We start from the raw sequence: 1097908 nt of genomic DNA on the forward strand, positions 1-1097908 counted from the left end.
TGAGTGTCAAAAGTAAAAAAAAAAATTTTTTTAAATCAATGTTTGAAACTCAAATATTTCCCCAAAACTTTCTGAGATGACCCTCGAAATTTCAGAATTTTTTAAGCAAGTTTTCAACTTTTGAAACTCAGAAATTTTCATGTTTTTTCCAGAAAATTTCAGAGTTTATTTTTATTTTACTTAGCAATTTTTCCAGAGGTTTTTTTTTTTTGGCAGAAATATATTCTTCTCTTTCCTTCTTTTCCCATCTACGATGGCCCTGATTCGCGGTCGCACCCAACTGTCAGTAAAGGCAGCACGGACATGGGGTTTTACCTGACGTCCCTGAACGTTCAGTCCCCGCCCTCCCTGGTGCTTTGACGTCACTGGCGCCCGTCTCCTCACATGCACGGGGGAGTGCAGCAGCGGCTCCCCCCACCTCCCCGCCTTCCTCCTCCTCCTCCTCTCTGCCAGAGAGCCCCGACGACAGACAGCCATCCAGCCGCTCACCGTCCTGCTCCTGCCGCCGCCGCTGCTGCCGCTGAGCGGAGTGTGGTCTCCTTTTTTCCACCTGCGTGGGTTTCTCCACGAGCCGGACAGCGAGTTTTTATTATTTTTTTGAACTATTTTTTTATTTTTATTTGTATTAATTACTAACCGGGTTTGGGGACATTTAATCTTTTTTACTCCTGCTGCCCTTCAAGTGAAATGGAGAAAATGGCCAGACCTGTAAACCCAACTTTCCTGCCGCCGACTCATGGCGTCCTGAAATCCCTGCTGGAAAACCCGCTGAAACTCCCGTTTCACCACGATGAAGGTACGCTGTCTTTAAAAAAAAATGTGCAAAACTTACTGCGCACACAGGTGCACGTAGGACTGCTTGTTGGCGCACTTCTTTGATCTGACAAATAGAGCGAACTTAAAGGACACAGGTCAACCAAATCACCTAAAAGTGGCGCGTCTGTGTAGTTTGCGATCTTTGTTAAAAATTAAACCGTAATCTGATTTGCCAGGGAGCGGCAAAGGTAATTCGGGTTTAATGTTTATAACTGGCAGATTTGGCGTCAAATTCAGTCAGTAAGTGATTTAAACATGAAGTTATTTTCTCAATGAACACATAAGAGTCCAGATTTAACCGCGCTGCTGTTGTGTCTGCGCTGTTAATAGCGTACAGCGCTGTTTATAACATTTAAACCCCGCTGTCTTCAATGGGACTCATTAGCAGTACCGATACCTGTCGGTAGAGGGCATTTTCCATGTTGAAGCCTCTCAGGACGTGTTAAATGGATGTTCGCTGATATGAATGGCGGATAATGTTTACCTTTAAAGGGCCAGGCTTCTCAAATATTACATTTCTCACGGTTTACTGAACATTTTCACAGCTTCTAGTGTTTCTTCCAGTCGGATGACAGAGAGAGGTGGGTAGACTTGTTTACAAAGGACATTTTAAAAAAACACCTGCGTGTTCATCTCAACACATCAGAATATAATTGAAAACTTTATTTATTTCAGTATAGTTGTGTTTATTTCATATATTTATATATTTAGGTGATTGTGGTTTACACCTAAAGAAGATCGAACATTCAGTTTCTCATAAAAATTTAATATTGTCAGACCAATAATAAGAATAAAAAAGTATTTTTAATACAGAATTGCTATGCTATGTAGATGCTCTGGAGGTGAACGACAAAAGAAGCTGCTGTATCTAAGCGTTTTAATGGAAAGTTAAGTGGAGGGAAAAAGTGGTGGATAAAGGTGCATATGGATAACAACAGACTTCAATGAATTTTAGATATTCAAGATTTTTGCCACAAAAAATATTGAATTCACATGGGCATATTGTTTAGTAGGCCTACCTTTTTCTCTTTAATTGGTCTAAGAAACTAAATTTTGGATTTTATCAACTGGACCATAAAATATTGGACATGGATAAAAACAAAAACTCAAACTGTGTAACTGATTGGACTTTAGTTTCACTTTTTGAACCAAAATACAAAAAGTAAATGATATTACAATCTATGAATATATAATACAAGCTGCCATGATAGATTTGGAGATTGTCATTAAGGAGAAACCTCAAAAATTAAAGGCCCACTTCCGACCTAACAGGAAGTTAGGTGAGAAGGTTTCTGGACTCCTACGCATTCTTAAAAAATGAATGGGGAAGTTCCCTTTTAAATCAATTTCCTTGTCTGGATAAGTGTGAAAAAAAATGTAATAATATTTGAGCAATATTTTTCAGCCATCAATTGCGATCAGGATCAGGGATTTTAGGCTTTTTAGCTTGAACCACAAATGAGTTAATAAATTAAATAAAAAAGAACAATTTCACAACTATCATAATGCCAAAACAACTTTACTTTTGGGATTTTAACAATAAAAGGTACAAAAATGTTTTTTTTAAAGATAATACAAACAGATTAAGGTGTTAAAGTTGAAAGAGTAAATATGTAATGCAGGATAATTCAGTCCCGATGTGAAAAATCTATTTTCCTACTTATCTAGAATGAATAGGATAAAATAAAAATGTATCTAATATATATATACATATATATGTATTTAATTTGCTTCTAGGTCATTTTTAAGACCAGAAGCTCTTAAAATTGAGTGAAACTACCAATTGGCCCCACCTCTATGAAATCACAAATAATTTGGAGTTACTTTAAGCAGAAAATCTTATGAGTAGGCCGGGTTCCCACTGTTTTACTGACAGGCAAAATGTGCATGTATCGCACTTAAAATATAAACTCCTACCACTAATTGTATCCAAAATAGCTTTGTTATTGTCATTTATTTAGTTATGGACATTGGTATTAGGGATACAAACAATTAATTGACTTACGATTAATTGACTATTAATGGTTTATTAGATTCAAATTAGCTCCAGCCGATTACTTAACGCCAGCTTCGACCGTCTTTAGTGTTTGTAGTTTGACCGTCGTCCAGCAGAGGGCGCAGCTGGTCATCCTTAAGCGGAGCCAAGAAACAAAGATGGCGACCTTACCAAAATGGGAAAGAAACGGTCCAACGGTCCGTGGTGGGATGCAAAATGCATTTTCTGCGGTTTGTTTTGAATTATAAACACTCGACCAGCTCCTTAAGTTTCACCTTATTAATGGCGGTCATTGAGCCGATAAATATAATATTATAAACTGAAAACTACTGATGTGCTACGAAGGTGAGGATGATGTGACGACAGAAAAACGGATAAAAATTATAACACAAAATTATAACACGATGGAAAAAAACAAGGCGCTAAAAAGCAAGTTTGATTTTTGGAGATTGTTGTGAGTTAAAGCGCTTCACGCAGTGACGTTTTAATATTCTATAAAGAGCAAATACAGGCGGTTTCTGTATGCATTTCTTTCCTCTTTTCTGTTGTGCAACTTCAGAGGTTCCTGTGTTATATTTTAGAAATATAAGTTTAATAATGTGACAAGCATTTTTCAGTTTATTCAGTCAATATTACATACAGCTGACAAAGTAAATTTTAATGATGTTTAAATTTAGCCCTTCATGTTATGGAAAGACTGTCGGCCCTCAAATGACTGCTCACCAGTAGATCCATAAAATTGATCAACTTTATATTAACGCATTAATTGATAACTTTAATGCCTAATTGGTGGGCTTGCCACAAAAACAAGTGTTGCTGGGCGGTAAATTATCCCAGAAGTTTTCGTTACTGTTGTTTTGAGAACACAATATCAAAGATCAATAAACTTTAAATTCTAATGAACACTTGTCACTGGTACTGGGAGACATTTTACATATCCAAATTTAATAAACAAAACAGAAACAAATAAAATGAATTATGAAGTCTCTATAAATAAAACTGTGCTTCAGTCTAAGGGCTAATTGAGACCAATTCTTTTGCCAGCCAGGTTTTGGAAAGAGATAAAAGAGAAAAACTTTAAATGATGCAAATGGAAATGATTGAGTTAGTTTTAATTTATCATGCGTTTAATTGATTTATTCTAACATGCCTACTAATTGGTGTTTGTTGTTGAATCGGCTGTGGTTTTGTTTTGACCACAGCTTCTGGTCCTGATTAGACTGAAGTGACCCAGATTCCTACTAGATGAGTCCAGGATGAAATCTGATGGGATTTGTTTTCTTTTTTCAGGATTCGGGAAGGATAAGGAGAAAGAGAAAAAGCTGGAAGATGAGAGCAGCACAGCCAGCCACCCCCAGTCGGCCTTCCTCGGGCCCACCCTGTGGGACAAGACCCTGCCGTACGACGGCGACAACTTCCAGCTGGAGTACATGGACCTGGAGGAGTTCCTGTCGGAAAACGGCATCCCAGCCAACACGGCCCAGAGCGAGCAGGCCCCGCAGGCGGCGCAGCCGTCCCAGGCAGCACTGCAGCAGGCCCCGCCACCCAAGCCACCCAGCCCCTCAGTGGTGGACCTCAGCAGCCGCGCCACCACCTCCGTTCACACTGCCATGCCGCCTCAGACCTGCCTGCACAGCCCCACCGCCGCAGGTAGGAAGCATGCTGAGGCACACCTGCTCACTCACACACGTGGGTCCTCAAATGTCCTCCACATGTCCTTAGATGTTGTCTGTGCATCCTTAAAAAGACTTAAATGTATCTAAAATTTAGGTCTTAAAAGACTTAAATTCATGTACCCATAGTTAAGTTCTTTAAAATGTCTTAAATTCCTGTAAAGTTAAGGCCTTATGAAGTCTTAAATTAATGTATCTAAAGTTAAGATCTTAAAAAGTCTTAAGTTTGTGTATCTAAAGACAAGGCTTTATGAATTAAATTTATGTAACTAAAGATAATGCCTTATAAAATCTTAAATTCGTGTATTTAAAGATAAGGCCTTAAAATTTCTTAAAGTCAGTAGAAAAATTTTAAGTTGGTTTTAAATACGTTGATCACAGGTCTTAAATTTTGTCATGGCAGGATGATGTAGTCTTATTAGGCTGGGTGATACGAACTTAAAGTTTTACCATGATATTTTGTGGTATTAGTGATGCTGAGAACTATATTTGCTTCTTTATTTAGAAAAACCGTATGGCTGTGATTTCATGACATAGTCTCACAAACACAAGTTCTGCTCTGGAATGACATAACCGTCCCCAAACAGCTATTTCTGTAGCCTTAATTTCATTCTAGGTGACTTTTAAAATGTCTTAATGTTGCATATCTAAAATTAAGGCCTTAAAACTTAAATCCATTAGAAAAAATTATGTTGTCTTTGAATACGTTAATCACAGGTCTTAAAGTTTGTCATGGCAGGGTGATATTGTCTCCTATATTCTATGTACTCTATTTTTCTAGCAGGACATAATCATGTTTTCTAAATTCAGGTGGTTAATGCCTCCAGTAAGTAATTGCTAATATACCTTTGATATAATATACCTAGCTAACTAGTTAGCAAGCTAGTTAGCTAGCTTGCTAACTTTTTTTCATCAAGTGTAAAGGCAAATTAATGCTTAGTTTGCATTTCTGTTACCAGGTAAATGCAAGACTAGGTGCAGTTTGTGCAAGAAAGGGAAAAAAAGTCTTAAGTTTGACACAGTAGAGTCCCCCAAGAATTCCCTGTATTTGTAGTTGTTTTAGCCTTCAATACCATTTAAAGTGGCATTAAAAAGGTCTTAAAAAGTCTTAGATCTGACTTGCTAAAACCTGCAGAAACCCTGTTCAGGTTGGGATGAAAATGATTCAATCTGTTAGTAATGCTGCGGGCTGATGAAGTATGCAGCAGGGCGGCTCTCATTGAGCTCCGATTGGCTGAAAGAAGCCCCGCCCCCTCATTGTTTTTGTTTACTCCACATTGTTTGGTTTTTTTTAAAGCTGTGCCTCAGGCTTGAACTCTCTGCACCACATAAACTCACTTCACCCCACTCCACAAGGAGGAAACTTTCAGATTCACACGTTTTTGAATCTGCCTGGCGTTTTGGTCACCGCAGAAAATTTCTCGTTAAGGAAGCGGTTACGTAACGAGCTGGCATCCAGGAGGCAGCGGCTGCTTTTCCTGCCTGATCCGGGGACCAGTTCCCTTCCAGACTCTGACCGGCTGCTGGCAGCGGATCAGATCATGGAAGATAAACAGATGGAGACCCTGAGGGTGTTTACCTGAAGGGGCGGGGTCCCAGTGAGGGGCCACTCGTGCCTGTCGGAGGGCCTCACTGACCCAGTGAGTCAGATGTTTTCAGGTTAATCAAACGATAACGGATCGGTTTGATTCCAGCTGCTGAGTCCGGTTTAGTTGGAGATGTTTGCTGCTGGAGGTCCGACTCCTCCCAAACATTTCCTCGGTCAGGAAGGAAGAACCCGGCTGGAGGTTCTGTAAACAGGTCTTACCTCACCTTTAATGTGCTGAACGCATCGCCGGGGAGGGGGATTATCCCACATTTTGTTAAATAAAATCTCAGAATCTTAAGTTTTAAGGATAAAAGTCATCCAAAATAAAGCAACAAAATGCAGGGATGAAAACAAATGCATGGAAAATTAATCAGCTTCGTTTTACTCTTATAACTATTTTACTGTTCCCATTTCTCAGGAAATTTATCAGAATGTGAAAAACACTCAATAAAAATGAATATTTGCACATTTTTACTCGCATTTCCTAAGGTGTGTTTGTTACAATTTAAATTGATGGAATATTTATAAAAAAAATTTAGTTTTATATTATCAGAAAAATTATTGATAATGGTAATAATTCTAACAATAATGACAATAAAAGAAAAAAAAATGTCTGCTCTTTAAATCCTTTAAATCCTGAATTGAACAATGTTAATAGTTGGAAGAAGAAATAAATCAATGCTTTATAAAAAATGTCTATGTGCTTCGTTAAATATGCCACTACTAAATTTTCCCCGCCCACAAAATTATTTCACTGTTTTTTGGAAATTAGGTAAATATTTTTATTATTCACATTTCAATGAATTTAAAATGTGACATGACTGAAACATTTATTTACAATGTGACTGAATTAGTAGAAAAAAAGTAATCATTCAGTGATTTATTTAAATAATTATGGCTGGTTTGGTCCTCCGTATTTTCTTCAGACAATCCTGCAGTCAGACTGGCTCCAAATTTTTTAGGCGTTTGAGGATTTTTCAGGCTGCAGCTTCAGCTCAGATCTTAGAGGAACTCCTGCTCTGTTTGACATTCATGTGTCCGGGTTCTGTTTGGGTTCTGTTTGGGTTCACATATTGCTCTCACGTGAAGCCAGGATGGTGTTTCCTCTGGCGTGCGGCGCCATGTGACGGGCGCATGCGGGTAGCCGTGTGCAACGCCGAGCTGCAAACCGGAGCCCCCTCCTTTGCTTTTCTCCCTTTCTCTCCCCCCTACGTCCACTCCACTCGCTCTGCTTCCTGTCCCATCCCCCCCGGGACCCGGCCCAGACTCAGAGCACACGCTGTACCCTGCAGAGGTCACATGGACTCGGGCGTGCTCCGGTCACGTGCGCGCCACATTGTTCCAGCTCAGCGAGTCTGGTCTCGTCTAACCAGCACCGCAGCGTCGCAGGACCTGCAGCTGGCAGATAACATCCTGGGTGTGCCGCTGCTACGGCCTTCACAGGTCGAAGGTCGCATTCGGGACATCGACCCCTCAGCGGCCGGAGGGGGAGTCGGGTCGCAGGTCGAGCTGCACCTGACTCCAGTTATTCAACTCCAGGTGCCTGAAGGAAGAAATCATCTCCGTCTCGAGACACACAGGGATTTAAATCAGAACGTTTCCATCTAGTTTCTGACATCAGATCAGAACCAACCAATATTTCTTTGGTTGGCTTCGATCAGTGATCAGAAGGTGAAAAACTAAAGAAATGTTGTTGTTTTTTAAGCTTCAACAGCAGTTTTTTTGTTGAACTTTATTTAATTTGAGTAAAATTCACATAACCCGTTTTATAAGGGTTTTTTACGCCTGGCAGTTTGGTAGATTTGGTCCAATTTGCAACCAAAATTGCAACATCTGTTACTTTCAGCTGCTGCAGTTCGCTTTCATACTGCATCGTGTCAAATGATCCAAATTGATTGAGAAATCTGCTCCCCTTCACGCCTGTGGTGGCGCTGCAGCAAGAACAGCAGAAAGAAACGACACATAAACCTTTGAAGAAGACGCGAGCGCAGCTTCCTTCTTCACTAAATGTAAACAAACATGGAGAGGCGTCAGATTTTAGCGGCTGGAGGATTTCTCTCGTTTTTGGCGAAAGACCATGATCCATTTCTTCTGCTAGCTCTAGATCAGTGGTTCTTAACCTTTTTTGAGGTACCGAACCCCCCAGTTTTATATGCGCGTTCACCGAACCCTTCTTATCCCCACTCCCCCATCTCTCCCCGCCGACACACAAAATACTTTGCGGTATTCTGATTTAGTAATGTAATTATTAGCTGTGTTACCACCCCCACACCACTAGAGGCAGTAGCAACCCCGAAAAGATGCGACTAAGGAGCAGATTTAGACTATAGAATTTGGTAAAAACGGTGAGTTTTGCTGAAGTAATTAAAGACACAAGTTCAAATCACGACTTCACACAAGTGTGTCTTTATCTCCGTGGCAGAGGCTCCGCCGAACCCCTGAGACCGACTCACCGAACCCCTGGGGTTCGATCGAACCCAGGTTAAGAACCACTGCTCTAGATTAATGCGTTTGTTTTAGTTGTATTTACCCAGAATGCCCTGCACTAATCTAAAAAGTTATACCATTTAATGTCAAAACTAAATAATTAAACCTTGAAATAAACTAAGTTTGGTTCTGGTCGGCTGAACTCCTGCCCAGTGCATCTTTAGAAAGTGATGAATGAACACGCTGTTGCTAGGCATTTGTTTTAGTTGTATTTACCCAGAATGCCGTGCGCTAAACTACAAAGTCATGCAGTTTAAGATGACTTTATTTTAAACCTCAAAATGAACTGAAATTGTTTCTGGACAACTGATAAATTCACTGGTTCATCATTAGAAAGTGATATTTATATTTTTCTTCAGAGTCTGATGCATCTAATGCAACCATTTCAGTTTTAACCAGAGCTGCAGTAAGATGGAAAACCTCAGGATGAAGCTTTGAAAGATTTAAAACATAAATATCAGAAAATAAGTTAATTCTCACACAGTTGATCATTATTTTTTTCTAAAGAATTAATATTTTACTATGAATTCATTTTATAAATATATTCTATAATTATTACATTATTTGTTATTATCAATAAATAGGGTAAAATAACATTAATAGGTACCACAAGCATAAAAAAATAAAACCTCCTTTGTAAATCTTTTAAATATTTCTGCAGAATGTGCATCAGTTGCACAATCTGCCCCATTCATGCCTCAAATGGTGGATCACTAACCTTCATCTGATTTCTGCTAAACCTTAAACCAGTGGAAACTGCAGAAGATTAGGTTTTCAGTTTTAATGAATTTACAGAGAAGAAAATGCAGATTTTTCACTAATTAACCAGGAGAGTGATGGGAAACCAGCCAGTCGATGGAGAGCTGCCGTTCTCTCTCTCTGGTATATTTTATCATCTGAGGCTCAACGTTGCAGCTGGAAGGTTTTTTGAGATGAAATAAAGAACCTTCACGACCTGAAATGATCTTCCTCTGAGAGTATTTACAGTAAATAGAGTTCACCCTCCCGTTCTTCCACCCGACTCTTGAGTTCAACAGTTCAGAGATACGGCTGGTCGTCATGACGACAGCGCTCATAAAATCATAAAAAGCCCGATACGATTGCTGAGCGTGACGTCAAGCTGGATCCAGACGATAATCCGTAAAATCAATAAATCTATACTGCAGTATAACAAATAAAATAAAACGTTACTGAATTTGGTATAGAGGTTTCCATGGAAACCCAGCAGGTCGTCCTCCGCAGGTTGCTGATTAATCTCAGTTTGTTCCTCCTCTTGGGTCTGGTCAGAACCGGGTCGTTGAGTTTAGACGTTCCTGTTTGGACCGGTTCTGCCTGGGTTACCTGCGCTCGCCTCGCAGAGGTCAGGTCGGACTATTTGTGTCGCCTCTTAAAGACGGATTATCTTTAATCTGGTCTCTGGTTTAGAAATGAAAGAACAGATGAGAAACAAAGTCTGAGACATCTATCTGTCTGAAACGGCAGAGAAACACACTGAGAACTAGATCTGAAACGATTAATCACGATTAATCGATTATTCAAATAATCACAGCAGTCATTAACCAGAGTGTACCGACTCATAAAAAGCCATTTCCTGGAACAACATTACGATCAGAGCAGAATTAAGCCAGAACTTTTGTCCAGTTCCTAGTGCAAATATGAATTAAGATCAAACTAATTTACAAGTAACTTTTCAACAAGATATAGGAATTTGTTTGAAGTCAATAATTTCTTAATATTGGTGAAAAAGTTCTAGTTCCACTGGCAGATTATTTCATTGTTAACATGTGAAAAATGTTTTACTATAAGTGAAATAATCTACCACTTTTAAAATCAACATTAAGGAATTATTTACTCAAAATAAGCTTCTTGAACGTTCATTTTGCCTTATGTTAAGAGTTCTGAGATATTTCCACTACTAACTAAACCAAAGATAGTTGGTAGGATTTAGTGTTTTTGGCAGGAAAGTCTCCCGTATGTCTGAATCAGAACCATTCAGCAGAATACGTGATGGTAGATGTCAGATAGCTTTGGGTTTTCAGATCTAGAAGCGTTTGTTCCAGCGGATCTCCTGCAGCGCAGGTCAGCGGCTCCGACCTCGTTAATGTGGGTCATGATGTTCGAGCCGCCAGCGGATCAGCAGCCGATGAAAATGCACGTAGCGCCTGGAGCTGTTCTGGGCGAATCCAGATTTATCCCTGCAGTCTGAACGGACCAATTCAAATCTTTTCACCTCCTAAAGCATCCGATTTGTTCCTCTTCCATATCTGAGACTACATCGTATCTGATTGTTTCTAAACCCGTCTGAACGTTCATATTGCGTTTTATCCGACTTTTACACTATTAATATGAGAAATGAGTCATAATTTGGCACCAGAAGAAGCCAGATGCTGTAAATCGAGATTTAAACAATGGCTGAAAATGATAATTTTCAAACTAAAAGAAGTCTGTGTCAGTTCCTCCACTCGTCTGACTAACATCCAAACAAACTGTTAACATTTACTATTAGTTCTGCTTTGTTTTTATTAGCTTTCTGCTTATGTTCTACACTGAATATAATAGATTATTATTATTATTGTAACAATTAAATATTGTACAATGAAATATGGGTACAATTTTTCAGATGAATACAATGACTGACTTAAAAAAAATCTAATTACTTATCTGTTGATAAAAATGTAATTTAAAAGTGGATTTATGTAAAATCCACATTTCTTAACTTTACAACCCCCAACAAAAACAAACCTGAAGTTTTGCTCTGATTCTTTCATGCATGTTTGAGAAATCCTTTAATCGCCATGGCAACCATTCACCTGGGCAAAACGCCTGGGTGGGCCTAGCCCCGCCTTGGACGACGAAGCTCCTCCTAAGAGCTACAAAACTTAGGCCTCACAGAGCAGACCTCTCCTGCTCGGCTCCTTCAGACTAGCCAGCAGCCATTAGCAAACAACTGATGGAACTGCACATCTGGCAAAAACAAGTTTCAGAAAGAGCAGGAGTTTTTAAAGAGACTTTAAATTACAATGTCAAAGTCTTTTAAAGTCATATTTGATTATATAATTGTTGGATATAAGAAGGAAAATACCTCCACTGAAAGCCTCCACTGTGTCTGAATTAGAGCTCCCATTGCTGAATAAATGTTAAAATTGATTAATAAACATGATCTATTATTACTTCTGTAAACGATGTGCTGCTGTGTGATGCCTACGTTCTTCTTCTGTGGTTTCTGGTCGCTTTGAAGATGTAACGCGTTCACGCAGTCGTGTTTAATTAGTAGCAAAAAAATCAGATTATAGCAAAAAATCAGAACCTGCTGCTTCCAGGTCAGCTGTTGGTCGAGGGTTTGTGTAATCGTTGTGTGGCAGCACCACCTGCTGGTCGGTGGATGTATTACTGCCTAAAGCAGAACTGGAAGCTTCACAGGGAACAAACATGGCCTCCCGGTTCTGATGTTCCGTTTGTCTCCTCTGTCCGGTCCGCAGCCAGAGACACACCCAGCCCCATCGACCCGGAGTCCATCCAGGTCCCGGTGACGTACGATCCGGACCCGGCCGACCTGGCGCTGTCCAGCGTTCCGGGTCAGGAGATGTTCGACCCCAGGAAGCGCAAGTTCTCTGCCGAGGAGCTGAAGCCGCAGCCCATGATCAAGAAAGCCCGGAAAGTCTTCATCCCCGAGGACCTGAAGGTGAGGAAGAGTCATCAGTCTGTGGGTCAGACCAGAACCAGAACTCAGAACCAAAACATGGGAAATAAAATCTTTCTCTTTCCATTTCGGCAGATTTAGATTTTAACTATAAAATATTAACTTTGAATCTTTTCTTCCGCTTTTCCTTTTTCTCATTTTCTTTCTTCTTCTCTTCCTTTTTCCCTCTTTCCCTTCCTTCCTTGCTTCCTTATTTTCTAAACTTTTAAGTCAGTCAGAAACAGCTGATCTTTTCAGATGTTTATGCAGATGCATGTTTTGCTGCGAATCATCAGGCGTTCACTGCTGTTATTGCATTTTAGGCAATAAAATGTTCATTTTCTTTTTTAAAAATTAATTGAACTATTTGTTTTTTGTATTTTTTTATGTATTTATAATATTGTATAAATTAACCGTAAGTGGTTAAATGAAAAATCAGCAGAATGTTCCAGCCTTTTTATAATCGTTAGTGACAGGATTCACCTTCAAAATAAAAGCATAATTGATCTTCAGTATTTCATTGCCACATTGTTTTGCTGACTGAGCTCTCCGCTGCTCCCTGCAGGACGACAGGTACTGGGCGCGGCGCAGAAAGAACAACGTGGCGGCTAAGCGCTCGCGGGACGCGCGGCGCCTCAAGGAGAACCAGATCGCCATCCGCGCCGGCTTCCTGGAGAAGGAGAACGCCGCGCTGCGCGTCGAGGTGTCCGACTTGAGGAAGGAGCTGGGCCGCTGCAAGAACATTCTGGCTAAATACGAGGCGCGACACGGGCCCCTGTGAGCCCCTCCGGCGGCCCACCTCTGCTCCCAGACCCTCCAGTTTGCCCTCCTGTTTGAAGGACAATGTCTCTAATGGCGGCACCCCCACCTGTATGATTCTGGTATTTTATTCAGCTTCATCTCGTCTGCTCCTCCTTTGATTTCTCTACACGGTTTGAATAAATAGATATAAATATATTTCCATGTGCGTACTTCCCACTGTGAGGAGTTTGAGCCCGCCTCCTTCTCTACATCACATCAGGACTAAAATCCTTCTTATTTTGTCGTTTTTAACCACTTATGTTAGTATTTTCTGTCCAGTCCAGGAACATTTTGCTCTCTGTTAGTATTATGTTTTAATTTCTTGAGCAATAATTTTAAATATGTCTTCACCTCCTGCTCCCGTTCGTTAACTTCTGCACTAACTAGCGTCTCACAATCGGATCCGGTTCAAGAAAATTCCTCCTATTTATCTCCCTTTTATTTGTCAGATGGAAGATTGTTGTTTTTATATCTATAAATAAATATATATATATTCTGTTGATATAATTGTTAGTATTCTTACTCCTCTGCAAGCTGTGGTTGTTTAGCCTCCTTCTCTTCAGGTTTAAGCATGATTTCTCAGTTTTTGTTTGTTTTTTTGGACTAGTTGTCGATTCTTTGGATTCTGTTTGACTTGGCATGACTAGTCCGAGTGTTTTTGTTTTGTTTTTTCTTTCTTTTAGGACTCGGTGCAGATGTCTTGTCGGTGGCGTCTGTTTGCCGTCTTTTCAAAGATGGCTGTATGAATGTAAAAGACAAAAAAAGGCTGGATGGTGTTGTCCAATACTGTGGTTCACCCCGTCAGCTTGTTTCCTGCAGACCAAACCAGAGATGTTTCTAGAAATCTATACCTTGTTCCTTTTTTGTACAGTATTTTTCCAATATATATAAATATATAAAAAAAATTGGTGAATTGTGTATTTTAAAGGCACAACAGGTCCAGAGAAATATTAAAAATGTGTTTAATAAAATAAATGAATAAATAAAGAGGTATTTTGATATTCTATTTGACGGAATGGGAAGGAAACCAAACTATTGGGGGCATTATCGTAATTATAAAATATGATTTCATCACTCCTTAATGTACTTAATGTTTTCAAAAACATGGGATGGCGTTACTATGACGGCAGGGAAACTATAGCTGGTTCTTCCTGCTGCTCTGCGATTGTTTTCCTCAGTTGTAGCGAGTCCCTGAACCCGAGTGATGAACCTTGGAAGACTTCTTTTGTCGTTTTTGCTGTTTTGTTTTTAACTGCAAAGTCTTTAGATTGAAACTGGAGTTATGAGTCATGTTTAGACACCCATCAGAGGATATGTTGTTTCACAAGGCAGATCATGGCAGGTATGAAAGACCAGAGGTGTCAAAATGATGGCATCTTTTTGCATATGCATGAAAATCCTAAAGATTATTAAATGCAAATATTTGCAGTTTGCTCTAATTGTGCAAAACGTGACCTGTTCTAGAAAGATTTACCTCAAACGTCATCTCACTGCAGTAGAAGAGGCCACTAATGCCAGGTGTCACATAACCTACACATACTAAAGATTGTTTTGGAAGCAATTATCCCCAATCAACACAAATTTGTATACTAATTATTTTATTCAAATAAACCAGCTCTGCTTAATTTGACCTCTTGTTAATGGCAAAAACTTTTTAAAATATTTTTGCCATAAATTCTTTTTTCATTCAGTTTTGAAAAGATTGCATTTTATTTTGTTAAAAGGCTCATAAAATATCACATCAAACTTTAACCACCTCGGAAGCATCATGGTTTTTAGTGACGGTTGCTGTTTTTAGCTGACTCTATCCGCTTGAAAATTAGATATTCTGCAGTTTCCATCCCTGCCATAAATTTTTCATTAAGTTAAAGCAACACTACATACTTCTTGAACACAAGTGGGGAGAAACTCTGTTATAATTCAACAAAGCACATTTAACATATTCTTATCAGGATTTTTTAGTTGCTCATTAATTTCAATTAAGTTTTTGGCATCTCTGGACTTCCATATTTGTCTCCTGAAGTCATGCTCATTAGGATCTTTTGTATTTGGTTCATTTAAAGATTGTAAAAGTGAAATGAAATAATCCTGGAACCTCCGCCACTGTAAAACAAAACTGTCACATTCCACTGAGACTTTTCGGAGCGTTTTTGATCTGGTCCACAGGTGTGAGCGATTTTATGCCACCATTTTGTTACCCAGAGTTTTCATCACTTTTGAGGCTCCAAAGCTTCCAGAGCGTCTTTGTTTTTTATTAGAATCAAGCAGGAAAAAGCCAGTAATGATCCGTGAAATCCCAAACGTACCTCATGTGTGGAGTGATCTCTCTACCTCACCTGGAAATATTAACCATAATAATCGTGAGTTTGTTCCAGTGCCTTTAATCCACCGACTGTTCCCAGTGTTTTGGTCCCATACAGCGCCGCCCTGATGGCTCCAGATTGGTGCCGAAAGATTTCCTGAACCTTCGTTTTATTTCAAACATTGCAGCAGATTTGTAACCATTGTATTCATGGCAACACCAACAGACTGTTTCAGAGTGTTGAAAGTGCAGCATAAAGGACTATTACGTGTTGTTCAGCCCTCTGCCTCTCTGTCTGTAATTTCCAGTGTCTAATAAAAATCCCACTTATTTTCCCATGTGTTTTCATTCTCTGCACATAGATGTATATGTCAAAATATGAGAATATTGTGGAAAAGTTTAATATTTCTAAACATTCTAAATATTGCTAGAAATATTTAGTATTTCTAGCGACTTGGATGTTATATAGATTTATCACAGTAAAATATTACATGTTGTAATATCTAAAATTGTGGCTCACAGAAGATGAAAACTCAAAAGAAAATTAGAATAGTACATCTGATTAATAAAAAAAAAGGATGTTTTAAGCAGAGATATTAGTTTTTTGAAAGGTATATTAATTTCTTAATATTTGGTCTGGGCTCCTGGATGAAGAACTGCCTCAATGCGGCGTGGCGTGGAGGAGAGCACCCTGTGGTTGTGCTGAGGTTCTGGAAGTCCAGGTTGAACTGATGACAGCCTTCAGATTTAGTCCATTGTTGGTCCTGGTGTCTCTAATCTTTAAGTTTTAGATTGTGGCTTCAGTTATATTATTTCAGCTTTTCCAAATGTTCATCAGCTGCTCCCTGTTGCTATGGTTACGCATCTTAAATGAGCAAAGTACAAAAACGTACCGGTCCATCTTCAGAGGATCCAAAACGAGAGGGGACGGTTGTACAAGAAAAGCTATTTTCTCAATGAAACTAAAACAAAACGGTCCCATGCTGACGTGATGGTTCATTTGCCAGAACTGCTCTAAAATGGCCACCAGAGGGCGTAAGTGGTGAAGCGAGGAGTTGACTCCCATTTGATTAAGAAGAGCAGTGACATCCGGGTTCCTTCAGTCATGATCCGAGTCTCATGAACAGGTTAATCCAGAGCTTCTGTCCGCCTCATGCTACAATCTAGCATCGCTTGTGAAGATGTTTAAGGTGTTTTGACACCTAATAGTTTGATTGGGGAACAAACTTGCAACATTTGTTACATTTTCAGCTGGTTTTGTGCCAAACGAATCAAACCTTTTGAAAAACCTATTCCCCTCCTCACCTGTTGTGTGTGGCGCTGCACCAAGAACTACTGAAAGGAATGACAATAAAAAAACCCCAAAAGATAAATGGAGTGGCGTCAGTTTAGCGGTTGTAAGACTTTTATATTTTCTTTGGTTTTTAAAAAACAACAACAAAGACACTTAATTCTAATAGCGCTAGACACACGTTTGTTTTGGTTGCTTTTTTTCTTTCCCAGAATTCCTTGCGCTGTAGTCCGCTTCCTGCTGTTTTTCCGGTCTCCGTTCATGCTATTCATTCGACCCAAACCCATAATCGGAGACATTAAGTTTGTTATATGGGCCAAAATCGTCGCGTAAAAAGGGGGGGGGGGGGAAAGAAGAAAAATGTTAGCAAAGTAGTCCGATTATTGTTGTTTTTTGTAGGAAAGAGATGTTTTTATGGTAGAGCCAGTCTTAAAATATGCTGTATGTTTGTTGTTAGTTTTATAAAAAACCTAATAGAAAAAAAGCTCCAAATAAAACCGAAATACCAGCAAGGACTGGATTATTTTCCAGATGTTAGCTAGCTGTCTGTTAAAAGAAAGGTGTTTACATGTCTAGCTTCTGTAGGGTCAGTTGAACAAATTAATAAAATCCAAATGTACTATTTAGTAAATTAAATAAAAGCAGATTCGGATATAGCAAAGTCAGTTTTTCAGTAAAAGTCCAGATAAAAGTAGTTCTTTGTATACAAGTTTGGTTGTAAAGAGATATTTTGTGTTATAATTAATATTTTCCACTGTAAGAAAATTGTCAGTAATAATCTCACACTTATTCAAATGTATAATTCTTGAACTGCAGTTTACTGAAAACAAAATGAACCGAGTCCAGACACCGAGCTGCAGATACTGTCTTTATTGTCACATTACCACGGTGATTTTCAGTACAGTGGAGCGTTCAGATTTTACGAAGAACCATCACCAGCCAGTGAAAGAGACAAAACAAAAGCAATTATTCTCTGCAAAAAGGCCAAGATCATCAGAGTCAACATAGAAAACAGACAAGAGAAGAGTCATGATTATTAAAACATGAGCCATGATTTGGTTTCAGACGTTGCTAGGAAGGAAAAACAAAACAGGAAGCAAACGTACAAAAAGAAAAATCATAATGTCCTCATGATATGAAACACTGTTTAACATCGGTGTGCAAAAATCACAAGAAAATCACACAAAATCACAACAGGAAATGTTACACCGCACAACAGCTCACACACACACTCACACAATATTCACATTTTTATTTAAAAAAAAAAAGATAAATCAAACTGCTTTTAATTGGGAGTCTCCTCATTTGGCTCATTAACACCCCAGTTCTCCTGTTTCTCCTCTACATTATGAAATACTGAGGAATGCTACCCAGCTGCCACCAGAGGGCGCCAACGTCTTCCAGACAGAGAGCATGCGCTGAACAGATATAAATAGAAGAAAACATGATTTATACAACATTTTTGGATCAGATACGAGAATAACTATACCTCAACACCTTATTAACCAATTTAATTTCTTTTAAACTTTGAGGTTTTTGTTATGCTGCCTTTATTTGGAGCTTTGGTTTCTTTCAGTAGAAATAAGAAGAGCTGCTGATTTTTAGCACCTTGCTCGATTTTCTCCGGATGAAACGGATCGACCCTTAAAGAGGAATGTGACTCGCTTTGAGTGGTTTTAAAAAGACGCTATCAAACGTCACAAATACCGAAGCTTTGGAGAATTCTTCTCTTACAAAAACACTTGATTTCATCAGAGGATGGTGACAAACCTGCTTTCCTCCTGGTTACAAAACAGTAAACAAGCTAAGGTTGTTGTCGTAAACTTTTACTGTTGCAGCTTGGTTGGGCAGTGGGGGGTGGGGGGGGTGGCTGGGCGGAGAGCTGGTCAGGACTGGAGGAGGGATTCGGAGCTGGGCGCGTTGTACAGGTACTTCCAGATGGCGTAGTAGTGCACGGCGGCAGCCAGAGCCACAAACACGTGCCAGATGGCGTGAGCGAAGGGGATGACGCCGTCGCTCTTGAAGAAGAACACGCCGAGGCAGTAGATGAGTCCTCCACACGCCAGCTCCTGCAGGCCGTCCGTGTTGCTCTGGACAAACAAAAACAGAGGAAGATTTCTTCACTGAAACTCAAAGGCACAATATTCTTTATAACCACAAGAGGGCAGCAGAGAGAGAAACGCAAATAAATTAAATTCTGATTAGGGGCGGGACTTTAACTGTTAATTAGGTTTCACCAGAGGAACTAGAGTAAGAGTAGAACTACTTCAACGCATGTTTACTCAAGTAAAAGTAAAAAGTCTACTCAAGATCAAATGATCAAAAATTAATATTTAAAAATTACATAATTAGATGGAGCTAAATATAAAGTTGAGTGGAAATTTTGGTATTTTAAGGACAAAAATGTCACAAAAAAAAAAAAACAGGCAAATTTTTTTCTCTCCAAATCAGTTTCTTTAAATAAAAAAACTTATGAAACATCAACAAAAACTGCAGGTGTGTGTCTGGTGAATTTTTGATTAAAATCCAGACATTTACTCATTCAAGAGTAGAAATACTTCAACATAAAATTACTCAAGTAGAAAGCTAGAGCAGTAAAAATACTCCTAAAAGTAATTTCTTTCCAAAAAGTTGCTCAAGTAAATGTAATAGCATAAATGTAACTAGTTAGTACCCAATTAATCGCATTTTTAGTTTTTTAACAAACAAAGGTTCCAGCTACTCAAACGTTTCTGGCACGCCTGTAAATCTGACGCTCAAGCGACATCCGCTAACAGCGATGGACAACAAGGCTGCTTCGCTCGGCTCATTTCTGCTTCTAAAGATGATCTGATGCTAAGTTACGCTAAAAGCAGTTAGCCTGTCAGCGAAGCTATTGTAGCTTAAAATAGCATCTCAGTGCTAAACATGATGCAGCAGCAGATGTCACCAATGCTGATATTAGCATGTTGAGTTTATATGTTTATTTATTCAACAATTAAACAGAAAAAATGGGTTTTTCAATTGAAAATGTTGCTTATTTTGCCTATAAAGTTTAATTAATGACAGACCTTAACGTAATCTGGTAAAATGGCAGGATCTTCTTACCATTGATGTCACGACTGATGCAGGAAAAAATCCCATAGTCAAGTAGAAGGCCAACTCCACCAGTTTGTACCTGAGGAGACAAACGTGCAGGATGAAACCCGCGGGCCTCAGTTTGGACTCCCGCCGCTAGCGGCTCTAATTGGAACAGAAACTCACTTTTCATGATAGTTGAAGACATAAATGGTCCCGGCTGCAGCCATGAGCCACACAAACCAGCGCATGTGAGCCGCTAACGGTCCGAGCTCCCGCAGGTTCAACCTGAACCGAGACAAGAACAGAACCCCCCCAGAGTGAGGCTTCTGTGAACACACACACACCAGCTGTGTGTGTGTGTGTTCTGCTCTCAGCCGGACGCTCACCAAGGTGTGTAAGAGGCAGCGATGAAGACGTAGATGACGACTCGGTCACACATGTGGAAGCACTGCTCCACTGACCTGTAAAACAGACAAACTGGTTAAACTGGAAGAGATGCTGAGTCATACTACAGCTGTGGTTCGCACCACCTAATTACTGAACTCCAAGTAGCATCTAAAATGGAGGCTTGGTGGTGAGGAAACGAATGCAAACCCTCTCACCTCATGTGGCTCTTCTTCCAGGTGATGATGTGAAACACGGTGGAGACCACGAAGAGGGCGCACAGGCCCAGTCCGTACACCCAGGCCGTGACCCGCTCCCAGTTGTTGTCGGACAAGCAGTGCAACAGCGTCATTCCCACGAAGGCCGGCACGATGAGGAGCTGCGGAGACGAGAGCAAACAAACGGCGGTCAGCGGACATTCCCAGACCGGAGCGGGTCGGCGGCGTTCAGAGAGACGGGACTCACTGCGTGAGTGTAGCAGTTGGCAGCATGTTCATAGACGGTGGGCTGGTAGCGACAGTTAGCAGAAGCCCGTCGGTTCATGAACCTGAAACCAGAAAAGTTCAACTTTTGAGTCAAAAAGACTCAACAGGCTGAAACATAAAACCAAGTTTGTGGTTTTGTGTCACAGTAAGCAATGCAATAATCTTTTCTCTTTCTACCAGAAAAAATAATACTTCAGTCTTTTGGTCTCAACTAGCTCACTTTTCAAAGAAAACTTTTGTTTCACAGAGACTTTATAAATCATTTTATTTGTTGTTTTTCTCATTTATTTTATACATTTAAAATTTATTCTGCTCCAGTGTTAATAGGTTCATTAAAATTTAGAGTTTATTGAACTCTGACAATTGCATCACTACGCAATTACCATTATGTTACTTGAAAATGGTCTCAAAACAACAATATTATCTTTTGTCTCAGTAACGTATGGATATCGTCAGGCCTATTCTGGTGTTGTTTGGAAATCACAACATCACCTCCAAACATTCAAGTGAAGCTAAATATATGGGGCTGTCATGACAACTAATTTTGATAGCCGATTAATTGTCCCAGAAGTTATTGCGATAAATGATAATATTGTTGTTTTGGGATCACTTTCAAAATAAACGTTAAATTCTGAAGAACATTTAACACTGGAAGATATTTTAAATATCCAAAATAAACAAACAACAGAAATAAAATCAATTATGAAGAAAAAAACAACAAAACTGTCCTTCAAAAGCACGGCTAGTTGAAACCAAACCAGAGTGAAGACTTTTGTATCCAGTTGTTGGTAGAAAGAGAAAAACAAGAAAAATGATAAATCATGCAAACGGAAACTACTGAGCTTGTTTTAATTTAACGTGATTAATTGATTTATTGCTTATTGCAACAGACCTATGAATATGTTGGCTCTGAGCTGATACCTGATGCAATCACAGCTTCAACCAACCTGTTTGTGCAACCGTACACCTCACCACTGTCTCACTATCAAAACATAACTGATCAAACTGATAGCAGGATTGGCTAACGAATGCAGTAATACATGTTGCTCAATGCAGTTTACCATTATCTGAACAGGTGCATGATAATCTCTTATTTATTTTTGTATATTTAAAATGTCTTCTGGTGTATTCCAGTGTTAAAATGAACTGACATCTTTAGTATCCGTCATACAGATGTCAGTATACATCTGTAGTAAGCATGCTAACATCTGCATACTACAGATGTTGGTATGCTTTATAATTTCATTGTTAAGCATATTCACGTGGTGATAATTATATATTTTTAAATTTTTCTATGTAATAAAAAATCTCCACAAAATGAGAATGACTTGATTTAACAATTTAAATATTAAAAAGTGTATTATTTGGCCAAAACATAAGTATCTAAAACCTCAAAGATGATTAATATAAATAATGATTAACACTGATTTCATATCGAAAGACAAAGAGACCGGAAGTGAATCCTCCCCATCTTATTGACAAAAACTGATTTTCATAGATCAACAGGCATCCAGGAAGTCTGTCAAAATCATGAATTGTTTTTATCATAACTGTAGCCTTAGATTGGTCAGTTGTTAAAACTTTGCATTTCTGGAAATTCTCATATAATTTACATAAACTTTATTCACGCAAAAAAAATGTATTTTTATTATCTAAAAAGAGCCAAAACTGCCTTCACTTACCTGTGAAAACTATAAACACCCATCATAGCTGCTCCTTTTTTATTCCACAGATGAAAACAATAAAGACCTGATGTTCTTGAGGAGGAATAAAACAATAAACCCGCCCGAGGAGCCACAGAAATCGAAAGGCCGGACATCCAGCTAGCGGGCTACAAGCTAACTGTAGCTACAAGGCACCGGCGGTATCACCCCGCCCACTGCTAAAGCTCCATTTTAGCCTTTTTCTCAACACCATTATGATGGAAACCCCGAATCAACGCCTCATCTGGAAGATGGAAATGTCCATAAGCACCAGCGTCTCACAGGTGGAAGCCCATAGCGCCCCGAAAACCAAGCTGCCCAGACAGTAAATAAAAACTGAATCCCGCTGTGTTCTACCGGTGTTCAGTTAGTTGATTGGTAGCGGGTTGAGCCAATCAGAGGCGACGCTTCTGCAACACGGGCCAATCAGATTTGAGGTAGGCGGTAACGTTATAAATATTAACGTTTATAAATTGTTTATACACCTGAGCCAACGGTATTATAGTTCAACAAATAATTTATCAATCAAATCAATATTTAAACATAAAAGAAAACTACTATAAATCCATAAGTAAATAAATAAACACAATAGATATTTTTGTAACTGTGTTAATCATGTAATAAATACACAATAAAATGTGTATTTATTGTGTATTTAAATAGTAACTGAATAGAAAGATTAACATGTTCTATCTATCTATCTATCTATCTATCTATCTATCTATCTATCTATCTATCTATCTATCTATCTATCTATCTATCTATCTATCTATCTATCTATCTATCTATCTATCTATCTATCTATCTATCTATCTATCTATCTATCTATCTATCTGTCTGTCTGTCTGTCTGTCTGTCTGTCTGTCTGTCTGTCTGTCTGTCTGTCTGTCTGTCTGTCTTGTCTGTCTGTCTGTCTGTCTGTCTGTCTGTCTGTCTAGATATTTAGAAAATAAAAAACATGCCACATAGATGATCATATAAAGTCTTATTATCATTATTATTATAAGACAGATCACTGTTTTTGTTTCATGGTTTTGTTTTCCTCTTCTGATTCAAACACTTAATCTGAGTAAAAACCTTCAGTCAGATCTTGTGCCATGAATCCAGACGGTGAACTGAACACACTGCCATGTCAAGCTGGTAAAGCCCGGTTACATAACAGCACCGTGACTCGTTCCAGTGCTGTTTAGATGTAAAGAAGTGTTTATGTAAGAACACAGAGGGCTTAGCAAAGTTCGCTCTGTACTCGACCTCAAAAATAAACCTCTCCGGTGTGTTTCTGCCTCCTTTCTCAGCAGCTACATTCCAAATGTTTGAGCACTCCCTGGTTTTGCTCTCACGTCTACAGACGCTGCAGCTTGGCAGCCGCTCATCATGGCAGCCGCTCATCATGGCTGCCGCTCATCATGGCTGCCGCTCATCATGGCTGCCAGGACTGGATGTAACTGATCTGAGTGTTTGTCTGACTTCCACTAATCACTTTCTCAGGTGGGTCGAGGATGAGGTTTCTCTGCCGTTTAACCTGCTCTCACCGGAGACGCTGCGTCCGATTACACGTGGGATTTCCACCTGGTCAAACCAAGAGACAACTGGAAATACACGCACAGACCAACGGGTGGATTTTATTTAGTAATGCCGTGTTTTATTTTTATTTTTGTGTTGTAGTTTCCCAACTCTACCTCAAAACAAACTTTGCTTTGATTTGCTCTCAAATTGTAATATTTTTTATTTTGCACACAAATCATGTTAATATGTTATTAAAGAATTTTGTAGAAAACTGTAAACTTTTTCCAAATTCTGTTCAAGGTTTGAGAAGATAATAAAACAAACACCTAAAGGTCAGAAGTTTGATTTTATATGAAACTTGATAAATACAAAAGTATGAAATATCGCATAATGTTGGTAAAATTTTCTCCTAAGAAGGTTTATGTCAAAAACTGTATTCAGGATAATAATAATAATAATAAAATGTAATTTATAATACACTCTACGTGTAAATCTCAAAGTGTAAAAACATTTAAAAACAATAAAAACTCATTTGCAATATTAATTGTAAGATCTTAAGTAAAATAATATTAAAACAGTGATTAAGTTACGCTTCAAATCTACAAATTGTACAAAAATGAACCTTAAATTTCATTGTTCACTGGTTTATTTTTATTTGTCTATTTACTAAAAGACTCCTATCCTGCTGCAAAAATACTTGACATGCAGACGAGTGGTAGATGTTTCTGAGCAGGGAGATTTTTTAAATTTAGATTTAAGATAAAATATCACATGGAAGAATAAAGATTTGTCACATGTTCTATTATTGTAAATTGTACAATAATGAACCTTTTTCTGTCAATTTCTTTTAAACTTTTCCATTGGCAAGTCAAAAGGAAAAAAACACCAATAGTGAAAAAAATTTGACATTTTTTCTTTGCTGAATGCAAAACAAATTACCTTCAAAGTTTATCTTGATCAGATATTTTCCACATATTCTCACCCTGAATGATAAGATCTGCATCTAAAAAGACCAACTTTCCCCTAAAATGTTTTTGGTTTCCTGCATCCAGCGGGTTTCCTGGTGATGTGAGTCCTTAAAAGTTGTAGATATGGGATTTTTTTTTATCATTTCCTCTTTTATATGAGCTTTATTATTAGCTATTTTATGAGTCATACTGTCCCACTGTGATAACAGTAGGACCTGAAACCTGCTTCTAGTTCTCCCGTCTTTCTTTTGGTTCAGCAGACATCGTCTTCTCTGCCTTCATATCGGATAAAAATACATTCACTGTTTGTACTGTTTAATTATTCCCAGCAGTTTATTTTCTTAAACATTTCCAGCTTCTTCCTGAATGTCTGCTGCATAAATAATGTTTTTTTTTCACCAACACAAGGTGGCAGAGGAAAGTTTTGTTATCTAAAGTAACTTTCTACTTCGAATTAGGGAAACATATACTAAAATAAAAATACTGACATTTTCACCACATGCTCTTCCGTAATTTAACTATTTTTTAAAGAAACAGGGACATTAAAAGTAAAAAGGCTGACATGAAGAAACAGAGGACTTTTAAAAAACAATTAACTTAATAAACATAGTAAATTTTGTTAGTAATTTCAGTTCTTCTCTTAAGTTGAGTCCAAGTCTTTAACTTTTAATTTCATGACCTAAACAAGTATTTTGACAAAATATTTTATTTGATCACAAAGTAATAATTAATCATTGTTGTACGTCTAAAATATTATTAAAATATAATTTTACCTATTCTGCTAGTTTTTAAAGTATTAATAAAAAGAAACAAATCATCCAATAAATTGAGAAAATGACAAGAAAACTGATCAATAATAAACAGAATAACATGTTCATCTGCTTTTACAATATTACATGAGTAACATCACATCATTAAGACAAACAAACTGAATTGTTCAGTTGTAAAGAATCAATGATTCAGAGAATTGCTGTGATAATCAGAGGAAATCGATTAGAGCAGAGCCTCTGATTTAAAAGCTAGTCTGTAATTGTTTGGATGTTTTCATCTAAATTAGAACATTTTTATATTTCATGATCCAATTAGTGAGCAAAAAACCCCAAACTTACATTTTAAGCTAACATTAACCACACAATAGCGTCTTTATTAGCTTCGGCTCGTCATTCTTTGCGTGAGATTAAATGTTTTCTACTCTGGTTTGCAGCTTTCATGTTTTTAATTCCTGATTGCTTAACGGACACAGAATCATGTCCGACTCCATCGTCTCTTTGATTGGGTTTCTAAACATACGGCCAGGCAGAAGAGTGGCAAAAGCAAATGTGGTGGACTAGCAGTGCTTGGCAACAACTGATGGTGTTACTGAGGAATATTGTCTCTTCTGCCTGGATATGGCGCTGTTAGCATGTCATGATGGTTATGAGACCATCATATTACAACAGTCTGCAGTCAGAGGCCTCTTCAGGTTTGCTGCAGGACTGACTGCTACTGGAGATATTTCCTGCAAATCCACAATGATTCTTTGTTTTTCTCTCTACCTTGTGTTAGATCTGGTTTATGAGTGAAACAAAGATTGACCTGAGTGTTTTGCTTTATATCCTTGAGTTTTCTGCAGAACTTCAGTCTGTTCTTACGTTTCTCACATAGAAGTGACTTCTTCTTGTTTTTTAAAGGTTTTCTAATCAAAATAATTTTTTTAGAAATAGCTGAATGTCTGGTAATTAGCTGTGAAGCTTCTCCTAAATGTTATCTTGCAGATTCTTAAAGGTACATGAACGTATAACTTTTGAGTATAAAACTGATCTTGCATGTAAATATGTCACTTGTACATGTTTAGAACCAAATAAAAACCAGTACCGACATCCCAGAGAGCATATTTGGGTTTTAGCAGAACTACTTCCATGAGTCTGCTGTGAAAAATGTCCAAGCAGGAGAGCGACTTGAATTAAAGAGGCTTTGTGTCCACACGTGGCAGCAAGTTAAACAGCTTTCTAATTGGTTTACACTTTCCTGGACAGGGAGTATTGGTCACATCCAGTCATGGTGTTCTAACATCTCGACCACAGTGTGAAGGTCAGAGCCTAAAACTAAGTGAGAAAGTGAGTTTTTAGTTTTTAATCTGTGGTTCTTGTGTCCTTGAGTTTATTTTGATGAAGTTTGTCTCTGTTGAAGTAAATAGCATAAAATGTAGCCTTTTCATACCAAACAGAGCCTTTAGTGTTCCTTCTCTACGGTTCCTGCCATTGAATCCCATTTAAAACGAATAAACACATTACCTCTGCAGGTGGATTTCTATTACCATCACACAAAATATTAGTTTGAATAATAATCACTAAAATGTGCTTTGTAAATTCTGAAAATGAATAAATATGAATGTTTATGTGGCAGTGAGGACTGAAACTAAAAATTACATTCATAAATAAGTTTAAAAATATATTTAATGGTCACTTTTAAAGGAAAGTTGTCTGTGTTGGAGGGACTCAGGTGGATCACATCAGGATGGGATCCCAGATGTTATCTTGAATAATCTCTAATGGCTCCTATCATCTCCAATATTCAATATTCAAGTACAAAAGTCAACATTTAAGTAGGACTAGTACTAATAATGCAAGTACTTTTCAAACAGAAAATGTGATCTGAGCCTTTATGTGGAACTAAATCAGATACATATGTTATAGCTTTCAAAGCGGCTGCAGGCTGAACGGTCATCCAGTCAGACTTCTCTACAGAAACGGCCGTCAAAGCTTCACTAAAAGCCGTTTTCAGTGAAAATCGTTTTGTCATGATTTTATGGTAATAATGTCGGCTCCACTTGTTCAAAATCAACGGCGGCGTCCATCGTTACTTCCGTAAACAATGCGCTGCTCTATGACGTCAACGTTCTTCGTCTGCGCATGCGGCTCGCTTTGTAAACAGTTCTCAACAGAAGTCTGATTGCGGTCAAAATTAGTAGTATGAACGACCTCACAAACAAACAAACAAATAAATAAATAAATAAATAAATAAATAAATAAATAAATAAATAAATAAATAAATTCGATTCTAGCAACAACAACAAAAAAATCGGAATTGAGCATCGACGCCTGCTGTGTAAATTAATCATATCGTATTTTTTCTGGCATAGAAGCGCATTCAGTGGCAGAGTAGCACTATTTTAACATATTTTTACTCAAGTAAAAGTAAAAAGTTCAAGAAATTACTCAATTAAGAGTAAAAAGGTATTTGGTAAAAAGTCTACTCAAGTACTGATCATAACATAATTTAATATTTAAAAATTACATCAACAGAAGAAACCGAATATACAGCTGGATGGGAATTTTGGAGTTTAATGACCAAAGTGTTTAATGATCAAAGTGAAAATAATTAATATAAGTAACAAAGTAGTAAAATCAAGCAAAAGATATTTTTTTTTCCAAATCAATTTATTTCACAATAAAACTTAATCAATTTGAACATAAACTGCAGATGTGTGCCTGGAGAATGTTTGGTTAAACGTAGAACATAAAAACTCCTAAAAGTACTTTTTTTTTTCAAACAGTTATTCAAATAAATGCAGCTAGTTTCTATCCAACTCCACTTTTAATTGTTTTATCAAATACATTTTTTAAAATGTATTTTCACATTTTCTTTTTGTGGTAATTTTGCCGTTAACTGGGTTGGACCAGTACCACCTCAGACAGATACCCACTGGATTGGCACTGGAGCTTCTCTAATAATCTCACATATATCTGCCAGATTAAATGCATGCCAGAGAGTTTGCTTCATGTTGTCTAAATAATTTTGCTGCTTTCCTGCTGCTAGTTTATCTGCCTCAGTAACATCTGTTTGATTTAATCTGTGTTTCCATTCATCGCCAATAATCTGCAATAAAACTCTGGTTTAACAGAACCCTGCTACCATAATTTGCTAAAACCAGCTGGATTAATAGGATGTAAATTAGAATTTACAGAAAAACAGTTTGATTTAAAAACAAACTCATTAATCATGTGTTTCCAGTTTGTAGTCAGATTACAGAAGTTCTGTTTTATGAATGAAATCCATTTATTTCCTAGAAGTGTGAGGATTACTCTGAGCACCATCCCTGAGTCTAGGCGGCTTTCCTACATCTATTTCTGTTCAGCTTTAGCAACACAAGCTGAACACTGGGACGTAAAAATAAAACATTGTCTCTTTGCAGCAGACGCATGTCAAAGTCAAGATGTATTTTGCAGGATAATATTCAGTCTGTCTCTTGTTTCAGCTTGTTCGTGTGAAATGCTGAACACGTTTTTCTTATGTCAGACTTGTAAGAGTTACATTTTCAGCTGGTGTAGTTTGCTTTCTTCGCAACGTGTCAAACAAACCAAACCTTTGAAAAAACCTATTCCCCTCCTCACCTGTGGTGGCGCTGCACCAAGAACTACTGATAAAAAACACAAAATCTTACCAACTATTTTGTCCACTTTCTAATGCAAATATCTTCATAGACTTTTTAAAAACCCTAACTTACATGTGAATTTTTAACAACATATAGGAGCTGGTTTTAAGTCGATAATGTCTGAATATTGATGAAAAAGCTCTAGTTTCACTGGCTGATTTTTTGATTTATTACATAAGTACTAAGGCTGCACAGTGGCGCAGTTGGTAGAGCTGTTGCCTTGCAGCAAGAAGGTTCTGGGTTCGATTCCCGGCCCCGGTCTTTCTGCATGGAGTTTGCATGCAGAAAGACCCTGTGCATGGTGGGTTTTCTCCGGGTACTCCGGTTTCCAGTCCAAAAACATGACTGTCAGGTTAATTGGTCTGTCTAAATTGTCCCTAGGTGTGAGTGTGTGTGTGCATGGTTGTGTGTCCTGTGTGTCTCTGTGTTGCCCTGCGACAGACTGGCGACCTGTCCAGGGTGACCCCGCCTCTCGCCCGGTACGCCAGCTGGAGAGGCACCAGCACCTCCTGACCCCACTGAGGGACAAAGGTGTCAAGAAGATGGATGGATGGACATAAGTACTAGTTCCATAATTCTTTCACATGAAAACATGTCTTGTAAAAAGTGGAAACAATCCTCAAGTGGAACTTGTATGTTTATATAATCAATTTTAAGGAACTATTTACATAATTCCCTAAAATTGGAATGATGTAACATATCTGGCTGAAAGGTTACTTGTAAGTTGGTTTTGTCTCATTTACACTTGAAAGTGCACAGAAATATTCCAGTAACATGTTGTGTTTTTGCATTGTGTATGTCAGCTGGCTTCTGGTTACACATTAAACACAAAGTTATCTACTGACATGCAACGTCTTTGTTATGTGGAACTGATAATAAATGGGGTTACATTGTTTCATGCAATTGGACGATATGAGTGACGCAACTTGCAATCTTTCAAACAGGACGCCTCAATGATGTAAAAGATGTTTTTGGTTTAATTTTGTCACATTGATGTCAGATTTCTGCCAGACCTGCAGAGTTCAAAAGTTGCCTTTTTAGAACCTGTCTGACAACAGGAAGTAGACAAAAACAAACACTTCAATATATGACAGTCAAAGTTGTAGATATCTATCAGTCCGGAACCATTTCTAAGGTTCTGGGACCCCAGAGAACCGCAGGGAGAACCTTCCCAAAACTGGCTGATCTCCTGCGATACTCATCAACGACTCATCATAACATCAAAACTCTCAGTTGAGGTCAGAGGTCATGCTTCAACAATAAGAAAAGCCTCCTTTCAAAGCAAGAAGCAACACAAAAATGTGTCTCATATTTACCAAAAACATCGTTATGAATCTTTTCAGAAGGTGTAAATCTGATGTAAAACTAACAGCATTTCATAAAAAAGTCACAAAAAGCTGCAAAGGACGAGGGATAAAAATATAACAGGAATTAAAAGAGGAAGTTATCAGGAGGAAGTTTGTAAATATTTGCGTAAGTTGCTACTAAAACGATTGTTGTCCTGTTTTTATTTACCAGAAAATTAAAGGAAAGTTGTGTTATTTTGTTCTTTGGGCAGTAATCAGTTATTTTTCATAAAACTGATCAATACAACTTGGCCAGTGGTAAACTTGAGTTTAAATATATTTCTCAGTATAAAACTACTTAAAAGAAATTAGGACTGCAGCTAACAATTATTTTAGTAATCAATTAATCTATAAGTTTCATTTATTAACTTAAACTTTTTCTTTTTTACTTCACCCTGTTCTAACATACATTTTGCATTACCTACTGTAATGTTAGCTTCATTTGTTTTTTTATGATTTGTAAAAGTGAAGCTTGAATCTTTTATTTTACAATCATGTTATTTATTTTATTTTAGTCCTTAAAAGGCCAGAATTTGGACGTAACTTTACATTTTTGCATTTATAGATTTTAATCAGATGTTCTGATCATTTCCTCTGTACTTGAGTCGCCTTTTAACCAGATACTTTTTTACTTTTATTCAGTAATTTCTTGGATAGTTACTTTTTACTTCCACTTGAGTAAAAATATGCTGAAGTAGTTCTACTCTGAGGTTTCACCCGAACTTCGCTCAGGATTTTATAACTTTTATCGCCGTCTGGAGTGAGAAGTGCAAAGTCCAATGGATTCGAGGGGAAATAGTTTCTCACCTGCATCTTTTCCAACATTGACCTTAATCTCCAACCCTTCCTTGGCTCCATTGACCCAAACGCCCACCATCCTGCCTTTATTCCTCCTGCTTTATTAGTTGTGACATTTCCCCTCCAGAGCAGACATACGGCTTTGTATTGGGACCCGTGAGATAAAGAGGGATTTTACCGGAACACACACACACACACGCGCGCACACGCACGCGCACACACACACACACACACACACACACACACACACACACACACACACACACACACACACACACACACACACACACACACACACACACACACACACACACACTGCAAAAGCACAAACCAAACTCTTACCAAGTGTTTTGTCTAGTTTCTAGTACAAACCTTAATGTTGACGAAGAAGGAATATTTGCACTGGCAAATTTTAACATATATGACATATAAAAATGTCTTATAAGTGAAATGATCTGCAAGAGAGACTACTTTATCAATATTCAATAATTACTGACTTAAACAAGCTCTTATTTCTGTCTTGTAAGTTAGTTTTGTCTGATTTCAAGTGTGCTAAGAAACAGACCAAAAATACTCTGTAAGATTTTGTGTTTTTGCAGTGTACGTTTTACTACAGGGTATTAAAGTCACTGTTGAGAGAAAAAGGATTAAATATCCACTGAAAACCTTAGAAATTTTACAGAACAACCTCAGAGATTTTGAGATTAATGTCAGAAAATTTCCAGAAAAACCACAGAATTTCCTGGGGTTCAAAAATCTTTTTTTGTTATTACTTTAAAACTCAAAACATTTCAGAAAGTCTACATTTTTCAACTTTTGAAACTCAAAAATGTTCATGTTCTTCTAGACATTCTCTAGAAAAATTTCCATATATTTTTTTTTAAATCTGAGTTTCTTCTTGCAAATGTTCTACTTTTCAAACTCAGAAATTTCCAACTTTTTTCTTAAAACATCTCTGAAATTAATCTCCAAACTTTTTTTCTGCAGTTTTTGTTTACATTTACTCTTCCTTCTTCTTTTTTTCTTGTATTTTTCAATCCACAGCGGCTCTAATACGCCGCAGTCGTCACTGAAACACCTGCGTCACCACGTCTTACCTTGCCAGTCTGGTCCTGTGCAGGTTAAATCCGAGCATTGTCCCGGCACAAAACAGCAACACGTAAAAGCAAACGAACATGTACAGCAATAAAGAAAAGAAAAGAAAAGAAAAGAGGTGAGGTGAGGTATGTACAGAGTTTCTCAGCGCTGCGTCCTTCACACCATCGTGCTCTTCTTCTCCCTGAAGTCCGAGTGCGACGGTTCGTGGTAGGTGGTGATCATGTTGGCCGTGTCCCACCGGCCCATCGGCGCCGAGGAGCTCTGCATCACCACCAGCCTGATGGGGGACTGAGTGGGCTGCGGGTCCGGAGCGTACTCCTTGGTGGGATCTTTGCCCCGGCAGTCATACATGATGCAGGATATGAGGAAAACCAGGAGCAAGATAACGTAGCTGGCGATGAGGATGCAAAGGTTCAAAGTGACGGGGTCGATCTCCTGGTAGTTTTCCAGAAAGCCCATGGCGCCTGCTTCATGCTGGCCCACAGGCCGCGGAGATCTGGAGGAGAAGGCAGCAGGTCTCTGCCACTAGATCCTCCTCAATCTGTCCTCTCATCCTCGCCCTCCCTCGGTCTCCAACCTCTCCGTTTCAGATCAGCGCCTTTGCTCTGTGGCTTTGCGGTAAAAATACTTTAATCCGCCCCGCTCCTCTAACCTGTAATTTCAGCTCCCTGTTTAATAACTTAAGCTGCACTTGCAACTCATCAGACTCTGCATTGTGTTGCCATCATCTGCCAACAAGCAAACATTTAGCAACAGGCGTATTTGAGAACAAACCAGTGCGTGTGTGTTTGTGCATGTGTGTGTGTGTGTGTGTGTGCACATGTGTTTGTGTACGTAATCCTAATCTTGGCTGTGAGAAAGGATTGACAGAGGAAGCCATCTGGCTAAACACTAAATAGCTATTCAGAAAACGTTCACAGAATCAGCTCAGCAGAAATCTATTTCCTCGTGAAATGTGTCCTGCAGATTATTTTGTTGAAGTTGTAATCCCAGCAGATTACAGCGACCACTGTCTGGGGAATCGGAGAAGAGATTATGCATAATGTACGGAATGTATGTGTTGTGTAAAAGTCGTAGTTGTGTTTCCATTGACCATATAATCGCATAATTTGCAATTTTGAGAATAAAATATCTTAAGGTAAACACCAATTTCAGCAGGAGCAGGGAAGAGACTAATTTTTGGAGCGGAGCTGCAGGATGGCCATGGCTCCATAATCGATCATCAGATCATTTGTTTGTGGCAGAAATGAATCCCCAGCGGGTCAAGAGAAGTGCGTCTGCTTTATGGGTGTACCAGAAATGTGAGTCCAAATGTTCCGCCTCGGTAGTTTTCTACATTAAAAAAGTGATTAATTGCGTTAAATTTTTAACGGGTTAAAATTAAATAAACAAAATTAAAGCTTTGTAGTCCCGGCCCTGTTAAAACTGTTAATAATATGTGTTGAAATGTCTAGAACATCCACCAGAGGGCGTAAGAATCACATGTGAGAGGATGGTAGAACAACTAAGAGTAATTTTAAAAGTGAAAAGCGGTAGATTAAACAATTAGTTGTAGTAATTGTGAAAATTATTGTATTTTAAAAAGGATAAAATAGTCATAATCATTTAAAAATTAAAATGTAAGGCAGGACAAATACACAAAATACAACATAACGGTTCTGAAGGGATCAAACACAGAAAGTAATTTATGTATTTTTGACCAAAGTACAGTAATAAAGTACATAAAGTTTCACTTTGCTAGAAACTCTATGGTTATTTGTGTTTGGTTAGAAACTTCTGTTTCATACAGTCAGATGATACCGACATGTTAAAGTAGAAGGAGCAGAATTATTCCAAAATAACATTAATAGTATTATTGACTAAGTATAAGTAAAAGTTTGATGGAGTAAAACTGCATGACAACACATTTCTCCTCTCATTCTGCTGCCCTCTAGTGTCGGTTCTGAAAACTAAATCCTAACATTTACTCCGCTCCTTTTGGTGTTAAAATGTTTCTGATGGTTCCGTTTAATTCAAATGTATCAGAAACATTTTAATAGAGCATCAGCAAATTTTGTCATGAGAAAACCCTGAGTTAAAGGGGCGGGTCAAGTAAAAATTAAAAGTGCAGGATAGTAAGAATATTTCTAAAAGTAAATTTTGTCAAAGTTACTCAAGTAAATGTAACTGAGTAACTAGTTACTAAACCCAGCTCTGCTTGTAAGTTTTGTTTTTTATTTCAAAGGCACTAAGATATTTGCAGTAGAAATTGGACCAGAAGGACTTGGTTAGGTTTTGTGTTTTTGCAGTGCAGGAGCCTCGCTGTGGTCAACAGCTGCAAAGCCGGTGGTGCTTCAGCATCAGCCACAACTCTGAGGATTAGTTACCTTCCTGGTCATTTCCCAGCAATCCCAGTCATAAACAAAGCAGTAACCACAAGTTAACATCAAACAGAAAAATCAAAACCACGATATGCATTTAGTTTTTACAACTCCAGCAGTTGTTTCTTTCCTAATGAGACACAAACACTTAAAGCTCAACCAGCTGCAGAAACGTGGCAGGAAACCAACCAGAGTTTCTCCTCACAGAACAAACAGCACATCAACATGAGCAGCATAAAATCAGCTGCTAATCTGCTGCAGCTCTAAACCGAGTCAGCTGCGATCTGCGCCGCACAGGATGACCTCACTCTCCTCTCAGGGTCCCGGCCTATGTGTTCAGGAAACTGATGTCAGGGTCAAAAGGCTTGACCCCGATCCTGCGTGACTTCCACCCGACTCCTCAGGATGGGAGCTGAGGAATCATCTGTCGGCGAACAACAATGACCTCTGTGCGTCACAGATCCTGCTGCAGAAGTTGGCATCTGGAAGGAGTCAGAGCCGCGAGGGTTTTGGTTACAGCGAGGAACGTTTTCATGTTCCTGCATCTTGTTCTCACTAAAAACAGAGATTGCACCGCAGGCTCACAGCACGGCTGTCATCTGAAATGAAGATCAACCATGTTAGATGAGTTTACATAATAAAGAAAAGGTTCTCTGGGTTCCTCTTTTAAAGTTAAAGCCAAAGGCCGTAACAGGATTGGATTAAAAAAATTCTGTTTTAATTTGTCTGACTTCATGGAAAACTCACATTAGTTTATAATTTAAGATTCGTTTATTCTTGTTTTTATTTCTTCAAAGAGGCAGAAGGAGTGTAAATGTTAACATCTGCGACTGTGTGCTAATGGGAAACATTAGATCCAAACTAAATATTTAGTTACAAACTAAAGTTTACAACTTTTATTTTGGTAGTCCACTTCCGCTTATCGGCCAGAAGATTAGCATATTACGTAAATGTTTAGATCTGCGATATGTTAGTTTGTGACCTAAATATTTAGTTTGCACACTAAATATTAAACTCCTAACTAAATTTTAGTTCCAAAGTAAAGAGCATCACAAGACCCAGCTTTTATTTTGGTGGTCCATTTCCACTTACTGGCAAGTAGATTGGCATATAGTCAATTTGCTAAATATTTAGCAAATTGTAAGTAAATATTTAGTTTGAGGCTAAATGTTTAGCTTGGCATCTGAATATTTAGTTTGGATCTAGATATTTAGTTAGTAAACTAAATATTTAGTTTGTTAATTATTTAGCTTCATTATGGCATTTAAATTAATGAATAACATGGAGAAAATGTAACTTTGACCAATGAAGCTGCATTTTTTGTTTCTTTAGAAAATGTAATTAACTCATTAATCGACTGTAGCGTTACAAACGGTGCCCCATAATGTTCTGGCAGAACTTTCCTCTGAGGTTCTGCTGTGGGTTCAGAACCAAAAAGCGTCCTGTGAATCAGAGGAATGCTGCGCTTTCTGTCCTGGGGTGTTTTGCTTCTCAGGTTTGGCTGAGTGTGCTCCGTTCCTGCTGGGTGGAGCTTCTCCTGACCCTATCTGAGAGCGACATCTCCCCCAGCGCCAGGCTCTGGTGCCAGGGAGTCCAGCCGTCCCGCTGGGTCGTCCAGCAGGGACAGATGAGAAGGAACTTTAGCTGTTTGTCTCTGTGAGCCCACGACTTCAGGACTTGTCTTGTTTTCTCTCCATGCGGTTGTTTGGCTGTTTCTCCCAGCAGTGGTCCTCCCTTTGATCCGACTTGTTTGTGACCTCAGTCTCGCTCTCCCACCGTTGATCGTCGGCAGAACAAATGAGGAGGGAGAATCCCAGCAGGTTCTCCTGACCTCGCAGTGTGAGCTAACACTGAAACAGGAGAGTGTGGGAGAGTTTGTGCCTCATAAAAGTGGAGTAAAAGGCCCATAAATGACTCCAAGTCAAACAAAAGGTTTTCATTTGACAAAATAAATTACTCTAATTGTCTGCAGGAACTGTTTCCTGCTCCTCTTGTTTAGATCATAAGCGCACTGCAAAAACACAAAACCTTATGAAGTAATTCTGCTTTAGTAAAATGTCTCATTGCTCTTGAAATAAGTCACTTTTCAGTAAGATATGGGAGCCTTTTTAAGTCAATAATTCCTTTAATATTGATAAAAAATGGTAGTTCCACTTTATAACAAGACATTTTTCCAGTGTTATAAGTGAAACAATCTGCTAAAGGAGTTATTACTTTTTAAAATCAACTCCTAAATCTTGTAAAAAAAAAGTTACTTTTCTCTTATTTCAAATATACTTTGATATTTGCACTAGAAACAAAACAAAAAAAACTTGGTAAGATTTTGTTTTTGCAGTGTACTCGGTACGTTTTTACTCTAATAAAAGTAAGATCCTGGAATTTTTACTGTTACTTTAGTAAAAATGTGTTGAATTAGTTTTGGCCACTTTATCCATTTCTGTCCATTTATCCAGATGCAGATTTAGATTAAATAAATTCTTTCTTGGTCTTAACAGACTTAAGTGATACATTTGTGCTACACAATAACGCTTCAGGATCACGACAGCATATGTTTTTAAAGTCTGGCTCTTTCTCTGGGTGAGAGGGAGATATTTCCCTACGCCTGCGTTTGGTTATTGGGGCAGAGGGCGCAGATGAGGAGGTGAACGTGATCCTGCTCCCCCTCAGCCGCAGTTCCTGCCGAGACGTTCCATGAGGTCAGCAAGGAGCTGCAAGTTGCACAACCAGGAGACAGCTGAGGGAAGCTCCTGCTGCGCTGACCTCTCAAAACGCCGCTCTCGCATAATGACTGGCATTGTGCAAGAGGTCCTGTCATTCATTCAGCTCTTTCAGGATTTCCTGTTAGACACTTTACATGAATCAAGTCCATTTTTGAAGGAATCCAGAACAGAGGGAAGCAGAAAATCTGTGTGAAATCACTGAATGCATTTTCTGCACAAAACAATTCTTAGTTCTTCCTATTTTGAGTTGTTTTAGGACATCTTGTCACTTTAAATGCAAATATGCTGCTGCTGGTCGCACCTGAAAATGGCTGCAAATAGATGTGTTTGAAAAGCAGAAGTAGAGCCTCCTGCACAATCAACAAGAATGCAGCATCCATGCATGCATAAAAAAACTACCCTCTCCAAGTTAAAGAGCCACATTTCTATATTATTTTCCTCAATATCAAGTTAAAATAACTACTTATTTTACTTTGGAATAATTTAAATTCTTGTTTCAAATCAGATGAACAAAATTTCTGATCTGATAATGAATTTTATTAAACATCACAATGAATTCTGCAAAGCTTCAGGATAATGTCCTGTTCACACTAAATGATTTTGAGCAAGCTGCATTAAAATAAACATTTGCTTTTATAAAACACAAAAGTCAGATCAATGTAACGCACTTTCATCTCAGGATACGACAACATGCCGCTAAGGACTCTGGGAAATATTTCCCACTCCTGTCTTTCTTCTTTCAGTGTTTTTAAGTGCTGACCTACAAACTCTAGTTTATTCAACTCTTAGAGGTTTGAGCAAATGAATAAAAAGTTAACACAACTTACTGCTGCAAGTTTATCTGTCACAAACTCACATTTAAGTTCAAAATCTAAATTTATTTCACTTAACGAGTAGAACGTAGTAGACACAACTAAATGCTGCTTTAACGTTTTACAGTGTACAGTGCATACAGCAGTGAAAGAAAAACACAGCTGACCAAATGTTCTGGAGCTCGGTTGCTAGGTAACAGGCTCTGGCTGCATCCTGTGACACTGCTCATAAGATGATAAAAAATGCTGACGTGTTTCCTTGTTGGTGCAGAAACCTCCTGTGTTTTTAAGGAAATTCTGTCGATTTTGTGGAAACATTCTACTGCCGTCTGCTAGGACAGCTGCTGTAGTCGAAGAGATGAACGCCGCATTTCGTGAGAACTAGCAGCCGCGGAGCTTTATGCTTGATTTTCAGTGGAGATTCGTAGCAAACCAGCAGCGTTCCAGCGGAGACCAGAGTGTGGTTTCGAGTTCTGTTCTCCAACTCGGTTGTTCTTATTCTTCAGTGAAAATAGTGAAATTAAAGAAAATGAAACAAGACGCATTGCGGTATCACAAAATATGGTGTGCAAAAAATGTGAAGATATTTATTTTCATCATTTTATGATGACATGAATCATGTTTTAGGGGTGCAGTTTTTCTACAGTTCTCACATGTTCCCTTTAATCTGAAACAGACTAAAGGAGGTTTAGTCATGATGATGTGTCCCAGTTGTTCTGGGGAATCCATAATAAAACAAGCTTATTTAAATAAATTGGTTCTGAATCCTGAGGGAAGATGAGAATCTCAAACTGGAATGTGATTTTTTTCTTTTTTCGTAAAAGCTAAATGAGCTGCTGTCACACTGCAAGTCAGCAGTGGATGAGAGACAGACCGAGGATCTTGCAGATCTGATAAAGTCCCAAAAAAAGAGTCCTTTCCTTCCTGAGTGGAGGACTGTTTGTTTTAGAGCGATGTGCGTCTCTTCTTCTGGGTGTGGGAAGCTGCTCCTCCCAGAGTTCCTGGTTTCCTCTCGCTACGGACCCGCCACCAACCCGACTGGGTGGTGTCACTCAGACTGTCTGAAAAAGTTTGTGTAAAACAATAAAACAGAAAATCTCATTTTTACCTAAATTCAGTCAGCAGAGACAAAGATGTTGTGTTTTATTTGGTTTGCAGATGGAGTTTGTGAGCCAGCAGTTCGCACTGATCTGATGCGGATGCATTCGATCTATTAGTCCTAAAAATGATTTTTATCATTTATAATTACTTACAGATGAATCTGCACTGCAAAAACATAAAATCTTGCCAAGTATTTTTTGTCTAGTTTCCGGCGCAAATATCTTCATCCACTTGGAACAAAACAAAACCAAATTACAAGAAGCTTTTTACTAAGATGTAGGAGTTTATTTTAAGTCAACAATTCCTTAATATTGATGAAAAAGCACCAGAATATTTTACCTGTAACATGGGAAAATCATCAATGGGTCATACAAAATACCTTCATTGCATTTTTTGCAGAAGCTCATTTTTAACAAGACTGTAGCAAGTGGCTTCTGGTTGTAAAGTCAACAACAAAACATGTTTCTTTTCCAGCAGCCATTGTACAGCGGTAAAACCAGCTGACCAAATGTGCTGGAACTCTGCTGAAGTTGCTAAGTGACGGGCTAGGCTTAGCTGGGGTTGCTAGGTGACGGCGCAGAATGACTCAACAAACGGCTCGTTTTCTAGACACCAAAGAGCCATAATTTTTTAATTGGATAATTTTTTTAAGCGCTTCGGCTGTTTTCAGAACCAGTTGAGACCCGAATGGAAAAACAAAACATTCAAAATGTGAATTTTGTTAGGTTCTGGGTGGAGGTCAGGTTTGTTTTTCTCCTCTAGATGGAGTCCTGGAGATGGCTGCATGGGGGAACAGATCTTTTACATCACCGACACACCGGTCGGCAATTACACCCTTACCGGCAGCTTAAGAGAGGCGGTTACCAACACTTCGACGCCAGTTTGTTGACTATTATGGTATTCTCGTGGCCCTCTAGCCCTCATTGAAGCTGTGTATTCCTTGTTGCGCTCATCTAGCAATCCGATCCTTTTGGATCTCTGCTTTTTTGCAGAAACTCCCCGAGAGTCCGGATCTGGACATCCACTCCTCTTCGTCCCTCGTGACGCTGGCGGACGATACCCGTCAGATGCCCGACTCCCTTCTCCAAGGCTGACCGCTGAATCCTTCCCTCTCTCTCAAGTTGACTACTGCCCGCTCTGAAGTTCGCCAAGCCCTGGCCGACCTGTCCGTTCCCCGAAGATTTAACGAACTGGACCCCAGAATCTCTGTTTCCCTCCCAGGCGTCACTAGACCACTACCACCGTAAGTTCTCGCTTTTGTTATCTGGAGCAACGCTGATTTCCCACCAGCCTTATACTCACCATCTTCCCTGTTCTTGTTCTTAGTGTGCTGTTGCTGCCGCTGCCCGCCGCTCGAACCAGTCCTTTTTTCCACCTCACAATAAACCTGTTAAACTTTTCTGTTTCTCCTGCCTGTGTTCTTGCATGTGGGTTAACAGTATCACACCCGACATGACAAATTTTTAATTTTGCATAAAACGTCCCCTTTAAGATTCATCTGTGGGTGGATTCTGTTTTTGAGCAGAGTGTTTGTGATCAGAGCAACAAAAACTGTTGACATGAATGTAAACTAAAATATTTTATGTTATATTACGGCTGCATTAAATCAAAGCTACAGCGTACGGAGAGAGTGAGACTTCTCCTCCTCCCTCCATGAGTCTGTTATCGTAAATCTCATCGATTGATCCCTGACTGCCTCATTTTCACGTCATGACGGCAGCCGCAGCCTGAATCGGAGAGAACGTCGTTCCCACAGCCTGTTTGCTCTTCGCCCGGCAGGAATGTCCACAGCTGATAAAACCCCAGACTTCATCCAAACACGTCTCCTCTGCTGGTATTGTTTGTCTTCACTGAGGAAGAAGAGGAGGAGGAGGATGAGGGTGGAGGTAATGGCGTTAGTCAGGGTGGTCTGCTGCACACAAAATTAGTTTCTCACCAAAGATGCTCCATCAATCAAACGTTTATGATCATCTGGCTCGGTTGTGATTTCCAGATGGATGTTTCTCACTTTTTTTATTACTTTTCCAGCCCGCAGTGACGCAGGGCGGCGTGGTTTCATCCACTTACTGACTGAAGAAACGAGGGAATTCATGTCTAGGCGTGGCTTTGGTGGAGATCGTTACCCTCTGATGATGTAATGAGGCTCATGTTTTGTTCTGTGGATGTGGAGAAAGTGTGGGACAGTTTCCTCCTCAGCAGTTTGTGGAGAGACGTTACTGTGATCTTTGTACAACCAAAGCTGAGCGATCACAATCCCTGCACAGTGACTGGTGCAGAATGTTGGTGATGTTACTGGAAATCAGCCTGTCACCACAATAAAATGTCCCAGAAGTTACGGCGATGAACTAAAATACTGTTGTTTGTGACCATTTCCACAAATAGTAATGGCATAAATAATGCAAGAACACTTTTACTTATTTTCTGAATTATTTACTATAATAATTACAGCAACTTTTTCAACAGCAAAAAGACCCACAACCTGAATATGCTATAAACAATATTGTCATATCTTTCCCAGTAGTAGACTTCTGCTTTTGCTGTTTCTCTATATTATTTTCATCATTATTTTCCTCCAGCGTTTATTGTCTTACTCTCAGTTCTTATGGGAGGCGAAGGCTGTTTCATAAAGTTCAGTTGGGAACCAGAACTGCAACATTTCTTCCATTTTCAGCTTCTGCGGTTCTCTTTCACACTACAATGTATGAAACCATCCAAACTAATTGAGAAACCTGTTCCCCTCCTCCCCTGTGAGGGCGCTGCAGGGAGAACCACAGGAGGAAATGACACGAAAGCCTTCAAAGAAGAAATGAGCGCAACTTCCTCCTTCACGAAATGTAAACAAAAACAGAGTAGCGTCGATTTTAGCGGTGGGAGGATTTCTCTTTTGTCTGTGGTCTCCTGCTAGCGCTAAGCTAGCATGTTTGTTTTGGTTGTATTTACCCAGAATGCCCTGCGGTGTAGTCCTCTTCCTGCTTTTGGGGCCGTTTCTACTCTGCTCTGCTTGGATTTTAGGCGTTTTTTTTGGCCCACATCAGAGTTACGCATTCACGCCTCCACAAACGAACCGGGTTTTCTAGACAAACGAGAAAGAGTTTGATGAAAGCGGACTAAACATAGCTGGTGTGAATGCAAGAAACTGGGACATGAGATGAAACTGATTCTGTGAAAGTGTTTGTCTAGAACAGTGGTTTCCAAACTGTTTCTCCTGCGCCCCCCAGTGGTTTTCAAACATTTTCAGGGCCCCCCCTATGGATTACAAATGGCTGGTTTGAACGACTTATGCGAGTGGGAGGGGGTGGGGGGGAATCGACTTTTTGGGGGGGCAAAATGAATGTACGTAGCTGAACATAGACAACATAACAAGTAGCCTATAGGCTGAGCGAGTAGCCTATAGGCTACTTGTTAAGCTTAAGGTGATGTATTGATATTAGCTAGTCATCTTTTAGCTAACTTTACCTGCATCCAGCAGCTTTACTCAACTCAGTCGGTTAGTTTGGGGAAAAACTGTGAAAAGTTCTTTGCGTTTTGCTGGTTTGCTGCCATGATTCTAACACCTGCGTAGCTCCGTACAGCAGCAGCAGGTCTCCTTCACTGCCGCACAGCTGTAAACCCAGCGTCGTAGCGCTCATGTTGCGTTTAAAGGCGGCTCGGAAAAACAGGCTACTACGTGTTAGCAGCGGATTAAACAGTTTTAACTGCTGATAAAAGTGACAGAGGACACAGATATGGGACATGTAGCCCCTACTGTATCAAACTGACATAGGAATTACAGAGAGTTGGTCATTCTATGGTAAAAACCCAGCACATACAGTGTTCAGGTTTTTTTTTTTTTCCATCCAGACGGCTTCCCTCGTCCCCCCTGCAATTGCACGGCGCCCCCCTAGGGTGCACGCCCCACAGTTTGGGAACCTCTAGTCTAAAAGCTGTTTGGAAAGCTTTCCTTCACGTTTCGGTGTTATGTGTGACAGTGAGTAATGGCTGCGGGGCGGAGGGACTGTGGAAACTTCACGAGTTGTTCGGATGAAAAGGAAAAGAAGAAGTTCCCTCCCATGACATCATTCTGTCAGATGACCTCTGGGTGAATCAGACACACCTTTTCATTTCCTCCAGGGCCGTTCACATAATGCTGCTTATTTACTAATCCAGGAATGTTTGACATAAATCACAGAAACAACAGAAAGTGCATTTTTAACAGCAGGATTCTATGATAACTGTGACATTTTGGTGCTTTAGGTGAATGCAAACTTTCTAAAAATTCCTTCATCTGTAAAAAAAATTAACTATGCCAGGTTGAGCTGCAAAACTACCAACACCAAAGAAGAAGTAATGTGTACTTGATGTTTAATTAGCTTCTGAAGCTTCACTGTCATGGACGATATAACTGGTTCTTTTAACATCTGATGTTAGATTTCTTTTAACAAAGTTTCATCTCAGTGGTTTTATCTTAATCACTATAAAATCAAGCAAAACTTTTAAAATGTCACAATGACAAGTTTTGTCCCAGTAATTATTGCGATAAACAATAATATTGTTGTTTTGAGATCATTTTCAAGTGACATAATGACATAATAATGAAAAAATGCATTCTCAAATATCATTAAACTTTAAATTTTGATGAACATTTAGCACTGGAACTGAAAGACATTTTAAATATCCAAAATAAAATAAACAAAACAACAGAAACAACAAATAAAATGAATGATAAAGTCTGTAAATAAAAAGTTCGATGAGATCAAAGCGCAAAACTGAAGACTTTTGTCATCCACTTTTTGGTAGGAAGAGAAAAAACAATAAATTATCCAAATGGAAATTACTGAGCTTGTTTTAATTTATCATGCGATTAATTGATTTATGTTTATTGTGACAGAAAGAGCTGGATCCAGAACCCGGGAGAGCCTGAGCGCAGACCAAGAACACAAACCGAACACATGAAGACAGAAAAGTTAAAGAATGTTTTCCAATATTTACTGCAGAAACATACGGCTGTAATAAACTCTGACGCATCGTGAGGCTGAAATCTGGGTGTCAGCTTTCCTTTTGTTCTTTTTCGTTCCCTGGTGGAGAGAATCAGGGTCTGTAGCTCCTCACAAGCTCAAACTCCACAAAGATGATTCAGATGTTGTTCAGCATTCAGCGCCCGTCTGCCAGCCAGAAAGGCTGAACGCCATTCAGTCCTGCTTCCAGGGAGAGCAGTCAGAACGGAAAGAAAAGGGTCCCAAACCTTCATAAACATGCATCAGAGCAGTTTTTACAGATTTGCACATGTAGGTCATTTCTCTGAGTTTCTCATGGTTTCTGTTGTTGGTTAGATGAACAAATATCTGTTTATGTCTCACAACTCCTGTTAGGTTCACTATAAACAGTCACATCTGTAATCTAAAGCACAGAAGTATCTTTTTCTCTTTTTTTTGGGAAAATAATTACTTTTAGGAATATTTTTACAATGTTGTACTTCTTACTTTATACTTTTACTTTTATTATGAAATATTTTTTATCTTAATTGAGTAAAATTTCTGGATTTTCTACCTGCTGAATGAAAAACAAACATGTTTTAACCAAAACTTCACCAGACACAGACACATACCTGAATTTTTTCTTAGTTTTTTCATTTAAAAAACTGATTTGGAAAAAAATAATTTAGCCTAATTTAGTTTAAATACTAAAATTTCCACTTTTAACTTTACATTTTACAAATTTTAAAAATTAAATGATTGATAATTTGATCAGTTACTCAGTACTTTAGTTGCTTTTCACCAAATACTATTTGACTCTTACTTGAGTAATTTCTTGGACTCAGGTAAAGGATCTTGTTTTGGGTAAATACGTCTTGAATATAGATAAAAAGTACTAGATCAACTAGTTTTTATTTCCACTTATAATGTGACATCTTTCCATGTTATAAGTGAAATAATCTTTTAGAGGAACTAGATATTTGCACTAGAATCTAGACCAAAACTACTTGTTGATATTTTGTGTTTTTGCAGTCTTCTCATTTTTGTGGTTTTCTTTCTCTCGTGTTTTTATCTATTTAATGATTTTCAAAGTCGTCTGCTGTAAATCTGAGAAGTTTTGTCCAGTTGGGTTGGAGCCTTTGCAGAGTGAAACAAAGAGGATTTGAATTTGTGACAGTTGTCTTGTTGAAGTGGGACTCGTCATTAAAAAGGGAGGAAACAGTCTGGAAGAGCTTTGTCTTTATCATGTGGTGAAACGGGTTTTTACCAGAACCTCTGGGACTTTGAACAACCAGCTCAGCAGCCACTCCAGGAACCTCTGGCAGCACATGAAAGGATCAGAAAAAGTGTGTGTGCTGCTCTGCTTCTCACACCTTTTAGAGTCGAAGTACACATAATGTTTCTGGAAAATTAGAACAAAGGTCCACTCGAGCTGTTGACTTTTCTCCCTCTTGGCCCGTCTTGAAGCAAAACAGCCGCCGGTTCCCCTCGAAATGTGCATCTCATTACTCGGTTTGCAGCAGAAGTTTTCTCTCTCTGCCTCAGACAGACTCTTCAGTTCATAAAATCTCTGCTGCAATCCTACCAAACCAAAGGCTGGCAGGGGGGACACACCTCTCCCTGCAGGAAGGAGTTGAGCTGCTGCGTGACACGGAGGAGAGTTTAAAGACTCGGTTTGGCTCAATTTTATGGCCTCCCCTGATTCTGGACTTCCTCTGGCTGGGCGGCGTCGTGTCAAATCAGAGTTCAGATGAGGGAAATGCAGCAGATGCTGTGAGATTATTATAATTAAGAGTCTGACGTCACAGTTGATGCTAAAACTGAAGTGATGCATTCATTTAGAAAATATTTTTATAGAAAAAAGTTTTAAAATGGTAACAAGTGTCTTTTGTGCTTGGTAAAAGATCATAAGCCATTTCTCCAGCCAGCGCTGGAATAGCACCTTTGTTTTGGTTGTATTTACCCAGAATGCCCTGCGCTGTAGTCCAGTTCCTGCTTTCAGAGCCGTCTAAGGATTCAAACAGCACCAGAGTTCATTTCAACCAAACCAGATCCAGGTTTGTAGGATAGAGTTCATCAAACAAGCCGGACTTTGATAAAACAGCCATGAATGAAATCTAAGATCCAATTAGATCATTTCAAACACTGAGAACATTTTTATTAAAAGAACCATAGCTGCAAAATGGATTCTGACAAGACATTTGTTTTATTTTTGTGTGTTTTTAAATCATTTTTGTGGCATTTTAAAAGGGAATCTTATGTGAATTTACTTTTTTGTGGCATAATTCTTGTCCTCATGTGTCTTGGGGTTGAATGTTATTACCCCAAACAGCGAACATCAACAGCAGATGCACTGCAAAACACTAAACCTTACCAAGAATTTTTGGTTTAGTTTCTAGTGTAAATATCTTGGTACACTTCAAATAAGAGAAAACTAATCCACAAGCAACTTTTCAGCTGGAGGCGCTTGTTTTAGTTAATAATTACTTACAATTGAGGAAGAAATATTATTTTAATTCGTAGATTATTTCACTTATAAAATGAGAACATTTTGTTATAAGTGAAAAACAGATATAAAATAAGCTTCTACATCTCCCTGAAAAGTTCATTTTAAGTTAGTTTTGGTCTTAATTCAAGAGTATAAAGATATTTCCACCAGAAATTGGACAAATGGCAAATAGTTAAAATAAAAGTTTAACGTAAAGTAATTTCCTGCTGATTGCAGGAAGTAAAACCTGAACTGATGCTGAATGTCTCTCAGATGTTTATGGTCTTGGAGAGTGTTTGTGGATCAGTTCAGTCAGAACCTTTATCAGCCAGACCGTCGTCTGGGTTACGCCGGTCCCGCCAGCTGGTCGGGGAGCCGTCGGATCAGGTCCGTTTGACCCGCTTTATCTCCAGACTGCACAGCTGTTTCATGCAAGAGCTCAGCTCATTATGTTTAACTGTGGAGAATTTCAGCAATGTGCAGTCGGCTGTGCTGCAGGCTGGAGTTTCACGCGGCTGTTTGCCGTTTCTGCCCTGCAGATGAAGGTTCTGTGCAACCCTGAAGTGTGATGTTTATGTATTATTTACACGCCTTGCAGAAACGTGACAGTTTCAGTCCTTGTAGACTCATATTTTCCGCTGGGTGAGCATAGATCTTTGTGCAGTCAGCGTTTTTTTTTTTTGTTTTGTTTTGTTTTGTGATGCTGATTTTATAGAGGAAAGGTTAAAAGCTGAAGACTGGTGTAGTGAACATGTGTTTTTACATTTTTGCCGTTTTCCGCTGGCCTTGTTTTAACCCTTATTCTGTCAGATTTCAACACTAGAATTACTGGTTGAAAAATAGAACCAGACTGAAACTAAATGTGAATTTTCATCCAAAAAACATGCATGAAACATACATGAATTCTTTGTAAATGTGAATCTTTGGTGAAAAGTTCATTAACAGAATCTTCTGCATGACATCTAGTTGTGTTTTCATTCAAATGTGTGCTAAACTTTGACAGTAACTGCATTTCCACTGACCATATAATTGCACAACTTGACACTTCAAAAATAAATTTGCTTAGAAACATAAGAATTCTGGAAAAAAGAAAAACTTGTTTTTTGATTTAAAGTTTTTTTTATACAAGGATGAGGTGTTTTTTCTTTGGCATTTCAAAATTGGTTTTGCAAAAGAAACTTGATGAAGAACCTGCAGGCTAAAGAGAAAAAGACGTGTGGTAGGATGGTGACGTAGCATCACGCTCTTTAATTACTCACTGCTGGAACAAACTTATTCATCTGATTTCGATCATTTTTCTTATTTAATATAAACTCTGGAATTGTGAAATGGTTATTTTTTATGACATTAGCAGAATATCAGCACATGTACACTTATAATGGAAATGCAGCTAATATTCATCTGATGTCAAAAGAAACACAATTTTGCAGTTTCATGATTTGGCCCTTGAGTTTGACACGTGCTTCATCTGGTTTATCGATTCATTCTGGCACAACCGAACATTTGTGATCTTCATGTGGCCCAAAGTGAAAAAACGTGTTTGACGCCCCTGATCTGCATGTCTTAAACGTGCTTCATTAGTAAGTGGATATCTTCCATTGTGGGGACTTTCCTCCTCCAGATTCCCTCCTGTTTGTTGATGAACTCCTCCAGCCGGCAGCCTGGCTGGAATGACAACCATGTGAGGCACAAAAAGTGACGCACGCAGACCCTGCAGGAGCCCGCGTAATGAGGCTAAAGACGCTGACGGCGAGCAGCTGTCAAACCTCATATCAAGTCTCTCCATTTTTCCAGCTTCGGGCTGGCTTCCTCTGAACCCGAGCAGCCGGGCAGCAGACGCCCTCCAAGCATCGCGTGTCCCATAAATGTGTTAGCGATCCGCGCGCCGGAGGGGTGGTGAGCTCCCAGAAGTGACACCGTGTGTTGTAGGGTCTCCTCTGACGCAAGGAAACCTTTCAGTTGTAGTGTCTGGTGTCACTCGGATGCATAGCAACGCAAATGCTGCCTATAAATATACTTCCCTGTCCGGGCTATTTTAAAACCAATAGGGTCAAAGCGAAGAGTTCAGCTTCCTTTCAGTGTTGGAGACAAAATAAAGTAAAAAACTGTAAACGAATAAACTTCTGCAAAGGGAAAGCAATGAGTCGGCAAATAGTGTTATGCAAGACATAAAGGGTAAAAACACAAAATCATACCAAGAATTGTTCCGGTTTCTAGTGCAAATATCAGACAAAACGGACTCTTCAGAAAGATTTTGAAGCTTTTTAAAGTCAATAATTCCCTGATATTGACGAAAAAGTATTTGTACAATTGGCAGATTACATGGGATAATGTGAAGTTTTGTTGATCTGGGGGATTTGGTTGTGGATTTTAAGAAACAGGCTTGAATTAAACACTGTTTCCATCACAGAAGAAGAAGTGGAGGAGGTTGAGGAGATGAGGGTGGACTTGTTTCTGCCATCATCATTTTATGGACAAATCTGTCCATAAAATGTCCAAGTAGCTATTGTGATAAACAATAACAATGTTGTTATGAGACCATTTTGAACTAATATATTGATAATGACATAATAATGCAAGGTTTCCCTCTCAAAATCAATAAACACTAAGCAAGTATTTTTGATTTAGTTTCTAGTAAAAGTATCTTAGTACACTTGTCATGGGGTGTGGTAGGTTGCGGTGAGGAGATGACGCTGAGACCCAGGTTATGATGAAAAAATGATGAATTTAATGATAATGATCCAACAACAAGGAACAGCGGGGAACAGCACGAGGAAAACTGGCAGCACGGAGACAGATGACATCAATAGACAAGGACCCGACGAAGAACACAGACAACAGGTGAGACTAAATACACACGGGGCAATCACGGGAACGAGACACACCTGGGAGACAATCAACGGGGAAAGACGCAGAGACAGGACTAACAGGGAACAGGATCACACAGAAACACATAGAAACACGGATCACGACAACACTTGAAATAAGACAAAACTAACTTACAAGTAGTTAAGTTAGTTTTATTAACTTAACTATATTTCTGAAAAACTACAAGCTTGCAGATTATTTCACTTCTGGGAAAATGTATGAGTGAAAAAAATGAGCCAATTTAATTAGCACTTTTTATCAATATTCAATTATTATTGACTCAAAACAAACTCCTATAGGTTGTTGAATCTAATTATTTGTTAGAAAAACAAAACAGTTCAGATATAATCATTATGTGTGTGTGTGTGTGTGCCAGTGATTAGGTGTTTTTCTGTGACTAGAAAGCAACATGTAGTGTTATATTTTCTTTTTTGTTTTATTATTGTCTTGTATTTTTATGACCTATCAAGGTTCAGCTCATCAAATGGTGACATTTATGTTTGAACTGTACCATTTTACCATTTTAGGTAAATTTTATTACTATTTTCCATCAGAAAACAACCAGAAAGCAAATAAATATTCCACAAACATTATTATTTCTATCAGTTGTTTCTGAAATCTGCACCATGTTGGAGAATCAGTGGCTTTATTGAAACTCATCTTGTTATACATGCAGTAACTTCAAGAGTTTACATAGTAGACCATGAAGATAAGCTCAAACTTTGCTACATAAAGTTTATTATCAAAAACGATGTGGAGGATTAAAGTTCTTCAGGAGAAAATACATGGAAGGTTAAATAGTTTTCTCCAGAATATCATGTACATTATTATGATTCTGGATTTTCCCGTTTCCGTCCTCCATCCTGGGCTGTTTTTTCTTTTCCCACAATCCTTCCTGTTGCAATCAGCCGCCACCCGCAGCAGCGGATTAATGCAGGACTTCCTCTCCACCGCTGTGCACAGTGGTAATTCAGTTTAATTGGGATTCGTTTCTCCTGGCTGCGTTCCCAGCACTCCAGATGCTCGTCGTCAGTTTGACAAATAAACCCCTGCCAGTGTCTTCAAAGCCCGCAGCGTCGGAGCTTTTGCAGGTCGGAAACGCTGCGATGATGCCTGATAACGTCCCAGAGAGTTTGGCGGGTTCATGTGAAAATGCTCCTCCGGTTGATGACCAGGGCGGTTTGACTCTCCCGCCGCCTCTCCTTCTTCCGCTCCAGCCGCACCTTCCAGCAGACGGCGCTGGACGCCAGCAGCACCAGCCCGGCCGACAGCAGCACCAACCCGAAGTAGGAGATGGTGGATCCGTGCGAGTTGAAGCTGTACGCCACGGCGGTGACCACGATGCCGGCGATGAGGACCACCACGCCGAACGGGACGGTGCAGCGGTAGCAGGAGAGCTCCGCGCCGCCGGTGGCTGCCGTCAGCTGGACCTCGTTCACCAGGGGGATGTTCAACGTCGTCATGGCGACTGGTGGTTGCTCGGTGGCTTTGGGCTTCTCAGAGGTCGCTGGCGTCTTCATTGCGTCCTTGTTGAGTTCGTCTGGCATCGCAGGATTAGGATGAACCGACTACAGTTGGCTCCTCACTGCGGCGCTCTGGGGCTCCCAGTCTGAGGAGAGACAAACCGACCAGTAAGCAAACCAGCAGAGGATTGGATTGATCCAAAATCAATCGAAAATATTGATAATATCAGGGCGCAACTTTATACTTTCTGAGGTGTGTGTGAACACTGGGTGTGACTCTGTTTTTGGGTTTTTTCCACATCTGATAGTCCAATAGACTTCCTTAGCTTGGAGACCAGAATTGCAACATTTGCTACATTTTCAGCTGCTGTGATTCACTTTCACACTTTTTGACTGAGTCAAATGATCCAAAGTAATTGAAAAACCTGTTCACCTCCTCGCCTGTGGGGGCGCTGCACCAAGAACCATAGAAGGAAATGACTCAAAAACCTCTAAGGAGGACACTGAGCGCAACCTGCTGCTTCACAAAATGTAAACAAAGATGCATGTATTCACACCTCACCAAAAGAGCCGAGCTTCCCAGACAAATGAACTCCAGTTCCACTAAAGTGAACTAAACGGGTCTGGTGTGAATGCAACCGCAGATCACATCATTTTCAAACACACAAACAGGTAAAAGTCATTTTTATGCCTTTGTTTTGGCGCCCCCACTACCACAGCACCCACATGCAGGCGATATCATGCATACCCAGTAATGGTTATTGGCTAAAAAAATGGGCAGGATTTCCATTTAACTTATTTTTGTTTTACAGAATATTAGAAATATATTAAAAGATGCAAATAAGAAAATAATTCAAATAACTTTTTAAAATAAAATAAATAAAACTGTTATTGCCTGACATAATAATAGCAATTTTTTTGCTTGATCATTTGCAGCAAAGGATGCATCTGCAGCTAAAAACAAATGCTGCATACTAATCTGTTTATGTTTTGGTTAATAAATAGATAGCAAAGATTGGCTAATTGGAGGTTCATTTATTGTTCTTTCAGGAAATGAAATTATTTAGTCTATCTTCAGGTAACAATTATTAAGTTAGATGACGATTATTTCTATAATCACGGTTAATTGGATAAATCGTTTCAGCCCTGGTCAAAAGGTCAACTTCAGTTGCTCAACGCAGAAGAAACGAGACCGAAGCAGATGTTTCTGGTTTGATTTCCACATCACATTTCACAATTCGCCAGCCCACTCTGACCACCACACGCTGCTTCAATAAACCAATGTAACCTCTTTGCACAATCCAGGCCGCCTCTCAGCCCAGTCAGGGGAGAATGACGCAGGTCCGCTCAGCCCGACACGAGCTGAGACATTCCCTGGAGAGCGCGGGATACGGAGCGCTCGCTGAAACGCAAGAAGCTCTGAAATCACAAGCAGTTTCACAACCGTCCCCTCCTTTCTCCCGCCTGTGTGTTTTCCCAACGCGAAGCCGCGATTCAGACGCTGAGGGACAAACAAGTTGCTTCATCACAGCCAGATGCTGCTGGAGTTCATCTGTCTCATCCCAGAACAGTCGCTGCGTGTAGGAAGGTTTCCTGGAGGTTTGTTTTTTCACCGCTGATACTGGACCTCAGGTTCAGCGTCGGTCTTTGGGCTAAAGCTGAAGTTCCTCCACATTCCAGCATGTGGCTGAAATGTTTGATTTCCGTCTAAACTAAGCGACAGATTTCTGTGTGTTAGTTTTAAGCATCCCGTTGAAGAGGGAGGGACACAGAGGGAACAGAAAATCAGTAATAATGACTTAATTTGTTCATGTCTCTGAAAGTAAAACAACTCGGAACCAGAAAGTGTCACAAGACATTTTGTCCAAGTTAAGGTCAAGTGTCAGCTGTCTGAATGATTATTTTCTCATCAAATCCCCAACGTAAGTCCTCTTAGGCTGAGCGATATGCATGACAAACATAAGCATTTCATATCAGTCAATATAGATAATTATTGATTTGTTTTTTTGTTTTAAATATCAGAAGTATTGCCAAACTGGTGGCATGATCTTTCCTGTTTTATCAACAGTTTTCAGTTCATGCTCCTGTTTTTTTTAATTTTTAAGCAATTAGAAGGAACGGCGGCGAAACCTGAAACTGCTGCCCCACAAGTGGCTCAACAAGTTGTTGCTAGGAAACCAAGGAATGGGTTGCTAGGTAACCAAAGAATGAGTGAGTTGCTAGGAGAGTGAGTGTATTAAAAATACCAAGATGGCTGAGAGGTTGAGTGACTAAAAGCCTTTTCATTGCCTACATCCCCCAGAATGCAGTGCGGTTCTGGATCAGGGTTCAGTGAAATTACTGAACATTTTTATCAGATCAGTCGATATTGATCATGTGTCTATTGCAATATATTTATTTTATTGATTTATCATCCAGCCCTAGTGAAACCAAATAATTTCAATGCTTAATAAATTTGAAAAGTTTTTCGTTACAGGACATTGCCATAATTCTGCCTTTAAATTTAAAACGTCACATGCAGCAATGAATTATGGGTAATGCACAGATCTAAGAACACTTTGGAGAATTGGTACACACTGTGCAATCAAATCCTTCAGCGGAAACTTGATGTTTAATGAAGGAACGGTGGAAGTTAAAGTATTGGGACAGGGAAGTCAGGATTTCACCATGGCAACGCCTGTAAACATTGTTCATCTTATGAACGTTGTTTTAGCTTCACTTTCAACTTTTAATTTCTTCAGTTTACAGTTGCAGGTTTTACATGTAAGCTGTCTAATTTTATATTTAAGTCTTTAGTTGTTTTTATTTTTGTGTTTTATAAGATAAACATGTTTCCGTCACAGCATGCTATTGTTGATGTGAGGAGCGGCCATATTGAAACATGGCATCCAGTCATGCTTATTTGTGTAGCGCATTTTAGCAACGAGGCAGTTTAAAGTGATTTACATCATAAAAACGTAATTCAGTCACCAATTATGGGAAGTAATAAACATTACATTTTGTCAAAATTATCAAGCAAATATACATCAAATAAACTGATAATTCCAGTTGTTAATGAAAGGAAACGCTAAACCAGTGGGTTTTTAGCGTTTATCTAAAGCAGTGGTGTCAAACTCATTTTTATTTTGGGCCGAATCAAAAATCTGAATGTTCTTAAAGGGCCGGTTGCACCAGAATCTATTGATAAAACCAATAAAACTGTTAAAATATCAATAAATAGCTGTTCCTCTGGGATTTGTGATTATTTTAGTGTTTATTTTTGCAATCAAAATGACAGATTGTGTGGTGAATATTAAGAAATATTTGTAATCATTATTTTTTTACAATATTTACGCTAATGTATGATGTCAAATGTGACTCTATCACTCGTCGTATCGGTTACGGATTCAACGTTTTTGACCAATTTTGAGAAAATTAGCAGTATAATCAGGAAAAAATTTGGAAATTTGTTGATTTTGTGTGATTTTTGCAGATTTGTGAAAAACTGGAAGGACTTATTGATGTAATTTGGAGTCCAGAGGGCCACATAAAAAGCTGCGGCGGGCCTGATTTGGCCCCCGGGCCTTGAGTTTGACACCTATGATCTAAAGGAACTCAGTGATTCAGCTGTTTTACAGTTTTCTGGAAGTTTGTTCCAGATTTGTGGTGCATAGAAGCTGAATGCTGCTTCTCCATGTTTGGTTCTGGTTCTGGGGATCCAGAGCAGAACCAGAAGACCTGAGAGGGCTGAAATGTTGCTACAACAGCAGCAGATCTTTAATGTATTGTGGTGCTACGCCGTTCAGTGATTTATAAACTACCAGTATGTTAAAGTCTATCTGCTCTATCTTCCTGGTTTTAGTCAGAACTCCAGCAGCAGCATTCTGGATCAGCAGCAGCTGGAGGATTTTTTGGACAGACCTGTAAAATCACAGCTGCCGTAACCAATGCAACAAAAGATAAACACATGATCTAGTTTATCTTGCCAGGACGTTAGTCCTTTAATCCTAGAAATGTTCTTCAGGTGATAAAAGGCTGAATTTGTAACTGTCTTTATGTGTCTCTGAAGGTTCATGTCTGAAATCACTTCCTCAGACAACCGATGTATTACCTGATTAAAAACACTTTAAACACCATATTAAGAATGAGACATTTTAGCAGCTTTGATGGAAACCAGCACATCCATCCCATTTCTTACCGACCATCACAAACACATGAACATTTCTTAAAATTAAAATCTGGAGGTGGAAGAAGCTTAAAAGTGTTTCACTGCTCGGTCTTTCAGTAGGACGAGGATCAAAACATGCGGACAAAATCAACAAATTGTTCAGCAGAAACAAAATCAACTTTCTTCCTGTGAAATGTCGCGAGGAAATGAAGTTATTTGATCAAGATAACTGAAAACTTAATTTCTAAGATTTTTTTTTCCACTTGTAAAATGTTGCATAGATTTATTTCTTGTTTGCTACAATGTTGTAAACAATAAATGAATGTTCTTGGTGTTCTCAAGTAATTTCTAGAAATACTAAAACTGCAACAAGGTGCATTAATTGAATAGATATTAAAAACTATTTTTAATGACTGTTGGGAATTTTGTGCGTAGTGAACTCTCTTTAAATTTCAGAGATGGTACCAATCTATGCATACAAACATTAAAAACTTCAGTGACAAAAAAAAATCTCATAAAATCCTCAGAAACTCTGCAGGTTGGTGAGTTATTTTACTTATTTGAGGAACAAACAGGCGTCTTTTGCTTTTATATAATAAAACTGCTGCTGGTGGTTAAGTTTCCTGCAGCAGTAAAAACCAAACATTTACATTTCCTTGAATACATTTGTAGAGTTAATTATTTAGTGTGATTTGTTACCATCCAAGCCAAAATTAAAGAAATCAAAAAGGAAAGTTTCTGAAGATTAAACCGGGTTAAAATAATGTGGCAACAAGTGAGTTAAACCTTTATTATACCATAGATTAACTTACAAATTCAGCTTCCTTTATTTACACAGCGACAATTCGCAATAAAAGCAACTAAAGGTTTACCAAATAAATAGATAACATTCAGAAACATCTAAATAAATCCATCAAGCCAGATTATATCCACCAGATTAAATACAGAAAAGTGGAATTAAATCTACTGAAGGCGGAATAAAATCATTTCAAGATTAATTAAATTAGTTGAAATTAGAAAAAGTTAAAGTATTTGTTACCTCATGAGTTATTCCAACACCAAGTTTCCGAACCGCTGCAATAAAAGTCGCTTGTTTCGGAAGCAAAGTGGGTCCTAAAGTGTTCTGGCTGGTTCGGTTCGGGCTGCAGTCCGACGCTCCTGTAGTCCTGAGGAAAGAAGCCTGGGGGCCGAACTGCCATCCTCACCGAGGCGGACCGTGTCAAGTATCGATGACTGCGTCAAGTTCACGGTCATCAGGGAAAAGTGGGCACTTCCGGTTGAGTTTTTCAAAATAAGATAAATCAGACACATCTAAAAAAGCCAAAATGTAAAAAAAAAAAAAAAAAGATCTGATTTCGTTATATCTGCGCGATTTGAAAGTCAAACATCTTGAAATTAAATCTGATGTTTTAGGTTAGCTATTTTTATTAGATTAATAAAGTATAGAAGTTTAAAATTACTTTGCCTTTAATTGAGATAAATTTTTACCAGTAATCAAATTAATTTATCTTAGTAAATATATTAAGTTCAGTTAGATTTTTGGACACATTTTTCTGAACTGGAACGCCAAATTTTTTTTTTGCTAAATTCAGTTTCAAAAAATTAAGAAAATGTTGACAATTAAAACGGATTCAATTTAATTCAAATATTTTCTAAACTATTCCCCGTTTCTTATTTATTTTTACAACATTTCTTCCTTCCACTCAACTTTCCTTACTACTAGAATGCGAGACAGATTCTTTAGCAAAAATTATTATTTATTTGTCTTTTATAGAGCATGTCAGCAGACTTTCCAAAACAAGGATCTAAATTATTTTTATTTACTAATTTCTTAGTTTTATCTTCATTTTACCTTAGAAAAATATTCCTCTGCAATATCATTATATTGCTGTGTATAATTTGTTTATATTCACCTTTTGTAAATTACTGAATAACTTAAAAACAAAAAGAAATCATAGTGTCCAGTGTTGGGCAGTAACGAGATATATTTACTGATTTACATTTACTTAAGTCATTTTTTAAAGATGTACATTTAGGACTGTGCTTTCAACTTTTACTTGAATAATTTTATTATAAAGTATCTTTACTCTTACATGAGTAAAATTTCTGGATTTTCTACTCACTGAAATGAAAAACAAACACGTTTTAACCATTAATTCACCAGAGACAAACACACACCTGTTTCATTAAGTTTTATATTGAAAGAAACTGATTTGGAAAAATGTATTTTGTCAGTTTTTTTATTTTTGTTACCTATATGAATTATTGTCATTTTGGTCCTTAAAATACCAAAACTTCCACTTAACTTAATATTTTGGTTCGTCTGGTGATGTCATTTTTAAATATGAAATTATTGATCATTTGCTCAGTACTTGACTTTTTACCATACAAACTTGGCGCAGAGGCGTTACCGTGTCCAATCTTTTATTTTGGTATTTCTAAGCGGAAGCTGTGAGTTTGCGTCCGGCCCGGCAGCTCGGTCAGCTGGCGGCCGCTGTCAGAGGAGCCGAGCCGCCGTCATGTCGCTGCAGTTCGGGGATGAGGAGTTCCAGAGCGCCTGGCAGGAGCTGGACGAGCCGCAGCTGGACGGATGGGAACTCTTCACCGAGGCGATGGGGGTCCAGATCCACCGGCGTTACGACCGGGTAGGCAGAACCGAGCCGGTCCGACTGAACAGAACCTCTGCAGAACCTGCAGCAGGTGTGTAATTAATGCGCATGAATACTGCTCAGCCCTGGCCTCTGGAAACGCAAATGGATTCTTATTTTATTTTGTTTTATTAATAATGCTTCACCTGGGATTTCCTAGCGGCCAGAGGCGGAAACATCCGGAACTGAGCGACAGTTTGCTGATTTACTCAGAAACCAACTCGGCAGGTTCTCTGCAGCCTTCAGGACACTGAAGACTGCAGAGAACTGGAAAAGAACTGGAAAAGCAGGTCATGGGAAATTGAAACTAAGCATGGAAAAATGAAATCATTTTAAAAGGGTGTAAAACCAACCCCTTTTTAAGCTTTATACCATGGCATAATGTTATTCCCTCATCAAAAACATGGCTGGAGTGTTGCTGAATGGTCCCAAGGCCACCATTCAGCTGTCCAAAACGCCTGGGTGAACCTGGTGCTGGCCACTCAGCTCCTTCAGACTAGCCAGCAGTAATTAGCAAACATCTGCTAATGTTTGCTAAGCTGAGCTCATTATATGAGCTACTTCTCAGTGCAACACTGGTAAAAATGTTAAACCCGGGGTGTCGAACTCCAGTCCTCAAGGGCCGCTGTCCTGCAACTTTTAGATGTGCCTCTGCTGCACCACACCTGAATATAATGATTAGGTCATTAGCAGGACTAACTGATCTACACAAGGAGGTAATGAAGCCATTTCATTCCAGTGTTTTGTACCTGTGGCACATCTAAAAACTGCAGGACAGCAGAGGACTGGACTTTGACACCTGTGCTCTAAATGGTTAATAGATGTGAAAGTAGAGTTTCAGAAAGAGCAGGAGTTTTTAAAGAGACAGAGGCCCAATTTCAAGGCGTTAACGGGGCAGTATTATTTATTCGATAGTAATGTTTATTAAAAACTGTTGAAGTAAATCCAACAACTCTGCCGCTGCGGGAGAGAGGAGGAGTGAAGACACACCTTCCCTTTGCTGTTTGCAGGAAACTGGACTTTATGAGTACAAAGTTTATGGAGCGCTGGACGGCTGCGACCCAGAACTCTGTGCTGACGTCTACATGGACCTGATGTATCGGAAACAATGGGATAGTTACGTAAAAGGTAAAAAGACAAGTTCACCTGCCTTTGTTATTTTAGAATATCTTTGGAAAACTCAGATTTTTGTTCTGGGTTTCATGCACATCTGCAGCACCAAGCAGGTAACATTTTCGCTGCAGCTGGTAGTGGCCGGTTTCATCCAGAAAGGAAGGAATGGTCCAGTGTGGATGTAGTTTGGTTGAGCTGCAGACCGGCGATGAGGCAAAGTGGTTAAAAGAGGCAGAAACGCATCAGATATTGAAACTGGGTCAGGTGTTTTAGTTATCGGATTATTCTGATGATTAATCAGCTAAAAAAATAGCTGCATTCTGCAGATTTCTCATATAAGCCTTTTAGGAATACACCCATCCACTTTTTCACTTCCGATACCTGTATCAATACCTGAGGTTTAGTATCGGCTGATACTGATCCAGTGCAGAAAAATACTTCTGAATTGACTTGAAATGTGAGGTTTTTTTTTAAACGCAGACATAAATCAACTGAATATGAAATTTATTTGTGGCTGCACAGTGGCGCAGTTGGTAGAGCTGTTGCCTGGCAGCAAGAAGGTTCTGGGTTTGATTCCCAGCCTGGGGTCTTTCTGCATGGAGTCTCCATGTTCTCCCTGTGCATGGTGGGTTTTCTCCGGGTACTCCGGTTTCCTCCCACAGTCCAAAAACATGACTGTCAGGTTAATTGGCCTCTCCAAATTGCCCCTAGGTGTGAGTGTGAGTGTGTGTGTGCATGGTTGTGTCTCTGTGTTGCCCTGCGACAGACTGGCGACCTGTCCAGGTGACCCCGCCTCTCGCCTGAAACGTTAGCTGGAGAGGAACCAGCACCTCCTGACCCCACTGAGGGACAAGGTTGCAAGAAAATGGATGGATGGGATGAAATTTATTTGATAACTCTGCACCAGCACAGCTCATTTAAATACACCAGTAGCTTCACAGGCTTGGTCAAATTTGGACTGATACAGATGGTAAAATAGGATCTGTGCATCTCTAATTAGAAATACATCAAAAGTTGCAAATAAACAATGCAACAACATAATTTGTTGATTAATTTTTGCATTAATGACTAATAAATTGAGCAAAATGTGCTTAAAAAAATATTTTTTTAACAGTAATTTGAACCAGGTGAAGCCTAAACTGCCACTGGTACAAATATTTACAGATAAAGATTTTTCTTTTATCTTAAATGCAAGATGTATTTATTTTTTCTCTCACTGCTGTGAGTATGTTGTTCTTTTTTGAGTCTGAATATTCCAGTTAACAATTAATTGGTTGCTGAATTAGTTGACAATTGTTTGAATAGTCGATTTATCACGATTAAATGGGATTAATCGTTTCAGCCCTGGAGGACACAGGAATGTCTGATTGGATCCAAACCTCACCACTCCTTCTGCACAGCAGCTGCTTACCGTTTGAAATATTAGTAATAATTAAGATTCGTTTTGCTTCCTATGTTCTTGTTTAACGGCTTTTAGAAAACACTTTTAAAGTTGTTGTGTTCATTTTGTTTTAAATTGAGTTGGAGATGTGTCTGTCTTGTTTTGTGTGTTGCAGAAAAAGCCGTCAGAAGGTTAAAGTTGTGTCTGTAAAATAAGCAGCTGTGTTTATTTGAGCCTCCATGACTAACGGGAAGATTCAGCTGGAAATCTTCTGAATATTTGGGTCAGTTTGGGAAGTGAAACTCCAACATCAAGGCTGAATGTTTAGAACTTTGACAAATGTTTGAGGATGTTGCTTTTTATATACCACAAATTGTAAAAACTGCAAATTACTCAACTGCTTCTTAGTATTGCATTATTAATGGTTATAACAAATAAACTGATATAGTTTGGTACATGAAAATGAAATGGTTGACTTACAGAGGAAGATAAAATGGAACGTCATGGAAACAAAATGTTCCTGAGAAAAAGATGGACATTAAACTGCTGCTGGGAAATGGCTGCTTTCAGTGCTGCTTTATGAAGCTGTTTGTTATTTTTGTTTCCTCAGAGCTCTATGAGAAGGATTTCAGTGGACAAACAGCAATTTACTGGGAAGTGAAATACCCGTTTCCTCTGAAAAACAGAGATGTATCCTTTAGTTCTCAAAAGCCAACGGACGACTTCCTTTCCATTTTTATTCGTTACTTTATAGTTATGACGATTTCATGCAATATTAACATCCACGTTCCCTGACTGCTCCGACCTCAGTATGTTTACGTAAGGGAGCGGAGAGACCTGGACATAGATGGCCGAAAGATCTTTGTGATCCTGGCCAGAAGCTCGCCGGAGACGGCGTGTCCAGAGACGAGCTCCGCTCTGAGGGTGACCGACTACAAGCAGAGCGTCGCCATGGAGAGCGACGGAGCCGGCGGCACTAAAGGTGACTAACAGCTGATTAATATGCAACAAAGCCAATGAAAATCTGATTCTGGATTAATAATTTGATTAATTATAGAGCAAAAACCGTGATACTTTACAAGAGAAAATATAAGTAAACAATGATTACTTCTGGAGTTCCCCCAGGCTGCTTTCTCGGGCCACTTATAATTAATAAAATCTATTCTACAAGAAAGAACATCTAAAACAAAAATTATTCCTGGTGCTCCACAAGGCTTGTTTCTGAGGCCACTTATATTTAATCCTTTATATCCTAAATTTAAAATCTCCACCTGGATATTTTTACTTGTTTTAATTATTTTAAATGTCCAGTGAGTAAATGTATATTTGCCCATTTATCCATAACAACTGGGACTTTCAATGCGTAGCAAGTTATTTTCACAATTTGTCTATTAAAATAATCCCTCAGATTAATTTCCTGCTACAGTGGGGGTGAAATTACCGAAATAACCCGATATTAGCTGGAAAGCACAACGTCTTTGCTCCAAGAGAGAGATCAGCACCTCCACTAGTTTCAGTTCGCTGGAAACCACCTTCTGACTGTTGAAGGGTTAAATTTCTTTTCTTAATGTGATCAGCTTAATGATTTAGCTGTTAGCAGTTGAAACCCTCATGTGAGGACTAATCTTGTGCTGTGTTTCAGTGTTCATGAACTACTTTGATAATCCTGGCGGTATGATCCCCACCTGGCTGGTGAACTGGGCAGCGAAGGTGAGGGCAGTCATGTTCAAAACGGTCTAAACAAAGCACAGAAATTATGTTGAAAACCTGCAAAATGAGATGCGTCGTTTCTGGAGATTACTCACCAGGTGTGTTTGGATTTTTTTCCCCCTTCAGTTGCTTTAATTAGAGCATTTTTCCAGAATTTTATAAATGAAAGTAAATCAGTTCTCACATCTCTGGTTTTTCCTGCCGACTCTCTGGGACTCTTCATTTCTCCTCTTGCTTTACGATTCTGCTGGGTTTTTTGTTTACTGGTGTGTTGTAGACTGACATCATTGGTTCCCCTCCTAGGTGGGTCTTTTTGGCTCAACTTCTGAACTAATGTGTGTGTTTTTGTTTTCTTTCTTCTTCCAGAGCGGGGTCCCAAGCTTCATTAAAGATCTGCAGAAGGCCTGCAACAAGTACAAGACATACTGCGAGAAGAAATGAGAACAGCTCGCTGGAAAAACACGAAATCTCACCAAGTGCTTTTGTCTAGTTTCAAGTGCAAATATCTTGTTATACTTAAAATAACTTGTAAGAAATGTTTCAGCAACAATTGCCAGATTATTTCACTTATGACAAGACATTTTTTTCCATGTTATAAGTGAAATGCCAGTGGTACTAGTTCTTTTTCACCAACATTTAAGAATTTAAACAAGCTCTTATATCTTGCTGAGACGTTATCTGTAGGTCATTTTAGTTTTATTCCAAGTGTACTGAGATATTTGCACTAGAAACTGAAGTAACTTGGTGAGTTTTCTGTTTTTGCTGTGCTGATGGTGACGGTGGCTCACGCTGAAGAGTTTTCTTGCTGTTTTCCGGTTTTGGTCGGCGGTGCGTTTGGCGGCTATGGGGTTGTGTTCAGGGTGCATGTGGTGCGTTGTTTTTTACAGCTCTTCCTGTTTACTTGGCCATGAAGTGAAAGGCTGCTGTGAATTGATTGTGTTCCCAGTTGCTGCTCTACTCCTCTCTTTTTAGGGGATATTTTCATTTAATTGACTGTTTAGATGATTTGAAGGTGTCAATCATTCCTTCAGGCTGTATTTACCGAAGCAATCTTTTTGCACGGGATTTTATGACCTTGTCTTGTTTACTGTTTGTGTTGATTGAGGGAGATGCAATATATTTTACTGAATTTGGATATTCAGTAAAATATCAGAACTTTTTATTTCACGCTCCTTTTGTCCTGGTGAATGGAGCGTAGCTGTGTCAATGCAGATAAATTCATTTTAATTCACCGATGCTGCTTGTTTATTCTCTCAGCTAAAATCAAATTAAAATTACATAATTATATATTATCAAGTTTTGGTATCAATCCAATACCAAGTAAATACAGAGCCAGTGTTGGTGACAGATCATTTTTTATTGTTTACGTTTGTATCATCAAACGTCTGACGTTTTGGAGTTTTTATGATTTTTTTCATTTGAATTGTTTTGTTAAAATCATTAAGATCATTTGGAAAAAGTGTATCCACAAAAGACTTTAAAAACATTTCAACACCAAAAACAGAAACGGTAAAAAAACAAAAATGTGTGTTTTCTTCCCCATATAAAGTATAAAAAATTGATAAAAAATCTATAATACAAAAATAAGTTTAGTTTTACATTTTTACAAGTTAATGAACAAACTCACTGAGCTAGTAACACTCAAACTATTTAGTAAAAATGTAAGAAAAATGAAAACTAATCAGTTCAGTATGAATGCTGAATGTTACAAAAACAAGTTTATTTAAGAGGAATTTAGAAATTATTTAAATCAGATTAGTTTCCACCGAAAGGTACAAGACTAAAAGGAGAATATGGAATATCTCTAAGCTAATTTAAATCAATAATTTGTCTGTGTTCAAAACAACTACTTAATGCCATGCAGAAGTGAAGATAAACGTTCTTTTGAAAAATAAAATGGTTAGAATCAAGTTTTTTGGACACTGATTCTCAAAGAATCTCCCTTTAATTTTGCTTTGCTTTTACACTCACAAGATGGCGGCTTAAAATGGACACAAAGGTTTCCGGTTCTGTTTATAAATCCATTTTGGTCCCTTAATAACTGTTAATTAACAATTACAACGATTTGTTTTTATGAATACCAGCAGTTTGCTACCTATTCGAGGCAAAACAGATTTTTTTTCAAACCAATTTTTATTTCTAATTACTAAATAAAGTAATAAGCTTTTGCCTTTACCATATATATCAACAAAGACAATAACTACATGTAAATGTGCCTTTATTCGTCTCTCAAGGTGGTTTCAGGTGGTTTCAATCACGCATGCGCATTGGATTAATCTTCAATAGTTGACCAAGAACTATGTTCTGTTAACAAGCAGCGCTAATTTAGGCTAAAAGGAGGCGGGTGTAGTGGGTTCTGGAGGGAGTAACGGAACCACTGAGTGCAGATCTAATCCGCTTTTTTATTATTAAATCATAAGGACAGGGAAGCAAAGCTTACCTGTGGAAGAGGAGGATGAAAAACCCCACGTTCAGGTGAGGAGGTGAAGGGACCATGTTTGCTTACTTCCTCCTGTTTTATAAAAGTTTAAACTAGATTTAACTTTAGATTTAACTCCTCCTGCAGATCGCGTTATAACGCTGTGGAGCTCGGCAGGATCAGCCAGCCGGGCGGGTCCGTCCGCTTTTCAGTTTGCAAAATCACAAAACAAATAGTTAAAACAGGTCTCCGCTAGACCGTGCACACGGTAAAAAGCTCAGGAGGGGTACACTCGATCCGCTCTTTGAACTACCGGAGGCTTAAAACTCCGGTTATTCGTTTTTAGCTAGCTTCACCACGTAGCCACATTTAGCTTACAGAAGGAACGAAAGCTGGAAGGGGCGCCTCGGGGGGAGTCCGTTGGTGTGTTGATGTGCGTGGGGCGTCACGCACATTGATTCTGCAAGTGTGGTTCCAGTATTATATTAAAGCTTACAAATTATCCTTTATTTTTATACCCATTTTGTCTGGTTTATTTTTTTATAATTTGTTCGCTATTTGACGAAGTTTTGATACTTTTATGATTTACAAAAAAACTATAAAGATAACCCTTGACAAACCAGGTATGTATAGAAACCCTATAGTTTAAGGTTTAATATGATATCACTGTTGGCTCATTTGGTCATGTGTTTGTGACGCCCGAACCGATTTTCTTGGACAATGTTTCAGCGCCTTTCAGGAGAGGCGTTCGAATTAGCATAAATAATGCGGCTTTTCAAAAATATTTATGAAAATTACTGGGAAATTTAAAGTGTTTTATTTACTTCAACATACATAAAACTGGTATCGTTGTAAAGGAAAATCAATTAACTTTAACACAGCAGTGTTGCTTTTGGCAAAAAATTATTCTGAAAAGGACTTTTGACGGTGGGAAGTTTTCTGTGATCAGCATACATTCTCTCCCATTCCTGAGTGGAAAGAGCGTCACTGCCGGTACCTACCATATTTGTATGGCATTAAAAGGACCTGGAACTTTTATTTTTCCACTGAAACCTCTGGATTGCACAATAAATGCCATGTGGGTGAAGTTTTATGGATGATACTCTGATGTCCCATTCTCCTGAAGGCAGCACAGAGCTGCACCACCAGAAACCGACAGAAACACTGAAGAGAAGAAGAGTTATGATTAATGTAGTTACAGTTCTATCCATGTTTTAAAGTTGCATCTCAGTCATTTTGCAAATGGTTCAAAGTTTAAACTGGCATGTTGAACATCTTTTATCTGCTTATTTTGTGTAAGATTTAACTAGAAAATGGCACAAAATAAGAATTTTTTTCCACTCTGATTGGCTGTTAGGCCTACAGATTTTAACTTGAATGTTCATTGCATTTTTCGTAGACACCTGTGAAAATAATTTCTATTCACATGACTTTTTTGTTCTCTGGGAAATTATTTTTGATGATAAATACAGAAACAAGCATAAAAATCAAAACATCTACAATAGTGATAGTAATATTAATGATAAAATAATGATCAGTGCAAAGTAGCCTGCAAATTATTTGGTGGGGGGCGGAGAGGGACCTGGATAAAGGCTGGGGGGCGCTGGGCTGAAAACGGTTGAGAAACACTGGTGCAGACCAAACATGAAGGGAAACTTGACCAATTCCTGTTAGCCACTGTAATAGCCAGTGGTGGAGAAAGTAATCAAAAAATGTACTTAAGTAAAACTACCACATTAACATTTGTACTTAAGTAAAAGTAAAAAAGTACTGGCTTTTAAAAATACTTAAGTATTAAAGGTAAAAGTACTTGCTGAATGCATTACCTAATCCCTAATACAATATCATTAAGTGAACCAATCGTGTTTAATTTTAATACATTAGAAATGTGCCATTTTAATGAACAATGCCGCAGATAAAGCATGTTTTTATTATTTTTACAGCCGTATGTGATTCTATGCATCATAATTTCAGGGATGGAAACATCTGGTCTCCTGTCCTAACATAACATGAACTTCACTTTTTTTGCCACTAGTGGCTTTTATTTTGAAAGAAATCCAACAGAAAGGGGATGGAAAGAAGGTGGGTGGGAGAGGACAGGCAACCAAGTAGCCAGTAGCAGAGTTGTAGTCAAGACCAGCACCCAAGACCAGCTACGTGACACAAAAAATTAAGTTTTACCTATCAAATTTGCTTCTCAAATTGATCTGAAAGATCCACATTCCCATAAAACACCTAGATATTAAATACTTAGAGCTGAAATAAATTTAGTCAGTAAAGATCTGTCCAGCAGAATCAGATCGTTCCTGAATGTCATATCAATGCAGACTTTGGTCACAGCGTTGTCCCATATTGGCGACACCTCAGTCAACACCTCCACACAATTCAGCGCATGAGTGACAACTTTTTGTCATCGCAGATGCAACATGTGTCTCTGTACAGCTAGCTTTGCTAGCATCATGTCCACAGATCTTACCTTTCTTTAAGCTTTCCTTCCAAGTGACGCTAAAAGTTGGACGAAGTCCCCACCGTCTGTGAAAGCGAAGCGCTGCTTATTTTACATGTCGCCATATCAATTTATGCAGCTATTATATAACTGACATTAGACAGACATCTCCTCCCGCTCAGAGGGAACCACTGCGCATGTCTGGAGCTCCGCTTGCGAGTAAAGGTGGAGCCGATGGGTAACAACAGACACTAAGTCACGTTATTGCTCGGATTTTACGGCGCCACCTTAAATCCCTGAGGTTCACATTTTAACGGACAAAAAGAGCAACGCGACTTGGATGTAACGAGTAACGAGACACCTTTGTTGAAATGTAGTGAAGTAGAAAGTACAGATACTTACTGTAAAATGTAGTGGAGTAAAAGTAGAAGGTACCCATTATTAAATCTACTTAAGTATAGTACAGATACACGAAAGTACTGTACTTAAGTACAGTAACGAAGTAGGCCTACTTCGTTACTGTACTTAAGTACAGTAACGAAGTAGGCCTACTTCTACTTCCTTACTTCCCACCACTGGTAATAGCCTAGCATAATATCGCCACTTCCTGGACATAAAATTATCACGTATATACAAGATGCGTATCACGTTTTAACAAGATAACTATCACGTTTTAATAAGATACTATCACGTTTTAACAAGATGACTATCACGTTTTAACAAGATACTATCACGTTTTAACAAGATAACTATCACGTTTTAACAAGATAACTATAACGTTTTAACAAGATAACTATCACGTTTTAACAAGATGACTATCACGTTTTAACAAGATACTATCACGTTTTAACAAGATAACTATCACGTTTTAACAAGATAACTATAACGTTTTAACAAGATAACTATCACGTTTTAACAAGAAAGCTATCACGTTTTAACAAGAAAGCTATCACGTTTTAACAAGATAGCTATCACGTTTTAACAAGATAGCTATCACGTTTTAACAAGATACCTATCACGTTTTAACAAAATAACTATCACGTTTTAACAAGATAACTATAACGTTTTAACAAGATAACTATCACGTTTTAACAAGAAAGCTATCACGTTTTAACAAGAAAGCTATCACGTTTTAACAAGATAGCTATCACGTTTTAACAAGATAGCTATCACGTTTTAACAAGATACCTATCACGTTTTAACAAAATGACTATCACGTTTTAACAAGATGACTATCACGTTTTAACAAGATAACTATAACGTTTTAACAAGATAACTATCACGTTTTAACAAGATACTATCACGTTTTAACAAGATAACTATCACGTTTTAACAAGATAACTATCACGTTTTAACAAGATAACTATAACGTTTTAACAATATGACTATCACGTTTTAACAATATGACTATCACGTTTTAACAAGATGACTATCACGTTTTAACAAGATAACTATCACGTTTTAACAAGATGACTATCACGTTTTAACAAGATAACTATCACGTTTTAACAAGATACTATCACGTTTTAACAAGATAACTATCACGTTTTAACAAGATAACTATCACGTTTTAACAAGATAACTATAACGTTTTAACAATATGACTATCACGTTTTAACAATATGACTATCACGTTTTAACAAGATGACTATCACGTTTTAACAATATGACTATCACGTTTTAACAAGATGACTATCACGTTTTAACAAGATGACTATCACGTTTTAACAAGATGACTATCACGTTTTAACAAGATAAGTATCTTGTATAAACGTGATACACGTTTTAACAAGATAACTCATGTTTATACAAGATACTATCACGTTTTAACAAGATGCGTAACACGTTTTAACAAGATGCGTAACACGTTTAACAAGATAACTATCACGTTTATACAAGATACCATCATGTTTATACAAGATACGTAACACGTTTTAACAAGATACGTATCACGTTATAACGTGATAGCGCTCGAAAAAAAATTTTTTCTGCGTGATAGCAATGCGCTTCCGTACGTTTGTAACAAACCAGGTGACAAACGAACCTGCAATGCCATCAAGCTGTTAAACTGCGGCACTGCAGGACATTTTCAGATGAAATAACAAAAATGAAAGTTTGTGACTTTTTCAATAGATGATCCACCAGATGCGATTTTATTATTCTGATCTCTTTTTTTGTTAGATCAGATCCTAAAACCTAAAATGTTTTTCCTTAATTACATTTTTGTTCAAATAAAAATGTTTTATTATTATTGAGCTTCCTTGATATTCATTATAATTTATTTAATAAAATGTGCCTTAATTTGATATCTGATTTGTTTGCACTTTGTTATGTTATATTTAAATCTTATTTATTTTATTTACTTTTTATTTAAATATAAATATATAATTTAAAGAATTTCTGTAGCTGTTCTATTTCTACGCTTTATTAATTGGTCCTTATTTTATAAATATTGAAACCTTAATAAGTGGAGCTGGATGAATCCGTCCAACTAAGCAGTTTGGATACTGAAGCGTCTGGACAAAAAAGACTTTTCCCCCTCCACCAATCACAGCCGCTCTGTGAGGAAAAACCCACCTGATAAAAGACACTTTGCAGCCGCATTTGCATAATCTGAAAACAATCCTGCTTGTGTTTACTGCTGCTGTGTGTGAGTTCTGTCAAGCACTTAAATCTTTTTTTCGCGCTACATCATGGAAAGAGTGGAAGTATTCAGTGAGTGGCGGAGTCCTTCTCAGCCTCAGAGCCTCTAAAACATGTAAACTTTCACTTTTCCCCCTTTAAATTAGACTTTATTTCTCTGAGCTGCACACAGCTGGTGACACCTAGCAACGGTTGCTGAGGTGACGCAACGTTCTTGGATGGAATCTGGTCCTTTATGACATCACAGAGTTTTCTGAGTATTTTGTCTTTCCTTCTGCCACTTTCTTTGTGAGAGACAGTTGAAGTTTGGTGAGAGACTGAGATAGTTTGCGATTTAAACAAAATTTGCTTTACCTTCCGTTACAAATCCAAGAAGCTATGAGCCACTTAAAGAATCCAAAACCTCTTGCATTACCGGCTGAATACCTGCAACGGAGAAACGACCACCCAGGTGCCAGCTCTGATGTTGGTAATGTCCAAGCTGTGGAGAAATTTCCAAGCCCTGAGAAATTAGACTCTGAGGAGGCAACGGATGAGACGTGTGACAGAAATCTTGTTTCTGAAAATCAGGAATCTGACTTGAAGATGGTGGATGAATTCATTTTGGAGGAACTTTCAAAGACCGCGAAAGCAAATGATTTGATCTCTAATGAGAGGGAATCAGATTTAAAGATGGTTGATGAATTTATTTCTCAAGAGTTTTCAGACCTGACAAAGACAACTCATCTTACTCTTAAGGAAAAGGAGTCACGTCTGGAAATGGTGGATGACGTTATCTTTGATGTGCTACCAAATATCAGGGAAGTGAAAAAGTCAATCTCTGACCAACACCATTTAGAGATCCCAAATGATTCATTGGATGCTCTTCTACCAGCTGATAACCAAGGTTCCAGAGATGAAGAGGCTTCTGTTGTGCTATCGGAAGAGGCACCAGCTGAAAACCCAGGGTCCAGAGATGAAGAGGCTTCTGTTGTGCCTCTTCCCATAGCACAACAACAGAACGAAGCAGCTGGAGTCGAAACGAAGAACCACCTTCAAAATGACAGCAAAGATCAATGCGAGGGAGTTTCACCAGCACCAGGACATAAAGAAACAAGAGTTTCATCAGTGGAAAACGTTGTTTCCACTGAGCAGCATCTCTCAGAGGAATCAACCCTCTCAAAAGGGAGACAGTTAGTTGATGCAGAGCTGGAGTCAGTGGTTACCACAGAGCTTGAGGAACCGCTGCCAGTGAGCTCAGACGCAGAAAAGGAGGAGCAGCAGTCATCCATCATGCTGCTAGTTAATACCATCATTACCAAGGCCCTAACAAAATCTAGGATAACCTGCAAGTACAAACACCTCCAAAAAATCACAGAGAGGTTGTCTGAGAAAATCTGGGCCGAGGTCAAGGAGCAAGACCTGAAGATTATTCAAAGTAAACTGGACAGTCTCAGCAAAGACATTCTGAGAGAAGTCACCAAAAAGATAGGCTGCTCAAGAAAAGACATTTTCTTACTGTTGGGCTTAAACAACTCTGTGGTAGACGAGACATTAATTTCCATCTGCAAAGAGAAAATGGTAAAAAAAGCCAAGAAACCCAACCTCATCAAACGTTTCTGGACCTCTATAGGCAAGACTTTCAAGTCCCTATAGATAATTTTCTTATTTTTATCCCATCCTACAATACAAATGTATGTTGTGTTATACAACATACATTTGTGTAGCCCGGGTGTAAATTTCTAGCTTTCACCGGTCTCTCAAACTCGTCATTAAATCACGTGATAATCCTGGTAATAGTGTCGCTCTCACGAGACTATGAAGCAACCAATCACTGCCCAGTTTCTAAGGTCACATGTTGTATTGCAGCCTATTGGCTGGCTATATTAATTTGAGCAGGAAGTTTGAACACTAGATGCGTTGAGGGGAGCAGAGCTACAGGAGCTGACTACCACCAGACCAGCCAGTAGAGATGTCAGTTATATGTAGAACAAATGGCAGATCTGGCCAGAAGATGGCGAGCTAAATGTCCAGGCCTAGAGCCATAAGAAAAAGATTGCACTACGTGTGTGAAGACTTCCGCTCTCCTGCCAGGATGGTAGGAGGCTCCTTGTAGCCTGAGAACTCTTTCTGTCTCATCTTGATTTCGGATTTCCCACCTGGGACCTAAACCACATCAAGGCAAGCACCTTACCCAGAGTCAGCCTGTCTTGGGATTTGATTACCCCAGCTTGGGGTCAACGGACTGAAGGGTGTGGGCTTGGTCAACTGTGGGGATTAATTTACTTTGGTTTTGTTTGTTTGTTTTCTTCCCTAGTATTGCGCATGTTTTGTTTTTGTATGGCCTTTTAAATGTCTGTTTTTCTTGTTGGATTTATATGTATTGTTGTCTTTCACCATCAATATAACACACTGGCACACTGCAAATCTTCAGACTCCGTGTCTCCTTCATGAGTCGAGTGCTAGTCTTCTGAGAAACCAGCCCAATTGATCCATTTATTCATATGGCATTCTTTAAATATACTACATTTATTTCTGGCGAGCTAGCCAGGAGGAGGCAGTAGAGAGCTGAAGAATTGCAGTTTTTTTGCCAGTATGGACATTTTGATGAAATATGAGGTTAAAATACCTAATGCAGTGTTGATTAGATATGCAACAAACACAGAAGCTGATAATGAAGTAGCTGACTTTTTGACTGGTTATGGACCAATGGAAAAGTTCAAAGTTGTAACTGATTCTGACTCAGATTTTCATGATTGTATAATTTTTGAGTTTGTGTCAGGAAATGCATTAGAGAGGTTGCGTAAAATCTTGCCATACTCGTATAAGTGTCAAACTGGAAACATTAGTTATGAAATTGAAGAACTTTCAGTGGTTTGTTCTGAGTTAGAAACCAAAGAAAAAACTCAAGCTTACTTGAATGAAATGAAAAATTTGGCTAAGCTCACAGGTCAGGATTACACAGATGTTCTTCAGAGTGTAATGTCTCTACTGGGCCGGTCAATTACTGAACTTGGTCCAGCTTCTTTGAAGTCTTTGCCGGATAAAGAGGAGTCAGTCATGGCTACTCCCAGTACAACACCGCAGATGACAACGAAGGATACTGATTTTCTCAAATTGGAAGAAGTCACTGCAGACAGGGAGCTGCCACAAGACAATCCTGAACCCGTAACGGGGAACACATCACAAGCCTCTGGAGCTTTGCCAGCCATGTCCTTCTCAGCCCTCAACCCGCCTGGAGTGCAAAGGTATGTGGTTGAACACATCATGAAAAGCGAAGACAATGCAATACATATGTCCTCATTAAAATTGAGATCATTTTCTGGTCGAACCCCAAGACCTTCACACGAAACAGATTATGAAACTTGGCGATCTGTTGTAGACCTTTTGTTAAGAGACCCGGCTGTATCAGACCTGCAGCGTTCCAGAAAGATTTTTGACAGTCTATTTCCACCAGCTGCTGACATGGTTAAACACCTTCAACCAGATGCACCTCCTGTAAGTTATCTTAAAATTCTTGATTCTGCCTATGGAACAGTCCAGACGAACTGTATGCAAAGTTTATGGAGTTGTTTCAAGATGCAGGTGAAAAGCCATCAGTTTATCTTCAACGCTTACAAGTGACTTTGAACCATGCTGTAAGGAGGGGTGGAGTATTGGCTGTTGATTTTGAAAAACATTTACTGAATCAATTCTGTCGTGGTTGCTGGAATAACTCTTTAATCTCTGAGCTCCAACTTAAGCAGCGTAAGGCAAACCCACCATCTTTTGCAGAGCTGTTACTGTTGCTGCGAACAGAAGAAGACATAGAAGCTGCTAAAGCCCAGCGCATGAAACAGCATTTAGGTTCCAGTAAACCCAGAGTTAGCGTGCAGTCACATGTTTGTACATCACCTGAAGAAAAGAGTGCTTATGATAACCTGACTAGCATCACCCAACAACTTGCTAAGCAGTTAGCTGATGTACAGAAACAGTTGGTTGCTCTTACAACAGCACAGGCTGGTCAGAAACAGTCCGTTTTGCCGAAATCTGTGCATGTTTCCAAGTTCAAGCAGCCTTCGCAGATTAGCAAAAGTTCATCTCAATCTTCTCAAAAAACTGCAGTTTTACCACCCAAGCCAGGTTACTGCTATAATTGTGGAGAAGATGGACATATAAGACCAAAATGTGACAATCCTCCTAATCCTTCACTTGTTGTTGCCAAGAAGAAGCAATTTGTGGAAAAACAGAAAAAATGGCAGAAAATGAACCCTCACAATGCTCTGCCGTTAAACTGAACCCAGTTCTTGTTGAGGGACAAACGGGAACTGCAGAGGACCAGAAAAGTCCCACCAAGCAGACACCTATAAGATGCACCAATCTGTTTCAAGTAACCTCAGAGGCTACAAAGTTGCCACAAGGGCTGATTGGCTCAAAATGTACTGGTCAAGTAACAATAGCTGGTCACTTAGTTCAATGCCTGTTAGATACTGGATCGCAAGTGACCACAATACCAGTTTCTTTCTATAATCAGTATTTTTCTCATCAACCAGTGAAACCATTAAATGAGTTGTTGCAAATAGAAGGAGCCGCAGGCCAAGCTGTCCCATACTTGGGTTACATAGAAATGTCAGTCATTTTTCCTAAAGAGTTTGTTGGTACAGATTTGGACGTTTGTACTTTGGCGCTTGTGGTTCCAGATGTTAAAAGTGGAACTCAGACTCAAGTTCTGATTGGAATGAACACCCTTGATTCCTTATATGACGAGCATTTTAAAGATGAAAATGCTAGCTTTAGCCCAGCTAAGTATGGCTACAAAGTAGTTCTTCAGCTGCTTCAGTTACGTCACCAGCAAACCCAAGAGTCCAGTGTATGTGATGTAGGACTAGGCAGTGAGTCACCTGTTATTTTTCCAGCAGGCCATACCATCGTTCTAGAAGGCTATGCCTGTACCAGCTTGCTGCCAGTTAGCAGTTGGGCATTAGTTGAACAGCCTTCTACCCCCTTGCCAGGAGGTTTATGTGTGAAAAGTTGTTTGGTGTCATTGCCTAAACATGCACCTCCCAAGATTCCAGTGGTTATCACAAATGAGTCGAACCACAGCATAACATTGTCACCATCTGCTTCTATTGCAGAAATCACAGTATCACCACAGCTTCTGTCTGAGGTTTCCTGCTGTAGTGCGCAGCTCAAGAACACTGACAAAGTTGATCTCCAATTTGAATTTGGAAATTCTCCAATTCCTCCTGATTGGAAAGAACGAGTGATTGCTAAACTCAGAGAAATTCCAGAAGTGTTTTCCCATCATGACCTCGACTTTGGATGTACTGATCGGGTGAAGCATCACATCCATCTTCATGATGAGACTCCATTTAAACATCGTGCTCGCCCTATCCATCCAAATGATATTGAGGCTGTTCGCAATCATTTGCGAGATCTTCTGGAGACGGGAGTAATAAGAGAATCAGAATCTCCATTCTCTTCACCGATCGTAGTCGTTCGAAAGAAGAATGGGGATGTTCGGCTTTGTATAGATTATAGAAAGTTGAACCTCCAAACGGTAAAGGATGCTTATGCATTACCAAATCTGGAAGAGTCATTTTCGGCTCTCACTGGTTCACGATGGTTCAGTGTTCTTGACTTGAAGTCAGGATATTATCAGATACAAATGGAGGAAAGTGATAAGCCTAAAACAGCATTTGTGACTCCACTTGGGTTCTGGGAATTCAATAGAATGCCCCAGGGTGTGACGAATGCACCTAGCACTTTCCAACGCCTTATGGAGAAGTGCATGGGTGATTTGCACTTAAAAGAAGTTTTGGTCTTCTTGGATGATTTGATCATTTTCTCTGACACCCTAGAGGAGCATGAGAGTAGGTTGATAAAAGTGTTGCATCGACTCAGAAATTATGGTCTTAAATTATCACCACAGAAATGCAAGTTTTTCCAAACATCTGTGCGTTATTTGGGTCATATAGTTTCTGAACATGGAGTTGAAACAGATCCGGAAAAGATTAGTGCCTTAAAATCCTGGCCAGTTCCGCAAACTTTAAAAGAACTACGATCGTTTCTTGGCTTCGCAGGTTATTACCGCAGGTTCATTAATGGCTACGCCGCTATTGCTAAACCTTTGAATGACCTGACAAAAGGGTACCCCTCTACCCGCAAACAGGGCCGCAAAGCAAACATTCTAGATAAAAGCTATGATGTAAAGCAACCTTTTAATGAAAGGTGGACTGCACAGTGTCAATCTGCTTTTGACATATTGATTGACAGATTGACGACAGCCCCAGTACTCGGTTTTGCCAACCCAAGTCAACCTTACATATTGCATACAGATGCTAGCACCATCGGGCTTGGAGCTGCTCTTTATCAAGAACAAGAGGGAAAGCTACGAGTTATAGCATATGCCAGTCGTGGGTTGTCTGCCAGTGAAGCCAGATATCCAGCCCATAAATTGGAATTTTTAGCTTTAAAATGGAGCGTAACTGAAAAATTCCATGACTATCTTTATGGCTCCAGATTCACTGTCATTACGGATAACAATCCATTAACGTATGTCTTGACCTCTGCTAAACTTGATGCTGCTAGTCATCGATGGCTTGCTGCGCTGTCTACATATGATTTTAAATTGCAGTATCGTGCAGGCAGCCAAAACAGTGATGCTGATGCCCTCTCTAGGAGGCCACACCCCCAGACACCTGATCCACAGAGAGAATGGGCTATGGTGCAACAGTTCATCACAGCACATATGGATAAACCAGAGGATACTGCAGAACTCACCCCTGATGTGGTTGGAGCCATTTGCCACAGCTGTCTGCTGAGAAGCCAAAGTCCTGATGGTCCTTTGGAAAGAAACATTACTCTGGTGGAAACGATGAGTATAACTCCTACAGTCCTTCCTGATTTGTATGTTGATGAGTTTCAAGGATTGTCGGTGCTTCCATCATTGTCCCTTCATGACATCAGGGAGAAACAGAGAGCTGATCCTGTTTTGAGAGAAGTTATTCATCAGCTTGAAACGGGAGAAAAGATCCCTCCAACAGCTAGAGCTGAACTTCCTGACCTTCCTCTTCTGATGAGAGAATGGAATCGTCTTGAATTAAGAGATGACATCTTGTACAGAAGAAGACAGGATGGTGAGATTTTATCATTTCAGCTTGTGTTGCCAGAGGAATGTCGTCCTGTTGTCCTTTCAAGTCTCCATGATGATATGGGCCACATGGGGATTGAAAGAACACTTGACCTTGTAAGATCGCGATTTTTTGGCCCCGCATGTCTGTAAATGTTAAAAACAAGACTAAAACTTGCAATCGCTGCATTCGCCGGAAAGCCCTGCCAGAACGAGCTGCACCATTAGTGACCATCCAGACCAGCCGGCCACTTGAGCTCCTGTGCATGGATTTTCTATCAGTTGAACCTGATAAAAGCAACACTAAAAACATCCTTGTCCTCACAGACCATTTCACCAAGTATGCTATGGCTTTTCCAACAGCCAAACAAAAAGCAAAGACTATCGCAAAATGTCTGTGGGAGAATTTTATTGTGCATTATGGGTTTCCAGAACGCCTGCACACAGACCAAGGGCCTGATTTTGAGTCTCACCTCATCAAAGAGCTCTGCAACATTGCTGGCATTAAAAAGTCGCACACCACGCCATACCATCCTCGTGGGAACCCTGTTGAACGGTTCAATAGAACTTTGCTCAGCATGTTGGGTACATTGGAGCCAGAGCAGAAAACTAGGTGGAAAGAGTACGTCAAACCACTTGTGCATGCGTACAATTGCACCCGAAATGAGGTCACAGGCTTTACTCCATATGAGTTGATGTTCGGTCGCTGCCCAAGACTTCCTGTTGACATTGCCTTTAACTTGCCTGTCAAAAGTCCCTCAGCTCAATCACATTCTCAGTATGTGCAGAATCTGCGTTCTCGGCTGAAGGAAAGTTTCCAGTTAGTTTCCAAAAATGCAGAAAAGATGGCAAGAAGAAACAAGATTCGTTTTGATCAAAGAGTGAAACCAGCCCATCTTGAAGAAGGTGACCGGGTATTAGTGAGAAATGTGAGGTTCAGAGGCAAGCATAAACTGGAGGATAAATGGGAGACAAATGTTTATGTGGTGGTTGGTAGTATGGGTGATCTTCCTGTGTATGTTGTAAGACCAGAAGCGGATCCCACTGGAGGGACCCGAACTCTGCACCGTGACCTTCTTCTCCCTTGTGGATTTCTTCCCCAGATTGAAGAAGTTGATCAGCCAATTTCTACACCTACTTGTAGACCTCATACCCGCAGTCTCCAGGAACCAACAGAGGACCTGGAAGAGAGCCTGGATGAGGAAGATGAGTGGAGTGTGCCTCGGTTCTCAGTTTTGTCACCTGTGAAGGTCAGTGTTGAGGGAACAATCCCTACCCAGCCCATGAGCAGGGTTACAGAAACTGAAACAGAGATGCGGATTCCTTCACCTGATGGCGAGTCGTCTCTACTGTTGGATGCTATGGACCCACCATCGGACCAGGAAAACGTTTCTTCAGGAGATGATCAGATGGACCCTAAAGATCTACTTGAACCTGAGCTGAGTCCCCCTGAGGAAAATTTGGAGTCTCATGGCCCGGTAGAGACGTTACTTAATTCAACCACATCCTCATCGCATTCCGCTGAATCACCTATAGCCACTCGTGAGGTTACTGGAGAATTAGAAGCTGAACAGCCAATTCGTCGATCTAGTCGACAGCCAAAACCAGTCCAGCGTCTGCAGTATTCTGCTTTAGGCAAACCACTAGCTTCTGTAGTGAAAACCCTTTTGCATAGTATAGCAACTGCTTATGATGAAATGTTTATTGAACCTGCATCTGCTCCCATATATTCTAATATCCAGGTGGTATAGCATGCATCGGTGTTGCATGGATTTAAGGGGGGAGGGTGTAGCCCGGGTGTAAATTTCTAGCTTTCACCGGTCTCTCAAACTCGTCATTAAATCACGTGATAATCCTGGTAATAGTGTCGCTCTCACGAGACTATGAAGCAACCAATCACTGCCCAGTTTCTAAGGTCACATGTTGTATTGCAGCCTATTGGCTGGCTATATTAATTTGAGCAGGAAGTTTGAACACTAGATGCATTGGGGGGAGCTGAGCAGAGCAGAGCTACAGGAGCTGACTACCACCAGACCAGCCAGGAGAGATGTCAGTTGTATGTAGAGCAACCGGCGGATCTGGCCAGAAGATGGCGAGCTAAATGTCCAGGCCTAGAGCCATAAGAAAAAGATTGCACTACGTGTGTGAAGACTTCCGCTCTCCTGCCAGGATGGTAGGAGGCTCCTTGTAGCCTGAGAACTCTTTCTGTCTCATCTTGATTTCGGATTTCCCACCTGGGACCTAAACCACATCAAGGCAAGCACCTTACCCAGAGTCAGCCTGTCTTGGGATTTGATTACCCCAGCTTGGGGTCAACGGACTGAAGGGTGTGGGCTTGGTCAACTGTGGGGATTAATTTACTTTGGTTTTGTTTGTTTGTTTTCTTCCCTAGTATTGCGCATGTTTTGTTTTTGTATGGCCTTTTAAATGTCTGTTTTTCTTGTTGGATTTATATGTATTGTTGTCTTTCACCATCAATATAACACACTGGCACACTGCAAATCTTCAGACTCCGTGTCTCCTTCATGAGTCGAGTGCTAGTCTTCTGAGAAACCAGCCCAATTGATCCATTTATTCATATGGCATTCTTTAAATATACTACATTTGTTCATCCCATGAGCAACAAATGTATGTTTTACAATGTCACCGTTGTAAAAAGTTACAACGGTGACATTGAGCTGTCAGTGTGGGTCCTTGGTGCTGGGGAACCAGAGCACCCTGATGAAAAGTGGGCTACTGGAACAAGACGGAAATGGGTGAGAGATGAATACATTTGTATAATACAAATGTATTCTACCCTGAGACAGACTGGCGACTTGTTATGTATTTCTCATTTGCACAATTTTCTGGTCAATTCAAACAAAAAGGGTTCAATTGTTAGGGGCTGCACAGTGGCACAGTTGTCTTGCAGCAAGAAGGTCCTGAGTTTCATGCGTGGGTTCTCTCCGGGTACTCCGGCTTCCTCCCACAGTAAAAAAAAAAAGCCTGTCAGGTTAATTGGTCTGTATAAATTCTCAGTGTGTGTGTGGACATTTGTCCAGACTGTCTCTGTGTTGCCCAGAGACAGACTGGTGACCTGTTATTATATAAATCTAATTTGGTCAATTCAAACAAAAAGGGTTCAATTGTTAGGGGCTGCACAGTGATGCAGTAGAAAGAGCTGCTGCATTGCAGCAAGAAGGTCATGGGTTCAAATCCTGGGCCGGTGTCTTTCTGCATGGAGTTTGCATGCGTGGGTTCTCTCCGGGTGCTCCGGCTTCCTCCCACAGTAAAAAAAAAAAGCCTGTCAGGTTAATTGGTCTGTATAAATTCTCAGTGTGTGTGTGGACATTTGTCCAGACTGTCTCTGTGTTGCCCTGAGACAGACTGGTGACCTGTTATTATATAAATCTAATTTGGTCAATTCAAACAAAAAGGGTTACAACTTAAGGGGCTGCACAGCGGTGCAGTAGGTAGAGCTGTTGTCTTGCAGCAAGAAGGTCCTGAGTTTGCATGCGTGGGTTCTCTCCGGGTACTCCGGCTTCCTCCCACAGTAAAAAAAAAAGCCTGTCAGGTTAATTGGTCTGTATAAATTATCCCTGTGTGTGTGTGTGTGTATATGGATGTTTGTCCAGACTGTTTCTGTGTTGCCCAGAGACAGACTGGTGAGCCCAGTATCATGACCTGTTTGTTCTGTAGTTCCTGCAGCTTCCACTTCTCTTCCTAACATGGCGCCTCCTCACCCTGACTCTCATACTGACAGGAGGAACCACAGAGCTCTGTTAGGTTAAAGCTTATCTTCTGAAGTTGGGATGTTTTTCCTCCAACAGGTTCCAGAGGAATCACCTCAAACCAGATGTTGGACTGGATTTTATTTCAATGTCATTTGTGAATGTTAGAGCCTCATTTTCAACAGTGGAGCTATAAAGGTTGAAAAAAGTTATTATTTTGGAGAAAATCTCATCAACATTTCCACTAAATAAGAGGCAAAAAAAGTGTAATAAAGGAAAAGCCTCTCAGACTCTGAGTCTGACAGCACCAAACTACTTTTTTTATTTTAGACAATTAATTTAATTTCACATAATTATGGCAGTAGAAGCCATTTGTTTGTTAAATACTTAATAAAACATATTTACCGTGTTTGATGTTTGTTGTAAATGACGTAAACTCACAGACTAACGAGGTAATTAGTCCAAGTTTGTCGTTTATTGAACGTTCAGAAACTACAGCGGCTGTGATGAGCCAAAACAAAAGTAAAACAACCTGAACAGGTAATCAACTCTAAACCACTCGCACCTTTTTTACTCTGTCTCTCTCTGTGTCATTTATGCACACACGTTGCCATGGCAACCTCCTGCGCTCCACAAGCCGACCTGAGATTACGTTAAAAACATAACATTCAGTCCGATACGATATCAGGTTTTCAGGGTTGATATTTATTTTGCGGTCATTAATAATCGTCTCATAAACACAGCGGTGGTTGATTAGTTAATTTTAAACTCCTGCTCTGCTGGTTATTTTGGAAATGGAACCGAAACGCACAGAATTGCGCAACACCATGTAGAAACAATAATCACTGAGATTATTATTGTTGTTGGGTCATTAATTTGAAAACGTTTTGTTGATTTTTTTTGTTGTTCTTCAATAAAGTTACGAACGTTTTAACCCAGCCAGAGGAGGAAGTGCTGGTCTCAGCGTCCTGGCGGCGTTCAGTTTCTCATCGAGATCGACTCAAAACCTTCCGCGATCGACATGTTGCACCGCTGCTCTAGCAAAGCACGAACAGTTCAGAAACAATATGAAATGGGAAAAATGTTATTTATTAACTGTTTAAGTCGTGTTTTCCTCTCCTTGGGCTGCCACCTTATCGTGGTGGAGGGGTTTGAGTGTCCCAATGATCCTAGGAGCTATGCTGTCTGGGGCTTTATGCCCCTTGTAGGGTCACCCAAGGCAGACAGGTCCTAGGTGAGATTAGATTTAAAACAATGAAAAATATATAATGATGTTTAACAAGTAGCACATTAAAAACAACTCTGGGTTGTAAATAAACATCTTTTCCCGTGAATTATATATATATATATATAAGTCCTGATTATTGAGCAACAAGTGTCTGACAGCGCTGTTATCTCTGATGTTGTTGCGCCCCCTGCTGGTTAAACGGACACACTGACCGGAGCTGCTCGCAGAAGCAGAAACTGTTGCTCAAATTTAATGTAGTTAATGTTTAAAAAATAAGATAAATGAATCCAGTTATTACTGTCCAATCGAACCTTTAATTTTTTTCCCCTGAACAATCTAGTAATTAATCAAAATCAATGTTGGTAAGAAATATTCCCTTTTGTATCTTATTTTTTTTGGAAATTTTTGCACGTTTTCTGTTTTCCCCATCGAGAAAATATAAACCTCTGAAGCTCTGAAGATATAAATAATTAAAATATATATAAAAAAAACTTTTGTATTTAGGTGAGAAGCTGGACATATATGTGTTGAATGTGTAAGAAAAAGAAAATTTCCTCAAAATGTTTATTTATGAGAGGAAATTAACTGAGGAGTTCATTTTACTCCATGGTTTTATATTAATGTTTTAATATCTGCATTTGATCCGCATTTCTCTTGTTGCCATGGCAACCCTAGCAACATGTACGCTAACTTTGATGTCCTCAGTTTTGATCCATGTTTCACAGAACCACCAGGTTTCTGTTTTGTTTTTTGTTTTTTTTTCCTTTGGTGCTGAAACTCTGGTGCCACCTAGTGGTTCCAGGAAATATTCCAACAACGGTTTGTTTCTTTGTTTAGACGTGACTCCACAGTTTTCATAAGGCATTTCTTGATGTGGTGAGAAGCTGCTGCTCCTGCAACAGTCTTGTATTCGGCGTAAACATTTTCTGATGTCTTCCCTTCTTGGCACCGGTTCGTCTGTGAGGAACGGACCATCATCAGATGCTCAGACGTGACTTTATCGTAACCCCATATCTCCTGGATCAACATTCTGCAGCTAGTCTCACACATGGAGGAAAATATGTTTCTTGGCTGCCCGCTTTGCGTCAGAGTGGGGTTCTTTTGATTGCTAATATACAGCGCTAATTAGCTCTAGAAAGTCATCTTGGATTGCAGCAGCCCCCTTAACCTCAGCTCAGATTTCCCAGGTGCCTCGCAGTCTGCCAGAGCTAACAAAATAATGGCTCCACTTGGAAGCTAATTTTTCAGAGTTGTCTTGTTGTGTTTTAGCAGATTATTGTTGGAGATATTGGTCACCGGAGGGGATTCTCGAACTTGGGAAAGCCTATGAACACTTTGTGAAATGTTTCAAGTATGCAGAGGTGTATTTATTGTTATTTCTTTGGCTGAAATAGATTAAAGGTGATCTATTATGCTTCCTTGAACATGTTGGGGTAGGTTTGTGGGCTTTACAAAATGTGTTCAAAACATTTTTTTGCACAAAGTCTTTCTTGAATAATTAGATTTCTCTGCTTTTCATCCTGGAAGGACCTTTTGGGTCCTTTCAGCAGAGCTGTCTCTTTAAATCCAAACAAGCTGCTGCTGGCCACATGCCTCAACTCCATGTTTACACTCGTACATAAAAAAATGGCTGCAAACATGAGCAATTATACAACCGTTCATCTTTGAAAAGCAGAAATGGAGCCTCCTGCACAATCAACAAGAATGCAGCAAGTGGTTTCTAGACTGCAAGTCAACAACAAAACGCTTGTCTTTTCCAGCCATTGTACTGCAGTAAAACACGCTGACCAAATGTGCTGGAGCTCAGTTTGGGTTGCTAGGTAACTGCCGGACCTCTGCCTAGGTTGCTAGGGAACGGATTGGGGTTACTAGGTGAGACATTGTGCCTGCTGATTTGTGACGTCACCACTTCTTGCCAAAAACTGTCTGGATGGGTTTTTTAAGCACATAAAAGCACATGTTTTTAGAAGCAGTAGAAATCCAAATGGAAATCCAAAAAAAAAAACATGCAAAATGTGAATCTTTCATTTAAAAAATCCCGTTTAAAGATGAATTTTATTCTTTAGTTTGGTGCCAGTGTTTCGGGAGCAGACAATAATGCGTTTACACGCGGCTGGGGAGTGGCAGGAGTGCTTCTGCATGTTGAAATATGTTTGTGTTTCTGCCTAAAGCTTGTAAAAGCTTCACCTTTAGACTTCAGTGACGGAGTATTAAACCGAGGCGCTGGAGGCCCGGCGCTATTAATGACGGTTCTGGCTCAGTTCTGGGCTTCAGAAAGTGTCGGCCCCATCCACCTCCATCGCTGGCTGTAAAAGTTTAAAATAATATTTACGGACTGCCCGTGGATAAGTGCTGATTTGAATAAAGAGTTATTTTTACAAGCAGAAAAGCCACAAATCAGATATATAGGCTGATAATGTTCACCTCCAGGCTGAGAGGCTCATAATGCGCTCTTCTTGCCCTCTACGCCGCCGTTTCTTCTGCCAACTCCCGGTTGCGTAAGCTGCATTTTGGGGTCAACTGTACCTCGGCGAATGGTATTTTATCTAACTGTACTTTGCTTGAGTGCGCGCTTACATGACCGGCTTCCTGTGAGCGATGAAGACGCCTTCAGGCGGCGTAGTTTAGATACCATCTGTGTGTTCATGAAATAACTGGAATTCAAATCCAGCGTCAGACTGGACCTAATCTGTTTGTTTAAAAAAATAACCCACGTTGCTGGGGTTTACGGGTCAGGGCATTTTTTTACAAACCTTGTTGTTTTTTAATGCTAAAATTCTTTGAACTCTGTTGTTTAAATGTGCAGGTGATGCTGAACATTTAAAATTTGACGTCTGACTTAAGTTAGTTTGTTGTCTTGTTTTTTTTCTCGCAGCCTCATTTGATTAAAGTGAACATTTTTTTACATTATGTTGCAAAAATGTTTATGCAGGAAAAAACCTTTTGGGATGCAGGTAAAAAAAATAGCAAAGCAAATGAGTGGTTTGCTCTGCAATATGGTTCAAATTTAGGTCAGTGAACGCATCACAGCTTAGCAAGTAGCCATTTTGGAAAACTTTCTTTTTTGTATTAAAACATAGACAAAAAAGACTTTTAAAAAGAAACGGTCTACCTTGGAATCTGCAGTTATTTTGCGGTTGATAATTGGCCTTTTTTAGTTTGTCATTTTTCTAAATATTCTAATTTTGATGGAAATGATCTCCAACTCCACGTTTCTCCTTCTCCTGTACTAGATTTTATTACGGATCTCCAGAGTTAAGCGACTTAGAACAAATTTATTCAAACATTTTAGTTTTCCTTCTATTCAGCTTGTGCGTCAGATTTATGGATGTACCAGAAACACAAGACACAGGTTCCGGTGCAGGAATTTGTATGTTAAAAATGAATCATAAGCTGCGTTAAAGTCTATGTAATTATTAAAAACTGACCTTTTAAAGTTCTGACCCAGGCCAACAGTAGAGACGTTTCCCTGCTGCCTTAGGAAAGTTTTAACGTTTTCAAAGTGAAAGTTTTGATCTGTTCCTTAAAGGAGGAATATAAAAATGTTTTATTTGGTTTATTTCAGTTTTAAGCTCTCATTGCCTCTAATGGCAGCTGATGGGTCATTAGTAGGAACCGTCTCTGGACACCACAGTCGGTTCCTCCTCCTCCTGCAGCTCTACATATCAGTCAGTTCCTCTCCCTGCAGCAGACTGGGGCTCCTCTCCGTGTTTTTTTTTTCTTTCTGTGGTTTCTGGCAGCCAGCTCCAGATTCCTGCATGTCTATCTGTGCAATCAGCCGACCAGACCCAGAGTCAGCCTGGAGAAAAGCAGCAAAAACAAAAAAGAGACTCTGATAAAACAAATACTAAACAATAACTTTTTCTGTCTGCAATACAGACGCACTCATTACTCAGACTTCCATAATCTCTCTGCTTAAATTAAGCAATTAGCTGTAACCATATTGATAGGAGGACGGTGTCATTTAAAGAGCAGAAGGTAAACATCATGTTCTCTTCCTCCTGGTTTTAACTTGCCATTGTTTACGTCCAGATTTACCGCGTCTGGCTTCATCTGCTGCAGAATTATGACGCATGTCTCACTTTGGTTGGACAAAATGCATTAAAACTGCAGACATTTTTAAAAGTTACAGTTTATTGTTTTGAGGGGGATTGAAAAGGTTGTAATGGAGAAAAAAAAATCACATTTGTGTTGTTGATGAAAAGCCTTTTGGCCTCTCTACGTCGGCTGTTCCTTTCAGGAAGTTGTGATTGCAAATATTAATTCAAATTAATTCACCATTTGAAAATTTCACACGTTCCTGCACTTTTCACCAGACGTCTGGATTTTTCTCTGCAAGTCTGACCTTCACGTTTCTGTATCTCCTTCTGTTCTGACCAATTACAGCAACTTTAATCTCATTTCATTTCCTGTTTCACAATATATCTGGAAATACAAATCAACAAAATGAAAGCATATAATGCTAAAGAATATATTCTTTTATAAAAACCATTTTGAGCGACTTGAACGACCAATATGGAACTGTTTGTTTATTTCTGATTTTATTTGTATCAATGTTGCCATTTCAAAAAGTTGCTTGAAAATGTAATTTGCTCTTGAAATAGTCCTGGGAATGTTCTGTGTAGCTTTTAAGCTTAAAAAATCTGAACTTTTAGAAAAATGTGTCACAAAATCTGTATTTTAAGGGCACAACAATTTTGATAAAACATAACAAAACCCTGGAGGAACTGAGAATTGTAGCGAGAGCAAACCTGTTGAGAAACAACAGATGAACCTCACACTGATGCCTACCAGTTTAAAAAGTCTAAAATCCAACCCAAACGATTAAAATCCAGTTTCAAAGAGGCAATATTACATAAAATCAACTTAGTTTTATTTCATGTTTCCTCATTAATTGTAGTTCTGTTTGATTCTTTCATGCATGTTTGAAGAATCACTGAATCACGAAGCGCTGCTTATTTCCACCAAGCTCCTCCAGACTAGTGGCAGCAGCAGTTAGCAAACATTTGGTGGAAATGCACATCTTCTGAGCTCATCATGCAGCTCTTCTGTGAACGGCTGCAAACGGCAGAATGAGGAGCGTTGTTGTGACGATGTGCCAAAGATGAAGTGTTGGAGTTTCTTAAAGAGACGGAGACGAAATTTCAAGGCATCAAATTGCAAAACCAAATTTATTTTAAGGTGTGTTACATAGTTATTTTATTGTGCTATGAAATTTCACTTTGTGCATGGAAAACACAAAACTGCCCCTTTATGAGGTTTATCAGAAAGAAAGGTGGTTGATTGGTGGTGAACTGAGCTGAGTTTGGGTTTTTGGCATCATTCAGCTGCTTTAACTCCTCCTCTAAGACCTGCTTGCAGGGGTGCAGGAGGATTCATGGTGTCTCTGAGAGAATTACTGTGATTCTGGTCCTGCTGCTGTTCACACCGTCAGTTCAACCGTAATGGATGTGACTCCTGCTGCCTAGTTGCTCTTTAACTCATTATGCTCACAAGAAGAAGAATCTGCGAAGGTTTCTTCCACCTCTGCAGTCACGACTGAATCCTCTTCCTGATTTCCTGTGATGTGATCGAATTCTGATCCGTTGGCTCGATTCAAAAGCACCCAATCCTACCAAGTGTTGTCTACACTGTAAAAACATTCTGTATATTTAGCGGTGATAAATGGTAAAATTGTGAGAGAAAAAAATCCATAAATTGGTGAGTTTGTATAATTCACATTTCTGCATTAATTTTATTTCATTTATTCTTTTCATGTTCATTTTAGGAACAAAAAATGTTCTTATTACAGTAAAACATTGACTCCAGCACCACTTTTAACCGTAAAGTCAACATTGCCAATGTGAAAGAATCAAATGTTTTTTCATGGTGGAATTTCGACAAAAACAGCTGCCAGAATTTTATGTTTTACCGTAAAATTTACAGGACTTTATAAAACATTTTAAAAAATGTAACAGTGTAGTTCGCAGAGCAAATATGTTTAACTTGAAATAAGACAAAAATAACTTGTCTAGAAGATAACGGCTTGTTTTAAGCAACATTGATTAAAAAGTACAAGTTGGCAGATAATCTCTTGTTGTAAGTGAAATAATCTGCCAGTGGACTAGTACTTCTTATTTTAATCAATATCCAAGAAAAACTAGCTTATATCTTGCTGAAAAGTTACTTAAAAGTTAGTTTGTCTTATTTAAGTGCATCTGTTGAGGTAGAAACTCGCAGAAAATAGTTGGTAAGATTTTGTGTTTTTGCAGGGCGCCTGGCAGCTGCACCTGGTTGGCTGCAGAACCCGGGCATCGCTCCTGCCTCTGTTCATTACAGCTTTGGACTTGAGCACAAATCGAAAGTGCTGCCTGGCTGCAGCCGCAGCAACAGAAACTCTCCTGATTTATCCAGAGTTTGAGTCTTTTTGCCAAAACACAGTGAAATCTTTTGTATTCTCCTCATTGGTTTTCATGTTGGCTTAGCAGACGAGCAGAACCTCCTCCATCCACAAGCAGAACAGAGGGAACAAACTGAGACTTGCGTACATAAATTATTCAATCTACCTCGCTTTAATTTGGTTATTTTATTGGCGTGTTTTTGGAAGCAGAAGATAGGCTGCGATCCAGACTCTTAGGGGTTTCGTGAGCTTGGCGCGGATCGGTTCTGCCGCCGCCGCCGCCGACGACGCTGTGTTTGTAATTAGTTTAATTCTGCAGTTATTAAGCCGTCTCTCAAGTGCTGGAAGGAATTCAAGCTGCGGCCTGAATTCTCACACAGACTGCTGTTTGCTCTTTACTGGATGAGGCTGGTGCCGTGGTACTTAAGTGGGATGATTCTCCCATGTTGTAGTTTGTTGAGCTGTCAGTCTCACTAAAACCTGGTGCAGAGCCAGAAAACAGCTGCTGGCACCATTCCTCCTCTCCTCGGGAATAAAGGACTCAGTTTAATAATATTCCTGAGTTTTTTCTTGTTTACTTTGCAACTGCAGATCAACAGAGCTAAAGCCTGGCAGACACAGAGGAAGGTAGAGATTATTGCCAATAAGCCTTAAAGTTATTCTAGTGATTCAGAAGTAAAACTACTTTAAAAAAATGTCCATGTCTAGTTTCTCCTGCAAATAACTTAGTTTTATCTTAGTTCAAATGTATAAACTTACAAATAACTTTTCTGCAAGACAGAGCAGCTTGTCTTAATTATTTAATATTGATGGAAAACTATTTGTTCCATTGGCAGATTATTTCACTTGTAAGACATTTTAACAATATCACAAGTGAAATAATCTGCCAGTGTAACTAACAAGTACTATTAAAATCAATATTATATAATTATTGACTTAAAACAAGCTTCTGTGTTGCTGAAAAGCTGCTTATAAGTCAATTTTGTTTTATTTCATGTGTACTAAGATGTTTTCACTAGAAACCAGCTGAGATGTTTTTATTTTTGCAGCGTCAGAACTGTAAATCAGCTCAAAACACTTTATAAGTAAAACATAAAATATTACACACTAATGAGTTAATGAGAATGATTTAATGTTTGCAACTTGAATTAATGTATATGGCCATGAAAACTGATTTTGTAGTTATTGAGAGAAAGGCGGGTTTATGCCAGATTTCACTGCAAAAACAGTCCGACCAAGTATTTCTGTTCTAATTTCTACTGCAGATTTGATCAATTCACAAACACATTCATCTCCATCATTTTATACATTAGTGAAGAGGAAGCAGGAAGAAGAAAAACCCTTTTCTCTCATGTATAGTAAATGTAATAAAATGTGTTTGTGGATTGAAGGAATTTGTTAAATCAAGTGATCAGTGCAGAATTCAATTTTGTTTTGTGTTTTTCTTGGCCTTTATCTGATCTCCGTGCGTCGCCAGTGTTTATTTTTGTGGAGCATCTTTTGAAATCTAAGTAGTTCATCTGACCGCCAGGAGCTGCGGCCGGACTCAAAGGGGCAGAAGAGGCGCAGCGTTGAGACTCCAGAGCGGACCGGGTCTTTGTTTAGTCTGACCTCGGCGTCTTTAGAGACGCTGCCCATCAGTCACTGCCGCCTCAGACTTCTGAAGTCTGTTTATTTAGCTCTAATTCCAAATTAATCTCAGGTTATTGCCCTTTTTAAAAAAAAAACTATTTTATTGTTTCAGATCATCCAATTTTAAGATCAGACGAGAAAACCTGAGCAAATAGAAAAAGTTGTTTTGGAATCATAATTTTATTTATTATGGGACGAAAATGGTTTCAATAATCTATTTAATTCAGGAAGGCCATCTGCATCTGCAAACTGTTCCCCTTTTGGCCTGTGGGGGCGCTGCACCAACAACCACTGACACAAACAACACAAGAACCTCTGAGGAAGACGGTAGCTGCGTTTCTCCCCAAATATGCACAAAACTGTCGATATTCATCGAATAAACAAAATTTTGTTAATTGTGGTTTTTGCGATTAAATGAGAAACGTCATTAAAATCCCACATGAAGACGTTTGCTCATGCGATAAGTCATTAAAAAACACGATCCAGGCGTCGTCTTCGTGTTTAGTATCGTCCGGATGTTCACATATTTAACTTCTGCGATGTGAAAAGTTTCCATTGCAGTTTTGTGAAATACTTAAAATCCAATAGAGCTGAAAAGACTCCTTGTCCTAGCACAAAAACATAAAAACAGTTTTGTTTGCTTTTTTTTTAAAGAAAATTTTATTTTTTAATGTAAATTTGTGCTATTTGCATTGACAATGGAAACGCAGCAAAACTTACTACTTCCCTAAATGTAAACAAAGGAAGGTCAGATTTCTGTTTTGTCTTTGGCAGAAGACCTCTTGCCTTTTCTCCTGCTAGACTAGTGTGTTTTGGTTTGGTTGTATTTACCCAGAATGCCCTGTGCTGTAGTTCACTTCCTGCTTTTGGAGCGGTCGGCCTCTGGTCCGTTTGGTGTTTTCAAACCACACCAGATGCCATTTTAACCAAACCAAAGTTGGGCAGTAATTAGTTACATGCACTCAATTATATTTACTTGGGGGAAAAAGTACTTTTACAGCATAGTATTTCTACTATGCTGTGTTTTTTACTTCTATTTCAGTAATTTTATGAAGTATCTTTACTCTTACTTGAGTAAAATTTCTGGTTTCTTCCCACTGAATGAAAAAAACAAACGTGTTTTAACCATTAGTTCACCAGAAACAGACACACCTGCAGTTTTTGTTAAAGTTTCTTTCTTGAAAGAAACTGATTTGGAAACATGCATTTTGCCTGATTTAGATTTTTTTCGTTATTTGTATAAATTGTCATTTTGGTCCTTAAAATTTACGGAAGAGGATGAGGGCCACTGGAAAAAGAAAAAAAAATCTGACTTTTTTCTCAGAATTCTGACTTTAATCTCAGAATTCTGAGAAAAAAGTCAGAATTCTGAGAAAAAAGTCAGAATTCTGAGATTAAAGTTAGAATTCTGAGAAAAAAGTCAGAATTCTGAGAAAAAAGTCAGAATTCTGAGAAAAAAGTCAGAATTCTGAGATTAAAGTTAGAATTCTGACTTTTTTCTCAGAATTCTAACTTTAATCTCAGAAGTCTGACGAAAAAAGTCAGAATTCGGACTTTAATCTCAGAATTCTGAGATTAAAGTCAAAATTCTGACTTTTCTCAGAATTCAGACTTTTTTCTCAGAATTCTGAGATTAAAGTCAAAATTCTGTTTTTTTTTTTTCAGTGGCCCTATCCTCTTCCGTATTAAAAATACCTAAATTTCCACTTAACTTTATATTTTGGTGTGTAATTTTTAACTGTTGGATGATTAATCTGACCAAATACCTTTTACTCTAACTTGTGTCATTTCTTGGATGGCTACTTTTTACTTTTACTTGAGTAAAACCGTATTGCTGCTCCTTCGGACTCTCTACCCTCCCGGTCCAAGTTCGCTCTTTTGGGCCACTTCAGAGTTCGATTACGCATTCAGACCTCCCCAAACGACCCGGACCTAAACGGGCTGGAGTTGGATTAAAGCGGGTGTGAATCCCCCCTTTAAGCTCTATAATGTGTGTCACAGTTCAGAGGAAACCGAATCGTCCCCATAGAAACCAGCCCAGAGCGGAGCGGAGCAGGACCGGGCTCCCTGCCAGGCTGGGAGGGAGAGACAATAAAACCGAGCCGACCGCAGACTCCTCAGCTTCCACCGTCAACACTCTCCTGTCTGTCCTCACCAGCTCCGTCTTGTTTTTTCATGCTGGGAATTCTCTAAAAAGGGTTAAAACTGCAAAACAAATCGGCTGTGCAGAGCTGCAGGATGTGAAACTGCTGTCAGTCACTGCGACTCTCTAATCTTTCTGCTCCGGCTCGCTGTTGAGAGAAACTCCACAGGGAGATTATCGGACTTTTAGCACAGATATCAGGTCAAATGATTTACTTCATTTTTTTCTCAAACTTGACAAAATATTAAAAAAATAGAATCAGTTCTCCTGGATTTTAGCTTTGCGTTCATTCTACTGCTATTTTATTTTAAAGAAATGTGGGTGGCAGAGTTTGGTAGTAACTAGTTACAGTTACCTGAGTAACTTTTTTTTAAATTTACTTTTTACTTTTACTTGAGTAATTTTATTTTTGAAGTATTCCTGCTCTGACTTTAAAGTAAAAAGTCTGGATTCTCTTCCCACTGAATGAAAAACATGTTTCAACCTGCAGTTTTTATTCAAGTTTAATAAGTTTTTATAATGAAAATAAAAACTCATATGGAAAATAATAATTTTATATTTTATACTTATATCAATTATTGTCACTGTTGTCCCTAAAAAGCCACAATTTCAACTTAACTTTATATTTTGATTATTCTGATGATGTAATTTTTAAATATTAAATTATGAATTTGACTTCTTAAATACTTTTTTACTCCTGAGTAATTTCTTGGATGGTTACTTTTTACTTTTACTTGAATAAAGATATGTTAAAGTATTTCTGCTCTTACCTGAGTATAATAATTTCCAGGTCCTCTGCCCCCTTCAGGTGGGTGGTCTGATTTAATTTTCTATTATCAGAGCAGCTTTCCTGAATGCCTCCTAATTAATTGTTGCAGCATGTCCGTCTGCCCTTCCTGCAGACATCAGCTGGCGTCAGTGAAACTTTAAGAAGGGAGAGGAAATAAAGGATTGAAACTGAGTCATTCCCAGGGTCAGATGCCGTGCTCCACCCTGCAAAAAACAAGAAAAAAAGTATTTTTTGTCCACTTTCTAGTGCAAATATCTTGGTACTCTTTAAATATGACAAAACTAACTTACAAGTAGCTTTTTAGCAAAATATAGGAGCTTATTTCAAGTCAATATCTCATTAATATTGATTGAAAAAGTTCAAGTTTGTCTGGCAGATTATTTTACTTATGACAAAAATGTCTTGTACTTTTTCACCGACATGAAGGAATCATTCACCTCTTATATCATTTTAAAAACTTTTATTTATAGTGTACTAAGATATTAGCACTAGAAACTAGACATCAGTACTTGCTCAGATTGGGTATTTTTTGCAGTGCAGTGTCTGGGAAGCTGATTTGAAGCAATAAATGTTCATAGAAGACATGATGGCAGCAGCTGGACCGGAGATCAGCCGGGTGGGTTTGAGTGTAAAACCAGATGCAGCTGATGGAGGGAGGAAGATGTCGTATTTATCAGGAAGCTGCATCAACTCTTCTCTGAAATCGCTCCAGTTTTTCCATTAAACCGACTGACGGACCAGAAAACGGTCAGACTCCACCAACCTGCCGCAGAGCCGAAGCCTGCAGGAAAACGGAGAAAGCGTGAGATGATTTATCAGAAGTTGATCTGAGCTAAAAGGCAACTTAATGCAGAGTTCTAACTCTCAAATACACACATTTAAGACTTTGCGTTAGAGGAAATTAAATGACACAAGCAGCCTCCTTCAATAATCAAATCAATGAATCGCATCATAAGTTAAAAGAAGTTCAACAATTTACTTTTGCATGACTTGTTGTTTTTCTACCAAAAGGAGAAAAGTCTTCAGTCTGGAGTTTGGGTCTTGGCTAGACATTTTTTAAAGGACAATTTTGTTTCATAATTTGTTTCCATTGTTTGTTCATTTTGTGTATTTAAAAAGTATTTAAATACACCAGTGTTAACCAGTTCCAGTGTTAAATGTTCATTAGATTTTAAAGTTTCGTGATCTTTGAGAATCTGTTCTTGCATTTTTATTTTGCCATTACCATTAAAAATGCCTGAAAATAACAATATTATCATTTATCACAATAACTTCTGGGACGATTTACCGTCCAGTAAAGTTGACCATGATACAAGCAGACTTTATTTTCTTTTTTTGAACGTCCAGTAATCTCAGTGAGGAATGATGGAAGATTTTGCTTTTTAATCCCACAAACGATGAAGTGAAACACAGATTAATCCATATAAGCAGGTCAAGACGATGTTTGATTGAGTACTGTGATTGGACTGAATTGTAATCAGAATATCAGTTTTAAAAATATGTAAAATGTTTGAATGCAAAATATTGGGTGTAGACGTCATCCCCATGGTGAAACATGGTGGCGGCAGCATCATGCTGTGTTGTGCTCTTGCTCCATCAGGGTTCATGTAATCCAGTCTCAGTTGTTATAAAATGTGGTTCTACATTGAATAGACTCACAGGGCTGGATATAGAAGCACGCCGCACATTTCAGATTTTCCTTTATAAAACCTGAAACTGATGTGATCGCTCATGAAATAAGCATAAATAACATTGAAGCATGTGACTGATACCTTTGAGGACATCAACCATCACCTGGAGGTTGTGGATGTTTTGCAGAAACTTGAAAAATGAAATTTTGATGTGAAAAATTTGTAGTTTCCTCTCTGATTGACTCAGTGGCAACCAAAAATAATCCTATTGTGGTTTTGATTTGTAGTAAAGCTGCACCTTTGCAACATGGAGTTCACAAGAAGACAAAACAGTTTTTGTCTAATTTCTGACTTTAGTGTGAAAATTAGAAACCAAACTTTTGAACCACAGAGCGGCCATGTTTCCAGGCACAGCAGGGGATCGGATGGAGGAACACGCAGAGCCTGGATGGTGTGAAGACTCTCCCTCTGACCCCTGTGGCTGCTTTGATCGCTGGACCGTGGTGACGGCGCTGCGCTCCGTGCCAAATTGCCGTGTCACAACATGGCGGCTCATCTATCAATCCGGATTTCTCTGCTGCGGATCTGAAATGCTGCAAATTGGCGTGACGAGCTAAAGAAACGTTCCCTGCAGCACTCGTCCATTTGTGACCCGCCTTCAGCTCGGCTACTGTCCCTGGACCCTCTCCTGTTTATAGAAAGACCAAAAGTTGGATCCATCGGATTTAAAATCAAGAATTTGAAGTCTTAAATGTAAACAGCACCTTTAGCAACACAATCCAGTATCAGTTTGTAGTGGTGAAGATCCAGGAGTGACAGGAAGTTTGACTCTTTGAGCCTCGAAAAACTAGCAAAGAAATGACAAACCTACCAGTAAAACTTTCCTTTACCCGAATGTCTTTTAGGAAAGGAGTAATTAAAATGAAATAGTTTCAGTTTCTGTATGTTTTAGTCTGATTTAGTTTAAAAACAAACAAAGCAACTTCGCCTTTAAATGTCAGAAAGAGATGTTAATTTAAAGGGGCGGTGTTATTATTTTCCACACATTTAGTGCCATTTTGTAACAAAATCAAAACCTGCAGTTGTTATGAAAATGAAGTAAAAAAAAAAAAAAAAAGACGTATACTTCAAGGTAAATTTAACACCTTGGAATCGGGTCTCTGTCTCTTTAAGAAGCTCCTGCTCTGACAACTTTTTATTTTCTTAATATTATGAGTTAATTCTCATTTTTGTTCCTGTACCAGTTTATTCTTGGAATATTAAAACTTTTTTTTCCTCCATATAACTTCATTCTTGTAACATTTTTCTAGAAATACAGACTTAATTCTCATCATATGACTTTATTCTTGTCATTTTACTTTCACAATTTTTTATTAGCTTTGTTGTAAAACTGATACCAAAACAAGCATGAAATGGAAAAGTTTGCATCAAGAAAAAGATCGAAGGAGCAGAAAGTGTGAAGCAGCATTTATTCTAAACAAATGTAATAACTGATCAATAATAATGAGTAAACGTGAAGAATAAAAACATTGTATTGTAGTCTGTGGAAACATTCGGTCGAATCCCTGCAGACGTTTCTGTGTTTTTTCTTCTCCTGGTCTGGTGATCGGGCTGCACAGTGGTGCAGTTGGTAGAGCTGTTGCCTTGCAGCAAGAAGGTTCTGGGTTCGATTCCCGGCCCCGGTCTTTCTGCATGGAGTCTCCATGTTCTCCCTGTGCATGGTGGGTTTTCTCCGGGTACTCCAGTTTCCTCCCACAGTCCAAAAACATGACTGTCAGGTTAATTGGCCTCTCTAAATTGCCCCTAGGTGTGAGTGTGTGTGTGCATGGTTGTGTGTCCTGTGTGTCTCTGTGTTGCCCTGCGACAGACTGGCGACCTGTCCAGGTGACCCCGCCTCTCGCCCGGAACGTTAGCTGGAGATGGGCACCAGCAACCCACCTGACCGCACTGAGGGACAAGGGTGAAAGAAAATGGATGGATGGATGGTCTGGTGATCATCAGGAAAATCTTCAGATTTTTTTTTTCACCTTTTCAGATTTAAATGCTTTTCTTGCCTTTAAGTTAATTTTCGCTGAATGTCCAGACAAGTTTCCGTCGTCTCCGTCTAACTGAAGCTGTGCTGAAGGCTCCGCTATGTGGAGGCCTTTATATTGTGTCTCGCTGTGAGAAAAACTCTTCGGAAAACAAACGTCTCTCAGCGTGCAGCAGTGGAAAACTCTTCGTTTATGTGAACGTCGAATCCAAACTACAACACATCTCTTTGCTGCAAATTGCCTGTTAATTTTCTGTGTGCAAAGCAAATGATTTCTCATGCCTGTAAAGTTTGCTTCTCTTTCCCTGCGAAGAGCTGACAGATATCGGGTTTAAGAGACTTCCTCACAATCCGGGAATTATGTCCAGGATATGAGCTCCCAAATGTTTCAGAAGAAAAATGGAGCAGAAAAAGAAAGCGGCACATTTTCAGGGTCTGACTGCGGGGCTGCTGGGAAGAATGCGACTCCGACTGGAGCGTCCCCTCTTAAAGAAAGCAGATTATGTTACATGCAAACATGTCATTTGTGGGACACTGGGGTGGAAATGTCTCCCTGGGGAGCAATCAGAGCGACTCCAGGTTTTTTAAAAGTCTCCTCTCTGCACCGCTCCTCATTTTTCAGGCTTCCAATCGGTGGAAATCCAAGCTTGTAACATTTGCTCTACCCACTCGGCTCGGTTACAGCGATTAGGAATCAATTAACGTTTCCCTGCTTTGCTTTGTAATTCAACCCCCAGCGAGGATAAATCTCTCCACGGCGACGTCTCTGAACTGGCTTTTTATAATGGGAATAAACAAAACAAAAAAGTAAAACTTAAGTATTTACTAAATGAGCAATGTGGGAAATGTTCAGCTGATAAAATCCAGTAATATTAAACAGAATTTACCAATAAAAACATCCTGAGGCTGCAGCTTCACCTGGATTTAAAAACGTAGATAAATTATCTTTAAGAAACAACTGGAGTTAAAATTCATGACTGATTTAATGTGCAGCATAAACCTGAATATCATCGGCATAATAATGAAAGTCATGCTGTGTTTTAGAGTTAAATACCCCATGTTGACTGAACATCTTCTAATCAATCTGGATCAATCAGGTGTATTGATTGGTGTGAATCCTGTGCAGATGCTGCAGTAAATACTGGCAGAAATGTGGAATGCGCCACACGGTGGATCAATTGGGGATTGCAGGTCTTCAGTCCATCAGAGACGCACAAAAAGACACCAGAAGGCAATTTAGAGACCAATTAATCAAAATGTCATGAAATCAACAAAATAAAAGCAGCGTTCGGCCACTGCCTCTCTTCTGATAAGCTCTAGGTTGTTCTGGAGTCCATGATGGTGGAGTTGGCCGCTTTCCGAATGTTGTGGCGTCGGGTGATCGTGTCATTGCTCCGTTTCGCTGCTCTGGAGCCTCCAGGTCTGAGTTAATACAACATCCAGCCTGAAAGACATCAGCAATGACCAACAGCAGCTGCACATTCACCTGGTAGATTATAAAACCGAGATTATTCACAAGGAAAACATCTTAGATGGACTGAACAGGAAGTTCAGCCCAAAGGATTGGCAATTCTTCAAACTGAGAATGAAACTTCAGTTTAAAGCTGCAGTTTATATCTTATACTTTTATGTATAATTTTTTATTTTTTTTTATGTTGTGGTATTCTGGGAAAAACTTGATCTCCTCCACTTTCTGCCTAAGCTATTATTTCTGTCTGCAGAAATGTACTGCTACTGATCAAAAACAACCAATCAGAGCCAGGAGGCGGGTCATAGCGCTGTAAATCATCCTCGTGTACACCCTGGAGAAACAACTTACTGTTACAGAAAAACTGTTTATCTCCCATCATCTGTGGACATGCTAACTATCATTAGCATTCATGGCAGACTATTGGGAAGAAGCTGCAACGTAGCGGAGAGCAAGTGGGCTGAGCAGCACATACACAAGGTGATTGACAACGCTAGTTGTCGGCTTGTTTCTGTTGTTTTCACAGATTCTTTCTCATACTCTACTGTCATGACAGTCACAGTTTAAACAAATATGTAAAACAATATTTTTTAATAAAAATTACATACTGCAGCTTTAAGACATTATATACTTTGATTATTTCAACTAATATTTAACTGACCACTAGAGGGCACCAATAAAGCTCTGAACTGTCATTCCTTCAACCTGAACTATCACAATCAAGAGACCTGACTTCCTGTTCCACAGCCTCCATTTAGCAGCTTTATTTTATTTCATTTAATTTCATTTTATTCAGAACTAATGCTGAGGAAGTGATGTAATTATTTTATTTTGGCGGTCATGACAGAAGGACTCAAAAACAATGTTTTAGTCAAATAAGAACAAAATCCAACATTTCAGCAGAAATGCCTCAAACCAACTGTCAACACTGCAAACACAGGAACTGCAAAAGTGTTTTCATCTGGTTTCAAACATCTTGGTACACTTTAAATCAGACAAAACTAACTTAAAACAAACTTTTGAGCAGTTAGTTCCTTAATGTTGATGGAATAAGCACCAGTTCCACTACATTTTCATTAATATTAAGGAAAAAGTTACTTGTAAGTCAGTTTTGTTTTGTTTCAAATGTACTAAGATATTTGCACAAGAAACTATGCAGAAATATTTGGTAAAATTTAGTTTTTTTGCAGTGAAGCATGGCGGTGGAGGGCTGGTGATGTGGGGACTCGACAGCAGCTGCTCATTTTCGCTGTTTTTGGTCCCCGGAGCCAGTCCACGTGTTTGGGTCCATCTTTAGAGACCTGGCCGTGTTCATTCCAGCAGCAGGAAGTGCATCTGCTCTGCAGCTCTGAGGGCAGCTGTGTGAGTTTGCACCCTTAACATTTACACACTTGGTGGTAGCAACAAAGCGGCTATTGCTCTGGCAACCTCCACTAGTCATTAAGCATAATTTGTCTGGTATCCCACTGCTGAAAATGCACAAAGGAGGGCGAGTAAAGCCAGCATGAGTTCGTCTTCTGAGCTGTCCTGTTGAAGGTGAGGCTGGGGGGGGGCAGACAGCGACACAGCGGCCGGCTGGCTCGGCTCCCACAGGACTGCATGGGAACAGCAGCAACCCGAGCGGGCGGGACGCCTCCACACCCCCGACGTTCAGCCGGCCCCCCGGCCGGCCTCCAGACTCTCCACTACTGGATTTACACTCCTTTCTTCTTTCCTGGTCTCTCTCTGCTGCATCCTGCGGTTTCTAGGAACTGTATTCCTTTTCTTATCTGCTGTAAAGGTGAACCACAAAATCTAAGCACTGTAGAGATGTTGTCAGGAATTTCAGAAACATTTCACATTTAAACTGCAACTCTGCTTTTTGACAAATATTCCCGTTCACTGGAAAACTATAATATGCTCCTGCTGCGTTTCCTAAATCCCTACTAATAAAGTTTTAAAGGGGGCATAATATGTAAAATTCACATTTTTGCACATTTTGTACTTCCCTTTTGGTTTTCTGCTGCTTCTAAAAGCAGCCCCAGTGCTTATTAAACCAGCCGGCCGTTGTTTCGGCATTAAGTTTATGTTTTTTGGTGAAAAATGAGCCATTTCAAAAACCTCCGGAATGTAATTTAACGAATTGGCAGGCACTCCCCTTCACGTATCAACCCCGGCTGTTACCTAGCAACCCTATCAGAGTTCTGCCTGTTGCCTGGCAACCCGAGCAGAACTCCAGCATGTTTGTTCAGCTTGTATTCGCTGCTGGCGAAGACGAGAGTTTTGTTGTTGACTTGCCATACAGAAACCACTTGCTGCATTCTTGTTGGTTGTGCAGGAGGCTCCATGTCTGCTTTTCAAAGATGTACAATTGTATAAATGCACATCTGTTTGCATCCATTTTCACGTGCGAGCGTAAACGATGAGTTGGGGGCGTGGCCAGCAGCAGCTCATTTGGATTTAAAGTAACGGACACCCTCAAAATAGGCTGAAATGATCAGACAAATCTAAAAATGATTTTGTGCAAAAAAATGTAATGAGCATGTTTTGTGTAGGCCATAGACCTAGCCTAACTTATTCAAAGAATCATAATAGCTCACCTTTAAAAAGAGACCATTATGTAAAGTTCAGGACTGCATAGCTTTTGTAAAAATTACAAAAACATGCATGTTTTTCTGATTCTTGGACCAATTTCAGCCAAGAAAATGTCCCTTTTCAGGGAAACACTGTAAAAATCCAGCTGAGTTTCAGTTTTAACCAGAACTGCATTTAAGCTACTTGGATTTGTTTTGATTTTATGACGGCAGAACTGTTAAAAATGTGCAGCGAGTGCTTATGCTTGTGTTTCTAAGACAACCTCAACTTTACTGACAGTAATTCTGTGTTAGTGTATGTTTTGGACTGCGCAATAACAGCTTATAGGGAAAGTGCAGAAAAACCTCCTGCCACCTCCTTGAGCACCAGGGTTTGGTGCAAAAACAACAGAACAACTCTTTAATATTGGAGCACACAAACCGGGCCAGCTTGGTGTCGTGTTTTATGACGAGAGGTGAAAAGAGAGAACAGTAGTTGAATTAAAAACTGTCTGTCTCCTTGTCTGCAAGAGGCATAAACAGCGGTGTGACTTTATTGAACCTCCACAGGAGGCTGGCTGAGGTGAGACCTGCAGGGTGTGAGGAGCTTATAGAGGCACTAAAGTGATTATGAGCTCCTTCCTATCAGCCCACAGATGTGCCGGAGGGAGCTTCACTCCTCTGCTCCGCTTTATCGCTTCAGAGGCTTCATCCATCCAGGTTTAGACCAAACTGTGGTCCCTGGGCGCCACCTAGTGAGCCGCAAGGTACTGCATACTGTGACGTGATAAAGTTGGCTTATTACGTCACGTCTTTTATTAATTCACCAAACATAATAAAAGATAAATGGCTTAAAACTGGGTCACTCAAAGTGAAATCTGAAGATACAGATGGAAAGTTTCTCAGGGTGAGTTGCAGAACTTTTGCTTTCAGCACCTTTACGATGCGTTGCATGGTGCCGGCATGCAGATCCAGGTTGCCGTCTGTGCTGAGTGCGAAACGTGACGAGGGGTTGAGCAACGCTGCGCCCCACGCTGACGAACTGCATCTTAACCCCTAAAATAAAAGTGTTTATTATAAAAGTGCTCAACCCTGGTCTAGGCTTTAGACCAGGAGTGTTCAAAGTGCGGCTCGGGGCCATTTGTGGCCCTGTGAACAACTTTGGGCGGCTCACAGAATCCGTGCTGTACGTGAAAGTATGTGGGAGACTTTACAGTCCAGAAAGCATCTCTACTGACTGCACCCACCGGAAGAACTGTGCTAACTTGATGCTCTTGAACAGGATTTTATAAAAAAGATAATTCAGTTTTTGTTACAGCAAGGTTGAAACTGATGGTGGGGTGTAGAAACCTCCCATTTGTAAAGGGAAATTCCTTAATTTTGGTGCAGAAAACGTTTGTGGCGACTATTAAGAGTGTTGTAGCCTCACAGTCATGGAGCTCATGGGTGAAGGATCCGATCTGTGGTTTGCTTTTAGTCAGAAGCTGGAATGAAATGACTGAAGAGATGCAGAGCAGCAGCGGAGCTGAATTTAAGGTCTGAGGTTGAGTCTGAAGTCCGGCGGTCTGTGAAAGTGAAGACTTGTCTGCCAGCCTGCTCTTTGCCCCCCTGCTCGTTGGACTCATTGAAGCCACACCGACTCTGGCTCAGCTGGCCGTCTCATCCCGCGCCACTGCTGTGAGAGCCTGAGGAGGGAGCTGGGAAGCTCCTGGGTGGCAGAGCAACGCACGGGGGCCTCCCTGGCTGGCGCCTGTAATTTTACCTTCCCATTCATCAGCCACAGATATTAATAATAACAGCACATCTGGATTCACTTTACTGTCTCGTGTTAACCCTTTCCACAGCAGGACTGAGGGCTGCTGCAGCTACTGACGAGGACTGGCCCTGCCCTCCCTCTTCTTCTGGTGCAGGTCTCATTCCTCTCGCTGTCAGTCTTCATTTCAGCCCGAGCCGCTGCGGCTCCTTTCCTTCCTCGGCTCGGGCCGACAGGCTCGCCTGAGAAGCGTCACGGCTTCCAACCATTCAGCTTTTCTGTTTGTTGACCAGTCAGAAAAGCTGACACTTTGTGGTCTGACAGTTGCGTGTAAACCAAAGTTGGAACATGCAATGTTTGCCTTTTTTTTTTTTTACTTGGTGAATATAAATGTGTTTGTAGCACAGTTTGAATTTCACCAAACATTAGTTTATTCCCTTAATTAAAGATGGCCTATTAAGCTTCCTTGAACATGTTAGGTCTGTTGGCTGTGCAAAGCATGCTGTCTTCATTTTTTTGCACAAAACCATTCTTAGTTATGAGATTTTAGTCTGCTGAGTTTTGGCATTCATTTAGTCACTATCCAAAAACACTGCTGCTGGCCACGCCTCCCATTCAACGTTTACACTCCCACTTGAAAATGGCTTCAAACAGAAGCACAACTATACAACCAGCAGAAGTTGAGACTCCTGCACAAACAACAAGAATGCAGCAAGTAGTTTCTGGATGACAAGACGGTGAGTCAACAACAAAACACTTGTCCTTTCCAGCAGCCATTGTACAGAGCGTACAGCGGGAAAACCAGCAGAAAAACCAGCAGCTTGAGTTGCTAGTAACGTTTTGGGGTAGCTAGGTAACAGCGCAGCGTGAGTCAACAATCAGTTGGTTTCGGAAATGGCTCATTTTCCAGAAACCAAAAATCATCTGGATGCTTTTCAAGCACTTGGATTGTTTTAATAAGCAGAAGAAACCCAAATGAAAGTACGAAAACATCCAAAAAGTGAATTTGCACCATAGATTCCCTTTAAACCAACATTTGGAGGTTTAAATATTTTTACACCACAATGCGTAAACTCATCCAGACCCGCCTTTTTCTACATACCTGTTGCAGTCTTTGAGTTACCAGTGGCTCAAAGGACATAAAAGTCAGAATGTTTCTATAATTAAAACTGAGTTTAATGATAAGAAACACAAAAACAAATTAGAGGAAAGGAGCCCAGCCAAAAAAAAACGAGTCTTTCCAGCAAATAATTGGTCTAACTGAGTGACTGGTATTTGTAGTAATAGGTTAGTCCGTCCCCTGTGGCCTGATGCTCCCTGCTCAGCCAACCAATAAACAGCCATTAATACTTTTAAAACCTTTTCTTCTATATTTACAGCTATTGTTTAGGGTAGTTTTCACATCTAGACCAAATTAAAGGCATTAAAAGTATATTTGCCTCCATTTATCTTGCCAGAAACTGGGATCATGTTAGCTTTGTCTTTAACTTCTTACAAAACTCATTATGGTTTTCTTTCAACAATGGATATCGTTTTTCATCACCAATAATTGCTCCACCTGAGCTGTGGATTTCTGCAGCTCCTCCAGAGTCTCCATGATGCTCCTTTTAAGTATTTTAATATATTTCTCCTGTGGTTACCTCCACTAGCCTGTTGCTCGGTGTAAGACAGAATTTGTTGGGATAGAAATGTTTGCTGACATCACAATAACACAAAATATTAATAATTAGTCGAATGCTTATGAAAGACCTGAATAAAGAGAAATCCTACAACCACTAAAATTTGATGCTACGCCATTTTTGTTTACATTTTGTGAAGAATTAAGTTGTGTTCATCTCTTCTTCAGAGGTTTTCGTGCCTCACGGTTGCTGTAGTTCTTGGAGCTTATTGAAGGAAACGACACGGAAACCTTCTTGTGATGGTGTAATGTGATGGAGTGGAGTTTTAATAATAAAAGGAAGAACAAAAATGGGGACCGGAGGGAGTAGACGAGAGAATCTGGTGAGGAGTGACTGAGAATGAGAGGCTTAAATACTGGGGAGGTTGAATGCTGAACAAAAGACCTGAGCTGATGAGCTAAATGACTGCAGGTGTGAGTGAAGGGAGCAGGAATCAGACTGAGGAGAGAGAAAGTGGCAACAGAAACACCAAGAACTGACCTGAAGGAAAACAGAAACAGATATAACCAAAATAATAATGAAACTAGAATCAAATCAAACTACCAAAACGACTCAACAACCTGGGATCCCAAAACTTCTTTATACGAGTGCAACTTCCTCCTTTGCGAAAATGGAGTGCCGTATTTTCCGCACTATAAGGCGCTGGAGTTACGTTATGCATCCACTAGATGGAGCTGCACTAACGGGAATGTCAACAAAACAGTCCGACTCCGGTCGGCGAGGAGAGTCTTCCTCGACTGGGCCGGACGATGGTCACCCTTCTCCGTTCGCGCACAGCATGCTGGTGGAGAACGTGGTGCTAAATGACCTGCAGACGACCTGATTATAGACGGTCGGTAGGTAGATAGGTTAGTCAAACTTTATTAACAAACCAGCGATCTGACAACTATCCCAGCATGCACTGCGCACTTCTTCTTCTACGGGAGAAAATGAAGTCGGCGGCTGCTCACCGTAGCTGTTAGATCTGTTGTGGCTCAATATTGGTCCATATATAAGGCGCACTGTTGGCTTTTGAGGAAATTGAAGGTTTTTAGGTGCGCCTTATAGTGCGGAAAATACGATAGTTTTAGATTTTAGCAGATTTTTACCTTTTCTCCTGCTAGTACATTTGATTTGGTTGTATTTACCCAGAATGCCCTGCGGTATCATCCGCTTGCTGCTTTCTGAGCAGTTCCCTTTCTGATTGGTGTTCACATATGCATTTGAACCGCACCAGAGTTCACTTCAGCTGAAATGAGACTGAGGTTTTTAGGTGGATCAGAGTTCAAGCACACATTCAGATCTCCCCAAACGAACCGGACTTTCTAGACAAACGGACTGGAGTTGGATTAAAGCAGTGTGAATGCACTGCTCCTCATTATCCCAGTTTATCCAGTAACATAATGTGAGTTTGTGTGTAACAAACACAGTAGGAGTTCTCATGAATTCCCAGCTTGGCCAGGAGAGAAAGTGTTTGCCTTAGATTGGGATTAAGTCTGAAGGGGTTTCCCTTCGATTATTAGCATCGAAGCTTCCTGCAGGATCTTGGGAAAGCAGTCTGGTGCATTATTAGAAATGCAAACTTGGTTGCATGCCACTGCTCCTGTAACACACCGTGTTCTCGAACCATCCCACCATGGAGGCGTGCGGGACGGGGGGGAGTAAATCACCCCACCGAGCTGTCTATAGGTGGAGCCAGGGGCCTGCCGCTGGCCGCCAGGCTTGGCCCCCCGCCCGTCGCCTGAGCCTCCCGCTGGTGGCAACAGGTGACAGAGGTCTGCTGTGTGCAGAGCTCAGAGCCCCTCAACCCATAGAAACACTTGCTTCATTGCTGCCCCCCTCCCGTTAGCTGCAGGGAGACAGACAGGAGCAGAGTGAGGCTTTACTGCTGTTTATGTGCCACTAAATACGAGGCAAAAAGCTCAGTGTGCATCACTCATCTGCTCATGAGTCAACGCTCATGATGTCACGCTCTGCCATGCCAGCCTCACACACAAATATACTGTAGTACCAGAATGTTTTATAAAAGAGCTTATTTATTAAAAATGGGGAAAGTCGGCTCTTTTTTCCGTGCAGTTACCTCCCAGAGAGCCGCGACTGTTAAAGCGTCGTGCCACAAACAACCTGCTAAAAACACTTATGTCTCCCATGCAGAAATAAACACGGGCCAATTAGCGTTCTTATTTTTGGAGCTGCAGGAGCTGCCAGAGCCGCTGAGAATCTACCGAGCTGACGCGGGGCGCTGCGGGGCCGGGGCCCCGGACACGCAGGAGCCGCTGCAGCTATCAAAGAGCCCCGTCAGACTCGACGAGGGTCTGTCCCCCCCTCAAATGAATCCTTGTGTCGGGGAACAATAGGGCCACTATTATCCGGCGCAGAGAGGGATGAATTCACACGGGGACAGGTCATCTTGATTTATGAAGTGTGAATTAGGAGCTGAGAGTTGGAGACCAAGGTGGGGTTCGGTGGGGAGGCGGAGGTTGCGCCGCACAAACAGCCGTCTGTGTTTTTTGGAGGCTGGAGACACGGCGGCAGCCTCCCGTCATTCCCCCGTGAACCGCCGCCGCCACCAACTGCAGCAGCGGCGGCTGCAGCAGCGCTACGGCAAGCCAGTTTCACATAAAATCCGCTTCACTCTGACTTTACAGATTCCTGAAACTGGTTAATGACGGAGTGTCAGGGCCACGCTGAGAAATTATAAAAAGAAACAATAAAATTACGAAAGTAAAGTCATATTACTTTATTCTCGTAATGCTATGTATTAGACTTTTATTATCATGGCTTCCTGAAATATTTTAACTTTGTCATATATTACTACTTTACTCTCAAAATTTTAAGAATTTATTCCCAAAATACAATGTTTTTTTCTCATTTTGACTTCTGACACTTCTAATATTCCTGTATTATTTCCGCTTTATTCTTGTACGACTTTATTCTCGTAATTCTCTGAATTTATTCTAACATTATTTTGACTTTTCTCTCAAAATCTGACTTCATTTCAGTCAGATGACACTGATTGTGTGTACAGTCGGCCTGCCGTAGGGCACCGCCTCTTCCTGCCCTGCTCCCTCCGGTTCACAGCAGAGAAGCAGCCAGATCTCTGCATGGAGATCAACGCGCTAAACTCCTGCTGGTCGTCAGGCTTCATTTGAATCCCAGGGCAGGTTGATGGAGTGCTGCTCCATCCATCAGGAGCTGCACTGTTTGCTCAGATCCCAGTAATGTAAAGGCTCATCTAAAGCTGCTGGCCCTCATTCTCCTCTAAGCCAACATGCAGTGTGTGCCAATGTAAACCTGCTGACCAGACGGTCGGTTGCCCGAAAGCCGCAACTCACCACTACTCCAGTACATACAGTGTGCAGTATTAATACCCCTTAAGCGTTTACTCATTTTGTTGCTTAGCAGCACATTTTATTACATTTTATTGGTATTTTATGTGACAAACACAAACTTGCATGAATAAGGACAAACTTTTTGTAATAACCAGACGCATTCAAAACATCTCAAGCTCAGATTGGGTGAAAAACATCTGTAAACATCAGTTTTCAGTTCTGATTTGGACTTTGACTAGACTCTCCTATCCGCCCAAGTTCAGACCTGCAACTTTTAGATGCATCCCTGCTGTAGCACTCATCACTTTTGGGGCAGATGTAACTGAAGATGCAACGCTGTTTGCTTTAAACTAAATTTTTAGAGTTTTAGATTGAAGAAAGCGAGAAAATATTTATCCAGAAGATTCAGCAGATATGCATGTGCATGACAGTTTGCTGCTTTTTGTTGACCGCTGGAATTAGGGATGCAAACGTTTAGTCGACTTACGATTATCCAATCAATTAACTAATAACGTCTGTTTATGAAAACATGAAAACATAAATACTTCCTGTAGTCAACAGTTGTGAAGACCAACAACAAACATTACATTTTGTCAAGTGTCATCGTTAAAATCTCAAAAGCTTAGGCCGTTTTTTCAGTGTTGTAGTTTGGCTGCCATCCAGAAGAGGGCGCCACTGGTCGTCTTTAAGTGCAGCCAGTTAGCACTGAAATAATTATGGCAGAGTCATCCCAGAACAGGAGAGAGAAACAGTCCAAACAGAGTTTGATTTGGGACGCAAAATGAATTTTATGCGGTTCTGTTTTAAATATAAACACAAAAGTTTCACCTTTAATAATATATTTGTGTTTATTAAGTCAGTATTTAATACAACTAAAAATATAAAATAAAATAAAATAATGTGCTTATTTATGTTTTATGCAGCTTATTATGAAAACTTTATGCCTTCATGTTATTGAAGGACAGTTGACCTATTAATCTGCAGTTAATTATTAGCAGATTAATGAGTCAATCTAAAGTTTATTGATCTTATCAATAACTTGCTGAAATGATTTCTATTGGAAGCCACTGTAATTGAAGCATGCTGCCTTTTTTGAACTAGTTTAAACAGAAGCTTGTTTGTCTATTATTTTAGAAAGTAATATTTATTATCACCTATAAACCATTTATTGGAGATAAATGCTCCAGTAGTTAATCGGCACAGGATGGACTGAATAATGACCTGCAGCTGCTGCTGCGGTTCTGGTTTTCCTGCAGGAAGTCCGGTCACTGCTGGGTCGTCTTCTGGACAGTCGATAATCACGTTTTCGTCCAATTACTGCAAATTTTGAGCAAACTTTTAATATTTAGCAAAAATAAAAGAGATGCGAATGAGGCCTGTTTCAATTCACTGGAAAACGCCCAAATCTTTAAATGTTTGCTACATCAGAACTTATTTAGCAACTTTAGAGCCAGATAAAGTTTCAGAAATGCCAGAAACCACCTCCAGCGAGCCTGAAAGATTTTTCCCGGAAATTATTAAATTTTTTTTTTTTGTTTCTATTGAACTTTTCTAATGCGACATAAAGACGGCGCTGCTTCCACACCAGCAGCCCTGATAACAATAAATACATTTACGCAAAATGCTTGTCAGAACCGGGTCCGTTAGGCGCTTAATGCCTGCCTTTGGTGCCCTTTAACCTTGGCGTTCCCCAAGGCTACGTTCTCATACCCCCACATTTTCACTTGTTTGGATTTCATTGCATGTTGCACAGAAACATTTTGTCCAACATGATTTTATTTACATCATCTCAGCTTTTCAAATGAGAAAAGTTTACAAATATGTAAGGATTTGATTTCTGTTTTAGCGCTGACACAATCGAAGCCTCTCCTCCAACTGGAGACTCAGAGCTGAGGAACTCTGTTGTTTTTCTGTTTAGTTTATGATTCTGATTAAGTTTGTACCCTTTTTTTCCTGTCAGCCGGCTTTATAAACCCAGGCGTCTGGTTAATCACTGAGCACTTTGTTCTGCATTTTGCTTTTTAACGACCATGTTTGGATGCCGGCTTTTCTGTCTGTGAAACTTTTATGGAGGAATGGAAGGAAAACTGACTTGCATCAGGTTTTGGGTTGTTTATCAACTCTGCAAATAATTGCACAGAATTTGCTCATTAAAACTGCTTGTTTAAAGCTGCAGGTTTGTGTTATGAAAACAAGCCACTTTTCTAATTTCTCAAAGCTTGTCCTAACAATTGTTTCCTATATGGGCTGAAAGAAACAGAAGAGTAAGTTGGAAAAATGTCAAAGTCTAGAGAACTCAAATTAAAGAAATAAATGGTGATTAATTATTTGACTTTAGAAATCCTTATTTATCCGTTTGCCACCAGTGTTTTTGCACCATTTTCACCTCGAAAGTTTGTTCTGCGAAGGAAATGAAGGGAATTTGCTTAATTTATGAGATTGATTTGTATTTGGAGCGCCTGTCTGACCCTTTGAGCAGAAAACCAGAAACTTTCAGGCTTTCTCGCTTCGTACAGGAGCAGCTTTAGCCTCAGACTTTCATGGTCATAAACAGGAGCCACAGATTTCTGGGTCTTCATGCCTTTCTGTGAAACTATTTAATTTAACTGCTGTAATCTGCGTACAGTCTGCTGGATTCAGGTCGTTTATTCTTTGATTTCTCTTACAACATATTTCACACAGTCATATTTCATGAACTCATTAAACCCAGACGGAGCCAAAAGTGGAAAAGTTGTGAGTGTTTTGATGGGGGGCCCATCCCATAATTCAACAGCTGATACAACCACTTTTAAGTCGCAATACATTAAATGAATCAACATTTAAAATATGAAAAGGACAAAACAACTACAGTGTCATGAAATCACTAAAACAGAAGTAAAAGCAAAATGTTTTTAAAAAAGTGCATTTTAAGAAGCGTGTCTGATTATGTGACAAGACAGCTTTCCGTAGTTTACTAACAGCTCTGTCTCCTCTGTTGATGAACCAGTTTGGACCAAACTTCAGTTTGATGGACCCACATTCAACAAATACTTCATGTGGAGAAGTTACAAAGCAAGCCCACGTCATGACTGCTCCACCACCATGCTTTGGCTTGTTATGGAAACAAATCATCGGTTCAAAGGTCATTTCTCCAGACGTTTTCTCATTTAGGAAATTAGCAAACTGGAGTTGATATTTCATTTAACCCTAAATAATTCTAAGAACCTGTTCTTTGTGATCATGTATCAGTTTTTAGGGCTGAAGTGATGAATCAGGTTAATCATTATTGTTGAAACTATTAAATAATTTATTAATTAATTATCTGGAGTACAGAGATGCCAAAAAAGCCATTTAGTGAAAAAACTACACATTACATTCAGTAATTACTTTTCTCTTCTTACCTGCACAAGTAACACTTTTATAAATCGTTAAATATTTATAGTCACACCTGCAGTGTGTTAGTTTTATTTTATTTTCTGTGTCTGGTTGCTAAATTCACTGCTGTGTCTTTGTGTAATGACAGTAAATTAAGTCTAAATAAGTCAAAACTACACAAAAAAAAAAATACATTTTCAGTCACGATAAAAAAAACTTTTTTTTATGTTCTACTCAGAATTAAAGAGCCGGTTTTGGCTTCACCTGGTCAAATTTTGCTACATTATGGGAAAGTTTTTGCTGTTTGATCAAAAAAAAAATTTTCTTAGTAGAAAAAAAATGTTTGTTTGCTTTCATATATAAAATTGTTAATAAAAAGTCTGCAGAATGGGACAATAATCGATGACTAAGCTAATCGTTAGCTGCAGCCTTGTTAGTTATTGAGAGAAATAGACGATTTGGTTTCTTTTCCACTTGATTGTTGCTGCTTTTAGACGCATCTCCCGGGTTTTTTGTTGAATCTGCTGAAATCCCAGCAGATTCAGGCCAAAACCAGACAGTTTAGAAACAGCAGCTGGGTTTTTGTAAAGCGGTGCAGTGGTGTCTGTGATGCGGCGATCCTCCAAACTAAACAGGATTGAAAATCTGAAGACGTTAAATCCCTCAGAGGAGATCCAAGATGAGGACGTTCCCTCCAGGAATTTATTCTGGAATATCTGGGATTAAAAAGTCTGATCCAATCTGTGCAGAAATATATGTGCAACTGGGGCTGTCAGTACTTTTATATTCTTTTAACTCTAGAAACTTTTGAAAGATATTACTGAACATTTTTACCTAATAAAACAGTTTTTCATGTGAATTCAGGTTCTGTCTGGCGCTCAGCGTAAATAAAAAGATGAATTGCATATTTCCTTAGTTTAGGTAAACATATTCTGGCTGTACATGTTGGTACTTTGCGTTGATAAATAGGACAGGAGGAGTGTGACACGCAAGAAAACGATCCATCATCTGACTCATGGTCAGCAGTCAGCAGCAGCCATTAATTTTAATTAAGCTCCCAGCAGGAGTGATTATTGGGATTGTGTGCTTTTGGATTGCAGACGAATGGAAAAGAGTGTGAAACAAACTAGCAATTTGCACACCTCCCAAGTGCCAGAGTAAACAGAGAGGCACCCACTTCGTGTCTGTGTATTCAGCTTGGCTGAGCGGTGTGAAACGGCGCGCTACCACGGCGAGATAAAGCTGCAGAAGGGACGGATCCGACCGCTCTCTGCAGAAAATCCCTCCTCAGATGCTAAGCATGCAGGTTTGAAAGCTACCTGAGCGGCCGGCTGCTCTCTGTTGTCAAGATGGCTGCCAAGACCCAAGTCTGTTTTTTCTCAGTAAATGAGAAACCAGCAGCGGGGGCCACCGTGACCTGCGCCAGCCTCAAACATGGAGATTAATTCTGAATCCTAAACTCTTCAGGAACCAGACCTGCATTTAACAAAGAGCTCATTACATCGGGGCAATTTATTAGCCCAAAGAACCATGTTTGCTTAACTTAAGAGTGGAAAAAAAGCCCTCAATTAAGCAGGCGTCTGTCTCAAGTGGGCTGGCGCTTTAAGGAGGAATGATCCTCTATCTGAGTGTTCCTGTGGTTAAACAGTAGGAAGGGATTAAAAGAAACCAAAACAACTCGGCGTTAAATGAGCCTGGCGCTCCCGATGACTCCTAATGAGAACCATGTTGGGAGTTCTCCCAGGCAGACGCGTCACAAACGCCGTGTGAAACCTCATCTTAGCTTTACTGTGGATCTCAGGCAAGTGTTGGAATATGTTCTTTGTTCTCTTAACGATTTTTGCTTTCATTTGCTCCTCTTAACATTTTTAGATCCTCAAGCAAATTTTAGTCGCAAACAAGAACTTGAATAAATACAGAAATATAGACGCATTTTAAACGATCTCCTTCAGTAAACGGTGCCAGAACTGACAGGTCGCATCCAAAGAAGAAGTTATTAATAAAACCCATTAACAAACTGTTAAAATATTAGTAGAAATGTGTCTCTGTAGGGCTGCACAGTGGTGCAGTTGGTAGCACTGTTTTCTTGAAGGTTCTGGGTTCGATTCCCGGCCCGGGGTCTTTCTGCATGTTCTCCCTGTGCATGGTGGGTTTTCTCCAGGTACTCCGGCTTCCTCCCGCAGTCCAAAAACATGACTGTCAGGTTAATTGGTTTCTCTAACTTGTCCACAAACTATTGCCACTCTGTTTCTGTCAGCCATGTTTGTTCAATCTGAGCTTTTCTGAGTGTTGGTGGGTGAAATCAGTTTAACGTGTTTCTTCTGCCGTGTGGCTAAAAAAAACTTGTTATACACCAGATTTTTTTCTATCGTCATATTTGCAGACTGTCAGGTTTTAAGAATTGACAAGTTTAAAATATAAAGTGTGAATCCTGCACACAGACTTCACTTCCTCTGGTAAGTCCAGAACGACTGCTGGCCTAAAAAAACGTAAAGTTCAATTTACAAATAAAATCTGACGACACCAAAGACATTAACAGAAATACTCCGGTGGACGGATGAGACAAACTTTGTACTTTTTGGAAAGGCTGGACTGACAAAACATTTCAGAGAAAGAAAATTATAATATTATACCTGCAGAAAAACCTGATGGTGGTCTGGGGCTGGACGGCGTGCATTAAAGGGGCGGGATTTAATATCCAGGTATATTGTGTCATTTTAAAGCACAACCAACATTTTACTTCCCGTTATTATAAAAATGTTGTCAAACATAACTAAAAAGAAATTTGATTTCAAAATTTGACACTTTGAAATTGGGCCTCTGTCTCTTTAAGAAGCTCCTACTCTTAACCAACACTCTGAATTTGGTACATTTTATTTTATTTTTTATTTAAATGTTTATTTTATAAATGTTTGTCCTCCCAATACAGCAAACTGTAGTAAGAACAAAGGAACAAGTAATGGACTCATGAATATTGTCTCAGATTTTCCACAGTGTTATTGGTAAATAAAAATAAATATATTTATATATCAACAAAATAATTATGTCCATCCAAACTGGCGATGACAGGAGTCCACAAGTCTGTAAATGAAGTCCTGAAGGTTTTAATTTTTCCATTATTTAGACATTTTTTCCCATTGACGGAGTGTGGAAGGCAGATCTGGATTCACAGCACACCAAAATCTAAATATTTGGATTGAGAGGCAAATTAAGTTTTAACACAGTTCAAGTATCACATCTTTGAACGGATCAAAAAAAGATGAGGTTGAGAGGGGTGGCCTAGTCAAAGCCTGGACTTATATTTGACCAAAACCAGCCGTGTTTCCTTTAAACTCTCCATATGGCCGAGTTAAATGACTTTTTGCAAAAGAAGGGACGTTTATTGGGTTTAATTTGAAACATTAAAACATGAAATATCTTTGCACAGCACTTTTAGAATCTGTGAAACGTGTAATTGAGAATGAGACTCTGAGGCTGTTTGTGTCGGCTGTTTACCCGCCGCGTCCCGGTGTGAATGCTCCGGATTGAGCCTATCTGTCAGCCGCTTTCAGGACCGATGGTTTATGATACGAGCTGCTCAGATGAAAAATATAAGGCTGACATTTTCCAGACTTTTCACCATCATCTGACCGTAAACTAAATGAGTCGTGTGCTCAGATGCTCGTGTGAATTAGCTCATTGAAAATGAAACAGAGATGCATTTATCTAGAGTGCATGGTTTATGGCTGATGTAGCAGCTGGCTGAGTTCTTCCATTTAATTATTTGTCAAGGAATGATTCTCAGACTGCGACTCGGGCTTGGACAGGTTCACAAATTGTGATACTTTCCGCTGCTGCTGCTTGTTTGAGCAGCTCTATTGAAAAGTGGCTCCTGCTGCCAGAAATGTTGTCCCACTTGAGCTGGACACAAACAGTAAATACGCTGCGAAAACTGGAGCTGGCAGAACCACTTCACCTGGAAACGGCTTTTCTCTCTTCACGACTTGAAGTGACACTAGCTGCGTAAAACTACAAAAACTTTGTTAGAAAACAAAATGCTCAGAAATATTGCTAGAAAATACTAAATTTTTAGATTTATCTGAGATTTTCTAGAAAAAAACTTGGAAATTTTCTGTTTCAAAAATCAAACATTGAAAGAAATTAGTGTCAGAAATTTTCTAGAAAAAATTTTAATGTCTGAATTTGAAACATGGAATATGCTAGAAAAGAAACATTTTCAAAAGTTGAAAATGTTTGACTTTTGAAACTCAAATTTCCGTTTTTCTATAGAAAATTTCTGAGATAAATCACAAAATATGATCTTTATTCTTGCAAATTTTTGATTTTTGAAACTCATTTTCTTGAAAAAATGTGGAAACTTCTGAGATTTCTGAGTAACTTTACTCTTTAAGAAAACAAAACACCAGCATGCCTTGCATTCAGCTGAATTACAACTGGTGTATTTTACAAAACTGCAATGGAAACACTTCTTTTTCATCAGGTGGTCATGTGACCAAGAACCGGAAGTTACCACTGGCGGAAAGATGAAGAAGACAGGAAGTACTAGGAGGATGATGATGTAATGTTTTTTGTTGTTTTTCTTAAACGATTAATCGTAAAACAAACATAATCTTAAGTGACTTTAACTTCTCTCACTTCTGCTGTTTAGCTCAATAGGAACTGGTTGGGATTTTATCAAAACAGTTTAGTGGATACTATGAGGTTAAAGGAAAACGAATAAACACTTTAACTTTTTTAACTGATAAAGATCTGAAAAGTGTGGATTTGTTTTCAGCTCTGGGATATTTTGGAGTTTTGCACATCTGCAAACTGAATTTCCCCATTTTCCTGGACACAGCATGATGCTGCCACCACCATGTTTCACCATAGGGATGTTTTTGTTTGTTTCAGAGTTTGGCCTCGTCTGAGCAAACTTCTTCCATATTTTTTATGATCTTTTTACTTCTACTGATCTTGTTTTATTTGGTTAACCTAGTGGTCATTGTAACGGCTTGTTCAAATAAAAGTATTATTGTAGAGCGACTTGTAGCAGTTTATCAATCTCAAAATCTCAACAATTTACATAAAGTTTGCGGATGCAGCTTGATGAACTGTCAAGAATTTGAAAGTTTCGTCCTTTGGTTTTGTTTTTTTGAGTATTTGGTTTCTCCAGAAACTCCCGGGAGGATCGGCTCATCAGACCTACAGCCGTAAAGAATGAAAGTCTGATTTAACCAACAGGGGGCGTCTCCTCTCGCGTTCCGGCGCGATGGGAGGAGGAGGAGGAGGAGGTATTGGGGATCTCCTCCTAGACAACAAACCCACATTGAAAGCGGGGCGCAGGGATTACCTCACGCTGCGTGCGGAGGATAAAACGGAGGCGGCGGCTTCGGTTCGGCGCTTTTCTGCAGCGGACGCCAGCGGAGCATCATGCCGAGCCGCGACGCGCGGAGCGCAGGAACTCTGATCGATCCAATCCGCTCCCACTGATGTTTTCCTGCTCACAGGGAGTTTCATGATGGAAAAGTGATTTTTGAGGGATTCTGGACACGCAGTTTTGGAGACCGCCGGCGCGTAAAGTTGCCTCCTCTCCGCTCCGTGTGCGCGCTGATCCCGCGGCTCGCCATGGATCAGCCTCAGCAGTGCGCTGCCGTGTGTCTGCTGATGCTGTCTCTTGGACTCCTGACGGACAGAGCGATCTGTCAGCACTTCTTCCTTCTCCGCCCCATCCCCAGTGACAGTCTGCCGGTGGTGGATTTAAAGGAGGACCCGGATCCGGCCTTTGACCCCAAGGAGCGGGACCTTAACGAGACCGAGCTCCGGAGCATCCTGGGAGACTTTGACGGCCGCCTGCTGTCCGTGTCGCTCCCCGTGGAGGACAAACACTCCGGATCCGACGAGTCGGATCACTTCGACATCCTGAAGGCGGGCGGAGTTCTGCCGAAGGAGATCCGGGCGGTGGACTTCGACGTGCAGATCGGCAAGAAGCACAAGCCGAGCAAGAAGCTGAAGCGGCGGCTGCAGCAGTGGCTGTGGGCCTACACCTTCTGCCCGGTGGTCCACACCTGGACCGACCTCGGCTGCAGGTTCTGGCCTCGGTACGTCCGGGTCGGCGGCTGCGTCAGCAAAAGGTCGTGTTCCGTTCCGGAGGGGATGGTCTGCAGACCCGCGAACTCGACCCACCTGACGGTGCTGCGGTGGCGCTGCGTGCAGCGGAAGGGCGGGCTGAAATGCGCCTGGATCCCGGTGCAGTACCCGGTCATCACGGACTGCAAGTGCTCCTGCTCCAGCTAGGACTGCTGGGAACTCTAACTTATAAGCTCGGTCATTTTATCCTCTTTCTCCCCCCACCTGCACTACAGAGTGTAAGAATGTATTTCTGTACATGCGTGGCCAACTTCCTGTACAAAGTCAGTATTATTTGTAACCAGAGTCTACTTTATTTGTGCAGAATATTGTTTTTATATATTTTGTATTTATGGAGAAGTGGCGCACAGAGGCACGCACGGACTTTGTGTTGGACGAAGCGGATCAACCTCAGAGTTGAACTATTGATTATTGATGCAGTCATGTTTTATCCTGTAAATTTGGGAAATGTACTATTTATTCTTTATATTCTTACAATAAAACGACACAGACATGATTATAAAATGACTTTTCCTTCATTTTCTCCACCCAGCCCTCTGCGCATAAGGATAGCGCCAACTTTACGCATTCAGTTTGCGCAGCTTTTTGTATTTCTGGTGTAATTCAGGTTTTTCTGTTTTGCTTCTCATTGAACCGTTTCATCAAATCATCAACAATGCGGTCAGTTACTGCCTGCATCAGGCACCTTACAGGCTGATTACCTGGCCACAGCAGCGCTGAAGTCTCCATGTGTTTCACCACAAACCCTCCTCCCGTGAACAGCCCAGCAGGAGCAAAGCTGCTTCCTCCTCAAACAGGAAGAGACTCTGAAAAATGATCCTGCAGCATCACCTGGGTGATCAGTTGTCCCAGAAATGATAGTAATTAACGATATTATTATTATTTTGAGATCATTTTCAAGTAATATGATGATGATAATGGCATAAAAATGGGACATCATCATCTCAAAGATCAATAAACTTTAATTTGTTTAAAATCACTTAACACTGGAGCTGCAAGATGTTTTAAATACTAAAGTAAATGAACAAACTGACCACAAATAAAATAAAAACGCACACATACAAGCAAAACTATAAATAAAATGGATCATGAACCTTCATTTCTTACATTTCATTTAGGTTTCGGATTATATTTAACATCAATGCATCCAGATGACATAACCACGATGAATTATCTCCAAATGTTTCCCATCAAGCTGACATTTAAACTACAAACTGAAATGAAATGAAAACCCAGCTGGATAAGTGCAACGTTTTGATTTAATATCAGCATTCACACTGCAAAACCACAAAATCTGCAAATATCTTTGTTCACCTGAAATAAGAAAAAACAAACTTAAAATGACTTTCATTAAGATATAGAAGCTTGTTTTAAGTCAATACTTAAAAAAAAGTTCTAGTTCCACTGCAACATTAATTCACTTACAACATGGAGAAAATCATCTTCTTATAAGTGAAATAATCTTGCAGTGGAACTAGAACTTTTTCATCAATATTCAAGAATTAATGACTTACAACAAGCTGCTCTCTCTTGCTGAAACATAACCTGCAAGTCAGTTTTGATATTTACACTTTAAACCAGACAAGAATACTTGGTCAGATTGTGTTTTTACAGTACAACGTGTCAGCATCCTGCCTCCCGTTGCCATGGAAACGTTCTCCAGGTGTACTCTGGAGACCTGTTGTCCGTCGCCTGCCGTCAGGTGACTTTCTGTCAGATTCGGTTCCTGAATCATTTTCTTCTGCTGAAACCGTTTCTGAGTGAAAACTGAAATCCTTCCCCGGCTTCAGCCCTGCTGCTGGGTTTTCTCATCGCTTAAAGAGCAAAATAACATCTTACTGTCTCACATTTAAAACCGCCGCTTCAGATCTCTGCACACAAACAAAAAGTCCTGCCGTGTGAGTGTAAATAAAGCTCCGTATTGTCTCCTCAGTGGTGTGCAGTCGGGTCTCCCGTCTGTGAGTCAGGCCCCTCCCTGCCGTCCTTCCAGGGTTTTAGTCGGGCAGACTGTGGGGCACCAGGGAGCCTGTGTTTTGTTTTAGTTGTGTTTAGTCCGTAATGATGCTCCTTAACCTCAGAGGCGGCTCTGCAGGAACGCGCACAGCTGACAGATCCCTGAACTTGTCACCGGATTGTAACGTAAAGCTGAAGGTTGGTACAGTGAAGCCCAAACACGCAAAATGTAGAAACTAACAGCAGATGAACTCTGGTGTTTCTGATTATTTTCATAAATTTACGTTGAGAGCAAAGTTACCTTTTGGCTCAAAACAAGGCTCTTCAACCTGCAGCTCCGGAGCCACAGGCGGCTCTTACCGACGTTGGCTGAATAATAAAGAGCTTACTAACATAAATAGAGAAAGATATCATATTAAACACAAGTTTTAGCAGCTTTTCAGATTTTTTTAATGAAGTAATTGCATATTGCAAAACACCCCAAAATCTTACAAAGTAATTTTCTTGCGGAAAATATTCCAGTACACTTGAAATTAGTCAAAATTAACTCATAAGTAACTTTTCAACAAGAAATAAAAGCTTGTTTTAGAGCAATAATTTCTTAATATTGATTTTAAAAAGTACCAGTTCCTCTGACAGATTATTTAATCTACGACGAGGCATCCGTCTTTTGTCGTAAGCGGAAACGTCTGAAGGGGGAGCTAGCACTTTTTCGTCAATTTTAAGAAATCATTAACGTAAAACTAGCTCTACGTCTTGCGGAAATGCTAGTTGTAAGTTAGTTTTGTCTTATTTCAAATGTACTCAAATATTTTAACTAGAAACTAAAACAAAAATACTTGGTCATATTTTGTTTTTGCAGTGCACAAGAATTTCTACTTCAATCTCAAGCCCTCTCAACTTATAAATAAACTATAACTATATAAACTTTAGCAGATTTTTTAAAAATATCAACATCCCACAGAAGAAAATGTATCCACCCACTTTATTGCAAAAACTTGTCTTTAAAAGCTTGAAGCAGAAATAAAAAGTGGAAGAGCACGTTTTCCGTAGTAGAAGAAATTACAAGCAGTTTTTTTTATTTTTTAAAATCTGTTGCATCTGCAGCTCTAAACTGAGTTCAAAACGACTCTTTCAGTTACAGGCAGACGAAATAAATATGATAAATAAGTAAATGGAGGTCAAGGTTGTTTCTGCTACAATCTGGTTGCTCATCCATCACTTTCATTTGGATACAAAACTTTATTCGTTTCAGTAATTTAACTAACAGTTTATAAAAACTGTATTTATTCATTTTTTTGCTCCCGGTTTTTGGTCTGGGCTCCTTTTGCATGAATTGCTGCTTCAGTGCAGCGCAGCATGGAGGAGAGCAGCCTGCGGTTCTGCTCAGGTGTTCAGGTTGCTTTGTTAGATCTCCACTGTTGGTTCTCTTGACCACAGTTGATGCTGTTGCCATGGTGATTGCGGCAGGTGTTGGTAGTTTTGACGGTGGACCTGGACCAAGTCCTGTCAGCAGCATGGAGTGCTCTAAAACATCCTGGCTGCTCTGAGTTTGGACTTAATGAAAACCCAGTTTTTTCCCCCACAACCTCTTTTCCTTCCACTAAACTTTACTTTACTTGGGGGCCAGTTGAATTGCTGCCATAATTGCAGTCTTCCCCATGTTTTTATTATTAATTTAGTATCCAAAAAAACTACTTTTTTAAAGTCGAAAACCAGAGGTAATTGAAATAAATGCTGCCTATTTTCACAAACCCCGCTCCAGTGAACATCCCTGCCCCACTCTGCTCCTCCAGACTAGCGGCAGCAGCAATTAGGAAACACCTGCTGGAACTTGGAAGTCTGCTGCGCCTTTAATGCGAACTACTTCTGAGTCCAACGCTCCTAAGAACGGTTATAAACGGCGTAACGAGGAGCATTGTTGTTATGATGAGTCTCTGAAAGAGTCGGAGCTTCTTAAAGAGACAGAGGCCCAATTTAAAGGCATCAGATCCTGTTTGTGTACAGCATTTTTAAAACAGAAGCTCCTTACATGTAGGGAGAATACATGAAATAGGTTTTGATATCGAGATGCATCTTGAAGAGTCGACATGGATGATAAAATGTTGAGGGAACCAGCTGCAGGTGGAGTTAAGACTAACAGGTTAGTCCATGAAGTTCTGGATGCCTCTTCACTCCGTTCGTCATATTTCATCTCTAAATGTCCTGAAGTCTCACAAACCCAACAGTTTCATCTCTTAATCAGCAGCCATCCATTACCTTAACGAGGCCTCGGTGTTTGAGCTTTTCCCGCTGATATTTTCCTCCCTCCTCCCTAATCAGCAGATATTCTGAAGCCAGAACCCGATTCCTGATTAAATTCGGATACTTTCCTGATCAAAGCAAACCTCTCCCTGCTAGTTTAGCCAATGATTAAAACAGGAGTTGTGTGGATGATAAAAGTGGTTTAAATAAGTCTGACCTGCTCATTAATGAGTCAGAGGTTTGCTTTCCTTTGCTGTTTTTCCTCAGTTTGCACAGCCAGGCAGAAAAGTGATGTTTATTCAGGAGAAATGACAAATTGCAAATAATCCTCCTAAACGGGACATGAAAGGATGTCCCGTAACGATCAGGTTTGAAAGCTTCAAACACAAACTCACTCCTCCTTTCTGACTGCGCCTCTGTAATAAAATGATGCAGAGTTTTGTGCTTTTCCGCGGTGATGAAAGAGAAGAAGTTCTCTTTCATCTTGATAAAGCTGGAAGCTCAGAGACGGTATTGGCTGGCAAACAGGAACGGTGCCATTATGAGACGTTTCTCATATCAGACATATCCCTTAAACTCTAAATATAACCCGGTTGAGCTGAGTGAGAAGTTCAAAGACGAGTTTCTGCTCTGCAGAGTTCGACCTGCATCCACCTGAGCAACTGGACCAGGTCTCACATTAAAACAGCAGCTCTAACACTCATTCTAACTTTTCTTTTAGATTATATTACTGATGTAGTTCTAATACCGGAACCCAACAATTTAATCATTTGCATTAATGGGAATCAGTGACTGATCTACACTGCAAAAATATACAATTTTACCAAGTATTTTTGTCTAGTTTCTGGTGCAAATATATCAGAACACTTGAAAAAAAAACACAATGACTTAATTCCTTAATTCAGATTGTAAAAGTACTAGTTCTGTTGCCAGATTATTTAATTTATAACAAGATATTTTTCCCTGTGTAATGACAGAAATAATCTGCCAATAGAACTAGGACTAAAGATAAAAAAAAACTTACCAACGAAGTTCATAACTTTAAAAAACTTTAAAAAAAAAGACAAAACTACAGATTAAAAAGTCGGCAGATTATTAAATTTATAACAAGACTTAAAAAAAGAAGCTCCCAAAAATGCAAAAAAACTAAATCTTACTAAGTCTGTGCATATCTTACACACCTTTTGGTTCTAGTTTTTAGTATTTTCTGCCAGTTTCATTATTTTTTTTAACCAAATTTTATTTTATTTTCTGATTTAGATTCAGGGCTGCACAGTGGTGCAGTTGGTAGAGCTGTTGCCTTGCAGCAAGAAGGTTCTGGGTTCGATTCCCGGCCTGGGGTCTTTCTGCATGGAGTCTCCATGTTCTCCCTGTGCATGGTGGGTTTTCTCCAGGTACTCCGGTTTCCTCCCACAGTCCAAAAACATGACTGTCAGGTTAATTGGCCTCTCCAAATTGCCCCTAGGTGTGAGTGTGTGTGTGCATGGTTGTGTGTCTCTGTGTTGCCCTGCAACAGACTGGCGACCTGTCCAGGGTGACCCCGCCTCTCGCCCGGAAAGTTGGCTGGAGATGGGCACCAGCAACCCTCCCGACCCCACTGAGGGAGAAAGGGTGCAAGAAAATGGATGGATGGATTTAGATTCAGTTTAAAGCAGATGTCATGACTGCTGCGAAGCACTTTTTTCAGCTGCTATATAAATAAACTTCGACTTGCCTTCAACATAAGACTAACTTTAAAGTAACTGTTCAGCACGATGCAGGAGATTCCTTTAAGACAATAATTTCTTTGTTTTTCTCCATTTAACTGTTTATTGAAATTTTTCACATTTGTTTACATATCTGAACGTTCCAGTTTAAACATCTCACAACACAAAACTTTTGCTTGGGAGCCGATCCTCTGTTTGAGTTTTGTCCTATCTGGTATGTCTAGTTTTTCCTCTATTTGTTCTCGCTGTCTTTTGTCTTGAATGTTGTCCATTTTTTCCACTTTTCTTGACGCATCTCAATCGATGTGTCAGTTTTTCCATAGAGTCAATCATTTCTTAATTTTTAGTTCCACCGGTAGATTATTCCAGTCCATTTAATCTGGCTGAGCTTCAGCTGTTTTCCAGAGAAGGAGGCGTGAACGTTTCAGTCTGAAGGTGGAGACAAACCCCAAAAGACGTGCAGCTAATTCTTCTTTTTCTTCCACTTCACAATTATGCAAGACTGCAGACATAAAGAAGATGAAAAGCTTATTTTCTGATTTCTGGAACCTGATTTTAAACAAAAAGTATGTTTTGTTGTTGTTGTTTTGCATTTAATCTTTTGCATTAAACCCCACATGTCTTTTTTTTCATGGAAATTAAAATGATAGTTTTATTTTACAGTAACCAGCAGATTCTACCAACTGATCTGTTACTAAAAGCTCCTCTTCACTAAAACCGGACTCCTCTAATGACGGTCTGTCTGTCTGTCAGTAGGATCAAATCTAAGGACGTCCAGATGTCCGTCTGAATGGAGACAGGTGTTGTGTCTCAGGGGGACGGCGAGCAGCTGTCTCTGCTGTTAACACGCCTCCCATATGGACCTGTCCCTCATTTTAAACTTTCTGTCTGCTTTGCCCTCTGAAGGAAAGTTTGACCCGTTTTTCCGAGCCGTGAATCTTTACTTTCACACAAGCTGCTTCTTCCAGAAAACTTTTAATGTTTCTTTTCTCTCTTTCTCTTCTAACATGATCATTTCTGCTCAGATTTGCTGTTTCTTCAAGCCCACATGATGACTCCTACTCCGCCGTGTTTGATCGTTGGTCTGCTTTGCTGTTTTATTTGGGGGATTTCTAAACATTTTTCAAATTGGTAACACTTTATGTGAAGGAGTGTGTGTAAGACTGACATAAACATGACATCATAACACCTGATATGAACATGAAAGTCTTCATCAATGTTTATGACTGTAATGTGGTGCCATTCGTTAAATAATGACACTTTTAATGCACTAAAAGTTGCATTAAAAACCCAGTAGGAGTGTAAACTTTTAGCAGATTTCTTTTTGGTAAAATGTGAGTGGATCAGTGTTAAAAGATTAAAAGATATTGGATCAAAGTGAACATGATTAAAACTGAGAAATTAATGTCACTGAAATGTAGAAAATTAAATAGTTTTAGGGCCTCTGTCACTTTAAATCCAAATAAGCTGCTGCTGGCCACGCCCCCAACTCAACATTTACACTTTCACCTGAAAGTGGCTGCGCAACTACACAACTGTACATCTTTGAAAAGCATTCGTGGAGCCTCCTGCACAACCAGCAAGAATGCAGCAAGTGGTTTCTACATAGTGAGTCAACTCTTGTCTTTTGCAGCAGCCATTGTACAGCGAATACAACGGGAAAACCCGCTGACAAAATGTGCTGGAGCTCGACGGTGGTTGCTAGGTAACAGCGCAGCGCCGATCAATGGGACGGAACAATTTTCCAGATGCCAAAACATCAACTTATCACCAAGAAGAGCCAAGTGTTTTTTAATCGTGGGTTGTTTTTTAGAAACATTTGAGAACCAAATGGAAACATAATGACGCACAAAATGTGAATTTTGTATAATTTTTCTCCTTTAAGGTTTGTGCCAATTAGTTTCTGGAATTTTTCGTTACTTTGTTTCTCCAACTAATCATGTTTGATGATTCATTTTGATTTCGAGGACTTTTTAATTTCAGCATCTCATAACTGTAAGGTCCAGAAATCATCATCCACTGAACACCGTTTTACTTCTTCCCTTCTTTGTGAAACTGTTTTAAAACAACTTATCGCCGTCGGCTCTGACATCTCTGCACCAATGATTTGATTGTGTTGCGTTTTCAGAGATTCATTCAGAGGAATCCTAAGTCGTTCCGGTTGCTGTTGAGGTGAAGGCGTCGTGTTTGTTGTTTTCCTGGTTTAGCTGTTTGGTTGAAACTTAAACATCCTGTAAGAAGTTTTGTTTGCTTGGTGAAAGTTGCGGCTTCCCACTCATCAGATAATCGGAGGCTTTTTGAATCCTCTCCCTGCTGCTGATGTTCAAACGGAGACGCTGACATGGTGTCCTTTTCCTTTCTTATTTCAGGTATTTCTTTCTTTTCGGGCTGTAAATTTCTTTGATTTGCAGGGGAGGAATCTCAGTGTTTGATGTTCAGACCTCATTAATCGAAACCTCATCTGGTATGCAAGGTCAGACCTTACTTTGATGTGCATGGGGCGGCCCTGCCAAGTGGAGAGCAGAGAGCAGCGAGGGCGTAGCTCGTTTACTTAAATCCACGAACCCTAGCAACCCTGACACGTTTTGGCTTTTGCCCATCAACTACTGTGAACGACTGGGTAGATACTGGCGACTCCACGATGTACAAGAGTTTCACAGAAACTGATTTTAATGCTAATTATTTCTTCTGTTTCTTGGTGTCATGGGAACATCTCTTCCTAATCCCAGTCAGCAGTTAATCTGTTTATTGTTTGGATTGAGAAGTTTTGCATGGCAAAAACACTGAAGCTTAACTTTTATTTTTGTCCAGTTTCTACACTGAAAGTCAAAACTTTTCATGTTTTAAGTCAATCATTTCTTAATATGGGTGAAAAGGTTACACTGGCAGATTACTTCACCGAAAACACGACATTTTACCACTTTATAAGTGAAATGATCTGCACTTTTTTAAAAATCAACAGTCAATTCAGTTAAAAAAAGTTATTTATCCCCAAGAGACAATTAAAGGAGACACACAGATAATAACTACAGGATAAAGTAGATAAATAAAAAGGTCAGTTTGTTTATGCAATTAATTGATTTTATTTACTTTTTACTTGTTTTAAGTCAGTATTAATTCATAAATTATTGGCTAAGTATAAGAACATATTTTGGTTTTGTCTTATTTCAACTGTAATGAGATATTTGCGTTAGGAACTAATATTTTGCATCTTTACACTGTAAAAACACAAAATATTACCCAGTATTGCTGCTTAGTTCCTAATGCAAATATCTGAGTTTTGCCTTATTTGGAGTGAATTAACTTAGAAGGAACTCAATGTTGTAAAGTTTTCCCTCCATTGGTAGATTATTTCACTTAAAACGTGACATTTTCCCCATGCTATAAGTGAAATAATCAATAATATAATATTGAGAAATGACTGACTTAAAACAAGCTGCTACATCTTGGTGAGTTATGAGTTAGTTTTGTCTTATTTCAAAGTATTTGCTGTAAAAACTAAACCAAACCTACCTGGTGAGTCTTTGCAGTTTTACAGTGTTCCTGTTGGTGTGTTTGTTGTGTGGGATACAGAAACAGCCCCCTGTTTGCACCTTCTACAGGAATTCACTGCAATTACCTCCTGAGCGTCGTATGTAAATATGAAGCTGCGGGGCTCCAGCGGCAGGCCGGCGCTCGCTCACGCTCCGGGCCGGGCCTTTGTTCTGCCTGGGCTCGGCTCCGCTGGCAGCTTCCAGCTCCAGTCTGTGCCCGACGAGCGGCGTGTGAGCCATCAATCACTCATTTCCAGCGTGTCCCTCTGTAATAAATCCCCCCCGCCGTCCGGCCCCATGGCACCTCCAGTGTGTTCAGGTTTATCTGCTCTTCGCTGCGTGCCAGCCCTGGCTCTTCATCCTAAACCAACGATCATTAATCCACTCTGTTCCTTCAGCTTTCATCGGACGGTAAGAAGCTGAAGACGTGGTTCCATGAGGTCTGAGGGATTCCCAGTCCGATCGCAAGATATCTGCAAATTGATTCCAGATTTGCTTCCTTTTTCTAGTAAGAATAACAAAAATAGACTCAACATTCCTCTGTTTTTGCTCAAGAACCATAAAACATGCCTAACAAATGAAAGTCCCATAAAATCAGAAATTCTTTTATAGTGAGTCATTCTCAGCTTTCATTTTTATTCAGATGTAAAACAAACAACGCAAGTAGATATGAAATTATACAGAAGAACATTTGATGTATGTCTGCAGCTGATGATTATTTTTCTAATCGGCTATTCTATAATTCTCAAAGTGCTAATGAACAACTCGGTGGCTAAGCTAACTAGCATGAGCATTCATGGCTGACTCCATTGTGGTGAACAAAGTAGAGTACACGAGCTTGATTGCCAGCGCCAGAACCCGATTGGTTGTTTTTAGCCTTCGTAGGCAGAGGAGACAGATTATCTCAACACGACGATTTTAAAATCATATTTTATAAAAGTTACACTCTGCAGCTTTACCTGAATGTTGCCCATGAAATGTAACTTTCCAGATGCCTCTCTCAGCCAATTAGGAAACCAGTGACGTCTAATCAGAAGTTAAACGAGAAACGTTGAGTGGAGAAGAATCAGAGAAGCAGGAGCCTCATCCAGATCCGGCGCTCCGCAGGGTGGAAGGTTACCGGGAGGAAAAGCCCTGCGGCAGAACCAGGCTGGCGTCGGCCTGCTGCTGACTGAGCGCTGTGGTTCTGTCACATAATTGCATTCTGTCAAGGTGCTGCACAAACACGCCACATAAACACCGTGATGCAGAATTAAAGCTAATATCTGGGATGAATTTCCAGCTTTTCTCAGCCGTTCAAAACAAGAACCTGAGGTTCTGACGGCTTGGATTCAAGATCTTAATCAGGAATTAAGATTAATGTCAAATATATTTTCAGTCATTGTTTTTCATAATAGTTTGAGTGCGCTGCTCCTCCTAAAACCACAAATTGTTGGTTTTATGTTTCTGTTTGCATATGAATTACAAACAAGCTGCAACGTGTTAATTAGAGAGAATTGCTCCTCTTTTTCTTCTCTTCTGTATATTCAACCTATGGAACATGCAGCCTTTGATTAACAGGAGTTTATCCCAAACTAGAGGGAAACGTGTTGCTGCTTTTCACTAAATATGTGGCTTGAATTTGTCTGGTGTCGCTGTTTGAAGCTTCTGCGTCTCGGGTCAGACTCTCGGGGAGAGCTGAAGCAGCGCGGCGCTGGAGAACGGGAGATTTATCACCTGGAAAGAAGGGCTGCAAGTCTGGAGAGTGGGTTTCCACTTCAGCCTAATTCACTGTGAAGTGCTTTAGACACACAGGTTTGGGAAGATGGATGGAGGAGCCGGGCTTTTGTTTTCCACATGACCGGCTCTTCCCTGCCTCCCGATCTGGGATCAGCTCTGCTGGAAGACGTTCACACAGCTCATGTTCAGCTTGTTTCGAAATTTTAACCCTGAGATAAAATACGAGTCCGGGATGGATTCAAACGCTGCAGCTGAAAGCTAAACATAAAATCTTAGCTAGTAGTTTTGGTCTAGTTTCTAAACGCAAACATGTTGGTATGAAATAAGACAAAACTAACTTACAAATAACTGTTCAGCAAGTTTTATTGTATGTGATATAATGCATGAGTTTGATCTACAGGATTGTTAGCAGGCATGTGAATATTATAACATGGTTTTAATTACACATTTTTAATAACTATTGAGTCTGTAAGCAATATATTTCATTTAATTTAGATAAGCGGTTGCATTATCACTCCCTTCTGCTCATTTTCAAACAGAAAAGTTGCGTAAAACTAATTATTTTGTTCTTGGTTATGTAAGTACATGTTTTCTCTGTCCTACTGATTATTTGCTTGTTTTCTTGTTCTTGAAATAAATAAATCAAATATAGATTAGAGACTGTTTTAAGTAAATAATTCCTTAACATTGATTAAAAAGTATTTCTCCTATTGGGAGATTATTTCACCTATAAAAACTCAAAATAAGCTCCTATATCTTGCTGATACTTTAGTTTTGTCTTATTTCAAGTGCGCTGAGATATTTGCAGTAGAAACTAGATCAAAAATACGTTTTATGAGTTTGTTTTTGCTATCTGTCTCCTGCTGTAGCTCATCTGTTTTAAAGCTCAACTTTTTTCAGCATGAATTTTGGTTGGGTTTGGAGGCCTATGTGAACACCAAGCAGAGCAGAGACCGCTCCAAAAGCAGGAAGTGGACTACAGCACAAGGTATTCTGGGTAAATGCAACAGAAACAAACATGCTAGCAGAAGTAACGGCTGGACAGAAGAGAAATCCCACAAACATTAAAACTCCATTTTTGTTTCCATTTCATACAAAGGAAGTTGTGCTCAGTGTCTTCTTCAGAGGTTTTTGTGTTGTTTCCTTCAGTGGGTTTTGGTGCAGCGCCCCCACAGGTGAGGAGGGGAAATGTCCTGAAATGAACAGCTTACCAGAATATCAGGTGTGAAAACAGCCTTAGAGTTTGGGAATATTTGCAGATTGATGAGCAGCTGCGGTTACTTCTGATGGAAAGGTCGAACAAGAAGCTGCTGTAAAATGAAATCATCTGGTGAGTGAAGTTAAAGCAGCAGCACGACTGGGAGCAAGTGAAGGAATGCTGCAGGATGTGAGAACAGGGAAGAATTATGCAGCGCGGCTCAACGCAGGAGACGCATCAGGAACCAGCGGGAATCCTGAGGATTCCTGCTCAGGTTGAAACTTTCCCTGTCAGCTGTTCTCACCCAAACAGAGAGGCTGTGTCTTCAGAGCTACAATGGCAGCCATCATAAAACTCATTCAGGCCGTGTTGGTCCTGTAAACGTAATCTGCAGTGTGTTAATTACAAGCCGGCGCCTCTGGAGCAGCAGCCTGATCTCCTTCCTGAACAACGCAGCTCCGGCCCTGGAAACGAGCTTTTCGCCCTGCTGGGTGTCCTGTTTGAACGGGCCGCTTTAAACAAATTAAGAGCCAGTCAGATGCTGTTTGTGTGACCCCTCTCTCCTCAGGGTGGGGGGAGGCAACCAGAGCTCTCGTGTTGTTTACTGTCATTCATGTGGAGGTCTGAGGGTTTGTGTGTTTAGCACACACATGACAATCAGAGAAGAAGAAGAAGAAGAAGAAGAAGAAGAAGCTCCTGTAGAACGGAGACGCCGCCGGTGCAGAGCAGCATGGAGTCATCAATCATTCTCCAAAAAAAAAAAAAAACCCAGGAGCATCTTGAATAGAAATGTTTCTGCTTTGTGTTTCATTTAAAAAATGTCTAAAAAGCATCTAAAAGTTAAAGGTTTGAATAGATTTGTTAAAAAAGCTGCGATGAGTCGGAAGAATAAAAAAAAAACAAGCTGCTCCTCTTAATTTTTATTCATTTAGAGAGGTTTGTTGGAGATTTTGAGTTGCTAAGCTGACAAATTTCTGGAATTTTAAAAATGTTTCTGTGCATTTTAACTGCAATATTACAAAATAAATGACAATAAAATCAACTTAGGTTAAATTTAACTTTAAATCTGTCATTAAAATTGTGCAGTTATTTTTTGCTTTTTTTAAAACATTTGTATGGAGGGCAGAAAGTGCCACCATCCAACTAAAAACGTGTTTCTTATTCTTAATCAGTATTTATTACTTTTTAAATGTTAAAAATACTAAACTAGATCATTAAGCGTATTTTTTGTAAATTATTTATTAGAGCCTAACATCTGATTGGTTAACCTGCTTACAGCTAATAAAAACAACATTCTGCATCACATTACTTTGATAAATACATTTAATTCACGCATGTTTTCATATTTACTTATGCATTTCATAAGTCGTTTTTTAGAGTTACGTATCTGTATTTAACTTTATATAAAAAAAGTACTTTTTGCCCTGAACTCACGTTCGTTCACTGGGAAAACGAAAGTTATGTTTTATGGACGGATTCCCAGAGTTCCTTTGGTTTTTCAGGAAATCCGACCTTCCTGTTTGCTTGTGAGGACCTAACTGAGAACCGTCCTCCTTTGTCCGTCGCTCCCACTGTAAACCCAGCGGACGCGGTTCTGTCAGTGAACCCGTCTCCCTGATTTTGTTATTCTGTTATTGTGTAATGGTTTCCAAAGGTTGATGGATGGCTCCTCTGCAGGTCTCCCTGAGGAGTGAAAAGCTCTATCTGGACATTAATCTACTGCTGTGAGACAGACACGCTTGTTTAGCCGGCACAAAGCCCAGTAAGCTGTTGTCTCTGAGAAAAAGCTGCCCGTCTCCAGAGCCACTGGAGGCAGCGATGGCTGGAGCCAGAGTAATGACCTGTGAAATTCAGCGATAGAGCTGTCCTGTTGCACACAGGTCCTCCGGCTCCGGGCCTTGTTCACAGCCTGCTGCTGATTTATCCGAGCGCCCCTCCTGGTGCCACGGGCTTTACGGGACTTTTCCGTGGGTTGAGTAAAGCTCTCCAGACTCTGGAGAAAATAATCAAGCTTTTGTGGAAGCTCAGCGTTAGAATAACGTAAATAAAGTTTACTTTTGTCTTACTTCCTGCTATTAAGATGCAAATAGAGCAGTTTGGGTCACATTCCCGGTTTTATCCCATCGAGCATCATGGAAACGGCTCCAAATATTGACTCTGCTTTGTCTGGTGAATTAGTCAATATTTTCTCTCCACCTCAATCAGATCAGGATGTGAGGCTGAAAGTCGAGGCTTGGCGCCTTTGATGGAGGTAAGGAGAGGAGCTGTGTCTTCCCCAGGGCAGATTATACGAGGATCAGAAGGCCAAACTTCCCGCTGGCCCCCTAAGTCTGGAAGATACAGTTTGACTTTGTTACCACAGCTTCACAGCGGAGGCAGAAACGTCCTGATTCCTGCCCCGTGGGTGTGAAAAGAAACTCCTCGGTGGGAGAGAAAATGGCTTTCATGTCAGAAGCTGCTTTGTTCAATAACTCCTCACACTGTTGACTCTTTCGCTTCCTGTTTATGTGAGAATTTACAGGTAAAAACCTGTAAATTTTTTACCTGTAAATTTTTTACAAGCAAATGCTGATAACCTGCTGGGTTATCAGCAAAATGTTTTATATTCTTGAGACGTGTTTTTATTTTTCCTACCAAGCTTGAAGGATTGGGTGTCATTTGTTAGCAGCTTCTTTTCCAGGGAAAATTTAATGTAAATTTACTGAAAATGTATTGAAACAATAGAGGAAATCTGAAGCTTTATTGGCCTATTTAAAGCCCAGAACTAAATCTGACATTTTGTTGACTCACCTGAATAAAGATGCCTGAAGCTCTCCGACCAATGAAAAGACTGAATGCTGGCTCTGAATAAGACGTTTCAAGAAAAGGCCTGCAAACGTCTACAACAGATTAATCATGGTTGAATTTTTTTACATCAAACAATCTTTGTAGACTTTATTTTTTACTTCCTTACACTATTAATCATCATTTCGAGCCATTCAGCCTGAACAGACAATAGTTTAGTGTGTTTACTGCAAAACATCTAAATCTATGAAATCTGTCTTTTTCTGGACTGACTGAAGCTGAGATCCCAAAAGTCACTTGTTAGCTTCTTCAGACTTTTAAAAATAAACCTTTAAATGAAGAGTTTGCTTCCAGTTCCCTGAAACACTTTCAGAAAACCTTTGCTTCGTGGTACAATCTGGACGATTTGTGTCAAATGTGACTAGATCTCCTCAGAAGGTGATCCAAGCGTGAAAGTTTGACTCTCGTTCAATTTTCCAGGTAGTTCAACGACAGCAGGAAGCGGCTCCTGCGCCTGGATGACATCAGACACCGTGACCAATCAATAAGTCCTCTCTCTGCCTGGTTGTCCTTCAGGTGTCGGCGCATTTCGGTGCGATGGAGGCGGAGTCCGTCTGGCGTAATAAAAGAAATCTGGGGGGAAAAAGTGACAGATGTGGACACCCGTGCCAGTGAGAAAAGTGAGAGTGGGACTGTCAGACATGTCGACTCCGGCGCGGTGATGGATGGAGAGTGAGGTAAGATGGATGACATCGTCTGTCTGAGGCCGTGTTGTCATAGCAGAGGACTGCCGCTTGTCTGAACCTCTCAATATCAGAGAGCAAACTGGAGTTTGTTTACTCTGCTCCAGTGGAGTGATTTAGAAGGAGGGTGAGGGAGACGCGGGTGTAAGGTATGTTCGCTGGAGGGCCGGGTCGGGTTTCCAAACATTCCCTTTGAAATCGAATAGCAACTATTTCTGCTGTTTGAAACCAAACAGTTTGGTTACAGTGATTGGAAGAGGAAGGAGTCAGACCAACGAGATAAAGGTGTAGTGATAATAATCACATTATTTTAACATAACACCATAATTGTCGAGGAGAGTCTGGAAAACAAACGTCATCCTCCCTTCTTCTACGTCTGCAGCATTTAGAGGGGAAAGGTCGAGTCTGCTGCTAAAAATCATCTGCAAGTCCAGTAAGTTTGGACAGTTTGATGCAAAGACAGAAAGACGTCACCAATGGAGAAGCAACTGTTGCTGCGCATCAATCTGGGAAGGGTTATGAGGTCATTTTCAAAGCGCTGAGGAAAATGATGAGGTAAACATTCAAGCTAATGACGGAAAAGTGAGAAATGATCTCATCTGGAAAAGTTCAAACTGATCCGGTTCACAAAGCTCCATCTGAATGAAGAACGGCTTCTGGAGGAATGGAAGCACAGTGGCGGAGGAGTCATGCTGTGGGCTGGTTTTACAGCCACGTGGACAACTTGGTCATGGAGTCGACTACAAACTGCAGTCTGAGTCCATCTGTCCAGCAGCAGGAGTTCAGTCCAAACTGCAGTTACTCCAGACAAAGCAGCTAATCTACAACAAAGAAATGAATCAATGGCCTAGTCAAAGTCCACATCTTAACATAACTAAGTGCTTTCTGTCAATCTCTCCATATATGTTTCTGTGTCTGTTTCTTTATATCTCTGTCTCTCTTTCTTCATAACGCCTCCTTCTCTCCATATATTAAAATCCCGACCCAGTGGAACCTCGTGTATTCTCCAGGTCCGTTTGTAGAGCTTGGTATCATCCTGGCTCTGAGCAGGGTGTACTTTCTTTTCATCAGATCAAACTGCCTCCATGTTGATGCATCACCGTTTCCAGGAGTCTCATGTCAAACAAAAAGACGTTCCAGAAGGAAAATAAAACTTTTTTAAAAAGTTTCTCCTGATGAAGAAATCAGCTAAATAACACGTTTTATATTTGCTTTGGTATGATTGAAGATGGATTTGTGTGGTTTATTCACCCAGGTGGATCAGGGGGTTGATGGTGCATTGATGAGGTTGAGTTTTAGGGTGAACCTCTAGTGAGGGCTGGCCTGTTGGCCTTCATGTGTGTGTGTGTGTGTATGTTGGGTTTGGGGGTCGGGGTGTATTACACTGTCACACTGTTCATACTGTTTATGCATACCAGGCCACTGTGAGTGCCTCTTTGTCGCGTAAGTGTTTACTTGAATTTATTTCGGGAGAGCTGCACATGAGTGGGACAGGGATCTCTATAAATTATGGAACAGAGCGCTTTGTGTAATGATAACTTCTGTCAGGTCCTCAGGCTGTGTGACAGTGTTGTTAGGAGTGTGTAAATACTGCGGTGGTGAAAGAGGGAAAGGGGCGTCTGTGGCCTGAAAGGTGCTGCACGGTTTCCTCCGGAGCCAAGCAGGAAACAATGCAGGACTAATCTGCCCTTCTGTTATTCCAGATTATCTACGACATTCCTATCGTTTCGTCTGTGTGGAGTGAAAGTTCAACTTAGTCATGACCAACATTTTAACACAATCTGTTGACGAAACCCTGTAGTTAATGTTCGAAAGCCAAACTCTGTCATTATGTTCAATTCAGCCTCATTCTTTTCGCCAAATAACGCTCCAAAATCTTTTAATGCTGACTCGCTCGTTTGGTTTTACTGGAAGCTGATCCAGCCTTTGATCACAACTGATCACAACACATCGATCGATTGGGAAACGGTTTGTATCAAACTGAGATAAGCAAAAATCAGATGTGAGGTTCCTCAGGGCTCCGTTCTCTGGCCACTTATGATCCCAGTAGCACAGATTTTTACGGTTTATTGTTTGCCATACGTAATGCTATTTTCAGAAAATTAGAATATAAATAGATGAGGCATGTTGGATTAAAAATAATCTTTAAGAAGGTGTTAAAGATGCTTTCCACTTATTTGTTGTTTTTTAATGCTGTAGTGTGATATTATAATTTTATATGTTAAGTTTTCATTACATGTAAATGAAAAATAAATATAGTTAACATAAAATAAGGCTGTCAAATGAATCTATATAATGTGTTTCACTTAGTGATAAAGTTCCTAAAATAAATTATTTTTCATATTATTCTAATTAGTTGAATTAGAGGAGATTCGACTGAAATTGTGAGAAAGTAGAAGATGTGTAACATGTACGCTGATGAGACAGTTTTATATTTCTGTAACTAAAGTCACCATTTTGGTCCCAAAACGTTAAAAAAAAAGGTCAAAGGTCATGAATGAAGTAGACTAAATACTTGAGAGCAGCTAAAACACTTTGGCTCTGTTATGGTCTTTGGAATAAATTGAACATTTTGTCCACACAGTGAAGCAGCTCGACTTTTAACCTAAACGTCTAGGGACAAGGAGGTCATTTTACCAACTGGACAGTTTGAAAACAGAGAAATCAGCTATAATCAGCAGCAGAACGCTCCACTGATGAAGGTAAGAACAGAAAAATATCTGATTTTAAATCGATGGTCATTTATTTTGCTTTGCCAGGTGTGTTTTCTGGCGACGGACAGACTTTTTGTGGCGGCAGCAGTTTGCAGCTCAGGAAGGATAGAAACTGGTCTGAAAACTTGTAGCTTAAAGACTTTTAACTTGTTCAACAAGTTGATTTTAAGTGATTTATTGTTAAATTAGATGACCAATATTTACTTTGTGGTCACTTCTGTGGTGATCAGCTGGAAAACTGCACAGTCAAATCACGTGAAGACCTGAAGGGAAGGAAATGAGGCTTGTTTGAATTTTCAAATCTTTCAAATCTATATTTATTCTGAAATGTTTGGAGGAGTAAAAATTCAAATTATGGGAAAGAAAAACCTTTTTCATTTATATATATTTGTTCCATTAGACAGTTTTCAGTAAAATTATTTTATCTTATTTTGTAGGGAAGGAATATACACTACAGTGTAACATTACATCTAAACTGTATAAAAACTGTTTTTTTCTGTCTGCAGCATCAAGTGTAAGGGCGCCATCTAGTGGCGATTTGGTGAACAATTAAATTGTGGATTTATATTAAGATAACTGATAAACTGTCAGTTTTTACACTTTTTTTAGTTGAATTAGTTAAATTCTTGTCTACTCTTAGCAACAATAAGATTTTGTTCACTATTTCTTCATAAATTGAAGAGAAGTTCAGATTTTCAGAAAAAGTTGGATATTTGTGGTTCTATTTAATCAAATACATAAGAAAGCAAAAACAATGCTCATTAAAGATTAAATACTTTATTCATCAGTAAAAAAGTCTCCATGTACGTCAATGCAGCCACCGGGTCACATAAAAGTTTACATTATTTTATTTGTTCATTATTATTTCTTGATTACAGCAAAAGAAAACATGACATTTAATATCAAAACAATAAAAACAATTAATCCAAACGTGGATAAACGTTTTGAAATGTTTCTTTTAATCTGACAAATGAGCCTCATCAGATATTCTGATTTATTTAATGTTACTGTAGTTTCTGGCAGACGCATGAAATGATGCTTTCAGGGTATTTCTTTATGGAGCCACATTGATCGGGATATATAAATATGTATTTGGATATATATGTATATATACACACACAAAGGTTTCTGGAATTGGCTTCTAAAAAATCTTTCTTCCTTTCTAGTGCAATAATGTCCAGGCAGGAAGAGGCATTTTCTCTAAAACTGCTAAAACAAATTAGTTGAAGAAAGAAATCTCCTTGTGAATGAAAGGAAATGAACAAACTGAGGTCATTTGTTCTGTTTATTAGAAGTTTCACAAGACTTGATGGTAAAATAAACAGAAAACAAACCCCATCTAGATGCATATGTGGCAGTTCATGGCTTGATGTTTATATCTGTAAAAAAAAAAAAAAGTAGATGCCAGAAAAGTAAAAAAGCGAGTTGCGTCATCCTCCCAGCTGGTGGAATAACGTCACAGCTTGGCTCTAAATGAAAGAATAAAGCAGAACTAAACCATTCAAATGCTTTCAATCAGGCGTGCAACATTTGTTTCTCCCAGCAGGACCCGCTTCCCTCACGTTACCGGAGTACAAATGAGAAAATCAAACAGGTTTCGGCTCCATGCAAAGCTCCGGGGTCCTCCCTGCATTCAGCTACCTGAAACCGCAGCTCTCTTCAGGGTAAAGGCTCAGCCGCTGCTTTGTTGCTGAACTCCTCCCCCGGGAGCAGAAAGCGCCGTTTCTTTGCCTTTGCATCAGATAAAGACCCAGATTCTGTTTTCCTCCCTCTGGCCTGAAACACCTGCGTCAGGGTGGAACAAAACTAGACCCGGTTTAGAGCTAGAGATGCACCGGAAACAAAGTACATTTACACCAAAAGGTTTCTAGAAAAAACGAGGAAATTTCAGAGTTTGAAAAGTCAAACATTTTCTAAAAACATCGAATATTTAGATTAATCTAAAAACTTGGACATCTTAACTTTTGAAGCTAATATAACCTAATCATTTCAAAATGTGTGTATTTCGCAAAACTGCAATGGAAATACTTTTTTTCCCCTCACATCACACACTGTTCACTGCAGCCTGAAGTGACCCAATTCCGATGTTTTTTTTACTTAATGCGACCTTTTCATGGCAGTGTGAACAGCTCAGGTCGGATTCTTTTCAGAATGTGACCCGTATCTGATACGTATCCGATTCAAATGCGACCATAACGTTCAGGTCGCATTTATCCGAACTGAACGTCACTGATTCTCAACAAATCTCACTATTCTGCTCCTGATCCGCGCAAGAAAAACAACAACCATGACGAACTACATGAGGATTAAGTTGTTAATATGCTGCTCCGGCTATGGAGGCTAATCGTTTTTTATAATTATTTATATGACTACTTAAACTTAATTGTCATAATATATAATTTTAGTATTTCTCTAATTGTTTTAAACTATTATAATGTATTGAGTTCTGCTCCTGGACAAGGGATTTTACAGGCATCATCCCCCGACTACAATGTTTAAAATAAAAAAATATTCAGCAAACACCAGGAAAATATACATTGTTGTGCTCACATGACCCAGGTTAGTTTATTCAGATATTTGAAAAAATTATATATTTTGTGTATATTTTATTCAAATTTTGTGCTTTATCCATAGGCCCTGTTTTGTCCCTATTCTCAAGAATCAGTTTTAACATTTGAAAAAATGCATTTTTTTCTCAAATTAAAATTTCAACATGTTTTCCTGCTCATTATCCTGTCTGCATGTGTTAAACTCTGCAGAAAAGGACAGAGGCGTAGACATCCTCCAGTCAGTTTTACCTTCATGTCAGACTCTGTGAACAGATACTGTATCTGACTTCCTGCATGTAAACAGAACCTGTGATGTTTGATGCTGCAAACGGTTCGGCCCAGTCAGAGCTCTGCTGAGGCACCAGTGATGGATTACCCCAGAGCTGAAGAAACGTCCGTCTCTGCAGGAATAAAAAGATAAGTTACAAAACACTTACATTTAAGATTTGATGTTGACTAAAACTGCCTCAAGAAAGATGGATTTGAAATAATTAAAATAATCTCACTCCTGTTTATAACCACTGCTAATTATTTCTGATTGCAACATTCTGATCACATTTATAGTAAAACTGATGAGCTAAATAGTTAATTTGTTAACTAAATATTTGGTTCAGCTCAAAGCTAAATATTTATCTTGATGTACCGATATATAACGACACATAATCCAGTTTTCTGAGTTTCTTTGTGCCGCTAAGAGTTTTAAAATTGGACTCTAACATTTTGGCTCAGCCTTGTTCTGATTGGCTAAATCTATCTGAAACTTGATACCAATTCAAATACTACTGCTAATAACCTGTGAGTTTAACATTAAAATGAAACTAAAGTGAACTGTCCCTTTAAGACTGGGACTAACGGTCACATGACCCTGTAGGTTGTTTCTCTCGTAACACAACAAACGAGGACAAACGTTTATTTCTCTGCGTCCAAAATGCACTTTAATACATATGACAAAATAAATAATTACAATCAATAACTGACTCTATTATTATTGGTTTTATCTAAAATATGTCTTGACTACTATAAGAGGAACTAGTGAACCCTGCAGACCCGCCCAGGTCGACTGTCAGTAGTTGCGAATGCTGAAGAAGCCCACGCTGGTTGGCGACTCTTTCACCGTGACGGTGACCAGGTTCGCCGTGACGTCGGTCACAAACACGTGTTCGATCAGGCTGCGCGTGGGCTTCCAGTCCTGGTTCTGACCCGCCACTGGGTGACCCTGTCCAGCGTACGAAGAGTCGTGGTCCGAGTCCGAGCTGCTTTCCTCTTCGCCAGTGCTCATGTCGGTCATTTTGGCTTTCTTGCTGCCTTTAGTGGCCGTTCTTGCCGGCGGGTTCTGGATCTCGGAGCAGGACTTGTCCAACCGGCCTTGGACCTTCTGGAACTCCTTCATCTCTCTCAGCTTGTCTCCACCGGCCTGCGGTTTCCTGGCAGGCGGTCTTCCAGAGGAAACCGGACTTTTATTGGAGTTGGCCTCCAGATTTTGGGCCACTGTGGGTTTTCTCGCAGGGATGACTGGACTTCTCAGACCCGACGCCGCGGTGGTGCCGCTTCCAGGAGCGTCGCCGCTTTGGGACTGCTTGTTCTGAAGGTTGAGGGGCTGATGGCCTTGACTGGAGGAGGTGTTCTTAGAAGACTGGGAAGCCCCTGCTTTAGTACCGGCTACCCGCTGCATTGCGGACCCGGTGGACTGGGGCTTCTTTGGTCCGCTGGGTGGGCTCAGAGTGTGCTGAGTGGTTCCTTGAACTGGATGTTTGGTGGTATTCACGTTCAGAGCAGCAACTCCTTTGGATTTACAAGCAGCTGTTTTCAAATCCAGACTTCCTCCGCTGTTCCCGATGGACAGCTTCCCCTCGGTTGCATTTCTGCTCTGGTTGGATTTGCTCAAGGCCAGAGTCGCGGTTTGGACTGGAGATCTCCCAGATCCAGGTGAGCTGATGGCGGGTTTGACCGCCCCGCCGTGGGTCAGCGGGCTCCTGTACGGACCAGCCGCCGCATCTTTGGCTGAGCTGCGGTGGAAACCCATGAAGGTGAAGCTCGCCGGATGAACCGGCTTCTTGATCGCCCCTGGAAGATCCGTCTCTTTGGCGGTCTTCAGGACTTTGCGCGGACCCTTGTTCTGCTGGAACTCCTTCGCCTCCGGAGGGAGGGCCTTCCTGTTTCGCTTCCTCGGCGGTTCCTGCTTCGCCATGACGATCTGCGCCTTCTTCTGAGGGACGGGATGCAGCTCCCGTGGCCTGACGGTCGGGCTCGCCTGTTTGGCGCGGCTGTCATCGCCCTCATCTTCATCTTCTGATGATGAAGACGAAGAGGAGCAGGAGGATGAGGAGTCAGAGGACGAGGAGGATGAAGCGGATGACGAGGTGCTTGACTTTTGGGGTTCCGGTATATTCTCCTACAATGTTAAGAGGAATAGTTTAGCGGTCTATTGTTGGTCCAGAAAGTAGTCGGTTCTGCTGTGGTCGGTACTTACTATGATCTTTCTGGGTCGTCCTCTGGGTCGTTTGCGTCTTTTAAGCATCAGAAGCTCTTTTTCTTGTTCTCTGATGGGAAAAACATTTTGCATTGAGAGGTTAAAACGAGCAGGAAGTGACGCTACCTTTGGTAACTTCTGACTCCTGTGCATTCTGGCAAAGTTTATTGACGAATAAATTAATGAACAAATTAACTTCTTGATTAAAACTTTGCAGTCTGCTGTGAAATCATCTACTACTGTGGCAAACTGGTTCAGGAACCTTTCTGTGTCATTATATCGGGACAAAATCCAACAATCACATGTGTGGATCCTCAAGGCCGTGTCCTTGGCCAACTTTCATTCAATATCTTTATACACTACAACGGAATATTAGGGTTATTTCTTAAATGAAAATAGCCATAAAACGAGATAAAGTTGCACGACAGTCGAACTCCTACACAACATAATCAAAAATTAAAATGCCGAATGTTGAGCATGTTGTGAAGGTACGTATACTTTGGAATCTACTTAACAAATAAGGAAATGCTTACCTTTCGTTACAACTGCATAAAACTATAATTTTATCATCCACTTTGAAGAACCAAGCTGAGATACATTTTATTCTATTAAAATTACTATAATCTTGGATTACGATTTTTTTTCCTCATAATTTAAAAAAAAAAATTGTATTCTGACTCCAGTACAGAAAAGGCAACAATAAAGATTTTTTATTTTTTTTTGCTCCCAAAAATTTTCAACTGACCTAGTCTGCTTTCTAAACTACATTTATGGTTTTCTTTCTTTTTTTCTTGTAATAATAATAATTGACTATTGTTATTCTGTGATGTGACTAAATGTATTAAATCAATCAATAAGTCAAAACACCACAAACTGCACTGGAAACCCAGGGATACCCACTTCTTATTAAAAGCCGCCAGCAGTCTCGGGTCCAGAATGTTTTCCTGCGGCTCCCAGCTGTTGTGTCTGAAATAAATAGAAAATGACAACCAACGATTAAAGAGTCATTTTCTCAGAGGGAAACATAAGGAAAGTTGGTTTTTAAAGCCAAATTAAATAATTAAAAGCAACAATGTCGCTGAAATGGGTGGCTGTCTTGTTTATGTCCGGATAAACAACAGAGTTTTAAATATGATCCAGTTTTGATATATTTGAAGACTAAAAATGTTGGCAGTTCTTGGCTTTAGTGAATTTAGAGATACTAAATGAGATGTTTTTTTCATTTACATATTAGATTAAGTGGAAATAGGCCAGTTTAAATCTCTAACTGCACTTTTCTTTGGTGCATCAATTTTTAAAGCACCTGCAGGCTCCCTCCCTGATCCCCACTGCATTTCTGAGCCTTATTATAAGTCAAACAACCTGATTATAGTGCAGGAAAAATTAAAAAAAGCAAAACAGGATTGATCTGATCTGTAATAAGCTTTCTCTTCATCAGTGGAAGTGAACAGGCGATTGTGATCAGCAGTGAGGGAAATAATCCACCCCCACCCTCTGCCAACACACAAAGGATGTGGGTCCAACAGAAAACCTTGGAGCTGGCAGGCAACAGTGTGAACTGATGGAGGATTACAGGGATGGAGCAGCGGCATGGAGCAAACCTCACATTTTCTGTCAAAAACTAATATAAAGATTAATAAAGTAGGATTATTTGTTGTTTTTTTTCCAAACTATTGGATTATTTATGTGCAGAAAACTTATTAAAAATGCAGCCAAATTAATATTTTTAACCGTCTGAATGAGCAGAAGTCCAACTACAAAATCAGTTTAATGATGCAGCGACAAATTTGCACCAAGATTCAAAGAAAATTCTGGATTTCTGAACAAAAGAAGCAACTATAGCGGTTCCAGATAAAAGGTAGAAACAGTTCCCAAGGAGCAAAACACAAGTCTGGGGTGTTCTTCTGGTTCTGGACCGAATGAAAAGAGCAGGGGTTCGGTTCTGGAGGAAGCAGCAGGCTCCCATCAGACACGTTGTTGTTGTTTTCATTGTTCGGGGCTGAGCAGCACTTACTTGGATGACCATCCCCTCCACTTCACCAGAAACTCCAACTTTCCCTGAAACAAGAGCGCAGAAAAACGGCAACAGCGGCGGATTGGTTAGCGAGAAGCCGCCGGAGGAAGGACGGAAAACCGCGGAATGAGGAGGAAAAAGTAGTTTCTGAAGCCCCACCTTTCTGAGCCGTTTGTTCAAAATGCACTCGGCATCAAAAACCTGCTCTCCCACGGCGCTCAGCTCCTCCATGATTGCCTTCACCCCGAAAACGGAGGCTTCCTCAGCAGCCAATCAGAGCAGCGATGGGACAGCACCGGATGTTTGCAGAAATGCCTTCAAAATAAAAGCGCGGGTCGCATACAGAGCATGGATACTATTATTTTTTTTATCGGTAAATAGAGCAGAAGAATTGAAAAGATGCGGGTGGATCTATTATTGTAAGTAACGAAATCTGGCCCAAAAAAACGTGAAATGAAGATGAGGTTGAAAGTAATTTATACAAAAAACAACATTAATAAAAAAAGTCAAACAGAAGAAAAGAAGCTGAAACAATAGTTTAGATAGTTTTCCATATAGTTTTCCAAACTATTGTACTTAATTGGCAAAACATGGATAAATATGAGGAGTGTTTAGGAACATTGTTGAACTATGAAGCATATAAATCTGAAAAAAAATGTGGATAGTAGAATGAATATTGGGAACTGAAGGAAATAAATGAATAAATAAATGAATAAATAAATAAATGTAAGAAAAAAATGTCCACAAGAGACATAACGCAGTCACTAATATTCTGACACAGATGATATTTTGCAAACCTGTAGCCTCGGCTGTGTGTGACCAGGTGTTTGTCTATTAATTACAAGGAGCTTTATTAGTGTAAAACGTCATTGAGCAGATCTTCAGTTCAGCTGCTGGTGTCTTGTCTTGTCTTGACGATGGTTTACTCTTAAGGAATTTCAGGAATTTCAGACTGTGAGGAACTTGCTGCTGAGGGGTTAGTAACTAGAATCACTTCAAAGTGAGAAGTCGAGCTGCACAGAAGATTGTTTCAGGATGTTCAAGACGCTCCAAGAAGCTCAAACGTTTCTAACAGTTGAAGAAAACATTTCAGTGGCAAATAAACAGAAACTCTGCAGGAAGAAACGGAATCTGCTGCAGAATGGATCAGATTCATCGTTTAGCTGATTGTCTGAGACATCTGGAAAATCATTTATCCATAGAACATGGGGGGGACAGGGGGCATGTGAGCCACCGCCAACTGTGACGCATCCTAATTTAACCCGTATGTTGGTTTATTGTACCACTTGTACATAGAGCATGGCAGAGAAATTCTGTTACTTTACTTCTGATTTGTTCTTTTTTAAACTTTAAACTTTTTTTGGTTGAGTTCTTACATGTTTAGACATCTCTTTTGAGTTATGATGCGTAACCATGGTAGCGAGGCTTTGTTTTTCCAACTGGGTGCAGCTGACTGGCGTCTCAAAAGCTCAAATAATGCCTGAACTAGAGCCTTAAATCCCAGAGGAGTTGAAAAGGAGGCTTCATGGATGAAGGCCAGGTCAAAATAACAGAAAGAAAAACAGCTTTTCCAGTCATCATAATAATGATGCAGAGATTAAATAAGGAGCAGCAAAAGCAAATGAGGTGGATTAGCAGAGCTTTCCAACAACTGATGGTTTCATCCAGGGCGTGCTGCTGTGAAATGTCGTCTCTGCTGTCTGGAAATTGAGCCGTTAGCATGTTGTGACATACAGCAAGTCTTCAGTCAGAGGCCTATTCAGCTTTGTTGCAAGATGGACTGCTACTGGAGATCCTTCTTTCCCACAGCATAATTATCCTCGGTCAGTTTGGAGGATGTGAGTTACAATAAAATAGAATTTCCCTTTGAGATATAAAGTGTTTTTGAAATAAATCTGAGTGGTTGAACCCAAAAAATCAACAAACTTTATGAATGAAAAACATTAATTTAGCTTTATATTTGATGTTAAAGTTTAAATTAAATATCCCTGCATTAATAACAGTGTTAAATATGTAAAACATCAAACTGATCAAATATGTGCACAAACATTTAGAGTTGGCTAATATAATATCTACCGGTGACATAAATTAAGGTAACGAGTTTGTAGAAGTTTATGGATTTTTTTTTGTAAAAGTTCTTTAATTTTGAAAGTCTTAACAGGAAGTGCTATCCTTCTTGACGCATCTTGACTGGTGAACACGGAGACAGGCGGGTAAATCAGAACGTGATTGTGGAAATATGACACTCGGCAGCTACCGTAGTTTCATTGATACAAATATTATTGTTAATTCTCTACAAATAAATATTGTAAAACAAACATATATATATATATATATATATATATATATATATATATATATATATATATATATATATATATATTAAACTAACTAACTAAATAATAAATATTAAACTAACAAATAAATATTGTAAAACAAATTTATTTGTTTTACAATAATATATATATATAAAACTAACAAGGATTAATATATATATATATATATATATATATATATATATTAATCCTTGTTAGTTTATGCAGCACAAACATCTGATTTTTTTTCTCTTTAGGAACAAAACTGACATTTAACTACAATTTTATTTCACAGCATGAAACTCAGAATTTGTTATCTGTCATGGTAAAATGCTGCATTATTATACAAAATAAAAATGCATAACACAGTAAATTTAAGCTTATTTGTGCAGGATATGGGATGATGGACAAATTTCCCTTTGGTAGATATTTCTCTATGCAAGATGATGGTGGAATGCAGTTTTCTTTGCGTTATGATCACAGTGACGTTTGTTTTGACTTCTCTTCTTCTGGCGAACTGTCCAACCTGGAACAGAGATGCAGAGCGATAAAAACAATCCTAATTTTACAAAAATATAATCTGATTGTTTTCCTTACTTTTTATTCTGTCGTTTTCTCTTGATGATTTTCTGTGTTGTTGATACAGTGAAAACTAGGATTAGGAATCCAGCGACTGCAGCCAGTCCAATGAAGCCTTTTTTCCAAAAGTTCTGAGTTTCACCTGAAAGAAGAATTAAGGGCTTTTTCTGAATTATTTCTAAAGTTTCTTCAGAAATTTGATACTATAGCATTTTGTAATAGCGTCCTTTACACAGAATGATTCATTCTTTACCGACTTTGCTCATATTGTTTAACATAAATAATGATCATTACGTTTACTCACTCATTTATTCCTATAATGTTTGCGGAAAAAGATTAAACTTATTACACCATATTTTTAAATTTACCGGAGTAATATTATTAATTATTATTAATACATTGTAGTGAAAAACAGATTACATTTTATAATATTTTTAAAAATGTATTTCATTTTTGTATTTTTTTCTCTTCTTCCCTCCATCTTTCTGAGATCCCTCTATCGCCCCCTGGCGGCATGCCCTTTGATTGCCCTGAAAGTTGAGTCCCAAAGTTAACTAATGAAGAAAAATTAAACATTTCCACACCTGAAAAGTGAAACATACCTTCAGGTTGAGTCGTCCGTTTGCTGGTCGCCAGCATGTGCTGAGTGACGCTCAGCTGGCCGTCGTTGACCTCGGGCTGGATGCCCAGAATGTGGCACATCAGCGGGTAGATGTTGACCGTCTCGAAGGGCCCCACCTCCAGGTTCTGGTGGAAGGCCGGACCCACGGCCCTGAAGAAGGGCTTCATGTCCATCTCCTGGTTGTCAAAGCCGTGCTCTCCTTTGTTGAACTGAACGGGGAAATACTGCAAGGACAGGAGGCGGATGATGTAACACTGATGGCCCATTTTAGGAGGTTCAATCAGAGTTTAACTTTCTTTAAACATTCGTTTTAAGAAGGACTTCCCAGCCTGGCCTGCTTCCAGCAGAGGGAGGTATTGGCTAAGAAAACGACTTGTTTTCACACTGTGACGCCTTTTCTGCCTTTATAATCTCAACTCATGACCCTGTTTAATAACAGATTATTTTCATCTATCTTCTATTTTTAACATCAAACACATAATAATTAATTGTGTTATATTAGGGCTATAAGTCGTAAAAAAATAGGTAGAACAGCAGGTTATCTAAGAAATTGCATAACAGTTTTGATTGCTTATCTTTCTGTGGGATCAACTCAAATCGGCTGGAAGCCACGAAGGGAGAGAACAAAGAGTCGGCTAATGTCCTGATCGCTGCCGCTCGCATCCCGAGACGTCAGATAACCCACCTCCACCGACTCTTCAGCCCTTTCTGCCTCTTCAGCCCCGATGTGGCGCTTCACAGTTTGGACCGACAGCGTTCAGCTGAGTTGAGTGCAGAGCCAAATGAAAATGCTAATTTTGAATTTCGAGGCATGAAAAGCTTCGCGGAGCATTCGAGAGCTCTGCGTGTCATCAGCCAGGCCTGGATTATCCGTGCAAATGCACTTGATTAAAACTGTAATGTGCCAAGATTAAAATTTCACTCCTGTTTCTGATTGAAAAGAGCTCAGTTTCACAACTTCCAGAGAGCAAATTCTGGGGCTAATTTAATTACTCTGGAGGTCAAGACGGGAGGATGTTCCTGGAGTGAACATGATGGCGCTCCTATCAGTTATAGGCCATAAATGTGCGTCTCAATCAATCTGATCATAATCACAACTTTACTGGCAGCTGTTAATATATTAACAGGGCTGTTATTGAGATGCTAGCAGGTTAAAATGGGGCATCCTGGATTTGGCACAAATGGCAATTTATTTTACCCTTTAAAGGGTAAATCAATAGGACTTGCTGTGGGCAGAGAACTGTCACAGAAGCTGTCACTTCAGCTTTAAACTGTCCTTCATGTTGGCACGTCAGGCCGGATACAAGCTGAAACATGAGAGCTGGGTTTTTACTGCTGCAGGTTCAGGTGAGGTTCAATAAATTGGGAAATCATCTCACACAGAGTGATACTCTTAGAGCATTTCACTCTTTCTGTTGGTTTTGATAGTAGTTGCCCAAAATTACATCAGACCAGAAAACAAATATTTTTATGCAGAAATGTGGACTGACTGAAAAGTTTGTCTCTGTTCTGCAGAGCGTCTGATCTCTGTCTGGGCTCTTTTGCATGAATTATTGCATCAATGCAGCATGGCATGGAGAAGACTGCTTCCTGCTCAGGGGTTCAGGAAGCCCAGAATGATTAGGGTGTTTTCAGGCCTCATAGTCCAGTAGACTCGGTTTGATTGGGAACCAAAGATGGAATATTTGTTACATTTTCAGTTGATTATAATAGCTGAACCATACGCACCCCATTGAGGACGAATCCGGGGTCGGTCCATAAAACGATGGGCAGGATGCGGTCGTTGTTTGAGAAGTGAAGGTGCTCCGGCATCTCCTCCTTCTTGTACACGTGCAGGTTTGGGTGCGCCCCCTTCAGGGCGTTGTAAATGGTCTCCAGCTTCCCGGGCTTGGGCAGCAGCATCCCAGAAGGGCCGTAGTCCAGCAGCTGGAAGGACACGTCGCTGAAGGAAAAGCCCGGGATCTTGGACAGGACGATTTCTTCCACATCTGGACCACGAAAGATGGTGGTCATGCCGTGGTCGGCGGTCATGATGATGTTCAGCTGTTTGGTCAGCCCGTGTTTTTCTGCCGAGTTTCGGATGTAGCCCACGGCTCTGTCCACTTGCTTCACCATCTCTCTGCGTTCTGGTGAGTCGGGCCCGTATTTGTGGCCCGTCATGTCTGGTTCGCCAAAGTACAAAGACACAAAGTCCAGATCCTGATCTCTGAACCAGCTCATCACCTTGTCCGTGTTCTCGTACCAGAAGGCCTCGTTACTGTAGTTGTAGAAGTTGGGCTCCACTTCGCGCACCATAGCAACCTCTCCCTGGTAACTGGAAGCTGTGCCAGGAAAGTGAAGAGAACCCGCTTTCAGGCCCTGGAAGGTAAAACACAAAGGCTGCATATGACATGTCTGAGGTAGGTACAGACTACATCGGCTCATAAAGTTGGATCTAAAGTCCTCATCCCAGTCATCCCAGTCTCAATCTGAACTTTTACAGGAGATGTATTATGAAAATTCAGTTTTTGTTCTTCCATTTGGGTCTTAATGCTTCTAAAGACAAACCAAGTGCTTAAAAAAAACCTAACCAACCATTTTCTGGCAGTAAGTTCATATTTTTTGGTGCCTGGAAAATTAGTCATTGGAAAAACTTTGTGCTTTTTAAGTCACATTGTGTGGTAACTAGGCCGTTGCCTAGCAACACCAACCAACCCCAGCCTCGAAATGGCTCTTTTTCCAGACACCAAAAAGCATAAACTTATTGCCAAAAAATAGTCATCTGTGTGTTTTAGAAGCAGTAGAAACCCAAATGGAAGTATGAAAATGTGCTAAAGATGAATTTTGCATAAAAACTGCCTCTGGTGGATCAGGAAATCCAATCTGTATCTGTATTTAAAAGCATTTTCCTCCACATACAGCTGAACCTTAAGAAGAATTTGCAGGTGAAAGTGGGAGGACTCTGAGTTTTGTTTAATGGCTCAAACCTGTCGCTGTGCTGTGATCCAGATCGGCAGCGTGCCGTTGTCCCACCACTCGTTCACAAACTGGGTCTGATAGTAGCCCTTCTTCTCACTCGTGGTGGTGTTGAACCACATGTTGTGGATCACACCGTGGTTCTCAATGTAGCGGCCTGCAGAACAGAACCTTCATCAGACGACTTACACTCATTACCCACAGCACCAAACGTCTGCTGGACGACGTCCTACAGCCAAGTTTGGAGATTAATTTCTAAGAAGTTGCATTTCTTGAGTAGGAGCTGCTAATTGGAGTCAAATTAACAAAGAGAGGACATCCTTTCTATCAATCAACCAAATATAAGCATCTATAGGCTAAAATTAACCAATCGACTTGAGGGCCAAACACAGGTTATTTTACCAACTCAACAACAAACCAAGCATGTAATGCTTGGTTTGTTGTTGTAAGAGCCCTTAGAAAGGGTTTTGGAGCTTTAGCTTATTAAAAGAAATGTAGCTTTCCACTGGAAACAAATAGAAATAAATTTAGCCAATTCTGAGCAATAAAATCAGGGTTTAGATCAGTTTTTCTAGGCAAGTTTAGTAAGTTAATTAAAACTGATTAGGGTGCTGCAAAGTCAGCTTTCACTAAAATTCAATCAAATAAAAAAAAGCTTAATTCCAACGAGAATGTTTTTTATTTCTGTCTGTACTTTGCATGAGAATGCAAAAAGTATGGCTGTTGAAAGACCAATAATTGATGACCAACATTTTCTACTGTAAGGTGATTTTACTTTGTAAAACTTTTGCTCTAATTAGAAACAGAAAAGTCAGGTTAAAGTCAGGAGCCTCACTGGTCACAGTTGTTGCAGAAAGCAAAGTGTTTTACCTGTCAGGAGGGTGAAGTGCGTCGGACTGGTGATGGTGAGATATGGAGGAGTGACATACTGGGCCTTGACTCCATCTTTGGCCATCTGGTCCAGGTTTGGCGTGTCCACATCGCGGTCGTAGTCCCATCGGAAACCGTCAAAGGAGATGAGCAGCACCTTCTGCTTCTCTTTGGCCACCGGGACTCCGAGGACCAAACAGGCCAGGAGGACGCAGAGACTCGCAGCCCGCAGCATGACGAACTCCTCGCAGATCTGGACTGACCCCGGCCTTCGGCTGAGGCTTAAACTCACAGGAAGTCCCGCCTCTTTTCAGTTCTCTGAAAGCCCCAAGTTCTGAACAAAGTTTCCCCGACTTATCTTATCGTATTGATTAGATGGACTTTATCTCGGCTCCTTCAGCATTGGACCTGATGAGGTTTATGAGGCGGTTTTATGGCTGGGACTTGTTTTCACTGTGAATCCCTCGTTCCCCCCCTCTCCTTCATTCCCAGTCGTTTGAGTGTTGAGTACTGGCAGTAAAGCAGATTAATCTCTCCAGGCATGTTGCCTGTTTCTCCTCTAACTCGGTTGTTGATGCCGCCTTTCTGCCCGGCTGTGTCTCTGCGTTTCCGACAATGGGGGAACGACACTTTGATGGCTTTCACCTTGAGTTGGGATGGCGCATGATTGATCTGACATCAGGAAAATGAAGCGAATGAGAGTATATATCTCGTCATCAGGTAGCCGTGGTCCCTCGGGAAGCAAAGATCCCTAATACACCTATTTGTTTTAATACCTCTGGATGTTGTTTGGATTCTTGAGAGGCAGCGGGACCGAAACTATTTTGGAAAATGTTTCATATCAGATCAGTATTCTCAATATCTCTGCATTCTTAGGTAACCTTATCAATGTCCATCAAGTTGCTGGACAAGATAACTCTTCAAATTTGTTCTTTATTGTGTTCGTCCTTGACAGAAGTTCAAGGGAATAGTCTAATCTTTATGGAGATAAGGGATAACATTCATCAGCTTTCATTTACCTCATTCATATTCAACAGCTTTCTCATATTAACTCTATCCGCCCGTCGTCCACCGTCAGCAAGATTTGGTGAAGTGTTTTGGACTGCTGAGACCCGTGAAGGCTCAGATCTCTGCGATGAGAACTTTATCAAACACACACACTCAGAACTTGTGGGGCAAGCAAACTTTATCTGACCCGCTCAGTCCTGCGCAGGATTTCCTGCGGGATTCTCACATTTTCTCCTTCAAGAAAATGTGATTTTTCTTCTTCTTTTTTGCCTTCAGCTCTCCCAGCTGAGGAACACCTTTCCCACACAAACATCCGGTAAAAACAGCCTGAGCTGCTGCAGTCTGCGAGAGTGTGGAGTGTAGAGGCAGTGCATAAATTAGGACTCTGCGTTGCTCATACTGTTGCATATTTCAGCAAAGTGTCTAAATCTACTCTTAATTGCCTTGCAGTCAAGGAGAGGAAAGGACTGAGGCAGACATGAAAACCTTTCTGGCTTTAGTTGCATCTATCAAGGAAATTATCACAATGCCAAGCTGGAAGGAAACCAGCAGTGACTTCAGAGAGGTAGCTGTTGCTGTCCATCAATTTATCCGAATATTGTCATAAGACAAAGTGGAAAACATTTAAAGGGGCGGTAATATCTATTTTGCCAGGCACAAAATCTCATTTTACAGCATAACCATGTAACTATCAATTCTTTTAAAAACTATGTACACTGCTCAAAAAAATAAAGGGAACACTTAAACAACACAATATAACTCCAAGTAAATCAAACTTCTGTGAAATCAAACTGTCCACTTAGGAAGCAGCACTGATTGACAACAGGGACCCTCGTCGGGTCAATCAGTGTTGCTTCCTAAGTGGGCAGTTTGATTTCACAGAAGTTTGATTTACTTGGAGTTATATTGTGTTGTTTAAGTGTTCCCTTTATTTTTTGAGCAGTATATATATTAAACTTTACTTTGCAATTTGACGCCTTGAAATTCTGCCTCTGTCTCTTTAAGAAGCTCTGCCTCAGCACGTCTTCACAACAATGCTCCTCATTATGCCGTTTACAGCTGGTCTTAGGAGACACGGACTGAGACCTATAGTTTGTATTATGAGCTCAGATTTCTCAAACACGCATGAAAGAGACAAAGCAAAACATCAGGTCAGATTTTAAATAACATCACTTTTTTTTTTTAATTGCTCATTTTTCTGTTAAGCAAATTTATTTTCAAAATGTCAATGTGCTCAATGGAAATGCAACTGTTGGTAGGAATCGCTCCAAAAACCCAAAACAGACCTCAGTTAGCAGGTCAAAGGTTACAGTTCATAACAGGGCAGTTAGAAGAATTATTTCTTGCTAGGAAAGATTGAAGGGGAAAGCAGAAGAAGAAATCTGTAAGAGGGCAAACACAGTTTACTGTCTCGGCCTCCAAACAGTATTTTTTATTTGATGACATAAATCTTAGAAGATTAGACCTTTCAAATCGAGATGAAAAGATGAATACGAAGGAAATATGTTTTTGTCTAATCCTGTTAAAGCCTTTTTAGTTGCTCCAGACGCAGCTCTGAAGCTGCATTTTTAGAAATAAAATGTTTGCTGTGTTTCATCTTTAATGCCTTCTGGATGCAAGGATTTACTCTAATCTTTATACAAAGGAGCTAAATGTCACCAAAGTGTTTAAAATCAAGCTTTTAAAACAAACAAAAAAAAAAACAACAACATTTTTTTCTCCAGAAGTTTAAATAAACCACATTTTAAAGTCTGAGGAGTCTGGTGGATGTTGTCAGGTTGCACCTCACTCTCCAATTCGCCTGAGAAGCCAGCAGACTTTCCCACACGCCTAATCTTGAATCAGAATTGCTGATGAAAGACGAGTGAGATCCAAATTTAAAATACATAAACACAACCACACCTCTGCAGGATGAAAACAAATCCTCAGCTGCATCTGTATTCAGCTCACTTTGGAGTTTGAATGGAGGCTGCTCTGCTCCCCGCTGTGGCTGGAAGTAGACCATCAAGTTCATGCCAGCGTGCTGTGATCGATGCGTTTTGAATTGTGTGCAAACAAACTTTTAATGCATGAATGGCTTTTTATCAGATTATGTGCTTGCAGGTCCAAGTGTAAACCTCCAAACCGCAGGGAAACTCGACTGGAAGTGCACGTGTAGTAAATAACCGCTACAAATGCAGCATTTTAACGGGCCTGTTCGACATACTTAATCGCCGTCATGCTGTAGAAACCCACTGTGCAGTTCTACCTTGTTTGGCTGCGTGCAATGAAAAGGTGGGAAATAAAGTCAGAACCATCTGTGGGATCGTAAACACAAACCGAAATGTGTCGCAGAAATCAGGGAGGACGAGCGTGTAACGGTTCGTTTAGCAGCTGACATGGTGGAGAAAACATGACATGGTTAAAGCAGGCAGAACACTGATAATAATATTAATAATAATAATAATAATAATAATAATGAATTTGCTGTCAGGATGGAGTTTTATGTTCTTCCTGTTCATACGTGGATTCTCTCCGGGTTTTCCAGTTTCCTCCCGCAGCACAAACACATGACTGTTGGGTCAGTTGTTCTCTAATATTGTTTTCGCAAAACTGCAACATTTGTTAAATTTTCAACTGCTGCAGTTCTCTTTCAGACTTCACTGAGTCAAACCAACCAAACCCTTTGAAAAAGCAATTCCCCTCCTCACCTGTGGTGGCGCTGCATCAAGAACCACTGAAGGAAACAATATGAGCATGACTTCACTGAGCATGACTTCATTTTTCATAAAAAGTAAACAAAAACGTAGCGGCATCAGATTTTAGCAGTTGAGGATTTTTCTTTTGTCTTTGCTAGCGCTAGCTTGTTTTGGTTGTATTTACCCAGAATGCCCTGTGCTGTAGTCCATTTCCTGCTTTTGGAGCGGTCTGGAGCACTCGAACCGCTCCAGATTTCACTCAGAATCAAGCATCTTACATTAGCGATTAACATGGTTAGCATTTCTAAAATATAGATTTTTTTCTGTAAGTTTATTGTAGAAAATGTACAGATTCTAGCATTTTATTTGATATCTCTTGGTCTGACATTAAATCAGACTCCACCGTTTAATATAACAATCGTCCACCATATTCAGGTCTTGTTTCTTTTGTGCTGTTTTCACATAAAAGCTAAAGTAAAGTTAGATTAACCATAGAACTGAATTCCATTTTTTTTCTGAATTTCCTTAAATGTATTAAGACTCACAACCCAAAACTAAAGAACAGGTGTTGATAACATATATTTAAATCAGACATTAGTATTATTTTTCAGTGCCGTTTAGGTTCTTAATTTAGAAACTCCTTCATGGGTTTCTGCATTATTTCCACGGATCAATGGTCTCTTGTTCCTTTTATCTGGCTGGGGTGTTAACTCACACTAATTGGTAACAACTGCTCCACCTTTAGCAAGTACAAGGACATATGGGGAGAGATGGGAAGAACAGAGGAGAAACAATTATTGTCATATTGGTTAATTAGAAGCAATTTTTCAAATGACGGCATGAAAACAATGCAATGCTGTGAAAGTAAATGAGCTTTCAGATAATGAATAAAATGTGCAGCTTCCATCATGAAGCTGTTTTACTCCAGTAAACTTTGACTGCTCCGGGCTGCGAAAATATGAAGAAAATATATTTATTTATGAAACCGAGGTCAAAACAGGCAGCATTCAGAAATAAGGAAAGCAGGAGAAACTGGGTTGAGTTTGTGGCTGGAATGTATTTTTGAAATTCTTTGCTAGTTTATAAGAAAATGTTGAAGCCAAAAAAGGAGAATGAATACATGAAGACCAAATGTTTGGTTTTATTTCAGCTGTTTCCCAAACTAATTCATATGTCAGTAGGTAAGTAAGTACACAGATAAAGAAATAAATAGATATGTGAACATAAATAGTTGTAGTTATATAGATAGATGATTAAGCAGGTAAATGGATAAATAAAGATATGCAGATTAAGCAGTAGCAGCATCCTAATTAGATGATGTAAAATCTCAGTAATATTGATACCAGGTCAGTATCGGTATCACATCAATATTAGCATTGTAAGATATTGAGTTTCAGATTTTTGTTATTTCATTTTTGTACGGTAACCAAGCCGTTTAGTGATTTGTAAACTAATAAAGTCTATTCTCTCGGTGTGATCTGCTCTGTCTTCCTGGTTTTAGTCAGAACTCCAGCAGCAGCGTTCTGGATCAGCTGCAGCTGGAGGATTGATTTTTTTTTTTAGGCAGACCTGTTGCAGTAATCATTACGATTGAAGATAAATGCATGGATCAGTTTCTCTAGATCTTGTTGGGACATTAATCTAATCCTGGAAATGTTCTTCAGGTGATAGAAGGTCGACTTTGTGACTGTCTTTATGTGACTCTGAATGTTTAGGTCAGATTTCAGCCTGATCTGTAGTTTCCAGCTGTAAAAACATCCATGATCTTCATTTGGCCCAAGATGAAAATGAGTTTGACACTCCTGAATGTAAAAGGTGATGGATTCTGCTGACCCCATGTTGCCATAGGGACCGGACTCTTCTCGGCTGTCGCACATTCATACCTGCAGACATCCCAGCATGGCTCCCGGTGTCAGCTCTGTTCCTACATACTGTAAACATGTGATGACAGCAGAGAGCAGAAGATTCCCCGTCCTTTAAATAAAAACCATCCCTGTCATTCAAGTCGCTGCTGGTTTGCACGGCGAACATGAACGGCCGTGTCAGCGCTTCGTCAAACCAACGCTGACCTTGAGCGTCTGTCTGTGGCTGAACAAAGCCTCACGGTGAATACGACTGCTGTAATGTGCGCTGACATTGATTTGATAACAGTGAGATTAACATATAGAGAGGCTGCAGTCGTTTCCACCTGAAGTGCACAGCGCAGCACACACAACATACGTTATTAAAAGTGAGCGGCAGGAAAGTGACAACAAATATTTTCATATTATGGCAGTTTTTCCTTCAACAGGCTGCAGCTGTAGCATGTAATTATAATCTGTTCAGTGGAGCTCCGTCTTCAGTTTGACCTGGAGTTACTGGAAAATAATCAGACATCTGGTCAATGATCAACTAAAACTAATGTTCATAAATGGCTGCTATGTACTTTTACCTCCCTGCTTTTCGTTATTCTGACTCTCTAGACCAATCAGACGCACATAAGTGTTTTTCTCTTTGTATGAAGAAAATGTGTTTGCTTTAGATAGAAAAGTGATCTCTGACGGCGTTATGTGAGGAATCCAGATGATTCAGACTCTTCAGGCCTGATACCTGTTATTAATAAAGCTTTCTGTGGCCATGATGGGTCACTTCACTGCACAAAACACAAATCCAACCAAGAATTTCTGACTAGTTTTTAGTGCAAATATCTTACTATACTTGAAATAAGACAAAACTAACTTACAAGTAACTTTTTAAATATTTTTGAAAACGTACTAGATCCATTGGCAGATTTAAAATGTCTCATAATTGAAAAAATTATCCACAACTTAAAAAGGGGTTTTAGATGTTTAGAAAAGCATCTTGTTTGCAAGTCAATAGGGCTTGAAATCAAAATAATTTATCTATTCTCATCAATAGAACCAGGATTTGGATGACTCTTTATTTTAAAATACCTTGCTCAATTTAGTAAAGTTTAATAAATGAATTAAAAACAGATTTAGGTGCAGGAAGGTCTGCTTTTGAGTAAAAGTCAGAGGATGGATGTAGTTTGTTTACTTCAAATGTAAAGAGAAACGACAAAAGGCTTGGAGATCCTCAGAGAATCAGCCCACGGGCAAAAAATGGCCCCCGTGCCACACTTTGGACACCCTGATACAGTGGAACCAGTGAACCAGTTACTGGATTCATAAAGTTCAAAATGCTTAACATTCACTGATTTAATCAATTTGCTGCTGTCGACACATAAGTGGAGCAAGAGGAACGAATCTTGTTTTCAAGCTTCAGTTTGTATTCTGTCTGCATTTTGGCCCAAAAATAATCTGCTAGCTTCATGTCAGGGAGGACGTGTCCTCATCTCAGGTGAACCTGCGGGAGATTGCAGCTGAAATCACTCCATCAAGCTCTCCAGCGGACTGGTTGGTACAAACAATGAGACGATGTGATGAAATCATTGTTTTCTTGTGATTCAGACAGTTAGCTGCAGAGAAAAGCTGCAGCATCGAAGCCGCGGCTGAAAGAAGAGCTTTGTAGCATCTGAGAGGACCAACAGCTTCATTTTGATACATGAATGATAGATTTAAAAAGCTCTTTCTGCTAAATCTGACATCAAAACAGACTGAGGTTGATATTTGAATATATTTTGTATTAATCAATTTATCTTCAACGCAAAAAAATTGTATTATATTTTAGTAGTTTTGGCTTAATTATTGCTCAGAGTGTGCTGTTGTTTCACTTTGCACACTCCAATTAATCAATTCCTAGATAAGTTTTTGTCTCTAACATGACCAGAAAGAACAACAGAAGTTATGAAGAACGCTTGAAATATTGAATCTTCATAGAAATTTGATGTATTTTCTGATAAAAGCCTTTGAAACTTATAAAATGTCTTTAATTGTTCTTAATTAGGGGTCCGAAAATTAAATGAGCTGCAGACAAAAGTAGCTGAGGCATCAAGAAACAAAGAGGCTGTCAAAGCCAGCTGCTTCAACAAGCTGCCGCACAATAAAATGCAAATTAACCCAAACATTCTTCCTTTATCTTGTACACTAAAAGCTTGTTCATTAAACAAAACCAAAAAAAGAGCTGAAGTTTTCTCCAAGTAAATTAAAGACGGTGTTATGTAATGTTCAGCAGGGTTGTTTTCAGTTCAGGGTTCATGTTGGGTTTGATTCATGAAGCTTAAGGAAGGATTCTGCACAAAGACCCTGCAGAGAAAAATGTTAAAATGTCTTCAGCTGTTCAGTTAGATGATGTAAGTGTGACCGGTGGATTTCTGCGTTGTGTGTGTTGTGTGGTGATCAAACAAACCACAAGACATCAAGTCTGGATTTGGAGGCGGTCTCCGTTTATTTAATCTGTCAATCGGGAGATATTAGCATTAGCACCTAGCATGTGCTCCAGTTCTCCAACCCGATCTATACAAAATAATAGTTAGCATGCATCAAATGATATAAAGGTGTAATAGCAACTCAAATGAAAATATCCAAACACTTATCATTAATACAGAAGGAAAAATAAACATTTGAACAATATAAATGAAAGGATTACAATAGATTATAAAACTTGCCTCTCCCCAGTGGAACGAATAACAAAAGGGGAGAGGAAATTAATAACTTAATATTTATAATAGTCCTGGAGGACCCTGAACAAAAGAAGAAGAAAATAAGGCAGAGTTGGAGGACCAAACCCAGTAGACACAGAGGAACACAGCAACAGTCAAGTAGAAGCAGACAAATACAAAAAAGAACACATTTTGTGGAAATATAAAACTATTAATATAGACCCAGTTACATAAGGCTTTATTTTCGGATTAATATCTGTACAAAAAACACAAAGAATGTATTAAAGGGCTAAAAAAGTGGATTTTGCACATGTCCCTTTAAGTTCTGTATTTGAGTACTTTCTCCACCAATGTTGGTAACTTACATAAAGGTATCAGCTAATTTCAGGAAAGTTCACCTTTAAGTTCTGGAAAGGTTGCAGGTCAGATTGTGCTGCCTGTGACTGCTCCGGTTCTTCTCCCAGACTAACTCTGATTCCTGCTCGGTTCTGGAAAAAAGCTGCAGGAAAACTTTCTCTCATGGCTGATCACACGCCTCCGAACTTTACAACAACAACAACAACAACCCGGCTTGAAATGTCCTTACATATTTGTGGTGGGCAGTGTTTATGTTTGAGGGAATCTGACGGCTATTATTAATCTTGAACACGCTGGACCTGCGCAGCATATGTGTTTGCTGTGAATCTGTGTGAGCCACAGAGAAGGTGAGAGGATGAGTAAGAAGGAGCGAAGGAGTGGAGGAGGCTCGGGCTTGTGGAGGCAGCCCGGCTGATTTGCGGCTCGGTTCCAGCGCGTGGGCCCGTTCGGGCTCCGTAACAGGTTGGCGTGATAAACTCTGCAGCCGAGCCCGTCACATGTGGCACCTCCTCTTCCTCCTCTTCCTCCTCCTCGTCCTCGTTGGCCTGGTGTCTCACTGTGGCGCTGTGGGGCTCCGGTGTGCTGGCATTACACTTTCACACGGCAGTAATTGATTTCTTTAATTTGCTTCAAGAGAAACTGTTGTCAGCCAACCAAGCAGCCATTTTTCAGGCCACTTTAATTAAATGCCAGGTCTTTAGGTGTGATATGAAATTCGTTTGGCTGCTCTGATCTTCCACTCCGAGGACAATTCATTAACAGTTTTGCTCAGCCTTTATGTTTTGCACAAAGCTTAAAAAAGGGTGTTCATCAGTGACATTTCCGTCCCTGTGCTTTACTTTCCATCATTTCTTAAAGTGCATTTAAACCAGAGATTAAACACACTGTGGCTGTTTCACTTGAGATAAAACGGAGTCTGTAGAGCCGCGGAATAACAAAGCAGCTCCTCAGTTGGGTTTCTTTTATTGTTCTGCAGCAGATTGTCAGTCTTTCAGGTAACTAACGTACCTGAGGAGACGGTGATGGGCTAATTCAGGGTTTTTTACAGAAGGGGCCACAACGGGGCGCAGTGAGTAACTCAAAAAGTTGCAAAAATTGAAAAAAATTAATCCCATAATTTTTTTTTATCTTAAAATCTTAAAAAAAAGAACAAATTAAATCTTTATTTTCTGTTATTAAAAATAAAATATAAATAAGAATAACATTTTTGCTTCTCATTTGTTTTGCCCCTCAAGCTGGTGTTGCAAGCAGGAAATGGAAAAGTTTTTAACAAGAAAAAGACCAAAAGAATCAGACAAACCATAACTGCAGTGAGGATGAACAAACATTTGATGTCTGCCCCATATGAGCTGAAATCCGTGCACGCTTACAATCAGTTGTTAAAAGGATTTGTAACGGACGTACAAACTCTTCAGATGAACATCGAGGCTCTGGTGGCTGGCAGACTAAGTACACGTAGCGACAAGTCTACATCTCCGTCTTAGCTAGCAGCTAAAAGCTACATTGGCTAAGCTAATTTAGCTAATTCAGCATTAAGTTCTACAGCAAACATCACTGATATTTATTCCACAGAAGGTGTGTAGAATACTCAAAAACTATAATCCAGTAATAGTTGTAATGTAATTGTTTATAAGTTAGATAGGAACAAGGCGAGAGCTCGTTCTAATCTAGTCTATTGTTGTCATAGCAACGCCATAGCAACTGTGACAGCTGTCAGCTACAGAGTTCCAGGAAGTGTGACGTCACATGAGTACTAAGTATATCTGCTCTCTTGCTTGCAGAAGATGTTAACTTGGTTGTCGTACTATGGAGCTAAATAATGTCAAAAAGTTTGTTCAAAAAAGAAACATTTAAATTGAACAATAAATTTGAAACGGGAATAAAATAAGTTGCTAATTGAAAATAGAAATTCAATCTGAAAAACAATATTGAAACTAAAAAAAAAGACCAAAACTGCTTTTCTGATTCAAAATTGTCATTTTACATTTCAGCTTCATCTGCAGAAATCTGAAACAAGAAAAAGGTTCAAAATTATTCTTTAGTTTCATTTTTTTTTGTTTCAATCTGAAAATTATTTGATCAATGTCAAACTTTTTTTGAGTTTCAAAATTATTTTTCAGTTTCACTGTTTTTCTAGATACATTTTTTCAGTGTCAGAATGTATGTTTTTTTCCCCTTCAGTTTAATTTATCTTTTTCTTTTGAACAAACTTTATGTCCCCAATTTATCTCCATGCCTTTGTCAACAATCGAAAGTGTCACCGGGTCTATAATCTGTTGGGAATCACAGGTGGGTCTTCTGTTTTATTTCAGCTCCAACAGGAGGCAGCAGGAACACCTCCCTAATAATATCCTGACGCCTCCCCACTCGCTCTGACTCAGAGATCTTTCCACTCATCCTCTCCAGAAGAGGACTTCCTCTCCTGGAGAGGAACATCAGCTGCCTCTTCTCACCTCCCACCACCATCAGCCTCTCTGCTGCATCGTGGTGTTGTAGTTAAAAATCCAGACCTGCTGCTCTTAACCTGGTTTAGCATCAAATTTAGCCTCTTACAAAACGCTGGCGCTGTTCCTGCATACATGGCCAGATAAATAAATGTTAGCAGGGAAGACTTGAATGATTTATTGCATTTTGACCTAATTACTTTGAAGTGACAGATAATTGTGTAGGGACTGAAACAGCATAAAAAATAGAAGAGGTTTTATAAACTGTTCACGTTCAGCGGCTGTTTGAAAGTTAATTCTACGGAGGAAGATTAGTGCCACTGGGAAAAAAGAATATTTTTCTCAGAATTTGGACTTTTTTTGTTAGAAGATGAAACAAATTGCTTTCTTTTTTATGAAAGTAACAAATGTATTTCTGACTATGTAAATACTTTTGATTAATTTTAGAAATTACATACATCAGCCTTTCAGTTTTTTGTGTGCTAACTTCAATTTTAATCGATAAAGACATATTTGCTTTAATGACAAATATCAGATATTCATGTAATAATTTAGGTCAATGGTCAAATGGATTCTTAACGTATTGCGAAACTTGACTCGGATAGAAAGAAAATGTCATGAACATCACTGATAGATAAATTTATTTATTTTTTTGTGCTATTTATCTAACTTTTACTCACAGATGTTGAAGTGAACAAACACACAAACATGTTTAAAATCCAATATAGTTTCCTTTATCGTGATAAATGCTCCATGTTTTCACATTTTGAGGATCCAAAACCTCCTTGTCATCATCCTTCTGGAAAATGTTCTCTCACTGTGAATCAACTTGAAAAGACAGGAGGGTTTATCACAGCTGGGACTCTATAATGAAAGATAAAAGTCCGGCACTCACTGATCTGTTGGCAAGCGGTCTTTTGTGTGAACATCCATTAAACAGGACTTTCGTCTTGAATCGTGTCACAAATCTGGGCGAAAAGATGAGCGCGATGTGCCTTCAGACAGTTTAATCTGCCTTGCATCTCGCTGTTTGTTTCTGTGAACATAGTTTTCACATGTTTCATTTAGAGCGCTGCATCTGCTTCTTAGTTTCATCGTTAAAATGTTGGAGGGGGAAACACCGTTTTATTCAAAAATGTACCCAACTCAGCTTCATGCAAAAGGGTAGTATTTATTTTTACTTTATCTATACTGTTATTTCTTTAAAAATGCTTGGATTTTTGTGTGTTGGGTTGCTAGGTAACAGGTGGAACTCTGCCGGGGTTGCTAGGCAACGGGCTGGGCTCTGCTGAGGTTGCTTGGTAACGGTGCAGTGCCCGTGGAATGTGACTAAACATTCGGGAGGTTTTTGAAACTGCTGGTTTTCACCAAAAAAAAAACATCAACTATAACTTTTTTTTTAGAAGTTTTTGGAAACAACAGAAAATCAAATGGAAGCATAAAAAATGGGAATTTTGCAGAAAAAATCCCCTTTAAGGTATATTTGACACCCCTGGGTTAAAAACACAAACAGAAAATAAGTAGAAAAGCAGTTGATGCCTTAAAAACATAGAAAAAGCCTCAGAAATCCTGTAGATGTTCTTGTTAGACTACAAGATTTTACAAAATCTTGCAAATAAATGAGGACTGGATCACAACTTTTAAACATTTTTGGGCCACAGTTTATTTTCTACAACCATGAAACTTTTGTCAAAGAGACATTTCATAAACTTCAACCAAAACCTGCTGCTATTACTGTTATCTTTGACATGTTTGGAGAATATAAACACAAAAACAAACAGAAAACGAACCAAGTCTGAAATTTAACAAAGTGGGAAAAACTTTAAAAGCATTTGAAAACTTTCCGCATCCGTCGTGAACTCCAGAGTTTTCCTGAGATGCCATTAATCCAAGCATGACACTGTCCTCATCATTTAAAGCTTTTTCTCTTCTCTAAGTGAAACATGGAACGTGAGAATGCTTAAAAGGCATCGTTTGTGTATTGTGTTTATCAGTCACAGACCCACACTCTCTCCTGACAGCTTCTGGAAGCAGTGAGACTCATTTTCTCTGACAGTTAGCATTTTTCAGACTGCCTTTTTTGAGCTCATCATCTGTGACTGCTCATCATCTGTAACTGTGACAGCCGTAATTCCTGGCTGTTTGGCAGACTTTCTCGCCACTTCGGTTCTGCAGCAAAAGATGGTGCTTCCTCCCCTGGCACGAGGACGCGAACCTGCAGAGACTCCTGCAGCTTAAAGTGGGCGAAGAACACTACTTTCACTAACTCCGAGTCCGCAGCACTTTCTGTCGGAAAAGTTGAAACTGTACAAAAACAGTTCAGACCGACCTCGTCACTGAGAGTAAAAGGTAGCAATGATATCCTGTAAAAAAATACACAACTTAGTAAAAAATGCGCATTTTAGCAATAAGACAATTCAGTGTGTTGAAAACATAAAATATCAATGAAAAAAGTTGAAATACAGAAAAACTTGATGATGTTCCAGCAGCTCTAAACAGCTGGTTTATTAGCTTTTGATTTAAAGAAACTCAGTGTTTCGGCTGTTTTCTGGAAGTTTGTTCCAGATTCATGGTGCATAGAAGCTGAAAGCTGCTTCTCCATGTTTGGTTCTGGTTCTGGGGATGCAGAGCAGAACCAGAACCAAAAGACCCGAGAAATCTGGAAGGTTGATACAACAGCAGTAGATCTTTAAAGCTGCAGTAACTTTTGTAAAAGTAAATATGTATTTTTTACATATTTGTTTCAGTTAATGTCAGATAATCTGTGGAAAAATGTAGCTCCTCTGCCTTTTCCCAGTGTTTACTGCAGTAATAGACCACTCAGTCTGAAGCAACCAATCAGAGTCAGGAGGAGGGTCTTAGTGCTGTCAATCACTCTCATGCTCACCCACTCCCCCTTGCTGTTTGCTAAGCTACAGCTGGTTCACCATAACATAGCTTGCTATGAATGCTGAAGCTAGTTAGCATGATGCCAGATAGATCTGTTACCGGTAAGTTGTTTTTCCACCATTCCATGAAGATATATGCCTTTATAACGAGACAAAAATCCATCCATCCATCCATTTTCTTACACCCTTGTCCCTCAGTGGGGTCGGGAGGGTTGCTGGTGCCTATCTCCAGCTGGTGTACCGGGTGAGAGGCGGGGTACACCCTGGACAGGTACGAGACAAAAATAATTGGTAGAATTTGGTCATTTTGAAGTGTAGCTTCTGTTTTTGTGTCATTTAAGTTAGAGTCAATATGCATGCTGCTTCTGTGCCGTTACTGGTGCATGTCTGATGCAAAGGCTTTCTAACGCCTTTCTCATGTCACGACTCTGAAGACCGAAGGACGTTGTCAGCAGGTTTAATGACAATAAAAAGGGTAAAACTGAAATCAAGACAAAAAATACAGTAAATATGCGATCATATGCAGCATAAAATACACTACATTCAATTTCTACCGATCATCACATCTATATGCGTACATCTAGGCTACCAATTGCGCACCTGATAACCTCACGATAACCTCGCATCTAATTAACATAAACATACTCTACCTTAAAACAACACATTAGAGCGCCATCGCTAAACAGAAACAATGTTACAAAGTTACAAACTTAATACATACCGGCAATGCAACCATACATGAAAGATTTCAACAGTAACTTACACTAACGGACACTAACGGTGCCTATTTCTACCGTTTAATAAAGTTTTGTTTTGAACAACAAAAAACTTACTACGTTGTAGTATCTGAAAATAACATGAAAGGACAGGCTTTCTCCCTTTTTTCTTGTATACGTACTAAAACAACATTTATAACTTCAAAACGGAACACTCCCCGTCTGGCGTGAATAAACGCCACAAATTGGGTTTTTGCAAAAAAATATCTTATGAAGGAACCAAAACTACAATTTCTGAGATAGGTCTTACAAACTTTTTTAAACCATCTGCTTTGGCTACCTTAACTTCTACTTTACGTACTCTATCATCTTTACTTGGAAACACCTGAGTTATAAGTCCAAGAGGCCATTCATTTCTTGGTACTTGACTGTCTTTGAGTACGACGACACTTCCTAAAATCACATTAAGTTGGTTGGATTGCCACTTGCGACGTGGCTGGAGAGTAGGAAGAAATTCTTTCTTCCACTTGTCCCAGAAGACATTTGACAGGTGCTGCACTTGACGCCACTGGTGTCTGTAAATGTCCGAAGCTGTAAAGTTGCCAGCTGGAGCCTGAAGAGGGATAACTTTCTGCGTAAGAAGAGTAGCTGGAGTCAAGATGAAAGGGTCACTTGAATCTGAAGAGACTGGGACAAGAGGTCTTGCATTTATAATAGCTGACACCTCTGCCATGAAGGTGATGAGAACGTCATCAGTGAGTTTTGTGGTCTTGAGTTTGAAAAACATAGAGTCTAAAATTCTCCGGGCCAGGCCTATCATTCTTTCCCATGACCCGCCAAAATGGGAAGCATGCGGTGGATTGAAAGTCCAAGTACATCCATTTTCCTTTAAATAGGTCTGTAGAGCTACATTATCCAAGTTTGAGGGGATTTTCAGTTCCTTACATGCACTGACAAAATTAGTACCCCGATCAGAACGAATAGTTTTTACAGGTCCTCTTATAGCCAGAAACCGTCTAAATGCATTAATAAAGCTAGATGTGTCGAGTGAGTCTATCACCTCGATGTGAACTGCCCTAATGCTCAGGCATGTAAAAATGACAGCCCACCTTTTGTTTTGGTTCACACTTCCTCTGGTACGTCGGTAAGACACAAACCATGGGCCGAACACATCTAAGCCAACATTGGTAAATGGAGGGTCCGTTGCAAGACGGTCTGGAGGGAGGTTTGACATTTTTTGTGTGCTCAAGGGAGCCCTAAGTCTTTTGCAGGTTACACAATTGTAAATGATTGTGCTCACCTTTCTTTTGCCACCCACTATCCACCATCCTGCAGAGCGTATAGCTCCTTCTGTGAACAAGCGACCTTGATGATGAACTTGACTGTGATAGTGCTTTATGAGAAGAACTGCAACATGGTGGTGGCCTGGAACTAGAAGTGGGTTCTTTTCACCATGAGTCAAGTTTGAGTCAGTGATACGACCACCTACTCTGAGGAGTTCATTTTCATCCAGGTAAGGGTCTAAGTTCTTAAGAAGACTGTTTTTGGGTAAGTTCTCATGCTTTTGTACACACTTGATCTCTTCAGAGTACACATCCTGTTGTACTGCTCGAATCACAATATTTTGAGCTTGTTTAAACTCATCCACAGTGAGTCCTATCTCACAGTAATGCCAACCACTGCAGTGATTGTTTGTATTTGGTGGTGATTTGAAGTTGTGGACGACATGTAGTAGTCTTGAAAGAGCACGGGTAAGTGATCTCCAAGTAGAAAACTTACTGAATCTTTCAGAACCAAGTTGCCTGGTTGAAGTTGTAGTTTGGAGAGTAGTTACATGAGGTCTAACATCTGAGTCCATGTTAGGGTCCACAAGATCGTAGGAGTCATTTGGAAACTCTTGGAGTTGGAGTAAGAAGCTGGGGCCAGTGAACCAGTTACAAAAGGGCAACTGGTATGTAGGAACAGAACGAGTGGCGTGATCCGCTGGGTTCTGACTACTAGCTACATAATGCCACTGGCTTGGTTGAGAAGATTTGCGGATCCTAGTTATACGGTTACTGACATAGACATAAAATCTCCTAGTTTCATTGTAGATATAACCTAAGACTACTTTACTGTCTGTGTAGAATATAGTGCAGTCTAGTTCGAGGTCAAGTTCATCTGTGATTAGATCTGCAAGCTGTACTGCCAATACTGCAGCGCTAAGCTCTAGTCTTGGTATGGTGTGATCTGGGCGTGGTGCAAGCTTCGCCTTGCCCATAATAAACCCTACTTCACAGTTTTTCTCTGCATCTGTCACTCTTAGATAAGCCACTGCTGCTATTGCTTTAGTAGAGGCGTCCGAAAAAACGCACAACTCTTTTTTTGTGGCTGTTGAGGGAGAAATGTCTGTGTATGTTCTAGGAATAATCAGGTTAGATAGTTGTTTAAGCGAGTCCTTCCAGAGAGTCCAGGACTCTTCCTTTTCTGGAGGTAATGGAGCATCCCAGTCTCCATTTTCAACTGTGAGTTCACGTAGAATAGACTTTCCCTGTATAGTGATAGGCGCTACAAAACCTAATGGATCATAAAGGGTGTTAATTGTTGATAACACACCTCTTCTTGTGAAGGGCTTTTTCTCATCTGGTATTTGAAAGGTGAAGCAGTCTCTACCTAGGTCCCAAAGGAGGCCCAGGCTGCGTTGCATTGGGAATGAATCAGCTTCAAAATCCAGGTTTTTTAGATCTTTAGCATGATCTGATGTAGGGAATGCCTCTAACACTTCCTTTCTGTTGGCTGCTATTTTGTGCAGTCTGAGATTTGACTTTGCAAGTGTGTCACGGGTTCTTTGGAGTAGGGACACAGCCATTTCAATGGTGGGAAGAGATTTGAGTCCATCGTCGACGTAAAAGTCCCGTGTGACAAACTGTATCACCTCTGGATCACTGTCCGAATCGCTGTGTAGAACGGACTGATGCAAGCCATATATTGCCACTGCTGGTGATGGGCTATTTCCAAAGACATGGACTCTCATCCTATACTCCACAATATCTTTGGAAATGTCATTGTCGCGGAACCACAGAAAGCGCAAGTAGTTCCTGTCTTGCTCATGAACGTTGAAACAGTAGAACATCTGTTCAATGTCTGCTGTAAAGGCTACAGCTTCTTTTCTGAAGCGCATTAAAACACCTAGCAGAGAGTTGTTAAGATCAGGTCCTGTTAACAACACATCATTCAGTGATACGTTCTCGTATTTGGCGCTGCTGTCAAAGACGACCCTGATCTGTTTGGGTTTACGGGGGTGGTAAACACCGAATAGTGGCAGATACCAGCATTCCTCTCCATCTTTTAGTGGAGGGGCAATTTCTGCATGTTTGTTTTTGAATACTTTGTCCATGAAAGTCACAAAGTGTTCCTTCATTTCCTCATTTTTTTTAAAATTACGAACAAGTGACATCAGTCGCTTCAGGGCCTGCGGTCTGTTGTTAGGGAGCTTTAGGCGCGGTAGTTTGAAAGGTAAAGGTGCTGTCCAGCTATTGTCATTGTCTTTTGTAAGTCCTTCTTTCATTATCTTCAAGAAGACTTTGTCTTGAATGGAAGGTGAGATGTAATTGTCATGCCTGGTTTGTTTGAATACATTACATCCTAAGTGGTCTGGTTCACAAGCGCTGTCCACAAACTGGGTGCTGAAGTTGAATGGAACTTGAATCTCACAATGTCTCTCTTTTATATTGAAAACATTGGGGCACGGTTCAAACATTGTAGGACGACCCTTCTCAGTGGCATTTGTGAACAGAGTCTTTACTGCAAGGGTTTTGTGAACATCACCAACACACACGTTTCCTACTATGACCCATCCGAGGTCCAATTTTTGTGCATAGGGTGCGTTGTTAGGTCCACTTATCTGTTTACGGACTTTGTGAACTCTAATAATGTCCCGTCCAAGGAGAATTAAGATAGGGGCTTTAGAGTCCAGTTCAGGGATGAGGTGAGCTACTGACTTCAGATGTCTGTGATGCATAGCTGCACTGGGTGTGGGTATCTGATCTCTGTCATTTGGGATGCCTTTGCATTCAATAAGAGTAGGCAGTGGAATGTGGACTGAGCCATCCAAGGCTTCCACTACATAACCTGTAGCTCTCCTTCCCATTGTACTTTTAGTTCCAGCACATGTCCTAAGTGAGTAAGGAGAACTGGGTCCACAGTCATTAAATACTTCAAAGAATTCAGGACGTGCTAAAGATCTGTTACTTTGTTCGTCATGGATAGCATAGAGCCTTACTGCTTGTTGTGGGTTGCCTGCTGGATACACTTTAACAAGACAGATTTTAGAGCATGATCTTCTTGCTTTATTCATGCCACAAACCTGTGTGCAGTTGGAAGTTATCTCTTCTAGTTCTGTGGAGTCAGGCTCCCCGCCATGCTCTACTGCAGGTTCAGTTTCTCTTAGCCAGGGAGCTGGCCCTGGGTGGAGAGCAGTGCAGTGTTTCTCATTGTTGCACTCAGAACACTGTACCTTGACTTTACAGTCTTTTGCGATGTGTGAAGATGAGGCACAGCATTTGAAACAAAAATTGTTCTCCTTTAAGAACATTTTCCTATCGTCCAGTGTTTTCATACGAAATGTCCTGCATTTTGAGAGAGAGTGAGGTTTTTTGTGAATGGGGCAAATCTTGTCACTATCCACAGCTTTGTTCTCAGATCTATGCTTATCTGCATTTGAGTAAGAGACAACATCAGTTTTGTGCACTGAAATCTCTTTTTGTCTGTTTGTTCTCCAAGGTGGCTTGTCTGATTTGGAAACATCAAGCAATGACACGAAGTTAAAGCTGGGATCATTTTTAGCATCCGCTTCTTGTGTGACAAAGTTCACGAACACATTAAATGGTGGAAACGGCACACCTCTTGTGCGTTTGTAGTTAGTTCCTACTGTAATCCATTTTTCCTGCAAGTAGAAAGGAAGTTTTTGGACAATAGGATTTACTCCTCTTGCTGTATCCAGAAAAGCCAAACCAGGGAGGTCTCCTTCTTCTTTAGCACACTGCATTTCCATGAGCAGGTCACTAAACTTCCTCAGTTTTGTGTAGTCTTTGGGCGTGATTTTTGGAAATGCATCAATTCTTTTAAAAAGTGCATCTTCAATCACTTCAGCCGAACCATAACATTGTTCAAGTCTGTTCCAGATCATGTTGAGGCCATTGACTGGGTTATTGATGTGTATAGCCCTAATTTGCTCCACCTGCTCAGCAGATTCTTTTCCGAGCCACTTTAACATCAAGTCCATCTCCTCACTTGCTGTTAGATCCAAACCCCTTATGGCATTTTCAAAGGAGCGTTTCCAAGCTCTGAAGTTTTGAGGTTTGTCATTGAACTGGAGAAGCCCTGTTGTTACTATTTCACGACGAGCAAAATATCTAATAAAATCACTTACATTAGAGTCTCGAGACTCTTGGCGTGGGGGTCTAGCATTGTAGAAGTTAGATTCTTCTATGTGATTTGACCAGTTGGGTCTGAAATCTTTATTAGTATGTGGAGACCTGGTAATGACTGGGGGGTTTTGGGGGTTGTCGAGATAACAGGAAGGACAGACTGGAACTTGCCGTGAATCATCTTTTTCAGAGTGTAATAACTCTTTGCTAGTGAACTCTGGTTTATTTTGAAGTGCATTTTCCTCTTCTGCTTGCTGAAAATCAGTATTTTCCTCTTCTTTTACAAATTTAGCTTGGCTGATGACATATTGCTCAGTACGGTCATCTGTTAATGAAGAACATGGGTTGCTGCGTGCTTCTATCTGTGTGGCAACAGCTGCTTCTAATGCCTCCGCTTCTGCAATAGCTGAAGCTACATCCTTTTCTTGTTGTAGAAATTCAATAGATGCCTCAATTTTGGCTTTTTCTACTTTTAAGTTAATTTCTTTAGCTGCAAAACTGAGACGGGCTTTGGCTGCCTCCGCCTTTGCTCTTGCCTTGGCTGCTGCAGAGCTTGTAGAGGAGACACTGGAAGCCTCGGACCGGGTCTTAAGGGATGACGTCTTGTTAGACATGGCGACGTTGACTAGGTGACGTTCGCAGGATCACTGCTGTATGCCGTGCTGCGTTAAGGCGTAGTAGTGGTCTGCTTCACTCTAGCTTCAACAACTGCGTTATCTTCTTCGGCGAGGACGCTGCCGTTTTACTGTGCCGTTACTGGTGCATGTCTGATGCAAAGGCTTTCTAACGCCTTTCTCATGTCACGACTCTGAAGACCGAAGGACGTTGTCAGCAGGTTTAATGACAATAAAAAGGGTAAAACTGAAATCAAGACAAAAATACAGTAAATATGCGATCATATGCAGCATAAAATACACTACATTCAATTTCTACCGATCATCACATCTATATGCGTACATCTAGGCTACCAATTGCGCACCTGATAACCTCACGATAACCTCGCATCTAATTAACATAAACATACTCTACCTTAAAACAACACATTAGAGCGCCATCGCTAAACAGAAACAATGTTACAAAGTTACAAACTTAATACATACCGGCAATGCAACCATACATGAAAGATTTCAACAGTAACTTACACTAACGGACACTAACGGTGCCTATTTCTACCGTTTAATAAAGTTTTGTTTTGAACAACAAAAAACTTACTACGTTGTAGTATCTGAAAATAACATGAAAGGACAGGCTTTCTCCCTTTTTTCTTGTATACGTACTAAAACAACATTTATAACTTCAAAACGGAACAGCTTCTATTGATGAAACCTGATTTTCTCCACTTTCTGCTCTTCTGTTTGATCAAATTACTCCAAACATGTTCAGGATTTTTTGTAATTTCATATCTTAACTCAAGACTGAAATGAAAATACTTACACTCACCTGTGTAAAATGATGACTTGGTTCCAGCTCCAGTGGGAAGTTACTGGTTTTTCCATATAGTTCTTCAGTAGCTGTCCCCAGCTCTCAGCAGCTCTATAAAGGCGTTTAAAGGAGACCTCCGCAGTCTGCAGCTCATCTATCTGCTGCGTAAAACTTCTGTCTCTGCAGCTCCAGGGCATCATTACCCAATCTCCCCACCTGCAGCCATATTTCTACATTTTTAAAGCTTTTCCCACTTCCAATAATGTGTGTTTCTCCAACATTTGAGCTGAAGATGTCGGATAATTCATGACGGATTGTTTGTTCCTACACTCGGCTCCTTTTTAATTACTGTAAGCTCTATTTTTACTTCCTGACTGGAGTAAAAAGTCACATAACCCAGATGATAAATGAGGTTGTGAGTGTGTGAAGACAGAACCAACTGAAACACACATTAAATATTAATTCTGTAATGAATAGCAGCATTTATATCCATTCAAAACATAATTTCACAGCACAGCCCCACTCCTGCTCGAACAAAAATAGACCTGTGGAGGTTAAAGGAAGTACTTAGCTAAAGCATGAGGGTTTACAGTGTCAGGACTTCACCCCAAAATGTTTTTATCTGAAAATAGAGAGTCATCCGTTGTAAATGGGACATTAAAAGGAATCCCACATCAATTTCCCCAACCAAACGCTGCATACCAAGAGTCATTTTGACAAAGTAGCCGGGTGATTATTATTTTTTTTATTTCCATTTGAAAGCAATTAGCTGAAAGGTCCTTCCCTTGAGTTTCTGTGGCAGAATGTGTGGAATGACTCAGGATAATTGCTGTGAAATGAACAGAGCGCCAAGCTGAGAGGAGCACGAAAAACCGCAAGGGTTTCCTCTCCATGGAAACGCCTTCTGCCTTTGTCAGAGCACCAGGAAATTAGGCAGCAAGTGATAACGGGGCTGAATGAGTAACAAATGCAGGGGGGTGAGTGATATTTACTCCATTTCAAGCTATTACAGAAATTGAGTGTTTCCCACGTTTGACGCTGTGCTGACTGAGAGCTGGATCCAGGAGGAGGAAGAGGAGGAGGGTCAGTAAACATGGCAGCCGCCAGTGACGTGAAACCGGAATTTCAATATTTATTTATTTTTCTGTCATATTTAACCTTTCCATACACAAGTGAAAATAAAACCAAACTCAACACTGAAACTACTACAGAAATAGATAAACAATATTTGAATTCCTGTCAATGGCAAAAACACACAGTTCACTATATCTTCACTTTCTTACACATAAATAATTTTTTATTGATCGTTTGCGCGTGACGTCACGCTCTCCAGAACTCCGCCCATTCCGCCATTACAGACGTTAAAACAAGCAATGCCTCCTTTTAAAGGAAGTGTAAAAACAGACATCTGTAACCTAATATCGCTTCTGTTCAGTTGAGTTCACTTTTAAAAATAGTCACAGGACGCTGCGGGGTTTTCTCCATAAACAGACAACAATGAAAACCAAACTTATCATTTTATTTTATAACTTTAAATGAGGAAAGATCCGGTGGTGATGGATAGCAGCCGTCAATCATAAAGACCGGCAGCCCTCGGCGTAAACGTGAATTTGCTGCAAACACTTTTTTACAAGGTAAGAAGATTAACATTCACATACTTCATATGTAAGTATGATTACAAAGAAATAAAAAAAAAATTGTATTATGGAGAAGGTACGCAGGTAACCATGGAGACGGTGCCGTACCACCGTCATGTAGCCTAGCATGTATGGAAACAATCGGTTAGCATCTCGGTTTTTGTTCGTTAAGTCTGCTGCGGTGTCAGGAAAATATAAATCATATGGTGTGAATTCAGGCAACGTCGGTCATTTGATCAACACCTCAGGAGGGAGGAAGTATGAGTTTGTTTCTGAGCTATTTAAACTTTTATAAATACGGTCGTTTATGAGCTCCAATCAGGTGTGTTACGTTCACAGACAAAGGAGCTCGACTAAGTAGAAGCCACGAATAAACTGGGAAAAACAACTTTGAAAAACAATTATTAGTAATTTCTGTTGCTCTGTTCAATAACGTCCGTCACTTCTGACGCCCATCACGGCGCCTCCAATGATTAAGTGAAGTTAGTTGCAAAGGTCAATATCTTTAATTTCAAGGAATTCCAGCCAAATCTGGAAATAAATCATTATCAAACCTTTTTGTATTTGTTTTTCAACGGATTTTTATATATGTTTTTGAATTTAAAAACTTTTAACTCCTCACAATACCTCACAAATACCGAAGTACAATTGTTTTTAATATTTGTCCTGACGTCTCTTAATTTATAGCAGGATTATAATGAAAAATAATTAAATAATTTTCATTATAGTTCTTAGTTTTATTTCGTTGTGACTTTTTGTTTTTCTAATCAGTTTTTATTGTGAATTTGGTGGTTTTAATTAGTTATTAGTAGTTAAATCTTGTTTAGTTATACTAGCAGTTTAGTTGAAAAAGGTCAAAGACAAGTATTTTATTGAGAATATGTTTGCATTGATTAGGTAATTAATACTCAGAGTAATTGAAAAATTACTTATAGTTGAACAACCAACTGATTCTGGCATTTTATCCCAACTTCTGACCACTGATGTAAACTGTGTGGGAGAAAAAAAAACAATTTCACATCAGTTTGAAAAGCTAATAAATATATTCATAAACACGAAAACAAAGAATATTATATCTATAATTTCAGTATGTTTTAGTTAGTTTATAAAAGCACAGCTTTATAAAAAACATTTAGTTTATAAAAGCCCAATATAGTTCCAGTTAGTTATTGTTTTTCTCCATTAATTACTGTTTTTATTTATTTCAGTTATTGACAATATGTTTTCTCAATTTTTCAAGTTTCTATTTCATTAGTTAACTAAAATAACTTTTGATTCATAGTTTGCTTCTTTAATTTCAAACCACATTTGTATACATCTAGGAAAGAATAGACTTTGTACTGTTGTGATTTGTACTAAATCATAAAATTGTAAAATAAATATTTCATCAGTTGGCTGAAAACAGTCCGAGGCGGCAGCAGTTCAGGAAGCTTTGTCGTGCTGCGAGTCGACGGGTTTTCATGCGAGTTTCCCCAGATCTCCACACATGCAGGACTCCCATAATGAAAGGCGGTGCTGTCAGCAGCAGCAGCTGATGATGATGATGCTGCGGAGGAAGAGGTGTTGGACAACTCTGAGTCGGTGTTTTGCAGCTCATCTCAAGTCTTTGCCACTAGCTGCCTCCTCAGCTTCTGCTCTAATTGCTGCCTTGCTTGGAGGCAGATCTCCCTCGGTGTGCCTCTGCCTCTCCGCCACGCTGGCTGCAGAGCCGTCTGATTATTATTGTCATTATTCTCATTAGTAATTAAGCAGTTATTGGCTCCCCTCTTGCTCTGAGTTTGATTAGGCCTTCAGGTCCTGCCGTATGGATTTTGTCTGCAGCTCTGGAAGCTGGTGATGTACAGAATGATACTGAAATATCAAAACCTCTGATACCAGATCCTTATGCTTTAGAATCGATTCTGAAGTTACAGTAGCAATACTTTATATACTTCAGTCATTTGGATAATGTATCTTATGGGAAAACAGCAAATATGCCACTGTTCCTTAAAGCTGCAGTTTATATTTTACATATTTGTCAAAAATGTCAGCATTTTGTGAGTTTAGTTTATGAGAGATAATCTGTGAAAAGATCCAACTCCTCCACGTCCTAATTGAGCTCATATTGCTATCTGAAGAAATGCACCAAAAACAACCAATCAGAGCCAGGAGGCGGGTCTTAGCGCTGTCAATCACTCTCATGAACTCACATTTATCCGCCGTCAGTGGTTCCCATGCTAACTATCTAGAGCACTAGGTAGCATTTGCTAACTCTCTAGAGAACGGGGAATGAGCAGTGCCGCACCAGTGTGTGATTGACAGCGCTAAGACCCGCCTCCTGGCTCTGATTGGCTGATTTTAGTTAGAAGGAAAGACCAGAAACATGTAAATGATGGAAAGCTTCAAATATGGTCAATATTTTCAAATTAATATATTTTTGTAATGACTATTAGAATGCAAGCTTTATTTTATAGTAGGGTTAATTCAGTAGAGTTATTACTTAATTCATTTTCTTTCTTTTTTATTAGTTTCTATGATTGTCTTCTGTCTAAAATAGCAGACAGTAAACGAGGATGATATCTCACTGTACTTTAAAATACATAACTTAGAATAAAGCCCATTTGTTTTTAGATTTTCCAGACACATGAAGTGTTTTTGAGTGTTGGATCATTATCATCAATACCAGCTTTAAATTCACTCAGTGTTGAATCGCAGATGAAATATCACTGCTGGATGCGAACTGAGTCCAGAAAGCAGCAGAACTCGACCATCTTAAGTTTCTTGTCAGTTAGCTAGACAGCCCTCGGCTCACAAAGCGAAGCGCCTTTCCTTTTCACGCTCCATCCTTGCTGGGAGCGGCGGAGTGTGCGCCTCCTTTGTGTTGGACATCACCAAGGCCGAGATGTCAAGAATACGCTCAGCAAATACAGTAACGGCAGGAGAAAGAAAGTCCTTCTGCCGCTGCAGACGGAGAAAAGGTTCAGGAAAGAAAGGTCACGTTCCGTCGTTCCCATTTAATTTTAGACCAACTGAGAATCAATAAGTCTTCTAAAATGCAAAGTTTAATAACAAGCTTTCAACCTTGGAATAAAATGAAAAATCTTTTCTTTATGTTTTTCTGAAAGTCAGCCTGAATCCTCTCAGCTTTCAGTTTCTATAGTTTCTTTATAGCAGCTGCGTTTCTACGTCCAGCTCTTTGTTCGAAGTTCAAATGTTTTCTCGTTACATAGATCTGATGTCTGCTGTGTTTCAGGTTCAATTATAACTCTATGGTTTTTTTGAATTAAGATTAAATAAAGACAAATTTTTAAAGCCCCCAAATCATCAGAACACACAGCAGATTCATAACAGTTTTTTTATTTAACAATTGTAAAAGATGTCTTTTTCAATGTTCATTGTACTTCACTTGGATAGCGAGTCTGATATTTTTATTGCAATAACTGCACATTATTAACATTATTATTATAAATGTTATTGTTATTATTAATCTTGCTTTTTATGTATTGTTTTTAACACTTTTAATAACTTTTTTGTGTTAACATATCTACCTGTTGCTGTTCCTGCACATGAATTTCCCCTCTGTGACAATAAAAGCTGTTTTTATTCTTTTCTATTCGGTCCAACCAACAAGGAAAGAAAATGTAAACCGTTTCTAAACTGTTCCATTTTCACATTATGTGATGTTATTTGGAAATATTACAGAAGCTGGAGTAAAGTGAAATCATGTTGTATGTGTAAAAACCGAGCTGGGAGGTGAAGAACATTTTAAAAGTCTACGTTCGTATCGTCACGTATGATCTGTGCACTGCAAAAACACAAAATCTTACCAGGTATTTTTGTCTAGTTTCTACTGCAAATAACTTTGTTCATTTGAAATAAGACAAAACTAACTTAGAAGTAACTTTTCAGCAATGAATATGAGCTTGTTTTAAGTCAATAATTTCTTAATATTGATGAAAAGGTTCTAGCTCAATTCGCAGAATTAACTTACAGCACAGGAAAAATGTCGTTATAAGTCACATAGTCTGGCAGTGGAACTTTTTCATCAATATTATATAATTACTGACTTAAAATCCTGTATCCTGCTGAAAAGTTTCTTGTAAGTTAGTTTGTCTTATTTCAAGTGTGCTGAGATATTTGCACTAGAAATATTTACACAAATACTTGGTGACATTTTGTGTTTTTGCAGTGACTGAAAGATGAATTTATTTCTTTTTCTTATTGCATAAAAACGAATCTTTGTGGTTCAAAGCAAAGAGTCCTCAGTGTGTTTGTCCTTATTCCAAAGAGTCTGATGCTCTCCCACCAAAAAGCATCAATTTAGCCTTTTGTGTCATCGTACTGCACAGATGTATTAAAATGGCTGAAGGAAAGGTAAAAAATCACAGCAGGGAGAACTTCTCCTCACCGAAGGTGACACCAAAAATCAAAGCAGCTCAGACCCGCTGGGTTGCCATGCTTAAGCCTCAGGGATTCCCTCCGTTTGGGAAGAGTGGAAGAGGGAGATGAAAATAATAGTGTGAGTATAGAAGAGGGAGTTCAGTAATCGTGCCGGAGTGACAAGGACCCAAAAGCAATTCCTGACTGAGCACTAATCCCCACTTTTTTGTGGAACGCACAGAGAGTGAGATAAGCCTGGAGGTTAATGCAGAGGCGTCTCTCCTCTGTCCTCCACAGTGACAGCGCCTGACAGGCGGACCCCAGCAGTCCGCCTTGTTTATGTTAATGCAGGTGGCTCGGGCCAGCTCCCACGCTGAGCTGCACAGATAGAGACATCAGGGACTCATCACTGTGGCACTCCTGACCTCTTGCCGGGCTGCCTAGGATCTCTGCTCTGGAGGAAGGGAGTACCAAGCGAAAGTTTACGGTGAACCCCAGAGACCCCTCTAAGCCGTGACTGATGGTGCGTTCACACAAGAGCTGTTCAGTCCACTTCAATCCAACTCTAGTTTGTTTTTCTGGTTGGTTTGTGGAGATGTGAGTGTGTAATCCAACTCTGATGCAAACCTGAAAAGCGAACTCTGGTTCACCTGGAAACTTAAGTTCGTTTGAAGTTGAACGGATGTGCTCCAAAAACAGGAAGTGGACTACAACACAAGGCATTCTGGGTAGACACAACCAAACAACGCGAGAATCTAGCACTAACGGTAGAAATGACGTATGGTCTTTCACTAACGACAAAAGAGAAATCCTACAACCGTTAAAAATTGTAACAAATGTTACAGTTTTGGTTGCCAATACAACCAAATCACTTTGAACTGCCATGTTGCTGAAATGTGCTGTACAAATGGACTTGATTGATTGGTTGAAGTGGTTTCTGGATGATAAGTCAACAACAAAACACTTCTCTTTTCCAGCAGCCATTGTACAGTGAATACAGAGGTAAAACCAGCTGACCAGATATGCTGGAGCTCAGCTTTGGTTGCTAGGTAACGGCACATTGCCAATTGAATGTGACTAAACAATTGGCTCATTTTCCAGTCACCAAAAAACTAAATTATTGTCAAAAAAACAGGCTGTTTGGGATTTTTAAGAAAAATAAATCCTCTTTAAATTTGTGATTTGTTCAGAGGAGAGTTGGGAAATGAAGCAACTTAACCCTCATTTCCTGGTGATTGAATCTAATCCTGGTTTTATTTATTAACATTATTGTTTAGAGTAGCAGATCAAACGCTTCTCATGTATTTAACAACCAAACCCCAGTTCAAACTAATCTAACTTTATTTACCTGATGCTGCTTTCCAAACACATAGAAAAATGTCAAATTGAATTTAATAAGATAACTTTTTTCATACGCGTTTCTGAATAATTTCTTTTTCTTTCCCGAGCCGGCGCTGGCCGGGTTCTGCTTCAGAGCCGCCACCGCCGCCGCTCTCCTCTCGGCGTTGTCACCTTGTTTATCTGCTTGCTACTCTGAGGTATCACTCTCATCATATGCCTTGTCTCGGGCTGATTAATGGCCGCGCCTTGCTGACCTGCCACCCCCCTCTTGTTTATGTCAGTGTGATGTAGGGCTGACCCGGGGAGCTGTGAGCGAGCCGGGGACATTGAGACAGATGAAGGGTCAGAAATGTGTGCTGAGAAGCGTCTCCTCTGGGTCTCCTTCACCCGCGTGCGCTCGACCCGCGCCAGCCTTTCATTCTAATCTGATGATAATGATATTTGCTCAGGACGACCTCTGCTTGCACAGTGTAATTACCCCCCCAGCTTTCTATGATCTCAGCTATTGGAAATCGATGGGCCATAAGAGTGGCCCCATCAGAGCTTATTATTATCACGACTCGCTTTTCGTTACAGCGCGATCAGATTTAATATGTTGTCGACTTTTTAACTGAATGTTTTTCCCCCGTTTCTACATTGGCGGCTGTCACTGTTGAGCTCGGCCTTCAGCACATCGTCATAGACGGGTAGGAACTACTTACATTTACTTCAGTAACGTTTCTGAAAAAATTACTTTTTACTGCGATATACTTTCTGTTTTTACTTGAGTGAAATTTCTGGATTCTCTGAAAACAAACATGACACACCCGCAGTTTTTGTTAAAGTTTCATAAGTTTTATATTGAAAGAAACTGATTTGGAAAAAAAAAAATTTGCCTGAATGTATTTTTTCTTTCTTGTACAAATAATTGTCATGTAGGTACTTAAAATACCAAAATGTTCACTTATTTTATATTTGATCAGTCCAATTATGTAATTTTATAAAATACCAAAAAAATTTTTACTCTTACTTGAGTAATTTCTTGGCAGGTTGGCTACTTTTTACTTTTACTTGAGTAAAAACATGTTAAAGTTGTGCTACTCTTACTTTAGTACAGCTTTTGGGTCGTCTGCCCATCATTTAATGACATGTTATCATCTTTAGTTACACTAAAACAATGACAATCCATATTTTCCTCCTCTGACTCTTCAGCGTTCAGCAGGATCATCTTATTTGGATATTATTGGCTTCCGTTCTGTGTGGCCGCCTGTTTCCTTCATCATCCAGTTTTAAGTACCTGCAGGAACAGACGGCGGCGGCCATCAGGCGCCGCTCACCTCGGACGGAGGCGCTTCAGCTGCGGCCCTGCCGTCGTAACCTTCTAAACGCCTCTGGCACGGCGGCGCCACGCGGCGGCCGCTGATCTAAACATTATTTGTGGCACTTGAGACAAATGAAAGTTGCTCTATCAGGAGTAAAGCGGCGTCTTTGGGGTGACCTTCCCACTTGTTTTTGTGAGTCTTGTCAAAGAGATAAGAGGATCACAGGAATGATTTCGTTGCAAAGAGGGAACCTGAGCAGACTTAAAAAACACTTCTTTTTTTTAGATCACAGGAAAAAGAAAGAGCGCCTTTTTTCATGCTTATGCATATTAGCAGGGCCGTTTCTAGCTTTCTGAGGGCCCCAAGCGAGATGCTGTTTATCAAACTAACTTTTTTTGAAGAAGAAGAGTGCATAAAAATGACATAGATGTGACATAAAACCTGTTATAAACAGGTCATTTAGTAAATAATGACACTTTTATTGGAAGTTTTAATGCAACTTTGCATTAAAATGTCATTATAATAAACATTTCTGAAGACTCCTTCATATTCATGACAGGTGTTATGTGTCATGTCAGTCTTTTGCACACCCTTCTAAATAAAGAGTTACCAGAGATTCCTTAACCCTTCAGATCGGGGGTGTCCAAAGTGTGGCGCGAGGGCCATGTGCTGCACCTGGCCTGACTCTGTGTGGCCTTTGACGTTAATTCAACAATGATGCTGCACAGCTGTTTGAAGTAAATGAGACTTTCTATTTTTAAATAGGGCAAAGTAAAATCTTACAGTAAAAAATGTTGGTAAAACCATCAATTATTTGTTGTTAAATAATCATACTTTACGTTCTCTGAATACATCTGATGACTTTTACTCAAAAGTTGATTTTCCTGCTGCCATAGCTAAATAAATTTGGCTAAATGCAGCAAGCGTTTCAAAAGAAAGAAGTCCTGATTTTATTACTCATTTTTTTCCCAGTTGATAACTGGAAAATTTGCAAAACGTCTTTTAGTAATGCAAACCTGCAAAACTCTCTTTTTAAGTTTTAGATTTATAATCATTTAACAATCCCTTTTCAAGAACAAAATATCTGGCTACTTTGTTTATTACAGCCTGTTTAGTTTTTTGTTGAGTAGAAAAATAACTAAAAGTTTGGACACACCTGCTTTAAAAATCCCAGAATCTAAAAAAACTGTAAATCAAGGAAAACAGCGGTCCCATGTACATTAATTAAAAATAAATAAAAAAACAGATTTTGAGTGCTGATCTGGATTCAGTCATTCATTGCCATGGCAACGGGCTGTTCATTCAGAGTTTATGATGAACAGATTTTAGAAACACAAATTTCAAAATGAGTTAACAGGACAAAAAACATAAAATAAAAACCCATCCCAAAATGTAACCTTTAACCTTTGGTCACTTTTCTTCTTCTTCAGTTTTCTTCTGTTTTTCTGGGCCACTAAACGTCTTTTGGATATTTGTTTGGTTTACTTTTCTCACCAACAGGAATGATTGACGCCGTATCCGTCTCCACGTGTATCCAACAATATGTCCAATGTTAGCAGAATACACCAGTCAAAGTTAATTTTGCAGTTTATTTTATTTATATCTTTAATTTTATGCATATAATGGATGTAATAAACTGCAGAGAAATAAGGGATGTTTTAATTTTCCTGAGTTGAGACCAAACATTGAGGCCACAAACCCTAAATACCAGGATAAATACTAAAGATCTGGGCTTCACCAGGTTATTAAATGTGCGAAAGTGTAGAAAATCTGTAACAAGATTAAAAAGCAGAACAAGAAAATGCTGCCTTACAAGGAAAAGGCAGCATTAGGATGGAAAACACAAGCCGAGTTCTACAGATCAAGTTTATCCGAAGTCCAATATCCTACAGACGGATTATTCCCAAGAGGGAAGCGTGTCCAGACAGCTGTCAGTCTTCCCAGAGTGGACGTCCCAGCAGATTTATCCCGAGGTCAAAGCGTGAAGCTCAGAGAAACGACCAGACGCCCTCAGTCTCTACATGTCTCAGTTAGCAGATTAAAGGTTAAAGTTCATGACAGGACAGTTAGAAAAAGATCAAACTAAATCTGGAGAGGCTAAGTCAAAGCTGCATCTGAATGAAAGGCGTTTTATTTGCTCTGGAAAAATAACAAACACTTTTTCCTCCATTCCCAGCAGACTTTTGGAGTACCACAAGGTTCAGTCCTGGGACCCTTTCTATTTAACATCTATATTATCCCAATAACTCACACTGGAAAAACACAAGATTTTTTTAATCTAGTTTCTAGTGCAAATAGCAAATTCAGACAAAACTAACATAAAAGTAGCTTTTCAGATGGATACAGAAGCTTGTTTTCAGTAAATAATTCCTTGATTTTGAAGAAAAGTTCTAGTTCCATTGGCAAATTATTTCACTTTTATCATGGGGAAATGGTCTTGTTATAAGCAAATTTATCTGCCATCCATCCATCCGTCCGTTTTCTTACAGCCATCGGGGTCTGGAGGTGTGCTTTTGCCTCTCCAGCTGTCAACAGGCGAGAAGCCGGATTCACCCTGGACAGAAACTAAAACCTTTTCATCAAAATCAAGGCATTATTTACTTAAAACTTAAAACTTGTAAGTTTGTTTTGTCTTATTTCATGTGTATTAAGATATTTGCACAACTAAACAGAAATACTTGGTCAGATTAGGTATTTTTGCAGTGCAAGTAATAGGATTAGTTTCCATAACTCCGTTGATGTCTCTGGATTAGTTTGTCACCATCCAAAACCTGAACAGATGCTTAGAACAGATAAATGTGTGGATCTGCTCTAATGTCCTCCAGCTGAACAGAAACAAAACTGAAGTTTTTATCATCTACCTAAAGAGGAACAATCTAGAATCAATACACAGCTTCAGTTATTACAGCTGGAAACTAGAGATCAGGCTGAAATCTGGGAGCAGTTGAACTCTGACCTGAACATTCAGAGTCACATAAAGACAGTTACAAAGTCGCCCTTCTATCACCTGGAGAACATTTGCAGGATTAAAGGACTAATGTCTGAGGAAGGTCTAGAGAAACTCATCTATGAATTTTATTTGATTACTGAAACAGTTCTGCCTAAAAGCTCAGAGAATAGACTTTAAAAAACTACTTAAACACTGAGTTCCTTTAAATCACGACTAAAAATCCACCTGTTTGCAGTTACCTTTGATTCATAATAATTGGAACATTGATCACTATATTTACTTGATAATGGCATTTGATAAAGTAAATGTTTATTGCTTGTTTCATAATTGGTGTTATGTTTTTATGGTGTAAAGCACTTTGAACTGCCTTGTTACTGAAACGTGGTGTACAAATAAACTTGACTTAGACTTTAATGAATAGATGAGAACCTAAGCTTACAGCTCAAGAGACACTTAAAATTATTGGTTTCTCTGGTTTTACTTTTTAAAGGTACGTGTTTGAGTAAAATGAACATTTTTCTTTTGTTGTATGAACTACTGACAACATGTCTCTGAAATCCCAAGCAAACGTTTAGTATTTTTGCAGAAAATGAGAAATTGTCAGAAAAAGGGGAAAAAACGCAGTGCTAAAATTCCCCCACAATGATGTGAAAAACTGATCAAATCAGGCAGAAAAAGCTGTTATTTCATGGCGTATTTATTTATTTTTTTACTGTTTCTTTATTTTGGTTTAATGAACAGTAAAATTATTTTTATAAACTCTAGATTTGAACCATTTTAGAGCCTGTCAGACTGGTTCCTTTGGTTTTACGTTGGCTCTGCATGCTGAACAAGCCTGATTTGGTTTCCCTGCTCTGCAGCGGACTGCTGTGAGGCTGTTTATTTGCTGTTTAGATTAGCTCATTGTTTGAGGTGTATGTCTTTAAGTCACATTCCCAGAGCTTCTTTGAGCAGCAATTTCCTTTTATTGACCCCTGTAAAGTGGCCGGCTCTGTAAACATCTAGAGGCTGTCGTGTTTTTATGAGCTAAAGGAAACCAATAACGCAGCAATCAGCATTTATTTTAAGATGGCACATTTGTGGGTTTTCGCTGAGCATAAGAGCTCATCTGACCTCGAAATAAAAACAATGATATCTTCGGGCTGCTTCGCGAGCCTCGAGGTCGCGACATGGATTTCTGGAGAAACAAACATTTCAGACAGAAATATCAAACGGATTAAAGCTGGAGAAGGAGGGTCAGAGGATGAAGGAGGGAAGATTGGGGGTGGTCATCGGTGACACGAATTGGTTGTGAAAATGTATTTTTAGCCCAGGACAGAAAAGGTGAGGAAACGGGCGTTGGGGGTGGGAGTGATCGATATGTTTGTGCAAAGGGCAAAGGACCGCCGAGACACAACAATGGAAGTCATGAGTGAAGCGTTCCCTCCAGGGGGCCGACGTGGTGACACAACAAATGAGGAAACGCTCAGAGAGACACGGCTGATGAGCTGCAGATGGAGCACACAGCACAGCCGCACATTCTTCTTCTTCTTCTCCCATTATTGCAGTCTCTAAAATTTAAAAGTCACGTCTTCCTTCTGCTACGGAGAAATGGTTTTGGAAGTTCTTCAGTGAAACTTTTTGTTGGTGGAACAAATTAAACCGCTCCATTTTTAGATTTCCTGACTGGCCGCACAAAGCGGAGAAGTTTTGGGAAAGTTTTTCAGCTTTCTGCACCATTTGGTCAATAATTCTGCCCATAAAAATCCGTCTTGGATGTCAAAGTTTTGCCTTATTTTCGGCTCCCGCCTCACTGAGGATGAAGTCGTTCCATCTGCCGGATAAAAACCCCGAGTCTGGACCAAAATGTTTATCATTTTTAACATTTAATGTGAAAGCACCAACATTTGACATAATTATAATGTCTAATCATCTATTTCAAAACGAGTCCAGGAGCCAAAAATACCCAGGCAGTCCTTAGTTGTAGTTTGTCTGTCTTTCTGTGAAACATGAATTCCCTGAAATCCAATTAATTAATTGTTTTATTGTTAATTTGGCTGAAAGAAATGCTGCTATATCCTAAAGTTTGGAATTGAGAGAGGAAAATGGATTTACAGCGTTGTTATAAAGCAGCTTTAAATAAGCTCAAATGTATCATTTACCAGTTTTCACTGTACATATCCACCAGTTGCATTAAGATCTGGATCAAACCTTTTTCATTTTATCAACAACAATGTGATCGCCGCTTCAGAAGGACAGGCTGACGGACGTCTGATTAGGATGCAGCCGCATCGGGAACAAACTGAGTCCGTCTCAACCTCCCCCATAAACCAACTCTGACACTAACTTTATGAGCTTTTATCACTTATATAAACTGATTATGACTGTTTAATAATAATTTCAACATCCATGTTGACAGGCCTGAAGACAAAGGTTGTACGTTGGTTGTGTTTACCCAGAATGCCCTGTACTGTAGTTCACTTCCTGCTTTGGGCGCGGTCTCCGGTCCACTTGGTGTTCACATCTGCATTCAAACCGCATAGAGTTCACTTCAACCAAATTAACACTGGGGTTTTTAGGCAGACCAGAGTTTGCTCTTTTGTTTCGCATCAGAATATGTTCACACCTCCCCAAACGAACCGGACTTTCTGTACAAACGGACTGGAGTTTGATTGAAGCGGACTAAACAGAACTGGTGTGAACGCACACTTAATGACATACTTTTCCCTTTACTATAATAAAAAGAAACGTGATTAGTTAGAAAAAAAATGCTGCTTGTAGAACCAGAACTAGATTTTTGCTCGGTGATCCAAAGTTCTCTTTTCAGACGAAAGTATAGTTTTCATTTCATCTGGAAATCACGAGTCTGGAGAAAGAGTGGAAAAGCACAGAGTCCAGTTTTAAGTAAACTATAGTTATATTAAGTATGGTTTCAGGAGCCATTCGACCCGCTGGTTCTGATCCACAGTCAACACAGTACTGAGACATTTCAGTTCAATTTATACTGACAAACTTTATGGAGAAGCTGATTTCATACCTACTTTTATCGCCATGGTAACACCAGCAAACAAACCCCATAGATCTGTGATCTGTTGTCAAGAGAAAGATGAGAGAACCAACAATGGAGATGACCTAAAGAAATCCTCAGCAGAACCTCCTCCATGCTACGCCGCATTAATGCAGTAATTCATGCAAAGGACTCCGGACTAAATAGAGAGGAGATTCTGTACAGAGCGTGGAAGCATTCTTTTTGGATTAAAAAACATAATTTTTCCATCACTCTGATGCGATTTTTACATTTTCTGAGAAAGAATTTTGGTTTTTTTTATTATCTAATTTAGAGTCCATCCCTGAAGGTCGCCGTTATGTTTCCTGGATTCTCTCCGACCCGTCAGCGGGCTGCCGTGTTTCACATCGCTGTTTATTATCCGTTTAATTTAAAACCTCGACAGGGCTTCAGCTCTGACTGCATTAAAGTCTGATTAGTGCTTTGTGTGCCTGTCCTTCCAGCCAGTCGCAGCCTCCACGCTCTCGCTGGACGCCAGCTAACGAGGCGAAGAGCTCATTAAACTTTGATGATAACGCGCCGAGGAACAACAGGCTGATCCGTGTCGCCAGGCCAGCAAAGGTGAGAGGTTCGGTTTGCTTCGGACCACCTGAACACGGAAATCCAGATGGGAGTTCAAACATTCGAACATCAGTGGACAAAACCTGCGACGTTAATGACGCAGATTTGCACCATCGGAAAAAACTCAAAAAACACAATTTCACAATTACGATGTTTCTAAAATACTCAATTAAACTCAATTAAAATCACACATGAATAAGTTTGTTCACAGAACAAGTATTCAATCAATCTTATTTGTATTTCAGATTTCAGCAACAAGCAGTTCAAAGTGCTTTATATTATAAAAACACAAAAATAAACATCACATTTGAGAAACCAGTAGCAAACTTTACTGGTTTGTGACATTTACCAAAATCACATGTATTGGTAAATCCTCCATCTACTTCCTGTCATCGCCGTCTTCGTAGTTTCCACCAGTAGCAACATCCAGTTGATCATGTGTCAATTGGGGTTTTTGATGCGGCCAAATCTTCGTAGCAAAACGTTTTATCAAAATTGGCGGAATCTATTCTTGACATGCCAACATGTGCAATCAGACGGCCAATGGAAACTCAGCTGCTGGTTGCTCAGCATGTATACCACCAACTTTTGGCATTTACTGTAAAAAGTGTGTATCCGTGTGGCTTTCAGTGTGTGTGCAGCTATTTCAGCCGGCTGTGACTGGTTAAATGATTTCTTGAAGGGCTAGGGGAGCGGCCATTTCATTTTGGCACCTAATAACAGTCAGGTCACTGTGTGCCCCAGCTGATCCTCTTTGATATGGTCGCTGCACTTGCCCAAGCCCTCTTTCACAGGTGCCAATCACTCCAATCAAGCCTCCATCCCCGCCTCGGTCCTCATCGCCGTCTCCACGCCGAGCCCCAGGCTGCACGCCGCCTTCCCAGCAGGAGAGGAGTTTTGATAGATGAGACAAATTATTTGACCCTAACAAACACGACGACGGTTCTGCTCCACTTCGGCTCCTGGAAAACATCTTTGGTGCAAAATAACTCAAATTATTTTTTACCAGAAGGAAACGGGAAGAGTTATTGTAGAGATTCGAATCTTTTGGTGTCTGGCGATTCGAATCTTTTATCATTTTTAGGGTCACGATTTGACTCAACGATTTTTAGGCTACAGATTATTTTTAAATTATTCAGCTGACAACAGGAAAGGACAGCGTAAACAAGTAGAACATTTACTTAAGTCAGTTTATATTAAAAAATTCTGTAACTTAAATTCCTAGTATTGGGTTAAGTTTTTCTTAAAGAAAATATATGACAGACTTATTCAGACCAGACTAAAAACTCACCTGTTTAGAGTTGCTTTTTAAACATAATAAATGAAATATTGACCAACATTTTGATGTCAAATATTTACTGGTTTTCTTAAGTTTTTTACTTTGTATTTTTCTGTTTTATGATGTAAAACAATGTGAACTGCCTTGTTGCTGAAATATGCTCCACAAATAACTCGATTGATTCAAAAACCATACAGAAGCTGAGTGGATGTGTAATACTCACAAAAATGTACAGCACATTTTAGATTTTGAGCATTTTGAATCAGTTCAGAATTCCCAGGACTGGAAATCGCAGATCGTTATAGAACAATTTTTTGCAGTGTCATCTCAAACTGCAGCACATTTTGTCCTGATATAACCGTTATTTTAGATTTAGCTTTGAGGGATTCCCTCCAGAAGTTACTAGAATCCAGCTGTGTTTAGTCTAAAAGCAGATGTTGTGTTTCTGACCATGAAACCAACAAACACAACAGGTTTGGGGGAAAGTTGCAGACTTTATGTACTGGGAAGAAACCAGAACATAACAGGAGGTGAAGCTGATTACTTAAGTTTATTCGTTTAGCACGTTTCAGTAAGAAGGCGGTTCAAAGTGCTTTACGCCATAAAAACATAACCAATTATGAAACGAGCAATAAACATCACATGTTATCAAATGCCATCATAAAAATCGTCAAGCAAATATAGATGGAATGTATTGATAAATTATTATTAATCAACTGAACAAACTGGCTTTTAGCCATGACTCAAAGGAACAGTTTCATAAGTTTGTTCCAGATCTGTGGTGCATAGAAGCTTTATTCTGAAAGCTTTATTCTCCATGTTTGGTCCAGGTTCTGGTTCTGGTGATGCAGAACCAGCTGCAGAGAGGTCTGGAAGGTTGATTCAACAACAGCAGATCTTTAATGCATTTTGTTTTTAATCCGTTCAGTGATTTATAAACCAACAGGAATATTTTAAAGTCTGGGACATTAGTCCTCTAGTCCTGAAGATGTTCTTCAGGTGACAGAAGGCCGACTTTGTAACCGTCTCTATGTGGCTCTGAAGGCTCGGGTCAGATTTCTGAATTTTTAAATCTTAAAAATTCAGCCTGATCTTTAGTGTCCAGCTGTAATAACTGAAACAGTTTGTTGACACCTGATCTCCTCTTTCAGTCTGAAGAAAATAACTTTAGTTTTGTTTCTGTTGAGCTGGAGAAAGTTGAGCATCTGTTCAGTGACTGGATGGGTTCAGAGTCACCTGGTGACGTGTATCATCTGCGTAGCTATGGTAACTGATGCCGTTGCTGGTGATAATCTGAGCTTGAATAAGAGGGGTCCGAGGGTTGGACCTTGTGGTACCCCACATGTGATTCCTGTCCGCTCCATTGAGGAGTTACCTATTGACATGAAGAAGTTCCTGATCTTTATGCAAGTTTAAAATCCATTGAGTACTGGACCAGAGAGTCCTGCCCATCTCTCCAGTTGCTTTGATAATATCTAAAGGTCAGCAGGGTCAAATGTTGCCCTGAGGTCCAACAGAACCAGCTCCATGGTTCTTCTACAGTCTCTGTTTTTGTGGATGCCCTTCAACATTTTGACAACTGCAGTCAAAACATTTGAAACTTGGTGGAAGTTCTCCTTGCAGCTTGAAATAATAAATGCAAAGAACCGACTCCGGGGGTTTTGAATTGATTTGCACGCCACACTTTTAAGATTTTTATTTGTAGAAAACGTTGAAAAGATGCTTTCCACTCCTACTCCCTCCCAAATACGTCAGGTTGGTGTTTCCCCCCCCACATATTCGCAGCAGACACGTTCCTGGTGATATGGGGATTCAAACGTGTCATCTGGCAAAGCTTGATGGTTTTAAAAAGGCCAGAGGTCAGAGGTCAGCCTGGTTCCCAGATGCCATGAATTGGCCGCTGCACATTATATTTAGCGAGTGACTGGCTCTGACTTTGCCCTTTTCTGAGATGAATTACTAACTTCATTGCTCTCCCCACCGGACTGCTCAGTGTTAAACCAATGACAGCGAGACAGAAATCAAATTGAACCTGAGATCAAATCAGGGCAGCCGGCGCCAAAGGCAGCCTCACCTTTAATGAAAGCCCGCAGGCGGCCATGTTGCTTTTTCCAGACGTTTGTTTGCTCCTGCGACGTTCCTGAACAATGAGTGAATCTGGCAAATTAAGCTAAATGTGAGTAAATTTGCACTTTAATCATATTGTGCTTGTCAAGGTAGTTTAATATGATGTCAGTGTGACTGGAAGGGAAGTTGCAATTGCTTCTGATCAAACTATTTTAGGTCCTTAGTCAAAACATCTGGATGTAGTTTGAATCGATTCACCGCCTTTTGCTCTGCTTTTTAAATGTTTGATATATTCTGATGGAAAACTGTGAGGATTTGTGAAAAAACTCCTGTTAGATTCTTGTTTATTGCTTCTTTATTGATTCTTGTTTATAAAGAACTTAAGTTTTGGCATTTGGTTTAAAGAAAGAGCTTAATTTTATGGACACTACTGACAGATTTACTTCATAAAGTCATAACTAAGTGGAAGATCATGGATAACAGATGGCTGGAAATACAGAACTGGTTTCTCATCTAGAAGAACCAGTTCTATGTAGTTTAATTACTTGTAGCGATTCCACTTGTCGGAATGCTCTGCAAACTTGTATGATCATTTTCTGAAAATTTTCTGTTTTTCCTAGAAAAATTTATTTTTTTCAGATTTTCATCTTTTGTACCTTAGAATTTTTTTTTCATTTTCTAGAAAATTTTGAGCGTAATCTCAAAATGTCTTTGTTTTTCTAGGAAATTCTCAAGTTTGAAACTCAGCAGTGTCTCCAGTTTTCCTAGAAAATTTCTGAGATTAATCTAAAAACTTCAGAGTTTTTTGGTTGGAATTTATTCCACCTTTTCTGTCTACAAAGGTTCTTAAATTGAAGTTTTTTTAGATTAATCTAAACATGTTGTAGTTTTAGTGAAGCTGAGTTACTGAATTACACAAACTTTTCATTAATATTCTAAATTATCGACCGTAGTTGAGGATAACTGCCAGACTGAGGCTCTCTGACGCGTTTATCTGGTGGAAATAACAGTAAATAACATCTCTGAGGTTATTTTCATTCTTCAATTATTGTTGCTGTGCAAAAAGTTGCATTTCATATTAAAATGTTATTTTTCACCAGGTTTTATTTAGTTTGAACCGAGTACAGCCCGGCTTATTTCCTAACTTGATGAGAATCGATTAGATAATAGATAATAAAATCAGTATCACTAAATGTTTCCATCCTGTTGGGCACAGAAAGTCTTGAGTTTTTTTTTCCTTTCTTTTGCAGATAACTTCTTGACTCTCTTGAAATACATTTCCGTCCATTAGGAATGTTGATGGAAAACCTCTGGAGCAGCTTGGTTGATCTTGGTGTGTTTTCTCCTGCGTTGCGTCCAGAATGGAGGTGAGGACAATCAAATATTGAGCTTCAGGTGATTTTTTCAGGAGGCTGCCTCAGTTGGAGAGAAAATCAAATGAATGCTGAGGCCGCTGAAGGAGAAACCAGCCTCTACTGTGTAACGTCTTGCAGCAATCAGTGCAAATAATTAAACGCGTATATTTTGCCAGCGGCAGCAAACAACAACCAATCCTTTCTCTGTATAGCCTTAGAAAATTTATAGGCTGTTGGTCCTTCCAGACAAAACAAACCAGAGCAACGGTGCCGAGTTATTTTACTTAATTATATTTAATTGTTTCATGTAATTTTCCTCCGCTGTTTCTTTCAGCTTGACACAAGCGAATTACAATCAAGAGAGAAAACCTGGAATATTTAGGAAAATGAGTTTGCTGTTTATGTTCACATATATTCGAGTGTAATAAAAGCCCAGAGGAAGCAGAGTCAGGCGGTTTTATAGCTGCTTTAAATCGCTGCTGGACTTCTCTTTGAGTTTTGGAAAAGTTGCCAGCAGGCAGGCATTATGCGACGGTTTTCCATGGCGACGTGGAAAATAAAAGCCCCGGACTTCAAACGAGGCATTTCAGAGAGTTCAGGAGCCGAATGTTCTGCAGGGAAAGACCAAATCCCTTCGGCTCTGACTTCTGACTTTGTAACTCTGCAGACCTTTTACTTGCAGAACAAGGCTGTGGATCGCTGACAGAGAGGAGACCTGGAGAAGCGCAGCGTGACCCGTTTACGCTCAGAGACGGATCCAGGACTCTGAACTGATAAAGTCAGCGTTACTCAGGGCAGAGATTTACCTTTTAGCGTTTGAAGCGAGCAGCTTTGCTGAGTTTCATCAAGATGTTTTAATGATTTAAACCCTGCTGTAGACGTGCTCATTAAAATCAAATACAAAAGAGCAGAGCGTCAAAAGCTGAATCATAAACCTGGATGGATCAGAGCTTAAACTATTTTTTTTATTGTGAGAGTTTCCCAGAGAGCCGCGATCTTCATCAGGACGACTTCAGAGGAAAAAAACCCTTTTTAAAAAACTCTTAACCTCAACAGTCCATTAAAATTTGAGAAACTGAGAAACAGAAAGTTTCCGAATCAAATGTTTTTTTTTAGTTAGGAGATTTTGTGTTGTTCTTAATTAAGCCTGTTTCAAAAAGCAGCTAAACATAATATTTGTCAAAGGGCAGTGTTTCCCAACCCTGGTCATCGAGGCACGCTGCCCTGCATGTTTTAGATATTTCTCTGCTTTAATATGCCTGATTCAGCTGATTGCAGTTTAGCAAACACTTGTCAATTGAAATCACCTGTGCTAAAGCAAGGTAACGCCTAAAACAGGGGTGGGCAATCCTGGTCCTCAAGGGCCGGTGTCCTGCAACTCTTAGATGTCTCCCTGGTAGAACACACCTGGATCCAATAGCTGAATCACCTCCTCTGTGCAGTCAGGTTCTCCAGAATCCTGCTAACAACCTTATTATTTGACTCAGGTGTGTTGAAGGCCCTCGAGGCCTGGAGTTGTCCACCCCTGGCCTAAAACATGCAGCGCCTCGAGGACCAGGGTTGGGAAACGCTGGTTCAGGAACTTTATAATCCACTTGGAGTTCAATTATTCTTCTATCCAATCTGACTGAATGCTGGGAAAACTATTCAAGTTGTGCTAGAAGTGGTTAGCGAAGCTGTTCGAACCTAAAAAAGCATTTCAATGATAAACATGTCGCAGCTCATGCTAATGCTAACATCATTAGCTGCTGCATGGAGTTTCTAAAGGACGATCAGGAGTTCCTGAAACCCCGGAAAGCTGAGCAACAGACTAAAACAATACACATGTCTGTTGTTGAGCTAAAGCAAAGAGAGTTTGTGAATTAAAAATGCTGCTTATTTTGTTGATGTACAGTTTTCTATTAAAACGCGATTAATTAATTACGGACCCTGCAGTCTCACCACTCGTAAATATTAAAGCATTTTTCAGAAATAGTTTTTAAAACAATCCGGGAACAGCAGCGTTTGCTTCTCCCCATGGAGCGTCGCTCTCAGTCCGTCTCCCTCTGTGCACATATGCTGCTGCTGCTGCTTAACGTAATTATAGCTGTAAGGAAAACTGGCTTAATCAAAAAGGCAACAATCTTTGGTTCATGCAAAGTTGTTTTATTAAAAAGATTATAAAATAATAAAACATTGATGATCATAAAATAACCCTGGAGCAGAAACCAGTGCTGAGGAAGTTAATGGTCTGATGATCAGACTGAACTGAACATCTGTCCTGCTGTTGGAGCGTCAATAATACAAAAATGTTTACAGTAAAACACGCATATGCATTTTTATCTTCAGGATAAGTTAGTGAAAGATTCCTCTAGGTGACCATTTATTAATTACTAATATGTGCAGCATCTTCATGTTGCTGTAAATTAAAAGCTGAATCTTTTACTTTTTTAACTTCCATGTGCAAAAAATGAGAAGTCGTCTCGCGTACATGGCAGCTGTTTGTAAAGTATGGAGCAAATAGGATGAATCAATAGTTTTTCCTCATTAATATTTCAAACTGGAAATAATTTTAAACATGTTAAAGAATCAACTTTAAGAAATCTGCAGCTGCAAATGCATCAGAAATCTCTAAAAATAGAAACTGCTATATCAAAAAACGAAGCTGGAAAATTATTGGATTTAATTTGCAGTTGAGGTCGACTGTGTAACTTCACAATACAAACGTGTGTGTGTGTGTGTGTGTGTGTGTGTGTTAAAGAAGACTGTGGACTCGTCAAATATTAAACATCCACAACATAGAATGAGAAATCCAGAGCGAACACACCACAACCTGTTTTCTCTCTTTTATTAAAAGTGAATTTAAAAATATATTACATCTGCGCCTCGCTGGACTGTTCACGTATTTATATATTCATGCGTTCCCTGCTGCCAGCGGCCGACCTTCATATGTTTTATGTTTATACTTCACACGTCACATATGAAAGGAATCTATGTTCTGCTGTAAAGTGATTGTTTTCCTTTAATGTAATCTTCTCTGAATGAAAATAATTTATCGGGCCAACTGAATGAAATATGAGTTGTGTTGAGGTTAGCTGGTCATAATCCTGAAATGAAAACATTTTTGTGGAGTTGCAGGCGAGCAGATAATACAGCCTGGAGCTGCTCAGCACTTGGCTTTTCAATTTGCTCTCGCTCTTTATTTGTTTTCCCATCATCATGTCGTTGTAAAATCCAGATTGATACATTACTTTAATTACTGGAAATCACATCTTTCACACACACCGCTACAAGTCCTTCCCCAAACGCTGATTTATCCATACACACAATTTCCTTCCCACGAACAGGCCGCTCTCCTCCACCTCCCCTGGGACAAACGTTCGCTTCGATTTTACCGAGGAAAATAAACATGTTGGAGGTGTTTTCCCCCGATCCTTCCTCCATCTGCTATGACCAGAAACACTAAAAGGTTTGGTTGTTTTTCTCCGAGAGAAGCAGCGCCTGGCCCCGTTTTAAGCAGCATGCAGAGCCAATATTCCTCAAAATAAGATGCAAAAACTTTGAAACCAAAAAGCAGCAGCAGCAGCAGCAGAAAACCCAGAGCTGTTTATCGCTGTGATCCGACTCTTTCTGCTCTGATTTACATGCAGGAAACTACAAAGTTTCACCAGCTGTTGTTTGCTACAGTCGCCAGACCCCCTGATTATAATAACCTGAAGAATGAATGTTGTTTTCAGGTAACAAATATCTTTCTGGGCCATTCTGCCTGTGCATGAAATCAAAGCTTTTTGAGGGATTACAGGGAGTGATGGCAACGTTTCCATTAATAATGTCCAAGCATAAAAACGACAGGATGGTGGGTGATATTTAAACAGCACCTATTATGCAAAATTCTCTTTCTGCATTTGTTTGTACTTCAGGTCTCTGTCTATTAGGGTCATTGTAGGTAGAAAAATGGAGTAAATTTATGCCAAAAGACATTTTTTAGTAAAAAAAAATTGAAATTTCTGAGCTCCAAAAGTCAACAATTTCCAAGAAAAAACTCTGAATTTTTGTAGATTAATTTCAGAAAGATTTCTAGAAAAAAATCAGAAAATATCTGAGATTCAAAAGTTGAAAATTTCAGATTTTTTTAATTCAGAAAATTGCATGTTTTTTTAATCAAATCTGGAAATTTCTGAGCTCCAAAAGTCAACGATTTGCTAGAAAAAAATTCTGAAATTTTCAAATTAAACTCAGAAATTTTCCAGAAGAAACATTGACATTTCTGAGGTTCAAAGGTAGAACATTTTTGACTTTTTAAATTCAGAATATTGCATGAAATAAACCAAAATTAAACATACATGTGCCATTAGCCATGTGATGATTTGCAAACGTATTTACACCCTTTGAACTTTCTAAATGAGTCCATGGATCTGCAACTTTAAATACCACCGAGCCATTTTGTCTCGTCGGTTTGAAATCTGCTGTAATTTTTAAAGGATTTATTCCTATTTTTATTATTTAAAACAGAACTGTCTCAAAAAGATGACGGGTGCTTTGGGTCCAAAGATGATTTCTGCACAAAGTTTGCAACCGGAAACCAAGAAAAACAGATGTGAATAAAAACAACTAGTAATTTTAGTGTCATTATGTTGTGAGAATTAATGAAATTACACTGAAAATAATTTATATAGCCCGGAGATTAGTGAAGGTTTCTATAAGCTGCAGGTTGCAGACCCTTGGCCTAGTCAAAGTCTGACTAAGCAGGTCCCTTATGCTCAACAATGCTCCAGTTTGGCGTAATGTCAACAATTCTACAGAGAGGAAATATGTCTTGGATTTAATGATGTAAAAAAAACAGAACTTTGTATTTATTCAGGTTATTTGTGTCTATCTGAAACATCTGAGTCAATAAAACAGAAATTTGTTCCTGTAGCACCACAAAATATGGAAAGAGGAGAGAGAGGATAAACTCGTCCTTCGTGAACATCTGTTCACACATGCAGCTGAACATGCTGCTGTCTTGTCGCCGTTCCCCTCCGGCTGCGTCTCTGCCACGTTTCACAGCAGAAATCTGCGCAGGTCCGACCTCAAAACGCATCCGAGATGCCGTGAGGTGTGAACCGCTGCCCTCGCTTTAACCCCGGCAGCGGCGGCCCGTTAATTCCTCACATGATCCACTTTTCAAAGGAATCCAACAGAGTCTGGTTTTAAATAAATAAACAGCGGCGCCGTCCAAACCGACCGTCCTCCTCCTTGGTTTTACTTACTATAATTAGCCGCAGCTATGACTTGTTTTTCTCGGCGTCTGAGCCAAATAAATGGGAGAAAACTTTAATTAACGACTCTTGAGCTGCGGCTGAATATCTGCTTTCTGTCTGAATTTACCCCACGGTTTCTGACTGATCCCATCCGCTGCTGTTTTATTTAACTCCAGGTTTTTTTTTTTGGAACTGTATTTCTGTGGAAAAATCTCTATGAGGCCTTGCAGAATTTAAAACGGTGATGCAACACTGATGAGGCAGAGGAGGTAAAGGATGAAACGCATCTCTCTGACTGACAGCTGTGATACTTTAACTTGATTCTCTGGAGTATTAGTTGTTGCTTTGCAACAAGATTAAACATGTAGAAAAGTGGGATTTTCAGCTGCTTTTATCCACCACTGCAGCACCTACATGATTGTATGACTGCTTATGTTTACACGACATGTAAATCTGATATTTTTTATGTTATTTACTCTCCAGTAATTGTCAGTTTCAGCCATTGTTTTAAAAGGATGCTGGTTGGTAAGTCAGATGAATGTTGTTGCACAGAGACTAATGAATGTCATGTAGAACAACAGGCAGAGCTAATAGAGGATTTCAACCATTTCAGGATTTCTAGCATTAATTAAATATTTTTGCTCACTTTAAGCATCATCTTTTCTGTGAAATCCTTCATGCTTTATAACAGTTCACCTTCATTTTTGCATTTTAGGTTGTTTTCACACGTGATAGTCCTGTATATCGGTTTGATTAGCGACCAAAACTGCAGCCTTTGTTATATTTTCACACTGCTGCATTTCCCCTCCCTGCCTGTGGAGGCGCTGCACCAACTATTACTGAATGAAACGACACAACAACCTCTGAAGAAGACATGAGCGCAACTCCCATCTTCAAAAAATTCAAACAAAAACAGTCGCATCAGATTTTAGCAGTTGCAGGATTTCTCTTTTCTCCTGCTAGTGGTAGCCTAGCGCGTTTGTTTTGGTTGTAATTACCCAGGATTCCCTGCACTCCACTCCACTTCCTGCTTTTGGAGCGGCCTCCGGTCCGCTTGGCGTTCAGTATGCATTCTAACCGCACCATGGCTCCTGGGAGACCTGTTCACAAACGGACTGGAGTTTGATTAAATCATGTTTAGTCTTCTTACCAAACAGTTTTGGTAGAAACTGCACATATCTGCTCATGTTGTAAAGATTGATATTGGAACAAAATCCTCCCTAAAGTTTGATCTTTAGTAACGGTTTGAGACGGATTGTGTGTTTAAACGTCCCGGTCTGATTCTGACTTATTCTGGGTTTTATTTTCAGAAAAGACATAAAAGATAAAATGTTCTCCACGTTTTGGTTGTAACAGTTTTTAGTGGGACAGAAAATTACAAGATAATCTCCATTTATGCATGAAGGCCCCTTTGCTAACCTGTAGCTGAGTATTACGCTGTTAGTTGATGCATTTATGAGCCGAAGTCAGTGGGAGTTTTTAGGTTTGATGCATTTAATGAATAAGAAAATTCGTATTATTCAGTTTTTGACCTGTGAGCGATCAGAACTGGGTTGGTGCATCACTGATATAGTCTAAAAATTGAGTATTAAACAGGTTTGCATACCTCTTAAGCCTGTAATTATTGCAACGTCTGTCGCTTCATTTTGCTCTTTTAAACTCTTCATCCTTGCAGAAGGAGAGTGCAACAGCGGCTGAGATAAAAATCTGTGAAAACTGAGCAGTAAAGAGAGAAACGTTGCTCAGTATTTCAACATTTCAGCTGCATCTGAAAACCAAGAAAAGGAAGAAAAGATTGTCGGTAATCAGAAAAACATACATTTCTGGTGTTTGTGGTATTTTACTTGTCTTATTTTCTGCTGTATCTTATACAAAAAGCTTATTTCTGTTTGGCTGTAGAGAATTTAGCTGCCTCTGTTTTTGTGGTTTATAGCTTTAGATGACCTTTAAAAAGGTCAGTGGTTTCGGTTTTGGTCAGTTTGCTTCTGCACGTTTAGAGTCTTTCGGAAACATTCTGGGAACAAGCTGCTTCCTAAACGTGACTCCCGTCGCTCTAAAGGTGCAGTACGTAGCTTTCATAAAAATAAATATGGTTTTTACATATTTGTGCATGATGAGATAAACTGTGAATTCATTAATCTGCTCCACCTTTTCCTTCAGCTGATGTTGTCTTCTGAAGAAATGAACCGCTCCCAACCAAAAACGACCAATCAGAGCCAGGAGGAGGGTCTTAGCGCTGTCAGTCATCCTCGTGTACGCACTGCTAAATGTGCTAATGGAAGAGAAACACCATCTCTTATGATTTCACTTATACCAAGACATTTTTCCCATGTTAGGAGTGAAACAATCCGTTAGTGAAATTACTGTTTTTTTTTTAATCAATATTGAGTTAAAATAATCTCCCGTATCATATCCATATCGTTTTGTCTTATTTCAGGTGTGCTAAGTTATTTGCAGTAGAAACCAAGTCAGAATACTCGGTAAGACTTTGTGTTTTTGCAGTGCAGTTTTATTCCTGGGAGTGTGAGGCGAGGCAGCAGCGGCGGCGGCGCCTCAACCTGTGTTTTAGCTTTAATCTGTAATTGCATCCAGTGGCGGAGGATCGGGCTCGCTGACGTGCGCGGCCGTGGCGCCGCGCCGGCCAGAGATAGCGGCGCCTGAGCCGGAGCGGCAAACACTGATAAAATGAGTAAAACAGAGGAAAGCAAACGGATTGACTTTGGTAAGAGGTCACTTTTGAAAGTTCCCCCCCAAGTGATTGTTGGAAAGCGCCATTTTTTCCTCAGTTCAGGACACCCCAGAGATGTGAAGTGTAAGGTTATAGTATGGCCCAGTGCTCTATATTAATGGTGACTTTGGCTCACCTAATACGGATTCTCAGGGTTATAGCCCCCGGGTGCCTGCTGAGCAGAATGTGAATGCAGAAAGAGCCGATCCCTCTCCCCGCCCCCCCCCCGCGCCCCGCGCCGGCCACCAGGGCCCCACCAGCCCTCGCTCAAGGTTACAGCCTGGCAGCGATGAAGCCATCAGCGCTGATTTTAAATGATACCCCGCGCTAGCCGCCACTTAATGTGTTCCCCTCTCCTTTCGCTCTTTCTTTAAACTCTTGATTATCGTCCTCTTGAAGTTGATGGCGTGACGCCTGATCAGAAGGGAGGCTGAGCGGCGGAGACGCGTTTCTCCTTGAGTCGGGCGCCGGAGCTCCTGCTGGGAAGAAGAAAGGAGAGGTTATGATCAAGGCGCCGGCTCTCTGTGCACAGGATGTTTTTCAGTTTTTCAGCTGGGAAATGTACGGTGGCCCTGAAGCACAAACCCGAATTACTAAACACAAATACAGATTTAACACAACAACATATTAAAAAACACAACTTTAACTAAGTATGATTGCAAATGAAGAAAACTACGACGTTAACTAAACAGATCTACAAACAATGTTGATGTGTTTTTGTAACAAATTGATGAAAACACAACATTAATGTTTTTTTTTATTATTTAAAAACATGCTTAGTTAATGCCGCCGTTTTTGTTGTTTGGAATATGTTGATTTTAAATTGGTATTTGTGCTTAGTTAAAGCTGAAATATGTTTTTTGTTGAAACGAACCGCTCCCGACCAAAAACAACCAATCAGAGCCAGGAAGGACGATCTTAGCGCTGTCAGTCATCCCTGTGGATATGCTGCTAAATGTGCTAATGGCAGAGAAACTGTTTATCCTGTGTGGCTATGCTAACGAGCATGTTTATTCACAACACCACTAAGACCCGCCTCCTGCCTCTGATTGGTTGTTTCCAGACTGGGAGAAAGCAGAGGAGCTCACTTCTTTTCACACCAACAAATATGTAAAGAAGTATAAACGTTACATACTGCAGCTGCAACATAATCATGTTTTTTTAATTTGTAATTGGTTAATGTCGTGTTTTCTTAATTTGTAGTTTTCCTCAGTAAATGTTTTTAAATTTGTGATGGTGCTTAGTTGACGTGTTTTTAAGTTAGATATATTTATTTATATGGCACATTTTCAGCAACAAGGCAGTTCAAAGTGTTTTACGTTACTTAAATGGAAATACAAACAATAATTAAACAGTCGTGTGTCATTTATGTTTTCTAATTTATTGTGCTTTTTTCTTGTGCTTAATTAAGTTTTTTTTGTTGTCATTATTTTAAATATGTTTTTAATTTTTTATTTGAGCTTCATGTTTTTTATTTATAATTCAGCGTCGATAACTTCGTCCTGTTTTTTTTTTTAAATGTGTTTTGAATTTGTTGATCCTTTAAAGTCGCAGTTGTGCTCGGTGACCTGTTGGAGTGGTTTGATCTTCAGGGCCACCGTAGAAACGAGCCCGTGTGTAAATAACTTGCGTCTCTAAACTGCTGCACAGCAAACCTCTGCATGTCTCCCACACTGGAGAAAGAGCTTCACTACCACCACATCCTGTAATTATAGCTTCAGGAGGAGAACGCTCTCTGCTTCAGACATCACCTCAGCTGATACTGTCAGGCTTTTTTTCTGCTTGTGTGTGTGTGTGTGTGTGTGTGTGTGTGTGTGTGTGTGTGTGTGTGTGTGTGTGTCACTCCCATCTCATTGCTCATGTAGATTCCGCTAATGCCTATTTGACGAGTAAAAATGTTATTCTAATGATGGTCGAGGGAGCCGGGTTTTAGCAGGTAGTTGTTATGGAAACTGCAGCTGCAGCTTAACTGTGCAGTAAGCCTCCCCTCTTACCTCTTCCCCCGTCTCCTCTTCCTCTTCGATCTGGTGAACACAGCGTGTTGGAGTCATTACCAGGGTACAAACGGTTAAAGACGGAGCCGTTACAACGGCGGACGCGGGAGGATGTGTGCAAACTGTGAAGTCGTAATCTCTCCCCGAACAAAAGATGGAGGATTTCCAAACACGAGGGACGATGCTCCTAGTGATGAGAGTTAACATGCGTTTTATTTTGAAATGTTTAGATATTATTCTGATAAAATGATTTAGGAGAACCGAAACAAGATGGAGAGTTTTTTTTTTTTTCCTGGCAGAGATTAACCAGGCTTTCCTGATCTGCCTGTGAAATCTCTCATAAATGATTCATCGTACAGCTGGCATTTTAATGAGTCTCAAAAATTATTAAAATAAGTCAAAAATATGGAACAGGAGAGCATGTGTAACCGTAAAGAGCAGATTTCTATGGATAATACAATTCAGCCAAATTAGACCCTAAATTATTATTTTAATGGCAAGAAAATGTTGAAGCTTTTATGGAGGGAGAAACAGAGAAACTGAGCAGATTGGACCAGAAATGGAGAGTCTGAAACTGGACAGTTCTGCTCTGACCAGACGTGGAGATTTAAGTCTCAGATTTACATTCAAGTCTGAATCCAGCTTCAGAAACCTGACCTGGATTAAAACCTGGATTAAAACAGCAGTTTAGCGACGAAGGTTATTTACACACAGGCTCGTTTCTACGGTGGCCCTGAAGATCAAACCACTCCAACAGGACCTGGATTAAAACCTGACCTGGACTAAAATCTGACCTGGATTAAAATCTGACCTGAATTAAAACCTGACCTGGATTAAAACCTGATTAGGATTAAAACCTGACCTGGATTAAAACCTGACCTGGATTAAAATCTGACCTGGATTAAAACCTGATCTGGATTAAAACCTGACCTGGATTAAAACCTGACCTGGATTAAAACCTGATCTGGATTAAAACCTGATCTGGATTAAAACCTGATATGGATTAAAACCTGATCTGGATTAAAATCTGACTTGGATTAAAACATGATCTGGATTAAAACATGATCTGGATTAAAACATGATCTGGATTAAAATCTGACTTGGATTAAAACATGATCTGGATTAAAACCTGATCTAGATTAAAATCTGACCTGGATTAAAACCAGATCTAGATTAAAATCTGACCTGGATTAAAACCTGATCTGGATTAAAACCTGATCTGGATTAAAATCTGACCTGGATTAAAACCTGATCTGGATTAAAACCTGCCACTTTTACCCGAGCCTGAAACCTAATCTGCGCAGCTCTGACACAAAAAACAAATATTTACATACTTCACATCAAAAATCGTGTTTTTCAATCAATCAGTTAGGTTTATAAAATAATTCCTATTTGATAAAAGGAGAATTTGGTGAAATTGCCTTTTAACTGCTGGACTGTGAGGCTTGGAGTCTCGCAGCATGATACTTCCACTGCCGTACTTCAGAGTCGGGTTTTGTTTCTTTGGTTTTCAAGCTTCCACCTTGTTCCTCCAAATGTAACAATGTTTTTTTTTGCTCATAAATGTAGATGTTTCATTGAACAAAATTAAAGTGGTTCCAGTTTTTATTGCTGCTTCCTGAGTCGTGGCTTCTCCCTCTCTGATTGGCCGTCCAGCCCAGCATGTTACTCCTTACATTGTCACGGACTTTATTTAAACATTTTACACAAAGAAACTGCAAAAACACAAAGTCTTACAAAGTATTTTTGGTCTTTTTTCGAGTGCAAATATCTTAGTTCACTTCAAATAAAACTAAACTAATTTTCAAGTAACTTTTAAGCAAGATATGGTAGCTTGTTTTGAGTCAGTTATTTTGTAATATTTATGAAAAAGTTCCAGTTCAACTGGCAGATTGTTTTACCAATAACAAAACTTTTTTCCACCAGTGGAACTAGCATTTTTTTTTGCAGTGCAACACAAACGTCCTTCATAATGTCCTAACAGTTATTTTCAGCCATTGTTTACGTCCCGATTTACAGAATCTGGTTCTTCTGGTGCAGAATTCTGACGCATGTCTCACGCTAATGACGTAAAAATCAGATAAAATGAGACGTGAGCGATCAGACTGCTTTGAAAACAATCGGATATGATTTATTAGTTTTATTATTTATCAGATCGGACGTATTTGGAGGATGAAAAGTTCTGAATCGGGCCGTTCAGACTGCAGTGGGTATGTGACAGATTTGTGTCGCATTTGCTTGAACCGTAGCCGTGGAGATGAGGTGAGAAGAGATGAAGATGAAGGGTAGATGGAGTTAAATAGTTTCCATGTGGTCCGGTTTTTAATAAGCTTTGCTTTGCTTTGTTTTGACGGCAGCTGCAGGTTTTTCAGGTGTTTTCTCTCGGTAAAGGCGAAAGGAATCCACTTGCTTTGCTGCTCTTCTCACAAAGTTGGCCCTCAAAGATGGATTTCTGCTTTGCTCTGCCAGGTAGTAAACTTTTTTTTACTCTCATTTATCATCCGCTACTTTGCTAATGAGGTATTTTGGGCAGTATATCACGACACAACAAATAGAATAAAGCGCCGAGTGTCTGCCTCAAGCGTTGGTGCCAAAAGGAAACTCCTCAGAAGCTGTTGTGATAAGATTTGTTTACTGTGGGAAGAAAAAGCTGCACTGCGTTCCTCGTACTTGATGAAACTAAAAACATTTTTTAAAAAATAAAGAAAAAGTATTTTCTTTGTTGTTGAAAAATGCTGAAAGAACACAACTGTCAAATTGCAAATGTCCAATTTACAATAGCTGTGGTGTAATGTTTGTTTCCCTTTTGTGGACACTGCTGACTACCAGTCAAAATGCAAAAATTATGGTAAAAACATCCTTTTTTTCATATATTCGTCCTGTTCTATAAAGTTGCCTGGTTTTAAAGGAGGGAGACAAACTCGAAGCAGAAATAAACAAAGTGGATTCCCTACTGGGAAGACGAGAAATCCCTTTAAACGATCCAGAAGAAAAACAGAAACTGATGAGGATTTTTGATGAATTTGTTCTTGTTTAAAACCCGAAACCTGCAGAGATGAACGCTAAACCCAACGGCTCCAACAGAACCAGGCAGATTTTCAAAATGGAGACGGATAAAAATATCCAGACGTCTGAACGTTTTCACTTCCTGCACACTTTATTTTTTACTTGTAGGCTGATTTCAAAATAAATAACCTGGTTCTGTTGGTTACTTTGTGAAGTTAAAGGCCCGTCTGGAGACCTGCATGATCTGAATATATAAATACTAAAGTGTTTGAATTTACACTGCAAAAACCCAAAATCTTACCAAGTATTTTTTGTCTGGTTAAGTGTAAATATATTAGTTTTCTCCTGTTTTAAGAATAATAATTTATAAGTAATGTTTCAGATTGTCAATAATTCCTCAGTATTGATTAAAAAGTACTTATTATTTCACTTAGATTATTTCACTTATAACAAGACAGATTATTTTAATCTGTATTTTTCATACATTTTAAGGAATTATTGACTTTAAAGCTCCTGTGTTGTGTTGAACAGCTACTTATAACTTCTTTTTGTTTTATTTATGCTGAGACATTTGCAATAGAAACTAGACAAAAATACTTGGTAAGATTTTGTGTTTTTGCAGTGTACAACAAAGAAACTGTTTTGTTCCTGCGTTGTGTTCAACTTTAAGTATCTTTATCTTGAATTCTGGGTTTTATAATCAATTTCTTGACTAAGTTTCTTCAAAGACAATCAGTTTTTCTGGGTCTTTGATTTGCTTCCCGTCTCTTTAAGCGACAGATGAAGCTGTTTTTCAGAAAGGCGTTAAGATGAGCCTGGTTTCAGACGACGTGACGATCCGCATCAGGATAATTGGTCTGACACCAGGAGGAGGTGACGACGCCACCGAAGGTCAGACATCCAATCACTGAGTGATAAGATCACGACTTTATTTGAACCTGTAAAAGCAAAATGACTTTACAGCCGCAACCGAGTCATAAAAGCAAAATGCAACATTTAAAACAATACAATTATAAACCACTAAAAAGTAGCGACAAGCGAATGTGTCAGAATTATTTACACACTTTTGAAACATTTTTTAAAATTTCATCTGGTGGGTGGAGATTTCTGCATTTCAATTTGAGCTTAAAAATGTTTCCCCTGGTGACTGTAGCATCGTTTCCATGGCGCTGCCTGTTAAATTTAACACGTTACCTGACACTTCTGCATAATGTGGTGTTAAGTAGTCATACCTGCGTGGAATCAGCAAACAGATGGTCGATCCAATTACCTTTAAAATATCTTCTCAAAGGGACTTCTGCTAAAGTTTCAGGCCGTTTTTAACTCAGAGAAAAACTGGATGAAATCTGACATTTTATAAAACCGTTTCACTAAATGACACAAGATTTGAACTTGACAACTAACTTGGATTTATTTATTTATTTTATTTCAAGCAAATCCTTAAAGCCTGTTTTTATATTTTGATTCATCAGTCTCTGCTTTGACAACATGAACTTCATACAGGTTCTTAAAATGCAAAAAGGTTAACGTACGTTTAAACTGCAACCCTTGGAAATGCTGACCAGCCAGTCAGTGAAAGAGATTTACTGCAGTTAAATATAAAGATGGATCCATCCATCCATTTTCTTTACACCTTGTCCCTCAGTGGGGTCAGGAGGTGCTGGTGCCTCTCCAGCTAACGTACCGGGCGAGAGGCGGGGTCACCTGGACAGGTCGCCAGGCAACAGAGACAGACAAGATACACAACCATGCACACACACACTCACACCTAGGGGCAATTTGGAGAGGCCAATTAACCTGACAGTCATGTTTTTGGACTGTGGGAGGAAACCGGAGTACCTGGAGAAAACCCACCATGCACAGGGAGAACATGGAGACTCCATGCAGAAAGACCGCGGCCGGGAATCGAACCCAGAACCTTCTTGCTGCAAGGCAACAGCTCTACCAACTGCACCACTGTGCTGCCCTATAAAGATAGATGTTAGAACTATTATTTTTTAATTCATTTTAGTTTAGAAACAGCAAATGACTACGTCTCATTACTTCACTGCGTTTTAATCCTTAAGTGGGCAGCGACCCTTACTGCTAATGTTGATAGGCGTAACCTAGCAACAGTTAAAACATTGACAACCAGTGATTTAGCAGTTCAATAAATGCTTGGATTGAGAAATATGATCAGATGTATGCAGTTGAAAGACCTTCATATTGATTGTATTGATGGAGCTTCACCTCTGCATGGTTTGCAGTTCAACATTGCAGTTGCTATAGATAGCGTGTGTTGGTTGTTATAGCGATGCTTTCTGCTTCCTGGACAGCTTGCAGTGGATTTCACAAACTATCACTCCAATTAGAAACACAAAGTACTTCAGTAGAAAGAAACATATAAATGTAGGAGAGTATTTGTGGTCAACATCAACCCTAATATTTATTAAATCCTGTGAGAAGATGCTTCGTTGTTTTGGTGGGTTCATCTCGTCCTCTGCTGTAGCCGCCTGAATTATCAGCCAACATGTCTCTGTGGTCGACTAACAAGACAAAGAGTGTTGTGGATTTTGCTATTTCTTTCTAGAAAATAACTTTTCAACATGGACTCAGTCTGACCGTTTCTGCTAAATCTCCAAAACGAAGCATAATTTTTCATTTGTTAATGATATGTTGTGATGTTACTATCAATCAATCAATCAAATTTTATTTGTATAGCACATTTCAGCAGCAAGGCATTTCAAAGAGCTTTACATAATTAAAATAAAAACAGAAATAATCAGTGAGAAAGAGAGAGATTAAAAAAAATAAAAATAAAAAAACAAAAAAAACATTACATCATTAAAACGTCGAAATGAAAGAAGAAGAAATTAAAAACATTAAATACATAAAAAGATGGAAGACATCAAAACCGGCACTCTAACCCTAATTTAGCCATAAGCAAATCTAAACAGGTGGGTTTTAAGTTGAGATTTAAAAGCACTCAGTGTTTCAGCTGTTTTACAGTTTTCTGGAAGTTTGTTCTAAATCTGTGGTGCATAGAAACTGAATGCTGCTTCTCCTCGTCTGGTTCTGGTTCTGGGGATGCAGAGCAGAACCAGAACCAGAAGATCTGAGGGGTCTAGACGGTTGGTACAACAATAACAGATCTTTAAGGTATTGTGGTGCTAAACCGTTCAGTGATTTATAAACTAACATCAGTATTTTAAAGTCTATTCTCTGAGCTACAGGGAGCTTTACAGTGTAGGGACTTTAAAACTGGTGTTATGTCTCTATCTTCCTGGTTTTAGTGAGAACCCGAGCTACTACTGGCGGAAAAGATGAAGAAGACGACAGGAAGTAGTTTGAGGGCAATGACAGCATGTTATTTCTTTTTACTTATTGTGTTAAACATGTTCACTTGTGTGTGTTTTTTTTACATTAGTTTTGTACACATTTGTAATGGAAACTGAGCCTCGGTTTGTGTTAGAGATATAAAATAACTCTCTCTCTCTGGTTTGCTCTGTAACATTTTCCTCACCTGCTCACAGGCCTGAACTCGGTCTGATCCCACACCTTTGCTATGAACCAGAAACCAATACGACTGCCTTACAAATATAAAAATGTTGAGGTTAAATGAGAGCACATCTATGCCTGCTGGTAGCAGCATCAAGCGTCCGGCTCAGTCAGGAGCAAAAGAGGCTCCAAATGCACGAGTAAGGCTGTGATAAAATAAAATAAAAACACTAACAGACTGTGAAAAACAGGAAAGAAGCAACCATTTTTTTATTATTCTTAGCACTAATCTGTCAAAGTTTTGATGACACATCTCTAGCTGTGAATCTCCTCTGCCTTTGGTGCAGCTGAGTCACCTGAGACCAAACCAGGAACCAGGAGACGCAGCGGGATGTAAGCCAGCCGTCTCCTCACACCGAAGCATCGGGTTACCTTCAGACCTGCAGAAAACACGCGGACGTCTGCTATTATTACTCGGGCTTAATTTTGTTTTAGTTGACTCATGTACAGTGATATAAGCTTGTAAATATAGATCCGTGTTTTGGACGGCTGCCTGACGGAGCCAGCTGGTTCGGTTTAAACTGTGACGCTCTCCCCGGCGCACACAGACTCCAATAGGTGGGTGGGTGGTACTGAAGCTGTTACAGGACATGGAGTTGATATTATTTGTGCAATTTGACTCGTATTACGCTGATAACCCTCGACAAACAAGACACCAAACACCGACGTGCGCTCTAATCGAAAAGCACTACGCAGTCATTTGCATCCGATATTCAATTTGTGAAAGCGGCGGTTGCGGGATTTGATCACCGTTTGGGAATTTGCGCTTTTCGCACCTGAATCCGAGCACACATGATGCCGCGACGCTTTACCTGTTAGGCTCCATCAGCTGTCAAAACGCACGTTTTTTTTTCCCCCCGTGTGAAGTGAAATTGCAGCTATAGATAGGAAGAGCAAAGCTGCCATTCTGTAACTATGGAAACAATAATGAGGTCACTGTGCTATTTTAGCTGAGTTTACTTGGAGATCATTACTGACATTACCACAGTTTCAGCAGAAGTTTGTGAAAGTTCAGTAAGACAGACTCTCGCTGGAAAGCGAGGGAAACTGTGACACGCCGAGACACATTAAGCCGCGAAGCTGCCGGCTGTAACCCTGAGTGATGTCACACGGAGCTCATTAGCTACTGCAAACAGTTCAGCGCGACTATCAGCCATGAAAAAGGGACAAAATATTAACTTTTTTTTTTATTCGCAATAATTAGGATTCATTTAGCTCTTGAGCCGCGGAGGAGTTTTTCTGCTTCAGTGAAACATTTTTTGTCGGAGGAAAGACGACGTCTCTGGTGGTCAGGTTGGGGTTAAATTAGCCCAAAATGCTTTGCAGTGAAAACCAGCTTCTCTAATTAAATGAACTTCTCCACAGCAGCATTCTTAAATGGGTCTAATATCACTACATTTTGTCCTGTCTCAAAATTACGCAGAAAAACAAGCATTTATTGGCGGGTTTGACGTAAAATGTAGTGGAAAAATTGACAGCAGATCAAAAACTGTGCAGGTGGAGTTCTGGAAAGTCCAACAGAGAGATTTCTGCCTCAATTTAGAGAAACCAACTAACATGACGACTCCAAGCACCTCAGGCTGGGATTCGAACCTGCAGCCTTCCTGCTGAGAGGCAGCAACTGTTATTTGATTATTTGTAATCGATGAATCTGTTGATTATTCTGACGACTCATCGATTGTTTAGAAATTTGCCACATTCTGCAGATTTTTCATTTAAACCAACTGAGCTTATTACAATATTAGAAACGCATAAAAAAGTACAAATTAATAATATTTAAAAATTAATATTTATTTCCAATAACTTTTTTTTTAATTTCATTTATAGCAAAGGATTCATCTACAGCTAAAACATGTAAAAAGTTCAGTATTTCCTGCTTGATTTAATATCAATACAGTGTAAGGCTGATCAGTTGATTATTTTTTAAATAATTGATTTGTAATTGGTTATCAAAAGCTGATTAATGGGAGATTTTTTAATGTATTGCATTTTTGTAGAGTTTTGGATTAATTACTGCTGTGCGTAGTTATTTCATCAAAGAAAGAACAACATATATTAATTGATTACTAAATGAGTTGATCATTTCAATGATAAATGAATCTGATTAATCGTTTCAGCTGCTCGGGTTGACTGCATCGTCTCTGAAACCGCAGGGGGTCGTGCAGGTCATGCAGCTGCACAAATAAAAGTGAGCAAAGATACTTTGACTGGGACACATTTTGATTCAGGTCACACTTTAAACCCTGATGATATTTTAAGAAGTAAAACGTCTCATCCAGCAGTTAAAACGTGTCCTAACTTAAAGTGACGGAACGAACCTGAAAAAATGTCCCACGTTTTAATACAGATGGAAAAGCAGACGGTCTGCCTTGGCGTTAAACAAAAGGATGAAAGGTTAATTGGTGTGCCGGATGACAGGAGCTCAAACTTCAGCAGGAAAAAGACAAAGAATACCTGCGACTAAATAAAGGCGCATTTCCAGAGTGACTGCAATGTTCTTGTTCAATTTACTCTGAAAGACAGAAGCGTCGCAAACGAAAGACCATTTCCTCTCCGAGAACATCCTGTCACCTTTCTAAAAACCCAAAACGCCACATATTTACCTGAAAATGACTTCTTAGACATGTAAAATATGGCAGGAGTGTGTGAAGGGAAAGGTGAATATGATGTGGCGTACAGAGTGCGGGTGACTGGCTGTGTCAACAGACTGTGACCTGACCAGGTGACCTTGGAGACCGAAGGTCATGTTTACTTCCAGCTCGGGGTTTTTGTGTCGGAAACCATCACAAGGTTTCAACAAGCTGCTGACATTTAATTTGGCACATTATGGTAAATTGTAGCAAATTAATTGTTTTACTAAATTATAGTAAAACATGACTTTATAATAAAAAATGCGCATGTAAATTGAGTCTTTGTGCGATAATGAAATAAAAGACGATGATATATTTACTGTCACGCTTCTGATTTATTCAGAAATTGACTCCCAGAATAAACACAATATTCTGTCACTGCTCTTTATTTTTAGAGGCTAATCCACAATAACTGCAGCAGGAGGCTAAATGACAACCATAATATTATTTTACATTTGAATAAATAAATATTTGAAACATAATAAACTGAATGTACAGTTTTAATTTTAAAAATTCAGCTTTTTTTCTTTCTTTTTTTTACAATGTTTTTGGTATTGCTAGATTTTTTTGCACAAAATCATTCTTAGATAATGAGATTTTACTAACAGATACACAGTTATACAGCTGTACATCTTCGAGAAGCAGTAGTGGAGCCTCCTGCACAACCACAGCAAGTGTTTTCTGGAAGGAGAGTCAACAACAAAACGCTTGTCTTTTTTCAGCAGCCATCGTACAGCGCTTTACAGTTGTAAAGCCAGCTGACCAATCGTTCTGGAGCTCAGAATCGGTTGCTAGGTAACATGGCGGAACTCTGCTGGAGTTGCTAAGTAACGGTTTGCAACTTAACAGTTGGGAGGTTTTTGAGACACACAAAAACATAAACATATTTCCCAAAAAATGTCTGGGTGTCTTTTTTAAGCGTTTTTAGAAGCAATTGAGACCCAAATCGAAGCATAAAAACGTGCAAAAAAACTGAAAAATCTGCTGTGTAGGATGCCATTTTTTTTTTTTTTTTTCAAAATAGCCACTAGAATACTCGATCACTAAAATATTTGTTAGTTGCATGTCGTATCTCTACTCTCGTCCTCTGGTTTTTCTGCTGCCGGTTGTTTCCTGCGAGTGTCTGTGTTGCATATTAATGTGGCATCAACACCAACAGTGCAGAAGCGAAGTGCGGCGCATCATCCTCCATCCTCACCGTGTCATGACCTCCATGTCAGGAGAATGTAGAGTACTAGTCAAATGTTTGACACCTCATCCCCTGTTGACCCCCTTCCTGCTTAATATTGCATGTGAACAGGTTCGTTGCAGAGGAATCCTCAGTCTGCTGTTGAAATGTGGAAACAGCTGTTGCAGGTTGAACCTCCAGGAGTCCCGGCCTGGTTTTCTAACCACACACACAGTGCGGCTCTTGTTTCATTACCAGCAGCTCTCAGCAGGAAAAGTCAGCAAAACTGCAGCCAAAGAAAATGAAATATTTACCTCATTGATTTGTCAGTTGTGTGGTGCAACAAGTACGCAGTGAAAGATGAACAAAGCTGCCTCATTTAAGCCACCGCATGTGCTGGTGAGCCTTAACACAGACTCTATGAAGGAAAAAACTCTCGTTTCAACATTCACCTTTGTCTGAAATAACTAAATTTGTGCCTGTGTAATATTTGTGCTGTGAATGAATTCATCACACAGAGGGTTGATATTGCTGTTGGCACCAGAGCTGCTACTGGAGGACTGCGAGGTCCCCTGGAGGTGCAGCACATTTGGACAAACTGTGCCGTCTCTAACTGGATGGGATTATTAAACTGGCCAACTGCAGACGATGGAGGAGCTCTGTGTGAGGATTCCTCTCTTACGTCCTCTAGTTTGGTGTTTTCACATTATCATGCCAGTTTTCTCATGTAAACACGTTTCTACACGTGTAAAAGAAACGAGTCTGGGATTAAATTACACAGAGATTTTACAGTTTTCAGTCAGGATTCATATTTAGTTTTGAATTATTCAGAAGGGTTTTCGATACTAAGAGTGCATTCACTGTTTGTCTCCTTTAATCAAACTCCATTTTGTTGGTCTAGCTAAACATCAGTATAAATATAGCGACGCATATCAGGAGGAGAATAGTGGAACTGGTTCATCCTTCAGTTCATTCTCTGCACACTTGAGGATTCCACATTCATCTATTCAAATTGTTTTGCATTCAAAGATGCAAAACACGGTTTGGTGTAAAAATATTAAATTAAACCCAGAAAAAAATGTACAAATTTTGTAATTTAAATTTAAGCTGGTGATAAAAAGCATGGGGCTGCACAGTGGTGCAGTTGGTAGAGCTGTTGCCTTGCAGCAAGAAGGTTCTGGGTTCGATTCCCGGCCCTGGTCTTTCTGCATGGAGTCTCCATGTTCTCCCTGTGCATGGTAGGTTTTCTCCGGGTACTCCGGTTTCCTCCCACAGTCCAAAAACATGACTGTCAGGTTAATTGGCCTCTCCAAATTGCCCCTAGGTGTGAGTGTGTGTGTGTGCATGGTTGTGTGTCTCTGTGTTGCCCTGCAACAGACTGGCGACCTGTCCAGGTGACCCCGCCTCTCGCCCAAAACGTTAGCTGGAGAGGAACCAGCTCCTCCTGACCCCACTGAGGGACAAAGGTGCAAGAAAATGGATGGATGGATAAAAAGCATCATCAACGGTGAAACAAATTCTGTACTAACATGTCCTGAAAAGCCACTCAGGTAGGAAGAAGCCATTACTTCAAAAGCACATCAGGTACTGCAGGCAAGACGTAAAACAAACATATACATCAGCACAGCATTAGCATTCAGTGCATGCTAAGCAATAACCTGAAACATGCGTGCTGTTCCTCATTTCACAGAACGTAGCGGTTCTCCATCTGAATGCAGTAAGTGTGCATTGAGCTGCAGACAGGTGCTCCTGAATATTCATCGGCCCTGGTGGATTCTAATCACTGTCAATATGTGTGCATTTTGCAAGTGTCAACTGTTCAGAAAACAAAATCTGCCCCCACTGCAGCTACTGCTTGTGAAAATTTATGATGCTGGAAGAAGAGAGGGTATGGTTTCCTCTTTATTAAAGCGAGAAATGCTGCACAAGGTTTAACTGTTTGAAAACGATGCGGCGTTGTGGGACGTGCACGCCGGGTTGGACTGTTTCTTCTCCTTAAGCCTGTTAGGAAGGCTGAAGCTCCATGATGCACTGCAAAAACACAAAACCTCACATACTGTAAATATTGGCAAATTATTTAACTTATAAAAACACATTTTCCTCATGTTATAAGAGAAATAATCTGCCTTTTTCATAAATATTAGGAAATTATTGAATTTAAATAAGCTCTCATATATTTATGAAAAGTTACTTATAAGTTAGTTTTGTTTATTTGTTTATATTTGAAACTATTTGGTAAGGTTTTGTGTTGTTGCAGTGTGTTATGGTTCTCACCCATCTACAGGTTGCACCTTTAAATCTCCCCAAACTCTTGAAAAAACTTTGCATCATCATCTGCTATATCTACTGTTTGTGGCACATTTTCTATATGACACAGTTCTTCCATCCACCTAATTTTCCTTCCAAGACTGTGGCTACGTGTTGTTGTTTATGCAGCTGTTCTGACAGCTTTCCTTCCACTTAACTTTCCTCAAATATGATTGGATGCAGCACTCTGGCGAGTCAATTATTTTTTTTTCTGTGTCAAAATTTCTTTTATTAGATTAGGTTTATTTATTAATTAATATAATATGAGTCTAACCTTTTGAATTGAGTCATTTGAATACATTAACTTTTCAACAAAATTCAAAAGTCTTTAGCGCTGAAAGACAATCGAGACAATGTATTCCTTTACATTTAAAAACAACTGCATGGGAAGTGTTTGCTAACCTCTCGGACGAGTAATGTCCTGTTTTACAGTTTCACTTATCTTCATTGTTTCAACTGGAGCTGGAGATAGCAGGAAGGCACCTCCTCATTTGCAGTTTGTCTCAGAGATCCATTTAAGTGACTTCAACATGTCACCCTGTGGATGCTGCGAAATACGGCTGCTGACATCCCGCCCACTCTCTGTTGTTCTGCAGCCTGTGCATCCCGGTATATTGCTTGTTTCGCCGTGTGTTTATAAGAAAAGATTAGTGTCCAGACGGTTTACGGCGTGATGAGATGACATGTTGTGATCAACTTTTTTCTTTTTTCTGCCGTTGTTATCTGATTTGACTTGGAGCTGCGGAGCGAGGGTCCTGCTACAGTTTCATTTCAGATGATACGGCTGAAGATCTGATTTTCCAGACGCAGCGACGGATGTGTCTCAAAGTTGCAATAAAAACTCCCTTCTCGGAAATCTAACCCGCAGAAAGGTGCACAGAAAAATAAAACTGCAATATTATGCCACGCTTTCATATCGAGCCCCACCTTAAGATACAAGCGAATGAAACACAACTTTCATGAACAATATGCTAAAATTAGCACGATTTTTAGCCTTCCAAGGTAATTAAAATGGTTTAATAAGGATTTGCAGAGGTTTTCACCCAGTTTCTTTCCTTGTTCTGTAAATATTAGCAGCATTTTCATCATCATTAAGTAGTTTGTGTTTGTGTTTCAGATATAAATATGAAAATATTGCAAAATATGTAACAGTTGATGCTGAAATGTCTCCTTTAGCTGGTCGTGGTCGTCACTTTAAGACAATCCGGATCCTTCAGATGTGATCACAACAAAAGAGTTTGTCTCCAGACAACGTCTCTGTCAAGACGGTCCTATTGTCTCCACAAATGTCTGAATGTTGGATGATGTTAAACTTGCAGTCTTTTTACGACCTGCCTAGAAATACTTTCTGCTTTTGAAAAAAGCATCTAGAGTAACAACGTAAAGCTCAGGAACTTAGTGAAATTCATCATCCAGCACTGCAAACACACTAGATATTTCTGTGGTTTTGTCTAATTTCTAGTGCAAATGTCTTTGTACAGTTGCAATAAGACAAAAATAACTTCTAAGTGACATTTTAGCAAGATTGTTTAAAGTAAATAATTCTGGAATATTGATGAAAAACTACTAGATTATTTCAATGATAAAATGGGGGAAATTTTATGAAGTGAAAAAAATCAGCCCTTGGAATTAATAATTTTGATCATTATTCAACAATTGTTGAAATAAAACAAGGTCCCATATCTTGCTGAAAAGTTACTTTTTAGTTAATGCACTTAAAATAAGAAAAACCAAGATATTTACACTGGAAACTAAACAAAAATACTTGGTAAGATTTCTGACTTTAAACTGAATTCTGAGTTTTTCTCTGAATTCTGACTTCAACCTGTTGAGATCAAAAGTCAGAATTCAGAGTTTAAATTCAGAAATTAATAGAATTCTTGGGATTAAAGTCGTAATCTGACTTTAATTTCAGAATAAAAGTCAGGGAAGTGCTTGCTGGATCCCGCGACAGTCAGGGAGTCTTGACGACTCCTGATGCTCTCGGCTGGTGAAATGTTACCCGATTTCAAAACCTCATCACTTCCGAGAAAGAGTTGAATTTATTCGGCTTGATGATAAAATATGAATTATATCTTCCACTTGTTGAGTATTAATTACACAGAATGAAACTGAAACGCAGTTGAACATAATTATTGTCATTTTAAAAACTGACTGGTAAAATGTTTGACACGGTTGGTGAAAATGATGAAGGAAACACTGCAGGCCGACCTCTGGTCCCGACCCACATGGACCCGGGATGAGGAATGGGAGGTCAGAGCCAATGCCACCGCCAGGGCTGACTGAGTCATTTTACACTCTGTCATCACTCTTATCACTATTTTACCCCGTCTTTGCCTCTATCTCGATTGGTCACTCCTCTCTGGAACACGTCTGCACCCTGGAGAATTTATCTCTGATTTCTTATCGTCCTCTTCTTGGCCTCTCTCTCCCAGCTGCCCCCTCCTCCTCCTCCTGCCTTTCTTTTTATCCCTCACATTTCTGTGTTGTGTTTGTCCTTCTCCATCTCCTGTAATAGAGCTGGAATTATATGCTGAAGGTAAATAGAGTTGAGGGGAAGCGGATGAGCCCCTCCAGGAACACTCGTTTTACAGCTGCTCGCCTAATTATCTCCTTTCTTGGGTACATTTGGTGTCATATTTCCAGGTTTCACAATGTCATCACAAAGATGAACTTATCAGCGCAGTAGATCAGTGGATAAACTGTAGCTGGACTTTACACGTTGCACAATGTCGGCTCGGCTAATTATGACATTTTCAAAGTCGGTCATTTTCACAGCAGAGGCCCATTTTATGCAGAGTCCATTTAAATTCTTAATTGCGCCTCGGTGTTATGTGAGCCTGGGTATTTGGTATATAGCCTTGGGAGCTGTTTGCCCTTGGTGATTCTTTCATCTTCAGATTTAATAGCATGAGTCAAACAGTGTTTTGTAAATTTGATTCGGGTACATCAAGTAGCTGGGGCTCCTTGTGCTAATATTGACCTGAAGGACTGGGTGCAAAGAGGATATGAAGATCCCTCCTGGATGGAACAGGGCCTCAACGCGCCGAGCGCTTTTAGAGGACAGGCTTCTTTGATGTGTGTTTTTCTTGGCCTTAAAGTCACTTCATGCATCTGATGTTCACAACGAAGACAATAGAAGCTGCTTACAGTTTCCTCAGCACCGCTTTGAGGTCATCAAACCAGCCTGTTGAAAGCTTTTCTAATGTTACTGGAGAGGGATTTAAAATAACTTTTTTATCCGCAAAGAGAGTAAAAGTGCAGAACAAGGAGGAGATGCCTTCACCGTTTATATGTTCCTGCCTTAAACTGTTAGCAGATGGATGCAGAACGTCGATTTTCTGCAAAGACCAAAATAAAAACAAAATGGAAGATACTGGAAGTATTGTGGTGTTTCCATTTAATAAGAAACACAATTAAAGTCACACATGAATATGTATGTTCACATGATAAGTACGGTGGCCGACAACTCCACCCACACAGCAAGCAGGTGTGTGATGACGCAAACACAAAAAACGCAAACAAAAAATTCACCAATCGCAAATAAATCTTTGCATCACACCTGGTCAACAGCTGGAAGCTCCTCCTGGTGGACAAAAGCTGTCCTGGTGGCAGACAGCTGCAAACTCGCTCCGTCAAACGGAAGTGGGAGTCGAAAAAATGTTTAAAAGTTTTTTATGTTTGCGTGTTTTTTGCATCACCCGTTTGCAGCAGGTTTTGTGTTTGCTGTGTTTGCAGCTGTCGGCCGCCGTGGATGAGCCATCAAAAACGCTTCTTTGTCCACCAGTAGGAGCATCCAGTTGTTGATCATGTGACTCTTGTGATGCAAAAACAAAAAAAACTCACTTTAGTGCAAAAACTGTTTGTCCAATGAAACCCATCAGACTGCATGAAGCACGTAGCGACAGTAGAGAGGAAAACCTTGGCAGCACCGTTTCAGGAATACTTCCAGAGCTGGATGGAGTGTGCCTGAATACTCTCAATACGTTTGATTACAAGTGGACCAAATTCATCACAGTCAGCTTTTAAATCTCTATTCAGGTTGCCGGTTTATAAAAAACATTCCTTCTGACTTCCACTTTCACAGCTTCTGCAGATACAGTAAATGAGCTCTTGCTGTAGCTGCGGTTTGAAATTCGATGTGACGTCCTCAATGTGCTTCTCCTCCATTTTGAAATTTGATTATTTACACATTTCTGCTCCAGAAATAGAAACAAACGATATGAATAACAGCCTCCCAGATTTCTCCCCATTTTGCTTGAAAAAGGTCACAATTTGGAGTCATTACATATCACAATATATACCTGTTATCTTCTATTGCTTTAGACAGTGCAAACAATGTTTAAAATCAATGTTTTTTAATAGATGGAGGATTGATTTGTGTGGCTTTTCCTCCCTGAATGTGCGCACTTGACTTTAACTGGCTTATTAGTATGTGTGTGTGAATCCCCACACACCTGGCTCCCCGTCTCTTCCACTTCACCTCATTCAGCGGCAACATTTCTGTTGGCACCAAACCTACTTTTGATGATTATTCTGGCAACAAACATATTTTTTCACTCTCTGAAGTGAATCTATTTTTCCAAACCTCCTAAGTTTATTCGTGCCGTGTTTATCGTGGGTTACAGATCTGGAGACCTTCTTTATTTCCCTATTTATCACCTAATTCTGTTCAAAATGACTCATTGTTAATTCCGGCGCCTGTTTAATAGAAGCCTGTTTTTACAAGATAATCCACCGTTCTAGGTCTGGCCTGTTGGAGCAGATGTTAGATTACCCACAGAGAAAGGCGCTGTAAATAAAAGCACAAGCTTTCTGCATGCAGAAACGCATAAATATCAGACTGATCAAACTATTACAGTTTAAATCCAGAGCATTTTCTTCTTCCTGTGGGCCCAAAAAAATCCCCATAACCTCATCCATAAATAAAGCAAGTTGGGGTATTGTAGAAATAATAAAGACGTGTCCAGTGTCCCGCCGGCGTCTCATGTTTGCTCCATGTTGTCATTCTCAGCACATTTCATAATGGATGAACATATTTCCTTCGTATACAGAAAAGCGCTGATAATGAGAGTTATCGTTCTTTAGAATTTGCACCACTGATGATAATGGACTTCATTATGTCCCTCTTCCAGTAAGCTGTCACCCTGAACAAATTTAAATTAGCCAGCCCAGAGCAGATCTTACGGCGAGATTATTTCCATTCAAGGCACCATTTGGAGCTGTTTTGATTCCCTTTAATACAGGACTTTTCACTCCAGCGAGCAGCCGCCCTGTTTATTTGACTGTCACAACATTATAAATTACTGGCAGCTTTCTAAGCAATGACAGGAAGGAGGGGGGAGTCACCTCGGACGTGAAGGATGCTGGCTCACTGGATCCGAACGGGACAAGGTTGGGTCTTGGACAAGAGACCCTGAGGGAACCATGTGGTGGGAACCATACTGTGACACATTCAATAAAGTTAATTAATAGTATTTTATACATAATGAGAGTGGATTTCCCACGTGGTCCACTCTCAGGTTGGAGAGACGGCAGTTTCTGGAAACAAAAAAAAAAACGGGGTTTGAACATTTTACGTTGAGTTCAGGTTATTTTTATGATTTCAGTAGGATAAAGCTGGAGATTGGAGGGAATGGTCTCGTTGCAGGCATAAATGGCATTAAAACATAATGATACATAACAGCCTGCATGCAGTTTATTGCGCAGAAGCCCTGAGAGGCAAGCGAGACAATAAAATCCCTGGTAATCCATTTTTTAAAGTCGGATTGTGACTTTAAATTGTTTTCTCTCCTGTTGGGTTCCCTTAATTTCTTTTTATCTATGAAAGCGGTCGAGGGAGAAATTGGCAACTTTCTGCCAACTGAATCATTTTGAAGAATCTTTCGGTGTATTTTTTTTAGCTGTTATTTTACCATACCAAATTTTATGGACAATCAAAAGTTTTTATCACTGAATCATGTCCTGTATGTCGTTAAATTAATCTGAGGCGTCCATGTTTTCTCTCTTCCTAATATGGAGGGGATCTTAAAATGACCTATAAGCACTTTTTAAACATTTCTTAAAATTGTATTAACCAGTTTTCCTTAATAATGTGTGGCTAATGTAATCTGAATTATTTACGTAACATTTCCACCAACATTTTCATTCAACAGGGAATTCTAGGGTTGCCAGATCTGACACAAGTGCAACAATAACACTGCATTTTATCAAGTTTTGTGCTTTTCTGCCTCACAATGATGACTATTTTGACAACACTTTCCTATGAAGACTGTTTACAAACCCGCCAAATGATGTGAAAAACAGCCCAAATTTAACAAAGCTGTGTGGGGGCGGGGGGCTCCAAGCCCAAAGTATTTAAAAGCCAATCTGGCAACACAGCCGTGACAGACTCCTGTCAGTTACCATCTCTGCCGCTGGAAGTGAAGCTAAATAGCCAATAGTGTGCGGTTGCTAGGGAAAAATAATACACATTTGGCCAATCAGCATCGATGAATGTAACGTCTTTGGGGCTCAGAATCTCACCTCGTAAAGTTTCGGGACCCCATGGCGATAAAGCTGATAATGGCGGTGACGGCAGCCGATGGAAAGCTAGCTCAGACCGAATCCCCACCTTGAATGACAAGTTAGCTACAACTTTTATTTTTCAGCATGTTTTATTAGCTTTAGCCGCCATGTTGTTTTGCTCTTTTTCTTCCTTTATTATTATTTTTTTGATCATAAGCTGATGTAATTTATTTTTTGCTCATAATCAGTTATGAACGTTGCTGGTTGATTTGGTTAGCATAATGCTAACGCTGCTCTGGATAAATATGTTGGTTTGATTTATTTTTTGTATTAATAATGATGATTCTCTTGTTGCCTTCTTTCAGGGTCTGCTGCTATTATAATGTTAATGTTTGGTTCAAGATGGCCGCCCTGCTGTGACGTTGACAAGGAGGAGCTGAAGTCTTGTTTGGTAAGTCAGATTTATGAATCTTCTGTTGGATTTGCTGATCTCGGGCGTTGGATTAGACTTTTGGATTCCTGGATTAAATGCTCTGATCATGATAATTTCATCCTATACCAGTGGATTTGACGTCTTTTAGGTAGAAAGGCGTGGGCTGACTTTCTTCAGTTTTTATAGAAGTTAGCCTATTAAACTTACAGGCTTTCATACATCAGTTTGGTATTTTTACAATCTTTTTGACTGATTTAATGATTAAATTCTGTATATATTTCAAGTTGCTAAACAGTCCATTTACTTTTAGCTAATCTAATCCCTCATGTTGTGCTACAGTATGAAAAATGAAAAAAAATTTAATTTTCTACTGCTCATTTATCTGAAAATCTGAAATTTTGAGAATAAATTCAGCAATTTTCTAGAAAAATTTTTTTGTCAAAAATTAGCACAAAAAAACTCAAATTTTAAGATTAACCTCAGAAATGTTCAAAAGTTGAAAATTTTTAACTTTGACAATTCCAAGTTTTTTTTTTCTAGCAAATTTCTGACTTTTCAAGCTTGTTTTTTTCTAGAACATTTCTGAGACCGATCTCAAAATTTCTTGAGTTTTTTGGAAGAAATGCGCTCCTCGTTTGGTTTTCTATCTACGTTGGCCCTAGTACGTCGTCCTATAAACCCATTCACACATCAGCCCCTCCAGGAATTTGTTTTCACCTGCTGCCACTGCCCTGTGGACTGAATGTTTCTGCCACGGCGTCTCCTGCCTCCTATGGACAGCAGGTTGCAGCTGCAGAGACTTGTTTCATGATTCTTTTGATGTTCGGTTCAAGATATTAAATGAGTTGTTTCAGTCATTGTTGTGATTGTTGGCTACGTTGCTACCAGTGTCTTTGTTTTGTTGGGACGTGTGATGTGGTTCCCAGCGTTTGTGTGTCTGAAAGGAGTTAACTAGCAACAAGTCAACCTTGGCCGAAGCTCCTGTGGTCATTAGTGGACCGGTGTGCATTGATCCAGCTGCAGTTGTTAGTGTGCTCAGACAGCTGGGGAAACTTCACTGCATGTAAAAATTGGATGTAGCCACCTGGATTCCACCCACTTCTTTGTTTGCTGCTATTTTGAAGCTGTGAAGCTGAATTTTTGGGCCAACAAAAGTTGCCAAATTCTGTCTGGATTGTTGAGCGGAAAAACATAAAAATCATCCGTCACTGGGGCCTGGATGTTTTATGTAGGTATTTTTAAGGAAGCATCAACAGAATCAGAGGGAGATGTTTTTAAATTAACCATGGCTTAATTAATTTCAGGGGGCTGCACGGTGGCGCAGTTGGTAGAGCTGTTGCCTTGCAGCAAGAAGGTTCTGGGTTCGATTCCCGGCCCCGGTCTTTCTGCATGGAGTTTGCATGTTCTCCCTGTGCATGGTGGGTTTTCTCCAGGTACTCCGGTTTCCTCCACAGTCCAAAAACATGACTGTCAGGTGAATTGGTCTGTCTAAATTGTCCCTAGGTGTGAGTGTGTGTGTGTGCATGGTTGTGTGTCTCTGTGTTGCCCTGTGACAGACTGGCGACCTGTCCAGGGTGACCCCGCCTCTCGCCCGAAACGTTAGCTGGAGATAGGCACCAGCAACCCTCCCGATTAATTAATGGATAATTAATTTCAGCACTAGAGGATGAATTAATAGCCAACAACAGGAAGCGGGCGGTATAGACAAGAGGGGAAGAGATAGAGTTGTGCATTTTCCCACTGTTACTGTTTAATATTTTATTTTTTATCATTTCTTTTAGCTTTATGTCAACTTAGCTCCTCCAGACTAGCGGCAGCAATAAGCAAACCCCTACTGGAACTGCTGAGTTCATCATATGAACCATTACTCAGTCCAGTTGTTATTATTTTACTAAACCTTTAATTTTACCTGATCAAGAAAGGCAGCAGCACACAACGTAATACACAAGACAAGTAGACAGAAATAATAGACAATATAAATAAATGAAATGTGAACAAATTGACAATAATAACGTAAAAAACAGTTGCAGTTTAAGGTTTGAAACACAGGCCTTATTGAAAGATGTTTGTTGTACAAACATTCCTAAATCTGCATAAACTGCAAAACTGAGAGTCGTTGTTGTAATGATGTGCTGAAGGTGGAGTGTCAGAAAGAGCAGGAGCTTCTTAAAGTGACAGAGACCCAATTTAAAGGCATTAGGTTACAAAGTCAAATTTCTTTTAAGTCACATTTGATATGGACATATTTTTATAGCACCTAAAGTTGTGCTATAAAATGACACTATGTGCTTGAATAATACAAAACCGCCCCTTTAAATTCATACCAGTTACTAGTCAGTTTAACAGCAATATTCTGTTATTTACTGACAGAAACAAACTCGTTTGTCTTCAGAAGTGCTGCCGTTTGGCAGCTCATGTCAGTTTGCCGTTTTTTTCTCAGCGTTTAGGATAAAATCAGCAGCTGAGCTTCTCTACGTTTCCTTTTTATCCGTCTGCGGCCCTGGGAGTTGGCTCTGCTGCCAGCTTGTGCTTCTGATTAGCATGTTCTCAGCTGTATTGACTGATGGTGAGACTCTCGGCTGGCTCCCCTCGAAAGGTGTAATAAACAGAACCTGGGAAGCTGCGGAGCATCTGCATTAACACCTTGCCGTGGCCGTCTCCAAGGGCCTGGGAACCGAGGACGGTGCCTTCCCTTCACACCTCGTTACTCCTATTCCCTCCTGTGACCTTTCCCTGCAGGCAAACACGCACCCCATGAGACGGCAAACCAATCAGTACCCCCTTCCATCCAGCCCAACCTCTCCTAACCCTTCCTCTTTGTCTCGTTCCCAGATACACCTCCGCCGCTACTGTCATCGACTGTTTCTGAGTGGTATCGTTGTCATGGGCCCCATCATTGTCCTCCACTCTATCAGTCAGCGCTGTTTACATTCTGGTGATTTTTGCCTTGAATCACTCTTGCGGAAATGTGACCTTGACGGGAATGCGTGCATCTTTTAAACCCGAAGAGGAAGGAGAGGCTCTTTGAAAGTCTTGTCTTTCATGCCACGAGACAGGAGGCTGTCTGAACTTTTTTATTTTTTTATTTTTTTTGACCAGTCATTACAAAGATCAGGATGGGCTCAAATGCATCAAGCCTCGGCGAGTGCAAGTCACGGTTCTCCAGGTGAAAGGAAAGCAGGCCCTCTGGCAAGGTTGCGTGGTTTGTCTTTGATGCTCTTGGTTTGACACATGGAGCTCACCTTGACTGGGTCATTTATTCAGACACACACTGAAGTCGCCTGGCGCTGGGAGGCCGAGGCCCGGACACTTTCAGCCTTCATGGAGCAGCGGCGCCGGAAAACAGCTGCACTTCAATCAGTCCTCACGCTTTTATAAACGTTTCTGAAAAGAAATACAACTTAAGGTGGAGACTATTGAAGCTAAATGGAAACCAGTAACTGTAATGGATTCCTGACACCCCTATTTACTCTAATCTCAGGGTATTATTAGCCTGGCGGCCCACCAGGCTATTATTGTTTAAAACAATAATACTGATTGTTTTATCAACTTTTGAAATGTGACTGTTTCTTCCAATCAAAAAGAAACATCTTGGTTGAATAATTATCACTTTGAGCCAAACTCTACCGGGGGTATGAATAATTTTGGTTTATTTAGACTGCAGGACAGAAACTAGATGGTTAGCTGGAGACGAAAAGCTTAAGGGCTGGTTGACGTATAGATTTGTAAGTTTGCTGATTTATTGCCTTTTCCAGCTTTTTCTTAGAAATGCTTCAGCAAAGTTTCACCTGGAAGTTTGAAAAATTGTCAGTAACTTAAAATAAGAAATGTCACATTGGAAAATGGTGATTTCAGTAGTTGGATGTTGATTAAAAGGCCTCAGGACATTTTATCCTTGACAAGTCCATGTTGAAATTGTTTATCAAACTTGCATGAAGTCCTAACTTTTTTTACTTTTTTTGTAATTTAAAAAAGAATTAAATCATAATTGCCTTTAAAAGGTTTTAAAAAGTCTTAAACTTGATTTACAGACACTTGGAAACACCCTGTTTAACTTTTCAAACTTTAATTAGGTCACTTTCTTTTCTCTCAAAGCTAATCCAAATTGTAGAAAATCCTTTTAAGTTGGTCTCTGTGAAAGTCGAGTGAGGAGTTCTTTAACTGGGCCGGATGGCGCTGACTGCATGTCGGAGCATTTATGCCTCTGCAGATTATGTCTGCAGCTCAGACCCGGAACGTCCCAGTTGGATGTTAAAGTGACACGACGTTAAAGCGCTGCATGTTTTACTGGTGTGGCTTTAAAAACGGGAAAACGGCTGCAGGCAGGTTGTCGTGTCGAGAAAACCTGTTGCAATTACAGCTTGTTGCATAATTCAGCCAAGCAGACCAGTCAGCACAGCCAGGATGACGTTCGGTTGTAAGTAGAGTGGCCAAAAATTATACACAAGTAGCACGACTTCAACTTATCTTTATTCAAGTAAGAGTAGAAAGTAGCCGCCCAAAAAGCTGCTCAAGAGAAAGAAAGAAAGAAGGCGACTCAAGTACTAACTGCACAATACATCAGTTATTTGATATTCAAAAATTCAATCATTAAACGGGTCAAAATGAAAATAATTCAAATAAATAATTAGAAAATAGTTTAGCTATGAAGCTGCAGGTGTTTGTCTGTCTGGTGAGCATCCAGTCGATCTAGAGCGAGAAAACTAAAGCGTAGTAAAAATACTCCTAAGAGTACACTGCTAGCACAAAGTCTTGGCAAGTATTTTAATCTAATTTCTAGCACAAATAGTAAAATTAAGATAACTTAAAATAAGGCAAAACTTACTTAAAAGTAACTTTTCAGCAAAATAGGAGTTTGGTTTTAGTAAACAATACATTAATATAGATCTAAAAATAAATGCTAGTTCTACTAACAGATTATTTCACTTATACAAGACATTTTATGAAATCAATGTTATTAAATCAATCTGCCAGTGGAATTGGTACTTTTGTTTTTAATCAATATTAAGAATTGTTTTCTGAACATAAGCTCCTATTTCTGGCTGAAAAGTTACTTGTAAGTTAGTTTTTTCTGATTTCAAGTGATATTGACACTAGAAATTATACCAAAATACTAAGATTTTACGTTTGCAGTGTTTCCGAAAAGTTACTGAAGTAACTGTAAGGAGTTACTGCCCAACTCTGCGTATTTCATATTCCATCGCTGAGCGTCGTCGTGGCTCTGAAGCGCAGATTTGACTTTAAACCTTCTGCTTTTTGAATAAATCGTCCCAGCCTGACCTCGGACATCTGCAAGTCTAACGCTGTAGATGAGTTGCAAACTGCAGTGTGGCAAGTCAGAGCACAGAAAAACCCTGTTAATTGGTCCAGTCTGCTGGCCCCTGTCAGACGAGGCCTTTCATGGCCTTTTCATGGCTTTCTCCTGGGAAAACCGAGGAGGCTGCCTGTAATGAGGCACACTACCTGGTTGCAAGAAGGAAGGGAGAGGGGGGATCAGGAGGGTCGCTCGTGGGCAATTAGAGAGAAATAATGAGAGCTTTCTCTTTCTCTCTGTCTCTGTTTCTCCCCCCCCTTCACCCTTCGTCTCATCCCTCCTGTGAGAACGGTGGCTCATCAGGTAACTTTTTAGGGGAGCGTCCCGTGAGAGGCGCCTCAAAGCCCAAACCAGCGCTGCAAGAGGAGCAGCAGAGCGTTGTAGAGCTGCAAGAAACGTTTGTTTGCTTCATGTGTGCCAAATCCGGCCCGCCAAAGCTCCTGATGTGGCCCTCAGAACCTGTTAGCCGCAAAGATAACAGCTCAGATGTTACTGTATCAAATCAATCAAAGCCAAATTATGATTGACAAGTACCTCCAGGTTTTCTAGCCAAATCAACAGATCACATTTTTTAGCATCGTAGTGAATGTGTTGGACATTTTCTGCTAAAACATTGGCTTTAAGTGATGCTAACTCCCACCTGCAGGTGGCAGTGTTTCGTCCTTCTCCTCCACTGCTGCCTCGGCCTTCCTTCATGTCAGGTTATAGTCCATGATTGACAACAAAAAGATTCAGTCAAGTCACATTTAATGTCATTCTAAAGCGGAAATATTTCTAAATTAGCTCCAGGAAATCAGTGATCATAACTGCAAGAAATCACAAAAACAAACGTGAAATCCTGCAGAGGCTGGTCAACGTGAAGAGATCTTCCGTATTAATAATATGAATAAGTATCGAAGGCGGAGACAGATATTTATTAATAATTTAGCAGTTTGTAAATGGGAAAGTTTTGAGCCACACTTTGTGAAAATGAGTTTGACACCACTGCACTGCAAAAACAATAAATCTTAGCAGTTTTTTTTTGTCTGGTTTCTAATACAAATAACCTTTGAAATAAAACAAATTTAAAAGTACTTTATTTATCCCAAAGGGAAATTAAATGTTTGTAACTCATATTTCCTCAGGTTCTTCAGAGTTATTATAGATCATGATGGCTCCTGGCAGGAAAGACCTCTTGTAGCAGTCTGTATTACAGTGAATTTGAAGAAGCCTCTGACTGAAGACACTCTGTTTTGTCTCATGCAAAGAATGATCAGGGTTGTTCAGATGTTTTTTATTTTTATGAAGGATCCTTCATTGCATCTTCATCTCCAAAGAACTTGGGACGTTTTAACAAGATGCAGGAGCTTTTTCTAAGTGAATAATTTATTCTGTATTGTTGAAAAGTAAAAGTTCCACTAACATGTTTTGTTATAAGTGAAATAATCTGCCAATGGAACTAGAACTTTTACTGACTTAGAATAAACTGAGAAGTTACTTGTGATTTAGTTTTGTCTTATTTTGATATATTTGGAGTAGAAACCAGACTTGGTAAGTTTTGTGTTTTTGCAGTGTTGCAGATGGGTGGAGCTGATGCTGTAGATCAGCCTGCAGGTTATTTCACAGAGCCCAGACGAGATGCTGCGGTTTACTTTGTATACAGTTCATTATAGTAAACTAGTTTGTGCAGCACTCGTGAGGTTTTCCTTCTTTTCTGCAGCCCTTCCTTCGCCTGCTGCTCCTGTCTGGAGAGCGATTTTCCCTCCTCTGACAGAGATTGATGTGCTGCCTTTCCCCGGCTGTAATAGCACTCAGCCTCCACTGCACTTAATATCCAAATGGCACCAAATCAAAACCCCAGCCTGCCTGCCTGCCTGCCTGCCAGCCGCTGGAAACACCTCAGCAAAGTGTGGCGCCTTATTTACATGCACAAAGTCAATTCATTTGAGAAGGGCTTGAGAGGTGATCAATAATTTACATGCACATAAGTGGCTGATATGTGTGAAATGGTCTGCTTGGCTTTAAGAATAATGGAGAGGAATTAGAATTGAGTTGCAGATTGTTGGTTATTGGATGAAAAGATCCATGCAAATCGATTAAAACCAAATTGAAATGCTGCTGTGGGTTTTTCTGTGATGATGTTGAGGAACATCAGAGTTCATCCACAGTCTGGAGTCGCGTTAAACATCTGAGGCAGAGAAGAAGAGACGGAAACCTGGGAACGGTCCGGGAGAATGTCCTGTTCCCTTAAAGAGACAGCTGGTCATCCGGCTGATCATCCGGCTGATCATCCAGCTGTTTATCCATCCGGCTGATCATCCATCCAGCTGTTTATCCATCCGGCTGATCATCCATCCAGCTGTTTATCCATCCGGCTGATCATCCAGCTGATCATCCGGCTGATCATCCAGCTGATCATCCATCCAGCTGTTTATCCATCCGGCTGATCATCCATCCAGCTGTTTATCCATCCAGCTGATCATCCATCTGATCATCCATCCAGCTGATCATCCATCCAGCTGTTTATCCATCCGGCTGATCATCCATCTGATCATCCGGCTGATCATCCATCCAGCTGTTTATCCATCCGGCTGATCATCCATCCAGCTGTTTATCCATCCATCTGATCATCCATCCATCCATGTCCTCCGGTTCTTCAGAGTTATTATAGATCATGATCTATGATCATCCAGCTGATCATCCGGCTGTTTATCCATTTGTTAATTCATCCATACAATGATAAATACATCCATCCATCCGTCCATCTTGTTTTTTCCATCTCCATGTTTGAATCTTTTAATATCTGCAGTAAAATAATTTCCCCACCCCATAAATGTATCAGAGGTTTCATTGTTTCTATAGTTTAAAACTGGTTTAAATGAAAGTCTAGACTAATATCCAGGATGTAACAGTATTAGATCTGAGCATAAACAACGTGCTGCAGCTCTGTAATATATTGATGAAATTCTGTTGTTTTCCAAATGTATGAGGAAGAAGAGGCTGAACATCTTATTCTGTCTTGTGTTCATCATTTCACCCAGCTGTGAGATCCTCAGGATAAATCCTCTGAGATCCTCCCACTTCCTTCCACTCTAATGATTATCACCGATCTTTACCTGTTATTTAAACGTGGCCTCGCTCCAGCAGAGGCTGAAAAATCGTCTCTGCTGCCCTTTCAGTGGACCGAGCCCTGTGAAGGAGACGGCGCCGGCTGCGCTTGGCGGCTCGGCTTCGTTTTGAAGTCGTATGACACCAATGATGGCGTGACAGATTTGGGTTAGGATGCAGACCTTGTTTTGATCTCACCGTTTCTGCCTTGGAGAAAGGGACACAAACGCTGCGGTGGAAATCCCTGGCTGCTGAACGCTGCGGCTGTGCACACGCAGTGGCAGGATGTGTAAAAAATGGATGTGAGGATTGTGAGATGGCCCAGGGAGTCTGTTACGCTGAGAGAAAATGTAAAGTGCTATAGTCATGGATGTAATGTAGAATGATTGTCTGTCTCCCCTGTTTATTTGCCGGTGTGAGGGCTGTAATGGAGACAAATGCTTGTCTGAGTCTGTGAACCCGGCGCTCCTCCACCGATCTGCCTGCTGATGCCGGCTGCTTCCAGAGGCATGTGGAGGCAGGTGAAAGGTCCTCAGGTGACTAACCTGGGTTTTATGCCTTAATGACTCCTTGTTATTCTCAACCCTATTTCCCAATTGCCTGGAGCAATTCCCCCCCTGTGTCCATTAGATTGAGGGAGCACCGATCAATACGTGATGCAATTTCCCTGGAGAATGAACAAAGCTCCTTTAGGGTGGCCGCCTGCTGTCTTTCTCTCACAAACGCTTTCTCCTGCTCCTTATTCTGCAACACCTATCCGAGGTTAACTCAGCCAGGTGTCGCGAAGACGAAAAGATTCAGCCGCTGGCATTTATCTAAGTGAGGTAAAAATGACCAGCAACAGGAAGCGCGTTCACATCGGCAGCCGCAACAGAAGCCTGTCGCCCGGTTCCTCCGTACGCCGATGAGGAATGAGTCATCACGGGTCCAACACCCACCGACTGCGAGGCTGGCACTCCGTTTGCCAGCAGCATCATCTGCCTCGCAGGAGACGCTGCCCAGCTATTATCTTTGAACAATGAGGCACGCTTTGCAAGTATTCGATTTCACTAAAGGTCAACATCGTTTTGTCACCGCAGTAAAGTGTTGTTTTCGTAATGAATATGCCCCAGATTATTCAGACACAACATAACCTGTGCAGTGAGCAAAGCACGCCAGAATGCTCTGGCATTTATTTCCTAATGGAGCCTAAAAAAACCCCAACTTTCTGGGTTTTTTCAGTGCAGCGTCGTCTCTCAGGGATAGCGGCAGTTTATCTGCAGTCAGGCCTGTCACTAAAAACAATAAATCGATCATGATGAATTGAAATGAGCTCAATAATTTCCAGTTGGACAACGATCGTTAAAGAGATGCTCCCTGCCAACGTCGCTGAAAAGCAGCCATTTTGAAAGATGCTGCAGACATTTGACAGCCTGTAGGAGTTGGTTTGTTTTACAACAGTCCTCATGGCCACTTCTGCCTGTTTTTCCTGTCTAAGCTCAATGGTTTATATTTTTAAATGCAGTTTTACTTCACAAACCTCATTATCCATTTTAATATCTGTTGTTTTTTAAATTAATTTTTTTTTATTTTGGAGATTTGACTTGAAAATGGTCTCAACCTGACAACATTGTTGTTTATTGCAACAATTTTTGAAGCGATTTATCATCCTGCAAAATGTGTCGTGACAGGTCTATCTGCAGGGATGAAGCTAAATTTGAATAATATTTGCGGTAAAGGATCAATGTGAAATTATTATAGTGTCTAACTATTCAATATATGGCAGCTTACACAGGAAACGTTGATTTATTTTAGTAATTTAGTTAAAGATGCATGGATAGACCTCTCACAATAACATATTTTGCTAGACGATAAATTGTCTGAGTAATTATTGCAATAAATGATAATATTGCCATTTTCAGAACAATATCAAGTAATAAAATAATAATAATAATAGCAGCATATTAATTCAAGTATACCTAATCAAATATAAAAAAGTCTTACATTTCTAAAGAATATTTAACACTGGAACTGAAAAACACTTAAGTCTCCAGAATAACAAACATAACAATTAAAACGGATTATGAAGCTTCTGGAACCAAAATTGCATTTCAACAAATAGTCATAATTCAGCTTTGGCACAGAAATAACTGCTTCGTACCGAGTATCAAATATTTGCAGCATTTTTCAAAATGACAGCTTTTCAACGGTATTGAGAGGGAGGACCTCCTTGTTGTTCACATGGAAATCAATTTATCATTGATTTAATGATTTATTGTTATTGTGAACGGCGATTCGGCAGAGTGAATGGACAGGTTTGGACCCAGGCAGACTCACCCGGACCCGACCTGTGGTTCTGACTGAAACGTCATCAGAACAAGTTGGATTAAATTTGATGTCCAGTTAAAGCAGAGAACAGGAGCAAAGCCGTGTTTTAAATTAATTATTAATGAAATGGCTAAAATGTCCCTGACTTGCAGATTTTGATTAGATTTTGAAATGTGTCTATTGTCCATTTCAGCTGTTAATAGATCATTTAATAAACAACTAAACCATTTGTGTTTTCTTAATCTTCACTGTTAATCTGAGCTCTCAGATAAAGCATGAGAACAAAAACGGTTGCATGTCCCTGGACTGTTTCTGGCCTGTGTTTCCATGCCAACGTTACTTTTATTCTGATTTTGAATACTGCAGTCGGAAAACTTCCTTTTGACCACGATAACGTTTTTATAATAAACTGGAAAATGGGAAGTCACAGCTGGCATTGCTAATCTGCAAGTCTTGCACCTCTTAACTTTTCAAATCTCCAAATTTGTCATTCATTCAATAAAACAAGCCAGCAAGAATATATATATATATAAAAATATATTTCAAGGCCCGAAAAGCCATAAGATATGCAGGTTTCAGTGCTCAGACAAGTATGAAGAACTTGCAGCGCAAAGAAGCCATGTAGCCTTTATACCAGAGCATGTATGCTGTCAAGTGAAAGCATGCAAAGTAGGCCCCAAGTCCCCGCGGCACCCCGCGATACTGATACCAGTCAGTGACATGGAGCGCTCCTCTGGTCCTGCGAATCTTACAAGTGACAGAAATACACCTTGGTGTGGAACAGTGGTCATTGTTTCTGTGCAGAATACCCACACCCACCCACCCACCCACAGAGCTCAGCTGCACTGAAACCATTAACTCCAATAATTAGAAAATGCCTGAAGTAGATGATGCTGAACGCTGACCCCTCCCCCACTGGTGTTTCACACAAGCATCCTCTGCAGACATTCCAGAAGCCTCCATGTTCTTCCATATCTTAACTGTTGTTGTAAATATTCAGAGGATGACCATTTTTCAAACGGACGTGCAGAAAAATATTTTGTTTACGCAGCGTTGAGCTTTTCAACCCTCTCAGCTAATTTAGTTGAACTTTGACTAAAATCTGAATCTGAATTCACAGCCCAAACATGGAGCAGTTTATGTTTGTTTATCGGTTTTAATGAGACGAAGTCTGTTGCAAGATGCTGTCACTTGTTAATCATCATGCTAATTGCTTCATCACACAGTATTTGAAATCTGGAAATTTCCAGTGTACATACTCATCATGGGAATTAATTTTATTTTCGTTTGGGGCTTTTTACTGATTTATATTAACCATTCTCTTTCCAGGGAGGAATAATTATAGAAGCTGGGATTGAATGAACTAGTCTGAGTTTGTTTCAGACTTCATTGTCTTGTCGGTCGGCTTCTCTGCATCAGCCAAGCTTTAAGCATAGTGAACATTGGATTTAATTTCAAAATTTGAGAAACGATCTACTCACTGGTTGTGTTGATGCCAAACATAAACTTTTGGCACTGTTAGTTCTCCGTACCTTGCCTTCCTGGTCACTCAGCATAAATCTTTGTCTTATTATGCTCTGGAAACCTCATATTGATCTTCTCAATTCAACCCCAAATCAGCTTTCTGACGAAACACTCAACTGTAAAACAGTTTTAGTTGCAATGAATTAGTTTTTTCTTGCATCTGCTCAGTGTTGCTACCGGCAACAAAACGTCTCCTTTGCATAATCATTTACTAAAGGAATGCTGTTACAATAAAATGTTTTACTGATTTAAAAAATAACTGTATTTGCAGTTTTAACATATTCATAATCTTTTACATAAACTGCTTTAGTGATTGAAAATGAAATCTCCAGAATACCAGTTTTTAAAATCGGTTATTTGTCAGAATGATTGATTATAAAATAATCTTTAGTTGCAGCCCTATTTTATTTAACCAAAGGAAAACACATAAAGTAAAAAAGTTAGAGTGGGAAATGGAGACAACTGCATAAATAACTGTAGCTGTGTTTCCATTGATCATATAATTGATCATATAATTGCACAAATTGGAATTGAGAAAATAGATTTGGTTCATGGAAACATGTCAATTTTGAGAGAACTCATGTGTTTTAAGTTTTTGCAGTAGGATGATGATGTATTTCGCAAAACTGTAATTGGAACCATGTCTTCACATCACGAGTCATGTGATGTTACTACTGCCAGAAAAGGCGAAGAAGACGACAGGAAGTAGGTGGACAATGATGGCGCAGCATGTTTTTTAATGACTTATCAGTGTAAACAAACATATTCACCTGTGATTTTAATTGTTTCTTACTTAATGGAAACACTGCAATTGTGAAGTTGTGGGGGTTTTTTTTTTCGACATTAACAGAATATCGACCAAGTTTTACGTACTTTTGTAATGGAAATGCAGCTACTGATATGACATTCATGGCACAAACACATCAAAATGAAGATACTGGAGCCCATTTCCTGTGTGAAGCAGCATTATTTCATGCAGAAAAACCTTCCAGTGCTGAACCGAAGGCTGTTTAATGTTGCCACAGGGAGACTCAGTCAGCTGAAAAATTCTCATCGGTTCAAAGTTCTGATAATGTTGATGGGACGAGTGTTTGCACTGCAAACTAAAGCTTTTAGTGGATCAACAACTAGTTGAGTATTTCATTCATCCAGTTTGTTTTGTTGCTCCTGTAGTACTGATATAGTTCAAAGCTCGTCTCTAATTGTGTGAGAAAAATATTTTAGTTCGCAATTTTCTGCTTACAAGACAGTGGATCTCTGTCCCACCTGACAAGGGTCACTGATTTACTCCAGGCTGGTTTAGCAGCGAGTCGCCTTCAGCCATTGAGAGATGTGCTTGGTGCACTGGGTGATCAGAAAGTCTGAAATTGGCCCAGAGAGAGCACTGCTGTCAGGAAAAAAGAGCACAAGCAGAAGAGAAGAAATGGAAAACGCCATCCCCTGCTGGGTGAATGAATGCACAAGTTTCCCTGTGAACCTTTGGCCGTGCACCTTGAAGCACAGCATCGGCGTTTCAAAACACACAGAATGTGGGTGAAGCTTGAAAATGAAGCACAAACAAACCAAAAGATTCTGTTTTGCAACAGAAAATTTACTATTTTGTTTTGGGAAAATATACTCATCATCCATTTTATTAGGTGCATCTGTTGTTCTTTGATCACCACCAAGTCACACAGAAGGCTGACTCAGAAAAACACATCACCGTACTGGACAATAACAGATTAGAAATATGCTGACTCATCTGATGAGTCTCAAGTTCAGCTGCAACGTTCAGAGGTTCTGCTCAGAACAGAAAAATCACATTTTTTATGCACCAATTTCTAAGTCATTAAAGTCAGACTGGCACATTTTGGATATTTTACAAGAAATACAAACATTCAACAAATATATTTATGTTTAGAATAAGACAAATGTGTTTAAAAGGACAATATTATGTATTTTCCACAGTCAAGGAACTGTGTTACTCTCAGGTTACATATTAAACATGACTTAATTTAAAAAAAAATGTACTTCACAGTTTGACACATTGAAGTTGGGCCTCTGTCTCTTTAAGAAGCTCCTACTCTTTCTGACACTCCGTCCTCAGCATGTCAAACATCAGTGCGCCTGTTAGGAGGTGTTGGCTAATTGTTGCTGCTTCTAGTCTGGAGGAGCTGAGTGAGGCAGAATGTTGGCTAGAGACTGCAGCTCCCAGGAGAAACTTTGTGGAAATGGTCACTGCTTGGTGAGAGCAAGCGTTGCCCGCACTCCCTAATGGTTGCCACCAGATGTTCAAGGGTTCCTCAAACTTGGATGAAAGGATCGAAGCAAAACTCCAGGAAAGTTTCTAATGAGGGAATAGCAGTACAACATGGTATAAAACTCAAAAAGTAACATTTTCTTAATAACCCGCCTTTAAACAACATATTTTCTGTTTGGTACGCATTCAGCGCCAACCAAAACGCCTGAATCGGAATGTCTCCAATTCCATGAGAGCACGGACCCATCATGCCTTATATGAGCCGTTCAAACCGCTACTGGTAATGTAATGCGATCCATCCATCCATCCATTTTCTTGCACCCTTGTCCCTCAGTGGGGTCAGGAGGGTTGCTGGTACCTCTCCAGCTAACGTTCCGGGCGAGAGGCGGGGTCACCCTGGACAGGTCGCCAGTCTGTCACAGGGCAACACAGAGACACACAGGACACACAACCATGCACACACACACTCACACCTAGGGGCAATTTGGAGAGGCCAATTAACCTGACAGTCACGTTTTTGGACTGTGGGAGGAAACCGGAGTACCTGGAGAAAACCCACCATGCACAGGGAGAACATGGAGATTCCATGCAGAAAGACCGGAGCCGGGAATCGAACCCAGAACCTTCTTGCTGCAAGGCAACAGCTCTACCAACTGCGTCACTGTGCAGATAATGTAATGGTGTGGGATATTTTCTTGGCATACTTTAGGCTCCTAGCTAATTATTGAAAAACCCACAGCTGACCTGAGTGCTGTTGTGTTGTTGACCAGGTCATCCCCGATTTCTTGAAAACGGCAATGAGTTTGTTGATCTCCATTGACCTCCACAGTCACCAGAGCACCTTAGGGATGGGGTGGGACCAGACATCATTGATATTAAGCTTAAAAATATAAGGCAACTGTGTGAGGATATCATGTCGATACAGACCAAAGCCTCCCATGAGTGCTTCTGGCAGCTTTTTGAATGACTTTGTTGTCACAAAGAATTAAGGCTGTTCTAAAGGCAAGAAGGGGGTCCAACCGGATGCTGGCGGTATCTAGAGCTCTGTCACCCGTCCACATTGATTTGAAAGGCTGTCGGTGCTTCTCTCCTTGTCTCAAGTTAAAACAGTGTTATCTTTCACCGGCCCTGCATTTGTCCCTGTGACTGTTTGACGACCGTGGCGTGGCTGCTGAATGGCACCATTTAAGAGATGAAAGAGCAGTCGTGCAAATGTTGTAAAACAGCCCAAAAGAAAAAGCGAGGTGAAAGAGCGGGGCAGAAGCAACAAAAGGAAGAAGTCACGAAGACATGTGGGCAGCGTTAAATAATTTACTCTCCGTTAAAATCCTCTTTAATTAGCTCTTGTTCTTTGTGTCGGTGCAGGTCTGAACTGTTCAGGGCAGGAAGGCATCATATGCTCGCCTGCTGCGCGATCACAGCGGGGTGCAAGTAGAGGACATAGGGACGAGTCCTGTTGGCTTATTGCTAACAACACCAGCAGGCCACTGTTGCAGACGTCCCTGACTTCTAAAGGCCCGCTAACTCGCTGCTATCACACTTTCCATGGCTTGACCCTGTTTACTGCCCTGTAAACATGTTTTACAATATATTTGTATGCGAGTATGGCTGGCTGTTTGCTCAGACCAAGAACTGCCTCCTCGATGAGGATTAGGGCACCATCTTTAGAACTTTCTGGAAATGATAGCAGGGGAGCGCTGCCTCAGTATTTTGTTGCCCAAGGCTAGTTAAGAGGAACTGCAAGCTGCCAAAGGATCCAATTTCAGGCCATTTCGCTCCCTAAAAAAATTGTCTGAAGTGGAAAATCACACCTGATGGCCCACTAGCATGGCTTTTAAGCCACTAGATGGTGGTATGGGAGTCTTTGTACAATCAATTTTCTGAAGTAAAGAAAAGGTACTTTTGATAAAATAAAAGGAGAGGTTGGACAAAAGTTCAGATGGCCATCACTTCTCTTTGGTATGATCCCTCTTTTTTTACGTCATGGATCATTTCCTTTGCAGTACGCTCAATGAAAGACGGGACTCTGTCAGTGGAGGACGCTGAATTGAGGATGTGCAGCCAGTGTCGAGGTACACACTTTGATTTGTGACATGCAGGGAGACGGAAGGGGAGAAAGAGAAGAGGAAGAGGAAGCATGTGGAACAGAAACGCGGTGTCCCGCTGTGGTAATTTGCCTTGGGTCTTATAGAGCTTACTTTCGCTGCTGGCAGAGTCATCCGCAGGCCGATATGGGAAAAGGAGAAGATGTGGGAACAGCGTGAGGAGCCAGCAGAGTGTTTTGGCTTTTACTTATAGCTTCAGAGGAAATAAAGAGTGAGATGTAGGGAAGGCTGGGAGTGGAGTAGGGTTTAACTGCACGTAATACTCAAACAAAAGGTAAGGCGTGTGCGCTGGCTCCGGAGCACACATCACTGCGTGAACGTGGAAAAGCTGAGGTCAGTTTTTATGGGTGTGCAGCAGTTTTGTGCACACATAAGCGCCTGTGACACCTTTGGCAGTGCCAAGAGCCCACACATCAGCCGGCGTTGACAGCATGCCTGGCACATGCCTGAGGGGCTGGGAAACTTCCCTTCTATAATTGCATCCCATGTCAACCTGTGACAAGTCAGGCTCAACCAGCAAGGGAGCTCACTAATCACCGGCCAGACCTCCTCCATATCTTTTACCCCCCTCCCAACACTCAGCCCTCGATTCTTACCCGTCCACACTTTCACAGAGAAGGAACACACTCCCAATCAAGCGATCTGTTGTTTGCATCTGTTGGGGTAGCACCCCTGAGCAAGCCATTACATCCTCCTCTCAGCACCTGATGCCATCAGCATGACTCTGCAGTCAAAGCAGCTCTGTCTCATTAGTCCTGTTCTTAAGGAGTGTCTGTTAATGAAGCAATTTCCCAAGTATACCATCTGTTAGTCTCACCGGCGCTCTGTCGCTGACACATTTTACTCATTTAATGTTAATTACAGCAAATTTGTTAAAGTTAGTGGGGGGATGAAATAATTTTCCCTCCACTCTTCCAGGCTCAGTAGCTGGGGATTCATGAGCTCCTTCACACCTCCCAGGAAGAACCAGTGAGACAGACAGATCCACGGTTCTCCATCTGGTATTTAGGCTGCTTTTAATGGATCTCACAAGATATTCTGGTTCCAAGTCACTGGTAACGATAAATGTATAAATCTTATATTTCACCTTTAATTATACACGCAAATCTAACTGAGACAGATGGCGAAGTTTTCTAAAGAACCAGTTTAACAGTATTGTTAAATCAGACAATGTGTCAGGCAAATTATCTGAAAACATGAAATAAAACCAGGAGTTGTCTGTGTTGTCATTAATAGGGTGTTGCTTTGTTTAACGCACACAGAGCTGTATAACACTATCTCCTAACCTACAGATTTAATGTTTGGCTGTTTTTTGTCACACTTGCATGTTTCAGATCATCAAACTGATGTTGATACAGATATAATCAGAGTGGATATTAAAACTAGAGATGGGCATCGCTACACGTGAAGCTAGTTCTGCTAATGCTAAATTACTACAACAATACAGATTTCAGCTGAAGCTAATGCTAAAGCATTAACCTTAAATTATATCTGCCTTTGAAAGAGTCCAATCTAACCCTTAATTTGTTTGTGCATGGTCCAGGCGATCTGTTCAGGTTGTACCAACCACTCACCTCTGACTGGCAGAGGTAGACGCCTCCTTCCTGTCTGGATTACGCAGAATGCAAAAGGATTGGATGCTCCTATAAAAACAGACGTTTATTTGAAGGCTTTTTACACACCTTTACCAGATATCAGTCAGTCACCACAGGCGGTTTCAACAATGTGATTTTGGACCAAGGGGAGATTGGTTGAACTGCAGGTAAAGGTGTGTTGGTGAAAGTCTGCATAGTCAAAAGTCCTCTTGATCTTTGGCGTAAGATATCAGCGTGTGTGTGTGTGTGTATGTGTGTGTGAGACCACATCTTTGATCTGTGGTGAATGATGTGTGTGAGTAAGTGAGAAAGCGAGCGACACGGTGCGGCTGCCTCCTACCTCCTGCAGATTGAGGTGAGAGCAGCCAGGTGGGGCTCGGTCGTGTCTGTGCGCCACAGTAACTGGATGTGATGGCTGGCCTCTGGGGATCTCTGCCTTAGAAGTGCTAAACGAGCGAAGCAGAGCAATCACACTGTTCCTGGATGTGTGTGTGTGTGTTGGTGTGTGCATGTCGCGAGCCCACACCCTCCTTTATATGATGGTGAGTTGGCTTTCCTGTCGACTCCGAGTGGGTGTGCGTGTCTCCAGTAAAGGACGCTGCATTTATCTGGGGTCTAAATATAATCACCATGATAAGATAAGATGAAAAAGCCGGAAATGTTTTTAAATGTTGCCAGGTAACAAGCCCTTTACATAACAAATCCCCAGCATGGCCGCAGGTCATTGCGGTGATTCTAAATGTTGCAGACAGTCCACATGTGGTAGCTTGACTCCAGTTAGAAAGGTGGTAGCAAGACACTGGCTCCAGTCTAAACATTGCAACCTCAAGCTTCTTCAACCTCCTCCACCCACCGTGCCTCAATGTGATTGTTAGCCTGAAGCCCCAGAAAGGGCAAACTACCCCCGTACCCTTCATTAACCACATGGAATTGACATAATTCAATTAACGAGCAAAAAAATTCCCTCCCCAAGAGAGGAGAAAGTGTTTGTGTACATTTCTGCCTTTTGCACACCAGCTGTGACTCTCCGCGTCCTCATGCACGCACTTGGATTACACGTGCAACCTGCTAAATGAGCTCTCATGCCTACGAGAGCAAAACAAACGAGTGTGTGTCACAGGTTGCGTTCTTGCCGCGGGCAAACCGAGGCCCCGGAGGTGACACTACCGAGGCCTCTGTTTGCACCGGAGCGCCACGTACCCCCGCCCTCCCGCCCGCCGCATCGCGTGCCGCCCAAGCCGAGGTGAATGCCAAGAAGTCTCCGAGCCACTCCATCAAGCAGCGGCCCCCTCCCACCCCACGGGAACAGCAGCCAATGAATTACAGATTAGATCATTGTTACAGGATCATAACAGTGATCTAATTGCCAATTTCTCTTTTTAATTGAATTTGGTGGAGTGAAGAGGACGGAGATGGGATTCATGGGACACTGTGTGGAGCCGATTGGAGCCGGTCTGCTGTTGACCGGGCGCAACACTTAATGAGGGGGAAAAAATCACGCCGCTTGACATTCGGCTGCAAACTGGGCGTCAACTGCAGAAATGTCAGGCTTAATATCCTTGACAGTGGCTCTTGTTTGGACTGCATCTTGTTTTTGAGGTATTTTGGGTGTGGAATCAGTCAGATTCTGTCCACAGTGTCATGAATCCCAGTTATATTCTGGATTCATTCTGAACGTTCTGATCTCTGCAGATGTTTTTTCCTTTCTCCAACCACTTCTTGGTGCACTGTGAAACTTTAACCTGCTGCTCTCTGACCCAGGCAGAGCTAATTGGAGTCTGCTTCGGTCTCCATGCCCTCGCCCGGTCTTCCTCAGCCCTCCCTTCTTGAAATGCCGTTTCCAGGCTACCCTTGTGCCAGCTATCGTTTTCACGGTATACCAAAGGTATAAAAAAAAGTCACAGTGTCAAAATAGCCCAAAATATGTTCAGAAGCTACATTGATACTTTCCTCATGAAACCCAACAGAATCCAATGTGATGTGGAGAAACATCAAAGGAGGTAAATGCTACTCTGCAAAAGCACGAAATCTTTCCAAGTATTTCTGTCTAATTTCTAGTTCACATATCTTAGTGCACTTAAAATAAGACAAAACTATTGTGTGAGTAACGTTTCATCAGGAAGAGGATTCAGGTCAATAACTCCTTAAGTACAAGTGACAGATTATTTCACTTTTAACGAGACATTTTGTAAATGAAATAATCTGCTGGTTGAACTAGTACTTTTTAAAAAAATCAATAGTAAACAATTATTGACTTGTATTAAGCTCCTATTTCTTGCAGAAAGGTGATTTGTAAGTAGGTTTTGTCTAATTTCAAATGTACTAACAGATTTTCAGTAGAAGATTTTGTGTTTTTGCAGTGTTGAGTGGCACTGAAGCTATCAAAGTCGAAATGAAAAATGTACATGTTTGATTATTTCAGCATGAATAAGATGCATTTTTCAGTGAGAGTGTGATGGGTGCCCATGATGTCTGTCCAGTCTGACCATAAATGAGCTCAGAGTGTTGTCTGATTATAGCTGGGTTCAATTAGATGAGATAAGTTAGCCCACATCTCCTCATCAGCCGAACGTGAGAGCTGACAAGCCCAATACATCTACGGCCGCTATGGTAATTGAGATGGGGAGGTGAGGAGGGTGTGTGGGTGTGTGTGTGTGTGTGTGTGTGTGTGCGCGTGTGTGTGTGTGTGGGAGCCTCCCTCTGCCTCCTGATCCTCAGTACCTGTCATTGATGAGGAGCCAAGGAGAAGCTTCAGCTTGGAGCTGTCATCGGCCCTCTGAACACATCTGCCTCTCTCTATCAACCCTCCCTTCCTCTGTCTGTCTGCCTGCGCGTGTGTGTGTGTGTGTTCACGGCGAGTGTGTTGTGTTTCTGCAGAACTCGGCGTTGGAGGTGTTTGAATCGGAGCAGACGGACTGGGATGCAGGCACCGCCGAGACCGACGCTCCCTCTCCCGGACTGACAGGCCAATCGAAAGCCACCGTTCGCCCTGCCTCTGAATCCCTCTCTCTCTCCATCTTTCTCTTCCCCTCTCTCTCTCTCTCTCTCTCTCTCCAGCTTCATTCCTTAGCGCTCTGCTCGTGTATCCCCTCCTCCTCTTCCTCCTCCTCCTCCTCCTCCTCACACCTTTTGGTCAGAAGAGGAAGAGGAAGCCCAGCCCAGGGAGAGACGCTGAGAGGATGAAACTCTGACACGCCGGCAGACCACAGGGAAACAAGAGCACAACTGTGAGTACAGCGGTCCTTTCACCTCTCACTCAGGCTTAACGCTGTCACACACACTTTGTGTCACACACACACACACGTGTCTGGCGCTTTCACTTCAAACACTCCACTGACTTCACTCCACGCGCTCGCCATCCATCCTCTGCTCAAGTGTCTTTGTCTTTTCCAGGCGGGCAAAAATAGAAATCAAAAGAACTGCATTTTCTCTCTCTCTCTCTCTCTCTCTTAATGTGTTGAAACGTGTTTATTTCTGTGTTCCTGCAGCTGACACCGTAGTCAGAACCAAACACAAGCATAAACAGTCCAGAAGAAGTCTGCTGTCTACTTTTTGGACACTTGTGTTTTAATCTCTTTGTTTCTCACATTAAAACAGAAGGTCTGGATGTGTGGAGCTGCTTTTGTCTGCGCACCTCTCGTGTTTTTATTGGCAATAAAGGAATGTGGGATCGCCACATGAGGCAAAGCGAGGCTGTTTTTATCTCCCATCCTAAACGTATAAGCTGCTGTAACCAATAGAAAGGGGCGTACTTTCTTCTCAATGGCACCGTCCCCGCTGCTTATTATTTAGCTCTCAGCCGGGGGTGATGGGGGATTGGTGGCGTGGGGAAGGGGGGGCTGAAATGCTCCGTTTGCGTCACACTATTTTTTGATTATTCTCCCAGTTCATCTCTGGCTGAGGCGATTTTCCTATTTCCTTCTCCCATTTTGAGAGAGCATAATAGGAGCTCAAACACACGCGGGGAAGTGCAGACAGTGGATCTGTGCAGAGGACACAGATTGCATTCCCTCCGGAGAACGCTTTGCTGTATTAAAGGCACTGGAGGGGCTGCTCGGCACTTGTCATCAGCTTGGCCGGTAATGCCGGCGCGGGGAGCGACGCAGACGGCGTGTTTACGGCCGCTCTCTGATTTAAAGAGCTCCCATTGGCCCTAATGCCTCAGCTGCACGGCTCTGGCCCCATGCATTCCCGGTTATTACATCTGTAAAGCCCTGGATATTGTGCAGCACTTCACTTGCCGAGACGGTCTGATGAGCAAATGTAGAAAATGAAAACACATATATGTTAAACACCCGGCAGTATATTAGATTTGCTGCTGAGCTCCAAACTCCTGGAGTGAGAGATGAAGCATTTGCATTTTTATGATGTGGCTCAACGTGGATTGCTTTCCCCCTCCTCACATCTATGTTTAAAACTCAATCACAAGTACGCCGAGGTTTGCTGTTTGCAATTACATGTCTTGTCGTTTCTAATTCTAATGATTTTCTGGCATGTTCCGCCGCCATAGGTGATATTTTTCATGTTTTCCGAGTTGCTGAATCTAAATGAGGGATTGATTCGGAGCGTTAGAAACACGCGGCGGCTCTCGGGACCCGGCGAGCCTCCGGTTGCAGATGTGTCAGCAAAACAGAATAAAAAGGCCGAGATTGACATCCCGGTCTGCCCGGCCTTGGCAGGTTTCCTGAACCCTGGTGGTTTAAAACAAGAGCACACTCCATTAAATCAAGGTAAACAAGACAATTACGTGTCCTTTCCCCTTCTGGTTGCTCCGGATTCTCTTCTACACTGCAAAAACCCAAAATCTTACCAAGTGTTTTTGGTCTGCTTTCTGGTCAAATGTCTTGAAATGAGGCAAAACCGACTTAAAAGTAATTTTTCTACAAGATGTAGCTTGTTTTAAGTCAGTAAGTCTAGTTCTACTGAACGATTATTCCACTTTCCCATATATGTTTAACTACAGTTTGTTATATGCAATTGTTTCCTGTCTCATCAAGCTGTGCTACCTTTTATTTAAACAAGTGACTGATTGATTTTCTTCGCATTATTGTAATTCGTGTTTTGTGTTTTACATTGCTGCAGGTTTGAACATCGCAAGTTAGTTAGTTACTGAGTAAACGTAGCTTGATTAGAGTATTCACCTGCTACACTGCAAAAACACAAAATCTTACCAAGTCAAGTTTGCAATGCAAATATACACTTGAAACTTGTTCTTTTTTTATGAATATTAAGCAATGTCTGACCAAAACTGAGCTCCTATATCTCATTAAAAAGTTACTTATGAGTTAGTTTTGCCTTATTTTCAGATATTTTCTCTTGAAACTAAACAGAGTTTGTGTGTTTTGCAGTGAACAGGTGATCAGCTCAGACTTTAACATTGCAACAGAAACTTTGGAGAAAATTGGAGCGGAGGAAGATTACAAAAACCACATCACAAAAAGTAATTTAAACTCCCTCAATTAATGCAACTCTCATTTCCGAGTTGCCTGTGGCCTTCATGTGGATCGTATGTAATTTAAATGCAGAGAGCCCGTCTGCGTCTGACGGAGTCGCTGACCACTTTAAATGGGGCTTTTCCTCGTTGTGTCATTGTGCTGAAATGCATTGAGGAAAAAGTTAATAGCCTTTTACGCAAGGAAACATATTTAATTACACATATCGTTCAGTGGTACCCCAGAGGTGCTGTTAACTTTACTCTGAGCTGTGCGGTTATTAGACGGCTTGTAAAAGCGAGATAAGCTCCTGTCGCACCATATTTGCTTCCATCAGCGTGTGTGTTTATGCACTTATTGATTAGATAGTTGGTTACCAGTCTTGACCATCAATACACATCCCTACAAAGTGGGGACCAGATAGTCTTCCCAGTCTCCCTGAAGGCTCAATTACGCAGCATACACCAGGAAGCAGGTGGGGGCTCCTGACAAGGTCGAATTATATATATGTCAGCTTTAAATCATTTATTCAGACATGTCTGAATGTATAAAGAAAGACACGTTCAGGGAGTCAATAAATGTTGCATGCTGCTGCTTTTTAAACATTTTAATCAGATTTTGTTTCTGATTAAATTACATCCTCTGGAAGCTGGGCTTCAGCAGCTCCTGGGTGTTTTCCTCATTTTCTCCTCTTTTTGCCCTGAAAATCTCCAACTAACTTATTGATATCGGAATCCGCTAACTGCACATCTTGAATAATGAGAAATTGAATTTCACTAATTTGCTGAAATCTGGCTGCAGATGCAAACCGACCGCATGGCTTCCGCTTCTGACACTTGTGGTGCCGCTGCTGTAGCAAAGCGTGGAGGTCAATGCTGCTTTTCATGCTTTGTGAGGTTGTTTCCTTTCTTATTGTCACACGCTGCATTCAGCAGCCTGTTTAGAAAGTCATGAATAGCAACGATCCACTGATGAAGGACACGTGGTGCAAATATTTAAAACACTTTTTTCTTTTCCTGTCAAAGAGAAGCCAGAAAAAAAGTTGATTTTGCTGACAGCTTGAGAGGGATAGCCTTGGTTTGCAGAAGAATGCGAGAAAAAGTAATTGCAGGGTTGAAGACTCATTGATAAAATACTGAAGAGTTGTAGTCTGACTCAAGATTCATGTTTTTGTTGTTGTAGATTTGGTATTTGTTAACCGTCTACAAACACAAACAGAGCAGCGGCAGACATCATTTGTGCGAAATAAAAGCTGGAGATGGAATATCTTCCACATGTTGCTGTTTACATCTGGAAATGTTGAGCTTGTGCAACGACGCTCTGCGGCACAAAGGCGATTCTTTTACATTGTAGCCGCGCTGCTGCGGTGGAACGATCCGTTAACAAATGAAACCTGGAGATGCAGGTGTTATTAATTTAGAGAAGTGCCTCAAAGCAAAGGGAAGAATAACACAGAAAACCTTTGAAGAACAACTCAAAACGACTATTTTCTACGTCTCTGTGTCGGCTACGCTGCACGCAGACTCGTTGTCATAGCAACTGACGACAATTGTTTCAGGATTTAACACAGAAAAACGCTCAAACATTCCCACACAAAGAGCAGAACATTCAGTCCGTTACAGTTTCACGATTTTAGTCTTGATGTTTATTTTTGCGATTGTTGATCAGTGATCGCTGTGGTAGATTAGCTATTAGCTCATTTAAACATCTGCTCTACTGATGACCTGTCAGAGTTGGTGTTCAGGTCACCTTTTTTATCTTTTTACTGAACCGAAACGCAAATTATTCCTCCTCACGTCGACATGTTAAAGTCAATAAGAATAACTGAACTACTTCCCTCTCCTTCAGTATTTCCTTCTTAATAAAACTTATCTAGTTGACAATTGGCAGCAAAGCTCTGCGTCCATTTTTCCTTTACATCAGGCATACGTTTAGGTTTTATGTTAGTTAACAGCTGAAACCAATGCTAGTCGTTGTCAGCTAGCAGCTTTCTGTGGAGATGTGGGCGGGATCTTTGAAACGTGACGTCACACAGCAAGGAGTCCATATAAATACTTTGACTGGTTTTTCTGCAGTGTGGATCCAGGTGGGTTGTGATGCTCATTCATCCCATCACCAGCAGCCGTTCTGGCATTGATTTGGTGTGGAGTGCTCTAGTAAGTGAACATCTGGATGGGATATGGCGATATGAACATACATTATTATCATGAACTATTACTCTGGAAGATTATTTAACTCTTAACATATAAAAATATCTTGTTGTAAGTGAACTAATCCGACAGTGGAACTAGTTCTTTTTTTAATCAATAATGGGGAATAATCAACTTAAAACAAGCTATTGATGAAAAGTTACTTGTAAGTCGGTTGTCGTACTTTAAGTGCACTTTGATATTTGCAGTAGAAAATAGACAAAAACCCTCAGGAACACTTTGTGTTTTTCCACCGTGTGTTTCATTATGCAGACTGACTTCGTTCTTTAGAGCGATCCTGTGCATGAAACCGTGTCGGACTCTTTGCAGATTGGCACAGCTTTAGTCAAAAATAGACCAGGTGCATATTTTTAGCGCAATGTGTCGCACTAAAAATATATTTGTGTTTGTCAGCAGCGTGGTAATCACTGAGTCTTGAGGTAGTGAGGGCTGCCTGCTCTCACAACGAGCAGCAGAAACGCGGGCTGCTTCTCCTCGCCAGATGATTTCAGTAACGTGAAGCTTTGCTCTTGTCAGCACCGCGGACGGCGCGGCTTCCTCTTGATTTCCAGCTCTGACATGTCCCACCCTGCAAGTTGACAGGATTGCTTCTTAGGCCTTGTTATATATGGAACGCCGTCCATGTTGTTGAGCCTTTAATTGGCACTCTGCAGTGTTAAGGTGGAGATGTGGAGCCTTCCTGTTGACCGCTTGTCACTCCTGGTGTTTTCTACCATGAAGAAAAGCGTCAGGATTCAAGCTAAACCAGATCTGGCTTCTCTTCGCTTTAAGTTCTGCTTAGATCTAAATAGTTTAATGAAAAACGTTGAAGAAAAGCTCAGAGAAACTACTTTCTGATTTTGGGTTTATGGAAATCTGTTATTAGTTTCTGCTGCTTTCATCTAAGCTAATAATGTGATCAATTATGATTTTAATTAGAGTATTTAATTAGTATTTAATTTAAATTAATTTCTGTTTTTAAAACGTTCCACTATAAAAAGTTTTCTAAGGACTCGATACAGAAAATGTCCAGAAAATTTCAGCCGTTTAGAATCACAGGGGTCAAACTCGAGGCTCCCAGGCCAAATCTGGCCCGCTTTGACCATTTATGTGGCCCTCTGGGCTCTATAGGGCCACATAAGTTTAACTTTAAGATTGTGGGCTCAAATATTATGAGTCAAATCCATTTTCATCTGTACAGGACCAAATTACATAAATGTTAAAAACACATGCACAGTGGTGCAGTTGGTGGAGCTGTTGCCTTGCAGCAAGAAGGTTCTGGGTTCGATTCCCGGCCCCGGTCTTTCTGCATGGAGTTTGCATGTTCTCCCTGTGCATGGTGGGTTTTCTCCAGGTACTCCGGTTTCCTCCCACAGTCCAAAAACATGACTGTCAGGTTAATTGGCCTCTCTAAATTGCCCCTAGGTGTGAGTGTGTGTGTGCATGGTTGTGTGTCTCTGTGTTGCCCTGCGACAGACTGGCGACCTGTCCAGGTGACCCCGCCTCTCGCCCGGTACGTTAGCTGGAGAGGCACCAGCAACCCTCCCGACCCCACTAAGGGACAAGGGTGTATAGAAAATGGATGGATGGACATTTTAAGAAGTACTGACTGAGAAACTATAATATATTAACAGTTTGCCACTTGACGACATTCATGACCTTGATGTGATGAAAATGAGTTTGACGCTCCTGTTTTAGGTGCAGGATGAAAATATAATGTTTTTAAATTGTTTTATGAAAATGTTTTAATATGAGATGTGATGTAAGACATGTTCTAGTTTGCATTTTCTACAGAAGCAACATGTTGTAGACATTGAAGAGGACATTTTACTTACTGTTTTTTTAGTCCTCTGAGAGAGAGGACACATCTTTACAGATATCAAGTTGTTACTTTGTGACCCAGCAGGGGGCGCCGGCGTACACATTTCATATCCAGTAGCATTCAAAGGCTGAACAACTGTTCAAACTTTAGGTAGAAAACCAGAAGGAAAGTCAAGATTTTAGTTTAAAATTGAGCTGTTGTAAAGTTATTTAAAGCCATTATTCAAACTGGAGGTTATTTCTCTCTCAGCAAGCACAGGGTGACAGTGGAGAGGAAAAACCACCACAGCGGTCACTTAAGGGTCTGCACTTTTGCCCCTGATGCCACAAAATAAAATTTGTCTAGAATACATTTTTGGGGGATAAATAATAAATGACATGTTTTGTTTTGAAAGGAAACAGTTTCTGTCCAATCACTGCTGGTGATTTTATATATTTAACAAATCTTAATTCCTATTGGCCCAACAAGATTGTTCTTACTTTTGTTTAATGAATAATTTGTTAAATTACAACATTGTTGCGTTTACTTCTAAACTTTATTTGTGACTTAAATAATTGTTAAAACCTGGAGCATTTTGTATTCTGCTACATAAAACCCTGGAATATAAAGAGGGTGTTCTGTCTTTATTTTACATAACTGTATATTTTTATATATGCAAAACATATTGAATCAAACAAGAGAGCAAAAAGGAAGCAATGTATTTATAACTTTTTGAAACGAAATGCTTTTGTTTTCCTGATGCTGCTTGTTTCTGCTCCACACCGTGAGTTTGTGAGCCGTAATCCCTCCGACTGAAATATGAAACCAGGGCAAATAAACCCAAACTGTTTTCACGTTTTGTTATCATCAAAGGGCAAGAAGGGGAATATGTTTTTGTAAATTACCTTGTTAAAGTCCTACAGCCAAATTCTCCCGCGAACCGTGTTTATTCAGTTCGTTTTATTGGAAACTTTATGGCAGCCTTGCATCGGCTTCAGCCACTTGGTCTCCATTTAATCAGCCGCTACCCCCAGCATTAACCTTCACTTCCTCTCTGTCATTCTCTGCAGGGTCACACAAAGTATCATCAAATATTTATAAAATATTAATAACTGCCTTTAGGAAGGGAAAAGAGAACATAAATAAATCTGCTCCGCAAAGCATTCGATTAAGAAGTCCATTCCATGTAATAAATGGGTGAAGGGGAGCTATAAGGGCAGCCGTGGAGCAAAAAGGGCGAGACAATTGAGTCAGAGAAGAAGAAGCCCTGGAATAAAAGCAGATTTTTTTATTTTTTTTGGAGTCGGAGAGGAATGTTCCTCCTGTAAAGTCTCCAGTTGTACGTTACATGTGCTGTTTGGGAGCTAATGCGAGCCGGAGAGAAATCGTTGTTGTGGACGGCTTGAGCATCCACGTTCCCCAGGGGTGTGGAGGAGGAGGGGGGCACCTACATCGACAGACTCCAAATAGACTAATGCAGACACCCACACACCCCCACACACACACACACACACACACACACACACACGTGTACAGCGAGCTGTTTAGCATGGAGGCTGATTGAGGCAGGGCCCAACATTAATTATCTGTTTTTCAGCTGAGGTCTGGTGACAGTGATTAGAGCGAGGGGGTTTTTTGGAGAGCGGTGCACAGGCGGTCTAATGAGGAAAACTGGCCTCTCTATAGAGCTCTCCAGGCACACTTGATCTGCTTTGTGGTTCAGCAAGTGTGTGTGTGTGTGTGTGTGTGTGTGTGTGTGTGTGTGTGTGTGTGTGTGTGTGTGTGTGTGTGTGTGTGTGTGTGTGTGTGTGTGGGTGTGACTGTAGGCTTGCTGCTGGGAGCTCTCTCTGCATCCTGGGTTTAGAAGCTGATGTAATACTTGGAGTTGAGACGTTCCCGAAGCAGGGAGCAAAAATCTCTGTCAGATTATTTGTGTTTAATTGTCTTATTTTGCTTTTTAGCGTTTTCTTTCGTGGTCGAGTCGCTTTGGGGCTTCTGGGAGACAGTAGGAGTCACATGACTGCTGGTTCTGGTTCTTCGTGTTAAAGGGGAGTTTTCCTCTCCACTGTCACCACATGCATGCTTGGAATGAGAGCCTGCTGCAAAGTTAAAGGAGGGGCATGGTTCAAAATTGTCTTTTACAGCTTTGCATTATCTTATAATGTTATTCTTTCATCATAAATATTACCTGGGTTGTTGATTTCGTTCTGTCATGCATGTTTAAGGAATCCTTGATTCTCCTGGGACAACTATTCACAGCTGCCATGGGAGGTTCACACAAAGTTCCTTTAGCTACAACCTATCCTTGACATTCTTTAAATTGGACGAAACATTTAAAATGCACATTTTGCATATTTTTGTTCTTCCATTTGGGTTTCTGCTGCATCTAAAAACAGCCCAAGCACTTTAAAAAACAAAAAAAATACCCAAATGTTGGCAAGTTGATGTTTTTTGGTGTCTGGAAAATAAGCCCTTTCAAAAACACTCAGAATATAACATCACAAATCAGCAGGCATTGACTAGCAACCCCAGCCTAGCCCAGCTTGTTACCTAGCAACCCAAGATGAGCTGTACAATGGCTGCTGGAAAATATAAGCATTTTGCTGTTGACTTACCATCTAGAAACCACTTGTTGGTTGTGCAGGAGGCTCCACTTCTGCTTTTCAAAGATGTATGGTTGTATAATTGCAACGATCTGAATATTGAATGACCTAAATAACAGATTAAAAACTATAAATATCTTTGCTAATTTTGCTGATGTATAGTAGTAGACAATATGGGATTATTCGTGGTTCACGTCATCATATTTTATTTAACTGTTGGTATTTTTATTAACAATTTTAGTGAACTGCTATAATTTTTTTTATTTATTCTTTACGTATTAATCCTTAAAACCTTAAAAACAAAACACATCTCATTATTAAATGCATTTATTAACTTCCTGGAAAGGTGGGATTCATATTTTGGTTGAGTTTCTTTGTTTTTCTTTCTTTTATAGTAAGCATAAACCGTGATTTGTTTTTAAAGTATTTGAACCCTTTCGTTTCGTTCCCATGCAAAACAAGTTTCAAATGTCTGCGTCCAAACTTTGGCAGCGCTGATCCGAAACCACTCACCTCGGCAGCGAAACGAAACGACGCGACGCAGAGACTTAAAACTCTAAAACTCATAAAGTTCAGGGTATTATCACCTGAATCTGCAGAGGATGCGGCGAGGCTCTAAATGTGAAACGGAGTTTCCTCAGAACATGACGGCGTTTAAACTGAAACCAGCCGCTCGGGCATTTCCAGCAGCAGGAGCAGCAGATTGCGTGGCTTGAAATAGTAGTTTTCTTTCAGTAAAAGCACCGACTGGTCCAGCACATCAGCTCTCCAGTATCGTCGACTAAATCACATTTGTGTAAATGCCAATGTTGGTGTGCACCTGACTGATAGATTTCTGCCAGCGCCAGGTTGGCTTTAGGCAAAGGCCTACATGTCATTTTCCACACCATTTTGTCCCAAAGTCGATTACTTTGCCTCTGCAGCTATGGCCGCCTCAGAATTGAACCACACATTTAGCTCGCAAGCTGCCAATAAAAGTCAGAGAGCCCGGCTTCCATCAGCGTAATGATATTTCGGCCTCTGTATTAGTTCAGCACTGTTCTCCCCAGCACTTTCTGCTCAATTAAAGATGGTCCATATTTAAATACAGAGAGAATCAGAGGGCTGGCCCGGCCCGTGTGCATTCACATGTGCTGTCAGACGTTGAAATGATGAAGTTTGAAATGGACTTTTTTTTTTTAAAGGAGCTGCACGCTCCACACCTTTCGAGTTTGAACAAGGGGAGCTGTTCATTTCCTCGCTGTGAAATTTTTCTTTAACGTCGCTGATGTAGATTAACTTTTTTTTTGCTAAGGTACGGTAAGTAAGTGAAATGTGAAATAATTCATCAAGAGGCAGCCATGTAAGAAATGTGATTTTTTTTTTTTTCCTCTCTCTCTCTTTCCCCCCGCTGGCAGAAAGGCTTGCAGACCATTACCACAAACAGAGGGAGTAGATTAAAGGTGGGGCTCCGACTGCCTCCCACTCCGTCTATGCCACAATATATGAACAGCACATTTCCAACCAAAACCGCCTGCCAGGCCAGGGGAAGTAAATTTCAGCTCGTGTCAGCCCCCATGCATTCATGCTATGGAACTTGTGTTGTCTTCCTTCCCCAGACGACGCCGGCTTTATGTAGCCTGAGCTGTCATTTCCCATAAATCCCTCGGAGGAGGCGTCCGTCAGAGCTGCCAGCTCCCCTGTGCGGACCACCTGTAACGGGGGAGCGAAGTGACAGTTGTGCTGGGACTGTCCTGTCAAAGTGACACACACTGAGCAGGCTGGCTGCTCTAAGGTCAGGGTTCTCAACCTGAGGTGCATGTACCACTGGTGGCATCCTCTGGTACAGACCTGGACATTTTGCAGGCACCAGCTAACAGTTGGTAGTTAACTCTGACTCCTCTAGAGGAGTTAAAGGGGTGGTGTCGTGCATTTTCCAGACATATTATGACATCTGCGTTTACTTTGTCAATATTCAGCCAATGTTGGAAGAAATGCATTTCACACGAATGCGGTGCTTCCATTAAATAAGAAACGTAATTAAAATCACATGTGAATAAGCTTGTTAACACGATAAAAAAACATGGTGCGCCATCGTCCTCCAACTACTTCCTGTCTTCTTCTTTGTGGTTTGCGTCAGTGGCAACATCCGCTTGTTGATCATGTGACTCGTATGATATGAAAAAGAGCCAAACCTGTCGATAGATGCTTCCGTTCAGTCAATTTATTCTTGAAATGTGAAATTGCTTTCCAGTGCTACAGTGTTAGCCTGTAGTGTTAGCTTGTAGCATTAGCCCAGGTAGCATTTTTTTTTCTGAATGTATTTGCCAATGTAAAGAATTGCTGTAGCGCTGCAGCCGAAGGAAATGCCAGTCCAGGCAAACGTCAATGTGTCAGTTTGTATTTAGACATCAGTATCTTTAAAAAAATATATTTTTAGCATTGATTAAATTAAAATATGAGTTATTATATCTAAGCAGCTAATGAGACGTCTGCTGGGAAAAGCTCTTTTGTGTTGGGTTCATGTTACCCAATCTAAGGCGTTCAAGTCCACTTTAGTAGTTATTGAAGTAAAAAAAGCAACACAGAATCCCTTTATTAGTTTTTATTTAATTAGAATGTCTTCAGAAGCCTCCACCTGCTCATATTTAAGTAAACAGCCTTTCAGTGATTGATTCTGGGTGAATAAATATTAGTTTGAGCTTCGTTCTTCAGCGCCTCAGTCCCATTATTTTCTATTTACGTTCTTGTCCGTCAGCCTCAACACTTTAACGAATGACCACGTAAAAATAAATTGACAGAGCAGACAAGGTCATAGTATCTGTCAAGCGTCATTTCCCAAACACTAATTATTGTGTTATTATATTTATGAATGTCGCATAAAAGTGCTTGTGATGTGGAAACAGGGGAAGTATGTATTTTCTTTGGTTTTTATCTGATTCGGCTGCCAGCCACACATGCTCCATCATCTGCGCTCCAGGAAATTAGAAAGGAGAAACGTTTGACAGCACAATTTCACAAAACACAGCCACGCCATCATTTCATTTTCTCTCAGCCATTTTTTTTTCCTCATTTATTTATTTCATTATTGCCTTTTGAAACACAAACGGGGGGCGATAACGGCGGCTCCTTTTCAGGTAATTTATCCTTGCCGTATTCTACCCTAAAAGTGGCGAACAGGACAGGATGAACGGCGGGACTCTCTGGATTATCAGGCTTTGATCGGAAGGATCAGAATTTGGGCTGGCTGGTTCCAACGTGTCCGGTTTGCTCCGCTGAGTCTTGACCAAGTCGGCAAAAAGTCATCAGCTTCCGTTCCACCATGGCAGTCGTACGTCACCAATGTCAGTGGCTGACTGCTGCTTATCTCCCACGTATCGATTAGAGGACTGCGCTGGGGGGACCAAAGCGCTGCGGCCAATCAATGGGGGCATTTCATTCTCCTTGAACATCTGCTTTTTGATCTTCGTCGTGGGCTCGTTTTCTCTTCTGTGCTCTGAAAAGGAGTGGGAGGAGAGTGATGAACACTTTGGTGTTGGCAGCCCGCTGTGCTTTTTCGCCGATGTGCACGGCATATGTGCGAGAATCCTGTTGTGTTCTCCCTTTGCTGCCAAGAACCCACAGATCTCGCTTAGAGGTTTGATTCGAATTTGCACTTTAATTTCAGGACACATAATTTTATCACAGAGATATGGAGAGCATTGAAGGAAGGAAAAAGGTTTTTCCACTCAAAGTTTCTCTGGATTATCTCCAGTGCTTCAGCACCTGAAATCTACATGTAATCTGTAAAGAAATGAATAAATCACTTGTATCTTGTGTGATGGAACTACTGATTATACTTGGAAAAAAAACGTTTTTCTAATTATCTGACCGTATTAAACGCAGTCGATGTCTAATCCCCGCCATGATTCAGTAATTTTGTCTCGTCTTTCTCGCTTCAGGTCGTTTGTGTTTGCTCAGTCAGATTAAGATTCTTTCACCTTGATGTTTTTATTTTTCTGTGTGTTTTACATCCGGTTGCTCTGCCGCCATCTTGATAGTACGGAATTAGCTTTCCACTTCATTCATCGCACACACAGAAACTTTGATGGTTGGGAATTATTGGACTTTAAAACAAATATGATAAAACAGTAAAGAGAAGTTTTCATTACATCCCGTAAAGCTGTGCTAACTTTGCTCTGCTGGCTAATATCCAGAGGACATGGCACAGGTTCGCTAGCGTCTAGAGTAAAACTCTGGTTTATGTCCAGAATGTGAAATAATCGACGTTTTAGCCTTTTTGTAAATTTGTGAGTTATATTTCTGATTTCTGTTTTATGTATTTACTCATGTTTTAATTACTTGTGTTCATAATAAAGGTGGTGATGATGAAGTTTCATCATAGTAATGATCACATTATCATCCTTGTTATTTGGAAAATGACATCATAACACATCCCAGATGAAGTTTACAGCTTTTATAGAAGTTCACAAACTGATAAAAATCTGTTAATCAGGAGATTTTTAATCAGCAGCGCCTCCTAAATCACTATTATTTATTTTAGCTAATAACACATGAGCTCATAGAAATGGTTTTCCTAACCAAAACAAAGAAATGTTCCCACTTTCAACAAGATAAATCAACACCTAAAAAGAAAGCGAAGCTTCAGAAGAACTCCTTTCTGTGACCAAATTATTAATTCTGAGATGTTTTAGCGTTAAAACTGTCAGCTCAGGTCAGAGTTTGCCGTCTTGTTGTTTTTCTAAGTAAACATCATGGTTCTAATTAGTGGAACTTTTAATGAAAACAGAAAATCAGACCTTTATAATCAGTGTTGAGTTGGCGTGTGGAGCAGATGAAACATCTGTGGAGAACCTGCCAGGCGCCTCCCCTGCTCTCACAGTTCACGTTTTTATTTTGCGGTTTCACTGGCACATGACTAAAAGTTCAAATAAGCTCTTATCGTCTGCAGAGTCGGTATGTCAGAATAAGATTAGATAAATCTGTGTTTTTGTAAAGCTGGAGCTGCAATATTATTTTATTATCTCCATCTTTCCAAACAAGCCATCAGTTCTGCCACTTTAAGATCCAGTGAGGTGCAACTCTGGACTCTGATTTTAAAGAGTTAATTTAACTCCAAAACATCTCAGGCCAAAAAACGGAACCATTTAAATGATTATTTTCTGTGTTTTTACAAATGCAATCAAGCGTTACCGCATCATAAATATGTAATCATCTGAAAATAATAACCTTCAGTTTTGGCTGCAAGTATTTTTGATTTTTAACAACAAAAGTGCAAATTAGATCCAGTTAATCCAACCGTTTATGGAAATGCAGTCATGCAAGAGGACCTGGAGTTTAAATAGTTTGATACAGTCGTTGTAACTGCAGCAGAAGAGCTGGACTTTGGTTACTAACTGGATAACTAGTTTTGTGTTTAAGAGATATCTGATCAAAATGCATTTGGTAGAATTGCACACCACACTTTTCAGATTTGTAAAAGCTAAGATGAGAATCGTTGAATATTATTGCACATAAATATAATTCGTCTACCGACATGTTTTCAGTCGTGTGGGACAAAATGTTGAGCGCTCTGAACGTGTTTTGTTCTAAAACAGCCTTTTATACGTTTCTGTCCACAGTTACTGTCACAAATCATAAAACATGAGAGAAACTCACAAAGTTGGGGAACACATCTCCTGTTACTTAGCGAGTAAATGATGAATCGAAGGATCTTTGAAGACGGGAGTGACGGTGGCAGATGGAGTAACTGGTGATTCGCAGGTTAATGAAAAGGAAATGTAAAAATCTGAGGAAAATCCAGATTTCCTTCAGCGTGTGCCGACACGTAATGACTGTTCTTTGTAGGACTGGCAGTTGGAGCCATTTGATACGCTCCTTCAGCTTTTGTATTCACAAAGTACGTTGTGTATGGATGGCTCATATTGAATTCATGAGACAGGAAAACGGAGCACCTTTCTGTGATTCACTTTCGGATGAAAAAAACTAGACAAAGACAGTTATGCCTCTCTATTTATGGATCCGGAGAGCTCACGGTTTGCATGTTATCTTTCTTATAGGTCTCCTTAACCTTTGTGGAAGGCTTATTGACTCTCACTAACCTTGCAGGGTGCTGCTGGAGGACAAGAGATTATGAGCGTGCTCAGTGTATGGAAAAAGGCCCGTGTGGAGGTTTTTCCGCCCCCATCCTGCCCCTGCCAAGCAGCGCCGCTACCAACGCTTTGCTCGACCTTTGCCTTCTGATCTCAGTTTCCATGGTGAAGCGCGCGGTGTTGTGAATTCAGGCCCAACAGACATGCTCATCCTAACTGTGGAGCGGTGCGGCTGTAATGTGATGCACTCCATGCAGGTATGGCTTAAGATGGAGGTTAAAAGGGAGAGTAAGAATGAAAATCTTAATCTCCCTCTGCAGTTTTTCAGTATCTGTCCAACTTTTTTTATCCCTGGTGATAAACACGAGCCCGCGCTGGCGGCTCATGCTTCAACAACTTGGAAGTATCATCCTCATCTGACCACCTCTGGCAGTGTGAATGCTGAGCGCATACTGAATGCATGGCTGCCGGATGCAGCCGTTAATTCGGCCGCTGCAGGCTGCAGGATGACGGGATGTGCAAAACCTGCTTAAGTGAACAGAAAATAGGAAAAGCTGCCAACATGATACACGGCTTACTGCTGATGTAAAGGAACTCCTGCCATATTTCCTCCTAATAACGCACAATTTCCTATAAGCTACCTCACATTACCAACGGTGAAGAGGATTTTAATTAGACCTGCACTATCTCTCTAAGCACGAACTGGAGTGGAAGGTTAAATTTGGAAGCTTATTTCCTTTCAGTGGATAATTTATTGTTCCACTCTCCATAGTCAGAAAGTTAAAAATGTTATTTTTTTTCTGTATAATAGTAGATAAATAACTTCTCAAAGGCCTTTATTCTGTTTTGCTGCTAATTAGAAGCAGCCCTTAACTAGAGGGAGACCTTCATGCCTTTAATAAGCGCAGCACAGTGGTGTGAATGAAAAGCTGAGTGAAATCTTTGCTTGTTTCAGAAACAGAAATGAACTTTGAATGTGATGAAGCGAAATTCAGGGAGCAAAAACAGCTGCTGTTAACTTTAAACCAGTTAGTTTAGTTCAGAACCGGGATCTACTGCAAAACGAGATAAACCTCACCTCCAATGACAACATGCATCTGAGTTGTGTTTGCTCTTTGTTCAGAACCTATGGCGGCCCAGAGGGGTCAACAAAATGCAATAAACACGGCAATGGAAACACTAAAGGATGCGACAACAAAATGCTACGTCGATGATGCTAAAATGCTAAAAGCCATGATAAACTTGCTAGCATAACTTCCATTGCAGCCTGGACTCTAAGCTCTAAGATCATTTGCTGCTCAACATGAAATGGTTCCTTTGTTTTGTGTTTGCTGCTAAATTTTACTCTTTTTTTATACAATACGTTTCCATCCATCCATTTTCTTGACACCCTTGTCCCTTAGTGGGGTCAGGAGGTGCTGGTGCCTCTCCAGCTAACGTTCCCGGCGAGAGGCGGGGTCACCTGGACAGGTCGCCAGTCTGTCGCAGTGCAACACAGAGACACAACCATGCACACACACACTCACACCTAGGGGCAATTTGGACAGACCAATTAACCTGACAGTCATGTTTTTGGACTGTGGGAGGAAACCGGAGTACCTGGAGAAAACCCACCATGCACAGGGAGAACATGGAGACTCCATGCAGAAAGACCGGGAATCGAACCCAGAACCTTCTTGCTGCAAGGCAACAGCTCTACCAGCTGCACCACTGTGCAGCCCTACAATAAATCTTTTTACTAAATTTGTAATAATGTAGTAATTAACTCAGATACACCTGCCGGTATTTTAGTATAAGGAAGCAAAAATCATTTTTTGTTAAAGTTGGAGCTTAGCGTTATATTCCTGTCAGCTACAGCTGAGGCAGGATTTGCCAAGTGGCGGCTGGTGATGCATCAAGTAGAGGCCGTTGTATTACCTTGCTGGTGCTCAGTTATTTCCCTCCCGCTCACTATTGAATCCAAAGAATAGGCTCGTGCTGTTGGTGGTGGGTTCAAAACAAGACAGAGCTGTCGAAACACTGAGAGCCATCCCTCATGTCTGACTGTAGTGGTTAAAGGGCAGCCAGGCTCTTAAAGAAACCATTAGCATTTAGATTTGAGACTCTTCCCCTACAGAGCAGCAGGGAGTGGCTGCGTCACACCTCAGTCTTCTGTGCTTTGAGTGGGCCCAAGTGGCAGCTCCATAGGCCTGATCAATCTTTCAATATGCCTAAATTGCTTTGGATGACCTGCTCGTAAAGAGACAGGATCGGCCATACTGATTCTCCTCCAATCAATAGCAGATGCTATCATGGCTCATCAACAAAGAACTGTTTTAATGGAGGTCAGGCCATGGAAGATCTAATTCATTTTAATTTGTAAATTGTGGCATGACAAAATTCTAATCAGGGCGCTTTCCTATCAGATATGCAGTCTTCTGAGTCTTTCCTCCGTCTCTCGCTCTCGTTCCCTTTTCTCAGCCTCATTTGCATTCATGAGAGTCTGTGTGTATCCACTCAGGACGGGGAAGCATGAATGTATACATGACATATATTAAATATCAGTCGGCATTGACTATCACACAGTTTTTTAGGCTTGAGTGTTTCCTTCTCAAGGTGCATCATCTTTAGCCGAGACGAGTTTTCCTCCCAAGCACACTGCCGCACGTGTTTCACCTCATTAAGTAAAGATTGAAAAGATGACAAATATGACATGTGCAATTTATTATCTTAATTAATTCACTGTCTTCTGTCAGAGACAGGCAGGGCAGCTCTTTCATCTAAAAACCGTTTTTCCTGGGGGTTGTTGCAGGAAGCCGGCAGTCTGTCGTTTGCCCAGATTAGTGTAAGAGGTGAGCCTTTTCCATCTCGCCTTCCATTCCAGCTAAATTTGTCTCAGCCACAGTAATATGCACCACGGGACTTTTTCTCCCCCCTGTGAGCAGAAATGCAATTGGAATGGGATGCGACTGTCCGCCGTGATTGCGTGCAGATGAACCAGTCTGGCCTTGCACCCGGTGCATGAGTGAGGCCATGCGATGCCCATCGGCTGAGCAGACGGGGGGGGCAACGTCCGGGCCCCGCTGTCTGCACGCGCCGCAGCACGGCTGCCCGGCTGTGACCAACGCAATCAGTACCGGAGATCGCCACGCCATTTCAGACGGATTAGACCTCCGCCCAACACAGATAGTGGGAAAATTGGCAAGAAAACCGCCGCCAATGATGGCATACGCAAGAAACAGGCCGCAGTCATTACCGGAATATTTAAGGCCGTTTTCACACCTGGTAGTCCGGTAGGCTCGGTTCAACTGGGGACAAAGTTGCATCATTTGTTGGATTTTCAGCTGGTGCGGTTCACATTCATGCTGCATCGCGTCAAACGATCCAAACCTTTTGGGAATTCTGTTCAGACTCCTGTTTTGTCGCTGCACCATTTCCTTCAGAACGACACAAAAACGTCCAAGGAAGAAATGAGTGAAACCTATTTTTTTGCGAAATGTAAAAAAAAAAAAAAAAAAAAAAAGTGGAGTATCATCAGATTTGGCAGTTGTAGCTTTTCTCTTTGGTGGAAGTCCATGAGCCATTTCTCCCAATAGCACAAGACATGCCAGTTTGTTCTGGTTGTATTTACACACAATGTCATGCAAAATGATCTGCTTCCTTGTTTTGGAGCGGTCTGCGGTCCACTTTCATATGCAAACACCGCAGAGTTCACTTCACCTGAACCGAGAGGTTTGTAGGCAGACCAGAGTTCACTAACCAAATGAACTGGACTTTGGTTAAAGATGGCCCAACCGGACTGGCATGAATTCATCCTATGGCTGTTTTCACATCTGGTAGTTTGACTTGGTTAACTAGGGACGGAAATTGCAACATTTGCTTCATTTCCATTTGGTGCTGTTCACTTTCACACTCCACTACAGCAAACAAACTGAACAGTTTAAGTAACCAGTTCCCCTCCTCGCCTCTGGGGGCGCTGCACCAAGAACTACTGAAGGAAATGACACGAAAACCTCTGAAGAGGAGAATGGGCGCAACTTCTTCACAAAATGTAAACGAAAATGGGTTGGTGTCAGATTTTAGTGGTTGTAGAATTTCTTCTGCTAGCAAAGGACTAGCATGTTTACTTTGGTTGCATTTACCCAGAATGCCCTGCACCACAGTCCGCTTTGTGCTCCTGGAGCGTTCTCTGGTCCACTTGCTGCTCATATATGAATTCAAACCGCACCAGAGTTCACTTCAACCAAACCAGACCGAGGTTTTCAGGTGGACCAGAGTTTAGCATTCGCACCTCCACAAGCGAACCGAACTTTCTAACAGGGGTCTGATTGGAGCAGATTAAACGGGGCTGGTGTGAACGCACCTTAAGCCACGACCAGCGCTGGTTTAGCATGAAAAATAAAACCGTCGCGTTCTTCCAAACAGCCAGACGAGGTCCAGATCTGCGGGTTTGTTGAGGGAGGATTGGGCTGAAGCGTTCTCTTCGAGGTCCGTTGTGTTCTCCCCGTCGGTCGTAACACAGAAATCCATGAGTGAATTATGGAGAATAATTATTGATGAGAGCCAAGGGCATCATGCTGGACTGAGAAGAGACGCTTCAGAAGCAAAGCAAAGCTCCCCAGCCCTCCCGTCTTCACTCTCGAGTGTCCCCATTGATTTATCAGGACGCTATTTTTAGTTGCACATGGAACAGTAATGGATTCGTGGGAATTAACAATGATTCATGCGAAGCTAATATTGTGGAATTCAGAGGCCTGATTAATGCTTGAGGAATTCGCAGCGTCGACTCCCCAATTATTTAGAACATTTCTCACACTGCATAAACACAGATGCTTGTCAGGAAGGCTTGTTAAGGAGGCAGATGTTTGTTCTCTGTGTCAATGCAGACTGTAAGAACATCTAATGGGCTGCAGGAGAAGGTTTTCACTCCCTTCATGGTCCAGCTGACGCTGGAAGAGTGACCCAGGTTTTAATGATCTAAGTCAGTGGTGTCAAACTCATTTTTATTTTGGGCCGAATCAAAAATCTGAATGTTCTTAAAGGGCCGGTTGCACCAGAATCTATTGATAAAACCAATAAAACTGTTAAAATATCAATAAATAGCTGTTCCTCCAGGATTTGTGATTACTTTAGTGTTTATTTTTGCAATCAAAATGACAGATTTTGTGGTGAATATTAAGAAATATTTGTAATTGTTATTTTACAGTATTTACGCTAATATAATGTTAAATGTGACTCTTTACCACTCGCTGTATCAGTTACGGATTTAATGTTTTTGACCAATTTTGAGAAAATTTGCAGTAAAATCAGGGGAAAAAATGTGGAAATTTGTTGATTTTGTGTGATTTGTGCAGATTTGTGAAAAACTGGAAGGACGTATTGATGTAATTTGGAGTCCAGAGGGCCACATAAAAAGCTACGGCGGGCCAGATTTGGGCCTCGAGTTTGACACCTGTGATCAAAGTGATCAGATTTAGACTCTCTCACGCCGCCACACTTTCATTCCTGCTGGTGCTTCTATGACGGCAGATAACAAAGCTTTTCTATCATAATAAATCTCATCTAAGTGGAATTAACTGTGTCATGCAACCATAACTTCCAGCTTTCAGCTTAAATAATTAGTTCAGCCAAATTCATCTTTGATTTATGACTCCCAGTAAAGTCCCACTGTGCTGTCAGTGAGACACAATGTGAAAATGTTCAGTGTTGAGAGTTTTGTGTGGATGTTTTTCAACTCATCTCTGGTTTCCAGTCCGTTGTGCAGCTGCAGCTTCAGCAAGAACATCATGTCTGTGCAGATGAAGCCCAAAGATGCTTGTGTTGCTGCCGAACACCTTCACCTGTCCTCATGTTATTGGCTCTATCAGAAGAGCTTCTGAGAACTATTTTCCAGGGAGTCTTGCGCTGAAAATATGAATCCGATACGGTATGGATCCCACTCTGATCCATTCAGGCAAAACTATAACATGAAAAGACGCAGCCAGGAGTCCAGAATCAAACGTGTAGCGTTAGTTGAAGTTTCACTTGGAAAACCTGAAAGGTTTTTGTTGAGCAATGTGAATTATTGAAATGTGTGTGGGGAGGCGTTAATGCATAATCAAACTCTGGCCTCGGTTCGGATGAAATTAACTTTTGGAGATCGCTCCAAAAGCAGGAAGTGAACCATAGTGCAATGCATTCTGAGTAAATAAATGTCTAGTGCTTTTTATCTCTTATCGATTAAAACAAGCGCAAATATGTTGCTGAAAAGTTTCTTCTATGTTAATTTATTATTTCGGGTGTATTAAGATATTTGCAGACAGAAATACTTGGTAATATTTGTGTTTTGCAGTGAGTGGAGCCTAAATGCCAGGTTAGTTTTAGGAGAATCAAACCTCTGAGATTGTGGAGGATTTCACCGAGGCCAAAGCTACGCTTCCATTTCTGCTCGGAAAACTAATTCTGCAGAGCTGCACCACATCACTACTATAAAAACGACCCACACCGTGGCATTAAGGTTGTTTATTTCTGATTCTGAGTACGATCTGGAGGAAGTCATTTCAGCGTTGCTACCCCAGCAGATGCTCAGTCAGTCCAGAGCTGAATTCAGTCGTCACAAATGGAGCAGGAGAGTCCAGACGCGCTGCTGAGGCTTTGATTGGTGTTTATAAGGAAGGTCTAATGAAAGCCCGGAGTGTGTTGAAGCCTGAAGGAGGCAAACGGACCGGGCCGACGTCTGCTGCTGTCAGTAACACGGAGGTGCTGCTGCTGCTGCTGACGCACTGCAAAAACACAAAATCCTACCAGGTCGGTTCGAGTGCAAATACCTTATTACACTTGAAATAAGACAAAATCACTTAGAAGTAACTTTTCAGCAGGAAATAGAAGCTTGTTTTAAGTCAATGATTCCTTGATATTGATTAAAAATGAGTGAAATAATGGAACTAATCAATATTAAAGAAAGTATTGACTTGAAACAAGCAACTATATCTTGATGAAATGTGAGTTGCAGGTTAGTTTTTTTTAGTGTATCAAGTTATTTTTTATTAGGAACTAGAAAAAAAGGTTTAAGATTTTGTTTTTGCACATTTTCTCTGAAGATCATCACCAGCTCTGGAACGTTCAGTGAACCTCGTGCTGCTTGGATTCTGTGCATTCAGAATTTTATACCTTCACATTTTTACGTCACACTTCTTCCTTCCACTCAACTTTCTGGGGATATGCGTCACACTTCTTCCTTCCACTCAACTTTCTGGGGATATGCGTCACACTTCTTCCTTCCACTCAACTTTCTGGGGATATGCGTCACTCTTCTTCCTTCCACTCAACTTTCTGCGGATATGCGTCACACTTCTTCCTTCCACTCAACTTTCTGGGAATATGCGTCACACTTCTTCCTTCCACTCAACTTTCTGGGGATATGCGTCACACTTCTTCCTTCCACTCAACTTTCTGGGGATATGCGTCACACTTCTTCCTTCCACTCAACTTTCTGGGAATATGCGTCACACTTCTTCCTTCCACTCAACTTTCTGGGGATATGCGTCACACTTCTTCCTTCCACTCAACTTTCTGGGGATATGCGTCACACTTCTTCCTTCCACTCAACTTTCTGGGGATATGCGTCACACTTCTTCCTTCCACTCAACTTTCTGAGAATATGCGTCACACTCAACTTTCTGGGAATATGCGTCACACTCAACTTTCTGGGAATATGCGTCACACTTCTTCCTTCCACTCAACTTTCTGGGAATATGCGTCACACTTCTTCCTTCCACTCAACTTTCTGGGAATATGCGTCACACTTCTTCCTTCCACTCAACTTTCTGGGAATATGCGTCACACTTCTTCCTTCCACTCAACTTTCTGGGAATATCCGTCACACTTCTTCCTTCCACTCAACTTTCTGGGGATATGCGTCACACTTCTTCCTTCCACTCAACTTTCTGGGGATATGTTTCACACTTCTTCCTTCCACTCAACTTTCTGGGAATATGCGTCACACTTCTTCCTTCCACTCAACTTTCTGGGAATATGCGTCACACTTCTTCCTTCCACTCAACTTCTGGGGATATGCGTCACACTTCTTCCTTCCACTCAACTTTCTGGGAATATGCGTCACACTTCTTCCTTCCACTCAACTTTCTGGGGATATGCGTCACACTTCTTCCTTCCACTCAACTTTCTGGGAATATGCATCACACTTCTTCCTTCCACTCAACTTTCTGAGAATATGCGTCACACTCAACTTTCTGGGAATATGCGTCACACTCAACTTTCTGGGAATATGCGTCACACTTCTTCCTTCCACTCAACTTTCTGGGAATATGCGTCACACTTCTTCCTTCCACTCAACTTTCTGGGAATATGCGTCACACTTCTTCCTTCCACTCAACTTTCTGGGAATATGCGTCACACTTCTTCCTTCCACTCAACTTTCTGGGAATATCCGTCACACTTCTTCCTTCCACTCAACTTTCTGGGGATATGCGTCACACTTCTTCCTTCCACTCAACTTTCTGGGATATGTTTCACACTTCTTCCTTCCACTCAACTTTCTGGGAATATGCGTCACACTTCTTCCTTCCACTCAACTTTCTGGGGATATGTTTCACACTTCTTCCTTCCACTCAACTTTCTGGGAATATGCGTCACACTTCTTCCTTCCACTCAACTTTCTGGGAATATGCGTCACACTTCTTCCTTCCACTCAACTTTCTGGGGATATGTTTCACACTTCTTCCTTCCACTCAACTTTCTGGGAATATGCGTCACACTTCTTCCTTCCACTCAACTTTCTGGGAATATGCGTCACACTTCTTCCTTCCACTCAACTTTCTGGGGATATGCGTCACACTTCTTCCTTCCACTCAACTTTCTGGGAATATGCATCACACTTCTTCCTTCCACTCAACTTTCTGAGAATATGCGTCACACTCAACTTTCTGGGAATATGCGTCACACTCAACTTTCTGGGAATATGCGTCACACTTCTTCCTTCCACTCAACTTTCTGGGAATATGCGTCACACTTCTTCCTTCCACTCAACTTTCTGGGAATATGCGTCACACTTCTTCCTTCCACTCAACTTTCTGGGAATATGCGTCACACTTCTTCCTTCCACTCAACTTTCTGGGAATATCCGTCACACTTCTTCCTTCCACTCAACTTTCTGGGGATATGCGTCACACTTCTTCCTTCCACTCAACTTTCTGGGGATATGTTTCACACTTCTTCCTTCCACTCAACTTTCTGGGAATATGCGTCACACTTCTTCCTTCCACTCAACTTTCTGGGGATATGTTTCACACTTCTTCCTTCCACTCAACTTTCTGGGAATATGCGTCACACTTCTTCCTTCCACTCAACTTTCTGGGAATATGCGTCACACTTCTTCCTTCCACTCAACTTCTGGGGATATGCGTCACACTTCTTCCTTCCACTCAACTTTCTGGGGATATGCGTCACACTTCTTCCTTCCACTCAACTTTCTGGGGATATGCTTGGATGAAGCTCTTTCAATCGTGGCATTGAAACTATATAGCGCTGGATTTTTTACTGAGTTACTAAAATACATGTTTGAGGCCATATTTTAAACCTAAAACACGTATTTTCTGTCTCACCACAGAATCCAGTGCACACAGGAAGCTGCCTATAGTCGGCGTTGAGCTTATGAAGGGTACTATAATTAATGATTTTTTTTTTTTATGTGTGTTCGGCTTTAACACCTCCACGCTGTCTGGCAGGAAAGCTATAGCTCTCCTGTTGTGTCAATATGTTTCCTCTATCTGTTCAGTGCCATCAATGTTTAATCCAATCAACTTCCCTGCATTTCGATTCAAACTGTTCCTGCATGACCTTCTGCTTAAACGGGGAGAAGTTGGGAGTAATTATAAAGGCTGAAATTGGTTTCTGACAGATATGCATGCTTGAGGTGTGTATTAATAGCTGTGGTGATGAATGCATCTGACAAAACAGTTTATAGAGGTTGGAATAAGAGTGGAAGTGCTTTTCAATCACAGGAAATGGAAAAAGGAGGAAGAGTTGGTTCATATTTGCCGTGGTTTTCTTTCTGTTTGCTGCTCCTTTTCTGGATGTTTCCAACTGAAGGGTTGTAATTTCGCACGTTTAGCTTTTGATTTTCAGAGAAAAGTGTTCAGCACCGACCGGCTTTAGGCTGGAGGCGTCATCAAAACGCTGCAAAAATGCAAAATCTTACCAAGTATTTTTGCTTAGTTTCTACTGAACATGTACATTTAAAATACGACAAAACTAATTTAAAAGTAATAATAATAATAATAAATTTAATTTGTACCGCACTTTTCATTAGAAAAAAAATCTCAAAGTGCTGAAAAGTAACTTTTCAGCAACATGTACACTCTAAAAAGAAAAAGTTGAACCAACTTAATTGAATTGCTTCTATGGGTAACAAGCAATTCAATTAAGTTTATCCAACTTAATTTATTAAGTTTAACCAATTCAATATATTCTAATCATCCAACTCAATTTGTTAATTTTTTTAAACAAATGTATTAAGTATGTTCAAGATAACAGATTTAAGTCACTCTTTCTCAAATCATTGAACTTACACAGCACTTTTCCAGTCACTTTGACAACTCAAAGCACTTCACATTCACACATTCACACAACTCAAAGCACTTCACTTCACATTAAACCGATATGTGGCAGGAGGAAGCTGGAATCGAACCTACAACCTTCCGATCAGAAGACGACGACTGCTTGTTACGGAGTGAAGCTTCTTCAAACAAAACGGAGGCTCGTATGTCTTTCACTGAACCTTTCTGTTCAGTTCTTTATTGAAGAGCGAAAACGGCGACAGCTGGTAACGGCAACAGCTGTTCGTAACCAAGACAACCAAAATATCAACAAAGCAAGATAGTGACAAAACAGAACCAGATACTTAAGCATTCTTCAAAATAAAAGACTTCTTCTATTCAAATAAATCATGTCTTGCACTTAAATATATTTCACTTCATCCTTGTAATTATATACAATCATGTTCAATTCAATTAATAATAATCATGTAATTTATGCTTAACATATAATTGTAAATCAGTCACTTATCATACTGAACAACATATAAGTGTAAAAAAAGTCACAACACTGCTCTCTACCCACAGAGCCACAGCGGCATCTGTCCCTGTCAGCTTGAGTCATGGTGAGACGTGGGATACAAATATGGCATCAAACTTAATTATTTCAAGTAAAGTCAAAGTAAAAAGGTCCTTTAAGGAAAAGATTTGTAACTTTTAAATTAGAGTATATTTAGAGGACACTGTAAAAAGAGTTTTCCAAAATATTTAGTTTGGAGCTACTTAAAAGTTTGAGTTGACTTTCTGTAGAATTAAGACAAAGATATTTTAAATGTTTATTAGAAGAAAATAAATGATTTGAGTAAGAGTGACTTAAATCTGTTATCTTAAACATACTTAATAAATGTGTTAAATAAAATTAACAAATTGAGTTGGATGATTAGAATATAGTGAATTGGTTAAACTTAATAAATTAAGTTGGATAAACTTAATTGAATTGCTATGGAAGCAATTCAATTAAGTTGGTTCAACTATTTTCTTTTTAGAGTGTAAGTTTTGAGTTAAATGAACACAAAAAAGTAAGTTGGCATAGCAAAAGCAAAAGAATTAAGTAAAATTAATGTAAATAAGTCCATAAGATGAACTTCAGCCCAAAAACACTTTTTAGAGTGTATGAGTTTGTTTTAAGACAATAATTATTTAATATTGATTTAAAATTACTAGTTACAGATAAGTGAAGTGATGCTTCTTTTTCTAAATTGAAAAATGTACGTAAAACAAGCTGATTTATCTTTCTGAAAAGCTACTTGAAGTTAGTTTTGTCATATTTTAAATGTACAGAAATACTTGGTAGGATTTTGTGTTTTTGCAGTGGACAGAGATGAGCTCCATCAATTGGAAAATTAAATGTTCTGGTAAAACTTTGTTGAAAGACCTTTTCATTGAACTTCCGTATTTTTGAGTAGAAGTAAGAAATACTGCCACCTGCAGGTGGGAGTTGGCATTGCTTAAACCCAATGTTTTTAAACCATACATCCATTTTCTTGCACCCTTGTCCCTCAGTGGGGTCAGGAGGTGCTGGTGCCTCTCCAGCTAGCAGTCCGGGTGAGAGGCGGGGTCACCTGGACAGGTCACCAGTCTGTCGCAGGGCAACACAGAGACACACAGGACACACAACCATGCACACACACACTCACACCTAGGGGCAATTTGGAGAGGCCAATTAACCTGACAGTCATGTTTTTGGACTGTGGGAGGAAACCGGAGTACCTGGAGAAAACCCACCATGCACAGGGAGAACATGGAGACTCCATGCAGAAAGACCGGGGCCGGGAATCGAACCCAGAACCTTCTTGCTGCAAGGCAACAGCTCTACCAACTGCACCACTGTGCAGCCTATTTTTAAACCATTTTGGCAAAAAGGTTTCAGTACAATTAGTTATTTCCACGATAGTGAAATCATGAAAAACTGGATGGACTAGTTGATGTAATTTGACTGTATGCAGATTTGACTGATAAAATGATATTAAAGCTCAAAACTGTTACCCTAAAGGTTGTATCTAGAGTTTAGAGGGCCACATGAAAAGCAGCGGTGGGCTGTGAGGTCATGCTTCGCTCAGAGCAAGAAAAAGTGTTAATATGAGGCAGATGCAGCTGAAGGAGTTCCTTCTTCTTTGACATGTGCCACTAATAGTGAAGTTGAGAACGCCACCGTCTGCATGGCAGGAGGAAGTCCTGAGCAACGGTAATAAATGTTGGCACGCTCATGCACATCTGATGTCTGCAGATTTGTTAAAACAAATGGAAGACGCTTGTTTGATTTCATGGCTGGAATGTGACGGGAACGCCTCCATTTGTGGGAGCGGAAATGTTTTTAATGGCTGTGCAGTTTGTTTTTTTTTCAAGCATCAACCAGTCAATGAAGATAACGTTTCAGTCGCTTCCTGTCGCCAGAGACCATTTGTGTTCCTCCAGTTTCCTTTCTGCAGCAACACAGGAAGAGGAATGATGTTACATGCAACATGTTGCGCTGCTATTGTGACTTCCTTTGGAGTATTGATGAAAAACACGACAACATAGGATGCGATTATCAGGTATCGCTGTTTCCTCCTTCGTTCTGCCTGTTTGCTTTGACTGTGGGGAAAAAGGTGCATATCGACGCTGCAGAACAAAACATGACAGCCACACTCAGATGTGGTTTACTGATTTATATTTCTGCAGTTTTGATGTCTCGGTGGAGTGAAAATGCAGCAGGGTGATATGTATACAGTTCCTCTGTTAATTGCAGCCGTCTGCACTGAAAATAACGAAGGAAAGTTCAATGAGCGCCGGAGACGGCAACAAATCCAGTTTGAAAGCTGCCTGTGGGAAGAAAGTCTGCGCTGGATTCACGACGGAACGTGAAATGTCAGCGGGTTCATGCAGAGGTCAGGGAATATCTAGCAGCTCTTAAAATGCCTTTGAATCAACAGTCATTTCAGATTTCTTGTATGAAGACAAAGCAGCAAATTGAAAGGTGAAACTTTGGAGCGTCTTCACATCACCTACTGTTGCTTACACGGACTCTTTCCAAGGACGAGCTACACAAAGCACTAACAGCGCCGCTGAAAGTGGAGAGTAATGAGGAAAAGCCATCGCCGAACTAAACACCATGACGCATTCCTGGCCCTCTGAGTTACACCAGGATGTGGAAGAAAAACTGATTCCTGCAGATCATCCCTGACCTTCGTCTCCATTAACTCGTTTGGCTGCATTTCCTCCTGTTGCTCACTGAGGGTTCACCTCAGGTACTTGAGCTCAACCTTTTCCTTCAGCTGCGTTTTTATTGACCTTAAAAATCGCACAAATTTAAATTTCAAAAATAAAATTTTCTTTTTGGAAACACGGTAGTTTTGAAAGAACTTTTGTTTTGCGCTAGAAAGAAGTAATTTTTGCTGCATCAAAATGTATTTGTTTCATAAAATTACGATGGAAACACTTTGTTTCGTATCACACCAGTCATGTGATCAACAACCGGATGTTACTACTGGCTGAAATGACGAAGAAGACAACAGGAGGAAGATGGTGTGTTTTTTAAAGACTCGTCCGTGTGTGATTTTTATTACATCTCTTATTTAATGGAAGCCCCAGAATTGTGAAATAGTTTTTTTTTTTAGTATTTACAAGGTTTTGTGGACATTTGTAATTAAAATGCAGCCACTGGCACTTTCTCAGATATATTTAAAGCAGGGCTGAGACTCCAACACATTATTTTTTATTAATTAATTACATTGATTTTAACACATTTAATAACTTTTACTAAATGCTTTTAAAAAATCTTTGTTTTTCGCACACATTGCAAACAGCAGCCGTCTCGGCCCACTAAGGGTTAATTTCTGCTTCAGAAATGATCTGATGGGACACTGGGAAACACTGCTGCTGTGCTAACGTTGTGCTAAAAGGAGTTAGCCTGAGTTTAGCATCTCAATGCTAAACTTGGAGCAGCAGCACAGACGCTATGCTAATGCTAATGTTAGCGTTCACATTTCTGAAGAAGCTCCATGAAAGCTGAGCTTTGCTCCAATCTGATGGTTGAATAACAGATTTAAAAACAATACATATCTTTGTTGTTGAGCTCATAAAATGCTAATAACATTTTGTCGATATTTTTCCATTAAAATCTTTGATCTGGTTATCATATTTGTTGGAAAAGCTGTTGGTAACGTCCCCGGATCGCCAGCGGCGCTGGCTGTCATCTTACTGCTGCAGATGGAAATAAGGCCAGGCTCCTGTAGCTTCTCGTTTATAAGAAATAAATTAATAATCTTATGGGAGTTGGAGTCAATTTAACTTGTTTTCCTCAAAGGTAATAATCCTCAGAAACTTGTTGTTCCTGTTGACTGTCAGCTGCACCGAGATGTTTACCCCAATATGAAGACAACCTGCTTTTATTCCCACCACCGGCCGTGATGAATGTCTAACCGCTGCCGCCGCGCTGTTTAATGAAACCTGTAATCCAATCTAAAACTTATGAAATGTTGCGACAGAGTAAAGCTTTTCCCACAGCTGCACTGTTCATGTCTGAGGCTCTCATTGTGAATGTCACAGTTGGTTTCTCACATGTTGTCGGAGAGGAGCTTGTTTTCACTCTGCATCTCTAAAGAGAATCAACAATGCTTCTGTCTCCAAGCTAAAGGGAGGCGCACTTTGCTGTTTTACACACAAAAACAACTCTGGTTGCTCTTGTTTCGCAGATTTCAGCAAAGGACTAATCGATGACGAGCATGCAGCCACACATCGGCGTTTCACAACCTACACGCTTCTGCGAAGGACGATATGTAAGCTTTAGTATTTAAAGGGCTTCTCTTTGTTTTGATGTGATGGAAGAAACTAACTGCTGCAGAAATTGTGGGAAAAAATCCTTAAAATTATGAAGAAGTTGACATTGGATAAAAATAGAGCGGCGTCGACCTTTGACCTTGTTTTTTTCCTAATGCCTCCTATAACTTGCAGCAGCGCTGGAAGACCCGGCTTGTCGGTTTGGAGGAGAAGATTAGTCCGTTGTGGTAATTTTCTAAATCACGAAAGACAAAAGCGTGTTGGAATATAAACAGCCCGAGGCTGGTTGTGAAAAAAGGCTTCCTGGATCGTTAAATTAAGCAACGGGTTTGATTTAATTTCACTCGCAAGGCTGGCTAATGGGAAAATTTATGCAGGGAAATACAAAATTAAAGAAAACAGAAGCAGTATTCTCAGTTGGTGGTAAAAGTTAAGAAAGAATAACAGGAAAAAGTTGTTTTTCTTTGTCTTAAGTCTGGTGAAGATGCATGAAGAGCCTTAAATTAACTCATCTTTGATTAAAGCTGGAGCTTTCGGCTTGAGAACATTTATCCAGTGGGAATAAAATCAAAATCGGTTTGATCCAGTAAGAGGAGTCAGGAAACTGTTAGCAGAACTGATCGTCCTGCCCGTTTCTGCACCACAGAGGAACACGCCGGGGTCCGATGACGGGTTTCTGCAACAAAGTAGAAAACTGTAATAATGAGAATTGCTGTAAATAACAGTAACATAATATGAATTAAAATTGAATGATGAAACTGATTAAAGGTGATATTTGGCCATTTATGGGTAAGCCAACAGTTTGACCTACCATCACAAAGATAAACAAAGGATTTTGCCCAAAAGCAGAACTGATGAGGCTAAAACTGAGCTTTTCTGTAACAAATGATCTGGTTAAATATGTCACAAAGCACTCTGTCAGGTACGGTGGAGGATCTGTGATGCTGTGGGCCTGTTAGAGTTGATGACTCATAAAAAATAAACAGAACAAACCTGAAATAGAAAGTTGGTGGCCTTTTCAGTGGAAACGGTTTTCTTCACCGTTATCAAGTACATGAGGATGATTGACAGCACTAAGCCCCTCCTCCTGGCTCTGACTGGTTGTTTCTTCAGATCGCAGCTCAGGTAGGAAGTGGAGGAGGTTGATCTTCTCTCATATATCATCAGCCCCATAACAAACTGTAGCAACATGGTGACGGTTTTAAAAAACATCATCTTCATTAAAGTTGCAGTTTTAAAGTTTTACGACTTTTTACTGGAGCTGCCAGAAAGTGTGGGTGGTGCTGTAAAAAAACCCCGCAGCGTCAAGGCAGCTCAACCCGAGCAATGAAAAAGTTTTTACCACCTGAGAGATGATAAAGATCTGCCTCCCGGCCTCTGGCCTTGTATCGGCCGGCGTATGAAACATGAGCGGAAAGCAGGAAGTGGTGGAGGCCAGCGTCTCATCACCCGGACCGCGCGGACAGCGCCGTCCGTCCCGCCGTCTGTCCGTCCGCTCGTCTCATTTCCATCCCAGTGGCGCGCTGGGTAATAGAGATCAGTAATTGGTTGCTATAAATCCCGGCCGAGGACAAGGTGGGTCAGAACAGGCTGATTACTTAGGCATTACAGTCAATCTAAGCAAGTCCTTGAATTGAAAGATTTGGTGAGGTGGATTCTCATTATGGGGCTCAGTGAACGCCTGCGTTTGAGTGAAAGAAGAGGGGCCAAGGTCCCTCTGCCATCCCCTGCTTCAGGACCACATTATGCAATGCTCCAACGCCCTGAGCGCTGCAGACTTGCACGCAGCCAAACACGTTTATTTTCCCCTCTGGGGTTTTACAGGAACGTGTTTGTGAGGCGGCTGGGGTCTGGTCTGCGCCGGGCGTTCTGCGGCAGGTCGGGTGTTAAATCACAGATTCAGGGAGCAAACGGCGCCCATCTCTTGGCATCTGCCTCCAGCTTCGCAGAGCGGTGTTTATCTTTCAGTGTCGCCGGCAAACAAGCTCTCAAGGTAATTAGCTCTGTCATTTAACATGAAGCAGATTGATGGCTTTGTGGCGAAATGCACCTTTGTGTTATTTTTCATCTCGGAGCCTGTGAGCTTAATCCATTTTAAGCTTCTCGGGATGAAAAAGAGTCTATGGAAGATGAATTAGGGTGTAAAGCTGATAGTCTTTCTCAGCATTCTCTCCAGCTGAAGGTGTGACTTACTGGATTATGGGAACAGTAGTTTCTGCTCCAACTCCTCTAAGGTCTCGGATGCGCCTTTTTATATTCCTGCCTATTTTTATGCTTTTGCCTTTATTATATGTACACACAAAATCTAAAAGTATCTTTTAGTTTGTAATGCAAATATCTTAAAAGACGATAAGAGTAACTTCAGTAAGATATATCCGTTTGGTTCAAGTGTGTAATTCTTGAATATTGATTTAAAAAGTTCAATTTCCACCAGAACAACAGAGTCAGAGCGTCGATTAAACAAGAACTGCACAAAAGTTTAAATATTTAGCATTTTAGATTGATTAGAAAAAGGAAACACTAGAGAGACTAAAGCTGTTTTTGCTTCTAAGGTCATTTCTTACCTGCTAAATAAATTGAGTTATTTATTTACCTGCATTTCTTAACGTATTTCTAGTTAAAAGGCTTAAGTGGTGAAATGAAAAATCTGCAGAATGAGCCAATTTTCTCATGCTATTAATCGTCATAATAATTGATTAATCGTTGACTGATTGTTAGTTTATGTGTTCCACACATTGTGACTGAGATTTTTTTTAGTTCCCTTCCTGTTGCCATCAGTTCTCCATAAAAAAAGTCTTTGATTCAAAGTGTTCAAAGTCATTTGTCTGCAACAATAAAGTCAGCCCAAAATGTACAAATCATGTCATGAATAGTAATGGAGCTGTGCTGCTAAATACGAGCTAAATGAGCAAATGTGATGAATTAACTTTGCGTGCGTTAAGAATGACGAGTGGGGGGGGAGAGATATATGAGGCGGCGTTGCCGTGGGAGCGGCGCAAACCCCCGCCGGGCGAAGTGTTCCCACTCGAGCTAGCATCATCCCTCCACTCCTGGAGCAGCACGCCGCTTCACTTAGCAGCATCCATTTGGGATGCAGCACAAACGCTGTTTTAGCGCTTTTATCTTAATGCACTGCAACAGTCTGGCGCTCTAAAGGCACGATTATGGTACCGGAGGGCGGGGGGCATTTAAACAAGACGTATTTCAACAGCAACTTAGCAACCGAGCTAAACACTGGAGGGCAGATGGCTTTGTGATTCTCATTGCTGATTCACTTCATTTTGCTAAATGGACTCTTTGCATATATTTTAATATAGCACTAATTCTTTGCATCATTATCCCAGTTTAAAGCATCAAACCCTACTGAGTGTGTTTACTGTTGGAGGAGCGTTAATCTGCCACGCAGCAGACTGTCGTCACGTCAACCACCTGCTGCACGCTGTAAGAAAAGTGCATCTCAAAGCGTCGCAGACGTCTGATTAGTGCAGCAGAGTTAAACGTTACTGCCTGAGAAATTACTCGCGTAAGAGGGAAAAAGTGATCAGAGCGTCTGGTTTAACACTTACGACAAAAATGTAAAGTTATGTCCAAGTTCTGGTAAGACGAAAAAACACTTAAACTAAATAACTACACTGTGAATACAGTTGATAAGAATATATGCTAGAAAAGGGGGAATACTTCTAATGCCAAAAGTCTCAGCAAGTAGAAAATGCATGACAAAAACAAAGCAAGTGCACAACAACAACAACAACAAGTCCTTCATTAAGTGAGCTGTAGATGTATGGGAGAACATTACGACCACTACAAACAAAACATAAACATTCTTTGGTGCATGTCAGGTATGTTATTAGCATATAAAAATAAACGGGTAACTATTTCTACCTTGTTATGCGATTTGTAAAAGTGAAATTTTTCCACACTGGAAGCAACTTGAAAATGTATTTGGCAGGTTTGACTTTTAAATCTACATTTACAGCAGAGTGTTACGATCTCCACCATCTTATCTACACAAAAACTGGACATTTTTGAGTTAAAAAATATTGAAAACATACAGAATTGCAAAAAAAAACTTTTCTGAAAAAAGTTTTGAGCTCAGAAAATTCTAATTTTTTTCTTAAATTTCAAAGATTAATCTGTAAATTTCTGGGTTTTCACAAATTTTTGACTTTGAAATTTTCACGTTTTTCCTCAATTGTGAAATGAATCTCTAAATTAGATTTTTTTTTCTAAAAGAAAAGCTACAACTTTCTGAGCTCAGTAAATTTCTTTGTTGAGATTCATTTAAAAATTGTATAGTTTTTTGGCGTGAATTTGCTCTTCAGCTTTTCTTTTTTTGTTATTTCTACACCGGCGTTGCAGAAACTTGTCCTGAATATTTCTGATTCTGAAATCAGAATGTTTTTCTCAGTGGCCTTCATCCTCTTTTATAGTAGATTTGTCTGCGTCTCATTTATGTTTTTTCCCTTCATTCAGTGAAGCTACTCTTTGGGTAATTTTAAATTTCAGTAATTGTAACCAGTTTCTCCCCTCCTCTGATTATTGCTTATTAACGTTTTTCTTTCCTGATTGGCACGGAGCGCCATACGGCGGTGAGGAAACCCCGTCTGTCCCTCTGTGAGGGCGTTGGCTCGCTTTAAGAGGCCGCTGATTTAATGGCGCGCTGACCTCCGCGTCCGCGTCCCGTGATGTCTTCACAGCCGACGTCCCGACATGCGACGGCGAGAGAAACCGTAAAGGAGGAAGATGGATTGGCGGACGAACTCGTATGTCTTTCCCCGGATGGCGGGGAATATTCAGGAGGACGGCGGCGTCGGCGGGGGAAACGACGAAATCAAGCATGATGTTGTTTATTTGGAGACAGGTGTTGTAATGTTACATGACATAATGTCGTGTCACATAACATCAAATCATGTTACGGTAATGTGGGCGAGACTTTTCACCGCTCCGCACTGCAGAGTCGCAGCGATGGAAAATTAAATTACCAAACAAAACACAACAGCTCCATTTTTAAGTGTCTAAAATGGAAACTTTGTTTCTGATTTAAATTCCAGCTGATTAGGAAATCACAGAAAATGGTTGAAGAGCGTCTTTTATTATTCATTCTGTTTCTTCCAGTTTTTTCTTTCATGTTTAATAAAATTTTCAGCTCTTCTCCTCCTGGAGTCACAAAAAGACAAAAATATCAAAACTCACAACCTGATTGGTTCAGATGTAAATCTGTGAAATTTGCTGGTGATGAAAGAGTCCTGAAAGAACTGAGGGAAAAGATGAAAAAGTGATTTATAGACCATATTTAAAACACAAAGAGAAAGAAATGGTAGCTTTATATTTTACTATTATTCCCAATTTAACTGAATATTTCTGTTTGTTTTGTGGCTCATTTTAATTTAACTCAAATGACTTTGAATCCATATTTTGAGTTTCTTGTTGTGATTAATCAACTTTTATATGTTTTAACTTTCTTTTCTTTTTTTACCTTTATTTCTGATCATATCTTTATCTCACCATGTTCTTCAGCAGCATCCACCACATTTAGCACAGTTTGGTTTTCACACGTTGGCAGCAATTAGTTACATTTACATTTTGGTTAAAATCCACTTTTAGGTGTCTGTTTATATTTACTAAACAAAACTGATGATACATTTTTAGACAAACTGATGGGAGAGAGAAAGGATGCAGGAAAAAAAATTCCCTTCTCACCCTCCTCGGGTGGTCTGTTTCATCCTCTGAGCTCGGGTCCTCTACCAGAGGCCTGGGAGCTTGAGGGTTCTGCGCAGTATCTTGGCTGTGCCTAGAACTGCACATTTCTGGACTGAGATGTCTGATGTTGTTCCTGGGATCTGTTTGAGCCACTGCTCCAGTTTGGGGGTGACTGTCTGCCCCGAGGGCCCCGATGACCACAGGCACCACTGTGGTCTTCACCTTCCAGGTCTTTTCCAGTTCCTCCCTGAGGCCCTGGTACTTCTCCAGTTTCTCATCCTCCTTTTTCCTGATGTTGTAGTCACTTGGTATTGCTACATCCACCACAACGGCTTTCCTCTGTTCTTTATCCACCACCACAATGTCCGGTTGGTTCTCCATTACCATCTTGTCTGTCTGGATCTGGAAGTCCCACAGGATCTTAGCTCGGTCATTCTCCACCACTTTTGGGGGTGTTCCCCACTTTGATCTCGGGGCTTCCAGTCCATATTCTGCACAGATGTTCCTGTACACTATGCCGCCACTTGGTTATGTCGTTCCATGTACGCTTTCCCTGCCAGCATCTTGCACCCTGCTATTATGTGCATTTTTAGACAAACTGATGGGAGAGAGAAAGGATGCAGGATATATATATATATATATATATATATATATATATATATATATATATATATATATATAAAACACTCAGTGAGGCTTTTAGTTTCCTTTGCACGTCTGTCATAAACTTTTTGCCAACTATGATAATTAAAAAGCTTAAAGTAAAATCTAAAGCAACTTTTCATAAACTGTAAAAAAAACAAATACCCCAAATCTACTCAATAAAATTAAGGTAACACATTACACTGCAAAAACACAAAGTATTTAACTAGTTTCTAGTGCAAATATCTTAAAATAACGCTTTAAATAAGACTAAACTAACTTATAAGTAACTTTTTAGGGGCTTGTTTTAATTTGATTATTGAATAATAATAAAAAAAATATTAATTTTATTCACTTATAATAAGTGAATGATAAGTTATAAATTAAATAATCTGCCAGTAAAACTGGTACTTTTACATTAATGTTATTTAATTATTGACCTAAAACAAAAGTATTTAACTATATTCAAAAAGAAAATATGAATTGAGTGTAATTTGTAAAAATTAAATTGAAAGTAGAATAATTAAAATGTATACAAATAATTAAATGTAATTACATGTTACTGATGTAAACGGACCAATAACGGTTAGTAACAAGCATCATATTCACATAAAACCAACATGTCAGCTTAGAAATGCAAGTCTAATGAAACACTAACAAAATAAACCTGAAGTGTTTTAGTAAAACTGAAACAGAAAATTTCAGATTTAAGACAAAAACTGTGTGGATGGATGATTTACGTTTGATTCTGTTATTTTCTCCCCTCCTTACTTTTTGTTTCCTGTTGAAAAAACGTTGTTTCCTGAAAACAAACCAGCGTTTCCCCCTCTGTTCTCATCTCTGGGGTTTCTGAGTGGATTTAAATGTGTTGCTGCGTATTTCTGGAATAATAAACCTGCCTAATTACTTTATTTAGCCCTGGAAAGCACTCGGAGTCGCACATGTTTCACAAAAAGTGCTGCAGAACGAAGCCTCGTCGCTGTGATGTACGTCGTCCTGCTAATTCCTGTTTTACTTTAATACCAGAAATCCCATTTTGGTTCCAGCAGCCGGTGCTTGTTAGTTTAAAAAATCCTTCTGTCTTTTTTTTTTTGTTCTCCGTTTGTCATAAATTTAGATTAAACACAGCCTCGCCACAGCCTGGTCATTACCTCCAGTCTCGTAGGAAATTAGCTGTCACTTGGCCGAACTCAGAAGCCATCAGCCTCCAGAAGTGAGAGTCAAACAGCAGCACTTCATCTAAAGGTCCTTTCAATAAGCATTAGTTATCTTGTAATGTGATCCCATAAATCTTCACAGGAATCTTGTTACGTCGTGTTGTTAAAGCTGCATACTTGTGAATGAGACGGTATGTGAGTATTATTCGACGCTTGGGGGTTTTTCTGTGGCGTTGCTGCCTCTCTGGAGGAAGAAGGAAGGAACCCCTGAGCCGAAACTCTGGAGTTACAACGTTCAGGAAGAGTGGAAACGTTTTTTAAAGGCAGAAACACAAAGTCTTACCGAGTAGTTTTAGTTTCTAGTGCAAATATTTAAGTTTAACTTTTCAGAAAGCATGTTTTAAGTCATCCATTTGCTTTGCACCTTTGTCCCTCAGTGGGGTCAGGAGGTGCTGCTGCCTCTCCAGCTAACGTACCGGGTGAGAGGCGGGGTCACCTGGACAGGTCACCTGGACAGGTCGCCAGTCTGTCGCAGGGCAACACAGAGACACACAAGCATGCACACTCACACTCACACCTAGGGGGGAATTTGGAGAAACCAATTAACCTGACAGTCATGTTTTTGGACTGTGGGAGGAAACCGGAGTACCTGGAGAAAACCCACCATGCACAGGGAGAACATGCAAACTCCATGCAGAAAGACCGGGGCCGGGAATCGAACCCAGAACCTTCTTGCTGCAAGGCAACAGCTCTACCAACTGCACCACTGTGCAGCCCTCTGTTTTAAGTCAATAATTCCTTAATATTGATGAAGAAATCCTGGATTATTTCACCTATAACAAAACATTTTCCCATGTTTTGCATGAAATAATCTGCCAGTGGAACTAGAACTTTATTTTTATTAATTATTGACTTTAAACAAGTTTCTAAATCTTGCTGAAAAACATAGAAGCTTTTGCGGGAAAAATGCTCTTTTGGTGTTTTTTTTACTTTTACTATTATTATTATAAAGTATTGTGGATTTTCCTGGACTAAGTTGAACCAGAAACTAGACCAAAAATACTTAGCAAGATTTTGTGTTTTTGTGAATGAAGTTATTCACTTTTCCAGCATTTTCTCTCCAGAGGATCTTCTATATTTAATCTCGTTGTTGGCGGTGGCAGCAGACGCATCGGACAGATCCCGTTTTTATGGCGCCTGCACTGCAAAAACACAAAACTTTACCATTTCATGTCTAGTTTCAACAGGAATGAAATAAAACTATCTTACAGTTAAACTTTTCAACACGATACCGGAGCTTGTTTCCAGTAAATAATTCTGTAATATATGATAAAAAGTGCTACTTCCACTGGCAGATTATTTCACTTATAACAAGACAAATAATCTGCCAGTGGAAAGAAGATTTTCTGCTCAGATTAAACCGACGTTGAACTTTTTGGATCACTGTCCTCACAGTGAAACACGGTGGTGGCAGCATCATGCTTCCAGGATGGTTTCTGCTTTGTAAATGAATGTTGTAATTATATTTATATGATTTTTTTTAGCACACCTTTAAAAAACCCAACATTAAGTGAGATCTGCACAAGTTCAGGAAAACTAAAAGTGATTTTGTTGAATATTTTTATGACAATGTTGATTATAATTTAAGCAGATTTCAGTTTCATGAGAGCTTTAGCATCCCAGCTGTTAGGAAAGCACATGAGGTCAACACCCAGAACGCAGAGTGGATTCAACATGTTCAATAGATGATTTTTATTATTATTGTTTTCTGATTATTAGTGGAAGACTTTTCCGTGGGGACGGCTCTGATTTCCGCTGCGTTTTAGTTGAAGTTGTGAGCAAACGGTGTTCAGTAGGAAGCCGTCTCCTCCCCATCGTACCTCTCGGCTCCTTTGGAGTTTTGCTCTCTGATGTTGTTTGTCCATGAGAACCTGCTGTGCCACCAGCTTCAGAGCAAACCGACACCATATGTTTGCATTTCTGGGTTTTTTGGGTTTTTTTTTTTTTTTTTTTTTGCATGGACGTCCATTAATTAAAGCACTTTGTTAGCAAAGGCAGCACAGCCTCAAAAGAGATAAATGGTTTCTAAATTTATCTTCAAGCGGTTGTGGACTCTCTCTCGGTTTGGAGGCGCCGACAGGAACACCAACTGGAAGCCTTGTTAATGTCGGCTACTGCTGTGAAGCGGAGCCACCTAAAAATACTCCGCTTCCAGGGCGGCGGGGCGGTTTCAGCGGCTCTACCTCTGAAGGAGAGCGCTGCGGATCGATGCGTTTGGTTGTGTTGTTGTGACTTCGGAGCCGGACAACTCGTTTGTTTTGGTCCGTCTGACACCGTTTCCTCTGGACTGAACACAGCAAAAAGCCCAGTGTTAATTTAACTCTGAAGAGTGTGGACTATATAAACACTGAAAAAGTGTTAATATCAACTCTGTGGGATTTAGATCAACACTGGGCTTATACTCTGAATTATGTTGTTAACTCCCGTTGAGTTGATATTAACACTTTGAAGAGTGTGGACTATATAAACACTGAAAGAGTTAAATTAACACTGGACTTTTTGCTGTGATGGAGCATTTCTGGGTTTGAACCAGTAAAAAAATACAAATTAAAAACAGGATTTTGCCATTTGAATGATTCTTGTTACTGTGGAGGAGTGTGTGTGTCTATTTTCCATCTATACATTTAAGTTCACTGCAGCCTAATAAAATTGCTCAGTATATTTGAAGTTATTTAAAAAGATATTTTCTATCATTATGCAACAGTTATTAAAACATGTTTTTTTTACATATTTGTTAAAATTATCACCTTGACTGTATATGAAAGAGATAATCTGTGGAAAAAAATCTCCTCTGCTGCTTCCTGTACTAACTACAACCAATCAGAGCCAGGAGGCGGGTCTTAGCGCTGTCAATCACCCTCGTGCACGCCTTCTCTCTGATACACAACAGCTGCATGACATGAATGCTAATGCTGGTTAGCATGGCCTCCGATGACGGTGGAAAAACAGTTTTCCTGGAATAACAAGTGGTATCTCTGCCGTTAGCACATTTAGCAGCGAGTAAACGAGGTTGATTGGCAGCGTTAAGACCCTCCTCCTGGCTGTGATTGGTTGTTCCTGACCGGGAGCGATGCGGTTCTTCAAACTTCAGGAGGAGGTGGAGAACATCGATCTGTTCTTAGTCTGATATTATACTGTGACAACATGGTGGCAGTTTTAAAAAATATGTTAAAAACATATTTTTATTTTTGTAAAAGTTACAAATTATTTAGTGTTTCCATGCAAAGAAAAAATACCTTGGAGCATTTCATAACTTATTTATTATTTCACAATTAATTTATTTTATTTCATTTATGTGGGTTTTTTCAGTGTAAACACTCCAGACTGTCTCCTGTTTGAGAGAAAACATAAAATAGAGTGTCTACTTTTCATCCAGCGCTTAATTATTTAATGTTTCTATGGAAAAGAAGAAATATTTGGAAACATTTTCCAGCTTATTTCTGATTTCACAATTCATATATTTGAATTCATCCTTTTATTTTTATGTTTTTTCTTTAGGATAAACATTTAAAATTGTCTTTTGTTCCCTTTTATTTCAGAGCAGACGTGGAATAAAAAACTAGATAAAAATCAGGCGTACACACTATATATAACATACTGCACATATATATTGTGTGATTTAATTTTTTCAAGGGAAATAAGAGACACTTCAGAGTGAATAAATCCTGATTTGCAGTGAAACGTCTTCGGTTCGTTCGCGCCGCAATCACATTAACAGAGAATCGATTTTCGCTCGGCGTGTTAAAAACGCACACAGACGTTAATGTAGTTACAGCCGCTCCACGGCCGGCCGTCAGCTGAGCTGTCGGCTGTGTTTCTGTTCCGCTGCGCGTCCTGAAAGTGCTGTGCAGAGAAGAAAGTGGCTCTGGCTGCTGTCAATACGCCGATACACCTGGCTCATCAGAAAAATACGCAGCGCTGCGTCTTCGCCCTCATGCAGACGAGGAAACATTCACACCTCTTTACGCTTTTCACCTTTTTGTTTGGAGTTTTTCCGCCATGCAGTCAAGGAAAAAATACAATTTTGTAAAGTTTCTTTTGCTGAATCTGAAAAGTGTGGTGTGCATCTGTGTCGTGAAGAATCGTAGCCCCTCAGCATTATGCTGCTACCTCCATGTTTCATCATAGGGACAGTCTGTGTTGTAGACTAAACTAATAGCTAATAACTTAAAAACAAGCATGCAGAAAAGTTACGTATGAGTTTGTTTTGTTTTATTTCAATATGCTGAGATATTTGCACTAAAATCTAAACCAATGCAGAGACTGTAAAGATGACAAAACATTTCTAAAAACTGATCAGTTTTTCTTTCCTGTAACATTTTGCAGTTATAAACAAACTTAATTTTCTGTCTGACCCAAAATGTCTGTTTGGATTATAAAGTATAAACTAGAAACTAACTAAATATGACTTTTATTTGTAATTTGATGTCATTTCATCACCAGATTTTAGTTCCTACCACAAATAATCTTTTTATTTCTGTAGTTTAAACACTGTGGATGCTGTGGGGTGGATCTGGTTTGGGCATGTTTGTGTCGGACGTTTCGGTCCGAGTGACAGCTTGGAAACATCTGCGGTCAGTAAACCAGGAAGTGTTTCAGAGGACAGGAAGTCGATGTAGAGCTGGGTTTACACCATCTCTGCCTTTGTGACACCATGAACCTGTAAACCTACACATTCACTCACACCGAGGCATTTCTGCCACTGGTTTATAGAGGAATGATTCTCATTGAGCTTCCAGGAATGTTTAGGAAAAAGTTTTCCTGATGGTTTAATTAAGAGCTAAATCTGATGACGTATTCGGGAAATATTTCTAAATTTCACTCATTTAAATGACTTCTTTCATTTAAGGACAAATATTTTCGAGCAGCAATTTGTTCCTTTTTTTTGTTTTCACGTCCTAAAGACACAAACATAATTACTTTTTAAGCCCAGACATCTATTAAGTGGCAGAAAATTGCTCTGGAATTCAAACAAAGGAAAGAAAGCGAGCAGACTGAATGTTTCTCCTCAGCAAGGCAGAGAGCTCTCTCAACAAAACCAGAAAATCACCTAACAGGTGCCCTTGAGACGGCTGAACAATTACATTCTGATTCATTAGCAGCCTGCAATGTCAAGCCACTTCTGAATGCTTCTAATGTCTGTTTCTATTATTCTTTGTTCTCCTCTGCAGAGATCAATATGGGAGAGTGAGGACTTGTGTTGCTTCTTTGTTTGTGTCTCCACACAGAAGAAAAGTTAAAGGACAAAAAAGCAACAGAAAGTCTGACGGTACGGCGACGTGTCGGCTAGCCGGCTAACAGTAGTGGAGCTAGCGCGTGTTGCTAGCCAGCAGACTGGAGCATCATGCTTCAGTAAAGCTGCAAGCGGTGCAAAAAGAACAGAGAAGCAACTTTGTGCATCAGGGCCGCTCATTCGATTATGTGAAATAATCTACCTTAAGAAACGGGCGAGTGAATGCTAAACGAGATTCCCCCGTGCGGCTGATGATTACCATTTTGTCTCCAAATTGAAACCAAGCCGAAGGTAGACGCTAATTTAAATAAGGGAATCTAAAAGAGAACTGGAGGTAAAATCAAATTCTGACGGGAAGCAGAACTGATGGAAACGTGAAGCTAAAGTAACCTTGACGCGCGGCTTCTCCCCGCCACGCCGTAATGTGTTTCATTGTGTTGGTGCCGTATTGTACGCTCCCCTCATTCATAGCCCAGCTCTGCTTAATGGACTAACCTGCCAAACTCGCAGCAGCACAAACACAAAGGGCCTGCTGTTTTTAAAATGATTGAGCCATGACTTGTCAGCAAGAATCTGCTCTCGCCCTTGAATGCTAATTACGTGATATTTATGCAAAGTCACGAGCCGACTCCCGGAGGATCTTAGACTGGATTTCTGAACTCTTAAAACAAATCTTAACGTGTTGTCAGCATAACAATGTCAATAAAATGACACTTCACTTTGTGTCAGGGAGGCACGTTTTCTTCCTCCCAACAGAAAAGGCTTTCAGATCCCCCACCCTCACTCAGCCCATCTCAATCTGTGACACAGTTTCTGCAATCAGCCTGACAGCTGCCCCAAAACAAATGAAAACGTATGAACTGAAAATGCTAATGCAGCCCGACTCATTGTGAAAAGTTTCTGTTTAAATGTTTGCTGAAATCACTGCGCAGGGTTATTTTTATGAATCGTTTTAATTGTGTTTGTGAGGCTTTGACTAGTCGCCGTTCCTGCTGCAGAAACCAAGACGGAGGGAGATTATGTGCTGGTTACTTGCGTCCTGATGACCCGGTTGAAAATCAATTGCTGGGGTGGCGGGATCGAGTTAATTACCGCACCCCTCAATGGCAAATAACCATAATTGAATCATGAGTTTTTTCGCTGAATCACGTGATTTTTCCCCAGCAGCCTGGTGGTTGTCAGAGGCTGTGGACCATGAAATGAATACAGGCGAGGCGCTGAAATGAGCCACAGCTGCAGTCAAGTAAAACTACAGGACACTGCAGATCATCCAACAAAAAACTTACATTCTGCAGATAAGAGGAGAAGTTCTGCCACCGCCAAAAATCACAAGAAAAGGCCGTTTATTTAACAACAAAATGCAAGAAGCCACTTCCAGTTATGGACTACAGTCATGTTATTGTCAGGTCAGCAGTTTGAATATAAATGCATCTCATTAGCATAATTATCAGTTTCAATCGTTCTCTGATTGGTCGGCTTTAAACTTTAGGAATGTTTGTGATTGGTCGATATTTATTCGAAACAGCTGATAATGTTTTTATTGTTTCCAGTTATTAATCAAATGGTTGAACAGATTGTATGTTATTAATTTCATTAGATTTTACAGATAATTTCTCTCAGCTGAGCAAGAAATAATCCAGCAGTAAATCAGACATTTCCACGATTTTGAATTTTGGAGGTCAAACATTTCCAAGTTCAATTTGAGTTTTTTTTCCTTTTTAGCTCGTAGAGTTTCTTGTTTTTATTTATTTTATTTCTGAGCTCAATCTCAAAATTTCAGGGGTTTTTCTCGGAAATTTGAGCTCAGAAATGTCCAAGTTTTTTCTAGACAATTTGAGATTAATCTCAAAATTTGACTTTTTTTTTTTCTTTCAAATTTATGACTTTTGATCTTAGAGAATTTCCTATTTTTGATCTAATTTTTTATTTTATTTTATGCCTGAGTTCAGAAATGTGCAATTTCTGAGATTGGGCTAAAACAAGTAGGGGTTTTTTTCCCCTCAAAGATTTTCAAATTTTTAAAGCTCTGAAATTTCCAAGGTTTTTCTAACAAATTTTCTGAGATTAATATAAAAAAACTTCTGACTTTTTTCTTTCAAATTTACAACTTTTTCAGCTCAAATATGTTAGTTTTCTAGAAAATTTCAGAAATTAATCTAAAAATCAGTTTTCTCTCTCAAATTTTTGACTATGAGCTCAGAAATTTCCATGTTTCTTTCTAGAAAATTTCTGAAATTAATCTCAAAACTTCAGATTTTCTCTTGCAATTTTTTGACTTTGAGCTCAGAAATTCCCCAGTGTTTTTTTTTTTCTAAAAAATTTCAGATTAATCTAAAAATGTCTGAGTTTTTTGGCCAAAATGTGCTCCTTTCTTCCACCTGCAGCGCCCTAATAAGCCGTTGTTCCCTGGAGTTTCCTCCAGTCAGTTTGGTGACATTTAGCAGCAGATGCCTCCTGCAGGATTCCTCTGCAGCCACAGACTTTTCTGTATTACCTGCTTGTGCCACCAGGTGAAGCCCCTTACTTTTTAATGAGATGGAAAGACAAGGGAGTTTGTCACAAGCTTTGGGCTTAATTTGTAAAAATGAGCACAACTCCTTCCCCTGCAAGTCAGCGACAGGGAGGGGGGGCATTGTTCCAGCCTGCCTCTGCTAACTGTGTCAGTTGTGTTAATGAACTGTGGTGCAGAAAGGGGTAAAAAAAATCTGTGGCAGGTTAGCAGCTTAGCTTGTGTCGGCTCCACAGAGCCGCGGCTGCCAGCAGAGAGCAGCTGCAGCGGCTAGCTGCTAACAAGCAGCAGAATCTCAAGCTCTGCCTCCAATCAGGTCCAGCAGTTGCAGCAACATGTTGGCAGCGCTGACGAGGATCTGGGATTGTAAACTGGGTTCTGGAGTGTTGGTGGTTTTCACTGGGACACACACACACACACACATGGCAGGTATGAGTGTGAAGGAGACGGGGTTAATTAAATCAGAGCTTTACTGCAGCTTGTTTTGGTTCTTTATCGCTGCACCAACTTCTATGAGACTCCCTTTATATTTCTAATAAGAAGAAAAGTTTTTAAAATGAGTCACATGTGAGCCGTGATGTTTTTACAGTAAATCAGGCCCTCAGGGGCCCCTTGAAGAAGCTGCTCTGCTTTAACACACCTGAATCAATAATTAGAGTAATTACGCCTGGTAGGACAGCGACCCTGGAGGACTGCCACATTTAATGTCGTACAACTTATGTCTCTGGAAAGGGCGGGTATACTTCTCAGAGACTTGGAGGCTGTTGGTGATGTGCCAAAACTTTTTATTTTTACCCTGAACAGTGATTTTGTTTTATTCCAGATCTGGAAAAGAAGTTGTTTTTACTCCATTTTGCCAGTTTTGTCTTTTACTGCCAATAATGAATTGGTTAAAAATGTAAAAATGTTTGTTTTCTTGTTGATGACAGTGCAGTTTAGGGTTTTCTATTTCAAACATTGTAACTTTTATTTCTAATAATATTGAAAATTGTAGTTTTTTTTTTCTTTCTGGTGCTGTTATCACAGTTAATTTAAAATAAGACAAAACTTTTTCCATTTGCAGATTTCTTCACTAATCTGAACTGGAGCTCTTCATCAATGTTAAGGAATCACTGAGTTAAATTAAGCTCCTGTATCTTTCTGAAAAGTTACTTGTAAGTCAGTTTTGTCTGATTTCAAGTGTACTAAGATAATTGCTAGAAACTAAATCAGAAATAGTTGGTGAGGTTTTGTGTTTTTGCAGTGTAGTTTTGGTTCCTTCTTTCATTTTACTGAGCCTGGAATAAAACATAAACACTATAGCTAGCACAAATTCATCATAAAACTTTTAATATTTACAGATTTGAAAAGTTACTTGTACGTTAGCCTTGATATTATTTCAAGTGCACAAGAAACTAGACTGAAAGACCCAAAGATTTAGTTTTTTGCAGTGTAAAATCCTAATTAGAAAATGTTGACCATCAGATTCCTAAAAACTTGGAGTTGTTTCTCGGCTCCTGCAGAAGGATCTGTCCCTTTTTCTTTTTTTTTTTTTGCCGTCTCTTTAAATCAAATCCCATCCAACTGTCATGGCTGAAAAAATCTATTTCTGCCAAACTCACAATTTCTGACAAATCCACTTAATATGTCAGCATCTAATCAGTCCAATTTGGAGACGGGGATGGAGGGAAGGATGAGAGGAGAAAGCCAAAGGAAAGATGAAGTGGTGGCGGGTGGGAGGGGGTGTCGGCGGCGCCCACCGCTGCCTGGCCCTGACACCTTGTGAAGAGTCCTCATTCATCACACGGCGCAGGGCTTTAGCCCCGTAAATCACTGTGGATAAAGGACGCGCCATAAAGAATGGAATTGTGAAGGTAAGGGTTTTAAATCCCCCTAGATGATCCGAGATAAACACAGAGAGACTTTTGACAGTCCCTCGTTACCGCCACAAGCGAGAGGAGCTGTCACCGCTCCCTCCTCGCCTTTCATCTCTTGGTAACAGTCTGGCTGCTAATATCCTCAATTATCTCTGCAATATGTTGCTGGGAAAAAGGGAAAGTTCCGAGGAGGCATTCACGCAGCCTGAAAGTTTTTAATTTGACAGCTTGTGGTGTAATGATGAGTAGTGAAGGGGGGGGCGGAGGGGGCAGCGGCCCGTTTTAGGACGGTGACAGGTGATTGGGCCGGACTGGGACCGACTCCGGGGTGTCAGGAAGGCAAATAGACGTTTCACAGAAAAACGCTGCAGCATCCCAGCTGTGAACGCCACCGGGTTTCATTCAGGGGAAGGAGGGGAAATATTTTCACTGAGAGAATCTTTTATTTCTAAACGAATGTTTTTCCTCATGTCTGCTGCACATGAGCTCTTTCCACAACATTTAAAGTTTCCATCAGATGTTTTTACCCACTAAACTTGGACATGGATGTAAATAAACTGAGCCTGTTGTGATTTATATCCAGTGCGTCAAACTCATTTTTATTTTGCGTCACATTTAGACCATGAATGTCCTCAAAGGGCCAGTTGTGGCAGATATGGATAAAACTAGCTATTAATAAACCAAAATATAGCTTTCTCTGGGTTCAGTTTGTAAATTATATTTAACATATTTTCACATTTATGTAATTTGGCCTTGGAGAAATAAAAACTGAGATTTGTTAAGAGATTATTTAAGCACAAGTCGACTAGAAACTTGTATTTCTGTGGCGTTCTGAGGTTTACAGAGCCACAGAAAATGGATCTGGACCTTTTGGGAGAAGAATTACTTTTAGGAGTATTTTTACTACGTTGTGCTTTTTACTTTTACTAGAGTAATGTTATTATGAAGGACCGGTTCTCTTACTAGAGTATATTTTCTGGATGCTCTGCCCTCTGAGTAAGTTTAACCAAACATTTATCTCACATGAACCTGCAGTTTTTGTCACTTTGTTACGTTTTGTACTGAATTTTTAAACAGTTTTTGGGTCTGACAGACTCGCCTTGGTCCCTCCGATCACACTTTATGCCATTGTGGTCAAACGTCTCGATCATCGGACCATGAGATGGTCCCAGTAGATCCTATGGTAGACCAAAGCCTTGATCGTTTCAGATCATTCTAATCTATCACCTTCATGTAAAGTCAGGAATCTTGGAAGCAAAGGTCTTATTGGTAATTAAAGTTACCAGAAAGTTATTGGAGACCCAATCATTGATCCCTCTGGTCTGATGAAAAAGCTACAGTTGGATGTCTTTGGCATAGATGTGGTAGAAAACAACAGAAAAGGACAAAAAATGTCAGAAAGTAGAATCATTTAAAGGATAAGCTACACAGTAAAAATGCCAGTGTTGAATTGACACCCGAAAATATGTGTCCAAGTCAGCAGGTGTTAAAGTAACACTTTGAAAGTGTTAAAATATTGACACCCATTTTTTTGTTACATTAACATTGGTCTATAAAACTGAAATGGGTTTAAGAAAAGTTAAACTTTCCATTTCTGTGTTGTTTTGAATATTTTCCACTGGATTTGATTGATATTGACACCTTGTGGGTCAATTATTGACTTTTTTAACACCATATTATGTTTCGTGATCAACACTACACTGGTGTTACTTTTAATATATTTTAACACCAGCACCGTTGTAAATGTCAATGTGACACTCTGTACTGTTGAATTTAATGCCAGCTGACTTGGACACATATAGACACTTTTGGGTGTTAATTCAACACTGGCATTTTTACCTCCAGGTCCTTGGAGGCTCAGCTCCAAGGACCTGGACCTGGAATGAACTCCTTACCTTGAATCCTGCAAGGTAAGGAGTTACAGTCAGAGAACTTGATGCAGAATTTCCTCTCAGCTGGGTAGAAACTCCTGAGGTGTTTTGTTTTCTCCATTTTGCTCAGAATCCTGTTCAGCTTTGATTCCATCCAGGTGACAGAAAACTGGTTTGAGGTGGACGGTGACGGCAGACCGAAGCTTTTATGGACCCGACCACACTCAGTGATTGGCTGGTGAAGCTTGGAAGCAAAGGTCAACGCTGAAGTTGTCTTGGTTCTTCTCTCACAGACGGGCTCAGATTGAATGAAGTCCAGTTTGGGCCATGATGAATGCATGGAAACATCTCAGTGCCGCTGCTAATGGGCTCTTAGACAGATGAGGAAGCTTCACAAAGGCAGGTCAGTCGAGTGCGATGGTGATGGTGATGATGATGATGATGGTCAAAGTGCACAGCCATGGAGACTGGAGGGGCACAAGGTCGTTACAGGAAGGTTGGCTTCCAGAAAATATCTTCCCTCCAAACTGCCAAGGTAGTAATTATCTTTTTTCCCACCCTGATTTATTTACACACAACTTCATGTTGGAGGATAAACCGATCGATCATCCCAGCATCTCCAGTCATAAGTGAACGCGATAAATCATGGCTTTGCTCTCAGGTTTATGAAATATTGGCCATCCTGCAGGTGTGCTGTTGCAGAGCAGTAGGTGGTCCAGAAGAAGATGTTAAAACGCCTGGATTTTACACCGATTCATCATTTCAAAAGGTTTTCTTGGTGTATTTGAATTATTTAACTCTGTCTTTTTGAGCAGAAGCATCAGAGTTGCATATCTCGACTTGGAAACTTTTGGAAATTCTCCTTTGGAAAAAACTCCAAGCCTGTTAGATTGTGGCTCGCAGACGTCCTGTGAGAGCGACAACTATCGATTATTTTAGTGATCAATTACTCTATTGGATATTCTGAAGATTAATCTCTGTATCTGATTTTTAAAAATTAACAAATTCTGCAGATTTTTCATTTAGCATTTTTATGCAATATTTGAAATCAATTATTCAAATATGCAATTCCCTTTTAAATGAGAAAATAATCAATTTATTGCTCAAAATTCCATGAAATAGCATTAATTTAATGAGCCCCTGATGATTTGTTGCATATTAATTTGAATATGATGGGTATAGGACGGTGTGTACGCTGGTTTTTAAGCTAAGCTGTAATTTCCTTTTGCATGATTTATCGTTTTTCTCTCTCTCTACCAAAAACTGGATCAGAAAGTCTAAGTTTGGTGCTTTAAAGGATAAATTTGTTACCAGAGATTTCATAATTCATTTTATGTTATTTCAGTTGTTTTGTTAATTTATTTTGGATATTTAAAATGTTTTCTAATGCATTCCAGGGTTAAATGTTCACTAGAAATTAAAGTTTATTGAGCTTTTATGTCATCAGTGCTACTTAAAAATGGTCTGAAAACAACAATATTATCGTTTATCGTGATAACTTCTGGGACAATATATCGTCCAGCAATATTTATCGTGCTGTAAAGCTTCTAGATTAATGTGTGAAAGGACTCATCTTTTTTAATCTCTTTTCGTCTTGTTGACGTTTTCAGGTGTCAGGTTTGGTGTTTCCATTTTCACGTTGGGAGATTCAAGGTAGTTGCCGGTTTTCTGTTGCTGCTGAAATTGCTCGGGTTTATTCAGCTTCCGTCGCTAAAAGACAAAGTCAATAGCTTCTGTGGCATAATGACTGAGTACACACTTTCCAGCTCACATTAAGGGCTTTTTCTTGATAGATAAAAGTCCCAAATAATGCCTCCTGTGATGGAGTGAAACCAGGATAACAAATTGGCCCTTTGTGATAACAACCCCCCCATGAGGTTCCCGGGCGTGAAAAAGATGGACTGGCAGCTTTGAGGAGAGTCAGGTCTGCAGCAGCGCGGCGCCAGGGGAGCGGCTCCATGCCCTACAGAAGGATGGATTGTGTAGATTTGTAATGGTTCCTCTGCTTTTGACAAAATAACCCAACCTGCAACCTTCATTCTCATTGGTGGAGTGAAAGGGCAGGAGCAGAGGAGCTGGTCTGAGATAAGTGAAGTCTGTCGCTCTGACTGCTGTTATAAATCGCAGCTATCTCAGCCATGTGTGTGAGACAAGCAAGCTGTCTCCACTGACATCCTCCTTCCGACTTGACATGCAAAAAAACAAATTGATCCAAAGCAGAGACGAGCAGCGAAGGCTGAGCAGTGGGAGGCGATGCCGTGCTGAACCGCTGCAGACCAAGGTGCAAAGTGCTGAATTTAAATAATGTGCACACTCTTAAAGCCTGCAGGACAGAGGGATCTGAGGCCTCCTCTAATTAAACTCCATGGATTGTTCCTCCTGATTCAGAGAGCGGGATAATTCTGCAAAGTGTCTCTGAGACGCAGCGTAATTCAGAACTTTGCCCAATTATTTAGCAAACGCTGCGAGGAGTTTTAAAATTTGAGAAACCTGGTTCAATTTAACCCTGAGGTGTAAAACACCCACCCGGTTCTGACCCGACCCAACCGCACAACGGCTTCACCTGTTTATTGTATTTTCATTAGGAATCATCCATCCATCCATCCATTTTCTTGCACCCTTTTTCCCTCAGTGGGGTCGGGAGGGGTGCTGGTGCCCATCTCCAGCCAACGTTTCGGGCGAGAGGCGGGGTCACCCTGGACAGGTTGCCAGTCTGTCGCAGGGCAACACAGAGACACACAGGACACACAACCATGCACACACACACTCACACCTAGGGGCAATTTGGAGAGGCCAATTAACCTGACAGTCATGTTTTTGGACTGTGGGAGGAAACCGGAGTACCCGGAGAAAACCCACGCACGCACAGGGAGAACATGGAGATTCCATGCAGAAAGACCCCAGGCTGGGAATCGAACCCAGAACCTTCTTGCTGCAAGGCAACAGCTCTACCAACTGCGCCACTGTGCAGCCCATTAGGAATCATTCATACATATTTGTTTTGAATAATCTTTTTATTTAACCTCTTCCAGATAAAAACAGACTTTTTCTTTTGTTTTGATGCTTTTTGCTTTTGTAATTTAAAGGTGGTTTTCTGTCTCATTTGATCAAAATGTAAACAGATAAAATAATACAAATATACAAACAATCTTCTGTTTTAGCTATTTAGATCAAGAAGTGTCAAGAAATACTTCAGAGACAATTTCCACTATTTTAGGTTCCCATCGTTGCTTGGAAGTATTAAATTACTTCATTTTGAACAAGTAATACCTGTAAGATTTGTTTAATTTATGTGACAGTAAATCAAAAAGTAATAAATATTAAACTTCTGTCCTTTAGCTGGACGGAAGATCTTTAAATCAACATTAAATCTTCAGATTATAGCTAAATATAATGTTAGTTATAGATAGTTTGAGTGCAAATCAAATGTTTGGACGCTTTGTCACTGACTTGATCCTATTTTTTTCGTGTTAAATATATATTTTTTGGCTTGAGAAGGCAGCAGAAACAGAAAAAGCCTAAAATAATGAGCTGTAAATGTTTGTTCTGTCATTACATGGTCACGGTGTTATGACTGATTGCTCTCTGTATATTTGCTCGGTACAAAGGTCATTTAAAATGGCCAAGATTGCTTCAGAAATGAGGCCAAAACTCACCCGCATCCCCCAGCTGCACACTTAATTGAACAAAAAGCCCAGATGTAATTATACTGAGATCCACTGGTGCTGTAATGATGTGGCAGCGGTATTGATCAGCTTATTAACTTACACATTCACACAGTCCAGGCTTCGGCTGCACAACCTGTGGAGCCTTCAGTCTGTTTCTGGGTTATTTAGTTTAAGGTTTTTAACTTGGACTAACTGGAATTATTTGACAGTTTTAGATCTTTTTTAGTGACAGCTTCATCATGATCCCAGTTTGTTGGCTGAACGAGAGTCAACAGGTCAAAGTTTGGATCTTTTTGACATGCTTTCATCACTTTTGTTTTAATCTCTATTAATTGGAGACAACTGGAAGGAAGACTTTTTTTTTTAAGTATCCGATCGAGACTTGGTGTTGGCCGATAATTTAAGATCGACACCTTTTGATTTGGAATTAGTGGCAAAAAAACTCGATGGGGAAATCCCCAGATTGGGTCGTGAAAAAGTCGGATATTAACTGTTTGCATGTTATTATTTTCTTTAAAACTTTTTCTTGACCTTCTTATCTAGTCATCGTAGTTTTGACAATTAGTAGCAAAGCACTGCGTCCCTTTTAAATCTTTGGATTTAAGATTTAGCGTTTATATTGATGATGGACAAAACCAATGCCAGTCATGTTCGGCGAGCAACTTTTGCCTTCCGGCAGAGAGATGGAGGCGGATCTTTCACACATGACGTTGCTCTGCAGGAGGTCCATAGGTGGGATATGGGTAAAAAAAAACAGATTTGCAGGAATTGACGCTCCTGCATAAAACAGTGGGAATGTTATGAAATAATTAGCCTGCCTGTTCTGGAGGTTGAGATGAACCAACCCTGTAATCCAGCTCAGGCGGAGCTAATATTTGTGTCTAATTAAACTATTTCCTCCTTTCTGTGTGGGTGTGCCAAGGCTGCAGCTGCCTTCTCGGTGAAGCGTTTGCCTTCTCGGTAGAATTTCAACCTGCGGCTCAAGTTGCAGCGTTCAGAAATGGCAGAACTGCATCATGTTGCAGAGATTGGTTTCTTCTGGGCAGCAGCAGCAGCAGCAGCCTTTGTTTTCTTGTTGCTAAGTGCCAAAGAAGTGGAAGAGTCGTCTCTTATGTGTAATGCAAAAGAGATTACACAACCTCAGCTGTGTGTTTGTGTGGGTGTTGCCTTGGACGAGAACAGTACTTTGTTGATGAAAGTCGCTCAGAAATAGCAGCGATATCTGACAGAGGAGTTGGACTGAGGAGATGGATGCTCCCGTTTTAACCCACACTCCTACCAAGTCTGTTCTCGCTCTGGAAAAGCCTTTGACTTTTTGTTCTTGTTTTGACCGTGCACGCACACACACACCATGTTTCTGATGTTGTAAACCAAAATCCAAGCATTAGGTCTCTGACAAAGACTTGGAGAAGGGTATTAATCACATGACCACAGTTCGCTGAACTCTACCTTGAAATATGAGACTCATTTCTCCGGGATAATCAACCTGCGGGGTGAAAAAAGTCCGATACTTCACCTTGAAATGCTTCATAACTCGCCTGCAGGATCTTTAAACGTGCCACGCTCAGCCCCCTGATTATACAAGACCAAAAGAAAACAAATGAAATAACAGCTGAACGTCTGCAGCGCTGCTTCTGTCTGCGTGTGCCAGCAGGAAAATGAATAAATATACATCAAAGCTTATATTAATTAAAACGTAGTTTTTGAGCTGACAGCAGATGGATTATATTGGTTTTGTTTTGGCCAGTTTTTGCCTGCCTAACTGAGCATCTTCTTTCAAGAATGATAATCAATCACCAGCAATGTGGGACAACTTCATAAAACGCATCAGAGATGGTTCTGTACGTCTTCCTAAAGCGCCGCGTCCGACAACGAGCCGCTTGGCGTCGCTTCTCATCACTCCGCTGTGCTTTCTGTCAAACTCAGTGCCACTCTGGGCCATTTATCAAAAATCTAAATGCTGGTTGTGCCAGAATGTATTGATAAAACCCACTAAACTGTTTAAATCCCAACAGGATTTTGTGATTGTTTTTGTGTTTTTTTTGTTATCAAAATCACAGATTTTGTGGTGCTAATTTAGAAATGTTTTAGAAAATTTTTACAATATTTGCGCTAATCTATGATGTTAAATGTGACTTTTTGTTACTCATTGTATTGATCTATATATATATACTGCTCAAAAAAATAAAGGGAACACTTAAACAACACAATATAACTCCAAGTAAATCAAACTTCTGTGAAATCAAACTGTCCACTTAGGAAGCAACACTGATTGACCCGACGAGGGTCCCCGTTGTCAATCAGTGTTGCTTCCTAAGTGGACAGTTTGATTTCACAGAAGTTTGATTTACTTGGAGTTATATTGTGTTGTTTAAGTGTTCCCTTTATTTTTTTGAGCAGTGTATATAACTATAACTAGACATCAAGTCAGGCTGAGTCAGCAGACACTTAAACCCAATGTTTTGACCAGTTGTAGGAGAAACAATTGCAGAAAAAGGCAGCCGTTGTATTGACATGGTATTAGCTAATAAAGTTGTTTTGATAACTTTTGTGTCTATTCCAGGTCGGATATTTTCTGCTTCTAAGGTTTCCACAGAACTGCTAACTCTGTGTGTGCAGGAGTCTTTTAAAGGACTTTGAGAAGTGCAGATGCCATTTTTTTACCTGCAGTGCTGCATCATAGCCTCTGCAACCTAATGTCGAAAGTGTTATATAACGCTTTATAAGGCTTTATGTGCTCCAAGTCATATTGGTGTTTAAAAACAAAGTTGACAGAATCTCCCTCAAGTTTAAGTGCAGTAGATTGTTCCCTAACTCAAAAGATAAACATCCTCCACATTGTTCATTAGTTTGGGATATCCCAATTACTTGGAGAGACTTGAGGGTAAAAACTGACTATGCATGAAGGTGGTTTGATGTTAGAGGTCAGAGTGGTTCCCTGATGGTTCCACGTCCTCGTGCTGAGCAAAGCCTCCCCTGTCACCTCCACTGTTTCTCTCTCCTCAAACAGCACTCTGCATTCAATCGTTTCAGGGGAAGCTGTGCCCTTCCTACCAGCCTACTGATGTTTAATTCATTCCCAGACGCCCGGGGGACACTCGTAACAACAACCACCAAAAAAAAAGAAGACAAAAGGGAAGAGAGGGGGAGTGAAAGGGAAGAAAGATGTTAGAATTAAATGTTTGCTCTGCATTTGCTATTGGCAAGTGTGTAATGAATGAAGGGCCCAAAACAAGACCAAGGAGACTTGAGGCATCCGAGAGGAAGCATGGGGGATGGAAGGCTGCGAGGACAAATAAATCCAATTTCCTTGTTGTGACTGGCTTCAGGGTGCAGGTGAGGGCGGCGGGGATGCTGCTGGACACATTGACGTGCTCGCTCTTAATCAGAGGTTGATTAGGCGCTCTTTCAGAGCCATGGATTAGCGGGCTCCCCTCGGACGCTGCTAAATTGGTCGGATGGGAGAGAAGGCAGCGCGTTTAGCACCGCTGTGGCAACTTTTGATGTGTCAGTCAGGGAGTCTGGCATGGTTTGCTTTTATTGACCTTCCCATTCTTGATTTGTGACGGATCCCCCGGTGCCGGGGAAGGTGGAAAGTGCTTGGGAGGTGGACGAGGTTAGAGAGAGACCGGGCTTTTGAAGAATTTCCACGTTGTGCTGATCCGGGAGAAGCGGCCGGCCACATGCTCTCCTGTGATTCATAACAATGAAGGAAGGAGGCAGGACGGCGACTGAAGCCCCGACGCTTTCTGAAGATTATTGCTGTCATTTCTGCTTTGAAAGCAAATTTGGCAGAAAGTCCCTTGTAGAACTTTTTATTGGAACTTTTTCTTTTTGTTTAGTCATGGAAAGAAAAGAACGGCCGTCACTGATATGAGATATAATGCAAATTAGCTCCTTACCAGTTTCTAAAACACTTTTTTCCACATCAACTGGTGCAACTTGGGTAAAGCTGGATCTGAGTGAACCGCAAGAACTCTGGATCAATATTCTTTAGTCGGATGAAACCAAAGCAGAGACGTTGGGCCGTGACGCTCAGCACAAGCGTCTTACGTCAAAAAGTAACACATTGTTTGAAAGGGACATTAAACTTTGCTGTAATTCAATTTTCCCCAAGACGTCGTGGTAGCAGTTTGTCTTGCAGTGAATCTGAAGAGGCCTCTGACTGAAGAGAGTCTGGTGACTGTCGTGCTAACAGCTAAATATCTGGGCAGCAGATATTCAGAGACGATATGCAAGATAGAGGAGATGATTTTAAATAATTCATTCCTTAATATTGATGAAAACGTTCTTGCTCCATTACTTCACTTACAACAAGACATTTTTACCATAAGAGAAATAATCTGCCAGTGGAGCAAGAACTGAAGACAAGCTCCTGTAACTTTCTAAAAAAGTTACTTGTAAGTTAGTTTAGTGTTACTTGAAGAAATTTGCACTGGAAACTAGATCAGAAATAAGATTTTGTGTTTTTGAAGTGCAGTTTCACCATTTAGTTCAGGTGTGCAGGATCTAAAAGTTGCAGGATTTTATCCCTCTAGTAATGCGGTTTGAGATCACTGTTCTAAACACTGCAGCAAATCTACATCAGAATGGTCCAGTCAAAGTCCAGACCTCAACCTGTGCAGCAGGAGCTGTTGACGAACCGAAGTGGTAGATGATAACCTAAAGTTTTTTTTTCTTTTCCTGTGTTTACAGTTGATGGTTTTCCGGAGTAACCCCGCCGTCGCCCCTCTCAGCCATACATACGCGTTTGTGTCATTTATGGATTTCTGGTTAATCACAGTCTGCTGCTTTTTCCGCTGTCAGGCCGCTTTGCAACCCCTTCACAGGAGGAACGGCATTATTCATGTTGTGGTGCCACAGCTATTAATGTAATGAGTCAGGCTGTTAATGTGATCCAGACACAAAGGTGTTCTCTCAACCTGAGCTTTTTTTCCCCCACCTGCAGACAGGAGACCTCTGCGCCCTACATAACAACGATGTGATGTGTCATCGCTGATTTATTTTGTCCTTGAACCTCCTAGTGATAGCACCTAGTGGGATAGCCTTTAAAAGAAGAGCCCAGAGATGAAATGAATGCTCTGTTCCAAACTATTGAAAGACATGCGCTACAGCTAAAGGCTTTTAGAGGGAGTGCTGTAATCTAAAATGTGCTATATTTCTCCCACATAGCGCCAGCTCTGGGATGGGCTGATCAGATAGCCTGAGATTAATCTGACTTGACCTGTGAGCAGCAGTCACTGCCTTCTGCGTCGCCGGCCATGAGAGGAATTTGCAATAGATTCCACAAAGATAGAAATCAATTTGAATTCAGCTGAGGCTCCTCGCAGCGATAAGGCGTTGCCGCACCTACATGCGGACGCTCAAATTTCATAATGAATAGATAAGGATTAATGTAATTTCAAACTGTCACCTCCTGCCAGACGGGATGTCATGAACAGCTTATCGTCGTGGCCTGATTTTTATTTACATCCAGCAGCATAAACAGCCCAGTTTATTCAGGTCCTCTCCATAAACATGGCTCCATGGTAGCCATCCTCAGTGTTTAAAGGAGCCTTATTAACTCTGGGCAGATCCGCATGTATTTAATGTTTGCTTACAATGCAGCAAATATCCGCCATGTTTCCTGTGAGGTCATTTGGTGCACTGCAAAAACACTAAATCTTACCAAGTACTTTTGGTCTAGTTTCTTGTGATATTCGACAAAACTAACTTACAAGGAAGCTTGTTTTGAGTCAATAATTTCTTAATATTGATAAAATATTATTTCCACCCTCAGATTATTTAACTTACCACATGGGAAAAATGTCAGGCTTTAAGAAAAGTAACCTGCTAGTAGAACTAGCACCGCAGCTGCACGGTGGCGCAGTTGGTAGAGCTGTTGCCTTGCAGCAAGAAGGTTCTGGGTTCGATTCCCGGCCCCGATCTCTCTGCATGGAGTCTCCATGTTCTCCCTGTGCTTGGTGGGTTTTCTCCGGGTACTCCGGTTTCCTCCCACAGTCCAAAAACATGACTGTCAGGTTAATTGGTCTCTCCAAATTGTCCCGAGGTGTGTGTGTGTGTGTGCATGGTTGTGTGTCCTGTGTGTCTCTGTGTTGCCCTGCGACAGACTGGCAACCTGTCCAGGTGACCCCGCCTCTCGCCCGGTATGCTAGCTGGAGAGGCAGCAGCAACCCTCCCGACCCCACTGAGGGACAAGGGTGTAAAAAAATGGATGGATGGATGGAACTAGCACCTTTTTTTTAATTAATAAAGTATTATTAACTATTATTCTTCCTTGAACAGATTTTTATAGGTCTAGGGTTTATTCAAAACATGTTCATCACATTTTTACGGCTTCTGTCACCAACTTAGCCTTTACACTCACACATGAAAATGGCTGACGCAATCATACACCCTTACATCTTTGAAAAGCATCGGTAGAGCCTCCTGTGCAACTAACAAGAATACAGCAAGTGGTTTCTGGATGGAAAGTCGACAACAAAACACTTGTCTTTTCCAACAGCCATTGTGCAGCGCATACAGCAGTAAAAGCAGCTTACCAAACATGCTGGAGCTCGGTTTGGGTTGCTAAGTAACGGGCAGAGTTCCATCCTGGTTGCTAGGTAACTGACTGGGCTTTGCTGGGGTTACTAGGTGAAGGGCAGTGCCTGCTGATTTATGACATTACATTCTGGAGGTTTTTGAAGCCGTTATTTTCCGGACACCAAAAAACATGAACTTATTGCCATGTTTTGGTTTTTGTTTTATTTGAAGCACTTTGGCTGTTTTTTAAATGCAGCAGAAACCGAAACGGATGTGCAAAAATGTGAATTTAGCATAAAACGTCCCATTTCAAACAAGCTCCTTCGTCCTGGAAAAAAGTTACTTGAAAGGCAGCTTTGGCTTGTTTCAAGGGTACTAAGATATTTGAACATGAAAGTAGACAAAAATACTGTTAAGATTTTATTTTTGCAGGGAAATTATGGGTTGATTGAGTGATGAAGACGAGGTCGGTCTTCCAGAGGGGCAGAGCGTTGGTCCAGGTTAATAGGTGTCCTCCTGGGAGAGATTAGCAGGAGTTAAAGAAGGTAAAGAGGGAGGCATTAAAATTCAGTCTGATAATGTCAAATACTTTAAAGCCTATCTTTTATAATCTCATTGTCACGGGTCATTTACAGGTTCTCGGTCCAAAGCTTTATGAAGTTCCCTGAGCGGGCGTTTAAAAAAGCTGGAATTCCTTTGAAAGAACATTTCATTTGAGCTGGATTCGGCAGCACCGTCCATAAATAGCCAGCCATCTGTTTCCTGCTTCTGCAGCAGCCAAACACAGAGCAACAAAACATTCTCAAACTGAGTTTTGATCGAGGAACAAAGGAGGACCGAAAGGGCTGCGTAGCACTGTCACTGAAGCTCCTGTTGGACCAGAACCCAGCCAGGTGTCCGGCTTCTGAAAGCCAGCGCAGGCAGGCAGGCAGGGAGGCAGGCGGGAAAGTCTCTGTGTAGAAGGGGAATGCCACTTGTAGTGGAGTGGACCTGTGATCGATTGGGATGTGAAGTGGCTTAGCCGTACCTCTGTGTGTCAATAGCTTCAACCTCTCCCTTCAACCCTGCGATAAAACAGAGGCTCTCGGTACTAAACCTCCGCCAGGTTCACCACTAAACCTCCCTGCATGCTCATATTTTCATCTCTGGGTGTTATGTTGTTGTTGTTGTTGTTGTTGTTGTTTTTGGAGCTTATTCAGCTGATGACACGATCCTTGGAGACACTAACAGCTGAAGTGACGATACATTAGGATGCAGACCACAGCCAGCTGGATTGAGACGAGGGTTTAATTGGCTTCATATCAGGGTTAGATAGCCATGCTGTTGACATTTGATTAGAGGAAAAAAAATAAAAGAACAAGGTGACTTGATATTGAAGTGATAAGCAAAAATCCCAACCCGATCACATCAATACTTTCCTCAGGAGCACGTAGGTGTCTAACCTTGTAACCAATGACAGTGGTTTTGTTGGCTCACTGGGAGTTTTTCCACAGAGCATGCTTCGTCATTTATTGGTGTGTGCAGCATCTGTTTTCCTTACAATCATTCCTGTTGCTCTTGAAACCCTGTTGACCTACAGGTCCAGCCGCATAAATACATTTCTGAAGCATTGATGCTGACTATTTCACAGCTTTCCAAATCCCTCCATCAGCTTTTCAAATTAAAGGTCACCTCTAAGCAGCACTTAATGGCTTTGTGTCTGTTTCTCTGGCAGCTGTGCATCATTTCTAGAATCTAAAAGCTAAGATTCAACACTCCTAAACTCAGAACATATATAGGTTTAAACAGGATTTTAAGAAAGAATATCACAACTACTGACAGACAATAACACTTTCAAAGGAATAGAATAGTTGTGGATCCATATTCAGCCTTTTTCCTCGGTCCTGGTTCAACACTGACTTACTTTAAACAGCAGTGTTGCAGTCTGTTAACCCAAAAAAGTTTTTTTTTTTTTTTTTTAACTTTAATGTGAAAACGTTCTGCAGACTTTGAGATTTTCTAATTTCAACAAGCTCCTCCTAATTCATCTTACTCAAGAAAACATCTGCCATGAATATATGGGTCAGTCTCCATTGTAAAGTTTTATTTATTTTGTTTTTTAGGGGTATGCATCAAACAAGTACAGCATTTGAAAGTAGCAACTCCTAATCTATCTGCAGTTTGTATAATGAGTCCTACTTTGTATTATACTTCACTTTGTTACATGTAATTTATTGTATTTTTTCTTCTCGTTTTAAATCCCAGTAATCTGTTGACTTTATGAGTCTTATTTTTCCACAAAAAGTGCTGAAAAATACTGAATTATTAAGCAGCATGGATAACCTGACGTGATCAGCTCAGAATAAATATTTAGTAATTAAAAAGGTAAAGAAGAGTTTGAAATTATTTTGAATGAAATTAAAAATACTTTGATACCCAAAGTGAAATGATGAAACCAATCATGAAAAAATATTTATCAAATACACCTGCACATAGTATTATACATCGTTCTAATACCATAAACACAACATTCATTGAATTCCCTTACAAAAACAGCTAATTATGTTTTGTGTTTGGTATGTGCAAGAATGACCAAATAACTACAATGTAGAATAAAAGAAAAAGTGGTTTTGCTATCTAGCAGTAAATAAGAGAAAAGAACTAACACAGAGGCTAACTCGGTTAGCACATGTGTATGTAATTCAAAATTGCATTGTAGTGTTTCATTTCCCTTTCAATGTTATCGTTTTTGTATTTTATTTTGAAAAACCGGAAATGCACCGCTCGCTTCACCATCCTCCCTCAATGCTAACTGCATGAGAGTAAGTTTGTTGCGGCATTGTGTTACGTATATTTCCGTTCATTTAAAATACGTATTCCATGTCTGTCGGAATGTATGCTAAGAAAATATTTTAAAATTGTCACAGTGTGGTTTTTGCCAAATTTATTTGGCTAATGAAAGGTTTAGGGCGCCCTGATTTGAATTCGGTTAGCTAAATCTATGCTAATTTGTAGCGGCCATTTTGTAACGTCACCTTTCTGTACTAGACAGTCAGACTGCGCGGTGTGGGCATGTCGAGACTAAAATGGTTAATTTATGTCTATGACAGGCATGCTTATCTTGTTTAACGGTGTAGAATATGTTTTTGTACATTGTGTTAATGTGAAAACTTATAAAAGCCCATTTCTGCCACTCTGAAACAAAGCTTGGCTATTTACAATAACAATACTATTTTGTGTATATTAATATTCATGCTTGTCATTTTGGATTACAGTAAATTATGTCACAGAACCAAATGTCAGTGCATATAATTTGTGTCGTGTAAGTTTTAAAAATGTAAGAAAATCAGCGCAGGCATGCTAGTCACTAGCCTCCAGGAAGACTGAGTCGTATTTTTTGTTTTTTTTTGCCTGAGAGTTACTGCCAGGCTCTTTGCATAATATAATATGCACAGGAAGTGAGTGTCGTATTCAATTTTTGTGAACTGTAAAAATATTTGGGCACCAACATAATTTTGTGTTTCACTGTTTACCACAAAAAACTTGAATTTAAGTCCCATCTCTCAGCTTTTAATTAGTGCAATGTTTTGTGCTCCGTGGTCCTTGAGCCCCTTCCTGCTCTGCATGTTTTACATGTTTTCCTGCTTCAACACACCTAATTCAAATAAATGGGTCATCTCTTGGGCTTTTAATCAGGCTCTGCAGAAGTCTGATAATGATCCATTCATTTGAATCAGGTCTGCTGGAGAGGAGAAACATGCAGAATATGCAGTGTGGGAGGTCAGGATTCAGAAATGCCGGATTAAAGGGGTAACAACGTCCAAATTTCATATGTAGAATCATGTTTTTTGGTGTAAATCCTGACTGCTGTGAAAATTATGACAGATTAATTAAGTGTAACCTCTGCCATGCTACAATATATATATATATATACTTATTTTTTTTCTCCCAATTCACAAGAAGTGACACCATGTAAGTCATTTTAGACACTTAGTCAGTAAACCTCTAAGTGTCACTTTGGTTTTCAGCAGTTTTTCACGTTAATAGTTGTCTGAGTTGTGTGCTAAATGAAGCTAAATACCAAGGCATGCCACACTGTTCAAGTTTGTTTTAAATATTTTTCAAAATTCATCCATCTGCTTCCCTGAAATCCAAAATGAAACACTTTTGGAAGCCTCTAATCATTCATCAGTCTTCAATATTTTTCTTGTCCCAGCTAATTCCGAGTTGTTTAATTGTTAGTGACATGGCGACTATTAAGAAACTAGAAACAAGATGTATGAGGCTGTTCAGGAGGCCTGTGTTCTGTGGAGGGGAATAAAATCCTTTAGTAGGAACTAGGGGCTGTGTAACATTGGAAACTTTTGCATGCCCAAAACTTAAATGCTGCAGTAAAGGAAAAAAAAAGAAACCAAAAATCTCTTTATGAGCTCTTTAAATTTTTAAATTATGCAAAACAGCAGGTGCTTGGTTTTACTGGGCAGAGCCAATGAACGATCCTGGGGCTTTTTTTCTGTAAAATTAGCTATAAACCGGCTCCCTTAGAATCCAAAACAGAAGGAAAGTGGGTTTTTAATAAGGGTGGTGAACCATGCCATCATAACACTTAACATGTTTTAGTGTGAAAAAGGCAAACAATGCAGGAAGCTTTAATTTTATGAACAAATGTTTGTTGGTTATTTCTCAAACATCAGTCCACTGTCTGATGTTTCCATGTTGAATTTGTTCCTTGTTTTAGTTCAAAGAGCGCTTTTATTGAAATATTCCCAACGCAGCTCGCTGTGAGTTTAACTCTACATGTTAATTACAGGTGTGTTGACATCGTGTCTCTTTGTGCGAACTTATCTTCGTGCCCCACAGCTCCCTCCAGTCCTACCCGAACGCCACTCTTGTCTTCAGCAGAGAGCATATTAGTCTCCATGGAAACCCATTTTTACCAATACTTCATTGGCGCCAAATGACCCTGTGCCGTTACTTAGCTTCTCGCTGCTTTGTGTGGACGTGTTTTCTTTTGGAGATTAAACGTTCCGAGGCAAATTGAGGTCTTGCTGGTTTTTATCGCCTGGATATTGAATAAGCATATGCGGGGAAATACCAGAACGAGGAACAGCAACACTCAGAATAAAAGCAGATTGACGGGTTCATGCGCTTCTTGGGGGCCAGGGGATAACGAGAAGTATAATGCCAGAGGAACTGCACAATTTTATCAGGTGGAAGCAGCGTGTGGAAGTTAGTGCCACAAGTAATTGGCTGTTAGGTGATATTTTACAAAAAGAATAATCCTGGCTCTGTAGTACAACATGTCATAAAGCAAAATGTTTCTTCAAATTAGTTATCAGACATTGAAGGTACAAATTGTACAGGCACACATGGTTTCAGTTGTGCCTCATACTCTTTCTTCTTCTGCATTTTGCTTGAATTTATGTCAAATAAATCTAATTTATTCCCCAATTAGCATTTGTATTGAGGTGTCACCAATAAGTATTCTGGAGCCACATGTAGACCTTTGCTGGACAATAAATTATCCCAGAAGTTATTGCGATAAATGATAATATTGTCGTTTTGAGATATACTTTTAAAGTAATACAGTGGTAATGACACAATATTGCAGGAAGATTTAACATGGAATGGGAAGACATTTTAAATAACCAAACAAAACAACAGAAACAACAAATGAAGTCTTTGTAAACAAAGGGGTAGCTGAGACAAAAAAAAATTAAGACTTTAGTCCTCCAGTGTTTAGAACAAGAAAAACGATAAATCATAGAAATGGAAATTATTGAGCTTGTTTTAATTTATCAACATGACCTATAAAGCAACAAACCGTCGGCACCAAACCGCAGCAGACCTGCAGAAAGTCCAGTGTCCCATTTGTTGCTGCTTGACCTTTTAGCATGAATATTAATGTTGGTTTTCAACTTGAAGCTTCAATTTATGGTCAAAAGTAATTAAATGTTGAGTAGCGGTAGAGTTTAGAACCAGTTATGTCAGTTTTATAGTCCTCTGTGCATAATTTATTGTTGGTAAAATGGAATATTTCAAAATCTACTCCCTTCATCACCTGTTGTCTTTGCAGGGGGGATTCTAACCTCCTTTCCCCCCAATAATCCCAACTATCACCACGTTTGGCTTCCTGTTGCTTTTACAAGCCTGTTGTATTGAAGAATATTTGTTTCGCGGTTCCTTATGGAATATTTACGCTCTTTTCTTTCCCAAAATGTCTGCAGATAATTGCTTGGAAAGAATCACCCAGGAAGGTCAGCCAAGACTCCCGCTGTAGGTGCCAAAGTGAGATCTCCAGGACTACAATTACTCTGGCTGCAGAGCAAAGTGAATGACAGGTAGGAAATAATTCATATGAATCACCTGCTGTATTATGAATAGCCACCTGCCGAGAGGACATATCGCGGTCAGTTATCCGCAGAATTGCTTCTCAATTGCCCTTTTTTGTCATTTGTTGGTAATTGCCTTATTCTCTTGATAATATGATGAAATTAACCTCGGAACATTCCCTCCTTATGACATTTATGAGACAAGGTTGAAGTTGACGTCGTGGAAGTCACGAAATTATATTTAGATTATTGGACTCTGATGCCGCTTGGCTTCTTGTTTGATGTCGACACTTTAGATTGGTTCTCCTCGCTGCCACTCATAAGTCAGACTCTCCATTTTAACAAAACACACAACATTCAAGCCGAACGAAGGACATCCTTTGAAGAAACTCAGGATCACTCGCATGCATTTTCTATTTGGGGTACATCTGACCTTGTAGTGAACAGACATAAAAGGCTGTCAGTCAAACCATCACGCCGTCTTTGTTTCCTTGTGATTGTCATTCTCTAGAGGAGTCGAGCAGTTACAGACTTAAATCTAGCGATTCTGTGCTCCTGGCAAAATGCTTGTCTGTCCTTCTTTCTACCAAACTCAGCAACTGCCTCAGGGTAAGGTGGAAAGAAGGTGAAAACAAAAAAAAAAAGGAAAAAGTTGGGGAATGGATGTTTGAGCCGTTGGAGAATGTAATCAAGGCTAGCAGATTGTTGAATAGTTCAGTTTGTTTTTCTTTTTTTCTCCTGGATCAGTTCGATGTAACATGCTGACCTTCAAAAGATTTTCCTGTCCAACTTGTAACAATGAATGTTTGCAGTTTAGAGTCAAAAGGAGAGTAAATATCCGAGTTTCTCTGAGAACCCATGAACTGGAAGGAAACTAGCTTCCAAGCAAAGTGGCTTCTCGATCACACACCTTTAAGCTACCTGGAGAAGTTTAGCTCTGGACTCCAGGAAGTGGGGTGGCTTTCGTTCAGGCTGTGGATGAAAGTGGAGCAGATTTTCATCACTTTGGGTTGGTCATGGAGTCTCGCACGCTTTTTCTGAATCTGAACGTCTTCTAGCCCCGGGTGTTTTATATGGACTCGTTATACGTCACGCGTCTTCCTGCTGGAGAGCAAAAAGCTGCTCGCTGATGATGACTACCACTGGTGTTAGCTAAGTTCAAACTATACACACTAAATCTTAAATGGACGCCTGCTATATTAAAGAAAAAGGGATGAAGTGCTTTGCTACTGATTGTCAACATTACAACCAGATAATAAGGTCAGGAAAGTTTTATTAACAGAAAAATTAGCCAGGAAGATGGAAGTAGGTCAGGTATGCTAGCTTGACTTTGATGACCTTTACATGTAGATACGATGTGGAATTTGTTGTTTTTTGGTTCAATTACAAAATAAACCACTGACAGATCATCAGTGGAGCAGGTGTTTAAATTAGCTCATCTAACACTGTTGCTAACAACATTGTTAGCTTAGCTAATAGCAGCGGTAGCTAATCTACCACAGCGATCACTTATTAATAATCGCAAAATAAACATTAAACAGAAAAACATAAAACTGCAATGGAGTGAATTTTCTGTTCTTTCTGCTGTAAATGTTTGAGTGTTTTTTTGGTGTTGAATCCTGAAACGTGTAGTGGCGTCGCTGCTGGTTGCTATGGCAACGAATCTGTGTATAGCGTAGCCGACACAGGAAGCGAGGAAAAAGCTGTTGTTTTGAGTTGTTCTTTGATGGTTTTTCTGTGTTATTGTTCTCAACTCAGTCAAGATTGGGTAAAATCACTGCATCTAGCTCACAATATGGGGAGATTTAAACACTCCAAATGGCAAGAAATCAGATGGATTTTCTTGTTTTAATGAAGTCAAACTAAAGAAAATCTAATCCATTTGACCAAAACCTTGTTGGCAAAGTTGTTAATGCTGCCAGATATACAGCTGAGAAATGGAGGTGTTTTTGTGGCGTCTTTTGAACTATGTTGGTAATTTTACAGATAACTGGTGTTGGTTTTGCTTTAAGCAACATCAGTTTTAAACGGAGGAGAATCTCCAGGTGGCTCCTCTTTCAAACTTTTACCAGAACTTTGGAGAAATAATCTAGAACTGTCTGGTTTCAAGTGAAAAACAGATGTAAAATTAGTGTGTGGAATATAAGAGCCATAAAAGAAATGTCTGTGATAGTAACATTTTTAACTGAGTTGGATCCTTTATTAGGACTGCTACATGTGTAATGTATGCAAACATAAATGACAATAATTAGTGCAATGATGTACATTTTCCCACTTTTCCCACAAGTCATTATAGTCTCATTAGCTAATTTTACTCCCTCTACAAACCGTTGTCCATTTTGTTGATTACATTAATTTTTATGTACAGTCATACCAGCGCTCTCTTGCTAATTACATAAGGAAGCAGCTGTTCTAATTTAACAATATTCCTAATTTTATAATAGGTTGATGTATGTAAGACATTTTACCTCTACTCTGCTCATCACAGCTTTGCTTTCAATGCTAAATTAATTTCTACAGTTGCACATTTACTTTATACCCCTGTGATCATAATGGAGAATTTCTGGTCGCTGTAGAAATGTTTGTTTCAGTGAACACTTTAAATCATTTATTTAATTTATAAAGGTAATTTTGCATTCATTTTGGTCATTATGAATTATTATTATTATTAAAGATATGAACAAGTAAACGTATATTGGTTCATAATGGGTAAATCTTTGATCAGAGTCTGATTGGTGATCAAAATAGTGACTTCCTAAGTTTTTTTTCCTCTACATTAGCAGTAGTGTTATAAGACTAAAAGAAAATAATGCAATATTAACTTTGATTAACCCACATTTCCCTGACTTTTCTTTCCTTACCATGTCCCCTCCAGACTCTTTGATCTCGGCCATTAAGGACAGTTGGCAGGATGCATCATTGATATGCGGAGCGTGAATACAGGACACATGAAATATGGTTTGCTGCCAATTACTGCATCCAAGCAGTCCGCTGCATGCATTGATATCGCGATTCAAAATAGGACTCAGCTCTAATTAAATGTTTTAAAACAAAGAATTCCCATTTGCAGTCATAAAACAGCTGATGCAATGTTTTGATTCATAAAAGGGAATAAGCTTTTGATTCCTTTTATGTTCTCTTAGGAATGGCATATTTTATTCTTCCAACACAAGAAAAAAAAATAAATCTGCAGATACAATTTCTGATCGGTGCCTCGTCAGAGATGAGCTCTTATCGTTGATTAAAAAGACTTCTTGTTGCTCTTTGCTGGCGAGGGATGCTTTTCATTCCTTCACATTGATTAGATGTTTGGAAAAATCAGTTTGGATGAAGCTAGTAAGTGTTTTTCTTCTATAAAATAGGAAAGTATAACCTTTGTCCTTTTGAAACTTGTTTTAAAAATTGGTTTTCATGTTAATATCCCAAAACATGCTGCACTTGTTGCAGTAATCAAGTTAGAGCTGATTCTGTTTCTATAGCTACACACAAATACATGTTAATTAATTCGGACTGTATTTAAAGTCAGGATGCATCGGTGTGTGAAATCCTCATTATGAGAGAAAGATCTGGTCTAAAATGATCAAATAACGTTGGAACACCGTCTGCTAAAACCTGCTAAAACAGCTGGAAGAAAAGAAGTGTGAAATTAAAGGGTGAAAAGAAGTGAAAGATGATTCTGTTCCGCTTGTTCTTCCAGGTGCCCAGAAAGTAAAAATACATTTAATAAGTTTGGCGCCTTTTTAAAAATGGCCTTATAATTAGAATGTGACCAGCAAGGGTCCAACGGTGAGAAAAAGGAAGAAGTTTAAAGTTTCTTTGAACATTAAAAGTTGGCAGAAAGAATTTGGGTCTTTTATTTTTCCTAGAGAAGGACTTCATATTCAGACTTGCAATAATAAGTAGTTATTTTTCAGCTTCTTTTAGACACGTTGGAGTCGTTACCAAGACGAATCTCAAAGCTTTCAGTCTCGAGTCTTTTGCCCCAAAGTCTAATCTAATGGTAAAATCTATGAATGCTGAACTCAATAGTTGTAGGGTCAGTGTACATTCAACTTTATGCACCCAATCCATGTGTTTTTAGAGCTATTTAATATTTAGGAAGTGAAAAAAGAACAGTTCAGACATCAAATTAATGGCATCTGATTGCAGTAAGTAAACTTAGTAGTTTTTATAAAATCACGTTTATGGAACGAAATAAAGGTGCAAAAATAAATGTATTCTATAGAGAAAAACAATTCCTAGTCCTGGGATTCCTGAATAAATTCAAAATGCTCAAAAATTCATCGTCCACTGTATATATTTTCAATAATTCTTTAATGTTTTTTTTTAAGAAAAAGCCATGCAGCTAAGCTAAGCTAAAAATGGACAAACCTAATTTTGTTTAAATATAAATTGTTGTAATTTAAAACACTTTGGGACCTCATAGGATTGTTTTAAATAAATGTTATGTTTACATTGTCTGTTCCTCTCGTCAGTCTCATAATTTGGGCAGAATCTGTAGACCGTTGGAATAGAAAAATTGGTTTCTGAAAGGAATCGGATTGCTAGACACTGAAAGATTCACATCTCTATTTTTGGAGTAATTGAAGTTTTATGGTGTGTAGTCATCCCACACTATAAAAAAAGAACAGTTCATACATCATTTAAAAACCCCAACTTAATGGCATCTATGCACATCACTGCAGTATGTAAATTTGACCAGAGCTTTTATCAAATCACTTGATGCCTCGATGCTCTTGCAAATAACCTATTTATTAAATGAAATCAAACAAATACGTGACTTAATAGTAGAAATACTCAGTTAAACTGGAAACTTTAATCCTCAGTGTTGAGGTTTAATCAAAGCCACTCGTTATGTGAGTCTTGTGGACGCAGCAGAAGGGGACGTGTTTGTCGGCTGCCACACCCTATGCATTTCCATTTTCAATTATACATGTCTGCAACTGGAAATTAACACGGGGAACATCATAAAATGCTTGATAACGGAGCTAATGCAATTACATTGGAGTGATTAAAAAAGGTTGAATAGGTGATCTATTACATTGATCTTAAATGCATTCAGATTTAATTTAATTTAGCAGTACTATAATGCTGTAGTTAAAATATGTCCTATTAGTGTTTGGAGCCTGTATGTATAACGATTAATTACTGAATAATTGTTCATGCATTTCAACACTGGCAAGCTCTGAAGGGTGATTTATTTTCTTCAGTGGCTGTACAGAGATAGGGCTTAATTACAGTGGATAGCCTTATCTCCCCTCTCTAATCCGCTCTTTGGAGTCTCTGCGTTCGCGCCATCTAGTCGTCGATATCATCACACTGTTGGCAGAGCCAGACGCAGAAAGCAATCCCCAATTTCTCTGTCACATTAAGGCTTATTCATGAAGTCTCCACCGTGAACCTGACTTAAGAACTCCAAAGTGGGAGAAAGAGGAGCCGCCGAGTGCTGGAAACCTCTCTGCTCGCTCTGACAGCCCGAGGTCAGCCAGCCTGGCACATTACCCACTTGTGCTGTTTTTGTCAGCTGGATGGGCTGAAAAATGTGTGGTCAAATCTGATCAGATAATGGGCTGAGCTCCTTGCCAGGAGCAATTTGTTGCAGATATTCTCGTGCTAATGTTGGCAATTTGACTGTTTACCTCCTCACGGCGGGTTACAGAACCGCATACCTCTGCAGCTCACAGCGGCGTTGACCAAATGCTCGCAAGATAAGCCGCTATTAACCCGGAGACCGTGGATACAAATGTCTGTTTTGACATTTAGCTGATCGCTGGTTTTGCTTGATGATTCAACAGCCATGGCAGATCTTTATCAGGGAGACGGAGAGTTTAATTATTGCTACTCGATGGATCATTTCCAGCACGCTAACGGTTGCATATATTAATACGACTTGGAATAAATAAGAAGTTGGCATCCTAAGCATGCTAAGTTTTAAAGGTGCCAAGATGGGATTGGGATTTTATCTGACAAACATCACCTTCAAATTAAGCAGCAGTACGCTCTGTGTTACGGATTTATGATGTAATAAGTTCCAGATTTAATGTAGTAAACATGTTCAAGGTGTTGCAAGACAGACTGGGACGAGAATTTATATCTAAATTTGTTTCAATAAATAACTGGTTAATGGAATTTTATGTTTAAATTAACCTCAACTTGGTAGCATTAAACAAATATTTAATATTTTATGTTATCAACTGCATTTATAATAAATTCCAAAATGAATTCATTTAATTTCTCCATCTTAATGACCATAGTTAAAAATATCTGTTAAATTAATTCAGACTACAATTTACCTTTTATGGGTTTTCCTTCTGCCATGCTGGTAGAAAAACACGACGACTGTTCATTTCTGCTGCCAAAGCAAAAACTCCAGCATCAAAAAATAAAAAGTTTCTACTTTGCAACTTTTCGCTGAAGACGAGGAAAGAGAGACTTTTGTCATCTGGATGCAGCCAGCCTGCCAAAAGAAGCTCAAGGAGCCTGCTGACACTCTCCAGTCTGAGTTTATGTTTAAGATAAACATAAAAATAAGGTTAAAATGAGATAAAAATGTAAATGGCTGTAGATAAACAGTCAGATATAAAAGAACAAGCAGTTTGGCTGAATGTCTTAAATATGTATTAACTGTACAGCAATGAATCACACTGTTTATATAAACCCTGCATTTATCACTGGTTAACGGCCATTTAAAGTTCACAAACCTCAGGTAGTTTACAAAAAGCTTATTAGAGCAGAAATATTAGGATATCATTTTGTAGGAATAAAGAGTTACCCTCCATAGAAACTCTGAATATTACAGGTGCAGAATCAAACATTTACTGGAAGAAATGTTTCTTTTTTTAAGAATATGATGGAATGACATCCCAACTAACCCAACCTCTGGTGGTTTAAACGAAAACTAAACCATTTAGGCAGCAGCAGGTAAGATCCGGTTGAAAAAAACAAAAGATATTCTGAAAATGTTTTCCTCTTGAAGCTTTTGTGTCTAGCGTTCGTGAGTCCACAAAAGAAGAGTGACAAATTAATGACACCAATCTAATCTCCAAATTCCCAAACTATCAGGTAATCTAAGGCTGCATTCACACAGGTCCTTTTTGGTCCGCTGTGATCAAACTCCAGTCCATTTGCCTAGGAAGTCTGGTTCGTTTTGGGAGGTGTGAATGTGTAATCAAACTCTGATGTGGACAGAAAAAGGCGAATTAGGTCTGAGTGAACTCTGGTGCGGTTTGAATTCATATGTGAACGCTGAGTGGACCGGAGACCGCTCCAAAAGCAGGAAGTGGACTACAGCACAGGGCATTCTGGGTAAATACAACCAAAATGAACCATAGCAGAGGCTGCACAGTGGCGCAGTTGGTAGAGCTGTTGCCTTACAGCTAGAAGGTTCTGGGTTCGATTCCTGGCCCCGGTCTTTCTGCATGGAGTCTCCATGTTCTCCCTGTGCATGCGTGGGTTTTCTCCGGGTACTCCGGTTTCCTCCCACAGTCCAAAAACATGACTGTCAGGTTAATTGGCCTCTTCAAATTGCCCCTAGGTGTGAGTGTGTGTGTGTGCGTGGTTGTGTGTCTCTGTGTTGCCCTGCGACAGACTGGCGACCTGTCCAGGGTGACCCCGCCTCTCGCCCGGACCGTTAGCTGGAGATGGGCACCAGCAACCCTCCCGACCCCACTGAGGGACAAGGGTGAAAGAAAATGGATGGATGGATAGATGAACCACAGCAGCTGAAAATGTAACAAATGTTGCAACTATGGTCCCCTGTCAAAGCAAGTCTGCCACCCTGTCAGGTGTGAAAACATGCCAAGATGTGCCTAAATGCCCCCAGTCTGCAGGGACACCTACCACTGATTGGGGATGTGAAGGGTCAGGAATTTTCTGCAAAATCCAAACTTTGATGGGTATTTTTGTAGAAAACCATCAAACAATCCAACGGTGTTAGATTGTTTGACAGGACAGGACTGGGACAATCCTTCCCAGTGTCTTTGTTTACTGGAGTATTGAAGGCAGAGCAGGAAACGCTCAATATGCTGATATCCAGGCAGCTGACAGGAGAGCCTGGATGTTCTCCTGTTCATTTTATTGGCTGAGTGAGCTGATGTTTGTCAGGCTGGCAGACATTACACCATGTGAACAGTTTGGGCGTCCTAAATGTCGACGTATGCCTCGTCTGTAGCAAGCGAAGAGAGAAATGTCAAACCGAATGCGGCGACAAATTCATTCTGAAATCGCCTCTCAGGCTCATTGACGGCTCTACCTGAAAGTGACACAACTTCCAGCGTAAAGAGACAAGTAAGCCAACTAATTAGAGCGGAGATCCAACACAAATGTTTAATGAAGAGATAATATATTACCACACAGTCCTGGAATAATAAGACTACTTTGTCATTTGTCTTTTTGTCTTGAGTGACTTTTTTTCTTCCCTCTTGCACTTTAAAAGTATCGACTCGCTTATAGAAGTTTCAGCCGAAGTTTTAATAAGTTTTCTTTTTACTTGCTATTCCTTGCATGCATTAATGATGAAGTACTCTTGGTTTTCATTTAGTTATAGAAGATTAATCCATTTTAAGGCACATTAAGCTCATTTACTGCCCTTGGCTTCCCTGCATCCACTGAAGATTATTCTATTAAGACACCAAGGCAATATTTGTTTTCTATTTTTTATAATGTAATAAATAAAAAAAAACACAATAATCAAATTTTTGTTTAACACATTTAAATTCTTACATCTTTCCTACACCTCTGTAATAAATGAAAGCTAAAACAAAACCCAATTTAGGCATTTATTCAAAATTTATAAAAAAGTATGGACATCATTAAAAGCAATTGTTAAATGCATTTTTAAAGGGTATGATGTGACATTTTGTCCTTTTTAAAAATGAGAATTAAAAATGGTAATTGTTCCAGTAATGGAATATATAATGCCCAGGAGTCTGGGGCCATTTATTACAATACTTAGGTTGGTTCTTTGACTGTGATTGGTATCCACATTTAAAGAGTGGAAAAGTAATCTACAAGACTCTAACAAAAAAAAAGTAATTAATAAAATGTATTTTTATATTATAGAAAGCTTGTTTAAGTGGAATGGAAATTCTCTCATGCTACTAGTAGTTAAATTAACTAAAATCTTTATGATTTTCTTAATAAGAATGAAAATACTTATGAAGTTTGGCTTTCAGACTGATGGGCATCAATGGTTCCTCTCTTCTATTATTGAAATCCTTTAAAATATTCAATAATTTCTTGCTTTTTGAGATTTTTTTAGTCGACTTTACACCCTGTTAGCTGATTTCTTATTCTGCTTGTTGGGTAGTAGTCAGAGTGACGTGCGAAGAAAACATATGGATCAAACACAATTAATTCCTAACTTGACACCAGGATGGAGTTTACTTTTACCAGGTTGGTTTGGTAACTTTTCCCCGTAATGAATTAGATCACCAATTAAAAACCATATTTTGTATTTTATTTGTAGTGCATCTTACTTATTTGGATTTGGATACACAACTCGACTGCATACGAAGGAAGTAATTCATTAATTTGATTGAGGTTGCAGGACAACTTTTAAAATGTGCACAAAATTTTGTTGATATTCTGCTTATGTCGAAAAAGCCCAATATCCCAAATAAAAAACACAATTAAAATCACACGTGAATAATTTTGTTCATGTGATAAGTCATTAAAAAACAGACCTCATCATCCTCATACCACTTCCTATCGTTGTCTTTGTTGTTTCTGCCAGTAGTAACATCCAGTTGTTGATCACGTTTAATTTGCAGATTTGCGAAACACACAAATTTCGATTTGACTTTCAAAATTATCCATTAAGTACATTTATTTTCAATATTTCCAATTTGTATAATTTTACAGTCAATGGAAACATAAACTTATGAGACATCCTGTGTATTCTGACTTTCATTCCCTCTTTTTTCTGACCGTACCACAAACGATGCCACCACTGATGGTGCTTGCTTAACTTTATCATCAGGCTTATTGAACCAATCCTCCATGTTTTGAACGTTTTCACTGCTCTCCCACTCTAATTACAGGATTTTCCTCCCGTTTCGCCTTTTTCTTCCCCGAAACACAATCAATATTCAAAATCCGTCTGCTGATTTCCTTCTAACTGGATACTACACGCCACCACCTGACGTTACAGTGATGGTAATAGCACTGTCAGCTTTGACAATGTGGAGAAAGCAATACCATCATTTTCCATATTCACTTTTGAAAATCTCATTTTGCTTTCATCTCTTCGCTAACACAGAGCTGTCAACATGTAATTCAATGAGTGTCACAACTGCTCTTGAACGTTTCCTTCATCTCTTCCACCAACTGTGCTCATACTAACCAGACTGACTTAACTTCTGTTGTGTTTAAATCACTTTAGGCCTTTTTCTCTGGCGATTGTTCTAATGCAGTACATCATGTTATCTTGGTGTTTTTATAGGATCTCTGTTTGTGGGGAACATATGATCTGAAACTGAATGTGCAGCTATTGTAAAAGCCACCTTGATTCAAAGTTGTGAGGCTGTCAGGATGGAGGAAATTGAAACCAGTCGGTCTTTCAGGCGTTGTAGGAACACTGTCGTCTGCTTCCAAACATAAAAGCCTCTCCATTTGTTCTGTTTGTCCTCCGCAAAGTGGGTTTTCAGCCAAGGTCATTCCATTGTTTGGCTTGAAGTATCTGTTTTATGGATGACTCTTGTGAGAGTCTGTATTTTTCTTATTGTCAACAAATCCCATAAAAAGTCCAATAACTATCAAACATTTTCTGCGGGCTTGGATATTTCTTTCCTCCCTCAGAGCTTCAGCTCTGTCCAAAAATGTAATCAATTTCAGACGTTAAAGTGAAAATCAAACCAATTTAGCATTTGAATACAATTGTTTTTCATTAATGTTCAGAAATTATTATGAAGGTATATTAAAGATATTCCAATTAATTTCCTGCTAACTTGTGCAGCTATTTTGGTCCAGTTTGAAGTTTTCTTAACCTCAGAAATACAGTTTTTTCACCACTTTTCTGACATAAAAACATGCTGCCATTCTGCCCTGCATGTTTTGAAGAAATATGTGTCAAATCTTAGTCCAAATGGGCTCAGATAAGCTATAAAGATTTATTCTGCGTTGGTGTCAACAAAGTAGTATGAATGGGTCCAACGTTACTACCATCTGAATGATGTTTCGGTTTTTCATGTCTTCCCAGTCATTTCCAGAGTTTATAGGAAGGGGTTAAACTGTGGAAAATGTTCATGTTTCTGAGAAAAATTATTATTAATAAGCTTTAAACCAGATCATTTTAGTGCTAAATTGGTTTTACCTCAAAGAAGTTGATGTGTCCTACGTAAGAAAAACTCAAAATCGACATGCGGCTTAATGCATTTCACCATTAACAGTCAAATGCTTTGTTCTGCAGACTCTTCATTAATGATGTCAGTGAATTAAAACTATTGAACATCCCACAATAATTAAAGTGGTAATGAATTTTTTTAAAAATCATTGACTACTTTCTACATTATGTGAACTATTAATGGTTTCATTGATTATCTGACGATTAATTGGACATAAAGCTCATATGAAGTGCTTTGGAGTTGTCTGGACTTGACAAGTCTGACAAGTACAAACTATTTATTACCATTTGTTTTTGGTTTTGGATGCATTTATTATTCCCTTAGTAATTCAGGGTTTTACCACATTTCTGCTTGCTTAGAAATGTAGAATAGAAGATGCTTTTCACTTGTAGGTATTAAACACTTGTTTTTGTACAAATATGTTCAAATTATAGCAGAAACTATAAAGTAAAAAAAAAAGAACAAACTTAAGATTTTACAGACCATGGGAAAATAAAATACATTAAGCAATCAGTCCACCTTTTATTCTGTAAAAAGCATCAGCTTGTCTGTTTCATCCGTTTCCGTGTTTGAATGTTTGTCTCTGGATCTTTCCTGGAGATCCACAGGTTCTGTCGAATCATTTCCAAACAAAAGGAAGATCCCTGTTTTCCTGCTGTACTAGTGACAGGAATTATCTGCCGTGGTGCTCCTGGTGTTGTTGGCTCTTCTCACGATAAGACGTGTGAACAACACTCCAGTTGTTTCCAAGCAGGTCGACACCGCCGTCATTTTCATCAGCACTCTTGTTCAGGTTCTGTTCCTTTGGGCTCGCTGATTTCAGGGCTTATCTTGTTAAGAGCCCCCCCCCCCCCCCCCCCCCCCGCACACACGCACACACACATTCCTGCTTTGCCACAGATCTCAACGGCTGTCAGGGACTCTCAGCCCCGCACATTCACAACTATTATTGGAGATTGTGGAATGACACTAATTAAAGTCATTGATGTTTAAAATCAAGCGTCCCGCTTGTTTTGTCACAAAAGCTGGCGGAGCTGGTGAGCCGGTCCCGTCGCGCGGTTATCATGTCATTTGTTTTCAAGCCTGGTGGAGGAACGAGCGCGTGCGAGTCACTTCATTAAAAACAACACCTTCAGCTCCGCTTGAGATTTTTACATTTCAATTTCAGCTTTCATTTGCTGTTGGAGGAGTGTGATACTCAAACCCAGAGTCTACGTTTAATTTCACTTTCTAATAGAAGAACGACTTTAAATAAGCATCTTCCATGTTTAACTGGCTCAAGTGACTAAATTCAGATTTACAAAGCTCTAATTTCAGTTGGTTACACATTTCTACACTGCAAAAAATAACTTTTAGTTTAGCCTAGCAGTATAAATCTTGGCAAAAATAGAAAAACAAGAGGAATTACTTTGTGTCTTTTCTGCTTTTGAATATAAAACTCATACTTCCGTTGCTTTTTTGGTTTGTCTGCTCCGTCTTCTCAGTCGGTCATGACAGACGGCTGTTCACACTGAGCCAGGTTCTGATTCTGCTGTTTTCCTCTTCACTGTCGCCCCATGCATGGTCGGTATGAGACATTGCTGCAAATTCAACAAGGGAAGCAAGTGACTTAATGCAATCTGCTGGGTTTCCGTAGAGAGAAAACTTTCTAACCAAAGTGAATATTAAACTGAACTTGATTCATTGTTGATTGGTCAATTGGAACATATGTATGATTGATTTAACTGAATTTACTTTTTACATTTTTGCAATGGTGACATATACGTAAACCAAATTGAATTGGACCTGAAACCAAACACTGTCTTTAAAGCTGCTTGTCATGTCGGGTGTGAAACTGTTAACCCACATGCAAGAACACAGGCAGGAGAAACAGAAAAGTTTAACAGGTTTATTGTGAGGTGGAAAAAAGGACTGGTTCGAGCGGCGGGCAGCGGCAGCAACAGCACACTAAGAACAAGAACAGGGAAGATGGTGAGTATAAGGCTGGTGGGAAATCAGCGTTGCTCCAGATAACAAAAGGGAGAACTTACGGTGGTAGTGGTCTAGTGACGCCTGGGAGGGAAACAGAGATTCTGGGGTCCAGTTCGTTAAATCTTCGGGGAACGGACAGGTCGGCCAGGGCTTGGCGAACTTCAGAGCGGGCAGTAGTCAACTTGAGAGAGAGGGAAGGATTCAGCGGTCAGCCTTGGAGAGGGGACTCGGGCATCTGACGGGTATCGTCCGCCAGCGTCACGAGGGATGAAGAGGAGTGGATGTCCAGATCCGGACGCTCGGGGAGTTTCTGCAAAAAAGCAGAGATCCAAAAGGATCGGATTGCTAGATGAGCACAACAAGGAATACACAGCTTCAATGAGGGCTATAAGGCCACGAGAATACCATAATAGTCAACAAACTGGCGTCGAAGTGTTGGTAACCGCCTCTCTTAAGCTGCCGGTAAGGGTGTAATTGCCGACCGGTGTGTCGGTGATGTAAAAGATCTGTTCCCCCATGCAGCCATCTCCAGGACTCCATCTAGAGGAGAAAAACAAACCTGACCTCCACCCAGAACCTAACACTGCTGTTGATCTTTTTGTGTATTTCTTTGAACCATGGCTGAATTAAAAAACATGCTCTACGATGCTCATTGGGTCAAAACCATTAAACAGTGAGCCTTTGCCGCAGCAGTCCTGCCGACGCCAATCAGCTGCTCCCAAACCCTGCAACAGCTTCCCTGAACAATCATGGCTGCCGGTCAAAACAGAGTCTGCTTGAAGCGTCTCTGAATACTTTTCCTACTTTCATTAATAAGAAAACCAAAGTTTCAGACGCTGCAAACAAAAACTATGTGAATATCTTTGACTCTGTTTCTACAGTTTCTAACTTTTGCTGCATTTTCCTGATATTTGAAACTGATCGTGGATAAACCATCCACCACAGGCCACTGGGCTCCCCTCTGACCTGTCCACCCTGCAGATTTATAATCAGAAGCCTGTTTGGTCTCATAAGTTTAGAGTAATTTGACAGTGTTGCCAGAGAAGCTGCTGTGTCAGGTATTTTTGGTTTGCAGAGGGAGGACAAGCTGGAACAAGTTTCCACATCTAATCGGGTGCAGGAGGGCACATAATGGTCTCTGTTCGGTTGGGATGTGTTTGGCAGTTGGTCATCAGGAACTGCACAAGTTTCTGCAAGCTAGAGGTTTGATGTTCCCACATATTTATCTGGCCTTTTCTGATTATGCTTTTAATAACTAAAAAGAGCTCAGAGCTCACGTCAACAAGTCTTTGTTATATTTTTGCACTTAAATGCTGTTGAAAAAGCGACATTTCTGCCAAGATATTAACTCAAAAGTTTATAAATAATAAGATATAACACACTTTTCTTCTTGGCTCAGAAACTGAGACTCAGTATTGAGAAAAATACAGTTTCCAAACAAGACTATAGTTGAAATGTATTTCCAGCAAAGAAATGTTCATTTTTTGCAACTGTAGTGGACTAAAAATCAATTTGGGAAATATTTCCTGAAAGCTTTGAGTTGGTAGTTTGAAAATTATAAAATACCTTTTGCTTTGGAAATTAGCTGGAAACAAATGTTGGAGGATTTTAAAGCCTTTAAATTTGCCCTAATATATTATTTATTAAAAAAGTTTCTAAAGAAAACAGGTTTGAAATAAACCTAAAGGCAGGTTGGGTAAAAAAAAGAAAAGGTTTTGTAAAGATGGAGAAAAGGTTGGCTAGTATAAGTTTTTCACCATGAAAGTTGTTTTCTTATATATATAATTATTCAAGCGTTATAACCACGGCATATGACACCATGCCATATGCAGGTCAACCTGTTCAGGGTGTACTCCACTTCTCTCCAGTGATCTCTGGGTGTAGATGACGGATGGATGGATGTGTGGTGTTTTGTTGTTGCCACATTACCTACGACGTTGGAAATCTTTAGTCTTTAATCTACAATGGACCGTCGCATATTCACAGTTCAGTATTTACAGATTTATCTGTGAAATGTAACTTCAAATTGGTTACAGAAAATTTGTCTATTATCAAAATTTTCCATGGAGGAAATCTAAAATATTTTATGCACATTTCTACGTGATGCATTATTGGCTGGTGTTCGCAGAGAAAGCCAATCCAAGAGTGCCATTTTTTCCCTTGGCCATGATTGGCTGAACCCACAAGAGCAGAAATAAGAAAGACTTTCCACATTATCTTCTACCGTAACGCCAAGGCTCTTTCCACTGTGCATATTAATGAACAATAAGGTATATTTGGTGTTAAAATGTGTTTCAAGTCGCAGAATTTAGCTCTCTGTGGTTGACAGTATGTAGTCCACACTGTATCTCTAGCCTTATTGGAGATATGGCTAGTTCTAAAAATATAACTGGGCTCAAAGTAAACGATGCGATAGTTGGTCCATCTGCTCTAGACGACATCTGGGGTAGAAATTCACCTAGCAAAATGTAGATTTCTATCAGTTTCCAACCTTACCTTGGTTCAAAAGTGTTTTAAATTATTATTATCACATCACTTGTATGTCTAACTTTTACCCAGAGCTTTGCTTGTGATTGTGTTCTCATCTTCAACTGAACTTCAATACTTTCCACTAAAGATTTCTGTCTGCTTTGAACTAAAAGAGAAGCAGCATGTCTGTCTTTATGCATTAGTTACTTTCTTTTTATTTATTCTTTTACACAGTTAAATTCTTGAGGTTTCTGTTTGCTTGGCTTCCTTTTTTGTATAACAAAAGCTACCATGCTCAAGTTTTAGTTTGATTTGCATGATTCACAGATTGTCTGTTTTTATTCAATCATCCCATTAATGTTAACATCCTTAAGAGTCTTTACTGTCAGCTTTTTGAAGGACATTAGGAACAAAGCACAAAGTAAGTGAGTTTTAGTTTCAGCTTGCATCAGTCCCTCTGCAGATCCTAAAATAGTTGCTTTAAACACATCACCATCATCCTGTTTGAGGGATTTTTTCCCTACATATACCATTGTTATTTTCTAATAACCTAAAATTACCACGACACCTCAACTATTATTTAAAGGGGATATATTCCTGCATACTGTTGACCTTAAGTACCTTAAATAAATGTGACTTTTAAGCTCTGCACCACGCTGCTAAAGGTGAAAGGGTTTAGATTTAGAAGTAAGTGCTTTTTAAACCCTAAATGTCAAACGACTGAGCCAGCGGAGCCTGAAAGTCTTTCTTTTTAAAGCTGCATTTATGAAGAGTTTTTATTCTGATTCAAGGTGAGGATCTTTATTTGCCTTTTTTTCTGTCTTCATCAGAATTCAGAGGGAAAACAAAACCAGAGCAGGATAATTAACAGATAAGAATAATTATGGATGTAAAATTAATGGTGGCTAAAACACTTTATTCGACCAGAGGTTGAATGTGGGTTATATTCAGACATTTTACTTTATTCTAATTAGATGGCTGAAGAACTGGGCCAGTCTCTGGTCCAGTACTTCACTGGTTTGAATCCAACCTAAAGACAGAGACATCTTCATGTCAATAGGTGACTTTTCATCGGAGCGGACAAAAGTCTCGCACTGAGTACCCCAAGGTTCCATCTGTGGACCCCTCTTGTTTAATATCTACATGCCCCTGCTAGCACTGATTATAACAAACAGTCAGATTACAACAACAATGCTGATGATCTACAGTATCGTGCATAACTTTACAAAGCCATCAAGCACCGAACAGATGCTAGAACAAATCAATGTGTAAAGGAAAGGTGCCATAACTTTCTTCAGATGAACAGAAGCAAAACTGAATCTTTGTGCTGACTCCTGATTGTTCCTCTTTATATCCACTTGAACCTTCAGAGACACAAAAAGACAATTACAAAGTCGACCTTCTATCACCTGAAGAACATTCCTAGGATTAAGTCAGGGTCACTTATTCACTTATTTACTTCATTATTTTGTCAAAATCTCTTTTCACTTTGACATTAAAGAGATTTTATTCATTTCTGTCATAAAAGCCAAATTTTATTGATCATGATTAATTTGTAAAAGCACTAAAAAGGGTAAAACACCCAAGGGGGTGACTCGTTTTCAAAAGCGCTGTATGAGCGCCACTTACCCAGGGAAGGGATTTGTTTATTAGTATTGCTTATTCCCATTTTCTCCACCCAGTCAGTTCTGATGACCTTCAGATGTCAACAGTGAAGAAATGTTTTAATGAGATTTAAAAAAAAAAAAGTTTTCTAATTAAAAGTCATTGTTGAAAAGGAGATTCACCTCTTCCTGTTTCGCTTTAAGAAATAAAATTAGAGTTTTCCTGAGTCTCTGGAATCCCGGCTGATGACCCGTTTCCAGTCGGTCCCTCTTCAGTAGAACCGCTGCGGTAAATGCAATAATGAGTGGCCTTTATTCACTCCGCTCTGTTTGGTCTGTAGATGTCGCTTCTCCGTCCCTCTGAGGTCGATCAGCTGTGGCCGTGTACAGACATGTACGCAGGATTTCACTTTCTTCTCCTCTTTTTGTCCTGGACCACCCAATTTTTTCGAGGTGGTCAGAGGGTCGGTCATCTCACTTGAGGAGTGAGTGTTGCTCAGCTTGGGACGTCGTGGTTCACTGATTAGATTTAATAGATTTTTCAGCAACAATGGAGCTTGTTTCTGTTGCGAGGCAGCGAGGCAGAGCAGAACAGGGTCCATTACCATTCAGTTTCCTACAGTAAACAAGTAAAAGAAAGTGGAGCTGAAGAAGGCAATATGAAGTGTGTTTATGTGTATGTGTGTGTGTATATAAATATATATATATATATACTCAAACACCAGGAGTGTTGGAGCAGGACAAATAAATTGAATTTCCTTCGAAAAATAAGATGTTTTCTTAAAAGTCTGAATATGTTATTGCGTTTCCAGTTTTCACCTGTCAGGGTTTCTACACTTTTGTCCAAAGGTTTTTCCATCATGCTTGATTGGATTGTCCATCTGCTTTTTTCATCCATCTGTCCATTCATCTGTCCATACATCTGATTGTCTGTCCATCTGCTTTTCCATCCATCATTTCATTCATCTATCAGCTTGTTCATCCATCCCCCTGTCCATCCAACAATCTGCTTTCTGCTCTATTTGTCCATCTACTTGTTTGTCTGTCCGTTCATCCATCTTTCCATCCATCCACCTGCATGTTTGTCCATCTGTCTGTCCTGTTTGTGCGTTCGTCCATACCTCCTCTTGTTCATTTATTCATCCAACCAGCTGCTTGATTGTCATCCATCCATTGACACACGAACAAGAGTTTGTTCATGTGTCCATTTGTCCATCTGCTTGTCTATCCATCCATTCATCCATCTTTCCACCCATCCGCTTTTTCATTTGTCCGTCCATCTTCTTGTTTGTCCAAACATCCGTCCATCCATCTGCTAGACTGTTGTCCAATCATTCATCCATCCATCTATGAGTTTGTCCATCCACTTGCCCATCCATGCATTCATCCATTCATCCATCCGTCTGTCGCCTTGTCTACTGTCGTTCATCCATCCGTCAGTCAGCCATTGTGTGTCCATCCTTCGATCCATCCAGTGTCTTCTCTGTCCTTCATGCATCAGTCCACCCGTCTTCCTCATCTCTTTTAGTGTTTTGACCACAGTTGACACATTCGACATGAATTCATTGGAATTTTTTTTGTGCTAAAATCGGACTGAGTTTGATTCTGGAAAAGTTTGATTCAAGATTTGAGTTTCGTTTTCTCACACTCTGCCACCCTGACTGTTGGTGGACACATGGCTGAGCTCGTCCACCTTCAGTTTGGTGCAACGTACGCCAGATGGACACTTCCTGTTCAATTCTCCTTCCACTTACCAGCTCAGAATCGGTCAAATTATCTCCTTGAAATGACTTTTGGCTTCAGGTCCAAGTTCAATCCCTTTGCCTTTGGGTGGGAAGAATTGACAATTTCTGATTTGTAGCAGCAGTCCTCAGCCTCTTTTTGTCAAAACGTCTTTAAGGGATCCTCGACGCACGCTCTACCTTTTTATTTATGGCCGTTTTAGCATCTGGCTGGCAGCCACAGCCAGGCGCACCCCCCACAACGCCCTGCTTAAGATGCAGTAGAGCCTCTATGGGTTAGGAGGGCCAGCTCTATCAATCTGCTCCCTTCCGGCCCCCACGTCCCCCTGTGTGGTTAATCACTGCCACTAATTAGTGCTAATTACTCATTTCTGCCCAGGAGAGCCCCCCTCACTGGCTCACATTGATCTGAAGGTCCCCCGCTGCACCCCGCTGCTCGGCACTCCTCAGGTAAGGGAAGGGAGGGCGCAGGTAAGAGGGGAAGTCTTCCTCAGTCTGGTTTGTTCTGGTCTGCTTTTGGCCCGGCCCGGCTTAATGAACCAGCACCTTTTGCTCTCACTGTCATTAATTGTCCGCAGCCGTGACTCTGGTTTCCACCGCGTTTCGTTTCTGTTCTCCCAGTAATTTTCCTTTAATAGATTCAATTTGCTTTCATTTGCCTCGTATTGATTTATTTGTCCCGCTTTGTCCCGTCAACCATAGAAACCTATAATTTCTCAGAAAAGTTTGCGAGGGGATACGAAGGAAAGAAAAAAAAAAAACTCATTTAATTTGTTAATATTGAGCGAATCATTAAAAAAAAAGAGAGATGACAAATGATGTTGATATGAGGTGGAAGTGAGGCTTGACTAAAGCTGAACTCATTTCTTTGAAGCTGGTGGCGATATTAGGGGTTTCAGATCAGGTGCAAACAGTGGAGCTTAATGAGAGGCTGAGGGCTTGTTGAGGCTGACAGTCACGTTGCTAAACTCCATTATTTTATCTGACAGATCTTAACCTGTCAAAAATGAAACCTGCTAATGGAAGTTGAGTGCTTCATGTCAACCCTAAATAATTATACAATGACGGCTGATGGGGGTGGGGGGAAGAGTAAATTGGTATTTTGCAAATACATTTTAGGCTAAAGGGTAGCGGGTGTGTGTGTAATAGATTGCTGCAGCCTCTGTCAGAGGGACACGCAGGGCTCCACCGGGTGTCACTGGGAATCAACGCGAGGGTAAAGACTTTACCTCTCGCTGACCTCCAAACGTGTCCAGCTGTGGTAACTGTGACAGATGAACCGGCCACAATCATACCCCACAAACAGCGTTCCAGATAAGGCTGCCTGTGCCTCCAAGCAAGAAAAAAATAACAGTACGAACTCCTGCATGGACAGAAAAAAACAAAACAAAAAAAAAGCAATGACTTTTATTCCCAGTGGCTACAAATCTGAAGCAAACTCAGCCTCCTGGGATTAATTACTGCCGAAAAGATTCCAGAAATCACTAAGAAAACCTCTGAATTTGGTCAATGGAAAGCAGGATTTTTATATTTCATCTTGCGTTCAACAAGCAGCTGAACCGAGCTCACTGCATGTCCTCTCGCTCAAGCATTTATCAGCGAGACATTTGCCACCAAGGCCAAATAAAAGCCATACATAGAGGCTAAACCATGAATAGAAAACGCTGTTTATGTCTTTGTCATTACTCTGAGGGCTGCAAAGCAGCATATTTGATAGAAATCACTCACGGCCCTCTCAAAGGGAAGGGAAGCGGGCAGGATGGCAAACTTCACACTGCGGTGCAGGCGTTACACAAATGACAGGATCGCGCTCTCTTTCTGCACCGACGGCCTGATGGATTTTACGTGTCTGATGACAGGGGGGGTCAAACGACGCAGTGGTTAATGGCTTTTTTTTTTTTTTCACAGGAGCTCACAACCATGGTGACAGCACACGGTGTCACATACTTTGAATATACAATGCTAGGATGAAGACGACAGGATGAAGCTTGTCATTTAGTCATGGCTGGCTTATTTAATATTCCTTTGTTCTGTTTAGACGCCCTAGGCTGTTGCTGTAAGCGTAACATTATGCAACACTTGATAAATGAGGAAAAAATCCTTCCAAATCTTATTTTTCCATTAGTTCATCTTTGCAGTAAAACCTGTAATTTTAAAACAATTAGTCCCAGGTTTTGCTTGCTTGGCTGTTGTAATTAGTAGAAACAGTGAAATACCAATTCATCATGCTGTCGGGGTCTATTTAGATTTTTTAGTGTTTCAGTAATTTTACAGTCTCCAACCAACCATGCTGCAGTTTCCAGCACTGAAAATGGCTGCTTTTCTTATCGAGGAACACTTTGAGAAAAGGATGAATCAGATGCAAAGCAGCCATGTTTTCCTCAGTACATTGGAAAACATGTACTGTTTTCCAATGTGTTAAAACATTGGAAGCTCAACAGGTTAGCTGCTATCTGGTTCCCCAATACATGCTGGAGAGGAAATACTGGAAATTAGCTAAAGGTTTCTGGAAGACATCAGCAGGTAATTAGCATGTTTAACCATGTGCTTGTAAGAGAGGAATGATGGAAGTTGCGTTCATGTCTTGTTCAGATGTTTCTGTGTCATTTCTGTCAGTTTTTCACTCTCAAGCGAGGACGGGAACAGGTTTTTCAAAGCGTTTGCTTCATTTGACTCAGTGCAGTGTGAAAGTGAACCAGACCATCTGGAAATGCAACAAAAGTTACACATTTGGAACCAAATCTAATGGACCATCAGGTGTGAAAACACGGTACATTCTGATAGTTTGCTTGGGAGCGTACAGCAAGTAATTAAAAATGTTTACCCTAGTTAGGAGATGACATCGGTTAGGAAATCTCAGGATGGTCAGTTAGCTGCTTTCCTTACTAAGGACTCAGTTACTTACTCCTTATCCATCCAGTAGGAGGGTGATTGGTTCTTGATTGTTTTCCAAGTCATAACTGTCTGCTTGCAACCAGAATTTCTCTTGTTTACCACCAGAGGATTTGAGTAATTTCCCTCCTTCCGTTTTCAGACGTAGCCTGACTGACAGCCACCCTTTGCTCTGGACAACTCGGCACTTTTTCTGCCACCTTATACAGATCAAACATTTGAACTTCTGATGAAAGATTTCAGTGGTTTTGGGTTCTTAAAACTTTGGTATGACCTAGAGCTACAAGCTGACACTTAGAGCTGGTTTAAGAACTAGGTAATGTCTGCTGAGCTTTTCAGATTTTAGCATAAACATTTAAGGGTTCTTTTTTTTTATCAGTGGCACCCAGAACCTAAATGCCACTGGGTTTTTCTTAAGGAGCAAGAAGATTATTAGGCTGTGGATTCCTCTCTGCCCTGGAGCTCTGTTTAGCTTCATTTCAATACAAAATACGTTTTGGGGAACTTGAGAAAAGTGGCTCAGACCAAATGCGATGCATATTCCCCCAGGAAAGTTCTGGATCTGCCCCGCTGGATCAGGGGATCTGGCTGCCAAATCCTCTGAAGATGATGGCGCTCCTCAAAGATGGTGGAGCTTGTTCCCCGATCAGCGGCTGAGCTCCGGCACCCTGGGGAGAAAGATCTGCTGCTTTCGTTTACAATCCGTTTCCCATCACTGTAGATGTGTTGGAAGGTCGATGAACCAGGAAATTCAGGGTCCAACTCTTCAGCAAAGCCTCATTACTGCAAACCAAGCCCTGATCCTTCCTCCATATTTCCTGAAAAAGATGCCAAGGAACCCAAATCGTTGCTACGTCAGGTTCTGGTCTGGCTGATGAATGGCTGATCTCTCCTTCTTGAACTTCTGCTAATGACATGACCGTCTTCTACTGTCATTATACGTAATGCTGCCCTCCGCTGGTCATATTCACATATGGATAAGATATGGACTCACATAAGGGTTATAAATAGCCATAATTATACATTAATGATATAAAAGCATGCACATTAAACCTAACATGTCAGAGCATTTTCTATTTCATGTTTTTCACTAATTAAACTAACTAAAGTAATGCACCTTATTAAAATAGATTATTTCTGTTGGTATATTTTGGCTTAATAGTTTTTCTTGTCAAAATTTCATATCTACCTTTAAAGAATCAACTGTTTTAGAGCTTGTTTGGTTTTGTTTCCAGTTATGTTATTATTATCGATTATTTACTGTGAAAGCTTTTAGTGTACAGTCATTTCTTTTCAAAGTCACTGTGCATCCTTAATTTTGACATTTTAGCTCTTTAAGGATATTGTTTTAGATTTTTTTTTGTCTGAAATCAACTTTTTCTCTTAAATTTTGTCACAGCAGTTCAAAAAAAAAAAAAAAAAAACGACTTTTAAGCATAAAGTGCATCATATTTTTATTTTATTTTTTTTACTTTACTGCTGCAGCCAGCAAAAATGTGTGGCAGTAGATGTATTGAAATATACAACTATGACATTATTAAGGTTTAAAGTGAATAATAAAATAAACCCAGATTGTGCAGGAATATATTTTAAAGCCATGCATATTAACTCTTGGCTTTTTTCAATCCTTCTTCTATATTTTTCTTGGTTTTTTTTTCTTTTTTTATTCTGCAATCCACTGAAACGAGTCTGAATATGTATTAAAAAATGTAAACACAATCAATCACCAGTCCAGAAGCGACAAGCAGTTTTGCACTGAGCTGTAACTCTGCAGCAGAGCTCCCTGCAGTGCATCCTCATGCAGCCATTGTTGTTTCGATTTTTCCTTTTTTTTAATCCACGTCTTGTGCTAAAACATGAAACTGAGACAGCAAAGCTAATTTTTTCTAATAAATTTCACAGAATTAAAGATGCCAAGCCTGTTCTCGGTTTGAAGAGACATTTATTTCTCGTCAGTGTGGCTCCCTTCGAAAGTGTATTCGTCTCTTCCAGTAAGATAAATCCCCTCCACATGATCGCTGTTCATTAAAGCTCAGAGACTCATTCAGGTTTATTTTTAGAGGGAGAGATTCATGGTTATAACTGTTGATTTTTTCCGCCCGGTCTGAAGGGTTTTTATTCTGCCGCCGCTGATCGTACCGAAGCAATATGTTTCCTGCTAGCAAACACGAGGGAGACGAGGTTAGAGGTGGGCTCCTCTACACTGGCGTTTTTAAAAATTCAGGGACAGGAATGTCATCTCTGCACAACTCGTATTTCTGTGTCAGAGCCATTTTAAACGGATCATTGGTATTCATACCTCCTGCTGCGTTTCCAGGCTATTCACAGCCTTGTAAATATAAACTTTTGTCGGCTTTCTCTTCTTCCGCCAACCGTGTTTAAGCAAAATTAATTAGTGTTTTGTTATTTTTATAAACTGTTCTCAAATTACTGAACAAGTGATGGCTATACCAGGCTGAAGCAACAGAGGAGCAGGAACAAAGGGAAGCTGATAGTCTGAGCCAACGTTTGGGTTGCAGAGGATCTTCTTTCCTCGTTAGGAAAAGCTGCTGATAAACAAAAGCTCTACCCTTAGAAAACACGCCAAATCTGCGCTTTGTTTATGGGGCTCTTCTGGAGGATTTGTCAGCATGATACTTTGTTTGTTTTTGTGTTTCTTTTCCCTAACACCCTAAACCCAAAATACTTCAACATAACTGAGAAACAGCAGGTGTCCAATGAAGATACCCCGTCTGTAAATAATATTTTAGTCTCTCTGCATGTGGAGGTGCTTCCACCAAGAGCAGGAACAAAACCTTTGAATCTGAAGCAGCCCCTGAACTGTTTTTAAATGTAAAATGAGTAAAAATAATAAACCAGCAGCGAGAACTCTGTTAGTGATGTTTATGCCGAGTCGTGATGCCGTTTCTTTGTCCTCCAACGCTTCCAAACAAGCCAGTCTTTTTCTGATTTTATATAAAGCTTTCCTACTTGTCAATAATCTCTTGATTTCTGCAGAATGAGTTGAAACAGTTTGACCGTACATGAGGTCAATGAGGTTATTGCTGATGTCTTTCTGCCTTGGCATGGCAGTTTCATGCATGCACACTCAGCAAACCCCTCCTCCCTGGACGTGGCGAAGGTGGAAAGTTTTTCAAACCTTGAGGTTACAACTAAAACATTTTAGAAAGGCCAGAAATTCATCATTAACTGATATATTATAAACTGAAATGTGATTTTTTTCCCCCTAAAAGTAAAAAAAAAAAGCAGAAAAAAACTGTCCACTTGCAGATTAAAACACAATTAAAGGATATATATTTATTTATTACATTGCCAGTACATTTTAATACCTTCTGTCAATATGCTAGAATTAGCTAGAAGGTTATTTTTCACCTCCCAGTCCCTGGAGCAGGGGTCTGCAACCTGCGGCTCCGGAGCCATGAGTGGGTCTTTGGATGTTCCACGACGGCCCTTAATAACTCTGACTTAAAGTGATAAAGATTCAACACGTGTTTTAAATATTAATTCAATAACAAATGCTGGTTTAAGTAGTTTTTTAATTAAATAAATTAATTTGTAACTTATCCTCATGTTGGAAAATATGAACTTTTAAAAAATGTCCATAAATTTCAACAGAAGGAAATGTTTCCATATTCCTTCTTATGCAATTCTTTTTGTTTTCTTTTTCTTTTTTGCTAACTTTAAAACAGAAATAAAATGGAGTTTAAAAAGGAGAATTTATTTCTGAACTAGACATGTATCAAAAATTATAAGGTGATGTAACATTTACAGCTCTAATTATGTCTTATTTTGCTGATCTGGAGGCAAAAATGGCTCTTGGGGTGAAAAGGCTGCAGATGTCTGGTTTAGACGGATGGCAAAAATCTACAAAACGACACTTAGTAAGAAGTACTAATGCTGGAAGTGACGTAGTGTGCATGCCAGTCCTGTAGGAGGCGGTGAAACTTTGTAAACCTTCTGATACCGAGGCGTGCCTTGTACGTGAGCAGGTAATCCGAGTCTCTGCTGGCGGCATAAATGTTCCTCACTGGGCAGATTTTCTAAGTAATCTGAAGACGTGCAGCAGGCAGGCAGAACATGGAGGTCGGCCATTTTTGTTGTTGTATGAAGGTGAAAACTCAGCCTGATGATGATCAGACCGATGCTGTCGTTTCCAAATGTTTACATAGACATGATCCGCATTGACTTTCTACTTTTGTGGTTCTGGTCCGGCCAGTTACCATGGAAACGGGAGTCCAAAACCCACCAAAACGTTTGTGTTTTTCCGTCTCGCCGTTGTCTGTGTGCGTTTTTGCTGCATAACTGTATCTCAGCACCAGATGAGCGGTTTTCTGTTGCATTGCACCAACTCCTAATTGACCTTTAATTCTTTCTCGGGAGCCTCGTGCGTTTCTTTTCTCAACTCGCGACATGTAAAGTCATAATCCTGAAGCTAAGGAGCCCTGCAGACTCCAACCTGCAGGCTCTTCCTAGTCATTAGACGAGCCGGCGGTGCTGCTGGCTGTCGCTGCCACCGAGGGGCCTGTCCACGGCTGCAGCCGACATCTGTTGCCGTAATGTAGCGTTGGGGGCTCCGACGGGCAACAGGAACTGATTTATAACATTCTCTGTTTAAGTGGCTGTCTTAAGGTAATTATAAACTGGTGGTGGGGGGGGGGGATCCTACTAATTGCACCTTCCCTGATCTGTAATGAAGGCCAAACAGCGTGATTGGGCCCATCCTGCGTGTCTCAGCCAGTGGAGGAGCGAGGGCAGCTGAGCTTGACCAGTTAGTGTTGGTTTAGCTCTGGGCTGGAGCGCCTCACCTGCTGTTATGCCTCGTCTTCAGCCAATTTCTCTTGAGTAATTAACTGTGATGCCACATATGGCGCCTTGGTGGAAAGTCTGATCGCTGGCGGATGCGGAGAAGTCGGAGAGAAGAAGCGAGCGCGGGGAACCCTGCGGTGGCCAAAGCTCCGACTGCTCTCCGCCGAGCCTAAATGGGATGACTGGAAAATTCTTTTGACATGCACAATTAAAAACAAATGTTGTTTCCACATGACATAAATGAGTCTAATTAATCACTGAACAAATGAATTATTAGGAAGATTAGAAAATGAGGTAGATTAAGTACACCAATGAGGCTTGAATTATTAACAGTATTTGTATCGGTTGATTGGGATGTTGTATGAAAAGAGAACAGATGACGATGTAATTAAAGGTAGAGTTTTACATACTTGATGCATGGGAACGTTCATGCAGCAAATGAATAAAAATGTTCCCAAAAATGGAACATCTGCCAGCGATGATGTTTTCTCTTCTATTTATCGCTTGAGCCTTCAAAACATTTCAGACGAGTTTCACATTTATTCCCCGTTACTAGCAGCAACTCCAGATGTTTGACTTTCTCACATCACCTAGAGCAACGGCAGCAGAACCGCTGCATCTACAGAGAGACTGCAGCAGATGTTTGGGAAAAAACACTTTCTTCCATCAAACTGAAGAGATTTCTTTGCATTTTATGGATGAATTGTTTCACCATATTTGACAACAAGAAATGTAGGAATAACCAGGAGTTCAGGAATAACACGCGCCACAGAAAAAGTATTGCAAACTCTCAGAACATTAGCAAACATAATGGAGAATTTACAAAACATGCAACAGGCATTCTTACATCGTCTGTTCTGAAGAAAAAACGTAGTAAAGGTCAATTGTGATCTGATGAAAGAGGATGTAGAAAAAAATCCTCCTCCTTGGATTAGTTCGTTGGAACTGCTTTGAGCTTGGTTTCAGATCAGTTCGCTGTAGTTTCCATTTCTCGCCTGTAAGTGAATCATTTTTGGACTAATTCATTTAACAATTCCAACGTTTTGGCTGATATTTTGGCTGCTTGTGTTTTTCCTGTTTGACTTTCATGTTGGAGAGTTTGGGAGCCACTGATCTGGACTACCTGTGTTTTTATTTGCAGGCTCCAGTTAGACGGTTTGCTCTGTGAATCTCACCTGGAGCATTACAGGAAAATGTTCTGTAAAGGGCTGGAAAAGATTAAATGATCAAATCTGACAACACAGAAAACCACTTTAGTTTTCTTTTCATCCATGCTCCCCATCTGAGTGGTTGTGTCTTATCTCTGTGATTTTACAGCAATATTTTTCTTTTTGTGCTCCTCTAATCCAGATGAAAAATCTTTGACCTTTTCTGCAGTTCATCTGGAACGTTTTCACAACGCTTCACTATTTCTACATTTTATTATGTTAAAACCTTATTACTAATTGCTAATTGCTAAGGATGAGGCTCAGTGCCTCCAAATCCGAGGCCATGGTCTCGAGCCGGAAAAGGGTAGAGTGCCTTCTCCGGGTCAGGGGGGTCGTCCTGCCTCAAGTGGAGGAGTTTAAGTATCTGGGGATCTTGTTCACGAATGAGGGAAGAAGGGAACGGGAGATCGACAGGCGGATTGGGGCAGCGTCTACTGTGAAGCGGGCGCTGTACCGGTCCGTCGTGGTGAAGAGAGAGCTGAGCCAAAAAGCGAAGCTCTCGATTTACCGGTCGATCTACGTTCCCACCCTCATCTATGGTCATGAGCTTTGGGTCATGACCGAAAGAACGAGATCACGGGTACAAGCGGCCGAAATGGGTTTCCTCCGCAGGGTGGCTGGGCTCTCCCTTAGAGAGAGAAGCTCGGTCATCCGGGAGTTTTTCGCCCTCCTGCTCCCAGGAGGGCAAAAAACTGCTCTACAATGACTACCATTGGTTTTAGCTGTCAAGTTGTTAGCATAACGCGCTAAATCGTAAATGTATCGGTGATATATGAAAGACACAGGGACGCAGTGCTTTGCTACTAATTGTCAACACTAATATAACTAGATAAAAAGGTCAGAAAAAAGTCTTAAAGAAAATGGCGAGGGAGGGGGATGGAGGTCAGCTATACTAGCTTGACTATGACAACCTTAACATTTAGATGTGCTGTGGAATTCAGTGTGTTTCGATTTTGTTAAAAAGATTTTATTTGTTGCTGTGTATCATGTCTTTGTTTTTTATGTCTCTGTGTGAATCTTATCAATCCCTGACAGATGATCAGTAGAGCAGGTGTTTAAATTAGCTAATTAACCGCCGCTGTGTTAGGTTAGCTAATAGCAGTGGTAGCTAATCTACCACAGTGATCACTTATTAATAATCTCAAAATAAACATCAAGCCTGAATAAACTGGAACAGACTGGATGTTCTGTTCTTTGTGTGGGAAATGTTTGAGTGTTTTTGTGCTGTTGAATCTTGAAACAAAATGGTGGTGGTGTCGGTTGCTATGGCAACGAGTCTGTGTGTGTGTGTGTGTGGCGTAGCCAACATAAAGAGTGAGATAAAATAACAATATGAGTAGTTTTGAGTTGTTCAACGGTTCGTCTGCATTATTTTTCTCTTTGCTGTGGAGCACCGCACTAAATTTTATAACTACATCTCCAAGTTTCATTTTGTTAACAGAAGCGTTCTACCACAGCAGTGCACCTACGGATGGCGTGTAAAAGGATGGTCCGTCTTGCGTTGTGCGCATGCCCACGATGTAAACGACGACATGCGACGTTAGAAATCCAAGCACTACTGGGGAAGTTCTGGCTCGATCCAAACCTGCAACAACCTCCAACTCTAAAGGTCGACTTTTGTAGCAGCTCTGCTCTGTATTGTTTCTGTAAACAGGATTGTTTTTCCAAGTCATTGGCGAATTGATCTGTTCTGCTGTGTTTTGCATGCAGGAACCTAACGTGACAGAGGCTGTTCAGACTTCAGGACTGGCATTTGTACCATAATCCGTTAGAACATCGTGGTGCTGCAGAATTCACCCTGAGCAAAGATACTATGCATTCATAAAATATGCTTTAAATGCATATTCTTATGTATTTTTACTAAGTTAGTGCAAATTAGATGATAAATACTAGAAGGAAGCCACAAATCAGAGCCAACTTACAGCCAATCAGAAGCATCGTAAGTCAGTATTACCAGGATGTTTTTCTTTCACTCTTCAAAAGTTGGACCCAAACTTTTATCAACAATAACTCGTAAAAATATCTTAATCAAGATAAAGATCCTTCCTTAATCATAACGAAGAGCTTTGAATTGCCTAAGCTGACAGCCATGAGACATTAAAATAAGTGAAGAATGATTCCTCAGTTTTCATGAGCAGATGTTGAGTGAGTGAAATAAATGTGCTGCTTCTGCTTAACATTTTTCAGAAACTGAGCATGCATACTTCGAAAGTTAGCAGACATATTTACATAATGAACATAGCAAAGTGCAGAACCTGGTGGAGAAATACATCTGACAGTCGATTCATACTGGCGCTAAAATGCATTTCATTATTTCAGCATGCATAGATGTGCAAAGACAATGATTGTTAAAGCTGCTAGATTGATTAATGACTTGCACAGCCCTGCAGAAGGAATGACATTTCAAATTTCATGCATTATTTTGGCTATAAATCACTTGTCAAGTGATCAAAGAAGCACAATAATCTGCAGTTCATGTCGACTCCTGTACGGAGCGGCGCAGCATGATTAAAGCAGGTAGTGGAGGTTGTGTCTTAAGCACCGAGTTGCAGAGAAAAGAGTTTCTATCGAGTGAGTGTCACAAAAGCAAGATTAGGGGATCAAGTGCAGAAAGATGAGAGAGGAATTTAGTGGAATTGACAGCATGTTCGAGGGTTTCTGAGAGGAAGAGGAGACGGGAGACAGGGCGATAATTTTCCAGATTTGGAGGGTCAAGATTAAGCTGTCTGATTATGAGGAGAGTGAAATGAACCAATTCTGAAGAGATGTGCTGATGCGGCGTGGTGTGAAGGCTGCGGGGATGACGGGGGTGTCAGAGTGTCCGATGGATGACCTGATATGAGACAAAAGGCAGGAGCGTTCGCCGTCTGCAGCGCTGCACTCTTACAGGCCACTTTAATAGGTACACCTGTTGCTTTTACCCAGACATCCACATATCCAGCTCATTCTGGGGAACTTGGTGGGAATCAGGAATCCTGATTAGATCCAAATGTCACCTCTTCTGACTGCTTTAAGGACTATGAAGGTCATCGGTCTGGGTGAGTGTGGCTCAGTAGGAAGAGTAGCCGCCTACGTTCATATCGATGTGTGAATGTTCAAAATGCAAAAACACAAAATCTTACCAAGTATTCTTGTTCTAGTTTCTATATCTTCGTTTTGTCTTATTTCAAGTGGACTAACTTACAAGTAACAGATTTTGCTGACCCAGAACTTATTGCGATAAACTATAATGTCTTGTTTTGAGACCATTTTCAACTAATACAATGGAAGTGGCATAATATATAAATTAATTAATTAATAATACATAATTCTAATGAACACTTAACACTGGAACTGGAAGACATTTTAAATATCCAAAAATAAATAAAGAAAACAACAAATAAGATGAATTATGAAGTCTCTGTAAACAAAATTGTCCTTCAAAACCATTGAGACCAAAATCACCAGACTGAGGATTTTTATCATCCAGTTTTTGGTAGAAAGAGCAAAAAGAGAAAAAACAATAAATAATGTAAATGGAAATCATTTAACTCGTTTCATTTATCATGCAATTAATTGATTTATATATATATTTCTAGTGCAAACAACTTGTTACAATTGAAATAATAGGAGCTTATTTTAATTCAGTAATTCCTTAATATTGAAATCGAAAAAGTATTAAATCTACTGGTGAATAATTTTACTTTTAACATTGTAGTTTTCCATGTTTTTCATCAATATTAAAGATTATGGACTGGAAACAAGCTCCTCTTGTTGCTTATTGTAGTTGGTTCTCTTACTTTAAGTTGACGAAGATATTTGATATTTAAAAAGAAACTAAACCAAAAATACTTGGTAATATTTTGTGTTTTTGCAGTGTGGAGTGAGGCTACATGTCACAAAGGTCCGGTCAGGTGGAATAACTGTCATGGATGTGCAGCTGACAAATTCATCAAATGTGTGACATCATCACGTCAAACCGTCTCCAGGCAAGGTGTACCTAATAAAGTGGCCGGTGAGTGTGTTTATGCACACATCATAGCAGGGGCTTTGGCACGCCGCCGTGTCTTCGCGGTGAATTTAAAGGACCAATAAGGAATCAGGATTTCTCATGGCTGTAATTAGCCAATCGTTTCTAATGGTGTCCGTAGCAACGCATTTCATGGCGGCGTCATTTTCCCCCGGCCAGTTTGCCTTGAAGTGTAATTTCTGCCTGAGCGTTTAGACGCAGAGCTATCGATTGCATTCAGTGAATGATCTGCTCAGAAACCCATCATCTACCTTAATGATGTCACTTCTCTTCGCTTGCTTTCCGTTAATACCAGGCATGCCGACGTGACGCGGCCGACTCGCCAACAACGAGGCCTCTGAAGCTCGCTTAGTTTGCATCTGGGTCATTTAATCAATTTATACAATTGCACCTCTTTAACATATTGATATGCAGTTGCCCTGGAACGCGTGTGGCCTTTTATCCCCTCGAGTGAAACAAACTCCAAGGGAGCTTTGGAGATCTTCTGCCGTTATTTATCATGTGGCATTTAGCTGGGCGCTGATGATGGCAGCCCTCCCTTTTAATTAAAGGTTCAACCTCGTCACTGGATGACAAATTGACTGGTTTTTGTCTGGGAAAAGTGGAGGAACATGCCTGGACCGCAGATGTCTGACGTCAGATTGTGTTGGGGGCGGTGGGGGTGGGGGGAGTTAGCTCCCAGTATCTGTTTTTAAATGCTGCAACGCTTCCTCTGTGAGTCAGTCTTAAATTTTATGTGACCTTCTGTTTGTGCAGATACAGGATCTGCAGCCCGGTCGGTAGCAGCAAAAGGCTAATGGTCCATCCTCCGGTTATTTTACGGCAGGCTGGAGAATGTGTCCACTTTGCATGGTTCCCTTCTTCCATTTTTCAAACTTCGCCTGAGTTGGGGGTGACACAGCTTGAAACAGGTTTCGGGAGAAGCAGCAACACAAATGGAAGAGCGGGCCCAGATGATACAATCACTTTGTTCAGCATGAACACTTCTGCAAACATGTAGGGGTTGGAGCGGAGGGGGGGCTCTGGCAGGGCAGGCGCCAAGGCTTCAGTGTAAGATGAGATGGTGTAAACAGGCAGATTGGCTCTCTTCACAGCGTTGGCTCCTTGAGATTTCATGCTAGCTGGATTTATAGAGAGTCACAGTGCAGTGAAATGTGCCTCGGGCTCCTCCGGGGCCAGTCTCAGAGCGGCTGCAGAGCTGTGAACCTCAGATGATAAACCAAGTATAAATCCATAAAAAGAGAGGGAAAAATATATTTTACATTCCTCAAAATAGAGGCTCGTCATTTTAATGTGACTCTCACATGGGAGCAGCCTGCCCTCCCTGCCTCCATGTTCATCATGTCAGAGTGTTTATTACAGGTATTCTACCTCTGCTGCAGCTTTTTCAAAAACGCTGTAAAATCAATCTTTAGAATCACGGCTTGGTTTCCTATGCAAAACATTTTCACATTTAATTATGAAACGTTTCCTACTGTGGGGTCAAAACAAGGCGAACACGTCCAGTTATCAAATTACAGGCACTTTAATCTAATTCATTTTAATAAACTTCAGTGCTAAGCAGACCAGTTCTACTGAAGAGGATTAGGGCCACTAAAAAAATCAATTCTGACTTTAATCTCAGAATTTTGCCTTTTTTTCTCAGATTTTTTAAAACATTTTGTTTTTCAGAATATCCAGGAGCTACTGCAAGAAATGCAAGCTTGATCTTGAAATCTTTGTGAAATACATAACAAACCGATGGTTTGGTACTAAATCAGAAACATATCTGATAGTTTTCACATATGAAAGTGTCACCAATCAGATGAAAACATTGGATTTGAGCCGCTCAGGCAGCCATGAAAAGCTGGATTTGGTCTTCTTGTGTTAAATTAACCATAACAATAGTTAAACCACTGTCGCCCTTTATAATTATACAAAACTTTAAACATATCTGGTTTTCTAACTTCCTGCATTTGAGAGTTTTACATTTTTGACCAGAATGGTATTTTATGGGAAAAAAACGAACTTCTCCAATTGTGGATTAATAAAGTGTGTGAGTGAGATGGAGTCAGAAGTTGTGAAGCCTGCTGGGATTCATGAGCAGATGAATGACGGATCAGCGGAGGTGGACGCCTTGAGCCAGCAGCGACTCGGCTGCTGATGAAAAGGCCGACGTTTCTCTCGTCCTGCTCTCTGGGGCACGGCGCCCTGCATGTTTTAGATGTTTCCCTGGTTTGAATTGATGAGTCATTAACGAGCTGCTGCAGAACTGGACGACCTGCTGAGGAGGTAATTCATTCCTTTGAATGGAGTATGTTGGAGCAGAGGCATGTGAAAAACAGGCAGGGCAGCGCGCCCCGACAGCCTGGATGGAGATAAACTGGAATAGATAAATGCTACAAATATAGAAAAATGTTAAAAATGCCAAACAATAATACATGCCACATCAGGTGAACCGTATGAGTTATCTGGGAAATGTGTATTTCCATCCATCCATCCATTTTCTTGCACCCTTTTTCCCTCAGTGGGGTCGGGAGAGGTGCTGGTGCCCATCTCCAGCCAATGTTTCGGGCGAGAGGCGGGGTACACCCTGGACAGGTCGCCAGTCTGTCGCAGGGCAACACAGAGACACACAGGACACACAACCATGCACACACACACTCACACCTAGGGGCAATTTGGAGAGGCCAATTAACCTGACAGTCATGTTTTTGGACTGTGGGAGGAAACCGGAGTGCCTGGAGAAAACCCACCATGCACAGGGAGAACATGGAGACTCCATGCAGAAAGACCGGGGCCGGGAATCAAACCCAGAACCTTCTTGCTGCAAGGCAACAGCTCTACCAACTGCGCCACTGTGCAGCCCGGAAATGTGTATTTGTAACTTGATTTGAATTTCTACAAAATAGGCGACTGCATCTGTGAAATAGATGCCTTGTTGTTGTTATTTACACATTAATTAGATCTTTCTCCTGCTCCTGTCGCTAAAAACAGTAGTAGATCATTTTGTTTTCATGAGAAACTTGGCTGTATTGTGGAAAAATTTAATTACTACCTTCAACTTTAAGGAAAGTGAGTTTCCAAACAGCAGATGTTTAGCTTTTTGCTGCAGGTCACGGGGTCTGCTGGACATTTACTGGTCTTAATTGTCCCATATTTAGCTTTACGTTTTCTGCTCAGTGACAAATTATAGAAGATTACAAATATTCTGCAGTATGAGGACCTGAAAACTGATCAGGTGGAACCAAAGGTAGAAATAAATCTGAGTAACACTTAGAAAACTGCTATAAAGGTTATTTGTTCTACGTCAACCATAATAAGTCATGTAACTTTAAATAATTTTAGCCATTAGGGTTCTAGGTAGCATTGTATCGAGATATTTCAGTGTCAGGAGAATTTTCTGCTGAATATTTTAGATTTGCTCAAAGAAAGAACCAGAATTTTCCAGCCATCAGCGAAGATCCCAGATCATATGAGCGACTCTGCACAACAAAAGGCCACAAAAACACACGGCTAGATGAGAAAGTTCACAGATTCACTGCCTCCTGCAGACCTGGCATGCACAGGTCGGCAAGCACATTGTGCCAATTGGGATTTTAGTTTTGCTGCTGGTTAAATGCAGTTTATTTCTGAAACATCACATAAACAGGGTTTAGAAAAGCAAAAGCCAATTACTGTTTTTGTAGTTTTCAGACGGTGCTACATTACAGGAATAATGTTTCACTTTTTACATTTGTTTTTGTTAGTGAGTCTGGACCGCTTTGAATTATTTCCTGTTCAAAATTCAAGTGGAGAAATTCAGACAAAATACTCTTTAAAACACAATTTGAGATTTCTGAGTTTTCTTAAGTCTGTTCAGCGACGATTTTCAAAAACTTGAACAATAATATTTACAATCAAGTTTAAAAAATGTGAGTTTTATTGAGAAATTCAGTTATCTTGTTGAAAAGTTCGTTTTGGCTTATTTCAAGTGTATGGTGATATTTCCACTAAAACTAGACCAAAAATACGTAGTAATATTTAGTTTTTGCAGTGAACTGTGCCTCAGACAAGCCTCAACGTTTCTGCTCTGGTTCTCTTCCTGGGTGCCATGTCACTACAAGGACTTTTCATTCTTATTTTCACTTTCCAAAACTGCAGATCTTCATTTTTACCCCCCATCTTAAAGCAACATACCACACTCAGGGCATGAGTCTGTGTTGGTCTGATGCAGGGAGCCTGCAGCGCTCCTGAATCCTGCGTGCTGAAGTTTCTCCCATCAGGACCAAACATGTCAGCCAAAGGTGCGCGTAGAAAAGCATACGTTTCCGATTAAAATGTTAAGGCGCTCTTTAATGACGCCGCGATCCGAACGTTTGATTAGAGGGCTGTAAAATTGCTCATTTCTGTAACCGACACCATTAAACAGACAGAAGAAGCAGGTTGTCCCTGAGCACCGCGGAGTGGACCGGGAATGATCGAGGGGCTGCAGCTCCCTAATGATGGTCCCCTGCAGAGGGGACAGTTGTCTCCGCTATGAGCCCTACTTCCTTGACGGCCCCTGGGATTCCTTTGTCCTGTTGTAAACTATTCTGAAGGAAGGACATTTAATTGCCCAGCACACACTAATGAGTTTGCAAACTAATTAAAGGGGGTATATTACGCCCTGTGGAGACCCACATCACTAAGAAAGCCAGGGACATCTTTAATGAGGAGCCTTGATAACCCTTCAAAGGAGGGATGTGTAGTGTCTGTAATGATGCCCAGGGTAAAGCCAGGCTCAGCCTCAGAAAGTGTGTGTGTGCGGTGCTGTGTGTGTCCCTCACCTCGGGTGTGTGGAGACTTGCAAGCAGATGCCAAGTGTTTTCAGTCCATCGCCCACAGCTACCTACCTACATGTCCTAATCAAAGAGTTTCACTCTCCTTCCAATGGGTTCAAAGAGACCGGCTCCACCTCTTCTCTCAGTGGGTGGCGCGCAAAGATTTCTGCCTTGTTTCACTTTTCCTGCGTTACTCAATTATTCGCCGCAGCATAATCAGGATTATTACGGAATCAGAGGGGACGTGGAATCAAAGATGCAGCGGCGGAAATGACGAAGGCGAAGGTGTGGGATGCGCAGATGGACCGCACATGCCATCGGGATCGATGAAGGTCGTGATGAGGCCTGGTTCTGGAGTTCATTAAGTCACCTGAAGAGCTTTTATGTTCACAAGCAAACGAAACCAGTGTTGCTCTCCGTCACGTCGGCTGCAGCTCCTGCACCAGCAGTCCACCCTGCAGTAAACAAATGTATTCCAGTGTTTGTGTGCGCGGTCACACTATTTTCCTTCCAGACAGTGACGGCTGTTATTTTGCCCGTGGCTCCTGTCAAAACTAACATGGCTTAATTGACTGTGAGCGAATGAGCTCCTGGATTGATCCTGTCAGGCTCCTCAGGAAGTGATGCTGCTCCATCTGTGAGGCGCAACTCCAGCGACAGCAGCAATCTGTTGCTTGGGAATGAGCCAAGGATTGGGGCGGAGGGCGGAGAGGCTGGGGGGGAGGGAGGAAAAAAAAAGTCAAAATTACAGAAAGTACCTCAGGCGCTGTGTATTTTCTGATCAGCTGTCAGTGATGACACACTCTCATGAACATGCACACGGAAATAAAGCGGCAAAAAAATAAAACGTCAGGCAGACGGATCCACATATACACAATGTAATTTTTGCATCATGGTTAGCAATGTCACATTTAAGGGTTTGGGGGGGGGTTGTGTTTCTCCCTGAAGGTATGGCATGAAATCAGAATGGTCTTGTCTGGCTTGTTAGACATTTGATGTCTGGCGAGGTTGTCCTCAGGGTATATCCAAAACACAACCTGTCATCCTTCCCCTCTCTGCTGTCATCGGTCCGAAAATTGGTGGCATATTCTGTCATCTTTGGTTCTTACCTGCAGCTCGGCTCAGCCAGGCCCAGTCTTGACCCCCCCACGCCCCACCAGCCCTTCACCTCTCTTTCTCTACACTCGCCTTTCATCTCTCACAGTCTGTCTTTTCGCCGGGAGATACTGTACTTCCTCGGCTCGAGTGCGAGACGCAGCAGCGCCTTCTGGCACGATTAAATATTTAGATGGCTGTCTGTGTGGATGGTGGCTCGGAGACGCGCAGGAATAATCTGGGAGACAGCTGCTGCAGCACATCTGGGTGTCACTGATATCCGGGGAAGGTGTGCGGCGGGCGTTGCTATGGAGGAAGGAGACTTAAGAGACACAGCTGTCAATCAGCTGGGTGTCATCGGCGCCGAGGCGTCATAGTGTCCCTCTGTGGCGGGACGACTGACGGCTGACAGACTGAGACTGCCATTGATGTCTGAGCTGCATGCACTGTTTTTGGCACCAGAATACTTCCATCAGCAGCGAGTGGAGCGTAGTCAAAAATACAGCAGCTCAGCTTCTCTAAACTCCGTCTTCATCTACTGTGATTAAATGCAACCAGTCAAGTTTTATTCGTAAAGCACATTTCAGCAACAAGGCAGTTCAAAGTGCTTCACATCATGGAAACGTAAAAACATAAACCTGTCATATACTCAATAATTGTGAAAATCAGTAACAGACATTTAATTTATGAAGCGCCATCTGTAAAATCATCAATACACATCAAACAAATAAGTTGATCAATGTTTCAGTTGTTATAAGTCAAAAACAAGTCTGAACAGGTGGGACTCAGTGTTTCAACTGTTTTTCAGTTTTCTGGAAGTTTGTTCCAGATTTGTGGTGCATAGAAGCTGAATGCTGCTTCTCCATGTTTGGTCCTGGGGATGCAGAGCAGAAGACCTGAGAGGTCTGGGAGGTTCATACAGCAACATCAGATCTTTAAGCCGTTCAGACATTTATAAACTAACAGCAGTATTTTAAAGGCTCTCAATGGAAGGACCGGGGTGATGTCCTCGGTCTTCCTGTTTTTAGCCAGAATGACTTTTGTTTTTTGTTTTTTAAGGCAGAACTGTGAACGCACCGTTTGAATAGTTAATGCGACTAAAGATAAACACAACGTTGAGTTTCTCTAGATCTTGTTGGGACGTTAATCCTCTAATCCTGGAAATGTTCTTCAGGTGATTGAAGGCCGACTTTGTAACTGTCTTTATGTGACTGTGAAGGTTCATGTCTGAGTCCATCACTACTCTCAGGTTACTTTCAGGTTTCCTGAGTATATGATAAGATAAATAAAATAAATTAAAAATAATAAAACATTACATAACGAAGGGAAAAAACACCTCAGTACTTAATTACATTACGTATAATAATGAAAGCACCACAAATGAAGAAAAAACTGATAATAAAGCAATAACATTGGCAATAATAAACTTGACACTGAGGGTGCTCCGTAGTAATCCCAGCCCAAAACCCAAACAACTCAAAGCCCAAAGCTGCTAAATACTGACGTTTGATTAGGATAAATAATAACAACATATACCACGATTGAAATCTGATCAATATCAATAGATAATACACCTGATTCAATAATCAGTACATAGAACATTCACTGAACTGCGATCCACAGAACAGCATTCTGGGAGATGTAGGCAGAGGAAAGGCTTTAGCTGCTCAACCCCTCACAGCTAGCTAAGATTAGTGGCATCAACTTGACTAATTCACTCTTTGGTTACCTAGCAACAACCTGTGGAGTAACTTGTGGTTACCTAGCAACAACTGGTTGAGTAACTGGCGGAGCAGCAGTTACTCAGGTTTTTCCACCAGGCCTTGTAACTGCTTAAAATATAAAGTTTGTCTGTATTTGAGACATTTAACGTAAAAAACTAATCAATAGTTATTGATATGAAATGCTAAAATCGTGATACGTTTTTCAGTTTGAGGTGAACTTTAGTTGCTCACACCGCTTTCCGTTTTACTTCAACATTGATTAATAAACAACCGTCTTGCTAGTTTACGTAATATCAGACCCTGTTGGAAGAGGGTGCGCTTTCTTTTCTCCTCTGTCTGTATTCCAGGGTTTGTTTTTTTTTTTTAAGTCACACAGACTCCTGTTTAGGTTAGCTAGAAACAGGGGTGGCTGTAGGTGCAGCATGTCAGAAGATTTGAAGAAGATTGAGTGTGAATAGCCGCCGCTCCCCCTCCTCGTACCCCGCCACCGCTCTCCATCCGCCAGCAGCCTCAACTTGGAGCTGCACAGCGGCGCTACGAGGCCGGCTGGCCTGAAAATCACTTTGTGTTCCTCTCCCAGGCACATGCGATATGGATGCGTCTCCGCTCGGCTCAGGCCCTCCCGACACCGTGATTAATGGCGCTCGCTTCTCTCCCCATCTCATTCTGTTACTGTCAGAGTTAAGTGGGCCGAAGACAATAATAAACAGTCAGTCTTCTGTGAACCCCCTAACACGATCATTCCACCCCACCCGCTTCCCCCTTCCCAATGAGAAAAAGAGGAAGAGAGATGGAGTGGGAGATGGAGGAAGTGTGCACGTGTGTCTTTCTTTCTTTTTTTTTGAGTGTGTGTGTGTGTGTGTGGTGCACTAAACAGACAAATGCAGAGTTAAAGACACAGAAACGGGACTCGGTAATGGAAGTGGGAGCTGGGAGATGCATCAGTAAATCAGATTGTACCTCATAAGTACGTGATGTTGAGGAGGGGGCCCACTTGGTTTCAATCCTGCAGGACAGCAGCAGTAGATGTGCAGCAAATGTCTACAAATTGTCTGTTTGTTCCTGGAGTTCTTAGATGGTGCGATGTTTAACATTTTCCCAAACGATATTTGTCATTCTAACTAGTGACTGGGTAAAAAAAATCGAGCGGTGACTTTTTAAACATTCCAGGTTGTAACACAAAAGTCATAAAATGGAGGAATTGGTTGCAAAAAATAAAAAAATTTAAAAATCTAAATCATCTGCGGTTTCAGCAGCAATGACTCAAACATGACCAAGCCTGTCGCAGTTCACAGTAAATCAATAAATCAATTGATAATTAAAATGAGCTTGATAATTTCTGCATTTTTTAAAGCGCAGTTTTGTTTACCAAAACTTTATGTTCCATTTCATTTGTGGGTTTGGTTGTGTGAAATATTTATTTCTGTTTCATTTATTGGTCATTTTGTTACTTTGGATATTTCAAATATCTACCAGCTCCAATTAATCAAACATTTTTGTTACTGTAACAAAGAGAATAACTTATAGGCCCTTAAAAGACATGCGTCGTCGATAATCAATAACTTCGTCCAACCGCCCAACCTTACAGCTCAACTGTTCGTCTGTTGCATCTGCTTTACACATTTCATGTATATCAAGCAGCCAAATTTTCCTTTTTCATAAATGCATTTAGCACACAATGTGTAAATATTTTCACAGAAACGTGTGCTTTTTATTCCCACCACCTCAGTCCTCAGTCGTCCTGCAGCTCACATGACAGTGAGTAAAGACTCGATCTGTGCTGTGAATATTTAACAACTCAAGCAAGTGTCTTATGGATTGTAATATTGTATGCGCATTAATGGGAAAGCCAATGGAGAGCACTCACCATGATGATCCAGTCAGCATCAATGCAGTTTAACATGCCGATGGTGCATCACATCCACTGGGGGAAGAGGAACTATTAAAAACATGGAGACTGTCACTCTGAATATTGTAAATTCATTTAAATCTAATGTTTTAGTTGTGTGGATATTAGAGTTGGAAAACGGCCACACAGAGTGGTAACAGAGGATGCATCTGCAGGTAAAGAAATACTTTTAGCATCAGCACATGAAAAGCTTTATTTAATCTGTTATTTTGATTAAACAACTAATAAATAAACAGCAAAAGGTGCTTAGTAGGAGCACTGCAAAAACACAAAATCTTAATGATTATGTTTGTCTAGTTTCTAGTGCAAAATTGACTTAAATCAAGCTCATAGTTATCTGAAAAGTTACATATGAGTTGGTTTTATATAATATAATTGTGCTAATATGTCTAAAAACTAGACAAAAATACATGGTAAGATTTTGTGTTTTTGCATTGAGTTTTCTCTTTTTCTTTTTTCAGAATTTAGCTAAAACCGACACTTGGATCCTGAGTAAAACATATTTGCAGGCAGGTTTTTCATCTTACATGCAAAATGTATGAATATTCTTAAACCAAATTACCTTTTTCTGAGAATGAATACGTCGATTAACAATCAACTACTAAATTAGTTGACGATTATTTCAATGATTTCATCGTGATTAATCCGATTAATCGTTTCATTCCTAAATTATCTGACATTTTTGAAACATTCTTGGTCTGTTTTTCTCACAGTAGAGGAACAAAAAAAAACCTTTCAGAGTCGTTTTGATGGAAAAACCCTGAAAAGGAGAAAAAAAAAACATCCCAGTCTCAAAAGCTGACTGACTGAGAGGAAAGTGAAAAATTGAGATGGCTGCAGGCAGAAGAAACGGAGTGAAGGAAGACGCTTTGAATCCCAGACCTGTTGTTTTAGTCACTTGTGAGCAGCCCCTGCCTCTTCCTCCCAAGGCCTGTCACTTCACTCTGCCATATCCTCTTCAGTCAAGCACTCCCTTCCACTCTCTGTGTCTCTGCACGGCGCTGACCAAACCGCCTCACGAGCAGCACACAGCTCACACGGCAGCGGCTCTGTTCAATTCTCCAAGGGCTTCTGTACACAAGCAGGAATAAAGGATCCAAGTTTGAGTTCCAGTCACTGACCTCGGTTTCCTCCAAGGCCTCCGCCGAGGCTGAGACCCTTCACCGCTGCTGCCATTACATCCTCGTCTCCTTCCCTCTCTTATTACGGGGGATGACCCGCCTCGCAGCCCTGCAGGCGCAGTGACCGAGAAATCCTGCAGCCGCCGCCATCCCTCGCCGTCCTCGCCGTCCTCGCCGCTGCTAGATTGTCTCTGTGTCTACCGGAGTGGCCTCGGAGAAATGAAGTGCCGTGATCTCATCACGCCAGACCCATTGTTTTCACTCTCATGCACACTGTGTAATAGCCATGGAGATAAGGGGAAGATTCAGGCCTTTCACGGGAGGAAATATGAAAAGCCTGGCTGTGAGAAAGTGAAATTACTGTTTTGATGGCTTTTGATGGCAGGGGGCATAATTGCTGGATGGAAGGAAGGATGGAGGGTGAAATCCACATCGGAGATTAGTATTTCTAATATGGGAGACGATTGGTTGGAGGCCTGCAGAAGGTTATGTGCACAGTGGGAAGTTCTAATGAAGCTGCCATGTATGTAAAACAGCAGTTAGACTAAAATAGCTCATTGTTCTTCCCTCCATCGCAACCTTTGCCCCCTCCCCTCTCCGGATCGAATCTACAGTCTCGATGGCAGCGCTGATTGTGATATTGTTCAATGCTCATCGCCATAGAAACGGTGATGAATTTAGCATTGTTAGCTCATAAAATATCTCGCTTTCATCAGCACACACAGACAACACAGGTCTGCAGGATTACAGCTTGTAGTAATGACAGGAGCAAAGCATAAATAGTATAAATACTCCATGGGATTATAATTAGCCTTACTCCGCGCATTTAGACACGCTCAAGTGGAACTAAAACCTTATTGACTTCTGGAGACAATTTCGTATTAATTGGATGCCCCTTCTTTCTCGCAGTCTTCTCTCGGTTTGTTTGGGAGCTGCTGACAAATGTGCTGCGGCGGAAAAACGGGGAGTGGAGCGGATTAGCATTAGCCACAGCGGCGCCGCGAACGTAAAAAATGCCACCTTCATCTCAGGGAAGTGGGAGGGGGCAGAAGGAAGGAAAGAAGTCCAGACACCTTTGAAGTAGTGGAGCGACTGAGAAGTGCAGGAATAAAGGGGATTGGTGAGATAAAACGCATGCTGCTGGGGCTTTACGCCACAAAACTGGGATGGACGGCCCTTCCTGGTGATGCTGGGTCACAATGTGACACACATCCTTCAGATTACGCATTCAGAGTATGTCCTCTCTCTCTTTGTCTCCCTTTTTTTTCCTACCCTGTCCGTGTACCGACCACAAATTCCTCCCTTATTTTCCACCCAGAAGTGGGGGGGAAAGTTGTAAAGCTAATTAAGGAGTGTGGATGCAGCAGTTGGACAGATGTGCGGCGAGATGGGTGCTATTGAGTAGCGGGGATAATGGTGTGCGGACCTGGTGGGCAGCGGGGTTGTGTTGGAGGGAGCTCCTACCTGGGCGTGCATGTTAATCAGCGCGCCTGTCTGTTGAGAGCGGGGGAATTAAAGGGGAAGGGAAGCGTGTCGCCAGCCTGGAGTGAGGAGACGAGGCAGGCAAGCTGATTAAGAGCACAAATTTGCCAGTTTGGTCAGACGGGGAGATACGTGTACGGAGGAGAAAAAAGGGCGAGGAAAGTGTGTATTGATTAACGGAGCCAGTGGTGGAATTCAAGAGAGCGGGAAGAAAACAAGGGGGAAATCTACCCAACGTTGTCAAACAAATGATTTCACAGCACCTGAAGGCATCACAACACTTCAATGGCGTGAAAACGACCGTCCAATATCTACAGTGGGGTCAGGATAGACACTTGGAGATGTTAAGGCCTGATTATTTTAAGCCCAGAGCAGAGATTGCTGCCCTTCAAGGGTTTTATTCATGCCAGAAAAGCAATAAAGGGTCAGGAAAAATATCTGTGAAACAATTTGGCAGCACAGCATTTCTATCAGGTTGAGTTCTGGTTGGTTTCATCTTGATTCCTTCCTCCTTCGCTCTGCGTTGGGTTGGTTCTGTTTGGGCTCCAGCTGTTGGACACATCGCTTCACATTAGAAGATGTTGGTAGTTCTGACTTCAAAACAACAAACCCAAGTCACCATCCCTCCTCCACCGTGCTCTATAGTTGATGTGAGGTGTTTCAGGTAGTTTTTACGTTGAGGTCAAACATCTGTCTTGGTCTTGTGTTTAAAAGAGTTCATGATTTATTTTTCACCCTATGAACTTTCGGTGAATTTGGTGGGGGAGACAATTAGTGTCTGTTTGAAGTTTTGCAATTAACCATCTTTTTCTGTGTAAAGTGACTGAAAATGAATATGAAAATGGCCTTTTAATCCTTCCCAGATTGATAAGCAGCAAATATTGCTTTTTCAAGCTCAGTTCTGATTTCAAAGGTGGAAAGATAACAAATTGGTTTTCTGCTTTTAAAGAGGTTTTTTACACTAATTTAGTGCTTTTGATTAACTGAACTAGCTTCCCATGATGCTTTTGGAATTGGAAAGGAAAGTTTGGGCTGTTCTTTACTTATTTTGTCAATTTCTGGTGTTTTCACACCTTTAAGATTGTTTGGTGAGAAGTGAGTGGCGGATGTACAGCAAGTCAGAGGGTGTTTTCACACCTGATTCAATTAGGGACCAAAATCACAACATTTGTTACATTTTTAAGCTGCTGCAGTTTTCTTTCACGCTGCACTGCATCAAACAAACCAAACCCTCTACAACGTGTTCCCCTCCTCGCCTGCGCCGAAAACCACAGAAGGAAACAACAAGAAAACCTCTGAAATGTCAACAAAAATGGAGTGATGTCAGATTTTAGTGGTTATAAAATTTCACTTTTGCTTTTGGTAAAAGACGATGAGTCATTTCTCTCACTGCTGCTGGACTAGTGCGTTTGTTTTGGTTGGATTTACCCAGAATGCCCTGCGTTGTTGTGCGCCTCCTGATTTTGGAGCGAGCCCCCGTATGGTTGGCATTCACAAATGTGCAGGTTATGTGAATTAGCACATAACTTGCCTCAGTATTAAAGGTCAAAGGTTGAATTCCCAATACGATTATAGACCCACATCACTGCCACATGATCTAATGACATTTTTATGTCATTTTATTGAAGTCTTTCAAGTTGTTCCCCCATAGAAAACAGTGGCTTTCTTTATCCTTTCTTGCTCAGACGTGAAAGTTTTTAATTAGAATCATCTCCTATTTCTCAGCCGCGCTGCCTGATCTAATTTCTCTAATTGTTGTTGTTTACACTGAAAAGGTTTACGGATATTTATCGACGCTCCCCTTCTCCTGATCTCGCCGCCTGCCGTTGATAATGACTGGGGAAATTATTTGCAACACTTAAGACATTATCAGTGTGTTCAAGTAGTCTTCCTTTTAATATGGTAATGCGGCAGATATAATCAGCTGGTAATTGTGAAACACTCGAGTACGACACATTTTGTGGCACTCTCTCCTGAAAGAGGAAATCAGTCAGTCTGCAGCAGAGATCTGCAGCTCGACGTGTGCGAGGAGGGGGAACCGCAGAGGGAACGCTCGTCAAGCGTCCCAACATCGCACAAATCTGAATTACACGCCGGCTTCTATAGGAATGTGTGGGCTGGCATCAAACTGAAGCACAATATCCTGCATGTTCTCCTCTTGACATGTCGCTAAAAACAAACAAAAACCACGATGTTTCAGAATGTGTGATGCAAAATAGCACAATGGAATCAAAGAATGCAACAACATAAGCACATAAACAAACGGTAAACAAAACAAAAGAGGAAATCAGGAAATGCATTTCATTGTCCCAGTCTACCTCCGTTTCCTACATGTAAACAAACCAGCTTGGATCCATATGATCATTTATGCATTTCTGAAAACTTTGTATTGCACTTTATTCCTGTTTAGTTTCCGTCTTTTACCCTTTTGGAGTCTAAAATGGCTCCAGATTAGAAATGTCAAGGTAACAAGTTTTGCTGGACGATGAATTGTCTCAGAAGTTATTGCAATAAATAACGATATTGTTGTTTTCATACAATTTTCAATTAGTATAATGTTAACAGCATAATAACCCTCGTACACCGTCTCTAAGATAAATACATTTTAATTTAGAACGAACATTTAACACTGGAACTAGAAGATGTTTCAAATATCTAAAATAAAACAAAACGTCAAATAATATGGATACTGACAGATCAAACCAAGATGGCGGCAAATGACCTTCTGCTGGTAAAGCATTGTTTATTGCAGTCATTTAAAGGCAGCTCTTTACAGTAAACTATGAAGAAAATATAGAAAGTGACTTTAAATCATTTGTTTTTCCACAAACCAACATTTCAACCAAAACTGCAGACGGGTCAAAAATGACCAACGCCTCCCTAAACCGATTCCATGTCTGTTTATCTTTGAGTTTTGTCCCATGTCTCCAAAATGCTAAAATATCTCGCGTTTTATTTTAATTGCTCATTATTTTCTGGAAGCTTTGTATTCCATCCAGTTTTCATTTACTGACTTTTTGCTAATTGACTCTGGTTAAATACGATCGATTACTGACCTCTGGCAAACCAGAATCAGCCAAAGTGGCTGGTGCTGGTGGCTTGGTGCGTCCTCAGAGCAAACTGCCTGGATGTTAGGAGGAAATGCATCATTTCATTCCAACCTGCAAAGATTTAAAACAGCAGAGGGTTAAAAATGACCAGCACCATTTTTTTTTGTGTTATTTTTCGTTATTCAACAATTTATTCAAGTAAAAATAGAAACATTCTACCAAGGGACGTTTCATGCATAAATTTGATCCCGGTGTGATTTTTAGTAACTGTTAAGCATTTAGTTGATGTTTGGTTTGAGGAGTTTTAGGATTATTATAAGATTAAACCTCCAGGTGAAACAATCGAGTTAAAAATGGAAGAAAGTTGGGATGAAAAGGAAGCGCATGGGAAAAAAAAGTAAAATTAAAATTCATAAGGACATATTTTTTTTATTCATGGTGTTTAGTTAATTATCTGTCTCTAGTTTTAGTTTAAAATTGAAGTCTTTGTTTTCAAATTCAAGTTTTGTTTGAAATGTCCTTCATGCCTCAACAGATATGTTTTTCATTTTTAAGTTTCTGCTTTTATTCATCTTGCTTTTTATTCAGCTTTTCTGTAAAATCATGTGTTTTGTGTTTCATAATTTGGCTATCAAACACAAAATAATAAATAATTTTGTTTGTTTTTCCACACCTTTGCCTTCTCTGTTTTGTTTTTTGACTATATTTTGATTATTTTTATTTGAATATTGGATTTTTCAGATTCCTTTTCTCATTTTTGTTACTGTTGTGATCAGTTTAGCTTTCTATGGTTCCTGTTGCACAGTTTAGCTGTTTTTTATGCTTTTTTTTGTACTTTTTGCGTTTGATTCTTGTTTTTCTTGGTTGCTCAGTTAAACATCTTCTCTCTCATGTCTGAGGAAATGTTTCTGTTTTGAAAGTCGGTGCCTTTTTGCATTTGCTGTAGCTTTTTTGTCCAATCTTGTCTGTTGCTCCTCGGGGCCGTCACACTCTCACTCCTTATTCCTAAAAATCCCCCCGTTGATTAGCATTGATCCTCCTTCAGACTCGGTTTATACCTGCCTTCTATTTATGTCCCGGCATCATAAATGAAATTTTTTTGTTATTGTGTCTTAACCGGAGTGATGAAAGGAGTGTTCTCCGCTCGTCCTCCGGGGATGCCGGAGCTTCTCCGCGGAACAGGATGGGATCCTGACTTTGTTTTTCTCCTTCGGCTGTTATTTCCCCGAAGAGAAGCGCCAAGTGAAGGGAGCTATGAGTGATCGACTCTGCCTTTATTCTCCAAGTTTTCGGGGGGATTTGAAGTTATTGAAAGTGTAGGGAAGGGTGACAGCTCGGAGATGTCTGTGTGATGCCTATCAGACCTGCGCCGGCCACTCGGCTGCTGTGTTTGTGAGGCCGGCAGACGGAGGGCACGGGCCCCACGCTCTCAAATGCATGTTATTCTTTCGGCCAATCATCTCTCCTCACACATGACATCTCTGCCAGATTGATTTCATTCAGCTGTAGAGGGCGGCAAGATCAAACAAATGTTGTTTGGAATAGCAGCCTTAGCGCAAGGAGGAGGAGAGGGATGGGGGGTCAGAGGTGGGAGGTTGCTCGCTTGAAAGATGAAGTGAGGGATGGAAATGGAGAGAAAGGGAATCAGTCATCCAGGCAGCAGCACTCTGCCATGTGGTGACATGGTATACTGGTGGAAAGTGTTGCTCGCCTTCGTTTTTTGTGGCGGCTGTTTTAGGGCGGCGGCGGGGGCGAAGGCTATTCCTTCACGATGCCTCTGAGTACCCATGCAAGGAATAATGGATGTGTAATACGGACCGACAGCTTGCAGAGGCCTATCATTAATGTTGTAATTCACTTTTAGTGTTTTTCCTATTGCACTGCAACAGGAGGCACAGATGCCACCTGAATCTGCTGCTCCAAGCAGCCAGAGCGCACCCGGTTTCCACCAGCTGTCTTGGATCGCACCCTGCCAGCCCCCCCTGTGTGGCCAAATGTGGGCACGGTCATTTCTCTCAGCGGATGTGGTCCTGCTTTGCATTTTGAATACATGTCATGGACTCTTGGAATTAAGCATTTCTTAAAGTTTGATGCTTTCGACGTCGGTTGAACATTTTGGGTTAGGGTTTAAGGATAATTAATCATTGCTGTACTCTTTGTGCGCATTCCCCTCCAAATCCAACTGAACAATTTCACTGGACCAAAAAATCTGAGGATCCCAGGAGGGAAAGAAAACCCACATAGAAGTGTTTTCTCTGCCAGTAGTGGGCAGACTACCTACAGTGCTTATCTCCACCTCAACAAACCGTAATCCTCTTCAACACTCAGTAATAATATATAAGCTGTGTTGTTTGTAGGCATTTTGTTTATGCCTGATTTTTATATTTATTTATTTTTTTTCATCCGCGGGTGTTTTGCTGCGCAGACTGCAGAGGTTTTCATACATTTATTCTGCAGATTAAACAGCCAGCTGCTTGTTGCCTTCAGGCTTTGGGGGTAAAAAGGGGTGGCAGACCCCCACCTGCAGCATAGGACAGCAATGCACCACTGAGTGTGGAATGCATCAGCAGCAAAACTGTTCCAGGTATAAAAAAATCAAAAACTGATAGTTCAAAGTGTCTGCTGCAAACCGCTGAGCCTCGAGACTCAGTGGATTCACACATGTATGTGTGTTTATTTGTTTTTTGTCACAAACAGGGATTTAAATTCTGGTCTCAGTCATTTTTGACAGAAATTAACATTAAATATTTGAGAGTGTTTACAGGGTGGAATTATAGCCCAGCTCCATGTTTTTGTTGTGATTAAAGTTATTTTTCTGAAGGTGTTTTCACACGTCGTACTCAATAATGATTCAGTTTCACACTGCATTGTGCCAAATGAATCAAACCCTTTGAGTTATCTGTTCCCCTCCTCACCTGTGGGGGCGCTGCAACAAGGACCACTGAAGGAAACAACATGAAAACCTCTGAAGACGCTGTTCACAACGCCCTTCTTCACAAAATGTACATAATTGTTTTTTAGTGATTGTAGGATTTCTCTTTAGTCTTTGGAGAAGGTCTGTTTTGGTTGTATTACCCAGAATTCCCTGCGCTGTAGTCCACTTCCTGCTTTTGGAGTGGTATTGGGTCCACTTGGCATTCAAACTGCACCAGAATAAACTTCAACTGAGCCCAGATCTTGGTTTGACCAGAGTCCACCAGAGTTTTATAATGTAATTGATTGGGATTTCTACATCTCGGTGGTACAACTTTGCTTTCTGAAGACAGTTTCTCAAATGAACCAAACCAAGTATGACATCTGGTTCTTTAGTCCACATAATCTGAACCTCTTTACCTCCCAAACTGACATTTCTTCCAAGTATTTGCTGTATTTGTTATATTATTAGTGCAGTTCTCAGTTCTTTTTCCCCCACTGCCTCTATTTTCCTGCAAATTAGCTTGAAAACATCCTTGTTCTTGTGAGTCTTTAGATGAGAGACCCTCAAGTGACCAAGAGCCACAGACTGTTTTGTTTGATTACCCACAATGCCTTGTGTTGTAGTCCATTTCCTGCCAGACTGGTATGGAGAAATCCTAACAAAACCTCCCGTTTGGTCCGTTTTGTTTTCCTGCCATCGCTGTCTTTGGATGGAAACACATTTAAAGAAAAAAACGTCGATGCTGCTGCGCTTTAACCGCTCACACAAAAATATCTCCAGTTTTTTTCTTTCCTGCATCCCTTCAATCCACGGCGTTCAACTCCAGTTTCCTGCTCCTGCTCAGGTGATTCAGATGAGGGGATTCGCTGCTTTAGCATGTCATCTAGTTCTGACCTAAATTTTTGATTCTGGAAATAATCTGAAATATGAAGGTCAGACGTCCCTGAGGACCAAGTGCATCAAGCCGCATTTGGATTTATCTCATTAGATTAAAATATCATAGAACTATTCATTTATTCTATCAATCAATCAATCAATCAATCAAATTTTATTTGTATAGCACATTTCAGCAGCAAGGCATTTCAAAGTGCTTTACATAATTAAAATAAAAACAGAAATAATCAGTGAGAAAGAGAGAGATAAAAAAAAATAAAAATAAAAAAACAAAAAAAACATTACATCATTAAAACGTCGAAATGAAAGAAGAAGAAATTAAAAACATTAAATACATAAAAACATGGAAGACATCAAAACCGGCACTCTAACCCTAATTTAGCCATAAGCAACTCTAAACAGGTGAGTTTTAAGTTGAGATTTAAAGGCACTCAGTGTTTCAGCTGTTTTACAGTTTTCTGGAAGTTTGTTCCAAATCTGTGGTGCATAGAAACTGAATGCTGCTTCTCCTCGTCTGGTTCTGGTTCTGGGGATGCAGAGCAGAACCAGAACCAGAAGATCTGAGGGGTCTAGATGGTTGGTACAGTAATAACAGATCTTTAAGGTATTGTGGTGCTAAACCGTTCAGTGATTTATAAACTAACATCAGTATTTTAAAGTCTATTCTCTGAGCTACAGGGAGCCACAGGAGGGACTTTAAAACTGGTGTTATGTCTCTATAAGCTTGTTTTTCTTAATACTGGTGTAAAAAATCCTTTAGAACAACATATTGTCAGATTTTTTCACTTATAAAAGGAATTAGTCATTTTCACTAGCATTAAGGAATTTTTGACCTAAAACAAGATCATATTTCTTGTTAAAAAGTTACTTGTAAGTTAGTTTTGTCTTATTTCAAGTGGACTGAGATACTGGACAAAAATACTTGGTCAGATTTTGTGCTTTTGCAGTGTTCTTCCTGATCCATTTTAACTATAATCATTTGTCAGCAAACAGAAACTTAATTGGGCGTAATAGATCTTTATTTTCTCTAATTCTTGTTCATTATATTCTATGTAATTCTGTTTTATTTTAAATTCTTTCAGCCATCCGTCACATATTTGGTCCTGCTACTTCAAAGTGCAGCTTTTCTTTGTTCATGCAAAATGCAGAACAATGAGTAATGATATGGATTTCATGGACACTCCGGCTTTAATTGAAACAGGTGTGATTAGCATATTGTTTGTGTTTCGCGCTGCACCGTAGGCCTGTTTGTGTTAGACGGGGACCTTTATGGAAATGAGCGCTTTTGAAAAAAATAAAAAAAAATCAACACAAATGTAACCTATTTCTTTAAAAGGGGCACAAATTTACTGTGAAGATCATCCTGGCAAAACCACAGAGGGAAAATGTCAGAACGGGGGAGAGGGAGGGAAAAAAAGGGTTCAAAGAGAAAATAGCTGACTGACTCGGTAAGTGAAGCTAAGCTCAAAATGAAAAATGTTCATTATATGCCCGTCAAGGTGAAAGGAAGCCATCTCCTCACCGCTGCAGTTAAAATGTCGACCTCTCCGTCTCCGAGGGCGAAAAGAGGAGAAATGTAAAAAGAGGAGGATTTTCTCCTGCGCGTGTGTGTGAGTGTGTGTGAGACTGATCCCAGCTTCATTCCAGACAAGGGCAGCAATGTTAATGGTGCTGCTCAGTAAAATGACCCCTACATCTATTTCTTCATATATTGTGCGGTGCTTGTGGAGTCGTCCTCCTCTCCTCCTGACGGCTCCGTTTGTGTGCCGTTGTTGTGTTTGTGTGCGACCTCTACAGCGAGTCCGCCGCCCTCCCACACCTTTACTTGTCACTTTCCATGTACCTGATCATGTTCAGGCTGTAAAATTGAACTCATGGTGCTTTTTTCAGATTTAAAGCTGCAGTATGTGACGTTTATAAAAATGTTTTTTTTTGCAGATATTTGTTTAAGCTGTCAGCAAGTTGTGACAATATGAGGCCGATGATCAGTGAATAGATCCATGTCCTTCCTGAGGTTTTATTGCCATCTGAAGAAATGCAACCAAAAACAACCAGTCAGAGCCAGGAGGAGGGTCTTAGTGCTGCCAATCAACTCATGAACATGCTGCTGAATGTGCTGTTGGCGGAGAAACGGCTCACCTTTACAGCTGTTTATCTGCTGCCATCGGTGGCTGTGCTAACTAGCCTTAGCATTCACAACAGGCTTTGCTGACGGGGAGAAGCTGCATCATAGCAGAGGGCAAGAAGGAGAGAGCACGCACGTAAGCCTGTTGCAATAAACAAGAAATCAATTAATCGCATAATTAATTAAAACGAGCTCAATAATTTCCATTTGCAGGATTTATCACTTTTTCTATCAAAAACTAAATGATAAAAGTCCTCAGTCTGCTTCTTTTTTCTCAACATGCCATTTTTTTGAAGGACAATTTTGTTGAGACTTCATAATTAATTTTATTAGTTTTTTCAGTTTTTGTTTATTTATTTTTGATACTTAAACATCTTCCAGTTTCAGTGTTAAATATGTTTATTAGGTTTTAAAGTTTATTGATCTTTGAGAATATGTTCTTGCATTATTCTGCCATCGCAATAAACAACATTATTGTTTATTGCAATAACTTAATTAGTTATTGTGACACAACTACATACACGGGCATGAATGACAGCACTAAGCCCCTCCTCCTGGCTCTGATTGGTTGTTTCCAGCCCTGGGAAAAGGCAGAGGAGCTCTACTTTATTCACAGATTATCTTTCTTGCTAAACTGTCATGATATAAAGTTTGAAAAAATACCTAAAAAACTTTGGATAACAGTTTCACACTGCAGCTTTAATACTCGACCTTTTTCGATCTCTGCTTCGTCATTAGCGTCTATTTATTTAATCTCGTGTTATTTGGATCGCTCTGACTTCGCACCGCGGCCGTCTTCCTGCTAACGTTTCTGCAGCAGCATAAAGCAGCATGTAGCAGCCAACCACAGAAATTAGAAACGACCTTCGCGGCCTGACTGGAGAAGCCTCACAGTTTGGATTTGTTGGCTTCTGTACTGGAGCCAAGGCCCGTTACAACTTTCATAAGGATTCGATGCCAGCGTGGCAAATCTCAGCTATCTGTTATGGATTACGAGCCGACCTTCCACCTCACCATCTTCTCTCCTGGAGCAGAGTTGGCTCGGAAAGATCTCTTTAAATATGTGAGCAGCCGCATTAAAGCTTTGCTGAACTCGGAGCAGGTATTCTGTCTGCAAAGTTTTCCAGATCGAATGTTTTTCTGCATTATTTAGTCAGAGAGTTTCTTCACCAACCTCGAGCTGAGCAGCCGGATCCATCGCACGCTGTTGGATGCCGGGGATTTGTTGTTGTCCAAAAACTGTAAAACACATATTGTGGTTTATTTTAACTCTGTCCTTCTGGAAAACTCTCTGCAGCACCAAGAGGGGATTATTTCACAGCTGTGGATATTCCCTCTCCTACAGCTCAGATCCAAAAACAGTCCTTGGATATATTAAGAAATAATTAAAAAGATGAAACTATGAATTTGTCAGCAGTTTTTAAAGATTTACAGCTTGAGGTTTAGCCCTGAGGAGGAAAAGCAGAAGGGAAGTTGGAGCTTTTTTACTCATTATTTACCAAATGAAAAGTTTTTGCACTGGATGTAAATCATAAAATGACACAAATGCATTCAAATCTAGAAAATCTCGTACTTTTTGAGGAATTATTGACATTTACAGAGAGGCATTCAATGTGTCGCACAGAAACAAAAAAGGGGAAACAATAAAAATGGTGCATTGAGTCGTTCGGTGAATGATTTCATCTCTCCAGCTACTACAGCTTGGTCTTTACTGTGACTTTTGTTTTATCGTACACAAACTCGTCTGATTCCAGAAACCTTTCAGCCAGAAAAGCCCTGAAGGCAGAAATCTCCCAACAGTCACTCTTTGCAAATATCTTGTCTTGATGACAACGTGCCGTGTTTAAAAACAGGAGACGCTCGTACGTGGAAGAACTACCTGATTGAAACTCAGTCAATAGTCTCTTCATTGGGAATTACATAAAAACATCAGTTTATTTTGTTTGTTTTTCAGGAAACTAAAACTTTTCACATAAGAACTGCCGCAATAAATAAAAAACTTCAATGTCCAAAACTCCAAAGTTCAGGAAGGTGAAACTGATGATTTGAGGTTGAAGTCAAGAAGTTTTGTGTTCAGTTTATCACTTTCTTTAAAAATAAATAGTGATCCTTTTACTGACTACGCAGAGTCGCTTGTTAATCGTATTCACACTCCATGAACTTTTGAAAGTTTTGTCACATTGCAACCTAAAAATGTCAGGAGGAGAGAGGATCGAACGTTCAGTGTTGGACTGAAAGGAAGGAAGAAGAATGTTGTTGAAAGCGATAAGAAAACAATAACACAAACATTGTGTAGGAGACGCTGCAAACATGGCAGACAACAAATGATTGGAGACTCTAGCAAGCATGTAAGAGACGGGAGTTAGCATGTAAAGACAAAACAAACATGGGAAATGCTAGCAAGAATGTAGGAAACGCTAACAAACACTGCAAAAAAAGTAGTAGACTGTAGCAAGCATGTGTTTGATGGTAGCAAGCTTGTAGCTGGCACTAGCAACAGTGTAGGAGAGACTAGTGTGTTTGATGCTAACAAATATTTAGACAACACTGCAAACAAGTAGGAGACTCCAGCAGGCATGCAGGAGACGCTGAGCGGGGACACCAAGGCTGTTGAAGATGATGGGAAGATGGTTGGAGGTTTCATGCAGAGCCATCCTGGAGGAGAAAATATGTCTGTTAGTAAAAGTGTGAAGTCTGTAGACTTGAAAACTTGAATATAAATCTCCATTGTTGAGACAATCTTATAGTTTTATGCATGTAGCTGGTTAAATTTTTTTTTAATTTGACTTCAATTGAACTCTGAATTTGATACAGTTTTACTCAGATTGAATTTTTTGTCCCCTTTTCATCTTTTGGAGGGAAACGTTCCCTCTGAGTGATTAGAAAACTCTCTTACTTTATGTTATGGGTTTAATATTTTACCCTGTTTTCCTCACAGCGACCCTGCTGACCCGGGACTCGGACCTCTGCAGTGACGACTGATTTCCAACTCCTAGAGCCTCCCAACAGGTAGGACACAAACTGTCCTGTTGTGGGTGGTTTATGCACAGTAGAACAAGACGCATTACTGGCAACAGAATGTCACCAAGCACATTGCTGCAGACATAATTGGCAAGCTGTGAAGAAAGTGTAAAACAAAAGGAGGGGGAAAAAAGTGCACAGTTGGTATTTTCATTCTTGCACTGAACATGAGGCAGAAGAAGTTCCTTTGCACACAGAGAACCACACAAAGCATAAAATCCAAGTAATCTTCCTCAGTACACCGCCTCTGTCATTTCTCATTATTAAGCTCATCTTTTAATTAAAAGATGTCTCAGCAGGGTTCTAAATGCTATATTGACTTAAGTTACAAACCAATGGACAACAAAGAAGCCGTCATTTTTCTTCTTTTGCCATTTGGTGCAATGAGCCACTGTTTCCACGTCCCTCTGCAGAGCGCCGGAACGGTTTCTGTGTTCAGACGGCTAAAAGACGTCGGCGCAGGCTCATTGGAATGATAATCTAGTATGTGTCTGCACTTATGGAGAATATCTTGAAGCATGTCAGAGTTGCATCAAAGCCGCTGTTGTAATTTTCTTTTCAAGGGCAACTTGAAAGAGAAGTCGGCAAGAAAGTAGCATTAGTTCCTTGTTTTCTCCTACGAAGCAGCTGCTTCAAAAGTAACCTCGTGCTTTCTGAAGGGAAAGTGGGATGATTCAGCAGGAACCTAACCGCCCATCTGACGGATTCGCATTTAAACATAAACAGAAATATGGCCGCTCCAGGGAGCTCTGCGGAGGAATGGAAATCAGCCCCAAATTTCACAGCCGCAAATCAAACGGGCCTTTTATTTAACTCTTCCTCTGCGTTTCCCCTTTCTTCGTGGCTCCCTGTAGCATCGTGCACGCATAACAGCACCTACTGATTGGCCTTATTTGAAGTACGTACCCTGACAAAAGGAAAAAAAAAAAACATAGAGGAGATTTTTCCTTGTGTCACAAAGGGATTGAATGTGGTTCTCCAGAAGAGGAGGGCCTGAGAGGATTATATGGCTCAGTGGGCGCTGTATTGTGTGGGGTGTGGATACTGCAGGTACCCACCGAATCCCGGCCAAGAGACCAGAGCGGTGTTGCTAGGGATAATGCTGCCTCCCAGCAATTAAACTCTGGAGGTTTTGGAGTACTTTAAGAGGGAGCTTGTTAAATTATCTCATCTCTTTCTTTCTTCTCTGCCTCTTTTAACCACATTTCTGAACATTTTTTACTGCTCCGCTCAATCAAAACCTGAAAAAACCTGAAGTCCGCTGCCTTTTACACATCCTTTAAATCAGAAGTCAGATGAAAGCAAATGAAAACTTAAACAGAGAACACATTTATAAACTTACTTTAGCTGTGAAGGAATGCTAAAAATGCCAAAAACCACCAGATGAGGGCAGCTTTCAATTAATTCCCGGAAGATTTAAAGTAAAATAAGAAAATGAAAACTCCTCTTGATGTCTTTATGTTGGAATCTAGACTATTTAAACAAGAACTTTAATTAAATATGACGGTTCCTTAATGCTGTTTGCTTCATTATTTTCTTGTATTTGCTGTCAAATTAGCCTTTAAATGAATTCAGACGTTTCTTGGATGTTTTTCTAAATCCTTGTGTGAAACTTTTTAACATTTATCTGGTAAAGTTGTTTTATATTAAAACAGCAGCAGAATCCAGTTTTCTTCAGCTTATTTGTGCATTTTTGCTGCTTTTTGGCTCATTAAACCCAGGGAAACAAATGCTTTTAAGTACTTACAAAGGCCAATAAAAGTATTTTTTGTTTTGAAATGTTGAGTATTTTTTTGTTTTCTAACATTACTTGTTCAGCAGAAGAAATTAAAGAAGGACAGTGTTTATAATCTTGATAAATCAGGATGAAACACGTTGCTGTGAACAATGTTTGCACACAAAACAACAGACTGGACAAAGTGAAGTAAACCAGTGAGAAAGTTGTTCAATAAGCTTTTATTTAAATGGTCCTTTTTCCTCAAATTAGGCAAATCGAATGTAAACAAACTCAAACTAACTCGGTAGATAACCTTATTTTGTTAAATACAAAAACTGTCTGCATGCTTCCTGTGAATCTCATTTAAAAACAAACACAGACACTGTAATGCTGTTCCTGGTCCAGTAGATGGCAACAACATCAGCATTAGTGGCATAAAATTGAAAAGAACATTAAGAAGAAGTAGTTGAGGGCAAAAACATCCCTAAAGCATTTTAAGTTTGTTTCCTTTAACATCATATAATCTGATGCTTTTCTGCTTGAGGTTTAATAGACAAAACAAGTTGTGACAAAGCGAAAAATTACAGAAATCCCCTTAAATTCAAGCGCAGAAAGTTGTTGTGGGCCTGAAATAGTTTGGAACTAAAATGTTACATAATTCCACAGGAATTAAAATGTTTATAAAACCTATAAACATCCTTTTCTTATGTTTGACCCAATATGTCAAGTGTTATTGATTTGATCACCTTAGACACTTAATTTGCTCTAATAGTCGTGTATCTAACCAGTTATTGATTGTTTTGCATTGTTTTATGTGAAAATAACTTCAAACAACTTTTTGACCAAACTTCCATGAACTTCAGTTCTTGTTGACTTTAAAGTACTTACAAAGGCCAATAAAAGTCTTTTTTGTTTTGAAATGTACTATTAAATGTACAATATAAAGTACTTGACTTTGCTTCCCTTGTTGCTCTGATTCCTTGGTGCAGATGCCAGATAAACTTCTTCTTCTTCCCTTCTGCCTTTCACTTTCACCTCCATAAAAGTCCCGTCTTGGTTTTGGTTTTATGCGAAAGGCAGCGCTCGGTAACTTTGACCACCGTCCTCGTCCTCGGGCAAACAAACAGCCCATTTCAAAGGTGAAAGTCCGCGGCTTTCCTCGTGGAAAAAAAATGTGCTCATTTATTTCCGAATGTGACACTGTGCTTCCTAACACCCTTGGGACTCGTGTGTCCGTAGTTCCAGGTCGCTTCCCGACGCTGCTGCAGTGCTGCGTTAACCTCCTTTCTTTACCCCCCAGCCCCCACCATGCACACAAAGCAACTGCCCCAAAGCTTCGTCGTCCAGGACAAATTGGTCGCAAGCGGCTCATTTACTCGGAGCCGTCATGAATGGACTGTGCCGTGACTGTGTAAACAAGTGCAAAGACTCCCAAGGGCATTCCTGCATAAATAATGACTCCAAAAGATGTTTGCCATTTGTACCACTCACTGGTTGCAGACATGGGTCAGGTAGTCTCCTCTGCAGGGAGTCTTCAGTAAACAACAGCCGCGGCGTCCATTAGCGAGGCTGTGGGAAGTTTGCCTGGTCACTCCGGGGCTGCAGGGTGTTCTTCCTCTGCTAAAGGCCCAACGGCAAGGCTTTCTGCTTTGGTCCGAGTCGAAGTGGGAGTTACCAAGATTATTATAACTAAATCTAACCAAATAACAAACACTGACATTGAGAAAACATTTTCGTTAAAAGGGGGGAAACTCAAATTGGAAGCATATCATGCGTTTATGAAACTAAAACAAAAATATCCTTCATTTTCTTGTTTGAATCTTTATATCAGCCTTTCAAATTCATGTGAAATTGAATTTATTCTCCAACAGAGGTAGTTTACATCAGCTGTAGCAGATGCTCCTGCTGGCGGCGTTTGTTAGTCCGCAAAATGCCGACCGCAAATGACGGGAGAAAACTCCAGCTGCTTGAATCCATTTTTCTCTTCTATACAGTTTTCATCATATGCTTAATGTATACATCATCACAATACTTTGACCTTTTTGAATTCTGCACCTAAAAGTGAACAAAGGAATAAAAAACGGAAACTTAGTACTTTGACGAATAAAAACAAAAAAACGTCTAAAAAAAAAAAAACTAGCAGACACATTCTAAAAACTAACTGAAAGAGGAAAAAAATCCCAATAAAACTCAAAACTGTTCTAACCCTGGAAGTTATGTGGCACACTGCAGTCTGAACGTATTTATTTTTCCCCGTTAGAAATGTGAGAAGCCGTGTTTTGTCATTCTGGCAGGACAGAGACTTTGGTGGCAGACGAGGAGTCAAAACACGGCGCGTCTCGTGTTATTTGTGCTGAGCTCTGGTCTGTCTTTAACGCACAAAGCAGAAGCTGAGTCCACGTGTCAGCCACCGATTTTAAGTCGTCTCTGGAGGCGAACTAAAGTTTTTATTTTCCAAGTGTGTCGTAAACGGCATTAGACGTCGGTTTCTGACATTCTCCCTCGGCCAAACGGAGCACACTAAAGGATCCGGCTCTCAGTTTGATTAAATTGCTCCCAACATTCCCAGTCTGAATGCCCTGAGCTGACGGACGGTTGCGGATAGATTTAGTTTTCCTCTTTTCATTCAGGAAGCTTTTCAGGTTCAACCTTGAAGGAGGCTGGAGATTCCTTCTGAAAGGCTAAGAATGAAAGCAGGAGGTTGTTTTTCTCCGTGTAAGTCGTGCACCGCGCAGAGGAGGAAGGTGCGGATGATGTTTCTACAGAAATGGGTCACTTTTCAACATTTTTTTTTCCCCACTTGGCAAATAAACATGTTAAGTGAAGATAGCTTTGGTCCCTTTTTACCTGCACAGAGAGTGCTCATTAAACAGAATGATTAAATGGATTAAATCCTCTGATCCCCATTAACAGTGGGGTAAGGAGGAAAAACATGCTGTTACCTAAATCAAAAGGGTTTATCCTCTGTCTGAGGGGCATTTACTGCTTGTCAAACTCGGCTTGTTGAGCTTAGCAAAGATTGTCAGAATTGCCTGAACTTTCATCAAGCTAAGCTTTGCTCTGAAATGAATGCAACCGTAAGGGGTGTTAACATGCCAACATTTAATATGTACATTTATTATTTAATCTTTTCTGAACAAGAGCCATTTTTTGCATCCCAGCACGCCTTATCCCCGTTTAGCTCGGATCTGTCTGTGCTTTCACCAGCTGTGGACAGAAGATAGATAGGTGAGCAAAATTTACATCTCAGGACTCCTGCAAAAACGTAAACATATGCAGGAATATTAATATATTTCTTCACTGGTTTTATTGACCATAAATGCTTCACTTTCGTCAGCTTTCTCCTATTTTAATCAGAAAATCAGACATTTCTGTCGGGGATTTATATGGATGAAAACTGAAGAGGTTAGCTTCGCTGGCAGAGCCAAGATGGTTTCTACTTTGTGTATTAAAGCATTTTAACTTATTATTTCAGTTTTAAGTCCTAATTTAGGCACTTGAAGTGTTTTTAGTGGAGATCTGAAGTATTTCCAGGTTTTTGCTCTTTGTGGTCCCCGATCCGTTCTGGTTTCAGTAAAAGTATCTCCTCCACCATAACGGTAGCCTCTCTGTACACTACTTCCTGTTTTAGCAGTTTAATTACCGTGTATGAAGGCTGTCAAGTCTGTTTGTTTAGCACATTTTAACAACAAAGACATAACCCAGTAACCAACTAAACCAATTATGAAACAAGCAATAAACATTACATTTTGTCATCGTTAAGCAAATATATTGATCAGTGTTCCAGTTATTATAAATCAGAGTTATCTGTAAACTGGTGGGATTTTAGCCTTCATTAAAGGAAATCGGTATTTCAGCATCTTTCTGGAAGTTTGTTCCAGATTAGTGGAGTTTAGGCTGACTGAACATTGAGTAACATTTTCAACCTCCCATTGGTTTTTTTCCTGCTGAAAACAGGAGTTGGACACAAAGAATTTATAGATTCCAGCTGCTTAATTTATAAACATCAGTTTTAAACGGCATTTATAAGCCGAACAGAAACAAAACTGAAGTTATTATCTTTGGACCTAAAGAGGAACGATCTGGAGTCCACACAGCTTCAGCTGTTACAGCTGGGAACTAGAGATCAGGATGAAACCTGAGAGTAGTGAAGGACTCAGACATGAACCTTCAGAGCCACATAAAGACGGTTACAAAGCCAGCCTTCTATCACCTGAAGGACTCATCTATGTGTTTATCTTCAGGCACATGACTGCTGCAGCAGTGTCTTTACAGGTCGGCCTAAAAGCAAGACTCTGATATTTGATGCGTAGTGGTGATTTGAAGCACTTGAGAAAAGCAATGTCTGTTACTGGTTTTCACAATAGCTGACTATCTGATCTGTTTGTTTTCACGATGTTAACACTGTGAACTGCCTTCCTTTTGAAATATGCTTTACTAATAAACTTGATCCTATAAATTCAGCTGAAAACTGCAGATTGTGAAGCTGTAGTTTATTGACATGCATTCAATAAACCCAAAATAAAAATGACCCAGATTGACAAGATCCTGCTATTCTAAAGCTAATGTGACATTTCTTTATTTTGAAGCTTGTGTTTTAAATTAAACAGACTAACAGTGGAACTAACTTTGGGATTATAAATATGGATTTTAAAGCTGCACAGGCTGATCCTGCTTTCTACACCCTTTAGGGCGGCAACTGCTCTGCTAGAGGAGAAAAAGCGCTTAATTTTCCACTCCATATAAATCATGGAGAATGTTCTGGATGCTCTTTCTTGGCCTCTGGGTCAAATTTAACATTGGAAGACAGTGATTTACCCACGTGTAGCATTATGGTGCAATGCATATTTGCTTAAGCCTGATATTTAAAAGAAACCAGACGATGGTAAAGTTCATGTTGCGTTGTGTTTCCATGTAGAAATAGGTGACACGTCGTTACGGGAAAAGATGGGGCCAAATTAAAAAGTCATTGTCGTTTAATTGCTTTGTCAGACTCGGACGGTGGAAAAAGTTCACTTGTCAGGAGATAAATCATTCTTATTTTCATGTTTGATGATATGGACATGATTTAATTATGATTTATATCACATTTGCTAATCAGTTTCTTGTTAAATGTTTAACTATGGTCAACAGGTCTTGACAGATTGAACATGTTGGCTTGGTTTGACGAGACGTCAGCCATGGAGCGATTAAAATATCATATTTTTCTGAGATGTGTTGTGCAACATAGTGTCTTTCTGAGCACCAGATAACTAGTAACATTTGAATTCTGGTGCGTTTTTATAAAGCAGATAAATGCCAGAAATGTTATCAGGCGACTGGGATTTGATTTTAATTTAGCATCTAGTTCTGCTCACAGGATGATGATGTGCCTGCAGCCAACGTCTGCTCAGATATGATTGATTAAAAGTAGAAACTGTATAAGAATTAAAAACCTGGCCTCCATGGAACCAGTGAGGATTTTCTGTGGTTGAACAAAGAAAGCACAGAAACTGGGCCGGTTCTGAGCCCGTTGTAAATGTTCTTGCTCTGATTTTCTGGCTGTAATGACTGCTTGATGTCTTATCTGAGCTGGCCTAATGTCCAAATTGTGAAATATGCTCCCATTTGAAGTTAAATAGACAATAAAGCAGCTTGTGCCTTTAAGTGGATATTGGTTGTGATTGACGAGGCGTTCGCTAAGGGAATGTACAGTTTCTGTGGATCCATGACCCATGATTGCCTGTTACTGTAAGACCTCCATCATTTAACTTGAAGCTACAGAATATTGGATTAGTCCAGAAAAAAAAACTCAAACACATGCAATTATTCTAATAAGCACATGTGGAAAAAACTGGTGAGAACACGTCACCTAAAAAAGCCTTAGTTTGTTAGGTGGTGTTAGTTTTCTTTATGAAGACGGGCTTTAAGCTTTATCTACATTTCTCTCATAAGTCTCCTAAATATTTTATTTAGGAGAAGCTGCAATATTTAACTTTAATTATCTTTTATATGTATATACATATTTCTTAAAACTTTCAGAATGTCGTGACAGTTTGAGACAGAAAAGTTCATTCTCCTCCGCCTCCTCCCTGAGCTACTACTGTTATCTGAAGACATGGAAAGTTTCCAACCAAAAACAACCAATCAGAGCCTGGAGGCGGGTCTTAGCGCTGTCAATCAAGCTTGTGTATTTGCTGCTCAATGTACAAATGGTGGAGAAACAACGTGTCGTTACAGACAACTGTTTATTTATGACAGACTCTGCTTGGTGCAGCGTAGCAGAGAGCCTGATTGACAGCTCTAAGACCCGCCTCCTGGCTCTGATTGGTTGTTTCTAGCACCAGGAGAAGGCAGACGAACACTTTTTTTTTTTCAAACCGTTTGGTCACGACATAGTTTCAACAAGTATGTAAAATAAATACTTTATATGCATGAACGCTTTTTGCAACCCTGTAAAGCCGGTTGAAAAATTGTAGCGTCTGATAACACATTAGGATCTGGACGCCTTAGGTTCCACATTTCTAAAACAAAATGCTGAGGGGGCGAAACGTTCAAGGTAAAGAATGTCTTACAGAGCAGATAGTTGAAGCTGCAAACACAGAGAAGTCTCAGGTGGATAAAAGTGGGGATTCTGTTGCCTTTTGAAAAACGCCTCTGTGAGAAACACCCATACGGTTCCAGTTTGGCATTCCCCATCACATAGCTCTAACTTTAGAAACGGTCTTCTCTACAGGCAGGTGGTTTTTGTGTCTGCAGCATGTTGCTTCACCTATCTATAGTCGCTGGTGGGCGTTTTTCACCGTGCATCTTTGACCCTGTCAGCATATTGCTTTTGTTTAGAAATGTGCTCCAACTGCAACCTCCAGATTTTAAATACGCTATCAAGACTAAAACATATTTTACAAAATGCACAAATAGAACCATCAGACTTCTTCTACTGAATTTTAAAATGCGGTTTTGAGTGTAGAAGCACTTAAATTTCATTTAAACTTCTGATCCTCTTGCAGTGTGTTTTCGTTTTTCAATCTGAAGGTATGAAGTGTTTTTCTTTGAGGCACCAGGCAGAAAATCATCATTAAACTGGTGCAGTCCCTGACTGCCGTTCAAGGATCCGACAGGTTTTATCTGCCAGCAAATTATTTCAACATGTTTTCACTGATATGCTACATCCATCCTGAGAGAGAAACATGCAACAGGCCTGCGATTTGTTTTCTTTTTGACATTATTGTAAAAACGATCCAAAAATCCAGCAGCTTTTACTGAACAGACCATTACAAGGGTTAGAAAACCACTAATTAGTCAGGTTTAACAAAGAAAAACATATTTGCTTTTGTTGCTGAGAATCTACTAAAAGTTTTATTTTTGACCATGAAAATAAAAAAAACAATCAAAGATTTATTTTTTAAAGTTTTTTCTTCACTGTTGAGCAGATAAAAATAGTTTTCAATAACATTTTTTCTATCATTTTTTTAACTAAATGTTTTGGACGCCACTGACTTTAGAAACTCAAACCAGTGGGGTTAAACAGATTTACACATGAAGGTGTTTTTATCTTAAAATCAAAATGTATGTAAATGTTTTGCACAGTTTGGCTTCATTGCTGCTCTGATTGTTGTTTCCTTTCAGCAAATGGCCATTTTTAACACTCCGAATTACTAAATTTGTTGCTGATTATTTTCTTCTTCTTCTTAATTAGTCTGGCTTATTGTTTCATGCTGGATCTGTTGAGGTGGGTCTTAGCTGCAGTCACCTGGCCGATGCCGGACATGCAGAGAGGCACAAGCATTTAGATCCAGTGGATACGGAGCCTTTTGACTCCAGCCAACAGCTTTTGGATGATTCTCCCTGCGGTCGGTGAATCCCAGCACTCAGCCGACTGTTGGAGCAAAACCCTGAACTCTTGTTTGTAACTTCCCTTTGTGCAGAAATCTGCCCTCAGATGATCTGCTGCTTCATGATCTTCCCTGACTTCTCCTGCACGTCATAGCTTGGCTTGGATTTCACAGCCGGCTGTATCTTTTAGACAGCCACCCAGGCTGCGAGCAGCACCCCCAATTGTGTTGCATAATTGTGTGGCATATAGGTTTCTGCTCCAAGCGTGGGTTTGAGGGAGAATAGAAAGCAGGAGGATGTGTCGGTGGAAGAGAGGGGGAAAAGAAATAAAGAGCAAAACAAAGCAACGCCCACTCCTCATTAGCGCAGACGTCGCGTGTGTCCGTTATCCTGCAAGATAACGTTTGAAGGAAGGGGAAATGAATGAAATAAAAACAGATGCCTGCATTTTCTGCACCACAACATGGGATGGAGACATAAAACAAATCTCTACACTTAGGCTGCGCCATCTGTTCATCTTGGAGAAGAGTATGCCTTTGCGACACTTTTTCCCACCTCCCTTAGAGACCATCAAGCTCTCTCAGAAGCTTGACAAAGTGACACGCCTGCACGCCAACCCTGCGGCTGCGTGTTTTCTTCCTCCTGCCTCTCTTTTCTTCTCCTGGATTTCACTTTTTCCCCACATAGTTTGCATATCTAAATCCAGTTTTTGATAGCATATGTGAAATACAATGTGACATAATACAATTTGAGCTCCATGTGAGAAATGGGATTATCTTGGTCGTGATTGTCAGCTCTGTGTTACAGTAATCATTTCCTTCCATGAGCGAAGACGTGACTCACTCACAACTTGACCCGCTGTCATCATCTATTCACTCTGACACTATTTATGCGTTTTTGGCGTCATATTTTGTTTTCCTTCAGGTGAAGTAGAAATGAATTTGGAAATGGAATAAATAAAGACGGGAATGATGAAAAAATTAGTAATCCCCCTGCAAATTGGAACAAGACGTGTTTCCCACCGGCAGTACACCCCCATCACCCCCCCTTCCCTGTTTCTGATGCTCTGTTTTGAATTTTTTTTTAATGAAATTCATGTGTGGATGCATCCATGTCTCCAGATGAAGGTCACCTCACATAAATCTGACAATTATTTACCAAAAGAGACTTATTTTGACCATTTTAGCCTCTTGTTGTGGGATGTTTCTAGTTTTTGATATGGGATTCCAACTTAGTAAAAAAATGCTGCTGTTGTTAATGATGTAAAATCAACTTTTTTGAGCTTTATTGTTGTCGTTCCCTCATGAGAACGTCTGTAAACGGCATAATGGAGGAGCATTGTTGTGTTGAAATGCTCAAAGCGGTGAGTAGGAAAGGTTAAGAGCTTCTTAAAGAGACAGACACCCATTTTCAAGGTGTCAAACTTATTTTTTAACAACTGAAGTTAACTTGACTGTGCTTTTAAAACGCAATAAGTGCCTGGAAACTCCAACAAATGTCCCTTTAACTGTTGATATTAAAGTTAGACATCACCAGTGACAGACAGTGTTCATACCGCCTGAAACACAAGCATCAATCTGCTTTTAGCACCAAATAAAATCTGATTGTGGATCGGAAGAATATTGATGTTTCCAGAATGATTTAAAATAAAAAATTATCCAGATGAACTGAACTTCCCAACCTTGCTTTAATTTGTCCAATTTAATACAGCAGAGAAAAAAACTTTAATATTCAGGATGTACAAGTAAAAAAACCATATCAACTGCAAAATCAGGATAAATATTGCAGGAAGTAAAAAAAATAAATCAATCATTAAACATTATCTGATATGCAATAAAGTTTGTAGAAAAGTATACGTTAAATTAAAAGACTTTGTTTGCCTTTCTTTTCTGTAACATTTTTAAATTACACAAACTTCTGAGCTGACCTCAGAAAGACTTAAAAAAGTTTGACATTTTGTGTTATTGAAAAAGTGGAGCTCTTATATAAAACTCATCAAACACAGAATGAAACATTTCCAGGCTTTATTTCATGTGGTTTTGATGATCACGGCTCACAGAGAATGAAAAAACAAAATTCAGTGTCTCAGGAAATTAGAATTTTAACTAAGATCAATTAAAAAATATTCTGAAAATTGTATTGTTTTTTCTACATTCATTACTTAATAAGGACTCCTGTAGTATAAATTGCTGCATTAATGCAGCGCGGCCTGGGGGTCAGGTCAGGACACTTGGTGTTGATTAAAACAACTTTTAGTTTGTTTAACAGACATAAAGCCGTCGTAGCCGATGTGCAGGATCTGTCTGAGCATAGTGACTTCATCTTTTAAACTCCAGCCATTTTTCCCTTGTGCCACCACACGTTTTCCTTCCACTCAACTTTTTCAGAATATTCCAATTTCCCAACACACTAAGTTTTGTGTTTATTCTGTCGTAATCATCAAAACCCACCAACAAACATGGCGAGAGACTGGAAAAAGCACAGAGAGCTGGATGAATGGATGTGTTCTGATTCAGGAATGGAATAAATAAATAAATAGTGAAACTAAAGTGTATTTAATTTGACATAACTTCTCGTTTTCAGGGACATTTTAAATGTACTTTTTCACATTCAGTCAGGTTCTAATTTGCTGTCTAATTTGCTTGTTTGTGTTATTGATTCAGGCTTTAATTACAAAAGTTTAACAAGTATCTCCAAAGCTAATTCCTACAAGTCCGCAGTGTGAGTGAAGTGTAGTTAAACAGTGCTGACGTTGTGCGCCGTCGACGTGGAAACGGGACATTTTGAATCCCACTTCCTCCTCCGTGCCAGGGATATAGTGGAGCACATGTCTCTCTGCGTTTTTGGCCATCGATATCTGGGCGACACACCCCGCTCGCCCGCCTCTGCCAGGAAGTGACACATGGCCGGGGATGCATCATTTTCCGAACGCTTGGCCGAAGCCACGTCCTCTCCAGCCTGCTTCCACAGCAGCCAGTAAAGAGGACATCCATCAGACAAAGTGTAATTTGCCATGCAGTCACGCTTCTTTGCTAATACAATTTGTTAACCAGTTGTTACATGTGAGCGTGTTTGTGCTCCTGAATGCCTGGTGATTGGTTTCATTTCTGCTTTTTTTAAAAAATATTACATTTCTATCAGGAACTGTCAAAATCTGCCGCTTTTATGCCGGTTTGTTGCCCATTAACTTTGCTTTTATTCAGTGTTTGTTTAAAGAAATCAGAAGTTTTTAATCATTTGGAGGATGGATGAAAGAGCGAGCGGCGCTGAGCTGAGTGACACGGCGGTAATTTGGCGGAATAACCGCCTTTCTTTGGCTGAAAGTGACATTGAGGTGACCCGGAAAAATCCATGTCATTAAAAGCTTTGTTCCCACCTCAACGACATGCTGCGTTTCATCTGCCGCCGGACGCTCGCGTGTCATCTCTCTCTGCCTTCTGCTGTAATAAACCTCAACAGCCGACTGGTTCTTCCTGTAATTGGGAGAATTTCCCGATTCTTTTGTTTCTCCTTTGCATCACGCTCCTCCAGCTCTGCACCGAACGGCTTTCCTAGATAGCCTCGCACAAAGCAGTTTAATTCTTGTTACACAACACTAGATGTCACTCCAATGTACCGAGATTAGTTTGATGTGACTGCATTTGCCCACAAACGAGGTGGACATCCCCGTCCGCCTTTTAGTGCGTTTTCCCACACATGGACTCGCACGCTTTCACATCGCATTACATCACATCTCCCTGCGGTTGCCCACGGATCAAAAGCTTGTGGCGTCCCAGTCAGAGATGCTGTCTCAGATAAGCAGATTTAAAGTGTGTGTTATTTGAGCAGAAAACTGAAGAGGGGTGACTGCCATGGTGTGATCCCAGGTCTCAGGGGGAGGCTCCCGCATGTCAGAATATGCTGTTGCAGGATCTTCCTGATGAAGTCATTAAGAAGTCATTAAGAAACCATTAAGAATCATTAAGTCGGCGAGGTGGCACTCGAATGCGCGCACAGTGAAGCACCAGGCATCAGGAAAACTTGTTAATCACGCAGTTTATTTGTTTCCCCAGTGTGAGACTGTAAATACTATGACAGTGTGTTGAAGTGTGCATCCTAATGAAAGTCTGTATTAGCTCCTCTGCCAGTGTGAGCGGCCGTCTCCAGAGGGGCCACTCTCATCATCACACGATGGCTGCCTCCTTGCCAGCTAACTCTCTAAAGCAATAAACAAGAGCACACCATTCTGATTCTGTTCACTCATTTTCCCCTTAATCGCCCAGGTGGCTGATTTATAAAATGGCAGCGATATCGAGGAGCGCAACGCTTTGTTTTCCGTCCGTCCTGCTTCCATTTTTCATCACAGAGTTGGAAACTAATGTATGCGCCTGGGTTGCTCTGTTGACAAGTGCCTGCGTTTGCCATGCATATAGGCATGGCCCCGGTGTTTTTCTAGCTGATTGTCTGCAGCCACTGGAACCCTGGTGTGGCGACAGGAAGGAGGAGGGTGCTGCTGCTTGAAAATCCACTGAAGTGCTCTTATCTTACTCATTAGGCTGCGGCGAGATGTCGCCTTCCCCCATAATTATCTCCATACAGTAAATCTCTCATTAGGAGGTCGCTCCAAAGCAAACCCGAAGAGACTCGGGGCTATCTGTCAGAGGAGGGAGGCAGGGATGATGGCTCAGGTGTTGCTGGATGCTGCTGTCAGGATTAGGCCTCCATAGGTAAGAAATGCTGTCAGAGAAACTCTTCACATGAGGATGTAATGGCACATTGTCATGCTAAACTATTCATGCCTCACATTTTGCCACATAACCACAAGCTACCACCTGTTTCATTAGGATTTCATGTGATAAACCAACAAAAACCTGTTGCAAAACTTTAGCTGCATTTTTATTACAAATCTGTGCAAAACTTTGTCAACATTCCACTGATGTCTCAATTGAGGTGTTTGCAATAAATGAAAAATAAAATCACACGTGAATAATTTATTTTTAGGCAATAAGTCACTAAAAACCATGCAGCTCAACCTTCCTGTCGTCCTCTTCGTGGTTTGCACCATGAGTAACATCTGGTTGTTGATCGTGTGACTCGCAAAAAAAAACAATGTTTCCACTGCAGTTTTTTTGAAATAAGCCTATTTCTCTATGGCCAGTAAATCATTTCATCTTAGCACCAAGACATTTTATCAATCAATCAATCAATCAATCAAATTTTATTTGTATAGCACATTTCAGCAGCAAGGCATTTCAAAGTGCTTTACATAATTAAAATAAAAACAGCATGTGACATTAAATAAACAGTGAGAAAGAGAAAGAGATTTAAAAAAAAACATTAAAACATTGAAACCCCTTTAGGACTTCAGTTAAACGCTGTTTAACTGGGATTCTAACCCTCAGGGACTTTAGTCAAAAACACCGTTTGACAAGGACTCCAACCTCTAGGTTTTTAGTTGAAACGCCGTCAACTGGGACTCTAACCCCCGTAGAACTTTAGTTAAACGACGTTTAACTGGGACGTTTTCCCGGGGGCTTTTATTTTATCAACAAACAACAGTTTGTATGTTTCCATTAAGCAAATTTATGTTCGAAATGTCAAATTGCTAAATTATATGGTCAATGGAGACACAAGTAGTGGGATTTTTTTTCTAAAGTAATTCTCAGCACCGTTTGTCTGTTAAGGTTTGGGTCCAGCAGCTCTGTAGGGTCTGTAGTTTATTACTAAAAACCAGTCGAATTACATTTGTGACTTAGTGAAATGTAAAAAAATTATAATAATAAAAACATGTATATTTAATTAAGTGGCGTCTCTAAATTCATAGATACCAGTCCACCTTTGACCTTCAAAAATAAATGAAAGTAGACATTGGCTGAATTTTCTGCAGGGTGTTCTTACAATCTCTTAAATTCACTTAAATAAAGTTAATGCCTTAAAATATCTTAAATGTATTACAAAAATATGAAAAGAATTAAAATGTTGTGGCAGGACACAACTTTTTATTTATGTATTTTTCAAGCACCCGTCATCCTGAGGTGAGTCAATTCAAACTTTCATAACATGTTTTTAGGGTATTTGTCATGTCCAAATACTCTGTTGCACCCTGGCTTTTCTGGTGATCCAGTTATGTATTATGCAGTGTTATTTACTCAAAGTAGTATATTTCTTTTTGGCACTGCAAAATACAGGAAAATGCACATTTTATCCAGTTAAATTAAGATTTATAATGACACTGTAAAACAAAATCTAAAAATGTATTGTAGGTTTTGAGCAAAATATATATTAATAGTTTGATTTTAAAACATTTTGACCAAAAAATAACTTCATTATCATTTGTGGATTTTTAATTGGTCATGCAAACCAGTAAAGGAAGATGAACTAATTCAAAGGTTAGTTTTTTGTTTAACTAAAGACTTAAAATGACCAGAAGTAAAAAATCCGTACGTTTTTTCTTTCATTTATATGTATGTTTCTAAGTTTTGGTTTTGCAGGATGACATGAATAGCCCGTTTGTTCTGCCATGATTCTGGCTCTGAAGCCCATAAATCCTGTTACTCCCACCTCAAGCCTCCACCAGCCTCCATCTGCAATGACCAAACATCCAAAATAAACAATAAAAATGCAGGTGTGTTACACAGAGGCTCTCATGTGGTGGAGCCACAGTAAACCTGTGAACTTTCTCCTGCTGTTTAGCTGTTTGCAGCCATCAAAGGATATTGACTTGAATGCTCTCAGCGTAGCAGAAATGCTACATGACAGATGGCTTTCAGCAGGAACATAATTATATTTTCTATTTGCCTTTGTCCGTCCACGTATTTGGCTTGATTCCTCCTCACACTGCTCTTCAACCCAAAAACACAACCCTCCCACTGACTGCGTGACCCGGGTCAACCAACTTCTCTCAGGGATTAATCCTTGTTGTGTGTAAACACATCAACTGGCAATTAATATGGAGATTCTGCTCCAGATGTGCCTGTAAAAGTGGAGTTTGGACTTGGCACTCGGCTTTTCGGATCCATATGGGTTAGCCGCCGAAGCAATATTCCACCTGCTCCTGCAGCCATTATTTCTCGCAGAGGCAAACAAACACCCCAAATGAGAGCCGCGGCATTTGGTTGAGCGCTGCTGATGAAGGCGGGGTGGGGTGGGGGGACTCGACGTCGCTGCGGCGTTCACACACACCTGGTTAGTGTGTGGAGAATCTGTTTCATCCGTTGTGTTAATTCCAGTCCTCCCACTCTCTTGGAACTTGATGATGTGAGGGTTTCATCAACAGCTGCAACTGTCGGAGTGATCTAACATTACTGCAGCATCGGTGCTTTTCAGTGAACCGCTTAAACTCCACAAACTTTGCGCGTTGGATTGCATTGATAGCGCGGAAAGGGGAAAGTGATGTAAAAAATGTGGAAATGTGGAAAGCCTGGAGCGAAGGTTCAGGCCCGTCTGCTGCACTTGGCCTCACCTGCTGCCTCACAAACACAGGATTCCTTAAACAAATTGAACTGAATTGAGCCAAATGACTTTGTTTTTATTGATCGGGTTTATTTTCAGGCCATGTAATTTAACGCTGCTATTACTGGGCCTATATATCATCTTTGTTTATAAAGAGAATGCGATCAATAAAAAATAATATTCCCCCTTTCCTTGAGAATGAATCAGTCTGGAACATGATTCTGCAGTATTATCGTTTAAAACCAATGTGGCAACCTGATCCGTGTTGGATGTACTGTCACTGCGTCAGAGGCGAACGGCTCGTCTGACCGGCCGGATGGAGGCAATCATTTAAAACAAAACGCAGAAATAATTAACCAACATCTAATTTATTGGTTTTTGTCAATCAGACATGAGATTGTTTCCGTACTTGCTCGAGTTTTGCTGCCTGGTTCTCCAGAAATAAAGACTAACATCAGTCTAAAAGTGCATATAATTTACTTAAATTCTTTTTCAGGATACTTATAGAAAAAGAGCAGATTTCACATTCTGGTGCATAAAACCAGCAGGGTTCCTACAGGTGCTCAAAATCCCTGAAAAGACTTTATTTTAAATTAAGCCTGTGTAAAGTCCTAACTGCACGGTTTTGTAATAAAGTGTAACCCAGTGTTTCATAACAGTTAAAACCAGATATTTAAAGATAATAAAAGGACATATAAATTTTTTTTTCGCCGTCTGAAGTTAAATCAGACCAAATTTCTCTTGTTTTATTTTAGGTCAGTTAGAATTAGCCGCATTTTTCTATTTGCTAAATTTCAGAAAACTTAGCGAGAATATATCTGGAGAGATTTTTTAATAACTTTTCAGACCAAGCAGCTGTGTAGGGTGGATGTAAGAGAGACAAGTGTTGTTATATTTTAGGTTCCTTTGCCCCTGCTATTGAAAGCTATCACAAGACATTAACAGTGATAAATATTATCTAACATTGTGAATCGAAACCGTCATTTTAGTTCATTTGTATTGCTTTTTAATCTCCAACGTGTGGAGCTGGAAAAGTTTTAAAACTTACCTTGGAAATGCTTGGAAAGTGCTTGAATTTACTGTGAAAAGTGTACAAACCCTGAGTCAGGCAATACCTTAACTGCAAGCGATTAGATGCAGAAGAGGAAGTGCACTTGTGTACTTTATTTCTTTTATTAAGTGTTAAATTGACTGAGCAGCAACGGCGCTTTTCTAGTCCTCTCAAACAATTATACCTCGTTGATAAAACAAGCCTCGTTCGCTCAGCCACACTCAGAATTACTCACACTGGTGTATGAATGTGTGTAAGCAGATCAGTGGGCAATTTGAGGTTAATAGCCCCAAGGACACGCAAAGACTTGGTGGTGGTGCAGAGGAATCAAACATCTTATTTTTTATTTTTGCTGATATTTTGTTCTTTTTTCTTTTTTGATTGGTCATTCAGACTACTAATTAAATGTGACCACAATAACACTTCTGTGTGGGCGATTTACGACCCGCTGGCGCAGAAGAACGTTGACGTCACACGGTAGATTTGAAGAGGAGTAGCAAAAGCAAATGAGGTGGATTAGCAGAGCTTTCTAACAACTGATGGCGTCATAGACAACATGTTACTGTGAAATATTCCACATGGAGTTGTTACTTACGACACTCATTGCAACATTCTTCAGTCAGAGGCCTCTTTAGATTGATTGTGAGACTGACAGCTACTGGAAATCTTTGCTGCTCACACCGTTATCACCCTCAACAATCGTATGAAGGTACTGGGATGATGCACGTTACGACATTTAATTTTCTTTAGGATAGATAAAAACCAAGTATTTTTGAATTAAATGCATTAAAAGTTGAGCACTAAAACAAAATAACCAACAATTTAAATTGTTTAAGATGACGTTACTTTATAGACTCCTGACTACCTTAGTGGTTTGGTTTTGTGGAACTTGTATTAACAAAGTCTTATCCAGATGTAGCATCAATACAGATGTGTTAGCTGTGTAGCAAACATGCAAAGTGTACAGATTTTGTTGCCGAATCTTGAAATGTGTTTTTTCAAAATTGATTCAGATGCTGCATTTGCGCAGATGATTTCTGGTAGTTCTCTCTAAACATGTTGTATGACGGGTTACCGTGTTGGTGAGACTGTTAGCCCAACTCAGCCACAGCTAATACCCAGGAAAACAACCCAAATCCCAGACAAGTCCAGGAAAAGCGATCGCAGATGTTGAACAACGAAGAACAGACGGGAGAAAGTTTAAACCGCCAGGAAGTTTAAACAGAAGGTTTTGTAGATCTGAGGAGAACAAGCCTTCATGTTTCACTGAGACATGACAACTGCCACTGATGTGAGATGTCTGAATTCATCTGTGACGAACATTAAAGCAAGAATGACCTTCCTGAAGGACTGAAGGCTGTCCACAAACTGACATGTGGTTGTATAAAAAAAACATTTGACAGAATCTCAGAGGATCTTATGAGTCATTTGTACCTTTATTTGCAATTATTTAAAATATACCAGCCTTTTTTAAAAAAAAGTTAAACCAATAAATACTCTCATAATGCAAGATTGTGCATTACATTACATCATAAAACATCATACAGTCATCAATTATGAGCAAACTATAAACATTACACTTTTTTAAATGCCATCATCAAACAAACATCAAATATGTTGATCAGTGTTACAGTAACAGCTAATAAAAGGTGGGTTTTCATCCTTAATTTAAAGAAACTCAGTGTTTCAGCTGATTTGCAGTTTTCTTGAAAGGTTTTGTGCTGGAAAGTTGCTTACAAGTTGAGTCTTATTCCAAGTGTGCTAAGATATTTGAACACGATTCTAGACCAAAAACACCTAAGATTTAATGTCTCTGCTGCGTAGTAGACGGGTTTTTTAGTTCAAGGTATTATCAGGAAATATTGTTTTTCATTCATACTGCTGCTGATTGTATCAGAAAACGTCCTGAACTCGGCTCCTGTGATGTGCCGCAGCGTTCCTTGGACGGCCATTATCAGGACATGTATAAAGGTTACAGTATTGACTTGAAATCAGCAGATGGTGCCAAATCTAATGCATCTCCTTCAGTCAATGAAAACATAAACACTGCATCCGCTAAGGGGGAACTTAATAAGCAATATCTTTCACTTGACAGGAGGCGCTGGGAGTTGCAGGAAATGTGACCTTAATTTTCTACCTCTGCAAAGAGTGCAATTAATTGCTCTTTATTGCAGCCTGTTTTAGTGAAAAATGCCCACTACAGCACTTTACAGGCCTTAGGGAAGCTTTGGCTTAAATCAGACATCAACAGTGAGAAACTGAACCAAGATACCAGGCTGATAGCTGTTCCCGGAGTAACGGCTCCAAACCGCCCACTCGCCACCACATGGGGTCTGTCCTCTAGCTCGGCCCGGATGGACTAGCGGTCCCCTGGTGGTTGCATCCTTTCTCCTGAGGTCCGCCGTACACCGACGACGACAAGAGAGAGATGCACTAGCAGACGCTGGCCGCAGTTGCTCCGCCTGGCACGGAGATCATGTTGGCTCCGACCGGACCCGAGTCTTCCAAGAGCTCTGTCTTTTCCGGCCGGCCTGGGCGCCCGCATGGGCCTGGCATGCCGAGCATGAGCTTGGCATCCCAGACAAACAACAGCGGGCAGAGGGAGGCAACCTCGCTCTTTCTCTCTCCTGATGATCAGCTCCAAGGACGATTTCCCTTCTCTAAAACTGGCTGCTGTTTTTACACAGCAGCAGCAGCGTTTAGAGCATCCAAAGGAATAGAATAGAACAAAAAGGGACCGAGGGAACAGGTTTGATTTGCTTTATTCATATTGTGAAGAATTACATCCAGACTAATTAAAATGTATTTGTGTTTGGATGCAGATTAGTTACAAAGCAGAAAATGGAGGCTTTATGTGGTCAAAGCACTGATAGGCCAACAGTGTGCAGAAACTACATATTCTGTTCAATTTCATTATTAGATCTCATACTTTAGATTGCCATATGATCTGATAGGAGGTATTTATGTATTACTAGTTTGGATATCAAGTTTTAACCTCTACAGAAGGTGACGCACACCTGCAGGCGCCACTGCTGTCTTTTCAGTCATGTCAACAAAACCGGACGGTTCTGATGTAAGATGAGCAGGAATCTGTCACAAAAATGGTCGTAGCAACCTTATACAATAATGACAATACAAAGTAAAAAAAGATGAAAAGTAGGGACTTGATTATAAAACCGATTTCTATAAAATGTTTAAAATTAAAGCCGATAAAACTACAGTCTTTGATGCGTAAAATAGTTATCCTCCCTAAATATAAATCAATCAACAGTTTGGTTCCTTTCAGTTCCGTCAAGATGCAAGAGAGGACTAAACAAATGTATCCTTTATGATTAATCTATTTTACATAACTGCTGCTTTAGGAGTTTGTTAAATACTTTTATCCTATTCGATGACTGTTCTGAATATCCCAACGTTCCATGTATCAACGAGGCAGTTCGTTCGGTTTTTATCTTGTTTGAACTTAATGCAGCTGCAGTGCACCACCGCAAAGAGAAAATGATGCAGAAAAGCAACTCGGAATCGCTCAGATTCTTCCGTTTTTCTCGTTCTCTGTGTCGGCTTTCATCTGCATGCACACCCGTTGCCACAGCAACCGACTGACAACAGCTCCTCCCTCCAGCCAACAGAGCAGAGATTACATTCTCAAGCGTATCGGGAACATCGAAACCAAAAATACAATGCAAACATTTCCCACAAAGAACAGAACATTCAGTTCGTTACAGTTTTATGTTTTCACACCAAACTGTGTGAAAACAGCTCAGGTTCATGTTAAAGTTTTCAAACTGTTCAGTACAATTTCACTGAACAGCTGAACCTTCTCATCGAGTTGTTGTAATGTTGACAACTAATAGCAAAACACTACATCCATTTTTTTTCAGATTCTTTTGAGTGATTGTGTAATTTTCCCAACTCAGTGCATGCAATGGCTCATCTGTGACTCACACCAGGTAAATGATTTCCAATCCAGTTGTATATAGGAGGTTTACGTCCTTAAAAATAAAGCATTCCCTGAAGGAACGATTTGTCACTTTCTGCTGAGGCATGGCCCTCTGCTGCTGTAGCTCATCTGCTTCAGCGTTTGATGTATTCTGCATACCTTTGTATGTAACCAGCAGTTATTTTAGCTGCTGTCCTCTTTCTGTCACCTCAAAGTAGTCTACCTGTTCCCCTCTGACATCAACAAGGTATTTTTGTCCAACTGGATGTTTTACCTTATTTGGACTCTTTCTCTGTTAAACCAAAGAGGAGTTTGTGAGTGAAAATCCCATCAGATCCGCCGTTGATAAAATACTCGGACCGTCCCATCTGGCACCAACAAAGTCATTTAAATCCCATTTCTTCCTCATTCTGATGCTCGATTTGAACGTCAGCCAGTTCTCTTCACTACATCTAGATACCTAAATGCATTGATTGGCTGCCAGAATGCTGTGTTAATACACATTTAAACTGGTGTACCTGATATGGTGGCCTTTGTGTGTGTTTCAACAACTAAAACAGTAATAAGATAAGAAAAATAATAACTTCCTGTAGAATATTAGGATTTTTGGTAATAGAATAACAGTAATGTGGCCGCGGAGAACATTTTCAGAATTTTACATCTGTAGTAAGGGAAGAAGTATATTTGCATGATTAAAGAAATGTATTTTTACCAGAATTTATCATAAAAATAACGATATTTGCAGATGTTAAGACCCCGGATCTATAATCTATACATTGAAAAACAGCCAGATGTTCATTTTCTAAATTTACCACTTCAGTCTTTAATGCGTCTGGTATTTTTATCGCAGATGTTTGATTCAAATGTGAGAATATTTCATTATTATTGTAAATCGATGCCTTTGAGCATGAAAATATGACCTTTTTTCTGGCTGCGGACCGAAGGAGGCAGGCGGAGTACCTGCAGAAAACACAGCAGCGCTACCAACTGCAACACCTATCGTAGCCCATCTAAGTTAGTAAATTTATAAAATTAATATTTTGTTCTTTGTAAATTTACTCCTCAAGAACCACATTATATTTTTCTTTCATCTACACCAGCTCTGAAACTGTCATATTTCCCTGAGTGTATGCTAAGAGTTCACATTTTAGGAATTAAAAAATATATATATATCTCTAGACTTTAAACTTTAATTGAGTTGTTTGAATAAAGCAGAAAATATTTGCTTTAATGCAAAATTTACTCCAGTTGGTTACAGAAGATCAGAGATTTTAGAAAATTAGTTTTTATCTGATGTATTTTTCCAAGTCATGTTTTTCTTAGAGTGAAGTAAACCTTTGATAACAAGTTCAGGAAGTTCTAGTCAGTTTACGTTTTGTGTTTTTGTTTCCGGCTTCTTGTCTAAAACTGGAGATTGGAGGAAAGTTTTTGGGTTGTCCTCAGTGACACTGTCCAGCTGGTTGGGGATCACCCGGCGCTCCCAGACAGGAAAGGACACGTCGTCCCTCCAGCACGGGGATCTCCTCCCTGTGGGAGCTGGAGTTAGTCATCATACTCACCCTGACCTGCTGCACACACTAATCTAAGTTTTGGCAACTTCATTTATAAACTTTTCTCTAAAATTCCTGATGCCCAAAAAAGCCAAGATGAGAATAATAATAATAATAATTCAGCTTTTTCCTCTTCCATCTTGTAGCCTGAAGGAAGTTAAACTCTTGACACCGATTTGAAATTTTTCCTTCATTTCTCTGAATGTTTTCTTGTTGCAAGAGGTCAGAAGTGACCAGAAATTCACAACTCCGTGAAATCTCTTTGGTTTGAGTTTTATCTCGCTCACTTTCTGCAACATTACCATATCAATCTCACACTGTGGCTAATGAGCTGGAAGCTACTTCCTTCACTTCTCCCAGCTGACCAACAGCAGAGTGGGATCCTAACGATGTCCTTCAGCGGTCACGTGACCCGAGGTGGCGTCTCATTTCCATCCGGAGCTCTGCGCCGACCGCCCCAGCTGATGAAAATAAAGGAAACTGTATTTTAAAGCGGCGCCCTTCCCGCAACCCGCATTATTCATGCTGTTTATGATGTAAATATTTCAGTGAGGTGAGATGACCCTACAGCATGGCAAAGGCCATTAATAATCATAAAAAATATGAACCGCCCTCTCCATGATTAATTGCATGCGTTTTGCATAATGCTTTGTTTGCGGAGAGCTTTAAGCAATTTACCATCAGCCAACCAAACTGTCAAAGTAACCAAGGCTACTTCAAAGTGATTTTTGTCCAGGTATCACCAGTTACTGCTGAAGTATCTCCATAAAAGCTGAAAGGTTCAGTGAACAAAATGTATCACAAAACAGCACAAATATTAAAACAGTTCCTCATGTTCTGCTTGACTTGGTGTTTTGCTTTGTTGCACATTTATTTTCTGCCAACCATAAATGATTATGTATTTTCTAAAGATGTTATGTGAGACATCAACACCATTAGTGTACCAAAGTGAAGTGAGAAGGGCAGCGTGGACGTCACACCCACAACATTCATTTTCTTGGCACAGATTCTCATTTAGATTTTGGTCTGGACTTTGACTGGACCATTTTGGTAGAGAGACATGCTGAAATGAAAACCAGGGCTGGTGCATTGCATCATCAAGGTGTGCAGAAGTCATTTGGGGTGTTTTCACACCTGATAGTCCAGTAGAATCAGCTTGATTGAGGACCAAAATATCAATTTCACCTACATGCCTGTGGAGGCGCTGCACCAAGAGCCACTGAAGGAAACAAAAACCTCTGAAGAAGAACAACGCAACTAAACAAAAATGAGTATTGTCAGACTGTAGCAGTTGCAGGATTTCTTCTTTGTTTCACATATTTATTTTTGCTCTAGTGACCCAGAATGCCCTGCGCTATAGTTCACTTCCTGCTTTTGGATCCGCACATATATTCGAACCGCACTTCAACCGAACCAAGGCTGAGGGTTTTTACATCGACCAGAGTTTGCATTTTTTGGTCCACATTAGCGTTTCATTGCGCATTCACTTCTCCCCAAGCGAACTAAACCTTCTAGAGAAACTAACTACAGTTCAGTTAAAGCAGACTAAACAGGGCTGGTGTGAATGATTTGTTAACTCGGGAAACATCTGGAACATGCAGGACATGCAGCCTTGGAGGACTGGCATCCTCCACCATGTTTCACCATTGACTTCACCATCAGTTTGCACCTCACTAAAAGTTTCAGGTGCAGCCAAAAAAGTTTCAGGAGCAGCAAAATACTGAACGAAAAAAAACAAAAAAACAACTTAAAGTCTTGAAAATATGGTAATTATTACCAATGGAAGTTCTACCTTTTCTGGGACTTTTGGGGCCCCGAAAAGGTAGAACTATGAAGTTGGGAAAATATGTTTGTTTTTTTTCTGACATCCATCTCAGCCTATTAAAATTTAATTTGCTTTAAGCTGATTTACACCCTTTAACACTGGTAATACTTAATATACCAATATTCCACCAGAGCTTTTGCTTCCATGGAGTCGGTATTGACTTATTTTGAGGGTAAAAATTACCTGCCAAATGTTGGCCAAGTAAACCTGTTGACTTGGCAGCTCCTGCACTTCCTGCTGGCTCGGCTGCAGACAGTTTGTTAACTGCATCATTCGTATTAATTTATTCAGCATTTCATTTTGCATAGAACAGATGGATCATCTTAACCCCGACTGTCGTGTGAGAAAATTGTTTTACAATATTGAGGCACATTTCCTCTGTATGATGCATAATGGATTCATAAGACTAAGTCTCTCCGTTACATTGTTTATTTTGTAGGAAATCATAACCATGGGGACGTTTGAAAACTCTGCACACCATAATTGACTCAAAGGAAGATTTACCAGATAAATATCAGCTCAAATATAACAGAAAGACAATCAGTGTTGGTAGTTTGGCATCAACATATTTGGCTGAACTGTAGCACCCATCCAGTCAGAACCGGGTTTCTTAGTGGTGGCGCCCAGTCTGTGGAGCAACCTGCTTTACACATCGTACCTGCACACACTCAACCACTCAAATACGATTGGGTCGACTGTATTTTTTATGTACCTACTCTATTTTTTTGTCAACTTTAATTTAAACTTAAGGACTGTAGGTTTTCAATATGGAAACCTACAGTCTGCTACACAGTTTTAATGTTCTCCCTGTACACGCTGGTGTTCTCTCCAGATACTCCAGCTTCCTCCCACCATCCAAACATAACTGTTAATAACTCTAAATTGTCCTTATGTGTACATTACAACGGTTGTTTTATCTGTAATGGATTCGTTATTTAGGCAGGCATATGTAGTTGACATGTAGGTAATCTCACCACTTCACTGACATTTAGAGTAATTTTAAGTTTTTATTTTGTCTCAAATTAAAATGTTAGGTAAATGGTGGTATTACACAGTGCCTTTTTATATCACAGTCAAGTCGCTGTTACCTTTAGTTGTTACAGAAATGCTGTATATCAAACATGACTGAAATGAAATTTGATGCCTTGAAAGTGGGCCTCTGTCTCTTTAAGAACCTCCTTCTCTTGCAGACACTCCACCTTCAGCACATCATCACAAAAGTACTTCTCATTATGCCGTTTACAGCCATTTTTAGGAGCATTGGACCAGGAAGTAGTTCTGGTCCAATGGGGCACACCTGTGCAGTTCCACCAGGTGTTTGCTAATTGCTGCTGCCGCTAGTCTGGAGGAGCTGAGTGGGAAAGCCATGAGTTACAACTTGTAAGGCGGATTTTGCATTTCAATATGGCCGCCCATTGCGTTAACAGTAGTAAGATGTGGTGAAAATGTTTGACAATACACATGTGTAGGACTGGATTTAAACTTAATGCTACATGTAGCACCTCAACTATAAACTAAGCGAATTTAAAGTGGTGTTTGATTATGGAAAGTAAAGCTTATAATAAATTGAAAACAATGTTTTGGGGCATCGTAGCACAGTCAAGTAACTTTTTCCTTCAATTATTCTAAAAATGTAATCAGGTATGACTTTGGCCTCTGTCTCTTTAGAAACTTTAAATTTGTCTAAACATCTTTTTACTCTGTATTATTCCTGCCGTCATACAGGACCTGTTTGAGTGGAACAGCCAGTAAAACCAGCTGCTGTCCTGTAGTGTTTTTCCAGTCATAGGTCTGTGCAGTATTCATGTGTGTCTGACCTGGCTGGGGGGAACCAGGCATGTCTTCTTACTGCTGTTGCAAACACACAATCATAAAATGATTGACACCGGTTTGCTTGGCTACGTTTCCTCTCCGCCGGCCGGTCTCATGCCGGCCCGCGGCTCTGGTCCTCTGTGGTTTCGCCAGCCGTGACGTTGTGCAGACATGTGAGAAAGGGTTCATTTTGTGGTCCTTTTGTAGCCATGGACCACACCGTTTTCCTGTAGGAGGGGTCACACTTATCTGAGGTCCAGCTCTTCTGTGCGACGGGATCAAGACTTTATGTTGTGAGTCGGTGAAGCAGAACAGTAGAAATGACCATTCTAGAAATGGAGAAAAGCCCGGAGTCTGAGATTCAAAGAATAAAAAAACCCTGCTCTAAAATTCAACTGATGTTCTTATAGAATTACTCCTTCAGTCTGTCTGATCTGTTTTTACTTATACCCTACGCTGCTTACACTAGATGATGTGTTTTGATTCTTTTATATTTCCAGTAGCCTCTTCTGTCATAAACTCCAACTCAGCATAACAGAGTTGCTTTAAATCTGCTTTTCCTGCAACAAAGGCAGATTCTTCAACAGGCCAAAACATGAAGAGGAGGGGGATTGTTCTCTGAGAGCACATCGAAAACAAAACCACCGGAAAAAAAAGCCAAGCGAGGTTCTGGTTGTGTCCTTGTGGTGAAGAATCCTTCCAAATCATTTTGGAGGAAAGCTGAGCTAAAGGAAGCATTCTTGGAGTTTTTCGATGTGCTGCGTGCTTGATATCGCATGTGTGACCAATTAAAAGTCGCAGCTGTTTTCTCTCCCATCTGTTTGAAGCGGCTCTGTGTTATAGACTGTTTGGATGTGTCATTCTCACATTGAATCACCAGGCTCCTTATTTGTTCTCATCAGCTGAGCTGCTGTCTGATTTATCCCCATCCATCTCTTGTCTTCATGCTCTTTTTTTCTAGCTGTTTGGAATCTTAAATTGGATAATTAGACAAAAAAAAAAAGGCAAGGTTTCAGACTGATCCTTTTTAATGCAAACTGCCGCGTAACATCTGAAAGGAAATAAAAAAATAACACCATCTCTTTACAAATTATTAAACTGTCAGGAAACTTGTTCACCTCCATGTTCTGTGTTGGAGATGAGCATTTAAACACAGTTAGGATTTTGTAGCTCAATGCTGTTTGTTAGTAGTTCTTCTCCTCTTGGTGCAAATTAAATGGAAAGAGCGCCTCATTAAAGTCTGCAATGTAAAAATAACACATTAAAACATTTACAGTTACTGAAATAAAACAGTTTTAAACGTGTGTGGAGGAATTTCATCCTGTGCATGTGCTGAATTTCAGACATGAAGCTGACTACAAATGTATAATTATGAATTTGTATTGTAAAACCGCTTTTTGAGAGTTTAATGAGATTAATAGAGGTACAGTAAAGATGATCTATAAACAATAGAGCAGGCAGGTAAACAACAACTACACCATAAACTCCTTACATGAATAAAAGCATTATTAGCTAGGTTTGTAAATAGGAAACTGCAGAAATAGATTTCATTCTTTAAACAATAGATAACATTCTCTACTTTAAAATAGAACATAAAATTAAAACTAAAAAAATTTACAGAAAATATATATAAACCGAAAAGACTAAGAAATATGTTTAATGTTCTTTAAATTACATTCCCAGCTGCTCCGGTTTGTTTCAAAGCTGAACGCCATGAGAAATGTATGATTCCTCACCGCGGGTTTCAGCTTTAGCCCAAGGTATGAACAGAGGACGTTTCTCAGAAGACCTGCCGGGTCTGCAGGGGCTTGAGGTAAAAGCAGATCGGATCAAAACGTTAGCCTAAAGCCATTTTTCATTTTAAAAATCAATAACATTTAGAAACACACAGATAGCCAATGCAAAAACTCTAAAATGGGTTTTATGAGAACTTGCAGAATTTGTTCCCTTCTCTCAGTCCAATGCAAGAATTAAAATATTTCTGTGTAACAAAATTTGATGTTTTGAAAAATAAATATGACTTTATTTTATTTAATTTATCTGTGATACAGTTACATGCGCATCATCAGGTCATTAAGAGACAAATGACTGTGTGTCATCAGCATTAAAAACCAGAGGACCTAACATCCAGCCTTGAGGAACACCGTAGGTTGAGTCAGAACTAGAGGTGGGACTCAATTAAAACTTTCAGTCCAATTAATTCCAGGCTCTGTAATTGATCAATTCACAGTAAAACACATTTTGATCAAAAATTCCATTGACAATAATTCAATTCAAAAAGCCTTTTTGCTGCTAAATTGCTGAATAAAGAGACAAAGACATTTATTGTTTTAATCTATTATTTAGGTTCTTCCACCTTCAGATTGGCGCAAACTGATTGGTGTCGAGTTTATAAAGATCCTGGAACAAAATATAATTTACATTTTTAAGTTGTTAAAATCTTTGTAATGTGTCAAAACGGCATAATATTTAGATCAAACATTTCCTAGATTGTTAAATAAAAGTCAACTGTTTTTTTTCTGAAACTAAATTGAGAACAATTAAAGGTTATAGCTGTTAAAGAAAACTTAAAATATACTGCAGGTTCCCTGTAAGACAGTGTTTAAATTATTGTTTCTCAGTAGAGACATGTAGGTGTGTTTGGAGAAATAATTCACTGAGTAGACATCTTAAACCTCAACTTGGATACTTTTAGAAATATTTCATTTCATCGATATACTAGTTAAAGGTGTAGCACATTAACTATGAAGAAAAAATGAAAAATGTTGGCCAATTAAAGCCTCACCGATGCAAAAAATCTCTGTTTTCTGTTTAGAAACATTTAATATCTCAGGTTCTGAACCGCTGCTCCAGCAGAACACGGCTCTTTTTACTTAAACTTTATTCTAGAGAGGAAGATTATTGGAATCTACCAGCCCTCTTTTTTTATGACGCCCTTTGTATTCCAGGAAACTACTCTTTTCATGTTGTGCAGCCTAAACATAATTGCAAACACAATCAAAAGACGGATCAATAGCGCAGCTCATCACTATTTGCAGAATCACATTTCATAGCGATGTATTGATAGGCTGGGCCTCAGGTTGACTGAGTCTCGGGCATCTTGGATTAGACGGAGACAGACGAAACTGGCCAAACAAAGGGCTCCTCTTGTGGAACATTGGAAGTGCTAGGAGTCAATATTCTTATTTGATGTGGATTCCTCTGAGGCTGAACTAACTTGCTGCCTCGGTGAAGGCTGGCTGTGGAAATAAACCCGCGCTCTCCACTCTCTTTGGGCAAAGGCGATACACGTTGAGGCCTCTTGAAACAGGTGCCGGCAATCTGGGTCTGACCAGCGAGACATGATGTTTGATTAGAGAGGAGCCGGATCAGATTGTCCCCTTCCAATCGAGCCACGACCAGCTGACATTTTCACAGTGTTTAATAAAAGCCACTTTTGATTAGTGGGGCCTTGCCGCAATCTTTTTATTTATTCTCAGCGGCAGGAAAGCATTAATTCACAGTAATTAATGAACAAGTGGTGGAGGGCCTGGGAACAGCTGCATCCTCCGGGAGGCTGGAGGAAGGGACTCTTTCCTCTGCCCTGATTAGATGCACTCCATTTCCAGGCTCCCCATGACACTCACTGTCTAATGATAGTGGCTGCTGTAGTTTATACCTGAGCTTTATGTTGTGCGGCGTTGAGCCGGTGGATTCATGTGGGAATGGCGCGGTGCTGCGGTCTCCAGACTCATCAATCATACTAATAATGCTTTTTCAATCTTCAAAGTGCAGGAGGAACGTGAACAATCATATACATACGATACACCACGTTCTCCCCGGCAAATTAAAAACCTGATAACATCGAAACTCGGAAGAAAACCCATTTTCTATATTTTCTTCCAGCAAAGTTGTTCAAGTTATCATCAACACATGGTCCCGTTTTTTTGTTGTCTTCCACTCTTCCTCTCCTCATATCCTCCGTCTTTGACTGTCACTCGATTTTAGTCAGAAGGATGAGCTGATCTCTTTTATCCACACTTGATCTTTCTCCCTTTTATCACCACATCTTTATTTTTGTAGTCATGACATCCATCTTCCTTCCAGTTGGCTGGCCATAAAGCTTCGCTTGATATGAAAACAGTTTAGACTTGAAAGGCGAGACTGAGGTTGGAGTTTCAGGGGTGGGGAGGAGTGGGGGGCTCCGCTGACCGCTGGGTCAAACTTCCTTTTATATACTGCTTGTGAATTTGAGCGTCAGGCTCTTGGCTTGGCATCCCAAAAGCTGCTGATTGTCTCCTTCACAGAGATGCAGAATAAAAACTTGGACCAGAATTTGGACCTGCTTGAAAAAAACGTTTTTCTTAGTAAGGAAATCCAGACAAATGGATCAAAACGTGTCTGCATCTTGAGTTTAAATTTTAAAATGGTCCTTTTTTTAATTTAAACAGAGTTTACTCAATTCTTTTTCACAATTTTGATTAATCAGTGCTTAATATTAAACATTCATTCTTTCTCTTTGAAGTTTAAGTTAATAATATTTCAGTCTGGCTTTCTTCACACTGAAATACTCATGTGCCTCCAAGTAGGTCATGCTTCCCATAGTATTAGTTATATCCTCTAATCCTTTTAGAGCGTGTGCGTACATTGGGCTGCTGCAGCCTATAGGTTGGTCTTGGGTCACACCTGCCATTCATGTTAACCTTCATGAAGCTTTAAAATCTGAGAATCGTGAAACGGAGACGGGTTGAATGTACAATGCTGAGAATAACATAAATAAATGAATCATGCTGGACGATGGAGTGACGAATCCTTGAATCTCTGCTCTGCAGAAAGCTTCACCTCCTGGGGCTTCAACCCCAGACCAGGTTGGAGCAGATCCACCAATCAGGTTCAGGCTTTGATTAGCAACATAACAGATTTTATTTTATATGTAAACTTTTATTTGAGCATTTTATGATTGCTTTGAAAGCCCTAGCATCTTCTCACTTTTAGCTTTAGTGGTTAATTTATTATATTTGTTTTAAATAGTACCAGGACTTTATCACATTATTTTGATAGACTTTGATACATTATAATTCTTTAAAACAAATTAGTTCTGGCTGGAACCTTTATACTCATGCGTTTCTCATACGTGCATAAATCTGATGCACAACGACGGGGACAAAGCTGCTTCTTTTGGCCGACTAGGGGTTAATTTTTACTTCTAAAACCGATCTGATGGGACGCCAGAAAAACAGTTGTTGTGTTCAAGTTGTTGAAAAAGTAGCTAGCCCATCACTGAAGCTATTCAAGCCTAAAATAGCATCTCAGTGCTAAACATGTAGCAGCTGATGCTAATGTCAGCATTCAGTCCATATTTCTAAAGAAGTTACAGAAATGGTGACACTGGAAAGCTGAACTTTGCTCCAGTCTGATGGTTGAAGAACCTAAATAACAGATTAAAACAATTTGTTGTTGAGCTCACATGTCTCTTTATTCAATAATTTAGCAGCAAAAAGGCTTTTTGAATTTCAGATGTTGCTTATTGTGAACTGATTTTGAATTAATTAATTACAGAGCCTGCAATTAATTGGATGGAAAGTTTTCAGTCCCACCACTAGTCAGGATTCATCTATTGGTGTTCCACAAGGCTGGATTTTAGGTCCTCTGGTTTTTAATCTATACATCATACAGTTAGTATCAAAATGTACAGTTCTATATTCCTTTGTCTCTTAATTACCAAAGTTTTTTCTTAAAATGTAATTGCAGTTAACTATTCACAAATCCTGTAATTAATTGGATTAAAAATTTAAGTCCCAGAAAGAGTTTTAAGTTCTTTTCCTGCCAATGTAATACATGAGACACATGCTAAATGTCTGCAGCTGTTTTATGCAACACACCGAGATGTTTGATGTATTTGCACAGATCTGGCTTCACTGTTGACTATGGATGATGCTTATGCTAATTAAATGTCAGCTCACTGCAGTAAAAGCAAGAAATGCAAGCAAACACTTGAGAAAAATAAATATACAACTTGGTTTTATTGAAATTTCATCGTATTGAAATATTGTCTGTAACGTTTATACATGTTAATTTCAGCGCGATCCTTTGTTTGGCATTATCAGTAATAAAACGTAGCGTCTTAAACAGGAAAGTAAACTCAGGCTGCATAATGTGTTGATGCGTTTTCTCAGCTATCTTGTTGATATTTTAGTTTTCATGCCGCTTGTGGCACATTTTCTCTTTGACGGAGCCAGATCAATTTTCACCTGAGACGCATGCAGCCAGCCGCTCAGGTGTGTTTGGGTGACTTTTCACATGATTAATATTTGTAGATACATCTGTAGTGATTCCACGTGCAACTTTTAGACAATACTTTTAATATTGGACCACCGATTAGACTGTATGCATGATCAAGTTCTGATGGTGTCACAATGGAAATGGACAGCATATTTTATTCAACCTTCTGTTCTAATTTGTATGAATGTATGAATAATGAGAAGAGCAGAGCGGCTGTCTATTGAACCTTGTATTTATAGGCCCAATGCATTAGAAAGTGCAATTCCTGAATGATAGAGAAACCCATTAAAGTAGTAATAAAATTGCAAATGTCTCCCTTCTGTTTTCCTGCCTTTCAGTATGGGCAGCATGAGCATGTTGCACTCACCAACTGTGTGCGAGCCTCTGGCGAACACATACATAGCAATATGATACGGAACACATTTCCCAATCCAATTCCTGCCCGCTGCGTTGGTGAAACACTTGGTGAGATCCATCTTTTTCAATTACGCCCAAAGAGGACAGGCATCCCTTTAAGCCTGGAGGGAGAGGGAGTTTTTAAGGACAGGTCTCATCTCTGGATCTCAGGTTGCATTAAAATGTGCCGGTGCCACTGGATATTAAAGCAGAATGTGCTGGATTAATCGGCGAGAGACTCGCAGAGGGACTGTCATCCAGAGAGACACGTTCACTTGCAGGGAGGACGCTTTAAAAACACATCAGTAAGAAGACAGAGATGCTTTGTGGAAAAATTGTTTTTTTACAGTTTGGGTGAAATTTTAGTCTATAATTTATTGTCATTCATATGCCATAACTTCTAGCAGGAGTATTGATTATGGTTGAAACCCCAGAGCCAAAAAACACTCATTCATTGCTTGCTTTCAAGAATGGCTGTCTGAATAGCCCTGCTCTGGTTGTAATTTGAATGCTTTTGCACGTGGCGAAAAAATTGAAAGGAGAACAAAGGAAATCCGATGTTCAGTGTTGCAAGGAAATAGCAAGAGAATTGCTGCCTGAAGAGTCAAAAAGCCAATTTAGACCCGTTCATTTAGAAGCTCCTAAATTACACGACCACTTGTAGGCTAAGTGCAGGTAATTGTAGGTGTACTTAACAACTCGTGGCCTTTCTTTGTTGGGGATAGTTTTATAAGAATGCAGCTTAAGTCTGTCTGGAAAAGCTGTTGCTGTAGTCACAGTGTAGCTGCAAATAAGACAAATAGGTAAAGTAAGTTTAATAAAGTCAATAAACTTTACTGGGCCAAAAGAAGCAAAACAGCAAAAATAATCCCTAAAATATCAAATCTAAAATTCCCAAGCTTCATTATTAACAGACTCATGTCCAGTTTTCAGACAAAACACCGTTTGAAAACAGTGAAATGTGGCTTTGGTGAACAATAGTGAGACCTTGTACATGTGCAACGACATGTTTCATAAAATGGTTGAAACTCAACAGAGTGCTTTTAAAAATCCTTAAAAAATTAAAACTCTTTGTCTAATTCTTTTGTTGTTTTCCTAAAAGGTATCTGTTTGTGACAGAGAACCTTTAGTGGACGTGAAGGTGAATCCATGCAGCTCCACTGTTTCATCTTTTCAGCATTTAGATTCTGAAATATTTTGCAATTCTTATAAAATGTTAAACTGAATATGGACTTATTTTGGATGTAACTGTAAGAAATTGAAATTAAACTTTGAAATGAAACATCTTAATTGATTTAATTATATTGAACAATATCCATGAAACTTGCTTTAACTGCACATTAAGTTTTGGTCTCTAATATACATAAAGTTTACAGCATTGCTTCCCAAACTATTAAATCAACTAAACTAAAGAAATCAGTCATATTCAATAAGGTTTTGCACTGGAAGCTTAATATCTCATGTCTTTTTGCGGTTTGTTTTTTGTAAAGTGTGTCAGAGGTCAAGTGGCATAAAAAACACAAAGATACTTAAAACAGGATAAACTAGATAAATGTATTTATTTGAAGTCTTAACAAGACAAATATTGCTCTATGTAAGGAAAAACAGTCAAACCTGTATGTTTGCAGTGACACAATATGTAAAACCCCATTGGTTTTAAACAGTATTCATTAAAATAAGCGTCAGATCTGGAACAGAAAATGTGACTGAGAATCTAAGTAATTTCACCACCTTTCAATAGACGGAGTTGTAAAGTCATCAAACCAATCTTGAGGTTTTGCAATGTGTTTCTAATGAAATAATTCCTCTTAGGTTTCATCTACTTCTGCTGGGTGAGGGATCATGGTTGGTGCATTTAAAATCCCAACAAATGATCTCTAACCTGAGGCCCCAGCTGCCTCAGTGTTTAGCTTTAGGTGCAAAGAGTATTGGATCATGACAAAGTCAGAACTCCCAACCCTATCATGAGTGAATTCAATTGCAGGAAAGTAATTTTGCTGGTATCATTCTCTACTTTTACCCCAAAGCTCATGTCAGGCCAGGGGATGGAGTGCTGTAGTGTGTTAGTTATTAACAGTAGGAGTGATGACCAGAACTATAAAGGTAAAGGCAGAGCGATGGTGAAGCCTAATTCTGTAGTGGGCTTAGCGGAAATGGAGACCCAAAGAAGAGAAATGGAGAAAAGCTCCGATTGTCACCCGAAGGTACGAGTGAAGATTCACAAGTCGGCCACTAATGGTGTTGTCCTCCTGCAGTGTGAAGGAGCAGGAGCTGTACAGCTAAAGGTTATGGCAGAGGAGTTCGCCCCCCAGCCAGGCCCCCTCCCAGAGCGCCATAATCAGTTCAGTGTGTGATCATGAAGGTTGGTGTGTGATCACTCAAAAAGCCTATTGTGAATGTGGATTGGAAACACCAGGACCTTTTTGAGTAATGGACAAAGACGTGTCCCTGTTCCCTAACCTGCCTTCTTCATCATACACACACTCCGCAGCAGGAAGGCGCAGCAGAGGGCGGGAGCGCCACGCCGCCGGCGTGTTTGTTGCTCGCCCCACCTTGCTCATGATTCACAGCTGCTCATTTGTTTTGCTTTATGTTGCGCGTCGTGAGAGCTGCGGCGGCCTTTCTGATCACCTTAAACATGCACACTGGGGTGTGAAACCGCGCTGGCAAGAAGCCAGTCGCATCGTCGGTTCCCAATCAGAGAGCCGGGCGCCATCTCTGCTTCATGGAGGCCTCACTCCTCTGACGGACCACAGGAAGGGAATTACATTTCCCCAGGGTGGCCTCGCGCTGGGGATACAAGCCCCCACTGGCCTTATGTTTGAGTGGTTAAGATGGCCTATTGGGTGGATTGGAAGAAAAAAGTGAGAAAATCTTCTCCAAATCAGAGGGGTGACCTAGCCCAGATTGTTTGGCAGATTAAAAGTCGAAGTTTGTGATACTTTTCATTTGTCAGAGTTTGGTGATTGATTTGTTCTCTAAACCTTTTTTAAGTGCGGTGGCATCATGACAGTCAGAAGTAGATGTGTCTCTAGCAATGGCAATAAGGACTCTGAGGACACAAACACAAGTTCATATATAAACCACAGCTTCGTGTTGCTTTTATAAATTATTTAGGACATCACTTTTAAATGTAAGGAGAAATATTTTACAAGAAAAGTCTTCATAAATATCTTACCATGCCTCCTAAACCTAGGTGTGTAAAACTGCAATCGCATAGTCTCCAAATGAACAATTTAGAGAAATCCTACTTTTAATTTAATGGTTCAGGCTTTGGGTCTTGTGAATGAAAGAAAAATAGAGCATGAAGTCGATAGGCCGATTGGCGACTGATTTATTGGTCGAAGTACGCTCTTCCTCATCTATGGTTGCAATCTCTGGGTAGTGACTTGAAGAACAAAAATGTAGATAAGGTGACGACCCCAAAAGGGCTTTTCCTAGTATATTCCCAAACAATGTTTGCATGTAGATGACATCAAATGAAGCTTCTGGAATCTTTGTGATCCTGAAATATAGATTTTCTTCTACAGCTGCCCAATGGGAAACTTTGTAGATATTTGGCCCTCCATTTTGTTTCTCCTCAGTGACCTAGGTGATGAGATACATACACTCTATCTAAGGCTGATAGCTATAGTCGTGTAGCCATTTCTTCATGTATGGGTATCAGCACTGCCTCACTTGAATTGCATGTTCTCTTGTTTTGGTGGCCAAGACCCGTCTTCCCTAGATTATGGTGATTCAGTGTTAGACGAAGCTATTCGAAGGACTTTTGCTCATCATTACGAGGGGTGCAGTAATTCTTTAGGGCGCTCTTTCAAACACAGATTTTGTACTTTCTTTTTTGCCGGAGTTTGATATTTTTGGCTGACATTGCAGAAACTGTGTCAAGCAATAAAGGGTGTCTATTATTCAAACAAGAGACCGGAACCCTTTTTTCCAATTCTGTGACCTCGAGAAGGTCACCATTAGTCTTTGTAGCAAAACTTTACTGCAGGAGAGAATCCCCAACTGATAGGAGACCTTGCTCTGTAATTGCTTGATACCCTCCAGCTTTAGTACAAGAGAAAGAGTCTCATCTGTGATATTCACTGATGAGATGGAGTGACATGGAGTCAGATATTCCAGATGATGCAGCCGGATGCACCAATCAGCCTGTTCCTTCATTGTTTTATTTGAAATAAAAGGGATGAGCGTGCAAGGGGGCTTTTGTTGTCTCCTTGCTCATCGCTGGTCCGTTCTTTATGATCCCAACGTCCCAAGTCTGTTCTAAACAGAAGCCCTGATTGTCTGCAGAAACAAAACCTCGCTCCCAGGTGGTCGCTCCCATTGAACCACGGACACTGTGCGGAAATATGTATTCTTGTATTCAGGCATGGGAAAGGGCAATCGTCAACAATGCCTTGGCCTTTTTCAATTCGCATCACAGATAAAGTACAATGTAGTAGAAATGTAGTTGAGTTGCCGAGAACTTTAAACCAATCCCACCTTTTTCCTTCTCACCGTGGCTTTTGTGTCCTCTTTATAAAGCATAACAATGGCTTATTGTCTCTGTCACACATCGGGGACCCTGAGAGGAAGAGTAATAGGACGTACAGGTTGGGGCATATGCTGGCGCAGACATGGCCGCTAAACTTCCTCTCCATCATTCTCTCCATTTACCCACCGCTGAGGCACATCTGGGTCCAGGTGGCATCCGTACATGTTGTCAGCATGTTGTGGTAACTGCCTTAATGGCCTGAGTCATTCTAACTGACAAGATGGGAAAACAGACATGGCAGAGTCTCAGTCAGCCTCTTTATCTTGTGTTTACCCACCACTGTTCCACGGATAACAAAGAACCCCTTACCTCCAGGGCCCGCAAAAGCTCCAAATAAGCCTGCAAGGTCTTCTGGGTTTTCATAAAACAGACCTGACATGTGGTTAGCTTGTGAGAACACACAAGTTAATAGCTTTCTTGGGCATTTTACACTATTACTGTTTACTGTTTCTGGGAAAGTGTCCAGCTAAAAAAATGTAATGTGATCAAAGAAGGTAAAACCGTTCAAAGGGGAACTGTTGTACAAAATTCACTTTTTGCATCTTTTTGTACTCCCAATCGGGTCTGTACTACGTCTATAAACCATCCAAGTGCAAAAAAATATCAGTCCATTTTCTGGCAATAAGTTATCATTATTTGGTGTCTGGAAAATGAGCCGTTTCTTAAACCTCCCAATTATTACGTCACTATCGATGACACTGCCCCGTTTCTGAGCAACACAAGCAGAGTTGTATGCGCTGCACAATGACTGCTGGAAAAGACAAGTGTTTGGTTCTTGACTTATCGTCCAGAAACTCACTCCTGCTGCTGAAATCCATCTGGATCAGATCACAGTTGCATACAATCACCGCATGGGCTGTCGACAACAAACATCACATCAACAGGTCTGGTTGTGTTTCAGACACATTCCACCCTTTAGCTACGTTATTATTCAAACATTAACACAAATAAGGATAATTCCCTTTTGACTTGTGGAGTCTTTTTTGTCTCCAAACTATTTGTAGACATAATTGTGTTGCCTAACGGATGTGAAAGGGAAAAAAAGTCTTAAATATTAAAAAAACAAAACAGCTCCAATAAAACCACCACACTGAATAGAAGTCAGCAGATCATTCAACATATTGGATGATTTATTTGTGAATTTATAATGCACTCTGCTGCACACCTCAGTAGAACAAAAGGCTGATCTCCTCCATGCCATGCTGCACTGATGCAGTACTTTATGTAAAATGAATTCAGATCAAGTACTGAGTGCATAAAAACAAACAGACTTGTCTGACATTTCTGTTTTAGGATATCATTTGTCATCGATCAAATGCAACATTTCGGATTTTCACAAAATTTTAGGTTTTCATATCTTCTCAGTCGTGATCAACAAACATACAGGGAAAAAAATATTCTCTTTGTGTGATGAATCTATGTAAGTTTCATTTTCTGAGATAAGTGACAAAATACTTGAACTTGTAGCCCCTCACAAACTGCTATAGTGAGTTAAATTCACACCGCGGAGCCTTGAGAGCTCCCAGATGGTAGAAAGTTATAATGTTATCAAGAAGAAAGGCCGACACTTCATATTTCTCAAAACGCTGAAATAATCTCTTAATTTAACAAGTACTTAACTAGATAAAGTTAAGGAGCTTTTAACTTCAGGCGATATTTATTCTGGTTTAGCTATTAATGCAAGGGTTTTCTTACTTATGCATTCTAAATATTTAAGATTTTTTTCCCTTGTTACATCAGATTGCAGAGATCAAAGTAACATTGCAGAATGCATTTAATTTAAACATGAAAGCGAAAGTTAACCTTTTATTTTCTAGCAGTTGATTCCAGTGTTAGTTCAAGAGAAAATCAAAGGTTAAAAATGCGAGTTACTGATGTTTTATCTTCACACTAAACTCTCAGATGCTTGGAAAAAAAATCTCTGTCACTCCAGGAAGTTTGGAATAGAACCATTTAATGGATAAAAATGTATTTTAACTTCCTGTGAGTGTTTAAAGATGAAGGACTGGTGATAATTTGCTGCAAAATGTCTGGGTTTTTCGGCTGCATGAAGGTGTTTTAGATGGCTACATGCATGTATTACAGTCGATCCTGACAGCCTCCACTGATGCACACAGGTTAATATCCCCAGCCTCTAAAAATAAGGGATAAAAGTTGGCTCTGCATGAATCCTAATGAGCTGAACTCCCAAGATGAACTCGGGAATGTTTAATTGACAGCGCAGGCGGCTTGTTGCTTGCACACACACACACGCACACACACACCCATCATGCATCAAATAAATTGGCCCTTGCCTCCGTAGAGCTTTGAGTGTTGTGTAAGAGCTTCCAGGTACATCCTTAAAGCATTTTTTCCCTGATAAACAGTCTGGGATTAGTCCTTGTTTGCATGACATGTGGATACGTGATGACCCAGAGGGGTTAAGGATATTATCTGGATTGGGGAGGGACTCTGAACCACCATAAGTCATTGTGAGACATGCACTTATGTTTAATTAACGCTGAGTTCAAGAACTGCTGGCTCCATCCGTTATGGAGACGGGCAGACGGAAGCTCTTTTAATTGGGGATGAGGGGAAAAAAAGAAGAAGAAAAATACAATTGAGCTCAATAGATGGGTCACGCATTAAGGTCAACATTTTTCATGGAAACCTCTGATCCCCTCTCTCTCGCACAGCGTGATTAACTTTGTCACAGCTTCATTTTCCATTTGCGCGCAATGAGATTAATGAGTTTTAGAGTTGGAGCCATTACTCATATATTCTTAATTTCCTCCTCAGTTTAAAATAAGATATTTTTACAATGTGTTACCCGTGGAAATTACTCCGGCTAGTAAGAGCGTGGACGTCGCTCTGACCTGAGGATGGACGAGCGGACTGAGGAAGTCTGCGAGTCTTTTGGGAATTTATTGTCCGATCGGAGCATTTCTTGCCATCACGCAGCCAGAGAGCCAGATCCAATCAACACGAGTATGGATCAATACCAGCAAAGATTGGTTTGATTGCATCTCTAGATTTTTCCCATTTATCTAAAAGTGCATTTGTCAAAGTGGCTGCATAGTAAGTTTGAAAAATAGCTGCATAAAATTGTACTGCCGGTTCTTCTTGCTGATGCATTTTAGATGCAGGCGTCTGTTTCTAGGGGAAAAATCATCATTTGGTCTGAAACTGAATGTTTTTGTTCTCATCATATATGGATGGATTTATCCATCTGTCTAGACGTAGAAAAATAAAACTGTGCTTTTATGCATTTCTTTGTACCTTTTATTGTATTGAATTGTAAACTTTTGGAATAAGAAAGTTGGGTCTCTAAAAAATTAAACTTATTTTTCTGGAACTCGAATGTGTTGTCGGCACAGGGTCACCTTAAGACTGTATGACGGAACGAAGCTTTAATGAAACTTACAGGTTACTTTTTTCCAATATATTTGATTTGTATTGGACATTATTACAATACAAATCAAATATATTCAGGAACTTGATGCCTTCAGCGTTAGAAGCAACACAATCTTGGATTTATGCTTTTTTATTGTCCCTTTCTTCTGATTGATTTTTTTTTTTTTTTACTTTGTTTTATTTTTAAAAATCTTAGAGTACTTTTCTAGATCCTACAAAAGTGTTTTTCTTGAACTTGAAGATTACTTTTACGGGACAGATAGATTATTTTTGAGGAATTTAGACGTCACAGTTTCATTTTAAACCCCGATATTTCCTGGAATATGTTTAGTTTTTCAAACTCTACTTTCAACTAAAGTTCCTGTTAGCTTCTTAGAAAAGTTTATAATATTATTATGAGTGATAATAAACTTTATTTAATCTGGTCTGAGATTAAAATATTTCTTTTACATGAGTGATCTTTCCAAGACTCGCAGCGTAAAAAAACTGCTATAAGAGACATAGCAGTTCAGAAAAAGTAAGTTGTGATATATATATAATATATATATATACAGGGGTGACAGTAAGGGGGTACGGCAGGGTACTGCGTACCCCTAAAAGATTTAGTGGGGGTACGCAGTACCTTCCAGAAAGGAGAATGGCTGTCTGCTGTAAAAAATCAACGGGTTCACTGTGCAGCCGTTTGTTCACCCACTAATCAGTTTTTCAAGAACAATCTAAAACACGACTTAATCAGTTAATAAATAACTTGTTTCCCATTTCATATTGTTTCTGAACTGTTCGTGCTTTGCTAGAGCAGCGGTGCAACACGTCAATCGCGGAAGGTTTTGAGTCGATCTCGGCATCAGGTGACAAACTGAACGCAGCCAGGAGGCTGAGAGCAGCTAGTCCTCCTCTGATTGGCTTATCAAAATGTTCGTAACTTTATTAAATAACAACAACAAAAAAATCAACAAAACGTGCTCAAATTAATGACCCAACAACAATAATAATCTCGGTGATTATTGTTTCAACAAGGTGTTGCGCAATTCTGTGCGTTTCGGTTCCATAACCAAAATAACCAGCAGAGCAGGAGTTTAAAATTAACTAATCAACCACCGCTGTGTTCATGAGAGGTTCATTAATGACCACAAGATAAATATCAAGCCTGAAAACCTGATAACGTGACGGACTGAATGTTATATTTTTAACGTAATCTCGGGTCGGCTTGGAGAGCGCAGGAGGTTGCCATGGCAACGGGTGTGCTTAATGACAGAGACGGAGAGTAAAAATGTGCGAGTGGTTTTGAGTTGATCCATCTGTTCGGGTTGTTTTACCTTTGCTGCGGCTCTTTACAGCCGCTGTAGTTTCTGAACGTTCAATAAACGACAAACGTGGACTAATTACCTCGTTCTTTGTGAGTATATAGTCATTTACAACAAACATCAAACACGGTAAATATGTTTCACTAAATATTTAACAAACAAATGGCTTCTACCGCAATAATTGTGTGAAATTGAATGAATTGTCTAATATAAAAAAATAGGTTGGTGCTCTTTTTTAGTATTGATGTTGATGAGGCTCTAACATTCACAAATGACATTGAAATAAAATCCAGTCCAACATCTGGTTTGAGGTGATTCCTCTGGAACCTGTTGGAGGAAAAACATCCCAACTTCAGAAGATGAGCTTTAACCTAACAGAGCTCTGTGGTTCCTCCTGTCAGTGTGAGAGTCAGGGTGAGGAGGCGCCATGTTAGGAAGAGAAGCTGCAGGTCAGAACAAACAGGTCATGATGCTGCCTACTGATTATCCCTCTGTCTGGACACAGGACCAATAGAACCAGTTTAAAAGATAAAATGAACGATTATATGCCAGACATGGAAAACTGGGATGCACTCCATGCCATGAAGTTCAGGATTTAGGTCTCATGGCATCTCAAGGTGGCAACATTGCAGCCAGTGGGCTGAAGGAAATACAGCTTTATTTTGTAGCAATTCAAGAGCTACCAGCTTTTATTGCTTCACAAAAAAATTAATCAGCACAGAAACTCCAAAGCAATGTACCTATATATCATTTTTTTTGTCATAGTACCCCCAAGAATTTAAAACTACTTTCACCACTGTATGTATTTGTATATATATATATACTGCTCAAAAAAATAAAGGGAACACTTCAGTGTTCACTTAAATGTTAAAGTGTTCCCTTTATTATTTTGAGCAGTCTATATATATATATATATATATATATATATATATATATATATATATATATATATATATATATATATAATCTTATGTAACATAGAGACAGGAGTTCTCAGACATTTTAAAAACAACATGTAATAAAATTTCCTCTAATTAAAAACAACTTTCAATCAGCCTAATAAAACAAACTGAGATTCAAGCAACAGCTGAAGTAGCTGAACCGTTTCAGCTCCGACATCAGAATCTGTAAAGAAAACATTTAGTCTGTGGCTACTGGTGACTTTCCTTTGACAGCTATAAAACATGGGAACATAAAGTGAAAATTAAAAGTTGATCTTGATCTGAAGAGCTTTAAAGATGCTGGAATATGATCAGTGATTGCCACACATCCTCAGTCTGCGGTTTTTCTGATCACACGCTGCATGACGACTGATTCACCCTCTGTTTCCTGCCTGAAACCTGACATCTCTTTGCAAATGCTCCACCTTTGGGTCTGAATGTGAGCCAAATTACCTCCAAATCGAATCATTGCTGCTCGACTTTCTTTCACCCAGTAAATGTCCTTTTTTTAAGGCGTGTAAAAGCTTTGGATCATACAATCATTCTTCTAACGTCCATTTACGGTGGATCAAATTCTCGGTTTCTTCTTTGCGTCGGAGGCAGGATATGCTCATTCCTGCTGTTCATACTGATTTTTGGAGGAATTAGTTTTGTTTTCACCTCTTATTCTGAGATCAGACGAACCTTTTCAAATGAAACTGGCACATTTCAAACCAGCTTCAGATCTTTCAATGTTATGACTCAGTAAAGTAATGAATTAGGAGTCTACAAATGTCGAGTCAAAAAAAAAAAAGGCTTTGCTTAGATGGCTATTACCATTTAAGCCTCTGAAAAGCCATCAAATTAAACCAGAGTTTGCACTCTAAGCCTGTGTTAATGATTTATCTTTCATTTGATGCTTTTGTAAACAGACAATATAACAAAGAGCTGCTGTGGCAACGTGTCAGGGGTCAGTAGTTCACCCTGGGACTTAAAACACAAGCACCCTGGTGACACTTTATGAAAATAGAACGGTATGAAAGCAAAATTCAAATTTGATGATGAAAGTGTGGAAAAATAGAAACACATCAGTTGAATTTGAAAAGTGGGGTTGAACTTTAACTTTGCAAAATGTTTAAAAATTTATTTCACCAATAAAATGTTAGTGCTACAAACTCAAAAAAAAAACCTGTAATATTTATGAGGCGTCTTGTAAACAGAGCAGTGACATGTCTGTTTTTTTTTTTATCAATTAAACAACTGAAAAGTGTGGTGTGCATTTATATACATCCTCCTTTACTTTGATTCTTCTAAATAAAATTGTCCGTCCAGTTTCTGGTTGTAACGCCAGAACCTTAGATATTTTTTTTTTTTTTTAGTATTTCTTGGTCTGTAGAAATCTTGAAACTTTAATTGCAGTAAAAAAAAAAAAGCTTCCAGAGGCTAAATATAAATACACACCACACTTTTCAGATTTAAATTAGTTTAAAAAAATAATTTGCTATTTTGCTTTTGTAGGATTTGCAGACTTTTGTTGAGCTTCCAGACTTAGTGGATTTTTAAGTATAAAATTATTCTTCATTGTCTTCAGTTAGAATGATGATTTTTAAGAGAGTTTAACTTTAGTTTTATGATCTAATTTATGTAAAATGTGCACCAGAATCAATAGATTAAATAAACGAAGGAGAATGATCTGTAAAAAACGTTTGAGCTTCAGTTTCTTCCTTTTGCGTACTGTAAAATATGTTTTATGCTTTTGTTTTTGCTGTTTACTTATTTTTCCTAATATTCCGACTATATTTCACCGTTATTTTGTCATATAAGTGCCTTCATACTCGCACCTCATTCAGACTTTTTCATTTTTCCATTTTTTCAGACTTTTGATCCGCTGCTAAGCAAATATAGTAAAGAGGGAATTAAATTTAATCAGAATACAGAACAGCAGGACTTTGGTTTTGGAAAGCAGCCATCCTGAATACCTGCTGCTCTGACGTTCCGGGATATCCATCAAAATTAACCTTAACTAAAGTCGTGAAAATCAGCCGTTAAATAAAAAACATCCTTCCTCCCAGAATACGTTTTGTTGAAATAAATGTCAGTCCGCTGCACAGGCCTTGTTTTAACTTGTCATCTCTGATTTACTCTTGCAGATGGAATATTAAGTATGTTCTTTTAAACACAAGAGGGGGGAAAAACTGTAGAGAAAGGGAATTAATCCGCTTGGCTTTATTTTGATAATGTTTTAGAGCTACGCCTGCCCAAATCCGTCGGCAGAGCTGCTCCACTTTCTCTTTCCACAGACGAGCCAATTCTTAATCCCAATTCATCTAATTGTACCTCAGAGTGCTAATAAATATTGTTATGAATTATTCAGGCTCTGAGTGGGCTGATGACACAGAAACGGGTGCAGTGAGCAGAATTCAAAGCACTTCAGATTGGAAATGGGGAAAGTGCACTAAATTCTCTCGGAATTTGAATTAATGAAAGTTACATGGAAAAGGAATAGAGTGGGGACCCTCTCTGTGTGATTATTGTACTAACGGGGATGTTAGTGCCGCTGTCCAAGGCAAAACACCGCCGGTTCATAAAAATGCAAGCTGATATAAAAGGTAAGCGACATTAAACCATCATGCTGTTAGTGATAATAAACACGGCTACATTAATATGCCCATTATGCATGAAAGTTTGTGCACTTAACAGCTGACATTGTCTGAACCCAGAGCGTTGGTGTCGCGGGGAATTGTTCAATAATCTATTCGCAGCACACCTGCCGCTCCTTTTCCCGCCGTTTTAAGTGCTGCTCTTAATGCATTCATCTCTTAATTTGCCACCCGGATACTGTGTGTTTTCAAAATGTCATCCATGTTCTGCACAGCTGGGGGGGTTTCGCAGCTCGCTCCTCGGCCGCGGGTCTGCTGGGAACGGCGGCGGATTAGACTCTGTGGCAGGAAACGCGGCGAGGCTGTCTGGTCGCGGTGCTGTTTCACCGCTGAGCTCCACTAATGGCCGTGGCTCAGACCAGGCCTCATTAAGGCAAACTGACACCAGGAAACAGGGGCTCGCGGTAGGCGTGATTAGATTAAAAGTTCAGACAAGCCTTTGGTCTGTGTAATTTGCAAGGCTTTGGTGATACACAAATAAACAAAATGCAAGAGCACTTCAGAAACAGCCCCCTTAATTAGCTCATTGAGACTTGGGTAAGCAATATCAACACTGTGGCCTCAGGCTTTGGAAGTAGCTGCTGCTGCTGCTGGTATAACGGAGCGACTGCGGAGGGAAAGGGAGGGCCGAATTATTCGCTGCAGTCGTGTTATCTTTCGGCAGGAGGTCGTTGAAATCAACAGCTCAGGTCCAAGTCTCTGATTTGAGGCCGGGATTAAAATGTTCCACAGCTGTTTGGCTCGTCTCCGCACCTCCACTAATGAGTTACGGAGGAGGCTGATGTCTCGCCAGGCGCCCAGATCCGCGCTCGGACCAGCCGACTGTTTCAAAGTGTTTTCTGACTAAAATAACCACCTGCCCCGCTCAGCTGTTGCTACAAACAGCTGCCTTCCCAACATGTGGAGTGTATGCAGATTTACCTTTTCATCTGAACGCCGTCCTTCTCCAACTTCTGACTAGATTTCCCATCAAACTGCAAGTTCCTGATTTGAAAATAAAGGAATTTACACCAAATGATGCACCAATTAACCTAACAGTTGCTCTTTCGGTCTGTGGGAGGAAGCTGGACTACCCAGAGAGATGATGGTATCATAATCTTGTGTTTTTATGTGTTTCAGCATGAAACAGATCAAAAACGATACAATTAAAACAAAAGGGAAAAGTCAACACCTGAATTCAACTCAAATTTAACCCCTTAACTGATCCAATAAGTTGCTTCTCATTGGAAAGAGAAAACCTGTGGTTGTGGAAACATGTTGGTATGTTTAAGGCAGTGGTTCTTAACCTTTTTTGAGGTACCGAACCCCCCCAGTTGCATATCCGCATTCACCGAACCCTTCTTATCCCCCCCTACGCCGCCGACACACAAAATGCTTGGCGGTATTCTGATTTAGTAATGTAATTATATTAGCTGTGTTACCACCCCCACACCACTAGAGGCAGTAGCAACCCCGAAAAGATGCGACTAAGGAGCAGATTTAGACTATAGAATTTGGTAAAAACGGTGAGCTTTGCTGAAGTAATTAAAGACAAAAGTTCAAATCCATGCTGAGAGTGGAGCTCCTTCAATCAGGGCTCCTCCGCAGCTCTGATTGGCTCAGCAATGTAACGTGAACCTCTGATTGGCTCAGCAATGTAACGTGATCCTCTGATTGGCTAAGCAATGAAACGTGATCCTTTGCAGCAAGTGATGGCAAAGCGGGGCGTCATCACGACTTTACACAAGTGTGTCTTTACCTCAGCGGTCGGCAGAGGCTCCGCCGAACCCCTGAGACCGACTCACCGAACCCCTGGGGTTCGATCGAACCCAGGTTAAGAACCACTGGTTTAAGGTCAAATCATTGGCACCAAGTAGAGGAAACGTCTAAGGAGAAGCAGAAACTACTAAACTGAGTTGAGAATCGTCGACGCCTATTTAAAAACTGGAAGGAAAGTGGAGAACCGTCGGCTGAGAGAATAAATGTGGTTAAGAAAAAAACCCTGAATGACGTGATCGGTGAAATTAAACATTTGGTGACAAAAATCAAATCATGTCATTGTGACCAATACTGTCAAACTACCAAAAAACATTTTTAGTTTTGTTTTAATGATCGCTTTTGTTGCCAGCACATCATAATTGAAGGGGGAAAAAAGTCTGTACTGATACGCATTAAAAACAATCAAGGGGTACGATTGACACCTTGGCCGTTCAAGTGTTACAACACCTTCATTTTCCAAGACTTGACTGCAGCCGTTCCATAAATCTGCTCCTCTCCAGTAAAACAAACACAGCAGCATGTTCTTGAGATGCCAAACATCCAGCTAAAAGTGAACCGATTTGGCATTAGCTGCAGGCAGAGAGAGTGGAGGCGACAAGAGGAGGCTGAGGACTCGCAAAGTGTGCTTTATCCCTGCGTGTTGCACCGAAGGAAGAAAATGAACGTCTTTGTGGCGGTGCTGCAGAAACCACTAATTAATCTAACATGCATGAAGCCAGAGGAACTGGAGAAAACTCGTGCGTGCAAAAGGACAACATACAAACGCAACACGTTACGCCATTCTTTGAATCTAAGTACTGCAGCTTGTGTTCTGCTTTCACATCCTGAGAAAACGTATAAATGACAGAAGCGGATGTCATATTGCTGATGATTGATCACAGCCGAGCAGGATGACGAGCTACAGAGTAAACCCATCCAGGCTCCATCTCTCCATCTTTTCTTTTTCTGCAGCATCTGTACTTTTTTTAATGCCTTTGATAAAGCATAGTAATATGTTTCTTCTGTTGGGAGCACCATCAGTAAACATTATTATAGAAGCTGTATGATAACTAATCTGACTGATGGATCATGCATGAGCAACGGTGACACATAAGTGATGGATAGTGTTAATATCGCCCATAGAAACATTTTTTCCTCCATCTAAAGAAGACAGCTACACTTATTTTCTGTCCACCGGTTAACTTCCATTCATCATTGCATTTGTCAAAAAGATGTGCACTCAATGTATTTTACCCTCTTTCCCCCCCCCATCTCCCGGGTCGATACAGTTTCCCTCGTGGTGATTTGTGGCCGATAGGTAATCAGATTAAAGTGACTTTCCGAACCTTTAATATTCAGGCTTTGAAATTGTCTTTTCAGGCCAGCTGTCAGAGGGAGGAGAAAAGAACGGAGGCGGTTCAAGCAGTCCCGCCAGATGGTTTGTGTGTGTGTGTGTGTGTGTGTGTGTGTGTGTGTGTGTGTTGCCATGGCCTGTACCTCTGCAATATGTCGGGTGATGGAGAAAGTTGGTGCATTCTTAATAGGAGACGTGCTGTTTCTGTTTGCGTATCTGCTCAAAAGGTCACTGAACATTTTGAGATCGGAAACAGAATCCAACTTGTTTTTCTCACAAAGTTACAGAATTTCCTAAAATCCCAGTAGCTGTGCTGCTTGGAAAATATGATTCTTAATACGGGTCAGCTCAGACACAATCACACACTCACACCTCAGGAGAATTTAGAGGGACCAATTAACCAAAACGTTTTGTTTTGGGACGGTGGGAGGAAGCCGGAGTACCCAGAGAGAACTCATGGATGAGCTCCTGGGATTTGAAACCAGGACTTTATTGCGGCAGTGCTGCTGTCAATCATTTTTAACCAGTTAGGGTTTATTCTTTGCACGTGACGTCACACTCTTCAGAAATCCGCACGCTCTGCCAGGACCACATAGGTTATTTTAAGCAGCCGGTAGCCTAAAATTGTTTATCTTTAGTGGATTTCACTCTAAAAATGGCCATAGGTTGCATAAACAGACAAGGATGGGAACCAAACTTTTCATTTTATTTTATAACTTTTAATGAGAGATCCGGTGGTGATGGATAGCAGCCGTTAATCATAATGACTGGCAGCGCTCGGTGTAAACGCGGATTTGCAGCAAACACTTTCTACAAGGTAAGAAGACTAACTTTCATATGCTTTATAAGTAAGCATGATTAGTAAGATATTAAATATCGCATGACAGGGAAGGAATGTGTCTAACCATCAGTAACCATGGAGACAGTCCCACAGCATCAGGTAGCCTAGCATGCATGGAAGAAACTGGTTAGCATCTCGTCTTTTGTATGTTTTTAAGGCTGCTCTGATGTAAAGGGTAAACGCTGTTTATGACATTGTGACATGAATCATATGGTGTGAATTCAGCCAAAGTCTGTAACTTGATCGACACCTCAGAAGAGAGGAAGTATGGATCGGTTTCTGAGCTAGCTATGTCAAACTTCTGGACATACCGCCGCCTATGAGCCCCAACCAGGTGTGTTACGTTCACAGACAAATTACCTCGACTCAAACAAATGGCAGCCATGAATAAACTGACGAGAATAACTTGGGAAAACAATTTCAGTCGCTCGGTTCAATACTCCTGATCCTCAATTCTGGCGTCCATCACGGTACATCAAATGATTAAGTGGCGCAGGTGCAAAGGGTCAATAAAATAAAAAATGTCAAAGCAAGAATGTATGTGAATAAATCCATTTTTCAAATACATTCATGTTGCAAATGGTCAGTACCTGCAGAATCAGAGGGGAAAGTTTGATTTGGGTGTTTTTGGTACCATACAGACCAGTGAAGAGGGTCACCAGTCAGTTTACCACTGGTACTGGTTTGGGACCCACTTTCTCTTCAAAAATCCCCAAATTGCGTATGCCATTGATTCAGTAAGAGGTCAGAAAGCTCCTTAGAGACACGAGGATCCATATTGAGATAATGACGTCACACATTAGCTGTAAACGTTCTGCCAGCCTGAGACCTGGTGATCAGAGGCCATTGGAGTTTTTGTCATGTGAATTGTCATGCTGGATGTAAGCAACAGGAATGGGCATCTTTGTGTTTCTGGAGGAAAAGCGGTAATCTTGAGGAAATGCAAACTAGTCAGAAGCACTTTAACGGCTGACACTGCTTGGTCGAATGGTAACTAAGGTTGCCTACAGTGATTGCATTAACAGTCCTGATCCAAAGCGAAAAGGTGGAGCAGCAGAGTTGGCCACCACTGTGTGTGTGTGGCTACACCTCACTTCTCCAGTATTCTGTTCGTTTCCATCACTTTGGGAAAGAAAATGATGCTTCATCTTTGCCAGGCGTCCAGAGTCAAAACCAAAAACGACACCAGAACTCTGCTTAACATGCCAGGCACAGAAAAAATGGATTCAGCTGAGCTGCAAGAGAATTTTTACATTCCATCAGGTGAATCTCTTGGTGCCAAAGTATCTTTGTTGGCTTTGTGTTCTGGAAATGCAGCTTTCTAATGATCTGTGTATGTTTTCCTGGGTTTTGTGATTTTAATTGCTTTACAGATGTGTGCAGGAGATGCAGGGAGAAGTGCCAACAAAAAAATTAGCTTCCAATCTGACTCTGATCCAAGACATGACTCTTTACATCCTCCTTCTATACCAGTCTTTTTCAAACTGGGGTGCGTGGGCACCCCTAGCGGTCCGCATGTAAACCTCCATTTATTTACTGTGACGTCAGCTGAAAGCTAGCTTACCAAAGGATTGTGTTTTAAAATAATAATGATAGATATGTGGTTTAAAAGTGGGTAACTGAAAAGAAAACGCTGAAGATACCAGAGGAAAAAAACGACGCTAGGAATACTTTTATGATCGGAAGAAGTCAAGAAAATGTGTGTTGTTCATTCAAACTTTGATTCTTTTGCTAGTATCAATTAGTGAGAAGTGCTCGACTCGCACATCAACAGCTATTGTTGATGTGGCGAAATGAGTGGATCATTTTTCTATTTAACAGAGAAAATTGGGTAAAATCTTTGGGTACCTGCCTCTGTAAATACACAAAGGTCCAGTACTGGTACCAAATGTTTCTGTTGTTGACTGTCCTTTAAATCGAGACGTTTTGTTGGATTTGGTGTTGATCCTCACCCAGAAAAATGTTAATGTACATCACTGCTCTGCATGCTGAGCACTGATAAATGGAAACCAGTGTGTTAAAATTTGATGCCAAGGGCTCCTGACCAAGTGTCAGTGTGTGATGAGCTGGGAATGAGAATGTGTTGCGGGATGTAATGCAGTGGTTTCGTACTTGATGTAGCTGAAGGGTTCGTAGAGAGAGAAGAAAAAAAATCTGTAAGGCAGAAAATGACAGACAGGTCAGACCATTTTCTATTCCTTTAAGATTCCTGTCTTCTGGCTTCTGCCACCCACAGCGCTAAATCAAGGGCCAAGTTGGACTCTTTTCTGCTCCGTGTGTGTGAGTGTGTGTGTGTGTGGTGGGGGGAGCTGTGAAGTGCATCAGGCCCACACTGCTGGTCTGGTCCAAAGGCCACTCCGGCTCCATGGTTGCCTCCACACCGCTCCGCTCCCGAAGCGTCCTCACTGCCCACCGAGTGAAACCCGGAGAGCGAGCTAGCGAGAAAAAGAGTAACGTTACACCACACAGGGGCATTCTGTTTACAGTAGACGGATACTGTATGTGTTTTCTCTACGGATTTGCGAGCGCACACTCATCTCAGGAAGTACAGAGTAGGAGGACAGGCCTGGCATCTCATCTGCTTCCCTCTTCCTGTCACAGTGCGGTGGCGTTGTGGATTCAGGCCTTGTGTTTGGCACAAAGGCCTCCTACGTGCCTGGAGGCCATCTCCTACAGGCCGGATTTCTCTCCCTCTCTCTCTTTTTTGTTTTTTGCTTTTTTTTTTTACTCAGCAGGTTTCCTCCCACAAGGATCCTGGTCTGAGTCATTAACTGTTACCGAGGCTTTTCCGCGGTGTCAGAGATAAATCTGGCGAACGCAGAACACAGAGGTCACTGTCACTTTTTGTCAGAAATTTGCTCTGCTCATGTTGCTGAGATTGGACTTCCTCTGGCTCACTTTTTTTTCCGCCTGCTAAGCTCCCTTCCTCGAGTTGTCAGAAAGTAATCTGACAGATTCCAGGTTTTTTTTTTTTTTTTTTTTACCTGCGAAATAATCCACTCAGAAAGAAATAAATACTTTTCACACAGTCGGCGACTGTAATGTCGGTAGTTTAGTTGAACTTTAATGGGCAGAGCGTAATTTCGCCATTTTCACCAAAAAAAGGTGGTAAATTTGTAAGACAGCCTCATTTCTCTTCCTCCATTCCCGCCTGGGCTTAAGGGTATTTTCTTAAATGAGGTTTCTAGCTTCTGCTTCTATGGTTTTTTTCTCCCCTCGGCTAATGGGATTATTTCTTAGCCTGGCTGTGACCTCTGAACCATCATCCACATCTCTGCTTTTTTCATTAATTGAAATAGGTCTGGTGCTATGCCCACAGGCCTTCCTTCCAACATGCATGCTCCATTGTCATGCTAGAAAAGGCGCACGTATTGCCGTCATTAAGATAAATGTTCCTCGGAAGCAGAAACGTTTCGACAACAGCCCATCCCGAGCGGATAACAACAAAAATGAACACGGAGTCATAACAAAATGGCCATTATCGGGCTGATTACTTCCTCCTTCTGCTTCTCTTCCCTCTGAAAGAAATATTGATGATGAGCCAAAGCCGTGTCTGCCGTCTCGCCCCCTGAGACTTTCATTTTACTGAACTGACCTTCAAAGAAAAGCTGGTGACATGCCAGGATTAGCATAATTAAAGGACAGCGGGTTGTCATCGGTGTCAGAGTTCAGGGGCAGGAATTTGGCTTTAGTAGCTGGAGGAATCTTTTTGCTTTACGCCTTTTTTTAATCCTTTAAGTTGAGATCTAAATAGTCACTTTCAGAGTGTAAGCAAGCGAGGTCGAATGGCACCTATTGGATGTCATAACGACTCCGGGGAGAATCAATAAACATCCGAGGTATGATTGATGAAGACCCAGAGCTCCTTGGAAGTATCTCGGTTGCGATCCGCTTATAGTAGGAACATATATTAACGTGGCTTCTTTAACGAAGGTACAGAAACGAGGCGCGGGTCTCCGGGGACCGTCGTCTAATTCTTCTCCATTGTACAGGATGGGCGTGGCGGCGTCCTAGTGGCCCATTCCAGTCACCATCAACTAAGCGCTGTACTCCAGGGCCCCAGACCTGACTTAATCAGACCAGTTGTACATAAATAGCAGGTCAGCCATATGGTTCCACCAGTTCCTCACTGCTGGAGCCGCATGCAGGCCTCCTCCTGTAGGATTTACAAACAAAATAAAAAATGAAAAGAAGCTGTATCATGCAGTAAAAGAGATATCCACAAAGTCGTGGAAATGAAGAGATGAAGAAGAAGAATCACTTCCTTTTTAAAACAAAGATTAAAACAAAGATCCACATCCAGACCTGACGACGCGTCGCTGAAAAACAGCAAAATCTGACTGGAGGAATCATAAATGTTTAAAAATAAATACCTGCAGCTGCTCAAACTAAGAGATTTATGGTGGTAAAATGCATTGATCCAATTAAATATTAGCAATTGAAACAATTCATCAGGTCAGTTGTTATGATTGTAATGATTATTGAAACAATTCTCAACAAATTTAGTAATAATTTAACTGGAGTATACAGACTTTCCTCCATCATTACTGACCTTCAGCAGATGGTATTTTTTCCACTTGGCTTATGTTACAAAACAAATGTTACCGTATTTGCTGTGGTTTTAATTACAAAAATAAAACTAGAAAGCATCAGTGCTGCGGGGTGATGTCACTTCCTCTGCATTGAAAGATAAAACCAAAAGCTTTTGATCTCAGAAATCCTGACCTTTTCTTCTTAGAATTATGACCATAATCTGAGAATTCTGACCTTTTGTCTCAGAATATTTTAGTCAGATTAAAGTCAGAATTCTGACCTTAATCCTTAAAAACGGTCAGATTTCTTTTGGTGTCTCCAGTGGCCCTAAGAGAAAAGCTGTTTGCTCTCTAAACCTTTCTCAGCGACTCCGCATCTCGTTCCATGACTTGGCTTTGCACACATTTTGCACATGCAGATGCGTCAGAAACATGCGATGCTGCACAGAGCCTCCGGCATATAACATATTCACCAGCCTGTAGGTCAGCGCTGAGCCGAACTCACAACGTGTAATTTAGTCATCCGATCGCTGCTCCAGGAGCAGCCTGGTAAAGTGGGAAGAAAAGGCAACGCTGCTGCCGGCTGTGGAGCTGAAGGGGAAGGAAATCTATAAATGTTTGCCATACATTGTGTCAGAAGCAGCGTAATTGTAGCCCATTAAATCAGCGGGATGTCCAGTGAGCCAGCGCTGATGAAACGCCGCTCCGCTGCTGCCTCCACCAGCCGCAGCAGGGTCAGCAGGCTGGGGACCACCAAGATGATTTAAGGCCTGAGTCACTGGTTAATAGTTAATGAGAGTGAGTCGTTCTGGAAGCGATCCAACTCCGGGCCTGCTCAGGGACAGCCGCCTCGGAGCCACTGCAGGCTGGAACACAGAGGTCTAATCGTTTTGTTAAATAAAGCTCTCCTCCTCTTCCTCCTCTGCAGATAGCTATGCACACAATAGGACATAAAACAAACACAAAAGACACACCTACACGCTCCTGTGATTACGTCCCTGCCTAATCTCTCGCCCATGTCCCAGAACCAGATTTACAGCCGCCGCTGTCACCTCTGCAACTTGTTCCGTCTGAATTTTTCTCCCCCGTTGTTCATCATCTTCCCATTTTTCAGGCCTACGCGCGCCGCACCATAACTCAGGACTTCCAGATACCTTGTCATTCAGCCTTTTCCTGGAGAGAAATATACGGAGTGTCTTTTTGGGAAGGTGGGGGGATGAAACACATCTGTCGCGCCCCAACATCCATAAATACAGCTGCAAGAAGTGATAAGTCAAGAGAGAATCAAGGACACATTAGTCTCTGAAGCAAACAGACCTACAGTAGGAAGCCATTATTACCACAGGTTCCTGCTAATGCATAAAGTGGCTATTATCCGAGCGCGGCTGCCACACTTCTCCCTTTGGTTCCGATGTGTTTATTGGTTTATTAGGATCCACGCTGACTTCACTGTACCAATTTAATGCAATGGAATTGAAATAGAGCAAGATATTAGCGTTGTCTGCAGGAGCACAGAGAATCGTGTCACGTAGCCTGTTAATGTTGTTTCATTATGAGAGCGGATTTAAACGACTGTGTGCCCTGCAGAGGTGACAGTGAATTATAACTGGACAAATTTACACTCTCCAGCGAGAGCCGGGCGCGTCTGCATGTTTGCCTTCGGTGGCGTTCAGCATGCATCTGTGCATGCGGCGCCATGCGAGCAGCTTTTGTGAGGCTGTACATTTGCTAGCTGGGAGGAAAGACAGAGATTGGCCGAGAGCTGAGGAGAGAGACTCTCCAGGGTTTAGAGAGAATGCTCATTAAGGCCTCCTATAGCACAGCCAGCTCATTCCTCACAGTCCCAGCGGCCGGCTCCACTACGCTCCGCTTCCTCGCCGCATCCTCTCCCCTCTTTATCTGCTCTCCTCTATTTCTGTCTTCGTTTCTTTTCCGTCTCCTTCCCCATCTGTGGCTCACCCGCTTCCCTCCACCTGCCATTTGGAGGCTCAAAAAAGCAGATGTTTTGACTTTAAGTACACTGCCTGAATGTTCAGCACTTTACCAAATTAGAAATTAAGCACAAACAGTCTGGATGAAATTAAGCAAAGCATGTTGCTTGTCTTTCCCGCTTTTTCCCTTTTTCCCCAGTTTAATTGGACAACGGATGTCTTCCCAGTGTCACTTTTATGTGTTGACTTAAACAGAAAGCAGCTGGATGTAAGCGCTGATTGAGATTTATCCAGCAGAATGAGGCAGAGCGGTCTGTGCTCAGCATTTCTGCACATCTCGCGGTCTCTGGTGTCTCTCTGAGCCGTGGAGGTGTTAAACAGGTGGAGCTGTCACTGACGGGAGCAGCGGCGAATCTCCGGAGGCTCACGGCTAACGGAAGCGGTTTTATATTTAACTCACCCATTTGGAGTCTTCCCTCATCAGCTGGTTGCTGCTACCAGAGCTGGAATATTCCTCCTGTTTCACCTCATCCTCAAGTTTCCAGTTAATTAGGCTGTGGAATAATTGCACAGATATCTCATGCAGAGCTAAACAGGATAATGTAGAAGCTTTGTGTTCAAAAACATCTTTACAGAAAGCAAAATAGGCATTTATTTTATGAGTATAAACTTGTAGTTGCAACCCAAACCACCAGACCACATCCTTATGTTGTTTCAGTTTGGATTTAAGAAACACTAGTGACTTTGCTCAGATATGTTTTGTTGCAGTTTCCAGGAAAAGTTGACAGCTTATCTGAAAATGGGTGAGAATCCAGAGGTTTATTGTTTTGTCACGTTTCATGAAATTTCATCCAAATGAAAAATAAAGTTTATTCCAAAACCAGAAATGTCTGAAAATCAACAATTTGAGCGGAAAAACCAAATTGAGTGAAGAATTTTCCCTGAAATGCAAAAGAAACAAAAGTAAATTGAGATGAAAGGGTTTTGGAAACCAGATGAGTTTTTAGCTGGATTTATTGGAAACTTTCTTTTTTTTTTTTTCCAATCCATGTAAAGTTCAGATTCACATTTCAGTAAAATAATTTAATTTGTTTTTAATTCCAGAGATATGTTATGTGGAGTTTAACAGAATAATTTAACAAAAATATTGTCCATGAAAACCAAACATGCATTTATTTTATCTTCATTTCTGTGTATAAATTTCTACCAAATCCTCATAATGTTCGAGATATGATTTAAGAATGACCAGCGACTTTGGCAACATGTGTTTCTGTGCAATTTCCATAAAATGTTTACAGCTTATTGGAAAATATTCCCTGTAGAAATGAGTGGGTGAATGTCCAGAGCTGCTGAGTTTTGCTCCACATTTCATAAATCTCATCTAAATGGAAAAAGAAAATTTACTCCAAAATTAGAACGGTCTGAAAATCCACGATTTGCAGCTTTGAGTTGAATGGAAAAAGGATTTTCACTGCTGTCCAAAAGAAACATTCAGGTGTGAAAGTGAAATGAGACAAAAAGGATCTCAGCAACTAAATGAGTTTTCAGCTGAATTCAAAGGAAACATTCAAAATGTTTTTGTCTTTTCTACTTGCACTACATTCAAAGTTCAGCTTTACATTTCAGTAAGATCATTTAATCTGTTTTAAATTATATTCTAAAGGGCAGGAAACGAGAAAAAACCCAGCTGTAAAGCGTATAGTTTATGCTTTAGGGTGGGAAACTGATCCAATTACCAACAAAAAATACAATTTCACCAAAACTTAACCAATTGTTTAAAACCTATCATTGCTACATGGGGCATAAGGAATTTCAGGCGTGATTATAAACCAGAGGGACGGTTGGACGGTTTGGACATGTGCAGAGGAGGATGGAGGAGACGTTGGGGAACGATGCTGAATATGGAGCTGCCAGTGAGGAGGAGGAGGAGGAGGAGAGGAAGACCTCAGAGGAGGATCATGGACGGGTCGGTGTGACAGAACAGGATGGTGGGGCTGGGATTCTCCAGAACCTTCCAGCAGATTACCAGCCTGTCAGGAACCTGCATCGTCTCCCAGAGCAGTGGTATTTAACTCAGCACTTGTTACGGTTTAAGGTCCAACGTCTCTAAAAGGTTCCTAAAAGGTTGAAATGAAGCAGAAGTATCTACATGGCATTAAAGTTGCTTGGATTCTTTTACTGCTAGGAAGAGCTTCTTTGTCTTTTTAGCAAAGGTTTGACTGGATTATCCTTTTGGGAACATAGAGGAGAGGAATAATTCTCGCATCTGCAACATTTGAAGCATTTATCAGCTTCTGCTGGTTGGGTTTTCATCCAGCTGATGACCAAAGAGTAAAACACCTTGTTTGGTGAATGATTCTTTAGGTTAATTTAGTTCTGCACAACATAGTAGTGGCTTATCCTGACTGGTGATTATGCCAAAAGCAGGAAGTGGACAGCCAGGGCATTCTGGGTAAATCCATTTTCTTGCACCCTTGTCCCTTAATGGGGTCGGGAGGGGTTGCTGGTGCCTCTCCAGCTGGCGTACCGGGCGATAGGCGGGGTCACTCTGGACAGGTCGCCAGTCTGTCGCAGGGCAACACAGAGACACACAGGACACACAACCATGCACACACACACTCACACCTAGGAGCAATTTAGACAGACCAATCAACCTGACAGTCATGTTTTTGGACTGTGGGAGGAAACCGGAGTACCCGGAGAAAACCCACCATGCACAGGGAGAACATGCAAACTCCATGCAGAAAGACCCCAGGCCGGGAATCGAACCCAGAACCTTCTTGCTGCAAGGCAACAGCTCTACCAGCTGCATTCTGGGTAAATACAATAAAAACAAACAGGGCAGGAGAAATCGATTGTGTTTTTTTGGATTTTTTAGAGAAATCCTCCAACTACTAAAATCTGATGCCACTCCATTTTGGTTTACAGTCTATAAGAAGGAAGTTGCGCTCAGTGTCGTCTTCTGAGGTTTTTGTGTCGTTGCCTTCAGTGACACGTGGTGCAGCGCCCCCACAGGTGAGGAGGGGAACAGGTTTTTCTTTGGTTGTTTGACTCGGTGCAACTGACGTTGAAAATCGAACTGATTTGGGACCAATTATTGAAAAGTCCATTTATTTGAATAACTGTATTACTCATATAATGACAAACATGGATGCTTTCCAGCATTTATTTCTGTTATTCGTGATCATTTTCCACTTACAGTTTATAAAAAACATGACGTTTAAAATGTTAATATTTCACCAAAACATAAAAAAACATCCATTCTAATAATAAGCTTAATGAAAAGTATATTTAATACCTGCTTAAAGAATATTTTCAAAGGTATTTTTAGTCTGACAAACGGGGTTCATCAGATCATATGTTCTAATTAATAAATGACTGTAAAAAATAGCGATTATTTCTAGTATTTACTTTTTACCATTTAGTTGAATGAAGTAAAATAAAAAATAGATTTCAATTATACTTCTTTGGATTAAAAAGTGGTGTTAAGAATGTTTAGCTCCTTTCCTTCATTGTTTGAGCAGCTGTGAGTGCTAGCCTGATGGATGCTAACGTAGATGCTAATGCTGAAGCATTTGGTGATTCTATACCATGTAGCATCTCTGTGATTTTTGTTTGGGAAAGAGATTTGCTTTTGGTGTTTAGCAAAACTGCAGAATGACGTCGATCAGCTGCTGGATTTAAATCATTATAATGACTGAGGTTGGATCGTTGTTATCCTCTAAACATGTTGAAGATTTTTGGTGATTTCAGTCACACTGTGCTGAAAATAAAGTCTGCATCTGAGATGCAGTGAAGGTGTGGAAGCATGCAGCTCTGCAGATCACAGTCATTCATCTTTAAGCTCCATATATTCACATCCTTTAGTTTATCAATGCAGAGCGTCACAGTTACATTTAAGAACCACAAACAGATGTCACTTTTTCTTCAGTAGGACTTTATTTGTTGATTTTCCACCCAAATCTGAAATGTTTCCCTTCCCATCTCTGCAGCAGCCGTCAGGTGTTCTCTGCGGTCAAACAGGCCGGTTAATGTTACAGTTTCTCTCTTAATTCTCTGCCTCCTGCAGCCCTTTTGTTGCTGTACAAAGAAAGTGGTGCAGAGCGGGTGAGTGTTTGCTGTACAGATGAGCGTTGGTGACGTTATCCGTCATGCAGACAGGCAGCCCGCTGTCGGCTTGATTACCGTTGGCCAGCCAAACGCTTGACCCTCAAGCAGCCGAGGCCCCGCTGGTGGCAGCGGTGGGAGCATTATCCACCTCCACCCCTGCCTGTGTGTAATGGTCCCACTATGTGATCGATGGCCTGCGTACCTGTGGAGACCAGCAGCTACACACACACACACACACACACACACACACACACACACACACACTTCTACAAGCAGCCAGCCATCATAAAGGCCTGGAAACACACGGCGCTCCTCAGGAAACACCTCCAAGTCTCGCCCTGACGCATGAATCCATTACACCGGCAGGACTACATGTTCGGTATATTTATCATCTTGTCCACATACTCTGCAGTCAGCAATAGAAAAAAAATAAAAACAAATCAGATTATCTCATTTACAACACTGGCTGGGTTCATTTAACGGCGACGGAGAGAACTGCTCTCCATCAGATGTTGAGGATTAGAGTGAAAGAAAACTGCTTTGCTTGTTTATTTCTCTTAAAACTAATAAAACATCAAAGCTATGTTTAAAATCTGAGAAAAGGTTGAGATTAAGCTGATAAAAAAATAATAATTCCTCCCAGACAGATACTGGGAGTGCTGCATCATGAAGACCAAGAAACGGCAGACGGGTCGGGGAGAAATCTGCCTCCCAGACTTCCTGTGATCTTTAGCTCTAAAAAGAGGAAACTAATTTCAAAATATTGTGTTTAAAGTTAAATGTGTGAAAGAAAACTAACTCAGCACATCCTGGTCAAAGTTGATGATCCGGAAAAATGTTAAAAGTATGGCCTAGTCAAAGTCCAGACCTGAATCCAACTGATAATCAGTGGTAAGACTCGATGTGCTCCGAGGAGCAATCTGACTGAACTTGAGCTACTTTTTTTTAAGATTTAGAAAAATCTTTAAATTATTCAGATTAATGACATCATGGGACTGAATGCAGATGCCTGCCACACTTCTAAGATCTTTCAGTAAAGCATCTTTACCTTGTGTTGGCATGACAGCACAAATACCAGAGCCATGCTTAGATTTACTCCGCAATTAAAAATATAACACAGAATGTTAATAATGGATTTAAGCAGAAATCCCCAGGTTCAGCATTCAGAGCTTTGAAGAATGAGCCGTTTGTGAATTATTTAGCAGAAATGACTGAAAAGCTTCAAAAGGTTCCAGCCAGAAAATAACACACATTTGTCCACATCAAAATTTATTTTCACCCGCTTACAGATTTATTCTGATTTTGCTTCTTTGCCACCAGTAAATACATTTGAATAAAAGTAAATAACAAAGATGACATGAGACAAAGGCAGGGATAAACTGTCCAAAGCAATGGAAAGATTTGCACCTCTTTTTAAATTTTAAAATAACCAAATTAAATACAAATTTTCACCAAACTGAGCTCAACTGGTTATCTGACTTGAAAATGTAATAAATAATTTAAATGTAGCCTCATTGACGCCCGAATGTCCTCAAAAAAGTGACACGTCATCCCAAGTAAATCTAAAAAATATTAGAAAAACAAAATCTTTGCCATCTGTGAGTCTGGAAATGTTATTTCTGAAACTGTGGGAGTCGAGAGAGCCACGTTGTGTCTCTCCTGTTGTATAATTTAAGAATATGATTTATGGAGGATCTTAAAGTGGGGCATAATCAACAAGTAGAAAACGCTCAGACCCATTTCCTCATTCAGAATCCATTCTAACGTTTGTATCGAAACTCAAAGTCTTCTGGTTGGGATTGATTTTCACCTCAGTTCCCTTCGTTTAGCACGTCAGAGTCTAAAATGTTCCGCATTGAAAACACTGTTTAGTTTCCTAAATGTCTCCCACTCTGTGTATGAATCTGTTGCTGCTCCTTCTGTCCATCCTTAGTGCACAAAGAAGCGTGATCATAGATCCTTCCTCCCAGCTGGTGCCAGACTGAAACGAATCCCTACAAACTCCGTCGGCGTTCACATCCCAGCTGGTCTTTGCACTTTTACTCATTTTAAATAACATTTCTGCTGGTATTTCCTCTTTGCTGTTGTTTACACTGTTTTTTTCACTTTTGGTAAATAGTCTTTTGTCCTTTATTGCAGAAATACATGTGCATTTTTTATATATTTTAAAATATATCACAATCAGTTGCATGTTCCTTGGGTCGGGGTATACGTGCTCGTTCTGATAACTGCACATTATTTAAAGTTTAATTCTATACTTAATGTACAGAATCTTATTCTCTTGTTTCTTATGTATTTTTGAGCTGATGGTGATGAATCAATTATTAAAAACTTTATCAATTTGTTTTGTGAATAGACTGTAAAAAAATGGGCCATTTGCTGAAAGAGGAAGATATTTGGAGAATCTATTGAGCCAAAACTTAAAAAAAAAAAAAAAAAAAAAATATATATATATATATATATATATATATATATATATATATAGTACATTTTGCATTTTAGACGGAGGAAAAAAAGCTTTTCCTGTAAATATTTTCTACCCAAAACTCCTAAAGTAGCAATTTTAGATTAAAATCTCCTACTAATCATCTTTGGTTGTCCAATTATTAATCTGTTAATCAGATTAATAACATGTGAAAAGTTGAGCAGCAGAAAACAGATAAATCGTTTGCTATAAAAGTTCAGTTGTTCACTAAAGGAATGCAGTTTTTGTATTTTAGGAAATAAAATGTTTATTTAAAAAAAATATTATTATTTCTTTCATCTTAATGTATTTCTAATATTGCATAACAAGCTTGAGTGGTTAAATAAAAAATTGGTGGGATGTGGCATTTTTTTTCCTTCATTAATGATCAGACTTGATAACTTTTAGTTGCATCCCTGTTATTTTTATACTTGTCTTTGTGAAACTGACTGTATTTCCTCCTGTTACACCTGATTTCTCCCGCTGTGCATCAGGAAAGGTTCATGTTCTGGTCTCTAAAATGCTCTGAGTGAGGAGGATAGAAGTCCTTGAATAAGAAGTTTTGCTCTTTGTTTGTCTATAAAATGCTTTAGTTTCAGAAAGAGCAGCTCCAAGATGCTTCGTCATCCAGATTTTGGAAATTCACCTTCATAGCTTTTGCCTTGCTACTCTTAAAGTTTTATCTTTAATATTTCTTCAGCTACTTTAACATCCAGTTTGTGTTCACCAGAACATTTTAATTGGAAATAAAATAAAAAGCGTTTCGTGTAGAAAAAAGTTTAAATCCAGCCGACATGAGGCAGAAATTAGAAACGGCAGCAAAACAATGTTTTTATTGCTGAGCAGGTAAGTCTTTTATCCCCTTAGAAATCACCAGTTAACACAATTACAGAAAAAGCAAAGGAAGCTTCGCACCACCCAAAAGATCGTTAATGTGTGACGATCGGTTGCATAACACGACTTCTCTTTGTTTTCTGAACCTTCCTGCTACTTTGTTGGACGCGTTTACTCATATATGAAAACTGCAAAGCAACAAAAGCTCGTATTTAACGCATTTAAATTTCTCTAGTTGTGCTTCCCTCACTTTCTTTCCTTTAGGCTCTCATTTGTATTCGTCGTCACATGAAAAGGATCCTTGTGACGATGTTTAATGTTTATCACAGCTCCGTCCTGCGTGTGGCGCATTGTTTTCCTCTCGCAGCGCAGACCTCCGCTCGCTGTTCCTGTCTGTCTCCTCTATAAACAAAATCCATCTCACTTGATCTTTTCAAAACTCTCCATTTGTCCTTTGGAGAGCCAAGGTTACCGTGTCCATCGCTCCCTGCTGCCGCAGCAGAGATCTGTCAACAAACTTCTGAGGACTTTCTCACTTGGCAAACTTGAAGAGGAGCGGGGGCGTCCCAGGAGGTAATCAGGCTCCTCCTGCTACCGGTATCTTTAAACAGAATAGATAAAGGAGGAGCGGGTCATGCAGGAGAGCTCAGGTACTCGGCAGGAAAAGTTCAGCGTATTGATGTGCTGCAAAGGGCCAGTGCTTCACAAAGAGGGGAGCCTCAGACCGCAGGCGTGATACCTGCACAGGTAGCCCAGAGGGAGCCGCGCTGGCTGGCGCCCAGAGAAACCGACTTGCTGGGGGAAAGAAATGATTACCCCCTTCTTTCTCTCTTTTCTCCTTTTCTACAAAACCTTCTTTCACTCCTCAACTTTTAAGAAGGAGAAGAAGAAACGTGGATAAATGACTGGAGACTAATGATCCACAGGTGTCTCAGACTTGGCCCTGAAAGTGGAGAAGAGCTTTGATGATGGTGGAGCAATGCAGCTGATGGATAAAAGTTTTATCTGCTCCCCCCACCCAACCCTGCTGAACACACACACGCACACACACACACACACACACACACACACTCCACTGTTATTGCTATGGCAACCCATTGTTATTGTGCCTCATCTTTGCTACACAAGTTCAGCTGAAGGTAGAGGAACCGCCACGAGCTCGTCTCTCCGTCTTGCCTCGCCGCTTCGTTTTTATCTCCTTTCAGCTCTTTTTCCATTCGTCACATAAAGGAACATGTTCTGTTGCCGTCTGCAGTTTACATGGCCGTAAATGTTTCAGTGACTCTGGGAGTTTAAAGGTTTGAACTGTTCTTTCTCCAGGGTGGAACGATTATGCAAAATGCATAAAATGCAGAGTTGGAGCACAAATGTGAATTTCTACATACTCTGTAATATTTTGTTTTACGTCTCCTATAAGTTCAACTGACTTTTTGTGTGTGTTTCAGTGTTTGAACAGAATTTTATTACACAGATTCAGCTTTAAAAACATTATTAACGAGTTTTAAAACCGGATGTAGCCAGAATCTAACTAACAGCAACCGTCTCTTAATGTGATGCACCAGTAACAGGCTCCCAGCATGATGCTACCACTACCATGCTTGACAATAGTTACAATGTCCTTTGTCTTGAATGTGTCCCTGACAACAAACAAGAGACTCACATGGTTGGAGACTGAAGTTTGTAGGCAGACCAGAGTTCGCTTGTGCATTCACACCTCCCAAAACGAACTGGACTTTCCAGACAAACAAACCAGAGTTGGATTAAAGCGGACTGAATGCAACTTTGGGTAAAATATTTATTGTTTTGGACTTCAAGGTTCACTTCAAAGAACAGAGAGAGAAGGAAGTTCAACTCTTGTCCACAACTCCAAGGCCTCATGAATTTAAAGTGGAGCAGCAAAAGCAAACGAGGTGGATTAGCAGCGTTTGCTAACAGCTGATGTCGTCATCCAGGACTTGTAGTAAATACTGTCTCTGCTGCGAGGAAATGATCTCCATCCATAACGACTCACTTTGAGTTGAGACATTTAATTTCTCTGTGGGATTAATTAAGTATTTTTGAATCCAATTGATTTAAAAGGAAACAAATTTCTAACTAAACGTCCCAGTGTTAACTACAACCAGTGTGATTAAAATTATTCAAGTCTCTACTTCCTCCATCTGCACTTGACTTTCACTCCAGTGAAACAGTTGCATTTTTAAAGCTTGGGGTGAATTCATCTGCATTATTTTGTAAATTGCTTCTCTGAGTTCTCAAAGGGTAGAAAGTGGTTGAACTGTGACAAAATGTGACTGTTTTCAAGCCCTTTTCCCCCCCGTCCCTCTCCATTCCTCACTTTCTCATCCGAGCACAATTTGATTTGACTTGATTTGATTTGAGCCCTGCCACTTTCAGTTTGAATAAGGTAACCAAGAGTTATTTGCTCGGAGAGACAAGGCCCTCGCTGGACGGAAAGGTTTGATGAATTTTCACGCTGCTTAAAAATTCAAACTTTGCTTTATTCAAATGTAACGCATGACGACAAAGAACCAGTATTTGATGAGGTGTGTGAGATGTAAATGTCGACTGGAGCCTCTCCACTTATCTGCCCCGCCAAGGAAGGTGCCCGGCAACGCAATTATCCGATCTGAATTGATTCAAAGCGTGCTTCTTTATGCGAGTGAGTGCTGCTCCATTGCTTTGGCGGGGGGAGCTGTACTGCCACGTCCCCCGGGGGGGGCAGATCTGTGGATCAGATAGACGGAGCATGCTGGGAGATGTGCACCGCAGATTCTCAGCTGAGATGTAAGGTTCTTTTTCTGGGCATCCATTTCTTCCCCCTGCAAGGAGGAACACTTCAATCCCAGATTCTGGCTTCAGTCGGGCTAAATATGTTCCTGAGTTTACAGGCAGCCTAAAAAAAATCCCCTTTTCTGGCTGAATTTATTTTAAAAAAGATATGCAACAACCTTTTTCTATTTTATTCTGCCTTCCAGCCTCTCTTAATTTAGCCTTTGCACTTAGATTCTTGAAGTGTTTGATATTCAGTTGTTGGAAATAAGTCCACTCTGAGCGAGCGGCAACCTGATATTAAGCATGTAAATGTATGATAGTGTTCAAAAGGCAGAATGTGACCCTGGATCGTGAGCATAAAGGGACCTAAACCTGTAGATGTACGTCAGTATGTGGAACATGATGCAAACAAAGGAAACAGCAGATGGTTTGGAGAACAGCAGCCTTTATATCTACATTGGGACACTCCTGGTTGCCATGTATAAAAACACAATAACGATCTGACCCGCTCTGTCCACTACTTTAAATTTAACATAAGTAGACATAAATCGGGAACGACTCCTAATGTAAAACATAAATCTTTAGCAGCTCTCATCAGATGATGTGCTCCTCCGCTCTCTTGCAACGTGTAAAGGCAGTAAAACGATGCATAAAATCAGACGGAGCGTTGATGGTCTCTGCCGGAGCTTACTGGAGCTGCTGTGTATTTTAAAAATAATGTTATCAAGGTGGAAATATAAAAAAAATAAGTTTTAAAATATATCTGTCACTTCTGATGACTTCCTCTCTTGAGTAGTACGTGTAGAAATCAGTGTTGAGCTGTTTCTTAAATTTGTTTAAAATGAAGTTCATCAAACTAAGTCATACCATTTCAAGCCTCTTGAAGTACGGGAATCTTCATCAGCGCACACAAAGTGTTTGCATTGTGTTAAATGCAATTTAGTTCAGTTTTTATCAGGTCAGTGCTGTTATACTTTAGTCCCAGTCGTGTAAATAATGTTACTTTTGCGTACGTGTGCAGTAGACTTACATATGGAGTATAAAAACTGCTGCAGTCATGTCCAAAAAATCCTTACCTGGTAATCTAATTATGTTACAGTGGAAAATGCACAGGAAGCCAATACTGGAGCGATATTGACCCAAGATGGCTTACTGTGGCATTGGTATGCAAGGCAGATAGGCACCAGTGTGATGGGTGAATAAGAAAGCAATGCGCTCTCCATAATGTGTGAAGCCTATTTTGAACATGCATGAAGCTCCACGGAAAAACAATTCGGCTTTTTTATTGTGGCTGCAGTTTTTCAGTGTGGCTGTTATTGAGGATTTGAAGCAGAGGTTAGCACGTCAGGCTAACGTCGAGCCGACAACCCGGCAGCTCAGTAGCACCGTGGTGGAGTCATGGAGGTGTAATCTTCTACTTCTTAGACTTTTTAAAACAATTGTCTCATAAGTAAAGTCTCATGTCTCATGTTTTGAACTTTTTCAGTTTGCTGTGCTGCCTTATAAAGACATAAGAGGTTGTTTCAAGTCAATAACTTCTTAATAGTTGATGAAAAAGTTCACGATTCACCGGCAGATTATTTCACTTATAACATGGGGAAAACGTCTTAAGAGTGAAATAATCTGTCAGTGGAACCAGATCTATTCGTTTTTAATATTAAGGAATTATTGACTTAAAGCACGCTCCTAAAGCTTACTGGAAAGTTCCTTGTTAATTAATGTTATCATATTTCAAATGTCTGAAGATATTTGTACTAGAAACTAGACCAAAAATACTTGGGGCAGCTGTGGTTCCTGACGGGTCCACTGTAGCTGTCACACCATTTTTCATAGCTATTCCTTTTCTCTATTTTTAGTTTTAGTATCTAGGACATGAAAAATATGCATCTGGTCTATTTAGTGTCCATCTAACTGGCCAAGCATTTATTGATATCCAGGTGATCATTTCATGACGGTTTGCCATCAAATATTGCACACAAGCAGTGAGTTGTAGTTTCGATGCTGCATAAGCTCGATTTGTTTCGTCCTGCCCAGAAATGACTCGAGCATAGACGAGTTTTCCTGCCTCACTGTTGGACAAAATGTTGCGAATGTCTATAAGAAGGAAGACGATCTAAGAAAAAGGGTTTCCATGGGTGATAAAGGACAAGTTGTGGTCAGAAACGACACAAACGATGGGTAGCAGTATGCTTGTGCCTTCTGTGTTGCCTTCTGTGCTGATGGACCCATGCAGACTTTTCTATGCAATCAGTCTGGTTAATGTTCCTATGTGGCGTAGTTTGTCTGTCGCTGTTCTATTAGGCAGCACCTTCCCCCACCTGCCATTGAGTCTGCACAGTGCCTCTCTCCTCAGCGTCTCTCTACAGCCATTAGGACTGCAATCAGCACGAATTATCATTTCGCTAAATGAATCAGGAATATCCACGCTGAAATGTAAAATCATAAACAGCAGATGTTAAACAGCACAGCAGATGCATTTCTATCAGGAGCAGTGTGAGGACTCCTGCAGTCGCTTCCTTCGTGTACAGTTTGGAGCTCATGGTCCAGTGCATGCTTTGCCCATGGCCAAGCCTGTGGACGGCTGGGCATCTGTCGGGGGGCAAGCTAAGTTTAAACTCTTTGTGCATGCGTGTCTGGGGGAATGCGTGTGCATGAGGCTGCACAGGCTTGTGTTTGTCACTGCGTTTTAGCTCTAAACCAAGCTGCTCACCGCCTGCCTGTCTCCTGCCCTCCTCCCACCCACCCAAGAGGGTCATTCAGCCCCTCTTCCAGTCTCTAATCCCGTCTGTCCGGAGGAGATAGAGGGGAGCGGACGGCCGCAGCACACCCGGGGCACCGCAAACACAATCACCAGCCTTTCACAGACACTTAACGGGGCTTTGCGCTTGTTCAACAAGGCAAAACGCGGCAGGAGGGATCAATTTAATACAAGGCCCGACTCAAATGGAAAGAGGGTAAATAAATAAGCAATGACAGCGAGGACTGTTGCACAATTTGTGTAGTGGCTGTCCACTTTCCTCTCTGTGGCTCGTCGGTGTAGCATCTATATGCTTCTATTTCCTCCCTCAGCGGCAGATGGGGATGAGCTGAGGAGGAGCAACCCTGGCCCCTCTCTCATCAGGCTGTGTTATTTTAATAAATCACTTCTGCCATTGCTTGCTACATTAATTCCCCGGGCCCAGAGGGCTGTGTTGCCACTAGCAGCGATCTGCATGAGGCGCTAAATGATGTGGGGGATCCCCTGGTGAGAGAACAGAGGCTCTGTGAATCTTCCCTCCATCGCTGCCTTGTCTGCTTGCCTCTCACCCTGGGCCAACCCTGTTCTCAGCAGACATCATAATCAGGAAGGACCCAGCGCCTTGTCATGCGCCACATACCAATGAGACCTGCACACACTCAAAAGGAAAGCCTAACTTTGCAGACGCTTCCCATTGCGTGGCTTTGTAAAAGCCCTCACTCACACACTTCATCACACTCCCATTTTTTGCAGTTGTTTGTTCTCTCCTGGGGCGTTGTTCCTTCCTCATGTAATCCAAAGACAATACGTCTCCCAGCAGTTTAACCTACATCTTTCGCTGAAGCTTTGTCTCTTCAGATGAAATTCCTTGGAATGGTTGTTTACGGAGATGATCATTACATTCAGAATGAGAAACGTTTCAGCAGGTGGCGACGTACAGAAATGCAGCTGCTTGACTGGATCCAGCGCAGTGTGACTGCAGATGCAGGTGGTGCGAGTAGCAGTCACCAAAGTGGTAACAGTGCTGGAGGAGATTGGGATGAATGCGTTTCTCTGGGGGTGGGGGGTTTCCAGATGCCGCCATTTCCCTTTCTTACATCCAATCTCCGGCTTGCAGTGTTTCTCCTTTTTCTTTCTACATCATAACTCCTTAGACAGAGGTGAGGTTGCCATTGGTATGCACAGACACCACTGGCAGATTCACCACCACGAATACCGCTGGGAGATTATACTCTTCCTGCTCCACGCAGCGGGGATTCGGCCACCGTAAATAGAGCGCTTGGGAGTGTGCGGTGTGCCCGGAATGACAGAGCACTGCAGTGGCTGAACATGCCAGCCAGACGCAGGAGTGCAAACTCAAGGACTGCTGCAAATACAGTAATCTCTCTTGCTTTCGTTTGTGGTTTTTATCTTTTTCCTACGGGGACTCAGAAATTGTCGCAGCTCAGATTTATCTGGCTTATTGTCATTGCACGATGGGCAACGGTTAAGGCATGTGGGACATGAGTTACAAACAAATCAGTTGGAGTTTGGAAGAAAAAATGTCTCCCGAAATGGCACAAAGTAAAAGCTGTTCTCTCAGGGACTCCATTTTCTGTGCCGGGTCATTTATAAAGCCGCCCAAACAAGACAAGAAGTCAGGCTTAATAGTTTTGAGAAGCAGGAATACTGCCATTTATTTAGACTTTAACAGTAAATTGTTAATAAATAATTCACTACAGTCAGTAGTAGAGAAAAATAAAGTGCACCTCTTTTTCAGTTTGATAGTTGAACGAATCAGAACATAAAAAGAATCTGGACTTTAACGTGTTCTGCAATTATTTAAATATAATTACTGCAGAAATGGACAAATACAACAGACTCCATACTGTCATTATTTATTAAAGATGTCTGCGTGAAAGATAAGTTTATGCTCTAATCCTCCAGTTGATTGAACATCATTTACCAATAACTCTGTAATGTTTGTCTGACGTTTTTAGTGTCTGTCTGCTTGATGAGTTTTGACCCATTCTCCTGTCCAACGTTGCTTTAGTTCATTTAAGATTGCAGACATACATTTCTCCACACTTGAAGTGAACAGTAGATGCAGTTTTGACCAAAATTTGCAGCATTTGTTACATTTCAGCTGCACCGTGTCCAACAAACCAAACTGTTTGAGCAATCTGTTCCCCTCCTCGCCTGTGGTGGCGCTGCGCCAAGAACTGCTGAAGAGGAAAAGAGCGCAACTTCCTCCTTTACCAAATTTAAACAAAATGGAGAGGCATCAGATCTTAATGTTGTAGTATTTCTCTTTGTATTTGACATAAAAACACAATCCATTTCTCACGCTAGCGCTAGCATGTTTGTTTTGGTTGTTTTTACCCAGAATGCCCTGGGCTGCAGTCCACTTCATACTTTTGGAAATGGTTTTACATCCCGTTCCTTCGCAGGGGTCATTCCTGACGTCTGTCCGTCTTGCCGTTGTAGCTGCTCACATCTTTCTGCTCCAAAGCAGCAAACTACCAAAACTCCTGCGTCTTCAGAGGAGCTCACACTCACATTCACTTTGATCCCTTGGAAATCTTTATTGAGTTGAGGCATTGCATGGACATTCCCTCTGGTTTAGGATTTTGTGCAGCTTACTTTGTACTTTCAAACAGTAACCGTGGCAACAAGCGGTTGTATTTTTAACTGGCCGCAGCTGTTTAGGATCTGAAAAGCTCAAATATCACCTGAACTATGACCCCGAATCCCAGCAGAGCTCAGAGTGAGGATCGTATCCCAGAGTCCGTCGTCTCTGTTCGGTTGTCTAACCAGAGACAAAAAGCAAACGAGGTGGATTAGCGGTTCTTTTCAACAGATGAGCGTCATCTAAGACGGATGATAATATCGTCTCTGCTGACTGGAAATTGAGCTATTAGCATGTCATGACGGACATGAGTCGTTCAGCCACAGTCTTCAGTCAGAGGCCTCTCCAGAATCATTGCAATACTGACTGCTACTGGAGCTCCTTCCTTCAGTATCACCACCTAATAAAGATACATGAATAATGTGAGTTGTGACAACATTTAATTCCCGTTTATTGGAATAAACTTAATGTAACTGAAACAGGGAGGGTGTACTTAGTTCTACACAAACACCTTTTCCATCTTGGTTTACGTTTGGTTTAACAAATGATGACGATGTGAAATCAGCTGCGTTTTTCAAGAGCTGAGTTTATGTTTGAATAATTTCAGAACCTTTTAAAAACCAAATAGTTGTTATATCCTGATGCCTAAAACTCTATAATTGACAGTGGAGGAACTTTCTTCTTACCGGGCTGCAGCGGTGTTAAAAAGAAGAAATACTCCCATTTACTCAAACAATAAAGACTTTCCTAATAAATAATTCACCACATATTTGTAAGAAATCTTCAAACGAAGGTAGGAGCCGCCGTTCGGCTTCCAGATGATAACAGCAGAGGAAAAAGCCGGAGATTTGAAGCCTCCCAGAATGAGAAATCAGACATAAAAACCGACGTCTGGGGATGTATTTTAAACAACTATAACTTTCTCTTGCTCTGCTTTGCAATGACAAACGGTGGAAACACCAACACAGTGAAATTGGAGATTGCTCCGACGTGTCGTAGCAACTGTTGCACCTTATTGGATAATAATCGCAGCAACATCACCAAACTTCCTCAGACAGTTTCCAGGGTTTGAAGTTGGACATGCTTTGTCATCACAACAGTTTTTCTGCATCTTCGTCCTGCACGTATCGATTCGTCTCACATGCTCTGACCCATTAAAACTGCATCTGTGCATTTGCCTTAATATGGGCATGGAGGGCTGTCTTAATTAATAAGCAGGCATCCACCAAACTAATCTGCCTGTGTTGTGAAGGCTGTCCTTTCCATTAAGTGGGACTCACATTATCTCCTAATCAAATTAGTCACTTAATTGTGGCCCTCCCTTGATGGATCGCATGAAAAAAGGAACGGCGTGTTTGCTGGAGGGGGGTGATGTGCGTGAAGACGGAACACGGCTGCTTCATTACGATATGAAATTTTTTAATAACCAAAGCGTTCACTGTCATCGTCTGGCTTTGAACTTTGGCGCAGGGTGAAGTTGGATGTGACATTTTATGCGCTCTCACAGCTGAGCGTGGAGCCGCCGTGTTAGGCTAAGTGCCTAGCCCAAGGCTCGACCCAACTGCCCAACAGGGGATTGACCCCTGTCATCCGCTGATCACTGGCTTCCTTAATCACTTCCACATCGCCTGTAAGGCCTGATCTCAGTCCAGACGATCCGTCTCGCTTCAAGGCATGACGGAGGGAGGAACTTATGTCCGAAAACTCGTCCTCTGAGTTCTGGGCCAGACCTGGGTGAAGACGGCAAACCCCCACATTGCTCACATCAACAACGTTGGTGCAGCAAAAAGTTTAGTTTGTACCATTTTAAAGATATTAATACATGTTTCCAGAGGTGATCAAAGGTCAACCAGCCACCCCAGAATTTACAGAATCAAACTAAATGTGGCGTCAATCAACTCTGCTGCTTTTGTGCAACATTTTTTTTTTCCTTTCTGCAGTTGCAAATCGTAAGATTTAAAAAAAACAAAAAAGTTTCCACAGGTCACCAGAGATCAACTTGTCCTCCAGCTCCCCACATGAACAAAGTCAAACGAAAACATCAGCTGCACAAACCAGGAAAAACATTAGAAAAAAACATTTAGTTTGATTTAGTTAATGTTGGGGTGATGGCATGTTGACCTCTGATGACCTCTGGAAACTTTTCTGAAGAATATTTAAAAGTTGTAGCTGCAGAAATTAAAACTTCTGTTGCACAAATGTAGCACAGCCGCTTCGCACCACATTTAGTTTGGGAGCTGATTGACCTTTGACCTCTTGAAACATTTATTATGGTCTTCAGCGTGATTGGGCATTTTGAACCGGCCTCCCCACTTTTACAAAATGAAACGCATGTCGAGTCAGTCAACTGTGCTACAAAGAATTACTGAAATAAATTCATTATAATTTAGCTTTTTGTTTTAAACGGCAAAACGTTTATTTTTTAATCCTAAAAATTATAACTGCAGACATTTTTTTTCCATTTTGGAAATGTTGATTTACACCATTTTCTGTTTTATTTTGCACATATGCAGGGGGATGTTGACCTTTGATTGACCTCTGGAAGCAATTATTAATATCTTTGAAATGGTAGTGGCACAAACGTTTGACACTGATTTTCATAAACTGGAAGAAGGTGAAGGACGACGTCCCTCAGCTGCCGCTGCTTCGTCGTTTGTCCTGTTTCTTCTCATCACGGCTCCAATGATCGATCGATCAATCGATCAGGTTTATTTTTATAGCACATTTCAGCAGCAAAGTAGTTCAAACTGCTTTATATCATTAAACACAAAATTATAAAGTTATAAAAAAAACAGTTGAACAAACAATATCGACATTTATACACATCAAATATGTTGATGCTTTTTTTATTATGGTTCAAAAGCAACTCAGTTTAATGACAATGATGTCAAAAACAAAACTTTACTCAAACAATAAACACTTTCCTAATAACCGACTCACCACATATTTGTAAGGAATCTTCAAAACGACGGTAAGAGACGTCGTTCTGCCAGCCAGACACAAAAACCGACATCTTGGGATTCGTTTGAACCAACTGAGGTAAGTAGGCAGCGGAGGCCGCAGGGGCCGGCGTCCTCCAGGGGAGGGGTCCTGACGAATGGATGGCTGCTTGGTCGTTTGTCCTGCTGATTGAGTTTTATCCCCTGCCCTTTCACTGCAGCCAGACAATAAACAGAACCACATCCAAGCGTGACAGGTTAACCTAACGGTAATAGAATACTCCTAATGGTGCGGCCCGAGCCAGAGTCCACGGTGTGCGGGGACGGCCCCAGTTCGATGGCGGTGGGAGTGCCGGGAGGGGGCGCGGTAGCGGCGGCGGCGGCTCACACTGTTGGTGTCAGGCGGGAGCAAGGACAAAGAGGGCAAGTTGATGGCTTAATGGGTGGTTTGATGGCTTCATAGGGTGAAATTGAACTTGTTGAGGGCAACCAAACAGATGAAACGGGCCAGACTGGGGCATTATACAGAGAGAGAAATTAGCTGCATGCTCGGCGCATGGCTGGCCGGGATATTTGCGCTTTATTGGAATCCTTGAGCTGTTTGAAGCTGGCATTGTCTCACAGAGTCTCTCCTTCACACAGAGAATGATTTATCTTGGATGCTGTGACACTGCGATGCCTATACAGCAAAGAAAATAAACACAATCAAACTGAGCAAACTGTCAAAAGAGATTTAGATGATGTTGTTATGACGCTGACATGAACGTGGCTGTTTTCTGGCAGATAATCCTCACAAAGAGAATCCTCCGGGCTACATGCACCCGCGCAGGCAACACTACTCCTGCCTGTTTGTTTCTGCAGCACCTCTCCCTGCAGTTTGTCATGTCTGACTGGGGCTTTAATTAGGCCTGCGAATTGAAGCGGCAGCAGCAGGCCTGGGAGCCCTCCGTCCACGGCTCAGCCGTCCTCCACGGCGTCTCCTCGGAGGACCTCTCTGCTCTGTGTGGTTAAGATAATAGAGGCTCGCTCAGAAGATGTTAATTGAGGGGAGATAAAGTGCAGTAGTGGCTGCAGGGATGCAGCGTGTGGGGGTGGAGGGAGGCGGGGGGGAGGGTTACCTGATTAGAGGCTTAGGTGTTTGACTTGCAGCTCTCTGTTTGATGACGATAGATTTTTTTAAAGTATGGAGGACGGAGCGAACAGGAGTGAGCATCAAAAAAAGCAGAAATCTAAGACCGTTATTAAAGTTTCCCCCGAGGCGTTTGTGTTCTGCTCATTTCTAGACCCAATAAGGTGAGGCGATTTGATATACTTTCTCCTCTTAGCAGCTCACAGTGGAATTTAAAAAGTTGGATTTCATGGAGCCTTTTAAAGGGCATCCAAGCATCCTTAAGTTCATGTAGCTGAAATTAAGGCCTTAACCCCCATAGTTCTAGTTTCACACCCAGGAGCGTGGCAGATGCCATTTTTGGACAGTGGAGAAGCGATGAGGGTTTGCTGTCAGTCCGCCTTTTCATGAAAACACAGAAGGAAAAAAAACAACCCTCATGAAGGCGCACGCAGGGTCAGTGCAACCCCACTGGGACCGCGCACACGGTAAGAAGTTCATGCAGGGTCCACTCGGCCTTCTGTGGACTGCGGGAGGGTTAAAATGTCTTAAATTCATGTTTTAACAAAGTAAGTTAACCTTTAATCTGTTAAGCACACATCTTAATGATTGTCTTCACGGGATTATTTAATCTCATATGTATATTTTTCTTGCAAAACTTTTCTGTCAGTCGAGACGATCGATGCTACCAGTAGCTCACTGCTAGCATACCATTGCTAGTTAGCTAGCTGTTTTTCATCTGTGATGAGGAAGTGCAAATTTATTCCCAGTTGGCTGGAAAAAGTTGGTACTTTTCAGTCCTTGACTTTCTTTCATAGTGGTCAGAAAAAGGTCTTTAAAAGTCTTTAATTTAGAGTTTGTGGATCCCTGCTGCTGATCTGCTGGACATAAGGGCTGAAAACAGCTGAAGGGACAGAAGTTACAATATTGATGGCATTAAGTTTGGAGAACAGAAAACTGAAAGAGAGGAAAGAGTCGACTCAGGAGAGGACAAGTGGTTGAGGTTACCGCTAACTCACTGCTAACGTCCACAAATCTATCGGCCGTTTGTCGGACAGAATTCGTACATTTCTGTTGTGATTTAGCTCTTAAATTCCATCATAATGGTGTTGAAAATGTTCTTAGTGAAATCTGCAGAAGCCCAGTTTTAGGGGCGAGAAAGGGAAGCGAAATTGACTTTGGACATCAGGGTGACGAAAACAGCTGAAGTGACAGAAGTTACATTATTAGTGGCATATGTCTGCAGTCCAGAAAAGCTGAAAGCGAGAGGAAACAGTCGCTCCGTCAACCCAGGAGGGGACAAACGGGTAAAAGGAGGCAAGGACAAGGAAAAAAAAATCCCAAAACAGCGCCAGCAGCCTCAATAATTGCCTGAATGCCAGTGGGATTGCTTTCATTCAATCAGAGCATTCTCTCTCGCTGTACGCTGAAGGTGGAGATGGAGTTTTGGGAGCTGAGAGGTTGGGCCGAACGGCGCGGCGTAGGCGTGCGGGAGAGCCGGTAGTGCCCTCCCTCCCTCCCTTTCTCCCTCTCTGGGTAACGTACGGCTCCGAGGGCGATCGCGCCCCGGCAGCCGCTGAATCTCTGGCATCAGTGTGAGCAGCCGAGAGTGAGAAAAACTGTGTGTGTGTGTGTGAGAACAGAGTGAGGCGGCGATAAGGAGGGAGGTGGACCACAGATCCGACTTGTCACAAGTGACTGTGAGTCCAAGTGCGTCCCCGCATCTTTTTTCTGTTTTGAATTCCCCAAAACGCGTCCCACCTCCCTGCTTTTCCACACCAGCTCCCACTAACACACACATTGCTCGAGGATTCCTTTATTTCTTTATTTGGGTTCCTGTTGGTGCACGCATTAGATGCTCGGCTCCCTCCTCCTCCCTCTTCTTCTTCTCCTCCTCCTCCTTGTCCTGCTCTTCTCTCCTCCTCCTCCTCCTCTCTGCTCTCGCTTTGCCGCTCTCACAGCCTAGTTTTCTTTTTTTTCTCCCTCTTCAATCTTGTGCAGGTTGTATCTGACGGAGGAACCGGTGCCGCGCTCCCATCCTCGCGCTCCTCCAACAACAACAACAACACTGTGAGTATTCTCATGCTAATTCTTCTTCTCCAGCCTCCCCTTACATCCGTTTGTCTGTTTCTCCCCCTCGCTTTCTTTTTTTTCTCCCTCCTGTTTCATTTTTTGCCTCTTTTATGTTCTCATCCGACGCGCCAAACGCAGCGACGGCAGCAGCAGCAGCGCGGGAAGGTAGAAGAAGTGTAGACAAAAAGAAACGAGAGAGAGCATGCACAGAAATGGAGAGACGAGGGGAGGGGAGGGACGGAGATGGTTGCTGCTGTCGCTGCGAGCAACCCGTTCTGCTTTCGGAGGTGTTTCTCCTGGAGGATGGTGGAATTGCTGGAGGGATGTAGGGGGCGGGTCTTGGTTTTGTGAGTAGATAGCTGTGCGAGAATGATAGGGGATGTTGTTGACAAGCATGGAGTGGCTCATCAGGCAGCCGGGCAGCAGGGATTCAGCCGCTCCTCCACGTTGACTAAACTTCTGATTCATTAATCCGCGCCTTGAATCCCGTCTCTCCTCGTTTCGCCCACTTTTCTGCGTTGATGATGAAACGCAGACGTGTGCTTCTTGGAGCTCCCAGATGTAAACAGTAATGACTTCACTGTTTGTCTGTGTGTGTAAACATGAATCTATAAATATATATAGATTCAGTGTGTGTGTGTGTGTGTGTGTGTGTGTGTGTGTGTGTGTGTGTGTGTGTGTGAGGTCAGAAAGTCAGCGTCCATTCCTGCTTGCTCCCCTTTGATCAAAGAGCCTCATTTAGTCCGCCCACGGCGGTGTGTGAGCCATATGAGGAGTGGGTGTGCTTTATGTGTGGGGGTGAGATGGATAGGCCCCGCTCCCTGACTGCTACACCGTGGCTAATGGGCACTCGGGTCGGCAGGGGTGCAAGCACATCCGGTTGAGTCCCTTCTCCGTGTCCTTCACCAAAAATAAATAAATACATTTTGGAAATCTTTACCAGGAGAAGAAGAAGAAGAAGAAGAAGAAGAAGCAGCATATTGGGCCAACAAAATGCTCACAAACACACTTTGGCAGATTCATTTGGCAGAGTGAAAAGGATTGATCTGAGCATGGCAATTAGGCAAATTTCAGAACTAAGCATCTGGCGAGGCGAGAACGCTTCGCCTGGCAGAGGATTACCATTTTAGTTCCATTTTCAGCCCAGAATGTGTTATTTCACAGCACTCCAGCAGCACCGCGGCGCCGCAACAAAACCGCCACGTTGGGGAATCTTTCTCTGTCGCCTGTTCGTTTCCACGGCCTAATAAGTCCGAGTAGCGCTTTGATTAATGTCGATTAGGTTTAATGTGTGCGTCCTCCCTCCTTCGTGATGGCGAGTCGTCAGAGTAAAAATGCCGCCTGTCGATGAGCTTGCTTTGGAAAGCAGGCTGATATAAATGAGAACCATTCCCCCAATTAGGGAAGATTAGGTTACCCTCCACCAATCTGTATCCTTAAATCCCTTCTGTTTTTACAGCTCTGTCTGGCAAATGTAATTCAGCCTTGAGACCTGGGCAGAATAGCAATAAAAGAAGGTAGAAAGTTTAGCAGTGAAGCCCAGGCAGTAAAAATATCCACTGGGGAGAGGCAGAGCGAGAGAAAGCACATGATAATTGACACTGCACTGTGTTGCAGTTGGCTGTAATTAACTGTGTAACAGAGGTTGTCAGTTGGAAAGGGAGAAAGGCCCGACTATCTTAGTGCATTTAACACACTTGAAAGTGCAACGTTTATCGTGTCTCTCCAGCTTTCAGCGAGGTGCGTTTCAGGTTAGCGTGGGCCTCTCCGTTGTATTCCTCCAGATCTTTTTACTCCAGGGCCAGTCGGGCATTATCCGCTGCCTCCCTCTATCCTTTCGCACCACAGTTTGGAAAAAAAAAATCAAAACCAGGAGCCATTGTTTCTGGGGCGAGCGGAAAAGGCTTATCATCTATTTTTAGTTTGCTTTTCCTCGTTGTTGCCTGGGCCACGATTCATGCTTATGTCTGGAGATTTGGTGCCATAAACTATGTTGCGCTTCGCAGCCAGGCGCTGGCTGGTGACAACTCTCACCCACACATTAGTGATCTATGAGCCGTATAGCCGCAGACCCCCTGCTGCCTCGCCAGCCGCTTCCCGAAGCCGTGCAGGACCACAGCGGCGACGCGCTCCGTGTGTGATGGCACCCATATGTGCAGAGAGAGCACCTGCATTAAGAAAACGTGCCAAGGCTTTTATTTCTCGTCACTTATCACAAGCCGCTACATGCTGCAGCGAGAAGGGGGGAGAAAAAAGCTCATAAAGATAAAAATCACATTTCACTAGAGGGTGCTTGTGTGACAGTGATATATGCTGCGAGCATCCTGGCACCTCATTGAGAAGAGAGTGAGTTCTGGGTGGGTAAATCAATTTGTGCAGAGGCCGTCGCTGCTAGTATTGGTTTCGTGATATGATCTTTGTTGTCCATTTTTAGAGGTCAGAGCGAGCACGACGACAAGGGCAGCCGAACCCGACCGCTTTCTCTCTCGTTGTGTGCTGGTAAACGATCTCCTCCTGGAGGATTGTGGGTAAAGTAAGGCCGTGTGTCTTTTTTTTTCTGTCTTAAGTTGAGACACTATGGATTCTCTATTAAGAAAGTACGTTCATCCATTACCACGCACGCCTTGATAAAGTGTCCAGAGCCAGAGGCGAGCGCAGCCTGCGCATTAATCGCTGTAATTACTCAGGGAGGCTGACACTGATTCTGGAGGTGTGTCTGACTGCATACACCAGTAAAGGACTGGGGGCGGCTGCTGGTGGACCAGTCAATAGGTGAACCCGACGCTGTTAGACATCTGTAGGCAAAGCAACCCGTCAACGTTTCACCCGTTCATCCACAAAGGGCGGCGCTGGGTCCCAGTCCGGACCGCGTGATGGCTCTGTTTGGACCCGAACCCAATGTTGTCCACTAACATGGAGAGTTTTATTTACTGCTCTCTCTAGATGATGAGCCGTTTTACTTGAAAGCTACGTTTTTAATTTAAACCTCGGTGTGCACTAGATGTTAACTTACATTAAGCTTATTTATGTAGCACATTTCAGGTCACACCGTAAAAAAGTCACCAACCACGAAACAAGCAAATCACATTACAATTAGTCAAAAACCCTCATCAAAATCATCAGTTTGGATGTTAATTTGTCTCACTTCAGTAGTTCAGGTTTCACATTAGGAGAAAAAGGGTTGTTAGTTATGCTGAAGTCTCTGTTTAATCTGAAATAAAGTATTTTCGGTTTAATTTGTTGTGCAAATATCTTAGTACTCTTGAAATAAGACAAAACTAACTTACAGTCAACTTGTCAGCGACACATAGGAGCTTCTGTTAGGTCAATAATTTATTAAAAAGAGGGGATTAGTTACACTGGTAGATTATTTCAGCTGTTAGAGGAGAGGACACTTCCTGTGTTATAGGTTTCGCTGGAACAAGCTCCTCTGCGTCGCTGAAAAGTTAAACTGTAAGTTTTGTCTTATGTCAAGTCTACTAAGATATTTGCACTAAAAACTAGATCAAAAGTACTTGCAGTGTAACATCTCCCTGGAAGTACTTTTAAATATGGTAAAATATCTTGGTTTTTACTATAAAGTGCAAATTTACAGTGAAGATGTGAACCAAGACCATAAAGGTCAGGAGTTGGACTTTTAGTTTGGACCTTTTTCAGTCCCTGGACTGAAAAAGGTCCAGGGATTTTTGCAAAATCTTTTGCAAAAATACAAAATCTCACCAAGGATTTTATCCAGTTTCCACTGCAAATGTCTTAGTGTAATTAAAATAGGACAAAACAAACTTAAAAGTAACTTTTTAGCAAGATATAGGCACTAACTTTGAGTAAAGATTATTTCACCTGTAACTAAACATTTTTCCCATGTTGTAAATGAAATAATCTGCTGGTGGAAGTAGAACTTTAAATTCAACATTTAAGGACTTACTGACTTAAAACCAGCTTCATAAATTCCTGAAAAGTTACTTACTGAGTTAGGGTCACCTGTGCAGATTGTGAGCGGTGAACATGTGAAGATGCCTGTTGGTCAAAAGATTCTGTTTGGGTCTGTCCTGAACCTCGGTGAGTTTTTAAAGCAACACGCCGGTGGTGCAGGTCACTCTCTCTCTTTTTTTACTGACTTGCGATCAGTGGGAAGTGCTGTGCAGAATCACCACAGCAACGACTGCTTAGCAACAAAAATGTTGACATCATGAAAAAAAACAGAGGAAGAAACAAAGAAGACAAGAAGGAACCGGTGATTGTTGAGCTTCCAGATCGGGCTGCTGGTTCTGTCCTCCCGGCACGCAGACGGAGAGATGAGGGGGTCAAATCCAGCGTGTCATGTCAGGGATGTAAAAGCGGAGGATGGAGGTGGGGGGGTGGGGGGTGTATTGTCTGTACAAGGGCAGCAGAGTTACTCTTTGTGCTCCGCTTCTGGAATGTGTCTGCTAATACTGTCAGTGTTCCAGCTAATCAGAGCGGCATTGTTGGCCATAATAAGTGAATGGAGTTTAATAGGTGAATGTGTGCCACTTGGCGTCTTATCTCACAGTGACTTTCACTTGCACTGCCTGCAGCAAGTAATCATGAGAAATATGACTCAGAGACGGCGTTTTTTAATTAAGGACAGTTTTTAGCATGGTGGGAGAAGAAGGCAGCAGCAGCTCCGGCTCGCTCTGCGCGCGCTCGCTCGCACACGCATGTGGAGCCGTTTTCTTTGGGTTCCTCATTAATCACAGGAGCATGTCTGATACGGGCGTGCAGCGGAGGAAACCAAGCTGGAACGGCGCGGTGGAATATTTGAACATCTCGGTGCTGATGTGTGCAAAGCGGAGTGTGTGTCTGCAGGGGAGGCTTTGAAATTTCATCCTCTCCATCCCTTTTAACTTGGCGGAGGGGATGTGTGTGTCTCGCTCCAGTTGGCCGATGGCTGTTAGGAAGCTCCACGACCGCCACCCCTCTAACCATCCACACACACACACACACACACACACACACGCACACACACACACACACACACAGGTTGGTATCTGTCTCCACACCCTTCCTCCATCCGCAGACCTGCTTTGTGTCAGATAGTTTAATGTGAAATTGCTTTTCTTTCAAATTTCCCCCTGGAAACGCAGGTCGTCGCAAAAATGTTACATCTCATAATGGTGTGTTATTGTTGTTCTTTCATACGAGTCCTTGGCTTCTGAGCAGAGGGTTATTTATTTATTTTTTATTTTTTCTCTCCAGCACAGAGCTGAGGTCACACTCTGCTATTTTTCCCTCTGCTGCTGTCACAATCTGAGCTTCTGTGCAGAGTTCCTCCTCTGCTGCGCCCATGCTAACCTCTCTGAAACATTTATCACCACCTCACTCTGTGATTACGCTGTGCATTAGCGGGGCTTAAATTTAATTTGTCGGCGGGCCCCGGCGGCGCTGCTACGGGCCCGGCCTATCAGAGACACTTTGTAACGGGCCCCTGGAAGAGCCTCCCGGGGCCGTCCTATCAGTCAGACACTCTGTCAGCAGACACACTCAGTTAGTCAGCACCGAGTCAGAAACGTGGCCCGGCCAAACCACACGCCACCGCCGGCCGCTCCGCTGGGCCGCCGCCTCGTCGCCCAGATCCCCCGCCTGCCACTCACAGCTCCAGCACGGATGCTGACCTTTAACCCCGGTGCTCAGATGAATGCTCTTCAACAGGTGACACCCTCGCCTCTCTTCCTCTCTGAGTTCATCCCTCTTCGGCGCCACCTTCTCTCTGGTGTCCCGTCTTTTTGCACCAAGTACCAAAACCCCCACTTAGGGTTTTCTTTCTCTTTTACCTGCACAACAATAAATAAAACATGGAATATTTTATGCTGGCCTTTGCGTTTAGAGGCTTGCACTTATTGTTTTCCTATTTTAAATCTATAAAATGTTTTTAATTTATTCCCAGGAACAAAGACTTTGCCCAAATCTCTAGTTGAGTAAAAACTCGCTTGATGTTTTTGCTTTGACTTATTATGAAATAACAATACATACATAAAAACAGGCTGGATTAGAGAAAAATGTTGTTCTACTTATTATCTTTAGTTCAAGAAGATATAAACTTGCCACAGAAAAAATCTCATCCTACAGAAAGTGTCGGAGGGCCACAAACGGCCCGCGGGCCGCATGTTGGACACCATGTTGAAAATCTTCAACCAATTAAAACCCCAAAATATTATTATAAATTCTTTCTCTTTTTCCAGCACAACACTGAATAAAACATGGACTATTCTAAGTCGGAATCGGAGTAAAACCTTGCTAGATGTTTGTGGCATGACTTATTATTAGATTAAAAAAGAGTTTAGAAAAAGTTTAAAGAAAGATTCTGTGTCATTTTTATCGTTTTCAGTTTAGAGGCTGAAAATTTCCACCAAACATTTCATCCTAAAAAAGTTACAAAAAGTGTCGGAAGGCAACATTCATGCCGTTCTTGAATTTCAGTCCAGGGCCACGCAAAATAAATCCGTGGGCCACAAGTGGCCCCCGGGCCGCACTTCAGACACCAGGTGAAAGTATTCAGGGGCCAAAATAAAATTATTTTCCAACCAATTAAAAATGTTATTGTGAATTTTTTTCTGTTTTACCTTCATAACAATAAATAAAACATGTAATATTTTACATTTTCCTTAAAGTTTGAGGTCATTTAAGCTTTAGAGATTATTGTTTTCCGTTCTTAAGTCTGAAAAATGTTTTTATTTTATTCCCGGGAGCCAAGATAAGAATTTATTTCTAGAAACGTTGCAGTAATTAGCCAAATGTAATGGATAGATGTGCCTATCAGCTTTCACTTAATGTTTTAGACATGAGTTATAAGGTAAAAATGTAAAAAACAAATAAAACTTTAATGTTGCACTTATAATTTTCAGGCTAAGAAGTTGCCACTGAAAATTTCATCCTAAAATAGTTACAAAAAGTGTCGGAAGGCCACATTCATGCCGTTCTTGAATTGCAGTCAGGGGCCACACAAAATGAATCCAAGGGCCACAAACGGCCCCCGAGCCTCACTTTGGACACCCCTGCATTCCTCTGTTTAAGACGCAGCTTGTTTGCCAGCAGCTCTGCAGGATGCACTCAAATTATTGAATATTTTTAGATTTTATCCAGCGCAGTGTCAGTCCCTCTGACAGCCGCTTCAATAATAATCACCTGTCGTAAAGTGGCTATTACTGTCCTCCACTGCTGTGATTTACATTAATACCTGGTAGTTAATGTCATGTTTCTTTATTGGGAGAATGTAGGACATTAAATTCAACACGCTGCCTCTGCAGTTACACGCCGCGCCATTATTCTCTCTTTTGTCCTCCTTTATTTTTACTTCCCCATTTTCATCCTCCTTCAGACGATGATCAAAATAGCCTGATCTGAGGCCACTCAAGGCTGCTTTTATCTGCGCTCCCTGGATGAGAAGGTCAATTTTCAAGGCGTTTTGTTGGGGGGGGGGGGGATGTAAAAACCTGCTAGTTGCTAAGAGAACCAAGAGGGCCCCTGCTTCCCACAGCTCTAATTGGGGTCCGTTTTCATTTTCATATGGTTTTAAATGTCAAGAACAGAGAACGTGCAAAGTGTTTTGAATTTCCACTGGAAGCCATCAATCCTTGGGTCACACAGGTTGAAAGCGTATTCTTTTATTGCTATTACTCTGCAGCTAAGTTTCGCCAGTGGAAAAAGTTAAAAAGGAAACATGATGTACTGCCTCTGACCTCATCCCTGCTCCGCTGGGGACATCATGTCAGAAGATGCCAGCGCCTTTCTTCATTTGACAGAAACAAATCCTCAGGAAGGACTCCCCCTCCTTCCTCTGTGGAGGATTTACACCGTCCTGATGCCACCGCTTCCTCTCTCTGCCCAAACACAAGGACTCCTGCTCCCACAAACTCATGAATGGGATTGTGTTGATGCTTATCGGACGGCGTCTGAACCAGAAATAAACACAGCAGCTATCATATTTGGTCTAAATGTGTTAAATGAAGCCCTGCTGATGCTGGAGTTGAGTGTAACCTACCACTTCCCTCTCTGTTTTTACTAACCAGTACCTACTGGGTCCATACCAAGGTACCTACAGGCTGCATACAGGCTTACTTACAGGCTAATTAGTGGTTACTTAAAGGTTTTGTTTACAAGGCAGCCACTAGAGTCCGTCTGATGCCTGCAGGGTGTAAAGGCGCGTACCTAATAATGATTATGTGGTTTCTGTAGGGTGCTTGAAGAGCACTGAAGGGGTTTCTATGGAGGCACTTACCTTTGGGGTATCTGTTGCTTATGTCTCAGCTCTGCTTACAGGGTAATTACTGGATTTGCAGGGCAGCAATGGGGGAGTACATCTGGAAGTTTACAGTGTAATTAAAAAGTACTTATAAGGTTCCATCTGGCTGCCTATAGGGTACTTGGTGAGTAATTGCTAGACACTTTCAGGGTGTTTTCACACTTGATAGTCCGATAGACTCGGTTCAGTTTGGGACAAAAACTGCAACACTGGTTACATTTTCAGCTGCTGTGGTTCTCTGTCCCCTACACCGACTGAGCAACCTGTTCCCCTCCTCACCTGTGGGGGCGCTGCATTGACAACTGCTGGAAGTAACGACACAAAAACAGAAAACAACAGTTAGACAACTTCCTTCTTCACTAAACTAAGGCCAGAGTTTGTATTTTTGAGGGCGGCCATGTTGCTTTCCCTTCTTCATAAATGTGTATAGATTACTTTAGTTTACTGTTAGTGTTGTTATACTCTGTCTGTTTCAATTTCTTTTTAAAAATAGCATTAAAATGATTTATATTTTAGATTATATTCTGCAAGAACATACTGTGGTTTGTTTTTTACTTAACACAGATGATTCTGCTTTTTGTATGAACTCCACACACAAAACCAAATACTATAAAAGATTTTAGGGATAAAATAGCTTGTTTTTAGGAAAACAAGATGGCGGCCGCGCTGACATCACTCTGAGCTATGGAAACCTGAAGAATGGATTGGTTAAAAACAAATCCAGGCTTTCCGAAGATTAAATATTTAAAAACTAAAATTCAGTTGACTAAATCGATTTATTGCCCGTCCCCAATATGATGCTTAAGAACCCTGAATATATTTTCATCCCTATGACCCACATCTGTTGGTACTGGGGTTTGTTTTACGTTGCTATCAAAGCGAAACCCCCAAAGGAAGCAGGTTCAACTTAAAATTCAAGTCATTCTAGTCTCAAAGAAGCACTAAAGCCCACATCAGTCATTCTGCACATTTACACATTTCCTGTTTTCAGACAGAGACACAATAAACATGTTGCAATGTGAGGAAAAACACTTTGTTTTCCCTCTGAATCGCTGCAGAAACGGCCTGCATGGAAGTTTTTCTCTGAGATTTCTATCATGCTGTGTATAGTATTTTTCCGAGCAGCAAGAGAGCGGTATCAGTGTCGATGTTCCGCCTGGGAGCTTAGAGTAGGTTTTCACAGCCTCGCCATGAACAGAATGCTCAAGTTCAAAAGCGATTTTTAAGCACAACAGTGGCGATTTAAAGGTCTGCTTCTCCTCCCAAATGCTGCTGGAAATTAAGTCCAGACGTCCGGCTGTCGCTCTGCTCGCTCTCACAGCCTTTTGTTTTGTATATTTCTGTATTTACTTTGCGTTGTTAAAGGTTTAAGTGCCAGACACTGATGTCCTCATCTGCATTTGTTTGCATCAGATGTTTTTGGCTCCACCTCCCAGAAGACGCGTCTGCTTGAGTTCGTCAATAATGGCTAAAAATGAGGCTTTGTTTGTCTGCCAAATTAGCTAAAAGCAGAACATTATGCAAATACTTTGTGCTGTAAAGCCTTTTAGGTAAAGATAGAAAAGTCCCCACAGGAAACAGAGTGTTTTAGAAAGTTCAGGATGACTTTATATGTTCAAATAAAATCTATGAAACAGAATTAAAGGGGAGAAATCCAACCTCAGACCTAATGTGACCCTCTTAAACACGTCCACATCTGAGCAGGGAATATATACTTTTGTCAACATAGAGGGCAGGAAAAAAAAAAGAGGCACGTTTTGCGATTTAATTTAGCTCTTTGATATCCAAGCAGCTGAAATAATAGATTCATCTATTTTGGAATCTCTTGTTCTGTTCCTTCCCTGAAAGGTCGGAAGTGTCAAATGGTTTGCAACTGGTGAAGCGCACGGATTCATGTCAGGAGTCGACCTCGGCGGGAACGCCGAGCGAGCCCAGGAAATGCACTGACAGCAGCATTTCCTAATGAAAATTAGTTTAATGTATTCAAAAGCGGAAGTGTTGTGCAGTGTGCTGTGAACAAGCCCTCAACCCGGAGCGCCGGTCCGTCTTCACCTGAAGCACGTTCGCTGTATATGACTTTGAATAGCTGTTAGGACAATACATTAATGAAATTCCCCAGAGCCTCGACTTAGCATCCGTGGTTCAAATGCAATTTTTCTTCCTGTGACAACGTATAATCCCTTGTCCAAGCAGGCCTGTATTTCTACCTTAAACATCCCTTTCATTCCTTCATTTAATAAATGACACCCAGAGGACAAAACGGGGACAAGTCTCCGCTGACACCTGTGAAATATAGACTGATAATGCTCCTGCCACTTGCTTAATGCAGCGGCCCTCCACCTCCTTGGGTCTGACAGGCCGGGCCCGACGCATGTATCATAATGAGAGGATCCCGCCGCTGTCAGTTAGCAGCACCTAAAGCACGCCACCCAACTTCTCTGACTCTTGAGACTAAAAGACGAGATGAGGAGTGAGGACTTGTTTCTCCTTGGATCGCCGTGTTGCAGGGCGTCGTTACTGCTTCATTTTGGAAAAGTGTGTTTGGTTTCTAGAGCAAATATCTCTGTACACTTGAAATACAACAAAAGTCACTTATTTTAAGTCAGCAATTCCTGGATATTGATTTTTAAGTGTCGGTTCCACTTGCAGATTATTTAACGTATGGAAAAAAAATGTCTGAGTGAAATAATCTGCCATTTTCATCAATATTAAGGAATTATTTACCTAAAACAAGCCACTATATCTTGCTTAAAAATTTGGTGTAAGTTAGTTTTATCTTATTTCAAGCGGACGAAGATATTTACACGAGAAACAAGACCAAAAATACTTGGTAAGGTTTTGTTCAGTGCACTGCAAAAAAAAACCCAACTCTAAATGTCTTCTTCCTCTGCAGGATTATTTCACTTATAATCATTGATCGATATCTTCTGAACCTCAGACATCTGGATTGTTATCAGAAGTGTAGAAAATGAATCAGTTCCTTCCTACCGAAAACAAAGAGCTTAAAAAGAGACAGCAGGCCGTTTTTTGCCAATAAGTTCATGTTTTTTTTGTTTTTGGTTAAGTTACAAATCAACAGACGCTCACTTAGCAATCCTAGTGAAGCTTAAATCGTTACCTAGCAACTGCAGCGGCGCTCCACCCGTTACCTAGCAACCAAAGCTGAGCTGCCAGCATGTTTGGTCAGCTGGTTTTGCTGCTTTATGCGCTCGCTGTACAATGGCTGCTGGAAAACACAAGCATTTTGTTGACTTACCACCCAGAAACCACTGACTGCATTCTTGTTGGTTGCGCAGGGGGCTCCACTTCTGCTTTTCAAAGACGTACAGCTGTATAATTGTGCATCTGTTTGCAGCTACTTTCACATGTGAGTCAGGGGGCGTGGCCAGAAACGGCTTATTTGGATTTAAAGTGACAGAGGCTCTAAAACTGCTCCTTCTGAAAGGAGCTGTAAATAGGCAGGACTGAGCAGACTAAAAATCTCATTATCTAAGAAAGATTTTCAGCAAAAAAATGTAATGAACACGTTTTGATTAGTCCACTGACCCGTCCTAACCTGTTTAAGGAAGCATAATAGGTCAGCTTTAACAAACTATTGCCTTAAAACAAGCTCCTATCTCTTGCTGAAATGTAGTTTGTCCTTCTTCTTGTGTACTAAGACGTTTGCACTTGGAACCAGACCAAAAATAGTACGATTCAGTGCTGTTGCAGTGTGGCGGCGTCAGACGGCATGAAAACCCTCCACCAGTCAGTTTTCCTGCTCCACTTTGAATGATTTAATTACTTGCTTTAGACTTCAGCAATTATAGCTGAGCAGCACATATGTTAATTATATCTGACCTCACTTTTTTGCTGCTCTGTTAATTGTTCGCTCAGATGACATTCTCAGATGACTGTCATTGCCGCGTGCGTATCGGACAATTTAAAACGAAACAAAAAAGGAGAGCGCACAGGGAGGTCGTCGTCTGATGGTCCGTTCGTTCGTTCGTTTGTTCGTTCGCGGGAAACCTTCGGCTCCCAAATTGCAGCGGATTTTTTTTTTTTGCCGAAAGGTCTGAAAAAATTCTCAACGTTTCCTCAAACAGCAACACAGGCTGCTTGCTACCAGCGGAGCTGAAGACGCGGCCCACTTCCTGTTTACCAGATAATGCATTTTGCGTTTCTCCTGCCATTAATGCCCAGGAAAACATTGAAACTCACTTACGCCCCAGTGCGGAGCTCATGCAGCCCGTTCTAATGCACATTTGCCTCCAAATGTCAAAACCTCAAAAAAAACCATTAGAACCGACTCGCCAAGGCAAACTGCTACCTGAACTAATACATCATGTTAAATGACACATGTACTGCAAATTTCTGCAAACATGCTTTTATCACACAGCTTATTATCACGTTTAATGGGGATGATTTTCACTTTTGCCAGAGCTGCACTCTGCAGTTTAATTCTCCTGCCTGGGAGGAGGAAGGCGCAGAGACACAGCCAGCTCTTCGGATTCATTTCGTCTTGTGATATGATTGCAGCGGCGTGACTGCGGCCTTATGAGGCAAAAATGAAAAATACACGTGCTGCTCAACGCGATCGTGTTTGTTAATGTTGCAGTATGTGTCTGCGTGCTGTTACTAATGGACTGTGCTTTTGTTTGTCACCTTAAGTGAGCAGCGACGTTTCTTGTCTCACTTCGCTACTTCAGAGATGAATTTAGGAAAATGGGATGAGTGTGTGGGGTTGTATTTATGGGCGGAAAGGGTTTCCTGCGCGTTCACTTTTACGATGTGATCTTATGTCGACGTGGCTGGAATCCAAAAGCTCCTCGCCTGGTAGATTTTTACTGAGCAGCTTTAGCAGTCCCCACTAAAACATCTTATTTGTTCTTATTTTCTTCAGCTTTGCGTTAAAGTTTCTGATTGGTTTCTGGTTGAAACCACATGGAAATTGTATTAATTGAGGAAAAGTGGTGCAGCTCTGTTTCCTGTTTACTCAGCATTTTGCTGCTAATTGTCTCCAACTTTTATTGGCCTGAATGGATTTTTATGCCTCATTCAAAGATTTTAGGACTTAGAAAATATAGTTTCAATTTAAATGATGAAGAACTTTAGTTGTGTTTTAAATTGAAATTTCAGACTTTATAGGTTTTGGGTTGAGTTACCAAACTCAAATGGCATATTTTTACTCAAGTAGAAGGAAAATGTGGTCACTGATTAAATAACTTAAGTCCATCCATCCATCCATTTTCTTCCGCTTATCCGGGGTCGGGTCGCGGGGGCAGCAGCTTCAGAAGGGAGGCCCAGACTTCCCTCTCCCCAGCCACTTCTTCCAGCTCCTCCGGGGGAATCCCAAGGCGTTCCCAGGCCAGCCGAGAGACGTAATCCCTCCAGCGTGTCCTGGGTCTTCCCCGAGGCCTCCTCCCGGTGGGACGTGAACACCTCACCAGGGAGGCGTCCAGGAGGCATCCTGACCAGATGCCCGAGCCTCAACTGGCTCCTCTCGACGTGGAGGAGCAGCGGCTCTACTCTGAGTCCCTCCCGGATGACCGAGCTTCTCTCTCTAAGGGAGAGCCCAGCCACCCTGCGGAGGAAACTCATTTCGGCCGCTTGTACCCGTGATCTCGTTCTTTCGGTCATGACCCAAAGCTCATGACCATAGATGAGGGTGGGAACGTAGATCGACCGGTAAATCGAGAGCTTCGCTTTTTGGCTCAGCTCTCTCTTCACCACGACGGACCGGTACAGCGCCCGCTTCACGGTAGACGCTGCCCCAATCCGCCTGTCGATCTCCCGCTCCCTTCTTCCCTCATTCGTGAACAAGATCCCCAGATACTTAAACTCCTCCACTTGAGGCAGGACGACCCCCCTGACCCGGAGAAGGCACTCTACCCTTTTCCGGCTCAAGACCATGGCCTCGGATTTGGAGGCACTTAAGTAAAAAAAAGTATTTTTGTAACATGGCCACTAAATCTGATCATAACATCTGATGTAATGTTTAAAAATTATGTAATCGGACAGAAAAAATACAAAAAGTCTAAGCAATTTCAGCTGTTTTAAAGACTGAAATGAAAACAAATGACATCTTTACAATATGAAGCTTGTCAATACAAAACAATCAATACTTACAGCAGGAAATGCAGATCTATGTGAGAACAGGGAGAAGAACTTAGACAGTAAAAGATGTTGGAGTGAATTTCTGCCTATTCACAGTTCAGTATTCAATTTCTCTGTGGAACATAAATCCAAATAATTCTCACATTTCTTGTGGAGCCTAAACTATCCCAATGAAAACTCAAGCCCACTCCCAGGAGTGGGCGTGAAAGTCTGTTTTGGTCGATTCTTTAGCTTAATTGGGTGTAAATGTTGGTAAATTGGTCTGAAAAGAAGCTTTTTCTGCAAGTAGCAGAGAGAGAGAAAAATTACACTCAATAAGGTTCCTTGTATATTAGCATAGAACAAATGATGCAGATATTTTTTACTGTTTTTAGAAACTTTTATTAGTGGTTAGCACAGTTAGCATAACATTCGCCGCTGAAATTCTTCCTGTTGTTTTCTAATCATTTAATTTGTGTAGCTGAGAAGTTAAAGTCCCATAAAATAAAATAAACCAACTTCCTTTAACAGCTTTCTTGTCGCTCTCATTTCAGTCAATCTAAATGTTTTCACCAGAGAAAATATATTTTCTTTTTACTTTCCTCATTCTCACTAAGCAGCAGCGATTTAACTTAAAGTAAAATCTGAAAAATGCATCTGTTGTTATATTCAGATTAAAGTTTTTGTTTTTAGATGATTTATGATTTTTTACTGTGATTTTTCTTTGTTTGTGTTTTTAAACTTGCAGACCAAAATGAGTATTTTAGTTTTAATGCTGATATTCAATTCAGGCCTTTAGTTTTTGTCCATTTTCTGACATTTATTGACGGATTTGATTGTTCAAACATGGCTTTGACTTGATTGTCTCGTTTATTGAAGATAAATGCAAAACTTCTGCTAAACTCCCCATATAAGGTTATAATTTATATATTTATTCCTTTTGTTTTTGTCACAGTTGTTCATAATTGCTATAGTAACCTGATATTTGAGGTTCCAAAGTTCCAGTTCTCTGATTTATCGTTTTTATTTTGGACTTTTAAACACTGCAGCATATATTTAAACACATTTTAATGTTTTCTGTCATCGATGAGTTGGTTGGTTGCTCGTTGAAGTCCCCTGCACACTGTAAGCTAATGTCTTTGATGAAAACCCCCAGTAGTTTCATAACAGTTATTTACAGTTTGAACCCCAAAAGCACTGAGATCCTTTATTATTTCCCCTGAGCATCTTCTGCCTGCAATCAATCTGCATTGTGGTGCATTGAACTCCACCAAACAAAGGCTCAGGAACCTTGGTGCAAACATTAACTCAGCAGTTGTAGATGTGTAATAAAGAACAACTTCTTCCACCTGAGGACCATCTCTAAGCTTTTAAATCTTGTTTCAGGAACTGAGCTCGAGGTGATCGTTCCTGCAACAGCAGCTTTCCGTGTTTAAATCAGAACAAACTGATACAGAAAGGAGCTGCAAGGCTTTCGACAAACATAAAGAAATGTATCAGGCTTGTTTTAGAGCCTTCTCAGTGGCTGTCCAAACATTTTAAAGCTGCATTTATGTGTCTGAAATCTGCAGTTCAGTTCAGGAATATTTTGTTTTTATGCTTTGAAAACAATCTGATGCATGTCTGCTTTAGAAAGTGGCACAAATCGGATGTTTTGGGGGTGGAAAGGTCAGAATTGGGTCAGATGTAGGTCAGATGTAGGTCAGATGTAGGTCAGATGTAGGTCACATCCGCCTCACCTCAGTGTTTGTCTCCACACAACAGGAAGTCATGGTTTACTAATTAAAGTTCCTGGAATGATTAAAAGCTGAACTTAAATGCTGAATAACTTGAGTAGCTCAGTAGTTTATTTTAAAATGATTTGTTACGAGATGCATTAAAGTTTCCACATTAAAAGTTTCTTGTCACAAATATTACAAACTAAGATTTATTTTCTTTTGATGAATGTTTTTGTTTGATTTTTGCATCTTTACCAACAAATTTATTTGTAGATATAAATAAATCAATTAATAAGTGAAAAAATCTGCCTATTTTTGCATGACAGACGGGTTAAAGGGATCAAAACTAGAGTTCTGTGAAACGTTCTGCGACGCTCTATTGATAAAACCCAAAACACACATTTTATTATTTTTGTGTAATACAATCATAAAAAAAGTCCAGTCCTTGAAAAACATTTTAAAAGAATAATCTGACCTTAAAACTGAGGTTTTTGTCATTTTTCTTTAACATTGTGAGACGTTATGAATGATCTTTAATTGCTGAAAGCGTTTGTAGCCATTCAGTGACTCCAGCTCTGCTCCTGTGTGTGTGTGGGTGTGTGTGTGTGTGTGCGTGTGTGTGTGTGTGTGTGTGTGTGTGTGTGTTGCTGTGTTTGTACACGTGTCGGTGAACCAATCTGATTGTGTTTTGGGCTTTTGGAGGCTTTTGTTGTGCCTTTCATATAAAAAAGTGGCATATAAACAAAATTTGAGCGACTGAATGTTTGTTTGATTCAAGCGAAAGTGGAACAGCTCCCAGCAGTTACAGTTGGTGAACAAAGGCAACATTATATGTCAATTTCAGTCACATTTCATAGCTGAGCCACGCCTCTTAAATGCCACCGTCAGACGTCAAGAACGCATTTGAACTGGAGCATTGTGTGCATGCAGAGGTTGTCAGAAACTATCCGAAGCCCCCCACCATGACGGATCCACTCTGACGTTCCTCTCTTGATGCTCAGAAAAGGCTATAAGAAACGCAGCATGGTAGAAAAACATATGCAGGCTATTTCCATTTCTCAATTCCTGCTACCTGCGCGACATATTTAAATAGTTTTACTCATGTAAGCACACGTCCTCGTTTTCTTTGCCAAGTGGTAACTGAGAGGTTTTATTATTCTCCGCACAGATCCGGCAGCAACAATGTAAGACATTAATTACGTCGTTGCGGAGGACCTGGCAGAAACTGTCCCAAACAACTCAAGATTTGTGTTTTAATTCCCACCGTCAGTCCAATTAGCAGCGTTTGACAACTGATCCACAGTAAACAACGCTCCCTCTCATTTGTTCTGCAAACTTTGGGCAGGTGCTGTCTGTTCTCCTCACATATCAGAGAGTTTAAAAGCGGTGCTGATATTTTTATTTTGTTTTCTGAGGAGCTCCTGCAGATCGAACATGCTTCTTCACGTTGCTGCAGCTCATCTGACTTGATGGCGGAGCACATTCATTAAGTGGCTTAGTCTTCCACAGACAGCTGTCACTTCCACTCAGCCGGCCAGCAACGATTGTTCATCAGCATTTTCTCGCACATCCCTTCACACGTACGCTCCCCTCGACATTTACAAACCCATCAACACGGGACTGCTGCAGTCGGCCTGAGAGTCGGCCCGAATACGCAGCTCAAGTCTCTGCAAATGTGGGAAAAGATGCTGCATTAATTGATATTTTTGTGAAACTCTGACACGGCTGCAAACCTTATTCATGTTTTAGTTCGTTTCGATTGTACATTCGTTTTGAAGCTTAAAGGTTACTTTCTGAATTTGGGGAGTTTAGAAAATACTTGTGGAGGACTTGGTGTACTTTCTGGAGCTCAGCTGCATAAATGTATCGTATCTTATATGCAGGTGTTTTTGGGAACGTTAACATTACCCTACTGCATCTTAAGGTTGCTTTTGACTATTGTTGCTTTTATTCTGCAGCTTAACATCTTAAAAATCAACTTGTAATGAATGTTATTCCCGGAATGAAATCTAAGAAATGCAATGCAAGTTCCAGGAAAGTAACTTTGATGTCAGAATAACATGTTAAATATTGAACTCCTGAACTCCTTTTAGTTTAATGCCGCTGCTGAAAAAGAAAGCAAACTGAATTAAACTCCTAAAATATAAATATTAAGACATCTAACTCATACACACTTTAAATGCCTCATTTATATAAAATCTGTGACTCTGTACAACGTTTAAGAATGAAAACAACAAGATGTTGTTTTATAAATGGGTTTTTTTGTTGCCGTTTTAAACATGGCGGTCCCTGGGGGATTGAATGACTTTCAGCCCCAAGTGGCCGTTTGAAAAACTGCAGCGTCTACGCAGCAGCAGCGAAATCCTGCAAACACTGGCACTCTCCCTGTTTCCTCATGGGAAAAGTGGTTTATATAAGAACAGCACAGACCAACGAAACCTTCAGGACGCCATTAGAAAGATCCAGCACCAACTGGCTCACAGCAGTGTTCTTCATGGCACCCTGCTTTTATTCATTTCAGTCATTGCTTTTATTCGTTGCTACTCCCTTAGCTTAATTTTATGTTGCAGTACATCACTGTCACTATATAAATGAACAATATTGACTGGATTGTTTAGCAAAACATGCAGATTTTCCATCTGTGTGCGCAGATGTGGTGTTTGTATGAAATGCAAATCCATAAGGATGGGTTCTAAGTGGTGCAGATTTCCACTTGCATCTTGTTTTGATGCAGAAAGCGGAGAAAAGCAGAGTGGCACATTGTTTTCCTCTCGCTGTGTTGGGAGTAAAGGGGGATTCCTCCTACTTTTTGGACCAATTTTGGCTGAAAATCACTGCGGTGTATCAGTTCTCCATCTGGTGCTCAAATGTCCTGCAGCAGCTAATGCACCACTATGGAGACATGCACACTTACTATGAATTCCTCATACAACCGTTTAGTTCAGATATTTAGACACGTACGTTTACATTTTAAATATTTTTAACTATAACAATGATGTAGTTGCAGTTAAAGATGTTTTTTTCCGCATCAACAAAAGGGATGGCTAATAAATATGTTATATATATGTTATCAATTCATCTATAAACACTTTATAAATCATTAATAACTGTTTATTATACCTTAAGTAAGGGTAAAATCAGCATATAAGCTAAATATGTTTACAAGGTAATCTGAAATGTTTACTATAAAAAAATAGATAAAATATGTAGATGAACAGATTTGGCCCAGTTGATTTAGTGTCTTTTCACTTAATTAATGCTTAATAAACAGTTATTATCGATGGTGGTGCTTGACGTGTTTGCAGATGAATTAATAACATCTCTGAACTATTTATTAAGAGCCTCATTGTAAAGTGGCACCAGGAAACTTTTATGAATGAAATATATCAAAAACTTGAATAAAATCATAACCAATTTCATTCTGTCTTGATGTTTTAAACAAAAATGAGGCAAAAAAAATTGTTAAAAATAAATGTTGTTACTCGTCTCTTCATTGTTGTGGAGGAATTTGGTTGAATAGTTTTTCCAAGAGTTCAAACTGAATTCGTCTTTGTTTCAGAAAGACCAGGCTTCCTCTTCGGTGTTTCTCTTTAACTTGTAACCTCCTAACTGAGGCTTTTTGAGTTATTATTGATTATTGCTCACTATAACAGTTCTCTGCATCTGTAATCTGTTGAATGGTGAACTTCAGATTATTTGGAAACAGTCTTTTAATCCTTCCAGATCGTTGGAGAGCAACAGTTGCTTCTCTAAGATCCTGAATCCTTCAGACGCTCAGAGCTGATGATCTTCATCTGCTGCTGCTTTCTCTTTTAAATAAAAGTTGTAAGGATCTTCTTCTTTTGTTCCTGTTGTCGTCTTTAAGGACAAAAGTCTGGGATCTAATTTCCTGAAGCAACTTTATCCTTCTATTTTTTGTGGATTTGTTTGTAAGAATGAGTTTTGTCAAATACTTTGGAAATATTTTCCCCAACAAACCGATGCCTGATGTGGCACTAAATGTCTCGCAGCAAATCAGATGTTTATCGACACAGAATAAGTCAGAAAATAACCAAAAAGCAAGTTATGGAAAAAATGATCAGCATACACAAAGACAAAAATACGAATCCAAGCTCTGATGTACGAGACGATCTGCTCTGAAAGTTTATCATTCTGGAAATACCACGAAACCTCCTGAAATTTAAACTGATTGGTACTAAATTATAAATACAGAAAGCAGCATATTTTTTATATATCTTGCCAGAAATCCAATAAATGCACTGAATGTTTTAGTAGTGTCTATAAATTTGCTGGTCAAAACAGGTTATTCATGATTTAAAAAGTCTAATTTATCATTTATAACTGCTTTAGTTTGTTGGTGTATTATCTGCTTTCATTTGGATGTCGTGGGTTTTTTTGCCAAAGTTTGTTGAAGAGCTAAAACTGTTTAATTTAGATTATTTCTGTCTCGGGTTCATTTGGGAACCTGAGACACTAAAGTCTCCAACTAAAGCATGAAGGTTTCCCAAATGAAATTTGATTAAGATAGTTGTGATTATTATTATTTTTTGTACATTTCGATGTTAGATTTAGAAATCTGACAATCCGGAAACATTTCTTTGTGGTTTTTCCTTCGTCTGCTTGATAAAGCCTTTGATATCTTGTCATTTCTGCAGTAGAAATCACAGATATAAAAAATGGAAATCAGTTCCTTGCAGCTAATATGGCGGCGTAAGCTTTGCTTCTTTCTGCTCTCATTGTTTATGATAATTCTCATGTCTTTATTTGCTCCCTCTCTCCCCCGTTCAGAGCTGCTGCAGTAATGAGTTTTTTATTCTTATCATAATCCAGCGGCCTTCAGGCCTGAGCTGGCTGTCTGTTAGCGGACGGGGGGGGGGGGCGGGAGGGGCCCGCTGCCCCGCCTGAGGCCCTGTGTGCTCGGACAGCCGGCCTCAGAGTTAGCGAGTGTGACTGTGGAGGAATGGAGGCTAAATAACCCGACCTGCAGTTCTTACTCCCCCCTCCACCTCCTGCCTGGCTAGCTGGCTCTGCTAGCAGGCGTGACATGACAGGAGTGAAGCCGGAGCCATCCACAATCCATTACTCTTACCTGCGGAGGAGGAGGTGGAGGTGGGAAGGGAGAGATTGAGTTAAGGGCCGGAGAACCTTTCAGCGCTCCCCCCCTGCATGCTAATTCCACCGGCGCTGCGAAAGGGATCAAAATCTGCTGGCTGCCAAATGTAGCTTCTTAACTGAGGGATGGAAAAATCCTCCTCCTTCCTTGTGTCCCCTGCACACACACACACACACACACACACACACACACACACACACACACACACACACACACACACACACACACACTTATGCATAATAACACACAGCTGCACAAATCAACCCGCTTTTTTTCTGCTGCAGGACGCCGCTTGGTTTCTTAAGCATGTAAAGCTTTTATTGTAAACACGCTCTGGGAATAATAATAATAATAATAATAATAATAATAATAATAATAATAATAATAATGTGTTCACTCCATGTTTATCCATCACTCTGCATCTTTTCTGTCGTCGTGTGACGACGTCACAACCTGCATCATTTTCTCCACCGTAGCTTTTCATCTAGACTCCAGACACCAACTTACATCCATCAGTGCCTCCAGTTTTTTACAAAAAATTTACCTAAAATCAACAGACACAGAAAATTATGAGCTTATTGCAAATTTAGTCAAACACGTTTGGTTTAAGTGAGTGCTACCCCCTCCCACCTGCAGGTGGCAGTGTTTCTTTAATTTTACACTGTTTCCTCTGTCTTTGTTAATGTCAAGTTATGATCAATACAGCAAGTAAAAAAAAAGCCACATTTATCATCACACATAAGCGCAAACATTTAAGAATCACGTGCAAATATTTCTAAAATTAGTGATTTTTTTATGATTGTGAAAAATCACAGAAATAATCACAAATTCCAAGAATTACTTACCAAATGCAGACAGCTATTTATTAACATTTTAATTGTTTTTATCAATGCATGTCGGCACAACCGTCCCTTGAAAACATTCATGATCTTCATACGAGTCAAAATAAAAATGAGTTTGACTCTCCTGACCTAAAACGTCAAAGAATTTCCTGCCTTTTTCTTCTTCCTTCTTTTGAGGCGCTGCTTAAAGCTATCACTATCCAAGTGGAAAGTACACATGACAACTGGTTTGCAGGTTCCAAATGAGAAAGCATCACAGCCGGCGTGGGCTGGGGGGCTGGATTGGCAGCCAGTGACAGTGATAAATTTCACCAATCGTCCAGCGTGGAGATCTGTCTAATCTTCGCGGTGGCTCACAGCGGGGTAGGACCCCATCACTCTCCCATTATTTGACAACAAAACATCCACGGAGAGCAGTGAGCCAGGTTCAGTTAGCTACAATACACTCCCTGCATACACAAATCCCCAGCGAAGGGGATTATAAAGTGGCTCTGTAGCCAGCCATTAAAGGGGCAGGCCATTAAAATGCAGCCGCAGCCACCTATCCGCACTCTCACTGGTGGAGTGCTTTAGAGAGAACAAAACAAAGCCATCTGTCAATAGCCTTTAATTTTGAATAGACAGCAAGTAAAATCCAATGCCTATAATAGCCTTCATTTTCCTCCAGACCCTTGAAATTGATTCGATAGCTTAATTTGGCAGGTGGGATACAGTTGGCGGACGTATCCGGCTGCATGCGTTTCACCTCATGCGACACCATAAACAGTGTTTTTATTAGTATTTTCTCTCTGAGGCCATGCATCACGGTCCATATGCATCCATCACCGCCATGTGCTGCTCTGCTGGCAGCTACAAGCTCGCCGTTTACACCCAAAATGTTATTTTGATTTCACTGACACAGAGATAATGTTTCATAACACACAGTCAGTCACGAATTAGCCCATCTGTCTGTTTGAGCTTCCCGGTGCTTATGGAGTCTGCGTGTGTTTGTTTGCGGTGTGTGTGTGTGTGTGTGTGTGTGTGTTTGACCACAGTGGCTCAGCCTCTCCCCACCAGGATTCGCTGACGGCTGTCAGCTCATTGAGTGACTCCTCCACAGATTGTATTTGAGCCAAAATCCTGATCCCTGGTCTCGCTGCTCCTGTCGTGCTTTGCTTCCTCGCGCCTCCTCGGCTTGTCGACATGCATATGCAGACACACTCGCGCATGTACTGTACATACAAGCCCTCACACACACGGGTTCATTTGGTGGTGTGTTCTGGTTCTCAGCTGGTGTGAAGAAGAACCTGGAAGTGAAGGTGATTTCAGACGCTGGCTGAAGGATTTCTACCGGTTTATTGGCATTAAGCAGAGAGTGAGCATATCAATAACCTCGCAGAAGAGTGTTTGAACTGCTGCAGTTGCTTGTGTCTCTTGGTGTAATCCCAGACGGACGGGGTGGTGTTGAGATCAGCCGCACCATCTGCTCCAGGACTCCCTGTTCTTCTCACGGCTCAAGATATACGACTCCTCTGTCTGAGCTCAGAGAGACGCTAGGAAAACGGAAATATAATAAACAAATACTGCAAAAATCACTTTATCTGCGTAGTAAAAATATTGTTAGTCACGCTACACTGTCAGTGCCATTGCTAATCCTAACATTCATAAACAAGTCGCTATTTTATTACGCTAGTTTGTCATATTGGTAAAAATAAAACATGAAGACAAACAAATTTATAATTTTTTGCATCATTATTGTTTCTTACATGTTTCTTTAATGGAGTTAAAGTCACATAAATGCATTAAAATTATCTAAAATCAGGGGCATGGAGTCATCCCAGTTTTCCATGTCTGGCATATAACCATTCATTTTATCTTTTAAACTGGTTCTATTGATCCTGTGTCCAGACAGAGGGATAATCAGTAGCCCAGCATCATGACCTGTTTGTTCTGAAGATCCTGCAGCTTCCACTTCTCTTCCTAACATGGCGCCTCCTCACCCTGACTCTCATACTGACAGGAGGAACCACAGAGCTCTGTTAGGTTAAAGCTCATCTTCTGAAGTTGGGATGTTTTTCCTCCAACAGGTTCCAGAGGAATCACCTCAAACCAGATGTTGGACTGGATTTTATTTCATTTGTGAATGAATTAAAATTCATTCACAATTTTATTATGATTGAATAATAACTTTTTTTTTTCTCCAAAAAGTTATTATTTTGGAGAAAATCTCATCAACATCAATACTAAAAAAGAGCACCAAACTATTTTTTTATATTAGACAATTCATTCAATTTCACACAATTATCGCGGTAGAAGCCATTTGTTTGTTAAATATTTAGTGAAACATATTTACCGGGTTTGATGTTTGTTGTAAATGATGTAATTAGTCCAAGTTTGTCGTTTATTGAACGTTCAGAAACTACAGCAGCTGTAAAGAGCCACAGCAAAAGTAAACAACCCGAACAGATGGATCAACTCAAAACCACTCGCCCATTTTTACTCTCCATCTCTGTCATTAAGCACACCCGTTGCCATGGCAACCTCCAGCGCTCCACAAGCCGACCAGAGATTACGTTAAAAATATAACGTTCAGTCTTTACGATATCAGGTTTTCAGGCTTGATATTTATTTTGCGGTCATTAATAATCGTCTCATAAACACAGCGGTGGTTGATTAGTTAATTTTAAACTCCTGCTCTGCTGGTTATTTTGGAAATGGAACCGAAACGCACAGAATTGCGCAACACCATGTAGAAACAATAATCACTGAGATTATTATTGTTGTTGGGTCATTAATTTGAAAACGTTTTGTTGATTTTTTGTTGTTGTTCTAAAGTTATGAATGGTTTGATAAGCCAATCAGAGGAGGACGTGCTGCTCTGAGTGTCCTGGCGGCGTTCAGTTTGTCACCGAGATCGACTCAAAACCTTCCGCGATCGACATGCTGCTCTAGCAAAGCACGAACAGTTCAGAAACAATATGAAATGGGAAAAAAGTTATTTATTAACTGATTAAGTCGTGTTTTAGATTGTTCTTGGGTGAACTCACGGCTGCACAGTGAACCCGTTGATTCTTTACAGCAGACAGCCGCTCCTCTCTCTTGCAGGTACTGCGTACCCCACTAAGTCTTTTAGGGGTACGCAGCACCCTGCCGTACCCCCTTACTTTCACCCCTGTGTAAAATATGTTTAAAAGCAAACAAATTAAAATAACTTAACTAACCAATATCTTTAAGTTAAAGGAAGGAAAGCTCTTAGTGTCAAACTCGAGGTCCAGGGGCCAAATCTGGACCGCCGTAGCATTTTACGTGGCCCTCTAGACTCTACTAGGACAAATAAATAGAACTTTAAAGATAACAGTTGTTTACTTAAATATTGTTTTCAATTGTATTCCCCCAGATTAAATCAGTGTAAAAAGGTTTTATTAAATGAAGGAGAAAATCTTCCTTTGAGTTAAAGTCTCTGGATAGAAGTGGTTTGGTTTGCTTTAAATTAAACAAAACGCAAAAATGTATTAAAAGACTAATACTTTGTTGTCCCTTACTTTTGTCATTGCAGGATTTTCATTTAATTTGTTGGTAATAATTTTGCCATAATTAAAAATAAGAAACCTTCATCATTCTTGATTTGCTGTCGTCGTGAGCGGCCACACAAAGTATTTTCACGGGCCAGAAATGGCCCCTCACCCACACTTTGGACACCCCTCTGAGGTTACACAACCATTTAAATTAGGAAATAAAAATGTTACTGAATTGTAATAAATAGATGCCACATGTTCACATAGGAATCTTAAATTACTTTATTAACTTTATTTTTCAACCATTTCTGTCAGTTTTTGTTGATTTATGGTTCTTGACATTCAGGGAAATATTTCTGAGTTTCTGTAGTTCCTCATTAATCCACCAGAGGCTTTTATTCACCATCACTCTTTGTCTCCATGATTCAGAGAATTTTGAAGGAGAGGTTTTCCTGTAAATATCTGCTTATGTATGTTTTGCTGCATTACTGTAATATCGTTTGACTCTAAATGTGGGTTACAGTATTTACAGTAATTTAATGTTTGTGAGGAAAACACAGGAAGTTTCATGGCAGCTTTTGTTCATATTTAGATGAAGGGTTATTGTGAGACTTAATCCCTTTTACAGCTGAAGGATCAAAACAATAAACTTATTTTTCTTCCACGTGTTTTGCAGAAAAGGATTTTTTTTTAATATTGAGGAATAGCAGGTGGAGCCTCTTCATCAACCGAACTCCAAACTAACGTGTCACAGATGAAAAGTCGTGAACGTTTCTCTGCAGGATAATCCTTTTCATATTTTCTGCTGCTCCCTCAGACTTCCAGATTCAGTAAACAGATGAAATAATGAAATTAGCATTTCTCAGCTCCAGCTTTCTGAGCAGCATAAGTTCATAACGCCGACAGTCCTCGTCGGCTGCAGAACATTTACGGCGCTGATGAGAAACTCGCTGCCGTTTCTTTATTTACGGCTGAATCCAAACAGATGTCACTGCCGTGTTTCACGCTCCGGGATTTTACGGCTCTGCTTAAGAGCTGGAGTTAATAATCATGGCTTTGTTTTTCGTTCTCAGAATCGGGGAGATTGGACTGGTTTCTGAAATATTTCCCCAAAACATAACATAACACACCTCCTCTAATTTTTATTGCGGCCTAATTCTCCTCAGCGTCTTCCTCCTTTCTGTGCAGTAATTTTCTGCTGCATGTTGCACTGCTGCGATGCGAACAAAGCACAGACCTACTTGTTCCTCCCTCCCTCTCTCTCTCTCTCTCTCTCTCTCTCTCTCTCTCTCTCTCTCTCTTTCTCTCCATCAAAGAAAAAGCGCCAGAAGACTCGATGCTGCCGAACAATTTTGATCGTTGCATAAATTTTTAAATTTGATTTCAACAGGAAAAACGAGTTCAGCTCTGAATAAGGAATCAAAGCTTTTTTTAAGTTTTCTTCTCCTCCTCGTCTAGCGCTTTATTTATGACCCCCCCTCCCAGCGTGCCCTCTCACCTGTCGCCCCCACCCACTGTTTTCTGAGACAATGCCGCCCAGATTGAGAGCCGCCGCTGCGATTTACATCACTGATTACAGTGTAATTTCACACTTATTTGCATGAATCTCCTCCAACATCCTCACAGAGCGTAATGGATTGTTGGAGCTCCGCGGTTCAAATGAGGGGTGAGCAAGATGGAGCGAAACACGGAGCGACGGGGGCACAGGAAGAGACGGAGCGGCGGACAAAGTTCAACCTAAAGTTCAAGGTCCTTTATCTTCACGGCCGTTTATCACACGCCGCTCTCGGCTGACGTTAAAGAAGCCGAAACAAAAGGAGAGAAGAGAAGCGAACAAAAAAAGAAATCCAATTACATCCAACTAATCAGCGGCGAGTCGCAAATGAAACGGCGCGCTGAAAGGACGTGGCTGTGTACCAAACCTTCTAATCAGGCTGGGGAGACGACAGGCCGATGCTTTATTAGGCTCAGGAGAGTCTGTTTAATAAAATAGCTGCACGCTTCTCTTCAGGGTCAGTTTACTTCATTAATACACAGTAACAGATTGTTCACCCACCTTCAGCTGCGAGCTAACGCCTCGATGGTGAGGAAGCTTTTACTAGCGCTGCAGATTTATGTATTACTAAATTTAAACGCATATTCCTGCTGAAACGATCCTCACGCTGCAAACCCACTCAGAGCGGGCTCAGTGAACGCGCGTGAAGCCGTTTCATAGCATCCACTCTAATTAATGCTGAGACTCTGCAGAAAGTCACAATATGTTCTACAAATGGGATCTGAAGTCATTTCTACCCGGAGTGGTTTAATTCGTTTGATTAATCCATCACAGTGACAGGATCCTTTCATTCAGACGTGGAACACCTTCACATAATTCATCCTCATGCCTTCGTTTATCTGCAGCTGTGATGGAAACGGAGATATTTGCTGTTGACTGGAGGGTTCAAGTCGAGTTCAGCACCAGAAACCTGAGAGCCCGAAGTTTTCAATTCAATTCAAAAGTACTTTACTTATCCCAAAGGGAAATGAATGGTTGTCATAACTCAAATTGTGGAAATATCTTCAGAGATTTGTCGTTTGTGAATGATCTCCAGTAGCAGCCTGTCACACGAAGCATCTAAAGAGGCCTCTGACTGAAGATCCTGCTCCTGCATGACATGCTAACAACTCGTTATCAGGGACAGAGATGAGACTGAACAGTTTCTCTGCTAATCCATCTCATTTGCTTTTGCTGCCCCTGTTGAAACCCCTGTGTGGTTAGAGGAGTAGGGGATGAGCCACGTTCCTGTTATGATGGATGGAGAAGCAGGTTGGAACTTCCTGCATCCATGAGGCCTCCGTTTCAGCTCCTCTGGTATTTTGGGTCGTAGTTCAGTTAATATTTGAACTTGTGAGATTCTAATCAGCTCCTCGCAGTTGTACAAAAAAAAACACCTTGTTGCCATGGTAATGCATCATACCTGTCTGAAACGTAGAAAAGCAAATCCTTCCACCATGAGTGGTGCAGTATCTGTGTGGTACACGACTTGTGCATTTGTTTCTGGTTGTATTTACCCAGCATGCCTTGCACTGCAGTCCACTTCCTAGTCTTGAAACGGTCTCCATTCCGCTTGGCGTTAGGCGACCAGAGTTTGTTTTTTTGGTCCGCATCAGATTGGTTTCATATTCACACCTCCACAACCGGACCGGTTGGCTTTCCAGACAACCGGACTGGAATTGGATTAAACATGGCTGCACCCTAAAATATGATCATTTTCAAAAAATTTTGTGAATTACACCAGAGACTTGCTCAAGATTATTTGCTGCTGTTTACGTGAAGGTATTTGTTTCTCTCTCAGATCATTAAACAACATCAGAAATGATAAACCCTGAAACTCCAGCCTCCACATCAGACGCCTGCCTCCCTGATGCTCCTGCAGTTTGAATGCTGCAGCAACCTGCTTATTTCAAGCACTATTCATTCACTTCCTAAAAATCCAGTCCTCAGAATGTGCAGAAAAACACCCATCTGAAGTAGTATGAAATTAAAGAGCAGAACCGCGGCTGCGGATTGTGGATCTCTCTGATGTTCAAGGCTGCAGTGGATTTGTGTCGCTGCTAATAGCAGGGAAATGTGTGCCACAGGGTCTGCATATCCGACAGCAGAGACGCTCCTGCAGCAGCCGGCTCCTCTCTGTACGGCCCCGCATTTCATGGTGTGTGTGTGTTTTTTTTCTTTTTTTCTCCATCATCATTGATGCCAGTTATAGTTTTGTCTGAGAGTTTCATCAGCGCTCTTTATGAGAGGTTGGCTGTGTTTGACACTGCCTTTATGAGGCCAGTTACTTTTTATGTGAAACCTTCAGTTGAAGCGTTGATGCGCCGTGATCGTCGGTTTGTGAATTTTACGAGACGCGTGCGTCTCCGTCCGAAACCCACAGAAAACAAAAGCCTTCCATGTTTTACTGTTTCCGTGTCCTGACGCTGTCTTCGCCTCTCCTGCAAAAATCTTTACGCCTCCATTAGGTCTGACTTTTTAATTTCTTGAGTCAACTCATTAATTTCCACTTGTTGTCATGAGCTGAAGCCGGTAAAAAAAATAAAAAGAAAAAAGAAGGGAATTATGGTCAAATCCGTGCAAATAGTGATTAATTGTGGCCGGCTTTACGTCGTTTGTTCTTCCGGCGGCTGCGCAGGGCTGCTCCCCGGGTGATTCATTTCTCCTGCTTCCACACATTCCACCATTTCATCTCCCTTTTTGTTTCCTCATTGTTTCCCTTCACTTTCATCATAAGCCGCATGCTAATGTACTGTGCAGCCACGGCACAGGCAGGAATATATCATCGTCTGATTACACTGGATAAGTGGATTTGTGGCTATTTGCACAGAGGAAGTGTCACGGTGACATTACATATGAAAAGCTAACTTTTGGGCGCAGGTAGAGCCGAGCTGGTTGTCATAGTGTCTGTGTGCTTCTGCAGCAGCCCGCCGTTCTGATGCTCAGAGACTGCTGAGGGAATTACCAGGCGTCAAGGGGAAGCTCCATTAGAATATCTGTGATGGATCCTAGAGTGAGCGTTGACGTTGAGGCTTTTTTTTTAGCTACCTTATGCATAAATGGTGCAATTCAGACTGCTACTTAAGCCCTTGGCAGAGGTGCTTAAGCCTTCTCTCACACACAGTTTCCTCCCCGCTCATTCTGACATTGAACTGAAGTGCAAAGCCATGCAGCTCCCAGCAAGATGCTCAAAATGGTCATTTGCATTATTTAAAGCTTCCAGTTCTGTCTTTCTACTATAACTAAAGGCAACGTGGGATACTTTATTAGCCACGATGGAGAAAATCTGTCAATCTTTCAACTTGCGTAACACCCAGCAATTACAGTAACAAAAAAAAGTGAAGCATGTTAAATTACACTGGCAGGAATCAGATGAACATTTGTTGTAAATCCCACAGAAAGGCTACAAAGTTCACCTCAGGGGGGATTTAGGCTTTGGATTTCAAAACGTCGTTTGTAGACGGTGCTGGAATATCGGGACACTTTAGTTCCAGGATGAACCGGAGGCAGAAATTAAATCACAATGTCAAAGAATGCTCTGTTTGTTCAAACAAAACCAGTCGAACAACAAAGATGCATACGGATCGATAGAACGGACCGGGCCGGGTTTCTGACCCTGATGCTCCGGCTCTGCTCGCTCTGTCTGTCATGCTGCTTCTAACTGGCTTTGGCTCGGTGCAGAATCTGACCTCAGTTCTGACCCACTAATCAGAGCAACAGATTTAAATTCTTGCACAAACTTGGAGATTTTTGTATATTTTATTAAAATAGACAGCTGGGTTTATCAGCCTTAGCATTTCCATACAGCTTGCAACCGAAGTTTTAGCAAACTTACCAAGACATGTTTAGCAGAAGTTAGTTAGCAAATGGGAAAAGGATGGAAAAATCTTCCCTTTATAAACTTTATAATTATGTTTCATTCACACCTGTTGAAATTTACGACATTTGCAGTGAACCAAACATGGACCTTTCAGAAAACATGCAGCTGAGAGGGTTTCATTTATTTAAAAGTTGTTTTATGCTGATGTCACTGCAGTGTAAATGTTAGTTTTGGAGGATTTAGTTTCTCAAGTCAGTTTCTACTAATAAACACAACAAGAAATAGTTTGAAGTTTCTGTTGTATTACAAAAATAAATCAGATTACTGACAGAAACATGAGGCTTTTATTATGAAACTGCACTACAGTCACAGACTGTGACGATCAAGAGAGTTTATATTGTCACGGAAAGAAAAATGATACATTTTGATTAATTGTTGCATTTCCATTGACTGTATACATTTTGAAAATACATTTTCTTAATAGAAACACGACAATTATAAACACAATAGTTCAGTAAGTTTGGTGCTTGTATGATTTGGTGTTTTTACTGAATCGAAATTGTTTTAAATGGCAAAACTGCTGTGTAAACATTTTTTCACATCACGAGTCACATGATCAATAACCGGATGTTACCACTGGCAAAAACCATGAAGAAGACGACAACAGGAAGTGGTTGCAGGACGGTGTGCTGGCACGTTCTTAATGACTTCTTATGGGTTTTTTTTGTTTAATTTATTTTTATTTTAGCGAGATATTGTCAAAGTTTGGTGCATATTTGTGATGGAAACACAGTAACTGTTGTCATCTGGTAACGGGAAGGTGGCTGGTTGGATTTCAGCTTTGCTCTGCCACATATGAAGGAGCCAGATAAACTCTCTGCATTAGTCTAAGTGTGAACAATATGAGTTTACCATATTTAATGAGTGTCTGTATCCTGAATAACATCAATATGCTCTGATATTCACACGGTTTTCAACAATAATACTCGTCATTGCAGCAATTATGAAAGTATGAACCTGAATTATGAAAAAAAACATGTAAAATCCATATTCAGTCTGAATATATTGTTAGATTATCTTGCTTTAAAAATAAAAATAATTTTTCTTTGCCTCTTTTACCTAAAGTATAAGCATCAGCCGTCATTTTTTACTTTATTCACCCAAACTATATACAATTAAAATTAACAACTTACCAAAATATGGCTGTGTTTGAATGTGCAATAAAATCATTTTATGTCCATTGATCCAATGCTTTTTCAACCAATCCAATTAATCCAACAATTCATTTAAAAAATCCTAAATTTATCATGAAATATTCTCTCATGTGCACATAAGGAATAACAACTTTACCAACTTCTCACCTTGCTGCCTCATGAATATGCATGCATTTATTCGTTTAGAGGCTTTACGTCCCAAGCTCATTTTGCCTTAATAATGAAGAAAAAATCTAATTTTAAAGCTTGTGAGGAATGGCTGCATTTCCTGTTGTCATCCCACATTTAGAAGGAAGAAAATCATGAGAAGTTCCAGGCTGTGAAATGTGACCCAAACTGAGTTAAAAAATACACCAATGAGTGGAGAGGAAAGCTTCATAGCAGCACATTCCTCCTGCAGGTGGATTCAAAACATCCCTAGAAAGAGAAAACTAAATACATTTTAAAGCAGTTAAACACTTTTAAAGATCTGGTTGAGCTGCTGAATCACCAGCAGGGCAGCGCGGCTCCAACGCCTCTCCACCACTCGCTGCACCGCACCGCACCTCGGTCCAGTCTGCACCCAAACCTCCACACTTCCACCCCCTCCTGGCTCTGTAGCGCGCTCTTCATCTCTCCGTCTTTGTCTTCCTCCCTCCTCCTCACCGCGGTGGGGCCCTGCCAGGGGCTCATGATCGGATTTAGCGCCACGTTCTCACTCTGTTTCGCGGGGATGAGTGACAGATGGTGGCCATTAGTGTATATTCCATGCATCTGTTGCAAGGCGCTAATTTATCTCATTAGGGGAACGTGTGGAGGGGGAGGACGGAGTGTGTAGGAGCAGGATGGAGCTTTTTATTACGAGTGTAAAACACAGGGAAAGACGCGCTGAGGGAGGGGGCGGGGCTCCCGAGGCTCGCCGCCCAATCGCTGGGCGCTGATGTGTGGGTATGGAGGTATTTATGCATTTAAATGGGTCACTTTGTGGAGCGATTTAAAACAAGCCCACCACATTCCCACACACCTCTGACATGCTGCATATTTACCCCGGGAGCGGCTCACGCTGAGGCCTAATTATTGCTGATGCTCATCCTGGTGGCGGCCTGTACGCCGCCGCCGCCGCCACCGCGTGTGTGTCGTGTGACAGGTTTGACAAAGTCCTCTGAACAGACCATTAGCAGGATGACATATGCTGCCGCTTTGCAGCGTGGCACAGGTTTTTGTTTCGCCTGTAATTTATGTGTTTCATGCCGCGGCCAAGTGAAATATTCATCTCCGATTGGCTGGCGGGAGACCGTGTGAGATAAACCAACCGGTGTGCGGTGTAAATCGTGGGTAACCATGGCAACTATATTTAAGGCAGCATTACGAAAGAATGAGTGAAACGAATCTAACCATGAGTTTCCCTCGGCACAAAAAGAAGATCAATAAAGTGTGTGCCGGGGTGCCGCGGCACTTCTGGCTCCAGAGGAGCGTCTCTCACCACGAGGAGCAAAAACCTCAATGGCCGCACAAAAAGCTCCTAATTTACTGTTCCAGCTTGAGAGCCTCTCTCAGAGCCGCTGATTTTAAATTTTGAAAAGCAGCTGAGGGCCTGGGAGAGGGAGGTGAGGATTCACGCGTCGGTTCGCGTGGCCCAGTTACGCGATTAGCGGACCAAACAAAGCGGCTCAGCTCACGTCAGAGGTTTTATCTGGCTGCATGTTTCAGGAACTTACATGTGTTTTGTTAGAGCAAAATTAGCCAAAAGCGTTGTGTAACTGTAATTTGGAAATTAAAAAAAAACAAATGCAGTTACACCTTTAAGTGTAAGCAGGAGTTCTGCAGACGCTAACAGGTTTTATTTGGCTCCATTCATCTCCCATCAACTCTCATCAGCTTCCCTGTTCTTTGTGATTAAATGCATGATGCTGCCACCACCATGTTTCACTGATGGGATGGTGTGATTTTTGCTGTGTCTCTAAATGAATTGGGTCAGATTGAATCTGCTATGAAATTATCAGAACTCTTTGAAATGTTGGAATGCTGCTTGTTGAGATTTATGCTCAGATTAAGCTACACACATATGAACTTATTCATTAATTATTTGGTTTCTGAAGACTGCGGGTTGCATTGGTGCAGCTGAAGGACTTCGGCGGTTCGGTTTGAATTCTTCTGAAAGCTGCTGAGATCATCTGAAGAGTTGATCTTGGTTTGTGTACATGCTCTGAGAGACGTGTCAGACTTTCCACTTTTAGCAGCGCTGCAGACTAAATTTAGATGCTCTGAATTATGTAAACAGGGCTTTTTTTTTAAAGACTCAGACTCTGGTGTTTCCCCATCAGATAAAAGAGAAAAACCTCCTCATTCCTCGGTTTTCCTGCTGGGAATTAAGCTGGGTGCTTATTATGGGATGTATGCTATGCTATGTATGCCAACCTGTCTGTCACCTGCAGAGGAAAACCTGCGCTTGTTTTATTAGTCAGTTAGGTGCTACAATAGAAAATGAGTGAATATAGTATTTAAAGCACTCCACACCAAACCAGTGCAATTAAATCAGGTAATAGCAACAAGCTAAATGCTAACTGCTAAAACTGTGGTTCCTGATTTCTTGTGACACAGCAAATTTGTAGTGGTATGTTTGAAATATTTTTAGTTGTGAAGTAGGGCTGTGTAATAATATCGATTTTTGCGATATATATCGATATTTTAGTTCCTAGAAAAAAATCGATATTCATCCGCAAGTATCGTAACATCCAACCGTCACCTTGCTCACTCACTGCTTGCTTCGCCGGGAGAGTGATTCGGTCATCAGGCTTAGAGTGAATCCTTCAGATGTTAAGTGTTAAAAAGGTATCAAACTATTCAGAGCAGGTGCTTGGTGCACTTTATTTACTTTACAAATACATGTAAGCTACAGATTGTACTGTTTCGATTAAAAGAAACATGTTTTCTCACCACTTCTTTGATTCATTTTGTCCAGCTGTCGACTTTAAGTCCGTGTCCAACCAGAGCCAGGTATTGTGTAGTTGGTGCTTTTAATCAGTTTTCAGTAACAATTAATTCAGTCCAACTCAATAACAGTCACAAAATGTCACCAAAATCACTGTCCCTCTAAAATCTTTCAGAAAATTGCAAAAGTATACTGAATTGTATCGTTTGCTGAATATCACAATATACATCGTATCGTGAGCAGAATACTGTGTATCGTATCGTATCGTGAGATTATTGTATCACTACTACACAGAAGTGAGTTCGCCGGTACGAATAGAAACGACCAGGAGTTATTTTTTATGTTTAGAAGCAAACAGAAAAATTCAACATTTTTAATAAACTGCTGAGAAAGTTTTCAGATGCATGAAGGTAAATTAAACCTTTTCAGAATAATTGTGTCTGACCAGCTGAAAAAAGTGATAACTTTTTTTCCGAAAGTCACAAAATCATATTAGCAGGTAGTTTGTAGGTATTATGTATTTTTATGATGGTCTAGTCGGGACTAATTTTTCAGTTATTTTTGTTTTTATTAGAGGAAAACTTTGACTAAATTACGATGACCTCTCCAAGTCATTTTGGGTTTTTGGCAGCTTGTTGAACTCAGACACATGGTGACCTTCTCCAGGTTACAACTGGTGGCTTCTGATAAAGTTTGGCGAATTTAAAACAAGTTTTAAACTCTGAGCAAATCAGATCACACTGTGATTTGTGTGTTTTTACCTGATTTTCATACTTTAGTTGAGCGTCTTGTTTGTGTTCATCTAAATAAGGGCGATGATGCGTTCTGCAGCTGGTGAAGTGGTAGGAGGATGATGGTGTAGCATGTTTTTAAATGATCTATCACGCTAACAAACTTATTCATGTGATTTTAATTGTGTTACTTATTAAACGGAAACTCTGCAATTGAAAATAGTTATTTTTTTTACACATTAGTGGAATATTGACAGAGTTTTGCACACATTTGTAATGGAAACACAGGTAATGTCTCTGTTATGAGCACAGAGAAGACAGTTTGATTCAGTGAAGTTAAATTTGAAGCCGAACTGTGAAATACATTCAATTTGTTTGATCAATTCTTATTGATCATCTATTCCTTCTTTTGCAGTTTTACACAATAATTATTGTCTGAATCCCCCTGATATTTTTGTCTTTGCTGCTGTTGCATTTCTGCTCAGGAAAAGGTGAAAAGACGAGTAAAACTGAAGATTCCATCCATCCATCCATCCATTTTCTTGCACCCTTGTCCCTTAGTGGGGTCGGGAGGGTTGCTGGTGCCCATCTCCAGCTATCGTTTCGGGCGAGAGGCAGGGTCACCCTGGACAGGTCGCCAGTCTGTCACAGGGCAACACAGAGACACACAACCATGCACACACACACACTCACACCTAGGGGCAATTTGGAGAGGCCAATTAACCTGACAGTCATGTTTTTGGACTGTGGGAGGAAACCGGAGTACCCGGAGAAAACCCACCATGCACAGGGAGAACATGGAGACTCCATGCAGAAAGACCGCGGCCGGGAATCGAACCCAGAACCTTCTTGCTGCAAGGCAACAGCTCTACCAACTGCGCCACTGTGTAGCAACTGAAGATTCCTGTCTTTAAATTTATTAATAAAAGCGCACATTTTCTCATAAAGTGCTGATTAATGCAAGTGTAAAACCAGTCGCTATGATTTAATCCCACTAATGTTTCTGTAATGAGGCAAAAACAAGTGAAAAAGCTTCTTGTTTGGTTTTAATAGCCTGTTTAAAACGTACCGAAAGGTGATGCATGCGTTATTTTCCTCATTACGGCGTGGATTCTGACACAGCGCCGTAATCAAACAAAGGAACAGGGAAATTGCTGAGAAGACTGGCAGCCTCCTCTGCATCTTATTCTGGAAGGTTTCGCCAATACCTGCAAGTTTTCTACACAAGATATTAGTTTGGGAGGAAAAGAATCGATTTTAGCCCGACTACATGAAACTTGACCAGTGAATTAAGTGAGGATATATTTTAAAACTGACAGAAATATTCTGTCTCCGGTGAAGCAGGAGCCATAAACGCCAGAAAAACGACACCTTCTGTTCAGTCTGAGGCATTAAAGCTGCTGTGGATTCCTGCCCTGCTTTCATAGGAAAAATCTTTCCCAGAATTACTCCAACCGGCAGATTTAGTTTGTAATAAATGCACCAGTGCTCTCCCAGCGCTGTTTCCTTTTTAATAAGGAAGCATTGTGAGAAATGTGAGGGATTTAGGGAAGTGGATGAAACTGCGATGAGTCCAATTTCCAGACAAACGTGCCGTTCACCTCAGTGGTGGAAATAAAGACCCGGGTTAATGCAGAGTAGAGACATTTTCCTCTTGTTTTTATTGTCTGCAGAATTGCCAACCAGCCATAAGACATGAATTACTTCTGCAAGTCAGGATGTGCAATTTCTGAGCAATATTTATGATGACCGGGTTTTCAGGTTGCTATTCAGGAGCGTAAAGTCTGTTCTGCATTTCACCTGTTCACTGCAAAAACACAACATCTCACCGCGTATTTTAGTTTAGTTTCTACAGCAAATATCTTAGTAAAGTCATTTTAAAGTAACTTTACAGCAAGACATATAGCCTTGTTTTAGTAAACAGTTAAAACTAATAATACGTACTAATTCCACTGCAGATTGGAAAACGTTTTTCCCATTTTGTAAGTGAAACTATTTATTTTTATCAACATTAAAAAATTACTGACTTAAAACAAACTGGTATATCTTGCTGAAGAGCTACTTGTGAATTAGTTTATTCTTCTTTTAAGTTTAATTACATATTTGCACTTGAAATTAAACAAAAATACTTTGTAATTATTGCAGTATTTGTTATGCTGCTATAATAGATAAAACAAGAGGACATTTTGTTACTGTTGCTTTAAGAAATATGCATTTTATTCAAATGAGATGTTAATTTCTGCTCAATATTTAACCACATAAGAGGCATTTTTGTATAATTCGGATGTTTTTCCAGCTTATCAAACATTTGTATATAAGAGCCTGTATAATTACAGTTTCATCTATAAATGGAAACTTGCCTCAGAACAACAATTAGTGCCTTCATTTAAAGCCCAACACATAAAGCAATCAGCCTCTGATGTGTGCTGAAGTAAAATAATCTCTCATAAATAATATTTTTAATTAAAACATTTAAATGCTATCTCTTTTTTTTATTACAACGGCTCATGCAAAATGTGACGTGAATTAAGAAATGAGCAGTGGAAACCAGAAGGGTTTGCAGACGCAGGTGTTTTCGGTAATTGTACCTACAGAAGGTGGGCTAATTACTCCAACAATAACCCACTGATGAGTTAACCAAAGTAGAAATGTCGCCTCCTTGGTGGGACGGCGAAGCTCCGTCCTCCTGGGCTGAAAGCGCTGCGGATGTTTAAATTTGTGGATTAAGAGAGAGGTCTGTTCTCCTCATACATTGTTTCAGCACACATTCATGAATAAAGGACGGCTTTAAGGAGATTTGGCATCAGGGCTCTTATTGACCCGTCTTCTGTGTACGGTTTTTGCCGAGGCTATCGGCGAGCCCAGGGGAGGGATTTAGTCTTCCCAGGAAGAAAAAAATCTAATATTTTTCTACATTAAAGTGGAATAAAAGCCACCTGGCAGGCTGTGTGCGTGGCAGTGAGATGATAAAGTGGTGACCCTGCAGCCTCTCACCAGAACCCGAGTTAAACGCTCTGGTTCTGCCTCCTGCTATCTGCTCCGGATGCTACCAGAGGTGACAGGTTCTCATAAGCAAGAGTCCACAGACGCCGTCGATGCTGTCGCCTCGTGTGTCTGGGTAATTCCTGTAACTTCTGCCTTTAACGCCTTAGTGCAGGAGGCTGCAGAGGACTTTTGATGCATGATGTCTGATTATTATTTTGTTTGGTTAAAGCTGGAGTATGTAACTTTTATTAAAAAATATGTATTTGTTACAACTGTCCGCATGTTGTCAGAGTTTTCCATGGCCCCCAAAAAGCATAAACCCACAAAATATGTCAGAAAAAAATCAACTTTTACAATGTTTTTTATTCACTGTTAAATAATTGCTGCATTCATTTCAATCAGGGGTGTCCAAAGTGTGGCTTGGGGGCCATTCGTGGCCCTAGAAGTGGTTGTGTGGTCCCCAACTGTAGATGCAAACTTTTTTATTTTTAATAATCAGGGTAAAATTATTACCAACATAATTTTCTTAAAATAGTACAACACAAACTGTGTCTTTTTCTAACTAACTTATTTTTAAATATATGTAAGCAGAACCGTGTTGATGTAGTAACTTTTCCTAAACCAGCTTTTTTTTATTTTGATTTATTAAATCTGGCTAAATATAGTAAGTGTTTTAAAAGGAAATTACTCAAATCTTTTTCCCATAACAGCATAAATGTGTTCAGTCAAGCCCTAAAGTATTAGAAAACTAAATTAAATTTCTTCTAATACAGAAAATGTGCAAAATTATTTCAAGGTTTCGGATCTCCAATAAATAACATCCATTTTCCACAAACAAACAAACAAAAACATTTTACTTTTCTTGTGAGAAACTTTTCAGTTTTTTTGCTAGCATGTTTAAATTTGACTTGCAGCCAATCAGGAACGTGAATAACAGAAAAACAAAACTTATGTTGAAAACTGTATGATTAATTGGGTTAAATTTATTTTTTCTTCTTTTCATTTTCCCTCCAACGTTCTGAGGCCCCTGCAGCGCCCCCTGGAGCCCCACTTTGAAAAACACGGTGTAATGAGGCAGATTTCCTCCACATCCTCCCTGAGCTGCTGTTGCCATCAGAAGAAATGCACCAAAAACAACCAATCAGAGCCAGGAGGAGGGTCTTAGCGCTGTCAATCATCCTTATGTATTCGCTGCTAAATGTGCTAGTGGCAGAGAAACAATTTTTCGTCACAGGAAAACCAATCAGTCAACTAGCCTTAGCATTGACGACAGGCTTTGCCAGCTGCAGCGTGGAGTGATTGGCAGCGCTAAGTCCCGCCCCCTGGCTCTCATTGGTCGGCACTAGTTAAAGCGAAAGAGCTCAGTTTTCACAGACTCTCTTAACGTTCTGTCACAACGCTGACTGTTTCAGCAAACATGCAAAAGTATTTTTCACACAGTTATAAACTGCAGCTTTAAGGAGCCATGCATGTCTAATTTGATTAAGCTGTAAAGAAAAGAGGAGGAAGCTGGCACACGGCCTCACATTCAATCATAACTGAGTTTATTCATCAGGAGTGCTGCAGCAGCATTCTGGATGAAGACCTGGGTAAACATGGGCTGATCAATATACAGACCTGCGGAGCCGAGCCGAACCGGGCCGGGCCGAGCCGAGCCGAGCCGAGCCGAGCCGAGCCGAGCCGAGCCGAGCCGAGCCGAGCCGAGCCGGGCGGCTCCTCGTTGCTTTGTTTATGTTTGTACGGCTGAAGCGCATCACTCTGACTCACCTGTCCCACAGACGGCTGGAGGTGCAGGAAGCTTAAATTTTAAATGATGTTGGGTTGGAAAACTTCATGTAGCTCACTTCTCCCTCGTGGTAGTTCAGACTGAAGGCTGAACACTGTAAAAACTGAAAGTTCGGCTGTGGAAAATGGACGTTAGATGATGAATAATTGGATTAAATTATAAATCAAACCAGAAATATGTCACAGTTTTGGTTATAAAATTGGAGGAGTTCATATGAAGCACATTTTTTGGTTATTTATCATCATTATTATATTAAACATTTTACAAATATATAATTTGTTTGGCTCTTAAAATATGCAGAATCTTTTCAAACTAAGAAAATATTAATGTATACTTCAAAGGGATCGTACAATGAGAACATTTTGTAAAAATCTGTTTTTCTTCATTAGTATCATAGTGAAGTTGTAAAGCATGCAGAGAAAAACAAAAACACCCAGACTATGAAAATAAATCATTTAAACCTTCCTGCTATGAATAAATAAACAGCTTATGATATCGCAGTGCAGATGACTTTCCACTCTGGTTTCACCTTTTTTTAAATGTTTGGTTTATTTTTTTGTATTTTTACTCAGTGTAACCAGTGTGAAATTCTCCTGATTTTAAAATCCCAGCTGCAGAGCCCTTATGTTTACATATCCATTCAATAAATTAGAATATTACACAAAAGGAGATTTATGTCACAAACTTTATTAGGTGAAACTCACCTTTATTTCTGCTAATTTTGATGATTTTCCACTTACAGGTAATGAAAACATGATGTTTCATCAAACTAATAAAGAAAAATCTATTTTTAAAAACAGGAATGTGGCTTTAGAGTGTAAAAGGTTATTTTTAAATCTATTTTCAGTCTGACAAACAGGCACAAAATCACATTTATTGAATATGTTAACAATTTACTTGCTTATGAAACAGAAATATTCCAAACTACTACTTTTTCTTTTCTTGTTTGGAAGAAAATTGGAGGAAAATATTCAGTGAAAATCTCAATCAAATTTTTTTTTAGTTGGTTTGAGGGCCAAACAAAATCATTGTAAGGGCCGTAAACGGCCCATGAGCCACATTTTGAGCATCCCTGCTTTGAGGCCTAAATAAACAGGAAGTGAAAAACACTTCCTGCTTTATAGTGTGGAGTTTCCAGCTGGAAAACTGGGAAAGCGTTAAGTTGAAGCCATAAGGAAACGGAGCAACATACCAACTGCGTTAAAGAAAAAAGCTGAACAGGTTTTGGACGGGGAGGTGCAGATTGTGCTGCAGATTTCTGTGAGATTTATTGCCGAGTCGCAGGATCTTTATCTGAGTTTATGCTGCCACGGAAAGCGTTTTGCTCGTATCTCTGTGTACTCGTCTCTGTCTGCCGTCACATGTCTCTGTGAAGCCGCTGTACTGTTTGTTCCCCGCCGCCTGCAGCCATGTTGGATGAAAGCGGCGTTGGTGGTGGATGAGACTCGAATGCAAGCAGCCTGCAGTGAATCTGTGCGCTGCGACGTGTGTTTATGGGGCCAGGTCACCGGGAGGGCTGCTTTCATGGAGGTGACAGATGCACAGGGAGATGCAGATCAGCGCGTCGCTGCATGTTTGTGTGTGTCAGGGAAGCCCTGCGTTTTATTTTGGGAGGAGATTTTTTCCCCTCTGATGAAATTAGACCTTCCCATAGATGAGAATGTTCATTTAAATGTCAGCCCCCATATTAGCCGGCCTCCTGTGACATATGGGGATTCTGTGGAATCATTTAGACGTCGGCCTTCATTTTAGATCTTCACTTTGGTGATGAATGACGAAGAGCGTCTGAGTCAACAGGCAGGGAGGGAGATCCCAGAGATCACTGCAAAAACAAGTTTTTCTAGTGCAGATATCTTAGTAATAAGAGAAAACTCACGTTTTCAGCATCATGAGCTTGTTTTACGCAAATAATAGCTGAATATTGATTAAATGTTTTGGTTCTAATTTCACCTGGGGAAAAAATGTTATATGTGGAACTAGCACTGTTTTTATTTAGTTAAAACTCACGTTCAGTTAGTTTTATTTCTTATATAATAAGATATTTACACTAAAAACTAGACAAAATGCAAGATTTTGTGTTTATGCAGTAAGAGATGCAAATTCTTGTGTGAACAATTTTACTGGTGCAAATATCTTAATACACTTGAGTTAAGACAAAAACTAACTCAGAAGTAACTTTTTTACTGAGATTGTTTTAAGTAAATATTGGCTCAATAATGATGAAAAAGTATTAGATTATTTCACTTATAACATGTTTAAGTGAAATATTTGTATTTTGTCCTCAATATTAGGAGCTATTTACTGAAAACAAGCTCCTATGTCTCTCTGAAACATTGCCTGTAAATGAGTTTTGTCTCATTTGAAGTGTATTCAGTGATTGAAGCTCTCCTGCTACGTTGTTGGCTTTAAATGGTTCATTTAAATTTCCACTGGTCTCACTGGTTTTTATCACTTTGTTGACAGATGTGAGCAGCAGGAGCTGCTGGAAACAAAACCTATCAGGCTGCTGTTCAATCATAATCTTCCAAATGTTCCTTTTTGGTGAAAATTTGGTGAATACTTTGAATAAATGACAAAATAATAATCAGCCGGAGGTTTGAGGTGTCCTGGAGAATGCCTGCAGACAAACTGCCTGCTAATCCCTGAATGGAGGTGTGATAGATCAAGGTGACTGCTAGTTTTCATGAGGAGGAAAAAGAAGACATTTTCTACAGAAAGTCTGCAAATTAAAGTCATAAGTCTCGAATTTTGTCATCTTAATTTTAAGCCTTTAAAAAGTCATAAATGTGCCCGGTTTTCATTCTAGGTTTTAATCATTCATGGGGATTTTTTCTCACTTTTTTGGGGAAGGAAAAGCAGTAAAATGCCTTCATTTGTTACATGAGTTGTGGTTTTCCTGCCATGATGGCTTTTCTGATCATCCTGTCAGTTTGTTTGTTTTAAAATTTAACATCGATAACCGAAACTTAACAAGACGACTATATTCTTCTCATAATAAACTTTTCTCAATAAATGATAAACGATAAATACCAGCTCAACCATCATGATAAAGTGTATATTTATTGATTAGATACGAGAAATCTTCTGTATCTAATTGTAACAGATGTTGTGGGAAGGAAGAATAATGTTATTTAAACACAACTTTCCTTTTTTTCTCATCTGCTTTGCTGTGTTTGCTCTGTTTTTTTGCACATTTTCTTTTAAAGGTCAGAAGATGTGCAGCACTGATCCAAAGTCTGCAACTTTCTATTTTATTTTCACTTATTTTTATATCCAAACAACTGCAAGCGGCCTCTTTGTAGACCCGACTTAAATATTTACAGCTTGTTTATATTAACTTTAACTGACAGAAGGAAGAACTGGATTGTTTCGTGAATTTAGGCTATAGACGGTTCAGCCAGTTTCTCAATAATGTGCATTAATTACCAAAGCAGTAACTGCAGAAGTGTCCTCTCAATGTTGGAGTTAATAAAAGGAAATCGGCTTTTCAAGCCAGGAATTTGTGTTCACACAACCAGAGCACGAGCTGCAGTTGGTACACGATGTAACGTTAAAGTCTACACGCTGAGCGCTCCGTCAGGGGATAGCTTTAGCTTTCTGAGCTGCGTTGCTTCCTCCACTTCGGGTCCAAAACACCTCAAACTTTTTGCAGAGCCCCGAAGCAAATCTACCGCACTCTTCAGCTGCGTCCCGTCGAGAGCCAGACACCCTGAATTATTCACTCGGCTCCATCAACATGTTTTGGGAGAAAAAGAAAAAGAAGAGGAAAGAAAAACGCCTTGCTGCCTCTGCTCCTCTTCTTTATGTTTTGTTTTATTTCCCTTTTTTCTCTCAGGCTCTGAAAGCTGCATGGAGCCACTGAAGCTAGCGCAGCTAGGAGGAACTCCTGGGAGACGCAGTCGGCAGACAGGCACCTGTGTGCTTGTCAGCATCCCTTTGTGTCAGCCACCTAATTGGGAACAATTAGCCCAAAGGTTGTTTTACATGGCAGAACATGATAGACTCCAGTTATTCCATTGTTTCTGTTTTCTGAATGGCGCTATCTGAATGAAGCGCTGATTGGAATTGTCTCTCCCGACGAGGCGCCGCGGCGTGTCAGCCTGTCAGAAAGACACTTCCTGAAAGCGCGGTGGAAATAAGGGAGGCCATCGCCATCAAACGAGCAGGCGTGCGGTTTTACTGCGTGTATCTGATGATCGGGCCGGGGTTGGGTACCGCGGGGGCGGCGGCAGCGGCAACAAGCCTCTCATTTCTATCAGCGAAATAAGAGGCTGTCATCCAACAACCGAGCTTCTGTAGGATATGATCAGTTGTGGCGATAATAAGTCATGATGGATTCTCTTAATGACTCTGCTGGCTTTTGCCGCCACACACACACATCATCACCTTTCCCTTCCACGCTCATTTGTGAACACGGCGAGGCCAACTCGGCCCGCTGGTTGCCAAATGGAGCCAACCCGAAGCCAGCCGGCGCCGAGTCTCCTGCATCCCGCGGCTCTGGAGGGGAAGCCATCTTCCCAGGCCAAGGCAGCGTCTCCTCCACTGATCCCGCTCCTCTGTCACTCTGCAGGGGCCGCAGTGTTTGTGCCACAGTGGGGTTTGGTCTGTCTGTTCCTCGGCGCTGGCCTTTTATTAAAAGTCACATCTCATTCAGTCAGTTCGGTCCAAACTCGCTGTGATTTCTAAATAAAGCCGATTGTTTAGCTTATTGTAGTTGATGTTCTCATTTAAAGCAGAACTTGACGACTGAAGGCCAAAATTCTATTTTTATCTGTTTATACAATCTAATATTTGATTTCTGGGCCCCATTCATGCAAATAAACTGTAATCCTGACCCAGTTTGGACAGGAGCTGTCCTGTTGCATCCCTTCATCTGGCCGGATACTTATGCAAACTATGCACACATATTTAAGTTACGTTTATTTTTATGGCATTTTGGAGCAACAAGTTTTTACTCAAGTAAAAGTAATGCTATAAAAATCTTATTTTCATAATCATATGTTTACTTATTACCTTTATTTTACTTAATTTTACAGTTGACTACTCACATATTCATATATTTAGGTATTTTTTGCTCATGTTAAGAATAATTTTGCATTTATTCTTAACCTTTATTTTTATTTTACTATTTAACCTAAAACTTCCCAGACATCCTAGCAGCTTCCTTCTCATCTGTCTGTGGAAAGTTCACTGTAACCTTTTGATAACTTTGTTCTGACACATCACCGCTGCAGAAAATGACAGTTTCCTGTGTTGTACAGCAAAGAGCCATCGGGTCAGAGTTTGCAGATTGCCCTCATCCAATTCTGCAAACAGGTTTTAAAAGTGAGGTGGACAGGACTGCATCTTGATTATTAAAATTCCTCGAGGCAAATTATCTACCTGGAAGTTTTATTAAATCTGTTTTACTGTTAATCACCTCTTGTTCCGGCCAGGTGATTATTTGTGTTGCGCAATGCTCTCACTTCCACCTATGAGTTGTTGACAAATGCTAACTGCTAGCAGAATAATGTCAAAGTTTGGTCCAGGGTGGATCTCGTTGGTTGATGATCATGTCCGGGTTTCCGTCGTTTTTCGGGGGACCAGTAGGCGCCGTGCCTGGAGTACGGCAGCCTCTCTCCGCCCAGAGCTGCTGCTTGGTGGCGGTTCGGAGCCAACGGCGGGTGCATGGATGCAGCAGGTAGCTGTTCTGTAGCTGATGATTATCGGAAAAATAAATTTTAATATCATCCTAGTCTCAACAGTTTTCCTAACTTTGCTACTTTTCCTTAAATCTCACTAGTTATTTCCCACCATGTATCATTTTCTGTCTACGTCTCAATTATCTGCTGTTGATCAGGAGTGACTTGAAGTTTGTGACAAAAAGTTAAAAAGTTCAGCTGAAGTTTTACCTTTAGAAGAAACTGTGAAGTTTTTGTCTCTGCGACTAACATCGAGCTTCTCTGTGGCTCCAGACTTGATTATTGCAACGTTTCTGTTTTCAGAAATGAATGAATAAACGTAGCTTTGGGTCTTACTTCAAGGTTTCTAGTTTGGATGTTTTCTGCCTTGGATTGGGTTGTTTGGGCCTGGATAGACTTTTGTTTTGTTTTTATTGGATTTCAGATTGAGATTCTGAGCCACAAGTGTTTTTATCCAGGATTGTATAAATTTATGCTGCATCAGTTCCAGACGACTAGTAGGACTGAAACTCTCTATTATTTCTTTTTTTAATTTATTTTAAATCTTTTTTTCTGATTTACCAATTAGCAAAATGTTCTTCATGTGAGATTTTGAAGTGGAGTTTTGGTAGAATATATTTATAAAGTAATTTTAAATGCAAGATGTTTATATTTTTGTGTAGATTTGACTTGATCACTGCTCTGAATGTGTTGTTCTTTCAGCAAATGACCTTTTTGAGTTTGAATAATCGATTACTAAATTAGTTGAGTTCAGTAATCGATTCATCACGATTAATCACTTTTATCCATGCTGCTAATGAAACCCTCCAAACTTATTTCATAGTTTTGCCACCGACAGCCTGCTGCAGGTTGCCTTCTCCTGTGAAAGTCAGCGCAGTAGCTTTCCTATTAGACGTCATTTGGTTGCAAAAATGTGTTTAAACCACTAGACGTCTGTACTTTCTGCACACTGGAGCATCACATTGTCTGCATGAGCTCAAGATGCTAAAGTTTCCTTTTCTCCCAGCAACACGGGTGTAAAACTTTCCTCCCCAGCCGTGCACTTTAGCGCTCGGAGCCCGGAAGGTGGTGTGGGCTTTTCAAAGCAGTAAATGATTCTATGAGCCAGAAACAGCAGTGAAGAGATCCAGAGCTGGTTTAAACCTGTCCAAGGGCCTGCCCTTGCTATTGTAGTACCCACAAGTATTCATTTGGATCATATAAAGTAACCGACAAGTAGAGCTCCAGCGCTTGCTTTATTATTGAGTAAGAGCTTTTGATGTCATGGGAAAAGTTTTCCGCACCGACAAAGATGAGAATGTGCAGGAACTATCGAACGCTGGTCTTTTTGCAGGGTCATGTATTGGATATCGACGTGCAGCTCTGCACCCACAGCCTCTCCATCTGCAGCTCCTCGTCTTGTGTTTGTATCAGCAGAATATTTTGTCATGCATGTGCCTCTGCTTTGCTGTGGGACTGCGGCCACAGGCTTCCCACATCTTGTTGTGCCGTGCTGCTGGAGCTGAGTGGGTTTATTAGAGGGGCAGTATGGTACTGGTGCTGGTGGTTTGTGTTGGCAGGCGCGCAGGCCTGATCCTTGGCTCGGTTCTTTCTTTAGAGCCGCGGTCTTGGCTGTCGGTACCGGACGTAACAGCAGGAGGATGCTGGAGTGCCGTAATAGATTGTGTTGGTGTTATATGTGTCATATAAATACACTTTGAGCTGTTTGTGTTTATGCTCGACAAGCGGCGCGCCTGGTTTTGTTTGTGTACATCCACTCTGGTAATGATTTAAATGTGTACATCCTTGCGCATATGCACGCCTGAGCGTTTGCTTCCTGACTTTGTGCGGATGCCAGCGGGTGCAGCTTGCAGCTCAGTGTGTTTATATATTCCTGCTCACAGTGTGCGCCCGGCACTGCGGCACAGCGCCCGGCTTCACCTGAGGCCAAGGAATGTCCTCTCTTCCTCCTCCTCCGCCTCCTTCTCGCAGCGCTGCTCTCGCTCCTCGCCCACGCCCTCAGCGGGGCAGCGGGCACCTCCGCTCAGCCTGGGCCAAGCAGGCCTGCCGGGCATGTGGGTCTGCTGAACCCATCTACTCTCACCTGGACCTGGACAAGGTCAGGAAGTTGGGAAAGAATACATAACCGCAACATGCTCAGGCCCGGGGCAAGGAAGAGCAGAGGCAGCGTGAACCCAGCAGACCTTCTGTTCCTTTTCACAATAAACTAAAAAGGAGTTCCACTGTACAGGCTGAGAGCAGCCCCGACTCTTTCCCCGGTAACTCAATGATCAAAGGGTTACAGCAGAAACAAACGAAACCAAAAAATTTCACTCTGTCAAGGTCAGTGGAATTAGACGAGCGGCGTGTTCTTAAACGTGTTTCCTTCGCCCAAAACACGGCCAGCCTCCTCCGTGCTCCGGCTGCAGTGGGAATGAGTGAAGCGGGGGGTTATTCGGGGGATTTTCATGCTGTGCTGCACACCAAATAGGCAGAACCCCAGTCAGTCAGAGCAGGCAGAGAAATTCAGCACTAACCCTGGGATCACTCTGTGTCTATAGGAGAAAAAAAAAGCTTGATTTCTCCTTCACCGCTCTCTGTTCTCACACAGCAGACAGCGTAGCTTTGTCTCGTCAATCCCACACTCCCAGAATTCAAACTAATACAAGCCGGGCCCACGGAGTGTCTCACTCCGTCAGGATGCAAGCTACAAGAGATTTGCTTCACTTCAGCGCCTTTGAAACAGGTTTTCCCTCATCGCCGCTCTCTGTTTGACTTTTAAAGACGAAGCTCCCAAGGAATTCGGGCATGGCGTATTCTGGGCTTTAGCGGCAGATGGGAGCAAGGGGGATTGTGGGTAAGGACAGTAGACGTGCAGCAGACCTCTCTGGCTCCTCAGCTCATCTAATTCTAATACAGCTGACGTTCAGCGCTGAAATGGGGCCCAGCTACTTCCCATTCAGCGTGTTGCTGTGGAAATCCAGAGGTTCTCAGAGATGTCCCGGGTTTTTTAAGACTCAAAGTGACTCTGGGTAACCAGAGATAAAGTCCAGGTGACTTAGTAGCATCTCTGCTATGATTTCTCATGTGTATCCTTCACCCAAAGCTGTTTGCAGAGAGGCTATGAATCAAAATGAGCTCATTATCCAAAGGCAGTCCTGTGAAGGAGGCAACAAAAACTGCACAAAAGAACATTTGGTGCAAAACGTATGAAAATAAAAAGCAAAAAAGGATCAGAGAGACAGGCAGCTAAAGGAGCCCCAGTTATTTCTATCTATGGATTCCAGCTTGATTCCGTCTTGTTCTTCAGGAAACATCTGAGTTTGGTAAAAATCTCTCGAAAATGTATTTGGGTTTATGTTATAGCATTAAGGACCCAGGTTTCAGCCACAGCCCAAGCATGGTGGTGGCTGCATTATGTTGTGGGGTGACTTCAGATGGAGCAGGGTCTAACTTAGGATGTTTTCACACCTGATAGTCCGGTGCACTCGGTTCGATTCTGGACCAAAATCGTTTAATCTCCAGCTGCTGCAGTTCGTTCACCTTCACACTGCCAACCGAACTAAAGCCTTTTAAAACATTTCACAATAAATCAAAACAAGCTTGATCATTTCCATTTGCAGGATTTTTCTCATTCTGTCTGCTACGCTGCTGCTAGCATAGCCTGTTGTGAAAGCTCAGGCTAGTTAGCATAGCAGCCGATGACAGCAGATAGATGGTTTTCCTGGAAGTTGCTTCTCCACCATCATCCCCCTTAATTTAGCATCAAGTACATGAGGTTGATTGACAGCGAGAAGATCCGCCTCTCGGCTCTGATTGGTTGTTTTTGATCTTTTCACAGATTACCTGCTTCATGTTAAACTGTAACAACATGGTGATGGTTTTAACAGAACTGTTTCTGTTTGTCACCTTTTGTTGCTTTTTCTAAACAACATGTCTGTTAGAAAGATGGCCGGGTTTTAGCTGGGGCCCGCGGTGTGTGACTCCTCTCCCAGACTCGTTCTCCTCCCGCCGCTGCCCCCCCTCCTCCTCATGTCCCCTCTTCCTTACCCTCATTTTTATCGCCGTCGTTAAAACGGACCTCCTCGCCCCCCGACAGCGGTTTTTATAGTCCTTGAAGTTATTAAACATGTATAATTACTTTTAGTCGCTTCTGCCGTGGGGAGATGAAGAGAGAGTGGAGGAAGAGAGGATGGAGATAGAGGAGGGGGTGGGGGGAGACAAATAGAGTTGGGTTTTGTGTGCTCGTATATCCTCATTCTTCATAGAGAGAGTGAGTGGAGGCGCTCAGTGTGTGTGTGTGTGTGTGTGTGTTTGCCCTCCTGCTACATGCTGCTCATATTTCTTTTATTGGCTGTGTGGCGTTGGCGCCGTGGCGCCCGCGGCGGCCGCGGGGACAGCAGGTGTGGCCTCTGTAGTCCGGGCTGTAAAGGCGCCGACTGCCCAGGAGCGGAGCCGCTCGCTGGGAGCCATCGCAGCAGCTGCACGCTGGGGCCGCCATTGTTTAGAGCCGCGTTCATCTCCTATTCATTATTCACAGCCTGGCTGTGTTTGTGAGCGGTCTAATTCAATCTTTCTTCTTTTTTTTTGTGCTGTTTCTGTCACCGGGCCTTTTCAGCAGCAGACAGGAGTGTTAAGGTCAAGCTCCAGTAGGGGGCTCACTCACCCTGTCGCGTGGGCTGACAATTGATTTAGGTCATCCTGCGAAGGACGTCCAGGAGGAAGTGCTGTGGGTTTGTGTGACATTTCGGACACGGCTCCTCGCTGGGCCCGCCTCCTCTGAGCGTGTGCGGGGTAAATTTAAAGCAGCTGAGCGTTTTAGTGGGTTTAACTGCAGCGGCTGATGGGTGCAGGCGCTTTGAGGGATGGGGGGGCTGCAGCTCCGGAGCCGGGTCGGATGAGGACAGAGGGGATGCACCGAGCTGCATTCCTGTCTGCACAGGGACATCTGCTGGATGCATGCGGTACTGCTGGTTTGCATATCCCATCAGAATCATTTTAGATGTTTAGAATCAATGGGACCATTTTTTTAGTGCAATGTAATGAAATATAAACATTTTATACTTTCTGCTTCACTTCACATAACATCCCAAAACAAACCAGCAGCTGTTCCTCTCTGGACACATTTCTACAGTGTTGTGTAACTGCAGCTCTGATCCCGTCCGTCTGCAGCCCTGCTGTCTCATCTTGCCCAGTAGATGGCAGCAGTGCTCTTGGGTTGATCTTCCTCCCAGACAAACCTTGCAGAGCCTTTTTTTTTTTTTTTATTGTTGTGATGCGATGAAACATTTGCGAATGTCTTTATTCCCATGCTTGAGTGAGATTTATTTTTAATAATTCATCATGATACACATCGTGCTGATTGCATTCAGAAAAAGGAAACAATGCTCCTCAGAAGATTATCTCACATCCTCTGTGTTTATCTTGCCTCCATATTAATAATGAACATAAACAGGACATTTTCTGCAGGAAATTACTCAGCTGTTGACATGTAGATATATGGGTCACTCCGACTCTTGTTCACCCAATTAAAGAGCCGCGTTGTTCGGGCAAACCGATACACAAACATGTAAAAAAACAAAACAACGTGACCCTTCCTGCTTCCTGTCATCCCGCTGTGTCCACAGGATCATCACAGGAAACGACTTCAGCAGCTAATAAACTGCAAATAAATCTGAATTTTGACATTTTGAAGCTCAACATTTTTGGTTCAGCCCACAAACAGTCGTTCTATTAACACGGCTGTATTTAAATAAAGAACAAATCAATTATTGATATCTGCCAAAATAACTTCCCGAGTTGCTTTGTTGTATGTATTTTTTATTAACTGTACTAAAATAAAACCGTTGGGATGTGTAGGCTGTCTGTGGAAAACAAAGGCAACTGTTTCCATGTTTTTGGGAATGTCTGATGTTCCTGTCGAGCTGGAAAAACGTCCGGAAGCGTTTGGATCTGGAAAAGATTCACGTCTGTAGGCCTGGAAAACTGTGTTAAGATAACAAATGTGGAAGAGCTGATTAAAAATTGTTGAAACAGTTATTAGTATTTAAAAAAATTGGAAAAGTTTTGGAAATTGAGAAGTAAACATATTTAAGCTGAATCAGCTAAACCAGATCAGCTACGTTGATTTCTACAGATTGTTAGTTATTGTTATTATCATTTTAGTTTAGTTTGGGTTTTTATTGCTACTTTTTTTTAATGTTTTTCTATAAAAATGAATTATTTCTTTTTCATTCTGAAGTGTCTACTTGTCTCTGTCACTGCAAAGTTCAGGGCTTACACACAAAAATCAGTTTTAAGAGGAAAACTAAACTAGTTTCCGTGCTGCGAGCCGGAAGCTCCGGGAGACGAAGCAGAAATCCGCAGTTGGGTGTTTTTCTGGATGCGCGGCGTTCGGGACAAAGAGGTTTTCCAGAACCAGCAGGATGAGAATAAAACTGGGAAATCCTCCGCCGCTCTCTGCCAGCTGCCTGTCTGGAATAAACAAACACCGGCTTATTTGTTGCAGGCGGAAATAAGCAGAATCAAACTGTACGCCGCTTATTAAAAAGCTCCTAATCTTGTGCAGAGCACACATTGCTCTGAGATAAAGACCACCAAATTAATTACCGGTTAATTATCACTTCTCACACTGCTTGTTCCAAAGAGGACAATGGAGTCTTTTCCCTCCTTTTCTCATTCCTGCTCCTCCCGACTACACAGGTTTTCCTCCCTTCCACGGCTTGATAAAGTGTTTATTTATTCCTACAGTATATTTGGCAAACACAACCTTTTTTCCCAGCTACCTCTGGAGCGTCTGCACTTGAGTATGCTGGGAGAGGAGCAGGAAATATGATTTGAATGCAAATCAGTGATGTAAACACAGACAAGCAGCAACATGTTTTGGTGATTATGGAATAATATTCAAATGGAGAATATTCAAGAGGAAAAAAATCATGGTTGAATAATCACTTCAGTGAAACCGTCAATGAGTAAAAAGAGAGGAGGCACATTTTCAGCAAACAGGGAAATGACTGTACTTAGCCACTTGTCCTCTCACAAAGCAGCGTGATTAAAATCCATCCATTTTCTTGCACCCTTTTTCCCTCAGTGGGGTCAGGAGGTGCTGGTGCCTCTCCAGCCAACGTTTCGGGCGAGAGGCGGGTTACACCCTGGACAGGTCGCCAGTCTGTCGCAGGGCAACACAGAGACACACAACCATGCACACACACACTCACACCTAGGGACAATCTGGAGAGGCCAATTAACCTGACAGTCATGTTTTTGGACTGTGGGAGGAAACCAGAGTACCCGGAGAAAACCCACCATGCACAGGGAGAACATGGAGACTCCATGCAGAAAGACCGGGGCCGGGAATCGAACCCAGAACCTTCTTGCTGCAAGGCAACAGCTCTACCAACTGCGCCACTGTGCAGCCGCGTGATTAAAATGTAATGTTTAAATTATGGAAATGTTTGATCCTGTTATTCTGCGTGGGGCTTTAAACCTGCAGACAGGAAGGAAGGATGGCTACCTGTTAGCTTCCTGGAGGTGACCTGACAGGAAACACCGTCTCCACATGTTGCAGCTTCTTTTCAAATGTCTATAATCTGATACCCCGAAGAATTAAGCCTGTATTTTTATTATTATTCGTACAAATTCAGATGAAGATTAGGTTAGGATTATCAGAAATTAACTGGATTACAGCTAGACGCCAAATGTCACCATTTAAAACGTTTTAGTTATGAAATTATGATCAAATTTACCATAAATGAACTTTTCAGTTAAAATCTGATGAAACTCGTTTATGTTTTACTTTTAGTGAATCAACCTTTACATTCTTTAAATGCGCATCGTGTGGATGTGGTCGTTGTGTTAATCTGGGTTAGAGGCTGAAAAATCAAACTGCAAAATATTCACATTTTTACAGGAGGCTGCATTAACCTACAGGTTGATTTTCTTGCTCATTGTCGCTTGTTGAAGTAGAAATTTTAGAAAAAGCAAAAACTTTTCCTCCCTGCTGTGACGTCCCTCTTTTCCCAGAAACGCATCCCTTCGTCTTTTCCTCTAACATTTCACAAGGCCGAATTTCTGGCCACCAGATTTTTATTTAGATGTCGTAGTTCAAAGAGCTCATAATGAAGGAGGAGCCGGCCCACAGCATCACTCATCCACTACCGTATGCGTTTTCCTCAAGCACATGGAAAGGAAGCTGCTGTTTAATGGTTGTATAAAACTGAACACTTAAAATATTCTTCGGTCTCCTTGAATACAATCGTTTTCACTGTGATTGCTGCAGAACCTTCTTTTAGATAAAAGGTTCTCGAGCGAGTTCACAGATTTATGGATTCATTTTGAATCCATATTAAGTACGAACACACAAACTGAACTCATTTATTAAACATAATGCACATTTTAAGTTTTGTGTAGGTGAGGCAGACTTTGCAGCTAACGAAGATTCATGTTTTCCAGCTATAGGATCTCCGTCAATGCAAAGGCTTTGACTGAGGGCTGTGGTAATGAGAGGATCGGCATGAGTGTCGAAGCATGTGCGAGAAGAACCCCATTAAGTTTTACTGTGGGCCGGGATCGCTTCTGTTAAAATTGCAAAGTAAACTGTTGTCCTTGGAGAAGATTCGGCTCTCTCAGCGCTCCTATTTTGCTGCACAAACACTTTGAGGGAAGTAAAATAAAGACGAAAAACTATCTGAACAAAACAATAGGCCTTCTGCTTCTTCTCTGCTTGGACCCGTGATAATATTAAATATTATAGCATTCATAATAATAATAATAATCGTAACAAACACAATGGGGTCCCAGAGGCTCGGCATGTTTGGAAGTCCATACACTCTGTGTTTAATGTATCTTATTCTTCTTTTCCTCAGAGCTCCATTATTGTCCAAAAACTATTAAAACCACATCAGTGAGGCAGACTGTTGCACTGGGTGACATGTTCCTTTATTACCATGAATGATCACACGCTGCAGTTTACTTTGACTCAGTCCCACTTAGACGGCTCTGCTACCAGAAAGTCTCATTAGAGCACCAAATTGGTCCCAAGAAATCCACCATTTCTTTCCCGATAGTCATTTTTTGGCCGGATCCAGCGATCTTTTTACTTTTTCAGCCAGGACTATGCGGCATGCTACTGATGTCAGTAAATGCATCAGATTTGACAGTTATCACCAGTCGATCTCTGCCTGCAGACTGCTCAGCAAACTGTCATTCTGGCTTCAATCACACGTCTGGATGGACGGATGGAAAACAACTTTTCTTAAAGGGGCAGTGGGCACATTTTGCTTGAACGGTAAAAGGAAAAAACTTACGCAGGAAGTCCCCTTGAGCAGATATCGTTAGCTGAAGGAACCTCTGGAATTATTAGCTTGTATTAAACTAATAAGCACAATATGAACTATAAAAACATTATTTCCTAATCCTTCTATTATATTTCATTATCACAAATATGTATTGAAACTTAGATGGACTAATTTTAGAGCTTTCAGTTCCCACATGGCAAAATTAAAGAATAATGATCCCACACATTTTAATACAGTGACTTTTGCCTCAGCTAGCATCCCTGTAGCTCTTAGTTGTGATGTTAGCATGTAGGCAATCAGAGACGCTGAGAATTGATTACGCGCAAATATCTTCTACAACAGTCCTACAGGATGCTGTTAGAGATTATGTCATTTGTGTTAACAAATTTCATTTTAATTTCCTGATGCAGCTAGCTAGCTGTGTTGCAGTGCTAGCATTAGCTGTTCTGTACATGGAAACTTAAGATTTGCGCCCGTTTTGATTCTTTTTTTTTTTCTTCAGTAAAAGTCTAGAATGATGCTTTTATGAATTCTGTGCACCTTCTAGTTAATTAGCTTTCCGTAAATGTGGATGATTCTCATTTTTCTAACTTATTCTCTCGCTGCTAGCTGTGCTTCGGCTCAGAAGCTAGTCCTGGTAACATTAGCTTGTCTGCATGTGGGAAACTCAGATTTTTTTAAGTTTAGCTCCTATTTTGTCTTGAAAGTACCAAAAAAAGAAATTAATGATCTTGTATTTAACATTTAGCCTTCTAATTTGTTTTTACTTCCTGTTAGCTGTTGTCATTAGCTTGTAAGTTGCTGGTTGCAGCTAATATTTTGTCCCAGGGTCTTGCCTACCCTCGTATTTATCTACCTTTTTACTTAATGACTCAGTCGGCACGCTTTAGCTGTACAGTGCTGTGCGCTAACATGACCCTCTCCTTCAGTCTTTAACTGATCAGACGAGATGATGATGCACAAGGTTTACAGATGTAAAGGAACATTTGAACAATAAAACTAAAACTGGCCTCTTCATGGTAGCAGTAAGGAGCTCACTAAGCCTCTGAGATGTGGAGGGTTTTATCTTTTTCTTTTAGCACCTTAGTTTAACAGCTAATGACAAATCAGTGAGAGGGTCGAAGGTCACATCAAACATGACTTTGTGTGAACGGGAGCTAATTGGCTTGATTTCAGAGTGCTCAGAAAGTGCTGCTGCAGTCGGTTTCTCCTCTTAATTAAGACAATCAAAATCTGTTCAGGTGGGAGTATTTAGCACCAGGACTGGAGACTGGAGACGGTTTTATGTAACACAGCCTGTTGCTCGTCTGGACAAATTACCAGATGGACATCTCTAATCTAATTATTATTATTTTGAGTTGAACAGGTAGGAGATAATTCGAGTTAAAACTTTTCCCCTTAGCATGGTTTTAAAGTTTAACTAGGTCTAGAGATATTGTCAACTGTTACATCAGTGACGTTTTTTCCTTTTATTTCAACAGATTCTGGCACATTGCTGGATGGAGGAAGACAAATTAAGTCATATACCTGAACTTCTCTGCCGCTTGATCAAAAGAAAACCAGATTTTTTTTTTGTCTCCTGAGACTAAATCCACGTGATAATTTAAAATAATTCACTCTGACTCGATGCTGCTTGGTTTTATGGATTTTTATTTAAAGGAAAAGAAGAGCAACAGAAAGGAGGAGGTTGGAAAAACTACGTAGACTGAAGTTTTACACAAATTGTTATTCTTTCAGTCTCTGTTAAAGGGGAAAAAAAGCACAAAGATTAGAATTTTCAGAATTTGTTTATGGTCTTAATCTCAGATCTAGAAAAGAAATGCTTTGTGTAGTGCTAGTGAAAAAAAGTATTTAAGCATCACAAAAAACTAAATAAATCACTAACAATGCCAGATTTTTTATCTTAGCTGCTCTTCCAACTTCCTGTATGAGCTAGCTGTGCTGCAGACTTAATATTGCCATTTAGCTGAATGGGAAGATGAGATTAATCTTTTTAAATACTTGATTCAAATTATTAATTCATGCTAAGTGCAGTTTCATGTTACATGTAATAAATATTTTACTGAAGCTTTAAAACTATATGCCAATATTTTGGAATAATTTTTTAATGACATATTTACTTTTTTTTTTTACACAGCACTGTGTTGCAGCCCTGAATGAAACAAAACAAGCTAAGGCTTCCTTAAAAACAGGTTTCCAGCACGATGCTGAGCAGCTCTACTACTAAAAACAAAATGTCAGCCAATTATTGAGAGGTAAATAAGTCCTCCCAAATGGAGCCATTCAAGCCGTTTTCTTTGTTTTCTCGTATGATAATGTATTACACAGAAACATAAAATATTCTAATGCCATTTTCCCAGACCTAATTTCTTTGTTTTCCTGCCTTCCAAAAACCTCATTAAGCGAAATAGCTGTAATTATAGCGTGGGAGCTGTTTTATACTCCGGTGTCCTGAGAAAAAGAAAAGTGTAAACACCGCCTGAACGAGCTTTTACTCCGATGATCATGGGACTGATCATGTTGGGAGGAGCAACGATGAACGCAGCAGCACAGGCAGCAGCGTATGGATGCTCAGATTTCTCTTTGTCGCCTTTTTCCCCCCCCCAACATGAAAGAAGAGCTGACACAGCTGCCATATTTCTGCTTGCTATAGAAGCAGAGTCTCCACCTTCCTCATTGGTGGTGTTTGCCCCTGTGGTGGCTCCCAGTGTCAAAGACTTGACTTTGCTTCAAAGCAGGTAGTGAACAGTAAAAGGCTGTATTTGTGCGCTGTACATTGGAGGAGCTCTCTGAATGGGATGATGCTGCAGACCTGTTTTTTCTGCAGGGACTGTAGGAGAGTAAAGGCTTTAAAGCCGCTCGCCCCTCCACATAAAGAGCAGGTAAACAGAAGCCTCCGAGTGTTCAGGGGCTGCTGCTGCAGAGCAGGTACATGGGCTGGATGATAAGGCCTGGGACGCCGAGGAGACCCAGCGCAAATGAAAGGCTAAGTAAGGCGGGCAGGCGATCTTGTCATCACATTAGCCTGGCCTCATTGTAATTGCGAGGCTGCTGCTGTCAGCCCCGGTGCAGCAAGCAGCGCTCCGAGTCAGAGCCGGAGCCAGCGCCCCGGATAAAGTGCTCCGCCGACTGGAGATAATTGAAAATCCAAAAAAGACTCGGGCTAATTTGATTACACCAGGCAATCTCTGAATTGTTCCCATTATTAAAGGGATTTGATGATGACATGAAGTCAAGTAATTATTGGTGCCGAAACTGCAGGAGCTGTCCCTTCTGATGAGGGCCAGTGCTGGAGGGAAACAATAGTCCCTCTGTGTGTGTGTGTGTGTGTGTGTGTGTGTGTGTGTGTGTCTGTCGGATTTTCAGACCAGGGTGAGCAGGAAGGCGTTTTATGTTCAAAAGAAATTAAGCAAAAAGAAAACCTCTGAGTGTCACTTGCAGAAGAGCTTTAATGAAACCGTTTTCCTGAAGTGATGCTCTGGATTTAACTCTGGGAATCAGATTCCAGCAGGAAAAACAAGCATTTACATAAATAATTTAAAAAATTAAGATAATTTGGTTAGGTATTTAAAATAATAAAACATAAAATCACTACTGAACATGAAATATTGACCTGGAGGAGGCGCCGTTTCTTACACCTGCTGTGTCATTATTTTTTTCTCTTTATTTGTTTTTACGACAATAAAAAAAAGTTGCATTTGCTCCCATGTCAAAAACATTTATCTGTCATTTTTGGTCACAACCATAAAACTCTACAGGCTCCACATTAGCTTCGTTGCACTGTGAAAAAGTTGCATTAGTCAAATTCCCACTAGGAACCAAACTGAGTTTTCTGAATGAAGGAAGCTCTAACGTAATTTTCAAATAATTTGGATCTGTTTTAGTGCTAATAACAGATTACAGAAGGAGGGACATTAATTATAGTGCAGTCTGTTTCAAATCCAGTTAAAGTATTTACACGTAAGCTATGCTAATAATGGAGAAACAACTCACTTTCTGCAGATGGCTGTTGGACCACAAGGAGGATTTTTAGTTTTTTACCACATTATCATTCTTATATTATTATTACAACATGTTTGATTTTTTGTTTTTCTAAAACCAAATCTACAGATAAAAAGAGAACTATCATTATTATTTATAAATGAAACCAGGTTGAAATAAAGGGTAATTCAGAACTCTGAGAATATTGTAATTATTCTTGGTGTTGCTATTTTTTTGCAATAGAAAGTGAAACCACATCAAATAATTCCAATGAAGAGATTTGTTTTTATTTAATCACCTGATCACAAAACTGGACCTGCAGCGCTAACATTCACAGTGATGATGATGATGATGATGATGATGATGAAGTTCTTCAGTATCTGTGAAATGAGCCGCTCACTTTCAGGGTGCATCCTGAGAAACGAAGCTTTTCAGATTGTCCAAACAGGTTTATGTTACTTCAAGTTTCTATTTACGATTTTGTTTTTTAAAACAGAGATTAAATCATCACTTGTTTTTGTTTTTCTAGAACATCAAATTAGCAAAACCCGAGTGGAGCCGAGTGGAAGGGTTGCAGCAATAAAAATGAAAAAAAGGAGGTATTGACACAAACGCAGCAATTAAACCAACAACTGGCTACGAGGTAGATGTTTCAGTGGGAGGAGAAATGAGAAAACAATAAGGGTCTGCTGCTGCTCAGGCCGATGTATATTACGTTTGTGGAGGCAGCAGCGTGGCTCTGCAAGCCTTTTCCCTTTTTTTAATGGATTTTAGAGAACAATGGGCACCGGAGCAGACCTGCAGTGGAACAGACTGCCGCACAGCACAGGTTTCGACTTTCCTCAGGTTTTAATGGCAACAAGAAGGGAGGAAAAAAATCCAATTGTAGCAGTTTCTTTTTCTTTTTTTTCCTGCCTTTCACTTTTGATTCATCACTTCCTCAGGATGAGACAGCCTGTGCGACAGCAGAGTATAATTTGGGCAAATAGAGTGAAACTACATCATCTCACTTAGAGATGGGGGGTTGTGGGGGGGGCGGCTCTTGTGTTCCCGACTCTTTTAAGTGGCTTCGGCTGATGGGCTGCACTCGTCTGTGTTTACTTGCAGAAGATGTCTGCACGCAGGGCCGGCTGAATAAAGGAAAGTTCAAGAGTTCGACGCGCTCATCCTTCTCGCCGGCGCGTCGCCCCTCGCTCTGCTCGCCGATTTAAATATCCGCTGAATTCAGCGAGGAGCGCTCCCATTAAGGCCGGAGACTAGTCGGGTTGTAATGTATTCCCCCTCATGCAGCTCCCTTATATTTGCCACACACTCCGCCTCTTCTCTGCCTCTGGGCGCTAGATTCATATGAGGGATTAAGAATCCTTTGTCACCGGACCCCATTGACATTTGAGCGAGCATTAGTGAAATTATAACTACATCTGGACAAAATCCAGCCGCTTGGTGTGCAGATGTAGCCCCACGGTGCGACCAGAAGGGTGCAGTCTTGTGCCTGGGAGTGTATATGTGTGTGTGAGGGTGTTTTTTGTGCTGTACGGTACATAGCGAGGGTATGCAGGGATGTGAAAGTATGAAAGAGTTATTCTGTCCCTTTTGTATCTCGCCGAGCGGCACCCTTAGTTCTGCTTGGATGGAGGTATGAAGAGTCACAGTGGGAGGAAAAAGGCACAGCTCTCTTTAAGGCAGGCTTTACCCATTCGAGTGTCCCCATTTGAGACACAGTGCCCAGCTTATCCCCCCAAAGCACCTTTCGACTAGGCCAGTCTCTGCCTCCCCCCTGCAGGGAGGAAAAAGGACTCTTCCCACCCTGTTGGCCCCAGCAGGAGGAGTCTGGGCAGCCAGACTGGCAGATATGACTCATCCCCAGCCTGCCTGCCTTCTCTTTAAACCACATTTGAAAGTAGTCTGCGATTCACCTCCGCGCTCAAATGCAGCCCCGATTTAATCCAAAATGAGCTTCATACGTTGTCGATGTGCAGAGGTAGTTTGTGCGTCTCCATCCTTAGTGGCAGCAGCAGAACACGAGTGGTTTGAAGTTTATTTATTTATGCCTTTCAGGCTCTCTTTTCCTCTTCATTTTGGGGCTAAGAAATGGCAAGCAAGTGCCGCTGAGGCTGCAGAGATTAAGTTAGCATTGATTGCTTTATTGGTGTGGTTGGATTGTTTCGTATCTGGGAACATTTGATGTAAGCACAGACATTTGTCTTGTCCTGCGCTTGTCTCGGCTTTGTCGAAAGATCATTCATTTCTCTCGGAGCGTGGGATTGATTGGTAATTCAGAAATGAGCGGGATCGGCAGATTTTTCTTCCTCGTCTTGTAATTTTTCTTTAAAAAAAGAGGGAGATAAACGAAGACATAGGTCTGATCTTTAGCCTTGCTATTATCACTCTCATTTGAGCTGTTGGAAGTAATGTTCCAATTTTAATCAACACCTAATTACATCCAATAATGCCCGTGTAGCTAATCGGCCATTGTAATTACTACGTAGTCCGGCCTGAGAAGTATAGATCTGACTAGCTTATTGGGAGTTCTGCTGCCGTGGACTTTTAGATGTACCGCAGCATTGATCATAAAATTCAATCATGACACACATTACAGTAACTTTTTTATGAGGACTCTGCAGCCGTATGCAATCCCTCCCCCTCAGTTTGATGCCCCTTCCTTTATTTATTGTGCTGAGCTGGTGTTATCCCCCCTAGACCTCATTGTGGATGTCTTCGAGTGCATCAATACCATACTCTTTTGGCATCAACCATCAATAGTCCACCCATTAAAATGTGGAATTGCTTAACGTAACACAGTAAGATGCATTTCTCTGTATGGAGACGGGTATTTGCAAATAGTCCTCAGATCAATGGTCTTTTACTGCCTTCTGAAACCATTGTCTGCAAAACAATTGGAAATCTTTGGGAGAGTATAGTGGGTGCAGCATGAGAGGAGCTGGAGGAGATGAAGCATCCCAGCACAGCAGCGAATTAATTACCCTTTTGAAGAATGAAGGTCTGTGAGATTTGCTTTTTGGGCCATTATCAAGTGACACTGCGAACGATTGTTTGTCCCTCTCTGGGTAATGTAGCCCAAACAATGGCTGGCCCTGCACCATCATATGGATCATTAGCAGCTCACAGTTGGGACCCCAGCCTGTGAAGTTGAACTTGTAGGGGAGGGCTGAAGGGGTTTTCTGGGTGCTCTCCCTCCGTCTGTCTACCCGGGGACGGACAGCTGACAGCCCACAGGAAAATCCGCTCACCGACTGCCGCTCATTAGCAATTCTGGAACTGGAGCTGGGTTGTCCGCCCGAATCCCGACGGGATTTGCGACAAGGCGGCTATCGTTGTAACCGTTAGACTGTGGAGAGACTCCAAAGCTCGCAAAGTCACCAGAGGGATGAGACGGTGCCCTGGAGTCCAAATAATAAACGCCAAGAGTGGCTTTTTGTGGACGGATCTCACAGTTTGGTTTGTGCTCAAGAGATAAAATAATGAATGGCTCATAAAAAAGATTCTTCACTCCCTAACAGATGCTGCTCAATCAGTGGTGTTGAGAGCATTTCAGGGCTTTAAAACATCCCACAGGAGAGACATCAGCCTTCATGTGGCTCTGGCATGTGGCCTGATAACAAACCCGCGAGATGTAAGGCTGGTCCGGGGGTCTTTCTAACTGTTCCACTGATCTATCCATACATCCATTTTCTTACACTCTTGTCCCTCAGTGGGGTCGGGAGGGTTGCTGGTGCCCATCTCCAGCTAGCGTACCGGGCGAGAGGCGGGGTCACCCTGGACAGGTCGCCAGTCTGTCGCAGGGCAACACAGAGACACACAGGACAAACAACCATGCACACACACACACACTCACACCTAGGGCCAATTTAGACAGACCAATTAACCTAACAGTCATGTTTTTGGACTGAGGGAGGAAACCGGAGTACCCAGAGAAAACCCACCATGCACAGGGAGAACATGCAAACTCCATGCAGAAAGACCGGGGCCGGGAATCAGTAGAGCTGTTGCTGCAAGGCAACAGCTCTACCAACTGCGCCACTGTGCAGCCCTCCACTGATCTAGACCATGACTTTCCTGATTACTGTTATACTTTAATTAAGGGAGCATTCACACCTGCCCTGTTTGGTCCACTTCAATCAAACGTTAGTTCATTTGCCTGGATAGTCTGGTTCGTTGGGAAGCATTCACACCTGCCCTGTTTGGTCCAATCAGACGTTAATTCATTTGCCTGGATAGTCTGGTTCGTTGGGGGAGATGTGAATGACCTCTGATGCGGACCAAGAATCCAAACTCTGGTCCCCCTAAAAGCCTCGGTCTCGGTTTGGTTGAAGTGAACTCTGGTGTCGTTTGAATGCATATGTGAACACCAACCGTACGGCTCGCCGCTCCAAAAGCAGGCAGTGGAGCATTCTGGGTAAAAACAAGCATGCTTGTCTCGCGCTCACCGTCTTTTGCCAACAACAAAAGAGAAATCCTACAACTGCTAAAATCATTTAGTTTATATTGTGCGCACTCAAAGATTTCTGTGTTGTTTCCTTCAGTGGTTCTTGGTACAGCGCCCCCACAGGTGAGGAGGGCAACAGGTTGCTCAAACGGTTTCGTTGGTTTGAACAGCAAATGCTGTAAATTTTGTCCCCAATCAAACCGAGTCCAACCCGATAGATAATAATCTGACCTGATCGTTTGGTTTGTGTCTTGGTAGACTAACCTTCTGTTCGCTGTCCATGTTGTTTATTATTGTAGTTTTTCAGGGCTGCTTGTTTTAACCCCTCTCATCATGCAGCCACTGCCCTCTCGAGGAACAGATTAGAATATCATAGAGGTTTTTGTCTGCTTATATAAAAGCCCAGCTAATTAAAACTTTGCAGCTAACTGGGTCATGTGTGTTGTAAGATGGTGGAGTCTGGGAATTAGCTTTTGCTGTGTGATTACAAAGAACTGAAGATCAGATTTGCAAATATTAATTGTCGCGTTGCTATACTTTAAAATCAAATAATTTGCTTGACTCACTAGATAAATTATTTCTACCTTCAGTCGGATGATCTAGAGAGCTTTCACCTATTAGATGTTTAAATCCACATTTTAACATTAATTTACTTTGTTGTTTTCTACTTTTGAGGCGTTTTAAACCCGCAGTCTTAGAGCAATAAGTGGCCATTTGCAGTCTGATGAACACAAATGGTTGTGTTTTCAGATGTATGAGATTATTTTACACATCTTCAGATGATATTAGGCTGATTTTGTTCATAATTTCTGCAGTAAACGACTTTATAGTTTATACAGCATCATTGTCAGACTTTGGTTGTAGAGTGGATCCTGTGTTTTTGTGGATTCACAGATTATTCTGTGGAACGAAACTCCAGATTATTCATGGAAAATGCATCTGTGGAATATTTTCATAGAGCATATCTACAATAGTTTTATCTGAGTTCATTTCATGGTCTGTATTCATTTAACCTGAATCCATCACCTTTTAATAAAAAACTAAATATCAACAAAATATGCACCATTTTTAATTCCAAACCTCTTTTTGCTGCTACATTATTGAATAAACATAAATATGAGTTCAACAATAAAGATATTTATTGTTTTTAACAGCTTTGTTATCGCTTGTGCATCAGATTAAGGAGCGTACCAGAAACACAATACAAAGGTTCCTGGTTGGGACTCTTGTATTTAAAAAAAAACAACAAAAACAAAACAATTATTATTATTTTATTCAGTTTACATTTATATAATTAATTAATCACAATTAGTGTTTGTTGCTTGAACTAATAAAGCAAATGTAATTGTTAAAGGAGATTTCTCGACTCTGAATGTTTAACTGACACCAACAGACTGCAGTTATGTGGCTGTTGTACCAGAAAACTTCTTTCATTTTTACATATTTGGATGTAATTTTCTGTTTTTCTTTAAGACACTGACTGTAAGAAAAGCAAAAGTTACCATTCAAAATTGATTACTTGAACAAAACAAAAGTTCGACATTTTAAACTCATTTTTTTTTACTTTTTGCTGTTTATATGTAAAATATAACCTTATATTTGATTCCACTTTGATAGCAAACCAAACCCAGACATTTAATTTTTTTATCCGTGTCACAAACAAGTAAAAAAACGAAATGTTACAATGTAGAGCTTTTCTTCCCACGAGCTTAAATCAGCACTAGCACAAACAATCTCATGAAATAAATGAGTGAGTAAAATGGTTTACCTTGATCCTTCGGTCCAATTTGCTTGTCCAAACAGACATATAATTTAATTCTGGGGCAGGTTTTGAATGTAGTGTGCATGGCAAGAGAAACACATTTCCCCAGTGAAATGGGAAAAAGCACAAACCAAATTGGCAAGGTGCTGATGGATTTTATGTACAGAGGATGCATAATGCCCCGTGTCAAAAAAGCAAAGTGAAATTTCCTGTTAAATATGCAAAATCCCGGCTGTCTATTGAATGATAATGGCTCGGCACCTTGTCGCTGGGTTGCTGACTCCGTTGGCTGCGCTTCAAAGGCCTGTTGACTAACTTTGAAAAGACCTTGTGTTTCCTGACTCTGGGCTTTCTAAGATTGGACAAATGCAGCAGAAAGAGGGCTGTACGAGTGCCAGTCACGGCTTCCCTGAGACGCCGGGGGGATGTCAGCCTTTGAAGTGATAAAGACCCTCTGTTTCTCAAGACGGCCGTCTCAATGTGGCCGAGCTCTGTGATGCGCTCATGTTTTTTACAAATGACCATTGTTGCTTTTGTGCACTGTGGCTTTCCTTTTCATGCTGCATGAGTTAAACTCTAAACAATTTCTCTTCTTTTCCCCCCCAAAAAAAGAGGAACTCCTGCTTCATATGCACAGAAAAACTACAGCAGGAGACCCTTGCTAACATCTTTTGACACGGCAGTGCCCCTGTGCATAAGAAGTAGCTTGACAAACAAATGTTTTTAGAGCAAAATGCTGAGCTCTCTCCACCAGCTAACTGACGGATTAACTTCACTGTTAGCCTCGGAGCAAAGCTGTACAGTTTGGCCCCTGCTGGGCCCCCAACTTCACATTATGCAGCACCTGTACCTTTAAGTATAGCCTGTAGCCTCAGACCTCTAATTAAATGTGGTGTGCAGGTTCTCAGCATGGGGGGGTTAATTTTGACGCACATAACTTCATCCTTGGGGAATCTGGATGCAATTTGCACTAAAGGAACTGAAAATAAGAGCTGAGTGCAAACCTCTGCTGCAGGTTTACTAGAATAGATGTTTCATATATCAGTAATTATTGATGAGTTTTTTGGTTTTAAATAATGTGAAATATGTGTGGTGTTGCCTTTCCACAGCTTTCTCTCCACTCCGTTGTGTTTTTACTTCAATCAGTGGATAAATCACAGTGGATAAACCTTAAACTGCTGCTGCGCAACGTACTCAACAGGTCGTTGCTAGGTAACCACAACATACTCAACAGGTTGTTGCTAGGTAACCACAACATACTCAACAGGTCGTTGCTAGGTAACCACAACGTACTCAACAGGTCGTTGCTAGGTAACCACAACATACTCAACAGGTCGTTGCTAGGTAACCACAACGTACTCAACAGGTCGTTGCTAGGTAACCACAACATACTCAACAGGTCGTTGCTAGGTAACCACAACGTACTCAACAGGTCGTTGCTAGGTAACCACAACGTACTCAACAGGTCGTTGCTAGGTAACCACAACGTACTCAACAGGTTGTTGCTAGGTAACCCAAGAGCTAGCTTAGCTGGCTGTGAGAGGTTGAGCGACTAAACTCCTTCGTCTGCCTACACCTCCCAGAATGCCTTGCTGTTCTGGATCAGAATTCAAATATTGAATATTCTCCCAGATGTGTTAATTGAAATTGGTCGTCGCTATTGCAATTTATATGTTTGAATGAACTAACGACACGTTTAGTTCCTTCCTTCTATAGAAAGAAAAAAATAATAATTAATTTATGTTTTAATGTTAAATGTTTTAAAAGATGGACTTTTTTAAAGAAACGTAAGTTAGTAGCATCATGTTTGCAGATTGGCTCAATCACCTAAAAAAAAAGAAAAGAAGCATTTTCACAATTCTAATAGTTTATAATAAAATCTGCAGAATGTGCCATTTTTTATCTGATTAATCACTAAAACTATTTATTTTCAGGATAACTTTACTATCATCAGAAAGCCGCCGTTTCAGCTGCAGTAGTCAGTGTCAGAAATACAAAAAAAACATAAATGTTTTTTTAGGTTTCAACAATCTTCCAGAAATCATAAACCAAAACAGTGTTATAGGATTCAGCGTTTACAGGTTGGTTTGAGCCATTTGTCATCATCATCGACAGGCCTTGCCCCACAGCGTCCCGTTTTCACCAAATCCAGACTCCAGCGGCTGCGTTGCGCGGCGACCGGTTGTTATGTCACATGAGTGAAGGCTTAATAAATGGCTCCAGAGCTCCAATTCATGAAAAATGGGCCGCTGCTCATAATCAATGCAGAAGCAACATGAATCTGGCTGGCCATTATTTCGTGGGCCTAATCATTTGAAGAACCAGAGACAAACTGCCACCTGTGCTCCGAGCATTGATCATTTGTAGGTGTTCTATTAAATCTAATAATACACTTTCTTTTGGCTAAATCACCCTGCACATTTCAATACCAAATGACTTCTGTTCATTCTATTAAAGTGGAACTACTCTCAATTATGTTTCATACTCCTATTGTCTGATACTAATGAAGATGAAACACTTTCATTTTTCCACTTAATTAGTTCATATTTAACAAAGGTGCTGTGCCATCAGACTCCAAGGAAGCCTTTTCCCTTTTTTTCTCACCCTTCCCTTTTTTCTTTTCTGCTTCTTTGGCATTGAAAATAATCCTTTTGCTTTTATCCTTCTTTAGAAATTGTCTGTGCCGCTCTCGTTTTTTTTTTTTTTTTTTAATGCTGCAACACTGTTTTAATTGAATTCCTCAAAAGAATCCACCTGATCCTCTTTTTGTCGTGGAATGAGCTTATGAGTTATGAATGTTCCCGTTCGGGTCCCGTTGGCAGGCAGTGCCAAGGACAGCTAATTGAAGGTGAATTGATAATGCCCCTGCTGTGTATGTGTTGCCACTCTGCTGTGTGCGTCTTTGATAAGTAATTCATCTGTTTGGCCTGGCAGCCATGCCTTGCTGCTTTCATGTCGCTCTCTGTGCATGCATGCGTGTGTGTGTGTGTGTGTGTGTGAACACACATGAGGGGCCTTGGATGCTCCCTCCCCCAGGCTGTGTGTCTGTAGTCATGGTCAACAGGGAGTGAGTCCTCCGCTCTCTCTGCTCTCTCTTTGGGAGCCTTGGTGGCGTCGCAGTGCTCTCTCCCATCTAATTGGATCCAAAATAAACCCAAACCAACAAAAACTTGCGGTGCAGACGGAGACGTCACCTGATGCGGCGACCCGCTGTGACTCTGCCCTCCTCCTGTCGCTTTAAAGCCGACCGCTCTCATCTGACCCCCCTACCAACCGGAGCTATAATACTGTTGGGTTTTTCGTTATGGTTTAGTTTTATTTCGCTGTGGTTTATTCAGTAAATTTAACTTTGTTTTTAGAGTGTTTGCTAGATCTGATGCTCCAATCTGATATTAATATCAGCATCAATCTCGACATTGAAGACATTTATAGAAATTTACTTTACTTTACCATTTCAAAGGTTTCCTGTAGTTTGTTTTTTACATGTTTGACCAACGTGTAGCCAAACTGTTGTCAGTTTACTGTTGATGTTACTTTGGCTGTTCTGCTCCTGATTCCACTGGCTGAACAAATTAAAGTTGTTTTTACACATTTGACCAAACTTGTGTATTTATTAAAGGTCTGCCGATCGATCGGCCACCGATCATAATCGCCCGATTTCCGTGAATTGTCTCTTGTTGCCGATACCGATCACCTGCATCTCATTTCGCAGCCTGCCTGTGCAGCTGGTCTCCTCTTTCCTTCACTCTGCGCAAACGCGCAGTAACAAATCCTAAGCGATGTGGAACTATAACTATAACGCACTGAGTGAAAGGGGACGTTTGCGTGTTGCGGCGGAAAATTGAAGCAGGTCAAAATGCATCAACTCAACGAAGCTAATACAACATGAAAACAATGCCATACTTGACGGAGTTTGGCTACATCGAGGCTCACTGCAGTAAAAAGACATACGGAGGATCAGATAGCAGGTAAAGCAGCACAGCTACAAACACTCACCCGGATTAGCATGACGGTCAGAAAGCTAAACAAATAACCGCAACATTATTTAAGTCTTGAGCTGCGATGTAAGACGCTGGTTCTGCTCTCGCTGTTGAACCGCTGCTACGCTACAGGTAGTAATATTTCACAGACGGAGCGCCGCTTCTGCTCCACCTGGTAGTGACTCTCACACCGAACCTCTGCTTAAAGCTGCAGCATCTAACCTAAAAAAATACATTTTACATACGTATTAAAACTTTCACTGTCCTAACATGAGACAGATAATCTCTAAAACAAATAATCGATCTCCTCCCTGCTCTGCATAATTACTCCGCTCAGTCAGAAACAGCCACTCAGAACTAGCAGTAATCAGCTAGCCGCCATGCTAACAGGAAGTTCTCATTCAGTAACTCTGGATTGTTTATTGTAATGGATCCTGTTTTTGCCTTTGGATGTTAAGTTTTATACTTGAATTTCTTTGGCAATGTTGAGGTTTTATTTTGGCTCTTTGCATAATTTAGCCTCTTCAGAGCCTCCATATGTTATCAGTCTGTTAAAGATAGTATTACTGATAGCAGTACAATTTGCACAATGCCTGTTTTGTTTAGTTTTCTTCTTGGAAAAAGTTATTAAAAACACGTTTTTGTCTAAATTAAGGTGAATTCATGGTTCCTTTTTCCACATAATGTAACCTGTAGTGTTCATGATTTAAAAAAAAAAATTTGATCGATATCGGTGATCGGTATCGGTGATCGGTATCGGTGATCGGCCCTCATGGGTGATCGGTATCGGCATCAGCAGGAAAAAACCTGATCGGCACATCTCTAGTATTTATCAGAGCTGTTCTGGGTGCAGAATTATCAGATATGTAATTCAGAACTATTACGTCTGTTTGAAAAGGGAACATTTTAAGTCGGTTCTGCTGTTTTTCTCTTTCGGGTCGGTATCAGTTCTAAAATGCTATTTTGCGGATTAGCATAAATGAAGTCCAGTAATTTGCCAACAGCTGATTTAAACGCCAGTGTGGCAGAAAAAAAATCTATTTCACATAATTTCGAAAGGCTAATACGTAGCTTCATAAACACAAAAACAAAGGATGTTATGTTGATAATTTAAGTATATTTTAGTTAGTTTTATAAACACACACTGAACTTCCTGTTAGTTTAGGTTTTTGCAGTTTAATTCTGGTTTTTATTTATTTCAGTCAATGAAAATGTTTTCTCAGTTTCATAATTATTTTTTTGTTTCGTTAGCGTTAGCTAGCTGCGATAACCTTCCTCCTCACACCTGGCGCCGCCTCACCTCGGCTTCTGTGCTGCGATTCATTAACGTGTTTGAGGTGGACATGGCGGGCCGCTGGAGCAGCATCTGAATCAATGCCCTTGTCTCCCAATCTGCCCTTTATCATGTTAATATGATTTCCATTGATGGAACGCTTTTTCAAAATGGCATCCCTCTATGGTTTTACATATTGACTTTTTAATTCATGGCCCTCAGTGCTGCATCACTCTTGTTATGCCGGCGCTGCAGGAACGCTCCCAGATCAGAGACGGATGTTGCTTGAGTGTGGAATTGACTTCGGGGCAGTGTTTTTTTCTCCCGTCTTCCACAGTGTGTCTCACCAGCTCCACCTTCTTTCTTCCTTTCTGTTCTGCTGCTGTGTTGCTGATGGTGTTTTCTCCTGTTGGGTCCAAGTCAAAGGAGGGAGAAAAAAAAACCCCTCTACAGTTTCATTTCGCTGGGGCAATGAGTAAGTTGCCTCTTTGCTAATGTTCTCACCAAAATACAATCTGGCCTCAATAGTAATAATGTTTACGGCTCCTCCCAATAGCCAGCGGAGAATTGCCTGAACCTGTAACACTGCTATAACAGGAAATGAGAGTTTAATGCCCCGTAGAGTTACGTTCTACCAGCAGTAAAACATGTATTTTATTATATATTATGAAGGCGGAATGATGTCTCTCTTTTTGTAGCTCCTTTAGTTTTACACCACATTTTTTCCAGGGTTAATATCTGTATGCAAAACTTATAGATGATACATCCGTAGTGAGGAAGTTAAATATCCAGGTATGGTCAGTTTTTGTTGTCTTTCAAGGTTTATAAGTTTTACTGCATATTGATTAAGTCTTGCTAGTGTAGAGTTGGACTTTCTTTTGCTTCCACAATAACTTTAAAGGGCTGGTGTTATGCAAAACCGACTTTTATTTTTAGCTTTAAGTCAAATAGAGCTAAAAATGCCCTTGTCTCCCAATCTGCCCTGTTATTCCCTGACATCTGGAGTGCTTTGATTTAGAGTTGAAAATTGATTATTGAAATAATCGTCAACTAATTTGGTAACTGATTAATCGTTAATTCGTTCTACCCTGAACTCTTCAAATAGTAGTTTTAGCTTCACCTGCTTCAAATTATGTAAGAAAAACAATAAAATCTCCCATTATACACCTTTTACATCCAATTATTCATTGGTTAATATAAAAAATGGTGTTATCTCCCAAATGTTGGATTCCTCCACCACACCTCAATCATTTCAACGCCCGCTCATTAACCCCGTTTGCTGGCCTGTTGGATCAGGGACGGAGCCGTCCGGTTCACTCAGGGACAGACGCTAGCAGCTAAGGCTACGTTAGCACAGCAGGCGAATGGGAGCCAAATCCAACGTTTGTTCTTTTTATGTCAGTCTGAACGTCGTAATTCTAATTTGTTTCATCTTAAAAAGTCTGATTTGTGTCACTTATATCTGTAGAACTAAATCAGATATGAGTCCAGTTGTTCCCAAAGCATCTGCAGCATGAATGTTGCATATTTCACCGACTTTATCTCATTGGCTTGAGACATGCATCATAAATCTGAACCAGAAGAAGCCAGACTCAGTAAATCCACGACTGAAAGCTGACATTTTGAAATAACTCCTGGTTATGACTCCAAACAGAAGCTGCAGCCATTCCTCCACTGAACGCCGTTTCTGTTAGCTGTGCTTTGTTTCCTCTTAGCTTCTTTTGTCGTGTTTTGAGCTTCTGACTGTTGGCGGCCGTTGCTCAACAACTTTAAAATTGATCCATAAATGGAGGTGTCCATTATTACTTAGTAAATAAATCACTGGTGTGTGACATCTACGTTCTTCTTCTGTGATTTTTGTAAAGCGTTCCCACAGCAACGTGACTGCGGTCAAATTTAATTAGTATATGAACAACTAATCCATAGTTGTTTATGCTACTAATGAAAAAAATTAGAATAGGTCATCAATACTTGCTGTGTAAACACAAGCAAAGACTTTATAAAGCGAACTCAGAACCTTGTGGTGTCTTAATGCAGATGTCCTCCATTTAAAAAACAAACATATTGATTCATTTGTAAAATCAACGCTGTTATCCGAATGGTAGCTGTTGGTTGCGCACATGGAGGCAACGTGGGAGCATGTTGCTTTAAGATGACCTGCAGCACGTTGGTCAGTTTTCTGCAGGAGAAAATCTGAGAGATCAACGTGTTTCCAGTTGTTCTCCTGAAAAAGACGAATAAAAGAGCAGCAGGTGTCTGCACGCTTTCCTCCTATTCAGGAGTTGACTGTAACTGTTTGTTCTGGACCCGTTGGCGTTTCCAGAGTAACTGAACTGCTCTATGCAAATCGTCGGCCATAAAAGCAGAAAACGCTGCTGGCTACAAATCAAAGCCTGATTGGTTGATCCGGTTGTCTATCCAAGCTTGTGCTTTCATTTGGTTTAATGGTCTGGATTTTCATAAATGGATGCAGAACACCAACTGGAGATGGAAATCTGCCTGGAATTTTTCTCAGGGGCTGATCATTTTTTCCAATTTAAAGCGGCTCCAAATTTATTTCGGCACATCGGAGTCGAAAGTGCATGACAAAGATGCTGAATGAAGCTTCAGCTGTTTCTCTGAGACTTCCTGTTAATTCCAAAGTCACACCAATCTACTTAGGTTTACATGAGATAAAGTAACTGAGACTAAATGATGGTGAATGTATGAATAAATGATGATCCCAGAGTCCAAGTCATTTATCTTTTGCATCTTTATGAGCTGTTTGATGCAAACCAGAAGCTTCCTGGGAGCCATGATGGGAATAGTTGTATACATGAATGTTGAATTTGAAATTTCTCCTGCTGTTCCACAAATTAGCCGGCTCCTCTCTCTCGCTGCTGCGTTTTACTAATCGGTGTGCCGCAGCAACAATTCTCCCTCTTGTTATATTTTCCTAAACTGAATGACCTGAAGTGGGCGTCATTTCAAATCCTGCAGAATGCAGATGGATTTTCTTGGATTGCCTGGGTGAGGCGGGCAGGGGGTGAAAAGTCTGTAGGTTTAGATTAATTCACCGGGAGCCAAACGGATGTAATTTTTAATGGCTTAATAGCGCCACAGCACTTCTGAGAGAGATCCATTTCACCCGACAAACTGCAGCTCACCACCAACTGTGAGCAACAGTTGCTTGCTCATATGAACAATTAAATGGAAGCCAACTCTCTGCCAATGCAGCAACATTTGAAGTCGTTCAGCGGCCCAATCACGGGCCGAAACTCCTCATAAAACCTTCTCTATTACAGCTGCGGCAGAAACGAGCCAATCACGTCTTTCTTTGCTTTGGCTGTTGACACTGAACTTCAGCCATGAGCCTCTGGGGCTCCTTGGTGGAGAGCCTTGCAGATCTGTGTTGAGCTCAGTGATTAAGCAGTGGCTCTTCTCTCCATTTCAAACGACAAGCTGCCAGAGACTTTGGTTTTAAATTGTGCAATTAGTGATCTGGCATGCTTTGCTTGGCTTCAGTCGCGCTCAAATCCCAGTCCAGGGCCGTGCCGAAGCACATTCGACAACACATACTCCAGGAGCATTTGTCAGACAAATTCATCTGAGCCTCCACTTCCGTTTTGCTCTCTGAGCACACTAACCTCGCTCAAATGTCAGCCAGAGTATTTACCGTCTTGCTGCTGGGTAAACACTGGCGATCCACATTAGGTGGGCCAGATTTACTGGGATTCTTCGCAATCAGAGAAAATAATAATTTACTGTTTGTTTGTTTGTTTTTTTTTTCCTCTACAAATGCACAAATTATGTTGAGTATGCACGGGCCGCTGCCAAAAATTGAGCTACTCCTTACATCCACTGTATTAAATATGATCTATTTCCCTGCAGTCATAAATCATAAATATATTTACATTTCCGGCTCGGACTGCTGTAATAAATCTAGCAGATCTCGTTGGGTTTACTGCAGCAAATATATAAATTAGATACTCGTTTTAGGTTGCAAAACCAGAAACCAGCTACCTTCTGATCCCCATGCCGGCTGAAAAAGGAGAAAAATGCTTATATAACTTTGTTATTACTGTACTTTATAAATAACCTACGCTTGAATAATATTAGGAGCAGCTTAGATAATAGCCTTAATATTTAATTTCCCTTTTGAAGTCGGGGCTGGGGACATTAAAAGTTCAAGAAGAATCTGCTAAAAGTTGTCATCCCCACCAAGATTCATTCAAACATGTATTTTTAATTGGAGTCTGCTCCGAGAAGCGCTTTCATTCCACCAGTCGTTTGTTTCATGTCTAAAGCAGAACATCAGGAGTCTAGCATCTGACCAGCTGGGATTTAATGTGCTTTGCTGATAGATGAAAATTTGCTAAGTTGCGGGGGGAAAAAAAAAACAAAAAAAAAAACTGAATTACAAGCATCTTCCTCCCTCCTCCTCTTCCTCCTCCTCATGCATTCATAAGTACATCTGGATACTAAATATCCCCTTTTTCTGGTTGGCAGAAAACGACAGTCGTCTGCAGAAACGGCTTATAAGCCGTTTATCACTGTTGTATTTTCTGTAATGAAGTTTTTAATGCTGGGAATTTTGATATCTATTACAAATTAGCGCTGTTTTTTCCCTGCTTCTCATCAGGGACACAACAAACACGAGATGGTAGACGCATTAGAATGCTAATTTCCCCCCGTCTGCAGCTTCTCCTCCGACTCTGTCACAAGTGTTAAACTGTCGTAGCGAGCAGAAACGGGATGTTCCAACATCGGCGCGCGCCGCATCCAGGCTTCAGGACGAATAAAACGGCAGAAATCATTGCCTGTAGTATATGTTCCCATTTTTAGGCCTGGCTTTCAAATCTATGAGGGTGATTTCACTGATGATCACTCCTCTCCCTCAGGAACAGGAGCTGTAAATGTTAACAACACAGGCTGAAACCCCATCTATCTGTCTATATACATTTCTGCTGTTTAATATGCTTTAACCCTTCAGAACCAGCGGAAAAGGCAAGTTCTTCACTTTTCCTGTGTCCTCAAGTAACTTTTGGAAGTGCTTACAGCCATGAGTGCATTTTAAAGCAGCTTACTCCTTCTGTAAACTGACAAGCGGTTTAATAATGTAACTGTTTTATTTATTTTATGATGGTTTAATGTTGTGTTCTCTACAGGAGCCTGTAGGGTTCATGAAATGGTCAAAAATGCATGAAATCTGAACGAATGCGGCTGAAATATGTCGACTCGAACCTCAGCATCCGGCTGAGAATCTGAACAAATACAGGCACAAACTGGAGATCAGGGTCGAAACAAATAATCGGGTTAATCGATTATTGAAAAAAATATCTTATAAGTTTGTAATAGTTTATAACCAGAGCAGTAATTAAGTCAAAATGGTACAAAAAATATACAGAGTTGGCATTTAAGAAACCTTCTTCTTCTGCTCTACCCACACTACTCAAGTTCAAATTTTCTAATAATAATAATAATATTTAATAGTTTTTAGTGGCCTTAACTTTCTTCCATATTTTGCTTTCCTATTATTAATTAAAAATAATCAGCTGTTTTGAAATAGTGGAGCTTTAGAAGTAATTCTTTAGCTTCGGATGCTTTGCTACAAGCGATCAAGTGTTGACTGAAACACTGCTGTGATGTAGCAATTTAGGCAATAAAGTAAAAAAAGAAATGTAGTCCATCCATCCATCCATCCATCCATTTTCTTTACCCTTGTCCCTCAGTGGGGTCGGGAGGGTTGCTGGTGCCTCTCCAGCTAACGTTCCAGGCGAGAGGCGGGGTCACCTGGACAGCTCGCCAGTCTGTCGCAGGGCAATACAGAGACACACAACCACACACACACACTCACACCTAGGGGCAATTTAGAGAGGCCAATTAACCTGACAGTCATGTTTTTGGACTATGGGAGGAAACCGGAGTACCCGGAGAAAACCCACCATGCACAGGGAGAACATGCAAACTCCATGCAGAAAGACCGGGGCCGGGAATCGAACCCAGAACCTTCTTGCTGCAAGGCAACAGCTCTACCAACTGCACCACTGTGCAGCTATGTCAGGAAATGTAATTATTTCTAATATAAAATAAGATTTTTTAAAATCTCATTAATCATTATCTGCAGCCTTATAGGATCTATTATCATCCTAATTAGAAAGAAGCAGGCTGCATGAAGCTCAGGGTGACAGTAGGAAGTAATCCCTCCTTTTAAACGGATAAAACTCTGCAGTAGAAGGACGATGTGGAGGACAGGAGACCAGGAAGGAGACTTGAAGAAACTCTGAAGTGTTGGATAGGAGTAATTAGAGTAAACAGGAAGGAAGGTTAGAAACTGTCAGCTCAAAAATGATGCTAGATTGTAAAAAAGCACCTGATAGAAACAGGAATGATGTGATGTAAGGAGCTGAAACCTTTTGAGAAATGTTAAAAGCTTCAGCTTCTAGAGTCAGCGCAGATTAACAGGAATGAAAAGATGTTTGAACTTCTGGTTATTTTCAACAAACTTTCTTTTTCTCAACTGTTTTTGCAGCAGTGATGTCTCTAAATCCTTGAAATGCCTTTAAATAGTTAAAGGTTTCCTGTAAGAGCTAGAATATTAGCTTATTTATCTCACCTTTAATCGTTCCTGCCTTACAGTTTAAAGTTAATATTTAAACACTGCTGAAGCTAAATGTCCAACAACTTCTCCACTATTATCATACCGCTCAGGTCTTCGTTTAACTGGATTGTCGAACTAAACCAGAACAAAAGTTTAAATAAAACATTAGTCTAGTGATTAATCATCCTTAGATGATTGGGAAAATAATTCAGAGTTTGCAATTCAGTTTTCCTGCTGATTCAAATTCTTAACTATGAATAATTTCAGCAAGATTTCTGCTTGTGTTGCCTTTTTCAGCGGCTCGTATTGTGCTGCCACCGTTGTATTTGTGCCAAACGACTTTCCGTTGAACAAAGAAGCCATCGTGCGACCGAATAAAGTTGAGCCATCGCATAATTAGATAATTAACTTAAATTATGGGGGGAAAAAGGGCTGAATTGAGGGTTGGATATCAGTTACGAGTGTTCGCGCTTGAACGGCACTCTGAAACGAGAGCAGGTGTTTGCTTTGTCATGACACCATCATGTCATGAAGAGAACTGATCCCATCCATTAGTCAAGTAGCTAACAGCACTCAGGCATTCAGGCAGCGCGGCGGCGGCCATTGTGTGCAATAATGCAATATCCAGAGTTGGATTTCGAGGTAATTGAGAAACGCCAGCCTGTTACAAACACCAGTCCCAGCACGGTTGTTTGCTCTCCTCCCAAAGCAAACATAGCAATTACAGCCGCTGTCAGTCACTGTCAGATGTGGCATCAGTGATCAATCCAGCTCATTGGGCTCTGGACATTAGACATGAACATATATGAAGGACTGAAGCTTCCTCCGGCTCCACAGCGGCTTCAGCGCTGCCTGCGTCTCAACTGCTCGTCCCTTCAACGTCGTTTTTACAAAAACAAACCAGGGAATGGCATAAAAAGTCCTGCAGAACTGCACTTCCCTCTGCAAAAACACAAAACATCACCAGGAATGTTTGTCTAGATTCCTGTGCAAATGTCTTAGTTCACTTGAAAGACAACAAACTAACTTACAATTAACTTTTCATCTTGATTTAAGTCAATAATTCCCTAATATTAATCTAGTTCCACAGGCAGATTTTTCCCCATGTAATAATATGTGAAATAACCTGTAAGTGGAACTTGTACTTTTCCATCAATATTAAAATATCATTGACTCAAAACAAGCTCAAAAGTTACTTTAGGGTTAATTTAGTCTGATTTACTAAAATCAGACAACACACTGGTGCATCTCAATATTGTTAAAATTGTATAAGATATAAGATAAGTTATTAACTTATCTTATAGCTAAGATAAATACTGGAAACCAGAAATCCTTGGTAGGATTTTGTGTTTTTGCAGTGAAACACGGTTGGACTTTCTTCAGGGTCGTCGTCTTCGCTTTGTGCAGGAGCCTCACCGCGCTAATATTTCCCAAACAACAGTAAATCCTCAGTCTGTGGATCAGCTTTGTGCAAATAACGGCGTATTAATTATGGATGTGGAACCTCGTCCACATTCGAGGACGGATGTCCGTGTGACTAAACGGACCCAGCTGCTCCAGAAGGTGCTGGAAGCCTCTGAGCTGTGAGAGCATCATGGATCAGGGGGCGGGAGATCAGAACCAAATGAGTTTGATCACAAGACACAGTGTCATGGACTTTTTATACCCATAATGCATCAGTAATGCTTTAATCAGGGCAGGAAGTCACAACAACCGTCGACACTTCTGTGTGTAATTCTTCAACTGTGAGTTCTCACTTTGCATTTTTGTGTTTTTATGAACCTTGAACTGCCATGTGCTTTACAAATAAACTTTATTGATTGAATATTTACTTGGGGAATTAATCAGTAATTATTTACTAATTACTATTTCCAAGAAACTTGACGAACCCTGGAGAGAAGCGCTGCTGCAGAAACCCGTCTTTATGTTGGGATCTGTTGCAAACCAATAACCAGAGGAGGGGTGTGAGGAGTGAGCAGAGCAAAGCATCATGGGAAACCTCTCCTGGCAGGAAAACGCAGCGCTCTGCAGATGGATGGACATGAGAGGATCTTAGTGTGGAGTTTTTCCTCTAAGTGCAGTTATCACAGTCTCAAACCACAAAGGAAAACAGCCGTAATAGCCCCATTCTTAACGTTACTTCACCGTCGCCTCGGTGCGTGTGCGTTCCTCTCCTCTGGCCCCGCCGCGCTCCCACACAGGCCCAGAGGCAGATCTATAACTGGGATTGGCAGTCTGGAGGGAGCCGGGGCAGGAAGAGGGCTTTGTTAGGCTAGCGGTCCCTGCCTGCGCCGCCGCCGCCGCCGCGCTCCAGCATGGGTAAAGAAACAGCTTCACACACTGACCTCAGAGCTGTTGTTTAATCACCAGGGCATTTTAATGGCTTGTCAGAGTAATGAAATATGGTTGGAGGCTACCTGGTGCAAACATTACGATAAATCCCTCTCACACAGGCCTACACAGGGCTTAATGGTTATAAATCATCACTTTGGGGAGAGAAAAATGACAGCTATTAAAATAATGAATGGGATGATTAATTTTTCACATTAAAGATTAAAAGCTATGAGAGGTATCATCAGATATTTGAGCTGCCGTAAACGTTTGAAAGTGAGAGCTTATTTCCAGCCGTCCGTTTCTCCGCTGTCACTCGGGGTCCTGCCCCCCTTCCCCAGGATCTTTTTCATCCGTTTCCTTCCACTTCTTGGCTTTGTGCGTCGACGCAGGCGTTCCTCACACCTAATTTGTGCTCTTTTAAAAGTGCTCAGAGGAAGAGCCTTGAAGAAGGCTTTCTGCTCCAGGCAGTACAGGACCCTCTCACCCGCTCTGCAGGAGCTGCTCAAGCCTCTCGCTGATATCATCTCCTTCTGCTTAGCTAATCACACCTGCAGTGGTGGGGGAAAGGAAGCTGCTCAGGTACATGTCCAGAAACAAAACTATATTATATCTGCTCCACTAAAATACACTAAAATCTGCCTGATTCTTGCCAAACTGCTGCTAGGATGGGTAGCAGCAGCTAGGTGGTGCTACATGCTCTCAATATTGAAATCTGCACAAATAAATAATCTTAGCAAGTATTTTTGTCTGGTTTCTTGTGTAAATATCTTAATATACTTGACATAAGACAACACTAACTTTTCAGCAAGATACTGGAGCTTGTTTTGGGTCAATAGCTCCTAAATAATAATGTGAAAAAGGTGCTTGGTTTCTTAAATTAAGAATGTTAAAGTAGATTATTTCACTTATAACAAAGGAGTCAAGTCGTGTCATAAGAGTAAAGATGTGGCAGTGGAAACAGTCCTGTTTTTAAATTAATATGAACTGATGAATGGACTGGACATAGCAGACATTTTGACCACCCAAAGTGTTTTACATTAGGGCTGCATTCACCCATTCACACTGACAAACACAAAACAAACATGCTAGGCTAACGCTAGCAGCAGAAATTGCTCGACTGGCCTTTCACCAAATACAAAAGAGGAATCAAACAACCGCTAAAATCATTTTTGTTTACATTTCATGAAGAAGGAGGTTTGGCTCAGTGCCTTCAGAGGTTTTTGTGTCGTTAACTTCGGTGGTTTTTGGTGCAGCGCCCCCACAGGCGAGGAGGGGAACACGTTGCTCAAAGGGTTTTGTTATTTGAAAATTAACCAAACCATCTGAAAATGTAACAAATGTTGCAACTTTGGTCACCTATCAAACAGAGTATAACTTTGTAAATTATTCAAATCCAGTTCTTGACTATAAAGTTCGTCAACTATTAATTTCTTGTAATAAAGCAAACCCACACAACCTTTTTATTTTGTTGAATCTACAATAATTTACTGATCCATTTAGCTAAATCACTGCATGTGTAGTTAGCTGAGCTGTTTTATTAACACAGTTTTGGCAAGTGAGGACTTGTGACTTGACAAACGTGGCTGACTTGTGGTGTTTTTAGGAGGGAGACGGTTTTGCTGTGCTTGAAAATCCACGTCGAACAGAGATAATGGCGGGAGCTCAGTGAGCCGGCATAAATCCCCGCGTATAGACAAACGGTGACGAGCTTTCCCTCTCCATCAGAGGGCTCCCTGGAGAAGGTGTGCTACTGCATTTATTTCCAGCGGGACTCGCTGTGTTGTTCAAACATACATCACCCAAATTGCACGGCAAAAGATTGGAGGGGAAAATCATAATTAGAACATTAATAACCATACACGTTGGAGAGCATAAGTGAGTTTTTTTTTATGATGAATGAGAATGTAAACAAAAGGCAGAAGAATAAGAGGTTCAATTAGGTATTCTGAACTGTCTCGGCTGAGACGTGAGTGCCGGCTTCTTTCACTGTAGCCCAATTATTTCTGCCCTCCCTGGCAGTGATGGCGCAGCGTGTCCGTCTGCAGCCTTTGGAGGGGGTTATTCATGACGCCTCATTGAAGTAGCGACTCAATTTGTTGACAAAGAATCGAATAAATCCTTGGTCCGCTCAGGTGGAGATACCGACTGCATCATGTGAGATTCAGCTGGTTCTTCGCCTCTTCATGTTGCGTTCGTGTTCTCCGTGTTGGTGAGAGAGGACGGCCGCCCACGCCTCCTTCATGTTCCTCCAGTTCCCTCTTCTCCGTCTGCTAATGATCCAGGGACGCCAAATAAAGGGCCGCAGAAACAAAATGTCCACCGCAGTTGGCCCGCTTTTATCTCAACCCTCCCCTCTCGAATCAATTCTGACATTTCATTCTGCCCTCATAGAAGGTAATGGTGCATTCAGAGGTTGTTACCGATAATGTTGAGATGGTATTGCTTGGTTTCATTGGACAGACCGGCTGTAACCCCGGCTGCAGGATGGCTTCGCCTCGTCCTCCTCCCTCCTCTGCACCGTCACTTCAATCGCTCCAACTCTCTGATGTTCACTGGCTCAAATATCTCTTTTGGCGAGACGCTTTTTTTCTCGTTTTCTCCTAACAAGTAACCAACCAGTGTTTGTATTTTCCTCCCACTCTGGTGTTCACACAACTTGAAGTGAAAACACCCTTTTAAGTCAGCTAGTCAATATGCTGTTTCTAATATATTATTTACTGCCTATGGGCTGTATATATATATCAGAATGCGCTCAACTACTGTTTCGGTTTGCAGTCATAATCATGTAGAGGAAAATCACAGAGCCAGATGTCTGGCCCTCGTTTTACAGCATTTATGTTTTCCTCTGAGTTTATGTAAAATTCATCCTTCTCTGTTTTTTATTCCCCCGTTTTCACCGACTCAACAATTAGTCAATTCCCAATCAACAAGAGAAAAGAAATTGCTTTTAATTACTTTTGATAAATGACAAATTGTGTTGGCATGGCTCCCTGCGAATGCTTAATCAGGTGCTGGGCGGGGTAGCGAGGCGGGAACCGGAGCAGGGATTTCTGCTGGGATGAAATCAATGCGCTCTCTCTGCGGTTCACCGGCTGGGCTGCTGGGCAACAGCCAACCTGAGGCCTGCGAAGATCCACCAGTCAGCAGAAAAGCTCCGGCTTTATGGGAACAGTCACAAACGGAGGCAAAAACATGCAGCAACACTCGGATATATGCGCCTGCTATAAGGGCGCTGCTGCACAAACGCACTTTCAGTCTGAGTTACTCCAGTTACAAATGCTCTTACTTAAAGGCAGGAAAAGCACTTTAAATGTGTTGGAAATTAAATAATAGCTGTTGAGATCTCTAAATTCAGAGAAACACGTCAGCCGAGCTTAAGCAACGCAGCAGTAAGTGCTGGGATAAACAACGAGGCTCTCTGGGGAAACGTGGATGTGAGAAACTCCCTAAAGACAACAAACCCTCATCGGCTTTTCTCCCACCTCGGATCTGCTGCAGCGCAGCAACACGGAGGCTGTTAGGTTCGTCAAATAAAATCAAGTTTCCTGTGGTTCAAATCACAGATAACAGGCTCTGCAACAATACTTCTCTCCTGGCTTTGACTCGGGTTTTCTTCTGTAGGCGTTTCTGCTGCAATTGATGCTTTTTTTATGAAAAAAAAAAACACAGAGACTGTATTCAGGACATGAGCAAGTTGCAGGATTAAATGTGAAAGGCAGCGTTCCTGCAGAAAAACATCCAAATATTTACTGTAGATAATCAGGAGCAGCAAACATTCTAAAACCCAAGAAATGTTTTTTTGTTTTCAGTTAAACTCCAAACCAAATGTTTTACTTCTCAGTTTGCAATTTAATAATTTCCCTCAACCGCCTATTAATACTTGCCCACCTCAAAAATGCACGTAATTTTATATGTTAATAGTTCAAACTCCAGATAAACCTGAACAGGTGTTGATACGCGTCATGGAAAGACAGCATCTACATTCTCCTTTGATCTCTCAGCCAATCGGTGTCGAGGAAAAGGAACGCAGCGTCTGGATTGGCTGCTCTGCAGACACCAGCCAATAGCGTGTGAAGTAGCATCGCATTTAGGAATTTAATCTGAAACAATCAATCAGTTTAATCAATTATTGAAGTAATTGACAACAAATGATTTTAATTGATTGATCGTTAACTGGAGAACACACACTCAGAGTTGAGCCAAACCCATAAAGAAAATGTATTTAAGGATGAAAAACATTTTTTTTATCTGTAAATCTGTTTTACCCAAAACAGATTTATTTAGTTATTTAGTTATTTTAGCTTCACCTGGTTCAAATTTTACAAAAAACAAAAATGTATGAAACACTTTTGATATCCAATTATTAATTAAAAATAATCAGCATGTTAGTCCTACATTGTGCTGATGTGTTTTTAGCAGCAAAATCTTTATTTTCTTTTTTTGAAAAGAAAATGGATTATTAGTTTATTTGCAAACCAAACACCTGAGCTGATCTCCTCACTGATGCTAAATTCAGCTTTTAAGGCAGAATTAACCAAACTAACAAATAAAACTTTAAGGATATGTGAGAACAACTTTCTAGGTGTTGTATTTATTTGGACTTATTATTGATTTCTTTCCCCTTTCCTGTGTTTTGCAGGTTCTTCAGCACCTTTGGCAGCAGCAGCGAGTCGTGTGACCCCGCTCCAGGCCGACCGGCTTCACCTGTACATGGAGACCCCCAGCTGGGCAGGTCAGACTCCGTAAACATGGTCCTGTTTGTTCGCCGCGCTGAGAAAACGTCCCACATCCAGACACCAGGCTGGAGAGTTTCTGTTCTTACACATACGGCTGACAGGTTTCGGTAAAATAAATCAAACCTGATCTGCAGCTTTGAAACCAAAAACGTTTAGAAAATGTGGCATTTTAAAGATTAAAAGTTTTACTGCGGATTTATGGGGGCTGTGGGAACAAATTTTAGTTTAGAATTGGTTTAAGGAACAAGGAAATTGCTTCTGTTTAAGAAAGAAACACAATGAGGTAATAACTACTAGGACAAGATGGTGGTAAAAACCGCGTCTGTTCTGTCGGAGGAACCTTGATTTGATGAACCAAACAAGTTTCTTCTGGTTGTGCAGAAAAAAAGAGACATTTTTAATGTTTTCTCTTTTCTTCGTCCTCCTTCAGCATTTTAAGGCTTTAAAATTTTTAGAGCAGCTCAACTCTGTCAGGCATAAAAGACAGATGTCAGTGTTGTGCAGCTTATATAGAGGTAATTTATCTGCAGCTTCTCCTCTCGACAATAATGAGACGGAACATTGAAATCACTGTGGACATGCTGCAAGTGTTTCTGCTGTTTTTGTGTTTCCTTTTAACAGCCTCCACTTTGCTCCGGACACTAAATCCTCCAAAACAAACCGATTACATGCATCCGTACAGCTTTTATCCCCTCAGATCTGCTGTGGGTTTTTTATTTTACTCTTTTCTTGCACTTATTGTTCAGTTGGAAACAATTGCAGGCGAAACGGCGCACTCCGTTGGGCTTAAAACATTTGGAAAGAAGGTGAAAGGAGTGAACTGGGTGTGAACAGCAGTAGAAATGCTGCAAGCTGATCTCGGGTGGGTCGCTCAGGCGATGTGTTTTATTTGTGCTTGAACCATGAAAGAAGGTGGAAATATTTATAAATTATGCATAAAAATGTAAATATTGATCGAATCTTGCAAGTTTTTTTTTCTCACTGATTTATAAAAACAAAACAAAGATGTACATGGAGAAGCGGTGTGAATTTTGTATGAATGATACAGTTAGAGCAGAAGGTAAAGACAGAAAGTGTGTGAGCTGCCGTTGTGTTCAGCTGCTCCGGGACCAGAGCTGCAGCTGCTGCTTCGCATGTGGTTTCCGCATGTCGTGCAAAGCACAGATTCGCTTCTTTCCTCTGATTTACAGAGGCTGAAAACACAAAACGGTCCAGTTAAATCACGCTGATCTCCTTTAATGCTCTGTTTAATATTACATGCTTATCTATAATTGCAGATATTTCACTTTGGACTTTATTTACACATCTGTGTGACCGTTAAATAAAACAAGTGCGTCCTGTTTCAGTTCCTGCGTTCACATACAATAAAAACAAATCTAGATTTTACCGCTTATTTAAATTGGACTTGAAGTTTACACAAACAGCAGATTCTTCACTGCCATTATTTATTAAAGAAAGATGGAAAAGCTTTGTGAGAGAATCCAGGTTTTCTTTCTGCTTCCACAGATCAGATTAGAGGAAATATCATCTGATCAAATTAACCGATTGGTTAAAAAATGACTAGATCCACTGGCAGATTAGGGTTAGATGGGAAAAATCTAATTTTATAAGTGAAATAACCTGCTAGTACTTTTTTAAAATCAGTATTGATGACTTAAAGCTCCTGTGTCCTCCTGAAAAGTTTCTTTTGAAGTTTTGTCTTATTTCAAGTGAACTAAAATATTTGCATTAGACACGAGACAGAAACACTTGGTACAATTTTGAGTTTTTGCAGTGTGAAATCGACCATCGTGTTTTGTTTTGTCCACATTCATAATCAAAATGAGTAAAGAACACAGATCAGTCAGCACAGTGGTGGAGGAGTGATGCTGTGGACCAGAAACTTCTCCATATCCAAGAGCTGAACTTGGTTTAAAGCTTTGTAAAAATAAAGAATTTGCCCCCAATATGTTTTTATCTTTGTTTAATAAAAATGATTTAAATATATATATTTTTATTTTAGAAGCTACTAAAGACCAGATGAGGTTGATTCTGTCCTGACACCCAAAACTTTTACATTTAAACGTCTTTTTCCTACGGAGCCCCTAAGAGGACATGGAGAAAAAAACAAAAGGAAAGAAATCCCGACTTATTATCTCGAGATCCCGACTTTTGAGATAATAAGTCGGGATTTCTTTCCTTTTGTTTTTTTCTCCATGTCCCCTTAGGGGCTCCGTATTTTCCAGCTTTGCCCTCCGTTAGGCCCAGATTGTCTCAGTTCTCATCACAACATTTGGTTTCGGGTTTAATTCCCAGATTCCTGTCAGTTTATATGAAGCTTTTTTTCCTCATATTGATGCTTTTTGTCCTTTTTCTCACCTGGCCTCCCCCAAAGAAGCCGATCACTGCAGACTCTGAGTTAACGACTTCACGCCCTTTCGGCGTGGAAGCACTCTCTGTGTGATAAAGTCTGCATGTATGCACGCCTTACGCCCCCCCATCCGGCCATATTGTGCTAATGTGTGCTGGTTAAGTAGTGCAAGACTAGAAAAAGACTCTTATCCATATGCCTGAGAGCCGGGGAGTCGGCGTTGATCTCTCCCCAGATGGAGGCCTCTGCCTCCCCGCCCATCCTCGGCGGAGCCATAGAGCAGGTGGCAATGAGGATCAATGGGCCTCCACCATTACCTCCTCTCCACTTCGCGTCTCCAGTGGCGTTTCCAGGGGGGGGCCCGCGGGGGCGAGCGCCGAGTCTCGCCAGAAGAAATAGGGACGTTTCCATTAGTGTAATTGCTGCGGTATAGTTCTATATTACTGCCGTGATCACCGCTATGGCTTGGTAATGATGGACCTCCCGTGACCCCCGTGTAAAGCTGGTGGGTGTTATGTCTCCCCCGTCGACGCCCATCGAGACTGCGGCTGGCGTAGGCGGCCGGTCGGACGTTACGCCGTGGAGAAAACAGACGGATCAACAACCAAAGGAAGGAAAAAAGAGACGACGGTCATCAAATATCTCTAGTCCCGTCTGAACGCTGCAAAAAGTATCTTTGGTTTAGTTTCTAGCACAAATAACAACAAAACCAACTTACATGTAGCTTTTCAGCAAGAAACAGGAGCTTTTTAAAGTTAATAATTCCTTAATATTAATGAAAAACACTATTTCCACTATTATTTCATTTACAACAAGACATTTATGTCCTTTTAATGAATAAAATAATCCCCAACATAGCAAAAGTAATTTTGTCCAATTTCAAATTCAAATAACTTACAAGTAACTTTTGAACAACACATAGGAGCTTTGTTTAAGTCAGTAATTCATTAATATTGATGAAACGTACCAGTTCAACTGGCTGATTAATCCAGTTATAATCTGAGAAAAATGTCTTCTGATAACTAAAATCATCTGTGGAACTTTTTCAGAAATGTTAAAGAATTATTGAGCTAAAATAAACTCCAATAGCTTCTTGACAAGTTACTTGTTTTGTCTTATTTCAGCTGAACTGAGATATTTACAGCAGAACAAATACTTTGTACAGTTTTGTGTTTTTGCAGTGTGAAGCAGGAGATTAATTTATAACGAGGCATTTTCCCCATAAGTGAAACAATCTGCCTGTGGAACAAATACTTTTTTTTTATTGATTCAAAACTCCTTTCTCAGAAGTTACTTGTTTGTTAGTTTACTAAGTTTATTGCACTACAAACTAGACCAAAAATACTTGGTAATATTTGATGTTTTTGCAGTGAAGTTCGTTTGCTCAGCTAAAACAAAACGGCGCCGATTGGCAATAATTAGCGGTGAGAAATGTTTGTATAATCATGATGTAATAAAAACGGTTGGACAGAGTTTTTCCAGCCTCGTCCGACGAACCTCCTGGACTCACTAACTGGTAATTACTTCCCAGCATCCCCCTCTTACTCCGACTTTGTTCAGAGGAAAATGAGGGCGAGTTCTGCTCGTTTCAAGACGATGCGATTGGATATTATTCCTGGTACAGTAGGAGGTTCGCTCCTCCGTCGGCGATTACACGAGACGTCTTCCATCAGCGAGCAGATGAGGTGAGGAATATAATGAATTCATTTACCCTCCAACGCTCTGCCTTTCTTCCTTCTGTTTATTATATCCCATTTGCATACGGATCGGAAAATTCAAAAAGCTCAGCGCTGGACTAATCGGCTCTGAATATTTCACGGCGGACCTGTAGCTCTCCCTACAGGTCAGCACATAAAAGCTGCTTCCTGTTTGTGGATTTGCTTTCAAACAGCCAAACTGTTCCTGATTACCTCGCCTCTTATTCCACGGAAGGGGGAAAATCCTTGACCGTGATTCCTTGGTTGCTTTTTTACATTTTCTTTTTTACAGGTGTGGGTATTGATCTTTTGCCTTTGCTGCAGGGGAGTGTGTTCACTTAAAAGGCCCGCTGATGTAGCAGAGCTTATTAAACAAATAGGCCGGAGAACAAGGCCACAATCGCTTTGAATCATGAAGGAGGCTGCCCGTCTTAAAGCACCGCTGTATCAAATATGAAACGCTCTGCTAACAAGGTGTGTAATCTATTTCTAATCAGATCATATTTTATGAAACAAGGAGAAGCTTGAACTTAAGTAAGAGAGAGAGATGGAGATTCGGAGGCGGGGGCGGGGCCGGCTTGTATTTTGAGATTGGATGTGACGGCCAGGGACCATGACTTGATTTTACATGCATGGCTCTATAATGAAGCCATGCCAAATGGTCAGTAATGGTTAAGTTTAGGGGGAGCCGGAGCCTAGCTGTAATGGGAGGCTAATTCGGGGCCCTTGCCGCCTTGACAGGCTGCAGAGCACAGCTGGAATATGGAGAAGGATGGAAGCTGGAGGCTCTGGGGCTGCAGTAAAGGTCTGTATTTGTCTGCAAATTGCCAGTTTGCCTGAGGATATAACAGGGTCAAGTGTAGCGTAGCATATTTTGTGTTCACAGACTGTTGCAGATATAAATACAATCTAGAAACAGTCTCAGTCAGACACAGAGGCCAGCTAACTCCCTCAAATCAAGTGTTGTGCGGGAGTGACTTCATGTTGTCATTGCCATTCAGGCCATGATCCTTTTTATATATATCTTTATGCTGGCCGGGTTCATAGGCGAGTGTTTTCAATCTCTTCTTTTTTTTCCTTCTTGTGCCATAAATTGTTTCAGATCCGGTGACACTGGGCCTGGTTATGAATACATGAATAGAAATATAGACTCCTCTCAGACCCCAGGTTGAGCCTCTGGTCACAGCAAGTAATGGAGAAAAGCATTTTTAATGTTTGTGGAGAAAAAAGATCAGATGCAGCTTTAATTATTGTTTTTCTCTGAACTGGGACGTTCCCACTGTTCCCACTGGTGGACAACTGGTTTCTGTTTGAAAGTGGAATAACCACACATCTGGGATTTGTAAAGTTGAATCTGAACAAGCCGCAATACTTTAATGTTTGAGACATTTTATTATAAAGAACTGAATAAAAAATTGGGAAAAAACTGTCATACCCACCCTAAAGCACGGCAGTGGCAGCGTGGTGCTTGGATCTTGTTTAGAAATGTTCACCTAGAAGTCAAATTGTTGATTACACCAACCTAAAAATCTTTTTTTTTAAATTGTTTTTGTTGTATTTCTAGCAGCTGGTCTTAAACTTTCCGGGTCACAAAGCTTTGAGTCTTCATATTTTAATTAGAATTGCAAATTATTTTTTTTTACCTGGTTTTTACTAAAAAATAATATAATAAAAAGCAAAAACCTGGATGAACACTTTGTGCTGCATCTCACATTTTCCATTTTAATATTCTAACTTTGTCTTTTTCTGAGGGTTTTTGTTATTAAATCACGACCTGAACTGGAAAATTAAATCAGCTGTGATCAAATATCGCAAATATTTGTTTTTAATTTGCAACTTTCAGGAAATATTTCCGTCAATAATGACTTATTAGTCTTGACTCATAGACTTTTTAAAACTCAAATCTGTTCATTTTTAGTCAGAATTGAGACATAAAACCACTGAAAAGAGCCGACTGCTCTTTTCCCTCATTGTTCATCTTTGTCTGAAATACTTAAAATAGATCAACAGAAACAAAATGCTGATTTAGTAAATCAGTTTCAGTTGAAGCTGGACTGTCTGTGTTTATGTAACTTTTAATCTTGGCCTGTTTCTTTAAGTCCATGTTTCATGTATAAGTTATATGAAAAGCTCTCTGCTGGTCTGGCAATTTATTCTGACTTTTATCTTTTATGATATTGCAAAAGAGTCTGAAAGTACGAAGGCTTCTCCATCCTCAAAACCTAATTCGATAATCTGGATTTACTAATACGGATTTGAAAAAATATATATATATGTTATTTAAACCTGTATAATCTGAGAGAAAATCCAGCATATATTCAAACTTCTGCTGGTAATTTGTTCAGGTCATTTCGCCTGGAAAAAAAAAATCAAATAAGTCGATAAAAGGCAGGAATGAACGATTTTATGGGAGTTGGAAGATAAATGTTGTCCGGAGTGACACCTAGTGGCAAACCTGCAGATTACAACTTAATTTTTTGCGAGTTGAGAAAAATGTATTCAGTATCAAAGTTTGGTTAAATGTTGTAAAGATGCACAACACATCATTAACTCAGCAACATCATTATTTAGAAGCCGTCCTGCATTCAGAGCATGAACAAACAGTTTTATATTCCAGGCTACATCCACCAAATGTCAGCGCACATTGCTAAAGTACATGCTTAATTTGCTTCTTAAATGTAAAGATCAGTCGTTCCCCTACATGTAAGGAAGAAAACAACATAAATTAGACTCTTCTTCTCTGTTCCAGTTGATATGTATGAATAAGATTAGAGAAATCAATCTCTGCAGCACAAAAAGAAGCCGCGCTACACAAAAGAGTCAGAGACAATAATGCAAATTGCAACATTTAGTTTTTAATGGTGCTCTGGTGGAGACTACAGCTTCACATTGTTCAGCCCTGATGATGCATCCTGGGCCCTTCTGCTGCTGCTGCTAGCACCGGGGTGATGAGGGGAAAACGAGAGGAAGAGGAGGAGAAAGGAGGAAGGATGCCTGCGTCTTTAAAAGGTAGATGGAGTGAGGGAGCGGGGCGGACGGGTGGCTGGCAGGATTGTGCTGACGGCAGGGCTTTGGTTCAGAGCATGCCCATTAGAGGGAGCCATAAATCCTGGGCTCTCTGGGCCGGGCTGTGTCAGCAGTCCACTGAATGAATTGATTTTAAACGCCACTGGAAAAAAAAGAGAAAGTGCAAGAGAGAGAGAAGGAGAGAGGGAGAAATGGGAGGGAGAGTGACTATTTAATTCACCCTCCGCCAGAAGCCCACAACCCGTTCCACCCCGCTTCTCAATTCAGGACTGTCGCTGAAAAGGGGGAGGAGGGAAGTCTGGAAACACTGAAACTGTCACCAACAACAGGCCCACGGCTACACGGCCCCCACGCGTTTGATTTAAACAGGACGGAAACACACAAACCAAATACATAATCTCAAATTCCATACAGCATTTGTTCTTCCACCGCTCTAATTTTTCCTCTCAGCCCTCTCTTTTTTTATATCTCCACAAGAGAAATGAGACATATCGTAAAGAAGAGGGGGGGGAAGCCGCAGCTGCATTTGAAATTCAAATGTGTTGGATTTTGAAATTGATGTATGTGTTTATTCATTTACGAGCAGCATCCATGTGTGCATGCATTTATATATTATCAGCAGCAATGAAACGCTGCAGAGAGGGTCTTGTTGCCCATCTTTCTCCTCCATGTGCCCCCTCGTCTTTTGTCTCCTACAAGCTGCAGTTGCTGTTTTTCTTCTGCGTCGCGAGGAACATGTCAGCGAAGACGCGCGCTGTAAATCGCACACGAGGGCCGGCGTCGCCGTGTCGTCCCGTTTTATATGTAAACACATTTACCATGTGTGCAAACTTTCAACCGCATCCGTCTGGGCAGACCTGTTGGAGTGTCAGCAGGCGGGATGGCGGCGGCGGCGTCGCCGCGGCGACGACGTGCAGGCAGGTGACATCCTGCAAGCCTCCAGCGCTGGTAGAAAAGGAGAAGCTGCTGCAGATCCAATCAATATCATTATATTAATAAATATGCAAAACTCCTCTGAGATAATAATCACTTTGAAGTCGACCCTGTGCCGCCTAAACTAGGGGATAGTTTTGATCATTAAGCACAAGTAATGAATTAGGATTGTAAGTTGTCAAGGATTTATTACACTTCCTCTGCCTGAGTGCTCCAGAGGAAGCGGCACACTTAATTTAACCAACTTTCACATGCAAACGTGTTGTTTTTATCTGTTTTTTGTTGGTTTTTTTAGAGAAAAACTTGACAACAAACCAGACGGATGAAGGCAACGGCTAATCCTTTTAGATCTAATTAAATGAAATTTATCCTCTCGCTTTAGGTGGTCGATTGATGTTCTAAACTTTAATTTACCTCTTATTTTATCCACAATCGTATCGGCCTTCAGTGGGACGTGTAATTCTTAAAATTTGGGAGGGAAAAAAAGACGTTTACCTTCAACCATGTCAGAAATGGAAACTGTTATTGTTGAACTTAAGAAAAAAGTTCCCAAACTATTTAAATCGGGGGTCAAAGTGTGCTTTGTGACCGCTGCACTAATTACGTTCTGAACTTTACATGTTTTGTACAACACAAAGTGTAATGCACAAATAAAACGTGATTTTTATTTGTAATACACTCATAAAAATCATGTTTTTATTGCTGATTAACAGACTAAATCTTTTCAGATTTCTTCAATCAAGCCCAAAATAAATTAATTTATTTTCTTTCTTTCTTTGAAAATTATAAAAAGTGATTTATTGACGTCGTCATCTCAATGCTGAAGATGCTCAGAAATCTCTGCTGCTCTTCAGATTGAAGGAAACTGAAGTCAGACTGGAGGCATGGGACTCATTTCATGTGGTCGTCATGGTTACAGCAGAGGCAGCAGTATGGGTTTCGTGAGGGGAAATTAGTTTTCCGCGGCTTTAAGATTGAACGGTTGAATTTTTTGTTTTCAAAACTTACACAAAATATAAACTTGCAATAGTTACCAAGACTCTGTGATATATGGTCAGGAGTTCAGTAATACGGCTATCCCGTCGCGCACAACTCTTTATTTTGTAATTTATTGCAAACTCCTCAAAACGTGTTCAGTCCAGGAAAAACAACAAAGTGATAAAAATGTAGACTTTATTCATGGTCAAAGTGAGGAGAAGAAAAGCACCTAAACCAAATTTATTACAGAAGTAGACAATTAAGAGATGATGATGATTAATGTGTTAACTAAATCGTTACAGAGACATAAAAATAAAAGCACTTCCTGTTTCAAAAAAAAAAGTTCAGCCATTTTAAAATCCAGTGTTTTTCATATTGTGAGCTTATATACATGAGTTTGTTATGACTGATAAAACAACAGTGTCTTCAGTCAGAGGCTTCTTCAGAGTAGCTGTGACACTGACCTCTACAGGAGATCCTTCCTGCTCACAGCCATCAACATCATCATCAAGTCTTTGAAGAAACTTGAATTATATGAATCAGAACATTTAATTTCCCTTTGGGATGAATGAAGTACTGTTGGATTGAATTTTATTATTATTATTATTATTATTATTATTATTATTATTATTATTATTATTATTATTATTATTATTATTATTATTATTATTGACACAGGTATTAGTTTCTTAAACACAATGTTCTAGAACTGGTTTAATTAAAACCTTGATTGACATGGGGTGTACTTACTTTTTTACAATGGTTGTTTATGGAACAGAGCAGACTTGGTGTTAGAACAAACCAATAAATTATAACATTTTAAAAGGACTTACTTTAATACAGAGATCTAATTAAAATGAAACACAGGCAGATACTTGTTTTTGTATATTTAGTGGTTGCCTTGACAACGGCTTGTTGTTGTCGTGTCCTCATTTGACTTTTCTTAGCATCTGCCGTAAAAACATTTGATCACCAGTCGTAGCCGGTAAAAACCCAGATTAAACATTTATTAACAAATCAGGTGAGAAACAGAATTTATTGGACTTATTTTGGATTTTAAAGTTGGATCCTTAAGCTTCTCCCTAATCGGCAGACATTAAAAGTTTCACCAGATCGTCTCGGTGAAACAGGAAACGCCTGTTGATGTTGATCTGAGCGCGGTTCGGATCAAAGCGGGTCGGAAATCTTGTTGATTCTGCCGGTTCTGCCCGTCCTTCCGAAGCGTTTTAGGTGGTTTTTAAACGACGAGCTGCGAACGCCGTGACAGATGTGGGCCTGTTGCTTCCACTGACCTACTTAACGCCACGCAGTTTGCTTTCACTCGGCCGTCATCGTTTCACTCAGCCGTTTGTTCAGTTAGCTTCACTGCAAAAACACAAAATCTTACCACGTAGTTTTTAGTGTAAATATCTTAGTTCACTTGAAATGAGACAAAATGATCTGAAAAAGTGCTTTCAGATTAAAATGTGTTGTTAGAAGTGAACTAATCTACCACTTTTTTTTATCAATGTTGTGGGGCTGCACAGTGGTGCAGTTGGTAGAGCTGTTGCCTTGCAGCAAGAAGGTTCTGGGTTCGATTCCCGGCCCCGGTCTTTCTGCATGGAGTTTGCATGTTCTCCCTGTGCATGGTGGGTTTTCTCCAGGTACTCCGGTTTCCTCCCACAGTCTAAAAACATGACTGTCAGGTTAATTGGCCTGTCCAAATTGTCCCTAGGTGTCAGAGTGTGTGTGCATGGTTGTGTGTCTCTGTGTTGCCCTGTGACAGACTGGCGACCTGTCCAGGTTGTACCCCGCCTCTCACCCGGAACGTTAGCTGGAGATGCACCAGCACCTCCTGACCCCACTGAGGGACAAGGGTGAAAGAAAATGGATGGGTGGATGTGGTATTATTGACTTAAAACAACTTTAGTATCTCGCTAAATACTTGCGTATACATTTGTTTTGTTTTAATTATTCCAAGATATTTGCATTTGAACCTATAAGAAAAACACTTGGTAAGATTTTGTGTTTTTACAGTGTACTATCAAAACAGATGCAAAAACACAAAATCTTACCACGTAGTTTTTAGTGTAAATATCTTAGTTCACTTGAAATGAGACAAAATGATCTGAAAAACTGCTTTCAGATTAAAATGTGTTGTTGGAAGTGAAATAATCTACCACTTTTTAAATCAATGTTGTGGTATTATTGACTTAAAACAACTTTAGTATCTCGCTAAATACTTACGTATACATTTGTTTTGTTTTAATTATTCCAAGATTTTCTGTTTTTACAGTGTATTAAATTATACTATCAAAACAGATGCAAAAACACAAAATCTTAAATATTTTCGGTTTCGTTTTTAGTGAATGAATCTTTGTAAACTTTGAATAGGACAAAACTAGCTTATAAGCAGCTTTTCACCAAAAACATGAGTCTCTAATAATTTCTTGATGATGATAAAATGTGAAAAGTGAAATAAACAAAGCAGGTTTTAGCTTGTGCGATCACCTGTCGGCCATATTCCCGAGTGGTGGGCTGTGCTGGTGGGAGTGGGGCGGTTCTGGAGCGGGCGGCGTCCTCTCTGGCTCATTACGCTGTTTAAAGAGCCGGCGCCTCGGAATCACCTGCCCAGCTCCGTGCTTCAAACCGGCTCAGCCACCAGGGATCATACATCAACTTCTCCATCAGTCCCCCGGCTTCACTTTTTCTCTATTCCGGCTGCAGACGCACGCGGGCCTCACATGCAACCCACACAGAGCGCATGTGGGGAACGGATAGCTGCGCTCGCTGAATACTGATGTCACAACGCCGGCTACAGCAGCAATGATAAATTAATCACGAAGCAGCCTGGTGTTGTTATATATGTGATCATGAAGTTAATTGAATGCTTCTGGTGGACTTGGAGCATCAGAAGCCCAGTGTGGGGCCTCAACATTCCTAACATATAGCTTCTATATGTAAAACCTCCGCTTGCTCATGCCTAATTACCCACAGGCTAAGGCATGAGGAGGACCCGCTGTGTATTACTATAAAGATTGGGAGGATATTTCACTTTGAAAAATGGTGAAGCACACAGGACTAAGGGTTTGATTACAAGGAGTGGGGCACACAGCCTCTACATCTTCCTTCCCTCATTTCAATTATGGCTGACTGGAGGCGCGGTGCTGCCACCGTCCTCAAATAAAACTAAAATATGATAAAGCTGAAATATCAGCCCGGGACTGCTGCAAGCCCGCAGCAATGTAAGGCGCCGATACTCGGCACGTAATTACTACATTTGCCAATATTTTTTTGACGGGGGGTTGGGGGGTGGGGGGTTTCATTGTGGATATGAATGGAGAAAAGGTGGGTGAGGGGGAGGGGCGTTGATGACGTGATAAAAAGCACATTTCATTTTTTCCTTCCCTGTGGATAACCAGCAGAGACGTGGTGAAGGCGTGGAGTTATTTTTACATCATCGCTCACGTGAAGATGCATGAGTGAGACGATCCGCTGCCACAGAAAACCACACGTCACGTCTCACCACTCAACAGACGCTTTGGGTTTGCCTGATTTAAATGAGCAGTTTTTTGTTGTTATAATTTAATACAAGTGTTCGTCCAAACTGCACTTTCTCTAAAGAGAAGCAGCACACACAGTCTGTGGATATTTGAAACGTCATTATAGTAATACGTACTTTTACTCTAGTTTATAATGCAAATATTTTTGTCCACTTAAAATAAGCCAAAAAGTAACTTATCCAAGATATAGGAGTCTGTTTTAAGTCAGTAAATCATTCATATTTATTAAAATGTTCTAGTTCCACTGGTAGATTATTTCACTTATAAAAATTTTAAAAATGTTTTATGATGGATAAAATAAAATAATAGTGGAACCAGTGCTGTTTCATTTGGAGACGAGGTCTAAATGGCCGCATTCTTTCTCTTCTCAGTGCGTCAGAGTTCGCTATGAAGCCACGCAGCGATAGCTAGCAAAACTACTACTAACCCTACACACACCACGAACTCTAACTAACACACGTCTAAAAAACCCATCGAAACACTCTTAGTAAAATCCACAGCATCGCTGCACCCTAGTCTCTTGCCGTATACAAATCCCCCCTGCCCCCCTCGTCTCTCTCCGCGTGTCTCTGTTCTACCTAGCAACAGACCATCAACACATTTCCATTGGTTGTTACGAAATGTGGTACATTTAGACCCCACAAAATAAGGCGGAAATGATCGATCTTATTTCTGGCTTTATTTTGAAGTAAATAACCACAAAACCAATATGAAAACACCACTTTTATAAAGTTTGAAGTCTGTGCTGTCCAACAGAGTTGAAATGAAAACTCGGTATGTGTCCGTGTTATTACGAAGCCTTATAAATGCGTCACATGCTTTTACGCCCCACGGCGGGCAGAGACTGCATCGGGTTAAAACATGTTTCCATATCAAACCAAACCAACATAAACTAAATGTAAAAATGAATAACTTTTAAATTCACAACTTCCTAAACTGCTGGCGCCACTTTAATTGACATCAACATTCATTTTGTATAAATAATAATTAGATTGGTGAATTGATTAATTAATAATTCTCTGGAAATAATATAAATTATTTCATGTCATTTCTGTTGAATCGATATGAAGTGAGACAAAAAGGCCTTTTTCTCTGAGATCCAATTTAAAATGACACATTATATTTATTTTTTAAAAGTAAAAAAATTGGTCTTCAATGGAATTATAATGACTTATAACAGCTTCACCACAGTTTTACTATTGATGGCAACAAACATAAAAGGTGTATAAAAATGGAGGAAAAGCATCTCCTAACCAGTGTTAAGTATGGTGGAGGATCTATGATGCTGCGGGCTCGATTCTCCCCAGAAGCTCATCACTAAGATGAACAGCCTTCAATGTCATACATTATTAGGTTGTGTTGTAAAGGTAAAAGGTGGGATAATATGTTTATTTTTGTTTTAATTTCATATTTTTAATAGAAAATAAACCAACTTGTGTCTCACAGATCCAACATCACATCTGCCATGTCATATTTGGCGATGGATTGTATCACGGGGAATAGTGTGACATTTTTATGTATTTTTTCTGCCTTATTTACAAAACCTAAACCTGAATTATGTGGGAAAACATATTCCTACTTGAAGCAGTAATTTAGATTACAGCATCGCTCCTTAGTTTTGCTGCAGACTCCAGTAGAGACAGAATAATACATACAGTGAAACAAACAGGAAATGTCGACTGTCTGCTCATTTCAGAGACAACAACGTCACCAGGGGAAAACCAAATGTAAGCCATGTCTGTGCATGTTTGCGTACGCAGTGTACACAGGTCTAACACAACATTGTATAATGTCTTCCTTGCAAATAACTCCATTTGAAATGTGATCCACTGCAGTGCACACATGTCACAGCATGCATAAAACCCCCGCGACGGCGAAGGAGATGGTTTATTTCTGTGTCCACTGCAAAATGGCGCGCAGACCGGGGGGGGTGAAATGTTTGTTTTAATTTATTTTTTTTTGGGAAAAGGATAAAAGTGAAGCGGGTGTGAAGCGGACCACTGATTCATCCTGCGGATCGTTACCAGAAGCTGTGATTTGTTCGTGTCAACCTAAGTGAGAACAAGTAAAAATGGGAGGCTCTTCCATGTCCTGGACTGCTGCACCAGAGGGGCTGTAAAAAATTGATTAGTCATCGTTTCCACTCTGATGAGATTCTACCACTTCATTTGGAGGAAAAACAAGCTATGTAGATTCCTGCCCTCCTTTCTGCAGCTCTTTATCTTTTTTTTTATTATTATTTTTATACATCTCTCTCATCCCGCCGCCTTCCACCAGGGATGATGGTTTGGATTTCCAATCCTACACAGGAAAACACAAGAATGTAATTCTGGCTTAACACCCGCATTTTCCCGCCGTCTGTAATTCTCCTAAGCATCACAAACGACAGATAAAAGCAGCGAGGCTTCAAACGTCCCGACGAGGAGCCCATGGCCATGCCGGGTTTGTTTGAGGCCATTGTTCTGAGAGAGAGAGAAACTATTTCTGGAGAACAATCCCCACCCACCCGGCGCCGCCACCTCCGAACCAACTCTCCCTCTTCACAGGGAGTCTGAGCAGTTCTGTTCGTTCAGCACATTTCGGCGCAGTGGATATTTGAAATGTCAGGACATTTACTCTGCTTATGTGTGGTAGATCTGAACTTCCATACCACTAGGCACATTCTTGAAACGGCCGCATGTATTATTCATCCCGGGATGTATACAGTGCCGGTGCACTTGACTTTGTCAACGTTCTGTAAACACATGCACTAAATTATTGAGGTGTCCAGAGGAAGTGCCCGTTTCTCAGGCTGGTGGGTTTAATGCCATGACAGTTTGGATGGGCAGTAACGAGGAGCTGCGTAAGCACCTGCGGACAACCATTAAAAATGCACAAATCACAGAGTCACCCCGCGCCCCCCATCCTCCCGCCAACCGCAACAACATCCACCTGCCAGTCCACTCATGTCACCCGTCCGCGGCCCGCCGGCTGGCCGGAGGCGGTACTGCCGGGTCAAACGCTTGGCTTCCACAGGTATAAATCCTCCAGGCCTCATGTCAGACACCTAAAGCCTATTTTCCTGTCAAGTGTTTGCGGAAACGCTCTTCAATATGATTTTTCTAATGGTACACAATCCAATAGATAGTAATTTCCTGATGGTCTAATTGGTCCCAGGGGGAGTTTTGTCTTCATCGGTTATGAGGAGACCCACAAGACCTTAGCTTTATTAGATTTATGACAGCAGAGAGAGAAAAGATACTAAAGGTATAATTTATTAACAGCTTTTTTAATTGAGCTGTGTACTGTAGCTGCTTCCTTGAGGTTTCTTATTTCTGCGGAGAGCCGAGCGGGGCCCTTTTGAAAAGGGCCTCAACAGAAACAACCACAAGAAGCATCGAAAAGGACAGTTAACCAATTATGTTGATGGATTACAGCCCCCTCTTAAATCATATCTATGCGGGTTTCCGTGTATTTTTCTAATGCTGTGGTTGTTTAGAAACCCTGGTAGGAATTTAAAGTACATTATTTGAATAAAGAAAGATTAGGGATGTCAAACGGTTGGAAGTTTTAATCTAAAATAACTGTATGACTGATTAAATTTTAATTCAATTCAATTTGTAATTTCGAGGAATTTCAGCCAATCTTTTTATAATAAATCAAAGATGCTCTATAAAAGTGTTGGCTACAGATTTACACATTATTATAGAGACCTATAATAATGTTTCCAAATGAACTTGCAGGTTTTAAGCATAATTCAACATCCTGAGTCTCTCCTCTGCTCTTTACTCCTACAAGTCAGACCACAGTTTCCATCTTTCCTCATGTAAACATCAGGTTTCATTATTGTTTTTTGTGATTCTTTGCAATCAAAACCACTGATTTTGTGGTGCCACTTCCGAAATATTTGAATAATTTAACCCCTTTCAAAATCTACATATATAAGAAAGAATATGATAAAAATAAGCTGAGAGATTTGACACAATCATTTTTATTCCTTAAATAGCTCGATTTCTGTTACTCAAATTTGACATCAATTTGATGAGGAAGAAGTGCAGTAGAAGGAAGAACTACTGCCACCTGCAGGTGGGAGTTTGTATTACTTAAACTCCATGTTTCTTGAAAATTTTTCCGAGAAAATTTGCAGTAAAATTAATTATGCAACCTGATGGTTTACTGGGAATTTCCATAAAAGTCTGGAGGGACGGGGATGTCATCATTTATTCCAGAGTCCAAGTCAAGTCTCAAATTAAATCAGTGACAAATAACACACCTTCCAGACCTGCACTGTTTGTCATTAGAGGTAAAATACCACCTGAACATTTAATAACATTTAATTTATATTAACAAGCTTGTCCTCGAACAGAGGAAATAAGGAAGACAGTAGGTGCTAACACACACGGCTACAGGTGTTCTTATAAGGAATCATGAATTTCCACCATTAGGGTGAAGAGGAGAAAAAAATGAATCTAAAAACATTTTTTCTTATCATAAAATGTCTGTTTTTCAATCAATATTCTAAAACAAAAGTGAAAATATTTTATCAACATGTTTGCTGTGCTCATCTTTCTGCTAGTCAAATGTATTAAGCTGCTTTAATCCTCAAGCTAGCATAGCGAGCGTGAAATGTGTGAAATATGAACCTGCTGTGGATTACACTGCTGCAAAAGAATCCAGAAAACTAAAATCAGAGGCCATGAAGCAGCATTTATGATAAACTAATGTAATAACTGTGGAATAGTGAATAAAATTAAGAGAAAACGCTCTAAAAGTTGATGTTTCTTTATGTATTTTGAAGGACTGTTGGTGTGTTTAACGTTGTTTGCAGGGCCGCACCAGGGAAAAGCTTGGGAACCACTTTACTAAATATTTTTGACTAAAACAAGAAAATTGCGGGTATTTTTTTCTTTGGAAACATCCTCGTGTTGCTGATATATTTTAATCAACAATTTTATGTTTTCTTACTGTGTATAAAACATTTCTAACTTCAGTTTTGGAAAATAAATAAATACGTGGACGTCGCTATTGCGACAGTTTGAATGTGTGGAAGGTACAAGATGTTCTTTCCAGAGATCAAAACACAATGAGTGAGAAAGTTGCTACAAACCTCCAGCTCTTCGAAACTTTAAACTGGTTCCCATCCAGAGACGGATCCATCAATAGCCACTGTAACCTGTGAGACATAAAGCCTATTATGCATACGGTACATGATATTCCCACTATGAATCTCAGAGCCTGTGTTGGAGCTTATAAATAAAACAACAGCACAACCGCAGACTGCGACTCCACCTCTCTTCCATTGACAATATTTGCAACTCAAGCCCAACTCGTCTCCCAGAAGACCTTGCTACCTCTGCCTCTCATTGGCCCTCGCTGCACATGCCGGAGGACCAACAGTCAGAAGGCAAAAGCCAAAGCAATTAGAAAAGCATCTCCTCCCTCTGAAGAGCGAGGTTGATGTGCAACACCGCGGCGGGTCCCTGAGGTACGCCATTTAAAGCCGATACCCAGTTAGGCTCCCGCCATTAAGGCAATCTGTTGTGTAAAAGGACGGCCATCATAATTTATCTGTTTCTAAGCTGCAGTTGAGTACTTTTCCACATCCATCTTGCACACATTAGAATTTCAAAAAGCAGATGTGAATGGGAGCTGCGGAGCGGCTGAGATGATTGCAGTGGTTTTCTATATTCTCCCGTGGCGCTCCCTCTGACCCCCCGTCTGTAATCTATATTTTCAGAATAATACAGAGAAGCAGGGATGTTCAAGGGCATAACCCTCTAATCTACTCCACTCACAGCGTTCTTTAAATGTCTACAACCACTCTTGAGCTTTGAGAAATAAAAAACAGCCCATTATAACAGGCTTCAGTTTACTCCGGCGCTTCAGGTGTGAAATGAGAATAAGTGTGGTCGACTGGGGCGGGGGGATGGAAACATGACAGGTGCAAATTTGCTCACCATAATGGCGAGCGGCAAAACACACACACACACACACACACACACACACACACACACACACACACACACACACACTGATGAGCGTGCACCTTGCACGTGACAGGAGCAAACACAAGCCGAGAGGCAGACAAACACAGAGCATATGCTCCTTCCACAATGATCAGTGACCTCCCAGGCTCGCAACACACTGCTAAATGAGCAACTTTCCTCTGCGGAGTAGTCAATAACCACACAGCCACAACGATCGTGTCAGCGTCCAGCCCGGCCAACATCCCCCCGTAATTAATTAGTTCATGTCTCCTCCGCTCAGAGAGAGGGAGACAGCACAAGGCATATGTACTCATCCATTACATGTGCTATCCAGGGGTCAGTGGCCCTGGCAGGAGCAGTCGGCAGGAAAAGCCTGCACACTTCCACCCCGCTCCGTTTTAGAAAATTGCCTTTTGGGGTAAGAATCCGAGCTTCTTGGCAATTTGATTAATATCAATCAGCATTAGAAGACAGAGGATCTATAGAGAGGAGGGCAGCGCCGGCCGGGTCCGAGCGCCGAGCGCCGGCCGGACAACAAATCAATAATAAAATACATTGTGATGGTAAGGAAGATAATCAGGAGCACTGCAAAAAATAATTCTGACTTTTCTGTTTCAATTTGTTTCAATCAAACATATTTCAGAATATTAAACTAAAAATTGCTACTTTAATCTCAATATCTTGACTTTTTCTCTGAATTCTGACTTTTGATCCTGAAGATTAAAGTCTGAGAAAAAAAGTCTAAATTCTTTTTTTTTTTTTTTTACTAATCCTCTTCCATACAGTGAACACATGATCAATATCAATCAATAATACATCTGACAGTATTTTCAATCATTTCACTGATCCAGAACCGCACAGAACCCTGGGAGATGTAGGCAGAGGAAAGACTTTAGCCGCTCAGCTAAGCTAAGCTAAGCTAAGCTAAGCTAGTTTGATGGTATCAACTAACTCACTCATTTTGGTTACCTAGCAACAACCTGCATCTCATAACTACTGAAAAACAAAGAATGGGGTGAAAACTGTAGACAAGTTAGGCCATATTTCAGATACTTAAAACAAAAACTAATCAATAATTATTGATAATGACCGATATGAAAGGCTAACAACATCCTGCTGGGTTTTTCCGCCGTACCTCCCAGCCCAGGCCAGGCGGAAACACAGGATGTATGAAATGAGGCAGGCCTCTGCTTTTCCATCTCTGTCTCAGTTTTTCACTTCTTTCTCAACTCCAATCAGCCCTGCCTATCCCCACATCACCGCGCTGTCATCTCCACCAATACCAATCCCACCGACCCCATCCCATCCCGTCCGCCAGACTCTCTCCGAGTCTCATATCACCCCATGTGAAAAACAAGCCCTATATCTCTGGGTGGGGAGAGAATCAATCTCTGCTCGCTCCGTGGAATCCCTGACGGTCAGATAGGGAGGAGGAGGAGGAGGAAGAGGAGGGAGGAGGGTCGGCTGTTCAGCACATCAGTCTTCCCTTCGGTCACATGCTGCCTTTTTGACTTTGTGCTGAGTCAGCATAAACACGAAAGACAAAAGCCAACTCTTCTCCCCTCTCCCCCCTCTCCGATCACAGAGCATTCCCTGTATCGATTTCCCAACCGCAGCCACCCTCTGCGTCCGAACGGAGTGGAGCAGCGCCATCACATCTGTATCAATCTGTATATTTCTGTAAGTCTGCACTTTGAGCATCTGCGTTGTCTGTGTGGGGTAGCATTTTAATCAAGCCCAGCACATCAGATTAATGGAGAAATTTGATAAACGTCTCCATTTCACCAGGGGGATTTCTGCCAACTAAGGACTTCGGCTCAGAGCAATGGGAAATGAAGAATTAGAGCAGAGATTGGAAAAGTGAGATGTTTGAGGTCATCTCTTTAAAAAATGACTTTTAATCAGAATTAAAACCGTCTGCAATATCCCAGTGATGATTTCATTACCGGGGAATCAAGATGTCATCCATTCTGAGGACAGGATGTCGGAGGTTTTGAGGCCAAAACGGCAAAAAAAAAATTAAAAAATTGGAGCAGCAGCTGGCAGAAGTAGTCACAGTCATCAAGACAGACAAGAAAAGTCTCATGAAATATTCATACTCCATTTTTTTCTCCTCTCCAAAGTGAGCCATCATTCATTTAATTTTTAATGAGGATTAAATATCCACAACTAAAACTAACCGACGTCCCTTTAACTGTCGGCAGCAGAGTTCACCTGCGATAACCGTCCTGAGCCGGGACGAGCCGCTCCGCTCCGCAGCGCAGAGCAAGAAAAACACTAAATCTGCACAATAAAACACATGAAATCAGCAGCAAACATTTCCTCTGTGTACAAAAGCATATCTCCAGTTTTCATTAGGGTTTAAGTGGCGGCACAGAGCCGCACTGAGGGGGCGGCGAACTTTTATAACAGATGGAGATTGGATGTTTTCTTGCTCTCTTTTGACATTGTCAAAAAGCCGGTATTTTATTGATGGTGAAATTATTCCATTTATTAAGTAATCTTTGCGAGGCAGTGTTTCAATCACACGCCGGTTCCAGAAGCCACCACAGTGGCACATTGCGGCCACGTTGAACCGTGTCACCGCTAAGCAAGGCTGACACATGGGGAGATGAAAGTCTTGTCATTCATTTACCACTGACAACCTGTGTATGCTAATGTCCAAGCATTTTTAGCTCAAGAGGGAGGACAGTTCTGCTCGTGTCGGCACACAGCCGGGCCTGCAGGGAGATCTGCAGGGACGCGCCGAGCACAATGGAAGACGCTGATGCAGCTTATGGGTCATATTAGTAATGTATGTTGCATTGCTAAACTGCACTGCATCAGGATTTTTACAGACGCAGGAGCAGAGCGTATAGTCGCTGATGCTGCGTATCATTTAATTTTTCTTTTTTACTTTTATTGTCCTTTTTTTCCTTCCTATTCCTCCTTTGTTTGCTCATTCTGGACCAGAAGGAGGAGACGGTACAAAAAGTGCTAAATCAAGGAACAATTCTGTGGAGTTCTGACCTCCAGGAGTACGATAGATCTTCTTTCTGCTGGAGCTGAGACAGCTCAACGAAACTTTGAAGTTCTGAAAGTTTTATTTACGAATAACACTTTTTATCCGCAAACAGGCCTTAAAGCTCCCAAGCCTTCTTCAAGTTCATGCTATGCATCTGACTGAACATACACTTAGCTTCTCTTAGTTCAAAGACGTCCAGCATTACAACCGAGAAAATCTTTTCCAGGATCTCAAACCTGCGAGCCGCCCATTTACCATGACTGGAAAACAATCCCAAAGCATCAGCCCTCCTCTGCCGTGCTTAAAGTTCGGTATGAGGCGTTTTAGACCCTCTAACGATAAAAAGCTCAGATTTTCACCTACAGCTGTTTTACTCCAGATCCATTCAAAATGGTCAACGTTTTTCTGAATGCCTGACAGTGTCGATTGTATCCTGTGTCTCAGTTTTGTTTCTACTGTTTTATGAAATCAACAGTTAATGTTTGTTGTTTAGTGTGTAACTAAACTGGTTCAGATATTAGAATCACAGTAAAATCTTTGACCTGTCTTTATATTTTTATGTTAAAGAAATCGTTCAGTTGTCATGAATTCTGCTTCTGACATCCTGTCAAAACACACCAAACTTCTTCTTTTGAATGTATCGACAAACCTTACCATACTTTCTAAAACTTGTACAGATGGATATATTGAATGTTTTGCAATTTTCTCTGAGTATTGCAAGCTCCAACCTTGAGCTGAGATCCTGTACACATGGAGACAAACATGGTACATTTTCATAGACGATTAAGAAAAGATGTGCGTCCAGACGATGAGACGTAGCGGCACAGAAAACGATGTAGGAGGAACGCCGGGCCAAGACAGCACCATGTTTCTTATCGTTTGAAAAAAGAATTCAATATGAACACATGGAAATATGAATCTGACGTTTTGAAATGTATCCACTGTGGAATCCGGTTTCAAAAATGTTGGCTTCTGGTTTCACAACATGCCGAATCCACAACGACAAAAAGTTGGCTCCAGTGACAATCACTCCCTTGGAAGACTGGTGACTAACTTCAATTTTTTCCAGTTGTGACGAATCTCTGTCTCTCTCTGTGGAATGATGGACGCCAGAGAGTTGGGAAATGACATCACAGCTCTTCCCAGATTGATGGGCAGCAGCAGTTGCTGACAAAAGTCCCGTTTAAACCTGCTGCTACTTTCCCTCGTAAATCCTATTCAAGCTATAAAGGGTGTACTTAGTTTTCAACACACAGCTTGTGCATTTTGACTTAAACGCATAAAGGTAGTGCAGTCAGGAAAGCCAACTCTGTATCAGGCTCAGGAACAAAGTGACAGAGTTTTGCTGAACCAGTAGCGACGTTAGTGTTTGGGTCCTTAAACTCAGGAGACGAGGATCATGCAGGTCAGAAGTTCTGACGTTGGTTTATTTTTTCACCCTGTTCATGCTGCCATGATGCTGAAATCTGATGCACAGAGGCTAAAAAACAACTTGTTTCTAACTAAATAATCCACATTTCATTTTGAATCCCTTTCTGTCCAGTGTGTTGTAGAAACAAAGCCTTGCATTGCTGCAGAGGAGGAGCTGTACCTGACTCACTCCTCCATCATCTCCAGGTTTCTGCTCTGCTCTTCTTTCATTCAGGTTTCAGGACGTAAACATCACCTCTGGGTGCCTGTCCTCCAATACAACTTTTCAAACTTTACAGTACGTCAGGAAAAAGTTGGAACTCTAAGCTTGTTCTGCCTTAAAATACTACTAGCACCTTATAATTTAGTGCTGAGAACCATTCCAGTCTTTGAATGCAAGATTTCTTGCATTTTTAATAATTTCTTTAGTTTGTTGTGCACTTTTGCCTCTTAATGCTGCAAGGGCTGCATATTTTTTTGAAGTGTCCTGAAAAGAAAAAAACAAAAAACAAAAAACACATCTAGTGTTCACAGGAGCAAGGCAAAGTTTAACCTTAAGCTACTATAATTGAAACCTTTTTGCAACAGCTCTGCCGTAGAAGCCCTGGTGATGCACAGAGCTGCAAACCGTTGCAGATGCTGCAAAGATGGTGGGGTAGAGTTAGCCTGTTACAGAAAGCAGAAGCTGCTGTTGCACCATTCTAAAATAAATCTTTGTGCACCGCTTAAATTGTTGATGAGAAACACTCAGCGGAGGCTCCTCCAGCCGAGGTCCGGCGCCCGTCGCCCTGCAGCCCAGCCAAATACTAAATTCTTCAAATGCCGCTTGTCGATAGAATCCGCCTTTGAGCAGTATTGACATACAGTTAGCTTTTCAAGTATTCACAGGGGCTATTTAGAGGGCAATAATTACATAGTATGGATCTCCTTCTGTTCAATGAATTCATTGAGTGGATTGATACATTCAATGGGTGGATTGTGTATTTAGTGATTAATGTGAAATCTATTCCACCTGCTTCCCAAGACGCTGGGGACTTTTTGTGCTGAACAAAAATAGACTTTGGTGGTTTTTCTGTCCGTCTGGTTTTCTCCTGACTGAACGACACATTTCCAACCATGAAGCGTTTTTCCATTACGCGACCACTGATAGATAAGGACACTAGACATGATCTGGTTTTTAGCAAAACTGACCAAATATGACTGAGTATATTAGAGTCAAAACTTAATAAAAAGGCTGTTTTAGAAATGAAGCACAGCAACAGAGAAGTCATGAGCTGCGTTTCCATCCAACAGTTGAGTTTCAGTCACGTGATTTTGAAGATGCACAAATTTCAGATATAGGGCAGGAAGCAAAATGTTAAATGATGGTAACCATATTTTAGCGCATTAGATCCACTTTCAATGCATTTTATTTTACTATTTGCTATATTTATTTTATTTTGTAGTTTTATTGGCTTTTAAATTATTTTATGTTGCTAAAGGCCCCTCTGGGTACGGACATTGCAAATCAGCTAATGCCATAAATGTTATAGTGTTCTGTTTGGTTTATACTTAACAGTTGTCCCCGTGCGAATAAACAATAAAGAAATAATACAACAAAATTAACGAATATGATGGATGTGACGCATATCATAAAGAGTTTGAAGGAACTTAAAGATTTGCTGACAATCCAGGAAGTTAAAATAAACTCCCTGGTCCTTTAAACTTCCACCAAACATCATTAAAATCTGTAGGTGTAAAACTTTTTTGTTGGGGAAGCTGGCGAGTGTCTGGTGGCAGAGATTTTACCCATGAGGCCCGGCTCGGGTTTGGACACCTGATGGTCCAGTAGACTCTGTTCAATTGGGACCAACATTTGTTCCACTTTCAGCTGCTGCGGTTCTATAAATGTAAATAAAAATGGATTTCTCTTTTTTTTATGTCCAGAGACCTGGAGCCATTCGTCCCACTGGCAGTAGATGGTTGCATTTGTTTTTACCCAAAATGCCTTGCCCTTTTGGAGCGGTCTCCAGTCCGCTTGCGTTCACATATGCATTTGAGCCGCAGCAGAGTTCACTTTAACCGAGTTTGATTATTGTGTTTGATTATGCCTTCACACCTCCTGAAACGAAGTCGACTTTCTGGAACCAGAGTGGATTAGAGCAGACTAAACAATGCTGGTGTGAATGGAGCCTTTACGTCTCGGCATGATGTTTTGTTAAGGTTTCAGCTCCAGACAAACGGCTGAAACTCTGTTTTTATTGAGGTGAATTTGATCTGCAACACCTGGATGCTTCTTCCTCTCTTCAATTTAAGGGTGTATTTAGTTTTTCATCTCTTCGGTGTCTCTTCACAACCTGCAGAAGATCAGATATTTCTGACTACAGTATGACTTGATAAAGGGTGTACTTTCTTTTTAGCCCTCGTCATATTCGTAGCGGCTGCATGACCCATGTATAAGTTGATTTAGCTTTAAATTCTGAGCAAAACGATCCGTTTTTCTCTCATCTCTGCAGCTCAACGATACACGTTGTGTTTTTTTCTGCTGCTGGAGCAAACACTGGTTGTTACTCACACATTAATCCTTTTCAACTTCCCATTTGTACACCCAAACTACACCACAGAGGTGAATTTGCGGGTGTGCACGTGTTCTTTGAGACCACATCAACGGAGCGTCGCTCCAGCAGCCACCGCCGCTGCAATTACCAGCTTAGATCGACCCAGTTAATAAAACAGTCCATTTGATCTGGCGAAGCCGTTCATGTTTTGGCTCTGAGCTACGGTGTGTGTTGATGTCGTGATCAGATGTATCGAGGCAGACACCTGACATGCCGGTGTTACTTTCACAGCAGCTGTCACTGCGGTCTGTCAGTGACTTGACTCGCACCAGATTTGCTTTCAGATTAATATTTCATCTCTCGCTTAATAGAAAAACAGATGTTCTGCAGCCGTGTACATTGGGAAATAAGCCGGTGGTAATGTATGCATTACTTACAGCCGGCTAACTAAATTTAGAATGAAATATGCATCTGACAGATGCCTCACAATCAAGTTCCAAAAGCCTATAATGGGATATCGACAGATTTCATTTATGCAGGGCAGACTGACCTCATTGGGGGAACTAATAAAACTTTTGGTACATTCAACCGGAAAGATGGCCTGGCTGTATTTCAGTCTTAGGCAGCTCTCTGGGTGCCCTTTAAAGCATTGACCTCTTCACAGAGTGAGGGCTCCTATGTGATTAATACTGCTAGGCATTTATTGGCACGCAAGGCACTTTTACCAATAGGTCACCTGTTTGACCTCAGCATGAGCGCGGAGATCGAAACCAAGTGGACAGGAGGCTATATGGCTTAAGGTGGTAACAAGAGGCAAAATAACCAAAAAAAGCACTTTTAAACTCATAACCAACCCACTCATATGAAGCTATTTTGGCACACACACACGCACACACACACACCCTCACACACACCTACACACACACTCTTCCACACATCCTCAGTCTCTATCACATTCTCCAAGACCCACCCACACAACACACACAGCCCGGGGCATAAAAGGTTTCTGCGGCCAGAACACAAACAAACTCATTTGTAACCTGCCACGACACACTCCAACACACACACTCCAACACACTCCAACACACACACAACAGAAACGCCAAGTAACATTATCCCCCTGTGCAGCTAGATGGATCAGAGTGTTTATCAGAGGCTCTCCACAAGCAAACTGTGAGAAGGATCATAATGTCAACGATTGATTCCATCACAGTCGATACAGATACCTGTTCGGATACCTGCTGATGCCATTTAACGGGGATATTAGGCCGCTGCTCAGGTAAATGTCAGCTGTTCTTCTGAACAGCGTTTCTGGGTCAGAAGGGAACCGGGAGGTGGCCGAATGACATGGAGCAGTTAGATTTCAGTAAGTGAGCTAAAATGGCGCTCGGTGATGGTTTTTTTATGCTGCATCAGGTCAACAAGCTCCCTAAAATAGCATCCAATTTGTCTTACATAAAACAGGATCTGAATAAAAGGAATAACAAGCGAACAGAAAAATGGCGATGCAACACAACAACAAATGCACCCTCCGGTTTATCAGCAGTAAATAGCCAGTGCCACGTTTCCATGCTCCTTAATCATACTGATGCATGTACACAAGCACAATGTGATGCACACACACGCACACACACACTCTTCCGCCCTCTATCTATCGCGAGCAGTTGAAAGTACGCACGCGCGGCACACACGCTCTCATTCACACATATTTTTTTTTTTCCCGGAGACCAAAGGAAGAGCTGACTGCAACATTTTTCTCCACTTCAAAAAAGTAGCCAGTGTCAAAATGATAAATGAGGGATCATGAGGGAGAGCGTGCATACTTACATTAGACTGCACAAGAGCTTCAAGAGCTGCGGCGGTTTTCAGAGCTGCTTTCAGGCTGCTGTTGTTACACACAACGAGTCAACGTGCAAATTACGAAGCACGACAGTGATTAGCAGTGTGAAATTAGTACCAACATAACAAAAACATCCCCAGCGCAACGGGCGAGGAAGGTGTGCGACCTGACATTACGGAGGGCTGGAAGGTGAGGGTGAGTGGAGGGGCTGCAGCGCTCCTTATCCAGGTGTTGGCTGGTAAAAGGTTGATTGCTAATTTCCCCGAGGTGAATACAGCTCACAGATGTGTGCGCAGAGCATCTGATAGGCCTTCAGACTGCTGATGCAGGGCAGCGTGCGGATATTTTCAAACATCATTTATAACATCATTTCAGCATCAGTTACAAAGGGGCGGCGGGAAGATTGATGGGGCGGCGAGGGCTGGTTAATATGCGTGATTGGAATGGTACACGGATCGCACCGTCTGTTGTTTGGAAGGTGACGGCACAGAAAATAGAAAAATATCAGATGAACGAGATCAACGGTAATCCCAGTAAAGATGATCTGGACATGGAGGCTCCTCCAGCCACTCACCAACACAGTAGATTTGGACTTTCAATGGTTTTTTAATAGTTCCTTCTACATTTCTGTTTACATCCTTTGAACCAAGTCTCCAATTCACACAATAAGATATAATATCTTATTGATATTAAGATATCAATAAGATATAATATCTTATTGATATTAAGATATCAATAAGATATCTTAATATCAATTTTTTGTTGGGGAAGCTGGCGAGTGTCTGGTGGCAGAGATTTTACCCATGAGGCTCGGGTTTGGACACCTGATGGTCCAGTAGACTCTGTTCAATTGGGACCAACATTTGTTCCACTTTCAGCTGCTACGGTTCTATAAATGTAAATAAAAATGGATATTAAGATATCAATAAGATATCTTAATATCAAGAAGACGTAGCAACCAGTAGTTGATACTTTAAACCAATCTGTATCAACTACTTTAAACCAGTAGTTGATACTTTAAACCAATCTGCACCTCAAGGAAACACTGTGACATCATCATTCTGGCTCCATGTTGACAAAACACTAACACAGAACTGGTTCATTTGAACCCAGAACTGGTTCATCTGAACCCAGAACTGGTTCATTTGAACCCAGAACGGGTTCATCTGAACCCAGAACTGGTTCATTTGAACCCAGAACTGGTTCATCTGAACCCAGAACTGGTTCATTTGAACACAGAACTGGTTCATTTGAACCCAGAACTGGTTCATCTGAACCCAGAACGGGTTCATTTGAACCCAGAACTGGTTCATTTGAACCCAGAACTGGTTCATTTGAACTGGTTGAACATAGAACTGGAAGAATCAAGAGATGTGGGGCTCAAACTGTGTTTTCATGTGTTTATTGTTACCTGGGAATACCAAACTACGTCCAACCAATGTGTTGACTTGAGGTGAGGCAGAGTAAAAGCCCCACAGAATGACACGTCCCCCTCCATGCTGAACAGCTGACACCATCCATCAGCTGTCTGTCATCTGCTTCAATCACGCATCTTGTTTAGATAAAAACAAATGACTTCCTCATGACTGGGAAGCTGAAAGCAGCACAAAAGCTTTGCATAATGTGCAAACCAGTACAGTTAGCACACAAAGCAGTAAAACATGTTGAATCAGAGTCTCTGCAGGTTTCACCAACTCAAACTGAGACTTTGACCATTATGAATGAACGAATGAAATTTAAGCCCTTTTATCACAACATAACTGTATAAATCCCAAACTACTGAGGAAATAATGCTACTACTTGTGATATCAGCTATAGATCTTGTCACTCTGTTACGTTAAAAAGAACAGTCATTAATGTCTTGAACTCCATATTTATTTTCTGTTTCCGTTCCTCCCTCTCAGCTGTATTTTCCTCCATAGTAACAACCTTGTTGATATAAAACTGTTCAATAGGTAAGACCAGCGCTTCATCGGCCATGTTGAAAATTCACTAAACCTCCGACTTCAGAGTTGGTGTCGCATTAATGGTTGTACTTAGTTTAGCAGCAGCAGCGGCGGCGGCTGCAGCGGCGGCGGCTGCAGCAGCAGCGGCGGCTGCAGCAGCAGCGGTAGCAGCAGTGGTTTTCTGGGGAGCTTCAGCCACGGCAGCGGATCAAACTGTGACATTTCTGCTGTCTGCTTGTCTGGCAGCAGCTTCGTCCTTCTCAAACTGAATATGGCTCTCTACAGTCTTAACCCCCGAAGTGCCAGGCTTTTTTTCACAGAAAGCATGCAGCATTGTTTGGGTTGGCAACAGAAATGAGCAAATGGCTAAGACAAATGCCATCTATTCAAACGGAGATAAATTTGGACTTACCCGTGACAGACTCAAAAAAGCTAGCTTTGTAGCTAGCAAGGGTATTTGAGCAGATAGTTATCGGTAGCCTCAAGTCACAGAACGAAAATGATTATTAACGGCTCAAACCTTTGGGTGACAGAAAGGTCCAGCAGGAAAAATAACTATGAATGTAAAAGATTAAAAAAATCCTGCCATGACAAAATTTAAGGCTTGTGATTAACATATTTAAGGTCAACATACATTTTTCAAAGTTAATTTAAGACTTTTTAATGATGCACAGATGTCCTGGCTTATTCAAGCTTTGAATTCATGGCGATTCCTTCATGTGTCTCCGGACAGTTTGGAAAGTTTTCCAAAATTCCCAGTGGGACCAGCTCTGCACCAGTTGACAGTGCATGTGGCTAGTTGTTGGTGTGTTTGAAAGCCTATGAGGGGAGCAGACGTCATATCTGGATGCAAGGCGATACTCTGAACCGATCTGTGACCCGAACACAAACTGGTACGCTGGTGTTCCAGTCGCCTCCATCTTCATCTTTACTGGGTTTTCCTCAACATCTTGACCGGTTTGGTTTCACCTGAGTCGGACATTTTGGGTTAGCAAAGTGGTAACGATTTGTACAGCTTATTCTTACACACAATTGTTTAAAACTGATGTTCCAAGGATCTGCTGCGAAATACTTTCCCCACTGGTGTAAATCTGGTCGTTGCTAGATGAGCTCCAAGTTTTCATATCGCACAGAGAGATGACCAATCACCGATCGCAATCACCAAGCAGAAGATTCAGTTGTTCAAATAAATGTTTGAAAAAAATCCACAATAAATTCAAAACTGTGATAAATATTTATGCTTTTCTCTGTTCTGATCATATTTTAGCCCAGAAACAGAAGGCTTTCCCTTTATTGGAGGAAAGAGAGAGAAGCAAAGTTACTGCCAGCCACACACTCAGATCAATTACAATGTAATTACAATAGCAGACAGAAATACAACCTGGGTCTGCGCTCTGTCTGCACTGATAACTGATAGATAAGCACCTGAGGGATGGCTGAGAGAAGCACCTGACCAGAGACACATCTCAATGCTGTCAATAAATAACTCTGCTGGGACCGTTTCTTTCCTGAGAGAGGCTACCCAATCGGGTCGACATCGTCCACATCCCGACCTCCTGTGCAGTTCATCAGGCTGTCCGACAGGAGACACATATAAAGCAGGGGAAAAAGCGCATCGACGCCGGATACTGCGGCAGAAAACACACTTCTTTCTCCACCGCCGGTCCACTCCGCCGTTCCTTCCACTTTCTGCGAATCATTTCCAAACTATGATCAACCCCCTGGCTTATCTGGAGGCGCCCAGAGCTAAACGTGATGCAGATGTGGCGGTGAGCCGCAGTCAGAGGGATGAGAGGGAGAGCAAATTTCACTGCAGAGAGTCTACAAAGACAAAGAGATCAGCGATAAGACAGAGAAGTGCACCCATATCGACTGCTGTCAGTTAGGAGCATGTTAAGGAGTGTATTAGGGATTAGAGGGGATTAGTCATATCAGATCACTAGGGGGTTATCAGTGGTCGCAGCTCCACAATGAGGGGCTCCCGGCCACTTTGAAACAGGCACCTCACCGTCCCTGTGTAAGTCTCAATATTAACCCATTAAGTCGGACGATTTATGAGTTTGGAAAAACAATTAAGCCTGTGATTTTTATTAGGAGCCTGATTGAGTGCCTCCTCCCTGGTGTCCTGACACCACCAAAGTTTGCCCCCTCTGGAGCGCAGGGGGCCAGCTCCAAATATTACCGTGATTTAAGATGCAAAACCAACACACATTAAAACAGCTCAGAGCTTATTCCACGCGCGCTTCCACACAAAACCAATTTAGTTTCCATTGATCGCTTTTCAAGCAATTAGATTTCCATTGATGGAAAAAGTAGAAGCTGCTTGTATGAGATGGGGAGGGTCAGTGGTTGGGCACTGTGATTTGCACGTTTATTCGGGCTGTTTGACCACCTTCTCTAACCTCTGACAGATCCCCCGCTCCCAGCCTCCTTCCCTGCTGCCCCTTCCTCATCCCCACCTTCCGGACAACAAATAACCCGCCGAGCATGAAAAAAATGCCTGGCGTCAGATTATATATCCGTCTTTATTTCCGATATTGCCTCTTTGTTTCTGCAAACTTGGCTGATTTTCTAAATTGTGGAGTATTGACTGTTTCAGAGCCTGACCAAGCGAGTCTGATGTAACACATTGGAAGTAATGATATCCCAGCGACGGGAGAGGCAGAGGCTGGAGCAGCACTGGACGATGGCCAGGCCCTGTAACCATTAGTCTCCCCAGGAGCCGGAGTCTGTTCTGTTCCAGCACGGCAAAGCTTCGCCTTCAGCACAAACGGTAACCCAACTCAACCGGTGAAACCACCAGAACCCCCCTCCCATGTGCCCACCGCCGACAGAGATGCCATCAGGAATCACTTCCTTTGTCTCAGCCAAGGTCATTCCTGGTCTAACTGTGGAGGAAAAGGAATAACAGAATCTACAAGATGTTTAATCCCAAACTGGCAGGTTTTAAAAAAGGAACGATTACATATTCAAAATCCATCGGAAAGGTGAAAGGGTGAAAAGTGGATTCAAGGTGTAAAATAGGAACACTGAATGCCATTAATGTGAAAGTAGGGAGTAATTCCCCGCGTGCTCCCAGAGGAAATCCACCTTTCGCCAAAGCCTGAGGATTTTGACAAATGCCTTTCTCAACACCAGCAAAGGAGACAAATGTTACATTTAAACAGAAATACTTAATTTCCGCTTTTGGTGACTTGCAGCAGATATCATTAATCAACAGAGGCCTACCACGCTCAGTGAGCCTGCTAAGAACCAGATGATCGCCTTCTTCCACTCAATCCATCAAGTATGATTGGAGAAAGAAAAGGTTCAAAAATTTTGAGTTGCACCCACGCAGGAAGAGTAATTACCCTTGTGCCAGGCGCCGAGGTGTTCCTGTGACACCTCGACCCTCTGTTTATCATGCACCAGATTACTCATGGGGGCGTCAGTCTGACGTGACAGAACCAGAACCTCCACCTGGGCTCCCCTCGCTCACCGCGCCGGAGGGGGACAAATATGACATACGAGCTTCCAGACTTTCTAACTAGCAAACTTACTTTGGGACCCGGGAAACATAATGTCCTCCATGTTGCGAGGAAAGCCGAGGTCAGTGTGGTTCAGCGTTTGAAGGATGGCGTCGCCGTTTCATTTTTAAAGAGCAATCTGTTGATTTTCGCACCGTGTGTTGAATTACTCACTGCCTCCTTTACGATGGCATGCATTGAAAGAGATATTTAAAGGTGCAATGTGCAACGTTTTGAAGATTAATACGGCATTGTCAAAATAATTGTGATTCATTTGTTTACCAGCTTGGTGAATAAATGAGACCATCAACAGCTTGTGGCTCATGTTTGTGGCAGAGGGACTCTCTGCTGCCGCTCAGAGGAAACGGCTCGACAGGATTGTTCAAATTAACAAAGAACCCAAACACTGAGACCAAGAATGAATTTGAAATCAACATCCTAGAATATTTGCAGCGTTGCCTCTGTTGTTTTCCACTGCTTTGCTTTAGGTCACTTTAAAATTTCACACCAGATGTTTTAAGCTCTTATCAGAGCAGATGATATCACAGTCTCTAAAAATAGGGTTGCTAATGCTAATTTAGAAATTAAATCTGAAAATAATCCACCTTTTAATATTAACTGATTGAGTAAATCTTGAATTAGAACCAGATTTTAATCCAGATGAATGATTGCACATTTAAAGGAGACCTGTTATGGGTCCTTGAGCAGGTTAGCATCAGCCATGTTTATAACATTTCCTGTACAAAAACCTTCTTGGATAATGAGATTTTTGTTTGATCAGTTCAGAATGAGGCCGTCTTCTCACTTTACATCCAAATAAGCTGCTGCTGGCCACATCTTTGTCATAGATCTTTGAAAAGCAGAAGTGGAGCCTCATGCACAACCAACCAGAATTCAGTAAGTATTTTCTGGAAGTCAACAACAAATGACTTGTGTTTTCCAGGAGCCATTGTACAGCACATACAGTGGGAAAACCAGCTGACCAAACCTGCTGGAGCTCCGCTGGGGTTGCTAGGTGATGGACAGAGCTCAGCTTGTGTTGCTAGGTAACGGGAAGTGCCAGCTGATTTGTGACGTTACATTCTGCAGGATTTTGAAACGGCTCATTTTCCAGACACCAAAAAACATTAATTTACTGTCAAAAACTGGCTGGGTGATTTATTTTTTTTATTTTTTTTGAGTGCTTGGGTTGTTTTCAGAAACAGCTGAGACCCAAACAGAAAAACAAAAAAAATGTAAGATATGAATTTTGCATAATATGCCCCTATCATGCTTTGGGATTAAGTTGCAGCAACATTTTTCTATAATACATGAGGAAAATTGTTATTTTAAACTTCAGATTATCTGTGAAGCAGCTGAGAAGGAAAATTAAAGACGAACATGTCAAACTTGGCAATAGAAGATTCTTCCATCACTAACTTAGTCACTAATACAACTTTATCATCATATTTACATCAGAAAGTCAGTTTTTCCTCATAGCTATTTGATCAACCATGAGTTGATGTGGGAATGAACATTTTGCTCAATTTACCTGGAGAAACAGGTAAACACTGGAGTCTGGAGTTCAAGCTGAAGTAAATATCAGCCCAGCTCTCCAGAGCTTTTTATCTTCTGGAGCAAATACACAAAACACATCGCTGCATTATTAGCAGTGCAACCAGGATCTTCACATTTCACCACAACACGCAGCTTAAGAGAAAATTCATTTGGCTAATGTAATATAAATTAAAGTATAATTCAAATCCCATGAAGGCACTGTTTACAGTGAATTTCAACAGGATAATAACCAAAGAGGCGCTTCGGTTAAAAATAGGGACAAAAACTCTAATGAACAGCTAATTAAAAACCTGAATCCCATTTGGCAGATATTCCATAATTAATCTACGTATTTCTACCAAACTCTAGTTTTCCAATCATAAAAAAAGAAAGTACACCCTCCTTTCATTTTTATGTTTTACAATCAAGACTAAATTAAACAGATGGTCTCTGTATTATTAAACTAAATGTTTGTTTCCTGTGAAGTGCTTTGAGACAACATTTGCTGTGAACAGGCGCTATACAACTAAAGTGATTACATTTTTTTAATTCTAATCTATATTGTAAAACTTTATTTATGAGGGATGAAAAGCTGCGTGGGGAAAAACTAAGTACACCCTATGACAGAGCAGCTTCTAGCAGCAACAACTCTTCTTACTGACTTCATCCGTCTGTTACTGAGGAGGAACTTTGGTTCAGATAATCTAATATCCAACGTTCCTCCTGCAGGTTTAGCATTTCAGGTTGAGCTGCAGACTTTAGCTGAGCCACTGTAGCAGCTTCATTCTTTACTCTTTAGCGGTTCTGTTGACGTTCTGCTGCTGCGTTTGGGCTCCGGTTGGAGCCAAGCTTCAGTCGTGTTTCCAACATGGCCGTCGGAGCCGACTGGAAAACTCTGGTTTACAGAGGAGTTCATGATTGACTCAGTGATTGACAGAGGTCCAGGTCCTGCAGCTGAGCAGTGATCCTGACGGCCGGTTGGTTCTGATCCACTGGGTTAAACCTATATTTACTGTCACATGACCTTCTTCCAACCCAACTCACCTGCTGTTTTCTTTTTATTCACAACTCAGACTTGTCTGGTGTTTTTCAGATGTCTCCATCATGAACTTTAACCTTTAACCTTCTAAATCTGCAGTTTGAAATGGAGCGCTCGGGTCATTTTCTGCTCATACATATTGAACTCTAAATGGTTTGGAAACAGCGTTACAACCTTCACAGATTGACGGACTGTAACAGTTGCTGCTCTAAGGTCATTGCTGAAATCTTTCCACCTTGGCATTCTGTCCAAAATCAGCAAGTCGACAAAAATCCTGCTTTTAGAAACAATCGGACAAAATAACAACAGTGATAAAACATCTGTTGGTTTTTTAAAGGTCAAATTTACAAAAATAAATTAATTTCAAACACGTTTGATGTCTTTTTCCACTAAGAATGTGGACCGGCAATAAAAACTAGCATGTTGTCTATTATTTGGATTTATTTTGTTTGTTTAATGATATATGCACTGCAAAAACACAAAATCCTACCATGTTTTTTTTTGTTTGGTTTTCAGTGCAAATATCTATTTGAAAATAGACAAAACTTACAAGTTACATTTCAGCAAGACAGAATAACTAAATCATTGCTTAATATTGATTAAAAAAATGACGAGTTGCACTGGGAGACATTTTTCTCGTGTTGTAAGTAAAATAATCTGCCAGTGGAACTAAAACTTTTTCATAAAAACTAAGAAACTATTGGCTTAGATAAGATGAGAGGAACTTAGTTTAACTTATTTCAAGCACAAAGATATTCTCACAAGAAATTAGACTAAAATACTTTTGTGTTTTTGCTTTAAATTAAATCTGTTATGACTGTAAATCTGACTATTTTATTCCATCCTGTCATAAAAACCTGAAATTTTGTGCGTATTTAAAAAAAAAAAAAATCTGTGTGTAATGATATGAGTTTCCTCAGTCATGTGTGCTTATGGTAATTATGTTGAAGATATTATATTTGCTTCATGCTGAGTCTTTAATGACTTCCCTTTTCGACAGAGAGAAAAGACGTGAAGATTGTTTTTCTACGGCTGAAGAGATTATTTCTAAACATAAAAGGTGAACAAATGCAGTGTTGGATTTAAAATGTCGGAACATGAGGCGAGTCAGATGAGGATGGACACGCTGAGGCAATAACAGTAAAGCAAACAGGCTAGCGGCTCTGCTCCGCTGCTCCTCGCCTCCCTGGTGATACATGCGAGAGATAACAGCTTAATTTCAACCTCAGCACTTTTACTGCACTGTCCAAGGAGCTCACTGCATCAATGTATCAATGTACCACCATGCTAGTCACTCTCCACTGCGACAACTCACAATTTTTCTATGATGGAGGCTTTCAGAGAGGTGCCACGGTTTGGCTGGCGCACAAGCCGCCCTCCTCTGATGGCTTTGGTCTGGGGAGACTCTGCTGGCTGTTTGTTTCCCGGAGAACAGGTCACAGGTCAGGCTTTTGATTGAATCCCCCACACTGTGACGAGTGAAGGGGGGGAAGGTGGACGGAGATTGGAACGGTTCTGGATTTTGCTGCAGAAGCTCTTCCCTCTGCAAAACATTTCCTCCTCCTCTTCAGCGTCCGCGGGAAACAGAAATAACGTCACGTAAAAATAGTGAGGGAGGTAAACCTTGCCAAGAGGAGACTTCTGTTCAATGAGCGCGCATCACTTACTTTAAACACGGCTCAGTAAAATTCAAGCACTTTCAAGCATTTTCAAGGTAACTTTTCAAACTTTTCCAGCAGGAGACAAAAACTATGCAAATGAACCAAGAAAATGTGGATTCGGTTCGTTATTATGTGATGTTTATTACCGTTATTAAGGATGTCTGGTGGTATTCTTCTACTAAAATCTAACAACATTTTAATGTTTTCAAATGTCACACCTGACTGGTCCGAGAACAAAACAATAATTTAACAAAAGATCCTCCAATTTCAATAACTTTTATTTCTATTAAACCAATGAATCTGTTTTTAAGATATTAGGAGTAACAAATAATCCTCACACTGAAACAATCCAAATACATTTTGTCTTTTTGCTCAAATAAAAGCTTAAACATAATCTAAAAGGAAAGTTACAAAAAAAAAAATCCCTAAAAAATGTTCAAACTTTTCTGGTTTTCAGCTAATAGAATTGATTTTGGTAACTATCACTGACCTGAAGCATGAAAAGTTTAGCCTGATTTAATTTCAGAAAATGTCTCTCTTTCTTAGGTGCATGAAAATATTTGCTTTAAACTGTAAAATAATCTCAAACATTAGATTTTTCTTTAAGCTGCACAGTTTGAACATCAAGCACTTTGAAGGATCTTGGACACCAAACTGATATTCAAGCATTTTCGAGGATTTCAAGCACCTGTATAAACCCCGTCTAAAGTTAAAGTCCTGATAATCGTCTGAAAGTTCAAATGCGTTTGATTCCGTTTCAAAACGTTGTGGAAAAAGCTCGGCTTTAATTTCTCCTGCAAACTAATAATGTTGCTTATGAGGCTCGCTGGTGTTTTTACTTTGCTCTGCTTTACCAGAAGATTTATAAAAAGAATAAACAAGCATGACTCTGCAGAGAGCCAGCATGTCAGCTCCCAAATCACATGAATCATAAATATGAGCTTTTGCTGAAATTAATTGTTGAAATGTTTATGTTGTAAGATGCAGCTTCGAATACCAGTGCTGGTCTATTCCCTGAGCAAATAATGCACGAGAAAAAAAAGTGCTAAAATAAATTACAGCTGCTGTTTATCCTCTGTTAATACGTCTGCATTGGAATGCAGCTGGCGTGTTGCGAGGCGGTGCGGCATTCTGGCTGGGATTTCCTCACAACGCCGGAATGAGAGGCGCGTTGACCCCCGGGCGGCGCCGGTGACGTGGCGAGCATCCGGACTGCTAACAGCAGCCGGACCGCCGGGGCCACGGCGCAACCAGGCCCACCTTGTTGAGGGGCGTCATGGTGAGAAAGCAGCCGCGTCGCGCATCACCCCCCATCTGCAGCGGGTCAGCAGGGCAGCCGTTTAAAAGGGCAAACATGAGCTGAATAAAGAGCGAGCCGCTGTGATTCTGTCTTCCCTACATTTACAGCAGGAAACGGGATGTAAAACCACAAAACTCACCACAGATCAGACTCTGTTTAATAACTTTGTGGGGTTGGAGGGAACCATTATAGCGTTTTGACTACAAACTGCACGAGATTTAAAATTTGTTTTAAAGATTCAATGCAGAGAAGAAGAACAGAGAGGAAAACGTAGTTTTTGTCTTGGAAGTGTTCACTGCAAAAAAAAAAAAAACAAAATATCACCAAGTCTTTTGATCTGGTTTCTAGTGCAAAGATCTTAGTCCACTTAAAATAAGACAAAAGTAATTTAGAAGTAACTTTTCAGGAATATTTAGCAGCTTGTTTTAGGTCAATGATTCCTTAATAAAGAAGAAATTCAGTCAATTTAAAATGTGATGTTATGCAAGACCTTAAGAAAATGTTTATGTAAAATTTTAACTTCTTTTATTGATATTTGTTTCTTAAACTAATACAATGTCACCACCAAGTCTACTGTAATCACTGAATTAATTATATAATTTAATTGTGTTGTTTTTTTAAAGGACAATTACATTTACAGTCATAATCCATTTTATTTACAGTTTTGATTTTGCATAGTTTTTATTTCTGAATGTGTTGCTTTTGTGTTTAATCTTGGATATTTAAATTATCTTCCAGTTTTAAGTGTTCTTTGTAAAATTTTATTTATTGGTCTTTGAGATGGTGAACTTGCATCTTTTCAAAATTGTTCTTAAAACAACATTTTCATTTATTGTAAAAGTTTCAATTTATTGCCCAGAAAATGTGTTGTTGTGACACAACTTGCACAAACGGACCAAAGTGAAAGCAGGTGAAGGAAAAGTGGGAATAAAGAGATGATGAAGCAAACGAAGCTGAAAATATGTTCATGTTGTTTCTGTGATGAACCGATTCCTCCCTCATTCTGGACCGGATGTAGATGGAAAGGTGTTTCTGTCAGTGTAAAAACTGTCTGATGCCTTTTTATCACCTCAGATTATATTTACAATATGACAACTGTATGCTTCTCTGAGTTTTGCGAGCAGATTGATGAGTTTTTTTCCGTGTTTTAACGGCGGACCCTCTCAGGATAAAGTCTGGATCAGAGAACAGAAACAAGGTGCTGAGCGAACTTTGCTTTTTGGGGACTAATCAACTGGTGCGGTGGCTTTGAGCCACACTGTGGTGAAGACTAATGTTGCTGCATAAAGTTCAGTGAAATTATTGATGATATTGGATTGGAAATGTGTTTACTCATTGCTATACAACACGGTGGTGCTACAGTGACTTATTAGGTGTGTTGTGCTCCAAAAACAGAGCTACATGGTTCTCTACTTTCCATTGTGCATAAAACAAATGAATATAAAAAGTAAAATAAATTAACTCCTGGTAATGAACAGCACTGGTGGATGTTGTGAAAAGACACAGAAGAAGAATAGTTGGGCTCTGGAAACATATTTTAGTTTAGATTCACTGTAGAAGGAACTTTTCTGTGCAGAAATATATGAAACTGTCGTAGAAAGAGGCTAAAAAAGCACAAATGATTTTTAGACGCTCGCATGTGGTGACAGCAGAAAATATGAAAACTGATTCAATCAACTTTTAAAAATTAAAAGTTAATTTGACTTTTAATTTTTACTCACATTTTCAGCTGTCTCTAAAAGTCGAATCAATCTATTTTTCAAATAAATGATGGTTGTCCTGATTGACTGAATGTGGCACCTGAGCTGTGGATCCCTGCAGCTCCTCCAACGTCACCATGAACTTGTTTCTGATGCCATGACTGATTACTGTTGACTTTCCTATTGTGTCAAAGCAGGAAGCAGTGAGTGGTAACTAGTTACAAACACAACTACAAACTGCTGTAGAAAGTTTTTACGGTGGTTTTCTTCTTTACATGCAAAAGTCACGACGTGGAACTCTTGTCATTCGTTTCTGGTAGGCCCATAAAACCGACGCACAAACTGCATCTGCAAACAACAGATGGACGACAAAGCCGCTTCTCTCGGACGACTGGAAGTTAATTCCTGCTTCAAAAAAACCGATCTGATTCCTCTTTGTAGCTCAGAGTCCAGATCTTCTGTAGCTTTTCATTACGTTGGCTATTTAATGTACATATGCTAAGTTGCCAATTTGATCTGACTGGAAAAGACTATTGTTGTTCTGAAGTTGTGCTAGGAGCAGTTAGCCTATCTGCAAAGCTACTCCAGCCTAAAATGTCATCTCAGTGCTAAACATGAAGCAGCTCATGATGATGTCGGCTCCTGAAACACCGGAAAGCTGAACTTTGCTCCAGTCTGATGAATAACTGATTAAAAACAATAAGTATCTTTTTGTTGCGCTCATAAGTTTATTCAATAACTTAGCAGCAAAATGTTGATGTATAGTTTTTTAATTAAGGACCCTGCATTAAACATTTTAATCAAATCTCACCTCTCGTTAAACTGCATCCACAGTTGAGCCTCCAATTAACCCAGATGTCTGTTAACCTATCAGAAGTTTCCAAAACCATGACGTCTTCATCACCTGGGCAGAGACAGCAGTTATTCTTTATGTAAACTTCTGACTGTAAAAACATTATTACATAAATCTCTGACATATTCTGGTGACTTTTACGTAATTCTGACCTAAAACAAGAGACGTTTTGTGTGATTTAACTTCAGAAAGTGAGAAAAAAATGTGTCTTTTTATTGAAAAGACATTCTGGTTGCTAATTCCTCCTTGTAGCTCAGAGGCCGGGTCCTCTGTAGCTTTTCATTACGTTGGCTATTTAATGTAAATGTGCTAAATTGCCAATTTGTTCATTTCCATAGGAGAGGGGGATTTCACCAGTTAAAAAATTCATGACACATGCTTTGCTCTTACGGCGGAATAAATCTTTATTATCATCAGTGCGATGATGAGCTGGCAGGAAGTGGCAGGAGCCCAGTTTGCCTTGAAGTTCAGTTTGAGCTGCAGAGAAGGGAAGAGGAGGAGATGTGCGTTTTGTTGTAGGATTCTGGACAGATTCTGGCTGTATGTGCGCATGTCTGCAGCGCCGCTCACCTGAGCGGGGGGCACATGTTGATGCCATCTGACTCGTGATTGAGCCGCTGTCCCTCTCTCCCTGCTCAGATTTATGACTGAGAGGATTTGTGTCCAGTTGGGGTACGGGCAGCTCAAACTTATCTTGCTGATCGACAGCCTTGTAGATTTCCTCGGTGGATTTATGTGGCGTTGTCGGGGGCATCGCTCCGCGCGCCGCATCCCGTGTCTTCCCCATTTTACACTTTGTCTGAACTTTACGTTTCACACACAGCTTTGACTTCCTGCTCCGAGTGGCTCTCAACCTCCAGCCTTTTTTACTGGGATTGCAATTATTTATGCTGCAGCACAGAGACGGATTTTATAAGGAGCCACACGTTTTATCTAATTTCCCTTCGTCTCTGAAGATGGGCGATAATGGTGTTGAATTACTTGTGACGCCATATATGGAACAATTTTTTTACAACATTATTTTAAAGTCAGCATGATTTATGAGGGCCAGACTCGAGACGTGATGATCGTAATTAATCTGAACCGTTGTGAGAGGAAAAGGCCAACCACTGATCTATACACGGCATATGGCTGAGGGATCTTATTCTCCCTGCACCAAATCGCACTCCTTTCACCTGAATCAGCATGTTTGGCTTCTCTATGCAAGGCTGCGCCGCCAGATTCCAGTCATCCCGTCATCACTCTTTATCATATATGCCTCTTTAGACATCTGGTTTGATAGGCGTGATCTCCAAAACATTCTGCAGCGACTCCATCTGTTGTTTCTGCCCACAGACGGAGAGAAAAAGCAGAAATCATCATGCATGTCTGCCCGCGCCTCGCAGTGAGAAACATTCAGGACGGTATTTGTTGGCCGCTCGCTCCGGATTGAGATAAAGGCTCGCATGTTAACCTTTTCAAATGGAGCACTTTTGCAGAAACGGAGAAAGAAACATCCAAGCTTGAAGCTGGCAGACAAAAGAGACACTAGTAGCTGAAGAGCTGGAAAGACAGAGAAAATTCTGAGTAATATTGATCTTAGTTAATTAGATTCCTATCTGGTCTCAGGGGACTGGTGTTCCGGCAACACATTTCAGAGTGAAGAAAGTGGCTGAGAGATATACCAGTATATGAACTCGGTTAATTTAATTTCAAAGCCCCGAGAACAAAATGTGATTTGATTATTGGGAATATTTTTCATGTCTAATTACAATTTCTCTTTTCTCTCCCTAAAGTTTACCTAAACTCCATTTTCCCCATGAATCCTAATGAAGCTCAGTCCTTGTTTATAACTAATGACCAAGTGTTTATCCCCAACACCACCTTAATCCCACCACCACAATGCGCTGCGGTAATTCAATATGAAGCGTAGAAAAATTAGATTTGAAATTGAGCTTTGATATTGTTAGTTTCTCCACTCATTGAAGCTAAATGAATTTGCACATTGAATCTCTAATTAGAAGGTATTTTATTTCACTTTACCTCAAGTTGACGCCTGTGCAATAAAAGGTATTATAGCGGTAAGTCCAATTACATCGCTCGCAGTGTGTGAACAGGTTCCAGATGTGATGGAACATTTTCAGTTCTCACTTCCTTTGTTTGCTTCAGACTTTCTGCATGTTTCATAGAAATCCTTCATTTTCCTGGAGTGACCAGAGTCTGATCAAGGCCATTCGACTCGCCTTGTAAGTGATTCTCACAAATAAGCAAAAGAAAATATTTTGCAGAGCAATTTCCATGAAATACAATACAAGAAAAATACCTGACATTTGTTAGAAATGTGCTGATCGGTCTTTTTTTCAAAAAAATGCACAGAACTGTCCCAACACTTTTGGAAAAACAGCCACATGTTAGACATGAACATCTGTTACTAGAAGCTTACTAACGAATTTTCCAGGCACATTTTAAACCACAATTTTACCTCCAGTTGTTATAAAATGCTGTAAATATCAAACATGACTTAAAACAAATGTAACTTTGACGCCTTGAAATTAATCCCTGTCTCTTTAAGAAACTCCTGCTCTTTGTGACACTAAGCCTCCAGTGCATCACCACAACAATGCTCCTCATTATGCCGTTTGCTAAAGTTCTGAGCATTCGACTGAGAAGTGTCTTGTATTTTTTGTGACAAAGCGTTTATGAATGGTTGCTACAGAAACGTGAAGGATTCCTCAAACATGCATGAAAGAATCAAAGCAACATAGTGAGGGAATAAAAAGATAAGATTAAATAAAGCTCACAAAAGTAAAATTTAAGTTATCTGCATATCTTGTAAAATGTTTTTCTCTAAATTAACCTTCTCCACTGCAGATTGTCTTTAAAACTCTACACTACTAATTTTGTGTTCCTGAATGATTTTAATCTTATTGTTATTTTTATTACCTTTGCTTGACTCTGCATCCTCCCACTTACATTTAACGTGTTACTGTGATCTAACTCTGTGCAGTGCAGCATCATGCTGCCACCACCGTGCTTAAAATCTACAGAATTCAACAGAAATAAAACAGAAAATGTACGTACATGAGCTGATAGTTTCACTTAGTAGCAAATAATTAAAGGACAAAAAAGTTACCAAACAAATCCAAGATGAGATGAGGTGATCTTAAAGACAGAGCTCTGACTGTGATCCACATGATAACAGGATCCTTCAAACACACAGTTGCTGCAGTTCTTTCCTCAAACAGGAGGAGACACTAATCATCCCATTCCACAACAGGAACGTCAGCAGAGGCAGAACACACGTTTACTCACAAACATAAAGTTCATCATTTCTATCAACAGATCAGGTTTTAGCATCTAAAAACTGACGCACAACCCAGAACTGGTTCAGTAAACATCAGAGGAACTGGAGGAACATATCCACACGTCTACATGGGGAATCAGGCCAAAAAATGCAAAAAGAAACTGTCAACATGTTCTGCATGCTTTAAGAAATTTACTTGCTCAGAAGTAAAGAATCAAATTTAACTTTATCCATATTTAGTCAAGAGAAACATGTCTATAAAGTGAAATACATTAACAAATGTAAACATGTTGTAGATTTACTATATTTGACTTTTTAAATACTAAATCTTTTTATTCTTCACAATGAACTCAACAGATCAAACATTTAGAATATGCATCTCTTTAAGTTTTCTTCTACTGCGTCACATGAGGCCATGTTCTGAGAGGAAACACACAAATCACTCTGCAAAAGTTCAGACTAATTCATGAAGAGAAAATTATTTCTATTAATGTGATACAAACACAGACGGAGAAATAATTTCACCAACAGCCAAGTGACGGGCAAACAGAACCCACTGCACCTAAAACATCCAGTAACAGCACAAAAACAAAATGTGCAACGAATACACGGCGTCTCCTAAGCTACATAAGTGAACCACATTGTGCTTTTTAAATCTGAGTTGTGCGAAAAGGCTTTGAACAAAAATATAAACATATATTTTGAATGTAAATTAGACAGAAATGTCATGTAAGAAACATTTTACATTAAGTTTAGTCAGTAACTCATCAACAGTTTCTTCTATGATGCCCAGAACTGAAAATACTGGCAGAAAAGAGACTTTAAGGTTCTCGCATAGCCCTGTTACATGTTTTACACCACAGCCTTCATAATTTTATAACCAGGCTGTCCATTAATAGTTTAACTAAACCTCAGCATACCAGATGCTTGAAACTGAAAGTGAAACTGAGTTTTTGCCATACCTGCTAATTATTACGACTAATAATTTGACCACTTGTTGGCACTCAGAGCTTTGAAATTCTACATTCAGATGGTAAACCAACCCTTTACTATGAGAAAGTAAATGGATAAAACAAAATGTGGCGTTAAAATGAGTTACCCCATCCTGATGCAGCAGAACTCTGGATTCACATGACCTGTTCAGACTTGATGACCCCTGAAGTCTCCTTCATTTCCTCATGCGTCGTCCTGCATCAGACTGTTTGTAAATGTGTCAGTAGATATCTAAAGACAGGAATCAGTGGCAGTAGCTTTTGGAAACATTTTTCCAGAGCTGGATCTTTCTAACAGCATATTCCAGTCGTGTCCAGGCCTTGCGGGTGTTCTCACCATGTTCCCGCTCTGCTGTGGGGTTTGCTGGTTGATGTTTGGGTGCAGGAACCCAACGTCCCGGGGCCACTCACCAGGTCGATGGCTTTCATGGCTGATCTGTTTGTCATAATGGCTTTAAAAGGTCACATGTGTTGATTAAAATGACTGATCATTAAACGCATCCACTAAATTGAATTGAAGTGAATTGAATCCAGCTGTGGCACACACAGACACCCGCAGGCCATGTCCAGCGGAGTATGGTGCCATTTGCCACGGCTGGATGCAGAAAGGGACGGACACATGGATTAATAGAGTAGGTGGCATTCTGTTGAGAGGTTTTTTTGTGTCACATGAGGGAGCGTTAAATACTTTCTTCAAAACTGGAGATGGAACACAATGCAGATGAAGAGAGACGTGCAGCCTTAACACATGCTGAAAAGGATTATCCATGTATTCTCCTCTCACTTGTCATCATTTATCTCTTACATATTATTTTTGCGCCGCTCTGGCTACAGCAGATTCTGGCTTTGCTGCAAGGCAATTGCTCTCATGCATAGCAGGGGAATTTATTGCTCTGCTCTGCTACAGATCCAAATGTATTACCATGAGGCTGCTGGCTGTATGTTGGGTAGAGGAAGCAGCGGGTGGGGGGTGGGGGGGTACCTGGGTGTTGCTGAAAAATCCCGAGCAGCTCCCCGCCCCCAGGCGTCTCGTTGTATGGGGGCTATAATTGTTGCTGTAAATTCTGCCGCTCACCGACGCCCCTGTCTTAACCGCCCATTACGCATGGTTCACTACGGCCCTTGTTGATTGCAACTGTCAAGAGGGGCAGATTTATGCACTCTGGCTCAGAGATGGAAGGATGAAGAGGAGGAGTGAGAGAAGGGTGATTAGGGGAGAGGCTGCTTTATTGGGGTAGTCCACGCTTGACCCCCTCCTGCAGCCCCAGTTTACCCTCGCCGCTGTAGGTGGAGACGAATCATCTGAAAGTGGAGCAGCTCAGGAGGACTTGCTGTGAGTGTTCAAGATGGAGGGAGAGCGTTAAAGTAGGCTGGTGATGAGATCTGCGGCTGCTCCTTTGAGCTTTGTTGTGAGTCTGCGTGTGTGTGTGTGTGTGTGTGTTTTTCTGCTCTTCACACACACTCTCTCTTCTCAGCCCTCAGCCAGCCTCTCAGACACCCTGTCCTTTCTCAGAAAACACCACTTGTGTAACAAAGGCTGCTAATCTGTTGAGTACAGCAGTGAGCCCAGTGTGGGGGGAAAAGCACTTCCCCAGCCCATCACAGAGTCTGCTGTGGTCACACTCTAATCCACTGAGCCATCACAGCACTAAAATAAACCATTATGCTCAGATAGGGCTGCTGCTCTGCTCTGCGGCTCGGCGCTGTCGTGGAGCAGCACAAAACCAATTGGTTACAAAACTGCTTGTTCGAAGCTATTATTTAATGGTGAAAATAAAAAACCAGATCCTTAAAGCATTGTTTTGTAAGTTTTACGGATATATTCCGAGTGTAAGATATGGTTCATTGTCAGATGTTTACATCCATTAATCGTAGACATAAGTTTCACATTTATTGTGGATTTACTATGAATCATTTCAAATTCAGGAAAATCTAATTTTACCCCACCTCTAATATTTACTTAATAGTCTCTTATGCCTTGTTTCCACGGCAAAGGTCTGGTTGGTATGATGTTTTATGGTCTGACTTACTAGAGAGCGTGTCCATCACCATTTGGACTCTGAATTAAACCACGTCTCCCTAGCAAGGACTCATACTAACACAACACCAGAGTGTCTTGTTTTGGACGTTTCTCTGCCCCTCAGTCTCCAGTAGCTCCTCCTTCAATGAGACGGTGTGGTACCTGTCTGCTGGCATCCAGCCACTCTATTTTCCACTGAGCAGTTGGGATGCTCAACCACTCAATAACAAATTGGCTTTATTGACCACAGGAGCATCTTCCATTGATTGGCTTGATATTCACTCTTCTAAATTGGATGGATTCCTGGTGTTTTCCATGAATGTTACCTCTGCCCAGACACAACCTGTTACTTGAGTCATCTCTGATCAGGGATGGAGGTGGGAGCTTTGAGAAGCCTCTTCCAGATGTTTGATACTGTTTATACTTTCCATAAGCAGCTTGAATGATTGTTTCTGATCCTTGTCATGTTGTAACGCCCAACTGTGTCCAAGTTTCAACCCTGTTCCTGTTGAACTGAGGTGAATGTGATGTAAACCTCACCCATTAGGATTCAGTTAATGGGTGAATCCTAATGTACCAGTGGGATGAAGAGTCCTGCTGCATCATGCTGCCATCGCTGTACTTGACAGTTAAGAGTCTCACCATTACTCTTAGCCATTCTAGTCAAACGGCTCACATTTTTCTTAGATTTTCATCAGAGGACATTTCTCTGGAAGTCATTTGGTGGACAGCTGCTGATTTTCTTTCTTGGTCTGCTGCTTCTCATTTTGATACAAAACTGACCTCACTGTAGAGAACGACACTAGTTTTCCAGCAGTTTCCAGTCGATGACAGCTTCAGTGCCAAACAGAGACACAGAGGACGCCTCACTGATGAATTCTGCACCATCATAGGTTCAGGACAAACACTGAAATCTGTTGCATTTTGAGTTTACATGAGGCCAGCTGGTTGGATTGTGCTCTTGTTGAGCATCTGGGGCATAACCCGTCACAAACACCCGACCCTGAACACCTGGTGGAGGTTCTGGATCGTCATGTTGTGCACCAAGTCTTTAAGGAAGATCCAGAGTAAAAGTTGTCTGCAGAGTGAGAGATGAGCTGCAGTGAAGATACCAATGTTGTTTTCAGACAGACAAAATCCTTGATTTGTTTAAATGTTCTGGTCGTCTGTTTGAAAAGAGATTATTGTGTAATCACTTCAGAAAGTTTTAATTTGTTACCAGAAAAAAGAAAATAAGGATAATCCCCTCCTCTCTGTTCAAACGTTTGTCTGCTAGGAGAGCAACCTCTTTCCATATGCTTTCACATCTGTCGTGATTTCGTTCTGTGTTTCGTCATTTGACTCCATGTTTTTTGTGTATTACGGTTATACTGGCTGTTAATCTCATGTGCTGCTGTTTTTATCCTCTTCTCTTTCCCTCTCTTGTGCCTTGATGTATTTTCCTTTCCATTTCGTCCCACTAGTGCCTTTTAAACTGATCCATCTACACTCCAGAGCAGGAGCTGCTGTTTGTTAGATAGTGATAGATAGTGCTTGTTGCCCAGTTGGCAGCATTACTGTAACGCAGCTAAACGTGCACAACTCTCTAAGTGGTCCCTAAGTTGTCCTGCGGGATGATGGGATGCCATAGTAGCAGCAGTAATGGAATTACAGGAAGGATCCTGCCCTGGTCGCACCGACGAAAAGCACAAATGGAGGATGAGATGGAGTGAGGAGGAGAGGCAGAGCCGCAGCGAACAGAGCAATCCACACTGTGGCACTTATGGAATTGCCCAGCTCACCTTCTTTAGACCGCGCAATCAATGGTGCTCATTAATAATTCACATAGTCATGGGAGGGAACCATAACTGTCATAAATGGTAATTTTGTTTGATCATTACTGTCCTTTCATTGGGATAAACAGACATTATTCATCAGCAGATATAAATATTCATGGCACGCACACATCCTTTATGCGGAGTCGTGGGCAACTTGTAGAAAAATCATAAATCCAGATTGTATTGATGTGAATCCCTTGGAATGATGAAATAATTTACAGAATTGATTAGGACGAAGGCTAATCTTTACCAAGCACATATAGCTGCATATGAAGCAGCCAGGCTACTCCTTCATATGGTAGATGGATGATAAGTTGGTGCTTCCGTCATGGAAACATCAGATGAAGTCTGGAATTTTGCAGCTCTGTCCATGAACGCCGTTTCTTCTCATGCATCCGACGATATGTCACTTTCATTTTATTATCTGCTGAGAATATCATTTCTGAACCACTTTGAAGTTTTATTTATGGCTCTGTTGCTTTTCCAGAATCATGGAGGATACAATCAGAGTTACTGCAGCAGTCCATATCTCTCTGCAGCGCCTAAAATAAGTTCTGTGATATTAGATTGCCACAACGGCGGATTTGCTTATGAGTGGGACCAAACAGATGGGCTATTACAGACACACAGACTGAAGCAAATTGAGGTCATCAAGCAGGTCTTGTGTATCTCGTGTTGAAGACGTCAGGCGCCAGTGTGGAGCAGGAAGTTTTGTTGAAAGTGGCATCTTTGCTGCGGCTGAATACGGGGAAATGACGGGGCCTCTGGGCACACACAGCCGTCAACAGGAAGGGATAATCTGATGAATGAATTTGCTCCCACTCTGCACCCCATCACTCCTCCATAACCAGATTCCTCGTTGTCTTCCTTCATTTTTGTCTTTCGGATGAAGTGAGCACAGACAAATTTGTGTGTCACCGGAGGGCCGGCAGACTTTGGGGAAACCGGAATATCTCCAGAAATGTTTCCTGCTCTGAGTTGGACGCCAGGTGAAGGTGGAAAACAAAGAAATCAGAGTGGCTCTGCACTGCATGTGTGTGGAAGTGTTTAAAACAGTGAGCTACCAGTTCAGTTTGCATCATCCAGCCGAGGCGGGTTTTAGTCGTTTAGCTGTTACAAGATCTAATCTGAGCTCTGCTTTCTCTGTCGAGTGTGTCGGTGCATGCTTGGAGCGTGTGGGAGCAGCCACTGAATGCAAGCCAGTCACCACCAGGGAGCGATTTAAGGGCCTTTTATAGAGATAGATCCGTCCGGTTTACTGGGCTGAAGCTGGCTACCAAGAATTGTGACAGACATGTGCCTGCTAGACCTCATACATAAACCACTGGGGTGTTTGTATGCGGCTGTGTGTATGTGTCGTTGTAGATGGCAATAGTTGTTGTATCTCCACTCACGTGCCTTGCCTTCAATTGCCCAATCAGTCAGTGGAACCCTTCAGACAGTCTCCTCTTAATAAGGAAGCTTCCAGCCCAATTCCCACAGATAGCCTAAGTAAATCAAACCGGTGAGGAGGAGAGGAGAGGCTCTTCAATCAGGCTCTAGAGAATGAAGCCTGGGCAACTCTGCCACTCCAGACAATAAGAGAGACAGGGAGGGGGTGGAGGGATACAGTGATATTCCTGTATGGTGATGACTATCCTCAGAGTGAGGTACACCATTCATCTGGCCTCAGTCATCCACTCAGAACTGCAGCTCTCTGCCCTTAGGCCCCTCTGCATCTCCCTGTAAAACCTCCCTTTTTGTAATTCATGTTGTGCCTCAGAAGCCTGGGCTTTAGTGCAGCCTCACAGAATACCTCGTCTGCCTACTGCGCTCGCAGCGTTGTAATACAGTCCTCATGGCGCGCTCTAATGCAGTGTTTTGTATTCATTCCCGACAGCGGGTATTTCACTGCGGCCACAAACCGGAGGGCCCCAGCTTGCGTGCTGGTCGGAGTTCAGCTCGGACCATTCCTGCAAGTCCCAAGTCGGCCATTTGGAACGTGAACGCTGCGGGCCACATGCGCCTGGGCCGTGCATCACAGGTGAAGGGGAGGAGGCTGAAGTTGAAAGGCAAGGTCCTGGCATCTGCATCAGGCCAGGCCAGCAGATGTGGCGATCCTGGTCTATTTGAGCTAAAGTGATGATTAAGGGATCATGGCCCTTAAATAGACAATCCTGTTTACCCAGTTTAGGGCTGCAATCAATCCGCCACTCGCCAGATTAATTGAGATGCTTCCGATTGATTTTCTTTTTTTTCCTTCCTCCTCTCTCTTCCCTCCACCTCCTCCTCTACTCCTGCCCAGCCTTCCTATCAATGACTTTTCAAACTGCAAGACCATAACTCACGAAGAGGGCTGCAGGGCTGGAGAGGCTCTGCTTAATGCACAGATAGAGACATATTACATCACATGACTGATGGAGATGACAGTCCGTCCATCCATCCATCCATCCATCCATCCATCCATCCATCCATCCATACATCCATCCATCCATACATACATACCTCCATCCATCCATCCATCCATCCATCCATCCATACATCCATCCATACATCCATCATCAATCCATCCATCCATCCATCCATCCATCCATCCATCCATACATCCATCATCAATCCATCCATCCATCCATCCATCCATCATCAATCCATCCATCCATCCATCCATACATCCATCATCAATCAATCCATCCATACATACATACATACCTCCATCCATCCCATCTGTCCATCCATCCATCCAACATCAATCCATCCATCCATCCATCATCAATCATCCATCCATCCATCATCAATCATCCATCCATCCATCATCAATCATCCATCCATCCATCCATCCATCCATACATACATACATACATACATACATACATACATACATACATACATACATACATACATACATACATACATACATACATACATACATACATACATACATACATACATACATACCTCCATCCATCATCCATCCATACATCCATCCATCATCAATCATCCATCCATCCATCCATCCATCCATCCATCCATCCATCCATCCATCCATCCATCCATCCATCCATCCATCATCCTTCCATCCATCCATCCATCCATCATCAATCCATCCATCCATCCATCTATCTTTGCTCATCATTTTGTGTTCATCCATTCATCTGGTTTCCTGGTCTCCGCTTCAACATTTTTCCCATCCAACATCAAGCTCATTTCTGTCTTCCTCCTCCCGTCACATATTCCCTTTTAGCTCGCCTCAATTTTCTTAAATATATACTGGATCAGGAAATGTCATAAGATGCATCAGGGCGAGGAAATCTCTCTATTGTTCCACCTGTAACGATCCTCATTAGTGGCCATTCCGTTGCAAGCTGACAGAGGAGGCGTCAGTTAATTAGGCCAAAAGGATGAACTTTACTCACACATCCCTGGCACCAGATGATCAGCACATCAAGATGTGTGAGTCCCCCTTCCCCATCCTCTTTTTTCTGGGGAAGATCAGCCCAAGCAATGAGGAGGAGGAGGAGGATGATGAGGCGGGCCACTTAAAGCCCATTTCTATTCTCCGTGCTCTCTCTTTGCCTCTGCTTTAACTGCGTGGAGATTTTATTTCAGTGTATGTTTTTGCACGTTTAATTGCCTTGGCGTGTTCTGCGTGTTCACTTATTTATTGGTCCTGATCAGAGGACGCTGGGAAAGAATGTGATCACGTCTGAAGTCGTCTCCAGCTGATCTGCCTCATGTGAGACATTGTCTGTCAGCCATCACCACCATCTGTCAGCACAAAGAATCTTTAAAGTCTCTCCTCTGCACTTTGCCTTCAAGGCAAACTCATTCCTCATGTTCCCACCCCTCATCTTCTCCCACCCCCAACACACACACACACGCTCACACACCCACACACACACACACACACACACACACACACACACACACACACACACACACACACACACACACACACACACACACACAAGCTCACCAAACCCAATCTCCCAATGAGAGCAGGAAAAACAAACAAGACAATGAGAGTATCAGTTCTGGCAGCGCCGTCTGAGCGTTCACTCTGGCGGACGCAGATTCTTCAGGTTTGCGGTAGCTGTTGTCTGACAGCTTAAGTACAGCACTTACCTGCCGCTGAACCTAGAGAAGCCATGGATCATGCTAACACCCCCACGCCTCCATCCACCACCCCCACCCAACACCACCCTTGTTTTTAACCTGCGGTCAGCTTGATTAAGCAGCACAGATGATTGCATTAGCCTGTTAATCGTGCCAGTAATGCAGTTTGTGTGTTGAAGATGCTTTATTGAAAGTGGCGGCTAACGTCAACAAGGACAAGGTGCTGCAAAGAGCGGAAAAATAAAAGAGGTATCACTTTGGCAGATATTCGCCAAGTGATTTTAAAGTTGTTGGTCATTGTGGAGGAATTAGTGTTTTATTACGTTTGGAGACTTTTTCATCCATCTGTGCATCCATCCATCGACCCATTTGTTTGTCCATTCATTAGTCTCTCCACTGAGATAACATCCATCCAACTGTCTGTCCATTCACCCACCCATCTTGTCTTCCTTTCTGTCTTTGGTTTTTGCATCTTCGATGTTTAAAGTCCGATCTACAGAAAGATCTCATAAACTTAGAGTACATTTTTACCCTAAAAAGCTACAGAAACAGAATGAAAAGTGGGAATTTTGTCATGAAAATGATGCAGGAAGTTTCCCATTCATGTAGCATGCTACATGCTACATGCTCAGGTCTCTGGTCAGCCTGGTGAAGTATTTAACTTCATGCTGCATACTACAGTTATATAAAAAGCATTTTAAATACAGATTTCTCAGATGAGACCTGCAGGTGCGCCAGCAAGGTGCTTTGTAGAGCTGTGGCACTTCCTCCTTCTGTCTTGTGCTCTAATTTGATTACAGACTGATTAAACCCTCCCTAATGCAGTCAGAGCTACGGCATGCTAATGTAATAAAATCACTTACAGCTAAAACAGGTTAGCTTAATTGGCAGGAGGCACGATGCTGGGATTTGCATTAAATTATTTATTTGCTTAGCAGACGCCCTTATGCGGGGCAGCTCTCAATTCCATTATACACATTAGCCATTTGTGGAGCCAATTTAACTTGAGCACCTCGTTCAAGGATAGAACAAGTGTTGACCACCGCTAACAGACCTGGGCATTGAGGGACTTCCTGAAGAGCATTAGGAGAACAGGATATGGGAGCTGCTTGACCGACGGCCGCCTCTGTCGGGCTTTTGGCCGCCGGTTGTTGTCTTTCTGCCTTCCAGCGACCCAGAGTGTCCACTTAGCGTCCGAGGCTGAACATAAACAGCACGCGGCGGCATTAGCGAGCCGCCACGGTCGGTCCGGTGAAAGTCAAAGCGTAATTGAGCTGCCCCATTAGCATCGTGCTCAACCAGATGGTGCCCCACGTTCTTTTATTCACCCATTTATGCGAGCATGTCATTCTTCCAAGTGTAAAAAATAAAAAATGTTGGCGATGGATGGATGTTTGTGTGCATGGGATTGTGCATGTTTCCACAGAAACCTGTGGTGCCTTCAGACTCCCGCCTGGTAAATAATCTTTTGCTCCAGCGTATCATCACGATCATCTCCTGCTCCTGCTGCCTAATGGATAACCTAGTTAGGAGACTCCTACACTTTTTCTTTTTTCTGTTTTTGAAACTAATTTGAGTATTTTTTAAAATTTACACATATTTACACTGCAAAAACACAAAATCTTACCAAGTATTTTTGTCTATTTTCTAATGCAAATCTCTCTGTATGCTTAACAAATTAACTCACTTGTAACTTTTCAGCAAGATATAAGAGTCAATAATTCTTTACTATTGATTAATTAGCAACTTTTTTCACTTACAATGTAGAAAAACAAATATTATTCACCCTGACTTACGGTATTCAGCATGGTGGTGGCACAGACAGAGAGAAAATCAACTCGTCCATGTTGCTCTGGACCTCAGACTCCAACACGCATTCTGGACTCCAATACAGCTAAAAATCTCTGAGATTACATATAAATATCTCTTTATCACTGCTGCCAAAACACCCTGACTGAGCTTTGGAGGATCTGCAGACAAGAATGGGAGAAAATACCCCGAATAGCTGCATCAAGCTGGCAGAAACCTATTCAAGGAGGCACAAAGCTGCCAGTGGTGCTGCAGGAACATCTGCAGCCATCGAGGTGGAAATGTATAACAAACTGGGTTAATAAGATTTTGCCCCAAAATTTGCAGAACTTTATTGCATTCAAGATCGAGATTAAAAAATATCTTAAGGCTTGTGGTGCAAACCTCAGTTAAGTTGGCAGTTTTTCTTTCTTCCTAATTGATTGTTTTAAATAACTATTGTTGCTAAACAATATTGTTCTTGGTAAAAACATTTAAAAAAACATGTGTATTGTCGCTTCCTGCTTTTTTTTTTTTTTTTAATGTGTGATAAAAATGACCCTCTGACGTATCCCACTTAGTAGCCGTGTTGGTAGGAATCCATTTCTGATTAAGCGGCGCGTGCCAAGGTTTATATTTGGCTTTGCGCATTCAATTTGCCTTACATTTAATACAGTGCCTTTCACCCAGTAACAGAACTGGCTGCCTGCCACTGAGGCTTTTGATTGGAATTGAATGCACAGTCATTTTCTCTAATATAAATCAATATTCTCCAAATCTGCCACAACACAGTTTTGATGCTCACCATTGCTTTGGTGAAGTTCGGTGCACAAGTGAACGGAAAGCACTTTTATTTCCTCCTCTAACAACGTATATTTTTTTTACTAGATTTTGGGAATCAGCTTGGACGTGTTTCCTCTCCTCCAATCCGGTGAAACACCTGCAGCTGAACGTGTGCAAAGCTCCTTGTGTGCATTTAATTCCCAGCTTTTACAGTGTTGTGTGAAATGCGATGCGGGTTAAATGGCTGCTCCGGCTTTAGGAAGGAGAGCATAACCAAGTAAAACAGTTGACCGAATCATCCGACGCCGGATCTCTGGCTGTGGCGTGTCTTTCTCTCCATCTTTTCCCCCTCTCTTCTTCTTCGTCTTCTTTTTTTTTTTCTTTGTTTTTTTCGCTGCAACAACAGTATTGTTTGCATTAAGGGGCTGGCTGGAGTAAATGGAGCTGTTTTCAATTAGTTTTCAAAGTGCTTATCCCATTAAAGGTAATGACTTATTGATTTAACGACAGTGGCGCTTTTGGTGTGAAACGCGGTGCTATTATGACTCTCTCCTCTGTTGTCTTGAAAGAGGCCGGCGACGGCGGCCGGCGCCTCCACGCCTTCCGTCTCAGGCTTTCCCTGCGACCGCTGTTGTTTTTGCAGCCGTCCTCGGGTCATTATCGAGTGGCATAAGTAACTCTTCGCTTGCAGGGTGGAGCAGGTGATTTTTTTTTTTTCCTCGTTCCTCCTCCTGGCCTTTCGCCAGCTGTGTCGTCTGGGATCCAGGAGCTATCACAGAGGTGGGAGAGCCTGATGTCATTGTCAGTGTTCCTGAGCGTCCCGCAAACCGCAGTGCAGAGGAAGCGATGGAGGGCCCCGTGCAAGCTAATGTGCCCGCTGCCTCCCCGTGGGTTCCACTTTGCCATGCAGCCATATGGCCCCCGCTCCTCCCCTCAGTAATCCCTCACCGGTGTCAGCATCCAACCCAGGAGGGCCACACTTTTGTGTTTTCTCCTTCTCGCTCTCCCTCTCTGTCTGTCGTCCTGCCTCCCTCATCACTCTCTCCCCCTCAGATTTTTATTTTACTTCATTTCTCACACACATTTTCTCCCTCTTTGCCATTCTGTGTGTCGCTCTTGAATCACTTTTGTTTTTTGTTTCTTTCTCTCAGACACCTGAGGGTTTTTTTTAACCTTGACAGAACTTTCTGAAGCCGCATCAGATTCATTCGACTTTATATCACTTCCTTTTCCGGAAAACATCCATGCAGTGTTTCTTTTTTTTTTTTATTAAACCTTTATTTAACCAGATTAAAACGCATTGAGATGAAGACGTCTTTCACTAAAATGACCTGGCAGCACAACATGATGGACAAGACAAGAAAACACTAATTACTGAAATAATCGCTGGTTGCATCTCTAATCATATTGTATTTATGCAGTTTTTGCTTATTGCTGCTCTTTTTGCAACTGGAGGAATAATCAATTACTAAATTAGTTGATTATTTCAATAATCAATTAACTGAGGAATCATTTCAGCCCTGAGATTTTTATTGTCAGTATTTTTGAAAAGCATAAATGTTTTCATCTGCGTTCTGAGCTCAGCTGTAGTCGTGTTGCTGCCTGTAAATCTCCTCTGAGGCAAACATGGCGGACCAGGTGGAAGACGCTCCGCCGCCGCTGGTCACTGTTTTAACTAATGAGACAAGAGAGACGGAGACGTTGTCTCACTCCCTTTGCTTTCTGTCTCCCGTTTTAAATGTGAGCTGCAAACACACTGCTGAGTGCGGTTAGGTTTCGTTTTTCAGTTGCTCTCGCTTCTTTTCTGATGTTTGATCTGAAAGTCCAGAGGAGCTGAGGTGTCCCACTACTGACTGGACGTTTTAACCATTTTTATAGAGGATATCTAAAATGTTTTACAGAAAAAGTTGCTTTGGAAGCTGAAATTCCTAGATGCGGCGCTACTTGACGTGTTATTAGCTGGAGCCAATCCAGGACTGGCATTTGTTTTCTTCTTGGCACTGATTGGCTGAACCACCAAAAAGTGGAAATAAGGAGGATGTTAGCCGTAGCGCTAACACGGTTTCCACTGTGTGTTAGTGCATGTTAAGGTGTTTTTAGTGTTTTAACCTTTTAGAAATTGTAGGAGGTTTCAGGTAAAACTAAAATATAATACTATTTAATTAAAAAATGTGTTGCCCAGGTAACTTTTCTACACAGTTTGACTAAAAGTGTTTTGTAAAATAATTAGCATTCACAGGCATTTACACATTAAACATGACAGGCAACTGTTTTCCCCATAAAATATATATTCAGTTATATTTGCTTTGTTAGATTAATTTAATTTTCATTGTTTTGTTTATATTTGTTTTCAGTGTTTTTGTTTGTTTCTCCAATTAGTTTTATTTCTGTTTGATTTTTTGCTCCTTCATTTGCACCGTGTGGATTAAAATAATGTTTTTTTTTTTGGTTTAATTGAATTTATTTGAATGAATTTGTGTTTGTTTTAGATGTGATGCATTTCTTGACGCGTGTTCAGCCTCCAGCTGAGCGGCTGCAGCTCTTGTTTCAGCCGTCGGTCCAGATGTTTGAGTCCCTGCAGGGATCCTGGTCCAACCAGGAGGGCTGATGACTCACGTCGGATCACTGCCTCTGGATCTCGTCTCAGACTTTTCTGCATGGAGACATCATCATACAAGTTAAATGTTTGATCATTTAGAGCGAAACGTTTTTTTTTTTAATTTTCAAATTGATTTTTAGATTGTAAATATAACAACTTTCACAGGGTAGAAGCTCTGACATTTAAAGCTCTAGAAAGAAAAAATTTCTGGCTGAACGTCAGCTGCTTGATGTTTCCACCTGAGTAAACTTGAGGGAAATTTAGCAGTTAACCTCGGCGGCGATAACATCCGAGTGCATCAACAGAAAGTGAAACTAAATCAACAGCAGATCTCAGTAAAACCACATCACAGCAAACGCGGCCTGATTGCACAAAATCACCGCTGCAATGACCTCTTATTACCAAAGATGGGGACAGAATCAATAAAAGAATCAGCCTCTCGGTGCCGCCACGCTCCGCGCCCCTGATGAGGACATCTAAATGTAGCGCTGGCTTTCTCCGCTCAGAGGAACTTTGCTTTCCTCCTCCTTTATCTGATTGTCATTTCCACTGCCTCTGGTGGCGTTTGCAGTCCACAGAAGTCACGGTGAAAACCTCGCAGCGCGGCGAGATCGTGCAGTTATTGAACAGCTTGAGTCAGTTCTCACTGTCAGCAAGCAACTTGATTTCTGTTTCCCTGAGGAATGGAAACGAAATTATTTCTGCGCTCAGTAAGCTGTGTGATTGACACAGCCTATAGTATGCACATGTTTGCCTTTTCTTTGATGCTTTATAATGCCCACAAGAGATACGTTTTTCTTTTATAGTCATTTACTTTTATGACTTTTATACATTTATCTCAGCTTAGTTTTAAACTTTTTTGTTTGTTGAATATTAAAGTGCATTTTATTGCATTTATTATAGCTTTTCTTTTCTTCTCGGTGATGACATGTCAAATTACCACCTGTGTTCTGTAGAGCAAATAAAGGAGGAAAACAAATAACTGCGGCGAGATGGAGCCTGCTCCTACCTGCAGGAAGTAATACTCAGGGGAAGATATATGCTGCTTCCCTCCAGTCTCTGCAAACACAGAGGACCTGTGTGGTTTAGTGAACGGACGTTGTGTTTGTTCTCAGGTCTCCGCAGTTTGTGGAGGGAAGGCAGGGTGGAGTCCATCAGGCGAAAGGCCAGCAGAGGAAACAGACCATCATGACGCGTTTGTTCATCATTTCTTTCTTCTTTAATATTAATTTTTCTCGGTTTTGACTGAAGCTGCTTTGGTCTTGTGAGGAACAACCTCAGCTTTATTGTTTTTATTCTCTGATTCCACTCAGACGCCGGAGAAGAAACATTTGACGCACAACAAATGTGTTCAAGTTTCAAGCGTCTTACTGCAGTTGATTCTTTTTTACCAGCTCTTGGGGAACAGAATATCCTGACTTTTTATTCAGTTTCTATGCTTTTCTTTTTATACAACTTTTGCTTGATCAGGAAAAAAACAACAAAAGGTACATTTTCTGTCTTTGGGCAAAAAATGAAACATCAGAATGTGAACATTTCTTTCAAAATAAAGAAGTTTAATCTGATAGGTAGGGATGCACCGATCCACATTTTTCACTTCCGATACCGATGCTGATATCTGAGGTTTAGTTTCGGCCGATCCGATACAGAAAAACAGCTGAATTGACTTTTAAAACCCAAGCATAGATGTACTGAGTCACACATTTACATCACGACGATTCTGCACCAGTTAAATCCACCAACAGCTTCACAAGCTTCGTCACACATGAAGAAACAAAACAAGTGTTCAGGAAGAACAGCAGCCGTCAAACGTAAAAATAAACTGCAGCAAACCTTTTAAATGGTTCAGAAAGTACAATTAGGAATTTTAAATATAATGTAAAATAAGTAATAGAGCACAGTTGTCAGGCTGAGTAGATCTGCCTTTCTAGATTGGTCACATTGCAACGATACCCGATCTGGAATTGTTTTCAGCATCAGAACCGATACAGATATTAATATCGGATCTTTACATGTCTACTTCACGAAGCAGCAGAATTCACGTCAACCCGCTTCACACCTGCTCTCCATCTCGGCCCGTCTCGGTTCCAGTCGTGGGTTTATGTCGGCCTCCGTCTCTGATCTGAAGCAGCTCCACGGCGTCTCGGGCTTTTGTGAAGGAAGCTTTAAAAAAAAAAAAAAAAAAAGTCAAGATGGCTAAATTTAGTCAATTTATTTTTCTGATGTAAAAGGTTTTCGAGTTAACCTCAGGCGACAGTCTTTTTGTAAAAGAAATGAAATGGTAATTATCTATGAAAACTCAATTATTCCGCCCACAGTGATGCTTGTTTTAACGGAGCGAACTGTTGAGAATAGTGACAGATAATTAGATGCACGTGTCGCACTTAAATAAGTCTCCTGCTTGTGACTGTTATAAATAAATCCCTTAATGCTTCCGTGAAATCAGGATTGACGTTTGCAGGCTTTGATTTCGTGCCGCACGCGTGCGCTGCAGAGCACAACACCTGGCCTCTCTGGAGTTCAGATGGTTATTGTTTTTGAACTTTTAATTAATTTATTTGCTTTGAAGTTGATCAAAATCTGAACAGCAGAGAAATCTGTCCAGTCGCTCTGACGTCGATAAAAACCTCAAATATGTTCTGCAAAATAAACGGAATGTTTTTAGAAAATTAAATAATATACTTCCTTGTGTTAATGCTGCCATCAATAATCTCAATTATTCTGATGATTAATCTTAAAAAAATTACATTTTTTCGTTTAACCACTTAAAGACTTTTGTGCAACATTAGAAATAGATTAAATTATGCAAATAAGTAAATAATCAAACTCGTGTTTTTTATTAATTTTGTTGCCTAGAATTCAGTGACAGCATTCCTCTAGTGGACACTTGATCATTTGCAGCAAAGGATGCATCTGCAGCTAACAAATACTGTAAACATGAAGAAAGCTCAGCTCTTCCTGTTTCACATCCATAATGTGATTTATTGATTATTATTTGGAATAAACATTAAAGGGGCTTAATAGTACAGAATTTAAAATTCTGGATAGGATAAATTTACTGTCTTAAATTTAAAATGTGTGCATGTCTGTATGCAGCAATTAACGATTAGATTCCATCCATTTTCTTTCACCCTCGTCCCTCAGTGGGGTCAGGTGGGTTGCTGGTGCCCATCTCCAGCTAACGTTCCGGGCGAGAGGCGGGTTACACCCTGGACAGGTCGCCAGTCTGTCACAGGGCCACACAGGACACACAACCATGCACACACACACTCACACCTAGGGGCAATTTGGAGAAGCCAATTAACCTGACAGTCATGTTTTTGGACTGTGGGAGGAAACCGGAGTACCCAGAGAAAACCCACGCAGGCGAGAACATGCAAACTCCATGCAGAAAGACCCCAGGCTGGGAATCGAACCCAGAACCTTCTTGCTGCAAGGCAACAGCTCTACCACCTGCGCCACCGTGCAGCCACGATTAGATTGGTTGACTATTATTTTACTATCTGATTTAACCCAATTAATCATTTTATGTACACGTTTAAGTCTTTTTCCTGTTTGAGAATATTATAATGAACCTTAATTTCCCTTTAAATTACTTTTTTTCCGGCTAAATCAGCAGCTAGCGGCAGCTTGAAATGGTTCTTCAAACACGCCATTATCTGAAAATGATGCCAATCTGCTGTAGAGCAACAGAAATGAATAAAGTAACTCTATTACCAAACTAACACACCACTCATGACCTTTAAGTTAACTTCTATTAGAGGGCAGCGTGTGTACGAAGTTTTGATGGATAGATCGGGTTGCCTGTGAGCGTGTGAATTAGTCTTACCTTTGCTGAATTTAAGAAGGTGGGCAAATGCAAATGTGAGACTGTGGGATGCGTGAGGGTGAGCGCTGCTGTCTGTCTGACGGTGGTGCGATGATGGATAGGGCTGCCAGCAGACTGGGGTTTCACTAATACTGGAGCCTCTGTAGAAATAAGGGAAGAATGCGTCAATGTGTGTGTGTGTGTGTGTGTGTGTGTGTGTGTGTGTGTGTGTGTGCCTGCAGGTTCAAGTTAAATGCGCCCCTTCGGCCAAAGGTATTTCAGAAAAGCTGTTCTGTGCACTCAGGCTTTGTGGAGCTGCAGTTGGATGAATCTTCACTGCTTAATAATGTGTTAATTTTATCATAAAAGTCAATGGGGTTGATAAAATTGCTTCATTGAATTTAGCTCTGAATTTTAACTTGGTGCTAAGTGAGTTAGAGCTGTAATATCTTGTTGTGAGATTGATATTAAGCAAATGGGATGTGCTTTAGTGTGTGTGGTTCAATTCCTATCAGGTGAACTGAGTGTTTCCTGTATTTGTTCTTTAAAAAGGCGCATTAAAAACTTTGTTACAAATGTAAGACGTTGCTGCTGCATGGAGAAGTGGCGGCTGTTAAGGCTGCCTTTCGGTGCAGGAGGAAATTTCCTGTTTGCATGTTGGACATAAAATAGGAGGCAGATTAAAAATCCAGCTCTCGTTTCCGCATATAATCCAGTGAGTCCAACGTTCTGGTCTTATTCAGCAGAAAGTTGGACTCGAGTCGCTGCACAATTATCCGTCCTGCTCTGAATCAAAGACAGGAGGAAAACAGGAGTATGGAAATCAGAAGTTGCATTTTATGTTTCCTGAAACGCAGTTATTCAACATTCCTCTCGAACAAACGGAGCAGGCTTCATATGTTAACTGCTGCCTGGCAGGATCGTTTTCAGGAAGCGTCAGTTCGGACATGAGGCTGGAATGTTTCAGTCCAGCAGAAAATGCTTCACTTTTCACTCATGCAAAATGATTTTGACCCATTCAAAGTTGTTTCTTTGAGAGATTTAAGAGGAAAAATCATCTTTGACATAGAATAGACTAGAAAGATCCTCTATTGTCCCACAATGGGGACATTTCAGTGCAACAGCAGCAAATCAGGAATAATAAAACATAATTAAGAGCAAAATACTGAACAATATGTGTAAAATATGAACATAAACGTTTAGTAATCAATATTAATTGTTTAATTTATCCACTTAATCCTTTCAATACAATATTAGAAATGCATTAAAAAGATGCAAATAAACAATTAAATTCTATTTTTAAACCTTTTATTGTATTTCGGTAAATGTTTTCTTTTTACTGCATCCGTCAGTAGAGCTGTCGACGTCAACACGTTGTGCAGATCTACATGTTGAAGTTTCTGATTTTACGCTGTCATATGTCGATGTTCACACAGTGTTTTCATTCATACACAGAAATCATCTCATGATTAGCTCACAACTCGAATCCAGAAGAGTTTTTTATCTGGGATGGGTGGAAAAATGTTTGCAGGTTTTGTGCCAGACCACAGATTTACACAGATTTTAATAATGAACCACTTCATTGCCACTTTCTGCTGGGGAAGCTTCACTTACTTGCTAGTCAGAGGTGAAAAATCAATACGATGCAGGAATCGCTCGGTGTCAGACCGGGTTCAAAAGTTCTGACGTCCTGCTGTCAGCTGACGGTGAAGGCAGCTCGGGTTGAAGTTGGACCTGAGCGTAGATGCGGCTGGATTTCCTCCCGTCTCAGCTGGAAGTGGGTTCTTTTCAAAGTCCCCAAACAAAGAGCAACGCTTGTGCCTTTTCTTTTCCAGAGCTTTCCGAATTGATATCGACCTCAGATTCTGAAACATGTTCTGCCTAGCACAGAAAAAGTGAAAGGGTCTCCAAAATGTCCCCTTTAAATCTGTCTAAAGAGCATCAGAAGAAGAGAGATTGAGCAGACATGCATTACTGGAGCCAGGAGTCATAGGATGAACCTTTTTGCTTACCAATGCAGATGAAATCAGCTGAACTGACAGCCACCTTCTACTTCTCCTGCGATGTTCTCTCGTGGTCATAAAACTTTAATTTTACTGACTGAAAAATGCTTAACAGTGTAAGTACGCAGCATTGCAGCTCGAGATGGCCAATCTGGGCAGCTGCTACATTAAGAGTTGTTGCATTATGGCTCTGCAGAGTGTAAACAGCAGCACATATCTGTGTGATTGAAGGTCTCAGCAGCACACCTGCTCGGCTTGGACAGGCAGTGTCTCTGGACCTCATCTCCCATTCATGCGAGCTCCTGTGTGGAACAGGAGCATATGGTAGAAAAGGGGGAAAAAAGCCTCCCGCCTGCCTTTGTACCGGTGTTTTACAGAGGGCTCGTATAGCCGGAGAACTCCCAGGAAAGTTGTTCGTTATCCTCCCTACCTACAGCACTTTGCCCTGTCTGTCGGCGCCACCGCATCCCAGATGGCTTCAGTCCTGTTTATTATCTGATTTATGATTAAAGGCATCATAAATAAACACTCCGCTAAAATTACTCTGTTTTAAATAAACCTTTCTTTCTTGAAGACTAATTTTAAAAATAAAACGGGATTTTTTTTTCAGCTGAATTGGACAGGAATCTGAAAAGATTTCCCTCCTGAAGTTGGACTGAGATGAGGTAATGAGTGGATTATTTTTGCCCAGGATATTTTTGGATTGTTTCACTCCACCGTGCTGTTCAGTATTAATGTGTTTTCTTGTTGATGCAGAGATTTGGGGTGAGGGAGCACCTCCACTCTGGAGGAACACCTGTTTCAGCTCGCCTCCAGATGGTTAGCAAATCTAAATGCATTTTATATGATGTCACACTAATCTGAGTATAGCACACAGCATGCACATCAAAACCTATGCCTTAGGTAGGGATGGCGACATCCATATGCCTTCATACATGAAACATGGTTACAATGATCTTATTTCATGGCAATATTTGGCCTGTGGAGTTTATGTTAGGATTGAAAGGGTCGTTTTGAGGAGTCTTTCTTCATATGGAAAGCAATTAGAGCTTTCTCAGTTTGGAGAACTGGAAAGGGGAAATCAAGCTAACAGTTGCTAACGTTCATGCTAAACTCTACTCTTCTACAAAGCAACTAGGAGGCAAACTAATGTGGCATGGATGTAGCTAACAAATAAGAAAGCTATTCTGAATTGGCCTAAAAATACATTTGAAGCTAACTGCTATTTATAGTCATGCTAGGATCTGTTCAGATTTATGCTAACGCCTATGAGGCTAAATGTTGGTTTTATTGTTGCTAACAGATAGTTTATACTTAAAAAGCTATTCTGAATTGGCCTAAAAATACATTTGAAGCTAACTGCTATTTAAAGTCATGCTAGCATCTGTTCAGATTTATGCTAACGCCTACGAGGCTAAATGTTGGTTTTATTGTTGCTAACAGATAGTTTATACTTAAAAAGCTATTCTGAATTGACCTAAAAATACATTTGAAGCTAACTGCTATTTAAAGTCATGCTAGCATCTGTTCAGATTTATGCTAACGCCTACGAGGCTAAATGTTGGTTTTATTGTTGCTAACAGATAGTTTATACTTAAAAAGCTATTCTGAATTGACCTAAAAATACATTTGAAGCTAACTGCTATTTAAAGTCATGCTAGCATCTGTTCAGATTTATGCTAACGCCTATGAGGCTAAATGTTGGTTTTATTCTTGCTAACAGATAGTTTTTACTTAAAAAGATATTTTTGAACTGAAATTTAAAACATTTGTCTGATATTCAAAGTCAAGATAACAGCTTTTCAGATTTATGCTAACAGCTACATGCTAAAAAAAGCATGTAGCTGTTTTAGCATGTAAAACATGCTAAAACAGCTACAATTTATATCAAAATTGTATCAAATTTGATATAATTTGATACAGTATATCAAATTAGTCTGACTAATTTGATATAGTTTAGATTTTTAAAAAGGTATTCTGAATTTATAAAGCCAGCTACTATTCATAGTCGAGCTAGCAGCCACTCTGAGTCAAGCTAAAAGCTAATATGCATGGCGCCATGATGCGAACTGGAGTCTAAGAAGGGAGGAAGACGCTATATAAAGTAAGGTTCCAGTTACTGACCTGCTGATTTGAACTCTAAACAAAGCTAACATCCACTCTGTCATTTAAAACACATACTTGCACTAAGGTGAAGTTTGCCACGTTGTCACTAACCATGTTTTGGGAACAGAGCTGGCAAACCGAGTCATGAAAAATTCAGACACCAAAAATGTCTCACTCTGCCCACATAAATCTCACTCCCAACAAAGAGAGAGGCTGGACTAAAGCTAAACTGCTAATTGTGGTTGGCCATTCATTCTCTACATATTTTTACTTTCTCCATGTGTGTCCTGCTGTAGGGTCCTAATGCACGTTTGCATTATTATCACTGCAGACATCTAGGACTGAAGTCACACTAGCCTGTGATGGTGCTGGTTTTAGAGCGACCAGAAAGTTTTCTACTCTTACTTTAAAGATGAAACTAGTCAATTCAAACAGGCAAAGCTAAAAACAATTCAATGAATTCTGCTACATCTTTTCTAGAACTATTAAAACTAGATATGAACTAATATTAATTAATATAATAAAGCTGAAATAATCTAAAGCAAGATTTTCAGGACTGTTATAAAAAACAAAACCAGCCAAGATCCTCTGATCCTGCCTGAAATCAACACCTACAAGGGGAAGGTAACTTTATGTAGACATAAAATAAAGATGCTGTTCTGCTCATAAACTGGCAAAATTTTTCATCCACCTTAAATATCAAAGCGACAAATCAAGAACTATTTAGTAAGTTGCCTTTTGAGTTAAAGACCGTGGTATTTGGACTTATATTTGCCAGAACTGATCCTTCCTGGATGCACTTTTCTGAACCAGCTCCTCCAACATATCCCATCATAATGCAGTGCTGTCCGCACTTTTCAGCTGTTTATTGGGTCTGTTTTTGTCTCAGAAGCCAAAAGTCTCACATTGTGAGCCAGTAATTTAATAATCTTTAAGCCCATCGCTGCTCTGAAAGTTGAACAACTTTAACAAGTCAGGTTGAATCTGAAACGAAGCGAACCTGTGGTTACCTGTGGTTACCTGTGGTTACCTGTGGTTACCTGTGGTTCTACCAGGAGTTTTTAATGTTACAGAGCAGTATTTCTAAAAGTTTGGTCTATTATGGAAATGTAATTGTTTAAACATTTTATTAATGTCAATATTTGCAGCAGCTCTTTATGCAACGTAAAAAAGAAAGAAACACAAATACACAAGAATTATTTGACAAATTGGCAACAAGTCATGAGCATCATTTATAAAGAAAAGGTTTTAATGAAATGAAGGAAAGGAAATGACTCGAAGGCCGTTTTCCTGTTCTGACCCATGAAGTCATTTTGCATATTTTTCAGTTTGATGTTTATGATTTCTGATGTGTTTCTTCGCTATATTACACACATTTATTTATCTGGAGCCGCAGTGTGTGTATAAATTTGCGCTGCTCTCATTCTGAAATTCAAAACGGCAAAACGCAGTTTGATATTAATATAAAGATTTAATGCAATTAGAAAAAGAAAAACATAGTAATAGCTCAATGTCTGGATGGTGGGATGGAGCCAGTTTGTCAGCGAGGCTTTAATAACACACTCAGTTGTGTTGCTAAGCTAGCAAAACAACCTGAGGGAAGATTCAGAGACAGTTTGGTAAAGCTGAGCTTGTTTCAGGAAGATAAACCAAACTCTGCTGGAATTACAACGTTACGGCTCCGTAGTAAAAGAGTTCAGCTCCTGGTCTAACCTGCCTGCAGGTCAGAACCGCAACCTGCAAAAAAAAAAAGCCTCAAGAAACACAGGAAAAATGACAGAGAGAAATATTTTATACAGGCAGAGAGACGGAGCCTTCTCAGATAAATCCCCCGAACGTTGAACCGAAGCAAAATAAATTCATTCTGAGTGTAAAAGCTTTAAAAACTTATTGAAAATGGTTTGTATTTTTATTTTTATTTACAGCAACAGGTTTTATTTACAGGTTCCAAATTGAAAGAACTGCAAGATTAAAACAACCTGTTTGAATTAAAGTTTTTAAAATCCCTGTGAACAAACATTTCAGAAAGTGCCGCAGTTCAATTCCCGACCCCGTTCAGTGTCTGGTTTCTCTCTGCCCACTTCTCGCCTCAATCCTGCAAACCACAAGAACCTTTAAGAAGTTGAGCATGTAGGAAGCGATCGTTCTGTTTGAGCCACATTATGACTGAAGCAAACTTACGATGTTAAAACTTCCTAATGTTTTTAAAGCATCCCTTTTTATTTCCGTTTACTACCGTTTCTGGTTTTACAGACTGTTTATCTGATCGTCTCCCATCATTTCTCCTAAATTCTTCCCAGCTGTGAATTTTCTCCACTTTTACTACTTTTTGTTTGACTGCCTCCTGCAAATGTTCACCTGTCATGATCTGCTGGTATCACCTCACCCTAGGCAGGAGTCATATAAATTCAATTTAATACAATTAAAGACGCTATAAAATCCATAAACACAATCAGATAACTTCTTTTTATGATTTGGAGCTCCGTTCTTTGTTTGCCACGTTGCATCCGCAGCCATTGCTTGCGTGTTTGACTGGACCCAGTGTCAGTCTGTCTGCAGTCCAGCGGTCCTGGTGGTTGTGGTTGATGATGCAGCAGCTTCGCAGCTCCCAGCAGGATATATAGTTGCGGCTTGAAAATCAGATCTGGCCATCTCAGTCGACCCAGACTGCTTCCATGAGGTTTTTGTTGCCAACTTAGCCAGAAACCCGAGTGAACCGGTGTAACATGACTTTAATTGCATTTAAAGGAAAGTCTGAGCACTAAGTTTAACAGTAATAAAGTTATTATCACAGTTATTTCAGTGGACTTGGTTCAGTTGGAAACGAAAATGGAAACTTTTGTTACATTTTCAGCTGCTGCTGCTGTTTTTTTTTCACACTGCACTGTCAAAAAACCAAACTAGTTGGGAAAACTGTTCCCCTCCTCGCCTGTGGGGGGCGCTGCACCAGGGAAGACACTGAGCACAACTTCCTTCTTAAACCAAAATAGAGTGGGATCAGATTTTAGTGGTTGGAGAATTTATTGAGTAATTTCTCCTGCTAGCGCTAGCCTAGCGGATTTGTTTTGGTTGTGTCTACCCAGAATGCCCTGCTCTGTAGTCCACTTCCTGTTTTGGAAGTGGACATGTGCATTTGATCCGCACTAGAGTTCACTTTAAACTGAGACCAAGGTTTTTAGGCAGACCAGAGTTTGGTTTTTTGGTCCGATTAGCGTTCACATTCCCCCAAACAAACTGAACTTTGTGTGAAGGAACCGTCGGAGTTTTCCTTTCTCCTCCACGAACACTGCAGTGTTGACTGACTGATTCCTGTAAACACGACTTTAAACTGAATCCAGACACGAGGAGCTAGCATGCAGCACCAGATAAACATGCATGCATGTGGTAGACATGCGCTCCTGCTTTGAACGCCGTGTTTCTTGATCATCACTAGCTTTCCCTGACATCCCCTGTGTGATGTTACCAAGCAGCCGATGGCCTGGCTTCATAGGTTCACATGTATATTTAACATCCTCTGAGGTGCATTAGGGAGCAGCACAGCTGAACGGCTGCATTCCTGTCAGTTCACAATGTCCAAGATCTCCTGCATTAGCTGGGAAAGAGCTGCATGCTATATCCACAAGGGTATGTGTCTATGAATATTTAAAACATGTAACATAAGCTAAAAAGCACATTTTTCGACTGGTTTCCACTTAGAGCTGCGTGCGATTGTGGTGGAGTTCAGATAAACATGTGTGTCCCGTTCGCTCGGTGTGTTCTGAGCCCCGGACCCTGTGATCCATCCTCCTCTGAACCGGGGTTAAAGCCACACGATCAGGGCGAAGGGGCTGCAGGAGGGAGCGCGCGGGTGGGCGGCTCATTAGATAGCGCTCCCCGCGGAGTGTGAAGGAGAAAAACACCCATTAGCAAAACAAACGACGCGCCCATCGCTCACACAAACACGCAGATTGTTTACCAAGAGCCAGGCGGACCGGGCTGCTGGCGCCCGCTGGGGTGGGGGGTTCGTGTCAATGCACTTCCGGGGTCACGGACGAAGGTTGAGGATGGTGCTGGACACACGCAGGAGCTCCAGAATGCCTGTTGTGTTTTTACTGTCGACTACAAGCAAGAGAAGAAAAACACAAACTATATAACTTTAGTGAAAACAGCAGCGTGCAAAAACGACACGAGGACCAATCCTCAGTGAGAGCTGCAGTGAAATTTATGTAAGATAGCAGAAATAAAATGTAAAGTGTGCAGCAGGACATTAAATATTCATTGATGCATTACAGCTCTATGGAGCTAAGCATTTTTAAGCTCACTGCTCCCCATCAGCAGGACTTTGTTTATCAGCGCCATCAAAAATGTTGCAAATTATTATTTAAAGATAACATAAAATCCCAGAGCCATTCTTTATGGTTAGTCTGGTTTGGTGAGGTTTTATCTGTTTATGGTCATCCTCATCGGAAAGCAGCGTTGGCAGTTTGTAGCACAGCAGCCGGCTTTTAGGAAGGAATGAATTAAACTTTCAGTTTTACCTTCCCCGTCCCAAATGTTCGGATAAGATCGATTCTGGCCCACAGAATTTCCTCAAAGTCCAGGTTTTGTTTCATCCATTCGATATCCCGGCTCCGGCCTGTTGAGGTCCTGACGCAATTATCAGAAGATCCAAGGAAACGTTCTGCGTGAAAACAAGTTGATTTGAGCCTCATCGGGAAAGGAAAACATGTTTTCCCAAGTGAAGGACGGAAGATGAAGATGTGTGATGATTAAATTATTACTAACATCAAAACTATGTTGCAATTTTTTTAAATTTACTTTTAATTTATTCATTTTGAACTGGAAATTGGTTCTTTTTTTGTCCAAATTTAAAAAGAGAGAAATGTGTGAATATGTCTTTTAAATGAATCTACATTTGACTCCAAGCAACAGTTTTGGGTTATTTGACAGTAAAGACTTAATATGTTTAACAAATGTAATAATTAGTTTGGTCCGAAACTGAAGACTTTAATGCTCAAAAATCATAAAAACACCTGATTGATGTTTATTTTGACTCTAAATGTTTTGTAACGTTTAGTTGGTTTGCATCAGACAATAACAATTTTCCACTTAAAGTTTATTTGTAACTCAGTTCAACGGCAGTTCGAACTTCTTCAGATGATAAAAACAAACAAAAGAAGGAAATATTTATTCTGTCACTATTACATCATAGTGACAGAATAAGGAGAAGTAATGAAAAAGTAAACGCAGAATTAATCAACGTTGCAGTTATTATTAATCAAAGCCGTTCTAAATAAACTGGTTTTCACCTTTTATTTAAATTAACTTTATTTCTGAAGTTTTCAAACTTCTATAAAACTACAAAACAGCAGAAACACCGAACACCCCTTAAACCCACATGTTTAGAGTTTCCTCTAGTTTTTTCCTGATTATGGATAAAGGTGTTGGACATTTTGATGAGACATGTTGGAATGGAAATCCGTCCAGATTTTAAATGTAATGATAAATCAGGAGTGGGTAACGCCGCCTGAAGGGACAGGCGACGGCGCCGCCTCCAACTGACCCCTGAACAGGAAGGAAGTGGATGAATTGATGCGTGTTGTAAAATATTAAACATTCTGGTTGATGCATGAAGCGACGGATAACGAAGCATTTAACCTGCTGTTCTTTTTGAGTCTCTAAATGTTGGACGTTTGTTTCCCTGTCCTGATGTATGCTCATGTCATTTGCTCAATGGAGCTCATCCCCGAGTGCCAGCAGCAGCCCGACTTCAGCCTCTTGGGTAATTAGTGCGTCGGAGGCGAGTCCATCTATCTGACCTCTGACCTGGAGAGTTGTCCTCCAGCTCTCCGCTTCCCCTCCCTGCTCCTCGCTCTCTGACATCACTGCTGGCATCCTCTCATGAATCTCTGCCAAACAAAAGACCAAACAGCGATTAATCCCTGGGTAGCAGCACCAGTGCTAATTTGCTGTTATGCGGGATATTCCACTCATTTGTTTGGATGAATAACTGCACAGTGTTTGTTATGGTCTGCCGGCTCTGTCTGCAGAGTCCCCCTGCCGTTAGGTGAATGATGGAAATAATTTCCATCAAATAAAAATCAGGCCGAGCGTCAGGGCTTGTGTTTTCCTCCTTCTCTGCCCCCCCCCGCCGCCGGCGGGTTCTGCGCGCGGGGCTTTCTGGAGTCTCGCTGGGTGTTCCATTCATCTTCATTTCGCTCCGTTTCTTTCAGGGAACCTGCCTCAGATCTTAAGTGGAATCACTCAGGCTGATCTCCACGCTCGCTGCGGTCTCCAGCGCGGGTCCTGACTGGCTGGCAGGGCGGAGATGGGAGGTTCCTCCCTGCCTCCCCTGTCTCTGCGTCGCTCTACAGCCAGATAATTAGCTGCCGACTGTCAGATAATTAGCCAGGCTGCATCTAATTTTGGTCACAACCTCGGATGATAATGGTCAAATGAAATCAATTGATGCAGGAATGTGTAGGATTGGCTAAGCAGCGTGTGCTCAATTGGCTCATTCCAAATGGTCTGTCCCGATTAATGAGTTACTTGCTTTGTGTTAACGGCCGTTGTTACGTCTTCAGGGTCGTCCCATGCTTTTATCTCATTTGGGAAAATGTGGATTATGCATTAATGGGACGGCGAGCCGAACTTGACCGTTTCTCTTCCTGTTCCGGCACATCTCCGTCGCAATTTAAAACAGCCTGGTTATTGTTATGCTCTTCAAGCTGTGCCACCTACCGATGGTTTCTGTGGTGCTGAGTGAGACAAAACGGATAATAATGAAACCCATTCTGTAGATTTTTCTCACTTGCATCATTTTTCCAACCAAGAGCGCTTATGTACAGCACAGGTGATCTGAAAATATTGCGGAAGAGCTTCCCGAGTTGAGCTTTTCGTCAAGAAAATGATCTTCATGGAGACACTCGTGGTGCTTGAGAGTGCCATTACGATGAGTAGCAAGCATAATAGGCAGGTGTGAGTGAGGAAATGCCCCCACCTTTAAGCCCCCGCTGACACCTCCCAGTGCTAGCCGGGGATTTGGGTTAATGCGGAGTTATAAAGACGTTGAGTCCAAATGGAGGATTGGAGGCGTACATCATCATGATGCACCTCAGTGGGATGACAGCGGTGCTGCATGTGACAGTAAATCCTTGATACTTATGCATCATTTCCTATTTCCTGCTCGTTGATGACTGAGGGGAAGAATGGCCGATAATACAACAGTTTCTGCTGGGGCATCACTCTCTCTGAAGCTAAAACACTGGAACAAAACTACAGAAGAAAAGCTGCTGCGACAGCCAGGCTGGCTTCATTACATCCATCCGCCACAGACAAACGTGGACTTCAGGCGATGTGAGCTGCAGAAAGTGGCACTTATTAGTGAAGTGGAAGGTCGGGGTTGAGACGAAGACGGCGACGAAGGGTTCAAGGTTATGTTCGCGGTCAACCTGTGTCAATTTGCAGCAGTTAATTGATGCGACTTGGTTCAACAGTTCTTTCTGTCTGAGTGTCTAAAGCGCATTTATTTAGAACTTCAATGTCCAGCTGCAAGCTTTTTCATTATTCAGTTCAACCATTGATTGATTCATCCTGAATTTGTAGTAAATAAAACCACAGACATCCACCAACATTTGCTCCAAAGCAGAATTTGATGCTCATAACTACAGATTAATACAGAAAGAGCATCGGAACAAAGTACAACTTGTTATTGTTGCTGATTTCAGGTTTTATATGTGTTGGTCAAGTTGTATTGAATACAGATCGCTTTTCAAAGAAAACATTTCTGGCTCTAATGTGTTTATTATTAGAACTGTGGAGCCGGTTGGTGCATCCATCCATCCATCCATCCATCCATCCATCCATCCATCCATCCACATCCATTTGCTTACACCTTTGTCCCTCAGTGGGGTCAGGAGGTGCTGGTGCCTCTCCAGCTGGCGTTCCGGGTGAGAGGCGGGGTCACCTGAACAGGTCACCAGTCTGTCGCAGGGCAACACAGAGACACACAGAAACAACCATGCACACACACTCTCACACCTAGGGGCAATTTGGAGAGACCAATTAACCTGACAGTCATGTTTTTGGACTGGGGGAGGAAACCGGAGTACCTGGAGAAAACCCACCATGCACAGGGAGAACATGCAAACTCCATGCAGAAAGACCGGGGCCGGGAATCGAACCCAGAACCTTCTTGCTGCAAGGCAACAGCTCTTCTAACTGCACCACTGTGCGGCCCCGATTGGTGCATAAAGGATTAATCTGCGTCTTTCAGAAAGCAGATTAAAATGATCCAACATTTGTCTCGTGGTTTGAATCCCTGCTGGAGGTTTGTGGATATCCTGGTGGAAGACTCTGACATCTAAACAATGCTAACTGCCTGCTATGTGGCTAAAAGGTTGATTTTTTTTCCTAAAAATTGTCCAGAGAGCGTCTTCTCTTCGCTTTGACTTTCTGAACCCACTATAAACATCTTCATGCTCGGTTGCTGTACGTTAGAGATTACTCCTTAAATTGGGAGAGTGTTTGTTTTTGGTTTTACATGCACAGAGCAGAAGTTTGCCTTTAGCACTTTCCATACATCATGAATATGTTTTTGGGTTTTTTTTTCCATGTTAAAATAAAAAGCGTCCCTTTATCCAAAGCGTGATTCTAATCCAACTGTCACAAAACAGAGTAAAGACAATTAAAGAATGTTTAAATGTTACCAGAACTCAATCAATTAAATAAAAACACCTGAATACCTTATGCAGTAGTAAAACTGTGCTGATGGTTATGACTATATGAAGGTCCTAATTAAATTTATTGGAGATAAAAAGGGAGGAAATGTTGCAACAAGCAATGAAAAGCACTTTAAAAATCACTCCAACAGTTTTTATTTGCTCTTAGATTCTGTTTGGTTGAATTTGCTGTTAAGTACTTTAAAAACATCTTTAAAATCCAACAAAAGCACAAAAAAATGCCGGAGTCATTATGTGACTATAGTTGATAAAAACCATCTTTGTACTAATAATGTTTGTTTTGCTTTAACTTCATGTCTTCATCCATCAGGAGAGGCTATAAAATCCAAAAACTTTCATTTATTACTCTTTCAGTAGCTTCTAAATCGGTCTGTTGATTTTTTTTATGTTTTAATTAGAACTACGTCTGAAAATATATTTAGATATTTTCAATCTTTGAGTAAAGAAACGGTGCGAAGCAGCGCTGCACCTGTGGAACGTCTCCAAATTATCTGAAATATTCAAAAGGTTCGTTGCTAGTTAACACGCTACAAAGCTGCCAATCCAGAATAAACCCAGAAATAACAAAGATTGTGGATGTTGGCTCCTCTGTTAAAGCCAAGACTGTTTCCACTGTTTGCTTTAATGCATGTAAAGATGTGGAGTTTTAACTTTTAGCTGGTCAAGAACCAGAAATCTATTATTATTGCAAAAACATAAAACCATGAGATTAAATAATTAGATGTTTTCTTTTTTATATATTCTTATATTTCCATAAGACGTCTAAAAATCCCAGCCAATGTCTGGGTCCAGATTCCTTGGAAGCGTTTCCCACCTTTGCATGTGTGTTACTGTATTAATGCATATATATGCAGTCCAGTAACACCAGAGCCTGCAGCGCTGCTGAAACGTGGCTGTGATGCCGAGGCGTTTAGCCAAAACGCCAAAACAAGAGGTCAGCTCTGTGGCTGCCACACCCAGATCCCTGCATCCTTCTGTGCTTCGGAGGTTAAAACGCTGCCTGATCCCTGCATAAACTGGATGATTAATGTGGTTTAACTTCCCGTCTTTGTCCCGTATGACTTTGTTTTGGGGGGCCGGGTTCTGTTTGTAATGAATAATAGTAAGAAATTATGGCTAAAACTGTCCAAATAAAGAACCAATTTAAATTTAAATCAGTCATTAAACGAGGTTCAAAAGTTGGAGGAGTTTCCATCATGCTACTTTGGCTCAGCGCGAGCGTTTTTTCAAATTAGAGATTGGACCGTATGCTTGGCTAAACTAGATGGAACCAACCCAAAAGTTCTGCTCAAACTCCTGTCATCTTGACAACAATCCAGAGTGAGTCATTTGGTGGAAATACGAGTCCCTGTGAGACTCCCGGCTCCTTGCAGCCTCCATGAGTTAGTGGATGTGGTGGAGGTTGTGTTTTATGTGTGTGTGTGTGTGTGTGGTGGAGGTGGTGTTTTATGTGTGTGTGTGTGTGTTTGTACCACACTCCCCTATGCACTTTGTTCCTCTGGATCTTTTTGCCTGAAAACTTTGTGTGACATTAGTATTCCAGCAGCATTGCAGGGGTCATGCGATCTACGCCCGCTCCCTCCCAGCAGTGCTCCTCACCCCCACACCCTCCTCTCCTCCTTTTCTTCTTCTCCCCCTTCCCTCCTCTTTCTCCATTTTGTGGGCTGCAGCACTGCTTTACAAGAAGCACGGGGAACAAATAAAAATAGATGGGCAAAGTTGTGAGATGTGAGCCCTGGGGGACGCACTGTACGGATATACATTTTCTGTGCGCATTTGGAGCGGCCCTTCTCGTCAAAGAATATTATCCCGGCCCCCCTCGCCCCGCCTTGCCCCCCTCCCCCCCTCTTTAGATCACAGCAGTAATTCAATTGGGGATAGACAAGAGCAGGGTTTCCTTGATGTTTTTCCTTTCCTTTTCCCTATAAACGGGTTGTCTCCCTGTCAGCATTGATAATGCCAGCTGATGCACATTGCGGATAACTCTTCCCAACCTGAGCTGCCATTCTCCATCTTGCTCCGGTATTGAGGAGCTTCTCCGTGATTTGCTTTATGCTTGTCTGCCCATCTGGCTTTTTTTTTCCCTCCTCCCCGCTCCCATTGGCTTTTCCTCTGGAGGACTCGCCTGCCTGTCTCTCATTCTTTCTCGCTGATCTGTTTTCCTGTTTGACAATCTAAGCATTGTCCATCTGATACGTCTGTGTGTCTACGGTTATCCTTCCATCTGTGAAGATGGGAATGAAATGTGATCTGACAGGAGGTTGGATTTACAGTATGCTATCTTACATGCGCCCCTGATTTCTGCTCTCCGTTCCGCAGAATATCTGATCAGCGAGGCCGGGTTAAGTTCTGGTCAGAGATGAGCCGATGCGCTCCCGCAGGTCGTCCGAAGCCGCTCGTATCATCAGTCAGCCAACAAGGACGCACATAAGTAACTGATTTACGGGCTGACAGGTGTGATCGACCCAAACCTCAACGCAGAGTGTGGTTTCTTTCCTCCGAGAGCTTCATCTCTGAGATTTTGCTCTGACAGTTTCTCGACAGCGTCAACTTCAGAACTGTATCTAGCCTCTCTAACATGCTGTTACATTTCTCCAAAATGTTCCCCATCATGTTAACGGGTGTCAGGGAAATGTGACAAGGTGCAGCTGACATCATAGCTGCTCCTAAACCGGCTGCACTTTGAATTTTGTTGCAATAATAGAGAGCAAAGATCGAGCTTGAAACTCAAGAAGTTCACCGAAGAGATGAGGACAAATGAGAGCTGTCAGCAGGAGTTCAGTCGCCGCCAGAATGTGTAATAATTTGCTGCACGTTGCGACGACCCAGTTCGTTGGGCCACGACGCAAAATGGAGGCTGAACACACAGTAACAACAAACCGTATAATGATATATTTTCAGGCATCAAGCAAAACATAACAACAGACATCTATCTTCGTGATGGTTATGGATGTTTGGATTAGAATGAGCGTTAGAAGGTCAGGAAAATCAAAAACAAGCTCGAATGTTGTGGGAAATGTTAGAAAATCACTTTGATTTCTTAGTTTTGGCTTTTTTACACTTTTTAATAACTGCTGGAAACCAGACTGGAGGGTTTATTACTTTACTTTCCACCTGGAAAACAATAGAAAAAAAAATCTCTCTATGCACATATTTGTCCTGTTACAACAACAAGCGTAGATATATATTTTCAGATTTAATGTTTCAACACAAACTAGGAGAAAGTTGTGAGATGGAAATAAAAAGCAAACCAGATGTAAGATTTTCAGATGCTGAAAACCTTCATTATTAGCTTCTGCTTTGCTTTTGTGTTTCACATTAAACCTAAATAAACTGGGAGGTTTCCTTAACAGATTAATGAGACAAAATCAAAAGAGACTCTTAGTATATAGGGAAATGAACAGCCAGTGATAATAAGAGTTGCTCTGCGATGGACCAATCATGAGGCTGGAATAGAGTCGTGCAAAGTTAACGGCTAAAGTTTATTAATTTCAGCTAACATGTGGAAGCACCTAGATTCCCCGAACATAAAGAATCCAAATATATTTTTATTTCTGACCAGATAATTTCTACGTTTTTGTTTTCATGTTATTTCATGTTTAAGTTACTTAAACTTGTAATCATATAAACTGTTGTTTTCTTTTGGTTTTTGTCTTTTACATTTATTTGATCATTGTTTACACTTTAATACAATATTTAAAATTTGCTATAAAAAATAATTTATATTACAATGAATTGTTTTATTTGACGTCAGCAAAAGAATGTCCACTTTTGAAAAAGATTTTAGTTTTAATAGTACATTTTTTGATGTTTGATGACATGTTTTAACATGTTATCAATATTTTAAAACATTATTTTAAAAAAGAACATTTTAAATAAGGCATTGGTATAGGCCGATACTAAAGCCCAGATATCTGTATCGGTATCAGAAGTGAAAAAGTGGATCGGTGCATTCCCATCGATTCAAACGAAAAATGTGATCAGGATTTTTTTTGCCCTCTTTTATTTTCCTACTGCTCTCCTAGAATCAAACTAAATGAGAATTGAATGCTTGCTTTGTTTTCAACAATAACTTTAGATGCAAACAAAAACTGCTTTACTACTTACGTATTTATCAAACTGTTGCGTTGTATTCGGTGCATTCTGCAGAAACTCGATGCTCCGATAATATCAAAGGCCTCCGAGAATCTAAATCGAGTCTTAACTGTCAAGAATCTGGAGTTTTTTTCCCTCTGACTCGAACAGTGAAGCAATGAGCAACAAGATGGAGAGAGCGAGAGTAATAGGCTGCATCAGAGTGGTGAGGAAGCTAATGCCTCCTGAGACTGTTTGTGAGGGAGGGAGGCAGGCCTTTGGATGGCCAGCTCACTCCTGCATGTGCATTACTCAGCCACATAAATCTGGGAGCCCCCGCCTCGCCTGCCTGCATTGGTTTGGCTTTAATTACCTGAGCTATCCTGCACTCACCACCAGCACTTCCCTAATGGGGCTGCCTCACTCGGGCATCACTCACGCTCAGTCCGGCCAGCTGGCAGGATGGCCTGCGGGGGGAGCCTGGCCCTCCTATTATAGCACCAAGCCCTGACACACCTGTAGTAAAAGTGTGTGTGTGTGTGTGTGTGTGTGTGTGTGCATGTGCACTCAGCTGTCACACAAACTAACTTTTTCCAAGCGATAAACAAACATTTAATTTTTCATAAAGTCCGTGTTCTTATTTGTTCTGAATCCGACCTGCGCTGTCCGGTAATTTGTCCTTCTGCTGTCTTACTTAGTGTCTTGTTAGTTATGTGTCCTTGGAGTGAGGGGGGGGGGGGTAAAGATGGGGGGGGGGGGTTGTTTTAGTGACATGTCACGACAGCTTCACCGCTTGTCAAGTGTGTGTGCTTTCATTCGTCTTGTGTACAGCTGCCTAACGATGTGCCAAGAGCTTTCAGCACCGACTTAAAATGCATCAGAGGCTTTTTTTTTTTTTTTGTGGTTGTTGTTCCTGTGTGTGAAAAGACACAGAAGAATCCCGGCCGCCGCTGAACGCCTCGCGGTGACCTTGGAGATTATTGCTATACTAGACAGAAAAAAAATGCTATATGTTTGTCAAGAGCTGTCTGTCATCAATGAGCTTTTGTGTTGGCTATCGATCGGCTCCTGGGCAGGACACCGGGGTTGATGGATGCACAACAAACAGACTCTGCATTGCCAGCAAGCTGACCAGCCGGCGCCCTCCCCCCCCTCCCCCCGCCTCATCATGATGGGATATCAAGTCTGGGAAGCTGCCACTCCAGTGTTAGCCTCACCCCCGGCCTGATTCGGAACGGAGCTGCGTCCCTAAATGGCGATTCATTAGCAAACATGGAGTGGATTACAGTAGTTTAGCCCTGCTAGCCGCGCATCGATAACAGGCCCTGATTGCTTTGTAAAATGTTGCAAGCTGTGAGCAAGAGCTGTGCCGCTGTATCTGCGGCGCACACATATAAAGATAACAACACAATTCCCCTATCAGTTGACCTGGTTTCTCTTCAGTTAGCAAGCTCCAGCCTCTGGGGTGCAATTGAGAGCGCCTTGGTCCGATACGGGATACAACACAAATGCCAAGTGCAATGCAACAATCATCATCCCCTGTGATTCTGCAGAGGTTTTTTATTATTTTCCGAGCGACCAGGGCTGCATTATTCAGCCTTTCTCTTTCACACTAGAGAGAATGGCATTAAAGCTAATTTCAGCGCGGCTCCAGCTGCTGCTGCTGCTCACAGAAAGAAGCCACACAGTTACATCCTCTGATCATCAGAGGCTGGGAAATCAGCAAACCGCTGTTGTGATGTGTTTGTTTTCCTTCCCTGGCCGGCTTTAACCCGGCCCGACTATTAAACAGGCCGACGCCGTGAGGTCACCGATCGATTTGCTTTGATATTTTATACACCGCGCTCAATTTCCACCAGTACGAGGGGGGCCACAGACCAGTGCTTCCCCAGTGCAGGATTAATGATGTGACCGGGGGCCTCCAGAGGTCATGTGGTCGTAGCGGAAAGAAAGTACACCCTCCTTCAGTTCAAAGGAGAAATAATGATGAAATTAGCTGGTTTTGAAATTACATCCAGTTTTAGGAGAAAAAGAAACTTCTGCAGATTTGGTTTCAGTTTTTTTCTTATGCTAAGATGAACCCAAAATAGAAAAACTAAGTACACCCTTCAGACTCTCATAGGATTTAATGCCCCCACTTGTTTCTGGTGCAAATATCTTAGTACACCTGAAACCTGACAAAACTAAAAGTATTTATTGTGCAAGATGCAGGTCAAAAAACATGTTTATATAAAATACACTAGCAATATTTTCACACATCAGCTTGCAAGAACAAATGAAAACAAGGCATTTATTGTTATTCCATTTATATTAAAGATAAACAATGAAACATCATTTTTCTTTTTCTTTTTTGCTGCACTGCAAAAACACAGAATTTCACCAAATATCTTTGTTTCTAACACTTAAAAGGAGACAAAACTATCTTCTCAGCAAGACACACCAGCTTGTTTTAAACCAATAATTCATTAAAATTTATTTTAAAAAAAGTTAATAAATAATAAAAGTGGAATATTTAGGTTTTTTTACACATATTTTAATACTTTCCTTTACATCCAGACTTATGGAGCTTTAACATTTAAAACATGTAGTTTGCTTATCCTTAAAATGTCTCCAGACTTAAATTCATGTTTATATAATTAAGGCCTTAAAATGTCTTAAATTCGTTATAAAATGTTAAAGTTTTAATTGCAGATCCTACATTTTGCTGTGGTGGGATTATTTAATCTTATATATTCTGTGCAGATTTTTCTTTATGTGGGATTTTTTTCCGTCAGGCGAAAGTTTGAGTCCCATGCTAACATCTTTATTGCTAGCTAGCTGACTGACTCATTTCTGTTGCTAACCAACAGGATGCTACGTGCATTCTGTTAAAAGAAAACATAGCATCACTATATAAAATACGCAATTTTCCTTTGTGCATTTCGGTCAAGATACAGGTCTTAAATTTCATTCTTTATCGTCTTAAAAAGCATAAATTTGAGTTGGTGAAATCTGTAAAAGGGCCGTGCTTTTCTCCGTTGCTCCAGAGAAAACGGCCACCATCACTTGAACTCCACAGTAAAACATCTAACAACAGAGGAAACATCTGAGAACGTGAACAGTGGGGGTTTTTTACCGCCTGTAACCGTCCGTCTTTGTTGTTTTACTGTCACAGTATCCAGAACATCTGGAGCAGAAGTGTGTGGCGCTAAAAGTCTGCAAATTAAAGAAACAAAACAAGCAGTTTTCCCAGGTCCTGGACGGGATCCAGGCTGATAACAGTTGATTCCGACTCAATAACACTTAGAAGGATCCAGGTAAACGGCAGACGCGGAGGGGAGGTCTGGAGGATTACAGGAGATTTGTCGGCCCCTGGGAGTTCTCAGTCAGCTGATGTTGACAAAGCAGAGCCGCTGCACGACAGAGCAGGAAAAAGATCTTCTAGAAGATGAAATGTTCATGCACACAGGCTCGTGTGTTATACATTTTGAAATTTCTTTGTCTTTTCCTCTTCAGCATCTCCCCTCCTCCCGCGCCTTCCCCTCTGCACCAAGGGTAGAACATCAGTGAATAATTCATCAGTCAAATCCAGAAATCTATGAAATAAAATCATTTGTTGCCCTATAGTGTGCTTGACAGAGAGCTTGTTTATAAGTGTGGTAAAGCAGGACTGGAGTGTTGGTACAATCAATAATCTGATGGAATCCCGAGGCCCCGGCTTGTTGGCAATGCACATCCAGACTGAGACATCAAAACAGCTTTTGGTTTCTATCCTCTCGCTTGTGTCTCCAGAACATTTCAAGCCAGATGGGCAGTTCAGACTGTTTTTCTTCAGAGCTGCATTATTTATTCCTGCATTAACAAGGCCTCCTTTTCCTTTGCGCCTCGCTGTTGTCATTAGCTCCAGTGCGTTGCGATAAAAACGCTGTGACCAATCAGAACGGTGATAATGATAATGAAGAGATAATGATAAGAAAGGTTGGAAACGGCTTTCTGTTTTTAGCAGGACTCCAAAAACAACACAGTTTTTCTCCCTCCAATAACAATAATTATTATAATGATAACGATGCGTCCAAAATAAATCTACCTCCTCCTCCTCCTCCTCGGTTTCCCTTTCATCTCGTCTGCTCCTCATTAGAAAAAAGGGGGTCAGAGCATCGCTGCCAGCTCTCTCCATCCTTACCTCTTCACCCTGTTCACTTCTGTTGACACATGTTTGTCTCCAGCCTGGTACTGGTGAGTCACCAGTTCAGATTTATGATTAAACAGGAATGAATGTGACCCTGTTTGCCATTCAGGTTAAACTGGGCTTCATTCTGACTGAACCTCTTTAAATAAGCGTCAGAAAACTCACATTTTGAGCTCATTTAGCTCCAAATCTGGTTTCTTGGGTTCAGCACCATGGACGACCCACAGGCACGTAAACGGCCCGTTTCACTGTTTCCTCTTATTCTGAGGATTTAACCCAACATTCCTAAAATAATACGTCACATGTGGGAATATTTTCTCTTCATTTAGGCTGGAAATTATTAAAAAACACATAAAATCAGATTTTTTTATTGCTATATTCTTCTTTTTAAAATAATATAAAAACATTTTATTGTCTAAAAATGAAATTAAAACTGCCACTAGAGGAGTTCTGAGATCAGTGGTATTTTTTTTTATTAAAAATGAGAAATATCTACATGTTTCTGTAGTTTTGGTTTAATTACTTTTATAAACATATTATTCTTTCAGCAAATAACCTTTTTTCTTTACTCCAGTTAACAATTAATCGATTATTAGATTACCTGATAGTTATTTCAATACGATTGATTGCGATTAATCTGATTGTTTCAACTCTATTTCTGATTAAAGACACAATATGACATTATTTTATCTTCATTTCTTTGGGTTTTTATATTTGTGTTCTGATCCTGAAGATGTGAACGTTTAAATCTCAAACAATCATGACACAACAGGAATAGTCAATATTTATTTTCTCTTATTTACCTGGGAAAAAAGATAATAAAATCTTGAAACTGAAAACCTTTGGTAACATCTTCGTCTCTGAGACACGCAGGATTTATTCCACAAAGCTTCAGCCGATGATATACATAAATTATCATGTAGTCAGGAGTAAACAGCAGAAACATCAGGAACAATAAGCATCAAAAGCAAAAGACGACATGTTGAAGTCATTCAATGTGGGTCAAACCGGGGCAGGAATGAAATCTGCAGACAGGTGTGTTTATATCCAACTTATTTAAATGTTGTTTGAATTAATTTGAAATAAAAAGCTCCCTAACGTGCAGGTGTTTCAGCAGATGGTGCAGTGGATTGAAATAAAGAAAATGTCTGAAACTGAGTTTGGTTCTGAGGTTTGAGCACCAGAGCTGCTCATCCATCTCTTAGTCTGCTGGTGGGGTGAATATTATCTGCTGCAGCCTCACACTTGCCCTTCATTAGGCTCCAAACAATGAAAAACGAAATCCCGCCTCACTTGGAGCAGCGCAGTGCATGTAATACAATCAAAGAGCAGTCATGTTCTCTGCAGCCAAAGATTACAGCCTCTCTGTGTCTGAGCTCCGGTTTGATCTTTATTAGCTTCCTCCCACCTCTATTTTTAGCCTCTTTTAATTCCATTACAGTTGGAAAAAAAATGCATTATTTTCACGTTAAATTCAACAGCCAATCTATTTAAGCGGGCCTGTGTTATGAGAAGACCACCAAGAATCCCCCACAGGCAGAAATGCAGCCTGTATGAAAGTGTGTATACATTCTGTAGATAGAAATTAGGCCTAATCGGGCCTCTGGCTCTCCAGCCCCACAAAAAGAGGAGAGGAATCCACTTAGCAACGTGGCTAATTTGCATAGCTTTGAAGAAAGGGGGCTCTGTGTTTAGTCAGCTTAGATGGCTGCAGAACGTCAGTCTGGCACTCAGCGGGAGACAAAGCAGCTGACTGACTGGTTTTCCTGACGTTCAGGCCGGCTGCACTGGTTTCACTTTGATGTTCCAGGAGCCTCATCAAATTGTGTTGATAGAGGTGCGCTGATATTCTTTGGTGGTTGAACCTCCTGAAGACGGAGCTGTCAGATTGTGTTGAGTTTAAAAAGTGCTTTTCAGAATATCAAAGGTGTCTGGGGAGGAAAATACCCAAAATGGCTTTTTAGGCCATTAATGGATGACGAGGTTGTAAAATGTAGGTCAGCATCGTAACCACATCCTTCAGTGCATTTTCATGTTTTATTCTATTGTGATATTTTGCTGTGCTTAAGAAAAAACTAGTTGTTTTTTTTAACCCTAACCAAATGAAGCATCCAACATCAGTCTGGAGAGACTTCTGGGGATCCAAAGATGCAAATACCAGTCAGTTCTAATGAGACAAACCCAGAAAACCTCAGAAAAGATGCCCTGAAGCGGGATGCTAAGCTAATGCATGAACCACTTCAGATGACTTCTCCTGATGGAAGTTGAGTCTGGATTTTTACCTTATGACATTCCTCTTTATCCTATCCCATCCCATCCTATCCTGTCCTGTCCTATCCCATCCCATCCTATCCTATCCTGTCCTATCCCATCCCATCCCATCCTGTCCCATCCCATCCTATCCCATCCCATCCCATCCTGTCCCATCCCATCCCATCCTGTCCCATCCCACCCTGTCCTATCCCATCCTATCCCATCCCATCCTATCCCATCCCATCCCATCCCATCCTGTCATGTCCTATCCCATCCTCTCCTATCCCATCCTGTCCTATCCCATCCCATCCCATCCTGTCCTATCCCATCCCATCCCATCCTGTCCTGTCCTATCCCATCCTGTCCTATCCCATCCTGTCCTATCCCATCCCATCCCATCCTGTCATGTCCTATCCCATCCTCTCCTATCCCATCCTGTCCTATCCCATCCCATCCCATCCTGTCCTATCCCATCCCATCCCATCCTGTCATGTCCTATCCCATCCTGTCCTATCCCATCCTGTCCTATCCCATCCCATCCCATCCTGTCCTATCCCATCCTATCCCATCCCATCCTGTCCTATCCCATCCCATCTCATCCCGTCCCATCCCGTCCTATCCCATCCCATCCCATCCCATCCCATCCCATCCTATCCTGTCCTGTCCTGTCCTGTCCTGTCCTGTCCTATCCCATCCCATCCCATCCCATCCTATCCTATCCTGTCCTGTCCTGTCCTGTCCTGTCCTATGCCATCCCATCCCATCCCATCCCATCCTATCCTATCCTATCCTATCCTGTCCTGTCCTGTCCTATGCCATCCCATCCCATCCTGTCCTATCCCATCCTATCCCATCCCATCCTGTCCTATCCCATCCCATCTCATCCCATCCCGTCCCATCCTGTCCTATCCCATCCCATCCCATCCTATCCTGTCCTGTCCTGTCCTGTCCTATGCCATCCCATCCCATCCTGTCCTATCCTATCCTATCCCATCCCATCCCATCCTATCCTATCCTATCCTATCCTATCCCATCCCATCCCATCCCATCCTATCCTATCCTATCCTATCCTGTCCTGTCCTATCCCATCCCATCCCATCCTATCCCATCCTGTCCTATCCCATCCCATCCCATCTCATCCCATCCTGTCCTATCCCATCCCATCCCATCCTATCCTGTCCTGTCCTGTCCTGTCCTGTCCTATGCCATCCCATCCCATCCTGTCCTATCCTATCCCATCCCATCCCATCCCATCCTATCCTATCCTATCCTATCCCATCCCATCCCATCCCATCCTATCCTGTCCTGTCCTATGCCATCCCATCCCATCCTGTCCTATCCTATCCCATCCCATCCCATCCCATCCTATCCTATCCTATCCCATCCCATCCCATCCCATCCTGTCCTATCCCATCCCATCCCATCCTGTCCTGTCCTATCCCATCCTGTCCTATCCCATCCTGTCCTATCCCATCCCATCCCATCCCATCCTGTCCTATCCCATCCTATCCCATCCCATCCTGTCCTATCCCATCCCATCCCATCTCATCCCATCCCATCCCGTCCCATCCTGTCCTATCCCATCCCATCCCATCCTATCCTATCCTGTCCTGTCCTGTCCTGTCCTATGCCATCCCATCCCATCCCATCCTATCCTATCCTATCCTATCCTGTCCTGTCCTGTCCTGTCCTATGCCATCCCATCCCATCCTGTCCTATCCCATCCTATCCCATCCCATCCTGTCCTATCCCATCCCATCCCATCCCATCCCATCCTATCCTGTCCTGTCCTATCCTGTCCTGTCCTATGCCATCCCATCCCATCCTGTCCTATCCTATCCTATCCCATCCCATCCTATCCTATCCTATCCCATCCCATCCCATCCTATCCCATCCTATCCTAATGACTAGCATTGGTTTTAGCTGCTAACTTGTCAATATAAGGCGCTAAATCTTAAATATATGCCTGATATATAAAAGAAAAAGAGACTAATTGTCAACACAGCGACAACTAACCAGACCAGAACAAAATGTAATTAAAACAAATAGCAGGAGAGAGTGAAGTAGGTCAGTTATGCTAGCTTGACTTTGACAACCTTAACATGTAGATCTGCTGTGGAATTTGGCTGCATTTAAAGAAAGATATGTAGTTTTTAAATTGTTTTTGTTTCAGTTGAATACACTCATTCTCTGGATTTGGGTCGCTGTGTTTCTAAATGCTTCCTATGTTTAGCAAAGTTTAATAAATTAACTGAAAGCTGAGTTGAGTGCCTCAAATGGGGCTTTTTAAGTAAAAGCCACTGAAAAATGTGGTTCTACAAACTGTGTTATAAAAAGACAAATACTTTGTGTTGTTGTGCTTAACATTTTCCATTGTAAGGAAATTATTCCAAACAAAAAGTTTATTTATTTCATATCATCCTCTCCACACATGGCCCTTGGGATTCCTCCATATTTGGGATTTGGGAGCAACGGCCACGTCTGTTTCTCTAAACGTAGATTCCAGCCATCTGTAAAGCAAAGCGATTTCTGTTATGATAGTGGTTTCCCCACTAAAACCTGGAATCATGTGAACATGCAGCGGAGAAACATGGTGACACCAACACAGATAAGAGCTGCTGGATTGATGGCATCCTTACGAGGAAACTCCGCCTGTCTCCCTCTGTGTTTTGTAATCCAATGCCGCATTGTTTTTCTGTTATTGGATCTTCCAGAATCAAATCCATTTTGGCTAAAAAGGCTTGTGAACATAGAGAGGTTTAATGTGTTTTTTCTGTGATGGAGAGCCACATGAGCTGCTGAAAGGCCTACAAGTTTGGTTTTGCTCCTACTTTTGCCACCTTTTCACCTTTTATATCTATTTTTTCTCTTGGGTTTATGCTTTTTTCTGCGCTCATAAAGTTATCAGAAACCTCCCCCACCTGTGACTTCATCACAGAATAAAAATCAGAGACTTTCATACTAGTTATATAGTCATGCTTCCACCAAACTCTATAACCTTTGAAGCTCCTGCCTCAGGTAGACTCATTCATAAAGGTTCTACTCAGACTTTGAACTTCTCTGATTGGTGAAAAGCAAAAGGAAACCAAAAAATCTGTGCACGGATCTAAGTCCTACATTCCCCTAGAAATATCCAATAGGAAAAATATGACAATTTATGAAACTGGAAGCCATAAACAGCTTGTATTTGTGCAGCACTGAGGCCAAGCCAAGTTAAATGCATTTTTATTTTGACTTCTTTAGTGGGTTTCTGTGGAGTATCTATGAGTAGTTAGTGTTATTCCTGTAATGAACATCAGGAAAAGGCAGGAATTTATCTGTAAAAATGAAGCTAAGTCAGAGCTGCTGCTATAAATGTGAAAATAATTAAATCCATTTTTTAACAGTGTTATCATTTCAGTAACATAGCTGGTCCGTCAACCATTTTAACTCATCACTTTTGCATCTTTTTCACGTTTTGAAGCACATATTTAGCCTCCTAATCCAAAAGCAACAGCTATTTGTTGCTTTATTTTAAAGATTTTATCAGTTTGTTGCAACCATAATATCTAATATACCAAACAGAGATTACTGTGTTATTTTTATTCCACATTTTATCCTGCTTGTTTAGCATCAGTTCTTTGAGTTTCTAGTGAATTGAACTCAGTCAAACTGATGATTTCTTGGCTGAGTCTGTGGGGGAAAAACATTTTCCGTCCCACAGAAACGGACTCAGACTCACCAACGACCAGTAAACATGCTGCAAGAACGACGACTGAACATCTGAAGAGGTTTCGCTTAGTTACGGACAAAACTCTGCAATAATACCCTGATTACATCAGTACAGCTCTTTGCTTTGATAGCACCCATTTATAATTAAATGTAGGTAAATAAATGTAATTTGAAGATCTGCATTGATAAACATTGTTCTTGATAAGCAGCTGGTGTTTAAAAATCCTGCTTCAACTCAGATATTTGCATAAATCATCCTAAAGTTCCCGTTCAAACCTACTAGTAATACTAGTATCGGTTTACAGGAATACACGAACAGCTGTAGTCAGACGCGTTACCATGGATACAGTCAAAAACACAAAGTCTCACTGACAAAACATGTTCATTATATTTTTTGCACAAAATCATTTTTATATAAGATTTTTGTCTGTCAAAATGAGTCGTTGTAGGGCCTCCTGTCTCTTTAAATCCAAATAATCTGCTGCTGCAGCTCAACATTTACACGCATGACTGCAAACGGATGCGTAACAATGTTTGAAAAGCAGACGTGGAGCCTCCAGCACAACAAACCAGAGTGTAGCAAGTGCTTTCTGGATGGTAGGTCAACAATAAAGCTCTTGTCTTTTCCAGCAGCCATTGTACAGAGCATACAGCGGTAAAACCAGCTGACCAAACGTGCTGGAGCTCGATTGGGGTTGCTAGGTAACAGCGCTGTATGATTGTAACTTAATAGTTGGGAAGTTTTTGAAACGGCAAATTTTCCAGACGTTTAAAAAACATTTCCCAAAAACCAGCTGGGTGGTTTATTTGAACACGTTGGTGGTTTTTAGAAGCAGTAGAAACAAAAATGTTCAAAACATGAAAATAATTTGAATCAAATTCCTGAATTGAAGTTTTCCATGTCCTTTGCTGCGTCTGTTTCAGCTGCTGGGCGTCATGTTGTGTTAACAAGCCTCCATGTCATTAGACGGAGAACTGGGGATATTTAAGACTTGTTAAAAATGTTTATTGTTCTCATTTCTGATTTTTACAGAATGTGTGAAATTTTCATGCTTTCATAAGGCGCAGTGGGCGACATGAGCCTTGGTGAAATGCAAGCTATGGTTAATGTGAGCCCATAAAAACTATAAACAACAAACAAAAAGTTGTTATAAAAAGTCAAATAAACTGGATTTGAAGTCGTCCCCAGTCTCCCTCTGTGCCTTGACCTCCTGCCATCCGTCCGTCTCTTCCAGCACTCTGGCCTCTGATTTAAGATCTCTGCAGCGTTTTATGGCTTATATAACCTAAATGGACGTTTTAATAGGCTTTTTTTCCCCCCTTTTTTCATTGTATTGTGCAATGTAAGCAGTAATCATAAATTACTGTAATTATAATTTGTTGTTGCCGGCTGAAAACCTCGCGCGGTAATTCTGAAATGTCAAGTTTTCAGAAAGAAAAACAGCTGACGACCTCCGCATGAGTGGAGATAGATATAAAAATTTAATAAACAGTACTTCAGTTTCTCTGAGTTCACAAAAAAATCCTGCGTACCTCTCGAGGTGAGAACATCAAATTAGGTAAATGATGCTGAATTTAATTCTTTTTTAAAGTCTGCTGTGCAGCCAAGTGCAGCTCTTACAGTTCCAGGATATGTCAAGCAGAAGTTTTAGAGAAAAAATGTACAAAACATGAGGAGTGTTTCCGCTTTATTTTGATGGAATGACTCAGGCATGAAAAACTGAAAGTGGCACTGTTGAATATTTTACTGGGTTTAAACATCATAAAGCTATTAAGGGCAGAAACGGAAAGATGGCATCAGACAGTCAGGGGGTTAAAATGGTTGTTTTAACAGTGAAGCTGCACATGCAGGCCAACTTCTGGATGAATCCGACTGATTTTATTTGTGGACGTTGAGGAGTTAATGTCGTCCTTCTCCACCTCTGGGAGGAAATAAAAGCACATCTGCATTCGAACGCGTTCCAGTTGTTTTCCTTCCTGTGTGTTTTATTCATATTCACTTCCTTTGCCGTGGAAACGGCCGTCACGCTCGGAGGCAATTTACGGTACCGCCGAACACGTCCTTAACGGTACCATCACGCGTCCATCAGTGCCACAGTGAGCACCGTTTTATTACTCAATTTGATTCCATACAAGGTTCATTCCCCACATATTTTATGCATTGTGGGCTTAGCTCAGGCAGAAAATAATCTGGACAGCGAGAGGCTCTGTATTACAGCTCAAACAGGATAAAGCACTGACAAATTTCGGACCGGAGGACTAGTGAGCGGGGAGGACAGGGAGAAAGAGAGATTAAGAGCTACACCATTGTTTACCTCCCCTCTAAGGTGCAGGATACTGTGTCGTTTATAAATGTTGCTAGCTGTTATTGGTTACCTCGAAGGCTTTAGGGGAAAGAGGAAAGGAAAATGAAAGAAAAAAAAAAACTTTGGGAAAGACCCGGGGGGTGGAGGTGGTGGGGGGAGTTTGATACAACTTTAATAATGCGTAGCAGGAGCTAAATGAGCCATTCTGCGGTACTTTAAGACGCCCCCCCCCCCCCCCCACACCATCACACCCCCCCCTCCCTCTAACCCCCCCCTCACGGTCTCAGGGCCTGAATTATTAAAAGTGTTGTTTTCCCTTATTGCATTGCAGCAATGTGCCTCTTTGCTAGAAATGAGCTGCGCATTCAGGAGCTGAAAAGCTTAAAGCGACCAACCTCCAGCAGCAAAGCCACGAGAGCAGAGTGGAGTGCATCAGCTGGGGCACCCCCACACACACACACACACACACACACACACACACGCACACACACACACACACACACACGCGCGCACACACACACACACACACACACACACACGCATGCAGACGCACACACACACACACACACACACACACGCACGCAGACACACACACACGCACGCAGACACGCACGCACGCACACACACACACACACACACACGCACACACACACGCACACACACACACACGCACGCACGCACACACACACACACGCACACACACGCACGCAGACACACACACACGCACGCAGACACGCACGCACGCAGACACACACACACACACACACATGCAGACACACACGCACACACACACACACGCACGCACGCAGACACACACACACACACACATGCAGACACACACGCACACATACACACACGCACTCACACAGACACACACACACACACGCACTCACGCAGACACACACACACACATGCAGACACACACGCACACATACACACACACGCACACACACACCCACATGCAGACACACACGCACACACACCTAGATGACCTCACTACTTGCTTTACTTCCATTGTTGTTTTTTCCCTCTTCGCTTCTGACGTAGAAATAAAAAGTGATTCCAATTTGTTCCATTCATGTTCAATTTCATCTTTTCAGAATCTCAGCAACAGCTTAAAACTATTTACTAATACGATTTTATTACAGTAAATTCCTGTTTTCCCACAATAAAAACTGTCCTCCCATTAAACACTGAAGCAAAGATCCAGTTTTCAAAGAGCCAGAAAGCTTTTTTTTACTGCTGAGTAATGAAACATCGACTCTCTAGTCCGGCTCCAGTTCTTCGTATTTTTAGCATTTTTATTTCACTGATAAACTCTGCAGATATCTTACTGGTTGAATCAATTTTTTAAAGGAACATTCAATGAATGTCAGTTATGCTACTTTAATTTGTTTTATCAAAATTCTACCAAAAATAAAAAATCAATGCTAACTTTTATTTATATTTTTATTAGAGTAAATTCGAAAATGTTTTTTACGGTTCCACAGTAACGACAGATCAACAATCTGCATTAATACTTATTGTCACAGAGATTCATGCATTCTGACCAGCTTTCATTTAATATCCATATCATATGTTTTTCTTATTTGAAGTTGTTTTTTCTTAAATATGCAGATAAATATACTTAAAAGCCAAAAACTGAGTTTAAAACAATCATATCTTTACCATCAAAGTCATCAGTCTGTTCACATCCTAAGAGAAAATGTTAGCAAACTAACTTTCTGTCTTTTTCATCATATATTTTTGACATGTAAGTGAATAACTAATGTTGGTAACATGGTTTCCTGAAGCTGCTGGCACTGATTATTTTGGCCATGTGTGTTGGCAGATCTAAGACACATTTTACATGGGTTCATGTAAATTATTAATGATTTGTCTCTGTTTTGTAAGTTTGCTTTGGGATAAACTGGGAAATTAAGAATTAATTATGAAAGGATAGTTATTTATGGTCTTAATGTCTTATTTTTTTTATTTTCCAGTTGTCTACACACAATTTATTGGTGTCCCTAGTAGTAAAATAATTATTTACTGAACCATGTAAACTTAAAAAAAAAATCTCTAGTTCATTTCATGTGAGGTATGTCAAGCGTTTGGCATGCCGATGTGAGTGAATCTTAACTGGTGTAACTCATGCTACTCTATGTCTGCATAGAGTAGCATGAGATTATGAAACTTAATTAGTGTGTAATTGCTCTGGTCTTTCCTTTTCTGTTAATTTCCTTCGTTCAGGCTATGAAACAAATAGAAACAAGTGTCTCTCCTAACGTAATGTTCCATTTCCTGCTTCTCGGGTTTTAAACTGGTTTCAAGCTGTTCATGCAGGAATTGTCAGTGCAGCTGGAAACAATATAAAGAGCAAAAAAGTCACTCTAAATATGATTAGACCTCCACTGAAACTTAAATGGAGCCTGTCCAAAATATCCAGCAAATTAAAATTCATCTAAAATTTGTTCCAGTTGAAAAACCTCTGGTAACAAAAGAAAGTGATGATGTTATTCAGTAGACCTCCCTCTATCCACGGGTCAGTGTTGGCAGATTTTAACTCCAAATCATTCGTAGAAATTCCTCTTCGTAGAATATATTCAAAATATTTGAAATAAAACGATACTTGCCTCGCCATTGGCCAGCATTTGTAAAGCAACCATTGCAGGGGGACCTTTCAGTTTCCTTGGCTCTGATTGGCCGTAACCCGAAGAGCTGTTGATGTCAGCTTCTGCAGTGGAGCTAGAATAATTTCCACCGTCAGTATAAATGCATATTATGGTATGTTGGGTCATTAAAAAGGTTTTATGGTTCTCAGGTTGTGGCTGATTAAAAGAGATGCTGATATTTTTTACTGTTTGGAAATAAATCTCCTGTCCAACTTGTTGATGTAAAAGCTTTGAATCTGGGAAGTCTGGTTTTAGTTTTCCACTTTCAACTGGCTTGAAATCAGTTTCACTAAAATCTGCGTGGTAATAATCTGAGTAACTTCCTAAAACAAGTTATCAGCTCAGCAAACAGGTATATTCTGTTTCCAGTGCAGGTTAGTCTTTGACTTTGAACAGATTTTCTATTAGAAGAGATTGTCTTTAGGCTAGGAGAGCACTTATTTATTTCTTTATTTTTTTTGCAAACAGCTCTGGAGATGTAGCTGTGTTTATTTGAAAAAGATAGAAAAAAATAGTATATATTTTTCATGGTTGTTTTCAGATGCAGACTTGATAAGATCAAGACTTTCTCAGCAATCAATGCAGCATCTCTGATGGATTGAATGCGATGCATTTTCTTGATTGCATAAGTCATGCAGACGTAATAAATAGCTGCACAGAATCTCATTTTATCTGCCTTTATGTTCTTTTCTTCATACAAAAAAGTTTGCAAAACGTTGAAGTTTAAGCTGGAGTGTTGACGTTGAGAATAATTCATAAGCGGATTGAATCGTGAAACACAGGTAGCAGCAGCAGCAGCAGCAGCCTTGAAGTGTGTGTGTGTGTGTGTGTGGGCCAAACTCCCCGCACATGTCTGCACCGAAAGAAAATTTCAGAAAAAGAAAAGCCTTGACTTGCAGCCAAAGGAAAATTGAACCAGACTCAAGTAGACATCACTCACTTAATAAAACAATACGTTCACCTTCCCTGGTTCTGCTCTCGCAGGTGTTTTACACGGCTGGTCATTTGGGGAGTGAATAACTTGACGCCTCCAGTTAAACGTCCTGAAATAAAAACTCAGAGTTGTAGATAATGCAAAGTATTCACTGCAGGTTGCATTCCTCCACCCCTCCCGTTAAAACACACACCACAGCAACACACACTTTAATCACACAATTAATAATTAATCAGAGGCTGGGCTCAATGCTGTCAAGTCTGCAGATGAGAGAACACCCAACTGCTGAGGGGAGCCGCGGAAAAAGCAGGATTAACAGCCGAAAGAAGCGTTATCGTGAACCACTAAGCAACATGTCACCGGTTTGCACTCGATTTTATTAAATGGGAGAAAAATACAGATGCTCCTCCAGTGGTACAAACACGAGGAGCTGAATGCATTTTTAATAACCGAGAGTAAATAAATAAATAAGTGAAAACCCCACCGGCTCCACAGTTCTGCAGAGTTTGTGAGGGGGAAAATTAAGCTGTCCCTTTTATGTGACATTTTCTACATGCAAATCTAGAAAATTTGATTATGTGCTCTATTCGCTGCATGTAAACACCATTAATAACAGCATAACAAACTGGTTCAGGAAGAATGGGTCAGGGATGAGGCTGTGCCGTCTGCGCGCCGCGTTACACCCACTGCGGTGATTGATCTCGGAGCATCACAGCTCTCTGAAATTGATCAACAAACTGTGATCATTTTGCTCAGCTTACTTATTCCGAGTGATGTGTTAAATATTTTCCAATAGTGTGATGGCGGCGCGGCTCAAAGGTGACGGCTTTGCATCGTCTTTTCTCCCTGGCAGCAGAGTCGAGTGTTTACCCAGCTGTAATTACAACATGCACAATGACCTCATTCTGCTGTGTCAGTCGCTGTAATGTATAGCCCCTGATGTTAAACTGCAAAGAAAAATGGTATGCAATTATTTTCAATATGCTGACTACATTCTCTGCATTTTTTTTTATTTTTTTCAGACGTGGCCATGATGGCAGATCAGAATCTGATATAAGTGCTGGTGCTCCTATTCATCTGACAGGGCCTCTCTGCCTTAATACGCATTCAATAATGTGAAATGATATTAGCTGTAGGAGCTCATTGACTGTGCTCTCAGGGTCTTGTGGCGTCTCTTTCTCAGCCTGTATCATGCTCCTTATCTGTTTCTCTTACACACACTCACACACTCACACACACACCCAGAAGGAAAGAAAAAGGGGAAAGTGGGGAGGGGGGCTTGAACTGCAGATAGCAACAGCAGCGGAGCAATCACACCGAAGCAATGCCCCCCACGCCTGGCCCATTAATAACAGTAATACGCACACTGCGCCCGAGCCAGCACTGCCGAAAGCACCGCTGACACTTTAATGGGCATTTTTTACTTTTGTTTTTAAATAATGCATGCGCTTCTTGTCAGCACTGCTCCACTCCACCCCTGGTGTGCCTTTCTGCTGCATTCCTTTGTGCAGAAATTACAATGGAGACCTGTGTTTTCTGTGCTGCATTCATCACATACATGGGGACATCAGTGTGCACTACATCACACTCTTGGGGGACGTGTGTGTGCGTGTGTGTTTGTAGATGTGTGTTTGTAGATGTGTGTTTGTAGATGTGTGTGTGTGTGTGCGTGCGTGCGTGTGTGTGTGTGTGAAGGGCCTTCATCGCCACTGAGCTAATTTAGTGTCTTAGTGACGGTGAACTTATGAAGGAGAGCTTCACACGTCACGGCTGGAAATCTAATGATCTGAGACACTTTAAAATAATACAGGAAATGATTTAAAAAGCAGCAGATTCACCCAGATCAGTGTGGAGTTTATCCAGTTCCACATCAAACTTTCAGCATAGAAATGAGTGATCAGATTAATCGATTATTGATATAATCGTCAGCTAATTTAGTAACCGATTAATCATTAACTTACAGACTCAAACATATTCAGAGCCGTAATTAAACCAAAACTGTACAAAATATAAACACATTCTGCACTGAAAATTAAAACACTTTGTGTGTAAATACGTTCCACCAAAAACTCATCGAGTGGTTTTAGCTTCACTTGTTACTGCATTTTATGCAATACATTTAAATTGTTTGTATTGTTAATTTGCATCTTCTAATATATTTCTAAAATTGCTTAAAAAGGCTTAAGTGGGTAATTGAAAGCTTTATATCATTATAATATGGTCTAAAGCTGAAATAAGGTGATTTTACACAATATCACCCCTTTAATATGCATAATAGTGGAAACTGTCTTAAAGCCACAACAGGACTTCCTCATCTCCAGCCAATCAGCTCTAAGGAAACTGACCAGTGCTCTACGGCAGCCAGTAGTGTGTCAAGTGGCATTGCAACTAGAAATGTCAGCTTCCTAATTATATATATATATATAAGCTCAATGAAAAAGTCTGCAAATTGGCAAATGTTTTATGAATATTGTAAAGTAAGTTCCACAGAAAAATCCACAAACAGACGGGAGTCGACTGTTTTTATACGGGTTGGCAGAATGTGCCACTGCTTCCCTGCGCGGTGGAGACTCTGTCCTGCTGAACGGCGTCCAGCTGCAGAAATGCTGCTCTGGATTTGGGTTTAATGGACAGTCATGCACATCCACAACTTTCCATTAATGGTCCAAATTGTGAAGTCAGAATGTCAAGAAAGGTGATAAAAACTCAGCATCAGCAGAATGTTCAATGCTCCACCTGCTGGATTTTATTCTTTACCGTACTGGTTTTCTTACAGCCAGTGGCTGAAATCTTACTGGTTTTATACAGAATTAGAAACTCAGTCTGGACCATTTGGTCAAACCAGCAACGAAATCTAAACAAAAAACAGGAATAACATTATTAATTAACCAACTAATTTTTAAACTGAAATAATATGGAAATGTAATGTTTTTGATTGTTGGTTCAATGCTGCATGTTGCATTTTGTGTGTAATGATGTAAAGCTCTGTGAAATGCCTGGATGCTGAAATGTGTTAAACAAATAAAATGTGATTGATTGAAAAGTGTAAAATGTAAAATAATTCTAAAAACCTGACAATATCGATTAAACTGCAGCAGTTTGGCCAACAATAAAAAAAAACAGAAATATGTTTAAGGACAAGTGATAAATAAATTACAAACTTAAACACTTTTTGTTTGTTTTATTCACTAATTAGTTCACATAGAACAAACATTACAGACCGACAAATTAGTGCTAAATAACCAGGAAAGAGAACAAACAAATAAAAACAATAAGATGGAGAACAAAGACAAAACACAGAACATAATCAAATGTTACAAGAAAAAACAATGACAACATTTAACTTGTATGTATTTTTCATTTAATCTTTTTTATTTGCATTATTATTTTCCTATATTCCTCGGATGAACAAGGGTCACAGATATTTTGGGTAAAAGAGAAATAGAAAGTAAATAAATAAAAGTACGTACCAGAGCAAAGGATAACTAATTAATCTCCTCCCCTTTCTTTTTCTGATTATTGGGATAAAAATAAAACCTGCAGCTTTCCGTGGCAGTTCCAACCACACAGCAGCAGCAGATAAAACCTAAATGCACGGTCATCTTGCAGCCAGCCTCTCCCACAGCCCTGCAGGCCGTCCCAGTGGGCGCTGACCCCTCCGACGACCCCCACCGTGCTGGAGGGACTGTGGGAACCCGCACACGGCGCTGGGGGAGCCAAACCCTCAACCTGCTGGTTATGAGGGCAGGAACATCCTGAAATAACGCTGCAGCAACCCGCAAAACTTTTATCTGCCTCCTCCAAGACAAAATAATAAAACCGCTGATCTTTAATGCAAAGTTGATGTGAAGTTAAAGCAGCGGGACGAACCTGAGCTTATTGCCTCCTGCAGTTTGTTTTAACCCAAGCAGACGTGCTGAGGCTGAAACCAGCTGATACGATGCGACATCATGGCTCAAGAACTACAGCAAACATTTCTGCTGTTTTACATGAAGAATATTAGAAATGTTGAGTAAATTATAGAAAAATCTACAGTGTTTCAAAAGTTTCACTTAAGAAATCCCAACATTACTTGAGCAAATAAGCACATTAATAATTGTCATGATTTAATCACTCTGAGCTGATGAAGAGGCGTCGTTTCTCCCATGCAGACATTTGTGTCTCTGAAGGCTGGAGATTTATCCACAATTAAAACAATTACAGCAAATTTAAAGCTTTTCGTTAAAGAGAAAAGTTGCACTCTTAAATTGATACTTCTACAAATTGAACTAAAGCTGGATTTAATTTCTGCCTCAAACTTTAACTTAAGAAAACAATTAAAAATGAAGTATAAGAAGGAAAGAGAGTAAGAAAACATCCACGTGCAAACAATGGAAAACAACTAATGATAATGAATGAAAAGTGTTTTTTTTATGTTTAATCTGTGAATTTTAACAATGAAGTCTGAAAGTTTAAATGATCTTCTTGTTTTATTACATAATATAAATATTTCTTATACGTATTATTCACTGCAGTGTCCAGTTAGATCAGTTTTCACCACTAGGGCCACATTTTCTATTTATTATTAAACCTGAAAACAATGTTTTTGTTAAGACATTTGTTGTTTTTCTTTGTTTTGATATTCTAAATTGATTAATTAGGCAAGATAATCTTTTTTGCAGCAAAGAAATTTGTAAGTCATTGTTAACAGGTTTTTGCACAATTATATTAAATGACAGGCAAATATTTTCCAAAGGTTTTTGGATCGTCCTCATTTCTCTTTTTACATTTGGCAACAAAAGTAGGGCTCTGCTTGTTGTTTTTAGGAAAATGTTTTCAGTGAAAAGAAAAAAATTAAGATTTTATTTGTCTATAAAGAGCTTGAGGAGAAAATCTGCTGCTCTGGCCGAACAAAACCATCCAGAGGACCACAAATTGTCCCCGGACCCACAGTTTGGACATTCTTGGTTCAGATTAATCTACTTTGTTTTCACATTACACCATAAATCAAACTCCTTTGTGTTTCCTGGTGTGTATTAATGCACACCTGCTGCAAGGTGCAAACACTGAGGCTGTTATTTTCTCTGTAATCATCACATTTAAATCTGGGATCACAAGCTGACCCTGAATCTGTTACACATGGTAAATCTTAATGGGAACTGTTGTCAGGGGAGCAAAATAATTAATTGTTGTTTGAGTCCGGAGCAGATTTTTGTATCACGCTTATTTATCTTGGAGTACTGGTGATAAATCCGTGCAAAACGTTGGAGTAAAATAAATCGATTGGTTGCATATTAACGGTTTTCTTTTCAATGTTTTGCTAAATGAAAAGTCTCTGTTTTGTTTCATGGTGCAAACAGAAGCTGACGTGTCACAGCAACACGTATTGCAACTCATTTCTTTTTGAAAAGTTTTCCAGCGGCTCACATCTAAACAGAACATCATTTAATGTTGCTGCAACGAGCCGTGCCGAGTTCAGGCACCTCAGGTTCAACTTTCCAATAAATATTAACTCAGCCGTGCACAACTCTGAAAATATTTCCCCCTTTTTTTCTGATAAATCTTGATTCGAAGTCCAGAATCTACCTGCGCTATAAAACCAGGAAGTTTCAAGGTTTATCAGAGTGAAAGATTTATCAGCTGGTTCCTGTTCTCACTGCCAGACTCGGTCTGCCTCTGTAAAGTTCACCCTGGTCTCTGCGTTGAGGTGCTTCCTCTCGGAGGAGAGCGCAGTCAAACTGATAAAGAAAAGTTATAGAAAGAAGGTGGAAGCGCTTTAATGTGATGGTATTTGTCATGATGCGTCTGTGTTGATACTGTAATTCAGTCTGTCTCAGTGCTACCTTTATTGATTTCAGAGGAGCTATCTATGTGTATTTGTCGTTATATATAAGGTCAATAAACAGCTAAAATCAATGTTTATAACAATCGATGTTGCATTCTCCATTATTTCGCTTCCTGCACAGTGATTTCCTTTGATTTAATTTGCCTCTGGTTTTGTTCCTCCTCTCCTGGCCGACTGTTTGCTTGCTGGAGTGCATGCGGCTGCCCCTTGCTGCTGCTTGTCCGTTTCAATGACGTGTGCCTGTGTTTCTGTGTCCCTGCAGGAAACACGTTGTGTAAGTCAGGAAGCATTGCCGTCTTCGGGAACGTGGTGTACAGCGGACTGCTGAACGATCACCTCTGGCATTTGGGAGTGCCCCTCTTTACGAGACTGGTAAGAGCAGCTGGGCCCCTCTGTGCACACTTACCTTGGTTTTGTCAGAAGAGTTTCACGCAGTCGAGCTGAATCCAGCAGACATCAGGTGTGGGATTCCCAGAAGCCTGTAATGGGCTGTTTCTGAAGGTTGTTCTGCTGACATGTGTTGTTGAACGTTAGCTCCTGCGCGCAGGACGTCGCAGCAGGACCTCTGCTGCGGATTTACTCACCTGATTTTAGCATTTAGCTCCTAATCGCGCTCCGTTTAAGGAAGATTACCTCCAAAACAATTCGGTTTTCCTCCAGTAGCAGAGGAAAGGGTTGACTAAATAATTCAGGATGTTTGGTTAAATAATTACATGGTTTTAATGAAGAACTAGAGCAGTTGAAGCTGGCGTTAACAATTAATGACAGATGTCTTAACTCTGATTGTTAAAGGGAAACCCAACGTTTGTCGCTGCTGCGATGCAGAAGCAGGAATCTCAGCAATTTTCCCAAAGAAAACTAAATTCAGCCCTTTCTCTTCCCGTTAATTACCCTCTTTCTAAGCGGGTTGCACGTTTTTTTTATCAATGTTTGTTATTGATTCAATCTGTCGCTGTAGCTGTCATTTATGAGTCAGGAATTAGTGTTGATTGGTGCACGAGGGTTGCATATAATTGGGTTACATTAAATAGATAATTCAGCTGATCTCATAAATGTCTGATGTGAAGGCTTGTTTGATTATCAATTAATGTCAAACTGAGATGCGAGAGGCTGTCTGGATTCCAGTTGGGTTTAGCTTGCAGGGCAACGTTTCCAAATAAAAATAACCTTCTGATCATGACTGCAGACGCCTGAGCAGCGAAATGATGGAAATATGAAGATTTAGTGTAAACCAGAGGAACAGAGACGCTCTGACCTCCATGAAACCTTCTTTGTTGTTTTGTCATAAATTTAGTTGTACAAGTTCTCTTCAAAATCTAAAAATACTTTATTAACGCTAAAGTTCAGATGAAAAATAAGCAAAACGTAACTTCCTGCTGCCTACTGGTTTAAAAATAAATAGAAATTGGTGTTTAGACTCAACTTCCATCAAATCTGTAACAAACATGTCGCCTAACTAAACCTCCTTTATTTTATTTTCACATCATATTAAGTAATAATAATTAAAATCTTGGTGTTTGGCCTGAAGCTCCTGGCCGTTTGATGAAATCCTGACACACCTGCAGGTTTTAAAAATAATATTTTATTTCAACAATAAAGACTCATCAAACAGCCCAACAGAACCGGCCAGGTAGAAATAACTTTTACAGATATTTATGTAATTAGATGTGTTTTAATTAGATACCAAGTAAATTCAGGCCCAGTTTGACCTTTTTACTGTCTGAGTTCAGCCAATTCGTCTGTTAGGGTTTTTCTGTCTGTTTTCTCTGTTTGTTTTAATTACTTTTGTTACAAACCAAAGTTTGTAGGTATCTACAGATTACTTTAACGTATTAAAATGATAAGCAGAAAAAAAATAGAAAAACAAAACAAATCTTAATGAGTTTTTTCTGAATAAAAAAAGCCAAAAAAATATAATTTGAGATGGATTTAAGAAGCTCCTCTAAAACTGAATTTTACCACATTAACATCAATTTAATACCAATTTGAATCGATCCGTGCGGCTCTGGTGAAAACGCAACAATGTGAGACTTTGAGAGAAAACTTCATTTTATCTGAATCAGCTTAAAATTAAGGCAAAGATTAACTAGTTAATGTTCATAACTGGTTGTAAAGAAACCCGACTTCAGTCATTCTGCCCTAAAAAACAGCAACTCAAGAACTGAAATACAGATTAAATGTATTTATAACGGTAAAAAAGTACAAAAATAACATTCTTATTGCATTAAATTTAATAATTTATCAGCTTCTTGACGCTGATAAATTATTGTATAGTTTGTGTTTTACTTTAAAGACCAAACTCTGTGTTTGGCTTCACCGTGACCTTTGACCCTTCAGCCAATAAAAGGTCATTATAGTTATCCACCTCCACAGGGACACCTGGCGCTGTAAGTGTCCACTCAGGTGTTATTAACCTGCAGCAGAATGTGATAAAACATTAAATAAGTGGCACCGGGATGTTAAACACGCCACAAGCTGTTATTATAACTCTTTTAAAATTATTTACAAATCAGTTTCAGTTCTACTTTGAGAAAACAATATGTAGAAGCAAACTGGACCGATTTTGTTTTCAAGTGAATTTATGAAGGTAGAAATAAATTTACTTTCTGCTGCAGAGAAATGAACAAATTTTCAAACATAAAGAAAAAATAAATTTAAAATAATGCAAAAAAAATCTTTCCCTGCTTTAAGTAGATCAAGAACTGAAAACATTCAGATATTAATGTAGGAAACGACATTTTGCCTGCCGACATGATTCTGGAACGTCTAAAAGACGAGCCCTGCTCTGGTGCATTATGGGAAATGTAGGATTCAGTGTTTTTGGAGCTTTGCCCATAGAAATGACTGGAAGTCAGGATTTCTCATTCTTTTGAGTTTAACTATCCCTCGTTAATCTGTCCCTTGCAAGCCACCCAACTTTATTGGAATTCAGTGCTAAATTGCTGGTGTGTCTCTAAACTTTTCCCATGAATTATGCATTTAGCATAAAATCACTCCCTGCCCTCGGAGTCATAAACCAGTTGAGCTGCAACACAGGGAAGAGATTTTTATACCTAAATCAGTGCCTCAGATGGTCCCTTTGAAATAATCGAGAGAAATCAAATAAAAAAAGGGTTGTGATGCTGGAAGCCTGATTTTTAGTCTCCAGAAGCCAAGTTTTGTGTTTGTTATTAGAGGTTCAGCAGTAATGGCTGCAGAGCAGCAGGGATTCAGACAAACATGAGTGTGCAGGACAGAAATAAGCATAATTAGCATCTAACACAAACAAGGTACAAGAATTAAGTTCAACTCAGGAGAGAAATATTACAAGCTAATCATTTTTTGTTGCACCTTTCTGGAGAAACTCGTCTTACCCAAGACATCTTAATGAACTCAGGACAGCTGCACTGCAAAAACACAAACTCTCACCAGGTATCTTTAGTTTGAAGTTTAAAACTAACTTTAAAGTGAGCCGTAGGATCTTGTTTTGAGTCAGTAATCCCTTCAAATTGTTGAAAAACTACTTGTTCCATTGGCAGATAAAATGTTTGCAAGACATCTTTCATCAATATTAAGGAATTATTGACTTTAAACAAGCTCCTGTTTCTTGCTGAAAAGTTAGTTTTGTCTTACTTCAAATGTATTAGGATAATTGGACTAGAACCTAGTCAAAGGTACTTGGTAAGATTTAATGTTTTTGCAGTGTATATCTGTCATGGCTGCTTTCAGAGAAAAGTTGCGACTTCTTGCTGCGACGGAAAGGTGCGGGCTGGTAGCGCCGTGCTGGGCCGCTTCGCGCCGCACCGCGCTGGGCCGCTTCGCGCCGCTTCGCGCCGCACCGCGCCAGGCTGGACCGGTAGCGCTGCGCCGCATCGCGCCAGGCCGCACCGCGCTGGGCTGGACCGGTAGCGCTGCGCTGCGCCGCACTGCGCTGCGCTGCGCCGCGCTGCGCCGCGCTGCGCCGCGCTGCGCTGGGCCACGTCCAGCCCAGCGCTGGGTTGGACTGGTAGCACTGCGCCGGGCCGCGCCAGGCCGCGCCAGGCTGGACCTGTAGCGCTGCGCCGCATCGCGCCAGGCCGCACCACTCTGGGCTGGACCGGTAGCGCTGCGCCGCGCTGCGCCGCGCTGGGCCACGTCCAGCCCAGCGCTGGGTTGGACTGGTAGCACTGCGCCGGGCCGCGCCAGGCTGCGCCAGGCTGGACCTGTAGCGCCGCGCTGGACCGCGCCGGGCCGGACCGGTAGCGCTGCGCCGCCCCACGCTGCACCACGCCGGGCCGGACCGGTAGCACCGCGCCGCGCCGGACAGGCCCAGCAGTGGGATCAGCACAACGCGCTGTGAGCCTTCACATCCCCGAAACACAGCCCCTAATTACTGCACAACCCGCCAGTTCGCACCCTTAGGCCGGTACTGACTGCTCAATGCCAAGATGTAAACACTGCATTATTAACACTACATACAGTCTGAGCACACAGCTATGTTTAATGTACTTTTTGGATGTCTACACGGAGGCATTACATCAGAGGGATTGTTGATGTGCAGCGGCATACAATGAATTTATTGTCTCCCAGACAGAGCGTTCCAGGATTAGCAGATGGACGATTTGCTGCGTGAAATGTAATGTATGCCTACAAATGATGCTTAATGATATCTTCCAGGGGCGGAAGCGAAACATCACCGTTTTCAAGGCTAAACGTACAGAGTGTGTCAGAAAGCTGCAGACGCAGGATTAGGTAACGTCATGTTTCTTAGTTAGTGGCTGAAGTAGATGGACACAAATATCTTCTTTAAAGAAAAAAAGATGGAATTTTGCATTTATCTTAATTGTGGAGTATTTAAAACCACAAACATTGACCTATTTATTCTTAAAAGCAAATCTTTCTTCTGAAATAATAAAAGAATCGACCCAGAAAATGTAGGAGCTGTCAACATAACCTTTGTTTTCATCTACAGTGATTTGATGCAAATATCTGACTGTTTGGTTCATTTTAATAAGTGGAAATGGTTTAAATTATTATTGAGCAGATAAAATAAAAATGGCACTAAAGTTTGCTTTAAAAATGTTATAAATCTTTTTCAGTTTTTGTGTCAGCTTAACGACTTCGGCCCTCGTGGCAAAACATTTGGTCGCTGCTTGTTTAGAGTTTGCAGAAAGTTGAACACATCACTAATTTAAAGCGGTTTTAAAAAACAATAAAAGCCCAAATGAAACTCAGCTGAGACGAATTTCTGAGGATGCGAGAAGAACAGCGGCTGTTTCTGGTCCTTCTGCTCCGTAAATATCAGGATACCTGCAAATTTCCACAAAGCATTTCTGATAAATGGGTAAAATAATGTTTATTACTGCTTTTATTGTTTAATTGACTCATCAGATAAGTTTGCACATTTTAGTTTGATGGAAATCTGGAGTTTGTGCTTCTTTCTTAGGAAAGAAAAAACTTGGTCGAAAAGTTGTAAGTTTGCCAGAGAGAGATGTTTTTTTGTGATTAGAGGCATTTTTATGCTGTGATTTTATTTATTTGCTTTTTCATTGAATCTTTTTTAGTTGAATCTTATTATCACATTTGAAGCTGCTTTGTGAATTTCATTGTGCTGCATCATTCATACGTTTCTAAAATTAAACCAAAGTTATTTCCTGACATGGCTGCACGGTGGCGCAGTTGGTAGAGCTGTTGCCTTGCAGCAAGAAGGTTCTGGGTTTGATTCCCGGCCCCGGTCTTTCTGCATGGAGTCTCCATGTTCTCCCTGTGCATGGTGGGTTTTCTCTGGGTACTCCGGTTTCCTCCCACAGTCCAAAAACATGACTGTCAGGTTAATTGGTCTCTCCAAATTGCCCCTAGGTGTGTGAGTGTGTGTGTGCATGGTTGTGTGTCCTGTGTGTCTCTGTGTTGCCCTGCGACAGACTGGCGACCTGTCCAGGTGACCCCGCCTCTCGCCTGGAACGTTGGCTGGAGAGGCACCAGCTCCTCCTGACCCCACTGAGGGACAAGGGTGCAGGAAAATGGATGGATATCCTGATGTTATACAGTTACAAAACTGTTACATAAAATCCTTAAATTTATCATAAAAACTCAGAAATATAATAAGATCATAAAATCAGACATTGCGACAGAAAAAGCCAGAAGTTTCCTACGTTTAAGTGATTAATTTAGGAACAATCCGGGTTTTTTTCTGCACCAGAACATTCCAGGTCCAGACTCATGCAGCCATGTTGCAGCTCCCATCCTGTGTCCTGGATCCAGTTTATGGAGAGTCTGGACCCGGAGATGTTCTGGTGCAGGACAGAGCCGGTTCCACCACTTAAGCTTTGGAAAATCTGCAAATGTGCCTCACATACGTTTATCACCGCAATGCTTGATGACGTTTTCATCATAAACGTCTAACTTTATGACACCAGTAAACTTCTGAGTTATCTCCAAGTACATTTCTGACTCTTAGTTGTAATTATTATGAATGTATGCCTTTAAATATCGAGAAAGATTTTCATCAGAAAATATCCATGTATTTACTTTGTACTACTTAAATTTCAGAGTTTTCTGCAGACATTTACTCCTCTGACTGTTGTCATCTTCTCTAAGGAATTCAGTTTGCAGCCATCAGAGCAATAGTTGCTTATCAGGCTGCAGAAAAATCTCACTTCCCAGCAACTGCTTTCTGGATTATCTGATGATTTTACTTAGTGGAGTTTATGTAATTTGGTTGGTTTCCTGCATTAAGCTGAACTTAAAGCACCGTTCCTTTAATATTAGTAGAACTGACTCCAGCTCTGCTCCAGATGCTCAATGTTTTATCCACCATTAAGTTAGTTTAGATGCATCTACAATTACTTTTGCTGTCGGATCCGGTCCTGATCCCTGAGGCGAAATGGAATTGGTTTGGATATTTAGTGTCACATTTCTCAGTGAATCCAGTTTTATCTCAGTGTCTTCTGGAGAAACGTTTAACGGTTAAATAAGACGAAGCCTGAGCCGCGTGGTCATAGTGACTGGAAGTGTTGGTGGAGTCGAGACCAGTATCCACTGCCACTCCAGCCTCCAACTAAAGTTTCAAACTGGTTTGTTTGAGATCCAAACTGGTTTCAAATGGAGAATTCAGGCTAATATTGATCTGTATTGACTCTACATGAATAGATATGGAAAAAAAAAAAAAAACCAATGGCAGAAAACCAACCAGTTTAAAGTGGACCAACAGGAAGTTTGTGATTTATAATTGAATGTAAGAAAAAAAGGCATTCCTTCTGCTGATGAGTGTTTGTAAAACCTCCAGGGAAAAATATCTTCATATTTATTCTCATTCTGCATGAGTAGATCCGCAGATCCTGCAGCCAGAAGAAAATACATTAAAAGCAGAAATATAGAAGAATAGAAGTGAAATTTTTAAGCAAATTTAATATTTCAGAGTTTAGCCCGAGAGCCAGCTAGAGCTGATTCATGCAGCTCACTGCTGCAGAACATTATGGAAAATTAATGCGACTATAGTCACCACATAGTGTCCACTTCCTGCAAACTCCGTATTCATCTGTAAAAAGCAATGTGTTCTTTGAACAAATAAGTTGTGTTAGTAGGAAAATGTCTCATTCTGGACGTTAGGACATTAGGATGATGAGTGATTTTTGATCTTTGAGACATAAAAGTGATGCAGGATGATGGAAACCAACATTCTGGATCCTTACAGCTCCAATGCCGTAAACAGGATAAATTCAAGTTGTGATGAAATGAATGATTAATTGCAACCCCAACCTGGAGGTTTGAAGCTTAAAAGCAGAAACATGGCGGCCGTGGAGCGCCTGAAGGTGAAACCCGTAACCGTGACAACACACGAAAGCATTTAAAAATGTCAGCGTTTTCCACAGAGCAATAAAAGAATCATGTGAAATACTTTAATGTTAGAGAAGATGTAAAATGTTTTCTTTTGTGAACGTATTCCTGGATGATTTGTTGTGTGGATCTGACCGGGCGGTTCAAATGTTTCTGGGAGTTGAAAGGGGGAAGAAACAAAGAGGTGAAAGAGGGTTTTTGTTTCCCTCTGTGAAACCGTCCTGATGTGATGTATGTGGGATAGAAACGTCGATACCCACCTGTGGAGCTGATGAAGACACATAAAGAGATAAAACGAGCAGAGCTTCAGATCCTTTTCACCGGGTTGTAAAGCGGGTCACTCCATAAAGTGAAGTGTGTGATTAGAGGAAAAACCAACCTGGGAGACTCAGGATGGAGCCACATCTCTCTCCGAGTTTCGGCTTCCCACCAGCTGAGACCCGGCCAAGCGCGGCCCACGGTTTGATGGATGAGGACAAAAAGGCCGAAGCTGCCATAAGCACGGCACCGGCGCTCCGCGGGGAGGAAGAGCCGCCGGTTGTCTCCTCTGGAGTTCCTCTAATGATGGGATCTGGGTTGAGTTTGGCACAAGTTGTTCTGTACGTCGTGCTGCAGAGCAGAGGTGAGATGGCCATGAAATATTCAGAGAGCAGATATGGAGTCAGTGAAGATCGGACGTAGACGGACATTTTAGGCAGAACGCACTCTGTGTGAGGCCTTCGCTTCCTCTTCTCTTTGAAAGCTCCATCTTTATAATGGATGGCAGAACCTCCTGGGAGTGTCTAGACGCTGGTGGGAAATCTAAATGCCTGGGAAAGCCGCGCGCATCCCTGGTAAGTAGTGCCGAGCGCGGGAAAAGTGCAACTCAGAGGGGCGACAGGAAGTAAGGAAGATCACATCTTCACCCCGATTATCTCCATCCTCACCCCAGACGACGTTTTCATCTGTAAGTAAAGGACGTCGGGATTATTCAGGCATAAATGTTGCCTGACTCTTATTTTCTACCTTTCTGCCTCTAACCTCAGCCGCCCTCTGCAGCAGACCACGATGCTCTCTGTCTGCACCCTCACCACCCCTGCCTGTCTGCCCTCCACCTTCCTTCGTTCCCTCGGTCTCTCCCCCCCTCAGTTATTTATGAGCAGGACTTGAAATAGACTTCAGTATTTGATAAAAGCGTGATCTTTAATCTGAGTTGCCTGAGAAGTGCATTTCATTTTTATTTGCCATCACAGATTGATGGAGGAGTGTGGAGGTTATCCTCTCTGAGATTGCTAATGTAAATCCACGGCGGACATGTTGGAAATGCAGGACTTGTGTTCGTACAAAGCAAGACCAGATCCTCTGAAAATCTGCCTTTGACGTCAACTATTGTTTCGATTCCTGCAAATTACCCGTTGCACGTCTCGCACCTTCCACTCCACGTCTCACCGTTGGGTCGGGCTTTTCTGGGGAAAGCAGGAAAAATAAAACGGGTGATAAATTCAAGATGACAGTAACGCTGTATGGAGGAGGCCCCTTGTGTATCGGTTCTCTCAAAGCCAGCTGCAAATCCAGCTCTGCCTCCTTATGTGGCAATTACTGATGGGTAACATAACCTGCGTGTATCTGCTCAGTTCATTACGGCGACGTTCTCTATAGCTGGCAAATGTTCTTTAAGATCCTACGGCAAATTAGCTCATCCCCCCAGGACGCCTTTTATTGGATGATCCTGCGCCAGAGGATGCCGCAAAACCACTCTGGGCTCTCCGCAGCCTGGCCTCGGTCGCCACAGGGTTAATATTTAAAAGCGTGAGCTCCCAGTCGTGTATTGATGATATGTTTTGAAAATTGCTGAGGCAGGCTCATTGTTACAGTGCTGTCTAGGAGATAGCCAAGCCTCCCTCCGACTCCACCACCCGTCCCTCCTTTATAGCCGCCAGATGGAAAACACACTAAAGCATGTAATGTAATATAGCTTGGCACACGGAGGTGCTTCACACCAACTTCATCTGGCCTCTGATCTGCCACAACGCATCTCCTGGAAGAAGGTTTTTGTTTTTCTTTTTTCAACCAGAAGCGCTGCTGGTCACTAACCCAGACGGAGGAGGAGGAAGAGTGGAAAACAAGTGGAAAATAGGCTGCGCCTCCCTGACGGCGGAGCCACTTCTCTCCCAACTCCATCTTTTATTTTTGCTTTTATTCTTTTCTTCAATGAACTAAAACTGCCACAACTTCAGTACAACTCGTCTCAGTCACAGACGGCAAGAAGAAGAAAGAGGCGCGATCTGTTAGTCCTCCACCATCACCCCTGCCCTCCCCCCTCCCCTGCAGAGATTTCCACCATCAGCTTCCTGCTCCCCCCCCACCACCCCCACCTCTTTCTCTCCGTCCCTCGCCCCCCCTCCCTCCCCGGGACGCTGAATTTTACAGTACCGTCTGCAGGATCCCGGATTGTGCGGCGCACTCCTCTATGCAGAGCAACACGGCTCCGGTGGAGGAACGCTGGAGGCAGCTGTCAAGCGCAGGCTGCTGCTCCTGCTGCTCTAGTTGAGCCTCGGCGCCGTACCGACTGATTTCACATTCACCAATAAGAGACGGCACAGGGGGGAGAGAGAGAGACACACACAGAGAGAGAGAGAGGGAGGGAGGGAGAGTCTCGAAGTGAGTGGTGTGGAGAGGCAAGTGGAGTGGAAGAGTGTCAAAAGAAAAAAGAGGTTACAACACCTCCCCAGCTCTCTTTCCTTTCTCCCGTCTGCTTTCTCCTTCTTTCTCGTGTTGGCTCAGAAGAGGAGGAAGAGGAGGAAGAAAGGGGGCTTTAAAAAATTAACTGAAGAGCAAGAAGAAGAAGAAGAAGAAGAAGAAGGGGGTAAGCCTCAAGTCAAGCTTCGTTGAAGAGTTGAGGAGAGCTGCCTCCGTGGAACAAGGACCAGTAGAGCTCTGTCCAAACACTCGGACCCCTCGTGACTCCCACGCTGGCTGGACTGGTCCCGGTGCTCGGTCCCACTCTCCTGCCCTCGCCTGCCCACACCTGTCCCGCTTCAAACATGATGATGTACTTTTGGGTGAGTACCGGAGCTCCCTTTAGGTTGATGTTGTTCTCCAACGAGCTGCTTGGTGTCTGCGATGCTGCGCCTCCCAACGGGCTGATGGCTTTTCACTTCCATGTGTTTTATTGATGCCGGTGCTGCAGCGAGACGCCATGGAGGCCTGTGTTTACGTGTCACTTTTATTCAGGGGGAGGATGTTGGAGCGGGGATATTAGCGGCTCCAACACCTTTACCAGGCTTGTTCCTCAACTTCCAGTGATGGCAGAGCGACCCGGCTTGGTTTCTGACTTCGTCCGGCTGCTCGGGGTCTTCTGGAGACGTTTCATGATCTGGGTCTCACATGCTGCTGTTTTCGCTTCCCATACGTCTGAGTCGTAAATGAATCGGCATCAAAACGCAGGTTGATTAGGGATTGTTAACCAGAGCTGCTGATTAATTCCCTTTGAGATCATGTGTGATTAGTCAGATCGGTTCCGTCTCCTCGGTGGTTTGTTTCCTCACCACAACAACACCCACCCAGACCTTCGCTGCTTCGCTCGCTGCAGATCATTTTAATCCTCCGCTGGTTTGCTAACTTCGTACCTCCACAGAAACAAAAAGTAAATGAATATTTGCAGCATTTCCACTGTAAACAATCTGAGCTGAAATGCAGCTATAGACGTGTCTCCTGCAGGAGTGTGTGTGTGTGTGTGTGTGTGTGTGTGTGTGTGTGTGTGTGTGTGTGTGTGTGTGTGTGTGTGTGTGTGTGTAGGTATTGATCGTGAGTTCAGATTTCTGGGGAGAGAACATCTTTTTTTGGGATGGGGATTATTTCACCTGCAAGAATCCATTATAAATGACTTTATACCTAAAACATTTTCTTGTAGTTGAAGTGAAAAACAAAGGATGAATAAGTAAAGTGTGCCATGCATGCAGTGGGCATCGATCTAAAGCTCACATTTCTGGGTAGACAGGCTGCTTTGAGGCAAAAGTTACAGTCTGGTGCTCAGATTTGAAGCATTTGTAAAGTTGTGGGAGTGATGGGAAGGAGTATGACTTCCAGCTGGTGTCCTAACTAAAGGAAAATAATCCCACGCGTGGTGTGGCTGCTGCGAGGCCTCGCTCCGGCTGAGGCCTCTTTGATTCTCTCCTGGGTGTCGTTGCTTATTGAGAGCAGCTCATCACTGTCTCCTGGCCTCTTTGAAGGTGTGCTGCAGGGATGTAACTCACCTTTCTCCACCTCCGGTTCCATGACAAATTCCCCCTCCAGCTACTCAGAGTGATGACCACACACAGATGTGGGCTGAGTGGAGCGAAGCAGCGATGCTGACAGTTTACAGCCCTGCAGCTTCATCAGTGGAGCATCGGGCCTCGTTCGCTGTAGTGGCTTTATTCTCATCGCATTAGAGGAGAAGCATCTGCGACTCTCTGCATATGTTTAACTGTGGCTCCATTAGCGTCACGCTAAATAAAACTCTTACTTTGTTCACTTGCTTCCTGCTTTCTTGTAACTTTTTCCATCACAGGCTTTGGTGAAACCCGGTAAATGTTTCTTCCCTGTACAATTTGAAACCAGAAACTTGTAGTTATTGCTGTTGTAGTTGGGAAAACAGATGAGGAGAGGTGTTTCCTTCTGTGTTGGCAAACGATGGACTAAATAACCTCCACCAGACGCTCCAAACAGTAAAAATATGACTCCATTATCAAGACCGGTTATTCGAAACTATTAAAGAACTGACAAAAAAAACATGAAAATGAAATTATAGAGGTCACACTCAGCTTCCTGTCTGCATATTTATTCATAAACTGGAAGAAAAGACAAATGTATGCGAGCGTTTTGATCAGTGTTTCCTAACATATCTGATTATTTTATTTAATTTTCAACCACAAAACTGTTCTGGGATATTAAAGCTATTCTAAGACAGATGATAATTTACTGCTAAAAAGTTTCATAAATGCTGTTTTGTTCCAGTTCAGTTTCCAAATCTGTTTAGTTTTTGCAGATTCATTGTCAAGACATGAGAAGATGAATTTATTTCTAAAATAAAACAAGTTATAGGTGAGTTAAAGTGAGTTTTCAGGCAAAAGTCTGAGTGTTTGCGCTGCAGATCTGACTCAGTGGTAGGTCAGGTTGGTGCTGGTATCCTTCAGCTTCTTGTTGACCCCAACAAGCTTCTCCCTGAGTCAGGAACCTCCCAGCAGCCTGGCAGAAGGTCCAAAAGGAACAAAATGTACCGTATAGCAGAGGTAGTGCCAAACGCCGCCAGCAGAGCCGGTACGCCGTGATGGAGAGTCAGGTGGTCGTCCTCTCCCGCGGCTTCATGTGTAATTTGAGATGTTTCCCTGTTTAAAGATCACTTTTGAGAGAAGGGATCAGCGAGCGATCTGCTGTTCCACATCTGGTATCCGCTGTGTTGGAGTGTGTGTGTGTGTGTGTGCGTGTGTGTGTGTGTTAGTCGGCCAGCGTTTAGCTCCATGAGGAAGTTGCGACTGCCTCTCGTTTGAACTGCAGGTGGTGAGCATTACCTGCAGTCCCTCCGGAGGCCTGTCAGCCGTGCATCAGTCTGGGGAACCTGCAAGCTCCCCTCATTAGAATATTTATTCACCAAGCAGATGTTCTTATCCAGGGCAATTACCTTTGGCTTACATTTCCCTGTTGCCCACTGATATAGATGAATGTGTATACAAAGACGTCCCGGGTTATGCATGGGACCCCTGGGTGCCACCCTCCACATATGCACGGCGGGCGAGGCGGCGACCGTCTGGCCTGTGGCTCAGCTCAGCCTGAAAACTCCTGCCTCCACTGCACCGCCGTAATTGGAGGAAGTGCAGGCGACGTTTCCTGCGATGGCCACACAGTGATGGAGAGATGGCCTGTATATCATTCTCTCCAGCCGGCTGTTCCTTTGAATTAGAGACAGAGAGAAAAGGGGAAGAGGCATGGAGTGGAGAAACCATGCATGCTTCTGTCCTCCCCTCAGTGTGATGAATAATTTAGCAGTGCAGGGCCCTTGCTGTCGAGTAGAGATGGTGGTAATGGGGAGACTGGATATATATGGCATGGCAATGCTTTACGTTAGACTTCCCCAACCAACGCGGTCGAGTGCCGCGGGCTGCTCTCATGATGTGTTTTGCCTGCATTAATGCAACGCTTTTATTTATCGGCGAAGACTGTAACAGACGTGTGGAAATGGTTTATCTGTGGCCACCGGTGAGGGCGCCGGCTGCTGTGATTGGGTCATGCGTGGTGCATTACAGTATTTCACAAGACGAGCTGGAAGATTTCATGTGTGCTTTTATTTCACGCTCCATATATGTGCAGCATCGAGCCGTGTGGAGGTTTGCAGGAATTCATAACGAACAGAGCTGATCAGCCATTCTGGACGGCAGGGCCGCCGGTTTCATATTGCAAGATGAAGTGCTTGCGATGGTTTGTTAATGTATTAATTGATCTGTGTCCTCAGACGGGCGAATCAGGAGTAGTGTCACGTAGACTCTTTAGTACTCCCCGAGACGCCTTCATTAGCTGCTGCTGGCCGGCTCTCCACCCCCATTACAGGACCACGTCGCCACACACTTTACCTGACTGCTGTAATAACTTCAGACGTTTCTATCTGCCGGCCAGACCTCCGACGGCCCCAACCGTTCGGGGGCTTAACATCAAATGCGAGGCGCTCCTTTGAACGGCTGGCACTGCAGGTGATTCACTCTGGGGGTGTCATGTGGCGTTGTTTTGTCTGCCAGTGGTTGCTCTCCTTTTCTTCCGAGCTTGAATAACGGCTGTTGCAATCAGTCATTAACTTCCAGCTGAATGTTTTATAACGTGGAAGGGTGCACATGCCTTTGTTGCGTCAGGCGAGCAGAGGAAGCAGCAGCGGAGTCGCTACATCCAGGAAACCTGTTATCTCCTTAACCGCTAATACCAAGGAGATTCTTGCAACTTCATTGGGTTGTGAAATTGTATATTTTTCAAGTGCAATGCTGAGTTCATTGGAAATGCTTTCATAGGGAAACACGAGGGTAGCAGAGGTTTATTTCCATTCATGATTTGGGAAGCGGGGCCTCGCCCTTTGTTCTCTGCGGGATCATTTGCAATCAGTAGCTTCAGCAATAATTCTGTCAGCTTTTGGTCTCTTCCCCTTGGGGCTAATGGGTCTACAGCCCAGCTAATTGTGATTAGGACTCTGACAGCAGGTCTTACTTGCAGGATTTTCACACCACAGTCCTCTTTGATATTAGCTGCACAGCTGATAAAGAGATTAGATAGAGGAGAGGAGGGAGGGACGGGGGGCGGCGGGAGGTGGTCGGTGTTCTTAAACTACAGAAAGACACCTACACGGGGGAAATCACTGGTGAGTTTAGCAGAGGAAAATAAATCCGGCCGCAGTAAAAGCCTTGCGCTCGCTTATTGCACCTGCTATCATTAGCACTTTTGTACACATGGTCAGCCTCCCAGGGAAAAGTCATTATCCAGCTGTGCCGTTATTTTTCTGCTGTTTTCTCCTAGTGGAGTGTGACTTCAGGGCTATAGCCAGCGCACCATTTAATGCCTCCAACACAATAAAGGACTCTAGCCTTAATGATGTGGGATTGGATGGCCATGCCTCAGGTTGTCCAGGGGCTTGTGAGCTGTTACTACGAGCGGCCATTTTGCCTCGCCGCTGTTGAGGCTCCATGTCAATTCAACTCGGAGCAGTCCAGAGGAGGCGAAAATAAAATTTCCTGATTAACTGTTGCCTCGTCGTTTAAGCAGCAAAGCGATGCAGCCAGAGGAGGGGAAGGATGGAGGGCTGCCAGAACGCGAGGTGCAAGCGCTCTGTTTTCCTCCGACTGAGTGAACAATCCTGCATGAACGAGTGGCATGCAGCGAGATGTTTGATTATGCAGAATAATGGTTTAAACTAAAGCAAAGCAGACGTTTTACATCCTAATGACTCAGAAAATTAAATATTAAGAGCACGGCTTCTCCAACAAAAGGAAGAGCCGAGGAAACTGGAGCAAAAGTTCAAACGTTTCTGCCCCAAATTTCAAACCTAAAAATACGCAACAGCATCATTTGCACATTCGCAGTGAGACGATGGGATCACAGCACGTGTCATTCAGTCTGCAAGGAACACAAAAAACTGTTTTCTGAGCAATTTAGACGTCATGGCCTAAAAATGTCCCCATTCAGCTGATCTAAGGGAAGAAAGGGCTTCTCTCAGCGCTGATTCAGTTTCAGAAGCTCCCTCTCCTTCGTAGTGGAGCGTCACACGCCTGGCAATTATGTGTTCCAGCCTTCATCGCTTTACGTTCCTGCGCTCGGCCTGTTGCGCCAGTAGCTGCAGAAGTCTCTCATGGCAGTCCTTCATCCTCGTCGGCCGCGTTGCAGCAGAAGGCGTGTGCATCGCTAACACGCTAGTGCCATAGATATGCCCCGAAGTGTCAACTCTCACATACGGGAAAGATTGGAGGAGAGGTCCCTTTGAGAAGGCGGCAACATATCCACTGGCAACCTGCCATGCATGATAAGAAAAACCTCCACTGGCCTCCCTTTCACTGCAACAAATGTCATTTATGTGGCTCCCACCATTTTAAAACCCAGTTTTCTGTTGGTGGAAGGTTTTAGTTGCTTTACTCATCTTTGCTACGAAGCATGTCCTCTATTGGCTTAATGAAAACCTCATCGGAGCCGCGGCTGAGCCTCCATGTACAGCTGTGCTCCTGCAGAACTCCGATCCACATACAAGCATTTACATTTGCACACATTAGCATACATTAGCAGGAGCTGCGTGAGGACAAATTAGATTGAAAACCAGCGCCCCAATCTTTCATGAAACCTAAATAAAATAAGTGTTGTTCCATTCGGAGGCTTTCTGAAGGCGGGCGGAGTCAGGTGGGTGTAATGCCGACACACAGGGTGCGTTTGATTCGCTGATGCTGCTGTTTTTACACACCGTGGCATTTTATCAGTGCAGCTTTAGCTTTAACTGCTTTTAGGGATTTTATGGGCAAATAAAATGTTGAGGAAACAGAATTTAATTCAGAATTTAATTAATGAGAATATATACGCAGAAAAATAGATAATTTTTACTCCTTTATAACTAAAATAATCTTACAGTCATAATTTTTATTGTTTTGCTCCAAAACAAATTGCATCGACGCTGCAAAATCTTATCAAGCACTTTTTCTAGTTTCTAGTGCAAATGCAGTTGAAAAAGGACAAAACCAAATTAGAAGTATATTTTCAGCAAGAAATATGAGTTTAAGTAAATAATTCCTTTATATCGATGAATAAAAGGTAAACGTTTCACCACTGGCAGATTATTTCAGTTATAACAGGAAAACGTCTTAAAAGTGAAATCATTTTCTAATGGAACAAGTACTTCTTTATCTAATTTGTAGGAATAATTACTCAAAATATGGTAATGCATCTTTACTAAGATACTTTCACTAAAAACTAAACCAAAAATACTAAATAAAAAGTAAGATTATGTGTTTTTGCATTGAGATTCTGTAATAAATGTTTTTTAAAATGTTTTCCTTCCTGAGCAGAACTGAGTAAACTCTGCAAAACACGAACCTAAAGGGATAAATTTAACCACCAGGGAACAAAATGAACATAAACCTGACATTTATGGAAATATTAACCAATAATCCTGTATTGCAAAATGGCAGTCAGGTAAAAATGCTAAGCATGCCTGGCTGTTTTATCGCAGATAAACGTGTATATTTATCATTAAAATGATCTACAGCTGCAGCTCAAACCAAAGTTTTCCCCCCAAACAATCGGCTTCCTCTCGCCTGTTTTCATATATGTGTTTATTTTTACGGGTGCGAAGGCTCCATTCAGAGCTTGTTATATACTCTTCTCAATCAATCGCGGCCGGTATAAACCTCGCTGTCACGTAAAAGGGGGTTAAGAAACAGTGTGGCACTCTGGCTGTAAAATTAATGGCAGGAGAGTGACATTAGTGTTATAGGTTATTGACCGATTTCATGGAATTTATGACCCTAATCGAGAGGCAGTGTCAAAAGGAGTGAAGCAAATAGGAGTGGCGCTGACAGCCGGGCCGGCTGTGGCCACTGGACACCACAATTTGAGCCTCACCACTAAATCGTAGCCGGGACTTTATAAGTCTCAGCGGAGGCTCCTGTCGCTGTCCCTGCCCGGGTCCGGAGGCCATGCCCCGGGCCTACCTCCATCCTCCGGGTCAGACAGCGGCAGGCCGGGCAGATGATGAGAAACGCCACTTCATCTCACCTCATGTCAGGCTCGGCCTCTCGCCGTGTCAGCTGCAGCCGCGGCGAGAGGCTGTGAGCATCCTGCTGTCAGCGAGATGCTCCCTGTTTGTTTGTGGGGGAGGCGCCGGCGGTGGGGGGGGGGAGACGGGCTGGTTCTCATGCACTTTTCATGATCATTATATAACCTGCTGTACAGTATATTTGTAGCTACCGGTGTCTGTTTCCACGCCTGGGAGATCTGGTCAAAGCTCCTGTTTAAGCCGCGACTAGAAACAGAAATATTCAAACGGCCGGCCCGTAAAGACGACTGAACTCCGGCGGATGAATAATTCTGAGTGAAAATGCGGCGTAATGTGACAGGGTTGTCATTTTATTCCAAAAATATATCTGTATGCAGCGATGAGTGGAGGTGAGACGATAACAGGACGGTGGCCTGAGAGGCCCAACCCAACCAGCCGTTTTCATTGGCTCACGTTTTCTCCTCGAGCTGGAAATCTCAGCGTCCTCTGCTGACTTTTTGTACAACTTGGTATCCTGAATCAAACTCAACCTCATGTATCACCAGGCAGAGAAAAAATATTTACAGAATATTTTATTCCTGAATTTTCGAGGTAAACTGCAAAAACACAAAATCTTACCAAATATTTTTTGGCTCATTTCTAGATAATTTAAATAACAAACAAGTAAATAATTCCTCAATATTAATGAAAAAGTACTTGCTCCATTTGCAGATTATTTCTCTCATAAAGTGAAATTTGTTTCCATAGAAACCAGACAGGAAAGTACTTTTGTGTTTTCTGTACACTTTGAATATTTGTAGATATTCAATGACTCCAATTTGAGGATAAATAGTTTTCATCACTCAAATGTAGAAGTTTTTTCTGACTTTATCTGTATAATTAGTACTAAAGGGCTCGACTTGTTTGTATAAAGTTGTGTTGTTGTGATTTTCCTGGAATAACCTGCAGGATCTCTGAGGCCTGCTGCGGCTCCAGAGGGATTCTCTCTGCCTGAAGTTGAGCAGGAGTTTGTGACCAGCTTCAAATAAAACTTAGATCTCCTTCTAACCGGAGGTTCATCTCCTGCGGGTGATTCTATAAGTCATTTTGCATTTCAAAATATGAAGACAAACTTTTAATTTCCTATATAATCTTTAAGGTATTTTACTGAAAAGATGTTAAACTTTGATAAATCAGTTTTTTTTTTAACGTTTTTCAGGAAAATAAATTCGTTCCAGTTTGATTCCTCAACTCTGTTCTGAATGACAGGCAATGTGGAAAAATAACAACTTAATTGTTATGTCTTTACAGAAACTGTCCTACTACTGCAATACTTCAAACTGAGATCTATTCATCTAAAGAATTAATAAAAAAAAAACTGTATGTACAGAAGCAGGCTTTTCTTATTCAACCTTATTGAACACCAGCATTGTTTTAGAAAGAAAGATTTGCTAACCCAACTAACCATCAGACGTTAGCGTCATCGAAAAGTGTCCTTGAAAAGTTTTAAATTACTGATGCAGTAGAAAACCTCTCAGCAAACAACACATGCTCTCGCTGGGCCATCGCGCCCTCAGCTTTATGATGCAACTTGCTCCACCGTCCCTGCTAACCTGACTCCATGTTTCTGAATCCTGGCTTGACTTTGTGAAATGTGTGGTGGGTCTACTTTTCTGCAGTGTCTTTGCTCTCTCTCTCTCTCTCTCTCTCTCTCTCTCTCTTCCTCTCTGACTGGTAGTTGCTCTGTCACCAGCTCCTCGTTGCATCGCCATCTTTCTCTGCTGAATTTCTCCTCTCCTCTCTCTGGATTAGCATCTCAGCAGCTGAGAGTGGCCTATTTAAAGTAAAAATATAGGTTCTGTTGAACACAGTATTTAGCCAGTAGTTACTTTGAGATTTAATTTTACAATTTAGTTATTAACTTTTAAAATTACTGCTTAATAGTTGTATTATTTTGTTAGAAACTCCACCTGCTAGCATAAATGCTATAAGCACATGGCACCAGTGGGGGAAAAAAAAAAATCTGATTTAAAATTAAAGGTGTTTTTTATGTCATAGTAACAAGATGGACTTTGATAAGAAATAATCTTGTTTTTTAATGTTAGATAATTTCACAGACAAATTATTATTATGCCTGTGTGGGCGGGATCTAATTAGGAACAGGAAGTGACGTCATTCCATGTCCTATAGTCACAAATTTAAATGGAAAGCATATTTTTAATGTTTTTAATACAATGCAGTTAATATTAACTGATCATCAGGTCTCAGTTCTTCTTCTTTTTCTTCTTCTTCTTCTTCTTCTCCATATTAAAGAGGAATTCATCTGAATTTTTATTTCTGAGTTGTTGAAATCAAACTTCCTGACAAACTTGCAAAATAAACCAGACTGTTTTGTTTTATTTACACTTTTGGACACAATCTGGTTGCGTAAGTCAGAACTGCAATCTGATGGTTGACTGTAGGTTAAAAATCCAAACAGAACAAAACGTTCTGGAAGCTTCCGGGTCGTTTTTGTCCTGATGATTTTTGACAGAATGAAGGAAGGAAGAGCTGAATCTGGAACCGTTTGCATCGTGCTGAAAAGTTACTTCTATTTTAGTTTATCTTATTTCAAATGTTAACTCTTGTTAACTATGGGTGGGCATTTATTGCATTGTTTATTATTGATGATGAAAAATTTCATATAAGAATTTTCTTTTATTGTCTTTATTATAAATTTCAGTTTTTAAAAAAACACTGAAATAATATTTTACTATTTTATCTGCCCTGGGTTTTTTTCATGTCAGTAAATTTGAAAGTAAATATGATTAAATGTGCAGGTTGATGGTATAAATGAGTTTTCTATGTGGCTGGCGTCCCAAAGAAGCCGAGGTTTGCTGACATATTTGCACTGGAAAAATACTTGGCAGGATTTGGTGCTTTTCTTTCTAAGTTCTCTTTAAAAAATGAAGAAATTGATTTTTTTTTTCTGCATCCAAACCAACCCAATTTAACCCAAATTCAAAGCTAGAAGTGAATTAAAAAGATGTTTACACTGGAAACTCGACCAGAACCAGGTGGTAATGTTTTGTGTTTTTGCAGTGCTGTTGGAATAATTCCAGTCTCTCTTCATCAATGGCTGTTTTCCTTGGTGTGGAAATGGAAGCTGACGTTGTCTGGATGTGGTGGGGCCCCACAGAGCGCCGGCCCTCTGCTGTTTGTTTACCCGGGTCCTTCAGGCGCTGTGAGGACGGTCAGCTGTGGCGACACCGTTCTGCCCCGCCGCTCTGTGCGGCGCTCTGACCTGCTCTAAAAGCCCGTTAGACACGCGGCGCTGTGGCGTTCGGTGGCCGGGCGGACCAGAACGAGTTTATCTGGGGAGCGCGGTTTTCTCTCCGCTCACGTTTGAAACACGCTCAACAGATGCAGCGTTTATGTTCATAATGCTTCCTGCATCAGTGACGTTCAGGGAAACATCAGAATAAATTCCTGCTATGAGTGAAAAATTACATCTGATGCGTTGATGAATGACGCGTAATAAGGATTAATATCTACATGAATGTCATCGTTTGGGATGTGAGGGGTTTCTGTGACGGCTTAATCCCGAGACACACGACGCTGCAGATAAATTTCATCTGATTGATGATGTGCAGACGGTCGTCGGCTGTGTTTTCTGCTCAGTGATGAACATATAAACATGGACGGCCTTCTCCTCTCCTCTCCTCATCAGCATGAGCCGCCCTGCAGGATTTGACAGAGAGCCAAGTAGTTTGCTTTTTAATTAAAAAGAAAATTCAATAACCTTATCAAGACTTGCCATTTTAGTTTGAGAAGTATTGATCAGCCGTTCAGTTATGCAGATCTGCTGCTTTCATCTTCTGGGTAATTTTGCGTGGCGGCCTCCGGTTGCTGAAAAAGATCTTATTTCACAGAGTGTGTTCCCTAACAATGAGGCGTGTGAAGGTGAACGCTCCGGTCCAGACGCTCAGGACAGGATGGACGGACTCCCGCGCCTCTGATGATCTGTCTCAGCAGTGGGTTAATTGCCCACACACCTATGCATCTCTCGTTCTCCTCTTTTCCTCCTCTTCCTCGCGCCGCGTCTGCTAATGGAATTAAAAAACATGTTGCCAGGGGTCTTTGCAATTTGGAAAATAAGTCCATTAAGTTCATTAATTTAATAATGGGCAATAATAATGAATAAAAAGTATTGCTCAATTAGAGGGGAGCGTACGGTTGGCTGTCTCACATTCATTCGAAATCACCTCGGTGTGCAATAGCTTAATGAGATTATAATGGAATTGATATCACATAGGTAGTGAATTAAAGCGTTACCAGAGAACTCATTAGGAATGAAATTCTAATCCTGCAACACTTGTCACAGCTAAAATAGGCTCCTGCTCCTGTTATTAGGCATCCGTCCGTCTGAAGGTGAATAAAGTTCTCCTCCTCGATGCGAGCCGATGTCTCTCAGTATTTGTTTGGCATCGTGGCGGCGCTGCGTCCCATCGGCGGGCCGCCGCCTCGGGTTTCACCGCCACCGACTCCAGACCGGCGAAAGCTGCTGAGAGCTTCAGTTAAAATTACACAGACAGCACATTCATAGTAATCTAAAAAGGTCAGGATAAATTACAGTGCTTATTTCAGTGAAAAAGCCAGGTAATGTGATCTGCTGTGAGTAGTTTTTCATGCCCCCCCCCCTCCCCCCCTCCATGCTAGCCAGTATATTCGCTGGGCTTATGGCGCAGATTTGACTCTTTGACTTTTACACGCTCGACACTTGATGTCAATTTACTGTCTGCGTTTTAAGACCGGCCGCGGCTGAGCGAGATGAACTTTTCCCTTTCATCGGGATATTACAATAATTTGAGGTGTTTTATATGCGTAATGGCTTTTTTTACAGGAACACTTAAAATAATGTGTCGTTGGAGGATGTTGTTAAAATCAGAAATAGATTGGTTCATAATTTAACTTTTCATTTAACGCCGGCGCCCTGATACACCTTGTAAATCCACGTTATCAGCAGTTTGTGCCGCTTCAGCAAGGCAGGCATGTCAAAATGTATTATCAGTGTCAGTCTTAATGTACTATATATAATGCATAATGTGCCACATAGAACAGATTCAATCAAAAATGAGATCTCTGCCGCTTGAAAAATGTGGGAATGAGATATTAATCAGGGAAAAAATAAGAAATTAAAGCTCATTTAGGAAGAAGCTGACGGAAAATTCAGCCTAGATCTTTGATGAAGCCGTGAAATATAACGCATTTCTCCAAAAATTGGAGGTTTGATTGTTTAAAGTCTTCTGTACCCTGAACATGCAGGCTGGAAAGAAAGTACACCCCTGTTTTACCCCTGGGGCAGCAACTGTTACCGTCCATCAATCTGGGAAGAGTTAGGTGTCCAACATTCAGTCAGAAGGTTAAAGGTCGTGGTCAGCAGGTTAAAGGTCGTGGTGGGGATTTTAGAGGAAGAATAAACCAGGACCAGAATAAACTAGACAGTAAAGTATTATATATTATCAATTATGACAGATTTACACTGCAAAAACACAAAATCTTATCAGGGATTTTTGTGTAGTTTTTAATGCAGTTATCGCAGCATTCTGGAAATAAGACATAATTAACATACAAGTAACTTTTCAGCCAGATGTTTTAGCCCAATAATTCCTTAAATTGATGAAAAATTACTATATCATTTCACTGATAACATGGGAAAATGTCCTGTTATAAGTGAAATAATCTGCCAGTGGATCTAGTACTTTTAATTTAATTATTTACTGCAAAGTTACTTGTAAGTTAGTTTTGTCATATTTCTGAGACATGATCTGTAAAGATCAATCTCCTCCACTTTCTCCCTGTGCTGCTGTTGCTGTCTGAAGAAAAGAACCAGAACAACCAATCAGAGCCAGAGAGCAGGTCTTGGCGCTGTCAATCACCCTTGTGAACGCACTGCTAAACGTGGTAATGGTGGAGAAACAACTTACGGTTACAGAAAAACCGTTTTTTCGCCTTCATTGATGGCTATGCTAACTAGCCTGAGCATTTACAACAGGAGAGATGTTAATGCATGAGCATGATTGACAGCGCTAAGCCCCTCCTCCTGGCGCTGGTTGTTCTAGTTACAACTGGGAGCACTGGTTTGGCAGCTGCAGATCTAATGTCTGACTGTATTTTATTTAGTTTCTAGTGCAAATATCTTGGTACACTTAAATTAAGAAAAACAAGTAAATTTCATGTCACTAGTTCCACTGGCAGATAAATTCACTTGTAATGAGACATTTTATGTCATCAGTGAATGAATGGAACTAATGATTTTTCATCGATATTAAATAATTATTGGCTTAAAACAAGCTCATATGTGTTGCTTTAGTTTCATCTTATTTTAAGTGGAAACTAAAAACTGGACAAAAACACTTTTAAGATTTTGTGTTTTTACAGTGTAGCAGTGATTTGGCCATGAAACCGAGTCAGAACCGATGACCTCTGACCTGCTGGGTAACTAGAATAAATGACATTAGTTGAGTTTCTGCACAGCTGAGCTTTGATTTAATCTGTTTTTTATTTTCTCTCTCCTACAAAATGCAGATTTCATGTTAATCTCAAACTTTTGTCATGAAAACTTCAACTTTACCTTTTTCTGGAGGTCGTGGGAGGAGAAGGAACAAACTAATCAGCCTGGCGAGTGAAAATCACTCTGAGTGTTTGTGACTTTAAGCTGCAGATGTACGACCTGCTTCCTGAGCTCCAGCATCGCTGGATGTGTGTGCATATGGGCCGACATGTGTGTGTGCTTAATTAATATTTAAGCCACCTTCAGCGCACCCTGGAAACGAAGTAAAGGGGATTGTGTTCTCATGGATCCTTTAATCCACTGAATTAGCAGTTTAATAACAAGAAGCCATTTGTAGATTAGTAAGATCAAGCTTCCAAGACATGCTTGTGTACAATCTACTTAAATGCTTTGATTTTTGATGTTGGAAAACTTCCGCGCTGCGCAGACAGCGGGGCCGTGGGCGTGCACGCCGCCCTGCGCTCACAGCCGTCAGGGCTCTCCTGATATTATTTCATTATATTTTGGATTACTGCTGAAATGATTAGTTGATTAAATGAAGCATGGGGAATTAATCAATAGCACTTTTTGATTGACAGTATCATAATTCAAGCAGAGCTGCAGCCTGCAGAGCTCCTTCTGATCGCCGCAGATCTGCTGATTTCCTCGCTGGCTTTATTACAGCAGCGCTCTCAAATTGTCCCCTTTGTCCTCTTTTTATAAGCTGGTGTCGCTGCAAAGCCACAGCAGGCGTGTGGGGAAATCACCCAGCATGCACCAGGGCAACAGGCCCATTTAATTCCAGCGCCTGCATTACCACTTTTAATTGTTTAATTCTACACTTTCCACTCTTTCCAGGCACTTTTTCTTCTTGGAATTAGCTTTAATGTGGTCACACTGCAGGTGCACGGAGCAGGTAGTTCATTAGTCCGAAGGTTCCAGGTTTGAATCTCGCTCTGACTTGACAAATTGTGTGGAAGCTTTATTGATCAAGACACTGAACCCCAATTTGTTCTCAATGAGTGGAAATGCAGAGCATTGCTGTTATAAATTACCACATTAAATAGATAACCTGCTTTAATGTTTTAACAATCTGCTTGTTTTGCTTCTGCTCCTATTGTCTCCTAAATGCAGACTCAACATCTTTTTAATGTCTTCTCTTTGTTGCTGCACTGAAGCCTTTTGTCTGATGGTCCCATAAAGAAACATTAACTCGCCGTTTTTTCTCAGGTGATGTCTTAGAAAGAAGCTAAAACTAAATCCGAGGCTTTCGTGGAGCAAATGTTTCCGTTCTCTAATGGAGGATAAAACTGTGGTGGATCGACGGCGGCGGACATTAGAGGGAATAATCTTAAACCAATCAGCTGCAGGATTAACCCCTTCATGACAATAATCAAACTGCAAAAACACTAAATGTTACCAAGTGTTTTTGCTAGTTTGTAGTGCAAATACTTTTGAAATGAGACAAAATTAACTTACAAGTAACTTTTCGGTAAGATCAGATTTAAAAAAAAAAAATTCCTTAATTATAATTTTTTATTTTATTTTAAAGTACTAGTTCCACAGGGAGATTATTTAACTTGTGACACGGAAAGAAATTCTTGTTATAAGTGAAATAATCTGCCTTAATCAGTATTAAAAATTATTCACTTAAGCTCCTACATATTTCTAAAAAGTTACTTTTTTGTCAGTTTTGTCTTATTTCAAGTTTAATAAGAGATAAAACCAAAATACTTAATAAAATTTAGTTTTTTCATTGTATCCTGAAATTTTACTAACAAAAATGCTAAAAAAAAAATGTCCTACCTGATGGGATTTATATCTAAGATTGAGCTTAAAAAATGTATTTAGGACATTAAATTAAATAAAAATTCAGCGTAAGGTTTTGTGTTTTTGCAGTGCAGCTGTGTTTCAGGTGTTGAATGGAGGAAATTGAGACATAAATCAGGTTCCTTCAAAATAAAGCACAACGTGATCTTCGCTCGGCCTCGTCTGCTGAGCCAACGTGTAAAACTGGATCTTGTGAGGTCTTCAGATTCGCCGTGCTCAACGTTTTTTCTGCAGCTTATTTAGACTTTGAAGACTTTTACAGAAGTGAAATCTGGCTTGAAGTTTCTCCTTTCAGCTTGAACCGACATAAAAAGCTCCGAATCCAGAGCAGCTGCAGGTGCTGCACTTTGTTCTGCTGCTTTCTCACATTTAAAGAATAATTCAGGGGTAACCTGGATCCGCAAACATCTGCAAGCTTTTTTCCATGTCGGCATGAAGAGCGGGAACTTGTTGATCTGGAAATCTGACTATCGTAGCTCTAGATTTCATAGTTTATCTTGATTTATTTCTTTGCTAAAAATCTTGGTATTTAAAGGTTTTACTGAAACATAATTTGTTATAATGTCTCAATAAGTTGGAATAAATCTAAAAATGTTAATTTAATCCATTCATATAAAAGATTCAACATATTTTACATGATTGTAACTTTAAATATCTCAGAATATATAAATATGGACCAGCTGACCAGCAGTTCTGTGCAGAATCTGCTCTCTGTGTTTGATGCATCAATGCAGCATCTGTGAAAAGATGTGAAATTAAAGTGTTTTTAAAATCATGTGAAACATTATCTACATTATCTGAAACATGCACTGCAAAAAACCTAAATGTCAGTAAGTATTTCTGGTCCAGTTTCTATTTGTACACTTCAAAACAGACAAAACTAACTTAAAAGTTTGTTTTCAATACAAAATTCATTAATGTTTATTTGGCACATTAATTTATAACAAAATATTCTCCTGTAAATAAAATAATCTCACAAAGGAATTAATACTTTTCAAATCAATGTTAAGGAATTATTGACTTGTGACTGAATTATTGAAAACAATCTTATATCTCATTTTATCTCATTTCAAGTGTATAAAGTTATGAGCATTAAAAAAAAGAGCTAAAATACTTTAGATTTGTGTTTTTTCAGTGCATATTATGTATTATTAATCATTTATGCATTTTATCATCTTTTTTCTATGCATAATAAATACTTAGTATGAAAACAGGTGGTGTTTTCAGACTAAACATCTACTTCTTCTCCATATGAAGCCACGTTTGACTGAAAACAAAACTTTAGACTTTAGACAGTCCAGTCCTTTTTCTTCTTTTCTGGCTCTTATTTCTACTGTACTTTTTCCTTCCACTCAACATTCCTTGCGGATAGGTTGGATACAGCCCTCAGCTTCTTTAGCTGTGACCTTTGTCTATTTTCCCCTCCAGTCTCAGTGACGTCTGTCAAGTCAGCATTCTTCTCCATGACAGTTCAGAGCAAAACATCCTTTTTTTTATTGGTTTAACGTAACATTTTGTAATGAAATAGATCTTTATTTGAGTTTCTGTTTCTGAGCTGAATTGCTGAAACCTGTAATATGTTTGACGATTTAACTCTGAGATGTTCTCAGAAGAAAACGTACGTTTAAAACCGAAAGCTGCAAGTGTTTCTGGGTGTTCAAAGCGTTGATGTGTTTTGCATCAATAGTAGATTCTCACACACACACACACACACACACACACACACTCTCAGATCCCATCTCCTCTATCAGGGCTTGGCGTCATCATTTGCCAGCGATGACAGCTGCCTCAGTTTAACCGCTGCAGATCAGCGTGTCACCGCCGCCGTGTTTCCTAATCATCCTCACGCAGAAAATCTCCGTCTTTGTTGGCGCTCGCTGATAGCGTCGGTGTTATCCCCCGACTCTCCCACCCGGCCAATATCGGAGATTGATTGCCTTTGTCTTGTTATCGGGGTCGTTTAGGTGAGATTGACACATGCTCACAGGATAAGGAGGCTCTGCAGGCCTCACACACTCTCGTTGTGTGTGTGTGTGTGTGTGTGTGTGTGTGTGAGGTACAGTACGGTGGTGTGGTTTTAAACATGCATGATGACCTGAATGAATTGTTGATGATGAATAATCAGCTGCATCACGTTGGAGGCTGTAAATAGGTCAAAACGACTTCTCCGTGCTTCGCTTTGTTTTTGGTAGAAATGCAGAAAATCACTTTTCATTTTCCACAATAAAAAAACAAAAAAAAACCAGAGAAAATCCTTGAAATGTTGCTCCGCTCTGTAAATCCACCGCTGGAAGCCCAACCTCGGCTTTTCTCTCCACCAAACTGATGCGGAGGAGAAGAAATAAAGATCTCAGGCGGGCAAATGTTTGTTGCACACTGAATCTTCTTGGCCACTCTGCTTGGCGGTTGCTAGGCGGGGTGGCTTCATGCTCTGCACACTCGCCACACATCCTAAATAATTCACACTCTACTTGAGAATTCTCCAACGGACTCACTGCCGCCATTAGACACTCTCTGGCTGCCAGTTTTTCTGTTCTTATTTCAAGGGGGGGCTCCGGGTTTTCTCTGACTCCCGTCCTCACCGTGGAGGAAGAGAAGAAGAAGAAGAAGAAAGAGGAGGAGGAGGAGGATGAAGCAGCGGTGTGCTGGCGTGTTCAGGAGGGGAAGAAATGAAAAACGAGCAATATCTCAGGTCGATGGGAGTTCATGGACAATCCAATATATAAAAGCAGGTTTACATGCATAACGCCTTCAACATTAAGATTTTTCACAGAGTTCAGCAGATTCACCAGAACTCTCCCTCAACTAGTTTTCTTTTTTTTAATCTGAGATGCCTCTTTGACAATGTCTCCCTCATGCAAAATGCATGAGCGCTCGCCGATCGATACGGGCCCTTTAATCTCTCCACATAGACGGCTCACGCGCTCAGGCGTTGAACCCTCAGCCCTGGCAGCCGCCGCCGCAGCGCAGATCAGAGGGGTGGGGGGGGCAAAGCCATCAGCCGCGGCCCCCGGGGGGTCTCTGGTCCCAAACATCGCCGTCCTCTGAACCGCCGGGCTCCATCCCGCGCCACGCTGATCGCCAAACAGGTAGACGGCAGATCTACCAGAAGGCGATTCTTATCGCCTCAAAGCCGTAGAGCTGCAGCAGAGCAGCCAGGCTCTTTGTCATTTCGGGTCGAACCAAAACCGAGATGTTCTCAAGTGCCGGTTGCTCCCGAATGTTTTGATAAGATGCATTAACAAACTGTCAAAATACTAATTCATAGCTATGTAGTGATAAATACTTAATAAAACTCAGTAGAATCAGTCACTCCAGGATTTTGTGATTGTTTTTGTGATTTTTCTGCAATTAAAATCTCTGATTTTATGGTGATAATTTAGAAATATTTGCAAGGAATTTTGCATCATTTTTTACTTTTTGTTACTCTGCAAAAAAACAAAATCTTACTAAAATCTTATTAAATTACAATCTCACTGTTGATTTTCTGTGAATTTCTGCAAAAAACTGAAGGGAGTGATTGAAGTAATTTGGTGTCTGGAGTTGAGAGGGCCACTTTTAAAGCTACAGCGGGCCGGGTTTGGCCCCCGAGCCTTGAGTTTGACACTCTGGATCTGCAGCTGCCGCCATCCAGCCGACTGTTGGAGCGTTTAAGACTGAAACATCAAAACACCTCAGTGGACTGATCCGACAAAAACACTGAGTCCTCCTTTGTGCTATATATCTCCACTGATGAGTCAGTCGCTTTTACATCCGGCCCGCTGACCCAAATACTGAAACAGCACCAAATGTGGATTAAAAATAGTCCCCAATAAAAGCGCCTCTCCTCTGTGTTTGAACAGTGCTGCTTGTTAAAGCCCAACTGTTTCAGGAAAAACACGCTCGGTCCTTCTAACGAGGCGTGTGGTTTCTGTGAATCATGTTTATTGTACATATAAAAAGTCATTTTGTAGGTTAGCTGGGGTTATTTTAGCGCTTTAGCATTCAGGAACAGCGACTGGTGAACCGACACGACGACGATCAGAGCAGAAAAAAACCAAACTGATCCAAAAAAGAACTGCAGAATCATATCTGCAACATCACAGAGTCCATGGATGCAGCTTTTGAATGCGATGCATTCATGATTACAGATGTGCAGCAGCTGGATGGATCCTTAAAGCCGAACCAGGAGAGTTAAGAGAACATTGTGATGTGGGGAAAAGTGAGGAAAACCTTGATGATTCTCCACTGATGTCATCTCAGGGCTCAGGTTTATCATCACAGAGGCCACCATTTCCATTATTACACTGCAAAAACACAAAATATCACCAAGTATTTCTGTCTGGTTTTTAGTGCAAATATCTTAGCGCTCTAAAAATAATACAAAAATAACTTAAAACCTAGTTCCACTGGCTGATTATTTCACTTGTAACAAGACATTTTTCCTGTTTCTAAGTGAAATCTGCTGGTGGATCTACTGAGGACTTTTTTATGCAAATTAAGGAATAATTGACTGACAACCAGCTCCTGCATCTTGTTTAAATGTTACTTTTAAGTTAATTTTGTCGTATTTTAAGTGTACGAGGTTAATGGCTTTAGAAACTAGATGGAAAAAAATCTTATAATAGTTCAAGCACCAAATATACTGCAACGTGTAACTAAACACTGATAAACTTACAAATACTTCTATGTTTGTTTCTGTGTAAATTTTAAGGGGGGCGGGGTTTCAGCCAATCAGCACCAAGGAAAATGAATGGCAGCCCTTGATTCGCTGCTTGGCGTGTCGAGCAGCGGTTCCATCTCAGGTTCCCATTTTCTTTTGAATATTTGAGATTATCTTTGTGGAAAAATCTGCAAATATCTCGTCACTTGCGTCAAGCTGTAGAAAAAGCTGTTTAGAAAGTTTGATGTTTCACCTTCAATGGTAAAGTGAATATTTGACAAAACAATGATTTTGTTTTGCTTTTGCACATTCAGAGCTCATTTTTGTTGAATGGACTTTTTAGCTCTCAATTTGTTGCATCAAACTTCAACTGTGGGCTGAAACAGCTGATGAAGACACGTTAGCCTAGCGCTTCTTTAGCCGTGCTCTGCATCATCTTTTGAATTTTAATGGCAACATTAGCGCCATCGCCACCTGCTGGCCCAGCTTTTCTGAATGGAATCCCCAAAACACTGATGCTTTTTTTTTTTTCACAGAATGAGGAATAAAGTCTGGGTGAAAATATTTAGATTTGTGGAGCCAAGAACAGATGAAAGTTAAAAACATGGTGTAAAATGAGCAGCTTGTTAATAGGAGGAAATGAAACAACAATCAGAGTCTCTTCCTCCAAAGCTCTGAGTGTAAACTAGAATCCTGTGATTACATTTGGATTAACTTTTCTGCTGATGCATTCATATCTAGTTGGAGCTCCTCCAGGAGGAGCTAATTTGCAGCTGCACTTAACTACAGCTTGCTAATGAATAAACTGGCTTTTCAATTCAATCCCTCCCACCTTCCCTCTTAACATTTTACAAGTTTTATTGCAGTGGCATTTAAAAATAGATGAGGAGAAAGGATTGCATTGTTATGTTTTGTATCTTAATAAAAAAAGGGACAATCTGTTCTGGTTAGTGGAGTTAACTGGAGCGTTTATTGTAAAGGCGAGCGAAGGTGTAGAAAGTTGAATATTTCCACCAGGCTGCAGCAGAGCGTTTGAACGGAGCGAAGCTGGCTGGTAGGCGGCTGGAGTTCACTTGGATTTGGGTTAAATCGACGTTTTGTTTCATGAGTTTCAGATCCAGATTAGTTATGTGGGATTTTACATACAGAGGAAGATTGCAGTGGCTCCCTTTTTATCAACACTTTTGTTTACTCTGGATGCGCCAAATGCAGGATTTAGTGTCACATTTGTCTGAGTGTCTGGCGCCTTCTCTGAGCTGCTCTGATTATCAGCCATTTTGAAGCCGTTACTCATTTTTGCCAGTCGTTTACTTGTTTCTGAGGCTTTGTCATTTCTGTGCCGCGTGTTGCTTTGATCACGTTTGGTACAAGCGGCTTCAGGAAACAAAAGCAGCAGTGATGAAGGTTTCTTTAGATCTGTGCTGTTTGTAAATATTAAATTAGAAAGGAGGCGTTATTATATTAAAAAAGACGTTTCTGAAGCAGGAAAAGGGGAAAAATCTGCATGTTTTTGCATTTTCTGGGTCATGCAAAGGCCTGAATGAGCCTGGATGAAACAGAGGGCTATCAGTTAAGTGGAGTATACGGAGGCCCACCTCCGGATAAAGCGTGGCGGTTTAGAAATGATCCAATATGGCTGATGCATCAGCTCAGCCTCCCCATTGTCTCCCCCTCTCTCTCTCTCCCCATAATGCAGCGCAGCTTTTGTTCACTCATTCTTTTAACCGTTTCTTTGGCTGCGAGTTGTCACGGCGGGACAAATTAAGGAAGCGGTAATAGGGTTATGTCAAGTAGACGGAGGTGCCGGCTCTGTGTGGATGCCTCCCTCCTTCTGTCTCTGTGAAAGGTTACCGCGCTCGCCAGGGTTTAGTCTCCCCCGCTGTAATGAGAAAGGCAAAAGACAAGCCTCTATCAGTCCTGCAACACCTACTGACAGATAGCATTTGGAGAGTGGAGAAAAAGACGCATTAGGGAAAGAGCGAGAGAGCGTCACAGGAAGTAATACGGAAGCATGAGCATGACTGATCGCGGCGGACATGCTTGACCAGGAAAAACAATCCTTCTCGCCGAGGGAGCGGCGCCGTAACATTTACCTATATGACACCTTCACGTCTGTATATGTATGTTTGTAATTTTCTCTCTCCTGGATCTGCACCTTGCAGAGTTTGACACTTTAACATCTTCTGCTGAACTATTGATATTATAGCTTCGACGGGGCAGCATAAAAACCAGACATCTTTTAAAATATTGAGCAGGAATCGCAACATTATGGTTCCAGATAATATTACATTCATGACTCCCACTCAGAGATATTACGCTCACATTTCTTCCACGTCCTTTGGGCAGATTTTCTGAAACCCTTTCTCTTCCAGCCTCCGTCGTTCCAGAGAGATGATGTCCGAGGAAAATCTCCCTGTAGGGATGATGGCGGGGAAACCGGCCGGGATGCAGGGTCAGCGTTATGCATGTAGCGAGTGATGTGGTCAGAGGGCAGGGCTGGATGTTAGGTAACGCCAGCAGACGCTGCAGGCGCTTCAATCTACAACTGAGAGTTTTATATCGCCACAAAAAACCCATTTAGAGCCGGAGACGCACCAGCAGAGATACAAACACTGAGAGAAACACACTTGGAGTGAGGCAGAGGCAAACACCCACTCAGACGTTATATTTAGAGCTTCTATTTAAGTTCCCAAAACACAAGAGGAGCTTACCAAACTCGACAAAAACACACATGGTTAAAAAGTGCTACATAACACACTCAGCAGTCCCTGTAAGAGAAGGCGTTTTGGTAGAAGCGCCGTTTGAGAGGTGATTCAGAGGACAGCGTTTATTTAACCACAGAGAGATCGACTGGAGGAAACTCAGAGCAACGACCTCGACAGTAAGATCTGTGTTGAATCTCTATGTAACAGATTTAGATTCAGATAGTTGGTCAGCGTTCAGACGGAGCGTTTTACTGTAATTTCATTCATGCAATCAGTTACAAAGACCACAATCTAAATCTGTATCCATGTAGAAAACAGTCAGCATGTGATTAGGAATGCACCGATTCACTTTTTCACTTCCGGTACCGATGCAGATATCTGAGCTTCAGTATCGGCAGATATCGATCTGACTCAGAAAGACAGTCCTGAAATAATTTAAAACATTTATGGTTTTTATACACAGAGATAAATGTAATGAATTACAAACTTATTTGCACCAATACAACACATTGAAAAATACCAATAGCTTCACCAAACATGAAAAATCAACTTTTAATTTGTTCAGCCAGTGCAATTAGGAGTAAGAAACTGACCAAAATAACTGCTTTGGTCAAACATATGAAACATATAATGTAAAGTAAATAATGAAGCATGATGTCAGTACAAAGTACAAAGCATTGAATTGAACAAAGTCTGGATTTTTTAAAATATCAGGACGAGACAGATTTTAAAATTGGGTCGGTTGAGTTTTATTGTAACAAATGTACATATTTTTCTGGCGTCCTGGAGGCTTTCTGGAAAAGCAAGATGTGAGTTTTGACCAGAACTACAGCAGACAGACAGCATTCATAGGAGCTCCTCTAAAAACGTTTATAACCGCTTATAACCGTTTATAACCGCAAATTCTCCATCTTTACATAACAGTGAACAATAGCTGCTTTGCAGACGCCAACCAGTAGCGAATCAAGAGGCAGTGAAGCACTGAAGTATTTTAACTTCCCAGGTTGCATTTTCAATATTTTAATGATATTTTTCATTTCCTGACAAACAAATTGTCGTCTTTAACCTGTGGTCTGGAATCTCATTTGTGTCAAATTTAACAAAAACATAGAATTTATGTGGATAAATCCAGACAGTATGTAAATATTCACACACAGATAGAGCTGTGAATGTCATTTCACTGCAACATTATTGTTTCTTATCGATCTACTCGCCTCAGAAGCTCCTTCTCCTGCTGCAACCTTGTTTGATCGGTTCGGTCCTGTGCATGAACTTGTGTAAACTCTGCCAGGCTGACAGCGATTGTATGTTTTTCTTCCCTTAAAGCTTGTAAAGGTGAGCTTACAAACTTCAGCGCAAATGCAGGGAATTTTTCAGTTCCAGGGCACAAACTGAAATCTGGGAGCTTACAGAAATGAATATTAATGCACAAGTTGGCAGAACTACAGTCGGGGATGTATGTGGATGTAAAAGGTCACAGAGTTGGATCCAGGTTATAAAATAAAATGCATTTATTTTTGCTCAGGAAAAAGTTGAAATGTGGATTTTAAAATATATTTATATATATATACACCTTGGTTTAAACTTTGTCAACTTTTTTCTTCTTCAGTCTGATCCTTTTTCAACAAACTAAATGGTAATTATTGTGTAAAATGTAAAAATTACTGCCAGAATATTTCACATTTAAAAATAGAGCTATGAAGTTTAATTAATTATCATAATTTAACCGCATATATGCTCTTTGGTATATATTTTTTTTAAATTTAAATACACTTTTTTGAGGTTTAATGTTATTCCCTCATCTGAACATACCAATGGTGTTGATTTGATTATTTCATGCATGTTTGAGAAATACTTTAATCTCCATGGCAACCATTCAGCTGTGAAAAACACCTGGGTGGACCTAGCCCTGCCTCTGAGGCACAGCTCCTCCCCCACTCAGCTCCTTCAGACTAGCCAGGAGCAATTAGCAAGCAGCTGGTGGATCAGCTGAGCTCATTATAGCTCAGCTGCTCAGAGCAACGCTGGTAAAAGAGGAGCGAGTTTCAGAAAGAGCAGACGTTTTTAAAGAGACTCAGGCCCAATTTCAAGGCGTTAAATGACAAAGTCAAATTTCTTTTAATATGTACAGCATTTTTATAACAATTGAAGTTAACATAGTTGCTTGGTTATGCTATAAATTGGCACTGTGTGCCTGGAAAACACATAATGCTGCCCCTTTACAGGTTTCAGGGTGAAATATTGATACGTAAAACCCCGATATGTCTTAAAACTCCAGCAGAAACGCATTCACCACGCTCAGTGGAGGCATGTTACACACTGCTGCTTGTAGATCCGCAGACACACTCGCGTGTTCACACGTTCCTCGACACCTCCCGGCCCGGCTGTGGTTTGTTACGCTCCCTTCTAATATGATATGTGTGTGCAGGAGGCCTCTGTGGCCCAGTGAGTCTGACAGTATTGATGTACCATTTCTCACCTGCCGCTGCTAAATATGAGAGCATGGTAGCTGCAGCGTGAACCCCTGACCCCTCTGGGAGACACACCGGCATTCACAGTTGTGGGAAATAGGTCTCTGGTTCCCTAAATGCCTGTTTAGAGTAATGGTCAAAGGTATGCCTGCTGGAAGGGAACATTACTGGGCATGACCAATCTGCTCCCAAATGGAATACACTTTATGTCACTGCACCAATCTATGTAATTGACTTGGCGTTGGGCTGAAGCCATTATGGTTGAGGGTACTTTTTTTTTACAGAACGTCAATGAAAAGTGAAATGCATGAGGATGGTATATTCTGAGAATGATTGCTTTGGACAGATCTGAATTGTGGGACATTTTGTCCATAAAGAACACCTGATATGTTAAATGTGCTTGTCAGGCAGCACATCCTGTCTGCCGTCTCGGTCCCCGGGATCCAAAGGACTGCTGGTTTGCACAGCATCCCGGGAGTATTCAATCTATCCACCGAATCGGGGACTGATTTAGGGCCGAGACAACAGGTGAATGCAATTAACTAGGTGGCAGAAGAAGGAAGCAGCAGCTCTCAGGACCCTGAGGATTGGATTGGAGAACAGTGGTCTGACTTATTGATTGGTACTAAACTTAGCAATGGCATGATTACAGTGCTGCCTGGACGCTGTGTGTCTGAAAGTGAAAAAATGTAGTTTATTTGGTTGGTTTCGGTTCTGGATGCACATACTTAGGCTGACTTTAACGCTGACTTTTATTTCTTTAAAAATATTTTGTTAAAATTGTCACTATGACCTCACAGTAACATGCGAGTCAGTTGATCTAATCCTCTGGCTCCTCCCAGGGCTCCCAGTGGTCCTACCGACCAATCACCAACCAACCAGAGGTAGGAGGTGGGCCTTAGCGCTGTCCATCATGCTTATGTATACCGTCGTTCAGCTCAGGGTTACTGGTGTGCAGCAGCTAATAGCAGAAAAACAACCCAACGTTACAGGAAAACTGCAGATTCCTTGGAATCTCGGCAAACAAAGAATAGATGAGAAAAAACAACATATTTAGAAGTTTATAGAAATAACCACCTTGTAATTTTTTACGTTTGGAATGACACGGTGCGAGGCCATCTACTAACAAAAATACCACACGGTTTATTTTGTGTTAGAGAGTTTTCCAACTTCTGATTGCTTCAGTTGAAGAAATGTTCCCTGATTTCAAAACTTTAGCCATAATTCCCGTCAATGTCCAGAGACGTTTGATCGCACACAACTAGGTGTGCTGTTCAGATCAACTGAATTTTTTTCTTCCACAGATTTTTGAAGGTGTTGAATGAGGAAAAAATAGCAAAATTCTGCAAATATTTCTAAAGTAGCAACATAAAATCAATTTTGATTGCAAAAAATCACTAAGAGACTGGATTAGAAATCAAGCCTCAGATGAACGTATTATTATTGTTTGACTTAAAATTGGTCAAAGCTGATGAAAATGAATGTATCCATCTGCATTTATCTGTCAGTAAGTGCAGTTTGTATGTTTAAAGATGCATTTCTGAGCCTGGAAACCCCCCAGAGACGATCATTTTAAAACCCAACAGCGTTACGAATGTGTGAGGATCCTCCTTTAAGTGCTGCTTTTTGTCTCTCGGTTTCCCTGCGAGTAAACGCGAGTAGCCAGGCTAACCCATTAGCCTCTCCATGTACATGCAGGAGTCACACGCACCACGTGACGCCGCCCCCACGAGCGACTCTGAATTTTTCATCATTGATCTGATGTGATTTCCATGCCTGGCCGTCTCTCCGCCCTGTCAGCTCTCTCTCCATCACAGCCTCGGTTGGCCTGCGGGGCTAACGGGGCGTGAGCCGTCGCCCCCTGTTTGTTGTTCCCCCACCATGCTCCAACAGCACTCTTCCCTGTCTTCCGCCCACCACCTCGGGCGATCACACGCACCTTGGCTCGGACGCTTTGTAGCCACAAGCATGCTGGACCTTTGGATGAGAGGCTGGTAAAACGCTCAATGTATTGACACTGACTGTCCGGCGCTATAAAGCTCCATCACCCCTCCTCCTTTTTGTCTTGTCTGAGCAGCCACAGCAGCAGCGGTTGTGTGTGTGTGAGTGTTTTAGGGGTAGCATAGAGGGTTGATATATGACTGCGTGGGAGGTACAGTCAGTACCCTTCGGCTCCTTCTCTGCCGTCTCCAGTCGAGGCTTTGGAAACGTCCTAATATCAGGCCAGAAGTCGGTGAGCGATGGCCGCAGCCAACCTGCTGATCTTAGCAGCGGCTGCATTAGTTCGCCATAAAGAAACTGTGATTGCGAGACGCAGCGGGCGAAGACATATGAGGATGAATGACACCATATAAAAGGCAAACTCTGTTGCGGGATGCATTAGAGAGGCTGAGCTCCAAACAGCCTCACATCCAGCTGAAGCTCTTCCTGTTCCAAATTTCAATCCATGCATTAGAAGTTGACGGCTTCAGGGGGAGAAAAAAGATACTTCACTCTGTCGGTTATTGGCATCTGAAGATAGGTGGGAGATGAATGCGGCTCGTTTGGTGCAAAGACTGAGGAAGAGCGCTCACGTTCTCGTGCATCACATGTGTGACTGTGTGCTGGTTCTCCGTTGTGTTTGTGTGGATGAAAGCTGCAGCCCCCCCTGTGGACTGCTTCCTAATTACTCAGATCTGCGCTCAAAGTGAAGAAATAATGAACGAGGGCTTTAATTATGCCTCCAGACAAAGGATCCCCGATGCCTCCACCACACCGCCGGCATGCTGAGATGGGTGAGGGCAGGTTAAACAGGAGCCCCCCTCGTCTGGGCGCGCGGAGCCGGACAGCCTTGAACGCAGACGTCGGAGGGCAGGGCTTTAAAAAAAGGAAAAGATGAGCAACATAGGTTTGTTATCTCTAACAGATATGACACAACCTTTAATTAGCGGGGATCCCTGAAGCTCTGGGCCTGAGATATAATCAGCGGACCTTTAGCGAGAGCGCAACCCTTGGCTGTCTGGGTACCCCGAGGGCAGGCGCCCCCTCCTGCAGCGGGGCCGCCTGGCACTCCGGAGACGCCAGATAATGAGGAAGCCTGTCAGAGGGGCACTTCAAGGGTGCCCCTCCAAAGGCCTCGCGCTTCGGAACAAAATCCACCATCAGCAGACACCGCGGCTTTGTTTCCTGCTCAGAGTGTCCTGCAAGGTGGAGGCTCCCCTTCAGCCCCTGCAGTCTGTTCCCCGACCATATGGGGGATTTCATTAAGAACCCATATATTTACATATAAGTGCAAGGCGGAGACGAGTGCACAACGTCCGGCCCGACTCTGACCTGCTCGTGCTGCTCGAACTCTGGTGCTCGTCCTGATGGGGGAGCTGTGTCCATGTTGAAGCACCGAGTGCAGAGGTGGGAAGGAGCTGCTGCAGTCGGAAGATACTCAGCAGCCGCAGCTCCAGCACATTCAGGCAGGAATATGTGGATTTATTGCTGCTACATATAGGATCAAACCGGCGGCTTAAAAAAATGTAAATAAGTAAATAAAAGCAACACAGCAGGAGATCGAAGAGGATGTTCCTGTTTATGTAAAAGTCGGTGCTGAAGAATTTCCCAAACTATCACAGAATTAAAGGGAACAACTTGTACAATTAGAAACTCAAACAAGATGCAATGCAAAAAAACTAATTTTTACTAAGTACAGTGCTCAAAAAAATAAAGGGAACACTTAAACAACACAATATAACTCCAAGTAAATCAAACTTCTGTGAAATCAAACTGTCCACTTAGGAAGCAGCACTGATTGACAACGGGGACCCTCGTCGGGTCAATCAGTGTTGCTTCCTAAGTGGACAGTTTGATTTCACAGAAGTTTGATTTACTTGGAGTTATATTGTGTTGGTTAAGTGTTCCCTTTATTTTTTTGAGCAGTGTATTTCTATCTGGAGGAAATTTCTCAGTTCACTTGAAATAAGACAAAACTAACGTACAAGTAACTTTTAAGCCAGAATTAGGAGCTTGTTTTTAGTCTGTAATTCATTAATATTGATTAAAAAGTACTAGAACTGCTGGCAGATTATTTCACTTATAACATGGGAACAATTTATTCTAACAGGTGAAATAATCTGCCAGTGGAAATAGTACTTTTTCTATAGAATAGAATATTTTTATTTGCACATGCAAACAGTACAAAAACCACGACAGATAAAAAGAAACAGCTATGCAGGAGAAAGAAAGACGAGCCCAAAGGCTGATCAAGATCTGTAAAGTCAAAACACAAATTTATAAGAAACAATTAAAATCACATACCATTAAAAATTAACAGCATTTTTAAATGTTTTCTATTAATACTAATGAATTATTAACCTAAAACAAGTTGCATATCCTGCAACTTGTTATTTCCACCAGAAACCAAAAACACTTGGTAATATTTTGTGTTTTTACAGTGTAGTTTGATTCTCATACTGATTTTTTTTAATGATAAAGCTGCAGACGTGTTGAGAAATGTTCCAGTTATCAAGTGTTTTGTCAACCCTGCAGTCCAGGACAGATCTGTTTCCTGCCAGAACTGAATCGGGTTTTTCTGAACCAGTCCAAATCTATTGCAACAGAAGCTGTTCTGGGTGTGGCCCGGCTCCGGTTTAAACATAAAGGTCTTATGCAGTCTTGTGTTTTCAAAGAGTTTGCCAAGCTTGTGCTTGTTCATACATAGTGGAAGAGGAGAGCTGGATTCTTCCAGAGCAATTTGCAGCCGAGGATATCTGGGATCGAACCGGTTGTCTGGAGCTGGAGGAACGATTTCTCTTCCAGCAGGAGTAGAGAAAGTTCAAAACTGCAGAACTTTTCAGGTTTTCTCAGTGCATTGCATTAGACTATTATTAAAAAGTTGATTTGTGTTGTTAATTAATGTCTTATGTAACAGAACTGAGATGTTTTCCAGCCAGCAAGGATTTTTGCAGAAAAAGCTGCTGTTCAGTGGAAAATTAAGTGGAAGAAAAAACAGAAAATCCCAGCTGCCTGTGTGACATTTACACAGTCTGTGAAGATTTGGGGTGAAGGGTCAACTGTTTGTGGGGAAAGTTAAATCAGATGAAACTCATCTTGCTTTAGGTCAGTTAGAATTACCAAAATTATTTCCATCCATCCATCCATCCATTTTCTTTCACCCTTGTCCCTCAGTGGGGTCAGGAGGTGCTGGTGCCTCTCCAGCTAACGTGCCGGGCGAGAGGCGGGGTCACCCTGGACAGGTCGCCAGTCTGTCGCAGGGCAACACAGAGACACACAGGACACACAACCATGCACACACACACATTCACACCTAGGGACAATTTAGACAGACCAATTAACCTGACAGTCATGTTTTTGGACTGTGGGAGGAAACCGGAGTACCTGGAGAAAACCCACCATGCACAGGGAGAACATGGAGACTCCATGCAGAAAGACCGGGGCCGGGAATCGAACCCAGAACCTTCTTGCTGCAAGGCAACAGCTCTACCAACTGCACCACTGTGCAGCCCTACAATTATTTCTATTTGCTAAATGCCAGAAAACATATTGATATATTTTTTTAAATTTTATTTATGTTCCTAATGGCTCAATTACTTATTGATATAATTGAAATAAAGATTGACTTATATTTTATATTTTATACAACATGTTTTGTTAAATCTGTGTTTTGTTCTCTGATCAATCAGCTGAATGTGAGGAAAACATGTCAAAATGTTGTTATATTTTACTTTATCTCTGCTGTAGAATGTATAATAACACCACAAGATATTGTTAATAACAGTAAGAAATGATATCATATGATAGTGATATCTCTTTTTTTTCATCTCCACAAAGTGTGTGTGAAAATGTTTGAGTTTTACTGTGGACAAGGTGTAGAAACCTTAATGTTAAAGCTACCTGGACGGCCTGAACACCTGAGCCGTGCCACGTCGCACTGATGCAGTAATTCATGCCAAAGGAGCCCCAACCAAATACAGACCGACACACAGTTCAGGAGGACCATGTTCCTGTTCTGCTCAAACTCCAGCCGTAAACGAGGATCATCAAAATTAACCAAAAGTCTGAGTGAAACAAATTCACACAACGTATAAGTTTGATTTTCTTGAATTGAATTACTGAAATAAATTCCCCTTTTGATGACATTCTAATTTATCGAGCTGCACCGTCTCCCTTGGAAGCAGAACCGCCAAATATAAAGTTTTATGAGCGGAAGGTGCCACCGAGCGTTGCGGCTGGATCTGGAAGGTTTCCTTTTGGTTCTAATAAAGTTGTCTAAGGAATATCTCTTAGCAGCTGAAGCAGAACTGAACCAAACAGGTAGAACTGCAGAAGCAGCTGAGGGATGTCGCGTGCTCGGTCAAAGGAAATAAACAGTCGTCCTCCTGATGAAGAGTGAGTGTGCTGGTATTGATCAGCGGTCATACGATGAACAGGGAACCGGAATGTGCCGCCGATCGTTTGGGCCCCATTAGTCGCCGCTTGTATTGCCTCTGATTATTGCTGACGGTGCTTCCAGACCGTGTGATGGCTTTTTACTGCTGGAACTGCTGTTTTTGATTTCTTCCTTCATTTTTTTTTTTTTTTTTGAAGATGCACAGCACCGGATCTTGTCTCTCTAAAGCTGCGGCTTGTATACAGAGACGTTGGCGGATGTTTTTCAGAGGAGATTAAACCCAGATTTAAAAGCTTGTAACATGCACACCTGCTCAGATGCAATCCTGCCTCCAGGGTGTGTGTGTGTGGTTGCGTGTGTGTGTGTGTGTGTGTCAGGGTGAATCCTGTTCTGCAGCTCAGAAGATGCATGCTGCAGCCGCGGTGACAGTGATGATGATGGTGGTAATAATGATTATGCTGATTATTACCAGAAATGTGGTGACTGCATAATGGACGCTGGCTAAAGTGATGACGACAACGATCACTCCTCTTCTTCTTCTTCTCTTAGTGATCAACCGTGAGCTGTTTGCGGTTGTTGTTGATCTTTCTTTAATTGGCAGAGCTGCAGCGTGGGGAGTTAACTGAGGATATCTCTGCTGCGTTTGAGGGCTTTGATTTCACATGACAAAAAGAAAAAGGCACCGTTGAGAACATTCCAGCAACTCCCTTTGAAGGGAGTGATCTGGCAGTGCTCATTTGAATTATTAACTGGGTGAGACAGACAGACGTGGTGGAAAAAAGGGAGCAAATGAGCGAGAGACAGAAAAACACACAGACAGGGAGATGGATTCCCATCTTCAGCAGGCAGGGCGCTCAGCCTAAACCAGATCAGATATCTGTGAGGACTGATCTTCTGCATCAAACACTCAGGCCAATTATTCCCAACCAGAATGTATACTCGCAAGATAGCTGCCGGTGAGCTGGGCTTTTATTTGAATTAATAATGTCTTATTATCGGCTTCGTTTTTGAGCAACTACAGGCCAGTCGTCCCTCTGCTGCCTGCTTATTCAATCCGCAGAGGGAGTGTCCCAGGGAAAGTCAATTCTCCGATGAGAAACACCCCGTTATTACCGCCGCGCCGCAGAAAGTCCAGGTAACGACTGAAAGACGACAGACTGGAGATGAAACAAGCTGTTACAACAACGGCGTCTCACCAAAAATGATCCTGACAGATGTTTGCTTCAGCACACAGGCATGTTTAAGTCGGGCCGTTCTGTCGTGTGAAGATAGCATCCCTGTTTTAATCCTGCCTACACAGCTCAGATTGTTGCGCTGCTGCTGCTGAAACCCTGAAAAGGCCTGAAATCCTCGTTTCTTGGCTCGTCTGCAGTAAAGCCCTCCTGCTGTTCTGGGATCTAAAGATGGAGCCTTGCATGTCGTCCACAGGGACAGATTTGTGATTTTGGCCTTGATGAATTAAACATGTCTCGACTGCATTAACGAGCATTACAGGCTCAGTGGTGGCGACACCTTGCTGTACCCCGCTGGTGACCCGGGTTCCTCCAGACGCTGCTGAGGCATCGCGGTTATGAAACCGGCTTGGATCGCTTTCAAGAACGGATGACGTAGCGAAGCCGTCTTCTGCGTTCCCTTTGTCTGCCGCTTCTAACGGCGTATCAACCAGAATTAATCAGAGAACGGAAGCTCCAAGTCGCTTCTGGGCTCAGTGGCTGCAGAGTGATGTCACGACTGGGCCCAATAACCCGCCGTTGTTGTTTTAATGCATCTTTTCCTGCCATGCATGCATGTCCTTGAGTGCATGGGGTGAGGAGTGGCCACTGAGTGTGGACGTGGCAATTAAAACTGTCCCACAAGCTGCTAATGCCCCGGATCAGCTGTTCTAATGTTTGATGTATGAATCCACCGGGGACTTGATCAGCACCCCGACTCCCCCCGTCTTCATGTTACCACCACCTCCTTCATACCCCCACCCTAACCTACCCAACCCCTAGTCGTCTCTCCAACCCCTCCTCCTCCTCCTCCTCCTCCTCGGCGTGCACAGAACCTCCCCTTCTGTGTCTGAATGCTTATGTTGGCTTTTATCGCACACAAAGTAAACAGAGTCGCGGCAGCAGGGATAGTGAGAGAGAGCAGCAGCGATAAAGGTGGAACATGCACATTGTCTGCGCGCCGCTCGCCTCCATGCTGCATCTTCAGTAGAGACACAAAAGCCAGAGAGAAAGGAGAAATTTAAAAGGCGAGAGGAAGGCAGAGGGAAGGAAGTGATCCGAGGAGAGAGAGAGAGCAAGAGAGAGAGAGTGGGAGAGCCAGAGGAAAGAAAGAGCGAAGAGCGAAAGGATCTCCCTGCTAAATGCGCAAAGCGTCCCGTCACCCCACGCTGAGCTCCATGGCCAACTCGGGCTGCCTGCTGCTCTCCGGCTCCGGGATGCTGCCTCACTCGCTCCAGTGTCCCCCCGCGTTCCTCTACCTGCCCGAGGTAAGACTGAATGACGCTCGCCTCGCCGCCGTCTTCCTCCCTCCTCCTCCTCTTCCTCCTCCTCTTCCCCTCCATCCGTTCGCTTTCATTCCTCCGTGCGCTCCTCGGCAGCACGTGATAGCATCGCTCTCGCTTTGTGTTGTGGTACTCCCCCCACCCCCGCCGCCCCTCCTCCTCCCTCCCATCTAACCCTTGACCCTCACCCCGGCTTTGTGGATGGAAGAAACGAGGGAACGGGCGGAGAGCGTTTAGCTCTCCTCTTCCTCTCCTGGCTGCTCTGGTTTTTGGAGTGAAATTAAAGCGGTCAATTACTGTGACGTGGAGTCACGCAGTGTTTGTGTACATCCCTCGTTTCATGACTCATTGTGCTGGGAAACGCTGCTGCGAAACATTTCTTCCTCATCCTGACTTTTATCCGCAAATGGCTGCCAACTTTTTATAAAGTATGCTTCTTTTAATTTAGCGTTTTCATCTGAAACTTGCGGCCTGCAGGATGGCGATCACATGAATAATTATGTCTATCTCTGCAAATTAACATTGATTTTTCCTTCTTTTTTGTTCTTCTTCTTTTGGAAATTGATTCTGCCACTGATCCCCCTCGTTTCGTGAAACCTGAAGGCTGCAATTTTCACAAAAAAAAAAAAAAAAAAATCAACAAGGTGACTCCTCGGGGCCCCAGTGCCTGTCTGTCTGCTGAATAATTCACATGTTTTAATTCGGCGAGTTGGGGGATGATGGGTGGGCGGCTGGATGGGGGTCGGGGCGTCCAATTCCGGTTTTACTGCCGGCCGCATGTGCCGCAGTAAACAGAGTGTTGCCGCGGTGATTGAGGGAGGGACATAACGATGGAGCTGCTCCCGATTGAACTCCTGCTTCCCTCATTTCCGACCCCCCTCCACCCCCCTCAGCATCATGGTAATGGCCTCGCCGCCCTCCCACCCATCTGTCCAGAGCCGCGCGCCCCGCCGGCCAGGCGGAGAAGTGGGGGCGACCAGGTGCCGCCGACTGTACGGCAGCCAAAACCATCTCAACAGTTTTGTAGTCCCTTAATGAAACGACGCCTCTGAAGTCGTTAGTTGTCGTTTCTATCTGACTGAATGTGTCTGGAAATATTTCAGGATTGTCCCCAACACTGCAGCTGTAGTTTCCTTTCTGTGTTAGATATTTGTGTCAGAAGCTCACTGAGCCTCTTCCTACCTGTAAAAACGGGAATAAAGTGAGTGAGTTTAGGAGGGTTTACCTTCCACTACATCCCAAATCCTTAGGAAGCCTCCAGTGTGTGTGTGTGTGTGTGTGTGTGTGTGTGTGTATGCGTGTGTGTGTGTGTGTGTGTGTGTGTGTGTTTACGTCCAGTCCTTTAAAAGACCAAGACAGCTGAAATTGAAACTTCCTGCGTGCTATTTTCATGAAACATCCCTTTCTGTTTCAGACCCTTTCATGTCTCAGCAGCTTTTGTTCTTTCGCCTCTCCTGGATCTTTTTTCTCCTTTCCGGTAAATCCTCGCCCTGCAGCGCTGAGAGGGGAAACAACCCTCTGAATCACACTGTGGCCGGCATCCCGCCTCCTCCTCCTCCTCCTCCATTCCTCTTCCTCCCGCATCACCCATCAATGCTGCCTGTGCCCCCCCCGCCCCCGCCCCTCGCCACGGTGCAGAACTGCAGCATCGGCTCATGTAAGATGACAGCCAGTGAACAGAAGGGGAATAGATTGAGGTGATAGCCTCTGCCTCGCAGTTTGTTTGCATTTCAAATAAGACACTGTATTAAGTTGGGCTCCGAACAGCTTTGCTTATTATGTGCGAACATGGCGCCGCGTGAAATCACACCAACGCAGGAGTTTATTGCATAAAAGATTAGCAAAGCATACCTCCGTTGTGTTTGGGTGTGTGTTCACGGCCACTTTGCTTTAAATCACATGTGTCAAACTCAAGGCCCGGGGGCCAAATCCGGCACGCCGCAGCGTTTTATGTGGCCAGATGACACCAGTCAGTCCCTCCAGTTTTACATGACTACATGATCTCAAGAAAACACAAAAACATCAGAGTTGCTCTAGAAAGTATTACTGAAGTACTGCGAACGTCACTCATTTAGTATTTAAAAATTACATCATCAGATGGACCAAAATATGAAGTTATGTGGAAATGTTGGTAGTTTAAAGACCATAAAAATAAATCATAATTACAAGATGAAATCAGACAAATGAAACATTTTTCCAAATTTCTTTCAATATTAAATTGCAGCTGTGATTCCAAGAGCTGCTACTCTTACTGTCAAATTTCAAGAGTAGCACATCCAACCTAAAAGTCATTTTTTCCCCAAAATGTGACTAAAGTAAACGTAACTAAACATAACTTGTGATTTTATTGCAAATTTTCAAAACCTCAGGGTTGAAGTGATGCTACCTCCCATCTGCAGGTGGCAGTATCTTCCTTTTACTACGCAGTTCATCATTGATACGGCGAGTAACAAAAGTCACATTTACCGTTACACATAAGTGCAAATATTTCTAAATTAGCATCACAAAATTTGTGATTTTGATCACAAAGAATCACAGAAACGACCATGAAATCCTGGAGGGATTGATCATTGGTAAATGTGTTCAGTAATGTTTAGTTTGAAGAAATCAGAGATGGATATTTGTGAATATTTGAACAGTTTGCCAGGCTTTATGATGGTGACGTTGCAGCTGAGCTGGTCTCCCCTGCTGTGACGTTTGCTCAGAGCCGTCGGCTTCGGCCTCGTCCCTCCGCAGGATGATGTCACCCCTCCTCACCCCGGTTCGGATGGTGGAGGCTCCTTCCTTGAGTTATGGAGCTGGATATTGAGGGAGTTATGAATTACAGTGTGCTGAGGCTTTTATGGGACGCGCTGCTCGCTGGCCGCTGTAGGCCTGTATTAGAGTATAAATTTATTTATGCCGCGCGCCGGAGCTGACGGGCTAACTCAGGTTTGCTCCTGCTAGTTAGTAGCTGTCTTCTGAGTCATAAAAACATGGCATCTCATGGATTTTCTATTTACCAGGCGCTGGGTGGGCATATGGCACGGCTCGTAAACGTAACTCTATTATCTAAGACGATGCTGATGGGTGGGAAGCATGGCGTTACTTAAGTCTTGTTATTGTCTCCATGCCACATCTCTCTCTCTTCGTCTTTCCCTCAGACTTATCTCCACATCTTACGTTTTCTAAAATTGCCTTCCTTTGATCCGTAATTGGATTTTCTATCGTGGCATTCCACTCTGCTGATGTCTATTGTTATTCTTGCATCCATTGATTTCTTTTTTGTGGCTTCTTTCCGTCTGGCTGTTTCGGATCGCCCCCCCGCCGGTCCGGTCGCGTGCGGCTTCGGTGTCGCTCTGAGTGGTTAGGTCACTGAGACGGGGCGATCCCTTCATGTCGGTGGATCCTGGGAGGAATTGCCCCGACTCTCTGGTTTCACCAGCATCCACCTCTCCTTTCTACACACACTCCTCTCCTTCCTGCGTCTGCACCGGCACACACACACACACAGATCCAGGGGCATTCTGGGAATACTCGCTACCAGTCGCCATCCTGATTCCTGGAGCTCCAGCGTTAGCAGGGGCAGGTTGGAGGCCCCCTGGGGAGAAGTGGTCCCCGACCCGGGTCCGCCATGTCGTAGATCCGTTCCCACTCGGCCTGATTCCAGTGGGTTCTGTAACTCCTTAGCCTCCTTTTGCTGCAGGAACCTGGTAATTACCCGTTCACTTACACTGCAAAAACACAATCTGGCCCAGTGTTTTTGTCCAGTTTCTAGTGCAGAAATCTTAGAAGAATTGAAATAAGACAAACTACCTTAGAAGTGACTTTTCAGCCAGATATATACAGAAGAGGACGAGGTCACGGGAAATAAAGTAATTCTGACTTTAATCTCAGAAATTTCACTTTAATCTTTTGAGATAAAAAAAATATGAAAAAAAAAGAGTCAGAAATCTGAGATTAAAGTCAGATATTTTTTTGGCCCTAATTTTCTTCCGTAGCTATAAGAGTCTGTTTTAAGTCCATGATTGTTTATTGATGATTGTTATTGACAGATTAAACTGAGTTTGAGGTTGGAGTGTTTTAATTCACACCATCCCTGGAAACCTGGCTGGCAGAGGAAAATCTTCTCACTTTCTAAAAAAGACTTTTCTCTGTTGGCTAAGAGTTTTTCCTGCGTCTCTAAATGTAGTTAGTATGAATACACACTGGAAAAACACAAAATCTTACCAAGGATTTCTGTCTGGTCTCTAGTACAAATATCCAAATACACTTGAAATGAGACAAAACTAACTGACAAGTAACGTTTCAGTCAGAAAACTTGCTTTAAATCAGTTATTCCTAAATAAGTTCAGTTTCCACTGATTTCAGTCATAAATAATCAGATTATTGGACATTTTGCTCTAAATCCAATAATCTGCCAGTGGAACTGAGAAATTATTGACGTAAAACAAATGAAGTTAAATGATACAAATCAGACTTTTTTATGTGACTAAAGGAGCAGATTTAAATAGTTTTATAAGACCTATGAATGTTGCCCCGTACATTTACCTGAACGGGAGAAGTGAATAGTTTTCTATGAAGGTTTTGTTTGTAGATCTACAGCAGTAGTTTCTCTGACCGTGTTGGGCCCTGAACGTTCTGGGCCCAACACGGAGCCCTGCGGGTTTCCTGAAGCTTCATCTGCTTTAACTGTTTACTTAAATTTTATAATCTTTCATTTTGTCAGATGAAAAAATTCAGCATTGCCCAAATTTAATCAAATCAAATTGTTGTTTCATTTCCACCAATATGACTTCCTCTCAATCTTTTAAATAAACAGTTTATATTGACTTAAAACATTTTACCATCCATAAGATTAACATAATTAATGTTTAAAGCTTTCAAGTATTTCAAAATAAAACATTTCCGGAGTTTCTTTTGTCTTTTTGGCAGATTTAAAAAAAAATAAACACAGAAATGACGGCAGAGGCTTCAGCAGATTAGATGGATGGATGAAAGATGGATGGATGACAGTGAAAGGTGTGATGAGCAGAACATTAATATATGGATGATGATAAATTCAAAAAATGGAGGGATGAAGAAAAGAACAGACGAATTAATCAAATTAATAGAAGGATGGATGTAAAATTAAAACAATTAGCAAATGGATGAATAGCTGGAAAATAAACAGAAAGTCTGAGATTACAGATTATTTTCTCCATAATTTAGTTTTTTTTGTCAGATCCAGAGCATACCTGGTTTTCCGGTGTGTTCAGAAACATTGATTTCACAGAGAGTTTTACAATTACTAACAATAAAAGTAAAGAAAGCCACAGCAAAGAGCGAAGCCCAGATCTCCTGATTATTTCCTTTCTGTTGTGTTGTTATAGATAAACACTGTGTTTGAAATATTTCCATTATATCACGCCGGCTTTGTTGTTTATTTGCAGTGTGTTTAGTTGAGAGCAATTCACTCAGATTCAATCAGACACAAATCAAAACAAAACTTTAAACCCAATTTCATGGGCTCCAGAACGTTCCTCTCAATATGTTGTGTGTTTTGGTGTGAAATCATTCGGAGTCTCTCTCCCGCCCGCTGTTCAGCTGTTTGTCCCTTAAACAGCTGATTCATAGCAGCATAACAAAGGCGGAGGGGCCTGATTGAAATGTTTTCTCACTTTTCTCTGCCCCGGAGGAGAATTGTAAATCACAGCTCAGTCGTTTATTTTGAAATTTCATTTGGTGTGTGAGCGAGTGCCGCCTTGTTCTTCACAGAGACTTCACAGACAGGCTGCTATAGCGTGTGTGTGTGTGTGTGTGTGTGTGTGTGTGTGTGTGTTTTCTTAAGGCTACCCACCGTCTTACTCCACTAGACCTTTGTAAATGGAACAAAATTAAATTTGTTCCCTGTATAGAAGAATGGCTCAAACGGTGCAGTAGGTTTACTCGCTAACAAAGGTTTTTCCGCCGGGGGGGGTGAGCTGGTGGGGGGGCAGGGGGGGCAGGGGGGGGGGCCTGGCTGTGCTTTTAATGTGCAGCTACATATTCGAGCTGACGTGTCTATATTTATGTTGCTACCTGTGAGGAATCCTTATCATCCGGAGGTGGTGTTTGTGCATGCAGCCCGCTGTGCGGCGCATCGATAGATGTGTGTTTACATTTTGCCAATAATGCTAAATATCCCCCGGTCATTAATGGTGAGCGTTAGCTTGGAGAGCTCCTGTCTATTTTCTGGACCTGTGGTGTCAGGGAATTAGCATTCGCCGAGCTGCTGATGCTAATATACTCCACTTCTGGAAAACAAAGCTGCAGTTGCAGATGGCCTCACCTTGCAATAATTACAAACCTGCTTTTTCTTTTTTTTTTCTTTTTTAGGTGGCAAATATCTAATGAAGCTTTTAATTAACATCAGTGCTGAACATTAACTGTTGCACACCTCACAGGGCGGAGGAAATATGAAGCCACAGGAGATGTTTGTGTGCTAATTTGTTTGAAAGAAATGATCCAAGCTTTAAATTCAGGTCTTTTCTTCCACCTTCGCTCACAAACAGAGCCGGAAGAAGATTATCTGGGGCCCTGAGCAGGCAGGGATTTGGTGGCCTATTAAATTGACTTTAATCATAAAATATTATCCACATTTAACTGCAAGTTAGATGTAGGACTTTTAAAAGCAATAATTTATATTTTTGGACCTCTGTGAATTTCACAATCACAGATTCAAATCAGGTTTTTGGTCAGCAGGTTTTAAATAACTACTGAAATCTTTGTTTTCCAAACTTTGTTAAATATGAACTTTTTCATTGCAAAATATGAAACTAACAAGACTGTTTGTATTTATTTATTTATTTATTATTATACAAACAGATTTTTAGTTTTGTCTGAAATGTTCAGCCAGGCTGTGTGGTCACCTTTCTGTCTGCTAACTCTGGAACACAGACTGCTACGTTGTTTCTCCTCTTTTTGCTTAATTGTCTGTGTTCTAGTCAGACATGAACTATCATGCCATGAATTTAAAAAGCCAGTTATTATATTCCACTCCACCTCTTTGTGTCCTGACACTGTAAGGGAACCGGACCCGTCAGGCTGTTGGTCCGAACCAGCAGGACAGTAAAACGTAACGAAACAAACGAAATCCTGAGTGAATAAATGAAACCGGCAGAGAAAAAAGAAGATTATTCTTACGGTGATTTAGCTGAAGTTATGAGTCCAGCACACAAATGGAACTAGTCTCATTAAAATGATTATTGTTGCTACTGAACTATTTATTAATAACGTTATTATTTTAGTTTTTTATTCAAAGTTCTGATTTATTTTTCAGCTTGATTTTCAGAAACTTTGAGAGGGAATTTTAAAATGTAAATTGTAACCTGCAGCTCTTGGGTTCCCCCTGCTGGCCTGGATACAACCGACAGGCTAATAGATTTATTTATGTTTTTTAATTACCAGAATTCAACTAATGTCACAACTTTATTCCCATGCAAGTATTTTATCAAAATTTTGTGACTTAATTCTCATAGTTTTGTTTTTTTTCTCACTCCTTCATACCTGGAGAACATAAACAGCAGCTCAGTTTGTTTATTCCTTGGGCCGGCTCTGCTTCAAAGCTTCCCTCTCCTGAACTGGAGGGACTTCATCTCTTTTTTTGTACATTTTGTTTAAATATTTAATTAGATTTTGTTTAATTTTCCTTTGGGACCAATGAGAATTTTTGAATTTGAGCAGGAAGGAAATTTACTGCAGCTTTCCTGTAGCGTAGTGATTTATTGATCTTTAAGTAAAAGTTGTCTTTTATTTTATATGTTAAACAACATTGTTGAAATTGGGAGATTGTTTTTAAATAGATTTTTTTTTTCCTCAGGCCAGTCAGGTGTTTAGAGACGTTAGAATACTACCATAAAAATTATTAACAGCATTAAATGTAATTTATATTGTTTTTGCCTCAAAGTGAGGAGGAAGTGATCGAGTGAAAAGCGTCCGAACCCTGGAGTTAACGTCTAGATCTGCAGAGCGAAGCTCCTCAGGGCCTCCTGTGGCTTAGCTTGCTTCTGCATTGGGCCGGCTGTGCTCAGAATCGCTCTGAGCACAGCCGGCCAGACAGAGCGGAGGACCGTCCCCTCCCCGTCTGGACGGAGTTAACCTCGCAGTGGAAACTGTCTGCAGCATCTTCTTGTTTCCCTGCAGGATTTAATCTGACCCCGGGTTAGTAGTTTTGTTTTTTTCCTTTTTTCTTCAACAAATGGCAGCTAAAATGCTTAAGCAGTCAGAGCAGCTTGAGTCCAATTATTCCTTTACTGCAGTATCTCAGCCAGCTGTGATTATTATGTTTATAATGTAGTGTCACTCTCATACTGTCCTTCAAGCATTCTCCCCGCGGCGGGACCCTCTCAAATGAGACGTATTACCCTGTGTGCTGAGTTAACAGAGTGGCCGTTCGACTGAAAGCAAAAAAAAAAAAAGAGCAGGCCATTAAAAGCACGGCACCTTTTTATCACCAGCAGCTTAATGGCAGTGGCGAACAGCGAAGCATTATTCCAGTTGTGCTCCTGCAAGCCGGTTTCCTCCACTGCCAGAAGGCATGCTGCTTCTGCTGCTGCTGACAAATAGATCTCCAGGCCAACGCTGAAGTTTTGTTTTTCAAAAGGTCATTATCTGTCTTCATCAGAGCAGGGGGCGCGTTGCATGGGAACCAGGTTGCAGGAAATAATTCCTCGTGTGAAGAAGAAGTGGAGGAAGTTTCTTTTTTTTTTTTGAGGCGGTGCATCTGAGATGGGTTTGACTGCTAAGAAGCTCCCCGGGTCGCCTGCAGAAGAAGATCAATATTTGAACTCTGCTGTTGTGGGTCAGCATGTAGGGGTATATAAAATTAAATGGGGCCTGAAATTGATTTCAAATTCTCCTTGAAAGAGTCTACAGGTATCCTGAGATGAAACTGAGAGGTGAAGTCGAGCCATGCAGAGCAGATGACCTCCACCCAGGCTGCTACACATAATTATTTTTGTTTCTCCAAATTAAATGAGCCCTTTTATATTGTTATTATTTTTATTATTATTCCAGATTGCAGGCTGCTGCAGTAATATAAAGTAATAGCTGTGGTTCCCTGCACATCTCCACTGGCTGCTGCCTTTAAAACCGGGAAACAAACGACTCTGGGATGGACTTCAAAATAAAAAATGGGAACTCGGTTGTAGTTAATCTCAGCTCCGTGTTGCATGAACAATAGGAGACGGAAAAAAACAAAAAGCCGTGGAAGCTCACACTTTGTTTTCCCTTTGTCCTCGCAGGCAGCCAAACAGGTATCCCTCTGATTACTCGGCTTCTCTTTGTGAAATGGATAAGAAAGGAGAGAAGCTCATGTAATTTAGCTCAAATCAGCCTCTTCCTCCCCCCACCTTCCTCCTCCTCCTCCTCCTCACTTTCCCTCCGCTCAGATGGAGAGTCTAAATATCACTGCTTTCTCTCGCAGCAGTTTGTTAGTGGAGCACGCCTCTGTGTTTTTCTAAAATCATCTATCAAGGTGAGATCTGTGGGAAAGAGCAGCGCCTCGGGCTTCCTCTCCGTGTGCTTATGAGGTTTTATTAGGTCCCACAGGACCACTGCTTTGGTGTGTATTAAAAACAAATGGAACTTACAAATTACACATTACAGCCTCCACAGGCTCATGCATCCACCTTCCTGTCTGTGTGTGTGTGTGTGTGTGTGTGTGTGTGTGTGTGTGTGTGTGTGTGTGTGTGTGTGTGTGTGTGTGTGTGTGTGTGTGTGTGTGTGTGTGTGTGTGTGTGTGTGTGGGGACATGTGTGGCCAGATAATGAAGGAATGTTTCACTGTTTTAGCTCTGCAGCCGTTACTGCCGGGTCGGTTCGGGTCGGTCCGTCTGAACTGATCACTTCAACAACAATTCAGCTAAAATTACCCCCCAAAAAAATCCACATTTTTGTTTTATTTTCCCCCAATTTTGTCGTTTTTTTTGGTCCAGATTTACTGTAAAAATATTAAACAGTGCAAACAAAAACTATGTTAAAATATTTAATAATTTTCTTGTCAGTGTTTTGTGTTTTAAAGTAGATGTGTTGAAAAGACTAATACTTGTCTCACTTTAAGTAAAACACAATGTGGATTAATTATTTTTAAATAATAAGAGACATTTCTGTTTTCTTCAAATCCAAACTCAAATTATGTTAATCACTTTTGCGAAGCTTCCAATAGATAAATCAATATTTCCGCAGCTAAAATCAGGAAAAACCTGAAGGACAAAAACATCAAGATGGAAACAGTTTTTAAAAACGCAGCTTTCCTGTCAGCAGCTGCTGATTATCATCAACATCAACACAAAGAAAACATTTTAAACAAATATGATATTTGATATAAAGATAAACGTTTTTTTAGCTGATTAGAAAATAACCTGTAGTATTTTAAAACATCCGTTTAAAAAAATTACATTATTTTGTGATTAAATCTGAAAATCTGAATGTTTTCTCACTTTTCCATCTTATTTAATCCCGAGCGTCACAATAGTTGAATTATTAATAAATTGGATTATTTTTGGTGTTTTCGGCAGAACAGGAAAAATCTGATTCATGGATAAGAAAACATTTTTAAAAAGCAAGACGTCTGATCGTCCTCTGATATTTACAATGCTGTTAGTGAAAGATAAACAGATTTATCACTAAAAATATCAATCAGAAATGCAGATTGTGTGAAATTGGTTGTCACCTTGGTTTTTATTTCTACTTATTGAAGTAAAAAACACAAACGCTCGCTGATAGTTTTTAGTTTTTAGTGCATGAGCAGCGAAATAATCTGCATTTGGTGAAAATACGTCGGTTTAGGAAATCAGAAGTTAAAGACCAACTAATGTGGCTCCAGAGCAGAAAGTTTAACTTCTGTTTTAATACATAAAGTTTGTGAAACAAGATTAGAAAGTTATTTATTTTAGCTAAGAGAGAATTCAAAAATTATCTTGCTTAGAAAATTTAATTGTCCAAGTTTTTGAGAACATTTCTGCTTCCCAGCCTCAAGAAATACACATTTTTCTCGAATGAGTAAAAAACGAATAAAGAATCCGGTTTCTGTTTAAGAGTCTGAGCAGCTCCTTCGCGCCACAAATGAGTCAATTTACCGTCGCTATCGAGAGTATCTGCATGGTTAGAGACTACAAAAACTGTTAAAAAAAGAAAAAGCGATATTATTAATTCCACTTTGGATGAGCCGCGGTGGAGGATTTTCCATTGCCCAGCCTTCCTATTCATCCCCTTCCTTCTAATTTAATGACTCAGAATTGTAACTCCAACGTTGTTATCATTCAGCAATAGCGAGTAATGAATAGCAATTAACGTTTTCAAAGGAGGGAGTAAAGCTTGAGAGGCGCTGCTTTTCACCCAGAGATGTTGAAACTCTGCTGCTGCTGCTGCTGCAGAAAGCCTCTAATTTAACCATCCAGCTGTTTTTGGTAAATAACTTTTCCTCCTTTCTCTGCAAACACAAATAATCATTCTAATATCCAACGTATCCCGGCTTCCTCAATGAACTGTAATAAACGGTAATAAATTACTCTGCACATTTTGCCCAATGATTGCTCTTTCTGGGGCCGGGCGACAAAGTGCTAATTAACTGGATATGAATGAAATTGTGGGGCAGCGCGGCTCCGACGGCGGGGGGAGACAAATGCGATTTGGTTGTGTCGTGAGCGAGTGGAAAATTGCTGTGTAAATTGGAGGTTGTTGCTGCAGAGCGTTTTTCTGTGTGCTTACATTTCATGGGTGAGAATCCAATCTCACAGGACAGCATGTGCGGACTGCCCTCTCTGATACACTCCACCGTCCTCCACCTACTCTATGATAGTGCTCTAAAAGCTCCCCAAATGCCTCCACACACACTCCGCCGGTGACACAGAGAAACACAAACACATATTTCAAAAGGTAAAAACGATTGTCAGGCCCAGGAGGAGGAGGACGAGGAGGAGGAGGAGGAGGTGAAGATGTAAGCCTGGAAATTTGACTCATCTTCCAATTTACCAAACTCCCCCGACGCTCCAGTTCACACAACGTAAACAGAGCTAATTCTAATCGCCGCTCTCGTTCCCTCCTTTTCCTCCCCTTCCTGCATATTTGCGCCGTGCTTTTAGCAGCGTGTAGTGGCCACTTGAGTCAGAAAAACACCCCCGCTGCCTCTTCCTCCTCCTCCTCCTCCTCCTCCAGACTCGCTCATTGTCCGTTTTCGCCTCTTTGCACTTTTTCATCTGTGTCTGCAGTGGCCGTTTTTATCTATGGGTGCGGGCAGTTCGGGGGGAGAATTACGGTGACAGAGCCATGGAAATGATAGGCCGGCAGTGAGATATCTCTGCCTCATAAATTCTACATTGCTCAAGATAATTTACGACGGGAGGTTTGTGTGCGTAAGACAGACAGTGCTCCGCGGTATCCATCCACTCCAAAGCCTCCATTCACTTCAGCCCTGCAAGTGCACTCGATTTATCGGATTTATTTTCTCATACGTTCCTCTGGTTTCCAAAGCATCACTTTGAATGATTAGGATCATTTTTTCCCCTCACCTTTTATTTTTTGCTCTGAATATGCTGGGTATTATTTGTTCTGTCAGGATTATTGCAGATAAAAGAGCAGACTAATAGATCTTGTGCCGCGTGTCTACGGCTTTACGATTGAGAGGCCTTCACCGTGAGGGATTCTGCCATCAGCAAAGGTCATCAGCTCCCCTGATTGTGAGCTATGTGTGTGAGGGCAGGCCAGAAGGCAAGAGGGCTCCGAGATTAGTGATCAGTCTCCGTGAATATATCTCCTTGGGCTCTTTGCATGCTTGAAACCAGCCCAATTTTCCCACCAATTAAGTGTTTCTTTACTTCATCTTCATCATCTTGGAAACAGAAGTTACAGCAGATATTTTTGGATTGGTTCTCAGTTTTATGTTCGTTTATTTTTAAGGAATCAGGCTTTGGCAGCTCAGTTTATCCAGGAATGATTCAGATTTTAAAATCCCTCAGGAAGCAGATCCTGTTGGTGGGATTTCAGGTTTTCATTTAAAGTAGTTGACCAAACTGAGCAGGAAGCCAGAGATTAGGGTGATGGGATGGAGGCCTTCCAGCCTCAGAGATAAAAATCAAAAAGCTGGTCGACAATTATAAGAAGGCCTCTTCGTGTTTCAATAAAGTTTTTCCAAATGATTGTAATGTAATAATTATAATTTGGTGCCTATCTGTAATTTGCCGTGTGTGAACTAGATTTTAGGGTCTGATTTTTGTCTTTTTGAGCCTCCAGGACTCTACTGCTCCTTTCCCCTTTCGCCTGTTTTCGCTCTCACTGGGTGGAGCATCTGCGTGAAAAACAGCTGAAAACAAGAGCAGCTTGAAGCTGCGGTTCTGTTCCCATCGTTTGTGTCAAAAGCCGGTCAATAGATTTAGTTTGTTCATTAGCATCATATGAACCTACTGCACCTGGGGTTAGCGGCGTCATTTATTACCATGTTTTATTGTTAATGTGTGAACAGACAGCCGACCAGCCTCCCATCACACACTAACATATTAACACACATTCACACGTTCATCCTCTGGAAAATGGTTTCTGGATTATTTTTATGCATCATCTTCTCTGTAATGTAACAATTTGCTACCATATTTTCAGCCCCAGCAACACGACTATCGATGTTTTCAAACCTCCATTTGTTAAAAAATGCATCAAAACTCAGAAGATAATATTCTGATTGAGACTGAAGATTCTCAGACATCTGCAGCTGGTTGCACTTTTCTATCTGTCAGGATTCTCAAACTTCACGTTCGAAGGTCCAAATATGTTTTCTAGAGAGGGTTAAAGGTCCAGAACAATGTCTTAATGCTGATTACTTTATTTAAAGAGCTGAACATAATTAGTAAGATGAACTTGAAGGACAATAAGTTGAAAACAACCAAACCCAAAGCAATCTGGTGTAAAAAAATCACTATTTTAAATGATCTACCCAAAACCCAAACATGTTTTTACTTCAATCCACCATTAAGCAGCTTGTCGGATGTTGACTTTAGTCCACTTTATGATTCTGCTTGTGTTGTACTTTCTGCTGGCTGGGTCCGAATTGATCTGCTGCCTGGTCCGTATCGGAGTCTGGATTTTAACAGCTGCTGCTCCGAGTCGCTCACTTCGTTAACACATTTAAAGTTTTAAGGAGACAGTCGGATTCCTGCAGGAGTTTTTACTCAGTTTTAGTTTGAGCCTTTAATGACGCCAACGACTGACCAACAGATCTGGAGGAAAATGCTCTGCAGAAAGTTCTGGTCAGCTTCACCAAAATAACTTATAATATTACTATAATAGTTAAACAAAACTCCTGTTTGTTTAAACAGTTTTTAATTGAATGAATCTTGACCTGTTTTTCATTTTAGTTGAATATTAAATATAAAGGATGTTTCTACCAAAGTAAGTCGAATCAAACTTAACAAGCATATATTTTAGATTTTTTCCTCTCTGTCAGATTAAAAGTTTTTATGTTTCAGCATCTGGATTTTCATGTGAAGCTGCTTTAGGCTGAATTGTTGAAATCCACTCAGATGGTTTATGTGGTAAATTGGACCTACGTGAACTGATCCAGTTTAAATTCAGGATCACTTTTTATTTATATATTATCTGTAAATATTGGTTTATTGTTTGACTAATAGCAATAGTCAAATGGTGTTTTAATCCGTTTCAATGCCGTTCAGAAGAGTCAGACGTTCTAATCTTTATCTCTTTTTAAATGTTTTGATGTTTAAGTAAAACTGTTGTAGTAAATTTTCCATAAATGTTTCATTCTGTTTATCTCCAAGCAGCTGGAGTCAGTAGCTGAATTAGTAGCTTTCATAAAAAGCGTTTGACTCTTTTTAAATAAAACACACTCTGCTTTTCTTCGGAGTGAAACTTGCTTTTAGCGTCCAGCACCATAAATGATCTGGACATTTTTATGAAACTGCCTGAAACCCACAGCTCAAAGTTTGGTTTGGTTTGGTTTGGTTTGGCGGCTTTCTGATTATTATATGAGCAACTTTTTGGTTTAGGCTTTATGTTCTTAAAGATTTAAGTTTTAAAATCCAGAAATCTCTTTTAGAAATTTAGAATCATGATTTTTACTCTTGTGAAAGTATCAAGCAGCCTCCTGTCTTTTCTCCTTTGGTGTTTTCACACGTAAAGATTTGTGAAATGCACAGTGAGGTAATGAGCTTTGACACTGATTCACTGAGAGGACTTTCCGTCTTGTGGTCCGTTTCCCTCCTGCCTTATTTAGTTTTCTTGTCCAGGTCTGAATTTCCTCGCCTCAGTCTCAGGCTGATCCGATGAGCTGAAGATGGCTGCAGGCCTCTGGCTGCAGAGGCCTGCAACTCAGTTGGCACCCAGTTCAGATTTAAGCTTTATTTGACTGGAGCAAACCCTTCAGACGGCTTTTGCAGCATCGGTTGTCCTGCTGTCTTCCACCAAGCTTTGGTTTGTAAAATGGACGTCTCAGCAGTAAGAGACGCACCTTGAGGGACCGAGCAGAGTCCGGTGGGAGTGGAGGCGGAGCGGCAGGTTGGAGCCCCATCGGGACTCAGGAATCTCTCTCCTGATCTTCCTGTGGATCAGCCGCTCAGGGTGTCGGAGCCGCGCGAGTCGTGTGTTTGTGTTTGTGGAATCCTCTGCAGGGTTTCCAATCAGCGCCGGTATTCCCAACACGACTCTGATGTCAGCGCACCTGCTTATTGCCACGGCATACCTGTGTCGTTTTAACTAGACAGGATGCACAATGGAAGCAGACAAGGCTCTTTCACAGGGGAGTTAATCTAATCTACTCGCACTCAACTTGGACATTGGCTGTCACTGACATGCCTGCGTCGTCTCCAATAAACCAGGTGAAGGCAGAGCGCTTCGGCTGCGGCTCTGCAGGTAACTGGGGCTGGCACTCTGCTGGGCTTTCATGTTAACCCTCCCCGGGTTCCATCCAATCATTAAACATGAGCGTTCATCCTCAATTTGGGGCTCCTCTTCAAATCAGTTACTTTTGCTGTCGTCTTGTTCCAGAGAGCGGCCGTGATGCGGCTGACAGCGGAGGCTCCCAAAAATATGTAGCTGCTTGTGGCGTATTTTCGTCAGGCGTTCTGAGAGCTAAACCTCCACCAGGAGGCAGAGGTTAACACACCTCCTCCTGCTCTTCCTTCTCCTTCCCTCTCACGCTGCCTGGAAAGGTGTGTGTGCACACAGGTGACAAGTTGGTGCTTCAAGTGCTCAGCAGCAGGTTATTTCCTCTGAACCAGGGCCCTTATTTAATGGTAATTGTAGCAATTAGCATGTGAATGAGGTAAGAATTGGATAATAGAACTAAGATAAATATTGATGTTAATTCACGTCGGTGAAACGGTGTTTATGTGTGCGTGTTGGTGGGGGAGGAAGGTGCACGAGTTCCCGTAAATTTATCCCAAACTCTCATTTGCATGCATTAACGCCGGAGCAATTACGACCTCGGAAAAAAAAAAGAAAATAAAAGCATCAACGCCGCTGATGTTGTTGAAAATAAATCAATTACTTTTCTAAGGCGACCGTGTCGGATCAGGAGGAAAAGTATTCCCAACTTCCCCCTTCAGCCTTATTTGCTTTGGTGTGTGAACCAGTAAGCAGCTGTTAGGAAGGTTAAATGACATCCATCATGTGTCTGACAGCTGACCCGAGGATGAGGCTCTTCATTCTGACTTTGTAATAGCAGCAGCTTCGCTCACAAAATGAGACAGATGACCTTGCTGGGTCCATTTCGTGGGCTCCCCAAAGCTCGCTGATCGCAGGTGTATAACAGGTGATGGGACCGTGTCATTTTCCCTGCAGAGACATGGTGGTAGTTAAAGGGGTGAGGCGGGAGGGAGGAGAACGGCGAAGACTCAGCGCCCCGTTTTCCGAGCTGAAAGAGCCGGAGAAGGCTGACGCGGTCCTGGTGGGCTGCTGGGACCCAGCGGTTTGTAGTGCAGGAAGAAAATACAGCCCAACGTTCACATGAGTCGCCCTCATCCCCCTTTCCCCACCCTGTCTGCTCTTTTTGAAGGAAAAATGTGAGCCGGAGAAGAAAGAAAAAAAGCAAAGGAAAGAGTGCAGTGCCAGGGGCGGGCGGTGGAGAAAACCTCATTTCTTCCGGCGTGCTGCAGCGAGTGGGTTATTGAGGTGGCTGTAATTTGATAAGGAGAGGAAACTCAATGGACTGTGAGCAAGTCAGCAGTTTGAGGCCAGTCACATTTCTGATGTGATGTGGAGGAGGAGGCGGTGGTGATAGTGGAGGGGGGGCAGGGTTCCCTGACACTGTCGGCTTCTGCTCTCCTCTGTGAAAAGAAACGGAAATAGGAGCTGCGTTTATCCCGCTCAGGTCCAATTGTCTGTAAGTTTGAGTCGGAGGTGCATTCCCAGGCAGATGGGCCGTGCGGATCGGTCTGATCGGTCTAATCTGCAGATCTCCCCACCAAACCTCTTCCCCCTTTTATTTCGAGCGCTCCCGCCTTTATCCCCACCTTTCCCTCCGTGCTCTGAATTTTAACTCCCCTCACAAAGTCACTTTTTGTTGTTGTGGCTGTTTCTCACTTGCTAGATAAGAGACACAAGTGTGATCAGCGGATCCTTTGAAGTTCCCATAAATAATCGGGCGGCGTGGCCCGCTCCGGAGCCCTCAGCTTCCAGTTCAGATCAAAGATTAGCCTCACGTCGGCCTCAGCCCTGGAATAAAGCACTTTATTGGATTCCAAAAGCTGTGCAGGCAGGCAGGCCCCCTTCCTCTCTCACCGAGGGTCCCTCGCCAGACACAAGGCCCGAAGACTTTCACACGCAGCCTATCGAGCTGTTTGTACTCCCAGGATCCACAAGAAAGAGAAAACAAGAAAGCCTGAACATTGCTGACTTTTTAATCAACAGCACGTTCAGAGGCAATCAGCAACCAAGGCCTGATGTCTGAGGAATCTCTTTGTGGAAAAAAAAAATGGGACAGGGGGATTTTTGAAGCTACTGTTAAACAGGCTGTAAAATGCTCCCTGAGACCTGCGGGGCTTTTGGAAGTAGTCAGAGCTGTTCACACATGAGCAGACTCCCTCATCTGGCTGAGGGCGAAGTCGATCCGAGGCCCGGTGCACGAGAGCCGGGGCCCGCCATCTGAAAGGTCGGGGCTGGCCTTCTCTGGCTCCTGGTCACGCGTGTATCTGGGGGCCACCGCCAGCATTCGGATGTCTGAGCCTCTTCAGACGGGGATCACACGACGTCCCCCACATGTTAGATCGCTCCCAGTAAGACGTGAAGAGCAGAATTATCTTCCTTCATGCACCGCCCACGCTCAACCTTTCAGTAAGTATCCCGTACCACTCAACTGTAAGAGTTATTGTCAAGACTTTACGGGTCTACAGGAGCATCAACAACACTGTGTAAAACATTAACAGGCCTGTTTAATATCCTCATCCTCGGTTGCTGCGGCTCTCCTAGCATTGCACATTTTTGACAATAGGTAATACTCAAATCGCTCTTGCAGAGCCTAAATCCCCATAAAAACACATCTCATCATGGCAGCTGTATTCTCCGGGGATTTGATGTTCATGTCATGAAAAGCCATACTGTGGAAGCACACTGAAGCGCCCACGCACAGATTAGGCTGGTCATACCAGCTCCCTCTCAGTTTTTACATTCCTTTCTTTGATTTTTTTCTCATTTCTTTTGAAATATACTTGGTAAACAGCTGAGGATTGCACCGAGGGGACGGGTTTTACGAGCAACAAAAAAATAAAAACCCCTTCCCGCTAGGTGGAAATAGTTTCAACCTGAGAAGCCGGTCGGAGTTGTACAGTGAAGAGCTGACTGAGCCAAAGATGAGATGAAAAATAATTCTGTCAGCAGACACTTTCTCCTCACATCACCCCATTGCTCTCCTAATTGATAAATGATGTCCCGTTGGTTTCATCAAGGTCAGCGTACAATTAAAACTTTCGCGATTTATCAGGCGAAGAGCAGAAACCGGAATCAGCAGGGATTGATGTGTGATGACTCCAACATGTAGCCGCCATGTAGGCTTTGACCTGCGCGGCTCGCCGAGGACGCGCCGCGCTTCACAACTCCTCAGACATGCAGGATAAATCCGTCGCCGCACATCTTTGGCAACCGCTCCATATTTCAATATATGCTAATGTTTGTGTTTCTGCCACTCTGGCTTTTTGTTTTCATGCATCAGCAAAATGAGAGGAGGCTTCAGCTTGACGTTCCTGCAGAAACTTTACCAGACATGTTCAGAAGCTTTAATCTGCTTTCTGTCCACTTAAAGGCACATTTTAATAAAAAGATCAACTTAAGAAAAAGAAAAAAGCATCTTTTCACATCCGAATCAATTTAAGTTTCTCCACTGGTGCGTGATGCAGTGACATCTAGTGGCATGAGTTTCAAACTGCAGCCAAATAAAACATTCAGAGGTTATTTATAATTAGACATTTATTTTGAATGGTTTTTAAATGGTTTCATTTATTTAGCAAATAATTGAAACATCATAAAAATTAGTTTAAATCAAAAACCTATAAGAATAGATCATAAAATTAAGACTGCAGTTTTTGTAAATCAGTTTCAAATGTCAATAAATTGTCGGATTAGTGACAAATTTAGCAAATTATCCCAGGACTGAGGTGCAGCGTGAGAAAAAGCCGTTTTTACAGGATCTGAGTGAATTTTGGGGACCCTGAAGAGGAGCGGCTGTGATGAGCGGGTGTTGAACCGACACCTGACCGGAGACATGAAACGAAGCAAATATGAGGGTAACTGGCCCCGGGCAGCCTCATAAATAAATAACTGTTTTATTATTCTCTTCTGGACCACCGCTGAGCACGTCGACGATCATATCAGCTGACAAACGCTCCGGACAGAATAATCAGCATCATCCAAGAAACGCTGAGAGGTTCGGTTTTGATCTGGTCGTGAATAATTTCAGGATGATCCCAGCTTGGAAATTAAGTTTGAGTCCATATAAATATTTATATTTAGATATAAAGTGCAGTTTTAAGAGAAATCTCAAATTTAAATATTTCATAGCTACTTTTAATGAAAATAATTTTGTATAGTTGCAACAAAGGATGTGAAAATATAATCTGATAAAGCATTTTCATCCAATGAGTTTTATTAAAGAGCCTTTAACAGAAAGTAGTTCCACTTTAGTCTCTTTTAATTCTGGGTAGAGGTCGGATTACTGCCACGTCTTAATCTGAGAAATTAAAAGAAGCGCATGTCCTCCATGATTGGCTGCGAGATGAAAACCAGGATGATATCTGCTGCAGCATGAATTCAGAGATCCTGGCAGAAACGGGAAGCCATGCTCTGCCAGGCCAACGCAGGCGGGATTCAGCCTCCAGTGCTCTGCTGCTGGGCGGATTTACATTTTCAGAATCTGCATTACCTTTGCATATGAATTAAAAAAAAGGTCATTACAAAGTCTCCTTTTTGATGTCTGAGTGATAAATAATATATATAAGCTTTTGCAAGATATGCTCTTTCAAGTCTTATCTGCGGATCTTTTCTTAATATATGCGCTACATTACTGTGCATGCACATCCTTTGGTGCACATCCCCCATGCATACTGGAGATGTATGTTAATGACTTTAATGGGCTGTTCTGTTTCCATTTAATCAGAATCTAAGTTCTGGGATACAGCTGTGTGCTCAGTGGTGTCAGGGAATCGTGTTCAGGCCCAGCTGAAAGCCGCACTCCCAGCATCCCAGAGACGAGACTCAGACGCCTGCTTGATTGCACTCAGCAAGTGTGTGTAGAAGGAGAGGTGTCAGGTGAAGTTTAATGTTGGTGGGAGAGAAATCTCAGCGTGAGAGAAAGAAATACGAGAACTTCTCTTGATGTGTGGCGGCTGAAGTCTTGCGGCGTTCACCTCGCTGGATGTTTGACGTTTTTTTTTTTGATGCTCTGGGTTTATGGGCTGAAAAAAGAACAAAAGATAAATGCGTTTCGCTGATATTCTATCAACTGTAATGAGTTTCATCAGATTTCAGTGTTTACTTCTGTTCGTCTCTCTTTTCCCTCGCCTGCCTGCCTGCCTGCCTTCCTCCCTGCGGTGTTTCATTGGCTTTCCCTCCCCAGCGCGGAGCAGCCCATCTAACTGAACCTGATACTGAGATTTGTGCAGCTAATTCCCTGCACTCACACAGCTCAGTGTGGTGTCATAATTGGCACACCATTGATTTATGTCTCCTCTTACAGCGCCCTGAATGGCTGATGAGTCGAGCTTCCTGTCATAATAGGCCTTGTCCAGGCCTCTTGCCGCTCGGCTGCTCACCACACTCCTTCCTGTCCTCGGCTATTTGTTGTGGCTGAAACCCGCCTGAAACTATGTTAATTTCCTTTTTACATGGGGACAACATGGGACAAGCGCTCATATATTACCTTGTAGTTAATAACGTTCTTTACATTTCGGGTCTTTAATGGGATTTGAAGCCACATGCATCCACGTTGCCGCAGCTACGCTAGCTAGTAATTACATTGCAGTCGTCTCGTAATGTGATGCAAGACTACACTAGAGGTTAATGGCTGGAGCACTTTTATTTAAAAATGAGAATCTTTATCAGTGTAACCCATGCTAAACCCAGGGAGCCATGCTGGAGCGCTCTCTCTCTCTCTCTCCCAGGCGGAGCAGCAGGAGACTCTGGCGCCTGCCGGGAGCTGGCTTCTCCCCAGGGGCTTCTGTAATCTTGTTGTCCCACAGTGGGGAATGCAGATGGGGGGGTGCAAGCGGAGGGCTGCAGCCCCCCGAGAAGCTCCGGGCCCCGCTTGGAACGCTCTGCACCATCTTCCCAACAAACTCTGCACTCCCAAAATTCTCTAAGTAAGCAGTAAAGGTGCATAAGTCATCACAATCCCCCCTCGCAGGCTCTGCCCTCATCGATTTGTTTGTTGGATCCAAAGAGAGAGAGAAGGAAAAAAATGCGGCTGATGAAATTGAGTCGTCCGTTCTTTCTGCTGTGCGTTGATGATTCTGTGACATACGGTTATCGTCTCCAGCTCTGCTCTGCGTTACATTTGCATGTAAACAAACAACACAATCCATATTAAGCTGGTGTGAAATGAGAGATGTATGAAAAATGTATCGAAAGCTCGAAGCTGTGTGTCTGGTAAGAACAGCTCTATAGTATATTCTGTCCTGTTGTTTTTACTTTTGTCTTCTTGCTTGCATTTCATTAAAGTTTCAGGTGGCTGGCTCTGGGAAATCAGATCACAAAGGCAGGAGATGCACCGAGATAAGACCGAGGAAGGCAGGGAGGCGCGGGAGTGACAGAGCTGAGTCAAGGGTCGCCCGGGTTACGAGTGGTGAGCTGGAGAGCGAGCAAAGCTGAGATCAGTGGAGGGCTTTAGCCCCGGGCGCAGACTCCCTGCGTTCACGGAGCTGCCGATCGGACAGGCGGGGCTCAGCCAGATGAGCTGTCAGGCAGGAGCGGCGCATCCACGAGAGGCTGTGTGAGAGCTGCAGCACGTGGACGGGAGTGGAAGAAAACGACGAGGAGTGGCAGGAAGGCAGGCAGAAAAACCCCAGACCTTGTGTTTCTAAAGCCCAGCTCATACATTGCTAATGCCTGGAGTAATATGGGTCTCATTCATAATGGATAAACCCTTGGCCCCTGCTTGCAAAGTATATCATGCGCACTGTAAAGAGGTTAAAGATTGGGTTATGTTTGCCGGGAATGTGGCGACCACTTCTGGCCCGAGCGTAAGTGTATGCTGCTGTTGTGGATGTGAAATGCAGGGAGGGGCCACTGCAGTGGAGGACTGGAGGGCCCGGGGCGGAGGGCGGAGGGCGGGGGGCAGCGTGAAGTGACCCTGTTGACAGTGACCAAAGCTGTTTTGTTTTATTTGATGTAGCATCGGTAAATAAGGCAGAGGTGTGGGACCTGCTGAAGGTTGAACGGTGTAGCAGAGACCTGCAGGGTGATGATGACGGCTGGAAAAAAATTAAGAAATGTTCCCCGGAGCCACTTTTAACCTCCGACACAATCGGCGCTCTCAATTAAAAATGTAGCAGACAGAATTTAGGAGAAGTTGAACCATTGCCCTGCGGCTCCTCAGTGTGTCACCAGCACTCTTCGTCCTGTGATAGTGGAGCAGAGCGCGGCGCGGTACTGATGAGGTGAACTGCTTTTTCAAGATAGAGCATCGGTGAAAACACTTCTTCTTTCCACTTCTTCCTGCGTGACTGTGCACATAAATCAGCAGTCCAGTTTGGCCCCATTACAGAGCGCTTCTTCCGCCACCATCCGGCCTCCTTTTCCTCTCCTCTGCTGCCTAAACAATGCATGAACCTCTCAAAGGGGAAAAATGCTGAACCACTTAGCTAATGAATATTTTATAGTGTGTAAAACTATGTACAGCTTCTCTTCAGCCTGGCCCCTTTTCTGCTGCACCACCCCATCCTGCTGTTGGGGCCCCAAAGAGGCTGTTTGTCTCCCCTGCAGGGTCAAAGGTCACCCCACTCCCTCCAAGACAAACCAACGCTTGTTTAGGTAGCTCTCCAATTGGTTCCTTTGATAAACGCAGTAGTGCTGTGGTGAATTAAATGTGTTGTAATTTCATTTCATGGAATCGAATCAGGGCCCTGAAGTCCCCCGTCGGATTACAAGCAGCACAGTGGAGTCCAAACAAGGCGAGGCAGGAATGTAAAGAGTCCAATAAAGCCTGAGACCTTATGAGAATAATGCATCACAGAATCGAGGCTGTGGCTTCATTTGTGCCCACAGGTCCGGCCGAGCGTCCAGAAGCCGTTGTAATGCTCTGCGACTCATGCAGGGATCAGAGAGCGTTCTTCTGAGGTCGCTGGTCTTTGGGTTGGTAACGATCTGACTAAGGCGCCACGGCTTTCAGCATCAGATGTCTGTTTGGGGGCGATGGAGACGTAGCATGATCCTTTTCACACCTCTGTTTTTTTTATTTCCTCCTCTCATATGGCTGCGTTTGTCAAAAAACTTTCTTTGTTCTGCAACTTACCCACAAACCTCACCTCTCTGGCCTCCATTTCCGCTTTTCTCACTCACTCTCTCTCTCTCCCCCCCAATTCCCTCCTTTCTGTTTTTTTCCTCCATCTCTTTCTTTCAATTTCTCCCTCCCTCTCCCTCTCTCTCTGCTGATCGATATTTGGGGCTGAATTGGCTGAAAGGGGAAAAGAGGCCTGTAAAATTGAGGAGACAGGCTGTTGGAGGGCAGCCAGCCTATCTCCCTGGCTTGTTTATGCTTCAGGAATGATTCCCAATACCAGATAACCTGCAGTAACGTCAGCATGTGTCTGTCTTGAGGGATGGCCATGATCCGCCAATTTCTAATTATCGGCTGGCCGAGCACTTATCTGAACAATATTTATTGTTATTAAAAATCTTACTTGCATTGCAAATGAGGCAGCTTTTCATGTTGCACCCAGGAAGGTAGAAGGTTTTATATAAGGCAGTAAAGGAGGGGGGCAGTCTGCACCGCGGCGCTCTCTATCTCTGAGTATGTGCACAAAGGGGCCCCTTGGGGAGTTTGTCTTCCTCTATTTGTGTTTGTCAGGGGATTTTTTGTGGCAAACACGCACTTCATCACTTTGACATTGATTAAAAATACATGGCCCTATTCTCGAGGACAGTCGGTGCACAAATCAGCACAGTGTTCAGTTCAGCCCTCGCCGTCCAGAGCTCTCCGGCTCCTTCTCCTCCGGTCCCAGCGTCCAGGCCTGGGCTCGTTTAATTGCGGTGCTGCTCTGGGCAGCGTAACGGCAGCTCGTGGGGCTGCGGGTGCACATCCATCCGTCAAGGCACCGCGCCACGGCCCACTGCTCTCACACACACACACACACACACACACACACACTGCATTCAGCTGGGTTCAAGGCAATGCTCGGTGTGATCATTATTTTAAAAGCAATCAAAGAAAGTCATCTGCGATGAGCATATTTTCCTTTACACTCTGTGTTTGAGTGGTTTCACCTCAAGCTGACACACACACCCATGAGCTCCATTACAATGAACTCCTGCTTCTTTATTGTTCTGACACTTGTTTCGCTGCTTTCTCTCGGCCTCCGTCTCTTCTTTGTCCGCCCTCCTTGACTCTCTCCGTTCGGCCCCTGAGTGACTCTCTTGTTTCCTTTGGCTCATCTGTTAAATGGCAGATCAACCACAGTTAGCGTGTGGAAGTCTCTTCAGTGGGCCGATGTTACATGAGACCAAACAGAGCAGCGATCTGCTGCGCTGTGTGTTTGTTCAAGCAGGGATATAAACTCGCGCTTTGTTCACCGTTGCGTTTTAGTGTACCCACTTCCTCCCTCAGCTAATTCGGCCCCTCCCACCCATTCCGCTGCCCTCCGCTCCCCGAGCATCTGGTGTGGTCATCCATGCCTAATGGGCTTACAGCGAGGCCCGTTTTCAAGCTTTGCCAGCAGAATTGTTGCTCCATCAGTTACTGTGGCGGCCATTTCGCTGGGATAGCTGGGTGGTGGCGGTGGCTCAGGCAGGGCAATTAGAGGGTATACGGAGGGGTATCACATCTACTTCTCCCCCTGCCTCCTCATCATGGCGCTGGGGTGGTAGAGCTGTGGATCGATGGCAGGACCTGGAGGGGAGAGAGCTTCTTGATTAGGGAGGGATGGCTTGGAGAGCCCCAGAGAGGCCACAGCCACTTCTCCCTGTTCATCTTCCTCAGTCATTCACTATCTCCTCACCTCCTGCCTCCATTTGGGGGAAAGAAAAAGAGGGTGTTCAGTGTGTGTGTGTGTGTGTGTGTGTGTGTGTGCGCGTGCTACCTTTACCCTGACATCAGTGTGACATGGCACTTAATGGACTCTGCCATGTGAAACAAGCGCCCTCGGTTAATTACCTTGCCAAGGCCTTGGCCTTTCTGGAGCAGTTCATTCCCACTTGGGCAGAAGCCGATCCTGCATGATTGTGTGTGTGTGTGTGTGAGAGAGAGAGAGAGAGACAGAGTGTGTGAATGCACATTTGAGTGAACGAGCTTCCCATTGTTGCTCTAATCCTCTGAAGTTGAATCAGATTCGGGCTCTTCGCTCTAAAAAACAAGTGTTTTGTTGTGGCTCTGTGCGGAGATGCAGCAGGCGGAGGCTGGAGGCGAAGCGCTAACAAAGATCCAGTAAAGCTGGGGGCTATTCTGGGAGTGGAGGGGCTGCAGCCGTACACGTCCTGAATAATCCTGCCTTCCTGCCTTCATTCATGTGTCGATTAGCATTGAGTCCGTCTTATAAAAGCTCACGTTCCACTGGAGCTGACAAGCACATTGTTGACAACGGCACAAATGTCCCTTTTTTCCAAATCTGCCAGTTTTTCTTCAAGTGCTCCATGAGGTGTTGAATCCTTAAACGTTTCCCCTAAACGAATATTTGACTCTTTGTGTTGTTTTCTGTAAAATTGTCTGGAAGTTGCAGCTTCCAAAGGGAACATTTTAGGATTTTTATCGCAGGTTGGCTCTGGCGAGAAAGCAGGCGGACGTCTGAGACTCTGGGCAGCAGCTTCATGTTGATGCCCAGCCGCTCGCCACTTAAAACAGGTGGTGTGGAATAAAATATTTAACAGCATTCTCTGAATCTACACAGCGTTTAGTATCCTGTGCAGCCCGGCCCATATGTCGCAGCAGTAAATGCTTGCTAATTTGGTGAGGATGCCCGCCGCCCACCAGCGCCGCGTACTTCCAAGGTGTATTTATTCATGAAGTCCACTGAAACTGTCGACCGTCCAGAGATGCTTCAACATCAAAAATGAAGGCTATAAAGATGGCGTTGCATGTTTTATCATTAATTACCTTCCATCTCAGTCTGATTTTAAGAACGTTAATTTAAAAAAAACCAAAGAAGAAGAGCATAACAGCAGCCTCCATCACTGCTGAGCTCAGATTAATGTCGAAGTCGATCGCTTCGCAGAAGCTCCAAGTGACAGAATTAGACTTTAGCAGCGTTATCAACCGGTAAGTCTGTACATTAAGGCGACATCCGTCCCAATGAACTCGTACGCGACTTCATGCATGAGGACGCATTAATTAATTTGTGTGTAACCCTCATCAGGACTGCACATCTCATGCTCGCTTTAATGCAAAAACAATGCTTTAATTAATGCAACAACTAAAGATTTTCAGTCATTGTGATTCATGAGTTATTAATCATGTTCACGTCTTCATCAGAATGCAGTATGATGAAGGACGGGATGAGCTGAGCTGAGCTGAGCTGAGCGGCTGCAGGTAAAGTTACAACCGATCAAAAATAACAGCTGGGAATCTTCATTCACTGAGTTCACAGGCTTTGGACGGAAACTTTAAGTTTAAAAATGTATTTGCGTTTCTTACATCAAACCAACTTTACGGATAGAAGTGCCACCCGCTGGTATAAGACGTCATAAAAGTCCCAAAACTTTCATATAAATAGTTACTCATCAATAAAAAACCAGTGTAAATTCAGAAATTCAAAATTTATAAGTCCTGTTGAGTAAAATATTTTATTTAATATATGGTTCTCCATTAAATTAACATGCTTCCTGGAATAATTAGCTTTTTCATAGCTCAGGTTGCATAAATTAATTAGAAGTTTTATTTAAAATGTGTCTCTTCGGAGCTTTAAAGCAGGATTTGTGTTTCACTCCCAACATCCATCTCCGTATTTGCATGTTCCCTCTAAAACAATGAAACCCGGTTAGTTATGGACCCGAGAGTCCGCCCAGAACCAAACTAATGTAGCCTGTTGACAAACTGCAGCTTAACTCCTCAGACCTTGAAGTCCTGCTTTTTGTCACCAGGATGTTTCATATTCAGCTGCAGATTTATGGGCCCCTGTCCCCTGCTGCCGACGCCTCGGTGGGGCTACCCCCATGTTTATCTCTGAATTACAGGTTGGGCCTCTAAATACACTTTATATGTGGTTGTCAGCTGCTCACTGAGATTTCCGAGAAGTGGCAATTTTTCAGGTGAAATCAAAAAGCTGTATCGATTGCACCGACGGCGCAGAGTTCAGCTCCCAAAATGAAGTGCGGAGGTGATTTGAAGGCTTGGAACTGAACTGAGGCTCTTTGATCAGGAAATGTGAGGAGGAAACAGCTGTGACATGGTTGTCTTCACTGCAGATGAAAGCAGAGATGTGTTTCTATTGTGCATTTACAGTAAACATTGTCTGACAGAAACTTCGTCTCTTTGAGATGCAGGTTATGCAGGATTCAATCAAACCTGAAATTTGAAGGCGGGAAAAAGCCTCTTAATTAGTCGACTGTTCCTGGCTGCTCGGCTCGGTTGAGATGAAATATCACAGATAGAGACGGCGGCTTTCATGTTCACAACTTTCATGTGATGGATGCTTGTTGAATATCTGTGTGTTGCTCACAAACTTCACCATGGAGTCCAGCCCAAAGTCAGCAGACCTCCATCTCCTGAGGTCCTCCATCCGTCATGGCTGATTATACAGCAGGGCCTGCCAAAGCAGAGTGAGGCCTGGCTGTACCTCTGTCATTACCATAGTGTGGATATACTCTACATCGGTTCCCTTTCAAGCTCCTCGGCTGGTGGAGGCAGCAGAGGCTTTGGCTGCTGGGCGCTGCAGCGCGGGGCGTCAACCGCCTTCATTAATGATGCAGCAGACGCTGCCTCTGCTGCTGCCAAGACAGACAGACAGAGAGACAGAGAGAGAGAGGAGAGTCGGCCCCTGAACTGATCAGCCCCGTGGGTTAGCCTCTCTCTAACAACCGGCTGGCCCCGGTCCGCGGCGCCCTGCGTGCCCAGCACTCCCAGCTGGCCTGCAGTCCAACTCCTCGTCTAGTTAGTCTCCAACCACAGCCAGGCTGAAAGCGATCCGGTCCCAGAGCCGCTCGGGGCGGCGCAGGCAGGTGAGGTCGAGTGACAGACAGCGGTTAAGGATGCCTCAACCGCACTTTGCGAGCCGGAGAGATAAACGACATCCTGCCCGACTGGACGCCTTTCTGCATCTCTGCTTCTGCACGCGTCGCAGCTCTTCTTTTGAACTCGCCTCGTTATTTTTACCTGATGCGGTTTTTTCCATCAATTTGTTTCAAGCCAAAGCAGAAATGTTTTTTATCCCGGAAAGAAGAAAAAGTGGTGCCAATTTTGATTAAAATCAACCACCAAAGCTTTTTGAAAGTTGTGCCATCGCTGCCCTCTGGCCTTCCTTTATCAAAGCACAGACATGTACCAATTTGTAGCTCTGCCTGTCTTAGATAACAAGACGCTGTTACTCTCAGAGTATCGTACTGGTAATCTTATGCAACCATATGAAACCCAGTCGCCTGCAGTGAAACCTGCGAGGCTGCCTGGCTGGGACTGACTACCTGTTTTGTTTGGGCTTCAGGAACTCGTCTGCTCTCAACTTCCAAGTGTTTTAAATTGCTCTAATGTTGCACATTTAACAGAAAATGTAAAACGAGAGCAATTTAAAATCTTATCCTCTTAGGGGCCGCTTTGTGATGGATTCATCCCACACGCCACACTGTAATTATTTGAGTGGAAACTAAAACACACTTCTAATGTGCTTGTCAAACTCTAATGTGGATTGCGAGACGCATAGCGGCGTGATTGAAAGGTGTACTGTCCGCAGGAGCTGGTGTCCCACCATGCAAACCGTTCCTCTCTCCTCCCCAGCCACTCGCAGCAAAGTGGCATTTCCATTTTAAGATTGCCTTCCAAGTCCCTTTGTGAGAAGAATCGAATTACGCTGAAAAGCACCGATTGATTCTTTCGGAGCACAATAGTTTTCATCATTTAAGCCAATCCCAGCAGGTTTCGCTTTCCTTCAAGTACCTATTGAATCCGGTCCAAGAAGTCATTGTGACCAATTCATTGTTTCAAAATGGGTAAATGGGTGAAACCCAGCTCTGAGGAGCCGGCAGGGAGCGGCCGGGGGTCAAGAGTTCATCCTGCACCGCTCCAGGTCTGGGGCTCGTCACAGAGTCCATCCTGGGCCGTTTAACGGCGCCGTTGAGGACTGGACCCCAGATCACCACAGCTGCTGAATCAGCAGGAGGCAGAACGGCTCCGAGCAGCTGGAGACGCTTTCTTCATGCACGGCACATTCCTGATGTGAGGAGGGAGGCTGACCTGGAGGTGTTTGATAAATGAGCACCCACCCACATCCACGCTGGCCGATCCCCACCCACCCGGCCTCTGATTACCCTCTGAGGCTGGCCTAATCTCAAAGCATAGGCGGCGGCGGCGCGGCGCCACCCTAACCTCCCCACCTCGGCGGTGATGAAAGGCAGCGCAGGTGAGGAGTTCACCTCTCCACTCTGGCTTTAATCAACTTTCCTGCAGACATGCAGTAATGTAAAACAGAGGAAGAGAGGCCGATCGTGACTCCGACGCTCTAACAAGCCCCGTTTTCCCCTCCGCCACCTCCTCCTCCTCCGCTGCCTTGTTACCGGAGCGCGGCGCTACTCCAGCCCCACTCAGCAGCTCCTGGCGTCCGCTGCCAGGTCTGCAGGAGGCGGAGGAGCGGCCCGGCAGAACGCCTCTGGACCAGACTCAGAATGAGCTACCTGTGCTGACGGACAAAGCGAGCAGAGGAACTCTGGGTAGTCAACAAAGGGTTTGAGTTGGATCTGTCGCCAGAAGCGGCTGCAAGTGATGTTCAGCCAGCGATACATGGACCAGATCCATGTGCGCTGTCACACCGGCACTGATGCTGCGTATCAGTAAGACACTCCAGCTCTCTTCTGGAGAGATGCCAGCCTGATGAGCTGGAAGCAAGGCAGATTTCTCTGTTTTGGATGAATTTGACTTTTTTTTTTTACCCCTAGCTGCGACAAACCAGGGCAGAAAATCCCAGCTTGTCCTTCAGGGTTCTGTTTTTAGACACCATGCAGGGAAGGAAAGTCTGTGACTGTTGCTGCTTCATGTTAAAAACAGCAACTGAGAGGCAACTTTTTTCTTTTTTACTTGAATGTCATTAAACACAATTGTTGCGTATTTAACTTTTACATCAAGGGTCAAGAATGTCCTTAATTTGAAAGCATTTTAAAGTCTATCCCAGATAAACTACTACTGTTTGGTTTCTTTGTGTGATTTAAAATAAGATTTAGAAATAGTTCCTGGATCCTTCTCCGGTTTACTTATGATTTTGCTACATTAGATCTTTTTTTACTGTCAGAATAGTAAATGTTTTTTCCTACACCGTAAAATAACGAGCAATAAATACTGAAACATCAATGAGCCACAGAAACTGCATAACTGGATGTTTTAAACTGATATTTTTTACAGATAAGTGATAAAAAGAAAACATTGAAATACATCAGCAGGTGGCAAAATCTAAACATTAAGACTTGATTTTTCTTTGACATGATTTCTTCTTAATCATAACCAGTTGAAGTAAAAACTCTTTTACTGAGATTCCTGGTGCTGGTGTGAAAACGCTGACCTTTGACCCCCGGTGTTCTTCACCATCTCTGCTATGTCTCCATGGAAACGCTGCAGCGCCTGCTATGGGTCGCCGTCGTCCCTGTGGCTCGTCTGCTGGTTTTTGTTTTTTTTCTCGTCTGGAAGGGAAATTTACCAGCAACTTTCCAGGAACGGATCATTTTTGAAACAGAACCGGAAATAAATATTTATGATTTCCATCGAAAATCAACAAACGAGGCTGAAGCAGCAGCAGCATTCCTCTAAATAAAGCTGCACCGCCGACAAACTTAGTGACGCAAACTGCATTTCAACCATATGAAAGCCATTATGATTCAGTCATTCTACACAGGCCTGGTGCCTTACGAAAGGAGATGCATATTAATTGGAAAGTTTAGTGGAAGGAAAACGTGCGGTAGAAAATCCAGAGTATGGAGTTTAGACTGTTGCTCAGTGGTTCAGATCAAAGCAAAGTTTGCGTTTTATTTAGAAAGTCGCAGAGTCTGGAGGAAGAGAGGAACGGCCGGTGAAGTCCAGAGTTAATAAGTTTCCTCAGTCTGATCTCTGGAGTGCCGTGTCATCGGCTGGTTCTGGTCCACCGGGTTTCTGGTCACCACTGTTTAAAGCAATGACTTTTCTTTATTTGTAATTCAGTCATGTGACATGTGTCGAAAAAATCAAGACAAGCTTTTGAGCTGAACTAAAGAAATGAACTGACTTCATAGGAAACAATCGTAGAGCATCAGTGCCAAAGCTTTAAAACAACTAAAACATCAGAAAATCTCATTTTGTGAAATTTCCAGGATTTGCCTCGGTTAGTAGCCATGGCAACACAGGAAGCAGAAAAGTCTCCTGAAAGTGCTTTAATTTAATAATTTAGATATTCGACACCAGCTTATTGATGCTTGTGTCGTGCAGTGAAGGATGACACTGTTTTTGCCTTATCAATATTTTGCTCCACTCTTACAGTAAATTATTATTCTATCAGTAATGCAGCCGAGCAGATTTACATTCGCAGGTTTTGTCTTCCCTGTTTTGCACAGATGCATTAATTTTGATCAAAGAAACGTAATTAGGGAGCGTCTGATTCATTGGTTAGCTCATCCAATGAGCCAATTACTGAAAATCTGGAGTTAATCTGCAGCTGGAAAAAGTTTCACAACAATAAAATGACTCCAGGAACAGCAGAGCAACGGCACTGCAAACAAATATTTGTGTGTATTTGTGAGGATGTAATCGTTAATCAAACGGAGAACGAGCGAGGCGGCGGGTTGCTGGAAGACGATCCGTCGAGGCTCCGGTGGAAATAAGTGAGAGTTTCCTGTGAGTGAGCAGCTCTGCTCTGTTTATGTGCGATGTTTTATTAAAGGCAGCTGTCTGTTGTGTTTTAAAACGGAGCTCTCCTGACCTCCGCGGGAACACAGAGGACTGCTGAAATATTTACCAGCCGCAGAAATTGTCGCTCTGCCCATTGTAGCCCGATCAGTCATGTGGCCCGCGTGACCCGTGATTACTTCCAACCCCTGCCTCCCTGTCAGGCGACATGATCAGACCCTGGTGGCTGCTTTTGTCCTTTTCCCTCCGTAATGTAGTATTTCATGCTTTCGTGGCCGATGTGCTCGATCAGCACTATTCCCTGTGTCCCTGTGCGCCTCCCCCTTGTCCACCCCGTCCATTTCCTCCCTCCATTGGTTTGACACGCCCGGCGAAGAGCAGAGAACCGGCTTCTCATCCGGAGGACTCACTGGAAGTTTGGATCATGATGCGCTTATTGACTTTCCTTCGCCTCCCATCTCTGAAGCTTGTCTTGCAGTAATGGGGAATAAGGAGAAATGTCAAAACGACCAGGAAATGATATTATACTTCATTCTGCTGCTCTTATCTAAGTAAATTTATTCCTGATGAAATCGCAGCGCCGGTCGCAGGGCAAGTGGAATATCTCTTAACACCTAACGGTGACATCCTGTTTCAAAAGCTGCTATTCCACGAAGAAAGAGAATTAAAGTTTCACTAAAACAGCCGAGGGTGGAAGTCAATATGTATCTTGAGATTCCTGAATGAGATCAGATATAATCCTTCTGCTCTTTCCCTCCGTCGTTGGATAAACAGAGACGATCTCCAAGCTCTCTTTATTTATATCCTTAAGTCCAAACCCAAACCTTGACGGTATATTTTCCTTTTGAAGATCCTTTCCTCGGATTACGGCGCTCCTAATTGACTCAATTATTCCGTCCAGCCAAAGTTTGAGAAGTAAAGTGTGGGCTGTGAGGATTTCTCTGGCATTAAGTCGTCATTGAGGGGCCCCGGGCCCCGTGTATTTACTGCCAGAGCCCGCGTTTATCCGACCTGATGCCTCTAATGCGGGTATCAATCTCCACAATGCGTTCTGCCTCCAATATGGGTCGTGTCATCTCTGGTTAGTGGAGTCTCCTGATGAAATTGTCCAAAACTCCACCGATCAATCAGGCTTGCCGGGGGGATTGATTTTCTTTCATCTTTCTCGTCTTTTCTTTCTCTTGCTGCCCCTCTTGATTGCGAGGCCTCCGATGTTTCTCGTTGTAAGACGAATGTCGCGCGGCGGGTAAAGGATGCGTTGACCCGCTCTGTGAAGAGTTTACTTCTTTGGCGCCGGTTTCTGTCCCATCCTGATGTCCTCGGCGTCAGTAAATATTCTCTGTAGGAGCAGAAAGGCAGACGGCTTGGCCCCCGGTTTCCCTCTCTGGCTCCAGACGGCCCCCGCCCCCCATTTCTGTGGGCCTCACGACTTTCCCCATAATGAAATATTCACAGGTCACTGGTTCCCTGAGAAATGATGGGGGTCAGTCAATTGCTTTTCAGCGAGTAATTTTCTCCCCCTTCACACGGCCCGGCTTGTCGTGTTGACAGTCATTAGCGCAGGAGGAAGGCTGGATCGAAGCGCGAGTGTGACACTTGTCAGACAGTAGCAGTCTTTAGCTGCTCTGCCTCTCTTATTTCCCGCAACCCTTTCTTCCTCTATTTTATCTGGCTTTTACGCTCCTTTTTGTGCAGCAGCCTGCTGCTTTTCAGCACCAAGTCGGCTGGATAAATCACACCGCTGCTGCTGCCGCTGCTGCTTTTTTCCTCCGGCCTTTATTTGTTCTCTCTCTCTCCTTTCTCAAGTTGGTTAAATCTATCCCTTCATGTTATTATGTTGAAATTACCTGGCTGTTTTCTTCTAAATGTCCCTTTCTGTGTTATGAATCGCTGTGAAATGAGGCCATCAAAAGCCAATCAAAAGAGACACTTTGGATTTGGCGATTGGTGATTAGACCTCTGGAAATCCCAGGGAAAGTTTAGCTAAGGCTCTTTTTTCTTTATGACTCGCAGTGACCTTTAAAGATATTAACATTTGACATGATGAATGGCGCACAGAGGAGACAGAGACTTTTCCTATTAACCGACCCCCCCTCCCCAACTCCACATCTCTCTTTCTTCAAAGGTGGAGAGAGAGAGGCAGCGGTGTTAAAAACAAAGCGCGGCTGTTTGAGTGGGGGTCTCTGCTGGCAACGCCGCTGCAGATGGCTTGCCTGACCCCGAGGAAAACTCCAATTAGCTAACAGTAATGGCTGGGCCCGCTGCCGTGTGTCTGCAGGCGGTGGTGCAGCTGACCCTTAGGCCTCGCGCTCCCTCGTTCTGCTAAGACGTGATGGAGAGCTGCGGCGCAGCCGTGGCAATCTGTTTCCATTGTGTCAGCTTCCACACACATGCATGCGTGCCTGTGTGCTCAGGTTACACCAATATATCCTGAAGATTCCTTAAATAACTGCTGGATGTCACCAGCCAGGCGGCTCTGATATGATGCGGGTCTGCAGGAACACAAATGAGGGTCTGGATCTGGACGTTTCTGCACAGGGAGCCGGATCAATTTGCCGGCTGTTCTGGTCATTAACCAGAAGAATAAACGCCTTAAAATAAACGGCTAAATTTAGACCAAGAGGCTGTGATGTCGCTCAGAAACTTTGGTGGTTATGAATTCAAATGAGCTGATGACACGTGAGTTTGAATCCAGATGCAGGCTGCAGATTGTCTCCAATTAGAGAGGCTTGTATTTCATGTCCCATCATTACTGGATATCTGACAGGCCCCAGTAGGCCTGCAGGTTGTAACTTACAGTATACAAACAACATTACGGTGCTAGAGTTTCTGTCTCTGCCATCTGGTAATGTGGCCCAAATGTGATTTCCTCTGTATTGGCCTGTGGGGATACCCACTCTGAAACACCATGTTTTCATAAACTCTGACAAGTTTCACTTTTTTTGGTTCTTATTATTTTTAGGAAAGTAAATCAGTGGCATCAGTCAGTCCCTACCAGCTGAGTATTACAGCCATTTATTTCCATCAATTGTGTCAGATTGGAAAACACAAAGCATTGAATGGATAGAAAATCTGATCCAAAACGTAAACGGTGTATTTACTGCATGATGGTTTTTGGTGTGTTTGCATGGAACTGATGCTCTGAGGTTCCAGGTTTTATAATTAGATGAGAGTTTGTGGCTCTGGCTGGATGCAGTGAGAAATGTTCTGCTGAAAACAAATTCTTGTCTGTTTCCTTGTTATCGGAAACAATTACCACAAAATATTGGGATAAAATTTTAGGTCAGTGTTGCTCATCGCTGATGGGACACAACAAACATTTAAAGAAGAAAAGGATGGAGCCAAATCCTGGAGGCTGCAGACGACCTGCACTGCCAAAACACCCAACCTCAACACGTGTTTGTATCTTATTACACTTAAAATAAGAAGTTTTCAGCAATATATTGGTGTCTGATTTAAGTGAATAATTCATGCACTAGTTACCTACATAAAACAATCTCCTACATCTTGTTGAAAACTTATTTTTATGTTAGTTTTGTCTTATTTTAAGTGCATTAAGATTTTCACACCAGAAACACAAACAAAATACTTTCAAATATTTAAGACTTTGTGTTTTTGAAGTGTAAGGTTCAACGTTCAGAAGGACAAACACCATCAGCACGCAGTCAGGCTTAGATCAAAGCACTCACCTCAGAATGGCCTAGTCAAAGTTTTGACCTGAATTTAATTAAAAATTGAGTTAAGGTTTGTCCTCCAGTCTGACTGAGCTTCATGTGATGCGACTCTTTTTCAGAGGTTTGATTGATAAACACTGACCCACCCCGGGACTTTTCCTGGCACCACAACGTTTCTAACGTTAAACTTTTCGTTTTAAGTTCTTTGAGATCAATTACCACATATTTATTTATTTATAAGCTTTTTATACCTTCACACCAAAATCCCGACAAAAACAACTCTTCCAGCTAAACTCAAATAAGGAGCAAAACATCCCAGATTTCGTTTCTGTTGGATCAGAGAATCAAAGCATCACTACCTCTGACTGAAACACGCAGAAATAAGAAAACAACAGCGAAGCGTCTCATGTACAAGCGTCTATTATCTTGTCAGTCATGGCGTCTGCAGCAGGACGGTCAGACTGTCATCACAGGAACACGATGGCAGAATAAAACCATAAATGCAGCGTGGGGCCGACGGGGAGAGGGGGGGGCAGCAACCAACTGTTTGGACGCTTGACTTGCGTCAGTCCCGTTCCTGTCCTACAATGCTGTCCTGTCTTTCCTACTCTCTTTACAAGCAGCTCCTTTTCTTTGAAAGTCTCGTCCTCGATTATGTGGCTGAATGGAAAACGAATGCTGCTGCCTCTTCCCCCTTAATGCAAATCAATGTTTTTCCAGCCACTAGTTTTAGAAACAAATTCTCTGCACTCTGTCCTCAACTGTAGTAATTTCCCTTTGAATAAAAACATGACAACTTTATTTATTTATTTCCCCGGCCTGCTTGTTTATTCATTCATTCCTTTCAGTTTTTCAGCCCTCTTCTCGCCGTGTGTGTTTGCTGAGTGTGCAACCTCTTTTCCAGGCGTCGCCCTGCAGCGCTCGCTCTCAGCCTCGCATCTTCGCTCCAGCCGCAGTCTCACTTTTCCGCCCGTGGCTGAAAAGCAGCCGGGTCGGTTAGCTGGTTGGTTGTGGGGTAAAAGTGCTTTGCTGAAGGGAAACGGGGGGATTGGATGAGAGTTTTGAAGGAGAGTGAGAAATAAGGGGGAACGTCTGACTGTCAGGCTTCTGCTGTAATGAACGTAATAAAGGAAGATTAAAACCAAGGCATTGTTTGGTTAAACTTTAATTTGACAGCTAAAACCCCTGTTACTACAACTCTCCATCTAAAGAAGAGCCGTGGTTAATTAGGAAGGTCAGATCTCTGCTTCCACCAACGGGGGAATGTTTGAGAAGCTGCAGCAAAACTGAATATCCATCTTTCATCAGAAAGCTTAAAGGTGGTTTGATGTTGTTGGGTTTAGATGAACATGAATCTTTGAAGTCGTGTGTGTGTGTGTGTGTGTGTGTGTGGTGTGTGTGTGTGTGTGTGTGTGTGTGTGTGTGTGTGTGGTGTGTGTGCTGAACAGAACCTGCTGTGTATCACTATTACAGCTCGTGTCAACATGTAAACATTGCGCAGCATCAATCTTGCACTCAGCACAAGTAGACGGAGCTATTACGTTAAAAGCCCATTTGCCCGACATGTTCTGTACCAAACATGGCCTCCTCTTTCGGTGGGAGGAGCCTCTTCCGGCGAATATCGATAAGCTCATTGATTGATCGATGGTCCCGGGTGATTCCTCGATCTGCCGCGGTTTCAAATGAGCTTCGAGTGCTTCGCCGCCCAGAGGGGAAACTTGCACACAAACCCTGTAATGAGAATTCAGCAACTTATTTTGAGCTGCAGAGCAAAACGTACGTGTTCCCCGCTTCCAGAGGAGAGATGTGCTGTTTGAAATTGAAAATGAAAATTGTTGCATGGTGTTGTGAGATTTAGAGAAAGATTCAGTCGGGCAGAGCACTTCAGCTGATAACTGTACAAAGTCAATCTCCTCCTCCTGAGGTTTTACGTGGACTTTCCGGCGTCATGTAGTTAAAAGTGCATCGGCTGTGGATGGGCGAGTGGGATGTGCAGATTAATGCCGTGGAAAGCCATCCCTCAAAGTGCTTAGAATAATTAGAGTCAGGCTTCCAACAGAATGGGCATGTCAGTGGAGGAAATTGTATTTTTATTTACTGTGTTGGGTCTCCCTTGGCCTCCCCCTCGCTCTGTCTCTGCCTCTCTCCATTTGTACGTTGGCGGCGGCGCTCGGTATTCAGGAGCCGAGCGTTTCTCAAAGTGTCTTAAAGGTGCTGTCAGCGCGCCATGATGCATCTCTCGGATTTGTATCTCTGTGTGTTTCCACGTGTGGGCACACGGCAATTTGTATTCAGGAGTGGATCTCGGTTCTGGGGGTGTGTGTATGCTAATCTGCAGCATTAGCATGTGCTTACCCAAAGCTGCACGTGCTTTTACGACTCTGAAGGAAAGTCAGTGAGTTCGGCCATGTTGGTAGCCAACATTTCCTCCTGGTGACATCATTGAAGACAGAAATGTTGTTTTTTTGTTTGACCTGCTAATGAGTGTTTTTACATTTTACCAATAATCTGGTCAACCTGGGATGATAGTTCAGAAAATGTCATCAACTCCTGACACACAATGCAAGATTTAATTTCTCCATTATGTTTAAAATCATTAAATCTGCAGCGCTACATGCAGCTAGCTTCCTCAGGAAGGAATCCAGAATAATTAAAGACTTAAATCAAACAGTGGCTTAGTTTGAAATACATGTTGCAGATGCGTCCAGATAGTGCATGAAGCTGCAGCGGCTTCCTCCTCCCTGCGCCCTGCAGAGGCTTCTCCCACCTCGGTGCAGTGGACGCTGCGGGACAGCGAGGCGGGCCATTGATAAATTGATCAGAGTGAAATTGTGGAGTAGTGAGACATGCTCTAAATCCCTCCTCCCCCATCGCCACACGTCCCACGGCCGTGCGCACACATACGCACGCCGGCTCTGGCATCAATTATTGTGGATTGCGTGGTTGACAGAGTGTAAACCAGGTGCCAGGCCTCAATCCAATTAAAGAGATTTAATTGGGGGAAATAAATGGAGTGTGTCCACAAAGTGCTGGCTTGCCCACATTTAGAAGATTTCCCTTACCTTTTTCAAAAGTGAGCTTTTGTTTATGAAAGACTGATTGAATCTAATAAAGCCTTAAGGCTGTTGCTTTTTTCCCAGAGTGCCTTGCTCCACAGGTCAGTAATGCAAACAATCCAATTTCTCCAGGGCGAGAGCTGCAGTGGCATGTAGAAATGGGATTATTATCCCAAATGGGCCCAGCAGTGATTTTAGGAGACACTTCCACATGCTTTAAATTCCCAGAGATGCTTTTAAAACAAATGTGTCGTCCTGAACGCCAACATGGACGTCTGCTGGGCCGGTGAGCGGATCGCCTGCAGGGCTGCGTACGGCGAGCAGTTAGAGGAGCTAAAGAGACGTCTGACGCCGTCGGCTGGACCCGACTCTTCTACGCCCAGATCTTTTCTATCCAAATTTGTCTCCAGGGATAAGAGAGTGTGGCTCGTTCCCGTCCCACCCCACCCTAAACCCCTCGCAGCGGACGGACATGCATAATTCAGGATTGTTATCTGTCTGTTGCCTAACCCCGTCTTTCCCTCCAAACACGCACGGATCTGCAATGAAACAGTATGACTGCACATCAATGATTCACCAGACAGCACCAGCACCTCCCTCTCCTCCTCCTCTCCGTTGAGGGAATCATATGAAGCCGACAGGGACTCCACAGGCATGCAACTTCCTATAATTGGGATGAAAAAAGGCAGAGCCGGGGAAATGCTGCATCAGGGATCTGGCGAAAGCGGCATAGGTGTTCAAACAGCCACTCAGCAGTGTCAGGCGGCAGATGGGCGACTGGGTGTCGACGTCGGCCCGCTCGTTAGCCACCAGGAGGAGAGGGTGAGGCGGTGGCGTGCCGAGTGGCTTTTAAAGAGCGAGAAACACTTGAGAGTTTGGCTGCATCTGTGTGAAGAACTCAGAAGTGAAACAGAGCTGGAACTGCAAACGGTGCCTTAGCCTTCCAGGCTTCCCGCGGCGAGCGTTCCTGTTTATCCTCCCAGGTCTCCAAACGCTCACCTTCTTTCTTAAACATCACAGGAGCGAATCAGCAGACGAGTGATTGTACAAGTTTTCTCAAGCTTTCAAGAATTACCACCATTTCATCATGGATAATCACAGTTAATAACCCTTCTCATTAAGGAGACGAGAATCACGGGTCATTAATATTGTTAATATCTTCTCCCTTTCCTTCTCTTCTATCCCTCTTATTCCCCTTCCCTGCATGCCAGAGGGAGTGGAAACAAAAGGATGACTAAAAAAGAGCTTAGCGTGACAGTGATTAACCGATCGGGGTAGATGGACTGTGATGAATCAAAGTTATCTCTCAAATCTTAATAACTGGAATTAGCCCCTGATTAGATGAGCTTTGGCTACAGCGGCGAGTCGTTGGCTTCTTTACTTCAAAGAATTCCCGCCTTGTAAACCTGTCTCTCCTTTCAGTGCAAAATGAAGGTAAAAAAAAGGAAAAGGAGGAAGCAAATAGGCCAACCGAGGCTGGAGAGAGAGATGCAAACACAAAAGGAGTGAATAGAAGAGATAAGGCAGAGCTACAGCTGTTTTCCTGCCAGCGTTCAGTCATTATCGGGGTTCTTCCTCCACGAACATGTTCGGGGTCCAGAGGGAGGTGTCAAACTCTCCCTGACAGGGGTCATAATGAGACTGGCACTCTCACACATTTGCATATGTTTGCCTTTGTCACAGCGGTCAAGGAATGTCATGTTGAGATTCCTGCATGCTTAAGTAATGACATTTTGTCCCCACGAGGAACTCTGGCCCCCGTATCATAACCTTGGCACGCAGTGGGGGAGAGGGGGGCCGCATTAACATGACAATCAGCTGGTTCTAAAACAAATGTTGTCATTTCGTCCCCTGAGGGTCAGAAGACAACAGAGTGGAGCAGCTTTACGGGTTTATATGAGCGGATCGTCGCCGTTCAGGCATCACTTCTCCCTCTGCCCGGGTCGGATCGATAGCAATCTGAAAGAAGTCGTTCGGTTTTATCCAGTTTTTAACAGCACTTAACACCAGTTTCACTTTGTTTTGACGACTTCAGAAGAAAAGTATCTGAAAAGGTTGTGCGGTTTGTTTCCGCTGGGGTCAGACGCTGCGCTTGTCTTTTGTCTCCGAGTCTGAACACCAAACTGGATGCTTCCCACAAGTTAATCCAAATTTTGACACCCAGTGTGAAGTAATTAGTCCCAGATGTAAATATCTGTTATGCAACAAAAGAGGCATCAGCACTGAAACCGACAATTATCTCCTCTTATGGTGTTGGCAAAATGCTGTGAGTCTAACCAAGTGGAACTGATGGCTTTTTCACGGGGCCTGCAGGCTTTATTTGGTTCTGTTTTCCTTTATTTATTTATCTGCATTTTTACCAGGCGGCGCCGGAGCCCAGACAGCCCGGTGCGACTGAGACAGACAGGTTCATTACATGTCACCGGAGTTCAAAGTGATCCTCTGTCTGCTCTGTTTATTAAGAGGCGCTGCAGCGTCTCTAAGGTATAGTAACACTTGCAGTCGCGGCGCTAAGAGCAGTCCCATCTCGATGCGAGGGTTCGCACGCGGCGCCTCGGCTGCAGCGTAATGAAGAAATCAGCAAGGGATTGAGGAAAATGAACTCTCTTTCTAATACCTCCATCCGAGGCCGTGGAGCAAATAAGTGCTCTCAATAACGAGGAAAAATCAGGTTAGAGGGGATGAAACACATGTGACACGTGAAAACGATTAAGCCTCTCAGAAAAGCGGCGGAGAGACATGCACAAAATCCAAATTGACTCGGACGCAGAGCGAAGACACTCAGTGTTTATTTTCATGAATTGATTTTTCCTCAAATGAGATGGAAAAATGGAAAGAAGGGAGTTTGCAGAGGAGGAAATGTGAGACAAAACAATAACCCGCTCCCCAGCCTATTTGAAATCATAAACCTACAGCGGTGGATGTTGTGCTGCTGCTGCTGGTGGTGGAGGGGGCGTGGGGGGGTTTGAGGGGTTGGGGGGTGAATCTGCATTAAATTGGGCTGCTTCTCCGCGCTTCTCCGTTCTCACTTGCGTTGCTGTAATTGGTTGACTTGGAGGAGGGGAATAACCGCTGCACCAAATATGTGGCTCATCATGTGAATCTCTGCTGAAGCCGTTTTGTTTCCTTGTTGTTGTTTACCTCCTCTCCGTCTCCCTCTCCTGGCTCACCTTGGACTCGCTGTGTGGCATGTGGTTGTAATTAACACATGCTGCAGCCTCTGGTGAGTGTGAACACAGAGACTTAGAAGAAGATCATGTGGCTCTCCTAATTAAAATGGACCCGGCTAGACGGCTTTTATTTATGCGCCTTCAAGACTAAATGAATGCCAGTTGCCTGCAGAAATCATCTCGGGCCGTCTCTTCGCCGACTGTCGGCGTGCGGGGCTACAATTAACCGAGCATCAGCACCAGAACAACCAGAGGCTTTCATGTCGTTGGCTGAACACCACTCGGTGTTTCGTTTGTGTTGCATCAACTGGGATCCGAGCGTTGGCCTCCGCTGAGCTGCTTTCCTCTACACCCTGCGACGGCCCTGCGGGATTTATCGCCGGTTTGCCACCATCACTGTCAGCCGGTCATTAAAACCAAATGAGCGTTCTTCTACAGAGCCTTTGGAAGAGAACAATTTTCAGACGCTGAACAGCTTATGGTCCACTTAAGAAAATGTTGTATGGTGTGTAATATTGACGAAGCGCGTTTTCTGCGTGTGTTCGCTCAGATCCAGTGTGGATCCTCCTCAAACGCTGCACAGCTGCTTAATGTATGTTTACTGCTGTACAGCAGGAAGCATGTTGGGTAAAAAGGCCTTTGGTGAAAAATGATCCAGGCTGCTCGTGAGCGCGCTGAAGCTATAAAGCTGCCCACTCCATCACGGCTCCTATCGCCGAGATTGATCAGCTCGCTCCCATTTGAGTGATTTCCCTCCGGATTCAATGCAACGCAATTAGTCGCCTGCCGTATTTTGCCTTTGCGTTACTCTGTGACCCTCCGTCGCACGTATGAGTCAGTGCGGCACTGTGCTGTTATGAGCTCCTGCTAACAGCTCCTGTATTGGAGCAGCTCCACTAAAGAGGATCAGGGATGGCTGGCCAGCAGCCAGGCGGTTGTACCTGCGGAGAGCGAGTTCAGCTCTGACCATGTGCAGCGGGGTTAACACCAGTCAACGTGTCTGAGTGTCTCTGAGACACCGGGCATCACCATGAACGCCCTCTGACCTCCCTGGCTCCTGATGCAGACTGTAAAATCAGACATCCTCTCCAGAAGTGATCTCCTTAAGTAAGGGTTTCCAATCCAATTTTACAGAAGGAGAGTGCTTAAGATTAGAGATAGTGTTTTTATTGTGCTCTTCAGTAATAGAAGGAGTGAAGGGAGAGATTGAGGGAAGGAAAGGATGGCAGATCGATACGGGCTGCTCCCTCTGCTTGCCTTTACTCTTCGTCATCGTGCCTGTGGAGACGAGGTTCAGGCGGCTCGGGGCGGCAGGCCGAGCAAGGAGGGCATTAAAATGTCGCTGCTCTCCTCCCATAAACACTGCCGATAGAACCACGACTCGTACTGCGGCCGTAACAAAGAGCAATCTCTTCTGCAGAATGAGGTGTGAAGCGTACCTGACTGCTTTGTCAGAGGTTTTTTCATTAGGCACTGAGGATGTTTGGCGGGCCGGCTCGGCCCAGAGAAAAGGGCGTGTGGCGCTCTGGGACGAGTGCAGCTCGCCTGATTTGCATGGGCCTCTTTTCTTCTCCCAGTCCATTTCCAGTTGAATAACTCGTTTGTCACATACATCAGAGGAAGGCGAAGATCATACGAGAGGCAGTGTTACTTTGTGTTTCACTAATGAGGCCTGTACTCTCCGCCTCCTTGCTTTTGCCTTGCTGCCCTTTGAAACGGCAGCGACACGGCGCTGCAGCGCTGTAGCAGAGTTCCTCCTCTGCTGCGCAGCTGCAGGCGGCGATGCTGCTTTCGTGCCACTTGCTCTCGGTCCTTGTTGCACTTTTCCAAGGACCGGACCGACGAGAGCTAAACGAGTCCGTTCCTGACACACACGGAGCAACTGGAGCTGAAGTTGAGCCACGATGAGTAACAAACACTTACATCTGACTCTAAACTCACCTATAGCCAAACAAATAAACCAGGATAAAACAAACAAGAAAGCAGAGCTGGAAGCGTCGCCGTGATGAAAGAAGAAAGAACAAAGCTGGGAAAAACTGCCGAGTTTTTAGGGAAATAAAGAGTTTCAGTTCTGGACAGGAAGATTCTGTCAGTCGGTACAAAGTGTTTATTCAGACGTTCAGGTCGGGCTGGCCTTGACTCTCATTACCAGCTGCTTATCCAAACAGTTTAGGATGAAGATCATTTGGTTTTGTTCAGCTGTGACTCCTTCATGCGCCACTCCGCTTGACGGCCTTCTAATTGTTATTAATGGCCGACAAGAAGAACAATATTTCTGGGATTTCATTTTCTTTCCAGCGCGCAGATCATTATTTTTCTTGCTTTATTGATCAGCTGGTGGTGCAGCTCACCTGTTCGCCTGGCAGACACAGAGCGGCATCAATGAGAAGATGAATGTGATGCTTCCACAGCTCCATCATAACCTCAGAGGAAAGCTCAACGCTACGCAGGATGACGTTGCATGGAAACCGTGTTTATAGATCCGATTATCCCAGCCTGGATACCAAACCTCCGAAGACGTGTGAGGTTGTTTGCAGCTGTAGCTCAAGTGGACGCCGGTTTTTCTCTGTAAACTCTTAAAAACACTGACGGCGTTTATGGGCATGTGTGTTGACAGCGACTAAATAAAAGAAATACCTGCAGCTTTGATCTGTTTAATGACGTGAGCCGTGTTTGATGTACAAACGCAGCAGCAGCGTCGTCTTGTTTCCGGGGCTGCTGAGCGCGCTCTGCCTCCGCCGGACTGCTGATGTGTTGACGGCTGGCCGCTTTAAAGCAGGACACAGGATCCGGTGGTACTTTGAGCTCTCCTACCGGGAGGTGCATCCTCTTTTTTTTTGAGGTAGCAAACCCCATTCTCCTTTTAAAATGGGCGCTTAGAAGTTGAAATTTGCCAACATCAAGAGCTTCCTTGAATTAGGATGCCCTGCACTGCAAGTGTGTTATATAATGCCATGACTGGAGGCAGAGAAAAAGTGGAGCACAGGGGTAGAGATTAAAAAAGTTTCTGCATAAAAAGAGAGGAGGGAGGAAGAGATGAGCATAAAAGGGAAGGAGGGGGAGGAGGACTGAGGGAGAGACAGAGGAGATGGAAATCCAGAGTAATAAAAGGCGGGAGGAGGGGGTGTTTGGGTCGGCTCCTCCAGCAGGAGGCTGGTCAGCTCCTCTCAAGGCTCCGCTCTTTTTTCATTTAGATAATGGAGCATTTCGTTAATTGGCAGCGCACAGTTTAGGCCGAGCTTTGTTTGCCAACACGTCAGAGCAGAATTATTTCCACTACATTTACAGCAGAGTGTTGCTCAGCTTCCTCTCATTAAAGCCTCCTGCCCAGATCGAGCTTTCTCTGGAAATCTGCAGGCAGAGGCCAGAAACCACTGCAGCAAAATGAAACGGAGAGGAATAAAACCCATTTATCTACTATCTCACCATCCGCAGCCGGCTTGTAAAGAACCAGACAGAAACTTCTCTATCTGTTTACCGTTATTGTTTTTTTGCCACTCATAAAGCCTCACTTCTGGCTGCGGCGTTTCCTCCTCCTCCCTTTTCAAAAGAGTTATGCGTTGCGCTCGCATGATCTGTATCTTTAAATGTGATTGAGGGTATTTGCAGGGGGTGTTATTGGATTGTGGTGTTATTGTCTCACCTTTTCCCTCCGTGTTTTTAATGCCGGGATGGATATCCGCTCCAGCAGCACTGATCTCACTGTTCTGCTCATTAGGCCGGATTCTCAGAGACTAGTGCTTCGCAACAATAAGACACGCACTTCTGTAGTCCAGCCATTACCGAGTTTAACAATGTGCACCAGCCAGAAAAGTCCATTATTTCTGCAGCTCATCATCCCAAGCATCCACACGAGACAAAGGGGCTGTGAAACCGCTTCGGTGCGAAGGCCCATCTATCACTGAAGTCAGGAGCGGAGACAGGGGGGGGTAAGAAAAACATGCGGTGCAGATGCCCCATACTGGGAGCTCTGGCAGCATATGGGAGCCGCTGCAAGGCAGCTTTAGGGGCTAAACGTTGGTTTTTAATGAAAGTTTCTCACTCAAGAAAGAGAAAAAACATTAAATCATAATCTAATCAGCACTTTGTTAACAGGGTCTGGTTCCGATTAAACTGATATGAAGCCACAATCTGCTTAAAAACAAAAGTAAAAACTATTTGAACATATCGCTGATTCTGAGACATTTTGGATGTCAAAGTAAAAATATTTACATGAGAAACCATCTACGCTATTAGATGAGTGTAGATACTAATGGATCCTTAGAGAATAAAGGAGAAATATCTGTTTTTGTCTCGGTGGAGAAAGTTAAGGTAAATGTGAGACAAAGATACAGAAACATGTAGGAATAACTGTACAGGAAGGCCAAACGTACCACAAGAACAGTTATTAAAAATAGCATACTCAGATTAAAAGTAATAGTTTATGTAAAATTTATATTGTCTTGAAAAAATACTGGTTTGTTGGGAGCAGTGATGGTTTCAAGATATTTTTCTTGTCTTTCCTCCTTTCTAACATGTTTTTGCTTGTTTGTTTGTCATCATGTCCAGCTTAACAGTGTTTGGTACCGGTTGGGAAAAACAACTCAGTTTTTTAAACTGAGCCGGGCCGAGCCAGGCCGAGCCAGGCCGGGCCGAGCCGAGCCGAGCCGGCCAGCGAGCGCTGGCAGAGCGGGCAGCAGTTTCCTGCTGGAAGTATTAAAGAGAATTTCGTTGAGGGAGCAGCTGCTCGTTTAACAGACCTGTCACTGAAATCAAAGAGCTTAATCAAAATTTGATCAATTAATTGATCTTTCCTCTTGTGCTTTGAGATTCCCCCTGACTCTTGGCCCTCTAACTGTGAGCCACGCTCTACAATGTAAACTTTGTTCATTAGCGATGATCAAGGGTTCCTCTAATGTGAGCTGAGACGTGATATGATGGCTGTTTCCTCTCGGCTCTGAACTTGGCAGGACAACTCTCCCCGGTTGCCCTTTGAGTCTCAGGAGGGAACCCGGACGCCTTTCATGCTGCTCACACCAGCCCGGCGACGCGCTGTAGCTTTAACTTCCTCTGCCTTCTCGCTGTGTGTCTCGCAGGGTAACCAAGAGGCCACCAACCCTCCTGAAGCGATGGCCCAGCCCTACACCCCCGCCCAGTACCCGCCTCCCCCACAGAATGGCATCCCTGCAGAGTTTGCGGCGCCGCACCCGCTCCCGACGCAGGACTACACCGGGCAGAGCCGGGTGCCTGAGCACGCCATGACCCTGTACACGCCCACACAGACGCACAGCGAGCCGGCCGGCACTGACAACAGCACGCCCGCCATCACCGCCACCACGACCGCACCGGTCAGTGCCCTGCATCACCTGCAAACACTGTTCTCAACACGCTGTCAGCAAGTAAAATATATTCTTCTTATTTTATACTTCATTAACTGATTAACTGTGATTCTTTTTTTGTGCAACTAGCAAAAGATGAGAAATGTTGTTGTGAAATTTCATGAATTAGCTGCATCTCTGTCTGCAGGGAAAGTTTGGTTCCAGAAACTTTGGAGGTGCATCGCAGTAAATACAAATCATCGGAAAAATATATATTCAGTTCAGAAAGTCACACACACACACACATCTGATCATTTGGATGATGCTAGCTTACAACAAATAAAAAGCTACAAATTTAGTTTCTCAGAAAATGTGAATATTAATATGTAAAGCTGCAGCCAGTAACTTTTATAAAAATATATTTTTGTACATATTTGTTGAAGCTGCCATTGAGACAGATAATCTGAAAAAATCATCTCCCCTGTTTTCTCTCTGTGATAAACAACCAATGAGAGCCAGGAGGCGGGACTTAGCGCTGTCAGTCACAGTCTTGCCCGGTGCTGCAGCATTAGCATTAGCATTAGCCTGTTGTGAATGCTAATGCTAGTTAGCATAACCACAGATTACGGCGGATAAACGGTTTACCTGTAACGCTAAGTTTTTCTCTGCCATTAGCACATTTAGCAGCGAGTACATGAGGTTGATTGACAGCGCTAAGACCCTCCTCCAGACTGATTGCCTGATTTGAGCTGTGCATTTCTGCATACGGCAGCATGAGATGGATTTTTTCACAGATTAAATGTCTCAAACTGTCACAACATGGTGATAGTTTTAACAAATAGAATAAATAAGTAAAAAACTGATTATTTTCAAAGTTACATTCTGCAGCTTTAATCCAGGAATGCTGATGAACAGTGTGTCCATCTGACATCTGGGCTCCTTCAGGATGAATATGTTTCTCTTCTGCACTGAAGGACCAGTGAATGAACTTTCCGATGATGGTGTAGCTGATCTGAGATGCGCCTCCAGCCTGAGCAGGAATGACTGAGCGCTCTTTAGTAGCTGCAGCCATTTTGAAAGCAAAACAAGCCCAGACCAGCTGTGGGTTAGAAGTGAAGCTGCTTAGCAAACAGAACAGGAAGCATCCAGATGAACTAAACTCCAGAACATGTTGTCCCTAAAAAGGGTCCTGGGTTTCAGCTGCATTCAGCCTTTAGCTTTAATTAAACTCCACATAAATCAACCTTTTACGTGTTTGTACATGACTTTAAACAAGGTGTGCAAACAGATTGTTTCAGGAGACTTTAGAAAATTATTTTCTGCATAATTTAACTTGCACATGTGGCCCCATCTGCACTACAGTAATGTGCATTTTTAATTGTCTGCACTGCCCACCATATTGTAGCTTTATTATGTCAACATTAGTTGCATGTGGAAGTTCTGCACGTTGCCTCAGAGAATTGCGGGTTTTGTGCTCGAAGCAGACGCAGCCGGCCCAGAATACGCCCACCACAGCCTGTAAAAATCTCCCATGACTTGAACAAAACATCCAAATATTCACATTACGAACCATAAATAACCACATCCCAGAGACTCTTCATTGGTTTACAGGCTGTGGCATTTAAATGATGTTTGGTTGGTATTGTTGGCACAAAGAAAACATCTCCAGCACCATTAAATCACCTGGATCCAAGCTTTAGAGGGTTGAACCGTCATCAACTCGTTTAGTTATCGATTAACTGCTAACTGGAACACACCGAGTCAAAAACAGGCATTTTGCTCAAAGGAAGACATTTTCAGAACAGAAATTAATTTGTACGTTTTACATTTAAGATGAAAAAATAAACCTTTGTCTGTTCAACACAGAACTCAAGTTTAGCTTCATCCGGTTCAACTTCAAATGAAAAAAATCACCTATTAAGCTTCTTTTGCTGTCCAATAATTAAGCTTTTAATCCCAAAAATGATCGATGGCATTGATAAGCAGAAAGGGCTGAGCTTTTGATTTTAGAAGGATTTCTAAAGAGTTCGCTAAAGAAATGCAACTTCATTTTCAACAACAAAATGTTTATTTTATTATTTTTAAAAAGAACTGAATATTTTTTATTTCAATGTATTTCTATTATTGTATTTAAAAAACGCCCCAGTAGTTAAATGAAATATCTGGAGATGGAATCAATGTTTTTATCTGATTAATCGTCAGAAATATTGATCAGTAAAACAACCGTTGGTTTCAGTCCTCGTGTTTCTGCCGTCCTCCACCGTCTGAACGCTTCAGCTGAAATCACGTCAGTCAACATTCCTCCAGTCGGTTGTTGTTGGATTTTGGTGGCTAAACTGCTGCCTTAGTTTCCTGTTCTGAAAGAGGTCGTCTGCTGCTGTAGCCCATCTACTCAAGCTGTGTGCTCAGTGTGTCCACATATGTGGACAGCCTGCTGATGCTGGAACATTTCCGTCCTAACCGTAGCTCTCTGGAAACCTGAAGGATGTTTGCGTGTGAGAAATGGCTGCAGAGGGTTAACCCTCACCCTGTATTCAGATCTTCAGTCGCTCCAACATTTCCTGATTGTTTTTCTGATTTTTGTGACGCTACTTCAGAAATTTTTGCAAGGAGTTTTGCGATATTTTAACTTTTGTGTGACAGTAAATGTAACTTTTCGTTACCTGTCAGCAGTGTAGTAGATGTAAGAAATGCTGCCACCTGCAGGTGGGAGTTAGCATCACTTCAGCCCAATGTCTGACAATTAATTTCCAATAAACTTGCAATTGAGTTTTGGTGTAAGAAATGCCAGGATCTGTTGATTTTGCGTAAATTACTGTGAAAACTGGAGGCACCGCTTGATGTTTAGCGGTTTGGGAGGGAAGTTCAGATCCTGAGATGTCTGAAGATGCAGAGGCAGAGCTGATCAGATTTTATCTGACAGGAAAGAGTTGGTCTCTCTGTCGGAGCGACACGCCCTTCACCCTCTCTGCCCTCGGTGAAAGCGGCACGGCGGAGATGCCTTTTACTCCAGCTGCTGTCCAGTCGGATCAGTCTGAGCGTGAAAGTCGCCTTCCTGCTGTCTGCCGCCTCAGAGTCAAATCCCTCGACTCGGGATTTACATCCAGAGTTTCGGATAAAAGCGAAGACGACTCGCGTGGCTCTAATGTTTATAAAAGGTGGTTAGAGATGAAAGGAGGAGGGCTCTTCTTCTCCTGCGGTGGCGCTGGGGGTCACGGCGAGGTCGCAGCCCCCCTGAGAGGGATCCAGGTCGCTCATAAAGAACGTTGCTAACACTTCCATTTTCCCGGCCTCACAATTACTGCACAGCCATGAATATTTGGCAGCAGAAAAAGTGCTTAGGCAGCACAAGCCGAGCAGCGGCGCATTATCATCGCCTTGTAATGTAGCAATGTTTGATTTGAAGATTTGTGTGACGCTCTCCAACTGCTCCACAGTTATATCCTGCACTTACAGTAATGGCTGACATGCAGGAGAGTTTAAAGTGGGGAGGGGGAGGGGGACTTGGCAGGAGGCTCACCCTCCTCCTCTTCCTCCTTCGTCTTCCTCCCCCTCTCTGACACTGAACACCACTCCTCCGCTCGATGCCTCCCTGTCTCCCTTCTCTCTCCGTTTCGCATTTGATTTCATTTCATCTGTTCGCCCGCTGTGAGAAAAAGCCCAGAGATGGTCGCCGTGGAGAGATGAGAGCTCGCCTGGCTCTCCCCGCTCCCCTCCATCTCCTCTCCCCGCATCCAGCCGTCTCTTCTCGGGGAGGACAGAGGGATGAGATTAGTGGGGTGTAAACACAGAGCCTAATCCTCGGGGGCCGCTGGTGTAGTGTCGCCCACTGCTGCGTTGGCTGCCTTTAATGACGGGCCCAGCCGGTTTGCTCTGGGTGCCGCAGACGGGCCCGGGTGCCTTTGATTAGGGCACCCTGCAGAAACACAGATTGAAGGAGCAGATCCCCCCTCTGCTGGCTCGACTCTGCTGCGCTCAGCTCCTCCACCCCGCCACGACGCTTTGCTCTGCACATCTTCTTGACTTAAAGACTTAAAAAGAGTCAAGTGAGTGAGAATTCAGCGAAACGTATGGATTCTGTGTCAATTCCCCACAGAGAGCAGAGTGTGTGTGTGTTTTAATGAGGCGTAGGGAGCCTCTGCGTCTCTACCAGGAAGGTGGCGCTGTCCGCCGCCCGGTCTGCAGGCCGGCATCGTGTTCAAACAAGCTGACTTGAAAGCAGGCGACTTGAGGAAGAGAGGCAGCGCCGAACTTTTCTCCAAATCCTTGGAGACGAGAGTAGCAGAGGGCTGCCGGGGAGCGAGCTCGTTATCTGGCTCGGCTCAAATAGTCTGAGGTTTGGTTGAATTTCATGAGTAATCATTCTCTTTTCAGATAACAAATTAAGGCAGTGGCATTAGGGCAGCACTCATTTCCAGATTTTTCACAGCCCGTGTCAGCGGCATGAAGACTTTCCAAAGGGTATTCTGGGGGACTGTGATAACATAGACACACACACACACTCGCAGGAGCATGCAGAAAACATGGACGAGCACACGCAAACACTCACACACGCGCTCTGGTCTCTGGCGAGCCGCGTTTAAAGCATGGAGACGCCGGCAGGGTGTCGCTTTCAGAGGCTGTGCTGACGGCGATCTGCAGGAGAGGGAGGAGATTCAAACTCTCAGATGATTTAATAGTTTAAATTATCACAATACCTGCTTCCACGTCTCAAACAGTCCGAAACTAGCAGTAAACCAGGAGGAAGAGTGGATCTGTCCTGCTGCACATTTCCAAAACCAGAGCAGAAATGTAAATGTACAGCAAGATGATCTCCAGATATAAATGCGTTAATTTAAGGGTGCATTCACACCTGAAGCAGGAAGTGGACTACAGTGCAGGGCATTCTGGGTAAAAACAACCAAAACAAACGTGTTATGCTAGCGCTAGCTGGAGAAATGACGCGAGGTCTGTTACCAAAGAGAAGAGAGAAATCCTCCAACCGCTAAAATCTGACGCTACTCCGTTTATGTTACATGTTGCGAAAGAAGAAGTTGGTTACAAAATACTCAAATCTAATTATTAATCCTAAATTGATGATTCTGGCTTACTGCAAATGAAAACCCAGATTCCTCTGAAAAACTGAGTCTATTTCAGAAATGTTGGCCCACTGAACGGCACATGTAAAATAATCATCGGCGTATTGGCGCATCAGTGCATCGCTATATTGGTTTATCGGTGTATCGATGCATCAGTATGTCGGTGTATTGGTGAATCGGTGTATCGGCTGGCATCATTTCCATTCGGACATTACATGACCATATCATAACATGTCTGGGTTAAAATTCAGTTTTTTATTGATCAGATATAATATTCTAATGTTCTCAGATCATAATTCATTAGCTGGAAGCCAAAATGACCAGAAATAAATAATGTAAAGATTCTCTGACTTTAGCATTTTGAAATAAACATTTTGCCGACATCCTAATTCATCAAGAATAAGCTGCTCCTCAGCATCGTTGTGTTAATATTCAGACAGCACTGCAGCAGGAGATCGATTGGCTCTCTGATGTTTGGAGTTTTACGGCTCCTGTTCGGGTTTGGGCCGATGTAAACACGGCGCGGCCATTTTTACTGAATGATTTCTGAGCTCGAGGCCGCAGCAGCGACTCTGGGCTCTAAAACTAAATTTAAAACCCCAAAATTTACAGACCAAAGTCCCACGCATGAAGGCTCTGAGGCTCGCAGGAGCGCCATTCATTTTGCCGGTCTGCACAGTGAGTGCTGCCTCTGAATGTGAAATAATAAATAAAAATGAAAACTGTGGTATTTCTCAGCCTCAGGAAAGGCAAATTCATCCCCTCCTGTTGTTTGCAGGTTTTCTCTTGCTCTATTGTGCCACAGTATAGATATATATCCATAGAAGTTTCCTACGGACCTGGAAAGTTTGTTCTTTTCCCACTAACCAAATTCAGGTTGAACTGGACCTGTTGTACTTCCACCGGGTCGACATGTCAAACGAATCCGAAGGGGAGAACTGAAGTTTGATAAAACTGTGTTCTTCACACATCTCCTAAAACTGTTCCTCCCTGTAGCCGTAGTGCCATCTGCAGAAATAAACCATGTGGTCAGAAACAACCAATCAGAGACAGGAGGAAGGTCTTAGTGCTGTCAATCACTTTATGTATGCGCTACTCGATGTACTAATGGAGGAGAAGTGATTTATCGTTACAGAATAACTGTCATCGATGGTCATGCTAACTAGCATTAGCATTCACTGCAGGCCTTCCTGTTAACAGTTAATCTGCCTGACAGAAACCGGTCCTTTGCATTTGGCTGACCTTAGTGACTCCACGTAAGCCTGGGGGTCCAAAGTGTGGTTCAGGGGCCATTTGTCGCCCATGAAATGATTTTGTTCGGCCCCTGACCTCAAGAAAATATTTCTGATATTTCTGAAGTAATGATATACAGATTTCATAAAGATTTTGTTCATTATTGAGCAGGTAAATCTAAGAAAATCATTTAAAAAAATCAAAATAAAATAATTTTTGCATTCTTAATTGAGTGAATTTTGTGGCCCTCCAGTGGTTTAAATTAGTCAGCTTGGATAATAAAACTCTGATGCGACTCAAGCAGGATCAACGTTAACACTTTGCATTGAAATAACAAGAATTTTAACAAAAACCTATCAGAAATCCCAGGAATCGAACCGGGTCGTGGTTTTTAGTGCAGGTGGATCCTGAACGCTCTGCCTCCTGTGCAGGAGCGACGGCGGCTGAGCCGGGTCACCAGCCGCTCCTCCAGGTGATGGAGGGCTTATATCTGCAGCTCCTTTAGAGAGAGAAAACAAACCGGAAGAGGAGGGTAATGAATTAAGGCTTGGGCATTATAATTCTTGTGAGCGAAGACTCCAAAGCCCCCCACCCCGGCTCCTATTTAATCGGATGTAATCTACCTGCTTGGCAGCATTCCAATCAGATAGTTTCAATTATGCTCTTGTAATGCCACTCTGCGAGGAGGGGGAAAGTGCTGAGCAGAGCACTTTGCAGGCGATTTGCAAATAACAGCAAGGGAGTCTTTTAGAGAAATGACTGAACAGGAAGCCAGAGAGCTGCAGGAGTTGACAGCTCTCTCACTCTTAGCTTTGCTGGCTTTGGCGGTGACGGTGTGTTTTGCATCCCGCCTCCTCCTCCCTGTGACAGCAGCTGTCGGGACAGTAAAGTGCCACTGAAGGTGGCCTCCTATGGTAATACAGAGGTAATTATTTTCCACTGCTACAGCGCCGTTTCACAAGCAGGCAGGCAGGTTGGAGCCTCGGGAGCAGCGGCGCGCAGGCAGCATTCCCGGATCTCGGTGACACTCGAAGTTATTGAGTTAGTAGTTTGCAGTCTGAGGTGCTCGGAGTCAGCAATTCAGCGTTTGTGTTCCCAGAATGTGTGCTTGGCCCTGATGTCAGCGGGCTGCTGGCCTGTCTGCGCGCCGGCTGAAAGTTAATCTGGATGTCTGCAAACACGCGTGATAAAAAGCCCGACAGACAGAGCTGGAGGACAGCGGAGCGCCGCGGCCCGGCAACATACGCTAAAGGTCGAGTGTGTCATGTGTGACCGATGAAACAGATTGACCCGAGGGGCTCCGATACCTTGTCACCCTCCGCGGTCCAGCATCTGTCTGCAACGTGTCACCCCTGGGCCCAACATGGCCGCTCAGGCTATTAACCTCCAGCGCGCGAGGACACGGCTCTGCGCTCGTCCCTCTCTGTCACCGATCCGTGGCGCCGGACGGCGGCGGCGCGGTGCGGCGCGGCGGCTCAGGTGGAGCTACCTGGACGGCCGCGGGCCAGGCGGAGCGGGACCTTGAATCAAACAACTGTCACCGCTAACAATGTATGTCACCGTCTCGGAATGGGCCATAAAAACCAAATAAATGACGGCCATTACAGTGGAGATTGTGATTATGATAATGAGAATAATAAAGGCGATCATCATTACGATCATGATGATAATGATAATACTGTGATGATGAATTATAATGAATAAATCCCGAGCCCATTTCCTAAATGGTGGGCATGTATCACTAAGAGAGGCCTGCAGCCTCGGCTCTCCGAGTCATTTCAACCGTTTGGACTCGGGCAACAACCTCCTCTCTTTTCACCGCTGCATCGCCATCAGATTGTGTGTGTCGGAGTGTGTGTGTGTGTGTGTGTGTGTCGGGCTCAGAGAGCGCTTCCCAGGAGACCTTGCAGTTTACATATCACATTCAAACAGCTTTTGTGCTCAATATCTGCCACTTCCACTGCCTGGTTCCTCAGCCCCCCTCCCTCCTCGGCCTGTTTCTTTATTTAACCCCCCCACACCCCTCACCCCCCACCGCCACCGGCACTAAATCAGGCTTCAGTCCTGTTGGTTTTATTCATTTGTTTGCTATTATGAAACTGAAACTATGAGCAAAAAACCCCCAAAACAAACTTCATCTTCTCCTGATGAGTGACCTCTAGTGGTCAAGGCCGTAATTACGTCGCTCTCTCAAATGTGCAGCTCTTCATTCAACCACTAAAGTTTAAAATCTGACTTTTTCTCTGATTTCTCCGCCTTCATTTCCAGCATGAGTGAAAAACACACAGCAATCTAGAAGCTACATAAAACAATAAAAACATTAGAATGAACAGATGAATAAAACACCATTAAGCCGTATTCTGATAAATAAAACACTTTTTTTAAGTTTTCATGTTTTTCCACATTTATTCCTCTTGCATATTGACTTTTTCCCCATCCAACAACAAAAATGCAGAAAAATCCATCCCAAGCAGCCCAGAGGAGAGATCCAGCCAGAACCAGACAAAATAAACAGAATCTGATTCTGATCCAGTTACAGACTAAAAAACCTTTATACATATATATATATATATATATATATATATATATATATATATATATATATATATATATATATATATATAAATGTATGGTATACCATATGGTGCAGGGCTGACGGAGGGATGGCAAACAGGTTCATATGCAACAGATCTGATGGGTTTTTGATTAGTTTAATACAAAAACATGAGAATAATGGATATGATCTGAAATTAAACTGGTTTATTTTGGGTTTAGGAAACTGGAGAATAACTTTGACTTTTACACATTTTGATGATGGTTTCACTGTTGGTGACGGATGTTTTTTATGTTTTGTTTAAAAAGATACAAATGTTATCGAATTATAAAGGTCCAGATCAGACTTATAGGCAACATTGGATGTAAAGACCTAAAGTTAAGCAATAACTGTCTCAGGTTTTATTAAAATATTCCTCCCCCCTCAAAAAAACTCATTAGTGAGCAGTTTTACCTGCCAGGTCTCAGCTAATTACCATTTGGCTCCACACTCGTATCGATATTTGTCATTTTCTTCCCTGAAAGAGAGAAAATGATCCCATCTAATGGAAAACTTTTAGCCCCTGCGGAGCAGGAGACAGAGGATAAACTCTGCGTTTGACCAATGAGCTTTTTGTCCACGGAAAATAAAACAAGGTCCATCTAAAGAGACAAGCCAGCAGCAGGCTCGCTGAAATCCATCACCGGTGTCACACTGAGAAACAAGTGGAATTTGTCATTGACATCAGACACATCATTTATACAGAAATGTCAGCGTCGCATTCGCATAATGATGGAAACAACAACGCTGAGGGCTCTGGGCCTCGCACTCTGATGGCTGTGTGCAAACGTCACCAATAATGTGTCTTTAGTCTAGACATGTCAGGGCTCTGTGGGATCTATATCCACGCCTTTTTGTCAGCGCCTTCAATCTTCCCTGTTGCTCAGGAGCTAAGTGCAAGAGATTAATAAGTGGATTTGTAATGCACAACCTCAGGTTTGACACTATAAGTCATCGGCTGTTTATCGCTCAGGCTTTCTGAGTAGATTGAAAAATGGCAGATGTGGAGTTAAGTTAGTCAGCCGGGCCTCCCTCCCTCCCGCCCCGCTGCCTCTCGTTGTGCAGGACCAGGAGGTACAGTTCGCCGCCGCCGCAGCAGCAGCAGCAGCTAATGAGCAGCTTGTGTCTTTCTGCTTGTTTCCCTCCAGCAGACAGATGACGTGACGCAAACAGAGGGTTCTCAGCAGCTCCAGCTCCAGCACTCAGACTCTTCAGAGAAGCAGCAGCCAAAAAGGTTACATGTCTCCAACATTCCCTTCCGCTTCCGGGACCCAGATTTGAGGCAAATGTTCGGGGTGAGTAGCTCCAGGAAACGTATTTCTACTGGCACAGCAGCACCGCTCACACACTGACCTGTTTCCACTGGTTGTATAATTAGGCATTTTGAAAATAAATTTGCTGAATGGAAACACGGCAATTTCGAAAAGACTCGTTATTCAACAAAAACTAGATTATTTGGCAATATTGAAAGTCCAACGGAAACACTTTGTGTCACATCACAAGTGATTTTTCATTTTCTATTCAACCAGGTGGATTATTAGGAACTAATTGGAACAAAGATCCAGCTGCACACTTGACCAAAACCAACAAACATGTTTTATGTTGAAATCATAAGACGGTAAAAACAATAGACACATAAAATGTTTATCTGAAGCCTGTGAACGTTTCAGACATTTTGAAACACCTTTTAAAGTTCCTTCCTGCAGCTTCATGCAAAGATAATTCTCCATATTTTGATTTTATTGAGCGTGACGTGTTGATCGTAAGACGTTTCAGTCACGTGATCAGCAACCAGGAAGGAGACGACAGGAAGCAGCTGAAGGATGATGAGGTTTATTTTTTAATGACTTACCAAACGTGTGATTTTAATTCTGTTTCCGCAACAAAGTTTTGCTAACATTCATAATGGAAACGCAGCCAGTGACTCGACTGACTCAGCTGCTCACAGGATGTTCCAGTTCGCTACGTCTCCACTAACAGGAAATGATCGCGTCGTCTGTAAAGTACAGGAAAGCACAAACAGTAACTGGAGGCTTTGCTGCAGCTGTCATCTAGTTAATGCATTGATTACTGTGTTGTCTGGGGAGAAAAGAGTGGCTTGGAAGATTTCGCAGGTGATAAACAGCTCAATCAGTCACAATCAGCTCCTGAACTCTGTGGGTCAGACACCAGGGAGGCGGTGGCTGAGCGATGAAACCTGCCGCCGATCCCCAACCCGCCCGCCGTCAGCGGCTCGCGTCCGATCGAGTTTGAACACCCGGATCTGACGGATCTTCATCGTCTCCCGGCCAATTAACGCGCTGGCTCAGCGGCTCACCTTTGTGTCTCGCACAAGCTTCGATACGAAGCCAACCGGATTCAATAACAATAATGGATCTGAAAGGAGACGATGGCCAGAAATGTACTTCAAATGTTAGGCGCTAATTGGACCATTAGCAGCCAGAGGCGTTAATTTTAGCCGTTATGAAGACAACATTGAGCTGATGATATTAATTACCAGAGAGCCCTAGCTGTGGCTTTATAAATTGCACACAACATGGCTGCTTTCTCTCTCTGATTGTTGGCTTTATTGTTCCCGGCGCTGGTGCAGGTCGTGTGGAATCCAAATCACCGGCGTAATTAGCTCGGAGGCTTTGTGTGCCTGGCCGCTGCATGCAGATATATGATGGAAAATTGATTGCAGCCCACCCAGCCTCCCTCAATCACATGTTGCCCTCTCCTTCCCGGTGCTGGCGCTGGTTGGCGAGGTGGAGGATTGTGGGATTGATTGTCTTGGTTGGAGCTTGGCGTAGAGATAGCGGGTCCGCTCCACCCTCTGACACGGCCTCCACAATGGGGCCTTTGTGTGATCAGTGTGTGCAAAGCCTCATTCCTCCAGCTCTAATGGCTTCTGGAGCGCCACCGGCTCAATACGCCATTACCGCTACGCATGAGTGAAGCCCGCAGACGGGAAGACGGAGGAGGCGCCGCCGCCGCCGCGCGGGCTCCGAGGAACCCGGAACGAGACGGGAGGGCCCGGGATGCCCCCCGCGCGCTGCCGGGTTGAGGGACCTGTGAGCCTTTAACGAGGCGCTGAATGAAGGTCTCATTAGGGCATCCACAGCGGACGCTAATCAGTAATTAGAAACTGTGATCTCTGAGAGCTGGTAAGTGCGCGGGAAATGAAAACACTCCAGCGAGCGCCGCGCCGCGCGGAGCCCACGCTGCGCCGCTCGAGGGTGCCCTCATTTGTGAGCGCCGCTTCTTCAGCAGCGCTTCTCTGGGTGGATGCGAGGCTCTCGCAGCGTTCCCCAGAGCAATCAGACCCCCGCCCCCGTCCCACCGTCCCGCTGAGCCCCCGACACGCAGGCCACTGCCGCCTCATTACGGCGCTCTGAGCAGCGCTGAGACGTCCGGGATAATCAAAGGTGGATCCTGTTTGGTCCACATCGCTCTCGGTTTACAACCTCGGCTTATTAACAGGAAAAAACAGAAACATGCAAGCGCTTTGTCAAGAAAGTGCTGAATTGATCGTGTCATCATTTACCATGACTTTGATGCAGTTATTTATTTGGATCAGCAAACAATGAATAAAAAACATTTATTACAAAATCAGTTGCACTATAATATAACTAGGCCAGTCAGTAAGCAATAAATCAATTAATCGCATGATAAATTAAAACAAACTCAATAATTTCCATTTGCATGTTTTATTGTTTTTATCTTTCTACCAAAACCTGGATGATAAAAATCTCCAGTTTTGTTTACAGACTTTATAATTAATTTTATTTATTGTTTCTGTTGTTTTATTTATTTTGTATATTTAAAATGTCTTCCAGTTCCAGTGTTGAAAGTTTATTGATCCTTCAGAATCTATTGTTGTATTTTTAAGCCATAAAATGGTCTGAAAACAACAATGTTATCATTTATCACAATAACTTCTGGGACAATTTACTGTCCAACACAGTTTGTTACTATGACAGACCTAAATATAACACAGCATATTGATCCATGACTGAACTATTGCAACATTTTATATAGTAAATAATTAAGCAGGGTTCTTTTAAATGCTCCTGCATTTATTTAAAAATACCAATAAATGTGATAAAATCCAGTTACTGCGTGTCTTTATGTGACTGGATTATAAATGGAAATGTTTGTTTGTGGGGCTGTAACTGCTGCGACAGTCGAGACATAAAGTTACCTGAAAAGAAGTAATAAATAGTTCTTGTTACTCCCACAGATTACCGTGATAAAGGTTGAAGTTTGCACCACTCACACCTTGTATAAAGTCCTTCAAAGTGTCTGCAGTTTTTTAGTAAAGTGGAAACTAATACTCTGTCTAAAAACCTAAAATTGGAAAGTGATCATTTTGCCATTTGTTGAAGTCGTTTCAGAGACATGAGATCTGGACTCTAAATGTTGACGCTTTGCAGCTGAAGTCATCTCATCACGTTGAGCCACCATGTTGGACGTACTGAAGTACTGAGTTAGATTCTCAGATTCTGTTCATGTCAGTTCAGCCTTAGTTTCTATTTTTGGCGAGTTTACGAAAGTTGGAAACAGCTTTGAAACTGACCCAGAACTTCTGGTGATTGGATCAAATCACCAACTTTACCGAAATTCAGCCCACATGATTTTTACCTCTGTCCTAAACGACAAACCCCCTGAAACCAGAGCAAATTTAAAATGTACAACAGTTTAGATGCTAACCAGTTTTTTCATATATGCTACCTGATGGTTTATTTATTCCATGTTTACTAACAATTAGACACATACCTTCTTCATTATGATTATATTTTACTAAGCTTACTTATGAAGTAAATGAATATTAACCATCTTAACTTGTAAGGTATTCACTGCAAGTCTGTCAGTTGTTGGCTAGTTTGGTTTTCTCCTCTGTTCTTACTGTGAAATCACTAAATAAATCCGATATTAACCCACATAGTGCTGAGCTTTAAACATTTTTCCCTCCAGCCTCGTGTGGGTTTCAACAGAAATGAGCCGCTGACAAAAACTTGGCGATAAATCCGCGCTTACCTATGATAGACGCAAACAAACGCTAACTAGCTAGCTAGCTAGCTAGCAAAGACATGTTAACAGCTGGGCAGCAGGAGCCTCAAATGTCTCAGGTCACAGAACAAACTGAAGACGTTTGTCTCCAAGTCACACGTCAGAAAATCCAGTGAGGAAAAAACAACATTTATGAGAATGTACAAGATTAAATACTCCTGCCACAACAAACTTTAAGGCAAACTTACATTTTATTAAATAAACTGAAAACATTTTAGGGCCTTAATTTTAGAAACAAATTTAAGAGTTTTAAAGGGTTAGGGGTTTATTTAGCTGGTTTGCTCCTTTTCATGTAAGACCACTCTGAGCACGAAGCTAACCGTGTTTAGCTAGTCGCTCACAAACCAGGAAGTTTCAAACGGCTCAAATGAAGAGGTTTGTCTAACACACATTAAGTTACCACCAAATTTAAGAGAAAAGAAGGTTAAGTGGTTATTTATATTGTATTTAAGCTTTTAATTTGACCAGGAAGATAATTTACCTAAATGAAATAAGTACTTATTATTCCTAAAAGCTCAATGAGTTACTGATCTGTGTAATTAAAAAGGTAAAGGTATTAAAATCTGGGATTTTTTTTGTTAAATCTGTGTTTTGCTCTCAGACCAGTCAGGTGTGTAAGAGACTTTCCAAATCATAACATTTTGTTCCATTACTGTCAGAAGACATAATGAATGAAGACAATAATAAGTTGCCATGAAAATGTTTGAAACGTTATTGCACTTTAAAAGTGTTGTTGTGTTTATTCTTCCTTTCAGTCGGTGGTCACTGTCCTGTTTTCTGCTCACGGTTCCAACATTTCTCACATTTTAACAGTGAAGTTTTACACTTTTTCAGACATAAAAACAAAACAAATGAACTAAAGCAGACAGTTTCAGTTCACTATTTTTATTTATTACTGTTATTAAAAATATCTCATGATGGTATTCTACATTTTACAGTACAATGTAGACTAAAATATAACAAAAATGTTTTAAAATGTCCTAAACACCAGACTGCTCTGAGAAAACGAAAAAACAAAATCCTCCAATTTCAACCTTTATTCTAATTACACAGATCAATAAGTTATTTAGGAATAATAATCATTACACTGAAACAATCCAAACAAAGAAGAACAAATTAAGTCCAGGAAGTTACAAGGAAAAAGTTCTCAAGTTTTCTGGCATTTAGTAAATTTAGATGTTTCTAACTAACCTGAAACAAGAAGCGATTAGTCCGACTGTTTGTCTTTTTATAGTTTGAAAATATCTGGTTTCAACTGTAACAACAGAGATCAGTCGATTTTGGGAGAATCCATCATTAGATTGCACTTTATTACAAAACTGCACTTTGAACATTAAGCACCTTATAAACTGAAATTGAAGCATTTTGAAGGACTTGAAGCCCCTGAATGAACCGTGTCTGCGTCGACTCATGGAAGTGCAGATTAAAAGCTGGTGTGAAACGCGTGAGCGTTCAGACGTTGGGTGATAAATGGACTGAAACGTGAGGAAGCGCCGGTGTGGTCGCTGAACTCAAAGCTGCTCTGTGGATGGATGGAGCTGCAGTCCCACGCTGTAGATGACATCAGTCTCTCCCCCTGGAGACTCCTCCCATTGAAGCTATTGTTTATCGCTGCTGCTGATGCAGCTGTTTATCCCTGTGTGTGTGTGTGTGTGTGTGTGTGTGTGTGTGTGTGTGTGTGGGTGGGGATAGGAGTGAGATCAGTGGTGAGCAGCGAACAGTCCCCAGCACCATGTGGAAATCCACAAAGACGACTTCCTCTGAAACTAATTAATCGACGCCACAAGCCCATTACACTCGGTTAAAACAATTAGCATCTGCACGTAGCGTGGGGGAAGCATCGTCTTCTCGGGCGAGAAAGGGGGCGTCACGCTGGGATATAAATGCCTGCGCTCCCTGTTTGAGTCAGTGGAGCTGAGCGCCGCAGCAGACAGATGTGCGGACAGGAGCGGAGACGCGGTGCGTCGCCCTGAAAAGGAGCAGGAAGCAGAAGTTTTTCTGCTCCTCAAGCCCACTCCACTGTCTGCAGCCGGATAATAGCCAGCTCCTCCTAACCCCTATTAGCGGCTCAGTCAAACGATCCATCCATTCCCATTGAGCGCCGACCACATGGAAGGCCCATTTCTTCCCTGTTGTGCTGAAATGAAGGCGACGCGGACCGCTTGACAGGGTAATTACTTTTAATGAAATAATACGGCCATTGTAGACAGCAATTAAAAGTCGCACTCGCTCCACTCATTAGAGGAACTTACAGTTTACTTTCATTCCTCTGTTTTCTAATGATCCGAAGGCAGGCCTGTTAAATCGAAAGGCTGGAGCGCGGTAACCCCCGGGGACGGGCCCTGAGGTTCTGCTGGCCGCACAACAGAGCGGACCGGGGAGGAGGCGCGAGGCAGCAGGAAGTTTTTCCAGGGTGAAGACATCAAAACGGCGTCGGAAATAAACAAACTCTGATCAGAAACGCTGAGAAATTATCAGAGATCAAGCATTTCTACAAACGTCTCGTTTCATTGATACGAATCCAGACGCATTAAAGCAGCGGCGATGAGTTCTCGCCAACAACCTTCAACAACTGTTTGCTCAGCTAACAAATGCAAATTGACCACCATTTCCCCACAAAAGTAACATTTCCATATCGCCCTAATGGTTTTTCTCTCTCCAGCCTTCCTCCTCCTGAATTCGCAGCCAGCCAAGCTTTCTGACTCCGTCTCTGCTCTTCTGTCTTTCTTTTCTCTCCGCAGCAATTTGGAAAGATTTTAGATGTGGAGATTATCTTTAATGAGCGAGGATCCAAGGTAAGTGAACTAGAACGCCAGCTGCTTCATTACCATGTACTTCTTCTGTTTCCTAATGACGGCATTAGTGTGGTGTGTACATTGGCGGAGAGTAGCCGTCTCTAAGCCCGGTCCTGGAGAGCCGGATGCAGCCGGCCCCTCGCTCTCCGGCTCCCTCCCTCCCTCTTGTTTTGTTGTCTGGTGCAGCTCTCTCACTAGTTGTGAATCATTAGTCCTGTCAATCAATTTATCATTGAGCTGTTTCACATTTCGCCTAATCCACCAGCAGATGGAGAGGAACCTGCTCCAAACCTGACCACTCATTCAGACGGCTTCATGTTATTCAGATATTCGCTTTGTGAGGAAACGTAGGACTTTAAAACATCCAGCTGACGAGAAGATGCATGAGAACCAGATGAGATTTTAGAAGAACTGAAAACGGTTTCCCAGGTTTGAGCAAAGACCTGAAACCTTCATGACCTGGTCGTAATGTTTTGCTTAGTCTGGGGTGGGGTTGGTGGGCCATTTGTGGCCCCTGTCTACAGTTCAAGAATGAATTTGACAGGTGTTACAAGTGAAATAAACTGAAACTGGTCCTTTTTAATCTGGATTATTTAATTAATTACTAAAAACAAACTCATTTATCTTGCTGAAAACTTATTTTTCAGTGTACCAAGACATTTTGCATTACAAACTAGATCAAAAATACTTGCTAATATTTTGTGTTTTTGCAGTGTATTTTTTAAAGTACATTTTATTCAACTCAAATCTGCTTTTAATTGCTGTATTAACATTTGACTAAATATAACAAGTGTTTTCAAGTGACTGTTGACCTTTATTGATCATGTTTTTATTGCTACAAATAGAGAAAATTATTTTTCAGTTTTCATCAAGAACCCAAAACTATCAGCTTTCTGTTTGGCTTTCAATTAACATTAAATTAAAATAGTTCATGCTTAGTTAATTATTGAGTTTGGGGGGGAAAAATCAACATTTTAGGTGGTTTTAGATTTTAAAAAAGAGATTTTTGTTCTTGTAACAATGGCGGGTGAAGTTGAGGCGACACTCACACAGCATCTCTCGATGCTCACTTCTGATCCGATATTTTTTGCGCGGCCGTTCATGCTACTGATTAAATGCGACTGCAGTCGGACTTCTGTGAACGGCGGCCCGCATGCGCAGAAGAAGAACGTAGACGTCCCGCCGCGGCGCTCCGTTTACGGCGGTGATAATGGCCGCCGTCGGCTAAGATCGGATAAAGTCAGAACCGACAGAATCATCACCAAATCAGAACAAGACTAAAAAAATGAATAAAGTCCAGCCAACAGCAGCAGCCTGACGTCTGTACACAGGTCAGTTTGGATGTGGAGTCAGACAAATCCGTCCTCAGCCGTCGTTTACGTCCAGATTTACGGCGTCTGGCTTCTTCTGCAGCAGAACCATGATGCACATCTCACATCGATGACATGAAATTTGGATTTGGATCAATAAGATATGATTGAATATCCCATATGGGCGCAAATCTGATTTTTCTCAGGTGAAAAAATTGAAGTGGACTGGCTGCTATGGCTGCTATGAGAAAGTGTGATGTAGGTTGCAATAAAACCCAAATGGATTTGGATCTCCTGATGAGCTTTAGCATTTTGCTAACGGTAGAAAGTTGCTTCAGTTGTCGTGTGGATGAAAAATGTAATTCCCTCTGGGATTAATAAAGTTTTCTTTGATTGAACTGGATTGAAACTGGTGTGACCTGAACCCTGTAGAGAATCTATAAGCTGTTGTCATAGCAACCTGGACTTCCTGAGCAGCTGAGGCTGATCTCCGTGCTACCCCGCATTGATGCAGTAATTTATGCAAAAGGAGCCCAGACCAAGAACCGATGCTGTTCAGTAGGGACACATTTCTGGATTAAAATCATTCTTTTTAAATCAGTTTGATTTAATATTCCAATTTTCTGTTAGCTACAAACATCCACAAATACATTCTTAAATCTGCATAATTAGATTTAGTGACTCAAATTAACTTTTTAATGATATTTTAATTTATTTAGATGCGCCTGAATAAACGGGGGCGTCCAGCTTCAAGCAATCGTTACACAACCAAATAAATATAATTTATCAATATTGAACATATCTAGGCTGTTCCTCACAAATAGGACATCATGTGTCCATATGTTGAATAAATTAATCTAAAGGAGCCACATGAAGGATGAAGTTGGCCTTATTTTGCATTTCTTCTGGTTATAAATAAAAAAAAATCCAATAATAAGACCAAAACTAACAATGTGCGACTACCTTTCTCAGCACTTTCTGGCTTCCCCTCTTTATGCGGCGCTCGGCCCCGCGCTCGCTGGTTCCCACCCCGGTTGTTAGTCTTCATAAAAAGGTCACAAATATGCAGATTTATTTAAATAAGAAGCAGCTCAGCATTTTTCCCCAAACATGGAGCTGCTGTAGTTTCAAGTAAACAAAGCTCCAACCGGGAGGCGAAGTGTCGGGCAATGCGTCCATCACGCACTTTAAAACTCATCCATAATAAGCGGCCGGTGACCGAACTTAACCCCGACACGGATCGCATCAATCCCAAACACTGGCTGAGCAGGAGAGGTGGGAAAAATGGCCGCTGCAGCGAGGCGTTGCTGCGGGCGGCATCAGTCAGGACAGGTGAGGCCTGCGGCGGCGTGAGCGGCTCATCCAGCTGTTCCTTTAATAGAGTGTAGAAGAAGCTCCACGGCTCTCCATTCATAACGCCGACAGCTGAGTCACCAATACTATTGATTCCCATTCATAGCTGGGGGTTACTGGGGGCTACTGGGAGCTACTGGGAGTTACTGGGGGCTACTGGGAGCTACTGGGGGCTACTGGGAGCTACTGGGGGCTACTGGGAGCTACTGGGGGCTACTGGGGGCTACTGGGAGCTACTGGGGGCTACTGGGAGCTACTGGGAGTTACTGGGGGCTACTGGGAGTTACTGGGGGCTACTGGGAGCTACTGGGAGTTACTGGGAGCTACTGGGAGTTACTGGGGCTACTGGGAGCTACTGGGAGCTACTGGGGGCTACTGGGAGCTACTGGGAGCTACTGGGAGCTACTGGTACTGGGAGCTACTGGGGACTACTGGAGGCTACTGGGAGCTACTGGGAGTTACTGGGGGCTACTGGCCTGGCGTTGGGGCGCGTGGAGAGTCCAGGAAGCAGCCGCCGCCCCAACGCCGCTGCCGCGCTCAGCCTCTTCTGCCAGACAAGATGGAGCACCGGATAAACCTGCCTCCTCCGCCGTAACAAGCATTTATTGTTTGTGCCCCACAAAGCCATTACCCATGATGCCTCTCTCCCTCGCGCGCTCTCTGTGCTATATAATGAACCTATCAGGCCATTAATAAATAATCTATTTCCTATGAAGCTTTGGCAATTTGCATTCAATATGTTTGTCTCCTTTGAAAAATGGCGCCTCCACTCTCTCCTCTTGTAAGCTAATTATTTGGCGTGATAAAAAAACGGAGTCGGGTGAGTGTCCAAAGGATTAATTCTGCCCTCAATTCTTTTTTTTCCCCTGAATTTATTTCTTTATCTGCGTTCCCCCCGCGGACAGGTCCCGTGTTATTTATGCCAGGAGTAGCAGCCGGGATCCTGGATGTGCGCGGCGGATCGCGGCGCTCGCCGTCTCTCACATGCGTTACATCCTCCAGCAATTATCAGGCAGCAGCGGCCGGCCATGCTCCCTGCACACCGCCATGCGTATATATAGAAACTACAGGAATGGGACTTGTTTGGCCAGAATGTCTTAATGGCTCAGGTCCAGGATCCCAGTCCACATAACTCAGCGAAGTGACAAACCCCCCCAGGGGACGGGGGGGAGGGCAGGGAGGCTGGGTATATTTTAGTCAATATCGTTTCTTTGGTCTTTATTCCTACTTTCTGTTAAGATGTTGAGCCTTTAAGATCAGGTTTCACACTGCAAAAACACAAAAGTATTTTTGGTCTAGTTTCTGGTGCAAGTGTCTTAATAAACTTTAAATATGAAAAAAAACTAACATAAAAATAACTTTTCAGTTTGTTTTAACTCAACAGATCCTTAATATTGATTTAAAAAGTGTTACTTAAGCAGGTTTTCTCTCTAAGACGACATTTTACTGTAAGTAAGTGAAATAATCTGCCTTTTTAAATCAATGTCAAGTCATTATTCACTTAAAACAAACAACTATATCTCCCAGAAAAATGTGTCTTATTTGAAGTGTAATGAGATATTTGCACTAGAAATTTTAACAAAAATAATTGGTAAGATTTTATGTTCTTGTGGTGAGAAATCCTCTTTTGCTCCGTCAAACGAAGGGTAACACAGAAAAAACATAAAACCAAGTGTTTTTGTTTAGTTTCTTGTTAAAATATGAGTTTACTTGAAATAAGACTGAACCAACTTTAAAGTAACTTTTTCAGCTTGTTCTAAGTCAGTTTGGTTTCATACAAGTACTGGTTCCTCTGGCTTTTTCATCAATGCTAAGGAATTATTATTGTTCAAATGTTACTTGTAAGTTAGTTTTGACTTATTTCAAGTGCACTCAGATATTCGCACACAAAGAAAAAAACCCTAAATCAAACTACTTGGTGAGCTTTTGCGTTTTTGCAGTGCATGAAGGAAAATCCTCGTCTCTTTTTCTCCTGGGCCTCAAACTAAGGGGAAAACTGCAAAACTACTATATCTTACCAGACTTAAATGGATTTTTATTTAAATTCTTGTGAAAATAACTTTGTAGACTCGATATAAGACAAAACTAACTCACAAGTAACTTTTTAGTAAGATATAAGAGCTTGTTTTGAGCCAATAATTTCTTAAAATTGATAAAAGAAGTTTAGTTTGGCAGATATTCCCATTTATAACAAGACATTTTCTTTACAATCTGCCAGTGGAACGTGCACCTTTTAATCAAAATTAAGGAATTGTTGGCTCTATCTTGCTGGAAAGTTACTTGTCAGTTAGTTTAGTCTCATTTTAAAAGTACCAAGTTGTTGGCGCTGGAAACTAAACCTACTTGGTGAAATAGTGTTTTTGCTGTGATGCAATAGGAGCGAGTTGTGCTGATAATTAAAGCGCCAACATGGCAGCCAGCCGTGTTCTGCATGCGCTGGCTCCTGACTCGCCCGTGCCACGGCAGCTGTGGCGTTTAATTGGGTAAAGCGGGCAGGTCTGCTGGCGTTGCCGTGTGAGGTCGTGTCACCGTTCTCGGATCTCTGTTTGCTGTTTCCTGACGCCTCACTAACTGCCTCTAATTAATCTGGCTGCTTACAACTCGACTCCGCCGCCGCCGCTCACCTTCTCCTGTCTTCTTACCTCTCTCCCTTCTCTTCTCCCTTTGTGTGTCCTTTCTTCCTCCACCTGTGGCGACCGCGCCGCTCTCAGGGCTTTGGGTTTGTAACTTTTGAAACAAGCACAGACGCCGATCGTGCGCGAGAGAAACTAAACGGTACAATCGTAGAGGGACGCAAAATCGAGGTGCTTCCACTTTTTCCCACATTTTCTCCTTTCCTGCCTGCTGTGTGCTCAGTTTACCAACTAATCCAAGCATTAGCATGTGGCTGCTCTGTGTGTGTGTGTGTGTGTGTGTGGATGTGGTTGCATGCATGCATAATGGTGCGTGTAATTTGTTCTCAGTAGAACGTGGGATCCATACATGTCCAGCTGGACGAGCCGCTGTCCATCACCACCTGACAGCAGAATGAATGCATGCCATCATCAGATCTGAACCTGCATTTCATGTTGCCTGCTTTAATTCTGCTTTTGTTTACAAAGTGGCTCCTGTCAGGTTGACGGGGGAAACTCAGAGCGCAGGCTGGAGTTCCTCCGTTTCTTTGGCATATATTTGGGTTTGCAACCAATTAGTGAAACTGGAAGATGCTCGTTTGTGCTCAGACATGTAGGCTAATGATGCATGTTCTCATCTTTTTTTCTTTAAAGCAGCAGAAATATTTCTGATGGAAAGAACAATTTGCTGTGTTTTCTTCTTCTGCTGCTTTTTTGTGCCACTGAAATGTTTCAGATCATCAAATTCATTTTAAAATAAAATAAAATAACTCAAAAAATGCACTTTAAATGGTAATTTCTTTAAATTAAGTTGTTTAAACCAACATGGCTCTGTGTGGAAAAGTAAACGCTCACTTGATTAATAAATAAAAAACCACGTTTTCAGAAAAGCCAGACCTGATTACTGCTTGCAAGGGATAAATGAGCCTCAGATGTAAAGACATTAAAGGTTTATGAAGTCAAATAAAACACTGCATTTTCTCAAAGATCAACACAATGGAAGCAGTAATTAGACCAAAACGGTTCAAAAATACATCTTGCATTCAAAACTGTTTTTTTCTACCCAGAATTCCTCAGGTGACAGTTTTACCTTCACCTGATTCAATTTCTGTAAATGGATCAATTAAATCTCCCATTAAGCAATCAGCTGAAAATGAAACCTGCAGCCGTTTGCTTTGCTGCTTCAGGATTTAGTTTGTTGCAATCGACAGAACCATGAATCCTGCTCTCCTTTGGAGTGGCCTAATCAAAGTCCAGACTTAAAAATCCTCCAGTGTGACTGAATTAAAACAATTCTCCAAAACAAAGTGACGTAAAAAAGCTCACTAAAACCAAGACTTCACATCTAAACATTTTAACTCTGGTTTCTGTCTGATAATCTGAAACAGAATTGATTCAAAAAGCACAAAAAGATTTTATTTTATTTTATTTTGAGAATGTCTTTCACTCCTTTGGTTTGCTGCTTGCTTGTGGCCGTCCTGAATGTTTGGTTGTGTTGTTGGCGTCTAATCCCAGAACGTTTTTCCTGCCCTGCCAGGTGAACAACGCAACCGCACGAGTGATGACGAACAAAAAGGTGGCCAACCCTTACACAAACGGTGAGCGTTTACTGCTTAGACTTTAAGATTCATCTACGTACATTTAAACTAGTTATGTTAAATAAAAACCTAACCTGACAGCATCATCCACTATTTGTTCCAGCAGAGCATCAATAATTAGTATTCATTTTAAAAAGTTCTGGTTCTACTGGGAGGATATTTCACTCATAACTTCAGAAAAATGTAAAATCATCTGCAAGCACTTTTTCATCAACATTAAGGAATTACTGATTTGCTGAAAAGTTCATTTTAAGTTAGTTTTGTCTTATTTGTACTTAGAAATTTAAATCAAAAACACGTGGTAAGGTTTGCATTTTTGCAAAACGACTTAAATCTCAAATCTCTACGTCAGTATCGAAAAATGTTTCAGGTGGGAATGTTTGTGTTTGTAGGCAAAGCATCCAAAAACTGTACTCAGGTGACGGTAGCAGTGTTTCAATAAACTTTTACTCAAGTAAAAAGTACTTGGTAAAACCTGAGTAACTGATCAAATTATCAGTTATTTAATATTTTAAAATTACATCATCAGATGGATAAAGCTGGTATTTCAGGTAGAAAATGATGATGAAATATCAAAATCTGGCTAAATAAAATGTTTAAAGTCAGTTTCTTTCAATAAAAAACTTAAAGCTGAAAGTGTCTGTCTGGTGAATTTTTGTTTGTTTTTCATTCAGCAGAAATTTTACTTCAAAATAAAATTACTCAAGTAAAAGTAAAAAGTAAATTTTCTATAAAAAAGCAGTAACTGAAGTAAACGTAGCGCTGGCAGCTGTGAAAGCTGCGCCATGCAGCCACAGCCGTAACGTCAGCCAGAACAAGAAATAACCAGTTTTTACTGTAATTTCTAAGCTGTGCTGTTGTGTGTGTGCAGGCTGGAAGCTGAACCCGGTAGTAGGAGCCGTGTACGGACCTGAACTGTATGCCGGTAAGACTGTTTGCTTATTTCCCCCAGTGCCTTTCCGCCGCTATCAGCCGCAGCCAATCCCGATCTGACCCCCTGAATTCCTACAATCGGGTTCATCCTGAAGCGACTGAACATGAAATTCCCCGTGAATCAAAGTGAATCTGAGCGCGGCGCCGATAAGCAGTGGATGATCCGAGCCGCTCCGAGTGGCTGAGGGAGCCTGAGCCATTGTTTGCGCAGTGTGCAACTGTAAAGCTGCAGGAAAAGAAGAGAGAAAAAATGATTTCAAGAGCAAGCGCCCCTGCAACTGTTATCAGATTGTGGAGGCTGCTGCTGTGGATGGATTTGCCAAGTGCGCCAGATTGACTTTTACAGAGCTAACCGAATAAGGGAGATTGAGTGAGAGATATTGTTGGCACCCACCCTGTCGAAGGCCGCTATTCCTTCTGGTCTCAGTAATGGAGGAGCGAGATGAGCTCAGTGGGGTTTTCCCTATCTCTCCCTGCCTCGACATGCCAGCTTTATTGCTGTATGTTATATGAACCCTTTGCATTTTAATGAGGGGGAAATGGTACTATTTCATTTGGAAGAAGTGCTGAGCACATCGCGCCACTTTAACGGCTTTCCTTTCTGCTCATTAGACTAAAATCTGTTCATTCCCCGGACAGCTTTACGGCGAACCTCTAAATAACTGTCCATGACAGAAAGCAGTCATCTATCATTTTTATTTCAGCCCCAACCCCTCACCCTGCCTCCCACTCACCTCCCCCCCCACACCGCACTCCTTTCGTTTCGACATCTTCCTCTGATAATTATTTGCACACACACACACAGACACGCTCCTTTTACGGCCTCACGCTCATTCATCTGGACGCGATCGGGAAGAATTTTCCCCAAACCGAAATGTGAGCGTCATATAAGCGAACGTTCAGGTTCCCGGCCTACATGCAGCTCCACCACCTGCCCCGCTTTCAGACTCTCAGACCAAAGCATCGCAGCATACAGAAATAGATAACCTATGTAGAACACAGACACTAATACATGTCTCCTCTTCCATGCACACTTCCTCTATTTTCCTCACACACACACACACACTTCCCAAATCATCTCATAAATCAGAGGGAGTGTGGTCCACCACTCCAGGCAGGGGAAGCAGGAGGGGCTGCGTGATTTATTGGCTGCTAATTTTTCAAGTCGTCTTGACATGGCGCTGGAGTTTGCCAAGCCTAAACGACAACATATGCTTGCCAGCTGGGAAGATGGGAAACATAAATAAGAGATGCATTTTTGAAACAAAATCTGTGAAAAACTGCTTCCTTTTCGTAAAAAAAACAAACAAGACTTGAGATCTTACGGTGTTTCCTCCTTCAGGAAAAAAACCCCAAAACAACAAAAAAACCGAATCATGTTGGAGAATTTTCCCAAAATCGTCTCAGTTATGGTTAATATAGTTTCGGTGGGAGTAAAATGGGATATAAAGGCGATTAATCACTGTTTATCAGTCCTCATTTCTGTGCAGGAGATCAGTGAAATTGGGAGCCATAAATCCTGGCTCGCTGACAGCACACTTCGTCTCCATTCGTCCTGGCGCTACAGGTTTATTGTCCTCAAAACCCATTCAGGAGAATGACGGATGAGAGCCTCACGCCGGCTCCCCGCTCTTAACCTCTTCCAGGGTAGATTGGCTCCTCCTCCCGGTGGGGGAGGGCGGCTGGCGGGGTCTGCGGCATCGGCCCCTGGCTCCACTTCCTCCTCCAACTGAGGGCTCCCAATTAAACGAAGAGAGCTGGCAATAAAAGTTAGCGCTGGCACAAATGATGGTGTGCAGTAGCTGGTAGGCAAACAATAACTGTGCTTACCTTTCTCCTGTTTTAATGTGCACTAATGTGATTTTAAACTACATAATTTATGCAGAATGGACTCAAACGGCCATGCAGGAACACATGGGTGTGGTGCAGCGTGAGCCGCTCCTCTGTTAATGGAGATGATTAATTAGACGAGCGTTACACGGTTTCATATTAGTTTTGATTTTACTGTTCATCAAAACAAACCAGATGCAGGTGTTGGAGTTGAGTTGAAACGGAAAAGGAACGATTAAAACGGCTAAGAGAAATCCTCGGAGGCGGATGTGCGTGTTGCACTGTTTAGCTCGTTGCCATGTAATTGGCAAACTTTTCTTCATTACTGGCGCTGGAGGCTTTGGGCGCCGCAGACAGCTGTCACTTAGAGGCGCCGTCGTATGGCCGCCCCCTCAGGCTACCACTCACACGCTCGTCTCTGCAGCTAATTCCAACAGAGACAGCAGATGAGTGGCTTTTCACTCACCAATTCATATCTTCACTTACTAAGGTGGAGTTTTCTTGAGGACTGGTGGAAATCCAGCAGCTGTGTAAATGACAGAAAAGAAAGGCTAATTGCCGTCTTAATATATGTAGACAGATCCTCTCATTGTTGGAGTGTACTTTAGGGGGATAATTAAGCTCCAGACTCTTGATTAGATTAAGCTGTTTTTGGTCCCCGGTGCGTGGATTAAACGCTGGTGCATCTGAGCAGGAAGTATTAAAGAGCTCAACCTTGTGGAAAATCAGATCTTTCTTTATGGGAGCCGGTTATGACCCCATCATCGGCACAGAGCGGGATTACCCCGGGTCCGACTGGCTCTGCAGGTATTGAGCTCCTCTCAGGTTGACACGGATGACATATGAGGTGCAGCGTGACCCCGCCGCCCTCCAGCACATAACTCATATTTTCCCCGGCGCCCCTCCTGGAAAAGGTGTTTGACTTTGGTGGCTGGAGCCGGCGTGTGCTCCCGCTCGCCGCGCCTGTTGTTGCTTTTCACGCGCCTACCAAGGTGTGACAGTGTCTTTGATTTATGGGTTATTATTGAAGCAGTGTAGCCTATCGCCAACTCATTATGAGTTTACATTCACATACATCACCGCATGCAGATTGCATACAAATTTTCAAAAAAGAAAGGAAGACGCATAATTTATTTTTCTTTGGAGGAAACACCTTAGAACGAGGGTGTATGTGCCCTTTAGCGACTGCATTTTCTGACGTCCACTGCTCCCAAAAAAAAGACTAATTTAAATGTCAAGGTCAGCGCTATAAATCACTTTTGGGGGAAAAGGGGCACCGGTTGGTGCCGCAGCAGTAAACAAAGTGGCCTGCATGCTAGTGGGTGGGTGCAACGCTGGGCGTCACCTGGCCAAATGAGATGCAAACTTTGAATGTGTGTCTGGACCCACTAATGGAGCATGATGTTAATGGTGGAAGACATTAAACCTGGCTCTGCGTGTTTTTAAAAGCACCACTAATCTGTCTCCTTGTCAGCTTTATGGAAGCAGCGGGGCCGGACTGCAGCGTTGTTCATTACGGTGCTCAGTGGTTGTAACCAGCTGCGGGGTTAACGCCACAAACACTGAGCGCGCGCCGACGCTTCCTTCTGATTGGATTCATGCTATTAACCGGCCAACGAGTTCGTACCCTCCGATCGGAGGCGCCCTGCCATGAATTCACTCAAAACTCGTCATGGAAACGAGGAAAGAAGAAAAACTGGGTTTCTGCAGGTTTCTACAACTCCAATTTAAGATTTTTAAAACCTTTTGGCTAATTTGTGCTGAACAAATACGTCCAGATTTATTTATGTTAACTAAAATGCTACTTTTTATTCTCTTAATGAATAACCGTCATAATTTAGTTCAAAGATAATTCAGGAGAAAATTGTATATTGGACTCACTTGACTGATAGCTATTTACACCGTCAATGCGCCCTCTAGTGGATCCTTATTATAATAATAATAATATAATAATCATCTTTTATCAGATTGACTGAAGGTTATCGGACCCATGTGTTCATGGGAAACAATCATTTATTGTTGTGCGCTGACACATAGATCAGTCCGGGGAAATGCAGTTAAATAGTTTTTGTCTTTACAAAAAGAAAAAAGAAATAAAACCACCGTCTGTGGAAGAATCTCGTTTAGCTCACGTGAAAATTAGCTGTGCTTCCGGTACAGACTGTTCAGCCACAACCAAAATGTAAGAAAAGTACCAAATAAAACTGCATATGTTATGTAGCAGTTTGCTACTTTTGCACAGAATAAATCAAACATCGTATGGATTAGCAACAGAACTGAGCCAATGGCAAACATCCAGCAAACAGCGACCGATTACAGATGCAACAAAGCCAGTTATCCAGGTACGACTTCACTGAATGTCGTGTAATAAAAGAAAGTTTTATACAAAGAAGATAAATTTAAAACAAAAAGTAAGCAAAAGAACAGTAAAGCATAAGTACACGTTCCAAGGAGCTTATTTTTTACATCCCCTCCCTTACGTCAGTTTTTATGTTAGCCTAGTTATAACTCTCTTATATTCCTATCTGTGACTGGAACAGCCATTCAGATGTGCATTGTGAGGAAGAATCAATCATTTTTAAGGTAGTATTAGCCTCAACTGCCCGAATCCCCAGAACTGAGGGGAAGTGTCTGCGTGCGACTCAAACGTTTGGCTGAACAAAAAGTCCTTGAAGAAAAATAAACTACATATGAGAGTAAATAGTCTTAAATTAGTGTATTTAAGGATAACTTACTTTTTAAGACATTTTAATTTTAGATACAGCTTGAATAAGTTGAGGCGAGGATGACGATGGGGTGTTTCCAGAGGGTGAAGGATAATGGTGCTGACTGTTTTTTGATGGACTCGGTGCAGGAGGTGTGTGAGGGAATTACAATTGCAGGAAGAGTGGAGCCCAAGTTAATCATGTCTGTAGATCAGTGTGTTTGTATGCACCTCTGCAGGCTGTAATCAGACAGACTCCGGACTGATTGAAGGTTAAACGGAGACCTGAAGTTCCCATTAGCTGTCCTCTAATCTTGCCTTGGCCATTTTCTCACATCTGCCTTCGCTTTTCACCCCGAGAGATCAGCTGATTGTCGGATCATCCAGTCAGGTTGTCCTGGAATCGCTCCTCTTCAATTTAAACCCATCGGGTCCAAACTGTGCGAGAGCCGTGGAGCGAAACTAGTGGTGCGGCATCCATTAGCCGCCCGGACGCCAAGGCTGGCGAAGAACGGCAAATGTGGATCCTTGCTGAGTGCGACACAAAGCAGCGAGCTGGGGAAGGGGAGATGCTCGATGAGGCGCACCTAGAAAAGATTAAATCTATTGTTTCCTTGTCTTCCACATAATGCATTCTGTCATAGAGAGAGCAGAGCCACACGTCTCCCTCTAATGTTTTCTGTCATAAGGTAAGCAATGCCAAGTGGAGGCTTTTCTCTGAAAGTCGTTTTCTCTCCGCAGTAACAGGGTTTCCCTACCCTGCCACAGGCGCTACGGTGGCCTACAGGGGTGCCCACTTGCGGGGACGGGGACGAGCCGTGTACAACACGTTCCGCACAGCTCCGCCTCCGCCACCCATCCCTGCTTACGGAGCGTGAGTCTCTACTCGCCACACCTCTGAACACATCCACCAGCACTCAACACAGTAACCTCCATTCACAAGTAGAAAGATTCACCGCAAGTGATCAAATTCAAAATGTTCAAATGTGACAATATAGGTCCATTAAACGCAGAGCAATGCATTTTAAAGGAGTAGCTTTATGTAATATTCATAATACACTCCATACATGGAGTTCTGCTTTGATTCTGTCATGCACGTTTGAGAAATCCTGTAATCTCCATGGCAACCATTCAGCTGTTAAAACGCCTGGATGTACCTAGCCCCGCCTTGAAGACGCAGCTCCTCCCCCACTCAGCTCCTTTAGACTAGCCAGCAGCAATTAGCAAACACCTGGTGGAGCTGCTGCTCAGAACAACGCTGGTGAAAACATTAAAGGGTTAACAGAGGAGCCATGTTGGGATGACTTCCTGGAGGCGGAGCTTCAGAAAGAGCAGGAGCTTCTTAAAGAGACAGAGGCCCAATTTCAAGGCATTAAATCCCAAAATAAAATTTCTTTTAACTCACATTTGGTATATATAGCATTTTTATAACTGGAGGTAATATAGTTTCTTGATTACACTACAAAATGGCACTTTCTGTGGAAAACACATAATACCACCACTTTAAGCATTTATTTTTCATTATTTGAAATTGGGCTGACAGAGCAGTGATCCTCACTGAGAAGTAGTTTGTATGATAAGCTCTGCAGATTCCACCAGGTGTTTGCTACCTGCGGCTGCCACTGGTCAGGAAGAGCTGAGTGGAAATCAAGGATTCCTCAAACACGCATGGAAACATCAAGGCAACAATCCAGGAATGTTTCTGATGAGGGAATAACAGGATAACACGATGTGAAGCTAGAAAAAGATGATATAAGAAATATGCCGGTTCGATAAAACCTGGAGATTAAAGCTCCTCATCTCTGATTCAGGCAAAAGGAGCCCAAACAAGATTCCCTTTTTATTGGTCTGATGTCATTTTCTGCAGGCCAGAATCATTAAAATAACCCGAAATAAAGCACACAGTAATACATTTATACTGGTTTCAGCTTTTCAAATCAAATAGTGAAATAAATAAATTAGTTTTGAGTGACTTTATAAGTTTTTGAGATTAAAAGCATAGAGGAGATGTGAGTAAACCTGCAGGGTGAGAGCTGAGATTAGCGGGCCGATCTCAGAAGACCGGCGCTGATCTGCTGCCTCTTATCAGCCGAGGTGTGTGTGGCCGTGGGAGAGGTGTGACGGCGGCCGGCGGGCCGGCCGGCCGGCCCGACGCGAGGGGCCCGGCGCGGCCGCCTATCTGTGATTAGATCAGGATCAGACCAGAAATCCCACGGCCCCTCCCTCCCTCCCACTCTCAGGCCCTTTGCTGCCGCTGGCAGCTGCTTGATTTATACAGCAGAGTCATGTGACAGAGCTGCTTTCTCTGCTTCCTATTGTCCTCCCCTCCTCTCTCCAACAACTGCAGCGACTGGAAAGACAAACAACTTTAGCAGAGCAGAAAATTGGACAGGGATTTGAGATGGTTGCACCTTTCAGTTTAACGTGTCATTCATTATTTGTGGAACGGCGCGCTGCGGCTGCCAGGAACCTGACCTCCCTGGCAAGCAGACTAACTCCTCTTTCCTGTCCTCCAACTTCGCAGGGTGGTGTACCAAGATGGCTTCTACGGCGCAGAGATCTATGTAAGTACAGTCGGCTTTTCCTCCTGGCTGAAGCAGACACGAGGCTCAGCCCTGGAGACAAAAACGTGATCTGCTCAGCAGCGCCGCTGCCAAGTCCGCGTCGATTAGGCCTCGCTCCGCCGTGCCAAGAAACCCGACAACAAAATTTAAAACCCCCTCAGCTCCTCCCTCCTCGCTCCCTTCCTGTGATCTCAGACTTTGGCAAAGAGGCGGACCCTGACTCAGTGTCCCGTGTCAAGTTGGGTCATTTAGATTCTTCCTCCGGTGCGGCGCTGGCTCTGAGGGCTTGGCCGGGATATCCCTGCCCGCCCCAGGGGGGTCTGGCCCGGACCGGAGTGGAGCCGGTTGCCCCCAAACAGCCGCCACCGCCAGGGAGATAAGAGCAGCAGCAGATAAAGCGATTTGCCGTCCCTCTGCACATCGCCCTTCACACAAGCTGTGGAGATGATGCTGAAATTACCGCACTGCCCCACTGACACCAGTCCAAACCTGGATGTGTGTGTGTGTGTGTGTGTGTGTGTGTGTGTGTGTGTGTGTGTGTGTGTGTGTGTGTGTGTGTGTGTGTGTGTGTGTGTGTGTGTGTGCGCGCGCGCTCAGTTCGTCCCTTTGATTTTCCTGCTGCTGAGACAGCGAGATGACAGTGGGCACGGCGGCGGTGACAGCTGCTTCTCACTTTCACCCCGGCCGACGCATGGCGGCGGCGGCGGCGGCGTCTGGAATGAAACGCTAAACCCAAGTGATATATGGCTTACACACCGGCCCGCTTGATAGGACCGTATTTCAGCAGCTTTTATTGCCAGACACCCACCGCCACAGGAGAGAGCGGCGCTGCGGACCGAGAGGCTCAGCTAGCGCCTGCTAAGTCATGGCCGCTCTGCTCCAGCCTCCAGTGACCAACAGGAAGTCGGATATCTGGGAAAACTGTGGGAAAGTTGTTCAACCTTAGAGATGCAAATCTTTCACTGCCTTTCGGTTTAATTCCAGTTTTTAGAGTCACAATTCGATTCAGAAGCCAATTTTTGTATCAGGAGGAAAAGACAATGTAAACGAAGAATATTTATTTAAAACAATGTTATAAAGTTCCACATTATATCTAATCCCATCAGTTTGTATTTAAACAAAAATAGGTTTGTGCATAAAATTCTGTAACTTAAATTACCAGCTAGCCTAGCTGCGTGGCTTCTTCTTAAATAAAAATGAAGAAGCCATTAAATACTATTAAATAATCAATTCAAACCACTTAAAATAGTTTGATTAAAGATTTTTGAGCGATTTGAATCGATTGCAGGACGATGAACTGTGATTCTCTACAGAATCGATTCTTTTCTGCATTTCTGTTCAACCTACAGAGGAACTTCCTGATGCCATGTTTAATTCCTAACAGGAAGTCATGTTCATTTTGAAGCAATCTGATTGGCTGATAGGTTCTAGCTTAGCACTACACTGCCCCCTACTGGTTGGCATGGTTAAAACAACTCTAAAATACAGATTTGCTCTGGAAACGATCCAGTGTTGTGTTTGGGTTGTTTTTTTTTTATATCGTTTATCATGATAAGAATTTAGATTTACTGTTGTCAGAGTAACAATGATGTTTAAAAAACTTTACAATTTTCTCCAGTTTGTTCAATAGGGGTGTCAATAAAATATGATTAGATGCAGCCTTTATGTGAACGGTGTCCTGAAGAAGCTACGACTCATCAGCTTTATTGTTGTCACAATATTGTGATGAAACTAAGTCCATATCTCCACCCCCACTTCTGTGTGACGTCTCTGTTCTTCTTCTTCTGTCGCTTTGGGGACGTAAACCGCTGCGGTCGCATTTAATTAGTAGCATGAACGACCACGCAAAACAAATTGTATTTCAGCAGAAAACCATCAGATTTGAGCATCAGGACCGGCTGTGTCCCAAACAATCAGTCAGCGCTGTCAGAAACAGCCCATGCATGCAGCAGGACTGCATGCGCTAATACATATGCATGCTCCTCCATGCAGAAACACGCCGCTGCACACGTACATGATTGCGCTAACACACACCCTCCTTGACAAAATAACAAATGTGCAGCTCTGCTGTGTGCAGGATTTGACAATGTGGTGATTTATTGGCCCCTGTTTGTCGGGGCTGTTGCCGTAATCAGCGCGGTCCCAAGGCAGGCCTGTCCCACAGGAAGTCATCTGCTGTGACTTCCTGTCCCCTTGGAAAACAGCGACTGGATCCAGTTGGATCGGGACGAGGACGCTCAGTCGGACGGCCCCCCCACCCCCCAGTTTAAAAATGAATGGAAACATGCATTATTAAGAGCCACCTATCCGGCGTATGGACACAGACGGGCACACACTCCGGTGGCGCTAATAGAAAAACAGTGGGAGAACAGCTTCATTTTTCAAAGAGAGTAATAGCAGCACTCCACAATGAGCTCTTTAATTCCTTCCCCACTCTGGCAAATGAATACAGCAGTCCTGACTCCCCGACGCTCCAAACGCCGTCGTCTTGCTTCATTTGTGAGCAGAAGAAGAAGCGGCGGCTGCGGATAAACATCCTCCTCTGAAAACGGGACGGATTTGGGGAGTCGGCTCCTGTTGCTGCTCCTCCACTGGGCCTCTGGTGTCACAATAAGTTGCTCCCCAAATGTGCTGCTTCCTCAGATCATCATTCACTCCCCTAATGCCGCCTCCTGCTGCATGCACCGTACATCAAACAGCACCCTCTGGTGCCTCAGAGGGGAGCTGCAGCGCCGAGGTGTGGGCTCAGGACCAGAACACTGTGCAGTGACATTTAAAGCTCCCAGCCTGGATTGTTGTTTGCTTGTGTATCTGAGTTCTAACCTTTCTCTGAGCAGGTTTGCTTAATCACTAATTAATACTTTGGTATTTTAACAGGGCGGCTATGCAGCATACAGATTTGCCCAACCCACCACCACCGCTGCTTACAGTGACAGGTGAGACTCCCTCCCAGGCAGCAAACACTGCACCAACCACTCAGAGTCGGACATGGTTCTGATCCAGCTCTGGATCGTAAGAACCACAGAAATCTGCTGCTCTGAGAAATAAAAGCTACACATTTTCTAGTCTTGGTAAAATCTCAAGTTCTCAAGTTATTTTGTCAGGATCTTGACAACAAAATTACTGATTACGTTCTCTAACGTTGTTGTGATATTTTAATAATCTCATCAAAGCAAAATCTCAGGCTGATTTTAAATAACGGGTTTATTTTCACAACATAGCAAGACTTGAATCTCATCTCTTGCACTAATAGATGTCCGTTAGTTTAGAGTGCGGCTGTCACAACTCAAACTGTTTTTGTTGTAATAATCTCAGGGGAAATCACATTATATGATTTCCAAATGAAAGAAGCATTCGATCACTCTGGTTCTCTCCTTCACTCATCACCTGTAGTAGTTACACCTCTACCTATCGGAGCATTGTAGCGAAAGTAGAGCTGTAAGGCTTCACTTGTGAAAGTGTTGGTCGTCTCTTTGGCTCTTGCTGTCTGATTGGCTAAAGGAGATTACAGTCCAAGACAATCCAACATGCTGGATGTCGGCGCGGTCCCGATGTTCTTCTGACCGGATCTCTCTTAACACAGCAGGAAGAAGACAAAAACTTGTAGACATGAATGAACTCAGTAGAAAATCCTTGGAGGGACCAAAACGCCTTTGTTGCCTGGCAACAAGCCCAAAGCCAGAGCGATCTGGAGAAGATTGGACCAAAACGCCTGGTGCAGTGCAAACCTGGTCCAAACCGACAGGACACTTCTGACGTCTGACGGGTTCTGAACCAAATATTAAGTTCCATTTTTCTACTGTATTGAATATTTATTTCATAATCGTACAATGCGATATTCTAGATTTTTTCGTTGGATTCTGTATCTATTGAGGCATAACCTACGATAAAATGAATCAGCGACTCAGTCAAGCAGATTTCAGTAACGAGGCAGTTACTTTACTTCATCAAGGTTTCCATGCTCAGCCTCATTGCTGACTGACTTTTAAAGAACACATAGCAGCCTGTGTCTGTTCTGCACAGGAAGCCGTTGTAGTGACTGGTTGAAGACGCATTTCTCTTCATCAGCAGCCGGCGGGAATGATGGGAACATCCATACAATTCGACAAGCTATCTTTGGTAACGAGAACTTTACTGACTGAAGCAGAATTGGTTGAAGTGAAGGACTAGCAGAGGTTGGACTTTAGCTTCACGTAATTAGTGTTTTCCTAACAATAAGGAACATATCTACAGGCCAAACGTAGCGGTGATGAATGGTGGCTGCTTCATCAGCGTTTTACTATACTCTGAAGGTTATTTAGGGTTTCCTGAGGTTTTCTTCCTCTCATTTCATCTTATCCATTAGGCGTGCCGCCGTATTCTCTTTTTTAGCTCGGAGCTAAAGAACATGCACGGGGAAAAAGGCTAACCTTGTTGGACCGGATGAGAAGAGCGGTGATGTATGTCGTGACTCGGAGAGTGGGTATATCACTGCGGTATTTATGAATGGCCTCAGGTCTGTGGAGGGAGACGGACGGACCAGCGGCTTCTGAGTGATGTCACTCCGGTTCAGGTGCGCTCCGTTCGGAGAGGCCGCGCTGATTCATTTCGGCCCCTGAAAGCCGTTGTCAGCCGGGACCTGGCCCGGTTTGGGAATCTAATCTGGAAAGGATTGAGCATGTCACTTGTGATAACGTACGCCCTGCCGAGAGCCTGAAGATCATATCGATAATGTAAGATTTATCAGGCCTCGCCGAGCGCGGCTCGAATTATGAGCAGCCGCGCTCGGCGGGAGCAGAATTGGACAGCAGGCTTTTTCCTCTCTTTCAGTGATTTAATTCCTGTTTCTGTTGCCCATACCTTTCCCTGAGATTTAATGTAATTCGCGCCCAGGTTGTTTGTTGTGCTTTGTTTGTTTGTTTCCGTTTGAATAAGCGGTCATGCCCATTGGATCAATAGGCGTTTGTCTGTATTGTCTCAGCAATACCTTATCGGACTTATCTGGAGCTAGGTCACCAGGATTGTGGAAGGCGTGTGAAAGCCTGGTAAAATATGAAACATTTATTATCTGAAAAGCCAACAGTGCTCACAGGCTGTATTACCAAAGCCCCGTAAGTAACTGAACAGAGCCGAGGACGGTGAGGGAGGTCTGAACCTTGCAGCGCTGCACCGAGGCTCTGACGGGTCTGTCACGTTGGACGGGGTCTGCCACGTTGGACCGGCCGTCTGACCTGCTGAGCTGGAGACTAGTTGGTGTTTCTGGAGCAACACCAGACCATCTGATGGAAGAAGAGTTGGTGTTTCGCAAACAGAACCGAAACACCGAATTCTGCAGCACATCTACATGTTCAAGTTGTCAGAGTCAAGCTAGCATAGCCAACCTATTTTCTAGCTTTTAAGAAGTGTGATAACCTTGAACCTTGTTTAGTGGTCGTAATGTTCACATTTACACATTTAGTAGAAAACTCTGTGTCCCCTTTGTGATTCTCAATGGCTGTGATGACGTTAAAATCCAGTAACCGCGGGCTTCATCAATTAATCAATCATTTTTGAAAAATGTAGTTTTTTTTTACACCTAGGTTTCCATAGTGATGTTAGAACCACCATCTTGTTTTTTGAATTCAGGTCAACTCCAGAATCAGAAATCAAATTTGGTATTTAAAAAATAATTTTATTTCTAAGCCGTGCCGTCCTGCTGGACCTAAACAAACGTATTCACATCGCATGCAGCTCGACGCACCTCATGTACGGCGTGGGAGCTGGCTGTCTTGTTGTTTCCTTTAGGGGCTTTTCCTCTTCCTTTTTTTTTACTCCCGGTTGATTCGGTGCCCTCAGTCCTTGGCTGGGTGTGCCTTATCTGCTCCGAGCAGACCCTCATTTGCAAGCAAGCGCTGAAAGAGGGAAAAAACACACACACAGAAGCAAAGTAAATAGAGGAATATGTGAAGTCAAATAAATAAATAAATAAATGAGGCAGCCACATCTTGTCCTGTCTTAGAAGGAAATTGGAAGGATTAGTTCCAAACCAGCAGCAATGAAAAGACAAGGGCGTGAACCCAGTGTGCAGCCCGGGTAAACAAGCTCCGGGGGAGAGACCCAGCCCTCCAGCTGCCGCTTCCCTCCCTCTGCTCTTTACCTATTCACTTGATCAAGACGACAGAGCAAAGACAAGCGCCATGCACCCACCTTTGAACCTTCCTTTGTGATCTACCGGGTATAAAGCAGGAAGCCCAGGAGGCCGAGGAGGGAAATAACCGATTGTACGCCAGACTTTGAAGAGCTGAGCATGAAACAAGAATGCGTAACTGTTCGTCAATGATAGATCAATGACTGTCTTCTCTGTGCTCCTTGTCATGCAGCTATGGCAGAGTCTATGCAACAGCAGACCCCTACCACCACACGATTGGCCCTGCTGCCACATACAGTGTGGGGACCATGGTAAGTTTCTGAGAGCGCCGCCTCTTCCTGTCTGCACCCCGACTCTGACATCATGACGGTAGCTAGCACACGCTGTACGACAAAGACCAGCGGCTGCAGCCATTCTGGTTTTTATTCACCTATTTTTTAATTTTGATTTTTTTCATTAACTGATTTAGTTTTTGTCATGCTCTCTGGCACACCCTAGTGGATCTGAGCAGTACTGTGAAGCCCCTGGCATGTGGAAGTTGGCTCAGACATTTAGCGCGATAACCGACCGTTCTCACCTCATGCATCATTGGTTTGACTCCAGTTCCTCCTGTAATGAGAATGATTTGTTTTCATTTTTCAAGCTTTTGTTTTTATCCGACCTCATTCAACTCGCCGTCGAGCGTGTTGCCTCATCTTTTTGTTTCCATTCAGCCAAACCTCTGAAGGGATGAAGTTCAATTGTTAATGTCTGTTTTTAGCTAGCTTTTGCAGCTACTGTAACATCAAAGATGAAAAGAAAAAAAAATAGAAGATCACCTTTTTTTGAAACTGACAGTTTCTCTTTGGTTTTGTTTTATGGCGAGGAGGGGATGGGAGCGGGCTCTCAGACCAAACTCAGAGATTAAGGGCCATGAGACGCATGCAGCAGCGTGCCGTGGGACATAAACAAGAGAGCGAGACAGAGGGGGGCGGGGAGTCGCCTCGCCCTCCTCTTCTGCCCAGTAGCCTGATCGGAGGCGCGCTCTCTGCTTGAGAAATAACTCAAATTTCCGGCATGCATGCGATTTTTCAACAGCAATAAAAAGAAAAATCTAAAGCTTTAAGTTCCCCGGTGCAGCTGCTAGCTAAAAGCTTTCATTAATTAAGACATTTCTTTCTCCCTCTTCATTTACTTAATTAAAAAAAATGTGCTTGAATGTTTTTTATTCTTTCTTCTTTTCCCTCCAAATTTCCTTCCATTTTCCTCACTCTAAAAATCGTCCTCTTGATTGAAAGTAGACGACGGGATCTGGCCCCTGAAATGATCAGAGCTAATGTTTGGTGTGTGTTGGGAGCTTGGGAAGCTTAACAGAGACCCGAGAGAGAGAGAGAGAGAGAGTGTGTGTGTGTGTGTGTCTGTGTGTGTGTGTATGCGTGTTAAACAAACAGTGAAGCTGCTGGGAGATGCTCTGCACAGAGGCCAATATCTAATAAACTCCTGAGCTAAAGAGAGGAGACCCGTTTGGTTCCTAATTCTTTAATCATATTTGATTAATGCTCCTCCAGCAGAGTGAAGTCATTTTGCATTTAAAAGCTATACAATAATTAGTTCCTCTGAGGTTGGAAACCCTCTTTTCTCATTTCCAGCTTGCAGACGAATCTAGTATGGATAAAAGTTTCTGCACAAGCAAGAGGACTCCCTGAAATTAGCTGCTGAAGGCGCGCGGCCGCCTTTGGAGTTTCCTAATTGCAACAGAACCACGTAGAGATGAGAGGAGGGACTGTGTGCGTGCGTGCATGTGCAGGTGTGCATGCATAGGCCCACTTGCATGCTTTATGTGTGTCTGCCCTAGATATCCTGAGCATGGTGCTAAATCTACGGGCTAATATCCTGTGGTGGTTTGCCCCTCCAGAAAGGTGCAGGCACCTCTGCAGACGTGAAAAGGAGCCGTGATTAAAGCTCTCAACTCCTTCTGCTTCCCTCTAATTTACAGCCCTGCAAGGACTGAACTCTCCAGCAGAAAAATATACTTATTTCTTTTATTTTAATTAAAGTAACTATTAAATCTGGGATTAGTGTTTCTATGACTTTCATTTAAGAAAGTGCTCTTTTTTTTTCTTTGCTCCCACAGATTATAAATTACGTCGGCTAAGCTCTGAGTCCACCAATCTACTTCGGCTCCTGCTGACCCTGTTCCTAACACACACTCAGAGAGCATCAAGTCAGGCAATCAATTCAGCAAAACAATTATCGGCTTAAATATATCAAACTATCAATCTGCCTGCTGACCGTTCCCATTCGCAAAGTTGCTCCAACATGGAAAGTCAATAAGTTTAAAGGAAGGAAATTTGCAGAGAAAAAGAATCCAACTAAAGCTGTCACCTGAATACTGATTGGTACTTTTTCATCTTTGATGTTGCAGGCTAGCCTATACAGAGGAGGGTACAGTCGCTTCACTCCCTACTAAAAGAAAGAAAAAAAGCGAGAAAAGACAGAGAGACTTTACCCCAAACAAAAAAACAAACTATCTTTAGAAGGAAAAAAAAAAAAAAGTCAAACACGTAACAAGCGAACAGCCGGTCCTTGGTGGAGAGCTAAATCAAACAAAAAGCTTCCAGGTCCACATGCTGAGCCCCTCCCCTGACACCCTCTACAACAACCTCTTTGATGTCATCATTGGTCTGCTCTTGTTTTGTATTCATTTTGTGCTTCTGGTTTTCTTTTGGAAACTTTTATGCACATGTGCATTATCTTGATTGCTGTATATGGGTGCTGTGTCACCATAACCAATGTGAGCCTACTGCAGCACGCATGGTGCATGCTCAGAGGTGTGTGTATGCAGCCGCTGTCATCTGACTGAGAATACACCGGGTTGTTTCTGTCCCACACACAACAAGCAGAAATCAGGTCAACGCTCGCGATTCAATCCATTTCTTAACAGAAATGAAGCTAACTGAACCGAACCTGGTGATTCTTAGCTCAAAGACAGCGCTGCTCTGACTGCTTTGATTTTTTTTTATTCCTTTTTTAACCTTAGAGTGTCCTACTGTTGTGCACTTGCAGTGGAGCCTTACAAGCTGTACAATGTGGTATGACAGCATGCAGAGTTAAGGGTCATGAAGGTCAGATTTCTGTTTTGGGACTCACAGCGCTCACATGGTGGCCCCGTCTGCTGCAAATCGCCGTACATGCAGCTATTCTGCAGCAGCGCGTGTTTTAGGGGAGTAACGCTGGCGGGTTGCGTTCAGGGACAGCATGGAAAACAGAGGAGGAGCATCAGCGTTGCCCGGCGGCAGCGTGGATTCCCGTCTCGGCTAATGCTCGGTGCTGTTTGGAAGCGATTGGTGTTGAAACCAAACCAAATGAAACGTGTACTTTGTGTTGTTCTTTCCTTTTGTTTGGTAAACGTCTCCTAAACGCTCGTACCAGAAGAGATGGAGTTCTGCTGAACGTGTCGCTAAACTTAACGCAGCAAAGCATGCAGGAGCAGAATCTCTGTTTTATTAAATAAAACCCATGAAAAATCAGTAGAGACTGTAGCCTGTAAATAAGATTTATTACACGACTGTTGTAATGGATTACTGTAGAGAAATTAGATTAGCGGATCGACACAAGTTGCTTTAAGAACTTTGCTTGCTGCTGTTATTGCATATTGAGCTTCTCTGGTTTTTTGATTTTCATTAGAGCGAAACCGGCACTTTGAAGACGTCACCTTTGACTCTGGAGAATCAGGATAAGAATCCTCCGCTGGTTCTCCTCCCTTCAGCGGCTGAATGAGCCAACTGGTTGGTGGCGTTAGCGTTGCAGTTAGCAGGCAGTTCCTCCCCTTAAACCGCCGTCTGAGAGCGAATTGGCTGCATGGGGGCTGAGTCTGCAGCAGACTCGGCCACATATCCTCACTATTAACATCAAGTCGCACACGCACAGTACAGACACGGCGCAGAGGAGGGGCGACCCCTCCGCCAGTCACTGGGATCTTTTCTTTAAGCATTGCACAAAATGTTTTACCTCAGGATAAGCTAACTAAAGTTCACAAACTAAGATCCAGAGCTGCTCACTCCTCAGCATTCAGGACAATTGTTTTCTTCCGCAACCAGCACGCTCCACCTCTACGGAGCCGAGATGTTCTTATTATTTTCTGTTAGAGACCCCAAGAGAGAACGATAAAATAAGACTGTACTGTTCTGAGCTACGGCTTCTGTATTATATAGATAGACATATACTGTATAAGACATTTTACACAGAAGATATAACCCAAAAGCACCCAGGCTAACGTTAGGAGACGTAGAGCTAGTCCACATCCAGTCATTGGCTTCTACTTGTGCTACGTGATTTAAAGGAAATCTCTGTGTAGCTACTGTTAGCTGGTTTCAGTGCAGCTATGGGAAAAATCAAAGCTATTGCCAATAATATTTACTTTCCATGTACTCACACAAGTGTTTGTGGTCTCAAAAAAAAAATGTCTGTTGCACTTTGTTTTTTTTATTTCTTTCTGAGATGTAACATATTTATGAAATCTCTCATATACAGCTAGTCATGTTTAGTCAAAATGTTAAAATGACAGAGTAATGTTGTATATCAGAAAAAAAAAGAAAATTAGCTCATTATCTCATGAGTCAAAGAAGATCTTTATGTGGATATAAAAGAGAAAAAAAAAACATTGTTCTTCCTTTTCTATGCTAGTGTGAATGCCCCCCGCCATTCAGGGGTTTTATAAGGAGCAAAACAAACTTTGAGAATTATTTTTAGCAAACAGGAGAGTTTCATGAGTGGGTGTTCAGTTAGTGGCCACCATTAGCAAGCTAGCCTGGAATGAAACCGACCTTTTTTCTGTGTTTCTGATCTGAATGTGTGTGCCTATGACGTGCTATATAGATATAAAATATGTATGAATATGCATCAGAATGTTTGACTGTGACGGAGGAAGGAAACAAACGGGAAGAGAGCGTGACTCGAGTCCCTGGAATAACATCACCACGTGAAAATCATTTTACATTTTCATCAACTGGAGAGTTCAAATGTCAACATTTCTCCGTTCATTTGCCACATTTAGCAACAGTTTGTAACGTTATTACAACTCCTGCAGAAGGACGATAAACATTTTCTTTATCTCCTTCATAAATAAGAAAAACGTGACATTAATATTTAGCCCTTAGATAAAAAGCTTCTGATGATCAATAACCGTTTACAGAAAATATGAAAAGTTGCAAAATCTTTGTAGTGACTTTCTTATCTGACATTAGCTTTTTTAAATAGCATTTTCTCACATAAAAAACAACGATTTATAAAGCAGCAAGTTATTTATTGTATTTCTAGACGTAGAGAAATGTTTTCTGTAAATATATATTTGTAGAGTATTTGGACCTTCTCAGCATAGGAAAAGTTTTCTGGTTTCACAAACATTTCTGGTTATCGTTTAATGAGTTCAAATCAGATTCAATTTATCTTGTTTTTCTCTGCTTGGTCCAAAGCTTTTGTCACCTGGGCTCAAAAATAAACTAAGCATACAATATGTTAAATATGTTAATACATAAAGTAGTCAGATTCGTTGTTAGAAAAAATTTTTTTTAAAATATCCAAAACCTATAATGGGTTTTGCAAATTTAACAAAATTTCTAGGTATCAATTGCAACAAATAGGTCAGGATTTAGTCATTTCTGGCCAATAAAATCAGTTTTCAAGTTTAATAAATTAAATAAAAGCAGATTTGGGTGCAGCTTTTGCATAAAAACGACATGGAAAGCAAAAAGCCTGGTTATTTAAAGACAAATAACTGCTGATGTTGCCAATATTTTAATTTGCAAGGAGATTTTACTTGTGATCATTTTGCCCCAATTAAAAATAGAAAGTCAGCCGTGCTGTAAGATAAAAGCCCCAACAGGATTGGACAGATTTTAACCTTATAAAGCTCCATTTCTGTGTGGAAGTGGAAGATCTGCTGAATCTGAACCAAACAGAACATTTTGATTGCAGGAAAATGTCACTGGTTAATATTCCCTCATATTGTGGCAACCAGGACGTCTTCAGTGTAAATACATGGACATGAAGGGTTTACAGCAAACCTGAGCAGTGCAAGAGGAAAAACGGCTGAGCTCATTCATCAGTCTAATTACCAGAGGAGCTGCCAGGTGGATGTAAAGACAAAGAAAGGGAGTGTAAAGAGAGACTGAATCCATTTTAAACCTAATTTACCATCCAAGCAAACTCTGACCTCCAACATGACGGAGGAATTTATCACAGGAGCGGCTGAGCACCGTCCAAGTTGTCCATCAAGCATCCATGAGCTCATTTTAACTACCAGTACAAATTCAGAATTAATTTGCAGTCAAATATTAAAATCAGAATGATGACTAAGGCTGAGCTGAAATGACTCGGCTTTTCACTCTGGCTCCGCGTTCAGAGTAGATTTTCATGGAAACTGTTGGATTTGTTGCTCTGGTAATTTTAAAAGGAGCTTAATTAGTTTGGAGATGTTTTATTCTGTAAATAGATTACGGCTTTAATAATAGTTTCTCCCAATGATTTGTGATTCATACTGCTGAAATGGACTTTTTAATCCATTACGGTCATCAGAGTGTGGTGATACACTAATTCGCTTTTGGTAATTACACTGAATGTCAAAGCATTAGCATATGCGATGCAATTAAGAGGAAATGGAGACGTGTTTGTGAATGTAAGTTATCCCGACAAACATCTCGCTGCGAGGGAAACGAGCTCCTTTTTCCCCTGGTTGTGATGTTATTTCCGGGACGACCGGGTCGCTGTCCGGAGCCGCTCCCAACAGTCTGCACGGGTTTGTCAACAGTTTACAGAAAAAGTTCAAATTAGCTGTTTCAGTGTCAGCTTATCAAGGCTTAAATGTTATAGATATTATATTAATTAGCATTCTATAGTGTAAAGATCTAATGCATTTTATCATGCTTACAGTAAGTCAAATGTGAATTTATAGTACAGACTCTAACTTTTAGGTTTGTTTGCTTTTGTTGTACTTCATAACCAGCTTAATATGCAACCAGTCCTCTATTTGATCCACCTGTTTACACTTATTAATAGTAGTACTGAGCTATGTTTACATATGAGAAGAAAATACTCTTTATGCATCGTTTATATTTACAAGTATTCACTAAGCCCTGATAAGCTGGCAGGTGAGTTTATTAATCCACCTAAAAATATTTGTACAAAAGAAAACCAAGCAAAAAAGTTGCAGCACCTGTAAATACATTTAAATGTATATACACACAAACTATATCATGATTCTCTGAGTAACTGTTTTATATGTATTCCTATATGAAGTGGGGTTATATGTGTATTTTCAACTTAGCTCAACTTGTTCTTGAACTCTATGTAATTTCTATAATGAGAATATATTGTCTGAAAGGTGTAAAGTAATTTTCTTTGAGATTAATTTCATAGGTAAAAGGTTTACTATAATGAAACTTTTAGTTATTCTTGAGATCTTTCTGTTGTCAGTCTGTGACATATAAGTAACCACTGATTGTTTTCTGAGTGTCAGAATAAAGCAGTTATAAGAACATTATGCCTGCCTTCACACATTGATGTTTGTTTTCAAGAAAATATTTGTTTTTCTGTTTTCCTCAGAAAGAATAAATGTCCGTGCCTGGATGCGTCTGGCCATGCAGATACTGATAAATGTGGTTTCATTAAGAGCTTTAAATAGTTCCTTATTGTTTCAGAGGCGTAGTAAATTCAGCAGCATCTTTAGTCTGTATTTTAATACATAACTTTATTCAGAAACCAGAAGAAATGAATCACGCAACAAACCGAACTGAGTGGGAGAAACATGTCATCCTCCAGCCAATCAACAGCAATGCAGACAAACAGGAAGCTGTAAAAGTCCCAGCGCTGACTGACGACTCCTCATATGGAGAAACTTTCCTCTAATTGAAAATAATATGTTTGTCTTCATGATTAGCGGAAACTCTTAGTAATTCTCCAATATCATCAGCATAAAGAACGACTGGAGACTCTCTCTCATCAGAAGCTCATGTTTTCTTTGACTCCTACCGCCATTTTGTTTTAGTCTCAACGTTTTCAGCATGGCAGAGTGAAAAATGGAAAACATTGAACACATTAATGGTTTCTATGGTTTCGGATGAGCCACAGAGTATTTCCTACCAACCAAGAGTCGGTTCGTACGCCCTTTCACTCCCAATGATTTCAATTACTCATAACTGCCTATTTTAATAGTTCGAATGCAAATTATATGTTAACATAAATCAATGCGCACAGTGGAAATCAGTTTTTTTACAATCTTCCTTATCTCTGCTCCAGCCAATGAGCACCAAGGAAACTGAATGGTGCTCTTGGATTGGCTGCTTTTGAAATGCCAGCCAATCATGTGTCCAGCAGCGTTGTATTTCAGCTTCTCACTGCATTTTCTTTCAAATATTTTAGATCTCAAAAATTCTGTGAACAGCAAATATTAGTGAATTATCAAAATAAAGGTTAGGCCATTTTAAAATCACATTTTCGCCTTTGTTGACACAAAGCTGTTTATAGTTGTGTTTTTATTGGAAACTCCAGATTAAATGAAGATTTACAGGAAATGTATGATGAACCACCGTCTATTCATAATTCAGTATACGTGGATTTCACAAATTATTTGTGGGATTTTTCGTAAAACGAAAACGTTCATAGTTTGGGAAGCTGAAACACAAAGTACAACGATACCTGACTCACCATTGGTTGGCGGTTTTCAAAACATGGAGTCCATTCATTTTCCTTTGTGCTGATTGGCTGAATCCCCAAGAAGACACTTAATGAAGACTGTCAATGTTCGCTGCTGCAGTATTTCCCAGACGGGTTCAATTTAATTCAGAAATACTTTAAAAGGAAATTAACATGTTGTAACACGTAAAAGTATATTTGGTGTTTTAACTAACAGTATAAACAGTTATAAGTGTTTTTAGAGGTCTCAAGTGTTTGTGCCAAAAAAAAGTCCAGAAATTAATTTGGAGTAACACATAGTTGGCATGACAACCCAAACAGGAAGCACCCATATAAGAAAGCTAGTGGGTCTGCTTGAACTAGGCCGCTACATCATTTGGTTTCAGAGCCATTAGTTCTAACTGAATTGAACTGAATTGTGACCGAAATGCAATCATTAACCATTGTTAATGATGCAGTTGATATATTTATCTCCAAATTGCTTAATGTTTATTAATTAGCATAAAATTGCGCTTAAAAAGTAAAGAAAATGTGATAAATGTCTCTAAACTGTACAGGGTAAGGCAGCTCTATGCTTTAGTAACGATGAACAGAGAAGTTTAATGGCTGCTGAACAACTTAATGATTAAATATAAAAAGTTATTAGTGACTATAAATGAATAAAACAAAGGGAAAATACCGCAGCCTCCTTCTAGAACGGTATCTGGATGGCTCAGACCCACCGGGTTTTAGCAGATTTCATAAAGAAGCACAGACTCTAACACCTGAACTAAGCCTCTCCTGAATCCTTCAAGTCTGCGTGTGATTAATATATTTGTGTCTGCAGTCCTTCCAGGACCAGGCAGCCTGTCAGCGAGGACTATATGTAGCTCCGGCGCCATTGTGCTCCCTCCCTGCTGAGTTGTAAGACTGCGTGTGGATATTTTTGTATGGCAGCTCCCAAGTGAGCGCGCAGTAAATCTGAGGTATGGAACGGAGAGCGGCGGGGAAACGCTGGGCCAGTCCTCAGTAAGAACAGAGAGATGGATGGATGCTGACTGAGCACGCCACTTCACTGTTTGTCTCTCCGGATAGGGAGCTGGACTACAAAGCCATTTCCAAATCAACGCCTCATCTTCTTTCATTCCCACATTTCTTTATCAGAAGCTCCACTGAGCTGCTGGAGATCAGTGCGAATTAGTGAGCATCTGTCGTGACGAGGGTCCTGGGACGGCCCCCGACACCCTCGCACCACGCCCGCTCTCCTCCGCCTCCATCCAGCCCCATTACGCCAACACTTCTCACTGCGCTCCGCCAAAGTGCCGATCTCCACATGTATGATTACAGCTGACTCTGATCTTTATTCTGGCGAGAGCAGCACCAGCAGCGGCGGCTTTTATGCTGCGTTACAAAAGATGTTTTCTCTCCCAACTTTAAAGTTCATGTCGGGTGTTACGACTCTGTGCTCAAACCTCATCCTCAACTTTCCTCCTTGTAAAATTGTATATTTATATCTGTTTGTACGTTTGTTGCATGTTTTGCTATGTTGAAAACTGGCACATCTATCACAGCGAATCATCACTTTCTGCGTATTTACCAGTTTTCCCTGCTTCTCTCCCCTGTTTCTAGTAAATACAAAACGAAGAGCTGTACTCAGTATTGATGGACATCACAGATGAAAACAACGAAGAGAGGAGAACTAGCTTTAAGAAAATAACACAAGAAGAAGAAGACGAGAAGGAGTCCCTCTACTGAGGCTGGCGAGGGAAGACGGGAGGCGTACAAAGTGGCGCCGCGGCAGTGGTGTCAAACCAGCCACAAACTTGACAGATGGAGTGAGCCAGTTTCCACCAGGGACCACCTTTTTGCCGGGTAGAAGAAAAAAAAAGACAGAGAGAGAAGGAAGTGTCCCGTTATTATAAAACATTTTATTTTTCTATACTTTTGTGATTTACAATGGTAAAAAAAAAAAAAAAAAAAGTGTGTATAAAGCAGTATATATGTACAAATCTGTTTTTATGTTTTTTGGTAAGGGAGATGAACAGTTGGCCCTTGATGCTGATTCTGTGGTATGCAGGAAGGAGGAGGGAGGATGACCTCCCCCGCCCCCCGCCTCCTCTCTCTATGGCACACTGCTCTGTCACCGAGGTCGTGTAAAAAAAAAACAACATACAACTAAAAACAAGAAACGAAAGAAAAAAAACAAAAGGTGGCAGGGAGAGCTCGGCATCCAGGCAGATGCACTTTCTACGCTGTACTTCCTGTGGGCGGAGTCTCGCGGCTCTGCCCTCTTCCTTCCTTCCTCCTTTCCTTCCTTCCTTCCTTTTTGGGCCGATGAAGATGACGCCGCCGCTTCCTCCTTGTCGTGGCGTCGTCGGCCCGCAGCGCCTACTGTTAGCAGCGTCCCCCGTGGATACTGTCGTGATGTCACTTCCTTTTTGGCAGCACCATTGGGCATCCCCGCCCTCCCCAATGGGCAGAGTCACTGGTTTACAGCTTTGGGGAGTGGGGGGGGTGAGCCACGGCGGGACGGTGACACGGTACACAGCCGAGCCTCCCCGTCTGCCCCTCTCCACGCCCCAGCAGAGGTCACTGACTTAAGGACTACTTAGAGAAAAATGGCGCCAAAGCCGCTGACTTTATCCACCTGCCAGACTTCGAGCCCAAGCCTTTGTGTCACTCTGCACCGACGGATGAACTGTCAGACCAACACGAAAACAAGGTGCGTACAACTACCAAGGATGCACGTTCCCATCCGACGAGAATAACTCATCACCATCCATGTAACAAATTGAATTATAATCGAGTAATCCCATTGTACTACATCAGCAGGTGCATAACCAAAACACAAGCCTGAGGCATATAGACTGTGTCGCTAGATAAAACATTATAGAAATACAGTAGTGCCCATCCAACAGTATCAAGGAACGAGGGCTGAAATATGTGATTTCTTTCGTCAATGTATTCTGAGAATATTTGTTTTTTTTTCAGCACTCAAAACTTTTGAACAGAAAAAAAAGTTTTAATTTTGTGAAAGCAGAACCTTAATTCTTTATATCAGGAGAGTCACTGTAAACGTGTTTAATCAAGAATGTCGGTTCAGTTTTTGAATGTATTTTAATGTCTAGGGTGTCCGATAAGTATGTATTCTTTTTTCTGTATATAAATATATATACATATCTATTATATGGGCTGTGGTGATGTCAGGGAATAGAGGGGGTGGCAGGAAAGCCTCCGGCCCCCCGAGCATAGTTATCAGAACCCCCTCCAACTAAATATGTCCCTGATATTTACTGTAACATGTGATCATGTGCTATATGACTGAAAGTGTGACGGTGATAGTGTGAACTGATCTCCCCTGAGTCCCACCCGTACCACCAACACACGCACTGTGCAGATTCTCGCAGACCAACAGCACACGCTGGATCCCCACCATCGTCAGAGCAAAGCGTCACATCCCGCCTCCTCACCGACCCGCCGGCCCTTCAGAGACAACGGTTTACATCTGCAGTTACTCTGACCCCTCACTGGAGCTGCAAAGACTTCCTAATTAGCGCAAGGTGTAGTAAAAAGTTTATGAATATTGATTTCTCTTTCTTACTTGAACCAAAGTATGATTTGAAGGCGCAGGCTCAGTGCTCTTTGATCAGGAGACAGCGGGACTCTGGGATGACGGCGCAGCCTGGATGCGTATCGATGTGACCCAGATTTCATTCAGTCACGGCTGCAGAGGAAGCGCTCGCTCTTCAGCCGCTTTAACGAGCTGCGCTGAAGGAGGCCGGCTCGCAGCTTCCTGTGGCGGCCTCGGTTTACGAAGCACCGGTCTCACGCTGACCCCGGTGGGCGGGCGGCCGCTTGGTTTTACTGCATATTGGATATAACCTGCTGGCCCTGAGGAGAAACTTTTTACTTTTTTTTTTTTTTAAACCAGAGGTGAGCAGGTTTGGGTGAAGCACAACTTAGTTTGAGAGTTCAGGGTATGCTACTTGGTTAGTGGTGGTTTGTGAAGAGGGAAAGAAAAGATTAAGCTTCTGACTTCCTGTACAAAACTACACAGTGTACTGTTAATATTCTGTACAGTAAATCTCACCTCACACTTCTTGATTAACTTCATCTTCTTTCAGGTTAAAAATAACAACAAAAAAAAGACTTGTTCTGAATCAGGGCTCCTACCCACGCGACCTCTGCTCATCTGTAGACAGCCTCCCATATATTACAGAGTATCTATATCATGGCAACTAACTGTTGTGAAGTCTAATTGGGGTAAAGTCGGTCATTTGTTCTCCCATACAGTTTCCATCTGCAGATTTAGCATCTTCATACCTGTTGGTTTGTTTCTGAGAGTCAACTGATTGTTCTGGCCTACTTTCAGCTCCGCAGCCTGGAGGTGGGTCAGGAAACTCAGGAGCAGGTTGGAGTTTTAGTTTGCCGGGAGCTTCCAGGGAGCCAGAGATAAAGAGCCACAGTTTGTTTCCTCCTCCTTTTCGTCACATAGTTGGAGTTCGTCCACTGAATTATCTATGCATACTGCAACAAAAACACTTGATGTCATGTGTGATGGGCACATTTTCTGAGAGAACACTGTTGTGTACTTATTCTAGTTAGCTACTAGCAGATCAAATCTGACGGGATGACGCTGGTATTATTACGTGTTTTAGTTTTGTCAACAAATCTTGAGAAAAAGTGAAAAAAATGTGTGTGTCTCAGTATCTCTGACTTAGTTATACTGTTTTTACAAACTAAAAAAAAAAAAAACTAAACAAAAAAGTGTAGTTTTTAGCAACTGTTACTCAAATAGTAAGTGAGCTCAAGTGCATTTCCTTGGGGACTATTTTCAGCAGCGGATGAATTCACAAAAGGTGCTGTTGTGAGTATTTGTGGCAGCAGATGTGGACATTTCACTTCCTGCAGCGGCGTTGATGTGTTTTTCTTTAGGGGGAACCATGAAGCTCTGTGTATCTGTTTGGGTTTGACCTTTTTAAACCGTGTTTTTATTTATTTTGTTTCAAATCAAAGGACGTAGCATTACTTTGGAACAGTGATGCAAAAAAAAAAAAAAAGCATGTCAGAGATCAAGCTGCCTCTTCTTTAGTTTATGCAAACCAAAAAAAAAAAAGTTTGAGGTCTGAGAATAGCAACATTTGCAGTAACTTGTGCAAAACAAATGAACCGATCTTGATTTGTTTCTCGTATTAACTGTTGTAGACGTAGGAATAGAAAATAGGGGCTGTGTGCAATGTTGCCATTCTGCGTATTCTCCTGATGTTTACCTACAGCTCATTCTGATCCACAGCGAAAACAAAGAGAAAACACCGAACCAATGACACTCCTACCACAGCACTCGTTTCAGACGTATATGCAGCTTTGCAGCTAACTTTAAAGTGCAGGTTTTGTAAAAAATAAAAAAGCAAATAAAACTCCTTTTAGAGATGTGATGGAGAGTCCCATCCTGCTTACAGGTTACTACAGCTCTTAATGCATGAAGGTATTTTGTTATATTTTTTCCATTTACCTGCTACGGCTCCCATGAGCTGGTTGACAGTGTGTAGCTGCCACAGCCTCATGCGAGCTGCAGTTGAAAACCAAGAAAAAAAATGTATAAAAGATAAATTTTATTGCCTTAGAATTTTTATCCAGTTGATATGAGAAATACTAAATAGATTTTAAATGTTTTAATGGAAGTAGTTAGATGTTAGTGTTGGAGCAGCAGTGGTGAGGTATCCATCCTGTTTTTAACCTTTAGGGCCGTTTTGTTCCCGCTGTGGTTGTTTGTCTCTGCTCGCTGGCCAACGCAGTGAAAAACAAAAAAAGGCCGAGCTAAAACTCCAGCCTGCACCGTAGCGTAGCGGTGGGATGGAGCGAGGGGGGGTGGGCGTACGGCGACCCTCCCTTCCTTCCTTCAGATGCCTTTATGTTTTAAAAAACTGGTCCTGATCTTCCTGAGCACAACTGCTTGAGCTGTGACACTCGCAGGATGCCCCTCGCTTCCATCGGACCCCGTATAGCTATCCCCCATCCCAGCCTTCCAGTATGTGAGTCGACTGGCCCCTTTTGTATTCCTGGTGTTCTGTACATAATAACCTTCACCCCAACTGGTCTCTTACTTCCTTCAGCTGTCCTTTCAGGGGGAAAAGAACAAAAAAATACGTCAAAAAGAAAAAAAAAGACCATCCTCTGACTCCCCAAATCTTGTATTTTGTTCTAATGATGACAAAATTTATTTATAAGGGATTTTTTAAATTCTATCTCTTTCTCCTTTTTGTAAATGTTCCAGTTAAATAATGTTTAAAAATGTTAAAAAATTAAATGGATATATTGAAAGGTTAAAAAATGTCTCTAGAAGTCCCTGCCCCCTCCTCTGGCTCTGTACTCTGAACTTTGTGTTTTTGTTTTTTCTCTTTCTGTATGCTTCTCTTTACGTGCTTCAGATGAAGAGTTCTATTTATTATGACATTAACGTTATTATAATTATGACTAATTATTAATATTATCATCCTCATCATCCTCATTATTATCATTAATAAACTTGTCTACTTCAGCTGCGGAGTCTCCGGGTTGTTTGTGGTGAGTGATGGCGTGCCGTTCGCGCGCAGTGGACTGGGACTCGCCGTACCGCACGAATCCCACCGCACAACCGAGCCGAGACGCCACACGAGACGAGGCAGCTGGAAATGGGCGGGGCTTCTTCCTGCAGCCATTTGTCTTGCAACAAAACCCTTGTGGGGCTGCAAGATGGAGAGCACCCGTCTGTCGCGGAGGCCGGCGTTTACCTGAGCAGCTCTGCCTCTGAAAGTGGAAAAACACAGGCGCCGGTCTTTCAGGGGCGGACGGAGAAGAAAATACCAGAAAATGTAAATATTACAGAAGATGAGTCGGCGTCCATCACTGTTGGCTTTAATCCTCTGAGCTTCTGCAAACAGTAAGATGAGGCGTTTCTGCTGGAGATCCGGTGTTATTTGTATTTCTGCTGCACCACGTCAACATTTACACAATGAGACCTCTGCAGGCCTCATTCCAGCAGGCGTGTCATGTCTTCCTTTTTTTAAATGTCACGTCTTCTTTTAAAGGCCATTAGATTTTACCAATCCAAAATTCAGTTGTCTGTTTCCTTAAGGCATCTTCATTTCCAAGTGAAAATCGGGGATTCAGAGGGAAACCAGTTTGGTTGGACATGCATCTAAAAATCCCTCGAGTGCGATCGTGTTTCCTAAAATTTTCCATTATTGTCTTTTTCCCCAAACTCCTGGAAGAGGAATCAGAGATGGAAAATTCACTCCTTTTTTACTGCCTCTCTAGACAGATTTTACATTTCAATTGAAATCTTATAGAAACTCAACGGGGAGCAAAAACACAGATGAATAATAGGTTTTCTCCTTTTTTATTTAAAAAATGCCTGATTCAAATCTCTTTGTTCTCCTGTATTTCCGTACTTAGAAAGGCTGTTCAATATATCATCATCACAGTATCAACAGATGATATTGTGCTGCTCCAACCTGAGCAATTCATGCGACTAGTTTCTCCAAACAGGAGGCGTCTTGAAGCTGTCATGACCAACAAAGGCTTTTAAAGGGTTTTGTAAGTATTAAATAAATACCATTATGTGTTTTTAATACTTTTTCCTCGAGTCTTTTCACATCCATACACACTTCCTTTCTGAACTTATTAGTTTTGATTTCTTTCTATGAATTGATTACTTGGGTGTCACCAACGCCTGGTGAAAATGTTATGTCAATTGCACCTTTAGAAATATGTTTACTATGAAAAGTTGATACTTATTGTACCTGCTGTATCATTTGAGTATAGTGCTTTAGTTTAGAGAAACTAATGGTTATGACTGGGGCTTCAGGGTTAGCGCAGCTAATATATTTGTTTTTTGTTTCAAACTTTTAATTTACCTGGATAAAAACTTATTGAAAGTAAAAAAGCTCTTTTTCAACAGACTGAACTGTGTTGCACTGCATAACGCTCAGTGGTTGCATGTTATATTTTTAAATTAAAGCACTTTATGACCTTTCAATAACTCAACATTTTATACAATTCTACTTCAAATAAATAACTTAATGTTTACCAGATTAAATAATAATTTACAAGTCAATACTATTGTTATGGAGAATGATTAAGAAAAAACGTAAAGCTATAAAAATGTGACGTTAAAAGCAAAGAGTTCAAAAATAAAACAAAGTCCATTTAAATTCATTTGCTTCATATCTTTCTTGTTTATGTAAATTTTAATACTCAATAAATCTTGTTCTGTATTTTTAGATGCAGAACAAGATTTATTGAGTATTCCCAATAAACCTTACCAGACCAGTTTCTGTAAACATTACTACATATTGATAATGTTCTGTACTGTAGTAGAAGTTAATTGTGGGACAGTTTCAGTGTTTTTAGACAGTCAGTACAAGTTGGTTGGATATAAATTGGTAAAGTTGGGTCTGAAGGCCCACAGGAAGGAGATGCTGGAGGCCAGACTCCCCTCCTTGGTAAGCAGGTAAACCATCATCATTCAAATCAAATTAAAAATGGTTTTAGGTTTCTCAATAAATTTGCTAAATATGAAGCTTTGGTAGAGAGAACGCCAAGATGATCCCCAGCTCTTGGAAACAAACGGCTGTGATCTCCCAGCAGCAGCTACTTCTGTGTGCTGCCAGATGGCCAACACAGCGAACAGGTTGTGGTCTGGCCATATTAGGATCATTTCCAGGTTTGTCTTAATAATTACTTTGTTTTCACCACACCTGAATGACCGGAAAACATTCCCAAAACCAGACAAATGACAGATCCACCTTAAATGACTCCACCACCTGATTAATGGTTACTAAGCCAACCAATTCAGTCCATTGTTGCACAGATTTCACGTGAAAGAAGATAACTCAATTCTGATCAGAGCAAAATGAGATAAAAAATTTTTTTACAGGTAAATACAATAAAATTGCACCAGCCAAAATGATTAACTTACTTCAAACTCCAAATACCAAGAGTTCTGGATGAAACAATGATTGTTTTCAAGAGCTGAATTTCAATTAACCGTAAAATTTCACAAATGGAAATGATGAAAATAAATTTTGAAAAAAAAGGAGCTGAAGTTTTTTGATAAGAGTATTTTGCGCTAGGCGTATCGAAGCATCACACAAGTCTCATAATCAGCTCCGGGTTTTACTACTGACGAAAAGGACGAAGGAGACAGGAAGTGGTAGGAGGAAGATGGTTTGTTTTTGTTTTCGGACAACCTGCAGCAACCATCACACAGCTCATAAAACGTCATTCCAACCTGTTGAATCCAGAGCTCGTCGGTAAAATGGCCGACTAGTTTCTCAACGCCGTATACGTAGCCACTCTCCAGTAGGCGAGGAAATGTCGCGCCGACGCCTGAATAAGACGCCGCCATCTCCTCTGATGGCTGTTAGATGATGATCTGTTTACATTCGTTGCTGAACAAGCTTATTTACATGCTATTTTAATTTATTTCTTATTTAATGAAACACCACAATTGCGAAAACGGACAAACATTTGCACAAAATGTGTAATATAAATGCAGCTAATGATTATTAACATAAAACTTCCTATAATAAGTATTGCATCTTAAGATTAACCTAAAACTGAAAGACAGGATATTAAATACAAACACTTTAAATGTTGTGTCTGTTGTGTTAAGTTTAGCTAAATGCTCTGCTACCTGCTGCCTGTAGCTGCTCAGCCACCACTGGGAAGGAAGCTGAGTGTTTGCAAATATTCACCATGGTCAGGTTTTCCTGTCTACCTGGTTTCTAAACTTTTAGATTCCAAGGATTAGCAACTTTATTTATTTCACCACTTCTTCACAGAAAGTAAGAAATAATGATTATTCTGAATCTGCTCCTTTATGGGCCGTAACACAGCTCTTTCAAGAACAGGAATGTGTGAAAAGATTCAAACTAAATTAAAGGTTTTAAACAAATATAACACATGTAAGTATATTATAAGCTGGAGTATTAAAGCCTAATTCATGTTAACGCAAGGACATCTAATTCAAGTTTATTGTAGTTTAGATGTACTTTCCAATCATAAGTTATACTCTAGGCGCAATGCACTCTACCTCCCACATGGTGGCGTAATTCATCAGTCTTCTCTAGTCTGGAGGCCCCTGCAGTTCATATTCCTCTCTGTGCGCCACTTGTTTGTGTTTGATCTTTCCTCAGAGCCTTGGCGTCTCCCACCTGATCCGCCTCATCACTAAAATATTATCTCCCTGTTTTATTCATACATGCAACGCTTGATTAAGGTCAAATGGAGATCTAAAATATGATAAAAGCATCTGTTGGGCTCAAATAGAATCTGTCACCCCAACCACAGCAATTGACCATAATCACACAATTATGAAGTGATGAGACACTTTGGCTTTATGGGGAGGGTGCTTTGCTAAAATGGCCCACGTAAAATCCCATCTGTACAAATGGGCCTTGGATTTGAGCCAAAGTGGGGGCTAAAAGACCCAATATATCAAGTCGCAGCACATCTAACAGAGGGGAACACAGAACCAGGAGTCTGTTGGTGTCAAAGAAAAACACGGCGGGGATATCTGTAAGTGCCGTCAGTTCTGTAGGTACAGCACTCCTTTGTGTATATTTGATGGCGAACGCAATTAACAAAGATGATTCATGAGCCAAGTGATGGCTGACTCCTGGTGGCGGTTTGGCCCATAGTTTAGTCCTCTAAATCACTTATTACTGTCAGGTTAAAGTAATGCCTGTGCATATAAACACATAGACTTGTGGCTACATCGGGTTCAAGGATACTTCTCCATAAATTCACCATCAAGAGTATTAGCTTAGTAGCTAATACTGAGGAAATAACAGAAATGTGATATACGTTAGCTAAAAATTATTTAAATCTAACAGATTCAAGATTACCAGCATGTATTAACACAAGGAGCTAAAATTATAAAGCTGTGAAACACTAAGAGCTAAATGGGAAATTAACAGGCAGGCAAATGTAATTAAAGACAGTTTACTCATCAATTTACATTTGCAGAAAACATATATTGGAAATTATTGCTAAGTTTTAATCTCAAATATACAATTTCATTTCTTTTATTTGTGGTGTGCTTCATTTCAGGAGATTGAGACAAACTGCTTACTGGTATTGCTGGCGGTCTCTTGGTGGTTTGTGTCAACACACCGTCAAGCAGGAAAGACATTTTCAATGAACTAAAGTAGTAAATGTTACATCATTTTGTTAAATTTACATTTGGAACCAATAAAGTGTTTTGAATTTAATTGAATTTGAATTCAGTTGTTTTATACACCTGTAGAGTCTGAACAAAGTCAAACTTTTGACGTGCACTGAGGTGGTTGAACGACATCCGTTTTCATACAGACCCTTCAATATCCACAAGACACTTCATGGGTCAATGCAGTGATGTAATGACTTACGGTCTGAGAGATCAGTCACAGGGTTTGCAAGCTTAAACGAGACTCAGATTGTTTCAGTAAGAAGGTGAGAAACATTTTGAGACATTGTTGAATTTGCTGGGACGTCCATTCCTGGGAAGATTGGCGGCTTTTTTAAAGGTTTTCCCCTCAGGAATAATTGCTTTTCGCTGAAGCATGATGGACTTCGATTAGTCTGGAATTGATCTTAGAGCCCTTTCCTTTCTTAAGAAACAGCAACTCATTCTCTCAGGACATTTCAGTTGTCTTTACACAATGCCAGGAAGAAAAGACTTAAGGCCTAGTCCTAGTCTTTACCCTAGGACTAGAGTCATAGTCTTTACTCTAGAGTCCTAGTCTACCCTATGGCTCCTAGGACTCTAGTCCTAGTCCAATAAGACTAGGACTAGAGTCCTAGTCGTAGTCCTATCAAAGTGTACATAATAATTAGGCAGTTTCTTTTCTTAAGGCAAAATGGGTAAAAGCACAAAACCAAAAAGAGTCCAAATTAACCAAAAGTCTCTCAAAAGGATCCAACACTCTTGAAATTCCTCAAATATTGGAGCATGATCAAAGAACCATCTGGCGTTTTGTTGCAAATAGAAAACAAGGTTGCAACAAACCTGTTGAGAAAGAAAAGAAAATGCTAACATTTTTTTAAAATCAAGCATATTCTAGGACTGCAAACTACCAAGCAGTACCAGATGTTCAGAGCTCAGAGACATGGCTGATTATCGATCACCACTGAACAACAAGCTGAACTATTAAAACTGGGCAAAGAAATAGATTTCTAGCTGGCTGAACCTTTTTAGATTGAAGAAGTTCTCAACATGAACTCCACAACCTATTATGAGTATTTAGAGATACTTTCTTCAAGCATTGGTTCAGGAAGAAGTCTGCATCTTTCAAAAAGACAATGATTTTCAAGCGGGACAATACTCCATCCCATGCATCCGGGTATTCCTCTGCATCCCAAGTCAGTAAAGGCATTAAAGATGAAAAACCTTTGACACGACTTCCTTCCTTACCTGATCGCAACCCAATTGAAAACTTGTGGGCAGATCTTAAACCAGAGATTTACAATGAAGGAAAACAATCCACCTCTCGTATCTGTGGTTGCTGCTGAACAGGAAGTTAATCATCAACAAATCAGGAACTGACTCCATAAATAGACGGTGATCATATTGGTCACTTTATGTTAAAAATATTACTGGAAAGAGTTGAGTTTCTCATTAAACAAATGGGACAACGTGTGTTTTTCATTTAATTGCATAATAATTGAGCACACCAGTAGTTTCCCAATAATTATGCACATATATTCTTCTAAGAAAGCCACAACCTCACTTTTACTTTCTTAAACAGTTTGAGGTTTAACACTTTTGACTAACTGAGAGCTCTCTTAAAAATAAGATTGCCTAACTTTGACGGAACTAGTGTATTATATTTCTGGTTATTGTTTTCCATCACTGACACTCCAATATGAGTAACATCCAATTGAAACATTACCCTAAGTGAAAGAATGATTGGTACTGTATGTTGATAATCAAATCCAAAATTGCTAAATTTTTCTGTCTATCATCGGACCGAGCTTATAAGCAGAGCTCCATTTTGCAGTCCTCAACAGCCTCTTTCCCATCAAACAATAACAAGTCTCAGCGGGGCGGAATACAAACCACATTATGGCTCTAATAAATCAGGCGCCAAAACATTTATCAGCGTTCTCTGTGTGTGTTGTCTGGATGTTTGAGAGCTATGAAGCCTCGTCCTGCTCAGCCACTCGGAGTTTCCTCAGATGATGAGGGAGCAGCAGGTTTCTTGTCTGGAGTTTTAGACAGAGCATCCATCAGCTCAGCACGCCACCATCTGCTGCAAACACTGCGGCGCTCGGCCCGACTACAAGCCATCTGCAGCCGCTTTCACCAACATCCCAGAGAGAAGATCTCACCGACTCATCAGATGAGAGGAACAGCAGCAGCTACATAAAACTGGAACATTATTGTCAATTAAGAAATTATCTGCAGAAAAGACTGAGAAAAACAAGCTTCAGATTTAACATCTATCATCGACACACTGACTGACTGAAGGGAAAGATTTCTACCCACCGAACTAAACTACAGGTTATACAAAACAATCTGCAGTTACACTGTATGTCCAGAGGGTGGAGACAAACCACTAAAAATGACACGTCTGACTATTCAGGCAGATTAAATCCATCTAAAACAAGCAGACAGTGATGGTGAAAAAGTGCACCTTCTGTTCACTCCAGGTTATAAATGTAGAAAATCAGGAATATCCAGTTCCTCCTTCTACTGTAGAGGACTCTGGCAGGTAAAAGAAATATTGTGACAACTTGTAACCCATCTATTTTCTTACACCCTTATCCCTAGTGGGGTTGGGGGTGGTGCCTCTCCAGCTGTCAATGGGCGAGAGGCGGGGTCACCCTGGACAGGTCGCCAGTCTGTCGCGGGGCAACACAGAGACACACAGGACAAACAACCATACACACACACACTCACACCTAGGGAAAATTTAGCCAGACCAATTAACCTGACAGTGGGAGGAAACCGGAGTACCTGGAGAAAACCCACCATGCACAGGGAGAACAGCAGAAAGACACCGAGCCAGGAATCGAACCCAGGACCTTCTTGCTGCAAGGCAAGAGTGCTACCAATTACACCACTGTGCAGCCCTAAAGACCAATACAACTGATGTATTTTCCAAATAACTTTGGATTTGGAGAAAATTACATTTATCCCAAAAGAAATTAATGAATGCATTAATGAATGTTGTAACTCATATGAAAGTATCCTAAAAAAAATAAAAAAAAGGCAATGCTGTGCAGTATGTCTTGCTACAAATCTGAAAAGGCTTCTGACTGAAGACTGCTGCTGCTAAACGTTAGACCATAAAAACAGAGGCATCTTTAAACTTACTGAAAACTTAAGGTCAAGATAAAAAACATGCTACACCTCCTTTTAAATAAGATTTTCCATGGGTTGATGGTGCAAATACTTTTTCATAAACTTGTTCTATATGTCCAGTTCTTCAGCACTCAGCAAAACACTGCAAATTTCTAAAACTAAGACACAACTCTAACTAAAACACAGAAACAAACAACTATAACAACATAAGGAGACCTGATAAAATATAAGCACTGTGTGTTTAAGCACAGAAAAATTGGCTAAAAACAATATGAATCTGTCCTTTGCATGTTTACATGTATGTTCACTTTAATGAAACTGGACTGAAATCCAGCTAACAATAATGAATGTTCTCAGGAAGAATCTCGGCTTTCATCCTGAAATTGTAAATATCTTCATCACTCTTGAACCAAAGACTCGAGGAGGAGTTGGATTCCTCAGCATCATTCAAATAATAAAAAACAAAAGAAGACGAGATGAGTACGAACCAGAACAAATAAGAGGTGTGAGTAAAGCTCTCCCCGATAAGAGCCAGTTTCCCAGTTTGATCAACTGAGCAGGAATTAGGAAGTTTATTCGCTGTCTGTCCAACATGGCGTGATTCCTATCTGAATAGTTTGAGACTTCCATTTTTACTGAAAAGATTATTCTGCACGAATCCTACATAAAACTATTGTCATGTTGGTAGAGACAAAGTCAGAAAGAGAATTAATGATCCAAACACAAAAGTAAATCCAGTCCAAGAACATCTCTCTGACAGCTGATGGTACCTGAGCCCCGTCTGGCCCACATGTGATCCACGGAGCAGCTACCACATCGACCTGTTAACGCCACAGCCTCTCTGCGTTCGCCCGGTGCCAAGGCGCTCAGGATTTAGAACAACTACTGGTGTCCATCTGCACACCGGATTTAAACTGCGGCTTCGCTGCGACCCGTCTGTCGTGTGAGGCCTCTGGAGACGGAGGGAGGCCAGAGCGCTGTGCCAGGAAACACTCTCCCTTTCGCCCTCTGCTCTCTAAAATCAGCAACAATGATGTTGCTTTTCTTTACAGTGAAAATGTCACCAAAGAGAACATTTTTTTACTTCTGGGTTTGGTTGAGATGAAAGTGTTTTAGGCAGCATCTGAGCAGTTTCAGTTAATAAGGGGTAAATGTGTATATGCAGGTCTAACATTGGTTTAATAAACAGTAATAAACGTGGTGATGTACATGAGAGACTGTTGGTAGAGTTGTGTTTGGTTTAAGGCAGCTTACTGAGAGTCTGCTCCAGCCAAATCCATTTTTATTCACCCCGTGGATTATACGAGGAGTTGGCAGGGATGCTCTCGTGGAAAAGCAGCCAAACAAACACATGCAGGTGGAGGCAGAGCCGGAAATGGAGCGGAGGACTCTTCACATGCTTCACATGAAAACTGTTTAATTTTTACTATCATTTTAACAGGAGAGGATTTGAAGGCAAAACAAAACTAACGGATGTTTGAATGATGTTGAAACTGTCCTCCGGAGGGCGCTGTTACACTGCCTGTCTGCTGCGCTGCGTGTGTGTGAAACCTCAGGGTTGGTGATAACTAGTGAAGCCGGCCTGCAGAGAATCTGACAGTGATTCAAAGAGAAGAGGAGGGAAAAGCTTAAAATTCAACTAATCTTTGCTTTTATGAGCGTTTATGAATATTAACTGGAGTTACTCAACCTGAAAACCTTTAAATCCTCACACATTACAGATTATACATGTTTGGAATTTGATTACCTAATTATATAAATTCCTCAAGCGATAATCAAGATTTAAAAATATTAACTGTTTATGTACAAAGATTCCCAACTTCTGACTGAATGTTTTTAAATGTTTATGTTTTCTGTTTTGAATAATCCAAGGTGTTGCATTTACAGCTGAAACCATAACTTTACATACATTTCCTTCAGCATTGGGAAGCAAAGTACCATCTGGTTTCTAGACGTCTTCTTTGCTGTGATGCTTCCTCCTCGCTGAGCAGCTTTTCACTTTAAATGTGAGGAGGATTAAAACATTTTCTTTCATTTCAAACCGCATGGCTGCTGGTTTTCATCCAGAGTTACTAACTTTATCCTGTCTGAGTTTAGTAACTTCTCTGTAAATTAATAAAAATATTTTCTAAATGTTCTACTTAAATGTCTTAAAAGACATTTGCCTGTACAAAATCTTTCCAGGATTTTTCTATTATTTGGGCTAAACCGCATCTCCTGACTTGAGGACAATCAATAAATTATTGATGTTTCAGATCCGGTTGAGCCCGAGTTAATTCAGTAAAGAAAACAAAACATTTTAAAAACATTAAGCTACATCTCAGTGTTTACATCCTAGACTTATTGCTAAACAGCTACGCTAATGTTAGCATGTTCCCTCCCTGCTTTTATGAGCATAAATAATTCAGCACTGAAAATATTTCAGTGCAGTTCCAGTAAATCACGTGTGAACCAAACACAGAAAAAGCTGCTGTCCTGCATCAGAAACTAAGAGTTTTGCTTTTAAAGCCGTGAACATTAATGGTAGCTCCAATGTTCAACGGTTAGTTGTTGTGTTTGCATCTCTCTGCTACAACTGAGTGGACAGCTGAGCTCAGAGGAGAAGAGGCAGAAATGTCTCTGAATGATTAGTATTGATTATATCCAGGTATTAATTACTTAGACAACTCTAATGGACTGCAGAGGTTGGATTTCTTGGCATGTGTGGCCTGGTTTGTTGGCTGTTGGTGGGAATTTCAAGTCAATCGCACCTTTAGAAAATATATTTTCTGAGAGAAATTGGTGAGGTCTTTACTTACTGCAGAGTCAATATAAACAGTACAACCAGCTGTAATATTTTGTCTCAGATATATCTGTCTATCTATTTCATGTGTTTTTGTTTCCAGGATGTAAAGAACTATGAACTGTCATGTTGCTGTAATGCGCTATGCTAATAAACCTTATTGACTTATTCTGATAAGCTAGACAGTAAGTTGGAAATCTGCAGTAGAAGTTGAACATTGTAACATCCAAATTTATGGATTTAGACTGTAAATCCTTTAATGAGCAAAAAGATGTGAACTTGTACAAAAATGAAAAACAAAAAATAAAACACCGTAAAATGTTAACATTAGATAATGTGTTTTGGCTGAAATGGTGTGTTTATGACAGCTTGCTGGACAGTTTGTCAGCATCAAGCACTGATAAACTGACTCTGTAGTAATTAAACAAACAGGTCAAGCTGAGCTGCGTGTTTTACAGTTTCTGACATTTCTAACTCCCAAAGCCTCAGTTTGTCTTCATTTACTCCGATTTGCTGCTTTTTTGTGATGTGTGTGGGAAATCGTATGGGTGGCCTGATCGGCGTCCAGAGAGCACATCATTCATCAGGCAACAGGTCTGAGTTTGGCAGCGGTTCTCAGAGAGCACAGATGCTTAATGACCCAACAGGTTGGGTCCAGCCTGCAGCTGAAACGCTGCAGGCTGCAGGATGGCAACACACACCTGCCTATTGACGGCCAATGGACACTCAGACTCAGATGACAACGTCTGGTTGAAACAGACGTAAATACGGTACTCGGCTCAGCCTCAGGACAGAAACTATCACCAAGTATTTCAGTTTTATTCCAGTAGTTCCTCAGAAGCACATGGTTGAAACCAACAAATAAATTCTATACATATTTTTTGCAAACAGTATTCATTCAACTTTGAAGACATCTCAAAATAATTCAGTGTAAGAAACCATTTCTACTGCTGGTGTGAATAAATCCTCATTAGTTCAGATCACAGGACCTGCTTCCTGTATCTACACCTGGTGCTGCCGCCCTCGTCCCACCTGACCGACAGCCAGGCTGAACGCTCTCGACAGGTTCTGGTTCGATTGTGATTTTCTCTGTGAAAAGGAACCAAACCACCAAAAGTTTCCAGGTGACAAATAATCAACTGATTCGGACCAAAGTAAACAAATACACTTTGGAGTGTAACGATGTAACAGGAACATCGTCCTGTTCAGAGTTTGATGCTTAACAACTAATCAACATAAACATCTTTGTTCGAGTCTATTTGCTGTTATTGTCCGTCAGAAATGTCCCCATTGTGTTACATTAAAGGTTATTTTTATTTCTAATCTAGTGTGGCCACTAAATATGTTTATGCTTTATGACTAAATCGTAGTCATTAAAACCAGTATTTTTTTAATCACAGCTGGAGGATAAAGGAAAATGTCAGTGGTGAAACCACTCATTATGTAGTACTGCCAACTGTGTGATTCACAATGGATCAACAACCTTACCTGACTCTGTAACAAAGGATTTATGTACGTTTTTCCATGAAGGCGTCTCTAAGAACCACAGCTTGTAACAGAGAAACCCAGCTGAACCACTGCTGGTCGATACTTTGAGACAACTGGGATAAATCCAGTCCCTCTCCTGGGAAGCACCACAGCCCAGTTTAGCCTTTTAACTCGCTGTTTTCTCACAGCTCAGCCGCTGAAACTCTGCTGAAAATAGCTCAGAGCAACCTGAGATACACAGGGGGCGAGCGTGACGGTAAAGGCCGCGGCAGCGGCCACGATGACGCCGGGTTTGCCGTACGAGAGGATAATATTCAGAGTTCAGCCACATTGCATGATGAAGCAGGAAGGCCAGGCCACAGAGCGAGGGAGCATATGTCAGCCTTTCCCTCTGCTGCCGCCCTCACATGTGTTACTTCCTCCTCCACCGGCCCACCTGCCTAGTCAAAGCCTTACAGTTAGATTTGAGTTTAGATCAAGGGATGTCAATTCTAATGAGGCTTGTTTGTCAGATTAAAAACATCTTTTGAAAATTACTTTTAAGCAAGTCATTTTCAAACATACTTTTCATTTAGCCCACATTTTATATTCAAAATGGTTTTTTTATTGCTTTGTTTTAGGGCTGAAATTATTAATCAGATTAATCAGATTAATCATGATGAATCGATAATTAAAGTAATTGTCAAGTACTGGCAGTTACAGTTACAATTGTTTATTTTTCTACCTAAAAAAATTAATTGACTTACTTGATTTTAATGCATTTTTAATATTATATAAAAAGTTTTAAGTGTTTAAATTACAAATCTGAAGAGTATGCTAATTTTTGTATCCAATTAATTGATTAATCATCAGATCAATAGAATAATCAGTTACTAAAACAGTTATTAGTCGCTGCCCTGCTCTGTAGTAATATTCTAATCTTAAAATGCTGTTTTCATTCGTTGGAAGCAGAAAATCATCGTAATTAACAGAAATAAAGGTTTGAAAACATCTGTGCTTAGTGATGGAGTTTCTGAAGTAAATTAACTTTTCTATAATATTCACATTTATTTATTATGACTGTATAGTTTATTGTCGCCGTTTTCTCCAGACTCTTATGCAGCTCTAAGCTGAAATAACACACTGAGGCAATTAAACACTTGCTTATTTCTTACCCGTTTGCCTTATTGATCACTGTGAAGCTAACTTTATAAGCTGTTGATAACGATCCCAGACAATAACGGGATCATTATTGTCTGGCGATTGATGAGGTCATGAAGCACCGCCTCCAGCGCCGGCTGCAGAGAAACAAATATGGCCTCCCTGTCACATCTCTCAGTGCAGCTCTGACAGGCTCATAAAATCCCCACGAGTCCTCCAGCCTGAAAAGATTCATTTTTCAAGGGATTCATCCATATGGGGAAAAACGAGTGCCCCACTACCATTGGGAGAGAGAGAGGTGAAGTGTTTACAAGATGCCAGGTTCGTACCTGCAAATGTGGCCTGAAACTGCAACAATTTATTGTCTTCTGAACAAAAAGGCACACAGAACCACATGATCTGGGTTTGGTTTCCTGATCTCAAAATGGGGATGGTGTCCTGAGACAAACAAGAAAATGGAGCTAAATGGCTTCATGCGTCAAACTGGTGGTGAGAAGTGAGAAAAGCCGTTTTGTCTCAATGTGCCCAACTATTTTAAAGAGTTCTGAGTTACAAACTTCAGGATTGAGGTGCAAATAAAGAGCTTGAGAAGATTCAGTAACCACCACAGCGCTGAATGTTAATCATGTTACACAGCAGGGTGCCATCTCCGGCCAGAAGATGTGCAACAGAAGACAAGAAAAAGAAAATCCAAAGACGACAACAACTAATTACTCCAGGTAGGATAAAAGTTGATAACACTCCCCAATATAAATGGAAATTACCAGAAAGTAAAAAGTGGACGATACTTTGGACAGGTGGTTTTAGTATATTTAAGTAGCACGAGTCAAAGATATAAAAACCCTGATACTGGTAAGGACTGAAAAAACCTGAGAAATGATGAAACTGTGTTCACGTTTTCTCTCACGAGGGAAGATGTTGATTAAAAAAACAATCCCACACAAATTAATAAAAAACTTGTAAAAGCGCACGCAGGGTTACTGCGACCCCATTGGACCGCGCACAGAGTACAAAAAACCCCATCTCTTACTACCACAGAAGGGTTAAAAATTATTTTTGTTCATTTTATGTTTGGGGGGTGGCAACAGGAAATTATGTAATTCCATGTCTGACATCACACTGTGAATAAAGCCAGAACCTGGGTGTCTCTTCTTATTCCTGAGGAAGACGAATGACCTTCACATGGTTTTACAAGCAAAGACCTTGTAAGACTCAATCTGGATGTTTGTAAAAGCTAATTTAAACCCAGACTTGGTATCAGAGCTCAATCCAGGACCTCAAATCAAACCAAATGTGTTCCAGAATCTGTCCTGAAACCAAGAGACTTTACCAGAGGACTGCGATGTCTTCACACACACAGAGAAGGAAAATCATAATGCTGCACTCTGGTGGATGAAATACCCCACAGCAACAGCGTTTTTTTTCACTATGCACTGACATGTAATTTTGTTATTTATTTACTAAGTTCATATAAACTAAGAAGTGAGTAGATGTTTGCTTACTGTTCACTGAAACCGGTGCAAACACAGAAAGGAAAACAGATCACTGACTCTGTCTGTCCCAGAGATTTCTTCCAAGGGCAAACCTGTTGAGACCCGAAACGCAACAAGCCAGAATAAGCAGAAATGTTGCATAAAAGGGAGAAGCGATGCGTGATGGAGGCTGTTGAAATGCTGAGAGTTGTAGGACGGCCGGTGCGCCAACAGCAGAGCGAGGGAAACCAACGGGATGGGTGAGAGAGGGAGGGAGAACAGGAGGAGGGAGGGAGAGTTTGAGGATAAATCCTTACTACATAATGATTAGAGCTCACAAGCCCTTCCTGTGACATGAATGTAGGAGTCAGGATTACAGCCGGCTGCTGGAGCCAGAGCAGGAGCTCCGCTGATGTTGGGAGGAGGGATCCAGGTGGGAAAATGAGACGAAACACAAACAAGCACAACTGAACAACAAGTGCAGCTTAAAGAAGAAGAGAGGAAGTTGTGCTTCCAAGGAGGCCAAGAAGAGCGTCCAATTGCTTCCCAACTCCGGTAGCTGACTGGCATCTGGACCCCGACTCTGGCCATCTGTCGCTGGCCGCTGACAGCCTCATCCCGGGCAGCTGGAGCATTTCTCTGACTCTTAATTTGATGGAGTGGCTGGTTGCACCAGAGGAGGTGAAAACAGGGAGGCTGGGTCACCCTGCAGAGTGTGTGAAAGATGGGGCGCGCAGCGTGGAGGATTGTCTCAACCAAACATGGGGTACTTCTGCGTCTTTTTGAACCGGACAGCGCTGAGCGAAACGAAGGGTCATAATCAGGAGGATTCTTCTCAAATTTAACATGGCTGAAGTTTTAAGGCTGTCTGAAGTCTCAGGGGTGAAATGTAAATAACTGCTCTGTAATCTGAAATCTATCATCAGACCTGAAAACATTCCTGTCTCAACTTTATCCTGGAACAATTACGGGGGAAACCATGATTTAATTTCCAACTCTGACACCTGCTCACCTCCATCACTTCTTCCCTTCCTCCTCCTGTTCCTCTTCTTCTTCCCTCCTCCCTTTTAACCAGCGAGTGATAATGTGACCTTCTGCCAAAGTGCTGGAAACCATGCCACCGTCGCAGCGGGCTCGACTGTTGCTGCTACTGAAATAGACTCAAACAAGTGCAGGGGGAGGAAGAGGAAGGGAGAGGAAGAAAAAGAACGAAGAGGAAGGATAGGAGGGGAAGGAAAAAAAACGTGGGGAAGGACAGCTGAAGCCGAGGACACGGGATGAGTGGTGATGAGCCAGAGCTGGATGTGAGCTGCCGCCGCAGGTAAAGATCACCTTCATCCAACACTTTGTGCTGCTTTCATGTGTCACTATCACTTCATTCAAATGTCAGCTGCTGGAAATCATAAAACGCATGATCAAATGTTCCCACTTTCCCGAACTGGGAGCCGGATAGGGATGCTTTCTGCTGCTCTCCCAACTGTGTGTCAGTGTTTAGTGTCTTCCTCTCTCTGAGAATTATCAGAGCGCAGAGGATCCGATCAAACATCCGGATGTTGTGTTTGGCTTTTACACAAGTTGCAGATGTTTGGTGACTGTAACTGTTGCTTTTAGACACTCCGCTCTGGGGGAGATTAAGCAGAGTGGATCGATGCATCACTGTAAACAGATTCTTTTTTGATACCTGCCTGCTGGACATGAGATGCTGCTGCAGGGCAAATTGAACTGCCAATAAAGACCCAGGATGCCAGAACAACCAAAACAACTGATAAACAAAATCATTTTAAAGGCAGAGAACTGAAAACAGAGAGGAAGAAAGATGTTTTTGTAAAAGTAGAGAAATGATTGTAAAGACAAACCAAACAGCAGTGATGCTATTACAATAATGTCACAGCATCATCAGAATACTTTAACTATACCAGTTACAAGATCAAATGAAACTAATGATAATAATTTAAAACCTGAGTTTATTTTTCCTACATATTATTCCATCAGGTCTTATTAATATTTCCACCAATGACATCAAGGTCACAGGTCAGCAAAAGTTGGTTGAAAGAAAAAACTTCTTCTGGTCCGAGTCTGTAAACAACTAAACGTCTGACAAAGATGCATATTTTTATAGGTACAGACTAAATTTATCACAAAAAAAAGCTTGGCTTGTTCTTAATAGCGGCAGAACTTTTTAATCAAGTTCATTGCAGGGCTTATAATTAATCATATTAATTAAAATAAGCAACACTCAATACAAAAAACATTTTTCTGCTAAATTATAGATTATACGAGCTCAACAATAAAGATATTTAGAGTTTTTAATCAGTTTCCATCAGATTGGTTCAGGTTTCCAGTCTTTGAGGAAGACCTGATCATTCTTTAGAAATGTGGACGCTGGCGTTAGCATTAGCAGCATGTTTAGCATTGAGATGCTATTTTGAGCCTCAAGAGTTTCGCTGATGGGATAACTACTTTTAGAATAACATGAACACAACAATAGTCTTTTCCAACATCCCAGACTGTTTTCTTGAAGTAGAAACCAAACCACTGTCGGCCAAGAGAAGCAGCTTTGTCGCTGTAAATTTGCAGATTATGTTTGTGCGTCAAATTTAGTGGCCTACAAGAAACACAACACAAAGGTTCCGGCTCTGAACTTTTGCATATAAAAAAGAAAAATGCGATTAATTGCGTACATTTTTTTACTTTCATTAATTACATGAAATGAATGCAAAAAAGTGCTGGCCATCATTTTTAGATTTTACAATGGTGGCAATGTTCTTTTCTACTTCTAAGTAATTTACCTAGATTAATTCAATATTTACAGGGTTATTTCATTGTTACCAATATTTCAAACCCCAACAAAAGTAACTGAACTATTGTCCTATATAGAAACGGGGCCAAAATCACCCGTTCCACAGGTGAAAACATGTTTTCCCTCCATTTATTTCACAGAATAAAACAGAATGTGGGGTGAGACGCCGCAGCACCAGTTAGGCTGGTGAAAAATGGCTCTTCATTATGTTATGCCAACCATATCTTGGTTTCAGTAATTGGATGTACGCAGGCGTGTGTAATTCAAACATCCATATGGACATTCGTCTCTCTGTGTGTGTGTATAAGAGAGCAAAGAAAGCAATGCGACACAGCAGCATATAATCTCACACACACAAAGATCGCTGCCAGGAGCAACACACCAACAAGCATGATGGAGGAATCTGCAGCTGGATGTCAGACTGAAGCAGAGACTGATCAATAACAACTGATACATGCTGTGATTAAATTGCTTTTTTCTTTTTTCCTTCTTACAATTTCATGCCCTTGTGACACAAAAACACATTTGTACATTAACGACAACAAGAACAAGGATTGACTTAATTCACATAAAACAAAGTAAGGACGGAACAAATTGTCCTTTTTGTAACAGCTGCATGTTTTACTCACAAACCAAAGAAGTCTGTTATATTATTCTAGTGTTAGTAATCGGTTACCAGCTTCAACAACCAAAACTTAAATTTGGTTTAAAAATACTCTATTTACCCCAAAAGGGAGGTGATGGTGATGCTGTAGGCAGGAGTGATCTCCACTAGCAGTAGTCAGTTTTCCAGCGATTCTGAAGATACCTCTGACTGAACACAGTTACTTCTAACAGCTCAATATCCAGGCAGCAGAAATAATATTCTACAGTAACATGTCCTGGATGACACTATCAGTTGTTAGCAGTTCTGTTAATCCACCTCTTTTTCTTTTGCCGCTGAACAGGCTGTTCAAGGGTTTGGTTCATTTGACACCAACCAAAATGTGTCAAATGTTGAAATTTGGTCCCCGATCGAGCTGAGTCTACTGAACTTAAGTTGTTTGCACAAGCATCAGCCAAGGTACTTTTTGCACTGAATTACTAAAATGAATGAGTTTTTTTGATTGTATTCTAATTTATGATAATGCAATAGTAATATGTTGGCTGTCTTCATACCTGAAATTCTCTTCTCTGTCTGAAAAACTAAGAGGAACTGGATAAGACTGGCAGAACATGTGTGGAAAAAATAGAAAAACTAAAACAAGAGGCACACCTGGCTGCACAGATATCTGTTTTATCCACGCTGACTGACACACAGCTGCAAGCATCCAGGACAGTAAACTTGTTACTGCAAGCAGAGGATGGCTGCAGCATATCAGAGCCATCCACCCAAGGTCATGACAGAGGAGTTGTAAATCTCACTCCCAATCAGGTGACGGTGCATCATCACATGATCTATTCGTCTCCACATTGTAGAAACCTGAGGATCCGGGGGGACGCTCCGGCGCTGATCTGTCACAGCGGTGCTGAGAGCGCTTTTGCAAGCCTTGAGATGAGATCTTAAATATGTGGCAGACAATTTGTAGCAGGCTGTGTTGCTCTAAGTTTACGGCTGCTCTCGCAGGCACAACAGAGACTCCAGGCCCATTTATATTCACGGCGCAGCGCCGCTTGCACCCGTCTACCGTCCTGTCCCTGTTGAGAAGGAAAACTGACACGTTGTGGGCTGAGAAACGAAGGACGGGGGTGGTGCTGGCATCGCCTCTGTTTTATTGTCATTCCTCTACCTTTCACGGATCCAACCTGAGGGTGAATGTGTGGTCCAAGCGTGTGCACATGCAGGAAATCGATTAGTCTAATCGTTTTCTGTTCGCCTTTGCATGTGTGCCGCTTCATTTGTCATATTTAGCCCTGAGCTACGACACGGTGAGGAGCATCTCAGTGAAGAATGATGACAATGATAACCTTAGAGGCAAAGTGCATGTGTGTGTGTGTTGGGTTGGCCCACGAGACATCTTTAAATGTCCGAAGAGAATGAGGCGTTCGACTTTGCAAGATTCATCTGAAGGAATCAGGCCAACAAAAAGTGACACAAAATGTTCTGGTGTCTCAGCTGGCAGAGGTGACTTGTGATTGTGACGTACTTTGGGCTTTTTTTGGCTTTCTTTGTTGCACACTTCTTCAGTATTACCACATGCGCCATTGTCACTTCAGAATTGCAGCCAAAAGTGATCAACAAAGCCTGAAAGATGGTTTTAGAAGGCGGTGTGGGTCTAAGACACCATTTAAACAATCCTCCTATAAGATAACAAACTAGTGCAGCATCTCTAGATGCAAATTCATTTCTGCAAAATCAATGACATCATTTCCACAGAAAACTATAACCCAAAAATGCTTATGGAGAAGATTGCTTTGTTTGCTTTTCAATAAATTATTTTAAAAAAGTTTTGTTGGAAATAAACTGACAGGAGGTGTGTAATATTTGGTGTTTTTAGATAAATTCTCATTTTAATATTAAATTACCAAAAACTAAAATCATATGGTTAGCATGTTTTTGCAGAACACTGACATGCTGAGGAGGTATTTACCACCAGGATGTGTAATCTGTCTTTTTACTTCATCACACTGGGTTTTTTGTAATCATGTCCTTCCTGTTTCCTGACATAAGAGGCTGCAGCTGCACAGACATTAGCCGTTTGCGCATCAATGTAACTTTACAGGGGCCCCATTACAGTCATGATTAATCCAGTGCGGGACAACTCTTAGTATCATTGGTTATTCGTTTTTTCTATATATTGACCTAAAATCTGAAAGGGACAATTTTTTAATTGATATAAATCGGTATCATTTTATCGTCAAACTCTACTATGTACCAGTACTCCAGTGTTGAAGTGGTGACGTTTGTTACATTTCGAATTAAAATTTAGCTTGATAAAACAAAACCGTTGCCTTCAAGTCATAGTGCATTTATTTAATGTGGCTGAAAACATGCATAACACGTATAGCTTATTCTCCCATCCATGACCTCTTTTCTCCTTTCCACCATCAGTCATGTCTCAGAAAATGTGTTAATGACAGTAAAATGGAAGTTACCAGGGAGAAATAGAGTAATTGAAAGCACAAGGCCACACACACAGACAGGACAGATTATGAACAAAGTGGTCTGCTCACACGTGGATTACAGCCTGTGTGTGCAGGTCAGAGGTCAGCTGCATGCGTGGACAGAGCGCGAGTCTTCCATGAGAGCAGGCTGGTGACAGCTGGCTCAGCGGCAGAGGTGGCGGGGGTTGTTCTGGTTCTGCACCGGTGGGCACAGTTTCAGCTTAACCAGGGTTTACACTGATCCCTGCTTTACATACGGCAGAGCAGCCACCAAACATCAACGGAGGACCTCCAAGTTACCTGGCATGATGGGCTCACTGTCAGGTCAGAACACCGGGTCCAAGCAGGAATATTAATACCAGAGGATCATGTCAAGACCTCAGAGATAACACGCTCTACAGCTACAACACTAAAGATTTTTAACTACTAAACATAAATCCAAGGAACAGCTGATGGAATAATTGTGTGTAAAAATATGCGCATACACACACTGATCCCACTTCACGACGTCTTGTTATATTAACTCAACCAAACAGGTTGGGGGTAGATCAAAGTTAAAATTGTCGTAAAGCACAAGTGGACACTTTTCCATCTGTTGTGGCATTTAAAAGCTGCTGATAACAGCTCAGAAAATCCAGCTGCTCCATTTCCTTCCTCCGTATTTAAATCCCTTAATGCACAGAGAGACCGACCAAAGCTTCAACGCCCTTTGATTGATTCCTTCTAGCAGTATGCAAAAATTTATGAGAAGTTTTAGGTCCCCATCTCCCGTCCACACAGACCTTGGAGACATCTATGCAGCTTATCTGGGATTTATTGAGATTTCACCTGGACAGGATTTTCATCGAAAGGCAGCTCAATCATGAATCACATATAGTTCATTGTGGAGCACATGTCTTAAATATTTCTGTAGTGCTGTGGGCAGCAGCGAAAGTAAAGCATGGGACAGAAACTAATATCTGATGGAGTCTGATCCATGTCGCTGTGTCTCCAGAAGTCTGCAGGGACAGATAAATCATCAGGGCTTTAGGCTGAACAGCCTCCATCGTAGTTTCCCTTTGGGAGCCACGAGCAGACGATGCCAGACTCAGACTTGGTCTTAAGCCGTTTCTTATGGCGGACTGTGTTTGTCAGATGGCCATCTCAAAGCACACCGTTTCATGTAGAGTGGAGCAGTAAATCAACACACAGCTCACAGGATGACCATGAGGAGACTCTGACTGGCAGCAGAAGAACCAGTCGCTGGAGGAGCTTTCATATGGTTTAGATAAACTGTCTGTGTTCAAGAGTCCAAACAACCCCTCAACTGCTTTTACGCCTTGATTCACGGGGGAAGTAAGAGAGCTGGGAGAGCGGACACACTGCTGGTACCGTGTCAATACACTCTGGCTCTCCCTCTGGCCTGGATACAAGCACTGATGTCAAGTCAAGTTTAATGGTGTAGCAGATTTATGTAACAAGAAGTTAACAGTGTTTTACACCTTGAAAACATACCGATAAACATTACATTTAGTCAAATGTTATCAAATCATCAAGCAAATAACACCAAATATATTAATCAATGTTCCAGTTATTATTTATCAAAAGCAACTCTAAACAAGAGTTTTTTTTAGCCTTGATTTAAATGAACTCAGTGTCTCAGCAGTTTTGCAGGTTTTTGAAAGTTTGTTCATGATTAGAGGAGAATAAAAACTGAATGCCATTTCTCCATGTTTGGTTCTGGTTCTGAGGATGCCAAGCAGACCAGAACCAGTAGATCTGATTGATCTGGAAGATTAACACAACAGGTAACAGCAGCAGATGAAATCTATTGTTTCTCTAAAATTCCTATCCACCATATTTAAAAGTACAGAGTAATATATGGAAGTATGTGTTTAATTTTGATGATGGTAATCGCTGACCAAATGGTGCTTTCTTTATAACTTTGTAATTTTGTGTTTTTATTTTGTAAAGCTCCTTGCTGCTGAAACATAATTGACTTGATTGAAGTGAATTAAACAGACAAATCTGTAGAATGTGAGTTAAATGTGTTTGGCTGCTTGACAAACACTGATATGACTAGAAATACATAAGATATCAGAATTAACTTTGGTATCGATCCAATTAGTAAAACTGGACTGATATTAAAAAACTTTTTTCTCCATTTTCTTGCTGCTTGTGATTCAGGGGTGTAGATGGTGGGTCATGTGGTATTTGTTTGATCATGTGATGCACCACTGGATGGTGAGGAGTTTAACTGAAGCAGAGGTGTGATTGTTTCTCCACAGCGCTGAAGAGGCAGGAAATAAATATGGATATCAGTTATCGGCCATAACAATATTATTATTTTCGGATATCAACCAAATTTTCAGATCAGTGCATCCCTACATATAACACACATCAATAATGCAACGTCCATTCCAATTCAATATATGGTGCAGCTCTATTTAGAATGAGACCTAAATTGTCTGTTTGTTTGATTTCAGGTTATTTTGCTGCTAGTCTAACATTTTCTCTGCCTTTCTGCCATTCCTGTCAGGAAATATGCCAGCTTGTTTCCAAGTAGAGGCTTCAACTGTTAGTTTTAATGAAGCGTGTTTGTGTCAATGTCATCAAGGTCTTTTTCTGAAAGACAAGAAGCCAAATGTCTGCTTTAGTGAATGACTTACAGAAGCTAGATAGGTGAAACTGTTATTGATTTTTTTTCTTAACTGTTTCTATGCATTGATCCTTCAAGGTTTAAGCAATTCAACCATGCCACACTTAATCAGATGTTTACAGGAGATTAACGGCAAGGAAAATATAAATGACTAATTAACATGATCACTGCAAGAAGATTTGAGTACCAGAAGATGAGAAGCTCTCCTTGCAACAGACAGTTTAATGAACATATAATTAGAAAAGAGAGGCGACATTAGTCTGTTTGGCAGGTGATCTGTGGAGAATGCTGCATGGAACGGTGCCAGCGGAGTGGCACAGATTCAGTCTTGTTTGTCCACTGCTGCCCCTCAGAGGCGTGCTAAATTAAGCTTTGGACTCAGTAGCTGTTTCCTAGGAGTCTTGGCTTTGTGCAGATGTCTTTTTTATTTGGAGATAGAGAGTGAAGACCAGCAACATCAGACAGGAGTTTGCTCCATTAAGAAAAGATGCAACTTCCTAGAAATAAACTATTGTGAACAAACTGATCCATCAAGATTTTAAAACTCAGATTTCTTGGTTTTGTTTGTTCTTTGTCAGCCTTATTTCCACACAGAGCTTCAACATCCAGTCACCTGCACTTCCAGGTGATTTTTTTTATCAGTTTACGCCATGAAGCATTAATGTGAATCTGATGGAAATATAAGAGTACTTTACTAAGCTGTGTTCAGCTCAAGTGCTGCGTAAGTGGAAAGAGAACATTTAAATTTTTGGCTTCTGGTCGACTGCACTTCAGAACTGGTTTGGTCCTGTTAATTATTGTCAGCGCCAGGAGCTGCGCCAGACACAGCCTCACTAACAAACACAACAGTTGTTTTCTTAATCCCAACACAGCTAAAAATATATATATGTTTATATGAACCGCCGCGCTGTAGCTCGTTTCAATAAAGCTCTGCTAACAGCGGCTATAAGACATCAGAAATTTAAACTGAAGCAAAATCTGACATACTTCTAGACAAAAATCCCAAGATCAAACAAGAATAACTGAAATAATAGAGATGCATTTTTATGATGATGCTGATGATCTGGCTTAAGTCCAGCGGCTATAATCTGATTCAGCATTTGCAAACGGATCGGTCCGTTCCTGCAGGGGGGATTTCTGACAGGCAGCACTGGGCTAAAGATATAACACATCTATGTAGTGTCAAGAGTTTACCAGGAAAGGGCTGCTAGTGTCATAGTGTCACGGGAAATTATGTCACATTGACTGAAACCTGCGACAGAAGGCACTTTTGGATGTAGATGTTTTCAAGCAACATGCAACCATCCTTTCATCTTACAATTGCAATCCAACTATTACTGATATCGCACACTTTCACTGGTAAGAAATTGAAAATGACAAGTTCACTTAGCATTCGTCAACAACTCACCGATGTAAGTGAGTGTTGCACATCACAAATAGTCATCCAGCTGGAACGCAGCGTGTTAAATAGTAAAACATAATTTAACAAAGACTTAAGTCAGATAATTTGCTTCGAGGAATTTTAAACATCCTCAAATCCTTCAATGAATTGTTACAGACCTAGTTATAATTTTCTGAACTGTATTCAAATCAAATTGTAAAGTCCCCAAAGATTCCCACTAGTCTTTGAAAGCCTTTAGTTCGTCTCAATGACCAGCTCAGCTCTCTCATCTTTGTCTCGTCAATCCTGCATAGATTTTCCATGAGGTTCAAGTCGGGCCAGTCAGCTGGCCAATCAAGCACATTGGTAAATAAAGTGGTCATTAAAGCAGGTACTGGTCCAACTGGCTGGAAGGGACGGTGCCAGGTCCTGCTGGAAAATGAAATTAATATTTCCATAAAGTTCATCAGCAGAGGGAAGCATAACGTTCTGTAAAATTCGCTTGTTGGATTCTGTGCCTGTCCCCTATTCCTCCAGACTCCAGGACTTTGGATTTCCAATATAAAGCTATAATTCACTTTTCTCTGAAGAAGATTTTAGGCTACTGACCAAAAGTCGCGAGCTAATTGGGTTAATACGCTGCAAATCTCCCAGAGTCCGTTAAAAGAACTTTTACTCACAAGGTTTTGGTAATCTATTTACTACCACAGGTTTACTTTCCATTAACGTGGTTGGATAAAAAATATGAAAGCAAGCTTCTTTAACAATAACCTTTGGTGGTTTTCCCTCTTTGGGTCAATCGCTACCAACATACGACAACTAAAGCCAGGACTTTTCTTTGTCTCCATGTGTTCTGTGAAAGGGGGCAAAGATGAATTCAATTTTATGCCCCTGACCACCAAATAATGAAGTTACAGCCCATCAGCTGACTTCTGCAGTGGTAAACCAATGCTGCGGCTCAAGTGTGTGATGTAGCAATTACAGAGCGTCTGTGCAGCAAGCTGAAGTGGGGATTTAAGGCTAAAAACACAGGCACACACATGCACACACACCACTCTTTGCAGTGTATTTCTGACATTATTTCATGGCTTTAACACAAAATGGATGGATGGATAGAGATCGACGCTTAAAAATATTTTTAAAAATCTAAAAGGCTTCACAACCAACTGAGGTGATAGTTGTGATGCCAACCAACACATCAGTTTTGATACCAAGTTGTGATACCAACTGAATTTTTGAAAGTTAACACGTGCAGGAAAGAACTGGCTCTATGTGTGATTTAAGCACAAAGCAGATCAGAGGAGGGCTGTTTGGAGACCATGAAATGGGAAAAGATCATTTTTTTAAAAATCACAGAATTTCTTACCCAATACTTTGCTCTTGATGACCAGCTATCATCTGATGTTGATAATGTGGGATTTTGACGTTTTTTAGGTGTGTTAGAGTCGAAGTATGAGATTTCTAGCCGCCACCATGGTCAGTTTGTCTCCAACCGTGTTAGAGACACATTTTCATGGAGCGTAAGTTGGGAAATGGCTAACAACTGATTCCACCTAATTCTTCACTACCTTAGGCATCTTTAATCTGCTCTAGTTTAAAAAGTTAAATACTTGATACTTCAAACCTGAACTGGATTATTTTACATTAATGGAATACTTAAAATCAAGTGTGAGATGTGTGAAACTTTTAATATAAAATACATAACTACATTATAGATAAATAAAAACTCTTATTGGCAATTGGCATTGGCAAGTAGGCTTGTCACAATAATCAAATCAATTATTTGCATAATAAATTTAATTAAGCTCAATCATTTCCATTGGCATAATTTATAATTTTTCTCTTTCTACCAAAAACTGGATGATAACTCTTCAGTCCGGTGCTTTGGTGTCAACTAGCTTCTTTTTTGAAGGACAATATTGTTTAAGGAAATCTCAAAACAACAATATTATCGTTCATCACAATAACTTCTAGGACAGTTTATTGTCCGGTAAACTTTGTTATCATGACAGATCTGTCGGCAAGTAGTTAAATAGAAGTACTTGGTTTTTAAAAATGACTAATTATTAGAGACATATTGTAAGGAAATCCAAGTGATTTTAGCATGTCAAGAGAAATTATGAACTCACTGTTTTCATGACTTGGCTAACTTAACTCAAGCAATAAAAATCGAGCAAGAGGCTGATTAAGTTATAGAAAACTCATATTTCTCAATCAGATTTCTAAAGGTCGCAAAGTGGCAGCAGCAGATTGATTGTGGAGTGACCTCTGCCTCTGTGGACTCTCTGACCGATCTGCAGCTTTACTGATAACGACACTGAGGATGACTCTGTCAGCATGTGAACCGCAGCCCTAACAGACTGCAGATGCATGGCTGAATCTGCTCACGTGACAGCGGGATGGGACAGGTGCGGCCACAGGCTTCATGCCCAGAATACAAAGCCAGGAATTAAACACTGCGCAGATGAGACCACACCTCTGAGCCAGATGTTTTTACCGCTGCAGGGACTCGCTAATGAGCCGCAGGCGTCACGAGGAGAGAATGACAGCAGTCACTAATAAATGACAGGTCATACCTCCTCTGGTAAAAGTCACACCATTCGAAGAGATGCAGGATCATTTAGCGATTTACAGAAAAGATAAAGAATATTGGAAGACAAAGATATGGGGGTACGGGCTCATGTTTCAAATAAAAATACACACGAGGAAGAAAAAGATGGTTTCTTTTGATGACGGGTTATAAACATACAATATTCAATGTCAAAATGTGTACCAAGTTCTGTAGTTGAAAAGATTTCAATTTATATGAGCTGAAAGTTATTATTCACCTGCTGGAGTTATCAAAGTGTCCAGATGTCAGTGGGGAAAATATTGGTAAATAATTCATGAAAAAACTCTGGGAGCTCCTTCTGTGAAGAGGCTGCTTCCTCTGTGTGTCTCCCACTAGAGGGGGTTAAGCACATCTTCAATGTTCATTAGTCAGAGTCTGAGACAGAGAGCAGACTGTTAGTAAGAAGCAGCTGATAATCTTCCTGGTTATTTTCACTGGCTGACAGGTAACTAAACAACTACCACCTTTAACAGTTTACTTTACTAACAACGCAGATAACCGTCCTCTTTGCATAAAACATCAAACCCAACAAAATGTAGCCCTCAATTAGGCATAACATTATGACCTGGTGGAACGGACAACATTTAGAGGGCAACCTGTGTGATCGAACCGTTATGTAGGCTCATTTCTCTCTGCCTACATAACCCAGAATGCTGTGCGGTTCTAGATAAGAGCTCAGTGAAATTAATAAACTTTCTATCGTATTTTTGATTGAATTGATACTGACCACATGTCAATCACAACTGCTATAATGCTACAGAGGAAAGCAACACTTCAGTTAATGTTTTTACTCAATGGTGGCTGAATTGCCTACAATTTGCTTGTTTTGACAATAACATATAAAATGGTAAGATTTATTTTATCTTTTGCCCTAAAAAAAATCAGCAATATAGAAAATTAAAGATTTCTCTTTGTATTGGTATAGAGTTTAAACACATTTTAGTTTAGTTATAAACCATCATAAAATTTGTACATTTCTGGCTCACCGCTGTTCCTTTTTTATCACTATTGATGGAAAATACACATTGCAAAACTAGGAAATGAAAAATCAACATGAATTCATTCAAATTAGAGTTACAATTTGTAATATGAGAAATTTATTTGTCTTCTTTGTCACTGAGAAAAGAAATGAAAACCTTTCAGAGAAATAAATAAATGCAACCAACTACAAAATGTTTTCTAATTTACAAAGAAAACTAAATTACTTATTTGCCTGAACAAAAAATTACCATAGCTTTAGATAAACAAGTGAATTGTGAATTATTACCAAATGTTACTGTATTCATATCATAAGCCAATACTTATAATAGTAACTAATAATAACACAAGTTGAGCCAAAGCTTATAATAAAGTAAGTGTGTGTGTAAATGAGGGTTTGGGAGGTAGTGTGTTCCACAGCTTGCGTCAGCAGGAACACAATGACTCACAGTGAATCCAGGTTGGATCAGCGCTGTGACGACAGCAACAACCTGTCTCCTGTTTCTGCTGCTAACTACACGATCAACAAGAACCGAGAGCCAAGCAGACGGGGTAGTAAACATACAGGACAGACAAACCATGTACTTTATGTCTCTGGAACAAACAGATCTCAGTAATTGTGTCTTATTCTAAACGGATCCAACACCAGCAGACCTGTATGAGCAAAGGCATCTTCTCTTTTTACATACAAAAATCTCCACTGTCATTAAGATTTTTTGTGATAGAGCAGCATAAAGTAGGAATAGTATTGATATTGACTTTTAAATCAAAATGTATTCAGCCCTATGAATGTGAGGTGTGTTTCTACCAGCTCTAATGTGCGGCAGTTTCAACTTTTGATCATTCTTCTTTGCAAAACAGTCCAGTTCGGCCAGAATGATGCTAAATGAAGCTATTTTAGTTAACTTGTAAGCCTGTTTGTGTTAAATTAAACACTGGCATATAACAGAGAAAAAACTTGCTTTGTCCACCATTAGACCTGTCACGATAACAAATTTTGCTGAGCGATAAATTGTCTAAAAAATTATTGCAATAAACAATAATATTGATTCAAAACCTTTTGACACTGATTTAATGGAAATGACTAATAATGCATGCGATTTCCTGCCATAGATAGATACTTTATTTTCAAAAGAACACATAACACTGGAACTGATCAACTAAATAAACAAAACAACCAAAAACAAAAATAAAATGTATTCTCAGTCTCCATTTACAAAAAACGTACTTGAATAAAAACTAAACAACATAAAGCCGAAGTGGAAATAAATACTGCATTTAACCAAAAGAGTGCCGATTATGAAGTCTGTATTATCCTTCAGTAATCACTAGATTTAGATAGAGAAGATGGGCACATCCGATTACCTAATGCAATAGTTCATACTACACGATTTTTTGCCCCTATTTCCCCTTATGACAATCTTAGAACTTTGGGCGTTCCAAGATTGACGCTTGCGGTTTTGTAACCGATCATCCTGCAGTGTGTGGTGTGTTATGATAGATCGTCAGCCGCTCGGATCTAAATCAGGGGTTTTCCCCGACTGGGAGCTTAACGCTGAATGTGACAGCTAGTCAATCAGAAAGCGCGGATTCTCCTCCTGCTTTCTGAGGGGAAATTATGAGGGGAATCCCAAACAGGTGAGATAGAGCAACACGAAGTCCAGCAGACATCGGAGATGATATGTGGAAACAACATTAATATTTATTCAACATTTCATGCAAAGAATATAGAAATGACAAGGAGAGGAGTTGGAGCCAAATTGCTACCTCAGTTGATAAACCCGGTAAGTTTTCAGCTGTTCTAAGTTAACGTGACATAAATAGGTTAGAATGATTTTCATTCAGTCAGGACTTTATGCTGACTCTATAGCCATATACATCACAGGTAGATTCTAGTAAAGCATTGATTAATGCCTGATTTTAAAATTAGTTAACTGGACTTGTAGCCATTATTTTGTGCCCATGTGGCTGGACACCACACGGCACGATCGAACCCGATCGAACCGTTATACCTGGGATTTCAGTCGGCTAATGTGTGTCTCAGAGGTTTTGAAAATGGGCCGACAACTCGTGTAATGTGCGCTGGACATTAGACAAAGGAAATGAGGAAGGGAGGGTCAGTGGAGAACACCAGAGTTGAGCCTTTTTTCATTCAGTGTCATCAACAGAAAGAAAAAAAGGCAGGAAGAGACGATAAAGACGATAACTAAAATTAGGTCGATAGGTTTAATTTATCGTCCGATTAATTGATTTATCGTTTATCACGACAGGTCTATCCACCATCTTATGACTACTTTGAGATGAAACAGGATATGCACTCCCACTCAGTGCTTAACTTGTCCATCCTACACTTGGCATGGAGCAATGTGGAGGAAAAAACACGTGTCAGCTAAATAAGCTTGTTTTGTTTGACACTGCTGTACTTTAACTGGCACTGAAGCAGAAAGAAAAAAAAGACTTATAAACTGTAATCCCTTTTTATTTGGATTTTATTTGTACATATATCCCTGAGCAGTAATCTGTCACACTTTATTTTTTGATTTACTGCGACGTAGAAACAACACTGTGTGGCTGAGGGGAGTTAGGAGGAAATTTAAGTTATTTATAGCTAATGTTGGTTTTTAGTTTCTATAAATAGAGTAAAGTTCATCATGCAGATTGGTAATGGCTATTGGTAATGCTTTAGGGTTGCATTAGGATGATTTAATGTTATTTTTGTGTATTTGCATTACTCATAAATAAGTTCAAGTAGTTTCTGCAGAACTTTTATTGTTCGATTACAAGATTATTATTATTATTAGCAGCCATCCCACCTCTAAGATCCTCTACAGAAATACTGAACCACATGGACCACAGCAAGACCAAAAAAGGTTAATGGGAGAAAAACATTATGCTTTCTAAAGTTTGTCATGTTTGAAAATATTTCTTGCTGATTTCATGTACAACTCTTGTCCAAAGAATGTGTCCTTAAGTGCAGAGGATGCAGTTGCTCATGTCCTAATAAACTGTCCAGGTGCTACACTTGTGTGATTCAGAGTTCCTCTCTGTATATTCTTCACAATTAGGTTATCAATTAGCGTCAACATAATCAAGTTTGTCATTTGTAAATCGATTCAGAAGCGTCCATTTCTTCACCTCAATGCATTCAAAATTAGATTGTATCCCTCAGCCCTAAATCATGTTAGCTCATTCTTACTGCCACCACTTATGTCCTCTAGATCTGTCAGTTCCTTGCATATAAAATCATTCACATACGCCTCAAGGATCTGCATGGCTCAGACTACATTCAAACTGTTGCTTCTGTAATTTGATTGGTTTCTGTGAGTTTTTGTGCCTGTTACATCTGCTGAAAAATATTCAGCCCATTTGTTATTGTGCTAGGTCTTATAAATCTGCAGTGTTCTCTCTGTGTGTGCATAATAAGAGTTAAGACATGTATAAAGAAGCGGCTGCATAGAAGAATCACATGCCTTTAAGGCCGCGTTATTTGTATTTCAGGATGTGAGATAGCTAAAAGGCAACGTAGGAACAGGTATAGCAGCAGAACTAAACAACATTTTACCTTGTGCAGCAGCCGGATCTCGATAAGTTTCTACACTGCAATCAAGCTGCAAGCCATGACGCCTGGCAGGGATTACCAAGGGATTACAATATATTCACCCCAATGGGATTCCATCACATGGTGGATCAGAGTCCTGTGACAGGGGACCATTGAAGAGCTCTCCCTAAGAGCCACAAACGTTTCTGTGACAGATTTGACAAAGAGCTCAGTGCTGTCTGGGAGCTCAACACAAACTGCTGTCTGGCTTCTGGCTACAATATAAACCACTCACTGCAAGCTTTTAATGTAAATACAAGTTGCTCAAAAGTATAAATCCTAATTTTAAAACTCATAAGAAAAGCAGAAAAGTGACTCCAAAAATCCGCCATACCACAAAACATCTCATTAATCAGAATAGTGAACAGCATGCATTAGAACCTTTATGTGATTAAGCCTGGAACTGCTGACAAAACTAAGTAACAGCATCAAAAGTACTGTCACGAGAGAAATATTCTAAATCCCCTTGTTCTCCATTTGTTGCATTAAACACTGGACACCATCTGTTGGGTTGGCAGGCTGAATGCAGCAACAGCAGGGTGGCAGCTGCCGGCCTGAGACGCCACAGCCCGGCCAAAGCTCCCTCTTGTATGTGGTTGCAGTCTGAAAGTATCACTCTGAGCCTCGTTAATGGACATTTCAGACTAGAACAAGGACCAGAACAAAGCCAAAATGTTGTTTGCCAAAGTAATAGGCAGCCTCTTAATCAAAGTGAAGAAAACTTTTTAAGAAAACTTATATGTATATATATATATATATATATTTTTTTTTTTAATGATCTAATCTATCATTTTAAATTATCTAATCTATCAACCCTCTTTTGATCCCCTCTCTCTACTCCAACCCGTTCTACAGGCAGTAGGTGACTGAGATGGGCCTTCGACTGGGCAGTTGGAGTGACTCCCTGTGGTGGCCGCCACCGCTGCCGCTGTTGCTGCTGCTGTTCTGCACAACCCCCTCCTGTTTGGGTCGGCCCTTCGGGTTCCCCGTGCCCTCTGTGAACGTAGCAGTGGTGTTCAGCGGCCCGGCCTACCAGACGGAGATAAAGGGGCGCTTGAGCCGGGAAAACTTCATGGACCTGCCGCTGGAGGTGAACCCCATCACTGTGCTGGTCAACAACACTAACCCACGCGCTCTGCTCACCCGGATCTGCGACACCTTGTCAACTAACCGGGTCCACGGCGTGGTGTTTGAGGACAATGTTGGCTCTGAGGCTGTGGCACAGATTCTGGACTTCATCTCCACACAGACAGCCGTGCCCATTGTGGGTATCAGCGGCGGCTCTGCAGTGGTCCTGCCATACAAGGTCAGTCAGGGTCAAAGTTAAGAAAGGGACGGGACCCAAGAAGACCCATTTGGGGTTGCATGCAATGTGCTGAGTTGCTGTATTAAAATGTCTCCTTACTTTTGAGGTTTCTGTTGTTTTCTAGGCACTTTTTCTTGGCATGTCTCCCTCCATAGCTAAAAGCAGCAATTAGCATAAATGCTTCAACAGCGTGGATGTTAGCGTTAGTTCTAAGAGTTGGCCGATAAGTTGATTTAATCTGTTAATTAACTTTTGGTTTTCGAAGATTAATTGTTAAAAACCCTAATAGAGTATTAGGGGCAAGCTAAGTCTTTTTCTTTAATTATGATAATAACGTTCTATTATTACCCGCATAAAGCTGTAATATTAGGAGAACACCTATGTGAAAAACAGCAAAACATTTTAATAGCATCTTTTATATAATCCCTAATACTTGAAAAAATACTTACTCTTTAACACATCAGCATCAAATTATTATTAGTAGCAGGACTTTGAAATGGCCCTACTGTCTGTTATTTTTCATAACAACTGTGTATGTTTAGAAGAAACTACACAGACTGACCTGTGTCATGAAGTCAGATCTTCATGACTGTCTGTTTCTCATTAAAATTACTTTTCTCTTTAAGATATGTTTTCTGGTAAAATCACATCTTTCTGCTAATATCACTATATTCTTATATATGGAGAATATATATATACTTATATGGAGTATATAATTAATTACTCCATAAACTGTAAATTACTTTGTGTGTCGGTTCAACAGAGCCATTTTACTTATGGGCACATTCCAGTTAGAACCTGATGTTCAGGTTCTGTCTGTTGTAATATATTAGTCAATCACTCCAAACAGTCTAACGCCTACTGTACTGTAATTACACTCCCAAAAGCAGCCAGGAAACCGTTTCCCTGAAAACTAATGATGTATGTCATCAAACATCATTATTTCCATATGGACAGTGAATGTGCTGAAATAACTGACATTAGACTCTATTGTTTCTATAATGAATCTTTAAACAATCTCCGTCTGCAGATAAATGCATTAATGGAAATCAGGAAATGGAAAAGCAGAAATCTCTCATATCTAATCTAACCTTTGACTTTATGATCAATGTGGCGTTTGAAATCAGCTCAGCTCCGTATGGTGTGAGAAGGGAGTCGTGGTAGAGGGCTCAAGAGATGCCTGTGACACATTTGAGTGTTTAAACTTTGTTTGGTTTGAAGCTGGGAGGTTTAGCAGCAGTGATCCATCAAGGAGGCACAAATACTCTCCACAAAGGGATCAGCCACAGGGACAGACAGTAATCCTTTCAAAATGGCTTTCTCCTGGTTGTCTACTACAGATGTGTACAGAAGGACAGGCTGGCAGAGGAATGTGATGCCAAGGGAAATGCTTGTTCATACTGATGATCTTAAAAGATTTAGGGAACAGTGGATGTCAGGGTGTAGAATAGGACACGGCTGGGGGAAATATCAATTTTGAGTGTGAAAATAATCAACATTTATGCACCGTAAGATATGCATACATCACTATGATTGATCTAAACTTCCAAGGAAATCTTTAGATTACGTTGTATAACTGGCTGGACGTTTAGTCACCCCTAAGCTTTCCAGGATGCTTAAAACCTTCTGAATAAGGGAGTTTACAAGAGTTACGCTGGAGGAGAGAGATGTTAGCTTGTTTTGATCCATTTTCATCTGTCTGATAATCTTGACAAAAGAAGTCAGGAGACTCAGGAGACGGCTGGAGGCAGCGCGACTGAAACTTGGCTTTAAGCTGATAAAAATGGAGCAGAGTTGGTCTTCAGTTTTATAAAGAACTTTTAAAAGACAACTGGGTCAAATGATGAACTTGTTTATCCTGTCCATAAAAAGAAATCCAGCTTCTCTGTAAAGCAGCTTTTATTCTGATCTTTGTGCAGCCGTCTGCTAGGCTGTATCTGACCTTACAGCTTATTTTGCTTTAAATGTTGATTGTTTATCTAATTTCCAGCAACACCGAGCTGCATCTACTTTTAACCAACATCTGTCTGTAAGCGGTTCTGGCTCTAATGTAATGCCAAGTCAGGTTAAAGGCCTTCACTTCTGTTTAGCTGCTTTTTGCCATTTAGTGGTTGATCATTTGTGCTCTGGTAATCAGTCATCAGATCCACTTCCTGTGGCCAGATTATTGATCTCAAAGTTTCAGGTGTTGGTTGTTTTTCTGAATATCTGTCAGACCAATCTAATGTTTATAACAAAGGAGCCAAACTGGGTGATCATAGTACCAATGTATTTTTTATGATTATTTAACCAGGTGGGAAAACTTTAACTTTATTAAGGAATTAAAGTTATCCAAAAATTAACATTTCAGCACCCATGGTTTTGTGGTAATAAATTTAAAAGGATGTCGACCTAACCCTAAAAATTTATTTTATTAAATATTGCTTGTTTAATTTCTTTACTTATTTCAATGAATTGTTTTCTTGCTTGACATGGATTTATAAGTCTTTGTGTTTTAACGATGTAAAGCAATATGTACGGCGTTGTTGCTGAAATCTGCTGTACAAATAAATCATTAATTGTTAACTAAATGTGAAATTAGTAGATAATCTAAAATTCAGAGACAGTATATGGTTCTTTTGTTAGTATCTCATTATTTTAATCACCCGATTTTAAATAAAATGGACTAAATAGTGCATGTTTATTTCCTAACTGAATGCATTTAAACAGCCTGGATCCAGACAGCTCAGCCCTGAGGGGGAGTTTTCCTCCAGAAACTCAGTGGGAATTGTAATCCACACCCATTTGAACCAAATCCTTTTTTTTAGTTTCTGTTTTTCTCCCCATAATCTGTCCTTCACAGCATATGCCACAAAGAGAGAGAGAGAGAGGGAGAAGTTGCTTCTAAATGGGAGAGATATGTTGTCCTGTAAAGAGCAGAGATGATTTTGCAGTTAATCTGCATTAACAGGGTTTGAGGTGAGTTTCCTGGAGTCAAAAACGAACCTTCAGCAGTCTGGATGAAAGGTTAAGGTGGAAGCACTCTCCTCTCAGTGAACATTTATCAGTGAAACACATACAAGTTTATTTCATTTTTAGTCAAAAAAATTTACGTTTCAGTTCATCATGTTCAAATAACCCTCACTTCCTGTAGTGTTGGTGTTTGCCCTTCATTTGTTTAATTAGAAGCAAGTAAACACCAGTAAGATCTTTATGATTTCCATAATTCACATGTTTTCAGACATCTCCCTCATCAGCTTCAGCCATTTTAGCAGAGCTGCTGTGTGGTGTGGCCATCAGCATGCTCCTCCAAGGTAATGAAAGAGGTTTTACTCATCAGTTAATGTCTCCTGCTGCTCATTTACACTGAAGCAATTCTAACTCAAATGCAGGCAGAGCAAATCAATCACAATCACTTGCAGAATAAACACGTGTAATAAGAAATAAGATGGTAGGTGTTGAAATAAATCACTGCTCTTTACTGGTAATTAGACAGTAAAAGAATTTGAAGCTGTTAATAGATGCCGTCTAGTGAAGGCATTAAAGCTGCCTGTCAGGAAAGTATTGAACGTGTTATTAATGTGGAGCGTCCCTGTTGGAAAGCGAACGTAATCTCCTCACCCCCGCTGCGGCACCAGCTTCCAGACTGACATGCCTCACCAGATCCGTACCTAATTTCGTGAGGCCCTGGGTAATCATTCACTCTATATTCACTACATCTACACATCAGGCAGCAAGGATCAGGTTATTATCACTGACCTTTAACAACACAGAGAGATTGTTAAATCATAGAAACAACTAGTTTCTTTACTCAGCTTTATTCCGCCATGTGCATCCACTGCACAGACAACCAGAGAGAAACGAAGAAGAACACAAACCCATTACATATGCTCCTGGCATAACAGTGCCCCTAGTGGGTGGACATGTAATACAAATAAAACAAAGGAGTAACAATCTCCCACTTTTCTAAAAAAAAAACTTATGAGAAAGCATAGCCATTAAAGATTTTTGTCAGAACAGTCTCAAAGTAACAGAATGTGAAACATCTTATGACTGAATTTACTGAAGAATCCAAAGTCCTTCATAAAGAGCCCTAAGTAGTGAGGTTGCGGATGCTCCCTTCTTTGTTAAACAGTCTGCAAGTTGGTCTTTTGTTTGAGACCACACCACTTGATGAACCTTCTTAGTTTGCATCAGTTCTTTAATTGAACTCATTTCCAGGCGTAACCTCTTCTCTGCAACAAACTTAGTTGACTTAAGTGCATCAACAAGAGAGAAATTATCAGTCACAGATTATAGGTGGAGTACAAGCAGTATTACCAGCACTGAGTTCAGAAAAGAGTGCGGAAAGAAAAATGGCATTATCAATCCCCTCAGACATGGCGAGTGTTTCACCTGCCAGTGTGCTTCTGACAATTCTCTTAATTCTCTTTGACTGCCATGCAATGGGAGAGAACCGCCCGTTGTCACCCATCAAAACAATGAAGTGCCCACCTTGAGTACCTCCATCTGAAAGATTTCCAAAAGATGCATCAGTGAATGTAACCATCTTTAAGTTACTGTCGTCCCCAAGGTGTTGAAAATTCAATTCAACAGACTTGGCCTTGAGCTTACACACAACTCTGTTTGCTTCATTAATGGTCTGTACTGTAGCATGTTTGAAACAGGATGCTAAATTACTAGCATCAAACATGACATCAGGCCTGCTCTGTCTTGCCACCCACAGAAGTTGGCCTATCTTAGATCTAAGTTGCTCTGTCTCCTTCTCAGTGAGAGGTGAAGCGGACTCTGCTGCTCGTGAGGGTGAGAGGTGTATGGACTGCAGGTGCTGAATGTATGTTTCTTGGTGTATTTGTATTTTCTCACCTTCAGTAACAAGATCTACACCCACATAGGAAAAGCTATTGTGTGCTTCACGACCGACATTAAACTTTGACCTCAGGTGAGGTATGACTGACTCTGAAAACATGTGTGATCCACCCCATATAAAATCATCAACATGACAAGCAAGTACACCAGTTACATTTTTGTGCTCATCCAGCCAATAGAAAACTGCAGGATCAACCTTAGACATGATGCCTCCTGCTTCAATCATGATGCTTTTTACCCTGTTATACCAATACAGTGAAGCATCAGCCAAACCATACACACATTTTTTCAGTTTCCAAAGCACACCTGTGCTATTAGCCTCTCGAGGAGGCTTGATGAAAATGTCTCTGGACAGTTGCATTCCTTGTAAAAAGGCAGATTTAATGTCCATAGAGTGAAGTTCCCATTGTTTTTGACATACAACTGCCACCAAGAGTCTCAGTGACTCCGAGGCACAGGTTGGAGAGTCCTTTTGTAGGTCAGAAACTTGTAGCTCCTCAAATCCTCGTGCAACAAGTCTTGCTTTTGGCATTATTCCATTTTCAGTCTCTTTCAGAGTGCACACCCAACGAGTAGAGACACACTTTTGTCCTTTGTCCTCAATTTCCTCAAACACTTGATTTTGTTTCCAGCTTTTTATTTCATTTTCCTTTGCTTCATCAAACGATATGTCCTTATTAACAAAAACATCCTCGTGCATATCTGTAACCTCAGCATCTGCCTGGATGTGAAGATCCTCCAACTGTGACAGGTCAGCTGACTCACTGTTGCCAGCCACTTCTGCTGGCTCAAGCAGCTCCAAGTTAACCCAGTTCTTGTATTTCCCAGTTGCTTTGCCGGCACGTCCCAACACTTTGGCTTTTTGTGGTACACCCTCTGGATTTCTGAATGTCACAATTTGACCTGTCTTTATGATGGTGTTCTCAGAGTGCGGTCTCTCAGCCTCTGTATTTTCAGGAGCAAGCAAATGATGATTCTCAGGATTTACTGCAATAGTGTCTCCTTCTACATCCTCTTCAATGATGTCCACTGTGTGTTGTCCTCGATTGTTCTTCTCAACGCAGGTAATCTGAGGTTCTTCATTCTCATGAGTAACTTTCCTTAATCTGAGTTGATGGACCCTGACACAGGTGCCTCCGTGTCTAACAAAAACGACTGCACCATCTTGACCAATCACCACTCCTGGTCCTTTCCATTCTGGACAATCCACTCTTTTGTAAAAAACTTTGTCTCCAGTTTCATATCGCTCGTCTATGTGCCGCATCTGTTTCTTTAGTGCTCTCCGTATCCTTTCTGAACATTCTGCTTCTGTAAAAGCTTTTCTTGCAGCATGCAAGGCTGAAATGTGCTTGGCAACCCATTCACTCTTGGTGGTGCCCTCTAGAGCTGGAGCTTTGTCTATTAATACAGAAGGCAGGTTAGGATTCTGCCCGAACACCAGCTGATGTGGGCTGTATCCATGGACACTTTGCATAGAGTTCTTTGCCATCAGGGCCCAGTCCATGGCAGTGCTCCAGTCAGATCCAGTACTTGCTTTGACTTTCAGCAAAATCTCTGTCAGAGTTTGATTGTGGCGCTCTAACAGTCCATTGCTCCATGGACTGTAAGCAGGTGTTGTCTTGACTTCAACACCGGCCATGTCTCTCACTTCCTCATTATTGAATTCACCACCATTGTCACTGAACAACTTTTGTGGTGGGCCATGCACACTGATCCAATCATGAATAAAACGTCTGACTATCTCAGAAGACCTCTTGGTGGTTAAGACACTACCAGCACTGAAACGGGTAAACTGGTCAATAATGTGTAGGTACCAAACCCCAGGTTCAAGTTCGTGCAGATCTACAGCAACAGTTTCATTGTATGTAGATGCCAATGGTAAGCCGACAGCAGGTTTTGGTTTGGTCTTACAATATTTTTGACACACTTCACACTGGTTCACAATGTGTTTCAGCAGACTGTCACATTCTGTGTCCTTGTTGCCAGAATTAGTCAAAAGTCTCTGTATTTTGTCAACAGAGGCATGTCCAAACTGTTTATGAAGTTTCTCCAGAACTTTCATCTTTTCACTTGTGTTCATCTTGTCTGTTGCAGTCAGTATTTCTTCCTCATTAGCTTGCAATAGCTTATCAGAGTGAATGAAACTTCTATTCTCACTGTCCACAATGTTTACACAGTAATGACCTGAACTAGTAAAGTCCAGTTTGACAGGCTGATTAAACATCACTACACTGTCCCTTTCCATGTCCAAAACAGTCCCTGCCCTTTTCAATGAGGTCTTACTCAGTAGCAGCGGGATGTTAACAGGTACTACTTCAGTTTCTATATTACACTTTGTGTTGCCAATTTTAGCAGGTATCTTTACCTTTTTTATGGAGTAGACGATTTTTCCATCTCCAAACTTGAAGGGCCTGTTACTTTGTGTTTCTGTCTCTTTCATAGTCTTCACACTTTTCTTTTGTAATACAGTACTATAGTTGTCCAGCCACTCTTGTCCACAAACTGTCCTAGTGCAAGCAGTGTCTATTATTGCTGAGCCAAGACATTCTGTCATGAATATTTCTGCATCTGTTGCTGATTCTTTGGTGTACAGAGTTAAATTGCACTCTTCCACGTCTTTTGTATCATCAGCCATTTTAACACTATCAGCTTTATGCGGACAGTTTTTAACCCAGTGAAAAGTACTTTGGCACACTGCACATTTTGACCGTCGTCCGTACTTATCCAGCGGGTTTGTACCGGGCTGCGGAGTGTTGAGCTGTGAAGTTTTCTTATGGGGACTCTGCCGCCAGAACTTTCCTTTTTGCCGCCATTGCTCTGTTGCAAACACGGACTCCTGGCTAATGCCTTCTGCTGCCGCACCTTTTTTCCCCCCAAATATTCTCTTCAAAGCGGACTTCATTGAAGCAAATGTTACATCTGGGCATGCCGTTAAAGCCAACTACCTGTCCGTTACATCCAAACACGCGGTGTCTAAAAGCTTAAAAGCCAAAACTGGGTCAGGCAGCTCCATGTTGTATTTCTTCATCCGTGAGTAACGCTGCTCGAAATCAATGATATAGTCCGCCATCGACATGTTAACTTCTTTTATAATCCGATCAAAATTTGAGTATGCTTCATAGATCCTGTCCTTTTCCTCTTTTAAGAACAAGTCATCTAGTTTAGCGAACAACGTTGTCATTCCAGTGTCTTTATTTAGATCATCTACCGGAATTTCCATCGCCGTGTCCCGCGCTCTTCCAGACAGGGCCAGGGCGACAGCCAGCGCTTGCTTTTTCGACTCCAAATCTGTAACTCTCGTCCAAATGTTGACTTCATTCTTCCAGCTTTCATAAGGCTTTCCTTCCTCAAACGTTGGCGGAACCCTGTAGTTACTAACCATCCTCTGCTACCAATGTTAAATCATAGAAACAACTAGTTTCTTTACTCAGCTTTATTCCGCCATGTGCATCCACTGCACAGACAACCAGAGAGAAACGAAGAAGAAGACAAACCCATTACATATGCTCCTGGCATAACAGTGCCCCTAGTGGGTGGACATGTAATACAAATAAAACAAAGGAGTAACAGAGATGACTGTTACTGTGTTACAATTAGTACCAGTTACCAAATCAAAAACTGTGAGTTCAACAATAAAATTTATAAAATACTAAATAAAGGCAAGTTAACAGTTTCAATTCCACTAATCAAATCATCCTACAGATGGACACTGAAAGAAATCCTGGTGTTCATGATAACCAAGTCTAGATTTAGTCCAGTTCTGGTGAATTCAGTTGATTGGACTTGAATTGGATAGCACCTATCTGTCTATATTAGGTCCCACAGTTGACAGTGCAGGTCAGAGGTCAAACACCGAGAAGGAAATCAAAGGAATTGTCTGTAGATTTCAAAGACAAGATTGTCTCAAGTTACAAATCTGGAGAAAGATCCAGATGGGCCAAACCAGAGACTTGAATCTGATTGAACAACTCTGGAGAGATCTGAAAATGATGGACGGACATCTACATCCAATCTGATGGAGTTTGAGAAGAACAGCAGAGAATAACGGCCCAAACTGCCTAAAGATTAGTGAGCTGAGCTAATGGCATCAGATTCAACGAGACCTGAGGCTGGAACCGCTGCCAAAGGTGGATCAACGAAGTGACAAGCAAAGGTGGTGAATACTGACATAAATGAGAAATTGTCATAACAAGGTATTTCGGCAAAGAGGTTTGACAAAGGAGAGTCATTTAATACATTATGAAATAAAGTTGTAACATAAAATGTGGAAAAAGTGAGGTGCTTGAATACTTTCTGGGTGAACTGTAGGTTCAACAGCTGCTCAGAGTGTTTAACACATTTAACTACAACATAAAGCACAGATGTTTAATATTACTGTACATATCCAACAGTTGCAGTGGCTGTTTTAATATGTTTATGTAAAAAAACATTAGTATGAAGATAATTATTGTTATATCGGTGTGCTTAGCTTGATATCAACTCCACTGCACAATTCAGAGAAAAATAAAATTGCCCTCTTCATCTTACCATATTTATCTGACAGCTTTTATCTTCATATCACAGTTGATTTATGTGACGCTGTCAGAAGCAGTTAAACCAATGGAGCTCACTCACTTTTAAATGCATCACTAGAAGTAAATTCTGATCTTGGAAAGTGATGGGTAGATGTCACAGCTGATCAGATTCCTTTTCTTAAGCCATTTTACTTTGTTCTGTAACATTAGATTATAGGCTGTTGGTCTTAGAGGTTAAAACAACCAGACGGCTACACGTCAATTTAAGGTGGAAGAGAAAGCTTTGATTATGCCAGTAGGGTTATCATAAAATGGCAGGGCTAATGTGATTGGGAAACGCAGACATTTGGTGTGCTTCAAATATAATTTAGCAGTCAAAAGTGCAGGTATATTTATGGAAAATTTTCCTCCAATCATTAAAAATTAGCTTGATATTGTGAGTTGAACTTCAAAGCATTCTTTAAGGGATCCATTCTGCAAACTGACACATCCCATCCTGCGAACCAGAGTGTTTTAAGAGAACAAAATGTAAGTCTTGCAAGAACAAGAGCCTGGGGCGGTTCTCTAAACTAGAGCAGTTCTTTTTTTATCTGTCTGTCTTTTCTACTTTTTGAACTCACTTCTCTCCGCTGCCACATCCTGCATTTTAAAACTGACTTCACTGTTGCAGCCCGACTTATCTCAACTAAAGGCAACAGTGTTAAAACACTGATAAGCAGCAGCCAGCAGGGAGCGAGGAGCAGTGTTGGCGGCCAGTGGACATGCATGAAGTCCAGCTTCATTCTGCAGCCACTGAAATGTGAAAGACTGGGAAGTGAACAGAGGATGGACGTGTTTGAGTGCTTCATTTTAGAGGCCATTGAAAAAGATTGAAAAGCCACTTTAAATGTCACAAATACTAAAAATTAAAAGTCTTATTGTGAAGGTCAGTGCAGAGTTTCTGGAGCTTAGCAGGTTTCTGTCTGTAACTGTATAGTTCATCAATTTTAATTTGATTATTGATAACCAGAGAGAAAATCTAATGTTTAGTGAGAAATGCCAGGATAGTGTCATCGTGCAGGATCTGTGTGACGTCAGCAGCACAGGAAGCTGTTGCCAGGGCACTTCCTGCTGCGTGGTGGAGGCACACATATGTCACAACCAGGAGACGTCGCCAGAAGTCACTCTCTCCATGAAGGGCCGTGTGTGTGTGTGTGTGTGTGCGTGCGTGTGTGTGTGTGTGTGTGTGTGTGTGTGTGTGTGTGTGTGTGTGTGTGTGTGTGTGTGTGTGTGTGTGTGTGTGTGTGTGTGTGTGTGTGTGTGTGTGTGTGTGTGTGTGTGTGAGACTGTGGGATTGGCTTTGATTGAATCATGTGATCAAAATCTCAAACACTGTTTTATTTTCAAACATGAAAGCAAACATCAGATTTAAATGTTTGTGAACAAACATAACTCTGTGTTGTTATAGTTAAATTCATCTTTGGAACTATGAATGATGACTAATATTTCACTTCCTTAATTCCTGCTTGAAGGTTTTTCATCATTTATTTATTGCATTATGTTTCATAGCAGGCACTTTCAGATAGCAGAGCTGAGTGTCTTCTAAATGGGAAAAGGTCCAGTTGAAAGTTGGCACATTTATTTATTTTACCCAACTAAGGAGAAATGGCAGGAAATTTCTACTCAATAGAACTTATGTTGTTAATCAGACTAATAATTTAGATGCAAGGGGAAAAAATATATGCAAATCAGATAAAGATCACATCTACAATACTGAGACATTCTGGGAAAAGTAAAAACAGTGTAATTACTTAGTGTTAAATTGGTTTAAACATCATGCAGCGCCATAGAATGAATTAGAGCTTGTCAAGGTACAGTAAGATTTTAAATAGAGTTAATGAAATTGTTTCTGAAATAAAACATGCATTACGTGCTGAACATGAAAATCCATCAAGCAGCCTGCTGTATATTCCCAGCATGTGGTTGTTACGTTACAATATAAGCAAAAAGTGCAACGTTTATATGAGCAGCATCCCTGCAAAGTTATTTTATTTTAAAAGAGGAAAGCTAATTTCCACATGCAAATTTTCCAGATAAATATATCCCTTCAAATGCCTATTAGCATTCGTAGGATCTACTGAATATCATTTTCAACTGGGGATATTTATACTTTTTTTTTTTTTTTTTTTACCAAACAGAAATGTCGTACAATTTGTTCATTTCAAGTCTATCCAACTCTAACATTTGCATTCTCATCGAGCCAGCATCCCTGGCGGAGAATTAAATTTCCATTTTCTGTAAATGATTCCTTGCATCCTTTGATTCCTCGGACGGCGCTCTGCACTCTGACAAGACAGTCGTGACTTGGGGCTTTGAGCTGCAGCGATGCCTGCGGTAATGCCCCAGGCTCATTTGGACCGAGCCATCTGTCTGCCCTCTGCTAATTGAGCTGTCCAGGTCTGAGGAGTTAAAGGTACTTTGTGGTTCCATGTGCAAGGGAGCATGAAGGAATCACTAAGAAAAACAAAACCAGACATCCTCGTAGACACTACCAGACAGCCCAGCGCCTGTCAGTGAGGGAACAGACTGATTGAGGCTATAGCACTGACAGATCTGCAGCAGGAGGAGTGGATTTCTCAGGTTGTACAAACCTGCACGAACTCTCTGCACCAAACGTAAATGTTCGCCTCATCCATCTCTGTCCACAGCGAGTTCACCAGGCAGAACCAGCTCCCACTAAATACGCTGATAACTGAGTGTCCTACAGGCGAACACAGAAAGAGCGACCATTTTAAGGAAAATATATGAGCTCTGGGCCAATTTAATGAAATGAAAAATGAAGAATAGCTGCCAAAGAAGTTTAATTATTTTAATTCCCAGTTTGCTTTTATTAGTGGAGTAAGTTAAGTTGTTCTGGATTAAAGAAAATGCACTGTGCATGAAAGGTGTATTTATTCCATCATTTCCTTCGCTGTTTGAGGAAACAGTGACAGAAAAACAACGGTGCAGTCAGAGGCTGGATTTAGCCGTGTCGTCTGAAACTGTGAGACGTTAATTCATCACAAGACAGCTAAACCCGTCAAGGACAACAGGGAGTCGGGAAGAATACGATCACAGGCTGCCAAGCAGTCTCGGGACACCTGACCCCTCCACCACCTGAGCTGCGAGGGCTCGGTGCTTGGGGTAGACAGGGTTCTCCCCGGGGAGGGACAACTAGAGGGGCTACTCTAGAGATTTAACACCAGGACTAAAACAAAAGGCAAAAAAGAAATGGTTTGAATTTTTAGTTCACTGATTATACAATAACATATCTAGTGGAATTATGACTGTTCAAAATGTAGAAGGAGACCTACTGAAAATATAGCAAAGAGAAGGGAAATCACTTTTTTTGGTATGATCTATAGTTCTGATCAGAGCGACAGCAATTGATCTTCCAAAATGAAAAGATTTTCACAACCGACAGATAAAACATGAGCTGATCATCTGTCTTTGTTCAGCCTGGTGTTTGCAGCTTGAAAAAAGTCATGAAGGTTTACGTCAAGTTTATTTGAACAGTAGATTTCAGCAACAAGACAATTCACAGTGCTTTATATTGTAAAAGTATAAAAATCTAAATCATCAAAAATAATCAAATATGTTCATCAATGTTCCAGTTATTACTAATCAAAACCAACTCTAACATGTGGCTTTTGAGCAGTGATTTAAATGAACTCAGTGTTTCAGCTGCAGTTTTCTGGAGGTTTGTTCCAGATTTGTGGTGAATAAAAGCTGAATGCTGCTTCTCTATGTTTGGTTCTGCTTGTGATGATGCATACCAGAACCAGAACCAGAACCAGAAGACCTGATTGTTCTGGAAGGTGGATACAACAACAGCAGATCTTTAGTGTATTTTAGTGATAAGCCATTCAGTGATTAAATAGCAGGAGAAAGTTTACCTGCTACCAAAACAAATGGATGGGTTGCATCCATTTGTTGCACCCCAGACAATGTGTGATCTATCTGGGTTTGATCTTAAGAGATTTGGTCATTTGGACTCCACAAGATTTTTTACATTGTGCACAGATCCCACATGCACTTTTACAAATTATTTTTTTGTTTCGGTAACTGACGGTCTGACGGGACAACCCCTTTTCCTGCTGCTCATTTACACAATTACATGTCGGCTTCCCTACCAACATATGTAACCGCAAGAGGGTTAAAGAATGTTGTCTTCAAAACAGTCCTCCAGATTTTATTCTAGAGTCAGTGTATAAAATAACAATGTATTTATTTGAACAGGACCAACAGGTTAAGTGAAGAAAATGATGCCATGTTTCTCTCCTTTACTACAGGGTGAAGGTTCCAACTTCCTCCAGCTGGGTTCCTCCATCGAGCAGCAGATTAACGGCATGTTCAAGGTGATGGAGGAGTACAACTGGGACAGCTTTGTGGTCATAACCAGCCTGTACCCGGGTTACGAAGCCTACGTGGATTATATCAAGTCCTTCACAGACACCAGCTACTTCATGTGGGACCTGCAGGACGTGTTGTCCTTCGACATGTCGGCTGACAGCACCAACGACATACGAGCACGGAGGCTGCTGCAGCAGATTGACGCCCAGGTCCTGTTGGTCTACTGCTCCCACGAAGAGGCACAGTACCTTTTTTCATTAGCAACCGAGGTTGGGCTGATAGGACCGGGCTACATCTGGATTATCCCCAGCATGGCCGTGGGAAACCCAGACATCCCGCCACCTGACAGCTTCCCTGTGGGGTTGATCAGCATCATCACAGACCGCTGGAGGATGAGTCTGAGGAAGAGGGTGCGGGATGGGGTAGCCATTGTAGTTAAAGGTGTCCAGAGCTTCAGGAAGCAGAGAGGCTTCATTCCTGAGGGCCACAGCGACTGTCACAACCCCGTCAAACAATCTGCCATCAACGACACGCTGTTCAGGTAAGACACTGTCTTAAACGGGGGGATTTATCATATCTATCATTTATTGTGAAAATTTATTTTCAAGATAAAAAGTTTGGGTTTATTATTGCCACATTAAATTTCAGTTCATGTTAAAAAACTGCCTAAAATATTATTTTTATTTTTGTTCCCTAATTTTTTCCATGAAAGCATAAAAAAGTATCATTAAATTAAGCATTTCTCTCACAGCTATGTTTGATGAATGCGATGAACTTATTTTAAATGCATGTAAAACTGTAAATCAGCTAATTTACAGTAGACTTCACATTACATTTGAAGTAAAGAGTTTCACTCTGGCTGAACTCAAACCGCTTCTGAAACCAGGACTTTGAGTTTTTTAACTTTGGGTTTGTTGTCCAGCAGAGGTTTCTACAAGTTTCATTATTTTTAATTATTTAAGGTAATTATATTAATCACTAAATAACATCTAACATCATTCTGACACCGACTTGTGCTTTCCTGACTTCAGTGTCTTCTCACTAGTAGGAGTCTGAAACTTATATAACCCATAGAGGCATTTTGCTCTCAGGCCAAGTGTTTTTGTTTTTTGGTAAGAAACGTACTCCTCCATGGCCACGTTGTTTCCTCTGATCTACGTCAGCCTGGAGCTGCAGATGTAAAGCTTCTGAAGAGGACAGTGATATGTCTGACAGTAATGAACCTGAAGGTTTCTGTACTTCTGTCTTCATTGTCTTTTTTGAGTAGTGCTTTAGGGCAACTTCCTACAGTTTCAACTATAATGTAGCATAAGGTATTGGTAATAAGAGCAGCACAAAATCCCTTTTTATTTTTTAATCTAACAGTAAAATTCTGATCTCTGATGTTTAAAGTGCAGAGTAGAAATATTTAAATATTTGAGGTCACTATAATACCAACTACTTAATAACAAATTTGTAGCAAGCTGGTACCTTGTCCTACATGTTTCAAAAACATTCTGCCTTTGACTAACAACTGGGTATTAACTCAGTTTCATTTACAGCGGGCAATTTTTTATTTTATTTTTTATAAAGTCATAACGTGATCACACTCATGCTACACTAGATTATATCTGTGCGTTCAAAATAAAAGTTAAAAAGTGAGCGAGTGGAATGAAACAATTATCAGCGTAGATGCTCCAGTGCTGCCAGGGGTTCACACTTTGCAGGGCAGTGTAATATTCAGTCTGCTGGATGGAGCCTCTCTGCAGCAGATGATCACACTTCCGATGAGTTAAAGTGCTACAGACGCCAAATATCACAGCAAGTGTTGGGAGCACAGATAAGAAACAAAGCTAATACTGTCATTGTAATAAACATAGTGATCTGCGCCATCTTGGTAGGCAAGCAGAGCGCAAAGCATAGCTGAATCATGAATCATAAAGCGGCAGGAGTCGTCTACATAGAGCTGAAGTGATTTCACTGCCATTACAAGAAAGAAACAAGTAAAAAGTGGTCAACAGTCTTGTATTGATTTAGGATTTCCCGTCTGTTTGTTGTGGTGAAGCATATTTCATGGTGTCCTCTGCGTCGCTGTCATCCATCTCTTCATCCCTAATCACTGCATGTCTGTTGGAGACTGTGAGGTAATTTAGTCAGAGGGAGGGGTAGTGAAAGTGGATAGGGGTGTGGCTTTCCATCAGTAAAGCCATGCCCAAAAGAGCAATATGACGCCATCTGTGCCGTGGAGCACAGAGAAAATCCTATTTTGCTGGAAAAAATGTTTTAATCAGCAAAGAGAATAGTTGGAAAAAACAGTCCAAGCAGCAGCTTTTGCATCATATAAGCTCAGGTTAGTCAGGGAGAATAGACGGTGCTGTCGGCTCATGTTTATATGACCTGTTAAAGATGATCATCAAGGGCCATTTATCGACCATAATCAAGAGGATCGTGTTTCATTATGGAGGATCACTCTCTCCCTGTGACGTCAAAAGCAATTTTCACTTCAGTCAACAGAGTCTTTGGAGATAAAACTTGAACCATTTATAAAAAACTGAACATAATCACTATCTTTGACACAGTACAAACCATATCGCTCACACATTTAGACCCAGCAGGCACGTGTTCAGAAACATGAGTAAGTTGGGTCAGCGAAACAGAACAAAGAGCTTTCAATTAGCTTTATCGTCAGATCTTGTCTCATTGCAGTCAGATCAAACGTGAGCAGCATCCTCTGTTGTTGAATTTCTGCTTTCTGGATGAGAGAATCTTTTGATAATGAGTCGGCTCACCTGGTAATAAGATTATCGCACACTGCCAGATTAAACACGCTTTTCACACACACACCGGGCTGTGAGCTGTTCTCCTCCCACTGGGCTTTCATCACCTCTGCTGGAGTGGTGTGTGAGGTGAGAGCCCTGTGCCACACGTCTATCGCAACAGAAGATGTGAGTGATGTAACAAGAGGATCAGAAGCAGCTGCTAAATCAATCAGGGAACTGAGATGAGTTTTCTACACAGAAATGGGTAAAGAGTCCCAAATGAACTCCAAACCTGAGGAGAAAACTTGTAGATAGAGAAGCAGTTGATAATTTTTACAAGTCTGACACCCGTTTGGTTCGCAGTAAAGCCAGAACTAATAAACCATAATCTTGCCCCAGGACATAAAGGCTACTAGGCAAAATTCTAAAACTAAAAATTTATGAAAACTAATATTTCATCATTAAGTGTAAATGTTACTCGGATCTCATAAAGTGATGAACAATTTCCTATTTGCTGATTTTTGCAATTAAACATGAACAAAAACTGGAATGCAATAAAAAGTGGGTCATTAAAGCAGGACTACGGACTGAGACCAATTTCTCAATAGTGCACCTGAATAAAATTTCATTAGGAACCAGAATCAAAACGAAGAATTGAAATCAGAACCATTCAAATTCAAACAATGTCTGACCCTGGACAATAATAAACATCTGAGTCTACAGAACAAAAATTATGATGAAAATTTCAATTAAATCTAAACAGCCGCTGATGGCAACTCTTACAACCTGAAAGTTGTGGGTTTGATTCCAGCATCTTGCATGTTGGTGTTCCCCTGGGCAAAGACACTTAACCCCAAGTTTTCTAGTGATCTGTGCTGAGTGGGAAAGTGTAAAGTACTTTGAGTGGTTGGTATGTCTAGGAACGATTTAACGATTTCCCCATTTGCCTGATAAAACAGTCCACTTGGAGTTCACATATGCATTCAAACTGCACCAGAGTTCACTTAAACCGAACCAAGAACAAGGTTTGTAGTTAGACTAGTTAGTCCGCTTCAGAGTGTGATACATTCCTCCACAAATGAACTGAACTTTCTAGACAACCGACCAGAGTTTGATTAAAGCAGGCCAAACAGGGCTGGTGGGAATGCATCCTTATTCGATGTGTAGCATTTCGATTAAATGCCTCGCAACTCTACTACAGCTGAACTTTAATATCTTGCTTATATTTACAAAAATGTAATTTAAGAATGCGGCCTTAGCTCTATGCTTATCTATCTGCCTTTTTAAGTCACTGATCATCTTCTTTTGTTTGCTCTGTTCCTTCAGACACATGTTGAATGTAACATGGGAGCACAATGACTTCTCCTTCAACAGTAATGGCTACCTGGTGAACCCAGCCATGATAGTCATCACTCTGGACAGAGAGAGACAGTGGGACAAGGTAAGCTTTGTGCTCATTTCCCAGAATCTTCTCTTCAAAATAACTTCTGTAATGAGTTTCAGCTCATAAAATGGGAAAACAGAGGTACTCTGCAGCTGTAGCCCATTGGTTCTGGAGCAGAAGATAGACTTTCCTCATACCAATGAAAGAACTAATGGAGCATCGTCTCCCTCTCACACACGCTTCATTCACATACACTTAGACACACAGACTCCAATGTTTCCGAAAGGACAACAGAGAGACAACAGAGTCAAGTGACTGCACTTCATCAGTTTGTTTAAAGACGGGTGCAAAATGTAGCCAAAGTGGTGAACAATCCATTGGTAATTTAAAACATATTATGTTATACGTATAATTTAAAGTGCAATACTTCTTAAACATCAACAAGTTATTAGGCGCTAATGGCAACCAAAACTACTTGCACATAATTAGAAAAGTTTTACAACAAAAGAAACACTGTGAGAATCGATGCTCCAAAGAGAAGCAATTAATTTTCTTGTTATGGGATTATACTTACAGCAGCATTATAAATATATCATATAGTTTTATAAACTAAAACATGCTACAAGTTACAAAACTGATAAATGGACCGTGAAATGCCAGAAAAACAGATTTATAATCTACCATTTTAGGATAATGAATACAATTCAATTCAACCATTTCTGTGACAGTTTGGCTTATTGTTAAAACCAAGTCATTAATCCTGAGTAAAATGTTGTAAGATTATAATGCATAGTAAAATACTGAAGCAATGTGTTTCAATTGTTCTACAGTTTGTTGGGGGAAAAAACATGATTCTTTAACAGTTTCTTTCCAAAAGGAAGATGACTTCTTTCCAAATATTGGAAAGAAGTTATTCTTTCCAATATTTGTACACCTGACAAAAAATCACTACTAAGTGATCATGAAAAATTACACCAAATTTTGATTATTCCCTTAAAAACATATAAGAAGCAGAATGGAGTGAAGAAGCTTTCAAATTAAATATTTTAGTTGATCACGCTTCCCCGCCGCAGAGAGAACTACAAATAAAACAGTTTGTGTTTCTTTGGCATTCAAAAGATTTAAAGTAACTGAACTGTAAATTTCTGGGAAGGACGTGAACCTGTTTCATATGAATGTGAGAATTAAACCCAAGTTGCAGCTTCATTGATTCTCCTCTCGTTATTTCCACCATGCTGACCTTTACGTAAACCTTTCAAGCCAGAAAAAGAAAATCTCACTCTTGAACAGAACAATATTTTTGCTCATTTCACTAAATTCCAGCCAAGATGTGGAAGGCAATCTATTTTCTGTGTTTAACTTTCTGTTGCCTTGGGCTTATTTTCACTGCAAGCTGAAAATCAATTCCACCTTTGGATAGCCTTTTTTAATCCAGTTTTCTCAACACACTGCCATGCAGCCAGATCGTAATATAATATTCATACTAGGGATGCACGTTATTAATTAATTAATTAATCTAAAGCAATTAGTTGATAACTGCCATTTTCCTAAAAATGAGTATTCTGAGTACATTTCAAAACAGAACCACATAACGTGCATTTTGCATCCCACACCCGTTTGGACCATTTCACTTTCCTGTTCTGGGATGCTTCCACCATGATTATTTCTTTTACAACATTGGTGTCCAAAGTCAGTTCTTGAGGGTCGGCATTCTGCATGTTTTAGTTCTCTCCCTGGTTTAACGCACCTGGATAAAATTATGTCTCAAGAGAAGGCCTAAGAAGAACATTGACATGCTGAGAAGGTTGTTACTACCACCAGGGAGAGAACTAGAACATGCAGGATGCCGGTACTTGAGGACCAACTTTGGGCCCTTGAGGACCAACTTTGGGCACTTGAGGACCAACTTTGGGCCTTAAGGGCCCATAGTTGTTTTACAACTATCAACTCATCAAGGATGAGCAGCGTCGCCCTCTATAGGATGGTGGCCATACTATGACACTGAAAGAAGGTCCATTTAAACGGACATTAAATCAATCAAATTAAACAAATTTTGATTTAATAAATTATTATGTGATAATTAATAATTAGTCAATTATTTGTTTACATCTCTAGTTCATTCATATCTTGTTTCAGTCCAGGTCTTGCTGCACAACAAATACAAAAATTAAGACATTATTCGGCTCAGCTTTCATATAATAAATCTGTGTTAATGCAATAAATCAGCAGCAGTTTCTGTTACCTGGCAAGTTTCCACAATAAACCATTCAGGTGATCAAAAGGTCAAAGTGACTTGTGAAGACTGATGAGGGAGATGAAAAGAAAGAAAACAAAATGGAGTAAAAAGGCAGCAGAGAGAAAGGAGAATTAGTCCTGACCGAACCGTTATCTAGCAACTGGATATACAACAAGGCAATAAGAAGCTGCTGCCATTCCGCTGTTTATCTGTAATGAACACAGGAACGGAAATTATTGTCTCTTTGCTGAAAATGGATTTTTGAAAAGTGGGGAAAAAAGATAAACTTTTCATGTACTTATCTCTTTCAACTTATATAGCCACAATAGGCTTTGTTTACAATTTTGTTCACCACTCGGGTCACGTTATATTTCAATACATGCTTTGTTTTTTAGAAATATTCAACACTAATTTTTATTTTCACTGTATGAAGTTGAGGATATTTTACTAAATGAAGTCTGATAATCAAATGGGAGCCATTTTTTTCACCCCAGAGTATTTCAGTAATTTGAAATTTAGATTTCTTCAACAAAATATCCATAAGTGGAGCAACAGTCAAACAGTAAGAATGGTCGATATGACTGGCAGCAGAGAAGAATAACTGAAGTCCAAGGAGAAATTAGATATTTGCACTTCTCCCTAACGTTCCATTTTTCCACCCTTTTCATTTCATTGTGACAAGCTAAACTCGTTGCAGTGTAGAAACATGTTTTTTTCCTGCTCAAACAACAGAGATTATGCTGGAAGAAAAACAATTTTGTTTATCTGTGGTAAGTTACTGACATTTAGAGAAGCAGTCTTTTAATGTGAAATAGCAGAACCAGTTCACATTTACATTGATTATCGCAAATGTAAAGGTGAAATTTAGGTTTAGTGTTTAAAATGCTTTTGTAGAAAAGAAGAAGCTACAATGATGTCATATTGCTCTGTTACAAACAAACAGTAAAAAGTAGTTACTGCTCTCTAAAAAAACATCCTAAACAGCTGCTCTTTGTTTTATGGCTAATTATTCCCACGGTTCTTTCCATTACAAGAATAACTGGGAACAGAATGAAGGAAACGGCACGTGTGACAATCCACATATGAAATAGGTCAATTTCCTCAACTGAGTATGACTATTTTTACACTTGATTGTTTTTAAAACTAACTGCATATCCAGTTGCTTGGATTAAAATAATGTGTAGAAATCAGAATGACATATATTTCCTAAGTAATTTCAACAGTGGCAAAGGGACAGCTACTAAAAAGAAAAGGCTTCTGAGTGAATCTGGTTGATTAAACATCAACGTCCAATTAAAGTCCTCTCACTGTTAATTTAGAAAAGGCTGTAGTTTCATTTGGATGTTTAATTAAACTGTTTACAAACTCTGTGATCTAAAATCAAAACCCTTTAAAACTTCAGCTCACAGCTAAGTATCAACACTGTAGAGGATTAAGTAGTTTCATTAGTTTGATACATGGTTTATTTCTCTTCAATACATAAGCATTCAAATCTGTTAATCTGAGGCATTCTTCCACAAGTTATTAGCATCTTTGACCTTTTTCTGGAACAGCTGAGTATTATGAGTGCCATCTGTTTGGTGCAGTGTTTCACCGCCTCCTGCTGATTCACCCTTCTTGTCTTCACTCCTTCAGGTGGGGACGTACGAGATGGGAATCCTGCAGATGAGATACCCGGTGTGGCCGCGGTTTGGCTCCTACCTAGAGCCGGTGTCAGATTACAGACACCTGACTGTGGCTACACTGGAGGAGCGGCCCTTTGTTATTGTGGAGGCAGTGGACCCTGTGACTGGTACTTGTGTTAGCAACACTGTACCCTGCCGACGACAGTCCAACAAGACAGAGGCGTAAGTTAACTGATAAAAATAACTTTACAGATTTTACATTACTTTTTTATTATTTAAGACAAGCATGGATTTTTCCCAAATATTAGTCACCACTGCTTTATAGTGTTTAATATTGAGGTAAAAACTGATTTTAAATATAATAAAATACTTTGTGCATCTTGATGAATCTTAAATGTTTGAATCTTAAATGATATTATTTTTAGGCCACAAGAATGTACAAATGAACGAATGAATTTCAGCATAGAACTAAATGGAACAATTAGAAACCAAACAAATTACAAAGAGGAAGCCACCAGGGTTGCACTTTTCTGGCCGATCACCGGTCATTAAAAAGCCTGACCAGCTGATTCCGATTTCGGCAGATCAATTTTTGTAACTATGTTTGCAACAGTGGAATGTCTGTTTTTAGCAATCTGTGATGGCAGAGCAAACGGGGACAGTGGCTGATTTTCAGAGCTTTGCAGAAGTAGATAAGATTGGTGGATAAGATTGGTTTCTCATACACGTATTGGTCGATAAACAATCTCACGAGAATCAGAAACGATTTATAATTGCAGCCCTGAAAACCTCCCATGTTTACAGTGGAATTGGACACTTTTGCAGTAGAACACCCGAGCCTTAAAACTGCATACTGTGTAGCTGTTGCACATTATTTGAACTGATACTTAAGGTTGCCACAATTAATCGCATAAAAATTAAAATGAGCTTGACAATTTCCATTCCGATGATAATTTGTTTATAGAGACTTTATAATTCATTTTATTTATGGTTTTGGTTGTGTGTAGTTTTATTTGCATTTTATTTATTGGTTTTGGTTGTGTTTTATTTTAGATATTTAAATTATCTCGCAGTTCCAGTATGAAATGCTATGTAAAAAATTGCATTATTGTTGTATTATCAATACATTACTTGAAAGTGGCCTTATTACTGGTTATTACAATAATTTCTGGGATAATTTGTTGTCTTACAGAATTTGTCATTGCACCTACTGATAAAACCTAAAGAGCTTCTGCAAGCACTCTGTTGCACTGGTATTTCTCTGTTTTCAGTCAATCATTCAATCATCCTGAGTAAAAAACAACATCTGATCGCTGTAGAGTCCCTCAAACACCCTTATGTGATAGCAGAGCCATCTTAATTGATTTTGCATCTAACTTGAGTGTGCCATTAAGCCATGAGATTAAAAGCCTCTTCCCCTGCCATTAGCACATGCATGGCTTCTTATCACTCAATGAGGTGAGATACTCATTAGGCTGCTTGGCCAGAGTGCAATATCCCAGGGATCACCCTGCGACCCAATCAGGGAAATATATGTGGTGCATGGTGGGGTATCAATTAGATTGGACGATTAGGCCATGTCATCAATCCTGAACACCTAAAGACTGATATTGGTGTTCATTAGCAGGGGAGAGAAGCACTGGCCATTATCCATTACTGACAATGGTGTTAACGAGGTGAAGGGAGCAGAAGATGAATATCGCGCCCCTTCAGTGTTATGAAGAACTGTGGTGCTTTATCACTCATGCTGACTGAATCTTCCAGCCACTACGGGAAAAAATCCCTGTCAGACAAAGGAACCTTTTCATTAGTAGCATTTTTTCTTTTTAAAGAAGCAGTCAATAAAAGGTCAGTAATCCAGTCAGCTTTCAACAAATCAAGAAGAATAGCTTATACACATTTATGCGTGCACAGCAGCAACAATATGATTTCACAGCAATTAGTAAAAAAAAAAAAAACTTAACAACCACCATACCTGTCAAAACAGCTTTACTGGACTGCATGTTAAGAGCTAATCAGCAGCTCTGATGGATCCAGGCCATAAACCATGAACCAACAGAGGTTGTCCTGAATCACTTGAAAATCTCAGTAGAAAGCCAAAACCCACGTTACAAAGTGCACCTTTTTATATAATTTGATGGTTTGAAAATTACTTCTTTTGTTAAGGCAGCTGAAATTCACAAAAGTTATTCATCCAGAGTTGAATCATAAATCAAAGCAAGTGATTTAAACAGCTTTTCTTCACTTCAAACTGTAAGTCTGGATGCTGATCAATGCTTCATGGCAGTGATCCTAGTCATTCCTCAAGCATCAATGTCCTGAATAAAACTAACACAAATACTATTACTACAACCCAGTTCTCTGGTGCTGCCTAAACATTTAATATTAAAAATTTTCTTGCACATGTAAAAATACCTATAACTTGTAAAACTGGAAGGAAAATGTCCTATGTTAAAACATAACATTATTCAGTGTAAGGCAGAAACATCTAATGCATTTATAATAAGACAGACAAGCAGCAGCCAAAACAAACAGGTTTCTGGCGAAGAAGCTGGACTTTATCAGCATAGAGGTTTTATCCACCTGTGGACCTAATTTACAGATTAAAACCTGGCACACTCAAACACTTGAAAATGTGAAACCGTGAAAGATAGATAATATAAAATCTTGATATGAAATCCTGTCAAACTGTATGATGAAAATACCAGCAGAATCTGAGATATGACTGCGAGTGTTGCTGTGCTTATTATGGGTTAGATGCTGAAAAGAGAGAGAGGACTTGGAGGAAAAAGAGGCAGAGGTAACAGAAATTATGACTGGGAAAAAAAGGAAAACAATCAGATTTCTGTCACAACAGCAGTTACAGAAAGAGCAGTTCCTAGAAAACAGACACAGCTTGATATTGATGTTGGTCATCTTTGGTTGGGAAAACTCTAAATTGCACGTGTGACACTGAACAACCTCAACCCATGGGCTTATTTAAGATTAAGACCAGAGATTTTCTTTCATGACAAAAGATTTTGCCTAAGACTGCCAACAATCGACTCTGAACAGAAGTGCTTTTGGAAAGAATGACTTAAAGCTCTTGAAGAGAAAACAGCATGTCATTTCCAAGGGTTGTACAGATTTACAGAGAAGACCCAAATGTGGCAGATTAAGATCTTTTTCAAACAGAAAAGCTGATTTTTATTGGAAATGTTAAGAGAATTTACTTTAAAAAATAGTATCGTAGAAAAAAAAATACTTCTGTTTTTAGTTACATTTGAAAATAATACCATATCAAAAATTATTCTTAATCAGTTACATTGGTTTCTAAACTAAAATCTAATGTTTCGCAGAACTAGTAATCTGTTCGTACATCTCTTGGTAGCTTTGAGCATGATTAGGCCAGTCACAGTAGCAAATTTAACTGGACGATAAACTGTCCCAAAAGTTATAGCGATAAATTATAATATTTAGATTTAAAGACACAAACAAAGCACAGAAAAATTAGATGTTTAAATTGTCTTGTAGTTTGTCTCGTAGTTTTCCAAGAAACACTGTGGGCTTTGACTAGGCTACAGCAGATTTCACCAAATTCAGCTCGTAAAGTAAAAAAAAAAAAAAGTTCTTCAGAAGGACCATAATAAATAACACTTTTCCCTCACAGCACTCTGGGGATGATTCAATCAGAGGTAATGTCCTGTTGAAGGATGACATTGAGCTGAGGAGATAATTATACATTAACAGTGTTCAATAAGAATGAAATCATAAGTTGATTTAATTAAAGATGTAACTGAGTGCAACGGTTGATGAGCAATAAGATCAGCACCAGAAATCTTCTCTAAGCAGCTTTAAATATTGAAATCTTTTTAAAGTAATGTTTGATAATTGCTTTCTGTCAGGAGATTTAATCAGGCTTTTTCTTCTACATTTCCCATAACTTTAAAAACACACATTAGTTTACTGATTACTTAAAATTTTCCTTTAAGTGTACACATGTGCTGTTGTTTGTCACTCTGCGCTAGACAGAGAAGGCCCAAAGATGACACTTCCTATGGAAAGCTCATAAAATGACAGCACACAAAAGTTCAAAACGAAAAGCATAAAATCATTTAGAACAACAGCTACATGAGTAACACTTCGCAATTAAAGGCTGAGATCAAATTATAAAAAATTAATCACAGTTACAAAGTTAAAAGACGGTAAGAACTTTGGTTTTCTTAAGACACCACAGAGACATATTTAGGCTCAGACATGTGCAGTTAGGCTCGAACAGTTCATTTACTGCTAATGACTAAGTTAGAAGCGAGTCGTGAACCCTGGCAGCTGGTGAGGCAGCGTGTTGGGAGCTCTGTGTTTACATATGGTCTGCTGTGGCAGGCTGATTTCCTCTGAAGGATTCATTTGTTTCTGGTTATTCTTTGCTGTCTCGCCTCCTGGCCTATCATGTGTGAGTCCAGGGGCCATTAGACTGAGGGTCTGGGGGAGGTTAGGGGTGATGTGTCATTAGAGCTCTCTGCCTTCAATACATGGCTTACTAGGTACCTAACACACCACACCGTGCATCATAAACAGGAGGCTCTCCTTCTGGGTTGTCTCCCATGAAGTCCACTTTAGCTCAAACTACAATGTTTTCAGTTCTGAGAAACCAGTCTCTTATTTCTGAACATCTTTTGGAAGAAACAGGAGTTTCTTTTCTTGGATAAGAAAATATGACACACAGTTTGCTTTAAATGTGATAGAAACTGCGATAAAACATGAGGTGAACAACGCCTTTATGTCCATCACTGCAAAAACACAAAATCTTACCAAGTATTTTGGTCCAATTTTTAGTTCAAATATCTTGGTACACTTGAAATTAGACAAAACTAACTTATAAGTAACTTTACAGCAGTAAAGTTATGCTGACAGATTATTTCACTTATATCAATACATTTTTCCATGTTATATGTGAAATAATCTGCCAGAGAAACTAGTACCTTTTCATCAATATTAAAGAATATTTACTTAATACAAGCTCCCATATCTTGCTGCAAAGTTACTTATAAGTTAGTTTTGTCTAATTTCAAGTGTACCAAGATATTTGCATCAGAAACTAGACCAAAATGGTAAGATTTAGTGTTTTCGCAGTGACATCACCCAACCAGTATATTTATATTACAAAGAAAATGCTGCATCAGCAATAAGAGCTTAAAAGTCTTTTATACAAAATGTGTAAAACCTATGCTTAATAGTCTCCGTTTCGAAACCATAAACTATTAAATAATGTACGAGAGAACAAAGAACAACACTGTCTTTTGCTTTTCAGTATTGTGGGTCACACTGAGCCGTACACCAAGCTGTGCTGTAAAGGTTTCTGCATTGACATTCTGAAGAAACTCTCACGCACCATCAAGTTCTCCTACGACCTTTACTTGGTCACCAACGGCAAGCATGGCAAGCTGGTCAGAGGCATCTGGAACGGGATGATCGGAGAGGTAGGAATGACAAAGACCTTATAATATATTCTATTTAAATGAGTTGGGTTCCTTATTAAATGTGTTTTTATAACTGCCAAGTTACAAACCAACACGTTTATTGAAAAGAGTTACAAATCATGTTCGGGTGCGGCAACTAAAATCTGAATGGTTTTACATTCAGATTTCAGTTGCCGCACCCGAACATGAGTCGATGATCTTAATACATCTAGATTTATTGATGAAAAGTATTTCTGTTGCAAATACTGCCAAGCTGCACAATATATTGATTAACAATTGTCATGACAATATAAATTTTTAGTAACAATAAAGACGTTAATGACCAAAATACTAAAGGTCACGTAGAGTAGTGCAGACACTGTGATGATGAAAGAGAAGGAAAGTAGTGAGGAAATTGTGGATCAATTGAAATCGACTGCAATCGACTCTTCTTTACAAAGTTTACATGAAATCTAAAGGAATCAGTGACTTTTTGAAGATATCTAGAGACATAGTCTGCGCTTAGGGTATTGATGAAGATACCAATGTCTCAAAATGTTAAGTTACTCAGATGACTTTTTTTTTTGTTAAATTTTAACTGTTGTTGTATGATTTGGCAACTACACTGAATTGAACAATTAAAATAAATTAAATAGCTCATAACTTTAGCTGCAGGGCTAAAGAAGTGAAGGTTTTTTCCTGCAAATTTGAAGTAAATTAGTATTTTTTAATAATTAATTGTTGTAGTACTGATTATATCAAGGTATTTATTATTTTGACAGCCCTAGTGCTAATTGCTGAAAACGTGACAGCAGTTTAAAACAATGTGGCAGTTTATAACGAAGGACAACAGTGAATGTCTGATGCTTTGCCATCTGCCTACTTCACACAAAAACAAAATCTAATGATAAGGTTTTATTTTTACCAACAGGTGTTCTACAAACGAGCGGACATGGCTATCGGCTCACTGACCATAAACGAAGAGCGTTCAGAGATCATTGATTTTTCGGTGCCATTTGTGGAGACGGGAATAAGTGTGATGGTGGCTAGAAGTAACGGGACTGTCTCTCCATCAGCTTTTTTAGGTAAAAAACCAACTCTGAGAACATGCTACCAACTAAGACTGCATCAGAAGTGGTTCAGTATAACTTTTTAGAGCCATCTTAATAGCCTACCTAGTTTACTATTGTTTATTAAAAAGGCCATTAATGTTGTTCAATAAACAATTAAAAAGGCCATTATGAGTACTTTCCTGCCTAATTAAGCTGTGTGTCTCTGCAGAACCGTACAGTCCAGCAGTCTGGGTCATGATGTTCGTCATGTGTCTGACAGTTGTGGCCATCACAGTGTTCGTATTTGAATACTGCAGTCCAGTTGGGTACAATCGGAGCTTGGTCAGTGCCAAAGGTAAATCTCATGTTGCCCAACACATCTACATTCCTTCAGGTAGTTATATGCATAAAAAGAGAACCACTGTTGGAAATACAGTCACAAATCTGGTTTGTTAGGAGAATAGAAGCAAAAGACAGATAGAGTGGAACGAAAAAGAATGCAAATAAGTCAAAACTATGAGTAGTGTGGTATTTTTCTGACCTACTCAAAAAGCCTTATCTCCCCACAATACACCTCTATCAGTGTTTTCTTTTTGTAATGTTGACCAAAGAAACAGAAGTAGTCAAAACCTTGCATGTAGACATAGACATAGGTTGTTTGATAAGGGTTTTACAACTTTTCCTGTAATACAAAGCTACCAATAGCATCATTTTAAAATACTGTCAGAGCTGAAACTACAGAAAGCTGTAATTCGGTACTCCTTACACTGGATTCTGAAGAGGTATCAAAGGTTGAAGAGAAAATGTAGCATGAAAGCCTATTTACAGTGTTCACACATTGGATCAATTCTTGTTGAATCAAGATACTGCAGTTTCATTTCATCGCTATGTGGTCCCCTAATGCCCAGTAATGGATGAAAGAGCAAAGAGTCACGGGTTGCCAACTAATCTCTATAGGACAAGTCTTTACTTTCATCCAATATTTTATGTTACATATCAGCTTTGGCCTTAAGAAATGTTAGTGCATCTGCTGTGTAATTTTATATTTCAAGTGCATTATCTCTATCATGCACTATTATTGACTAAATCAATGAAGAAGAACCTATTTTCAAAAAAGAATGTAAAACTTAACAGATACATTAAAAATAAAACTAACTTCTGTGGTACAACTTAAAAGAATTGCATTTTATGTTGGAGAAAACGGACAATTGTCTCCAGTAAGAGAATAAGAGTAAATAAGAGCAAATAAATAAGAGAAAATATTGAGTTAATCACTGTTTCAGTCACGTTTACTTTATCCTAGTTATAAAAATGTTGAACATTTAGTTTGTTAACCCCAGTATTTAAATGTACTGTTTACTTCACAGTTTCAAATTTTTATCCTTAACAGCTTGAGAGAGACAAAGGTTCCCACAGCTACCTTTTGGAAATATGAACCAGAAATGATCTATGCCAAAAATGAACAAATTAACCAAAACAAAATAAAATCTTTTCTAATTCCATAATTTGATTTGGAAAACAACCCACTAAAACTGACTCTTTACTTTGTTTTCTTTGGTTTTTAGATCCCGGAGGGCCCACATTCACTATTGGAAAATCAGTTTGGCTACTGTGGGGAATCGTCTTCAACAATTCGGTTCCTATTGAGAATCCAAAGGGCACCACCAGTAAGATCATGGTTCTGGTCTGGGCTTTCTTTGCTGTCATCTTCCTGGCTTCGTACACTGCCAATCTGGCTGCCTTTATGATCCAGGAGCAATACATCGACACCGTTTCCGGACTGAGTGACAAAAAGGTACAGACCTTTGTCTTAGACGTTGTTTTGTCGTTGATGTGCAACCTAAAACACAAGGATGTCTATTTTGGCTCAGTAATACACTGGCTGTAAACACATAAATGCTGCAAACTCCAAAACACACAACAAAAAAATAGCTACAATCATAGGCAAAATGCAGCGTGTTTTGCTGTTGTGTGTTTGTACCTGTTGGTCACCGTACTGTAAACTACATCTGCTGTAGTTATAAATTGTGGATAATCTAAAAGTGGTAATGCAAACAGGAAAAACATAAATTACATTATCTTTTAGAGCAGGATGTTAATGGAAACGAGAAGATATAGCCGAGTGAATTTTCCGGGTAGACTGTGATTGTAATTTCCTGGTATTATTATCCCTACAAGTGTTGCTCTGGGGACACATTACATAGAAGTATTGATGAGGAAATCTGTGTTAAACCATCAGCACAAAAAGTGATTTGTAGTCTGTGCTTTCAGACAACTGAGGAGATTAAAGAGGCATTTGAGGAAAAAGACCAAGCTGTCCACTGCTCATTACAATTCTAGGAAAGTCACTAGCAATTCTCTTTTCATTATTCACCAGTTCTGCAATGCAGTGCAAGAAACAAAGCTCTTTTGACAGGGACTTCATAGATTATTCTACTTCTTTCTGTATGTGGCAACGCCGTAGGAATGTAGAACTGAACTGCTGCTTGACCAGCTGCGCTAAGCTCCTTAGGGCAGGAGTATGGAAATAAGGTACAACACAAAGACAGATAAAGTGACCTTGTTTTAAAGGAATGACTAGTCAATAATGAAGTGTGGGAATAACTTCTCCACTTACAAGAAATGTCATGATAAGAGAGTGACTGACAACCACATTTGTCAAGCAACATGACAAAAATATCTCCACACAAGCAAATTAATCTCCAGAAGCTACCTGCAATTTATCTTAACTCTTGTATTTAGATGTACCTGAAAGGATAAACCTTTACATTTTTATTGCACTAAAAGCTTCACACAGAAATCAGCAGAAATTGGACTTTCAAGAGTCATGAAATGGTTGATTTGTAGCTTTTATTTATTTATTTATTTTTCCTATTATATAAGTGCTAATTATTTAACATATGGTCTCTGAAAGCATTTGCATAAGGTTAATGAAAAAGTCAAATCCTGTATTCCCCCTTGTCCTACTTTCAATCTATGATAATTAAAAGCATAAAGTACTGCCAAAGGGAAAAGGATGAAATAAGTTCTTCTTTAGAGAAGACAACAGAAGGATGAAGGAAGTCTAGATCCCCCTGGACAGCATCCTGGACTTTAAGTTCCTTTCTATAATACCGATGTTAGCTGTGTCAATTAACACAACACAAAGCCTCCAGGACAACAATATGAACAGTAGAGCAGTGGGGGAAAGATAACAGATGCCACTATATCCAGTCTATGAAGGACTGATCCTACCAAAACTGACAATGAATTAATGAGGAAGTAAATGCATAAAAAAGAGGGAAGAAACTAAGTAGATAAAATGAACAAATAAAGTTAAAATAAATAAATACATGAGGAAATAAAATGCGTAAAAATATATTTTTCAATATAACTATAAAATATTTATTTTGGAATAAATATATGATGCAATTATTCATTTACACATTTGTTATTGCATTTATTTAAAATTTTCCTTTTGCCCCTCAAGTCTGTTGTAATGAGGTTGGTGTTTCTACCACTAAACGTGGAAATAAATAATTAAAACATATATTTGATTTACGCCATAGTTATTTATTTAATTCCAATTGTTTATATTGTTTATAAAAGCCCACAAGTGAGACATGTTAGCTCAGTCTAAAAGCATCAATATGCAGAAATGTGGCTGCTGTTTATTCAGCCTGATATTGTGTGCCTGTCCCTATCGAATACACTTAATACATATTAATTCCTCATTTTGTTATGTATTTACAGTTTTATTTACTCCTTTATTTCCTATTTTATTAATTCATTTCCAGCTTTGGCAGGATCAGTCCTCTTTAACTCTGTGTGTGCTTTCTGTTTACGCCCTGCTTTTTGTAGCACTTCTTACTGACTAAACAGAGTACTAAAACGTAATAAAATCAAAGATGATGGGTAAACCTATTTTATTACCTACACAGTATGTCAAACTATGTGTATTGAACAATAAGCAAACGACTGAAACTTTTGTTTAGCTACATAAGCACAAGAATCATGTTTGTTAATATAAAATGTTATTCCACATCCATCAACAGTTTCAAAAGCCACAGGAGCAGTATCCTCCGTTCCGCTTTGGCACAGTCCCAAATGGCAGCACAGAGCGCAACATAAGGAGTAACTACCCCGAGATGCACTCCCACATGGTCAAATACAACCAAAAAGGAGTAGAGGATGCTCTCAACAGCCTTAAAACAGGGTAGGTTTCTGCCAAGAGAGACATGAACACACAATGTGGAAATGGAAGAAGAGCCAAACAACTAAATTATTTGTGTAATCTGTTTTACAACGTTAGGAAACTGGATGCCTTTATCTATGATGCTGCTGTGCTGAATTACATGGCTGGCAAAGACGAAGGATGCAAACTGGTCACCATTGGCAGCGGGAAAGTGTTTGCTACTACTGGTTATGGAATTGCTCTGCAGAAGGATTCACGCTGGAAACGCCCCATCGACCTTGCCCTGCTGCAGTTCCTGGCTGATGGTATTTGTTGTGCTTTCATAAATTAGAACTACTACCCAAAAACATCAATATTATGATGCAATTACATTTAACATGCTCATAGAGAGCTAACAGTAACAATGTGCTACCTGCACATTGTTGCTAATAGCAACTATATAAAGAAAATTTGAGTAAAACTAAATCAGAAGTTGATTTATTCTGCTATTCACCTTTAGTTGAATTTATTAAACTGAAAGAGAAATTATAACGTGTAATGCATAATACATAAATGACAAACTGAGAGGCCACTGGTATGGCTGATATTTTACTTCTCACATCAGTCTGTCTTCTGAAGAAACCCTCCTTAGCATGCAGCTTTACAGTAAAATGTTCGGTTCCACAGTAAAAATACTCAGCTTCACAAATTAACTAATTGAGGAAATTTTCTTATTCTATATAAAAATGCATTTCATGTAACCTAAATGTTTTCTGTCTTGTTTTTTCACACAGGTGACACCCAAAAGTTGCAAACCGTCTGGCTCACAGGTATCTGTCGTAACGAAAAGAAAGAAGTCATGAGCAGTAAGCTGGACATCGACAACATGGCCGGAGTTTTTTACATGCTGCTTGTCGCCATGGGCCTAAGCCTACTGGTGTTTGCCTGGGAACATCTGCTCTACTGGAAACTTCGCCATTCAGTTCGCAAATCAGATCGACTGGACTTCCTCCTGGCTATCAGCAGAGTAAGTAATTATCACATAATAAAATAGACCAAGTTGTTTTAACATCATTTCTGGTTGTATTTTGATTTTTATATTATTCCAATTCTTTCTTCTAACGGTACATTAAAGAGAAAATATGATCTTCAGGTTTCTTAAAAAAGATACTGACTTTTTAGTGTTGACGTATTAAATGACTCAGTATTTGACATGCCAATCACCCATTGATTTGGTGAATTTCTGTTATAATTTCTTGCCTTCATGCAGTGTTTAAATAGTAAGAGAGGTAACACTGACAGGTAGGAAGCTTTACCTAAAAGTACAACTTCAAACAATTCAAACAGGCATTAATAAATCAAGTTATTGCATAATTACAATATTCCAAAGATGACAACGACCTCATAGTGGAAAGAGGATTTTGTGGTTGTTTGCTGAAAGAAATGGTCCTGATGCCTGAGAAACTGAATTTAAATTACCCCATTAAAAACCTTCATCTCTGTATCAACTGTGGTCAAAGGTGAGATTCTGCATTCCAGAGCAATACACAATTTGAAAGTAAAATAAAGCTAGTTGGGGCGAAATGGAGAAACTAATATGCTAAGTGCATGATCAGCAACTAACATTTATAGGACTCATGTCCAATATCCTGCAACATAAAAGCATAAAGCCAAATAAACAAGGATAAATATTATTCTTCAACAAGCTTTCACCATATTAACGTCTGATGTTCATAGGAGATTTTATTAATGGGGCAATAATCTGTGATTGTAACAAAACATAAAAGTTCAGTAGTCTGCAGGTTTATTTAATTTTACCTTTCCATCCATTTACAGGGCATCTACAGCTGCTTTAACGGAGTAGAGCAAACTGACCACAACGGGAGCCTGCAGAGTCCAGACGTCACCACCAACTACACTCAAGCCAACATGCTTAAGATGCTGAGGACAGCCAAGGACATGGTGTCCTCTGCCAGAGTTGAGAACTCTCTCGATAGCGCCACCAAAACAATAGAAAACTGGAGCAGACGTGGAGCCGACAATGTGCGAGCTGGCCTTCCTCCCAGAGTTACAACCACAGATGTGACCCACGGCCGGCTACCCTACATCTCCAGTATAACAGACAATCATTCCCCGTACCCTCAGAGGGCCATTACTCCAACGTTCCCAGTTCATTACGGGGACACATCCACCCAACCCCTTCTAGAGAAGCCCAGGGTGGTAACCCGACCCACTCCTCTTCGGTACACGCTGCCTACACGCAGCAGTCAGCATCTGTTGGAGAGAACTTTGCCCATTTCCAGCCTCAGCAGCCCACACATCGCCATGAGAGACCAAACTCCTTCTGGAACGTCCAATCCCCACCACAGCAGCAGGCTGTATGTGGAAAACCAGGGCCGGCACCCAGCATCCCCTTTTGTTTCCTACAGGGAGTTCCAGGTACCTGACATTTACGTGGAGCACAAGGGACCCCTCCGCAGGAAGTTCAGCTACCCCCCAGACTGTGTAAGCCGGAGACGGAGGTCTTTCAGCTATCTGTTTAATAATCCAGAGCCAAGAGTGAGAGTCGACTACGATGAACCACGGTCTTGCTTTGCTGAGTTGAGAGCCAATCACCTCCTAAACAACCAGGTCCCTGATGGTATGACCATGACCTGCACTCCAGGACACTACCCCGGCAGCAGCACCAGCTGCAACTCCTGCATGAAGTCCTACCTGGAGCCAGAAATGGACGACATTCCCCTGTTAGGAAAGGACAAGTTAAATCGACGAGCCTCATTTCTTAAAGCCACGTGGGGCAATGATAGAATCCGTCAGGTAGATGAAACAAAGCCTTCCACATCCACAGCTCCCTCCACCCGAACAGACATGCCTGATTTGTTTCCACAGGCGGTGGGGCCGAATCCAAAGCCTCACAGGTTGTATGGCAGTTTGGGACACAACCTGTCCTGTTACCCCCTGGCCGCTGAGCCAGCCTACTTAGACCCAGCCCATATGGGTTCTTACCCCTACAAGCAAAAGATAAAGTACGCTGACTCTACCCGGCTGCCCTCTTACAGGGAAGCTATCCTGCAGAACGCCGCTGCACTGCGCCGCTCCTCCTCTACAGTGGTGCACAGACATTATTCCACCTACCTGAACTCGTACACAGATTTACCAGTGTATGTGGGGCCTCTCCCACAAGGACCGTCCCAGTTCTACAACAGCTCAAAGGACATGTGCCACTTGTTTCCATGTACCAGCCACTGCCCAGAAAACACAGCAATGCTCCCTAGAATGACGGACAGACCAGTGGCTTACCACAACAACATGTTTGGGCCTTATGATGGCCCAAAGCGAGAGGACTTGGGTTCAGGGAGCCGAGATCGGAGGCAAGTCCTTGTGGCGCGAAGAGTCAACAGTCCTTATGTGCCAAAGCCCTGGGGCAGGGTCTCCAGTCTGGAGTCTGAGGTCTGAACCACTCTCCTTGTTAGGCCCACTGACTTGCCTCCCTCTAAGGAGGAATATGTCTGGAGGTTCTTCCTTGAGCTTTCAGTCAAAGCAAAAATGAAACCCTACACCAACAGTGTACTTGACAGAGGTTCCTCTCAATTATCAGTGCAATAATATCTTGGGCAGTAAAAAGTAAAAATATAGCTTAAAAAGCTGGGACTTTGTAAGCCAGACATATTGAATTACTAAAAGAAATAGAAATATTGAACAGTATTTAATGCATAAGAATTTAACCTGTGGATGGTTGTTTAAAAGACTTAATTTATGTTACTAGCTGAAATCTTTTCGGAGACGATATACTATAATCTCTCAAATTCTCAGTCTGATTATAACTTGAGATATTTCTGTATTTTTCGTTCCGACATCATTTCAGTACCCATGTTTAAAGGCAAAGCATAAAGATAATTTTGTTATTCAAGAACTGATATGTCTTCCGTAAATTTTGTAAGTCTACAACACTGGGTGCACCAAGACTTTCAGATCATCAATGTAATGTTGCTGCACTTTTAAAGCAAGGGAAAAGCATATTAAGTATCATGTGTATTTCCATTGTTACCATTCCCTTTAATAAACAAGGCAAGTAAAGAGCCATTTGGAATCTTCTTACCTTCTTAAGCTGTTTGCTCTAATTTACAAGGATTACGCCTGTGTCAGTATACTTAACCAGGAGAACAAGAAATGCAGACAAAGGTCTTTACCTACAAAACCAAATTTCACACCTCTTAACTGAAGAACTTCACAAATTATGTTTTGCCAATATTTTAAGATTTTATGTTTTCCCAAACCCTCAGTATAGCATTTAACAGCAAGAATATATATCAGCGTTTCAGAACAGTACAAAAACAGCTAATGAATGAAATCACACCAATGTCATCTAAAAAAGCCAAACATTACACATACATTTTTAAATATAACTTATCAAAAGCACAAATCATCAACATGGACAAAAATCAACCTCAGCAACCATTTAGGAAAGAATAGAAATACTTAAAACAGACAATAACAATACTCATTTTATATGAATGCATCTTTAATTTAACAAATGCCTCATAAAAGTTAGTTCTCACCCCACGTTACTTATTGTAGTTTTATTTCTAATCTGCAATTCAATATTTACATAAGTTTTTAAAACTTTTTTAAAAACGTATGTTTTTTAAAAAAACATGTTTTTAAAAAAAACTGCTGACAACTACAAGCTCATAGCAAAAATGTTAATTTATAATCACAGAATAAAAAAAGCAATACACTTACCTTGTGGAGTTTATTGATAATCAGGTGGTCAGATTTTAAAAAGGTCATCACAATTCTAAAAAAATAAATAAATAAGAAAAACAGAATATACTGATGGTCAAGCATGAGTTTTACATATGATATGTAAAGGACGGTGTCAAGACACTGATGTTTACATCACAAAGGTAAAGCAACTATTTTCCATGCAAGGTTTCCTGTGAGGCTGGGCACATTAATAATTGATGTTCTTAACCAGAATCAACAATCTCTAACATACAGCCATTATGGGTGGATTTGTCTCCTGAAGAAGTCTTCAAAATGATTTTAGTATTTTATTTTCAAATATGATTTTCAAATAGGGATAACTTAGAGAGACCAGTAAACAGTCAGAGGTTTTGGAGAGAGTACCCAGAGAAAGCTCACTGGGAACTCAGCTGGTATCACTGTTGTCTCACAACAAAAACATTATGGGTTTGAATGGTTTAAAAATCATCAACTTACCTCCAGTGGAGACAACACTGGGACTTTGATGAAGTGCGATTGCTTACATCCAGATTACCTTCTGCAACAGATGAGCAACAGTTTTAATGACAATGTAAAAAGTTTTAATTCCTGCTATTTTTTTAAACCAAGACATTTCTACGTAAGCAGATTAATCTTGTTGGATCAAGTTATTTTTACTATCAGAAAAATCAATATGTACAGTAAACCCTTAAAAGGAATGATAGCAACAGGAACATAGGGTGTACACACCTAAAGTGTGTCATTTAATCGAACCAAATTGGATTTATTTGTACTATGAGGACACAGAAGCACCTGAAGGATGCTCACTAAACTTCTTTCAAAGGCTACCATCTTCCTTGAAAGGTTGATAATGGAATAACTGTGTCCTTAGCAACTTGCTACAGTAACACCTTCAAACAAGCTTCTGGAACAATGTGTATGAAATATCCTTTACTTCGTACATAACTATTTAACATGTTTTCATTATATTCAGCTTATGTCATAATGAAAACTATAAAGGTTGGTGACGCTTAGAGCAGCTGCAGATGTGAAACAAAGGAGTTTCTGAGGAAAAAAAATTGCTTTATTAAACCCAAGATATGACCTTTATTTAACTTCTCGCTGTTGCATTGTGAATCTCCCCAAAACTCTGGGGTTTCCTTCACAATCTTTTCTCATGATTTCAGTTATCCCTCACTTTTTTCTACCAGTTTTTTGCTCTAAACTAGTACATAGTAGATTCTTTGACAATCACCTCTCATGTCTTTACCTTCCCTTAAAGACTTCAGTGTGGACTGGATGTCTAAAAAGTAAGCAGTCTTCCCCAATGACTTTGTAGGCCACAAATTGTGTGGCAAAATCTTTTCAATCGTTTCCATGCTATATTTTTATGGGTTTTCGTTTAGCATAACCAGTAAATGGAATAACCCAATAAATTATGACTTTGATGGTATATTAATTAAACAGATATTCATAAATGAAGATCCAGGGAATGCTCATTTGAATTTTTGATCAGTTGTTGCCATTTAAAGCACCAAATAACTAAACATTCACTAACATAACCAGTTGGAAACCGTCAGTGCTTCACGGCAGTTGACAAAATGATTTAATATAATCAAAAGAAGAAAATAAACTCGTTTAATGAAAATATAAGCAGACAAACGAGCTACAAAAGATGTCGCGGTCAAACCAGCGGTCGAGAAGTCAGAATGTTCGAGAAGGAAAGGTTAGCTACAAAGATTAGCTAGCTAACTGACAGACATCTACCGAAACATCGCAGTACACAACCTATATGGAGTTACATGATTTTGTTGTGTGTCTATTTCTTATTTTTAAAATAAATCTCTAAAATAAATATATTAAATAACTCCTTTAAAACCTACCTAGGACCACAAAAAACGATAGCTTCCATATTTTCTGTGCTCGGTGACGAACTTCAAACGGTACATCAACTGATACCGATAAAGGAATACGGGGTTCGCCACTCTGGTTTGCAGGGGCCGGAAAAATGCAGCTATGAATTGTTTACTTTCCAGTAAACTATGAAGGACCATAACCAGCATAAAATGGTTCAGAAAACCGATAAAAATGTTTTTTAGAGCTTAAAATTTTGAATTAAATGTAAATTTTAGTCACCATTAACTTCTTAATAAATATAGATGTCTATGTCACCCTCTATTTAATTTACTTATTTAAATTAGGAGGACTAGTAGCAGTTTTTGTCCTTAGGATATTAGAAGCACTTTGTATTGCCTTGTTGCTGGAAATGTGCTATGTTACAAAATTACCTTACCTTAGAAAATACTTTTTATGTTGAAGTCTTACCTCAATCATCACGGTAATATTGTTTAAAATATATTGTTAAGTAATATTTGTTTTTTGCTACATGTTAAGCCTTGTAGGCTCATATGTTGCCCAAATGTTTCAGGCACCACTGCACCTTTAACTTTTAATCTGACATTTTATACGCAAAAGTAGAACAGTATACAAAATATAAGACAAATAGAAAAGGAAGAAAATGCAAAATGACAAATTTTACAGAATAAACTAACTATGAATAATAAAGAAATGTGTTTCCACCATCTGACCAGCAGAAATCTTTTATTGAAATCTCACAGAATAAACAAAATTTCAAATTATGACAAGAAAAAACAACTGTTTATTATTTCATACATCTCTTGATTCAGCTGCCATGTAAGCACATTTCCAAAGACACAATTATTCAGAAGACATTAAAGCTTTAGCTGCTGTAATATAGGTTGTGGTTTATTTTGCTATACAGTCTTTATTGGTGGTGTGAATATTCAGTTTGTCTCAGACACCAACAGACGACACAGCGGTGCAGAAATGAGACATGTGTGTGTTCTTCGCTGCTCCCTGAGACCTGCTGAACTGATGGGAGGGCTGGCTGATTCCAGCAGGGATGATAAATGAGTCTGCACATGCAGATAAAATATGAGCGACAATTTGCTGTCCAACATCCAACATATCAACAGACACTTAGCTGCTGTCCTGTTGCTGTCCCAAACACTCCTGGGAAATTTTACTCAGTTATGAAGAACAGCTCTATTTGGATCTCTGGAAATATGGAAGCACACTGGACAACATCAGTAGTGTTGGTATATTTTCTTTAAAGGCTCCACCTAAATTTCACATTAAGATTGAAACATTCGATCAGTCAAGAATGTGTGCTTACGTTTTTTAAGATGTAGAAAACTTTATTAGAAATTTTTGTACCCCAACATGTCTCCACCATGCTTGTCGCTGCCCTGTAAAAAATAAAAAATACAAAATTCAAAATACCGGCAGCTGGGTTGCCAGAATTTAAATTAAATACAGATAACCTGTCTCATACCTGAAGAAATGCACCTGTGCCTGTTTGGTCAGCTGGTTTTCCCGATGTATGCGCTGTACAATGGCTGCTGGAAAAGACAGGGTTGTTATTGTTGGCTTAGCATCCAGAAACCCCTTGCTACACTCTGGTTGGTTGTGCAGGAGACTTCTGCTTTTTAAGATATACTGTTGTATAACTGCATTTGTTTGCAGCCATTTCCACGTTGTAGTGTAAATGTTGAGTCTAAAATCTCATTATTTAAGAATGAATATGTTTTGTATCACATATATCCATTCTAACATGTTCAAGGAAGAATAATAGATCACCTTTAAAGTTTGTAGTTGTAGCCTGACATACTAGTTTAGTTTGTATGGGAACAACACAAATCTTATTTTGACTCCAGTGTCAGCTTGTTCCTGCTGTACTTTTATATACTGGCACTTTCTTTCACCATCTCTCTCCTCCATTCATTTGCAGCATAACTCCAGTATTTTATGTGAAAAACTGCTGTTCTTTATAATTCTTGCATGGCCTTTTCTAGGTTAAATCCTCTGCGTAGCTCTATCTCAGCGTGATAGACTCTGTATTCCCAGTTAAATCAGTGACTGATGAGTGGCGTTGGCTGCAGCGCGATGTCGTCCAGAAACATGGCTTCTAATTGGACAGAGCGAGATTACCGCCACGAGCATTTAATAAGTGTGAGAACTGACTCTCAGCTGAATTAACTCATTTCTGGAAACATGCAGTAAATCTCTGTGGGTAAAGTGAACTTTTTTCTCTTTGCTGTGCTCACTGACCAGACCAATCTCCATTAAATTCACTGGGTAATTAATGACTTATTCTCTGATGTGTGCACTCTGTAACGTGTCACATTCATTTCTCCTCAGTCCTTTCTGAAATGGATGAATTCACAGAAGATGTGCATCCAGAGACAAGATGATTCATTTTCCAATTTCACCGCATAAATAATGGATAGGATTATATTTACTGTCAGCAAATGTGCTAGTTTATGAATATAATTTCACTCTTCATTTGCTCCGAACATTGAAAACATTAAAATCAGATTGTAGCAGGTGTATAAGCTGCTGATGGGCGTCGAAAAGCTCTAATGAGCTATATGAGACTCCTGTCTTTCCATTACTCAAGATTAGGTACAGAGGGGAAAACAATATTGGCTTCGATCCCAAAAAAAACATCAAATAATTAAAATACATGCATAGAATAATTGGTATTTTTTTCTGATTCAACGTTTCGAGACCCCTTGTAAAAAAAAAAAAGTTATCAAACACTACATTAAGCTCAGTTCAGGATTGAAATTAGTTTAAAAAGTTTCTATCTAGGTAAACTGCTCACATTGCACTGAGTATTTCAGTGAGCCTGCATGTAGCGACGGTGGAGAGGAAAAACTTCAACAAGAAGCTGTAAGCAGAACATTATAATTAACAGAAATAAAAGATTTAAATCACGAATGAATTGGTAAATTATTTTTAATTTAATCAGTGAAGTCTTTATTTTTTTAACCGTCACTGAGTAAAAGAAAGAATAATCCAACTACAACTGATTTTTATAAATTCTTGTTTTAAAAAATACAAGATTTTGCACATTTTTAAAAATTTAGTTGTATTTATATTTCGGGAAACAGCTTAAATTTGACATAGCATTATTTTTTGTGGGATTTTTCTATTTTTTAATGGATATTGCTCAAATTTTAAAAATAAGTAAAATGAAAACAGAAGAGGAGAAAATGTTAGCTTTTTATTTTTTAAAGAAATACATTGTGCTGTCCTTATTTTTTATCTTGTTTTACATGCAATCTGAAAAAAAGAGAAGAGAACCACTAGTTAAGTTTCCGCTCTTTTTAAGGTACAACTAACGATTATTTTAGTAAATTATCATTCTATTGATTATTCTGCCGATTAAAATGTTTGACACATTACACAGATTTGTCATTTAACCATTTCAGCTTTTTTTTTACTAAAATTTTTGAAATACATTAAAAGATATACATTTTATTCCCTAAAATGCAAAAACAATGCATCATTTTAATAAATTTTAACCAGGTGAAACTAAAACTATGGTTGTTCTTATCTTAAATGGAGAAGTACCTATATTTTGTACAGTTTTGTCTTAATTACTACTCTGAATATATTGTTTTTCAGCTTTTTTTGAGTGTCTATTCTCCAGTTAATGATTAATCAATTACTACATTAGTTGACAATAACTTTAATAATTGATTAATCACGATTAATCACTTCAGCAGTTAACTTTTGGTTGTACTCTTCCGTTTTTGTCCAAAACCTTGTCGTTTAGCATGATACTGATGAGCTTAATGAAACCACCGGGAGGCGTTGGCAGAGAGCCACAAGCCGACCCGTTAAAGCCCCTCATGTTGGCTTGGTGGTGATGGGAAAACCCGAAGCGACGATGAGCCCGGCTGGAGGTTTGACGAATCCTTGAACTCTCCTTTCACTGCAGGAATGACAGCTCCAAGTGAGAAAAACCAGACACAGAGGAGCAAAACTGCTCTTTTTTAAAGTCTCGCCACATCAGATCAGAGTAAAAAAACAACCATAAGTCACCTTCAAAGGATTTCTAATGATTCACTTTTATATTCTCTAGGACGGTGGTGTCCAAAGTGCGGCCTGGGGGCCATTAGTTGCCCTTCCATGGATATTTTGCGGTCCCCAACTGCAATTCAAAAATGATACAAATTTGGAAGTGCAACACAAAGCATTGGTCTTTTAATAACCATAGTTTAACAAAAGGAAAAACCACATTTACTCAAACATACTAAAATGATGCATCCAAAACTGTTTTTATTTAATTTATTAAACTTGACTAAATATAGCAAACACTTTCAAAGAAAGTGACGTTCTTGTTACTGAAAATACATTTCTTCAATGGATCCCAAAAGAAACTGAAAATTAGATGATTTTCTTTTAAAAGCATCTCTCTTTTCTTTTTTCAAAACAAACATCTAGCTCTTTTGAAAAAAGTAGCAAAGTTACACCAAAAAACTCTGAAATTTTGAGAGTAATTTAATAAATTCTCCACAACAAAACATAGAAATTTCTGAGTTCCAAATGTCAACAATTTTCAAAAGACAGAAACTAGTTTCTAGTGCAAATATCTTAGTAAACATGAAGACAAAACTAACTGACAGGTAACTTTTCAGTAAGATAAAGGAGCGTGTTTCAAGTAAATAATTCTTTAATATTAATGAAAGAGTTCTAGTTCAATTGTCATTATAACACTGGAAAACGCTCCAATGTCTTGATGAAAGTTTACTTGTAAGTTAGTTTGGTCATTTCAAGAATACTAAGACAATTGCACCAGAAACCAGACAAAACTATTTGATAAGGTTTTGTGTTTTTTGGCGTGTTGGAGAGAAGAATTGAACCTCTTTCATTAGAAGAACAGTGCAGATCTTAAAAGCATGAAGCTCTGGGAAAACGGAGCATAAGCTGTTTGTGGAGGTCAGACATGGCAGCAGATTAGGTTAATGGATGTAGAAAATAATGCTGCAACACTCTGATGCTGCCAAGTTTAAAAGTGAACACAGATCAATATTCTGATTAAAACTGTCCAGGACAGAGCGAGTGTCTCTGTGTAAATAAACCAGCTGCCTCTGAGGAGATGGCTCGCATTCATCTTTTCATTTCTGGCTACAGCTCAAATTAATTCAAATTACTTAAACAAAAATATCACATTCACAAAAAACACAATACATTTTTAGATTATCCAGACAAAAAAAACAGCATCATTGTAGCTGAAGAAGCTTCTTTCATGTGTTGGATCCAAACATTCAGACATTAAACAGCCTTAATTACAGAGCGCTGCACTGAATCAATAAAATGCCACATCTTCCATTTAATGCCACTTTACTCAGAGGTAAACTAATGAATTCATGAATGTCACTGCAAGGGATTAACTTGCTATTGAATAAAACCTGAATGATTCACAGTAAGACGGGATAAATTTAACCGGATTCTTTCTATTTTCCTTCCATGCAGTCAGATTTTCTTGTCATATAAGAAACATGCTGATAATACAACATATATTTTATATGATTCTTCTTCTGATGAGTCATATAAAAATGGGCACATTCTGTAGATTTTTTTATTTAGCCACTTAAGCTTATTTTACACTAAATTAAAAATATATAAGGAAATCCAAATAAACAATGAATTTGATTCCTTTTTTAAATACGAACATAAACAATTTATTGCCAAAAACGCAATAACCTTACATTCCACTTTATCATTTGGAGCAAAAGATGAATCTGTGAAAAGCTCAGGCCTTTTAAATGTCTTAACATGCAAAGCAATGATTATTTTTTCATTAATTATATATCAAATGTGCTTAATATGAGGTTTACTTTTACAGAATTTGAACCAGGTGAAGCGAAAACTGCCAGAAGAGGAAATGAAACTAATAAAAGTCCAAGTAACAGAAGATAATAACAGAACGAAGAATCCTGAAATCTTGCAAAAAGGCAGTTAATGTAGATAAGGACTCATCCGAGATATGCATGCTTTCTTATTGAGTCTTAAACAACCGTGTGTGTATATATATATATAAATATATATATATTCTTTTGAAGCATCTCAGGACAGAAAATGGCTGAGAAAGAAGCCAAAGTCCAAAGACGAAAAAGCAGATGCTCCAAAAGCAGAGTTGAAAGGTGAAAGTCGCTGCAGGGCAAACAACAGGCTGCAGGGCCACGAGGTCTGAGCCCAGCAGATTGGGGAATATGATCCATCTGGATTTCAGACATTTATCATCATCAGGGTCCCACAGGGCGGAGCAGACAGGAGCTTCACTGTCACGACACGCCGGTGGGAGAACATGTGAGGGGCCATGATGCCAGAACGATGATGCAACCAGATCAGCAGCGGTGGTCGGACCTGCTGTAGCTGCGTTTCCGTCAAACATAGAACTGCCCAAGTTTTAATTACAAAAATTAATTGATTAGTGAAAACCCAGAAATTTAAAAAAGAAGCAGGTTTTTTTATAAAAAGTTTTTGCGCAAAGATGAATTGGTTTTAGAGCCGTTTCGAAACACTTTTTTTAAAATCATACAAGTCAGGTGATCAATAGCAGGATGTTACTACTGCTAAAAACCACAAATAAGACAACAGGATAAGTTAACATAAGTTCATTTATGAACTAAATTTGGTTTGGAGGATTTGCTTCTCTCTTCTGAGCAGGAGACGTTTTGATAATGTTGGAAAATTATTTTCTAAATCTGTGAAGCTAAATTGAGGTCATAGTTTGTTCAAAAGTCAGAAAATGTAAATTGAATTTTTTTTTTGAAACTTAAAACTTCTGGAACTGAAAAAAAGTTTGAAATTGAACAAACAAATGAAAATGAAAAGATTTTAAATTGAATAACAGTTTCTAAACTGAAAAAAGAAAATAAATTGTCAGAAAAAATTGAAACTGAAAAAAAATGTAACTGAAAAAGATTTGAAACTCAAACAAATTGGAAACTAATAAAAATCTAAATAAAAACAAAAAAAAAAACACACCTACTTTTCAGATTTATTTTTCAGTTTCAGATTTTTATTTATTTATTTATTTATTTTCAGTTTCAAACTTTTAATTCAGTTTTAAAATAATTATTCAGTTCCAAAATTTCTGGATCTTTTGTTTAGGAAACTCTAACTTTGGGTCAAATCTTTCAACTTCCGGTCTATAAAGACGGGAACGTGTCGCCACCAGCCTGGATTTCCTCCAGCATGAGGGGGAAAAAAATGATTGCTTGAAACTTTTTCCATCATTTTCAGCTTCAGTATTTCATAGAGTAAAGAAAATTCAGCAGCTCTGCAGCGTGTTGGGAAATGTTTGGATAAAAATGCATTTTCAATCTGCTTCCCGGTTCTGTGTTAGAAAAGTCCAGGCCCATATGGCTTTACTTCTGGCACCAGCCTTTAATCACCGACCATCTCCAATCACATTTAGCCATCTGGATGAGCCACTCAGACAGGAGACCTGCTGTTCACAAACACCTCTGCTCACTGTGATGATGCTGATGATGTTTGCTATCCGCTCAATGAATCAAATTAAGAAACCATCTGTACGTCTTACTTTTTCATGTTAAAAAGAGCAAAAATCTGGGGACTGATGAAGCTGCTTCCTTAAAAAGATTTGATAGATTAAACCCACTCTGCTGGATCAATGTGGATTTTTTATGGAAAATGACAAAAAGAGGCACAGTGGTGTGTCTTTAATTAGGTTAAAGTTTGATCAATTAGCACAAAAAGCAGAGAATGAAGACAATTACACACGATTGATTTTATGACCTCTACTTGTTCTCCTACTGGAGTTCCTCATGCCTGCAGTGCAGATCACCCACTAGCACTCATACCAACATGTTTCAGCAGCACGTAAATCCCCACGCTTTCCGCTTTTATTGGACCTGATACAGAGATCCAACCTCTATCTATAAAAGAAGAGAGCAGGCCTTTGACTAGACACACACGCACTGGGTCAATGTCTTTCTGAGCCTCTCACTCGTCCACAGAGCTGAACTCAATACATTATGTTGAATAAGCTGCCTAAATATACAAAAAAGGGCTTTTCCACTAAACAAATGACATTTTTTAGACTATCAGAAATATTCCATAAAACAACATGGAAGGTTCTGAGATTGAAAAGTCAAAAATTTGCAAGAATTTTTTTTAAGACTAGTCAGACTTTCTAGAAAAATTTTAAAATTTCAGTTTGAAGATTAAAAAATTTGCTAGAAAAACTCAGAAATGTTATATAAAAACGGGAAATTTCTGAGTTCAAAAGATTGGAAAGATATCAGAAATTTTGAGATTAAGCTCAACAAATTTCAAGCAAAAAGTAAAAAAAAAATTCTGAGTTTTAAAAGTGAAACACTTGCTCAAAAAATTGAGATTACATTTTTAGAAATTTCTTTTCAAGTCAAAGATTTTTGACTTTTCAAACTCAGAAGTCTTGTTGTTATTGAGACTGCATAATCCATTTTATTTATTGCATTGTTTATTTATTTTGGATATAAATAGTTTTTTAATTCCAGTGTTAAACGTTTTTTGGAAATAGTTTTTTTTTTATCTTACAGATAAAAAATATACTATAGAGAGTATTATATTATTATTATATTGTCTTTAAATGACAACATTATCATTTGTGGTAACTATTTCTGGGACTATTTGTTTTTCTGAAGAATCCAAACCGATCTGAGCCTCTGATTTCACTTCTTATCGTCCAAATGGCTCCTCTCATCTTCAATGCTTATTCTAGTCTTTGTTGACGGCTGGTGCAAGGGCAATGAGGGTGCTTTAATAAGTTCCTCCTCCATCTCATTCCCCCATGCCTACGGGAGAACCGGCTGAAAGAGGAACAAGCCGGATCATTACGGAAATCATTTTCCTCCATTGTAAAAACACACAGTCAAGGTCAGGCTGGGAAAAAAAGGGACAAGATTCATTTAACCAGTCATTCGTTTTCCTTTTCTTCAGCCAGTTTCTGCAGAACAGTGGAAGCTGGATTTGTATGCAAGGCGAGGAGTCTGTAAGTAATCACAGGAAAATCAATACAAGCTCGAAGAAACTCCAAAGTCAACATGTTTGTCCATTGTAGCCGTTCTCCCTTCAGCACACATCATTCAAATAAAAGAAAAGCTTTACGCAACCCATCAATCAGTGAATCTCTGCAGGGAAAAATGATGCTGAGTAACCATTCTTTCTCATAACAAAGTCGCATTATGAGCTGAAGTTTTGGCGGTTTGCTGCTTGGCTGCATACAGGACAAAAAATACATCCGTATTTATCGATTTCAGAAGATCAACTGTTGCTTTGCATAAATGCTCGGAGAAATCTCAGTTGGGATGCTGGATGTTTAAGTTCATGACAGGACTGTTGGTAAGGTGTTGAATAAACGTGCCGAGCTGTGATGGAGTGGCGACGGTTTCCCCGCCTCTCGGCCTCAGCCTGCTGAAGATGAGCAGCAGCTGTCCAGCAGGTCTGCAAAGGTTCAGCAGGTCGAGACGATGATGGATGGATGGAGCAACGATTTTAAATGACTGCTGGGAGAAAAGGCTCTTCTGTATTATTTCAACCTTGTTCTTGTACAACTTAATTCTTGTCATTTTATACATTTTTACATTTCTGTAACATTTTTGGCCACTCCATCCACTCCAATGATTAGTTCCATGCAGACCAGTGGCCTAATCAAAGTCCAGACCTGGTTAAAATCTCATTTAAATGTCGGACATAAGAGGTGAGTACAGAAACACATGCAAACCTCCCTCTTTTAGTCGGTGATTGTAGTTTAACTGGGATAAATAAACAAACATCCCCTGAATGAAGAAAAGCTTGAATAAAAGCATTTGAGCGCATATCAGTCAGACGTCCCGCATCAACAAAATAAACCACATCAAGGCCAGGAGATGCAGTCACAGTATTAGTGTCATAAAGCATATTCCCTGCTCCCTGAAGACGGAGACGCCCATCAGGGTTGGTTGATCCGTGACGCGTTTTCTTCTTCGTAGTTAATGAGCCTCCAGTCCGGAAACAAGTAATCGACTCATCCTGAAGCTCCGCTATGGATTTCACCACCGCAAACATTACAGATGGTTGACTCCGGATCATTTTTTGGCATTGATTTTTCTCCGCAAGGCCAAATGCAGCGCGGCGCAGGACATGGGTAAATTGTCACATAAATCTGCTGCGGTGCAAACAGTCGGCTGGAGGTTGCAACCGGGAAGATATGTGGACGTCATCTGAACACTTTCAGGCACAAGCAAACCTGGAATCCCTTTTTTATCCTCCAGTTACTTGACAACCTGCTTTTAGCGAATTTCTGTGAATTTACCATCATGTTTGGGAAGCTTCATCCTGAATGTTTGCATTTTACCTCCACAGGTTGTTGAAAATGTTAATTATTTTACCAGAAAATTGGGAATCGAGTCTATAAATCAAGTGAGCTTAATGGGCCGCGCTCACAATGTTCGTTTGCATTTTGATGTGTAATTAAGGACTACATTCATTAACTGCAACCTCCTGGGAGAGTTTGGGTGTTTTCTCTTTTACAGTTTCATATCTGTGTGGAAAAGTTTAATTTTTTCCCAAAATTTCAGGAGAAATATCTACTTAGAAAGCAGCTCACATCCTTTGTCCATCCAGCTTTAAAGTAGCCACATAAATAACTACAAACAGGAAAGATTGTTTCAACAAAACAACCTGATGTGAACATCTTCATATTTCAGTCAAGTTTTATTTACAGTGGTCCTGAAGCACAAACCACATCAACTGAACAAAACTACAAATTAAAAAACACAACATTAACTAACAGGCCTGTCACCATAACAAATTATGCTGGAGAATAAATTGTCCCAGAAGTTATTGCAATAAACGATAATGTTGTTTTGCAACCATTTTCAGGTAATATGATGGTAATGGCAAATTAATGCAAAAACACATTCTCAAAGATCAATAAACTATCAATTCTAATGAACATTTAACACTTGGACACATTTTAATGATCCAAAATGCAAAACAATAGGAACAACAAATAAAAGTAATTTTGAAATCTCTGCAAACAAAATTATCCTTAAAAAAAGGCTAGTTGAGAAAAAAATACCAGACTGAAGACTTTCATCATCCAGTTTTTGGTAGAAAGAAACCAGATTTATCATGCAACCGAGCTAGCCATACAGTAGCTTCACTGATACAGAGAGCGAGAAAGACGTGGTTTTGAGTTGTACTTTAACGGTTTCTCCCTTTGCTGTTAAGCACAAAATTAATAATATCCACATGTCTAAGTTTGATTGAGATAACGGAATTATTCTGCGGCGGCGGCGCGGCTAAGCATCACATGTTTCACATAGTCTTTTTGCCCTCCAGCATTGTACGCATGCGCGAAATTTCCTTACGTAAACAATAACATCACGTCCACTAAATTCTGCTTTTTAAATGTTGTATCACGAAGATAATTACGTAATGCTTTCGGTAGCTATGTTTGCATCACCATATTGCACTCAAGTATCATTACTTTAGCATATTTTTACTCAAGTAAAAGTAAAAAGTCGACGTCCAAGAAAAGTAAGAGTAAAACATTTTTTAAAATGATAAAAATTATAAATCATTTCATATTTATAAATTACATAATCAGACAGAATAAAATATAAAGTTAAGTCAAATTTTTTTGGTATTTTAAATGACAATAATTAAATAACATAACAAAATCAAGCAAACGGAAATTTTCCAACTCAGTTTTTTTTTTCAGTTAAAAAAAAAGAAACTTATGAAACTTTAACAAAAACTGCAGGTGTGTGTCTGTGTCTGGTGAATGTTTGTTTTTCATTCAGTGGGTAGAAAATGTAGAAATTTTACTCAAGTGAGAGTAGATAATAAAATCACTCAAGTAAAAAGTACAAAGTAGTAAAAATACACCTAAAGGTTTTTGGGTTTTTTCCCCAAAAAAGTCATTCAAGTAAATGTAACTATTTATTATCAAATTCTGCCAGTAACATTCAAATTTTCAACAAATGTGTTGAAGACATAATAATTTCTGGTTCTAAAGCCAAAAGTGGAATCGTCCAATCAGAAATGTTTTAGGTTTTTTACTGGAATCTCCATTATTATGTAGTTGTGTTTAATGCTGTTATGTTTAGGGATTTGTTGATGGGGTTTGGACTTTAGGGCCACCATAGTTTTTTTTAACCTCCAAGATTAGACTCATAATATAAACCATTAAAAATGTCAGGCAGCATAAGGTTGTTCATTCCTACTTACTGCACCATTTTAAAGCAATAAACATTTTTGATGCTTTTATTTCACTTTGCAAGAAAAAGGCTGGACCCACAAGGACAAACATTCATCTCCTCCCCTGCAAATTGACGAGTCTGCACAGATAAAAGGACATATTCAAGAAATAAAGCCCTTAAATATCAAGGGTTGTATGTTATACGTTTGACAAAAAGTAACAGTCGTGAAGCACAAAGAGAAATATAATGAAAGACACCCACAGACCACAGCAGACATGAAGATATACAGAACGAGAGCTGGGGGAGGTGTTCTCCTTTACGGACGCTCTTTTCTGAAGTGGAAATTTCCCCAGAGGAAATCAGCGAGAGAGTAGAAACCATTTATGTGCTCAGTCCTCCCTATTGGAAAGAAATTATCCTGTACAAACCCCCACATCTCAGCCGGCCGAGCCACTGTGACCTTCATCACTCCTCCACCTGCAGAGACTTTCAATTTCCACACTTTTTGTGAGGGATATAAAAACTGGAGCGCCTGGAAATTAGGTGCACACACCTTGCCACGATATGTCGTCCTTCAGAAACATCACAGACAGAAACAACATCCAAAAGAAATTAATCCAAAGTTCAAAGTGCAAATGTAAAATCAGAAAAAGGTGGAAATGCAACAAATCAGTGTAATTTAGGAAGAGGAATGTTATCGAGAGAGAGAAAATGTGAATTTGAGGTGAGTCTGCTGTCAGGTTTGGAAGTAAACACATGAATGACGCAAACCCCAAAACACATAAATGCAAAGAAAAAACAAAAACATAAACAAAAAACCCCCAGAAAAATACTGCAAACAATGTTGCAATCAGAAAATGGAAACAAAAATATAAAATCAACAAAACAAATGCAAACACAAAATGCTGCAATCACAAATAAAAGGTTGCAAACAGAAAATAGGAGCAAGGAAGAAAATGCGACAATTAGTGTAAAAAACTCCAAGTATGAAACGCTGCAAACTCACTGAACAAAACGTAAATCCTCCAAACCAGTAGGGGGAGCTGATTTTGCTCATTGTAACATTTCCTCTTTTGCTTATATTTCCTGTGATTACAGTGTTTTTTTTCAATTGTAGGTTTTTGCTTCTGTTTTCTTTGATGGTGATCATTTTGGTTTGCAGCGTTTTTCTGCTGGATTTGTGTTTTGGAGTTGCATCATTCATGCGTTTGCAGCACCAGACCTTCAGTTTCTATGCCTTCATGACCACACTACACCATTCTTCTAACGCCTACTGAGGCACCATGTGACAAAACTCAGCCGATTTCATAAAGCTACACTATGAACTTTTATTAAAATATACTGGTTGAAACTGCCTTCATGTCCTCACAGAATGTTATGACAGATAATCTGAAGAAATGGAGCTACTCTGCTTCCTCTTAAAGCATCTTTTGGTAACAATCATTTTAAGATGAATTCCTTAAGAAGAAACAGGAAACAGGAAGTCCACTGGGACTCCTGTCGCCTAAAGTTGAAAGTATTTTAGGGTTTTAGCTGGAAAAATCCAAACTTTGTGCAAGTAGGCCACCAAAATGCAACTTAAATGATCCGTTTATTTGGTACTGACTCCAGAAATGATCCGGTCGAAAGATGAGGTCCTATTTTTAAAATGCAGTAGACTTCAGTCGCCGCGTTGTGATGCTGACATTTAATAGATCCAACGTTTGTGTTTCTTCTTTCCAGCGACAACAGCTGAGTGCTCCAACTCTTTGGCCCTTGGCTGCACCTCCGGTCCCACAGGTCCTGCTCCACACACAAATGTATTCCCTCACTGCTTGGCCTCCTGACTCTTTTCCTTCATTTATTTTTTTATTTCTTGCAGAAAAAGTAGAAACATCGCAAAGTCGCTGGGAAGCAAGGTCAAAAGTTTCTTTAAATCACATCACTGCCCCTGGGAATGCTCTGGAAAAAGAAAACAGTCTTCAAGGAGAGGTCACGCTGAACAACAGTCAGCGAACAAACACATCCTCCTGAAGAAACGGGTTTCTGGCGTTGCACTGGTTCTTTTGGTGTTTTAACATCTGAACAATTTCACACTTGATTTTTAGCTCTGGAATCAGCAATCATGTAAAGAAATGCCAGCTTTCACAACCTTTTGTTGATGAGAACAGAGAAAGAACTCAGTAGGTTTATGGTAATGATGTTTAAAATATTGGAGGGACTTAATTCAAATTTAATGATTTGTAGTTAATTAGGTTAATTAGTCTTTCTGCTGTGGAAAAAAAATCCATGTTTTGCACTTGAAAAACAGCAAATAATGTTCAGATATTAAACTACAGCCATACGCTACAGATGGGTTTAAAACAAAGGTTGGTTCCTACGTTAGAAATCTGTGGGATGCTAAAAACTTCTGGGATAGATTCATCCAGAATCGGTTTCCAACCTGGGAGTAATACAGCACCAAATGTTTCCTTAGCTTCATGAATGTGAACCTGGGGACGCTTCTGAAATGCCGGACCGGCGCTCTTGTGCACACAGGTTCTCCTCTGTGAGCCGATAAACGCTTCAGCTCATTAAATCCGCTCATTTACTCAAACGACTTGACTTCTTGTTCCTCTGCGACTCTTTGATGAGACGGTGTTTTCTTTCTGTGCTGCTGCAGATGCTTTATTTGCTATTCATCATCGTCCAGCATTGAGGAAACCTTTTTTTTGAATGGCTGCCAGCATCGCGCCATCTGTCTTGCACCTGTCCAAGAACCAGGGGAGGGTCTGCATGTTGGAAACGAGAACAATGCAGAGTCAGAGCTTCAGATTACAACAAGGTCTCACAAAAACCAAGCGCTGGTTTCATGAATGTCATCTTGATCTGAGCCACAAGTGTCGTCAAATGTGTGTCTGATGAGTGAGAATTTACCTGGATACATATTTGTGTGAGCAGCTGCTGTAAGCCACAGACGTTTGTGCCCTGCTGAGCATCTGCCTCTGCAAATTTATTACCCAAAGGGGAGGCCAGACCCTGATCCCCCCTCCACATGCAAACCACAGCTGCTGCTTTGATTAAAAGCTGAATGCAGGTTTACTGGGTTTTTTCCTCCCTCACAAACGTCGACCTGAACAGGATGGACAGCAGTGGAGGAAACGACCACAATGTTCGCATCTCTGAGCCAAATTCACATCACAGCTCCAGATTTTAAAGATAATGCTTAAATTTAAAGTCACATGGTGAACCCCAAGGCTCAATCCTAGGATCCTTCTTATTCAACATCCATATGGTGCCAGGTTATAGGAAGTAGATTAGTTACCATGACTACGCAGATGATGCACAGATCTACATTAAGATGTCACCAGGTGACTCTGGAGCAGAAGAGTAAAAGTAGCACTACTTCAACATGCATTTACTCAAGCAAAAGTAAAAAGTATCCATCCAAGGAATTACTCAAGTTAGAGTGAAAAAGTATTTTGTAAAATGTTTACTCGGATATTAATCATTTAATATTTAAAAATTACATCACCAGACGAACCAAAATGTAAACTTAAGTGGATGAAAATTACAATAATACATATAAGTAACAAAAAAATAATGAAAAGGAGAAAGAAAATCTTTCCAAATCCGTTTCTGTCATTTCAAAAAAACGGAAGAAACTTTAACAGAAACTGCAGCTGTGAGTCTGGTGAGTTTTTGGTTGAAACGTGTTTGTTTTTCATTCAGTGGGAAGAAAATCAAGAAATTTTACTCATATAAGAGAAGAAATATTTCATAATGAAATTACTCAAGTAGTAAAAATACTCCAATAAGTATGTTTGTCAAAAAAGTTAAATGTAATTAAGTAAATGTAGCTCGTTATTCCCTGACTGCTATGAATGTCTTAGAAAACTAAGACATTTTTCTTGTTATAATCTGAATAATCTGCCAGTTGAACTAGAAGCTTTTCACCATTATTAAGGAATTATTGATTTAAAACAAGCTTGCTGGTAAGTTAGTTTAGTCTTACTTCAAGTTTATTAAAATATTTGCACTAGAAAATAGACATAAATAGTCGGTAGGATTCTGTGTTTTTGCAGTGTACCGATATCAGAGCACGCAGTAGGACAATTCAAATGGGTGTTTGGGTCCAATATTGGGTGCAAGTTATATTTCACGTGTTGTGGATTCACATCCTGCATGTGGATAATGTGTTTGGGCTCAATGCTCACCCATATTTACTGGCTGAGATGAGAAAAGCAAAAAAATGAGAGGAAAATGTTGATCAATATTCAGCAAAATCATCGTAAATATGTTCCAGATATTGTGCACATCTAGAAAACAGTTTTATTTCAAACTGCTTTAACAAACACAGTTCCTCCACAAATCAAAGTTTTTCCTATGAAGCAGAAGGAAAAGCTCATTAGAAAGAGTCTTAACTAAATTCTTCTTCTACACCCAATTACCTGAGCTGGAAACAAGGACTGACCTTTGTCTTTGTGACATTTCTGGAATCCAGCATCATCGACTCGAGAGCTTCAGTCTTCAGCCTCTCTTGATCAAACTACTGGGATTAAATAAAGCATAAAAGAAAAAACAAAGTAATTGAACTAAGATGACTTTTCGTTTCGTGGCGACGACGAAGCCGTGTTGATATAAATTGCTCTGTAGGATGAGACGGAGTGAACGGACAGGCAGAAAGTTTTACTGCTGACAAACAGGGATGAACAAACAACAAAATTGATCCAGTTTAATTTCAGGAATGAAAAAATATCTGGAGATAAACCGGTGCAGCCATGAGGGGAGAAAGCAAACGTAAGAGTGAAAAAACTAATGGCTAAACTAGCAGGCCATAAAAGTGACTCAGAGCTCTCATGAAAAACACATTTTTCTGTCGCTTTATGCTTCGCGGTAAATAAGAGAAGCAAAAGGGGAGAGAAGAAATATGATCTGAAAACGAGTCGCTCTGCCTCTGAGCCGAAGACTCATTTCAGTTTCATGTCTTCACTCTGTAAACTTTCCCAGAAGCATCAATGGAGGATCAATGGCTCCTCCAAGACGAAAAGCCAGACAACGATTCATGAACAAGCTCCAAGTTTTCAAATTTAAAATCTGACTATCTGACACATGTTGCTGAATGATAAATTGTACCAAACATTATTGCGATATAATAATATTTTTATCTCCAAGTAACATGATGGTACTAATATAATAAAGCAAGAACATTTAATGAACATTTAACCCTTGCTAACATTTTAAATATCAAAAATAAAGAAACATATCAACAGAAACAACAAATAAAATGAATTACAAACAAAATGTAAAGAAAATTGTCCTTAAAAAAGAGAGAGAGCTAATTGAGACCAAAACACCAGGCTGGAGATTTTTATCATCCAGTTTTAGGTAGAAAGATGAAAACTATAAATCATACAAATGGAAATGATTCACTTTGTTTTATCATGTGATTAATTGATGCGTTGCTCTTTGCGACAGGTCTGGCCAAATGTGGTGGATTCTGAAGCTTTAAATCCGCTCATTGTGAATTTCCATCTTACTTCTGCTCCTTTTTCTACCACACTTTTTCCTTCCACTAAATTTTCCAGCATTAATATGCATGAATACATCCAGCTTCTTCAGCAGTGACTTTTCATGGCTTCTCTCCCAGAATCCAACTCCGCCAGGATGAAACATCGTCCTGCAGGTTGAATCTTTGGAAGCTCGATTAAACAGACGTGAAAACTAAGAACGACTACAATCAGTTTTAATTGAAGGACTTTTTATGCAAGATAAATTCCCACTGTGCAGTCCGGCCTCCGGGTTAACAAACGGCTCCTTCCTTATGGCTCAAACAATCTTCTTCCTCCTACATAATTAGCATCAGGCCTCCCAGTAGACAGCAGGCAGGACGGAGCTGCCGTCTGTCCGCTCTCCGCTCCGTCCGGCTCGCTCCGTCTTTCCTCCCAAAGCACCAGGCGCCGTTTCACTCCGACTGAAAGGAAACCAAAGGAGCTGCAGAGTCGCTCTGGCCAGAAACAAATCCCAAAACGCATGAAGAAGGGGGAAAAACAAGTTGGATTGTTATTTAGACCGACTCTTGCATCAGTTGCTGTTTGATCTGCAGGAAGCTTCATCAAATCAAAAACACATTTTCTGTGCAAACAGCAGTTCTCTCTTCCAGTGTGGCTTCAGGGTCTGGGGATATAAAAACTTCATCACATCAGATTCAACAGTTACAGATTTCAGGGATGCCTCTGTGTTCAGTCATTTTAACAGCATGTGGCAACAAGCAATCAGTTAATTAAATTAAAATCATTTGGACAGCAATCGTTAAAGATGCTCCACTAAACTGAAAAAAACTTCATTTTTGAAACGTAAACTTTTGACACCCAGAAAAAGTAGCTAGTTTGCCCTTCCTGCCACTTTAGCCTGTTTTCCCAGTCAGTGCTGAATGATAAATGCTATTTTGGTTATCAAGTCTTCTTAATCCATTTTAATTATTATTACAATGTTTTCCAGTTCCGGTGCTAAATGTTTTTAGAAATGTAAGGGTTTTATTTTAACTTTAATTGGGTGTGCTGTCTTTAATAAGCCATTATCATTATTAAATTAGCTGAAAATTGTCTCAGAATAGTAATATTGTTGCTTTACCTGGACATTTTATCATCCAGGTAAAGTTTTTTCATCTTTTCCAGCTGCAGACTCCAGGTTCGTCGTCAGGATCATGTCTGAGCTGAAAGATGCAGCTTGACGACATATTTCAGTCTCCAGCTGTAATCTCTTCTTCCCCAACAACCACCGACGCAAATATCCCATAATTACTGCACTGAGTGCGGTCCAAACGTACATTCATGTCATTAGGGTTGATGCAGCTGATAATAACTTGGACGTAATGAATCCCATTTAGCATCACAGGCTGATTTCAGGCTGAGCTTCTGTGCGGTTTGTTGGTTCCACTAGTTCTGGTTTCTTAAAGTTTTTCTCATCTCTGCTGGGTTTCCCTCGCTGCCCTGAAGCTAAACGGTAAACGGTAAAGTAGTCAGTGTTATTTCCAAACCACTCTGGTCACTTAGAGGCGTAACGAGCAGCGCTAACGACCTCTGTCCTCCGGTGGATTTACAGTGTGGCCATCAGATTGGGAGCCTGATGACCTGGATTAATATTCTGCTCACAGTCGGAGGGAGACAAACAGGCTGAAATATCAGAGAGGAAGTGAAATTACAGCAGAAACCGGACGATTCGCTGCCTGCAGTGAATCACATCTGCATTTTTTTAATCAGTTATATGGATAAAAAAAAACTAACCTGGATCATTTTTTGCTTCAGATACGGATTGAAACATTTTGTTGTCTTTTTAACGAGGAGGAAGATTATGGTGCAGATTAAGTAGCTTTTACAGCAAGTTATATCTTTTCTGTATTTCTGTTAAATTGCTGTGAATTATAAACCTCTGTCAGCCAATCAGGTTACTTCAAAACAAGCACAACTTCCTGTTAGGAATCAAGGAGGTTATTTGTGTGGATAGATATTTTAAGGAGCACAAAGTTATAAAAATATAAGATGATATTGATGGGAATCCTGTCAACACATGGATATATTGGTGCAATATTTGTTGTGATGTACAGAACTAAAGAAATTCTGGTTTCTTATGCACAAATACAGAGTTTTATCAAATTTCCACCTGGGTTGCAGTTTTTATAAATAATTCTCATTGGATGAAAAGCCAAAATGCATAAAACTGTATTTGTTTTCCCACATATCCAGCGGCTGCGTGTGGATTATCCGCTGGGTTCAGTGTTTCCACATTTCCCTCCAACCATCCAACCTTTCAGCTTCTTGCTTTCATGGCTCCATCCAGGATCCATCCTAACCAAACGGAGCAGATCCAGAGGACGTCCAGCATCCAGCGCTCACTGCCCACAAACAGAAAAAAACCATGCCAGGACGCATTAGCAGAGATTTAAGCACCAAACTCTCACGGGAATGACAGCAGCGCTGCTCGTACGATAGAAACGACAGGAGAGTAAATCTAAGGCCGGATCCAGAGGCAGGACTCAAGGGGAGGGATGTTGTGTCATGTCTCTGTAAATACCAGCAATAAACACATCTACTGGTCCTTGGGAAGCTTGCAGACGATTACTGGAACGGCCGGGGCATCACTGTTAATCAAAGGGACAAACGAGAGGCCCGATCGGCGTGGAGAGCTGAATGGACGCGATATTAAAGTGATATTTCTCTTTTCCTGAGGTTTTATTTTGTCTTTCCAGCAGCGTTTCCCTGCTGGTGATGGAGTTTGTGTCGTTTTCTCATTAGATCCGTCACAATAACACATTTTACTGGACAAGAAATTGTCCCAGACGTTATTGTGATAAATGATAATGTTGCTTTGATATCATTTTCAAGTTGCAAGAACACATTTTTCAAAGATCAATACACTTTAAGTTCTAATTAATATTTAATACTGGAACTGAAAGACATTTTAAATATCCCCCAAAAAAAAAAGAATTATGAAGTCTGGAAACAAAACTGTCCAGTTGAGGCCGAAGCCCCAGACTGAAGACTTTTATCATCCAGTTTTTGGTACCAAAAGAGAGAATAGAACAAAAACAATACAAATGGAAATTATTGAGCTTTACAATTAATTGATTTATTGCTTTTTGCAACAGGTCTACTTATTGATTAAAACAAAGCTTGGCTGAAAAAAACTTCTTGGTTTGACTTCATGAAACCAAAAATCAGCTCATTGTTAGGATTCATGGTGACATGTTTCCTCCAAACAGGAGAATTAAAGCATCAACATTTAATAAACGAGTCATAGCAAAAGCCATAAGTTCATCAAAACCTCTCCGGGTTTGTCCATCACAGCCTGACCGGCCGGGCGGCAGCGGAACCGGAGGCCGAGGCCGGCAGTAATGGAGCGCAGCGTGGAGAGACGACACGGGCCGGATGAGAAACGCGGCACCTGGAGACTAATTAAAAACGACATCTAAAGCCTGCTATCAATTTGGACTCCGGCAGGACTGACCTCGACCAAGGACAAGGCGGCGAAGACGGAAGAAAGGAGGAAATTAATGACGGATCTGTGAAACGAGGACTTAACCGAGGAAACCAGAGGAACAGATGTTCAACATGGCGACTTCAGCTGCTGGAGGATAAATCGCTTCATTAGACGGAAACGTGAAACGCTCTGCATGATTCCAGTTTTATCCAAAATAAAACCCAGAAAGCATGTTTGTTCTTTTACTCTTGTAATGCCACGTTTGTGCTCCTGACAAATTTCACAGCTGCAGCAACAGATTGAATTTGAACTTGTGAAAAAATAAATAAAAAGTCTGTGGAATGCGGCTTTATTTGGGGGAAAACATGCAAATCCACAGCAGCATCAAACCCCTCTCTAAACATGTCTGCTTTCCCACATTCCTGTAAAATATTTCTATATGTTTACAAAACTACATTCTTCTGTATTTCGCTGCTTAGGGAACGTCTGGAAAGTCCAGATGTGTTGGATGGAAGAACAAGCAGACGGGGATGAGCTGCAGGTCAGTCAAGCATGTGGATGAATCCAGATCTGAATGGATGCAGAGGGAAGGAAACAGATGGATGCTGATGCTGATGCTGCATGAATATCAATGATGTCAGCATTTATATTTATGATTAAAAGGTATCAAACATTCCTCATCATCTCCATGAACCAGATGATGAGGAAATGATGGCATAGTCACTTTGAAAAAGTCACTTCAATCGGTTTACTCCTTCAAAAAGTAACTTAGATTACTGATTATCTGATTTGGAAAGTAACTAAGTTACTTTTTTAGTTACTTTCAGCAGCTGCTGACCACAACCCCCTGGAGGAAAGACGGTGCAGCTGATTCCCACTTTGTCCAGGAACGTCAGCGGCTGGATTTGGAATCACTGGATGTGTGATTCTGCCGACCGCAGCAGAAACGAGACCGTCGCTTCACTGTGAGGACGATTTTTCTCTTAAAAGCTCTTCTGGGATCCTGAGCCAGGAACTTTCACTCAGGTTCAGTTTGTTCTGCATACTGACATTAATCAGGTGATTTTTAATGAACTGGAAAACGGTTGATGCCACTTTGTTCTTCTTGCTGACGAGAACCTTTTCTACTGCACATTATTTATATTTGAGAATGTGTTTTCATGCTGTTACCATTTTATTACTTCAAAATGATTCAAAAACAACAATATTATTGTTTATCGCAAAAACCTCTGGGGCAATTTATCGACCAGCAAAATTTGACATTGTGGCCTTTATATCTTTATTGAATGGGATAATAATTTCAGCACAAATTAATTTAAGACTAAATTTCAGAGTGTGAAAAAGCAAGTAGCCAAAAGCCACATGGCACAAAAATGCACTTCTTTTTAAATCAGCTGGAAATGCTGAAAACATTCTTAAACTTTGTTTTCTTTTTCTATTGTTGTTGTGAAAAGTGGTTTAAATCTTTTTGCCACATTAAATTGGATGTTTCTGTGGGTCTGGAGCGACTGCCCTCCTTCCAGAAGGGGCCATCCCGCCGAGGATCAGGTGACAAAGCGAGGATTGATGCGGTCAGACAGCAGAGCAGAGGCGGCTACAGAGTCACCTCCACGCTCCTCATTAGGATTCACCACCTGAATACAAAATGGTGGAAGTGACAGCAGCTTAGGCGCCACAGAGCGATGAGGCAGAAACAGCCGCGGTGGGACGGCGGGCGGGTTTGACACGAGGCCGCCGCGGTCGATGAGAAACCTCAACGTCCCTCGCTGACATTGACTGCAGGGTCGTTTTAACAGAGCTGTCCTGCAATATTAAGAGGATTTATGACGGTATGCACATCATATCTTCCTTAGACTCAGAGGTGAACTGCAGTTCGGGAGCAGAAACACGACTGCGGACTGTGAATTTCACCTGGACAGCGGCTCGTTACGATACGAGAACATCCAGCAACGCCTTATTCTGGTCACTCTGAGAAAATGTCGGCAGATTTTGGTGAAAGATTTGGATGAACTGATGGGACCCAGGAATGGAGCCCTGAGGAACGCCATCTTTAATCCCTGGGTTTGTCATGTCAGTTTAGATCGATAACAGGGTTAGAGAAGCAGAGCCGTCCAGAAAAGACTCCTGTCTTTTTCTCTTCTCTGTCATCCTGAGCTCTAAGTTGTTTTCCTTTGCTTTTAGTTTTTATCTCAGTAACTCTTCAGTTTCAAAATGTTCAGGTCAAACTTAAAGTTTTCAAAGAAAAAAATCAAAGCAATGAAATAGAAACTGTGACAGTTACAAACCATTTTCCAGACATCTGTGTGTGATGATTCTTCAACCTCAGACACCATACTCTTTTTTTTTTCTGCAACAGTTTTTCCTTCCACTCAACTTCCTCATGAATATAACACTCTGTGACCTTCTGTTTCTGACCCTCCTTGTGCAGGACCTAATAGTGTCTACTGAACTGTGGAGTCAGCCATCTTCCCTGCAGGCCGTAACATGATAACTTCTAATTAAAACATTTTTATTAGTCTGACATTTCGGCTTTCGTCAGCTGCAGATCCTCCTGTAAGTTACAACACATGAATCCAGTGAGAGACGTAAATATCAGATTTTCAGGCATTTCAGAAAATAAATAAAGATTGAAATATCATCTTAAAATTATAAAATTAAAAGTAAATAACTTAAAAATGACCAATTTCAAGTGAGGTGAGAATAATTTAATGGTTAAATATAAATGTATTGGTTCTTTCTGCCACCAAACTGAACATTGACTTTAGATTCCCTTATTATAAATTATGATTCCTCTGTTGCCTCATGGAGGGCAGTTAAATATGAAATATTTAACCTGGTTAACAGGCCTGCAGCTTTTCCCGGTGCTCCTGATTTCACCCCAAAGAAACCGACTCAAACTTATCGACTATTCTGCTTCCTGGTTTTAGCTGTGAGGCTAATGAAATAAATCTCTTAAAAATCAAACTTTTTGAATCCAGATTAACCTTTAAGGCTGGAATAAACCATAAATTTATGCAAAGAACGAAGCTAAAAAATTAAATAAATGTTAAACATGACATTCAGGCTGTAAGATCATGGAAATCTGTTTCTGGATTCATTTAACAGCATCAGTTTTTAGCTGAAGAGAAAGCTGAAGTTTTACTGCAAATGTTAAAAAGTAAAGTTTCAGAAAATAGAAAAACCTGAATGATCTGGAAAACTAAACTTCCAGCAGGTCAGCTGTAAATTCAGGGAGTTTCCTGCAGCTTTTTGGAAAAAACCAGCAAGTTTTGGTGCAGGAAGTTGTCTCTGAACGGAGGGAGTAAAGTTTCTGTTGTCACAAAACAACTTCTGGAAAAATTCTGCAAAGCCTGGGGAAAAGAATGAAAGTTCTGGAAGAAATCCCTCCAAAATTAGAAAAACTTTCCTGTAATTTGCAGCAAAGTTTTAGTTGCTTTCCTGCAACTTTCAGGAAAGCCACTATGGATGCACCGATTCACTTTTTTCATTTCTGATACCGATAACTTAATAATCCAATGCAGAAAAAAATTACCGAATTACCTTAAAAATTAGCTTTAAAAATATATATATATATATAAAACCAGACATAAATGTCTTTGAGAAAACATGATCAAAGATTAATAAACATTTATTTCCAGTTTCACCACCAAACCTCATGATGCTTCAAAATAAAAATAAAAACCGGCATGGAGTAAAAACTGTGGATGAAACCGGAGCGGTCACATATTAAACATTAATTAAACATTAATTACAGATACCAACTGTGAAACACTTACATCATAAGTTTAGCAGCCATTTTGTCCAGCTGTGCTGCAACGCAAACTGTTTTATTATTTACTTTAAATATCAGAGTTTTTAGCATTTTCTTGCAAAAAGTGACTTTTACTCAAAGGCGAAACTTTGCTGCACTGAAATCTGTTTTTAATTAATTTAATAAACTTGGCCTAAAACCAGAAAGCATTTTCACAGAATGATTGGCTGAAATCCTGACTTTATTGATCAGAATTGATTAATTGGGGTTTTTTCCCCACTTGATTACTTTTAAAATAATTTGCATAAACCTTCCTAGCAACAAATCTGACCACTTCATTTGTTTATTTACTCAGTTTACTGCTGAGTAGATAAAAATAATGTCTTTGTTCCTCAAGTCCTTCACATTCGGCCATTTTGGCCCATGTGACTAGAAGCCTGGACTCCTCTGGTCTGTCTGGAGATAAAAGTGTAGAAAGCTTCAGGAAGTCTGGAGAAAACTCAAACTCCAGCGATGGGAAGCGCCGCTGGCCGACCTTCAACCCCCCAGGAGGCGTGGATGATAAACCGACCCGTCACGGCGATCGGAGGAGCCACCTGGGCTCAGGTGAGCCCGATAAACCCGTCATCCCTCAACCCAGCTGGCCTCAGCCTCCGACTACGACTAACAAGCAAACGGGACGAATCCTGCAGATTCCTCCTGCCTGCATTCATGCTGCTGTTAAAAACTGAAGGAGATCTGCTGGTTTTTTCTTTCATTAAACTTTTTATTTATTTTCCAATAACTGTCTGATACAAACAAACACAGAAGTATATTTTTGTTCCAGTTCATGTTTTACATCCTATTAACATCTTAACTCTGATTCTGGTACAAATCATCTGGAAACTACAGATGAAGGAAAAAACAAAGTTAATATTTTGTAATTATGATAATGAACAAATAATCCACAATAATAAATAAAATAAACTGACAGATATAGACATACATATATGTAAGTGTCAGGAATCCATTATGAATCTAGTTATTGGTTTCCACTTTGATTTTTGTTTACACATACAAAAGTATGGAAGCCCATTACTGCCATGAAAGCAAAAATAGGAAAACCAACAGGAAGTCATATTTTCGAGTTTAAAAGTCATAATTTCAACTGTCAAAGTCATAATTATAAGATAGAAAGTCACTTTATTTCTCCAAGGAGACTCATAAGCGTGACATCTCAATTTTTTTCTTTTATGGCAGAAATGGGCTTCGATACAAAAGTCCTGAGCAGGAACCTTTGTATTGCGTTTCTGGTACACCAGTAAATCTGACGCACAAGCTACATGCTGTAGCAACAGCGATGAAGCAGCTTCTCTCGGGGCACGAGGGGTTAATTTCTGCTTCATATCCCGATCTGATTGGACGCTGGATTGTTGTGCTAAAAGCAGTTAGCCCCCAGTTAGCATCAGGGGAAAACTTGTTTTTGTTATGCTTCATTGTAATGGAGGAAGATCCCCGAGCCATTCTTTACATTCATAAGGTTTTTGGTTTTAAAAATCATTCAAGATGCCATCAAAGGTTTTAAAAAGTCTTAAATTTAACTTGTTGAAACCTGCAGATACTCTGCAAATCAAATCAGTTCCAATAATCACTCATCTTCATGTCGACCAGATTAGAAACCATCCAGAAACGTCGATAAACTGCCCCAGAAGTTACTGTGAGAAACAATGGTATCGACGTTTTGGGAATATTTGAAAATCCGTAAACAAAGTTGCCTTCAATAAGTTGCTAGTTGAGACCAACAGACCAGATTAAAACCTTTTGTCATCCAGTCTTTGGAAGCAAAAGAGACACGAGAGAATCCTCCACATGGAAATGATGAAGCTCGTTTTAATTTATCATGCGATCATTTGATTTATTGCTCAACACAACTGGTTTTACTGGTTTATTGTTCAAACTGAGACGAGGAACCGGAGCTGGAAGCCAACATCTGTCTAGTCAGAGGACTTTCATCCATCAGAGGGTGAAGTGACGCTTTCTGCTGGCGGCGGTCAGATCGTTGTTGACCCAACAGCAGAAAACGTTCAGCTGCAGAAAATGACGTCCTGCAGAACCAGAGCAGCTTTCTGGATCTCTGCCTGAGAGAAAATAAATCATTTATCCATTTTTACAGCCCAATATTGGTCATTTCCTCCTTCCATTAAGAACGTGAACTGACATGACTCCTGAGGGTCGGTGGATGCAACACTGAGTGGATTAGGATTAGACCAACATGGGATTTTGGAGGCCGATACTGAAACTAGAGTTTTTACCAAACGCTCCGCCCGGAGGCTGTCATTTCAAACAAGTGAACGAAGCAGGGATTAGTGTTTCCCACTGGGAGGAAAAAGCCTGCAAAGCAGCTTTTCATACAATCACGTGACACCCAAACAAATGTCTCATTTTTCCCCTTTAAGGAAAAGGAAATGAAATCCGAAATAAGTTCATGTGCTGGAGTGTTGGATTGCAGAATGACCGCAGAGACGGTCGGGTCAAACACGGAGCCGTGTTGCTGCTGATTGTAAACATGACGCCTGCGTTCATCTGCATGCTGGCAGTAATGGTTATAAATCATGCACTGACACCCAGACAGACGCAGAGAGAATATTCAAACCGTCCGCTGATGTTTCAGGAGATTGGAGAGCAAAAAAAAAAAACCAACAAAGAAATAAAACTACGTGCTGAATAAACAGCGCATGAGAAGAGGAGCAGGAACTGCAGGATAAATTTGATCTTTTAGAGTACCAGAGTGGTTTCTTCACACAATGGTTGCTACAAATACTGTTTTTAAAGAAATTAAAATCCGACACGGACATGAAAGCAACAGAAAACCTGTTCACACAGCAGGTCTTGGTCTCAACCTCAGCTTTCTGCTGAAACCCTTTTGTTTTCTGTGTTGTCGATCAAACGACTAATTAAATATTTGAATTAGGGTCATGGTTGGTAAAAAAAATGAGCCAAAAAAGGTCAGAAATTTAAGAAAAAACAAGAAATTTTGGAGCTCAAAAAGTTAAAAAATTGGTAGAAAATACTCAGAAATGTTGAGATTATTTTTTACTTCTGCTAGGTAATAAATCACTAAATGGTTTAGTAGATAAATACATTACAGATCTGATGTTGCTGCATCAACCTTCCTCTCAGGTCCTCCTCTGGTTCTGGTTCTGCATCCCCAGAACCAGAACCAGACATAGAGAAGCAGCTTCAGCTTCTATGCACTACAAATCTGGAACAAACTTCCAGATTTCCAAACGTCTATTTGGACATTTAAAGTGTCTTCCGGTGTTAAATGTTAAAGTTTGAACGTTTTCTTTCATGATGTTACTATAAAATGGTCTCCAAACAATATTATCGTTCATTGTTTGGAGACCATTTTATAGTAACATAAAATGGTTACTATAAAATAACCATTTTATGGTTATTTAAACCTCTGAACCGGTTCAGAGATGACAACCTGCCTGGATGAGGTTTTTATGATGCTCAGCTCTTTGAACGGCCTTGTTGCTGAAATGTGCGGCACTAATAAGTCGGTTGGGTTTTGGCCTCCACACTCCCGTGACCCTGATCTCTCCCTGAGACGTCTGCTAAGCCCTGTTGGTGCTAATGACGCCTTGGTTATTAAAAACGAGCCGCATCTGTCTGGAATTAAAAGAAAACCATCTGTCAGGACAAGACGAGGCGACACCTGGCTGCCGATGCTCCAAATGCGCAGAAAACCTCCTGCAGGTGAGCCTCACATGTGGATGATGAGCCGACAGGCAGCGCTGGCACATTCCTACATTCAAGGCCTCTTTTCTCTCCAAACAGGCGGTAAACAACCGCTGGCTCTGCTTTAATGCATTCCTGTCTTATCTCGTCGTCTCCTCACCGGCTCCCATTAGCAAGCAAGGTGAAGCGAACCTTTCAGCCACAGCTCGGCGGAGGAACATGTGACCCGGTAATGAGCGCCAAGAGCCCTGAAACAGAACTCCGCTTCTCTGCCACCGACACTTAATAAAGCCGCTTTATGGAGTCATCATCACCTCCAGCGCCGGGGATCACCTGCGGGGCAGCGCAGGGCTCCAGCCAGCAGCCACAGTAAATAAATCCAGAATGGATCCGACTGCAGATGGTACCGTTACCGGCGTCCTCACAAGGACGAAGCTTTTATGTGGAGCAGAAGACAGAGATTTTAGTTTTATGTTATATTTTTAAGTTAATTAAACTGGATATAAGAATATAATAAAGGTGAAGTATGTAACTTATTAAAAAAAAAAAAGGTGCTTTGTTGTGTTGTGACAGTGAAAAGTTACTTATAAATTAATTTTGTCTTATTTTCAAGTGTGCTAAAGAATTTGCACTGGAAACTAGAACAAAAACACTTGGTAAGATTTAGTTTTTACAGTGTATGAGACAGATGATCCGACTCTTTCACCATTACAGTCTGAAAAATTATCAAAAACAACCAATCAGAGCCAGGAGGCGGGTCTTAGCGCTGTCAATCAATCTCACGAACCCGTTTACAGCATTACAATAAAACAGTTCATCACTTTATGTAGAATTTATGTTTTTTTTCAGTTTCAATAAATCAATTTTGATACGAAAGAGTTTTTCGAAATTGGCGTGTTTCCATTAAAGGAATTTATTTTCCAAATGTCGAAGCTGAAACATTCTGGTCTTTAACCAAAACAATTCATACTAATAACTTTATACCTGGTTTCGTTTAGCTTCTCTGAAACCAGAATCGCAGTTTTAAGCTCTGACTAGTTCTGATGAAGCCACCTGATTTAAAAAACGAAGCTACATTTCCCTCCAGGTGATTAAATATTTGCAGTCGGGAAGCAGCTCTTCTAAATCCCTTAAACAATCCGGCAGGTAAACATGAATTAATTAAGCGCCGCTAAGTTTGCTTTTCCAATTAAAGTTCTGCCCCCAAACATTCAGACACTCCCGACATGCATAAAACGGCCAGAAGGTAAATTAAATTACACCGGAGCGTCTCTGCTGGGATTGAAATTCAGAGAGGAGGTTCGGTTGGATAATAAAAACAGCAATCTCATGTATTAATAAATAAAAAAAAGAAAAACCCACCAACACGCTGCTTCTAGGAAGATTGAGCTGAAAGAGAGATTTGGCCAATTACCTGCCAGGCGTCAGAGAGGAAATGGGGTCGAAACGACACCAAGTTCTGGGTTTGATTCATGGACTCGGTCGGTGGCAGCGACTCCAGAAACATGAGCGACTCGTTTGGTTTGGAGAGCAGCAGAGCGGGAATTTCTCATTCAGCGGGATAAAGAAAGTTTAAAGGCGCCTGTAATTACAAAAGCAGCGCCGACGCCGCATCTGAAGGGATTGACTGGATCTCTGAAGGGATTGACTGGATCTCTGAAGGGATTTACCGGATCTCTGAAGGGATTGACTGGATCTCTGAAGGGATTGACTGGATCTCTGGAGGGATTGACTGGATCTCTGAAGGGATTGACTGGATCTCTGAAGGGATTGACCGGATCTCTGAAGGGATTGACTGGATCTCTGAAGGGATTGACTGGATCTCTGGAGGGATTGACTGGATCTCTGAAGGCATTGACTGGATCTCTGAAGGGATTGACTGGATCTCCTTGCTGCTTGTTCCTGAATGTAAGGAGACAGCTGCCGTCTGTTTACAACGCTTTCATTCACGTTGGCCGTCGGGGGAAAGTGGAGGCTGTTTCACTAAATCCCAGCTTGTGTTTGAGCTTTGGAGACGGGAGAAGCGGTTCCAGAGATGATCCGGTAAGATGGCTGATCAGAACGAGTTGGTTAAATCATCTCTTGTGTTTTCTGAAAGGTTTTTTATTTCCATTTCAGTTTCAGCTTCTGTTTGATCCACAACCGGATGTTACTACTGCTGGAAAATATGAAAACAGGAAGTGGTGAGTTTTTTATTTTTAACCTGCGATTTTAATTGCGTTTCTTCTACAAATGGAAACATCGCAATTGCAAAAAGGTTTTTTCTTTGAACATTAGCAAAGTTTTGTAATCGAAACGCAGCTAGTTTCATGCTAACAGCTCAGTTTCCTGGATGATTAACAGCTCTGCTAATCCAACTCATTTGCTTTTGCTGCTTCGTTAAATTGTCAAATGGTTCAAAAGATGCTGGAGTAGGGGATCTGAATGACGGATCCTCTGGAATCATGGGGACAGATCAGATATTTGAGCTTTTGAGATGCTGATCTGCTCCTCTCAGTTGTAAAAACGATATTTTGTTGCCACGGTTGCGTATCATAACTGTCCAAAAGTAAAAACAAATATCCTTCCAGGCTCCCAAAGGGAATAATTTTGATGCTCATGGCGCCTTAAAGATGTTCCCTCCAACGTTCAAGCTTCAGTTTTAAGATAAATTTTATTTGTGAATTAAAAAAAAGAAAGAAACCGGATAGAAAAAAGTAGTAAACATCCATACAGAAACAAATGAATAAAAACAAAGGAAAAAAACATTTAAATTGAAAAGAAAGAAAAAAGGATCACAAATATTTTTGGCACCACGTGGATTGTCAACATTTAAACAGGCAAAAAAAAAAAGCACCAAAAAAAGTGGAAAATTAAAATAATTCAGAATCGAGTCACTCAGATTCATACAGAGAAATAAAAATCATATCCAGCAACTCAAATGCTTGTTTTCCTCAGACACTTTGCTGCAGGTGAAGCTCACCTGTGGAGCCCCCAGCAGCGCCCCCTAGGTGTCAGACAGGTGAGCAGAAACCAGCTCCAGTCACAGCAAATTACCTGTCAATTAAACAGTTCATGAAAAAAACGCATCACTGAACTTCTGCAAAACGGAGGGAGAGTTTTAATTCCCTGCAGAGAAAATACCAGCAGCCAGAGCCAATTTCAGGAGAAAAGATTTTAAAAATTTTAATTCTCACTTTAGTGTTTATCAGGAACAAAGAAATCCGTAAAGATTAGCAGCAGTTTGTGTCCAAATTCATCAACTAAAAGGAATGAAAAGGTTTGTAAACTGTGCTGGTTGTTATCCGACTGGAGCTGGCATCTTTATTTCCTTTAAATAAATAACATGCCTCCTGAAACGATAATTTATGTTATACTGATGCTGCATTTATTAACATTTTTTAAGAAAAAAGGACAGAATAAATGCATAAATCTTTCCTGTTGATCCATTTCTGCCCATAGTTGGGCTTTAAGCCACTTTCACACATCGTACTCAGGCGTTTTCTCCCAAATCTACCAAACATTCTGTGGTTTTAAAGAAAACTGCTGTTTTTTTATTTATCTGTTTTTATACACGAGTTATAAACAGGATTCCTTCACATTTTTATGTCCGTTTCAGACTCAACTGTGCAGCTTTTACAGCCTGCAAAATAATATTTTTACTTTTTCCACATTAATCCAAATTCCAGACTTTGTAGGAATGCCGCTTTAAAATCTCAGCAAATTAACAAGTTTAGAGTCTCAGCAAGCAGCAGCTAAACTAGAGTTTGATGCCTTTGAGTATTTTACAGGAATAATTAAATATGTTCTAAAATATTGTTTATGAAGTTTAAGGTGCTAGATTTTAAAGAAACTGAGTCTGAATAGAAATTTGTCGCATTTTTCTTTGAAATTACAAAAACATAATTTTGTTTTTTTTGCTTCATATTTTGGATTCAGTTCAGGAAAGTCAGAATTTTTTCTTACAGATATGAGAATCAAATCAAATATCAGTTTTATTAAGACTCATTTTCAACTCTGACAGAGGATCTTCATCGTTTTAATTGATAAAACTCACAGATTGAAGCTTTTGATCTGTTAAAGTCGGACGTTTCAGACTGATGAGCTGAAAACGTCCAGCAGAAAACACTAAGGTGTGGACCGGATCAGGGGCCGGATCAGGGACCGGATCAGGGGCCGGATCGGAGCAGAAACCCAGAGGAAACCAGAGGAACCGGAGCATATCCGTCAGTTTCTCACATGGAGAACCGTCGCCTCAGACCCCCTGCTGAGGGACGGCGGTGGGGGAGCGATTGTTTTTCCTCCAGCCTCGTTGCCGTGAAGCGGCTCCTCTCTGCTCCTTTGATGAAGTTTTATCGAGATGCTCGGCAGGAAAGCTCCGGCGGATCCTTCGCCGCTTCTTTTAATGACGGGCGTTAAGAGCAAGAGAAACCTTCCTGCAGCGTTTCGTTCCACAGTGAAAACACAGACGGGTTTGTTTGACAGAAGCGTTCGAGAGGAAACGGGAAATTTATGCTGCAGCAAAACTCAAGAGGTAGCAGGTTGAAACTTGATCATTACACTGAAAAAACTCAAAATCTTACCAAGTATTTTCATCTAGATTAAATATCTTAGTACGTTTGAAACTTGCAAATAACTTTTCAGCAATAAACAGGGGCTTAATTTAAGTCAATAATTCCTTAATGTTGATTAAAAAAAATACTAGTTAGCAGGCATGGATGGAATTTCATCACTATTATGTAGCATTGTGATGATACTAAACTACTTATTTCTCTTTAGGGTAACTAAAGTTACACACACTGCAAAAACAAAATGTTACCAAGTATTTTTGTCTAATTTCTATTGAACTTAAAATTAGACAAAACTTGCAAGTAACTTTTCAGAAAGATGAGTTTTTTTTAAGTCAATTTATTAATATTCTTGTAACAAAACATTTTCCCTTTTTACATGAACCAGTAATTTTCCATCAATAAGGAATTGCCAACTTAAAACAAGCTCCTGGTTTTGCAAAAAAAAAAAAAAAAAAAAAAGTTATTGTAAGTTAGCTTTTTCTCATTTCAACTGAGATATTTGCACTAGAAATAAAAGTACTTGGTAAAATTTTGTGTTTTTGCAGTGTAGCACCATAAACTAAAATGCTGCCCTTTGAAAAAACATTCCTATGTGAAATAATCTTCTGGATTATGGACACTGAAAGTGGGATTTATATCACTAGACTGAGCACCGAGACTTTATTTAATCGTGGTTTTGAGTAATATTTATTTTTTTCATGCCTTTGTGGGGAAATCTGGGGTGTAAAAATAAAATTAGTACATTTTTTTTTTTTTTACATCAACTTAAATTTAAGATGACAGAAATAAAAATTCTCATGATGATGAGATATTTTCATGATAAACGATAAATGCCTCCACCAACTGGTTGCAATGAGATTATTTCACATGTAGCAAAAATATTTTTGGAGCTTGTAGTTTTTAATCAGTATTAAGGAATTATTGACTTAAAACAAGCTCCTATTTTTGATTTATTTAAAGTGTGATAAGATATTTGGACAAGAAACTAGGTTAAAAATACTTGTTAAAATGTTGAGTTTTTGCAGTGTAAGCACAGATTCCTCTAATTCAAATCTGCATAAATCTGGTAAAAAATAATCGATTCAGGGACGAATCCTCTAAAAGTTGCTGGACGCCAACTCCAGTAAAACAGTGAAAAACTCAATCTGTCGGCTGCTGGATGAGGAAAAATACGTTTAATAAAATCCCTTTGATCTCCGTGATTCACAAAAAATTTGGTCCCTTTCGTTAAAACATTGATTGCATTTAAATTAAGCAACTAAACACTGCAAAAAAAAAAAACTTGCCAACTATTTTTTATCTAGAGCAAATATTTTATTACATTTAAAATAAGACAAAACCAAATTATTCTTATTTAAAAAGTAATAAGAATAATTGTTTTTATTGAGGATATTTTTGTGCATGCTTAGTTTTGCCTTATTTCGACTGTACCAAGATATTTGCAGTGGAAACCAGGCCGTAATACTTGGTAAGGTTTTGCAGTGCAGTCTGGTTAAAAAAGGCACAGTCCGCCCAGCAGCAGCTAAGGCCTCGACAACCTAGAAAATGGCCGACAGTCGCAGATTTCTCCAAGTGGTTCTTATTTCTTCGTCTCAGTCAGGATGATGTTGGCGGTGACGAACATGAGGCAGAACGCCGCCCACACCAACACAAACCACACCCAGACGGCGTGGCGGAACGGGGAGCGGTGCTTGTTGACGGCGTCTCTGCCCATCACGGGCTGCAGGTGGCGCCTGGAGTAGAACACCAGGAACGCCGGGATGATGTACTGGATCCCAGTCCCCGCGTACGACCCCGTGATCCCCACCAGGGTCTCCAGATTGTGCGTGCAGAAAGCCACCACGATGGGCGGCACCAGGGTGATTAGGGGAAACACGACCCGGTCCACCACCCACGGGTAGGTGCCGCCGTCCCGGTGGAACAGCGTCTTCCAGTTGTTGCGGAGCGTCACGGCGATGATGGGGAAGTTGGTGCTGATGGTGAAGACGGGGAACAAGCCCAGGAAGTAGCGCAGCACCGGGATGTCCAACACGTCGCAGTTGTCGGTGAAGTTCAGGGTGTACATGTCGTGCAGCAGCGAGCTGTCGAAGCAGAAGATGGCGGTGAACGACAGCAGGACGTAGAAGCCCAGGATGAGGACGTAGTCGGCCAGAACCAGGCTGCCGACCCGCTTCTTATCCGAGATGGGCGTCACCAGGGAGGGCAGGGAGTGCTGGCACATGAAGGAGTAGACGCACACGCCGAACAGGTTGGGCACTCCGGAGAGGCTGGCGACCGGAGGGTGGCCCTCGCCTGTTCCTTTACCGATCCGGATCAGAGCCAAGATGATCATCATGGTGAAAGCTGAGAGAAAACAACAGAAATTAAAGAATCAAACATCTAAAAGTCCAGTTGACTCGCTTTGATTGGCAACCAAAACTCCAACATTTGGTACATTTTCAGCTGCTGTGATTCTCCTCCAAACTGCCAAACCATTTGAAACCTGTTCCCCTCCTGGCCTGTGGGGGCGCTGCATTGAGAACCACAGAAGGAAACAAAAACCACTGAAAGCAACTTCCTTCTTCACCAAATATATCACCATCTACAAAAACGCTTTGAAAAAGTAAAAATTGGTTACATTCAATTTCCCTTTGTGATCAATAAAGTTTTTAATATGAATCAAATTGAACTAAAATCTCTATAATCTGTTTAACGTGACATCAATGATTAGTCAATAATGATAATGGAAAAATAATTCAAAAACAAATTCTTAAAGATGAATAAACTTTAAATTCTAATGAACATTTAACACTGGAAGACATTTTAAATATATTAAATAAAAAAAATGCCTGAATTTCAAATGTCAAAAACTTTTCTAAAGATTTATGAGATTCATCACAAAAGTTTTTGGTGGAAATTTATTAATGTTTTTTTTATCTACAATGGCCCAAATGCACTGCTGCAAAAATCCAGTTGGTTTTGGATCTACAATAAATTAATGCGCTTGATTTTAGGGCTTTTTGTCCTGCTTTTGTCCTCTGTAGTAGAGGTTGAGATTTGGGCTGATTTTTTTTGGAGTTGGCTGGTTTTTTGTCGTTTGTCAGTTCTGGCAGAAGTCAGACGAGCCTCAGCGAGTCGGCAGCTCCGGCTCTTTGCCTCCAATCGATTTGTGGAGGTTTCTCTGCGGCCGCCGCGGAAAGCACGTGGCGTCCTGTTGGGGGCCGACAGTCGTCTTTCCTCCCCTCAGAGCCAATCAGGGCGTGACTGCAGGAGTGAGTCAGAGCCAACCAGGGCGTGACTGCAGGAGTGAGTCAGACCCAATCAGGGCCTGACTGCAGGAGTGAGTCAGAGCCAATCAGGGCGTGACTGCAGGAGTGAGTCAGAGCCAATCAGGGCGTGACTGCAGGAGTGAGTCAGAGCCAATCAGGGCGTGACTGCAGGAGTGAGTCAGAGCCAATCAGGGCGTGACTGCAGGAGTGAGTCAGACCCAATCAGGGCGTGACTGCAGGAGTGAGTCAGACCCAATCAGGGCGTGACTGCAGGAGTGAGTCAGACCCAATCAGGGCGTGACTGCAGGAGTGAGTCAGAGCCAATCAGGGCGTGACTGCAGGAGTTAGTCAGACCCAATCAGGGCGTGACTGCAGGAGTTAGTCAGAGCCAATCAGGGCGTGACTGCAGGAGTTAGTCAGAGCCAATCAGGGCGTGACTGCAGGAGTTAGTCAGAGCCAATCAGGGCGTGACTGCAGGAGTTAGTCAGACCCAATCAGGGCGTGACTGCAGGAGTTAGTCAGAGCCCCGGGTCGGCCAGCAGCCAGCCGGGTCCTCGCTGCTCGTCACCAGGCGTTCTCTAAATGCACGGTGACATTTAGGAGAGCGGTGCGTTGCAGAGCGTTTCTGAACCACACACCTTCGCTGTCACTGAACGCTGGAGCCTGAAGACGTTTTCAAGGTAAAATTCAATCTTTTTTAAACTTTTCCATCTCCGCATTGCAAACACACAAAATCTTAAAGGATTTTAGTCTAGTACACTTTAAATACAAAACCAATTGTAGATCATTTTTAAGCAACTAAGTTGTTCTAAACAATCATTTGACAAACCTAATTTGGTTACATGGAGCAAAAATGTTTTTAAGTTTGTGCCGTTTTCTGCAAGATATAGGAGTTTGTTATTAACATTGTTGTATTCTGCAGCAGGGACAAGGTGAACTAAATATAACATTCAATGTTTTTAAGTGTCTCAGACACCCTAAAACACCCGTTTTATTTAACAAAAATAAATATGTAAAAATCAATTAAATCGTTAGGAATAATAAATATTCATCACAACAAAACATTTGCAAGGAATTTTGCAACATTTGCCCTCATGTATGACAGTAAATGATTATTTTTTGTTGACATCAATTATGGCCAAGGCAGCAGTGGAGTAGAAGGAAGAAATACTGCCACCTGCAGGTGAGCATTGGCATTAACATTTCTGCCCATTCTGTGCATAAAATTAGCAATAAAGTGTTGATTTTGCATGAAGTCACAAAAAACTGGAGGGATTAACTGATGTCATTTGGCAGCAAACAGAAAAAAACAGCTTGAATTGATAATATTTGATCACATAAGATTTTGTTTCTGTGACTCTCTGGAGTCTGGAGGGCCACAAAAGAAGCTATGGGGGGCCAGATTTGGCCCCCAAACCTCGAGTTCGACACACATAAACAGCGAATTGGGGTTGAAAATCAGTTTCTGTCTTTAAAAGTACGAAACCAAACAAACTTTGGAGGCTCAATATTTTTACCCAATCTGAGGCTGAAGCAGTTTCAGTTTTAAAGATTTTTATTTATTTTTAATGAAAAATGATTTAAAAGCTTTAGAAGACGCGTCTCATTTTTCACTTGAAGATAATCCTGAAAGAGGATCAGCTTCAATCTTCACCCTTTGCTTCCTACTTTTCCTTGAACTCAGCAGAATCACAGTGTGGGAAACCTGTTGCACGATTGTTCAATATTTAATGCATCTTTGGCCTCCGTCCAATGTAATCTCAGGGTGTGGGGGAAGCTCTGCTACTCCCAATTTAAACGTTAACCCTCTTATTACGGAGAGGTCGGATGGTGGGCAACAGACCAGCTTTCAAGGACAAAAAGTCTCTGTTGTTTCATCTGCAGCCATGAAGGGAGAAATACATATCAAGTCTTTTATTTGAGCTACTTTTAATCTTTTCTTACAACTCTGCAGTCACCCGTCTGCTGCTCTACTCCAGTTTCTACAAGAGGCTGTGAGTAGCAGGAAGGTGTGGGACAGGAGGAAGGAAGCTGCTCTCCTTCATCTTAACCCTCGGAGGCTTTCGCAGGAAGCGTAATCGCATGGAGCTTTAATTAGGAGTGCCTCAGGGCAGCTGGCTGTTATCGCATTACTTAAAGCAGCTTCTCCAGTTTGGACAGGACTAAGAGTCTGAAGTGGGACCTGAACCAGACACAGCTCAGGCATTTTGATCCAAGATGATGGATTTATTTCAGTGAACATTTTGTTGGTTGAAGTGATCCATTATGCTTCCTTCGACATGTTAATAAAGCACCATTTAAAACGTGCATTTTGTGTTACTTGTGTTGTCCGATTAAATTTTTAATTGGTTTGATGTTCTGGGACACTAAAATGTGACAAACATGCAAAAAAATTAATCAGGAAAACACTTTTTCACGCCGCTGTACTTCAGCGTTTGGTTTTTTTGATGTTTACTTCCAGCACTTTCTTTCCACAGCTACATATCACGTCTAGGTAACTTCAACCATTTAACAAAACCTGATTTATGTGACCTGGACGGGTCCGTCAGCAGCCCTGTGAGCAATGCTTCGACTTAACGACGCCCAGAGGAAACTCCTCCAGCTCCACTGTCTCCACCACAAAACCACAGTCACCAACTGCCTCAAAAGGAAAAGAAAAGATGGAAATCCTGCAGTAAATTCAAGCTTGGAGAGGAAATCCATCTCCGGAGAAACAAACTGGAGAAGCTGCAAGTCAAGCCAGAAATCAAGGAGAAAAATCTGCATTTTCACAAAAAAAAACCAACATTTTAAACCTTTTAGGATCCGATATGCTCCGTTTTCACGTTTCTACTCTCTTCCCTCCAGTGGTTTTAGAGTACGACAATCATCTCATCATTAATTAGCACCGACTCCCTTTCAGCACTTCCTGGGTTAATGTTGGCGATTAGAGGCTGCAGCTCTTCGCCCAGTTCCAGGCGGGACTTCTCCGTTTCTCTCCGCAGCAGAACTTTATCGTATGAAACCGATCAGCTCTGACGCCGCTTCTGGTGGGCGGCTGGGTGATAAGTGGCTTCGCCGCCTCGCAACGCGTTCAGCGATCTGCGATAGAGCCATCAGCAAACACAACAGAGCAACGCAGCGCATGTTTGACCATTCATCCTGCCAGGCTCACAAGGACGAGCCGGGGGATCCGAGCGCCTCTAGGCAATCTGACAAAACTGAAGTAAAACTACATGAAAAGATCCAAACGGGTCAAAATGTTCCTGATGCACAGCAGCATTCAGCCAGTCTCTTCACGGTGCATTAGTAAACTAACCACAGTAGACGGATGGCATGGACGTTTTTCCCTCCTGTTGATATCGGTATATTCGTTTTAATAGGACTGACATGATTAATCGGATTAAAATAATCGATTAATCGTCAACTGGAGTGTACAGACTCCAGAAAAAAAGTAAATTGCTGAATAACTGCAGTCGGAGCGGTTGTTAAACCAAATCTTTACAAATATATACACATCAATACCAAGTCGTTCATGCATTGGTTTGGTGTGGAGTGCTTCAGAAAGCTAATGTAAAATCTTCACCAGTTTGTGTTCATCCACCAGTGAGGTCTGCACCATGATGGACGTCTTACATAAACGATCCATTCTGCCACCGTCCGATCGGTTTATTCACTCCTAACACGAACTATGGTGTCATCAACTGAAATGAACAGAAAACGATTAAAAAAAAAACAAACAACTTTCATTTTGGCATGAAAATGCAGCTTTAGAGGCAGATCCAGCGTCCCGACGCCGCAGTCCTGCTTCTGATTTCAAACAAAGTTTCTCAGCACCTCTGAACTGTGATTCTGCTGCACAGTTCATTAAGACTGGCTCATATTTCACTGTCGCCCTGCGAGCCGCCTGCTGAACTCCCAATTCAACAAGCCACCAGAGTCCCAGATGACCTTCAGAACCAGCGCCCCCCTCCCCCTCGCTCCCGAAATGCCACCATGCAGACGTCAACGCGCCTGCGGCACTTTCCAGCCTCTTCATGCCATATTGGTAAACTAAGAGCTTTAGATGGAGGCGTGAAGGTTTGTTTTTTCACTGTAGAGATTTTAGTTTATGTTTTGAAGATGCAGAAAAGAAAATGTCTCATTTTAACTACAGTTGAAACCATCAGATTAATCATGAATAATCAGATCAATCAATTATTGCAATTATCTTCCACTAATTTACTAATTGATTAATTGTTAACTATGCAGACTCAGAAAAGGCCAATTTTGAAAGAACAGATTAAGCAAAAATTCACAAAAATATATGTTTTGCATGCAAGATAAAAAAAAAAACGAAATATAATCAAACATGTATTTAGTTATTAAACCAAAATATAATCAGCAGATCAGATTTTATCAGACTAATCCAGTATGACATCAAGACGTACCAGCAATGCAACAAAGAACTGGCTAAAGAAAAACCTCGGAGTTGCTGAGTCAGACCTCAATCTGACAGAAAATCCTCAAACGAAGCCGAAGCTTCGAGTTGCCAAGCGAAAAAACTTAAAGAATCTGGAGAGTTCAGATGAGAAGGACTAAAATCCATTCATGATTAATCGCTGCAACGATTAATCATGATGAATACAGACATGGTCAACTAATTTAGTAAATGATTAACCGTTAATTGGAGACAAATTATTATTGAAAGAACATTTTTAGAGCAGAAGTTGGACCAAAACTTGAATTGAAAATATATATTATTTGCATTTAAGATGGAAAAATCTTTGTCAATATTTTTGTACCCAAAACTCAACAAGCAATTTCAACTTCACTTGGTTCTAATTCTGTTAATCTCACATTCAGCACCTTTTGCTGTCCAGTAATTAGCAGAATCTAAACAACAAGTGAAGCAAAAAGAGCTTTAAACATGTTGAGGTTGGAACCATTTTAAGATGATTTAACTCGGGCTGAAACAATTAATCAGATTAATCAGACTTATTGCATAATAAAAATATTTTATCATTTAAAAAGGAAATTACATATTTGTTTAATTTAACCTTTTATTGTTTTTGTAATAGTGGTTAAATGAAAAATTTGTAGAATGTGCCATTTTCATATCCGATCAACCAATTAATCGGTTACTAAATTAATCGTTAGGTGCAGCCAAATTCAAATACATGCAAATAATGTTTAAACCTTCATGCAGAGACTTTATTTGGGTACTTATAGCAGGAGAGCAGACTAACAAAACCAGCAGGGATAAGCAACATCTGATACAGGATTTATGTAAATGTAGCCGGTCGATGAGTTTCTCCAAAATGAATCACTGCAGAAGAAAAGGGTGATTAATTAAAAGAAAAATGGCTGATTCCTTACTGCGGTGTCACTGTGATTGAAATCTCTCTATATCTTAAATTACTACAAACATGTAGCATGTCTCCATCCGTTCCTGTGAGAGCAGCGCAGCAAGTGGAGGTGGCAGGAAATGAGACTAAATAATTACGTTTTCTCACCCTGAGGAGCTGCAGACACGTGCCAGCAGTCTACAACTCGCCGTGTCTGTGCTCTCCTCCTCTGGACTGAAAACAAACTCGCACCGCCAAAGACAGAAGAGGAGCGAGGTCATCGGTCAGGATTAATGATTTAATTTACAAAGTAGGTCGACGGTTCGCTCGGCTTCTCAGAGCGCCGCCAAAAACATCTTAACACCGAGAACAGAGGAGTCCGATTCTACAAAGACAAGGTCTCCACTTCCACTGGGAGGGAGAGAGAGAAGGAAAGGAGGAAGAAAATGGAAGAGGTGGCAAGAAGGGAGGACTATAAAGGGGAGGGAGGGTAGAAAAGACGGAGATAAAAGGAATTGGAAGACAAAGAAATAGAAGGAAAAATTCTGCAGCACATCTACATGTTAAGTTTGCCATAGTAAAGCTAGCATAGCTGACCAGCTTCACTTAATTAAAACTTATCTGGTTGTTGAGTTAACAAAGTACTCTGTCCATTTTTTAAAAATGTATCACCAATAACTAAGATTTAGTGCGTTATACTGACAACTTGAATCAAATTATATTCAAGTTGTCATTTTTTTTATATCATAAAATTATTTATTACTTTTTGTATTAAATACTGACAACTTGAATTTATTTTTGATATAAATGATCACAATATTTTGATAAAATTCCACGTCCGCATCGCCCACCGCCTTCTCACATCAACACAACAGAAACCAGCTCTTAGCCATTTCAGCTAATATCTTTTATACCTTAGTTTTGCTTCCTGCGACGTTGTGAACACAAAGAAAGCAAATCCTGCAGCCGAGACATTTTAAATCATTAGCCTGAGCAGCAAAGAGCATGCCGTAAAGCGACACCACAATCAATTACGCCGGGCGTTCAGAGTGAGGAGCAGCGGACAGTGCATGGAGGCTGCTGTGTTGTTTATGAGCGGCTTGTGATTTCGGCTTCAGCTCCTGGATGGACGGTTTATTTTTGCCCGTCGCCCCGGTGAGTGACGGTCCAATCAGGCTTGGGACGGCCTGTCAAGCCTGTCAGGCTGAGGAATGAGAGGAGATGGGAATCAAAGACACGGGGCAGAACCGAACCGTGATGGACGGACCTGACCGCAGCGGCCACAAAGGCAAAAACAGAAACAGATGATAAAATGGAAAACGGCTGCGACGAGCCGGAAACGCAGGACGAAATCGGAAAATCAGTTTTACTTGAAAAGTTAAAATGCTGTGATCCCAGAAAAGGCTTCAAACGAGAGTCGGCAGGAGGAACAGTAAGTCTCTGTAATCGCTTTCTGTCCGACTGTCTGAGCCCGAGGAGAAGCTGCCCGACTCGTTTCCATCACCGCTTCAGTTCGATGAGGTTTGCCGACGCTCGGCTCTCTGAAGGCCCGACTACAGCGTTTCAATCAGCCTGAAGCTGACCGGGCCATTACAGCCTGCACTCCTTCATCAGACATTTCACTCCAGACCTGCTGCCGTTTGGCTTTATTCACCTGTTGACGGCCGATATTAGACCAAACATCAGCTGTGGGACGCATGTAGTCCTCTTAAGAAATCAGTTTTACTCAAGTTTTCAACTTATTTCTTCAAAAGTTTATCATAAAGGCAACTTCAATGTATTGAATTCAATTTAAAACAAGCTCTTAAGTCTTACAGAAGGTTGCATGTAAGTTAGTTTTGTCTTATTTCAAGTGTACTGAGATATTTACACTAGAAACTAGATCAGAAATACTTGATAAAAGTTTGGTTTTGCAGTGAAACGTTTCCTGACAGCAGCTACTAAAGTAATCTGAAATATTGCACTTTTACATAATATTCCAATGTTTTTCAGATGTTCTAGTTGATGTTATTTTAACAGAAAAATCTTTAACTTCTAGTCTTTGGTTTCCTCTTACCGATCCAACGCATGAGTGAGGTGAGAATCTGAAGATATTTGGTCTTCTGGGCGTTGAAGAAGGTGAAAGGCCCCAGCAGAAGGGTGAACACGCTCTGCAGGAACAGAAAAAAAAAGTATTTCACTCGTCTGTGACAAACTCAGAACAAAATAAAAACAAAAAGGAGTTCCTAGCTTGCAGAAATCAAACTCGGAGCCACATTAAAGCAGCGGTTGAGTTTGAAACCTGCCTCACTGAGCGCTGATGAGACCTGGGAGAAGCGCCGTAAAATGTCAGCCACTGTGAATAATGCCATAAATGTCAGAGTTAGTCAGCATTAGAGCTCGATTTACAAGGCATGAATATGAAGTCTTATGCAAAAAGCTGCAGCAGAGACACTTTTAATCTCAGTTTAATTGTTTCTGAGACGGCAGAATGTGCGTTCACTAAAAGTTAAGTGATTTGCGAGGTTGTATGTTGGGAGTTTCCTGCAACTTCAGCTGGTTTCTAAACCCGACCAAGAGATTCGACCCTTCAGAATAAAACAGTTTTACCCGAGAGTGTGAACACCAATTAAGTTAAACATAGAAGTGAATGCTAAGTGAGGTAAACGGTTCAGAATATTTATCCAAAATGTTAATAAGTTTTCAGAAACGGGAAGAAAAATTTGACAATTTCAAGAAACACATTAAAACATTGAGAAATGTGGCGTTTCTCCAAGGAGAGCAGGGGGATGAAAACCACAAAAATCAGACAAATTCACAAAGAAATATGCAAGCGAATAATCTAATACGCTCAGAAATCAACAGAAACGTTTTAAAATTCCCCGACTAAATCATTAACATGATTTTATAAAAGTACAAAAACTAATACGAGTAAAAGATAAAAGATCTTTTATTGCAGCAGTTTACAGTAAAAAAGGGACGACAAGCTGGAAAAAGGGAAAAAGAAATAAAGAATGGATGACCGAACATTTAGGACTCTTGTCTTTTTGTGGATTTTTTTGTGGAATGTAAATAAATTATTCCCAGCTTTTTTTTCCACTTATCCAAAATATCTGAAAGAAAAAGCAGGTTGGGAAGCTGAAACAGTTGGACACAATGCTGTGTGATACGCTATTGGCTGGCAAAGCAGCCAATCAAGGAGTGCTGTTCATTTTCCTTGTATCTGATTGGCTGAACGTCAAAGAGCAATAAGACAGATGTTAGCTTCTGCTGTCATCACTGCATACATCAACACAGGCATGTTTGGTATTTGAACTATTAAAACGAGATTCAGTTTTTCTGGATCAGATAGACAATACAATTTAACACGTATTTTAATTCTTTTTGTTTTGTTGAGACTGAAGGCTGATGCATCGGACGTCGAGGCTAGCGCCAAGCAGGATTAGCATCTGGTGAACTTTTGATGGTTCTTTGCACCAAAACCCTGCAGAGAAAGTTTTTATTCCAGCTGGTTTTGTGTTGTAATGCAGTCCTGATTGAGTGAAAAGAGGCCGTTTCTTTCCCTCCATCCCTCCATCCATCCATCCATCCCCGTCTCCCGACACTCGGTCCGCCTGCACAGCGTGAGCGGCATGTGATCTCACAGGCACTCATTGTGTGCCATTTCATGTGAAGAGCAGCCTGCAGGACGTGCACACAGGTCTCTGAGGACGGAGTGAGACTTCAGCTCCGTGGCGGCTGACATGTAAGAGACAGCAGAGCGCAGACATAAAGACGGCGATTTAACACCGAATCCATCAGGCGTCCAGGGCCACTTCCTCTGAGAATACATTTGAAAGACGGATAATAAAACAAGACACTTTAAACCAAAATTGACTAGATTATTCGCTAAAGAGATCAAAAACATGCACCTCTGCAGTTATAAGGCAAAAAATGCAGAAATATGAGGCTATATCACATAAAAACATTAAGATGAGGAGAGTAAGTCTGAATATTGAAATATAACCAGCTGTCCGCCTGGCAGAGTGCAGTCAAAGCTCAATCTGAGACAAAGCATAAATCTGCAGGAGCCATTGAAGGTAATGAATGAACCATTATGAAGAGAGATGTGTCTGAAGATGGAAGAGAAACTGACAGCAGTATTTTAGTCAGAAATGAGACTCTGCAGCGGAGCAGCTTTACTTTCTGTCTGTAGTCTGCAATATGGCATCACAAATGGGTCACAAATGTCAGTTTTACACACATTTAAGAAAAAAACGACGATGTGGTGCTGAACTCAACCCAGGATTCAGAGGACAAAATACTCTGAAGTGGCGCTGAAACGATTAATCGTGATTATTCAAATAATTGTCAACCAATTTAGTAGTAAATCTCTTGAACAATCAATCAACCCACTCAGAGCAGTAATTAACCCAAAATTAAGAAAATTTCTGTTTGCATTTAAAAGATGTTTTTAAAAACATGAACATGTTCAACCTAAAACGTTTCAAGCTTCACCTGGTTCAAATTCTGTAAAAAAAAAATTAAAAAAAATCTCCCATAAGCACTTTTTGAAATCTAATTAGCATTAGAAAAAAAAAACGGATTACATTTGTTTCCTTCAACATTTGTTCCAATTTCAGCCGTTTTGGTTTCTTTCCCACTGCACTGTGAGCAACCTGTTCCCCTCCTCACCTGTGGGGGCGCTGCAACCAGAGCTACTGAAGGAAATTACAAAATCTCTGAAGATGACAACAAAAAAGGAGTAGCATCAGATTTTAGCGGTTGGATGATTTGTCTTTGGCTGAAGACTACGAGCCATTCCTCCCGCTAGCGGTAGGCTAGCACGTTTGTTTTGGTTGTATTTACCCAGAATGCCCTGCACTGTAGTCCACTTCCTGCTTTTGGAGTGGTCTCCGACCTGCTTGGCGTTCACATATGCACTCGAACTGCATCAGAGTTCACTTCAACCTAACGGAGACGGGTTTGTCTGCGGACCAGAGTTTGATTAGCGTTCATGCCCCACCAACCGGACCGGGGGATTAAAGCGGACCAAACAGGACTGGTGGGAACGCTCCCAGAGTATCTTGGGGTCTTATTGGTCATGAATGACGGGGCGGTGTTCGGTGGCGTGGTTCAGCCTCTGCAGTGATGATGCACCAATCCGTCATGGAAAAGACGGAGCTGAACCAAGAGGCGAAGCTCCAGATTTACCGTTGATCTACGTTCCTGCCTTCACCTCTGAACAAAAGAACGAGACAAGCGGAGAGAAAGGCTCATAAAAGCTGCTGTGCATCAACTAAAGTCACATCATTTCTTCAACCATCTGCCACATAAACCCTTTAAAAAAAAAACAAATACCTGCCTTAGCTGGAAACAGCTGTCAATGAAACCAAAAAATCCTCCAGAATCAAGATGCATAAAGAATTTCATAACAGACAAATCGAAGCATGCTGGATATAATGCATTTATTCATTTAATACTTTGTTTAGGCCGCTTTACTGATCTAATCTCCGTCTGGTTTGTTTGCAGACGTACAGATTTTCTCTGCGCTTTCTGCCTCCTAAGCACAGAAGCTGCTTACGCTTCACGCTCAGCTTAATAAATTTAGCAATAAACAAAGACGTATTCTGTCAGGGGAAAAGTGGCCTGAATCAATTCTCTCAGGCAAACACGGCGGGCTTTTCTCCTCTGCAGCAGGTCACTCATCAGCGCCGAGCATTTCGACTGACATCAGGAACAATCTTTAAAAACAACGACAGCAGACATTTCTCCTCTTCAGCCGAGGCAAAAGCAGAGCGTCTGGGTGTAATCACACAGCTAAATGAAAAGCAGCGACAGCCGAGTCAGGGAGACTTTAACGAAGCCCAGAGCGATTCTTTACGACTAATCAGGTATTAGCAAACACAAAGTGCTCATGTATACAGCATGTGATAAAGCAGCTACTTGGCGCTCTGCAGAAATGAGAACGATAAGATTCACAGGTGCAGTATCATTTATCTATCATTTATTACTGGCTGTATATTAAGCACACTACATAATAAAGTTAGTATTTTTTTAACATATTTCCAGGACTTTTTTTTTGGAGGTTTGTGTGAAATTAATGATAAAGTGCAATTTATTTAATTCATCCGTTTTTAAAAGTATTCAAATATTGTCTTATGTTTAAACTCTAGAAACTCTTAAAAAATTAACTGCAATTTTAAAAAGAGGCACAAGGTTTTTTTTTTTATACATTAATACCTTTAAAGCGTCTGAGATTTGGTTTGATTATTTTGTTCATAAAAGAATCTGACTTTTATTAGCTATTGGCATTTCTTAGAAAAATTTTGCTGATCTGCTACAAATGGCTTTTTGTTTTTGCAACAGTGTTAAAAATAATTAAAATGTTTCTATCAACTTTTCTGTTTGCACAAAATCATTCTTAGAAACCGAGATCTTATTTTGATCCATTTTAGGGCCTCCTGTCACTTTAAGCCCAAATTAGCTGCTGCTAAGCCACGCGCCCCAACTCAACGTTTACACTCACATGAGAAAATGGCTGCAGACAGATGCACAATCATACAACCGTACATATTTGAAAAGCAGAATTGGAGCCTCCTGCACAACAAAAAGAATGCAGCAAGTGGTTTCTGGATGATAAGTCGGCAACGAAACATTCGTCTTTTCCAGCAGCCATTGTACTGCACATGCACTGGTAAAACCAGCTGATCAAACCTCCTGGTACTCAACCTGGGTTGCTAGGTAACAGCATGTGGATCATTATGCAGGTTTTTGAAACGGCTCGTTTTCCAGACACCAAAAGCCATCAACTTGTGCCAATGATTAGCTGGATGTTTTTAAAAATGTTTTATTCAAGTGTTTTTAGAAGCTGTAGAAACCGAAATGGAAAAATAAAAATGTGTAAAATGTGAATTTTGTATAATAAAATGTAAACGAGTCTCGAGTCATGGACATAGAAAGCTGATTGAAAAAATGATTGGAATGCAAATATTGCACTGGGAGTGCAGTACTGAACATTACTGAGGTAATGATGGAGATCTGACTTATTGTGCGGCTTTGACTAGAGAACAAAATAAAATCCCGCGATTTCTCCTCATTACAGCCTTAAAGAGACACAAACTTCTAAAAAATAAGCTGCAAAACGTTGACATTCGCTCTGTGAGCCGCCATGTTAGGACCAGAAGAAAGTAACTGGGTTAGCTCATCGTGAATGAGCTCAATAACCCGCCGCCAACTGGCAAACCAAACTACAGCTTCATATTGTTTAGGATTTATGCAGATGGGATGGAGAAAGTCTCCAACTGTCGGACTCATGAAACCAATGCTCCCCAGCTACGTCCCAACGCATGAGGCTGCAGTAAACCCCTCCAACCAGTCGCTCCATTTAAGTAATTAATCAACAGATATTTCCAGATGCCCGAGGGCTCCGAGACGCCGCCCTGGGGAACGCCGCGACCGTTGCCACGGCTGCCAAACGTTGCAGAGTTTGTGAGATAAACGATTCTGGCTGGTGTTGCATCAGATTTGAGGAGATTTATTGGTGAAAAACCCAACAGACGAGCAGCGATCATGTTAACAAGAGGGGAAAGCGATGAAGTTCTGTAATTACACCCGGGTTGGTCCAGATTGGGCTCCAAAAATCAAAGAGACGAGGACAGCAGGGATTATAAATCCCAGTCCAGAATTTAATCCCAATCCTAATCGCAAACAGATTTCAAACTAAAAATGCTGAGAGAGTGATTAATGAGTCATTGTTACATGTGAACTTTAAAGTTAATACAAAAAAAAACTGCCATGAGATTAAAAAAAATCTTTAAATTAAACCTGAGAATAATAAAACTAGAATTTACGTCAGAAAATTTACAAATTTTATATTTTTCCTTCTATTTAGTCAATTTTATTTTTTGATTGAAAGTTTTAAAACGTTTGCTAAATACAGACAAGAGTAAATATATTTATGTAATATCTGTAAAAAAAGAACGATGGACAAAGGAGAGAGAAGCAAAGACAGAAAACAACCAGATTAAATCAAGTGGAGAGGAGTAAAAACAATAAGGACACTAGGGAGAAAAGCAAAGAAAGAAGGAAAGGACACAAGGGAAAAAAATAAATGAAACGGACAGAAAAAAATTAAACGGAAAAGCAAAATGGAGGCTGGCACGATTGTTTCAAAGTCCTGCTACTGAATTTAATGCCGATGTGTTAAAAGTATTTCTGTAAAATGTCACAAGATGCTCGTAATTTTCGGTGTTTTCCTAAAATTACGACTTTATGCTGGTAATTAAAAAAATAAAATCTAAGTCTTGTATTTTGTCATAGAATTGACCTGAAATGAACTGAAGCTGTAAAACAAGATGGCCGCCCTCAGTGTGCATTGGTAAAAAAAAAAAAAAAATCCAGATTTTCCGCAAACTAAGTCTTCAAAAATCAAGGCAAGTCTTTGCCTCCATAAAGCAAGGTTGCTGTTCTCCTCCTGGGTGTTTTCATGTTGCAAACTCTCCTTATAAATTGAAATAAATCACTCCAGCTCCTTTACGAACACAACAGCTGCAAAACGGCAATAATTCAACTCCTCTACAGCTACATGCATCGTTTAACTTTAATTAAGAGCCTGAGTGGAGGAGACCTTGAAGGTGCGAAGAACAGACAGAAGAAATACCAGAAACAACAACACTGCTCACTTTCTTGGCACAATTGAACCCTAAACTTCTTTAAGGTAGAAAACAAATGTAGAAACTGATTTAAAGGAAAATACAGCAACCTGCGACTGCATGGACAAACAACAGACATTATGGGACAATTCGCTGCCTGGATTCTGACATGTATGATGAAGGAGCGGAGAGCAACCCGACTGAGGTGGTATGGAAAAGAAATTACATAAAATGGGCCATAAAAAGCCCAGGAGATGTTTACAAACCTGATGATAGCCATAACAAGTGAAGTGATTCACTGAGCACACGGCGGCAGGGAGGATGGGGAAGAAATGCCAAGATGCTCCGAACACGATTGGAGGTGATGATACTGCAGAGGGGAGTGGAAATGACGCCTGGTAGGCAACACGGCGCACTTGATACCTTCTGGAGTTAAACGTTTGTCACAATGAAGGAGTGACTACTGTTGGCAATGTTAATCACCAGAAACAAATGAACAAAACCTGACCAGCATTACGGCGAGAGACGCTGAATATCCCAGTAGAGACGCACCAATCCGGCTTTGTCTGGACAAAACCCAGAACGGGATTTCTCTCAGATCCAAACTGCTAATTAAGGTTTAGACATGCGAGGCTTAACAGGGTTTCATAAACGCAAATTTAAGACTTTCAAATACCTTTTTAAGACCATTGTGACTAGAATTTAAGGTCTGTAGAGCCACAGAAATGTACAAACTGGGTTCAACCAACTGACAATAAATTTGCATTTTCCCATTGTAGATGCAAAACGGGTAGCTGTCCTGCTGCTAGGGCACATTAGCTAGCTAGTATACCATGTGTTAGCTAGTCAATATGTCCTTTATTAGTTAGCATTTCTTTCCCGTTAGCTAGCACCGACACTCTGCTTAAAGACAAAAATTTGAATTTAACAGAAAATAAACATTATGCATTGATGAATAGCCCTAAGCTTTACTCAGCAGTGGCGTCCCCCAGGGGTGTGTTCTCTCCCCACTCCTCTTTTTGACCCTGGACAAGGATAGGTCAGGAAAAGGGCAGCCAACATCTCTGCAGACCACCCACATGCTGGACACCAACTGTCTTAACTTTTACCATCATGTTGGCGCTACAGAAACAATTTCTTCCTCCAGGCTGTTTACCTTCAGCTACAGTAGCAAGGTTATTTCTGACTTTCATTTCCTTTAAAATGTAAAGAGTATTATGGTTCAGAACAGGCAGAAAACCCCAAACATGTTTAAATATTTGACCCAATCAGGGATAAATTGTCCGATTCCGGCCAGCAGACTGGTTTTGCTAAAGCTTTTCTTTTAATCAGTTCAAACTGTAGTGCAGGTGAAATGTTGGGACATGATTCAGCATAAAGGGGTCTGAATGATAAGGATCCACACCCCCAGAGATTAATCAACTTTATAAACTGAAAGTTGGTCAATAAAAAGACAAATCCTGCGGCCTGTAAACTGGAAAAACTGAGACGCAGTCGCTGCAACGCCAGGGTAAAGTTTCTGCAAACCCTGGAACAAAATGGAACAGTTTATCTTCTTGGAAATACTTTGTTTTTGCCAACAGCGTAGATGTACATTCATGTTATTAAGCGAGAGCACCAGCAGTGTTTTTTTAAAAATCCAACTCTTTTCTGACTGGAGGAATGGTTTTAAGCAGCAGCTTCAAAATTAACTCCCAGAATATCAGCAAAAGCAGATTTACAACAGAGCGACAACAACCAGAGGCGAGCGCCGAAGGCCGACTCAACTCAAACACGGCCAACTGGTTATTAGACACCGTCAGCTCTTTGTGATCATAGATAGAGTGAAAGCAGGAGGAGGAAGACAACCTGAACAGAAGATGAGGAAGATGGACGGAAAGAAACGAAACGACACGCAGCGTCTTTAAGTTTCAGGGTTTTATAATTTCTTGAGCAAAATGAGCTAAAATGGAAAAGATGTCTAAAAGAATAATTACTAATAAATATTTCAGAATATTCAGTGACAGAAAAACAATAAATGATGCAAATGTAAATGACTGAGCTGACACTATTTACCAGTCAACCTGGGTTTGACCTTTAAATATAGACCAAAATAAAAAAATCTCCATTGGGATGCGACCCAGACTTTGGATAAAATCCCTCCGAGATTAACAATATGACATTAAATTAATCCAAACCGATGCAACATTTAGCCGAGACGCCTTTATTTGACTGCTGCAGCAATAAACTGCATCAATTTCCTCCTTGCCAAAGCAAACGCTGCAGCAATAAGCAGAGCCCGTTAATGGGACGGCGTGCAGAAAACTCATGTAAAAGTTAATCATACGTTGGTTCATCTGCAGCGTGATTTAGAGGGTGATTAGGATGTTCTACTTCTGTGGTTTTAATAACAAAAAAGGTCTTTCTGCAGAGTTCTGAACTTTGTGTAATGAGGTCACAATCACCTTGAATCTTTTGTTCAAACTCTGGAAACATGCACTCCATTAATGCTCTTTGCTTGGACTCTAGTCTAAAAGCCTAAATTACAAATTTTATTGGGTTTGGAAACTAGAAGAACGAAGGAAAATGTACCAATGATAAAAATAACTTGCCGTAATTCCCAGACTACTGAATAATCGCACCCACCAACTTCCACAGGCTGAACTTCACCTCACTTTTAATGACGTGCATACTGGTAGCAAATAAAACACCGCTTGTAACATTACTGTTCTGAGCCTTCAGAGACACAAAGAAGGTTACAAAGCCAGTCTTCTATCACCTGAAGAACATTTTCAGGATTAAAGGCTAATGTTCCAGTAAGATCTAAAGAAATTGATCCATGCGCTCGTCTTTGACTTGTTAGGTCTGTCTAAACAAAAATGTAGTAAATCAATCAGACAGCTGCAGCCGATCCAGAACGCTGGCCTTAACATCTGGTAGCTTATAAAACCCTGAATGACTTGGAAAACTGCAAAAGAACCGAAACATTGAGTTTCACCTCTGAGTTTCATAATTTTGTAATTGGTTACCGTTAAGTTTTTAAAGTGTAAAGCGCTGCCTTGCTGCTGAACGTGCTAAACATTAGAGATAAAAATTTATTCCGGTTTTTAGAGACGTGATTCGATTCAGAAATTTGTAATTCAAACAATTTTTATACTCGGACTGTCCAGAGGTTCGGTTTAAATCATGTGACTGACGAGGGGAAAACACGGCATGAACAATCTGAACATTTAAAATTATTTTATAGGGTTCCATCAGTTTATATTCAAGCAAAAATAAGTTTGTGCACAAAATTCTGCAACTTAAATTCCCACGGTTAGCTTAGTGTACTGGTTTTTTATTATATAAATATCAAAGAATTATTAAAAAAAGTTTAGACTAAATTTGATTTGAGCATTTTGAATAATTTCAGAATTCTCAGCTGCATCTCTGCTAAACGTATAAACTGATTTAAGTCACAAAGTTCAAGAACTGAAAAAATTAGGGGTCGTAGTCCGGAAATTATGGTGCTTTTATTTTAAGTTCAAACGTTTTAAGGCAAGAACAGATTATTCAAATCAGTCATCAATTTACAAGATCTGGAAGAAAATCTGGATTGTGACAGATTTTCAAGGATTTCTAAATTCATCATGGAAGCCACAAAACAGATTCCGACACAAAGCAAAAACTATAAATTAGACTCAGAAGCTGCAAAATATGAACGTAGTGACTGATGACAGTAGCTCGTTTAACTGAAGACGGACGGGACTTTTCTGTTTTTGTGCCATTTTCCTAATTAAACCATGAAATAAAAAGTCACTTTCCTAAAAAAAGAAACCATTGCATATCAATGATTGTAAAAATAACAGGAATATTTATGACACATCTGAGGGAGAAATCATCATCTGCCTGTGGACCAACAGCATCAATTCCCTCCAAGCTTTTGAAAAAATGAATCAAAGGAGGTGAGAAAAGACAATTTCCTCCCAAAAGAAGCCAAAAAAACGCCTCGTGGGGCATAACGGGTCAGTGGACGACACTTAAACTCTCCCAGCAGAGATCCTGCAGGGCGCCGGGACCAAAGCACCAATCAGTTCAGATAAACCAGCAGCTCGAATTTCAACTAAACAAAAACCCCACAGCTTCTCTGCATTTTAACTGAGGTCATGACCCGTTTTTCTTTGGCAAATGAGACAATTATGCTACAATAAATAACCAGTTTTAGATGAGAGATGCGTTTCATATTCCCACCAACAGAAAAACAACATTTAATTTACCAAACTCATGCACACAGAAACGAATCAGCCAGCAGACAAGTAGCATTAGCTTGTTTCCATCAACATGTTTATGCATCTTTAGAAGGTCCTTCCTGAGGAATATAGTTTAGTTTTGGCTTTAAGTGTCGAACGGAAAGAAAAATGTTCACAAATACTTATTTTTACACACATTGGATTTTTATTTAATACAGTCAATTTGTTTGATTTTCATCAAATCAATTGATTAAAGAAATAAAACCAACGTTACACTTGGATCTTTAAGTTTACATAAACAAAATAGATCAATAAAATAAGCTCAATATGAGGAAAATATCTTGAAACATAGAAATTTGGGGGATCTGTATTTACACAAGTTTAATTTTATTGTTCTAAAACATTCTATATTAAACTTGCTTTTTAATTTATTTACTAAAATCAAGGATGCATATTTTTCTGTTTGCATTGAATGTTGTTGCCAAGGCCTGAATACTTAATGCAGCAGGTGATTTATTCTGCGTTTTCACCTCCTAACTTTAATGTTTTGCTGCTACAACAAGGCAGGTGGACATAATAAAAATCACCTTTCGGTACCTGGTTTAGCAAACTGGCTGCAATGTGAGCCTGCAGCAAAATATTTAACTTTTTCTGAACATCATGGAACAAAATTCGCAGCTCAGCTCATCTAAATGCTCTTTTTGAAGCTTCTCTCCTTTCTGGTCATTGAAATGAATAATGCAAGCCTGATGAGGTTCTAAAAGGAAAATGGTTAAAATAATAAATGTTTGCAGCTTTAGGGAGGAATTTCCTTTACTCAGAGGTTTAAAAACCACCTAATAAATAAGAAACAATGTGTCTGCTGATGACCTTGAGCATCAGGGTTTAATGAAAACATGATGCATGGCTGCAGAACAACATGGTATCTGGAAAAACACTGAATCGTCCCGTTTATCACAGAACAACAAGGCCAGATTAATGGAAATCGTCCGTTGTGACCTCTGCGTCTCCTTCCTGACCACAAACTGAGCTTCATGAGACGGCAGCGATTTATTCCTGCTGCCTCCAAAACACTGAAACAAGGTTCATGTTTTTAACCCGACTCAACTAATTACTGATATTTTTCTCATAAACAGCCCAGTGTTTGTGTTAAAAGCTCATTTTCTTCAAACCTTTTGTGATTTTATGAGTTTCATGTTAGTTTTGTCCATTTGCAGCAAAGGTCCAAACTTTTTGCCTTGAGGGCCAAAAAGTTAAAAAAAAATTTTAAAACATTTTTTAAAACATTGCTTTGGTGACTTTTCCAAATTTTATCTGCTCAAAATTTTATTAAAACCAAGAGTTTTAATAAAATTTGATAGGAAACGGATCAGTAAATCAGTTTCTGAATTTCTTTGGGTTGTTTTATTTAAGTGAGATCAGCTCTTGAGAAAAAAAACTAATAAATGAGAATTTATTTTTTATACCAAATTTGTAAAAATATTTTATTTAAAACGTTGCCCTGAAATGAAAAAGCGTCCGAGTCAAACAGCTGTGCTTGAAGGCCAGATTTGCTCTGTTCGTAAGTCGGCCGCCCAAAACCCCCAGAGGGCTGCAGCTGGCCCACGGACCGCACTTTGAACACCTTTCAGTGATAACATGTGCCAGGTTTGCTTTAAATACACAGAGTTTTCCTGATCGATTGCCTATCCGTCTGTTTCTTTTTATGAAAGACGCTGACAAAACTGCTGACACCATTAAATTTGTTTGGTTAATCTATATATATATACATATATTTATTTTTATTACCATAGAAACCATCCCTATTCCATTTCTTCTGTGTTTAGCTGCATTTTTTCCCCAAAAAGAGTCAATAACCAACTATTAATGCCATTAAAGTTGTGCAGTCCATATATGTGGCATTTATTTTGCATAGTAAATATTTATCATTTGTTCAATGTTTAGCCGTTTCTTTCCTAACAGAACAATTTCTGTCCGCTCTCTTTTTCTTACTTCACAGAAAATGACTTTTGGCTCATTTTTCATTCCATAAACCAGTTTTACTTCCTTTATTTTCAACTGAACGGCTTATATGAACGCAGCGGATACCAATGTTTAAAAGAACAAAGACCGCAGTGAAAGGCGTTGATGGCGAACGGGCATGAAGGTCAGTAAAACTCCTGGAATAAATCTTTGTTAGTCAGTTAATTAATCAATCAGAGGCGTCTTTGAGCCGAGTGGCAGGGTGGGTCACTTCAAGTTTTACGGCCACTTTGCTGCACTTTGCACTTTAAATTAACTTCAGTTCAACAGGCTTAATGGAGGCGGAGTAATTGCATGAAAATCAGCTGCGAACAATGCAGCGTAAGCATAAACTGCTTCGGGTCCCAAAAGCTGCATTGATTTCCCATCAAGTCCTGCAAACTGGGAGAAGAATGAATCTAGAAGCAGCTTGAACTGGACCCAGTGGTGGAAAAACCCGAGCAGGAGGCGATCAAGGACAGAAGTTTAATTCTGGTCAATCAGGAGAACAAAATGTTTCCAAAGTGCGGCGCGGGGGCCATTTGTGACCCTCAGATTGATTTTGTGTGACCCCCAACTGCAGCTCAAAATTATATAAATTTGGCCTGTAGATGAAGATGGAAACTTTATTTTTAATCAGGGTAAAAATTTACAATTTTCTTGCAAAGTAAATATAAAGTTCAACACAAAGTATTTGTTTTTAATAACCGAGCTTTAACAAAAATATTAATCTTTTACCGAAAAGTCAACTTTATTCTTTCTAAAACTTGGTTAAATACAGCAAGCATCTGGAAGGAAAGTATCCAAAACCTATTACTGAAAATAAATGTATTCAATCAAATACATAGAATCTGAAAACTGGATGTTTTTCTTTCAGTACAGAAAACATGCAAAATCTGGGCCATTGGAGAAATAAAAGTAAATTTCTTCCAAAAGACGCCAAAATTTTAACAGTAATCTCAGAAATGTTGTAGAGAAAACAAGGAAATCTGCTAGGAAAACAAAAAAACCCAAACATTTTTAGATTAATATCAGAAATGTTCTACAAAAACATGGAAATTTCTGAATTTCAAATGTTGAAAACTTCTGAGGTTTAGCCAGAAATTTACTCCATTTTTATCCATAATGGCCCCAAAACACTGTTGTAAAAATCCTCCTCAAATTCTGGATCTGCGATAAATAACAGGCCATGTTACTTCCTTGATTTTAGGTCTGGTTTTTTGTCCCACAACTACTTTTGACCCAAAAAAGCTTCGACACCCCAATGAAAGCTGCTCAGCACCCAGCAGTGCGTCATGCAACGCCTCCTAATATGATTCAGGAAAGACTAAAAACGGGATAAAGATGCTGTCAGCTGCACAGGACATGGAAATCGATACGCAGCTGAGAAAACCCCAGCAGTTTGAACCAGGATAAATGCTTTCATGTTGATGGTAGAAGTGATTAAGTCAAAAATCTGACCTGATTAAATATTAACTGGACTCCTGTAAGAGCGAATGCTTCGTGTAATATTTCCAGTAACGTCCCGACGGAGGAAAACTAAACAGAACCTGCAAATCCATGAGGAGATCATAAATAGAAAGCAGCTAATTTAACCTCTCTGCCACAGCATTTACAATCAGATTCCCCCACAGGCCGAGCGCCGTCAGGACTGACAATCACTGCATGGCTCTGACATGTGATGGAGGAAGCAGCCCAAGAGAGCCAAAAAAAATAGAAACCGAATCAAAGCCTGGAGGGACACCAAGTTTAAATAAACGCCCCAAACAGGAAGGTTTAAAGAGAGTTTAGAAAATTCATCTTTACAGGTTTTAACTCGATAATCAAGTTTATGCGTTTCTGGAACAGCCATAAAGGAAAAAACAAAAAAAAGGAAAATGAAAGAAAAAGATAAAAAGAACAAGGTTGGAAACCATTTTAAAAAACAACAGGTTAAATATAGAGTAGCGTAATAACACTAAATATAAAGCTGGTCTCGTTTTTCCTTGCTCCCTCTGTGAAGTTGTAGATGTGTGCAGGGACAGCTGCAGTTCCACCTAAAAATATCCCACAATCTGTTGTCAACGGAGGAAAAAACAAGTCCTGCAGGAAGCTCCCTGAGGGGGAAACCTGCCAAAAGTGCTCAGAGAAATCTCAATTTAAACCCAAGAGGCTCGTTCAGAAACAATCAGGCAGCCGCTTTAATCATTTCAATGTTTACATTTAAATAACCAAACAGTTTGGGATTTTTCCTTAAGGTCGCCGAGTTATCCACTGGTACATTAAATTATGTCGAGGCTGTGGAAATATTTACAGCAAACGTTATGATTGCTTTATATTCATGATAAAACAGACGTCAATGTCGGCTTCATTATAAAAACACTTTACAAAATGTAAAGACGTGCACCGTAAGTGCAACAAAGAGGGAAACCTGCTACTTATCGTTAAAAGAAATGTCTAATATTGAGGTTATCGTGTTTGATTTGCATGCAAACTATAGGTGGTGTTTTTTTTTTTGTTTTTTATCATGAAGGTTTCCAAGCTTCACAAACATAAAATCAGTCCAGTAACTGGAACAGTTTTTGTGTTTAATTTTTTCTGGTAAAAATCAAGGCAGAAAACAAATTTAAACCCCCCAGAAATGAGGAATATCAGCCAGTTTAAAACTTCCTGAAATCAATAAATGCAGGTTTAATTAGGTTCTGCCTTCTACCGAGATAGTTTCTTTAAAAACAGATTTTCAAACAATATTCAATGTTTTTTAGCAGCAGTTAAAAAATAAAATATCTTTTAAAAAGTTAAATATTAATATTGTAAAATATAATAAATAAAAATAAATATTAATATAAATAAAATAAATATTAATATAAATAAAATAAATATAAATAAATAAATATAAATAAATAAATTAAAGATATTTAAAAATATCTTACAAAAAGCTTCGGACCCGATAAGTCAGGACCAAGAACACAGCCTTGAGGAATCCCTCATGTAACCGTCGATGCAGATATTCTGTTCAGTGGACAACAGGTGGAAACGCGCGGAAAACTCCAAAACACACAAATATAAAAATGAAAAATGTAGCAAAACAAAATATGACTAAAAATAAATTTTACTCCTCCTATAATTGGGCCTCTGTCTCTTTCTGAAACTCCGCCTTCAGGAAGTCGTCACTGCTTGGATCCTCTATTCACCCTTTCACAACGTTTTACCAGCGTTGCTCAGAGAAGCACAGCAGACGCTGCTGGCTAGTCTGAAGGAGCTCAGAGGGGAAGGAGCTTAGTCCTGGAAGGCGGGGCTAAGTCCAACCAGGCATTTCTCACAGCTGGAAATTATTTCTCAAACACTCCGATAACGTAAAATAAAGTACACTGTCCCTTTAAGACTTTATAGCTACTCTTTAGGGTAATTATGTAATAAAGACAAATAAAAACATTGTTTATTACATGCTAATGTAATCTGTTGATTTTTCTATGTAGGAATGCAATAAAACGTAAAACTCAGTAAAATAAAAGAAAATCAGTTTTCAGCAAAGTGAGGAGGAAATATAAAAAGCGGGTTTCTGCACGTCTTCAGGGATGAAGGTCAGATTAATATAAACGTTTCAGCTTTCAGCAACCAATTTTGAGCCGCTGCTGGGAGGGAAAGCGGTCGGCTTGGCGGTTTCGCCCGGCGAACAGCGGAGACGCGGCGGTCGCTCGGCCCGATGGCGAACCGAGAGGAGCTGATCAATAATTCAGAGTCAATATTCTGCTGGTCTGGACCGTGGGTCCAACCGGACCGGAGGTTCTGAACGGCTGGAGCATTAATATTCATCTACGGCGTGTTTAGATGTTACCAACTGAATCATTAGACTGGAATGAACAGAAAATAATGTCGTTTCTGTTAAAGTTTCATCATCTGCAGCTCAGTTTGCCCTGATGAAAGATTGAACCAGATTATAATCTGGGTTAAGCAATAGAAGAAAAAAAAGATTTGGAATATTGCCGTCTTCTCTCCATGATGCATTTAAAATAAGAATTTTATTTTACATTGTTGCATGTAAACATCTAATTTTTACTTAATAGTAAAAGAATATATTTCATCACTTGAATCCTCACTAAATACGTTTTCATTTAACAGAAATTGTATTTATTCCAGTTTTATTGTTAATTTCTGCAGTGAAAAACACCTTAAGATTAAAAACCACACAAAAAAAAACAGGAAAAGTTTTCTAATAAAACTGAAATGGACCAGAGGATAAAAAAAGTCACAAGTTGAGGTCGATATGAGAGAGAAAATGACGTTTTACTATGATCAGCCTGTTTATTCCTGGTACAAAATGTTTGCATGAAATACCTGACTGAGCATAAAGTAGAAAATTAGTTTTAGAAACTGCAAGTGTAAACACAGCGAGCGGAGATTATAAATCAGCATTATTTAAATAATATCCCACAGGAGAGAAAATTTCACTTATTGGCTTCTTTTGGTAATTCCATTAAAATGTAAGCAAGGACAAGGAGGAGAGCGAAATTACGCAGAAAGATCAGAACATCCGTCACTGTCAGAGTAAAACCTGGAGCCGCGACTTCAAGGACTTTAAAGAGGAGGAAGAGGAAGAAGAAGAGATGCTGGAGAATGATTAAAAAAAACATCTACGAGTGGAACAATTTCTCACTGCGATGAAAGAGTAGAAAGAAGGAAGGAAGGAAAGAAACCATGTGCTGCAGTCTGAATCGAGCTGCTCATGTCCTCTAAGGTACAGCGGAGGCTCTGTGATGCTGTGGGTCTATTTAAAGTCTGAAGGGATCCTGGTTGTGGCCTGTTCAGCTTTCTGAGCCAGAAGCAGCTCCATGTTTTTAAATCACACTTAGCATGAAATTAAAATGAAAACATAAACATGACAACTTAAGATAATTCAGTTGTTAAAAATATTTTCCATTTCGGAAAATATTGATTTCATTTCATCAGATCCATTTACTGGAGGCCTAAATTTCTTTAGTAGTGATCAGGGCCACAAAAATTATTCCAAGGACCGCAAAAAGGCCCGAGTGCCATTTGTTTAGCCACGCCTGCTCTGTGTTGAACTTTGATTCAACCAGTTTGCAGAAAAGACGTCAGCACTCACCAGGAACACCCTGTAGGCGTCCTTCCTGGTGACGGAGCCCCAGCAGGCGTCGGTGTCGTTGTACTTCACACTGCCGATGCTGCAGGAGTGATTCCCGCTGCGCAAGAACAAAAACACAAAACAAACCTTCTCTTCATTTCTATTTAGTCAATAATCCAGAAACAAAAAGGGGGTTGAATGAAAATGCTATTAAAATGCAATTAATTTCAGACTTTGCAGTTAATTGCAAATTTTTATCTAATCCCAATCAGGGACTAGCTTAGCTGAGGCAGTTAGAAGAGAAGATGGTCTCTTTATTGGTAACATTTATGCAGTCAGATTACTGAATTTATGCTTTGCATACCTGAAAAATCAGAGTGAGGACCTGCAGTACCACGCCTCACCTCAGGGGGCGCTGCGTCTCATTGAATGAAGTAATGTGTTGAACCTGAGTGAAGTTGCCGCCTCACTTTCTTCAAATGTAACAAATTTGATGTCAAACGCTGTGCTGCGTTTGTGCTGCCATAACTTAAAGATTTTAATGTTTCCAGAGGTCATGAAAGGTCAACCAGCCCCCCCACCTCCTTCAAATCAGACAAAATTGGAGTCAAGAAAATCAACCATTTTTTTGTGCTGCTTTAGCTCTGAAGAGGTTAATGAAAGTTTAAATGTCAAAAGGTTGAAAAAGGGGATAGTTGCAAAAATAAGGTCAGCCAAAGTAAACAGACATTTTAAGAAATCAAATATAAAACTTTGTATTAAATATTTTCATTTTTCTTGCCGTTATGTTGCTGAACTGAATGGGATTGGTTATAATTAAAAGCTTTAATCTGCCGAGTTCAAAACTGAGATATGAGCTTCTGTATTGGATTTTGGTTATTTGTCCCTTAACTAAATAAAATATCTTCTTTTCAGTTTTGCAATAAACTCCTTTCTGGAGGCTGCAGAGGGGAGCAAACGAAGCTTTATTATTTCACCCTCAGAGGTCAGGAGGTCACGCCAAGAGGAAACAAAACGAGTGGGAATCTCACCAGGCGACCTCCATGAGCGAAATGGGCACGGCGGCGGCGTAGATGGCCAGGTCGCCGTACAGGTAGACGATGATGCAGATGTAGAACATGTTGACTCCGACTGAAACACAGTGGGGATGAAGACGCGATTCATTAAGAAACACGAGATCAAGAGGCGACAAACAAACACATTCTTCATCCGTCCAAACACGCCGCCATGATTGATGGCTGACTGTCAAACGTCTGCATCAATTTTAGAGCGGCGTCCCTCCATCTGAGGCAGCCTCTAGGCGCCAGGCACATCTTTTGTGTTTAATGAGGAATATTAATGGATTAATTATTACCCTAATCACTCAATAAGAGCGAAAACGTCCATCAGCTTTAATTTCTCTGTTCTCTCCCACAATGATCGACAAATTTCAGCAGCAGAAACATCCAAAACGTGCTGCACATCCATCATCCTCTGCACCATAAACGAGGGGTCAGATAATTCATTTCTGTAGGGTCCATTAAAAATAAAAAAATAAAGCCAGACAGATTTCCATCTTCTGACCAAACAGATTCTTAGAAAACCCAAAGAGTTCAGCTAATGATTAAATCAAGTTCAAATAGAGATTTAAAACAACTAAATGAACAATTTAGTTCTTAAAACTAATTTCAGAGGATATGGAGAAACTTCTAGACTCAGTGTCCGAGGGAGCCCCCTAGTGGTCCAAGAGGTACTGCATGTCAACGACCGTTTATTTGCCGTGACGTCAGTCAAAGGTGCGACGCTGCAGCTAGCTTACCTAATTGAGTTTAATAAAAATGATGGACAAGTGGCTTAAAACTGGGTCACTTAAGAAAAAATTAAGCTGCCGCTTGAAAAAACGCCAGGATTATATGATCAGACCAGCAGGAAATACTGAAGTGTCGTTTATTAGCGACTCGATTCTTTTGAACGAGTCTTTCCTGTGAACGAGTCTGTTGGTGAGAACTGTGCCGTTTACAACTTTGCTTTAATAATATACATAGTGCACGTAAACAGCTATCGTTATTTCATTTTAAAATGATTTAATCGGCATATAAATACAATAGATAAACAGTGATATAAATGGATCGCACTTTAAACTTAGTTTTGTAATCTTGAAATGTAAAAACGCACATTTTCAAAAAGATGTTCAACAGTTTGTCTCAAACCAAACATCTCCAACAATTCCAGGTTTTATATTCAGGATGGTAAAAAAATGATTATATTCATTTAGAAATTTTACCTATAAATATCATCAAGCTGAAGTTCTCAGATGCTTGTTTGGTTAACAGCGTTCAACACGTTAATCTGCAGCCAAACAAACCAGATTTATTTTAAATCACATTTAATTGGATACATAACCGTTCAATCAGAAACTCGTAAACAGATAATAAAGGTCATTTAAAGGTTACAGTTTCTATTTAACAAAAACCGTTTCACTCATGACTGAACTCAGGCAAGTTTGTGTTTATAGTCAGACTATAAAGTTTTATTTATCTGTAAATAAAAACCTATTTGCATTTTATTTATCCATATTATTTTGTCATGCTGACACTTTGCACATGTGTTTTGCACACAAACTTTAGCGTAAAAATGTAGCTGGAGATGCCATTTATGACCATTTAGAAAATGAAGTTGAAATGTGAACTTCTGGAAGATTTAAGCTCCTTTTCCTTAGCGCTGCATCAACATGAACACATCACCTGCAGAGAGCAGGAAGTCCTGTTCTCTGCTCCGCCTGTCAGTAAGCGACGGCGTGACCGCGGGGGACGCAGACTTTTCACAAGACTGTAACTAATATCACCCAATTACCCAGAGCCACAGGCAAAAACGCAGCGAAATGAGTCTTCATGTAGCGGCGCGGCGCTTCATGCAGCTGTGGGAAGCATTAGCATCCATCAGCACATTACCTCTGACCGGACCGACAGCGGACATGACGGCCTGTCGGTTCGGGGAGAAAAAAACGCCGAGGCTACATTTGGTCAAACACAGCAGAGACGGACCGAGCCGAGAAAACATCCAACTGCAAAACTAACGATGAAGGTAATTTACAGATAACCGATTTACTGATTTCACACCTGATAGTCCGATAGATCCGGTTTGATTGGGGATCAGAGTTACGATATTTGTTGCATTTTCAGCTGCTGTGGTTCGCTTTCACACTACACCATTCAAACCAAATTAATGTGATTTAACGCAATAATCTAATTTTTAAAAACTAACAAAAAGAAAAAAATGGACAGAAAAAAAACCGACTAAATGTTTGTAACAAGTGAAACCCTTGAGGACGAGATGCTGCATCCAAAGTGCACAAAGGAGCGTTTACTGCAGATCCTTCCTGTTGAGACTTTAAACTGCTCCCAACACACCATAAACATTTACAGCCTTGCTGTTATCTGACAGCTTTTCCAGTTCTAGTCAGTTTTTACACACAAATTGACATTAGTCAGTTTTTTTCTAATTACTGTATCCATATATTAATTCTTTCTGCTACACATTTATACTGTTGCAGAGTTTTTATTGTTACCAATTGTAGTTTTTAAATTGTCATTTTGTTTGTTTTTAAATTAACCTCAGTATCTTTTAGACCGTTTTCCTAATAACTACATTATGTTGTAATTTTGCCCCAACTATACAGTATTTTTACTCCATTTTAATTTCAATTTTTCTGTGAATCTACTTTGCCTGTTTACAGAAATGTTCTTATTGTGGGACATTTATTTGCACATTTTTTGAACTACAGTATTTTTCTTTATGCTGTAAATCAGTTTTTACTGTTCAGTCTAATCTTATTTCCCCGTTTTTACATTTTTATTTACAATTTGAGGGACAATAGGGGATATTTTTATTCAATTAAAATACTCCCATCATTAACAAGCTGAAGCCATATTTGTTTTGCGTCTCCGAGTCAAATTAAGCCTTCATCAAGGGGACGTCTTTCCTGGAAATGCACTCTGAATATTGATCAGTTTCACCGCAACAAGTCTTTAACATAACACTGAAATTAAATGACACCAGGAACAATTGTAGGAAAAACTGATGTAAACATGGCTATTTATCTTCCAAACCGCCTGGATATTCATCTCTTCACAACAATGACATTTAATCCAAAACCACTTAAATACATGAATAGATGTGTTCGTGTTTGACTCCAATTACTGACAGAAGCCCGTTTTACTGCAGATTGAATTAGTATTCATCGCCATGGTCCTGCATATGTCGGGGAGGGGGTGGGCGGCTTACGTTGGAGAAACAATCGTGATGTTTGCACAGCCAACGCGTCATATCACACAGGTAAAGAACAGCAGAGACAAGATGCTGACGCAAGGACAGCCCCCCGTCTTTGTGACTTTCCCAAAGTCGTCTTCTAATCAACTTTCAAATCATCGATGTGAAGGTTAAAGCAGCTGCTGCTACAGTGCTGCAGATAAGCCGGGCCCCCCATCAACATTCCTGTCAGTGGCTGCAGGTCGGGCTGATACGAAATCCATGGACTTATTCCAACAGAACCTCCGCCGCCGCTGCTGTCACGTCAATTTCTACCCAAGAGGAAGTCAAACGTCCTCCAAGCGTCGCTCTGCAGCAGCAGCAGGGGAAAAGCTTTCTAATTGGCTGTAAAGGTGCAGTACTGATGGGCAGAACGGAGTGGAGAGGTGGTGTTGCACTTGTTTAATGTTGTAGAAATGCAACCCGGCGTAATGAACTTGCTTGCATTCATTCTGCTTAATTACCTCGGTGAAGAATCTACATCTTCCTGTTGGAACCGTTTCAGTCTACAGCACTTTGTGGGCAGGTACACCTGCTCGATTGCTCATTAACAATTGAGGGAATCGGCCAATCACCTTGCAGAAACACGAAGCATGTTGAAGTTCAAAGAGAGCATTACGGAAAAAAAGAGGATTTAAATCACTTTGAGTAAGACATTTAAGCACCACAGCCTCCCTCTGGGTTTCCTCCTATTCAGAAAAACAAAACCTTAAAGTATTTTTGGTCTCTGCAAATATCTTAGTACTCTTGAAATAAGACAACTTACAAGTAACTTTTCAGCAAGATACAAGAGCTTGTTTTGAGTCAACTTCTTAATACTGACAAAAAAGTATTTGTTCATTGGCAGATCATTTAGCTTATAGGAACATTTTTTCCATATTACAACTGAAGTAATCTGTACTCTAAATCAGCACCTATATCTTGCTGAAAAGTTACTTGTGCCTCATTTCAAGTTTTGGACTAGAAACCAGACCAAAAATACTGGTAAGATTCAGTATATTTGAAGTCTGGCGGGCCGCCAGGCTGAACGGAGTTTGCTTATTTTTAAGTGATGGCGAAGATGAGTTAAGCTAGGTTTACATATTAGAAAACATCAGTAATCTGTAGTAGACTGTTTTAGCACTGTCAATCAACCTCATGTACTCACTTCTAAATATGCTAATGGTGGAGAAACAACTTACCATTACAGAAAAACCATTTATCCACCGTCCCTACTAGCTATGCTAACTAGCCTTAGCATTCATGAAATGCTATGCTAGCTGCAGCATAGCAGAAAGCAAGGAGAAGTGATCGACAGCGCTAAAGCCCGCCTCATTGCTCTGAGTGGTTGTTGAAGGCAGAGATTTTTATTTTACAAATTATTTCAGCCTATCCTGTCAACATGGTGACGGTTTCAACAAATGTGTAAACAGATTCTTATACTGCAGCTTTTAGTGGTTAAATCTGCAGAATCTGCCAATATTTTAATCAAATTAAACATCAAAATAATCATTAGCTTCAGCAGCTTCTTATTTTCCACTGTTTTGCAGAAAAAGGCAACCAGCCTTAACCAGCGCCACCACAAGATCAACTAAATCCGTCAGGAAAATCACACAAAAAAAAAAAAATCCACAGCTTGTGCTTGGATCATGAATTCGAGGTAGACGGTCAAAAACATGAAGTAGCCTCTTCATTTTCTCTGGTCAGCGTGTGCCTGTATAATTCATTTCTGAATACAGTCAGCTTTCCCATCATGTCAAAGGAGAGACGCTGGGAGAAAAGTCATTTCTTCATCACCAATCGATACCTCCACGTGTTACTCTCATGTCTCGGAGTGAAAAACCAGCAAGGAGCTTCTTTATCATTTTCTGCAGCTCCTCAAAGCCGAGTGACAAACGAGCGGCTGCAGCTTCAACAGCACGACCTGCTTGATGGCATGCAAGAGTGCAATCATGTGTGAGGCTGCGTGTGTGGCAAGTGCTCCCCCTGCTGGTGAACAGCTGCAGGACACAACATCCCAGCACAGATGATGTTGTCAGAGCTTTGACCTTTTGCCGTTCTTTTATTCCTGCAACAACAGGGACCCTGCAGACTCCCGAGTCGCACGCGTAAAGCTGGTTAAGGTGAGCAGGAGGGCGCTGTGCCTGCTATCAGAGCCGGGGCGACGCACCGATACCAACACGGAGCTGCAGGGATCTCCATCTGCGTGCTCCAAGGTGATTCTGACTCCAGCCTACATCACCAGATAGATCCACATCCACAAGATAAAACCAATACCCCCACACTGCAAAAACACAATACCTTATCAAGTATTTTTAGTCTAGTTTCTAGTGCAGATATTTTAGTACTTTCAAAATAAGACACAGGAGTTTGCTTTAAGATAATTCTTTAATTTTAATGAAAAAGTTCCAATTCCTTTGGAAGATTATTTCACATGCAACACTGGGAAAAATGTCTTGTTACAAGTAAAATAATCTCCCAATGGAATAAGTACTTTTGGAGATGGAAAAGTCAAAAACTCAAATTTTCTAGAAAAAAACCAAAAGATTTTCAACATTTGAAATTTAGAATTTTCTAAGTTTCTGGTAGAATCTTTTTGATATTAATCTAAAAATGTAATTTTTTTTTTTTTTAGCAAATTTCCTTGCTTTTCTAGAAAATGTCAGAAATTCCTCTGAAACGTTTGGCAGAATTTATTTTTTCTTACAACGGCTCCAATACGATATATAGATTTAGAATATTTGCTGCACTAAAAGACAGACATTTAGTTTTCAGTTTATGTTGGACTTGATTGAATAAATAGATTTTCAGGAATAACAGGATTTATTTTAGTCATTTTTTGGCAAGTTTTAGAAAGAAAAGCTGATTTGGTTGCAGCAAAGTTGGCTTTTCAGTAAAAGTCTTTATTTATAACAAAGCTGTAGCAAAAGGTAAAACCAAGTTTTACAGATAGATGAGGGCCACAAGTGGCCCCCGGGCCACACTTTGGACACCCCTGCCCTACTGTATCAAATCGAGATAGGAATGATAGAAAGTCGGCCACACGGAGGTAAAAAACAAACAGCCATGCCCCCCAACGCTGCCCACACACGCTCAGCGCTGATGGGCTCAAAGGTAATTAGAACCAAAGGCAATTTATCCATATGTAATTACAGCCAATTAAACCGCCAGCAGCCTTCCTTTATAAATGAGCGCCGCTCATAAAAGGTGCAAGGAAAAAAAAATCTTTGATGAACGATCCCACGCAGTCTTCCGACTCGTCCATAAATAATAGACGTGGCTAATGATGATGGCGTCTGATTGAATATCAAGGAGAGAGAGAAGAAGAAGATTACCTTTGTTGAAGAACATGGAGGCCATTTGACCCATCTCGACCCGCTCCACGATGTCGAAGTGATCGTGACCCGACCTCTCTGTGGAAACAAACACAGATCAGCAGCTTTCTCTGTATAATTCAGTTCTTCAGGATGTTGCAATGTTGTTTTTTTCTGTAAAACATGATGCATTTTTCTGCATTTTTTCCAAAAAGTTGAAATGTTAAGCTTTATTTTTGCCATAGCACAGTCTTACAAAAATGGTCACTAAGAAAAAAGTAAATAAAATTACAAAAAGTCATAAAATTTCAAAAATAGTCAAAAATGAGAAAAAAAAAATGATACAAGAATAAAATCACAAGTCATAATATTTAGAGAATACAGTTATGAGAAAAAAGTTGAACAAAAATAAAGTCAGAATAAAACACTGGGTTGTAGTTCAGCGCATATGGCAGTAAAACCAGCTGCACCAACATGCTGGAGCTCAGCTTGGGTTGCTAGGTAACGGGCCGCGTTCCGCTTGGGTTGCTAGGTAACGGGCCGCGTTCCAGTTAGGTTGCTAGGTAACGGGCCGCGTTCCAGTTAGGTTGCTAGGTAACGGGCCGCGTTCCAGTTAGGTTGCTAGGTAACGGGCCGCGTTCCAGTTAGGTTGCTAGGTAACGGGCCGCGTTCCAGTTAGGTTGCTAGGTAACGGGCCGCGTTCCAGTTAGGTTGCTAGGTAACGGGCCGCGTTCCAGTTAGGTTGCTAGGTAACGGGCCGCGTTCCAGTTAGGTTGCTAGGTAACGGGCCGCGTTCCAGTTAGGTTGCTAGGTAACGCCCTAGTGCACCTGGAATGGGTCTCAACAGTCGGGACGGTTGAAACGGCTCATTTACCAAACACTAAAAAAAAAATAAAAAAAAACTTCTGACTTCTTGCCAAAAAAGCCCGAGTTGTTTTTTAAGCACTGCCGTTTTTAGAAACACTAAAACTCAAAGAACAAAATGTGTTCCCCTTTATAATACATCCATAATGTGACAGAGACGTCGGAGTAATCATTTCTCACATCCTCTTCCTGTCATTATTGTGGATCCTAGCAAATAGAAATAATTTTGGTGACTGACTGACCTGAAACAGGAAACGTGTCGTCTCATTTTAAATTCATACAGTGAAGAAAAATGTAGATCTAAACTCCTGGTTTGAAAAAATAAAAATAAAAATTATGGATCGTAGCTTATTACTTATTTATATAAGTGAAATTAAACATAACTGGAAGCTTGTTTTCATTAATAATTGAGGTTTTTTTTAATCAATGTGTTAAATTATTTATCTCCCAATTAAACCAGTGGTGTCCAAACTTTTTGCCATTATGGCCAAAAAGTTCAAATTGTGAATTTGTTCCATTCTTGAATCACCCAGCGGGCCGTAAATGGCCCCCGGGCCACACTTTGGACATCCCTGCATGAAAGCGATACTCACGGACAGACAGGATGGGCTTCGTTTCCGGTTCCGACCGACCTCGACCCGAATCGTCATCCGAATAGTCGGACGTGGAGTCGCTGTCGTCCGTCTGGAGGATAAAAACAGTTTTATTCCGCTTTCCTGTTTTCCTAATTTCACAACACCAACAACAGTCAGATTACAAGCCATTAACTCGCCGTTTATTTCACACACTGGCGCAAACATCTGGAAATTACAGGCAGCAGCTGGGAAGTGCTGCGGCGGCGCTCTCAAAACCACAGAGTCTCTGCAGATCAACGCCAATTAACCGTCAATGATGATGAAAACTTGTGATCATCATGAGCCGAATTAAAGCAGAGCAGATGAAGACCGACAGCGGATAACAGGAAGCGGCAGGCAGAGGAACGCAAGCGCAGAGAAAACAACGTCAAACTCCAGTTTTCAGGAGGGAAAAGTCCAACACCAGTCCGCTGACTGAGAAACCAGTGAAACCAGTGATCATTAAAATCGTCAATACGCATTGAATTTAGTGGTCATCGTTTTATTTATTATGGTTGAAAAGCAAAAGGTGGGGGTTTTAAGTCTAGATTTAAAGGAACTCCGTTTCTGCCGTTTTCCAGTTTTCTGGAAGTTTGTTCCAAATCTAAAAAAGAATCGATATTGAAATTAATGGTGGAACTTTATTAAAATATTTTAATCCAGTTAATCACATGGTCTAATATTAATGAAAAACCTAACAGAATAAGGAAGATTTTCAGTTAAAATATGGGAAAATTTAATCTTCAAGTTTTCAAATAAAAGCATTCATTTTCCCCATTTGTTCCAAGAAACCTGAAAAATCAAATGTTTGCATCGTTTCTCCTTACATTTGGTACCAACAGATGGTTATATCATAAGAATCATTATTTTTACCAGCATTCTTAAACAATCACATGGTTGCATTTGGTAAAATATTAAACTTTTATTACGATATTATGGAACTCGATTACATATTTTAATCACGTAAATTGCAGAGTCTAATTGGAAAGAGCAAAATTTAATTTAAAAATCCTTTTTGCTGCTAAATTATTGAATAAATGAACATTTGAGCTCAACAACAAAGACATTTATTATTTTTAGTTATTTTTCTCCAATAAGGGAAACAGCCGAGTCGTCATTTTTCCTGAGTCTCTGTCCACTCCAAACTGCTGCCGTTTCCCCTGAGGTCATCTCGCCCAACTCCCCTCAGGTTTCAGCTCAGGAGTTACGACCCTGCAGACGAAAAGCCGGGGTCGCAGCGAGCCTCGAACGCTCGGCCTTTGATTCATCGCCGCGCCGCTCCCCAGCATTTTCCTCCCACATAATGGAAAACAACAGAGGAGTAAGAACTGGGAATGTTTGCTGCTCACCGCCCTTTATTCTCTCTGCTCGAGTGAAGCCCATTATCTTCACTGGGCACTTTATTCTTTTACAGTCGAGGAATTGCTTTCACCTTTTATTAGGCTGGAACGTTGGTTAGACAGCTTCAGGAGTTGTTCGCATGATTTAAATGGACAGTTAGAAATGTCTTAAAGGAGACTAAACTGTTGTAAAAGTTGCAAAGACAAGACGTTTGTTTTCTGAACTGGAGCAGCTTAAATCATCTCTACTGGCGAAGTCTGCTTTAATTAAACTCTTCGGTTTGTCCAGGAAGTCCGGTTCAGTGGGGAGATGCGGATAATCGAACTCTGGTCGCCTGAAAACCTCAGCATGCGTCCGGTTGAACAGAGCTCGAATAAACATGTCAACGCCAGTTACTGGTCCATAAACTGTTCAAGATATAACTGCAATAAACTAAAATTGTTGTTTTGAGCCAATTGATGATGGCACTAAAATGCAAGTTTGCTCGATCAATTTTAAAAGAATAAAACAAAAATGTCCAAAAACAGGAGAAAAAAAAACTCAAAACAAATTAAATGGATTATAAAGTCTCTGCAAACAAAATCTCCCCTCAAAAATAAAGTTATCAAGCTCATCTTACTAGAGACCGCTCCAAAAGCAGGAAGTAAACTACAACCCAGAGCATTCTGGGTAAATACAACCAAAACGTGCTAGGCTAATGCTAGCAGAAGAAATCCTCCAACCACAAAACTTTTGTTTGCATTTTGTGAAGAAGAAAGTTGTGCTCAGTTCTTCAGAGGTTTTCCTGTCGTTTCCTTCAGTGGTCCTTGGTGCAGCGCCCCCACAGGCCAGGAGGGGAACAGCTTTTCAAAGGGTTTGATTTATTTGAACCACAACAGCTGAAAATTTAACAAATTATCCATTTCTGATCCCCAATCAAACCAAATCTCCAAACATAACCCCTAAAAAAAGCTGCAGATTGCAATTTGGTCCAGATTCAGATCAAAATCCAGACTTTTAGAATCACTAACTGCGTTTTGAATACGCTTCTTTTCCGATTCATCACATCTCATCGCCGAGTTTGTCATCATACCTCTTCCTGCTCTCTTCTCTTCCAACGCAGCTGAGCATTGGCCGCCGCCATCGCCTCAATCACAAAAGTGGTTGTCATGTAGCTGAAGAATGGAAGGAAAGAAGAAAGACTGCATTTCCATCCATCCATTTCAAACCGATTCAGAGAGTGACTCAAGACTTTTGCACAAAATTTCAAGTTCCCCGAAATTATCTAAATAACTTTAAATTAAAAACAGTATTAAAATGACAAATTGTTTCACATACAACATTTCTGCATAATGAAAACTGCTGTTTCTTTAATCTAAATCGATGTTTTTATGTCATTTTTCTGACAGAATCACTTTTATTTTCAAGCCTGTTTATTCTGAAGACGCCTTCCTGGTTCACTAGAGAAAAGAAGCATGAATGACTCTGCATCTGCTGCATCATTAAAGCCAGAATAATCTGCTCTGCGGGGAGCAGAAAAGCAATAATGTTTGGAGAAAAGACAGAAAAACAAACATGTCAGAGCAGTAGAGGTGGAAATGAGAGTTTGACTCCCAGCAGACTCGCCTCATGAATCCTAAAAAGACGATGAGCGACAAGCTGACCACCCAACCGGCTGCGGCGAAGGCTTTGGGCATGGTCAGGGCTCCTGTTCCCACTATCAGGTTGAACATGTACACCAGCCCCACCTGCAGGCCAAACAAGGCAAGACAGCCATTAATCCACATTAAACTGCAGCTTTAATTAATCAACAAAAAGCTTTAAAATTAAATCAAACATTTAATTTGAAGACATTTGTTGTGGGGTGAAAATATCCGTTTAACAAAATTATTATTAGTATCTCTTCTAGTTAATTGTCTCATGTTAAAAGGTTGGATATTTAAACACATTGTGAAAAACTTTAAGAACTCAAACCCTTAATGTTGAAAACGTTCTAGATCCACACATTTTACTCAAAAAGTGAAATAATCTGCCAGTGGAAATCAATATTAAGCAGTTACTGACTCAAAACAAGTTCATAGATCTTTCTGAAAAGTTATTTTTAGTTTTGTGTTATGTTGCGTGTACTAGAAACTAAACCAGATATTTGGTAAAGTTGTGTTTTTGCAGCTCTGAAACCTGCAGGTTTTCTGTTGAACCCGTTTCAGAGTCGATGATGTCATGCGGTCTAACAAGGTTTTTGTATTTATTTCAACTTTGACATTAGGTCAACTCACAGAAAGAATTATGGAGATAAAAGCCAGTTTAAGATATTTTCTGCAATTTGTTTATTTTAAAAGCAAAAAAGATTAAAATCAGAAACAACTGGTATTAAAAAAAACTTTAAATAATATACTTCTACTTCCAACTATTTGAGATAATGGTTCTGTTACAAAAAATAATAAAAACTCTAAAATTAAAGGGTGAATCTTTCAATGAAAGATGAAGCTGCCACAATAAAATCTGAACTTGAGTGCATTTCGCTTCATTATGACTGAAGACATTTCTACTGAAGAAGAAAACTGGACGATCCTATAACAGGTTGCTTAATAATTCAAAGGTTTCGCTTCCTAGCGAAACCATCCGAGCCTCTGAAGACACGCTGATGTAAGCAAAACCAGAGACCAACGGAGTGAGCAGTCAGACATGAGTGCAGACCACACAGAAGCATGGTGCATGCTGATAAAAAATAAAAGAGGATGTGCTTGTCATGTGCATTTTGGTAACTTATTAACAGCTTTTTAATGAGGAGCCGTCTCCAGATTAGCATGTGATTCAACAGAGCATTTATTTAAAAGTTGGTGAATAAACCTGCTGATGAGATTCATCTTTACGTTTCAGACAATCAGACATTTCTTTGTAGAAATCTTAGTGATACTCACAAATGGAGAGTAGGGCTCTCCGGTTTCTGTGATTCCACCTGCCATGTTTGATGACTGCAATCCTCACCTGCAGAGACGAAAATGTTGCATTAAAGCATCCGGGGCTGAAACAATCAAATCAATATTGAAATAATCAACTAATTTAGTAATCGATTGTTAAGTGGAACATACAGACTCAGAATAATATTTTGTTAAAGTATTCAGAGCAGATTTTAGGTCAAAACTGTGCAGAAAATACATATTTTCCATTTAAGATCAATTCTTTTTTGCCTGTAAATGTTTTATTTAAAACTCCTCAAGTGAAAGTTTTACCTTCACCTGGTTCAAATCAAGTTTAAAAAACTACTAAAGCACATTTTGCTATCCAATTATCAAAACCACACATTAGTAGGCAGCATTTTGTTTACTGATGATGCATCATTTGCTACAAATAATCAAGCATAGACTAAAGAATTGCAACAATTCTGTATTTTAAGCAACAAGATGTTTGTCTTCTTATTTAAAAAAGAAACTGAGCCATTTGCCCATTTCATTTCTAATATTCTGTAAATATATAAAGTGGTTAAATAAAAAAATCTGCAGAACTTTATATTGATTAACAGTCAAAATAATTGATTACTTAAATCATTAGAAACATTTTCTGCTCGGCCAGCAGGCGATCAAACTGGAATCTATTAAAGTAGAGAGAGATTTGTGATTAGAAGATGGTCAGGTCTGAATTTATTGTCGATTTCCTCTAATTATACAAACCCTCCCTTTAGTCAGACTGTGGTACCTGAATGTTTGACTGGTCCTTTCAGTAAAGTTAATTTAAATTAGTCTGTTTCCTGCATTGACTCAGCTTTAAGCACAGTGATGAAATTTTCCAACTAGTTTCAGCTAAATATTCTCTTTTCAAACCAGTTTGGTTGCCATCGTTGTCCTGCTGCAGATCCAGAGTTTCAACTTAGTTGTAATTAGAAAAAGATGTGAGATTTGTGCACAAAAATGTGTATGACGACAATCCATAAATGGATCTGCTAAAACTGTCCAGCTGCGATAACTTTATTGCATTTGAATGTCAAATAAAATGTCATTTTCAGTTTTTTTTTTCCCTTTATTTACTTTGCCGTACTTTTCCGTTTAGGTGGTCAACATGGCCGGATTTCCAAGGATGTGGTGAGAAAATGCATTTTACTAATCCAAATTGCAGTTTATTAATAAGTAGACCAATATATCATTGAGTATGCATAGAAGGTTTAATACGTCTCTGGGGAAATGTCTCCATTTTGTTCCCAAATATAAGGTAATATGAAAAAGTTTGGGCACCCCTATTAGTGACATTAATATTTATCCTCCTTTTGCAAACAGCGTCTAGTTGCTTCCTGTAGCTTTTAATGAGATCCTGGATGAAGGTATTTTTGACCATTCCTCTTTACAAAACAATTCCAGTTCAGTTAAGTGTGATGGTCGCCGAGCATGGACAGCCCGCTTCAAATCATCCAACAGATGTTCAACGATCTTCAGGTCTGGACTGGGATGGTCATCCAGAACATTGTAATTGCTCCTCTGCATGAATGCCTGAGTAGATTTGGAGCGGTGCTTTGGATCATCGTCTTGCTGAAATATTCTTCCCCGGCGAAACTTCAACTTTAACATTATTCTCAAGAATCTGCTGATACTGAGTGGAATCCATGTGACCCTCAACTTTAACAAGATTCCCAGAGCCGGCTTTGGCCACGCAGCCCAAAGCATCATGGAGCCTCCACCAAACTTTACAGTGGGTAGCAAGTGTTTTTCTTGGAGTGCTGTGTGTTTTGCCACCATGCATAACGTCTTTCTTTGTGACCAAACAACTCAATCTTTGTTTCATCAGTCCTCTGCACCTTATTCCAAAATGAAGCTGACTCGTCCAAATGTGCTTTTGCAGACCTCAAGCTGACTGTTTGTGGCGTGTTTTCAGAAAAGGCTTCCGTCGCATCACTCTCCCATACAGCTTCTTCTTGTGGAAAATGCACCAAATTGTTGAACAGTGAAACCATCTGCAGCAAGATGATGCTCCAGGTCTTTGGAGGCAGTGTGTGGGATGTCCTCAACAGTTCTCACCATTCTTCTTCTTCTCTGCCTCTGATATTTTTCTTTGCCTGCCATATCTGAGCATAAGACGACCTGCCCCTGTGGTCTTCAGTTTCCTTTCTATGCTCCTCACAGTGGAAACTGACAGCTGAAATCTCATAACTTTTTGTATCCTTCCCCTAAGCGACTATGTTGAACAATCTTTGCCGTTTGAGGTACCCATGATGTCACTCTTCAGAGGAGATTCAAATACAGGGATGTTCAAGTCCAGTCCTCTGCTGTCCTGCAGGTTTTAGATGTGCCACAGGTATAGAACACTGGAATGAAATGGCTTCATTGCCTCCTCCTTGTGTAGATCAGTTAGTCCTGCTAACGACCTAATTATTCTGTTCAGGTGGTGCAGCAGAGGCACATCTAAAAGTTGCAGGTCAGCGGCCCTGCAGGACTGGAGTTTAACACCTGTGAAATGATACCTTTTGTCATGATTGGCTACACCTGGCTATGAAGTTCAGATCTTAATGAAGTTACCAAACCAATTTTGGGTTTCAGTAAGTCAGTGAAAAGTATTTAAATCAATAAAATAAGGCTACCCAAAGTTTTGCACCTGTCAAATTTTAATTTAAAGAAACCTTGCACATTTTCTGTTAGTCCAATAAACCTCATTTTAATACTGAATTACTGTGTCCATCAGTTATTAGATATAGCAAACTGAAACACCCAAATATTTAGAAATAAATTTAAGATTAAAAAAGGTGCCTAAACTTTTATAGAGTGTAACATCCAATTGTTTACATTCATAAAAAAATCCCAAAATAGATACAACTCACCTGATATGGCCCAATGAGTTTTATACATAGTACAATGTTTGCAAAACACGCATTGATAAAAAATAAAATAAAAACATCAGCTGTGGCCCAGCGTGAAACTTAATATAATCTTAACGTTCATTTAGTTGTTTTGACAGAGGAACAAACTAATTTGAATGTTTTACTTCCGTTTCACAATGAAACTACTATATAAAATTGATAGAAATATAAATTATTTTATTTTTATGCGTTTGCAGTAATTTCTACGGAAAAGCCTGTTTTACCCATCAGATTTCGATGCGTCTAGCATCAAAGCGAATATAAGCTCTTATAATTTCAATTTAATTAATTAAATCATGTTCCAACACAACATGTTTAAGGTTGTTCTGCAGGTGTCTTCACTGGTGTCAACAGAGACAGAAAGTAAACACACTCACCTCCAGTCTTCTAGCTGATTTAGCTGCTAGGCTAGCAGGATGCTCCGAGCGGTAACTTGTTGCCAGCTAACCCAATAAACGGGCCCAAAGAGCGGCAGCCAACATGAGCCGCTCCGCTTTCAAACTGAGGGGGGAAACGCCGAAAAGAAACACAGATAAAAGCACATCCTGACGGACTGATAAGGCTGTGAGACTGAGCCCAGCTGAGCGCCTATCACAGCAATCAGCTGACCCACTTCCGCATGACAGCTACTTCCGGCGAACATTTCCAAAATAAAAGCTTGTAACTAATTCACAGGTGTCAACTCCGGTCCTGGAGGGCCCGTTGCCTCTGCTACACCACCTGAACAGAATAATTAGGTCGTTAGCAGGGCTCTGGAGTATTGATCTACACAAGAGGGAGGTAATGAAGCCATTTTATTCCAGTGTTTTGTACCTGTGGCACATCTAAAAACTGCAGGACAGCAGAGGACTGGAGTTTGAATGTTTTAAATTATTATTAATTCACTACTTATTTTCTTTAAAAAGACAGAAATTTTAAAGAACCACCATAAATTTCTAGTTCATGTTTTAAAATAAAGAAAACATGAAACAAATTTAGATCCAGAAAACATTAGAGGTGTTTTCAGTATCATTCTGTTCATATTCAACTATTGTAAAAACTGAAAAAACTGCTAAATCGACATTTGCTATTAGATGTTTATTTTAAAACATTTGTTGTTTGAACAACTTTCCATGGGTGCAAACCATTAGGATACTGGGATTTCACAAATTAAAACACAGTAAGAATAATCTGTGATATTCCAGTTTCAGTCAGTGGTGTCCAAAGTGAAGAGCGTGGGCCATTTGTGGCCTTTGTAGTGATTTTCTGCAGCCCCAAACTGACGTTTAATAATGATAATTATTTGGGTTGAACCGGGCTCTGAGCTGAAATGATGCGTTTGGTTTTCTGCAAATATTGAGGTTCATTCAGATGCAGCTCTGCATAGTAAAGTTCTGCTTCTATTCTCAGAGGAAGGAAACCATCGCCATCTTTCTTCAGTCTTCATCTGATGGTTGTGTCCTAAACTTTGACATGCTACATGCTAGCTGCTTTTTTAAAATAATTTCTTCTAGCAATACATGGTCTGATTTTGGAGGGAATTGACCGCTGTCCTAATATTTTTTATTTGTAAATAATCTTTCTTTCTAATTTGATTAGCAGCACCTGATTTTTAAAGCTTGAGCTATCAATACAGTTTTGAACGGTTTTGTCCCGGGGTTATTGGAGTGTAATGTTTTCAGTGAAAACTGCACATATTAGTTTTCAGTCAGACCTCTGTATAAACTATATGTAAGGTTTGTTTAAATTAAAAAGCCGCAGGTGTTTTGTTCCTGCTGACCAGCTGCAGATGAACAAAGAAAACATTCGGCTGATCAAACATCCTGAACACACAACCAAAGCAGATTATGTTCCACCATTAAATCCATGCATTGATTTTATATTTGCACTTTTTATTGAGGTGTGCTCATAAATAGCCGGATAGTTTGTAAAGAATCCCTCAGACTGAGGAGAAAGCAAACGGTCATGGCAGCTCTGACTCTGACTCTTCTGGCTTTAGCCGGTGAGCTTCTGCAGCGTAAACTTTTATATTTAATCATGTTTTAAAGCTTGCTAACTTGGAAAATATTTCTGGTTTCAGGTGTTTCCTGCAGCCAGGCTTCAAATTGCTCCTACTCTCCTCTGTTGAATCACCTCAACCTGGATGCGACAAATAGCGCTCTTCAGATTGAACGTCCTGTGAAAAACTGGAACACGACCACAGAGGTTCAGCTGGAAATGATTCTGGGCGGCATTTTGGACGTGGTGAGTCTTCATCATCTGTCTGTCTTATGCTATTATTCCAAAAAGTTTTTCTTATTTTTAGCTTGAGGGGAATAAAATACATTTACTTTTTTTAAATTTCTGTTTACTCAGGTTAATTTAATTTGAAAACTGATGTTAAATATAAATCTACCATGCAGTATAGTAAAGGTATTGCAGAGGTGTTTTTCCATGATAGTTAAAGTTGCTAAACTGAAAGGATAAATTAACTTACAATAAGGGAGAAATGTGTCGTTATAAGTTAAACAACCTACCAATGGAACCAGTATACTTTATCATCAATATTAAGTAATTATTCACTTAAACAAGCCTCTTGCTAAAAAGTTACTTGTAAGTCAGGTTGTCTTATTTCAAGTTTGCTAAGATATTTGCAAAAATCTTAAGATTTTGTGTTTTTGCAGTGTAGTATCCTTTTTATATAAAACAAATTAAAAACCAGATTCCTTTTCTGCTTTATTTTGTTTTATTTCTTTTCTTTTGGAATATTTTTTACTCAACAACTTTGAGCCATGTGACAAAACGTTTGGAAAACCCTGATTTTTATGGCTTTTGCTGTCATTACTCATCAAAAAAAGCTGAACCCCCCCATGAAAGAGCTGTGAAAATAATGCAGCAGCTCCTAAAATCAGTTTTTGTGTTGAATATTCTTCATATTGTCTCCAGGATGAGAAGCTTGAAACTGTGACAATTCACATGTATGTCAAATCGGTAAGAAAATAAATGATTTTATTGAGTTTTGTTGTCATATTTTGATTAAACTGCTCAGGTTTTTTTCCTTATTCGTATCCTGTTATTTTCCAGTATTGGACAAATGAACATCTGACCTGGAATTCCTCTGAGTTTTGTGGGATAAACATGCTGACCATTCCAGTTTCAATGATCTGGGTTCCAGATATAATCATACATGAGGAGTAAGTTACCAAAACATAAATCAATAAAACATCCACGGCTCAATGATCTGGTTTGATTTTCTTCTCTTAGTGCCTCCGATGATAGAAATTCTCAAGACGATCCTCTAGTCAGCGTGTTTCCGGACGGGAAGGTCGGTGTGGTCAAACGGCTTCAGCTGACCTTCATCTGCAAGTTCAACCTCTTCAGATTCCCGTTTGACACCCAAACCTGCAACATCACGTTTTCATCCCTGAATTATGACAGTAAATTAAATAAATTAATAAATACAGATTTATGTCCTGATTTCAACCCCACATCAACATGGGTTTATAAACGTGGTGCAGATGCACAAAACCATCAACAAAGACATTTATGAAGAGAATATTCTTATGTTGAAAACAATTACAAAGCTTTAGCCTTTTAGAGTTTTATTTCTAAAGATACACAGTAAAAATGCCAGTGTTGAATTAACACCCAAAAGGGTCTATATGTGTCCAAAGTAACACTTTGAAAGTGTTAAAAGATTGACACCAATTTTTTTGTTACATTAACATTGGTCTAAACTGAAATGGGTTTAAAAAGTTAAACTTTCCATTTCTGTGTATTGTTTTGAATATTTTCCACTGGATTTGATTGATATTGACACCTTGTGGGTCAATTATTGACTTTTTTAACACATTATGTTTTGTGATCAACACTACACTGGTGTTACTTTTAATGTATTTTAACACTAACACCGTTGTAAATGTTAATGTGACACTCTGTATTGTTGAATTTAACACTAGCTGACTTGGACACATATAGACACTTTTGGGTGTTAATTCAACACTGGCATTTTTACTGAGTAGAAATAAAAGGAATTATGTAAAATTGATTTTTTTTTTTTTAGCTTTATATCATGTTTATCCCTCATCAAAAACATACCTGGAGTTTTGCTTTGAATCTTTCAAACATGTTTGATAAATATTTGAATCTCCCATAAAGAGAGAAATTTAGAAAGAAAAAAAGAAACAAATAGCGAAAGAACAAAAAATACATTTGGAAAGAAATAATTTAGAAGGTGAGAGAAATATAGATGGAAATTTAGAAAGACAGACATTATATTAACCAATGAATTAATTAATCTTTTATGATTTGACAGAAAGTCTGTTGAAGCTGGTAAAATCCACCGACGACTCCACCCTGACGAAGCTGTCGGGTCTCAACATGCTGACTGAGGGGGAATGGAAGCTGGTGAGCATGGAAAGCATCAGTTTCACGTCTGTCGCTCAGAGAAGTGTACTTGTTTTCCAGGTAAGACGATTATTTTTGATCAAATCCCAGCAGGAGTTGTGCTGTTTTTTAAAATAAAACTCTGTTTTCTTCAGATCTCCCTGGAGAGGAAACCGTTTCTTTACGTCATCAACTTGATTTTGCCCTTGTTGTTTTTGCTGGTTCTGGATTTGGCCTCGTTCTTCGTCAGCGACAGCAGCGGCGAGAAGCTCGGCTTCAAGGTGACGATTCTGCTGTCCGTCTTCGTCCTTCTGCAGATTCTTAAAGACATTTTACCGTCCACTGAGGACTCTCTGCCGCTGATGGGTAGGAAGCCACAGATTCGTTGTAATTCCTGCATCCGTCACCAAACAGAAACCAACATTTATCCCTATTTTTCTTCCAGCCATCTACTGTGTTTCAGTTTTCACCCTGGTGTGGATCAACGTGTTGGAGATGATGCTGATCAGCCAGTTAAAGGCCTGCTGCGTTGGTGAGGAACGCCAAAATGCTGAGGTCGTCAAAGTGAAAGAAGCTGATAACCGAAATGGTACGATTCCCGTTTCTGCTACCTGAGTGGAGTTACCACCCAAAACCTTCTTCAAATCTAACACAACTGTGTTTTGTGTTTGTTTGTGCTGCAATCAACTTAAAGATATTAATAAATGTGTCCAGAGGTCATGAAAGGTCAACCAGCCCCCCACCGTCCCACATTAAACCATGTTGTCAGATGTGAAGAAGGTGTTGAGCATCTTCACTCAGGCGCTTCTGCTCTTAAAACAAACATTTCCATTATTTCATTTCTAACTGGTCCGTTTCTGTGCATGTTTTCTCACAGAATCTGCAGGAACAGATGAACCAGAGGAGAATAACAGTCCGCTGGATTTACCTGGTGATCCACGGCTGCCGAAATTCATCATGGATGGAACGAAACCGGGTCAAAAACCCCCAGAAACACAGAAAAACATGGAAAAGTCCAACAGGCTTAGATGGGTTAAAATCTTTGACTCTGTATTCTTTGTCCTGTATTTTACCACTGTTGTGTTTTCACAGGTTTTTTTATTTAGTCTTTGGAAATTTAACATTTAGAACCAATTTCTGAAACTTCTCCCAGTGCTTTCAGAAAGTACGCTGTGTCAAACGTCCAGGAAAGTCAGTCAACGCTGCACTGTAGCTGATTCTGTGTTTCGTTTCCCCAATGTCAAATTTGTGTTTGAGAGTAAATTTCTATCAGTTAAGACAATAAAACATTTCTGCCTTTCGCATGTGTGTTGCTTTTGTAAATAAACCTGAATCACCTCGCAGGGTTCTAGTTTATGGTCAATAAATACAAAATTAATGCAATGCAAGTCTTACTGTATTACACCATTCACACATAATGTGCTGTACTGATGATGATGAAGCTTAGGAACACAGTGAATAACAATTAAATTCATAAATCAAATCCCCAGACCTTTCATTGCTTTATAGACCATCAGAAATATTTTTAAAATCCTTCAACAAAAGATTTAGTTTTTAGTGACCTCTCTTAATAACATAAATATCCATCCAAAAAAAATGTAATCCTGATGCAACAATTTCTCATTTTCTAATCAAATTTGAGAAATTTCTGAGACATTCACTCATTTTCTTCTCTTAGTGCCTCCGATGATACAAATTCTCAAGACGATCCTCTAGTCAGCGTGATTCCGGACGGGAAACACGCTGACTAGCGTTTTGTTTTGTCTGACATAAACAAAAACATTAACAACGCTCGAGCTTTATTTGCTACTGTTGACAGGCTCACAAACCCTCCTATGACGTTACCACCTGAACTTCAATCTATTGCCGCCTGCAACAAGTTTTCAAGTTTCTTTTTAGAGAAAATTAAAAAGATCAGAGGATTAATCTGCACATCCACTCCAAAGCCAAACAAAACAAATACAGGACAAATGACCCAATTTCAACTACTAAATTATAAAACCCTAGAAGAAATCATAAGTCAATTAAGCTCCAGTTCCTGCTGTCTGGATGTCCTACCCACACATTTCTTTAAGAAAGTCCTGCCTGTCATTAATGATTTGATCCAAATAGTAACTCATCGCTCTCTTCAGGTGTTTTCCCCCAGGCTTTGAAAACAGCAGTTGTCAAACCACTGATAAAAAGGAACAATCTGGACAAATCACTACTGCAGAATTACAGGCCGACCTCTGACCTCTAACCTCCCATTCATCAGCAAAGTTATTGAAAAAGCTGTTTTTAAACAATTAAATAACTTCCTAACAATAACAAACTGCTTTGACTCCTTCCGGTCTGGTTTCCATGGTTACCACAGCACGGAGACGGCCTAGTCAAAGTGTTCAATGATATTCATATAGATACAGACTGTGGGAGAACCACAGTGCTGGTTCTGTTGGACCTCAGTGTTGATCAGGACATTTTACTGAATCGACTGGAGAGTTGGGTCGGACTCTCTGGTCCAGTGCTCAACTGGTTTGAATCTTACATAAAGAACAGGGATTTCTTTGTTTCAATCGGAAACTTCTCATCAGAGAGGTCAAAGGTCACATGTGGGGTACCCCAAGGTTCAATCCTAGGACCCCTTCTTTTCAATATTTATATGCTCCCACTGGCTCAGGTTATAACAGGACATAGGATTAGCTACCACAATTATGCGGATGATACACAGCTCTACATCACGATGTCACCAGGTGACCTTTGACCCCATCCAATCACTGAATAGATGCTTAGAACAGATCAATGTGTGGATGTGCCAAAACTTTCTCCAGCTGAACAGAAACAAAACTGAAGTTATTATCTTTGGACCTAAAGAGGAGCGAACCAAAATCAACGCACAGCTTCAGTTATTACAACTGAAAACCAGCGATCAGCCCGAAACCTGGGAGTAGTGATGACCTCTGACCTGAGCCTTCAGAGCCACATTAAGACAGTCACAAAGTCGGCCTTCTATCACCTGAAGAACATCTCCAGGGTTAGAGGAGTGATGTCTCAGCACGATCTAGAGAAACTCATCCTGCGTTTATCTTTAGCCGCATTGATTACTGCAACAGCGTCTTCACAGGTCTGACTAATAAATCAATCAAACAGCTGCAGCTGATCCAGAAGCTGCTGCAGCTGATCCAGAAGCTGCTGCAGCTGATCCAGAAGCTGCTGCAGCTGATCCAGAAGCTGCTGCAGCTGACCCAGAAGCTGCTGCAGCTGACCCAGAAGCTGCTGCAGCTGACCCAGAAGCTGCTGCAGCTGTTCTCACTAAAACCAGGAAGATAGAGACATAACACCAGGTTTAAAGTCCCTCCTCTGGCTCCCTGTAGCTCAGAGAATAGACTTTAAAATCCTGATGTTAGTTTATAAATTACTGAACGGTTTAGCACCACAATACCTTAAAGATCTGTTATTGTTGTACCAACCGTCTAGACCCCTCAGATCTTCTAGTTCTGGTTCTGCTCTGCATCCCCAGAACCAGAACCAGACGAGGAGAAGCAGCATTCAGTTTCTATGCACCACAGATTTGGAACAAACTTCCAGAAAACTGTAAAACAGCTGAAACACTGAGAGCCTTTAAATCTCAACTTAAAACTCACCTGTTTAGAGTTGCTTATGGCTAAATTAGGGTTAGAGTGCCGGTTTTGATGTCTTCCATGTTTTTATGTCTTTAATGTTTTTAATTTCTTTTTATTTCTTTTCTACTTTTTAATTATGTAAAGCCCCCCGGAAAACGTCCCAGTTAAACGACGTTTAACTAAAGTTCTACGGGGTTTAGAGTCCCAGTTGACGGAGTTTCAACTAAAACCTAGAGGTTGGAATCCTTGTCAAACGGTGTTTTTGACTAAAGGCCCTGAGGGTTAGAATCCCAGTTAAGCGGCATTTAACTGAAATCCTAAAGGGGTTTTAATGTTTTAATGTTTTTTGTTTTTTTTTTAAATCCCTTTCTCTTTCTCACTGTTTATTTAATGTCACATGCTGTTTTTATTTTAATTATGTAAAGCACTTTGAAATGCCTTGCTGCTGAAATGTGCTATACAAATAAAATCTGATTGATTGATTGATTGATTTATAAAAGTCACAAACACTCAGTGACTGATGGATCGAATTGGCAGGTAAATAAAGTCGTCATCAGCATATAGAGCTACTCGGCAGCCTCTACAAGGTGAAACATGCAGATTTTGAAAAATGAGGCCCAAGAATGGAGCCACAGACTCAGATTTATAATAGGAAATATACAAATTACTCCCATTTTACCAACTAAGAGTTGGATCTAATTCAGAGCAATTTGTCTTCAGAACATCGTTTCTCCACGTATTTTGCATCTATGTGACTTTTATTGTTTACTGAGTTATCAATAACATACATTTGGTGCAAATTATTACACACAATTCAAGTGAAATAATAAATGCATAATTGAACATTTAATTAAATTAATATTTTTTATTACTTTGGTTTAATAATGTTAATTATTTTTGCATCATGTGTACATATGTCTGCATTGGCTTTCAAGTAAATTACAAGGTTTACATTCCATATGTGTAACATTTTATTGTGAGTCAAACAAAGAGAAAAACTTGTAAAAGTATGAGGAAAAATGTCATTTGATGTTTAAATTCATGCATATCTTTAAGGAAAAAACAGACTTAGCGATATCCACTGTCAGATATCATTGCATGCAGAAAAAACTGTCAAGAAAATCCGGATAAAAATTCAAAGATTCATCCATCCAAAACAAATATGCATCACAAATGCTACAAAAGTCAAAAGATATCCAACAAAGAAGAGATTATCAATGATTGTGGCCACCCTTCGGTAGCATCTGGGCTTCTTCTGACAGCCAGCTTCCTGTCGAGCGGCCTTCACTTCCTCCAGGATCAGCTTCAGCAGCTCGACATCCCCGAGTTTACCCAGAGGGAAAAAACTCTGCTCTGGTTTAACTTGTCCATTCTCTTCTTCGGCCTCTTTAAGTCATTCAAATATAATTAATCAACATTCATGTGATAATTTAACTCTAAATACAAATAGTACAGGTTTGCATTCTTAGCCTACAACTAGGACTGTTTTTAACGTTTATTTAGGTCATTAGAGATTTGAAATAGAGATGCAGATCTCTGATATAAGCTCTTCACACCTGATAGTCTGGTAGACTCTGTTCAATTGGGGAACTAAATTTCCAGCTGCTGTGGTTAATTTTCACACTGCATAATGATCCAAACTCTTTGAGCAACCTGTTCCCCTCCTGGCCTGTGGGGGCGCTGCACCAAAAACCACTGAAGGAAACGACACAAAAACCTCTGAAGACACTAAGAGCAACTTTCTGCTTCACCAGATGGAAACAGAAATGGAGTGGAGTCAGATTTTAGTGGCTAGCGGTAAACTAGAGCGTTTGTTTTGGTTGAATTTACCCAGAATGCTGTGTACTGTAGTCAAACTCTGGTCCTAGTACAAACCTCAACCTCAGTTTGGTTGAAGTGAACTCTGGTTCGGTTTGAATGCATTTATGAACGGCAAGCTGACCAGAGACCACTCCAAAAGCAGGAAGTGGACTACAGAGCAGGGCATTCTGGGTAACAAACATGCTAGCTTTGCATTAGCGGGAGAAATGGCTCATGCTCTTTAACCAAAGACAATATAGAAATCCTACAACCTCTAAAATCTGACCCCACCCATTTTTGGTTTCCATTTGGTGAAGAAGGAAGTTGCGCTCAGAGTCTTCAGAGGTTTTCATGTCGTTTCATTCAGTGGTTCTTGGTGCAGCGCCCCCACAGGCCCGGAGGGGAACTGGTTGGTTTGACTCAGAACCACAGCAGCTGGAGGAGGAGCAGATGATGACGTTTGGACCCAAATCAAACCAAGTCTGACAGACTATCAGTTGTGAAGACACCTCACCTGTCTCATAACTTCAACAATGGTCTTATTTGTGTGAATAAATTATTTGTATTTATTAAATTTAGTTCGTAAGAAACGTTCACTAAGAACATACCTTTGTGAACATTGATGTCCTTTTTCATGTAGATTTTCTTACTTTCTTTATCACAGCAAGGATCCAGGTTAAGTAGGAAGCTCACCAGCATGGATTCAAGCACACTGAGCCACACCAAGGTGAACACTGCGACGCAGAGGTTGGCTGGAGAAACAGGCATTTAATACAGCTGTGCAGGCAATAAACCAGTTAATCACACGATAAATTACAACGAGCTCAACAATTTCCATCTGCATGATCTATTGTCAAAATTAAGAAATTATAAGCTCTTATAGCTTACGTGTAAGCTAGTTCTGTCTAATTTCAAGTGTGCTAAAATATTTGCACAAGAAACTCGAGCAAAAATACTTTGTAAAATTTTGTGTTTTTGCAGTGTGGCCTCTACTCACCAATCACCGGCAGGTCTACTTCTGTCGAGGGTAAAATGTCCTTCAGAATCAGCAGTAAGACGGAGATGGACAGCAGCACAGTCACTTTAAAGCCAAACTTTTCACCCGAATCCACAGAGATGGAAAAAGAAGCCAAATCCAGGAACAGCAAGTACACCAGCGGGATGATGAAGTTTATGACATAAAGAAACGGTTTCCTGTCCAATGTCACCTGAAAGAAACGGCAGATTGGGGTCAGATGGACTTACAGAAAATGAACAAACTTTCCGTGGATGTGTTCTTACGGTGTAAGACAGTGTGCTGTGATATCTCCACCCGTTGGTTATGTTACCACTGACTAATTCGATGTCTTTCAGACCCCATTCTCCCTGAGTGATCATGAACTGCGTGGATGTGACCATCAGAACCGAGCCGTTTATGGCTGATCCGAGCACCAAGCTCCTCACTATGCACAGGACAGAAGAACCTTTAATTCATCCTCCTGACTCCATCCTGGATGTTAATCTGACAGTCTGTGTTTTACCACCTGTGTTCATGGATATAAATGTGATGTTGCAAACTTGCGAATCAAAGGGGAACTTGTAGAGGTCGAAGCGGCAGGTGAAGGTCAGCCTCTGACGGAGGAAGGTGAACATAGAACCGTCGGGACGCATGATGACCCAAGGATCTTCATGGATGCTGCCGTCATCAGACGCACTGAAGGCAACAGAAGAGGAAGCTAGTTTAGACTCAGATAACATCTAATGCAGCATACAATGCTGTGAAAAGGCATTTCCCCTTTCACAGTTCTTCTATTTTTGCCTTTGTCACACTTACATGTTTTAGATTGTCAGTTAAATAATATTATCACAAAAGGAAACACAAAAAGCAGCTTTTAAAAAGCCATTCAAACCAACCAGATGCATTGCACACAGTTTTAATGTTGCATAAAGTTTTACAAATGCAACTAAAATGCACATATAAACAACAACAGCTGGACTTTGGTGCAAAACCAGGAAGTGGGTGAGAGTTGAAGTTAGTGGGACAGGATGTAGAGAGGAAATGCTGCCCTGGTTGTCAGTTTTATGTTGAGGCAGCAGCTGTTGAATGAACCCAATAAAGTAACTTGTAATTTAAGTTACTTTTAAAATCAGTCAGTTAAGTAACTAAGGGTTGAGCGACCTGTTCCCCTCCTCACCTGTGGGGGCGCTGCACCAAGAATCACTGAAGAAAATGACACAAAAACTTCTGAAGAAGACACTGAGAACTACTTCATCTTCACAAATGTAAACAAAAATCTGAGGTTTGAGAATTTCTCTTTTGGCCTTGGTAAAAGACAATGAGCCATTTTCCCTCCTAGCGCAAAACTAGCACATTTGTTTTGGTTGTATTTACCCAGAACTAAATTCACACCAGACACGTGAAATCCACTTTAATCACACTCCAGTTCATTTGCCTAGAAAGTCTAGTTTGTTTTGGTGAGGTGCGAATCTGCAAACAAACTCTGATGCAAACCAAAGAAACAAAGTCTGGTGTGCCTGCAAACTTTGATCTGGGTTCTGTTTAAGTGAACTCTGGTGCGGATTGAATCCATATGTGAATATCAAGCAGACCAGAAACCGCTCCAGAAGTAGGAAGTAGGCTAACACACAGGGCATTCTGGGTAAATACAACCAAAACAAAAGGTAAAGGTAATTTTATTTATATGGCACATTTTCAGAAACAAGGAAATACAAAAGCGCTGGTCTAGCGATAGCGGGAGGAAAAGAGACAAATCCTGCAACCCCTGAAATCTGACACAACTCCATTTTATTTACTTTGAAGAAGGATGTTGTGCTCAACGTCTTCTTCAGGGGGTTTTGTGTTGTTTCCTTCTGTGGTTCTTGGTGCAGCGCCCCCGCAGGTGGGGAGGGGAACAGGTTGTTCAATTAGTTTGGATCGTTTGATCAAAAGTTGCCATTTTGGTTCCCAAAAAAGTGTCAACCAGGAAAATTAAAACTTTCCACAAATGACCTCTTTCTTACGGAAGAGGATTAGGGCCACTGGAAAAAAAAAACAGTTCTGACTTTAATTTCAGAATTCTGATTTTAATCTCAGAATTCTGAGTTTAAAGTCATAATTCTGAGTTTAAAGTCAGAATTCTGAGATTAAAATCAGAATTCTGAGAAAAAAGTCCGAATTCCGTCTTTAAACTCAGAATTCTGACTTTAAACTCAGAATTCTGACTTTTTTCTCAGAATTCTGACTTTAAACTCAGAATTCTGACTTTTTTCTCAGAATTCTGACTTTAATCTCAGAATTCTGAGATTAAAGTCAGAACTGTTTGGTTTTTTTTCCCAGTGGCCCTAATCCTCTTCCGTACTTTCTGTCAATGAAAAGGGTCCTCAATATGCATTATATACAAGTACACGCGCACACACACACTCACTCTTGTTGAATGATTATTTCCGGGATCCAGAGTTTTTCCTTGGGAACAGAAACCTCGTCTATCCCGCAGAAGTCGGATTGATTCCACGTTAGAAATTCATTTGTCCAATACTTGAGAAAAAACAAAAGCTGAGCTGTACTTACAATTTAGTAAAGATGAATATATTTCCATTTACAAACGTCATTTCATCAGATTGAATGAAATGTTTAGAGAAAAATCTTACCTTCGTGACCCAAATGTGGCTTGTGACAGTTTGGGACTTTTCATCCTGCAGATATCAATACGTTATATATGTCAAAGAAACCTGTGATATAATTTAGCTATTGTGGTAACTCCAGCATATTTACACTGATTAATATGTACTGTCCAAATCAAATAAATACATTAAATTAAAAATAAATGTAAAAACTATTTGGAAAACTTGGCTAAATGAAACATTTGAATGAAACAAATAGAGAGGAAACTTACAACCCCTAAAATGCCATACAGCACCATCTCAATGTCCACTTTGGTGGTGGTGGTCCAGTTTTTCACAGGTCGGATCATTTCTAGACCCGTGTTTGATGCAGTCAGGTTGAGGTGTTCCAGTAGACCATAATATGTGCAATCTGAAGACAGACTGCTGCAAAAACCTGCTGCACGCAAGACAACAAAATCCAGACCTGAACACAAACTCAAAACATATTCAGTCTCTTGATTCCTATTTACAATATAATCATCTTTAAGTAACAGACGTACCAGCAAATATCATAAAAGCAAATATCCGTAGAGCTGCCATGCCTCCTCCCTTCAGTTCAATTCAAACTGAGTGAACCTTTATAAACCGGGAAGCTGCTTACATAAACGCAGCAACAAAAAAGTGCAAATGAGGCTTTGATGGAGCCTTTTAAATTCATCTTCTGTTTGTTCATCTCATCTACAGGAAAACAAAATAATAAACGCTTCAAGCATTTCAATTGTTCTCCAGCAGCTGCAGGAAAAAGTCAACATTTGAGTTTGACACCATGTGGGAGGTTTTTATTCAGATAATGAAGCTTAAGTGGCCTGTAACTGTAGAGCGCTTTAATTAAATAGATAAATATTACATTATTGTTCACTTAACGCTTTAAACGGATGTAAACTGATGTAAAGCAAATAAAAACTACAACTTGTAAATGTGATAAATATTTGTGGACATTTGGTTTCTTAACTTAAATTTAAAATAGTTTGTACCATCTTGAAACTTCAACAGAAACCTTTCAAGAATGTTAAGAAATTTCCAAGTTACCTTTCAGATTTTAATTATGGAGTACTTTCTCAGAACTTACAGGTCAGTCTTTTGAAATGAGCAAAGTTACTTTATTTTCTAAACAAATATAACTCTATCAGATTCCGAGGGTGGTGTTACAGTACTTGCAAGTTACTTTATAAGAAGTACCTTACTTTCTGGTTATCAAAAGATTACCAGATTACTGCTTGGTTAGAAACTGCAATAAGTTGAAATGCTTGAACAGTTTCATAAAGATAATTCCTCTTCCTCACCCCCTGTAGCTGTGGAACCGCGGTATTTTGCACAACACTGCAACACAAACTTACCTTTACCGTTTTGTTTTTTTTTTGTTTTGTTTGCTTGTTTGTTTTTTGGTTACCAGAATCGATGGTAGTGCATTTCGACATTTGTTGTAAGGACGTTACTAAAAAGGGGGACAGAAAATTTAGGGCTTTAATTCGATTACTAGTAATAATTAAAATGTGGCTAACTTTGAAACATATGAATTTATGTTTAAAACGTTTCAAATTTTAATGTAATCAATTGGGTTTTTTTTGGTACATACAAGCCCGAGCCGGAACCTTTATTGTGTGTTTCTGGTACGCCCGTTAATAAGACGCATAACAGCAGCGACGGTCGCCAAAACCGCTTCTCTTTGGTCGACTAGGGGTTAATTTTTGCTTCTTAACTAATCTGATTTGACGCTGAAAAGATTATTGCTGAGTTCATGTAAATACTAAAAAGATTTAGCTGATCAGCGAAGCTATTCAAGACTAAAATAGCATCTCAATGTTAAGAATGTAGCATTAGCTAAAGCTAATGTCGGCGTCCACAGTCCACGTTTTTAAAGAAGCTCCATGAATGATCAGGACTTTCTGATGGTAGATTAACCAAAATAACACATTAAAAACATTACAAATCTCTGTTGTCGAGCTCACATTCAACAATCTAGCAGCAAAAATGTTATTCAAATTGAAAATGTTGCTTAATTTGAAATTAATTATAGACTACAATTTAGGGTAAGGTAAACAATGATTTAATAATAAAAAAACAGGTGATTCTCATTATATTAATCGTCTGTTGGCACAAAAACAAAAGAACAAGGCAAACATTTGCATCCCTTATAGGTTTCTTGGTACAAGTGGAAAAAAGGTAAATTGTTTCATTTGAAAATTTGAAAAAGTTTGTATTTTTCCATATGTAGCTCATGAAGGTTTAAAAACTCCCGGATGGATGAATCTCAGGGGTAGACGTCCCTGGGCAGCTGGAAGTCCTTGAAGGTGTAGAAGGAGATGTCTCCGTGATCCACGGCGGCGTAAACGACGGGAACGTCGCCACTCTGAAACGAAAGCTGCTTGATGACTTGCAGATCGGGAACAGGACCGTCAAAACTGGAACAGAGGAAGAAACACAATCTGCAACATTTAGGAAGTTAATCAGCAACTGGACAGACAAAACCAGACAATACTGAACATTTTCTTTAACATTTTTTGTACAAAAAGGTTTAATTCAGTGGTGTCCAAACTTTTAGCACCCTGGGTCAAAATTACCTAGTTAAAAGCACGATTATTTATTTTTCAGTTAAGAAATGCAAAATTATTTTATTGAGAATTTTCTTTTCACCTGCTCAGCAACAAATTAACGTTCTGCATTAATGAAAGATCCAAAATGCAGGAAGTGGACTTCAGCGCAGGGCATTCTGGGTAAATATAATGAGAACAAACGTGCTAGCCTTGCGCTAACAGGAGAAACGGCTCGTGATCATTAGCCAAAGACTAAAATCCTCCAACCGCTAAAATCTGACACGATTCCATTTGGTTTAAATGTTGTGAAAAAGGAAGCTGCGCCCTTCTTCAGGGGTTTTCATGGCATAGTTTTTGGCACAGCGCCCCCACAGGTGAGGAGGGGAACAGATTTTTCAATTAGCCTGGCTTGTTTGAACAGCAGCAGCTGAAAATGTAGCAAATGTTGCAGAGTGTGAAAAGTCTGGCCGAGTAATCCGGAGATTACTCGGCCATTAAAATTAAAGCAAAAAACTTAATAAACAGCTATTAACAGAAAACTTGTTTTGTGCCTAAAATGTTCTACTTATCATATAAATTAGAAAATCTCACACAAAGAGAAACACAAAAAGTCTCCATCTGCATCAGCTCCATTTGTTGAGGTCACACTTTGGACACCTCTGATTTAATCGATTGTTTTCACCGGAACGACAACAATGGATGTGATAAAAATCGTGTTGATTGTTTTATTGCAGGTGGATCCTGAGTAAACGATGACTCAGGCCGTCGCTGCTTACCTGCAGACGCACATGCGGGCGTACGGCTTGCCCGGGTTGCTCTTTTTGAAGTCAGCCACCGAATCCGGCTGGTAAACATTGAAACAAATCCTCCATTCCTCCGAACCTTTGAACCTGACCAGACAAAGGGACATCCATTTCTCCTGAGCGATGCAACAATTCATCACCAGTGGCGTTCACCGGAGCACACGGTGACAAAACGCTGCAGCCGGATCTTTATGGCTCTGGAAATTAAAGATCGTAAACTGTGACAGCGGCGGGACGGGCTCGCATCTGATTTATCGTCTCCTTTCAGAGGTGACTCGGAGCTGATGGCGGCTAATTGCGTTTAACAGGAAGGTCATGTTTGTTATTAAAAAGCATAATAATGTGGGCGAAACGCACAGAGCTGGGCTGATTTAACAGCTAATCCTTAATTCCTTAATGGGAATTATCTTCAATTAATATTTCTGTAAGTCTAAATTATAGTTACACATATATTGTTTGGAGCTTGGCTTTAGCAATTAAATAAAACATTTTTAAATACAGTTTCATGATCAAACGTTAAATTTAAATAAAACTAAGTCTTTATATGTGGGATAAATGGGGTAAGATTTCTATTTATAAAAATATCTGATGTCATTTTGGCACAAATACGACAATAAATAAAAATAAAATTAACTTAGCATACATTTTCCTACATTCATTTTATTATTTCTAGTAAAATTGATTTTTGAAAGCCCACTAATTAAAAAAGCACATGAATGTAAATTAAAGAAAAGGAGAATGACCCACAGACCTTTACAGATAACAGACAAAAAGATTTTAAATTTTTAATGTAATTTGTTTTTAAGAAATTAACTAATGAATAAAAAAGTAGCAACTTAGAAAAAATATAGAATTAAAAGTACTAGTACTAGTTCCACTAGTGAAAGCAATTTTTAATCAATGACTTTAAACGAGCTCCTAATTTTATCTCCTTATTTCAAGAACATTAACATATTTTGGAACTAAACCAAACATTTTGTGTTTTTGCACGACTCCTCTGCAGGATCTTAAAGGGGAAATTTATAGCATAATCATGTAACTATGTTACCTTCAGTTGTTATAAAAATGCTCTATGTACTTAAAGTAAATGTTAATTTAAGGCCTTGACTTCCGTCTCTTTAGAAACTCCTGCTCCTCCAACATCCTAACATGGCTCCTCCCTTAGTAAAAGCTGTCAAACTGTTTGAAACGATATAAAAGCATCTAATCACGTCCGTTAAAGTCGTATTTTCGTGGTACCTGGCTGCTCCCTCCAGCAGGTTAGTCGATTTGATCACGCTGATTTTCTCCAGCAGCTCCGCTGAAATGAAACAGAAAATCTCAGTTTGTAACCAGGAGGAGAAAATCCTGGGATCCGGCCAGAACTCACCGGTGGAGATGGGTCGAGTCGGGTCGTGTAGAGGCTGAACTTCCCCGCTCCATAAGTGAGCGGGTCGGCCTTGCCGCTTCGCCTGCCGCCGCTCCATCAGCTCGTGGTACTCGGCCCAGTTTCTGCACCTCCGGACCTGAAGACCTGAGAATTACTCCCACAGAAACGGGAAACATTCACATTTTATCCCTCCGTCTGGATGATTTCACCTCTCTGTCTTTGTTCACATCCCGCCGCCGCTGCCGTCTCTCCCTCTCCTCCTCCTTCACAGACATTTTCACTTTCCGCAGGTTTATCCTCCGCATCCAGGGGGCGACGTCGCACACGCCAGGCGTCACGCCGCCGGGAAGCAGCGAGGCGTCCGGCGGGACCAGGCGGCCGGCGGAGCCCAGGTCAGGGAAACAGATGGAGCTGAAGTCCCAGCGCTGGGAACCGGGGGCCGACCTTTGACCCGCCTGCCGCTCGGGAACATCCGCCGGCCACCAGGTCCTGGCCTGGACTTCACCTGCAGCGCCGGAGGAGGAAGTCTGAGGCGCCGCTGAGGTCACCAGGTGGGACTCAGGTAGTTTATCATCCTCCTCCATTTCCTCAGCCTCAGACTTTGCTGCTGTTTTACTGAGACGACAGAAAAAACAAACATTTAAAAACATTTAAAATGTCGCAATTTAAACTGTAAATTAATCAACTTCTTCAAGTTGGGTTACAACTAATAATTATTTTAGTTATTAATTAATCAATTAGTCCTTTTATTTTTTAAATATTTTAGTTGTTAACTAATCTATAGTTTATTATTTTTGATTTTAGGTTATTTATTAATGTATAAATTGTTACTTTGATTTGCTTCTTTTCTACGATTATTCTAGTTATTGATTAATCGTTAGCTAGACTATACAGACTTTTCTGACATGAGCAAATAAAAATTTATGTTTTGCAAATAACATTTTCTCTTCAAGAGAAAAAAATAAAAAACATTTTTTTATTCGAATAAAAAAATGTTTTTTTAGACAAAACATTTTTTTCCAAAATAAAAAATTTCATTACGATTCCAATAGTTTTGACACAATTAATTTACTTTATTGAGATTAGTTTTTGTTTGAATGAATAACACTGAGACAAATTGACCCCCAGTAAATGATCAGAGTAATCGATTACTAATAATCGATTCCTTTACTGATTGTCTGACCTGGACGTGGGCGTCGGGCTGCGTTTCCTCTTCAGCTGCCTCGCCCCGCGGTCCCGGGACCGAGGCAGGTTCAGCTGCCGGGCGTAGGGCGACGGCTCGGCGCTGACAGGAAGCAGAAAGAAAAACAATCAGCCTGAAACCTGGAGATCAGCAGAACCAAAAAGATCAATAAGCAGAAACTTTAGGAACAATAATTCCACTATCACACATTAATATACCTCTGAAACACCATATATATGATTATTTTTAATCATCTACAACAAATTACCTCCACTATATTGAGACCAAAACTGAATTTATGCCTAAAAATATTCAACTTTTGAGATTACAACAAATAAAGTCCTTATTGGGCCTCATTAAATTCATTAAAATGGCTGTAAATGTTTTGTTTTTTATCACTAACTTACTTAAAACTGAAAGATAAAACATTTCTGCTTTAAATTAATTTTCTTTAGGGCTGAAAAGATTAATCAGATTAATCATGATCAATCGATTATTGAAATAAACATCAACTAATTTAGTTGATGTCATGAATAAACAACATGTTTAGAGTAGTAGTTACACTCAAAAATATATATGCATTTTACATTTAAGATAAAAAAAAAAACTTTTGTTTTAAAACATGTTTGACCCAAAACTCTTTAACTTCACCTGGTTCTAATTCACTACAATAATTCAGTATATTTTCTGAATTATTTGTTTATTTGCATCTTTTAACATAATTCTATTAAGTGGTTACAATAAAAATATATAGAATATGATTCATTGTCAGATTAATCGATTACAAAAATAATCGATTTGTATTTTAAAGATCTAAAACCATTAGAAACTCATTAAAATCAACAATGCAGTTTTATCCTAAATAGATTTTTTAAGATTTAACTTTTTTTTTACACTTCAAAGCAGCAGAACCGTTTCCACCTTCAGATTCTGTTACCTGGGGTCAAACCTGTGCACCACATATCCGAGCCGCTTCAGATGACCGAACACCTTCGATGGAGAGGAAGAGCGATCAGATCAGCGCAGACGTGGATGTTGCAGCGTTCAGAGTCATGACTGCACCTGGTACTGCTGCAGGCTCACAGAGTCTGAGGACAGGAACGCCTCGTAGCCGTCCTGGATGGACAGCGGCAGGTCCTGGTGGAACACCTGCAGGTTGCCCTGAAACACAGACACGGTCAGCCAGAGGTGCCGGCAGAGCCAAACCCGAGCAGCACCTCACACACTCACACACTCCATCAGGTAGAGCGCCTCTTCAGGGAGGAGCAGCTGCTTCCCTTCTGCAGAGAAACCCATCGTCTGCCAAAACTTCCCCTGAAACAGATCATATATATTCAAGAAAAAACAAAACAGGTATTATTAGCTTCTAGAAATAATAAAGTAACAATTTATAGCAAAATCTGAAATGATTTTTACATTTTAGGTCCCCTGCCCCCCGACTGTTCAACTTTAAATAACATCAGAAAAAATCTCAAAATTTACTACATTTTCAGAAAAAATTACGTTTCCATCAATACAGGCAAAAAAAACAATAAAAAATATATGTAACAATATTTTAAAAAGCAACAAAAGCTGCCAGAAATTAAAAGAAAAGTAAATAAAATGAAAATAAAATAAAATTTGAGTATTAATTAAAGATAAAATAATACAAAATCAAGAACGCTTAAAATAAAATAAATCTAAAAACAAAAGAAAATGTAGAAATAAGGAATAAAATAAATTATTCAAAAGTAAATACCACTGTGGAAGATTAAAAGAAAAAAATCAAACTGAAATATTAAATAACTCCCAAAATAAAAAAAATGAAAATCAATCTACATAAGCTGAGGAAGTAATGCTTTTATAAATCAGAAAACAAAATAAAATTAATTATTCAGAAGGATCAAGAAAGATAATTTAGTCAAATTGAAGCAAAGAGAAACAAGCTAACAGAAAAGTAAACATAACAGATAACAGAAAAGTAAACTACAAGCTGTTAAAGAAAATGTCTTATTTTGAAAATTACTCAAAATAACAGAAGACAGTAAAATTAAGACAATTTATTCTGTTTCTGGCTGATAAAACAGCCGACAGAGACGTTCAGGCACAGAGCAGGCCAAACAAATAAAAGACGATAAAAATAAGAAAAAATAATATAAAACTGTACAAAATAGTTTTATATACAAAATCTAACAGCAAAAAGGTGGACAAATTAAAAAACCTCACAGCAGGAGTCTGGAGCTCCACAATCCGCTCACTGGGACTCCAGATGGATTTCACCAGGTTTCCCCTGCAGAGACAGAAAAACAGACAAAACTGAGCTCAAAACCTTTTTCACCACCTAAAAATGACAAAAAGCCACCGATTCAAAGTGAGGAGTTGGTGTTTCACTGACAGCCTCTCGACCCGCTCCTCTGAAATGAGGCTCCAGTGTTCATCCAGGCTCTGCTGCAGCCGCTGCTTTTGCTCCTCCGAGTCATCTGGACAGAAATCCTTCTGGCCTCGGGTCGGGATCTTATGGCTCCTGGACCGGGCCGCAAACAGCTCACATGGGCTGCAAGTTATTTACAAACAGAACAACTAAACTCAGCCACAGCAACTTCCTGTTTCAGACCAAATTCACCAAAAGCTACAAAGTGCAACCTACAGACTGCCAGAAAGCTGATTGGCTCAGATATTTCTATCTAAAGCTGATTTTTATAGCACAATAACTGCAATGCTAACTATTTGTTAATAAAAACACATTGACATTAAGTGCACTGGTAGATTTCTGCATTAAGAACCACAAGATTGAATGTATGTAAGAGAGATTTTTTGTTTTAATTAATCATAAAAATAAATAATAGAAGATGTGTCATTCCCAGACTTTAATTTAATTCTTCCAAGAAATAAAGTCTATCAGAATTTATCAGTATTACTGCACATAACAGCTGATTTGAACATTTAAGATGTAGAAGCAACAGATGTTCTCTAAAACATTTATTAAATATTTAAAATGAAAGCAGCTAACAACTTTAGTTTTCAGGATACAAAACAAATGTTTTCTTAATCTTTTAGCGCCTTACATTGTGTTTTTATCCATTAAAACCTAATTTTTATTGAGTACTTCAAGGAAACGGTGAAAATGTGGGAAATATACAGCAGAGATGCGTGAAAGAAATGATCACAATGTTGAGTAGTTTGATCATTATTATGACAGCCATCTAGTTTCTAAGATCACATCTGTTTCAAACAAACTGGAAGCACAAATTAGCATCTGAATTATTCTCAAAAATTCTCAAAATAAACGCTGAAAATTCAACACTTTATGGATCAAAATAACACTTTAAATTATCTTTGCAAAACTAATTTATGTTATTGAATTTCATAGCCTTATTATTAACATTTTCTCCCCTTAAGTTGTTGAAAAAATAGTTTTATTGTCGATAACTAAGTAGTGAAAATATGAAATATTACATGTTCAACTGATATCAACACTGCAACGCTTAATATTAATCAACACAACATTTATACATTTTACACAAGTTCAAGGTGTATTAAGAAAATTTAACAGAAAAAACCTTTGCACACCTTGTGACTAAATAATATGTTCCTATTATTTACAACAACTCTCTTTACTATGAGTCATTTCATTATGATTCACTGCAAAGAAATGTGATTAACCATGTTGACGACAAAGAGAAAGTTAGAGATCCGAAAATCTGAGACAAACACCCACTAAAAGACTAAACTAATATTTTAAAGTGTTTAGTACCTTATAATTACTGTAATTAAACTGAAACAAACCTTAATATTTCATTGAATGAGTTTTCTGCGCTTTCTGGCGTGTTTTGGTCCGCCATGACAGTCTGTCCGCCGGTGGCTACTGCTTCCTGCTCTTCTTCCGGGTCCTAGAGCCCGCCCCGTTCCATAATAAAAATAGTTAGAAATACGGCCACAGGAGGGCGACAAATCACACAAAACTTTTCCTGGTTTTTAAACTATTTTTTCTTCTGAGTTTTGTTTGTATAATGTCTTTAAATAAATATTTTAAAATATAATTTATATATATAAGAAAAACCATCAAATGTGTGTGAGATTTTAGATGATAAAGCTCTTACTCGTTTTAGTTTAAATAGTTTTAGTCCGGCAGCTTGAAAAGTTGTAGTTTTTATTTATTGCTCCACAAAACAGAATACGGAAAGCATTTAAGTTTAATTTATACAGATACAAGCAAATTCAAGTGGAATTTTCTCCTGGGTTAGCAGTGATGCAAGACAGTTTTGTCTTTCTTGAACTTTTTGGACATCTCCCTTGTAATTCAACAACACGCTACAGCAATTCATGGTTTTCTGTCTGATGCAACTAATAAAGCCTTTGATTGGATTCTCTAAAAAACTCTACGTTGTTTTATTGCAGCTTTGTGAGACAGCTACACTGCTTCATCTTTTTTCAGAGTGTAAAAGTGTTTGCAGCTTTTATCCCTGGTATAATTTATAATTTAATTTACATTTTTTTTATTTTATTCATTCAATAATAAATATTATAGTTTACTTAACTAAAAGAAATCATTGAAAATTTCAGTTCTCTTTAAGTTGTATTTGCCATGTCTCTTTACAAAGCTGTATATTGTTTGGTAAAATTTTTCTATACTATTTGTATGTACGTAAATTTCAAAATATTGCATTCTATCAATTCGTGCACAAATGATGATCACGACAAAAAGATTGCAGGATACATTTTAAGAAGAATCTAAACAGAACATTGTGTGGTTTTTCACTTTAGCCAAGTTAAAGCATGTAACTTTTATAATACATGTATTTTTTTTACATATTTGCTGAAACTGTCAGAAAATATGTGAAAAATAAATGACGTAGATCAAACAACCAATCAGATCCTGGAGGCGGGATTTAGAAACGTCGATAACAGTCTGATGTGGCGCTGCTAGCCTGTGACGTTCAAGCTAGTTAGCTTAGCCTCCGATGACGATTGTCCTGTTTATCCACCATTAGCAAATACAAGCTAATGGACACCGCTAAGATTGATAAATTACATATTTAGCTTTCATATTTAGTTAGCAAAAATACATATTTAGCTTCCTAACTATATTTAATTTGGAACCAAGCATTTAGTTTGAACATTAAATAGTTAGCTGTCAAATAAAAATATTTAGTTAAGAGGCTAAATATTTAATTAGCTTACAAACTAGTATTTAGTATAGAAACTAAAACTATAAAATTAAACTATATTTAGTACCAAACATTTAGTTTGGTATTAAATGTACCAAACTAAATGTACTAACATTTAGTTTAGTTTGGTACTAAACTAAATGTTAGTACCAAACATTTAGTTTGGTACTAACTAAATGTTTGCTTCGTACCAAACATTTTCTGTTTGTTATTAACAAACAGTACTAGAGGTACTACTACAAACTAGTACTAGTACCACTACAAACTAGTACTAGTACACACATGTTTGTAGTAGCATGTTTGTTAGTAACATCTTAACATTTAAGTCTATTAAATGTTTAACAGATTTAAGTTATTTTTTCCGTTTCAAAATAATTGTTCAGTTTCAAATCTTGTTTTTCAGTTTCCAATTTTTGAAAAGTTGCTTTGAATATTTTTTTCAGATTCACCTCTTCATTTCAGTTTCAAACTTTCTTTCAGTTTTAAAATAGTTTTTCAGTTTAAATCTTTTTTTGTCAGTTTCAAGCCTGAAATTTGAACTTTCTACAATAGAGCAGGGATGAAAATGCAGTTGAAGTTAAATTTAATTGGAATATTGGTTTAAAGAAATGGCAGAAGCATATTCTGGTTTCGGCTCCACCTTGTGGATATTTTAAAGACTGGTTTCTAAGTTTTCTCAATTTCTGAATAATTTTTAAGAAACAACTTGACTTCAGTGTCTGAAATGGCTGCTAGTTTTATAAAACTTTGTGAAGGTTTCAGACCATTCGGACAGTTCTGTCCAGTTATGTCTGGAGTTAATCTGCTTTAGATTTATAGACTGATGGGGGACAAACTTTCTGCTACATTATTTTCCGTTCTGTTATTAACTTTTTGTTTTTCATTTGCATAAAGGACTCCTATCTCTGTTCTTCTGTTTTTTAAATCTATATTCTCAAATCCTCAATCAGTTCCTGTTAAAAAGATTGTTTTTCTCTTGTGGTTTTACTAGGTTCAAAACTTACATGAATGAGAAAATACCTTAACAAAGACGGTAATTTTGTAGGTAAAAAATCCCCATCCTGGTCATCAGCCAGATTAGCTAGGCACGGACGGGGTTCGAACCCGCGATCTTCGGTTTACGAGACCGACGCCTTACCACTTGGCCACCGCGCCTACCCAGAATTCTCGGACGTTACGATCTGATTTAATGGCATAAAGTCCATTCAATATTCTTACGTATTATTCCTTGAAGATTTACGTCTATACAGCTGCACATGACGTTAGTCCAAAGTCAAAGCTGCAGACCCACTCATGATACGCACCGGCCGGTTTAACTCTCTCTAAAGTAATTAAATGAAAACCATCCTCTTCTTAATTCGATAATGAGTGCCGAATTTTTCCACACATACCATTAATAACATTACGATATGTTAGATGTCAATTTATGGATTTTATTTTGGACTATAAGGTGAAATCCTTAAAATGTAAACTTTGGCAACAGGCATCTTGTAGGGTAGGGGAACGTTGACAGTGGAGCACACCCGGAAGTAGATAGCTCACAACAGATTGGATTTCAACATTTCTGCTGCTGTAATATGAGAATGTTATGCTCGGGGAGGCACGTTTGGGACGGTGGATGGATATTTATGATCTTCGTGATATTTATGACCTAGCCGTGCTGTAAGTAATAAAGCCTAAACGTTTGTTTTAGCTAACAGAGATGTTTGCTAGCAAGCGTGTAGCTAATTAGCACAGGTACAATACAGCTCCAGAAATGACAACATCGTGAAAAAGTTCAATAATTTTTATTAATTATTTCTGAAAGAAACACAGATTAATTACACACAAAAGTGAAATCATTAAGCCTTATTTTCTTAACAATACAATACAAAGTAAACTCTAAATTCAGTCTTATAGAATACTACATATAATCCAATTAAAAATTACGTTTTAAGCAGAAATACCAGGCGTGTGACGAGAATGTTTATTTCTATGAACATTCTCGTCACACGCCTGGTATTTCTGCCAGGCCTGGCAATCCTTTTGCTCCTTTTGCAAAAGGAGCAAAAGGATTGTTGCTCCTTTTGCGTTAATTTCTCATTGGAAAAGATCAGAATACGGTTCTTCTGAGGTGTAATTTCTTGGTTTTCTGGTTTAAAAATGTTCACGTGAAAAATCAACAGATCCCGCAAAAATTGCCCAAAACATTGGGTTAAAATGACGCTAACTCCCATCTGCACATGACAGCATTTCCTATTAAATCAGGCTGATTTAATGTAGTCTGTGGTCAATGTGGCGAGTAATAAAAGGTCACATTTACTGTCATGCAATTTCTGTTTCAAAAGTCAGAAATTTGCTTGAAAAAAATTTCAGAAATTTTGACCTTAATATATGAAACTTATCTTTTTTTTCTTCTTGAAAAAACAAGGACATTTCTAACTACAAAAGTCAAGAAATTGATTTAAAAAAACTCATAATTTGAGATTAATTTCAGACGTTTTCTAAAATAAAAAAAGGAAATCTTATAAGCTCCAAAAGTTGAAGATTTGCTGGAGAAAATTTTGAAATTTTGAGATTAATCTAAAAAATTTCCAGGAAAAAAGTTGGAATTTTCTGAGTTTCAAGTCTAATTTACTTTTGACATTTTTTAAGTTTCTAAAAAATTTCCTTTTTTTTTTTTTTTTTTTAAGAAAATGGTTGACTTTGGGGGCTCAGAAATTACAAAGTTGTTTTCTAGAATATTTCTAGATTAATCTAAAAATTTATTTCTAGAAAATTGTCGACTTTTTAAACTCGGAAATTTCAATGTTGTTTAGAATATTTTTTACTTTGATCTAAAAATTTCTGAGTTGTGTGGTGGAAATTTACTCCTCTTGTTGTTTCTATCTGCAATTGCCTATTATGACGTCTTATTTAAACTCAAATATTGCAAAATTTCCTGTAAATACTTCTAAAATAGCCCCAGAAAATCAGTGATTTTAATTGCAAAAAAATCCAAAATCAGTCATGGATTCCTGGAGGAACTGATTAGTGTGGACTGAATTTTAAGACGTACTCATGGAATACATATTTATTCAGCTTTTTTGCGTAGCTCCAGCTGAATCGTTGCGTTTCTTCCAGGCTGTGACGGAGCCACTGCGGCTGAGCCTCGCCCACCATGCCGCTGGTGGTGGACGCCGTGTGGGCGCTGTGGAGCATCACCGCCGGCATCTACGACTACTTCCACACCAGCGCCATGGAGGAGCGGATCCACACGCTGGAGCACGTCCTCTCCATCCACCAGTTTGTGATTGCAGGCCTGTCGGCAGGCCTTGTCCTGCTCATGGCCTACATACTACTGAGAAAACACTAAAAACCTCCTGCATGACGGTCATACTGCTCCTGCTGGCAATTTGACTGATGGTTCAGTCCACCGAGTCTCTGTGTTTTAATTTTTAATCTCCGTCTGTCTGAAGCGTGGCACTTTATCCATTTGACGAGCTTGAAGATTTCTAAATGTTAATTTATTCATTAATTCATGTTTTAAAACTCAACTAACTTATTTATTTCAAACAAAAGATTCATGGCCACCTCTGGATCAGTGTCGTGCGGTCAGGGGAGAACTCTTCTGTAATCCTGAAAAGTAAAATAGATGCTAATAATGATGAGAGAACATAAAATGTTTTTGTATAAATTAGTTTTTTTATTTGTAATATCAAGAACAGCGATTTTTTTTATGATAAAATTGGCTGAATTTACACATTGCCTGTTGAAATACATGAAATAAGTGAGGCAGTGTAGTGCTGTGCCTTACCTCTGGGGGCGCTGTGTTACACACAGCAGTTGGCGCATGCCCATTACTGTTCTTTTTGCATCGCTAATATATTTATTAAATAACACATGTTCTATATATGTTGACGTTCCTCAGTCTGTATATGTTTAATAAATGTGAGTGACGTATTTAGTCTTTATAATCGGCTGTAAATGCGCAGGGTGAAACAGGAAGTACCGTTATTCAACGATAGGGGGCAGTGTTGAGCCCCATAAGCGCTACAGGCAACAGGTTTTCTTCTTCTGCACATTGAAAAGACTGAAAACGGTCAGAAAACCAATAATACAGTCAGAACAGAACCTTTTAAGGCTGCCAGATTTAAAAATATATATATAAAAGGAAAGATCATACATTTTCAATTTTAATCAGAAAAGGAAGAAGTTAGCCAAAGAAAACATTCAAGATAAAAAAAAATAAATGTGACCTTATATTAAATAGTTTGTTTTATTGCTGTTATATTGTTAAATAGTATGCAATTGATTAAAACACAATTAAAAACTTTATTAAAGGTTAAATCTGAAAAATAAGCTTCTATTTTGGATTTGTTGAAAATGTCTGACCAGTTAAGATCCTCACCGCACGTCACTGTCAGAAATGGTTCCTCCATCTCAGGCACTGGTTCCAGTTAACACAGAACTGATATCTTGTTTATTATTCTTAATGATTACCTATAAACTCCAGACTAAAATGCTCTGACAAAAGTAATCTTGTTATTTTTGTGTCTGTATTTATTTTTTGTGTGTTTAGAGGTTTCTAAGGTTTTATACACGTGTTCTGCAGTTTCCCATTGCTTGTCCTGTTTGTGCCATGTGTTTAAAACATGTTATTTAATTAAATTAGGTTTTAACAGGTCAGTCCCCATGTTTACTATCACTGTTCACTCCTACATGTTTGAGTGAAAACAACTGTAGTCATGATATCAAAGTAAATGTGACTAATAAATGTCATTCTAATTCAGCCTCTTACTTTTTTTTACTATTTATGTAATTATTTTATAAAATATTTATTGTTTTGTGCTCATTGAACTTTTTTTTATTACATTGGGATCTATGGATGAGCATATTTCTATATAATTTTCTCAAAATTAGTCAACTTTTTATACCACAGACCCAAAATGTAAATGTTTTTACATTCAGAAAAATGTAATAATTTACTTTAATGATGTTATATAGTGTTCCATCATACTTTGAAATCCACAGATTACACCAACCTCTCATGGATCAGCTGTAGAAAACCCATTTAAAACCTATTTATAATCTTATTACAGTGGATTGTTTAGATGAGTGTTCTGCAACTTTTAAAACCATATTTGGCTAAATAAATAAAACTTGCTTAGAGCTGTGATAAAAAAAAACATTTCAAGTTATGTGTCATTTTATTTCTGTTTTTAGGGTTTAAAATAATTTTAAAAACATTTGCAGAAAACATAATGGATGCATTTTCTAATAATCTAAAACAATGTCACCAGCATTTTTAGTGTTATTCATATAAAATCAACTTATATGAAAAGATACAGCTAAAACAAGCATTTGTTGTTATAGCTATATGTAAAACACCCGATTATAAGTAAGACAGAGATATTAAGAGCCATTGTCACCATAGGCACCTAACGTCTGCAGACTCCCCACATGCTGGACACAAACTGCTTTGTTTTACCTTCAGGTTGGAGCTATAGAGACAGTTTCTACCAGATATTTTTGCACTGATTCAACTTTGGTAAAAGCACTGTATATGTACAGATGTAATAAATGTATTAGATTTTTTATTTTTTTTGTGATTGCATCATGAAGTACGGACGCTTCTTGCTGTTTTCCATCAACAAAGCAAACTGACCTGAAACTTCTCCGCTTCTCTCATGTTTGAAACTGAAAAATATAAAATTAAAGTGGAAAGAAAACAAGAGCATCACACCATCAACATCTACATGAACAAAAGGGAAGTAAATGCTTCCTGAAACAAATATAGAAATGACTGCTGCCAACCAACATGAGGCTAAACCACTGACCCATAAACATGTAGAGGACAGAAAAGCTTTTGACTTCACTAGCTGAATGCACCCACTGATCGTATGTGGGCACAGTGAATTAATCTCCAGCTGTGAAAAATGAAGGGTTTACAAGGGTTGGGTTTGACCCAGACTGCAGTCTAAAGCTGATTTATTTACATTTTTCGCTATTTTAGAGCGAACCTTTTCCAGTATTAGTTTTGAAACAGTGCAGCTTTAGTTCACGTTGTATTTTAGGTTGTTGTGGAAAGTGAGCAAAGATGCAGATGCACGCAGATTAACCTGATGTAAATATATATTATAAACATTCATATTGATAAAAAATAAAAATATTTTAGAGAAATGTAGAGGTTATCCAGAAGGATAATGGAAATAGTTTGCAGGTATTTAATAAAAAAAACTTTATTAACTTATTGTTTTTCAGAATACCATAAAGATATTCGGTTATAAAACTAAAACAAACAAAAAAAACATGTTTTTGCAACATTTTCATAGTCTTTCATTCTCCACTGTGGCAATAAGGTCGATTAATTTTATTATCCTGAAGTCTGCGCTGCATTTCAAATTATTTCTAAGTATTCTTGTGTTTAGAAAACATATAAATCTGAGTGAAATAATTTTATCTTACAGTGAACAGTGATTTTAAAACGTTTTTTAGCTCCTCTTGAACACAGGAGGCGGCAAACGTGCCTCAACTCTGCGCCGCCTGCTTCTAATATCTGCAGCAACCAATGAGAGCTCAGCATGTCAGCAGCAAGCGCGGTGATTGGATAAAGAAATTAGAAGGCGGGATCTCTAAACCCGAGTCATCCTTCTGCTGCAGCGTACCTCTTTCAAGTCACTTCAAGTTAGAGGAAAGAGGTAGGAAATGGGACGATTTAACCCTTCAAAATAAAAGCAGATCGTCCATAGCTGTTGATATAGTAATTTTATGTAAATGTAAAATAAGCCCTGATCAAATATTGAGCGCATAGTGTTCAGTATGTAGACGTTCAATAGGTCGCTATTTATGGTATTTTTATCTTTTTTTTCTCGGTTTCTATTGTTTGTGCACCCATTTTACCACACTTTTGGTTTAATTGGTGTGGTATGTAATTCAAATTTTATTTGAAACTCATTTTCCGTTTTGTTGTCACAATTTTTAAGGCTGCCTTTAATGATTTAAAAAAGGAATTATTTGTAAAGGTTTTGAGTTATTTTTTTTAGTTATGATGGTGTTAGTTTTTTTATTATTATTATTTTGTTATGAATGTTATGTAAGCTCTGTGTACTTATACCAGATTCTTAATTTCAGGGAATTTTCTGGTGAAATAAAGGTTAGAACAATTTGTTAAGATGAACTTGTCTTGTTTAAATCAACCGTCCTAAGGTGAATTTAATTTTAACCATGCTTATATTGTGAAAATTCTGGCCGGATATGATTGGGGACACATCGGTTAGCTTCCTTCTACTTTAAATCCAACTTGCTAACAGACACTCGGCGACAACAACGTTCATTTGCAGTTAATCATTTTCCTTAAATGGATTATGGTACTACCGTTTTAACGGTTTCCCCGTTTCTTCGTGTCGCCGCGGGGTTATTTTCCCGACATTCTCCGTGGAAACTCGGCGTTGGGGCGATGCTAACCGGTTAGCCCGGGGTTTCCGCCTCAGCTCGCCGGAGGCTGTTCTGTTGTTCCGCGCATTCTTCGACCACCTAACCGCTAAAACAGGTTTAATAACAGCAAAACGGAACTCGATCGCTCCGTCGGTCTCAAATTTAACATTCCAGAAATTTAGAAACATGTCTTTAAAATGACGACTTGTCGTTAGCAGTTGTTTTTTTTTTTAACCACCATCGCTGCCTCTTTTGTTTTGACAAAGGAAGGAAGAGCAGCTGAATTTCTTCGTTTTTATTTATTTCTTTACCACCCCACCCCACTTCAGGTGGGGGAGCCAGCTCCATTTCTCCCCCAGCCTCCGACCTCCATGGCTCCGCACAAGCAGAGCTCCTCAGGTGGAGGCCACCACCATGTGGGTTTCGGTTCTGGAGGAAAAACCAACGGGTTGTACCAGCCGCCCTCCGCCGCAGCCAAGAAGCCCAACATGCAGCTGATTCAGGCCGACCACGAGTTGTTCCTGCAGGCCTTCGAGAGTGAGTCCCAACTGTCACCGAGCTGCGTGTGTAAATATGCACATCTGAGGGCCTATTTTAGCAATACAGGAAGTTACACTCCGGCCATGCAGCTGTAAAGATGAGGGGAGCAGCTAATGTCAATCCTCTACCACTAAATCTTTAATATTAATCGGTAATAAATGGCTTAAATAAGCATCTGATCCAAATCAAAGGGTATTTCTCAGTTTAGTTCATTAAAACACAGGTGTCATAATTGAGAAGACACGAAAATGTCCATGTTTTTTGGGGTGCGTTTCAGGCTAAATCGGATCCCCTGGACTGGTCAAAAATAAACAGGATTATTTTAAAATCATAAAACATTTTTTGGTTTGTGAACAGTTTTTTATTTGCATAAAAACTGAGAGATAAACGGTGTGTTTTTTCTGTTTAGGCAACTAGATGGAATCCAAATTTGAAACTGGATAACAGTTTAATCAAGTTCTGTGAAAATGTCGTTATGTTTGTAAAAACACAACATTTGGTATTTGAATGAGTTTTCGGGTAATTATCCAATCTGGATAGCATCCAAACTGAAAACCAGTCGCACCCAGACTGGTCAAACCTGAATGAAATTACTCTTTAAGGCTGTTTTCGATCTGTGAAACTTAACTTTATGTGTAAAAACACAGAAAATTGGGATTTGAACAAGATGAGACTATTTTTAAGTCTTACACCCAGATCATTATACTTTATACTGTTTGTGAAAATCTTAAAAAACTCCCTTTTACTGTCTTATTTTACAGTTGAAACACCTTAGATTTGGAATATGTTGCATAAAATAAAATTCAAAACAATTCTGTGGGTTTCAGATCTTACAACAAATCTATGATCTGCAGCATCTTGTGATGCTGCATATAATTTGATGCAGCATCACAAGAACTAACTTGCAGAGTAAAACTGCTTGAATGTCTCATTTAACTTCATTCCAGATGCTTTTGTTGCTTTTTTATTACATTGAACTTGTTCCACATTACAGTCTTGGATTTAATAGCTTTTACGTCTTTTATTTCCCTTTCCAAGGTGGATTAGATAAATCAGCTTCACTTCCCCTGAGAGAAATTATAGATGATTTTAAAAGATCGCTCATCAAAGTTTTCACTTTTTAAAACTGGATTTCAGTCTAAATTCAATGGTGTTCAAATCTGCACAACATTCAAAACGTTTCTGCAACATAGAATAATCCAGTTTGACCAGTTTCTGTAGTCAAGTTTTACTCGATTTAAGGTGATTTAAAATGCCAGGAAACTGGAGTTTTAATGATATTTTTAAAAGCAGAATAATCCTTTTTTGGTTTGAGGGCTTCAGATTTGGATCTTGAGCTCATCCAGTGTAATCCAGATTCCTATAAAGCGTTGATCTGCTGAGTTTTGGCTCGACGGGTTGTTTGGTTTCTGCTTAAATGTGTCTGAATGCTTCATAAGCGGCGCAGCTTCCAGTTCATTCCATTCGACGACACTGATCTGCTTTATTTCCATTCCTCTACTGCTTTGAAGTCTCTCTCATCATCCTTTCTTCTCATCTCTGTTTGGTGTAATCTGCCTCGTCTTCATCTACGAGGCAGTTCCTGATCTGGTTCTCTTATATCTACATTACCCAGAAGCACCCGGGAAGCTCTCATCTTTGTTTCTGAGATGCATTCCTCAGGTCTGCTCGTAATGAACCGTAGACATGTTTACATCTGTTTAATAATTCAGGAGTATTTTTCAGGTTTTCTGTCTTCGTTGCTTCTGCTTGTGACGGACACGACGTTCATGTAGAAGATGTTTGATCTCAGTGAATCTTTTTCTGGTTGAATAAAGTTTGATAAATAAAATGGTGTTCAAAATGTGGATCAAACTTCAGTTGTCTTCTTCTCAGCGGAGCTGATCCAGATGATCCTTAAAATGTCTCCTAAATTCATGCATCCAAAATTAAGGCATTAAAATGTCTTACATTTATTAAAAACATGTAAGTTGGTCTTAAATATAAACACTGGTCTTAAATTTTATCTATTCAAACTTGCATATTTTATATAGTTTAATATTCTCGTGAGACTTGCTGTCAGGCTAAAGTTTGAGTCTCCAGTTGGTTGGACGAAGTTCATCTTCGCTCTGCATTATGGGTAAAAAAAGGTTTGTCTCTACTTTATAAAATATATGATTTGGTTTTGGGCTTTTCTGTCGTGATACGGGTCTTGGATTTCATTCATAAATGTCTTAAGTTTAAGTTGGTGAAAGCTGCATAAAGTCTGTGATCATTAAAAGTTGTTTTGAAACCTTTAATGTTCATTTCCGATGTTTCCTGCAGACTTTTTCAACCTAAATGACTTTTAACGCCAACATGTTTGTTTGCAGAGCCGACACAAATCTACAGATTCCTCCGCACAAGAAACTTGATAGCTGTGAGTTCTGCCTTCCCTTCCAAGCTTCATTACCTGGAGAGCTGGAGAAGACCATTATTAACAACACATGTTTTTCTCTGCTTGATGCCTTTCAGCCGATATTCCTGCACAGGACGCTCACTTACATGTCCCACAGAAACTCCAGGAGTAGCACCAGAAGGTAAGATGTTTGCAGACGTTTTTTTTTTTTAAAGCAGGTCAACTGTTAGACCGACATGGCGGCAGCTGGAGGTGGATGTGCGCCGGTAAGATCAGTTAGGAGAAGGAGCGTTTTTCAGTTGGGGCTGCTTTGCATGAAGATCGTGCTGATACACGTGTAGTTTGTAGTTTGTGGTTTGCTGCAGTGAAAGGCTGTGAGGTTACAGATGGTGCGGCGCTGGGATGTCGGGGTGCAGAGCTTCTGGGTGAAAAGTGAGCTCAGTTGGTGTAAAACGTGTGGCTTAGTGAAGTTTTTTACATTTTTTTTCTTTTGGTGACGTTAGAGGGTGAAGCGTTAGTGATCTGAAACTCCTCGGTTTGCTGCGCTGAGCAGAAGCTGTTGAAATATTCAGCTAGATATCGCTTCACAGCACAAATATTGTTCTTTTACTCACTGAAAACTTCTGGAGTTCATTTATTTAAAAAAAGGAAAAACTTTGCCTAAAATGTGTTTCCTGCGCCGGCACTAAGGCAGATTACACAGTTTACCTTCAGGCTCTTAATTATGGGGTTCAGGTGTTTTGATGCAGGATGGTGCTTCGTGCAAAATGTTGTTTTTATTCTGATCCTTCTTTGTAATTGTTCTGGTCTCTTTTAATCATCAATTAAACTCATTATCATCTTGTTTTAAATGCATATACATTGAAGCTTATTTTGTTTCCCAGTGGGAGATTTGAATGTCAGGATTTTCCTGTTATTACTGCAGCTGAAGAGCTGAAAAGTGTTTAAATATTTAGGATTTTTAATTGATTCTTTGTCTTTTACTTCCTGTTTTCAACAGCTGGTGAAGAAGTTCAGATTAAATTTGGGATTTTATTTCAGCATCAGATCTTTTTATGTCTATGGTGGCATTTTATACATGCATGTTTCTCTTAAATGTGTTAGTTTGAAACTGTTCATCAGTAAGATTTATAACGGGTTTTACATTTGCTGTGAATGTTCTGTAATCTCTGGCTGCTGCTGCCAGGATTCGCTTGTTAGAGGTTTTTAATCTTAGTGGGATTTTGTTTTTGGTCAAATAAAATACAAAAAGTCAGTATTACCCGATACCTCCCCTTTTAAAACATTACTTAGTTCGGCTGATGCTGATATATTGTGCACCTCCAATTGAAAACATTTGTCATGTGGGGTAATATACTTGCATCCAACATCGACTGATATTAGTAATTTTCCAACTTATTTTCATTCCGTTGAGTAAAAGTTACCATAATGGAGGATATGTTTGACGGACCAGCGGTTTTCATCCTGCAGCCGTTTCTGTGCCGAGTCTCTGCAGCTGTTTCCAGTTACTTCTGCTCAGGTTAAAGTTTTATGTGAGACACTGGAGTCTTTACTAACGGCTGCAAACCGATAATAAATCAAACAGGCAGATTATTTGAGCCAGACGCTCCACTGACTTTAAAGCAGCAAATTGAAACCGACAAAATGAAGGAAACATTTTGGGATCTGAACTGAAAACCTTTACATGATTTTAACACATTATTGTTCAGCACCATAACATCAGTATTTACACAGAAAAGGCTGTGGAAAAGCTGAGTCAATATTGAATGAGCTACATAAACAGGAAGTGCAGCTCAGCGTTTTATTGACCTCGACTTTTTTAAAATGTTATGCCAGACATTTTTGAAGTTTTAAAAGTGAAAATCTTTCTTTAGAAACAGGAAGCTGGTTTTATTCTATTAAAAATACAGAAACGTAACAGATTAGCATTGAATAAATCAAATATATTTATTAACAGAGGTGTCGTTTCTCAATAATCTTCAACAGGTTATTGTAATAAATTATTAAAAATGTAATAAACATGCTTCCTCCTCTTTTATTAAGCTCTGGCTTTGAACACAGAACTGAGACGAAATGGTTTGCAGAAAATATGTAAATAACTGCAAATGCATCATAATGGGAACCAGCTGCACCAGTTAATCAGTAAACATCTGAAAAAAACAATGGAAAGACTTAAATTGTTAATATAACAGTCATTTGCCAAATTGCTCAACTTTGTATATTTTTTATGTTGTTGTTTATCCGTCTTCCCCATTATGACGTGTGAAAAGGTCTTGATCCCAGTGGATTAAGTAAATGTTTGTTACGTTTTGCTCTTTCAGAAAAGAAAAGCTTCGTTCGTTCAGGGTGTTTGTTGGTGAACTAAATTTAAATAATAAATTCTTCTGTTTTTACAGGAAAACCTCCAGGGTCGACAATCTGTTGTTCAAAGTGGAAAAGATGAGAGGAGAGCAGGAGGCCCTCAGGTAAATCCTGCTTATTTCACAGAAACCTCCAGGTAACTGAGAGAACCTACGGAGCTCAATTGGTCTCAAAAGGATTCACAAAGTGAACAAGAAGATTTCTAAGTCTGCAACATAATTTAGGAATGTGTAAAACGGGATGAATAAAAACGTACATCAACATTCACATGTGTGTAAACAGTTTTCCAAATTTGCACGAATCCAACTTCTGACTTTCTTACAGCAAGGCATTCACAAACAAGACGGTGCGTTCAAGGCAGAAGAAAAGCTCAGATATCTGAGTATTAACCAGATTTATTGGAAATGCAGCCAAGAGCCTTTCTTCTAAAGACATGCACTTACATTAAAGTTATTAGATTCTAAGCTGCACTGCAGAAATATACTGAGTTAAATGGGAAAGTTAATCTTTTTCTGGAAAAAAAAAATCCCTATAAACTAACGAGAGCAGCAGCGCCACCTTGTGGCAGCAGTTTAGCCTCCATCAGGGGACGACGTGCACACACAGCAGGTTAATGTGCATTTAGAAAAGAAAAACGTTAAAAGCATTCACCAAAGGGAAAAGGAGAAAAATCTCGTAATTCCACAGCTGGCATTTCTAATGCGTGGTTTATTTCTACTTGTGCAGTTATAAACTGTAAATTTATGCTGCATTGTGTAACATAGTTGTGAATTATGTTCACTTACAAATGTTGTATGCTTTGTGAATCTTTTTGAGACCAATTTAGCTCCATAAGAACTCGTCTTATTGCACTTTTCCTGCAGTTTGGCTTCCAACCTGCAGCTCACCTTCACTGGTTTCTTCCATGCAGCTGGTGAGTTTTTTTCGCTCTCTGCTGCGTTTCATTGGCTCATTTCCTGCACTGCCTTCCTGTTTAATTCGGTGTTTTGTTTGCTTGTCTTGTTTTTGTTCAGGTAAATCATCTCAGGACAGTGAGAATGAACAGAGCTCGGTTTCTCTGGAGGTCCTGCTGGTCAAAGTCTGCCACAAGAAGAGGAAGGTGTGTGTTGATGGTCATTGATTATATATTCCTGGATTAGACGGCTGCTGTTAGCCGGTGTAGGTAGCGACGTTCTCCTCCATTACTGTACATTGAGTCATTTTGACAAAACCAGACTGTTCCAGCAGGAATCTCACAGAAAACGGCCGCATCGCCTTCATTTCTTATCCGATTTCTGTAAAACACGGCTTAAGTTAAAGGTGAAAAAAAGCATAAAATATGTGTGGAAATTAATCTATAAACTGTTTTTGGTTTCTGTCAAAGTGCAAGAAAGAACCAAGCAAATTTGTTTTATATTGGTAATTTAAAAAACAAAGAAAAAACGGGCGAACAGCTTTTAACCAGTCGCATCCTGATTTCTTGTCGCTTTCTGTGTCGGCGTTATTCTACCTGAAGACCCGTTGCCGTGGCAACCGGCTGACGACGGCTCCGCTAGCCGACAGAGCAGAGATTACGTCCAAGCGCATCAGGAACATCAACACCAATAAAAACATGCAAACGTTTCCCTCAGCAAATAACAGAACAAACATTGCAGTTTAAAGTTTTCAGGCTTGGCGTTTATTTTGTGATTTATTAATAAATCGCGTGAATATTGGCAGTTTTTGATTCGCTAATTTCAACACCTCGTCTACTGATGATCTGCTGGAGTTGGTTATATTTTAATGTTAACTGAACTGAGAAACGCCAAATCCTGCAGCACGTCTACATGTTTCCAACATACTACATACTTCCAACTTTCTCAGTATTTGATGCCTCTGGATGTTATCCAGCTGTAGTAGTGTTGACAATAGTAAAACATTTTTCAGATTCTTTGTGTGGTTTCGTAGTTTTCTCGGTGCGTAGCGAAGTCGCATGATAGGGTTGGTGCTTCCAGGTGTAGCTGAGGTTTCCTCTCTGCTTCTTTCCAGGATGTCAGCTGTCCGGTGAAGCAGGTCCTAGCAGGGAAGAAGCAGGTCCCTCTGAACCCAGACACCGGTGCTGGAGTCCAGGTCAAACTGGGCTCCTTCCCCACCTTACTGGTTCCCAGCAGCGACTTTGAGCCCAGTAACTCGCACATGGTCAAGTCCTACTCTCTGCTCTTCAGAGTGTCGCGGCCCGGCTGCTCCAGAGGCCAGATCCACGGGCTGAGCAACGGAGAGAACCACCACAGAGGAGGTAGGCAGAGGGAAAACGAGACGCGTCTTCACAGATTTGGGTGTTTTTATTCAGTACTCTTGTTTTTTTTATTGTATGTTTTTGTGTGTGTGTGTGTGTGTGTTGTTTGCACAATTGTTTCAAAGTCCTGCTACTGATAATAACTTGATTTTGCTGTTAAAAGATGAAATATTTCTGTTATCTCTAAAACTTATACCAATTCCATCCCACAGAAAAATGGATCCATCCTCTTCCTGCTAAATTTTATCTTTATTTGAAATCCTAAAAATAGAAATAAGGTGGTGGATCTTTAAAAATGACAAATGTCCTGTAGTAGATATTTATCCAAAATTATCAGTGTGATATTTAAACAAGTTTTATTTGGCTGACCTGACAACAAAAATGTCTCGAAGCTGTAAAAGTTGCTCTGTTCCAGATCTATTTGGCTTTTTATTTTGAATTCAGAAATGATTGAGAGGGCGTGTAAAACCTTTGAGATGTTTTATTATTTTAACACTTTTTATCTCACCACCTTTTGAAGTGATGAAGACGTTCGCCTTGTTTCTGGTTGAGATTTTTCAGACGAATCCGTCAACAGGAAGAGGAGGAGCTCGTCTCTCAGGGAGGAGGGAGAAACCACGTTTGTGGCTCAGATGACGGTCTTTGATAAAAACAGGTGAAAACTCGCGCACAGCCTCACCTTCTGAAGCAGAAAAAGCCGCGTGGCGGTTTGGTGATGCAGAAACCAGAGGTGACAGCTGATGCTTGTGTGCAGGCGTCTGCAGCTGCTGGACGGGGAGTACGAGGTGTCCATGCAGGAGATGGAGGAGTGTCCCGTCGGGAAGAAGAGGGCGACCTGGGAGACCATCTTGGATGGGAAGGTAGGACATGTGCACAAGTCCCAGAGATTAGCTCCAGTACGACGCAATGTAATGTTAAAACTATATTTTAATAGTAACATTTAAAAGAGACCCAGTTTTGGCATGGAGACTTAGAAAACCGGCACTCTACAGAGGGATTAGAAGCTGTTTTGATTGAGTCCTCTGTGTCAATTTATTGAACCTGGAAATCAAGACAATCACATTTCTGGCAGCAGTCAGACGATGTTTATTCCTCCTGCCCAAAGACTCCAACTTTCACCAACAGTTGTGCAAGTCTCACTTTTTTACACATAATTAAGGTTTTCTCTGCATTAATGTCAAAACTTTTGTTAGGACACCATTGAGTTGGTTTTCTCACAACATGCCGTCTGGCCCTGAAGTCTGCTAAAGCTAAAGCTACATGTGCTGCATGGAGGGGAAGATTTAACACTGACTTGGAACCAGACAGCAACTTTATGCTCACAAACGACATCTAGCTCAGTGGTCTGGCTGTTGACTCCCTGCTTGAGCTGCACCTCTTCTCTTAGCTTTGAGTTTTTAACTGAAATAAATGAAAATGGTAATTGATGGTGGAAAAACTATAATTATATTGTGTGTCTATAAAACTAAAACATGCTAAAACTATATATATAATGTCCTTCAGTTTTATGTTTATGAATATTTATTAGCCTTTTGTACTGATGTGAAATTAGATTTTTTTTTCCTTTTCATTACACAAGTAGTTTGTTGTTTATTGGCAAATTACGGCGCTAAACTCACACCAGTCTGCAAAAATAGGGATCATAAAATCCAGTTTTTGAAAATATTATCTTCTGTTGAGTAATAATTACCCAACCGACGTAAAGGTAATCACAATACGTTGAATTAACCAAAGTTAAAATTAAAACTACTACTATAAATAATAAAAACCAAAACTAAACAATATTTAACTAATAAAAACTAGCAAATGCACTGTAAAAATGAACTAAAACGAACTGAATTAGACAAACAAACACTAAGCTATAGTGAAAATCCTAAATCCTGACTCCAACACGTCCATTCTCAGATAAACTTTTCCAACTGGTTTTATTTCCACCAGAAAAATAAATCATTTATGTTTAATATTTTTATGGTTTCTGGCTCTAAAATGTGATTTTTGGCCTTTTAAATTGTACAGAAACAGCAAGTGGTAAGTAGTGTCAACACTCTGTCTCTCTGTCCAGCGTTTGCCTCCGTTTGAGAGTTTCTCTCAGGGTCCGACTCTGCAGTTCACCCTGCGTTGGACCACCGACCCGTCTGACTGCTCCACGGCGCCCGTTGCCAAACCTCTGGCCACCCGCAACTCCGACACCAACCAGGACACCCGGCCGAGCCAGAGAGCCACACAGGCCCAGGGTGAGGAAACCGGGCGCTGAGTTTCAGCTCTGATCCGGTGACCCGGCTGCAGGGTGACGCTGTCTGTCCTCTGACCTCCAGCTGTTAAAGAGTCCACGCATGGCGACATGCAGACCAGGAGGGAGCAGATCTCAGCGGAGCCTCGACAGAAGCTGCGCATCTTGTATCAGGTGAGAGTCGTTTCCCAACGTTTAACAGGAAACACTCACGGATCATTTCATCTGGTATCGTTATAATGTTCTAAAAACGATAAAAGTTCAGCAACTCAAAATGAAAAATATTCCCCAACCTCGGTTTGATGAAGATGGTTAGAGGCTCAGCTGGAGCTGCAGCTGGTGGCGTCTCTTGAACCCGGCTCAAACCCGATGTTCTTCTTCTGTAGTTCCAGTACAACAACAACACGCGGCAGCAGACGGAGGCCAGAGACGACCTGCACTGCCCCTGGTGCACGCTGAACTGCAGGAAGCTGTACAGTCTGCTGAAGCACCTCAAGCTGTCGCACTCGCGCTTCATCTTCAACTACGTGGTGAGACCGAATGTCCCAGAGCTGAAAACCGGATCTGGGTGGTTCTGAACCGCCTCGGCCGGCGGTTTTTCTGAACCCTGCGCTTCTTCCAGCCTCATCCCAAAGGAGCGAAGATCGAGGTTTCCATCAACGACTGCTTCGACGGCTCGTACGCAGGAAACCCTCAGGACGTCCACCACCAGCCCGGCTTCGCCTTCAGCCGGAACGGCCCCGTCAAGAGGACCGTGGTCACGCACGTCCTGGTCTGCAGGTAAACCCCACTTCCTGTTCACCCACTTCCTGCTGGGTTCAGCGTTCACCTGCCGTCTCCGTCCCACAGACCCAAACGGACGAAGCCGAGTCTGTCCGAGTTCCTGGAGCCGGAGGACGGCGACCGGGATCAGCACCAGCAGATGTACATCAGCGGACACAACCGGCTGTACTTCCACAGCGACAGCTGCCTGCCGATGAGGGCGCAGGAGATGGAGGTGGACAGCGAGGACGAGCGCGACCCCGACTGGCTGCGGGAGAAAACCGCCAAGGTGGGTCAGGCCCTGCAGCCGGCGCCGCTCTGCGACTGCTGGACGGGTGAACCCAGCGGAGCCACGGCAACGGCTGAATGACGCAAAGGCGGCCGGCCCGTCCAGCAGACGCAGAGGGAGACTTTAAAAAATAAAATAATCAGGGTAAAATTATTACAGAGATAATATTGTTAAAAGTTGATCACAAAACATTCGGCGTTTTATAACCATGCTTTTATAACAGGCAGATAAAAGTTTACCTGGAGACTTTTACTGAAAATCCAACTTTGCTTCACCCAAATCAACTTTTATTTACCTCGATAAATAAAAGCTGATTTCATACCAAATTTTCTTCAAGGCCGTCCAAGAAGTTACTGCAATAATAATAATGTTGTTTTGAGTTTCGCTGGCAAAGCCTTTCACAGATCACTTTGATTTCTAATGAACATTTAACACTGGAACTGCAAAACATTTTAAATATCCAAAATAATAAATAAACAAAATGAATTATGAATTCTCTGTAATTGTCCTTCTAAAAAAGGACTAAATGAGGTCAAAGCTCCAGGCTGAAGACGTCTGTCGTTTGGTTTTTGGGAGAAAAACGATCATGAAATTATGACCTTGTTTCTAGTCATCAATCAATCAATCAATAAAGTTTATTTGTGCTTCACATTTCTACATCTAGGCAGTTCAAAGTGCTTTACATCATAAAAACACAAAGTTATAAACGCTATAAAGCCAAAACTGAGAAAACTAGGAACAAACATGACATCAGAAAATCATTGATGCAGATGAAATAAGTTCATTGTTTCATGTATCACGTTCGAAATAAACTCTAACCAGGTGCGTTTTAGTTTGGATTTTAAGGAGCTCTTTGTCTTCCAGAAGTTTGTTCTGCTGAGAATGTTTCCGTTTCACCAGATTCATTTAAACATTTCCCATTCTTCTGCTGTTGGCCGAGAAAACCAGGAAACAACCCGGCGACCTGTACGAGACTTTCTGCTGTGAACAGTTTGGTTTCTGTTGACTGTGCTCTAACGTTTCCAGATTGGCGTGACAAGAATCACGCCAGAGCGAGTGAAGGAAGCGTGGAGGTTTCTGCTGCTGGTCTGTTAACGTCTGATCAAACCCCCGGATTCCACCGGTTACTCCTGCAATGTGCCGGAAAACTCAGGGAGACGGCAGACAGACTGCGTCTCTCTTTAAACAGAGCTATGAGGAGACAGAGGGGAAGTGGATGAAAGAATTTGGAAATGTGAAATCAGGGTGTTAGTTTTAAAGTCCTGCTTCCGGTGGAGTCCCGGGGTTACAGCCGGTTCAAATGTGACCCAAACTGGGTGGTTTATGTGTTTTAACCCCAGAAACTGGAGGCAAACGTTTATTTTCTTGATTTGGTTTCGTCCCAGAAACGAGTCTGACCAATCCGAAGATGATCTTTTCGTTTCAGCTCTGACCAAATTTAATCTGTCAGAACAAATTTCGAACTTTTTTTTTTATAGGAATTGAAAGAAAAAGTTCCCTGTATCCAACATGAACCCCCAGGTCGTCTGACTGGTTTGTTCTTCCCTGCAGCAAATCGAGGAGTTCACCGACGTCAACGAGGGCGAGAAGGAGATCATGAAGCTGTGGAACCTCCACGTCATGAAGCACGGGTGTGTAGCGGTTCTGTTCTGCAGCAGACCCGGTTCTGTCTCACTTCATTAAAGGTTGGAAGAAACGTCAGCCGTTTCTACCCAGATCCACTCGGTTGTAGGATGACAGTTTCCTCCTGGTGTAACTAAGAGGTATAAACGGCCTAAACCCGAACAAACGATGTAAATCAGAGGTGGGCATTTTTCATAAAACATTTATGGTAAGAATTTGATCTGTTGTCTTGAGAAATTCGGTCTGGTGATGTTTAATAAGATAATACCGAGTGCTATCTGAAAACGTATCGTTTCACTGTTTTCTGTTAATGACTGTTAGACTAATTGTTCTGTCTGAACTGCCCATCCAGTTTGACATCTCTGGGATTCATAACTGGACTTGTATCCATCCCTACATCCGGAACAATCCTTCCGACGTAAACGAATGTTTTCCGTTTGTTTTCCTTCCAGTTTTATTTCCAACAGCCCAATGAACGAGTCTGGCTGCTGCTCAAGACTGTTAGATTAATTGTTTTCATCTAGTTTGCATCTGTTGGGTCATGAACTGGACTTGTATTGATCCCTACGTTCTGACGCACGCTCCCGATGTAAACGAATGTTTTCCGTTTGTTTTCCTTCCAGTTTTATCGCCGACAACCAGATGAACGAGGCCTGCCTGGTGTTCGCCGAGCAAAACGCCGCCGCCATCTTGGAGCACAGCCTGTGCCGCAACTTCCTGCTGCACCTGATCAGCATGCACGACTTCAACCTGATCGGCACGCTGACCATCGACCGCGCCATGGCCAGGCTCCGCCTCCTGCAGAGCCAGAAGACGAGGAGGGACAAAGGCCAGGAGGAGGAAGACGAGGAGGAGGAGGAGGAGGACTGGGAGACGGCCATGGAGTCCCAGCCGGAGCCGGATCCTGATCCCGATCCAGACACGGCCGAGTTTAAGCCCTGCAGCGAGGAGAGCCGAAACGGGCAGCAGTAGGAGGACGAGGAGGAAACCAAATGTGGAGCAGCAGAACCCTGAAATGGACAATCAAAGGCCCGAATCCGTGAAAACGGGAAGGAAGACCCAAAGCGTCAATGGGACCAGAAGATCGTCAGGATTTTGGGGTTTTTTACCTCTGAGATTCAAAGGTGCTACAACTTCCCAGGAGGAAAATACAACAACTTCAGCCTGGATCTGTGCTTCTTCAACCAAACTTTAATCTTCCAGCAGCTTATTTAGACTTCACATGCTTTGATGTTTTCAGTCAGCAGTTGAGGGATCAATCAATCGTTTCTTAATCTTTTTTTTCAGACGCGTTTTAAACTCGTCATGTTTTTTCTGGGTCTCGGTTTTTATCCAGTTTAAAAATCCTGCCAGAGCTTCTGACTGATCCTGGATATGCTGAAACAGCAGATTCCTGGTTTCATCACTGGTGCTAAACGTATTGTATTCCTCAGAAACGACCTGCCGACTGTCTCACAGCGCCACCTACTGCCAGCACTCAGATTTCCAGTTTCCTTAGGACCATTTTAGCGACTGAAGCAGCCTCTGGTTTGTAGTTCGAAGCCGTTAACCTGCAGTTTCCTGTGGCTAAAACAAGGTGCTCTTTCTTCCTCTGGGTGTTTGTACATAAAGCTGCAGGTCGAACCAATTAGCTTTTGCTTTTTCTGTAAATTAGTTTGGGAACCTGGAGCAGAATTTAGTTTCCGGACCAAAGGAGATTCAGTCACTTCTCATTTCCCGTTTTGCTACTTCTTTTTTTGTTCCGTTTTGTTTTCTTTCTTTGCATCCAGAGCCTCCTTGATGAGCGCAGGCCGGACTTTGACGCCGCCTTACTTTACCTGCTCCGTCCGAACAGAACCGGCTCCCCGGTGAGGCGACCCAGAGAGAGACCGTTTGTTTGGTTTTCGACTGGATCTTTTTATTTCTTCACAACACCAGCAGCATTTTGCACAAGATGGGAGGAGCCATGTCTAATAATAATAATATTAATATTAATTAAAAAAAGAAAGATGAGACTGGTCTTAAATAATGCTGTAAAGAACCAGCTTGACGATATAAACTGAGTCAAATGGTTTTCTAATAAAGTAATAATGTGAAGAACATCGTCTGTTTGGGTTTTAATCCTTTTCAGGTTAAATGTCCGCTTTCCTCTTTGCGTTGTAGTTCCTCTACTTTACCACTAGGAGGAGGTAAGAATTGACAACAGGAAATTGGAAATTTTAATATTTTTCAGAGTGAAGCTTTCAAGAAAATATTGGCACAAATGAAAACATTAAATGTTTTTAATTCACTCAACTGTTCAATCCACAAATTGTATTCCTGCCAAATTTAAACTTTTTCCTTCCACTGAACTTTCTGTCGTGTGTTTTCTGTTTACACTATCAAACCTAAAGCTTTCCATTCATAAACTAAATTTGTTGGCAGTAAACTAGCAAACGAATTGAAGTTGAAATGTAGTTTTTGGTTAAGATGTAAATTCCACTTTTGCATGAAACCGGAAATGTATTTTCAAGTAGCACAAAATGAACAGCAGAAAGTTTTTTATTTATTTTTATTGATCCAAATTGTGAACACGGATGCAATGTACAGTTTTGACCACGAGGTGTCGCCATTTCACCTTCCTCCCGCACAGAGGGAAGTTCTTCATTTCTGAGGTTCTGCTGGTTGATTTCAGGACATTTGTACCATCAACTGAACCCGTTTCCGGATCCAGTTGTCCTCAGCGAGGATAAAGAAAACATCCACAGATAAATTAGGATTTTAGGCGACTGGAAAAAGTTCGTTTGTCGTCCAGCATCGAAGCCTTCCTATGGTTCGGTCCCAGACGTGAGCAGGATCCTCATTTAAACTGCTACATGTGAGTATAAGCACACATAAATACAACAATTTTTTTTTTCTTTGACCTACAGATTGAGAAAGAGGTTTAAGAAATTCACAGAAAAAGATCAGACGGAAGTGAATGAACTAAGGTGGAGATATGAACCCGGTGGTGTGAATAAAAGTCGTAAATCGTGGATATTTTATGCTTTTAAGAACCAGTTTGGCATTTTTCTCCAACTCTATAGAGGGATAAAAAGGCAAAAGACATTTTAACGTGAAGGTTTTTGGCTCAAAAATCAGCTTCAGGTGAACGAGCTCCACAGTTTCTCTCCTAGAAAACATTTTTTCTCAAAGCACATTATTCTGGCATTCAAGATGCTTTAGAAGCAAAAAATTCATTTAGTAAAAAATGTAACTGCTGCTTTTAGGTGGCAGAGTGTGAGCGACATTCACAGTGAGCAAAATTATTTAAAACATCATCATCCCTCGAGCTGTGACGCTGCTTCTGTGGCAAAACTAATTAATTGCATAGATTAATATACTTTTAAAAAGTCTCAACAAAACCTGTAAACAACAACAACAACAACCCACTCAGTGAGAAGGATCTGGAATAAAAACAGAAAAATCACCAACTGCAAAGTGATCCGGACAGACCTAGTTTCTCAGATAAATCAGCATTTGAAACTAAATCCACATAAATCAGATGTTTTTTCTCTACTGATCAACTTTCTAAGGCGGTTCTGGGATTAAAACGAGAGGAGGAAGCGCAGAGCGTCCGACTTGTTCAAATCTTGGGATTGCTGCGGAATTCCCGCCCTTCCCTCTGCGCATGTCAGGTCGCCTAGCAACCGTGACGTGGTTAAATCAGCATTTCTTCACGTACAAACAAAGAAACCCGAGATTTCGCCATTTCACAGAAGTTTTTTTTTGTTTAAGTTTTTCTTTTAATTTAATCCTTTTGAATTAATTTTATAATTAAACACGTCTATGCAAATTACAACAGTCCAACCGGTTTGTGATTAAAATTTACAACTTTTAATACTAATAAATACAAAAATAAAAGGTAGTTAAAAAAAACGTAACTTTTCTCCTACTTTGTGACCCAGAAAAAATTTGAAAGTAAACTGAACTCTTCTGCTTACTATGTCAACATAATTTTTTTTAAAAATGAATTATAAAATGGATACTGAATTCCCCCACTTTGTACGCCAAAAAAATCATAAATTAAAAATGTATAATAAAAAAATAAAACCGATTGCGTTGCTTTGACCTTCAAATGTGGCTTTCAAAGGACGCAGCCCCTAAATTTGGACTTTAACCCCAGGAGGAGTTCAGACTCATCTGGATAAACTGTAAAATGGAACCGAGGGAGAATAAAAACACTAATTCACTATGGGATCCCTCAGGGCTGATTATTTGGCCCACTATAATTCCCCCTTTCATGAGTCAGATTACCTCCCAGCAAAGGTAACAAATACATGAGTTAAGTTTCTCTTTATAGGCTCCCTGATGCATTCTTTCTTTAAATCAGATTTTAACCAGCTAAGACAAAAAGCAAATACAATTTAAGATTACTAAAAGCCGTCACAGGGCGTCATTGCTTTCGTTTTTAAGTATTTGTTTAGAAATGTGCTTAAACTGCTGCTACAGTGAAACGTTTTATTGAATTTCATTTGAAGGAAACCTGCAGATCCAAGCAAACATGTTTGATAGTCAGCCGCGTTGTCATGATGGTCATGATCAAAAGACAAATATTCCTTAGTTTTTTTCCCCCTGAAAACTTTGTTGGATGACGGAAAGTTGCGCTGCAGGTAGCGGTGGCAATCGGAGGATTAATTTTCCTAAAACACGAGAACTTTCCAGCCGGAGTGGACGAAGGAGCAGCCGAAGAAGAGGCAGTCCACCGCCTGGTCCACCAGCCAGTCGAACACCACCTCCCGGTTCCCGGAGCCGATCGTCACCCGCAGCTTAAAATGGCCGCCCTCGCTCAGGTTGTTGTTGCTGATGGGTAGCAGATTGACCACCTCCATGTCAAAGGTCACGGCCGAGCCCACGGTGATGGCCGGAAGCTGATTGGTCATCTCTTTACCGTTGACGAAAACGGCGCCTGGAGGGGAGAAACATGAAAGATCTGTAACTGGTGGAGGACTTTGCAGCAATAAATCTTTTATAATAAGTAAATATTTTCTGACTCCAGTTCTATAAATCAGGGTTCATACATTTTCCTACAGTAATATTCAAGCTAAGTTTTTAAACTTTTACAGCAGAATTTAGCTAGAAAAGAGTTTCAATTCACCATTTTATGATTTTTATTACTTTACCATATTTTTATGTTAGTAGTTACATTCCACAACAGAGACGAGGTAAAATACAATATAACTAAATGCTGAGTCATGAAATGTCTCATCAATAACATTTAATAAGTATATTTCTACTTATTATACTTGCATAATTAGCATTAGTGTTGGCGATACTGGCTCTATATTTACTTGGTATCATTTTGATACCAAAATATGCCCATCAAACACCTCCACTAAACAATGTTTAATAATAGCTAGCAAAACCCCGTAAAACCATAAGGAAAAACCCAGAACCATTGCAACCACAGCAGGTTTTTCTTGTAGGGCGTTTGTAAAGTGAGCGGACCGTTGGTGGAGATGCAGACAGCTTGGTCTCTCTGCAGCGACTCGTCTCCGCTCTGAGTGTCGATGCAAACCCCCAGGCTGTCCAGCCGATCGATCTGGCCAGCTGCAGAGATCCTGTAAGCACAAACAGGCTGGTTATAAAAGCTAAAAGATATTCTTTCTGCCTGCCGTTCACAGCTGCGCTGCTGGGGTGGAAACATTTTCATTGACAAAATGAATCCTTGTTCTTCAACACAGAAAAACCATTAAAGAACAACTCAAAGTGACTCGTATTCTTTTTTTCTTGCTCTGTGTCAGATAAGCTGCACACAAAGTCGTTGCCATAGCAACTGACTGACAACAGCCCCCCTAGTGTATCAGGATTCAACACCAAAAAACACACAGAGAACAAAACATTCAATCTGTTACAGTTTTATGTTTACAGGCTTGATGTTTATTTTGTGATTATTAATTAGCGATCGCTGTGGTAGATTAGCTACGACTGCTATTAGTTAATCTGACGCAGCGGCGGTAGATTAGCTAATTTAAACATCTGCTCTACAGGGGATCTGTCAGCGTTGCTACTGGTCGCCAGACCCAAAACACAGAATTCTGCAGCACATCTACATGTTAAGATTGTCAAAGTCAAGCTAGCATAACTGACCTGACGCCCTCTCAGTCACTAGTTTTTTAATTAAAATAGTTTTTCTGACCTTATCTCGTTGTCATAGTGTTGACAATTAGCGCAACGCGTACATTTAAGACTTAGCATGTTATGTTGACAGCTGAAACCAATGATGGTCATCGTTAGCAAGCAGTTTTTTGCACGTGTGACGTCACGCTGTAGCATTTCTACAGAACAACATTCTGCAGAGCTGCGATGCGTTTGTGTGTGACGTACTTGAAGGTGAGCGTCTGGCCGCAGAAGTAGGTGGGGGCGTTGGAGTACAGGACGGCGCAGCGGCTCTGGGCGGAGTCGTTACGCAGGGCGATGTTCTTCCTGCTGCTGAGGATGTAGCCCTCGGTCCCTGAACGCCACTCTGCAGAAAAAACAACAACAGATCCAACCTGGGCCTCTGGAGCGGCAGCCCGGCCGCTCCAGAGGCTCCTGTTGCTCCTGTAGCTCCTGTAGCTCCTCTATCTGGACGGGCGGATGGGAGGAGACGGAGCCATGGCGGGACACTCGTCTGTCAGCTGCAGGTTTACTTCCCTAATCGGACCACTGGTCAGCTACGCAGCAGAACAGTTTGGGTTTCCTTCACCCAACATGTTGACTGGACTTCCTACAGTTAGTAAAACTAAAAGCTTCAAAGCATTTTCTCTGATTTTCTTGAATTTCAGTTTGCAGAAGGAAACGTCATGCATACGTTTTCTAACTGACGCATCAGGAACAATTGATCACAGTTCCTGATCCACTGAGAATCGATCAGGAACGATTTGTTTGTAAAGCGTCGTTACGTTCAGGAGAAAGGAGTCACTGCTGCCCCCTGCTGGTTCAAAACTGAACTGATTTGACTGAGAAGCAGAAGAAACAAAAGAATTTAAATTTGGGATTCGGATGGATGGCATTATAACTCAGAGGGTCCGTTCGTCCTTCCCTTCCTCCCAAATGAGAACCGGGTCAGAACCGAACCCCGTACCGTGCGGAGCCAGGGTGGTGTAGCCCGTCTGCGGGACGCTCCAGGGGCTCCACTCGGTGCGGCCCTCGCCCCGGGCGCTGACCCGGAACAGGTGGTCCGTGTGCGGGTCCAGATGCAGAACCAGGAACTCGCAGTCCCGGCCGATGTAGGCGTCCTCGTACTGGCTCCCCCCGCTGCCCGACCGCCGGTACTGCAGCCGGTAATCTGCAGCAGCAAAGTCCTCATCCACCTGCCAATCAGGACGTACAGATATTTAAAAAAATTAAAATCAGTTTCACATTGAAAAGCTTTTTATTTTTCCAGAGCGTTGCCATGCCGACCTTGCACCAGCGGACCAGGATGCCGCCCGGCCGCTCCTGTAGCTCCTCTATCTGGACGGGCGGATGGGAGGAGACGGCGCCGTGGCGGGACACTTTGTCCCTCAGCAGGCTGAGGACGGAGTCGTCCAGTTGGGCCGAGACACACGGGACGTCCACCAGAGCCGGGACCTCGGGAAGGCTGGAAAACACAGAAATCAGCTGCAGCAACGCCGGACCGACGCCGCAGCGGCGCGGAGCGTTTTCCCTGCTACCTGTCCAGCTGGATGTGCATGGCTTTCTTCGTGAAGCTGCCCAGTTTGTCCTCCTTTTCTCCCAGACCGCAGCGCAGAGCAGCTTCTCCTGCAGACAGTCATTATAATCATGAACACATTAAAATAAACATTAAAACTGTCCTTCAAAAAAGGGCTAGTTAAGACCGAAGCGTTTCATCATCCAGTTTTTGGTAGAAGAAGAAAAACAATAAATCATGCAAATGGAAATTACTGGGCTTGTTTTACTGCATTATGCGGTTAATTGATTGATTGATTGATTGATTGATTGATTGATTGATTAACTGTTTGAATCAAACCCACCCTCTCTCAGCAGCTCGTCGGCCTGCCCCACGCCGTGCTCGATGAGGCTCTGGCAGTCGTCCAGAGGCTTGATGCTGTCGGCCTCGATGGCGTCGACCTCGGCCAGCAGGCCGGCCAGCCGCTCCGACAGCAAGCGGCCGGCCGCCGCCTGCAGTTCCGTGAAGTGCCTCTTGAGGGCCTCGCGGGCCTGGCCGGAGCTTCCCCGGATCTGAGGAAGAGGACGCCACATGTAGCTACATCCTGGCATTTAAATCAGGCCTGGAGGGACTTTGACTAGGACATTGGAACATTTAAACCATTGATTGGAAACTGAAGTTTCTTCTCTAGTGAATGCTGATATTTTTCCCAACTTTGGCTCTGTGCTAAAATGCATCTAAACCAGCGATGAATCGATTAATCGCAATGAATCGGCAACTAATTTACCAATCAATTAATTAACTGGAGTATAGAGTCTCAAAAAAGACCAATTTTTGAAATACATGATACCAGAATGAAATACAGTTTTACCAGAACAAAAGTTAAATGAGAAGAAAGTAACAATATTATTTATGTAAAGTAATTAATTTACGTTCACTTAATGAATACTTTTATTGCAAAATAATAGAGATGTGCCGATCAGGTTTTTTCCTGCCGATTCCGATCACCCATGAGGGCCGATCACCGATACCGATCACCGATACTGATCACATAATTCTTATTTTTTTAATCATAAACACTACCAGTTGCATTATGTGGAAAAATGAACCATGAATTCACCTTAATTTAGACAAAAACTTGTTTTTAATAACTTTTTCCAAGAAGAAAACTAAACCAAACAGGCATTGTGCAAATTGTCCTGCTATCAGTAAAACTATCTTTAACAGACTGATAACATATGGAGGCTCTGAAGAGGCTAAATAATGCAAAGAGCCAAAATAAAACCTCTCAACATTGCCAAAGAAATTCAAGTATAAAACTTAACATTCAAAGGCAAATACAGGATCCATTACAATAAACAATCCAGAGTTACTGAATGAAAACTTCCTGTTAGCATGGCGGCTAGCTGATTACTGCTAGTTCTGAGTGGCTGTTTCTGACTGAGCGGAGTAATTATGCAGAGCAGGGAGGAGATCGATTATTTTTTAGAGATTATCTGTCTCATGTTAGGACAGTGAAAGTTTTAATACGTATGTAAAATGTATTTTTTAGGTTAGATGCTGCAGCTTTAAGCAGAGGTTCGGTGTGAGAGTCAATTTTTCAGTAAAAGTATTTATTTTGTATTTAGTAGTTAATAAAAAAAATATTCACCCTCTGCTGCAGGGTTAGATAAATTTTTTATTTAAAAAAAGTGTTCTTATTAATTCTTCAATTGTTATTTTTAAATAAATTTTATTATTCTAATTTTATTTTTATTTATCTATAATCATTGCTGAATTGAACATGCAGCTAAAACCCAGCCTGTTACACCAGTAGCTGGTCAGGAAGTCGAAGAGTAAGCCATGTTTCAGTTCCTCTTGTTCTCACACACACACACACCACACACACACACACACACACACACACACACACACACACACACACACACACACACACACACACACACACACACACACACACACACACACACACACACACACACACAGCGAGGTCAGAGAGATAGGAAGCGGAAGTCTGATTGACAGCGGCAGATAAAACATGGAGGCCGTGACAGAAAGTGGAAACACACACCGACTTTTTCCAGAAAACGTCGTCTGAAATAATAACCGACTTCAGACAATGCAGGAATAGTTTTCCAAAAATGTTTGGACTCCTCCTCCTGCGATGCAGCGCTGATAAGATTGTCCTGGATCCCAAACATCCTGCTATCTCCTGCTAGCCCCACTCTCACTGCGGGTTTGTGCTTCCTGCTGTCTGTGTCATGGGAACGATGGGAAACAAACTGGGACACATGAATCATTCGTCTGCAGGCTTCGAGGTTATCTTCTCCCCACATGTCCTCACATGCTGCAGAAACCCTTATTTTCCAGGTTTTTCCTCCAACAGCAGCAGAAAAACAAGTCAATAATAAAAAACACTTTATTGATTCAACAGGGAAATTAAATCTTGAAAGAATTTATCTCCAGTAGCAGTCCGTGCTGCAACAAATCTGAAGAGGCCTCCGACTAAAGATTTTTGTAAACAGCTGAATCAGTTGCTAGCAGCTCTGCTAATCCACCTCCTTTGCTTTTGCTGCTTGTGTGTCCGTACAGTTAGAGACGTTGGAGTTGGGGATAAGAGACGGGATGAACTTCTCCGTCTCTGCTCTGCTTTCTGTGAACCCTCCATTTCACCTCCTCTGGGATTTGGGGTCAAAGTTCAGGTACTATTCAAGCTTTTGAGATGCTCCCAGTTGTAGATAACGCGTCGCCTCGGTTACGCATCATAACAACTGTCTAAAAGTTAAAATAGAGGAATAATTCTCAAAATCAGCAACAACCAATCAGAACAGAGCAGATCCGACTGCTGCCACCACGGTGGTGCTGTGCTACATGCTACATGCTACATGCTAATCTGCTCCCCAGCAGCTGCTTGATACTGAGACTTTTTAAAGTAAAAAAAAAAGCATAAACTTTTAAAATTATTTTATATATTTTTAAAATTTTTAATTTAGCACATTTTTGTAATAAAATATATATTTTTAAAATATCCAAGTTTAATTTTAAAAATAATACTAAAGATGGAGATTTTATATTTTTAATTGGGGTAAAATGATCACAGACATTAAAATATAAAATATTGACAACATCAACAACGTTAATTTGTTTTTAAATATTCAGGCTTTTTGCATTTTCTTGCAAGTTCCACATTTATCTGGTGATTTTTACCCAAAAACTGACTTTGCTGCACCCAGATCTGCTTGTGATTCATTTATTAGAAAGAGCGACAAAAATCCTGATTTAACTGGTGTCAGAAATTATCACATGTTTTTTCCACCTGATAATAAGAATATTTACTATATAATACATAATGTTTGTTTTCTGCCAACATCAGGACTGGTTCGTCTTTAGAGTTTGGAGCAGACGTGCTTCTTGCTTCTCGTTTTTCTTCCTGTCATCTCTCCTCTCAGCTGCTCAGCAGAAACAGGAAATGGCTGCATTGTTTACTGGTGAGCAGCTGGACGCCGAAACTCCACAGCAGGGAAGGAAGAGATCCAGCAGAAAACCGACTCTGGGTCGGCCTGCAGGGGTCGGAGCGGGTCCAGACTTTCCTTTAGCTTCACTGTGACTTTTAGTTTCACTAATCAGTTAGTTTTATTAGTTATTATTAGCAAAAATATAGTTTAGTTATTAGTTAAATATTTAGTTTTAGATTTTTTCTTACCAAACTACCATTTAATTTTAGTTTAATTATTAGTTAAGTATTGCTTAGTTTTAGTTTTTATTAGTTAAATATTTCATTTTCTCATAATTACTTAAAATTAGGAGAATAAAAAATTATTTCGTATCGGTTTGAAAGGCTAATAAATAAATTCACAAACACAAAACCAAAGAATGTTATGTTTATCATTGCAGTATGCTTTAGTTTTAGTTTAACTTCTTTAGTTTTAGTTTCACTGCTTTAGTTTTAGTTTAACTGCTTTAGTTTTAGTTTAAATGCTTTAGTTTTAGTTTAACTGCTTTAGTTTTAGTTTCACTGCTTTAGTTTTAGTTTAACTGCTTTAGTTTTAGTTTAAATGCTTTAGTTTTGGTTTAACTGCTTTAGTTTTAGTTTAAATGCTTTAGTTTTAGTTTAAATGCTTTAGTTTTAGTTTAAATGCTTTAGTTTTAGTTTAACTTCTTTAGTTTTAGTTTAACTGCTTTAGTTTTAGTTTAACTGCTTTAGTTTTAGTTTAAATGCTTTAGTTTTGGTTTAAATGCTTTAGTTTTAGTTTAAATGCTTTAGTTTTAGTTTAAATGCTTTAGTTTTAGTTTAAATGCTTTAGTTTTAGTTTAACTGCTTTAGTTTTAGTTTAACTGCTTTAGTTTTAGTTTAAATGCTTTAGTTTTATTTTAACTGCTTTAGTTTTAGTTTAACTGCTTTAGTTTTAGTTTAACTTCTTTAGTTTTAGTTTAACTTCTTTAGTTTTAGTTTAACTGCTTTAGTTTTAGTTTAACTGCTTTAGTTTTAGTTTAACTGCTTTAGTTTTAGTTTAACTTCTTTAGTTTTAGTTTAACTGCTTTAGTTTTAGTTTAACTGCTTTAGTTTTAGTTTAAATGCACCATGTAGTTACAGTTAGTTAATATTTCGCCATTAATTACTGCTTTTTTATTCATTTCAGTTAAGAAAAATGTTTTCTGAATTTCAGTTTTCGTTAGTTTCAGCTGTGATGACGTTGGGCAGCCGGCGGCGGCTCTTGCCCCAGGGCGTAAACACGGGGAGGGCGGTACCTGTTTGCGCGCCTGGTTGAGGCCCTGCAGCCGCTGCTGCAGCTCGCTGCGGTAGTTCTGCGCCGCCTCGATGCTCTCCTTCGCCTCCTGCAGCAGCAAGTCCACCTCCACAGACATCCTCCCGCCTCCTGATGGAGAACAACAGATTTTTATTAAAAACTGACAAACAATGGAGCCAGGAGAGAGAAAACGGCAGAGCGACGTCGGTGAAAGGAGAGCAGCAAACTGTCAGACAGCAGATCTGATGTCCAGAACAACCGGTTTCATATTCGCTGCATTTCTGACTGCATGACTACAAGAACAGAGACGCAATGGAGGAGCAGAAAACTGAGACTGTTTCTACCACAATATTAAAACAGCTGGAAGAAAACAACAAAACACTAGAACTACAACAAAACAATAGAACAACAAAACACTAGAACAACAACAAAACACTAGAACAACAACAACAAAACACTAGAACAACAACAAAACACTAGAACAACAACAAAACACTAGAACAACAACAAAACACTAGAACAACAACAACAAAACACTAGAACAACAAAACACTAGAACAACAACAAAACACTAGAACAACAAAACACTAGAACAACAAAACACTAGAATAACAACAACAAAACACTAGAACAAAACACTAGAATAACAACAACAAAACACTAGAATAACAACAACAAAACACTAGAACAACAAAACACTAGAACAACAACAAAACACTAGAACAACAAAACACTAGAACAACAACAAAACACTAGAACAACAACAAAACACTAGAACAACAAAACACTAGAACAACAAAACACTAGAATAACAACAACAAAACACTAGAACAAAACACTAGAATAACAACAACAAAACACTAGAATAACAACAACAAAACACTAGAACAACAAAACACTAGAACAACAACAAAACACTAGAACAACAAAACACTAGAACAACAAAACACTAGAACAACAACAAAACACTAGAACAACAAAACACTAGAACAACAAAACACTAGAACAACACACTAGAACAACAAAACACTAGAACAACAAAACACTAGAACAACAACAAAACACTAGAACAACAAAACACTAGAACAACAAAACACTAGAACAACAAAACACTAGAACAACAAAACACTAGAATAACAACAACAAAACACTAGAACAACAAAACACTAGAACAACAAAACACTAGAATAACAACAACAAAACACTAGAACAACAAAACACTAGAACAACAAAACACAAACAACAACAAAACACTAGAACAACAACAAAACACTAGAACAACAACAAAACACTAGAACAACAAAACACTAGAATAACAACAACAAAACACTAGAACAACAACAAAACACTAGAACAACAACAAAACACTAGAACAACAAAACACTAGAACAACAAAACACTAGAATAACAACAACAAAACACTAGAACAACAAAACACTAGAATAACAACAACAAAACACTAGAACAACAACAAAACACTAGAACAACAAAACACTAGAACAACAACAAAACACTAGAACAACAACAAAACACTAGAATAACAACAACAAAACACTAGAACAACAAAACACTAGAATAACAACAACAAAACACTAGAACAACAACAAAACACTAGAACAACAAAACACTAGAACAACAAAACACTAGAATAACAACAACAAAACACTAGAACAACAAAACACTAGAATAACAACAACAAAACACTAGAACAACAACAAAACACTAGAACAACAACAAAACACTAGAACAACAAAACACTAAAACAACAAAACACTAAAACAACAAAACACTAGAACAACAACAACAAAACACTAGAATAACAACAACAAAACACTAGAACAACAACAAAACACTAGAACAACAACAAAACACTAGAACAACAAAACACTAGAATAACAAAACACTAGAATAACAAAACACTAGAACAACAAAACACTAGAATAACAACAACAAAACACTAGAACAACAAAACACTAGAACAACAAAACACTAGAATAACAACAACAAAACACTAGAACAACAACAAAACACTAGAACAACAAAACACTAGAACAACAACAAAACACTAGAACAACAACAAAACACTAGAACAACAAAACACTAGAATAACAACAACAAAACACTAGAACAACAACAAAACACTAGAACAACAACAAAACACTAGAACAACAAAACACTAAAACAACAAAACACTAAAACAACAAAACACTAGAACAACAACAACAAAACACTAGAATAACAACAACAAAACACTAGAACAACAACAAAACACTAGAACAACAACAAAACACTAGAACAACAAAACACTAAAACAACAAAACACTAAAACAACAAAACACTAGAACAACAACAACAAAACACTAGAATAACAACAACAAAACACTAGAACAACAACAAAACACTAGAACAACAACAAAACACTAGAACAACAAAACACTAGAATAACAAAACACTAGAACAACAAAACACTAGAATAACAACAACAAAACACTAGAACAACAAAACACTAGAACAACAAAACACTAGAATAACAACAACAAAACACTAGAACAACAACAAAACACTAGAACAACAAAACACTAGAATAACAAAACACTAGAACAACAACAAAACACTAGAACAACAACAAAACACTAGAACAACAACAAAACACTAGAACAACAACAAAACACTAGAACAACAAAACACTAGAATAACAAAACACTAGAACAACAACAAAACACTAGAACAACAAAACAACAACAACAGAACAAAAAAAAAAACTAGAAAAACAAAAACAAAAAAAAACAAAAACAAACACTAGAACAACAACAACAAAACACTAGAATAACAACAACAAAACACTAGAACAACAAAACACTAGAACAACAACAACAAAACACTAGAATAACAACACCAAAACACTAGAACAACAACAAAACACTAGAACAACAAAACACTAGAATAACAACAACAAAACACTAGAATAACAATAAAACACTAGAACAACAACAAAACAATAGAACAACAATAACACTAGAACAACAACAAAACACTAGAACAACAACTGGAGCTCATCCATTCACTAGAACAATAAACTAAGTGGCAATGAAATACTGTAAGATATGGACATCCAACTATCCGTCATCCATCCATCCATCCATCCATCCCACCATCCATCCATCCATCATACATCCATCCAACCATCCATCCATGGAGGTAATGATTCAGTCGATGAACTCAGAGATTTTCCTCTACTCTAAAACTCTTCACTTCTTGTGGAAATGCTTGTGTTGTTGCTATGGAGATGAGAAACATCTTTTAAATCTTATCCTGAGTCTTTAATCTGAATCCTAACAACCTGCATCATCCACCAGAGAAAAACAATCTGCAGAACATTTTGACTCGTTTGTACCAACAACAAAACCACTTCCTGTTTCACCTGGCTGCTACTAACCCATCACTTCAGCAGGTATTTATGTAACAATTGCTAAAATCACCAAGATAAATTTACACAACAAACCTTTCCAGTCTGGACTACAGTTTGCAGACTGAAAGTCGGTTAATGAAGCTCTTCCTGTGAACTTTAAATCATTATCAAAGGTCACAGAAATAATCTATTTGGTTATTTTGGCTTCGTGTTAATGCCAAAGTCATAGGCTGTGCAGAAAATGATAAAACGTGGAACAAAGTAACGTCAATAACTGTTAGAGCTTTAAAAATCAGGAAGAATTACTCAGCATTGTGAGCAGAAAGGCAGCCTGACATCATCTTTGATGTTTTTAAAGGAAATCTGCTGGAAAATGCGAGAAAAATCTCAGAAACTAAATGAAAACTTGATTTTAAACCATCAACAGGCAAAAATCTCTAAATGAATCGACGGTATTGAACATTGATGTAAAACCACCAGTAGGAGTTTCAAACCGTTCCATCGTCTCTCCTGCTGTTTTTACATCATCAGAAGTGAAAGCAGCGACTCTGCCTGGCGCGGCGCTGCGGTCGGCCGCGCTTCCTTTACAGCGTCTGAAGAGGAAGTCACCAGGCGGCATCAAACTTCACCATTTAAAGTCTGCAAAGTCTCCTGTAGAACATGTGTCATTCATGCATCTTCAAAACCAGCTGAAAAATGGTCCAACCAATCAGCAACACACACAGATTTAGTCTGTGTGTGTAGCTGATTATGGAGATTATGGATGAAGATTATGGATGGAGTTTCTCAGGTCAAAACGTCGCAGTTGTCCAACACATCCAATCAATCATGACTGAATCAACTCTTGGATGCAATAAACTCTTCCTGTGTTAGAATCTGGCTTGGAGGAGATTCTGGTCCAAAACCCAACGGTGTCTGGACTCAACATCGGGTCTTTTTGGAAATAACACAGTTCTGTTGGCTTCATCGGGTCGTGATCTCCAGATTTCACTGGAGCGGTTAGCAGCAGTGAATCAGTATCTCAAAATCCAAGGCCATGGTCTTGAGCTAGAAAACAATAAAATGGCTTCATTTTCGGGTTGAAAACGAAGGCCTGCCAACCAAACTGGAGGAGTTTACGTATCTCAGCTCCAGGAAACTGGAGCAGGAGGTGGATAGATGGATCAGTGTGGCGTTTGTACCAGTTTATCGTGGTGAAGAGAGATCTGAACCGAAAGGCAAAGCTCCTGATTTACCCACTGATCTGTATTTCTCCTTCATTTAAGCACATGTGCTTTGGGTTGTGACCAAAAGAATGAGATTTCACGAGGATGCATTCATACAGGTCCTGTTAAATCTGATTTAATCAAAATGCGGTTCGCTTGTCTAGAAAGGTTCGTTTGGGGAGATGAATGTGTAATGAACCTCGGTCTGAGTTTGGCTGCAGTGAACTCTGGTTCGGTTCGAATGCCTTTGTTTCTTTTAGAAAGGTGTTGGTATTTGCAATATTTAAAAAATGTGTCCCTAAATAAAGCTAAACGGACCGGCTCAGATGGATCTGAATAAGCTCGCACAGTATCTGTATTTACATTCATATGAATGCAAATATGGGGTTAAAGAAATATGCAGGCATGCACTCGCTCAGTGGCTTTGACATAAACAACACCCACTACTGTTCTGTCGCTTCTTTCTCCTGACAGAGAGCGTTCAGAGGAACAAGAGCTGAAATTATACACCCTCTGCACAATGTGCTGCTCCTCTCTTTGTCTGCTTAGAAACTCAGGCTTGTTTTCATTTCACAGAACACCTTTTATGTGTGTTTGTGATGCAAAGATGACAAGAAACAAGTGGATAAAGGTTTTTGTTTCATGCTGTTGGAGTAAACGGAGTAAATTTTCAGCAGAGTATTTAGGTCAGTCTGCGCTCCGTGTCATGGCTTCCATCATTTATCTGTTGTTTTTGTGTCTTTTCTGCAGCTCCTGCATGCCTTTAACAAAATGCGTAAGCTCTGACTAACAGGAGAGTTATGAGAAGCACTCTGCTGCAAACTCTCACAATTATTATTAGAGCACAGCAATGACGAAACTATAACACGAGAACATGTCTAAACTCGATCAGAATGACTTCCTTATTTCTGTAGTTATTTGTGAAGTTAAGCCTCCATCCACCAGGCTGAGATCAGGACATCAAAGCTCAACAGCACCTCATTTGTCTCAATTAAACCTCAAAAAGTGCCTTTTCTTAAACGGAGAGAACAGAATTCCATTAGAAAATTGGGCATTTTTAATTTTGCACCACTCTTAGCAAATAGTGACTCCCTATACTAACACAACTAATATTTGCTTTAAATAAAAAATGTGTTCATAAAAATTCGGCACACAATCTGTTCACTTAGCAACAAAATTAGTCTTAAATAAATGCACAACTTTTTAAGATATGATGAAAAAACGCGATACGATGATCTGAAGTTGGCATCTGATTCCGCAGCTGGGTAAAATTCTGTAAAGGACAATCCTAATAAACCTTTAACAATTTGAACGACTTGAAATAGTCAAATAACGGAATTATTCAACATTTATTTATTATTATCAAGCCTTTATTATACTGCAGTATTATTGCTATCCATCTAGAAAATGAACTTGCTTGAGTCAAACTAGATACATAAAAAATATTATATTCACATTGAAAACTGTTATTTTGAGACAATTTACAAGTCACCAAATTCACTTAAAGATCATATATTCAGCCTAGAATAACTCAGTCAATGTATGACCAGTCTCAACACTAAAGCATCACCCTGCAAATTCTGGTCTAAACAGCTATAATAGCAGAAAAATGTTTAATTTTGATGGTCCACAACATAATAATAGTTTTATTTCGATTTATAGAATATAAATTCAGTTTACAATAATATAGTTCATATTTGACCCTTGAACTACAGCTGATTCGTTTTCTTTGAAAACGGTGAAATAGCCCTTTATTCAATCGGAAGCACCGAATCACAAACGAACTTCATCGCCGTGCTCGCTAAAAAGTTGAGATGTTTCACCTCCAAATGAGATTAAAAGAAAGCATTTTGATTTAAATCTGTGCTGCAGAATAAAAATAAAGCCTCTTTGATAGAATATTTGGTCAGTAACTATCTTAGATCCGGTTAGTTTGTTTTGGTCAAAAAGACAATGAAACTCGGCTCATGGCTGAGAGAGCAAGCACAACATCTCCATTAAGTCCGGAGGAAAACAACAGCTGCGGTGAAACACCCCATTCTGAAACAAAAACAAAATCAAAACAAACCTGTTTCAGTGTTTTCTGGCCGCCATTTAATCCTAACTGTCAACGATCAGCTCGGAGCCGCCGATGCGCCGCTCCACATATGCCGAAGTTTAGCCCAAGTCCAAAAATGACACTTCCGAGGCTTTCAGAGAGTCAACCAATCAGAAACTAGATCCTTCAAAGTGACCGAAATTCCAGCCAATCAGATTACGAGATGATGAATTCTGCCCGCCTTAAAGAAACGGTCCCTGTGAGTAAACTGGAGCTGATGAAATAAGTTGATAAAAGGCCAAATTTATTTTCGATAAGGTTTTTAACATAATATTAATATTGTTTTAGGTTGTTTAGTTATATATACACAAAAGGTAGTTTGAAAAGTGTTTTAGTCTCATATTTAGGCGGGATAAACTGGTTGCAGTTATCTTAGGTTTTGACTTTATAACGGCCATTATTAGGTCAGCAACAGTGAACCACATGAAAAAACCTCATTAGTTTAGTTACATTTTATAAAGTATTTTGTAAAATTGCAGTAAAAATACAAACGTAAAAGTAAACTATATAGTAATATATTGTTTTTAAAATGTGTGTGATTTACCAACCAACCAATTAATTATGTTTGTAAAATGTATGTTTGCTTTGAAGCAATGAGGAGGAAATAGGTTAAACTTGGGCAGTATGAAATAAACTTCCTGAAAGCACAGCTGGGCTCTAGTAGCAGCCAGCGCCCTCTAGCGGTTCACGGTGAATGTAATTTATCTTTAAATTCCCTCTATCAATCAAAACAAATACAAAAGTCTCTTTCAAACATTTCTTCGAATAAAAATCTGGAGTGTGAGTTGTGCATCTCTATTCCTTCAGCTACACTCATTCCAACAAGTGTTGTGATTAATTTGTTACTGAAATAATAATCAACTAATTTAGTAATTATTTAATCTATAATGAGAATATACAGACTGTGAAACATGCCATTTGATGAAAAAACAAGCCAAGAGTGTAGAAAAGTATGTGTATTTTGCATTTAAGATGAAAAAAAAAACCTTTGTCTGTAAATATGTACATAGAACTTATTTTTTTAAACTGAGTTAAATCCTTTGTTTACTTGCATGTTTATGTATTTCTAATATTCTACAAAATAAGCTTAAGTTTTTAAATGAAAAATCTGATGAATATGCCAATTTTAATTCGATTAATCGTCAGAATGCTCGATTATTAAAACAATTATTTGCGGCAGCCTTAATTTCTTAATAGTTTAAAAACAAAAAAAAAAAAAAACATAATTTGAAAGCTGTTGTGCCTCCGATTTGACCACCTATAGGCGCTCAAAGCTGCGCAAACTGATCCCGGTGACGCAGTTAGGCGCTTCCCTGAATGGACCGGGACAATCCCTCAGATTACAGCTTGACCCACAGGATTTGTGCACCTGACTCGACCGGAAACAGTCAGAGATGAACCAACGCTGATGTAGATTTATTTTATCTTCCTGGATACAGTTAGGAAAAAAGATTTTAGTCACTTTTAGGAGTTTATTTCATGCAGGTGAGGCTGTAATATCTCCATGTGAGACTTTCATAGCGGATTTTACGAAGATATTCCGGCTGAATTACGCAGAGGATGCGCTGTTAACAGAAATCTGAGTTTACCACCAGCTTATAATGATTGATATTCCTGCTTCCGGTGGAAACCTCGGCTATAATCCTCGCAGATTTCCGCGCACAGATGGATTGCGTCCTGACCGTCAGCCGGGGACGCCACGGTATGTAAACTGGATGAACTCCGCCGCTATGTTTGCGCCTTTTTTACTGAACTGAATCTGGCAAGAGAGCGCCAAAATGAGGAAAGTTGTTCTGAAAGAAGCCGCAAAGCGCTTCCCCTGGCTGGCCAACGTCACCCTGTACGGCTGCCTGTTCGCCGGCGGGGATTTGGCGCATCAGCTGATTGCGCACAGAGAGCGCATCGACTGGAAACACACCCGCAACGTGGCCATCGTGGCCATCACCTTCCAGGGAAACTTTAACTACTTCTGGCTGCGCGCTCTGGAGAAACGCTTCCCCGGAAAATCCGCAGGGATGGTTTTCCGCAAACTGCTGCTGGACCAAAGCTTTGCGTCACCTTTGGCCACCAGCGTCTTCTACACAGGTGAGGAACAGGCGCATCTGAATCAATTAGAGCATGATGCCAAATATTATTTATTACGGTAATTTAATTAAAAGAAATAGAAAAGTATGTTTTACATACAGCAAATTGCGTCCAAACTGAGATATTTTGGATTTATTTGTTCAAAAAAATATGATATTATATCCAGTAATATCAAAAATAATGTCTTAAAAACACAACTTTGGTAACGCAACGAAATTAACCCACAGTAGAAGCTGGGTTAGTTGGAAAGTCAAGTGGAAGGAAAACATCAGGGAGAGATTAAAAAATTTAACTTGTGTGTTTTGTGTATATTAATACCACACAGATGGAAACATTTCAACTGTTTTTTGTTGTTGTTGTTGATTATGGAAAGTGACAGGAAATCACAAATCCTCTTTTCCAGAAAAGATGTTTTACATAAGACCATTACTAATAATGAACATGTTTTTAAAACATAAATGTTAGGTAATGCAAGGAGGTTAACCCACAGAAGAAGTTGGATTGGAAAGTTAAGTGGAAGGAAGAAATCACGGATAGATTGGATTTAGGTTTCAAGAGTGCAGTTTATTTCTGTAATTCAGTCTTACAAACTGAAACTCGTGTTAAATTTATTAACACTAAGACACATTTCAACAGGGTGTGTGTGTGTGTGTGTGCGTGCGTGTGTGTGCGTCTGCGTGTGTGCGTGTGTGTGTGTGTGCGCGCGCGCGTGTGTGTGTGTGTGTGTGTGTGTGTGTGTGTGTGTGTGTGTGTGTGTGTGTGTGTGTGTGTGTGTGTGTGTAAAATTTTGATGACTATGGACAGAAAATCCCAAATCCACTTTTCCAGAAAAGTTCTATGACATAATTCATTATGTGACCTTAACATTTAAAACACATATGTTAGGTAACAGAAGGAGGTTAATCCACAGAAGTGCTGAATCAAATGACATAGTGGAAAGTTAAGTGGAAGGAAGAAATCAATGACAGATTCTGCTTTTAAGTACAGTTTATTTCTGTAATTACATTTTTAAAAATGAAATTAAAATATGTGCTACATATATTAATAACACACAGAGAGACACATAACAGCATCGGTCTGGTTCTGGTTCTCCTCAGCCCAGACGATCCTGGACCCATCTGCATGTGCAGTCAACACCTTCTAATGCTCCCTTAACATCTTCATTTGCTTCACAATCCTGTTTCAAAGCTGGAGCTACGTTGCTTAAGCACCTTTTTCTACTACAGTGTTTTTCCTTCCACTAAACTTCCCATTGATTTACTTGAGGCCAGTTTCTCTCCTGTTATCAAATTTTTGGTTTTTGAAGATTTCATTTTTTGAAATATTTTCTTGAAAAAACAAGGACATTTCTGAGTTTCAAAAGACATAAATTTGCTGGGGGAAAAAATGCTACAAATGTTTTAGATAAATTTCAGAAATGTTCTGCAAAGAAACAAAAGCAAACACAAAAAACAAGAAACTCTTCTGTTAAAAATTGTTGTTAAATTTCCAAAAATCTAAAATTTTAATTTTACTTTAGCAAATTGTCAACTTTTGAAACTCAAAAATCTCAAAGTTTATTTTTCTTCTAATTTCAGATTTTTTTTGTTTTTATTTATTTATTTATTTATTATTTTTTTGCACATTTTCCACATTTGTAGCTCAGATTTTTTAAATTCCTGAGATCAATCTAAAAATGTCTGCGTTTTTTGGCAGAATTTATTTGCTTTTCTACCTACAGCAGTGGAGCCCAAAGTGGGTCGGCATCCTGCATGTTTTAGTCTCTCCCTGGTTTAACACACCTGGATCAGAACATGGACCTGCTGAGGAGGTTGTTGCTATGACACCAGGGAGGGAACTAAAACACGCCGGCCCTCAGGGACCCGCTTTGGGCACCACTGACCTATAATGACCCTGACACACTACCATGCTATTTGGTGCGCAGAAGAAAATGTATTCTTTAATTTTTTTATCTGTAGGACTGGAGTCTGGCATGAAAAAGTTGTAAATTTTATTTGTAATATCAGCTGTAATCTGAATCTTTCTTCTGTCCTGCAGGTGTGAGCTTCCTGGAAGGAAAGGAAGACATCCTGGAAGACTGGAGGGAGAAATTCTTTAACACCTGGAGGGTAAAATATGAGAAAGTCACCTTCCTCTTCCTCCTCCTCCTCTTCCTCACATGGTCACATCGCTAGCAGCTGGCAGCCAGATTAACCTACATCGCCCGTGTGCTGCTAATGATGCGCAGTGTGCAGGACAAACCAGGCAGCGGATAATAATGTCAGTGGAGGAGAGATCCTGGCGCAGATTAGCGACCTGTTAGCATGCGGTTGCATAATCCAGGACAGCAGCGCTTCATTTAGCTGCCGATTGTGTAAAACTATGTAAAAACAAAAACGCATCTGATCAGAAAGCCAGTACTTCACAAATATCCTGAGGATTTTCTTTTTAAACTGCATGAATTGGGTCAAATGTTTTGGGTTTTGGCTTCTTGCTCTCTGATTTACATTTTTAGTTTTTTATATGTAAACTTCTGACTTTAGTCAAGTCAAATCAAAACTTATTTATTTAGCACATTTACAGAAACCTCAGCTGACAACAAACTTCACAACATCGCAGGCAGAAGGAATAAAATTTGATTTAAAAAATGAGATAAATACCAAACGATAATAATACGAATACATGCCAAGACATACTTGATTTCAGCTGCAGCAAACTCCCAAAAACTGGAATTAATTCTTTAATTTTCCCTTTTTCTTTTCTTAAAATAAATTTACAGAAAAATAAAAAAATAAATCAGCAGTTAAATATTTTTCTATGATATGACTGAACCTTTAGTCTCTTGTGTTTTTATTAAGTAAAAATATTTGACCAGAGATTGTTTCAACTGAGATTGTTGCAAGATTTTAATTTATAAGAATTTTTACTATTTTTTCCAGACTGGACTCATGTACTGGCCCTTTATGCAGGTAACTATTAATATACTACATTTTATTTTGTTTTATTAATTCATAAGCAGTTGCATAAGAAAACTGAAATGGTTTATTTTATTTATATGTATTTAGTAGTTAAAATTTTATATTAAAAAACTGTTTCTGTTGCTAAAAATGTGTTATTTTGTAATTATGGTAGTTATTTGTATTAGTCTTTCAAATAAGAGAATTTGATAATAATTTTATATATTTATATAAAATTAGATGTTGTGATAAGTTACTCAGTACTTGAGTAGCTTTTTATTTTACCAAATAAATTGTTTTTTGTTGCAAACTTTTACTTGAGTGTACTGTAATAAAGTAGTGGTACTCTTACTGTAGTACTGGGTACTTTACCCACCTTTACTGACCAACAGTAATGATCCAGAGTATTTGATTCGTCCTTTTTACAGATTTCACTTCTTGAGTTTGCTTTAAAAACAGATATCAGTCAAATATTGAATTAATTAATTATGGTTATTGTGTTAAGGTTAATACAATAAAATCCTTGTTTTTATTAGCTGAACCTAAAAAATATGATGCTTAGACAATAAAGTTAAAAATTAACAATTTTAAACCTTTATTACGTAAGTCAGACGTTCTGATCACTTCCTTGAGAAGCTTTTTTACCAAATTGTTGCTTTGTTCTTTTGCAAATATACTTTTACTTAAGTAGTAATGTTTTAAAGTAGTGCTACTATTACTTTAATAGTTTTTGGGAACTTTACTCATTTCTACTAACCGACAATCACAATACAGAGTACTTTAGAAGTACTTTATACAGCTTTGACTTGTTGAGCTCAGTCAGATATTGAAAAATCTTTAATTGAAGGTTAACTCAGTACAATCTTAATTTTTTATTAGGTCAATAGTATTAAACCTAAAAAGTTGATAATTTTAGAGTTTAACTCTTCTCTCTTTAAATGGCGTCTCCAGTTTCTGAACTTTGTCCTGATGCCGCTGCACATGCGGACCGCCTTCATGGGCTGCTGCGCCTTCCTCTGGGCCTCCTTCCTGTGTTTCTCCCGGCAGGACGGCGACGGCACCGCCACCGTGGCCCTGGCCTTCATCATGGACCCCCGGAAAACTCTGGAGGAGATGCGTGAGGCTCGGCTGGCCCGGAAGAGGCATAAAATTCAGAGGGAAAACTGAATTTTTCCGTCTGTATCCGTCTCAAACGCACACATGCAGCAACAAATCAGGCAGGAAGTGTCTGATAAAAGACGTCAGCTTTATTAAACTCCAAGAAGTTTTTGAAGAACCCATTTATGGACTGACAGAGCCACTGGGATGTCGAGAAATAAAACTGTTTATTGAGTAAAATTGGTGTCAGGCAGCTAAAAAAACAAAGGCAAATGGCAGCCAGAAAAATCCATAAGTAGATTTGAATTAGATTAAATGAGGGGAAATGTCCAAACGCTTTGATCCAGAAATTAGGTTTTAGTCTAATAACTGGAGTTTACTGCTAGGGAACCAAAAGGACAAATTGGGCGCAATTTAAGGCTTAATAGTTTGTGTTTTTCACCAGCTGTGCCTTTACCTGGTGATGTGACTGCCATAATCTGCAGTAATCCATCAAACATGTGATTAAATTCTAGTTTGTGTCATGGATCACAAACTTAATGCTTGAAAATCCTTTTTTTTATCTGGAAAGTATGAAGAAGCTTAGAAAATGTAAGCAGAAATCAGAAAATACTCGTGAATTCAAGGTAGGATTGGGAGATTATCTGTTAATAATCAATGAATAAAGCAGATTACAGGTCATGAAGGATGAATGTGGATTTGAAAAAATGTTAAAGATCTAAACCAACCACAGATTCTTAGGTGTGTAAAAATATTTATTTTCTGTGATTTGCTGATAAACTTAAAATATAAATCAGCCAAATTCACTTAAAATAAAAGAAATATATACTAATTAAGTTAGGTTTATCAGTAAATCATATGTTTTCATGCAGCACTCCTTCACTGAAGCTAAATTGGTGCCATAAAGTTTAGTCAAAAGACAAAAGATTTGAAACAAACAAAAAGAAATTATTTGAAACTGAAAAAAAAATCAAAACTACTTTTCAGATTTTTTTTTTCAGTTTCAAATATTTTTCAATAAATTTTTATTTTCAGTTTTAAAACTTTTTGTTTAAAAATATTTTTTCAATCTTTTTTTAAAACAATCTTCATGGCCCCAATTTAGCTCCATATTTATCTCACGTTTCTATCATTCTTTCTTATTATTTTACCCAGGATGTTTTTTTCTGACTTTTTCAGATAATTTTCAGATCATCTCACTGTCTCCTCATTTCAGTTCATCCATCATCAGCACCTGCTTGCATCACTTTCAGGTTAATTGGTCTTTTTTAATTGCCCTTAGTGTTTGTTCTGTGTGTAATTCATACATTTCTGGTTCACAACAAATATTATTTGAAAGTGCTTTGCTTCAAAAACAGAAATATATAGTCAATTAAGTCCAGTGGGGTCATTGTATAAAGTTATTTAGATGCATTCAATCTGTTATAACCTGTTCAGTGTTATAAAACAAAGCAGTCACTTTAAAATGCCAGAAAGTAAAAAAGTAGTCATAATACCAAATGAAACCCAGTATCCTTTTTTATTTACATCCTCTTCCTCTTTATTTTGACTTTTAGCCCATTAAACTCCCTTTAAGTCTATGTAACTACTTATTTAACCACAAAACTGTGGCTTTTCACCCATATTTCTGGTCAAAACTGAACACTTTGTGAACTAACTGTAAAATTTGAAGTAAAAAACAAACAAAAAAACACAGCAAAAATGTAATTCACCATTATTTGCAATATATAACTACAAATGTATCAGCTACAAACACTGAATAGTTTCTGTAGAAATCTGAAGCTACTCTACCTTATTTCTTGAACCGTCTGACTGGTTGCCATCAGCCCATATACCTTATTGTGTTCTTACCTGAGCCAGACTCAAAGACTGTTGCTGAATTCTAGCAGAAAGGAAAACATACGGGTAAAATCGGGACGGGTATTTATTTATTTTATTATTATTATTATTCCTTTTCAAGGGAAACTGTAACCTGTAACCAATAAACCGGTCAAACAGCTTCCTGCTCCGGGCTTTGTGTCGCGACTCTCGCCACAATAAGATTTGATGAAATTGTGTCAAGATGGCGGAATTGATCCTGGAACAAGTTAAAACTGTCAACAAGTTTTAACTGTCAACAAGCGGCTGGCTTTCCAGGACAGATCGTCTTCTTCGTCGGCTGTTCTTGTTGCACCTCAATCTGGGGATTTAAGAGCACTGAGTGAACGTCTCAGTTATGCAATCACCATGGTTACTAGTCTCTTCAGAAAGGGGGAGGAGCTTCCTTGTATCTCAACATGGAATTTCTACAGTTGTCATGGTTACCTTTACCATGGATACTGTTTTTTTTCTCTCCAGAATTTCTTTACTGTCATTGCGCTAGAGAGCTTAAAAATAGCAACTGTCATTCCAGTGCAAATATATATTATAATATATGTAGTAAAACATGAACGGGTTCACTGTGCAGCCGTGAGTTCACCCACTAATCAGCCGGGGCTGATTAGTTTTTCAAGAACAATCTAAAACACGACTTAATCAGTTAATAAATAACTTTTTCCCATTTCATATTGTTTCTGTACTCTTCGTGCGTTGCTAGAGCAACATGTCGATCGCGGAAGGTTTTGAGTTGATCTCGGCATTAGGTGACAGACCAGCACATCCTCCTCTGATTGGCTTATCAAACCATTCATAACTTTAGAACAACATCAACAAAAAAAAAAAAAAAAAATCAACAAAACGTTTTCAAATTAATAACCCAACAGCAACAATAATCTCAGTGATTATTGTTTCTACATGGTGTTGCGCAATTCTGTGCGTTTCGGTTCCATTACCAAAATAACCAGCAGAGCAGGAGTTTAAAATTAACTAATCAACCACCGCTGTGTTCATGATTATTAATGACCGCAAAATAAATATCAAGCCTGAAAACCCGACATCGTAAAGACTGAACGTTATATTTTTTAACGTAATCTCGGTTTGGGTTGTGGAGCGCAGGAGGTTGCCATGGAAACGGGTGTGCTTAAGTGTGTGTGTGTGAGAGAGTGAGAGAGAGAGAGAGAGAGAGAGAGAGAGAGAGAGAGAGAGAGAGAGAGAGAGAGAGAGAGAGAGAGAGAGAGAATGTGCGAGTGGTTTTGAGTTGATCATCTGTTCGGGTTGTTTTACCTTTGCTACAGCCGCTGTAGTTTCTGAACGTTCAATAAACAACAAACTTGGACTAATTACCTCGTGATTATACGTCATTTACAACAAACATCAAAGGTAAATATGTTTCACTAAATATCTAACCAACAAATGGCTTCTACCACGATAATTGTGTGAAATTAAATGAATTGTTTTATACAAAAAATAGTTTGGTGCTGTCGGGCTCAGAATCTAAGAGGCTTTTCCTTTTATCAAACAATTTTTTTTGCCTCTTTTTTAGTATTGATGTTGATGAGATTTTCTCCAAAATAATAACTTTTTTCAACTTTTATAGCTCCACTGTTGAAAATGAGGCTCTAACATTCACAAATGACATTGAAATAAAATCCAGTCCAGCATCTGGTTTGAGGTGATTCCTCTGGAACCTGTTGGAGGAAAAACATCCCAACTTCAGAAGATGAGCTTTAACCTAACAGAGCTCTGTGGTTCCTCCTGTCAGTATGAGAGTCAGGGTGAGGAGGCGCCATGTTAGGAAGAGAAGTGGAAGCTGCAGGATCTTCAGAACAAACAGGTCATGATGCTGGGCTACTGATTATCCCTCTGCCTGGACACAGGATCAATAGAACCAGTTCAAAAGCTAAAATGAACGGTTATATGCCAGACATGGAAAACTGGGATGCTCTCCATGCCATGATGTTCAGAGTTTAGGTCTCATGGCATCTCAAGGTGTCAATATTGCAGTCAGTGGGCTGCAGGAAATGCAGCTTTATTTTGTAGCAGTTCAAGAGCTACCAGCTTTTATCGCTTCACAAAAACCCAGGCCGGGATTCAAACCCAAGACAACAGACTGGACTGGAGACTCAACAGTGAAGCGTCTAGAAGAAGGGACAGAGCAGACTGGAGGAAGCTAAGATCCTTCAAGGTTTGGAGCAAGATGCTGCAGATCTGTTGTTTAGAGCGTCATCTCTTCTGCTGTCATCTGTTGGGGCAGCAGTATCAGAGCCAGGGACCTAAAAAGGCTCAACAGCCTGATAGAGAAGGCTGGTTCTGTTCTGGAAACGACTGTGCAACCTCTGGAGATGTTAATGCAAAGAAGGATTCTTCAAGAAAATTAGGGACAATCCTGACCACCCTCTTGACGAGACTGTCTTGGGAAGGCGGAGCATCTTCAGTCAGAGGCTTTATCCGGTTCAGTGTGGTACAGACCGCTTCAGGAGATCTTTCCTGCCGACAGCCATCACCATCTTCAATGGCTCTTTGAAAAATCTTGATGAATGACAGCACGTAATTTCCCTTTGGGATAAACAAAGTGTTTTTGAATTGAATTGAAACAGGAAATGTAATTACCACTGGTAAGTACGTTTTACCAGTGGTAATTACTTCTGCCATTCTAAATATTAAGAGAAGCGCAGCAGATGTGACATACTGTCAGTCAAAATGGCCAACAAGAAAATTTTCCAGCTTGACGTTTGGGTTTAGTCCACTTTTTTGGTTCAGATGTTTTTAGTAAACATCTCGCCTCATAGGTCCAATCTTCTAATGCTGCTTTTGGCAGATTAATAATTAAGTTTTTAAACTCAACTCCAGTCCAGTCTTCTAAATCTGCTTTCTAAATCTGCTTTCGTCCGAGCAGGAGTTGAGTATTCATATTCTCCATCATCCTCAACTCCTGCCCAAGTGAGCATTGGCTGTGAAACTTCCCCAAACTTCCCCAGCCGGGGAAGTTCGTCAGAGACCTTGTTCTCCAGGACAGATCTCTTTTCAGGGATCCAGTCTTCTGATGACTCTTTCGTCAGAGCAGGAGTTGAGTCTTCATGCTCTTCATCATACTTATCTACTGCCCAAGTGAACATTGGGGGCGAACATTTACCGCTAATTTCCCCAGCCGGGGAAGTTTGTTCTCTGAGATCAGAGACCTTGTTCTCTATTACAGATCTCTTTTCTTGGGTAAAGTCTTCTAATTCCACTTTCGTAAGAGCAGGAGTTGAGTTTTTTGGCTCAACTGTCTTTTTTTCACTGTCAAATTCTCCAGCCAGGGAAGTGTGTTTTTTGACATCAGAGAAATCATTCCCTTGGTCAGATCTCTCTTCCTGACTTCAGTCTTTGAATGCCGCTTTTTCCCCACTCGAGGAAGTTTGTTCCTCGGCTGGGGAACGATTGGATAAATTGTTCTCTGATACAGCCGTCTTTTCAAGTGTATTGTCTTCCCCAGCCAGTGAAGTTTGCTTCCCAGCTGGGGAAGGCTTGAAAAGATAAGCATCGATAACGTTTTATTCACAGTCAGTGCACTCGTCCTGAGAGCTAAATTTTTTCACAGGGAGAACTCCCCCCCCCAGACGGGGAAGGATTGAAAAGGTACGAGTCGAAAACATCGTACTCTGTGTCACCCTGAGAGGTACTTCTTTCAAAAGTGATATCGGGAAGTAGTTTGTTAAAAACTTTCTTTACTCCCGTTGTAATCACATATCCTATGCCAAAACTGATGGGAAAAAACATTGTGGCTAAAGTCTTTTCCATTTTAAAAATCCTGGTAAAACAGTGGTAAGGTCAAAGAGTTTTGTTTATTACCTGATGTTTTGAGATGCAAGCATTCATAACCTCAGACATTCTTTGATCATAGAAGAGGTCATAGCTACAATGAGCTGTAGTTCTAGGGGAATGTCTTGCTTCTGATAGTTGCTATGGAAACGGTCAGATCAGTCCTGCATGAGTCAAGCTATTAACCCTTTGCAGCTGCGTCACTTAATCATTCGAGGCGCCATGATGAACGTCGGAAGAGAAGGACGGGAGTATTGAACAGAGAGACTTAAGTTATTTTCCCAAGTTGTTTTTACCAATTTATTCGTGGCTTCTTCTTGTTTGAGTGGAGATAACTTGTCTGTGAACGTAGCAAACCTAATTGGGGCTCATAGACGGTGGTACTTACAAAAGTTGGAAATAGCTGGCTTCCAAACTGACCCATACTTCCTCGCTCCTGATGAACGTTTGTTACATTCATCAGGAAGTCAAATTATTGACTTTGCCTGAATTCACACCAAATGATTTATATCGCTATGTCATAAATAGAGTTTCCCCTTGCACCAGAGCAACATTAAAAATGTGCAAAAAATGAAATGCTAATCAGTTTTTTCCATATAGGTTACATGATGGTGGGGCATTGTCTCCATGGTTACGAATAGTTACACGCTTACCTTCTCCATGACCATTTTTTAAATTGAAATCAACTAAATAGAAGCAATTTTAGACAGGCTGTTTTTTGACATGCTTCAAAGGAGCGCAGTGGTTGTTTTGATGTCCACCATGGCAGAGTTGACAGATTTCGGAAGAGCCAGATGTCACGTGCTAAGGGTCAATACATAGTTCACAACAGTCTGAACAGGAAGTGATCAGCGCCATTTTAGCAGGCAAGTGTATGTTCAAAGAATAGTGGGCTCTGTGGTTCCTCAGTATGAGAGTCAGGGTGAGGAGGCGCCATGTTAGGAAGAGAAGTGGAAGCTGCAGGATCTTCAGAACAAACAGGTCATGATGCTGGGCTACTGATTATCCCTCTGCCTGGACACAGGATCAATAGAACCAGTTTAATATAATACACAGTAAGTGTATTATAGTAATAGATAGTTACTAGTTGTTTTTTTTTAGAAAAGGGGAGGGAAAATCCAAAATCAATCAGAATTCCTGTATTGTAATTTTGCAAGAGGGCAGAGGAAGGGGAGAATTAGGAAATTCAACAGGTATGGAAAACCCTTATCATCCTCTTCATGACACTGTCTTGGGAAAACAAAGTGTCTTCAGTCAGAGGCTTCTTCAAATTCACTGTAATACAGACTGCTACAAGAGGTCTTTCCTGCCAACGGCCATTACTATCTACAATAAGTCTTTGAAGAATATGAATTAATATGAGTTACAACAACATTTATTTTACTCTTGGGATCAACACAGAAATTTTATATAATAAATTGTGTTAAAAGTTGCTATGATGGAGATGTTACCTATTAAAATGTGTTACACTATGCTGAGCCAAGTTAGCATTGAGGTCACTTGCAAAACATATAAGTATAGTAGCTTATTAACCTACAGAACAATGTATTTAAAAGATTTCCCTTTGGTATCAATGAAGATCAGGAACTCATGCCTGTAATCCACTGTAGGAGCTGACTCAATGCAAAAAACATGCAGCCCAGATATGAGGCAGGGACAGACAGGACTGGTGTTTGTGAGTGGTGATGGCTCATGTGGATTAACTGGGATCAGATACGCCCGTCTAATCCCACAGGAAAAGACACAGCTGACCCAAATTCACCTCTGACCCCACCAACAGGAAGTGAACATTTCCGTCACAATCAAGGATACCGTTTTTTAAAGCCAGACTTGGAAACATTAGTCTCAATTTATTGTGGAAATACAATGCAAACCGACTGAAAACATGAGCACTGTGTCAACAAACTTTAAGTTTGTGCCCAGTTCAATTATTTGAAATGAACATTACCGATTTAATAAGAAAGTGGTGGAATATTCAAATAATAATAATAATAATAATAATAATAATAATAATAATAATAATAATAATAATAATAATAATAATAATAATAATAATAATAATAAAAATAAAAATAAACAAAATATTATTCCAGTGCAAAAAGCACTTTCAACCCATAAAGAGCAAGGGCAGTAGTACCAATAATTTTCACAAACCTAATAAGATGACTAATTCAATTAATTATGTTGCCTTCAGGTGATCACCAAGATGACACTGTTTTGTTTTTTTTAATGATTTAAAATAAATGATTGATTTCATGTAAAAGCTTTTTTGAGAGTCCTAATTAAGCACTATTTAAGTCTGACATCATTTCATTTTAGTTATTTGGAACTAAGCTTCTTTCCTTTGGGTTTCATGTAATTTTGAATACATATTCTTTTGATTTCTAGAAAAACATAGCAAGGATTTTTCCAAGTATTGTTTATACGTTTTCCTACTACACGTGAAAGCAGCACCACCGTGTGGCAAGTCGTCGAAATTTCTAACTGAGTGAATTAATGCGAACACCCCGCAGTCTGATTGGACTGTCACCCCCGTAGCCCGCCCATTGCTCTGATTGACAGAAAAGCGTCCAATAGCGACAAAGAACAAGAACGTCATCTAATTGGTGATTGGCCTGTTGACGTGGACATTATGAATGGCATCCTTTATTGTTCGACGCATTCCCGAAGCGGCGAGTAACTTTCTGACTTCAACTCAAGGTAAGTCTTTTTAAATTTGTCTAAATCCATCGATTTGTGCGAAAGTCTTACCGAACTCCTGGTTTATAGCGAAAATGACTTTTCTACAAGGTTTGGGCGGAAGTTTTAATTTGATAAGGTAGAGTTTAAGAGGCAAACGGGTCAAATGTTGGTCTCAGCTGGGATTTAAACGGTTAAACCCCGTTAGCCGAATCAGCTAGCGGTAACTTTAGTTTTACACCTTCAACTTTTCTGTTATGCTTTCCATAGTTTGATAGATAATACTCGGGCTTTAAGCGCATTTCGAAGAGTTGAGGTTAGTTACCGTAAACAACAGGCTGGGTGTGAAGTTATGTTTAGCTCGGTCTGCTGTTGGTTCCGTTTTTTAGACCCTCGGGTCAGTCTTTGTATCGGAACTGTTTGTTTGAATCAAATGTAAATAAGTAATCAATGTCCCACAGTGAGAGAAAGTTTGGTTGTCAAAACATTCCAGGTTTGTTTTTGGGTGTTTTCTTTTAACCCGTAAATGAAAAGCCACGTATGAATAGTTGATGAAATGGTCTTTTGCTGATGGTACCAGGCAAAAATGAGACATATTTACTAAAACTGATCCATTTTCGGTTACAGACAGACACAAGCCTTCACTAGTTTGCTACTAATGCAAAAGATGTTACATTATCAGTTATGTATTTAATTTACATTTAGTGTGTAAAAATGGGAAAACACTGGGGCAATTCTATAATAACGATTATAGAAAATAAACCTAAATGCCTTTTAATATTTAAAACATTCAAACAACAAGATTAAATTGTTTACAAAATAACCATTTGATTTATTTTTTTCAAACATGTATACTGCTACCTTGTCACATTTTAACGTTTACACGAAATCTAATTTATTCAAAATGTAGTATTTGAAAGTATACATTGTAGTGTTTCTACTCCATTACACGAATTGATTTCAAAAGAATGTCTATTTTTTATTTTTTGGGGAAAATTAACTAAAAAACATATTTTTGTGTTGCGGTTCTGTATAAAAACCGTCACTCTACACTTTGATATTTACTTAAAATTAATGTATTTTTAGTTATGCGTCTCAAACATGTCCACATTGAATTAAATAAATGTTTTGTAAGATGCTTAGTCGGATTTAAAAAGAGTTAATTCTGAAGATTTTTCATTTAAAAGATGCTAATTAGAAAATAATTAAATTCCTTTTTTTAAAATAAGAATATAAACATTTTATTGTCTAAAATGCAATACTTCTATCATCAACATGCAGAAACTTCAGCTCTCTCTCTTTCTGTTTTTCAGAGTTTAAACTAGGTGAAGCTAAAACTGCCACTTGAGCAGCTCTGGGTACAACATATTTACAAACATTTTTATTTTCAATTCAAAATGTATATATTTTTCTGTAGGTTTGACCTAGTTAGTGCTCTGTATGTCCTTTCAGCAAATTACCTTTTTTTCTGAGTCTGTATACTGTAGTTAACGATTAATCAATTACTAAATGGACAATTATTTAAATAATTGATTAATCACAATCTCATAATTTCAGCCCTGTAAGAACATTGTGCTTTTTTTAAAAATATTTTCTACATATGAACCACCATTTGCAACAATAAAACGTTTAAAGAAATTCAAATATACACTAATTGGGTAACTTCTGAAGTTACATTAAATGTTATTTGTCTGTTCCAGGACACAGAAACCATAAACGGTAAGGAGTGTGTTTCTGTTTCTGTCTCTGCGTGTCGGTGCAGGACCGAAGAGCCGCTGTGAGCCGTGACCGCGCTGGAGATGGGGGACCAGGAAGCGCCTCGGTTTGGATCTGTGGAGGAAGAACTGGAGCACTGGAAGGAGGAGGCGGCCCGGCACCAGCAGATGTTCGTTCCCTCTTTGTCTTTTACTCCAGCCTGTTCCTTATCTAATCTGGAAGCATCGTAATCCACGAAACAGTGAATACACAACTTTATCTCGTCTTTGAATCCGGAATGTCCAAACTTTTTGTGACACGGGCCATAAATGTCAAGTTGCAACTACAACGGAGGACATTAAAGTTTTAGTATTTTTCTTTATAATTGTAATCGCAAAAACTATTTTGCTTTTTTTTAACCTGTTCATTAAGTAATAAACTATTATATTTTGATGAAATAAGCAAAGCAACCGGATTTCTGTAGACAATTATTGTATAGTTGAAACAACAAAAGGTCTTGTAGGTTTGCCATATTTAAAAGAAAACAACAACAAAATGTTTCCCACATTTTCATATTCATCATCTTTTTCTAGATTAGGTTTTGTGTCTTTTCAGCAACTTGAACAGGATTTTGTTCAATTTAGTTTTATTTTTTCTAAGTTTATTTAATGTTTGTGCTAAAGTCTGAATTTAGTTACAGCCACAGGATGTTTTTGGCACCTATTACTAATAAATGACATTAAATTGAAAGCAAATTAAAAAAATTCTAGCGTTCCTTTTTAAATATGAAAATAAACATTTTATTGCCTGAAATGTAAAACAGCTTTCTTTAGTGAACACTTGGTCATTTGAATCAAAGGATTTAGTTTGCAGAATTTGAACCAGGTGACGGTAAAACAGCCATTTGAGAAGTTTTGGGTAGAACAAATTTACAAAGTTCTTTTTTTAAAATCTTAATTCCAAGATGTTTATAATTTTGTACAGATTCGACTGAATTGCTGCTCTGATTATGTTCTTCCAGCAAATGGGCTGTTTTGAGTCTGCATACTAATAACCTATTGATTACTAAATTAGTTGAGTTATTTCAATAATCGATTCATAACGATTAATCTGGTTAATTGTTTCATTATTATAAAATGGTAAAATACAATAATACTACTACTGCTACTAATAAAATATAATAGAAATAACATTACTACCGCCACTAAAAAAGTAATAAAAATAGATTTCTATTAACATTATTAACACATTTTCTTTGCTATTATTAATATTTGTATTTTTAGCAATAATTATAACAGTAACAAATATATTTTAAAATGTACATTAAGGTCAACTTTTTTTTCCCCAAGAAGTAATTAATAAAAAGTTATTGAACATAATCCTGAACACTTTCTTTTATAAAAGAAGTTCCCTTTATTACTTTTATCGGTTTCCATGGCGATTGCCATTCACAATATGGCTGCCTGCAGAACAGAGGAGCCGTTCCAGCGCCGACTGTTTGCTCTTCTTTCTCTCTGATTGTGACGAGGTTGCTTCCTCACCTGGAGAACTTTCTGATGTTTATGTGTTTTGGCACAAAATATTAACTTATGCGTGCAAAAATATCCAATCTGTCAGGGTTTTTTATGTGTTTATAATGAATTCTTTGACTGTGAAAACACCTGTATGTTTTCGGCACTGACATGTTTGAGGAGTTTAAAGCCACGTCTGTCCTGTTGTCTGATAAAACCCAACCTGAACCCTTTGGACGTGTCTGTCTTTGTGTTCTCAGTGCGGTGGAAGCGCAGGAGGAGCTGCAGGAGTTCCAGCAGATGAGCCGGGACTACGAGGGCGAGCTGGAGACGGAGCTGAAGCAGCTGGAGGAAAGGAACCGGGAGCTTCTCTCGGCCAACAACCGTCTGCGCATGGAGCTGGAGAACTACAAGGTAGTCGGACATGGAGGGTTCAGCAGCAGGCTGCCAGGCAGACGTGCATTCGCCTGCAGGAGTTGCATTAATTTGCATGAAACCAACTGACCGCCGAGTGAATTGGTCCAAACTGGGGATTTTCATATCCGTCAGCTGATAATGGGTTTCCCTGCAGTGAATTTGTTTCTCTGGTTGCCTTATCCGAGCGCAGAGCGGCCTTCACAGAGCATCGATTCAGGGATGAAGAGGCAGCTGACGGCTGCTCCTCCTCCTCCTCCTCCTCTCTGTGTCTGGAGGCGATGGCAGTGCTGAGCAGCGACGACTCTTGTGATTTTATCTGTTTATAATCTCCCCAGAGCCGCTGCTGCTGCTTTATTAGGAAATATGTTCAGGTTGAACTTGTGTTTGCTGTAACCAGAGCTCTGGGTTTGGATCAAAAGTTTAAAAAGCGAACGGGTTAATGTTTGACTTTACTGTTCATATTGTTGCAGAAAGCCAAACACACACTAACCACACAGATACAGCAAACAGGAAGTTCAGGGGTTTTGTCTCTATAAAAGCAGATTTCATGATGTCATCATTGTTAAGCACCAAAATGCAAAACCTGTGTGTATGGCAGGCCGATTTGACATATAATTATTTTCTTCTGACTATATAATTAATTTGCCAGTGAGTTTTGACTGTCCTGGCTGGTGATTGGATGCATCTTCAATCTGATGAGTCGAAACTCCTTCCTAGATGTTTGGATGACGTCAGCGGATTTGTAATTTGAAGTGTCACACACTGTAATTACAAATCAAGATATCGAGAACGCTCATCAGACTCATCAGAATTACATTTTTATAAATCTGGGTCAAGAAATTGAGTCCAAGCCCCCTTTGTTCTGCCACTGAGCCGTCCAAACAGTTGCCTGCAGAATTTCGGGTTTTCTGTACAAAATGCAATACTTCTATCATCAACATGCAGAAACTTCAGCTCTCTCTCTTTTTTTCTGTTTAAAATGTCAAAGTGATAAGTAAATCTGGAACATTTGAAAATGTTAATTATTTTGAAAAAAAAACAGATGTGAAACTCAGAAACATAAATTGAAACTGGACATGTATTTTTGAAACTTAAAAAAAAGATTTGACACTGAAAACAAATGTATGAAACTACTATCAGATTTCAGATTTTTTTATTTCAAATCTTTTTTTCTTAGTTTTTATTTTTTGTTCTTTTGAACAAACTTTACGGCCCCAATTTAGCTCCGTACAATCGGCGCCCAGGGTCTGGATCAGAAACAGCTCCTGGCTGTTTTTCTGCTCTTTTAGAAGATCCTGTTCTTATAAAGTGACATTACGTAAAAGGAGCTGCCGGTTTTATAATCATGTTTATATTTTTTCACAGTTAAAATATTGTTATTGCTCACTAGACCAGTCGGTTTTTAAAATGTCCAACTTTTGGCTTTTTGGATCCAAACATGATGTTATCGGAGCAGTAACGGTTCTTATCTCTGTAACACGTTGAAGCTTCACGCCGCTGTCACTCAACCCTGAAGCGGCTCATTCGTTTGATTCGTTTCACTTTCTGTGGCACCGGCGCGTAAATCTGCTGAGTCGTCATCTGACTCTGGTCCTTCTCTCTGCCTCACCTTTCCTCCATTTCTGCTTCTTGCCAAATCCAGGACAAGTACGAGACGCATCACTCTGAGGCGTGCCGACAAATCTCCAACCTGGAGGGAGACCTGGCCGAAACCGCGGCCGTCCGAGATCAACTCCACAAATACATCAGGGAGCTGGAACAGGCCAACGACGACCTGGAGAGGACCAAGAGGTCAGCAGGAGCCAGATGAAGAACTGAGGCGTTTCAAACTCGCTCTCCAGCTGTCTTCATCCCTTTCTCTCCATTCAGCTGTCCTGTGTCTCTGTCTTCAGCTTCCATCAGCGCTGTCTCTGTCTTCAGCGCTGTCTCTGTCTTCAGCTCTGTCTCTGTCTTCAGCTCTGTCCTCTGTCTTCAGCTCTGTCCTCTGTCTTCAGCTCTGTCTCTGTCTTCAGCGCTGTCTCTGTCTTCAGCGCTGTCTCTGTCTTCAGCTCTGTCTCTGTCTTCAGCTCTGTCCTCTGTCTTCAGCGCTGTCCTCTGTCTTCAGCGCTGTCTCTGTCTTCAGCGCTGTCTCTGTCTTCAGCGCTGTCTCTGTCTTCAGCTCTGTCTCTGTCTTCAGCTCTGTCTCTGTCTTCAGCTCTGTCTCTGTCTTCAGCTCTGTGTCTGTCTTCAGCTCTGTGTCTGTCTTCAGCTCTGTCCTCTGTCTTCAGCTCTGTCCTCTGTCTTCAGCTCTGTCCTCTGTCTTCAGCTCTGTCTCTGTCTTCAGCTCTGTCTCTGTGTGTATTAAATGCTTGTTAAACAAAGGAGTCGTTCTCCTGTTTTCCAGAGCGACCATCATGTCTCTGGAGGACTTTGAGCAGCGGATGAACCACGTCATAGAGAGGAACGCCTTCCTGGAGAGCGAGCTGGACGAGAAGGAGAATCTCTTGGAGTCGGTCCAGAGGCTGAAGGACGAAGCGAGAGGTGAAGTTCTGAGGAAGTCTGTTTTTATTTTGGAGTGAATGCATTCTGTCTGCGTTTAGCTACTTCTGCTGATTTCAGTAATTCAGATATCAAAGCCTTCAGCTTGTTCTGGAAACTTTAAACATGTTATCTTCAAATAATTCAGCTTTTTCATATCTCTTACATTGTAATTTTAGAAAAAAATGTAAGTTTTATGTAGATTTTTGGCTGTTTTCAGTTTTACAGTGTAATCCAATGACAGAAACCTTCATCTGACACATTTCACATTTTCAAGTTTGACTTCTTTCTCTCAAACAAAATGCTGTCCGTAAATACTTCACTCTACAGAAATGATTTATTCATGAAAGTGTAACCAATTGCTGTATCCGGTTTTCTGTGAAACGCTGAGGACAAGCGTGTTACCCTTTCCTCCATTGGGATGTCTCTCTTCAGCTGTCTGTCTCTGTCTCTGTCTCTCTGGTGGGTTCATTCAGCAGATTAGGATTCTCACTGCTGTTTTGCAAAGAACAGAAATGGTTTTAAATGTGTGTGTGTGTGTGTGTGTGTGTGTGTGTGTGTGTGTGTGTGTGTGTGGCAGACCTTCGGCAGGAGCTTGCCGTGCAGCAGAAACAGCAGGTACAGGACAGGAAGCCTTCCATCAGCAGCTCCGTCAAAGAGCCTTCGTCGTCGACGGGGTTGCCGACCCCGCCCCTCACCCCCCCAGACAGTAGGATTGAGGATAAAACTTCGGCTCCACCCAGACCTGTAGCCTCCTCTGAGGTCATCAGCCCGCCGCCGCCCTCCGTCAGCAGAGGTCAGACTGAGAGTTTAGTTTTTATTAGAGCTGGATTTATTTTCTGTCCATATTTTCACCGGTTGGTTTGTTTCTCAGCTGAAAGCATCTCTGCGATTCCTCTCACCACGTCGGCGAGAATCGCTGCTCTGAACATCGTCAGTGAGCTGCTGAAGAAAGTCGGGGTAAGATCCAACATGGGGCAGACTTTGACAGCGCCGCTTGATCTCCAGCTGTTCTTTGGGTCGTTGTCCTGCAGCAGAACTCACCTGAGCTTAAACTTCCTGGTTACTGAGAAACCTCACCGTTTCCTTCCCAGAGCCTGGAGTCGAAGCTGGCATCCTGTCGGAATTATGTCAACGAGCAGACGGCGAACCGCAGACACCACAGCGGAGGATCTGGATCAGCGCCAGCTCAGAGCAACCCAGCAGAGACCCATCCCACCAACGGCCTCTACAACAAGGGGTGAGCAGCTCTGGCCAGGGTTATTTACATCCACAGCTAACCGCTAACTCTCCTGTCCCTCCAGTCTCGTGAAGAGGCTGGACTTTGGTGCAGGATCCAAGCTGCTGCTGTGAACCCGACCGGACCTCTCCGTCTCCGTCAGCGGGTCAGGATGGTCCAAACCTCACCTGGACTCGGTCGGTACCTGACGGACCGCCCTGACTCCGAGCAGCTGAGGCTCAACGGATGGAGACGCTGGAGGTTTAGTCCGTCTTTTATCAGGACTTCCTCTTCAGCACTTGCACTTGTCTTGAACGTCCGTTCTGGACTTTTTGTTCCGACTCTCTGAGTCTGGATTTGAATCCATATTTTTATGAGAAGCTAAGCTCATCAGTTGATTAAAACAGTGAAAGTTTACTTCTGACGTTTGAATTTTAGAAGGAGACGTTTTTCTGTTCACCTTACTTTGGTCCATTCAAAGTAAGCGGAAGCAAGTCGCATCTTTCCGGTTTGCTAGCTAACACCCGATGGTCTGTAGCTCGAGTTTTCTCATTATTCGTCCTGAGGGGACGTTTATGCTTTTTGACCTAGATGTATAATTATAGATGGGAATGCACAGCATCAACTGGTGCCTTCAGGAAGCTCACTGGAAAAAAACAGGTTTGAAAAGAATCGTTGTTCGTCAGTCACATCATTTTAGCCGAGATACATAGTGGTTGCTATAGCGATTCCCGCCTTCTTCCGTTTGCCATGTTTACTTTCAGATGCATTTTTTATTATCTTTAACGTTGTTGCCATGGTAATTTCTAGATTCTTTTTTTTTTTAGTTGGTTCTCTGCCACCATTTCTTGCCTGGTTGCCATAGCAACGTACACTTTTTTTTTTTTTTTTTTTTTTTTTTTTTTTTTTTTTTTTTTACACACACCTAAAAATAACATATCCCAGATTGTGATTGGCTGTTTTCAACCGTGGTTATTTATTTCAGAGCAAAATGCTGAATGGCCATGGTTACTGTCCTTTGTGGTGAAATTCTTGGAGCTTTTGTTTCAGTCATCAGAATTTTGACCGTTTTTTTTGTTTTTTATGGTCGCTCTTGTGACTTTTTGTCCATTTATTTTTTTGTCCTAGTTGCCATGGTAATTATCAGATTTTTCCTGTTTTGGATCTGGTGTAATGGGGGGGAAATAATACACGTTTTAAGGATTCTTAAATAACATAGTGTTTCCCTCATTTTAATGGTCGCTGTGGTGATTTTAATGACCATCTGTTTTTTTTTTTGTTTTTTTTTCCTTTGTCCGGTTGCCATAGCAACATTTACGAGGCACTTTTTTAAGGCACATCTCGAATAGTATCCCAGACTGTGATTGGCTGATTTCAACGTCCTTATTTTATTTTATTGTTACTGCCATGTTAAATTCCTCCTGCCTCTCTCTACTCACTACCGTGATTCCTGCCTTTTCTCTGGTCACCAAGGTGATTCCCGCCTTTTCTCTGGTCACCAAGGTGATTCCCGCCTTTTCTCTGGTCACCATGGTGATTCCCGCCTTTTCTCTGGTCACCATGGTGATTCCTGCCTTTTCTCTGGTCACCATGGTGATTCCCGCCTTTTCTCTGGTCACCATGGTGATTCCTTCCCGCCTTTTCTCTGGTCAAGCACTTTTCAGAAGCGAGAAACATACACTTTAAAAAAGGTCATAAATATTTGCTGTGTAAAAACTGTAGGTAGTATAGACTTTTCCTCAACTGTGAATGTGTGAATTATTTACTGTAAAGGTTTGTGACGGATGTTTATGTTCAGTGAATTAACAAGCACAAAGACTCGGACGAAATTTAGCTAATTTGGCCACAACAGGATGTAAAATGATCCTGAAGTGCCCAGTTTGTGGAAACTGGTAAGACAGACGCTGGACAAAAGAAAATAAAATGCTTCTTTTCTGATGCACATTGTACTTTTGAAGGGGAAATGGGAACATAACAATAGTTTAGATTACAGTTAAACCCTAGACTAAAAGATTAAAACCTTCATGTTTGAGCTGTTTGTGTTTTAAACGAATGAATTCACCCTTTAGTCTCTGGAATATGACGGCAGAGCTTCCAGTTTCATGCCGTCCGAAAAGTTCCACATCGTCTCAGCGCCCCTGTCCGCAAAGCGCCGTAAACCTTCAGCTCCACGCCCTCCACTGTCCACAGAACAACACAAACGGGGCGAGCCGCCGGAGACAAACATTAACCCTTTTCAGGCTCGGATTTCAGATACAGAGCTGCTGCACTGCAAAAACACACAATCCTACTCAGTAGATTTTGATTTAGTTCCTAGTGCAAATATCTTGGTGCGCTTGAAATAAGACAAACTAACTTACAAATAGCTTTTTAGCAAGAAAAATGAGCTTATTTGAAGTCTTAATATTGATGAAAACTGATTATTTCAAATCAGATTATTTCAATTTTAATAGGAGAAAACTGTCTTGATGTAAGTGAAATAATCAGACAGAGGAGCTGAAACTCCTTTTTTTATTTTTTATCAATATTAAAGAATGATTTACTTAAAATGGATTTGATTCAGATAGTCATATTTCTTGGGATATTTAGAAGGAAACTGAAAAAGATGCAGTTTTATTAAAAATGAAACAAAACCTGATTCTGCTGATGGAGCAACAAAGCGCTCATTTTTACAAGAAAGTACAAAAATAATTATAGATGATTTAAATAAGCAGGCGTCGTTTTCCAGAGGGAGATTCTGTTGGTGAGTTTTGGACCTGAGAGTTTTTATTGGCAGCCTGAAGGATCGAGTGTTGAGCTGAATAAGACGAGTCAGACACAGAAAAAATAATCTACAACGAGCCACACAAAGGTATTACTGCAGGCTGTTCATATCTACATGAGTTTTAATAAGATCAGATCAGCACAGAGTAGGACATATTAGGACAATACACTAAAAAACACAAAATCTCACCAAGCAGCTTTTGTCGAGTTTCTCATACAAATATCTTAGTAAAAACTTGGAGTTTCTATGAGATGTATGGTTTCGTTTTAAGCCAATAATTCATTAACACTGATTTAAAAAGTGCTAGTTTTTCCATAAATGATGTGTACTACTACATATTTTACTTGGAAAAACATTTTCCCCCACACAATAAGTGAAATAATCTGCCAATGAAACCAGAACGCCATCAATAATAATGAATTTACTTAAAACGAGCTCCTATTATTATAAGTTAGTTTCGTTTTATTTTCAGTGCAGTAAGATATTTTCCTAGAAACGAGGCCAAAATACTTGATAAGATTTTGCATTTTTGCAGTGTAATTTATTCTTGCACATTCTTGAGCCTTGATATTCACACTCTTGGTCAACATTTAGTTTTGCTTTAAATATTCCAGACTGTTTCCATGAAGCTGGGGAAATCCTCTTAGAACAAATATTAATTATTTATAGATGATGGCCACTTCTGGATGTACTGGATTTTATATAAACGTATAAATGCACACCACACTTTTCAGACTTTCTGTTGTATAAAGTCCCAACAAAACCCGATGAGGCTATGTGGGTTTTGTCATACTTAATGTGACACATGAAATAAACGGGTTCTTGATCTTATTTGTGTTTAATTCAGAGGATGAACCAAAGTTTAATATCGCAGGTTTTCCCGTTGAGTCTGAACCAGAACCTTTGATCCGTCCAGAAATCGGTTAAAACTTTAGATGAGTTTAACGGGAGAGAAGAAGAAGAAATCTGCAGCTCCAGGATCTGAGCTTCACTGAAAAAACTTTTTATTCTGCTGTATGTTTACTAACAGGATGAATGTGATGTTTTGTTTTTTACCCTCACTGCTGCTTATGATGTTTCTGAGAAAAGCAATAAAACTCATGCCTGACAGATGCGTCTCATTTTTATTTTAGTCTTGATTCACTTTAAAATGAACTAAAGTAGCAGATTTAGCAGAAAGTTGACATTTTACATTAAATTGAGGTATTTAGAATAAAACATAAAAATTTTTCTCCCCCATAACTTATAAAAATCAACATCTTATGAACTCCTTTATTATTGTATGACCCAAAAAACTTAAACTGTTTATTTTAATGACAAACCACTTAGATACTTTGAAAAATTCTAAGTGTTTTCAAAAGTTTATTAAGTATTAAATTCTGGTTAAGTTCTACCAGTGCGCCCTCTGCTGGCAGAACAATTACATCCCACCCATCCATTTTCTTGCACCCTTGTCCCTTATTGGGGTCGGGAGGAGCTGGTGCCTCTCCAGCTAACGTTTCGGGCGAGAGACGGGGTCACCTGGACAGGTCACCAGTCTGTCGCAGGGCAACACAGAGACACACTCACCTAGGGGCAATTTGGACAGACCAATTAACCTGACAGTCATGTTTTTGGACCGTGGGAGGAAACCGGAGTACCTGGAGAAAACCCACCATGCACAGGGAGAACATGGAGACTCCATGCAGAAAGACCAGGGCTGGGAATCGAACCCAGAACCTTCTTGCTGCAAGGCAACAGCTCTACCAACTGCGCCACTGTGCAGCCCACCATTACATCCCATTACTGCAAAACAAAAGCACACTCTGCTCCATTATAACACTTTAAAATGTGTTTATTTCCAATAAATTTAGATAATTCATAAATAATCAGAAAATATCTCTATTTGCTTTCTTTTTCAACCTATAAATATGACATATTTCAAATCATCTTTTTCTCATTTTTAACTCCGGTTAGAATAATTTCTAATAGAAATTAGAATCGCTGACATTAATCCACATTATCTTGAAATGAAAAGTGCATAAATATATTTTAATAATAAATGAGGCGTGGGGTCGTTTCACTCGTCAGGGCAGCAGGGGTGCGCCTCATCGCGTTCATCCGGGGAGCATGTGGGAGGAGACGGGGAGGGATGTTCCTCTTCCTGCAGATCCAAAGAGTTTTCTTTGACCCGCCGGGTCACACCGCCGCTCAGACCCGTGGCGCTCCTGATCCCACCGCCGCCGCCGCTGCTGATCCGAGAAGCGCTGAACGCCAGATCCCCTCCGCCACGCCTGAGGGACGCCCCGCACATCAGCAGGAAGAGAGAAGAAGAAGAAGATGAAGCACAGGAAGAGAAAGGTTAAAGCGCCCTGTAGAAACTGAAGCAGAGGGAAGTTGATGCTCTTTTTGTTTCAGGTTTAAGGAGAGATCAGGAATGTCTGAAGGAAGCAGAGAAACAGGAGCAGCGAGACGTGAGAGGCAGAAAATAAAATTTAATTCACAAACATGAATCTGCACAAATATTCATCTGAAAATGTACTGAAAACATTTAATTAGACCCGACTAAATTTGTGTTTAGTTTCTTTTGTTTGAGTTTGTTTAATTTTTAGGAAATGTGTTAAACTTTGAATTCAAAGAAACTTAAAACAACATTCTGATTATTCTGGTATTTAAACAGAAATAACTGGTAATCCTGACTGACATGAAGAGTTAAGAGCAGGGGCGGGGCCAAAAATATAGATTATATATTATTATGTATGGTTAGTGATGACAAAATGTAACAAATATACCATAAAACATATATGTGTATTAATTAATTAAAAACATCAAAATACATTATTCACAAAATAAATACATTAAATAATAAAATACATCAATAAATAAATATATTATGAAATTATGAAATAGGTAAATAATTAAATGTCCTATTAAATAATTAAATCTACCTTTTTAAATAAAGAATTTAAATAATAAAATTTACTTTTATAGATATATTTTATATAAATATATCTAGTTATTTCACTGTGTATTTATTTATTTTCATGGCTCCTGCCATGAAATAATTGGAACTGCCATAAATTTCATTTATTGTGATTTTCTGGGGGCCCTGGCCCTCTCTGGCCCCCCACTTGGGGTCGCCTCTGGTTATCAGTCAACACATCAGACTGTTAGTTGGCTGTGACCTTGTGGGTGACCTCGTACCTCAGTTTGCTCCTGAGCGCCGCCACCTCCCTGCTGAGGGCGTCGTTGGCCTCGCCTGCCTCGTCCAGCTCGCGCTGCAGCTTCCTGCGGGCGGCCGCCACGCGCTGCGCCTCCTCCTCCGCCTCCTCCAGCTGGAGCTTCAGCTGCTTCACCCGGACGCCGCTCTTCTCCATCTGTAAGCAGTACGGACCGGGGTCAAACCGAGGTTAAACCAGGATCAGATCGGGTCGGACTGGGACAGGCGGGGCTCTGAAGGTCGCCATGGTTACCTGGTCCTTGTATTGCTGCGCCTGCTTCCTCTCGTCCTCGATCTGGACGCTCAGGTCCTTCAGCTTCTTCTCCTTCTGCCGCAGGTTCTTGGCGGCGGCCTGACGCTCCCTGGAAGTTTACACAGCGCTGCGAAGTTAGCATCAGGTTGGATATTCGCTACACCTGGCTCATAACTAAAACTCTGCTGCTGTATGGAGCTCAATCAGGGCCATGGGGTTTGTAAAAAAAAAAAAAAAAGGTAAAAGTAAAATAGAAGCTCAATATTACTACTTAGATGAATTTGTTTTTTTCAGTTTTGAGTTGTTTTTTTACAGATTAAAATTGTTAAATAATTTTCTTTTCTATGTTTCAATTTCTTTTTTCTGTTTAATTTAGCACCAAAGAATTGGGGGTATAAAGTTTGATTGCTGTTTATTCATCTGAAATTAAAGAAAAAATTAAAATAATACTTGAAAACTATATTTTAAAACAAAAACATTTTTAATCTAAAAAATAATTATAACTGAAGAATATTTAAAACTGAAAGAAAAAAATTAACAAAAAATGTACATTGAAAAATAATTTAAAAATTGAAAATCAGTTGAAGGGGAAATATCAAATGTACAAATTTTAAAACTGAAAAAAATTAACTGAAAAACTTTATTTTTATTTTAAACCAAAAAAAATAATTAGAAACCAAAAAATAAAACTAAATGAGAATAACAGTTTTAAAAATGGAAACAAAAATCTAAATTTGTATTTGTTTTTGGACAGTTTTTGGTTCAGATATTTATTGAGTGAGAGCAGATCAACCACAAATATCCAGCCTGAAGCTAACTTTGTGACCTTTTGACCCCGGCGCTACCTGCTCTCAGCCTCCAGCTGCTCCTCGGCCTCCCTCAGCTTGGCCTCCAGGGCGGCGCTAGCGGCCTTCAGCCTGGAGCGGCTCTGGCTCTCGGCCTCCTGCAGTTTGGCCTTCAGCTCCCGGTTCTGCCTCTCCAGCTGCTGCCGGCTTCCCTCTCTGCTCTGAGACGACGCCCTCTCCGCCACCAGCTCCGCCCCCAGCTGCTCCACCTGGAAAACCGAACCGGCGGGTCAGGCGGCGCCTGCGTCACCTGACAGTGGAGTTAGCGGCGGCAGTGCTACCAGCTGCTGGCTCTTCCTCAGACGCTCAGTCAGGTTCTCCAGGCTGGCCTGCTCCTCCTCCAGCTCCTCCTCCAGCTGACACAGCTTCGTCTCCAGGCGGCGCTTTTCGTCCGACTGCATCGACCTGAGAGGGACAGGAAGTGACCCGTACAGGTGAGAACGACCAGGGGCGGTCCTGGCCTGGTTGGGGCTCTGGGCGAACAGGCTCCACCATGACATCATTTAGTTTATCATGAACCATCATGGTAATCTAAATTTATTTAAATTTTTACTTGAGAAAATGTGGGAGAAACAAGAATGAATATGGAGCAAAATTAGGGCCGGTTTGTAAAAAAAAAAAAAAAATAATAATAATAATAATAATAAATCATAAAAACATTGAAACAGAAAAAATAATTTAATCTGAAAAGTAGTTATGTACATTTTATTTATCAGTTTTCATAATTGGCTTTCAGTTTAAAATTTTCTTTTCAGATTAAAGTCTTTTTTATCAGTTTTAAGTCTTTTTTTTTCCAGCTTCTGAAAATTACAAAAAACCTTCAATCTCAAAAGTAGTTTTGGATATTAATAGCTCTAATTTAGGTGTAAAAGTTTTACAATTTTTTTTAATTTTCCGTTTCAAAATAATTTTTCAGTTTTAAATCTTTTAAATTGGAGCCATAAAGTTTGTTAAAAAATATAGATAAATCTAGAAACTGAGGAACAATTTTAAAACTGAAAACCAAAATAGATTTGAAACTGAAAAAAGCTTAAAATAACTTTTTAGATTCAAGCTTCTTTGTGGTTTCTGAAAAAATAAAATGAAAATGGAAAACTGTAAAAAATGTATTCACTGTTTGGCGTGGGGCCTCAGATGTGGAATGATTACTGACATTTCAAACTAAATAAAAACCTTCAATCTGACAAGCAGTTTTGAGCTTTTTTACAATTTAAGAATTTATTTGTTTATTTCTCTAACAAATTTTTTGGCTCCAATTGAGCTCCATAGGGGCATAAACGGACCTTCCAGAGGAGTTGCTGGACAGCTCCTCGGACAGCTCGTCCCTCTCCGTCTCTGCCTGCTTCCTGCCTCTCTCCGCCGCGGCCAGAAGCTGGACGGACCAGGAGAAAACGTCAGAAACTCGTCCACAGAAACCGGTTCAACAGAAACCGGTTTATCAGAAACCGGTTTAACAGACACCAGTTTAAACAGAAACCGATTCAACAGAAACCGGTTTATCAGAAACCGGTTTAAACAGAAACTGGTTCAACAGAAACCGGTTTAACAGAAACCTGTTTAAACAGAAACCGGTTTAACAGAAACCGTTTTAAACAGAAACCGGTTTAACAGAAACCGGTTTAAACAGGAAGCTGCTTCTGGTCATTTTCTGGACCTCGTGCAGCTGAAGGATTTCCGCCTCCGCCATCTTGGCTCTGCGCTCCGACTCCCTGGCCGTGGACAGCGCCTCCTTCTGGGCGGCTCTGGAGTCGTCCAGCTCCCTCTGGAGGTCCTTCATCTGCCCCTGAGAGCAGAGCGGCCATCATCATCATCATCATCATCACCAGATGAACGAGTGAATCCGTGTTCTTGCGGCGAGTGGCGGCTGCAGACCTGGACTTTGCGGAGCTGCTTCTGCGCCTCATCGCGCCCCCTGCTGGTGGCGTCCAGATGCTCCTCCATGTCCTTCAGCTCACCTTCGAGCTTCTTCCTGGCGCCGGACGCCTGACCTCGCTGCTTCCTCTCCTCCTCAAGCTCCGCCTCCAGCTCCCGCACCTGAACAGGTAAAATCACACCCGACAAAATTCATGTTCTTCTTTATCCCAACATTATTTATCAGCCAGTTTGAACTGAAGATGAGGAAGAGAAAACTACAAGTGTTCAGTAAAAAATTTAATAAAATGAAAAAAAAAAATTTTTATGGGGGAAACAGTATTTAAAATGTTATATATACCTGTATATAAATAAAAAGTAATTAATAAAATAATAAATCATCAAATAAAATAAATTAAATACGGCGATTATTTCAACAATCGATTAATCATGATTAATTTGATTAATCGTCTATAGAATGTTAGCTCTAAGTTAAATAATAAAATAAGCATTCTGTGGGTCATGAAGTCGCTCCAACCTGACGGAGGAGCTGCTTCCTCTTCTCCTCGCCCGTCTCGTCTCGGGCCTGCAGCTCGCGCTCATGCTGCGCCCGCAGCGCCTGGCTGTTGACCTCCAGACGCAGCTTGGCATCCTCCGCCACCTGCAGCTCGTCCTCCAGCTCCTCCATCTGCGTCCTCATCTCCTCCACGAAGGCCTCCAGCGCGCGCTTGGCCTTCTCCAGCTCGTGAACCTGGCGGAGGGTCAGAGGTCAGCTCCGCCTGCTTCGTCCGGGTCGGCGTTTCTTGCGGGTTTCCGTCTTACGCTCTTCCCCGCGTCGTCCTTGGAGCTGATGAGGTCCTCCATGTCGGCCCGCAGGGCCTTGGCGGCCTTCTCGGCCTCCTCCAGGACGCCCTGCTTCTCCTCCAGCGCCCGGCTCAGGGCCAGAACCCGGGTCTCCTTCTCCCTCGCCTCCGCCTCCGCCCGGTCCCGCTCCTCCGCAAACCGGGCCGACACCGACCGCTCCTCGGCCAGCATCTGCAGGACAGCAGAGACCCACCACAACGACAGTGTTCTGGTTTCACTGCAGCAGCTCGGGACGTTCAAACAGAACGGAAACAGTTTAAAGCACTGAGTCAAAATCACTTCATTTCAGGTCAATTCAAGGTCAGGAAGCTCCTTAAAGGGCCGGCGGCGGCAGAACGCACTGATAAAAATAATAAACTGAACGGAAAATACTTTAAGAATAAAATTAGGAGAATAAAGTCACGATGTTATGAGAATGAAGTTTTACAAAAATAAAATCCTAATGTGACATGATATTAAAACTTTATTTTTGTACGAGTTGAAATAAAATGAGAATAAAATTATAATACATTAACCTTGTAATTCTATTTATTTATTCTGTATTTCTCCACTTTATTCTCGTTATTCTCATTTGAGTCAAAATAATATGAGAATAGTCTTAGTTTAATTCGTAGTTTAATTAGAATAAACACAGAATTACAAGAGTAAAGTTTTATTATTACTTTATTCTTTTATTACTTCTATTACTTCATTCTCACAATATAAAGTTATAAATTTATTACTTTATTCCCATGGAAATATGACTTTTTTCTTGTATGTATTAAGTTTTCTTTTTGTCTTGTTTCTTTTAAAAGATCATGTAATATTTATGTAGCTGGACTGAAGGTCTGGTAGGATTGTGGAGTTTGACCTCTGACCTGATCAAACTTCTTCTGCTTCTTCTCCAGGTTGGAGACGAGCTGCCGCTGGGCGTCCAGGTCCATCAGGACGTCCTCCAGCTCCTGCTGCAGCCGGCCGCGGCTCTTCTCCAGCTTGTCGTAGGCCGCCGCCTTCTCCTCGTACTCGCCGCTGGCGGCCTCCAGGTCGCGCTGCAGCCGCTTCTTCCCCTCCTCCAGCAGCTCCGCCGTCGCCGACGTCTCCTCCAGCTTCTTCCTGTGGTCAGAAAGCTGGAAAACAGTCAGCAGAGAGTTAAGACAAACAGGTTGGGAATAAAAATATGCTTTTGTCGTAAAGGAACGCTGCATTGCAGACTGTGGCATAAATATTTTGCCAGAAAACATCAGATCTCGTGCGAAAGCATAAAAATGTTAACTCTGTTTAGTGCAGTTTCCTGGAAACATACTTTTTTTTTTTTTTTTACATTTTTCTACCTTTAATGTGACACATATATAAAAAACTCAACTGAAAAACTAAAAAAATACATAAAAAGATGGTAAATATTATCTCCCGTTAATCGTCTTTCACTGCAAAAACACAAAATCTCACAAAGTATTTTTGTCTCGTTTCCAGAGAAAATATCTTAGTAAAGTAGAAATAAGACAAAACTAACTAAAAGTAACTCTTCTGTAAGTAATAAGATCTTGTTTGAAGTAAATAATTATGTAATATTGATGAAATACTTTTTCCCCTGGCAGATTATTTCACACATAAAATGTTTTTCCCACATTATACGTGAAACAATTGGAACTTTTTCAACATGAAGCCAGGATGTTAATTTTTGTAGATTTATAAATTGAGCAAAACAGAATAAAAAGTTATGAAAGCAACAGACAACATAGATTGGGAATCATGTTTTTGTATGTATTGGTGAGTTATTTGTCTGTTTTACAGAATAGACACACAAACATGATTACAGAGTTTTCCAAAATCTCCACTTTGGTTTGAGTTTTTATTAAAAGTCGTTTTTATTGATATCAAACAGAGTTTTGTGGGGATAAAACAAAATGACTAAAAATGTTTCCGTTTTCCACATTTCCAGACTCAAAACAAACAAACCTGATGTGTCAGATATCTACCTTCCTACTGCTGTCCCTTCTTCTGGACAGGATGTTAGTTCGTGTTACTGACCTGCATGTTGAGGCTGGACACCTGTCTCTCTACGGCGCGTTTGGCCTCCGCCTCCTCCTCCAGCTGCTCCATCAGGCCGTTCCTGTCCTCCTCCAGCTGACGCAGCCGTCCACACAGGTTCAGCTTCTGACGGGTTTCCTCAGACAGGAGCTCCTGCAGGGAGGCAGGGTGGGCTCAGTGGTTTGGGACCAGGTGTGCTCACATGGTCAGGTGAGAGTTTCACATGGTCAGGTGAGAGTTTCACATGGTCAGGTGAGAGTTTCACCTGGGCGTCCTGGAGCTGAGAGGACAGGCTGGAGACGTCTTTACTCAGCTTGATGTTCTTCCCCTCGGCGTCGTTCAGCAGGCCGGTCACGCTCTCCAGCTCCATCTAACAGAGCAGAATTCTTTTTTAAAGCACAAAAACCTCAAAGTAAAAATGATAATAAACCTTAAAGGATGCCCTGCTGTATAAACGAGAGCATCACGAGCGCGTAAATGAATTTTATACATTTATAAATGAGCATTTTATATTCAGTACAACTACTGGGCCAACTCATTGAAACATGACATGTGGGGAACCACAAGGTTCATTCCTAGGACCCTCATAACTAATATCTACATGTTCTCAGGTTATCACTGAACGGTTTAGCACCACAATACCTTAAAGATCTGTTATTGCTGTACCAACCGTCAAGACCCCTCACATCTTCTGGTTCTGGTTCTGCTCTGCACCCCCAGAACCAGAACCAAACGAGGAGAAGCAGCATTCAGCTTCTATGCACCACAAATTTGGAACAAACTTCCAGAAAACTGTAAAACAGCTGAAACACTGAGAGCCTTTAAATCTCAACTTAAAACCCACCTGTTTAGAGTTTAAATTGCGGGTTTTAATGTCTGAGGTTTGAGAATCCTTGTATGATGTCGCTCTGCTAAAACTCTGTTCGAGGAGACCCCATAAGGGCAAGTCCTCACGTGGATCGATGTTTGTAATGTTTTTATTTTTACTTTTAATAATGTTTTTATCTTTCTAATCTTTTTCAAAATCTCTTTCTCACTGTTTATTCTGTTTTTATTTTTATTTTAATTATGTAAACCACTTTGAAATGCCTTGCTGCTGAAATGTGCTATACAATTAAAATTTGATTGATTTTGATTGAACAAGCAGTAAGATTAGCTGCCATAACTACCCAGATGACACACATCTCTACATTATGATGTCACCAGTGGATGTGCCATCACGTCCTCCTGCTGAACAGAAACTGAAGTTTTTGTCTTTGGACCTAAACTTGGATATTTCTACATCTGGAGCATTTTGTAAAACGTCGATGTTTTGACTCACGTTCAGCTTCGATACTCGCTCCCCGAGCTCATTCCTCTGCCGCTCGCTTTCGTTGAATCGGGAGTTTAAATCGTTCAGCTGAGCCTCCACCTTCTTCTTCTTGTGCTCCACGTCTTGCTTTGAGCTGGCGAGGGATCTCAACTCGGCGCTCACGTCTGCCGACTCTTTCTCCAGGGCTTGTTTGGCTTTCTCCAGACTGGCCCTGACCTGGAAGGAAGGAGACGGAGCCAAATGAGTGAAACTTCATGGGATAAAAAGTTTATTTTGTGACGTGGTCCGACCCTTTTGGCTTGCTCCAGCTGCTCGGTCAGCTCCTCCACAGCCTGACTGTGTTTCTGACGAAGTTCCTGGACCTGGGCCTCATGGCTCCGCCCCTCATCTTCCATAGCTTTCTTCAGCGTTGCTACTTCCTGCTCTCGTTTTGCTCTATCAGTATGAAACACAGAATGTCACCATGAGGAAAAAACCAGCACCGATTACCCTCTACGCAGATGATGCTACGGTTTACTTTAGCTATCTCAGAAAAACAGTTGTTACATTTTCACTGGATGCAAACAAACTCAGTAAATAAAGACTGTTGGTGGGTTATTATGGGACATGTGGGTTTCCACAGACCGCAGCTCCTGCTGAGCAGCGGTGGTATCCAGGCTGTCCTCCAGCTCGGAGCGCAGTGCATTCAGCTCCTCTCCGAGGTCCCGCCGCGCGGCCTCCGTCTTCCCCCGCGCCGCCCGCTCCGCCTCCAGATCCTCCTGCAGCTCCGACAGCAACGCTTCCAACTCACGAACTTTCTTAACCAGCGTTGCGCGCTGGGTGCTCTCCTCCTCCAAACTGTGAACAGAGAAATGGTTCTTTAGGGTGGATTTGCCGTGCAGCATGGCCACATGATCCTGGTTTTGGGCTCACCGGGTCTGTGTAGCCTGGAGCTCGTCCTCTTTAGCGGCTAGCTGAGCTCGTAGCTCGGCCAGCTGCGCCTGCAGGTCGGCGTATTGCTCCTGCAGGTCGGCCAGCTCTGCGTCCACCTTCTTCTTTGCCTTCTCCACATCCTGACGAGCCTTTTCCTCCTTTTTCATACGAACTGGAGACAAAAAGCAGAAAGAATCGTCACTGAATTACGTTTGTGTTTCTTCAGGCTAAATTATGTAAATAAAGATCAAACTGCTACAAGCGAAACTTTCAGGTTTGCTGACTCATTGGTTACCTCATGTTTCCACTGTGACACTGATTTTGGTGGATTTATGCGTTTCTCAGGTGTGATGGTTTCAGAAACGTGAAAAAGTGGTTGGTATGGGGTAAAAACAAACAGTGTATCGTTTTAGACTGGTTTTGTCATTCCACCGTTCTACCTCTTTTGGAGAAGTTACTTTTATGATTGGGACTTAAAGTCATGAGCAGGTGAAAATTATTCAGGAAGTGTGTGTTTTATTTTTCTTCGAGAATATGGGACTCCATCAACTTTGTTTTACATTTTGTTCAACATTTATTTCACCACCAAATGTTTCAGAAAACTACTGAAAATCAAGCTGCACATTTTGATGTTAGCTTTAAGGATTCGTCCAACACTCTGGGAGCTGAAAATCATGACATAAATAACGATAAGGAATAATAATCAATAATCAGTGCTGCCTCACCTTCCAGGTCGGAGATCATGGACTCATGTTTGGCCTTGAGTTTGGTCAGATTCTTTGACTTCTCCTCCTCCTCTGCCAGGTTGGAGCTCATGTCAGCCAAGCGCTCCTCCAGAAGCTTTCGCTCCTGAAAACAACAACAGGAAGTCAGAAGGAAAACGACCTGAAACTGCAGATTTTTTAAAAATATGTCCTTCTGTTACCTTCTGCAGCTTGTTGTTCTGATCCTCCATCAGCATGATGTCCTCCTCCATCTTCTTCACCTTCCCCTCCACCGCCGTTTTCTCCAGCTGGAGCTTCTGCTGAGCGTCTTCCTGCTCTGCGATGTGCGCCTCCATCAGCTGACGGCACAAAACTACAGCAGTTAGTCTAAGAACACCAGATCGATCATCAAGGCCAGTTTTAACCTCGAAAGACCATCAGCGTCTTTTTTTAAAAGTAGAAATAAATTGATTTGAATTGATCTGAAGTGAGACAAAGTGCTTAGGAGGATTCAGTTTAACAGAACCGAACCGATTTAAAGCAAACTAAGTTAAACTGAGATGAACTGAACAGAAAGAACTGAACTGAACTGAACTGAACTACATTTACAGGAAATGAACAGAGCTTACCTGAACTGACCAAAACTGAACTGAGCTGAATCCATTTCACAGGATTCTTGCATTAAAACATTTGTTTCCATTGTTAATATTGTTCAATAACTGTCAGGAGTCGCCACGGCAACCAGCTTGAAACCTATTTTCATTGTTTTACTGAGCTGAATAAAGTTAGGAGAACCTGCAGCTGCTGCTCCATGTCCTTCCTCTCCTGCTGCAGGGCGACGCTGCGCTCCTCCTCCTCCTCCAGCCGCACCTCCATCTCGTGCAGCACCTCCTCCAGCTCCTGCTTCTTGGCCTCCAGACGCACGCGCATCTCCTCCGCCTCGGCGTACAGCTCCGTCTCGGCCTGCAGCTTCAGCTCCAGCTGCGCTCGCTCCTCAGCCAGCTGCAACCACAAGCCTCCATCTTTAACCACGACACTGCTTCCAGGGCTGCAGCTAACGATTGTTTTAGTAATCGATTATTTTGATGATTCACTGATTAATCAGAGAAAAATTACCATGTTCTCCAGAGTTTTCATTTAATCAAAAATAACTTACAGGTAACTTTTCTGCAAGACACAAAACGATTTAAGTAAATGATTCTTGGATATGGATCACAAAAAGACTAAGGTAGGGCTGTGGCAACAATTATTTTAGAAATAGATTATTCTGGCGATTAATTGTTTACTCTGGCGATTAATCGGTTATTCTGATGATTAATTGTTTACTCTGGCGATTAATCGGTTATTCTGACGATTAATCGAACAAAAAAGTTGGCACATTCTGCAAACTTTTCATTCACCACTTGAGCTTTTTTATACAATATTAGAAATTCATTAAAAGGTGCAAATCATTAAATTCCTTTTTAAAATGAAAAATAAACATTTTATTGGCTGAAATGCAACAGCAGCATCCCTTTAATGAACGCTTGATCATTTGTACCAAAGGATGTGAAGCTAAAAACGTATATTCTGCTAATCTGTTAATTGTTTTTTTTATTAATAACTGGATGAAAATGTGTTTAATAGGAGGGTTTGCTGTAAAATGTGAACCAGGTGAAGCTAAAATTAGCACTGGAGTTCTGGGTAGACAGATTTACAGACAACAAAGCTTTTTCATCCTAAATGCAAAATGTTTATATTTTTTGAACGGTTTTGGTTTAATTACTGCTCTGAGTGTGTTGTTTATTCAGGAAATGGTCATTTCTAGAGTCTGTATACTCCAATTAATGGTTAATTGATTACTATATTACATGATGATCATGTTAATAATCAATTAATCACAATTAATTGTTTCATTCCTAATTGCTTCTCCAGATAAAATGGGTAAATGTTGCGTCTGACTCACCTCGGTGTGTTTCTGGGAGATTTCCTTCAGCTCAGCTTCGGTCTTAGCCGCCACCTCGCGCACCGCCTTTAGCTCCTCCTCCTTTTGGCCCATTTCCTCTTCCTGTCTGGTCACCTGCAGCAGCGGCTTCACCTGGGTCACACATTGATCTGGTTAAGGTTAAAGGTCAGGATGCATGTAGGATCAAGCCTAGCGTCCAGTGCAGACCTTGGTGAACAGCCGCCACCACTGCCAGTTCTTCAGTTTGAGGTAGCAAGCGCAGTTCCTCTGGATGACCTTCATGGCCGTCAGCTGCTGCTGACGTTTACTAAACGCTCTGAAAACAACAAACCATCACCCTTTGGTTCATGGACGACTTCAGACCAGATTCCCTGAAATGGCTCCTCTTACTTTCGCCCCAGAAAGCCTCGTGCTTGTGCCTGGAAGGCGATGATGACGACGGTCAGCTTGAGGTCTCGCTCTTCCTCCAGCTGAGCCAGAACTCCCGTCCTGAAGAACATTTTACTCTGACCGATGCGGTACAGGTTCGGGTCCAGATCCAGGTGCTTCACCTGAGGAACGGAGGGCGATATGGATTAGAGATAAAACATCAGATTTTAATTTAACTTCAATCTTCAAAAACCTGATTAATCCATAAAACTTGATTTATGCTCAGATCTGGAGGACAGCAAAGATCTTGTTCTTTACACTCGTTTCCATCACAGATTTCAAAATAAAAGCTCACCATCAGGCAGCAGGCCTGCTTTCCATCCATGAAGCCCTTAGGGATGGCGTTGGCAGCCAGGATCTCATACCTGCACACAGGTGAGGACGCTTACTACCACAAAGAACGACAGTCACCACCTGAATTTAACCGTGCAAGTTATTAACCCTCAGCTGACAACATGAGGAGCTTCTCCTTTCTTAAATGAGGAAAGACAAATCCTGTCGTCATGGAGAAGATTTTGGTTGTTTAATAAGGATCAGAAAACATTTTAATTGTTTCAGCCGTTTTGTTCAATTTTTAAAATGTTTTCCAGTTCCAGCGTTAATTTTTTAAAATCTTTTTTAATGGATATACTTCCATTAATAAGCCTTTATTATATTGGTTGAAAATGTTCTTAAAATAACAATATTACCATTTATTGCAATAATTTCTGGAACAAACGTTGTACCAGAAATGCTCCCTCACCTCTGTCTGAACTCCTGGAAAACGATGCGGTTTGGAAATCCCTGCCTGCAGATCCGAATGCCCTCCAGCACGCCGTTACACCTGAGCTGCTCCAGAACCAGGTGGGCGTCCATCTTCCCGGCCTGCAGAGCCGCAGCAGCAGCCGGTGAGATCACAGAAAGGCCGTTTGCAGCCAGCGGCAGAGGAAAGCGGCGCTCACCCTCTTCTCGTGGTTGGGGATGATGCAGCGGACGAAGTTGGGCTGCGTGTTGTGCAGCGTGGTCATCAGCTTCCCCAGAGACTCCTTGTACAGCTGACCCACCGTGCGAAACATCCCCTTCTTGGACTTGGTGGAGCTGGGAGCAGAACTCTCCGACATCTTGGTGATGGTGTCCAGGCCCACCACTCGGTCCACTGCAGGGCGACGATGCGGAACGGTGTTACCGCGGCAACGGAGAGCGTCCAGAGGTGTGTGAATGCGTGCGATCGGAGGACTGACCGTCTTTCCAGAGGTCCTGGATGAAGCCGCTGGAGGAGTTGTTGAGCAGAGCCGTCACGTTGTCATTCAGGGGGTCCATGTTCTTCGTCAGCCAGTTGGCTGCGTTATAATCCACCTGGAGGGAGAAAGAGAACAGAAAACCTCCCAGAAAGTCATTCTCAAAAGTATTTATTAGTAATTTGTGGCGTGTAGGTAAAATTCCTGTTGTCTTTATGAATAGCTGAACAAACTTTCTGAGAGTTTTCCTTAAACTTCGGCTGCTTTCTCACCAATGTCAGTATGACAGAGTGTTACCGCCAGGCAAGGAAAATAAATGTTTTCATTTTGAAAATAAAGTTGTAATTATTCAAAAAAATAAAGAGATAATATTACCAGAATTAAATTGTAGTAATGGGAATAAAAAAATTACTGAAATCATTGAAAAATCATCAGATTCCCACATTTTTTTGTTCTTGAGTTATGTGATGCTAACTCCCACCTGCAGGTGGCAGTATTTCCACTCAGGTTGCATAAACAGAATACGCTCCATCTTTGACCAGATTTTTTAAACGGTGACAGAAGAATCTGAAGGTCATCCGTCATTTTGACACTTTAAATTATAGAGTAACTAAATCAAAAGAAAATTTCCGTCTGAGGCTGTTTCAGTTACCTTTCCAGCGTAGTGAAGCACCGAGAACATCAGCTTATCCTTGTGCTGTTTGGGTTTGGAGAACTTCACGTGACCCGTGTGGGTGTTCAGCAGTTTGTCCACGAACGACTGATCGGTGGCTTTCGGGAACCAGCACTCCTCATCCAGCAGCGCCAGGATGCCAGGGGGATTGTTCTGGAAAACCACAAGGAAGGTGGAAACCTGCAGAATACTGCGGATCTGCAGGTTTTCTGCAGGTTCTGCAGACCCCAGGGGTCATTTAACCACAGGGGTCATTTAACCACAGGGGTCATTTAACCTCAGGGGTCATTTTGACCCCAGGGGTCATTTTGACCTCAGGGGTCATTTTGACCACGTGGATCATTTTGACCCCAGGGGTCATTTTGACCTCAGGGGTCATTTTGACCACGTGGATCATTTTGACCCCAGGGGTCATTTTGACCCCAGGGGTCATTTTGACCTCAGGGGTCATTTTGACCACGTGGATCATTTTGACCCCAGGGGTCATTTTGACCCCAGGAGTCATTTTGACCACAGGGGTCATTTTGACCTCAGGGGTCATTTTGACCCCAGGGGTCATTTTGACCTCAGGGGTCATTTTGACCTCAGGGGTCATTTTGACCACGTGGATCATTTTGACCCCAGGAGTCATTTTGACCCCAGGGGTCATTTTGACCACGTGGATCATTTTGACCCCAGGAGTCATTTTGACCCCAGGGGTCATTTTGACCACGTGGATCATTTTGACCCCAGGAGTCATTTTGACTGCAGGGGTCATTTTGACCACGTGGATCATTTTGACCCCAGGAGTCATTTTGACCCCAGGAGTCATTTTGACTGCAGGGGTCATTTTGACTGCAGGGGTCATTTTGACCACCCGGATCATTTTGACCCCAGGAGTCATTTTGACCCCAGGGGTCATTTTGACCACAGGGGTCATTTAACCACGCGGATCATTTTGACCACAGGAGTCATTTTGACCACAGGGGTCATTTAACCACAGGGGTCATTTTGACCACAGGGGTCATTTTGACCACAGGGGTCATTTTGACCCCAGGAGTCATTTTGACCCCAGGGGTCATTTTGACCACAGGGGTCATTTAACCACGCGGATCATTTTGACCACAGGAGTCATTTTGACCACAGGGGTCATTTAACCACAGGGGTCATTTTGACCACAGGGGTCATTTAACCACAGGGGTCATTTTGACCACAGGGGTCATTTAACCACGTGGATCATTTTGACCTCAGGGGTCATTTTGACCACAGGGGTCATTTAACCACGCGGATCATTTTGACCACAGGGGTCATTTAACCACGCGGATCATTTTGACCCCAGGGGTCATTTTGACCACAGGGGTCATTTTGACCACGCGGATCATTTTGACCACAGGGGTCATTTAACCACAGGGGTCATTTAACCACAGGGGTCATTTTGACCACGCGGATCATTTTGACCACAGGAGTCATTTAACCACAGGGGTCATTTAACCACAGGGGTCATTTTGACCACGCGGATCATTTTGACCACAGGGGTCATTTAACCACAGGGGTCATTTAACCACAGGGGTCATTTTGACCACGCGGATCATTTTGACCACAGGAGTCATTTTGACTGCAGGGGTCATTTTGAATGCAGGGGTCATTTTGAATGCAGGGGTCATTTTGAATGCAGGGGTCATTTAACCACAAGAGTCATTTTGACCTCAGGGGTCATTTTGACCACAGGGGTCATTTAACCACGTGGATCATTTTGACCACAGGGGTCATTTAACCACGTGGATCATTTTGACCTCAGGGGTCATTTTGACCACAGGGGTCATTTAACCACGCGGATCATTTTGACCCCAGGGGTCATTTTGACCACAGGGGTCATTTTGACCACCATGCTTGCAGGAGCGCTCACCGGCCTCTCGATGAGCTCGATGCAGGGCTGCAGGTCCAGGCCGAAGTCGATGAAGTTCCACTCAATGCCCTCCCTCTTGTACTCCTCCTGCTCCAGGATGAACATGGTGTGGTTGAAGAGCTGCTGCAGACGCTCGTTGGTGTAGTTGATGCAGAGTTGCTCGAACGAGTTGTCCTACAGGAGGAAAGACTTTGCAGGTCAGAAAACAGACGGGAACTCAGAGAACCCAACCGACCAAAGGAAGTTCTTCAGGGAGGATTCACCTCAAAGATCTCGAAGCCAGCGATGTCCAGGATTCCCAGGAAGGAGGACGACTGTCTCTTGCTCTTGTCCAGCGTCTTGTTGACTCTGGCGAGGATCCAGCGGAACAAGCGGTCGTACATGGCCTTGGCCAGTGCCTCCACTGCAAAATCAGCCTAAAGATGGTGCATAATTTTAAGAACATTTAGAAGAAATTACCTATTGTTCTCCCTTGAGCGCCTTAGGGTCGGTCCATGTTCTGTACAAAACATGTTGATTTCATTTTTTTCAGAAAATCAATCTTAGAAAATGAGATTTTAATCTAGTCAGTTCTGCCTATTTTGAGCCGTTTTACACAGTCTTGTCACTTTAAATCCAAATAAGATGCTACTGGCCACGCCCCCCCAGCTCAACGTTTACACTCACATGTGAAAAAGGCTGTGAACAGATGTGCAATTATACAACTGCGCATCTTTGAAAAGCAGAAGTGGAGTCTCCTGCACAAGTAACAAGAATGCAGCAAGTGGTTTCTGGATGGTAAGTCAACAACAATACACTTGCCTCTTCCAGCAGCCATTGTACAACGCATACAGCGGTAAAACCAGCTGACCAAACATGCTGGAGCTCAGCTAGGGTTGCTAGGTAACGCCACAGGGTGACTTAACAATCGGAAGGTTTTTGAAACGGCTCATTTTCCAGACACCAAAAAACATGAGCACATTGAGGAAAAACTCCACAGTTTTTAGAAGCAGTTGAGACCCGAATGGAAGTATAAAAACTTGGTTCCTTTGAGCGATGGGTGAGTACCTGCTGCTTGGTCTGGGCCTTCTGCACCACCTCCCGCCCCACCTTGATTCTGGGCGTCAGGATGGCGCGGGTGAAGTCGGTCACGTTGATGCCCTGCAGGTGGCACACCTTCTGAGCCGCTGAAACGGGAGAAGGGGTCAGAGACGCTGCGGCGCTTCCTCACGGAGCCGTGACGCAGTGTTACCATGGTTACCGGTGTTGTCGGGCATGGTGGCCTGCTCGCTGTTCCTCTCCTTCTCAAACTTGACGTTTCCCAGCTGGAGGACGGTGGAGACCACCTTCAGCATCCCTGCAAAACAAGATGGCCGACAATTTACAGCTTACAACAGCGTCCGTCCGTCCGTCCGTCCCCGTCTGTTAGTACCTAATCTCTCCTCCTCTGTGAAGCCCATGATCTCCATCGCTTCCAGAGTCTCGTCGAAAAGCTCGTCATCCTGCTGACCGGGAACCTCCACGTGACCCGCTACCAGGAAACGGTAGCTGCTGAAGCCCTCCAGCAGCAGCTCCTCTGCAGCAACACAAACTCACACAGTTATCGTCCAGACAAACACTGCAGCGCTGACCTTAAGAGCAGCAGAACGTTTCCTTCAAGTCCCAAAAGGTTGCCATTTTCTCTAAACTCTCACCCCTTATCTTGTCTTTCGCTCCGGACACCATGTAGTAGAAGATGTGGAAGGCTCTCTCTGTGTTGGCCTGACGAATGCAGCGCGACTTCTCCAGCAGGTCTGTTCAGGTCGGCTGGAGTTAAGCAGGAAACCTTTACTGCGGCTGATGTAGGAGAAGGAAGGCGGAAACACTTTGCTGGATAAGGATACAGGTGTCAATGTTGGCCCCCACGAGGAAGCCGGTCACGTCAAAGTTTAGTTTGATGAATTTCCCCTGTGGAAGGACAGCAGCCATGTGACACTTCACTCTGGTTCCTTGAATTTCTCTTACGTTGAAGCAAAAACAGAGTCCACCTCTGGGAGTGAAAGGGTTCATTCATCAGGACAACAAGTGGAATTTAGTTTTCCTTTTTCACCTTCTTCAGATCTGACAATATTGGTACTAAATGTTTGTGCTGCTTTGAGTAGCTATCTTTTTAAAGCTCTTTCTAAAGCTGGTGGACCACCAGGGGGCGCCAGTGGTGCTGTTTACCTCAGTTTGACACATACAGTAGTGAGAGCTGTTTCTGCTTTTTAAGACTGAAGACAGAAACCAGTCTATAGAAATGTTTTACATTTTATTTTTGTTTCTGTCAAAGCAACTCAAGTCTGTTTTTCTTTTATTATGCTCCTAAATTACAAACAGATCTAAAATGTTATTAATGCACACAGCACTAATAGTAAAGAACAATTAGGTTTTTGATTTCCATGTGGGGCTGCACAGTGGCGCAGTGGGTTGGTAGAGCTGTTGCCTTGCAGCAAGAAGGTTCTGGGTTCGATTCCCGGCCCTGGTCTTCCTGCATTGAGTTTGCATGTTCTCCCTGTGCATGCTGGGTTTTCTCCGGGTAACCAGAAACCCTCCCGACCCCACTGAGGGACAAGGGTGTAAGAAAATGGATGAATGGAAGGATGGATGAATTTCCATGTGGTTTTTAAAGCAGGTGGTCTGTGAGTGTCTGTTAAATGGGTAAACTAAAATGAATAACAACTAAGATTGAATGAAGGTTGAGCAAAACGTACGAATCTGGAGGAGTTGTCGTTCTTGATGGTCTTGGCGTTTCCAAAAGCCTCCAGGATGGGATTAGCCTGCAGCAGCTGCTTCTCTAGCTCCCCCTGCAGGCCAGAAGCAGGTAGGACATTCTTTAATGAACTACTGCTGTTCCTTAAACGAACCGCAGAAATGAATGAACCAGGATTTTACTCACATAGGCCAGAGATCCTGACTGCTGCTGCTGGAAGAGTCAGAAAAACAAGCCATTCAAAATGAAGGACTATTTTCTAAGCTTATGAAGCAGCCGAGCAGAAAAGATCAAGCAGCAATCAGTTTTCACTCAGAAAACCCCTGAGTGTAACTTTCAGTTATCATTATGGAGGATTTATGAGGCAATATGGACTCCAGCTCGTTTGTTTTTGTCATTGTTTCTCATTCAGAAGGATGCAGAAGGAAACCAAAAGCCCCAGCAGGAGGAAGAAAACAGCACCAGTCTGTCCTCACCTTGGCAACAGCTGCAGCAACTGACTCCTGTCACATGCAGTAAAATATCAGCTTTATTACAGATTCAGGCTTTCACAGCTAACAAAGGAGAACATCTGAAGGTGGGCTTAACAAAGAGCGATTTATAGATGACAGTTAACCTGACATGCCTGGTTTTGGACCCGGATGCTACACATACTGGGAAAAACATGCCAGGATCCTATGGAGCTAAATTAGGGCCATAAAGTTTGATCAAATAAGATTTAAAACTAAAGAAATAATTTGAGAACTGAAGAAGAGCCTCTTGTTTTATTCAAACTATTTTAAAACAAACAAAACAGAAAGAAATTGATAAATAATTTTAAAACTGGGGAAAAAAATAAAACTGAGAAATCATTTTAAAACTGAAAATAAAAAACTGAAAAAAAACCACAAAAATATTTTTTTGTTTTAAAAGACATTTTAAAACAAAAGTTATAATTGAAAACCCATTTAAAACTAGGAAATAGGTTTAAAATTATACCAGATCATAATTTTAAAACTGGAAAAAATTAAACTGAAAAATTTTAAATTGAAAAAAACAATTTAACTAAAAAAATGATTTAAAATTGAAGAAAAAGTGAAAACAAATCAAGAACAATTTTACAATAAAAACAAAACAAAATAAAACTCAAAGAATCTGCAGGGCTTGGTTTCGTTTTAAAATGTGTTTCTTTTTCTACTCACAGGGTTCACGTCTTTCTTGCCTTTATGAGACGAGGCGACGACAGCCAGGTACTGAATCACCTTCTTGGTGTTCTCCGTCTTCCCGGCTCCAGATTCGCCACTAATTGGAAAAATATTTCACTTTTTAAGAAGCAGCACAACTTTGATTATTTGTTCATCCTCATTTTATTTACAAAAAAACCCTAAACGTTCTTTTCCAAGTTCGCACGTGTTTGCTTTCTCTTTCCTTAACTGGGTCTGAACACATTTTGTTGGATGATAAATTCTGGCAGAAGTTACTGCGATAAACGATAAACCATAAACCAACATTTCACACTGGAACTGGAAGGCATTTTAAATATCCAAAATAAATAAACAAAAACAAAAAACAAATAAAATGAATTATGAAATATCTGGGAACAAAACTGCCCTTCAAAAAAACAAAAAAAAAACCAGACTGAAGGCTTTTATCATCCAGGTTTTGGTAGAAAGAGAGAAACGATAAATCATGCGATTAGATTGTATATATAGCCCTATATGTAATTCCATGACTCACAGGATTAAAAAACATTTAAATTAACGGGTGAACTCTTCCTTATATCATGCATTTCCTCCTGAAAGTGACGGTTTGTGGCGTGTTTTGACTCACGTGCAGAGAATCGACTGATCCTCACGATCTGTGGAGAGACAGAGGGGGAATCAGTGAAGTTTAGCTAAAATCCTGAACTCTGAGACGGACCTCTTTTAGTTCTGATCTAAATTTAGCAGGTGGTTCTGTTGCTGCGATCTGGGCCGACTGCTCCATGTATGGCCGTTCTGGGGCTGAATGGAAACTTGGGAGATAGTTTGAGGTCGGCACGCTCCGAGGCTTCAGGCTCCTCTGGAAGCTCGGCTCGTCTGCTAGAAGATGTGGAATAACTACAGCGTTCATAACGATGAAGATCAGGATTTTAAATATTCACAGGTGTACGGAAGCCCCGACAGACAAAATTATCAAAAATCTTACCAAGTATTTCTGTGTAGTTTCTAGTGCAAATATTTTGGTACATTTGAAATAAGAATGGGTCAAAATTCCAGCAAACGTCGGTAAGAATATTGTATACAAATATAAATACATTCAGGAAAATATTACAGAGCAGAAACTTTCCAATAATTGGGACAGAGGGAGATTTTTTTTCTGGAGTCAGGGCTTACCCTGCAGCATGTTCCTGTAGGCGTTGTCCGTGATGGAGTAGATGTGCGGCGGCACCTCGTGGCGTTTCTTGCCCTTGTACATCTCGATGATCTTTTCTGAGTATATTGGCAGCATCTTGTAGGGATTCACCACCACACAGAACAGACCCGAGTACGTCTGGGGAGGAAAGAAGCCACAGTTACTTTACAACAAGGATAAAGTCACTTTTTTACCTGCATTATGTTAAAATACTCCCCTGTTTGTCCAAATATGACCTGGAAAGTAGTTTAATCACTGACAACAGGATGGATGAACACAGGATTATCACTCCTGTTCCTGTTCACCTGGCTAGTTCTCCATCAAGGACTTCAAGGCTAAAACACCTACAGATGTCTGACTGCATTATTTACAGGATTTTTGTAATGGTGACATGTGCCTGTTGTTTTTGTTTTGACTCCATCCATGTCGTGTCCCTCATCTCCCTGATTCCCTGCAGCTGTGCCGCTCCCTGATTGCTCCCCTTCTTAAGCCTCCCTCCGCTACCCGCACACTGCCAGATTATCGAACGCTTTCAGCAAGTAGTTTCTAGCTCTTCATCCACGCCCTGAGTGTTACTGCCTCGCTCTTGCCCTTTGGATTTTCCCCTTTTGCCTTCCCTTGTTGGACTGCTGTTTTTGCCTACCCGGATCTCGACCCTAGCCTGTTCTCTGACGCCGCTCACGCCCACTCCCTCGGACTCTGCTATCTTCCACCTCGTGTATGACCTCGGCCCGGCTGACCAAGAACTGGATCTGGACTCCATTCCTCTGATCCCCGGTTGTGAGTACGCAGCCCTGCATCTGCGCTTCTCCCTCCGCCCCCACGCACTATCTTCCAGCTAGTGCTTCAGCTAGTTATCCAGTGTGCCGCCCTTGGCTGTCTCCAATAAAGATCTGTGGTTTTCTGCTCACTCCTGTCTCGTGGCTGATTTCGGGTCCTCCTAGTGTGCATTACAGATTTTTATAAAACTGAAAAGGAAAACAAAGCATTCGCTGCTGAATCTTCAGACTTAAATCTGGATTAAAACTGAACTTCACTGCTTTTTATGGCTATAACGTTTCTAGTGACTTTAACATTTATTGTTTTAATAAAATTTTTGGTTCAGTTCTGGAAGTAAACTGTGAATGTTAGCATGCTAACAGCTTTAGCATGAAAGAGAAAAAATGCTGACCAGTGATTTTCCTAAAGCATTAACTGTGTTTTATTTGTTCTTCTTTGATTTAATTTTACTGTGTATAATAACTTCATTATATTGTAGAAAGCATAACGAGATCGTACAAGTCAGTTTTAGCGTGCTGAATAAGTTAGACAGTAATAACGTGAGCACTGATGTTACTTTAACATGCTTACCTTTTCATTTATTCATTTGATAGGGAAGGACAAGTATAAACAATAAACATGTTCTTATAGCCTAATTTTCTATGCTTGTCCCTAGAAGGGCTTTTAAGTAAACAATCGCTAACATCACCTTTAGCATGCTAACAAAGTTGTAACGATGTCCTTTTCAAGATGGAAATATTAACTAAAATACCAGCTGATGTTGCATTTAAGAGAAAATTGAGATTCTGCGCCAACCAAACCTAAAAATCCAATATGGCTGCCATTAATTTAATTCTGTTATTTATGCAGCGTCTATTCACAACAAATGTCGACTCGAGGCACTAAGAGCGCGTTCAGCTGAGTCTGTTATTAAAATTAGGTTAAAAACTTAACCAGCAGACTGCATCGAGTCGTTGCCTGGAAGCTTTCGCTGCTGGATGCAGCAACAGGAAACAATCACTTGCGTTGATGTTGACTTTACAGCAATCCCTTATACCAAGCATGCATGTGGTGACAGTAGAGAGGAAAAACTCCCCTCATCGTGCTATTAGTACAGATTTGAAAAAGCAAATGTGTAGATCAATCTTTTACAGTATCACCTGATACAGTGGGTAGGAGCTACAAGTTGAATATGAAACACCAAAACAAGCGATAAGATGGCGGCGTTTCTCACGTAGATCAGGCTGGAGAAGTATCTCTCTCGCAGGTTTTGCAGGACGGACGCTTCGTTGAGGAACGTGAGCGCGGCCATGTCCTCCACCTTGCTGAACTTGGGCGGGTTCATCTTCTGGATGTCATCTTTGCTCACCGTCACCTTCTGTCCGTTGGAGCGCTCCACCAGAACCTGAAGGACACGGAGAAGAAAGCTCAAACCCAGACAGACACTCTGTTGACGTCTCTGCTCTAAGAGAAACGAGACGAAACACACGCACTGAAACTTTGTCCTGGTTTCATCAGCAGGCGGCAGAGTTTAATCAAACACTAGAATATTTTTTCAAGTTTTATTAAGGAATTATTTTTATTAAATAATCCCCTGTATTGTGATGAGAAGCTACTTGCAAGCTAGTTTTGTCTTATTTAAAGTGAACTAAGACATTTTAACTGAAACATGTTTTTGCAGTGCTGCATGTGCATCAAGATTTATCTGGTAACATTTTATACGTTAATTTAAACAATTGAGAAAGAATCAAGAGCAGAAGATAATCTATCAATAATTCAGATTTTATTATTTTACTCTAGATTTAACCAACTGAATGTTTGGCAAATGTTGATCTAAAACATGGTTGGTTTTATTTAATGAAAACACCTCAATTATAAACCAAAAGACGTTTTTCCACAGAATATCTCCCAAAACATTTAAATTAATAATTGAGATAAATTCTGGTCAGACTATTAGAATGGCAAGGCAGCTTTACTAGTTTATGTTTTCTGCATAATCATCATGATTCTTCAAAACCTGGTCAAGAGTGAGCATGTAGACAAACTAAAAAGACAGGGGAGCAGGAGTGACCCCTGAGGAACGCCCAGGAGGTGAATAAATAATCTGCACCTGCTCTCCCTTCTCCTCCTTGATGCTTGCGGGTTCGAATCCCTCCCTCTCCGATGGGATCCACACCATCTTCTTGGCCGCCCAGTCGGCCTGAGCCACGCCGCTGTTACGGAAGTCGTTTTCCAGGAAGAGGAACTTGCTGTCGTCCGTAGGGAGGTCGGCCATGTTGGCAGGGTCGGTGGGGGCGGCGGCGTTTACTGGAGACTCAGAGGTGGAGGAGCTGATGTTGGGGTTGGCGTCGGGTTCTAGAGCAGTGGCTGGGGTTGATGTTTCCTCTAACTGCTTGACCTTTGACCTGCTGATGTCACATCAACACAGTTAGTGAATTTAAGAACTTAAAGACAGTAAATAATATTTTGATTAGACCCTTCTCTAGTTGGGTTTATGGTGCAGCTGGGTTTTTAGTTTTTATCAAAGTTTGGGAACCTAGCTCTACTTTTGATTAAAGCTCCAGTTTGTATCTTTAATAAAAAATATGTTTTTATTTTTACATATCTGTTAAAACTGTCACCATGCCATGACTCCATGTTATGAGACAGATAATCTGTGAAAATCTCCTTCACCTCCTCCCAGAGCTGCTACTGCCGCCAGAAGAAATGCATCGCTCCAGGCCAAAAACAACCAATCAGAGCCAGGAGAAGGGTCTTAGCGCTGTCAATCAATCACATGTACTTGCTACTAAATGTGTAGCGAGGACTCACCTCGATGATGGCAGAAAATAATTTGCCTGCCATCATCGGTGGCTATGCTAACTAGCTCTAGCATTCACAACTGCAGCGTAACACAGAGAAAGGGGAGGAGGTTGTTCACAGCGCTAAGACCCGCCTCCTGGCTCTGATTGGTTGATTCTAGTTAGCGCTGAGAGAAGACAGGAGCTACATTTTTCAGTTTCCTAACAAACTGTCATGGTTTTTACATATTTGTCAACAAATACATAAAAAAATATATTTTTGTAAAAGTTACATACTGCAATTTTAAGACCACATTTATTTATTAATATATATATTTTTTTATTGATCAGATACAATACTACACTCTAAAATTTGTTTTCATTAGCTGTAAGCAGAAAATCATTATACGCTGCAAAAACACAACACCGTACCAAGTATTTTGTCTAGTTTCTAATCCAAATATTTTAGTAAGCTTGAAATAAGACAAAATTAACTTAAAAGTAACAAGATATAAGAGATTGTTTTAAGTAAATAATTCCTTAACTTTTATTAAAACTCCTAGTTCCTGTGGCAGATTATTTCACTGATAACCTGAAAAAAACATTTTGTTATAAGTGAAATAATCTGCCAGAGGAACTAGCACTTTTTTAAATCAATATTTAGAAATTATTTACTTAAAACAAGCTTCTATATCTTGCAAAAAAATATTTGTAAGTTAGTTTGTCTTATTTCAAGTGTATTAAAATAGTTGCACTAGAAAATAGACAAAAATTACTTGGTAAAATTTTGTGTTTTTGCAGTGTAAAGCTTGAAAAATCAGAATCAATCCATATAATGTTTTTAACGAGCTTCTACCTTTAATTAACTTTTCAATAATATTCTAATTTACTGAATAAGAAAAATACTGTAGGAATTAATCTGAGAACAGAAAATTCATGAGTAAAATTATCAACCAGCTTTATAGACTTTATACCAAAATAAATCTTTATAGGCCTGTCATGACAACACATTTTATTAATAATATTGTTGCTTTGAGACAAGTTTCACGTAATATAATGGTAATGGCATAATAATGCAGGAACTCTTTCTCAAAGATTAATAAACTTTAAATTCTAATAAATAATTAACACTGGAACTGGAAGACATTTTAAATATCCAAAATAAAAAACAAAACAACAGAAACAACAAATAAAATGAATTATAAAGTTTCTGTAAACAAAATTGTCCTTCAAAAACAAGCAGACTGTTTTAGGTAGAAATAGAAAAACAATGAATAATTTAAATTATTGAGCTAATTTATCATGCGATTAACTGACTTATTGCTTGTTGCGACAGGCCCAGTGCTTAACACAGAAAATAACAGAAAAGTTATCAAAGTGACACCAAAAACCCAAATGAAGTAATCCAAACAGGAAGTTAGATATTTTTCATATAAGGATACAAACATTTTATAAAAATAAGATGCAAACATCAAAAGTTCTTGTAGCTTCAGATAAAACCTGATTAAACAGAAAAACTCTTAAACAAACATCAGCTCATCATTTCTGACTCCAACCTGCTGCAGATCCGCCTGGTTTCAGTGCTGCCCCACTTATTGCTGCTGCTGCTGCTGATAACAACCTGGGAACTTTTCCCTGCTTTGCATCGAGCTACTTACTCACTTATCCTGAGCTGCAGGCCACAGTGCTTCTCTGACCTCCCATTGAACAGCAGGTAATAAAACATGAAAAGCAGCACACAGATAGTCAAACAGCAGAGCTGCCATGCTGGAATGCCCATGTTTGGCTAACCTGCTGCTCCTGGTAGCCTAGTAGCCCCAACTGGGATGCAGAGAAGAAACTTATCTGGCATTTCACCTTATAAGGTGCAGCGGCTCCTGAGTCCAGCCAAGCTTGGCGTTTACACCAAAATGGTGACATGTCAGGATGCGCTGATGTGTGGCAGCAGCTGCACAGCGAGCAACAATAATGCAGCATCTTTAATGTGGATTTTATCTCCCTTAAAGACTCTAAACAAGAAAAACTCACTGCTTTTTTGTTCACTTTGAACTAAATGTAATTTAATTAATCTAACCAAACATAAACTTTCCGCTGCCTTTAATGCATTTCTTTGTCTTGCACAATCATAACTTTACCAATGAAATAAGTGAATCAGATCAGAGTTAGTTTCATGCTGCTTTTACTTACGGCTCTGCGCTTCAGTCCTCAGTGTAGGATGCTGCTGCCTGAACTCCAGGGAAATGAGAAGATCATGTCAGGTGAAAGAAGTGATGCTGGTGATGATGATGTCGCTCTTCCTCCTCCTCCTCTCAGCAACACCTGGGTGGAGCGGCGCGCCGCCACCGCCTTCTTCCCACAGCTGCTGGATCGCCATCGAGCAAAATCTGCTCCTATCTGCCCACATTCAGCTTTTCCTGCTCCTCACTCTGGACCAGCGATGAATTATAGCCAACGCATCAACAGTAGCGCCTGTGGAGCTACATAACAACTATTTTAAGGCAAATAAACACTTTTAGAGTTTTATTCCCAAACTTTTGAGAGTAAAACAGTTTCCAGGCTTGATTCTTTTTCCTCTGTAACTTTCCTAATTCTTTCTAAAATGCTAAATATCACTTTCTGCATCAAATACTGACATCACCCAAATGATGTAAATATAATTACTACACTTAGACCTTTTTGAATTCTGCACCTAAAAATTAACCAAAGCTATAACTAATAAAAAAACTAATAAAATCTAACAAATATAGTTTAAAAAACTAATTAAAACTGAGTTGCACAAACAAAAAGTCACAAACTAAACTTTAATGAAAAATCCAAATTGTAACCCTAGACTGGACCGATGCATCCATGTTCAGGTAAAATAAGTTTAGAATCTGTAAAATGAACTCTTCTGGAACAACAATTATATTTTTATTACTTATGCTTCAAAGTAATCTGACATGAAGGTTCTAATCTGATGTTTAAAGTTTAAATTATTTGGACTTATTTTCATAGGTGAGGTGGTTTACAACAGTTTTTATAAGATAGTACACCTGCTGCTTCAATTTTTACTTTTTTAATTTTGTCAACCAGAACCTAATTTCCTTAGGATAGAAAGTGATAAATATGGAATTTATCATCCAAATTTTAACTTTCAAGAATTTATGAATTTATATTTAAAATATATAATTGTGAATTTTACACTGATCTAAATTTCAAGATTAAAATTGGAATTTTGAGAGAAAAAAAAAATCTGAATTCTAAGATTAAAGTCCATTTTAGTGTCCCTAATCATTTACAATAATATAGATATTTGTAATATTAATACAAATAATCCAGTCATATCAAATTTATTCCACTATTCTTCATCGGCTTTGTAGACAGGAAGTCATAAATATCAGACTTCCATACAACATGCCAAAATTCCTGCATTATTCTTCATCGACTTTTATTTTGACAACCACTACTCTCCGTGTGTACGGGGGGCTCGTTTCCATGGTGACTAATGTAAACAACTGAGAAGTTTTGGACGTGTCCTGGAAACAAATCTTGGTGAAGTAAAATGGCACAAAAAAGCACGCAAGACGGACAAGCTGATGACCTTTTCATCGTATTTGAAGGCTCTTCCTCGGAGGATGGGTCCCACGCCCGGCAGCTCTGGAAATCCATAGCCCTTCTTCCGCCGCCGGAATCCCGGTTAGCGTCGGCAGACATCCGCCAACGGCTACCGGTGGCGCGTCCGCAGCGTTGCAGAACCTCCAATGTTGACGATCCGGTCCCGCGCACCGTGTGCCGTGAATGGCAGAGAGAGGACGAGCGGCGGCTGTACCAGGCCATGGCCGACCAGAAGAAGGAGGTCGTGGCGATGCTGGGGAGACAGAGGCAGCAGAGGGTCCAGAAGGAGCGCCTGACCGCGGCCGTTAGACCGAAGAATAAGATGGTGGAACCGCCAGACCCAGAAACTGAGCTGGACAAGGAGCTGGTCAGACAGCTTCCGTAAACAAATTTATATTAAAAAAAAGGTGACTAAATAAATGAAGCACCCAACTGTAATGGGCTGGTTGGAGTTGACATTTTAGTTTAACATTTCTTTGGTAGTGAAGAGTTTTGGAGACGGCGGGTTAGAGCTCCCTCTCGTGGTCACCGTTAAAAACCGTTACCAACATGCTAACAAAATGCTAGCAGAGCTGTAACATTCCTAAAGATAGGAGGTGGTTTAATCATATCCCTCTAAATATATTTGATCAACAAAATTGATTTGTTTGAAATAATTTAATTTCGTAAAGGAGAAAAAGGTCCAAACCAACCACTGTGTGATAAAGGACTTACCCCCTATAGATAAATACCATCTCAGTAGTTAGCAATGACTGTCTATTCCGGTGGTTCTTAACCTTTTTTGAGGTACCGAACCCCCCAGTTTCATATGCGCATTCACCGAACCCTTCTTATTCCCCCCCGCCGAAACACAAAATACTTTGCGGTATTTTGATTTAGTAATCTAATCATATTAGCTGTGTTACCACCCCCACGCCACTAGAGGCAGTAGCAACCCCGAAAAGATGCGACTAAGGAGCAGATTTAGACTATAGAATTTGCTAAAAACGGTGAGTTTTGCTGAAGGACACAAGCTCAAATCCATGCTGAGTGGGACTCCTTCAATCAGGGCTCCTCCGCAGCTCTGACTTTACACAAGTGTGTCTTTACCTCCGCGGCAGAGGCTCCGCCGAACCCCTGAGACCGACTCACCGAACCACTGGTCTATTCATAAATTACTTCAGATTAGGCAACGATTTTCATTTCTTATAGCCTACTTCATGCTGTCAGACAGGTTCTGATTAAGTGATTTGTTTCTATAGGTGAGCCCATAATCTGGCCTGGGTGTGGCAACTGAATTCGAACCAAAACGAAACTGATCTGAAACAATTAACAGTAACAAAATAGCAAAAACTAAATAATCTGCAAGGGGCAAATGTTTTTTATGGAGGTAGTTTTGCCACACAGCATATCTAGCTGCAAATGGAAGTTAGAAAAGCAAGAATATGTCAACATTAAGTATGAATGTTTACAAGATGTACAGAAGCTCCATCTAAACTGGTAGTAGTGACCCAGAAAGGACAAAGATAAACAGAATATAGTATCTAAATCGCTGCTTATTGTTATCTTATTCACAAGCTAGCACTAGCACTGTAGCACAGCTATCTTCTGTAAGAAGTCAGAAAAATTAACACATTCTATCTTTGATTTAGACTGAATTTTCTGATGGAGAGCAAAATTCATGATTCTGTCAATTACGTCCAGTTGACCAGAACCTGACGAAACAAAACACCCTGAAGCCATCATACTGCCACCACCGTGTTTGACTGTCAGTGTGACGGTTTGTTGCTTTTATACTCTGGTAAGTTTGGACACCTTTATCTCCTGAATGAAATCATCATTTTGTGTTAAAGGAAGGTTGAAGGAAGAATATATCTGTTTGCTTCCTGCATCATAACATCAGGTGAAATAAAACTGCAGTAAATATTCAAATCCTGCTTGCTTAGCAAGGCAGACCTAGCCATAATAGGATAAGATGAGGTCAGCAGAAAGATAATGTCAAATAATTTGCTTGAAGTGTTTCAAGCAGACATGAAACCCTGCCGTCTGTAAATGCTCTCAGTCTTCACCCAAATCACTAAATTCAGGTGTTCCAGTCACTTCGTGTTTAAAATCCAACCCAAAATGCTTCTGCAAACGCTTGCAGGCGAACTTCAGCATGGTACCTGTTCTGTAAGTGCAGTCCTAAAGTTTCCTCTTTGCTAAACACTCCAGTGAGTTTGGTTTAGAAGAAATGCAGAGTCCTTATCTTAACCCAATAAAACATCTGGGGTGAATTACAACATGGACTGTGAGATACGTATTCTCATCCAACGTCTGACCTCACAGATGCGCTTTTAAGAGAATGATCAATAATTCCCATGAAGGCACTTCTACACCTTTTGGAAAACGGTGAAACAGTGAAACAGTTGTGGTTGAAAAGTTTAGGAATCATGATGCGAACCTCCATCTCAAGTTCTTATATATGAGTGAAGGCAGGCGAGTGAAAACAATACATCCATCCATCCATTTCCTTTACACCCTTGTCCCTTATTGGGGTCGGGAGGGTTGCTGGTACCTCTCCAGCTAACGTTCCGGGCGAGAGGCGGGGTCACCTGGACAGGTCGCCAGTCTGTCGCAGGGCAACACAGAGACACACAAGACACACAACCATGCACACACACACACACACCTAGGGACAATTTGGAGAAACCAATTAACCTGACAGTCATGTTTTTGTTGTGTGGGAGGAAACCGGAGAAAACCCACACATGCACAGGGAGAACATGGAGACTCCATGCAGAAAGACCGGGGCCGGGAATCGAACCCAGAACCTTCTTGCTGCAAGGCAACAGCTCTACCCACTGCGCCACTGTGCAGCCGAAAACAATGCTTATTGGTCCTAACTATAAAATGTGACCTGGTTATTCTGAATTAGGTTTCAGATGTAAGAAAGTCTTTAAACGTTTTACAGCCGAGTAAATTCAGCATGAAGAAACTGAGGAACTTTCTTCTGTTTTTGTTCTGGAAACTGGTGGAAAATTTCACAATGAATTAGTAAAAGTGAAACTGTTTTCTGAAAAGGTTACTGAGGTGTTGATGTTTTTTATTAACTATCTATTTTTATGTTCTACTTGTAAAATAAAATTAAAATGTCCAACTGGAAATTAAATTTGGATTCAAAGAAAAAGGGAAACCATCCATCCATCCTTTTTCTTTACACCCTTGTCCCTTAGTGGGTCGGGAGGGTTGCTGGTGCCTCTCCAGCTAACGTTCTGGGAGGTGGGGTCACCCTGGACAGGTCGCCAGTCTGTCGCAGGGCAACACAGAGACACACAGGACACACAACCATGCACACACACACTCTCACCTAGGGGCAATTTGGAGAAACCAATTAACCTGACAGTCATGTTTATGGACTGTGGGAGGAAACCGGAGTACCCGGAGAAAACCCACCATGCACAGGGAGAACATGGAGACTCCATGCAGAAAGACCGGGAATCGAACCCAGAACCTTCTTGCTGCAATGCAACAGCTCTACCAACTGCGCCACTGTGCAGCCGGAAACCAACAAATTTTATTTTGTTTTCATTTTGTAGATGTGATAAACTGGGGACCTGATCAGAGTGTAAAACCCTTTCACTCCATGGACAAATGGATGGATGGATGGATGGATGGATGGATGGATGGATGGATGGATGGATGGATGGATGGATGGATGGATGGATGGATGACTGTGCCGGATGCTTAATTGTTGGTTTTCCAGGTTGTAGTGTGATAAATTGACCGCCAGGTGTCAGTAAATCCTCTTTCTGTTCCTCTGTCGCCGCCGCTGAAACATTTATTTGCTGTAAGTGAACTTCTTCCGGGAGATCAGCATCTGTCATTTAAAGTATATTTTCTGTTTATTCCTGAACTCATCACATCCTTCAGCCGCGCTGCATCCTGGTCCTCCCCCCTCCAGCAGTCTCTTCCCTCTGGGGGTTGGAAAGGATCAGTGTAATATCTGTCCGCCAGCTGTTGCAGCTTCCTCCGCTCGCTGCGCTTTGTCAGCGCTCCGGTGAAAGGCGGAGCGCCGAGGGAGCTTTACCGCCAGCAGGTGACTGATGTCCGCCTGAAATGTCAGGCCTCACCGGCAGCCACATCCAGACTCGCCTCCAGACCAGCTCCGCCATGCTGGAGGCGGCGGCTCCAAATGAAACGGTCCCGCAGGTGGTAAACATCAGGGAAGCAACTCGGTCATATAAAACGATTAGAGCCATGAAAATTATGAGTTTTATCTGAATTTTTTCTTTCTGACTTTAACTTCAGAATTCTGACCTTTATTACAAAATTCTGACTTTTTTCTCCTCCGCATTTTGATTTCAAACTCAGAATTTTGCCTACATTTGTCAGTATTACAACTTTAAACTGATGTAGGATATGCTATGCAAGCATAAGTCTTGGCTTCACTCCACTCATTTTTGGTAAATTATTGGCTTGTAAAATAATATTTTGTTGTTTTGTCTTTTGTAATGTTAATTTACCAAAAGAAATAATCTAAATCCAAACTCAGAATTCTGACATTAAGCTCAGTGCAGAATTCTACAGTTTTTCTCAGAATTTTGACTTTCCATATTTTCATTTTACTCACATGATCAAAACATTTCTGCTTCTCCATGTGAGCAGCTACAGAGATCTGAGGCTTGACTTGATTTGCTGTATCCGCCTCACAAACTTGTTGTTTTCCAACCTGTTATTCGCTGTCAGTTGTTTGGTTGATATAAACAGGAAAACATGGAGCAGTTGATTAAATTTTGATTAAATTTACTGTAAATGTTTTAAAAGAAGCAAACTCCTAAAGCTTCCCAGTTTGGTTTTTAAATCAAAGGAAAATAAAACCTTTTAAGATGATTGAGTTGACATTTTATCTGTGCTTATTTTATCAACTTTGAGGCAAAACTAATCACATCTTTCTTAGTAGGATTGATTGTTGCTTTTTTATTTTATTATTTTGTCAGTGCAGAAGCTACAACTAGCTTGACAAACGATCAGCTTTCATAATTGAAAGCAACACAAACAGTTTAAATTTTTGCATCTCCAAGAAATTAAATGAATAAATCACAAGATTAATCTCTGCTGGGGCGATTCTGGATGTAACCTTTCACATGAACTCTGCAGAAACCCGAGTCTCGGACATGAAGACGTCTTTTCCTCCAAGGTTATTTCAGCAGGACATGAATTTGCTTTTAACGCTCATTTCTTTTTCTCAGACTTAGAAAACTCTGATCTTCTACCAACCCGAGTTCGTCTCTGAAGCTTCAAAAATCTCTTCTGCTCCTCTAGAGGGGGAACTCTTTTCCATCTTTAGATGTTGACTATATTTAATACATCTCCATTCATAATGTTTGTGCCCTTTTCCCCCTTTCATCAGTTTAAATAATACAACAGTCAGACCATCAAAGAGTCGCGTTCTGATGCAACCCGAAGCAACGGTCCAGTTAAAGCCAGAATCTCTCGTCTCTGCGCGTCCAGAGCCAGCGCCGGGTTTCATCACTGCTTGTTGTTAACCTTGTTTATCTTTAAAGAAGGCGTTCTTCTGAAGATCCACACTGGGAGGGAGAAACCAGCGCGTTGCACTGTAAAAAAGAAACGGCAATATTTGGTTTATTTAGCCTGTCGGAGGAAAAATAACTTTTCAGACATATTTTCACCACCTTGTTCTTACATTTATAAATGTCAGAGTAAATATTTAATTCACAAGCTAAATATTTATTTTGCAAACTACATATTTAGCTTTCAAATTAAATATTTAGTGAGTAAGCGAGATATTTAGTTTGACAAATGAGTAGCTAGTAAATATTAACCCAGAAAATAAATATTTAATTTGAAACCAGAATTTAGTTTGAAAAGTAAATATTTAGTTGGGAAATATTTAACTTGTAAATTAAATATTTACTTTTAAAGCTAGATATTCAGTTTTCAAGCTAATTATTTATTTTGCTAACTAAATATTTTGTTCCAAACTAATTATTTAATCACCAAACTAAATGTTTTCCGTCCTATCTAAATATTTGAGTTGAAAGCTAAATACGTAGCTTGTAAACTAAATATTTAGCTTGTGAATTAAATTTTTAGTGTGGAATGCTGACATTTATAAATGTTTGAATAAAATGGTGAAAATATAACTTTGAAAAATTAATGCCCACATTTCTTTTCTATGACTTGCTAAAAAACCCAAAATATAGCTGTTAATTTTTTACTGTGTAACTTTACAAACAGCCTCTGATTTTATCTGGCTGCTCTGACATGTTTCATTTGCTCAGGTTATATTTATGGACGGCCTGCTGCGTAATCCGGGAACAAACATGCATGAAAAAGCAAAAAACGAACAAACGGCAGACCAGAAGGACACAAATCACAGCCAGTCCAGAGCTTCTGAAGGCTGGAGCTCCAGTGTGAGCTGATGTATGGGGAGGCAGATCCCTGGTGTTTTATGCTTGGTAAGGAGCAACCTTGTAAAAGGTCCCACCTTTAATGATCAACATGCTGCCTGACTGCAGGAGCACGCTGGGATAATTACTGCAGCTGAATCCAATGTCTGTCTGTGGCTAAAACACAAATATTTCTATCATAGCGTAAAGTTATCGGCTGATTAACTATTACTATATGATTATAATTAGTGTGTTTTTGTTGGCTTACTTAAGCAGCAGTAAACCCGTATATTAGAAACTGAAACACTGCAGGAAGAACCAGGTTGAACCAACATTTGTGATGCTGTTTATGTTCTGTTGTGAATAAAATGTTGTTTTCTGTGATTTGAAAGTCTTTTAGTGGTAATTTTTATAGATTTATGACCCTTTTCAGTCTGTTTTCTGAACAGGTCGTTGTTGAAAATGAGAATTTGTTCAACTAACTGGTTAAATAAAATTAATAAAAATATGAATAAATAAATCAATTACTGCGTTTCTCATCTGTTCTTTAGATCGAGACATGATGTGAATGAGAAAACTTCATGTTGTCAAACAGGTTAAATTTAAGTAATTTATTGATTCTACAGATCAGTGAATCAGGTCCGAGTGAAACTGAACCAAACAATATGGTTACTGCACTTAATTTATGATTTTTCAAAGGAAAGTTGTTACTTTTTTACATAGATGAGATCCTCAAATTAAATAAATTTTTATTAGGGCATGGACCTTAATGCACTGATTTATATTTGTTAGTAATATGGATTTAAAAGTAAGACAATTATTTATTTTTTTTGTTAGTTTTAATACCAACTTTTGGAGCCGGAACCTTTGTGGTGTGTTTCCAGTATACCCATAAATCTGACGCACAAGCGGCATCCGCTTACAACGGATGGAAGAAGTCGCCTGTTTTGGCCCGGTTTGGATTAATTTCTGCTTCTAAACTGACTTTATTGGACCCTGGAAAATACTATTCTTGTGTTAAAGGTGTACTTTAAGCTATTCAGCCTAAAATAGCATCCCAGTGCTAAACATATAGCAGATAAGGCTAATGTCAGCGTTCACAGTCCACATTTCTAAAGAAGCTCCATTTATAATCAGTGCTTCCTGAAATTCTGGAAAGATGAACTTTGCTCCAATCTGATGGTTAAATTACCTAAATAACAGTTTAAAAATAATAAATATCTTTGTTGTTGGGCTTATATGTCTATTTATTTAACAATTTAGCAACAAAAAGGAGTTTTTAATTGAAAATTCAGCTTATTTTGTGTTTAACTCAATAAAAAATATTTAATTCTGTACTAATTTTTGTATTTAAGTTGAAATAATTGTGAGAAAAAAGCAGCTGTTAACATGAACAGAAACAAACTGAGACGCCCAAACAGAACAGAGTTCAGCCTGGTTCATTTCAGGAGGCAAAAACAAGCCGCTGACTGTTACCATCTGGAAATAAAGTGTTTGATTTACTCGCCTCGTGGTGGAAATGCAGACACTTTCACTCCTGTTCCTCCTTCAGACGGCCTGTTGATTTTTTGTGTTTCTAACCTGCGGCATGTTTATGCTGCTAACAACTGCGGCGTCATCATCAAAGGAGAAGGTCACACAGTCAGTCAGTTTGTTTGTGCTGCTGACTGAAATCTGCAGTTCCACCTTGAGATGAAGCATTGCCATCATCAGGCCCCATTAGGCTCAGACAGGACTCTAATGCTTTCTCCAAGGACTGAACGAGCCGTCCCTCATTTGGCAACAAACAACAGGTTTGTGTCGTCGCTGCACAAGAGCATCGTGTCTAGAATACGTGCCTGGTGGTCATTACGCCCACGACGTGACGCGCTTTCTATAAAAATGGTTCAAATGCACAACAGCATATCAGGCCCACTGTCGGTAGGAAAAAGAGAATACATTTCTGCCAAAAAATGTGACATGAATGAATTTGAAACGTTTAAAAAAAAACTAGAAATGTTCTTTAAAAAAACAGAAATTTCTGAGTTTGAAAAGTTTAAAATTTGCTAGAAAAAAACAAAAATTTTTAAATGAATCTCAGAATTTTTTGAGAAAAAATAAGAAAATTCCTGAGTTTGATAAGTCGAATATTTGCTAGAAAAAAAAACATAAATCTGAAAATAAGTTGTTTTTTTTTCAGTTAAAATTCTTTTTTCCAAACTTTTTCAGTTTCAAAAAATTTTTTTTTATTCCATTTGTTTTCAGTTTCAAAACTTTGGCTTCAGTTTCAAAATTGATTTTCTCTCTAAGAAAATATTTGAGCGAACTTTACGGACCCAATTTAGCTCTATAAAAACTTACACACATTTCAACTCGTCTTCCAGACTCTTGAACTTTGATTTCTGAATGAAATTCAAGATTAATTTCCATCTGAGGACTTCAGACCTCAGAGCAGCCCCTCGCTAAGCTCAGTGTTACGTTAACAGGCTGTTGCTTTAATACATAACCACTAGACTAAAAACCTAAAAACGTCGACATCATACAAAAATCCCCAAACTCTTGAAAGGGTTTTTCTTCGCAGTCCTTTCAGTCTGCAGTTAGAAACTTTACTGGAACTCAGCTGGACAACGAGAGAGAAAACACAAAGAGTTAAAATGTTTTCTGCTCGTTTTACATCAGAGAACATTAAGATCCGGCACAAACCGGCAGTTTGCAGCCAGGCGGCTCAGGGCTTTGCAACTTGTGTTTGGATTAACATTGACCCCAAAACCCCCGGTTACCACGGCGATTCTCAGCCAATTTAATCCCTGCTGTTTACAATCCACCAAAGCATTACACAACTCAAGCAGTTTCCTCCGGCGGAGACACACAGCGGCATCCTTCTGTTTTCTCTATCGGATTACTTAATTTAAATCTAAATTCATCAGATAATCTCATCAGATTATTTTCTTGAAGTTGCTGCTTTTTATCACGGCAACCAGTGACTCAGCAGTAAAATACTTTCCAATTTCTTAATAAGGTTAATAAATCAAAGCTAACATATGTTATATTGTAAAGGTTTAACTGCATTGCCCAGAAAAGGTGGGAATCACCATGGCAACCATCTTTTCCTGAGATGTAGCCGTTTCAGCGACATTTAAAACTTTTCTGAATTTTCTCTGCTGCTGTTCTGCTTTTTGGCATTTTTTTATATCCATTAACTTCCTGCTACAGCAGATTCTGATCATCCAGATTTAAACCAACTCAACTGCTAACGTCTTAAAATACTGAAAACCGTTGGACACCGGACAGACAACGTCGACTCTTCACACAGACGTGCGACGGACTTCAATCAGTCGCTCACATGTTAGACTGACATCATTTATTTTGACAAAAACAAACAGCATCTGTCACGTTTAATCCGTACGGTTCCATTTTATCTCTGGTCCAGTTCTGCTGCTGAGCTGGGTCTGCTGAGGAAAACGGTCCGGAGCCCCCAGGCCTCAGCACTGCTCCTCCCCCAGAGAGTCTGTGTTCTCCCCCAGGTCTACGGAAGCCGACGTTCCCCTCATTTTCCCATGAGCCGGAGCCGGGCCAGGCCCGATGAGACCGGCCCTGGGGTGGCCGGGGTAGACCTCCACGGAGCCGGAGACGGACTGCAGGGAGCGGTCCCGGAAGTAGTGGAAGGCCTCCTGGTCCAGGTAGCTCTGCTCCTCGCGCAGGCCCTGCTCGAACAGCTTGCGTTTGTGTCGGAACTCGATGACGGTCTTGGTGTAGGAGTTGAGGGTGGTGACGGAGGCGGCCATGCAGCAGGTGAAGGAGCCCCACGCCATGCTGGTTGGAGACGCAGAGAAAATCAGTCAAAGTGAGAGTTGGCTAACAAACAAACTGTGATTACCTACCAAGGTTCAATTTCCCAAGCAACACCTGCTGTCTGATCCTGCCTGACCTGTAGACTCGAGGATTTACTGAAGCAGAACCTGCCTGACATCATGAAGTAGGCGAAAAGATCTCAAAAAGCAACATGTTGATCTCTGATCTAAGAAATTCAAGGAAGTCATTTACATCAGTCTGGAAAAGGTTGCTGAGACATTTTTTCTGGGACTCCAGTAGTCTGGCCATCACCTTCATATACAATTAGATTTTCATCTGCCTTCAGTGCTCTGTCTGGGATTTCTCCCATTGAGCTAAATTTTAGCTGGTTGAGGAAGAAGGAGTTGTCAATTTTCTGTGCGGTTTTAGAATTGCAGAGTTGTGGATTAGCAACGGCAGCAGATGAAGTGAACCAAACAGTTCAGCCCATGTTGGCCACGCCTCCAAATGTTGACCAACAAGAGGATCGTCAGACATTTTATTGCTGGGAAAGAAGTTTGTTAGGCTCGTCACTTCTCTCTGGGCAGTGAGCGATGTCTGATTAAAGCACACATAGTTTCCGGTAAACGCCATCGATCTGGCGTGTTCCATTATGTCACAGCCAAACATTAGCGATTGGGTTAACAGTCACACAGACAGATTCACAGACCCGCTGTATGAAGCAAAACAGAGAACAAGGAGCTGTTTTTACTGGGCTGGGACTCCAGAGAACCAAGAGAGAACCATGATCCACACATGGAGAAAAGATGAGTGGAGAACCTTCCCAGGAGAGGAAGACCGACCAAAATGAGTCCAAGAGTTGACTCATGGAGAGGATCAGAGGAAAAAACAGAAAAACATCTAAACCTCAGCAGTTCCTGCCAGCTGTGTTTCCATAACATCGAGTAAAGGAAACATCTTGATGATCTCAGGAGTCACGTTACATCTGGTGGGACGTAGTACCAGAACACGGTGGTGGTAGTGTGATGGTCCGGGGCTGGAAAGACTGAATGGGATAAAATCTGAAAAATTTATATGAATCTTTTTATCATATTAATAATTGATGTAATACTTTTAAAGTGGTTCTAATGCAGCAGATGAGCAACATCGGCATCAGGACATTTCGGCCTGAAGGTTTCTGAGCAGAATGAGGGACTGATGCTTCCTGGCACTAAATATCAGCTTAATAAAACCCGACTGCATGTCGTCAGAAACGCACGGCATGTGAGGTCAAAGGTTTATGGGAGGAGAGTATCAAGCAGATGAGGTTGTTCTCCCTGTCCTTGTTTGACGGGTGATTTGTTTGAGCTGCTGCTTGGTTTTACCAATGAGCAGAGAGCTGTGAAGGTCCGACTGGATGATTATCTGAGACAGCGGCCCTGTCACTCACCTGGGAGCTGAACGCCACCGCCTGCTAACCTGCACGCCTTCAGGTTTGGATGTCTTATCAGCCTGAAAGACCACTCAGGTCCTCTGGATCCCCAGGATTCAGTTTTTATGCTTCTCTAATCTGGAACAAACTTCTACAAAACAGCCGAAACACTGAGTTCCTTTAAATCAAGGCTAAAACCCCCCAAAAGCTGCTTTTGATTAGTAGTAGGACATTGATCAACATAATCAATGTGTATTTGCTTGATGGCATTTGATAAACTGCCATGTTTATTGCTCGTTTCATAATTTATGACTGTGTGTTTTTATGATGTGAAGTACTTTGAACTGCCTTGTTGCTGAAACCTGATACACAGATAAACGTGGCCTGACTTACGCCGTTCATTTGGTTAGTCATCTTCCAGACCTTTCTTAACCCTGATATTTCTCCCTCTTCTTCCTGCTCAAACACACCTTGAAGCTGGGAGGAACCAACACCTGCTGAAGGTGAAAACTGATTGGCTGCAGCCTCTCTGTATTGACACCTGATTTACAGATCAGAGCTCAACCCTGTTTCTCTCAGGAAGTGAAAATCACAGTCGCTGTGTCTGAGAGCAGAAATGGAGCAGAATCAGCTGGACAGAGAAACTTTCTCCTGTTCGATCTGTTTGGATCTACTGAAGGATCCGGTGACGATTCCCTGTGGACACAGCTACTGTATGAACTGTATTACAGACCACTGGGATACAGAGGATCAGAAGGGAATCCACAGCTGCCCTCAGTGCAGGGAGACGTTCACACCCAGGCCTGTGCTAAAGAGGAGCACCATGCTAGCAGCTTTAGTGGAGCAGATGAAGAAGACTGGACTCCAAGCTGCTCCTGCTGACCACTGCTATGCTGGACCTGAAGACGTGGCCTGTGAAATCTGCACTGGGAGGAAACTGAAAGCCATCAAGTCCTGTTTAGTCTGTTTGGTTTCCTACTGTGAGAATCACCTCCAACCTCACCTTGATGTCCCTGGACTGAAGAATCACAAGCTGGTGGAGCCGTCCAACAACCTGCAGGAGAACATCTGCTCTCAGCATGATGAGGTGATGAAGATGTTCTGCCGCACCGATCAGAAATGTATCTGTAGTTTCTGTTTAATAGATGAACATAAAGGCCATGACACAGTGTCAGCTGCAGCCGAAAGGACTGAGAAGCAGAGAGAGCTGGAGGAGAGACGAGGAAACATCCAGCAGAGAATCCAGGACAGAGAGAAAGATGTGAAGCTGCTTCATCAGGAGGTGGAGGCCATCAGCCACTCTGCTGATAAAACGGTGGAGGACAGTGAGAAGATCTTCACTGAGCTGATCCGTCTCCTCCAGAAAGGAAGTTTTTATGTGAAGCAGCAGATCAGATCCCAGCAGGAAACTGAAGTGAGTCGAGTCAAAGATGTTCAGGAGAAGCTGGAGCAGGAGATCAGTGAGCTGAAGAGGAAAGACGCTGAGCTGGAGCAGCTCTCACACACAGAGGATCACAACCAGTTTCTCCTCAACTACCCCTCACTGTCACCCAGGGAGTCTAAAGGTCCATCCAGCATCAACATCCGTCCTCTGAGACACTTTGAGGACGTGACAGCAGCTGTGTCAGAGCTCAGAGACAAACTACAGGACGTCCTGAGAGACTCATGGACAAACATCTCACTGATGGTCACTGGGGTGGATGTTCTACTGCCAGAACCAGAACCAAAGAGCAGAGCTGGATTCTTAAGATATTCATGTGAAATCACACTGGATCCAAACACAGCATACAGATATCTGGTGCTATCAGAGGGAAACAGGAAGGTGACACTTATAAAGCAACCTCAGTCTTCTTCCAGTCACCCAGACAGATTCACTAAATATTCTCAGGTTCTGAGCAGAGAGAGACTGACTGGACGTTGTTACTGGGAGGTGGAGTGGAAAGGAATAGTTTCTGTGGCCGTTGCATACAAGAACATCAGCACAGCAGAGCAGAGGAAGAAATGTGGATTTGGAGGTAATGACTTATCGTGGGCTTTAGATTGTTCCAGTTCTAAATTTGGTCACAACAACATCTGGACTGACGTCTCAGGTCCAGTTTCCTCCAGAGTCGGAGTGTACCTGGACCACAGAGCAGGTCTTCTGTCCTTCTACAGCATTTCTGAATCCATGACTCTGATCCACAGAGTCCAGACCAGATTCACTGAGCCGCTGCTGGCTGGAGTTACAGTTGGTTGGTTCGGAGCCTCGGCAGAACTCTGCAAACCCAACTAGCCTTCCTCTGTTCTCTCTGGTTGTTGGTCAGGGTTGATTTCTCTGATGTCTCTGCTGTTCTGTACTTTGTTTTTTCTGGTTTAAATGTTCTCATCACTGCTGATGTGTTGATGGAAATAAAATGGAAATTTGAATAGCAGTGCTAATGTTAAATCATAATTGTAAAAAATTATAAACAAATATTAATGCATGTCACAATGAATAATAAAATAAGTTATTTCTAATCTTTTGTTTTATTAATTAGTTTCTTTTTTATTCTGTAATTTTTTTCTCATTTTTTTCATATTTTGTATTTAACAATTTTTTTTAATTCACTGTCACTTTTTGTTGCTTAATTTTTTCTCACTTTTTCATATTAATAGAAAATATAGTAAGATAAATACCGAACATAAAAAAATTTGAAAAAAATGACAATTACATAAAAAAGGAAGATAAGAAGTTCTTGTTTTGGGGATGCAATATTTGGCACATTATGTACAGGAAGGAATTTATTATTTCTATATTTTGTGCCACATTTGGCAAGGTCAGCTCTCCAAATTTTTTTTGTCCTATGCTAACAAAGACGTATAATAAAGGACCTACCAGTCTTTGAAAAACTGGTAGGTTTTTCAAAGACTTACAACTGCATGAATATCACAAATGATCAAAATATTACCTAAATAGTTAGTAAACTAGAAAATTCCTGAAGAAATTTAACCGGGGCATGCCTTGCTGCGCTGGCAGTGCATTAGCACTGGTTCGGCAGAGACTTTGTACTCCAAACCAGCCGCTCTGCCTTTCTCTGTATTCTGTTGCTTATAGAGAAAGCCTCTGCTAACTGTCGTGTGTGTGAGACAGAGGTGGAGAAGGATTTCTATCTTTATGAGACACCCAGTCAGTTTTGATGAAAGAAGCAGTCCGAACAAATGCTTCCCTTTTAGGATCCGTAAGGCCGATCCAAAATCCGTTTGAAGCATATGAGAGGGCTATTTGTCATCTCCAATAGTACCGCAATTCATATCTGTAGCTCATTCACAGTAATAGCAGCGATGAGAGAAAGATGGTGTGCGCTGAGCTCTGAAATTTTTCAGAAAAGTCTGAAAATGAATGGCTGAGTGCCTGTGGTTACCCTGTCACATGATTTCGCTCTGAAACACCTTGACAGAAAACAGTCAGCCCTAGAGAAATTTTGAAAACATTTTACGGGAGCAGGCATGTGTATCAATGTCATGATCAACTTTCATACCAATAGAGCAATTTTTGTAGGCATGAGAGCGATTTCAAACTTGTTTTGGGGGTCAAAAATTCACTCATTTTCTCACTCTAAAAAAGCGGCAATTGGTGTCAGTTACACTCTAAGGTTCGGCAGTTGGAAATTTCGCTCGTTTTTCGCATTTTATGTTGCCATCGTAACTCCGATCCCCAATAAAAATAATAGCACCCATCTCGGCATTGAGCTGCACATTTTGATACCATTTTTGTTGGTGGGCACGCAGCGGTACGAGCCGCATTAAGGGAGACGGAAGAAAAATAAATAAAGATATAAAGAGACATTCTATTGGGTGTTGAACAATAGGTGCCTTCCATGTAATGCTAATGGCATGCCCCAATTAATTCAAAAATCTACAATAAGAATTGTTTTTTATATGTAAGCCTTTTTTTCCAATTCATAAAATAATTTTTTCTCCATTTGTTGAGCATTAAAGTAAGTTTTAAGTGGAAGCGACTGACCAGAAGGACCAGCCGTAGTCCCAGCTGTGGGGCCTCCAGTCTTCAGGGCCCAGACTGACTGTGATCTGGAACACCTGAGTGTACATCATGTGGGCCACCATCCCCAGAAGACCTGCAGAGACACGCAGAGGACAAACGCCATGCATGAGAGATCACATCTGGATCAACATCCAACGGAAATATCTGACATTTATGAAACCTTTAGCTTCTAAGGAGACCAAAAGAAAGACGCTTTTAAATTATATTCTAACTTTCTATGCTTTTTGGGCTTTAGATGAATGTTCTGTTCTAAAAGCCAGAACATACACAGTGATTCTGCAGTGAAGAGTGAAGAATATTTCTTAAAATATATGAAATAAGAGAATTTGTAACTGCAAAAAAAATGATATCCAATGAAATTATAGCAGCAAAGCATCTGAAAGGCTTCCCCAGAAACATATTCAGGCTTTATTGAGTTTCATTTTATTAAAGAACTTTGTTTACGATCCCTTCTTAAAGTATTTTTTATATTAAAACAACATTTTATGGTATTAAATTTGCATATGGTGACAATTAGCAGATGAAGCTGGTTAAAAAGGTTCTGAGTTACATTTAATTTCTTACTTAACGGCCCTGACTGGATCATCAGAGGGAAAACAGCAGCAGCAATAAATCAGAACGTTTCCAATCCTCAGAACTGAATAAATTGATTTAATGCATCAAATCAATTAGACACAGAAGTTCAATCACTTACAGGATTACAGCAAATCAAAAGGAGAAAGAGTGGATCAGTCAGCTGGGCTGGTTCTGCTGCAGGCAGAGGGACGGCGGGTCGGCCCGGTTCTGATCAGCCCAGTTCTGATCAGCCTCAGTGCTTGGGTCGGCCCGGTTCTGATCAGCCTCAGTGTTTGGATCGGTTCTGATCAGCCTCAGTGTTTGGGTTGGCCCGGTTCTGATCAGCCTCAGTGTTTGGATCGGGTCTGTTCTGATCAGCCTCAGTGTTTGGGTCAGTTCTGATCAGCCTCAGTGTTTGGGTCGGCCCGGTTCTGATCAGACTCAGTGTTTGGGTCGGTTCTGATCAGCCTCAGTGTTTGGGTCGGTTCTGATCAGCCTCAGTGTTTGGGTCGGTTCTGATCAGCCTCAGTGTTTGGGTCGGTTCTGATCAGCCCCAGTGTTTGGGTCGGTTCTGATCAGCCTCAATGTTTGGGTCGGCCCGGTTCTGATCAGACTCAGTGTTTTGGCCGGTTCTGATCAGCCTCAGTGTTTGGGTCGGTTCTGATCAGCCTCAGTGTTTTGGCCGGTTCTGATCAGCCTCAGTGTTTGGGTCGGTTCTGATCAGCCTCAGTGTTTGGGTCGGTTCTGATCAGCCTCAGTGTTTGGGTCGGCCCGGTTCTGATCAGCCTCAGTGTTTGGGTCGGTTCTGATCAGCCTCAGTGTTTGGGTCGGTTCTGATCAGCCTCAGTGTTTGGGTCGGTTCTGATCAGCCTCAGTGTTTGGGTTGGCCCGGTTCTGGTCAGCCTCTGTGTTTGGGTCGGTTCTGATCAGCCTCAGTGTTTGGGTTGGCCCGGTTCTGATCAGCCTCAGTGTTTGGGTCGGCCCGGTTCTGATCAGCCTCAGTGTTTGGGTCGGTTCTGATCAGCCTCAGTGTTTGGGTCGGTTCTGATCAGCCTCAGTGTTTGGGTTGGCCCGGTTCTGATCAGCCTCTGTGTTTGGGTCGGTTCTGATCAGCCTCAGTGTTTGGGTTGGCCCGGTTCTGATCAGCCTCAGTGTTTGGATCGGGTCTGTTCTGATCAGCCTCAGTGTTTGGATCGGGTCTGTTCTGATCAGCCTCAGTGTTTGGGTCGGTTCTGATCAGCCTCAGTGTTTGGGTCGGTTCTGATCAGCCTCAGTGTTTGGTCCGGTTCTGATCAGCCTCAGTGTTTTGGCCGGTTCTGATCAGCCTCAGTGTTTTGGCCGGTTCTGATCAGCCTCAGTGTTTGGGTCGGCCCGGTTCTGATCAGCCTCATTGTTTGGGTCGGTTCTGATCAGCCTCAGTGTTTGGGTCGGCCCGGTTCTGATCAGCCTCATTGTTTGGGTCGGCCCAGTTCTGATCAGCCTCATTGTTTGGGTCGGCCCAGTTCTGATCAGCCTCATTGTTTGGGTCGGCCCAGTTCTGATCAGCCTCATTGTTTGGGTCGGTTCTGATCAGCCTCATTGTTTGGGTCGGCCCGGTTCTGATCAGCCGACCGTCCATCCATCGTTTTCTGCTGATCATAATTTTCTTCCATCCGGTTTTATGTCACTCAGTTTCATGATCAGCTATTAAATCTAGACGGCGAAAAGCTTTTCCGTCTTTCCGGTTTCCGGTGGGTTTGTCCTCAGAGGACCAGCGATCAGAGGCGGCTTCTTGTGTAAGAGGTTTAACAACTCCTGGCAGGAAAACAGTGAAGCCTGGAACTAAACCATCTGACCCAAAACCTCTGCTTCACTCCTCCAGCCATGAAGAAGAAATGCTGGACCTCTGCCTCACTCCTCCAGCCATGAAGAAGAAATGCTGGACCTCTGCCTCACTCCTCCAGCCATGAAGAAGAAATGCTGGACCTCTGCCTCACTCCTCCAGCCATGAAGAAGAAATGCTGGACCTCTGCCTCACTCCTCCAGCCATGAAGAAGAAATGCTGGACCTCTGCCTCACTCCTCCGGCCATGAAGAAGAAATGCTGGAAAATCCTAGAAATGCTTGAATTTTATGTTTTAATGAAAAATCTTCACATCTGAACTACATGATGAAATGTTAAAAACTTCCTCAGACACTAATGCTCTAAACACACTACTGGTTTAAAACCAGTTTATGTGGAAAACGAATGTTTCTGACTATCTTATAGAAAATAATAAGCAATTGAAAGCAGTAAAATAATTGCATTTGTTCATCAAATAGATAATTAGCTGAATATTAATTTTGAATACATGGAATAGGAGAATAGATGTGACTCAGATGCTTTAACTTTTCATTATTTTTTACCTGCTGAATGATAAAATAAATGTTCGACATTTTAATGTCTTTCATAGAGTAATCTGTTTAAATTAAAAGGTTATTGCATATTTGCCTAATATTTTTAAAGTTACATTCAAACTTGTTCATGTTGATGTTTTCTATTTTCTGGTCCTAAAGCTGTTCAGTCTTTTCTGAGGAACAAAAACAGGACAGAGTCACACTATTGGTGAAACATTTAATTAATGCTTCTGTCTCGACTTAAATGAGATTCTAGATGTGAATATCTCAACTTCAAAAGTATTTTCAGGATTTAGTGATGAAACAAGCTGAAGCAGTAAAATCCCTCTGAGTGGATTTATCCTTTTCTTACCGGACAGTACGGTGAAGACGGCGGCGAAGGCATTGAGTTTGAGTCCGTCGATGACGTTGCTGGAGTGGAAAAGCTCCAGACACATGAGGCTGAAGCCGACCACCAGCAGCAGGATGTACAGCACCTCCGAAACCACCGACAGCCACAGCACACCTGGAAGACAGCAGCTGCTCACAGTTATGGAGCTCTGCAGATGTGGGAACGCTGCTGGAGGCGTTTCCTGCTTACAGCTTCACTGTTTTTAATGACATCAGTTACGAGGATTTTAATTTAAGTATTCTTGGACTTTGAACTTGAAGAACCAAGAGGAAACCCCTCCAGTATTTAACACAATCAGCTTCTCCCACATGTAAACAACATTAATCAGCAACACATTCAAACTTGTAATTTACCCTGCTACATTATTCGAAGGATTCCCCAATCAGGACTATTCAGAGGAAGTCATTTTGCTGAATTTTGTATCCGTTTCAAAAACTGCAGAAACTTTTCATTCCTGACAGAGCATGCAGGGTGTCACCCCTCTGGGGGCGGACGCCGTGTCGGGTTTCCCTCCTCTGTCGTCCTGAATATGTATCAGCAGACAGTCAATAAAACATGTTGCAGGGACTCGGCTGATAACAGGAAGGCAGCAGCTCATCAGACCGAGTCGCAACACGAGCGGATATAATTACTGACTTTAATTACGGCGTGTGCACGCGCTTGTTTGTGTCAGCGGCGCGTGACGTCTGTGGTTCCTGAGTGTGAAGCTTGTTTTTTTGTTTTTTTTCAGGGCTCCTCTATAGATTTCCAAAACAAGAATGGACATTTAATTAAATTTAGACCCTGAGGGCGGCTCACAACGCAGGATCCCTATTAATTAATTCACAGCAGGATTTTGATCAAACACTGAATAACTCACACAAACTGAGTTACTTTGGGGAAGCATTATGTTTAATGCAGACTCACTACGTTGTACATGATTATTTAATTTAAAAGGTATTTAAATTTAAAGATGTGTTAAATGTTTTCAGGATGTTTTCCCGCCTGCCAGTCCGTAGCAATTATAGCAACATTAGTTACATTTTTCAACCGCTGTGGTTTTCTTTCACACTGCACTGAGTCAAACCAACCAAACCTTTCGAGGATCCTGTTCCCCTCCTCGCCTGTGGGGGCGCTGTACCAAGAACCACTGACGGAAACACCGAGTGCAACTTCCTTCTTCACAAAAAGGATTTTGGTGATCGATTTCACTTTTGTCTGTGGTTAAAGAACAAGAACGCAAGGCTTAAATCTTCTGCCGCTAAAATCTGACGCCTCCATTTTTGTTTCCATTTCATGGAGAAGGAAGTTCCCCTTGGTGTCTTCAGAGGTTTTTGTGTCGTTTCTGTGAGGATGTGAAATTTTCTGTTTGTTTTCTAGTCATTTTAGTTCCTGTGTCTTGTCTTCCCTTTGATTGATCCCAGCTGTGTCCTGTTTCCCTGATTACTCCCACATGTGTCCGTGTTTCTTCGTCGGGTCCTTGTAATAGTCGCTTGTCGTCGTTACCTCACTCCAGTGCTAACAGTGTTGAACTCCTTGTCTCCTCATTCACCTGTGCTGCCTGGTTTTCTGTGAGTTCGTCGATTAAATCATTTTTTCACACCACTACCTGGGTCCTCCGCATTCATCCTCACCTCAACTACCGCAAAACGAGACCGTTTCCTCCAGTGGTTCTTGTTGCAGCGCCCCCACAGGCCAGGAGGGGAACAGGTTGCTCAGAGGGTTTGGTTGCTTTGACTCGGCGCAGAGAGAAAGAACCACAGCAGCTGGAGATGGTGCAGATGATGAAGTTTGATCCCCAATCGAAACGAGTCTACCAGACTATCAGGTGGGAAAACACCCTTAGTGTGTCGGGGGAAACGAACTCTGGTCTGTTTAAAGTGGACCAAATGTGTCAGGTGTGAATACACCCCCAGGTTCGTAGTTAAAGCAGAGTTCACTGTTTTGGAAGCTCAATCGAACTCTTGTCCGCCTACAAACTCACCAAGCAGCATTTTGGCTTCAAAAGATGAAAGAAGAAGAAGAAGGTTGTCCGGATAATCCCATCATCGCTGCTGCTCTGGTTTTAACAGATGAAACATCTGAGAACTTTTATTATTAACAAGCAGCTCAGTGTGAAGCTAAAGGCACCAAAAATATTCTGTTTCTTCTGAATGCTCAGATATTCCTCTCATCAGCTCCAGGATATAAACACCAGCAGGAATCTAGTCCGGCAGAAAACCGATCAGGTGGGATTGGGAACATCCTGATCATCTCAAAGCTTCAGGCTCCAATAACTTCGATAAATCAACCAAAGATAATCGCCATTGATCAGTGAGCACATCTCAGTTTCCTCTACCTGCTTGGTGAACTTGGGAGCCCCCTGGTGGTGAGGGTCCTAATCAGCTGTTTAACATGCATATGCCTTGGGCCGGCCCTGCTGTGCTCTATTTTAGCAAATGCATCGTCAACATCTCCTTCAAAGGTTCTGCGTCTGTTATAAACTCACTTTAGGAAGTTTTTAGTCATTTCCTCTCAGAAGATGAAGATGCATCTTTAATAAATAAATTTAAAAATCCCATTTTGGTCTCTGCAGGTTGACTCGTTTAGCTGCTCCTGATAAACACGGAGAGCCCAGAAAAGAGATGTTTTTGCTTTTTCCCCTTCTTTTCCTCGGATTTCCCTGGGCTCTGGGAACAGGTGGGCAGCAGCAGGGAGCGGCGGCGCAGACCTTAATGACCGTCATTACTCACCTCTCTCCGACGCCGGGGCCAGATCAATGAAGCTCCTGCACTTCTCACCTGAGAGGAGGCAGAGGGAGCGACGGAGGAGAGAAAAGGTGAAGAAAAAGGTGAAATGAGGCAAACAGAGCAGCGGACGAGCCAGAACGGAGGGAGGAAACGACCGGAGTTAGCAAATAGAGCTGCTACCAGTTATTAGAACATGTCAGGTTTATTAACACAGGCGGTCTAATTAGCATCTTATTAAGCTGCAGAGTCTTTTCTATCAGGGAACAACTTTATACTCGCACCTTTAATGATGGACCAATAAGGAATGTAGTGAAAAATAGTGATTTTATTCAAAACCTTGATCTTTAAAATTAGCTTCTGGCTGATGGCAGCCATACAGAAATACAGGTTTAGATTTTCTGTCCGTGACGTATCAATTACGGCTTAAATGATTAATCGGATTAACCGATTATTGGAATAAGCGTCAACTAGTTTAGTAATAGATTAACTGGAATATACAGACTTAAAAAAGCCATTTGCTGAAAAAATATATAATCCAAGTAATAATTTAAAACTGTACAAAATTATCAATATTTTGTATCTAAAATTAAAAACTTCACTTAAGGAATACTGTCATTACATTTTAATTGTTTGTATTTGTGCATTTTTAATATTGTATGAAAAGGCTTTAATCTTAGTAACTCAATAGAATAATTGATTATTAAAATTTTATTTTATTTAACCAATATAAAAAAATTGTGCATTATTATATGTGTGATGGCTCCATGCTGATCCCAAGAAAAGTTTAATATTTTCAAATATTTGAGCATTTTTTATATATTAAAACAATGCAATTCGTATGATGTTTATATGGTATATAATGTAAAACACACAATTATTACAAAATCATCCTAATTCTTTGGAGCCCCAGAACTTGGCGCCCTGGGCTACTGCCCCTCAAGCCCCGTCAGTTTATCCACAGTGTTGGGAATAACCAGCCTCCATTTTATTCACATGATGTCATCGAACTGGAAGTTGTCCATATTTGTAAAACAATCAAAGCTGAGTCTATAATAATTAGATATAAGCGACAGAAGACGGTTTCATTGCTTCCATGAAAAGCCAAATTTTCATAAAAGCTAAACTTCCTTCTGAAATCACTTCTGTTGTAAATATTGTCATTATTTACATTTGTTGAAGTAATTAATTTTTCTGCTGTGTTCAGAGCTGCAGACCTAATAACATTTCTCTCAGGTTGTTTGGAGTTTTCTCTGCTTCGTGATTCTTTCTTTCTGGCACGCTCCGCCGGCTGCAGGGAGTTCATCAGCGCTCTGGGCGACCCGGCGGGTCACAGATCAGCGGCTGCAACACGAGCCATAACTCAGCCTCTGCAGTGTCACAGACGAGAGGCAGGCCCATCCATAACCGGCCTGATTACCAACGCGCTCACAACACCGCACAGCCCAGATGAAGACACTCGAGAAAACTCAGACTGCCTCCACAGGAATAACTCAACAATAACGCTCGTTTACGACCGTAGTAACTTTACACTGTATATTTGTATTCTATGGAGCTCAATTAGGGCCATCTGGTTTGCTTTTTAGAGCCTGAAAAAAGAATTTAAACAAAATGTTTTAAAACTGAAAAAAGATTTGAAACTGAAATATAATTTTAAACTGAAAAAATGTTAAAAAAAAAAACGTTTGGAAACTGAAACATTGCAAAACTGAAAAAAATATTCAAAGTTATTTTTCAGATTCAAGGTTTTATTTTTCACTTTCAAAATTACTTTTGTAAATAATTTGTTTAAATTTTTTTTTTTCAGTTTCAGAATTTTTGTTTGTGTGTTTTGAGCAAAGTTTATGGGCACAATTTAGCTCCATATTAATACCAACTTACACAAAATGACAAATTATTATTAACCACCTGAAACATTTTATATTAGGGATAAATTCAATTAAAATGTCAGAGTAAATTATAATAGATGTTTAAATGTTGCTTTGCATCTTAAAGCTACAGATCAGTTCCTTCTTAGTTTTGCAGCGATTTGCACTGGAAACCAGACAAAAATACTTGGTAAGATTTTGTCTTTTTGCAGTGTAAAGGTGAAATTTTCAGTGTGGAATTCACTGTAAAAACTAACAGGGCTGAAGTCCAAACCATGTGCTCTGCATAGACCTGTTACTGTAATCCAAATGTAGTGGAAACCACTTTAGAAACGTATCTAAGATCTCCAGTAATTTCTTCTGAGGTTAAAAGAGCTCAAGTGGTAAAAAAAAAGATAAAATCTGATGAACGTAACGTCTGCGCTGCGTTAAAGGTGAGCAGCTCAGCGTCTGATTAAGACATGAATTTAAAATGTAATTAAAGAGTGAGCAGCTCTTCTGTGACCCGACAGGACCGACAGCACAATCAGTATTCCTGCGTACTCCTTCTCACAGCGCCGCTCTGAAATGTTAATTATTCAAAAAAGGACAGGAATATTTCCACTTATCACATTTCCAGTTCATCAGGAAGTAATGAAACTGATTCATTTCAGGCTTCAGGTGCTTCCAAACATCCTTTCTCTCAGATTCTCTTCAAAGTCCCATCATTCGTGTTTGGATGTGGCTTTGGTGGCGCCGCCTGCAGCTGCCAGCCTGTTTAATCAGCGGCTCGATGTCGTCTGGAGGTTAATTACGGCTCTGATGAGAACCGATGGTTGGGAGAAACAACAGGTAATGTACCTGAGTGTCAGTCTGAATTATTTAGTTAAAACAGAGAGCAGGACGCCTCAGTATGCAGATATAATCAGGCTAATTATACAGCAGGCTGCCAGAACTACTGGGAGTTTAACTGTTTATCACAAACTTTGGTAATTATACGCACATAAAGACGGAAGCCGCTGGCTCGGGGTTAAAGGTCGGTCATTACATTTGATTTCAGTTGGATGTTGGTTCTGCCAACCCGTTGGACCAGAACCAGCTGAACTCCCCGTGTAATGACTAATCCTCACCGTCTGCCTTAATTTAACCTTTAACCTTTAACCCCCGACGCTCATAAATAAAAACTGGAGAATCTTAAATGAAGGTTTCGTCTCATTTCTGATCTCCAGTTAAAACATGAATAAAATCACCGAATAAAAAAACGACTTTCCACAGAAACAGACAACTTGACCCGACTGCTGCTCTCACAAATTAATCTACAAATTGTCGCTTTTTTTAACCAAAAATATACAAAAAACTTAATATGAAAATAAAAACCAAATAATAACAATTAAATAAAAATATCTGACATAACATTATTTCAGGCCAGTATTTGGCTGGGAGTCGGTGTGGATCTGCAGATTTCCACTCCAGCTCTGGGGATCAGCAGTCAACAGGTCTGGGCTTTGACTAGGCCACTCCAGATCCTCTACCTCGTTGTCTCTAAACCATCACTGTAGCTTTAAGTTAATGCCTTCTGTCTGGAAAGTAAATGTTTTCTCCAAAGCCGTAGTTCCCTTTTAAACTTTCCATCACCACAGCATGATGCTGCCACCACCATGCCTCACTGGTGATCTTCTGGTCGTCGTGTCGAAGGACCAGAAGCCTCCATTTTGGTCTCTTTAATCGTCCGATCTTGTTGTATCTCTTTGTCTTGTTATGATCTTGCGATGTTGTCGGATCTTGTTGCTAAATAGCTTTGAAACTGATCCAAAGACGCGGCGGCCATTTTTACTGCCATAAACAGTCAGTAGTGTGTGACATCATGAGGGTCACCTGAGGGTCATCTGATTGCAGTTGCATTTAACTGGTAATATGAGCAAAAGAAAATTCAATGATTTCAGCAAAAATAATAAAAATTGGGCATCAAGATCTGCTGTAGACTGAGCTCAGAAAAAATGGAGAAGAAAACAAGAACTGGGTTTGTTGTCCAGGTATGAAGAACAAAATGGGAAAGGAGGAAAAAATACTTATAATTAAGAGAAAGAAAGAAAGAAGAAAAGGATCAAAAAGAAAAAGTGAAATAAAGTTGGCGCAGGGTTTTTATTGTCGAACTTTGTGTTCATTTCATGGTTTTGTTCAGCAAATATGGAAGCATTTCACTGCCAAAGCTCAGAAATCAATTCAAGAGCCGAGTCTCGTTAAAACATGAAGCCAAACTTGGTAAAATGAGACGAGTTTTATATCTTCCTATAAACAGGAAAGTTTTTCCTCACAACATTTAAATCTGATCTCATGAAAATGAAGTTTGTTGTTAATATTTAAGAGTCACATTAAAACGAGACGAGTTTTACATTTTACTATAAAGTTTCTCTTTATGACAACATCTAATTTCATAAAAAAAAGGTTTCTTGTAAAAATTAGTTTCTCATAGCAACACGTTTTGAATGAGAAACTTTAACGAGCAGAAACTCGTTAACACGAGACGAGTTTTTTATCTCAATATAAACAAGTTTCTCATTATAACATCTAAAATAAATATTATGAAGACAAAAGGTTTCCCGTTAAAATGAGTTTCTTGTTAAAACAAAAGTTTATTTCTCGTTATAATGAGAAACTTTCTGGCAGTAATGTTGAAGGTTTGATGCCCAACCTGTCAACATGAGCAAGTTTCTTGTTATAACAAGTTTAGCATCTTGTTGCAAGAGGAAACTTTCTCATTTAATGAGTCCTGCACAAAGTTTCACATTAAAACATGATTTACATCTCGCTTTAACAAGAAACTTATTACGAGTTTGCATAACAGGAAAGTTTCCCATTATAACAAGATGCAAAACTAATTACATTTCCTATAGTCATGCCTTTCTATAAGCTTTACTGACTTTATATAGGTTTTATATTGAATACAGTTATAGCTCCACTACAGCTGCTATTCTTGCAGTTTCTCTCACTCCAGCAGAAAGCTTGGAGTATCTGATTAATTTATAATAATATTCCTGTTTTGGATCTGATTAGAAGGAGATTATTCCAGGTTCTGAGGTTTTCCAGCTGCAGCTCCTCCAGAGTCACCATGGATCTCTTGCTGTCCAGGTTGTCCTGTTAGCTGGACGTCCGTGTCCCGATGCGTCTGCAGGTCCATCCTGTCTCCATGTCCACATGATGGATTTATCACAGACTTTGGATGTTATTGTAGAACCAAACCAACTTCCTCCCTGACCTGCCGCTGGGTTTCTTCATCTTTGTGATTCTCTTTGTTCTCTTCTGTCCATGCAGGTGGTTCCACTGGACCTTAATTAGGATTTTCACATTAAGATGCATAATTTTCCTTCAAAATGTGGGAAACAGATCCCTTTTAAATAGATAATATTGTAGATTATACTGTTAAAAGCGTATTAATTTTTAATTTATTCACCAATTAGTGTACAAAACAAACATTACAGACTAACAAACAGAGGCATTGCTCTGCAAAGTAAATAACCAATTATATAAGAGAATAAATAACTACAACAACAAATGAATAAATAAATAAAATAAACAAAGATCCACTTAGGACAAAGACAAAACACAGAACTTAACAAAATGATGTCACAACAAAACATTGAATTAATTGTTCAGTATGTCAGTTACGATTATTTTCCTTTCCTCTAATATTTCTTATGATTAATCAAACAGGAGTGGATAGAGAGCAACAAAGGATAAAAAGTAAATAAACTGAAGATAACTAAAGAAGACGTTTTGTGATCTTAGTAGCTTAAAGAAAATCAAAACTTTTCCATTCAAGTCGATATTTTACCCAAACCTGCTCCTCTCTTCAGCAAAACCTGAGAGACTTTCCCAGTCAGCCTGTTTTATTAATAATAACGGAATTTATGCAGGAAATCCAGTTTAAAAAGAAAAACACCAACTCCGTTGTTTATCAACCGCCAAAAAACATAGAAGAAGAAAACACGCGCTGTTTTTGCGCGCGTAAAGACGCCAAAACGTTCCGTAAAGACTGGCCATGAGTGGCTGGAGTCTCGGGGTTCCCGCGGGGACGTACCCACCTGCTCCGTGGATGTTCTCCTCGCAGGAGTACCAGATGCCGGTGTGGAAGCGGCGGAACAGGAAGCGGTCGTCCCCGGTCTCCCAGCTGTAGTGCACCTTGCTCTGGTCCGTCTCGTTCACGCCGTAGTCGATGCAGTTGTGGCGCCGCTGCTTGCTGCAGTTGGGCTTGGGGACGCGCTGGGTGCCCTCGCACCAGTAGGTGGTGATGAAGGCGGTGGTGGAGAACAGCAGAGCCGCCAGGTTCAAACACACCGACAGCAGCGCGCGACATTTCCGCGTCGTCTTCATGGTTTCCCGCCAGAACCATGCGGGACCGTCAGAGAGGCGGCATGGCGCAGCGGCTTTACGCGCGGCTCCTTCCTGCGGGTCGGTCCTCAGCAAAATGACAGCCGTCCTCTGTCCATCTGCTCCGCTGCTGAGTCAGAGGAGGAGAAGCGAGGCTGCCAGCGGAACACCCCTCTTTCTGTCCCTCTGACGGCGGCTTGTGCGTCATCACCTGGACCGAACCGAGCTCACACCGCCAGCATCTCACCGACTAACATCTGTTTCACAAAATACACTTAGGATGCAGAATCAGAGGTGGGTGGAGAACCCAAAACTATACTCAAGTAAGAGCAGAACTACTTACTCAAGTCAAAGTAAAAGGTGTCTGTCCAAGACAACTCAAAGTCAAAAAGTATTTGGTAAAAAAGTCTACGAAAGTACTGAGTAGATGATCAAATGATCAAATTACACTTAAAAATTACACCATCAAACAGAAAATTGTTATTTATGTTTGATAACAATTTTCACTAAAATTGTTATTTTCTTTAGCTGAAAGACATGAAAACAGTTTGTCACTGTTAGGAAGCTGTTTATCTCTTGAAACAGATTTCCAGAACGTTAGTGGAGCTAAACACATCAGCGTGGAGCCAGGCGTACCTTCTATAGGGAAGGAAAACAAAGAGAAGATGACACCAACAGCTCCATCCAAGAAAACAGCGAACCAGAGAAAAACCTTTAAAAATAGAAACATTTAAAACACATGTCACCAACAGCAGCAAAGGCTCCACTCAGAAAGCCAGAGGAACTTTCTACATGAATGAAGCACAAAGAGAACACAGATCCAATACATGAGAAAATATAATTATATCATAAAATACATATAAATAAAAAAATGGGAGCACACAGTAACTGCATTTCCATTAATCATAGAATATTGCAAATTGAAATTACAAAAATAGATGTTCTTAAAGGAAGCAAGCTCATTTAGAAAAGCTGGGAAGAGGTGGTTTACAGCCGTATCCAAACACTTTTTTTTTACATCATGAGTCAGATGATCACCAGCCGGATGTTGCTACTGGCAGAAACGACGAGGAAGAAGACGACAGGAAGTGACAGGAGGATGATGTTTGTTTTTTCCACTCCATCAGACCTCTCACTGCATCAGTTCATAAAAGGTTTGTTTAATTGGTAACTCACCAGTAAAATGGCCGACAACAATTTCCCCAAAGCGCCACAGACTAACCGCTCCCTGGTAGGCGGGGCTTGTCACTCCAAAGTCGATTGGCCGATAGATGATGGCTAAGTTATGAATATGTTTCATGTAACCTTTTACATCCATCACTGCCATGATTTTTATTGGCTCATCGCGTTCCCAGCTTATTCATGTGTGATTTTAATTTCTTATTTAATAGAAACACCGCACATGCGAAACTGTCTTTTATTTGCATTAGCAGAATATAGACAAAGATTTGTGCACATTTGTAATGTAAACGCAGCTAGTTAGCAATAGCACCAAAGGAAATGCAGGTAAATACGACGGCCCTGAGGCAGAGATGCTTCTATGAAAGAGACAAACAAGCAACACAGAGAAAGTAACACCAAATCGGTACCAGGAGAATCTACTGTAGGGACAAATGAGAGTTACTGGCAGAAATATCTTTGTCACCACCAGGAAATAGACCAAGCCAGAACTCGGCTATGGCGGTGATAAAAGTTTCTGCCGCAGAGACTTAAAGCTTTAGATGTAACTTTTTAAGATTTCATCCACTTTAACATTCTCTATCAACCTCATGCTGCAGGGAGTTTCCCCCAAATATCAAGGCTCGCCTTCAAATCAATAAATCAAATTAAAAAAGAGATGAAAGAGACGAGAAGCTTGTCTCGTTTCATCCCATATTCTGAGCTCTGCAGGTATAACAGCTGCTCTTTCTTTATGCAACTCTGGAACATTCTGCAGAAACGGTGGATGTGTAGAAAGGGACTTCTCGCTGATGAGCCGGCAGGGATCTGGCATGAAAACCCCGGATGACGAGGCCGAGCCGCCCACCTCACCGATCCATCAGCGCTCATTTTACAGCTCCCACCTCCAGATCGATGCGCCGCTGTCACTGTGTGCTGTACATGGACGTATGGCGGTGCCTCCGATCAGACTGACAAAGCTTCACAGGAGTCAATAAAGTGAACAGAAAACTGTTGATGAATGCGAGGTTACGCTGTGAGATGCATCTGCCTTCACAGGCGCGGAGCCTGAAGTATTAATGCTCCGTTTCTGTTGTTTTGTTATTGTAACAGCACCAAGAAATCAAGCCGATAAGAGCGGCTCCAGGCTGCGGTTTGACTTTGGGAAGAAAAAGAACCCAATAAATACTTAACTGTCCAAATAAAAAGATGCTCCAACTGCATCCTGAGAGCTGAAATATAAAAATAAGACAAGATGTGAGCAGGGAAACAGGATGAGAGATGAACAAAATGCTTGAATAGAAACCTGCCCGCCAAATAAAACTGTAAGGAGGGTGAATTAACCAACTATCTAAATTGAAATTTCAGTCAAGTGTAAAATTCTCATAATAAATAAAATGGTTGCTAACAAGTTTGATAAGCTTCTCCACCAATCAGCTAGCTGAGGCGCATCAGCACGTTCACACAGCAGGTTTCATCAGTTTTTGCAGAAATGGAATAATTTCTGTTTGTGGTCAATCATGGTACTAATTAAATGTGACTACAATCATCTTCTTTGGGTTCGGTTTACGATCTCAAAGCGAACCGCAGGCACAGAAGAAGAACGTAGATGACGTCACACAAACAATGGCTGCCGAAAACAACGCAAGACGTCCAACAGTGAAACTCTTGATTTGCATAACTTCACTAGCATCTCTGCTACTGCTGAAGCTTCAGTGGATTTTTAACACTAAAACTGTTATTTTCTTTAACTGAAAGCCGTTAGGAAGCTGCTTAACTTTTGAAACAGATTTCCAGAAAGTTAACAGACACGTCAGCATGGAGCCAGGCGTACTTTCTATATGAAAGAAAAACAGAAGAATCGTCTGGTTTCTTCTGGTGCAGAGTGATGATGGCAGTGACCTGAAGGTCGCATAAAATGCAACATGACCGTTCAGACTGCAGATGCTTTTAGTTCCATATGAATGTGGAACCAGAAGAGTTGATTTTGGGTTTATTACACGTTTGAAAAGAGTCTCAAACATGTTGCCAAGCAACAAATATTAGCTTAGACTGAAGTAGAGAACAAGAATCTGAACAGTAACTTTAATTAGAAAACACATCAAATATTTGTCTCCAGGTTTTTTTGTGCTGCAGAGTTTCCTTAATCCACCAGAATAGAGCTGCAACTCATAAAGAGCTGCAGTCTCCCTCTGCTGCCCCCTCAAACACATCCACACATATTTGGGAGTGTTGTTGGGCAGACGCCATGTTGGAGATTTCCCACCGGATGGATCAGGCCATCTGCGTTTTTTCTCCTTCGCCCCGACTTTGTTTGCAGCCTGAATTAAATAGCTGCACCAGCAGGTAGATCACGACGTCCGAGTTAACACGGCTCACTGCAGCAGCAGGTAACGCAATACGACCCCAGGCTGAACATCATCAACACACACACACACACACACACACACACACACACACACACACACACACACACACACACACACACACTGGAGCGTTTTTGCAAGTTTGGGGAGTTTTTTGGGAACACACTGCTGAAAAGTGTGAAGGAAAACTCTGATGCTATTTATTAACACATGAATTAAATTAAACTTTATTTTCTGACATTAATGTATTCATCACATTTCACTCACATTTCAGTAATGAAACTTTGATATTTTTGTGCTTTGCTCTTAATCAGTCAAATCATCTTCTTCCACAGGAAATTAGTAAAAATGCACCAATGTTATATGAACAAGACAACTCTCAGCTGTTTTTAACCCTTTTTCTTTCATTTTAACTTTAATTTGCTGCTTTGTTTACATGATATTTCAACATTTACTTAGAAAACCAATAAAAAGCAGCACAAATGTAACAAATGCACTTTTGTTTTTTGTCAAAGGAAATATTTATGAGATATTTTTGAGCTGCAGCAGGAACTGGAGCAGTCCACAGCTCAGTTCTGTTAAATCTCTGCAGCTCTGAAACAAAAAGATACAGACTTTCATTCATATTCCATATTTGAACATGGACCTTCCCCTTGTGCCTGTTTTCCTTCTCACTCAGTGGAGAAGCAAAGGGGGAACAAAATATATCCAATAGAATAGTAAAAGGGCAGTATTGTTCATTTTCCAGACACGTTGTGCCATTCTGAATCACAATGAAGTAACTATGTTACCTTCAGCTGTCATAGAAATGTCGTATCTATCAGATATTATTTAAAATACATTTGATTTTGGGATGTAATGCCTTGAAATTGGGCCTCTGTCTCTTTAAAACTCCTGTCCTTCCTGAAACTCGGTCTTCAGGAAGTGTCATGGCTCCTCTTATTAACGTTTTACCAGCGTTGCTCCGTTAATGAGCTCAGCAATTAGGTGTTTGCTAATTGCTGGTGGCTCGGCTGAACATTTTGACTTATCCCCTTGTAGCTTTGGCATCCTTGAAGATGAGGCAAAAAAAATCCTGGGATTTGAAAACTGGTTAGCCAGACGTCTGTGACCTAAAAAAAACTGAACAGATTGAAAAATATGAACCAAACAGAACATAAAGATATGTACGCAGCACCAGGAGACTTTTCTGCTCCCTCAGAGACTCCAATTACACAACAAAAGGGCTAAAAAATGGATTTCGATGATACATTGTCTTTAAACTGTAGTTTCCAAGACAAATAAATCCCTTCTTTTAAGAATAATCACATTGCACCAATGCTAAGGAAGTGTTTTTGAGCCTTCTTTGGAAAATGTTCACATTATGTCCTCATGAACGGGTCATGTTGTGGTTCATTCCCTGAGTTTAGGAGCCTTTTTATTCCTGAATGGAATAAAAACTAGCAAAATAACATTTAAAAAGTGAATCTAGAGAAAAACTCTGGCTGTTAGGAAGGAAAATATACCAAAATGAGGCTTGACTTTTACAAAACATTTTGTATAATTATTTGCTCTTTCTCTCATTTCTTTGCATGACAGCAGCGTTGCATGTTTGACGACTCCAACCCATCAGATGAAGTCAGCAGCAAAGTCGAATCCCTCCAGCTGTTCCTGATCCTATTAACTTAAACAGTCATTAAAAGGAAGAAATAGAGCCTGAAAACGCTCGCACGCGCTCACTGCGTTCCCCGGAGGACGTTACGTAACAAAATAAACCCTAACCTTATTCTAAACAAACCTAATCCTGATTCATTTCATTAGCAATGCTAATACCCGACTGGCTTCAGTACAAGTCTGAAGAGTGACGACAGCGTCTGTTTCTGACAATCACTGCCTCCGCAAGTGAAAACATTTATAACTAACTATAACTTTATAGCGTCTTAGTTTTTAAGATTCTTTGTAAATAAAAAGGTCTTCTCTTTATTTCTGCCTCAAAGCAACAAGAGACTCTAAAATCATCCATTTATTTTATCAGACAGGAAAATTTGCTCCAGGAAGCGTCAAAATCTCAGAGAACAGGGGTGTTCAAAGTGCGGCGCGGGGGCCATTTGGGGCCTTTGGATTGATTTGTGCGGTCCCAACTGCAGTTTCATGAATGATGCAAATGTGAGAGAGACTTTTTATCTCAGGATGAAATTGTTACCAACATAATTTTACTGCAATGGAAAATGTTCATTACAACAGAAAGTATTCATGTTTTTAATTACCAAACTTTTATAATTAATAGAACCAGAGACTTTTACTGAACCAAATCAGATTTAATTAATTTATTGAGCTTGGATAAATATATCAAGCGTATTGAAAGAAAGTGATCAAATCCTGATTTATAACTGTGAATTAATCTGTTTGATTGATCAAAAAAGAAACTGAAAACTAGATTCCTTTCTTTTGAAAGAGTAGATGTAAAAAAAAAAAAAACTTTTTTCACTTTAGGATCTATAATGGATAAAATCCATTTCATACAAAAACAAATCTGATTGCTTTATTTGCTTAATTTTAAGTTATTTTATTTTCTTGGCTCCGACGTACTGTTAATGTGATGATTAAATTATGTTTTTGGAGTAAATTTCTTCCATAACCTCTAAAATTTACGAGAAAAAAAACTCAGAAAATTTCTAGTCAAAATTCTGACATTTCTGAGTTTCAAAAGTCAGAAAATTTGACATTAGTCTCAGAAAATTTCTAGAATTATACCAAGAGAATTTACTTTTGGTGCTTTAAATTTTCCTTTTATTTTTTAAACTTTAGGGATTAATCTAAAGAGCTTTTTGCTGATTTTTTTTATATATACACTGATCCTATTAAGTTATTTAAAAAGTCAAAAGAGAAAACTTACAACTGCAGAAATCTGATGCTGCTCCATTCAGTGTCTTTTTCTGAGGTTTTTGTCGTTTCCTTCAGTGGTTCTTGGTGCAGCGCCCCCACAGGCCAGGAGGGGAACAGGTTTCTCAAAGGGTTTGGCAGGTTTGACTCAGTGAAACCTGCATTTCCACAGCGGATGGAAATGCAACAAATGTTGCCGTTTTGGTCCCAAATTGAATCATATCGGTTATGAAAACTGTCTGAAGCTCATTAGTTGTTACTTTGCTGGCTAATGAAAATTAGATTCCTGTTTTTATAAACTTATCTAGAGCTAAAAGATCAGTTTCCAAACATTCTGGAAAACAACTAAAGGAAATAATCTGCAGCCAGCCTCACATTCCCACATAAATGCTGCCAGTGTTATCTTGAAAAGGGGGGAAGCTCTTTGTGCTTCAGTAAACAGAACACATTTAACAACCTCTTGGATCATAACAGCAGACAGCCCTTTAATAATTCATTAGTCATTAACTTCACTCTCAGAACAGTTGCAGATTCTGCTTAGCTTTGGGTTTAACTGAGTTTATCACATTATTGGGCTCAATATAAAGAGCTGCAGGTTCTCTGATTCACCTGGGAAGGTCAGATTGATGCCTACATTTATTGCCTACTGTGGCAGATTTATACTGCATATGGTTTCATATAAGAAGAATCTAAATTTAAAACCATTGCTGACTTTTTTGTAATACTGAATAAAATCCAGCTAGCTGCTCCTTGTTTCTTCACGTTTCCCCGCAGCATAATGTTTGCATTAATATTAGTTTATTTCCGTAAATGTTGTCCATATTTTCTGGCGGTAACCGTCGGTAACCTGCAGGTTATTCAGCCGGCTGCTGGAACGTTTCCCCTCCTGCTAGTCGAACATTCGGTCTGTATCTGCGTCCAGCAGCCGCTCATATCAGCACCCAAACCTAAATCACTTCCACTCAGAAGGTCACCTCCACGTCTTCCATTTTATAGGCTCCGTTTTAAAAAAAATACAGAATAACTTTCATTAATCTGCAAATAAAGTTTTTAAAATGTGAAATGAAGCCGGAATAAATAAATTCATTCATTCATTCATTCATTCATTCATTCATTCCTCCATCTCTCGTTTCCTTCCTTCTTTTAAATTAACATAAATGACTAAATTCTTGTAACTTGTGTCTGGAAGCTGATCAGTGATCATGTGTATTGACTCCATATGTCTCTCTCTCTCTCTCTCTCTCTCTCTATCTCTCTCCCTTCCTTCTCTCTCTCTCCCCCCCCTCTCTCTCTCTCCCTCTCTCTCTGTCTCTCTCCCTTCCTTCTCTCTCTCTCTCTCTCCCCCCCTCTCTCTATCTCTCTCTCTCTCTCCCCCCTCTCTCTCTCTCTCTCTCTCTCTCTCCCCCCTCTCTCTCTCTCTCCCTCTCTCTCTGTCTCTCTCTCTGTCTCTCTCCCTTCCTTCTCTCTCTCTCTCCCCCCCCTCTCTCTCTCTCTCTCTCTGTCTCTCTCCCTTCCTTCTCTCTCTCTCCCCCCCCTCTCTCTCTCTCCCCCCTCTCTCTCTCTCTCCCTCTCTCTCTGTCTCTCTCCCTTCCTTCTCTCTCTCTCTCCCCCCCTCTCTCTCTCTCTCCCTCTCTCTCTGTCTCTCTCCCTTCCTTCTCTCTCTCTCTCTCTCCCTCTCTCCCTCTGTCTCCCCCTCTCTCTCCCTCTCTCTCTCGTCATGGCGGCTCTTCTGCTCTCTGACTGTAAATCACCTCCGTCATGATTTAATTTCACACCTGCTCAGACGAGCTGCTTCTCAGGTGAAATGGGACCCCGGTGTCAGAACCTGACGCCCCGTCTTGTCTCTGCTCGCTCGGACTTGATTCATGCGTTCAGCCTCAAGGTCATCTGAAGGTCTGACCCCTTCTCTCAGCTGGAACAGAGTGTGAAACGTAAACCAGCTGCAGGATCTCCTGATGTTTCAGGCTTTCATCAGGTGTTAAAGCTGCAGTTTCTTGTTTACAGGTGAGAAGTGGAACAAAACACATTTTTCTAAACAGTATTGTTTCGTAGAATACATCTGAAATATTTAAAAGAAAATGTAGCGTGGGAAGCTAAAATACCTCAACGCAACGCTACTTGGCACTAAAGCAAAGCAGCCAATCCAAAAGCGCCATTTATTTTCCTTGGCGCTGATTGGTTGAACCCCAAAGAGTAGAAATATGGAAAATTGTAGATGTTAACTTCTGCATATCAATGAAAGTGTATTAATGTTCAGAGAGGATCTAAAGCATGAATAGATTTTATTTGTTAGGCGCTAACTCCCACTAATATGTGTAACAATGTGTAACAATTTGACAAACTATAGAAATAAGTGAAAATGTTATGCAGATTTAGCAACGCCAAATTCCTCTTATAATCTTTAATTGGCAGGTTATTCCGCCTTTAAGTTGATTCAAAATAAATCTCTTTCTTATATATAGTAGAAAATTCTTCAAGGACGACCTGGAGATTTATTTATTGAAAAAAATGAATGTATTTATTTATTTTCAACAGGAAGTTTCATCCTGAAAACTTTAATTTCCGTCCGTCAAAATTTCTCTTTTGACTGAAACCCAAATTTTTTCAACCCACTAGATTTTAATCGATTGTCACAGCGAGGCACAAATCAATGAGGCATGTTTCTGCTTTATCACATCGATTTGCCTCGCTAAACTTTCACGGATCAGCGCGCCTGATGAAGGGAAGGAGGGCGAAGTTTGGACAGAAAGGCTGAAGCTGTAAATCTGCATCCTCGCCTCTGTGCGGGCAGAGAGTCGGCCTTTACGGCGGAGGACGGCTGACTGATGGCCGCCGCCTGGCAGAGCGGGAGGGAAGGAAGGGGACGGATGTACGCTCCGTCTTTTCTCACTTTCAGCTGTCAGAACCGAAATCCTCAATCTAAAGGCAACTCTTTTACTTCCTGAACAGAAACTAAACGCGACTTCTGTTGTTTCTGAACAGGCGTCGAAGGAAATGATTTAAACCAGATGCAGATCTTCTACTTGTGTTATAGGGTTGCCACTCGTCACTAAAATACGGAATCGCCCCGTATTTGGCTGTTAAATGTTGCGATTTGTTCCATGTTTCTATACATGTTTGACAGTTTGGATAACTTGACTTCATATGAAGCTATAAAAATGAAGGAAAACATGCCAACCAATGTCATTTTAACCGAAATATGAAAAAAGTACTAACATTTTAAATAAAGCAAAACAATATTAAACTAATGATTACTAATAAAAACTACCAAAGACTCTATAACACTCACTGAATTAGACAAAGAGTCACCACCAAATAAAACTCAACTATTATAATAGCTCTGATATATACCTTACATAAACACATAAAAAATGCTTTTGGCACTAATGGAACCCCATATTTTGCACTTCTTGAGGTCATTTTTGTCTGATTAAAGCGATTTTGCTGATTTGCAACATTTAGGCTCTGTGTTTTGTGGATTTCCACGGCTGTCTGTCAGTTAAACCGAGCCATCTTAGTGGAGGAGACGTCGGCTCCTTAATCTTTTGAGCCTGAATTGAAATTCAGCCGGGCCCCTCCGCCTCGGGGCCGGATCTGATTCAGAACCCGGAGCCTCCGCAGTGACTCCTGGTCATCCCTCTCTTCTGAGCGCCCATCTCTCATGTGTCAGGATTAGTTTGGCGTCGACTTGGACCTTGTTATTTAAAACCTCGTCCTCACTTTCTAACAACATCCAGCTACCTGATCCACGGAAGAAGGAAAAGTCCAATTTCTGAGTTATTTTACTTTGTAATGAAGGTGTCAGGAGGGATGTGAAAGGGAGGAAACCTACCATAAATTTGCACCTGTAGGAAGCGTCTGCATGTCCGTGCCGGTCCGGCTGCTTTGTGACTTTATGTTTTATTCAGCTTCTTTTCTTTCTGCTTCCAGCTTTCTGACGATGAATCTTTGGCAGCTAAAGAAAGACAGAAACTTTTTCCATGTTTAAAAACGCTTTTCATTCAGGTTTATTTTGTCATACTCAAAGAAATGAGTCATTGGCTTAAAGTTTTTTTCTTTTCAACAAGTTTCGCATAATTTTGTTATGTGAAAGCAAAACATATTAATCTAAGTTTAATGAATCAAACTGGCTACTTCAAGTCACTCCGGACAAGAGTTAAATCAACTAACTTAGTTTGACAAAGCAAACACTCTTTCATTTAACTTATTTCACATTTTTTCACTCAGCGTAAACAAATTACATGATTTCCATCAACTGATAAGATTTTTAATACAACGATGTTTCTAGTTAACTAAATTCAAGTTTGTCAACAGGTTTCACACAAGTGAATTAAGTAGGTTTAATGTAATTTTATCTTCTTTATTTATCACCACAGATCTTAAATATTCTTTTGACCAAGTTAACAAGAACATCAGCTGACAAAAACTTTCAAACATTAGTAAGTTACTGAACTTATGAATCAACTAAAAAATCTAATAAAAATTTATCCTGATTAAATAAATCTGATTTTGTCGTCTCACTAAAATGCAATTAATTACAAAAAACCCTCAAATTAAATCTGGTATCTTATTAAATATTTATGATCCTGGGTGTTTTGGTTTTGCTTTTTTATTATTATTTGCTGTGTTTTAAGTTTTCAGTTCATTTCGCTGAGATAATTATCTTCAGAAAGCATTTGGCTGGTATCGCCTGTAGTTCTCCTTCACACCTGGTCCAAATCCCCCTGATTAGCTCAGCTGCGTCCAATGAAGCGACCCGCATGCGCAGAAGAAGAACGATGACGTCACACAGCAACGCTTTGTTTACGGAAGTAACAATGGACGCGCGGTTTACGAATCGGTTTTTAGTTATTCAGAGCTGACAGCCTTGTCAGAAGATTAAAACAAAAAGAAGTAAACAAAATATATTATTATTATTATTATTATTAAGTTAAAAAGGGAACAATAACGGCCTTTAGCGTAGTGCTAACTGCAGCTTCCGGCGAGAGATCTGTTTGGATGTGTCGCACCAGGAAAGGTAAGATTATGTTGTTGTTTCCATTTAAAATGTGCGCAAATCTTTGTCTATTTTCCGCCAAACTCGAACAAACACAATTTCGTTTTTAAATCGTGTTTTCATTAAATAAGAAATTAAATATGAATGAAATCTGCGTGAATAAGCTCGTTCACGCAGTAAGTCATTAAAAACCATGGATGAAACGGTTATGAGATTAAATGCAGAAATCTCAACTCAGCCACCAGAGGAGACGACAGGAGTTGGAGCAAAAGCCACTTAAGCTTGGGGGAGGCTACTTTTGGGAAAATTGGTGCAGAATTATGACGCATGTCGTGCGTCAATTACGTAAAAGTCGGATAAAATGTTACAGCACCTTTCAGATATTTTGCAATCAATTGGATACATAATTCCATATATAATTTGGCACAAATCAGATTTTATTTTCTGGTGAAAAGATCGGAATTGGGATGTTGAGACCTCCGGTTGGATTTGGGTCACATTCAGGCCAAAAAAGTGAAAAATCCAGTTTAAACCAGTCAGAATTTTCTGAATTAAAGCATAACTTAATTTAAATTAGCTTCTGTTAAATAATCTTGAAGTTAAATCAATAAAAATCTAGATCCAAATAAAATCCATTAAACATTGCAGCAGTCCAGCTAAATAACATTTTACATATAATTTAAATTGCTCTGATAATGTCCTGCTAATCCATTTAAAGTTTTGTTGAATCATCTAGTCAAACACAAGGAGAGTCAAATTTAATTAGACTAAAACTGAAACATGATTTTTATGAACTTGTACTTGAAACGAATCGTTTCTTTGGCTGATCCTGATTTCTGGTAAACCTTTACTTCCTTATCTGAAAACCTGAGTCTGGCAGACAGCTGATTGGTCCGTTTCAATTATAACTCCTGTCCTTATCGGCCCTCAGGGAGCCGGACAGATTCATTAGTAAATCTTTTTGTGTCTGTTTGTGAGACGCGTCTCAGAGCCAGGTTTGCAGCGGAGAGATTAAACGACGCCTCGCAGGTTGGAGGAGAAGAATGTGTGTTTGCATGAAGGATCGATGGCTAATCCCAAACCTAATCTGGTGTCTGTGCTTTACATCGTATCTGTCCTCACTCTCTGCTGCCAGCTGAGGGGAACAAGATCGTTTGTGTCTGACAAAAAGCCGCGGTGATTTAGGAGCTGATGCTCCTGCTGGAGCCGAGGAAGACCAAGAGGAAGGCTTATCTCAGACTGGAAAACATCTACAGAAACAAAAACAGACGCAGCTGCTGGGAGGGATAATGATTTTAAAAGTTTCACTCAAACTGTTGGAAAGGCTGGATGCTCTTCAGCTTAACTGCACTGACAGAGAAAGGCAGCTGTTGATGTTGAATTATCATTTTCTTTTGTTGAAATCAGATTTTTTTAATCCTTCAGGATTAGAATTAGATTAGGAAATTGTTTGAACTGGATGCAGATCTTCAGCTTTTATTTTGTAGAAACTAAAACATCAGAACACACAGCTAGAGATATCGGTGGGACAACGTTAAGATTTTTAATTGGAGGGTCTGTAATTAATTGAAAACTACATCGACCAAATAGGCGACATTCTGAATTCAAAAACCCTTAAAGCTGCAGTACGCAACTTTTATAAAGAAAATGTTTTTTATTTGTTAAAACTGTCAACAAACTCAGTTTGTTATCAGACATATAATCCCCTCCACTGTTTCCCTGAGTTACATTTCTGCACCGCTCCCTAACGACCAATCACAGCCCGGAGGCGGGTCTTAACGCTGTTTATCACCTCATGTACTCGCTGCTTTGTGGCGAGAAGCCTGAACATTCACAACATGCTATGCTAGCTGCAGCATAGCAGAGAGCACAGGGGGAGGGTGATTGACAGCGCTAAGACCCGCCTCCTGGCTCTGATTTGTTGGTTCCAGTTAGCACAGGCAGAAGGCAGAGGAGATAAATTTTGTCACAGATTGTGTTTCATACAAAACTGTCAAACACAAAGACAGTTTCAACAAAAAATGTTTTGCATAAGTTAACGACATATGAGCTCCACAGCAGAGACATTTATCGTTTTTAATTTGTTTAGGTGATTTAACCATCATACTGGAACAAAGTCCAGCTTTCCAGAGGTTCAGGAAGCTCTGGTCATTCATGGAGCTTCTTTTGAAATGTGGATGCTAACATTAACGTTAGCTGCTGCATGTTTAGCACTAAGATGATATTTTAGGTTTCACTGATGTGTTTACTCCTTTTAGCAAAACTCCATCACAACAGTAGTCTTTTCCAATCAGATCACATTTTGATATTAATCCCCAGTGAAACTTTCATCGCTGCTGTTAGCGGATGCTGCTTGTGCGTCAAATTTACAGGCGTACAAGAAACAAACAACAAAGGTTCCACCTCTCGATTTTTGTAAGTAAAATACAAAATTAATTGCGTTAACATTTTTAACGCATTACTATCCATCTCATTAATTTAATCAACCGAAATTAACTCGTTAAAGTTCCACTCAGGGTTTTGTTGGAGGACTTGAAATCTTCTCTTCAGACTCTAACATGCAGTTGTGTCACTCATCCTTCTCCTGACAGAAGTATCTCAGAAAATCATTCAGTCCGTCCCTCCTGACATCAAATCCTGAGCCAACGCTCCACTGCTCAGATTCATCCTCCCTCTCCTCCATCAGCGAGGAGGAATAACTCACCGGCAGCCCGCAGTAATATCAGCCTGCCTATTGATTACCGGGGTCGGCCTGGGAGAGATTGACTCCTGCAGAGATCGGAGAGACGCTCGGAGAGCTGCAGGAGAAAATGAACCGGAGAAATTATCCAGAAAGTCACATGCGACTTTGTTCCTGGAGCGCTCTTTTATTATTAAACGGAAAAATACAGATTGGATCAAGTTTATGGCAGCGAGTTTATGACGGCGGCTGAAAAGCAGATAACAAAATGCACATCCTGACTCCTTCCTCCGACTGGAGGCACAACAGTGGGGATGTTTTTGGGTTTTATGGGTTTTCTCCACATCTCACTTCCTTTGTGTTGGACTGCAGACATGAGGGGGAAATGTTAAACTTCATGCTGGTTTTGGGAACCATCAACCCTTACGTTGCACAGAGTCTTAATGTCAGTATTTTAAATAACAGATTAAGAGAAATATGCTTTGAGCTCATTTCAGCTGCTTTTTCTGAGCCTTTTCTGCAGAATGTTTATAAATGGAGCGCCCGTTGTTCTCGTTTCTTATCTTAAAGAGTTTAAAAAAGCCAATTTTAACAAGCCTGCGGGATTTTAAATGGTTTTAATTTTATTTTGTTTCTAAATATAATGAAAATCCAAACAAGCTCCACAACAGCACATTAATATTCTGTCATATTAGTCACTTCCTCTCAAAGAAACAAAAACAAAAAATGTTTTCTGTTTTTTTCCACCCATAGAAAACAAATGTACCTGATAGTTTGTCATAAAAAGCGACGGCTGTTTCTGTCTCCGTCCTTCAGGCGGGGACCGTCCGTCCTCCAGCTTCACCTTGGTTACATACGACCTCGCAGCACATCACCGCAAAATTAATTAAATTAGAAAATAGATGTTCATTGGAACGGTGACCTCCACCTCGTATTTGCACTCATAAACTTACACACAGTACAAAACACACACTGTCGTCGTTTCTCACCACCTAAATCAGCTGATGATGAATTTGAACCTTTAGAAACTGAAACATTTTGTTTCTCTGATCCGACACTCAGGTTTTTGATGAATGAAGTTGGTTTTTCAGTTTTATCTGTGGTCGATAAATGATGACAGACGGTGTGGATTCGTTTTGTTTTCATCACTTCAGATCAGATTGGAATCATTTCTGAAGCTCATAACCAAAACTTTCTTGTTGAGACTCAGAAATTATATATTTTTCCAGAACTGATGTAGAGGAAATTTGGCCCAAGAATTTAACTGGATGGATGGATGGATGGATGGATGGATGGATGGATGGATGTGACATCTGACCTCAGAATAATTTTAATTCATACCATTTTGCACAGAAACGGTGAATTTCTCGCCTGCTGATGTCTTAACGGTTTTTCTGACTCTCTTCCTGTAATGAAGGTCGTGTAGGTTAATGACGGCCACATTAGCCTCAGCGGACCCCGGTTATTTTCTGACATCTGCCTGAAATAACTCGATAAAAAGCAGCTCAACCAGGCTGGACTGGACAAAAGGAAAACTTAATGGAGGAATATTGATGTTTTCTCTTTGTTTATTTTCTGCCTCAGTGTAAAAAAACTCCTCAGTGAATTTGACCAACATCAAAATGAAAAGCAAATTATTTCACTCTGCCGCTTCCAAACAGAGTCAGACAAGCCGAGCGGTGAGCTTCAGCGATGGACTGGACTGTGAAGTGATTTATTTTAGGACCGTCACATCTGAGGTATGAAAATAAAATCGATACAGAATCAAAATCAGCAGCTCAGCCAAAGAAAAGACAGACAGACCAACAGACTCCTGGTAGCCGCAGCCTGTCCACATGTAAAATACCTGGTTCAGTTTAATTCAAAAGGAAAAAACTCGTGAATTCAGAGTGCAGAGACACTTTAAATAAATTCATTTTTTGCTGTTAATAGTTTTCAGATTTGTGATGTGGCGTTCAGGAACAATCTGATTCTTTTGAACAGTTCTTTAGCCTGACTGACAGGAAGTGAGTCTCAGTCTGCAGTAGCTATTATTCTATTAAAGTAAAAATATATTTATGTAATCGCTGAGGATGGATGGATGGATGGATGGATGGATGGATGGATGGATGGATGGATGGATGGATGGATGGATGGATGGATCATCTGTCCAGTTTGTTTAAAATAAATACATCCCTGTCTGTGTTCTTCAGGTCTCCTCTAATCCCTATTACCTATTCACCTTTTTCAACAACACTTTTTCCTTCCACTCAACTTTCCAATGTTTTTATTGGTCTCTAATGAGATTAACATTTTCTGAGGTGATAAATTTTAGATTTTAATCAGCTGTACGCCACAATCATCAATACTAACAGAAATAAATCAATCAGTGTCATAATATACAAGCTTTTACTTTAAATGAGTGAAACAAATGAAGTATTTAAAGATACTAAACTACATCCAGATGCATCCATTTGGCTGTAAATCGGTGTGTTTATTAGCTCTGTGCTGTTTGAGTCCTGAGCTCCTCCTGTCTTCTCTGGCTGCTGAAGGTGATGTTCTGGTGAAATTCAGCGGCTTTTCTCTGCTGCGTGTCGCCGGTAATGAAACACCTCCCACTGCCTGCGGAGGATGAGCGCTCACACTTCCACTCCGACCCTTTGGGGCCGGTAATAAATAGGAGCCGATTCCTGGCTGAGAGGAGCCCCGGCCGCGCAGCGCAGCATCTGGTGGAGCTGAGAAACAGGTGGCGCAGCGCGACCCGGACCACCTGCCGCACTTTAACTTCCCTTTTATGGAGGAAACGGGCGACTTTCTGTTTGTTTGGGAATGTTCTCATCAGAGCCGTCACCCTGTGGAGGCTTTTATTAAAACACCTGTCAGGCACAAGCATCGCCTTTCATCAAAGTGTTTCATTTTAATAGTACACATAATTAATCCTTTAAGTCAATCAACCAGGTTTATTTGTATCGGCAACAATAAAAAACCAGAAAAACTCCAAATCTTGCCAAGTATTTTTAGTCCAGATATTTTGGCAAACTTGAAATAAGACAAACTATCTTAAAAGTAACTTTTCAGCAAAATATAGAGGCTTGTTTTAAAGAATAATTGTTGTTTTAATAATCTGAGTTACTTTTCTCAGATTATAGATTATCTGTCAGAATAACAAGCACTTATTCTGTCAACATTAAGGAGTTATTAAAACAACATTTATTGTTTTTTTCCTACATTTTACCATTTTTGTTTGTTTCTTGTGTTGTAATTCTCATTGTTTGGGTTTTGGATTTGTTTCATTAGATTACTAGTTTTGTTTGACGTTCAGGTTTTTTCCTGCACCAACTGTTAAATATTTCTGATGTTCCTGATTTTCTTTGACTAGACCCTTTGGAGCCATTTTCTCCTGCATCTCGGTGCATTTAAACTCCCGGCTCTTCGTTTCTCTTCTCCTGCTCTGCCAGATCTCTGGCTGCCTGTTGGCTCCTCTACTTTCTTCTCATTTGGATTGCAAGCTAATTATTTTTCCTTCATTAAAAAAAACACATTTTCCTCCAGCTTTCTGCTTTGGGGTTTTATTTAAAACATCAGGACACATTTAGGTGATTTCCAGACTGCAGGGGCTTTTAAACTCAACTTTCTGAAAATGTAGTTTTAACAGTTAATTTGAGAAATAAATGAATCTTTTGCTTAGATCCAAATTTACGATGGCGTATTGGGGCAATGTTTGTACGTAAATTTCTGCCAAACAACTCAGAAATTTTGAGATTAATTAAGCTTAATTCTCTTGCCAATCTGAATAAATGCGTCTTCAGCTGTGTTTTAATTTATATTTGGTTTTATGTCACATCTGTGTTTTTATTTTGTGTTTTACAACCTGCAAAAGGTGAAATATAAACACATTTTACTTTTTCAAGGAAAAAATCTGGAAATTTCTGAGCTAAAACAAAAATACACAGAAATTAAAATTATTTTCAGAACATTTTCTAGGGAAAACAAAATTTCAGGGCTTTAAAATTCGAAAATTTGCTATTAAAAAACGGAAAGTTTGAGATTAATCTCAAAAATGTTCTAGGAACAATAAAATTTCAGAGGAAATTTCTGACTATTGAAACTCAAAAATTTCCAAGTGTTTTGTAGAAAATTTCTGAGATAATTTCTGAATATTCTGGCATAAATTTCCTTCATTTTTTTCCCTAAATCACCATCATACAAACTGTCTCTGAGAATCTTAAATATTAAAATTTGACAAAAACAAATCATATAAAACAAAGTTTTAACGTCTATTAAAACAGTGCAGTCCTTTATTTTGCTCTGTTGTGTAACTTTGTTCCATGTCTGCCCCCCTCATGGCCTTCAGGTCCAAATCACACAGAACCCGACGGTTCTGCTGCCAACCTCCGCCGTCTGCTCCGGCTTCGTGACTGGCGTACGAACTAACAACCAGTGTGTGGAAACACATACGTCCAGTAAAGGTGTGTGTGCAGCCTACAGTACGGTTAGCATGGATTACAGGTGTGTGTGTGTGTGTGTTTACATCTGTTGCGTTTGGCACCAGATGACAGAAGCGGCTCCCGTCGGTCACTCCAGCAGGAAAGAGTCCAAAGATTCACAAGGAAACGCAGATTTTACTAAAGACGTGCAAACGCTGGGAAGAAGCAGCAATAACTGGATATTTTTATCCCATTCATGACTTATTTTACAATTTAATAGAAATAATCTAACAGGACTAAAAATATTCTAACAGGCAGTGGTGCCCTTAAGAGGGGGAAGAGTGGGGGCCATGGCCCCCCAGAAAATCACATCCGGTTCATACAAAAGCTTAGAGTCATGTTCTTCATTCAAGACATAAAAGTAAAACCAAATAAATGCATAAAATAAATTCTTTCAGGGACTTTATCTCTAAGAAGCACATTATATAGATTCACTGCACATAGAGATGTTTGAAAGATTTTATTTTTAACTGATGATTTCCCACTTATGAAAACATGACATTTATAGTTATATTATTACATCAGAACATTAAAAAAACAAATTAGCATATACTTTTAATCTGACAATGATTCATCAATTTTTAATTTTTCCATACAAATAAAAAATACACAATACTGCCAAAAAAACAAGGTGAACCTAGAACAGAAATGGAATATAATTGATTAAATATGTTTATAGAAGCTGCTCTGTGAAACATTTTCCAACCTAATATGACAGTTTTCATTTATACAAACTGCTGTTTGCAGCCATGACGCAGACAGCTTTTCTATTTTTTTCTCCACTGTCGTGAGATGCGAAGTGTGTTTTTGTTCTTTATGTCGTGGATAAACTTCATGTAGCTCTGATTTTATTACAGAAGCAGGAGTGGCGTTATTTATTTTCCTCAAAGTGTCGCAGCAGAGGAATGTGCGCCGCAGCGACGGTCCACCTTAAATCATAGAAAGTGAAGCCCTGGCAGGCCAATTACTGCCTGTCCTTGTGAGTTTACTCGTCTACACAAAGTGAATCACGTTGCCACGTCAGCGCCAGAACCCTGAATAATTTCACTCCCTCTCTTCAGTTTTGTTATAAATCTAAATGCTCATCAGGAATTTCTTTAAATATTAAACTTCCAGTCTATCACCTTTAAAACCACACATTTAATTTATCACAGGAATATATTTAAATCATAATTTTATTCTTGTGTTTTGTTCCTGAGAGATTTCTTCTGACAGTTTGAGACACTGCTAGCTAAAAATTTAGCTGTGCTAACCCTGAAGCACTATGTTAGCATTGTATTTAGCAGAAGCTAATGCTAAAACACAAAGTCACTTAAATACTCTTTCTTTACCATTCTAATTCTCAGTTTGAGCTACACCATTGGTGGGAACGATTAACAAAAATTTAGCTGCGCTAACCCTAAATGCTAATTATAAATATTAGTTCTGCTAAAGCTAATACACTGTCAATTCAGTATTTAGCAGAAGCTAATGCTAAAGCACAAAGTCACATAAACCTTCTTTATTTATCATTTTGATTCTAAAATTGAGCTTTAGCAGTGGTGGGCATCGCTAACTAAAAAGCTAGCAGCGGAAACCTAAAAACGCTAATCATAAACAGTAGTTCTGCTGGCGCTAAAGTGCTACACCAGAATTGCATGAATATGAACATCTAGCTAACTGAAGAGTTGATAACCAAAACTTCAACACAGATGCTGAATTTTACTCAACTGAAATTTTACAAAGCAGCCAAAAAAAAATTACAACTTTAGAGGAAGCTAAGTGCGCTAAATGTATTCAAAGTTAGAAAATATGTTAAAGAGCTGAACCAAAAATTAGCTCCACTATCAGCAGTCCAGCTAATAGTGGAGCTAATGAAGTGCTTCTCGAGCTGATAAAGTGCCTGTCAGTGAGCCGTAGATAAAACGTGTTGAAGTTCTGTCACTGGCTTTTCTAAAAGGTCCACAGTTAATTACGGACCAGGAAACACTTTCACCTTTATGTGCATCCAGGTGTTTGGAGTCAGAGTAAATGTAGCTGCCAGGCGGGCTAGCTGCAGCCTCCTGCACATTGCCGTCCCTTTTGTGTCCGATATGTCATCGTTTTGAGCAGCAGCCCTGGACCCGCTGCCACCGGGGCGACGGTAAATGTCAGCATCGCTGTCCAGGGCTGAGCGCCCTGACGGAAAACAGAGGACATTCTGTATGTTTGCCGATGAACAGAACCTCCTGAGGTTCTGCTAATGGATCTAAAATACTGAAAGCGCAACCCGTCTACTGCGGGACACTTGGGAGAAACGTCACACAGCAGAATTATGATGAGTTATGTGCTTCATTGTAAAGATGACCTGTTGTGCTTCCTTGAACAGGTAAGGAAGAACTGAATCCAAGTGGTTTCTGGTAAGTCAACATCAAAACACTTGTCTTTTCCAGCAGCCATTATGCAACAGTAAAATAAGCTGACAGAACGTGCTGGAGCTCAGCTTTGGTTGCTAGGTGACGGGGCAGAACTCTGCTGGGGTTGCTTGGTAACAACAAAGTGTCTGTTGACGTTTTGGACTCGGCACATTTTTCGGACACCAAAAATCATAAACTTATTGCCAACAAAGCAGCTGGGTGTGTTTTTTTTTAAAGTACTTGGTCTGTGTTTAGAATCAGTTGAGACCCAAATGGAAACACAAAAATGTGCCAAGTGTAAATTTATCATAATAGGTTCCCTTTAATGGTGGTCAAAGTGAGGCCCCGGGGCCATTCGCGGCCCCTGGAATGATTTTTGAGAATCCACCGACCAAAATTCACAAATAAATGTAATGACCTCCTACAAAGCTAGGACTTTAAGTTAAAATCTACTTACAAGAACGTCTGATGCAACACAAGACGATCACATTTCCCAAGCTTTCTGGTTTCCTTCTGTTGTCATGGCAACTAGGACCATCTTGGTGCAACCAAATCTGCTTTTATTTGCTGTGTTAAAACTTGGCTGAATGCAGGAAATCTTTTCAAACGAAGTCTGACCGAGATATTGTTTTTATTTCTGAGAATAGATTGGTTTTTTTTTTTTTCCAGTTTTCTTAAATAATAAGTAAACTTTATGTCTATTATTTAATAAGGAAACAATTTGAAGTTTCTTGTTTATGATCCCGTGTCTATAAAAAAAAGCATTTCTTTATATGTTTGCATAATAAATAGTTTACAGATGTTTTCAGTTCATCTACAGACACATTAGATATGAGTCTGAGAAGGAAATGAATGCTTATTCTGTTTACCAGGTGATCTGAAATGTTTAGCATAACAACCGCAGATAAAATGGTGAACAGATCTGACTCACTATTTGGCAAGAAGCCGGTAGAGTTTGTCACTTTTTCACCCTTAATTAACACATAATAACCAGTTATTATTGATTTATAGTGTTTAGAGATGAGTTAATAACATATCTATGAACCATTTGTTTAATGAAAAAAGTTCATGCTTAGTTTACTGTTGAGTATTGAATAAAAACACAACATTTTGCTGATTTTAGTTTATAAAAATTAGATTTTCTTTTTTGCTAATCAGTGAGTCTGACTGGTAGGAATTTCTGTGGCTTCTTTCCAGAGTGGGACTGATTTAACTGAGACACTCTCCGTAACGTTCATCACAGCGCTTTATGAGCTTGTTTTTGTTTCGCTCCTCTGACTGCGAGCAAACTTGTTTAAAAGTTTAACAGAGAAATCTGCGTCCAGCAGCAACACCATCTGCCGTCTGCACCTGGCGTCCAAGTCGTCGGCCGAGTCTGCGGTCAAATTAACAACACACTCCAAGACTGCAGCTGTTTTCAAACAACATCCCTCTGTTTCTGTCTGCCGACCCCAGCAGACGCACAATCTGAGCTGGCCAAGGCGCAGCGAGCATCTGGGACTCGGATCGGACCGATTATTCTGCCTGACTCATCTTCTGTGAAAGAGGCAGAAAGAGAAACTCCTAGAGATCAGTTTCTAGAAAAAACATTGAAATGTTGGAGCTTGAAAAGTTAAAAATGTGCAAGAAAATGTCAGAGATTTGTGATAAATTTCACTTGTAAATTTATGAGTTCAAAGTCAAACATTTGCAAAGGAAAACATTTTGAGATTAATCTCAGAAATTTTCTGAGGCAAATGTGGAAATTTTCTGAGCCCATGAAGTCAAAAATCTTTGACTTTTGGAAATTTTCTGAGTTTGAAAAGTTTTTTTTTTTTTTTTTTTTTTTTGAGCTCAGATTTTTCCAAGTTTTCAAGAAAATATGTGAAATTAATTTAAAAATTTCTGACATTTTTTTTGCACGTCTACAACTTTTTGAGCTCAGAAATATCCGTGTTTTTTCTGGAGGTTTTCTGCTGCTAGTCTAAAAATGTATTGTCTTTTTTGATGTAAAGTTATTTTACGTCCTAAATGACTCGGGGGCCATTTGTGGCCTTTGGATTGATTTTGCACGGCCCCCCAACTACAATTCAAAAATGATACAAATATGATCTACAGACACAGATGGAAAGTTTTATCTTGTAAGCAGAGTAAAATTATTGAATATTATTTTCCTGTAAAGTCTTTGTCTTTTTTTAACCGAGCTTTAACAAAAGGTGAAACCTTTTCATCGACTTTGCTGCGTCTGAATCAGCTTTTATTCTTTCTTGACTTGGCTAAATGTAACTAGCACTTTTATGGGATGTTTACATTTGTAGAAAAATTACAGGGATGAAAAAAGTCCAGTTCCTAATTAATAATTAATCCACTTCAGTATATATACAGTACAAAATAATTATTCTGTGAAAAGAACTAAAAAAAACTGCTAAAATTGCTTTTATCAAATCTTTAAAAACACTGAAAAAAGAGAACGGGTGACCCAACTTTTAAAAAAATGAAGTTAATTTGTTACAAATAATTAAATTACATTTATCCAGGTTGTCGTGTTAAACAAACATAAATCAAATTTAGTTAAATTATATTAAAGTAATTAAAAAGCTCCATTTGGTTCAGAGTCTGTTTTTTTTTTTACTGAGTTAAACCTGAAGTAATCCTGTAAACATTTTATTTTATGTTTTTACATGATGTCATATAATTACCACTCATAAATCTGGTTTATTCCAACCTCCGGGTTTTAATCAGGACTGGGAACGTTACATTTTCTCCAAACGCCGAGTCGGCGGTAAAACGTTCACGCATCTGACATGTGAGCAGAAATCCAGTTAAATGTAATTAAACTGTTGAACATGCAGTATTCCTGTCTGCTGCATGGAGCCATTAGCATGCAGCTCAGCGCCGCTCCAGTCTGATTGCTGATTGGTTTGCTCCGACTAGCTGCAGCCTGGATTGTTTAAGGTTGCTCAGACATTTATGTTCTCCTGCACAGATATTTACTGTGCAGATTCTTGCTAGCAAAGCTTAAAGTTCTGCATCTGACATGTTTTTTTTTGTTTTATTTATGCTTTAAAGGCGCCTCTGGTTCATTTTATGCACCAGTGCTTATCATGGGAAAACATGTTTGCAGCATAAACCGTTTTTAAATAGTGAACTAATATATTTTACGGGCTGCACAGTGGCGCAGTTGGTAGAGCTGCTGCCTTGCAGCAAGAAGGTTCTGGGTTCGATTCCCGGTCTTTCTGCATGGAGTCTCCATGTTCTCCCTGTGCATGGTGGGTTTTCTCCAGGTACTCCGGTTTCCTCCCACAGTCCAAAAACATGACTGTCAGGTTAATTGGCCTGTCTAAATTGCCCCTAGGTGTGAGTGTGTGTGTGCATGGTTGTGTGTCTCTGTGTTGCCCTGCGACAGACTGGTGACCTGTCCAGGTGACCTGTCCAGGTGACCCGTCCAGGGTGACCCCGCCTCTCGCCCAGAACGTTAGCTGGAGAGGCACCAGCACCTCCTGACCCCATTAAGGGACAAGGGTGAAAGAAAATGTATGGATGGATGGATATATTTTGACGCTGGTATCAAAGTTATATCCCATATAACTTTAACTAGATTAAAAACATTAAAACTGTTTTTCCCCATCAGCCCTGCAGACCCAGCGTGAAGCTCAGAATATTATCTAAGCATAAATACAATAACTTAACATAATTTAAACTCTAGACTAGTTTTTGTGTTCCAACTTTGAATTGGATTCACCTTGAATAGAGAACTGGAAAAGAGTCGTCAATGGGTAACAGAAATCTATAGATAATCAATGATCTTCCATCTGATTCGTCAGACATGAAGGAAACTGAAGACAAAATGTTTCCACAGCGAAGATAAAATCAACTCCTGGTTTCCAGTTTCACTGCTGAACCCGACTGTCGTCATGTTCTGCCCAGATTCACGTCCGGCTCCACAGGTTCTGCTAAATATTCATCCATCAGATTATAAAGTAGTTAAATGTTGAGCAGAAACCTACCGGACTGCTGCACGGATATTTTTTATTAATAATTCATAAAACGGGGGGACAGATTTATCCCAGAGGAAAGTTCCTGAACAAAACAGATTTTAGTTAATAAGTGATTAATGTGAGATCTGAGCTGCTTGGTTAAAGAGTGAAACTCTGAAATAACTGCAGACTTTAATGAAACCTGGAAAACACAAAATGATTCCCATTCATTCAATAAGCATGGCCGTATCCAGAAGGGGGGCTGGAGGAGGGTAGGCCCCTCTCCTTTAAGGCTCAACTCTTTATGGATCGTTTCTTTTAAGTTGAATCATTTTCAATAAACAGGAATTGAATTCAGATGTAAAACTAAATTATATTTCACCTACACAAAATTAAACATTTTTATTTCAAAAGAAATCTTGAAAACAATCGTTTTGTTGCTCACTAAAGTTACATTTTTCTATTTGATTTAGATGATTATGAGTTCTTTAAATTATTAATAAGCTTCATCAAATTAACAAAAACAGGTTTACTGTCACAAAAAAGTAAATATTTGCATGTTTAACTTTCTGGTACTTTCCAAAATCTTCATGAAACTTAGTTTTCAAATCTTTCTGGAAATTTGGCAGGAACTTTCCAGAACTTCCCAGGTGTTTCCTGGAACTTTAGTGTAACTTACCAGGTACTTTCCTCAATCTTTTCTGGAACTTTTGAGGTACTTTCCTGAACTATAAGAGGTACTTTAAACTGTATTATGGAACCACAGCCTTCCTGAAAACCTTCTAGTACTGGTACTTTCTGGAATGCTTACTGAGCTTACCAGGTAGTTTCCTAATTGTTTTGGGAATTTACCAGGACGTTTTTAGAACATTACCAGATGCTTTCTTAAAACTTTCATGAAATTTGCTTTCCAGAACTTACCAGGAGGTTTTCTGAAACTTCCAAAAATCTTAGCAGGCACTTGAGTCTCTATCATGACATTTATGGAAAACTTACCTGGACATTTTCTGTCTCTGATACTTTCTAAACTGTTCATGGGACTTACCAGGGAGTTTCCAAATGTTTTCGTGAATTTAAATGACACTTTCCAGAATTTCCCAAATTTTGACTCCCAAGTGTTTCCTGGAACTTTAGTGAATTTTACCGAGTGCATTCTTGAACTTTTGAATAACTTGCGAGATACTTTCCAGAACTTACCCAGGTACTTTCCTGATATTTATTATGTAACTTATCAAGCACTTAGCGTGCTGCCATGCATTTTAACCACAACTTCCCAGGGAATCTTCTGGTACTTTCTAAACTGTTCATGAAACAGTTTCCAAACATTTCTGGGAATTTACCAGGAACTTTCCAGAATTTTCCAGGCGTTTCCTGGGGCCTACGTGGAAATGACCTTCTATTTAGTTTCCTTTTGTAAATGAATACTTAAGAAAGTTTCAGAGTGAATCTGAATTTGCTGACTGTTTGCAGGGAAATAATTGGTCAAACCTTTAAATCTGAAGGAGGAACTCGGTTGTTACCGTTTTCTGCAGATTTCTCATTTGAGCTGCTGCAGCATCGTGGACTGGCTGGACTCTGTCACTTTGCCTCTCACAGAAGGATTACAGGACGATTTTCTGACAAAGAAGAAATCCTCAAGGGATGCAATAAAAAAGCCGGAAACAAGATCTCGCCTAATTTAATGGAGAAATGCTGTCTGAGGAAAAACAGCGTCGGATTAAATCCTGCTGTGAGAAAAGCTGACAAGTCAAGCTCAGATTTAATATTCCTGCTTCCTCCCACCGTTTATGAGCCGTTTCACCTCTGAGGTCATTTAAACTGCATCGACTTCCAGTCCGCTCTGTGGGAAAAAACAACATCACAGGGAAACGAGGCGATCTTTCCTCAGCAGACAGGAAGTTCTGAATTTACTGACAAATCTACTCTAACTGATCACAACGAGACTCAAAGCAACACAACTGAGAAATAACAGAAAAACTACGTGCAGAAATCATAATTAGATTCAGAGTGTCGACGATTCCCGATTAGATTTAGGTCTGGACTTTGACTGGGACATTCTGGGACTGTGCTTTATAAAAACCAGCGGCATCAAACCTGATCCCAGAAGAGACCAGAACTGAAAACATGGACTAGGCCATGTGTGTTAGTCATAAATATGAAATTAATATGTTTATTTGGCAAGTAAATATTGAGCTTTACTCAGCTAACTAAATATGTGGCTTACTAACATTTGCTTAGCAAGATAAATATTTAGTGTTAAGCTAAATATTGTTGCCTGAAGCTAAATATTTAGTCAGTGCGCAAAATATTTTGTTTTCAACTACATTGTTAGTAACCGATTTAGATTCAAACTAAATCCATCCATCCATTTTCTTTCACCCTTGTCCCTCAGTGGGGTCAGGAGGTGCTGGTGCCCATCTCCAGCTGGCATGCCGGGCGAGAGGCGGGGTCACCTGGACAGGTCACCAGTCTGTTGCAGGGCAACACAGAGACACACAGGACACACAACCACACACACTCACACACACACTCACACCTAGGGGCAATTTAGACAGGCCAATTAACCTGACAGTCATGTTTTTGGACTGTGGGAGGAAACCGGAGTACCCGGAGAAAACCCACCATGCACAGGGAGAACATGGAGACTCCATGCAGAAAGACCCCAGGCCGGGAATCGAACCCAGAACCTTCTTGCTGCAAGGCAACAGCTCTACCAACTGCGTCACTGTGCAGCCCTTCAAACTAAATATTAATATTAATTATTATAAATGTTGATTTTGAGTTTATCAAATCTTCATGGTTAAGATCATGTAAGTTGTTCTTAAATCTATGAAAACACAACAGTGTGTGTGGCTGTTTAGCTCAGCTGGTTGGAGGATGGTGCTGGTAATACTGAGGTCATGGGTTCAAATCTCCTACTGGCAAATTCAAATCTAAAGTCTTTGAGGAGAAACAGCTCAGGGATGAAGAGTCAAATATTATACATGTTGATTTAATGATCAATTTTCTCAAATCTTCATGGTTAAGATCATGTAAGTTGTTCTTAAATCCATGGAGACTCATTATTATCTTCCACCGGCTCAGGTTAGCACATGGTTACATGAGGTTATGGGTTTAATCTCCATTCTGGAAAATTCAAATCTAAAGTCTTTCAGACAAATAAAACAATAACAACTTCAAAAAAAAAGACAATCAACACTTCAAAATAAACCAGGGCTGGAAAATAAAATCAACACTTTAAGATCAGAGCTAAATTTAGCTGGTATGCAAATTTAAGCGGAAGTGGACTACCAAAATAAAAGCTGTGTTTTCCGAACTTCCTTCACATCGCCTGTTTCTTTTCTTTAATTTTCTTTTCTTTTCTTTTATATTTGATCTTTAACAATGGATTAACTGTTTTAACAACAGTACAGTTATTAATTGAACTAACTATTTATTTTTTAGTTTTTTAAATTTAATTGTTTGAAACTGATAATTAAGAATGAACGGACAAAATGGTGAAATGGGACTTAAAAATAAACCTCCATTAGAATAGTTTAACTAAATGACCCAAATTATTGCTGCTTATTTTTGTTTGTGTATTTTGCAAACGGCAAAAGTTTGATCTGAAATATTTAATATTTAACGATGAAGCTGCTCGTCTTCCTCTCTGTGTGCACCAGCTGCAGATTGTAAACTCTTACATTTCCTGGATTT

General features: G+C 40.7%; 22 protein-coding genes, 9 long non-coding RNA genes and 1 other non-coding gene across 68 annotated transcripts; 16 read left to right on the forward strand and 16 right to left on the reverse strand.

Moving 5' to 3' along the window:
* The first annotated feature begins 439 nt into the window (after nucleotides 1-439).
* On the forward strand, nucleotides 440-15676 carry hlfa (HLF transcription factor, PAR bZIP family member a). The gene is made up of 4 exons (XM_008416506.3): nucleotides 440-796; nucleotides 4103-4462; nucleotides 12040-12242; nucleotides 12805-15676. The coding sequence occupies exons 1-4, from the start codon at nucleotides 688-690 to the stop codon at nucleotides 13018-13020; spliced, it is 888 nt and encodes a 295-aa protein (XP_008414728.1). The 5' UTR covers nucleotides 440-687; the 3' UTR covers nucleotides 13021-15676.
* On the reverse strand, nucleotides 11436-11857 carry LOC145552641 (uncharacterized). Its single transcript, XR_014088765.1, has 3 exons — nucleotides 11766-11857; nucleotides 11643-11686; nucleotides 11436-11524 (listed from the first exon to the last, which is right to left on the reverse strand). It is a non-coding gene; the product is annotated as an uncharacterized LOC145552641 (long non-coding RNA).
* Nucleotides 15677-17488: 1812 nt separating the features above from the next.
* On the reverse strand, nucleotides 17489-32545 carry mmd (monocyte to macrophage differentiation-associated). 2 transcript variants are annotated; one of them, XM_008416508.3, is made up of 7 exons: nucleotides 32395-32545; nucleotides 20543-20624; nucleotides 20296-20456; nucleotides 20080-20154; nucleotides 19877-19978; nucleotides 19721-19790; nucleotides 17489-18723 (listed from the first exon to the last, which is right to left on the reverse strand). In XM_008416508.3, the coding sequence occupies exons 1-7, from the start codon at nucleotides 32472-32474 to the stop codon at nucleotides 18520-18522; spliced, it is 774 nt and encodes a 257-aa protein (XP_008414730.1). In that variant the 5' UTR covers nucleotides 32475-32545; the 3' UTR covers nucleotides 17489-18519. The 2 variants fall into 2 exon arrangements, with proteins under 2 accessions (XP_008414730.1, XP_008414729.1); XM_008416507.3 differs by lacking the exon at nucleotides 32395-32545 and adding an exon at nucleotides 22245-22692.
* Nucleotides 32546-40118: 7573 nt separating this feature from the next.
* LOC145552642 (uncharacterized) lies at nucleotides 40119-42699 on the forward strand. Of its 2 annotated transcripts, XR_014088767.1 has the most exons (4): nucleotides 40119-40285; nucleotides 40381-40631; nucleotides 40715-41274; nucleotides 41417-42699. It is a non-coding gene; the product is annotated as an uncharacterized LOC145552642 (long non-coding RNA). The 2 variants fall into 2 exon arrangements; XR_014088766.1 differs by having other exon boundaries at nucleotides 40119-40631.
* Nucleotides 42700-50325: 7626 nt separating this feature from the next.
* tmem100a (transmembrane protein 100a) lies at nucleotides 50326-56522 on the reverse strand. The gene is made up of 2 exons (XM_008416510.2): nucleotides 56346-56522; nucleotides 50326-51305 (listed from the first exon to the last, which is right to left on the reverse strand). The coding sequence occupies exon 2, from the start codon at nucleotides 51241-51243 to the stop codon at nucleotides 50839-50841; it is 405 nt and encodes a 134-aa protein (XP_008414732.1). The 5' UTR covers nucleotides 51244-51305; nucleotides 56346-56522; the 3' UTR covers nucleotides 50326-50838.
* A 1223-nt stretch (nucleotides 56523-57745) lies between these two features.
* pctp (phosphatidylcholine transfer protein) lies at nucleotides 57746-63442 on the forward strand. Of its 3 annotated transcripts, none has more exons than XR_014088768.1 (6): nucleotides 57746-57951; nucleotides 58965-59082; nucleotides 61059-61138; nucleotides 61259-61430; nucleotides 62091-62256; nucleotides 62525-63442. XR_014088768.1 is itself a non-coding variant. In XM_008416511.3 (6 exons), the coding sequence occupies exons 1-6, from the start codon at nucleotides 57826-57828 to the stop codon at nucleotides 62597-62599; spliced, it is 639 nt and encodes a 212-aa protein (XP_008414733.1). In that variant the 5' UTR covers nucleotides 57748-57825; the 3' UTR covers nucleotides 62600-63390. The 3 variants fall into 3 exon arrangements, 2 of the variants coding, with proteins under 2 accessions (XP_008414733.1, XP_008414734.1); XM_008416511.3 differs by having other exon boundaries at nucleotides 57748-57951; nucleotides 62091-62158; nucleotides 62525-63390; XM_008416512.2 differs by having other exon boundaries at nucleotides 57869-58006; nucleotides 62091-62158; nucleotides 62525-63390.
* Nucleotides 63443-115743: 52301 nt separating this feature from the next.
* nog1 (noggin 1) lies at nucleotides 115744-117048 on the forward strand. The gene has a single exon (XM_008416513.3). The coding sequence runs from the start codon at nucleotides 116023-116025 to the stop codon at nucleotides 116689-116691; it is 669 nt and encodes a 222-aa protein (XP_008414735.1). The 5' UTR covers nucleotides 115744-116022; the 3' UTR covers nucleotides 116692-117048.
* A 21547-nt stretch (nucleotides 117049-138595) lies between these two features.
* On the reverse strand, nucleotides 138596-142488 carry cbx2 (chromobox homolog 2 (Drosophila Pc class)). The gene is made up of 5 exons (XM_008416514.2): nucleotides 142331-142488; nucleotides 142172-142215; nucleotides 141058-141123; nucleotides 140158-140227; nucleotides 138596-140079 (listed from the first exon to the last, which is right to left on the reverse strand). Exons 1-5 carry the CDS (start codon nucleotides 142400-142402, stop codon nucleotides 138751-138753), a joined length of 1581 nt encoding a protein of 526 aa, XP_008414736.1. The 5' UTR covers nucleotides 142403-142488; the 3' UTR covers nucleotides 138596-138750.
* Nucleotides 142489-144702: 2214 nt separating this feature from the next.
* LOC103469047 (ectonucleotide pyrophosphatase/phosphodiesterase family member 7) lies at nucleotides 144703-149897 on the reverse strand. Its single transcript, XM_008416515.3, has 6 exons — nucleotides 149513-149897; nucleotides 148654-148799; nucleotides 147416-148045; nucleotides 145668-145911; nucleotides 145084-145207; nucleotides 144703-145012 (listed from the first exon to the last, which is right to left on the reverse strand). The coding sequence occupies exons 1-6, from the start codon at nucleotides 149745-149747 to the stop codon at nucleotides 144964-144966; spliced, it is 1428 nt and encodes a 475-aa protein (XP_008414737.2). The 5' UTR covers nucleotides 149748-149897; the 3' UTR covers nucleotides 144703-144963.
* Nucleotides 149898-163868: 13971 nt separating this feature from the next.
* Nucleotides 163869-170855, reverse strand: LOC145552643 (uncharacterized). The gene is made up of 2 exons (XR_014088769.1): nucleotides 170652-170855; nucleotides 163869-170412 (listed from the first exon to the last, which is right to left on the reverse strand). It is a non-coding gene; the product is annotated as an uncharacterized LOC145552643 (long non-coding RNA).
* A 1360-nt stretch (nucleotides 170856-172215) lies between these two features.
* Nucleotides 172216-191917, forward strand: LOC103469048 (uncharacterized). Of its 2 annotated transcripts, none has more exons than XR_534294.2 (4): nucleotides 172216-172607; nucleotides 186051-186168; nucleotides 190765-190881; nucleotides 191552-191917. It is a non-coding gene; the product is annotated as an uncharacterized LOC103469048 (long non-coding RNA). The 2 variants fall into 2 exon arrangements; XR_014088770.1 differs by lacking the exon at nucleotides 172216-172607 and adding an exon at nucleotides 176816-178996.
* A 28017-nt stretch (nucleotides 191918-219934) lies between these two features.
* rbfox3a (RNA binding fox-1 homolog 3a) lies at nucleotides 219935-773498 on the forward strand. Of its 17 annotated transcripts, none has more exons than XM_081610324.1 (20): nucleotides 219935-220086; nucleotides 220334-220419; nucleotides 241450-241799; nucleotides 271913-271996; nucleotides 307425-307538; nucleotides 363609-363679; nucleotides 442272-442340; nucleotides 526779-526871; nucleotides 627898-628007; nucleotides 720329-720631; nucleotides 730603-730749; nucleotides 737248-737301; nucleotides 742676-742768; nucleotides 744114-744174; nucleotides 745046-745099; nucleotides 750383-750515; nucleotides 752166-752205; nucleotides 755083-755141; nucleotides 758544-758622; nucleotides 760716-765830. In XM_081610324.1, the coding sequence occupies exons 8-20, from the start codon at nucleotides 526850-526852 to the stop codon at nucleotides 760758-760760; spliced, it is 1200 nt and encodes a 399-aa protein (XP_081466450.1). In that variant the 5' UTR covers nucleotides 219935-220086; nucleotides 220334-220419; nucleotides 241450-241799; nucleotides 271913-271996; nucleotides 307425-307538; nucleotides 363609-363679; nucleotides 442272-442340; nucleotides 526779-526849; the 3' UTR covers nucleotides 760761-765830. The 17 variants fall into 17 exon arrangements, with proteins under 17 accessions (XP_081466450.1, XP_017161714.1, XP_017161717.1 ...); XM_017306225.2 differs by lacking the exon at nucleotides 271913-271996 and adding an exon at nucleotides 291319-291428; XM_017306228.2 differs by lacking the exons at nucleotides 271913-271996; nucleotides 760716-765830 and adding an exon at nucleotides 768590-773498.
* Nucleotides 320746-322274, reverse strand: LOC103469052 (uncharacterized). Its single transcript, XR_534296.3, has 2 exons — nucleotides 320902-322274; nucleotides 320746-320818 (listed from the first exon to the last, which is right to left on the reverse strand). It is a non-coding gene; the product is annotated as an uncharacterized LOC103469052 (long non-coding RNA).
* On the reverse strand, nucleotides 687143-845696 carry LOC145552644 (uncharacterized). 14 transcript variants are annotated; one of them, XM_081610330.1, is made up of 7 exons: nucleotides 845535-845675; nucleotides 844150-844210; nucleotides 843670-843724; nucleotides 818560-818669; nucleotides 757925-758075; nucleotides 725100-725185; nucleotides 687143-693594 (listed from the first exon to the last, which is right to left on the reverse strand). In XM_081610330.1, the coding sequence occupies exons 4-7, from the start codon at nucleotides 818598-818600 to the stop codon at nucleotides 693588-693590; spliced, it is 285 nt and encodes a 94-aa protein (XP_081466456.1). In that variant the 5' UTR covers nucleotides 818601-818669; nucleotides 843670-843724; nucleotides 844150-844210; nucleotides 845535-845675; the 3' UTR covers nucleotides 687143-693587. The 14 variants fall into 14 exon arrangements, 3 of the variants coding, with proteins under 3 accessions (XP_081466456.1, XP_081466455.1, XP_081466454.1); XM_081610329.1 differs by lacking the exons at nucleotides 687143-693594; nucleotides 818560-818669 and adding exons at nucleotides 709625-710056; nucleotides 758889-758920; XM_081610328.1 differs by lacking the exon at nucleotides 687143-693594 and adding an exon at nucleotides 709628-710056 and having other exon boundaries at nucleotides 845535-845696.
* grin2ca (glutamate receptor, ionotropic, N-methyl D-aspartate 2Ca) lies at nucleotides 788480-843009 on the forward strand. The gene is made up of 13 exons (XM_008416517.3): nucleotides 788480-789492; nucleotides 806117-806567; nucleotides 820240-820841; nucleotides 824365-824479; nucleotides 828294-828505; nucleotides 833574-833742; nucleotides 834653-834806; nucleotides 835003-835128; nucleotides 836339-836568; nucleotides 838808-838968; nucleotides 839065-839252; nucleotides 839721-839953; nucleotides 840763-843009. The coding sequence occupies exons 2-13, from the start codon at nucleotides 806133-806135 to the stop codon at nucleotides 842380-842382; spliced, it is 4245 nt and encodes a 1414-aa protein (XP_008414739.2). The 5' UTR covers nucleotides 788480-789492; nucleotides 806117-806132; the 3' UTR covers nucleotides 842383-843009.
* A 17714-nt stretch (nucleotides 845697-863410) lies between the features above and the next one.
* LOC145552692 (uncharacterized) lies at nucleotides 863411-866146 on the reverse strand. Its single transcript, XR_014088822.1, has 2 exons — nucleotides 865488-866146; nucleotides 863411-863655 (listed from the first exon to the last, which is right to left on the reverse strand). It is a non-coding gene; the product is annotated as an uncharacterized LOC145552692 (long non-coding RNA).
* Nucleotides 866147-879844: 13698 nt separating this feature from the next.
* Nucleotides 879845-923942, reverse strand: slc38a12 (solute carrier family 38 member 12). The gene is made up of 10 exons (XM_008416538.3): nucleotides 923722-923942; nucleotides 920424-920490; nucleotides 919129-919250; nucleotides 918596-918677; nucleotides 916162-916252; nucleotides 914726-914803; nucleotides 908156-908255; nucleotides 907146-907242; nucleotides 889295-889388; nucleotides 879845-881027 (listed from the first exon to the last, which is right to left on the reverse strand). Exons 2-10 carry the CDS (start codon nucleotides 920466-920468, stop codon nucleotides 880264-880266), a joined length of 1473 nt encoding a protein of 490 aa, XP_008414760.1. The 5' UTR covers nucleotides 920469-920490; nucleotides 923722-923942; the 3' UTR covers nucleotides 879845-880263.
* A 78-nt stretch (nucleotides 923943-924020) lies between these two features.
* LOC103469054 (5-hydroxytryptamine receptor 3A) lies at nucleotides 924021-929003 on the forward strand. Of its 2 annotated transcripts, XM_081610331.1 has the most exons (10): nucleotides 924021-924124; nucleotides 925224-925325; nucleotides 925404-925567; nucleotides 926249-926293; nucleotides 926387-926496; nucleotides 926567-926739; nucleotides 927618-927769; nucleotides 927844-928054; nucleotides 928134-928277; nucleotides 928566-929003. In XM_081610331.1, exons 2-10 carry the CDS (start codon nucleotides 925289-925291, stop codon nucleotides 928814-928816), a joined length of 1287 nt encoding a protein of 428 aa, XP_081466457.1. In that variant the 5' UTR covers nucleotides 924021-924124; nucleotides 925224-925288; the 3' UTR covers nucleotides 928817-929003. The 2 variants fall into 2 exon arrangements, with proteins under 2 accessions (XP_081466457.1, XP_081466458.1); XM_081610332.1 differs by lacking the exon at nucleotides 925224-925325 and having other exon boundaries at nucleotides 924027-924124.
* A 3134-nt stretch (nucleotides 929004-932137) lies between these two features.
* On the reverse strand, nucleotides 932138-937153 carry LOC103469055 (5-hydroxytryptamine receptor 3A-like). The gene is made up of 8 exons (XM_008416541.3): nucleotides 936960-937153; nucleotides 936715-936759; nucleotides 936492-936601; nucleotides 934611-934780; nucleotides 934369-934529; nucleotides 934085-934295; nucleotides 933696-933839; nucleotides 932138-932673 (listed from the first exon to the last, which is right to left on the reverse strand). Exons 1-8 carry the CDS (start codon nucleotides 937035-937037, stop codon nucleotides 932423-932425), a joined length of 1170 nt encoding a protein of 389 aa, XP_008414763.1. The 5' UTR covers nucleotides 937038-937153; the 3' UTR covers nucleotides 932138-932422.
* A 1607-nt stretch (nucleotides 937154-938760) lies between these two features.
* Nucleotides 938761-946702, reverse strand: tsen54 (TSEN54 tRNA splicing endonuclease subunit). Its single transcript, XM_008416542.2, has 12 exons — nucleotides 946384-946702; nucleotides 944993-945151; nucleotides 944824-944887; nucleotides 943849-943932; nucleotides 943681-943779; nucleotides 943556-943608; nucleotides 942619-942720; nucleotides 941645-942050; nucleotides 941436-941571; nucleotides 941306-941366; nucleotides 940040-940153; nucleotides 938761-939131 (listed from the first exon to the last, which is right to left on the reverse strand). The coding sequence occupies exons 1-12, from the start codon at nucleotides 946437-946439 to the stop codon at nucleotides 938981-938983; spliced, it is 1485 nt and encodes a 494-aa protein (XP_008414764.2). The 5' UTR covers nucleotides 946440-946702; the 3' UTR covers nucleotides 938761-938980.
* A 2146-nt stretch (nucleotides 946703-948848) lies between these two features.
* Nucleotides 948849-948920, reverse strand: trnat-cgu (transfer RNA threonine (anticodon CGU)). The gene has a single exon. It is a non-coding gene; the product is annotated as a tRNA-Thr (tRNA).
* On the forward strand, nucleotides 948892-952515 carry LOC108166489 (uncharacterized). The gene is made up of 2 exons (XR_001776843.2): nucleotides 948892-949427; nucleotides 950868-952515. It is a non-coding gene; the product is annotated as an uncharacterized LOC108166489 (long non-coding RNA).
* A 2453-nt stretch (nucleotides 952516-954968) lies between these two features.
* LOC103469057 (polycomb protein suz12-B-like) lies at nucleotides 954969-969675 on the forward strand. The gene is made up of 16 exons (XM_008416544.3): nucleotides 954969-955697; nucleotides 958052-958098; nucleotides 958194-958258; nucleotides 960474-960542; nucleotides 961302-961351; nucleotides 961452-961537; nucleotides 962446-962692; nucleotides 963245-963347; nucleotides 963447-963552; nucleotides 964755-964926; nucleotides 965008-965096; nucleotides 965309-965452; nucleotides 965545-965702; nucleotides 965772-965973; nucleotides 967525-967604; nucleotides 968220-969675. Exons 1-16 carry the CDS (start codon nucleotides 955532-955534, stop codon nucleotides 968566-968568), a joined length of 2133 nt encoding a protein of 710 aa, XP_008414766.2. The 5' UTR covers nucleotides 954969-955531; the 3' UTR covers nucleotides 968569-969675.
* Nucleotides 969676-972040: 2365 nt separating this feature from the next.
* Nucleotides 972041-986743, reverse strand: crlf3 (cytokine receptor-like factor 3). Its single transcript, XM_081610333.1, has 9 exons — nucleotides 986618-986743; nucleotides 979937-980064; nucleotides 975552-975759; nucleotides 975231-975318; nucleotides 974980-975157; nucleotides 974660-974888; nucleotides 973921-974059; nucleotides 973042-973154; nucleotides 972041-972502 (listed from the first exon to the last, which is right to left on the reverse strand). Exons 2-9 carry the CDS (start codon nucleotides 980051-980053, stop codon nucleotides 972237-972239), a joined length of 1338 nt encoding a protein of 445 aa, XP_081466459.1. The 5' UTR covers nucleotides 980054-980064; nucleotides 986618-986743; the 3' UTR covers nucleotides 972041-972236.
* A 981-nt stretch (nucleotides 986744-987724) lies between these two features.
* mpv17l (MPV17 mitochondrial membrane protein like) lies at nucleotides 987725-995464 on the forward strand. Its single transcript, XM_008416546.3, has 4 exons — nucleotides 987725-988732; nucleotides 990770-990840; nucleotides 991651-991680; nucleotides 992620-995464. The coding sequence occupies exons 1-4, from the start codon at nucleotides 988426-988428 to the stop codon at nucleotides 992833-992835; spliced, it is 624 nt and encodes a 207-aa protein (XP_008414768.1). The 5' UTR covers nucleotides 987725-988425; the 3' UTR covers nucleotides 992836-995464.
* Nucleotides 995465-1001019: 5555 nt separating this feature from the next.
* On the forward strand, nucleotides 1001020-1008879 carry nde1 (nudE neurodevelopment protein 1). 2 transcript variants are annotated; one of them, XM_008416549.2, is made up of 9 exons: nucleotides 1001020-1001124; nucleotides 1002866-1002988; nucleotides 1004570-1004723; nucleotides 1006369-1006517; nucleotides 1007110-1007246; nucleotides 1007824-1008039; nucleotides 1008118-1008203; nucleotides 1008338-1008483; nucleotides 1008548-1008879. In XM_008416549.2, exons 2-9 carry the CDS (start codon nucleotides 1002903-1002905, stop codon nucleotides 1008594-1008596), a joined length of 1023 nt encoding a protein of 340 aa, XP_008414771.1. In that variant the 5' UTR covers nucleotides 1001020-1001124; nucleotides 1002866-1002902; the 3' UTR covers nucleotides 1008597-1008879. The 2 variants fall into 2 exon arrangements, with proteins under 2 accessions (XP_008414771.1, XP_017161878.1); XM_017306389.2 differs by having other exon boundaries at nucleotides 1001021-1001124; nucleotides 1002804-1002988.
* A 4166-nt stretch (nucleotides 1008880-1013045) lies between these two features.
* Nucleotides 1013046-1037672, reverse strand: LOC103469061 (uncharacterized). The gene is made up of 43 exons (XM_008416550.3): nucleotides 1037275-1037672; nucleotides 1036399-1036569; nucleotides 1034387-1034543; nucleotides 1033842-1033869; nucleotides 1033214-1033313; nucleotides 1032509-1032535; nucleotides 1032219-1032245; nucleotides 1032034-1032126; nucleotides 1031185-1031248; nucleotides 1030996-1031094; nucleotides 1030734-1030877; nucleotides 1030563-1030658; nucleotides 1030370-1030488; nucleotides 1029586-1029738; nucleotides 1029323-1029496; nucleotides 1027417-1027590; nucleotides 1026768-1026882; nucleotides 1026489-1026682; nucleotides 1026290-1026411; nucleotides 1025843-1025912; nucleotides 1025509-1025669; nucleotides 1025326-1025434; nucleotides 1025119-1025250; nucleotides 1023969-1024175; nucleotides 1023395-1023532; nucleotides 1023195-1023318; nucleotides 1022470-1022641; nucleotides 1022182-1022394; nucleotides 1021848-1021992; nucleotides 1021567-1021773; nucleotides 1020511-1020615; nucleotides 1020246-1020398; nucleotides 1019096-1019344; nucleotides 1018197-1018409; nucleotides 1017913-1018125; nucleotides 1017396-1017557; nucleotides 1017178-1017306; nucleotides 1016807-1016895; nucleotides 1015805-1015928; nucleotides 1015524-1015732; nucleotides 1014679-1014787; nucleotides 1014410-1014582; nucleotides 1013046-1013499 (listed from the first exon to the last, which is right to left on the reverse strand). Exons 1-43 carry the CDS (start codon nucleotides 1037437-1037439, stop codon nucleotides 1013286-1013288), a joined length of 6042 nt encoding a protein of 2013 aa, XP_008414772.3. The 5' UTR covers nucleotides 1037440-1037672; the 3' UTR covers nucleotides 1013046-1013285.
* A 3715-nt stretch (nucleotides 1037673-1041387) lies between these two features.
* hoatz (HOATZ cilia and flagella associated protein) lies at nucleotides 1041388-1041976 on the forward strand. Its single transcript, XM_008416552.2, has one exon. The coding sequence runs from the start codon at nucleotides 1041486-1041488 to the stop codon at nucleotides 1041921-1041923; it is 438 nt and encodes a 145-aa protein (XP_008414774.1). The 5' UTR covers nucleotides 1041388-1041485; the 3' UTR covers nucleotides 1041924-1041976.
* Nucleotides 1041977-1051234: 9258 nt separating this feature from the next.
* Nucleotides 1051235-1069597, reverse strand: gsg1l (gsg1-like). Its single transcript, XM_008416554.3, has 5 exons — nucleotides 1069068-1069597; nucleotides 1063145-1063192; nucleotides 1060395-1060547; nucleotides 1057074-1057185; nucleotides 1051235-1051701 (listed from the first exon to the last, which is right to left on the reverse strand). The coding sequence occupies exons 1-5, from the start codon at nucleotides 1069354-1069356 to the stop codon at nucleotides 1051371-1051373; spliced, it is 933 nt and encodes a 310-aa protein (XP_008414776.1). The 5' UTR covers nucleotides 1069357-1069597; the 3' UTR covers nucleotides 1051235-1051370.
* Nucleotides 1053708-1055363, forward strand: LOC103469063 (tripartite motif-containing protein 16-like). The gene has a single exon (XM_008416553.3). It carries the CDS (start codon nucleotides 1053708-1053710, stop codon nucleotides 1055361-1055363), a length of 1656 nt encoding a protein of 551 aa, XP_008414775.1.
* A 1187-nt stretch (nucleotides 1069598-1070784) lies between the features above and the next one.
* LOC145552693 (uncharacterized) lies at nucleotides 1070785-1074658 on the forward strand. Its single transcript, XR_014088823.1, has 2 exons — nucleotides 1070785-1072901; nucleotides 1074456-1074658. It is a non-coding gene; the product is annotated as an uncharacterized LOC145552693 (long non-coding RNA).
* Nucleotides 1074659-1080537: 5879 nt separating this feature from the next.
* Nucleotides 1080538-1092521, forward strand: LOC103469066 (uncharacterized). The gene is made up of 4 exons (XR_534299.3): nucleotides 1080538-1080756; nucleotides 1087749-1087863; nucleotides 1090229-1090259; nucleotides 1091454-1092521. It is a non-coding gene; the product is annotated as an uncharacterized LOC103469066 (long non-coding RNA).
* Nucleotides 1092522-1097908: the final 5387 nt, after the last annotated feature.

Source organism: Poecilia reticulata, chromosome 8 (genome assembly GCF_904066995.2).
Source record: "Poecilia reticulata chromosome 8, P_reticulata-male-v2, whole genome shotgun sequence".
In the NCBI taxonomy this organism is placed as follows: Eukaryota; Metazoa; Chordata; class Actinopteri; order Cyprinodontiformes; family Poeciliidae; genus Poecilia; species Poecilia reticulata.

What these genes read in the sequence shown, in the direction of transcription:
- hlfa (XM_008416506.3), top strand. Translation starts at nt 688, where the DNA reads ATGGAGAAAATGGCCAGACCTGTAAACCCAACTTTCCTGCCGCCGACT. An exon ending in GCACAGCCCCACCGCCGCAG is followed by an intron (nt 4,463 to 12,039) that starts GTAGGAAGCATG and finishes TCCGGTCCGCAG; the next exon opens with CCAGAGACACACCCAGCCCC. An exon ending in TCATCCCCGAGGACCTGAAG is followed by an intron (nt 12,243 to 12,804) that starts GTGAGGAAGAGT and finishes TGCTCCCTGCAG; the next exon opens with GACGACAGGTACTGGGCGCG.
- mmd (XM_008416507.3), bottom strand. Translation starts at nt 22,381, where the DNA reads ATGTCCGGCCTTTCGATTTCTGTGGCTCCTCGGGCGGGTTTATTGTTT. An exon ending in TGGAAGAAGAGCCACATGAG is followed by an intron (nt 20,155 to 20,295) that starts GTGAGAGGGTTT and finishes TCTGTTTTACAG; the next exon opens with GTCAGTGGAGCAGTGCTTCC. An exon ending in CATCAGTCGTGACATCAATG is followed by an intron (nt 18,724 to 19,720) that starts GTAAGAAGATCC and finishes TTGTTTGTCCAG; the next exon opens with AGCAACACGGACGGCCTGCA.
- tmem100a (XM_008416510.2), bottom strand. Translation starts at nt 51,243, where the DNA reads ATGCCAGACGAACTCAACAAGGACGCAATGAAGACGCCAGCGACCTCT.
- pctp (XM_008416511.3), top strand. Translation starts at nt 57,826, where the DNA reads ATGTCGCTGCAGTTCGGGGATGAGGAGTTCCAGAGCGCCTGGCAGGAG. An exon ending in TTCCTCTGAAAAACAGAGAT is followed by an intron (nt 61,139 to 61,258) that starts GTATCCTTTAGT and finishes CTCCGACCTCAG; the next exon opens with TATGTTTACGTAAGGGAGCG. An exon ending in CGGAGCCGGCGGCACTAAAG is followed by an intron (nt 61,431 to 62,090) that starts GTGACTAACAGC and finishes GCTGTGTTTCAG; the next exon opens with TGTTCATGAACTACTTTGAT.
- nog1 (XM_008416513.3), top strand. Translation starts at nt 116,023, where the DNA reads ATGGATCAGCCTCAGCAGTGCGCTGCCGTGTGTCTGCTGATGCTGTCT.
- cbx2 (XM_008416514.2), bottom strand. Translation starts at nt 142,402, where the DNA reads ATGGAGGAGCTGAGCGCCGTGGGAGAGCAGGTTTTTGATGCCGAGTGC. An exon ending in TGAACAAACGGCTCAGAAAG is followed by an intron (nt 142,216 to 142,330) that starts GTGGGGCTTCAG and finishes CTCTTGTTTCAG; the next exon opens with GGAAAGTTGGAGTTTCTGGT. An exon ending in GACGACCCAGAAAGATCATA is followed by an intron (nt 140,080 to 140,157) that starts GTAAGTACCGAC and finishes TTAACATTGTAG; the next exon opens with GAGAATATACCGGAACCCCA.
- LOC103469047 (XM_008416515.3), bottom strand. Translation starts at nt 149,747, where the DNA reads ATGCTGCGGGCTGCGAGTCTCTGCGTCCTCCTGGCCTGTTTGGTCCTC. An exon ending in GCACTTCACCCTCCTGACAG is followed by an intron (nt 148,800 to 149,512) that starts GTAAAACACTTT and finishes TCTGTTCTGCAG; the next exon opens with GCCGCTACATTGAGAACCAC. An exon ending in AGAAAACGACAGAATAAAAA is followed by an intron (nt 145,013 to 145,083) that starts GTAAGGAAAACA and finishes TCTCTGTTCCAG; the next exon opens with GTTGGACAGTTCGCCAGAAG.
- rbfox3a (XM_081610324.1), top strand. Translation starts at nt 526,850, where the DNA reads ATGGAGACCCCCAGCTGGGCAG. An exon ending in TTAATGAGCGAGGATCCAAG is followed by an intron (nt 737,302 to 742,675) that starts GTAAGTGAACTA and finishes CGCCGCTCTCAG; the next exon opens with GGCTTTGGGTTTGTAACTTT. An exon ending in ACCGCTGCTTACAGTGACAG is followed by an intron (nt 755,142 to 758,543) that starts GTGAGACTCCCT and finishes CTTGTCATGCAG; the next exon opens with CTATGGCAGAGTCTATGCAA.
- grin2ca (XM_008416517.3), top strand. Translation starts at nt 806,133, where the DNA reads ATGGGCCTTCGACTGGGCAGTTGGAGTGACTCCCTGTGGTGGCCGCCA. An exon ending in GAGAGAGACAGTGGGACAAG is followed by an intron (nt 824,480 to 828,293) that starts GTAAGCTTTGTG and finishes TCACTCCTTCAG; the next exon opens with GTGGGGACGTACGAGATGGG. An exon ending in GGAACGGGATGATCGGAGAG is followed by an intron (nt 833,743 to 834,652) that starts GTAGGAATGACA and finishes TTTTACCAACAG; the next exon opens with GTGTTCTACAAACGAGCGGA.
- LOC145552644 (XM_081610328.1), bottom strand. Translation starts at nt 818,600, where the DNA reads ATGAGGCGAACATTTACGTTTGGTGCAGAGAGTTCGTGCAG. An exon ending in GCTCCCACGCCGTACATGAG is followed by an intron (nt 725,186 to 757,924) that starts GTGCGTCGAGCT and finishes CCTCTCCTGCAG; the next exon opens with ATCGCCGTCAGCACAGCCTC. An exon ending in CCAGAGACCAGAGCGCGTGT is followed by an intron (nt 710,057 to 725,099) that starts GTGAGTGTTTGC and finishes GTTTCCCTTCAG; the next exon opens with CAAAGCACTTTTACCCCACA.
- slc38a12 (XM_008416538.3), bottom strand. Translation starts at nt 920,468, where the DNA reads ATGGCAGGTGGAATCACAGAAACCGGAGAGCCCTACTCTCCATTT. An exon ending in CTCCATGTTCTTCAACAAAG is followed by an intron (nt 908,256 to 914,725) that starts GTAATCTTCTTC and finishes ACTGTGTTTCAG; the next exon opens with TCGGAGTCAACATGTTCTAC. An exon ending in CTCACTCATGCGTTGGATCG is followed by an intron (nt 881,028 to 889,294) that starts GTAAGAGGAAAC and finishes GTTTTCTCTCAG; the next exon opens with CTTTCACCATGATGATCATC.
- LOC103469054 (XM_081610331.1), top strand. Translation starts at nt 925,289, where the DNA reads ATGGCAGCTCTGACTCTGACTCTTCTGGCTTTAGCCG. An exon ending in GGACTCTCTGCCGCTGATGG is followed by an intron (nt 928,055 to 928,133) that starts GTAGGAAGCCAC and finishes TTTTTCTTCCAG; the next exon opens with CCATCTACTGTGTTTCAGTT. An exon ending in AGAAGCTGATAACCGAAATG is followed by an intron (nt 928,278 to 928,565) that starts GTACGATTCCCG and finishes GTTTTCTCACAG; the next exon opens with AATCTGCAGGAACAGATGAA.
- LOC103469055 (XM_008416541.3), bottom strand. Translation starts at nt 937,037, where the DNA reads ATGATCCGACCTGTGAAAAACTGGACCACCACCACCAAAGTGGACATT. An exon ending in GCCACATTTGGGTCACGAAG is followed by an intron (nt 936,602 to 936,714) that starts GTAAGATTTTTC and finishes TTTTTTCTCAAG; the next exon opens with TATTGGACAAATGAATTTCT. An exon ending in AGTAGACCTGCCGGTGATTG is followed by an intron (nt 933,840 to 934,084) that starts GTGAGTAGAGGC and finishes CTGTTTCTCCAG; the next exon opens with CCAACCTCTGCGTCGCAGTG.
- tsen54 (XM_008416542.2), bottom strand. Translation starts at nt 946,439, where the DNA reads ATGGCGGACCAAAACACGCCAGAAAGCGCAGAAAACTCATTCAATGAA. An exon ending in CTGCTGGAGGGAGCAGCCAG is followed by an intron (nt 940,154 to 941,305) that starts GTACCACGAAAA and finishes TTGTCTGGTCAG; the next exon opens with GTTCAAAGGTTCGGAGGAAT. An exon ending in GCCCGCATGTGCGTCTGCAG is followed by an intron (nt 939,132 to 940,039) that starts GTAAGCAGCGAC and finishes CCTCTGTTCCAG; the next exon opens with TTTTGACGGTCCTGTTCCCG.
- LOC103469057 (XM_008416544.3), top strand. Translation starts at nt 955,532, where the DNA reads ATGGCTCCGCACAAGCAGAGCTCCTCAGGTGGAGGCCACCACCATGTG. An exon ending in TGGTTTCTTCCATGCAGCTG is followed by an intron (nt 961,352 to 961,451) that starts GTGAGTTTTTTT and finishes GTTTTTGTTCAG; the next exon opens with GTAAATCATCTCAGGACAGT. An exon ending in AGAGAACCACCACAGAGGAG is followed by an intron (nt 962,693 to 963,244) that starts GTAGGCAGAGGG and finishes TTTCTGGTTGAG; the next exon opens with ATTTTTCAGACGAATCCGTC.
- crlf3 (XM_081610333.1), bottom strand. Translation starts at nt 980,053, where the DNA reads ATGTCTGTGGAGGTGGACTTGCTGCTGCAGGAGGCGAAGGAGAGCATC. An exon ending in TCAACCAGGCGCGCAAACAG is followed by an intron (nt 975,760 to 979,936) that starts GTACCGCCCTCC and finishes CCTCTTCCTCAG; the next exon opens with ATCCGGGGAAGCTCCGGCCA. An exon ending in TGTCTGCATCTCCACCAACG is followed by an intron (nt 972,503 to 973,041) that starts GTCCGCTCACTT and finishes TCTCCCCTCCAG; the next exon opens with GCGCCGTTTTCGTCAACGGT.
- mpv17l (XM_008416546.3), top strand. Translation starts at nt 988,426, where the DNA reads ATGAGGAAAGTTGTTCTGAAAGAAGCCGCAAAGCGCTTCCCCTGGCTG. An exon ending in CACCAGCGTCTTCTACACAG is followed by an intron (nt 988,733 to 990,769) that starts GTGAGGAACAGG and finishes TCTGTCCTGCAG; the next exon opens with GTGTGAGCTTCCTGGAAGGA. An exon ending in TGTACTGGCCCTTTATGCAG is followed by an intron (nt 991,681 to 992,619) that starts GTAACTATTAAT and finishes TGGCGTCTCCAG; the next exon opens with TTTCTGAACTTTGTCCTGAT.
- nde1 (XM_008416549.2), top strand. Translation starts at nt 1,002,903, where the DNA reads ATGGGGGACCAGGAAGCGCCTCGGTTTGGATCTGTGGAGGAAGAACTG. An exon ending in GCGGCCCGGCACCAGCAGAT is followed by an intron (nt 1,002,989 to 1,004,569) that starts GTTCGTTCCCTC and finishes TTGTGTTCTCAG; the next exon opens with TGCGGTGGAAGCGCAGGAGG. An exon ending in GCTGAAGGACGAAGCGAGAG is followed by an intron (nt 1,007,247 to 1,007,823) that starts GTGAAGTTCTGA and finishes TGTGTGTGGCAG; the next exon opens with ACCTTCGGCAGGAGCTTGCC.
- LOC103469061 (XM_008416550.3), bottom strand. Translation starts at nt 1,037,439, where the DNA reads ATGGCCGACCTCCCTACGGACGACAGCAAGTTCCTCTTCCTGGAAAAC. An exon ending in TGCTTCACTACGCTGGAAAG is followed by an intron (nt 1,026,883 to 1,027,416) that starts GTAACTGAAACA and finishes TTCTCCCTCCAG; the next exon opens with GTGGATTATAACGCAGCCAA. An exon ending in GCGCTCAGGAGCAAACTGAG is followed by an intron (nt 1,013,500 to 1,014,409) that starts GTACGAGGTCAC and finishes GGCGTCCCTCAG; the next exon opens with GCGTGGCGGAGGGGATCTGG.
- hoatz (XM_008416552.2), top strand. Translation starts at nt 1,041,486, where the DNA reads ATGGCACAAAAAAGCACGCAAGACGGACAAGCTGATGACCTTTTCATC.
- LOC103469063 (XM_008416553.3), top strand. Translation starts at nt 1,053,708, where the DNA reads ATGGAGCAGAATCAGCTGGACAGAGAAACTTTCTCCTGTTCGATCTGT.
- gsg1l (XM_008416554.3), bottom strand. Translation starts at nt 1,069,356, where the DNA reads ATGAAGACGACGCGGAAATGTCGCGCGCTGCTGTCGGTGTGTTTGAAC. An exon ending in GGCCCCGGCGTCGGAGAGAG is followed by an intron (nt 1,060,548 to 1,063,144) that starts GTGAGTAATGAC and finishes GCTGTCTTCCAG; the next exon opens with GTGTGCTGTGGCTGTCGGTG. An exon ending in GACTACGGCTGGTCCTTCTG is followed by an intron (nt 1,051,702 to 1,057,073) that starts GTCAGTCGCTTC and finishes GTCTCCAACCAG; the next exon opens with CATGGCGTGGGGCTCCTTCA.